Source organism: Bombus vancouverensis, chromosome 13, assembly GCF_051014615.1.
Source record: "Bombus vancouverensis nearcticus chromosome 13, iyBomVanc1_principal, whole genome shotgun sequence".
NCBI classification, from domain to species: Eukaryota; Metazoa; Arthropoda; class Insecta; order Hymenoptera; family Apidae; genus Bombus; species Bombus vancouverensis.
In genome coordinates this window covers 8,653,665-9,567,436 of record NC_134923.1, presented here as the reverse complement: position 1 = coordinate 9,567,436, position 913,772 = coordinate 8,653,665, and the positions used below count along the sequence as shown (strand labels likewise).

The 913,772-nt window shown below is 38.1% G+C and overlaps 25 protein-coding genes and 6 long non-coding RNA genes across 68 annotated transcripts; 14 read left to right on the top strand and 17 right to left on the bottom strand.

Annotated features, from left to right (window-relative positions):
- The first annotated feature begins 8,326 nt into the window (after positions 1-8,326).
- bi (T-box transcription factor bifid) lies at positions 8,327-175,062 on the top strand. Of its 2 annotated transcripts, none has more exons than XM_033341053.2 (7): positions 8,327-10,553; positions 30,153-30,477; positions 72,956-73,069; positions 76,699-76,852; positions 160,347-160,493; positions 163,510-163,586; positions 171,978-175,062. In XM_033341053.2, the coding sequence occupies exons 1-7, from the start codon at positions 9,836-9,838 to the stop codon at positions 172,786-172,788; spliced, it is 2,346 nt and encodes a 781-aa protein (XP_033196944.1). In that variant the 5' UTR covers positions 8,327-9,835; the 3' UTR covers positions 172,789-175,062. The 2 variants fall into 2 exon arrangements, with proteins under 2 accessions (XP_033196944.1, XP_033196940.1); XM_033341049.2 differs by having other exon boundaries at positions 8,329-10,553; positions 76,699-76,861; positions 171,981-175,062.
- A 1,956-nt stretch (positions 175,063-177,018) lies between these two features.
- Positions 177,019-341,774, top strand: LOC117161664 (Fanconi anemia group J protein homolog). 7 transcript variants are annotated; one of them, XM_076623651.1, is made up of 18 exons: positions 177,019-177,346; positions 180,174-180,288; positions 180,373-180,840; positions 254,892-254,960; positions 255,225-255,810; positions 255,903-256,014; positions 323,885-323,935; positions 337,829-337,958; positions 338,034-338,135; positions 338,216-338,309; positions 338,655-338,879; positions 338,955-339,188; positions 339,556-339,867; positions 340,232-340,540; positions 340,841-341,173; positions 341,242-341,438; positions 341,511-341,562; positions 341,635-341,774. In XM_076623651.1, the coding sequence occupies exons 5-18, from the start codon at positions 255,226-255,228 to the stop codon at positions 341,734-341,736; spliced, it is 2,838 nt and encodes a 945-aa protein (XP_076479766.1). In that variant the 5' UTR covers positions 177,019-177,346; positions 180,174-180,288; positions 180,373-180,840; positions 254,892-254,960; position 255,225; the 3' UTR covers positions 341,737-341,774. The 7 variants fall into 7 exon arrangements, with proteins under 7 accessions (XP_076479766.1, XP_076479763.1, XP_076479764.1 ...); XM_076623648.1 differs by having other exon boundaries at positions 180,151-180,288; XM_076623649.1 differs by having other exon boundaries at positions 180,151-180,288; positions 180,373-180,850.
- A 54-nt stretch (positions 341,775-341,828) lies between these two features.
- On the bottom strand, positions 341,829-342,731 carry LOC117161670 (coiled-coil domain-containing protein 86). The gene is made up of 3 exons (XM_033343378.2): positions 342,430-342,731; positions 342,148-342,352; positions 341,829-342,047 (listed from the first exon to the last, which is right to left on the bottom strand). Exons 1-3 carry the CDS (start codon positions 342,621-342,623, stop codon positions 341,967-341,969), a joined length of 480 nt encoding a protein of 159 aa, XP_033199269.1. The 5' UTR covers positions 342,624-342,731; the 3' UTR covers positions 341,829-341,966.
- A 156-nt stretch (positions 342,732-342,887) lies between these two features.
- LOC117161778 (protein HGH1 homolog) lies at positions 342,888-344,578 on the top strand. The gene is made up of 6 exons (XM_033343530.2): positions 342,888-343,054; positions 343,142-343,370; positions 343,441-343,674; positions 343,770-344,054; positions 344,125-344,286; positions 344,378-344,578. Exons 1-6 carry the CDS (start codon positions 342,970-342,972, stop codon positions 344,481-344,483), a joined length of 1,101 nt encoding a protein of 366 aa, XP_033199421.1. The 5' UTR covers positions 342,888-342,969; the 3' UTR covers positions 344,484-344,578.
- On the bottom strand, positions 344,445-368,795 carry LOC117162002 (uncharacterized). Of its 4 annotated transcripts, none has more exons than XM_076623622.1 (11): positions 368,703-368,795; positions 367,669-368,605; positions 365,920-366,110; positions 362,247-365,535; positions 357,255-357,472; positions 356,841-357,033; positions 351,390-351,706; positions 349,099-350,732; positions 348,215-348,613; positions 347,293-347,678; positions 344,445-346,145 (listed from the first exon to the last, which is right to left on the bottom strand). In XM_076623622.1, the coding sequence occupies exons 5-11, from the start codon at positions 357,365-357,367 to the stop codon at positions 345,792-345,794; spliced, it is 3,396 nt and encodes a 1,131-aa protein (XP_076479737.1). In that variant the 5' UTR covers positions 357,368-357,472; positions 362,247-365,535; positions 365,920-366,110; positions 367,669-368,605; positions 368,703-368,795; the 3' UTR covers positions 344,445-345,791. The 4 variants fall into 4 exon arrangements, with proteins under 4 accessions (XP_076479737.1, XP_076479739.1, XP_033199710.2 ...); XM_076623624.1 differs by lacking the exon at positions 365,920-366,110 and having other exon boundaries at positions 347,293-347,442; positions 347,503-347,678; XM_033343819.2 differs by lacking the exon at positions 365,920-366,110.
- A 10,774-nt stretch (positions 368,796-379,569) lies between these two features.
- LOC117160465 (uncharacterized) lies at positions 379,570-385,178 on the bottom strand. Its single transcript, XM_033341197.2, has one exon. It carries the CDS (start codon positions 383,962-383,964, stop codon positions 382,279-382,281), a length of 1,686 nt encoding a protein of 561 aa, XP_033197088.1. The 5' UTR covers positions 383,965-385,178; the 3' UTR covers positions 379,570-382,278.
- A 1,691-nt stretch (positions 385,179-386,869) lies between these two features.
- On the bottom strand, positions 386,870-387,156 carry LOC143303553 (uncharacterized). Its single transcript, XR_013059969.1, has 2 exons — positions 387,024-387,156; positions 386,870-386,937 (listed from the first exon to the last, which is right to left on the bottom strand). It is a non-coding gene; the product is annotated as an uncharacterized LOC143303553 (long non-coding RNA).
- Positions 387,157-399,928: 12,772 nt separating this feature from the next.
- LOC117161813 (uncharacterized) lies at positions 399,929-429,162 on the bottom strand. 2 transcript variants are annotated; one of them, XM_033343552.2, is made up of 8 exons: positions 428,155-429,162; positions 424,186-424,361; positions 417,673-417,857; positions 414,825-415,063; positions 414,102-414,380; positions 406,130-406,472; positions 403,028-403,316; positions 399,929-401,184 (listed from the first exon to the last, which is right to left on the bottom strand). In XM_033343552.2, exons 2-8 carry the CDS (start codon positions 424,345-424,347, stop codon positions 400,966-400,968), a joined length of 1,716 nt encoding a protein of 571 aa, XP_033199443.1. In that variant the 5' UTR covers positions 424,348-424,361; positions 428,155-429,162; the 3' UTR covers positions 399,929-400,965. The 2 variants fall into 2 exon arrangements, with proteins under 2 accessions (XP_033199443.1, XP_076479894.1); XM_076623779.1 differs by lacking the exon at positions 428,155-429,162 and adding an exon at positions 424,858-424,952.
- Positions 429,163-440,105: 10,943 nt separating this feature from the next.
- Positions 440,106-442,396, top strand: LOC117160170 (U3 small nucleolar ribonucleoprotein MPP10). The gene is made up of 4 exons (XM_033340711.2): positions 440,106-440,274; positions 440,344-441,700; positions 441,784-441,892; positions 441,981-442,396. The coding sequence occupies exons 1-4, from the start codon at positions 440,198-440,200 to the stop codon at positions 442,349-442,351; spliced, it is 1,914 nt and encodes a 637-aa protein (XP_033196602.2). The 5' UTR covers positions 440,106-440,197; the 3' UTR covers positions 442,352-442,396.
- A 195-nt stretch (positions 442,397-442,591) lies between these two features.
- On the bottom strand, positions 442,592-489,569 carry tgo (Aryl hydrocarbon receptor nuclear translocator homolog tgo). Of its 8 annotated transcripts, none has more exons than XM_033340679.2 (13): positions 489,292-489,569; positions 488,394-488,457; positions 464,431-464,511; positions 454,307-454,464; positions 448,334-448,651; positions 447,767-447,970; positions 446,224-446,409; positions 445,909-446,067; positions 445,684-445,834; positions 445,335-445,492; positions 444,995-445,179; positions 444,766-444,907; positions 442,592-444,484 (listed from the first exon to the last, which is right to left on the bottom strand). In XM_033340679.2, exons 1-13 carry the CDS (start codon positions 489,326-489,328, stop codon positions 444,267-444,269), a joined length of 2,061 nt encoding a protein of 686 aa, XP_033196570.1. In that variant the 5' UTR covers positions 489,329-489,569; the 3' UTR covers positions 442,592-444,266. The 8 variants fall into 8 exon arrangements, with proteins under 8 accessions (XP_033196570.1, XP_076479784.1, XP_076479785.1 ...); XM_076623669.1 differs by having other exon boundaries at positions 454,307-454,468; positions 464,432-464,511; XM_076623670.1 differs by having other exon boundaries at positions 454,307-454,468; positions 464,432-464,511; positions 488,394-488,448.
- Positions 489,570-490,761: 1,192 nt separating this feature from the next.
- Nipped-B (Nipped-B cohesin loading factor) lies at positions 490,762-504,149 on the top strand. The gene is given in 5 exon segments (XM_033338163.2): positions 490,762-491,187; positions 491,293-491,393; positions 492,315-498,792; positions 498,794-498,883; positions 498,885-504,149. Coding segments are annotated over 3 exon segments (6,420 nt in total). The 5' UTR covers positions 490,762-491,187; positions 491,293-491,393; positions 492,315-492,673; the 3' UTR covers positions 499,096-504,149.
- A 1,078-nt stretch (positions 504,150-505,227) lies between these two features.
- Positions 505,228-507,740, bottom strand: LOC117158837 (uncharacterized). Its single transcript, XM_033338175.2, has 6 exons — positions 507,520-507,740; positions 507,255-507,358; positions 506,866-507,132; positions 505,881-506,523; positions 505,527-505,748; positions 505,228-505,467 (listed from the first exon to the last, which is right to left on the bottom strand). The coding sequence occupies exons 1-6, from the start codon at positions 507,738-507,740 to the stop codon at positions 505,422-505,424; spliced, it is 1,503 nt and encodes a 500-aa protein (XP_033194066.2). The 3' UTR covers positions 505,228-505,421.
- Positions 507,741-508,719: 979 nt separating this feature from the next.
- Positions 508,720-597,016, top strand: LOC117158843 (uncharacterized). 2 transcript variants are annotated; one of them, XM_033338197.2, is made up of 8 exons: positions 508,720-509,158; positions 528,441-528,627; positions 550,699-551,223; positions 581,128-581,329; positions 582,748-582,832; positions 583,860-584,274; positions 584,861-585,269; positions 591,464-597,016. In XM_033338197.2, the coding sequence occupies exons 2-8, from the start codon at positions 528,457-528,459 to the stop codon at positions 592,348-592,350; spliced, it is 2,694 nt and encodes an 897-aa protein (XP_033194088.2). In that variant the 5' UTR covers positions 508,720-509,158; positions 528,441-528,456; the 3' UTR covers positions 592,351-597,016. The 2 variants fall into 2 exon arrangements, with proteins under 2 accessions (XP_033194088.2, XP_033194080.2); XM_033338189.2 differs by having other exon boundaries at positions 583,848-584,274.
- A 31,515-nt stretch (positions 597,017-628,531) lies between these two features.
- On the bottom strand, positions 628,532-633,594 carry LOC143303478 (uncharacterized). Of its 2 annotated transcripts, XR_013059841.1 has the most exons (4): positions 633,422-633,594; positions 629,854-630,027; positions 629,519-629,676; positions 628,532-629,349 (listed from the first exon to the last, which is right to left on the bottom strand). It is a non-coding gene; the product is annotated as an uncharacterized LOC143303478 (long non-coding RNA). The 2 variants fall into 2 exon arrangements; XR_013059840.1 differs by lacking the exon at positions 628,532-629,349 and having other exon boundaries at positions 629,459-629,676; positions 633,422-633,583.
- Positions 633,595-634,098: 504 nt separating this feature from the next.
- Positions 634,099-640,405, bottom strand: JHBP-1 (take-out-like carrier protein). The gene is made up of 6 exons (XM_033343738.2): positions 640,238-640,405; positions 639,434-639,532; positions 637,153-637,303; positions 636,232-636,368; positions 635,743-635,892; positions 634,099-634,453 (listed from the first exon to the last, which is right to left on the bottom strand). Exons 1-6 carry the CDS (start codon positions 640,299-640,301, stop codon positions 634,299-634,301), a joined length of 756 nt encoding a protein of 251 aa, XP_033199629.1. The 5' UTR covers positions 640,302-640,405; the 3' UTR covers positions 634,099-634,298.
- LOC143303486 (uncharacterized) lies at positions 640,347-646,205 on the top strand. Its single transcript, XR_013059864.1, has 3 exons — positions 640,347-640,464; positions 642,046-642,295; positions 645,265-646,205. It is a non-coding gene; the product is annotated as an uncharacterized LOC143303486 (long non-coding RNA).
- LOC117160989 (uncharacterized) lies at positions 646,186-649,631 on the bottom strand. The gene is made up of 2 exons (XM_033342152.2): positions 649,162-649,631; positions 646,186-649,075 (listed from the first exon to the last, which is right to left on the bottom strand). Exons 1-2 carry the CDS (start codon positions 649,284-649,286, stop codon positions 647,662-647,664), a joined length of 1,539 nt encoding a protein of 512 aa, XP_033198043.2. The 5' UTR covers positions 649,287-649,631; the 3' UTR covers positions 646,186-647,661.
- Positions 649,632-649,857: 226 nt separating this feature from the next.
- LOC117160995 (uncharacterized) lies at positions 649,858-654,494 on the top strand. 2 transcript variants are annotated; one of them, XM_076623662.1, is made up of 5 exons: positions 649,858-650,299; positions 650,365-650,625; positions 650,708-651,217; positions 651,292-651,821; positions 653,851-654,477. In XM_076623662.1, the coding sequence occupies exons 1-5, from the start codon at positions 650,123-650,125 to the stop codon at positions 653,858-653,860; spliced, it is 1,488 nt and encodes a 495-aa protein (XP_076479777.1). In that variant the 5' UTR covers positions 649,858-650,122; the 3' UTR covers positions 653,861-654,477. The 2 variants fall into 2 exon arrangements, with proteins under 2 accessions (XP_076479777.1, XP_076479775.1); XM_076623660.1 differs by having other exon boundaries at positions 649,859-650,299; positions 651,292-654,494.
- A 428-nt stretch (positions 654,495-654,922) lies between these two features.
- On the bottom strand, positions 654,923-660,000 carry LOC117161742 (uncharacterized). The gene is made up of 2 exons (XM_033343501.2): positions 659,909-660,000; positions 654,923-655,595 (listed from the first exon to the last, which is right to left on the bottom strand). Exons 1-2 carry the CDS (start codon positions 659,942-659,944, stop codon positions 655,017-655,019), a joined length of 615 nt encoding a protein of 204 aa, XP_033199392.2. The 5' UTR covers positions 659,945-660,000; the 3' UTR covers positions 654,923-655,016.
- Positions 656,481-669,623, top strand: LOC117161748 (uncharacterized). 5 transcript variants are annotated; one of them, XR_013059872.1, is made up of 6 exons: positions 656,481-656,846; positions 657,457-657,535; positions 657,656-657,741; positions 657,868-659,841; positions 659,911-668,322; positions 668,423-669,623. It is a non-coding gene; the product is annotated as an uncharacterized LOC117161748 (long non-coding RNA). The 5 variants fall into 5 exon arrangements; XR_013059873.1 differs by having other exon boundaries at positions 656,484-656,846; positions 659,911-667,768; positions 667,843-669,623; XR_013059874.1 differs by having other exon boundaries at positions 656,517-656,846; positions 659,911-660,723; positions 660,811-669,623.
- ImpE3 (Ecdysone-inducible gene E3) lies at positions 661,490-667,780 on the bottom strand. The gene is made up of 4 exons (XM_076623706.1): positions 667,641-667,780; positions 666,311-666,391; positions 664,872-665,944; positions 661,490-662,495 (listed from the first exon to the last, which is right to left on the bottom strand). Exons 1-4 carry the CDS (start codon positions 667,683-667,685, stop codon positions 662,114-662,116), a joined length of 1,581 nt encoding a protein of 526 aa, XP_076479821.1. The 5' UTR covers positions 667,686-667,780; the 3' UTR covers positions 661,490-662,113.
- A 1,388-nt stretch (positions 669,624-671,011) lies between the features above and the next one.
- LOC117162656 (uncharacterized) lies at positions 671,012-673,535 on the top strand. Its single transcript, XM_033344481.2, has 3 exons — positions 671,012-671,214; positions 671,724-671,861; positions 672,620-673,535. The coding sequence occupies exons 1-3, from the start codon at positions 671,185-671,187 to the stop codon at positions 672,974-672,976; spliced, it is 525 nt and encodes a 174-aa protein (XP_033200372.2). The 5' UTR covers positions 671,012-671,184; the 3' UTR covers positions 672,977-673,535.
- Positions 673,536-677,549: 4,014 nt separating this feature from the next.
- On the top strand, positions 677,550-778,672 carry LOC117161108 (uncharacterized). 6 transcript variants are annotated; one of them, XR_013059926.1, is made up of 12 exons: positions 677,550-677,980; positions 706,592-707,183; positions 719,949-720,015; positions 750,749-751,701; positions 751,854-752,752; positions 759,109-759,472; positions 760,966-761,162; positions 764,691-765,080; positions 768,168-768,367; positions 768,773-771,806; positions 778,014-778,170; positions 778,268-778,672. XR_013059926.1 is itself a non-coding variant. In XM_076623886.1 (11 exons), the coding sequence occupies exons 3-11, from the start codon at positions 707,153-707,155 to the stop codon at positions 768,852-768,854; spliced, it is 3,183 nt and encodes a 1,060-aa protein (XP_076480001.1). In that variant the 5' UTR covers positions 677,550-677,980; positions 695,339-695,453; positions 706,592-707,152; the 3' UTR covers positions 768,855-773,156. The 6 variants fall into 6 exon arrangements, 5 of the variants coding, with proteins under 5 accessions (XP_076480001.1, XP_076480002.1, XP_033198264.2 ...); XM_076623886.1 differs by lacking the exons at positions 778,014-778,170; positions 778,268-778,672 and adding an exon at positions 695,339-695,453 and having other exon boundaries at positions 768,773-773,156; XM_076623887.1 differs by lacking the exons at positions 778,014-778,170; positions 778,268-778,672 and having other exon boundaries at positions 751,857-752,752; positions 768,773-773,156.
- Positions 773,247-781,547, bottom strand: Naglu (N-acetyl-alpha-glucosaminidase). Its single transcript, XM_033342386.2, has 14 exons — positions 781,434-781,547; positions 781,169-781,332; positions 779,457-779,635; positions 778,668-778,886; positions 777,392-777,619; positions 776,835-776,898; positions 776,629-776,774; positions 776,107-776,191; positions 775,868-776,017; positions 775,380-775,522; positions 775,133-775,292; positions 774,654-774,844; positions 773,843-774,228; positions 773,247-773,560 (listed from the first exon to the last, which is right to left on the bottom strand). Exons 1-14 carry the CDS (start codon positions 781,513-781,515, stop codon positions 773,445-773,447), a joined length of 2,313 nt encoding a protein of 770 aa, XP_033198277.2. The 5' UTR covers positions 781,516-781,547; the 3' UTR covers positions 773,247-773,444.
- A 510-nt stretch (positions 781,548-782,057) lies between these two features.
- On the bottom strand, positions 782,058-787,946 carry LOC117161121 (mitochondrial amidoxime-reducing component 1). Of its 3 annotated transcripts, none has more exons than XM_033342399.2 (7): positions 787,622-787,946; positions 785,268-785,791; positions 784,223-784,474; positions 783,666-783,789; positions 783,386-783,591; positions 782,885-782,956; positions 782,058-782,621 (listed from the first exon to the last, which is right to left on the bottom strand). In XM_033342399.2, the coding sequence occupies exons 1-7, from the start codon at positions 787,634-787,636 to the stop codon at positions 782,444-782,446; spliced, it is 1,371 nt and encodes a 456-aa protein (XP_033198290.2). In that variant the 5' UTR covers positions 787,637-787,946; the 3' UTR covers positions 782,058-782,443. The 3 variants fall into 3 exon arrangements, with proteins under 3 accessions (XP_033198290.2, XP_033198298.2, XP_033198309.2); XM_033342407.2 differs by having other exon boundaries at positions 782,058-782,615; positions 787,622-787,889; XM_033342418.2 differs by having other exon boundaries at positions 782,481-782,621; positions 782,806-782,956; positions 787,622-787,917.
- A 2,387-nt stretch (positions 787,947-790,333) lies between these two features.
- On the bottom strand, positions 790,334-793,465 carry LOC117161155 (uncharacterized). Its single transcript, XM_033342470.2, has 6 exons — positions 793,261-793,465; positions 792,716-792,876; positions 792,224-792,361; positions 791,853-792,063; positions 791,426-791,570; positions 790,334-791,133 (listed from the first exon to the last, which is right to left on the bottom strand). The coding sequence occupies exons 1-6, from the start codon at positions 793,352-793,354 to the stop codon at positions 790,953-790,955; spliced, it is 930 nt and encodes a 309-aa protein (XP_033198361.2). The 5' UTR covers positions 793,355-793,465; the 3' UTR covers positions 790,334-790,952.
- Positions 793,466-796,869: 3,404 nt separating this feature from the next.
- On the bottom strand, positions 796,870-885,588 carry LOC117161098 (protein kinase C-binding protein NELL1). 4 transcript variants are annotated; one of them, XM_033342329.2, is made up of 14 exons: positions 882,888-885,588; positions 824,559-824,777; positions 818,329-818,479; positions 816,323-816,605; positions 815,884-816,039; positions 815,351-815,573; positions 814,925-815,116; positions 814,095-814,214; positions 813,006-813,266; positions 812,393-812,770; positions 811,956-812,215; positions 811,485-811,727; positions 808,586-808,635; positions 796,870-805,906 (listed from the first exon to the last, which is right to left on the bottom strand). In XM_033342329.2, the coding sequence occupies exons 1-14, from the start codon at positions 883,210-883,212 to the stop codon at positions 805,045-805,047; spliced, it is 3,723 nt and encodes a 1,240-aa protein (XP_033198220.1). In that variant the 5' UTR covers positions 883,213-885,588; the 3' UTR covers positions 796,870-805,044. The 4 variants fall into 4 exon arrangements, with proteins under 4 accessions (XP_033198220.1, XP_033198231.1, XP_033198242.1 ...); XM_033342340.2 differs by having other exon boundaries at positions 808,615-808,635; XM_033342351.2 differs by lacking the exon at positions 808,586-808,635.
- LOC117161163 (uncharacterized) lies at positions 805,776-807,578 on the top strand. Of its 2 annotated transcripts, none has more exons than XR_013059927.1 (3): positions 805,776-805,916; positions 806,588-806,727; positions 807,014-807,578. It is a non-coding gene; the product is annotated as an uncharacterized LOC117161163 (long non-coding RNA). The 2 variants fall into 2 exon arrangements; XR_013059928.1 differs by having other exon boundaries at positions 805,898-806,497.
- LOC143303533 (uncharacterized) lies at positions 850,353-851,590 on the top strand. The gene is made up of 3 exons (XR_013059931.1): positions 850,353-850,616; positions 850,693-851,035; positions 851,104-851,590. It is a non-coding gene; the product is annotated as an uncharacterized LOC143303533 (long non-coding RNA).
- Positions 885,589-889,181: 3,593 nt separating the features above from the next.
- Positions 889,182-897,195, bottom strand: LOC117161149 (uncharacterized). 2 transcript variants are annotated; one of them, XM_076623890.1, is made up of 7 exons: positions 896,864-897,195; positions 896,612-896,777; positions 896,316-896,533; positions 896,079-896,243; positions 895,814-895,992; positions 893,808-895,513; positions 889,182-890,270 (listed from the first exon to the last, which is right to left on the bottom strand). In XM_076623890.1, exons 1-6 carry the CDS (start codon positions 896,971-896,973, stop codon positions 895,374-895,376), a joined length of 978 nt encoding a protein of 325 aa, XP_076480005.1. In that variant the 5' UTR covers positions 896,974-897,195; the 3' UTR covers positions 889,182-890,270; positions 893,808-895,373. The 2 variants fall into 2 exon arrangements, with proteins under 2 accessions (XP_076480005.1, XP_033198349.1); XM_033342458.2 differs by having other exon boundaries at positions 894,085-895,513.
- A 362-nt stretch (positions 897,196-897,557) lies between these two features.
- Positions 897,558-899,120, top strand: LOC117161144 (WD repeat-containing protein 18). The gene has a single exon (XM_033342446.2). It carries the CDS (start codon positions 897,732-897,734, stop codon positions 899,016-899,018), a length of 1,287 nt encoding a protein of 428 aa, XP_033198337.1. The 5' UTR covers positions 897,558-897,731; the 3' UTR covers positions 899,019-899,120.
- The last annotated feature ends 14,652 nt before the right edge of the window (positions 899,121-913,772 follow it).

Here is a 913,772-nt window from a genome sequence, read left to right as displayed (position 1 = left end):
CCGTATTATACAAGAAAATACGGAATATCTGGCGCGGACTATCTCCTGGCCGAGCTCACAGCGAGGCTAAGCGTCCTAATAAAAGCAGAACAGGCCGTGGCTGCCGATCTCTTATCCGCTTCGCCGCCTCTCAAAGGCGTCTGCTATAATCTTCTATCACCGACGGTTTTGCATCCGCGAGTCAATTTTCTTGCGTGCAACAGTCAGACGAGAGATCGGTTATCGGTTTCGATGTTGCACAGTGAGTACGTGGAATTTCAGCGTTAGGATGATCGATGCACAGGAAATATGATGGAGAAAATTGATAACAACAGTTGGTGGACCGGTCGGAGGACCGAGATCCTGGAATTGTGGTTTTGGTCAGTCGATACGTCTTTTGATGGCGATTGGTCGAGGCAGGTTGACGATTATGCAAAGGAGAAATTAGTCCGTTAGATGATATTTGATAAGCTTCGTCAACCAAGATGGAAATCACTCGTCGATAAGAGAAGACTATGTTTCTATTTGATTTTCTAATTTTGCAAAATTTTCTTATTGTAAAAGAACCTTAGGCAGGATAACTGTATTAAATTACTTCTTATAACTAGATTACGGAAATTTGTGTGGGAAATTTTTAAATGCTGTGACTGGTGTTCCATTTTGAATATTTTCTATATTTTTGAAGGTGTATTCTGTGCATTTGTACGTATAGAGGAATATAATCTGAGACACTGTGTGAAACAAAATTATGTCTAACTGACTCGACAAGTAAATGGAAAATGACTTCATTGCATATTCCATTAAAACGTTCCTTCCTACTTATAAGGAATCAGAGAATCGACAAAAAACATCCTCGATATAATTACCAAATGATCTGAGACATTAGAAGAAACATATGTCCAATCTACTTGGAAAGTAAACGAAAACAACTTCTTTCCATGTTGCATCGAAACATTCCTTCTTACTCGTAAAGTGACATCAAGATCAAAACGAACATCCCTGTCGTATTCTTCTCTTATGATCGTTATATCTATACCTGCAAGAACTGAAGTCGACCTAACTGGAACTAATAATACCTTCGCTAGCTCTAATTCTATAATTATAGAAATCTCTGATTAAGAAACACATTGCTTAATTCGAAATAATGACAAATAAAAATCCGGGGAAGAAGCGGACAGAATCTGGAACGCGGCAAGAGCGTGGCGAGTGTCGATCGTAAAGACGGCGTTCGAACATCGATACACTTGGCCGCCGTAGGTGTCCATTCCCGGTGGCGCGGTCGCGGACGCGTTTCGCTACGTATATACGCGAGTACGTGCTCGGAGGCACAGTGTAAAAAAAAAGAAGCGCGTGAAAGAAAAGGCAGGAAGCGGCGCGGCCGAGTTTCTCCGTCCTGCTCGGGTCGTGGTCACGGGACGAATGCCGTGCCAGTCTCCGTCCTCGTCTCGCGGACCCCCCACCCCTCGGTTCCGGCGATTCCGCGCGTTCCGCGACACCGGGGAACCCCCCACTTGGCGGCCCGCTACAACGCGATAGTGGGGATTGTTGTTCGCGGCGGGCGGAGCCAGTTCAGACCACGCCCCGTCCCGCTGCCCGTTTACCAGCCAGGCGCGCTCGTCAAATGTTTTTCGTCGCGGATTATGACGCGGTCTGCGCGATTATGACCACCTCTCCTCTCCCTTCCTCTCCTCTCTCTCTTTCGTCTGGTTAGCTTCTCTTCATCCCCGTCACATGCACGCTCTTTGTCCTCTTATCCCTGTTCCTTCCCTTTTTTTTCTCTTCCCCCCTATCTTTAAGCGCTTTCCTCCTCGAAGCTGGATCCATCTCCCTCTCGCCCCGACTGGACTCTCCGGCTCCTTCCAGGACGCGAAGTTTGCTCTTGCTTCAGCCCGTCGGACGCGTTCCCTGGCCTGGCCGAGCTTTTGTCTCGTCCAACGCTTACCAGCGTCGAATTCTAGATACTTATCAGGCGATGGGTGACTGTTTTAGAGAGATAGGAATAAATTGGTGTAGTTTCTTGGATCCTTTGGTGAATAAGGGGCTCTTGGGGGTTTTGAGAATCTGGACATTTTGGTGCAACGAGAGGGGTGGAAGTTGAGCAGCTGACGAGTAGATTGGCAATGTTCATCGACTTATGGGAAATTTTAAATGCCGATATTTAACAAACGTGGCTGATACGGGACTTGAAGAATTTAATTTGCATATAATGCTTAATTTAGTTATGAAGATACACAGAATGTTATGACGTGTGAAATATCAAAGTAATATCACTCTCTATAGTATGCATTGCGTGTTCGTAAGTAATTTCCAGATTTTTACAATATCGTGTGTGCATCTATAATGAATATATAACGAATATAATGTCAATGAGAATATATGTTTGAGATCTTCTATGTAGTCACATTGTAAGAGTATGGATTTCACGAAGGTCCTAGGGGATTCGGTGGTAAGAAAATCAGTCCGTAGTTATCGATTGATGAGTCATTAATACTGGTCGGAACTACTTAAGTATTGGCCTCGGGGCTTCGAATTATAGTCGACGTATACGAGTTAGATAGAGGACAAAGAGGCAAAGTAGAAAATAATAGGAGCATGAAAATGAAAGTGTTTCTGTATTGATATATCCGCGTCGTGACAGCGCTAGGATTATAGAGTCATGTGTGAATGGAGCTATTAACCAGCCTCGAGTAGTAAACTGCGAGTCTGGTAATGAGTAAAGCCTTGAACACGCTACAAAATACGTGTAATTACCATGTAATTACCATTTCGGAATATCTTTGTAAAACATGTAGATATTTGTTCGTACGAAGTTATAGAACAAGTTACAGTACATACGACCTTACAAGATAAGTTATTTCGGAGAAATAAGTATTGTAAAACCACGCGCACGCTTGTAATACGAATCAATTAAAGTTATAGTCACGTTTATGGTAACAGTTCATATTACTTACTTGTAAACTAAGTTCGTTTTACTATGTTCTAGAAATCAATGAACGTTAATATATTGTTCTCTATATCGGATGTTAAATATTTAATGCAATCTTATATATAGTAGACTTCTTTTTTAAATGCTCATATTTTCATTCAGAAAAAAACAGCATTGATCATGAGAAAAGCTTCAATATATGACCACAGTACATATCAACAATTTCACTTTCCACAAATTTGTCGATTCTGTTATTCAAGTGGCGAGGTGATTGATATTAAATTTTCAAGAAACAAATGTCTTACTGCTATGGATAGAAAGCAAACGTGAATTTTTGAACGTAAATTTAAAGAGATATTTTCGTACGTCACTTTTCATCATTACTTTTAATGAAACAAGTTGATATACGTAAATAGAATTAAGATAGTAATAGTATTTATTGATTTTCTTCGCTAGCTATGAATTTTCATTCATGCGGTAGAAGTTGATGATCGAACAAGTGGATTCAATCGACGAGAATTCATTGCGCCACATACTAACTAAAATTTCATTCCAATAGCCATGTAAATGGAGTTCATTCAGATGAAATTCTACTGTAACGTTCATTATTTTGCACACTGACTAAAATTTCATCCGATGGATATCTAAATGCAGTTCAAATACATGGAATTCTACTGCGATGTTCATTATTTTACATACAGATTACAACGTACAAATAATATTGGTCGTATATTTTCAAAAGAAACGGTGCTTAAAATGAGGAACCAACTCATCTGTCACGCTTAAAACCAACGTGTAGTATAATAAAATAATTTTGTAAGTGTGTACAAGGCTTAATGCAACAGCTAAACAAGAATGTAAGCAGATAGAGGATCTCTAAATGGAGAGATTATTATCCGCGTGACGAGTTAACTGATTTTCTCTACTTAAAACGAATGTCTAGTATAATAAAATAATTTCGTAAGCGTGTACAGGGCTTAATGCAGCAGCTAAACAAGGATGTAAGCAGATAGAGGATCTCTAAATGAAGAGGTTATTATCCAAGTGACGAGTTAACTGGTTTTCTCGGCTTAAAACGAATGCCTAGTATAATAAAATAATTTCGTAAGCGTGTACAGGGCTTAACGCAGCAGCATACGGTTCCGTGCAGCTTGTTGCTGCTCCCGCGGCGAACTTTGCAACTGTTCGAACGGCTGTGCTCGGGTGGCCGCGCGTCTTAAAACCATCGAAACCGATGTTAAGCAGTATCGATCGAGACGGAAGAGCCTTTGTATCGCGCGTAACTTGCCGCTTCTTTGCCTCCCCCGGAAAACGAGGTAACTTCTTTCGCGTTACTTTTCCTTTCGGAATCACTTTTCCTGCAGCGGCCGTAACCCTCGCAAGATCTTCGCAAGAAACCAATTATCCAGAGTGAAACCTTCCCCGTGGCCATTTCACCGGTCTCTCTCTCTCTCTCTCTCTCTCTCTCTCTCTCTCTTGCGTGGAATGGCATATATTAAAATCGGAAGCGGTCCGGGTGAAAGCATCTTAAACTTTTTTCAAGACAAAATGATAGCAAAAAGTCGTTCCATTAGAATGTTTAAGAGTCAGATTGCTTTATGCAATGGGATTAAACGAGATTTTTATTAAGGATTGTTCCGTGCAGTGTGTTCTTTGCTACTTCAGAGGTGGCTCTTGGTTGTTTGCTTGACAGATACTCGACAGCTAACAGTGTATATTAAGCATTTGGCAGTACAGTACGAGAAACCTGGACAAGCTATATAACAGCGCGGTATTTCACATTTTATGTATTGAAATTGAACATCGAACGGAATACAATTTCGAGTTGGGTCCGACATAGGACCGCAAAGAGTTAACGTGAACGACTGTCTGCTAAATCGGAAGAACGATTCACGACAATTGTAAATTTATTACATCAAAATTCGCTACTTAGGTATATGCATACGGTCATATTTTATTAGATTAACTCGTATACAAATAGAAAATAAAAAGATATTTATGGTTTTCTAGTAACTCGAGCATGCATTAATTAAACTTTAGAGGATCGAATTTTTTTAAGGAAAAGTTACGTTCTATCGATTATTAATATCCGCAATTTTTTTTTATAAAGAAGATACAACAAATACATTGACCATTTTATTAGCTAAAAGCTCGTTAAAGTACGGTGTTGTGTAGCGTGAAAGGGTTGAATAAAAATTTGTGAATAAAATCTCCAGCGAATTTTTCGACACGGAATAAAAACCGCGATAGAATCTCCAGTGATATCGAAATAATTTTGGTCGTCTTCGAACAAACTCTATGCCCGTTTTGGCTTCAAAATTTTCAAGATTCGAGGGAGGAAAGAATCGTGGCGTAAACAATAATGCTCGCGCTACGATAAACGCTGTCGAGGCTCGAAACACGATAGCCAGCCGAATCGATCGCGGTCCGTGGACTCTATTTACACTGGCCATGCGATTCACAATGCGCGTGAACGGGTTTCAATGTGGTCGCGGCTAGATTTGGATATCAAAGCTGAATCACTTCGGGACAATACGGTTACCATTCATCGCTATATTATTTTATTTAACTTTGATTTGTACATTTAGACGCGAAACTAATAGTTATGGTTACACACGAATTATTATTGGATGTTAAAGGATTCGAGGAATATTCTTACTGATTCATCGATTCGAACGCTACTCAACCATTCGTGTCATTCGTTAATTGATTGGCTCGCGCTGAGTGGAACTTGTTGAACGTTACGTTTTTTGGAGGCGAGAGGATCGATGAAAGTAATTTGTTGCGTAAAAAGCTCTACAGTGAGTTTATTTAACGATACAGATTAGATAAGAGCCTTGACACTGTTATAAATCGAATCTTCTTTGTAATTTGAGAGAATTTGACGAAAGGGAAGATTTACAGGAGAAAAGAAATGGAATTTTTATTCGAATATTAATCGATTGTACGATTGATACTTGTAGAGAAGAGTGCAGAAATTGGATCGTCACAGGCTTCCTTCAACGTCGTCACGAAAAATGCTCCTTGATTCATTCATTTGCTATTGATGCACACGTTGCGTCCACAAAATACATCTGTCACAACTTTTGCATTTTTATCCTTACGCATTTCGAGCTAACGAATCGCAAGATTAAAAAGAACAATGGTGTGCTGGAATAGTCGTTATTAGATGTTTGAGACAAAGATACTTTTAATAGACGATATTTGAAGACCAACGAATGTGTTAACCTTACTAGAATCCTCCAAGTATTGTGACAGAATGTTGACAAACGAAAAAAGTTTTAATTCCTTAACAAAATTTCTGAAATGTCTAAGACACGTTGGGATGAAACAGCACGAATATCAATAACTTCGGAGAAAAGTAAGCTTTCGAAAAATAATTTTAACGTTTTACGTGTTCCTTTATGAAATTTATGAAATTCGTTAACGATAGAAAAATACTATTAAAATCATTGAAAGAACCGAGCTATCTTTTTTAAAGGAACAGAAGTAGCAAGTAACCTACAGCCCTTCGAAATAATCGTAAATTCCTCTGGAAATCCAATTTCGAATTTCCAAATTTCCTTTCCCTAACTTCAACAGAAGCACAACTGTTACGGATTCCCAAAATCCCAAAACCACCTTCGCCGCCTTTGTACGATTCCAATTTCGATCTCCAAAGTTTAATCAAATTTTATCTTCACTCAATTAACAGAAAAATGAAAAAGATTCTAAGATCCATAAAAAATGTCGAAAACCTCCAAAATAATCTTCAAATCTCCTTTACGATCCCGATATCAACCGAAATGTTTTCGAAATATTTCCTAATAAAATTTCCTATTCGAAAAACCACCACAGAAACATGCTCGATTATCCGACTCCTTTATAGAATAACGCAGCGGGTCGCCTCGTCCAGCGCAGCAACGTAATCTTGTGGGCCGATTTCGTAGCGTGGCTATCGCGCAGAGTGTTTCTGAAAATCACGGTGGAAAAGCTCTCGCGGATTTGGCAACACTGTGACGCGCTGGGCGTCTCGCTAACACTCGACGGCGCGAAGGACGAGGGGGCCACACGACGACCGGGGCGAAAAACCGAGAGTGGCTTCGCGGTGGAGGTGGGGGGCGGAACCGGGATGGGGGTAGGGGAAGGTGCTGAAGGAACCCACGATACTGACGTAGAACCGGGTTGTTGGGAGGCGTCACGTGACGCGCGATGGAGGGGATAGGGGTAGCGAGTGGGGGCGGAATGGGCGGGATCAATGGTTTCTCCTCCGTTGACGGTTCTCGCGGTGCAGAGCGCAGGTCGCTTCGAACGATCCGTACGAGAAAGGAAGGGGAGGGGAAGAGACGCGGGGTGATGCTCGTGACGCTGACTAGCGCGAACTTTGGCACAGCTCGCGAAAATTTCTCACTCGGCTTTTCGCGGAAAACTCGGACGGCTCTTGACACGGCCAATCGGCTTGAATTATGACTGATGAAGTGCCGTTCCGGATTAATGGTGAAAACCGGCTGTCGAGGCTCGGTGCGCACCCGGCGCGCCGCGGGGACGCGAATTCCTGTTGGCTCTATGCAGGAGGCTGAAATTGGAGGCGCATGAAATTGTTGGAATATGAGTAACTTTGGTTGCATATTTGTGTCGTGCGATTATTTATCTATCAGTTCGAAGAAATATCAGCCGAGATTTGCAATCTTGCGAGTTTAAATAACATTCGATTCGAAGCATCGAGAACGCTACTTTCGGCAAATATCTTTGATTTCAAGAATACTCTGAGAATATCCGAAAGAGTAACATATAATTAACTTCCAAGATTCCAGAGATTAAGAATATTCTCAAAAGACTGTGTCATACAGAATCTAACACCCTGCAGAAGCTCTTAAACTAAACGTACCGCGAGCGTGACGCTCTTATCGCGAAAAGCAGCTTGGTTTTATCGGTGGGTGTGCGGCGAGGCCGGTGAAAATCCAGCAACGTGTCAATCAGCATCGTTCTCGACAGCGAAGCTTCGAGCAACGTCGATCGTCCCCACCCCCCTGAAACCCCCGCTCGACAACCCGGTGCCGCGGGGAGGGTGGTGTTAATGGGCGTACTCGCGGTTAACACCCTTAAACGCGCGGTGGTGGGGGCCGTGCGCGCGCGCGAGAAAGAGAGAGAGAGAGTCGAGGGAAGAACGTCCGGAGCGTTGTGTGTAGAATCCGTGCATGGTGGGGATAACGAAACAGAGAGAGAGAGAAGCATCGTTCGCTGAAGGGAAACAGGGAACGTCGGAAAAGGCGTCGAGAGCAACGCCGCTCGGATTGGCGCCGGAACGCCAATCCGAACTACGAGCGCTCATTATCGCCCGTTCGAAGAAGTGGTGGGGTTTTGGTAGACAGCTCTCTCTCCTCGTTGTTCACGCGACCCGGTTAGTAGTCCCGTTCTCGTTCCACGCGGTAGTGCATCGTGCTTCGGCTAGGTTGTCGTGGCAGGTTCCCCCACTAGGCGGCTGCACGAACGGTCTAAGGGGAAGGGAGGAGGAGCCCCTGCACCGTCTCAGTCTTCGCGTCGCTGCCCTCCAGCATTCACGCCTCCCGCGTCCGTTCGGCGGCGCAGGCACACTCCGTTCCGTCTGTACACACGCACACGCGGCCGCCCCCCGTCTTCACGTAGACGCGCGCGTACACACGCCCTGAATCCGGACGAGGACTTTAGCACACCAACACCTCCGCGGGAGGTGTGGGGGTGAGCCCCCAGAGGAGGTGTCAATCCTAGCGCTGCTCAGTGACCATCGCGGCGCCACCCAAGTAACACCTTTCGTCCGCTCTCCAGCCCCGACCGAGGCGACCAGCGCGCACAGCACCCGATCACCGTGTCTCGTTTAGAGAGCCCTCTCTCTTCTCTCTTCGCCTTTTTGTCTCTCTTGCCTTACGTTTTCGCGTAAGGATATCGGAAGCTAGTCCGAACTGTCCTCGTCCCCGGCCTGTGTCGTCCGGCCGTCGGACGCTGCTCCGACCCGACTCGTTCGTGTCGTTCCGCTCTTCCCGGCACTGTTCGCGAAGACAACGACGAGAAGCAGGTTTCCACCCTATTGGTCGCGTGCTCGCGTCGCGTCTCGCCGTGTCTGTCTCGCCTCGTTCGAACGCGGTTGATATTCGTGTCGAGGAAGTGAGTGCTCTGCGGAACTGGCCTCGAGTGGACATCGGTGGACGACACAGTGAGTCAGTGAACAGTGAACGACACAAGGATTTAACACGTCCTCGACGTGCACGTATAGTGGTACTTGTCCGAGCAATCGGTGTTCTGGCTTACGGTGTGACTCTGTCTAAGCGCCACCGCCGATTCTACAGGAAGATCTTTCCTCGGGTGAATCGAGAAAGTGTGCTTCGTCGTGTTTCTTTGAGATCCCCGGATACAAAGTTCCACAGACAGCACGGGACTTGATACGTCTTGGAGAAATTTTTTGGTGGTGGATCGAAGCCTTGGCGGCGCTTCGAAGATAACGAGGAATCGCGAGAACGCGCAAGGTCCACGAGACGTACGATGTCGAGAGGACGACTCGCGACGGACTTCGTGGGGAGCTCGCAGCGGGCGCGACGACAACGCAGCGAGGACCTCGGCCTACGCTCCTGAACACCTCGAACACGTTGCTCCTAAACCCTCGACAAACTCGAGCATGCCGAAGAATCGACCACCAGAGACATACACGACGGTCGACAACGTGGCATCGCGAGGTTCAGTGAAATCCACCCGCAACCAAGTGTAAAACCAATCGCCAAGATTTTCCACCAACATTGCCAAGTGTATCTGTGTTATTGTGCGTGTTTGAAATCCGATTGTTTAAGTGTAAAATCCGAGATCGATACAAACGTCAGAAATAAGAAAAAGAAAGGAAGGAAGAGTATAAAAAGACGCCGTTCTCCGGTTTGAGTCACTCGAAGAGGAATCTCGCGCGACTCGGCAGACCCGCCCGTCTCGATGAGATTCGAACAAGACACAGCGTGCAGGGGTACCCACTGCGCCAGCACTCCGCAACCCTCCGCGCTACAGCAGCGATCACGGCTCGAGGAGGTGGTGGAGGAGGAGGTGGACTCCTCCGCGAAGGACATCGAGGGTCAACGACGTAGACGCAGAGAATTGGAGGCTAACGTGGTCGAGGGTGCAAACACGGGGCCGAGGGCCGAGGCGGGGGGGCCTGGGATGGCGTACCCCGCGTCAGCGACGGCTCTGAATCAGCACTCGGCCTTCGCGACCTCGATCGCTGGCACGCCGTCCAGCAACCCGAACGGACACATATCCGGCGGCCACCTGCCGGCGCCGGCCGCCCCGCGACCGACGGACTTCAGCGTCTCGTCGTTGTTGACCGCTGCGACGACACATCCGCCGATTTTGGGTGGCTCGTCGTCCCAGGGAAGCGCGTCACCGCCACCCGGAGGACCGGGAAGCCCGGCCGCCGCGCCGGAAACGCCGCCCCCGTTGCCAAGCCAGAGGGAATTGTCGCATCCGTCCTCGGCGGTGGCAGCGGCCAGCTACTTCAGCGCTGCCGCCCTGGCCGCCGCTGGATTCTACAATCCGGCGGCGCATCTGCCAGCCACGAGTTCGCCTGGACCGACGGCGCATCATCTACAGGGAAAAGGGATCCTCAGCAGCCCGCATCATCATCCGCATCTCAATCCTCACGGCATCACGCCGCCAGGTGAGACATATGACAGATTACACTCGGTTTCCCGGTTTCCAAAGCTACAGTGTCTCGTGATTCGGCCAGGATCAAGCTTTGTGATTACACGTAGCCGAGCTTTCGGTGTAATACGAGCGATAAGAAGTGATCCGAGGCTCGGAAGGAAGTAGCGACGACGTGGAAGATGTAAATCACGTGGAATGTGTAAATCTTGCAGGTTTAGGTGCACGGTTTTAGGATTCGTAGGTTGCAGTGCAATTGATACAGCTTTAGGTGTAACGCAGTGTAACAAATAGATGTTTCGGTTGTTAGAGAAAAGGAGGAAAATTTGCTTTGGTGATGTTGTACTTCGATGGAGTAGGTGAGGGTTCGAAGTTGATGAAGAAGGTTGGAATATTTTCTGGAGAACAGTAGGTGGGAGGAGTTTGTTAAAGTTGCAGGAATTAATTTTGTTTGTTGGCGTTGAACTTCAGTTCGATGACTAAAGGTTTTCAGTTAATAAAGAAGGTTAGATTATTTTCTAGAAGACAGTAGGTGGCAAGAGTTTGTTAATATCGTAGGAATTATGCTTCAAGTTGTCAGTACAACAATATGTTTTATGTTGACAGAGGAAGGTTGAAGTCTCTTCTGCAAGAAGAGAGAAATGTCTGATTTGTCAACGTTGTAGGAAATGTGCTTGATTTTAAGATCGGAGTATCTTTTAGAAGACAGTAGATTCGACAAAAATTCATTCTTTGAAACTTCTTGGAATTTTTCCAGAAATAATTAAACCTTCTAAGTCGATAGAGAAGGTTAGGATATTTTCTGAAACACAACGGATGTAAAGAGTTTGTTAATGTTTCAAGTTCTGAGTGTAACACGTAGATATTTTAAATCAATAGTCTTGTTCGGAAGAAAATAATAGACAGCAGGTGACAATAGCTTGTTAATGTCGTACAAGTCGCGCTTAGAGTTTTGAATATGATAAGTGAAAAGGTTAGTTGAAACAGGAAGGTCGGTGTCTTTTTTGAAATGACAATAGGTGTTACATGAAAAATGTGTTATATACAATCGTTAGATTATTAATATTACACAAAACTTGGTCCAAATAAGAATTTTGAGTCGATACAAAAGGATGAAGTCTTCTCTGCAAGAAACTACAGAACAGAATCGTTAGTTTATTTAAACCGTACAACTTGTGTTCCAAGTTCTCTGTGTTTTAGGTTTGATAGAGTACGATAAGTCTTTCCTGGAAGTCCAAATACGTGGAAAAGAGAACGAATGATAGATGGAACTGTTAATTTGCGAACATCTTGCGAATCATACGTACAGTTGCTACTATATAATAAACAAGTTTTTGAAAGAAAATTTAATTTTCTAAAGTACAGTACTAAATTAGTATACTGTACAACCTTTAGATTTATTTTACAATATTCCCGATATAATACAGGCTACAGATAGATAAGGAGGAACCTACTTTTATGAAACAATACTAAATAAAATCGTAATTTCGTTAACAACGCACGAATCATTGCCAAGCCATCTACATAAGTACGTTTATCTTCGACAAAATCGAAGAGTAAACGTTTCATTCTTCGCGGCAGATCGCCATTTAACGCAACATCGTGTTCATCCGCTGCTGGTTAATCGTTTTGCGAAACAAGCAACATCTTATACAAACACAGCTTACACAAAGTGCCTGGATCTGATCAGATCCTCGGTAACCATTCACACAAGTAATTATACAACAAAAAACTATTAAAACAAACGGACGAAAAACATGGATCACGCGTCAATCTCTCGGCTAAACGTATTTTAGCTTCCAATTGAGAATCTTTCGACATGTCCAACGCGAGAACAGGTTGTTTCGTTGATAAGCGAATCGTAGAATCTGATAAACATCGTGTTCGAGCGCAAAAAGACACGTTGATCGGATGAATCAGATGTTGCGACAAATACACCTCGTAGATCTTGCTTCTGGCTACCGGTAGAATCTAAATTGAGACGTTAAAACACAGTGGCAGCGAGTGTTTAATTCGGGGTTCAAGTAGCGACGAGTACGAGATTTTCGTTTCACTGGACGACAACACGCGAATGCTAGAATCTCCTTAAGAATAGTTTCGAATACTAGTCTCGCGGCTAGAATTCAGCGAGCAAGTTGCTCAAACTTGAAATTCGATCTAACTATGCGGTGGAATTTCTTGAATCGGTCGCGAACATGCCACGCGAGTTGCAAAATGAGACGTGGATGAGTTTCTGTTTGATTCTGTCGGTGAAGTTTCAGTCGACAAGAGCAGTTAGTTTTTTGGTAAGTTGGGAAGAAAATTGGATTTTTGGCGGATGTAGAATTCGCTGTACAGGCGGCTTGCTTTCGTTTTCGTAGGTTTCTGAGAAATATTCGAAGTTTAGTATCAGTGTGTGAAGAGATCTGACAGAAAGCATTGTTCGAGCGCCAAAGTTGGCAATTTTGAGATTCATACGGCAGGAAACTCCACAAGTTCCGAGAAACTTTCCATAAAACTTTCATACGAGCCTGCAGTTCATAATAATCGTAGTTTAAAATTCGAAATTCGCAAAGAAATCAAATTGCGATTCACCGAAGTGAATCTTCTCTCCTTAAAAAAGCTTGCAACGCGTTTCACAGAATCTTCTATTCTCGAATTTAAACACAATCGTTTTCTCGGTTCCAAAATTGCGTCGGACAAATTAATTCCTCCGTGTGAAGCTTCTATTCTCGCATTTAGGTGAATCATCTGTCAGACTGGAAAATAATATTGTTCGGGATAAGCTTTCAATGCGGTTTGCAAACGCTGAAATTTAAACACAGGTCCTTTTCAAATTGAAAATTCCGACACAAAATTCTATTCTCGAGTTCACTGCCCGAATGTTCAGATTATTTTAGCCAAACTAAACTCTCAGTGCGTTCGTCTAAAGATTCTACTTCAAACTGATACACCGTCGCTTCTTAAATTTCGAAATTGTTTTCAACCAAACAAGCCTTCGATATATTCGATCAAAATATACCTCCTTCTCAAATTCTAAAATCCTTTCTCGGCCATACAAATTTCCTACGTTCATCCATAAATCATCTTCCGTTTCTCGAACCGACTGAGACTGCACGAAATTCATCGTTACGCGCGGAACATCGAAGGACTCCGGCAAGAAATCGAAAAAGCTTTATCGAAAAACCGAGGAAATTCGTGTGGAAAAAATACACGACTGGATTGCGGATTTTCGCGCATTTATAGGAAATTTAATGGTGGAAAAGGCAGAAAGAATACAGTCGAATAGAATACGCTAGAAAGTATAATACTCGTTGCGATTTTTATTTGTTAAAACGAATCTCCATTTAGATTTCATGCTTTAAATTATGTCCATAAAAATCCGCCAATCTATACATGTCGCACGATTCCCTTATGCTCGCCGAAATACCAGCAACAACCGCGGAAAAATCGACAGGCATTTAATTACCGTGGCTCTGGTTTGTTTTACGAGCGACAGCGTCGAACTTGTTGCGCGCGGTTTGCGCAAACCGCCGCGATTTCGGCGCGGAATTCACCCGAGCCGCTCACTTTCTCCGCTTTTCGCGTATCACTGATCGCAGAAATCGGAATATTTCTCGGTTCTGATCGTTTGGACGTTGCTGGTTCTCCAACGATTGATCGAAGATCGAGAGAGACGGACGTCTGCCACGCGATGCAACCGTTTCATCGCTTATTCATCCACGCCGCGGATACATTTGTTGGCTGCAGCGACGTTTCACGTTCGTTCGCTTTGTTAACCGTATTCTTGCCTCGCCGCCTGTCACTTTAATCAGACGACGTTGTTACCGAGTTTCGTTCAGAGATTACGTGCTTTTACATGGTTTGCCGTTTCGATGTTTTCCTCTTACGTTATATCGTTTGTTATTACACAGTGAAACTGGTCTGTTTGGCAAACGCAAAATGATTGCTGTGAGGAGAATTTCGTGCAGGTTTATCAAAGACGAGCGAGAATAATTCGTTTGGAAGACGAAGAAAAATTGATGCGCAGAGAATTTTGCAGAGATTTGTTATAGATCAGTGACAGATACGGGGGAAAAATTTGGTTAAATGGAAATTGCATCGTTTTACGTGTCTGTTTTCACGAAACAATGTGAGAATGATTTTTCTCGCGAATAAATAAGAACAACTTTTAAGGAAAAGTGAATTGTTTGGTGTATTGTTACGCTAATAGAGAAAGAATTTTAATAACTCGTTTTGGAATATGATCAATGTACATGTTTTAATTTGATGACGTAGAATTTGCTAGGTATTTTTCAAGTAAACAATTCTTGATTTTACGTGAAAAAATAACACAACAATTTTTTGGCAAAGTGTTTGCTTGCTTCTTAGCAAGATGCTTTTACGCAGATTCACTTTGAAAGTGTCATTTTTTCCATCATCGACTGGCGTTCAAAAATAAAAGACAAATGTATTAACCAAACGAAGGAGAAGCAAAGGAAATGAAAATTCGTTACGCCTCGATTACTAGTTCGAGCGTCTTCGTACCAGCTGGTAATTAAAATAAAATTAAAGCGGAAACTCGACGCAGCAGCGAGTTAAAGTTGCGGAAAAATTCGCCGATCCCCCAAATTGCAGAAATAAACCAAAGTCGAAGTTCTTCCTCGGTCGATTCAAAGTCGATCAACGATAGTCTTAATCTTTTGATTACGGTCTCCTGTTCTTGCTTATTCCAATTTAAAACAGAACGTACATTGAATCCGTCGTTCGTAAGAAACTTATTTGACAGTTAAGGAACAATGATCGTTTGAAGGAATTCTGCCGAGGAAGATGAGAATTAATCAACTTGTCGTAAATATAATAATTTAGTGGAATTAAAACAAACGTGTATTGTGAGCGTCAGGTGTCAGCTGAATACAAAATGGAAGCTCAAGCTGCCCTCTGTCATACTTCAAATTCACCATCATCAATTGTCTTCCATAAATCACTTGTTTCCAACGACCTTTTATCACACGAAATTAACAAAAATATCCGTGTGTCCTAAAGCTATTTAAAAATATCTTCCACTTTCTGCTCGTACGAAACGGAAACTCACATTTTTCCACTTCTATTTTACTCGTTTACAGATTATTTAACAAATTCGAAATAGTTCGAAGGCTCCTCAAAATTTACTAGCAACGTTACGATGTCCGATAACTCAACTAATATTAGTGCACACTATGATTTAGAATATCGTACGACAATGAGAAAATCAAAGTTCGTATTTTTCAGGTTAATCAGAAATCTCTGGGTGATGAGAAAAAAAAGAGGGTGGGGGAGGAGGAATTCTGAAGTTCCGCAAGCTCCGAGACAAAGTTCTCGCGTCTCGCCGGTTGTATCCTGGCGCTGTGCCATCCTGAACCGGAAGTGCGCACGGTTTCCACATGTCGCGCGTCTTACGCAACGCGTCCGACGGGAAAAGTCTGGAAAAGTGGTGCTTTTGTTCGCGAACACCCGTCTGGTCGCCGTCCGACGCGGCAAAACCCGGCTAATTAACGCCCCGTAATTATTCTTCGCCTTTAAATCCTCTGGCTTATCGCGGACGACCATCCGAATTACAAAGTGATCCTTTTCACTAATATTTTATTAAATTCCCTGATAATTCGATCCGGATTCTCATTGTAAATGTCGACTTTTGTAAAGACACTGTTTTCCGCGCGAATTAATTCTGCGAATGATGTTTCATAGGAATTTTACGAGGATACAATTATTTTCGAGGTCTGACGATCGTATCGAGCCAATGTTTGAAATTGCTACTTTACGAAACCTAAGAATTGAGTAGAATTTACGAATTCAAACAAATTTTAAATAGAAATTAGTGGAGAAAATCGATCGACTTGGAATTTCGCTGTTTGGTAATACGATGTCGTCGAATTCAGGATACAATTGGCAAAAGATGTCAGTGTAGCTTAAACGTAAGATATTGTATCAATATAGATTTTATTTTTGAAAACGATTTCGAATCTTTGATCGGTAATTTCGACCTTGGACTATGCGAGAATGCAATGGTGGTTTGGCGATTCTAATCAACGTGGTGTCCTGTTCGTAGTATGCAGAACACTTTGGAAAGCTACTCCGTGTAGTTTCAGGATTTCTTCTGTTTTCCCGGCGTCGAACGTAGCAGACGGAGCTGAGGAGCGCAAAGAATTCTTGGCGCGTTTCTTTGGCGCAATGTCGGCCATGTTGTTAAGCGGCTGGCGCATTGTAGTCGTCGCCATCAGAGAAATTTTATTCGTTTTATTCGTCAGAAAGATCTAATTCCCCCTTTACGTTAGCAGATCTTCCCAGTTGAAAGAAACAAATTCAGTTTGTTTCGAAAAAGGACCCGAAACACAACCTAAAGTTCACTCGATAAAATACGCTTTAAAAGGTGAAAGCTGTTCGCGAGTAATCAAGTGTCCTTTAAAGTTTCTTCGAATGGAAAAGAAAGCCATAGTCAGGTCATTTAAAAAGGAAATTTTTCACAGGAAATAAAAAAGAGAGTAAGAAATTGAGGCTAAAAGTATGAAAATTCTTCGTCGATTATTATCAGGTGTTTCTCGGAGCTGTTAAGACGGAGCAACTCGGATGAACAATCCACGAGTGATCGAAGGAACGACGGATAAGAAAAGGAAACGACACTCGTTAACACGAACAAGTCGAAAACTTCAGCAGCTACAAGCTGCTCGTCAGCTATCAGTTGTCTCTTAAAGCTTTCGATCTTCTTCAAATATGAAAGAAACGCTCGTTCAAAGACTCGAAGGTTTGCTACGTGTTGGCATTTCGAAAGAACTAAATAATCACTTCATCGAGTAAATAACAATTTTATTCGTAATATCACTCTCATATCAAACTATATTATTAACTACGTCTAAAGATAAAAGCTAGAATTACGATATTCTTGGTTCTATCGTAGAAGAAGTATACGAGAAAGTTGGTGCTCGTGCAAAATTCAAATAGCGCTGGAAATTTTCGAGCGTCGGTGTTACGTTGTTTGGAAAGAGAAGTTAGCAAAAATATTTTCTGACGCGATTTCAACTGCGTGATTACGGAAGCATTCTATCAGTTATCTTCAAGTTTTCGACATGCAAGAAATACAATAGATGGAAGCAAACGACACGAATGATCGAAGAGAGGGCAGAAAAGAGCGATCGCGGTGTTCAAGATCCATTAGCAGGAACAGAGCATAGATAAAAAAGCTGTCAACAGAGCCGCACCGCAAGGAATTAAGCATCGTTATCTCCATAAATCTCGGCCGGAGAAACTGTGAATTAATCCGGCGTTGATAGCCATCGCGGGTCACAGTGTTGTGCCCGTGGTTCTGCTTCAACAGGATGATTAACAGCTGCTCCTGCTCGTTCCAGAACTTGGAAATCGTCCGAGCAATGATACCATAAAGGCAGCAACCGCTACCGGTTTAATCGGACGCTGGAAATTGCTCCAAAAATCCTTGCGCAGGCAATATCGTTGGAAAAATGGATTTTGCTGTATCTTTCCCGGATATCGAGAAGCCGATAACGAACCAGCCAAAAACAGCGATCCGGATTCCATTGGAAAATCAATGAAATAACGAAGGCAAGGTGGCCAAATTGAGATCGCGAACTGACGACGAACAACTATGATTTCCGGGCAGTTCATCCGCTCGATTTTCTGCGCCAATCTTCCACAGCAATTAGTGATTTTCGTTCTGAGCTATGCGTTCGCCTGTTCCTGTGAAACTTCTCGAGGAAGATGAACACGTTTGACAGATTTTTTTCGGCGACGAAATGAGCACTCGTGGTGTGATATTATCAATTGCGATTGTGACAGTGTGATTCGTGAGAATAGTGAAACTTTGTAGTTTTGTGAGCGTTGGAAACGGTTTAGGGGACAGTAGTGATCGTTAGTTTTGAAAAACGAGGGCCGCCGAATCAACTTCGTTGATTTAGACGTCGCGAGGGAGTTCGTCGTTTGATATACAAATTTCTAATTTTTTTCGAACGTTCGCGTTTGAAAATCGTTAATTCGTAAGGACAGTGGTGTGTTGAATGCAACGTACGTAAGCAAAATTCTGTGATTCTTCGTGGAAAATACTGAACCATTTTTTTTCTTTTTTTTTCGACGAAGGAAAGTGGAAGATTTGACGCAGTTTGTTTAGGAAGAAACATTCCTTTTATATCAATTCGTAAGTGTCCGTGGAAGGTATATAGTGTGAAAACGCGAATCAATGGTACAAAAGAAACGAACAATTTTCGAAGAAATTGAGTTCTTGGAAAACGTGAAGCTAGAAATATTTGGAAGTTTCTATCGACAATGCAAAACTGCGAGCGCCTTGAAGTGTCACGCGTGTCCTCTGACTTTGAATAACGTCGAGAATTATAATAATTTTACTTTTGAACGAATAAATTATTCATAAACGATGGCGACTAAGATATTTCAAATGTACTATAATTGTTCTAATCGTCATAAATATTTGATCACGAAATCGCCTCGACTTTTCGTTGGACTGCTTCAAAGCAATTTCAAAACTCCAACGAAGAATAGCCACGATCCTTTTCCCTTAGAAATAAGAAAAATTCTAGTTAAAAAAGAATACGAACAGTGTATGAATTGCTTTCTTTCACTTTCGATCATTTTCTGTATCGAAATACTCTTCGCTTCTAAACAAATAAACCACGATCAACCTAATAATCAAACTGCAAAATTACAATTACTGCGTCGATGTCAATTATGCAAACTAAAGAGATAGAACAGACAATTCCATTTTTCATTTCAACTAAACGAAACCTGGAAATGAAAATATTCGCTGTAAGGGAAATTAAAACGGAAAGGGTAGCGGGAAGGAAAATTCACGAAAGAAGAAACAATTCGATCTTTTATTTTTCATTGGACGAAACTCTGGAAAAACGTTTGGTGCCAAACCAAGGAAACGTGATCTTTATTCTGACGTAATTCGGCCAAACGTTCGAGTGCCAAAAAGGAGCGCAAGAAGCTTTATTCAATAGTCAGGGTAAACCACAAAAAAGGAACGATTCAATCATCCGCGATCGTTGAACAAAAGTCTGTGCAAAAAGAAGTTGCAAACGTTTGACGTGACGAGCGCACAAAGAGGCTGTCTTCGAGCTGCGCAACGTGACGTGCGCCGATTTCCGGCGATCTGGATCTCGTGCAGAGCGCGATCGGCGTCGAGTATCGGTCGCACGCGGCTGCGTGTCACGCTAGCAGCGCGAACAAGCGAATCGGAGCGCGGAGAGAAGCGATTTTCAGCCGACTCGCCTCGCTCGATGTCTTATCTGACATCTCGTTATTACACGCGTCCACCTCATCCGCTTCAGCTAGTTATTCCCTTCGTTTACCTCAACGATGAATTAATTCGCCAAGCCCGTCGACACGTGTTGTCTTCGTTGCGTACTCGTCGCACCAGGTCCAATCGAGCAACCGCACTCTTTCAAGAAATTAACACGCTGGCCTGAGAATTCCGCGATTCTAAACGGTTTCGAAAACTCGAAACCGTAAAGCATGTAGCATCAACACGCTTTTTCATAATTAAATTAGTGCCGCTATTGTACACGAATCTTGTACACCTCAACGAATATCTCGAATTTTAATCTTCGCTTTAATTTTAATCTCGGTGTCTTTGGAACAGATTCAAATGGTTTGCGAGAGCTTGCGAATATTTCGAGACGCATTCGTTGATTTGCCGAAATTGTCAAGGATGTGAGATCAGATTCTGCACAATTGAAATCTCTGGTAATTGGTGCAAATGCGGTCATGGAATTTAATCGAAACTCACGCTAACGATACTCTCAATTGTGAAGCCATGTTGGTTAAAAGCTATAATTAATAGCAATTCTTCTTCCCCATAAATATACGAAATTTCATTTACAAACATTTAAATGGAAAACCAATATATCGATTGATTTCTTTCAACTCTGACTATTCTATACAAGTGGTCCTCGTTTAATAAAGCTTGCAAGCTTCTTAGTGGAAAAAGCCTGAACGATTCTTAATAGAAGAGAATGTGACAATGGTGGTTGAAAGAAGCGGAGACGGATCGATTTTGGCAGGTATGGACGGCGGAAATTTTCGCGCTCTCGTCTCGCAGTTTCCCTCGGCTCTTAAATTGCAGTCAGTTTGCATTCCCCGGCGCGGCCCTCGGCCCGAGTATCTCGAGACGTGCGAAGAATATCCGTCGACGAAGAGCCGCCCGATGCTCGTTTCGAAGGCGATAGGCGCGAAGCGTGCTCCTAAACCGCGGAGTCTTTATTGATCGTTTGTCGCTAAACTTAAGCTACTGCGCTAGAAAATGCAAAGCACTCGCTCGTTCGCTGCAAACACCATCGAACGTCGTTCTAAGTCGATCATACGTCCATGCAACTACTATACAATGACTACTGTACATACAATAAAAAAAATGTTCTTTCGATTATCGCTCTTGTATCTTCGATACAGTGGAACTCAATCCTCAGCTGATTTTACAACTTCTATTTGTAACGAAAAAGATTTTTGTACGTAATTCGTTTACCTTGGAAGAATTTTCTAACATTGACATCTTGAGAAGGACCGGTAAATCGACGTAGGAAGCTACTTGTATACCGTACATTCGTCAAACTTCTAAAACTTGTTCCTTTAATACAAAACCATTCGGAGAATCTCGTTGAAACATCGCTGTTCCATCTTCGGTTTATTTGACCGCAACTCGAGAATCGATTTAATCTTCGTACAACTTGTAAAACTTTTCTTTCTAATGAAAGGTCCCAATGAAAATTAGAATTTTGTTAACCTGCTTGAGAAAGGAGCAGTAGAGTTAGAAAGTGATCCATAAATCGTACATCCGCTGATCTTTTGAAACTTCTTCTTTTAATAAAACGGAATCTACCCTCGATAAAACATAAATAGAATTTCTACAACTTTTCTTTTTAATGGATAAATCTTGACACGTAACGTCATCTATCTTTGAAGAATTTTCTAACGTTAATCTTGTTGCGAAAGGATCAGTTTAGTGATTTAGAAAGCGATTTATAGACATTAGAATTAGAAAAGTTGCACGGTAGCGCTTTTCCCCGATACGTCATTGGGAACAAGCGATCCGTCATTCTTATTGGCCGTCTGTCCCGTCATTTCTCGGCCTCTTCCTCTTTTCTACCCGGGCTGCTAGCCAACTGACCGCAGCCGGTCAGCGATTAATCTCGCCAAGGGCATGACCGACGTTCGCCGCATTCGAAATTCGCGCCACGTACTTCACCGCGTAACCCGTGGTCCCGGAGAAAACGGCCGGAATGAGGAAAACGCCCAAAGAAAACGGGAAAAGCAGACCGGGTGTCGCGAAATCGTCGATTATTCCAGGAAAACACGTTCGATCGGTTCGATCCTTTACATTACCAAAATTTCTCAAATTTTGTTCAAATTTTTACTCAAAGTTTACTCGAAATTTGCTCAAGAACTATTCAAGTTATAATATAGCTTCTGCCCGAACTCTAAACTCTTGTGCTCACAAATCTTCTATGCTCCTTTACCAACCATTTTTTAGTTCTCAAATTTCTCTCATATCAGCTCAAGCGTCTTAAAATCCATTGTTACGTATTGGGAATTTAGAGTTATACACGAAAAGTCCATCGACTTTTAAGGAAACAATATCAGTGTTTGAAACAGTGCAAGTATTTACGATAATAAGAAATAATGGATATAACAAGTACACTAATAAACAAGGAAATTTCTAGAAACGAATTTTGAAATCATTCTATTGCTCGTAAAATTCTGAAATTATTTGTGCTATGTACATAGCACATGTTAGCAGGCAAAAGAAAGTTTATAAAATAAGAAATGTAAAAAGGCATTATAATTTTACAAAATGGATTTATATATAAAGGTAATGAATAAATATAATATATATTATAGATGATTGTTACCAATATGATGAACAATTTTTAGTATAACAGTTACTAAAACTCATAGTGTATCAATTTTTAATTTATAATTTATAATCTGTAAATTATCTCATATCGTTAGTTGGTAAATTATTGCGCAAAAATATTCAGAGTTGATCGTTATTTCAGCTTAATGGAATATTTATTTAATTAGATTTCAATTTGAATATAGGCGCCATGGTGGATATACACGTCCGACCGCAGAGACATCTACGCAGATTTCGTAATTACTGATGTTTAGTTTAGACGCGACGTATACGAAGCAGGTATAAGATAGGTTAGCGTTGTGTTCGCGGAACTTTGATAAATTGTTGGTCGTTTGTTTTCGTTTGGTTAACTGGTGAATTAGTGAATGTACTGCGTACTTATCTGTGTAATGTGCGAGCTGTTGTGCAGAAAGCTTAGGTAATGTAACTCTTCGTAAATACAGTATTTTCTTCTTTCTTTAATAATTAAGACTTTCGTTCAGTTGTATCTTGTTCACGATTCCTTCATATCGATTAAATTCTCATTCCACGAATCATTTAAGCATCACTATTAAAAACTAGGTACTATTTCTTTAGAATTAGTTTGATTAAGCGTCGAATTATTGTTTGTCGTGCTATAATACTTTCGAGTTATAACGCTTCTTATAATCGATTGCGATTGTCAATAATGTAAAGAGAAGAATCGATATAGCAAAGAATTAATCGATCAAATATTTCGTGTCATAATAAGCGTTGGTTTATCGTAACATTTTTTTCTGGGAATTAATTCTTCTGAATATTTTCAAATGATCAACTACAAATAATAAATTAATACATATTTTCGAATTATAACATTTTCTATAATCGATAACGAATGCTAGTAGCGCACGTAAGAGAATCGATATATTAAAGAATCTATAGTATCGTTTACGTTATAACAACCATCGATAGAATTAAATTTTGTTTCCATGTATCACAATTAATATCTCATTAGAATAAGCTCGATTAATAGTTGAATTATTATTTATCGTGTCATAATACTTTCAAATTATAACATGTTTTGTATAATCGATATGTAAAAAGTTGGTAGTATAATACGCATAGAAAAAATCGATATATACGTACGAAAGAATCGATCACATTTTTGTATCGTGACAAGCATCGAGGAATGTGTCCTGTTGTTAATCTAATTTTATTTGTTTGTAACATTGTTACGTGCTATCATATTTTCGAATTACAATATTTTCTGTAAGTGGTAACGAACGTCACTAGTTTCAGTTGATTAATAGTACAGAGAACTTTTTATATCATGATGAGTGTCGATAAATGCATTCTATTTTCGAAGCTGATTTTTAAACAAAATGGAAGTGTCAGATACAAATCGATTTTTTAACAAAACGGGTGTGCGTGTGTAAATATTTTGTGCAATATTTCTGGTGGAAGAAATCGAGTTGAATCGAGCCATGCACGTTTCAAGACACCCTGTATTCCGCTCTTGGGGGGAGGGGGGAGGATAAAAACGGACGACCGATAGAAAGCGGCGCAATTAATGGCGGCTGGCATTGTAGTCCACGTTTCCAGGTGAAATTCACCCGGATAAAAAATGGAGCGATCGTTTATCGAGACTGACCGCTCGATTTTTCCTGTTGTACGCGATTCACCCGGAAAATCGTTTCTGCCTTCCTTCTGATCCATGTTCAATCGACGTTCTACCTCGATAATTGCTCCCTTGGAAATTCAATCGCTGGAATTCTACTTGAAGCGATTCAAAAGAAGAACGAAGCTTTGTACGGTAATCACATACTTAATATATATAATAATACTGTATATGTATTGGTATTTATACTCTGATTTAACCTCTTTATGAAGCGATTTTCTGAAGTGAGAGAAGTTAGGTTAGAAAAAAGTAAGTATTTTTAACTTTGTGGTAATATTACTTTTTATCACGTATTTTAAAAGGTATTGAATTTCTTAATATGAATCTAAATCGAGAAAAATATATGAAATATTTATGGTAATCCTAAATTCGTACGTGTCTTTTCAGATGGTGAAATTTGAAATTTATTTCAGAGTAATAATACAAGTCAAGGAAAATATTGCTTTATTATCGCATGTCTTAAGGTATTGAATTTTTTATTATAAATCTAAGTAGAGAAAGATATATACTTTGTTATTATCACGTTATTATCAGTGTCTTAAGACACTGAATCTTTTAATATAAATTTCAGTTGAGAAAAATATTCAGTTCTTATCGCGTACTCTAAAATATTAAATATTTTAATGTAAACGTAAATCAAGAAGATATGGATTCTTTTTGTCTATCTATGATTGGAGCCAACAAGTGGTTTGGAAATCGAAACATGCAACGACCTCGATGAATCATCGTCATTAACATGTAAAATATAAAACACACGAGCAGCAGTAATTATCTCGGCGAGTGGTAACGCACGAATAATTGCGTCGAACGCGAAACGTTGAAGGTACTGGTTTTCCAAAGTTGTCGCGCTCTTTGCCGAAAATTCGTCGAAATATCCACGGGGCCGGCGAGTTTCAACGACGACGCAACAACAATGCAATTTAATTGCACCGCGTGGATCGTTCGTTTATGCTGAAATAATATTATCAAATTATTAATAACCAGGTTTCCGCTGCGCGCCGAGAGGAATATCAACATCGTGATGCAATTGCTCCGTTACAAAGCTTGTGGAAGAAAATCAACAAGCAAATTGTACAAGCTTTCTGCGTGTAATATGCGGCCACTGCGAATTTTAACAATTTTAACCACGCGAGAAATATCACGAAATTTCCTATACTTTGAAACTTCAAATTTTATGCTTTTACTTTCAACCAGATTACCTGCCCAGTTTTTCAGTGATGATGCTGGGATTGAAATCACGATTTTAGATTTTACTTTTCCTTTTTTATCGAATATGTAAGAATCAAAGGCGTCGCTTAAATCTTGTAATTGTCATTTTTTCTTAAAAGCAGAAAAGTCTTTGGCATGGTAAGTGACAGGTAAAGATCAAAGGTTATTAAAAAGAGTCGATCGATTTTAAGGTTGTTAACATTTTGCACGTCTATTGAACAATGTATTAATTTCGATTGTGTAAAATTCTAGAATGCAAATAGCGACTTTAATTTTTATTCCTTCGACTATAACAAAATCGAAGCTCATTGTACGTAAAAAGTATGAAGGAGAACGGCGGTGAACATTAAGAACACGAGATGCACGAAGGAACGGTATACGAGACAGATAAACAGTATGGAGTTAATGATCGGCTCGTGCAGACTTTGTATGATAACAATCATGAAGTCATTAACGGTGGCAACAGGTTTGCATTTTTCCCCGTCGCGCTCGGTAATTGATTGAAACGGAAAGAAAATACCGGGAGCCGTGTCCGTGTTGTTAACTATTAACCGCGTCATTAGTCATAAATAATATAATCGTGATTTGCATCGTTATGAATGATAATTCGCAGCCGGCTCGGTCAAGTACCTACATTCATTTAAAATCGTGGATAAAAAGTCACCGCAAAGGAAAACTCCGTAAACGCGAATCGTTAAGCTGATTTGGTGGAGATGGTAATTTGTTGATAATTGGTTTGATATGTAAAAATTTAGAAGAACAGAGACGTTGAAAAAGTTGAGAAACGGGACTAATGAAAGAATCATTTTCTTTGCTCTAAGGAAGTAGAAGCAATTTGCAATGTCGATGTGCCAAAATTGCATCGGTGAATAAAGATTAAAAAAAAAGAACGGTGAAAAAGTTCAGAATATTCTTTCTTTTAAAGTCTGTAATTTGCAATTTTTATGAATAATTTCGGGATTTTATTGGCGAATAAAAATAAAGAAGAATAGAAACGTCAGAAAGTTTGGAAATGAAATATCATTTTCGTTTAGGTAGACATGTAATTAGCAATTTATCTCTCTCTTTGTTTTTATTTATTTATTTATTTATTTATTTATAGGATATATCAGAGGTTGGATGAATGCGATGAAAACAAAATTTGCAAATTACAGTACTTAAAGAGGATAAAATGTCGATTATTCGAACTAATAAAGTGACGAGTCCATTTGAATAAGCCATTCTCGCGCAATTGATCTGGAAAATTCTAGTTAACAAGTTATGGTACGATTTTCAAATACGGATGTTCGTATTACCTGAATTTATTGCGTTTTATTATTCCCTATATTATACAGACTATATCATATTATATTTGTATATATACGATATATTATATAACAAATTCTATAGTAATTTCTTAATTGAAATCGAACATTTAAATCGGGAAATATACATATATAATTTTTAATAAATACGTTACTAATTGCCTATATTTTTGTGATTAACATTCTAACGATAATCGACGATCTACTCTTTCAAAAAGTAGAATTGTTGGAACAAAGAAGATGACGGTGTATCGTTTCATAGAATGGAATAGAATAAAACAAAAGTGTAGGTTGTATGGTAGTTAACATCCTTCTTTTTTTTTTTTAGACCAAAGTGTAGTTTTGTAACCGGTCGGAGGTCGAACGAAATTTTTGCGAACGAAAGTGCTGGTTATTTTCTTTTTTTCTTTTTTTGCCCCTGGTGCAACAGGTAGTTCGTGATTGGTTGGAAGTAGAGAAAACATGTTGGGAATCGAAGGATAGGCTGCTGTAAATAATGAAATTGTTCGCATGAAAAAGCGGTCGATGGTCGGATAGAAGGTTCTCTTTCCCATGCAGATTGTTTGTTGGTAAAAATTGCCAACGATTTTTTTCTTTTCCTCTCTTTTGTGTGTGTGTGTGTGTGTGTGTTAGCGTAGCGATTATTAATTCTAAAATAAACGGCAATCTGTTTAATTGGGACTGGTAATCTCATTTGGGAAGAAGATATCGATAAACTAAGCGAATGGATGATACCGCTAATAGGAATTTCAAAGTCGATCGCATCTTCTTTGCTTATCTTAAGTGTCGCATGTAATTGATTCTTAATTTACTTGAAAGGAAACCGACGAATTTATGAAGATCTCGCGTCCACTTCCATGCTACTTTTATCATAGAACGATAAATTAGACGATATAATAATATAACTTCGATTTGTGCAAACATTGCTATAATAGGATATAACGCGATGAGTAACTGAAAACATTTAGCTAATTGCGTGATTAAATAGTGGGTTCTATTAAAAAAAGATTAAAATTAATTCCTTCGGAGGTGTGCGCTATTTACTCAAACGTTATTTTTTCTAGTTTACACGATACTTGTCCAGTGTTTTTTTAGTACACGTTCAAATCGTAAGATCTATGTACAATATATTGGAGGATTCTATATTATATATCCACCATATTCATATATACAATACATATATGTAATATACACAATGTGTAATATATATATATATATTGTTCACCATATTTGTTCAAGGTTGAACCTCGATCTCGAAGATCACGGTAGAATCTTAGCAAAATTAATATTACTCATGATCAACTAAAAAATCTATCAACTCGAATATTTCACCGTACTCTGTTCAACAATGGCAAAAGAACCTGAAGAAAGTCAAAGTTACTAGACAACGTTCCGCTTTGTTAAAGAATCCACAGTTTAGAAAAGAGGATTTTGCAATAATCGTGGCAATTGAGACACGATCGGCGACACGGGACGACTCAGAGATTCAAGAATCAACGAGATCAAGGGATAAAGAATGAAAGACAGCCGCTTAAAGTTGGCGAGGGTGGATCGGCTGACAGTTTCCAACCCCCGTTCAAACTACTGGTTACTTTTTCCAGCCCCTGTTCTCGTGCCCTCTGGCTGCTCTGTTGCAAGAAGTTTGAAAGTTGCCGGAAGGTACATTCGTTTCTCTCTTCTCTTTTCCTTCCTTCCTTTGGAGGGAAATCGCGAGCGGCTCGCGAACGCTTCTTCGCAATTCTTTCAACATATACGCAGCACCTTAAAAATAGAGCTGACGCGTTCGAGGGTCAATAGAGCAATCTCTGTTCCAGCCAATTGCCCTTCTCTCGTATCGATCGCATCGATCGCGATGGAAACCACGTCTTCGATTCTCCCCTTCGATTCTTTGAGAAAGCAACCTCGGAACGCGAACATCGTTCGATATTTATCCGACACAAACTTCTGATATTTGTAACATTGACGATTCTTCTCAGATTTGTATTTTTGCCACACGATGTCGCGCATTATACAATTATTAGTTCAGTGTGTTACTTAAGTTAATTACACGATTAGCGATGAAACGAGGTTGCAAAAATTATTCCGATTCGTTAGAGAAACAGTTTGAACATAACCGAGATTATATTCTTTCATATCTAATAGTAGATATTATCATCGAATTATTAAATTCATTGATATTATGAAATTCAATTTTCCTTAATAAATGTTACAGTACATTTTAATCAGCTCTGATTAATTTTCAGGTCTCGCTGATTGCATTTTCAAACCTAGATGTATATTATTATCTAGTACTTTAAACCTGAAGTTCAGTTTCATTTGAATACCGAGATAGATTCAGTGATTGTTAAAATTAGGTCATAATAAAAAGTTAATTTTACGTTCTTCGATGATGAAACGGAGGTCACCAGCGAACAAACGTTCCGCGCAGGATATTTTTCCATGGAGGGTTTACGCTCGTCGAACGAGAGCGAAAAGTGATACGTTATTGTTATTTTTGCGATGGTATTAATTCGGTCGTAATTAAACGCTAATAATATTTTAATTAAACAACCGAGGGAATTGCAAATGTGCATTATCAAACCGGCACTCGCGGTCGCATATTGTTGTCGATTCACGGCGGCCAGAGCGGAAGATAAAGTTTATCGTCCCGTGCATTACAGTTATTTAACAGTTGCCGCGATAAAATAAATCATTTTCGGGGTTCTCTCGGTATTTTAATCTCATGCAGTTCCACTTTCACCATCGGATCTGTACCAGGCAATTATCGAAACGACCAGAATTAATTCTCGGAATTTTCTACATACGAATCTACAAAAACAGCTGATGGGAGAAAAGAGCATGGTATTTCTTTGACGTTAAGACGATTATCGAATAATTAAGAGTATCGAAACGAAGAATAAAGTAGTACGTGTATTTGAACCAAATTTAAGCCTGACGATGAAAGAAACTGGAGGGAAATTGGAACACTGAGAACAGAAATATATATGTTACCATGATATTAGTTGAATAGAAATAAATCAAGAAAGAAGTTGGAATTATAGTTGGAATTTAGTTGAAAGAACCTTTAAAAAAGTAGTATATTCTGCTACATGCGGTATCTGTATCTAGTAATGAAATTCACCTAATTCTTCAGAGCTTATACCAAGAATAGTAACATTTTTTCCAATACATCGTTCTAGTCCAATTCGTTCAATGAAACCAAAAGAGATTGTAAGAGAATCATCGCATTTCTAACTACGTATCCATTGATTTAATCAATTAATCCCATTAAAGGTCAACAAATACAGAATAGATGCAGAACACGCTTCTATTCTAAAATTTAATACATACAATTTTTTGTAATGTCTCCTTTAATTCAATCACATTCGATCCGTCCTAGTTTCAAAAATTTATTATGGCATACGAAGTAGACTATGTGGATCTAAAGGCTGTTTCTCCAAGAAGAAATGCTATATATAAATAAAAAATTTAAACTAACAATATAATATAATCCCCGATGAATTTACCTAAAAATTTCTGATACGAAGTTAATTGAACTGCATTAAAAATATGTACGCACCTCGATATTCAAAACTAACAAGAAAAATCTTGTTTCAGGTTTAGGCTTAGGCCCACATACGCCCGAAGAAGCAGCTGTCCTGGCGGCCGCGGCGGCAGCGTTGCACCACCATCATCAGGGTGGTCCTGGTGGGCCTGCGATGAGGCCACTCAGGCCTCCCTTACCCCCGGGGATGTTGCACACCTCGCCACACCCTCTGGCACCGCATCACCCCCTCGCAGGGCCTCACCATCCCCTCGTACCTCCTCATCATCCTGAGGAAGACGGTGTCGTGGATGATCCTAAGGTAACCCTCGAGGGCAAGGAACTCTGGGAAAAATTCCATAAACTCGGCACGGAAATGGTCATCACCAAAAGCGGCCGGTAAGTGTTCATTTTGTTGGATTAAATGGAAACCTCGAGTGAGCGTCTAAAGAACATTTAATTCGTTTTTAGAAGAAGCGGTGGTTCGTATGTTACGCTGTTGCATAAATTTCATACCTAACGCGCTCCGCGTGTTCAACATTATATCACTTTGCAACAAAATATCTGCGACCGTGTATATCTGAAACGATCGACTGAAGGACCATGTTTTATCGTTAAATCAACTTTGATGAAAATGTGCTCTATATTCTTATTTGAGGTTTCTATCCAATTATAGTATGTATTTCTTTGATTCACTTGATTACTTGTTGTTCCGAATGACAATAGGCGGTAGTTATCCATTAATGATTGAACTCTTGGAATCGATTTGGTTGTTGTAATCACCGAATAGAGGGAGCGTGTTCCTGCGTTTGTTAGCTGTGAACATGTGAGCCAGTGTGTATTTCTAGAAATTCTAATACTTTAAATTGGCCAAGCAAAATTCAATCTCGATATACCTGGTAGAAAGATAGAAGACATTACAAATTTTACGACATTATATTTAAAGGGTACATATAAGAAACGTGATAAGCGAGATTTTCCATTTTTCATAAAATAGCAGTTTTAAAATACAGTTCTCTGTCGATCGTTCTTGAAATTATTAAAATCGTTCTTTTAATTGATTTTAAAACTAAACACGTACTTTTCCACTTTCTTCGTAATTTATAAAATATCAAGTTTCTTTGGCAAGTCGAGTGGACAAAAATGTACTCGTCGCGCTTTTTCCGCGATTTGACTTAATTTGGACGATGTGTCGCGATTTTGTTGAGCCAGACTTACCGATCGCTGTCCCTCGTGACGGAAGGTAGCTGCGTAAGGCAAGAGTCGTGAGAAAAATGACGGATTGCCAGGCGAAACACGAGAAGTCGCCACGAGAAACCGCAGAAAATCGCGTTGATCGGCTCTTGGCCTGTTTCGTTCGCAAATTCGCAAACAGAGCAGCTATTTTTCTTTGCCTGCCAAAGATGCGCATTTTCGAAGAAGGTTCAATCCCAATTTCAAAGATTAATTCATAAACTATTGGATCGTGATAAGCAAAATTTTCATTAATTGCGTATATTTTGTAAAATTAATCGATTTACATCAGTGGAGCGAGGGCGAGATTTTTCCACTATCTTCGAAGTTTTTCCAAGCAAGAAATTTCTATCTAAATCAAACCGTTAATTCGTAGAACATCGAAGAGTTCAACTTCTACTCCTGAGTTCAACTCCTGAAGAGAGATTTCTTTCGTCTACTTTAAATTTTGTGCTTTTTCCCTCGCATCACGTGCATCCTGCGCGTTCTTGCCTCGTTAAGTGTCGCATAAATGTATCGAAATCCTACTAATAATTAATTTACTATTGAAATCTTCATCTAGGCTAGAGTAGAGCGTAAAATCTAGCTTGTCTCGATCTACCAATCACACGATTTGCTCGGACTATACCCCGTCCTGAACCGCGTTTCATCGCGTTTTAAAGATTCAAAGCCTCTATGGTCGGCGCACACTTTCCCCAGTCCTTCGACGATCGGAAATCCTTTCAAGCGCAAACTTTTACGAAGGGGAGAAATACGTAAAAGGGGTAGTTTCGAGAGCGATGGAAAACACGGGGACAGATATCTAGGCGAACTATAATAGTTCGGGAAAGAACCATACGCCGTACAATACGCGCGTGTGTATCTGGATCGTGATTCCAACTCACGACTATATACCACGGTCGCATTTGTTAGTTCTGTTATCGTTTCTTCTACCTTTAACCTCTCCTCTCCTACGTCTGTAGTTTTCTTCTTTTTCCCTGCGATTTCAATAATTACCGCACCTTTGAATTTCAAATTACCCGTTTCAAATATTGCGCGGGAGTTAAAAACAAAAGCTAAGTTAAAGGAATATTTAGGCTCGTGAATTTTTAGGTGCATTGGTTTCGGGCAAGTTAACGCTTTAGAAAATTGTAGTTCCGCCAACTGGTTCTACGATACATTGCGTATATTCATAACTGTGCAGTTATGTAACTAATAAACGTGTACTAATATATAGAATATGTATATATAATTATATATAGAATTATATATATACAGAATTTCAATTTCACGTATTTTTTGAGTAATCTCTTTCTTTTTAATCTCTAATTTCTTGAGTAATACTATATAATGTATAATACATTAATTGTATATGTAAATATCATTAATATATTCGCTATATAGTATAGCTCATATTATTCGTATGATAATTCATTCATCGTGACATGAATTTTATATTTCGTCGAGGTTCTTTACGCAAGATTTTCAAACATTTGAATATTCCAACTCTGACGAAGCTCCAAAAACTTCGACGAATGTATTCTCCAATCTTCGAAGTCGTTCATCGAGCTTGCTTTGCATTTTTGAAGATTTCTTCCAATCGACGTTCCTAAAATGTCAAGTACTCGTATTACAGAAATTTCGCAGAATTTCGCAAACGCTTGGACGCTCCGGGTCTGCAAGATTTAAAAAGAAACCTTGTCAATTTTAGTCTCCAATTTTCCAACCTCCGAACTAATTTACCAAACTGTACAGTTTCTTCTTCCAACGTAGAGTTTGTAAAAAACCTGCTGCATGAAACTTCACACCAAAAACACTAAGATCCTCCTATCTCCTGAACATCAAGCCCATTCTTCTAACCACTATTTCTCGATAAATTTTCAAAGATTTCTGCTATAGGAACTTTATAAGATTTCCAAACACTCGGTCCCTCAATTTTAATTTTCCCAATGTTTCAACCACTGAACTAATTTACCAATTCGAACTTATCCTACAACTTTCCGCTGCGACATAAATTTCGCATTCTGTAGAATGTCTTGCACGAAACTCTACACCGAGGCCACGAGGATGTCACGATCCCCTAAACTTCCAATCCATTCACCGACCTCATGTCCCCGGAACGACCATGTCCGCTGATCGCTCGCTCCAGAAATTTCCAAGGACTCTCACAACCGAACTAAGTTCACCTCCCGTGTCCGGATGCCGAACACGAGTCTCTCTCTTTTTCTTTCTGTCTATGCAGAGCGTAGTCTTGAATGGCGAACAATTTGTGGCTTTGGTGGGCCAATTTCGCCAGTTCGATACCCGGAGGAGAGAACGCCAAGTTCTATAGCTGTAGCGAGCGGGCAGCTTCGTTTTTCGCGGACAGGCCCGGGTAATATCTCGTTTAGAAAGATTACAGGTTCGGTGAACAGGCTGCCAATGTATAAAACAAACATCGTTAAGCGAGCCCTATACTTATGGAGGGGGAGAGAGGCCCGGAGTTCTCTGGGCCCTGCAGCACCCTGGGCATTATGCCGCTTCACTGTGTTTCTTTTCCTCTCTCTCTCTCTCTCTCTTTTTCTTTTTCGTCGTCCTTCTCGCGCCTATTTCCTCGTCAAGTTGTACGGTGCGTGTGGTTGGCCACTGGTACAGGTCAGGAACGAACGTGGTGGAAAGAGGAGGGGCGAAGAGGGACCAAGGGGGGAAAGAAGCGCGCGTGTATTGAGACGTAGACCACCGGACGCAGATTGGGCCAGCCGCAATTTCCGCGCGTGTAATTATCCATGATCGTCGTGCAGCGTCGTCCACCTCGTCTTCAGCCTCTTTCTGCCCTTAACTCGATGCTTATTATTTAGCAAAAGAGATTGATTTAGAGCGCAGACCGCCTGTCCGATTATCCTAGACAACAACTGGGGGATGTTGCCAGGATTCGTCTAGGATTCTTGGAACGTAGAGCGGCGGACGTCAGGTGGCGAGGATGTTGATGGATTTCTCGGATGGTTCGTTGGAAATCAGGCGAGAGGGTAATTCGGAGGACGATTATTTTTGCCCGTCTTTTTGGGATCCTTTTAGCAGGTAATTTTGGAAATGTCGCGTGAACTGTGTTTCTATGAACTTTATTATCCGCTTGAAAGCGATCTGGGAAATAGTTCGTCGTAAAATTGAACTACAACGAGGTGTTAGTTTGCACTCTCTTGCGGATGGTTTCGCGAGATAATTTTCGAGATTTATACGCGACACTGTTTTAAGAGATGGCTTGAAACATTCTTAACGCGTCGTAGGAATGTTTGCTACATCGTCGATGACGGTAAAGTGACATTTATCCCGTTTTACGGTTCGAAGTTGATTCGAATGATTCGTTGCGAAAGTAACTTCAAGCAAAGCCATATCGTGGATCAAAAAGTCTCCATGCAAAGTGTCTATAGCAAACTTCTGTATGTTCTCCTCAGATTCGATTGTCAGTACAAAATCGAAAAAGTTTCTTAAATGATAATTTCCATCGAACGATAAACCGATACCTACGATTATAGATATTTTAAGACCTTAAGACTCGAAGAAATGAAAACTAATTTCAAATAGAAAATTCTGTATATACTGTCGGCTTTGTACTTGGAATTTTTCACATATAAATTACACATATATATATAATAATAATTTCCTTGTCGATTTGCACCTTGGTTCTGACACCGAGGACCTATGTTTCCGTGCACGCTGGCGAACCGTACAGCGATCGTATCTTTCTCGGTTATTTCTTGGAAAGCTCGCAACGTTCTCGCGTCTTGCATTAAACATCGCGATAATAAAGTTATGTCCTGGAAGACGGTGCCCGATTCCAAAGTTGTGCAGCGTTCACGCGATCGGTAGCTCGTCGGTGTCTTGCAACGTTAATGAAATTCAGCGTAATTAAGCGGCCGTACAGACGTTCGACGTTTCAGTGCAGCTATCGTTCCGAGAAAATCAACTGGTTAATGGTACCTACTCGCGTTAAATTTCTGAAGAAACGCCTAATTACAGCTTTGGTCGCGTGTAACAAGCGGAAGTACAACGTGGAAATTGGAGGCAGCGTATTGGACGGAGGAAAGTGGAGAAGTGGCCGGTTAAACGAGTCAATTAGACAGTGTCTAAGCATACGTTGAAGAGAACGGGGGCCTCTGGCCGTGACTAAAGAGAACTTTCTGACGATTTGATGCGGTTAGCAGCGGGCTCGCCTGTTCGCAGTCCGTTGAGATCGTTTAGCGGCTGCTTTATGGAACTTAATTTCACTGATTTTTAAATCAAATAAAGCACCGGCGGCAAGCACGCGAGCCAACAAACCATAAAGCTGTCCACGGGTTCGCTCAGTGTCTTACGTAATAGAATGGCGAGCCGAAACTTTGCTGACATTTCTCCCGTCTCGCGTTTAAATTCTTCCTTTCTCATTCATCGCTGAGATTTCGCTACTTTCTTTCTTCCTTTTCGTTCGAAAATTGTCTTCAATTTTATCTTCGCACACACGTGTCTACCTTCGAATTAATCTATTTTCGACAATAATAATTAATTTTTACACATTTTGGAAACTCGAGACAGTAGGAACGTTAAGTTCGAGCATAAATCAAGATGCTATCACTGAATATCTTAATAATTGCGTCAAGAGTCGAAATTTTCGTAACCTTTTTACCGTCTCTCCTATGAATTCTCTCATATCTTAGTTCTTTGCAAACGTGTTGCGACTTTTTCTTCGCTTCGGCCGAAAATAATCTTCCTCCTTGTTCATTCTTCGCGAACGAGAAACTGAAATTTCACTTTTGAACTGTTTTCCCTTGCACACCCTACACATACGACATAATTACGCAACATTTACATAAGTATAGGTCGATTTTACTATAATGCTACTACTCGTAGTAAAATGTAATTTCATAGTCGTTATTGAGCATGATTATAGTTATAAAATACGCTATCGTTCAAAAGTAGCAGAGAACCTGCTCAATTTTCACCACGTTTAAGAGCCAACGTTATTGTAACAATCTACTCACGACAATTGCATAATACGATGAATATCTCGTTTAAAAAGTTGAAGTATACTCATGGAAAGAAATTAAAGACATCGGGATATTCGTCCAATTTTCTACAAGAATTTTCTACGGATAACGATCATCTTTCTTTATTCGAGCTCATAAATTGTTTGCAATTAATTTATCGTGCATGTCATTTAATCAAAGATTGCGCGTTTCGCTGGTCGTATTGATTCGACGCGTACAGAACGACACGAAAGTAACAAATGGAACGAAGAGACGGAAAAAAAGATATCGCAGTGGAACGAACAGGAACGCCGGTATCTTCACACGATCGTTTTCCCCTTCCCTCGATAACTGTCCACTTTCTGTCGCTGCAAAGAAGCCGCGTTCGTCAGAGATAACGGTGACGAGCGACATTAACGATAAGTACAAGTTCAAACGTCAAAATGGACATGTATATTTCATCATGCGATAGCCGGTGTTCGATCGCGACAGGGGACGCGATGTCGCATTTCGTTGCGTAACCGTGAAATTACTGTACCCTGTCCAGCAGATAATGCACGATAATTTCGTGCCTTAACGCGACACCTGTCTGCACGTCCTCGGTGAGAGACACGTTATGTCTGATCGCTTGAAAAAATCTACTCGAACCTCGAGACGAATTTGCAGAGAGGAAGAAATGGTCGAGGAAAATTACGAAACGTCGATCGAAGAAGGAAAATTGCACGGGATTCTGATTGAACTTCTGTATAAATATAAAAATATACGATGCTATATTTCGGAAGAATATAAAACACTGGGTGATTTTTAGTCGAAAAATAAATACAAAGGGAAATTATAAAATTCTAGTCAAACTTTACCAGACATAGATATCCTCTTATATCTTGTACATATATTAGATCGTCCGTGTGTAAAACAAATTTGTACTGTATTCATATTGATAAAACATAGTAACACATGTTGACCGAAAAAAGGTTTGGAACTTGTGGTATGATGTTATTAGTGTCAATGTGAATTAAGAGGTCGTATAGAGAAAAATACAGGCGACTTAATCACGGTACTTACGAACCACCACTATAATCAGTCTCGTTACTATTAGACCACGTTGAACGTAGTATTCACCTTCCGTTTAAACTATCAGTAACTTCGTGTGCCGTATTTTTTTACACAACACGTTCTCGTTGACGCCCAATCAACGGCAAATCTTTAAAAATTCCACTTCTTCGGACACGAAGGTTCGCGAACGATTCTTATCTGATGGAAAATTTCTTCATTTCTTTTCGTTAGGAACTAAAAATTTCCGCCTTCGCTAGCAAATACTCGGCTCTGGACAAAGTAATCGAGCGGCAATAACAAGCACAGAAATTCGTGAACGATATTTCGCGTCTTATCGCGACTTTCTCGCGAGGAACGGCCGAAACAAAAGCGATTTCCGTCACGCGTTCGCGTGTGTATCGGTGAAACGATCGGCGGCGATTTATTCTTTGGCGATTTATTCGAGGTAGGAAAAAAGGTCAGTGTCGAAGAGGAACGTTGAAATAATCTAATCGCCGGTTCCTGGCTCGCGTAACAATCCTATCTGTAGCAGGATCGCGAGGAATCGCGTGTCACACTTTCGATTTTGTCCCCTGTATCCGTTATCGCGATCATCGATTATCATTTTTCGTTTTTGTTCCAAATTCTAGCGGTTCTTAGTTGCCTTGGCTGCCATCTCAACCATTTGCGAGTTTCCTTCTTCCCTCAGAAAGTTTCAAAAACTGTACGAACCTCCGAACAACTGGAATCTTTTGTCATTCTTTTATTTCATCTTCTTTAAAAATCATCTTTTCTTTTATTCCTCTTCGGCGCTCGTCTCGCGGACCGCCTCTATGAAATACAGTAGCGCGCAAAAGAAAGTTTAAATGTAAACACGTTATAAAATCGAATTATGTTTGACAAGAGCGGTGAATAAATGTAACGTATAGACCACGGATTTTTATGTAAATTCAAAGTCTTTATGAATATAATGAAGAGAACGGAAGCTAAGTGGGAAATTGTTTTATTGTACACCGAATATTATACGTAGAGACTACTACCGTATTCTGCATATTTTATACAATACGTTATTTCACGTACAGAGTGCGATCGAGTGATTTCGTATATTTCGAAAAAAATGGGAAGGAAACGTAGAATAACATTTTTTCGTCCGAGACCGAGTTTTCGAGTTTGGAAATTTGTTAAGTATATTTGAACACGGTCAATTCCAGGTCAAATAGGAGAAAATAATCGATAGGATATTATCCCAAATATAAAAGTAGGTAAAAAATGTGGAATAAATTTCTTTCGTGAAACTTTCGTGAAATTTGCAAATTTATCATACGTGTGTACTGGACCGATTATTAACTGTTCAAGTAATTACTTGAAGGAAAACTTTACATCGTCATTTATGTATATCCGCAACCCGGAGACCGCTATTACGCAGAAAATAGAATTTAATGAAACAAAAATATTCTAAATAAGGAGAGATCCATATTTTGGTAGAACAAAATGGATCATACGTAATTCGATAAAATAATATAAAACGGAAAATGTGCATCAATTATTTCCTTACAAAACGGAAGAAACTTTTCCGACGACCTATATATAATACTTGGAAATACGAAACCGTTGGAATGTTTTGTTATCGAGTGCCGCTACATTATCATAAAAATATTATCTTATTATTATTATTATGTGAATTACTCGAATTCCACGTATTCTTCCACTTTGCGTAAAAGTCGATAGTTTAACGACACATACTCGTTGAATACGCAATGTAAAAGTTACTAATACGTATACATACACAAATAAATTAGCAATTTTAAAAACTTACATTTGTCCATGTTCCCTCGTGTCTTCTTACTCTGCTTCGCCCTTTACCTGTGGCATCAATCCGCGATCGCTGTCTCTCTTGCTCCCTCCATATTTCAAACATCGCACCGTCTCCTCCTCTCTCTCTCTCCTCTCTCTCTCTCTCTCTCTCTCGTGCCCCACCATGCCGTCTTGTATACAACACACACATACACGCGTACACGCACACACGCAGCGTGTATTCGCCTTTGCCGCTGGTGGCGCATGTGCGCGAGCTCTCAGTTTCTCTTTTGGCCGCGAAGGGGATGCTTTCTCCTTCGTGGTCGTGCTCGTGCCGCGTTCAACCCTGGCGTTCGGGGGTTGGTAATTAGCCGTAGTGGCCTGAGCGCGCCTGAAAATGCGCTCTGCGATTGTGGTGGAAGTGTCAGAGAGTGGTATCGCAGGCGGCCGTGTATCGACGTTTCCGCGGCGAGAAGGAAACGAAAGCAGCCGGGAAAGGCGCGGGGGCGCCCTTTCAGCGCCACCCCTCCAGCACCCCATCCTTTCGTCTTTTTCACCGGGTTTCCGTGCTCCCGCTACACCCTCCCGCGCTTGGACGATTCCCACGTGGCGTCGACCTCGGGACAGCGAGCTGTTCTTCGAATTCGCGCGGACCAGGTGGAACCGTTGCGGTGAGCTTTGTTTCTGTTTTTTTCGTTCGAAGATTTATTTGAGGGTTGGCAACTAAGTGATTGCGGATTTTGTCAATACCACCTAATGCAAAAATCCGCGATCACTTGGTTGCCAACGTACAGCGGCTACGAGAGAAATATTTACACACGCTGCGATCGAACTCGGTTTATTTGAGCTCGTCGCAGGGCAAATAGTTTATACAGTTGCATTCATAGTTTAATATCAATCGATATCGATACAGTTTTATACGATAGGAGCTCGTCGATTTCAGATAAGCGAATTCGAATAGCGAAAGTTTGGTTAATCGAACGTTAACTAAAATTTCGTTCCAATAAATGGAGTTCCGCGGTATGTTTATTGTAGCGTTTGTATAGTAGTTTTGTTAGGTACAACTGTAGTAAATGTCGTACTATTCAGTGGTATTTTCGTACGATTAGAAAATTTGGCACAATGGAAAGAAAATATACAAGCTGCTCAAGAAACGCTTCATTGAAAAATAGTGATGTGTACAAATACTTTTTGTAGCCGTCGTATATTGTTGACATTGACGCATATGGTGCGTCCATTCGAGTATTCAAACACAAACGTATCTGTGTATTTATCGAGGGAATTTAAACATCGCGTTGCTTATTCATAGTTTTTGTATCAAACAGAGAAAGTTTATTAGAAACGAAGGACGCGGTAAGACTTTTGCGCGAAGAGATACGCGCAATGTGCAAATGAAAAATCCTACTGTTATTTATAGAACTAAATGACATTAATAGTTTGTGGCAGATATAATGGAAATAAATCGGTGGTTATTGAAAGATCGTGAGATATTAATGACGTTTATTGTAAGATATTAATGACAGTAATTGTGAGATACGTAGGATAATTTATGCAATTTTAAGTTAATTAAACCTCGGAACGGTAATAACGTCGACAGGCGTGTAAGGAAAGTCGACACTGTTTACGAATGACGTCTCGATAGCTCGCACTTTGTTGACATTGCTTGTAAACTTACAAGCGTTCTAAACGCCTGCCTATTTTAATAACACGTCGTTCGTTGTTACTTCTAATACATCGTGTTCGTATTAACATTTGTGATAACTAGACGCGACACACGTTTAAATAACCACCTCGTACAACGGAAGGGTTAACATCTACTAAATCGGAAATTAGGTGAAGTTAAGCTTCAATCTTGAACTTTGCTCAAAATTATTGAACACATGGTATTGTACGAGTAGATATACCGATTCCTATGGAACATAAATAAAAAGAACGTCTCGTATGTAGGCTATTTCATACACTCGCTGAATATATTACAACGAATAGTAACTTTGAATATTGTATATTACATCTTTGTAGATGTACGTTTCATACATTTTTGTACTTTTAACTTTTGGTAGATGCAAACACCCATAGTTTGGTAACAAAAGAACGAAGGAATCGTTGTGTACTTTAGGTTCACCAAGGAAAGATACGAAACACGAGAAAGTGACATAAATAATACTGTGGTAATTATTTAAGCCAACGATTAGGTTATTCCAATTTTTCTCCTTTATCGGTCCATTTTCTTCGTCGTATTTTTCAACATTTCATATCCGTTCTGCATTTTTTTATTATTATTTGTTCTATATGATCCTCTTCCTTTTTCTACGAAATCGTTACAATTTGATAGCAATCAAACGTTTTCTAACATATGAAATATTACAACGCTTGCGCGATTTCATCCCCTTACAGGGGGGTGCTCAGTTGCGCGGCATTGTCCGCGCGGCTCCGCCCAATTTTCCTCCCTTCTCTGCCAAATATTCGCGTTTTATCGGCGCGAAACCGTTCGTCGCTTCCGAGCTTATCTCGATCGCAACGCTCGCGTGACACTTTTCCCATTACGACTACAACACACCACGGAATATCACATTGGCGGCATAGTTTTCTTCAGAAAACACGACGTCTCCGTTTTTGTTGATTTTCTGTGTTGTTATATTACTCGCTGGCTAAAGGAAAAAGAAAATACTTTGATACGATACGATACGAATTTGTTAAGATATTAAATAGTAAATGTTAGAAATTAGATCAAGGTATTTAGTAAAAATAAGTATTTTCGAAATGTTTAAGAGAGTCATAAAAATACACATGAAATTCGGTAGCTAAATAAATAAAAATTGCCCATTTAAGATTAATTAATTATCATGGATGACCGTAATAATTTATCTTAAATTTTTCAAATTTATGGTATAAACATCGAAATTCAGTAAACGATCCCTCGAGTACACGTACCACGCCCTGGCAAACGCACAATAAAAAGATGCAAGAAAATGTTCGAAGAATCATCGTACGATTCAAAGGAAGTGGATTTTCCAACCTGAAATTTTCTACTGGTTTCTCCAAAGTACTACCATATAAACGCTTAATATTACGTTCTCTGTGATAGATGTTATCAGCGATAAAATGAAATTGGATTAAAAATCGCAAAATTAAATAATCTAACTGTAACTCGTTACAGTCTACGATGCCTCGGTAATCCCAGAATAAAACAATATCAATGAGATGACGAAGTTACGCGAAGATATTAACAATGAAAGTGTACATTGCTTAAAGAAATCAAAACGCACGTCCAACTATACAAATGGAGATACTAAACGCGTATATGCATATAAATTCACCATGATTTTAACATATGTAATATCGTGTAGAACCATGTACGTAGATAAATATCCCAACCTTTATTTCCACTATCATATAAATAAATGTAATTGCAATTGTACCAAGTCGTTCGCGATTTTCTATAATCGTTCACTATAAACCTTAAATGAAAAAAAGAGAAAAGAAAAAGTAACAGTTAAAAATTAAGATGCCGAATCTCGACTGATTCTCGATAATCCTGTCTTACTATTATATATATCGTGTTCTTCTCGACGTGACGCGGTCTACAAGTGCGAACTAACACGGGAAATGAGATGCGTTCGAGTTGCTTGGAAAAACACACGTCGGACAGAGCGTGGAGGGTGTAAGCGCGCGGCGTGTAGATCGCTGGATAAACAAAAGAAACGCGCGTCAGTGTCGTAGATGCGAAGCGAGAAGGGGCGCTTTCGACGCGCGCGAGATTGATTGCTCGAGCTTTCGGTTTAGTGGTTCGTAATTAGGTCTGTCGAGTCGCTGAGTATTTCTTTATTCGCGCGCTCTACGCCTCTCTGCCTCCTCCGCGCGGAGAATAGAGCTACAGTGAAGTAAGCGACGGGGGGTGATGGTATGCGTTCCATGTGTAACTCGATGCAACCCTGTTATTAAGAACTTTTTTTTGTTATTTCGATTTTCCTCGCGCAGCGCAAGTTTCATTCTATTTTTCTACGCGTGTCTGATTTCTGGATGAGTTGCTTGTTAATTCTTATTAATCGTTGAAATAGCATCAGAGCATGACGATGCTTGTTAGAGTTGATTTTCAACGACGTGCTGAAGGGAAGGCGTCGTAGCTGGATTTTCGTAACATAGTTGGTCGATCAGCATGTTTGCGAATTAATTTATTATAAACAAACATTCTTTTACTTTTATCTTTCTCGTATCCCACGTCTGACTTTTCCACGAATTTCTTACTAATGAGGTGGATAGGTCGTGATAGGTGCTGAAGAAAAACTGCAATATAGTTAACAATATATTCATTAACAAATACTCTCGATGTACACTTTCGCAATTAGCGCTTCTTATCAGTCGGTCGAATAATATAAAAGTATGCCGTTATGTTGAAAAACACGTAGGATTTTTGTCGTATAGTTGTTTATTGTTTATTCAACATCGTATCGACTGTCATTTTATAAAACTGTCGTAGAATTTGTGCGAGACGTACCATAGTTCAGAGATCTTAGAATCTTAGTTGTTGCTTGGAAGATGAGGACAAAAATTATAGACTTTACGATTCCGAAATAAATTGAGAATAAAAGGATAAGGACTGTATAAGAAATTTCAACTTAAACACCAACGGTTTGTTAGGATCATTCACGAGAATCGCTACTGTCATTGTAAAATTCTGCCTATGTTTTTGAACAAATTTCTTTATTACCTTTTATACTTGCAATTATATCGTTTTTATGCTAGTCTATATTTACGACGTGGTTGGAGAACGATTTACGACAAGAGAGAAATGTAGTGTCAGGGTAATTAAGCTGATCATTAATTAATTGACATCTATCGCACGCGTATCTCGACATAAAACAGAGTTACGATGTTATTACAATTTTCTCTTCATCTAAGTGGGACGATTGGCCGACGTTGACGAGCCCGCTTTATTCCAACTAAAGAATTCTCGCTATGCCAGGCGAGAACTTTCGACTTTTTCAAAATAACTTTATCCGATATCTAAACGAAATTCTTTATTCTCGAACACTCGGAAGAATTCCTTGCAACGATTTTAGAATTTTCCAACTGGAACGTTCGAACGAAGGCTTGGAAAAATTTGCACAAGAACCAGTATGGAATTGCGTCGGGATCATTGCGTTGCAGCGAGAAATTAGTCGGCTACCGCACGCCAAAGATATAACGTTTCAATAAACAGTAAATAATTTAATACGCGTATCCAGTAGCTGCTAATGTTGCAATCGAGTTTCCCAGGAAAAACTATACAGGCTAGCCGGCTATCGTAACGTGTGCAAATCATAACCGATTGCCGAGGAAAAAGAAACTGCCGCGTCATGGAATTAATGTCGATCGAGGGTATCGAATGATATTTTAGTTAAAGCGCGTGCATTCGATGCCAATTAACCGCTCGAGGCTCGCTTATTCCGCGGAGATCCGTGTTCGATTTTAATTCGATTTGCGTTTCGATTATTTCTACGATACGTAAGAGGATTATCATAAATACACGCGCGAAGAGTATAGATAATTGGTTGGGATTGCGTCACTTTTTCGAAAGTTGAGTCACCGTGAATAAATATGTGAAAAATACTAGCAGGCATTACGATCGATTAGAAACTTCAACAGATATACTTTTAATAATATTACTTGAAAATTATGATTTTATCGTTAATTAAAATATTGCTTGAAAAAGTGAAATGTTCGTAAATTTATTTACATAATAGTTTTCTTCCCTTTTAGATAATTTTCACGTTATCAGTGTGCTCGTAGTTTCATTATATTGTGCCATCGAATAATTTTATTTCTCTCGTGTTCTCTTTACATATCAATGGATTCTCTTTAAATATCATTAAAAAGTATCCTAAATCGACGAATGTTTCTGTTTTATCCGACAAATCACAAATTTTTTTTTATGCGGATTTGTGATGGAAACGTGGCTGATTCTTCGACATCTCAAAATTTCTTTCGAGTATCGTTTCAGACAACTGTAGTTGGATTTCCCTTACGAAGCGCAGAACGGAGAAAAAACCTTGCGCGAATATCAAAATTTGATCGATTAATCATCAACTGGAATGACCAACTTAATAACAGCAAGGTGTTTTAATATTTATGACCGAGTGTACATGTTCGATATTAATTTACATGCTCTAAAAGGATCAAATAAACCAGTAAATTTATATGAATTATATTTCTACTTAAAAATTTACGTCACTGAGCTTTGCACCGAAACAAAAATTTTGTTTAATCACGGAGAAAAAACGGGTCTAAAGTAACTGCCAAGTAATTAAATTAATTAAGCAAACTTGCCTAACAGCGCGAGTAAGTTCAGCAGAAAAATCAGCCAAAAAGTCTCTCCTTCTCTATTGTCCTAAGCACTGGCCTGAGATTATTGCGAAATCACGTTGCACTCTTAACGAGGATCTGACAATCGGCGCCGCCCACTCGCGTCAACCTGGTTCTCAGATCGGTTGGCAGATCGCGAGCGGACAGACGGCTCATCCTTCAACGCCTCGCGTCCACGCGAAACCCGCTCGGCTTCGAGGAAGGCCGAAGCTGTTGAGCTCGCGTGCGCGCGATCCCCTATCTCGTAATCGCGTGTACAGGCTTTTGTAGCCTTGAAACACGCTGCAAAGTGCCATCCCAGATAAGGACATTCGTGTTTGAATAAAACGAGGAGCCGGAGGATGAGTAGGATCGAGAGTGGGGAGGAAAAGCCAACTCTGCAGAAAGTGGAGGAATCTAAAGGCAAGTTGTCCATGGGACCGTCCTTTCTTTTCCGCTTCTTTCAATTCCCAGACGAAATTACATCGTAGGTTCTTGAAAAAATTCGTATTAAACTATAAAAAAAGAAAGAATTCTGTTATATTTGGATGGAGCAGAAAATTACTTATTAAAAATATGGGATAAATAGATTTTGACGAATAGATTAAAAATGGTAATCGAGAAAAATGGTAATCAGTTTTGAAAGAGATAGTATTACACCGGTAGAGTGTGGAATTTTAGTTGGAATGTTGTAATTATTTAAAAAATGCAAAATTATTTACACGCGTCTTTTCAACCTATAATTGTGTATCAGGATTATTTTTAATTATTTTAGAATTGGGAAACGTAGCGACGATTTTCATAATTGCAATTTTAAAATATAAATAAACGACAAATATATATAGCAGAAACGAACAAATCGCCAACGTTTTAACAAAAAAGGGAATAAAAGAAGTGGCTGCAGTAAAAATACGAAATCCAGAGTAATTAAAACCTGGTGAATGATAATGATGAAAACGATTACGAAAAATTTGCCAGGATTTCCGCCCATCGATCATCGATCGTTGCCGGGATCTTTTTAGCGCGGTTACGAGCCTGATGCGGTACTCAGCAACGTGCATATACCGATGATCCATGGTGCCAGCTGAAAGAAGCGCTCTGACCGGGTATAATAAATTAGCGAGCGGCCGCGGCTAGAAATAATTAGCGTCCTATTATCTAGCATGCGTAATGCGGGCTTACGAGCGTGTAACTTACACGTTATGCGCCGACGCAGCGATAACACCGCGAGGGAAGTGCACCTTTTATCTCGCAATTAGACTCGAGGTTGTTCCACGAAATTCTCACGGCTCTCAACTAAGGCTTCGAAATTACGGACACATGCGCACATGTTTAACACGTTACGCATTTCGTTTAAAGTTTCTCCAATTTTAAAAAATACTTATTATGATTTTTACCTTATTTCGTATGTAACGCTGCAGGAAGAAATATCACGTTCGATCTGTTGCTATAATTAATATTAACTATTTATGAAATTTTCCATCTAAAGTGAGATTATTCTCGATAATTCTAATTATCTCGCGACTGGAATTAACTATCTCGGTATGGAATTTTGTCGTTCTTTTAATCGGAGAAAAATTGTGTTTTTATTAGTTTTATACTCGTTCTTGTAAAAGCGTAGGGTCTGTTTCTATTTCTCTTATTTGCTTCCTTCTTTATCATTGATTTTCGTGCGTAAAAACGATGTTTTTAGAATTGAAATTTTCATACGGATTCTATTATTTTATTTTATTTTCTTTTTTTCACGGGGAGGGTAGTTTAGGATTTCTCATTTTTAAGAATTTTGTTCTTTTCGCAGAATTTTTCGGATTATTTCGTCGAGTTCAGTGTACCATCCTTTATTCGTGGTAGAACCTCACCTGGCTGAACTTCGTTCACGGAAAAAGCGTGTTTCGTGTCACTACGTTGGTTTTGCAAATGAGCTTAAATCGCAACGAAATCATTGAATCACATACTCAAAATCACTCGACGTTGAAATGCGCGTCGATGTAGATGCCAATCTTGCATATTTTGTAAAATAAATAACCTATAGAATCGAAAATGGCTTTACCATTGAAATTACCGTGAAAATAAACCGAATGTGTAAACATGTTATCCTGCTGGTACGAAACGTCGAGAACCGCATAAATCGATACGGAAGTTGATCGCGAGGATGTACCACAGTTGGCTGCATGCACGTGCGCGTATAATAATCCATACGAGCACATGTCGAATTCGAGCGGATGCATCGCGATCGATGACTACCATCGATCGATCGATCCATCCGTCGATCGTGAAAACACGAACATGTGTTCTAGCCGTGATGGAGATCGAAAATCGATCGATATCACGGTGAATGCCTCTCGAATCCACTCATTCGAAATTACCCTTCGTGTGTTTTGTATGCACTCGAGTTCGTTGTGATTTTTTTATTTGGAGTTTTATTTGGTAGACTTAATGATATTAGGGTTATAATTAAATGTATAATTAAATAAATAATATATAGTAAGGTTGGAAGTTTTCTTTCGATTTTTTCTATTTAAGAAGCCTACTTTGAGTCAAATCGATCTGTCGAAATTCTGGTTGCATCAAATTCTATACGTTGAAAGTTGTCGGTCGAAAGTTTCGTACTTAAAATTTTCCTTAGATCGAGTTCTCTGGTTAGAAAAATCACTTTGTATTCTTTGTTCAAAATTTTCTTTGAATCGCATGTGCTTTGTTCTCTTTACATTGAATTTTCTGCAGCGAAAGTTTGCTTGGAAGTTAACATTGACCGTGAAATATTGAGAATTTCTTTTAGACGAAATTTTGCACGTTCTATGTCTGCTTGCAGCCTAATTCTTTGACTAAAATTCTCTGCGCGTTGAATTCTTCGTATTTAAAACTCTTTCGCTGAAATATTCCACGTTCAGGATCAAATTTCTTTTAATCAGAGAAAAGTCGCGCTTTCACTAACTTTGTTCTCTTCTTTCGCGAACATGTCGCAACTATTTTTATCTCTTCTACCGTTTTCTCGCAGTTCCTCTTTGGTTTCTTCGATAGAAACTTTAAATAGAAAAAATATTTAATATTCAGATCGAGTGCTCTGCTCGAACCTTTCTTTGGATCAAATTCTGCATAAATAAAAATCTGGGAGAGTGAATAGCTTCGCGTTAAAACGTTTTCTCCAAGCTTATTCAACGATAGAGAGAAAAAGAGAAGTAAAGTGAGAGAGAAGATAAAGAAAAGAAGAATCCAGCAGAATCGGCGAACGAAGGCAGCACCGAACGAAAAAGGAATTACGAGGGTTGAATCGCGGCGCGTAAGGGCGCTCGCGCCCGTCCAGAAACACATGTACATTCTTGTTGGTGTGTACTGCGTGTATCCCACTTACCATTTATATTGGTGTCCGAGCGGTGTGAATAGATAACGACCGTTTACCAGGACGTGACCGTCTCTCTGCCGCTTTTTTCCTCGCTTTGTACCGTGCTGGTTACGCCTATCGGCGTATCTGCGAATATGTAACGCGCCGCGGTTACCAGCAACGCTGACAGATTGTCCTGTGGACTGGATTGCTTCTCCAGAATCTCGACCGCGCCCATTGTCCATGCAAGATGCCAAGATGTCCTTCACGATCCGCTAATGGTAGCCGGAGGGTTGACTTATGAAAGTGATTTAATTTTCTTTCCTCCTCTTTCTTTTTTCCTTTGGAATTTTATCGTTCTTGGAATTTGGCGAATGGCGCGACTAAGAGGCTCGAGATTTTGCAATCGGTTCGCAGGGAATTTGGCAATTGTATAATTCAGGGGATTTTTAGGAAACTGAAGAAATATGTACGAATATGTGTGTGTCTGTGTGTGTGTTTTGAGGCGATTTAGTTTTGCGTTCGCTTTCGAGTTTTATCGTTCGTGGAATTTGGTGAATGGCGAGTAGCAGATTTGAGACTTGCTGGTTGGTTTCTAGGGAATTTGGAAATAGTGTAATTCAGGGGATTTCTAGGAAACTGAAGAAATATGTACGAATATGTGTGTCTGTGTGTGTGTTTTGAGGCGATTTAGTTTTGCGTTCGCTTTCGAGTTTTATCGTTCGTGGAATTTGGTGAATGGCGAGTAGCAGATTTGAGACTTGCTGGTTGGTTTCTAGGGAATTTGGAAATAGTGTAATTCAGGGGATTTCTAGGAAACTGAAGAAATATGTACGAATATGTGTGTCTGTGTGTGTGTTTTGAGGCGATTTAGTTTTGCGTTCGCTTTCGAGTTTTATCGTTCGTGGAATTTGGTGAATGGCGAGTAGCAGATTTGAGACTTGCTGGTTGGTTTCTAGGGAATTTGGAAATAGTGTAATTCAGGGGATTTCTAGGAAACTGAAGAAATATGTACGAATATGTGTGTGTCTGTGTGTCTGTTTTGAGGCGATTTAGTTTTGCGTTCGCTTTCGAGCTTTATCGTTCGTGGAATTTGGTGAATGGCGAGTGGCAGATTTGAGACTTGCTGGTTGGTTTCTAGGGAATTTGGCAATTGTATAATTCAGGGAATTTTTAGGAAACTGAAGAAATATGTACGAATATGTGTGTGTCTGTGTGTGTGTTTTGACGCGATTTAGTTTTGCGTTCGCTTTCGAGTTTTATCGTTCGTGGAATTTGGTGAATGGCGAGTACAATTTTGAGATTTGCTGGCTGGTTTCTAGAGAATTTAGAAATAGTATAATTCAGGGGATTTTTAGGAAATTGAAGCAATATACGTACGTGGTATCGTCCTTCGGTGTGGCTTGACTCGTTTTCTTTTGGATTTTATCGATGGGGAGTAAAAGGTTTGAGATTTCGTGGTAGATTTCCGGGGGAGTTTGGAAATATCGTAACTTAAGGCAAAGCTTTTAGGAGATTGAAGAAGATTGTATATATATATATATTTCGATGTGGCTCGATCCTTTTTCTTCAAGATTCATCGTTTTTGGAACTTGTGAATGGCGAGTAGCAAGTGGCAGATTTTATGATTGATTCGAAAGAAATTTGAAAGTATAATTGAATTACATATATTTGGAAATATAATTACGATTTAGAGGAAGACGTTTAGAACATTGAAAATAGTAATTTGATCGTTTGCATCTATGGTTTTATCGTTTCTCGAAGGTGGCTAGCAGTCAGAGATTTATGGTCTCGTGGTTGATGTCGAAAAGAGATTTGAAAGTAACTGAAAGGAAGGTTCTTAAGAAATTGCGAGTGTTTCGACACGACTCCATTTTTTCTTCCTATCAAATCTCACTTCTCCTAAACAGAGAGAGAAGATTCGAAAGTTTGTAGTTGGTTTGAGAAGAAATTTCCCAAGAACTCAGGGGTAAATTGTCAGAAAATTGAGAATAAGTATTCAAATATCTAGTCTCTTTACGAATTCGGGAGAAATTTCGAAGCAGGTTCTTAAAACACTTCGAACAAATACTTAAAGATTTAGTTTCTTTTCGAAATTTCGAAGAAAAATTCTTCGTGGGATTAAAAAATACAAATACCCGTTTTCATTACGAATAATCGTTCTACTCTTTCAATTATGTCTGTATGTGCGTGAAGAATCGCACACAGATCTCTGGGAAAAATCTTGCAAAAATCATCGATTCAAGATAGTCGACGAAAATCTTGATCTTGGTTGGATGGTTAGAGGGTAGTTTCGATTGCTCGTGGCAGTGAGTGAGGCAGGAAGGAAGGAAGGAAGGAGGTCGCGGCGGTGGTTGCCGGCCAATTTCTGAATGCAAATAACGCCGGTGTCGAAAGGGAGCTCGCGGATGAAAAGGGAGAGGCAGTATGCAAATAGAAAGCTGTTACGGCCGCCTTCTTCGCCCTCTTTCGACCTACACCCCTCGGATACACTCGCCTACACCCCTTTCTTTTTTTCACCGAGTGTACACGCGAGACGTGTGAATTCCATGTGAAATGCAACCAGATAGATGGAAAGCCTGGAGGAAGGGGGTGGAGGGGATGAAATAGAAAAGAAGAGCGCGGCAGTGACGCGAGGAAGGGTTGAAATTCGTGGCAAACGAGAGAGAGATGGGAACAGCGGCTGCAGACGCGCGCGAATTCATTTCACCTCGTCCCGCGACGTTCTTCGCTCTTGTGGCGGCTATTCTTCGAGACGAGCCCCGTCTTCGCGACACCCTTTTCCCTTTCACCCTGGCAAACGTCGTCTTTTCGCCCTCTCTCGCGAATTAATTGATATCGTCGACCTTCTGGCCCGCCGCCACTCTCCTCCTTCCTTTTCTCTCGCTCGCGTGTTTCACGGTTTCTTTGGAATTGCCGGGCTCTTTCGCGGGAATTTGGATACGTTTCTTCGGTTTAGAGGAGAGAGGAAGCTTGTGAAAGACGGCGAGAATTCTTTAACCGTAATTTCGTTCCTTTTTTCTTCTTTTATCGATTACGTTAAAGCTCAAGCAGCGAAATGGGCGAAGAATAAAATAGGCGGATGGATAAAATGTTATCGAAGGATGGAAATAGATTGACATAGAGCGTCGACTGAGGGATAAGTGTTTGCGCATCGTTGTATTTATCATAGCATTTACACGTTAATCTGTTCGATGGAAAATTTAGCGATCGAGGAAAATTTCTTGATATCGTCTGACAAGAAAATAGTTTCGTTAGAAAATTAGGTTATATGGAAATGTCTTTCGTAGTCATTGTACGTGTTGCTTCGTTAAGCTGTAACGATTTTATCGAACCTCGCTACACGAAGTACAAGGGAACGTTGAAATTTTCGTAATTTATAAAGAAAAAGCTTGAATCTTGTCGATGAATTTGAAATATTGAGCGAAATTTGTTAATTGCGTTTTACAGTCGCGAAAGAAAACGAAATTATCCTAAACTACTTATTAAAATCATTTAGTAGAATTATTTAAATTGACTGAGAAACATGTGAACCGTTTGAAACAGTTTATCTTGGGGCTTTGTACTTTGTACTTTTATTCTGTAAGAATCAGATGCATGTTTTTTAAATGGAATTATAATAGGTGTAATACGAGCGTCTAACTAGGTGTAATTATATTATAATTTATATCATCATGGGAAATAACTAGCGAACAATACGAGTTATAATGAATGTTAAACTTTTGTTTCCCGGATCGTTCTAAGAGGCCAATTAATTGTATTAGTCACAGCCACCGATTATGCTTATTAACCGCAGAATTTTTCTTTGGCTCAGTAATCACGGAAGCACTAAAATTTCCCACGTCTTTTTTTTACCAAAACTCACCACGCTCTTTGTATTTTGCGCCAAATTAAATAACATCGACTGTCCCCCAACTGAAATGACTAATCTACGCTCAATAATAAAGAACTAAAGTGCACGAGATCGAGGAAGAATTCAAATTTCCAAGAAATAAAAATACATAACACGTACATATCTTTCTCCCTGAATGAAACAAGAATTCCATCTTCAAGAAGTACAAATACAATTAGCGAAGCGATACGGAACGATTTAATCGAGAGGAGTCTACATTTTCTTCTTCTTCTTTTTTTTTTCTTTTTTTTACGCAATTAATTCCAGATTAAAAAAAATAGAGAGGAAGGAGTAAAAATGATATCGGCAGGTAAATAAATAACGAACAAAATATTTCTCTGTGGAAGGATCGCGTTACCTCGATCCACGTGCATCGCAGAGGCGAGTAGTGAGCTGGATCTGATCAATTACCCATTGCATGCGGGCAATTAATCTCGCGCTTTATCCAGAGGACTTTAATAGGTACCCCGCTATTCGCCAGCTGCCACTGCAGCCTGCACGGGATGTGGCCAGCATACTTTTAGCCGGTCGTATTAATTCGAAGGGTACAGGATCACTCATTCGCGCCACCGCAAGTTTCTGTTAATTTACGTCCGCTCGTTAATTCGCCAGCAATCAAAACAGGCATCGCATATTCCTTCGTTCGATCGTAATCAACGTGGTTGAAGATAAGGAAGTTGTAGGGAAAAATTTACAATCGGAGAATATTTTTTATTTTGAGGAATTAGAATAAATTGTAAATAGCTATCCGTGGAAAATGTATGTTAAAATATTGGCAAGTTTGGTATAATAAAGCGTAGGTAGCCAGACAGAAAGCACTCAACCTGTTCGATTATTCGTTCACATAATCGAAGAATGGAAATTGTACTTGAAGAAACGAACGTACGCCATCGTCTACCTATCCGAGCGATACTTTGACCTTTATTTAAACGACTTGTTCCCTCTAACCAGAACGTCGATAACAATCTACTTATATCGCAAGTTGTGCATTCAAATGAAGCATCGCGAGACTAACGATCCTTCATCTCCATTTCAGCGGTTTGAATGATAAATGACGTCGCAGAGGTGAAAATTTTTAGTATAGACGGGCGTGTTTCGATGTTTGATACTTTTCTAAATTTCTGGAAAATGAAAAAAAAAAGTCAAATCGGTGCTGATGATTTAAGCTTGTTCGATCGCGGTAAAATTAGGATGTAAAACTTCTTGAGATAATCGTAGAAGCTGGTATAGATTATTTTAGAATTTGTATTGTTAGCTACCGTGTCCAGAGTCTCTTCAGCCTTTCTCATTCAGAAAGTCATTTTTCGTATTTACGATATATCTATATTTTTCCGATACAGACAAAGTAGTGAAAATTTTCAATGGAAGAAGCACATATTTCTCGATTATAACACTCGTCTGATTTATCGCTCGAGTACTGTAAACTTTCAGCATATCGTCCGTCTTACGAACTGAACCGAATAATAAATAACAAAAGGCGTATCAATTAAATTCTTATTTATTCCTAAATTGTACTCTCGTCTCCTCGATCGCTCGAAATATCTCTTACAATTATATCTCCATTTACAATCGCTGTATTATCATAATTCACTATGCTTCGCTATAGTCCAATTACCGCAATCGTAAATGCTGAAATAAATTATTCCAGCACTCATATATTTCTTTCCACTAAGACGGAATCGTGCCCCTTTCTTTTTTGTCACACCTCCGCCGTTTATAATACACACTTCAATTGCCTATTTATCGCCGATCAGTGTTTAGAATAGAAGCTGAAAGGCGGTAGATAATTCGATTAAAAAAATGAAAAGAGCGCCGATGTTAATCGCAGTATTTGCGCATTTCATCGGCCGTGACGCGTGGAAATTCTCGGCAAAGACATAATTGCACGGTAGCCACGGGTTACACGATCGCCGGAGGAACGTGCTCGAGCTCGTCTTCCGGTTGTGTCGGTGCGCGCGCGCGCGCCAACCAACCAACGACCAACGAACGAACGAACGTGCGAGTCTACGTTACAATGATCGTTGGCGCTTTCGTGTCTGCACCGGTTTTATCGTCGATCTTAATAACACACGGAGCGTTGAAAATAATGCCGGGTTGGGCAAACGACGATTCAACGGGCCACGTATTACGATACTAATCGCGAGAATACGCTACTCCGCGGAGCGAATGGATTTTAAATCGATAAGAGCCGCGTCCAGCCGCCAATTAATTGACTCGTCTTCCTCTCGGGATCATTCAACGCGACAGCCTCTGCTCCATCGTTTTAACGTCGGTTTCAGATACGTCCCGGTGCTGTCTGTGAAGCTTTTGAAATTTTCTCGAACTTTTGCTTAGGATAGTTTGAGTTGTTCGCTTGGTTAAATCCCGTTGGGCTATTTTAAAACAGTAAATTGTAAGTTTATCTACCAGGCGGAGGTAAAAATTATTACGAGTGGACTTTGCAATCTTCCGTATGGTTATATCGGATTGGCAACTAAGTGATTTTGTCATTGGTGGTATTGACAAAATTCACAATCATTTAGTTGCCAACCTAATACATTGAATTTGTAACTGAACATTCGAGCCACGTAGAAACTCAACTGGCTAGTTTTATTTTTTCTAAAATTTCTCGGTTATAGCGTCAGGACGCAAGGTTAGCGTGTAATTTTCAAAGAATCAAAAAAACTTCATTAATGGAATTGATCGATTTATTTGTGTGTTTTGTTACACGCTATAAAAATAATCGGCTTTGAAAATTGCAGAGGAGTGTCGATAATCTGAAAATCTACAGAAGATTAATCTACAGTCGTTTCATTTATTGTTTCATCTTTATGTACCTGTAGAGGAAGTCTGATGAAGACTCGGTAATTTAATCCCTTGCGTTTCGATCGAATTTATGGCTACACGTGTTTTAATAAGCAACGCAATCATTCACTCGTAGATTTATTGCATCTAAAATTGAACTACATAGTCCGATTCTTTTAATTTCTTTCCGTTGTACAACATCAAGTTCGCAATGTTGGAAATTAGCGAAATTAATTTTGGCACACCCGGTACATATCGATCGCGTCATTATAATTCAAGAGAGGCCTTCACATTTTTCGCACCTTCGATGAACAACCGTCGGCTAGAAGCGAGGATCGATAAACCCTCCGGTTTGTTTCTCCAGCTAATTCGCTCGAATCTCGAGCTCGTTTGAAATTAGAGGTTAAACGACCGATCAGCGTTTCTCCTACTGTATTCTATCTATTTCACTAGCCTTCTTCGAGAGCCCTCTGGCACTAGTCTTCCTCTCCAATCTTCCCAATAAGCTCCTTCAAATTATCGCGTAACATTCGCAACCCTACTACTCTCTCTCTCTCTCTCTCTCTCTCTCTCTCTCTCTCTCTCTCTCTCTCTCTCTCTCTCTCTGCTTCTCGATCTACCTACTACGAATAAGAAAACAATAGAAAGGAACGAGAAAAGAAATCGTTGGTATAAGAATCGCGAAAGACAGCGGTAAGAGTCACTGGAAGAAGAATTTTTCAGAAGGTGTTTTACAGACACGAAAAGCTTTGGAATCAAATTCTCCCAATATTACATTCCAAATTTGCAACCAATCGAATAAATTAACGTATAACCTGTCCCTATGCTTATTTACGCCATCGATCGGTACCATATTTCTCAGTTTCGTTATTCAGGTACAAAATTAATGTCGAGTGCTTGCCCGATCCGACGATCTATCGGCGAACTGCTAACGCACCTACACCTATGAACGATCCTGTTAACCGAAAGTCCCATTGACGAAGTAAAAGCTGCCATAGTAGAGCCATTCTTTAAAAGCAACTTCCAGAGACGAGAAGAGTCACCCGGTATACTGATGAGCGATCTCCAAGTTTCTCACACCTTGAGTTAGCTCGAGGACTAATAAGAAATCGTATAAGGTCTAAAGGGGAAGAGCAGAAGAAACCTTTCTCTCTTCCTCTGCGAACGTGAAAGAGGGTGAAAGATGGCAGACGTTAGAGAGACGAGGCTCGGCTGTTTGACGCGTGTGTGAGAGTGAACCGTGTGGATAGGGACGGGGTATAATGGGGGCCGTGGCGTGTGTAAACCATAAGAGATAATGTAACAGTGGAAGTTCGGCTGGCGCCACTCGTTATTTATACAGTGTGTCGGCCTGGCTAGGCGGCCAGGGAGCCGAGGCCTACGTATCTCGGGGGGTTGAAGCCGGTAGACGCCTACTAAATTATTATTTGTTCTTGGCGAGTCATAAACGGCCGAAATTATGCCGGGTCGACCGGCCGCGGGAATTTCGACCGCTGACCTTGGCCGAGCGCACAGGAAACCACGGCGTCCAGTCAGTGCAGCACGGGACCTTCTTACCCTCCTTTTCTGACTTTCGTCGGCCACTTGCTGGAGAAACCCGCGAAAATTCAGCCGGAGACTGCGCTACGACGTTTCGTGCGGCGCCCGTCTACCGTGTGCGGCTGGTTTCCGCGAATTTTGTAAAAGAGCGAGAGGAGGGAGGGGATGATTGCGAGGTGCCGGAGGTTGCAGCGTGATTTACGAGCTTTTGGGGAGGTTGAGTGGCTGGTGAATGGAGTTGGGAATAAACGTATATGTTTCCTTCTTTTTTCTTCTCTCTTTCTTTTTTTTTTTGTTTTTTTTTTGAGTTTTTAGGTGTAGCAGTTAATTGAATTCTCTTTACATTGAATTATTTTCTTATCGTTTTAAAGCTTCAACGTGCGTACGATGAAACGTGAATTTTTGAAACAGGCGACTGATCGATCGATAAAAGACGTTGATACACCCCGTGACACGAAGGGTAATTATATCAGATTAGTCATAAGAGTACGGACTTGTACTGATTTATGGGAAATTAAAAAAGTACAGCAACGAATAGAACGAACGTAACGTTCAGGGACGTGTGAAATATCTAAAGTACGACGCTTCTTGCGATACTTGATAGTCGAAAGAAACCTCTGCCCAAGACTTGTACTTTTTATTGCTCATTTAATTACAACACGACGATTTGCTACAGATAATCTCTAAAGGTAATCGGAGACGTTACATACTTACGTTAGCGATCGGAGATACATCGATGTGTGTAATTAAGGATAGATACAGTGTCTATTGTAATCTTCGAATCCTTACGATGCACGTTATACTTTATTGGCTGTTAAATCTTCGCTATCGACTCGTTAAAACGTTCCTAATTCAACTTGCCAGAAGTTTCTCACGATGCAATCAGATCGCTCCGAAAACCCAATTTCCAAAACATCCTCCCTGCCAAGAAATATTTCCTAAAAGGCCCAAAAGAAGATTCACGCCCCATGGATTCAAACACCATTGCTCCCTGTTCCCGAATTTTGTGGCGTTGTTCGAGGCTCTGTTTACGAGCTGTCTGGCCCAATGAATATGCAATTAGCCGCGTTCCGTCGATCATTGTTAGGGGGCCGATCATTCCGGGGCTTTTGGACAGCGCTGCCCGTTCGAGTGTTATTTTGTAAAAGGAGCACGGTATTTTTTTCGAGCCGCTCCCCGGCCAGCCTGGTATAAATGAGACGCGGGTAATTATTGTCCTCGGGCGTGAAAGGTGGACCTCGGATCCCCTTTCAACCGCTCAAGTGGATACGGTGCACGGCTCATTGTGGTGGAGGTGACGCGTACACGCGAAGACAGGAACGTGAATCATTTTTCAGCGAGCTACACTGTCGCCCATAAGTACACACATGCGTTGACATTTTCCTCGATTTGTACTAAAAACGCTTGATTAAGGGAGGTAGTGAAATTAAAATTAATATTCCGTTAAATGAGGTGTCTAACGTACTTGAAATTAAATGGAATTGAAAGCTTCTAATATACATGGTGTATTAATAATATACTTGAATCTAGAAGATTTTAATGTTGCTCTATGTATATGTAGTAAATATAGCAAACAATACATAGTAGATATATATCTATAATACTGAAAAGATTCCAACAGAGTGTGCTCTAGCAACACTTGAAATCGAAAGATTCTGATAACACGTATGAACGACACGTTGCGATTAAAAGGTTCTGATGCAACGCATCGATAACACGCTGCCAACGAACGAAAGAAATTGCAAGAACAGCTGTCCGGATTTCATCAAATCACAGTTAACATCGAGAACAGCGACAAGGAGGTTACGAATGAACAGTGTAGCACGGTATCGCCTTTGAAATTCCTTAAACACGAATTTCGTCCACCCTTCGGTTTCACCGAAACACAGAGTCGTACAAAGCGACTAACGAAGAAACAAAGGCGATTCGTTCCAGACCCGAGCGAGGAAAACGGAATTAAATCGTCCGGGCAACGCGATCCGTCTCCGCCCTGGTCGTCGTACCTGTGTTCGCGTTTAGAGAACTTAAATTTTCAAACACACAAAAAGGAAGAGAGAGCAGAGGAGGAGGATGCAACTTTGAGGTACAGTCCGCTGCGGACCCACTCCGTGGATCCAGTTAAAAAAGTTCCACGCCGCGGGGGTTCTGGACCGCGGCCCCAGGATAAAGGAAGCCTTCGAAAGTCTCGGCCAGCGACTATCGGTTTCCCTATCGGGGCTGGTCATCTCGGTTCGACCGCCTCCACGGGGCCCTGCGAGAGAAACGCGTATATAAACTCGCCTTAACTGCTTTACGACGATCGTTTGTACCGATTTGTTCGACAAGACTCTCTCTTTCTCTTTCCTTCGGCCGCTCACGCTTGCTCGGAAGGCGAGATCCTTCTAACCCCCTCGATTTCGTCGCGTCCATCCCTTTTTCCGCGACGATGATCCTTCTTTCGCGCGGTCACTCGTCGGGTTAACCTGTCTACGGGCATTTTGTAGCTTTTGTTCGATCAACGCTGTGTAACTAACTGACGAAGCCACTGTGGCGTCATGCGATCTTGGGCGGTTAGTCACGTTTTGCGAATTCTTAGCGGAGCTTGCCGGCTCCTGGTAAATGTTACCAGCCGGTCGTTGTCGTGTTGACGCTTCGCAATGATTTACCGACAACCTTAGCCGATAGCCAGTTTTTGTGGTAATTTTCAAGTTGGGAAACTTTACGCAAAGCATGGACTTGCGCGTGACGATGTCACATCAACGTGCTGTAACATTTTGCATGCACTCGGCGACTACTTGACAACAGTCGGACGTGAAAGCGTTAATGGAGTTTTGTTCGTGGACGAATGATATAATTTTTGGCGGAACAGTCGATGGAAAGGGTATTCTCGATTTTCAGACGGGGTTTCTGAAATTTTCTAGACTTTCGTGGATGATTGGCTATAAATACACACTGTCTATGTAGCGTATATCTAATCTTTCTAGCATTTACGATACTTTATATTATCAACGAAATACTTCCATAAAGTCTATTAAGATTGCGACGTATTAAACGTCCAATTTTATTACACCAATTTTCTAGATCGATTCAGTTCTAGTATATCGTTCGTCATTTCCTTCAATGAATAACTTTCTCCATTTTCCTACGTCATTTTAAAATTTCCTCTTTCATAGATGGTTTTAATTTTCAACGTCGTGTTTAGGGTGTATTATATATCGATATTACGGAAGCAGTATAAAATATTAAAGGAAAATTCCGTATGCTATTATCTGATATATACTTGCACGCGATATTCGTAATACCTACGTGCTGATGATACTTGTATCAATCCACGTAGAAACTCGAAACGTGCAAATGGCCAAGAGTTAGACATTCATACGTTAGGATCTAATCTACGAGTACTTACACACGATACTTGCATCGATCTATTAAGTTGTGCGAAAAGTGTCCTTCTTTCGCAAACGTGTTTTTTACAACAGCGCAGCTTCGTACAAACGTGAAACCAAGTCTGTGAAATGTCGCGGTGTTCAGCTCAACAGAACAAAATCCATCGTGCGTAATTCGACAAAATAATATAAAACAAAAAACGTTGTGCCTCGTAAAACGAGAGAAGCTTTTCGGACAACCTAATATATACAACATACACAAAAGTGCATCGACCGATACTTGAGACTCTTCGTTACTTCAGAGTGCCCATTGTCAAACCATTTCGCCAGAGATCGACAACAGGAAAAACTTCGTCTTCGCACACGCACCTCGTCATTGGAAGTGGAGCAAAGCGTGGATCGTTCGAATGGCGCTGCAAGCTCCGAACACGAAGCATCAGGCTTAATTATCTCGCGGTTCGTCCGCTCTCGTAAGACGAAAACCTGTCCCCCGACGCGTGAAAGAGTCCCTTCCGGATCGCACCCTGTCACCGTCGCCGGCTTTAACGCGATAGAAACATCGCGCCGCGGAGGGCAAATAATGGGACGAGCCGCGCACGCCGCTCGTTTCCACGCCGAGCGAGCCCGTTGTGTACGCGACTCGAGGAAAAAGCGCATTGTCGCCGGCGGATGGAAGTCGCACGCGACGCACGCGAGCATCCCCCCGCAAGCCGAACTGAAGTGCGAACGCGCGCGCGATATCCACGCTCCGGCGCGATGGAATCGCCGGAAACAAAGCCTTGGCGTGGCGAAAATCCACGCCACTGGCAATAATTCTATCCACCGGTCGACGACAGCTTCATCTTCAAACGCTTGCTTCGGCGAAGCGTTTCTTCTCCTTGGCCATTGTCTAAATGTTTTATCGTGACGAGGGATGGAAAGTCGGGTGGCAAAATTCACGCTGCTAGGGATTAGAGGGACGACTTTCATTTTTTACAACGGAGACTCCTATGTGGTCGTTGAAACGATGAAAAGCGAGGAATTCTTCGTGTCGTGAAATTCACGTCATTGCCGATTCTATCTACGAAGTTTCATTTTCAAACGCTCGTTTCGGGGAACCAGTTCTCCTTAGGCATCGCGTCGTTTCAAATGTTTCATCCGGATGGGGGAAGCTAAGCTTCGTGGTGAGATTCGGACACAGTCTTCGAACGCTGCTTTGTTGCTTGGTTCGCAACTTTGCAAGAAAGTCATACTACGTCGTTGATCTACTATTTCGTCGTTTAAGCATTATACCGAGATAGGGTAATTAAAAGGTACAATTTCATTCATTTATTTCAAAGATACAATTTCATTCGTTCGTTTCAAAGGTACAAATTTCCTATGACGAAATTTACCTCGGTTTTTTAACACTTTCGTTATCCAACAGGGAACGCTGTTACGTATCGAAGATTTACCGTTTGATTGTCTAAACGTTTCTCGGAGATAGAAAGTGAAGGATGTGATCTGATCGGCGTAATGGTAGTACGTTTGCAGATAGCGTTGCAAGCGTAAAGTAGAATAGACGAGGTGTAGGCAAATAATGCGGCGAAGGGAAATTCTGTCTTACTGTTTCGATATACGGCATGAGAAGAAATTAATTTTTAAGTGGCATACATATTTCGATACATTCTTACACGAACGATTTGTGGCGGCACTAGATCACGGAACTTTCCAACGGCTTCGCGACACAAAGCGCTATACCTCGAAAGCGTAAGGTCGACGTACCTAATGTACCATCGATATCCCTACGGTTCTTTCGCCGAATATTCGCAAGAATGCATACGCGGCAACCGTCGCGGGCATCTAATAAACGCGTGAGGATATCGAGGGGCAACAAAGACAAGAATCCGTTTGCTTTCGAACCAAAGATTCATTCTGCCACGAGCTGCGAAGTACGAAGGGCTAGCGTCATAGCGAAGCAAACACTATTACAGATACGTGACTATTAAATCTCGATAGTTAATCGTTAATCATTGTTGATAGTTAATCGTTAATTGTTGACCGTAAATTGCTGAATGTTGATTGTGTTAATAGTTTAATAAACTTTGTTGAACATGAGGAGTATTTCTCGTGGGCACCTTCGCCAACAACCACCTCAAATTTTTTAAATTGTTCGACTGTAACGCGTAAAATATGATGGAATTCTTAAAACTGCCCTTGCATTCGTCTTAGGCAGTTCAATTAACGCAAACATCCTCATTCCACGCTCAAAGATGAACCAGGTTTACCCACAGCGGCGAATGCCGATCGTCTCTTGCATTACGCGGCCAACGTAATATATCGAGTGTAGCGTATGCTACTAGTGGCTGGTATCACGCGATCCTCTTAAACAAAGAGAGCGATCCATGATTTAGCCGGGTGCTTTTCGCGAGGCAATCTGCGCCGGTGTTACGGCGTTATCTCACGGAATCCTGGTTTCCATTCGATGGCTCACCGTTGGAGCTTCGGCTCGCGGCTGCCCGCAATTTACAGTAAGCCTTGGCCGCCGCGCGTTTTTTAATCTCGCCATAAAACGCAGCGGGGCTTTCAATTTTATTGTCACGGTGGGGGCATCGTCGGCGGTGGAGAAGCGAAAGGCGGCCAACGCAACGGCCGGCAAATCATCGGTAGGCGAAGCTTAGCGATAAAATAAATTAACCGGAAAGCTACCGGGTTGCGGGCGCGCTTTCGGCGCGAACGTCGCGCTGGTAATCACGCCCCGTAAATAACGATTCAACGTTCGATTTATCGGCCGAGGCGAACGCGCGGCAACGCGCGTATATAAAAACCGGCCCGCTATGGAACACAGCGAGCATAAAACGCGAGACGAATCGTAGTCGCTGCTCGATGCCTCGGATTTAATTATTCCACGCCTTTCGCCAAGGATTTCGCTACCAACGAATATTCCCTCTTCCATGTTTTTTTCGGTCGTTTATTTTTTTCCTCTGGATTGCGCGTGGTTCGCGGCCAACGAGATTATTTTCTTGGTTCTTAAGGAATTAAGGAATTTAAAGTGATAGAGAGCATCTCGGTTTAATTCTGCTTCGTTTTTCCAGTGAATTTAATGGATTAGCGGCGAGAGTCGGTGGAAGGAGAGAAGGGATATTTATTTCGTGTGATTTCCAGAGCGAGATTCTTCGCGATAATTTAACGCGTTCGTGAGGGATTTAAGAACGACGAGGCATTTCATTTTTGTCGATTTTTTCCATTGAATTTAATGGGTCAACGGTGCTGTATGTATTATCTGTGGGAACAGTAAGAGGAATATTTATTTTGTAGGCGTACGGTTTTCATAAACGGGTTGTTAATATATTTCTAGATAAGAGCGTTAATTAACATCTACCGACGACGTTACGTTTATTCTGTTATCGTTCTCATTATTAGATCCTAATCGTAAGCATCGTATCTGTAAGTTAGAAACGTTTAATAATAGATCTAAATATCACTGCCGAACAAAGATCTTAATTTTCTTCATTATTTTAAGATCTTGTCAGTGCTGACGAATAAATCGAATTCTTTTTTTTATACAAATCTTGTGATAGTAATTAAATTACATGATATTTTCTACGAATAGAGGGGTCAATGTGAAATAAATGAAACAAGCCTTGATGATTTTTAATATGACATAGTCCACGATGTTTGGAGAAGGAAAAACGGAAACGTTATGTTATATTCGCCATTTCGAGGCAGAACAAGGCAATAACTCAGAGAACACAGGCTGGAACGTGGCAAATTTCGCGAGGATCGCGCCGGATGATCTAACGATCCTGGGATCGTCGTAAATCCGTGGTGGATTTTATCGAATGGCGATCGTATGTTGGCGCGATGACGCACTTATGCGCACACGTGCGGCCTTTTCTCTTCTTCCCCATTTGCCGTTATTATTCATCCAACGGCTGCTGAAAAGGATAATCCCTTGTCGCTGTTTGTACAAGTATGATTCTACTGATTTAAATGCTTCGATCGATCGTTTCTTACAACGTTTCTCGATCGTTCCACCATCTTCTATTACTAGGAACCCTTTCGATGTAGCAGATTCAGAAAGATTATAATTTCTAATAGAAGAGTAAAAAAAAGAACAACGATGAAAAATGACGAGACATTAATTTTATGTTGGTAATTATTCGTTAAATTTATCTTCTCCTGTTACCGAGACATCTTATCTTCCTCACTTTTCATCGTACGTCAAAACCAATCTATACACTTTCACTTTTTTCCTTTCGGTGTGCTGCAACCACCTTACACTAAATCAAACTAAACGAATAAAAAATCGTCGAGTCTCTCAGACAGTAAACATCGTAATTCTATAATTCCACCTTCAACTACAAATTACTCTCCGACAACCATCCGCTCCATTGCGATCAAATTTACTGAAAACAAGCTCAAACGTCGTCCAACGTCTCGTTCCACTTATACCATAAACGATATGCATATCGCTAAATAATTATTACTCTCGTATCATCATCATCGTCGTCGTCATCATCGAACCTCTACTGCAATCTTCTTGTGCAATGAACCTACAGGAAAAGTCTAAAAAGGCCAAAGCTAAATAAGAAGAAAAACCAAAAGCATTATCGCAATCAAATCGATCAAAACAAACACAAACTTCGTCAAACCTCTCGTCCCATTCCTGTCGTAAATACGTAGATATGCATATCACTATGCAATTGGCAACTTTTTCTCATCGTAATCGTTGAACCTCTTCAACAATCTGTTCTCGCAATCATTCAGAAGCTGATACACGCGCCAGACGTCGAGGTGCGTAAACCAAGTGACAGAGCCAATCTACAGGTGTCCTGGTGAATCGTCTAGTTTCTTCGATTCGGCGGGTTAACGAGGCGGGAGGCCGCGGTCGAAGGCAGCCAAAGTTTGCCCGAGGCGATCTGGAGATCGGCCTCGGCCGATAGAGCCGTAACGCCGAAAATTAGCGCCGTCTGAGAAACAAATACTGCGAAGGGGGATCCGGCGAGCCGGCTATCGAATAAAAGGAAGAAGAGGAGCGACGGTGGCGAGAAAGAGGACAGAGGAATCGTACGAAAAGCGAGTGGGACGAGGATGCGACCGGAGACAAAGGGAAAGGGAGAAGAATTTAGGGACGTGGCTGCTCACCGCGCTTATATCGTCCTCGTCGTCGTAGTCCTCCTCGTTCTCGCACATCACCGCGGGCTCCTGAGGTTTCCTGGAAGCGAGAGCTCGCTTCCACCTGCCACACACTGCGGGAACACCGAGAACATTGCCTGTACTGGGTGTTCCCGAAGTTTGGCGCGATTTCGCGCGATGTTCGCGCCGATCATACGTTTCATATCGGAGAATTAGATTTGGAAGAGAAAAAGGACGAGTAGTTTTCGTTTGGCGACTATATTTCGTGCTTTGAGAGTTTGGCCGAGGAGTTTAGCTTTGACAACAACGGAAAATTGGAATTTTTGGAAGAGACACGGGGAATATTATGGATTTTGTAGGTGTCCTCGAAGTTTGACACTGTTGAACGTGGTTTGATGTGAAATTCGCGCTATGGCGCGTTTGATATCGAGGAATCGAGGTTTTTGAAAGGGAAATAAGGAAGATCACGGGTTTTGCATCGGTAGTTTTATTGGATATTTTAATCGTTCGACTGAGTTGCTCGAGATTTGACGATAAGTCTAATAACAGAGAAATAGTCGTTTGGAATTTTTAAAAGAGACATAAGAAGTATCATGGGTGTTTCTAAAGTTTGCTTGCGTTGTATGACGTTTGTCGATGCATCCGATATTGAAGGAGTATAAGTTCCGGAAGAAAAATTGGGAACAATACGCCGGTTTAGTTATTCATGACGATCGAAGCGTTTGTTACGTAAGAATAAGCAAAGGCGGTAGATTTTTCCACCATAGAAGACGTTGCAGCAAGTAATCTGTTTGATAGTACGCAGAGTCGTATGAAATTGCGTAGGCAAAATGATACACTTCGTTTCGACAATCCGATGAATGCCACAAGGTGTTTAAGTATAAGACATCGATACGTATGGCATTACGGAACAGATCGTCGATATATGACACGGAAGAAGGTTCCGCGAAGGATTGATATTCTTCCGTGGAGCCTGTCATTCATAATCCAAGAAACTTCGCAGAACTTCTAATTAATTAAATTACAAAAAAAAAAAAAAGAAAAGTTTATTCTCAGAACGAAATTAATAATTCCAACATTTACCCTGAAGGAAAATGACAGTAATTTTTCTGCCAATCAACATCAAACCTACCCACGGTATTATGACTTTATCGAACCAACAAAAACTCTTGCAAACCAGTCTGCTTCTCTCCAAACCCTTCAAATTCTGTTCGAAACCTACCATTCGGCCAAAAAACGTGGCAAAAGGAAGGTTGCCGGATCCGAACGTTCCAGGAACCTAACCCATCCTCCTGAAGAGTGTGCTCCCAACCGAGCGTAAGGGTACTCGTCTCTTATAAAATCATAAGGCCGAACACGTGTCCGTGTTCCACGGAGAAGCAGAGCCGAATTTCTTTTTCCGTAATCTGTACGAGGGGCCATTAAACCGGAGGATGCCTCGTCGTCGAAAGGAATGTCACGGGGTTACGCCCTTTCTCATCGACCAAAACGGCCCCCGATTCCTCGATGCTCGTTAACGGTCCGTGCCACGTCGTTCGTCGTCTCTTCTACAAACCGACACAGTCGTTCTACCGTTCCTCCTTCGCCTCTCTCTCTCTCTCTCTTTCTCTCTCTTGTTCGTGTCTTATCGAATGCCTTAAAAGTTACAGTTTTTTAAAAGTTACAGATGGGCCAGTGAAAAGAGCAGTTTTATCAGACGATTTACAGCTTTCAGCGGTCTCGTGAGATGTTCGAACAGATAATTTGCTCATTCGACAAGTATACCGGTGATTTTGTATTGCAGGACGACGCAACTGCTGCGTCAAGCTACCGAAACGAGCGTTTTTAATGGTTTATCGATTAGTAGGATTTTAAGAGTGTAGACCTGTGCATATTACGAATCGTGTTAATTTTTCCACGTTTTTTAGAGCGACGATCGGGTTTGATCGATTTTTACTACGTTTAGAATTATTCGATAGAAGGCAACGAACAGGAATTGTATTAAACGTAAAGATATTTTCGAAGAAGAAGTTCATTCTCGATTTATAGAAGCTTGAATTTTCAAAATTTGAGGCAAATTTTTTAGTTTCTTGATTGACTGTGAAATTTACGATGGAATTTATCTAAGTCTCCGCTTAACTATCTTTCGGATAAATTTCCCTCTCCCGAGAAAAGCTCGCTTAAACATATTTCTACTTAAACCAGGAAACGTACGTACGTCTTTTTCCCTAAATAAAAGTTGCATAAGAGTCAATGTAATTAGTCTATAACGTAAGCACAAAGTTTCTCGTGTCTCTTCTCTACCAAAGAACCAGCGCTGTTCAACACAGCACACACGTTATGTGCAATAAATCTAGATACGATGTTTATGTTCGTTTGAATATTTAATCGATTCTACGTTTCCAACGGAGTACTTCCTACAGTCTCAACGAAGTTCACCGCACGTAGGCTTGCACGTTGATTTATTCATGGCTACCGTTGCTCGAAAAACAAAGAAAGCGCGGCGGAACAAACGATAAAAAGAAGCCTGGAAGTTTTTCAGGAAGGTTAGTCCAGCGATTCGAGTCGGTCGTCAGCATCCTCCCGCGGGATATTTTGCCGAAGCATCGCAAGGATAATCCGGCTTACCGTCCTTCTGTGTGCTCCACGTGAATGAGAATCGATCCCACCCTTCGTCACGATATTCAGCACAGTAGGCAGATGCTACCAAAAATCCCTGAACGGCCTTTAAAGTCGTCCGATCGACCGATTTTTCATCCCCCTTCTTCCCCGTTCAGTTTAAGTTCTCTGCAACTTCGCTTTATGATACTCGATGGTCTGCTAATCTTTCGTGATTTTTACATTTATTTTTTCCTGGCTTTCGCTCTTCGTCAATTTTCTTCTAGATCTGTCAGTTTTTTTCCTTTTTTTTTTTGAACCAATCTTTTCTCGGTCTTGAGCTCACGAACTGGCTGCTAGAGACGAAGATGAGAGTTGGCATCTTGATCTCGTTGTATTTTAAAACTTCGGTTTCCGTTCTCGAGCATGCGAGGTTCACGCGAGTCAGTCAGAGCGCAGAGATAACTCGGATCGACTCTCGATCTTCCCTCGAGTCGTAGCTCAACTCGCGGTACCTCACAATTCGTAAGTACTAACAATCTATTAAAAGGAAGCTGCGCTCGCACACTCGGTACATCCACATTTAGGCTCTCTAATTGATTATCAGAGTCTTAAGACCTGAAACAATGGATCGGCGCAACGGATGTCCACGCGGCGACAACCTGACTTGTATTTATCGGTAGAAGTAGAAGCGGCCGTATTGTTCCGTGGTACGTTCAAAGGGGTTCAACCGGTGCACGAAGGTGCTTTCTCAGACGCTACTCGTTTATGGCGGCTAATTACCGTAATTGGCCCGGCCGTTATAACGACGACGTTTAAGGATACTCGCGCCGTTAGCATACAAAAGTACAATAATTCGAAGGAGGCGCACCGAGCGATTTCTCTTAAGGCAGTCGCAGCTTCCATAATGGTGTACGCGAAACGTTTCTCGAACGTGCGCTCTACTCTTTTTGCGATGTTCGAGAGAGAAACCGCTCGCCCCGGCGAGGAAGTCCGAGCCACGCCGTTCCAACGTACGGCAACCAGCCGTGGGCTCGGTGTAAATTGGAACGTTCGGATTATAGCTCCCGATCTTGAGGAATTTTAATTTCCTGACCCCCTAGAACAGTATACTTATCCATCCGTTATTTCTCTTTTCCACCTCTTCTGCTTCTGTTTTCTTCCTTTTTTTTTTCACCTTTTTTTCTTCTCGTCGAACGTCGGCGTTGATGATTGAATTTTACGGAATTTGGTGTGCGTTGGAAGGAGGAACGAGGTTTCTTAAATTTCCTCTTCGTTTCTTTTCGGAAGCAGATACAGTGGCTACAAAAAGTATTCGCGTACACTTGCTTTTGTTTGTATAGCGTGTATTTCATTAACTAGGTTCAGATCAGGTTTCATCGAATTTCGTATTATTTGGTAAAACTGTTCGTTGGAAAATAGACAGATAGGCAATTATTTCTTATAGCCGTGTCCGTGTTCTTTTTTTCGTGTCAGGTGTCAGGGTTGATGAATGAATTTTAAAGGAGGCTACTTAGGAAACAGAAAGGCGTTGTAACGAGCGAAATAGGATTCTTTAGTTCTTCGTTTCTCGGAGGAAGCTACTAGCAGACAATTTTTCTACAATTTTTCTTTAACAAAAAATAGAAAGAAGAATGATACGGAAAGATTTTCATTCACCTACTCGTTTGAAAACTTCTCGTTTCTTCAATGAAATTTATCCAAGTTCAAAACAGAATAAAGTTTAAATAAAGCAAGATAAAGGCAGAGATATCTGACAAACGAAGAAAGACCTGTCACTCTCTAATTTCTCTTTCGTCTTTCTAATCTCCCTAACATCTCGTAATCGTCGATTCATTAGTTCCGCCATAATTTCCCAGTTTGTATACGATAAGCTGTTTAAATGGTGGATTATTTGTTACAAGCAACCTTCATCGTTGTCTAAAACGACTTGCTCGGATGGAAGTAAGCGGCCGTAGAACAAGGTGGTGCAGAATGTTGCAGCGAAATCAATGTCAAAGCAATTGAACCCGTGCGGCTGAGGGCGTTCTTCGGATTTTATTAATCGTGTTATGTCTGCCGCGCGAATCACCAGCTCCGACCAACGCTATGGAGTCAACAAAGCTTATCGTAGCCAGTTTTTTCCATGCTTGACACGATAGCGCATAGGTTTTGCGACACTCGTTGCGACACTCATGCTCTTTTATCGAGCATCTTCTTCTCTAAGTACGATATTGGCAAGAATAATCCCTTTCTCGGTATACCAAGCGTCCTTGACTTCGATCCGATGGTTCGATCATCATCGGTTTGTTCGTCGCTCTTGTGGCAATTTAGACGCGTCTTTGTTGCAGTATCGAAATTTCCTTCTTTGTATTTTCGTTATCGTTTTCGCTAAGAATATTCTCCCTTTGGTTCTGTGAAATAAAATGTTGATTTCGTTCGAAGATTTTCAGTATGTTCACACGTATGCTACAAATGTTAATCACGAGCCACCATGTTGCTTATTTTTATGTACGCTCAGATCAAGAAAAACGTTGCACTCTTCATTAGACGATCTTCGTTTTAGTATTTTTATATTCTATTTACATTTCCATATACCACGTTGCGTTTTGTTGTAAAATAAGGAATTTTTAACGTCGTTCCAGAGATCATTCTCGGTATCTTCGTGTCCCATAAGCTTCGGTCATGGTGTACGAAAATTGGTCGCGTAGCGTCTATCATTTTTATTCTACGTTTTTGTGTGGTTTTTTCTTTACAAAGTTTGTCTACGTCAGAGCACAATAGAGACTCTAGTATTAAATCGTTATCGTAGAAGCGTTTCGCAAGCTCGGCTCTACGTTGCTCAAGCTGTAACCATCGGTTATTGTCAGTCGCATTAGGTGCGATAATCAGTTGAGAAACAAGTGTCCGGGCTCGACGTCTCAAAAATCAGCCTATTCATCGCGAAGAAACATGTTCGCGTGCAAAAGTAAGAGGAAAAATTCCACGGAACGTATATACTTAAGAGAGGTTCGACCTACCAACAGGTCCAGTTTACCAAGAAGCATCCATCTCGTCCGAAATCGAACCATCATCTTAGCTGGCGAGCCACTCCCACAGTTTACGCTACCCAGCACGCTCAGCTCGCCGACGTTTCAATAAAATTCTCACCTGTGCTTCGTAGCCTGTTGGAAACTTCAATTGGGCCCCTGGAGCGGCTCTCGGCGCGCAGTTGGGGCACATGTTACGTTCCGCGAGCCCTCAGCCTCGCGGAGAACGTCGCAAGAACGTCGAAAGTCGGAGGAGAACGATTTCAATTCCGCGTGACCACGGCCGGTATTTTCACGAAGCCACGACATTCCAACGGTTGGCAGCGGTGTCCGAAGAGATGCTAGAAAAAGTGAAAACACGCCGAAATGCCTGGCCAGGCGTTCCGTGACGCGCGCTTCAGCGACAGAAGGCGCCCTTTCTTCCCGCGGGATGATAATTCCACGGCGTGCACCGAGTTCCTCCCTAACTGCTCTTCGCCGCGTGCTGATGCCCTCTCTCGCGACAGCATCCGCTTTTTATTCAGCGGGAACGCGCCTCAGTCCGCTGTCACAGCGGCCACGATTGACTCGTGCACGTTTCTATTCCGGACTTTCGGCATTCCAATGAAAATCCCGTGGATAAGACGAGGGGGGCGGGAGAGCGCGGTACGCGAGCATCGTAGATTTTTCATTCCAGTGATACGTCTTCATAGAACTGTCGCTTGAACGATGAAATAGGATCTGACGAGTAAGCTCGTCTAGGACCTGTAAAATTTGACCAATAGACTTGGGGTTAATTCTCTTTCCCTCGAAATTGTTAATATTCGGGTAAGCGAAGAAGAAAGAGCGCAACACAACAGAATGGCAATCGCAGTGATATGATCTCATCGTGGTTGAAAGAGTAAACGATCGTCGTCGAATGATGCAATAAGCGTCGAAATGCAAAGTTGGATTTCAAGGCTGATGCCTTTTGTATAGGTTTGGTTAATGCTTGTTGGAGTGCGAGTTAGAATATTGGGTTGGCAACTAAGTGACTGCGGATTTGTCAATACTACCTAATGACAAAATCCGCAGTCACTTAGTTGCCAACCCAATAGATGGAAAATTGTGGAACAGAAATAAATAGACAGGTGACAGAGTTTTGAGAACAAACTTAGACTGTCTGGGGAGAAGAAAGAGCGCAGCACAACAGAATGGGAATCGCACTGATATGATCTCATCGTGGTTGAAAGAGTAAACGATCGTCGGCGAATGATGCAATAAGCGTCGAAATGCAAAGTCCAAACGAATGCTTGGCATACGTTGGATTTCAGGGCTGATGCCTTTTGCGTAGCTTTGGTTAATGTTTGTTGGAGTGCGAGTTAGAATATTGGGTTGGCAACTAAGTGACTGCGGATTTGTCAATACTACCTAATGACAAAATCCGCAGTCACTTAGTTGCCAATCCAATAGATGGAAAATTGTGGAACAGAAATGAATAGACAGGTGACAGAGTTTTGGAAACAAACTGAGGCTGTCCTTTGTAGGTTGAATTATTGCTGGCTGAAAATTGTACCGATAAGACGAGGGAGAAGAGCGCAATGTGTGTTTGCAAATTCTTAATGGACATTACAGTGATATATTTATTGGACGTGGAAAGTTGACGTAAGCGAACGATGCAATAAGATTTGATAAATAAGCGACAGAGTTTGGGATATTTGGGGTTCGAATAGAATCAAAATACGTCATTTTCTTTACGTTCTTCTTTCGTATTGGCTGAAGGCTGGTTCAAAATACAAATTAATCAATAGATGACAAAATTTTGAGAACATTTGCAAGATGATTAAACTCGATGTTAATTATTTGTGTGCAATATATAGTCGCAGATTTAATCAAAATTTTGTCAACCATATACTTTATTCGATAATTATATTTTATTCCAATGAATGTTACTGCAATTATCTGATCGAACTGTGTCTGTTGATCGGGGGTTCCAGGCAGATGTTCCCTCAGATGAAGTTCCGAGTTTCCGGATTGGACGCGAAGGCCAAATACATCCTCCTGCTGGACATCGTCGCAGCGGACGACTACAGATACAAGTTCCACAACAGGTAAGGGTCTAGGTGAAACTTGTAACAGTATAATTGTCATGAGTAGAACGCTCTAACGATTCGAATAGTTCCACGAATCGCGATCACGAACCGCCAAGCTGTTGCGTCCAAGCTTTCGTGACGACCGCGAACACGGAAATTAATGCAATTATCCGATTACTCGTACGTTACCACTTCCTCATCGACATCTTTCACCGGAACATATTTTTCTCTTTCCTTTTTCTTCGACTTGTAATTTTTAACGAAAAAAAAAACTTGAAAGCAACTTTTCCTCTCATTAGCTGTTTTTACCTTAATTTAATTGTTTGCCTCATGTCGGATAAGAAAGTTCACCCATCTTCTTTCTTTTTTCTCTTTTAGAAAAGGAACGAAGGATGTGAAAAATGTAGAAAGTGGTTCATTAAAATAATAATAACATTACTTTGTTAAATAAAATTATGGTCTTCTTTTTATTTCCATCACGAACGAAACGATAGAACTTTTTCTTGGTTAATAACTGTCGAACTGCGTTTCATACCGTCCAATTTTCTCGGCGAGAAGTTTATGTCTCGAAATGAGGAGTTACCAAAAGCACCGTTTATCCGCCGATAGCGTTCAGCCGGCAATTTTAACCGACATTTTTCTCAGGAAAAAGATTTATACTTCGAAATTATCACCTACCAAACTTGGATTACACAGGCGACACTTTCGCTTCGATTTTAGCGCCTCATGCTTATCAGGGCTCGAAGATTACGCGCCATTTGAAATAACGAGCCTGAAATCGAAGCCAGCCGTTAACCACGTGTATCGATTTATAACTTAACTCGTCGTTTTCTTTCCTGATCCACGTGTCCATGAAAATTATAGTTTCCACGAAGTCTGATTAAAATGATAAATGTAAACAAGAGAGTTTTAACGAGGAAGGAAATCGAACTTCTTTTTCTATCGTAACTTCCGCTCTTTTAATCGACCAACGTGTTTTCCTTGTAGCCTAAATTTCTCTCTTGGTGTCATATGTTGTCACCATATATTTTCCATGGTGTAGAATTCCAAATTTCTAAATGAAATTCTACTTAACTCGACCAGAGTTCCGAATACCAAAATAATATTCTACTTACTTCAATTGCAATTCTAAATTGCCAAATAAAATTCTACTTTCTTCGATCGACATCCCACGTTGTTAAATAAAATTCTACTTTCTTTAATCCTCAAAATTTCTACATTTACGTAAATACCCACGATTGCACGGTAATATGCAAACGAGTAGGAGAAGAAGAAACCTCGCCGCTGTTCCAGTTTTTCCAAACAAACTGCTTTGTAAAGTAACTTGCAATGATTCCAACCGAGCGATTCAACCTTCTGCCAGTCATTAGCTCGCCATTAACTTTTTCCTGGATGGCCGAAACGTGCAGACACGCGTTCTCACGAGCGTTGCCACAATCGTCTAGCTCCGTTTAACGTTTTTCCGCGTCGCGAGGGTGCTAAACGGAACATAATCGGCCTGCCGGGAAAGCAGCCGGGAAATTCGTCGACCGACTTCGCGAAAATCACGTTGGGCTTCGAGATTCCTTGTCACGTAAATGGCGATCCGCTATGGTCGTGCTCGTTCTCACGAACGTACGAAACGGTATTCTTTTTCTATTCGCTTTTTTGCGTCGGCCAAATCGTTTATGCACTCTCATTTCCCGCTTTTAGAGCCACGGTGTTTGTCTTAAACAGTCCATATCTCCTTATTTAGAGGTTCTTTAGCGCGGAGATGGTGGCGCGAGATTTGAAACTCGTGATATCCTTTGGAGAAATCTTGATTTCTTTGGTGAAACGTAGAATGGTGCAATAATGGTGGAAAATTTAAACGATAATTGAGTTACACAGAAAAAGTGACCAACTTTGTCGAGATTAATCGTTTAGTTTCTCGAAGATTACTTTAAATAATTCTCCCTGTAATACGATTCGTTTTCATATATAATTAAAATAATGCTTCAACTTAATCGAATAAGCGTATATTACGAACTGTCCTAATTTTTCTACTTTCTCTTGGCGACAAATTTTTCAATAAAATGTACGCAACACCTTACACGAACGCGGTATATCGTTGTAAATAATTCTCTTCTCGATTGATGTTTTTCAATGCGAAAAGTTATTCGTTGGACGAAAAGAAAGAGGATTTGTCGCAGATAAATGTCTATAAGTTTTGCCATATTTATTGGCGAAAATAACCCGAATAACAATTTTCTAAGATTCCACGGCCGTTATATTAGGTTGGCAACTAAGTGACTGCGGATTTGTCAATACCACCTAATGACAAAACCCGCAATCGCTTAGTTGCCAACCCAATATTTCCACCCCAAACGTAAACGTCAACTTTTCTCGATATTACGATACTACGATTACGATATTACGCGCTTTTCGACTCTCGAATCCTAAGGAAACAATTTAATATCGAACTTTGGTAAATCTGAAAGTGAAAGAAAAATCGCCAAGTCCAGTAGACTGGAGATACCAGGTAGCGAATAGGAAGCGGATGAAAAGGTGTCGATCGAGCGAGTTTCTCGGCTGATTCCTCTAAGCACCGGCTATCACGATTGTTGTCTTTGAAGGGAGGCGTGTCTGGTCGTTCGAATCCATCGCAGGTGGGTCAAAACGAGCGGACGAAGAAGAACTCGTCGAACGAGTTCCAAAGTGGCTGCGGTCGTCCGAGTGATGTAATCGTTCGTTGTGGTCTGCCTTTCGATTGGCCGTGCGTCGACTTCTCTGTTCGTGGATCTCGCCGTTTGCTTCTCGTTGCATTCGCCAATTGTTTCTGTATCGAGTGTCTGGTCCCGTAGAACGGGACAGAAGTAGCTGGAAATTTCGACTTAACGTGAAAACTATACCGAAGATGGTCAATTCGTAACTCTTCGTAGAAAATTTAAGTACACGTAGTTTACAACGATTTTTATGGGGAAACCTAGCCGTGTACGTTTGTGGCGATTTCCTTTAATCTTTTTCTGTAGAGAATAGAAATTAAGGATTGTCATTCTGATTTCCTGGTAGAAACTTCATCGTTTCATCGTTGCCAGTGTCAACACTTTGCATCTTATCGACACTGTCTTGGAAGAATAGTTGTTTCGATTTTATACTGAAATTTTTCTGAAAATATTCAGCAGTGAAATTGCAGTGAAATTTGTCACTATGAACATCTAAGAGTCGTAGCAAGATTAGGCAAATATCATTGTTCGATTAACGCGAGCTTCTGATATCATTAACCATCAGCAATCTCTGATCGACATGCGCGATAGATGAAAAAATCGACGTGTCCTTTCGTTCATTTTTAGCCAATTGTAAGCAATTTTCCAATAATTTCAAAATCTTTCGATACGACTGTTCTTACGTGTATAAAAATCTTCGAACCTCTTGAAAATACTCAGAAGGGTGTACAGTTTCAGGTTCCTAAATTTCCTTTCTCTAAAAGCAAATTGTATAGAAATTGAAGAGATCTGTTTACCGATTTTCAATATGTTTGCAATTTGAATATGTAGCGAGCGGACGAGCACGTGAAATACGTTCGAATCTGTCGAATCGTTGGAAAAGATGTAAATTTTCCTGCTTTATAAAGAAATGTTAAGATTGAAAAGATTTTTAATGATTTTTTGAACGTGTTTGTCGAGTAGCAGGTGGATGGTAGCGGGGAAGGCAGACCCGGAAATGCCGAAGAGGATGTACATCCATCCTGATTCGCCGAGTAGCGGTGAGCAGTGGATGCAGAAGGTGGTGAGCTTCCACAAGCTCAAACTCACTAACAACATCAGCGACAAGCACGGCTTTGTAAGTACTGTACGTAACGCCAACCAAACAATTACTTACTTACTAGCCTAAGTTGGAGCTCCGAGTCTCGCAATTAATCGCTAACGTTTGCCCGGCTAACGACCTAACGATCGACCGATTAAAAGCTCGTTAGGCCGCGTGCACGCGGCAGTCTCCGTCCTCGACGATGACCATTTTACTACTTCGCCTTTTCGTTTCGCCAATTTTCTATCTGTTACATTAACATATAAATTTATTAACGCAAAAAATTAATCTATTTGGTCGATCGCTTACAACTTCGCGTATCCACACGAGCCTACAAATTAATTGATGGAAAAAGTTATCACTTAAAACTTGCCGCATGTTTTCTCAATGTTCTGCCTTCTATACCACAGTGTACGTTTATTAAAGCGAAAGATTAATTCGTGGCAACCGAGTGGTCGATCTCTCACAACTTCCTGTCTACGTCGTGAATTTTCTATCTTCCATATCGCTCTGCAAATTCATTAGCATAAAAGGTTACCACTTAAAACACAAGCCATTCCTAAGATCAAGAATACGCTCGTAAGATCTAATAACTTGAGCAAACTCGCTCGCTCTACTCTCCACCTCCACCTTAACAAACAGCGAGCTCCCAATACACTGCCACGTTTCCCTATATCAAAATCTAAAAACCAGGTGGTATCATCCTGTTCCTGTTAATTATTATAGATAGCATAAAATCTACCAGACACCTAAATTGGCATTAATCTATGGCCTGATGGCTGTTATAAATACTATAAAAATCTAACAATCTGAGCGATCACCTCGTACACGTCACTACCATGTTTTCTACCTTTCAGCCCTAGAAAACGACAAGCCGATGATATACTGTCACGTTGGCCTGTACGAAGCGCAGAGTGCAGAAAGCACTCGAATTAACCTATCTGCGAGAATTCGTGTGCCCATAATCCCAGCGGATTAAGTTATCGCGATGGATTTCGGCGTCAAGTAGTTGCAGCAGCCGGTGTCCCGATGGTGGCCTGGTCCGCTCCTCTCTATTAGCCTCGCCCCTGCCTCTTCCTGCCTCCTTGCCGGGTTGCATATAGTGGTCTCTCGATCGTTTTCTGTGAGAAGAAGACGAAGACGAAAAGAGAAAAGGGAGAGAGGGGAGGCCGTGGGTCTGCGGAAGCCAACGTCGGGCCAAAGAAACCTGGTTCTTTCAGCGGCCACCACTTCCCCTGGCCCCCTTTTGCCCGGTGGACGCTGCACCGTTCTCCTTTTTTGCGAATCCTTTTTGCGGCAGTCCCATGTCGGCGTCCTTTGAAGGATCCTGCATCGCTGGCTCGTGAAATCTAGTCCTCCAGGCCGGGGCCCAGAGCGATGTCAATGGTTGGCACAGCCCGACCTTTGTTACGACCAGCAGCCTTTCTCTTCCTCCTCGTCTTCCACCTCCTCATCCCTTCAGCCTACTCTCGTCTCTCTCTTCTCTTCTCTGCTCCTCTCTTCTGGTCCGATCGTTCCAATTTCTTCGTACTGCCGCACGGATTTCCTATTTTCTCAGCCTCTGTTTCGACTTTCCCGGTTCATCGCGAATTCGATCTGCACGCAGCCGGGGACAAACGCGATACGTCCTCTCGACGTGTACTCGCAGATTTTTTAATGCCAGACAGTAGGTGCGATACGATAACCGATAATAGGTTAATACGATCGTGTGAAATGGTGTCTGGCTCAAGTTTAATTCGGAAGAGATGTTTTTGGCACTTCCTTATACGCAGAATTCTAAGATAGAGACGAATAAACGAATAACTTTGGATTTGGTAAGGCGAATGGAATTAGGATCGATATATCTGTCAACTTCTCGCTCGTTTCCATCTCTTCCTACCGCTGTATGGTGAAACACCGTGTGTCATATGCGCCAACAGGTTTCCCATTTTCTCAGTCTTCCCTTGGATTTCTTCAGTTCGTTGCACATAGATCCTGGATAGAGTTAGACACCTAAAATACGCATTTGCAGATTTTGTGATGAGAATTATGGAAATACATTTACCACGTAAAATGGTGGTGACAGTTGTCAAATAATGACAAAGTTTGACAATGTTTGGAAATTAATAAAATTAGATGGAATATGTGTTTTCCGTATTTCTTTACACGAGCAACTCCAAGATAAAGAATGATAAATGAACAACGATATTTGGAAGACGAATGGAATTAGGGTCGGTCTCGTCGTTAACTTCTTGGATGTTTTGATTTCTTCTTATCGTTATATGGTGGAGCACTGGCTGCCGATATGCCACACCAGGCTTCTCAGTTTTTTTTTTTTTTTTCGTCTTTCCATTTTATTCTGAATGGGTCCTCGATGAGGTTGAAGGTAACCACCGTGTTAAACACGGTTCACTTGTGTCTTCCAGACTCTATGAGCCTGTGCACGAGCCCAGAAAATGTACAAGAGGCAGTTCTAAGAGGGTTGTCGGAGTCGGTCAACCCTTTCCGAATTCGGGGAAGATTCGAGGAGCACGGTTTTCAAGTATTGCTTTGGTTCGCGATATGTGGGGCGGAACGAGGCTTTCAGAGGTGATCGTCAGCTGCTGGACCTTTATCTTGAGTAATTCGGAGATGTGTTGTTAGCTAGAAGGCTTTTTATTCGGTTTTCAACCCCTTTGTCACATGGATCGAGTCGTTCTTTCTAAATAAAACTCTAATCGTACGCGGTCTCCGATGGATTTTGATATTTATGTAGAAATGTATCTCGTTAAAACGATGCAAACTTTTCCACGCGGACTATGTTTCAATCTTAAATGCAGTCCGTTTTCGTAAAAATAGGCGAAGGTTGTGAAATTCGCAGAATTTTTTAAACAGATTCGAAAGCAACGAAACGATGACCTAAACCTTCTCCAATTTCACGCGAATATATTATATGTCACTTTGATAAGAGCAGCCTCTAACTCTTTCAAATTTCCAGTTTCTTTCGAAAATTAATTAAAAGTACTTTGCAGGAGAACTCGGCTAAAAGGCAGACAAAGTGGCAACCACGAGTCCCTTGTTCCAGTGTACAGAAAACTAAGACATTCGAGTACATTTGCATTGAAGTATCCCAAACAACGTATACTAACATGGGTGACCAATTAAAGCTGTTAAAAAGGATTGCTCGAGTACTTTTCAAAAACCTGAAAACATCCTTCAAGCTGCGTAAGACCCTCTCGAAAAACACACCTCTGCTCACAAACCCTCTTCCACCCTAAAAAGACAGTCCCGAAGTGTCCATCAAGTAAACACGAGAACCTTCATCTCAGGTAACAAAGAAAATCTCCAAGAACGACGACAAACTTCATCGAGTTTTCCACGAGGAATTGACCAAAGTCCGAATCCATTAACCCCGAAGACACGGTCCGATGAACAGGGCGATCCTAAAAATTCCCGCGCTCCTGGGAAACCAAATTCACAAAGATTTGAAGTCTCCTTTAAACAGAAAAGGAAAGAAAAAAAAAAGGAAAACGGGAGCAACAGGAGCTGACCGTTTTCCCCGGTGTTTGTTGACCTCGTGGTCCTTTAGCCGGAGCTGTGTTTGCTCGTGTGCCAGGGGTCTGAAGACGAGCACTCGAGGAAGCCATCTCGAAGGACTCGAGTCGAGTCGAGTGTCTCATTTTCGTTTGCCGCCATGGGATTTTCCCGACAAAAGGCAGCCGAGGATTACTGATCCGTCCGCTCCCTCTCAGTCCGAGTGCTGTTGGCGCTAATTTTCCTGATTTTCGCTCGACTTGTCCTCCGATTGCGCTGTGGTTCGAGAAAAATTAGGGAAACACCGAGATTCAAGTCGAGGTCCGTATTCCAGGGATATCTGAAACTGTTTTCTTGGGACTGTCGAAGCTCTTCTAACGATCCGCCTTTTGTTTAAACGGTCCTTAAAGTGATTGACTTAAAGCGAAGCTATTAAATGAGGAGATTTTGGTTCGATAAGCGCGCCGAGGATGGAGCTTTTAATGGCGGGATTTTCGACATTCTTTAAGCGCTACTCACGGTTTTACCTAAAAGTTTTCAAGATTCAAACGCAGTAGTTTAGTGCTGCTGAAGGCTCATTTGTACATATGGAAGGTCGTTTGTCTACTGATGGATCTTCGTTTGGTTAGTTCTGGAGGAAGCCTTGGTTTAATAGTCGCGCAAGGTGAAAAGTGTTCGAATGGTAATAGGGTTCAGGCAATCCTTTAATTGCAACTGATGGTTTGAAGTAAATTTTCGAGATTCAAAGACGGAAGAAAACGTATCTATACATACACAGAAGCTCGTCAGTCTGCGACTGGCTTCTCGTTCCAACCCTAAGTGCTTGGAAAAGTTACAAAACAATTTCGTCGCGGAATTCTTGTAAGTCCCATGTACGCTGTTCAGCATTCGTTTAATAACGAAAAATAAAATTTCAGAGTCTTTTATCATAACGCGTCACAACGTAAACGTACGTAAATGTTTTCTACGATAAACGGTCCAGTACTTTTGCGAACCAGTTGTATGTCAGTTGCAGGACAGAGAAACGACGTAGGAGCGACAGAGGCTCGGAGTCGCTGGTTTTCCCTCGATTTAGTCGTTCTCCGCGCCACTTGATCCGCTACCTTTATCAAGAATACTTGATCTCGGCGTTTAATCCGCGCCGCGAGCAGGCATCCGTCGTCCTTTCAGCCGGGATCGGCCAACTGCTGGCATAAAGAAGATCCGGCGACTCCTCGTTTTCGAGTGCTTCGACAAAAGCGCAACCTCTCCACGTCTGGCGTCGGTACCACCGCTTTTCTCGCGAGTATCTATCTCCTTATCTGTCGTTCTTAGATTTTTCAACCTGAATTTCCTTCCTCGAATCTGTCATATGCAAATCTGACCGATATTCTCCTAATAGGAAGATGGGTGGAATCCTAGAATTACGGAATTGCGATCTGTTAACTCTTGGAGCATTTGGAAATTCTTAATATTTGTTAGCGATTCGTCGATCGATCGCAAGACTATGCTGAAATCTTCTAAGCTTTCGTCGTGTCAAATGGAGTTTAGCGATACGCCAAAGTCGACAAAGTAAAGCGTGTAACAGGGTGTATTATTGGATGGAAAGGTAACTTAGAACTCGTTTGGCAAACTGTTTTAGAATACGCGAAGTTTCTTGCGAAGTGCGTTTGTAGATGTTCGTCAAGCGAATAACACTTTTGACAGCAGACGATGACAAATATTAGAAATTGAAGATCAGTAGGTGGTTAGAGATAGATAGAAAGATATTAAAATAAGCAAGAAACTCTGTGTAGAGCAGCCGCTCCAATTAACTTGATAACCCTGCAACTGCTGCACAGCTTTAAACCTCTCGTATTTCCTCAAATTTTCCTCCACCACCGCAACATCTCTTGTTAAACCTGCACCCAAGATTATTTAAAAATCCAGCCAACCTGCCAAACCTTCGTACAAAATGTAAAATCCTACTCGGCCACGTTGGACGTCGAACATCAGCGAGAAACTTCGAGAAGCGAACAACCTTAAAAAAGAGAAAAAAATATAATAAAAGTAGCAAAAAAAAAAAAAAAATGGAATCAGCCAGAGACAGGTCCAATCGGAGGTTGGTCGGAAAATCAGTTTTAATGTCCATTTCCCGCGGTGCACCGTTCGAGCCGGTATCCTTTTTCCAATATTCCGAAAATTAAAACGGGAAACAATCAGCGCGGACGAACGAATCGAGCGAAACTGGATCAAACGTGCCTCGCAGCTTTAATTATCCAGTGTGTCCAGGCTTCGATCGCGAGTGGAAAAGCTTCGTACTGGCGAGAGGAACCGAGCGATACGCGGGAAATTGCACGCTCCCGTTTTTTTTCCTCGTCCCGTGATTTGCTTAGCGTGTACCTGCACACCTGTAGTTCTGCCTCTCTGCCCTGTCGACATGTCGCTTAGCGTTCCATTACCATTCCTCCACCCCGTACCACCCCACCCCATCCCATCGTTGATTTTTCCCATTTTACCCGCGGTGACTCGCGATCGAAATTGTTCCGAGCGCGGAACAGTCATCACGAGTGGAAAAAATTGAAGTGTATCGGGTGATGAGGCTGATGGGTGCGCTTGGTGGGCTTTGGGGTGGTTGAAGAGAGAGAGAGAGAAAGGGGGGGAGAGACAATGTTATTTCTAAAGTCGTTTAATGGTTTAGGAGGTTTCTTTTGATTAGAATGCTAAGATGATGCTAGAATTAAAGCTTTGAAAAGTCTGTCTTTAGGAAAATCTTGGTAGTTTGGTAAAATGGTGCGTTTTCTTTACCGCGTAGATATCATTTCTTGGTGTTTTTACTGTGTACGTAATCTCATTCGAATTTTAAGCTAATGTATGCGCCATGTGTGTATTCTATTGATCTCTGCCTATCGACTATAGAGTAAAATTGATTTACATAGATCTGTCATTCACATTCTCATTCAACCTCGGTTTACGTTAGTTTTGATATAACAAGTTTGATACAACGATCGTGATATCTATAATATAATAATTACATTCTACCACGTTAGAATAATTATGTCCCAAGACCTTTGTGTGGGTGCGTAATCGTTTCTAGAATTTTATTCGTCGTAGCATCAGTTTGCCCCAGTACACGTGGAATATCAGAAAGAAGAACAGTGTGGAAACGAGATATGAAAATGAGATGTGGATGCGAAATATCGAACGATATTAAAGTTGGCAACTCGTAAAACCCATTCATACTTCACGGTGATTAATGGGCACAGAAACACCATTGTTAATTGAACAAATAAACCTCATCAACCTCCCTATTCTTCCCCCGAAAACCCTAAAAAAACACGTTTCTCAACGCCGATTGCCGGTAACAACATCCTAATACACAGAAACTAAAAGAGGGACAAAAGGGCAAACAAACAGGGACAGACAAACAACGAATTACTTTTCGTTGAACAAGAGCTCGACGTGGTTACCTTTTTTCTTTCTTTTTTCTTTTTTTGTTTGTTTCTGTACGCTAGTCCCACGCGTTTTCGTTGCGTGCACGCACCCACGCGGCTTAGCACACGCGCGCGCTCGCTCGTTTACACGCACACGTTGTCTCATTACGGAATCGCGTGCGCGTCGAGGCGTCGTTCGTGTGAGCTTCGACCGTGGTCGGGGGCCATTTTGCTGTTCGCCGTGCGACCAACACCGACCCGATTCGTGTTCCGTGCACTCGCGTGTCCTGCACTCGCGAGCGTGTTGCACGCGCCATTGCGCTGCACCACTGCCGCCTACACCCTCTTTGATTTCGAGCTAGGACCATGTGGACACGTACTTGCAGTATGTTGACACTCTGGTCGATTTGTATTAACAATACGCGAATGTTACTTAAAATATATAAATTTATAGGAAGGTAACGATGAAAATTACTGTTTACTATTTTCTCGCGAAATCAACACTTTCATAGTCATATCTGTGAGGCAGAGTTTTACACGCAGCTACGTACTCGTATTAGGTTGTTCGAAAAGTTTCTTTCGTTTTATGAGGAAGTAATACACGCACAACGTTTTTTGTTCTATATATTGTTGTTTTGTTCTGTTGAGTTAAACACCGCGACACTTCACACACTTGGTTTCGCGTTCGTACGAAGCTGCACTGTTGTAAAAAAACACGTTTGCGAAGGAAAGATACTTTTCGGACAACCTAATACAATAGTATTTAAAGCGCAGCGTGAAATCAGGTGTTAGATTTCGGAAATTTGACGACTAGACTGCTGTGAATGCTCGTGCAAATTCATTTTTTCCCCGAACATAATCGATAAACTGGGCTTTGAATAAAAAGTTGCTTCTATACTGTTAAATGCTGTAAATTGGCTATATGTATAATTATATATACAGGGTGGTTAGTAAGTGGTGGTACAAGCGGAAAGGGGGTGATTCTACGCGAAAAAGAAGTCGAAAATATAGAATAAAAATTTAAAAATTTAAAAATTTAAAAATTTAAAAATTTAAAAATTTGAAAATTTAAAAATTTGAAAATTTAAAAATTTAAAAATTTGAAAATTTAAAAATTTGAAAATTTGAAAATTTGAAAATTTGAAAATTTAAAAATTTAAAAATTTAAAAATTTAAAAATTTAAAAATTTGAAAATTTGAAAATTTTTAAAATTAAGAAAGTAACGTCAATCGAGACAACGATCTACAGTGAGATCCGTTATAACGAGACGCGATAAAGTGCACGCGTACCGAGCGAAAATTCAAAGTCGATTTTCTCGAAAACAAAGCCTCGAACGTAAAATTTTTATTCTATATTTCCGACTTCTTTTTTCGCGTAGAATCACCCCCTTTCCGCTTGTACCACTAGTTACCAACCACCCTGTATATATGATAGTATATAAAAACCCGATTAAATTAATTTTCAGAATATTCAGAAGTCAGTATATAAATATAGAACTGGCGTTTGTGATCGTCATATCTTATACAACAATTTTGTTACTTTACAGGATCTATATGTGCAAATTCTTTAAGTCTTTGATTATAAGACCGATTAAGAAGTGTATTCTAAATGGACAGAACGATCCCCAATATTGATAGAATTACTGCCACTTAAACAGCTGATGAGATCGAATAAGAATGATCAGGTTGAAATTTTCCGAAATGTCATCAATCGTGTTTGAAGAGTATAAGGATAGGGAAGGGCTTAGACCCTCTCTCGCAGACGTCGCTGTGAATCGTTTGGCATGACCACATTCGGCACGCACTCCTGCAGATTTCCCTCGGGGACGCCTCTCTACGGTAACGATCGCGCGCGCGAATTCTGCGGCAGATTCTAACCGGAACGATGGGGGTGGCGAAGAGGTGGATTTCACGAGGGCTCGTTCACACGTTCCTTTCTGGCTCCGGTGAATTTGCACGTCCCTCGGCTCTGATTATACCCGAATAAAAGCCTTTTTTAAAATCTCTTTTTCGTTTGCTTTTACCTCCCTTTTCTTTTTCCTCTGAAAACCCGTGTTTTGGCTGCGTCGATGATTTTTCGATGAGAAACGCGCAAAATCTCGTGTAGTCGTTATCGTCCGCCAACGAACTCGTTAATATCGATGAGTTACAAAATTTCGCTAATGATATTAGTTCGATCGTACGACAGTCCTGACTTCGTAAAAGGAGCAAACAAAAGACAGAAAACAGATACGTGGAACGCGTCAGATCTGACGACCACTTTCACGAGAATGTTAGTGCGCACGAGGAAAAACGCGATGAGTACTTTGAACTTCACCAATATCGCCAAATACCATAAACGTCCCACTTTGTTCGCGATCATCAGTTTTCTCCACACAGCCGTACAAATGGCTCGCGTGGTTAGCAAAAAGCGCCGTCAATGCGGTCGACAAACCTTTCCCGTGAACATGGAGAACCACCCAGTCGACGATCTTCGTCATTCTTGATCCTTGAACATGCACATTTACTATGGCGGCGAAGAGAAAGTTGAAATAAAGTAACAAGTATAAAGAGACAGAGTATAATGAATTTACATTTAATAAGGGCAACGAATAAATATAATATATAGCATAAAAGAGATATAATTGTTATCGATAAATTACCAGTTTTTACGCATTTGGGAAATTCCAAGTCGCGAAATATAATATACAAAAATATGTAAAATATTCAAAGTGTGATACTTGGTACCATATTTAATAGGTGAAACGATCTTCTATGTAAATTCAATTCTTTTTAATTACATCGATAAAATTTGGAATTTGCATTGATATCAGCAACCCAGTTATCAATATGACGAAGAGTTGATAATACAAAAATTGTTAATATTCGCAGCGTAGCAGCGTTAAACTTTCAAGCAGAGATTTCACGTACACCAAAGGTGAACTCAAAGTAGTCACTTGGTTAGTATTGCTCATTTTAGTACTTTCTGTTTAGATACTAATTTTCATAGTGTACGAACTTGAAATTTTCCTTTACCCACCACTGTGTATTACCACGTCAACGTGGAAAATCCAAGTGCTAGAGACTATAGACGAGCCAAGGACGAACCCAAAGTTCTCGCTTTCTTCGTACTGTTCAGTTTAGTGCTTGCTACTCCGATACTAATATTAGTATGTCGGAGTCAGGTTGGAATTTTGGGGCGTTCGATGAACCTTTACTTACTTTACCATCGCGGATGTAGCTAATGCTTATCGGTACAAATGTGGACACTACAAGAGGCCATGAGCCATAGCGGCGATAGGATGGTCGAGATGATGGTGACAACGAATTCAGGTTCGATAACGAATCCACGGTCCACGGGATGACGAGTACAAACGTAATACACGATTCGGCTAACTTTCTCGATAACTCAATCAGCAATTCGTCCAACGACTAATTAACTAACCCGTAATCCAAATGAAACTGCCCTTATATATTCCTGACCCCACTTCTCGGGTCAATCTTTGTTTTTTAAGGAGAGCCATATCATCATTCCATACCTCTGTCAGTTACACGTCCCTCCCGTGACCGTGGCTACGTTCAGTGACCCGCTATGTCACTTCGAGCCCGAACCCATCGTCATAAAGCCAGATTGGAACATTAGAACTACTTCTTATTTTCATTACTTAAGCGTAGCTATAGTAAAAGTCTGGACTAGGGTATTGGGGGTTTTCCCAACCTTCCGGACGGGAAATCCCGATGTTCTTTCATCGCCGACAATTATTTATCATTGTACGGTATCGTAGCCGACGCCGACGTAGCTTCGTGTTCCATAGTCGATTAACGATCGCGCATTCCATATCAAGACATCATCGCGTCGAGTCGATTCAGTGCCGGGCAATTTGCGTTCGTCGAGCGAGAAACGGGCGTGGAATCCGGTCCATAGTGGCTGCTGATCGTTATAATAAATGGGATAATGACATAACGGGTACGTCACGAACGTCGAGGGGGCCAGATACGCGTAATTATTGCGTTTGCATCAGCGTATCGCTGTTCCCTTCGTTTCCTATCTATGGCAAGGGTGAGACCTAAACGAGACGATTTTCTTTACGGGTGAGATCCTTCGTTCGTTCTTCTTGTCGTTAGCTACCACTGTTCGTTCCTTTAGATATCCATGTTGCATTGTGCAATTATGTATTTTCTGTTGTATAAATTAATAAGTTGCGCGCGTGTATAGACGTTCTTATTGAGTAGATTGAATATGCAATTTTTCCTATTTGATTCTTCATGTATTAGGTTGTCCGAAAAGTGTCTTTCTTTTACAGACCTAATCTGTCGAACGTTGTGATCTTTACTTTAATATAACATAATGGATCGTACGTAATTCGATAAAATAATATGAAACGAAAGAAACTTTTCGGACGACCTGATAAATGTACACTGGTCCCTCATTTTATTCGCGCGAGACGAGCCCACGGATACTCCGTGTAAATCGAGCGACCAGTGTATTCGCATTTAACGGGAACAGTAGAATCTCGAATTGTTTTAGAAAATTAGGAAATCTAACTTCTCTTTTTCGTTCCTATCGAAATGATTCATCAACTTTCGCCTCTTTGGATCTTCGCTTTACGTAAATTCGTTGGATTGTTATATGGTCGACTATTATCTGCTAGGATCACTGACGCGCGAGCTCACGGGAGCGCTGTTCCACGGAAGGGATACAGTTTCCGGATTTCGTGGAATCGAATATTCGTCGGAGAAAATTAAGATTAATCTACATACGTCTAATCGAGCATTTATCCAACTCTGTTAAGAAACTCTGGGTGCAACTGACTACAACCTTCTAATCAGACGCTACAACGCTAAATTAAAACTACGTACAGTTAGAAGTTTCCACTTTTCTACTTATAATTGCTTCAGTTCCTATAATCACGTCTGATAAAAAAACTTCCTCGCGAGCTCTGTCTATAACCGGCATCCTATGGAAACACGGTGAAAGACAGCGCTTGGTTTCATTAAACCGGCAATTTAGCTCGACCAAATACAACACCATAAGATTCGTTCTACGGAATCTCCACCTTCTGCGATCGACCGCAAGGCGATTAAATTTTCCCATGCAAATCTCTCACGCCCATCTGTATAATAACTGGACTTATAGTCTGGCAGAAAGATTGTCCTTAAAAGATACTTAAATTGCCGTCTCTTCGTACCTTTATCGTACAACACACTCACCAGGTGGGCGTACGAAAGTCAACGTGTTGGCGAGGAACGATCGGTTTTCCAGGCGGCAAGAGGCGTGTGTGGGTTGATCGAACCGCGTTAATTCCACGATAAAATTACTTGGCCGACTCGTTTCATTATCTGCTGTTTAGCGCCTACTCCTCCGGCCCTAACAACCCTTGCCGTCCATCGCGGTGACTGATTACAATCTTTATAGCACGCGGCTCGTTGGACTTCGTTAGCCGGTGTCTCCGACACCGATGTCGTGCAATTATCCTCGCCGATAGCAGCTCCACTCCGATCGTAATCGCCAGTTTCGACGCTACGTGCTTTTATCGGAGTTACCTGACCGTCTTTTGTCCGCCGTCGAATGAAATTGTTTCGAGCATACGGTGTAAAGTCTACGACGAGAATTAGGTTGTCCGAAAAGTTTCTTCCGTTTTATAAGGAGACGCGTCGAGGATTTTGCATCTTAATAGCCGAAATAATGGTATGGGAATACTAAATTTACACCTGGAATTATATATTTATTTGATGAACGATTTCAAAGATATTCATCGATACACACTTGCACGCGTCTCAGCACTTTCTTCCATACTCGACTGTTAATTGACTGAACGGTTTACATTCATTTGTTTTCGAGACGCAGCGCACACACATACTTGCACACACTGATATTCACATACAAGTATCACGCAACTAACCTAGTCTAGCACATAAAATTATACATATCTCAATGAGGCGCACGATGTCTTTTGTTTTATATCAGTCTAGAACATAGTAATAGAAACGGAACGAAATGGATCGTACCTAATTCAATAAAATAATATAAAACAGAAATTGTTGCTCATCACCTTATGAAACGAAAGAAACTTTTCGGACAACCCAACACTAGCGCGCAATACAATCTATTTCCCAGCGAAGCGTTCCGTGTTTGTCAGGCTCTATCGAGTCGAGTAACGAGTTTCTTATCGTTTGATTGCTCGAACAATAGACACTGAATTTTTTACGAAACATGAAAATATATTTCGACTCGTTTTAAGCGAAATTCGTAACGCTTTTTAACCTTTAAACTCGATTGGACGAGGAAGAGTGTTAGAAGAACCGTTGAAACAGCTTAGCAAAGATACTGAACTTTTTCATACGTGCGTATCTCTAGATACGTAAACTGTTTGATTACGTAAACGTTGTGCGCGATTGGTGCGGAAACTACTCAGTTCTATTTGCCAAGCTGAATTTCCTCAGACACCGTTGCACGTTCCGGTGGTTAAGAAGCTACTCAATTAGAGAACCGCGTAAACCGGAACCAAGAATATTCCAAACGCCATTTTCTCAGTTTATCTTGGAATTTTGTCCTACCAGGTTACTCACATATGTGATTTTGTAATAAACGAGCAAGTGGATAATTCTCTTTCGAAAATCGGCCATTAATCGGATACTCGCGTAACGAGAAATCGATAGAAAATGAACTAGTCTGGCTTTTGAGAAGCTGGTTTTTTAGCATCGCGTATGTCTCGTACTTTCGACGCGGCCAGAAACTTCGTGACAATATAATAAGAAGCCCGAAGCTATGCAGAAAATAAAACGAGAAAGCGGACCATAACGTATATTCGTACAAGATGCGGTGGCTACCTCCAGCCAATTTCTGGAAAACGATACCGGCTCACGTCGAATTGCACGTGTCGAATGCTAATGCGCGGCTGGCACCTGCGCGGCTGCCAATAAGAACCGAACAAGGCGAAAGGCGGTTATTCATGAACTGCAGTCTCGCGCGCGATCGACGGGGGACAAAAAGGGTGGCAGAGAGAGAGAGAGAGAGAGAGAGAGAGAGAGAGAGAGAAAGGGAAAAGAGGTAGGACGATGTATGCGGGTGCTGATTAACGACCAAGGGCTAGTGGCAGTCCGGCGACGCGGGCCTCGTTCTGTTAATCATCAAATTATTGCATTAGAAATAAAAATGCGAAATAAAATGAAACGCACGAACTTTTGCTAATATAACGGAAATCGTTACTAGTCATTTTATTTCGTATTTGTTGAAGTGGTTACCACTTCTAAGAAAACTCTACATCTGGTCTTTTTAGTTTTCTCAAGCACTGTAGCCATCGACAGCGCGTAGACAAAAGACTGCGACGAAGTCAGGCCATAAACAGTAGACAGGCGACGTTGGCTTCGGGGTTTTTTCAGTTATTAGGTAACACAGCTAGCGTGCGGATCTGGACCAGCTCAAATTGTATTTTTTACTTATTACACTTCTATTTAAATATATTTTCTACCTTACAATTTATCCACGTGTTTTCTCTGTTTACACACCGAATAACCTCAACAGTATTTTATTTCTTTTCGTATTATGCGCGCCTTTCGTATTTCACTTTTCTCGAGATCGCTGGCAGTACAGTTGAATTGAACGAAGAATTTCGAAATTAAACGATCTAGTCGTAAATTGTTACGGCGTCCAGTGGCTCGATGATGACAGTTTGAGAGTCGAAAGAACCAGCCTGCTTGTCGTTTGTTATTAGGGACAGATCAAGAGTCGGTCAGGTTCAAGGCCAGTGTCGGAACAGATCTTCCTTCGTTTGCTAATTTTTTCGTCTCGCGACGTAGTTAAAGAGCTTCCGAGAGTTTTGAAAGATCGATCGCCGTTAAGGAGCACGTACATGCGACGTGCTCTCGTAAAAAGAAGTTAAGAAGGTGACTTTGCGAGATAAACGCGTTCAAAGTTACGCACTCGTTGAAAATTATGCACTCGAAGTTATGCAGTTGGGGTTGCCCGTTTCGTTACCAGCTGCGTTACGTGTTTCGTTTAAGCTTGACCAGGCTTACATACTATACATAGGAACTCTACGTTATCTTCGAGCAATGAAGCTCGCACGATCAATTAAAGACGTTTTGTAATTTTAATTAACGCGATAAACAGGCGCCTGCTTTCCTTATTGATACGTTACTTTAATTGCGAGTTCCGAAGTCGATAATCATTTGGCAAATTCAGTTTGATCTCGTTGGAATAATTAATAATTTCGTCTACCAAAACGTACAAAAAAAGAAAAAAGAAATGACTTTTGCTCATCTGAATCGTTTCTTGCCAAAGCGCGTCACATTTAACGTCAAACGTATATTTGTACAATTTACAGAAGATTTAAAGACGCGAAGCGGGGATACTCGATTCCTTAAATCGAGGGTCTCTGGAAACGGATTAATCGTTTCGTTCCAATGGAAAGTCGATGGACCGATTATTCAAATGTTAAGAAAAACGAAAGAAAGGACGAAACCGACCCAAATTCGGCGTTTCGGGCGAAATTACAGGCGAATGCCAGTTGCCCGGGCAGAAGTCAGGCAAAGCGTGGTTCTCTCTTTATCTGGTCGAGTTGACCGCGGCACGGAAGTCCAGCAGACCACCGCGCACGCCACGAAATTACAGTGGGAACACGGAACCGTCAGGTTGACCTCGCGGCGAGCTTAAGCCTCGTGCACAACGATCCTCTCTCTCTCCTCTCTCTTTTCTCTTTCTCGCCACTCTGTTCTCTTCGTGGTTCATCAAAAGCGACGGCTGACTGACAGCTGTCACACGCCGACGCTCCTTTTGTCTGGGTGAATTCGTAAGTGAACCAGTTGGAAAGATCGATAGTCGATTGTAGAGATCGAGAACACGGCGCAAAACCGCGACAGCTGTTGCCTCCGGTCGATCATCGTCTCTCTTTGAAGAAGTTGGACGCGACAGGTGACACGCGCCGCCATAAATCGTGAATTAGAATGTCAGCTGGCGTTATCAGGCCGCGAGTCGACTGTCGTGCGACTACTACTTGCGCCCTCGATGGATAGGGAGGCGCTGGGACAGCTTGCTTTCTTTCCTGCAACTCGGTCGAATATTTGGATCTGTTGACTGGAGGTCTTGTTCCGCCGATAGTTGAACAAATTCAGTGTAATCCCACTTTGCTCGGTAATTTCCAAACCACTGTCTCGATTTCCTGCTGCGATTATATTTCCCTAGCGTTAAGAATGTCTGAAATTTGAAGGGAATGGAGAAAACTGTGGTTGTGTTTTAAGGTTCAACGTATGAGAAAATTCTCTTGGCCAGTCCCTGCGCGCAATTTCACGTTCTAATTGAGTCAGCGTAAAACGTTCAATGTATTTTTACCAATAACAAAATCGTAATACTCCTCTAACTGCTCCTATGCAAAATTTCTGCTTCCTATAGCAAAAATTCCAGTTTCCAGAATGTTTATCAAACGTCTTTTCACCACCTCGTGAACGTTCGTTCGTTAAAACGTCAACGAGATGAAACTATAAAAATTACAGGATCGCTGCGAGAGGCAGACTTCCGAAGCGATCTAAAACCAGAAAATCGAAGAAATCCTTCAACCTCGCGATCTCCAGTAGATAGCAAAAATTTCTACCGCTCCAAAAAATACACGAGACCGTCCTTTGTCTACGATTCCAACTACTCCTCCAACTCTCCTCTCTCCCCCCCCCCCCCCCAAAAGAAAAATAATCCACATTGTCCTGACTTCTCCGAGGCACTGTGGATCCATTAATAACGGACGATAGCCACCCCCGCGACACAGCGTCGGACGACCAGACTCCTAGAAACCTACGGCTGTCTCCTACAGCTGCAAAGAACCGTCGTTTATGTTCGGTAGTGGGGCGGTGGAAGTTTCGGGGCGGTCGCAACCCCCGGCGGCTCGTTTTAATAGAATCGAACAGGCTTGTAAGGCGATCCCGAACGATCTGTCTTGCCAATCCAGTCTTATCCAATCGAGAGTCGCCGCGTTTCTCACCCTCTTGCCGGCGGACGAAAACACGCACAGCAACCCCTGGCGTTAACGGAAGGCGAAGTTGCACGCGAAGGGCGATGCTGATGGATTCCCGCGGATCTTCTTGTGATCTGTAATGGCGATCCACAGAGACGGATGCTTTTCTTCTGAATGGTTTTACGTGTGTCAGGGGTGGGACACAAGGGGGATGAGAGTCGCCGGACGAATTGTAAGAGGGTTTCCACTAGCTTCTTTTTTGGGGTGAACGTACATATGTCGGTATATATGGAGGGACGGAGCAACTGGAGTTTCGCGGCTCCGGAAGATGGCTGATGGAAGTAGGTTTTTAGGGTGAGTTTTTCACGGGCCAGGCAAATGATAATTGGATAGGAAGGTTTAGGTGATACGCGAAGGTTTCTCCATACGGAAACTTGAAAGTGTCGAGGGGTTGAATGACGATCTGTTTGCGCAATGCTTTGGAAATGTTTTTCAAAAGAGTTGCGTAACTCGTGGCAACCTCGCGAGAGTATTTTCCTAGGCAGACTGCGAACTTTTATGCAAATTTGTGTTTCTGGCAATAAATACAAATAAAGAAACGAGACTGGTATTGAAATACCGTCGATGGAATTTTAGTATCACCAGATAGTATTGATATGTTGCCGGATAATATTGATGGTTTCTTTCGTTTTATGAGGAGATAATAGACGCACGATATTGTTTGTTTTATATTATTTTATTGAATTATGTATGGTCCACTGTTCCCATAGAAATTCAAAATAACATATAGAATTGTATTTGATGATTGGAAAATATCAAGCAGCGATACTTCCGTGATTCTACTGTACAGTTTTGCGTAGATTTCCTCTGTACGATTTTTACAGCTGATTATTGCTTTGTGTTCATTGAACGCGTAAAGAACAAAATATGAATATGCGGTAAACGATCTACCGATCTACCACACTGTACTGTAACTTTTTCAAAAACCAAGCCTGTAACAAATATAACGAAAACGACTACTTTGTAATTTTATATAAACAAATTTGTATGTCTTTGTCAAATATACCGCATTACGTATCTTTCCATACACCTTGCACTTAAATTTCTCTAGTACAAGTTTTGTACCTTAATCGTCGGCCATTCTGTTGTTGAAACGTCGCGTTTCTTTATACACACACCTAACTACTCAACTATACCTTTCGTACCTATCGCAATGTAGCTCGTATTTCCGCAAATCAAAAGACTTTAAACGTCGCAATGAAATATTCAACGTAAAAATGAAAGAAGAAGTCACACGTATCAGCAACGATTCTCCTATATTTTGCTCAAACTCGAGATACTCTTCGATGCTGAAAACCAGAAAAAAAGAAAAGAAAAAAAGGAAAAAAGCGCGTCGGAATTAGCCGGAAGAACACGACAGGGTTAAATCCAACCAACGTTCCTTAACTCGCTCGCTTCTTGTAACCCAGAAACGGAGAGTTTGAAAGCGACTTTCTCGGGGCCACGTCGACGAAAGACGTATCAAAATAATCGAACGTTGACAAAGGCCAGACGAAAAAGAACAAAAGACACGGAGGCTCTAATTAGGGAAAGAAACGCGTGCTCCTTGACGAGACTGGCCGAAGAAAAGAGCTGGAGTTCGGTGGTGGCTGTGTTCTGCTGCCTGTATTTCGCATCGCCTTTGCGTTTGAAGATCGTCGAACGCGCGGCGAAAAACTGTGGAAAAACAGGGATTTAAAAAACGGACGGCTCAAAGGCGGAACGCGGAAATTGCCCCCGACGCTTTTACTTCCGTCAAACCCACTCCCGACGGAGAGGAAAATTGAACCGACGATTTTTCTCTTGCGCCGATTTTCACCCGAGAATATTTGTTTTTGAATTATCAATAACCAACATTTCACACAGGAAATTCCTAGGAAAAAGCTTCTTAAACGTTCTTCTCTTGCTTTGTACATTTTCCAATTTTCGGCTTGAAAATGATTTCCTCGATTTTTCTATCTTTGTATGACGCTTGGTTTTGAATTAATCAGCAACGAATCATACAGGAAATTTCTTGGAAAAATTTGTCCAACCTTCTTCCCTTTCTTCGCGCGTTTTCCACTTCTCGAACTGAAAATGATCTTCCCAATTTTTCTATCTCTATATGATACAGAATATCTACTTGGTTTTCAATCATCAACAACGAATTCTACAGAGAATTTCATGAAAAAATTTCTGAAACTTTTTTCTCTTCCATACATTCTGCGATTCTCGGATTGGAGATAATTTGCTCAATTTTTCTATCTTTACCCGTTTCAACGAGTAATTGTTAGTGATTGATGACGCGTGATTTAATCGATACTGTGTAGTAGATACGCTGGTTCGTGAAAGTATTTTGACGCTTGATTAATGATTCCTCTATTAGTTTGTTGCATTCATCGACTGACTTTTCTATCGGTTCGTTCTCTTCCTCAACGACGAGAGCGAAATAAGTTCGCTCCATCGGCCAACTTTCTCATTGCAATGTACGATCGAACTATACGTTTACACTTATTCAGCTGTAATCGAGTATCGTTAATATCGAAACTTCTAAATTACCTCGCTCCATTCTGAGATGATAGTCAATTCGAAGATACTGCTAGCGAATATGGAAAATTGAAAGACGAAGGTAGTAAGAAATTGAGAATTTTTCTGAAAGGAGGCTGATTGCTGTTTCAGCGGCGGCATAAAATTTCGTACGTCGACTATCTGAAACCTTCGTTCCCAAGGCAGTCGACAAAGTGTAACCTCGAAGCAGCTAAATAGTTTTTGTAGAATCCTGGCGGCTCTTGGATGGTCGGTAAGAAGATGTTTCTGAAAGAGTTCTTTCTCGGAGAAGGGATCCTAGGCTCTCTCGTTGAAGGTAATTTACCACCCTTGACGATGTTTTCGCAAACAACTGACGCTAAAGTCCCGGCCGCTTCGCCTGGAATAATTCTAAACGCCGCGAGAGCGTGGAAGAAAGAATTCTGAAGGAAGCCGCGGGCTTTTATCCCGGTGAAACACGGTGGAAAAGTTTCTTGTAATTCGAGACGAGAATTCTTTAACGCGCTATATCATCCACGCTTGTTAATTCTTCTTGTAAAATTAATCGTGACCCGCTCAAAGAAACGCCGTTTTTTACACCACGGATTTTGAAAAACTTGCCGCAGAATATTCTTCGCTTTGAATCATTAGCGACGAATCGCGTAACATATTCCATCGAAACGTTCTTCCCTTATTTCGCACTTTTTCTAATTTTCTCCAGTTCAGAGTGGTTTTATATTTGGAAGATTTTTTTCAAGCGTCAGTAGAAAATATCTTCATCCTGAGAATGGTAGGCGAGATACGTTTAGAAGTCGTTAGATATATTTTCAAACGCCTGTTTCTTTGTTGTCTCGCATTATTTTCTACTTCTCGAATGTGAAAGTCATTAATTGGATATCACGCAAGATGTAGTGTAAAATTGTAAAAAAAAAATGTCAAATGTTCCACCGCTATTCTACATCCTCTTACGGTACTGTACTATTAGAATTTCCCATATCTTGCTCTTAAATGTCCAGAAAGTTCAAATTGTCCAAAATTCGTAGTAATTCTTTCGATTTAATCCCTCGAATTCTTCTGTTTTATTTCGCCTTTTATTTTGCAGGCTCGGATACAAAAATAATTTAAAGTGAAAACCCTGAGAAACACATTTTTCTATCAGAGCCTGTAAAAATTCAAATTACTCAAAAACAACGCTGAATCTGCAAAAAGTTCCCAACTATTCCATATCATTCCCGCTCCTATGCTAAACGAACTTAACTGAAACTTTCAAAGCAAAGGCCAAGACTAACGATAATGATAATAATAAGAAGAAAAAATCTCAGAAACACATTTTTTTATCAGAGCCTCTAAAAATTCAAATTACTCAAAAACAACGTTGAATCTGCAAAAGGTTCCCAACTATTCCGTATCATTCCCACTCCCATGCTAAACGAACTTAACTGAAATTTTCAAAGCAAAGGCCAAGACTAACGATATTAATGATAATAATAATAATAAGAAGTCTCAGAAACATACCCTCCGAAATTCCCACCCCTTGCACGAAAACAATCCTAATGGAAACTTCAAAACCTAAGACCAATAATAATAATAATAACAATAGTATGAAGAATAACAATAATAAAAAGAAGCCTGAGAAATATATTTCTTAAATTCTATCAAAATCGAAACTATCCCCAAACATCTCGTATCATAGCCACCCTCGCGCTGAAAAACGAACATAACCCAGAAGTTTGAGAAACGCATTTTCCTCGCAGATCCTGTCAGAATGCAAACTACCCGAAACCAAGGCAAAGCTTGGAAAAAATTCCCAACTATCCCGTCGTATCGTTTCCACCTCTGTTTGATGCAACAAACCTAACCGAAACTCGCAAACCTAAGACCAAGACTAATAACAAGAAGAAGAAAAAGTAGAAGAAGAAGAAGAAGAAGAAGAAGAAGAAGAAGAAGAAGAAGAAGAAGTTCATCCAAGGCAGAGGCCGATTTGCAAAGCTTGTTAACAAAGAGCAGAGAAGACGACAAAGACCGTAACCACTCCGCTCCTCGCCATCCCTCTCCCTCGTTGCGCGCTCGCGCTTCGTGTGAACGCTCCAACACGCACACTCGCACGCATCTACACGTACACACTATCAGGCATTCTCAGTCTCACGGGCCAAACGTGCATGCGCGTGTACATATTGCACATACGACGCAGCATATGCGTCGGGGAAGCAAGAAGGGCGTTTCTGGAGGCGGTCGGCCGCCCCCACCACGTGTCTGCCAAAGGGCCAGGGGTGGGGAGAGGGTGAGCGAGACAGGGAATGTGCAGTGTATCCTGTGGAAGGGCAGACACAGTCCCTTCCACCGATCCAACTGTCCCTCGTGTTCCTTTTTTGCACGCGCCTTCGAAAAGGATCGCTGTAAGAGACGCGTGGAGGGGGTGGAAGAGCCTCGGGCAAAGGGTTGGTTTAATCCCACACGCTGCTGGACCCTGTCGAAACTACTGTTTTCGTCGGGCAATTTTCGCCGACGCGCTCGAGGTGTCGTAATTTGTGCGACGTTAAGGGATGATCGAGGGTGGTTTTTTCGTGAAGGACGGAGGATTCGGAGGAAACGAGGGACGTTCACGGGGTTGGTGGTAGGAAGTTGGTTAGGTTCGCAGAATTTGGTTAACTGATCGCGTTTGTTCAATTAGGCGGTGTCAGGGGTGGTTTCTTGGAGGGCGATGGAAAATTAAATGACAGTTCTATTTTATTTGTTTCCGAGTATTACATTTTTCTCGGCTCTCGTGCGGTAAATTTAATTTACCGGTCTTCCTACTGTTGGATAAAATCGATCGTAGGGGATGGTTTCTTAGAGGGTGAAAGGGAAAATTGGAAGTCGCGTTCTCTTCGTCTCTTTTGCATTTAGGCTTGAGCGATCGGAGTGGAATAACTTTCAAGTATTTCGAGCCAACGATTTCATTTATCCTCCTTCTACAATTCGTTTTTCGGCTGTTCAATTTAAAATCAAGTTATCGTAGCATCTGAAACGTCGTTCGTAAATCGTTGTTTCGTTAATCGGGAAATTTGACTTGCAGTTTGATCGTCTACGTAGAAATGTCTTTCTTGGAACGAAAAGTGCAAGAAAGAAGTGTAAAGAAGGAAGAAGAAGAGGAAAGTATAATTCTCAAAATAACGCGTTTTTACCGTACCTCGTATAGAAACTCGTGAAAGCAAGAGGCTGAAGAAAGAATTGCAAGGGAGAAAAGAGAAACAAAAGGGAACCTTGACGTGAAAAAAAAAAATCCATAAACGCTCGGAACGTCATAGAGCTGACTTTCGAGACACGGGGAAGCATCCTCTCATAACGCGAAACGAAGAATTCGAGTCTCGTAGCTCACCCTTCGCGACCATTTCCTCCAGCGAAATTTTCCTAGAGGCGACCGAATTTCCGCGACGATTTCGCGCGTGTCGGGCGCGCGAGTCCGCAGAAAAAGCGGCACGAAAGGAAAATAAAGGGTCGCCGGGACAAAGTGGTCCAGGCAGTGCGAAGAATTCCCCCGTGTTCGGGGAGACGGGAATTCCTGGAATTCTTTCGGCGGGCGCGCCCCTCCGCCGGCTCACGCATGGCGCCACCAAAGCGAAATAGACCAGGGACACCGAACCTTTCGAATATTCCGACCGAAATTTATCGTTCTTCGTTGCACCCGCCATCGACTCCTTTCACTTTTTCTTCCACCAGCGAAAGTGTTCGTGAACAGAAATCGCGTAGGTACACGTGCGAGTACTCGTCGCGTTAAGTTAATCGCCGCTGTACGAATTCTTATCACCACGAATTTACATGTCCACTGCTTTCAATATTCAATTTAAATTCCCGTCCTTGCGAATTTCGATTTTTGCCAATTTCTGTCTTCGCAAATTATTGCCTCGGCGAACTATTGCGTTGGCAACTAAGTGACTGCGGGTTTTGCCATTAGGTGGTATTGACAAAATCCGCAATCACTTAGTTGCCGATATTATCTTTGCGAATTTTAATTTTCGCTTGCGAATTTTTACTTTCGCGGATTCTTATCCGCACGAATTTTTATCTTTACAAATATCGATACTCATCAATTGCTGTCTTTGCGAATTTTAATATCTGAGAATTTCTATTTTCCGAACGCTTTTCGCATCGGAATTTCTGTTTTAAATCTCGCGCCGCCAAGACACCTCGTTTACAGTACTTCGTTTGCAATTTAGTAGGTTTTGCTTCGGTAGGTTTCTAGGTTTGTAGCTGAGACTGATTCCCGTTGTGAATAAATTTCTGGAAATTTAATAGAACTTAAGGAAGTTTCAAATACGAAAATAATTGGAATGATATTTGATAAATTCTCAGCTACTGTACGATATTTAAAACTCATCCATCGAATCTATCTCGATATTTCTTTATTCAAACATATACAAGATACACGATAAGACAAAACACAGTAAAGCGTTACGATATTAGACGTACAAAATATATATCGATATCGTAACTCTAAAGTTAAAGATGCAACCAAAACCGTGTACCATGCTCGACGCTATTCTTAATTTCAGTAGCAACCAAATCGGTCTCGACGATGCGCGTATTCGAGTCTCTCGAGTCTCGCGGCTTCGTACGAACAAATTTCACTCTATACGCGTTTTCGACACGAACTTCATCGAATTTCAATTATATTTCATTTTAATGTTAACATTTATTTTCAATTTCCACTACTTTCAGTCTTTCACGAGAGAGCGCCTCCTTTTGCGATCGCAGCACAATTTCAAAAACACTTTGCATCTTATCTTTGCGCTTACACCATGCGTTTTCGTATGTTGAAATTTCCCACAAACGTTTAAAAATTTGCGGTAGCTGTAGTAAAGAAACCGAGAGAGAGAGAGAGAGAGAGAGAGAGAGGGAGAGAGAAAGGAATCCGAGCGTCGTGAAATTCCCTGGTCGACGGATTGCGTAACGCGACACGTCGAAGGATACGCAGCGTGGCAAAAGACGAGGAAAGGCCCAAAGGACGTGTCGTGGTTTTCGAGATGTCGCGCCGGCTTAGCTTGGACAAACCGGGACGAAGAGCCGCGGACTTGTCCGCCTCACGCTTCGATGGTGAGCGACAGAAAACTGCTGCTCCTCCTACTCGTCAACCCCCTTTGCTTTTCACCGCTCTGTTCGCCTCTGATTTTTTCATGCAGCCTCGTTTTTACTTCTGCCGCCCGATTGTTCGTTTCGCCGAGCCGGCCGATATCAGCCGCTTCTTTGCCAAATCGATTAACTCCACGGAACAAACGGTAGAAAAAATCGACGAATATAAGGTCTGTTGGAATAACATGTACAAACGCAAAAGTCATTCTTCGCCTCGATTTTTTATGCAATTACTTTTTTTGCATAAGGTTCGAGGGTTCAAAGACGCGTCTACTGGCTTAGTTAGATGTGAAAATGTAGGAAAACGCGCGGTCTGTTTGTAAAAGGATGAGAGAACGCAGGGTAAAATTGTTTTCGTCCGGGATATTCGCTTTGTGGTCAAATCGAGTTTGAGAAATCGCGCGAGTACGCTCGAACCTGTTCGATTACCGATCGAGTACGAGTAAACCATCATCAGCGCGAGGTTATTCCACGCGCGAGAATAAGCGAGAAAGATCACTGTACCGCTGACTGTATACTGGTACTAAAATCACCACCTGAACGCCTGCATCGTTGCAATCTGACGCTGTTGACACGCAGCCAAAGATATGCAAATACCAGGCAATAGCAGAAATAAACATGTTAAATGAATTGCACCGTGAGAAAAGAACAAACGGCAGACCAAACCGTTGGAAAGTTGACATACTCGTACCACTGCTACATGCACGTTTTCTTACCTGTCTTTATAATAACTTGATCGATATTACTTGTTAATAAACATCGCTTGTATCGTCCAAAGGTGACATCAAGATCGCAGGACAACCTAATAAATCCGTAAAAGAAATCAAATTCGCTTAAGATACTTATACTAACAAATATTAAGATATTTATACTGACAAATTCGTTCATTATCATTTGAATATTTCATATGTTTCTTCTGTCGATTTCTGTCTATTTTTTTGCTATTTTTTTATGATTTTTTACTTGCAAGAATTTGCAATTCGTAAATACGTGAGCGTGCGCGTACTTGTAAAACGCGAGCGTGTGTAGCGACACTTACGCAATACGTGAATTCCAATTGACCAATAGCGAAGGATCGATACGAAGCGTAAAATTCGGCCGGTGAAGCGCGGAAATTCGTCGGCCGGAAGCGGCATGGAGTTCAGGGCCTCGTTTAATTATTCGGGAAAGCCAAAATCCCGGAAGGTGTGACTGGCGCCGGCCGAAAATGTGTTTATTCGGGTTAACGCCGCTGCGAGGAACGCCGGCGTGTAAACGGGGCCGAAAGCGGCGCACAACGAAATGAACACAGAGCCCGCGCTAATTAATATTTACCCTCCAACAACATCACGCCACGCCGCCATCGCGTTGCTTCGCCTTATCCACCAGTAGTATCCACGAAAAATAACTCTCTCTACCTCGTACGGACGAACAAAAGGAAAATTTTCCTTGTAATTTGCTACCCTCTTGTACGTCGTTGTTGCTTCCTTCTCTCTCAGTTTCCGTTTTTTCTCCTTTTTTTCTTTTTTTCTTTTGACAAGGTTAGTTTACAGCCGGAGGCGACGAGACGAAGAGGAACGTGTTTCTAGTTTCGGTAGAGCGTAGAAGTTTTACTCGGAGTCGTAGATTCGTAAAATAACCGTAAATGTAGAAATTTGATCGTCGTTGATACGATGGGGAATAGTAGAATTTTTATTGACAAATCGAGGTACATTTTCAAGGAAGAAATCGGCTCGTGTTTCCTCCTTTTCTATTATTTTTCTTATCTTCCTCGTTCTTATTATTTCACGCTGTATTTTATAAATACGCGTGTCTTATGTTTCGTAAATCCAAGCTTTACTTGAGCTTGCAAATTCGTTGAAAATGTAGGATTCGTTGGAAAGTCGGGGAACATTTTCAGACAAGAAGCTGACTCGTGTTTATCCGTTTTCCGCTATTCTCATTTCGTTATTCTTATTGTTTCATGTTCTATCGTATAAATGTAGGTTCGTCTCTCATGAATCCAAGATTCGTTAGAAGTCGTAGATTCGTTGGAAGATCGAGAAACACTTTGGAACAAGAAGCTGACTCGTGTCGATTCATCTTTCGCAATTCTTCTTATTTCACGCTGTATTTTAGAAACGTCAGCATCGGTTGTTGAAAATCCCAAAATGACGAAAGAAAACAAGCAGTATCCTGAATAATAAAAATGTACGAAAAATTCACGTTATATTCGAAACACCTGACACTGGTTAATTCATTTCCAAAAGTACGAGACCACGCGATGAAACGAAGTTTCCAGCTTTAGGATCGTCATCTCGTCGAAATGGGCCGATAACGTATTCGAAAAACGGTGGTTGGTTAGGGAGAACCACTTGGCAAGCGAGCCAAGCAATGGGAAGCAGTCTACCGATCGAAAACCGAGTCATCTGGCCTGAAAGTCGTTTTAGTCTTTTACGGCTTCGTGTTGTTTCCCTGTGACCGATGGCTACCACCGCGGAGAGAGTGGCCCTTCCTTCATTTATCTCCGACAATTATCATCGGCTACCGTCGGGAAACACCGCTTGTAGTTCGATACTAATCGTTTCGACCCTATCGTTGGCCGGTTGCTCGAGAATTATACCACGAAGACGCTTTATCGTTCTTTTTCTTAAATTCGTTACTTCGTTTTTTCGTCGTATAAATTGTTACAAGGCTTATTTCTACGCGATACTTTTCGCCTTCGAATCTGTCGTTATCATATTTATCGTTTCAATTCTGTCGTATTTATTGGGCTGGCAACTAAGTGATCGCGGATTTTGTCATTAGTTGGTAATGTCATTACCTTTAAATGTCTTTAAATGGCGCAGTTTTTAATAGTTTCGGATTACAATGCGATTACAACGAACACGTGTTCACGTTGTCAACCAAAGGAAGTAAAATACGCACGTGGAACGAAAATGAAATAAATCGCAGAGACTGTGTTTCGTAACTTTAATCCTGACTTTCGTGCACCCTGTGTAGGGTAAGATTTGTGGAGTCGAATTGCTCACGAACTATATCATTTGGAATATATCAGGTTTAAAACATTTGTTGGATAAAACGATAAACGTTTGATAACGTTGAAACGTTGGATAAACGTTTGTTTGAGGATGAGTTTCCTTTTCCTCGTGGCACTCTCATTGGGTGCATAAGTGGAAAAAGTAACTTTCGATTTCAATCTTTAATTGCTATATTTAGTCGCCAACCCTATAGTTTGCGAATTTTTCGCCGAGGCATCTCTTTGCATTGCGAATTTTGTCATTAGGTGACCAACCCAATAAATACGACAGAATTGAAACGAATCCAGCCTATAAATATGACAATGATAGTTTCGAATGCGAAAATACCTCGAATTGCAAAGAGTTGCCTCGGCTAAAAATTCGCAAGCTATTGGATTGGCAACTAAATGTAGCAATTAAAAATTGAAATCCTTGTTATTCATCGCACATCGTGCAAGTTACGGTGAAAGTTAAGCGATTGCGAATTTTGTCATTAGGTGGCAATCACTTAGTTGCCAAGCCAATAGCTTCCGAATTTTTAGCCGAGGTAACTCTTTGCATTTCGAGGTATTTTTGATACAAGTATAGGTCGCACAGTAATTTCTGCGTCATCCCGCGATCCCACGAAAGTTTCACGCGTTGAAATTGAAAATTTCGTTTCTACTCGAACAGGGACTCGAAGGTATAAGCCACGATAACAACATTTTCGGCTTTGCAATGATTTTTCAATTGAGTGAGAAATGATGGAAAGAACGTTTTTTTTTATTTATTTACATTTTACAATTTGTCCAGTAGGACATTTGGTAAAATATTATAGCTTAGTGGTATAATAATATAACATGTGGATGGCTACCCCCAGTGGGATACCATCTTCGAATATACCATCTTCGAATGGAAAGAACGTGGCGTGGTTCGAACGTGGTTCGAATGGTGTACGTCTCGGTGAAAGAAAAATACACCGTAGAGTAATCGGACGGAGAGATACGGTACGGTAGATTGTTCACAGCTTGTAAATGATTTTTATTGGGTGGGAAATAATGGAAAGAACCGAGCAAGGTTAAGATAGAGTATATCTCGGTGAAAGTAAAATAATACATTTCGAAGTGAAGTTCAAGAGTAATCACACCGAGAAATATATGAAAATGGATCGTTTACAGCTTAGAAATGATTTTTATTGCACTGGAACTAATCGATAGAAACGAGGAAGGTTAAGACGCGGTATAACTCGTAGAAAGAAACGTCATATATTTCGATGTGAAGTTTAAGACTAATCATACGGAAATGCAGTAAAGTTAGATTGTTTACTGCTTAGAAATAATGTTTATTGGTTGGAAAATAATGGAAAGAACGGAGGAAGGTTAAGATGGAGTACAACTTGAAGAAAGAAAGATAATATATTTCGATGTGAAATGTGTTAGAGACACTAATTACCCAGAAATATAGTAAAGTAGATTGTTTATAGCTTGTAAATGACTTTTATTGGGTCGAAAATAATGGAAAGAACGGAGCAAGATGAAGACCGAGTATAAATGAAAAACGAAGGAAAATATACTTTAAAACGGAGTTGAAGAGCAATCATAAGTATGTTTCACAGTTCCTAAACGTTTTTGCGGATGCGCCACGGTTCCGTGTACACCTTTCACGAACGAACTAACGAGCAGGATCATTGAAGAAGCATCGCGTGATTCCGTCCGAGAAAAAGGCGCAGTTGCGCTATCCAGGTGCAGCTCCGATGCAGCCAAGGAAAAAGCGAGCCTCTTATTAAAACGTTGCATTCCACTCGTCGTAATTGTTATTCCCCCATAATTATTACCGTCGTTCTACTTCTTTTTTCTCCCTTTCGTCTCGGATCGGAGGAACCCGCGGTTCGTTTAGGTTAACACTCGGAACACTGTCGATGTTGCAACCGGTAACAATCGACCGGAAGTGTTTCAGAAACCACGAGATTATGCAGAAGTAGTCATGTGAAACGTTGCGAACACTTTAGTAGAAATTGTCCCCGTTTCCTCGAATCTTCGTTTTATATCGCGTTCAAATTCCCTGACAATCGTGATTTCGTAGTTTTTCTAGCCTTTAAATGGCGCAGCTTTTAATAGCTTGGGATTACAATGCGATTACAACGAACACGTGTTCACGTTGTCAACCGAAGCAAGTAAAATGTGCACGTGGAACGAAAATGAAACAAATCGCAGACACTTTGTTTCGCAACTTTGATCCTCGCTTTGGTGCACCCTGTGTAGGGTAAGGTTAGTGCATTCGAATTGCCTACGAACTATACCATTTGGAATATGTTAGGTTTAAAACATTTGTTGGATAAAACGATACGTTTTTTGAGAATGTGTTCGCAATGATTGATTTTCCTCTTTCTCGTGGCACTCTCATCGGGTGCACAAGTGGAAAAAATAACTTTCACGACGTGCGATGGATAACAGGGATTTCAATTTTTAATTGCTATATTTAATCGCTTTTTAATTGCCTGGTGTATCGCAGATATCATAAACATTTTACAAAGTTTTACTAATCTTCGATCATCTTGAAAATCTTACAAACCACAAATCGAATGTCAAATTCTCGTTCAAACGAAGATCAATGCACAGGCTATTGCACGTCTCGATTGGTAAACTTTGCCAACGTGTTTGGTTGACAAAGACTATCGATACCTTTATCTGTACGGTGCATATAATATTTTTCGCTCGAAGTAACCTTCCAAATATGTTGACAGAGTTTGTCGATGTCATATTTGGAACACCCTCTATCTATTTCTGCTTCATTATAACAGTTAGAAGTTAAAGTTATAATTTTCTGTGTACAGCGAAACTGAAAAGATCGCTGAAATAGTACGAGAAAAATTCGTGACTATTCGTGTTTAGTCACAATTACATCGAGCCTTATAATTACAAACTGCGAGTCAGAGTTGAAAATTCCATTGAGACACCCGTGAATCCCATGGGAAAATTAATATAATTTCTATTTCAACGTGGCAGTTAGAAGCTAAAATCGTAATTTTCTCCGTCTAATGAAACTGAGAAAATCACTAAAATAGTGCCAGGAGAAGTCGTAACTATTCGCATGCAGCGCCAATTATTTTGAGCCTTGTAATTACAAACTATAACTAGAAATTCGAATTTTCATTCAGATATTCCAGAATCCCATGGGAAAATGGGAAAATAATGCAACTTCTATTTCATCGCGGCAGTTAGACGTTAAAATCATTTATATTTTTTTGCGTACAGTAAAACCGAGAAAATCACTAAAATTGTCCCGGGAAAAGTCGTAACTATTCGCCGTAACTATTCGCGTGTAGCCCGAACGATTCGTTGATTACGGGGCGAGGTGGATTCCGATCAGCGCCGTGGGCGACGCGTTCTCGCGTTTTCACCCATTAATATCGCGTACCTGGCTATTTTACGAGGCCCTTGAACAAAGTTTTACCGGTTTTTGCTACGACCACGCAACGAGCCGGCGGTCAGGAAGTCGCGATTACCCGTGGTTATCCTTTAATGCCACGCTTCGTGCTGATCCTGGACCACCCCGAACGAGCTTAGCGCGAGAAGTCGCGTTTTTTCGCATCATGACGCGGCAGAAATCCACCACGATGATGATACTGCGATCCTTCTACAGTGTATCGCGTGTTTCGCTTGATCGTTGATGGTGGACAAGTGTGAAGATAGCTTTGCTTTGCTTTCGCAGAGGAAAAAGAGAATAACGCAAGGATGAACAGTGTTCGAGCATGATTACTCTTATTAGTGGGAATGTAAAAGGATCGAATGAGTTGTTGGAGGGAATGATACGCGTTTTTTCTGAATTTTTTTACACGCAATTCATCTGTCGTTATATTACAGTGAAACGGTGCGTGATACATGTTTCTTGCCATTCTTTTTATAAGTCGTATTTTAAGCGTTTAAACTGTTATTCGTAGTACGTACGTGTAGTAATTTGTTGACCGAATATTTATTTGTCGGCAGTAAACGACTTACAATTTCAACGAGACAATCGAATTCCTGTCCTCTCGCAATTTTAGTAAAATTCCAAAATGTTCCTTGCAATTCGTAATATTAAATTGTAACCTGCAAAAATTTGTCCTGTCTTCGCCATTTTTATAATACATATAAAAACAGGACTTTGTGTTACAATCCGATATATCCACAAAAATTTCCACAAATGTTCAAACACATTTCTGTGTGCTTGTATCGAATCCTTTTCTGGACTTAAATGCTTGTATTATGCCTTGAATACTTTCTTCAATACCGTACTGTCTGAAAGCACTTTCTTGAATACCGTGCTGTCTGAAAGCACTTTCTTCGATACCCTATTGCCCGAAAGTATTTTCTTGAACACCGTACTGTCTGAAAGTACTTCCTCGGATACCGTGCTGTCTGAAAGCACCTTCTTCGATACCGTATTTTCCGAAAGTATTTTCTTGAACACCGTATTTTCTGAAAGTACTTTCTCAAGCCGGCATAATTCTAATCATTGCATCAAAAATTCTCAAAGTTACTCGAATTCTCATTCCGACTAATACACAGAGACTTGTATTTGTTTCATATGTTAAACGAAACTTGAACAAGAACTTGATTGAAGCCGAATATAAAACAAATTATTTCAAGAATTACCAAACAGAGAGAAGCTCCTAAGGGTTATTTATTTAAACGAATTCTGAATGGAAACTTGGATAAACGACGGGATGTATCCAATTGCGAGCGAATAGAAAGAAAAAGGAACGCGGGGCGAATTACACGTGAGGCGACCCCTCGAACACAAAGTACGAAGGAAAGACATCGTTCCATTGCGCAAATGGAAAGAAAACCGCGGCGGGGGTGAGTCACGCAACGCGGAACGTTTTGTATCTCTTGTTCGAGTGCGAGGCCACGCGGGAAGAAATGACAAAGGAGAAAGTCCAATGGCTTAATAAGGTCCGACTCCTAAGGTCTTCGCCTTGCTTTTCCTTCTTTTTCCTTTTTTTCTCTCCCTTTTATATATCTGCTCGCTTGAAATCCACGATCGCGCATGCCCCCTTTAAACGAATTGTTTCCACTCGATGAAAGAGCAAGAGATTCAAATGTTATGTTAGGTTCGATGAAATTACAGACTTCTTTGAACGAGACGCATGCGGTCTACGACGATGCAATTTGAAAATTATCAATCTTTTAATTGGCAATTCTTTCAAGTGTAACATTAAAGGGTTTTATCGGAGATATGGAATTTTCTAATATCCTCGAAGCGAAGGATTGTTCCTCTTTTATTTAAAAAGCGATCTATTTAATTCTGCTTTAAAAAATAAAGCTTTGGTCGATCTTACAGAGTTTATTAATGTCTCGAATTTTGTTCTCGTCGCCAGATTTCCTCGCCACTGTGGTGACGTTTCACTTCTATTAAAACTTTTATTTTAAAACAAGCTACAGATATTTATTAACACGTTCTAGCCAAAGCAAACGATATTTGTTATTCAATTGATATAATGTTCGAATTCTTCTATAAAAAGAAACGTCGATGTTCCATCGATCATCCTGAAACTTCTCGTATTTCTAATTCTCCTTCCAATTTTCCTGCCATCATCAGACTTGCTCGTTATCATGATACTTGACGAATCTCTAATCAATCAAATCGTAAGAGGCTCGCTTCCACTTGGATTCCGATTCTCCGCGTCACATGTTTCCAACTCGATGAAGATAAAAGCACCCTTGTGCTATATATTCACGCGAAATGGCCACGGAACAAGCATCGAACACGTCGAATCGACAGTCAGTTTCTCGATAAGGACGTCGAAACGTTTCGATAAATATTAATAGCACAAGCTTTTTGGCGGTGGAGCGAGAACGTTGAGCAACGACCAGGCTTAGAGAGGCAAGTGGCAGCTTCGTCGAATTTAAAATTCACGCAAACAGCTGAATTATGAGGCCTCTTCGGGCTCTCGAGCCGCTGTCTTGCCGCAGCGGGGACGAAGAAGAGGCACAAAAAGCCTCCGAAGATTCCTCCCCATTTGTGTTTAACTTTGAAGCTCTCGTCGAAAGCGTTCCTTTTTCCACGGTTTTTCGCTTCTCCCTGCTGCCCCTAAATTCTTCGCCATTTCACTTATTATGTTGATCGAACATATGTATGCGTGTGTGTATCTTTTCCTTTTATCTTATTTCTCAGATATCTTATGTCGTGTTAGACATTTTACTATCAAGAAGGATTCAAATCTTTTAAAGTGTTCGATTTACAGCAGCTACGAAAACAATGGTCATTTATAGTATTAGATCAGTATTAGTATTAGTATATTAGGCTGTTACATTTACGATGGTATTTACGTAGGTTAATCGGGTTAAAATACGTTAAATTTCTTAGATTTAGACAAGATTTAGACAATTTGATAAAAGAATGTTTCGTTGGAAAACAAGAGCCTTTGCCAGTACCTTTTGCAATGCTGTACGTAATTATATCGAATAATCGAAGATTACGATATTCTTGGCAGAGGGAATACCTCGTTCTCGTATTTAAAAAATATTAAAAAACATCCCAAATTTTGCACTTTTTAAACATTCGCTTGTACCCTTCTATAGCAAAGCAACGATATGTCCAGGTACACAAAGATGCTACTTCTTGGATATTACGAAAATTCATAGATTACTTAGACAAACAGAATTCGAAAAAGATGCAAACAACCAGGACGATCTTAAAATCGACAATTTTTAAACGACACTCTTTTCAGCAAACCAACGATACGTTCGGATAAAAAGATCGCTCGAACGATACGAAAATTCGTAACGAAAATTCTGAAAAATCTTTTGACCCGCCCTGTACGATACAAAAATCACTCCACCCTGTATAATGTACGAAACGTTTAACAAATTCGAAATCTTTTCGTTTCGAAGCGCAAATTCGACTCGATCGTTGGAGAAATTTTTCAAGTATCGCCCAAGTGTTCTCCATTATGAGAAGCAAAGTGGAATCGGCGAGGACCAATCAGGCTCGTTTCTCCGTGATTACTTAGCCGGCGATGGTTTGAACGACTAGACAGTAGGGAAAAAAAGAGGGGGGGGGAAGCTCGGAGGAAATTCAAAAACGCGTACTCCGCGGGGACACGAGGTTCGGGTACTTTTAATCTTCGATTATCGTTACCCCTACTCGGGAAAAAAGCTGCGTCTGCGAGGCAACAAAGCCACCGCGGATCCCTTTGAAACTTCAATCGAAAATCGCGCCGCTTTATCTCGTCGATTCGCGCGCGCGAGGGACGCGCTTGCACCTTGGCGAGCGCGCGACATCCACGGGGGTTGGTTCGTTGCTGGGGAAAATAGGGGTGGTTCTGTCGGTTCTCGAAAAAATCTGACGCATGGGGAGCAAACGTTACCTGTCCTTCGCATTTTGCTACTTTGATTTCCAAGTTTATTTCCTTCTCTTTTGTCGTCGCTGAAATCGGAGCGTTTCAATAGGAAGATCGGAAACGAACAATAGAATAAACCGTATCTTCCAACGTTTATGGAACAGCAATTCTAGCAATTAGTTAGTAGCGTCTACTGCATTTGATTTTGGGATTAAACACGTGTTTTGATCACTTTCTGGAAAACTCGAAAGAGATTAATAATATTAATTGTGGGGGCCAGTATTAAGTAAATTGATGCTATTATTATTATCAACTAATATTATTCATTCGTTGCTATTTACCTTCGAAAAGATATAATACGTTTAGGTTTAAAACACGCTTGTATATTTGAAACATAATTGCAAACGGCTATTCATTATGTTGGAAATAATTATAATCGACAATGTGAAGACGAATTTTAATGTTAGCATCCATTTCGAACAAATATTTGTTAAACCATAGTCGTTCGATGGAAGTGACGATTCGTACGTTGTTTGCATTTCGATGGTTCGATTTTTCTTTCGCGGAAATACAGGAGGACGAGATGGATAGGACTGTCGAGTGCCGCTACAAGGATAAAGGAAGAGGATGTTGCGGTAGTTTCATTTTTGGAATACGAGCAGTTAGTAAATAAAAAGCAAATTATCAGATGGATAGCGACGAGAATTGAATTTCGTCGATGCAGGCCAACCAGTTGGTGGAATCGATCTAAATGAAAACCATCGACGCGATTTTCGCGCTCCAGATATGCATAAAGCTTCCGAGTTTTTCCACGTTGTATCGAAATCATCGTGAAACTGGCTAAATTTGGGAACGTTTAACACGTCAGCGATAAAATTCTTTTCCGCCGCCCTTTTCTCTCTTTTCCTGCGATTCGCGCATTCAGTAAATGAAATTGATATAAATGAACACGTTTCGTTCCAAGGACCGTTCCACGTTACCCTCTCAACAGAAATTCAGTTATTTGAACGTTAATCGCGATACAAAAGCTTTTTCATCTTCCCTATTTCCTATGAAAATTAATGTATTGGGTTGGCAACTAAGTGATTGCGGATTTTGTGATTCGGTGGTACTGACATAATCCGCAACCACTTAGTTGCCAACCCAATAGTAAGTTTCGTCTGGATTATTTGAACTTTTCGCACATTGATATTTTTTCCACCTTTGATAAATAAATGTCGCTCGCTGTCACGCATTTTTTGACATTTCTTTGCTTCGAATTAGTTGGGACTAGTCCAGATTGGTTTAATAATCGGGAAATTCTCAGCTACTGAGCACTCGGCGGAGCTTTGCTTCGAAAGCATCTTCAAGTCGCGCGCTGCGCTTCGGGTACGATAGCAACGTTACCCCGAAGTATCAGTTTTTTCGAGAACCCATAGAACACCCCATATTTTCCCCAGTAACGAACCAACCCCCGTTGGATGGCTTAGATACGAAAGTGAGGGTTTGCGAGTTGCGTGGTTAAAAAGATTAATAGAAACTTTTATTGTGACAGAAACATGACTGTATGTACCGATTGATACTTTAAAAATATCCTTTGTCGTTGACAGGATGTGCAATAATTACGTTCTTTATGAAGGAACCCTAGTTACAAATCTTAGCAAGTACCAATGATGAATTGAGAGATTTTTTTTCGTAAATTTATTCTATTTCTAAATCTTTACAAATTGCAACATTGTCTGGCAATCTTGTAAACTAGAAAACTTGCGTTCTTATTTTTTTTTATTCTTATTTTAAAACTTGCGTATTTAATTCTATAATTTTCAATCAAGTAGAACGATCACGTGCCTGACGATTTCTAAAATTTCCTTTATATATACTTTATTATCAAATTGATTACTATTACACAAAAGAACATACTAATATCTATTCAGAACTCATATCTAGGCCGCGAATTTTCGTGCAAATTCATAGTTTCGAAAATACGATAAGCAAAATAGAACCTAAGTAGAAGATCGTTTCATTTACCAATTATTAGAAAATTTTACACATTTTATACGATTTTTCATATTACGCGTATTCTGTGCAATTTTGTACTGAATAAAAATCCACAATTTACTGGCAAGATACGTCTCGCGAAATTTCGCCAATAATATCGATGCAGTTACAGCCGAGTGTTCGTTCAGTCACCTGTGTTTCTCTCGTCGAAAGAAACAGGTCGTGGAAAGCTCGAAATGCACGAAAAAGCCCGTAGCCTTTCCATTCGTATTTATCATCGAGAGACGCTGAGTGGCACTGTTTCGGCTTGGTCCGGGTAATTTGCCGGTCGAATCGATGGTTTGGAGAAGGAGGGCATCCGCCAGGGCCTCGAGCCACTAATTTTTCTTAACGAATCCTATGGCATCGTATAATTTCCTCGGTGGGACGAACTCTGAAGGTTGTGTCGTTGCTGTGTACGTCTGTTCTACCTGCGCGCGAAACAATCGAGAAAACCTGCGGTCCATTCATAATCCAGGGTTGCCTCGGGCCGATCGTGTGGCTTCGTGGCGCCTCCAACGAGAGATCATCAATTTCACGGGAAACCGGCCGTCAACTTTCTGATTCTAACTTGCATTCATCGTGTCTCTCGCTTTTTGAAACCTCGCCGACGTTTCGACTTCTGTTCTCCTCTGAGCGGTTTGTCTTCCACGAGGCGTACATAATTTGCAAAAATATAGCACGAAGATATTCAGAGCGAGGTAACACTGGTCGTATCGTTTTGAAGGATGAAACGATCTCGCACCGTATTTGATGTCTTCATGATGCCTCCGACGAAACCGGCCGCCATGCGAATAATATACGCGTTTTTGAATCGCCTGGAAAATCATAGTTACACCGTTAGTTTTGTAAACGGAAACGTGCATATTCCGTGACGGTTATTTTTCCAAAGAATTAGTTGCGTCGCTTAGGAAAACCATTTATTTTAGTTCTCTGGCTGTGGGTCCCGTATTGGTGCAACCTACAGCGTACTTTATCTTTCGCGCTATAGGGGATCCTACTGTATTTCGTTGTTTAGCAGTGGTTGGCGATCAACTGTCTTTCAGCTTCGTCACGCGTGTACGTTTACTTTAAAAAATTCACACGTCGTCTGCCAAAGACGTAACGAGTTTTGCCAATGCTAATTGCTGCTTCGTTACATCGACAATGGAATTGCAAAATGGTCCGCGTAGAACATGTTCGCAGGACGTTTCCTCGAATATTCTCGCGAGCAACTGTACGCAGCCCTCCGTCATGCAAATTGTCACCCCTCCGCCCATCGATTGTCCAATTTGCAATTACGCGTACGTACAACAAGAGACACCACGTGTGCAACGGCGTTAACCTGTCCTCCTGGGCAGCATGTTGCTGACGCGACAGCTCCCTTCAAGGACCAAAGTAAACTGGAATTGGAGTTCTCGGACGTTCGGTCAGTGGGCTGACGAAAATTGCCTGCAATTTTCGCCAATTCTGGATAATTCATGGGGCGTAACGGGATTTCTCCCCGTGAACCAACGAAGGAGGGTGGGGGTTGGAGGATAAATAATACGAAAGGGCAACATAAACGAAGAGCAGAAGAGGAACGAACGACATATGGCTCGTGTATGCCGATCGTCGAACGCGATAAAGGGCCCACAATCTTTCTCTTTCTCCTTCTATCTCTTCTTTCTCGGTCTCTCGTGATTCTCTATCGTATTACGGCCAACTATCTCTTACGGTGGCTTTATATGGGGTTCCGGGATTACGGTCCACCGCAAGGGACCTCGAGGGATCATAGATCCTCGATACGATACATCAAGAGGGTATAACCGTCCTGTTTCTTACCCCCTCTTCCATTTCCAACGTTTTATCCGGAAAAGAATCGACGTTCTTTTCGGGCTAACCGCCCCTCTCGCTTCGCTGCTGTCCAATCAAAATTTACTTCTCCGCGTTTTACGGTGCACAGACGCGATCCCAGGCTAGGAAGGGCACCCTACCTAGTTCAGCATGGAGAAGTGGTAGTCGTTTGCAGCTAACAGATGAAGTTGGCCACAGATTTATATTTGCGAACGATGATTTTGTGGCGGCACTCGACGACAAATACCGCCACTCGACACTAACTTCTACCGGACGACGGTAGCGCAGTGGTTAGCGCCTTAGGTTACGAACGTTCGGGACCCGATTTTTCTTCCACGCGTCTAAATTGGAAGAAAAATAGCAGTACCCCAGCAGCGACTTTTACAGCCAGCATCTACAATCATCACGGACAACACATTTACCTCAATTTTTACAAGAACGACGAGTACATTCGATCGAGTTGATCTCATGTACATTCGATCGAGTTGATCTCATGACGCGTGAAACAATCCTGCAATCGAGATTCTCTGCTTCTTCAATTGTATCCTTGGAAGTACGAACTCGCGCAAACATCCGCCGTCTAATTACCGAGAAACGTAGAGTTTCTTACGCCGCTTCGTCCGTAAATCGGAACCGGCCGATGGGCGCAAAAAGAAGCTGCCGGTAACGTTACATTAACATCATATTCGTAAGGCGAAGCGGCGAACGCGCAAAATAGCCAGGAGAATCGTCGGTGAATTAACAAGTCCGCAGCTGCGTGTCGCATCTGCATACAGCTGAGTTACGCGTACAAGTCCGCGGCGTGTCGACGCGGCGCGACTTACCAGAATGCAGATTGCGCCAAGATTAAGAGGCCCCCGGTTGGCGAGAGAAACTTCGTTCCGCTTGATATTTTAATCAACCGGACTCTGTTGCTATTAATCGAGGCTTGTTATAAATCAACGCTCCCCATGCCCCGAGTATCTAACCAGTTGGACTGAAACCAGTCGACGAACGGAGAGAGAATGCTCTTCTAAATATCGAGAAGAGCTGGAACATCGCTACTCGATATTGAGAAACAGAAAGTGGTAGCTTACAAGTTGTCGATAAAGAGAAGCTGACAAGCGATTAGTATGGCGATTTTCAAGCAAGAGCAAGAAGCGAGAATTTTATGGCTATAGCTGAGTATTTAGACGAGTGTCGTAGAAAGCGCTGTACTTTCGATATTTTACAACGTTTTTGTCATATTACGCGTAAATTTATGCGTTTCTCATTTACGAATTTCCTGCAAGCGCATAGAAATCCACGGTCTATCGGTAAAGTAATATTATGATTCGTTCGATTTGTAATATTTATCGATATCGATATTGCAATTCAAGTTGCAGAAGAGTTGCACGGGTCTGTCGGAATGTGGTTGATAAAAGTAATTGGACTTTTACAAATCGAACGACTCGCGTGTCGCCACTTGTACGAAGAAAACGTTGATCGTGAAATGCGATAGATGCGAATGAGAAAAATATTTGATATCGGCTGTCGTATGACTTTGAAGAAATACGAGTTCTTCGCGATCTGATATTCCGAGCGAAATAATCAATTTTAAAGATCTCCGTGCTTCCAGAACGATTTCTCGCCTTTCCGCTATTCTCAAGGGCTAAAATTATAAAACTCGAAGAACAAAATAGTATTTCGCTGAGAGCATCCCTTGATCGAACAACAGCTTGCGTCCAACTTACCGAAACAAGAAGAAGAAGCGCAGAGGAAAAAGAAGAATCAGCGAATAATTCAAGCAAACCTGTGAACGACAATTTTCCCATATTCTAAATAAAACCAGACCCGATATTTATGCAAAAGAAAGAACAAGTAAATTCCCAATTACCTGTCAGGATAATACACGAAAAAATGTCAGCCTGAAAGACACTAAATCACAAAGATCGTCGAAAAGCGCGCTCGCAAGTTTACCAAAAAGGAATCGTTCCCCATAGAATGTTTTCCTACCCATCTCAGAACGCATTCCATTGGTAGCTCTGGCCTGATATAGGTAGCACGATATCGGCGACTCGCCAATACATTCGCGCGAGTCAGCCATATGCAGATCGATCCGCAGCTGTTTCCCCGCTAGGGAAACTCGCTTGCGAAGATTGTTCGATGCCTTCGTCCTACCCGATCTAATTGTTTAGCCGCGAAACACCATGCGATGCCTCTTGCAGCGGAGCACATCGAGCGTAAACGCTTAAAAGAGAAAAGAGGAAACGTGCGTGTTGCATGCCTCCACGCGATCCAGCAGACGTCTCAATCGACGACGAAGGTCCCTGTAAATTACCTGTCCAGAGTTAGAGGCCTTGGATCGGTGGCTGGATCGCGTCCACACCACCATAAAAGTGTCCATACCACATATTATTGCCATGTTGGGAACACTGCCACGCCGGGAAACTCGCGGTTACCTTCGTCGCGTCGCATCGCGTCGCGTCGCTGCGTTCGTTCCCTTTGCTCTTCCTTCGTTAGTCGCAGCTCTTGGATGGATCTCTTCGCGGCTCTTTTCTTACCTACGACTACTGTCCTTCGCCTTATCCGCCACGTTTCTTACGCTTCAACTTCTTCCTTTCTTTCGTCATTGTATGCTCGGCCTGAACGATTTACCACCTGGGCTGTTTGGTACACTTTTTCGTCTTGGTGAACGTAATAGTTTTCGCGTAAAATTTTTAATTGGTTTTATGTGATATATCGTATGATTATTATATATTTATTACATAATTAAGAGTATACCAATGGTTCTCCAGCGAGTGCTACCGCGTTTCTCTAATCTGATTCCCTTTTTTCTTTCTTAATTTTAGAATAACGCGCGTGTGTGCGTGTGAAGTAGATCGGGTATTCTCTGTGTTTGATTCTTCTTGGCGTTTCTGTAACACATACTGTATAGTATACTCGTTTTACACGTTTTAGGTACACGCTTTCCAAAAAGGTCGCAATTAGAAAATTTGTCGTCCTTTATATCGTTTAGGGACACTTTGTTATACTTGTCGTTAGATTTATCGTTTTACTGGTTCATGCAAGACCAGTGTATACGTTTGACGAGTTCTTTTCTCCCAATGATCGATTAGTGTACTATACACGGTTGCTCGATATTTCTATACAAAGTTTCATATACAAGAAAAAAAATATTTCTCCCAAAATAATCCCAAAAATCAGTGTATCCAATTCTGTCCGCAAATTCTACCAAATCTGGTCTTCTTTCACGAAGAGAAGCTAAAAGATCGCAGCAAACTCAAATCCCCTGACCGAGCAGAACTCGTTCCAGTGCAGATCCCTGAGGGTTCGACGTCTTCATTAACAAAATCCGTAACGAGGCGGTCGAGTGGCGATCGAGGCTTGACCGCGCGTTCCCAATTAAACCACCGTCCTCCCTCTCCTCTCTCCCCTCTGAAAACCGCGTAATCGTGAACTGAGTAAATCTTATGGGGTCTGGTGGCGGGAAACGAGGGAAACGTTGCTCCATGGCAACCAAACCGTCGTAAAATAAAAAGGAAAACAAGCCAGGGGAAATAAAGGAATGATAGAAACGCGGTGGGTTCGGTATCCGATACAAGCACCGCCCACAACGCAGTAAAATACGATTTATATCGCGGTAAATCTAGTTTATCAGAAGTTAGAGCGATAATAGTAACTGAAGTTAGAAGTGAAATAATAATTAGTCGATCGATCAAATCGAGAGGATTATGGGCACGTCGAGGTGCTCGCCACTCTTCTAAATAATTTTCACCATCTTTCGCATGGTCACCTTTCGGACAGGCAGAGCTGCACAAAACTTCCAAGGTGTAGAGTATTTGTCGTAACTTCTCCATCTGCGAAATGATACGAACAAATATCCATTTACGTTCCATCTTTTCTCCTCGTTCGCATAAAAATGTAAATCCTCGTAGAAAGACTGATGACGATCAATTAAAACCTCGACGATTTAACATATCCTTTATAAAATACGCTTTAACCAGCTGACTGTTGCGATCTGTGTGAAAACTTTGAAAAGTGTCTACCTAAAACGTGTCCGAAAAAGATAAACGATGACGAGTATACTCGTCGAACGTAAGGTACGCGTGGCTGTTGTAACATAGAATTAAGCTTAATTAACGAGATCACTGTTTTATTTTGTAATTTTATTACCGACAACACTCGTCGGTAATATTGTCATTTCTTCACGACGAGTATACTCGTCAAGAACACCTAATCCTTTAAGATACCCTAATATTGACTAGTTTGGAGCTTACGAACCTCTATATAATACATGATACGATTCGTTTAGAAACGGAGATCGATCGACTGATATTTCTTCGATATTTCTCAATTTCATTTTACGGATACGAGATCGAAAATGAAATAAAAGAAAAAGAGGCGTATGGCTCGGTTTCCCACGGGGGCGCCACCCACGGCGGGGTGCACGTCCAGGTAGGTACATGGTTGGAAAGCACGCTCGCGCCCGGTTCGTCGTGGCTAACAAGTCGTTATGGAAATACGTCGGAGCATAATGAGCCGGTGTAATGGGGATGATGGCCACCTACCGACCAGAAAATTCCGGACGCAAAGGAGAACGAGCTCCGATCTTGGCCAGCTCGCAGGAACGCCGACGACGAGTCGATGGCAGCCTTCTCTCTAACGTGTATCGGTATTTAGCCGGTCGACACGCTAAATGCCACGCTGTTAACCGGGAACAAGTAGTCGGCTTTAGCGCTGACTGAAGCTGGACGCGATACCACAGTCGGCGGAATGGCCAAGCCGAGTAACCTGCGACGATGAGTCACCGTGCTTTCTATCGTGGGATATCTTTCTAACTGTTCCAACTCTGCTTCGTTCTTTCGGTCGATTCTCACTTGTATCGTAGTTTTGGGAATGGAATATGGAAAATTATCAAAGGAAATCTATTGAGTTTGAAAGGGACCTCGAGCTGAGCGAAATATCGGCAGAGCAAAGAAAATTAGCTTCGAAGAATTTTATTTCGCATGAAACTTTAACAAGATACGTATCGATCTTGTAATTTACAAGTCTGCGCATCTTGGCGGTTACTCAAAAATTCCTGTAATCTTACGATTGCCGATGTCCGTACAACTTTATATTTGTCTGAACATGACCGAATAAATAGAAATTTCTTTCATCCATTCGTATACTTCGTACACTTCGTATAGTTCTATACGTCGTTATGTACGTCGTAGAAATCTTAAGTTTCTCAAAAATGCGTAAATATCCAATTAATACTGTTCCATTCTTGTAGAAATAGCGCAGAAGGACGAGAGTTTCGATCTAGAAAAGTTGAACTAAAAATACAGTGAAACTTCGTTTATACAAATTGTGAATTAAACAATTTATACAATAGGAGTTTTCTCCATCGGCTACGATTCTCCCCATTATCTATGGTTTTTCGTCTATGCAATGGCATTTCGGAATATAATTCGAATAAGCGGATGCAACGAGCAAGAGTCTGCGAACCAAGTTCTACCTTAGAGTTGAAAAAATCCACTGTGCAAAGTTGAAGATTTTGCGAGATTTGCAAAAAAAGAACACACCTATATCTTTCGATAGGCTTGTTTCCACGATAGCGCTACCACGATACGACGATGACAGGAGAAGTATGGTCGATCGGTGGTCGATTCTATCCAATGTATATCGAATTCGATGATTCCAATAGAACGTACCTAGATGCAACTTCGAAGGCCACGTATCGTGAGTTCCATTTCTGCCTGGAACCTGCGATTTCACCTTCGCTTTGAGGACACTAGCACAATGGGGACTGGCATTAATGTTAATGCCCGGTGCCTCAATTGGCAGCTCTGTCGCCAATAAAGGCGGTCTACCGCGTTAGACGACGCAGCCGACGAGCATATTGATAACGAACCATCGTTCAACCTCACCGTTTAACATCCAGCAATAAATCTCTGTTTAAAAGGAAAAATTTCACGCCACTCATACACCGTGGGAAACATCCTGTTCCGCGAGCGCGTGAATCGTTGCGTGCATCGTTTAGATGATGCATCGAACGCAAGAAGTGTTACCAACGTTGTAGCGATAGCGATGATTTTCTATTTTCCTAAACTTCGTTCAATTCCTGTTTCTTGCTTCTTTCTATCGGCGTCTTCCGTGGCTCACCCGATCGGTCACCCATGTTTCGTTGAATTTCTTCCAACGATCGAAGTAAGACAAGTCTCATCGATTAAACGGTCTTCTGAACCATCGTTAAAAATCACATTCGTAAATGAGATATTTGCCTAGCATTTCCTGTATTCTTCTTGTTAAGGTATAATAAATTAATAACTTTGTTAGCACACAACATCGATACATATATATTACACTCTGAAGACCTTCTTACACGCACGCTTGTTGTCAGACAGACTATTCTAGAAGCTTCGAACACCCACTAACAGTCTTTTGTCTCAACTAAGACCTGGACGTCCTCTGACGCTTACACACACACTCCCATGTACAGTGTAAATGTATCATCTACCTAACGCTTCTCGTTCAAAGATAAATCCACTTGTACTGCGTTGTCAACCCTCTGAATTAACTTTTATTGCACAATCGTACTTTTCTAGCGTATTAAGAGACGTCTCAAGTTCGACCAAAGTGGTCTCTTGGAATATTACAAGCCCGTTCTCTTCAAAGGAAATACAAAAATTCGAAGATCGCAGTAGGATTAACACCTTTTCATTGTCATCCGAATTTCTTCTTGAATCACGAAACATAGTCAGACGCGAGTTAAGTGGAAGCTAGAGGAGCTACAGTCGCAAGAAGACACATTTTGCTTTACGATCGTAACGAATGAATTATCCCCACAAATATAAAAAAGGAACAATCGTATTTTTCAAAAAATTCTAAATCCAATTTATTTCGCTCCAACGTCCTTCCTCGTTTCTCTATCAGCGTCCGGATCCTCGGAACTTCCACGTACCCTGTACATAAGCCACGAATGGTTTTGCCTATTTGCCTCGACTCGATCGCACAGATGAAGGTCGTAGACGAGATCGCGAGCCACCCCTGCGGAGGCCGCGGGTTCAAAGAGTTAATCGAAGCCGGCCAGCACAAAGTAGCCTGCATTAAAATTCAATATCACGCTTGGCACTCGGCGAGCAAAGTATCGAGATTAGATCTGCGGGTAACAGTCGAGGCGAGAAACGCTCGCAGTGAGAAAGACTGTAAAGGGTTGAAAAGGGAAGGGAGGAGGAGAGAGAAAGAGAGAGAGAGAGGGGAGCGGTAGCCGGTGTGTACCCGGTGGGATTTAAGGAACGTCAAGAAACACGAAGACGACAGTTTATCGGGTCGGCGCGATGAAAGGCGGCGCCTTATCTACGGGGTGTCCCGGGCTTTTATCTACGCGGTAAAGGATTCCCGTGTTCCACGCGAGATAGATCTTATTTATGCGACCCCTTTCCCGGCTACCGATTAAATCGACGCGCTCGCCCGGATCCCGTTTCCATCTTCCTGGAAGGACGACCCAGAACCCGCCCCGCAATCCTGAAATAGATAGCGAAACCGAGCGAACAGGAATTTTTTTACCGAATCTGCGAGGTTTGATTCTCCCGCCTACTGATTCTGGGGAATTTTTCTCGCGGCTGTAGGGATCATTTCGGTTACCGAAAGTGTATAGATAGCTGTTTTTTTCTCCGATCTAATTTCTAAATTAGATTAAAAAATGCAAATTAAATTTTGAAAAATTAGTTTAATTGATAATTAATTAATATGAAAGAAAAACACGTGCAGAGAGACTCGGGATTATTTCGTGCTTCGTTAGAGCCGAGGTACAGAGATATTGTGACACGACAAAATTTACTTTTGAACGTATAAGCTACGCGATAGAAGAATTGGTATCTGTTATTTTAGCGTGAAACATGGTGGTGCAGTACGGTGTTATACGGAAAGTTCATTATCTTCAGCCTGTTTGCCAGTTGTCAACGTACAGGTAAAACAGAGAAGGTTGTCTTAGGTTGATGAAGATATTATATAGCGAATAATTCGAGCTACGACACATAGAATATAGACACTTTTCATCATTAGTTTGCCACTGATTTATATATTTTACTAGTATTCGTGTATCGTTAATGTAAATCGAGCAAAGCGTTCGCTTACGAGCGACAGTACACTAATTGCAAGTATTAGAACGTCTATTTGTGTTCACTTGGAAACTCTATCAAATTTTACTATGTTTGGTATTTCAACATAAAATAAAGAATTCGGAAAGCTGTGCTGAATTTCCAAGGAATTCAAAGTCCAAGTTTTTCAAGGCGAAAATTGTTGAACAAATTTCTACGTTCTACGAAACAACTTGGAATCGATGACTCGATTAAAAAGAAATTCCCTGTCTCACCTGTATCCACGAGAAGCGGGTACAACGATAACGTCAAAATGAATCACTGTAGCGTCAAGAAAATCGTGCGGCTTGAAACACCTGTTCGAGCGAATAAGCTATTCCACACTATGAGCCCGGAAAACCACTTTTTCTCGCTTTTACACGTGACGGGGGTGAAAAAGAGGGTGGTGGGGGGCGCGAAGAAGCGTCTATACTCGTGAATAAATTCTTTCGCTGCCGACTGACCGGTAGTTGCCGCGAATTATTATTTCATCGTCCTTAGCACCCGTTCTTGACAGCTGGCGTATTATCGCGTCGCCTTGGCGCTATAGTCAGCCGCATTAAAAATGGAGGCAAAGCGGGAAAACTGCTGGACGTGTCAGCACCTGAACGCGATATCAATCTCGTAAACGGGATGACACGGCTTTCCTATGAATTTTTAAAACGATGGCGCTGACGGTGTTAAGCTCTGTGAAATTCAAGAACGCCGTGTATCTTCGATCGAGATCGAAACGATCTTTATCGGGACAGAAATGGTTACTCTGTTCGTAGTATTTTCAAATCCGTCGATCGTCATCGTTTAATCGTTCTTTCGATCATATTCTACTCAGTTGTGTTTCTCCAATGTTAACAAACGCGTGAAAAGCTCGAAGAAAACCATTTGAACGCTTTGACTGTCACGTTGATCATTGGTGACCGGAGCGCTTGAACTTCTTACGATTGTAAAAATTGAATGAAAATTGACAATTAGGGCATTTTGAATGTGACCGATAAATAGAAGATACTTTGAAGAACAATGAAACAGTTTTATTAGAGCATCAATAAAAAAGAAAGAAAAATGAGAAGAAATCTTGCATCTAACGGTGCACTGTGTTTACATCCATATCTTTCAGGAGTAATCTACGAATATTATTATAAACACAGCTTAGAAAATAATCGTAAATACTGCTTTATAATTATACGATTGAAGTTAGAAGTGTGAACATACCTTGCTATTATTATATACAATGAGCAAATACCGTTTACTAATATCTTCTACACGTTTCAACAATATATTCTGCACGTTTTGCTTACGACAAAATAACGAGTGCGAATGGTTTGTCGAAATAAACGAAGCCTTGTTATATTATGTCGTTATCAACTGTTATCAAGGCGCCACGGTGGTCACCCGTGACCACCAATAAGATAAAAATTGCATTAGGGGAAGAATATTGTCTTAGACCACCAATTTATTATTATTTTGCCATGTTTCGAATAATAAAAATACTCCCGTGGCGTCCTGAATGAGACATTTGATTTCAGCGTGGCAGTCAAAGTGTTTTAACATGCTTCCGTATTACGTTGAAACCGTATTATTAGTCCTATGATAAGTGTAAATGTAAACGATGAAAAGTGCACATAGAAAATGTAGAAAATATCGAAGATACACGGTACTCTCCATAACGTTTGCTAGATAAAACAATTTTCCACTTTTTAATTGCACCGATTAAAATACGAATTTATGTAAATACCAGGGTCTAGCTATTCAGGATGTTCATAATTCGATTTCGTATTAAAACAAACTTCAAACTGACTAACTTCCAGGGAACAAAGTTCCCTGTTCCAAAGTCCTTCTATCGCTACCTTATTCCATGACTCAAAGTTACAAGGTTAGAGCGTAGTACTACGTCTTCCAAGAACCACTTTCCCACCTGTACACAGGTTGCTGTTTTTCTCTTTTTTTTTTTTTTTTCTTTTCGCGTTGGTTTCGCAACGCCAGGCCGTCGAAGGAGCTCGGCGAAATGCAGTATTCATCGTTCGTCATTCGAACGGTTGACGTCAACCGATCATGAAAATTTATAATTGATCGCCGGAGCGCGGCGAGTGAATTATAGCGCGAAACGCACGGTGGTCGCGTGTCGTATTCACGACGACACGCACCGGGGGCGGAGCGTTTTTTTCTTCGATAAAAAAGGAAAAAAAAAGAAATAAAAACGAAGAAAAATACACGCGTTCCACGTCGCGGGTAAATAAAAGCGCGCACCGCCGGTCATGTAAATCGCGCAGGGAATAAATTGTTCATGTGGACGTCCGCATTGAACCGAGCGTCGAAATACGCTTTCCCTCGTCCGTTCGCCATTAAACGCTGTTATTTCGATTCGTCGCGTTTCCAAGCCCATTTCGTTCCGTTCCATGCAAGAATGAAAGATTCATCCACCATATTTTATATTTTACATTACGGTTATTAACTGGCGGCCTTTCTGGCTTTGTGGCGTTTTTAAAACGCCGCAGTGATTTCTACGAGCTACGTGTTCGTTTCCAGTATGGAATTGTTACGCTGGTTTGTACAGCAGATTAGAGTCTTTGCGTGCCTCCTGATGGATGAGAAACGTTTCTGAAAAAAGAATCGGGAAGATTAAGCCGGGCAGACAGTTTTGAATTGTTAATTGCAAGTCGATGAAGAAATACGAGGAGGGATAAACGTGGACGTTGTTTGATGTATGACTTGGAGTATATCTGATGTTGGACGTATGAGGAACATCGCGTATTTCTTGCCCATAAAGAACTACGCTTTCTAAAAAACAACCGTACGTCACAACGAACGTTAAAGATCCCAAGGAAGAAATATCTCGTTGTACGAGAAACTTCCAACAGTTCCTAGTTTCCAACTGGAACCCAAAATTTAAAAAGCGCACAGACAGAGCCAAAAACGAGTCTGCCGAATGGGAAAAGACTCTTACACCACCTGTCACACACCACAATTACTTCCATCTCGCTTGGTATTTCAAAAGTACACCATCCACAAAGAAGTACACTGTCGCTTGCACCATGACCAACATTGCAAACTCCGCTACTTGCACTCGTATGTCCAAGCTAAACATAGTGTGCTACATATTTCCAAAGCGAGTTCACGTCGCAGCCCGCGTCACAAAACGGCAAGAAAGATTTCGCGTGCATGAGAAAGTTGCAGCTCGCCAACGAGAGCCTAGAACAGTCGAAAAGCGAAAAAACGAACGAACGACCGAACGGAAAGAAGCAAAAGCAAGAAGAAAGACAGACCCCGGCCCATATTCAAATCCCCGCGGCGTTCCAGTCCCTTGGAGGACGTTCCTCCAAGATCCTGGAACCCCCAACGCGAGCCTCTATCAACCTCCCCTATCCTCCTTTTTCACGGAGGGGGTCCCTGGTTTGTATACCTGGCCGCGACTAGTTAAGGGCCTGCCGCAGCTGAAACTTTGAACAGTTAAAACAAAGCCCTCGAGGCTGCGGCGGCGGCGGCGGTTCTCGAGTTTGTGAGAGGGGCAGAGGTAGAAGGGGGCGAGCCACGTTGTCCGGAGGTGAGCTCATCTAAATCACAAATCTCAGCCTCCATCAGCACACCTCCAGCGATAGAGTCCACGGTTAATAACCGTGCCTGGCGTCGGTGTGCCTCCACCCTTCGACTGTAGAGTTTCGTGGTGTTGGTTTGCTGAGAGAGTCAGAGTATGAGAGAAAGGAAGAGAGAGAGAGAGAGAGAGAGAGATATTGGTGAAACACAGAGGAAGGTTCAGTGAAGAGGAACATGGATGTGAAGGTGAGGGTGTGTGGGTGCCGTTGGACCCCCCGCGACATGGCGCCACGGTGCTCCGCCTTCCTTCTGCCCCCTTCTGCCAGCCGTGGAACGACGTCGTGCGACCACCAAAGGATACACCTCGGCCGCCGTTGCACCGACCGCGTCGATAGGAATTTGATGGAGCACCCATGCCTCTTTGGTGAAAGCGTGTGGATGTACACTTATACAGGTATAGCTTATGTGTAGGTGTATGTATAGAGGTGATGTTTGGAGAGAGATTTTCTTTGCGAGAGGAAATGGTGGCTCTTAGGCGGTGATTTTTGGGTCGTTGAATACACAAAGTTTTTAGTTATAGGTATTACCGCCTTTTAGTTATAGTGCAGGTATGGGTTATATAGGTAGATACGTGTTTGGAGAAAGAGATTTTCTTTGGGGGAGGAAATGCTGGCTCTCGGGCGCTGATTTTTTCGGTCGTCGAATACACACAGGGTTTTTAGTTATATTATAGTTTGTGGCGTTTCGTGTCTTTTAGATTTTTGGGAGACAGATGAGATAGTGGTTTCCGAAGCGATGATTTTTAGGTCGTTGAACACACTGCGACTTTACGTTTACTTTACGTTGGGTTGGGAGATGATAGATTTTAGGTGCTGATTTTTTGAGTCGTTGAACAACGTAGCGTTTTTATTTATTCTATGAGAATTTACGGAGAATTTTTTGAGAAGAGAGGATGGTGAATCTGGCGCCTTTTTTATTTTTCTGCCATTTAACGCGCAGAATTTTCGCTTATGTAATAGCGTACTGCTCTCTTTTGCTTTGATTAGGTTAGATATATGGCGGTTCGTACGTGGTTGTTATACTATATTTATATTCTTGAAAAATTCGTAATTTTAGTAGCAGAGTACGTGATGGGTATTTAACCAGTTAGCTGTTGCGATTTCTTTGAAAATCGTGTACCTAAAATGCGTCGCAAAAAGTAAGCGACGACGAGTATACTCGTCAAACACAGCGTATGTGTGGCTGTTATAACATAGAATTAAGTTGTAATGAAATTACCGTTTTATTTCTTAATTTCGTTGGTTACAGGGCTGGTCATAACGCAAAATATCGCTATTTCTTCATGACGAGTATACTCGTCGAAATCAGCTAACTGGTTAATTCCGCAGAAATCGAACGATTAACCTTGATGAAGTTCATTAGTCTGGCTTTTAATGTAACTGCTTCATCTACTCTGCATAATGTTATAGTGACGTATAGTAAAATGGTACGACGCTTCTGTAATGACGATAACTATACTGCGCATATTTATGCAAATTTCCATTTTTACAGAAACTGATAAAAAAAAAAATGAAACTTGAGTAATAGGTAGTACGTCTTATATCTTAAATATTTTATGCCATCTGTATATTTTATATTTGACATTTTATATGCCTTTGTAGTCACGCCCGACCTTGTACTATTTTCCTCGTACAATTTTTCCTCGTCTATAGAAAATATTCATGTCCAAAGTGCATATTTAGTTCGCCTAACCGAGCAACATCAATTTTTCGTCGTAATAATTTCTCCGTTTCACGTATATCTCCGCATCATCGTCCGCTTGAAGACAATTCAACCAACACGTTTCGCAAATTACTCGAGTCTCCTCGCCCCTAAAAATTCCCAACTATTCTTCAAACTATTCTTCGCGTATCTCCACCATTCGTTCAAACTGCAATCAATATTCTCCGCGTTTCAACTTCCAACGATCGATCTCTAGCAAAGATTCCGCCGTACTTTGAAACACCACGTTCTCAGATTCATCCTTATTTTTCTCCTTTAACCTATTTGACGTCCTTAGGGATATATGGCATTCACAATGCCTAACTATGTAACATCTACAACTATATCTCGAACTAAATGCGAGATCTGGAAACCGATTGCACAATTTCACCCATTTGGACGCAACGAAAGCCGCGAATCCCACCGATAGTCAGCCTAAATTTCCAAGAATTTCTCAAACCGTTTCACAAAATTCCAACCGCCATTCGTTAAAACGACACGCCTCTGGTTCTCCACGTTGTTCGACCGCCAATAATCAGCCTGTAACAGAAGCTGCTCCGTACACGGCGAAGCTATATCCTCGGAGGAATCCACATTACGCACCAAGATGGTCCATGGCGAACTGTAACGAAGAGACCGAGCTGCTCGTGTCTGCGCGACCAATAACCTCGGCTCTCTTTCTTATCCGTTTGGTTCCGCCTAGGAATACCTCGGCAAGAAAACCGAAAGCTCGCCTATTTGCGCGGCCTCTCCTCTCGCAATTATGCAGGATGATAAGGCAACTTCCGTCGGGAACTCGGCGGATCAGCGCTTTGCTCGATAACGGCCGCGGTAATTCCTGTTGCACGGCCGATCCACAGCCATAATGTAGTCATAAGTATCCGCAACGAATTTGCGAGCGCATGTGCAACGAGCGGAGGGAGAGTCGTAGCTGGATCAGGTTGGATCGGACTGTTGCCAACGATGGCGTATCGTCGCCGTATAAAACCTAGCAGCGCCCAAGCGTTCGGTTAATGTTCGCGAAGGGATTAATCGGACGAACGTTCGATTCGTTGGCTCGGAGAACAGCGTAATGGGTAATCGTTAGGAATTTTGCAGATTCGACGTCGAATATTCCACGGCATTCGCAAATACGTCTAATTATCGGATCGCTGGGAAGGAAACGGAGATTGCTACCTTCGGCATCGTCCGCTGGGAATTTTCGTTGAAGATGTTAGGCTGCTTTCGATCAACTTTTCAACCAGCTATCGTCTTCTCGGAGAGTTTTTAAAAATGCTCTTTAGCTAGGAATTTTGACGACGTTTTGCGAGGTTTTGGGAAATTGAATTCGGGTCTCAGAATAAATGATATCTGCTATTCCTTGATTTCGTTAGATCGACCATTCCAAGTTCGATAACAAGAGAGTTGCATTCCTGCAAAAAAGTTATTAATATTTTAATGAAGTGTATGGTCGTTAAGAAGCGATCGTTAAAGGAGCGCAGGATGAGTGGACAAAATGGTTGAGGTTTTATTTTGTGATTTTGAAAGGTGTGTTAATCGTGTTAATCGTGAAGATGAAATCATGGAACTGGCTTAAACGATACGAGGTTAATTCGCCTAATACACGCGCTGATGTTGAACGAGCTAAAGATAGAACAGATATCGGAGCGTAAAGGAAAGAAGTAATTTGAGCGAGCTCGAGCTTCACATTCTAAATTCAAGAGATACAGTTTCTGTGCTGCAGACAGAACTTAGTAAATTACTCTCATTCATCAATATTTCCAAACACAAGGCTAGACATCTTCAAACCACCTCGGCTAGACAGATTCTTCACTTCCACAAAAGCAGCGAACCCTTTCGAGTAAACAAAGAAGCTAATAATCCTGTCAGCCTAACCTCCACCCACCTCGGCCTGATCTTCTCAAAAAATACAATTATCCCTGGGTTATCTGAACGAGAGGACGATAAATCATGGCAAAGAGCAGCTCGGCCAAAAGCGAGAAGGTAGCCGCGTGTGTCCCTGAAGCCGTCTGGTGCGTGAAAAACGCGGCTAATCCGTGCTTTACGAGGCTCTGAGACGCGTGAAATCTCTGCTCCATTAATACGCGCCGTGGACCGAGGTCATCCATCACTTTGTGAGGCTGGCGCCCATCGGATGCGTCCAGCAGCCTCTAGACGAAGACCGGAGGAGTCACGAGAGCGTAAATGAGAGAGGAACGAACAGAGGCAAGGGAAAGGGAGAGGATGGACGAAAAAGGAGAAAGAAGAAACGACATCTTTGTTTGGCGAAGCTCGGGGTGGCCCGGGGTGCTCGAGGGGCCGACCCCGTAGATGAGGGGTTTTGGAGGTTAAACAAACATGTGATTACCGACTGCCTACAGCTGGCTACATTATATCTGCCTACCAAGGTAACCATCCATCCCCTCCCGCTCTGCTGGATCCATCATCTTCTCCCAGGCTGGTTCAGCAGACAGCAACGCGCTAGAAAGAGAAAGACAGACGGGGAAGGAGCCGAGGCAGCGAACCGTGGCCTGCAGGCTGAGCTACGTGGCACGCCATCATCACGAGATGCGGATGAGACAGGGTTTCTGGGCTTGAGAGCGATTCTTGGGACACCTTCGACCTGCAGATCACAAGTTCGCTGGAAATGGGCGAACGGAATCTTTCGACGGCTCACAGAGAAACTAGCCAATGCAGAGTAAAATTAAAGTAAGAATTGCTTAATTAGTCCCCAGGGGAGTTAATCGAGCAGGGAGAGCAAGCTTGTCCAGTGCTTGACCAGTGCTAGGTCATCTTCGACTCGAAGATGAAAAGTTTGCTGAAAACGGGTGAGCCATTTTGGTTTTGACGATTGGAAGGCAAGTTGCCCGATACACAGGGAAATTGAAATGAAAATTATTCGATCGGTTGGCTGGTTTATTTGCTCCCGGTTTAAGAAGCTGCTTGCTTTTGCGCAAGTGAATTTTCTAGTTTGAAAAATGTTTGGCTGATGCAGGTTCGCGTTTCGATACACTGACGTGTAAGATTAATTTAATTTAACCAAGTTTAGAGCAGAGCAATTGTATTCTTTGAATCTAGAACGAAGTTTCGGTCGACTCAAATTCCTGGAGAGTCCATTCGACGAGCTTTTACCTGATAAAACATCGACGAACTCGCTTCAACCTGAAGAAAGATGAAATGAAAATTCTAGAAACCGTACACCTCCAATCACGAGCTGAGAAACGATGCAGAGCCCAAACTTAAAGTCCAGAGGCACAGAAACGCGAGACGCGACAACCTCCCGTTGCCTCTTTCTGTCGGTAAAACTTGCAGTGAATTCTCGAGCGTGTCTAACCCAGCCAGGGCCACTTCTTCTTCGCGTTTCTTACGCTAGTCTCTGGGAGTGGCTGCGGGTCGAGCAACAGCCGCTTAATTACGCGGATTCCTCGCACAATCGCGGCTGGGGAAAGGTGCGCGACGAGGCCGCCGCTTCTTTGACGCGCTCCTTCCGGAAACCACCCTCTAAGCTTTTTCCAACCCCCTCTTCTTCTCTCTGTCTACGTATACACGCGTACACGCGAAGGAACAGCGCGTGGATTTCCGTGACGCGTCTGAAATACGATGAATGGCGAGTTGGCCGCGATTCCGCGCTGAAAGCTCGCGGAAACTGACGTCACCGGGTCGCGACGCTTTCACGGTCCACGGGGTAAATCGGCTAAAGGGTTGGATACACGTCGTTCACTCGCTTCACGCGATTCCTTCCTTTTCTTCTCTTCTCTCTTTTTTTTTTTTTTTATTAATCTATTAACAAATTGACTGGCGCGACGGTCATCGATGGGCTACGTTACTAAATTTTTTAAACCGATTAAATGTTTGTATTTTCTCGCGAAGTGGGCAGCAGTTTGAGGAAGTTTGAAACAGCTAGTTTGAAATCAGTGAATATTAACAGATGAAATACAGCCTCTTCTAAGACGTTAATTCGATTGTCTTCCCATGGGAAGAAAGATCAGACGTGGCGGAAAACAGCGGAAAAATTCAATAAGAAACTTTTCCAACCACCTGAGACAGTACCAAACTCGGTTGAATCCTAAAAGGAAGAAGAACCAGACTCGTCTAACTCCTGTAACCCTTGAAGGATCCCAAACGTTAACCGATTAAACCAAAAGGATTAGGTAGAAAAATCTTGCAACCAGGTGAAACGGTATCAAACTCGATCGAATCGCACCTAACTCGTAAAAGAAAGAAGAATCGGACACGTTCAACCCCCGCAACCCTCTAAGGAGCTCAAACGCTAGAAAACATGGATCTTAGCCCGAATTCTCTGACGAAGTGGAAAAAGTTGAGCGAAAAAAAGCTCTACAACCAACTGAAACGGTATGAAGCTCGATTGAAGATCGCGTCTGGCGAACAGGGAGGAAGGAGAGTCGGACGCAATGACGCGAGTGGAAGAGCGTGTGGTCGTCGGAACGCGTGGCAAGATTGGTTGAAGCGACGGGGGCAGCGGAGACAAAAGGCGTCCGGGCAATCTCGTGAATTGTCGGCTATCGTCACCCGGAGGTGGCTCTGATAGAAATTATGATTGGCGGGCCGATCGTCGGGCAGCGAGACAGAGAGGGAGAAAGGGAAAGAGCGAATTGGGGAACGAGCGGACGTGGCCGAGTGGCTCGGCGTTAAGCAGGAAGCCGTCCCGACGAAGCGGACCCATTAAACGCCCTCCCCCTTTCCTCCAGCTCGGGAGATTGTATTTTATCATTTCAAACTCATTTTTCAATATGGCCGTCCAGCTCTGGCCGCTTCGCAGCGCATTCTTTTCGAGTCGTCGGTCGTTTTCTCGCCGACTTTAACGACGCGTTCCTGCTTTTCGTTGAAAATAGGACGAAAACTGTGGGGAAAAATGGTATCTTCTTTTTTTTTTTTTTTTTTTTTTTGGAGGGAGGAGGAATTTAGTAGATACGTTGGAGATGAATTTTATATCGATGAAGTTGCTTTTTTTTGTGAACGTTTGTTACCCTCTCGAATAGACGTTTAAAAAATATTGCTGGTTACGTTGTTGGTTGTATTTCTGCTGTTTTGTTCTCGTTTATTAGTATCCACAAACTAATTCCACAGATTTCCCGGCATTTTTGTAGAATTTAAAGGCGTAAAGAGATAGAACATAGTAGAATTTTTATAATTCTCCTATCGTCTTTTAATATTCGCTGGATGAGACAAGTTAAAAAAATAATGTTTTATAATAATGTTAATATTAAATATACAAATTCTACGGTGTACTGGCCAGGTACACATAGAATTCCCACGTAATATCAGTACACGTAAGATACGGAAAACAAGCTGTGTTCTTTACAATTCCTCGATAATTTATCAATCTTTATTAGACGAAACAAACTATTCTCCAACTCAGAGTCTACTAGTCGACCACACAGTAGATTCTTACGTAACGTTAACAGTAATTTCTCGAATTTTTATTTTAAAACAAACTCGTGTACAAATTTGCACGAGGCTCCCTGATCCGATTATTAATCGCTGGATTATCGTGCGAGAGAGTGCGAACAAAGTCTGGCAATTCGCGATACGAAAGAGAAATCGCGTGGAAACGTGAAAAAGTGACGACAAAACCACTTCGAAATGCAAATGTTCGTAGCCATGCGTGAAGCAGCAGCCCAACGAGGGTCGCATTAGAAGAAAGGGTAAATATTACTCGAGCTTGGAAACAAGTCGAATAAAGAGCATCGGCTCTCTCTCGAGCTTTATACGAACTTTTCGACACGCGACGCGCCAAACACGCCACCGACGTACGGTAAAAATAAGTCTTTAAGTTCCACTATGTTTATACGCTGTTGATCCATTGTCGCGAACAGATCTATAGTACGTCGTTATTTATAGAAATTGGTGTCGTTTGTCCTACTGTAAAGATATATAGAATGGCTAGCCATTTTCCTTATAGAGAGCGTCTGCCCGTGTGAAGTGGATCGCGCGATAGGTTATTTCCAGAGGGACATGTGACCCGGAAATCCAACTTTCGATCATCGTTTCCTATGGCTTACAGGCAGCAACTCTTTTCTTTGAATAAGTGAAACATTTCTCTGTTCCTTAGTTTAAAAGTGGACTGTACGTATATTGGCTAGGCATTTCGTTTTAGCTCGAATGTATCTTTAAGTTGATCCGGACGTGGTCATCCATAAGTCAGGCAGCACGTTTGTACGTGATGAAAGTTCGTCTATGTAAACTGTGAAGTTTCAAACTCTGCGATATTATTCTATTTTAGAACGCGTAATAGAGTTAGGAAATTTTCCTTTGTCGTTGGATTTTTTCGAAGTTTCGAAGCTCGGCCAAGTGTGGGTCTTTCGTCGCAAATAATCAGCCGGTAACACACTGTCAATGCATAATAACGAGCAGATAATTCAACCACGAAATGTGGTTAAAACGATGATCAGAGCGCGAGTTCTTCTACAAGTTTGTATTTTTTCGAATATAATCGAGAGATCAGAATCTACGTGGAAAAATCGTTTTACCTGGCGGGTATCGCAGGAAGCACTATGCTTTCGATGTTTTATACGTTTTCTCGTATTACGTGAATTCTGCGCAATAATTACGCTCTCAAATTTCCTGTAACTGCGTAAAGATCAACGAGATACGATAAACGAGATTACTTTGACCGGTAACGAAATAGATTCTGCGGCAGAAATGAACGAAAGTTTCGAAATAAAGTTCTCTGCAATGGACGAAGGCTTAAAAGACCGTAGGTTTAGAAGACTCAAACCGAACGTGACGAAAGGTGCATGACGAACACGATCACAAATTACATAATGAACACTGTCAATTTTAAGAAGGGATTCCCGCGTAACGACGACAAAAGCGAGTGATTTGTACATTGTACAACGTCCTGCGATCGTCTTCGACAATGTAATCATTGTTGGCGTGCAGTGCAGCGTTTGTCGCAGTCATCGGAACGCAGAGGTTACGAAATTTCCTTAATGTTAGATATTTTACACCAGGATCGAACCTGTCTTCGAGAAAAAAGCACGAATGATTGGAAAGTTGTAGCGTTTAGAGGAGAAATTTATCTTCCCTGGTAGAAAAATCGAGTTTACATTGTTTGAATGAAAAATCTTACGAATAAATAATCGAGTAGAAATTTGAAATTCAATCCTCGGGGAAATGCGTAACGAAACGAATGAGCGTTGCCCGAACCTGATTGATCGATTAATCTTTCACTTATCGGGCGAGCCAGTTTAAAAAGTTGTCGAGGTTGTGGCAGTTAAAAATGTTAACAGACGATAAGAAGAATTAAAATTGAAAAGATCACATTTGTACTTCCATGTTTACATCCCAAAAAATGTCTAGTCCCATGTGACTATTGACCTAAAAAAGGAAGAAAAAATTCATAAAAATCGCTTGCTCTTGCTGTTGTTACGCGACAACCATCCGTCCCCCTTGGGCTAACCAAGCAATTACGCTTTAACAACGTTGCATATACCGTGATTCTGTACGACGATCGAACACGTCTCAGGTCAACAATGTGTTAAAAATAAGAAGCTCGATCGGGAATTCAGCGAACGTTTGGTCGGCCTATGGAGGAAGCGGCAGATGCGTGGAATCGGCAGAAGCCGGAAATCCACGAACCGGCGAGTTCCTCGTAGCCGAGTGGCGCCACACCCGTGGCCCGTAGAATTTCGCCGAGGCCAGACGTCTATATCGCGCGGGAAAAGAGCGGGTCGTAGAACGGGGCTCATTATGTTTCGGTAATTGGCCGAATCCAGCGATGTTTTCAATTTGCTCAAAGGCGCCGCTTGTACGGCCGCCACCGACCAGCCAAAAACAGACCGGCGACGTCCCTCAGGATCGTGGGCCAGCTTCCTCAGATTGGCTGAGATCACAGTTTTTGCGAAAAGTCGGGAACTGCAGCGAGAGATGCAACGGTGAAAAAAATTGGGCAAATTACTTAATCGTGATTTGGCAGAGTTTGAAAGAAGCTGCAGAGTGTAATAATTCTTTTTCTTTCTTTTTTCTTTTTCGCTATCTTTTTTCCTTCGACCGTTTAATTCCATCAACGATCGAACAACGAGTCGTGTTTCTGGGTCGGAAATCGCTGTAACTAGAGAATTGAAAGTTAATAACGACGAGATAGTTGGAATTTGGCTGATCGTAATCCTTGCAGATATAAACGCGATGGAATTTAGTTTTCACGAAAGTAGCGTGACAACATTGACACGTTTAGATTAAAAAATCGTTATCTCCGAGCGACCGAGGGGCAGATCGATATTTTCATAGACGGTAAGAATTATTATTCCGAATCTTTTGGAAACGCTATTTGCCGAGCATTTTATGCATCGTGAAATCTATATAATTCGTTTTGAATCTACGTATTTGCTTACTTCTCGCGCATTTAATTCTTCCTCGATATTTGGATGTACTTTTTCAGAGATTCGTTTTTCACGCGCAGATATTTGGTTAAGAATCTTACGTATTGAACGATCTATACTTTGTTTCTGATCCCAGTACACTTTTCCTACATTTAATTCTTCCCTTCGGAATATCTTGCGCATGTACTCCTTTAGAAATGCGGATATTTGTTAAAGAATTTCATCTGCTCTAAAGTCTACGTCTTATCTCGAGACTATAGCTCGATATTTAATTTATTAGGCGTTTGTTTTTAGAATTTCCTGGGTTTGTTGCGTGCAAGATTTGTAAGGATTTATCTGAAAGAATCGAAACGGCTGTTACGTGCACCGGCCTTGCTGCGTTTCGGAGAAATCGAGGCGCCGATCGCTCGGAAACGGATTTTCTTCGGGATCCTTCGAATTCCACGCGTGGCCATCATTCCGTGCTCGCGGCTACCGTCGTCGGCCATTAGTCGACGCAATAATGGAACAACCGTTTTCTTCCACTATCATCGACTATCATTGCCACTTCCATCGCTTACCGATCAAATCGAATTCCGAGTAATAACAATTATACCTGAAACGTTTGGCTGCAGGTCGATGCAGCGTACTTAAAAAAATCACTTGCGTTCATGGAATCGTAACAGCGAATCGAGAAAACGTTAGAGAAGTCAACGTATGGTAGAAAAATTGGGCAGCTCGTTGGTTCTTTTGATTTTTAACGATTGCATCAATTCGTTGATTTTACAGTTGTTATCCGTTTGGTTGGCAATTAAGTGATTGCGGATTTTGTCATTAGATCGTATTGACAAAATCCGCAACCACTTAGTTGCCAACCCAATTCATATCGGGAATTAATTTTATGCAAGTTTTCTCTATTGTTATTGAAAATAGTCGTTTTAGGTATAAAAAAAATCAAGTTACAAGCGAGTAGCTGTATTAACAGCTGTAATTTATGCTGTAGCGAAATATTAAGGAACAGAGGTATGAGTGTTGCCAGAACAAAATCTTCTTCTCGAATCCGACGATAAATCACTCACACGAAAGTCTTACATCAGCAAGATAATCTTAGTCGCCATAAATAAACTATCGACTCGCGTATTATACGTCTGACGCTTGCTGTTCTCATATAAAATTTAGAAATCAAGATAAGAAGCACTTGCGAGTGCGCCAAAAATACGACGCGCTTCTACAAACATTTAAACCCAGGATCGCTTTAACTTGAAAAATATTTGCAAAACGCTTGGAAACAAAATGTTCTCTAATATTTCGAATAATTTGACGTGTTTGTGCTTCTTCGTTGGGTTGCTATCGTGCCTTTTATAATATCTACGGTAGCTGATAAAAGAACGTACAACATTTAGAATGAAAATTTTGTAGCAATTTTTCTATTAAAATTTATTTACCATGATCTACGAATAACGATGATTTTCATCGTCGTCTATGTCGAAAATCAAACGATCACGTATTCCCAAAATACCACGTGGATCGAGCTTCGAGGAGCGTTAATTGAAAAGTCGCGCGGCTTTAACGAAGGCCAGGACGGTCTTGCGGTGGCGTTGAACTTCAAACGGCAGTTCGACGAATCGCCTGGCAGTTCGCGAAATCTAATTATCACCCTCGGCCCGAGGTGATAAGATTCCAGAAGCGGCTCGCTGCGGGAACCGAGCCTTTTTATAGGCGCCTCTAATTCGGAACAGCTGCGCCGCCAACGACGTCGTCACGATTTTACAATCCACCCTGATTTTCGTTCTTCCTCGTCCTTCGATTCTCTCTTTCGATCGTCTGCTGCTTCGACGTGGTCTTAATCGCCGCTTTTTATCGTAGAATCGGACAGCTCGGAGGAAAAACGTTGTAAACGGCGGAAAATCTTGGCTCGAAGAAAGTTGCGAATGATGATCGTACACGATAAAGACTTTAACAGAAGATCGTTGAAAATTCCAAGAAATCTAAGATGAAATTAATTTGCGGTTTCTCTTGAATTAATTAAATTGCTGTAAAAATGCGTAAAATTTCATTTGAGAAGCTCCTTCCACAGCTTCGAAACCATCCAAAAACCTTTTCACCGTAGAAATTACCGGAGACCTTTACTGGAAGATCGTTGAAAATTCCAAGAAATGTAACTTGAAATTAATTTACATTTCCCCTTGAAAAATACTAAATTGCCGTAAAAATACGAGAAATTTAGTTTGAAAAACACCTTGCACAGCTGCGAAACCATTTAAAATCTTGTCACCGCAGGAATTGCCTAAGACTCTTAACAGAAGATCGTTCGCGACTCGAAAAAGATTGTAATCGCGGCGCAAACTGAGTCACTAAATTGAAATTAATCCATATTTTTCTAATCTTAAAAACGAACAAATTGGCCTAAAAACACGAGACTTCTTCGTCGGTTTGGAAACCGTCTAAAAGCCTCTTTGCTACGAGAGTCGCCTAAAAACCTTCAACGGAAGCCGAAGATTTGGAAAGGCGAGTCGGATGGCGCTGTTTGCGCGGGTCGGTCGCGGCGCCCGTTTCTCGAACGAGGGTCCAGGGGACACGGATGTTCGTCGATCGGACATCAGAGGTGCCGCCGCGCAAACTCCATTAGCGGACGCTCGAACGACAGTCGCTGGAAAGGCGACTCCTTGTTGTTTGTCGTTTGAATGTTTTAGGACCTCGACCTCTCGCTTACTTGCCTCCGTGGGAGACAACCGTGTGTTTGCATGGTTTTCCTCTCTCTTTTTCTCTCTTTCTCTCTGTGCTCTGCTCTCCTACCGATTTCTCTGGCGCTTCCTAGGGCCCGTGGACACCTTTTGTGCCACTCCGTGGATGCCTCTGCAAACATGTCTAATTACACACCGGGGTTTCCTGATTGTCCACCGAACTCGGCCACTCAACTACCGAAGTCATCATTTTGTGAATATTTCTCTGGAAACGACAGATTTTTCGATGGAGTACTTTAGGTTGTCCGAAAAGTTTCTTTCGTTTTATGAGGAAATAATAGACGCACGATGCTTTTTTTTTGTTTTATATTATTTTGTCGAATTACGTACGATCGATTTTGTTCTGTTGAGATAAACACCGCGACATTTCATAGACTTGATTTCACGTTTCTATGAAGATGTATTGTTGTGAAAAACATGTTTGCGAAAGAAAGACACTTTTCGGACAACCTAATACTTGCTACGTCGGTCCAGTGAGATATCTTTATAGTGGTCTGCGTTTCGATTAAATACATCTAGTCGTGAAACGTTATTACTCGTATTAGATGGTTAACTATCCTACTGTTAATCTTGCGCTTGTGTTTGCAATTTTTTGGAAGCTTTTTGACAGTAAAACGTATCGAAAAGATATGAAATATTATTATGTCAGTTACTCTGGATTATTACTATTGCATTTATATTTGGAACTTTTCCGAATTTCAATAGTTTTAGATATTAACATTACTGTATCGATTACTGTGGACTATTATTACTCACAGATTTGTGTTTAGAATTCTTTTAGCAGCTTTAGAGGTTTTAGTTGCTGTGGACAATTGTTCTTGGATTTGTGTTTAGGATTTCTTTGGGCTCCAAAGTTTCATATATGAAATATTACTATGTCAGCTACTCTGGACTAATTCTTGCATTTGTGTTTGGAACTTTTCTGAATTTGGATAGTTTTAGATACAAATGTTACTGTATCGATTACTGTGGACTATTATTATTCACAGATTTCTGTTTAGAATTCTTTTAGCTGCTTTAGAGGTTTTAGTTGCTGTGGACAATTGTTCTTGGATTTGTGCTTAGGATTTCTTTGGGCTCCAAAGTTTCATATATGAAATATTACTATGTCAGCTACTCTGGACTAATTCTTGCATTTGTGTTTGGAACTTTTCTGAATTTCAATAGTTTTAGATATTAACATTACTGTATCGATTACTGTGGACTATTATTACTCACAGATTTGTGTTTAGAATTCTTTTAGCAGCTTTAGAGGTTTTAGTTGCTGTGGAAAATTGTTCTTGGATTTGTGTTTAGGGTTTCTTTGGGCTCCAAAGTTTCATATATGAAATATTACTATGTCAGCTACTCTGGACTAACTCTTGCATTTGTGTTTGGAACTTTTCTGAATTTCAATAGTTTTAGATATTAACATTACTGTATCGATTACTGTGGACTATTGTTCTTCACAGATTTCTGTTTAGAATTCTTTTAGCTGCTTTAGAGGTTTTAGTTGCTGTGGAAAATTGTTCTTGGATTTGTGCTTAGGATTTCTTTGGGCTCCAAAGTTTCATATATGAAATATTATTGTCAGTTAATGTTTACTATTATTTGCGAATTTTTCTTCAGAATCGTTTTAACTTAGATTTACTCGTGAAATAGTATTATTGTACATTGTATTAGATAGCATTAGATAGATTTCATTCATTAATCGATTTGATTGATTATGGTGTTGGGAATATTTTGGGGGTTTGTTTTAGACGTGAAATGTTATAATAATCGATTGCTCTTGACTATCATTCCTGTATTTGTATTTCAGATAACTTTATAAAATTGTTGAGAAACTTTAGTAAATGATATTTCCACGATGAATAGATAATTTATCGAGGATTATAGGCTTTTTATATTCGAATGGCGATCATTTGATCGAAAATGTGTTTCATTCTGCATTTGCTGAAAATTTCCAATCGAAATGTTCGTCGAAATCTACGATTCTCAGACGAGATCTGTCTCTTTCTTCTGGTTCTTTGGCGACAAGTTGCACGAATAAAACTAGATCGCCTAGCTTCCCACGGAAAAAACGGGTCGACACGTCAATTACCAGCATCGACGGCCACGCATCGTTGCGTCGAGTTATTGAGACAGATTGCGATAGAGAGGCCCAGTCCCGAGGTTATCCGTGCGTCTCCCGGGGTCACGGATATTCTCGTGATAAATTCTGATCCACGAAATCCGACGGTTCCAAGTCGTAAAATGAAACGAGAAACGGAAAACCTACACACGTACCAACAAATAAATATACACACAGTATAATTCTCAAGCGATCACGACGTTTAACGCACACGTCGATTCTCTGTATACATTCCTGTTCAAAAGTTTCCCACATATTAGAATTTTATTGCAATAAATCGCAATAAATTGTACTCCAATTGCCGCGCATTTTTGGAAAATACGTGAAATGTAAATGGTTTCTTGCTTCGACGTTTGATAAAACGAAAAATGTCGATTCTCCCTGCGTTCTTCGTTCGCAACGTTTAAAAAATGACAAATTTCTCCGCGTCTTTCTCTCTTTTTATTTTCCTCGTTTGCTGTCGACAATGCGTTAAAAAAAGCAATTTTTAATTGCAAATATCTGCAGCTACAAAATTAACAATTAACAGGAACAGACGAGTCTCGGTTAGATGGATTTTGCCGCTTGCAAGTGTAAATACAACGTAATCAACTGGTGACCAGGATAAAATGACTCGTAAAAAGAGACGAGAGATTTTTGGATGGATTTAAAAATTTGTTAATCGTAGAATTTATAAATATTTTATTACGCCCAGGAGATTCTTTCGTAGTGTCATGTTGCAAGAAATATTGAAAGCCTCGAGACTATAATTGGCAGAAGAATGTCCTTTCCTTGTAATTAATTGTATCTCATTTAAAGACAAAACGTACGAACGTAATATTCTCAAACGTTGGAAAAGGGTAAGAAAAAGCTTGTGTTTGTTGGAAAAAGGAAATCTCCAAACTTTTAAACGAAAGTGTATGTATTAGCTCCTCCTATCTTCTTTACGAGCCCATATTTACGACATATTTTCACAGGGTCCTTCTGAAAAGGCATCGTCTTTCAAACGAAACGCCTTGTATCCTTCCTTTCATCATCTGCTGTCAACGCTTTAATTGTTAACGAGCCTCTGTGTTTCTTTTTTCTGATTTTTTCTTTATTAGAGGTTAGCTCTTTCCTTTCTTTTTTTCTTCTTTTTTTTTTTTTTTTGATCTTGTCAATGTGTAACATGTCGCGCGGTGTCGCCTTTGATTTCCATCGCAGTTAAATCGTTGAGAAAGTGAGGACAGTTTCTACGGTTAAACGACCATTTTTTCCTTCTTTCAGCTGTGACTTGTTCGAATGGAAATTTGTAGCTTAGATCTAGGGACGGTTAATCGTTAGTTTTATCGTGTCTCGTTAATTGTCGCTTCTTTAACGTCGCCGCTATTTTAGTTTTATTACTTAACTTTATTGCCATAGGGAAGGATAAACTGCTTTTTGCTTGATGGATGTTAAGTAAAATATGGCGGAAGGATCGGGATGTTTTTAGATCGGCGCTGATCGACGCGCTCGCCACTTCTTAATGAATTTATTATACGTCGTCTGGATCGACTTTAATTTCTCGATTATTCGAAGGGAAAGTAAAAGAGCGGTCCTCTCGTAGTTCTCGGACAGATTTCGTTCCTTTAATATCAGCGTGGCTGGCTGACATTTTCGATCTGTATTTTTAGCATTTCGTTTAATCGACCACATTAAGAAACACGTATTTCGCGATTAGCGGCGTTTCTTATCTGTACAACCAAAGTGGAATCCATTCTCAAATTTTATGATACTCAAAAGCGATATCCTATTATTCAACTAAATCGATTCTACCAAATTAATCAGGAAACTTCATCCTTTCTCGTTTCTTTTACAATGGAAAAGATCAATTTGAAACATTTACGATTGCTTTTTGTCCACCTGGTAAATCGTTTGTTCGCGGTAATTGTATTTTTTTGATTTTTATTTATTAAAATATTCTGTCCTTCCAACCTTCGTAGTCTACACGCTTCGCAGTGAAATTTTGTAGCATCCTTTTTTTTAACGAGAATGGCCTTAGAACGTACGAAAAGTTTTTTTATGGATGGCTATACGCTTTAACTACCTACAATTAGTAGATAAGTATACTAATTCGTAAGTGGAGATATAAAATACAGTTAAAAGGTGGCGATAGAACCGAATTCGCCTAATAACTCGAATAATCGGAATAAAGATCGGCCAACATTCTAAACATATATTGGAATAATTCTAATAAATACGGTCTAGAAAATGATAAACATTTAAAGCTGTTAGACACTGAAGACGACGATAAATATCACCTCAATTTGCCATTATTTCTTGAAACGCTGATTAAGTAGCCACCGTTGACCTCGATAACTCAGTTTTTTTAGAACGTTTAAAATAAGATAATATTCAGCAGCGTGGCTGATTTAGATAATATCGGCAGAAAAGGAGTGCGCAAATACAACGTGATAGATACCTTGCAAAGATTAAATATTATGGCGTAGTATATTTCAAATTATCACGGCCTGCCAGTGTGCCAAATACATCAAGTTGGCGTGCAAGTCAACGCGTTAAAGAACCGCCCCGATCGATTCAATGTTATTCAAACAAATTCCACGCACCGAACTCGCCCTATCCGGTCTTCCGCCACGAATTACACCCCCGACAACCCCCTCAAAATTCATTCTGCGCCAAGAATCCACGCTGGTCACCTTGGTTTCCGCCTAGAGCAAGAAAAATATCACCCAGAGGGGTTCGTTTGTATTGGAAAAAAAGCGGCGCTCGATTAGCAGCCTCCTGGGGGTGGTCAAAGACGCGAGCCGAAAACGTAGGGGGTGGCGATGTATTCAGTTTTTTCTCCCTTGTTTGCTACCTCTTCTCTCCTTCCTTCCTGCTGCTTTCCTTTTCCTTCTCCTTCTCTTTTTTTCTTTTTTTTTTTTCTCTTCGTGGGTCACGATTGACCTCGTCACCCCACGTGAAAATCACAGGGCTGACGGTATCTCGAGCGGAAGCCAACAGGGGTGTGACCGCGGCGGTAAGTTAAAAAGTACAAGGAAGAAAGGTCCGATAATTGCTTTCAATCAGCACCATTGTTGGTCATCGTGATCTTCGATTCAGAAGGGGGTGGAAGGGGGTTGCTCGATGTTTCGATGGGAAACTGTCCGGGAAATTGTTACGGGGATCGAGTACGACCGTGCAACGTCCGGATATCGTCCGTAAAATATCTTCTTTTCTCTGTTTCCTGGGACAATTGGTACTGGAGATTGATTTTGAGGGGCGGAGGGGAGTGTTTAAAAGATAATCTTCTTTCTATTCATTTACTCCGCCGTTTTTCCATCACTCGAGGAATATTTGACGAGGTGATTTCTTAATTTCGAAGTTACGAGGTTCGTGGAATATTCTTTATTGGTTATAATAATCTTTATTATGTTTATCGAGATGTCTCTTCGACAAGCCCGATGTCTTGTAGAATATTTTCGATGATACGCGTAATTTCTCGTGGTTACTTAAGACTGTCGATGTTGGAGTCTATTTTTTCTTTTTTTTTTTAATATGTGGAAACGTTTCTAATCTTTCTACCATTCTTCTTTCGATGCTTCGAGGAATATTCGATGACGTAATTTCTCCTTGAAACTGTCTACGCGATATTTCTATTCTTCTCGATTTTTATCTTCGAGTACCTCGAATAATATTCAATACAATAGAATTTTTTGTTCCGAAATTTGTCCACAGATGGAATATTTTTCTTAAACGTATCGAACTAGCTACTTTTATTCCCTGTAATTTCCATCTTCCAAGGTTTCAATAAATTTGTTCGACGACGTTAATCTTTTACATTTGAATCTTCCAGTTAGTGGAATATTTTTGCTAGACGTATTACGCTAAGATTCCGCTATGCGTAATTAAACAGAGAGATATAAAAGAGAACATTATAGACGGACATTAATATTGCATAAAAAGTAACAAAGTCGTATCTCACCCTTTCAGCCTGCCAGGCTTCAGAACGATCATTTTTATACATATTTCATTATCGACGCATTTATCGTTTATTTTTCTTCCGTGGAGATTCATCGAATCTACGTCTCGAAAATTCATTTAAACGGCGTTGCAAAAAGGCGGCTGGTCATTCTCCCGCCCCCTCCCCCTTGTAACGTTCACGATTTTACAATTTAAACGCAGAAAAACGAATGTCCCTCTGCCTCTCTCTTTCTGTTTTATTATTTTAACGAGAATAAAATTGTAAAAAAGTAAACGACAGTTGCGTAACAAGCGGGTTCGCGACTGTTTTATCTTGTTTGTCACCAGTTACGATAAAGAAGCGACTTCTTTTTGCGCGACATTCGCAGTTTTATAGCGTTATTTGCTTTGGTATCGGGCAAATTTGTAATTGATTAGCTAATGAGCAACAGCTTAAGCATTTGTCGGGTACACAATACGAAGTGCACGGCGATAACACGATAACCAAGCCACTTTTTCTACCAAGTCTATCCGCTACTAATCGTTCGAAGAAAGACGATTGCGCTGTTCTGCAACGCATTTCGTTCATACGCAACTCAATTTTCCAATTAGGGCAACGTACTGGCCGTCGCAAACAGGATTTTAATCACCGGAATTCGTATTTCCTGCGCCGCACACGTGCACGTGCTCGAATTCAGCGAATTTTTTTATTCTCCGAGGTTGATTTCGTCGAACCACGCGGCGCCTCATTTATATTTCCCGCGTTGCAATTGCACGAATGTTTTTTTCTTTTTTTTTTTTTTGAAATATCCATTTTTTTTCAGGGAGTTCGTTATTTCAGAAATGTTAAATTCGTGGAGTTTCGCATTGGCAACTTTGATTTCCGCGGATTGGAATTACGCGAGTTGCGCCACGGTTAATACAAATTTGCTGCGTAGCGGTTGTGTGCAAGTTATTTTTCAGAATCACATATTTATCTTTTAGAGAATTCGTTATTTTAGGAGGCATAAAATTTCTCGAGTTTCACGTTGCAAACAATTTGTAGGTATTCAACTTCGATACTCGCAATGGAGAATTTGAAATCTCGAGAATCGAAATCGCGCCAGTTCTGTTATTTTCAGTTCTCGATCTCGCGAGCTGAAACGCGACGAATTCGAAATTTCGGAAACCAAGTAATCGCGACAGCTGTTTTATCTTTGCGAGTGTCCGAATTCCGAATGTTCGATCGCAGGACGTCAATTCGAAAAATCGAAATCGCGTGGGCTCCTCGTCTTTCGAATTCTCCAGCTTGCACCGTTAAATATTTATCGAGTTACTTAGCGAGCAATTTAAAATACGCGCACACAGTTCAATTTGGAAGTTTCGGGCGCTCGAACATTCACCAATTCGCGCACAAAGTTCGATTTGAAAGTTTCGGGCGCTCGAACATCCACCAATTCGTACACAAAGTTCGATTTGAAAGTTTCGAATGCTTGAACATCCACCAATTCGCGCACAAAGTTCGATTTGAAAGTTTCGAATGCTCGAACATCCACCAATTCGTACACAAAGTTCGATTTGAAAGTTTCGAATGCTCGAACATCCAGCAATTCGCGTACAAGGTTCGATTTGAAAGTTTCGGACGCTCCAACATCCAGCAATTCGCGTACAAAGTTCGATTTGAAAGTTTCGAACGCTCGAACATCCAGCAATTCACGCACAAAGTTCAATTTGAAAGTTTCGGGCGCTCGAACATCCACCAATTCGCACACAAAGTTCGATTTGAATGTTTCGAATGCTTAAACATCCACCAATTCGCGCACAAAGTTCGATTTGAAAGTTTCAAATGCTCGAACATCCAGCAATTCGCGCACAAGGTTCGATTTGAAAGTTTCGGACGCCCAACATCCAGCAATTCGCGTACAAAGTTCGATTTGAAAGTTTCGAATGTTCGAACATCCAGCAATTAGCGCACAAAGTTCGATTTGAAAATTTCGAATGCTCGAACATCCAGCAATTTGCGCACAAGGTTCGATTTGAAAGTTTCGAATGTTCGGACATCCAGCAATTAGCGCACAAAGTTCGATTTGAAAATTTCGAATGCTCGAACATCCAGCAATTCGAACGCTGACAAAAATTCGAAGCTTTGAACGTTCTAACATTCGCAAGCTCAAACATCTTCGATCTAAGCGATGATAAACGTTCTCCGATAGCGGGAACCGCGGCAAGAATAAATCCATATCGTTCCGCGCGTCCATCGGCGCGTTGAAAGGCAGGAACATTCCGCGCTGAAGCATTCCGGCCGCGGAAAATATTCAGCGACAGAGAGAAGGAAAATTCCTGTATTCCTGTCGGAACATCGGCGGCAGTTTCACACTTACCCCCGCCACCTCCGTGTCCCCGCGGCGTTTCCCATCTTTCATCGCGCGGTTCTACGCCCGCCGCCACCGTTCCAACCATCAAAGAATTTTTCTTCCCGTCTACCACCCCCGCCAGAAGCGTCGGCTCTTTGTAAGCGGCCGGCTGATTTCCGTTTAACGTTCTCCACAGCCTGATTTTTTTTCCTCCTCCGCGCTGCATGGAAATCGTGCAAAGATCCAGAGGGGGTGGTTTTTCAAAAGACGCCGCGTCACACGTTCCTCGATCGCTGTTTCTACCTTTTCCTTCGTCCGCTGGGTATTTAAACACTGGATTTCTCGAACATCGCGTTTTCTTTTCCATTTTTCCCCCGTTCCCTTACTTTCTCGATCGTCGTTTTCATCGGGCCGATCGATACAGACGATCGGCGAGGGAAAAGGCTGAATTTTATTCAGCGTCAAACGGTGATTACGTTTCAGAAACGCTGTCTATCTCTGTGCTAATTTTTCCAGCTTCGTGTCTTTTCCATTTCCTTTGACAGGACGATCGGTAGAAATGATTATCAGCGGAAAACGAAGAAACATGAGGCGTTAAAGGGCGATTACTTTTTACGGACACTTTTTGGTCGTTCTTTGATATTTCTATCTTTTTAGTCTTTCGCTTTTCTTCTTAACGAAACGATCGATAGAAACGATCGTTAAGCGAAGAAACTATAGTGTTAAGCGTTAAGGGACGAATATCTTTTAGGTACCTTTTATCTCTCTGTTTTTTCATGATGGTACGATTAATTAATGAGAAGGTGAATCGTCAAATATTGGAAGGCGAATAGTTTCCAAAGGCACTTGTTAGTTTTTGTTTTTTAGTTTGCACCTATGTAATGTTGTATTCGTGAATGAAAGAGATTGAAGATGATATTAACAAGTTTGTTTCTCCCAAGTTCTTTTAAATCGGTTCTAACTTGTTGAAAAGAGACAAGAATCACCACCATCCTCATTATTATTAATTTCCTCAATCGATTCGCTAATCGACTTATTCAGCCATCTTGGCCCCTGTTGACCGGGTGCTGATCGAGCCGAGTAAACAACATTCGAAATCACTTCATCGTACAATCTAAACGAGGAGAACTTACTTATCCCGTAGCAATATTTCCATTCATTATAATTCGTAATTTATTAAAAATACTCTAATTTAATTTCCATTACTTCGATAATAAAATTGCTACATTAATCGCTACGTTAATACTTGACTATTCCATTAATATTTAATTATGAATCGCACCTTTCGTTTTCTTCTCACCCAATTGCACGATTAAAGTTGAATTGCATTAAAATTACATTAAAATTAGATTAAAGTTGGATTATGGTTCATTTATTGCAAGGAGACGATACAAAGAATCGTAGATTCCAAGTTTAAAGCATCAAAAATAACTGTATCTCTTAATTTTTCAATTTTTGAATCAAATCAGTGTAACTTCTCTACTGACTGGCTCCATTATGACGCTCTACGGTTCTAGTTTCGACACCGGAATTGCACACAAATTCACGCGCACTTCAAAGACTAAATGGGACCACTGTCCACGCTCAGATAAGAATTATCGGCCCAACGCGGTTCTTTGATCATCGAATGAAAGTAAATAGGTACTATCGTGGCCAGTTCACTCGACACTGGCTTTGATAATTTACGATTAACCGGGGCAACGATAGATTCCTCCTGAATAAGGAGCAAGGTCTCGAACATATTCCATCGTCTTATCCAAAGATCGGACGAAACTATTCAAATCTCCAATTAGTTACATAACAGTAATTTCTTCACTGCTATCTTTTCTATTCCAGAAGAAAAAAAATATAGTTACAAAACGAAGTGTATCCTCTGAAACTTTTGCTTCACTTTTGTATGAATAGGAAACTTTTATTCTCTTGGAAACAGAAAAGAGTGTCAGTGAAACAACAACGTTTATTCTCCTTCGGCAGAAGACTTTCGACCACGACAGAATCTTTTTTACAAAACGTAGGAAAAAGTTCTCTCTTCTCAATTATCATCGAAAGAAACACGTTTTTGCTTCAGCTTTGACAAAATATGATGCACAAGATCTTAGGCCAATTTCGCCAAAACCAAACATGCACGTACACTTATAGCGTAGCAATATGTAAAGTGGTTGATTAATAACTTCTTAAGGTACAATTCTGAAATGCTCAAAGATTCTGCAGAAGACTTTCGACCAAGACAGAATCTGTTTGACAAACGTAGGAAAAAGTTCTCTCTTCTCAACTATCAACGAAAGAAACACGTTTTTGCTTCAGCTTTGACAAAGTATGATGCACAAGATCTTAGGCCAATTTCGCCAAAACCAAACATGCACGTACACTTATAGCGTAGCAATATGTAAAGTGGTTGATTAATAACTTCTTAAGGTACAATTCTAAAATGCTCAAAGATTCTGCAGAAGACTTTCGACCAAGACAGAATCTGTTTGACAAACGTAGGAAAAAGTTCTCTCTTCTCAACTATCAACGAAAAAAACACGTTTTTGCTTCAGCTTTGACAAAGTATGATGCACAAGATCTTAGGCCAATTTCGCCAAAACCAAACATGCACGTACACTTATAGCGTAGCAATATGTAAAGTGGTTGATTAATAACTTCTTAAGGTAGAATTCTAAAATGCTCAAAGATTCGTCAGATCGCCAACGATCACCAGAAACGAACGGACTTATTATTTCGGTCGAGCAGCAACTTATCAAAGCGAGTACTCTCTCCGAGTAAAATTGTCTCTCTGTAACCAAAACCGGCACCTCTGACCCTCCTGCTGCGCCGCCCTCTCGTGCATCATCCCTTAATTCCTCAATTCGTGGATCGTCCGATTTTCAAACCGCTTATTACCGAGCAGCGGACTGACCTGCCTAAGAAGATTAGAAAATCTCGAAAGCACCCTCTCTCACGATAAATCAGACGCGTTTATCGAGTTCAGCGTGGGGTTTTATCGCGTCGGATCGGGCAGAATCAGGCCGAAGGAAGGAAGCGAGGAAGGAAGAAAGGCGAGGAACATCGTTGGGAAGCGGTCGAGTCCCGTTCTTCGAGTGCATCGACTCGCGTTCCCATTGGTCGATGGCGAGGCTCACGTGCGAGTCGGCCATAATGCCGTGAACCGGATGATGGAAAAGCCACCCTCGATTCGGGCCAATTAGCTTCCGGCCGAGCAAAGTGCCGGAGAAAGCCCCCGAGGATCCATTTTTCTTTTCCCTCTTCGGATTCTTTGCAGCGCACGATCGTCAAGAGAGCAACCACGACGACGACGATATCGCGGATGACGCGTAATTCGTTCGAGGAAGAGGTACGCGAACAGTCCCACGCGTCACTTCCCCGAACTTAGATCCGATCCGGGGATTAATTGGATTCCGGGGAAGCGAGTCGGTGTCGAAGTTCAGCCAGGCCGATTAACTCGCACAGTTTCTATTCAGATGGCCGCGTGGGACAGAATGGGCCAGTGATTTTCGCTTCACAGACACTTTAGACTATAGATCGGTCCTCTGAACTCCAGTTATTCTTCTTCTTCCTCTGTTAAGGAGAAGGTTGGCTTGTTTAGAGCGTTACTTTGGGTTATTTAGTTTATTCAGCGACGACAGTGCGATTTTGAAAGGTTTGTTTAGGTGTATTGTCGAGGTGTTCGCCTGCTAGGAGTTGTGTATTTTTAATTGGCAGAATAGTTAGCGTTTTAATTTGGGAGAATTTGGTCGATTTATTGTTGAGAGGGATTTTATCGTTCTAAACGGAAGAGATAGTTTTGTAATTCAACAAATGGTTGAATGGTTCTTTTTTTACATGCGATTAAAATAATTTGAATGTGTTTCGTTGTAAAACACGACAGTGGACTTTGTTAAATATTTGCATAAATTGGTTGGTTTTAATCGTTGTATAAATTACATTTTGCCAGTTTTTTGGTATAGAATGATTGAGATTGTTCGATACCTGAACTTCTTTAAACTCAACGTTCTATTAATGAAATCAATCTCAATTACGTAGAAAGATGAAACAAAGTAAAAAAAACCCTATCATCGATGTTAAACGAAAATCCTACCAGTATTCAACCCTTCGAACATCCACAACGATCATCCCAAAGCCAGTTCTGAAAACTCAGAAACCAAAGGAAAAGAAAAGGATATTACGTGGTCAAGACGCAACCCCTAACAACGACCATAAAAAACTTTCACCTTCAGACCCGCCGACACTTCCAACAAGCGCAGACAACGTTCCAAAAACACAGTGCACAAACGAGAAAGAGGAAAAGTAAAAATAAAAAGATGAAAGAAAGTGGAGAAGCAACCCCTAACAGGAATCTTGGAAAGAAGTTGAGACAGGGTGAAAGTGTATGGTAGAGGGGTTTCCTGGTGGCTTGCGGAGATCAGAGGTGGGCTAGTTGTAATCGAGTCCAGAACACGTCCCCCTAATGCTGGTCCTCCGCCCAGGGGTAGAAAAATCCACCCCTTTTTCAGCCGGTCGATACTAGGACGACCACCTCCTTCCTTCTCCTCTTCCGCGTTCCATCCCCCTTGGCCGCACCGCCTCGCCTTTTCTTTCTCGCACCCCCGACACACGGAGGACCCTCTGCGCGCCTTGCCTTCGCTCCTCTGCCGTTTCCTGCCGAGGTGGCGCCACAGTTCTCGCCACCCTTTCGTCCACCACCCCTTCTTCTTTCTCTTCCATCCCTTCGCCACGACGCGTGCGGCTTAACGTCTTTTCTACCCCCTTAGGTTCTTCCCATGGACTTATTTTTTCTTTCTTTCGACTTCTTCCTCTTTCCTTTTCCTTTCTCCTCTTTCTGTGCTCTCTCTCGCGCGCGCCAAGGACGCGATCTTCTTCTTCGACCTACGTTTTTTAGTTATAGCGATTAGCCAGAAGTAGACAGAAAAGGAGAGGAACGAGTTAATTGCAGATGTTTCGGACATGTTGGTTGCTTGAGACAGGTTGCACGACAGGTTCGGAGTGAGATGGGCTCTCAAGGCTTTGCGAGAGTCGCCAGTGCCTGGATTTGACGATTAGGCGCTGTTTAAGGACATTGGGTAATACGAGTTGCAACGAGTAGATGCTGAGAATTTCTGTGAAACAATCTGTGAAACGATGTTACGAATTTCTTATAAAGTAACCTTCTGCTTTTACGTAATAGCGTAATAATGATAGTTCTAAAATGAGTGATAACAGATAAATAATGGTTTCAGGTAATGTTGATATTTCTGCTCATTCTTGCGAAACAGTCTTCCAGCTTCCCATAAAGTAATCTTCTATTTTCACTGAACCACGCTATAGTAAACACTAAAATTATCTTACTTTTCGTATGGTAAGACTGAAAGCTTGTCATGTGGAATCATTCAAAGCTTAGAATAGCATAGAAGAGTAGTATTAGATTGTCCCAAAAGTGTCTTTCGTCTTATAAGGAAATAACAGATGCGCAGCATTTTTTGTTTTATATTATTTTATCGCATTACGTCTGACCCATCTTGCGGCAATCGAACAAATTATATTATTTTATGGAATTATGCATGATTCATTTTATTAGGTAGAACAATACATTATTATATCATCCCTAACTCTATTATACAAAACTATTTGACGACGTACAACAAAAAGAAATTATCACTGACGTATCAGTATTGGTAAGTTTGTACCAGTTACTTTTCACCGTGTTAACCCTAACTATGTATTTCGGGATATCGTATCGCGTCTATTCGCAGTCCATTTTCTGAAATTACCATAAAATTGAAACGATATTTAAACTTTCCTTCGCCCGACACTTCGCAGAACTGGCACCTGAACCTAAAAAATTCCTCGGAACGCGATAACACGCTTCTAAAACCGTAAATACCAGAAATCCGGGGAAACAACGAAATCCTGAAGCCGAGAGCGGGGCAAGTCGTCAGAAGCGTCGCCGAGTCCGAGTTCAGTGGGAGAAAGGCGGTCGTTGGGAAAACCGAGAGAGGAAAAAAGGCGAAGGAAGCTCTCTCCGGTCGTTTCAGAGGCTGTGTGCACCGCAAACTAACTGCGCACAGTTGCCTTATGTACGGAGTCTAAGTAATCCTCGAACCATCAGCTAACTTCTTAACCCTCAAAGTGAAAAGGGCCGCCTCGAGCCGCGGCGAGAAAGAAACAGAAAGGAAGAGAGTGGGAGAAAGAGGGTTGGAGGGCACCTCTTTGTCTCCACGTTTGTTCGCTTCTCTCGCCGCGCGACTTTCCGCGCGGAAAGAAGCCGTCGATGACGTGCAGCCTTCGCCGGCAAACCCTTTCGGCGTTCAGAGAGACTTGTTTGCCCTTCTGTAAGATCGGTTGACCAAACAACGCGGCCAGGACCTCGCTGACTACGCGTGTCCGCCGTGGAATTCCTCTTATAGAATCTGTACTCTCTCTTTGTTGGCTTAGGAAGTTGAGTAGGAAGCTGGAACGTCTTACTCCATTTGGAATATAGGGGATTAGCGGGGATCGAGTGTTTGATATTGGTGGATGTTGCTTGGCTTCGAGTGGAGATCATCGTGTACCTACGGAAGACGAGTATAGTGTTTTTGATTTACTGTTTCGGCGAAGAACCATCTCGCCTGAATTATTTTGGCTTTCGCCGACGTTCGAACAAACATTAACATTTCCTTTCAAGAGAGCGATCGAGTTCTATGGTTTCTTCGAAACTTCTGATTCTCGAAATGATCAGAATACCACGCAATAAATAAGAATTTGACGTTGAATTCGAGAGACAAGATCAATTTCCCGGCTGATTTTCTTCACGGACCTCCATCGATCCAAAGGTGTTGCGGTATACGCCTACGGCTATCGTAGTATACAACGACGAAAGATTTCTTTGCGTTACCTTGTGCCTTACGAGAATTCCGTACACTCGTGCATCTTTACATTTTCCTTGAAATTTGAAGTACGTAAAAATCCGCGCTCTGATAATATCGAAGGAGCTGGTCTATAAATTCACGGCGGCTCGCCATCTCAGATTGCGTCTCCGAAATCCGCCACCCATAATCCTCCATCCTTTAACTTTACAACATGGAGCTGAGAGAAAAAGAGGCAAGCGATCAACCAGGGAAATAATCAGCAGCGAGCTTAAAGTGCTACCAGTGGTCGTGTTGTCGGGGCGAAGTCGTTGGAAGCGGAGAACGACGCGCGTTCGAGCGGCGGCTGATCGGCAGGAAACGAGGTGGAAGCGTGTGCAGGTTCGTGATTCGAAGTAGGTGGGCCCCAGGTAGCCAGGACAGATAACACCCGGAGATTACCGCGGACAGAGTCATTAGCAGCGTCGGCTTCTGTGTCGGCCAGGATATTCTCTCACTTTCCTCGGCCTCCCCTTTCCTGCCTCCGGTGTCCGCCTCTCCCACCCCTTTTATCTGGCCGGTCAATTCACGCGGCACGATACGTATGTAAGTCGCCGGAGTCGTCTCCATGACCAGCCTGCTCTCCTCGTACCTTGGCTTCGCTGCTTTCCAGTTCCTTTACGCTCACGCTACTACCTTCTATCATACATACGTCTTGGTATATTTGTACGATGAAATTATCGTTCACGGGAAATTCGAAATCGCAGAAATACGCGCAGTGCGTATAAAAAGAACGTATAAGATATCCAAAGTATGATAATACTCGCTGTAATAGTTAGAGAGTGGAACAAATATTCGCTTAGTTTCCATCTCTTTACTCGTATTCCTAAAGACTCGAATTTCCGTTTACATCCGCAGTCTCTGTGTAAGCACTCCGTCTTGGATTTCTATGTATTTATGGGAAATGTAAAATCGCGGGAGTGCAGCGGAGTGCGTATCTAAAACGTTCTAAGCGTGGCACTCGTTGTGGCTGGCTGTTCGAGAGCTGGTCGTTTTTTCATACTTCCTGGCACCTATATACGACAGTTTTGTTTCTCGTGTTCTGAGAGATCGATGATGTCTAGTACGCGTGGATCGTAGTTGATTATTCGAGGGCTGGAAATGTAGGTGGACGATTGTTTCGTAGGTTTGGAACGGATGATGACGCTGTAAGGTTGCTTTCGAGCTGACTTTACGACGTTTCAGGTGTTAACGTGGCTGAATAATTTCATTCAAAGATAATATCGTCCTGCTACGATGTAACAAACGAAGCTCTCGTACTCGACATAGAATTATAACAAAATACAACGAATATTTACTATCAAAATCGACTTCAACAATTTCCTGACTTCCATTTCGTCGTCCGTTCGAAATCGCCGCAATTAAACCTCTCTCAAAGAATCTTCTGCCGAATTCTTCGGAAAAGGAAAGCGGAAAGCTCAGGTACACGATTAGACCGAGGAGAAGTACTAATTGCAGCGATCTACGTTCGCACGTATTTTGCACGGCGCCGGAGGCGTGTCGAGGCCGAAGGTCCAGCAGAGGGAACGAAGATAGCAGAAACGCCAACTTCTGCCAACTCGCAGCTTCGAACGAAACCGAGTCGAGGCGGATCGTAAATAAAAGAGCAAGAAGACTCGCTGGTATTCGGCTTTGATAGGCTAATGACAAACGCCTAGATTGGCCGGCTTATCAGTCGAGCAGCGCTAATTATTTCCCCTTTGTGCGGAGCCGCGCGTAATGGCGGCCGTCGCGGTCCAGCCAGCTTCTCTCTTTCGCGTGATCGCGATTTCCACGTTGGACGCGCGCCGTTTTATTTATTGCCGGATCCGTCGCAGCTATTCCCCTTCTCTTCTTCATCGTTCGCTATCCACAGTTCCATTGGACACCGTTTCTCTCTTTGCCGGGCCGTTATCGCGCGGACCTTTGCCCTTCATCCTCCCCTTTCGTTTCTAACCAACGTTCGTTTTCGAGGACTTTGGTTTCTCAGAGCGGACGACGTGGGCGCGGACAAGAAACGTCGCGCGATGTCCTTTGCCTGACAAGATGGATGAGTTTTTGTTGGTTCGTTTTATCGTTCGTTGTCGGCTAGGCAAGCTTTCTGGGCTGAAGGTGGAGGCGGTTGGAGGTGGTCGGATGCTGGTTACGATTGGGATTTCTATGCGTTTATGGGAAATACGATGGTACGGAATATGCAGAATACACGCGATGAGGAAGCACGTGTAAAGAAAGTATAACATTCGCTGTAATTAGACTGCCGCTCTTTATGTAAATTCAGAATTTTTAGATAATTTCATCTGTATATGGTAAATCTGCTGTATGCGTGAATTACTATATTCGCGTATGATTTCGAATGATTAGAGAAGTTTCTTTTGCTCGATTTTCCTGATTTTTAATCGCAGCCTGAATATTATAAAAATATCGTGAAACCATGTTTAGATAGAAAAAATACGTATGGTGCGTTAACGCCATTGAATTATAATAGCTCGATGAGAAATGTTCTTATCTTCTAACTTCAAGCTTCGAATCCAATCGATGACGTCGATTAGCCAGTATTTCGTGAGACTTGTATAATTGGATTTATGTAATTCTTACGTCCACACGATCAGATATAACGATGGAATAATAAGAGTGTGTCTAATAGCGAATTTGATTCAAAGGGACGATAAAAGAGACCGATGCTTAAGTTTCCTCTTAGGATTACCATAATTTCTCCCGATCTTACATTTTGTCACAGACACGCCTTCGTCGTTCGATCCTTTTTAAAGATCTAATAAATCTGAATATTTACTTCATGAATAAAAAAAAAAAAAAAAGAAAAGAAAAAGAGACAAGAATTTAAAGAACACAAAAGTCCAATATACATAACATAACAAAAATGGTTTTCCATTAAATGGTATAATTTCTTCCACTGCTGCATTTTGTAATAGACAGAGTATATCCTCGTTCTTTGTATAAATATTTGTCCATAGACAGTGCTGAATATTTATCGGTAAAGAGCGATGGGATTGAAAAACGCAAAAGTTTAATACAAATAACGAAAAATGGCGTTCCATTGAAAGTTCATTCGTCAGAAGCGGAGGATCGTTCGCCACGGCCGTCTTCTTATAAAATAGTAACCGGCCTGCTGTTCTCCATTACGAAAATTCCGCGGCGTAATTACCGCGACTCCAGGATGGAACGTAGATTTATCGAGACGCCAACGAAGCTGCGTCCATTCCACGATGGAATGTCCTGTGCAATCTTGTTAGCTGCTACCGCGCCATTTGCATCGTCGGCGCGCGTGCAACCAGACGCGACTAAAAGCGAACCGATCGTTTTATTTTGCCACGAATCGCTCTTAAAGCGTTCGCCATTAAAAACTGAGATTGCGCCGGCGTTTCTTTCAAAAAGCAGCCTCGCGAAGCTTCTTATTCTCACGTGTCCTCTGGATCCTACAGTTCTCCGTGATCCTTCGGATTTCTCCGCTGCCTCCAATTAGACTGCCGATTTTTTGCAACTTCCTGATTTTTGAGAATATAATTGGACAAATAAAAAAGCGAAAAGAACACTTTTTCACTTATCGAATATTATTATAGAAATCCTTGTGCTTTGCATACCTTGTGTATCTTTTTGTGTTATGTGTATCCTGTGCAATTTTGCATTTTCAGATTTCGCCGTCTATTTACGAAATTTAGGGAAACTTGGAAAATAACTGAGGTGTTCCAAAAGGAAAGGACGCAGACGCCAATTTTTGTTCTTTTTTTAGAAACGCAGCAGAGGTACTTTAGCGTTCTTGGTTCTTGTCCAACGGATTTTAATTGGTTCGAAAATATTCATTATATTACATGTATGTTGTATATATGTACTACGAGTGTTATATTGCTGAAGAATTGTATTCAATTAAATCACGGAGTTGTGTACTTCATAAATAAATACAGCGAAGAATATTGACAAAAATCATTATCGCTTTTATACGAACTTTTACGTTTCTTATATGCTCTTTCTTTTCCTTTTTTTTTTTTTTTTTTCTTGGTTTCAAGTCAGTTGATAAAGGAATAAACGATTGTTGCGTAACGTGATTTTGAAAGTAGCGAGGAAATTGGAGGCTAACAACGGTAAGATTGAGGGTAAAATTGAGAAATCGAGATGATACGATTGGCATAAGGTATAAAAACGATAGTCGTCATCGTCGTGGCGGAGACATTGGTTCTACAAATGAAAGAAAGACGAGCTTTAGAACGAGTTTATACGAGTCGATCAGCGGTGCATGATGCAACTTGAGCAACGATTATGCCGCTTTGCGAAATAATCTTCTCAATCTGTAAACCGCGCTTTCGGAATGCCACGAGCATGATAAACTCCGACTAGAATTCGTGTCTCTTCTGTCCTGCTTTTCCTCTTTCTCGTGGTTTCTCCCTTCTGCTGGGATATCTGGCTTGTTTGTAGCAGCCCATCGCGTATAATATATTAGCGAACAAAACGTCGTTTCACGTAACTGGAAAGTTTGATTCGTAGAGAAATCGACGATACTTCGATGCAAGTAAATTTCCGAATCGTGTTCGACTAGTATATTCGTGATGGGCTGATGTTAGAGCAAGTTGAAAGCGAAATCGACCGACACTGGCTGTAAATTTCCGAAGAAGGTAAAGACAAAGATGGGAAAAAATTGAATTTTATTTCATTCGAAAATTCCTCTACTAATATTGAGAATATGTCTATGAAATAACATTTAGATCGCGTCCAAGTTTATTAGTAAAATCCAGTAAATCAATCATTTATAATCATCTTACAAAATAAAATTCATCTACTGTAAGATTCAATCAACGAGACATTATTTTGTCTAAAAGAAATCGTCCAGTCATTCTCAATTAGTATCGAAAGCGCGTAAGCTTCCAAGGTAAATTTCGAAAAATTAAATCTTCACGTTTCACCTTTTGCTAAATGACATTCGCTGTATTCCACGTCTAATGAGAATTTCCACTGCCAAAAGTCGCATATCTAGAAATCATTAAATTCCCTAGTTAGACTTCTAGGTATTCTGTATCTAGTAAAAAATTCCATCGCCACTAAATTACCATCTCGAAAAAAAACTGTCCAGTAATCTCGATAAATTATCAGACCCTGGTATCATAAATTCTCAAATAAAAATATTTTCTAATTCAAATTTCTAATCGACGATCCAGATCCGCCATTAAGGTATTCCCAGCAGTGTTGCCAACCTACACAGATAACCTGTACGCGGAGGCGGTTTTGCTCGTGGCGGCCAGTCGATTTCCTAAAAAGCACGCTCGAGAGAGGAAGAGAGAATGAGAAACGATTGCGAGCACGAGCTCAGAGCTGAAACAGTCTGTCCCAATGTACGGTCCATTGGTTGTTTCAGACGATATTGAACTCGATGCACAAGTACCAGCCGAGGTTTCACCTGGTGCGGGCCAACGACATCCTGAAGCTTCCCTACTCGACGTTCAGGAGTTACGTTTTCAAGGAGACGGAGTTTATCGCGGTGACCGCCTATCAGAACGAGAAGGTGAGTGAACGTCTGCTTCCTACTTCCGTTAACGGCTAGCGGCAGACTCGATCGAGTCTGCGAAAACGCTAGGGGAAAACTCGTTAGTCTAGCTGGTCTCGACGAACTCTCTGATCGACTCTGGCCTTTTGTCGAGACGACGGTTTTGTTCGATTTCAGTCTCTTTTGCTCGTCTCTACCACGCAGAAAAGTTTCCAGGTGGAAATTGTCGTCTGGAGACTTTTTCAGGTTTATAGGGATTTTTCTTTTTCTCTTTTTTAGTTTCGCTTCTATAGACAGGAGTTTCGGGGATCGATCGCGGCTTTTATTGAGGAGCTTGCGGGGTAGAGGAGCTTATACGTAGAGTTTCTGTGCATTTGTAGAGAGTTTGAAGGTGCGAAGATACGCGAGACTTGGGTAAAATAAAAAGATATAGAAAACACGCAAGTTAACGTTGGAATATTTAGCGAAACTGCTATTATTTATTATAGAAATATGAATATGATATGAAAAATTATGAATTTGCATAACTATCCTCTGTTTTTAAAACGAAATGGTGAATAAGGTAAATTATGTAGGAAATTTTAGTACTAGTTTTTTTTTTTTTAATGTTACTGTTCGATTCATAATTGAAGGTTATAGGGGAACATGATGATGATAAGAAACGCGGGAAACTTTAAATAGTTGAGGCATCTTGAGAGATGAAGAGGAAATCGTAATAGACATTGGAGAGATGTTTTTCGTAGAATAGTTGATTAACATGTCAATTAATATTTAGTCTCATTATTCGTGTGTGCAAAGGTGATTGAGTGTAACAGCGTTATCCGTTTCTTTATTGGAAATTTATTATCGAGCCATTACCTTTGCATATTAATTATCGAAGTTTAGGACCGAGCCGGTAGGGCCGGGTATCGAATTAATTAAATTAATTAAAGAAAATGTTGTAATTAACGGTCGGGTTGCAGCCCAACCTCGACAATTTAATTAACAAGCTTCCAATCGTTTGTTCGCGAAATTACGGCGAAAAACAAAGCAAAGAATTAATCGGCGAATTCGGGGTTGCGTCAATTAGAGTAAAGAATATTCCAGTTACAAATTACATTGCTTTTTAATCTTTATCAACCCTTTGGCAATTCAGTGTACGATCACGGTGTCACCTAAAAATCAAACAAACCTTGACATCGCCTTTAACCCTATCCGAGTAATTCCAGAATTTAAGATAAAGGTTTTTGTAAGAAAAGATATTATTCAAACGTTTTGATTTCTATAATAATTAGGTACATTTTAAGAAGTAAGAAGATGTTCTCGTGCAATCTAATTTATTAATTTAAAAAAAAATCCAAATCCGTAGAAATAAGCATAGAAAGCACAGTATGTAAAGAGGCATAAAATGTTCAAAGCATAATACTCGTCGCAATATCTAGTAGATAAAACAAATCTCTGTATACATGTTCATTTTGATTATACTCGTAAAAAGATAAATCTAGCATAAGCGTCGTTCCATCCAGTCTCCAGCCTCCAATTTTGACAAATATATTTTTACAAATAAATTCTATAACCTAAGAAAATATTGTTGCTCTGTCGAAACTGAATATTATTCATTCTTCTTTAATTTCTATAAGAAATTCGTTCGCAAGCCAAAGGAGAAAGATACGTTATCACACCCTTATCTCCAGGTTATTCACATAGCCCCGTTATTTCCAATAACTTCTACCATCAGTCCACCGTAATCGTTTCGACATCCATTGTCCCACCCTCTGTACGCGATCGTTCTTTCCCAGAACTCTTTTTCAATAATCAAATACCGCAACGATCGGTCCAAGTTACGAGGAATCGACGATCCCACGAAACAACCGGCGAGATCAGCCGGGTTTCGAGAAACTCAGAAGGGCCAGGCCACTCGAAAAGATCCACATAGGCGATATCTTTCTTCTGGCAAGCAGGAGATACCGGGAAACAGAGGCGATAACGGCAGAGGGAAGAATCGCGCGACGAAAAATACGGACAAGGGGCCCCTTTTGCGCCCGCGCGCAAGAATCAAGAATAACGCGTACCGGGAAGCAAGCAGCTTCCGGGAACCATCTGGCCATTCTACGCGCCAAAGGCGATTTTAATTAACCGAATCTGAACCAACGAAAAAATTGTCCATCCATCCCGCTGATCTCCAGCGGAATTTTCTTTTCTCAGTGTGATTTTATTCTTTGGAAACTTTCGGCTAAGTTTTCAACGTCGATCGAAGAGATTTGTGTTTTTCTAATAAGAATGCATAAGTGGCAACTACTATGCTCTTTTATTTTTTAAACGTTTACTGAATTTTTTAGTATTCCTTAAGATTCGTTTTCAACTCTTTGCAAAAGGTGGTATAATGTATGTGTGAAGGCAACCGGAGCGTAAAATCTCATTATATAAATTCATATTTTATTTAAAAAATTGCGTTTAATTCATATCTGGCTGCAAATTTTACGTATTTCGTTGTTGAAGTTTCGTTATTATATTCGTTATCGAAGGAAAAGCTGTACTATTTACATAAATTAAAGGGACGTCGAACAATATTGGGCTAATAGGTTGAAGATATTTTGTTGAAATTTTGCAATGTATCTGTTACGGAAATCGGACGTGATTATGAACAATAGGTTTGTTTCATAGGGTCAGGATTTTTATTTTACATTTTGGTGTTTATTATTTAGAAGAATTGTAAGATATTGTACGATATTATTTGTAGGAATGATAGAAATTAAGATAATAGAATGAAGATATTTGCTTAAAATTTTTAAATCTGCTTTATCATAATTTGACGTAATATGTGAAATGAATTGTTGAAGACATTGTGGAAACAGAGTTTCCATTTATTTAAGCAAAATGTATAGAGATGTGTAACAGTGTTGTCGAAATGATCTCTTGCAGGGATGTTTGTTAATGAGGCCTTTGTCCAACACTGACAGCGTATTCGATTAATTATTCTCGGTTTTGTGTTACTCGCAAATGTCGATATCTCATTAACGAAATGCCGTAGCATTGTAATTCCCTTTTGTTGCAGATCACCCAGCTGAAGATCGACAATAACCCGTTCGCGAAGGGATTTCGGGACACGGGGGCGGGGAAGCGCGAGAAAAAGTGAGTATCGCTTTCAAAATTTCATTAAAGTAGAAAAAATAAAACTTGTTGCTTAAAGTTGTCAAATATTTTGGTTCAGTTTACTATTTTAATGATGTCATTGTCAGAAGATGAAATCCTTGGTAAAAATCCAATTCCAATTAACCAACCACAAATTATTATATTTTAATAATAGAATCATAAAGAAAATAATATAAAATATAGATATTTTACCAAAGCCATTAACCTGCAGAAACAGCTCTGATTTTAATTCCCTGTATCGAAATTATCATCGATAAATATTTTCAAGGCCTCTGTAGAAAGGAACAAACGAATTTATAGTGGATAAAAATTCACAAAAATTAGAAAACTCTAATTTTCTCGCACTAAAGAACAGAAACTAAAAAATCGTCCTTTAGAAACCAGCTGAAAGGGGCAACCGCGTAATGGTCCACCCTCTCTCCGGATCGTAACCCCATCGAACAAAAAGCAATTCCAGATCCTGTCTTCTAGATGGACCTAATTGATCGTCGAGCTTACCATGCTCTCCCCTCGGTTCTCGCTATTAAGCTGAACGGATCAGGGCTCGGGGTCAGCCCCCAGGGCCGGGGGTTGCTTCCACCGGGGCTCATTTGCACCCTGGTATCGTCCATTTGTATTCAATATCGCGGCTTTACGAGCTTATATAAGCGAGGGTCGCGTATACTCGGACCCGTTTCAATTTCATCCGGGGGGTTTCTGTTGGCCCTCGAGTGGATCTTGACGAGGTTAAGTCGCTCTATGCATATAAACCTCGTGCCAGCTTCGTTAACCTCGCTAATCCTTGCTACACGCGAGTCAAAGCTTCGCCAATTTGTCGTCTACGGGACGTTCAGGTATCGTCACTGAGGACCTTGAGAAACGGACCAACTAGACGGACTTTGGGGTGGTTTATGGGAATTTAATTGAGTCCACAGCTTGGCTTTAGGGTTGCGGCGAATTTCAGTGACACGTGGTTTTTTGGTGTGTTCGATTAGTTTAGAATTCGGCTAAGGTACACTGTATATTAATATGAGAGCTTGGTTTTTTGAGTGCTGGATGAGTCTTTGTTACCTTTCTTCATTATTATTTTAGAATCGAATCAAGAGAATAATTAATAATTAATATAGTTGGATTTTTGGGTGCTGGGTGATTTTTTGATGAAGGATGTCGTACGTCGTTGTCTTTCTTTCTAATTATTATAGGATCGAATTAGAAGAATAAAGCGTAAGGTATATGACATTTTTATTACCATAGAGATAATAGGTCTATGATTTTCACATTTTTCTATTTAATTCTGTTGCAGTCGAATTAAGGAAATTTCGAGATACAAAATAGAATAGAAATACAGTGAGATAAGGTAGATTATACGTTGTAAAAATATTATAGAATAATAAATATAAAAGAAGACAGAGCGAACAGAACGTGGAATACGAAATACGAATGAAGGAAAAGAAATTCTTCCTTCAAACTTAATAAACGTTCTTTTACAGAAATAATCTAACGTCGTTAAAAAAAAACACCCCCGCAAGAAAAAAGACAATTAGCCTGAAGCCATCGAATTTCGGTTTATTTCCCAAACGTAGAACGTAAAATATACTCGGAAGCGGCCGCTGGTTTCAACGGTTCCTTAGATAAGTGCCCTGCAGGGTGGAGGTGGAATTGGCGATGGGAAAAACCACGGGAGGAGGGCAGAGTACGGAGGAAATTCCGCGGAAATTGAAGCGACGCCCGACGCACCGGCCGGATAAAGAAAGGGCGAGGTTAATCGAGAAAATATGCAAAGCAGGGGGGCGCGTCGTGGCGCCGCCTAATTAGAATAAGGGTTAGTTTTGGCTTATGGTTTCGGTTAAGGGTGGTCGGATCCCATCAGGAAGCCGCAGAGAACCAGGAGATGGAGCCACGCTGGTTAGAAAGGGAAAGAGAGAGGGAGAGAAGGAGAAGCGAACGGGGTTGGAACATAGCCAATCATCGGATTAGCATACTGATGCTCAGGGGCGGCGCTGTCGTTAGCGTGGAGGGTGCTACTTGGTGGCTTTGAATTTTATATCGCCGCTACAGCCAGTAACTGGCGCATAAAGGCCGGTTTCGTGGTGGGGCGGACTACTTCCGGCGTACAAGGCCTCCTGCTTTATTTTCCTTCCTCTTTCTTTTCGCTATTCCCTTTCTCGATCCTTTTTCCCTGCTTATGGTTTAAACATCCTCCGTATCGATACGTCGCTGCCACTTTTCTCGTCGCGATAAAGGAACGTAGAAATCGTTGTTGGAGTTTTCATGCGGAATTTTTCGCGTTCGTAGAAACTTCGCAAGTACAAAATTTGCGCAGAATGCACATGACATGTAGGCGAGGTATCCAAAGTATAATATTTGGCAAGTGAAATAATTGTCTATCGGCGTTCTACGTTTTTAATTTTACTCTCAAAGATATGAACCTGCATAAATGTCCCCAGGCTAATCGTTACACATATTAGACGGAGCAGGAACACCTGGTTTCAGACACGAGATTCTTAAAACACACGACGTAGTTTGTATTAATCGACTGCTTTCTTTCTCGAAAATTACAAAACTTTCGGATTATACAGTGATACATGCAAAGTGACATGATTAAAAAATTGTTAATTTAAAATGGTCAGACGAGTCAATGGTTGTGTTGAACGTTCGTTCTTTTCAAAACTAAGTGATTCAAATTAAAGATCACGGGCAATTTGAGCAAATCAGGGAATTTAAGTAGTTTCAAAGACAAAATGATCATATCGTCGAACCTCGTTTACGTATCTACGAACGTAATTAGATTATAACAAATGAAATAGTTCGAATCATTTCTTTCAACGAATACTCTCGTCTCTCTAGACATATCGTCATCTGTATATCACTTTGATTTTCGCGTGTATGAACGCCATCCTGCGCCATAATGCCCATACAGTGAAGGGCGAATCCTTAAAAATGAGGCCCTAATATTAACCTCGATAATCTTCTTTGTTGGATCTCGATTAAGTCGATCGTCAAATTTTCCCTCAACTAAAAAAGAAGCCACGATGACTGGACAGATTTGGTATAATCGCGTGCCTAGTGTCGGCGAGTTCGGCCACGTTATTTCATTAAGTTTTTAAGTTGCGAGTAGTCGTGAGGCGCGGAACGCTGCTCGAGCGTGGCCAGTCGATTCGTCATGCCGGTTAAAAAGAAATATTTTCCTCGTGTAAAAAAGGAGGGGAAAAGAACGAAGCGAAGGAGGAGATAAAAAAAAAAAGGGCAGCACTGGCCCCGGCGTGGCTCGTTGTCACGTCATTTATCAAGGCGCGCGCCGGAACGATCGTATCGTGCCTCACGAAGAATCAATCTGTCCGCGGCCACGTTTCCACGTTGGCTTCGCGTTATTAATCGCCACGCCTCGCCATTTGTTGCGTTTACGCGACACTATCGACGTAATCCTCGAATCTTAGAGACCGTCATGCCCAGGTATAGTTGTAGCACGAATTACGAATCGTTTGTAACGATTGTGAATCACATTGGGATGAGATTGTAAATTTATGAGGCTTCGTTCGAACCTAAGTCGCCAGATGCAGTGTATTGTTCAGTCGCTTCTGTCAGTAAATTATTTACTATTGTATTTTTAAACTGAACTTGGTTTGACACTTCGATAATGATATTGAAGATGAATCTTACAAACTGGCTGCTAATTTTTGAAATGTAAAGAACTATCGTATAAACGTCGTATCTTCTACTTTTCTGTAAATACAAGGCGAAGTGGTCTAAGAGTATCCAAAAGACTTTAGATTTTGAATCTTCTGTTTCTGAGACTGAGATGATTAGAATTTGTATTAATATCGAAGAAGCTTTGTATCTACGAACGGATTCTTCTTCTAATTACCCATTGTCATGATATTTCTTCGATGTACAAACCAGTTCTCCAACTGACTATAATTTCTCCGATCGCGAAACCAATAAGATAATCCCTCCAGCATAGAGCTTCATTTGCAAAGAAACGTCGAAAAACCAGATAAAATATTACATAATAAATAACCATGGCAACACACAATGAACGAAGCAATATGAAAAAATATGGTGAAGGATCATCAAAGTACATAATCGATAAACCAATGAAAAGTGCCATCAGCATGAAACTCCACTTGCCAGCAAACACTTAAAACAATCAACATAGTGAAAACCTAAAACCCCCGTGCTCCTTCTTCTATCACACCCCAAACAGCTCCAAACTGAAATTCCGCGATACGTCAGCTAGCATTCAGAACCATCGTGGCTGAAACGGCCACTCGAATCCCGCGCCCTCGTGTGTTTTCGAGTGATAGGAAATAATAATGATTCCCCTGATATCCAACCGTCATCGTATCGTCGTCATCCCCTTACCCCCTTCCGCGATCCTGACAATATCTCAGGAAAAAAGAAGAGCGCATCTATATATATATACGTGTAGCGTGAGAAAGACGTTTTCACCGTCAACGATCCATTAAGAAGACGGGAATCATCGAGCCTTGACAGAATTTCATAGGGTATCAGCGGGGGTGTGCGCAACGAGAGAACCGAAGCTGTTCCACGGGGGTGGCTACGTGGTGGTGGAAACACAAAAACGAGGGCCCAGCAAGCTTCGAGGGGTTGATTATAAATCCTCGACGATGACACGATCTTTGGGGTGGGATGACACCGATACACCAAAGGCCGAACGTCAAAGGCAAAACCCCGGGGCTGCTGGATTTTTTCATTATTCCGTCTGAACGTTCGATCAGGCGATCACAGACACTCGATCGGCGACCTGGGTAATTATGGTGAAATTATGCGCCACCTTTGACTCGTTCTTTCCCTCTAACGAAGTCAACCTCACCCTTCGTCTCGTAATCGCGGTTTAAGAAAAAGGGCTGCTGGGGGTGCTAGCAGTTTGGTGGTTAGGTTAGGAGGATTAGTGGGATTCTTTGTAGGCGTTGCGTTTTCATTAAGGGATTATCGAGAGGCTGCAAGTGATAAAAGTTGCTTTGGGTTTTTGGCAAAGGGTTAAAGAAGTATTATAATGATCATACGCAAAGAAATATAAAGAAGTATAGTGTATTGTAATATTTAGAGGGGTGCGAGTGATAGGAGTTGCTTTAGGTTTATGTTGAAGGGATCAAGAAGTCTGTGTTAAACGTAGAATGGATAATGTGAGAAGATGTAGAAAATATCGTAGATTTAATATTTAGAGAAAGAAATCTGTACGTTTCTTCGCGAGTTTCTTTTTGCTCGTCAAAACACGAATTTGCAGATATCGCAGGGTGAAATTGTTGTTTGTTTCATGGTTTACCGTGAGATTATGATGAGACAGATGTAAGAAGGTATTTGGAATGATAAGAACATTGAAATCACGAGTACAAGGCGTGAACTAGTTGGAAATTGGAACGACCGCGTGCACAACAGAAGCACACATAGTGAATCCAATTACCTGCTTCATCCTACTTGCGTGTGCAAGTAACAGCAAGATCGGTCGAGACGCGCGTATTCCGCGGATAATCTTGCGATTTGTCAGCCGTTGAATCGCAATGCTGATGCACAGATGCTTAAGCGAAGATTAGAATAGGAAACGAGAAACTACTAAGTAACTACTCCATAAGTATACTCGATCTTCGAATTGCTATGACGTGAGAAATTGTAGAAATTTCGGAGAAAGAGGAAGAAATAAGGAAGAAGAAAAAGAGAAAGGAGAATTGTCAAAAATGGAAATTACTATTTATTAAATTATTATTTTCTCGTTTGCAAGTTCAACGTTGCAATCGTCAGCTAATGCTTCTAAACGGGGATGTAAATCAAACATTCCTCTGTTTTTTAGTCTCAAGAAAGCCATCTGAAACGATATAAATCGTTCGTTAAATCACCAAAATCTCGATCATCACAAATTCGAGAAATTATATATCAAGCCACCACATCTTCCGATACTTACGAAATAGGACGGAGGTTAATCATTTCTCAATCGTTTAATCAATAATTTCTCACACGCGTCTGAAAATTTCTTCGCAAACTATCCCAAACCATCGTCAAAGGATACAAATCACTCTCCTAATCTCACCCTAAAATGTCGCCCTCGACTCCGGGTAAAAGTAAATATCGTGGATCTGTTGCAAGTCTGTGGAAAGCTCCCCTTCTCGATCTTTCAGATCGTTCCACCATCGAAGACCATAGGGATGAGGGAAAGAAAAGAGAGTACAGCTCGCTTACTAAATCCCGTGTCGTCCACGCAAACTATTGATTTTAACGTGTTTTTGCACTTAAGCGCGTCGGAAACCGGAGAACCGTAGTAGCGTAACACCCTTTCCACGCTCACGGATTCATCCAGTACACCGACAATGTACTCGCTAATGTTTCTCCTTCTTTCTCTCGATCGTGTTCACGTTGTCCATCGACTCGGTTGCTCTCTGTTTCAAGCCTTGTCGACGTTTTGCCACGGCTGTGTCGGTGCATTGATCGCATTACGCGGCATTAAGGCATCGGTGAGCCTCTCGTTACGTCCGGCTCTCGAGCGGCTCAAGCCGAGTCTTACACGATACTTACGTTCCCGAAACGTGTTCGTTAAAAAACGCTGATTTGCATGATGATCGCTTAAAAAAAGCTTTATCGTACCTGTTGGCATTTGGTGGAAAGACGCGATACAATGTGAAATTTCAAATTATCTAGTGTGCTTGGAACTAATATTAGGAGAGTGTGGTTTAGAGTATCTGGCTCTGTCAATTTGTTGGTTACGTGTGTGTAGGGTAAGTAAGTGGGTAGTGTGATTCGAAATTTGTGAGAATTGTTAAGAGTGTTTTTATAGAGTAATATTAGTGTTAATGAGATAAATAGGAAATTCTGTCTGAGAGACATCAAGCTCATAGATATTTCAAGTTTGTATGCTTTTTATTTTTGTTTAGAATACTTTACGCTTATTGTTTTATTATTGTTGGAAATAATAATTGGCGCGAGCTGTCCTAAATTTTCCAGACGACTCGTTTCGCATCAGTCGGCTGATAAAATTTTCCAGTTACGTCGTTCGAGTAATTGAGATTTGGAATAGGCGCGCAGATAGGTCGATTTGAGTGTCGAGCAACGGCGGTTTTTGGGGTAAATTGGTTTTCAACCCGAAATCGTCAAGTTTCTTAGGATAAATTGGTTTGAAAATTGGATTCGCCAGGGTTTTCGAGGGGAATTGCTTCGAAAATTGAAGCGTGTCATTGTTTAAAAATAAATTGCTTCGTATATCACGATATGTCGAAACTATCAAAGAATTTGAAATGAAAATAATAAGATACAATTAAACGTACCTATTATTTCGAAAGTATAAACACAAAGTTATAATTAAAAATTAGAAAGAAAAATTATAAATAAAATTCTTTTTCGAGCAACCGATTTGAAAAAATTGAAAAAATTTAAGTTTCACTACAATTAAGATGAATTTACATGTCTGATTATAATTTTACTGAAACTGTACTTTCGAAGCATCGAACATTTTGCGTTGCATTAAAATTAAAACATAGTCTTTTATTGCACAAACTTGGTCCAATATAATCGATCTACTGACACGTCATACATACAACACACGATCAATACACATTTTAGACGCACGCTTGCCAGCAACAGCCGTATGAGTGTCGCTACAACGATCACACGCGACGGCTAAAACGCCTGTAATTTGCCACAGGTGCGAAACACCTCGATTAAAGGGTGAATTTCAAATGATTGCATCTACTAAACCGATAATTGTTACATTTTTGACATACAACGAATTTACCTTAAATATCGCTGGAATAATATTTATAATACTCTTTGGACTCTAAAAAAAAAAATATGTAACACTTTAAAATATATAGAATTTTTAATTGAATAGAAATAGTTGTAAAATATTTCATAAAATCGATCCTTCTATTTTCACAGTCTAATCTGTAAAAATTTATTGTTACAACCCTTCTTTTTATAACATATAACATGACTTTCAACGTTAATAAAAGACCTCGGATCAATATTCTCTACACTTCATGCAATAATGCTTCTGACAATGAATTACTAAAGTAGTATTCAACTAATGTGATGCAAATTGCTGATAAATACGCGCTGCTAAGTAACTAAAGAATAAATTAATAAGAAACTTGGCCAACTGTCCCTGTATGGTAATGATATTAAAGTAATACACTAGCCAGAAAAATAGGAAAAAACGTGGAGGAAAATTTATTTCGTCTGTCAAATATTTGGCCTGCAGCAAACTAATTGAAGGCTAACTATGATAACCGTCTGATTTCCAAAAATTCTATGACTCTAACCTCCTGTAACTAAAAAAATCCAAAAAGCTTTCCATGAAGCTAAACCTTCCTAAAAAAATAATCCATTAAAAGAAAACATCCCAACGAGCCCTAAAAGATTGCTAACTCCGCGTCGTTGTTGCAGAAGGCAGGCGCTGTTGACAGTGTCAGGAGGCGGTTCCCGTCTAACAGCAGGTGGGCCAGCATCCCCCGAGAAGCGTCGTTCTTCCAATTCGGTTAACGACCTCTTAGATGACGAGGACAAACTTCTAGACGTCGTGGGACCCGATACACCCCATCCAGCGCATCATCAACGCGAGCGCGAACACTCTCGCGAGAGGGACGATCGAACAAGCGAAAGAGGGGAGGGTAGCGAGTCATCGGGTTCCGAGAGCGGCGGTGGACCAGGCCCAACGGGTTCAGAAGGGCCTCGACCGGACGTATCGGTTGGTCCACCGCTTCATCCGCCCCTGTTACCGTACCTCTATCCACCGGTACCTGGGTTATACCCAGGTCCAGGACCTCTAATACCACCCAGTCCCCTGGGAATCCATGGTGGAGTCACCCCAGGCATGTTGTTCAACGCGCAACTGGCTTTAGCTGCGTCCCAGCACCCAGCCTTGTTCGCTCACTATCCTCACCCCCTGGCCAGTCCTCTACATCAACTAAAAGGACATCGATTCGCGCCGTATACCTTACCAGCACCGTCACACGGATCCGCGTTCGAAACTGTCACCCCTGGTAGTAGGACACTCAGCCCAAGGTCTCCACCTCCAAGGCCTCCAACTAGCTCTCCCACACCAACGGCTGGCCTAACGTCGGGCGGCAGTTCAGCGGGTGAACTAAAATCCATAGAGAACATGGTGAACGGCTTACAAGAGAAAAGGAGGCGTAGCCCTAGTCTAACACCCGGTGGACACAGGGGGGACGCGGACGCTGGCGGAGGGAGTCCGTGACAGGAGAACGAGCCCGTGACCAGCACGAACGACGACCCCGATGACGAGCAGTTGGCCGAACCTTGCGAGCCTGAAGAGCTATCCGGCGACGAGAGGGAGCCGGACTCAACCTCCGAGCCGTCGTAGCAGGGGAGAAGGTCGTCGGTCTCTGACATCCTCCGTGCCCCGATCCGGGTCGGTCCATGGCGAGCCGGGCCCCGGGCACCTGGACGAGGGACGCTCGACATAACGAAGTGCAATTTTAGCCTGAGGACTGGCCGTGTGTTCGCCGGGCTCGATCTTCCGGGACACCACGCCGTTTTCCTGCGAGTGTGTACATAAAATGGCCGGGATGAATCGCGCGGGGCCCGGCTTCTCCGCGCGTTGGACACTGCTTCAAGACTCTACGACCGTTGCTGGTGTACATTTCTGTTTACGGGGCACGAAAGGGTGGGACGAGCGTGGTTCAATGGGGCTGAGACCTTGCTACATGGACGTGAGAGTTGTTTCGGGGCACAATTTCAAGAGGAACTCTTCGAATCACTTAGAGTGTGAGAAAACACTTTCGGGATATCCAATTATCTTGAACGATTAGCTTCTTGACAAAGCCATGAAATGGCTTTCTCTGGTTGATGGTCCTGGAACGCTTGGAAACGAGTTCGTGCAGTATAGATACATTTGGCTATTGCTCGGATCGATTGTTTAGACACTGAGTTCGTGTGAAAGATTCGAAGTACAAAATTCTGAAATTCCAAGCTTTCAATGATCGTCAATTTTATAGTGGTTGATCTTCTGGGGGTTTCAAGAGATGTCACGCTCGAAGTGTTTCGGAAAGTAACTAGAAAGCCATGAATGTGTTTCACGAGGATGGAAAGATTAACGAATAGCGTGGCTAGCGACAGTGGTTGCGTTCTACCCGCGTGCGTTTTAGGTGTAAGCGAGAGGGAGACATTGCAATACGAGAGCACCTCCTACTATTTGCAGCCCCTGTACATATGTACCCTAGTGATATTATATTATACTATATATATATATATATTATATATATATAAATAACTACTCTCTCTCTGTATTAATTATTGAATATAATATTATATTAATTATTAGAGAGACGTGAACGAAGCATAAACGCACGCTACCCGATCACGCCTCGACGCCCTCGGAAGTAGCGAAGAAAACGAAACAAACAAACAAACCATACAGAAAGTGGTGAAGATGTGCAACAAACGAACGATATAATTCGAGAATAGAAAAAGATTCGACTCGCTATTCGGCCGCGAAAATCGCGTCGACGCGTGTTTTAGATGATCAAAAGTAAAAAACCGAATGATCGATCGTCGTTCTTCGATTCGGTGCCTGCATAGAGGGCACAACCGTCACCAACCTCGTTTCATGAACGTTTCCAAGCCGAATCGAAACGACACTGAAAGATTTCTCTCGAGGCGTTCATCCACCCCATCTCGACGTCGTTGCTTCGAAAATGGAACACCACTCGCCCTTCCCAACCCTTGCGTCCCTCCTGTTTGTATAAACGTTAGCGATCGATGTAGATTAATCGCGGGAATTGTCGTAGAACATCGAGCAATCAGTTTCTCGAAAATAAAAATACCCAAGAACGATATAAAAAAAAAAAAAAAGAGAAGAAGAAATTCAGGACCTGTGTTGTTTCTGGAAGATAAAAATGCTCGCAACAACATCAATTTCGTGCGTCTTCGTAAGTAACCCTTTGGTCGGTAACATTTTTGAATTCTGGTGATTATTTCGACCAGATTAATATCGTACTGGATGAAAATTGATAGAACTGCTTGGTTGTAGGAAGGGTGATAGTACTGGTGGATGTCTTATCGGGGGTTGGAGTGCAATTTGCGTTCTCGGAGCTCGTTTTCGTCAATCGATGTATGTGTAAATGTAAAATTACTTTCTTCCATGCCGATAAAGAGCTCCTCTCCTTATTCCTTCGTTCTTTTCCTCACTTTTTCTTTTTTAATGAGAATGTAGCAACGGGACGGATTGTAGTATACGATATAAAATTTTGTTGCTGTTACCGTGTAAAAATGTGAAGTTTTGTAATTAGTTCCGTTTAATCCGCCTCTAGTGATTAACGTTATAGTTTGTTCGAGTTTTGCGAACTGTGGTTAACGGTAGTCGAAATATTATTCCTATGTAAATGTCGTGTTCTGTAACACCACGCAATGTTGCGATTGTATAAAATAGTGAACTACAGCTGTGGTGAATCTGATGCGTCGCTAGAATTATTTTTCGAAGGGTCCTTCTCATTTTTTTTTTTTTTTTTTTTTTAATTCTATGATAGAACAACTCGTGATACCTCCGACGTGTTTTATTGTATAAAAATGTGAATACCTATTATATCTCTGTTCCTACGTCTTTTTTTAATTAATTAATGCTACTTTGTCAGTTACAAACTGTCATTATAATGATTTTTAAAATATTTTTTTCCTATTTAAAATTTTAAATAAATGCGTTAAATGTTTCTCCCGCTCTCTTTTTCTTTTCTCGCTTTCCTTCATTTACTCTACTTTTTAGGGTATAAATTGCATCCCGACGATTTAAACAAATTAATCCAACACCATCCTTCCTTTGACACTTAAACAGTTGACACAGTGGCAAATCAAAAAATCTTGTTAAAAATATCAATATCGTTGGATAAAAAATGTTCATTTGATGAAGTCGAGATCAAAGGGTTAACAGCGTTAAGTTTACTAGACTTGACCGATCGAGTTCTATTTCCGCGACTGAAGCTCGTTTTCCTCGACACTTCCGCTGCTTAAAATCTATAATCTATAATCGTACTACTATTGAACCGAGAGAGAAAAATTCAAAATTATACAAAAGTAGGGCTGTTTTAGGGAAAACGAGTGAAACGTGGCCACATCTGTCGATTGGAACGAAAATGTAACTGCACAGGAAATTTTGTAAGAGCAAAATGTCGCTTCTTCGGCTCCAAAAAACCGAAAAAGAACCATTGAATGACAGTATGAGAAAACTCGAAGCGAAAATATAAGATTCGAGCGCAAACGAGGCTCGAAAGCGACGCGAATGCAACGCGCAGTATTGGTGCGCAAATCAGGGCCGTATCGTCGAGTAACGGGGCCCTACGTCAAGCTGCGATCTTTCCACAATCGAAGTTCCGTGAGAATCTTGCTCAACCATCATCGGTCCCGTTTTGTTTATCTTCGTTTCACTCCTGTATTTTCATTGCGGTTACTTCTCGAAGCGCGTTGCGTGCGGTCCTATGTGCTTAGAAAGTATGCGAGAGAGAGAAAGCGAGAAAGAAAGCGCGAGAGAGAAAGAAAAGAGAACACGTTGTCGAGAGAAAAGCAATAAAATAAATGAACAAAAGGAAACAAAGAAACAAGTGTAACTCGAGGAGAATCGAAACGTTCTAAAGTAACACGAGAATCCGTGATATTCCGTGGTTTGCATTGTATATTGTACACCCATCCAGCCCGATCCTGCTACGCCCTTACCTCCCAGAAACGCCCTCCGAGATCCACGTGACTAAGAATTATATATATATATTATATAATATATATATATATACATACATATATTAATTTAAAAATACGACATTGACTTTCTTCTCTGTATCTTTTCACCCTATATCGTGATTAAATATCTTTTCTTTGCACGGTGTACGAACAACGTTCATACACTTTAAGATACGACTAAAAGGAAATACTTCGTAACTAAAAAGTATAACAGATCGATTAACGTCATCATGACGCTCCGTTACGTCATTATCTCCGCAAACATTCAATTTGAATCAGCTCAAAGAGTTTCATTATTTCGATAATTAGACCTCGCCTGGACCAACCACTTTACTTCCGTGTAAATTCGATCCGGTGGTTTTTATTAATTTTCGATCGAGCTCGTACGCCAGGTGCACGATTGGATTCGTGTTAGGGTGAGGTTAAACGAGATCGAGAACAGAAATTTACCGAAGAAGCTGCTCCGGGGCTGCGTTCCGTAACGAGAGATCACCTGATACAGCGGCTCCGGTGAACCGGTTACTTTCAACGGATTGCGTTCTAGGCGGCCAATCCATGTTTTCTTCCCGCAAAAAGAATGAGACGATAATCCACGATATCGGAAATCTATCAGGTAAGCTGACCTATATAGGAATCACGGACGAAGGAGAAGTTTCAAAGTTGGTTATGCGCGCGAACGAGTCAGGCGAATGTGTACCACCTGGCGTCGGATCTAGTAATCACTGTTAATCACGTGATCGATCTTTAGCGTAAGTAGCGTAATAATCGTTGTAGCACCGCGGACACGGTCATTCTCCGCATACGATAAAATACAGTGGTGAAATAAATAAAATCGGGACCATTAAAAATCGGTCCCCCAGGGGGGGCGAGTCTCTTAATTTTTCCGCCTCGTCCGCCATAAAAGCTAACGACTTAATCGCACGTGAACGTACAAATTGCGTGATTGTATAATTAGAACCGGCCGGGATCGTGTAAGCGGGCATTTTTGTCGTCGGAAACGTGCGGCTCCACGGCTACCTTTTTCTTCCTACCACGAAATATCGCGGCCACGTTGTAAACAAGCTGCCTACGTGAGTATAAATAATTCATGCACGCGCGCCAATTCGCCGGAGAGAGAAAGAGAGAGAGAGAGAGAGAGAGAGAGAGAGAGGGAGTGTGAGTGAGTGAATGAGAGAGAGAGGGGAGGGGAGAGAGCAGAGTCTGTTCTTGTATACATATAGGTTTACGAACAAAAACAAAAAAAGAAGTAAAGTGGTCGCGATGAATTCTCGTATACGATTTGAGTGTGCGAGTGTGTACGATGTAACGACGAGGAAATTGTTATTGGGGTCACTTCCGCGGAAATTTCGGGTTGCTTGTTAATTTTGTGCAAATTCGATGGGGAGCCGAGGACATTTACATATTAAATCGTCGCGAGTATTTGCATGTGCAGATTTGATTAACTACAGCGAACCATATCGTTATTATTCAAACAATGGCATTAATACCCGTGCTCAGTGGTTTTAAGCTAGGTTAACCCGGCTATAACCTATATTCGACCCAATCGAACTCCAACGTGCAACAATGGTATCATGGTAGGTTTAACCTATACTATCTCGTGAAAATATCCGAACATTTGTCATAGAAAGCTTTTATGTGTATAGTGCGTATGTTGCGTAAAGCATTTTGAAATTTCATTGGTACTTTCATGAGGAACGACATACATTTATCAAATTACTACGGATATCTGCGCGTTTTTGGGACACTTAAGGTTTCCAAGATCTACGAAATGCATATAACACAAAAAAATGTATAAAATATTCAAAGTAAGACACTTGTTAGAATATTTAATGAATATTCAGTAAATAAAACGAATTTTTATTTTAAATCTATTTCTTTAATCACATTAACAAAAATATAAAATAATCACAGTCTATATATAATTAGTGCTAAAGATGGTCGCATTAAGTATTATGGTTTATTAATATTAATTTAATATCAATCACTAAATGATTGCGTAAGTAATGTCTTATTTTTCAAAACTATGTCCCACATTCTTAGTCATTCTAGAACGTTATTTAAGAAAAATTCAACTTTCATTCTTATCCATTTTGACAAGCAAAATTAAATAGATAAATACGGCAACAGATAGTAACAAATTATTACTGATAGCCAGGTCTCATTATAATGTTAATGAAATTTTAAAGTGTCCCGACTAATACATATAATGAATTCGAATACTTTCGTAAGCTACTGTACGTGAATACGTCAAACCTCGTAACCTCGATGACTAATCAGGCTACAGACCTAAGATGATAGTGGTGTATTTGAAATTTCTTGGTACTCGATTAAAAAGTAAAGTTCGATTATCGATGGCTATGGAACGATTGATGAATTATCTCTCATCTTTCACGAGGCGCATCGTCTCGAGCCGGACCTCCGTTCGCGAAAAAGGTGAAAAAAGACGGTTTACCGCCGCGAGTTGTAATTATGAGCTTTTTTCTCAATGGCAACACGTTGTAACTGTTAAGGCGTAATCGCGAAATCTCCGGAACGTCGACTGGTTCGCCTGGGTGTTCCCCATTAATTTTGCAATTTTTAAGAAACGAACGATCACCGTAATCGATGTTGAAATTTTTTAATGGCTTCCTCGTTTTTTCTCCGGGGCCATGAACGATGATGATTCAAGGTGTATCGAAAAACGCGCAGACGGTCTCTCTGTATGAATATTTATTCCCTCCATTATTTTTCGAGAATACAGTAGCTCGCGAAGATATTCCAACACTTGTAGATAACTTTTTTTAATATCTTGATATTTCATTAGCGCCGTTATGAGACTCGACTATTCTAATTGTATCGATAAAATTTCCAACTAATCTGAAAATGTACATGCATAGAAGTTGCAAGATATTTAGTGCAAATATGTATTTCTTACCACAAATGGTTTAAACAATTGTCCATTATGTTAGTAAGCCTCGATATTCAATGGAACCACCTGTAACACATAGAATGTTCAAGATGGCTATTCATACTCTATAATAATTTCTTATAAATTAATTTGTATACTACTTTTACTACTTTTATTAGATATATTTGCGCAGTAAATGTCTTGTAATTTTTACGTTACATTTTCAGATTGGTTTCAAACTTTCTCAACATAATCATGACACTCGTGTCTCGTTACAGCTAATGAAATTTTAAAATGTTTTACATAACAAATAGAATATGTACATGAAAATTTTCTATGGTAAGCGTTCGAATGATTCCACGAGGCACTATATTCATTCTGTCGAATGGAAGAAAGCGAGCAAAACGAGAGGACTATTTTACCGGCGTCGGAGACTTTTACGATTAACCTGTAAAAAATTTACAGGATTCTCGTCTTGGCCCTTGGTGGAAATAAATTTTTCCGCTCGGCGTGCACGAACCGCGAGCGTCGCGTGATGAAAATGTTAATCCATAAATGTTTGAAACGCTCGCCAGGGCGAATTCGTCGCATGCTTAACCTCCTTCGATTATCCTCGAGCGCGATGAATGTTTCATGTGCGCGATTTTACGCCGTGTCCGCGAAATTCCATTGCCATTATAAAATTGAAAAGTATTTGTAATTAACGATGTCCATCTCCACTATTATTCTTCTTCCTTTGTTCCTTTTTTATATTCTTCAGATGTTTAGACGAGGTAATTCAGAAAAGGCATAAATCTTTAAATCAAATACAATAGAACTTTAAAATAGCATTTCATCAATTCTATCCATTACCTATTACTTAACTAACAGCATACATTGGTAATACAACGTATATTCCCAATATTATTTTATCCGTTTCTCATTATTCTTGTCAACGTTGCTACTTTTAACACAAATACAAATTTTCTTTCGATTAATACAATTCAGGTAAATGGAGTTTTACTGTAAAGGATCAAATAACGATGGTGACGGTCCAAACCGGAAGTAACTAACAGAAGGAGATGCAAAGAATGAATAGAAGTGGAACGAAGTAGAAAAACGTTATAAAACTGGAGGGACGAAAAGGTAAAATGAAAGTCTAATGAAACGCTTTTATATTTGTGAGAAATTCAGATAGATATACGATAAAAATGGCGGACGATCGTGCAGATTTTCCACGTTGGTGTTGCAACGGTTGGTACGGTTGAAAAAAACGCATGGACTGTTGGACACGTCGGTGAGAATATGGCGATAATCTCTCGGGCAGAAACGAGTGGCAGTCACGGCAATGCCTAATCTGGAAAATCTACGAGCCGTGACATTCCATTTTCATGGTCAATTAATGCAACGCAATCGATTCACCGCCGCCGCTGACACCGTTCCAATCCTTTCACTCTTGTCTCCCGCCGATTTTTTACCACGGCCAGAGGCGATAATTGCTCGTCCAAGTTGTTGCCTAGTTCCAGCTAAACGGAATCAATTAACGAACGGTGAACGCGAACACGGGATTACTTCAGCGTTCTTTCATTACCGATCCCTGTGATTTAGACGTCGGTTAAGTCCTGGTTAAATAGAACTTGATTATAGATTAACTTGCATTAAGTGCAAATTAATCTCTGCGGGAACGAGCTTATTAAGGTGAGAAAATGTAATTATTTTTTATCTTTTAATTGTATTTGGTTAGTAGATATTTCGACATTTTATATCTGGTGGATAAGACTGGAATGATATCTTCAGATGGCTGAACAAAATTTCATTATATATCATTAGTACGTCTTCTGGGTTTTGTATTTGGAGTTTAGAGTGACGAACCAAAGGAACTTTAAAAGTTAAAATGTAATGAATAAGTGCAATATATATTATAGAATTGACAATTGTTACTAACATAGTAAGGTGTTTAATGTAAAAATTGCTCGAATACATCCATTCCAATCTTACTTTCTTTCGACCGCCACTATGTATTTCGTATTTTTATATTATCCTTTGGAATAATGTAGATATCACGTATATAGTTATCGTAGTGTATTTTGGACTTTATATCTTTGGATACTGTGTTTTGTATCTTTTGGTTCATCTCTTGCAATAATACTCGAACTAAACAGGAACTGAACGTGCTCCGTATAAGATTAAATAAATTTGATTTAACGTGGATTTAAATTGCTTTTGGATATATATTTAACTTCGATCAGGTCTCGAGGTGAATTTAAGATATCATGCGACAAATATGCATGACGTATATTGTCTCCATAGCAACTGTACAGTAGATAATAAAAGAAGAGAATCAGGAAGCTATCATTTAGAGATGATTTGCTTTATGTGGCAATAACTTCTCGCGTTGAACAGCTCAGATTCTGCTGACATACAAGGTGTTAAATTAAAATTCCATTAGGTTTATGCAAATTTAAATTTCGGTTATACCTAGGTCAGTCCAACTTCCCACGACGGAAACTTATTTTAAGCCTGGGTTAATTAAACCTCGTTAACAAGTAGCATCGTAAATAATAAAATATTCTCAAATATTCATTTTCCAGCCTGAACTCATCGCCATTGTGATAATCATCCTGTCAATATCTTCTCAAATAATTCATGAAATTTTACAACATGTCATAGACGACTGTCTTATATAAAATCACCTGTCAACATGTATCATTATAAATAACAGAAATCTGACCAACAAGTAAACGTGTAAAACACGAATTAGTTGAAAGTGGAGGCAAACAAAGGTTCGTGTCGGATTAAGCAAAATCCACAGGACCGTCTATATTAAAATCGAAGGGTAAACAACCACTTCGTGCCAATAAATGTTCTATCGTGGTCGCTTCGACCGCGAGACACAATTACATCTGCAAACACCGCGCGGGCAATTACGAGTGGCGTGCGTGCACGTCGAATCCGCGAACGCTATTAAGTCGAGGATAGTCTTGCAGGAAGCAAGATGAAATTGAAGGGAAGGAAGAACCTTCGGGTCGGGAGAAAATACCAACTGCCAGGAAATGTGGCTGGTCTCGAGCGTTTTGCGGTGGAGTAGGTCATGGCCTGCCCGCTTATTTACCAATGGAACGTTCCACCCGAATTTTTTCTTTCTCTCACGTTTTATTTCTCTTCTCTTTTGCGACGAATAATACTGTCTATAAGCTCAAGAGATCATTTAATTCCTTGTAATGAAATGACAAAAAATTGAGTGCGATTAATTTAGGAAACAATGATCTTTATCTGACACTTTATCTTCAAAATGTCTTGCGTTTATTCATCTCTGTATCAGATACAGAAAATGTATACCTTGAGGTTTCAGTAGGAAATAAATAATTAGTAACTGCATTATGTGTGATGCCACTAATGAAATTTATGTTGGTAATTTCGATGCCTCAGAGTATTAATCTTCCATAATCGTAATTACATCACGGATGTTTATGCATTTATTGGAAATTTAAAAGTGCAGAAATATACCTACATGACGTGTAAGAATTTCTGAAAACGTCTAAAGCGAAACGCTCGCTATAATATATAGTACGTGAAATAAATCTTTATCGAGTTATAATTGGCAGTAATAATGAAGTAATAATAAAGAATAAATTTTAGATACTACAATTTAATAATATTCGAAGAACTTGAACCGTTTATAGCACTGTCTTTAAACTACAGAAATCTCTATAATGTCTTTGATTTATACAATGCAGATATCTAACATTTTCATCTACTTTATTTATTTATATACGTCTATCGATAATTTGGTCTTTAATATGTTAAAGTTAGCTAGATCAATGACTATGCTTCAAAGCTTATTTCGTAAATTACCAATGTTATGATAGAAACTTGAGGATATTAGGAATTTAGAAAGATGTTCATTAAACGTTAATAGTGTGAACGACGAAACTATTTGATAGATAGATATAACAGTTTACTCGGGAGACTCGCGATTTTATGGAATTCCTTCTGGATAATTGGTGGTTGGGACGCGTTTGAATTACAAAGTATCTCCCTGTATCGAAGTTAATAAGACAAGGAGCGGCTGTTGCAGGTGTGAATTATTGCGGGCACCAAAGAGATTGAAGTTCGACTTGGCGCTAATTATAGGAAACTCTTGTAGCAAGGCTGTCATTAGTGTTCAGCATGAAACTATTAGCAGAATTATTTCCATCGATGTTCAGACTTTCCTCTTTGAAACACTTCATGAACCTTGCCAGTTGCGTAGAATTTAATCGTACTAATTCATTCGGCACAGAATAATTTTCATTCTGAGACCGCGTATCAGATAGCAGAAATTTCAATTACATTAAAATGTAAATTGCTTCAGAAAGTAATTTAGTAGGTTTATCTCTCTTCTGTCATTTATTTATTCTTTTAAGGGAACTCTTTAACATGTATAATTTGTGACATAAGAAAAGAAAGGAAAACATTAAACTACTGTAAATAAGTTGTTACTGAAGTTAATTAGTTTCTTTTCATTAGTTTATTTATCAACTTGTTTAAGTTTAATATCTAACATGTAAGTTAGAAAGAGAGGAAAAGGATTGGATTACTATCAATTTTCAGCAAAAACAGACGATTATTCCTCCTACTTCCATCATCTTATTTATTTATTTCTTATAACTAAATATTCTTTAATATTCAACATCTGACATATTCTTTAATACATGTCACAAACAAGCAAGGTAATTATTCAGTTACGATAGGTGTCACAGTTATCAGATATTTCTCTCATCTTCAATTTCATCTATTTATTGATTTAAACTGAAGATTGTCTAATATCTAAATTACAGAAATACATTTGAATGAAGAAAAAGATCACAAGCAACGAATTACAAGCATCGAATTAAAGTTGGCTTGTAGTTTCAATAGAAATTCTGTTGAAAGCCAAGTATATCCATAAAAGAAATCGATATTCCTACTTAATACTCTGCATCGTGTTCTGTTTAATCTCTTTATTTAGAGTAATAGAAACTTATCAGCAGAAAAATCTGCAAAAGAAACCAATATTCCTAATATAATTACGTTCTCTTAACCCTCTTATTTCAATGTCCTCCTTGCTTTCAAACGCCGAAAGACAAGCAGAAGTAATTTGCCGGGTTCGATAACGAATCAATGTCCTGCCCTTTAAACTCGACGAAAGCAATAATCGACGATCCGAGTTGAGGCACGTAAAACGCGATCACTTAACCATCACGAAACACGGGAACAGTTGGAAGGGGCTCAGGGATTCCAGCGGAGGCAAGAGATACGTATCGGTTGACTTTTATGCGGCTCGTTTTTCGATTTTATTCCGCGCGTTCGCCGAGCAGCCAGCCAGTTTCGCGGTAATCGATTCGATCACGAAAGCTGCTCGTCTTTTCGTTGTCTCTGAATACGGCCAACCCCCTTGTATCCCCTTCCGCTTCGATATTAGCATAGCCGCCACCCCCTCGAGGTTGGATTAGCGGTTTCTTAAAAAGTCGTTCGCGAAACGAAACTCCTTCCCTTAACGTGTTTTTCCCTGTTAGCAACATTTATGCGCAAATTGCGCCCTTGTGAAATCCAAGCAGATGCCATGTTTAGGATTAGGGTTAGGCTATCGTCATTCTTAATAGCTTTCGTATGACCATGATAAGTTTCCATAAATCTTTTTGGAACGTTTAAGATGGAAGCTCGCATGGTTGGAGTTTCTCAGCTTGAATTTTCTATTGTATTCGGTGCTTTGCTTACATACAAGAAAATACAACTCTTGGTAATTATCGAAATTAAATGATAATTAATTATTTTGTTGAGTTTCGAAGATAGCAGTATAGTGCTCTTTTTTATGAATTGAAAGTGGACGTTTCGGTGGAATTTTCCGGGTTAAATATTCTCTTGCATTTGGAATCGTGTTCAGTTTTTTATTTGTCCAATATGAAACTTAAGATCTCCATATTTTATCTCATAAAACTCCTCGAAAAGTTCGAAAACTCCACTTTCCAATACTATATTTGGAAACTCTATTTCCCTCCTCGATAGATCAAAACGCTTCTCCAAACAGAAAAGGATAAATAAAAAATAAATTCGAAAAATATCCCCGCTTCCTAATTATGATATAAGCTTAAGAAAGTAATAAATAAATTTCGAATAAATTAAAGGGAATTGGCCATTGAGAAAACATTTAAAAATCGCCCCTTTTAACCCACTTACACCTTGCGAGTCGTTTGTTAGTGGTAGAATCGATTGACTCGTTCCCGGTGGATCGAAACGGATTTACATTTAATAGTCGCAGAAGTCGCGGCCAATACGCGATGACAGATTGCATTCCCGACGATAAATTCGAGACCACCCCCTTTGGCAAAGGGGTGGGCCCGAGGGCTGGCCGGTACCAAGCGTGTAGCGTGCTCCGGCCAAAGAGCACGGTTTAATATCGTTTATAAATTATTCCACGGAGATAGCCATCAGCATACAAATTGGTTCGGCGAGGACCTCCGGCTGGGCCGCGTGTTTCCTTCGATTCCCATTAGGCACGGATCCTTTTTCCGCGTCTGTCTGCCACGTAGAATGCTTCTCCACCCGAGAAACCATTTCGAAATAGAAAGTGAGGGAAAATTAATAGCCATTGTTATTTTCTTGCTGCAAGATATTTCGAAGCGTCGAAGAAGTTCTTAGGGGTAGTCTTAGGGTTAGCGATCGGTAAGCCGTGAATTTTTATGCAAACTCGTATTCTTATAAATCCAATTAAACAAATGGAACCTAAGTAAAAAATTAATTTCATCCACTGAATATCACGATTAACGTTATGCTTTGGATATCTTCCGTACTTTTGCATATTATGTGGATTCTAACGATGTTTAGTAATCGACTTTTAATTTCCTACGAGCGCATGGAAATTCGCAGTTTAATAATTAAGTGTGCTTATAATTAGAATTTTGTTTCCTCGCGATAGAAAACCATAGCCACGAATACATAATCGATCACCACTTTTCGATACTTCCTTTCAAGCTGTGTAAATATTTTTTGAAATTCATTAATCTGAAGCTGAAGTGCATAAATAAATCAATAACGATATACAAATGAAACAGTAGATTTAATATACAATAACACGGAATTACCTTCATCAAGTAATTAATCATAGCATCGTTCTATACCGGAATGATTTTCCACGAAGAACTTCATCTCGAATATCGAAGCTCGATAAAATCACTTCGAGACAACTGGTCCCTGCTCGCTATCCTATCAAGAAAAAAATACCACCCCAGGGAACCATATAGATCAATCAAAAACTCGTAACCGATAAAGGCTAAAAGGTAAGAAAAAAGCCTGGCTCCGACGATACGAAGATTAGGAAGCAATTGGAATGCCCGGTGGTCTTTGATCGGCGTCGAAACTCGTCCACGACAGAGGCAAGGGGGCTAGTTTCGGAGTTGAAGGGGACCCATGGACCACTCGACACAGTCCGATAGCCGACGAGGATTTAATTGACACCGGGAGGTGTCGCAGCGCTAAACTATGCAAAGTGGCCGACTCGGCGGTCGGCTTTCGCTTTCTTGGCCGACCCTCTGGAACGCGAAGGGACGTCTTACGTGACGATCCATGCGGAGAAATTAAGGTTGCACGCGTTTTTAGCCTGATCGATCGATCTGTCTCCGACGTCTGACCCAACTGTCTATCTGGGCTGGATGGTTTTGGGGGAAACGGACTTTTGTGGCTGTGTTTTCGGGCTGGAAGAGATGGAAGAAATGATGGAGGACGCCGTTAGTGTGCTTCTGAACGATTGGAATGGTTTCGTGAGCAATGATCGCGAGATCGAGAGGAATTGATTGTAATTATGGCTTTGTCTGGAGAGAATGGAAGTGGATCGAGTAGAGGAAAGGTTGAAGACGAAAAATGTGAATTTTGTAGCTTGCCTGGTATATTTCGTGTCGTTTCACAAACTTTATATCGGAGTAAGAAATGTAACTATTTACATTTCTGTTGCTTTTTCATGGTGACTATGATCCCTGACTCGACCTAAATTAAATTCATGTAGCTGTTTGTTTAACGAAACCGACAGCTTATTTGGTAGCCTAAGATCTCGCGTATTATCATAGGTTCAACCAAAATATAGGGATTAATCTTTGTATAAGATATAATCGTCGATTATTTTGTCTCTAGTAGAAAGAAATAAAGAACAGTGATAGGAAATAAAAGCAACCACGCCTAGTCACGCCTAGTCAACAACGTGTCAGCTGGATTAATTACAAATTCCCTGCGAAGCACACACGACACTAACTCGTATCTGGTTCGTGTCACCTATTGCCAACCCACCCTCCAGTATCCATTACCGAAACCAAACATAAAATCGATCTTCCCCTAAGACATAATCATGCAACCTCCAACTTCTTTTCTAATTCATACTCCATCTGGCAATTCTCCTCTAAATGCAAAGTATCTCTAACAATCGTGGACAATCAAGCACGTTGAGCCCCGTCAGATTCCCTCGATTCCTCCGTCTTTCCTTGCGTCCACCAAACGAAGAACTCCGCAGGAGAAGAAGAAGAAGAAGAAGAAGAAACTATGAAAAAAATCCGACGAAAGGATCGGAAGGAGACGGAAACGGACGCGGAACGGTAGGAAAAAAATGGCGAAAAATGCGAACTTCTCACCGCGGCCAGCGACAAAGGGTTGCCGTGGCGTGCTCGCGGCTCGCAGATAAATCTTTCCGTCTCTGTTTCGCCATCGTCGGCGCGTTAGTTGGAAGCGGAGAGGAGCCTTGGCCCTTTCTGGTCCAAGCCTAGCCGGGTACCACCGTTCCCCGCCCCGGCTGGCTCTCATTTACACTACGAGCACCAGGATTTACTGGCCGCAGAATACAATGCGGACCTGTCCGTGTCCATCCAGCGCGACCGGGAGCCATCCTCTCTAGTCGTGTACACCTCTTCGTCGTGGGCTATAGATATCCGTGGCTTTGGTCGCTTTGGCTCGAGCCTTCTACCTCTACTCTCTCTCTCTCTCTTCCTCTCTCTCGGGACTCGGCTTGTTTCGGTCCTGGCTTGGTGTCTTCGATGGGAAGAGGAATAATGGAAACGGAGAGTGTCGGACGGAGCGGATTTACGCTGGCAACCGACGCGAGATTGATGCTTGTCCACGGTTCTTGCTTCTCGTTTTTCGGTTATGCCCTGGCTGATTAATTGGGCCGCGGCTGGGATTGTTAATTGACATCGTCAACTTTAAGTTCTCAGAGATTCGGCATTGGGATTCCTGTTTGGGTTCTTGCTTTGGGATAAAGGAAGACTGGAGGCATTCTGATGCAGCTTTTTGATCGTTCCTGTTTGTGATGAAAGTTGCTATCGCGAGTACGATGCGAGTGGAATCTTGAGAACTGGACTATGAAGTACTACACGCATGCACACCGTAGCCCAAAACTGCTACGACAGTTACCATATCTTCTTGAAAGTTGAAAAGAGTTGCATAGCTGAATTGTGTTCCAATATTTTGCATAACTTGACAGTTTGGACGACGAAGAAAGTATATTACTTAAAAGCCATAGCCCACACCAAGTATGGAAGTTTTATTGAAGATGGCTAGTGTCCTAGAAGTTTTGTGCAAAGGTTGAACACGGAACACGAGCGATTGGAGCTATGACAAGAACCTTAGAAGCTTGACTGTCCAATTAACCTTTTACTTGTAATTAGATTTTGTCCAATCTTATGTTTAAAGTTTCATAAACGTACAGATATAAAGTATCCAAAGAATACTACTTTGTACAATATTCGATAGGTCAAACAAGTTCTCTACCTAAATTCCGTGTTTTCAATTGTATTGCTAAAAATGAAGCCGAAATATTTGCAGTCCTCTGATGATGTAATTGCGTTTTACAGTATAGCATAAGGATTGAAAATTTTAGGGTAGGTTCATGGTATTGCGAGCGATTGATCGAATGGAATCCTTGGTTTGCGAATGCCTAACGAGACCACATCGATGTGAAACTTCCCGCCTGTTCTCCATTCGCACCTGGTCCCCGAAAACGGTCCTTCGATCGCCGTTTCACGATGAGAGAACGAGACGCGGCGTGGCTTTGGGAAAGGGTTAGCGGAACGAGGGCTTTCTAGCGGGACAACGTTTGTCGGCGCGTTTGAGGGCGCCGATGCCGCCGTCTCGAAGCCGCTTAAAGGCACCGAACTGTTACATTGGTACAGTTCTCTCACCCTCGAAAGGTGCCTGCCTCTCTGGTGTCCAGGTGAGAACGGGTGGTTGAATTCTGGAGATGCTTCGGGACAGAGCTCGACGACACGATGCTCTTCCGATGGTCAGGGATTCCAAGGATCCTTTTAAAATCGTTATCAAGAAGATTCTTAGGTACTGGTGGGCTACACTCCTTTAAACCCGCCATCTCTTGCACAATAATTTTCCAACTAATATTATCCTTGTGTATTAACAAGTGGGTTAGAAATATTTCTACTACAATTTTATAATTTTCGGTAGAACGTGAGTGCCGAGGTTCATCTATCTGGAACAAGATTGGAGACCTTAGATCAAGACAGATAAAGATTATAGAACGTGGGATAAATAAAATTCATGCATTCAGTGTCATAATGTAAACCAGTTTACGAGATTATGTCTTTCCTCGACTATTTTAATCATTTTCAACGTTCGGATTATTTCTTGTTATTCGATTCCAGATTTTTCCTCTTAGCATTTGTAATGTTCATAATTATTAATGTTCATAATTGCTCCTCTCATTTTTGAATCGTTATCTGGCATGAATGCAAAATTCTGTCCGATCGATTGATTCTTGACAATTTATTCCAATCATCACATCTTATGGTATAAAGTTACGCTGTGCTAATAATTATGAACAGGGTGTATATATATGTAGAACCGCAAAAGGCCGGGTATAAAAATCAAAATGACGCGAAGAACGATCGCCTAATTGTTTAAAGGAGCGCATAAACGAGCACCAATCCTAGGAACGTTCCCTGAAGCTAAGACACCAAAGCTAAACGCGTTAGTCGTTTAGAGGATTTACATTCGCGGCGATCGTTGGAAACTAAGATGGCCAATAAACCCGCGACCGTTCGGGCATTACTTTTCTCTCTCATCGTCGTTCAAGGCCTGGTCTCGCGTACAAAGTCCTGGGCTGGGCATGTTTGCGTCTCTTCCCCTTTCCCGGACGGATCGTGTGGGAGTGACTCTCGTCCGGCGCGGCTGATTTGCGATCAATTTGCCCTAATTTACAATCGGTGCCGTGGGTGCCGCGGAGCCTTCAGCGTCTCCTGGCCATGAAAGGCCAGAAGATCGGCCCTTACGTTCCTCCTGCGGACCGAAAGATTCATCCCGACCGACGAGAAATTAATCGGACGCCTTGTAAACGTCGCACGGCCTTCGTCCACTCCGCTCGAACGCTTTTGTGGCGCTTCGAATGCTCTTAGAAGGAGATCTGGCCTGATGGCGCTAGTTGTCTAGCTACGCCGCGTGAATAGGAAAGGGAACCAGCTGGAAGCATCTAATTAACATTCTACGCTACTTTCTTGCACTCTTAAACGAAGCTTTAAAAGTCAAATCGATCAACATCGTGTTTTGTAACTTTCTCAATTTCATTAGGATACATACAATTAGTAGGACACTTTTTATCCTTTATTCTACAATTAGACTTTTTTTTAAACGAATTATTTACTTCTATAAGATTACTTATTGTAAGAAGATGATGTGATAATTGTTGATTTGTGAAGTTTATTAATATGCCATCCGAGTAGTCCGAATGACGTACATGGCTTAACGCGAGTGTCATATATTTGACTACGTAAATTATTCTGAAGAAATTCAATGAAATACTGTGTTAGCGGAGATTATAGGAAATGATTCTTTCAGGTGATATATTAATCCGAGTACGTCCAAATTTATTTGAAAAAATCTGTCCAAATTACCTTTCTTTATTTGAGTTTTCGATTCGATGTATTAATTCAGTTGTAGTATTTCCCTGTTAATTAGTTCCGGAAAAGGATATTGCATAGTGCGAACGTATTGTAAAAATCATAAAACATTGGATGGAATTATCGTTCTGGAAGGATGAAAGGGTTAAATTCGAGGTTACTACAAAAGGGAACGGATAAAAATTTAGTCAAGGGAGAATGAAAAAAAAAATGGAAGAACAACGGAAAGATTTTTTGAATGATTGAGCTATTAGTCTGTCAGATTTATAAATAATTGCTCGGCATTTTAATAGTGTCATAACAAATTCATTGACATTCTGCGCGGAATCTATGGCTAATTAATTAAAAACTTTCTCGCGGCGTCGATGATAGAACATTTCGAAAATTCTGTCCAGTCGGCCTCGTTAAAATTTTAACGACGTTATAATTTTTTAACGAGCGTCCTCGACTCGGCACCGAGTAATTAAATAAAACTCCGACAATTCTACACTTCATTAACCACCGCCCCGTCAAATCCGCGCTTGACTAATTAATTTCCCGCCTTCGTTAATCGCGCTGATGCCACGTTAATTAATACCTCGATACACCTATGCTTGCTTATTAAATGCCATTCACGTCGTTCTACAAATTTTCATGTCAAAATATATCAATTCAATTTCTTTTTTTTTTTTCTTTTTTTTTAACATTTAACATTTCCTTTTCATTTATCACTTGCTGGTTTAATCGAATCGATACGTTTTAAAAAGCAACGAAGATACAAAAGCAATGAAAAATTCTATATACAGTGGCTCCTTCTTCTTATGCATATATTATACGAAGCATTTCGAAATCACATCAGCATTGTAACGAGATCACGACTATCATGATTATATTGGCAAAATTTGAAACGGATGCAAAAATATACGTGCAAGTTACATTTACAGATATTCATTCGTATCTGCAAACTATTTAAACAATCAAATTATTCACTATATTAACAAGCCACGATATACAGTGTGACGATCTTTAGCATTAATTGTATGTTTAAGACTACTACGTACTATACAAGCCATATACTAATTTTTCGCTCAGTGTATATTTGCAATAAATATCTTGTAACTTCTACACGCGTGTCCCGTTTGATTTCAAATTTTCCTATTGTAATCGCGATAGTCGTGTCTCGTTACGGTGCTAACGGAACTTTAGAAAGTTTCGTACAACGTGCGTGATATGTCCGCAGAAACATTGTGCGATAAATGTTCGAATGGTTTGGTGGGTCACCGTATACATTTCGAGAAATATTGAGTAAACGACTTGAAGAGATTCAATGGCGCGAGATTCAATTAACCGTAAGATCTCGTTTCTCGATCCAATCTGAAAGTCTTCAGAAAGGAGCTCTACTACTTGAGCGGTTCTCGAGTCGCTAAAACGTTTCTATCGCTTTGATTAATCCCCGTTTTATCGCTGAATGGACGTTTCCGTTGGAGCTCGAGACGTTTTTCGCACCTACGAGCAGACAGGTCAGTCTTTATTAGTATCAGGCGAGAACGGCGGATTTACGCGTAACGGTATCGTCTCCTGGTACTGCGGGCGAGTTTTATTCGTTTCCAGACTCCTGCGGAATACGCGGCAAAAATAATGGCAGGAAATATAAATTTCGCTTCGCTGTGACGGCGAGATAAGCGACCGGTAGACTGGTTCCTCAGCAACGACACACTCTTTTAATTACTTTATTATTTGTTCGGTGAACCACTTCGATGGTCACGAAAGACAAGCAGAACGTTGTCTGTTATCAGTTGTAAAAGGTGGAATTAAATTGAGTTAATGAGTCGAAGTAAATATAAGAAATGGTACGAGATAGATTTATTGAGGAAATCAATTTTTAATGGTGAGAAAGGAAGGAGATTCGATAAATTTAACGTTAGGACTGGCAAGTCTGTTAAACCTCTGTCTTTTTTCTTTTCTCGTCTCTGGCTGTATAATTTGCATAAAGACATCAGCCATCTAATTCCAGAAATAAACGTTACAACAAAAATCACGGAACAAACTCCATAAAGAGACGTACGCCAAAATCTCATTTTGAATAAACGAGAAACGCGAAGGTGTGTACCAAGAAGGAAACCAGTAGAGGAGGCGGCTATATATTATAATAGACATATCGTATACGTAAAGACGTCAACCAATACGTTAACCACGTGATCCTGAACCACCTGAAAATTAAACATCCTGAAAATTTCATTGAAAATGAACAGGAAATACAAAGGTATCCCACGAAGGAAATCAAGTGGCACTGTAGCATTAAAGTTACAACGACGCCAGCTAATGCTAGATATTTAATCAACAAACTTCACGAAAGCGCATACTATGGCAAAATTTCACGTAGAACAGACAAGAAACGCGAAAGAAGGGAAGCAATGGACAGAACGGCTGTATTTAATTATCTAAAGACACCAAGCAATACATTAACCGTCTAATCCCAGAATAAAACATCGCAACAAGACAAACTTGATAAAAATACGCGCGCCAAAATTTCGTTTAAAATAAACGAGAAACGCAAAGGTATACCAAGAAGAAGACCGGTGGTGGGGACGGCTGTATTTTACCGTCTCGGTTCCATGGGGCCCGCTATACATAACGCTGGCCCCCTCACAAAGGGCTCGTGGTGAGATGGTAGCCTACAAGATCGGATAATATGGGTAGTTATTTGTCGGCACCGATGTTGGTTTTTCAAGGCGATGTGTTGGCTCGTGCGTGTGAGGCCCCCCGCAGCGTCGGACCCGCTTGCTCCAGGGCCCGATATCCCCACCGCTATTAGTATTTCCATCGTCCTTGTCGCTCTTCCCGCCTCGTGGCCGTCATCCTAACCACCCGTTCCACCACGTTCCCTTATCTCCGCGCTTCTCATCACTTTTCGCGCTCTATCTGCCGGTCAGTCGCGACCGTTCGCGTTCTGAGAGATCAGCGATCAGATTAAACGCGAAATGGGCATTAATAGGGACCCCCGGCTGGTGAGCAGCTCTGTCCAGTCCTGCAGTGGGGTTTCACTCGCTCCGATCCAGCCTGATCACTTTCGACGATCGAGGATTTCGATTCGTGGGACTGAGGTTCTATTGGGTTGGCAACCAAGTTCTTGCGGATTTTGTTATTACCACCTAATGACAAAATCTGCAATCACTTAGTTGCCAACCCAATATTCAAAGTCGAATTTCGCGGATGTTAGGCCTGTTCGGACGAGTTGACGTTCTGGATAAATCGATATATTTATCAATGTAATCGAATATTTATATACAGTGGCTACAAGAGGTATTAGCACATAGTCTCGTTTTTTAATGAAGCGGTCCTTTACCAGGTCCTACGTTTCTCTTTCATGGTACCAAACTTTTGTAGACATACGGAAGTACTGTTGGAAGATATGAAATTTAATAGACTCGAGCCTTTTTTATTTAGTATATTATGGACCTTGACTAATTAGTATACAAATGTTAGGATAAACAGAATGCCGATACTTTTTGTAGCCACTGTAGATCGCTATGAGTGTACGAGTGTAGCCTTTGCATGGTTGGAAACGTCAGACGGCGTGGCATTTGAACGCGGATTCCGCACAGAAATCAGAATTCGCTAGCCACGTTCGCAGGTCACGTTGGCACGTTTGCAGGCCACGTCCTCGCGTTGCGCCAGTTCGAATATGCATCAATCGTAACTGTGGCTTTCTGTTCTTGGAAGAAGTTTGGTATAATGTTCGTAGACCGGCCAAATGAAATTCTGCCTGTCTCGTCACAAGAAGATTACGAATTTTCATGCAAATTTCTATTTTTACGAATACAAATAACGAAACAGAGTCTAAACAGAGATTTGTTTCCTTCGCTAAACTTCTTTCGATATTTCACCTACCTTGTTGTATTATATTCACTTTTATTTGTTTATAACTGCTTATGCAACATAATATATTTAATTGTAACTTAGGTTTTCTAAGACGTCTCCAGAAATCCTTAGAACAAAGTCCCTAAACGTTGTGGCGGCCATAAAGCGACCTTCGGCCGCGCTTATCCGACTCTCGGCTTGTCTAATCGCAATAAACCGAGAAAGGCGAGAGCCGTTAACCGGAAAAATATGGACACCGGCTCGGAGGGGTGCAAACGACGTGCAGAACGGTGTGCAGGGCGGTGTGTGGGTTGGGAAGGAGCCGACTGCCGCCACACACATGCTGCGTCGAGGCGTCCGTAACGTCTTTTAATCACGAAATGAGCCGGCTCTCTTCAAACGGGCAGGGGCCCGCGGTCCTCTGTTGGCCGAATTAAGTAAATCAATAAATAACGAGGATACCTCGGCAACACCTGCGCGCACCTCTCCTCGCCGGCACCGAGTAACAGGATTTACGGCGCAGGGCGCCGCGTCGCGCCGATTCTTCTCTTTCTTCTCTCTCTTTTCCCACTCTGTTCTCTTCTCTGCCATTTTCATCCTACGATTTTTGCCTGCCTCGCAATCTTACAGATACTACGACTTTTATTATAATTGGATATAGTTGTTGCATACAAAACATCAATTGGCGTTGTCGAGTCGTAGGCGATCTGTACAGCGTTTCGAACGAAGATATTTCGTTTCAGAGTATTTCGTTTCCGTTTACGTTTTAGAAATATTTCTCGCGATTAGAAAATTATTATCTTCTGTGTAGAACGTAGAATACACTTTCGAATGAAATACTGGAATTAGGTAATCTACTTGAGACTATGGTGGAAGACGAAAGAAGGTTTAAAGGATTATAGCACTTTACTATAGTCTGGATCATAGGAGTCACTATGGTTATGTCTGACCTTACAATACCTAAGATACTAAAAGATTAAGATCATTTCTGACGATCTCAACACGACTTTCTATCTAATCTCGAAAAAAACCTACTGCCTACGACAAGTCGGACGACTTACCAAGCACTTGGGTTTAATTAATTTTACAGTAAGCTGGTGAATCAATTGCCTCGTAGTATGAAGTTCACTGTGAAACCGCTATCGAATTTTATTGACAATCTTAATACAATCTTGTACAACTGCTGGAACTTTAATCTGCGGAATAAATCGAAAAACTCGAAGCACATTTATACCGTGCAGCTCCTTCCTTCTCATTAATTTTACATGAAGCTGGTGAACTAATTCCACCGTAGAACGAAGATCACTGTAAAACCGCTATCGTGGTTTCACGCCGAGTATAAAGACTATAATTTATACGGGATCAGACGTCGTTCGAGAGGCTGAAACTGTGATCCGCGCGGGTCAACGCAGCTGCACGCCTCTCGCGATCTCTCTTTATTAATTTTAATACAGATAAGAGGCGGTAATGAGGACACGCTGGATCACACAGATAACGAACGAATGGAACGAAACGATCGTATCGTGGCCGCAATTAATCGGCCATGCGTTTAATTCCCGCGAAGCCCAGCTGCTTTTCGGTCTTCTGATTTTCGCTCGCGATTTACAGCATCCAATTTGTTGACAGGCAGGAGCACTTGAAACGGTCCACTGTACCGACTATCGAGTACTGTTTTCGATAAAACGGACCTTATTTAAATAAATGACACGAATTATAAAATAGAAATGTCGATGTCAATGCTGGTTTAAACGAGACTTATTTTGAAACGTCGATGCTAATGTTCGCTTAAATGAATTTTATATCGTAAGAATGAGCGGAATGAGACTGCACGCTACAGACGGTCAAGGTATATTTGCTACTGATTCAGAATTGTAAATTATTTTCATATCGGAGTATCAACTTTTTCATTCGTTTTATAAAGTTTAATATAATCAACGAAGCTCACGAATAATTATACTTTAATAAGAATCTAGACGTATAATCTATAATTAACGGCATATAATTAACGACATGACAATAATTAGCAACGCAGACTGTACGCGAGAACGCAACCAATCAAAATTAAGCACGATAATTTCCTTCTTGCTAAACGAAATTTTATCATTCACGTTTATAAACCAATTTTACGTTTCACCCTTCGTTCATACGTTTCTAAATTCGTGACGTGTTCGAAACAAATGAAACGATAAGTAGCGACGGAACGGCCGAAAAGGGGGAAAATGAAACGGGGACAAAATAGAAACAGAAATGGCACGGACGATCGTCAAAAGCGATAAAAAGGTAGGATCGTTATTGGAAGATCGTGTTGGGCAGCAACAATTATGGGAAAGGTAACAACAAAGGGCGCATTAGCGAAAATGGGAACGACTTGGCTGCGAAGCAGGAAGCGACGATGAGAAGGAGGCGCCAGTAAAGAGGACACATAAAGAAACGAATGAAAAAATGATCGTAGAGTAACGTAACGCAACCGACGATACTATGGGACCTCGTAAATAATAATTATCATGAGAATCATCGGGGGAAAAACGTGGATAGCCGCGGAAAAAGCTTTCGATCGCGTTGATTTATGGCTCCGCGTTCACAATGGACCTTGGATTAGCCTGCCACACTGGGAAATCAGGTTTCCTGATTCTCGATTTCAATAGAAAATCTTATTGCAATGTTAAACGATAGAACAGGACATAAGCTCGTTATGCCAATCGCAATAATAACCCTGTGTAACAGAGTGGAATTTATAAGACGAAGATTGTTGGTGGTTACGATTTTTCATTTTGATTTGGAACGTACAATACGCGTATAGGAAGCAATAATTGTCTCGCTTTTACTTGAAAGCAGGAAGCGACAAATTATGTGCTGTCGGCGCAACGATGATGATCGCGATGATTTCTTTTCGATCAATTTACATTATCGAATTCTGTTTTTTTTTAATATCGTGGCTCTGAAAGAGAATTCCAACATTCGACTAATATTTTTCACGTCGCTACGATCTTATGGAATTGAACGAAGTTGAAGTATTTATGAAATTACGACGAACCAATGCTTGGTTTTTAATTAATGGGTTAATAAATATATAGCGATGGAATATTTCACACACATGGATCACTTGTAGAGGATCGATCGTGAATCAATAAGTATAGAAAATTAAAATTACTAAAAGATTACATGCTTTGGAAGGTTAGCAACGATTGCAAGAATACAGAGTATACGAAGATGCTGAAAATAGCTTGTCGCTAGTTCGTTGTAAAATTGTAGAAAGAATAATATTCGCATGGATGATTCGACAAAAGAAATTTCATAATTTAATCCAACTACGAGGAAGACCATAGATAACATCTATCGAAACGCGCATACATTTCTTACTTCCAAGTGAAATTTCTAAGTCAATTAATAATCGCGCGACGAAGATTAAGGCGAAAGATTACGTCGTCGAAAGACGATACCGGAAGATTACTGCGGAATAAATGAAAATAGCTAAAATACCTAAGTTGAAGAAAAACAGCAAGTGGAAAACACTAAACACCGTCATCGAGCTGCCACGAAACTCAGCCATATTAAAAATATTACAGGAATGAAGCAAACACGATGAAAAGTATTACACGCGAAAGTGTATACTACTTGCTCGATGATAAAACAGTTGGTAAATGGCATCAACGAGCCATTAAAATCCTAAGTTGGCAAAAAGATGTTGTACGTTAAGAGAAAGAACGAAAGAAGGAAATTCCTGATTGATGCAGACAGGAAACAGGTCCTCGATCCCTGGTGAATCCTCGTGACCGCGGGACAAAGCGCTGGTATGGCCAGAATGTTAAACGCGTCGGCTTCAACGCGAAACTTCCTAACGAGCATAATTTAATAAGCTGGCCGGTGCGTTGTGGCCCGATTTTATGTGGCATTGTAAGCAGAAGAGCGCGGGAACCAGCGGCGGAAACCACGCGAACAAGCCATGACTCTCGTGTCCTTCTTCTGGCTGGTCGTTGTCACGGACCGATTGCCACCCTGGCTCTCGATCTTTCCGATCGAGATAATCTCTGTCGAGAATTAACGTCGTCACGACGTTCGATGAGGAGGGTAGTTTTATCGTGACAATTTTTATTTGGTTAATTAGAAAGTATCGGAAGGAGTTTGCGTGGTATTCTGCTACAGAATACTCGACTGTCATAACCAATTTCTCAAAAGTTCTCATCGATTCCGCGATAAAATCCACCGTCTCTTCCTCATTCTGAAATCTCCCAAGAGAAAGCTAGCCGGCGGAACAGGGACAATCAGATTAATTATCATCATGATTGACGATTAAACTCCCAAAATGCTGAACTACCATATCTGATATCTCGAACGTTCGCAATAAAGACGTGATAAATTTGAGCGAAAGGTAGCCAGCGGAATAGCGATAATCAGGTAAACGTTACAATTACTGACACTTGAATCCTCGAAACTCTGAACTACCGTACCTAATATCTCAAGAATTCCCATCAATTCCACGATAAATCGAATCAGCTCGTCCCGATGCTGAATCTGCCAAGCGAATGGTAGCCGGTGAAACAGCGATATTACCATTACTCGAACCTCGAAAATACCGAGCCAGCGATTTATCAAAATTCGGTGGAATTTCTGAAAAATCCTTGAAAAGTGGCCATCAATTGCGTAATAAGCGACCTAATCCCGATCTCGGATTTCACGAAGCGAAAGGTAGCCGGCGACAGCAGCGACAAGCAACGGGCCACGGTAGCCGCAGAGCGCCATTTCGCAAATTGAAATGGAACGGGCTGGCGGGTTTTTTTCTCGCCGTTTAACCGTAATACGCAGCGCGTTTATCCGCGTGTACCGGGGGCCCCGGCAAAAAGAGGAGAACTGGCGCGTACAAACGGCAAGGAAATATTGCTCGGTGTCGGCGCGCGAAAATTTATTGCCGCGCCTGCTGTCGAGAGCCGGAGGCCGCGCGAACACAGCCGCCCGACTTCCAGAGGAAAGAGGGCTATTCGAGGCTGCGACGGCGTATACGTGTGTTTGCGTGCGTTTCAAGACGGAGAGAGGAAATTCGGAATGGGAGGAATTGGTGAAAGGAGTGGATGGAAGAGGAAAATGAGGAAAGTGGCTAGAGGATGTTGGCGAATGAGTGATTGAGGAAAGAGAACAATGGACGTGTCGAGGTAGGAACTGGTTAGTGGATGTTGAAGTATTGGAAAGGCGCGTATTGAGTAAGAGAGTGCGTGAGAGGAAGTAGGGGAGAAGAACAAACCGAGAGTAGGAGAAGAGAAGTGAAATTAGACGGATTTGCGCGAGTTAAGATGCGTAGGGAAGAACGAAAGATGAACCAAGATGAAATATAGAAAATATATAGGAAAATGTCAAGAAGGAAGAAGATCGTGTTAAGGGAAGGTAAGAGAAACGAAGTAAAATCGAGTGCTACGAGGTTGAGAGTAAAAGAGAAAAGAGGAAATTAGATGGATCTGTACGAGTTAGAATACGAACAATAAAATGAGAAACAGCTCATTTTTGACCTAACTATAATTTTAAAAACTGTCTCGTGTTTTAACAAAGTATCGATAAACTATGATTAAGTATTCGAATAGTACATAATAATTCATATAAATGTTTTGTCAAAGCGTTAGAAGTCTGGCCCCTTTGCTGAAACGCTGAAACATAAAAGATGGAAAACCGGGTTAAAAATACGGAGGCAAAGAGGGGCCAAAAAATACCCGAAAACAACGTCAAGAACATGAAAGACAGCCAGAGAGAAAAAGTAGAATAAGAAGTCGCAGGGAATAGAGAGGCTTTAATAAAAGGGAATGGACAAGGGGAAGGAACGTTGTGTTTCGGCTAATCGAAAATGTGAAATGAAACACGAACGATGCTTTCGTGTAGCCGTGTCTGACGGCCCGTTAAATTATCGTGCAAAACGATTACAATGTCCTCGTGCTTTCTTTTGACCCCGATGCTCTGACCATTTACTTTCCTTTCTTTTTCCTTTCTTTTTCTTTTTGTTTCTTTTTTTTTTTTTTTTGTTTTATTTCACAAGCAACGGCTCGTTAAACGAGCTTCGTCGTCCGTTGGGTATCCGTCAAGTCGGCTTTTTTCTTTACGAATCGCCGTGATTCGCCGCGACAAATAGTCCGAGTGAAACGAGTCGTGCTCGCTGTTAGAAGCGGGCTGCCTTGGATTCTGACGTATGAGCCCGCGCAAAGGGAAATCGTGGAGATCCTATGAGCGATGGTTCCTCGTGAAACGCGACTTGATATTTTATTTCTGGAGATCTATCCATTTTCTCCGCTTTTTAGACGAATTACTTCTTGGAAATATTCGAATATTCGTTTACATATTTTTGACAGAGTGTAAGTCCGTTGTAAAATTGTAAACGAACGTGGACCAATGATAACTTTGCTTCTTATTCTCGTTATCGATAGACTGTTTTACGGAAAAGATCTTCAGGATTCGCATAATGTGCAAAAATACGTTACATGTATCTTAATTATTTAACGTTTCTTTCCACGTACGTAAATCCAACTTTTTTTTTAGCTACGCCCGTAAAAGAGTGAAATGTCTAACGAACGTTCGTTTTCGGCAATTTTTGCGACAGAAATTTATCGACACTTGTATTGATCCAAATATTTGGATATTTTTCTATCGCCAAAATAAACGAGGGGTACAGGTCTTCTTGCCATAATTTTTCCACGATACGATAAAATAGATCGAGTGAAACGAAACACTGGCGGAACTTCTAAAATTAAAAGGGGGCGAGGTTAAAAAATAGAGCAACGTCGACGGTGTTTTTGCTAAAGCGATGATCTCGAAAAAAAAAAAATTGTTAACCCACGTTAAAGAGGATTTTTCTGGTATAATTTTCTGCTATAATAACGGTGAATGAGGAAAAAACGGCGGGTATCTCGTTACCCGGGGCGTACGCGCGTTAATAAACTCACGAGGGCGAGTTTCCTCGGTGCGGACCGGCGAGCTACATAAATTTCGCGGATAATTCCAATCTATCAGACTTACGTAAGCGCGGAGTACGAGAGCGGTGCAAAACACCCACGTGCGTTCCCTCGCCGTGCGAAAGATGCTATCGTTCGTTGACGGGATGCATTACAAAATTATGCAAAACGGCGACGCTCGCGATTAATATCTTCGGGAGGTCTGAGCTTGCCAGCGAGGCATACAGGGTGGCTCTTGCTCCAATGTCGATTCTTTAACGAGTAAATCCGCGGCCTGACTGTCCTATAATTTCCTCATGGTTCTAAGAATACCAATATTTGGACCTTTCTATAATCGATGAAATTCGAAGTGAACAAGTTTTCCAAAGAGAAACAGTTTTGTCAAGAAATTCCATTTCTGTGAATTCACGTATATGATAATTAAAGTAATCGACGAATTAATCGGTAGTTTCACCTTTTCCATAAAATCACGTATTCTTCAATAATTCTCACCTACAGATGTAATATAATTTCGTTTCCTCGACGTCTCAACTGCAGCAAAGTCAATTCGAAAGATCGTGCTGTAGTAAAAATACACATTGCAAAAATGCACACTGTTCATCTGCAATTCAGATGCAATTTATCTTTCAACTGCTCGCAAACTAATTGCAACATTGGAAATTTCCATTTCTCGGTTATCCCAGTTTACAGTGCAGCTTATCCAAAACTCCTATTCCTATTCCGTTCCATCCGTCTTAATTACCCCAGCGATCCGTAAGAACCACGTAGCTCGCAACGATTCCTTTTCTCCGAACGTCGTTCCAATTTTCCATTTCCCTGTCGTTGCACGTTGGCCAGCTCCAACGAAGCGTATCAGGAAGAAGCTCTCTGGTCGGATCGGTCGATCCAGGGAATAGATAAAAGCCCGGCCAAACGTCAGCGTTTCGAAGGAAACCGGCAGCTGTGTCACAAGCTGCTCACCTGTTGTCTCTGGGCCTAATTACGCCACTCGATATAAAGCGGACACGAGCACGCCGTTATGCGGCAGTGCATGCAGCGAACGCGGGCAAGATTTATCGACTCGTTTAGCCCTCTCGTTGCAGAAGAAGGGAGAGGAAGGAGAGGACCACACAAGAAATTAGCCAGGAGTAAGGAAACGCTGGCTTAATTCCGTTAGCACCTTCCGGCCAGCGACTGATTATCGCGTTCCTCGTACGCCTTTTTTTCTTTCTCCTTCGTTTCCTCCTGTTAATCGTGTTGAACGGCCCGCAGGCTCACCGGGCAGGTTCGTTTCGAACTGTTTTTCGCGCGGTTCTTCGGTATATTCCCTCGTTCCACGAGATTATCGACCTGGCGATGATCAATTAGAAGCTCGTCGATGTAGCAAAGATTGGTTCGGTGGAGAATTTGTTGCAGGAAATGCGCTGCCGTTTGGAAGTCGCACGTCATCATTTATTCTTTCTTCGTTTGCAATTTTTTTCAATTAATTTACATCGTATAATGGTATTTCTTTAAAATTGTGGCTGTGAAAGAAGATTCGTGTATTCGTTTGATACCATTTTCGTCAGAATTTTTCATACAGGTTTTACGGTTCGAAAAAGTATTTAAAGTATTTAAAAAGTACCTATAGAAATTAGTTTAATTTATTAATTAGAAACGAATTAGTTTAATCTTCGATGCAAAAGTTAGTGCACACCGTGTCCAGATTAGTTTATCCTCGTTTAAAAATAATTTCTCGTGGAACAAATTGAAAAATACAGAGACGCAATGAGACTTATGGAAATATATTTATCATCTTTATCATCTTCAGGGACAAGTAGATAACATAACCAAGAACCTTAAACAGTATGGGCATTCGAAAAGGCGATCATTGGCGAAGGCTAATTAATGCAGGCAATTACAAGCGGCGCTGGCTGAAAATATTCCATAAAAAGTTGTCACAGGTCATAAACTCGCTGGTCTGTTATTTTCAGCCGTCTGATAGCTCTCTAAGGCAGCAGATCTTATCAGGTGGCACTTGGTTCTGGACGAACATCAGCCATGAAGCTTCCACTATTGGGCTGGTGTCCAATTTTAGCTCGGTCTAATTAGCTCGAATATTTTCAAGCTGATCTATCTGCGACCAAACGAAAATCGCACTCTTCAGAATGAAAATTTCTTTGTGTCCGGCGAAACGATTATAAAGAAACTATATTCAAAACTATACTTATTCTTTATAATTAAACCTTATAGAAGAACTATATTTGTAGCTAAATGTATGTTTGTTCCTAATATTCCAATGCTCAATTCCAACCTAAAATTCCAAGGTCTAACGTTATTCCAATTCTTCGGATTTCTCGATCTTTTTTAAGTTTCTTCTCTAACTTCTCGTTCTTCTGAAACAAACTTCTTGCAGGCTCTTAGAAAGTCGAATCAAGTCAATGAATTCCTCACCCTGGTTGAATTTAATTTGGGATGTAATTCAGTAAAAACTCCTGTACTTAACTCTTCCAGGATCAAATTTCTGTTAGATTATAGACATTTTTTCGAATTAGTAATGATTACGTAGCTTTCAGGTAGTTTTATTCATCGATGCGATTATTCAGATTCTCTCAAAAATATATTTCATTCTTTTCAAGCTTTCTTTTTCTTCTCTTTATTCTTCCGAAACAAACTCGTCGTAGTCAATGGACCCTTAGAAAGTCCAATCAAGTCATTGGAATCCTCACACCAGTTGGATTTAATTTACGTTCCTCTCCTTGATACGAGTTTTTCCTACGATTATTTACTTTGAATCGGTGGCCTCTTATTTTTTCGTAACTACTTTTGCTCTCGTAATTTTCCTTTCTCCTTAATCGCTCCTTCCATTGCTCATTTGTTTCATCGCAATTCTTCCTATGAATTACTAACAATTTTTCTAAAGTACTCCTTCTATGAATTCTTGAATACTTTTCCCAATTTTGAAGATCCTTTCGAGGTCTTTCTCTTTAAGTCGTTCACGTTCAATAATACGAAAACCGACCTAAAAGCCAACGCCTTTTTCACTCAGATATATCGCATATTGTTTCTCTCATTCACTCAGTTCCACAGATTGCACTTCACAATTTTCCAGTCATCGGAGAAGCTCGTGAATGATACCGAGCCGATTTTATGCGTTTCTCGCTTTCGACGTCGGTCGTGCGACAATTTTTCGCGCACGTTTCTCGATTTAGCGCCGCATAAAATCGCATCGGCGCCGAAAGGCAAGGGCCCATTACGCGATTCGCCTCTTCAACGGCGCGCGATCAGTTAAAAATCGGCACGGCATAACATTGACAAATCGATTCGCTGATTTTGCGTTATTGAAACGCATCGGTTGCGCTGAAACGATAAAAATAAAAAAAAGAAGGAAAAAAAGCGACACGTCGATTATTTGGCGCGTCGCGCGATATCCTTCCAATATGAAATTAAATCGCGTAAATAATTTCGTGTAAATACACGCGCTGCTCGCAAAATTGCCAGTCGAAATACCAAATTTCCTTCGTTTTCAACTTTGCCGGTGCTTTTGCAATTTCACCATAGAATCTCGTTCATCCGAACAGCCCGAGTTTCGCGATAATAGACGACTCCCTAATTTTCTTATTACACCGAATAATAGATTTTAATTTTAGGATTTTTGTCTTTGCATCTCGTCCTCTGCGGAATTATCGTATCACGCGAAAATATTTGAATATTTATTAGAGAAAAATTTCATGAGTGGCATAAAATATCCAGAAACTTTATTAACATTGTAACGAGGCACGATTTTCACGATTATATTGGTGAAATTTGAAACTAGTTTGAGATTGTACATAGAAACTATGAAATATTTATTGAAAATATATAATAAACAATTAATGTAAGCACGGATTGCCACCTCAAATATACGACAAGTGTTAAAGAAGTTATATTTGTACAATTAGAATAGTTTATATGCCGAATTATTTGCCATACGATGATTCGTATATTGAATCATTTCTACATCCGAGGTTTTATGGTATTCGTATGTTTTCATTATGGATGAAAACTTGTTTAATTTCGACGAAGAAATAAAAGAAAAGGAAAGAGTGGATGATTCATTGGCGTGGAGGATGCAGCTAGCAGACTCTATCTTTCGAATTTCATCGCTGTGTAATCGGCTTTGCCCTAAGCTGACAGCGGAACACCGTCTTACAGTCTGCTCGTGGCAGCTTTGCACGAACCTGTCGACTTTGCAATCGATTCCACTAGTCCAGAAATCGATCGACGCGCAAGTGCTTTCAGCATGCCGCTTCAACTTCTTCGCCAGTTTACCGACTTCGATTGCCCCGTGATCCTTAACGATCTTTTAATAGAAACGCGCTTCTACCCGATGCGTTTGTAAAGATCAAGTATTGTACTAACATAAAAATGTCGAGATTTGGACTAGGAAAAGAATCCGACGAAAGAAACAGTCAGAAAAGAGCAGAACGTTCAACGATCTTCTAGAACATTAAAAAAGTATTCCCTAAAATGTAAAAAATAAAAAAATAGAAAAGCAGAAACGTGGGCTCAAGAAATCGGAGAGGAAATGAAGTAACAATAAGGAATAACCTCAAGATATTAGGAAACGAGAGAATTAAAGATATTGAATAGAAAATATTCTAGAAAATCGAAGAATCGATCCACGCAGGGAAAGAATAACGCTAAGGATTAAATAAAGCGAATGCAGGGAAAAGAAAGAAGCAAAGGAAAGAATAACGTCAGCAGGAAACGAGGGACACTTTGAAGAAGCTTGAAACATCGAGAAACCCCGGATCGACGTTCGAGCGAACGATATAGAGGAAAGCCACGAGAGAGAAAGAAGAAAACGAATCAGGAAACGAACGACACCGATCCTCAGGCGTATCCTCGTCCCAGGGCTTCGGGTAACGCGATCGATGCGCGATATCGATGACTGAAGCTGCAATGAACCGAAACGACCATCTTCGACGTGGCAGCGAACGGATGCAACAAATTCCCCATCCCTCGAACAGAAACGGAAGGCCAAACTCGAAGACCAAAGACGAAAACGAGAAGCAGAAAAAGAAAAGACGTGGAAGAACTCGTGAAAATAATAGGAAAAATATGACGAGTACGTTTTCATTGATCTTGTCACTTTAATAGTCGCTTTGCAACTAAAGAAAGGATACTTTAATGTGGTCATAAACGAACCAGGTGCGAACCTAATCGACGTACGTATATTTCCATCGTTTTAAACACTAGACTGTGAATTTATGCGATTTTATATTTCTAGCAACGAGACTGAAGAAATGGAAATTAGACGTACAAGTTTGTCTCGTTCGCTAAATGTTATAACAAATACTCTGCTTGGAATATTTTACATACGTGTATTTATGTATCATACATTCTGTATATATCTGTTTCCCATATATTTTGCAGTTTTAAATTTCCCCAAAATACAACAAATCAACATTTGCAGCCAAACATTTGCAGTCCACTGTATTTAGCAGGTGAGACGAATCTCTCGGCACAAGTTTCATTTGTTCTGTCGCGTCCAAAACGGTATAAACCTGCGTAAAAATCCTACTTGCACGTCGTATTCTTCCTGTACGATCTTTACATGGCAACATGAAGTTAAAGTTGAGAAAAAGATGTGAAGATGAAGAGAGTGGAAAGAGAAGCGAATCACGTGAAATTACCAGGATCCAGAGACGAGAGTTGGAGATCTTGGACACGCGAAGACGAAGGGATCGGCGATCGAGCGAATCGATAGGGACTGGTCGAAGACCTGGCTTGGTATAAAGTTGTCCGTTACGGCTTCTCTATATAATCCAGAAGCTGAAAAGCCCCTTATGGCGGGCAGACAGTTGGCCGTCGTTTGTTACGACGTCTGCCACCCCCGTAACCCTCCCACTTGCTATTCCTGGGTCGCATGGTTGCCCATGGTTCCACGGTTGGATTTTCAGCGAGCTTGAACTGCGGGAATCATCTGATTGCGTGCAGCCGGCCGGAAGATCCAATTCCTCCAATTAAGCTTTCGCACTTTTTGATGGCGAGGGAAACGCGTTGGCAGGGTTGTCGGAGGAATGACTGTGAAGAAGGAAGCAGGGATTTGGAAGAAACGGAAGAAAACGACGGAAGTGGAGGAAATAGAGAAGAAGTCGTAAATGTCGAGGATAAGAGGGAATTCACGAAGAAATGGAAGAAAATTATACGGTGGAAATGGAACGCGCGGAGAGGAGGTTGTAGATGCGCGAGTTACGAGGAAATTCGCGAAGAAAGAAGAGACAAGGGGAGGAATTTATAAGGAAAAATAGAAGAACGACAGTGAAACGAAAAGAAGCGAGCGATTTCGCACGAGGTCGAGGAAAATGACGAAAGATTTCAAAAAACATATCAAAATTCTTGAAAATCGAGATGATGAAGGAATACGGGGGAGGAAGAGGGGAGGGTTCGAGACAGAGCAAAGAGCAAAAGGAGGATGAGTAGGCGAGGGTAAAGAATCGCGGAGGGGAGCGAGAAAAAAAGGGAGAAAGGATTAAGCCGCTTGTTAAAATCCGACATTAAGGGCGTCGCCGGTCGATTGGATTCAGTCGGCTCGCGTGACAATTGACTCACGTCATCAGCGTGATCCGCAATCTCGTCGTCGGGAAGGAGATTGCTCTGCAAAATTCGCGGTCCCGACGTTATAAAGTTTGCGGCTTCAGCGGGGGCTCGCCGCATTGTTCTCCGAGCCTTTTTTCATTCACCGAGCCAACCCTGTAATTCTTTCCGATCTCCTCGTTCTTCCGTATATACGTTCGTTTTACGTTCGAAATATTCCGATTTCTCGTTCACGATCAATTTCGTTTTCAACGTTGCGTGGTGGAGATCGCGGTCTTAAAGATTACGAGTTCCAAGCGATGCTGTACTACACACAGATACAGATCGTTGCTCCGCTTCTCAACTGTTCTAACTGCATTTCTGAGAAAGAATATATTGCGTTGGCAACTAAATGATTGCAGATTTTGTCATTAGGTGATAATAACAAAATCCGCAATCACTTAGTTGCCAACTCAATAATTATCCAGTCCACGTGCATCTCATTCGTGTAAAGAGTACGAGTGTATCATCATACGATGAAAATTCTACTTGAAAACTAACAAATGCACGATTCTCCTAACTCCTAAATCCAGACAATCGTATTAAACTTCGTAAACTTTCAACTCGATCTTCTCAGTTCACGAATTAGTGCAGATAGAACAGTTTTAAGAAGCACAACCTCAAATATGTTTACTTAGAATCCGTAGCACGGTATCCACGGTCTAACGATCGCAAATTCGATCCAGCAATTTTAACCGATAGGGACTACCGTCCATTCCACCGATTCGAAATCCGGGGATTCAGAATGATCGATAGTGCACGAAGATCGCGGTCACCTAGCATCGAACGCATCCCATGGTTCGAATGGTGAGTCCTGTCGATGGGGTGAGTCGATTTCGTCGACGCAGCTGACTCATCTCCGTCGGACGAGCAGTGTATCGGTATCGCCCCACGCGTTATCACGTTCCATCTCGGCCGCCTCTCGCAGAACCTCCACCCCCGAAACTCGTTTTCCACGCTCGACTCGTTCACGATCAGTGGCCAGCCCGCGTTTATTCGTTTGTGAAATTAGTGCTGGTTTTGTCGTGTCTACGAGCGACCACCGAGGGCGATCCACGATAGCCGTCGATATTAGCGAAACCGAGGGTGTTCTAGTCGCGCTACCCTGTCCCTTGCAGAGCCACGGCCACGGTTTATAATAGTTATTAGGCGAACCGAATCATTTTCGGAGGATTTACGTCGTGCAGGACGACGTTACGCGCTTTTCGAGCATCGTTGAAGGATTTCATTGGACGAGGAGGAGTTGTTTTTGGAAATTTGGCAATTTTCCTATATTCGTCTATAAATTTCGTGTTTTTGCGGGGATTTTTGTTCTCCGGCAATCGCGAATAGGATGACGTTTCGTTCGATGGTTTGTAAAATGAAAATTCTCAGTTTAGGCAGGGACTATTTTTTTTTTTTTTTCTTTTTCTTTGAAGTTTTATATTTTAAGGAAATCTTTGCTCTCGGATAATGGCGAGTAGACGATGTCCCGTTCGATGGTTTGTAAAATGAAAATCCTCCGGTTGATGCGGAAGAGACTTTGGAAACTCCGATCTCGGGAAAAATTAAACGATTTAAAGCTTGATTAGCTTTTTTAAAGATCTATCGCGATATTTCTCGGTTTACCTTTAACGCGTTCGAATTCAGCGATACAAAGCTCTCGATTATTCGAACTACTCGTGAAAGACACGAACCTTTTTAAATGCTGGTCGTGCGCGATGCTTGGTTCGATGATCGATAGAAATTCTGTGTCTTGTGGTTGCAGTGGTTTGTCTTTTAGAACGGAAGAGTTGTCTTTAGAAATTCTATCTTTTGATGGAATTTCTTTCATACCCTTGGATAATGTCTTCTGGAATCTTCTTTAGGCATAGGACGAAAATGAAATTTTTCACATATTCGTGTGGTTTTTATACAAAAAATCGACAAAGCACAGGTTGGCAAAGCGAAAGAAATTATTCCTCGTCAACGGCGAGCAATTTCATCTTCGCAAACGCAAACTCTCCTCGACAAACTGTTAAACGTCCCAATATCGAAAAATAAAATCATCTACTGCAAGAATCCATTGAAAGTACCATTTGAAAAGACGTTGTAATAAAAATATCCGAAAACGACTCTGGGACTTGTACGATTCTCATCGTAATCTTCGAAAGCCAGAGGACGTTCGGACGGTTGGAACGGTCTAAAAATCGTTCGATTCCGTGGATGTCCACTGTTCGGATCTAATTGCATCGGTTCCGAAGGATCCCGCAGGGACACCGTAAAGCCGATCTCCGATCGGTCTCGGTAAACGATCTGTATTGGCGGGGCCGACGTGATCTTATCTCGAGCAGCGGCGGTGATCTCGCTTTGGTCGCCGTATTCCCCGGCGATGTCTATCTTTTCGACACCCTCACCGATAAAACCGGCGTTCGACCGCGTACCACGGTCTGGCCGATCTCTCTATTCGTGCCGTCGCGCCCCACGAACAACGATCCACGCTCGATCCTACGTCTTGCCAATCCTCCAGCATCTCTCGATCGTGTTCTTTTAATACACGCTACCGGCCATGAGTATATCAAGACAGCTCTTGATATTTAATACATACGATGCCTTCTGGAGTCTACCTCAGCCATAGGACTAAAATGAAATTTTTCACAAATTCGTGTGGTTTTTATACAAAAGTCGACAAAGCACAGATCGACAAAGCGAAAGAAATTATTCTTCGTCAACGGCGAGCAATTTCATCTTCGCAAACGCAAACTCTTCTCGACGAACCGTCGAACGTCCCAATATCGCTCTTCGTTGCATGTACATCAGTGTAGCTTTTATAAATCTGTTACTTCGTTTGTCCAGTATGTGTCTTATAATGTTGTAAAATTTCTGTTCCAGTTTTTTTAGTAAGTGTTTTAGTCTGTTAAGTACAAATATGCCTAATACGCGTAATATTTTGAAAAATAGCGTTGGTAGAAATCGGCAACGAACTGAAACTGTAGTCTACATCGCGTACAGATGTGTTTTACGTGCATGAAACTAACGTCTTTTTCGTTTCATGGTTTCGTATACAAGTTTCCCTTATCTTTTACACGAGGACGATTTGGAATTCGATGAGCGATATTAGATGCACTTAGCCTACGTACCCTGTGAGAAACCGGGTGGTCCAGGAGAAGTATGTACGCGTTGATTAACGTTTTTAAAATTTATAGCAAAGTGGCTGTTGTGATACTAAATTGTCGAAAAAGTCGAATGTCGTACCTCTGATTCGAGATAAGTTTTGGTTTCCTAAAACATGGACAGCTGCTCTTAAATCGCTTCTACCTTCGGATTCCTCCGATTTTCAGCTACGTCGTACTAAAATACTATTCTTCCGTATAAAGTGTCGTTAAAATGAAAAACTCATCGAAAATGCAATTACCATATATTACGATACATACAATGGCCAAAAATGTCTTGTCCGAAATTGTACCAGTACAATGACGACAGTCGAGTCTCGCTACGCGATAGCTAATGAAGTTCAGCAAGCAATACATTGGCAAAAATATTCTATGCCGAGTGTCGGAATACTTTCGCCTGTATTACTTTCAAATGTATGCGTATCTTTCGCCTCGATATCTGCATCCTTCGTTCGGAGCAGTCATAGTATTAAACGACACCGAACTTCACGTTTCTCGAGCTATCGCCGCGCAGCCGCGGCCGCGGCGCATAAAGTCCACGGCCAGCGCAGAGATCGGGCTTAATTAACTCCGAGAGCGGACGATGGGGCGAGCTCGTTTGGCGGGGCCCCGAGGACGCCCGGGCCCTCTGGGTGGCCGCTGCCTCGGCCACGGATTCCAGTTTCTCGATAATTGGTCGAGGTGTTTCGACACCCGACCACACCGGCCTCCGAGTATGAGGAATAAATCGAAAAAGGCTTCCGTCTCTCTCTGCCTCGCTCTCTTTCCCCTTCTGTTCGATTATGTTCCCTATAGTCGGGCCAGACTGATTTAAGGGGCGATCGCCGGGGAAGGGGTTGAGAGATGGCACGATAGCCAGAACCGATGACACCACCAGAGGCGCCTACTTACGATCGTTATGACGCCGAGACCGGACGATTAATTTGCTTCTGGTGGTGGTCCCTTCGTAAGGGTGTGCATTTGGAAACGATTTGGCCCAGGATTGAGACATTATGGCGGAATAAAGATCGCGTAAGGTTGCAGATTTTAATAATTTTGAGGGGAGTTTTGTAGCCTGGGGCTACAAGAGTTCAGCTGTATTCGATCGTCGTCGATCTTCGTCGTTTTTAGCGTTTTTTATAGAGTCGAGGTATCGAAGAGGAGTAACATAGATCGTGGAATTTGAAAATATTTATAAAATTTATTAATTATCGTATATATGTATCGTTTTTTTATCGTACGTAGACTCGATGAGTATCGTAATAATAGAAAAGTTACGTTAATCCCGTGGTATTTAATGTTTTATAAAATTACACTTGTTCTTCCGTCGTATAGACCACGTATTAATTTTTAGTCGCGTCATAGTGCTCTATGATAGTTCTCATGAGAGATCGAATCGTTCTGAATCTTCCTAATTATAATTTTGTAATTACGTAACGCGTAAGACTCACTTCAAGAGCGGCACAGATACAATCAAAATAATTCATATGCACGTACGTGCTATCTGACGTTGCCTCAGAACTGTAATCATTTTTAAGTTTCAATAATCAGCAACTGTTCACCTACATAAAAGCTGCTCAAAGTGGCTACCTTCGGTCTATGTGCGAGCTTGCGGTCGTCGCGCAAAGAAATCTCGCGATTTTTCAAAAATGTCAGATATACGTCGAATAATATAGATCTAGGATAGCCATTTCCATCGTCTTTTATGAACACAATCGATTTCGGATTATTGTAACACAGAAACGTATATATCCACCCATAAATGCGGAGTAAAATAGGACGCATGTTCGTGTGAACTCTTCTCCTTGCTTTTGCGTCTCTTGTCCACTCCCCAAGCGAGTTCCACGTGTCATGACACACCCTGTATTACGTTCTACCAGAAATAAATAAGCGTCCACGTAGTAGGGCAAATACGAGGATCACACTGAAGGAGAAACAGGTGTGTTAAAATTCCTGGTTTTAGTGTATCGAATCGATCGGATGCGCCCTAGTTTCGCGTGAATCGTTCGACGAAATATCGCGTTGGTAAATCTTGAACAATCGGGGTGCATAACTACGGCTCGAAGTAAATACTCAGGGCCCCGGAGAGAAATTGCATGATATGTGTAATTGACCGTAAAGAAACTGTAGCGCTCCGCCTCGGCGAAATATCTTGATTACGCCTCGGCCAAAGCTGATCAGAATGAGTGGACACGCGCATTAATCTTAACAGCGTCGGTCTGTGCAATTATAGAAACGCCAACGGTTGCCTCGTTCTCATGCAAAAAGGAGAAACTGGCTGTGTTGGTGCGTACAGTAAGTCACAGAAGTATCCGCACTGTCGCAATTATCGAATTCGACGATTCCTTTAAATTTCCATATATATCGTCGCCAATTGCTATCTTCTAGAAAACGATATATTTCAATCAGAAGCTTAATTGCCACACTCTAATATACAGGGTGGTTGGTAACTGGTGGTACAAGCGGAAAGGGGGTGAAAAGAAGTCGAAAATATAGAATAAAAATTAAAAAATTTGAAAATTTAAAAATTTAAAAATTTAAAAATTTGAAAATTTAAAAATTTAAAAATTTGAAAATTTAAAAATTTGAAAATTTGAAAATTTGAAAATTTAAAAATTTAAAAATTTTTTAAATTAAAAAGTAACGTCAATCGAGACAACGATCTACAGTGAGATCCGTTATCACGAGACGTGATAAAGTGCACGCGTACCGAGCGAAAATTCAAAGTCGATTTTCTCGAAAACAAAGCCTCGAACGAAAAATTTTTATTCTATATTTTCGACTTATTTTTCCTTTCCGCTTGTACCACCAGTTACCAACCACTCTGTATATCTACACTGATAGATATTTGCCAATTGTATATTGTCGGAGAATATCAGAGAGAAGACCAAAACCAGTCAAAATGGTAAAAAATACATAATAATAGGACATTTTTATATTCCATGTTATGTGATACATTTTTGGTATTATTAATTCGTCTGGAACTACGATCCCTGAACGAAGGTTGGCACATTCGTGAAATTGTAAAACCGATCATTTGCACTGGTGTGATAGTTCTCGTGTTAAAAAGAAGAACATAACAAGTCACATTTATCGTTTATTGGAGGAGGACAGTGTTACCAAATTCGTCTTCCTATTTGGTTTTTACATTCTGCCCGTAATTTGAAAAGTATCGTCATAATATTGCAATATCGAAGATATTAAAATATTGCTTCGTAATAGCTTCGTACAAACCTTCGTCGACCAACGATATTTAAAAAAAGAAAAAAGGACATCATCTTTGGTCATAGCACGTACTTTTCATTCTCATTCATGTTACATTAAATAAAGTGCTACTCGTTAGTAATAAAATAACAGGGAAGTAAAGAGATGGATAAAAATATACAATTTATCAGATATCCCTGCTGCGATCTTCATTCGAATTGAATAGCTGCGACGGTACGAGTATTTCTGCGACATACTGTATATCGTTTATAAGCAGGCCAGCACACGGCCGTTGAAATAATTAATCAGCGATTAATGCCTGGTTCGCAATCAGGCCCTAAAGAGAACTGTTTAATATGCATGAATCGGTGACTTCACAGGCCGATATCGTCAATTTGTTTGCCGGCGAAATCCTTCTGAATTCTTCGACGATCGCCAGGTAAATCTTGCGTTCGCTTCTTTTCTTCTTGTTCCACTTGTATATCTGCCTTTGGATATATGAGCTTGTAAGTCGTTGCAGATACTCGAGATTAAGTTTTCGATCAGCATTTTATAAATCATATTGGATATTATCGAGTTAAGAGCAACCTATATACAGGCTTTGTGCTTCCAATTAATCAACATATTATCCTTCGTCTAAATTCTACGATTATATCAAATTTCAAGTATATTTCACAGCATCCTCGTAATCTATCATTCTTCGAAATTACAAAACTCATTCTCACCCAATACTAACCTTCCTCGTGGTTTCGTTAAATTTGTCAGATATCCTTTTCACTCCTCGAGTTTCTCATACATTCGTTCTCCATACGTTTCAATCCTCGTTCCGTTTACCAAATTTCCCTGCACAATTTCACCAACGGCCGCAAATGTGGACCAGAGAATCGCGTCATTCTCGTACAGCACGTTTTCCCAGGGCTTTTTGTCCGAGCGTTTCGCCTGGAAACGAGCGCCATGTCGCTTGCAGCGTAATCCTGATCTCGAGGATGCAGGACAGGGTCCGAGGCTCGGTCGTCGATCCTTATCTTCGCTCGTGAAAAGAGTTGAGAGGATATTTCGTAGTTTCACCACGTTTTCGGTTTTCGTTGCGGTCGTAGCCAAAGGCAACGGGAAGAATCCTTCGTCCCCCTTCCTCCCCCTCGATGGAGGGAGTACGTGCACCGGAAACCGTGCACGGACCACGTTTTTTATCTCGAATGCATCTGACACCCGCGCCTCGTCCACCCAGAAACCAACGTCCAACCTGATATAAACATCTCTTCGTCCACCCACCCCTCCCCTCCCACCCCACCGCGCTCCACGTTCTATGCAAGTCTCAGATCCAGACACCGGGTCCTGGGACACACAAAGAGGCGCTCCTCCACCGGAAGCCAAGGTTACAGTCTCGAGATCAAAGAAAGGGGGAAGGCGGAGTGACGTTGCTTTGCAACTTGACAGCTCGCGTCGACTTTTTGCAAACTGCGAGATCGTCGTGCTGCAAATTCTTGTCGCGTTTTCGTCGGTTAATAGACCCGATAAGTTCGAACCACGGAGGAGGGTTAGAATCGAAGCACAGGGAATCTTTTCGCAGTTTCGTTGGTTCTCGTGTGTTTTTGTTAAAGCTTCTGGCGAAGAAGGCGAAAGTATCGCGGTAACAAGCGATGAAAATTGGAAAAATTGGGAAGAATAAACGAAACAGGGTAAAGAGAATGTCTCAATAGGTTCGAAAGGAAAAAGTATTGGAAGTTGGACGAAGAACGTGGAATATGGAAGATAAAAATTCAGAATAAAAAGAGAATCCAAGATATGCGGAAGAGGTAGAGACATTTCGAAAAGATGAATCAAGAAACACGATATTTCGAGTAAAATTACATAAAATTCTCAAAGACCACGTGCGATCAATCTCTTGCCGTATTTGATACAGAGGAAAATAATTGGAACAGTTGGGGAAGAGAAGAGGAAGAAGCGTCTGATAACGTACTCGGCGGACGAACAGATAAAATTTGTGGCACGGCGGGATCGAGCAGGAAGTTAATAGCTGTGAAAGAGCGAGAGGGTGGGGAGGGTCACGAAATTTGTGAGGGTTTTTTTGGTAGATTCATTAGAAACGTACGATTAGCCCATGGAGAAGCGGCCGGGGCTAGCCTCGTAAAAGTAATCTATAATTGGCTCGTAAAACAATAAAGTCTATTAAACTTGGACGAGCGTGAGGTACTACAGGAAAGTTCCTCGAAAAGGCGGCCAGTGTAATGGCCGGCCAGTACTTTAATAACTAATAACCAACGATCGTGGCGCAATCAGAGTTCCAACCGGCCCTACAACTCCTTGGCGTCTTAATACGACGACGTATTCATGAGATCTTATGAAAAATAGTGGAACTAAAATATCTATTTAGAAATAATGAGCGTGAAATTTCTGAAATTTTGTTCCGATTGCTAGATGTTCAATTATGTAACCTCCTTCGTGTGCTTTTTACTGACTTTCATGGAACAATAATCTGATATGGTTAATTTGTTAAATCGTTAACCGAGTTGTCGTTTAACGGGAAATTTCTGGCGAACACGAAATCGAAAGTGGACTAAGACATACGAATTTCAAATATTTTTGGAATTAAGTCGAAGTTTCAAACGATTAGTAAAATAATTGAACGCGGAAGATGAGAGACCCGAGTAACGAGATATATTTGTGATAGTTGTAAAAATTAACAATCTTACGTAATATTCGGCAAACCTGAAGACCGATCAAAGCAGCTGATCCGAAGAGATTAACTTTCGTTTACGTCCAAAACGAGTACGAATTGTTGATAAAACGAACACCTAGTCGTTTGATCGATAATGACAGAGTTCTATGCAAAAGATTCTTGACATATATGTATATTTGCATTAATTATAAAAATCTTGGTATGTTCCATATAAATAATCAACGACCTAAAAAATTAACTAAACTCGGTTAATCCGGAGAAGTCAATTAACCATCGCCTATTCAGAAGGAATAAAAATTTTCAAAAAAATGTGTATCTACTCCTTTTACCAATAATGGCAAAAAAAAGAGAAGAAGAAGAAAAAATAATGGCAGACAACTATTATTCGTCGAACGCAGGATGAACAAGGGAAACTTCAGAAGCAGAATAAGGTTTAAAGTCAGCGGATTGCTCCATGGAAGTCCATGGAGTGAATTTAAAAGCACTCGCAGTTCCTCCTTTCCTTGTGGAGATAACCGTTGGCCCCTGGTCGCTTTCCTTCGCTTTGTTGCATGCCTGCCGATACGATCCGGTGATTTGGTCGAGCAGCGAGACCTTAAGTGGCCGTTTATGCGAACCAGAGGAAGCTGAAGAGGGAACCGGAATTTCAGCGAAGCCCGCGCGCCGTGACCTTATACGAAGCTGACTCGATCTCTCGCAATCAATTAGATCGCCGATAAAGACGACACTGTTCCGGAAGCAACTTGTCAGCTTTTTGTTTATTCGAACACTCGTTCGATACGTCGACGACTCGCCTAACCCTCTCCTTTCTTTACAAATCTTGGAAATCGTCTCTGGATACTTTCAAGCAAATTCGATCGAAGCTGCACATATTTGATATTAGATATTTTACTTCAAGGTCAGTTGTCCGATGTCTTCTAACGTTTATTGGCGATTAATCAATATTTTGTACTTCGCTTAATTTTTTAAAACTTATCGCTACGAATATTAACGAGTCTCTTGGAAACTGAATCGACCAACTTATGAATTTCAATAAATTTTCGTTACTTAAACGTACAATCAGTAAGTTAGTTCATTCTTCCTTGAAAAGAACAGTGTACGAACATAATGTTAGTGTAACTAATTTAATTAACAACAAGTTTCTTTATCTACGATCAAGGTTCTATTTTATCACCATACAAGAATGAATTTGATTAAAAACAGATGTTTTTTTTTTACATCCACGCTTATTATATGTCCAGCCATATGTTAATCCATCGCAGTAGGCAAATCTTTCAATTAATTAATCAGTACAGCGACGATCATATACATTGTATCGGTTCATATCTTCGTTTCTTAATGTCATAGCTGATGGAGTTACAATCTATTATTATCGTCCAAGGGTTTAAAACGTTTGAGCATACAGACGTATGCTCAGACGACCATGGTTTCTTCGAGCAGAAATTCCTTTTGCCAGATTATTTGAATGGTGTCTACGTCTAGCGTATGGTCCTTGTTCTAGCGTCAGCCATGTAAAGAGGTCGATACTGATCTCGAAAATTGGATATCGTCTGACCGCATCGCAAATAAGAGATAATTCGAACAACGTCTCTTTCTGTCCTTCATAAAATCACTCCTAAAGTGATCAAATAGCGAATAACATAAAAAATAATCCGAACCCAAGTGGCCTAATTAACGACAAATCTCTTTATCTAAAATCAACGCTGCGTGCTACCACCATACGCAAAAATGCTCAGTGTCAGAGAGTCCGTGACAGAGAGCGAAGCGATAATGAATGGCGTTCTCGAAGGAACAGAGATCTCTAGAATCATCGGTAGACACCTTCGAACCGATCGGTACAGGATCTAAGATACAGCTACCTGAGTTCAACCCCCTGGTCGAAAGAGCAAACTCGCAGCAGCAACCGCCACCAGTCGAACCTTACCCGGCAACAATTTAATTAATTCCTCGTTCTCCGGCGACATGCCGGCAGCCCGGGATCAAACGGATGAAGCGGATGTCAGGCGAGGCAAAGCCGAGAAAACGACCTCCGAGTCGTTATTACCTGTCCGACCGGCCGTTGGAAGAGCGTCACCAGTCAGAGGATCCCTCTGCAGCAGGTAGCACACGTGAACGTGGTTTTCGCGAGGGGGCAATGGTGTCGAGCGACACTTGTCTCTTCGTGAAAAACTGGACGTTCCTGGTCGTCGACCAATGGCGTGGAAATTGCTCGGTTTCATCCCGTGAACGCAGCAGCTTTCGCGGAGTTTCGATGATACTGGAAGTCCGCGATGGCAATTTTCGCCCTAACTGACACTTTCATCTCTTAAGCAAACCTACAATTTGTATAGAATCGATAGAAGATGTTACACGTGTCGATAACGATTCTTTAGATTGTTCTATATTTCTCAATTCTATCTTATTCCATACTTTGTGCCTCGACTTGACGTATTTCTCAAACTTGACATATTTTTCGCTACTTGAAAATATGATACGGCTAAAAAGAGACCAACAAGGTTGAAGGTCAGAGGATGATACATGGTATTACACGTGGTTGATGCTACACTCGACTTGACGAATTTGATTCTGGGCGAATCTTCGTCAAGATCGAAGAATGTTACGAAGAACGTTAGAATCGAGTCTCGATGTCGAGGGTAAACGTACGCTCGATTTCACGATTCTTTCTTCCATCGCATAATTTTTTATCCGCAAGCAAATTCTCGAAACGTAGCATAATTTACCCTCGCGCGTGATTAACAAGCGTCGATCTCAATTTCTCGTTGCAACATACGTTTCTGTCACTCGTGGCTATCTATAATCATCGTGATAGCGCAGATATGGTAACAAATCTTTCGTCAGATGACAACCTCGATGCACTTGCGATGTATCTGATATTATGGTTCTTCTAAAATTTATTAGGAATGTACCAAATTATTAAAAAAGGCGACGATGAGTTCGGCGCCAATGGAGACACCGAGCTCCATCCATCAGCGGTGAACGGTCGTCTTCTGGTATTCTCTACCGGTACCCCCTTTACCCCTTGGCGTCGTTGGACCATTCCTGTCCTCATTCCACCTCCGTCCGCCATCCTTCATTCCTGTTGAACCTTAATTCCAACAGTGCATTCTCCGTTACGTCCTGGCCCTCGTTTTTACCACGCAGCTGGATTTTCTTCTCGATTTTTTCCTCCAGGCTCGATGATCAGGGGCGCTGGCTGCTTTAGGCACAGCACTGTCCTCTCTACAGTCAGATTAGGTTACCGTTATTTTCGTACATTGATTATGGAAGCCCAATAAAAATTTGTCTATCACCGATTGCTACGATATTTAAATCAGGACGTGTATTTTAAATTATTCTATATAATTGCGGGAATTGTTCATTATCAGGGTAAAGTTTCTTTCACACTGTAGCTACAGTATTTTTAGTTAGGTCGCAGGTGTATTTCGAATCACTCTACGTGCTTACAAAAATTGTTTATGCCCAGGTAAGATTTTTTCTTCTTTACAAAGTATTATTATATAATAAATATTAAATAGTATACAAAAATTGTTTGCGTTATGGTTAGAAACTTGTCGCATTGTGATTCGGATAGGTCCACGTACTTCTCTGTACATTTGTACTGAAATCGACAAGTTAAGAACATGTCACGTGCTGGTTGCAATATTTCTTCGCCACCGTATACATTTAGAAAATTTTTCCTACTAAAGAAGCTGAAAACTTGTTTCTTTACTGTCCAGATATTTTCTCTATATTCACGGAAATGAATTATCGAAAACTTAAACGACATGCTACAGAGTTAGAACAATATTTTTCGCTAAAGTATCGCATACTTTGATTCGATCCATAGCGAAATCAATTTGACCAATATTTGTCGTAAACAAGATTATTCATTTCTCTCACTGTCTCACTGTTTGTTTTTTTAATAATTAAATAATTTTCTCTCTGAATTTATCATCGAATAATTCAATTTACATGATTCACGGTCCACTACGAACCGTTAAAAATAATCTCTTAGAGCAGAAGGTAAACTATAGCAAGACATGAAGATTATGACCGCGAGAATCGTTTTAAATCAATTACGTTGCTTCATCAATGCGAGAAAACGATAAAAATGGCAGCTGTTAGGTCGCGATAAATATAATAAATCCCCTGTAACAGCGTGAAATTACCGAGACGTGTATTATTCAATTTCCGCCGACCTACCTAATAAATCCTGTTAATCGTTTTATTAATAGGTCGTTTTATTAATTAATAAATATACTGCTATCGAACGTGGCGTCGATTGCTCTTTGTGCGCCGATGTTTTATCTTTTTAATTAAAAGCCCACAGCGTGTGCACGTCGCAAGTCGTAATACGCGGCGTAATTGCGCGATCCGACGCTTCGATTTTAATTTTCGATACGCAGCGCCCGATCCGTTGTTCAAACTTATCTCTACCCCCATGAAATCGATTATTTATGAGCTTCTTATGGCAGCATCGGTGAAACTATTCATTACATCGTTATGTTAGGTTATGCTAGGTTTCCACGTTTCTTTATTAACCACTTTCGATCAATTATCACGGCCATATTGCTCTCTTTGTAGCTATATGCGTAGCTTGCTAATTAACACGTAATGAAAAATACACCAACTCCAGCAAGTTGTTTAATACGAATATATTCTGTCATCGTTTCGTACATTGGAAAAGGTAGCCATTAACCTGTTAACTGCGGAATTTAGTTTCAGAAATCCCTTACGGGGTGCGCGGGTAAAATCCGCTACCTCGATTAAGATAAAAAGTCCATCAAGTTCCAACTTTGGCGCTGGTAGATATCAACAAAGCATAAAGAAACGCGAAAATTGTTCGCGATGTCAGAGATCGTCAAAAGTAAAACTGAGAATTTACCAACAGAGCGATTTAATTACAAAGTACAAATCCGAGTACGGACGTTAAAGGAACGACGTTGATAGCACGAAACCAATTAACACGGCTGCGATGTTGCGACTATAAACATAGCGTTGTATCGACTATTACAATGTGGTGGCGCGGCGTCGGAAAATTAAAGAGAAAAACGAAGGAGTAACGAAGTAGCTAATGTATTCCGATTATATGTATGTCTTTTGCGCCACGTTGTATATCCGTCGCGGAAAAAGTGATTTACAGCGGCAAGGTATCGGTAGTAAATTAGTGAGGTCAGTGAGTTATGCGCGCTGTTAATTGCAGAATTCATTTAGCCAGAGGAAAAGTGGTGGTGGACAGTGTAGATGTAGAATGCGGAAAAATAGCGAAACGTGTCGCGCGTTCCACGTGCTCGATAATTTTCCGTGGAAAAATTCTGACTCGCAGTAGCTCGATCAATCGCAACACGTCGCTTCTACGATTCGTTAACGAGTATGCGCGAGTTTCGACGCCTGGGATCAGCAAATATCAAAGAAAATATTTCATTTGATGGAATAAATAACACGCATTATTCTATATAGAGTCATGCTTAGAGTAACTTGGCTAATGTCAGACGATTATGTATGTAATTCATTAAATAAAACATTCACAGCGAATAATTAAGTAGGACTGCACACTTAACTAATATGAAACAATTATGTACGTAATTTATTGAATAAAACACACACAGCGAATAATTAAGTAGGACTGAGTTAATTAAGTGAAACAGGATTTTGCCACCCAGAAATGTGATAGTTACGATAAATTCTGCAGCTGTGTTATTAAGATAAGTCTTAGAAATAGAAATCCACTGAGCAAATATAATGCGTAAAGTGGCATGTATTTGGAATATAATATTCATGAATTTTTTGCAAAAACAATCCAACTGATAGCTGTATAATTTAAAATGAAACAAAACTATACCTTGGTTTCCCTGGTAGTAATTGTGTGAATATTAAATTGCGGGTTTGAGTAGAGAAATGGTGAAACACGTGTATTTTTTCACGAACAAAATAAGTGCAGCAAATGATGTATAAAATTCGTACTTAATTTAAGAGTTTTGTTATCTGCACTGTTTGCTATGCAGTTAATCTGCAGCGATATAACAAGTATAATATTTAGAAACATACAGATGTTAAAATTCTAACATGCAAATTTCTCTATTAAAATGCTAGTTTATCCTCAGGTTTGCCAAATTAAATATACTTTTACTCTTTTCCTCCCTTCAATTATACAAATACATAGTAATCGAATAATTTGTGTAATTTCTCACAACCGTAAATATGTAAAAGACGATGCAAAGTAACCCTAACTACTTTGAACTCGTCGATAAAAGAAGGACAAATCAATAACCTACATGCAATAGAAATAAATCAAATTTCTATATTCGATGAAAAATTGGCTATTTCGGAAATTCTATCGCGTTATTCCAACGCTGAAATAATTCTGTCGATTTTGTAAATCGTCCCACGATTATCATTAATTGTCCTTCAGAGGATAACGCAAGAAGAAATTGCTGTAACAAGAAAAAGCACCTAATTTCTGTATTCGATTAAAAAATTATCCAGTAAATTATAACAGTACTGCGATCATTTTTCGCCCCACCAAGAAACACTAGAAACCGTCATTAATCGTCCTTGGAAGAAAAAGAAATCCTTCCAGTTCTCCATTGGGCTTCCGGAAAAATTCCTCGAGAAAAGCCGGTGGCGCAGGTAACGCGTCACAGAATCCATTCACGGCCACCCTTAAATAACAGCGACACCTCAGCCTCCCGTTAACGGGCGGACCTGGTCCCCAGAAACACGCGTGCACGTTTTTCAACGCACGCTGCGTTCCACTATAAAGGCAAAGGGTGGCTCGCCTCGATACGACCAGATAAGCCAGACTCGTTATTTAGAGACTTTCTAAGGGACGATCGCTCGCCAGACACGGCCAGGAATTACAATGACGACGCGTGACACGCTGCGCGCGTGGAAATTTTCAATCGCGCAGGAAATAACGAGGAAAGGTCGATAGAATCTGGCTTCTGAACCTCACGGACGGCTTTCGGTGATTTTTACAGAGATAGGGTGAAGTATTCTTATGTGTTATACGTTGCATATTCGTATCTTTGAGGTTAGGAATATTTGGGATTTTTTGTAATTCCCTACGAAAGGGTCACGTTCGTGAACGACGATATACGAAGAACACACGAGAAGAACGCGAGAAGTTCGTGTTTTGTTAACTTCGTAATTTCGAACAATTCGTTAAGTTCTCAAATATACTCTTCTTGAGAGTAAAACTTTGTCAAATTTTGCAGACGATCGAGCAAGGAATGATTTTTCGAAATGTTCGGTAGGATGGAAAACTACCTGGTTTGTATCTCAAACAAGTCAAAATTTTGGTAACGCGTGAACCTGATTATTGTTTTTCGTCTGTTGCATGGTAATTAGTGCAACTTGAAATGCAACGAATCGATCAATTTCAAACTAAAACAGTTGCTCCAAAATTTTACAAATAAATTCATCCTCCAACTTACGAATGAATTAAAAAGGATAATCTCGGGGCAAGGAACCAATCAACGTCAAACAACAATGTCTTCTCCAAATTTTATAAAGAACTTCATCTTCAAATGTTAAAAAATTCTGTGCAAACCACGAGTGAATCAACATGCAACAAAAATAGCTCCTCTGAATTGTACAAATTAATCCGTCTTCGAATACCGGTACGAAAAAGTATCTAATCTGGAAGCGGAATCTGAAATTAATCACGAGAAATAATCTTAAGGCAGAAACTCGGATCTCCTTCGCGGTTTATCTTATCCGTGACCGATTCGCAACACTAATTGCAGTCACTAACATAATCTTTCAACTCAAGTCTACCGAACGATTCCAGCTGTCCGAAGCTTGTCGCCCGTGTAACAGTAAAAGCAAAAGACGCGAAGGCGGACTTTAATGAATCCAGGGGCTCGAAACGAGCTCTCTACTATGACACCTACGCGTCCAGCCTCGTGGGTGCGATCGTAAACGAATTAAGGGTTTCCAAGCGGGTTGTAAAGCGACACGATTAAACCGCCGCGCGGCTGTAAAGGGCTGTAAAGACCAATTAACACGATCCGTGACAACGGGATTGTAAGTCACACGACCTGTTACAGTTGTCGCTGCGAGAAACAGCGTCGGATGTCTGCTTCTCGAAAACCTAAGATTTTTACTTTTCTTTACGTATACCGAGTTTCGATGCGACCAATCTGCTAATTACGAGAGATCGAAAACAAATGTAACGTTGGTACAGGGTTTCTTCCCTCTGTATTCTCTAACTTCAAATATACTATACCCAAATATAATATACCCTTGTGTGCTTCCGAATGACGCTTCTTTGAACATTATAAGTGTCAATGCAAACGTAATAACTAGATTGTGGATTTTTATGCATCTTTGAATCTTTATGGACGTAGCTAAAGGAAGAAGAAATATGATTTAAATAGGAATTTGTTTCATCTAGCAAATATCGTAACAAAGGCTATATTATTTATATGTATTGCCTATGTGTATTGCGAGCACTGTTGCAACTTTAGATTTCCCATAAATGCGTACAAATTTGGCTAACAAATATTAAAAGGCAATGAGTATGTTCGAAAACCAGAAGGCGTGACATCCGCCAATCATCGTGAAAGTTCGACATCCAAGAATTAACAATGCACTCGTCAATTATAAGTCCTTACGAGACTTGTTTCGAGGAAGTTTCTCAATTGCGGAACAGAAATGGTACGAAAATGAAACCGTCATACGCGGAAGCGTCAGGTCCTAAAAAAAGGAAGCGATAATAGTGGTACTGAAGTTTGCTCAGATAAAAGCAAAGATACATATCAATTTCTTATTTCCTGGACTAGTTGAGTAGCCAAGAAATACAGGACACACCAGTCGATAAAGGAAATCTCGAGGAAAAAGAACAAAACGGTTCGTTCCTATCTTCCTTTCCTGTTTTCCGTTTCCCAACGCGGACACGCAAAGAGTTTTAAGGGGCTTCCCGTTCGACCGGCCGACGGCAGGCTGGCCAAACTAGCGGCACGAAACTTACTCGCGAGGGGAGCCACTCGTCCGGTTCTTTTCTAACGAGCAACACATTTCTGCAACGCGTTCTCCTTTGCATTGCAAATAGGTGTCTAACGAGAACTCTATGTTCGACCTGGCCACTCCTGGAAAAAGTTTCTGGGATCTAGATCTGACGCGTTTCCCCAGAAAGTTCCTAGATCTATGCCAATCACGATGAAAAATGAGAATTAATAACGAAGATTTGTACTTTTATCGTAATCGAGAGTAAAGGATCGATGTTTCTCAAGAATTCGTGATAAATTTAACGAATATTATTCCTGAGGAAAGTTACTGCGAATTTCCTGAAAGTTTCTGGATCCTCAAAAAAAGATCGCTAAAGCAATTCCTGTTGCAACTATCGTTTCTGGTCTGTCGAAATTAACTTTGAACCAGTTCCAAGAAAGAAGAAGAATGACAGAGATTTCCGTAAAAATTCCCTTTTCTATATTGATCTAAGATATCATAGTATTCAATAAAGATCGTTTCTTAAAGAGAAAAGTTATTATATAAAGAGAATTTTGTAAGAATTGCTAATCGATCGCTTGAAAAATCATTGTTACACTGTTTCTCTTGAGGCCAATTTTGAATCAAAGAAAAATAGGAGAATCGCAGTGAATTCCCTAAATTGTAATAAAAATTCCCTATGTCCGTACATCAATCCTTATATAAGATATGATCAAATGAAGAAACATGGTAAATAAATTTTAATGTAAATTAATTAATTTAGAAGATTAAGTGAATTTTCATTCTTTTAAGTTGTGATTATGACATTTAATACTCGTAGAGGAAAAATTTAGTCTGAAAATCGATCGAGATCTGGATATGCTTCTATAATCTGAAAATATCGAGAATAATCGCGACTGAGATCTCAATTAAAGATAATTCGTCTCTTCCTGAAATCTCGATCGGTATAGAAAATAAGGGGTTTCTTCAACCGGAAACGCCAACCCTCTAAAACTGGCATAACGTGTCATTCCTGAGGAAACTGTTGCCACGTTCTAGGGTCTAATTGGCCCGTCAACGTCTCGTTATCCTGATTCTTTCGCCGTAGTCCAAGCTCCTTCCTTCTTTTTCTCTCTGTCCTTTTTCTTTCTTTTTTTTTTTTTTGTTAAAAGAAGACGTCGTGACAGCTGGTACCGAGATCCCTGGTAATGGATCGTGATTGACGGTCGCATGAAAACTCGTCCCTTCTTTGTTTAGAGGTATCTCCATTGAAGTTAAGCTTAGTAACAGGGTAGCTTAAAATTCAGCCTGTCAAACCTGTCAACGATAACTTGAAAATTTCTTAGTTTTATTTATAAGGTTCCCCTGATACAGCAGCGTAATAGAGTAGTTTAAAGTTTCGACTACGAAACCAAACATAGCTATGAAAATTCTTGCTTCTACTTGGAGAATCTTGCTTGAGAAATTATTAAATCTTCTTTTAACTGAGATGCAACGTTCCTTTAACCGTTGCTTGACCGTTACTAATAAAAAAACACGTATTTTCCTATGTTTCGCCAAACATGTTTGTGTATTTGCACTCTTCTCAAACGGTATGTTGATCTGGATTTTCCGTATCCAGATTTGTTTTTCCCTCGACGATGTCAAGCCCATCTTTCGAACACTAAGATATACTTACTTATATAAGTGCAAATAAACGTACTATGCTTTCGATTTACTATGTTTTAATTAAAACCGATTCACACTCGGGCCATAAATTCTTTCCATTAACATTTCGAACTAATTTTACCGAAAACAAACACGTTCGTCTTAATAATTTGCACGTAGATAAAAATTGTTAAAAAGTGCAAGTAAAGGTAACGTCGTGTTAACTGCTCCTCAAAGTGAACCGTAAATAATTGCACGATCTAGTACGTGTTCAGCTAAAATGTTGAAGCCGCGGCATCTTCCTGCCACACGAGAATATCCTCCGCGGCGACCTCTGTTAATTACCATCGTTAATTGGCCGACCTATCATCCGAGAGACAATTATGGAAGCAATTTACGAGCAGGCGGACAACGCTCGATATCCCGGTGGCGGAATCGTCGTAGGTAAGTCGCGAGAGGTTCCGAGGGATAATCGGTTCTTCGACAGCTTGTCCCGGTTCCTCGGAGACAGTGCGGGCCGCACGCACTCGGTTCTTCTGACGATTGCGTGCATTCCCTGCGACGAAGAGTGAAACGCGGCACGCCAGGCCGCGTATAGCTGTGAAACGCACAGCTGTTAAACCCGCAGCTAAAAAGCATACTAAATGACCGGCCATAAAGGCCGCGTAATGACTGCCACGGGACACGCAGGGCACCCGTTTGCTCGAACTTTGTCCTTCGGTAATTGACCCTCGCTATGGCAAAAATTCACTACGGTGACTCCGCTTTTCCCGTAACTTTGACATTCTCCTCGAACGAATGCCGTGGAATTCTCAAATTACCTCAATTTGGAGAAAGTATCGGAGCTTGTTCGAAGAGTTGGTTGCGTTTTTATGATGAATTTTTATCAGGTAATGAAACAAATATTGCCCTTAGCCGGCTACCGGAGAGAATTAAAGAGGGACGCAAGAAATTCACCAAGGAAATAAGTTCTTTTCCAAGGAGATAACGTCGAAGCTGGTATATTCTGGAAACAATATTTCTTCGTCTTCTTTAACATTCCAAAAGTATCGCTCGTTGTAGCGTTAACATATTCTTCGTCTTAATATGGTAGTTTTGGTTTCTATAAAGCAGCATCGATTTTTGAGAAGCACATTTATGACGATTTTCTAATTTGCGTGTCGTTTTATGATTAAGCAGTAGAATGTTGGCATCAAGTTGTTACATACGAAATTCCCTTCCAACGCTTCCTAATGAGAATTTATTCATTGAAGAAAGATTATAAATAATGTACAACGATAACAAATTTGATTTATCAATTTAGCAAAATTATATAATACAATTGGACGTCTGATACGCTAAATTTTAATCTACGGTCGTTGTATAATATTTTTCTCTTGTTCTAAAGTAGCGGTCTTAACCTTTCGTTCATCGTGCAACCGCGTATTCCTTTCAATTAATTCCTCAAGACTTAACTCCAAATTCAAATGCATAACGCGGCAAATACGTAACGTGTCTATTTAAAATGCTCATCAGCTGATTCGAATTTGGGAAGAAGCGCTATTGCAACCAAATAAATATACGTGCTAAATATGTTTTATCGGAAAAATACGATAATGACTCGCGCGTGCAAGGACTTGGCGGCTGCAAGAGATTCGCGAGCCGCAGGTTAAGAAGCGCGCATCTAAAGAACCACCTTGTTCCACCTTTCCAACCGCACCATTCTCACCCCACAAAAGCCAACGATCCAAAACCTTCCACTCATCCATACCTCCCTGCAGAAGGAGCGTTCTACCATCTGGAAATACCTGTACTCGAAACGAGCGAACGTAGCCCGTGTCAAGTGCCGCACGATTTGACGCGGACCGCTCCGCTCCGCATACCAGGACCACGACGACTTTATGGGCGGCGTTCGTCGCTTGGATTCTCGTTGAATTCTTTCGATCGGGGTTCCTGGCGACTCTCGATTCGCCAGGGGGACAGCGGGGTGCTCCAGTCGGATTTCTCGATGGCACGTCGCCGATTTCACACCCTAAGTGGCGCGGTGCCTCTGTTCCGGCCACCAACACCGCCTCGCCCTTCTTATCGCCACAGAGCGCATACAAGTAGCTGCTGGCTGAATAAAAGATGAGATTCACACCGAGTCTTGTTCGCGGCTCTCTCTTCTCGCTTTTTCTGTCGTATCTCGCGGCGGCGGAGGCTGCGGCTGGCTGGCTGGTTGGCTGGCTATGCTTAATAAAGTGACTTCGGAAGCGGCGGGCAAAAGCTTCGAACGAGAACGCGCGGGACCGGTCTACGGACGCGGCGAACACGGCGGAATGGAAGTTGGTGGCTGGACACAGGAGACCGGTTCCGATCTTCATCGGACGCTCGATAAATCGGACGATAGCGTTAAACGCGAGTCCATCGTGTGAGTTTCTCAGGAGACGCGGAGGAGTAGGTGGATGATGGTGCAGGACGCGCCTCGGATGTTGGCTTGGGGCTTTCCAGAGCTTCGCTTTGCATTATTTAGATCTTTGTTCAAGTGTAATAACCAGTTAGTTGTTTTTGACGAATATACTCGTCATAGCTTATCTTTCACGACACGTTTTTCAAAGAGGTTTGCAACAGCTAACTGGTTAAGCTGTGCAAATTAACGATAAGTCTGTAATCGGAAGACAGTAGGTGCTCGTGCAATCGGCAGACTATCAATTAATTTGCTATGTATGCTCTAACACATATATGATACTTACCATTAACATCTACAGGTATTATCTAGTAATTGCTCTTTAAACACAAATCAAAATTCAAGTTTTGGATTATGACATCGAGAAGCGTTTTCGAGAGTCTTCAGAGACGAAGCGGCAATAGTATTAAGTAACAACTATTAAATAACAACTAGAATATTATATAGCAAATTAGTTCATTGCCTGCTGATTCCACAAAAGTATAGCGAGTACTGTCTTCCGATCATATATAATAATTTCATCGTTAACCTGTACATTTCAATCAAACTCGACATCGCTGTCTAATGTATAATGATCTCGTGTAATTACATTAATTTATTACGATCCAACCCATATGTTCAAATTCTCACCAACGATAATTTATATGCCTCACTACGAACGAAGACATTTTAAGGAATATAAAATTCTGTAAGCTTGAAATAATAGCGGCAAGAGTAAGAGGAAACGAAAGACTCAATCACGAATGGGTTAAACATCGAACAAATTCGGATCAATAACCGTACAAAGACAGCCATCATCGCATGGAATAATCCTAACCTATCGAGGAAGCCTGGACGATCCATTGGAACGGCGGGAAGGTTCATATCCGTGAATCGTTTCGCAATGCAATTTAGAGGCGCGTCTAGGACCTAATTGGACCGTCAACGTCTCGTTATCCTGTCTCCCTGTCCCGTGACAGCCGGTACCGGCGTCCTCGGTTCGCAGTTTTCAGTCGTTAAAAGCCAGGCCCGCGATCCATCGGGCAAATTAAACGTCCCACGGAAAGTCTCTTCTCGTCCTCGTTCCCTTATTGATTCGTAATGGTCGGACGCTCGCTGGCGTGTCTCATGCAATCTCCCGATATTGCGAAAAGACGATGGAACGCGGTCCTCTGCGACGAAAACCGGTTCCCAACCGCACAGAACCGAACGTTCGAACCCCCAAATATAGGGGTAAGCTAGGGGTTATTTGAGACCAGAAGTATATTAAAGTCGAGTTAAGTGATTCACGTGGTAATTAGGCAAATTTGATGACGAAAAGACTACGGTTATTCGTGGAAATTTTAATTCTTCTGGTGGCAATTGGAGAAATGAAATTTGGGGAGAAACTTGCTTCGTCTATCGATTATTACAAACGAGTGGCGTACTTTAGATATTTTATACGTGTTTGCGTATTATGCGTATGTTTGCACTTTCGAATATCCCATTATTGCATAAACATCCGCGCTCTAATTAGCATATTACCGACTAATGGTCTGTCTTGATTAGACTAGCAGATACTTATGCAAATTCATATTTCTGCGAATATAATTAACGAAATGGTACATAAAGGTATAGAATTATTTCACCTGCTGTAAATATTACAACGAGTATTATACTTACGGTATTTTCTATATTTGTGTTTTCGTAGTACGCGCACATTCGGTCTATTTCTTCGTCATCGAATTTCTCATAAATTCAGAAGAATCGGTAGTCTACCCACGATATGAGAAATTTCGATTGTTCCGTGCAAAGTTGAAGATTGAATTTCACAATGCTGAATTTCAGGTAACTCGAGTAACCATTCGTTACCAAATATCGTTTAGGGTATCTTTTGATAACTGTAGTATCGGTGAAATTCCAACGGGAAACGTTGACAGTCATGGACTCGAATTATCGATGACGCCGAGCGTATTTGCATAATGACCAGCGTTGTATAATTAAATGGAACACGTACCAATAGATCGTTCGTCCGCCTCTGGTATGTATGCACAGTTTATGTTTGATAATATATATCGGGTGAAAATTTCAGAAGAATTTCCTCAGTTGATGGAAATTCGTGAGTTCGACAGATATAATGAAAGTTTGAGAAGAAAACGATAGATTAGAGTCAGTATGTTATGATCTTTGAAAATGAATACTGTTTCTTGGTTAGTATCAGGTTTTTCCAAAAGTTCCTTTCGTTTTATAAGGAAGTAGTAGATGCACGACATTTTTTATTTTATATTATTTTATTGAATTACGTTTGACCCATTTTATTCTATTACTACAAAAATACAAACAAAAAATGTTGTGCATCTATTATTTCACTTATGAAACGAAAGAAACTTCTGGGACAACCTAATAGTATCATAGAAGAATACGAATTATGCAGTAGGAAACCAATGATAGTTTCAGTTCATATATTGTTTCCGTTCAGAATTATTTATATTTTAAATTAATTTATGCTAAATATTAATAAATCCTCCTTTATAAATTTAAAAAGACATCGACAATTTTGAACCAAGAAAACTATTCGCTAAGTTACGTTTCACGAAAAATGTCCTACTTGATTAATTTCACAATCCCTGTATCTCGGCCATTTCAAAGCTGCATTCTCGCACCTCAACAAAACCACGTTAAAAACCAACCGCTCGTTTCTACCGCAAACTACGTATCTGTGTTCTCGATCACGGTACAAACATCCATCAAGCCACCACTGCAACCCATACGCTCGAAAGCAAACGAAATGTCTGTGCTAAGACAATCTTTTAGCAGAGAAAAAAACCTCTTCGAACGCCGACTAAAAGCGGTGTTCTCACCCCGGGGACGCAACGGCTCGCAGACAATCTTGGAATCCCGATAAGACAGGGGCGTGCCAGGTGAAAATCGGCTGGCGGACAGAGGTTTCCGTAAAGCCGGAGCGTAATCGCGGTCGTCTGAATTACCGTGGTCGCACTAATGGCCAAATTAAGCGGCGTTTCTATACGGAATTACGGAAGCCGCCGCGCCGATATTTCAAGCATTCGCCGCCGTTAAGGCGAAGTAACGAGGCGAGATAAGGCGCCCCACCGTACTTAAGGCCCTTAGGGCCCTGCTTAGGGGCCCACACAGAAGCCACCGCCAGCTGACTCACCCCACCACCGTCGTTCAGGGCCCAGAAGCCTATCTTCGTCGAACGCGCAGCGCGAGACCATCGTACTGTCCTCCTCCACGCGTCTCAGTCGGAACAGAGTGTGTGGGGCCACGCATTTATTTGATGGTGTTTCACGTTCTCCGCGGAGAAATTATCGCTACGAGGTATGCTCACTTACTGTGACCAACCGCGCGAGTAGCAGTGGCTTTGAGTCGCTTTCGAGATCGTTGTTTCACGCGTCAACGTTATGGACGATCCTCCAGGTCCAGGTCATCCTACACGTGCTCCCTCCGAGCAAAATTGAATTGTACGACATAGATTCGAGTTTCTTAATTCGTCTCATTCTTTGGTCGTGAGTTATTCAGTCAAGAATTGTACGATTTTGTATTACGAAATAAGATTAGCTTCCGCGTGGAACGTTTTGGCGTCGGGTAATGCCGAGCATATGTCCATTTTTTAATTTTAACGATCATTTTATTGAAAGTAGACAAGTGTCTGAATGTGACTTATGGACAGAAGCGCACATATAACTTTGACTGCCAGCGTTTTCATAGTATTGCAAAATGAGACACTTGTTCGTGGAACATTCATGAAAGATCAAACTGTGGCAGAATGTTTAAAAAATATAAATCGAAGGGGAAACTGTACGAAGGTTCATCGCGTAAGTCACAGATTGAGTTGGCAAGGGAACTTTAAAAAATCATAGTTTGTTACACTTGGATTTCTTCAAATTTCATTATATCGTAGAATGTGTATAATTGGAAGAAGGAAGAAGTAGATGTAGAAGTAGTAGGGAGGATATAAAATAAACCCTTGAAACACTCTCTCGTAATTAAAATGTTGAAATTGAAGATTCAATTAATTTAGATTGACTGGACAAAGATTACAAGTTAAATGTCGCGTTGATGCAACGTCGCTCCTTGATGGTATAATATTATCTAGAATTTTCAAGTCTTAAAATCTTCGATCCCAAGTCAGCTGTGTGGAGTGTTCGCGTCACGAGGATCTGCATTCACATAGCGTTTGAAAGATCGTTTCCTCGTTTCAGGCAAATTGTGACAGCAGTCTGGCGTAGAAGTTAGCGATTGTTATAGCGGTTGAGTAATTGAAGACAGCTGTGGGTAGCGGAATTTAGAGAAACTCGGCTTCCCTTTAATTCGTGAGCATAAATTACGTTTCCTGCTGATACTAATCGGCCTCGTTGACGTTTACACGGGGAATTACAGGGTGGCTAGACAAATTTCACAGATGCTCATGGAAATAGAAATTATTCCGCGACACCGCAGGTGTGGTGTAACAAAGACAAGATTCTACGGTATAATTCACACGTGCTGTGGGAACACATTAAACAGCGGATTCTTTTTATTTCGGTGTCACTTCATCGTCGTTTAAATTCCCTGTAATCAGGTCGCTGAACGCTGGTCACCATCCAACGTTATTCGTTCACCAGGAAGTTTCCAATTCTTCTTTGACTGATTCATCGTTTGCAGTCAACAACAGATCGTTAAGATTATTGGCAACTCGTTGTCAGCTGAGATCAGACGCTGCAACCGATCTTTCTGCCACTAGATCGTACTTTAAAGTGAATTCTTTGTCTACAAAGAATAGCTTGAAGTGATTTAACCTAACGTTAAAATTGCGAGATTTTTTAAACACGCGAGAATCATTCTTTCATTTATAAAAATTATTACGTCGAAACGTTACTGTTACGCTATGACAAGAAGTTTTTGAAACAAGACCGGTATAAATGACAAAATTTTCAGAATGCAAAACGAAAATAGATATCCTACAAGTATCTCATTTTTGGAAGAAGGTCACTCGTGTTGTACCAGTTTCCATGTGTCTTCCAGGAATTGCGTATCAACGAAAACGATTATCTCGATTCATTCGAAATACGTGTACAACACACGCTTTACAAATTCGGCAGATCAGCGGCATTAAACTCGTGCAAAAGCTTAGTGGTGAGCGATGAATGGCATTAAAATCGTTCAAGGATGGCCGAGGATTAAGATCGCGTTTCGGTGTGCCGAACACAGAGGGACCTTTCGCCTGTTTTCCGGCCAATTTAGAGCGATTACGCGTCCACGCCAGATCCGCCCGGTCCTCCCTCTCCTTTTTCGAGCATCAGGATAATTGCACACGCCAAAAGATATATTACATATACCAACCTGTCGCGAAGCTCGCTCGTACGCCATTAGCACCGGCAACGTGATTGTTTCCGGGCTGGCAATTTAATGCACCGGGTTTCCTTATCTCGCACGACCGTGATTTTTCTTACTCCAACTTTGATACTAACGACGTATCCACTACATATACATATTCATTTACAGTTCATACAAGTTCAGATTTACATCATTCAGTTACATACACATTTATTACACTACCTAACGTGTGTATTTTTTTTTTTTTATACGAGGATAATCCAGACCTTATAGCTTTAAGAAATTAATTCCCATATAATCACTTCTGCCGTTTAAGCATTCGCGATTCGATATCCTTGGATATCGGAGATATCGGAGACTCCACCGTACTACGTTTTAAACAAACATTTAGAACAGCGATTTTCAATCTTCTTCCTCTCGTGACACACATAAAGTGATCATTTTTATATATATGTTACACATATTATACTTAGTTCAGGACATTACTGTAGCTGTACCTTTTCGTCTAACGATCTAACGAGAAATTGAAAAATTCTGTTCGGAAATAAATTTACAGTATGTGATATAAATGACGAATCGAACTTTGACGGGAGACAGAGGATCGGAGAGAAGCATCGCTTCTTCCACATACAAGATCAAAGCTTACTATACCGAAACATCGTTACCCGCGTGTCCTCGGTTTCCCTATCAGTAGATTCGTCCGCGGAGCGGGCGTATTAAAATGACAGAAATTGGCCGCGCCCGAGGTGCGTTGTCCAATGGACGGGCCGGTGGGTCTCCGTCATTTCCATATTGTAATGTCCCGTATCCTGTCGAGGCCGGCCGATATTATGCGCTAACAAACCATTTAGGCCAGGTGTTAAATTGTCTGTGACGGGTTGGAACGGTCGATACCCGGTTGTCGTCTCCTTCTTCGGCCCCGCGTAGCGTAATTCTTGCGCGTGTAACCGAAAGATCGAGTCCCGTGGACGAGCGTTAATGGCTGCAAATTGGTCAGAAAAACGGACCCTGGGTGCCGACTGAAAAAAGGTCCGCCCGTTTCCTGTTTACGATCCATCGAGACGACGAACGAGGACTCTCTGCCTCTCTCTCTCTCTCTCTCTCTCTCTCACTCTTTCGACATCCTTCTCATCGTTTTTCTTCTTCCTTTTTTATCATCTTTCTCTCTCTCTTCTTTAGAGGGCCCACGGTGACTGGTTATAATCGATTCGATCGGCCAATTCTTCGGACGGAGTCATTAGTAGACGGTCGTCATGAAATTTAATCCTTCGCTGCATCGCGCGCTGCTCTCTTCTTTTCAACCCGGGACCCTAAAGAGTTGTTTATTATGTTCCTTTTTCCTCCGCTTCGTCAGGGCGATCGTAGTGTCCGATAGCAGGTAGACCGGCGATCAAACTGTCCACCTAATGCTGGCTAATAAGCCATGGGAGGAATAAAAGTTCAGGTTTTATTGATATCAACACTTCCTGCGTCTTTCGAAGAGATCGGTGGTCGGTCAAGAACGTTGCTCATTGGTAGCCAGATCTTTTGATACGCGTGTTTAACGGTTACTGAGTTTTTGGAAGGTTAAGAGCGTGATTTTATCGTCTGATTCGGTTGCAGTCGAAATGCTCAGATTATCGAGTACAGGAAATCCTAACCGATATATTTTAATCCTTTCTTTCGCGAACGAGCAAATGTTAAATCCAAAGAACCGAACGAAGCTGGCGAAAATAGTTACTTTCCGAATCTAATTACGTAAGAGAAGCTGAAAGTTTCACAGATGAATGAATATTCTACAATGTTTAAATAACGATAACGAGTCTATCTTAAATATCGGTACACAGTTGTATCTATTATGCTATTTAAACATAGGCAAACATACTAAATTTCGTATGATTTCGTAGTACGCTATAAAAATGAAATGCACATACGAATTTGTAGAAACTGAGAAAAAGCGCTTTAAAAGTAACCCAGCCATTGATGATTTCCGGTAATCGAAATGAATTTTGATCATTTATAATTATTATTCCGAAACAAAATTGCTTTAACCAAAGTACCGATCCTTATATCGTAACTCTTGCAATTTGCTAATAGTCCAATTGAAATTGTTACGATCGCAGTGTGTGACGATACTTTCTGTAGCCAATGTAGACTCTTCTTTATTATCCTGATTTAAGGAAAGCAAATGGATAGTTGGGTTAGCGACACGCGTAAGAATTGACTTGGTTACGTTTTACCGAGAAAAGACAGGCAAAATCGAGGGATAATAATAGGCGAAATTTCTGCTGGTGGCGATTCGCAGGAAGTGACTTCCGGCGCGGCGTCGAAGCGGCAACTTCACGGATTCACCTGTGTTCCACGCGAATCCTCCAGGTGTCCCTTCCTGTCTCGCTGTGAGAAATTCCTAGACCGCTTGGGGAGCGTCTTTTATTAGCGGAACACGTCAATCATTATCATCGTGGATTTTTTCTACGGACATATGGTTCCGGAGAACGCACTGTTGCAACCGTTAGAAGGTTAATTAATCTCTCGGAAGTATCGCGATACTTCAAAGAAAGTATCGTTGCTTCCTCGAAGCAAGACAGTTTCGAAATATTTCTGTCTTTAGAATGCTAGGCATTGGGTGGATCTAAACGTAGAGAAAGTTGCGTGGAATTATAAGAAGATTAAATTTGTACAATGTAGTCGGAATATTATGTTACGTACGGTATAATGACATAATATTATCGCAAAATATTATATTCGTGCGATATAATTATATGATATTATGACATGAGATTCATGACGTTCATGCGATATGACGTAATATTACAAAATTCGATTTCATACGATGCAGTGATACGGTATTACCATACAATGTTGTGTTTTACCATGTATCTACCATTTAAGACCTATATTTATCAAAGCTGCACTACCAAAATTGAAGTTCGGAGCATGTCGACGTCCACCTATTTTCGAGACACGTAATCCAATTGAAATATTGCAAATAGAAGATCGCAGGATGATTTTGCGTCGCATTGAAACTATCTTAGAAGGTTACAGCATCGTAAAATTTAAGAAGATTCACTTAACCAAAGAAGAATCAAAGTGCATGCAGAACCAAACTCCCTGAAAGACCAAAGCTCAAGCTTGATCCAAAAAATTAGTGCGGAAGCAAATTGAAGTAAACACGAGTTCACAAAATTCCGAAGCTTCGATCGACGTGAAACGAATCGACGTAGAACTAATTATAAAACGAATGAAATGATATTAACGAAGAAATAGAGCGAATTAAAAAAATTGGAAACTTTGTTCGAAATCGGCATAAAATTCCAAACCGACGCAACGTTAACTTTCTTGATAAGATCGCATCTGACGGGTCCTGTTACTCTACTTATTCTCCCTTAACCGAATATGATTTCACGTTTGAAAGGATGTAACAATAGCGCGATGTAACGGCAGACCATCGTTGTCGTCTTCCCCTAAGCGTCGGCTCCGTTCGTTTCGCAACACCAGAAACCACTGGCGTGTCGCGGTCGTCCAGCAACGATTTGACATATGGGACACTTCCTACCGGCGTCGATTCACCGTCATTATTCCGCGTCCCGCGGTGCACGCGTGTGCTGCACGCCAATAAGCGTCACGCTCGCCCGCCGGACGAGGATTCGATTATCGTTCCGAGGGAAATTAAACGGCCGCCGAATATGTGGGATACGCGCGTTACGGACAGGTGCATCTTTCCTATAACTATCATTTCCGATGGAAAATTCTGCTCCAAAATTTCTACGCTGTCAAAGACTCGATGCATAAACGTTGAAACATGTGAAAGGAAGGAAAAGAAAGGGAAATTAGAGCGGGAGACGCTGGTTTCTGGGTATACAGTGTGCGAGACATTATCGAAGTATACATTTGTTCGTAACAGTCAACCAGCTGAAGGTTTTTTAATGTGTTAAACTAGCGTAGTTGGTAGAGGAACGTATTATTTCACATGTTTCACCCTGATGTATTCCACGAATTTTTATATTTCAATCTCGCTATTGTTTCGACGAACAGAAAGACGTAGTATTGATAAAAAGAATCTTTAAGATTTAGGACAAAAATTTGGAATAAAAGTTCACGCGCGATGATAACAGTTCTTTTGCGTTTTCTTGGCGCTTAAGGAACTTTTAGCGATAGAACTGAGAAAATGCGGTTTGTAAAAAACCCGGCCATTGACGATTGCCGGAAATCGAAAAGAATTTTGGTCATTTATAATTATTATTCCTAAACAAAATTAATTCAACCAAGATATTGTTCCTTAACCAAGACTTTAGTGATAAAAACACACGACTAATAAAGAAGATCGTGCAAAGAAGACAGCAGGCTTAATGCGTACGCTCCTTTTAACTAAAATTCTTGAAATATATATCCTCGTGTTAACGCTACTCGCTGTAGGCTAAACCATTATGTCCAATTACGTACAAAGTGATCGTCTCAACGTTCGTCTCGAAGAAGCTTGCCACGAGCCACCCTGCACACCATCACAGCACACTTTGCATAGAAACCAGGAATCGTGCTGAACACCTTGAAACTCGCTCTCGTCTCTTCTTTCCTCCCAGTCGGAAAATAGCATCGCGACGAACGACACGAGGTAACGCGGCAGGGCGAGAGGGGTGGTTTACGATAAATCACCGAAAAACGGCAATTTCCGCGAAAGGGGAAAACGGCGGTTGGCTGTGACGAGAACATATTACGGACGACAGAGAGGTGTGCAGTGTGTTTGACCAGCGGTCCCACAGGCTCGTTTGTTCCTGCGCCGTGCAAAGACACGCGCATCGGAGCGTGCACGCGTGCAACGCTCGCGGACGAGCGGGGGCGGCGGCCACCACCGTCCCTTTATAGATTTGTAGACGAGACCACGGTCATTCGACACTGCGTTTGACCACACCCTCGGTTGTACCAAGATTTATGGCGCTTCTCCGCTACCCCCGCTCGCGGCTCCATCGTTTCCGCTTGATCCCTCCACTCCCCACCGTCAGAGGAAACCTTGTTACCAATTCCGATCGGCAGTTTGGATTGTAACTACCGTATCGGTCCGCGTGCCACTAGTTTCCAGTTTCCGTGGTTGCGGCAAGATTTCGGTGAAACGACCTCTTAATTATACGCTTGTCAAAGATAGATGATTGTTTACTGTAAATTTATGTGAAACGATAAGGCAACGAATTGTTAAACGTAGAGGGTAACGAGACGAATGAATGGGAAAAATTCGGTCGAAATGAACAATGGTGTTTTTTAAGAGAACAATGCCTAGGTTCAGTGTATCGTTTATTATCGATATATCGTTTATTACACGTATACACACGTCTCACGTAGAATACAAAAGTTTTATGGCTGACAAGAATTCTATTGGTTCTAAAATTTCTTCTTATTTTCAAAATATCTTCCTCCAATTTTTTAAACGTTTATGGCCCCTCTTCCGATTTTTGGGATATTTTTCCAGGCTTGAAAAGTTCCTTCGATCGTTCGCTAGTTGCTGTTGCGTTTTTCGGCCAAAGTTTTTCTCCTCGTCCGAAAATTCCGTCATCGTCTCGGGAATGGTTGGTTCCTCGTCTTCTTTCTTCGACGGCGATGACGACGACATAAAAGTTTTTACAGCTTTTCCTGGCTGACCGGCAGATAATAAAGTTTTTGCGTTAAGTGAGGTTTCTAGTAGCCGAATCGATTACACGGGTAGTAAACTAGATAAGCGTAATTACCGTAATCGATATTCCTTGGAGCGGCATTCCGTGAAGCAGCCGGCCCCAAATGACGGCTACATATGGTGATCATAACGAGCGTGTCCTTAGGGGAGTGAAAATGTCGTGTTGCCCTTAAACGACCCAATGGAGTCAAGTTAAAGGTCGACGAGTAGGAGAAAAAAAGAGAATATAACGGACGAGGTACACCTGTTCACCCGTGATAAACCGTTTTAACGACGTGTCTCTTTTAATGGCTCCAACATGCTTACGCAAGAGATCATGTCTTTGGTCATCACTAAGTACCAATAGTTTAAGTATTTTGTGCATTATCTTCAAATTAACTCTCAAATTTCTATAGATATATTTACAGACGACTACCTATAGTACAATATTTACTTTATAAGTACTTTATAAACAAAAATTGCTGCTTTGCAGATTAAAAATTAATTCAGATACTGATAAAAATCTTCTTTTACTTATTACTTACGTATAAGCAGCTATTGACGGTTTATAGATCCTAATGCGATCTGTAGAAATATTTTAATTCGTAAGACTATCTAATTATATAGTACAATTACAATTACAGCGTTTGAGCATTTATGAGAAATTGAAAAGTGCAAGAATGGATGCAACGGAGTACACAAAGCTGTACAAAATATCCAAAATGTAGTACTCGTTGCAACGTTAGCCTCTGCTAATGACATTGGAAAATTAAAAATCTGCATGAACCCTACAGTCTGTGTTTCACGAATTGGTTCGTTATTGAAATTACTATTTTGCAGAATAGCGTTCGAAATCAACTCTAATCTCTCCAAACTCTAAATAAAATCTAATCTGAGTGATACACTTTCGCAAAATAATCTAAAGCGTATTCGTTCCGAGACAAGAAGCGAGAACGATCAATCACGAGGGTAACAGAAATTAACATTCCTTCCGGGAACATCTTCAACGAGCCTCCTTTCGAAAGAATTTTCCTCTTGATCGAATAACTGAACGAGGCCGGCTCGATTTCGTCTTTTGAAGGTATCCGAAAGTCAGTGGGCCCCTTTCTTTCTTCTGTCTTAGGGACGATTATTCGTGCGGACACACAGATTAGCCTGTTGGTTTGTGGATCGTCGCTCTAAGGGGATCAACCCCAAGGATTAGCCCTCGGTGTGGATGAAGAGATTATTTTGCGGAGATAAGCCAGGATCGCTTGTCGGATGACCAGGATCGGTGAAACCGAGTATCACTGGATCGTCTGAATGGGATATTGGAACTTAAAGCTAATCGTATCGCGTGACAGGGAAAAGTCGAATTGTTTGGAAATAGACCAGGCGATCTTCTTAAATAATTGACAGGCTCGTAACGAAAAGGATCCACGTTCCTGTCCAATATGTTTCGCTTTTAATAAACTAAACATTCATTATGTCGCATAATTCCTATAAGTACGTATATTTGTCGTTATATCGCGGACGAAGATTGTCTCATTAAATTATAATAAACTAATAAATTATAATAGAATACAAGGATTAAATTATGACAAGAAGAGTTTTTCTAGAACCGATAGTAATTTTCATATTACAGCAAGTGGAAAAATATATATAGAAAAATATGCGACAGAAATCCACTACTCTTCAACACTTGTTTTCTTCGTACACTTGCTTTCGTTATAAGCCCTTCAACTTTCTTATTCTCTTCTCTTGCTATTCCTAAAGCAGCAGGAAATCCCTTCTTCAAAAATCTTACGTCTAATTCTAAGAATCGAAAAATTCTATCGTGTCTTAAATATCACTTAAATCTGTTCCAAATACTTTGTGCTAACGGTCACCTATTTTTGTTATTTACCGAACCTGCTATTTTTCAAGCACGGAAACCAAGCTACGAATTAAAACCGTTTCTACGATTTTTAATATCTGGCGAATTAATGTTTTCAATATCTCGACTCGTGAGAATGCAGGTCGAAAACACGAATAAGGGTGCAGCCAGTAAATATCGGACGAGATCACACGATCTTGCCCAAGAGACGTGGCATTTTCCCAATTTTACGACTAATAACCGGATGAACGAGAGAAGCGAAATGCTGGTAAACGCATGGAACACCGGCAGCATCGTGCTTATTCCCTCTGGAATAAATAATCCTCGTGAAATAAATAGGAATATGCTCGATATGCAGGAAGTCCTTTGCGCGTCCGTCCATCGGACGAATCTTTCGTCGCTTCCGGCGCGCCGCTGACAAATGGATCGACCATTTCCTCGGGTACAGAACCTGAGGGGGGTGGGGCCGCGATTAACGAACGTCGACAGAAAATTAAATGACGCTAATAACCATTACAATACACGGCCACGTCGCCCCGTATCAACGCTACCGACGTTCCCACGTAGCCCTCCGCCATGATAATTGCTGAAGTCGCACAAAGAGGAGCGGATCGATGAATCGCTGCGACGATAATAATCAGGCCGTTCCGATTCGTAGAGACGTTCTGGCAAGTCGAAGCTTCTGTAAAAAATCGCCGGGAAGTATTCTACGATCAGATTGTGCATTTTTATGTCAATTTATATTTTTATGCATATTCATTTATACTTTGCGTATAGTATCGATTTGAAAGTAGTTCCATCTGTTGTTGAAGAGTTTTCCAATGTATGGTAAGTTGTTTGAAAAGAAACTGCCGTGGAACACGAAAGAGACTGTAACAGCTGTATTTCTAGAACGTTAGAACTACGTGATTCCTAATTATTATAAATTTACAATAGCGAAACGTGAATTGTATCAACATCAACTTAATAATGGCAAAGGTTGCCCGAAAAGTTTCTTTCGTTTTATAAGCACGTTTTTTGTTTCATATTATTTTGTTGAATTACGTACGATCGATTTTGTTCTGTTGAGATAAACACCGTGACATTTCACAGACTTGGTTTCACGTCTGTACGAAGGTGCATTGTTGTAAAAAACAGGTTTGCAAAAGGAAGACACTTTTCGGACAACCTAAGTTTCGCGGAGATAAGCAAAATAAAATTGAGTATCCTCGATATAAAATAACGCCTTGCCATGATGTTCCACGATCTAAGAAGTTTTCTGAACCATTAATTTGCAGTTAAATTATTTAGGATGACGATGGTTTTGCAACGGAGGAAGGTCGCTTATCATTTCTTGCGGAAGATTCTGGAAAACGCCGATCCAACCCCATCTTCGGAAAAACCTGAAAGTGATTAGGGTGTGACTTCGTTTCCGAATTTCTCGCCAGGACACTGTAGCTCCCCATAGCAACCCCCTGTAACGCGGCAGGTTAAATGGCCGGTGCAAAAAAGTCATAAAATAAGTTATAATTTGGCGCAGTCGGCGTCGCGATGCTCAATGTCCTGTATGATCACCGCCCTCTCACTCGACTGAACTTTACCCCCTCGCTTTCTGCGACAGAATTGAGATGACTACACCACCTCTACACGATCGTCCCTGTTTCTCGAACGCGGCTGGTCGTTCCGAGTCTTCCCTCGCGATTCGTTTTATCTTTTCTTTCCTTTTCCTTCTTTTGCTTAGCCCCACCCCCTCTTTTCTCGCAATTCCTCGATATTTTCGCGTGGCGCGTTTCTGCGCCACGGAAGACGCCCTATCCAATTCCAGATTAATTGCAGGATCCAACGGGGAGGTCAAGGATCAACGAAGAGCGAAAGAGGGATGGAAAACATGGGGTTGTTCGTGTTATCGCGGGGAGAACGCGTGGCGAGTCGATGACGACACCACTCGTTCGGGCTGACAATAATTTGGTCACGCTGGTTTGTCGTTATTTTATTGCTGCTGCAAGAAGGTGGTTTCGGATTCGACGATATGTTTATCGATGCCGGCAGCGATGGTTAAATTAATTTCGTTCGCTGTAGCGTTGTGGATTTATTGCGCGAGCGAGTCACAAATAGATATCGGACAAAGGAAATATTTATTTCGAAGCGCAGTTTCTCAGAAATTTCACGTCCCATTAATAACTTCAATTCCTCCAAAATTTGTAATATTTAATCGACCAGTCGTGTTTTTCAGCAATTAATTTCCAATTGATAGTTTTATTAGTACGGCCAGTAGATACGATGCTTAAGCGAATCGTACAATATTCGCGAATGCAGAATACAAATTACAAATAAACGTACAGATTACAATGAAATATATCAACTGTCAAAAACTCTACGAATTTCCCGTGCCACTCGATACTCGACACTCAAAATGTGTAATAAGGCAGAATTAATGACAGTTTAACGGATCATTTCGTATGGAAAAATTATTATTACGAAGGAAAGGTTCAGGAATAGTGAGTGCGCCGTTTTATAAATCGACGATACGAGAAAGATCCTTGAGAAAATATTGCTAACAACGTTTTAATGGAAGCTTAAAGGGGTCTAGGCTCGCGAGATGCCCATAAACGACTAAACGACCAGCTGGTTGCCGCGATAATGAATTAATAATAGGCCCGGGCTGATTGTAAAGAGGGAAGTGATAAAACATAAAAAATTAACATTGTCCAGCGCGTGACGAACGACGATCGCGTGTTGATAAGAATCGTACGCGAAACTCCAATTGTTTCTTCGCTCTTTTACGCGGTGCCCGTAGCTCGTACTCGTGACAGCTTATGTCACAAACGCGGACACCATGACGGGGCGACGTTGAATACCACGTACACACACGATTAAAGGAGGAAATTGCAACGACACGGTGGCTTGGTAAAAGAAAAAAAGAAAAGAGAATATAATTCGATCCTTTCCTCGCGTTTTTTATTCGACGACGCTTATCTCAGTTTAATTGAACCTTTTAATATTCAGCAGGCTTGAAAACACGACTCCTCCAATTGTGTAATATAACAGGTTAAACGCGGGCGTCGAATAAAATGCGAGCAACATGGAACCATGATTTCTCGAATAAGCCACCTGGCGCGATTACCTGCTATGCAATTATCAAAGCGGCGGCTTAAAGATTGCATGAGTAATAAGATAAGCGGTGTGACCGAATTAAATGCCTTTATAAGGAAATATGCGAGGTACGGCTGTTACTAAATCAAACTAGCGCCTTACGTCCAAGTGAAATTAATTAGCCATTCCGCTGTAAAGTAGAATTAACCACGCCCAATCTACATCAGACGCTCTACATCCTGAGAAAGGGAAAAAGGAACAAAGAGGAAAAGAAAAGGAAAGAAAAACGAACCACACAAAAATACTCAATTGACTTAATTCGCTGTATAAATTCAGCCTGTGGGCCATTGGAAAAATATCCATATTAGCACACCTTCCGTCTACGTGAAATTAATTAGCCGCTTGCCGCAAAGTAGATTCAGCCACGCCCAGTCTAAATCAGACGTTCTACATCGTTAGGAAAGAAAAAAAGGAAGAGAAAGAGAAGGTGGGCAGTGAAAGAAAAGTAAACGACGTAAACACGTTGTGTTATATCGATAAAGCAAAACACGAATTACATCAGAGATGAATATACGGGAAGGGAAATATCGATTCTGAAGTACGATTTTTCACAAATACCACATTCGGCGATATTATGTGCAGAAAAAGAGAATCCTACCAAAAAATACTATAACTAAATCGTGGATTTTTATGCATTTATGAGAAATATAGGGACGCCAAAATACACAGAATAACACGCAAAAATATGTGAAATATCCAAAGTATAACACCTATTACAATATCTAATAGGTCAAATAAATTTCTTTTCAGGTACCATTTCTTTAATTGTCTGAATTTGCATAAATATCCGTAATCTAGTAACGACGTTGCAACCTTATTTCAAGCGAAACAATGTCTCGGCATTGACCATGGTGGTAAAAGGGAGAAAAACGCTTGTCCCCTAAACGTCTTCGCGAAATCTGCGGAACAAGGCACCACGCTGCGAACGCACGTCCTGTTTTATGACTATCTCCTCGTGGAAACTAAACTTATTACACGACGGGGGGTGGCGACTTGGTTTCCACCCCTTCCATCCTAAAAGGGAGGCTTTTTATTAAATCACACGTCTCGCGTGTTCCTCGCCGACCGATTAATTTACCATGACGCTTCCTTTTGTGGCGTCAGACCGAACTTATCCATATTTCATACCGACCCACCCCTCTCCTTGTATTTTCACTTTCCTCGGCGCGTCTTTCGTTGGAACACGCGCAATATTTGATAGGTCCTCGACTATAGCGCTATTTTATGGCATTCTTGATCGCTCACCCTCGTAACACGTGTTTCAAGCATTCCGTAACTCTACAAATTGTGGCTTGCGAGCTGCTTACGAATTTCCGAAATTGTTCCTGCAATCCTCAAACGCGTATATGTTACCTTATTCAATTTAACGATACTTTGTATTATAAAATGTATAATATATAGTATATAATATAGTGTATATATACTGTATACATATACAGAGGGTTCTACGAATCGATCTAAGTGTAACAACGGTTTGGCATCAAATTCAAAAACATAAAGAATTTATCGACGTATCAAAAGCGTCATCTTCTTATAATGAAAATATATGGAGCCATTTAAGGAATGCTAACACTTCCGAAATTCTCTTTTACATCAGCGAATGGATTCTTGTTAAACTACTAAATATTGTGGCTACTCATTCACAAGCCAACACACACACACACACATAAACGTTAAAAACACATACATACGGATCTTCAGAATCTCTGATATATTATTTCTATTACGACAAGCTGTAGCCGCTAATTGTTCCACAGAGTGTAATGGATTTTTATATAAATTCGTATTTTCGTGAGAATAATTAAGAAAATGGAATGTAAATCGAGAAGCTGCCTCGCCTGCCAGATATTCCAACGAATACTTCCACTTGAGATATTTTATATATTTCTGCATATTACGCGTATTTCGTAAACTTTGCATAAATGTGTACGAATATCTGGAAATGAATTTTCAGAAGTAAAGCGAAAAGGGTAACGCGAATTTGATGGTTACATGAATATATTGTGACAAAGGGAATTAAATGTTTATCCTTACGTCAGTTCTAGACGCATTTCTGTCGGCGTACACTAATAGAATCATTTATCGTCGACGAACCTTTTGTCGAGGTCGAAGAAACACAGACAAGGGTGGTTCCGAGCAAAAGGGGGTGGCGAAAGGAGTTCTAGAGTCCTGCAAGGGACGGCTAATTCCACCGTGATCGCATCTGATCGATGTCCCTCGACTGCCCTCGTCGAGAAGTTATTGTCCTTCGTGCTCCTTCCAGTCCTGCCCTCGCCTTCCACTCTTTTACCTTCTGTACCTATGCTTCGACGGAATTTTTCAAGCTGCTACGATATCGCCGAGCACGAACAAATCGAAAATTTCCACGAAATCAAATTTTATACTTCGTGATTCCCCTGTTCGAAACTCAGATTCTTTCGTTACAGATTCGTCGTGTAACGTCTTTGACGTTTACGATATGGGCGTTCTAAAATCTTGGAGCAATGTTTCATAACTTTACAACTTTGTGCCTTTCCAGCAATCTACTTTTCCAAAATCCCAGCGATTCTAACTGAAATATAGAACACAATTCCAATTCTTGAAATTTCTAACAGGTTCTGACATTTTATATTTTAAAGTACCACGTCCTGATCTTGGAATCGTACGTTTCAAATTAGGAATCATTGCCGGATATTGAACTTTTCCGAAATCCACAGCGAAGAAATCGCACACGTTTCTATAGGGATTCCAACATTTCGTATTTTCGGGTACTATGTCTTGAAATCTTAGAACGATATTTTACAACTTGTCAATTTTGTATTTGAGAATTTTACGATTATACTTCGAACTGGAAACCACCTCGGGAAATTTCATTTTTCCAAGATCCGGTCAGATCAAACTACAGACACTTTTATAGCCAGTTCGTTCGATCTCCAAGATATGGATTAAGGAAACGTATTTGATATTTTAGAGTTTAGGGTATTGCGTCTCCAAATGTCAGAATGTTACGTATATTTCAAGCGAAAATTCTACTGTTCCAAAATCCAAACAAGTCGCGTTTTACGCTCCGTGTAAATCACTTTTCTTCGATCTTGCAGACACGAGGGATGAAATTCGAGGTCTTCGACTTTAACAAGTCCCGGAAAAGTATGCAATCGAGGACAAAACATATGCATCTCGTAGGAGCTGGCACATGGACAGTTTCCCCGGTCCCCAGCCAGCATGATTCTTTTATTTTACTTTCTGCCGTGCTCCTGGACGCGACGTGCTCGATTTTCGACCCTCCAGCTCCCGAGGAAACAAAGAGGAAAAGTCTCTGTCCCCGGGTAAAAAGGGAGGAACAGAGAGTGCGAGAAGGAAGATAGAAGAGAACATAGGACCGTTCTAGCGGACGAAGAAGGTCGCATATGGTATCCTCCACCCCCGAAAGTTTCGTACTTGGGGCAAAGAGGAGAGGGTGGTGGCTATCTACGCCTGTTCCCCTCGACTCTGACCCTTTTATCTTATCTCATGGCCGATAGATAAGCACCGGCGATAAAGCTGCCGGACGAAATGAAGGCACCGTTGGCGTGGATGCAGTCGCCATTCCTTAATTAAGTCCCGACGACCGTTTATTCGGTTTATTGGCTTGTTTGCCGCGTGCCTTTCCCTCAGTGACGAAGATGCTGCCGGGAATACAGCGACGTTACGTTCGTTTATGGAATTGTTTCTTTCTCTCGTGTCTCTTCCTCGCGTTATTCTTCTTCGTGTTCGTTTTCTGGGGGAAAAAATTGGTGTAAAGGGAGATAGATACAGCAACTGATGAAAGAACGTTTAATGTTGATAACTTGCGAAGTAAAACTTTTTTGTCATATTCGTAACAGTCGCCTATCCTGTCACGTATATTATATTTATTCGTCGCTCTTATTACATGTAAACCCATTTTGTTTTTCTATGCTTTTTATTTTATACACTTTCTTTTGTTCGCTACTGTATACTTTAGCCTTCCAGAAAGCAGATTGCTCTGCTCTATCGTTTAAAAACTTCTCAGTATCTAATCTAATTAATAGATTGCGGCTATGAAAAATAGAATCTAGTTAGGGAATAGCTTTAATTATTAGATATTACGAGTACTTTATTTTGAAGAGTTTATGTATCCTTGCGTATTATATGTATCGTGAATAGGAAATTATTTACTTCCACAAGATCATTCGTTGCAAGAAAGTGGCATAAATGAATTCCAAGAGAATTGTAAAGAAATTGTAACATTCCACATACTTTTCTTTACTCTTCGGTTTATAGAGACAGGTTTATTTTACAGAAGACAGAATGAAAGAGAAGTCGTTGCTAATCGAATCTCATTGTCGATGTCCAAAAATATCTACACATTTCAATGATCTATGCAGCACGATAAAAATGAAAATTGCGAAAACAGCGAGGAACTGTATATAGATAAAAATTGAAGGAAAGAAACGTATATTAAAATCGAATCTCACTGTCAATGTTCAGAAATTCTTACGTATTTCGATCATCGACCAGCAGGAAAATAAAAATTAGAAACGCAGCGACGGGGACTATATAGGCGAACGTTGAAAGAGATACGAGATAGAGAGCAGGATAGGCGGAGAGCAGAGAAGAGAGCACATTACGTATTCCTCCGGCATCCCTCTTGATCTCCCCGCATTTTTATTGCACTTGCTGTTGGTAAGAATATGTTTTATTTATATTTCATATTTCTTTCTCTGTCTTCCACTGGCCGGTTTCGTGACCACCACGAGAAAGACCGATTCCCGGGATTCGCACAGGGTGACCACGGGATACCAGCGAGATCGACAGGGGGATCTTTCCCGCTCTTTCATATTTCTGTTCCCTCTTTTCTTTTCCTTTTTTTTTCTTTTTCCTTCCCACCGTACCCCGTAATTTCGCCTCAGCTTTCGATTCACGTCCCCATTCCACCAACCCAAACCCTGAAATCAGGCATATCTTCGTGGAAAGCTTTTGTCCAAAAGGTATCTCGCCGTTTCGAACTAGTCGCACGCATTGATAGGAATTGGAGAGAGGGCGCTGGTTTGACCCAGATCATTCGATGGGATCACGCGACAACCCTCACCCCCGTGTTTCGCTTGATTAATTGAACACCGTGAACGGTACTCGTGTTAATTCGTCGAAGTACTCCCCGCTTGTTATTACAACGCGGACATTATTTACCAGCCTGTGTTTGTTCGGCCACGGATTGTTGAAAAACAGGCCTGCAAATTGGAAAATTTGTGTAAAATTTGTGCCAGCCGCTCGCCACTCGTCACATAGTATCGCAGCTACGTGCGTTTTTCATGCTTGTATTGGGTAATTGTTTTATGGAGATCGCAATTGTAGGCTCGATACTTAGGCAGTTTCGCGAGAAGCGGGAAGGGAGTGGAGCTTCGTTGACGCGTTGCGCGATTGGCGGCGGATTGTTGAAAAAACAGATGAAAAAATTGGAAGATTCGATCATTCGTTCGTTACATTAGAGTTGTATTGTGTGCATTTTTTGGTATTTATATCGGTGAATTGTTTGACGCAGATTTACAATCTGGCCAGATACTTTGGCAATCGGGAAAAGAGTTGAGTTTCGTCGATGGGTTGCGCAATTAGCGAATTGTTGAAAAACAAGTCGACAGATTGGAAGATTTGTATAAAATTTGCGGCCGATACTCGTGATTCATCGTGCTGCGCGTATTACAGCTATATGTGTTTTTTGCTTTATGTTTATATTGTTTGATCGTTTTATGGATATTTAGGCAGTTTCATGGGAAACGGGAAAAGAGTTGAGTTTCATCGACGTGTCACACAGTCGGCGGCGCGTAAACCCGGCCGAGGACTCTTTGTAACTTTTCGGGAGGGGTGTTACACGCAATTTGCCACACTTTCCTATAGTAATGACTTCCTCGGCCCCTTCGGCGTATTTTATGGATATCACACTGGCTGTGCATAACTTACAGCCCAGTGGACGGACACGATGCTCACCCTCGTTGAGCGTGAAGCGACCAGACGCCGGCAACCAAGAAGTAAATCACGTCTGTTGATCGTAAAACCGAAATGTTGAAGACTCGGCACGCGTTTATGGCTCGTATATTGCGTATTCGATATAGTCGCGTACTATTAATCCGCACATCTTTGATTCTGCTTCCTATCGATAAAATAAGAAATTTTAAACTTCACGTTTGTTCAGTCGCGTCGATATCCAAGTTAACGATTATATTTATATTTTTAATAAACTGATGAAAAGAAACTAGAATGATACTAAATGCTACGTGAATCAGTAATCACATATATTTGTTAAGCAAAGGAATAAATTATTATTCCATTTTATGTATGAATAATAATAAAATCAACTAATTTGCTCTAATTCGTTGGTTTCAAAAATTAAATTGTCATTGGTGTACAAAATAAGTAATGAAATAACAAATGTGGACATACATTGTTTATTATTCAACTTTTTTAATTTTATTGGCAATTTATTAACTTTTTGTAAAGTATCTTTGGAGAAGCTACTTCATTCGATCTATTCTTCGAAGCTATTGTAACTGAGATCTCGTGTACCACTGATTCTGTTACATTCGCTCACCTAATTCGTTCCACGGATGCTGTAAGCGATTGGAAAGTTGGATTTGAAATGATCAAGGAACCAGCGATATATGCTTTTCATCTACACATTTTTCGACTACCTACCAGAGACAGCGAAGTAAATCGAGAGTTACGAGAGAAACGTATTCCGCCCATGCTGCGTGTCATCATTAAGATATACATCATAACCGTGTGAAAACGCAAGGATTCCTCGGCGAGGATCATTCGAGTAAAAGTACGTGAGCTGAAAATGCTCTCTACAGTCTGAGTAATTTCATTGCATATACGTGACATGGTCTCTCTCAGACGTTCTACGTTTGTGATATGGAAACATGAACGCGTACACGTTCAATTCATGTCCGTACGGACGTACGTACACTGGTTCGTAAAAGTATTCGAGACAATTTAGCATAAAAAATTTTACAGATATACTATGTGTGTTGTACGAAACTTTCTGAAATTTCATTACGTTTATTGCAAATTTATATTCAGTAAAAAGTTACTATACATCATGAACATCCGTCTTAAGCATATAATAAATGTTAAATACGGCCCCGCTAAACCTAAGATTTATTAATATAATGGATAATTGACTGCTTAAATGTTTGTATAATCTCTAAGACACATATACGAGTACCTGTACTAAATATTTTGTAACTTCTTAAATTAATTTTGTGATTTCGAAATGCGGAAACTCGACACACGATAATATTCACGAAAGGTTTACCCGTAATATTTAGTCCTAATGTTCGAATACTTTCACGAATCTGTGTACAACGAGTTTGATTATTCTATGCAACGTTCACGATTCAATTTTATAGCGTTGAAGCATAGGTAACGAAAATAATCCCATGTTGCTATAAATGTTCAAATATTTCCGTGTGCCACTGTACATAAGTACACGTGAAAGTCGTGTATCCAGTCGCGCGTGGGAATTTCGGATAATTTGATAAGGATTCATGTCAGCTTGAGATGCTTCTCTTCTCATGGACAGAGTAAGATTCCTTATTCAAGTCGCACACGCGCCGGATGGCTTTTAAATTCCGTGGCCCCCTTTGATGGGGACCGCTTTCGAAACTGCGGGACACAACAGCCACGTAAATCAGAAGTTTGATCCGTTGGACCAGCCAGGAGGCATAAATCACACGTGGAAATTATATTCCTTTTACCTTTCTCTCCTTTTTGCCCGCGTCTTTCTGTCAGGAAGAGACGTATCTTGTTTATGAAGGTCACCGAACAACATCGGAATTAAGACTCCGAGGGGCTACGCGTTTCACTTGTCTAATCCTGTTCGCTTCAGAAATTATGTTTCCGCGGTGAGATTCGTGTGGAATAATGTCCCGTATATTTAGTCGACGCTGATGGCAGGATTCCTTTATATGTTATGAAAGCGAATTATCGCAAGACACATAACGTCTTCCTAGGTTAAATTTGGCTTTTTTGAAAAAATACTGCGCATAATGTCTAAATGAGTCATACATTGGTCAAAGTAGTAGAAATTATAAAATTAATCAGATAATATGAATTTCAAAAATGAAAATGAAAGATTGAATGAGTGAAAATATAATATGAAATGAAAGAAAATATAATAATGAATATTTCTTCTATCGTATCGCATATCTATGAAATGATACGTAGCATAATATAATTATTTTCCGGTAATTTTTTCTGTAAAGTATGTTTGTAACGATGTATAATTGTATTTTAGAAAATAAATCGTAAGACTACCTTTTTCCACGAAAGACATTCAAAATTCAAATATCGTGCACGTGATACTTCAGTCACGTGACTGTTCAAAAACTTGACATCTATCAGTCTTACAGAGTTACATTTTTCACGTTTAATTTATACTTTCATAGTTCCATTCGTTGTAACACGCAACCGTATTTATGAATTTCTTTGAAAATGTAATTTAAATATCGCGCGCAATGTGAATATAAACTGTCGCGTTTCGAAGGATAAATAAAGACGCGGGAAACACGTGTGGCGTGTGGTCATAATCACCAGATGTTTCTTTTCGCTTTAATTAGTCTTAATCGATGCTTGTGATTTATGTGATTAGTGCAGTGATCGTATTCATCATCTACACGGGAGCCAAATTAAAACTAGAAGAGTGGTTTGAAGAAACAAAGTATGTAACTGCACACGTGATAATATATGATTTTTTAGGTTATATTAGCTTATTGTTCTGTTTCCTCAGATTTTTGCATTCATTTTGTATGACATTTTATGAATATCATTAAAAAGACTTCACAGTGATGCAGTAATTGTTAAAACAATTCTTAAGTTGCAAGACATTTCTAAAATATCATACATTTTTTTATTTCAAGATATTTGTTTAAGTATCATTCGTTGTTTGTTGATTCTAGCTTATTGTGCATATTTTTGTTCATAGAATGAGTAGATTACGTCTGAAAAGAAATGATTCGACGTACGAAAGATCCCAGGTGAAAAGTTTATGTCCAGAAAGCCCAGATAATATCGAGATATCTTCTGATGAAAGTGATATTGTGCCAACTAATGAGATAATAGAAAGTGAAAAGGATTCTTCAAACCCATCGATAACAGATACAAGTTATGACGAAGAGACACTATCTAAATTTCAAAAATCTACAGACAGTATAAAATCAGATGAAGATATTAAAGAAGTTACGTACAACACAAGTTTGAAATCCAAGACTTCCATGTTTAACTGGAACCAACAAGGCCCAAGTCCAAAAAAAAGAAACATGCACGATCACAGTGATTCCAATTCTTCTGATGATTTCAACTCAAAACCAACATGGTTTAAAAAGAAGCAGGAAAAAAAGAAACACAAAGGTAATCACATTAAACAAACCAAAATTAAAGATGAACCAAACAATAAACAAAAAGAAGAAACTGTGGCTCAAGTGAGTATACAACACGAGCAAATGATATCTGGAATTAAAGTAAAGCTTCCTGTGAAGCCTTACTCGTGTCAGGTGGCTGTAATGAATCAGGTAAGAATTTTTATAATTTAAGTATCTAATTGAAGAGATGGAATATTGATAAAATGATTTATTAATGGTAAATAATAATTGTATTTTTACAGCTCATACAAGGTTGTATAAAACAGGAAAATTGCCTTCTAGAGAGTCCAACAGGAAGTGGGAAAACTTTGGCTCTTCTTTGCGGTGTCCTGGCGTGGCATGATCATCATGTTGGTGAGTTTAATTAATTTTTTAATTAATTATAAATTATATACACAATAGTTTTATATTATTACATAATTATATATATTAAATAATATAATATATATTGCATTATTACATTATTATATATAAATTATATACATCAACATATTACAAATTTTCAATGTCTTAATGGCAATAGAAAAAATGAACTTACATGTATCGAGTACGGAACCTCTCTATTTACGGTCACGGTGTTGATATTGTTTGCAAACTCTGACGTTATCTAATTCAGTCCGCATGTCAAAGTCATTGAAACAGTTTTGTAAATTAAACCTGTCTTCTCGCGTCATGTCTTTGTTCTATTTTACCGATAACTCGTATTTCGTATTTACTTTTCGCAATAACTTCCTGATAATCGGTTATTAGATCGAAATCGCGTTCGATCGAAAACGTTTCACCTCATTGCGACAGATTTTCGAGTGTTGTACAAATTCCAAACTTGAACACAGCTGTCTGCTTTACTTTATTAAAGTTTCCTCGAGTTTCGCTCGAAAGTTCAGGAAGTCTCGCAGACAATTTCTTAACGCGTCAGTACAACAAACGACGTGCTCTGTCTCGCGGGAGATGCAAAATGTTCCACGTCGCGCCACGTCTTCGTCGTTTAAATTGGCCGGCTCGTCGCTGCTCGAGTTCGCAAACTTTTCGGGAACTTGTTACTGTCGTGAACGGTCTCGAGAAATGATTGGAAAATTAACCATCTATTTAGAATAAACATGTAGTAGCTTTTACATGTCTGATGCAAGGACGGCTTCCATGGAAAAACGTGGTGAGTAAATACTTGCATTCCAAAATTCATTTACATATATTTATTTAATATTAAGATTTTATTTATGAATTAGAATGTAGAAAGTTAGAAATCTAGAGTTCAAGCTTTCTGATTATTGTACATACTTTCTTCCATACGAAATATGGTGATTCTAGACCATAATTTAAGTTTCTATCCTAGTAAACCATATTTTGTTTAGAATTGAAAGTCAATGCAGTGAAATAATAGGAATCCAGATATTTTCTCATTCTAATACATACTAAATACTCGTAAGTGGAAAAAAGAAAAATTCGAATTTTAGCAACCAAATGGACAATAGATACAATCGGTGTACCTTTGTTTGAAAATTTACTTATTTTAGTCGTTAATCTTTATAAATCTATATAATGTTCATTTATATTATTATCTTTTTATTATCATTTTTCGTATCTCTCGTCGTTGTCTTTTACCCTAAACAAATTTGATGCATCGAACAGACGAAAGAAAAATTTGTGCGTTGTCAGTTTCAATTTTCCTCTCCAATTTTCAATTCCCAATACGAGAAACAACAGAATCAATTTTCTCGCCGAATAAAACAAAGAATCGCCAGCGTAGACTTAAAAATCAAACAAGACTTTTTGTATTAAGAGGTTGAATTTCCAATACAGGAAATAAAAAAAGAAAGTATCAATTTTCTACAGCAGTCGTTATCTCCGATAAAATAAAGAGTCGCCAAGATATAATTAAAACCTCACTCGAAATCGCTCGAAGCAGGAATTTATGTGGCGTGCGGAAAGTACGAAGCGTGTAATCAAGGACTTTAGCAGCACGAGAAGGAGAACGTTTAAGAAGTTCCGTGGTGGAAGTCGGGGTGAACCGGCTGTCAGCTTGTCCTCCGGCTGTCCTATTAATTTAAATTATTCGACCATTTCGGTTAGCCCTTACGTTAGCCGGATTCCGTGCTTGTTTTCACGGTGCATGCCGCTAATTGGTCGCGATTCGCGCAATTCCTAAACAATTAGAATCGAGATTGGATGTCGCAATCGCCTCGTCCTTACCGGTACCAGCTCGCGAAAGGACGACGACGCGTCCTTTCCGGGTGGTTTCGCGTCTGCGTTTTACCATTCGGTTATTATTTCGCATTTGCATAATTGCTCGGCTACTTTACTTTGTCGCGGTAGTTTTCTCCACTGTGGAAACTATCGTTGGCGGTTGATTTAGGGGCATGAAATGGCAGCGTTGCTAAAATTAGAGGTATACCGAAGAACGAAAAATTACGAGCATTTGGAATTTCCAATGTTTCGTGTCATGTTACTTCGTGAAGCTAATTTTGGCTGTTCGATGTAATAAACGTAAAATTTGGCAATAGAAGAAAGTAATGATCCAAGTTTCTTCTGTAATTCGTGGACTGAGGATGTTCTTGCGTGTGTAGGAAGTTTAAGTGTGCGAAAGTGTACAGGACAGATATACATTCTGTGTAAATTTAATTATTCGACTTTGCGTACTTCAAATTTATTGTGTATCTTATACATTATACTTTATAAGTATATCATCAGTTTGTATCACAATAATAGTATAATTATATTGTATAAGAATTATTATTAATGTATCTATTCCATTTTCTTATTTGCATTTATAGAAATGTGAATTCGCATAAATATTCACAGTCTATTAAATCGTGACACGATGACTCTGAAACGTTTCTTTACATTGAGATTCTTCAATGGTTGTGTAATATTTCGCAACAATGTGAATCATAGAATTAATAGTGCATAATATGAAAATTATCTTTCATGTGTTTTTCCAAGGAATAAATATGACGCGAGAATTGTATCTAAAATTGATCGTCGAAGAGAACAATCTGAGATTCGTAAACGTTTTATCTGATGCTTCTTACAGTTCGAGGAGAGGAAAAATGAGCGTTCTCTATCGACAATCGCGTCATTTCTTATCTGGCAGGAGAGTCGCGACGCAGACGGGCCATTGTCTCTCTGAAAATTCTTTGGGGGTGGGGTTAGGTTCGAGAGTCGGGCCCGATGATTCACAAACTCTTCAGGGGGTTACGTATCATAGCTCGTGATCTTAATATTCGACTGGATACCGAATGGAGACTATAACGTCGCTTCTTCTTCCTTCTATTCGTGATATCTATCGCCGAATTGTGTAGCAGCTTCTGATAAGCTCTGAACGATTTATTAGATATTCATTAGTAAAATATTAATCGTGTAATTGAGAATCTTAATACTGAAATACTAATGCGATTAAAGCAACAAGTCTTTAATACTAGCGTCGTCAGAGTGATCAAAGTGATGGATTTGTAATTTTATAGATTCCTACCATTCTGTATTTTTGGAGACTTAAACGATTTTTTATAAAATATATAAATAATGTCTTAATGTAGTTTCAGTATTAAAAAAAATGTGTTATTCAGGATTTGGCTGATTTTTTGGACGAAATTTTGTCCCGCTTCTTGCGTTATATATTTTGTTACATATTTTTCACGTTTCTTTGGTACAAATTCCGTATTTTAGTCGTCTGTAATACGTAAGATTAGAGTACGTAATAATACGTAATAATACGTAAGAAAGAATACGTAATTTGTATAAATTTCATATAATTTATATAACAAAAAGATTGTCTTTCTCTGCCACATTAATCGTCGATGACAAATTTCTGCATTTTCACGAGTGCTTAAATTTTGTTCATCCACGATGAGAAACACAGTGCATTGTGTATTTTCCCATTGAAAACGTCGAAGGAGCAATTGGAACAAGTCAGGAAGCGCATCGTTCCGCTTCCGAAATCACGGATGGAACCTCCCCGGGTTTCCTCCTCCGCCTTCTCTTCCTTCTCTCGTGACAACGTCCTCGTGAATCTGGAATTATCGAGCACGTGAAACCCCTTTCCGCTTGGCGGATCGAATGTGTCCTAGCGTGGAGGAAGGAAATCCTGGGATTAATTGGTACCTTTCTGATGCTAGCGTATCATCGTTGCCAGCAGTTTCCCTCGCGTTTCCACGCTATGTCGCGTTGCTAGGGGAAAATCGTGCAAGGTGTTACGTACTCGTTTCAATCAGAAAATGACTGAATCTTTGATCTGTGGATTGAAAAATAATAATAGTAACATAGGAAGATAATACAGATCAGATATATTACATAATAGCAGGATTTTATTCTTCAGTAATTTTTAAATTAAATAATTTTTATTAATTTCTCTATTATGGATCGTTTTTCCGATATTTAACATTAATTGTGAGAAATCTTCGAGAAAATACGTTATACAGAGCGTTACGAAATATGTGGTAGATATTTATAGATTATATCGTAGGTATTAAAACGACGAACAAAATTTGTATATAAAAACGTGCGACGATTCGATAGGAATAAGAATGATCAAAGTTATCATTGTTTAATATTAATCAGTGTAAAATCTCGCAGAATTTCTTCTCTTTTCCTACTATATTAATATAACAGATAACAGATTGTTTAATTACTTTTGTCATCTCCGTGAAATATATAATTGATATTAAATACACCTTGTGTTTCTAATTCCTGTGTATGTATACTGCCACGTGTGTTTCACATTTTACCAATATAATCACGATAGTCGGGTCTCGTAACAGTGCCAGCGAAATTTCAAAATTGTGCAACCATAACACACTTAACGTACTCGTAAAAAAGATGTGGAACGAGCGTTAGAATATTTTCCTACTTCATATTGAGCAAAAATTGGCTGTTTGGTGCCCTCGAACGTGATCGAAAGAGGCGCGTGCGGATCCCCAGCGGCCTACTTTGATTTCAACACTCGTGTCGCGCGACACTCGATACGCTTTGTAGTACGCATTCGTAATTAGGCGAACGAAAGAGTGTACTGCGGTGCCTCGATTAGCGTTAGTCATGACAGCCTGTCCCTGCGACTCGGCCCGGGCACGACATGCTCCTTTTTCCAGTTATAATTCCCTTGCTCCTTTAAATCTGCCACTGTCACGCTCCAGCACGGAGGTCGAGTGGTACTGCTAGCCGCCGAAACGCCGTAGACTCGTGTGCCCTCAGAGAGCGGAAATAAATCATTAGCTCCTCCAACCACTGCTAGAAAATTCTCCCTATGACGTTGGTTTAATCGATACACACGATCCACGATGACCATCGAGGTTGCGCACAGTGCGACATTTGAATGAGGATTCGGGACAAGGGTGAAGAAATGCATATAATGTGCAGTTTTCCCGAAACTTGGATGAAGTTTTTTAGTACATTCCTACTTTCTGGCTCAGTTGAAATATTTTGAATATTTTTCTCTGTGTCTAATCACGCACGCTGATGTTTAAGTATAAATAACGTCGATGCTGGGAACTATCTCTCCATTTTTTCGTTAGCGTCAAACAGGAATCATTCATTCTCTCTTTCGTTTCTTCGGTTATCGTGCTGACATTTAGTAAAGGACAGAGATTGCGTAACATTGAAAATTTTCTTGGGACAAGTATTGCTAGAAATATAGTCTTGAAGCAAGTCGCGATTACGAATGGATTTCATTAAAAAAATAATGAATATACAGAAGCTTATAGAAGCACGATATTCTGTAAGAATGTAATACAATACCTTGTTGATATAGAATAATGAAAATTACAGGATGGAACCGTCCTTTTTTTTAAATTGCTCCTTAAAACAAGAAGGAAATTTTTTAATTGGAAATTGAAGTTATACATATGTTTGCTCAAGTTTTGTATGTTTAAGGTGTAACAGAGATTAACTTGACTGTTTCTCAATACAATTTCGGACTAAATTAATCCTGCTATGTTCTTTTGATCATTATTTAAGCAAACGTAACGGAAACATGGTTTGTCTGGTTGTCCGGTGAGATGTGGTTCCATAAATTAGAAATTTCCGATAGTTACACATTCGTATAGTCTTCTTAATAATTGCTCCAGAATTTATGAAAGAAGAATTGGCTTTAAGACCACTTGCGGATTTAAATATTATTCAACGATGGCAAGCAACAAAACAGTTATCAAAATGGAGCACGTAGACGAATTCCAAAAATCTAAATTCCGCATATGACAGTTGCTATGCCTCTCGATCTGAATATCAATCAGTGACGTCTAGAAGCTACCGAAAAATTTCGATGTCGACCACGTAGCATCGTCGTTCTTCTCCAACAAAAAAGAAAGAAAAAAAACAGTAATTCCACAAATGAGTCCATCTTCTCAAATTGTCAGAATCCCGTATTACGATATAAAATAACGGACACGAGAAAAATCGTTGATCTCAAATACGTGAACGTAACACGCAACAACTGGCTCTCCCAGTCCCTTGGCAACAAAATGACAGAAAGTTTAGAACGAACAATTACGCGATAAATCGCTGTGTAAGGTGCGTCCTTTGGCTACGTTACAGGAAATACAAAATTGCATAAAAATCCTAGTCTAATAATGACTACTTTCTCGATTAAATGGCAAAGTTAATAAAGAATTAACAACGAGTCTCTCTCGACCCAATCTATTGATGGGTTAAAAACCTTACGTCCACCAAACTGCAAAAGCACTCGACCAAACAACAAGCTCGCACAAGCGCATACAACAAGCGTACTCCAGTCAAACCAAAGATTTATTATCTCGTGAATTTAGCTGGTATTAGTCAGCCATCGCTAAAACCCGGCGTTCCTCGCCATTATCGAAGAATCTGCAAAGTCGAAATTGTCTCTTACCGTATAAACAGCAAATAAACGATGTTTCTGCCTTCGAGGGGATAAAGGGGTGTATCGTGAGAAGTCGTGGGGGGTATAAATTTCGAAAGTTTATCGCGGAATCGCATGCCGGCTAATGTCACTTTATTACGAGGCGCAGGTTCGTCTCGACTCTCCGTGTACGAGCTAGAGTTTCGGAATAGGCTGGCCCACGGAGAAGGGGCCATTGTATGAAAGTTGCCGAGTCGCAATAATTATCGGCGAACGGGGAATTATATATTGTGTCCCGGGCAATGTCGGCCCCGACGTCGTCGTGAATCGTCTTTGCGCCTCAGCATGCAACTCCACCGCGCGGAGTACGCTCTTCTGTGACGTTCTGACATTAATAACCCGCGGCCCGGGTCCTCCCGGGGCTTTTGTTGCGACGAAAGGTACCAACCGTGGTACCATCGTCGAGCATCGTTCCCAGAAACGAACATAATCGCTTCACCGCACTCAATCCGGCTCCTGCTGCACGAATCGTCTGTTTATACCGCTGTCTGAATTGATTTCCAAGCTTATTTGCATCTTTTGGCATGGGTTGCCAGTGGCTTCTTAAGGAATCTTAGAGATTTTGTTGAATTTTCGAAAGTTCTCTGACGTTTTACAGCATTTTGTGAAAGTTTCACAAGTTTTAGGAAATTTTGTGAAAGACGAAGCTCAGCAGGTATTCGACAAACTTGAGGAAATTTTGTGGAATTTTGCCTAACTTTGTACAATTTGTTGAAATTTTGCGAAATTTTATAGAATTGCTGACAATGTTTCTAGAATCTCACGTAAATTCTATTGAATTCCGTAGAATTTCGCGAATCCTTGGGAAATGTCACGAAACTTCGTAGTACTTTATGACAGTTTGTAGAATTTTCATGCAAGTTTACAAATTCCTGTAGAATTTTGTGAACCCTCGAGAAATTTTGTAGAATTTCACTTGCACATTGTAAAATCGTAATCTTCTATCTTGCTCGATTACTACGTTACACATAGGCAATTTCAAGAATTGAATGGAACTGAGAGGATTCTATCGCGAGCTACGAAGAACCAGCAATCTGTTCGATCATATGTTAACATCTCCTTATCTTAAATTCTAAATTATCTTTTTAAACGATTTAGTAGAAGTTGGCAATTTTCCAACGTCCAACGAAACTTTGTGCGATTTCATAATTTTACATGTTGGTTAATTATTATATTTAATTTGGAGGATCGTGGCAGAACATTTGAAGTTGACCAAAAAAAGGGAGAACAAGTGCCGGCGGTCTGTTCTTGGCAAAGGAAAAGGGATTTGTTCCCTTGAGGTTTTGTCTATTAAAATTTAGACATCTTGAACAAGAGTTGGTAATGGAAGCGGGGCTAACAGAAACGTTGACGTTGAAACGTAGCTAAAACTAAAATCTGTTACCTTTGAAATGGAATATTTTACTGGCAGCGAAAATGTTTTTCTCCGGTTGGTTTTCAAGTTACATAACATTTTTCACGGGATCGCGTTTCTTGATGGAGTCGCGTTTCTGAGAGAATTTTTCTCAAAAAAAGTGGAGGGAGAAAATGGTTTAAAGGGCTGCGCGGAGGTAGAATTTTTGCAGGTTTCAACTGGTGGCTCGTGAAATTTTAATGGCTCACCGGTAGATGATACCCAATCTTAAAACGAATCCCACTTTATTCCTCCTTCAAAGCCAAATCGTCTCTAATTCGTATCGATTTTTTCCCTATTTGCGTATTTTCTCTTTTTCAGTATTCTGTACGATCATTCTTTACAATACACCATACGAGGATATTTATTTTTTGAATACGTCTGGATGATGCATTGTCCTTTCTGTTAAATGCGGATTATCGATAAAAACCTTAATCTGAATTCTTCTAGTCTTCTCCGATCTTCTCAAAACTCTGTCGCGGTACACATTGACGTTGACACTCGTGTTGCTGTCGAACACTCGTAACACTATCGCCAATTTTATTCATGATTTTACTCGCCACTCGCGATTATTCTAAAACAGCATGTAAAGACCGAATACCTCTCAAGTGCAAGATAACAAATGGTTACATGTACATTACGATTAATGTTCAAGCCCTGTGAAGAGAAACTATGAGACAAAACCCAGATTTATAAATACGTATCGACTCGAACCTCTACATCCTGACATCCAATTTTCCTAACGAGAAAAAGGAACAAAATAAAACGTCTCGCAAGTTTCTCTTAATTGTATCAATAACCAAGAACCGTACCATCGCGCGAATGCACTAAAACGAAGCACGCGGAGGATGGTTTTCGGAAGGCGCTGCGAAACAGCGAGAAGAAGAGACAGAATCGCGGAGGGAGGCGAAAGAGGGAGAGAATGTCGGCGAAAGCGAGCAAAGGAAGACACAAAAGCGTAGAGAAAATCGAAAGGGAGCGAAAGGAGGGCAACAAACGGAACAGAGATCGAGAGATAGAGTGACAAGAACAGTGGAGAACCCTGGAGGAGAGGAGGGAAGGGAAGGGAGATTCAGAAGGGGAGTAAGAGAGACAGATTCTCATTGTGAAGAAAGCTGTATGCGTACGTAGAAGACGTGAGATCCGTTGGACCCGCATGCGGACCTTATTGTGTCCCAAAAGAGCGTATACGGTAGGTACCTTAATGTCGGCATGGATGAAAGCGTGGGCCCTCCTTTGTCTTTCGTTCGTGAAGCTGCCACAGCAAGTAGCGTGCTCTGCGGGTAGCCCTGCACCATTCCTCAACTACCGTTCTTCCCTTTATTTCCCTCTCTTTTCAGCTTTCAGCCGGCGTACCGCTCTTTGTCCTGCTTTGGCATACGCGCAAGGTAGAGCTTGTTCCTCCTTTTTCGCGAATCGCCGAAACGTTAGAGCCGATTTTTCTCGTTGGGGGCTCGTGCGATCGCTACGCGATTATTCCTCATAGGGGGAAGCTAAATGTCTGTGAAGTTCGACAGAAAGAATCGAGAAGCACGACCATATGTGTACTGCATGAGCTGTTCGCAAGTCAAAGTGGTTAACTCCAGTTTTTTGAGAGGTTTGATATTTTAGTAGCAACACGCTTGCTTCGTATTCCATGATTCTTTCAGTTTTTTCTATTTTGGTTTCGATGAGATTTGGCAGATGAGCCGGTCCTAGGTAGCGAGGTAATCGTTCTGAAACTTGGTACAGGATAATAAAAATCATTGCAAATAACGAGATATGATCGGTGAAGATGGAATAATAACGAAAGAAAGAGAAGACGTTGCAAATACATGTTAAGTTCAGCTAGAAGAAACATCAGAAATGAGAGAACGAACGAGCGAAAATGTGGGTGACGAAAACAGTGATTTTAAACATATAATTAGCGGCAAAGATTGCCTCGCTCAAATACTTGCATGATCTATATATCTGCGATAGATGCCTTGCAGATTTCATATACATTTTTATTTCGCTTCAAATTCGACCAATGTCAAATGGTAATTTCAAAACGTTTCGTATAACACACGTAATTATATTCCTAAAAAATTTCTACGAGTGTTGAAGCACTTTCGCGAGCTACTGTAATTTAGAATAATATGCTGCATCGTGTTATATCACATCATTATGCCATTAACCAATCTGATTTGCAGCCGAGCAATTTGGATGTGATCTTATTATGATTCAATGACCACGACAGCTTACGTCGTAGTTCTCTCTTTTTTTTCCTTCCCTTTTTTAATCTCGTTGACGTTATTTTGACGATCGATTTTTCGATTCGACGAGGATGATTGGTTCCTCGGGGGTAAGCAGGTACGTTCGAAATTATCAAGTTTGCAATAATAAACCGCGGCGTTCAGGGATTACGGGGCCGGGGAACGTAATTGATTGCGTGGCGGCGGTTAACGAGGCCAATTATTCACAGCCAGTCGATACGAAGCCCCGACTACGCTGAAAAAATAATACATCGGCTAATCGTTATTCTGTTTACCGATATCCACCGATACCCAGCCTCGTGGACGTGTCCCAAGGGAAGATTCGTGTCGCTCCCGGCTACCTCTTATTCCTCTTTATTATTTCTATCCTCGGCTATGCTGTGTTTATGCAAAGTAGTGTTGTTTCAGTACGTATCCCCATTAATTTTCAAACATCACGTGCCATGTGATGTTTGAGGTTCGTACGTAACTTTGCTTCTTGTTTCTTCAGTTTTCTATAAGCTTTAACAGCCAACAATCATTACGGCGTTGAGATTGAATTCTCATATGATTCTCGAAAACCATGATCTATAATTAATTGTTAGTGCGAGATCTTGAAATATCTCGGATATTAAAAATATCATATTAATTTAATGAACCATTAATTGGCTCGAGTCTTGTAAATACAAACTACAGCTTGAAAATACGATATAATTTCACAAATACGAGTCACGAAAGTATTCGTACAGCTCTCTCCCAATTGCCAGCTTCGAATGATTCGTATCTCCTATCGATACAGGTTTCAAAATTTTCAATAATCAGAATGCTGATTAATTAAGCTTAATTATCCCGAACATACATGGTCATTAGGCTGCCACTTTTTATGCGTTCATGGGAAACTTACAATTGCAAGAATGTACAGAATGCACGTAGCATGCAAAAATATTAAAAATATTCAATTTGAAGTAATTGTTATGACCTTGAATAGGCAAATAGATCTCCATAGTAGGATCCATTTCCTTAATTATGTTAATAAAAATACAAACTCGTATTAGAATCCGCAGTCTTCTTCGTCGCCTACAATTCAACAGAAAAACCGCCAAGCCCGTCAAAACGACGGATTTTAGGTTTTTTTTTTTCTTCAAAATTGCTAATAGCATACAGCTCTATTTTTCCCAAAATCAATATCGATTTTTATCTAGATTGAAGCATAATTATATAAATCTATTTACTTGAATTAATACCATCCAAATTATACTGATTTATATATATATACATATATATATACATATTTAGTATTAAAGTAAAAATTCTGACCCAAAAGATTCGTAAAGATAAAAATCCATCAAAATAAAAATACGGAAAAACTCGTAAAGCAAGAATTACCTGTATCTGCGTAAAATACGATGTACTGGAATTTTCCCAAAAAGGTAGGTACGTTCGTACGGTAACAGCGTGACGTTATGCAAGACCATACGCTGCTATTGATCGATAATAGGATGCAGAATGCTCGCGGGAGCAAAAGGTTCGCGGACAGGTCTTGCCTGTCCCGGATGGTCCTGGTCAGACGCGGAAGATAAGGGACCCCCCAAAGGTATGGCGTGCGCCGCCGGTTCCCAACCAGTCCTGAACTCCTCTCTCGGGTGGTCCCCGACGTTCTCCGGACCCTTTCCCTTTATACGTTCCTCGTTCTTCACCCCTCTGTGCCTTTTCCGCGCTCTGTTCTTCGTCTTTGCTCCTCTTCGTCCTTGCACGATGATGATTCGTCCATTTTCATCGACCGTTTTCTAACTCTTTCCGGTTCGTGCCTGACTCCAGCAAGAGGTGGAGTCTCAGATTTTTTTCCTTGCGAGGATGATGATTATTAGCGCGATTATATGTAAGTAGATATTCTGTAGGTGTCGATTACGGGTCATAGTTAACACTTTATTATGGACGACGCGACTTCTTCGGGGATTGTATTTGTTGAATTAGTCGAGATATCGGTTTGAGAATTCATCACAGTAATTTGGGATATTTCCTAGCTTGTGCAAAGTAGAGTATCTTCATAAACTTGTTCTAATTATCAATCTAATATCGCTATGTTGCGCCGGTGAAACAAAGAATCTCATAATGGCAAAACTCTGCTTGAAATTCTGATCTCTGTCACTAATGTGGAGGATTGAGTCGTTGTTAGGTTGAGCGAAATATTGCTGTCGCAGTCCGTCAAATATATTTTGAACAAATAAATAAATAAATTATTTACAGACGAATTTGCGAGTCGTTGGTACAAATACAAGTTGCGGAATAAATACTCGATAAATACTCGGAGATTTCTATCGATATCTCTGTAGCATTAGTTTCGAATTGATAGCAAAGTTAACTAATGTGATTCCGTACATATAGGTACATATAGGTATAGGAAAAATTCTGAATGCTTTCGAGAAAAAATGATCCTAAGCCAGGAAATTCCCACTTCGTTTCGAACAAACGATCTTTTTTCATGATATTTTTTCATGAACAAGAAAGGAATCATTAATCCGTTTCTTACCAAAGAAATAACAATCGATAGATCGCAACTTTGCTTCGGACATGAATATACACAGAAATAGGAAGATGAGACCTGAAATTTTGCCAGAAAGGAAGAAGATCACAAGGGAAAGCGAATTAATCCCTAAAATTTCAACTTTGTTTGAACGTTTGTTGATTCCTTGGAAACGCGTGCTGGCTGAAACAAAGGGTGCACGGTGTTGGAGGAAGAAACGAATTTCTGGAACGGCGGATTAAAAGAATCGGAGGTCTGCGGGAGAGATGCTAGTCAGAAGCAGGGGCCGGCTATCTGGAATCGTTAGCCCAGCCCTAGAACTCCTGGAACGGGCGATTCCAGGACGGCGGCCGATCTTCTCTCGCTGGGCGCGCGGAATTATGTAAGATCGCGGGTCGTCTGGAATCTGCAGGGGCGGCGCTTTTTGAATCGCGAATCCTTTCTCGGAAGTAGAGGGAGATCCTGGAGCCGTGGAGCCGCCAGCTTGGTCAAACCGGGCGTGCAATCGCTGCTGCTCGATCGAGTTCCTTACGCGACTCCACCTATGATACATCAAATACACTGTCGAAACCATGAAAACGAACAACTTTCGGACTGTCTATATTATTTTCTGATGGTTTATGTTTATACATATTTCACTATCTTTTCCTTTTTTACATTGGATTCTTATGAAAATTCATATTTTTGAGAATATAATTAAAGATGTAGAAGACAGTTTTAGATTTTCTATACTATTTTCAGATCGTTTATGTTTATACATAATTAGTTTATATTATCGTGACGAACAAAATAGCTGATATATAAAATGGTAATATATTCACACATTTTTCTCAAAAAACACGCGTAATTTAAAGTTTGCGATCCACGTCAGATATCAAAGTTTCATTGAATGAAATAGAAGGTGCGCTAAGATGTTTAAGCTTTTATCGCTTTAACTTTTCAAGAAGAAAGAAAAAACATCTGTGGACCAATCAGTCTGCTACCTTTTACCATAGATTTCCACTTACGCCTCGACACTCGGAGGGCCATTATGAGCCTATCTCTCTCTTTCTGTCGGCCATGCTTCTCCTTAGCTCTGCTTAATTTCCATAAAACCAGCATCCATTGCCCTCGGGAACGCGATCGTGTTCCCGTTCGTAGTCCTTCCGGCTGGCGCTGCTCGAAGTTAATGAAAAATGACGCGTATAAACCGTCTGGAGATAAATTGACTGTTGGCCTTGAATGATCCGCGGCCCGGTGAATTGGCTCGTCCGACGAATTCGACCGCGCATTCCCTGATGTAATTCACGTGGAATCGATCCTCTCTGTATTCGTGTGTATCACACAGCCTGTGTGCGTTCGTGTATATTTGTGTGGAACGGGCCGACGTGCTGTGGCCATTTTTCGTTCGGCCGGAAATGTTTTGCAGGTAAATTGCGGGCGCCAGGCGCCCCAGCTCGGCCAATTCACGCCGATCCTCCGCGAGCAATTTTTCTCCCCCTCCTGAATCGCGTCGATTTCGCCTTCTCGCGTTCGTTCGTTCGTTCGTTTCGTTTCGTTTCGAATACCCGGCTCTTCCGTCACGATTAACGTCCTGGTGACGTGCCACCGTGCTATACGCATTGTACAAAAATAAAATAAAAAAAAAAAAAAAATAGGAAGACTAAAACAGGACTCGATGGTAGATACTTTTTTGGAGAACGAAGGGGAGTGGACACTTTGAGTTGCTCGAAATTGTCCACATGGTGTTGGCTTTCCTGGATCAATGTAGGATTTGTCTGTTTGTCTGTGTAAGTTAGAATGAGTGATTCGAACAATGGAGTTGAGAATGTTAGTGATGATTTAGATAGTGGAGAATTATTACTTGGACATGTTAGGTAGAAATTTGGCGTGACAGGAATACGTACCCGTTTGCGCGCATTTGTGTGTGTGTTGAGTCTTTTATTTAATTTATCGGTGATTTTCATAAATGACGTACCTCGAGATTGATTGACAATCTTCGAATACGGTTCTGTGATTCCCTTAGTAACAAATTGATAATTAAAAAGAACGTTTACTATTTTCTTATGGTCTGAATAGATACGCAGTGGCAGATAAAAGAAAGTATAAAGTATATTTAGTAAAAGCAATGAATAAATGTAACAATGTACGATACAGTACAATATTTGCACAGTACAATGTTGCTAAAATTCACACACTGTATCAATTTTAAGCTTTCTCCTATCCGTCACTTTATATCATATGAAATCAAAATTGTATATTTAGAATCTTATCGATAGTATCATACATTAAAATTACGATTCGTTCAGGTGGTTAACCGGCTCTCCTTGTCCAATTTTGTGATTCGATAAACTCAGTGTCCGGTGTCTACATTCGACGATCTCCTTCGATGAATTCATAACAATATATATTTACATAAATATCCACAGTCTACTTATAAATCTGTTAGACTTGCAAACGATAGGATTCACATAATATATATCAATTTGTAAAAGCTAATTGCCGAACCGTGTTAATAAATTCCAACCGATTAGCTCGAGGTCGGCGCCGCCTTGAAGATTACAGGGACCAATACCGGTAGCCAGTGGAATATCAGCATTTTCACGTGGCGAAAGTGCAAACATCGTTAAGATACTTTTTTCGAGCGCGGCGAAATTTACATATTCCTCGAGGGATCTCGAAAACTTGAGATGTCACGCGACGATTCGACGATGCGACTAAATATGAAAAATAAAAGAAAGGCAAAGGCCGTAAACGATGGTGAGGAGCGAGGTTGACGTTCCTTTATTTCTACTAAAGTATCCAGTCATATCGGCTAATTAGATTTAATTGGTGTGCGCCAAAGATCGCAGTAATTCGGACTTTTTAATTCGGCATAATCCAGCAGTAAAACACATATATTCCCGAACGAATTGCGCGCCGTCTGAATTTCTAATGAGTCGTGCGCGAACGGAATTATTTTGCACGGCAACATTCAGCTACCAAAACGTCCAGCCTTCCCACGCTGGAACTTCGAGTTCCTTTTCAGCCTTCCAAGCTTAAAGAAGAAGAGGGAAAGAGAGAGAAAAAAGGAAAAGAAAGAACAGGGGAAAAGATGGATCCGAAAGAGGAGCAAACGAAGGTAGATGAATGGTTATCACGGAAGGATGATTGTTTATCTGTTTGCCTTTATTATCAAGTTGTAGCATCTTCATGGGAGACTCAGTTGGTCGAATAATTGTTGCGTTTTTATAGGTATATTCCAGCTCGTTCCGATGCTTTGAGAATATCCATGTTCAACTCTTCAGAGCAGATTTCGAAGTAATTTTCACGTTCAATGTGTCATCTAACCATCGTTGAAGTTCGATATCGAACGTTTGATTTCACGTTTTAGTATTTTATATAAATTAATTACGGATCTTTGCGAATTTGCGAGGAATTTCATAAAAATACACAAAATACATAAAATGCACGGAATATGCAAAAATATCCAAACACCGGGCTATAAAAACTATTTTATATTTAAATTACGTTCAGGCAATGTCCAGGAACTATCGAAGTAATTCGAATAATTTCGAGTAGTGACGTATAGGTATTTTAAATCTAATCAAAGGCTATTTCAAACATGTATTAAATCTTAGAAATACGACATGTAGCATCGAAAATTCTGTCCTTTACACGTATCTTAGAAATCCAGGTCAAGCGACTGTTACGTGTATCGATGAAACTACTCAGCACGTTGGCCTTGACAACGCATTTCAAAATCACTACAATTCATAAGATATGCGATATTCTACGTAATCGTGCATCGATGTTCCTTGGAAAAAACGAAACAAAAGTAGATGTAAAAATGGAACGAACGAAGGCACAAAAGTGGTTATCGAGATTGTTTATCTCGTTCGTTTTTATTTCGTAGCTTCAGAATCCTCGTCGAACGGAAGCTCGGAACGTGGAAACTCAGTTTGTCGAATTACAGGATCGTACAGGGAACCGTCTAAATAAATAAATTTTTGATAGGCGGCGCGACGCGTCCGATCGAGCAGCGTCGATCAATCGGCTTTTTAATCGTCACTGTAACGCTCCAATTTCGCGGGAATTTCGCGTGTTCCAGGAACCGAAGGGTTTTCCGACCGCAGACAGTGGAATCTCTCGGAATTAACGGCATCGAAATTTCGATTGTTTTCCCCACCGTTGTTCGAAGGCTGGACCTTCGACCTCTTGATCCTCGCGATCGGCGAGTCCCATCTCGCTCTTTTTCCACCTCTGTTTCCACAGTTTGCTGTGTTCAACGATATAAAAATAGCTTGTTTTCCCCGCAACCCCGTGCGCATCTAAACAGAACACGCGGATAGAAGAGAGAAATTCAGCCCCCTGGATCGCGTGAAACGCTTCGTTTTTTTTCAGCGACTTTTCCGTTTTTTTTCCCCTCCGCTTTTTGTTTGGGAGAGAAGCTTGTACTGGGTTTTAAGCTTTTCGGGCGAATGCGTTTGGATAACGACGCGAAAAGTTGCGATAACACGAGACCGCGTGCTCTTTTGCTACATGAACTGTTTTTAGCGTGCGTGTTTTTTTAGCGTTTCGAGTGAGTGTAGTGATTTTTTGACGATTTTTGTGATAATAAAGTAGGTTAGTGTTCTAGATGTCGCTGCGATGATTGACATTTTTGTTGCGGCTATCGCTGCCACACAGAATCTTTCATACTATGGTGTACCCTATTTTTCGTTTATATAATATCTATAACATCGAATTATTTAATTCAGTGTATAAACTGTTTTCGTTATGAAGCATTTTGAATAGTACGCTTTAAAGAATCTTTCAATTCAACATGAAAATCCGTATCGAAAATGTACAATATAATTCTTTCCATTTAAGACGGTTTCGAGAAAATGGAATTAGAAAGTTTGCTGTTTGGCACTCGCTTGCCATAAAATGCTACAAAAATGCTCGTTCGATTCTTGCTCGGTCTAAGTTTTACGGTCTTTACTTGGTCGCGTTCGTGCAAGACATAAAGCATTCTTAAATCACATGGATGTTCGATGTCCGATTCAGCAAGCAATCGTCCAACGACGAAAGAAATCAGAATCATACCTCTTGGCTCGAACAGTTCAGCTGTATATTTAATCATCGTGAATTACGAAGCTTCCGTATTTTACTTAATCGTCAAAATGTGTCGTGTCTTGATCATTGTTCGCTCTCCATATAAAAGATCATCGTTCCTCAGTGCAGTAAACGTGCTGTTCGAGAAAGATCAAGGTCGCGTCGATCGTTCCACCAGTACAGCCAGAACAACTGTCCTCTTCACGACGACGATTAACCTACAGTCGTCTCTCGACTAAACATTTGCCTCGTTTGCACCGTAATTTCTAAATTTTACCAAAGACAAAATTTCGCCGTGTTGATCTGTTCATTTTCCAATTTTAAGCTAAAGCGGACGAAGAGCGAGCGTCCGCTCCCTCGCTCTAAACGCACTATACCATAAGCAACCCTCTTTTCCCACGAACCCAGCGAACTGCGCGCGTATCCTCGCGCGCCATTCCGTAGGATCGGATCGCGTGTCCAGGTCCAGCGTTTCATTATCGCAAGCTTCACCGAACGACTCTGGGACCTTACCTTGCAGAAAAGCGAGGAATGGTGGCGGCCGTGGAAGGTGGGCGACACCCTCCTCGCTTAGTTAAGTGCAGAAACTTCTCCCGCGCATTCTGCGCGCTCCTCCCTCCCTCCCTCTTTCTCTCTCTCTCTCTCTCTCTCTCTCTCTCTCTCTCTCTCTCGGTACGAATTTATGGCGTGCATACGCACAATATGCGTGCACACGACGTTGAACAAAAGCGATAGCGCGCGTCGCCGGCGAATGCTAGTGGCGTTGTGTGCGAGCCGTGTTCGCGCGGCTTTTTGCGCGTGCGTGCACACCGGCATCATGAATATGTATGGGTCTTTGCGGAAGATATGCGCGTGTCCTTTTTCCAGCAGCGTGTGTGCGTAAGATCAAAGGATGCCGTCCACCTTCTTTCTACCACCCCTCCCCCCTCCTTTCTCTGCTAATCCTTCCTCTTCGTTTCTCCGCCGGTTAATCGACCACTTCTCTCTTCTCCTCGTTCTCCTACCTTCTCTCCTATCTTTTCTCTCGCTTCTGCTCCCGGCGTATTTTTTTCTTCTCCTGCGTCTCTGCGGTTCCTCTTACCCCCACTCCGCGGCCCCTGTCAACCCCCCACCACGTCAACCAGCTTTATTCGCGCGAGTGTACATTACGCGAACCGTAGATTCTCCGTATATAACGTTCTCTATCTCGCTCGTTCGCTCGTTGCTGGATTTTTGTTCTTCGTGTTCTTTTTCCCTCTTTTTTTTTTCTTTTTCTTTGTACTTTCGTTCTACTCTTTCTCGTTTTACGAGAACCACGGTCGCGCCTGATTTTCTGCCGCAGAAATTTATCAGCGGCCATAAGCGCGCAACCTGCGAGCCAAATAAACGATATCGGGTATTTAAACGGGTGTCCGAAGTTTCGGGTCGAGCATCGAGGAATAGGTTGGCGTTGTGTTTGCGATGTTCTTGTTGAGTTTGATTTTCTAGTGTTCGATGGAAGCGAGACGATTTATTCTTTTTAGTTTTGAATATGTAATTATACGAGTAAGTGTGAAGTTTTGATGCTTCGAAATTTGGTATAGAAGAGTGAGAATTCACAATGGTTTTGATATTTTGTTATTAAAAAAATGAGAATATTCTTAGAACATGTAAATATATAAGTAGATACCTGATTACCCACAATAGGGTTAAATAACGAACGATTCGAATAAATTGGCAAATGGAGCGCGTATTTTTCTATTTTTATGAAGAATTCGAGGATGCAAAAATGCGCAAAATGTAGGACGTTCTATTTTACACGATTCTATGAAAATCGTGATTCGAAGTTCGAAGAAGGATTCAAATAAAACTTCATTTACCCCGAATATTTATCTCGACAGAATGTTTTAATGCGCAACGCGAATGAATCGATAGTTTGGACAACACATGTACAAAATTTGTCTATTGTTTCGATGAACTTTTCGTTCTACAATTGCGAAAATATGAGTTTCAGAAAAAAATGTCTTCATTTAGGCTGCGGTAGGTCTTCGTAAGTCCATCGACGTTATCGACTGAACGCGCATTCAACAATCTTCGTCAAAATATACCTCGAGAAAACTTTCAAGTATAGCGAATTAAGTACAGAACTTTTCAAACGCGTGTGCTTTCAGAAAACTTTCTAGTCAGTATGTTGGTCTTCTTTCATCTTCATGGAACTTTAAAGTATCGTGAACGATGTTTCTGCCCTTATTTTGCTTCTGCTCGATTTCGATTTCTCACATGCCGAAGACAGCCTCTCGAACTGTATCCGCATTCCTCTCGGAACAATCCAGTTTCGTCTCCTTTTCATACTATTATACAAGTAATTAAATAAATGTATAAATAATTATATATATAACCTTTATATACCATTTATACTAATATACTATTTATATAAATATTTATCGAATATTTTTTATCAAATATTATCGGTAATTAATCGATAACCGAGCAAGATGAAAATCGGTAATTGTCGTGAATGATGCCTATTCTATTCGTGCGTTAAAAAAACACTTTTTAGATTCTTAATAAGTTATTCCTAAAAATGATTCCTTAAACTTCTTGATGATGTAAATTACTAATTATTGCAATAATCGGACACGCGCCTCATGACATAATCGATTCATTTTCATATAAAACGACATACAGTGGGTGTAACAGGTATTCGCACAACAGTTGATTTTACAAAAACTATGTGGAACGTTGTTAATTACAATATTTCAATTTCTTCGTCTGATAAGTCACGATCCTTTCATATAGTTCTAATTACGAACACATAGTAAGATGAACCTTTTATTTATCTTTTTTATTTTATTCAGTATAATAAACGAGCGAAGTCCTTCCGGGACTTATACGACGAAAACCTCACAATTAGAATACATTTACGATATAGAAGGCACAAAACGAAACAAAATGCTCCGCTCGATGAAAAGCACAAAGTAGAGATAGTGCGCGAGGGCCATGCACTATTCATAGGTTACGCAAGTTAATGTTAGTGTATCTGTGGTGTGGGTCCGTAAAGAAGGCGAATTAATACATCGGTTAACATGGATCGAGGCGGCTGAGATTAGTCCGGCACAGAAACAGTATGGCGAAGAAAGCAATATATAGAATGTTCAACTTTATCGACGGTATCGGAGAAAAGATGGAGATTATTGTGAAATCTGTTGGCGGTGTTGCAAACTCTACCAATGGTATCCGCATGACCGTATTTAGAGGTGTAAGAAGCCTGATAAAATAGGTTCGGTTGTCTAACAGTCTACACATAATTTCACTAGATTAAGATTAATGCGAGCTGTTCAATTAACCTACCGTCGATAATTTTGTAAAGGAACACGATCTTCACAGCGATACATTATTTGAAGGGTGTAGCATTGAATCTACACATTATATCGTTATAGTCGTGGTTAGTCCATTCTACGGACCCCCGTATTTGTCCCGAACGATAGGAAACGTACGAACAACGTGTTTCGATGCTTTGCTAAGTGCTCGGGTGACAGAGGTATATTGCAGACGAGGAAGAATCAGGGACAAATATCCGGAAGCTCTCGTTCGAGAAAAAGATTGGAATTACATATTGATGAGACACGAAAGATTCTAAAATATTTTTTTACTGTCCTGGGAAATTCTAAACGCGAACAAGGGGTCGTTCCTCGTGTGCTCATTAACTGCTCGTGATCTTTCGAGCTTTCGATCGAAACACCAGATTCTCACGACCGGAGTTCGCAAGTTCCTCGAGGTGCTGTCATTCCACGAAGCGATTCCTCGTTATTATGTTTTCCCTTGGCGCATTGGTATTTCTCCTCGTCGCTCTTCGGCGAACCGCCATTGCGATCGAAGCGCAAAACGACGTGAATTAAACTAGGTGAGAAAATTCTTGGCAGCCGGCGATGAGAGACTACTCAGCCGGATTGCGAAACGGAAGAGAGAAGCGGGCACATCGTTTCGTCGAATAATGTGCCCACAGCCGCGAAGAATCGTCGAGCGAGTCGCGGAAGCGGATGCTAATTAATGACCCTTAATTCTCTTAATTGGTCACTGGCGATCGCGGCGATCCGCGGGCACTCACGCCGCCCCGTGACTTTCCAGAGAGCTACGCTTAGCCCCTTTATGCTTTCCCACAGTCGACTGGCCATGCTACCATGGATCGATCCTTCCGCGCGATCCTTTGATTAATTTTTCAAGGTCACGAATTTTCTGATCGCGCCCCCATGCAGAATTCCAGGTCTGGTGTACGTGTCTCCATCTGGTGGAGGCGGTGCGAAGCTACTGGCGCGGTTAGAATGGAACAGAACCCTATATACACGGTGACTCGTAAGTAGACCGCGGATTTTTGGAAGGTTCACGAGAGATTTGAAGAAGCAAAAATGTACAAAACGTGTACGACGTGAAGAAATATGCGAAATGTCTAGATTTTTTAAAGCGTTCGTTACAAACGCTTAGTGGGTAAAGCAAGTTTCCTCGTAGATAATTGTGTTCGTAAAAATGTAAATTTGCATAGAGATCCCGTGGTCTACTCATAAGTAAATCTTGAGAATAATCTGCAGAGAAATTCATTTATGGATAGAAAGTTGAGTTTGTTTCTTTTTTCAGGAACGAAGATCCATTATTTGATTAAAGAATATCGTTTTTGACTGCATTAAAGTATGGAGTGATAAATACACTGCTAGCGATATGTATTAGGATACATGCTGATATTTAGTATAAATTGTTAGTACATTAGTTAGTGCATTAGTGTAATATTTGTGTCCCACGCAGTATGGAGAAGGTTAAAGAACGGTAAAAATCTGGATCTTCTAATTTGTGGTATCTTGGTTGAAAAAATTTTGTACGCAAGATCTTCGAGTATTCTCCACGTAAACTAGTCGTCGATTTATCTATTCATCCATCATATATTCACGCGTTAGTTCGTATTTTAGCAAGTATAATACCTCAAAACGTACAACTGTAAAAGTCGAAAACGAATCGGAACAGAATCCCGGGAAACTCGATGAACTGGCTGCAGAGGGACAACTATTTCATTACAATAAGTGGGATTTATGTCATGCGTATGTAAAAATTTAAATGAGCCGCATAGAGAGGAAACGAGCATTAAATTCGTGCAGCAATTCGTTTGGAAAGCTTATGCGCTCCTCTTGGTCGGATCGTAGCCGTATAAAAGCGTCTGTCCGCGGTATTTGCCTCCTATTCTGTCCTCTTCATCTTCATTCTCGTTTCGAACGTTGTTGTTAACCTATTCAGTTTCAAAAATTTCAACCGTTATGATTCGATTTTTATTTTAAAACCTCTTTCTCCAGTCAGTTGGAACAACGAGTCATTTATGACTCGTCAAATTGAATTGGCTTATCGAATTTGATAGAATTTTTCACCTGTTTAAAAGTAATTGCCCCTACTTGAAATTAGAAATTGAATTAGCAAATCCAAGTTGAGCAAATTGTACAAATTGCTATTTCATAGTTTATTTTGCATATTCTGCATAACATGTATTCTGTATAAACACATTCTTTGTAATTAATATTCGATGTTTGTCAATGGATAAATTAAGTCATGATTGCAAAGATCATCCACGTTGATACGATATTCGTGATCGGTAATTAAATTGAAACTTTCTGTTGCGATTAATATTTGATCGTGTTTATTTATCATAATAATAATCATTTTTCTTTATAAATAAATTAAGTCTGATCGGAAAGAATTGTCCGAGTTAAGACCAGATCTCTGAGGAATAATAAATTTGAATATTCTGTTGTAATTAATGTGCAACATTCGTCAATCATTTCGGTCAATGGACAAAGTAATAAATATAGGTTATAGACATATTAATTCAGATATGCAAATATTATTCAAGTTGATATTACATCTGTGATCAATAATGATAAATTCAACTATTGTATTGTAAGCGAATAAATTAATTCGAATTGAAAGAAACCACCCTAAATTGCTACTAGACTTGATCAATTGAAACCATAAATAGATTTATAAAGACAAGAGGAATATTCTGTACTACCAAATATTCATCGTCGCTGAACCATTTCTACGTGTGAATAAATTAATTCGAATTGAAAGAAACCACCCTAAATTGTTATTAGGTCTGCAATGAATGATGATCTGTAGTAACGAACATTCAACATTTGCCAAACATTTCTCTCTCTAACTAGCAACCTCCACCTTCAAAAAAACAAAGCTTCTATACAGCTTCGATGACGGTGAACAATTTGGTCTGTATCTTCGACTGTTTCAGCTCTAACGCGTTAAAAAGGGCCATTTAAATGAGCAAAATATCGCAAGAAAGTAAGCACTTTTAATTGTACTATTGGGCAACTAAGTGATTGCGGGTTTTGTCATTAGGTGGTATTGACAAAATCCGCAATCACTTAGTTGCCAACCTAACATAAAGCTACCTAAACCTCGGTGTAGCATATACCGCGTTAACTTTTATTTCGTCATTTTTTTTCGCTAAATCTAACCCTAACTCGAGCCACGTGTTGAATTTGTTTTCGTGTTAATTGACTACTCTACTAATATACATTAAACTAAACTTCTTCTGAACCTGTCTACCTTTCACAATCAAAAGTACGTAGAATTGTTTGCGATACTTTCTTTTTCGCGATACCCTGTTTATTCGAACACCCACGCGTTTCAACGCATTGAAATTGGAAAAAAATCGGAGATACCGACCAAATTGCTCGTTATTTCCGCAGCTTCTTTCGAAAAGAAGCATACAGGGACACTCGAAGTGAAGTCGGGCGAAGATTACTCTCGGCAGGAGAACGCGGCAGGATCGCGCGGGCCAGAAGGCTTATCGCGACGTCTCCGTTTTGCGCATGCAGAACCGAAGGGGTTGAAATGGGGTGGCTAGAGAGAGGGGTAAGAGAGAAGTGGCTGGTCGTGGGCGTTCGCGATGCATCCGGTAGGAGGTACGGTCGACGACAATGGAAATTAAAAATGCGGCTGGAAAGGAGTCGCAGGCAAGAGAGTTGGGACGAGAGCTTCCTCCAGGATTCCAGGATATTCCCGAGCATGGGAAACAAAGCCGCCTTCGCGTCACTGCGCCCTCCACGCGTCGCGTCGATGAACTTCCATGAAAACCACGTTCGAATATTTATCCCTTTCCTTCTGCAACATCCAACCCTCTTCTTCCATCGCGCGCTTTTGTCTGGCTTCGGTTTATCCCACCGATATCTACGGGCATCGAAGAACTTCGCGGCCGTTTCCTGCGCTCGTTTCGAATCTGTTCAGTATTTTAGTATCTTTATATTAGATTGTAACATATGGCCCATCTTCAGCGATCGATACTCGATGAATTTAACTGTATCGTTTATAGAATGAAGCTTCTACCTTGATTAGGCACCACAGGAAAGTTTTTTACTTGGCTTCTGTTTCCTTAATTATATTTTTAAAAATATCAATTTCCGTAAGAATCCTCATTCGAGTAATGATTTTAGAGTAATTACAATTCTCGTCGAATTTCGTGTTTCATTTCAGTACAAAGTGAACATCCCTTGTTTTTCATTACTAGTTCAATTTCCGCGCTATTTTATGGACACATTTTGATAGTTCTATAATCCTAGCTGCCACGATCAAAACGTGCTACAAAAAGGAAATACTTTTCATCTTTTCCTTTGTCCTTCATTTTCGGTTGGAAACACTCGAGGAACTTTCGTCTATTTTTACGGAGACTGTGGAGTTTAAGTATCGATAGATTCCGAATTGGTGGATATTCTGATAGTGAAAGAATTAAAATGACTAATTTATAATTTTCCGTAAAGGTTAAAACAAGACGTAGCGTTAATTTGTGATCTTCGAATCTAACACATGAGAACTTCATATTGGAGAAGTTTCTTGAATCCTCAACCCCATGTTGCTTTGATAAAACTTCCCAAGTTTTGTATCGAAATAAAGGTATAAATCGCGAGTCTGCAGAGATCTCGCGTCTTTTATCGAAAACTTTTCTCCATTCCCGTCAATAGATCCTGTATTTCGAAATATAATACGTCGAAAATAGTCTGCGAGTTCTCTTTGAATCGGTTCAAAGAACACATTTATGCTATGTGAACTGCAATCTGACGAATAGAGAATTATAATCGGCAATATTAGCACGAAAGATGGGCATGGAAGCGAAATATAGAAAAGACCATGTTTGTATTTCTATCTTTCGATCTATTGTTAACATATCTGTAGTCAGGCAATGGAGGTTTTACAGTTACGTGACTGTCGACCACGTGATACGTAAAACAGAGGGTAAGAACGTAGCCGTTTCGACTCGTCCTCGAGGGTGAAGTATCGTCAAAAAAGATGCGCCGATTCAAGATGCTGCGTCAATTGCGGCGAGAAAAACAAAATTCTGGACACGAGAAAAATTGCAGTGTTACCTGTGTTCTGTTTCGCAATAAATGCGATATACATAATATTCGATTACATTATATTAATCGTAAAGCTTGCGATTAATAAAAATGCAGAGAAATTCCAATAGACAAAAAATTGCAATTAGTCAAGGAACGAAGAAGCTTCAAATTTCCTGTATCGATCGATTCTCCTCGGTACAACTGGACGATTTATTCCCGAAGTAGCCATCGCAAATCTGAGAAGATCGCAAGTAAAAGTCGATTCTTACGAGAAACTTCAAAAAGTAAAAATTATAGTCAAAAGTAGAGGAACGTCAAGTTTTGTATGTCAAAGTAATCTCATCCTCGCAGAAATTCGTCGTATTCGAAGTGACCGTTCAAATAACTCAACAGCTCCATAAAGAAAACGTCAGAAAGAAAATTCCACAGTACATGAAATAGTCTTTAATCAAGGACAAGAGAACTTGTGTAGCTTCGTCGCAATTCGACAACCGATTCCCAAAATGGCCATCACAGCAGTTCAACCACCTCGTCTACTCAAACAAGAAGACCTAACTCTAACTCAAGAGAAAGTCTGTCCTATGACCAAGAGTAGCAAGTAGAGTAGCAGTGATCACTTCAGAAGGAGAAGATACTTCCACGTTAAAGTAAATATAGAATTCGCAAACTGACTAGATATATACATCTGTCGTGATACTCACTGCATGAAAAATCAGTTTTTACTTAGGTTCCATTTGTTTAATTAGATTTCCAAAGGTACTAATTTGCATAGAAATACGCAGTCCATCTATGATCAAGAGTAGTAGCAGTGATCTCTTGTGGGAGAGAGAGAGAGGGGGAGAGAGAGAGAGAGAGAGAAGGTACTTCCATGTTGCAGTAAATTTCACGACCACTCACTGCTCCCTATCCCTCGTCTCTCTTCTTCCAATTTCCCTCTTCGTCTACACTTCTCTGTATACGTGTGGTACTATATGAACGTGTAGTACGTTAGTATACGTCAGGTACGTCTGTACCGTAAGTTCTTCATCGGTCTCTCGGTACCTACGCTAGCGATATCCGTTTCCTCCCTTCCACACGCGTGTAAGGCGAGCATGCACGTGATGCACTTGGTATACACGAAGCGAAACCGCCCCGTGCTACGGCACTAATTAACTGATTCTCATTACGTGGCCGCGCGCGCTATACGAGGCTGCGTTTAATGAGACCACCGGTACGGAGCTTCATCGGGCATTCGACCACTCGATGGGAATTTGTTATGATAATATCGATCGGCCAGGAGACACGACCAGTCCCGTTCGCCTCTTAACGAGAGGGCTTCCATTTTGTTTTACGCCGACGGCAAACACGGATACACGCGCTTCTATTTTACGCGCCTTTCGCCGTTCTGGCTCAGACAATAATCTTATTTTAGGGAGAATAAGAATTAGGAAGCGATAGATGCGTTTTATTTTTCTATTGATTTGATATTTGGCATTTCTTTCTTCGTTTTTTATTGGAGATTTCTCTTTTGATTTTGCAGCAGGTTTATCTTACATTTGTTTGATCTTGACTTTTTCCTTGTTTCCTGATTTCCTTATAATGGTTTGGATTGGATTCAATTGGATTGATCTTGGAATTATAACTGAGAAAATGATCAATAGGGATACTTTGACGTTTATGTGATATTTGTCGTCTTTCTTAATTGAAAAATTCCTTTCTGGTTTGTGGAGTAGATTTATTTTACATTTGTTTGGCTCTCGTTTAGTTTCTTTTCAATTATGATGCTTTGGGTTGGGTTAGGTATCTTTGTGTTATGCACGTGGAAATGATCAATAGGTTTACTTTGATGTTCATGCGATATTCTTGTTTTTATTAGAGAATATAACGATAGATTAAATTTATTTTAGGTTCCTCTGGTTTGGCATAGTTTTCTTTGGATTATCATAGTTTGCATTGGATTAGTTTTCTTTGATTTATATACGGGAAAATGATCAGTAAAGATATTTTTATTTTTATTGAATAATTCTTGATTGGTTTTGCAGTAGATTTATTCTAGATTTGTTTGAGTTTTGACTTTGTTTTCCCAATATAGTAGTTTGATTTGCAATAGTTTGGTTTTTGGATCAGCTTCCTTTAAAATTCCTATAGTTTAGGATTATCCTTTTTCTAGACTCCTTTCGATTTCGTAATTATTTCTGTTAATTTTAGATAATTTCATCTTTTATTCAGGCATTAACGCGGTTATATTTATCTATAAATTTATTGTCCTTATATCAATTTCATTACGGCTATTCATACGTAATGAACATATTCAGCCGAAGAATTATACATAGAAACAGAACCTGCGATATTTATTCGTTATATTATTCATATAAAACCACAATTTTTTACATCGTAATGTATATCGTTCCTAGAATTTTACATTCGACTAAACCGGCGCTTATATTCTTTCCATCTCTAATTTCGCCATTGTTTTTATTACACTTGCAATTTTCTATCAAATTGCATCAAATTAGTATGCTTATATAATATCTCTACCTATCATTGGTAAACATTTTACACGGTTTCTTTCAAAGGGGGATAAACCGCGAGTGAAAGCGGACGATATATTTGCCCGCGAAAGTGGTGAAAGCTGTCGAGTTAATATTTGCAAAATTCGATATTCGACAAGGTATCCCGCGATTTGTTTGCCACCGCCCGTCGACGAGAGTAATTTGCATCGACGCCTGAATCGGACCTGGCGGACGATTAATCGAGAATTAAATATTACATTTAATAAATCCGGAAGAGGATTAACGCCGATCCGCAACCTTCATCGCTGGAAACTGACTACGCGTTCCGTGCCTGATGCGTTATTAAACATCGCCACTCTCGAAATTACCTTCTGCCATTATCGTGTTTCGATATATATCACATTTTCGAGCACTTGTGCATTACAGTCATTAAATTTATTTAACTTACAATTATCGTGATGGCGTATCGTTCTATTTTCCCGGAAAATACATCTTTCACCGAGCAATCGTATATTATTAATTATTTAGAGAGAGCTTCAAAGAAATCCAGGTACCCGGAATTTCCTATTATTTCGATTGAATTTATTTATGCTATTTTTTAGTTAAAAATAAATTACAAACACAATTTATTTTCTCTGAAGAACAACCGTTTCGTTCATTTATCTTGATCAAAATGATCTATTTCTCTGTTGAGAGGATAAATTACAGCCTTACGAATTCCTCTATACACAACAGAAACGTTTTCCTTCGGCTTCATACGCGGATCAAAATTATCCGTCTGTTCGCGTGGAAATAAATTACAATCTCGAAGATGCTTGCAAGAACAGGAATCTTGCTCTTCAATTTCCCACGAACATCAACGACAGCCATTAATATTACACTCTTTCCCATTATTTCTGTAATTTGGAAATTACAATCTGCGAAATTCCGGTGAAAACAGGAATATCTGTTTCTTCGTTTTCCCGATTACGAACGCCGATAATAAAAATAAGTTAAGAATCTTCTCGCTTAAGACTAAACGACAATCCGAGCCGTCTCTGATAGACAATAGAGAATTTCCCTTTTCCAATTGACCGCGTAGACCAACAGCACGATAGTTGAAACAGAAAGGACTTGAAGAAGAGAAGATGAGTCTAAAAAGCAGCTCAGTCCATATCCTGCAGTCGCAATTTCTTCGTTGCCTGAAAATCCCCAGGAGGAACACCATGGTCGTTTTCCATCACCGAGAAGGAATCGTGGAATCGTGTCGGAAGACCTACGTCTCCGCCGCGTATTATACGAGTACACTTCGGATCGATCAGTGGCATCGATCCACGGGATCTCCCTCCGCGACGGTCCTCCGCGTCCGACTAAACCGGATGCTGCTCGTAGGAAGAGGCCTCTCTGAGGGATCTCGCCGAGGCGGATGGCATTCGTCGTTCGACTTGGTGCTCTTTGTCGAGGATCCGTCCTCGTGGATGGTCTCCATCACACGCAAAATGCCCATGTACATTGTCCTTCTAGCCAGGAGGATCCTCAATTCCCATTGGACGAAAACCGTCACAGCCACCACGCCCATCTGGCCTTCTATAGAGGCTCACCTATAGCTTCCGAAGCGAGAGAGACTCTTTCTCTCTCCTCTGGTTCTCTCCGACCCGGACAAGGTTTCTTCTCTCCTCCTCTGTTCCACATACTTATACGTGTGCGATCGTACATTCTTTCTTATTTGCGTTTATACGTGTAAGTACATGTATACGTGTGTATATTTAGAAACGTGTGCACAATACACGTATGAACAGGTATGAAGAATATATATGGTATAAAGAATACATAGCAACGCATGTGTATGTATTATATGTACAGTGTATAGATACACACACATCTATATATACATATGCATACATATGTATATCTAGTACGTAAAAGTATATGAATAATGGACAACACATACGTATGAAGAATTTATACAGTATATATGTATATACAGTGTATAACAGTATGTACGTAGTTGCTAATATATATATTTGTTCCTATATTCTTCCTTATTTGCGTTTATACGTGTGCGTCTATACGTACAAACACGTATATACGCAGATAAGAAAAAATATACGGAAACATATGTGTATGAGGAATTTACAGTACATATGTACTGTATAAATTCTTCATATGTGCATGCAACATTCTTCGTACATACGTCTGTATGTATATTCTTCCTTATTCGTGTTTATACGTATATTCTCCCCATACATATTTAATATATGTTTTCCATATACGTGTGTACATATGTATATCCACTAAGTTCCAGATACGTGTTCTTCGTATGTACCTACGTTCCTTACTTGCGTTTATATGTGTTTATACATACCTAGGTGTACACGTACACGTTTAATTAAACGCATGCACACGCGTGCGTGTATGTATGAAGAATCATGCGAGCGTGTATGTGCACAGGCGTGTTCCTCCTTGCACATGCACCGGTCGTCTCTTTGCCCTCTGTGCACACCCTACGTAGAGTCCTACCCTTCTTTTCTGTGGCTCTCTTGCCACGCCGCCTCTCCCGCTTCTCTTATTCGGTTCCGTTTCCAGCCGGAGGGACCGGGAGAGCCTCCGTGGAGAGCGACGGATGAAGAGTGTAACCGGGATTCAGGCTACCCTCGTGCAAACAGAGGAACACAGAGGAAAAGAGAGAGGCAGAGTTATTAGCGAGAGCTCCGAGCCGCGGCCGCGATTTATTTCTGTACTTCCTTTGTCGCGATCGGCTCGTGCCAATCATCTCCTGTCAGACTACTCGAGATAACGAGGCAGGAAATATTCCTGGAATCGAGTGGACGATTATGCGATTACATTTGAATAATTTAAGCACCCTGGACTTTGGCTCCACCTGCTCTCACGTTCACTCTCGGTACTGTAGGTTTAGGTTGGGTTTGCGGTTTTCTGGCTTGTGATTAGAGCCAGAGTCATAGTGTGGCTGATAGGATAGCGGAAGTGGAAAACTTCCTGGCAGTAGCGTCTCCTTGCATGAGAATATTTTCAAGCGTTTAGTAGGTACTAGCGTAGGTTAATTCCTTTTATCGGTTGTTGGGGCTTCTAGCGGAAATGTTACAAAATTATTCTGAATCGACAGGTGGAGATTTGTGAAAGAATTTTAAGTATCGAAGATTTAAACTTGCAATTAGTTATACGCTTGTTGAATAGTCGCGATACTTTAGGCAACAAAAACAACTTTCTGTCTTTGGATCTGTCGCGGTGAGAATTAAAATGGGGCAAGCTTTCTTGAATTCTCTTTGCATTGATTTTGTATTGCTCTGATGAAATCGATCCGAGAATGGTTTAGATTCTATCAAATTTGCTCGTGTTTTTCTATCTGTATAAATTTAAAAAGTTACTTTTGCACATGGAGATGCACATGGAATACTTTGTTTTAACTCGGCATATAATTCGTACAAAATTGAGATGTCAAACTCGTTAACGTTTTGTCTAGACTTTTTACTAACCGTGATGCAGCCTCGGAATTTTTACGATCTCGTTAGCGAGCACAAGAATTTTTAGTGCCCCAGGAAATAATATAGCATACACTTAAGAAATTATACGTATTAACAGCGAGCCTTTCTTCGATATTGCGAAATTTGTTACGAATAAAAAGCGCTCAAATTGAGTTTAAAATTATCCAAAGAAAATTATCTCGTAACTGGAGACTTTGGAATTACCCGTAGAGCTTCCAAAATCATATCCAAGTAGAATTGAAAAAATTACCAATTTAATTGTCTCTGAAATTAATTTAGATAGTTTACACCCTCTTCTAATTACGCTTCTTCTTTCTCATTTATTCTTATGAACAAACTCTATCCTTGTAACTCTTATGTGATTCTTAAAATCCCTAGAATTTTCATCGCTCTTACAAAAGAACGTAAAACGAACGAAGAATATATTTTTTTATATTTTATACATACACGAAGAGAACATTTGCTTGGAACCAGAGATCGGATCGAGTCTATCGCTGAGCTGGTCCTAGGAGGGACAAGGCGCATCTAGGAGCACTGATGAGTTTTTCGAGTGGCAGCCAAGCCGTTTGTTGTTGAACACATGTGAAGGAGGACGAAGCTACTTCGCTTTTTAGACTTTCGTCTAGCTGACCGTACTCATTACTCCATCTTCCGGAGAAAAGCGTGCCTCTTCTTCCTCCTCCACTATAACTCGTCCCCTCTTCTCTCTGTTCTTCGCCTCTCTCCTCTCGTTCTCTGCCTGTATTTCACTCTTTTTCCCCTTTTTGTTTTTTCGTTTCTCCCCCTGTTTCTCCAGATCGACCGGAGAAGGCTGGCGAAGTTAGATGAGAACGCAGACATTAGACGCCACTCTTGACGCACGGTATAACGGGTGCTGTGAAATTTTCTGGTTATCAGTTTTCATAGATCATAGATGGTATAGATCGTCTTGAAAGTTTTTCAAGTTTTCATTTGGGCACAGCCATTTGCTGATATTTCTGAAGAATATAATTTCTATTTATTTTAATTTATGTTTCATACTTTGTGTAATTTGTGTTTCATACACTTTTTTATAGTGGCAAAAACATAAATAGGTAAATTCGATCTTTTTTTATTTCACGTTTTTATTCAAGGCACTTTCGTATTTTTTGATACATTCAGTGGTTTTGAAAATATAAATAGGGAGCTTTAATTTAGTTTGTTTGTATTAGGTACTCGAGATGAATATTTTTATTCGAAAATAATTTACAAAAACAAAAAACTGGCAGTTTATAACAACGAGAGCATAAATAGAAAATTTCATACATTTGCGAAAACTTATTTACTTTCTCTGCATCGCTTTGTTACGCTTTCAAAGGTCTAAAATTTCGAATCATTTACAGAAAAAGCCACGGTTTTTCGAGACACTTAATATTTTACCAAAAAAATCCACAATTTTGTTTGTTATCTTTATTAAATATTGGATAATTTATCGTATGAAAGTCACGGTGTTTCACCAATATCACCAACAACATCATACAAGTTCAACGTTATTTTGCTGCGATTTTGGTGATCCAATTTGACGTTTCTCCTTTCGAGAAACATCAAACATACTCGTCTTATTTATTTACTCTTGAGCATCGATCGATTTGCTTGAAAATCTTATTACCGGTGCAAGGTTCAACCTCCGAAGGGGCAAGTTGTTTCTTATGCTCCGTAGACCTTCGTGAAAGTATTCGAGGGCGAAAAAGAAGGATCCAAGGATCTATCGCTATGGAACGTGGAGAAGAGGGATGGCCTGTAAGCTTTTGAACGAACGAGAACGGAGAGAAAAGAAAAAGAAAAAAAAGAACGAAACGTGAACTTGCACGGAGGGAACGGTTGATGAGAAGTTGTAGAGAAATGGTCAGTAAACGAACTATTATGTAGAGAGGAAAAGTTAGAAGTGGTGGATCGGTTGGGAAAACTAAAGGGGGAAAGGAGTGCGGAAACGGAGCGCGAAGAGCCTGTGCTCTTCAAATAAGAATGAAATCGAGAATTGGGGCTAGTATGTACTCGATAAAAAAAAAAAAAACACTGTTTTCTTTCTCAGTAGAAGCGTAATTACTTTCTACTATCAATATCATATAGATTTATTGCGAAATCTTCGTGAAATAATAATTTGCAGTTTAACATTTTGTTCTGTGTAACTTGGAGATTATAGGTAATATTAATCACCGTTCGATTGAAGTAATTAAAGTTAGAGAAGAAACGAGATGTATTTTTGTCATTTTATTTTGGAAATCCTAGTCAATCATGGTGTTCGTTGCACTAGAGATTTAATTTTGTTACGATGCACGAATTTTTGCATTTCAATCTCGTTCTCATCCTGGCAAACAAACAACTTGCGATGTTTTTAAGTGTTTAAGTGTTTTAAGGTGTTCCCCCGTATTTCGTTCGAACCGAAGGTATCTTTTAGCGTTAAAGAAATATAAAAAGGTCGAGAATGATCGGAAAAATGTAACAGGGTTAACACGTAAACAATTCGAGAATTGTAGCATAGTTGGAACGCTAGATGTATCGTATTCTATCTTATGTATCTATAAAAAATGAAGAACAAATTCATTTCATTTTCTCAATTTTGCGAAACACGAAATATATTATATCCCATCTGCGTATATCTGCGAAAGAAAGGATCTATCATAGGAAATATAAATAAATGTAATTTTTGAAACTTCTCATCGAGACTTTGCGAAACACGAAAATTCTAAGATTGTCGGTCTATGGATCTCTAGAAGCGCATTCTAAATGATTAAAACAGTCTAGTAGAGGGCAAACTAGATTCGGGCGCGTTGCAGCTTTTAATTTAGTCCCGCGGGAGGGCCGCAAAATTCGTTTCATCGACTCGCGTTCCCCGGAGAGAGAAAGGGAGAGGAAACGATAAGCAACCGTTGCTGGGAAATCTAGACGAGCAAAGTGTCCCGCGGGATATTTCGTATCCCTCTTCTCCGTAGCGCGTACACTGGTAATCCCGGCCGTCGGTCTATCGCATAGCTTCTAATTCCTTTAATTAAATACTCCGGGATCTGGCCCCTTTGATCCTCCTTAATTCCTTTCCTCGTACGCGTTTTGCTTAGCTACACGCGAAGCGAGAATATGTTCGTATTTTGAAACTGGAATCATTTACAACGGTATATTAGTAATATTTGGATGTTTTAGCACTTGCAATGATAAATGACGTTTATAAGTAGACTGCGAATATTTTATGCCTTTATTCGAAATGTGAAAATGCAAAAATATACAGACTGCGTGTGGAGGGTACGTGATATACGTGCAGTAGAATACTCGTTGTAAGGTGTAATAGGTAAAACGAATCTCTTTTTAACTTCTGTTTCTTTAATCGTGACCATAAACGTATTAACTTGGATAAAAATCCGCAGTTTATTTACGAGTGACAGAGATAGACATTTTTAATATAGATAAAAAAGTAGGTGTATATATATGTTGGTTTAAGGTATAAGTAAAAGTATACTTCGAGATATCTGTTATATTTCAATATTTGAATACCAGCAATGGTAAATTCTGTATCTAAATCGAAAAAAGATATTACAATGTACAGATACAATGAGTATATCGCGCGTTACGTAGTTTCATTAAAGAGAAGACTATCGAAACCATCTTCCAATTTTCCCGAATTTAATCCTGCCAATTCGAGCAAGAAAATTAATCGTAGATTTAGAACAGTGAAGACACGCCTGCTCGTTTCTAAGGCTTCTTAAAGTTAATCGAAATGAAATTTCACGGAGCTTCCAGGAAACCTTACGCTCCCCGATATCTCTGTTTCTTTCACGAGCAGGCTTCCTCGCTTGTAATCGCGTTGCTATCGCCAATCGAAACTTTCTTCCCAAGGAATTCCATCGAACGAAACCATTCGCAAAGAATCCTCGTCCCACTGTACAAAACAATCCCAAGAAGACGAGAGAACTCTTGAAACCTGTACCAAAAAATCGTCTCGATGTCCCCATTCTGCAACAGTTAACAATCGTAACCTCTCCGGTTCGACCGCAGATCAGATCGTTTACTCTATTCAATAATAGAAACACATTCGGTGATAGAAACGGAAACCTCGATGGTAATCGGACCCTGCGCGAAAAACGATCCTTAATCTCCGCGTCCTCCGTGAACCTCCGTTGAATTTCGCTGAATCCTATCAAACGGTAAAATCGATCGAAACACACGACGGTAGAGAAACAGGGAAACGGTTTGATGGAAAAAGGGGCAGGAGGAGAGAACGAAGAGGTTCCTGTTGATCCCGCTAATCTACGGTGAAAAGTAGCTGTTGCACGACGACCTGTTTCTCGTCTGGCTGGAGCATTGTGTTGCACGGGCTGGTCCGGGTCAGCTCCTCCTCGAGTGTTTACGCAATAGACGCTTTTGTCCATCGAACGATGAGCATCATTGTCCGTCCATCTGTCTGTCCGTCTGTTTACCGAATAGATATCCCATTCTTTCTTATTATTTCTCCCTTTCTCTCTCCTTCTTACTGTCTCTTTTTCTGCTTCTGGTTGCTGGCTTCGAGGCTTCCTCGAGGAAGATGGTACTTTTGTGCCTTTATGAAGGAAGCTGCTGCCTCGTCCCTCTTTTGTTCTTTGTTCGTTGCCGAGGTTTTCGTTTCCCGCCAAGAGGGAGGATCCCCGCAGGACCTCGACATTCGTTTTCTTCTCTTTCCTTTCCTCCTTACGAATGCTGAGTTCTTGTCTCTCCTCTCGATATCCTGCACCCTTCTCTCCGAGCTGGTTAGCCAGACGTTTGTCTCTCCTTCTCTCCCTCTCTCTCTTTCTTCTTTATCTCTTTCGTCGCGTGTATCCTATAAGAGAGGAAGAGAGAAAAAGAGAGAAAGAGTAAGGATCGATGCCGGAAGAAAAAGGGAGGATTCGTTCTTTTTCTAATTGGATAGAACGCGATCTTCAGACCAGGAGGACGGATTCTCCTCGTTTATCGGCTAATAAAGGGATCGAAGTGGTGTGTTTTTTAAACGAGAATAAAGGTTTTTCTACTTCCTCGTTTTAGCTCCCTTCCCGCTCTCGAGTGAGCGTTCTTCGGTGCGACGCGACCTTCGAAAACGATTCGTCCGACGAGAATCGTTTGAAATGGTAAAATGATATGATCATCAGAGTGATGTCGAACATCGAGTGGAAGTTGCGAGGTGGTGCTCCTGTCGAATACTCTTGACGAAACGAATTAACGAAGCTGTGTGTATCATGTTCTGTTTTCTTTCTTTTTATAAGAAATACATTATTGGCTAGGAATTTGGAATTGGAATTTTCGCGATTGAATCGCGCAGAATCGAAGACCACGAACATGGATATATATTGTTGTTAATTCTGAATTAATTCTTCAAGTATCATTTCCTCTAGTTCGATAGATTTTTGACAAAAATGTTTCTTAAGGACAGACAATTTTATAGTTCTGAGCTTTAAGGAACGCCTAATAATTTCAAACTTTCCGCCAATAATATAAATCTTGATTAATGTGGATGTTTGTGTGTAATTTTTAAGTCGATTTTGTGTAAAGTTTAATTTTTACGCCGAAATTGAAAGAGAACCTTCTTAAAGTACAACGTACAACGTGCAAAAAGAAAAAGGAGATAAAGTTGTCGTGGTGATACGAAAAGCCGGTGAAAAATTAACGGACTTAATTAACCTGAAAAACCGCCGATGGTATTTTCCGCGTACGTGGAGGAAAAAAAGCTCGGGGAGAACACTTGGGGTGCGTTGAAGCAGATCGTCGGTAAAAATGAAATCATGTGGTCGATGAAAGTAAACAAAGTCCGTTCGTGTACACGAGAGCTGTGAACGTTCCAGTTTTCAACGTGGTCAAACTTTGTTCAAACTAAAAAAACGTGTGGGCTTTAAAAAAAAAGAAGTGATAGAGAAGGAAGAAAAAAGTAGAGAAGAGAGAGAGAGAGAAAAAAAAGACTAAAACGGCCGATATATCGCACGAAACGTCAGCACGCGAATTATCCATTTTAATGCATTTATAACACTAACACGAACTCTTTTTTTTTCTGCCTCTCGAATTCGTTCTTTTTTCTCTATTTTTTATACGCGTGCTTCGTCGAATGTTTTTAACTATGGACCACGATCTTTTATTTCAACTTGGCTGTGGAATCGTGAAATTCTTTGTTTGTTTGTCCGAAATTTTTTATTTGAAAAAGAAAAAAAAAGGAAAATATAATTGAGCTTGGTTGAACAATTCGTAAAAGAAATCTCCTAAAATAGTAACACTCGATGGCTTTCGTGTATTCTACAGAAAATAAATTTCTTTTTGATCTTTCGAAACATGTCGAAAGGAAAATAAACGAGTCTGATCGAAATGTCATTTTTTCCTCTATCGTTGATTAGCTGAAATTGATTGAAAGTGAAATATCGAATTTGTCCGGTTAGTTTTGTAAAATAGAGAGGGTATCCCTTTGGTAAAGGCGTTCGGCACGTCAAAGAGTAAAATGTCGCATGGACGCCATTACAGTGGCCATATTTACCCTGATCGTCAACCCTGTAGGGAGTTCTGCCCTCACGGTGCCCATATTCGCCACGTAAGTGGTGTACAGTGTCAGCCAAAAGTACGCGGCCTGTTCCAATCGAACAACCCCTTTTCGTGTCATAGAAACATCTCTTGCGCATATTAATCACTTAATCGCATAAATATTCTTATAACCTGACAAAATTCGGTTATAAACAAATTTATTATTTGCACATTATATCTCGTACATATTTGGATCATTCACATTGCGTTATATCACAATTCATACGTATTTGTGCACTTCAGAAGACAAAAACTGATCTATTATTTCATCTTTTACAAATTTTTAAATTTCACTAGTTCACTACTAAAGTACGTTATTGATACTCAATTTCTCAGAAACAAATAATTTACTCGCATAAAATTACTTGACGTAAAAGAATTTCATTGCCTAGTACGTTATTTGATTGACTTACTTCTATAAAATTATTTATTGTAAGAGAATGATATAAATAATACTAAAAAACTTTAACCTCGCTATATCTCTCGGCTCGTTACATCTTGTTACTAAAATATCGATAGTTTTTAATTATTTGGTTGTAGTATTCAATGTTAATTTCCCTTTTGTTTACTCCAAATTTCTTAGAAACAAATTATTCAACCAAAACGAGATACACGAAGAGATACAAACATGAAGAAACGAAGAGAACAATAGGCTTACAAAATATCGATCAACATGCCAATATATATTTTATATATCTTTCTTTGAAAGATTCTTCAAGAAAGATCACAAAAATCCCATAATCTGCCAAACGCTTCATCATCTACCTATAAATCACAAGTACACAAACTTCGTACCGATTTCCTAATAAATCTTTTATCACGTCGCTCGCGAGAAAGCTTAAGAAAGCTCTTGGAAGACTCTATCGAAGAGCAACAATGGTTCTCGAAGAAAGTAGCAGAGGTCATTCGAACAAAGGCGAACCTCGCTTAAGGGCGTATCGAGCTGGTAGAACGATCGAGATTCGATCGGTTTCCGGTGGCTTTTCCGGAGGAAGGATGCTGCGAAAGAAACCTAGGGATTTCCTTGTTCTTGGGGCGAGTTTCGCGTCAGAAACGTCTCTCTGGAACGAATCCGAGGAGAAGAGTCCTTCTCCTCTAGTTTCTACTGGAGTGGCTCGACTAACAAGTTACCGCTGCTAACAAGCATCCAGCTTCCTCGCTTCTTTTCTTCTCTGTCTCTCCCTCTCTCTCTCTCTCTCTCTCGCTCTCTGTGTTTTCTCCCCTTCGTATAGTCTTCGTACATTCTTCCCCTCGTCACGGCGAAGGAAACAAGCGGCCATCGCGATAATAGGGCTCCGGTATCTACGCGAGAACAGCGAGCGCAAACAAACCCCCTGGCAAATGACGAACAAGCGGCTCCACTTCCGTCACTGTCTTTCTACGATGAAGCTTCTCGCGTTTTCGGGCTGAACGTCAGGTTGTCGAGTACCGGAGTCAGCCCGGTTCTACTCTTGGTGACCTGGAAGAAAGATTCAAGTGTTGGAGATTTGAAGCTTAACTTAGGTCGTTGGAGAAGATACTGTCACTCCAGAAATAGTTTTTTTTTTTTCATAAAGGCAATTTTACTTTTAATTTTAATTTTCTTTCTGACAATCCGTAAAAAACAATCTTACGGCACATGTTTAGCTCGGTCTATACTTTCTCACCTACGATAATCCTTCTTATTAACCGATGCACCAAGAAGCTCTTTAAATATTCAACTCTCTCGCGTAAAAAAACCCTTCGTCCTAAAATTCCATAGAAACTTGCAGCGTATATTTAATTTAGACCATGCTTCTGCCATCTAAAATAATCCTACGAATTTCCCTGCACACCTAGAACATCCAATCCAACCGTTTAAAAATCCATCTTGTCGTTTACCGATCATCGTCAAAAATCTTCCCACAGCTTGTGCCAAACTGCCATCGACAGCAACAGGAACGAACAAAAGACGAGCCAGGATCCTCTCTAGAGTCCTGATGACTCGACGAAGAAAAACACCGGGGTCGACGGTCTCTCGCGAGAGCAAACGATGTTACGCATCGCGCGTGCGGCTATTCGGCGCATCCATCCTGTAAGCTTTAAACCGTTGCGCGGCGTGCAATTAATTCCACACATGGAAATTCAATCGAGGGTGGGAAGGGACCGGCCAGTTAATAGGGTGCCCTGGCTACGCGTCCACGTTCCCGGTGCACGTGTGCCCGTATGCATACACGGGGGTGAAACGTAAGGGATCCGATAGGCCTCATAGAGAGAGCCGCGAGGCCTTTGATTGGTCAGCCGGCGCGTGCACGAGCGCGCTTTCCACTTGCATTGCTAATTCCCAGCTTCGGAGCTTACCTATTCCATGGATCTCTCTTTCTATCAATCAGCTTGCCGCTTGTGCGTCCATCTGACCACCTCGTACCAGACTCTGTCTCTCTATCGCATTAAGTCCATTACACGCGGCATAAACATCGCGTAACGAATTCCTCGTTCGTACGAATCGGAATGGATAATTGGTATTTGTAAGGTTTGATTCTTCGAGCCGTGGATTTGCTGTGAAATTGTCTGTTTCTCGAGTTGGATAGACGAGGCGAACGATGAACTGCGGATGTTGATGATACGACTCTATGCTTTTACGAACTTGATCGAGGAAATGAAGTTTAAATAGAAACCTATTTCGTCTACTAAATATCGTAGTAAGTGCTCTATATTAAATGTTGCATTTATTGTTGGATATTACATGCGCTCTCTATATTTCTGGAACCTTAAACCTCCCAAAAATGCAATAACGCGCGCAGTTTAGCGAACAGTTCTAACAGGTTTAAGATTTTGCAAGTTGCGAGAATAAAGTTGACGATTTTTAGGACATTTCGGTACCGTTTTAGGATAGAAAGAGTAGGATAATTGGATAGTTTTAGGTCTTTTGTAGATTTGGAGAGTGCAGTCTTGCAGCTGGTTAGGATTGGGGAATCGAATAATTTTTAGTTTGTACTGGTTTGGAGATTATACGAATACAGTGTGCGGATAAGCAAGCAGAGTTTTTTTAGTAGATTTCGAGCGATTCAGAGATTTGTGAATTATGAATTGAAACGAACAAATCAATTCTTCCATTTTTCAAAAATTAGCAGCATGCGGTAACACAAGCTAAACCGCTCGATGCAATACTCTATTCACTTTTTGGTTTCCCTTGAAAATGTATCGAGTTTTACGTGCAATCACTGGTGAAATTTTATTTCCCAATTGAAATTCGTTACATCGCCGTTGTTCCACAACACCGAAAGAAGAATGGTCCGATTGAAAACGATATTTTACGAAGTCCCCAATGGTTATATTCCGATGCTGCTCTTGTTTCAATAACCAAAGGGTCTTTTAATTTATTAAGAAGAATTGTTATATAAAATTGGAAGTTGAAACGGCTACTCGAAAAATTGCTAACTACCACTCTATTCTTGCAGTCTGCAAACAATTCAAACAGATAATGAACACGTACCATCTCAAACACTTTTGCAATTAATATTCAGATATTCCAGAAAAACGTGTAAACCCATTTCTATTCTCGCAGCCTATAAAAAAATCAAATCAGAATTTTTCAATGTTCCTGTTCTGATCAGCTGGGAAAGATAGATACCTTGAAAACGTGCAAAATTCAACTCTCTCTTTAGAATCTATTCAGCTGTATCTCGAGAAATTTTCACGAGTATCGTGAGCAGTATAATCGTAGGATTAAAAGAGCGTGCGCCGGATGATGCCGTGTTAGCAAATAAGCCGCGGTTCCGTCCGTGGCCCTGGCGGCCACGTCCCCGAAAAGGAAGCGGTCCACGATTTATTTTACATTTTTTCATGTGTTTTATTGTCGCACGGTGTCCAGGCCGAAGTGTGCTGAAAGCGGTTAGACGGTTGAAACCGGAGAAGCCGACGAAACGCTTGCTCACTCGCCGCTGACGAACAATTCGAATTTCAAAGGGCCAACTGTCGCTCCCTTACCTGACTTTGCCTGCAAAGGAAATCCGCCTGGGAGCAGCCATTCCGCCTCTTGCCATTTCTTGATTTTTGCCCTCCACAATTTTCCCTCGCCAATCGATATTTCCAGAAATCGGTATTTAATTTACGTATAAAGAACGTGTATTAAAGCGAAATAAGAAATCACCATAGATAGACGTCGTTCTTTGTCATTTGAATTTATTCCGCGGTTTTATTCTATTGAAGATTTAAAGAAAATTGATACAGCTTCCTTCTTATTTGCTTTTTTTTTTCTCTTTTCGTGAATTCTATTTTTTCTTCTATTTACTTCAGTTTGAAATTAGATTTGGGGTATATTTAGTAGGGGTTAGCTGCATCGCCGATGGCGACAAGGTGTGCGCTCGGAAAGCAAAGGCAATCGGCCGTAGGCGAGAGATTAAATCCCGGTGCAGCCGAGAGTTTTCGGTAATTTCAGCCGCGGGCTTGTTTGCACACCTGAGCCCTACTTTCCGTAGCCGATATAATTCCGTGGGAGCGTTATTAATTGCTCTTCCATGCGCGACACCAGTGTTTCCTCGTCGTCACGTATTTTTGATAGGGAAGACCGATCCCTTGAGAATCTCTGTCTGAGAAATTTTCTATTCGTGCGTTCTTCTTCCCTTCTCTCATTATCAGTTTAATATCTTTAGAAATGATTACTCTTTTTCTATTTTTTATCTCTGTTACATCCTTTCCAACACGTCTGTTCCTTACTTTGTATCGGATCGAATACCTACGTTACTTTATTTGGTTTTCTGCATCAAATTTTCAATAATGACAACAATGTTCATTCGTATTTCACTTAATTTACAATGAATCAGCACAATTTCTCTAAAATATACTTTGCACTGAATTTTACGGCATTTTTTCATATTATGTGCTTTTAGTACATTTATCGTATATTACACGTTTCCGTGTGTACTAGAAATTTTACAAATACGAAACAGAATAAAGTGCAACCCTAAGAATATTAAAGTGGAATAAAAATAGGACCTTTCGATAGTTAGAATAGAACGAAACAGAACCACGAAAATGGAAACGAAATAAAAGCAGAGCTTTTTAGAAATTACAATAGAATTAGACAGAATTCTGGAACTTCTTAACTAAGCGACATGTTCTCAATTTCAGAAAATTTTTCAAAGTGAAATATCCTTTAGAATTACATTTTCATAAAACCTGCACCAATCCGGTTGATGCCAATTAACTTGGATATAAAGAAAATAGATTCACGAAACTCTCAGTTAATACCCTATACGTAAAACACGTGAATAATAGATTCTTTGAAGAATTACGGGAAGGCAGAAGCTAAAGCGTGTTAACGCGTTAAACCGGCTTTATCGCAAAAGTTGTAATTAATTGGACGTTCAGGAGCGCGACCATTAATTTAATACGATTATTCTGGCCGGTCGTTACGAGGCAGTTTATCATAAGTTACGTGTGCGCGATGTGAAATTTATTTGGAAAAAGCCGGGGTCCCGAAAACTCCTCGCCCGTCGCAGATTATTGGCGTAATTAAGAGTCGTGGCGGCACGCAACAGTAAAATCAGGAAGACTTAGATGTAATTTTTGTCATGAGAGAGCCAAACGTGAATAATCACGTCGATCTTTTATATTCTTCCATAATTTATTTATTATCCTTTTCTATTCTATTTCAGAATTTCAGTTTATTAAGATCGATATAATACGTGGAAGCTAAGTATTCGTACTAGAAACAACATTTTTTAGAATAATAGGTATTTTACAAAAATCCATTGCACAAATTAACAACGTAAAAGAACAAAAATTTCCATGATTTACCACGATGTTTGAAATATCTCCGTTTCTTCGAATTTCATAAAATTGTAGAACTCGGATGGAATTATAAACAACGACAAAATCCTTGAAATAACAAATTCTTTTTCATAATTTCGATGTTAAAAAACAGAGTTCTAGAATGTATCTAAATCGATCAAGAAATGATTATTGGATGATCTAGTGGTTTAAGAAAAGTATTAATGAAATATCGCAACGATACAACGTTTGCCATTAACGATATAATTCTGTGCAACATTATGTGACTTGAAATTTACATCAATCTATATATAATTCGTAATTCACATTTTTATTCATTCATCACTGTACGCATTCTACATCCTTTGTATATCCTTTGCAAATATAACCAATTTCTAATTTTTAGATCTCGATGAGAGACTACAATCAGTGAGTATTTTTTCTCATACGAGGAAGCGAAATTCTAGCTATACGGGTTTAAAATAAAATGAAACCGTGATTATACATTATATTCGCGTTTGTCAAATCCACCCGAAGCTCGTAACGTTTTTTCCATTTTATTAAAATTCGAGACTGTAGCCGACGTGTTCGATCGTAAAGAAATGCGTCGATAAATATTTTAATAATCCTCAATTTTTTTACCCCTTACTCTTCCTTCCTACGTATCTTTTTTATTTCTCCGGGTAAAAAATTTAAAACCTATATCAACCAGTTTCAGATCGCTTTTGTCAGTCTCGCGTTATAAATCGACTCGTAATTTCAACTCTCGACGATGGCCCTTGAATCGTTGCAATTCGTGTATTTTTCCTCCCCACTCTCCTCTGCTCGTTCTTTCTCTCTTCTTTCTTCTTCTTGTTTCTTTGATCGCACACGAACAACGCGCGGGCTTTAATTTCATTCGCGCGCGCGTACTCGCTTCCGGCGAGCCGACCTGTTTGCACGCGAAGATTTGTTTAACAAATTCGAGGGAAGATCGAGCGTCGCCGACGTTTCGCGATATAAATTCATAAATCCGACCGGAGCTTTTGCTTGCTTTTCTCGCCGTACTCGTTCGATCGACTTTCAACGCGGTTTCTTCTTTTTTCCTTTCCAGTTCCAGTGAATTGAATTTCTCCGGTTGGCGATATCGTTGCCGCTATGCTGCGTGCTATAATTTTTTGTAAGTCCGCATGGCTCGATCTGTGGCTTTCGAATTGGTAAAATTACTTGTTATTGGCAAAGCAAAGTTTGCAAAATTATTTTGGATGACGTAACAGGAAAATTACGTGCAGATATATTAAATTTCGTAGAATTTTTTCATACGTATATGGAAATTTCGGAATGAAACGTGAAAGCGTGTAAAAGAAACGCCTTATTGAAAAATAGCTGTATATTTCAATTTGTAGCCACTGTGTATATGCAAGAAGAAAATGGTCGAAGTTAAACCTAAGTATAACTTCTCACCTTCAAATTACCAAATAAAGCAAATAGAACTGCTGATAACAATTGTCAAACCGGAGAAAAATTTGCAAATTAAAAGAAATTATAAAAATTCGAATTAAATGAACTAAGAAAATTCTTAAATCACATTATAATCTCATCGTCAGGCTAACAAATAAAGATGTTGCTACTACAATAATAATTACAATAATAAAAGGAAAATTCTCAAATCGACGAGAAATCTTTCCGTAAAAAAAAATTAATAGAACCTTTCGTTCACTGCAATGAGAAGAAAGGAAAATTCTTGAAATATCGCGAGAAAAATTCATAATTTGGTTCGCGTGATGGTGGCGAATCGCGACTACCCATAACCATCGCGGCTTGTGCAATTTTGTCGAGTAGTTATCGCGAGACGCGTACACGTAAAAGGGGAAACCCATGGTCCAGAAACAGGGAGCGAAAACAAATGTAACTAAACGATTCGCGGAAAGTACCTCGAGGCGGTCAGTTTGTTTCTACAGTCTCGATCCAATACGTCGGTACTGCGTCTAATTTTTTACCAACCGTGTATCTTCCTCGACGAAAGCTATCCATGTTCGTTGAAAAACAGAAAACAGAGACTACATTTCCGAAACAAACAGTACAAGCAGCTTGTTACGTTATAATTCTAATGAAAATTTCCATTTTCACAAATCACAAAATATCGAAAGATTCTTGACGAAAGTTAAGAAAAGTTTAACTGGGATTAGAATTACCGCTATTCGTCGCCTGTCTTTCGAATAAGATTTGCAAAGACTGATAAATAATAATTAGACTATAGCGTATGTGGCGAATGAGACAGAGATAAAAGTTCTAGCCATGATGCAAAATTTCTTGTATATGTGAGGTTCGACATAGTCTTACTGAGAAAAGAGAACCTACTTTATTAACGAATTTTGCATGATTCTGCCTCTAACTCGCTTTAGCGTCTAACAAAAAGCAGTGCTTGTTTAAACATTTCGTTATCTAACAAAAACGCTACGATCTCTTCGAGCGACGATACAATGATACACATTCCACTAAACGTCATTGAATTCACCTTCCTCTACAATGTAAATAAATAGAATAAAAACTATGACGCTTCTTGTAAAGTACGAAACAACTTCTGTTCTTTATGGTGTTTTTCAATATCTTTATACATCGGTAAATTTTTCGCACCATATCAACGAGCTTTTATTTGCAATATTTTTTCGATTAATCGAATAGATATATTTCCAAAGATGAAACTCGCGAAAGATCGGAAAATCGAGCTTCTGATAGAACCACACTCGGTGTAGCACATCGATGTAACGACGGGGTGTCGCGGAAGTTAAACAGCAGCAAGCAACTGCACGTAGTTTTATTTACGACCTACAAAGATGGAAAGTTTTCGAGCGAGAGTGTACTAAGCAGAAGCTGATGCTGGAATACTCCATCCGCGAGTGTTCTTCAGGCTTCCAAGAGTTTTAGACGAGAACGTAGGAGTTCTACCTCCCCGCGTCTCATTCTCCAGGAAAAAAAGAAAGATCTCTGCCCACACTTCTACTCCTACGAACAAAATCTCCGGTAGATTTCCGGTTATTTAGTTTCGCTTCAACTGATCACATGTTTGTTCGGATGAAAACAGTTTCGACCAGCAGAAACATCATCAACATTCTACGTAATCATTCTTGTTCGTCCGACTATTTATATCTTTTATCACAAATGTGACAATATCGTACATATAATGACATACATTGTTTATATACACATATACATTGTTTGTATAAATAATAAAATTGTTCACCAAAGTATTACAACACTTGCTTTTTTCGAACACATTTTTATGGATATATTATCTGTCTTATGTAAAACATATTGAAATTTCATTAGTACTGTGGTGAGACTTGATTATCACGATTATATCGGCGAAGTTTGAAACAAATCAGAAAATGTACATAGTAACTAGAAGATATTTTATACAAGTATGTTTAAATAGCAATTTATCTACTATACTAATAAGCAACAATATTTAGTGGGATCATCTTTAACATGCTGTATATTAATTATTTACTAAATGTATGTCTGCAGCAACTATCTTGTGGCTTCTATATGCGTTTCCAAATTAGTTTTAAATTTGTCCAACATAATTATGACCCTCTTGTCTCATTATAATGCCAATGAAACTTCAAAATGTTTAGTATGACACATGCAATATATACATAAAAGCTTCGTATAACAAGTATCGAAATACTTTCATATATACAGTGTTTCCGGAAAATGGTAATTGGTATATATCTTCAAACTAACGATTCATTCGTTCAAAAATGCCAGCTGCCAATTGTCACTCGCAAATCCTAAGACGCAGATAAAGAAGCTCTCCTATCTCCACATACTCCGTAAAGAATCATGAACACCATGTAGTCGACTGCAAAATCATGAACAGGGAAAGGGGTCGAAACTACACACAGTCATCATTACAGAATAGACTCTCGATGGCTTCCATTGGCCCATTATTTCTCTTCGCCAAACTCCTCGTGACCAAAGGCATCGAGCAATAGGGAAGAAACGGGATGATCGTGCGGTGCGTGTCGCTACGCAGCTGTGCGCCTGCATATCGCGCGGCCCCTCAGATTGGATCACTCGGTAGATTATTTGGCTTTATGGTGCGGGGAATATACTATGCCAATATGACGTGGAGGGCTTGTTCACAGCGAGGGTGGTGGTAGCCATGGAAACGCCGGCACCCGTGAGTGTCGGCTCCAACGCCAGCCGAGTCCCTCATCTCCCTCCCTTCCTGGCCACCCCCGCGAGCTGGAGCCACCCCTCGCCCACGCCTGCAGCAGCCGCCAACCCTCTTGCTCTCACCCTCCTTCCGGCGCCAGCCGACAGCCCCCTCTGGACCGTAGGGTGAAAGCCACCCCTAAACCCTGGTCCTGTAACGGATCTCTATGTACTTCTCTCCTATGTTATTCTCCCTCTCTCTCTCTCTCTCTCTCTTTCTCTCTCTCTATTTCCACCCTCTTGTCCTCTCGTACATACACGTATACATGTACATATTATACGTTATGTGCGCCAACCGTCTAGCGTGGACGTGTATCTTTCGCTGTAGACGTGAACGTCTGTGTGTGCGCCTGTGGCTGCCACATTGATTCACTGTGTGTGCAGAGAGAAGTGAGAGGGTGTACGAGTGGGTACGAGAGTGTAGGTGGCTGTATAGGCAACCGGGGGTGCCTTCGCGATCAATATGGTGGACAGACGCACCGACACCCTCCACGGGAAGGCCAACTCGATTTACGAAATTCCCTCTTCCTCGCCGGCCTCTTCTTCCTCCTACGCGCGAGCTCCACTCTTCGACCTAACCTCTTTTCCAAGTTTCTTCCTCCTCTTCTTTCTTATTTTTCTTTTTTTTTTTTTGTTTCTGGTTTTAGTTTGAAGATTTTTTTGCAGACGATGGAGTTTAGTCTTCGTTTTGATTAGAATTGATTTTAGCTTCTCTCGGGGGTTGGAACAGTTGCTTTGTTTCTAGTTTTGGCAGAGATTCTGCACAGGGTAATTGTAATTTATTAACTTCGGGGGATGAAAATAAAGTGTACTTTTGATTTTGTTTAGAACGGATTTGGTTGTTCTTTTGGAGGTTGAAGTAGATCGCTTCTTTTTTTTATTTTTCAATTCTAATTTTGGCAGAGATTCTGCACAGGGTTTCAATTTGGATAGGGTTTGTATGTCCTTTTGAGGATTGCGATAGTTTCGTTCTTCCATTTTGCATTTCTAATTATGGCAAAGAGATTCTACAGGTCGTTGTAATTTGTGCGAAAATCTTTTTCAGGAAAATGAAGTCTACTTTTAATTTTGTGTAGCGTGGATTTAGTTGTTTTGTTGAAGGTCGAAATAGCTTTCTTCTATTATTTTTTATTCCTAGTTTCTGCAGAGATTCTTTACGAGGTTGCGATTGGAAGATTCTTTTGAGGAAGATGATTTTATTCGGAACGGATTTGTGTGTCTCTTTAAAATTGAAATAGTTTCTTCCTTTTATTTTTTATTTCTCGCTTTGATGAAGCCTTTACATGGAATTTGACAAGTTTTTGGACAAGACCGACCTTCGATTTTAGTTAAAATGAATTTAACTGTTTCTTGAACAGCTGAATTATTTCCTTCTGCTTTTTTATTTCCGGTTCTGATAGACGTTCTGCGCTCTACAGAAATTATATTCAACGATATATTAAATAAAACGAAGGATCTCGATTTATTTCTCGAATGTAATTTATTTCTACCTGTTTTACCCAAAAAACAAGCAACGAAAGTTTCTCCAACATTTTTATACAAAATATAAAAGACAAATAACATTCAAATAATAAAGGACAAACGATGAAGGAATACTTCGAAATTTCTTTGTCAATTCTAATCAACAAAATTCAGTCCTATTCGCGAGATAAAAATTCTCCGTCGACCATTTTTCTCTGTCAAATTATTAACAGGGAGAAAAAAGGGATATTGATAAAAGAGTGAGGTAAAAAAGGGAAATTTTTCGCGACAATTGCGAAGAGTGTACGGAACACGAACGAGAAACAATCTGGCCGGCGGACGAGAATACAGAGCTCGGCGAACCGCGAACAAAGTTACTTTGATCGCTATCAGCGAAATCGAAGCGCTTTGTCCGGCATTGCACGTGTCTACTCCAGGATATTGCTACTTGATGGCGGTGCGCGATCGGCGAGATTATATTTCGCGGGGTGAGAACGAACGATGTAGAAGTCAAAATACAGTCACTAACCACCCACCCCTTCTCTCTGTGTATGTTCACAAAGGGGGTGGTGAAGGCCGTTCGCGCGCATTCTAGCCTCGGGTCATATTTATTTTCGGGCGTTTTCGAGCGCGCTCTTTTTCCGTGTAATTGAGAACGCTCGTTTCGATAATGTAACTGTTTCCACTGGTTATTTTCCCTCTCTTGTTTCTTTTCTTTTTTCGAACGGACGTGACTTTTCGAAAATGAAAATGTTACAGTTCGCAGCATTTGAAAGATAAAAATGTATTCATATCGTGCGACAAGTTCGTTCGTGTTTATTTCAAAGGATAAAGATCCTTGTGTAATCTTTATTTAAATAACGATTTAGGTGTCATTTTATTTCACTATCTTTTGTAAATGGATCAAGTGATGTACGTGTTCTAAGTCTGCAGATTTTGTTCTATCATCGAAGCGATCGTTAGAAGGTAATTTTATTACGTTTTGCGATTTTTCTAACATTAGTAGTACAATAAATATTTCAATAATTTCTTGAACCATTCTAGACCCGATCGTGGCGTTTTATGGTTCATCAACTTAAGTTTGAAGAATGTGCGAAAAAATCGTTTCTGATATACTACTGTAATTTTCTGTCTTAGATGTATATCAAAATTTGTCTTAGTAAATTAAAAATCTTATTGCTCGTTGATACACCGTAATAAATACGTCACGAAAAGACGAACTAACTAATTACGCAATTTAATAATACAAATATAAAATATGAACTATAAAAACAATTGATAAATTAAAATTTCGTTTTGTAAAGTCTTTTTTTTTCTTCTAGTAAAATATAGGTACTGGAAATAAACATACATACTTTTTTAAGAAATTCTCATAATACAAAATATACACACATACATACGTGCATTCCTTTACTTCCTCTTCTATTTTTTTTTTCGTTTGTTGCTTCATTAATTCGTAACAAAAATAACTCGAGCGGATTAGGTTGACTGGAAAGAGGGAACGCGAACCGCGCCGGATTAAATTACGAAAAAAGGAATCACGAAGGCGTTCTTTCAATGATAATTACGATCTAAGCGACCTACGCTCACCTGAATTAGTACTCGTTCTACGTTTCGACTTTTATCTCGCACAAACGTCGTTAGCTAGTCGATTTTCCATTCATCTTGCAATAATAACGTAATAGATATGTTGTTGTGGACGATATATTTCATGAAAAGTCTGAAAGGTAGAATAAGACAAGAAAAAAGAGCGATTCTGTGAAAAATTTTCTCAGATGAATCTTTGAATCTTCTTATTCGGAAATATAACGTAGGGAGATTGAATGACATGCGTAGGAGGCGAGGGAAAAAATAATAAACGATCCCTGAATGAACGAAATTTCATGAATGAAATTATATTATAACGATAGAAATTTATTTTCTGCTATTATCGAATGAAAAACAGTAATCGAAGAAGCGTAAAATGATATAAATTAATTTAAGACAGGAAGGACGGAACGAATTAATCGAAATAAAACGAAAGAAAAGTTTCGCTGTGGAATTATATCGATTTTCGGCATAATTAATTTTATTCATTATTTTTTAGCGTTAACAGCATGGTAGAAAATTACAATTTTTCGCGGATCTTGGTATAATTGATTTTTGCCGTGCAGTGCATGGTAATGAGCATAAAATAATAAACTTCTTTCGTGCGGTGGATTTTTAAGGGCGTGTTTATTCGGGCCGGCGAAGGGAAAGCGAGAATAATTAAAACGTAAATAAACGAACTCTGCGCTGCGTTCATTAAACCGTTGGTTACTTATGTTTCAATTCATTTAACGAAGTGTAAAACGCAAATAATTTGATCCTACGAGAAACTCGAATTACACCGCGCAATGTGTGCAACTTGGAGAGAATTAATAACGCGCAGATCATCAGTTTTCTCGGACGCTGCTGCCTGCAAAATTTCTCTTGTCATTTTTGTACTTCAAATTTGGAAACTTTACAGCTCATTTGGGTAGCTTGAAATTTTGCGTTTTCTTCTTTGTAGAAATTCGTATTCTTTGACACTCTTGATTTTCAATTGTAGTCATTTCGAGATCACGAATTTTTTAACTTCGATTCGAGAGCATGGAAATTTCTGCTTTTTGATTCTCCTAAACTTCCAAGTCGCGTATGTCGACGTTTCTGAATTTTGATATCGTTAAATTTCCAATCGCAGAAACCCCCACGCTTCGATTCAGAAATATAGAAATTCCTACGTTTCCACTTTCCCGAACATTCGATTTGTCGTACAAATTTCGAAACTCCGATTTCCACAAATGTAGAAATTTTGATTTCCCTGCAAATTTGTAATCTTCGTCGGTCACAAATTTCCAATAATCAAACGTAAAAATCTGCAATTTCTAAATTTCCCAATTTTTCAATTGCCAATCGTATAAATTTCTCAACTTTCGAAATATATAAACTAAAAAATGTTCGAGCGACAACTGAACAATTCTGCGGACAAATTACGGAACGAGGTTACTTTATTTAGTTTCCAGTTAATTATTGCTGGTTGTCGCGGATGTACCATCCGCTTCCACCGTTTCACGCATCCGCGTGCGCACACGAGCTTGACAAGCGGGGGTGGTTATACGGAGGCATGCACCACACCTATCTGCGCAACGTGTCACTGGCAGTATAAGGGCAAAACAAATCGTCGCGATAGGGGAGTAAGTTCTCCCGGTTCCTGTCAATATCAGGAAGCCGGCTTTACGTATATTGCGAGACTCGATTTACGCGGTATCGCTTTCCTTTCCCTATTAAAGTATTAAACATTTACTGGCTCTTTTAATCCATCTACAAGCGATCGTAACAACCCGAGCGATGCAGAGCGATGTAATAACAAAAGTTAGATTTTATTCCATTTACGATTGGTTTTTATGGAATAATATGGAAAGCAATTTATGAAAATTCCAGCACCTTTTCTAGAAACCATTTTAGACGAAAGATTAGGATAAAAGTAATCCTAAACTTAACATTTTGTAGCGTTTGAAAAATATTTTGGCGCTATCGTCGTCCGAATTTTTAATAACTCGAAATCTCGAACGTGACACGGATGGTATACTACATTTTGTAGTCTTTTATATCTGTTCGTATATTTTAACGAATTATATATTCGCGTTACAATTCCTAATAATCCAAACCTAAAACAGTTTGCAGTCTGAAAAACATGTCTACAGATTGGCACACGGCGCGTCAAAAAGCGGCGCGTCGCGACTCGGTCAAACGTTGCGATAGAATCAACCCGGTGCGCTAAAGAAACGGACCCACCGCGAGACCAAAACGGAAAACCAAAAAACCCTGCAAAATTTCCACTAGCTGGCATGATACCCGTGCAGCCGCCTGCGAGAAACGCGGACGAATCCGCGAGAACAAAGACGAGGAACTCGCGAGGTATTGCAGACAGGGAGGCGGATACGATGGACGAGAGGAAAAGGGACGAAACAATCGCGGGACAAGTTGCAGAAGCCCGTTGGAAAACTCTTCCTCTCCATTTCGAAAGACAGAGAAATAGAGGAAGAGAAACAAAGAGAAAAATATGGAGAGGGAGAGAAAGAGAAACGAAGATAGGAAAGCACAGCCGATGGCGCGAATCGTTTTCTCGCTGCTTTTCCCGCGGCTGCATCGGTTGCGGGGGGTTGCAGCCTGCGTTAGAAGGGCTGTGCACGGTTGGCAGAGGGGATGGGAAAGAGGACGGTGGCTGGCGAGGCTCATTTTGTCGGCGGCAGAGATGGTGCGGCCTCTCTCTGCTCCCTCTATCCTATTCGTCTCTTCCTGTCTCACTTCTCCCTTCTCTCACCCCCCCCCGTATTTTCCCTCTGTTCACATTTTCACCTGAACCCACCGCGCCCCGTCACCGTCTACTCGCGCCCTCGCCTCGTTTTTCACTCCGTCCGTCTTCCCCGCTTTATCTCGCCACCCGTCACACCCCCTCCTTCCACCGCCGTCAACCCCCACGAGTGAGGATAGGGAAGGAGGAGAAGGATGAGGAGGAGGTGGAGGAGGGTGGCCGAAGCCGAAAGGGGGGTGTGGTACGCGGAACGCCTGGCTGGCGACATTATTAGACGCCCCCGATGAGTCAGTGAGGCCAGGGGTGGATGACGACGCTGCACGGGCGACGCTCATCCCCCTCTTCCCCCGTCGACGACCAGAAAAGAGGGATGAGAGACGCCAGGAATGGGGCAGCCGGGTAATGAGAAGAAAAGACGGCGCGCACAGCGAGATATCGCGCGCCAGATACGCCCGGGAAAAAGGCATCGTCGCGAAAAAAGGCGCAATTTTCGCGTGCGTCGCGCCCACACCCCCCCCGTGATATCACCCGACCGCCAACGGGGGATTAACCCCTCGTCTAGCCTCGCGGCGAAGAAAGGCCACGTCGTTCGAGCAGCTCCAGCCGCCAGTTTTTCCTTTTGTTGCCCTTCTCTTCGTCTTTTTTAATACTACCTTCTTTTTCTCTTTTTAGGGGTTGTTTAGCTTTGTTGTGTAATTTTTTTGCGAGCGTGTAGTTTCGCGGGTTACGTTGTGCGCGGATTAGGCAAGGTTTAATTTTTAACATTCTTTCTCGTTTTCTTATTCGGGTTCAGGCTGGTTTCGGGTCGTTTTTTAATTGAAAGGTATGCTGGGTTAAGTCACGTTTGTACCAGGCAAGTTTTAGTCGACAGGTTATTACACAAGAATCCATTACTAACGTTTGGAGGTTCAACCAATATACATATATGAATTCAACTTCTAGTTGCACGATTATAATGAAATAGGACTCAATGTGTATTAAAAATAGCATTTTTTTGTACAGTACTATGTAGAATTCTTGGCATCTCGCAGACCTGAGCGTCTAAAATGACGTACGAAAGAAATTACATGTGCCAGACATCTCTGTATGTTACGGAGTTAACGTGGGTAGTTTTGATCGACTTTAAGGTCGACTCGATCCTCCAACGAAAAATCATCCGATATTTGCAAACGTATCTATGAAGCACGTGGTGGGTTTCCACGTTATTTTATAATTGTACAGTAACTGCGAACAGTATTTGCGCATATCTTGTTTTCCTATAGAGCATCTATTTATCAGGTTCCATATACGTTTCATTTCCACAATCATGTAAAGTGCTGCTAAATGATACAAAATTTAATGCACCAGCAATTAATTAGTATGTAAATATTATAATAAATATAATGGTGTATAAATATTTTTTTACTTGATCTAGTTAATTATTTATTAACTTATGAGGTTTCGGAGACGAATAGGAGGTCGTTATTGGAGAAAAATCGAGCTTTCACTGTATATTCCGCGATTATCGCGGCTCAAAGTGGCTCAGCAAGCATCCTGCTAGATGGTTTTCCCTTTGATACTATTTTAAACAGGGCAAACGCGATCACAGTTGACTTCCAATTAACTGTAACGCAACTCTATCCTGCCTGGATTTCATGAAACACTGCGTGAGTTATAGGCTATCTCGATTTTGCAACTTTTGTTTAAAAGCCAGCGTTTCAAGCGACATGGTTTTCATTCGGTTCGCGATCCAACGATCGATGCATGCCTCTTGAAGCCTCAGAAAAATTTATGTTTATAGAGTCCTTGCTTAATTCATCAATAATTTACTCAATTTCTCTTTCTTTTTCTTTTTTTGTATGTGTGTGTGTTTTAGTTCGATAAATATTGATGTAGAAGAAGATCTTTCGTGTCAGTAATGTTGAATAAATAGAAACGTTTATAGCTCATTACCGGTCGGAATACCGTTTCTTCGTGTATTTCGTCGAGTACTTTAATGCATCACGTTTGATTGAACGTAGTCGCTGAAACGTTCGCTTAAACGACGAGTCACGCTCCATTAACCTAGCGATTTCAAATTACCCCAGTTTTTTCCACTTAGACATAATTGTAGATACGAACAGTTAGATCGCTTTTACCATTCGACTTTCTGCTGAACATTCAATGTTATTTATTATTTTTCATTGAAATGTATCATACTAAAATCTGTAAACACTGTACCAACAGGCTTATGAATAGGTAAATAGACAAATTCGATTAATTTTGCTACGAAATGCTTTTTCTCTGCAATGTAGAATGAAGAAGTACATTTCCTCTACCTTGAAAACTGTGCTTCCATATTTTTTTGATTAAAATTTTCTCCATTAAATGTCGATAAATATCTTTACAATAAAAACATATCTATGTATTAAATTCCCTTATTTTCAAGACAATTGAATCATTAAATTTCCTCAGTTCCGACCTTTTAATTTCTACACGTCTGTAATCTACCTTCTTTAAGAGACACATCTTTTAAGCGTGTTACATATGTTACAACCTACTCAAATCAATCGCGTGTCTACACACCGTACTTCGAATCACGTTGTCCATAAAACAACCCTTCGCCATCCGTAAACTTTTCCTAACTTTAGGTTACAATAATCGACGTCTAGACCTCATTTGCAACACCGAAATAAAACGACAGCTACTACGCGCGTTTCCATCCCCTGCGGATATTTCCACCCCCTCGAAGGAAACAACAAACAAAAAAAGCAACAAAAATGAGAAGGGCGATGGGAAAAGCGTAGCGCAGAAAACAAAAAAGAAAGTATAGAAAGAGAAAAAGAGAGAGATAAGGTAATGAGGGAAAAAATGTTGCAGAAGTAGGAAAGAGGATAGGATCGGAGGGAAGGAAGGGGTTCTTTTCATGCCGCCTCCTCTCGGTGAGGTTTTCCGCAGGAAGAGCACAACCCCCGGTTGCGTGTGACAGCCATTTTAATTCCGAGCCCCCAGGGGGTCCCTGATTTTCATTCCCCATGATGGAACATCAGCCATCCTCCTTCATTCAACCCCCTCTCTGCTTCATTTTTCTCTCTTTTCCACTCCCTTCTCTATATCGCTTCTTTTAGCTAAGTCTCTGTCTCTTTCTTATACCTAACATCTCGCCTTTTCTATCTCGAATCTCTGTCGTCGTTGGCCGTTCCCTCTTCTATTCTCCTCTCCTACGGTTCGTGTCTTTCCCCGTCTCCTATCTACTCCCTCTGACTGGTGGAAAAGCTTTCAGAGGCGTCTAAGGGGGGATGAGGGAACGAGGATAAGCCGCACGGTGTGTGTCGGCTATCTCGGCTGTCGCATCGCGAATCGAATAAAAGCTGCCGGATGGCTGAGGTATGAACCGCGCTCGTTTAATTTCGGCGAAAGAACAACCACCGCTGGCTGCCACGGCTTTTTTCTCGCCCGTGGAACACCCCCGGAAATACTAGTTCCACCGACGACACTTCCGCTCATGAACTCTGTACCTCGCAGAGAGTCACGGGAAAGCGAGAAACTCTTGCCTCTTGATTTTTCTTGCCATTGGTCTTGCAGCTTTTCCGTATGTACGCGTGGGAATCTGGATGCTCCCGCTTTTGAAAGATTCTCGTTTGAAACTGGATATTCTCAGAGCTTGAATTTTTTAAGCTAGAATTAATTCGTAAATATGCAAATTTCCATGCTTTGAGGTTTTTTGACGCTGACCTCACTGTTTTTGGCGCGTACCCCTTGACGATTTGTACGCTTTGAGCTTTGGACCCTTTTCATTTGAAATTTGAGATTTTTTAAAGTTGAACCTTTTTAATTTTTTAATTGACGAATATGACGTTTTTAAAAGGCGAAACTTTTTATCACAGAAAGTTTAAAGGCCATCAGCGATATTAATCGATATTGTTTATAACTATTACGATAATCTCGGCACTTTTCGTCTAATGTTAAAAAATAGTAAAATATATAATTCCATTTGTTTGACTTTATTGATCTTTAAAATGAGAAAATATCTGCCGCGGTGGAATCTTACCCTCAATAAATTTAACGTGATTTCCTTTGATGGTAGCTTTTAAAGGTTAATGAAGTATCTGCAGAAGGATAGTGGCGTATAAAATACGCGAACGACAATAAAATTCGGAAAAAAGCTGGAAATCAATAATTAACGATTCTACCCTGAAGTACGTATTTTTCTTGTTCTTTAATAAACCTCTATTTGCATTTAAGAAATCCTATTATATAGAGAAACGTAAAAATGTGTCGTCATAATTTTACAAAATGAATGTATATCTTAAGAAAAAAGAAACGAATAAATACAATAATAAAATTTCCATTTTAAATATCATAGAACGAATGACTATTGCCGATATGGTAAAAATTGTCGATAGGTATAAAAGCCGCTCTCAAAAACCACTACCAAACCCCAGAACCGCGCTTCTCAATACCAAATCAACATTCAAGCGTCTAAACCGTAGCTTTTAGCGGTGCAATAAAACGAGTCGTCTACCCATAAAATTCATCCCGGGTAATCCATGTGGTATCCGAAATTTCTCGGGGGACACCCGTTAGAGGGTCCCCTTGGTTATACCGAAGTCGTCGTGGTAATCTTGCGAAGGGTGCCGTGCGTGCACCGCTCTCGCCCCTGATTCGCTCCACCTTTGGTCGGCCCCGAGGGGATTGAAATTAAAATGACAATGAGGGCAGATCCGAAGGGAGGCTAAAAACGCGTACCCTTGCCATCGTCCAATCAGCTACAGATCCGTGGACGCCATGGCGACCCTTCTCCCCTTTGCTTTCCTTCCTTCTTCCCCCTTCTGTCGCTTTTTTATTTCCTTTTCCTCTCTTTCTTCTCGCTATCTCTCTCTTTCTCATGCTCTGATGCCTGTTCACGTGGAGAAAAAAAGGGCGCGAGAAAGATGGAGGAGAGGACAGTGGCACGAAATGAAAACGTTTAAAGCGTCGGTGATCTTCACAGAAGTTTTCAACCCCTTTCGCGACATCATTCGAGGGAGAAACAAAATAGATGGGACTCGCGTACCGGCTGAATGGCGAGGGGATGGAAAACGGAATGCATAATCGGGGAGAGGGCAGGCTCCGGGTTCGAACAGCCCCGCGATTAATATTCTAATTACAGGAATCGGGATGAAAGTGTCGTCCGGGGTTGCGCTCCCTCAGGGCGCTCCCTCAGGGCACTCTCTGAATTTACGTTTCAGGACAGGTTTCCCTTCCTCGGGAGTGCTACGTTTGTTTTTTTCAAATTCGATAAAATATTTACACGTTCAATCAGTGAACATTTAATCGACATCCTCTGATTCTTGTGTTTTTTTACTCTTTTTACTTGTTTTTTACTTGTAAAGACAACTGTCTCGTTTCGTTTTCATTTATTATAATTTGGATATCGCGTATTGTGTGCTTTTTGTCGTATATTTTATATTGAACTTTTAATAGCCTTACTGACTTAGTGCGGTGATGTCTCATTTTCCTTTCTACCCACTTTTCAGTGATAATTTTAATATTACTCGCTATAAAGTTAAACGATCGTTTAATAACGTAAGACAGAGTTTCCTTCAACCCCAATCTACCTACCTACCCACAACACAAAGAAGTGACTGGAATTCGGAAAAAAGAGACTGTCAATGATCGTTAATCCTACGGTAACGTCTGTAATTATTAAATATTAGGAACAATGATTCCCCTTTAGAAATTTATTTCTACCTGTAAATGTATTTCTATTTACAAACCTCCGTTTATTGTATCAAATTCTCTCGAAATATACCTCAAATATAAAGGAACTCCTTCGAAAAAAGGAATAAAGAAAGAGAACTGGCTCGTGGGAAAATCGAAGAAATCCGCGGCGAACGTTTTAATTTCCGCCCCATTTTCCATCTTTCGTCTATCTCCAATCCCCGGGTCTCGCCTGTTCTCCGCGATCTCTCCACCCCCTGTCTCTCAACCGGTCCACCCTCCTCCTTCTTTCTTCCATTTTCTCCTGGCTGGAGGATGCGCGCCATGCAAAGCCGTAATTAGTGGCTTCGCGTGTAATTATCGTGGAAAAAAGGGCTCTGAATGCCCATAGTATTCAGGCTGCCGAGGATGAGTCCTTCGCGATGGAATCGCACCAAGCACCCTTGAGACATGCGGTTCTTCCTTCCTTTCTTTCCTCTTTTTTCTCTCTTCTCTTTCTTTCTCTCTCTCTCTCTCTCTCTTCTCTCTCACTCTTTGCTTTCTTTTTTATCATCCATGGTTGTGGCGAGGATTGGTTGGTTGGTTGGTTCGGTTGTACCAGCCACCCCATTTCGTTTCGCAAAGCGATCGCGTTTTCGACTGTCATTAGTTTTCGAGGATGGGAGCGACTCCATTTAGTCGGCCGCTCGTTCGCCATTCGGCATGTTCGACGTTCTGTCGTTTCCTTCCTGCCTAATACTGGCTTCCAGTTTCCAAAGGATCTCTGTCTGTCTCTTTGTGAAATTATCTTTGTTTCTCCTCATCTTTTTTTTTTAATTAATCTTGTATCGGGTCGTCAGGAAGGAAAATAATCTATAAACTAATAGATTTTTCATTCGTTGTTGTATATTTATCAACTTGTAAAATTATAAATCACGGAGATATTTGTGTCTTCTTGTATCTCATTGTAATCTCCATACTATGATTTTTCATAAACAGATTGTAAATTAATAGATTTTTAATTCTACGATGCAATTAATAGCTATAATAGAAATAATTGCCAATATGAAGACCACACGTGGAAAGCATGACAAGCCTTAAATTTCATAGTATGGCCAATTTTTTAATTATTTTTTAATCATCTACTTTTTTTTAATTTTAATACCTGCCCTAGCTAAAGTCATCTTAATTAACAATCTCTTTGAGGTTTTCACCATAAATAAGTAGAACGAACGAAGTCGCGGATATCGCGAGACAAGCTTTTTTTTTGTCACTTGCGTAAGACATGTGATGTCATCAATTTCGATTCTTTCTCGACGAAAGAAACGACAAATGTTATTAAAATATGTACAAATATAGCCTGAAAGCTCGACTGCAAAGAGTATTATAGTTTCTTTGTAAAAAAGATCACCAAAACTATCCCGAAAATGGGTCTTTCACTGGAATAACCGTTCAGTGTACGTTTTTGTTACCCTCTATAAAAATATTCGAATGAAATTTAAATGAAAGAGTGCCACGTACAATTAACACAAACGTCCCAATCGACGACGAAGGCATCGATGGCGACGAGAGACGCGGGCATTACGTTCCAAATCTTCTATGAAACCCGATGTGCAACCCCCAAGTAACGACGACGATGACGACTATGGTGTATGGTGGATGGAGGGACGGGCGGCATGGAGGGGGTTTGTCAAGGGGGGTAGAACTTGGCCGCGGGGGTTTCGAGGGCTCTACCGTCCGCTTTCGATTCATTGTACAATAATATGACGGAAATGTCAGTCAATTAATAAGCATACCGAAGCTGACTAATTTCCGCCTTTGTTCGTTCCACGGCCCGGCATGGATGAATAAGTGGCCATTATGCGGCTTTTATGATTGGTCAGATCCGTATCACGACAGCCGGTTCCGCTTTTATAAACCAGCGCGCGGCACGTCGAAACTTCTCTCTTGCGGCGAACCTTTTTAACCGCGTGCACGTGCCGAGAGCGGAATATATCGTTCTCTCTGCCCTCTCTCGTTTCTTCTCTTCTTTCTCTTGGTTTTTCTTCTCCTCCTCCTCCTCCTCCTCCTCTTCCTCCTTCTTCTTGCTTCCTTTCTTTCTCTTGCTTTCGTTACCACCACACTCTCTGGCAATCTTAAACTTTACTCTTTGCTTTGAATTTTCTTACGACACTTGGTAATCGATATCTTCGTGATCGGTTTTAAAAGACGTCGATTCATTCGTCGAAGAAAGTTGTACAAGGGGAGCAAAGTTTTTCATAGATTTTTGTTTAAGAAGATGGTTTTTCGTGGGATTTCCACTTGGAGTACATCGTACAGACTTTTTTTAGAGAAGATGGTTTATGGTAGATCGTGATTAGACTGCGGATTTTTATACAATTCCATATTTTTATCAACATAACTGACGGAATGTGACCTACATGAAGACTTGTTCGCCCATTAAATTATTGTAGCGGGTATTTCGCTTTGAATATTTTTTATCACGTGCATTTTGTACATTTCTGCAATTTTAAATTTCTCGTTAATGCATAAAACTCTGCAGTCTAGCTAACGTTTACAGGATGAAATAAATTTCTGTTCACGTTCCATTTCTTTCCATTGCGTTCGTTAGACGTCATAATTAGATTAGTTACACTGCACGGTTATAATAGCGTGAAAATGTCTTTTGAGATTCCGAAAACAATGTTAGATACGCGTTCTTTTACTACGGCAGAGACAGTAAGGGGATGATTCGACGTTTTCGCTGGTTCTTTAATTCGACTCATCGCGCCACGACACGGTTCCGTTTCGTTTCGACGAAATGCTTGGTCCGGAAGCGAACATTTAATTACCGTAAACAGAATAAACACGGGGACGCCGAGGTAAAAATCGACCTGGCGGAAATGTTTACTCACCGGCGAATTATTTTTTGCCGCAGCGGCTTAATTTCCGCGAAGGTCAAGGGAGACAAAAAATGGTGTAATTGCTAGCCTGCGCCCTTATTCCGCTCGTTCGTCGACGAAATAAACGAGGGTGGAAAAGCGGAAAAACGAGAGATAATCCCCTACCACGCGGTCAATCTTGTTATCGTTTGCGTTTCGGATGCAACGCCCCGATGTAATTTACGTGTTTCATGAAATATATAAAAGAATTTAATCAGAAATGAACATATCAATCTTGCTTTTTCTCCTAACATTAGGTTGCATTTTTCACTAAATTTACCGATACTTCTCGATGATGGTTAGTTAAGTTTGTTCTGTATTTCTGTATTTTGCGCGACAAATTTGATGCCAAGTTATGAATTTCTAGATTATATTTAATTTTGTTGCGTTAATTTCTATATTTTACACGTCGGAGATCATTAACTATGTATCCTAACGTAAATCTAAATCGTCACTTGCGAAACACTATCCCTTGAGTTGGACGAGACGACTTTTACGAATCCGTCCATTATAATATTTAATTATTTTCGTACAATAATTATCGAGCCAGCTTCGTTTCCTACTAAAAAATCTACTAAATCGACTTTCCTCTCAAACCCTGAAAGAAGAAAAGACCAACAGAGTCCAGCGCCTAAGAGAAGAACCGATAAAAATCTCCAAAGAATTTCTCGTCTGCTCCTGTCGTAGTACCACTATCCTCTTCCTCCGTTGAGGTGTTTTGCCTCGTCGTTGCCACCCTTGGCGAAAGGGTTGCGCGAGATGGCGGCTGCTGCTGCTCGGTTCTTGGAACGGTCAGGCAATTACGCGAACCCTCGAATGACGATGACGTCGCGTTATTCCGCTGACGCGGCATGCCTATCTTGCGCCTCCGCTTATCTGCGAAAGGCGAGCTGGGTGGTGTATTGGTGAGGGCTGCGGCTGGCGAAGATATAAAAGGGGGAAAGGCGTGGCGGGGTGCAGCTGATGCGCCACGTATCAGCCACCTATATCCTTGTCCGGCTTATATTGCCAGGGGGGATAATAGCACGGGGGCGCCGGAACGGTTTCATTACACGGCTTCCCGAGGGATAATATCCTCGGATATCTCGCTGGCCGTCCCCGCAGGCTTCAAATTCCGTACCAGCGACCCTCCGCCGTCAGCGCGTCACCACCGCTAACCCCCCTTCTTCCAGGAGACCCGCAACCCCTTCACGAAACGATGGAGGAAATTGTCGGCACGCCGAGGGGCCGGTTCGATCACGGAAAATGGCCGATCTCGATGATCCAGTTTTCATTTTCTGCGTTTTCGTTAATATTTCATTTCAGTGAGATTCAGATGAACGTGAACATTTAGTAAGGTAACAGGTCGACTAGAGGGGTAGTTGTAGTTGTAGATGGTATAGGTATATAGTTCTAGCGTGATTTAGGCGAAGACAGGCGAACAGAAAGAATGATTTGGGTAGCTTTGGGGGTTAGTTTGGGGGTTAGCATTTTAATTGTAGCGGTGATTTAGGGATTTAGGTAATGATAGGTGACTGCGGGAAATTTGTTGAATCGTTTATCGTGGCTGGAGTTGTGATTCCAATAGGATGTGCGGAATTTCAGGACATCTTTTAATAGGATAGTTTAGAGGAGTAACCACATTTAGTATTTAGCTCTAGTGGGATTTAGGCGAAGATAAGTGACAAAGGGAATTTTTAGAATTGCTTATAGGGCTAGTTATAGCGATTTATTTGTAATGGGAATGGTGAGTGACGGAGAAAACTTTTTGGAGTTGATTGGAGGATTAGTTGGAACTAATATTTCTTTGTAGGGAAATTTAGATGAATGTTAGATGAAAGGAGAATTCTTTAGGGTTCGTTAGAGAGTTAATTATTAATATATACAAAAATATACGAAATATATATTACGCTCTTCGTAGGGCGAAACAAATTTCTTACATAATTATATAAAGAAGCAGCACAATGCATGAGAAACGAGAAAGTAAAGTGAAATGTGAGAAAAGTTTCCCTCGTGGAAAATTTTGGTAATGAAATTATGAATATTCCCGCGCGAAATCGATGTTGATAAATCTCGTTAAGGTGTTTGTTTTTTGCATTAAATCGGCGTTTATCGGGATCACGTATTCCAGTGCGAGCTGAATATCGGATGCAGTTTTGAAATCGCGTGCACGTAATTAATTCCAACGAAATTGTCAAAACTGATTAACACTCGACTCCGATTACAAATTCACCAGAAATTACCGCGGCGCGCCAGCTCGTTGGTTAATAAAACATTACCAATAATTAAGCAGTTCAGAATTCACATTGATCTCACATTGAACTCCATAAATTGAAAAGAAGAAAAAAGAGGATGATGTTGCAAACATTATCTTTTTAAATTTGCTTTGGAATTTCCTATTATTTATGTCTTCTTCTGGTAGTAAAGCAAATAATTTGCTTCTTTCTAAGAATTGAACGTTAATCGTGTACTTACGTAATGAAATTGAGAAATTAAGAGAAAGCTAAGTTGATCGGATTGACCGAGAGCCTCGATTCAGATTAACTAATTAAAATCATTTTACAATTTACGTTTCGTCACTTTCAAATCTATTTTATTACAACATTACAGTGAAAAAATCCTGGTTATCCTTTTTTATTTCAAATTTTGAACTACCCTCTGTAAAGTGCTTCATCCCTGCTTAATTCTCATATTCACCGTTCGAAATCAGCGAAACGGTTCATCGATAATCTCCCACAGTCATTCCACCCTGTCAATCCCCGAAACAACCCTTTCACTCAATCCTGCCTCTACGATCAACAAAAAAACCTACATCTATATCCCCTTCACCAGAAAACAACAAAACAAAGATCAATCTATAGTACTCGAAACACGAGTCTAGCACAAAAGGAAGCACGTAAAAGCAAGGTATGTCAACCACTCGATCTAGCACCCTTCCTAATCGTGCCCATCGTTTCTAAGTCAGTTTACATTCGCTCAATAACTCGTCTTTTTTCTTTTTCTTTTTCTTTTTTTCTTTTTCTTTTTTTCTTTTTTTATGGAACTTATGTTCCCAATGGTATATTGAGCCGCAAAGTGTTTTCTATTCGAGGGTCGTCGTGATCTTTCTAGTGGTGAAGGTTTTTAGCACTAATTAAAAACCAACTTGGAATTATATTCTGAGACACCTCTCTTATGTATTTTCTTTATCGTATTAAGAGAATTTTCATTCACAAAGGAGTTAAAGTTATTCGGTTATTATAGAGAAAAAATCGTGACTCAGAAGACATTATATTGAAAAGAAATGAAAATGAAAAACTCTGTTCTGCAATTTCTATTTTGTAACGTGTCTCTTTACCTTATCAAGAATATTTTTTATAGAACAAATGATATACCTTCTTGCAAAATTTTTCTTTTACGAAGAGATTAAAGGTTAGCTATTTCCCTATTATAGAAGAAGGTCGTGACTCAGGAAAAGATCATAGGACGCTCCATATTCAAATTACATAGAGCTAAGGAATTCTCTTCCGAGACATCTATTCCGAATGTGTTCTGTTCTCTTCGTTAAAAAAATTTATTTTTACGAAGAGCCGCGAGTTATTTCTCTATTATGGAAAAGGATCATGGCGCGAAAGTCGTATTAGAAATACGAAAACGAAGAAAAAATGTATCGTACCACGGTTTCTGTCGAAGTTACCGAGTTCTCGCGGAACAAGAAATTAAATCAATCCCGCGAGGCAAACGGGGGGTCACAAAAGGCGAAAGAGTGGGCGGCGATAGAAACGAAACTCTTCGCTGGGCCTGGAAGAAGTCTCACGAGGTCGGCCGGTAAAAAGAGGAGCGAGAGAGAAAGAGAGGTGAAGAGAGGCCACTGTGCAAAAGCTTTTCCCCCGGCCTTTGGTCGGCGGCCTTTGATGATCCCATGCGCTAGTACAATACGCGATCGTGCTCGTGCGCATTGCGATTAGTGTTTTTAATGCGCACATTGTATAAAGAGAAGGGCCCCGTTTCCCGTATCAGATGCGAGGTGGCCCACCGAGGGACCAGTTATTAGGCCTCTGACAGGCCCATAATCCCGTCGGCTCTCCTAACGAAAAATATAATGCCCATTAGCGGAGATCTTTTGAGAGGGTTGCCGTGTGTGTGCCTGCCCTGGGATATTTTCTTTTGCCTCCTACTACTCAGTTCAATTCCCTTCTCCTTTGATCTCTGTCTTCTTCTTCTTCTTCGTCTCTCTTTTTCTTTTTTTCTTATGCTCTACGGTAAACTAGTATTCGTCGTCTCGTTCCATTTTGCTACCCTTTGCCAGCTCTCGCTCCCTAGATCGAGTCTAGCTTTATATAGCCGATGCGTGCCACTGGGTGCTACCGGAAAACGCGTGCTAAGCGTTTCGAATGGGATCACCTCCGAAACGACGCTAATCTGCGGCTGCGATCTCTTTCGGGCATGTTGGCACTCTTTGACTCGTGATACAGCTACGTACGAGCACTTGGCGACGTGGGTTCTTGAAGTAACTGAAACGTTAACGTTAACGTTTAAGGACTTCCCTTTTAGGTACAGCGAAATAGTGGTTATTGCACTGTGGTATTCTAACTTTCTTATATTTAAGCTTGTATAAGGCTGGAACATTGTTGCACGTCGGTGAAACAACTTCAAACAAATTTTGCGGATCTCGATGTGCCACAGAAAAATATGTAATTTTTATAATCTTTACATATATGTCTTTATATTTGTAATTTTACGTCAATTTACGCGTTAATCAGTCGAAATAAATTTTTATGATTTTTTTCTGATTGCCAAATTAAAAGATATCTTTACGCATTTATTATGAGAATATTATTAGATTATGTCCGGTTATTGTTAACCGCTTAGTTGTTGCGATCTCTTTGAAAAACGTGTGCCTAAATTAAATTAAGTTACTTTTTATAAGCGACAGTATAATCCCAAAGCCATTCTGAGCCAAAGGGGTGACAATGGACAATTCAACACTCCCTTCCTATGAAATTACGATTAGTTTTGTCTAGCTAATTGCATAACTGATTTCAAACAGTATGTCACGATACGTGTAAATATAGCTCAAATTTCTAATATGCTCGATACTTTCTCTGTTCCAGCCGAAGTGCAGAACCAGAAACTGGAAAAGCAAATCCAGGAGGATATTTCACGTAAGTTAATCATGGTTAACCTAGTCGAAAATATGGTAACAGTTCGCGATGGAAAAAGGTTCTTTCGAAGCGGATGCAAGGCATCGTCCATAGCTTCCAGCCTCTTGCTTCCATTGTGCAGGGCCGACAGCAAAAGAACGAAGAATATTACGTAACATATTCCAGCTCGTTCAACCATGAAAACCCCTGTCGGTTATTATATTTAATAGACCTAACCGATTTTGCAACATCTGCTTTTCCCGCGTCGGTACAACGCGTGGCCGGTTTTTGAAAAGCGAAAGCTCGACCCGCATTGATTATCTCGAAAGGAAACAGGAACTTGTTTCGTTCAATTCTTGAAGCTGAATTGGACGACACGCCGTGAAAATAGTTTCCACACCCTCGAATAATTCTCAAATGAAGTTTCGTTCCTGCCGTTTTGTTGTTCTTTTTCGACTAAAGTGGAGGAATTAAAGAAAAATACGGAAAACGTTAGATTAAAGAAGTTCAGGAATTTTTCAACGATTCTAAATGTTTCTGGCATGTGGGAGGAAGAATTACTTTTTTTTCAATTACGTATTAATAACGCGAACCAATATTAATCGGTTAATCCTGGAGCATTTGATTATCGAAGTGTGTCCTTGATTTTCTGATAGAAGTAAGTTTGCAGTCCAAACCATATGATTCGTGGAATATTTATGATTAATTATATTTAACTATTTAATGTATACAGCAATTTTAATGGATAAAGTAACGCGTGCTCGTAATCAAAATTGTTTAGATACGGTAGATTCACATCGAACGGTAACAAATGCAAGTACGATCGTCATTGAAAATTGTACGGAAACGTGGGACACGAGGTCGAATGATTTTATTGTTAAATTAGAATGTTAAGTGATGTTGATGCACGGCCCGGCAGAGATGTAATGAATACCATACGCGGTTATTAATTCCGTCGATAATATGTAAAGCATATTAATGTTGCGAATCCGATTGTAGTTTCATTTCAATGACTACGAATGATAATGATGATCGTTAATTATGACACGAATTGCAAATCGAATGTCCTAAGGGGGCTTAGCAAGCACAAACAGATTGTCAATGCGTTCGTTTGATACCGTTTAATGCCTGCTAGCGCCGAAGTTGTCAAGAACAATCGCGCATTAACTACACGATCCGAATATTAGTAATTGATTTCTCCAATAAAGATAAATCCCCTCTTGCGACTATTTCATAAAATATCTCCAAATATTTCTTCCATCTCGTCATCGTTCGCTATTAAATTAAAATACAGGCTTCTCAAAAGCCAAACTGACCGACTCCGCTTTCTATAAAGTCCCCTATTTACGAGCCACGTACCTACGCGTGTGGTTACTGTTCAAAAAACAGAGGATATTCCTCTACGAATTTATTTATCACAAAGACGTGACACAAATAATCGCAAATTCCAAGTTAAATTTTAGAAAACGCTTGCATTTTAATCTCTGTAGCTGATCAGCATGGTCTCCGAGAAGCTCGTACGTTTCATCAGAAAAGTTTTCGACATTACGTTCGTCTCTACTAAATTCTCTAAATTCTCAGAGTAGGAACACTCGGTAGAAACAGGAAAAAAAGGAAGAAAAAAAGAAAAACTATTCGCACTTTCACTGGTCGTACTCGTAGCCCGAGATACATCGAACATGCTCGGTACACGTATCAGGGGCGAGCTAGCGAGCGCGCAGGGTGCGTAGAAACGCGCGCTGGGGTGAGTAATGTCGGGAAATGCAGCTAACGAAGTTTACGAAGACACTTAACGGAATTACGCCCTCGCTAGCAATGGCCTCTGCGAGTGCTGCTTTCCCTCCGTGTGTCGGTGAATTCCCTTCTCTCATAGTCTCTCTCTCTCTCTCTCTCTCTCTCTCTCTCTCCCTCTTCTTCCCTTTCTCTTTCTCTCCCTCTTGCCACCCTTCGTAGTCGTTTCCCTTTCTGGTGGCAGGGGATCCGTCGCGTTAATTACCGCGAGCGGAGGCAAGAAGCCGGGGAAAATCGCGGCGAGAGAGCGCATCATCGTCGTCCTCGGTGAATATAGTCCAGGAACAGGCGAGGCCTGGCTGGCTGGCTGGCTGGCTGACGAAAGGTCGTGGAAGGAAAAGCAGCTGCTAGAAAGCAGGGATGGGTGAGAGAGTGGCGTGGGTGGGCGACGTTGGGTGGGCTGAGGGTGACTCTCGGGGCGAAACGAGGGAGGTTGGCTCGGTTTTGCGTCGAAGAAGGGTGTTATTGACATGGTGGGTGTCGCGTCGTCGGCCATCTTGGCCTGCCTGCACCCTCTCCTCCGTTCAGAGTCTCTCTCTGTACCGAGCTCGATCCCCCCATTTCCCGTCTACCTTTCGCACCCTAACCTCTTGCTCGCTCACACAGCCCACGAACGAACGTTCCGTCTCGCTCGCGTCCAGGACATCCTTGTGTCCCCCTTGTGTCGAGTGACATTCGGGCTATACGCCCGGCCTAACCTGCCCGACAGACGCCCTGGGCCACCCTTTTCGACCAACCCCGGCGACGAGCTCCGTGGGTCCCGGGGGTTGCTTGTCGCCATGGCGACCGAACCCTCCTCGCCCAACCCCCGTCGACCAAACACCGGTTCCTGTCCCTCGGTACACACTTCCCTCTTCGTTTCTCGCTGTCTCTTTGCTTCCTCCTCGAACCATTTCCTCCACTACGATTTTTCGTTTTCTCCAAGGGGTAGTATTAGTGCTACAAGTTTGCTGTAGTATAGTGGTAGATCATCCGCGATTCTTCGAATTCTTGCGCCGTACACTGTTCCACGTTGAAACTCTCTTCGATCTCGTCTATTTTATGAGCTTTCATTTTGTTCTGCTTTCTAATGAGTTTTATAGTATCGCAAAGCTCTTTATAGTTTTCAAAGTTTTTCTTTCTTCGAGTAGGGACAGCATTAGCGTTAGTGGTATTAGTTGACGTAGAATTCCTGCGTCATACACCTCATCGCTGATTACTCGTTTTTTCTATCTTCATCTATTTCCTGAGTTTTAATTTTCTTCTTCTTTCTAGTGATTTTCTTACTACTTGGCCGCTTTTCGGTCATTCGAATTCTTGCACCATTTCCAACTTTCCATTTTGTTCTTTCTAATGGTTTTCTTAGAATTGGATGGTTTTCCGTCATTTCCCGATTATTCCCTTCCTCCAAGCAGAGCTAACGACAGTAATCGACATATGTACCGATAGATCATTCACGATTCTTCCAATTCTCCTCCCGTCCATCTTATTCCTTCAAACTTGTCCATTTTCTGAGTTTTAGTTTTCTGTTCTTCCATCTGATGGTTTTTCTGCGTTTTTCTTTCCGACCGGTTTTTCATCCCTTTTTCTTTCCGTTCAACGTAATATCGACGTGGTTGCCAGGTTCTCTGTGTCTCATTTTCACTCGGAGCTAATGTTTTCTTGGTTCGAGAAAAAGTAATATAGCTGGGAGAAAAGTATTTCCAACGCTGAAAGTATTTCTTTGCCTCCCCGATCCCATCCCACTTTAATCCCAACGCTCCTCTCGCTACTTTTCCTTTTATTTATGTATTTGCTCGACCTATTTCTTCACTTTCCGCCAGTAACCGTATCTCGATCCGACTAAGGCAGGCATTTTTCTCCCCTGCGTATTTGCTTTGCCCTTAAGCATTCTCGATTAGAAACTTCGGCTCTTTTCTCATCTTTTCTTCGTTTCTTATTTTCTCGTTATTTTATCAAAATAGTTTTGATATTCTTCTTAAATCTTATTAGATCGCAACATACAAAGATTTTTACTTTTTTACTATTCATTTTCATTGATTACTACGATTTAATGAAGTATCGTTAATTTTTTTAAGGCCGTTAATTTTCGAAAGATACTTTTGTTCTAAACTTTATCGAATCTGCATAGATACACAGTTCCTTTCGTAAATACTAGATGTTATTAAAAAATCGTTAGCAACTTAGCTAACAAGCAAAAATCGTATTACAACTTTTGAAATTACAATTTCCTTTAGAATCTCAAAGTATATAAAGGAAACCTCCTAATATAGCTACGATTTTGTCTCATCCGTATCATTTTCATCTCATCGATCGTCTTGTGGTATTTGCATTGTTGAATTTTCCGTTGTATTTGTCCCACGTGTTTCGTAAATAATTCTACAAACTGGATTCGGATTCTTGGCATACTCCTTTGAATTTCTCATAACCGATTCGTCCACTTCTCATCGCAGCTTCTCACATCGAATGGTTTTTCAGTGAGAAGTTTTGGCTGAACGATTTTTTATTTAAATTTCTCATAAACTCTTATCGATAACCGTACGCTTACGAACGTACGCTTTTCTCGACGCAATGCAGATTAAGAATCTGGAACGTTCAAACGTGCATCTCATACGTTACAACGTAATGCACTCTCTTTTTCTCAATTTTTCCTCTTCCGCGTTCTCTTCATCCTTGCAAAGGCAACGCACACAGGGATGAGGTCACTGGGTGGTTGTAGAAGCAGAGGCTCGTGCTAATAACGTTTCTGTACGACACGGGGGATGCTATCCCGGATGCCGCATTCTCGTCGACTCTTTGCCTGTTTTCTTCACGGAACGAGGAGGCCTCGATCGCCAGCAACCCCCTTTGTTTGGCCGCCTCCACTCGCTCGGTCTTTTCTACGCCGTGAACTATTGCCGAGGATTGCGATCACGTCGCCCCTATTTGCCCAGGAATGTAATGATTCCACGTTGCTTTTATTCCGCCAAAGAAATGGCGTATATTCAACCACCATTCGCGTAGCTTCCATTGCTGCAATTTTAATTCTTTCTGGCTTTACGTGGAAAGACAGACAATTGATGTTCCATTTCATTCATTTCCTTACAATTTAGTCTTCTGTACCATGAATTAATTTTAGTACGTCAACAGGTGAAAATTTAATAAAATTGGCTCTTTTGACATCTTTTTATTTAGACATAATATGATCGAGATTCTCAAATAGAGGAATTGAAAATAATACTTTTCATTGTGAAATATTAATTGAAACGTAGGATATCCTTTTTGCGTTATAACTTAGAGTAGCTATTTTTTTAGTATCGTTGCTATTGTTAATTTTTTGCCGTTAATTTTTTGACGTGGCAAAATTTTCAAGGATTGTCATGACTAATTATCTCATAATTTTTCAAACTACAATTTTTCAATTTTAAATAGCAAATATTAAGAAGTCCTTTCCGTTGTTTTATTGTTTCATAAATTTCTGTTTCATTCTCGACTGTGCGAATAATTCTACGGCACACTGTAGATAGATTATTCATTACTGAATTATGAACAGCTTTTGAAATGGCCACACAGAATCAATAGATAAACTGAAAAAGGCTATTGTTTCATTCGCTATTGATAATTCAGGGGTTGTTTTAAGGTTCTCCATCTATCTATATCGTACTATAATTGTTTCCAAGAAACAAAGGGAAAATTTGCGAAAGAAAAAATAAAAGATAGAGTAGTTTAGTAAAATTCTATATGAACAGAAGAGAACGAGGGATAATAAGAGGATCTGAAAGAAAACGTTCTTTTATTCCGTATTGATAATCTAGGAATAGTTTCGAAATTATTTTCCATTTAGATACGTATTGTTGAAGGAAAAGGAGAATAACAGGAAATGTCACAAAATGGTTTTATTTGGAAAATTAATTTTGAATATTGTAGTCCATCAGAAGAGGAATAAGATTCAGTGAATTCGACTGCACTGTTCATAAAATGAAATTTACATACTTACAATTAGTCGTCATAAGAAAGGAATGATTGATAAAACGAACTCTAATATGATTTATAAAATATTTTTATCCGTGTTTTGTTCGAGTACAGAGTGAACATTTCATGTTTTTAACCAGTACCTACACCAAATCTTTAATGCTGTCTTATGCAGAAATTTCGAAGCATCATAATCGTTATAATTTGATAGTTTTGCAATTCTCATAAACGAAATGTGTCACAGTTATAAAACTGTGAAAATGACGAAAATGACGACATTCGTCGTTTTTCCCTTGCTCTTCATATATAGTTAGGTAGAAAAATAAATGGACAGGCAGTAAGAATAGATATCAGTGAAAATATCAATCTCTATTAATTATTATAATATTTAGTAGTATATAACAAATAAAAACTTAAATAAAATTACGTATGTAAAATACATACAATAAATTCAAAGCGTCGCACAACGTTGAATATTGATTCTATATACTTGCATTCATTCGGAATTCTAATTTGTTCTAACTGCATTCGAATCACAGGCGAATAATTAAGCGAAAGAAGAAAGAAAAAAAGAGAAAAATCTCGCGAATTAATCAACGAGCTGGCGTCGACCCCATTCGGGCGCAGCATCGCAGAAACGTTCGCATTGAAATTGCCGCGTTTTCGCGATGCACCCGCTGCGCGAGCGAATTGCAAAACGATCCGGCGACACAATGCCGGCGCCGATGTGCGCGACATATGGACACGATGCACCCGTAAACTACGGCGAATCGTTTAAATTCCCGTAATTCCTTTGTCAACGGCCACGGCATCGCAGAATTTCTAATCCATCCCTAGCGGTACAATGGCCACGATCGATTCCTCTTTCTTTCTTTTTTTTTTTTTTTCTCTTTTTCGTTTATCGCCTGCCGACAAGAACAAAGAAAGGAGAAGGAAAGAATCGTTTCCAGGTATTGCGTTTCGAAAAATCGAAGATAAGAAACAATTCGTTATCCTAGTTCGTGACTGTGTTAACTTCGTTTCTAAAAAAGAATCCAATTCACTGATCCACATACGTCTCATATTATAAAGAATACATGTAGGGAAGAGTCGTACAATACTTAATTAACTGCACTATAGATAGAGAATAAATGAATGCTATAATTCTGAGCAACAATCTATTTCGGTCAAATAGTAAGTCAGACGTCATCTACCAAGTATCTCGATCTCAAAATATCTATTTTTGAGTGTTCTTTTTTTTTTGTCGTTCTATCCTACTCTAAAATATCGATGAAACACTGTCTCCCCTATTCGGTCCCGAAGGAAAGAATAAAAAGGATTCTTGCTTAAAAAAGAAGAGATCGCCTCGACAGAACCGATAATTGGGATCCCGGATCGCGGCTTCTTCCGGTGTTCTTAACGCGATATTCCAGCCAGGCGGGGAAAAACGAGCAAGAAAAATACGAGGTGAACCTTGGAGAGGAGCGGTGGTTTCTCTCATCGAAGAGGACTTAGAGTATTTGTTGTCGACGACAGACGAGGAAGAAAACGAGAAAGGGCGGAATGGCTGGGGGTTGGGGTAGTGGAAGAAAGTCGAGGACCAATTAATTCGTGGCTGCGGCTTGATTTAGCAAATCGTTGCTAATTGGTTGGATTGCGGTGCCTCGCGAAACTTTATGGCGAGCCGAGACAAAAGCCATATCGATAGAGACCGAAATCCCCCTGCTAATAATCTCTAATTCTCTGGACAACTTCGGACAAAAGGAAGGCCAGGGTGAGGCTGCTCCAACTTTCGATAAATTCGTTTACGATATTACGATGCCAATCATATTTTAATTTATCCCCTCGTATTCCTCGTTTTTCTTTCGTTTTGCACAAAAATATGTTGATATTTATCCCTTTCTGTGTCGATTAATCGACGACGTGCTGCGATAATTGAGACAAAAATAGGAAAAAATACGGATATTTTGATGGATAACGATTAAGAAAACGTTTCGTTTCTAAGAAGTAAAAATTCAGATCTTTTTCAAGAGAGATAGTTTCGAAGGGAGTTTGCTAGTAACTCAGGAGCAAACTAGTTTCGCACGAATTTTGAAAAATGGTTATTTACCCATTGTTGCTTAATCCCGCTACGTTCCTTGACCTATGATATTTTAAAAATTATCTCTTGTTCGAACAAACTGGAAGAACATGTCATTGGCATGCGTGTTCTCGTTTCAATTTTACGTTCGACATCTTTTCAAAATGTTACGAAATTAGAACATATTTTTCGTTTCTTTAAATGAGAGAAAAATTGACGTAGAAGTATTCGCGTATATTCCTCGCGTATCATTCTTTTCATCACTCTACACACACGTTCATGTTCAAGTATACTTGATAAATTTTCAAGCTCGACTTTGTCGAAAACTAAACTTTAAATGAACAAATTTTATTCCATATTTCGTTCTTATTTTTCCATGGAAGAATCATCTCGTACCCATTTGTGCATGTTATTCGACCACACCCTGTATATTCCAATATTCTCTCCAAGTAGCGATTATGCTTACGATAACAGATATTAATTATCCTCCGCAGCAAATCGTACGAACGATCCACAGGCTAGAATCGAAGAATCGACCGCTTTATGCTCGCGGAATCAACTGTTTATTTATTCGCGATATACGTGAACGAGTATGCGCGAGATACGGAGCGAGTGATCGACGTGAAACGAGTTCATTCATACTGGCCACGATGAATGGGAATGAAATACGCAACGGGACACGACACCGTATTGTTCCTCTTGGATTTTCTTCTTTTCCATTTTTTCTGCTTCTTCCTTCTCGGCCAGAATTATTCGCAAAGATAAGAAGCGGCACAGTGGACGATTCATTTGGGGGTCTCTCAATAACGCGCGATATCATCGAACGCATCTTGACCTCGATTTCGTTCCAAACAAAGGTCGTTCTCCGCGATTAAATATCAATTAAATCCTCCTCGATCAATGGAAAATACGAGCGCATATTTCTGCGTTCGATTTTCATTTTTAACACAATCATACCGTTTTTATGGTCAATGTTTTGTTTGATAATTTTAATTCAGGGAAGAAGAGGGGATGGATCGAATGAAAGAGTAGCGCGATACTTTAACGAATCGACGAATGGAAATGAGAGCCGATGGTTAATTGGTATAATTGCTTGCCGGAGGAAGCTCGGTTTACGCGCCGTATAATAAATTTCAAAATATCGCCACGGTGATACGAATTAACTCGTGTGGACCGAGAATCAAATTAATTGCCGGATTCGAGCGGTCTCGTTGACATTTTCGCGCGCCAAACTGATGATCTTCGAATGCAACACTTTTCTCGCGTATCGCTTTTCGACGAGGTTAATTCCAATTTGAATTTGTACATCGTATAATTAAGTACAGCGAGTAACTTTGATATTCGAATACCGCACAGTTTTTATTATCTCATATTGTAATTTCGTTCACCATCAGCAAAATTGTTTCAATTCATTTACGCAATGAGTTGCATCAACTGTAGTTCAATCTATCTCGTTAGAATAATTTATTGGAGCTTTTAGCGATCAGTATTTTTTATTTATACCGAAAATGTAAACTTTTAGCGGTTACACTGGCTACACGTAAGCAGCTAAATTTATTTAGTTAAAATAATTTAATAGTACAAGGTAGTAAAGTGTAATTGTTAAATTTATTTATTTCACTTAGAAATTTACGATTCTAGCAATCATACTGCCACCCATAAGTATTAATACTTGTGCTGTGCCTAATCAGAAGTCGAATGCTTTCTGTTACTTTTGTGATCTACTTTTATTTTATTTTATAAACTTGTTTTATAACTGCAAATGTTTGAGAAAAATTCATATTTTTATAGATACAATTCTGACGTTTTTTGTAAACTAATTTGCATGCATTTTGCATACATCGTTTGATAAGATAGTGTCGTGAAACTATTGCTATTTGTGGATCTATGGATCGTTTGTTGGAGTAGGTTAACGTTCGCGTTCTACTTTACAGAGAATGTAACAGAAACTTTGTGATGATACTTTAAAACAAACGAAAAATGGAACATCTCGACGAGAAGGTTCTTAAAGTAGGTCCTTGGGGCAAGTTGAGATTATTCTCCCTCAACACGGAATCCTGCACGAAATCGATGCTTCAAACATGACTGATAATTTATATCGAAACTGTACATTTGTATCAAACCAAAAGGAAAAGAGATACAAAATCTTAATGAAAAATTTTATAAAATCCAACCGCGTTATAGTTTACTCGTCGAAAGCGATGATCAAAGAAATCACAAGTGAAGAAAATTAATCAAATATCCATATCATATTCGAAACTCGTACAAGTAGATACATCGAATAAATTGAATTCGATCCACTGCATCCGAAACGATCGAAGAAATCACAGAAGTCGAGAGATTCGAAATCGCGTTCTATTCTATTAATTCTAGCAGATCACACTGTTTGTAAGTCGTAAGTTAACGAACAAAGATATTTCCTTTGTTGCTTTTTTCTATTCACTTTAATTTTTCTATTCCATTAAAGTTCTCTCGATAATAAATCTATACGAGATGTAAATCGCTTCGACGATTTTGTACAGAAAAATAAAGAGGTGACTCATGAATGGAGGGTTAATCGCGTATTAGCAAAATCGTGGAGGTTGATATCAAATAAATCGAATTCGGTTCAATCGAGCGCAGAAAAGGTGTTCGACTTTTCATTTTCGTCGCTGAGGAACAGCTCGATGGGCGAAACGAGGGACGAAGAGGGGAAGGGTGGTTTTGATCGTCGATAGGAGGCACGGTCGCGGCTGGCTGATTGTCGAAGGGGGTGAGAAGAGAGAGGCTAAGACAGGAAGAAGCGGGACGGGGCCAATCAGAGCGGGGACTTTGAGGGTGTCGTTGCCTGGCAACGAAACACACCCCAACACCCGAGGGGAGAAAACCCCGAGGGGTATCATCCAGCGATACAGTCGACGCCGAAAGTTATCGCACCCCTGAGAGACGCCCCCTTTAACGTCGCCATCGAATTACGCCCTCGACGTCCGGACACTTGCGGGTTGTTGCGTTCGTGCCAGCCAAAAGGGATCGATGGAGACGTCGAGGACACGCTTCCACCTCGAATTCGTTCGAAAATGGTTGTTCGTTAAGCCGGAATTTTCGATAGGATAGTCGATATCGGCTGGAATTGCTTACGGAGGCATAAACTGAGAAATTATTAATTATTTACACTGTACATGGTATCGTCCCGTTTATGCCAAAACCATGAACGTGTAAATTTCCGCTTAAAAAAATAGATTTTGAATATCCTTTTCTTGTTCTTATTGTTAGCTATTTGTTCATAGCTATAGGATGTTAGTTATAAATGTACTAACGTTTGAATAAAGTTCGAGGAAATTATTGACAAATTTGTTTTATAGATTACTTTACTATGGGAATAATTGGAATTTTGTGTTTGTCCTGTAGATTTTTTTCTATGAAATAAATATTTGTATTTGTATGTAAGTGGTTCTCTAAAGTAGGATTATTTATTCATATTGGTATTTAACTTTTCATTTCTTTGCGTTTGGAGTGAATCATTTATGAAAATGGAATTGTATTTTAAAGGATTGTAAAAGTAGGTGTTATAACATACGTATATGAGTTATTAATTATTTACACTACGGTGTACGTATTATAATTTGATTTCATTGTATTAATTTTTTAAATCTCCTTTTTGTTCAACAAATATTTTCGTCTTCATAGGTCGTTTTGTATATCACGTTGAAACTTAAGATTTTCTCCTTCATATACGGATATTGAATATCGAATATTGATGGAGACATCGCTTCGAGGAAATGGCTCGACGTGGAATTCGTTAGAAGATGATAGTTTCGTAATTAAAATGTGTATTTTTTAACTTTTATGTATTTAATGTGGAAACGACACACTTTTTACATTTCATTCTAAATATTTGTCATTTTAAATTTCCAAGAAAAATTTTCGTGAGAAGCGATAAAATAAAATCAGATACTTTATGATCGTCCTAAATTAATAAATAATCTTATCACACAATGTTACAATACGTCTATGTAGAAACTCACGAAGAATCATTAAAATAATGTCGATTAATATTCATAATAATACCACCTCCAAAACGGGATCTTCGTATCCTATCGACATTGGTTCAACCACCCACAAATACAATCTTAAAATACAGTCTAAAGACAATCTAAAATATATTATGCACACAAAATATCGATATAAAAATAAAATCTCATCGATGTTACAAAACGTGCCTGTATAAAGACGATGTAAACGAACACAAAAATAACATCTACATCGGTAGAAGTTCATCCACCTGCTGCTCGAATCTTATCAACGTCAAATATCATCCATCACAGTACCGCGTCCTCAATCACGAAGTGGCTTCACCTCGCATTCCTGCTCGTCAAACATCATGTCAAATATCATTCATCAAACTACCCCATCTGCATCGAGAAATGGATTTACCTCTCGAAAATCTTCGAATACCCCGTGAAGGACCTCTGCCAGTGATCTTCGTACGCGTTCGTCGAAATCCGCTTACGAATAAACATCTATTTCATTGGCTTTTCACTGTCATTTCACCATCATTTCTATTTTTCTGACTCGAAGCAAACCGAGGCACGCGAAAGGATTAAAACCGCCCCTTCTCCATCTTCTTCGGCCCCATCTGTGCGTTTCCTTCGAGTAGCTTGGTCCCTTTTGTCGACATCCAGCGAGAGGGTGGATTAAACCACCCCTATTGATCCCGCTCAATGGATTCCCTGCCCTTTCACCTGCCACCGATCCCGCTGTTTTGACATTCCTCTCGCTCGTCTCCTCGTCTCGTTTTCACAGGCATTAATAGAACAGAACGAGCGAAAACGAGAGGAGAGATGATCTCTCTCTTTCTCTCTCTCTCTCTCTCTCTTTCTCTCTCCCTGTCTGTATTGCGGAGAAGAGATCCTTTTCAACGGCGAGGAACTTCCTAAATAAGCGTAATCCTTTTCAGTTAGTCGAGCGCGCCCCTTAGAAATCGCTCGCATCGAGGATGCGCCCGGGGATCATGCGAATTCGATGAAAGATTCCTGTCCCTTTTCCGACGTTTCGCCCCTTGGCCTCGTTTTTATTTTCTTTTTTTCTTCTTCTTCTTCTTCTTTCTACTCTCCGTTTCTTTTTTTTTTTTTTTTGTTCTTTGTGATCTGAAAATGAATCGGCGGATTTTTGCTTATTTCTTATTCGGCTTCCTCATTGTGTATAAATGGCGCGGGACTTGGAATGTATAAGGGAAGGGGTTGAAAAGGGCTGAGATATAGCGGATATAGATTTGAGAGCTACTTTTTATTGTACGAGATTAGGAAATTTCTTGAGAATGTGATATTTTTTATTGCAGTTGCTTTTTCTACTTTTTACGATGCACGAACGAATCGGCGGATTTTTGCTTATTTCGCATTCGGCTTTTTTTATTGTGCACAGGATCTTGGAATATATTACTATGAACGATCGGGAAGAAATATTCCAAGTTTTCGAGAAATCTTCAGGGAAAAATTCGTAATTTCTTTAATAATCTTTGCGTAGAATTTCTTTCCACAAAAATGTTAACATATAAGGAAAGATATGAGAGAAAGGGTTGAAGAAGATTGAGATGTAGCGCATATAAATTTCAAATTCACAAGCTTTTCCAATGGAATGATATTTGTTGTTATATAGTGTTTTATTGTATTTTATTATACTTCGCACCTTTGCTTATCTTTGTATTTTTATCGTATATAAATAAACAAATTCAAAGTGTATAAGAAGACGCAGGGATTGGAAGAACATTAGATTAAGGAGGATATAGATCTGACAGATTCTTTTTAAATTTTTTATAGTAGTTTTAATAAGGAATCAATTCTTTAATAAACGAAATGAAACAAAGCTTCTAGAAATAGAAAGAAAATTTATATATAATTTGTATTTTTTTGTATTATCGTATTTTTGGGCGCAAGAGGTGGAAGAAAGAGCTGGAAGGTTTTGAGTTAATAACACGAGTTCTTCGGTTGATAGCGGATAAATTGTAAAAAGGGTGGTTGCAGAAGGAAGATACTTACCGAAGAAAAGAATTATTGACATACCTTTTCTCTCGTAAAAGAATCTCAAGTATAATTTCTTGAACTCAACGACGGTAAAGGACAGATTTAAATATTTTTATCAAGCGGAATTTGTTTCAGGGGACTGCAAATCAACGACGTCGCACGAAAACAATGGAGAAGATCTTCCTGAAAGCTCGAGTACGAAATGTACGGACTATTGCGAAGACTATGACGAGGAGGAAGATTTCGAGGACTCGTATGAAAAATCGTGAGAATTACTCCAACTTCGTAACCAAATTGTTCAGTTCGTTTTTGTTAGTATAAATGTATATTATCGTTTTAGAAAGAAGATAAAGATATCAAAAATATTCTACGGTACGCGAACGCACAAGCAAATCGAACAGGTTGTAAGGGAATTAAGGAAAACTTCGTACAAGCACAAAAAGTAAGAAGAAGTTTTTCAGTAGCTTACATTGGAAGGAAATTTCTAATTTAATTGCTCTTTCTTTTTCTTCTTTTTCTTAGAATGACTATTTTGAGCAGTAGAGAGCACACTTGCATCCAAGAGACTACGAAAAATAAAACTGAGCTCTGCAACGACCTGTTGGACACTCAAAATGTTTGTTTTCACTCAGATCCCGAGAACTAATCGACTTTCTGATTGTCCGTGGAATTTTTCGAAACTGCCTCCAACGCTTTGACTCTATTCTAATTTTGTAAAAAGAATCTTCGTGAACAAATCTCAAGTTCTAATTTTCGAAGAACTGTTCCAATGTTTCAAGACAAGGAAATCTTCGTGGAAAAATTTCAACTTCCTAAATTCCAAAGTTTCCAAAATTTCTTCGATAATCTTTCCAAACAATTGCTTTGCGTAAAAATGTCCTCCAGACGAACTTCTACATTTTGTCCCCTACTTCGAAGGCGAATTTTCCAATGTAATTAAAAATGCAAAAAATTCTTGTAGCACAAAGGCTGTCCGTTTTACAACGAATCCAACAAAAAGACCATTGCAACGTTTCGCGGGGTGAAAAGTCGAGGTTTGGACGATATATGGGACATCGAAGACTTGGTAGCCATCGGGAAAAACGAAGGACTGTGTCCATATTTTGCCGCCAGAAGTTTAGCGGAACACGCGGACATTATTTTCTGCCCTTATAACTACATCGTCGATCCCGATATTCGTGAAAGTGTGAGTCTATTTATTAAAATAATACGTAGAAAATATTCTACTGAAGTTTCATAGAATATCTTATAATTGATTCAGATGCAACTCGATGTGACCGGCCATGTGATTATCCTGGACGAAGCTCATAATATAGAAGACATCTGCAGAGAAGTTGCAAGCGTTAGTTTTCGCGAGGATCATCTTACAGCCGTTGCGACTGAATGTGAATCTCTTATGAAACAAAGAGCTGCAGATTCCGAGATTTATGAAACTCTTCAAACGTATTCCCTCAAGCTGGTGCATTTTCTGAAAATCACGGTCGTCGATAAAGTCGTAAGCCTTTTGTTAATTACTCAAGAAATTATTTATACAATAAAATTACACGACCGCTTGATTATAATATCAAAATACGTATGGTATATCTATAGCACTTCAATCCAGTTTTTAATTGAAGATATTATACCTTGTTATGTATTTTATTATGGTATCTAATTAATCTAATTGAAATTCCACAATTATTTAGTATTTAGTTCATTTTTAGTTAATCTAATTTCAAACTATTTAATACTAGAGAAATCTAATCTATTAATTCTTTTACCACATTCATTTTAACTCAATTTGTAAAACTATTGTTTCGAACAGTTAAATATTTTCTAAAGATCTTCCTATAAAATTGCGATATAGTAAATTCTGTTAACAGGGCTATAACAGCGACAATCTTTCAAGTCCGTACTGGACCGGTGCAGAGCTGTTGGAATTATTTAACATGAACGGTTTAAACGAAGCCATGTATACCATGTTCCTGGGTGCGTGCAACGCAGCAATTGCAGATTCGAATAGAGCGAAAGAGGAGAGGAGAACATTGCAGAGAGTGTTACAGCCGGTCATTTCACCCACTACTAAGAAATTAATTGAACAACTAATGTTCACTATACGGATGATCACTTCTAGCGAATACATGAACGACTTTAGGGCCTGTGTAACAGAAACCACAGTAAAGGATTTCAAATACGTAAGTGTAAAATTGAAAATCCGTTTTTTACAATTGCGTCTAATTGAAGAAAATGAAATAAAGTTACAAGGCACATATAAATTATTTTTCCAAGTTATGGGTGAAAAAAATAATTTGAAACAGAAGAATTCTCTAAGACGATTATTTTAAGAAATTGTGCAACCGCCAATGATATTATATTTAGGATTTAGGAATCAAAAGATGATAAATTTACTTTTTTAAAATCTACAAATTCTTTATATTCTCTTATTTTAAAATATTTCAGATCCAATTGATTTAATAGAATTTAAAATCTCTGTTCCCCTAAAAAAGATTGTATTTAAAAGGAAATCACAGAATTTCTGATTTCTTCCCAAAATCGCAGGCTATGGAGAATACATGGTTGTCATCGAAAGTGTGTACACAGCGTGCACGAACCTTGAAACTACTGTGCATGAATCCGGGTGTGACATTTGCACCGCTTGCTCGACAAGCGCGCTCTATAATCCTCGCGTCCGGTACCCTGAGTCCGACTACGTCGTTCCAAAGCGAATTGGGAACGTCATTTGCACACGTGCTCAACACCGGCCACGTGATACCCAAGGAACAAGTTTACGCAATCTGCGTACCTCAAGGACCGAATGAAGTTAAACTAAGGGCGAATTATCAATCTGTGAACAGCTGGGCTTTTCAAGTATGTTATGCATATATACTTCCTTCTTTATAATTGTAATAACAAAATTACACATTTTCTCTTGAGAATAGTTTAACGTATTCACTATTGCATACTAAAATTCGACCTTTCAAGTATTATGTCGCTTTCTTTACAATTTTATTTAACTTTTGATAAAATTTCTAATTTCCCTTTATATAATAATTTAGCACTTATAATAAAATCACTTTTTTAGTCGTTGCGTTACTAAATTGGAGATTTTTATTATTTCAAAGTATTGTCCTGTTCTGTTTGAGATAGCTGATATATGATTTTTTCCAGGATGAACTAGGTGCAGTATTGTTAGATGTTTGTGAGTCAGTGCCACATGGAATCCTTTGCTTCTTCTCATCTTATAACGTGATGCACACACAAATGAAGAGGTGGATAAGTAATTCCATTTGGACGAAAATCACCAGTGTGAAGCAAATCTTCATAGAACCACGCTATGGTGGTGATCTTAAAGATATCATGTATGAATATCGCCAAGTGATAGAACAGACATCTGGTAAACGAAGAGGAAAAATCACTGGAGCTTTATTTCTGGCTGTCTTCAGAGGAAAAGTAGCAGAAGGAATTGATTTCAAGGATAATGAAGCACGTTGTGTCATTACTGTAAGTTTCTACTACTTAGACCGTTTTAATAGAATTGAAAAGAACAAATTTACAATATTGTTGTTTAGGTTGGAATACCATATGCAGTAAGGAAAGATCCTGTGATTGATATGAAACTGAGTTATAATGATACGAACGTTAAGAAAGGATTGTTGAAGGGTTCAGAGTGGTACAGTATACAAGCTTTTAGGGCATTGAATCAAGCTTTAGGTCGTTGCTTGAGACATATTAACGATTGGGGAGCTGTATTGCTAGTCGATGAAAGGTTGTTGATAATTTAGCAGAATATAAATGAAAAGTTTTTGTTAGAAGTATGATTAATTCGTTTATTCTTTAGGTTTCTGATGCATGAAAATAAGGAAAATCTCCCAAAATGGGTCAAAACAATGGTAAATTTTTTAGCATTTTAACTTAGCATTGCTTTAATTGCTTTAATAGTTTCATTAATGATTTATTTTCAGTGGGTCAACCAAAATGGATACAACTTGAGAGAGAATCTTAAAGACTTTGTATCAAAACAAAAGGCAAGAGAAGAAAAACAATTAGGAATTACAAACAGTTAACGAAACTGGATAAATTAAGAAATATGATGATATTTAATAAGATTACGTACGTGTTACAAATTGTGATAACATTTAAAAAGTATATACATATATTCAATTTAAAAACTGTATTTGTAAACGAAATGCATATTTTGTTGATATATCACATGATATTCTAACTTTTACCATTAATGACATAGTCTTAGATTTTATATACATCACAAACATTAGTTTCAACAAATCCTTTTTTTCTACAGATTGAGCGTATCTCTTTTTTGTATCATTCTTAGATGTTTTTTCTTAATCTTCTTTAATTTTGCAGTATTTGTAATCTATAAATAAACGTTATATTTAATCGTAATTTTACATTTTTTTAAATTACTAATTTAATTTTATACTGGAACAATTGTAATTATTAACAATGACACTTACAACTTGTACAACTTCACCCTTCTTCTCATTTTCCTTTGTGCGTTTTAGATTAGCCCTCCTTCTTTCTTTCTTTGCCTCCTTTTCTGCTTGTTTTTCTGCCTTTATCGCTCTTGACATTTCTTTAACGTGTTTTAAATCATCCCTCAATTTTTGTTTCTTGTCAAAGGACAATCGTATGCCTCGTGTTTTCACGATAGATGAAAACCTGTTTATAAAACAAACATAGCCTTTAAGGTTAACCTCAACAAAATCAGATATATTTTTCTTCTTTATTCTACGAACCTCTTCTTTTGTTCCTTCCATATCCTACCAGACTTTGGTTTACCTTTTGGAATTTGTTGCTCGAATGATTTTTCTTTCTTAGCTTTTACTTTTTTCGTATTATTGGTAATAATTATATTATTTGTGTCTGCAATATCAGACAATTTGTCACTCAATATTTCTTCTGCTGTGGTTACTTTTTCGTCAGTCGTCATTTTTCATTAATAATTTTATTTCAATAACAGTATTATGAACAAATATTGCTTTTCTACCAGTAAACAATTAGAATAGGTTATGTATCCACGTGGTTACGAGCACCATATTGGAAATGGTCCTAATAAATTAGAGACATCTGTCAACATATGCTGGAAACTTCTACCCAAAATAAATTCGTGACTTATTTTGACTTCAACAAGTACTGCCAATGGTTACCCTAGTAACTTTAGTAGTAATTTTATTCAGTTTAGCGCGTTGACTGTTAGATACCACTATAATCGTTTTCTCACGCGTGTACGATCAATATACGATACATATGTTATTTTAAGAAGTTGCTGAATTACAATGGAGTCCCTTCAAGAAATTTGTCAATACTTAAATCCGAATACGCGACTAGACTTAAAAGCTGTTGCATTAGAACATATCCTCAGTGAGTAGTTGTGATCAAAAAGTGTTCAATCTTTGTGATCCTAACCTCTTATTTTTATTAATTTTCATAATAATCTTTGAATATCAGGCGTAACTGGAACCACAGAAGGACGAGAGCTGCTATTAAAACTTCCAGATTTATTGACGCAATTAATTGCGTTGACACAAGATTCTTCTGCAGCAATCTCCAAAGATGCAGCTCTGGCTTTAATAAACATAACTGCGGATGAAGCGGGAACCAGTGCATTTTTGTTGATATCAGAAACTCACCCAAAGGATGGAAAATATAATTACAATTTAATACATGTTTGTATTAGGTAAGCACATTATTAACAAGACCAAATAACACTCTTCTTTCTTTTTTTCATCATTTGCTTTTCTTGATAGCTGTATAATGGACGAAGAAAGCATCTTGGCAGATCCATGCTGCATGATCCTTTCCAATATGACCAGACCACAGCACTTGGTTGATAGAGTTATAGCACTTATTGAAACAAGCGGTTATACATGGGACTCTATTGTGACAGCATTCACTGCAATTCATTACAACAATTCTGGAGCCAACCTTCATTATTTAGGCCCAGTTTTCAGTAATCTCAGTCAGTCTCCACATGTGAGAAGGTGATCATTAATTAATCCTTTATAATTTATATCTAATCGCTAATTAATATGTTTATAAATTATAATTCATCAAATTGCGAATTTAATGTCCATAGGTATTTAATGGACAAAGACCGCAGTGTCATCCAGAGACTGCTTCCTTTTACAGAATATGCAAGCAGCTTAGTGAGACGCGGTGGAATTATTGGCACTTTAAAAAACTGTTGCTTTGATGTGCAAAATCATGAATGGTTATTAAGTCCTGAAGTGGATATTTTGTCATACCTTTTGTTGCCATTGGCTGGACCAGAAGAGTTTGATGACGAGGACAATGATAAATTACCAACTACTCTGCAATATTTGTCAGAGACGAAAACGAGAGAGCCAGACTTGGATATCAGGTGCAGAAACGTGTCTATGAAATCGATAATATTTCTAAATGGAAATTGTTATTTTTTTGTTGTGTTTTAGGATCATATTACTAGAAGCCTTAGCTCAACTTTGTGCAACAAGGAAAGGCAGGGAAATATTGAGAAAACAAAATACATATATAATACTCAGAGAGTATCATAAATGGGAACAGAATAAGAATGCGTTGTTAATCTGTGAGAATGTTGTAGATATTTTGATCAGGTACGAAATTTTGCTCCTATTTTACAATCTTATATCTTTTCCAATATTCTTTTTAAATTGTGATTCTTAGCGAATATTTCTTAAATTTTAGGACAGAAGAGGAAATAGGCTTGGATAATCTGAAAGACGTAGAAGTCCCCTCTGAGTACACAGAAAAATTCCATAAAATGGATCAAGATTTTATTAATAGTACATGAAGAAGTATCGGTGCAACAATAGGAATTGCCTCATATTTCATACATATTACACGAGAAATGTACATATTATAATAAAACGATAATTTACCTCAGGAGAGACGAGGCTGCGCGTGGTATTGCACTGTTCCCTTGCTTCGTTTGTTAAACTATCTTTAGTCAAGTTATCAGGTCCTGTGTAGCAACAGAGGATTGACAAAAATACAAACTAATAATTGATCATATTCAACCAAAAATCTTACAAACAGATCTATGCTAAATTGGATCAGCTATCATTGCGAATTATTTTCACGCATACATTAAACAGCAGTCAAAAAGACGAATAAAAAAATTGTTTACATCTCAATAGATACTTTGATCTATAAATAATTGCCAAGAATGAAAAAATAAAGGAAAGAAAATTTTACAAGTGATAATGCAGGTACTTGCAAGATATTCGTACACGTTATCAGAATGACGATATTGAATATTTTCCTTTTTTGTAATGTCTGTAGTGCGAACAGTAAATCGCTAATTTTAGCGTGCTCGACTCAGAGCCACTTTTGCTGAGATCAAGTCTCGCAGAAACGAGAATATGGTACCGTTATGGAAAGAACTGGTACATTTCTGCGAACCATGTAAATGACAGTACCGTTATTAATTAATATACACGCGCTATAATATCAATATATACGTAGACATTACATTCCCGTGATTTTTCATGCCAATTAGCTTGAATCAACTAAATAGTAATTGAATATCGAAAACGCGAGCTCAAGGTATTTCTTTAGTAAAAGACAAATAATATTCTAAAAGTAAAAATAGAAACTATTATCGCTGGAGCGTTTATGCGCTCGTAAAAAATAATTCGATATCTTTTACGTATTTCTTCCTGGACGTTCTCTTTGAAGTATTTATTTCAGTATTTACACCTCTTTGCTGAATGGTGTCTTTTTTTAATAAAAAATAAAAAAATAACTTTATATATATATGTATATTTATGTATAATATCTACTAAATCTGATCGAAAATTCTTTTTCAAGAATAGACTTTTCTATATTTTTTGATGTCAAGTTATAACATGACGATTGATCAATGATTTATACTTTATTTAATTTTAATTGCTAGGACAAATTGCTAGGATAAATTTAAATCTTTTAAACTTCTCGGTATCTTATTTTTTACTTAAGGTCGTGTAAATGTCATTACTGTATAATTTGACGCATTAATTTAATTTACAATCATCCTGTGATATAACTATATTTTCTAATCCTTATAATTTGCCGACCAGATCAAGTAGAGGGTGTAATTTTATCAAGGAAAAAAGGATCTTCATGGTAAGTAGCCTAAACCAGCCTCCAGACTAATGGAACTCTTGACGCTGGAAGCGTTACTGGTTCGCCTGCTGATTCTACTCGATTCAGCGCCGAAGATGGCCGCGATTTCCGCGCTTTTCTTGATCGAAAGGGCTTCGTGATGCGCTCCAGATCGACTGGAACAATGGGAAAGACATTTCTTGTCTCTGTCAGCGCCACCGACGTACACTAAACGGCCCTGCGTGTCTCTAGCACTAACGACTAGCACCTTCTCGCTGTCCGAAGACTGTTGAGACTTTCGTCCTGGATTGAACAGGTCGTAATCTAGGGCGAAGTTGTTCGAACTACCGTAGCTTGACGATGACTGCTTCTGGAAACGAATAAAAACAATAAGAAGCCTCGTTCATCGTACTATAATCAACTAAAATTTCTTCATTTATAATCAAACAAACATTTTTTCTAATAGTTGGAATAGATTGATGAACCGTTCATTCCTCTCATCTTAACAATCCTCTATAAAAGATGAAGAAATACAAGAGATTAGAAAATGAGTTGATAAAACAATCAGCAATCAACAATTTAGGAAACGATTATTTTACTACCTACGTTAATTTACCAACCAATGCTAATACACACGTTGTCACAAACTTACAACTATAGGCAGAATTCACTGCAGCGCTACCGACAGGGTTTTGCGAATATCTCGGAAACTAAGCGAAACCAGCGTATGAAAAGGTTGTTCAAAATATCGATTTCTACAACATATCCAAAAATCATTGGAATCGAAGATGAGGTAACTTTCCTACAGTTCGATGTAATTTAACTTGATTAATCTTACTCTGTGTCGTTAATGTTATTGAGACTGTTTAAGCGTTCCAGAGAACGAGAAAAACGCATATTTGATCAAACAATCGAACGAAAAGATAGCTTCGATATAGAATTACTGGACAATATATCGAATTTTATATACAGGGTGGTTGGTAACTGGTGGTCCAAGCGGAAAAGGGGTGATTCTACGCGAAAAAAGAAGTCGAAAATATAGAATACAAATTTAAAAATTTAAAAATTTAAAAATTTAAAAATTTAAAAATTTAAAAATTTAAATATTTAAATATTTAAAAATTTGAAAATTTTAAAATTTTAAAATTTTAAAATTTTAAAAATTAAAAAAATAACGTCAATCGAGACAACGATCTACAGTGAGATCCGTTATAACGAGACGTGATAAAGTGCACGCGTACCGAGCGAAAATTCAAAGTCGATTTTCTCAAAAACAAAGCCTCGAACAAAAAATTTTTATTCTATATTTTCCACTTCTTTTTTCGCGTAGAATCACCCCCTTTCCGCTTGTACCACCAGTTACCAACCACCCTGTATAACTGAAAAACTAAAGTACATGGTACGTGTTTTCATCAGATGTTTTTTACTTATCGCAATGTCTATAGATTCATCTCCTGAAATACGAACATTTACAACTCACCCTGTATAGGAATTAGAATATTTACGTTTCGAATTACCTTGAGTACATCCAAACCTTGGGAAGGCGTTCGACATCTGCCGGTCTTGACCGCTCGAGCTTTGTCCGGGCTTCCGGCTCGGCTGAGGGTGCCTTCAGAGGGCACGATGCCTCTCTGCCTTAACTGCTCCAGTATCGTCGGCCGGATCGGCTGCCGAGCACAGTAACACTTATTGCTTTCAGAGCAGCTGTCAGTGTCACAAGCACATACCACCGTGTTTGGAGGAACGTGAGGCTGCGTCGGGATCCTCCTCGACAACGAGCAGTAGCATTTGTCCGCTGACACGCAGGTGCACGACTCCGAATCGTAGCTACACTCGCTGCAACTCACGTAACCGCTGCTGCTCCTGTTCGCTGCCGCTCCTGCGCTTCTGTTTAGTCTTCTGCCTGAACAGAAATATCATCGGGTTTTAGTAAAACTTATTTTACAGTGGCTACAAAGAAAAAAAAAGAGAAACATATTTGAACATATTGCATTATTTTACATACTAATTAATTAGGTTTAAGTACATTAAGTTTCGTATCATTTTTTAGTATTTTCATACGACTACAAAAATTTTCTGCTCTATAAACGAAATATATGTACATTTCCGATCATCTGCCAAAGAAACGTTTGGAACGAAAGTTAGTCAACTTGCAGTGCGCTATACATTTTGGATATTAAAAGTTTTCAATAAATTTTGAATCCCATAAAAAGTTAAGGTCGTCTTGAAACTTTTAATATTTTTGTTCAAAGCATTTCTTTGACGGATTGTCGGAATTGTCTGAAAAATGCTTGTACGAATTGTTCTACGGTATATAAACATATACGTTGTTTCAGAAAGTTTTACACCTACGGATACATCGGTTTTGTATCATCTTAATGTCAGATATGAAGAAATTAGAAATATCGAGACGATGCTGAAATATATTACAATACTTACAAGTGTCGCTATCTTCAGAAGTAGTATGGCAGGCGCCATTTTTACTCGTCCTCCACGAAGATCTTCTCTTGCCCAATTTATTAGCCAATACACGATTCCTATGATTGTTCCTGGCGTCGCAAGAAGAGCTACTACCGAAACTATCGTTCAGTCTTCTCGCAGGGAAGATCACGGAAGTGAATTCCGTCGGTCCACCCTTCAACCTCGACACAGACCTTTTGATGGCCCTGCCAAGTAAGCAGGTTCGACGACTGGATCGTCTTCGTTGCGGCCTTCGACGCCTCCTCATTATGCTCGCTGATCTCTGATATAGCTCATCCTGTGTCAATGTGGCGGCTAATTTTAACAAGAACTCTTTGTACAAGGGTTTCAAGTCGTTGAATGACATGCCTTCAGGATCTAGAGGAATCAAATAAAATAGTAATAGAATGTGATAATAGAAGAAGCATTTAATATGAAATAGAAAAGCATTTCATATTAACCCATTAAGGACTAGGCACAGTGAAATAGTACACAACGTGTAAAAGTTAATTAAAAAACGAAACTTATATGTATAAAAGAAAAAGAATTTCACAATATAAGTTGACAGAAAAAAAATAACAAATGAAAGGTTGGCTTTCAATTAATCTGATAATAAAAGGAAAGAATACATATAATATTATTAACATAAAAGTAAGAGGAAGTGTTATAATAATATTGGTATAATAATATACGTTTCTTCCTCGTCATCGTTTCTATATTATTCCCATACAATTTATAAAAGAGAAAGTTGTAATTCATAAAAAACCAATATGGCCAACTACAAATTTGCATCTTCAAGTCCCTTAAAATTATTCAAACAATAGTAAATCTTCAATCTTGAAGCTTTCTCGATTAATACTTACCGATAATAGCAGCCAAGATGTCGTCGACACTAGTCAGACCCTCCTGATTCCTAAACTCATCAAAAAGTTCGGTAAATCCCAAAGGAGTGCCACCTTTGATACTATTAGGTCTCCTAGCGCTTCCAGGATTCAAAAAGCTTCCTCTCCTGGGCAACTCGACTCTGGTCATCAAATCTCCTCTATCCACGTCTATATCACTCTGAGATCTCTTCAATCTAGTCTCCTCGAGAGCCTTCGTAGCATCCTCAGACCTGCTAACAGGTGGTTCACTTCCAGCTCTGCTTCTCTTCCTGACTCTTGGCTGATTATGCTCCATCAAATTCAAATTCGACGTGGAATCGCTGAGTTGCTTCTTCAAAGGTTTATCCATGGTAACCACTCTGCTCACTCGTCTTCCAGGTGTGATCTTCTCTTGGTCCCTGGATCTTCTTCGTTCCACTGACACAGAATCCCCACGACTCTCCTGGCTCAACTGATAAATCTCGTTATTACAGGATCTACCAAAGAATATATCTTCTTGCGAACTCTTTATCTTCCCTGGTCCCAGTTTGCTACCTCTGCCACTGTAAATTTCTTCCTGGGCAAGACTGTATATTTTATCAACATCTTTAAAGTGTTCCTCATAGAGCCTCTCTTTGCTGTTTCTCTTCAAAGCTCGTTCGTACAATGCGTTTTCTTCGCTCTTGCAGCCTGATCTGTCGATCCTGTCGTAGATTATAACGTCTGACCTCGCAGAGTGTGTTTCTTGATCCTTAGACGCATCTCTCGAGGACACAGGATTATTCAGGTCATAGGAACCGTGAGATTTTTCGTACATTCTTTCCTCCACGTCATCTGCTTCTTTAATCGGAGGTTCTTGCGCCGGGCTCTCGATTTTCCCCGCTTTTCCAATTATTGGAAGCTTCTCGTATCTGTTAGAGACTGTCTCATAGAATCCATTGGCCCCTATGTCGTAAATCTTGTTCGCAGAATTATTCGAGTTTTCTACTTCGATTTTTTCAGGAGCGTTTATTTCTTTTTTAATTCCGAACGTTTTATTCTTCGAATTTTCGCGTTCCTCTTTCTTGGAAACTTTCGAGTCGAAGTTCGTCTGAATAGGACTGAAGCTCTGGACCACTGGAGTAATTTTTTCTTTCGGACTAGCCTCTTTTCTTCTTCCTCGAGCCTCCAAAACGTCTTCTGCTTTGATATCAGAATTTTTCTTCTTTCTTCTGGGAGCTTTTTGTAAACCAGATGATTTTTCAGTTTCCTCTTCCGTTACCGAACTGGACACGGAGATTTTCTTCGTTCTTGGAGGTCTCACGGGATGTTGAGGAGTCGATCTGATAGCTTCCGATTGTAATATGTTCATTCTGGTGCTGAGCCTGCTGCTTGGACTCGGTTCTCTGACGCTGGAGGCTACCGAGGCTATGCTCATGCAACCGACTCCGTTCGTGTGCCTTGGCCGACGTCGATTCGCGTCCAAATCAGCGAGTAGAGATCTGTAGAGGGTCGCTGCAGCAGCCACTGCATCCTCTTCCGTCTCACACGCGAACGCGTGGCATTCTAGTAACCTGGTCGCCCCTGGTCGTCGCATTACTACTGCAAATATCGGTGAATAGTGGTCTGATGTCGTTTTCAGGCCACGCATTGTTCTGAAACACGTGTGTTTTAAATTTAGTTGTAATTTCCTAAATCGTTGTAAACCTACTTTTGTAGTTCTACTTGGGCTTTTGTTTGAATGAAGTATAACGCTAATTAAAAAATATCAACTATTCCAACGATTGAAAAATACGCCTCAAAAACGGAGAATAATGTAGAGTAATTAAAAAGCAATCGTTTCTTATATTTATATCTATCATCGTAATAAATCTGAGAACCTAAATTCATTACCTGAAATACTTAAAAGCTTAAAATAATTACCTAAGACATCTAGAAAGCCAGATTAATTATCTAAAATATATAAAAATTTTAGACGATTATCCGAAATACCACAAGATATAAATTTGGCTATCTAAAACACCTAAAACCTCAAAAAGGTTATCTAAAAATTCCTGAAATACCTAAAAATTCAAGATGCTCGTCTAAAATATCTAAAACCATGATAATACTGAGATACATAAAACTCTAAAATGATTAATCTGAAATATCCACATCCTGAACAAAGTTTCTCAAACCGAAGTTTCCCTGAAATCAACCGAATAAACCTTTTCAAAGTAATTTTTGCAATCCAAGCGTGAACTGAAAATTAATTACAGGTAGCCACAACGCTATTAATTTCACCTGATGGCGCTTTCCATCGCCATGCTCACCTGTACAAGTCTGCGTGCTTCTCCTCGCTTGTCTGGCTCTGTTCGTGATCACCGACCAACGGCAAGAAAGCGTGATGCAGCTCTCCCGATGGCATGCGTTTATTGCGAAGCCTCAGTGCACTCCACACGGCGATCCTGCGAAAGGGGTTGTTCTTCTCGCAGGTGTCAGACGTGCGGAAAGTCAACCCCCGTCTGGAGACTTCGAGTTCCGCTCGCACAGAACATTGGATTCTTTCCAGAAGCTGACGTAGGGGTTCTTGGAGGCCTCGAACGCTTGCCACGCGACCTCCCACAGGTGCTGCGCCCATATATTTCACCTGGAAGGATAATTTGATGGTCATTTAATGGCCATTTAATGGACACTTAAGCCCCTTTTTCATAGTGCACCAAATTACAAGAAATACAATAGAATGTGATTCTTCGATACATCGTTATAGTACTCTAAATTAGAAAATATCGAAGAGCATCATGTTCGTGGCAGGCACCACGCTTTTTATCGACATCACCAGGATGAGAAAGAGGTAATAGCTCTACTAGAAGCACAAGGACGCGCCACGAACGACAGGATAATGAAAGTTCACCAAGATGCAAAAGATGCAAGTACGGTGTAAATTACGTAGATTAATCGATGGTGCGCCGTTATCGGGAGTTTTCATCGGCCATTAGCCCCAACTACGACCAGTGTAAAACGTTTCACGATGCGCGCGAAACACGTTTCCATTAAAAGCGAAACGTAAAGTATCGGTTATCTTCACGCTTAGAATACTTACTAAACCTTATCTCCTTATCTTCCATGAACGAAACGAAAAGTATATTGCCTGTCATAAGCGCGAAACCATTTTCTCCATTTTTATACAGGTACTTGGTATGAGATATAACAGATAGGATAAGTCCGGTTAGAAATATTTAGAAGTGAGCAGCCAAACTGAAAGTTCCTATTGCAATTTCTTTTTGTCGTGAGTTCGATTGTTGAGTCAACTTGTCCAATTCCACTTTTTTGTACAATTTGGATGTCATGCTGGTTTTGCAATTATGAAACGAAGATAAACGGTTCTCTGCTTTTTTCTTACGTTCTAACGAGTTTCTTTTTTCCATTGAACGTAATTTAGCCTTTTTTTTTTAGGAAAGGAAAGGCTAACTTGTTTCTTAATATAATTTCAAACTTCGTTTGGACATGTAAAATATTTTTGATACAATATATAAACATTGAAAGTTTCTCTGAGGTTTTGTAGTTACGGGACGCAGCGTGTTTTCATTGGAAGAACATCAAAACACGCGATAAAGTGCCATTTTTATTCCGGTCTCTCGTGTCTTCTAAGGAATGGATATTTATTTCATGAAGATATAGACTGTAATGGCTCTTAATGAAGAAGTTATTTCTAAACGCAATTATGCGGTTATAATCAAGGCAGTAAAATGACGAATTCTTATCCTGTTCTGGAAGAGACAACAACGTGACATATTCTTTTATCATTCTACGAGTCTTTGTTTGCCATCCTCTGATGTAATGACGAGGCTGATTTGCATATTGGGACACACATTTGCACATGATGGACAAATAGTCGATATGGTAATGGATTATATTTGAAAAGAATTGTAATTGGGATACCTTGACATTTTTACGGTTTATAAAATACGTAAAAGAATATATTGGATGTACCAAGCTCGAGTATGTACATAATTTCCAGTGAATATGCATATAAATTCTACGAATTATTTGCAGTAAATTAATAGCATTTAAAAATTTTTAACGAGACGCGATTTTCATGATCGTATTGGTTAAGTTTGAAGATATTCTGAAAATGTATGTAATTTAATAGAAATATATATTTATCCAAAAAACACTAATAACTATCTTGAATGTATAATCTTTGTGAAATTAATATTACTATCATTATCATATATTGTTTGTACTAGATATTTTGTCACCCCTATATGCATATATATTTCAAAATTTTAGAATTCAATAATTGAAAAATTAAATAATCAATTTAATGTTAACAATGCGGTCCTACAATTACTTGTAGAATTAATTATGTATCTCTTTTGCACCCCATTGTACATTTAGAAAATGATTCTCTGCTCGATTATGTATAAAATTTCATAGATCTGTGTTAATGAAATTTCAGAATGTTTCACGTAACGCGTTATATACGTGCATTGATGAAAGTTTCTACAAGTGTTCGAATACGTTTTTCATGAGACGCTGTATGAGTTCTTCTTGCGTCCCTTTTTCAAATTTCTCAGGAACCTACTTACCCATTTTCTTTATCGTCCCATCGCAGCCTCAGAGCCGCTATCTTTCATAAAACGTGCTCTTTATCCTTACATATTGGATGGTTAAGAGCTGATAAGTGTAAAAGCTCGTCAATTCGAAGCGTGGATGAAATTCTACAGGTCTTAAGATTGTATCTCTATGGGCATCGAGGCAATGATCTGAAGTTGTTGCTGACCTCGACGAAGGCATCATCGAGGATGGCGCAACGAAACGATGCGGAAGAGGGAGGCCATAAAAGCGGGGCAATAAGAAAAATCCGCATACCGATCCGCGGCAACGAAGGGGAATTTTTCAATGCTCCAAATAGTCAGGAGCAAGCCCCGTCACGCTTCGCGAATCGTGAACGGAATGAAAGTGATGATTAAAAATCGCTGGGACCACGGCCGCTCGAGGAAAGTCATGCAATTTGTCTTTAAGAATGACTTAGGGTACTTATCGAGAGACTGCGGACTTTTTAGTATTTATGAAAAATTTGAAGATGCGTAAATGCACAGGATGTATATAACGCGCGAAAATATATGAAATATCCAAAGTATGGTACCTTTTACAATATTTAACAGATAAACCAATTTTTTATCTAAATTCTAATTATGTAATTACGTTCGGGAGAATATGATTTTACATTTTCAGCACCGGACTGACATGACTGGAAAAAACAAATTTTATTTTGTGTACTTTATATTATATTTTTGCATCTTTATATTTTATATTGTTATGTTATATGTAAAAGTATACAGAATAAGGATACAAGAGGTAGAGTAGAATCTCGATTATTCGAGGTGATGTGGACCCGGCCGATCTCGGATAGTTGAAAACAGAGATAATACGGAATAATCTATTAACTTTTCTAAATTATAAAGTTCATAAATTATAAAATCGTAAAATCGTAGAAAACTTTTGATAGTACGATGTTGAACACGTATTTAGGTTTAATTAATTATTTAAACGGTTGAAAGTTTTGTTAACTACTTTCACAATACTTGACTATTTATACTTTCGTACTCTTCGCGTTAAAGTTTCGAAAAAAAATGAAGTTACCGTAAAGTTCAGAGCACCTCTGATAGTACAACACTTCGGTTGAACGGGGCTCGAACAACCGAGATTCCGCTGTACATTCTAAGGTCAAGTTTAAATTGTAGATTTGAAGTCCAAATGTTAAGTACGAGAAATGTTAAGCTTGCTGATTAAAAAGTGGACCATAAGTGTAAATCAAACGTAATCAATATGTAATAAATGTAACTTGGAGAGGAAGAACTATGAAAAATAAAAAAAGAAAGTCCTGTATCATTCTGTTGAATTGAAGAAAATGTAATATATCGTTCGATTTCTACACCAATTATGTTTCATACTTCAGCTATGTACTTCAACTAGGCTTTTCCCCGGAGAAATCAAATTTTGAAAAAGATTATGGCACGATATCGTGCGATGGAACTTGAAATCGAACGGAAATAATGTTTCCATAGTACGAACAATCCTCATTGGCATATTTTCCACCGTTCCCTAGACATCAAGAACGATATTCGCCTCCTACTCGATGAAAACTGCGCTCGACCGTGTCGCATAATTAGTAGTACGCAATATTAAGTGTTACGACGTTCTTAATCTCTGCCAGCACGTTTCGTTCTACTCTCATTCAACTAAATATTATTTAATACACGCCTGTATGGAAGCATCAGATAGCAAAGATATTTAATTCGACATTAAACAAAAATATTCGAAAAATATTCTTCATAATCATCCACCTAAATTCATACTTAACTAGAAGTAACACCAGACCATATTCCAGTTGAGCACAAAACTGCAAAAATTCTATTTTTATTACCCTTTTTCTATCTTTTTATTTTTTCGCTTCTCTTCGTCTTCGAACGAGCAAGCAGTTCACCAGACCAATTATACGTCGATCTCAATTTTATTTCCATTCGTAAATGTATCCGATATATTCGTTGATTTTTGTACACGAACGAATTGTCGAGTAAGTGAGGATTATATAAAATGATTAGAACATTTTATATTTTAGCAAACTCGTTTGACGTTCGAATATTTCATTCTTTCTTATATTCTCATATTTCCCATATTTGGACTACGAGTATTTATGCAGATTCATATTTTTGCAGATATAATTAAAAAAATGAAACTCAGGCAAAATATTGCTTTATGATTTTAAATATTTTTCCATATTACGTACAATTTTGGATTTTCAAATTCCTCGTGAATGCATAAAAATCCCCAGTCTATTCGTATGCTCTGCTAATATTTCTTTTAAAAAATGCAATGAAATTAAACGAGAAAAGCAATAAGGAAAGACAGCGAGGCGTTTTCGTGTAACGTCCGTAAAAGTCCGAGGTTTTCGTAGCGAAATATGAAATACGCGGTCGGTGCGTGTTTCGAGGCGATTTTCAGGCCGCGAAGTAGGTGAATCCTTGGCCAAGGCGCGAACAGCTGCGAACTCGTCTCGAGAGTGGAACGAATGGCCATTCCCCGAGATTTTTCTGTGCACGGGGGCAGGGACGCGGCGACGCGGCCGTACGATCGAATTAACATAAGTGAAAATCCTCTTTTTCTTCGTGATCCCGTCTAATTGCAGTGAAATCTTTGTTGCGCGGATCCGCGCTGCATTCGACTCTACGACAACTGATTTCGATCGAATCGACTTCGTTCTCGTATCTCGACGAATGAATATACAAACGATAGAAGAAATTCGAACGTAGAATTTTCTGGCCAACTCTAGTTCAACAATGAAAGGAAAGCAATGTCTTCTAACGACATTTGAAACGACAAGTGCATTAACATTTATACTGTGATATTTTCTATATTTAATAAAAGAAAAATTCCCTCGTAAGAAACTTTGACAGTAAAAGCAAAAAGAAACATCTTTTAATAATATTTGAATGTAAGTCGAGTATTTAATAATATCAAGTTAAGTGCATTGAAACTTACGCTGTAATATTTAAGTACAAAGGCAACAAAGGCTAGAACATTTTAACATAAACGCCACTGTATGCATACTTTGGGGATCAATACACTACTAACAGTGATACTAACGATGAGTTTGATTAATGAGTGTACCAACAATGAGCGATAATATCGTTCTACAGGTTCCCAAGACTAGAGAAAAGTGTTTGGTGGCACGAAAATGACGAAGAACCACGGAGGAAAGTAATCGATATATTTACCGGTAAAATCGCGGCGGCGCATTCTCCAGGTGTTTCGCTTTCGGCTTCCACGGAAGCGAACATCGCCTCGATCCTCGCCTGCACGGCGCTGTTCACCCTTCTCTGCTCGTCCACCCCCATGTCCTCCAGATGATTCGAGTTCATGGTTGATACCGCGCCATACCAACCGCCAATGTTCGATCCGTAGATCGACCTGAATCAATAAGTTTCACTGTAGCCTTTTGGGAATCTTTTTATAAAAATTGTACTGTCTTGCGAAATTAATGAAGAAGTGTATCGTTTGTTATTTGAGTTTGGTACAGTACTTTTTTACTGGATCGTATTAAAAATTGTAAGGCGAGTTAACACAATCTATCAAGTTGTATTAAAAATTCTAAAACGAGTCTGAATTGAATTACTAACTGAAAATCATACCTCGAATCTTCGAACAGGGCATCGATGCGAGCCTTGCTTCTGAGGGAGCATTCCGATGCGGGACCAGCCAACCGGAAGCCATCCTCGTAACAGGACATTCCCACGCAAGACATATTCGGCTCTAGATCTAAACTAGAGCACGATCCACGTCTGTATCTCTTTTAAGCTCCCTGGAGCTTTTCTCTTCGTCGTGTTTTCATCGAGCGACGTCATTCGTTCTGGAACAATTCAACCATCCTTATGAAGGATATCTAGTCTCAATCGTTTTCTAAATATGTATGTGCGATCTCCTTTCATAATTTTATCGATTAATTATACCAATGAAATAGTAATTACTTTATATCAAACAGCAATTCTTATAACTAGACTGCAGATATTTATGCCAACTTAAATTTTTATAAATGCAAGTAAAGAGATAGAATCTGAAAATAAGTAGAGAGATTTGTTTCACTCGCTAAATATTGTAACGACGAATGGCATACTTTCGATATTTTATATATTTTTTATATTATATACACTCTGTGTATTTATACAGTGTTAATAAATAATACAGTGTTATGAAGCAGAAACTGATCTACTTATTTCAGAAATCTGTTCTTTAGAAGTCTAATTAATATTAAGTATTATATAAATGTTAGGTATTATGTAAATGTTGAAAGGTTAAATACAAACTCAATGTAAAAAATCGTGTTTTATTTCACGGAAACACCATCTGTCCTATCGATCAATACATCTTCGCTTAATTGTGTTAATTCATGGAAGTACAACACAAAGATATCCACGTAAATTATTATATATTTAACAATATGTGTCTTAATGCGTTCAAAACATGTACATAGAGATTTTACTGTATTTTATATTTAAGGGATTTATGTAGGCTTATAGACCTGTTTAATTACACAGTGTCGCTATTGAAAAATCAACCACGTAGCATCTGTATCGAACCTAAGAATAAACAATGAACGCCTCAATGCTCGATAGAAATTTGTTCAAAAACACTGGCAGTTAACAAAGTTCGAAAGATTCGAAAGAGGTGAGATCTGGACAGGATCTCACCTCGTTTCCACGGACCCTTGCTGCTGGTCCGCAGTATGCGTTAAATTTATTCGAGAATACGTATCACGTCGGATAATGGCAATTAAAACTGTAATTGCAAGACGAGACTGGATGAAGAACGATCGACAGACACCGTTTCGAATCTGGGCTCGAGTAAAAGTGGCGGGCAGCTCGTAATTTCACCCTTTGAGGCGGTACTTTTAATCAAGGCCATCGACTGTATCCTTTTCAAACATGTAGCGTGAAACGTGCTTGTTGGAACAGAGATCGTGAGACATTTATGATCGGTTATCCATCTTAACAAGTATCTCTGGATCGTAAATAGCTAGGACAAGTTTTTATCAGGTTACTTGTTTTCGAGCTACTTAATCACCTAACATTTTACATTCTAAATGATAAACATCATCAATGAAGAATGTTCATTATAATTTATATAGAATTCTACGGGTGTTGATTTAAGTTTTGGGGACATTAACAAAGAGCAGAAATTTATGAAATATTCAAAGCTCTAATTAAAGTTTCATATCGTAAGTTGCATTCATAGAACATGAAATTGCATAAACATCATCAGTCTAATTAACCTAATAATATCGTTCCTACGAACATTTCTCAGCCTATAATTCCCGACAAACATTTCGTGTATATCATCGAAAAGATTTACTGTCCCATAACTATGTCAGATGAATCGCTGTTTGCCTATAGTTCGTGTCTGCTCGCAAAACATAATAACTGGAACGTTTTTGCTATTGTTGCATCAGCGAATTCCAGCGAAATTTTCACACTCGTGGCGCCGCGCCGTCACTCATTTACAAGCTCGCCAATCACACGAAGAATATGGTTCTCCAAGTGGGAAGAAGGGATTGCATTTCGCGAAAGATAGCATTGTTCACCGCGGTAGAAATCGCGGGCACGCGGTACTCGATATCCACTCGTGTAGAATTATCGCGTGCATGCCATCAGCTTACCGCCGCTCGATTTTCAGCGCGAGGCTCGTCGCGTTTCTTTTAATACGTTGACTGTTGCACAGTTCCAAAATTTCAATTCTATTTTTTTCTATTCTTAACTATCAAATTTCCAATCCATCGTCCGCAGATATCATCCTCTTTTTATAGAGCCAAACATCTATCGCAATCCCTCCTTATTCGATATTCAATTCTTCCTTCTTAAATTTCACGCTTTTCGAAACAAAAAGCGTATTCCAATTTCTATTTCTATTTGCCTCCAAATTTCATTCTTTTCTTGTAGAATTAAAATGGTTTACAAAATTTCAATTCTTTTTTTCGTAGAAATAGCCAATTTATTGCCAAATTTCATCGTTCTCCATACAACGAAAGAATTCGTTTAATCCGCCACTCAATTCTCACTTACGTAAAACCCAATATGTCATTGCGAAACTTTGTCCCCGATTGTATATAAAAATTGATCCACTCGACATTTAGATATTGATATCCTCAAAAACGTTAGCGATGTCGTCATTATTAGTGATTAACGCTACTCTTTATCATTCCACTTCAAACCTGTATAAGTGGCCTAATGGAAGAAAAAGGAATAACGAATAACCGATAAAAGAATTTCTAACGCGAACCGTATGAAATTCTGTCGAAAATAAGTCGAAGGTACAGCGTATCCGTTGGTAATTAGAATTTCTAATTTTACGTCGTATTCTGCTGGGAAACGAAGCAGCGTGAAATCTTTTACAGTTAGCCGGATCGAGGGACTTTTCAGAAAGGCGTCTGTCGGCTCGCGTATTATGGGGAATAACTGTCGCTGACACGTACACGTAAACGGAGCCCATCTGTTCACGTGTTCACCGTTGCACGCCGAGGTCGTGACGAAACTGATTATCGAAAATTGGACGATTACCGATCCAACCAGCTAATTACGGCAACGGGAACGAATCGATTTCGAGATGATCATGGTTGGAATCCTGGTCATAGATTTCCAATTGAACTTTCAATTCGAATACTTGTTCGTTCGAATTATGGATTAATATTAAATCTAATGATTTTGATTTAGTAACACAATAATATCGATTGCAGATTTCTTTCAAGATTTGTTTTAATGATTTAGTTTCTATCCTACGTATGTGCCAATAAATAATTTTTGTATAAATATATGTGTTTCGTTTATAAATATCATGAAAATTTCGTTTAAATCCTAGTGACTTTTAATTTATGTTCTTCGTTTGAATATTTGGTATCACGTACATACTATGAAACGACGAAAGTCGACTGATAAAATTCTAATCTAATTCCTCGGCAATTTATTTTAAAACGTATTGTTTTTTTGATTTAAAAATAAAATGAATCTAATTGACAAGATGTAGTCGTAAAGTTAACGCATCGTGAACACGAGAAACAGATCTTGTTCAACTTTATGGACCACTATTTTGTTTCAGGTGCGTTTACAAAATGGAATCTTGTTGAATGCTTCATTAAGTTAAGGCACGGTCAATTAAGGACAATTAAGGCATGCGTTTAATTTTTACTCAAGATGAATAACGAGGGTAAATTTTACAACTGGATTCGATTCACAGTTATACGTCTCTTTGATCTTTAGCCACATCAATTAAATATTCCTATTTTCGTCTCGACTAAACCTCGTTGGACAAGATTCGTGTTTATTTAATTTTTCTACTTTAATTTCAAATCTTTGGAAGGAAAGAGACCGAATTATATCCACTGCAATCCTGTAGGATTTGAAAGTTACTGAATACAAATGTAAGTTTGCCGAAATTTAAAAAGCTTGAAGTTTCGAATATTAAAAGATTCAAACATTTGAAACATAATAACGATATCAACTTTAATTTAAAATATCTGATATTTGAAGTATTCAAAAATTAAGATATTCAAAATTTAGAGAAGGTTTATATTATTTTAAAAGTTCTTATTCAGGATCTCTATCGAAATATTAAAACATTTGTTCTTCTACTCTGCTATTAATCTTTCTAAGCCACTGGTTTTCTTGGTTTGCCAGTTTCCATTAATTTACAGCCAATTACAAGGTAAACCAATTGTTGGACGTTTAGGCGACTGTCAGCGCTACGGATGACGAAGGATCCTCGTTCACCGCGTTGAAGGCAACGGTATTAAGGTCGACAAACAGATTACAGCATCACGTGTCGACGAATCGCGTGGAGAAGCTAACATGCGCGGCCGGATTTAAAGCGTGTGTGGATCGTTCAACTTGCAATTACCAAGTTCACGGTTCGTTTACTAGCCGAGTTCGGTCTAATGGGAATCGAATAAACGAACGGAAGTAACCGGACGCACGAAACTGTTCGCGTGCCAGGGAAAATCGTATCGGAGTCGTCTCTTTGCGGTAGAAATGCCAATTTCGGATAAATAAATAAAATCTAGGTAGAAGAAAGTACAATTTAAGCAACCGTTCGAATTTCAGATGATGGAAGAAGATATCTGCTTAAAATCGAGGAGATAGATGATATTTGTATTTCTAATTCTAATTCCTCATTTGTATTTCTAATTCTATGATATATGAGGGAGAATATAGAACGATAGTTTTAAATGGTTGAAAAATATTCATAATCTGACATACTACTCGCTTTAAACAAGTTCAAATCTGTTATTAAATAACCTTAGTTTCTCCATGTCAGAAGATTATCAGCAAATGTGAACTCTAAACAGCCTAACACATAATGAGAGTGAGTAAAAGTAGGGTACTAAGATGATTGAAAAGTACAATTTTAATATCATAATATCTACTTCAAACAAGTTCAAACCAATGATTAAACAGTCTCGTGTCGGATACAAGAAAGCGTAAATAACAGAGAACTAGGATATCTAAAAAATAACTAAATCAAAAATAAATGGAGAAACACAGTACCCCACCATAGTATTCCAGAGTCAGAGGTCCATCGACGCTTCTGTAGAACGTGATCTCGAATATGCAACAAGATATCAAAATTCATCCACTTACTTTCCAATGCTCCACGATCTCAATTTCGCCCAAAAATCCTCAAACAGAGTCTCCTAAACAAAAGTTTTCTAAAGTTTCTCGAAAAACACCAGCGCACCACCGCCACGAATCCCATATTATCGTATAGATCACTTAGATCGTATAGATCCACGGTTCTCCGGACTCCTCCATCTTCTTTGTATCGATACCACAATATGAAATGAAATGTAAGAAACACTTGTTCGATTTCAAATTTCACAAATTTTCAGCAGATAATCGATCGTTGTAACGGAGGACAATCGATTCTTGTAATTTCACAAATATTCAAATAAATAATCCAATTGGCGTAATTCCACAAATTGTCGATAGATTATCAACTGTCGCAATGAACAATCAATTTTTGTAATTTCACAAATTTTCAATGGATAATCAGCTGTTATAATTTCACAGATCTTCAATAGACAATCGACTGTTCAGCAAGAAATATGAAAAAACCGACGTTTTTCACGCGAAAAGAACGTTGCCGTTGACGATCGACCTTGGCCACGAGTCGATCCGGATGACCGTCGACGTGAAACTGCCGGGGATGTTCCGCAGGAGAGACTCGAGTTCTCTAGCCAGTGAGTCGGCTCCTCCACGCTGGAGCGAGGAGAAGGAGGAAGAACAGGAGGAGCAGGAGGATGAAGATCGACGGAGAGAGCCTTTCTGCTGTTCCACGGGAAGGGTGAATGTCTGGTCGCGGCTTTTTACCGGAAATCTTGTGCGTCGTGCCTCGCCTGACACGTACGCATCATTGCGATTAATTGGTCCAATATCGATATCTATTTCTCATGAGTTTGACGTTCGTGGCGTGGGTAAGAAATGAGAAGTGTTGCTGTGACCGATTTTCGACGAAAATCTAACGGTTTTGAGCTTTTCACAAAAATTTGGAATATTTGAAGAAATGTTAACTTTTGAATTTTTAATGGAGATTTGGTATTTTATCATTTTTTTCGGAGCATAGACGATCTTAGAAAATTAGTTTTTGAAGAAATGTTAGTTTTCGTTCGATTCTTAAGGAAAATTTGTCACTATCGGCCTTTTTGAGAAAATAAACACAGTTTGGAATATATTAGAGAATTATTTTTTGGAGAAATATTGCACTTTTGAGGGAAGTGGATAGTTTGGAAGATGCGAAGAAATAATTTTTCTTCTTGTTTATTTTGCTTGTTGAGGAGAATTGTACACTTCAATATTTTGAGACAGAATTCGATGATTTGAAGTATTGATTTTCCTTTTGAAAGATAAAGAGGAAAGTATTAATTTTGAATAGTAGGAAATATTAATAAGAAAAATGCCAATCTTTTCTCGATCGTGAGAATATAACAATTAATTAAAGACATTTTATGTTTCTTTAAGCAATCGCTACAAATTTAGGTATTAATTTTTCCAAAAACATCTTTTACAAAATTTGTTTCATTCCTGTTTCTTTTCGTTCCTTTTCCACTGTATCTATCATACGGAATATTCTTCAAAAAGAGACAGAAAAAGTAGGACACACGGGAATACCAATTTCGAAATTTCAAAGATCACGATTAAACGTTTCCACGTACTCGATGAGTGCTTTTGTGGAACAAAAGGTACTGGAAAACTACAATATACTACTGGTAATGATAGTTTATTAAAACTCCTGCGCTTTAGCAAGCCGAAGAAATTCAACAGTAGGAAAGTAGGTCGAAAACTAGTTACGTATATTATGCTAATTACTGTGCATTTAATGTGGTAACCATCATTCAGGGAAGACCGAAAGTATCGAGGAACTGAAAAACGTTCCTGTCTCTTATTACCATTATAATACTAAATTGAAACACTTACATCGAAGTAGAATTACAGAAGAAAACCAAACCCCATTGTCTCTCACAGCAGGAACACGTGTGATTACTATCGAAGAAATTTCGAGACGTTTTCTAACGAACAATTTCCCTCGAGAAAATAACAGACACTCTTAACTCTTTCGACTTTTGCGGCCCAAAAACAATTACTCCAAAGAATACAGCGAATACTTTCTAAAAAGAATATTTTCTATTCAGATAATGATCTGTTAATGAAAATGTCTATCAATTAAACTGTTTAATAATTAAAATTTTTAAAATTTAGTTTCAATAAATTTCAATTAGTACCTAATTACAATTTTCAGAAAATCCAAAAATCCCAGCCCTAAAATCCTCCACTCAACTAAACGACAATCATCAGAAACCATGCCATTTTATCCGGTCCAAACAAAGTCCAAAGAGTCGACCTGAGATTAGCATATAGAAAGCAAACCAAAATTGTTAATCCATTAACATCGTCCCGAATTCATCTCTATAAATTCAAAAAGACAGCTCATAAACCAAAATGTTCAACCGAGATCAGACTATCAAACAACTATAACGAGATTTACTCTGAATATATACGGTAGTGGACGGAAGAAAGTTTAATAAAAGCTGGCACAATTTTACAAAATATGTTTAAATCTTCAATACAAGTCACCATTTATTAATATGTGCATGTATAAAACTAAATTCCAGAATATGCGACTATCGGTAACACAGTAAAAAATATCTAATATAAAGATTACTATACGAGCATATACGCGAATAAATTCCAGAATAAGTGACTGTCAACAACATCGTGAAAAATATCTAATACAAAAGTTATTAACACATTTTTATACACTTGTAGAAAATTTGAAATTGCAAAGTTGCATAAAATTCCTATAAAGACAGGCATGACGCAAAAGAAATAACAGGTTTGTAATAAAGCAACTAAAAACTAGAAACAGTGAGAAGCGTTCGATCCATACTAAATATCAGTATACTTGTGATACCATTATAGTATCATTATACTTATAATAATACTTTTAATAGTACTTTTGATAATAATACTTTTCACTGGCATCGTATATCTAGTGACCAACATCTTTATTCTGTCCGGGAAAGGACGCGTGGGGTCAAGGAAACACATGGAGCAACGAGAACACGAAGAAAGAAAGGAGGAGGTGGAGGAGGAGCCTTACGGGAGAAGCTGAGGAGCAGTCTGGATTCTCTGGTTTCCGTCGCTGGTCCTCGTCGGCGTGGTAACGCGGTAACCGATAACGGTACCGTGCTTCGACGGCGTTCACCAATGTGAGAGTACTGTTATTCCAACGATGCAGTTGCCCTCTCTGTTCCACCATAGACTAGTTGGTCTTATTTGTCCTGCTCCTTCGCCGACCGGCGAGCGCGAAGCAACACGGATGATTGTTAGTCGTTCTTTAGCCTTCGACAGGAACGTTGTTGACGGAGGAATGCTAGAAAATTAAGTATGGAGTAGATTAAATTGATAAGAAGAATATCTTGGGAATACGTAACAGTAAATGGTAATTTTTTCGAATACCGAATAGGCGAGATTTTAGTAGTGGCAATGAAAGAGGTTTTGAGAAAAATGGAGAGCAGGAGATTGGGTTCTACGTAAGTGACGATTAAATGAAATTTCTAATTAGATGTGGGGTTGAATAGATTATATTGATAAGGAGAATATTTTGGAAACATGTAATGGTAAATGGTAATTTTGTGGATATCAAGTAGACGAGGTTTAATAGTGATAATGAGAAAGCAGTAAGAAAAGGATTTACATATGCGGCTATTAAATGAAATTTTTAATTTTAAGGGAAAGGATGAAATTTGTTTCTTACAATTAGTCGCTCTTGGACTTCAACAGGATCGTTGCCGTTAAAGTAAAGGATATTTACAGAACAATTATATTAACTTTTATTTCGTTAATAATAGATGCAGCACATGGACGAGACATGACCATTTTTGTTCATCTTTTTTATTTCAAACAACTTCGATAGTCATACAACTTGAAAAATACAAGTTTAGTTTCCTGAAAATGGGTAATATATCTATGAAATTTTAATAAAAAGTTAATTTTTTGAACGGTGAAGAGGGCATAAAAATACACGTGTAAGTTCATAACCAATTAAAAGAACAGTTTTGGTAATATGGAATTTGATTATTCGATTTTAAAATTGCTTACGCACATTTTGAAATAACGTTTATAAAAACATCTGCAAGTTGCAAGATCGACATATTCTATAATACATTCGCACTTTCTAAAGATCTAATTTATATTTCGAACGATGAAAAAGATCTATGAGAAAAATCCACGACAAAAATCTAGGAGAAAAATGCATCCAGTGATATTTCCATAAAAAAATATTTTCCCACACGAATGTTTCGTTTCTTTTCATCCTGAACTTGATATTCAAGCTGTGTGTGCCTAGATGGATCGCATTAGACACGCTTATACTTATGTAATAATCACTAATGTGATCGCTCATACACGACGAGATCAAAGTTCATCTTGAAATAAGGTGGACTTGGAAATAGTAATTTTAACGGTACAAGAACGTTGTAAAGTACCCTCGTTTATAGGTATATTCCCTGTCCAACCATTTGCATATTTTAATTTCTTGTTTACGATCCTTGTTTATCTGATCGCCTTTTTCTCCATTATGGCGACATTATCGCGGCGAAAGTAATCGTCTGAACGATAAACGCGCTCTCAGCAAATTCTTCTGCTTTCTACCGACAATTATTCCACGAATTTAGCTTAAGCCCTCCCTTTTTTCAATTCCAATGTTTGAGACATAATCCCTTGACACAGGCAATAATTGATATATCAATGATTTATTTATTCTAGATATTAAGGTAAACAATTATTCACTAGCCCTTGAATTAGTAAATTTATATTTCAGATCCTTCCTATGCTTCCAATTATATATATTCATAAACAATCATAATTTGGAAATTATGTCAACATTACTGTCAACATTAGTAGGTTTATTAAAAATGAAACACGATATTGTAATTAAAACTATTTTCATAGTAATTGAGAATTATTTCTTTCTTATTCGTAAAAAAAAAGATTCGTTTCGTTTTCATTCTAAACATAATTAGCGAAAAGAGAGCATTGTTAATAATTAAATAATAATTAAATAATATGCATTTATAGGAAAAGTAAAATTCCAAACAAGAGTAAAATACACGTAATATACAAAAATATACAAAAACATACAAAAATATGAAAAAATATGCAAAATTATGCAAAATTATGTAAAATTATTCCACAACATACAAAAGTATACCGGAATATATAGAAATACAAGAAAGTATGCAAAACATTCAAAATACAGTACTTGCTATAATATTTAATTGATGAAATAAATCTCTACTTATAATCGATTACATTTGCTTAATTAGGTTTATAAAAATACGGACTTGCATAAACATCTGTGACGCAGTTTCGGTGAAAAAGAAAAAGCTGGCCACTTTTTTACGATTTATTCGAAAGGAACGTAAAACTTGGGGGGAGGGGGGGGGACAAAGGCTGTTAAAAGCTGCAAGAATCGATATTGACAGTAAAAAGTGATTGCACGTACTCTTCAGGTTCTCGGAAGACAGGCGAAGTTCCTCCTTTCCCATGTTTGCGGTTACTTTGATTAATACATGCCGGCAATTTTACAATAATGTCCAGTTATTTTATGCATTGTACCATTATACGGCTACGTAGGTATCGTTTCATTAACGACAGCTGGTGGATACCGCTTCGAAGCGGAAGTTATCGTGGCCGCTGATTTTTCATCGACTCGCTTTCGCAGCTGTCGCTGCCTCCTATTTCTTTTTTCAATCGCTGGTTATGCAACGTTTTTGTACAAATATCCAAGTTCATAAATATATCCTGTGGTATTTGCTAATTATCTCTAGCATCGTTATTTCTTCTATAATCATATCGTTTAACCATATTTTCACATTGATTCTTCAATTACTTACATTGCTTTCTTCCGAAGGTTCGATATTTTTGCATTTCTGGTTATTGCAGATTTTTGCACAATTATCAAAGTTTATAAGTGTCCTTTGATCTTCGAAAATTATCTCTAGCACTGCTATTTGTTCGGCAATTATACCATTCAATCATATTTTCACATTGGTTTCATAATTGGTTCTATTATCTCCTTCTGAAGGCGACAAATGGACGCTGAAACTATGTTTCAGTGATAATCGCTCTTCAATTATATCCTTCTGCAAAAGTGGAGCGAAATACAATTGGAATTCCTGGAAGAAAATGGCTGACCGTTAGTCCTTAATGCCATTTGATGTCGGACATATATTTCCTAATATAGCGAACACGACAATATTTATTGCATTCATTGGTGTTGTCGATTGTATTTATTGTACTAATATTGCAATCAATGCTTTGAACAAAAATATTGAGGACAATAGTTACGCCGATATGTAAATCCTAGCACGAAATTTACATTTTTTAGCGTTTCTCATTTCTTGCGTCTAGGATTCGCGGCAAAAGGATCTACAAATATTCTGTAACATATTCCAGAATTTTGTTAAGACATTTACATATCATTAAATAAGAAAAATAGTATAAATATGAACAATCTGAATTTTTTTTTTGACATACCAGGTTGAAATTTGATGTTTCCTTATGATAAGCTATCAAGCGATTCATCATACTTTTTGATCATTCGATTATTATATTTGACATAAAGCTATAAAATTAGAAAAGATAAGTTTACAATCTGCAATTGACAATTTATCAATTGACTGACATTATTACTTAGTAAATTGTTCTTACTTAGTAAATAAGCCCTTTCTTTCTTAAAACAAAACTAAAATCCCCATTATCAACTTTAATCTAATTAATTTAATTCGCGTCATGCATCGGTCGTTTCTTTCTCATTCCTATTCAAAACCGGATACATTATCCACTTACAAGTTCCCCGTTTATAATGCAGACCTCTTTTAAAAGTTTCCTTTGTGCTGTTCTCCGCTTGTTTCCTCTTGATCCAGTCGCGAGCATGCGTGATGCAATTACACAGTCTGCTTCGTACGAAAAGGAACGCGCGATTGTCAACGACTGAGAAACGCGTGGACAATTGGAGGTAATACTGGAATTTATCGTACCTCGTCTTTTAACCTTCGTGTTTCTTTCGGATTCGGTGACCTAGACGATTGAAAGTGTAATTTGCTTTGGAGGCCTCTTTTAATCTTTCATCTGCCACATTTGTAGAGGAAAATCTCTCGTGCGAGCTGAAGTACCCGAATATAGTTTGGTCTTGCCTTTCTTTAGAAATTAAAAATCCTTCACTTGCCGAAATTCTTGCGTTCTTAGAAATAATTAGCATAACTGAGATTTTTAAAAGAATCGAATGGTCATTTGAATTTGTAAAAATAATTCGATCATAATCTAGATTCCAGAAAAGAAATAATTAAAATAGTAATTATTACACTTTCCATTTCGTAATAATTTGCATTTTCAATCTTAATCGTGATAATGTAGGGTTTTCGAGGTAATCATCACCATATCCTTATTAAATGGATATTATTATATTATTATAAACCTTTTGAAGTATCTCTTTTTTATTTTCTATTTCAATACAATAATTTTCCTGAATTTTTTTACCACTTTTGGAATTTCTCAGAAAATATTTACATTAGCATCGTTTCTTGCAAATATCCCTGTATCTCTAAAGTACCAATACGTTTGCTCGTCAAAAGATCGAAGATGCAGATAACAAAGTCGTTATACTACGAAAAAATTTTCACTGAAATATGGTAACGGTGCAGCGTTCGATTCGCAAATCGCCTCAATTACATAGTCCCGTTAGAAAAATAAATTTTATGAATAATTAGATATCGATCGATAACTGATGCACGGAATTTCACGAATGACCGTGTCGTTTCGTTGCTGACCTTGTTTCTACCTAAAAGTGTATACGCTTGTGCGTGCACGTATATGTAACTGTAAAATTGTCGCGTTACCTTCTAACTGTATTGCAGGCTATTGATGTTCTCACGGCGAAATTACATGGAAACTTAACAAAGATCATTTTTCTCTCTACGCATTGCGTACATTGTCGAACGTAACTATTTCAAACACTTTCTGATGTCTCGTACAAATCGAATGTTTATCTCTTTTGCTTTTATCTTCTAGATATTTTGCTACAGATCTGTTATTTCAGTTGCTTCGTAACTGTCTTATAATTTAAAGTAGTGAATAAAAAATAATTTATGAGAGCTTTTCAATAAATACAGCAGTATACATGCACTTGTTCTATCATTGAATTGTTGTTGAATTTTCTTGACACTAAGATTTCTCTTTGATGATTCTTGCTAATCTTGCTCACTCTCTAATTGTGAAAGATTAAAAATTCTAGGAACAAAATATCGTAAAAAGAGAAAAATAATATTTTTTTAATTTTTCTTCAATTAAAATTAATTTTCTCCAATTATCGTAAAATTTATGAAAACTGCTCGATCAAACTTTTTTGGTAAAAACTAAAATCACGTATTTCGAATGGAACGAGTAATTTTCTCGATGGCACATTCCAATCGATGATTACCTTCAATGTGAAAATCACAGTTACGCATGTGAGATCTTTCGATTCTACATTTTCACCCCTTCTCTCGTGTTTTTTAAACGAGGACGCGTTTCTTATCTGGTAATCATGTCTTAGAAAATTATGCGTATTCGTCCTTCGATTGTAATTACGATTGTAGTTGAATACTTTCATTGCGGAAAATCCTTGGAAAAATAGTTTTGAAAAGAATCTGAAAGTTTTTCGAGAGAAGATATGCTAAGAATTCTCTGAAGTTGTAGATAGTACTTTATCGAAAATTGTATTTAAAAAATCTAAATCCTGAAAATAATTATTTCATAATCAGTGTGGAAGTTTTCTAGAGGAAAATCCACGAAAAAGTCTCTGAACGTTCGTGAAATTCTTTAAAAGAATCTTCGATTACTTAGATAATGGTATGCCGAAAATTTAGTTATTTAGAAAATGTAATTATTATGAATAACATGTATGCACAAATTTTGGAGAAGTTTCTATTGGCGGTGGGGGTGGATCTTTATTCTTCCGAATCTTTCCCACGATTTGGTTGCCGACAGTTTGCGTAAATCGCCATCATATTATAATTTATGAATTATTCGCAGTGCTCGGTAACTCTTGTTTGTAAATTTCAATCTGTAACGGGACTGCTTGTGTTACCATTGTTTTAGTAAGTACTGTTATACCGTTCACTCCCACGTTGATACGGTATAGTTGTTGGGAAAAATCAATTTATTTAAAATTGAAAAATCCTTTGAACAAGAAGGATTTTATAAAAAAAACAAAGCAAAATTTATCCTCCTTGAGAATAATTTTCTTTTATAATTTTTCTTCGAACAAAATTAATTATCTTCAACTATCGTACAATCTATGTCTTAAATTTAAGAAAATAACTAATACATATAAAGTAATCTTTGTACCTTCAAATATCTCATAATTGCATGAAAATCCGTAATCTATTAGTTACTAGATGATAAATCATGCAAGAGGGTCCAAGTTTTAAAGATAAAACTAAAAATAGCGATATCAATGATTTCAAAAGAAGGAAAACGGATTAAAAGATGGGACACGGATTTTCTGAGTTACGTCAGGTGCAGATGCACAACGAAGGTCGATTCTCGCGCGTTCATAATCCAAGGTTGTCTTTTTATATTCTTTATATCTTGTCATCGTTCAAAGTAATCGTCTATCATCATCGAGGACTATTCTAGAAGCTCGTCCAAGTATCAGTGTAATTTCAATCGTAATTTAGATGGATGTTCCGAGACTTTCATAGCGCTGAGGAAAAAAAGTGGCATACGAACACGTAATATACGATAATTAGCTGTGGAAACGCGAATCGGTTGGATGCACTCGACCTGTCGTAAGGTTGGCACGTCTAAACAGCTGGTGTCATCGCCTCGATCCCCGTAATCTACGTATCACGAGAATTTTAAGACTGATCAACCGTGATGCTGTTTTTGCAGATTAAACGTGACGATTGGCAGTGATCATGTGCAACGAGACACGTTTCTTCGTGATTAGAAGACTTGTTAGTTCCGTTTATTGGAGACGAGTTAATGGCAATCCTGTTTATTATGATCTTAAAAGTGGCGCAAATAAAAAATAAGAAATATCGGGAAAATCATTGTTACGCTTCGAGATTAATCTTCTGTAATTAATTATTAATCGAGAACTTTCAGACCTCCAAAACTTTCGTTTTGAAGCCAAACGTTTCGCAACTAATCTCTAATGATTAATTTCTAATTTACTACGACGAAGTATTAATCGCGAATATCTGAATCTTCGAATGGACGATTTAGAGGCTAACATTCTTGAAATCAATTTTCAATTATTAAAAAACTTAATCTACAGTCAGTCATGATGGAGATTTCCAAAGAAATCCCAGCGAAGCGAACAAGTCGATGAAAACAAGGAAACGAGCCAATAAAGGAGATCCAAGGAAATTTCATTAAAATTCTCGACACGTTGGATTGGAAATACAACACGTCTAACGTAGGTCTACCAATGAAGGATTCGCGATAGAAGAGTTCAACGAGACTCGTTTTCAAAACCGTCGAGGAGAAATAAAGAAGGAAAGAAGCGTTCCACTTAGGCTGCCAATCAAGGCGATTTGCATTCCAGGGACGTTTACCGCGATCGCGAAACTGGCGTATCGTCGGCTGTGGTTAACCCTGAAAATTGCACGCGAGAATGGAATGTGGTCGACGAATGTGTGAGTGTGAAGAGACCAGCGTATAGTCAATTACGAAAGTCTACACATGTGACTAATTATCGCTATCGACTGAAAATAGCACATAGCACATAGCACCACTCAAGTATTACGTTATTTATTGCTTATTTTATTAAGGCTGCTTTCTATGTTGACATCTATCGAATTCTGTGTATCTCACCAGGAAAACTAAAGCTGTACTATTTGTCATAAAGTTATTTATACTTACATAACGATACAATTGTTGTTAATAGACTTGCGGATGTTTATGCAATTTTATATTCTTATGAATATAGATAAAAAATGAAGATTAGATAGAAATTTGTTTTATCTACTCAAATGATAATAAGTACTTTACTTTGTATACTTCGTGTATTTTTTCATAGTATGTGCAAAGTTCAAATTTCCTCTAAATACACAAAAATCCGCAGTCTAGCGTTGTAAAGTATTAAATATCAATGAACCTCTTAGAAGTGACTTCAAACTGATCGTAATTCCATTTTTTATTAATTTTTTTAATTTCATCATATCGGCATACGATTCTAGTATCTAATCTTTAATTCTCAAGGAACAAATCACTTAAGTTTGCCTATTGTAAAAAGATGTCATATAAATAATAGTAAATTGTAAGGTGAATGGAAAAAAGCGATGTTTTGCAATATCATCGCTTTTCTGCACTCTTCGATTTATGGAATTGATCAATGTGGCTTCTGAATGGTTCGTAAGATGATCCACATCTAGAGTTGCATTTCTCTTCTTTTTCCATTAGCAATATTTCTGTTTTAGGTAATAGAAGCTTTCTTTTTTATAATATACTTCTTTTATACTATTTTTTATAATATATTCAGTGTTTCATTTGTTTTAAGAACAATTTTCCCAAATCGGAAATTAAAATTCTGCTGCCCGATGTTTAGTTGCATTGTTAGTTTATTATTAATTAATCTTGCATGGCAATCGACACGTAACAATATACATAATATGTTCACAAGTAATTCAAGAGGATAGGACGGATCTCCGCTTCTGGTACTTCATGTGCGCCATTTTTAGAAGAAACGTCTTCGCTCTTTTCTTCTTCTTCTTGAATCATACTCGTCCCATGCAGAATGCTTACTATCCGATTTACAAAATTTATCACGACACTTTTGCGCACCCTATAGAAACCAAATATGGAACAAAAAATAAAAAATCCGGAACACAAGAAAATTGAATCGAATTAAATCAGATATGCCGGTCGATCTTCCAAAATGACGAAGATAAAATTATTTCATGTTATGATTTCCAACGACATTCTTTCGGAGCGATAGTTATTTTCTTAAAAAAAGTGGCTAACACCGATAAACTTTAATTAATAACAGCGAAACTTTAATTTTTATACCTCATATCAATTTAGATCTCAATAGAAACAAAAATTACATTATCTTAACAATAAAGGAATACCTGAGTTAATGTTCTTTTTAATTTTAAACTACACAAATATTCCAAAAAAAATACAAGATAAATAGTTGAAAGGGAAACTCGTCGACTTTTATTGAATATTTCGTGCACAAGAAAATAGCACTCTGCATGTTCGAATCGGTGATCTTTAAAAGGCTTACGTAAGAGGATGGATGTAGACATAAGCGTGTCACGAGAGAAGTTTGCATTATGCAGGGCAACACGAAGCTACCAGAAAACAGATGCGAGAAGACTCCATCGCGTTCGCCGTGTGATAAATACATTTTCATTACGGTACACGTCCGCGAAACAAGCACAGACCACGATAAATAAATAATCGTTTGCGCTTCGTCATGATCTCGCGCAACTGAGTCACACAGAAACCAAACTTATCAACTCCATCCACATCTATTTTGTATTTTTTCAAAAATTAAACGACGTAAAATCATAATATTCTAGTAAACAACGATTAACAATAATTTGCTTACTATTATTATTATTATTATTATTATTATTGAAGTAAAATAAAAAGATTCTAAAAAATGAGACTTCGATAAATTTGACTTCTGAATGGCCCAATCTCCGCTTTTCGTTTAACTCTTCGTTTGAGCAGCCCATTTCTCCCTTGATCTGTTAATTTCTTTTCACCTCTTTCTCTTTTGCTTTACTCTTTAATGGTTAGTGTTGATTTTATTCGTCAAACGAAGAGTTAATAACAATAATTCCGGCGAGAAAATCCTAAGAAACTGTAACTACCATCGACCGTGAACGATTCGTTTCACCCTTCAACAGAAATGTACAATTATTCGCAGAGTAAAACACGATATCTTTTTGTTATCTGCAATGCAATTATTATCGAAGGTTGAATTTCATCGAGGAAGGAATATAAGAAAACTTTGCTCTGCAAATATTTGCCACGATTTATACGATTCTGTTCGATCGAAGGGTTTGTTTCGAGTACAATAATTATCGTCGAGTTGAAAACACTCCACTGGTTGAAACTTCCTATACAATCATCTGGCACATACGATTAAATAAATAAGTTCCAGTTGCACACCTCCTGCTCGACTTGCAACTCTCGAAGATCGATTCTTTCTTCTTCTTTTATGACACCGGGCTGATCTCTGTTACGGAACTGTTAACCTTGTCCTCGATCGCGATTAAGAACGTCGAAGGCAGCCGTGTATCGCCCTTTCGAGATTTCGTTCGATCCTTTCGCTGTGAAGCTAAATTTACGAATAACAAATTCGATAATCTCGACGAAAAGCGGACAAAGTATTTTTAGTATCCCTTTCAATACTTTCATTTTATTTTCGAGTAGATTTTACTTTAGAATAAAATAAATGTATTAAAGTTAACAGGAATGAAAAATATAACTTTCATTTTATGTGATATTGGTTTTTACTATATCGTAAAGTATTTTCAATGGTTGCGCGTTGTATTAGCATCGATATAAATCTTCATACTACTTATTATTAGTCGGCGGATATTTATGCAAATCTAAAATTTTTCTGATCGCAACTGGGAGAATGGAACCTAAGCGGAAATTTTCTTTTCCTGTTAAAATATCATAATGAGTGCTATACTTCGGATATTCTCTGTATTACTGCACATATTGTGTGTATTCCGTGTAATTTTGCATTTTCAAATATACCACAATCGCGTAAAAATCCGCAGTCTACGTATTATTTCATTTTATCTTTCGCATCAAGGCGCAAAATAAAAAGTAAGATTACTAGATCGCGGATTTTTATGCAAATTCATATTTTCGAGAATATAAATATGTTATGAATATATATGTGAATATATATTTAAAAAAGTAGAACTTTGGTAGAAAATTGTCTTACCTACCAAGTATCGTAGAAAGCGCTATCTACTTCGGATATTTTATATTATGTGTATTCTCTACCATTTTGCATTTTCAAATTTCCTACAAATGCATAAAAATCCGCTGTCCAGAGATTACTTATGGTACCACCTGGTAATTAACACGTTGACTGCCACGCGAATTTTACATACACTTTTATTTACTATTTTGCACTGGGATTCGCAATACATTGAAATATACTGCATCGTGTAGTATTCGATTTTTACAAAATATTATATCACATTTGCGCACCTTTTTCTAACAATGTTACCTAAGTCATTCATATTGTTAATAATTTTTTTAGTACATGAAATTTATATTCTTTTAAACATACTAAAAAGATATAGTAACGTAGGTGTTCATCGTGGTAGACAACGTGTTAAAAAGGCTACTAAAACTAATTTTTGTCAACCTCGAGGAACAAACGAGCGAAACTTCCGTTCCAGCCTGATAACCTTAATGACTAGGCGAATTCACGAAAACTCGCGTGTCATCCCCATTAAGTTTGAAGGAACAGGACACTTCTTTCTGTTAAATTCAGCACAGCGAAGGAATTAAACGTGACATTCTGAAAGGAGCAAAAACAGTCGCGATACAATTTTGCAAAGTCGGACAATTTATGGCGTTTGGCACTGATTCCCATGCTGGCTAACGCTTCGCTAACGCTTCGCTAACGCTTTGCTAAAGCTGTCGTTGTTTATCGAATTTTTACAGAATAAAAGCTTGCGTGCACAGTTAACAATTCGCTGTCGAAGGGAAGAATTTGTGATTTTAGCGTGGAAAATTGGATAACCAATTTGACAAATCTTCTTTTTATTACTATAACGAATGGAACAATTGGAAGATCCTTGACATAAAATGCAACTGAAATTGAAATTTCTTCTGTGTATTTTTCCAGTTGTTTCTAACTTTTAGTGGCCAATTTAGCAAATCATTTTTAGTACTATAACGAACAGAACAGTTGGAAGATCGTTTGCATAAAATCGAATTAACGTTGAAATTTCTTCAACAGAAATTTTCGAAACACTTTGATTGCTATGACGAGACTGTATTTAGATTCGTTTGAGATAGTGACGCCATCAGAATTGAAGAACGGTCCACTCGAGAACAATCAATTTGCGAACAGTGAAAGGAATTTTCGTCATGTCGCAAGATAGAGACTTCAGTTTGTTGCCTGATAAGTGTCAGTGGGTCGTCAGTGTTTCATAAACTCCTTCGACCACCGAATGTGGTTACGAAAAGCGATTACGTGGTCTGTCCACGTACTCGTTTCCGTTTGTTAAACCCATAACTACATCGTGGAGGCAAGAATAGACGAAATAGTTGATCGTGAATATATCTTTTGGAAAAATCAACTCTGAACGTGGTTCTTATGAAAAACTTGTGAATTTTTCTGATTTTTAGCGATTTCTTCGTTTGTATGGACAATTCTTGTGAATTTTATATTTTATTATGAAAAAGATTCTTTACTCAGTCTCATATATTTATTAACATCATTTTAATCGCGCCTTCGCCGAAAATTTGCAAACTCCAGCAATTTTTGCAAATTACTTCGTTTCGATGCACAATTTCTCTAATTCTTGAAAATTTTGCTATATTTTATGTATCTTACTCCACGAAGGATTGTTTTGAATTCTCCTTTCAATTCTTCCATCGAAAATGTATCTACGACCTTGCTAAACGAAATCATGCAACGCACGTGGGATTTTCCTATCTATGAATAATATATTCAGCGGCATAATTCGGTCCATTGCACTCGCGATACCTTGAAATTACCACGCAATTCATTCTTTTTTTCTCCAGTCTTTTTCTTTTTTTCTCTCCCTCTTATTGCAATCGTCGCGAGTTACGTGTCGCGAGAACGGAGAAACTCGTTGCGAAACCGAAGCGACACTTTTCACCGAGTCGATCAATGCGATCGATGAAGCGCGAGCAGTAAAAAGCAACGCTTCCAGGCAATGCTGCGCGATACCCATTCATTTGCATACGTTCGTCTGCCGATCATTAACCACGTTTATGCCTTTAATCTTTTTAGATCCTTTTTCACGTCCTGTCAGAAGATCACTGCGCAATCTCGACTAGCAAGAAAGGAACGTCGAGAATCGTAGACGTTGTAATCTTTCCGATTTTGTTTTCCTTCCAGCCACAGACAGGCGATTGACGTCTTTTAATAATAAAACAAGGAGTTAAAAGAAGATTTGCTCCTCCCGAGAGATTATGAAACGTTTATAAACTGAAGAAATTACAATAGTGCTCGATTCTTGATTTAATAAGATCGATGGAAGTAAGTTTTTCAAGAAAATGCACATTTACTGATGAAATTATTCATGTTATTTGCTGATATAATTAAATATAACTCACTGACATTATTTTACTTAACGAAAAGTCCCTCTCAGTCTCATGATCATGGATTATTCTTAAGCTAAAGCTTCAAATGGATTGGTTTTTTAAATATTTAAATAATGTTCATAAGTACATATTCGATGGCTTAATAAATCTATAAAAATAACTTTAAAATATTCTCAAAGTCAAACAAGACAGATGACTCGATGAGTAAAGGTATTTTTCATTTTCATCGAGGTAAAGTACATATTTCTTCAAAGTGCACAGACGAGAAAGCCAGAGAGGAAAACCACGTTGAATAACGAAATATGTCGCGGCAAGCGTAGCAGACTCGCGTCGGCCACGAATCGATAATAATTGAGCCTAATTGTATATGCATACGCGACGATAGGAATGTGTATTCATCCGAGCATACGAGGTATCTGTAACCAGTTTCGAAACAGGCATGCTCGATGCTTGAGCAAACACGCGTCTCTGAATTGAATAGTAAAATTTCAGGTAATTAATTCAGACCCTTTTTCCCTTTCATCGATGCTGTTAATTAAGTTTCTAATCCCTCCACGTAATTTTTTCGACGGACGAAGAATTTATCTTAATTAAAAAATAATCTTTCAATATTTTCCACTTATTAATCCAAGTATGTTCATCATTTTGTTAAAACAACCATTACTAAACATTTTTATTTCATTATTTATGGATGTATTGTTCGCTGCATTCATTTATTTCCGAAAATATTGTACTTCTATCATCCTTCTAAAACAATACCTATCTTCCTTTTAAATTAACAATAATATAGCCTCCAAATAAAGTAGGAAATGATGATATTTCTCAAATAATTTGATATTTATTATCGCCAAATTGTTGATAATTATTATATTGAAAAATGAGAATCCAATCTATTCGGCTCGCTCTTCTAATTTTTAATATTTCTCTCAAAGTACGAAAATTTCATCGATTTAATCTCGAAATAGAAGGAGGAAATGATATCATTTTTCAAATTATCGCCAAGGACAAAAATCGGATCAATCTGTGTAAATTTTCTAATGTCAAATATTTTCAACAAAAAGGCGCAGAGATCAAAATGATCTCTCAATTTTTTATTAGAACGTGGAGAATCAGAGGTCTCGCGAAATTTTCCTCGCCATTAAACCGCGTTCTAATTACGATCGTTAGGTTAATTGTCTGGAACGTGTTTGCCAGCTTCGTAAGCTGGTGATACTGTTGCACAGTGTTCGAGATTGCATCTGGGATTTCCCAGATTTCGTTCTCATAAGCGCGAAATCGCGTCGAACTATTAGACTTAAGCAATCTCGATGTCTCCGTGGTTATTAAACAGTCGTTCATTATCGTTGTGTTTTCTCATGGAAAAACGAGGCCGTACGCCAAAGGAATGCGATGCAAATCCCCCTCATGTTAATGTTGGCGCCCCTACAATCTCCTCTCATTTTTCTCATCGTGTTGCAGGTCAAATAAAAAGATAAAGAAGCGAACACCATGCAAACGATCGTAATTATCATGTGTTGCGTGGGATATTTCATAGATCTGAGTAATTAGCGGTCGTAACAGGATTTGAGGCTAATACTGCAAGGCCGGTTCGCAATTAATCGCGTTTACGAAACCTGATTTGTCGTGAAAGCGATAACGTTGATCGTTCATTCTTCGTGTTTGCGTTAACTTTCTGATAGATTCGTGTAAATTATTGATGAAGGATTTTGGCGTAGAAAATGTTGAATGAGAATCTTTCGGAAGTCAAAATCTGCTTCTATCCTGTCTTTTGTAAATTAGTTAATTCTATTATATTTGAGTATTCTTGCACAGCAATTTAATAACTAATAATATTATAATCAATATTATAACGAATACTACACTTTGAATATTTCTTTATCTTATACGCATTTTATATGCATTCTACGCTTTAGAAAGTCTCCCTAAAAAATCCAATCACAATTTTTAAAATTTCATTTCTCGTCAAACTTGACGATTGACGTTGATTATTATATAGAAAAGTTAATACCGATAACTTATAACTTGTAAAATTTTACTAATGATATTAGTTTACAACATGGTTTCTAAGCGTCTTAATTATTTCGCTCTTTTCCCGAAGCATTATACGAAAGAAAGGCGGTGAAATGCAAAGTTCTCTGTTTCTTAAGGCTCTCGAAACCCTCGCCGTATAACTTTTTCTCATGCAATTAAGATTAACGTTCACGTTCTCACGAGCAAGTCGGCTGTAACTCGTGCGTCGGAGATTCGAACCGTCGCGTAATCTTTTCTAGGGGAAACCACTGATACGATTCCTCGATTATAACAAAATATAGCGAGGTAATCATCATTAATACAACAAAGAAATTTCAATCGAATACATAGAGAAATTATAAAAAGAAAAATGACCATTTCATTAAACAAAAACGATCTTCCAATTGTTTCATACAAAATTTCATATTGTAACCGAGTATAAGAAATTCTAAGGTTTAAAAGATAAAGAGAGAGAAAATTCTTATAAAGGTTCTTCATAAACCCTCTAATTACTTTAAACAAAATTTTATATTATGATTAATTTGTAGAAATTTCAAAAATTCGTGCTCAATAAATTCATTAACGAATTGTCAAATAAAGAACGATTGCAATATTGGGAAAAGACAACTTTTTGACTGTTGAAAAATTTTAACGATTCCTGAGTAATTTTCTGTTAGTGAAGGAGGATCCTAAACAGAGTTGTAATTCTGCCAACTGGAAGGAAACATTGCAAAGTTGCGTGTCTGTGTCTAACGAGTTCCAGCCATTAGAACGATCTTCGTTGGACGACAATAATTCGAGCTCGTCCAATTAGCCTGTTCATTTCGCGACAGGAAGGTCGCGCAAAAATATTACGTCGTCGTCAATCTTTTCCGCCAACCGCGATAAAAATTCTCGGACCTTTTGTCAAACGAAAAACGACAACAGAAATAATCAGTGTTAAAGAACGAAAAATTTCAAATTATATAGAGAATCGAGACATACATAAAAATTATAAAATTTCAAATTAAAAAGTAGAAATAGCAAAAGTTGACAACTTACGAAGAAAACAAGTAAGATATAAATAAAACCGAAGAAATTCTAAATAAAAGAATAAAAATGTTAAAACCCCATCTGAAAATTCACAAAAATACTTTAAAACTCAATTTATTCGAATTGAATTTCTGCTCGAGTTTTTTCAATGCATCCCACGATCAAAGTCCTGAATTCGACAAAGGTGATCGACTCTCGAGATAAGACGATCGAGGTCACAGGTAGAAATCAGCGAGACGAAGATGAGGCCGGGTGTTCTTCAGCTTTTTGCCTATCCGTAATTTTCCTACTCGGGCAAGGTTCTTCTAAGAAACGAAAGCCAACTGAACCAGTCGGCCACTCGACCACCCATCGCGATTTTCCACGCTAACACCACGAACCAATCTTTTCCCCCATAAACTAGTGCCTCGATTAACAGTCCATAGACTCCAGAAAACGAGTCCAAATTTCCTATGAAAATCACTTTCCATCCAAAACAATGGACAACACCATACGTTCTTATTCAACAAACAGAAAGATAATCGGTCCAAGTGGTCTGTTCACACTGTTATCTGGTCTCTGACTAAACGGTCCAGTCTCAAACAAGCTTTTTCACATTATCATGAAGCAACAAAGCGTCTTCAACAACCAAAATCCAAATAGAACAACATCTGCCTTCATATTGGACCGACTGTATAACTTCCAGACTTGACTCATCGATTATTTCTCATGATTACAATAAGAATCGACATCCGGAAAATTCCTAACGAGGTCGTGGCCTAGGTAGAGGCTGAAGTTGTTGTTGATGGTGCGAGTAACCGCTCCTCGAGTTAGCTGGCATCGGCTGTACCCTCTCAGGACTGTCATCCAGGTTCAAACCAGCCACCAACTGAGCAATCTCCCTGTCCTTCTTCTCTTCTTTGGGCAGCGCGTTTCCATTTTGCCCGCTGAAGCCCAGAGAGGCCAAACTTCCGTGACTTCTGCTACGATGCTCCGCGCGAATGCTGTATGAGAACGCTCTTTCGTTCAAGTGGCCCTTTCTTCTATAGATTCCAGTTCCAAAACGCGACTCGTTCTCTGGGCTATCAGCTGCTCTGCTCATCTCTGCGGTGGTAAGATCCGCGTGAGAGGCAGCCAGTCTTCTGGAAGCTCCTAGGGTCGAAGAATCCGCCTCAAGATGCTGTCTTCTGCCCCTATTTCCAGCTGTCCCGTAAGTTCCAGCTGGATAAATAGCTGCAGCGGGTGGAGGAGGCACCACAGGTAATGGAGCGTACACCGGAACGATTGGAGCGGCTGCTGGAATCGGTCTGAGCCCTTTAGGATGATGGTGAGCCTTCCTAGGTAAAGTTGCGGCTGGTACCAATAAAACTGGCGCTGGTCTGGCCAAAGTTCCTGCGACTGATCGACTGCTAGGTGGCAGAGGATGAGGATGATAGTGCTGTTGCCTCACTGGATGACCCAGAGTATGGTGTCCATGGCCGTTAGTGTATATTCCTTGATGCAACTGAGGATGAAGGTGAGCTTGTTGCAAGGGATCTTCGTGAGAGGATCGGTTTTTGAGCTTCTTGAGCTTCTTGTTCGCTTTTCTGCGGACTGAGGACGATGAAGATTCTTCGAGGAGCAAAGGTTGAGAAGGTGGAGGGGGCGGAGGCGGTGGAGGAGGTGGAGCGACCAGCTGACGAGGTCTAGATCCCTTGGTGCTTCTCAGAGTCCCCTGTTCCTGATATAAACCGTCCACCTCTTCTCGACCTCTGGCCCAGACCTTATGATTCTCATCTCCATTGTACAAGCTAAGGTCGTCTGTTGAGGTAGCGTCTAAACGAGTCGCTTGTGGACTATCTAGGGTAGTACTGGATCCTCCTAGAGTGTGGTAGAGACTGTTATTCGAAGGATGTCCACTGGTGACTCCGTTGGTCGTCGTGGCAGAGGGATCAAGGCCCTTGGCGTAGCTACTGTCCGCGTACGCGTGAAAGCAACACCTGACCAGGGCGTTGGCCGCCATGTCGCGCTTGCATATAAATGCGTGACATTCGAGAACCTTGATACCCGTGGTTCGTCGCAGAACCGCGGCGAAAAGCGGCGGATGGTTGGCACTGGGCGTTCTAGCGAAGGGAGAGTCCAAGGGAAGGAACCTCGTGTTCGAGGCGTCGCCGCTTCCGCCTTTGACATGCCTCACAGCAGCGCAGTAGTGCAGCGCCTCGATGGGAAAGAACCTGGTGACCTTCTTGCGGTGCTCGTCCACATTCTCCAGCAGCAGGCCGTTGCTCCAGACGCTCAGCCAGGAGTCCAGTCCACGTGCTCCCAAGGCACCCTGTTCAGGGTATAGTTCTCTCAAAGGTTCTTGCACCCCTAGCAAACCTTCCTTACTCGCATGGGGCACCGAGCTGCCTAAGTAAAGGACTCTGCAGCGACAGTACGGCGTCGCCGTATCCTGATTGGCACCCCTCATTTTTGTATTCGTTAGGTCAGACCGTCGGATCCAATACTAGTGATCACTGATCAGTAGGCCGAAGATTCTTGCGATGTTTCTTCTACGTCGTTTTGACTTATTATCCTCTTCTATCAAGATGAATACTCTCGGAAGAGGAGCAGAAACATACTACGCGTAAAGAAGCCAGCAACCATTCAGAACCATCGAATCATCGGACACCGTGTAACCATCGATTCGACTGAATAAAATTCAAGGAACACACGCGACCGTAAGGTACACACGGAACAACGTTACAGAGGACTCCACCCGGTAACACACTCCACTCGCGATTACGCAGTCACTTTCCAAAGACGTAGCCCGGTTGCAAAATACGCGTGCGTGGACGAGAGAGCCGCTCTCGGCTATTTCGCAGCAGCTGTAGCCGCCGCTCGCGAGAGATCGCGTCAGGCCATTATGGCCGCCTTCTGACGACTTCCCCACCAACTAACTACCTGGCCGTGTCTCCTCTTCTACCTGGCCTTCTCCTCCTCTGTGTCAGTCCGTTTTTCTTTCTACCAACGCGTCCCGGCCCGACTCTTACCAACCTTTTTCAACCCCCCACCAATTCTTTTTCTCCCACCTTTCTCTACCAGCCGCTCAAGCCAGGTCCTCCTGTGGTATGCGGTGTACACCAGTGGCGTCTACGTCCTCCTGGTTGCCCCTTACCTCCACGTGTACCGATCCACCGACAAGTACACACTCTTTTTACCAAGGGAACGCTCACCGACGATCGAACGGGCACGCTGAGTGTGTCGCCGCCGTTGGAATCCAGAGGCGCGGTCGACAGGCCTCGTCAGCCACGCAGGCCGTCGTCTCTGACGTTCCTCTATGTCTCATCGGCACTCACAACTTGGATAAATATCCAGATATACGTCTACCTATGCCCTGATTTCGTTTATCCGATATTATTAGTCGAACTTTCAATGATTACTTCCGATGTTCTACACTATTACTGTACTGTGTTTCGTATAGATGGCGCTGAGGTCGCATTCACTTGACGACTGGTCCCACTTTGACGAATTTATTTCTTGTTTATGGCCCCTGGAGGATCGTGTTGGGTACGCAGAAGTGGAATACGAGATTGGTGTTCCACAGCGAGGTTTCTGATGGTAGAACGCGCACGGAGAGAAGGTAGGAATTGAACAGCGAGGCTGTTGACGCTTGTACGCTCCCCGTCAGACTGAGGACTGACGGAAGGCGTGAGACTTCGACCGACTGGGCCCCACTATTCCACCAGGCCCCTTCTCTCTTTCTTTCTTCTTCTCCCTCTTTCTTCCTTCTTCTTCTGATTCTCTTTCTGCCGCTTTTCTGCTTCGGGAAAGGCACTCCCTGACAAAGGCCGTATCTGCCTCGGGAACCCTTCGTCCGATGGGGTGTCTGGAACTGTGCCGAGGAAAATGGACATTCTTCCGAGCCGATTTTGCCGAGGAACGCCGATAGCCTTCTCTTTCTATCATCGTACTTCTTTTTCACGGAATTGAGTGATGCAACCAACAGTGTTTTGTTCCGAGCTGTTCTCGGTTGAATGGATTCCTGATGACGATGGAGGAAGCTGGAGAAATTTGTAATGGGAATGGAGAAGTGATTAGGATTAGGATTAGGATTAGGATTAGCGAGGAACGAAGCATGAAAATTACGTTTAAGTACTTTTGGAATATTCGGCTAAAATAGAGAACTTGATAGGAACCATTTATTTTGGCCACTTTGGTGATTCTAAGATTCAAAATTATTCCAGTTAGTTTCAAGAAAATGAAAACAAGAGGAAGAAGAGACGGTTCGATGGAATCTGATATATCACTTTCGATACTCACAGCATTTCTGAGAATTAATTATGAGTTTTGAATTGCGAAGTCGTAAATTTTATAGTCAGAAGAGTTTATGGCTACGGAAGAGAAGAAACGAATGGGTACCACCTTTTTCTTTTTTCGATGCCATTCAAGTAATTTGCTGGAAATAACACCAAAGAAACTAAAATGAATGGTATAAGAAAAGTTACATAATGCAGGAGAAGATAAAACCATGTACAATGTGCATTACTAAATGCAGGTATTAAGACACCAATCTTCTGCAGAATCTAACAAGTTTTAATTTATTTAATTTTTGTATTCTATATATATGCTATACTAATGAAACAACGAGTTTTTTTTTAAGACACAAGCACACAACTAAATTAATGAAAAGCATTCAACGTGCATCAAATATCACATTTTGTGATACAACAGGTGCGTTCATATTTATACATTTTTCCGACAAATCAGACAAAATTCGGTAAAAGGCATTTTTATAAATCTGACATATATCTGAGAACTTAAGAATTAGAATTTTCTTCACATTGATAGTTCTATTAATATTAATAAGGAATGATTAAATCTTGCAGTTTAGAACGTGGAAGAAAGTACGCGTTTTGTGCTGCAAAGGCAGCTTTCATGAAAATTAACAGAGTCTGTGTGTCGACACAGAATTTTCGACACCCTGATTTACGGACGAAATCGCAGGGAAAGGGTTAACACGGATTACTCGTGAAAACGATACACGTTACGATCGAATTCATGAATACCCCGTTCATAAATATTTAGCGAAGCAGTTTCGCGTCGCAGCGATATATCTCGTGGCAAGATTTAAGCATCGACGTCTGAACTTTGAAATTCAGCTCTCCTTTAAACTACGGTACAATATATTTCTAGTGACAAACGTCCTTTTCATGATTAAATCACAGATACGTTTTTCAACGAAAAATTTTTCCAAATTTTCTCAAAATACTATGTCAATTTTTCCAGAAGAGAAACAAAAGAGAAGAGAAACAAAGAGAACAAAGGAGCAAAATTACAATTATCCATCGAATGTCTCTTCAAATTCCCAAACACAGATGTTCTTTCTTTGTTAAAAAAAAAAAATCGAGTGTTCGATGAAAGTGCGCTGTGAATTTTGTTAGGCCAACCACAAATTCAAGTGCTAAAGAAAAGTAAACGTAGTAAATCAGAAATTCCTCGGAATAAAGAGTGGATTAGATAACGAAAGGAATTGCAACGCCAGTTTACCATTAAATGGCAATGATTCGATTTTCACAGACGCGTTCCCTTTTCAAAGCATTAACGGCGAATGCTTCGATTCGTGCAGTTGCGCAATAAATATTCGCGATTTCGCCTTCGTGGCCACGCGACGAGCCGCGAAGCGAAGCGGACATCCAGACGACTCGACCTGGAGACCTGGAATCGGCCTCTGTCAAAAGAGAATTGTAAGCGTTCACCTCGTTCACTGTGATCGTGCAGTCTCTGACCTATAAAGGACAGGTCGGCATATGTGATCTTACATACAGGTGTCAAAATGTTCGATACTTGCCACTTAATTAGTTTTCTCTCATCTGTCATTTTATCTGCAACGTATTTGTATTTCATTCGAGAGGAAGACCATTAGCCATCGTAGATAGTGCGACCATTGATTCATACAAATATTCAAACACTTCTAGAAACCTTTTATGTACATATTATAGGAAACATTTTGAAATCTTATTAGCACTGTAATAAGACTATCATGATCATATGGATAAAACTTGAAAAGGATTAGAAAATTTATATTAGAAGCTGGAAGCAGAAAAAATCAAAGTATTCGAACAATCAATTATTCTCTATATTAATAACCCACGATACTTACCTATTTACTATTATATATAATGCATTAATTACACGTTTAATACTACTATTCCTAGTGTATATTAATTTCTTACTCGGTGTATGTTTGCAATAAATCTCTTGTAACTTCCTCAAACCCGTAGTAGAAATTGCAACGATTCTGTCATTCCGTGATATACAAATTTTTTATGCTCTTTATGAGATCTAGTGATTCTTACCTCTTGGAGATAACATTTTTAATTACGTAAAACGGACGGCTGTCAGATATCAAACAACATATGTTTCAAACTATCCCCTATTAGTTCCAAAGAAGAAACAGCATGTAAATGTTGGTGAGTGATTATACATATACTAGGAATTAATTATCATTTTGCATACATGTATATAATCTTCAGATATTCTCCGCTTATCACAGTCGAATAACTTCTATCTCGCACGAATTCTTTAATTAATTTAATCGCCATAAATCGCATTAGGTACACGTTGCATTATCAACTTTTTCCCTCCATCTAGAATTAACATCTACACTTCGTAATCTGAAAATTTCACACTCCAATAACCCACGATAAGAAACATTAATTACACGCGCTAATGAGAAAGATTTATAGACGTTGCTTTTATTTCTAATAAATTCTAAATCGAATCAAAGTTTAACAATTTCTTAGTTACCTTCTCTTTCTATCTATCTGTTCATTTTACAGGATGCCCCGTGATTGAAAACCACAGGTGGGAAACATGTTAAGTCACATTTCCTGTATTTTATATGATTATTCATTTTCAAGTGGTTTCACAAGACAAAATCTCGCGAGTTGGCCACTGTCAGGGTCTTCGGTCACGCGACCCTGATTCCACGTTTTCTGGCTTCACGTGACACGCTCGCGTTCTACGATTCCTCGCCGCTTCCTGTACTCGCGACTAATTACATGGAAAACGTCGTCCGCTCTTAATCCAAAGGGAAGACGTAGAAATTGTGGGGGAACGGCTCTTCCACGCCGGAAATTCCAACCGGAATTACTCATAGTCTGCGTATGACGCTGCAAACAGGATTCTTAATAGCTTCGTATTTTTTTTTCACTCGATCGTTTAATTCCACGGTAGTAAAAGAAATATTTTTCACTTTTATTAGTGGAAATTATGATGGAATAAAATGACTGAAGAGTTCTTTCACAAGCATATTTCAACCTTTGGAAAATAAATCGTAAATGTTAATTAAAATTAAAATTAAGGATAGATTATAAAAAGACGGTGTAATGTTACTGAATAAACTGTTCTGTAAAGAAGCGCGTGTTGGACGTTAGTTATTTGTACACCTGGTCAGTAGCAAAGGAAATATTTTTCATTATTATTTGAAATTATAATAGACGAAAAGTCACCAGATTTTGCTCTTGTCGAAATATAAATGATAAAAAAGGCAATGCAAAATTTATCATTGGAAATATCTTTTTTGTAGTAATCATTCAGGTATACATATACTTATTACCGAATAAATTGTTGTATAAAACAGCGCTTTAATTATATTTTGCACAATTGTCAGGTAGACGAATTTGCAAAAGAGACGACTTTCGCGTCTATTTCCAAATAAATCTAGTAGTTTGTTTAAACCATTGTAACAAAATTTTCTGACAGGAAGAACGTTCAAAAATATATTAGAATAATAACTAGAATACAAAATTTAACATTTTGAGCGAATTGTCGAATCGATCAAAGACGATCAGAAATGATAATGAACATTATACGCTGTATTAGTAGATTTAGACAACTTGGAATCAAGCATCGAAGCATTGAAGAAACTTCAAAATAGTTTCGACAGAATCCACTAACTTCTATAATTAGAAAATAAAATTCCGCGGAGATATCACGAATACCAGGCGTATCTTCCGATCTTTACAGTCTCGTTCGAAGTGGATAAAAAAGGCAGAATGCCGAAAACACGCGAGCACACTGGACCAGTCGAGAATGGAACATTAGTATGCAAATGGGTCCAGGGCCAACTCGTTCGCGTATTTATTTCAGAAGATGGAACCACGCGAGATCCTTCGAAGGACGATCGTTGGAATCGACGTAAATCGTTCGACTCGCTGTATCCTCGTTTTATGATTTTCCTTGCGATCTTATCTAAACTCGAACCGTGTCTTTTTCTGTGCCGTGTTTGCTTTTTATCGACGCCGAGAGAACTGTTCAATGGTGCTAGTAATTTTATTTTCTTCGCAGAAAATGAGAAGAACGTTAAGAAAGACGAGCTTTCTAATCGTTGTCGGAAACTTTGCTAAATAATAACTTTAATATCTATATAAATCGATTACGTTATTACTTGGTAAAGAGATTAGACTTTCTTAGAAATTTTACGACGATTCTATATTTATAGGAGAGATAGCTTAGTTCAGTTCATGGGTGAGAATATCGTTGGTATGTGAAAAATATTCCTGTTGAGCGATTTTATTTCAGAACAGAGTGGGTTGCACCCTGACGTTTCGAAGGTTCCTGAAATCGTCGATCGAGTGGGTCAGTGGGTCGTTGTCACGTTAATTACGAGGAATCCAGAGGCTGCGTACACCTCGAGCAATCACCTCCTTGTACAGGAATTCTCTTCGCTTCTCCTCCTTTACTTTTCGTTCTCGCCATTTCCGACAATGGCAACATGGAAATGAAACGTTTCGTTGTACATTCCTTTCATATAAATCATATTTTGTTCAAGTCACTCATATTCTCGATGAAAAATATCTTTTATACCGAAATTTACACAATGGGTTACGTTAGCCTAATTTTTCCTAGCGAGATTTGGTATTTTGACGAGTTTCAATTTGAAACTTTTCCAATTATTGAAAATATGTAAATGGTTTCAGCAATTATTATTTTACGACTATTATTCAGACCTATGCCTTTTCCGTACATTATTTTAATTGAAACCGTTTACGTACAGTATAGTTAATTATACACTAGAGTCGACAGCTTAATTAAAATATTAAAATTTTCTATTTAGGGAAATTCCAAGCCATCGTCGAATAAAAATAACATAATAATAATAATGATCTATTTAAATTTCATATACCGTTATTTGTTAAATCGTGAATAAACTTTCCCTAAAAGGAAGAATAAATAATCTAACACTCGTATGAAGAGGATAAATTGCGATCGTTATAGCGTAACTGCTTTCGTTATAACGTTATAACATCCTGAATTCATTGATAAAAATTGCCCATTCTAGGATACTCCATTGTATATGCGATATTTATTAGCAAATTGCTTTAACGTCTTTGGGTTTGCGTCTGAATAATTACGAATAATGATAGTCGAGTAACGAGTAATACCAGAACCGTGACAAACTTTTACCAGAGAGTTCGAAGCTACAAAGAAATCCCACTTATATTTCCGGTAAAAGAGCAATACCGGTCTCGAGGTAGCCGGGGAAAGCTTTTAAGATACTTGGCAATCTTCTTTCTCTTTTTCCGGGTTAACGATGTTGGGACACTTGCTCGTTTCCTTTTTCCTCCATACTTCGCCTCACAACATTGTAGTTTTCATTGTACACTTGCAAACAGCTCGTCAATCCAATTGTAATAGAAATACCAACATTTTCATCGAATTGCATTGCGTGTCCAAATAATTATATTATTATAAATTATTATAATTAAATTACTATTTTAGTAATTGAACAATTTTTGAATAATACAATTTTTGTGAAAGTTTAGTGAAACCTACACAAATTTGTTTCAGCCAGTAAATTCTACATTATATGCATTCTATATATTTTTTTATACCGATTTCGTCGAAGAATCTCAATTCGGCGACTGTATCTTTTTTGTATACTTAAACGTAGCACATTTTACTACAAAAATCATTAATTATCCTCTAATGATCCTGAAATGTTACGATGTCGTTTCCTTTTTGCTCCATGCTTTGCAACATTATGTTTTTCATTGTACGTTTGCAAACAGTTCATCAATCCATTAGTAACGAAAATACCAGCCATTTGATAGAACTGCATTATATTGCCAAATACTAATGGCCGGCGTAACTGTAATACGAATAAAAAGAAAAATTACGATGCACAAATGATATTGCAATCTTTCGAAGGAACGCTGACATCTTTTTCGAATCACCGTTCTGATCGGCTTGAGCCTGCGACAAAAAGCCTTCCCATGACTAAGAGTAATATCGGTCAACATATTCTAAGCGTCGATGCATGACACAGCCTCAAGTTTCCGGTATAAAACGGTATACCGTTTCGAATTTCCTAAAAACATCCTCAAAAAGACCGGCGACTTTTTTCTTAATTTAATTGCTCTCTGTGTGAACGATCGCAGCTGATGATTCTCTTTTTACACGATTTATCAACGTCTTTGACAGCTAAGGAATTAATGTTTTTCAAGAGAGCAACGTGAAAAAGTGGTACAGTTAATATTAATCATTAAAAGAGGTATAATTTCGAGCGAGAAATTAGAAGAGCGAGCTAATGACATGGGATGATCCAGTGTGTTTCAATTGCGGTATGAAGAAAAGCCAAGAGATATGCAGAGAATCCTGTCCGGTGGAAATGCAATAACCTCACCGTTAGCGACTCGAGTCACGGTACCCCGATAAAAAGGAAAGAAAGTATCCTTTCTCGTCTGCGACCCGAGCGCTTCGCGTGTATTTTTAAATTCTTTGCGAAAAAGAAATATTTATATTCGTCTGTGGAATCGTTATTTGAATGTTTCGTTTCCCTTGGACATGGACGAAAAGATGCTTTCATCTCAGAGAGTAACTTGTTTTAAAACGAAATTATTTTTAAACAACTTAAATTCTTCTTCGATTAATTTTATAATCTTCCAATATTTTATATACGAGAATATTATATTCAAATTTATAATACTATATCATAGACATATACCTAAAGCAGATTTAATTAAATCCTAATGTAATTTATACCTGATAAAAGTCAAATTAAATTCATGTCGATTAATTTGAATATTTTATTCAGCGAGCACATGGAAACCAAGTTACTCTTAAATAATTGAAATTTATATTCATCTAACCCTGGAATGTCTTATTTACCAGGAACATTTAAGTCACATTATTCTTAAAAAATTAAAATACTTCAATACTTTCACTTACTCAAATAACCTTTCAACATTTCATTTATATCATCAATTATTCATATTAATATTTATTATATTATATATCTCGAATATTTTATTTATAGGACATTTATTTCAATATAAAAATATCAACTATTTTTGCCCAAAATACACAGTTCTTTTAAATTTTCTACCGTTCTGTTTCGTAATCAAACTATCTAATCGGTTAAATAGTTCCTTCTTACGTTTCTATCCGAGCGCTCTGTACACGATTTCCGCGAAGTTCAACCTTGCCGCGTACCATGTAGATCCTTGAGTCGTAGATCAATCGTCTGCAAGGCACGTCGACGATCTTGACTGCTTTCTACTACCTCGTGCCGAGGAAGCTTCGAAAGTTCTACGCAAATAAGCCGTAGGCTATGAGACGCACGTAAGAATCTCTCCTTAACACTTCAAACACCTCATACTTTCCATCTCGTGTCATCATTTTCCAACACTAAGAAAGCTGTTTTTCAGTCTAACGATCGTTTGAGAGCCGCAGGAACGCGAGAAAGTCCATCGAACGTAAAAATAGGGGTTGCATTGACGTAATGATCGCTCTTCCGGTTACGTGGCGACTCGGCCACTGGCCAAGCGAGTAGAGTGTTAATTAAGACGATTTGGTTAACGTTCGATCCGTCGAAAGCGCGACTAAGAAACGCGAAATCGGTTCTGCTAATAGGCGCGATTACTTCGGAATGTTTTTGCGTCTTGAGAAAATATCTGTAGTTCGATTATTACGAAACTTTCTCCTTTATCATGAAACAAGTATCGAAGCTAGACGAATACAAAATTGTAAAAGTCGAGGAGTTCAGCTTGAACGTTTTTCTATAATTAAATTACTGGTCCGGTGGTTGGAAAATTAGACAATTGTTTGATGATTATTCCTGTGATTCGTTTTACGACTTCGCTCATTAAACTGAGTCGTTTACTTTCGAAATATGTACAAATAGATGGTGAGCGTTTATATTTTCTATGAACGTAACTATAGAAAATTAAATGGAACCTATCCAAATTTCTTTCATTCGGTGAACATCATACGAGTACTATACTTATACGATCGTATTTTTAAATGTCTCATAAATACATAAATATTCATAGAGTAATATGAAAATGATCAATTTTTGCTTCTGATGAATTTCGATGTCATGAACTAAAATTTGAAATTAAAATAAGAATACAATTTGAATAGAGGTAATATCACAAAGAAACGGTTTAACGAACTATAAAAATGAATTTTTACATTTTTATATTAAAAGTATCCTTTTTAGTACGACCGTTGTGGTAATCTCATTCAACCATAAGGCTCGACCGTCTATTGACTGCACCGTGTCGATATAGTTCGCGCTGTGTATATGCGCGCATTGAAATCTCCAGTCAGTTAGAATAACGGAAGGAGAGATGAGGTGTGTTGCTCCATAGCGGTTCACTTTTACTAATGCGGCCGACTTAAGACGTCGTTGCCCTGCCAATCTAACGGGTGTCGTTCCACTGAACATTCCTTCTATTAATTAACACTTCATTTAATATGCACCAAGATACATTGCTCCAAACATTCTTGATAGTCTTTCAAGAATGCTCTCACGAATGCTCCGAGAAATGCATTCGAAATGTTTGATAAAGTAAAATTTCTAATATTTGAGAAACACATTTTGTAAACATCATTTCGCTGCACGCAATCTAGAAATTATTCTTCGTTTTCACGATATCTAGCTTTCTGAATCGATTTGAATAATATTACATGTTCTTATAGAGTCCATTCGTACATACGAAAATGATCTTTGCTTCTGTAGTTTTGACTTTGTTTTAATTGCCTTTAATTGCCTCTTAGTGGTCTAACAAATAAGTACAAACCCTTGTCCATATATTTTACATAAAAGGTTATTAAAATCTTCCAGACTATACTATAGCAAACTTGTAAAATTTCAATGAAAAAAGAAAATGATAAATAAGTCATATCGATTAGGATTGAAAGAAAATCCATGAGAAGTAATAAATTTCCCTTCGACTTTCTTCCTTAATTAGTAACCACGTTTTAATTGCCTCTCGGTTGTCTGACAAACACCAAGAAAGAAGGATTATATTCATAATCAGCGCGAATACCGCAGGAGAAACTAGAAAAATTCTTTCAGGTACGCGCATCGGGAGCAACGGGAACTTCCGGCACGGAATATCCGCTTTTCCGTCACGTAGCCGTGTGCCTTTAGATAGTCATCGGGTCATAGCTTGCAATACATCGACATGACTATTGATGGCAGGAGCTACGAACATGAAACTCATGCGAAAACAGCGTCGAGTGACGTGCACCCATGGGCGCTTCGCGGAATACCACTCGAATTCTTTCTACGACCTCATCGATGCTTGTGCACTGAACCGTGCTCGTTTCACGATTTTGCTCCGAATCCCAGGATGGTCGACCTTTCTCTATCCGTTCCTAATTTCGTTACGTTGCAGAAATTTTAGGAAAGTGAGGTTTCAAGGTGAGTTCGCAGGAACACATTCTGAAGGGTTGATCTCGTGATCTTAATGGGAAACGGTCCGGCAAAATGGCCCAAAAGAAAGAAGGCGAGACAGGTATCCTTTAGTCTGGAAGACTGTTCTGCATACCGAGAATTCGTAGCTTCTCAGAAACGAATTGTCGATTTCATAGGAGATTGACGAAAACCGGGGAAATAAACTTTCTGAGAAATTGGTGTGAAATGGAAAATTATTAAGTAGTTACTGTGAATTTTTATGCAAATATTTTCATGGATACAATTAAAAGAATAGAATCTGGACAGAGATTTGCTTTGCCTATTAAATGTTATAAAGAGTACTACATTTCCGATATTTTATATATTCTTGCATACTGTGTGCATTATATGTGTCTTTGCACTTTCAAATATCCTATAGTTGCATAAAAATCTACCATCTAAATATTACAAATTTGAACTTTCCTAATTGTAAAAGTATCTGAATCAAGCTGCTCAAACGACAAAGCAAACGTTTATCCATTATCGATCAACCCACGATGAAAATGTTTTAAAAGCGTAAGTTAAAAATGCGAGTAATTCGACCGAGTGGAATCCACTGGAGTCGCCCGGTTACCGTACGAATTTTCTCGTGGTTTAGGTTTGCGTAATGGCGAACAATAACATCGACGGACGAATTTCCTAGCCGCACAAAAGGCCTGGCATTTAACCGAGGGATCGCACGTGAGCATAAAGCATGAGGCCCCGTGAGAGAGACCTATAACAGGTCACTGCCATCGAGAGAAGCGAGCAGGTTCGTAGTTCCAGGTCTCTTTATGGGAGAAGGGGATCCACTTTATTCCATGTACGTGTCCATGGAACACACACACAATCATCGTCGGGTTACTTCTTTTAATCCGTAAATCTGTTTCTCTCACGGCCTGCGACGAACCGTACGTGTTGCAACTTTAAACGTCAAAGTATCCAACTGTGAGAAACGATATTTAATCAAGATTTCTTCAGAAGTCTATCTTCGAGGAATTCGACATTTGTTCTACTTGTAACTTTTGTTAAGAATTTGTCCAAGTAAGTGTAATTGGAGCCTCTTTAACATTAGAAAGATAAGTACAGATATAACAAAGTATAATATAATAAAAATATATGTTAGTATCGTTTAACATTTTCCTCGACAAGAAGCTTTATAGAATTCACGATGTTCTCCAGATTTTTATTTCTTCGATACAATATTGTGTTCTTTGGTTATACATGCTGTTAAAGCTTTGTCAATTTAGAATTGTTAGTTTAGAATTATTCTTACCACGTGACGTTGCATATTTCATCTTCAGCTAGTTTCGTACATGGTTTAACAAATGACCAAAAAATTTCGTAGGTCGTAAAAAATTGCAAATATTCGTGTTTTAAAATTCAAGTTTTTTTTTCTTCAAGTCTCTGCGAGGATACTGTCCTATTTACATCTCAAGACAGAACAAATATCATCTTCCAAAAAACAAAGAACTTTCTCTTTGCGATTTCAAGTAAAATCAACCAAGACGCGGTTTCCTTTTGCCAGCATTCCTGTGCAGTTGACTCGTCACTTTTCCCTCAAGCTCCCTTGAAATCAAGGTTTCGTTTCTTTCTTCGCATTCCATCCAAACCGCGGTTGTCCTCGCTCGTTTCTCAAGGCCAAGGTGTCAACTCCGTTCAGAATGCGTCAGCGTGGTCGCTGGCAACGGTAATCAAATTTCTGAATTCCACTAGACGCGCGAATTTCATTACCCAATCACGGCAACCGGACCTACTCCACGATACCGTTCCCCACGTCTCCGCTATAACGGTTTGGCCTGCGAATCCGACGACGTTCTGCGCGATTTCTGGCCTCCATCATCTAACAAGGAAAGTTCGTGAACGGCTACGACTCTTTTTATCTTATCCCTCTTTCTCTCTTTAAATCGACATCGATCTTAGGAAATGGAGGATAAAAACAGGTAGATGGTATTAATCAATGCTTCGACTCTAAGAGACATGAATATTTTACTTCTATGACAAGGAATCCTTTTTCGATTCTAGAATGAACAGGACGCAAGCTTTCAGTTCTACGATGTTCTTTAGCGTATTTTCTTCCTTCATTTTTCGGTTAGTTTATGAGTTTAAAGTATTTATGAAGGATGAGAGATACCAAAATGGTACGTGGACGAAAATTGGACAGTTTTGTTTAAGTCTAAAACAAGAAGAGCGTCTTTTAGTTCCGTGATGAAGAATCTAAAGTATTTTTCGCCACGGAATGTTTAATTTCTTCAATTTTCGTCTTTCTGTTCGTATAAAGGACCTGTGACAGATGGAAAACACAAAAACGATGCTTCGAGAGTGACTGGAATTTTCTTTGGTTCTGGACTAGACAAAAATGAAGAGAACATCGATGTATGTTTGTGGTAATACAGATTCCATTCAGTCCAATATTTTTCCACTTTGTTTCACGAGGCAGAGCTGAGTTTTCGCTCATACTTTGATACTTTAGTTCAGCGGTATATCTTACGTAACAAGCCGGTCGAAGCTTGCGAAATTCCACCGAGAAACGAGGAAAACCGCGGGCTAACCGAGACGCATTAGAAATCGGGGGTAAGTGGATCTGGCTTGTGCGGTGAACGCGACTCTGTCGCTGTGGTGGTTTCTTAGAACTTGGCGATTTCTTAGAATCGCGATGATTACGATTACTACGGTCTAATACGATTCTCTGCAATCTGTTTGATTAATTCAAGAAATCACGAAGCAATACCATCCACGATGATACAAAGAATTCTCTCGATCGTGAAAAGGATTAAAAAAGCTAGTTAAACTCTAATTCTTCCAATGAGAAAAGAAAAGTAATAAGAATGATTCGGGTAAATGAATTTTTTCGAAACAAAGAGGAAATTCAATTATCCAATTGGGAGAAAAAACGGAACGGACGAGCCTGAGATTTATTCGTCGCTCTGGCACGAAAGACTTTCTATTCATTTGTTATTCGTGCAACAACTATAGACATCGAAACAATGCAAACCGGCCACTTCCTGCTCCGTTAACCATGAAAGCAATTTAACGAGCCACCGTACGTGATCCAACCAATGGACGTGTGCCGGTGGCTTATCAGAGAAATTTTCGTGCCGTCTCGAAACGGTGCTAATGAATTGACGCACGATCTGCAGAGAGAAAATGTATACGCGAGTAAGTTAATGACCGCGTATCATTACACGCGAATCTCGGCGCACCTTGCAGCGGATACTTTATTTTATCACGATTATTCCTAGAATAATAATTCCTAAATAATTGGAGAGAAGAAAAGTGACGATGATTTTTGGTATACAGTATCTAATATCGAAAATTGAACGAGACGAGGACTCATCATGGTTATTTTTGGAATTTAGTTAGAATTTGCGAAGAAGGGAAATTATGATTATTTTTGACATTTTATAATGCATATCTCAGAGGAAGAGGAATTTGTGAAATTTCTAAATTTAGAAGATTACGTGCGTTTACGTAAAATTTGCGCTCTCGAGGAATTTCGGGGAACGCGTGGTATGTTGGTTGTTTTGGAGTAGATATTAACACGAAAAGGGTATAAATTGCGATGAAAGAATGTGCAATAACAGAGGCGTCAAAGGAGATAATTGTGCGCACATTTTCTCAAGCCAATCTGCTTTCCATAATTCAATTAATTAATTATTAATTATTATAAATTAATTATTACAAAATTGAAATAGGTACCGGGAAATACTTTCTAATTAATTATCATCCAAGCTATGAATAAAAAGTTGTAAATGGAAAGATAGTAGAAGGAGATTTCAATAGTGTATCGTGTCTAAAAATATTACATTAAGATAATCGTTGTAATTACGCATTTATTCAGAGATAATACTAAAAAGAATGTAATAAAGGCAATGGAAAGATAAACGGAAACAAAAATCCAACTGCAGTTCGCATTATGCTGCTCAGAGACGAATCTATCTCCATGAAACATTTATTTCACGGTCTTCTGAGATTTACTTGCCATATATATTTGGAAACTTTTCTCTTGAGTGCGTCGACTCATGAATTATTAAACAAACCGCCCCTCTACCATTCTTATAAATTATAAATAAATACTCACTTTTACTATTAAACCAAAGGAATACCACGAAAACTCCTATTAAACTATCTTCAAAACATCGCTAATTTAATAAATATTTACTTGCGATCATCATATCAGCTACTTTCCAAGTGGAAGGCATAAATCGGTTTACAGGCTGCACATGCGAAAAAATTACATTCAAATACGCCTTTCTATTTTCAAAGCAAAGCACTTTTTCTAATTCTGAAACTACCATTAAATTATTCTCAGAATTGCTTTTTCCATTTCTGAAACTAGCATTAAACTACTCTCAAAACGACGTTAACATAATACATATATTTTCCAAGATGTAAACTATGTCTAGGCGATGCACGTTCTTATAAATTATAATACATTCGAATACCTATTTTTATCTTTAAACTAAAAGAGCCAAAAAGGTCAAAGAAGAAAGTAGTGTTTCTTAATTTAAAAATCTAATTAAAAATTTAATCTTAAGCGAAATTATTTTTAATAAAATTATCATAGAAGGAAATGACATAGAAGAGATCACCACTAAACTACCTTTGAAACACTGCTATCGTAACAAATAAAATAAATATCTTTTGTAATAAATTTTTCCAAAATAGAAGCCACGATCTGATCTGAAGGATGCACGAAGGAGATGAAGGAAAAGAACGACAATCCTTATTTGTTATTAACCGTTATTATTGTTACTGTTATTGTCAATATTACTGCTTGTTACTTGTTCCTATCATTATCGTTAGTCTGGCATCCGGCGCGAATAACAATATAGTGCACGGAAGTCAAAGGTCAACAAACGACCCACGACTTCGAGGATCATGTCGCGACGAACGGCACGAGCTCAAGAGAGAATAATAAATGCTCGATCGCCGTTCGTCCCGATCGCTCAGGGCCATCGACGTTTTTCCATAGAAAAATCCACGACCTCCTTGAATCTATCGTATAAAAGTGAGGCAAACGAAACCATCGAAATGAAAAGCACACAAGACGTGTAGCTTCGCCATTATAATATAATTTCAGAAGAACAAATTTTATTCCTTTTCCTCTTTCGATTCTGATGTCAATTGAGAGAGATACAATATGGCAGTGAACATTCTAACAGCAATAATTGTAAATTTAGGAAGGTTTATAAGATTTATGAGAAGATTTATCAAATTTCGTACTTTAATAACTTACTAATTAATACACACGTTAAACGTGCTTGTTTGTAAAATTAATCTGAAATTTTGGTGCGATCTACTTTCTTTAAGAAATCATTCCAAAAGATGTGTTTCTATTGGAGTAAAATTATTATTACTACTCATCAATACAATTTAGTGAAATGAAATTTCCAAAGATAAATATTTATCTAAATTACTATCTATAATTATTTTTAACAAGTTTCTATACTATAGGGTCGACAAAATTGTTCCTGAAAGGATTAATTAAACAGAAGAATCTAAAGAATGTTGCTATTTAAGAACAGAAGCTTCGGAGATACATCTAGATCTTTCTATAATGAATCACGTTTTCTAAAAGAAATTCTCAACAAAATATCCTAATATGAAATCATCGTCATGAGGTTTACATTTGCTTCCCGTAATTACTACACTTAACGTCTTCACGAAGAATCGTCGAGGACGCTGGACAGCCGCGAATGGTACGATAACGATACGGTCGATTAATTAAATAATTTATTAGTTAACAACGAGCAAATCGACTCAGTACGGATGAAGGGCTGCTAGACCGAGTCTAGGCGGCTCTGCGTAGCTGTGTCGATATCGACCCGGTGTGGGCACAATTTCCAAGGGTGGCCTGGCGCTGTCGCGATCCAGACCTGGGTATCTCTCGTGTTCGGAGAGTTCCTGGTACGTGGTTGCCCTGGCACGCACTTTCTCGCGTATCTCTCGCACGTGTGCACGGTCACGGAAATCTCGAGCCTGTCGACAAAATTTTACGAAATAGAAATAATTGGCGAAAATTAAACAAGACGAGATGATTTAATGAACATACCTATTCTAGAAGTGATAATAAAGGTATAAACATTGACGACGTACTGCTAAATTATATAGAAATGTATAAAGTAATAATAGGCATATAAATGTAACAGGAACAATTGGTAAAAGTTAAACAAGTTGATGATTTAATGAACATGTCTATTGTAGAAGTGATAATAAAGGTTTAAGCATTGACGACGACGTAAGGGTAAATTATGTAAAACTGTATAATAGCAGACATGCATAAATGTAAAAGATGTAATTGGTAGAAGGTGCACGAGTACATCTACAATTTAATGAAGATATTGTAGAAGTAGTAGTGAAGTTCAGTTACGTAGAAATGTATAATATAATCGTAGACGTGCATAACATACATAAATATAACAGACGTAATTCATAGAAGAGACACATACGACTATAGTCTAGTGAAAATGTAGAAGTGGTAGTGAAACTCAGTGGTATGAAAATGTGCAACGTAATAAGGCATGCACAGAATACATAAATGTAACAGGTGTAATTGGTAGATGATGCGTTTATCGATAATAAAATATTGTTCAAATGGTAACAGGTTGACGACATAATGTCGCATTGTGTAGGAATGCAAAACATAATTCAATCTTCTTCAATAACAAAAATAATTGGTAAATAGAAGAAGTTAATGGTTTAATTCAATGCAAAATGAGGACCTTTACAGCTCAGATTGTGAAGAATTGGATGTTGATAATGTAACGATTACTACAATATATAATATAAGATGTTGAAATTTAATAAAACAAAGCAATGAATACTTCAATGTCGGTATAAAGTAGAAACTTGTAGCTGTAGTAATACATATAGAATCGAAAGTGATTAACGGAGTATAATACTACACGTTTCTTAAAAAAGACAACTTGTCAATGAGTGACTGGCAATGACATTCTTCGCTATGGAAGTTCACAGTAATACGTTTTTCTTTTCACCCTACAAGCACAAACAGTACTACGAGATAGGCTTGTACTAGAGAGCAGCATTATTTGCAGTAAAATTCACAAGCAAACAACATAGTAGAAGAAGCAAGAAATCACGCCACTCCTTATCCACAGAACAAGCAATTAGCATTTCCATGCAAGATCGCCACTAGTGGTCGTAGAAAGTGCAAATCCAAATAAGAAAGTTTCAGACGACACTTGGAATCATGCAGTCGCAAAATCGAGAATCTTGAAATACAATTGTAAATCGAATCTAGAAAATATGAATATGAGGATTGCAGGAGAAAAATATGGCAAACATATTGTTGATTTTCTAATTTTAACGTCATTTCGTAATCGAAGAATAGTATGACAGTTGAAAATGAATACCACCCCTTAGATCCAATACAAGCCTCTTAAAAATAGCTTAATAGTTTACGACGTTTTGTAAAAATGACTAAAATGCTAATACTAAGATTAAGCAGTATTTTTGTAATTTCGAAGGGGATATATGTACCTAATCAAACAAAAAGATAATTTTGCTAATATACACGATAACATATTGAATTAAAAAATCTTCTTTTATCTTAGAAAGAAAAATGTAACTTATCGTGTTCTTCTCCTGTAATCTTCGTATGTGAAACGAAGAATGTTGCATATTATGTCAATCCCCTATGATCTTCATATATTATATATACAAAACATATACAAAACATATTATGGAAATAATTCCAGAGAATTTCTGACGATGAGATGACAATAACGAGTTTCAGGATTTTTTCGTGGCAGGAAACTCGAGGAACGGTCGAAGAGGAGGGCGTGGAATCAATGACCCTTACTTCTCTCGGATCAGCGACGTTCCTTTGATCTCGGAAGTCTCTTCCAACGGTTGGGTTTTCGTAGAAGCTTCTCGGCCGAGGCCTCGAGACCTCTTGCTCCGGTGGGCGTTCCATCGCGTAATGATGGGTTCGCGGCCGTGGTCGGGCCCTGTAAGAAATATCGTTCTCTCGTTCCGATACCTCCGAATGATTCCGTCTGATCAGGTGTTCGTGGCCAGTCGTTGAACTGTTGCTCGCCGAATGCTGACGAGTAGATTGGTCCTCGTGGCTCTGCCTCGCTGACTCGACCCTATTACACATAAAAATTCGTCACATATCAGAAAACATTAAATGATGATTAACAATAAGTAGATCTTACCAAGTTTACCTTTATCTTCTTCGATAACAGATTTTCTTAAACTCTTTGTTTTTTTAATTGGTTGAAAGAAACCGATATATGTTTATATGTACGTAAACATGATAATTTAATTTAAACATGATAAAATGATGTAAATAATTTTTCCCAGGAAAATGTAATTATTCTTATTTTCAAGGTAATAGATGTTGGAATTCAACATTCTTAATAATAGTGCACTTTTAACCTGTTAGTATTTTTCTAACAACATGACTTAACAACTTGTTGACTACTTGCTTTCCGTATGAACAATAAGAAATATACAAGAGTTCCGACTTCAAAGCAAATTTTATTGCAATCAGAACCTGTCTTCATTGAATCGGAAGTGGAATTCGTGCAACAGGTTGCACTCGGTATTCTAAGGAGATGCAGCTCGCATAGTCAGACACGCAACACACTCATAGTGCCATAAACACGCAGCAAACGTGCAGGGAAATTTTCACGTGACACTACGGATCTGTTGATCCGTAATCACAGTCATGATACTGATAATCTCCATAAATTGAAAAGTACAAAGAAGTGAGGACGTTACAAATTCTATTTTCTAAATTTATTTTAGAATTTTTCGCTATACTTGTTGCGATTAATGATCTTACGGGGATAAAACATTTGTTTCTTGAATATTAATTGTACATTTACGTAATGAAAAATTTTAAAAATTAATAGAAAGTGGAGTTTATCAAGATCATTCGCAAGTTTTAATAGTTCCACATTGATAGAAATATTTAGCCTATTCCATTAAATTCAGAGGCTAAGTCATCGAGTCTATTTAAATCAAATGGACAAGGTATCTGGAATTTTCTAGACACGTTTAGAAGAGCTCACAGAGTTATATCACTATGTGCCACTTCCGAATTCGTTCCACTTGCCATGTGCTACTTCTGGCAGTCGCTTGTCGCGAAATAAATCGATAGGGACGTTCATCAATTTCCCTGAACAACCTACAACGAACTTAAACCACAAACTAATAAATAGAATCCTAGACCAGTCGCTTAGAAACCAAATTAACATACTATCCAATACATCCAATTTTCAACAATTTCTTAATACAGAATATGTATGTATGTATGTATGTATGTATGTATGTATGTATGTATGTGTATGTGCGTGCGTGCGTGCGTGCGTGCGTGCGTGCGTGCGCGCGTGTGTGTGTGTGTGCGTTTGTATGATTAATAGACTGCAGATATTTATTGAAATTCGTATTTTTATGAAATATAAACAGCGATTTGTTTCATCCTGTAAATAGTGTAATATGTACTTATAGAAAATATCATATTCTTTCAAGCTACCTGTACATTGCAAATGTTTGCACCTTAGAGTATTTATCTAAATTTTATAGCTTCAATGAAAGAAATAAAACCTAAGCAGAAATTTCTTTCGCCTATAAAGTATTACGATAAATACTCCACATTAAACATTTCATATGTTATTTGCATTCTGTTCGTTTTTCACACTTACAAACCTCTCATAAATTTACAAAAAGAGTCCGCAGTCTAGTGATTAATGTCAAACCTTTCGAAAGCTAATGCTTTAACCTCGATAGAATTGAATCATTTTATTTCTATTTAACTCGAATAGCCGTCGAGTGAAACGATAATTTTCATAGAAATAAAGTTAGTAGGAAGTCAAGCAAACACCATTGAAATATATTCTTCGTGCTCTGAATGAGAAGTTCGCTGGCTGGCATCAATGGACCGAGCTCGCATATAGGTATATGTTATCTATGAGACAATCGTCGACTTTTCAGCTGCTATTTGCTCTGGAAACGCTCTCCAGCTGGTCGGGCAGCTTTTACTTGAGATTGACACCGGTGATTGCTGGCCCAAAACGAATGCCACCAGGGGAAAAAGCAAAGACAACCGCGTGGCCTTTTAAAACTAGTCTTTCTAGTCTGGGCACGGGAGAAAATGAGAAGAGGCTGGTCGAATCGGTCCCTCACAATGGAATCGGTGCAGATTCTTTGGATTAGAAAACGAATACGTCGAACTCGTTAAGATCCACGTTTGCCATAATGGCATTTGTGGTACTGAAAGCTGTTTCCAATTGATTCTGATCGCTATATATATATGTACCTTGACTTTTAACTTTTTATTAGTGGTATATCGTGTCTTTCTCAATTTCTAAGCTCTCTGTCAATAGTGTCTTTAAGAGAAAAAAGTATTTATGATTTTAAAATGTTTTAGACATAAAGATATTACAGGTATTTCAGGTATGATGGTATCTGAGTTATGTCATCTGTATTTCATAACGAGGAATAGAACTGTCTTTTCACTATCTTTTTCTTCATCTTCTTTTTAGTTATGGATAGCTTTAGCGCTTGTCAAACCAATGTAAATCTTCCTGATTTGCACGTCAACCACGCAGTAACTAATTTTACTAACTTTATCGAGAAAATGTATTAATCTCATTTTTCAAAGGTGAAGCACCAATAATACATGTACTGTGTACACAAACGAAGAAATGTGTAAAAGACAGAATTGATTCAGTTGACTTCTAAGCGACTCATACGTAAAACGAAATGATTCTGACTGATAATATTAATTAAGAAGAATATCTGTACTTATTAGTGCTTCATTACATATTTCCTTTATTTAACCAAGGAAATTTACTTGAAGGTAAAGGTCAAAGGTTTAACTGCAGATAAAAAGATGAAGATAAAGAGCAAGAAAGTGACGAAAAGAAGAAAGATCAGGAAAATAGAGCCATACCTATGAGCAGGATGACTGTCAACATCTCTCTGTCTTGAAAGGACAGGTCTAGAGATAGCCTCTCTCTCCATAGCTCGAAACATCTCCTTAGCATCCTGGAATCTTTCTCTAGGGCTAGTCACTTCACCAGGATTCATCCTCGGTTGATACTGAGGGCTAGGCGATCGTTGCCTAAACTCTGGTGCTCTACGACTTCTATTACAACTTGGTGAAACACCTCTGTTCACTTGACTGGGCAATCTTTCAGGACTTCTTGGTAATCTTGGCAGCGTTAGACTCGTGCCAGTCGTTTCCGTCTCTGGCAAATAATCATTCTCTTCTGCTGGCACTCCCCAGTCGTCGTCTGAAATAAATCACAAATGATTAACATTCCCTTTTTCTTATATAGCAAGCTTATTTACAATCAATCTTCTATGCGCAGAACATAATAACTTTGTAAATAAATTAAAGAGACTATATTCTTGTACAGTTTTTATGCAGATCACATTTTTATGAATGAATTATACGTTATACCAAACATTTTGAAATTTCACCAACACTATACAGTACACGCTACTGGATTATGATGATTACAACTGAGGGTAATAGTAGTGATTGAACAAGCTTTTCTCCTTTTGATATATCCTATACGCGCATATCCCTTATATCGTACAGGTGCGTTTCAAATGAGTCTATCGGTATAGAAAATGATTGACATCATTTCGAGGATTAATCACTCCGCCATGAATCCTTTGTTCTACAAAGTAGAAAGCTACGATTGAACAATGGATCAGCTAAAAACACGAGGGTAGAAGAAGAAGAATCGAGAGAGTCCTCGGTAAGAGTCTCAATTTCTCTTTTATCAAGCAACCTGTCGCTTGGCCAAGAAAAGGGAGAAGAAACGGAAGAAAAAGATCAACGTGTGTCTCTTTCTCAAATCTGTTCGAAGAGGTCAGCAAGGTTTGAAAAGAAGCTGGAAAAGACACGAAGGCAACGTGTGACGTCGAGACGAGGCCGAAAGAGGAGGCAGGCTAACAGCTGCCTCAGGCTGTGGGCCGAGAATGCGGAACTTTATTCCGCTGTTGTGTGTGACCTCCCACGAGGTCGATTTGCACGCGAATTCATCAACAGTCGGTGGATTGGTACACGTTCGTATCGATCCTCGTCATTATCTTTCGATACACGACGACGTTTACTAACCTTTTTTTTTATATCTTTGTCACGCTTTACTTTCACAAAAAAAAAGAGAGAATTTAAGAAACTGTCCAACAATACAGAAGTACGATTCGGTCGAAATTGATCAAAGGGCATAACAGAACACAGGTTAAATGAGAAAGGACGCGAGAAGGCGAACGTTCATGGAAATCAGCCTTTCGAGAGCTAACACTTTGCGCAATACACCGTGCAAACGCGAATGCCGCACCAGGTAAAAGTTAAAAGGCAAAGAGCCTGAGATTCTTCTGAATATCATCGACGATCCTTGGGATCCTGAGAAGAGGTTGCAACTATAGTTCTACCCGTTCTATAGGCCCGATTGCTTTTTCTCGGTCGTGCTGGTGTTCGTGAGTAATTGAATGAGAAAGTGGATTGTCTCTGGAGAAAAAAGGGATTAGATTTTATATTGAAATTGAGTGGATAGGAAATGTTGTCGATTTGTAAAACATACTAAGCACTAATGGTAAGATTGATTAAAAAGAAAGATTAAAATGATTGATTCATAAAATGAATTAAACGCTGAAAGCAAGGCAGTCGATTTATAAAATGAAACAAAAGTTAATTACTTATTCTTTGTGCAGTTGCACACATACACGAATTACGAATCACGTTGCGAATGCTTGAAATTTCTACGGCAATCAAATTTATAACCCCAACATATAATTAACTGTATAATTAGAAGTTTCTTTAGAAAAAATGTCCTATATAAAGGACGATTATCCAACTACAAACCCCTTTGAAAAAATGTTCTACTTAACTTCCTGCACAAAAAAATACAATTAATCAATCAAAAACCCCAAACGATGATTACTTAAACGAAAATTCTATTTTTCATTAGACCAATCGCTAGACCGTGTATTTTTATGTCTACTACTTTACAGGCAGTCTTAAATTAAGAATTTAAGTGGATATTTTATATTTTCTGCAATGTTGCACCTTTCAGTCTGCCATAAATGCATAAAAATCTGCAATCTACCAATCATCCATTAAGGTCTATATCAAAAGTACACGCGACGAAGTAACACTTCGAGGATAAAGTAGCTACCGAACGTGGCGATAAATTAATCGTCTTAATCGACGGTCGGAATCTGGCAAGCACAGGATAGTTTCGCGCGATGCATCAGCGCGCGAGAAACAGCGATACAGGGATCGCGGATCGTGAGCAAAGTGTGCCAGATCGCGAACAAGCGAGAAGCGCCGCTTATATGGAGATACGAACGTGGAAATCGTGATCGAGCCGTGTCCCCGAGACACCTGTTGCGAAACGGGTTCCTTCGTGCCGCGTAAAACACCAATGATATAACGAGCCGAACTATTTTCCTAGACAGGCTTCAACGTTTCCTTCTTTGTCGTCTTTTGATTTTAACACGTTCGCGACATACGTTTGGGATCACCGTGTGCTCCGTACAAGTGAAAGATTTAAAGAAGGAAGTGAATTGAGAATTCTGTTGTCTTAAGAAATTATTTCATCAAGCATCTACCGTGACGGATAAAGAAAAGTTTAGAAAATGGATTTACATTTAATAGGAGCAGTGAACGATTATAATACGTAGATGACCGTTATCAATATGGTAATCAATTTTTAATACAGAAGTTACTGGAGCTCATAGTGTGGCAATTTTAAATATCTTTTTACTCGCCACTGTATATAATAACGAGGGAAATTATAAACATTATTTTAAATTGACAGAAGACTCAGTATATGTATGGAAATTAATTTCTTGATCGACAACGTAAATAATGATGTGTAGATAATGACACAGTTCTTAATAAAGTTATCTTAATTTCTACTACTGGCGCAAATCTATTTTGTTTTACAGTAAACTTCCGCGTTTAACAATCTAACGACGCTTTAGGGAAAATTCCTTAGAGTACGAAGCGTACTTTTCGAGTACGATTTGTAAAGATTTCGAGCTCATAGAGAAAGTATTAAAAGGCTGTGTGTATTAAGGTCGTCGTAAAAAGATTAAATGGAGCCGAAAATCCAGGAAAGATTAATAGCGAGTGTCCATAAAAACTGACGTTGGTGAAAAGCGGCTTTAGTCGGTCAGTGGCACGTTCGGCTAGAAAACATCGGTGCTCAATGAAAAATCGCATAATTATCTAAGTCTCTGATGTATGCTCGCTTTAAGGTCGTAAATCTGCCAAATGACTTCCGATCCATTCACGATTTAATTGCATGGGACCAAAAAACAACTGCACGACACCTGGACAGATTTCAACCCATAACATTTGAAATTTATTTCTTTCTAGTCATTCGAGCTCCGCAAAATGCAAATTGCACAGGAATAACGAACGACTGTGTCGTATCTCGGAATTAAAATTTCTAACTGGGATTTATGGATATTCGCTGATTTAATTCCACGCTCGTTAATACAAATTGGCTGAATTAATTCGAATTAAAAATCGCATTTCGATAGGATTTAGTTTCGTAGACTCGCAGAAGTACCAATTAAAGAACCTTTCGAATTAATTTAATTCAGAGAGACCATTCTGCATATTCTAATTTCTAATCGAAGCAATTCAATTCGACGAACTATAAATTTATTTAAAATACTTCGTTTAATGAATTCATTTAATTCGAATTAGAAAACACGCTTCGTTAACATATTATAGATAGGACTGAAAAACGGCATTGATCGAAGAAACGCTATTTAGAAATCTACTGAATATTGAAACAGCAGTCAGAAACCTCCTAAAATACTTAATTCAAAATCCAATTTAGAAACCTCCTAATATAACATAATCGAAAATCCACTTACAAACCGCCTAAACTAATTTCGTAACATTTTTCGTAAGTCTCAAATATCAATCTTCTCAACCTCGACACTCTCCATTTCCAAATCCCCATCGAAGCAATCTAACGCAACAAACTAAAAAAAAAAAACCATCTGCCAGTTAACACTCATGATTCCAATCCTATCTGTCATCGATCGAACATTCTTCTAACTCCTCTCTGACTCAAACATAATTTACAACACATCGACTGTCTCAACCGTGCAGGTGCTCATGAGATAACCCTAGTCGGACGACAGACGTCGAATTAGCGGAACAGATACTCTCCGGCTGGAACGCGTGTAGCGATTCCGGTAGCGGCGTCTGGACATCAGGGCCTGGTGTCGAAGCAGCTCGATTTTTGCCCGGTTGCGGCTGCCTGCGGAGCTCGAGGAAGATGTATGCGTGTACCCGTAGGCTGGTACCTGCCGCTGACACGACGTCCTAACGGTATTCCTTCGACTGTAACAGGTGCCCAATACCAACGTCCTCTTCGTGCACGTAGTTAAAACACGGAGCTCGGTCAGCACCGATACACGACCACAAAAACAACCTGGTTCCTCTGTCTTCTTCTTCTTCTTCTTCTCCTTTTCTTTTTTTTTTTCTCTCGTGCTTTTTTTCTTCTCTCTTTCATTGGCTTCCTTCGTTCGCGAAATTTATTCGTTTATTCGCTATATAGGTCAGTCGTCCGTTAAAAACGTGTTTCACGGTGAGATGGGGAACGCGGCACGCCTTAACAACGACCGCCGACTGACTTTGAAGTTTCAATCCCTGAGCGAGTGGAGAGGCCCTCTTTAATCCTGTTTTATCGCCGATTAAAGGCAACCTGCGGGAGCTTGCCACGTTTCGACCAACGCGACGTTGTTTTTTCTTAGGAATCACGCTTTTGAATATAGGTAGTGTTCTGTCAGGTAATAGCAGGTTTAAGCAGCTTGCGCCGCTATGTGGTCAGGCAAGTTTCAACCATTCCTCTTTATTACCTTTCATTTGTTTTTGATTATCCCAATCTTTTTACCTCGTTTTCGTTTTATGTAAGATGTCCAAGAATCGGATGGGTTAATTTGGTTTTTGTCAATTTTCAGTTATTCTTTGTCCGACCATTCCTGCGTAAGTAGGTGTACAAATGTGCTATTAAATAGTCCCTTTCCTTTATTATCAAAAGATCGCCAAATGACATAAATAGCAAACAATTATCTCTTAAAGAACTACAACAAAAATGAATGAGAAATGTACTATCTCGCTACTGCATACCAAACTTAACCCTGCTACGTTTCTTCGGTCATCTTCGAATCAATTATACTTTTCTAACAAATAAAAATGTTAATAAAAAGTATTATCGGTTTGGACGAAAAATAAATCTCATTGGTATTACATAATTTACTGCGATTTACTACGATTCCTCGTTTCAATCCTACGTTAAGCGTCTTGAAATATTACAAATTCCTTTTATTCGCCAAAGTGAGTGCAATATTGAAATAGAAAAATTCGAGGAGTGTAGGGAGCGTTAATAAATCGAGAAGGACGGGACGATGAAAAATTCCGAGAAACGTTTCGAAAAACGAAACTTTCTTCGACGAAGGCGTATCCGTTTAGCGATTCGTCGGGATAAAATTCCAAAGGAGAATCGTCGTCGAGCGATCGAAGTGAAAGCAGACGAGAGGATTGGCGATATTAGAGGCGCGTTTGCATTCAGCTCGAGGAGCAATGACGCGAAGAGAGAAAAATCGAGGAGGGATGACGACGACGACGACGACGACGACGAGGAACGTACGAAGAAACGATTTTTCGTAGCTCGACGAGAAACTGGGTTACCGGGTCGCCTTCCGCCCGGTTTTCTACGAGCGCCGATAAGATTCGAGGCGGAACATACACGGCCACCTGTTCAACCCGGTAGAAAGCGTCCAAATTTTTGTCATCGTCACGAATCTTCAACGCAACGCTGCTTCTCCTTTTTTTTTTCGTATTTCAAGTTCGAACACGTTTCCTTCATTGCGCTCGAAATTTCGGAGAAAGTTCACTTTTTACGTGTATCGTCCACGTTTTACGAAAGTTTTTTTTTAGAATTTTATAGCTTCGGCTTTTAGCTTTGAAGTTTACCGACGTCTTTTTTCTTCGGGAAGTAACCAAAAAGGCTGGAATAAACTTCTAACACGATGAATATGAAATAAATGATGATTATATTTACTCTGAATCATCCGATTATATCACATTTGTCTGTGATTTTCCATAGTCCGGACATTCATGATATTGTTATAAGAAAGAGGACAGTAAATAGCCAAAATTTTGTATTGAAAATACAAATATTTTTCTTCTGAATTGTTTACCCTTCTAGTATCATTTCTATACATAAATATAATTTCCGTCATTTTATTTGATAAATTATTTGGTCTTCGGGCTAAAACGTATTTCTTTCATCTGAATCTTAACTTAAAAGATATTATATAATATTATTTATTTCAACGGTTACAATCTTTGCTTCTACATAAACCATATTTTCGTATAACAGGTTTGTTTCATTTTTATCTATCGTGTGTAAAAATGTTCCTTTCTAATAATAATGTGATACTAAGAGGAAAAACGATAACAGAAATACATTTATCATGCCTTTTCCTGTAATCTTTATATGTAATTAAAGTTAGCAAAAAGCATGAAGAACTTCTTCCAGGATTTAATATCGCGGAAGAGCAACTGCGTCGCGGTTCATCAGTTTTCGCGAAGGAGAAGGATCACGGGATCGTTTCCCGAGCGGGACCGGGAAAACAAGAAGCGGAGACTTTCACTTTCGTGCAGCATCAACCAACAGTACGCGCGATCGTTTAGCGGGCGTAATGGCGCGTTCAGCCAGATCGCCTAATTTCCCAGGAAAACACTTCAACCGCTTTCCACTTGGCAGTTAGACGACAATCGTGTGTAATTACTCTTGTATTCTTGTTTCTTTACGATGCTATTGAATCTTTTTATTCAAGGGAACGAACGATGGTATTGTGTATGGCTGTGAAAGCTTCTTCTCGTCGAATATCATAAAAAAATATTGGAATTTCAGGATTCTCGGATTAAAAAATTGGCCAAAATTCGAGGAGAACAATTCTCACGGTGTGGGTTGATCTTTTTATTAAAACGATACAAATATTTACAAAAAAAGAAAATTGAAATCGCTTTAATAGGTTCTGCCAAAGTAAACTAGACTCGTTTGAATGGCTACGTGTCTCTGGCACCGTGAAGTCACGGTAAACAACGAGTTTACTCGCGCTTTTCATTCACAATAAATTTCACACTTGCTCAGCATGACTATCGAATCGCCGCGAGAACGTAACGCCTCCGTGCTGTCGTAATTTCCCCTCTTTCGCGCTATTTAGCTTGGCGTTTCGTTACGGAATCCGTTTCGACGTTTCGCGTGACATCATTCTCGTGAGTCCCGCGATAAATCCACGACGATAAACACGAATGAGTTTCGTGGAATGAAATTCGAATGAGTTCCGTGGAATGAAATTCGGAAAGGATGTCAAAATATGAAAGTAAAAATTCAGAGCACACAAATGGGATGGAAGCTTCTATTGAGAGACGAATTAAAAAAGATAGAAATCCGAGAAGGAGAAAACGAGGAAAATCTCGGAGGAAAATTTACAACGATAAATCCACTGCAAGTCCGAGTGCATTTCGCGGGATGAAATCCGGAAAGGAGAGGACGATACGAATGAAAGTTCGTATTCTCACGTCGAAGAATAAAAATAAAAGTTCGACAGGAACGAAAAGAATGAGAGCCTCTATTAGCAGTCGAAATATAAAAATAGAAATTTCCGTTAGAGAAAACCAGAAGAATGGTATAATCTTCTTACGTAAATCCGAATACTTTTCGTGGGACGAAATTCGATAAGAATGAAAGCTCGTATTAGGATGTCAAAGGATAAGAATAGAAAATTTGTATTGACGGCAGTCGACATATAAGAGTAGGAATTTCAGAAGAAAAAAAAGAAAAACATGAAAGCTGGTATGATTGACTTACCGGAGGAAGAATCTCTAGAAGGTCTGGAGGGTCTGGGGCCCAAAGGATGATGACTCTGATAAGGTGGAGGTGTAGCAGCGCTGTCCGAGCCTATTCCACTGCTCGCCGCGCTCCTCGTGCCGCCTCTGTCAACCGTAGTACTACCGCCTACGATCGTTTGATTCAGGCAGCGTCTGAATTCTATTCCAGCCAGATTGCCCCGGTGTCGGTGCACTGTATCGTAATCCCGCGGAGGCAGCAGAATCGGACCCACGTCATTGTCCCCTGAGTTGCCTCTGCCTGAAAAGGAATAAGCCGTGTCTCGCGCTCATCTCCCTCTCACACCAAGCAGTCATCGATATTCCTACTTGTACCCATGTTTGTATCTTTTCTTCTATCTGTAGTGCCTCAAGGTATTTCAACACTCAGCACAGAAAATTTATATTTGTAGGTATATTATATGCATTATACAATATAATGTGTTATTCATATATTTTATAAAATACCATACAAATCTTTAGAAATGTAGTGTAGATTAACAAAATTTCTATGAAAAATAACGAATTGGTCGTTCTGACCACTCTGCTGGTTCTAGCGTTAAATTTCATGACACAGGTATAATTGTATTTTTGTCAAATAAAATAAAGTTGTAATTTAGAAATGTATTCACTGTCGTCGTTCGAATAGAGATTTTTCTAATTTAAATAATTTAATGGTGGAAATTAATTTTAAAGAAATATTTACCCAGCTTGGCACGCAATTCTGCAGCCAAAGACTCGTATATTGTGGTAGTCTGCACGGTATCGTGTCTAAGTTCGCCACTACCCTCCGATGACTCTGATTCTCTGGTGCTCCTACCGTCGCTACCTAAATTGCTACGAGCTCTGCCTTCCAGCGAGTTCACCCTTGCCAAATTGTCGGTGTGTGATGCCAATGCTTTCAACTGGCCACCCAATAGTTCGGCTGTCTCAACCGAGTCGCATCTAAAGTTACAAGAATCAAATCCACGCGTAAGAACAACGTATGTTAGGAAAGTTCTTTTATTAATTTAAAACTTATTAATTTAACTAGGATTAGAATCAAATTTTTAATTAAATTCAGTATCTCGAATTTTTCAACACTTATGTCAGTGTCTAAAAGCTTTCAATGCCATTCAATAACCAGTAATTTATGAATTAACATACTTTTCTGTCTGTTTATACTTAACGACTAGTTCTGACCTAATAGGTAGACAGATTGATGTTTTGCAGGGAATCTGGTTATTGTCGTAAATATTCGTTTTTATGTATTTGCCACGCTGAGATGTTATTTTCATTGATTGCGTGTTTTATGTAAATTGAATGTTTTATGTAATCATTATATCAAATTGTTGTGTAAATTCTATTCACCTCCTCGTTCATATGAGTAAGCTATATAAGCTTGTGATAAATATATAAATATAATATAAATCTTAATACATGTATTAAATAATTTTAAACAAAAATGTAAAGTCACTTTTTAACGATAAATTTACAGGTTTTTACAGAAGCCTAATGCAATATCTAGATAGATGAATGTTGTAAATAGAATTTGTAAATACACTCTGGCAGCAATCTAATATTCACATCCTATGTGGGTACTCGGATAACCTGATTATTATTGAACATACATGCGTAGAGCTAATTATTTTAACTTGCGATTTCATCAATTTTCTAGTAATAGAATTTTTCATTTATTTCAAGTAGACATCAATAAACAGGATAATAAGAATTCATGACCTTTTTTCAAACTTTACAAGTTCAAAGATCAAAGTACCAGAGAAAGTTATTTGGTAAGTTTGTTAGAATTCGAAAAAAGATTTTGTAAATTGCACAATTTTGTTGCAATTCTACAAGTTCAAGAACCAAAGTACTAGAAAGCTCAACCTCATGATCAAGATAAATATCGACTTATTTTCCTATTTCTTACACAAGAGCAGAGGTCGCCTTTTAATTTCTAAGCAACCGCCATTGAAACCATAGTCTCCGCGATCGATGACCTTTTATTATTTTCCATGAACTCGGCAAGAAATCGCGGCCAACGAACGATCGCATGCCTCGAAACGAGCCGCGTTCCCGAATGAACCATTTACCTGGTTTCGATCGAAACAGTCGATTCATGAATTCAATGGCGATGTTGTATAATCCGCGGTTCCATTACGTATCAGGAAATCATTGTACCATATGGAAGAGAAGAAAAGAAAAAAGAAACGCGCTCTTCTCACGGGATAAAAATACGGTAATCTTGTTTTCAATGGCAAGGCTGTTCTTCTATAGCGCCAATGGGATTAGCATGTGCGAACATTGGCTTCTGAGCGTTATTAGTGACCCGTTACAATCGCGCAGATCGTTAATTAGCGAACGCCTTGAACTAACAAAATGGTCACAGTGGCTGCCAGAAATTTTTTTTTTAAAGAGTGTAGTTGCTAAGACTCTCGCGAGCCAAATCGATTTAATTCCACCTTTTATAAATTCCTCGATTTAATTTGCGAGTACGCGATCAGTATCTATTTCATTTTCCAAAAAGTTGGCATTTTACGTTCACCGAACTTACTGGCGCTAGGTTAGCCGAGTTAACGAGGTTGTGGCCGGAAATTAACGCATTTCGAACGATCTCACGGAATCGGTAACGCGGTCGTTTGCCGGATAATTATCTGTTAATTGGTACTAATGCGATCAAATTGTGCGAACTGGTCGTTTCTCGTGGTTCTATTTAATTAGAGATTCGTGGTAAGTTATGATAATAAATATCAAAGATCTCTACGAGAGAAAAAGAGAGCGTCGTAAAATACTGTTTTACTGCCTCAGGGCCGCCCTGGTTCATCGTTTCATTCCGTTACTAACTGTACGTTAGGACGAAAATTCAAACTTGATTCAGACTGGTGGTCACGGCACGGTCAGATTTTCGCTTGACTTGACCAAACTGCCTATTACGTGTAAACGATTTCAAACGGTGCCTGATTTAATCCCTTAGTTAATGTCCAATTTAAACTTCTGGTAGTTGAATCTACGATAATTATCTGAACTTCTATTGTACGAGTTACTGATTCTCCAGTGAACTGGGACTGTTTCAGACAGAAAATTGTATACTAAAATTATTTCAATCATTGAACTCCTAATGAACAGACTACTTATCCCTCAATAAGTTCAAATAAACGAAGTTCCATTGCAGTATTACTTTAACCCTGCTGCGTCCTTCCGGTCATCCTCAACCCAATTACATTTTGTTGATACTAAAAAGTAAGTCGGCATTGAGCAAAAATTTTAGTGTATGATTTCTCGTTTCAATTTTGTACTAAACGTTCTTCTAAAATATTAACTAAACCAGGGCGAATGCAATTGTACTCTGAATATTTCGCGAGTTGCACAATTTTTCTGTATTTCCCCTACTTCATCTTTACTTCTGTTTCATGGGTCGTTTTGGTTCTTCGTTGCATAAAGAATACTTGACGAATAGAGCAACACCTGAATTGCTAAAACGAGCAACAGTGAAATATAAAAATGTGAGGATCGCAGTAGGGTTAATTATGCAAGTTGGTTGAAAATATGATTCTTAAAAGCGTGTATATAGTAACCTGTAGGCGTGCACGTGGACAGGATTATTGGTGGCCGGATTTGGAAGCAGAAGAGTGGCGGCGACGACGTCCTCTCGTTGCACCGCAGCGAGTACAGCGTGTCCTGGCACTAAATGCTTCACGGCCGACCTCGTCGAACCGCCCGGATGGACCGTCTGTATAATCTTCAGGCCTTTGTTGCTCACCTGACAATCGTAAAACGTGGACGATCAGCTGGTCGCCGCTTTAATAGCAGGTACACGTTTAACGGTGGTTTAACGCGCACTCGACGTAGCCTCGACGATGAGTTACGCGGCCACGGAAACGCGTCATTGTTGCGTACTAAAATGCAAATCGACCGATGGATACATTATACTAGCGAGGATCGTGCTACTTTGATGGCTGTAACGCATCGGCGGACCGAGCTTTAATGAACGTTAACGTCGCCTCGATTTTCTGCCTTAAAAGGAAACGGAATGCCGAGGGAACGTTGCAACCATTTTTGCATTTTTTCGTCTTAGAGTTATGATCTTGGAGATTTTTTATTTATTTTTTATTTTAATTTTTATTTGACTCGATAAACTCGCGTTCTTTCAATTCTTCGTCTTTCAACGAAGCTTTAAAGACACTTTTATACTTACAGTTTCAATTAATTCCTGAATTCCTGTTGACAAATGCAATTGTACTTCAAATCTTGTGCGAGCTGCAAGATTTTTCTCTACCTCTTGCGATTCTTATCTTATTTTTAAGTCTTTAAATTGTTTTCGTCTACGAGCTGTTTTAATCTCACAAAGAATATTTTCACACATGTTTGTACTTTATATCTATACGTTGTTCGTTTACATCTGGATCGTTACCACTAAAATTTGGTAAATTACGTAGAATAATTCACTTTCTTTTTTTTTATTATCGCAATGTAATTATAACAGTCTGTCTGTGGAATCTACCGGCAGTTCGGATGTGTACGGTATCGACATGTGCAAGGAAGAACCTCACTGAGGTGAGTGTCTCCTTTTCCTATTGCTGTAGTCTAATATAGTTATTTATAGACGTTTGATAATTGACATTTGCATCTGCGCTGTCAAGGTCCAATTCGATTCAGAATTTACATCTACAGATACAGTTAGCTCTGCGCTCATAAAAATACAAATGCACTTGAATCCTGCAGTTACAGTTATAACTTGTACTCGAGCATATAATTATCTCCTAATGTGTATTTCTGATGTATCATTACCGATATACTGCTGAATTATTTTTTAATTGGTATACTATTACTAATGTACTACTAAATTTTGACGATAGTTACAAGCACACTCTGATTATTGCTCAATAATATCGAAGAAGAAATGCTTTCCCCATAACAATACCATGTTCTGCATGTTATTTGCTGCTGCGTAAAAATGCAATTTCCTTTTGGAAAGCATATAATAACAGCGTAACGATGAAAGCGAACACGATAGTTCAAGAAAAAAAATGGACTTTCTCTACTTTACGATCACGCTCTTAGGAATGTGCGTACGAGCATATCGATGATTATTGCTCGCCCCAAGGTGCTGAAATTACCAGCAACGCTGTTTTATTAGCGACCATGAAGATCCATTAAAAAGTCGATGAGTAACCTGATGAGTAACTGATTTTCGACATGGGTCGGTCGTAAACACGATATGGCATTGGTCAAAAACATAAGTTGTTTCTACCGACGCAAATTCTCTCTGAGAAGTTGAAATCTCTGATCTTACAATTAAGAGTAAATTAAAGTCTCCTTCTCGGAAGATGTCTAGAAGTATAGAAATTCGTGAAGATCTTCTAAAAATCCATCGATTGCAACAAATTGTTCCATCGATAAATTATTATTATCATTTCCTATATTTAGAAAAGTCCATCAAAGGGAGAGAGTTCACGAACTACAAGAAAATTTCTCGAGTGTCAATTCCTTACTCTTGTCGATTCTTACAATGAACTTTTCATTTCAGAAGATGTCTAAAAAGATATAGAGTATAAGTACGTCAAAAAAGATTATTCGAGATGAGAAACATTGCTATGTTAAAAATATACCAACTTTAGGAAATTGTTATATTCATTAGCTCGCAATTTTCAAGAATTTTCCTGGAATTTATTTCTCTACTGCGATTGATTCCCAGAATTAAATCTTCCTTTTAGAAACTACCTGAAAAAGTTGTAAATTGTTAAAAAAATATTCAGGTTGAAAACTTTGCGATATTCACATTGAGGCATTAAAATATCCGATGTATTTTGAAAGAATCCATTACCACGCGCGATTACTTAGAAATTTTCTCAAGCATTTTTGCCCATACGCCGAACAACTCTGCTTGCAGTTGGAGTGGCAAGAAAATTACAAAATCCAATTCCGAAACGAACATCGTAACAGATGCACGAACAATAATCAGCGCTGTCCTCGCGTCTGCGGTTTCGGCGAGATCGGGCAAGGAGAAAATGACGCGAGCAATTTTCGTCGGCCGCGAAGACTGTTCATTACAGCTGACGCGAGTCTCCATCGCGAAAATTCGGCGCGTTAAAATATTCTCAAGGCGAGCGATCTCTCGCAACGACCTGGCAATTACACTTGCACAACAATTAGGGGGGCCTCGCATAATTTCGCAACAATCTTTTTCTTTCTTCTCGCGCCCATTCCCTCTCTCTGTTCCTTGTAAAACGTGCCCGCGGCGAATTAACACGCCGCCTAAATCTACGCAGAACGACGCCCATTAAGATTGAACGCGTCGATAAGAAGAACACCTTTGTTTTCCAGACGATAAAGCTTCGAGAAGCTTGCCAGTACCTAAACGCGCAATAAATCACCCAACGATAAGCTTCTCGGACGCGAGATACACTTTTTTATGACGACACCTGTTAAATTCTATGATTCAGATCTTTATAAAGACTTTTTGTCGGTTTATGAGGCCCACTACGATTATAGAATTTTTTTTTTGTTGTTAAGCAGAGGACGATGATAATAATCTGTTTTTATATTTCTCCGAGTTCCTAGAAGGAATTACTAATATCCTTTGTGAATAAGAAATATGAATCATAAAGGTTTCTTTCAGATTCTCGAATCGCAGTTAATTGGATGTTTTAGTAAATAAAAAAATAACTTCGTCGATTTTGGGAAGTCTACCATGATTATATTTTATACTGTTCAAAGGGAAGTAATAACAATGACTTTTCCCTGAATCCCTCTTTTATGCAAAAAATTGTTAATGCTCTTTGCGAACAAGAAATACGGATCATAAGGGTTTTTCAGACTCTTATATTTTAGTAGATGAAAAAACAACTTCTTCGGTTTTGAGAAGTCTACTATGATAATTATATATTTTTTGTTTTGTCCAAGGAAGAAGGAAATAATGATAATTTCTTCCACGGGTTCCCTAAATTTTTGCAAAAAAATTCTTAATACTCTTTGTGAACAAGAAATACGAATCATGAAGGTTTTTTAAATTCTTCAACTGTAGCTAACTGAATCTTCCGATAAATGAAGAAATAAAAGACGACTCAAAGGCGATCATTCATCGTGGACTTTGTACGGACGAGGAAGACAAGACCAATTTGGTAAGGAACGAAGAATAACGAGGTGATTTTAAAATCGACATGCAACCCCTTTCAGTAAATTTCGATTGACATGCAACGGGAATGTCGAGCAACATGCCAGCTTAACGGTCACGGGACAATTTCGGTGTCATCCATTTATTTTCTCTTTCCCATATTGAACGCGCCGGATGTATTAGCGGCGTGCTCGTTTTTGCTAACATTCGGGTCAACGAATCATTTATTGCGCTTATCTAATTAATCTGGCTCAATGAAACCACTTATTAATGTCTTTACATATAACTGGATCTTTCAGCCTGAGAAATGTTTTGAGAAGTCTAACTTCTAATGTATTTATTTACATCCGTGTATAGATGCTACTAATACACTCACAGCACTAAACGTAGAAATTTTTTATGAATATATTGTGTGTATTATGCAAAACTTTCTGAAATTCTATTAGCACTGTAATTACATCTGACTATTACGATTAGAGCAGGAAGCTTGAAACTAATCTGAAAATGAATATAGCAGTTACAAAATTTTTAATACAAATGTGAACATTATATATGTAGTAAAAAATTAGTATACAATATCCCATTATTATTGCCAATTTAAATGTTTTCGGAATCCTTGTAAAATTGACACTTGCGCCAAATATCTTGTAGCCTCTACGTAAATTTTCAGATTTGTTTCAAACTTTATTAGTATAATTGTCATAATCGGGTCCCATAAGAGCATTAATGAAATCGTAGTATATTCAAAAAACGAATCTGTAAGTGTTCAAATAATTTCATAAGCCAGTCAGTGTATTTAATTCTGGCTAAACGAAATAAGAAGAAACACCTGAAGAAACTATCGATTCTATTGAAAGTTCAACGAAAGTTCACACGAATGATTTATAGCGGGGGCGAAGAAGAATCGCTTGACATCGTTCCAGGAACTTTTCTAACTTTCTGATGCAACAATTGCTCGTGGCACGTTTTCGTAACAACAAAATCTAGGTTTCGAGGGGAATCAAGGAACGAAACTTTCCTAGAAACAACACGAAACGAATTTTAAGAGACCACATTAAATTCTATATATACTATCTCTCATAAATATCCCGATGCTTTCATCAATTTCTAGTAACAGTATGTGAATTTCATCAAAGTATACGAATTAATGATGAATCATTAATTAGAGGCAACATATACTCTGATTCAATTTCTAGTGATAGTATGTGAATTTCACCAAAGTATGCAAATCAGTGATGAATTACTAATTACGGGCAACGCTTACTACCTTTTTATGCAATCACTAGGATATAAATCTAAATTATCTATTGAGAGATATAACGATAGTATATTTTAATATAGCAGTACTGTGTTTTCTTACTACATTTGTTATTTAACATAACAAATTTTCTATTAGTTTAGAAGTTTAATCTGTCTCATAATTCAAAAATGAAAAAATCAGAAGATAAATGGTTTGTCTAGAAGAATTTCTAAGAGAATAGTTCCACAAGATTTGACAACCTACAAACACCAGTTTTATTTTTGCATATTGACTTCCAAAATCCAATTTAATCAGGTTACCATCCATCAGATTTTGCCTAATCGTTAATTACCAACCACAGTAAAGAAGAAGAAATTTGTTATAAGTGACAATATGCTTAATAATATTGAGAAGGTCTATAATGAAAATACAAAAAGTTTATTACTGATTATCATGAATAATACAAAATATTTAATTCATCGTATTGTACTCAGTTTCGTTTGTTTGTAATTAAAATACATTTTATCGAAAACAAGCAAACGTCCGGATATTTTTGAGACTGTAAACCAAACAATGTAACAAAAATCCGAAGAAATCTAAAAATAATCCTGCTCTAACAGACTTTTTTTACCTTCTCGTTCCAACATCATCCAAGTTGTTTTCCAAACAAAGAACCGCTCCCAAAATGGGATTTCTACGACGAAAGAATTTAAAAAAGCTGGCTTACGACAGCTATTAAACCACGAATCCAACTCCACCCCCGAAAACTCGTGGCTATCAATTTCCAAAACAAGATTCTTCGTAAAATTTAGCCGTCACCTTGACCATTTTATACTACTCATTTGCATATCTCGATTTCACAACTGTTGCTTTTATCTGTGTAACCTCGAAAAGATCAAAACAGAGTCATTAATTCGAGGTGCAACCCCCTTCCTAAGTTTTTTATTTATTTCGAGGTGAATTTGGCGGAAAAATGTGAACGTTCTCGGGGAAATTGATAACCGCCTCGAATAGGTCGAGGACTGGCGATCTCAGGTATGTAGGCTGAGGTCATAAATTGGTGATTTTTATTCGACCTGCAGACTGCTTTCACTGGCAACCGATCGACGCGTACAAGTAATAACCCTTTGCAGTCGGATATCGTTACGGTGGAGACATTTAAAATTTGTCTTCATAGTCGGATGGCATCGCTATGACAGCGGTATACGCGTATCTAGTATTATATTGATTGACACAAAACTTGAAGCATATCAAACGCAAACTTGCAAAGTTTTAACGTTTTTGTTTCTCTCGACTTTCCAAACTTGTCGAAATTTTTAATTCTTGCCTTTCCAAGTATCTTAGAATTTTAATTCTCCGCTCTTCAAATTTCCAAGATTTCAAACTTCTATACCACCAAAGCTCTTGTATCTCAGATTTTCCAACTTTCGTTTCAGTCAAATCAAATCAGTCTCGTGTTTTGTGATTTTCAATACCTGTATTTCGATACCTTTAACACGAAAAGAATACAATAATCTTCCTATATACTACGTATTGTATTATATTGTGCGCATTGTATGTTATTATAATACGAAACGTGGTGTTGAGTTACATCCGCTATAGGACCGCTACAGGACCGCAAAGGGTTAAACTTAATGAAGAAACGTGGTATCCCTTTTCTGATCCTGACAATTAATACTCTTTCACGCGATATTTTCGGCCACGAAACCGGATCTCCGAAATGGTACCGCTCACCTGCAGCGTGACCTTGAAAGGCTCCTGAAGCCGTTCTCGCTCGAGCAGGTAAGCTATGGCACCAGGCATCGCATCCACCCCCTTGGCCTCTCGAGCGCCCAGGTACCAAACATAGTACGAGCTCTTCTTGACATCCTTGCTGCTCCTCAGACGCAGGGCCATCACTCACTGTTCGACTAAAGAAAAGATGCATCGCTCGTTAGCTTGGAAGCTTTTAGTTTATTCAGAGGTGGGATGATTATGGACTCTTTGAGAAATGAACGCTTGGAAGTTGGGGGAGGAAACGGTGATAGGTTGAGAATTTGGTTGAAAATTTGATTAAAAGTCTGGTTGAAAATGTGAGGATTCTTGAGAGTTAAAAGACTGTGAATTTAGAAATTGGGAAATCTACGATTTAATTATTTGAGACACCATAGCACGATAAATATTGAAATTCTTATCAAAGTTTCAAAGATGCGCATTTTCCAGAGTGTTAAAACATGCAAATTTATTAGTTGAAAATTTATAATTTGAAAAATATATTTCTCGAAGAGAAGAGCTTATTAAGTTTATTATGAAGACTCTTGATGAAGAATTTTCGATAGTTAATCGAACACATTGCTCAAACCAACAGTGAGAATCGGGACACCAGATGATACTTCAGCATAGCACGATAATTATTGAAATTCTTACTATAAAAGATTCTTTTTATCGGACATGGCGTGTTCATAACGTTTCCCTGGCGCAAAAACGGCGATTTTCCACGAGGCAAGCTTACACAGCCGTAGCTGACTGGCGAAGAACACGAACGGCTTGTCTGTTCATCCGCTTCCTCAATTACTTTCACGCTTAAACCCGTTTTCTACGTTAACCGTCTCGCGAAGAATCGGTTCCCACCGATCTACATCGCGTCCATGCCGATCTAAAGCGAAAATATCCCAGGAACCGGAACAAAAACACGTTCAGGATCAATGTCGACCTCGGACGATCGATTATCCACCGATTTTTCATGCATAACCTGTTCGTTTCGATAGCTTCCATACAATTATCTTGGACTGTCCAAGATCCTGAGATACGAGATTGAAATTTTCAAGTACTTTTTTCAAGAAATTAATATTCAACAGGTTTTAGTATGTATTTAACGCCAGTTTTTGTCTAACTTTCATAAATTTTGCTTAATTACAGTCAATTAACTGATTAAGCCCGAATTAAATATGTGAATAAAGTACCTACCTATTAAACTTAAACGAAGTAAATGAAACGAAATGTACACTTAAATGAACGAAGTACTTATAAATGAGCATTGTAAAATACAGAGAATAATATAATATCCAATATATTCGAAATAGGATATAAAAGAACATTTAAGATAAACAGAATTGTATTCCAGGACAAATTACGATCATTTTTCGTTGCAAATTTTCTAACCCTGTTAAATCTTTTGGATTATTTTCCAATCATATTTTTATATCGTCAGAAAGTTTTTCAAATCTAAGAAAAATACGAGAGAACCCTTATTACAACATGATACAACTTCTCAGTTTCAATTACGTGCTAATGATTTTCTTGAAGCATTAAAAACCCGTTTCTCGGTTGAAACTCAAACAAGATTGAGATTTAAATAATTCCAGGATTACATCCGACTTAAAAACGTAAGGAAAACTTAAACGGGTCGTTATTAATACATATAATTCGATGGCGTGCTAATCTCTTTAGAAGATCGAGTCTTTTTCTAGACAGAAAACAAAACACGATTAAAGCAAATTCAAAGAATCGTAACACAATGAAGAAGATAGCTCGAATAGCAATAAAATGTATTTGTTAGGAAGAAAAACGACGTGTACATTTTTATAACTGTAAAAACAAGCTAACTTTCAAAGAAACGAAAGAAACGTTGAAAAAGTGTGAACTCTCGCTTTTGGAAATGCTCGAACTTGATCCGCTCGATATACATGCGACTAAAGCACGCGAAACTGTACACGATACTGTCCGCTCTTACGGTTGTTCTCTTTATTTATGCATTACACGCATTTCGAAATCTTATACGCTCGCGTGTAGCCGTAAATATGTAATAGGCTCGCTTTACCTACGGACACAGAACCGTTTACAAGAAGAGTTATGTTTCTTTTAACGATAAATCGCATTCGTTTATCCGGCTACATATACACCATCCAACGTACAAACCCTGATTAACAGTCTTTCAACATCTATATTAACCCTGCTACGTTCTTTCGCCCATTTTCGATCCAATTATAATCTTCTAACGCGAAGAAATATCTCAAGTTTCAACGAAATATAAATCAACTCAATTTTACGTTAACACGTTGACCAGCTATGGTGTTCATCGATAGTTCAGCTTGTCAAATTTCTTAGAATGATGAAAATAAAATGAAATTTATGGACTAGAAAATGTTCGACGACGTGAATAATTTATTATTATTATTTGTAATATTTTGCAAACATTAAGTATTATCGAGCAATAGTATATTTTCCTGGACAAAACATGAAATTCACGTGGCACGTTCAACCTGTTGAACATATTTTTATATCGTACGAATCTTTTTCGTTGTTAAAATGAGAACAAGATTGAAATGTAAGAAAAATTGAGGATTACAAGTTTAAACTACATTATGATTACTGTTTTCTAGTAGTTATTGTAATTAAACAATCAATGTTATCGTATCAAAATTCCTCTTTTTACGGGTCACGTGTGGATCGATATCTAAATACCATCGACTTTCAATCTGCGTTCTACATACAACAAGGAAGTATTTTTTATTAAAAGAAACTTCGTTGAAAGAAACGTGGAGATCGTAAGCGTGGAAGAAGGAAAAAGAAATGATCTATGAACTTTCAAGTCATTTATTACTTGTTATCAGATGCTGGGAACATTCCGATGAATGGAAATTACGATCGTTTAAACGTTACAAAACCACGGTTACTCGAACAGCTAAAATTAATGCGAGAATCGCGATGTAAGAATTGCAACTTTCGAATCTGTAGCTTTCATCACCACGCCGGAAATGATTAGATTCGAATTTCTTCGACTTGATGTTGTAAACGATTATTCCATGTTCGGCGGCGAGTATTCAAATTCAAATCGTATTTATAGCGTTTAGCTTGATCGTTTCATCCTTAGCGCCGTGTATTCAAATTTAAATCGTATTTACTACGAGCATGAATAGCTATAAACAGCCTTGACTTGACGATTTTAAACAGTTCTGTCAATTAACATCTCCTTGAGTAATGTGTCAAATCAACAGAAAATTAAAATAGAGTTGCTGCAATTGCATTGGGACTATTTGTAAGATTTTGCTAATCAGAAATATTTGATATTAATAAATTCAAATATGTCTCATAAAATACGGATCCTTTGATTTTAACTTGTATTTTTAACTTGTATTTTTAACTTGTATTTTTTTTATACTTACAATTTGTAATACTATGTATGATATATACTATATATGCCTTTTATTAATTTCTTAATTTCATTATTCTATAATTATACATGTACACGATTCATATTTAATCTTCAAGAAACAAATGACTTATTCATAAATTCACCGATTGCAAGAAGATATCCTAAATAATGGTAAATTTGAAAAACAGTGTTTGCAACACATCATCGCCTTTTTATTTCTTCGAGTTTATGAAATTTCAATTCTGTTTAATTTCGAAACAAACGAAAAAAGAAAAACCACGTTAATTTTCTATGAAGTACAAATATAATAGGAAACAAAATCAGAAAAAAATGGTAAAACTATAAAATTACAAATAAGAAGTTTGTAACTCGTTAAAATTACTAATATCAATAATTAACAAATTATTGTGCGATAGTTCCCAGTCAAAATCACGCAAAAGTAACAAAAATTAATTTCCATTACGTTACTAGCTCCTCGAAAAAAAAGAAAAAGGATAAAGATCATGTTAATATTGTACAAGGTAAGAATGCCAGGAGAGAAGAGAAAAGAAATGGTAAAACAAACTGACCGGCAGCGGAACGGGTCCGGGATGCTGAGAGCTTGCGGCGATTTTCGCAGAAATTAAGCAACGCAGCCGCGGCCAAGAATCAACGGGTCTTCGGTAAGCAGACAGCAGCGGCGGCGGTGGCGGCGGCTGGTTTCGGTGAGCAGAGGAACAAGTTGTACGGTACGTACGGCCCACGTAGTGCATACAGCATGCACAACCGTATCTCTGTAGCGCTTCTATAGGTGTACACAAATCCTGTGGCAGACACACACCAGCTCGTCGAAGCGAAGGAAGCAGAAGAAGAAGACTAAGAAGAACAAGAAGAGTAGAAGCTCGCCTCGGTCGATCTGACAGCTGCGCGACTCCAGTCCAAAGCACTTTTCCACGCTCGCCAGGCGTTTCTTTATATGCACACGGTTGCGTTTCTCTGTTTACTGTTGTGTACGTTCCTCGTTGGCCAAAGAAACTCGGTTGGAACGGAAGGCAGAAGCAAACGAAACGGAACGGAAACGTAATCCGAAGCACGAAGTTTAGAAAATGAAAACACAGATTTGTAATGCTACAAAAATATATAGAAAAATTCCAATGATTCTGTATATCGTATATGTAGGAAGGCGTCGCTTGTTGTTCGCAGAGTTCACTTGTCAACGACGCGGCGCGAGTGGATTCGCGCGTACCTAACCATCACGGGATACTGACTCCACGGCGGAGATCCTCCGCGAAGAGCTCGAGTGAAACGCGGACGAAGGGAGAGTGAGCGAGCGAGAAAGGCCGAGCTACGTTTCGAAGTTAGTTAAAAAGAGGCAAACTAACCGACTCGAGTCGAGGTTATGTCTGTCCTTTAGCGGGGAGGGGAGGAATCTCTCGCTCGTTTCGAATGCCCGTTTCGACGGGTCTTGATCTTCTCTGCGCTCTCCTCTCCTGTCTTTCTCCTCTCTCTTTCGGACGAACCGCCACACCTTGCCGAGATCGACTCGCGATCGCCGGTAACGCGTTCTCTGCCAGCAGCCTCGAACTAACCGGACGGTTTTCTGTCCTGAATTTTAGTCCCGGGGCCCGTCGAGGAACGAGGAGAGAGACTGGAAAGGGAAAGAGATGGCATTAACCGTGGTGGAAGTGGTGGAAGAACCGGGCCCCTTCCCCTTTCTCTCTCGCTCCTTCCTTCTTACTCTTTCTTCGTCTTTCCTCGTCTGTCTTCGTCCACGACTCCCTACCTGACCGTTTCAGCCTCCTCGGTAAGCGTTGCCCCTGCACCGAGGATGGCAGGTTAAGAGGCAGGCAGGTAGAGAGAGACCCCCATTGATTAGCGATGGAAACAACATGCGACTGGTGTCGATTGCTTGTCAACTTTTTCAACTGCCCTCTCTCTTCAAATGTTAGCGTGTCAGGTTCAAGCGTTGCTCGTTGGGCAGTCTGGTTATATACCCGTGAAATCGAGCTACACTCGTTTCATGGACGTGATCGTGTTCGCACATGTTGCGAAATTGATGGCAGATATTAGTCATTGAACTTAAAACCCGAGATTTTCTTGCAGGATAACATCAGAGATGCAGCTTGTGCAGATGAAAACTATTATTACGTAGAGTATAAGACTATGTTTCTGGCATGGTGAGCGCTCCTTTTTCCCTTCCATCTTGCTTTGCCACGTGCACGTGGAGAATCGGAATATTCAAATTAACGTGTAGGGTTTCGAAACCAGGTAGATAAGTATCAAGTCGGTCCCATCACTACCGCTAATGCAAGCAACAGATCCATGGCGGGCGATTCCTCTTCTGGCCACAACTAGCGCCATCTCCGTCCCATTACTATCTCTCTTCTCCTTTCTATTCGGTCTGCGTATCGGTTTTTCCTTCTTCAGCTCGATACGGTCCCCCAATACGATTTTCTGCCGTCGAGGCCTCCAACGGGGACCGTGCCCCCTCCACCTACGCGTTTATATAGATACTCTTCGACTCGCTTAACCCGATGCCAGGTGCCTCTATAGGGTGTACCGATTAACGAGCGACCGATGAGATCGGAAGGTGCAACCGATCGTGCTCCCAGGGTTATCTTATCTCTCTGTCGATGCTAAAGAATTCTTCCAATAAACTTCCTGCGTAAGGTTCACAGATTGACGTTTACAGATGTAGATTCCATTATTGCACATTAACCACTAAGAATAAATGTTAACGTACCACGTAATATTTTACGAAACACGATTGGAATAAATTATTACTGACAATAATAAAAGATAAAATCCTCCTTGCATGTAACAAGAAAGAACATTAAATTGACAGTGAAATTATTCAATTGCGAAATTATTTGAACATTTGTCACGGAAATTCTTTATGGCTGTGTTATATCCAAGCTTTTGAAACTTCATTAATACTATATTCAGACAGGTCATTGCGAGATTATGTTGTCAGAATTTGAGACAAATCCGAAAATTTGTATAGAAATGTGTGATTCTTGCAGAAACAAATTCTATCTTTTCTCGACTTTGAGATAATCGCGATTTTGAAGAATTCCGTATCTGACGAGGTTTCGTGCCTGTCGAGGGCAAATAAGAATGCGTGAACGAAGGCGATACGTTCGTGCATGTTCGATGCAATTAACCATCGCAGACAGACGCCGACCTGTGTGGTCTTATTAACCGTGACTCGAAGAAGATTTTGCAAAGGTGGGTGCGTGAGCGTACGGAATCGCGAGTGCGCAATTCTTCGAATAATAATGTTATCCAACTCTCGTAATCCGATTATCCGCTCAAATCCGCTTATTCATCTACGATAATTATACTACCAGTTATATATATGCGTACACTTTCGTCGATTTGTGGTAGTATTACGTACAAACCAATAATAAGGTAATAGTAAAAAATAATCAAATTCAAAATTTTAATTAATTCCTAATTTATCAGTGGTATATTAAAATTGAATATAGTCATTAATTAAATGCATAATGCGAGATAAATCTCCATTTAAAATCCATTCTTATATTTACGTTCACAAAAGTATGAATTTACATAAAACTCCAGTAATCCTTTTAATTTAAATAAATTAATTAAATAAATAAATTAATTTAATAAACTAATAATAATCCTTTTTCTTTCCCCAAAAATGTTTTCATGGTGCAAAAGAAAAAAGTTCGAATGTTAAAAGATTAAAAATAAGCAAGTGTTCGGATATGATACTTATAAGCATCGATGTAAGTATGCAATATTTAACAACAAATATTTACAGTAACCCTGATCGACGCAAAGCAATCTATACGTTTCTATTTTCCGTCCCATTTATCGAACACGAGCGTAAATTAAAGGAAAATATTTAATAAAAGGTAGCGATTTAATGGCTGTCCGTGGGGTTTGTCTAGCGCAAAGCAATTTCACTGTGCTGTCATACGGCATAACGTCATTCATAATTCACGGATGCCATAAACATTACGCGAGCATCGTAAAAATATGCATTTATAGAAAGCTCCCTCGGAGGCTTTTACAATTTCTTGCTTGGCGAAGGACGAATTCATATTCATCCGCGTCACACGATCGTTTCGTTCGGGGCCGTTCGAATTTCATCGGTACAAATGACTTCATTTCATCGTCGACGTATGTATCTGTTTAATGACTCTTCACCTGTTTTATACACGTGCCACGTCGATAGGTGCTTTTCCGCTTTTCCTATCTTAACGGTCTAAACAACGACCATAAAGTCGTGTTACATGAGAAATCATTGAATGAAAATTTCTTTCCACTACTCCTACTCGTTAAAATAGCCAATAATGGCCCAAAAGACGTTTACCTTCTTTTTACAACCTGGTTTCATTTATGAAACAGAAGGGACGAATATTTATAGAGTATTAGGTTGTCCGAAAAGTTTCTTTCGTTTCATAAGGTGATAATAGATGAACAACAATTGTTGTTTTATATTATTTTATTGAATTACGTATGATCCATTTCGTTCTATTTCTATTATTATATTCGCGCACAATTCGATAAACTAATATAAAACAAAAAACATTGTGCGTCTATTATTTCCTTATAAAACGAAAGAAACTTTTCGGACGACCTAATAGTATGAAAACGTATATGAAGAAAGGCAAACGTTACAGTACTTGGAATTAAAATACAACATTAACAAGCAAAAGAAAATCGATTCATTAGCATACCATACGTGTAGTATCTTATACGTAATAGTTTATCGTTTCTCGGAAAATTTCAGAATCGACCGAAGCGTAGTAACGACAGATCGTACGAGTCGATCATCGAAATACTCAACTTTACTGTTTCAAATTATAGACCGTCAGTTCTCTGATAGCAAACCGCAGTATAGTTTCGTATGCGCACCGTACAAAACGAAATGTATCACATATCAGCAATGATACAGTCCGTAACGTGCACGAGTGAAAATAAAATAATATATTTACTTCAAGCCCTGATCTATACGTAAATGTTCCAGTGTAAATTCCAATCGTAACCATATATCGCACCGAAATGCCAAATTTTACCAATCTAGCCATTCAGAAGCTAAAATGAGTAATTCCGCTCTTTGTAAAATTTCCACTTTCATGATCCAGGTATACGATTAATTTTCATTTCGTTAAAAGCAAATCATTTACTTGCATCAGTTCGTTCGTCTATCATTCAATTCTGCAAAATCGTAATAAATACACTGCAGACGATTATGCAAATACAATAGATATTCTTATGAACGATCCGAAAACTGAAATCTAAACACAGATTTCTCTCGCTTATTGATACATATTTCTGTGGCGGCACTCGACGACGGAACTTTACGATAACTTCGCGACACAAAGCGCTATACCATCAAAACGTAAGGCCTACATGCCCAATGTACCATCGATATCCCTACGGTCCTTTCGCCGAATATTCGGAAGAAAGCGTACGCGGCAACGGTCGCGGACGTCTAACGAACGCGAGAGTAGTGAGGATATCGAGGGACAACAAAGAAAAGAATCCGTTTGGTTTCGAACAAAAGATTCATTCCGTTTCGAACAGCGAAGTGCGAAGGGTCTAGCGCAACAGCGAAGCAAACACATTCGAGAAGCGTGATCGCCGATCGCTGATCGCTGATCGCTGATTGTTGATTGTTGATTGTTGATTGTTGATTGTTGATTGTTGATTGTTGATTGTTGATTGTTGATTGTTGATTGTTGATTGTTGATTGTTGATTGTTGATTGTTGATTGTTGATTGTTGATTGTTGATTGTTGATTGTTGATTGTTGATTGTTGATTGTTGATTGTTGATTGTTGATTGTTGATTGTTGATTGTTGATTGTTGATTGTTGATTGTTGATTGTTGATTGTTGATTGTTGATTGTTGATTGTTGATTGTTGATTGTTGATTGTTGATTGTTGATTGTTGATTGTTGATTGTTGATTGTTGATTGTTGATTGTTGATTGTTGATTGTTGATTGTTGATTGTTGATTGTTGATTGTTGATTGTTGATTGTTGATTGTTGATTGTTGATTGTTGATTGTTGATTGTTGATTGTTGATTGTTGATTGTTGATTGTTGATTGTTGATTGTTGATTGTTGATTGTTGATTGTTGATTGTTGATTGTTGATTGTTGATTGTTGATTGTTGATTGTTGATTGTTGATTGTTGATTGTTGATTGTTGATTGTTGATTGTTGATTGTTGATTGTTGATTGTTGATTGTTGATTGTTGATTGTTGATTGTTGATTGTTGATTGTTGATTGTTGATTGTTGATTGTTGATTGTTGATTGTTGATTGTTGATTGTTGATTGTTGATTGTTGATTGTTGATTGTTGATTGTTGATTGTTGATTGTTGATTGTTGATTGTTGATTGTTGATTGCTAAATAAACTTTATTGTTGAACATCAAGAGTATTACTCGGGCACTTACATCTAACGCCACCTCATTTCTTTATAATATTGCTTTGTAATTGTTTCTTCGGAGTTTATTAATCGATGTATATATTTATTCAGTTCATGAAGTGGACGAGGATAGGATTAGCAATGGCGGTTTACATTAACCCGGCACGCGCGGATTAGAACCAATCGGCGAATATAAATGAAAGGCGAGGCTAAAACTAAACCTGGCTATTTATCTTTATTATTTATTCAGGTCAGTTAATATGTGAGACGATTCGCAAGGACGGACTACATGTAGAGCATCGGTCAGTCGACTAATACGAAAAGGACCATCCTCAAACTGTAACGTCGATTCGTAATTCTTCGATGATTAAACAAAGATCTATATTCGAATATATTATATAACATAATAATAATAATATACTGAACAAGTTTTGAAGGAAACTTTAGCTTAATCAGGATACTTTTTACAAATTAGCCCTCCATATGTATCTAACTAGATCACTGACTCGTTCGTTGACCAAAAAAGAATAAAATATCTTGCTTCTACTATACTTTCTTGCGTGTATGAATCAGTGCAAAGTTCCTCCGTCCATTTTCTATAATTTTGAAAAAGTCATACGAAAAAGAAATGTTCGTTGCAATTAATAACACGCGTCGTCACGCCTCCTCTTCAACCATCTAACCACGCGACAGAGATACAAGTTAATTAAAATGAAAATCTATCGTGTTTATTGATCGTGTTTGGTTGCTCAATCCACGAGTATCGATTTGCACAGGTGATCGAGCGTATCCGACCGCGCGATGACGAAAACGTTGGAGCAAAGAAATTAGAGCTAGATCATCATCCAGTCGTGATATTTATTCGGGTCACCCGATATAGGAGACCATCGACAAAAGCGAGTCGCGGCGAACGTGTACACCTCCGCTGCCACGAATGTTAACCAGATGCGCTAAGTATCGTTGGCGAACTCGCGGACGACTCGAGCACTCAACCATTCGCAAGTAAGGTCGCTTCAAGGTGCGTCTAGACTATGGAAAAATGCGTATTCTCTTTGTTCGTGCAGGTTGAAAGTAATTAGTCGCGTTGTTCGTGCAAATTTATATTTTACCGTGTTTTATTATTTATTTGCGGCTGGTCAATTTTCGTCTCGTTCAATCTGTATCTATTTATTTAAATTTCTATTTCGTTCAATTTATATTTATTTAAATTCATATTTCGTTCGACTCGTATTTATCTATATTTATACTTCAGTCGGTTTACATTTATTCAAATTTATATTTTGTTCAATTTATATTCTATACGTTCGTTTATTTATCACCCGCAGTTGACAAATTTGTATCTACATATCGAAAATTAGAATTTGTGTGAGATTAAGAATTAACCGGAGATAGCATTTTAATCCGAACGCTCTGTAGCGCAATTGTCGAATAACAATTCGCCTATAACGAACCGTAAACAAACGTAACATGTAATATGTAAATTACAATCTGTACTATGGATTGACTAAAGGTAGTACATATGTAACAAGAAATGCTTAATCGTTGGTAAGAATCAATGTAATTGAAGCTTTGTAATCTAAACGCTGTGCATGTGAACGACAATTCGCACCTTTGTGAACGATTAGGTGAAACAAGATCCTAACGAATGGTATGCGCGTTCTCTCCGGCTCGATGGAATGCGAAACACGTTTTCCAAGCCAAATCCAACGGGACTGACATCTATAACAGAGCAAAGAAACGGAAAACGAAAAGGAGGAAGGTTCACTGAAAAACTGATTTCAAGTTTTGCTCGCTGACGCGCAAACTACCAGACAATTCACTTAAACCGTATAAAAATGAGGCCTCTACCTTCTACGGTTATCTGTTTCAACAGTAACCAGAGGAATTTTTCTTCGTCATTTCCTATCTTGTTCCTCTTTATTTCGTCAATTTCAGTACTTCAATGGCTAAGTTTGTTTTTCCCCTTACATCTCAATTATTTAAATATTTTGAAATTTGTAATATTTCAGTACGATCTTCGCTTTGGTATTGCAGTACTTGTAAACTCGTCCACAAGATCTTATGTAAATAACTCGACTATCGGAATACCTGTGCGTTCAAATGATATTGATATATCAAATGTTTTTATACATTACTGTGCTATCAGTAACATCTAACGCATATGATAGTTTCAGATTAATACGGCAATTTCTGATCATCGCCATTATTTTCGTACCGTTATATTATGCGGCCTATTTGCTGTGCTAATAAAACCATAAGAAAATCGTGACTTTGATATGAACGTTTCCTTCGACCAGGCACAGGTGAATCGACTATAGTATAATATAGTTATTTCTCTATAAGCTATACTTTGTTAACCAGCAATTCGACTATACCAATAAGCAATATGTTTTTAAATAAAATACACGGCTTGCTTAGTATTACGTTTAATCGTCGGAGGAAGTTCAATCTCATCAAAATAACGGCTTACGTCGATTACGCCGATAATACGGTCTGAAACTCGTGGAAACAAGTTTACGTAATTTCACGTAACGAGCCCTGTCGCCTAATCGCGGGATAACGTTCAGGAAAAAAGATAGGGAAAACAGGAAAAGGACTCGTGTGCCCAACGAGTCACGGTAGAACGCCGCTGAGAAAGTAAACGGTTCCGGTACAACGTAAAATCAACCGTGAAAACATGAAACACGCATCCTTTCGCCGAAGATCCGCCATCGATCGATATATTATCCCTATAATCGATATTCTACAAAAATAGATTTATAAAAGATATTTCAAGCTCGCAAAAATGAAAAGTCTCAAGAATCTTTATCGGAAGTTTACGAATAATTAGTGAGGATAATTGATAATGTAAAAGTCGGAAGATCCAAGCAATTAGTTTGTAAGTTAAGAGTTTTAATATTTGGAGACCGTGAAAATACGAAGAGCGGTGGTAAGGAGGGTAAAAACTGGAAATTCAAGCAACTAATCTTTTCATTTCAATATTTAGAAACCAGTTAATTTGCAAGTTTCAAGTTTTAATATTTGAAGGATAATATTTGCGGATGCATAAAGAAGTAGAAATTCTAAGGAATTTCTGGCTTTCCAGTTCTAATATTTAAATATATGGTATCACAAATAAACGACTAAACTCCGGATTCAAGTGAAAGTTGAAGGTCGAACATGGAAAGGTTGATAGTTTAAATAATTAATCCCCAAATATCTGAATTCCAATATATGTGAATCGTAAATATACAAAAATGTTGATAACGACGGTGGAAAGTGAAAATTAAAGGTATCAATTTACAAGTTTCAAGTTCTAATATCTCGAAACCAACATCATTTACCAGGAAAATAAATTTGTCTCTTAAGGGCATTATACTAAACATCTATGGACCACCGAGACGTGGTAATATTTTATGGCGACTAATACGAGAATTAGAATCCTACCTTTACCTTTTCTTTCCTCTTTCTTCTGTATCGGCTCTGAAAGAGCGTAATCTATGTCGATACAAGCATTAACTCGGGGTCCGAGAGTTGTAGGATTCCTTTCACGTGATTAAATGTCGAGGGAATTTTTATAACAGTATCGCGAAGAGGATGTAGAAAGTCGCGATGTGATGTAACGTTAAAACGTACACCATTAACGCCTCACGAGACTCCTATTGGTTTGAGGAAGCAAGTAAAAAAGATGAGGATATTGTGTATATCAATATTCTGGTACTTACAGTACTTTCTATATAATATAAAATGTCCGGTAGTTATTTAAAACTTCTTCTTACGTATGGTTATAAAATCAAACAAGATTAAAATAACTCGTTACTTTATTTATAATTAATTTAACTGAAATATGCAACTAATTCCATTTCGACATCATACAGAGTTCTTGAAAGATTTGAACTTTCTTACCATGAACGCTATAACTAGTGACTAATGGTGGCGATGGATCATCAATCGGTAACTATATTGATGAAAAAAATATCTATATATGTGCATTGACGATGTACGTATGTATGTACATAATTCCGAATTTAAATTTGAAGATTTGGATTAAAATTTTACAAAGTTTCGTGGAAGATTATACGAAATAATTGCAGATGTGAAAAAAGTTACCAAATGTTTATTTTTGAGCGAGTTTAAAGCAATTATTTCCAAACAATTTTTTACTTATCTTATCTCCATTTGTAGTTACAATTTGTCTCTTTGACATCAGAGACAATTTGTATTCAGTTCTAATAAATCATTGGTAAAATCACAGATCAAATTCTATAGCACCGATGGTCAATGCTTGTGTCTCACTGTCTCACGTTCTGAAATACCGACTTTGAAAAAGTCAGAGTATTTCTTACGCCCTCTGTGATTTACTACGGCAAATATTAACAAACAAATATACTTTAACAATGCATATTTTAAATAATAATACTCCTTATAATTTACCGGCTGCTGAAAAAAAGAACAAATCTCTAGCCAGAAGGGCCAACAAAATATCATAACAAAAAATAACCTACAAAGGAAAAATATAAATTGCGGAAGCTGATCTAGATCCAAATGTCATTCGTAAAAACTATTAATAATTAGCAATTTGGATTAGTGTTTGTGAATTAATAGAGAAACTATCATAACAGAAGAAATTTTTTTAATTGAAAATAACTTATTATCATTATTTACTTTGCTTATTAATTAATTAATTAATTAAGTTGCTATAACAAACTTGTATGTGTAAAAACATATTAAGTTTATATATTTAATAATTAATTGTTCAATAATGGTATATTTTAGTTTTAAAAATTGATAAATTGTCGTGTAATAAATCTTCCAATACATATATTATAAAAGGAATGAAATTAAAGATTATTTATTATAAATATACTGGTTGTCGGATATCCTTCGACAAAATGTTCAATTAAAATTATTTCAATATTTATTACTGCAATATTTGTATGGACTCTGGGCCCATATTAAATATACATATTCCGATTTCAAAGATAAGTGTGGTGAACATATTATTAACCATAGGTACTCAAATGATTGTTAGTAGTATATATTTTATCCCAATAATCAACATTATATTAATAATAAATGTCCGTGGTTAATATGCTCATCAAAAGTTCTACGTAATACGAGTCATTTGTCTCGGTTCGGACCTTTTATGCTATGACATGATTGGATAGCCAGAGAAACATAAAGACATGCCACTCACCATTAGATGCGAAAACATTGTTATCGATGCTGCAGTAGCTTAAAGGAAGTCATCACTAAAGCAATCATCAAAAAGAAACCACACAACTCTATAGAGGAATTGGAAGCTGTGAGAAATCTGTAACAAAACATGGGATATTATAATTTACTTTTGAAGACGTCAATTTTTTCATCTTTCTTAAAATAAATTAAACGTTATCAGTAATCTACGCAAAACATAACTAAAGATTTAGAATTAATGTAAAAAATTCAAGTAGTTGTGTTAAAATAAAGAAATAATCCAACTCAAATCCTATCCCAAAAAAAGTTTATACTATGAGCTATTGGTAACACTAACGCTTAAATAAGCGGTCGATGATAAACGAACAGAAAAAGTTCGGAAAACTATAGAATTTCGTCATAACAACACATAATAAACTAAATAAGATATGTATTAGTTAAACGTGCCTGATAATAATCGGTAGAAAACAATAGAATAGTAACAAAAATACTACCTAGTTGAAATCACGCGTTTCAAACGGCAATACCTCTTGATACGATGCCTTTCAACAGTACAATGACGAACCGCGCCAAAACTTCGTCTAGCTGACTCCTGATTGGCTGATGTGGAACGGCTTCTTATTCGTGTAAAGTCGCGCGCAAAATTGAAATGTTGTATGATTGGTGATCCAGTCAATGAAATACGACAGTTTTAGAGCAGATAATTAAAAAGAGTTTTTAATGTTTGCTATTTCCATCATTCTTATGCCGAAAATATTAATCTAAGAATTAATTATATTAATCCAAAATTTAATTTTAATTTAAACCACTGCTATACTTAATCGATAATGTCGCATGAGAAATATAACTATCGATAACACATCGAGTGATGCAAACAAATACCGATCAATGGTATTGCATGTATTAATAATTATCGATATATGTCATAACCTATTTCTAGTACCTAACCGCTAGTACATAACTTCTACTAATGGTGGCTACTTGTAACAAGAGTATAACCTATCAATTAAATATTTTTTTGTTGACAGTAAGTTAAACATAAATTTATATAATGGCCGATATAGAAATACTTAATAGTATTTTAAACACGATCAATAATAATACTAAAAAGCCGGAGCAATTTTTAAGGTAAATATACTTTCGATATTCTCTTTTCCTAACCTACATCATTGTATAATAACAATCATTTGTTTATAGTGTACAACACGACATTGCTATAGATTTTAAAAATTCCATAAAGCGTTTATATGATTTTACAAAACAGCAGTCACAAACAAATACGAATGCCTTGCCAGAGCTTGTTACAGAAGGCTTTGATGAAGAACAGATCTGGCAGCAGCTTGAATTGCAAAATGAGAGTGAACTTGATCACCTGATTGGTGATGTTTCTAAACTTTTAACCAAAACTAAAGTATTCAAAATACCAATCAGTACAACTAAACCTATATCGGAACCTGAACAAAGTAATGAAGAAGATTTATCAGATAATGAAGAAAAGATGATAGAGGATGAAACCTCAGAGGATGAGGAGAAGCTACAAAGTATTTTAAAACAGCAAACGAATGTAAAGAAAAGAAAGAAGAAATCATCAATAGTAGATGACAAATTTTTTAAATTAGAAGAGCTGGATGAGTACTTAACGAAAGAAGAAAAAAAAGAGAAAGAGGATGAAAAGAGCGAAGAAGAATCTAATGATGAATCTTTAGATTTATTCAATTATCTTTCTGATGATGACAACCAAACTGGAAAAGCAGAACTATTAAAGTATGCAGACTTTTTTGATAGTCCAGAAAGTGAAGATGAAAATCTTCATTCTTCCAAACGATACAAAAGTATGAATGACAAAGAGTCTGATGATAATGAATCACTAAATGATGGTAGTGATTCAGATAATGAAATGGGTATAAATAGTGAAATGGATATAGATAGTGAAATGGAAGATCCAAAGTCTTCCAAGAAGAAGGTCACATTTAATCTCACAAATGATTCTGATGAAACAGATAGCATAGAAAATAAAAATATCGATCTGAAAGAAGATGTAGAAATTAAGTCTTCTCTGGAAACGCGACAAGAGAGATTAAAAAATAGGATTGAAAAGCTAGAAGAGGAAGCTATAGGAGACAAACCTTGGCAATTAAAGGGTGAAGTCAGTGCATCAAATAGGCCACAGAATTCATTGTTAGAAGAATTTGTTGAATTTGACATTACAACTCGACCCGCACCTGTAATTACTGAGCAAACAACATTAAAACTAGAAGATATAATTAAGCAAAGGATAAAAGACAAAGCTTGGGATGATGTTGAGAAGAAATTTAAACCAGTTGAGACACCATTAGAGTACAAAAAGAAGTTGATCTTAAATCAAGAAAAAAGTAAAGAAAGTTTATCTCAAATTTACGAAAATGAGTACATTAGACAGAGGGAAGCATTAAATCCAGATAACAATGAGAAAGAAGAAGAGGAACCAAAATTGCATACGGAAATTCGTGAAATGATGGATTCTGTCTTCTACAAGTTAAATGCTTTGTCTAACTTCCATTACACTCCAGCAAAGGTAAGAAGATTATTAGAAAAAAAATTTGTTTCTTTGTGTTGTAATTCTCTACAGCTTATCAATAATTGCACATTTTTTTTTAGGTTAAACCCGAAATAAGGATCATTAATAACATGCCTGCAATCACTATGGAGGAAGTGGCACCAGTTGGAATAAGTGATGCCGCTTTATTAGCTCCAGAGGAAATTAAAGGTATATCGAGTAGAAGAAATTTTATACACTGTTTAAATTTTTCATATTTATTATATTCAATTATGCTTTTCATTTCCTTTTCTTTAAGCCAAACCACGAGGTGATGTGATTGGTAAATCGGAAAGAACCAAAACGGATATGAAACGAGACCGAAGACACAAGAAAATGAGACAACGTGCACGACAACAGGCCATGGAGCAAAAAGAGAAATTAAATGCACTCAAACCAAGCGTTGCTAACAAATACAAGAAAGAAAAGGCAACAGAGTTGGTAAAGAAATTGAGCAAGGATCGGAATATTATAAAAATGGACGAGTCCAGTTTCAAAGCTCCTAAGTCTTCTACAGCTTTCTTTAATCAGCTGCAAGACGAAGTAAAGAGCCATATTAAAGCGAAGACTGACACAAATAATAGGAAGAAACAAAAACATGTTCTATCTGCGATGAAGTTAAAGTTATAATTTTTGTACCAAATTATGTAAATATAAATTGAAAATATTATATAATTAGCATTTGATTTCTAATCTGTCCCTAAGTCAATCCTAAGTTAACAAATTAAATTAATTTTTGTATGCAATATCGGTTTCTCTACCTCTTATGTTGTCGGTAAGTTAAATTTTATTATCTCTTTTAATAATATAAAAAGAAGGAAAGATAATTTGAAATAATAGAGGAGAAAGGATCATAGAATGCTTCAAAAATATGTTTCGGACTTTAATCAATTATTTGCGTTATACATATTGATGCCTTCGTCGACTTCAATATGTTAATTATTGTCAGTAATCGTAGCTACTTTCGACAAAGGATGATTAAAAAGAATTATACGTGTAATGTAAATTTTTATATATATTAGTGACAAATGTTCCCAATTCATCATGATATGCTGCAACTGTTCCTTCGATCTACTTAAGAATTTGCTAGACATGTACACCTACAATGCACTAAATCACACATGGTTACTTATAAATGCAATTATGTTTTCGTATGCGTAACATTATCTATATTTTTCTTTAGAAATATCTAAAAATGGTGTTTTTGCTTTTTTCTTGTTTTGCACAGAGAAGCAAAGTGGATTACATATAATTTTTTTTTGTACATCATTGTTGTTGTCCAGTTCAAACGATGCTTTTCTTTCCATTCCACGTCGATTTTGACGATTGCACTATTTATAATTACAAAGGTCTAAATTAAAATAATTAAGCTAATCTTAGAAATCTAACGATAAGCTGGTATTAAAATTACCGTGATTTGTGTAAGTTTGATTGAGAAGTTTTTTAAAAATACTTTGTCTTATTTTTTGTTTTTTCTCTTATCGTTTAGAATGCACCCCTCTGAACGTTTATTGAAGTGCGCCAGCTTCTTATTCGAAATAAAATCACTACCACGTAAAAAAGGAGAGAAATTACTTTCTACTACTTATTAATAAGCACAGATGAGGCGTTAAAATCCTATAAAAATGTAAAGTGATAATAATCGTACAAAACACACGCAGTCCGATACACAACCAATCTTAATGAAACATTACTTTTTCTCGAACAATTACAAATCTTGCACGCATTTTTGTTTTCTTCTAATCCAAAACTTTATACAGATACATCCATCTAATAATAGCTCGATGAAACTCTAGGCCACCCTATTACTTTATCGTTTTTGAAACTTCATGTACAATTTAAATATAGTTTACTTACTATAATTGTGTTTTTTTTTAACAAGGAGAGTCAGTAATTCTGTCTTAAATTTACGCTGCTTTCGTTAAACTTACTTCCTCTAGTATCGCAAAATCAGATTTATAGAAAGAAATAGCAAGAAAATTATCTCACGATAATTCATTAAATACAACCTAACTTACATTTCAGTTGTAACAAGCAAACGAAAAAAGAAGACTTAAAAATATAAATTATAATTTCCTTTCAGAAAATCCCTCTGTGTTATTTGTCATATCAAACGCTAAAACCTGTATCTCATCAACTGATCCATCTGTGCATATTATAAGTCCCCACTTTCCATATTATATTTTCCCAATATGACATTTCATGGCACTTTTGCAAAACGATATTCACGAATTTCGAATAATTTATTGCGCTGTCGTACGATCGTTAAAATTGTACTGTTAATCAATAAAATAAAAACTTCTCGTAAAACAGATGCGTTAACAAATCAGTTTATAAAATTCAGATAAACTTATTGTGAAGTTAGTTAATTCGTTTAAAGTCTTGCGCGTGAGGTGCTGACTGGCGAATTCTCATATCGTAATTAATTGCTCGAGTAAAAGTGTGATTTACGATACTTCGAGCGATCCCGGGACTCTACCAATGAAATTCGAACCTTAAAGCTTCCTTAAGGTAGATGTTTATCGGCTATATTGTTTTCTTGTCGCTACTCGAAATTAGTATTGAACATATTTAATTCCTCGAAACCGGACGCCCCACCCTGGTCTTGGAGCATTTGTAACATGTCTGACAGTTCCTGAGGTTGTGTGCCAGGTCCACCTTGGGAAGGATGAGGCTGTTGTGCTTGTCCGGCCACTTGAGGATTTGATTGTCCGCCATCTTGTTGAGGTGCTTGATGTTGCTGACTCTGCCATCCCCACATACCTACAAAAATTAAATTATTTATCCTTTTAATCCATTTTAGCGTTGTTTCATCTACGATTAAATAAAATTAATAATTAATTAATAACATTCAACATATATTTTTATGAATAGAATCTAATAGGGAATTGTTCCATTTATTTAATGTTATGTGAAAGCTTTATGTAGGATATTTTGTATATTTTTGCATATTATATTTATTCTGTGTATTTCTACTTTTTAAAATTTCCATAAATGCATGAACATCTGCAGACTACTTATATTAAATTAAAGGTTAGGCTTACCGGGGTTGTTAGGTACAGTTGTGACTGCATGATATTGTGTAGCTGGTGTCCTAGCACCGCTACTTAACTGAGTATATGTTGGTCCATTTGGTGACCTCGAAGGGCTTAACTGATTGTATTGGTATCCTTCTGTTACAGGTTGCTAAAATAATGAGTAGTATTATAACCTAACTTTTGTAAAATATTCTTTAAATTAAGGTTGAGTACAAATTCATTGTTATATATTTACCTGTCTTCCAATAGCCCAAGCTTGTTGCACAGGGGTTGGTGATGTGTTAGCTGGTTTCTGAATTCTACTTAAAACAGAAGAAGATGCGCTTTGTTGACCAGGTGAACCATAAGCTATGGGCGACTGTGTCGTTTCATATCCCTGATAAACATTTTGTGTACTGGACGGCCTAGGTTGTTGAGGACCTGATGAATTTATGATCATATTGATACAATGTACTTTTCAACTTTAAATATAAAGAATCTAGTAAAAAATGTAATTCAAACTAGAATTTAGTATACTGAATATATTAATATCATGATCTTTTTTATCACGATTTAAGAGAGCTAAAATAGTTTACCAGCTGTAGCAACAGCTGCTGGATGCTGCATCATATGATGCCCAGAATAGAGGGGATCCCTTGTAGGGTGTCTCTGCAGGGAATAATCTAGGCCAGGTTGTCCATAAGCAGGTACAGCTTCATTTTCTGTCTGACCATCACTACCAGGATGGAACGACCTTGAACATTAGAACACAGATGTTTTAATTGACTATGTTTGCTCTTGTATCAACACATTCACAATTTTTTATGTCATATGTATAAAAAAAATTGGGATGTTGTGAACGTGTTGTTTAAAGAAGAAAAAAACAATTGCACAATACGAAATAAGTGAAATAAACAGTTCAGTGTCTAGCATGACGTCTCGTACTTGGCATGTGTATTCGTGCAGACAATGTATTCAACGTCGTCATTGTACGGGTTTAAAAATGCAAATGCAGACGTCCTTAACCACACCCAGTCACGATTTTTGGCTCGAAATCTGTACATTACAGACACCACTTGTCCTTTCAGCTTCAATACTGCAACAACAGATGCTCATTAACAATAAGGAACACGAGTACAATCGATATTTCTCAGTCTTAAGAAGTCATACCTTGCTCAAAACTTTCTCGCATATGCGTCAAATCTTCTGGATGAAAGAATTCGTAGCACGGATGACCTAAGAGCTCGGACGGCGTATACCCTAGAATTCCACCGACTCTTTGGTCCACGAAGGTAAATTTACCTTCTGCTGAATGGCGTGAAATAAATTCTGAAATAAAAGAGAAAAAGGAAAAATTAATTGTCTAATTCATATTTTACAAAGTGGATATTGTGAAATACAAAGTGAAAAATTTAGACTGCAAAACGAGTCCAAGTCAGTCACTCCTCAACCAAAATTACTTGAATGGAGATGCTTGATGCTTACCGTTATTGCTGTTCGAACCCGCTAAATCGCTACTATTCGGTGTGCTGGTGACCTGTAATCGCCCAATGGCAACCAGGCAGCAGTGAGTGCTAACGTTCTCATCTGCAACCACCCCATCATGTCCGACTTGAACAGCCTCTCTGTCAGCTAGTCCCATACCTGGTACACATGGGGGAACAAAATCACCTACAGCGTAAAACGTTGAGTCAGTCCATGGTTCCTCATAACCGACAACTGATTATGATTTACATGCTGCTAGATACAACAATGCTAAGTACTTTTAAGATGGATAGAATTTAGAATATTATTTAATTATACTTCAATATAAACATGCATGTTTAGAATTTTTTTCAACTTCTATCCAACTTGTGTTACTTTCATTCTTTTCTTCATTGGAATTATTTCTTTGTTTTTTATCAGCTCATTTAAAATAAGTAACAGTAGATTCTATGAATCACACATGCATGACGCGGTTCTAGAAAAGATCATATGTATATGTACGTATGTATATCACAAGATAACATCATAACTCACATATGAGTAATGCGGTAAAGAACGTGTTAATTACAGAGTTCCAAAAATATTCCCTCGCGAGCACCCAATGATAACAAGTAAATTCCCAACGAATCTCTATGTAAGAAATCTAAATGAAAAGACACTTTGAACTCTACATATTAGATCACTCCATGGGTAATGTCGTTTTTATGTATATAATTTTAAAATAAAAATTTGACTAAATGATAATACTTTTCCTAATTTTTCTAATTGCTGACTGAATTACATTTCTGGAGAACAATTTCATAATATAAAATAACTGGAATAAATTAATTCCTGAAAACCAACTCTCAAAAAGACTTTGTCCTTTTCACATCTACACAATAAATCAAAGTTTCATAGAAATCCATCCAACTAGAAAATACAGCCCATACCTACGTACATATTCACTTAAAACTTTTTCTTCAGAAATTTCTTCAATCGTAAGTTTTACCAGTTGCTATTTGAATTCACTTTGGAAGCTTAAAACACAAAATAAGAGATGATATTACTCATGGAACGACCTAATAGAATGATTGAAAATGGAGCGATATAGAAGGCGGAAACGCGTGAAAAATGGCTCGCAGAGGAGTCCGTTATTATGCATTGAGGTTCTTGATAAAGCATACGAATTCCGTATCGGACCCCGTCTCGACATAGTTTATCGGTATTCCAGCCGTTCTGTCGGCTGTTAGGTCAAGACGATTCCATTCATTCTTTATAAACCGATCATACTATCCGTGACCGCCACCGAGTGCCGGCCCCCTTAATTTATAGTACAAACGTCGCTATCCTCGTGTATTCTACGAAGCCGTCGGGTTCGTTCATATTCTTGCTGCACGCCGACGTCTCCCTCGCTTTAAAATAGAAAGTTGGCGCTACGTCTCGCGCGCGGCCATCAACAGAGCGGCCCCGTTATACGTCGACAACGATGTACATCATCACCATCATCATGACAATCAATTGGCGAAACAACATCGACAAGTTGGAACCTATGTTGAACACTCACCGTTTGGGGGCCAGCTTTTGATGTACCCTGTACAATGAACTACGGCGTAATTTTGACCATCGCGAGCTGGAGGACCGAGAGAGTTCCTCTGCTTCACGTGGTGGAGACCATGGGCGGCAGCCATGTCGCCAGTCGTCTGCATGTTCCCAACTTTCATGCGACAGATAAACCCTCTCCTCGAGCCCATGCACAGTCTCATCGATGCTACGGATATTAATTAAGAGTTTATTATTATAATATTGATATTATATTTCATTGTATTTTATTATTAATTAATATATTGTTTGTACCGATTATGGGATCTGGAGGATTTTAGTGTATTTATGGATGGTTTTGTTTTAGAACATACAATAGAACTCCGTTTGTTTCAATGAGATTTTACCTATTGTTTGATTAAATGAATTATCATCGATTAATTGAATTCACTTGTCTGAACTGTAATTATATGAATTGTTTTTCAGGTTCGTATAAATGGAATTTTAATGTAGCAATTTAAATGAGGTTGTAGATATAAACTATGGTTTTTTTGAGAAATTTGTTGTAGTTAGCAAGAGAAGATATACTTACATTGTCCCTCTTTTTTCACTGTTCCTGTTTTCAAGTCAAGTACCCTGCCTCCGTTTTCCGGTTCGGCACCGCTCAGTTGTTCCTTCACTTTTTCTGTATCGTCCGGATGGACCTGTGAATAGAGGCTGGTGCCGTACCAATCGTTTTGAGTGTAATTCAAAACAGGCGCCACGGAATCGGATACGTAGATGATCATGCCGCTGGTGCAGTTCACGACGAAGAGGAAGCCATCCGCCGCCTCCAGAATCAGGTGCTTCAGCTCTTGATCGGTTAAAAACGAAGGCTTGTACGCACCATCTGAGCTGGTGTTTCCTGTTCCTGCCAAAGAATTTGTATCCTTCTTTTCTATGGCTTTTAATTAATCGTATTAGGTTGTCCCAAAAGTTGCTTTCGTTCTATAAGGAAATAATGGGTGGGCAACATTTTTTGTTCTATTCGAACAAAATGGATCATACATAATTCAATGAAATAATATAAAACAAAAAATATTCTGCATCTATTATTTCCTTATAAAACGAAAGAAACTTTTGGAACAACCTAATAATTAATCAAAGAAAGTATTCAAGTGACTTATATTTTTGATTTGTATAAATTTACTTTATTTGTATTTTTATTTATAAATTTGCAGCACATTTGTGACTGTAGATTGTAGTGTATTTATTGTAAAATTACTTAATTTTATTTCCAATTTTATTCGTGAAATTAATTTATTATTATAACTAAGATTTTCTTAATAGAAGTGTTTTCTTCAAAGGAACAAAGCATATTGGATTTGGTAATGAAGATATTGATTTTCGGTATTGAAGGATTGGTGTAACTTTAACCTTAGAATTAGCCTTTCGAAAGAGAAAATTAGTTGTTCCTTTAAGGCACGTGTTTTTTCTTTGACGAAGATTGAACTTTTATATCGCGCTTGATGTAAATGGTCCGTATCGATCGAGGGATCTACCTGGTCGTTCGACATCGAATGCACGTGTAACGAGCAACATTTTTCAAGCGAAACGAATGCTTGTCCATGGATACGTGCCACTACTTCTCCATGTGTAGATCGGGCGTTCTTTTTCAAAGTGTGTCCACTCGAATGAAATGTCCTTTTCTTATTAAAAATTGCAATAGTTGAATCCTACGATATTCGACGTAACTGGTACAAAAGGAATCAAATGTAGTTCCAAATTCAGACGATTACACGCGAGCTATTAATACTTCATTATTAATACGAGCAATTAAAAACAGATCAGAATATGTTCAGGAACAGTTAAATCATTTTATTTTACAGCATATACTAATCACATAATATTCACCTCATCTATCACATGCCGCTTATAATTCTACAGAGGGTCATTGGCCCACATAAGACTACTATAAGACCCACTTAAGAACTTCTTCAAGCTGCCTCAAATCTCGTCGCGTTATTTCCCTCGATATATTTTTCATCAAAACCATGAGACTAAGAAATCATGTGAAAGACAGGTTCAATTAGACCTTAAAGAATTTAATCAGAAAACTGAAAACTAATGTTTATGCTAGAATACTTATAACAAACAAACTGAGACACCATTTGGAAATTGCAAGAACTAATATCACACATGTGAAATCTTTAACTCGTTGCTAAATCTCTGATTCGAATCATTGAAGAATGGAGAGAGAATTATAATAAGAATCAGAGTTCAGAGAGAAAAAACATGAGACGATTGTGTCGTCCCGAGTGACAATCTTTCCAGAGCTAAATTACGTATTACTGTTCACAGCTCAAAGCGATAAACTCCGCTTTTTGCTATCTTTGAAATTCTAAGCACTCTTATCTTACATCAATTTCACCAATTTTCTCTACCTTCTATTTTGTTGAGTTCGTCGATTTGGCAAATAAGCGGCTCGTTTCTATGCTTTATTTCTTGCTTCGGCGAATAATAATTTACCCGCGACCCAACATTTATACGAGACGAACTACAAAAAGCGTCTTCCTTCGCAGACCTTCGAGGACAACATTAAACGACAAAATCTTTTAAATTCAACAAGAAGCGCCAACTTAAAGCAAGAGACGGAGGGGAACAAGCAAAAGAGGAAGGGAGAAGGAAGAAGCGTGGTACCAAAAATGAGGACGGGGCAACTCGGCAGCGTAGGTAACTATCGAGGTGCAAGATCGGAATTGCAAAGCGGACAGGATCCCGCGAGCATGAAGCGGTAGAAGGAGAAAGAAAGAAACAACAAGAGAGAGAGGGTCGCGATGCGATCTTTACCCCGATATACGGAGAAATTCCGGGAAGAGGTACTTTAACGACTTCCAAACAAGATCTATGGAAGACCCCGGCTGACCTTCGTTACCATTACCTTCCACGTAGAGGAACGGTCTTTCGATGGACATTAATGCCGCCGTGATTCTACTCGGTTTCCTTCCATCGAAAGAAGACGCGGATGCTCCCCTTGACCTATCTAGCGAAACATGCTCCTAGAGGTGGTTTTAGTACGCCTTTCATCTTCATTTTATGTGTACGGGCTAGCGTTTTTATTTATACGGGCTTGTTGAAGAGGAAAGCACGTTGCAAGGTGTTGGAAAAATTGAATACTAGAATCGAGCATCTGTGGTTCTGTTCTTATGATTCAAAGTTCAGAAGGGAATAATGTTGATTATGCTGAAATATGTTTAAGCGAATAGATGGATGGACTGTGGAATGTTTCGATTGAATTGTTGAAGAGGAAAATACGCGATGAAGTTTTGAGAGAGTTCGATACTAAAATTGAGGACTTATGGTTGGATTGATAAAGGAAAAGATATTGATTGTGTTTGACACATCTTTTGATAGGTCGAATGATGGAGTAATTGATGATGGAGTGTAAAGTGAAAGAAACGATGATGACGTTTAGTAGAAGGATACCGAAGAGTAAATTTATGATTGATAATGTAACCCATTCACCGATGAAGCCATTCAGTAACTTAAGTACGTGTTTCTCTGTGGTAGTTATTAGAAACGGAATGGAAGGAATTTAGATTCTATTTGTTAGAATTGTTGTTCTGATCATTGTTAAGTTTCATTGGAATTTAATTCCTATACAGTATGGGACACAGACACCGGAAGCTGATACGATCTATCGATTCACAGAAATAATTCTTATTAGTAAATCGCCAATCACCCAGTAAAAATAAAACTTCAAGAGAAATCAATCATTAACACCTATTTGTGTTTAAATTTCTTTCGCTACAAACTACTAACTGGACACACTTTTGTTACTAGTATTACATACTTTGAATCTTTTCATTCTTCGTACCTCATAGTGCAATGTAATTTTATATCGGTGTTAATTAACTATATTTTGCGAAAGGATGTAATTCTACGTTAACGTGTATCAGTTATAACTTTCGAAGAAACGTAATATTACGTCAATGATAACCCGCTACGTTTTACGAAGCGGCGTAATGTTACGCCAGGTGTAACCTACAACAAATTACGCCAATCTTAATTCTACGTTAGCTACAATAAGTAATACCATACAAAAAGAAGTAATGTTACGTCAATTGTAGTCTGTTACGAGAACACGTACTTTTACGTCAACTGCGGCCTGTTATTAGAAGACGTAATTTGACGTCATCAGGTTCGAACGTATCAAACCATCAATCAAAATTGAATAAAACCTTCGGTAAAGTGTATTGGTTTAGTAAAACCAGTAAAACATATACTGGTACATAAAATAGCAAGAGAAGGAAAGAGAAAGAGCAAGGAAACTCTACACGCCAATTGGAATCGAACAAGGTTTTCTGTAAATGTGTATTGGTTTATCAAAACTATCGAAAAATATATTGGTTCAATAAACCAACAAACAAACAAAAAAAAAAAAAAAAAAAAAAATAAGAAGAGCAGGAAAACTCCGTAGAAAAGCGTCTCTTGGACGTCCCACCGTAGATGCACCGCGTCCTGGCCGAAGGGTGGGTGCGTGTACGCGCGCGAACGAGCTACGTATCCCGGAGGCGATCGCCTCTCTCCTCCCAGTAGGTAAAGATTGTATAGAGAGACAGGCAACGAGGCAAGAACAGGAGAGAAGCTCTCCGGTTCGAGCAATTTGTATTCAGCGGCCGCGTTGTCGGGAAAGAGGAGAAGTGGCTATAAACAATGCGACGCACCACCAATACTTAGCTGGAATCACGGCACGCACACCGATCCACCAACAAAACGAGGAGAAAGAGAGACAGAGTAAGAGGTAAAGAGAGGTCGTATGAACGAACGCGTGTGTGCACGCATCATAGAAGGGAGCCGGGGCTAAAGGGATAGCCGACGGGGCAACTCCACCCATTCTTGCACCGGAAGCATATATCGCGCTTTCTGCATTCGATATGACCCAGCACACGACGAAACCGTCGGTGAATTACGACCGTTCCGGTGCGACTCGGCCGGATGAATTTTCTCCGCGGAGAAAGAGACGCGAGTAAAGAAAGAACCCAGTGTGTCCGTGCCGCAAGCGACATCCCCTTGCTTACTCTGACTTCTTGTATTATGAAGACGTTGTGGTTCTTTCAGAATGATTGTGTTCCGAATGGGAGGTTCAGTTTCAAACTGGAATGTAAAAGTTACTGTAGAGTAATCTGAAAGTATATTTTTAAGGTTGATTGTTCTTAGTGTTTCTTTTGGCGATGAAGATTGATGGGTTGGATGGTCTTCTTGGTTAACAAGAGTAGAGTAGGTTTTGATCGCGTTGTTTGGTGAATTAGAATCATTTTTAATACCTTTGGTGTGTTATTGGAAATAGCATATACAGGCATTGTTCTTTTAGGATAATTGTTTCAGCTGGAGTTTCGGAGTGATAGCTTCAAAATTGGACTTCTCGAGTATCTGCAAGTGTAGTTACGATGGGATGGATGGTTCTCTTGGTTGGTAGGAGTAGAGTAGATTTTAGTTGGATTATTCAGTGAATCAGAATTATTTTTAATGTTTTTAGTGTATTAGGTAGCAACCTAATATCAAGAACCTGAAGAAACTTTTGCAATATTGATGTTGACTTTCATTCGGATAAAGATGTAATTGTATCTATCTACTAATTTTTGTTATATTATTTCAATTACAATAATATCATATAGAATAATAATTCATTGTCAAAAGTGGTTTTAGTAGTCAATTATTTTTTTGATGACACTATTTTTCAAATAAACACAAGTTACAGAATTGTTACACAGGAAAATAAAAATTTTCAACGAGTAACTGGCTGTCCGATAAGAAACAAAGTAGTTCAATGCGGGACGTGACGATTAAGCATCGTCGATGTTTGAGTTATCCGTCACGAGCAGTAAAATAACTTTGGCAACGCGATCTTTAAGCTTTGACTCGGACCGATTGAATTACGCTCCGTACAGCTTATTCGATTCTTTCGCAGCTATCGATATGAAAGGTTGGAAATATCGAGCGAGTCAGGGACCATTAATATCCTGCAGAAGATGTTGTAAACTAACCTTTATCTTCCATGATTCATAAGTTGAACAAGAAATTACAAAATACGATAAGAATCATTATAAACAGTCGCAACAAATATCGCCCGGATTTTTTTAACGTTTTTATATAAAAATATCTATAGTATGATATTGAGTAAGAGAAACGTGACGAAATTTATAATTACAATTAATATTATTTACGCTTTGAGCGAAATTTTGCTAATGACTGTTTACGAAACAAATTTTTATTTTTCCTGAAAAGCCTTTACAACGTCTGACTTAATGATCGTGTAATGTAGACGAGAATTCAACAAGTGTTTCGACATTTTTGTGAATTTTTTAAAAACTTGGAACAGTAATAAAACATTGGATTTGATCATAAACCAGGCTATTTGGTTGGATTGAAATTTTCAATAAATGTTTATCAGCGTAAGAAAATGCTAGAAAATTATCAAAAGAATTTAAGAAATTTTCCAATTGTTTCGTATTATCATCGTCCTTAGCGTCCCCTTTATTTTCTTCAAATACGAAAAACAATAGGAGATAAGAAAGGGACTTACCTCTGAGATTTCTCATGTGGGCGACCGCCATCCTGAGTATGGTCAATTTGTCCGGTTTCCTGGCGAGGGCTGAACAAGTCGGCACCATGTCGGACAATTCGGTAATATAGGCGGTCATCTTGTTCCGCCGCCGCCGTTCAATTTCGCAATGATTCTCCCTACAGTAAGACGCAAGACAAAACCAAGGTAATTGCATAGTTCGCTGAACGATAGATAGATACATCAAATGTATCGATTTTTTTCTTTTTTCGTGACGAAAATGTACTCCAGATGCTTATGAAATTTTAATAAACAAAAATCTAGATCTTTCTTTAATATAGAAATAAAATGACAAGCTAATTTCTATTAATATCTTAATTAAGTAAAACTAACGTTACTATTTCAAAACTCAATTATTAATAAATATGAGCCAACAAAAAATTTCTCCACCTATATACAAGCACGAAATTAATCCCAGTATCCTTAGCACACGCCCCTTCCAGCGTTCTGTTATGAGATTGCAAAAGAAACTTGACCGTGAATACGATTCCGTCGATTATGGAAACGCATGACGCCAATCGTATGCGTGTGGTTCGTTTCCATGATTTAGAGGTGCAAGATACGAATACCACGCCGCTCTGTATTGTGCGATTTTCAGGCGGTGAAACGTGCGGATAATGGATAGACAGAGGAGACTTTAACGCACGAGTCGTCGTGGTTGGATGATTGAAAAGCGTAACGCAACATGTCAGCGCTTATTAGTTCATTTAATCAGGAGTACAAAGAGACGTTAAAAAGTTCGGACTTAAGAAGATTAATCATCCTTAAGACTTTCGTTCATAAAATCTGCAAACTATTCCGAATTAAAAAATCCAAAAGAAAGGTATTAAAAGTCTTAATGTCTCAAGAGAACTATTCCATCCCCAAATCCTTTAAATGATTGAAAATTTAAAAAAAACTGAAAAATGTTTAAGCTAAAAAAAGCTGTTTACCCTTAAACTTCTATTCAGCAAATCTTTCAAAACGCGTCCATCAATATAAAGAAAAGAAGAGAGATCTAGAGAGAGATTTTTACAATTCAAAAATACGATATGCATATGCATACATCTGCTTCCATAATGGAAGCACGAGTGTGCGTGGAACATTAAGAAAACTATTCACGGATGGGACGTGCGTTTCCATTGATTGGCGACGTCATTGATAAGGGTACTAGTGATCAATGCAGCCAATAAATTCTGAAACGATGCTCCCATCGAGAAAAGGGGTATCGGGTGAAACCACAATTTCAGGCCTCCCCTGTTATTACCGCTACCAGAGGGTAACCGGCGCGAATAACGGCGCGCGTCTTTTCTCCGCTTTCTATAGACCGGTAATTGTCGGCGAGCAATCGTAAATTTAATGGCATTTAATTCCTGATAATTTCAGTCGAACGTACCACACAACAAGGACGAGCAACAAACGACTTTCAACGTCGCGAGAATGAAACGTATGAAATTTATTGGAAACATCCCCTGTTTTATCCATTTCTTGAGATTCTATGTTCATACTAAGCTCATTGCAAAATATAGATAGATACGTGTTTATAACATTGTAAGTAATCATTATCAGTAAGAAAAATATGTAACACAGAAATTAGGGGACATGTTTTATTATGAATTTTGGAGGACTAGGTTAACGTGGTATTTACGATTGGAAATCGAGAAAGAAGAAACGAGAGTACGTCTGAGAACTTTTCAGGGTGACTTTTCAATTAAAATAAAAAAGCAAGATAGTAAAAATTCAATAAAATTGATTTATGAGAATTTCAAAGCGAAGATTACGATTATACAACGAAAGAATCTTTAAGATAATTTCTTTCTTCAAGCACGATTCTTCTCATTTTCTACTACTAATATAAAAGAAATAATAAGAATGAAATAGGAAAAATTCTATGAAATTGATTTATCAAAATTCCGCAATATGAATTTTCCCTTAGAATAAAATTTTTCTCATTCCTCGCTGCTAATATGAAGCAAAATAATAATAATAAAAATTCCATAATGTACGTAGACTTATAAAAATTGCAAAGCTTCATATCAAATGTGAGAATTTCCGAGCACGACTTCCCTCTTATTAAGTAACCAAGGTCGTTTCTCGGTGGATGGAAGAGGCACACTGCGGAAGATTAAAGGCAATTTGAAATACATGAATGAACTCGTTTATTTTCTAGACCCGGGTGTATCCGGGATGTTTCTCTCCTTGGCTCAACTATCGCGACTCTCTCTCAGCTATGGGGTAGAGAACTTCCTTTTGTGTCTACTCGCGAGATAAGACCCTCCATCTCGTTCCAGGTCCATCAGGAACTATTACCCCGTGCTTATTCCACTTTCAGATTCCCAGCTTTCGTTCTCCCTCGTGCAAACCGACTCTAGATTCGATCAACTCTTACTCTTTTTTCATCGTATCCAACGTGATTGGGGATGATATTTACCTGACTATTATAATTTAACTCTAGTTATATTTTTTCATTTAATTGTTGTAATCTTTATGTCTGACTTATAACCCATTATATCTGTAAAAAGTATTGTTATAATTAATTTTTCGTTTCATATCTGAAATTTCGTCGAAACTAATTTCATTTAGTTCACCATGCTTTTTCTTAAACTTTTTTGCTACAGTTTATTGAATTTTTTAAACTCTATGTATCTTTATTTAATTCTTTGAACGTCTTTGGATGAAAACTTTAGCTGTAATTGATTTTTTATTTTATATGTAAAGACTCTTCTCGATTTCAAGGAAAGTAGTTTTAATTTACGATGCTTCTTTTCTTTGTTGCAGTTTATTTAATATTTCTAGTTACATAATTCTTTTAACCTCTTTATATTTATAGATCTTTTACAAATCTTTTTATTAAAACCTCTATGCGAATGATATATATCTATGAAGAGTTTAGCTAGATTTAATTTCTCGTTTCATACGTAAAGTTCTAATGTTGTCTTGTTCTAATTTCAACGAAAATAGTTTGAAGAACTTGTGTTCTGTTCAACGTTTTACTACGGTTTACTAAATTTTTTAAGGAGGAGCAGTTTGCATTTTTTGTCGATCGGACAAAGAGACTCTCGAGTGAAATATTGCTGAAGTTGACGTGAGGCTGATGTCTTCGTGTCGTGAACATTGACCTCTCGTTAAGTTCCGCGTCCAGGACGTCCACCCCGTCTGAAACACCGCGACCTCGCACCAGAAAAATTGTTCTCCAGTTTGTTCCATGTACAAAAGCTTGCTCTGACCAAGCCGGCGATAGCACTTCTATTGTAACGTAATTAGTTTCACATACTCTGTGGTTTTGAAGACACCAAATCCTCGATTTTGAGGTAGTTTAGTGTGAAATATAACTGGGAAGCTATAATTATTGGGTCTCTTCCTCGATAGCACCACAAATGTTTCAATTTCTTTTTCTTCAATTTTTAGAGAGGCTAAAAATACCGGAAATTTGGCAATGCTTCTATAAAATTAAGAGACAACAAATTTATTTTATGAATATTCATACAGCGAACGCTAATAATGTATCTAAATCACAAGAGATTAAAAGAATCTTTCGCCTGCTCTCATTTTCAGAAAGTTCAACAACTTTTCCAGAAAATTCTATTAAAACATATTCTATAGTATGCTCTGTGAATTTCCCTAACGCAACATTTCCTCAAGAAAGAAGAAAGCATTTCAGAAGATTCCTACAATTTGCATAACTTTGCTTAATTCTACGATTTTCCATGCCACGAACAGTAATAAAACATATCAATTGCAATACTATAGAAACCCAAAGCAATCTTCCTCTTCTGCCAATTTTCAAAAAAACCGACGATTTCTCCAAATCCTCCATTTTCGTCGGCTTACTCGCAATCTCCATAAAGAACGAAATCCCTTCCTCGTATCCCACCAATTTCAAATCATTTAACTTTTGACTTCCTCACGCCTGAATTCTCAAGAAAAAAAAAGAGGCTTTCTTTCGTCATACGCCAAAATCAGTCAAATCTCGGTAGCTTCTATATTCTACATATATCCCAACTTTTCAGCGCTTTCTCCCATCCATTTCGTAGAAAGAGTTGTCGGCTGGAATCGGTAACGCTGCCCTCGACGACGTGGGGCCTCGAAGTCGAAGCAGCGCAAGGGCCGCTATTTAAAAGAGGCCAGGACGCTTAAAGCGCAAGTATAAAGCAGAGTCTGTACCGTGCAGGACGGTAGAAGAACACAAGAGGAGGAAGGGGCAGAAGAGGAACGCGATCCAACGAGAGCAGGACGGAGGGAACCTCCTGGGTCAAGGGTCAGACGTTCCGAAGTTGCCCGCTCGCTCCGTGGGTCCAGCGAACGCTATACAGGGTGGGTAGATCAAATGTTGCTTACGTTTTACGGTGGGTCCCTTTGCGATTCCATTTTTCCTATGTTTCGAGTATTTTTCAATTTTCATGTGTCTTCTGCTTTTAGGATTTGAAAAGTAAATTCCTAGTCATGAAAAAGTTAAGAGTAAAAAAGAAAATTTTGAATGTATTATTTTAACGTTTCAACGTGATGTTAATTTCGTCATCAACTTTCCAGTGAATAAAAAAAAATGTATTCAATTTCAATATCGTTAGTATGTACGCGTTAACACGACTTTATATTTTACATTCTTATAAGTTAGAGAAATTTTCAAGTTCTCTCAAATGTTGAAAGATCGGTCATTTTTGTCATAGCTTTGCATCGATCGCGTTAATTTGACGTACTTCGATCACGATTTATTCGTGTCCTTCAAAAATGAAAGACGGAAGAAATACTAAGACTACCAAGAACTAAAGTCGAGCTGCCTACTTTTCAACTCACTCGAATAATAATTATGTTCGGTGGTACAGGTGTGGTGTTAAAGAATCTAGGATTTCGTGATTTGTACCATTTTTCCTCTAAACTCGTCACACACACAGTGTTATGAAGAGTGTACGGTTTCAAAACCTACATTATTCATTTCTACAGGTGTAGAAGCAGGTGTAGATTACAGGATCAACGATTTTGTCGTTTGTAACGCTTTTCCTCTAAACTTGTCATACGGTAATCATTAGCTGTACTACTTCAAAGCCTGCAAAATATTCATTTGAAGCATCAGAGCAGCCAAAGAGGTATAGCAAAAAAGCTACCACCCAGTATATCGATCTGTGCATTACGATGATACAAAGTCGGCACTGAAATGCACGTACCGCACACATAAAATCGTTCTAAGGGGGAAAAAACGAGTTCCTCGACACACGCGAACATACACCTGCAAACATATACATAGAGAAATTCACGTATAGATACGGTAGGAAAGGAGATCGCGTAGGAGATCGTTTCGAGTCATCATCGATACGCTCGGTATTACGAGGCAATCCTATAAATGACAATGTCCGTATGTGAATTATGGATTCGTCTAACGATCGAGTCCGCCGGCGTGTCGATAGAACTTACGTACACCCTCCTGTTCGAACAATGAAATGAATTATGAATCGATCGAAGAACGTTTAATGCGATCCTATTCGTTATGGAATATATTCCGGCCGTGGACGTATGCTAACGAGCTGTAGACACCGATTGATTTATGCCAAATCTTAATATTCCGAATGCTTAATGGCTCTGAATATTCGTTTCGCGGAAGTTCCATTTTTTTTCTTCCTTCTCTTTCTCTTATTCGTTGGAGATTTGACGACGATGTTCGAGTGAGAATGATAATTTCGCGCCCTTTTTTCCCTTGGCGTTAATTCTTTTATGGTTAAGAATTTTCGATCAACTGTCCTTTTCTACTATTGGAAACTGGATAATTCGACTGGTAACAAAATGAAGACGGTACTTAACAATTTTTCATCGTTGAGGATTAATTCTCTCAGGATTAGGATTTCGATGATAAAGACGACATTAGAGTGAAAATGGTACTTCTACTAATTTAAAATTCGTCCTGTTATGTACATTTTACATGTTTACTATCTCATGATAAATATAAAAATAAATTTATTGCTGAAACGTAGGTTTCATGTAACTTTAAGAACATCTGTATGATAAAATAATTAAGTAGATAAAGATATTTAATTCTGACGTATTTTCCTAAGAACAGCGAATGATATGATATAGTGTTTAGTAAACAAAATGGATTAATTGGGGAATATCTGTAATAACGTTTTCTTGGAATTCTATATTTAAAAAAAAATCAGTATCATGTTTGGTCCTGCTGATAAAATGGTTACGGTTCAACGTTATCTGGCAAAATAGGGCACCATGATTGAACGGAAAACGCAAATGTCAGTGTCTAATTAGTTCGTGTAATTATACCAATTCTTCTTTGCCATTTGAATAATTTTGAATTCTCTTTCAAGCACCGATAACACAACCAATTTTAAATAGTTTTAGAAAAGAAAAGATTGCGATTAAGAAGAAAAGGGTCGCCAGCAGTCGTGTCTGAAGTTCGTGCAAACATAAACCGGCTCATAAAATAATAGAACATCGGAATAGGCAATTTCACGTCGAATATGCGACCCGTTGAGTGCCCTTTAAATCATTTACGAACGAAGATGTTATAATCTCGGCCAGTGTCGAACGATAAATTTTCTCCTGTCTTGGGTTTACTGCTGTGCAACCGTAAGTCAACCAATGATCTTTCCAATAGTCCTTTTTTAACCTTGCACATGCATATATAATAATCTTTTCAAGTAATAATACTCTTTAAACATGATAGAATAATTTTTTTAATGAGATAATATTGTAGTAATTATTGGGTATAAAACGTCAATTGTTATTAATTCAATCCTGTACGAGACTCTATAAATGTACACAGAAGTTGATTCCACTATGCTAAGTGGTCATTCGTAATTTTATATTTGTTCATTTTTTCATTAATTTCATATTTTTATCTTGATGGACATAACTAAAGAAGCACAACCTAAATGGTTATTTATTTTGATTATTAAAAATCATAACGAGAGATGATTTATTCTTCTTTTTATAAGCAAAGGAAAATCTGGTTACAGGAGGTTAACGACATTTTAAAACTCTTGTTCTTCATTTTTAGGTTCCCTCGACTCTTTATTCGTTTTGTCATTGACCGCCATTAACTGTACGAGCAGATCGTCTTATAATTCCATTATGCTTGGCAGGAACAGGCCTGACATTACGGGTAATGGAAGACCGTCAGGATCTAATGACTATAACCAGCTCGCAAAATCATTTCCATCGGCGAATCTTCATTTATATTTTCATAGTTCAAATATTTCTGCACTATCTCCGTGCGGTCGGAAAGATCGTATCGTGTCGATGACTTCCATCGAAAGTGCATCTCAAAACGTTGTCTGCTTTCTATAAATGCCGTCATGATTCTTTCGAATTTCTGTCTTTTTAAATGGAAATGTTGTAAAGAAACTGTTCATAAACAAGTATCGATAGTTCATAATACGAACATACCTATTTATATTATATTCATATTATCAATATATGCTTTTCTTTTTATCCTTTTCTTTTTATTTCTTCTTTTCCTCCTTCTCTAACCATATCTTCTCCCTTCATCTCTTTCATCGCTCCTCACTCGATTCCCTCCATTTCTTCCGTTTCACGCGCTTTTAATTACCATTCAGTTATCGCTAGACAATGACAACAGTTTCTATAAATTCGCATTTTTGTAAATGTAACCAAAGAAATGAAACTTCAACGGAAATTTATTTCATCCACTAGATATCACAGCAAGTACATTTCTATTTTTGCGTATCGTATACACTCTGCGCATTTTCAGCATTTTGAGATTCCTGTAAATGCACAAACATCCGCATTCCCACTAATTCCAGTATTAAAAATTCTCATCCGACAAACAAACGAAGAGAAAAAAGAAAGAAAGAAGGAACGATTATATGTAAAAATCCTTTAATTCTCTTTAATTATACGGTCTTAAAAAATTCTCTTAAAAAATTCCCGACGGAGAAACCAACTAGAAACTAACCTCATCGCGGATTTCGCGGTTTATCGCGGTGACCTTGCCGCCGAAAACCGAGGAGAAACTCAACGAAAGGAAGAAAATGGCGGTGGAGGCGGGTGGACGGGCCTGTTTCACCGGGTGAAGGAGGATAAGAGGGTTGTACGCCTTGCGGCGGGAGGCGGTAATTGCGTTATTACGTTAAAAGTGAGGTATCCGAGCGGCCGCGACATCGCCGCCGCCGCAACTTTTCCATGAAACGCGTACGTACAGTGGCCCATGCCTACAATCACTACACCCCCCTAGTTTGCCCCGGTGCCGGGGCGAATGTAAAATACAGCGGTTCCGACGCAAATTCGCGGTTACAGACGAAGGTCTGTCCACCGCGAGTATACCCTTGCATCGAGAATTTGCGATGGTGATGCTGCATCCAGTTCTTTCGAACGGAAGTTATGTCTTCTTTAGAACTTCAGTCAGTTGTAGGTGGTAGTTTTGATTTTTCTTTCTTTTTTTTTTCTGAAAGTAAACTTTCGTTTTGTTCTCTGAGCGAAGAGTAGTTTCTCCTTTGGAAAAATTGCTGCTGAAGAACAAGTTTGTAGTTGGCGTGGGAGATTTGAATTGAAGAACGAGAGTATAGAGTTGAAGGATTTGAGATCTAAAGAGTTGCTGTGTCGAGAGATTTGATATATCCATCTCAACCTTCATTTTCAACCTTCGTCCCGCATGCAAACATGCTCGAACCTAATTCAAACAACCCCATATATCAACCAATTTATTATATATTATGTGAAACGTATGTTACTTTTTAAAACCAACGACACTTCTATTGTCTATGTGGCTGAACCTACCACCTTTTCCCCCAATACAATTTATACTCAACCTTGCATCTACAAACATGTTCAGACCTTAACCAACCTATATCGATCTCTCTCTTCCAAAATCCCATCAATACCCATTCTTGAAAATTTACAACGCTTCTCTAGACGAGAAGTCTGACGTAATATCTATCATCCTCTTTTCTAACACAATTCATTTTTCACCTTTCTACGTGTATGTATGTATACGCAAACAGAGCCAAACTCATCAGAACCCATCTGTTATTCCTGAAACGCAACAGCACTCCTGTAGTCAAACAGTTCGGCATAATATCGATCGCTCGTCGTATATCATTTCGATGGATCCTGGCGTGTCAACGGTGGTATCGCGTCGCAAGATCGAGATCCTCGGTGTCTTCGCCGCGGACGGGACTTATGCGAACGCTGCGCGCGTATAAGTGGCCCGTGTTCCCACGCTGGAGCAGCCTGGAGGGCTTCCCATTCCGCTATCGACTCACATTGGCGGGTATCATGTAGGTATGTATGTATCTTCGTACTTGGCTGGCCATGTACAGGGTGTACCGGTGGAACATATTGGCCCAGGATTTCGTGAGACGAATTAACAATGCCCTCCTCCATCAGTATCAGGAAGGAGACTTGTCCTCCCTTTGTCTCTGCTTCTCTCTTTCTTAATACTTTCGTCAAGCCGAAATAAAGATATTACGAAACCAAGGAGACGAACTGCTTCGATAATCTCAAGTTTTTTTACATTATATATACACTGGTTATATTGTGCTTCTCTCTTACTTAATACTTTTATCAAACGCAAATATAGATTGTTATAAAACAGAGGGAACTAGTTGCTCTTGGATAGTTTCAGCTTTTTTGGCGTTTCTGAGTCTTAGAACTAAGTGTACGAAGCTTCGCACAGCAGAAGAAAGTACCAAATAAGTACTTTTTTTTAAATAAATCGATGTCAGAATTCCATCAGAATGCATTGATAGAATTTTAATTAAGAGGCTTATTAAACGTTCTTTTATAAAAGACATTTTTTGCTGATAGAATCACATAGAAAATTCTAATAAGTTAACAGGAATTTTACTAAATACCAATCCTTGTTTTTAAATTAAAAATTTGTTAATTTCTAAAGCTTGCCTAACATTATTTAAATCCCACTAATATAATACTTCTGTTCATCAGCAGATTTCCAGTTGAAAATTTCCAGAGAACAAGTGCTCTATGTTCGGTATGCAAATGGTCTACTCGCAAAAATCCCTTGGCTCAGGAAAGGACGCATTTTTCCAACGAAAAAAAAAGGGGAGACGTTTAACCCGTTCACCGACCCCTCTCATTTATCGTAAGGCGAACAGCATGCAAGTTACGTCGAGCCTGACACTCACCTCGCAAATCTTTCTTTGTCCTGTACATTCTCGTTCTCCAGCCTTCTATATTTACATCCGCTAGGATCATCCTCGTCGGATCTGCAAAGATACAGGCGTTTATGATCATTTAAAACGACGTTCTAGGTCCAATTATCATTGTTATTCCTGTATCTCATTACGATAGGAATTAATTAGTTAAAAAGACATGTATTTTTTAATATTTCAAATGAATTATGTCGAACATGAAGGTAGAGATTCTACTGATAGAAAATAAGTATAGGAAAGATGATCATTGTATATTCTACATGTTGCAGTTCAATCTATGTAGATATATTGATTTGTCGTCGCATAGTGTGTCAATTATATTTCATATTCAATAAAAATATAATTTTGTAATGTATAATCTTTGCTTTTCCAGCCAATTAGACCATCGTTATATAGTAAAATAACAGGCAATTATCAAAGATGGATTTTGATTTTCTTATTTCTTATTGATACGTGAGCATCTTAGAAGCGGAATTGATCGAGTCCATTTTTTATAAATTTGTCAATTACGTTATCTACGTAATGCGATTACTGTTCAATTTTCAAAAAACAGATGGTGTATTCCAACAAGGTTATTCTAACTAAGCTATAAGTTTATCAATATGCGATTAATTTATAATTCACTGTATATGTCAATATCCCTGAAGATATTAGAAAGTACACGTATGCATAAAAATACCCGATATCTAATACTTCAAACTACGAGACATGAAAAAATAAACGAGCGAAATAAAATAAAACAAGGTGAGGAAGAGGCACGTGGCAAAAGCCACGGTCGTCAACGTCGATCGGCATAAATAGAGGATTCCGTTGCGCAAAAAAGCCACGCGAAAACTCTTTCTCGACCTTCTCGTTCTCGTGGAACGTCGCTACTCGAGGTCCATCTGCCGTTTTAACCGATCGGATATTCTATGTACGTCGTGAATAAATGTCGCGTCGCCGATACGTCGTAGTGTAATCACTTCCGGATTACCAAACGCGACACGAGGCCTTACAAAATTGGCCGTCGCCTATCCAACTTCCCCAAATCTGGATCGTTCGTGTAACAGTAAGCGCGAATAGAGAAGACCCTCTCATGCAATATTCACGCGAGCATTCTGCTCTCTATATCACTATGGTGACGAAGTCGCGTTCACGTGGCCGAGTTTGAAGGATAAATATGGATTTCGATATGAATTTCATTGTAATTTTCTGACAGGTCTAAATATATTGCCTGGTCAAGGCCGTTTATTCTACGACATTTGGTTCTACTATACTATTCGGCTTTAGTTTTCTATATGCTCGCAGTTATGCGGGGTGGAATTGCAGATTAAGCGAGGGTTCGAAGTTAAAATTATAAGATATATTTCTATTCACAAGTCACGAGACATTTGTTAGTTTTAAATGCAGTAATACAATTTTTAAACATTGGACAGACTTGAATTCTTGGACACGCGTGATGTTATATTCGTTTAATTAGGTTCTAAAGGATTTCAGAAGTTTTAGGTAAGAAAAAGCGTGTATTAATTAAATATAATAAAATAAGATTTTTTCTGAAAAGAAAAAAAGAAAAATATGGTCAAAGAATATTCTATGTAAATTATTGAAATCTTTCCGAGTATTCTTTTAATTAATTTTAAATCGTAAAAGTCACACTTTATAATTGATTAATCGATGCAGTCGAGAATACCTTACAATTTCCTCTATATCTCAATAAAAACTTCATTTTTTCTTACTAGAGGTATAATCCCTTCTTTGATATATGCATCTGTTCTCGGCAATACGTTCTCTTTCTTGCCTAATCAACAATTTGTCTTCGTCTTCGTTCTTCGGAGAAGAATATATGCTACTAATGTTAATTTGTCAAATTACTACATGCTCGGTGTGAATGTACTGATTTGACCAAGGTACGAAAGATATAGGTACACTTGATTTATACTTTAGCGTTTCTAAGCCTGATATCTTCCCCATTTTAACTTATTCTTGATTAAGGTTCTCTTAGTGTAACCGATCAAGATTGAATATTAAGACGCAAATGTTTCAAGATGGAATATTAAAATAAAAATATTTCTCAACCACCCTGTCCAAGGAAAAAATCGAACGACGATACAAAAGAATAAGAGACAATAACAAAAATGATCTAATTAAAGTAGACTTGGAAGAAGAAGAAGAAAAGAGGAAATGTGAAAGGGCAGGAAGAGTGAAGGATGCATCGTAAATCCGTCATTGACATCTCGTTACCCCGGTGTCAGCCGCGTACCCTCGATCAAGCGGTTGTATTAAGCACAGGATAGAAAATTGTGCTGTCGTTGGCCACACTACTACATATACAAATGCAGTCGATCGTCAAGCTACTATATCAAGCTAATGTACGCTAGGATGGGATCAATTTCAATATGTATTCAGTACATATTCATAACTATATCGTATAACCTATTTGAAACTTTTCAAACATATTCGAGCTCATTTGCAATATATCCGATCTCGCCCCTAGTTCTTAATTCGTATTAGCTATCTTTTAATTATATCGAGTCGCGTATATGCCCATAAATACGCTTTATTACCTATTCGAAACTTTCCAGTCATATTTGAGCCCATTTACCTAATTTACATCATAACTACATTGCCTAATTTACTCTCAACCCTAACTCTCAATTTATAGCAGCGATCCTTTAACTATTTCGGGCAGTATACACTTTCATAACTATACCACGATATCTATTCGAAACTTTCTAGTCATATTCGAGCCTATTTGCGATATACTTGATCCCATCTCTAATGTACGCCTCTGACCCTGAGCGAAAAACCGAGATCCCCTTCCTCCATCCCCTTCCCTTGCCCATACATACATTTTTCTCTTCCTCTGCTCTGGCAAACGCTACACTGTGCTACAGCATCAGCATCTGCCCCCTACCACTCTACCCATAGGTAACAGAGGTGGTGGCGGTGGGGGTTGTAGGGCCCGTACTGTATCCGGGTACAACGAGAAGGCCCCATATTCCTTCACCGTCCCTCTTCCCCTCCCTTTCCTTATACTCGCTCTGTATGTCTGCCAGCTTTGAACCTCTTTTTCTGGTCTCCTTTTTCTTTTTTTTTTGCAACGGAGGAGTCGGATACACAACGAGACGAGGAGAGACGATAGGACCCAGAGACTTATGGAGTACATAATGATGCGGCTCGCGGTATTACGTCGACTTAACAGATACGTATGCATGCTTGGTAGCCAGGGAACACGCGGTGTCCCCGGACGTGGGCCCGAATCTTCTCGACCACCGTAAGAGGCCGCCGCTTTTGGGGACCCAGAGGGAGGGGATTTTGGGATTCATTGAGACGTTGATGCCCGATGCGTGGCGGAGATCGGTTAGGAGATTTGCCGCGTTTGGGTGGTAGGAGTGAGGATAGTGGAGAGCTCTTGGGATTATTTAAGCTGCTTGTTTGACAAATCGGTTGACTCCACGAAACAGGGAAAATCGATGAAATTACATAAATAGATTGTGGACTTTAATGCACTTATGGGAAATCTAAAAGTGTAAAATTGCGCAAAATTCACGTGATACGAAGAAATATATAAAATCAACCGAGATTTAAAAAATTGTGTTAAATTTTAAAGTATAGTCAACCACTTCGATCTGTGAGTACGGCTTATGTGTTAGATTTTAATAATTGGTCGTCTTTTTAGTCATAGGTTGTAGATAATTTCTGTAGAATTTGAGTAGAATTTCAGTACTGTAATTCAAACGTAAAATTATTAGATATCGCCTATGATGCAATAATATAAGTCAGGAATTAATAATTCATATTAATTATTTTTTTTCGTGTTCTTTAAATAAAATTTTCAATGACCGTTTTCGTTCATATTTATCGTATTTATCTTAATTATTTGAAGCGATTTGAAGAACGTGTTAGAAATCGTAGGTAACGACATTTTGGATATCGATGGTAGAACACGGTGAAAGTGTCTAGTATAGTGATTCAGAGGGGGACCGCGCACGTGTAGATTTTGCAGTCAGATCACAAATCTCTGTATTTCTCGGATCTTGGAGCATTCGATAATTTGTAGCCACGAACGCCGTGGGAATGGAGTCTCGATTCTGATTTTTATCTCTCTTATCTGGTTAGTAAATCATCGGAAGCAAGCAACGCTAGATCTTTGTGTTACGAATCAGAAATTATTGCGTTCTCCAACCCTTGCACTGCTCCAACTTATTAAATATGTTGTATTCGTTCATTTCTATTTATTTTTCAGCCGCTTCTTGTTGACTTTTATTTTATTCTTTTCTATTCATTCTTCTCGTCCACTTTTATAAACATTTAAACTATCTGTTACATTTCATCAATCAATCGTTAAAAACTATTATATATCTTTTATATTTTCCTTTGTTCTCGTGAAAATTGGTTAACATTTGATTAAGTTAAATTTAGTTACCATATTGAATTCACAAAAATCTTACAAATTACGTAAAACGAATCTAACCGAACTTTCCGGCTATAAATTGAACATTTTTATTTTCTATTCGTTCCAATAAAATCCAAGTAAAATTTATTCAAAGAAAATTTAATCGAACCATTTATCAAATTTCTAAATTATATTCGTATAAAAATTATACAAGAATTTAAAATATTAAAAATATCCTACAAGAATTTCAAGGTCCCAGTGATATAAAACAATCCCAACTAGATCTCACCCGTCACAAATTGAATTGTGTAAAAATTCTACAAAAGATCCAAGACTACAATTGCTATTATATAAAACAACCTGATCAACTATCTCTCGATAAAAATAAAATACATCTTCCCAATCACCATATACGATTACCCAACCGTGCAAAAACGTTCGAACATAAAACGAAGAGCTCCTTAACGGTCTTGCAAACGCGCGAATCTCATCCCAGGAACGTGCGACAAAAACAACAAATAATAGCTTCGTTAATCCGGGAACAGCACGTTCCCTGATCGGCCATTATCCTGCGTATAAGGATCGTAATAATGTCTTGATAACCTTTCCTCGACCGGTTCCTCTTCCTCTTCTCCTTCGTATCGGCTTGCGTTAATGAGATGCGTCGTTACACGCGTTGCGATCGATCTTAACACGCGGCGAATAGCAACGATCGTCGCCTTGTACGTTCAGGGATTTCTTTCTCATTCGTTTGTTTTTGATAGAGACGAGATCGATTTGTTAACTCGATGATTGGAGAAGATATTAACACGTTAATGTTTAGGTAGTCGATCGAGATCAATTACGATAAAGATAATGGAGGAGAAGAATGAAGAATGGTGGGGATACCGTTGATGAATTGGTGAGGATACGATCGAGATGATGGAATTGATAGAATAGAGGAGAACATTTTACAAATATTCAAATCTGTAGACTGTATCGTACCAAAAATCTGACGTTTCTAGAAACGAAGCGTAACGATCTTCATTATTCAAGTTTTACTTCGTTAACTCCTACGGTATATTATCTAGGTAACTCTATTAAACTAACACGGTTATTAGTCTCGTTCTTATAGGAATTTTTTCGACGACTTTATAGGACAAGTACCGGGATAATTAAGAAGATTCGTGATTCAATGAACTTTTACATTTTTAATTTTTTTAATCAATCTCGATACTTCTGTACAGCTCCGAAAAATAACTACTTGAAGTTTCTCAAAATAAGCACTACTGTAGTTATTGATTTGTCATTCGATGATCACGATATTTCTCAATTCTGAGAATGGATGGAAGCTTGAGAAATTTTTGGATCTTTTCAATCTGAAAAATATGTGCGACGCAGAGACAAACTATACTTCAACTCAGAGATATTTTCCATAGACGCGATACTTGTTTTTAAATTAACTTTCAGAACGAAACACTCATCACACTTTAATGAAGTACTCAACTTCAAGTTTTAAACTAGTTTATCAACAGAAATATTTAAAATTCATAATACATGAAAAGTTGCCACTGTTTATGGCTTAGACAATGAACTTTCAAAAATTCTACTATAAAATACACGAAATTAAACAAAGAGGGTAAGACCTAGGAGCCATACGAAATGAAAGCAGAGGACCGAAATAATTCGAGGAAAAAACAAAAGAAGAAGGGGAGTCACGTGATACGGTGGTCTCTGTTCAGGTTACGGTGGCGCCTTTTTGCATTTTTCCAGCTCGACACCGTGGTCACGACTTTGACCCCCTTGTCCCCCTGTTCCTCCCCCTTTTTCTGCTCGTTGTCTGCGATCGTCCTCGTACATTTACGTTCGCCATTCCTCTACGTCCACGTGTGCTACATCCACCTAGGCTCCTTCCTGTAGTACGTCCGACACTCGGCCCGTATCTGCAGCCCAAGCCGTGTACTTTGGATGCAACTGATCTGCCTCGTATACAGGATCATGCAAACATTACGGTCCTATAGGGTCAATTCCTCACAGAGTTCGATGAAATAGCGCAGACGGAAAGCCGAGAAAAATGAAACAATAGCAATTATACTTAAAACAAAATGACTAATCAACAAACTCTACCAAATCAGTTGCTATCTTCCCAAAATCTCGTCAACCTCAAAGAAGCTAGTACTCCACTACAAAAACCCTCAAATATTACTCATCCTGTCATCAACTACGAAACAATTCCACAAGACGCAAATTCCAACTAATCTCAACCACGACACTCCATAAACAACGTTTCAAGATCCAGGACTTAGTCATAACTTAAATTGAAATTACGTGACGAGAACATTACCAAATTTACGATTATCTTCGCGAAGCTTCTCCAACATCCAACAAACTAATGCACCCCGATTCCCGGAATATCATATACTCATACTCTCATCGGTTTCTAGACAATTCTATAAAACACTAATTCCAATTAACCTCCGCCACGATATCCCATAAACGATGCCCCGAGAAACGCAAGGTTAGCCATAACCTAAAAAGAGGATCGAAAGGAGGAAACCAAAGTAGAATCGACGTGAGCCGAGGGTAAGAAAGGCGTAGCGCAAGCGAGCAGAAATGTCCAGCGACGGTGACCAGAAATCTAACACCTAGGCGGTAGGTAGCGTGAGTTTTTTTCATTAGGAGAACGGCGATCGAACGGCGGCGAGTGTTCGCATATTAAAAGGAAAGAGCGAAGCTATTGGCGGGCCCGGGGAACGGGCCCAGGAGGCGGTCCATCGTTCTCCGACTCCGGGACTCTTATCCGTTCTCCGCCGACCTTATTGGTCACCGCCTCCCCGATCGTTCCTGCCGACCCTCTTCTTGTACATACGCCGACTTCTTGCACCGAGTTTTCCGCGAGCCACGATCGCTATACAAGATTCTGTAGAGTAGAGTGAGGTTGGCTGGAGACTCGGGTTACTTGGATTAGCTAAGTGCTGATTCAACCCTTTGAATGTTTAATACTTGTAGGTGATGAGTAACTCGTTTCAGGATTATTTAATTTATTCGAGTATCAATTGTGATTTGTATCGGATTTATAGTAGAGCTCTATTTGTCGGAATAGAATTTTAGTTAATAGCCAATTAAAGTTATATTTCTGTTGAAGCTTGTCTGGGCTAGCGCTTATCTGAATGTGAGCCGTTTTTGTACAAACGAACAGTCATCGATAATGGAAACAATCAGTGACTTTTCATTGTTTGTCTCCAAAGTTCACATAGATAGAATTCCACTGATTTCATAGAGCTTCGCCGAAGAGTTTGGATTATTTGCATCAGATAACTGGACGTTAAATCTTTGAGTGACAAATATTTATATAGGACGAGTGATTTGTTTCAAAATAATTTAATGTAATGTTCTTTGTTTTTAGTATTAAACATGATCTGCTTCGGATTTATAGTAGAACTGCATTTATTGAAACGAAATTTTTGGGTAGTACTCGATTAAATGCACATCTGGCAACACGTGACTGAATCTGCTTATCGTGAAATCCTACGATATGAACGACAAATCACAATTACAATCGATACAGTTACATTATACCAAGCTTTCAATTGCGAAATTTTACTCGTGAAGTAGAAAAATAAGCAAATAGCATCAAATATTGGTAACTTGTGGTGTACTACTTACGTAAGAGCTAATTAATATTTCACCGCCTAGACTGATTAATTAGTACGTAAATACTATAATAAATACAATGGTATATCAATACTATCTATAGCCACTGTACATTAAAAAACTTGTCAGAGAGTATTCGTCAGACTCAATGTCATCAACATCGCTCCAATACCTGTTGCACCCTCACAGGAACTCTCACCCTCGAATTCAATGAACCGATCACTCACGCCTCTTTCCACCTCTTACCAAAATCTCCTCACACTCTCCTCTCTTCCTTTTTGCTCGATAAAAGCGTAGCAAAAATAGAGCAATTTATCTGGATCGTTTCAGTTCGTTAGTCATAGCGGAACGGTTCGACGAATGGAATTACTTCCAGGCAACAATAGAATCACAGGAAACAAAAAGGGAGAAACAAGCGTCGGAACGCACGTTCGTGCGAAGGGTGGATTTTCATCGGTTGCCAGAAAATTTCTGGGTCGTTTTAGGTCGTCCGGACCGCGACGAAAGATACAATGAGTGGACGAGAATCGGGGTTTGAGCTTCACGGTAGAATGGAACGAAAACGACGATGAAGGGGAACATTCTCACGGCTGAGGAAACTCTTATTGTTGTTTCCGATACAAGTATAGGGGGCTCGCCTCGAGCGGAAAGTCACGCGACCAAAACGCAAAAAGGAAGAGGAAATTAGAGGGAGATCCGCTTAATTGCCGGCGAAACGTTTGCTACCACCCTGTTCATGCACCGTGTAACTGCTCTATCGACTCTGACTCCCACTTTCTACCTATAATCTCATTCTTTTCTCTCATTTTTGTTACTACACGCTCGTTTAAAAACGATTACGCCACTTTCGAGGCTGTTTAGGCTAAATTTTGGTTGCCGGGTGAAAAGTTTTTTAATTAGTGGGTGGTCGGTTGTTTTTAAGAGGGGATGTAATTAATGAAGTTTCACTCTGTTCTGAACATCGTTTGGAGAAAGAAGAGTTGCTATCTATGTAACTAGCTTTCTTAACTACGTTATGGTCTTTGAATTTTTATATTCCAGACTCGTTCTCCTTTTAACGTATAAAAAGATTCGTATTGCTTGGAGGAAGAGTTTGATACAAGAATGAAACTCTTAATCGTATTTAGACTTCCGTATTTCTCTCTTCATAAGAAACTTTTCAACAAAATGATCCTTAAAGATAAATTCAAACGATAAATAATCGCTACTATTCAAATAATGTAAACAAATTTACTAAAGGGTAAAATGGAATATATTTACGCGAAGCCTTGAAGGAGGATTATCAGAGAACGATAAAAATTCAACGAGAAGAATCTGTGCTGGATAGTGTTATCGGTGGATTCCTCTTAAATACGATGCAGGAAACACAAGCTGTTCCGATGGTAGCCACGAGCTGTCCGCCTAATGCCAACCAGCTTAACGTGGTACGCGTCGACCAAACAAAACCCGGTGCTCGCGGAATTCGTCACGTAGTAGAGATTTGTGGCCGTTCGCGAATTCACGCGGCCGATTACCAGATCATTACATTACGTAACATCCTAACCACGGAGAATTCTTCGCCTCGGCCCTGTTGTTTTTAGGACGGTATACTATAATGCCGGATAACAGAAAATTTCATATTGATACATTATGAACTTTAGTAAATTTTATATCTTACATATCTCTTAATCTATTTTCAATTTCTATATTTTATATATACATTTTATACATATACTTTCATTCTACATTTAGACATTTTCACCATCGACGGCAGACATCTAATCTGTGATGTACTTAATACTATATTAAATATACAAATGAATAATTTAATGTTTTTAATGAAATTCAAAGTCTGTTTAAAAGAAAAATACCGCAAGCTGCTCGATCAAAGTATCGCTGCTTTTTATGACTTCTATTGGGCCATCTATTCGGTTGGCAACTAAGTGATTGCGGATTTTGTCAATACCACGTAATGACAAATTAGCACGAAAAAAGGAGGACGTTCTGTGAAATTGCCGCGTGACGACGGTGGACCACACATTGCTTCTACTATGAAAGACGTCATAATGAGTCTTGCTCCGCACGTCTTGCAGCAGCCAGCTTATTCGCTAGACATTACTCCTTCGGATTACTAATTGTCGGATGCAACGCGCCTCGTCCGATACCCACTTTCAATTAGAAGATCAGACGCGAAAATCACCTGACGATCGGATCTTGTCTAAAGACGCAGCATTTTTCCACCATGGAATTCATCATTTACCTGATAGATGGCTCAAAGTTATAGAAAGCAACGGCGCAATACATTTTGATTGGACAACTTGCTGCAACTTTTTTAAAATAAATTTTGAATTTCATTGAAAAATTTGGTTTATTTATATATACATTATTTATTTATACGCGTAATATTTATTCATTGCTCTTATTGATGGACTATGTCTGTATATTCATATTTTTATGAACGCAATCAAAGAAATTGAATCTAAATACAAATTTGTTATATACTTTGAACGTCATAATGAATATTTTTTATATTTTTCTGTGTTATAACATTAGGTAGATGTTTTACGTTTAAATTTCCTACGAATGTTGAAATTAAAAAAATGTTTAATTTAAAGAAATCTATCTTTATTTTTCATAATTGTATACGAAATCCTAAATAAAAACTTTATCTAATTAATATGACAGTAACAGATCGTTCGATATATCATCTAATTTACAATAGACGCTTTCCTCTCGAGGAGTCGTTGAACCGGATGAACAGACGACGAGAAAAGTGTGTTTCAAGATTGAGGCGGCCGTGCTTATTATTTTCGTTCATAATTAACTGCTTATTAGTAACGCTCGCTAAACGCACCGCGTAATGCATATTTATGTCATACAACGTGTATCGACACGCATCTTCATACGAGCCATGATTGTTCAGCAAAATTAACGTATTACAGACGAATAATTCCTGCGTCTAACATACGCGAATTAAAACCTCAACAAAGAATCATTGTTACAAATATCGTACCAACCGAAGAAAATTTATTTTAATGTTTCAATCTAACTATTAGATTCTTGCATAAGATCCAATTTATTTTAGATTTAATTCTTCAATCGAAAGCGAAGCTCCATTCATTGAGAAGTGCAGGTTTATTTATTAGAATGATGATTAATGTATTTATTGATGCATTAGGTAATAAGCTTAGGTAATAAACGGCATACAAACATATTATAAGTAGAAAAGTAATATCTTTTACTATAAAAGTATACCAGTACGTATTATAAGTAACTATTTTTCTTCTTTTGGTATAGTGTTGATTTACACTATCCCTTTGAATATTATCTCTATCCTTGGTAGTTATTGGTAATTAATATCGCATCGTCCTAAAATGTCATAAATGAAGGTATACTCTCTCAGTATTCGATGCAAATTATAAATATATGAAATGCTGGAGTTTACTAAACGACTAGTATTTCACATATCAACATATGGTAATCTAATATATCAACATATTGCTATTCTCTTTTTCTTATATCAATAGCTCACATCAAATTTACCTTAAATTTGTTTCGATTAGGTTTAGAAGATAGTTAAAAATTATTTTTATACCTACGCAACATCCTAGTTTCTATCTTGTTGTTTATTTCTATTTTAATATATCAAATAAGTCTCAGCCTGGCACAGTATGGTTTGGCTTAGCTTTCCACCAGATTTCCGCTTTAAATTCCTTTTCCGAAAGAGCATTAGACTAAGAAACGACCCAGTTAACAGATTAGAACGCTCGTTAAAGAATTATAAAGGAACAGTACACAGAAAAGAAGAAAGAAGAAGAACGAAACGGAGAAAGAGAAACGAATTGCAATCCATGGAAAATCAAATCACTTCTCGTGCCATCTCTTTGAGATGGTCGAGAGACAACGATGATCTCGTAAAAACTAGCCAGATCCCCGACTGATACATCATCAAGGCTACGAGAAGATTCGTTCGTGACGCGGCTAACCGTAAGAATGTCCGGGAACAGTAGTTGACGAAGAAGACGAGGAACAGGAAGAAGAAGAAGAAGAGGAGGAGGAGGAAGAAGTCGATGGAGCGTGACTCGGTCGGATTCGACGAAAGTGAGAATAAACCGGCGAGGATAATGGCCAGACGATGGAAAAACCGCGTGGAGGATCGCGGAGGTGGCAGCGATGGTGGCAGGGAAAAAAAAGCCCCTTTCACGGCTCTACCACCGGCAACGACTGCCCTTTCGATAGATCGAGTTTTTACGCGATCGTAGAAATGCCAATGCTCGGCTACCGCTGTTCAGGGTCTCTTTTCGTTTCCAACAAAGGGATCTTTATACCCCTGTTGTCGACGTGTGAATATAGAAAATAGCAATAGCTGGAAAGCGAAACGGGTTATCCGATGTTCCTCTTTTCTTTTTTGTTCAGTTTCCTCTTTCTAAGATGGGTTTGAATAAATGAAATTAATTTAGGAAGAGGAACGAGATTAAGGATAAATTTCTAATTTTGTCAAATTTCTTGCAACTTAGGAAGAGGAACGAGATTAGGGGTAAATTTGTAATTTTGTCAAATTTCTTGCAATTTTTTTAAATTAACACATCAGTATTCTTGCGAGATATTTTGAGACTAAAATATTTCTTATTCGTCATCTTCGTTTCTTTTGTCTGTTCCTTTTTCTATTTCGATACTCTTTTTAGTCTTCTGTATTGAATGAAATTAATTGCATTTAATCAATTACATGTTACAATCAATTTCACAAATTAATTCCATTCATTAAGTTACATAATTTCATAAATTAATTTCATTTACTCAATTACATACTTTCATTCGTTCAATTAATTAATTTCGATAATTAATTTGATAAATCAATTTTATGTACTATTTATACCGTCTAAAATTCTGTGCTTTCGTTTTGATCAAACGGAAATTAAACGGGGAAAAGATTTCGTAGAAACGATATCGCGTTGATTGAAAAACAGTCACGCAATAAACATTATAACTCCGGAGGTATCGGGGGGCCGAAGTATGAGGAAGTCGTACGCGTACGCACATTCGTTTTTTAGTCCTTTTGTATATATAATGAACTCTGCCGATGGTTACACAAGACATTGTACAATAATGAAGCAATTTACTTCCGCCAAAACGTGACATTATTTATAATCCGTCCAACCGACGTGTTTTGGATATCATTGTAAAAATTTGCCGATCTTGTAATAAACAGTTTACATACCATCTACAAGTATTATGTTCGACATGTTGTAGGTTGAAAATCACATTGAAAAAAATTTAATTTTGTTCATTTAAGCAATGTTACCTTTTATGATTTTTTATAACGGTATAGAAATCAAAGAAGATATGGAAAATATTAAGAAAGCTGTAAAGAGTGGATTAATCAAAAAAATAGTAAACAGTAAGCAAGCAAGTAGTAAATACGAGGAGAAATATGAAACGATACGAATTACAAAAATTGCGATAATGTAAAGAAAACTTTCTATATAGAGGAAAAAACTTTATCATTTGTTTAGAGAATTTGAATAGCTAAATTTAAGTGTCGCAAGCGTTAAAGATAGGAAAAAGGTATCAAAGCGATTAAAACCGCTTTAAAAGTTATCAGTTCATATTCTTAGTCGTTGAAATTTCCTTTCTCGGAAATTTATTCGAATAACACATTTGACAAATAGTACAGTACTTGCTAATCTTTTAATGTTGATTAGTTTCTGCAAAATATTACATTCTATCTGCACATATTTTCTCACAATAGTATATAAGTCAGTCACATCGCTGAAAATTTGTTAGTCCATGAAATTTATTTCGTTTTAATCGTTCTAAAAAAATTTAGTAACCGACGTAATCATAACCGATGACCACAGTCACGGTAAACATGTTAAATAAGAAATCCTTGTTAAAAACAAGACGAGAAAAGAAATGAAATAAAAGAAGAGAAGAATAAAAATACCAGAGTAACATGGTATTAGTGCACTGTAAATACGTTTTCAAATTCGCTATCTATTCTATGATATTCGTGTTTCCGCTCACGTGATGACGGTAAAGCGATTTTACGACGGTCCACGCTGTTTTTACGCGGATTTCGCCGATAATCCAACTATCTCGATTCAAAAACAACAGTAGTAGCTACCGTTTCTGGCCAATCGTCAAACCACGCGGAATTATTACCAATACGACGGGACTGTTTTGTCACTGATAACACGGTACGTGATAATTCTCATGTAGAAACTCAGCATTCGACGATGCTATTTCGACGATCGTCGTCCGTATCAAAGTTCACTTGGCCAATTAAGGCACTCCTTTCAATCGTCTCTTATGATTCTGTCCTCTTATCTTACATTGTTCTTTCCACGATTTCGAGTTTCCTGTTACATCATCAAAATAGATCGATTTGTAGATTGAATACTTTCTCAAAACATTAATCGAGTTTTGATTAATTTCAGAGATAACAGGGGGATTTTAATTTTACTCGAGTGTTTGATTGTTCAAAGTTTGAGGGAACGATTGCAACCAAGTACAAGGCATTGATCATATTTAACTCTTTTTAATAGGTTCGCGAACCTATCAACGATCAATGTGGATTAGGGGGGTCAAATTGAGGAATTTCGGAAGTTTTAGATAGCAAAGTCGCATAGTTTCGATAGCACATAGATGTTTCAGAGATGGTTAATGATTTTTATCGATTTAAATAATTCGACAAAAATGAAATATAGAAACCAACGAAATTCTGCAAATGGACTAACATAGAACAGAGAAGAAAATTAATATTTCCTTTACCAAAATTCCACCTCCTGTTTCCTTTTTTTTTTATATAATACTTACTTACAATACTCTTCTAATCTTTTCTCCAAATTTCCACCAAATTTTTTATAAAAATATAATAAAAGGAAGAAAAATGACAAAACTTGAAACTATTGTAGAAACGATACTAATTCTCTAAAAGAATTCATAGAACAGAAAAAGAGAAAACTAAACTTTCCTTCGCTAACAATAAGACTTGTCTCATTTTTCCAATATCTCTTTAACTTTTATTCGGATTTCCATCATAATGTAAATATAAAAATTCTCCCTCTCCCACCAAAAAAAGAAACGAAAGAAAACTGATAATAGTTCGAACTAGAAACGATAAAAATTCGCTGAAAGGACACACGTAGAGTAATCCCCGAAGTGGTTCAGTTAGAAATCCGGATTACTTTCGCGATAATCCTCATTGTCCGATCTATCTGGCATAAATCGACACGGTAATGGTCTGATAGAAGAAATTCCCGAACGGTAACCGCAGAAGTATCCCCCGTGGGCTATTGATTTAAGGGAATAGCGAATCCATGACCGCTAACACACGCTTGCCTCTCTCAATTTCAATAAGCAATTGCGAGAACAACGGTCACGATTTCAACGTGAAACTAGATCGAACACGACGCAGCATAGCTTGGAATTCTTTTGCCAGTTTCTCTTGTCCTTTCGGATCTCATTTTTTTTCCCTCCTTCTTTACTTTATTTCCTTCGTTAAACATGCAGAATAGTCATTTACAATTTAGAATTCATGTCCTGGTACTGACTTGACCACGTGTTTTCTATCGAGAACGATTTGAGGAGAGATAAACTAAACAGATAGAAAAAGGAATGAGTTGTTAATAGATCTGAGAATGTAGTCGTTTCTTGTTGGAATTTCCGATAGAATTGGTGGAATGGAAGTTTCCTATGGAGTTGAGATTTAATGTGTCGTAATATTATTTGTAATTATTTGAATTTTGTAATTTCTTTTCCCTAATATTAGAAATACAAGAAATCTTGAGGATAAAGAAATATATAATTATTTTCAAAATTGTTCGTTCTAAATTCTTCATTTTATTATACTGCCGAATGGTCAATAGCTACATAAATATCTTTAGGTATTATTTTAATTTATTCTAATAACACTGCATTGCTGTAAAACAACTCGTTAATAACAATTGTGAATTCCTATTCTTCTTGTTAAAAAGATATAATTAATCGTCATTTTTTTCGTCATAAGAAAAGAAAAATTCAATCGTAAAAAGTTAAGGGGATTTAGCGATTATGTAAATCTTTCTACAGACGGCATATTAAAGTGTTGGAAATTAGAGCGTTAGTAAGCAAATCATGAGTTGAAGTATATAGTGGAAGTGATTCACATAATGATATTGTAACACAATGCAAGTTCTTTGTTTAAAGGAAAGATGCAGCGTTCCTTTTTGTAAGGCCGCATCTTTTTAATCAAAGAGACCAGACCAGGGCAGCTTCATAAGCATATGGGTCAAGAATTCACTTGGCCATCTTCTCGTGCTAATTATAACTATTCTATATCGATTACGCCGAACTGCGCGGTTTCTTTTTTTAAGAAAATAGCCTATTTCTTCAACGGAAATTCTAACAATAAACATACTAAATACCTAAAGAACTAACCTACGTAACTGAAAATATTAGCTTCATTTCGTCCAAAAAATCAAGCCACCCATCCATCAAGATTATCTCCGATCTCTTTTAATTACAAACGAATTAGAAGCCAAACAGCAACACATTAAATAGATTAAAATTTGTTTTCCACTCGATAGCTAATCTTCAACATTCTCAAGCCCTTCTCATACTCGCCTTAACTCAACTACGTTCTTTCTATCATTTCCTATCCGATGTTGTTTCTTAATATTAAAAAATATTTCCAATTCGATTAAAATCCGAAAAAAATCGTCACTGGTACGTTCCATCGTCTCAATTTTACGTCGAACATTTTCTTAAAACACTACAAATCCTTTTCGTCGCTAACATGATAGAGACTCGAGTATTAAAATTCGAGGATCGTAGCAGAATTAAAATCCGGAGTCCCAAAGGAATGTAAGAAAAAAATCGAAATACACAAGTTACCTCCTTCTTTTCGACTGTTGCGCGTCCCCATGGGTCTGTTGCATATGATGGGGCGACAGGTTAGGCCCGTAAGAGAGCAGCTGACCTCCGGCGCTGGGACACGCCGGCGGAGGCGGCGGGGGCGGCAATTGGTAGCCGACGGACGTGGCGGAGGGTATGTAATGCGATGGACCCGCTCCTGGGCCCAAACCTACCCCATACCCGCCACCACCCGTCCCGCCCCCATACATACCGCTACCACCAGGGTACTCTATTTTGTCGGCCTTTTTGCCACTGTAATCAACACTGAAAACTCGTACCGAACACCTCCCAGAAAATGTTACTTCATTTAGTTCATATAAAGAGTATTAAATATTCATCCTCCGTATTAGATATCCACATAAAACGATGATAAAAATTGGTTTAACTTGCCACTATTTTAAGTTTTCAGAGTTGTATTATTATTATATTAAAGTATCAGAATTATTTAGTTCGTTTAATTCGTATAATGAATATTAAGTATTCATCTTGAGCACCGAGTTACTGAACGACGATAAAAATGTTTTTTAAATTTACCACTATTTTATGCTTTTAGAGTTTAGTTAGTGTATTGGGTAGCAGAATATCAGTTCATTTAATTGGTGTGATAAATATTAAATATTCATTTTGAACGGTATAATTATTGAACGAAGATATTTCATTCGTCAGTGTTTCATGGCTTTAGAGTTTATTGCGTTGGGTAACGTAATTCTATTTCGTTTAGTTCATGTAGAAGTTGTTAAATATTCATTTCGAGCACTAAGTCTTTGAATAATAATAAAGATTTCTTCACAGTCTTAACAGTAATAAAACTTTCTCGCTATTTTAAATTCCTCCGGCGTACTACGTGGTTTTGGTGACAAATTTTCGTTAATTATTGAAGACCTTTCTGTGGCTGTTTTGGCTAAACATCGAATGTTTATTACTTGCTGGAAATCTTCCTGTGGAAAATTTTTGTTGATCGAAGGTCTTTAAGTTGAATTAGATGTAAGCTGATTGGTAATTATTATTCTGAGTCTTGCTGACCCTTGCTGATCCAGAGATTTAGCGTTACCGTGTTAATTCTAAAATATTTCTTTCGACTTCTACAAAGATTACAGACACCAGACTCATTTCTGGATTATTCATAGTGTTCATTAATCATGGATTCATGCTGAGCTTTTACTGAAAGTTTCTATCTGACATCAGCGATAATCTTGCTTATAAAGTTCTAGAACCTACATATATTTCTCAATCATCTGTTGCGTTGGGATCCTCAAGACAATATCCCTGAATCCTCGATCAAATTATGAAAAGTCAGTTGTCACAGTTGAATCTCACAATCACGTACAGTAGACCGTAGAAATTGTTCATAAAGGTTCTTAAATCAGTTCATCATCTTGCTACCTCTAATCTCAGTACGAGATTCTACGTGGTCAGTTTAAAAGAAATTTTACTCCATGTATTCCTCCGGTTATCGCGAAATCTCAAGATGGCCCACAGATTGCACAGGAAGTGTCCACAGGGATTACCTGGATCTTCCACTGTTCTCTTACAGTCCAAAGCTAGTCTACTCTCAGCTTCAACTCGAAACGCATGCCCTTCTCATCGACGATCTTCTTACAAACTTCTTTCATTATAATTCTTTCCAACTTCTTGCAATCAAATCATCACACGTTATTTTGTATAGTTTTTCAAAAATATCCTTCTTACTATGTGAAGTTTCACTTAATTTTACTTTTATAGTTACGCGACTTATTGGAGAAGTTTCATCGACGAGTTTTCCAAGGAAACATTTCTTTTTCTTATATCTATTTCGTATAGTTTTGTTTATGGTTCTCACAGGAGCTTCTCAAAAAGAAAATATCTTTATCGCTATGTCGAGTTATTGCAATTTTATTTTACCACTTTTACGACTTTCATCTCTGAATCTTCCAATGCTTCTTGCTGTATCAAATTTTCGTAACTTTATTTTAGGATTTTTGCAACAAGTGATTTTTCCAAGAACAGAATTCTTTTGTGACTTTATTCGACGATCTTCAAAGGAATTTCGTTGGTGGCTTCAATTTTCAAAGTAGAAAATCCTTTCTACTGTGTCAAGCTTTTGATAAAATAATTTTATTTTATGATTTTTGTAACAGTTTCATTGGTGAGAATTCAATGATCATCTTTATGACAATTCCATTCATGTGTAATTCGTATTGGATTGGAAGATTCGAATGGGAAAAGCGGAGACCGTTCGTTCACCTTGGCCAGGGTTATCTTCTCGTCATCTGGTTCTAGCAGAGATCTATGCTCGACGAATCTTTGATACTTTACACCCGGTTCACAGCGACGCGGCGGGCCTGTCTCTGCCAGATATTCCAGGCCTGTTGCTCGTAGATATCCCCAGTGACTTTTTTCCAGAGATCCAACAGGTATTTATGGGTGACGCGCGCAGGAATTATCCGTGCCTCCTCCAACCTTTATTCCAGCTTTTCCAGCAATACTATCGTGGATATTTCAAACTTATTATTTGTTCTGTTTTTCGAGATACTCTGATCCTTTGACTTCTCTGTAATTTTAAGCAACTTTGAAAAATTGAATTTCCAGTCATAAATATGTCTTAGATAATGCAATAGCTGTTTTGCTCAATGTTGTTGCGAAAGGTCTCATTCTTCGAGATAGTTAAAATCTTCAGATTTTGCTGTAACTAAATGTAATTAGACATTGACTTGTTCAAAGGTGCATTCTTAATAAGAAATATTCTAACAAGAGATAGTTACTTCTGTGAAAAGTTGAGTGCATGGCTCTATAACAGTATCTGGAATATTTGATGGATTTTATTCAATCCTCGAGCTGGAAATCCTCTGCTATTTTTCAAAATATTCAGAATCTTTTGCAATAATAATTATATTATTATTAATTATACTTGGGTATTAATTCGGTGTTGCACTTCCACAATGGATATTTCAGTGATAAACAGTCATTTCCATAAAATGTTGAATCGATGATTTTTTAACTATTTCCAGTGTTTGAACAACGCTATTGTGGCGGATCTCCTCTGTTCTTCAAGATACACGAAATCTTCAGCTTTTCTAGTAACTTGATATCTATTTGAAATCCAAAGTTGCTATTTCAACAACGAATATTTTGACAATAGACAGATTTCTGTAAAAATTTGCATGAAAACTGCAAAGTTTGGATTTTTAACTGGAATATTCAGAATATCGATCCAATTTTCAGTTAAAGTTCAGTAAAGATCCAATTTCTGGCACGATTACAGGAAGCTTCAATGAGAATAAGAGACAACTCGATGGAACGAACATTGTTCGATATTGACAACTTTGGTGTCATTTTGTAAACAAAATATTTTCACTCGAACGTCGTGAGAACCAAGTAATCTACACCATTGACCCTTGAATGACATCCATTATTACAAACAAAGTTTCACCTTAGATTCTCGTTCCTGGCACTATTAGAACCGATGTGCAGACCTGGCTCGACTTCTTCTCGATAAATTGTGGTTCGATTTTTGAAACGGAAATTCAACTCCAGCTTTGTCATATGACAATCGACTAAATGCCTTGCGAGATTAGTTTCAGTAATCAGGGTAATATTACTTCTTCCAGCAAGTGCAAATAATAAAGCCTTCTTCACCAAAGGAAATATTTTTCCATTTTACTCGAAGAATCAAAGTAAATAACAGAGTTTTATTTTTGCACCTTACTTTTAGATAATGTTCATCAAAGAGAGTACGTTTCCCTGTTCGAAGAATCTTCTCGATCAACAGCACTAACTCGCGAATATTTCACACAAAATACAAATCTCAATCCCATCAGAATCCTCGGCTCCACCAAAGCCAAACAAGGCACAAGTCTGCCACGAAAGAATCTTCACATATTCAAATGCACCTCCGACAACCCCACGACTCACGAAATCTCCAAACCTCCATCAAACTGCAGAAGTTCAAATCCACGCCGTCCAAACCTTTCTCATAATTAATCCCGCCACGATTACAACTTCACCGTCGCACTTTCACCATCCATGAACAATCTTCCATAATTGAAAAGAAATGTTTAGTTTATATATTTGCGTATATTATATTTCGTCCGCACGTCCAAAACCATGAAACGATTCGAGCTAACGGTGAAAGAAGATACTCTGGTGAAAGAAGCGAGGCAACGCGACGGCACGTGCTCAAGAGTAACTTGAGACGATCGATCGACGGATCGATGTTTTTGATCGCGATTTTCGGTCCGGTTCAGACGAAACGAAACGAAAGGAACGAAAACGCGGAAGCACGTTCCTACTCGGACGGATGGGTCGCCGACTAGTCACCACCCACAACTCGCCAGTGACTGATTCCACCATAGCCGCATAATGTGCCGCTGTGCTATACCCCGGTAAGGACTATCACTTCTCCCACCAGAGAGCCGCGGAACACAGCCACTGTGTAAAGCATGACTTTTAACCGGGATGCATCGTCCTCGTTCCGCACGCTACATGCTCACGAGGAGGACGACCAGGATCAGGATCGCTCCTGCCGGTGTGAAGTCGCAATGGAGAACAGTTTGAACGATGCTGTTTGCGGAGAAGGTGGAACTTTGGAGATTTCTTTGGTGTTGTCTTTCTTTCTCTCTCTCTCTTTTTTTTTAGAAGATTTTGAAGATTATTCTGGAGGAAATAAAATTTTTGGTATCTTCTTTGATTTTAGCTTCTCCTAGGAGATTCGGAGCTTTTGTAGGATTTTTTCGTGAATTTTTCTCATTATTTTTTAATTCTCTTGGAAAGATTCATTAAGTAATTCAGTGCTTTTGTAGTGCATTTTGATTTGTAAAGGATTTGAAATTTTGTGTAATGTTGCAGACTTGGAACTCCTACGATTGTCTCATGAAGTACTATAGAAGATTCAGAGGTTCTGCGCGTATCTCTCCTCTGTGAAAGATTTGCAGTGCTCGTGATTTTCTTTCGAAAGAATTTCCTTGATCTTTTCACTCAATCGACCTGTCCACCAAGTGAAACTTGGATAACCAAATGAAAAGAAATGAAAATTTGTAGTTTCCAATTCCATCAAGACGACAGATAGCAACATTCTAATAGGAAACTTTGTTTGCCTATTGTGTTACTTAATAGACAGATGAAACGAATTATTAGAATAAAAGGAGACAGGCTAATGAGAGCTACCGAAGGAAGTATGTTATTACATCGAATCATTGCTGTAGTTATCGTTTCAGATAATGTATATTTTATGTAATAGACATTTATATAATATCGGTATGATTTTCTTTATAAGTAATTTGTGATTTAAGCGGTATTACATTTTTATTTTTTTTTGCATAACTTCCTTCTCCCAAGAAAGATAACTGTAACGGCACATGAGCTAGAGGACAATATGAATCAAGTTGTTGTTGTTTTGCCTCGGATTATCAACATCATTAGGACATACATAATACAATAATAAATAAACTCCGGGCGAAACAATATCGACGCTACGTACAACCGTAAAAAAAAGTCGAACATTCTCTGTATTTATTAATTATTTTAAAATATGTTTGACGGTTTCAATATCGAGTAATCTCGTTATTTAAACCACACGACCAACCATCCTCTACATAACAAACTTTATATAAACATAAACAATTACAGCTTGCACTCTTTTTGTGTTAAAACGATTATACGGCTGAAACGGCTATAACGCCTTCCTAATTAATTTTTATTTTTTTTTTAATTTCTAGGATATAAAATTAATCACGGAATACTAATTTGCTATGTCATTTCAACAAATCGGGAAATCTTACTTTCATATCGCAGAAACCTAAGAAGATACAGGTATTTTAAAATTCTAGAATTTTTTAAATTCAAATAATATTATATTAAATTAGGATAAATCAAAATTTTGGAATTTCAGGAAAAGTCTTAAAGTTTTAGGAAAGAAATCTAGGAAAGGGAAATTTTTTTTTAATTTTACAGACTTAAATTAGAATAAATTACAATAAATAAAATTTAAGAATTTTGAAGAACTTATCTAAAATTGTATATAATTTTAATAAAACAAAATAAATTATTAACAATTAATATTTATATTAAAAAATCAATATTGAATTTCATTAGTATTAATAAAATTCTCAGTTTCTAATGATCACTCACAGTATCTTTTTCATCTTTGAAGAAATTTACCGCTTCAATGAACAAGAAGCTTATCTGCTGATCGTTTATAGACGATTAACGTGCAAATGCCCAGTTCAAACAGCCATTTCAAGGCGTTGTAACGTTCGAGAACCGTTTACAACGGAGGTAAAGGTATGCAACACTTACGATAACGAAATGTTTCTAGCGCGATGTCGCAACCGCTTGTACGAACGAATATTAGCGGGTATCGACAACCCAGAAAATCGCCTACCATTGTGCCAGACATCGTAGCCGGGCTCATTGTCGCCACTGTAATACTTCTTGGAATCGTGTTAATCGAGAACGACTCAAAATTTCCTCAACTCACGATGTGTGTCGACAAAAATATTATACTATTTGTTAAAAATAAAACATTACTAACAAAACCTTGCTACAAAATATTTTCTAAGAAATTCTGTAAGAAAAAATTCTAGAATATTTTTAATACAAATAAAATTAGATTAAATTAGAATAAATCAATATTTAAGAATCCCAGAATTTTATTTACCATTCTTTAATTTTTTTTACAATTGAAGTTTGATAAAAAACGAAGACTTGATTAATTAAAAATGTAGAAGATAATTTAAAACACAGTAATGATATAGTAATGACAATAAAAGTAATAAGAATAATTAGTGACATTTGATTACTAGAAGCTTGATAAGTAAGCAAGATTGGAAATGAAAATTAGGCAAGAGCTTTGTGCTTGATTAATTGAAAAATGTAGAATTAATTTGGATAATAATAATCAGTAATATTATGTATTTAAGTTGTAATAAATTGAAAAAATAATTTTGAATAAAAAATTACACGACAACATAAAACTTAACTAATTAAACAATGTGAAAGATAATTTGAATAGTATCTAATAGTATTTGATGAGTGCAATTCTGATAAATAAAAAAATAATAATTTCGTTAGGACTTACCCAACATGTGACATGCCAGCACAACGCTTCTGCGTCATCTTGTTCGGGTCACTTCCTAAAACAACTACAAATAGTAAAGATCTTGTCATGATATTGGTATTCTATAAATATTTTTTATATTCATTTTACATGAAATAATATATAAATTGCTTCGATAAAGTACTACGAATGTAATATCATTCAAATAAATATATATATTACTACATGTGTATACTGTTTTCTTTGGCATTTTATCGCTCAAATTTTAACAACGCTTATTAAACTGTGAATGTATATGCATTTATGAAAAATTTATATATGTAAGAATCTACAGACTGCACATTATATACAAAAATATATAAACTGTAATAAAGAATGAGATAGATCTCCAATGTTGCATTTATCCGCAGTTGCAAATATATGAATGTATATAAACATTCGCTGTCTACAAATTATAATACTTACATAAATGTACCTATGAGTGCTACTATCAAGACAGATTAAAAGAATTACAGAAACTTTCATCCATTTCTAACCAAGCTTCATTTTTGTGCATCAAAACTATACATATAGCTCCATACGTGCTCTGCCACCAAAATCATTACTTAAAGATAGACTAAAGAAAATAGACGTTCGCACTATACTAGAGCAACAGATTTGCATGTTAAGCATGGTAAATCACACAGAAAATAATTTGCATTTTATGATAGAAAAACGTCCCACTTAGGGAAAGATGTTCTAAAATTCGTTTGGGCATCATCACTTTACAATTCTTCGGAATTTGCCAAAATTTCAATATAAACACTGTTCACAAGAGAAAATAAGTTTTCTAAAAAACTTTTTAATAAGATATTCGCGAGTAGGTTAAATTGGATGAAATGAGAAAATACTTTCAATGTCAAACAATTTCGATACTTACCTGGTATGGAATGGGCGATCGTGGATACAGTGAACATTCAGGTAAAATTTGATCGTTACACCGTGAAACACAAAAAGGATGTAACAGTCGATCGAACTTTCACGCGAACACTTCGCGATTAATTCACTTTACTTAACATCAAAACTGGGTGTTTACACTCAGCAGTCGCGCCATTTTGAAGTTTTACTCGGAATTTTATTTTTCCTCAAGTCTTCAACCACGAGAAGTGAAATTACATCGACCATAGCACGATCTGTCGACCAATTCGTGAAAACGTTCTGCGTCGAAATATGTATATACATATGTATATGTAAATAATTAATAAATATTAGCCTTTTTGTTTTATATCCAAGCTTTTAGATTAAAAAGCGCGTCAATATCCCAAAATTTTCCATTACTTTTTATATACTTTTGTTCGTTATAGTATTAAAAGAATAACTAATCGTTTATACAATCGATTCTTAGATATTATTTAAGAGCATTCAGATATGTTGTTCGAGAAGAACGATTGAATCTGCTAATATATGTCAATGTTAAATCAGCTAATTAAAGCGATATTTAATTGAAAGATATCTTTTTAGATGTTAATTATCAAAAAGTTGTATAATTAAAAGGCCTAGTGGCGGCACCTACGAACACTTTTATTGCTAGGTCATTGAATACAGTATTGAATGTGCTTCAAAATGTGTGACAGATTCTGCCAACTGTATTTTGGACAACTATTTGATAAAACGAAACAAATTTTAACTGGTAATATATAATGGAATATAATTATATGTATATATTTTATGCATAAAATATATTTGATAGAATTTACAAAATTTGGATAAACTGTACCTCTTTTATGTGAACAGTGCAGTATTGTTACGCAGATTTTCAAATAAATGATAAACTTTATAAATAATTTTCTTACATTTTGTATAGAACTTTTATATGAATAGAACGAAACTGTGAAACAATTTTTAAATTTCGAATTACATGCTATTACTTATTACTTCAAACGCTTGATAATATTTAAAATTCGCGCCGGGAATATTAGAAGAGATTCACAACCATTATCTGTATCATATGAAGGCGGACACGTAACATTCACATACGCTTAATATATAAAAAAAATTCCAAACTTACTTTTTTGAACGTTTTATTACTAATAACTAAATTTTTTAAAAACAATAAAAGTAAATGAATAATTGTTCTCATATGAATTATATATCATCTCATAGTAACATTTATAAGATAAATAGCTGTCCTTGCGTAAAAATTATTACTAACTAACAGGAGCTACCAAAAAAACTTATATTATAACATAAGTGAATATTTAATGATGTTGCAAGATACATATATATGTAATAAAAGTTCGAAAATTCGGATTAACAGCATCGCTTTCATGCGAACGGTGCATCGTAATTCGAAATAAGACGCCGTAGCGCCGGTATACCTGTATCTAGCCTGTATCTACTACGCAACTTCCGCTAACTCGCTGCTGAGCAAAATGGACGCCTTTGTGTCTGTTTTCCTCGTATTCACACTATAAATAGTGTTTTCACTGCGATGGATCCTCTTTGACATGGCGATGTTTGCGCGGTACCGCGAGAAACATAAGTGAAAATCGTGACACGCCACGAATCGAAGTGCATTCCTTGGTGATCGACGAGAAAACCCGTCCAACCAAATAGGCCAGAACCACGGATGACAATTGAGTGAATATCGTTTCACGACGAAAACTTTTTCGAATAGACTCGCACAAACTGAGTCGTTGTTTTTGGCAAACGTGTAAATACCGACGATTTCCACGCGTCAAACAACACTGGGATCTTGGATATCGATACGCCTCCCGCCAAAATTCCATTCACTACTCGCATTCTGCAGTATAAATAATCGTTGTTGGATAGCCAGGTAAGGCAATTGACACAAAACTTCCACCGATGTTTGTTTTTATCCGTCAAATGACATACGATCGTCGCAGTTACCATCACTGACCATGGCAATTCTATTATTTAGTGGAATTGAGCACCCTTGGGGGATTTCCAGCCTGTAGCAACCTGGTTAAGGCCATGTTATCATATGTATGATGTTGGATGGTAGATACTCGACAATTGGAGGTAATAATAACAACTTGATGTGGTGATAGTGAATCAATCATTTTATGTTAGATGAATACTTTCTGTAAAATTGTTCCAACGAGACAAATGATCAGGATCATTGAAGGAAAGATGGTTTGTATTGAGAAACTATGACACTTCCGTTTGACATTGTTCGTGTGAAGCGATTTCTTCGTTTGATCGTTGATCTTAATTGGGAGTTAACGTAGACTTGTTTCAATGTGTTATATTTAATCCATTAGTGATGCTGATATTTGTGAAAAATATTGCACTGATTTTGGAAATGATTTAATTAATTTGATTACGTTTTTGTTATGACATTATAGCATGCATATATATGTATATATGTATGTACAAATATATAGAGCTATAATATAGTATTATTTTTGTAATTAATATGAATGAAATATTGTTGTAAGTTACGCAGAATAGGAATATAATATGATTTTTTAAATTTAAACCAGAACTTTTCTAAATTCTATTTTATTTAGCTTTCAGAAAATCATTTGTAATTAGTCTAACCTTTATAGAGAGATTTTTATTTTTTGTTAATATTTAATGTTTTTAAGTGTATAATAAAGTATTAATATCCTATTTTCCACTTAAATTGATTTTTTATTAATTTTATATAATATAGATCTGAAAAATAAATTTATCTGAAATTAATATTTTTTCATAAAAGTATGTCATTAATTTAACGTTACATAAGTGTAGATTAATTTTACCTTATTGTTTATCAAAATAATATACCTATTTGTACATTTCATACTGTATATTTAAAAAATTGAAATAATAATAAAAGTATTTATATTTATTCATTGCTTTGAAATATTATTCTTTTATATAGATTTAATTTATATACATAAAATATGTCAAATTAATAATTTAAATGCCATTATATTTATTACATGTCTGTTTCAGGACAAAAAATTATTGCTAACAATGGACCGTTTGTTGGAGGATCCACGTGCTTCATCAAAATTTGGTTGATAATTGCTACTGCATCATGGGAACTTAAAAGAGACTTTGTTAAGTTCCCAATATATACCTTAGTGCTAGTGTTCTTTAATAAGCGTTAGATATAATTCTTCTTAACAGTGAAAGATCTCTTATGTCGGAATGCCTTGAAAATGCGAGTGTAAAGATTTTAACAATGATTTCTTTAAGCATCCGTGGAAACAGTGCATTTAGATATGTTCTGTTGATTTATATTTACCATATACTGTGAATAAGACATTTTCTAATATGTCAGTGCTGTGTTTGTTACGTTGGATAATTCTATGAACCTCAAGGTACATATAAGGACACTGGACCTAATTTCAATAATATTTTTTGTCCAGGCTGTAATGCCAGAACAAGTCAAATTCAAGATGAACGGGGTTATACCGAGTGTGCCAATCACAACTCTCGCTGGTATTGCGAGTCTTACTGACTTGTTACCTGAAATGCCCCTTCCAACACCGCTGCCTCAGACTTTAACTAACAAGTCCCTTTTATTTCATCCAAGAGTGGCAGAGGAAGCACAAATATTACTAAGTGTTCGTAATGAAAACTTAGTGCCGCAATTAATATTATCTTTATCTCAAACCTCATCTGATCATATTGAGCTGAAAGATAATTATGCAAATGCAGAACAGCCTTTGGAAAACGAACAAAATACGCCGGAGTTACTTAAGGCAATTTTACAAATAAATCCGCATGTGTTTAAGGGGCCTCAATACAATTCACCACGAAACTGGGCCCAAGGCACACCTATGATGCATACCAATCAAACATCTGCTAATTACGAACGATTCTCACCATCCTACTCGAGTTCTTCAGGGTCGAGACAAACGCCTCAAGGTAGTCCAGCTCATCCTGCTGCTGCTAGAACAGTGCTACCCCCGCCTACCGGCATAAACCCTCTACCCAACATGACTCCGCAACCAAATATGTATTCTCCAGCACATATGAGTTCTCCTGGGACGCCATTAACAACTCTTGGTAATGTAACACCTCAACACCACAATATGGCTGGTATGACACCTCAACATAATGTGCATATGGCATCTCCTATGCGTGCTAATATACCTTTGCAACAACATCAACCTATTAATATCCAGCAAAATATGTATGATCCTATGATGAATCAACAAGTACATCATCCATTAGAAAATCATCAACCAATGGACATTGATAGTACAGTGCAAGAAAATCAGCAGTTTTTACTCGATCCAGTCACAGGTCTTCCTGACATTGATATACCAATAGAAAATATCGAAGCGAAACAGCAGAGCATGGATAATGTGACGCAACATCTGTTATCTACAACGGAAACCACATCTTATCCAACCATGGATACCACCGACATGGTAAATACATTAAACACTACGACGCCAGTAGTAATACAACACCAACAGAACAACAATTCAGAAAAGGGGATGAAAATACCCGTTTCTTTGCCGGAGAAATTAAAAGAGCCGATTGTCATGCTGGACAGACTATCCTTAGCAGATCAAGCTTTGATGCAGAAGAGTCTAACCGCGTTTGCCGAGAAGTCGCCAAGTCGGGCCGCGAAGATGGGCATTTCTAATCGTGAAGATGTAAAGTCTGAGTCCGATAGCGAGGAAGAAATCGGTAAAAATAATAAATATTTTAAAGCACGCGCGAAAGAGCGTCAGGTTCAAAGGGAAAAGGAGAAAGCCGAGAGGAAGAAGAGCGAAGATAAAACGCGCAGACGAAAAAGGATAATAGATGACGATGACGAAGACGAGAAGAAAGAAGCTTTTACACCCACGAAACCAAAAATCCGCAAAGTAGAAAAGAAACTCGTTCCTGTATTGGCTAAACTTAGTGTGGAGGAGCTGATGGAAACTAATACGTATCAGCGTTTCAACACAACCATAGAAACGATATTTGAAAACACAGAAGACGTAGCGACTAATGCCGAATTGGATGATGATGGTGATGTGCCTCCAGAATTATTAATTCCTAAATACCAATTACACGATTTATGCACAGAAGCAGCTAAATTGAAAGCATTAGGAGCAATGGAGTCGATTCCAGCAGACAGATTGGTTAGACTGTTAAACATTTTAGAGAAAAACATTCGGGATGGAGCCAAGGTGTCTCCGTTGGCAGATCCGGACGACGATGTTGATGAAAGTCGATTATGGACACAGCTGGCCATGGAGAGAGTACAACGTGCCGTGGATGCGTCTTTAATTGCATTACACATCATGACGTCTAGCAACATGCCAAAAATGGTCTACCTGGAAGACGTGATTGACAGAATAGTCCTTTTCATGAAGTTTCAATTGCAGAATACTATTTATCCTTCATTCGATCCGGTTTACAAAATAGACACAAAAAACAAGACTGACAATTATAATTCTAGTGGTCGTAAGAAAAGAGGTCATATGAAAGAAGTCCGTGAGAAGAGTATCCTTCAAGTATACAACAAAATGCACGAATTAGTTGGTCTTCTTGCTGAACTATTAAACATCCAGGTTCTAACAGACACTAGTGTCCTTCATGCCTCTACATTAGGTGTCGCGCCATTTTTTGTTGAATCGGTTAGTGATCTTCAATTGAGCGCTTTAAAATTGGTCACAATAATATTTACTAAGTACGAGAAGCATAGGAGATTGTTGTTAGATGATATTTTGGCGTCTATAGCTCGACTTCCTAGCAGCAAAAGGAGTCTAAGAACTTACAGGTTAAATTCTGAAGATCATATACAGATGTTGACAGCGTTGGTCTTACAGCTGATTCAATGCGTTGTTGTATTACCCGAAAATGTACTCCCACAACATAAGAAGTCACAAGATGATGAAGAGAAGAAAGAAGAGAAAAAAGCAAATTATGTAGATGCAGATGTCCTGATCATAAACAAGTACGAAACCGCTACCAGAATAGCGGGGAATTTTTTAACGGTGTTCCTGAACAAATGCGGCAGCAAAGGTGAGGAAATTGATTACAGGCCACTGTTCGAGAATTTTGTGCAAGATCTGTTAGCCACAGTCAACAAACCGGAATGGCCAGCGGCTGAGTTGCTTCTGAGTTTACTTGGAAACTTGTTGGTGGGTCATTTCTCTAATAAAAGTTCAGATATGGCGCTCAGGGTGGCCTCCATCGATTACCTCGGCGTTGTCGCAGCCAGATTAAGGAAGGATGCGGTAAGTTCTCAATGCAAGCTATCTACTATTGACCAGATCATAAAGGACATCAAGATTGAACAGCAAAAGGATTCCGAATATGACCAGGTGAAAGATAAAGAGATTGTAGGTTTGAGTGAAGACGAAGAGCGGACGGGTTTTTTACAGAAAGTGCTGCTAGACTACTTGGCTGTAAACGGAACCAAGGACTCCGCCTTAGGTTACGCCCGCCATTTCTATCTAGCACAATGGTATAGAGATTGTGCGTTAGAAAAATCCAGGGTTGGTCAGGTAAAGAACAGTCCCAGTAAGAAAATGCATAAGAAGAGAGTGAAAAAGAAACACAAGCACCACACGAGTGATCAGGAATCAAAATCAGAATTAGATGAACCTGATGCCGACGAAAACGACAATAACGAACAAAAGTACTCAGAAACATACCGAATCATAGAAGAGAAAAAGAAGTACATTATAAGTAGAATAAGGCCATATAGCACTGGCACAAAACCAGATATTCTTCAGACCTATATCGATTATAATTCAGCAGAACTGATATCACAGTATCTCGCTTCGAAAAGGCCGTTTTCGCAGAGTTTCGATCGATACCTGAAGCAGATCCTACACGTGCTCACAGAGTCATCTATAGCGATCAGGACAAAGGCGATGAAGTGCCTGACGATGATCGTTGAAGCGGATCCAAGCGTTTTGGCGCGAGTGGACATGCAGCTGGGCGTAAAGCATTCGTTTCTAGACCATGCGACGTCAGTGCGCGAGGCAGCCGTCGATCTGGTAGGAAAATTTGTACTAAGTAGGCCCGAATTAATAGATAAATACTACGACATGCTATCAGCTAGAATTCTTGATACTGGCGTTAGTGTTCGTAAGCGCGTAATCAAGATTCTCAAGGATATCTGCATGGAGTGTCCTGACTTCCCAAAGATCCCGGAGATCTGCGTGAAGATGATCAGACGAGTGAACGACGAGGAAGGTATTAGAAAATTGGTAATGGAGGTGTTTCAAAATATGTGGTTCACACCGGTCAGAGAACGTCCCACATTAGATTCCGAGTCATTGCTAAGGAAGGTTATGAATATCACGGATGTTGTGGCAGCTAGTAAAGATATGGGTTTGGAGTGGTTCGAACAGCTGCTGGTTAGCTTGTTCAAGCCCAAGGAAGATAAAGACGATAGTACAAAGATGAAAACCGAGCCCACAAAGGCATTATTGACGGCGTGCAAACAAATTGTTGATTGCTTGATTGAAAACGTTCTTCGACTAGAAGAGACGAACCTGGAAGAGTCTGAGAAGTCTGAGAAAAAAGGATCCTCTCAAAGATTGGTCGCTTGTTTGACAACCTTGTATCTATTTGCTAAGATACGGCCGCAATTGCTAGTCAATCACGCGATCACGTTACAGCCTTATTTGAGCTTGAAGTGTCAAACGCAGGGCGATTATCAGATCATCAGTAGCGTAGCTCACACATTGGAGTTAGTCGTGCCACTCATGGAACATCCTAGCGAGACTTTTTTAGCACAGTTGGAAGAGGATTCGGTGAAGCTGATTTTGCAACACGATAGATCTGTCGTGGCTAGCTGTCTTTCTTGTTTAGGTTCAATAGTGAACAATGTAACCAGAAATTTTAAATTAATACGAGACTGTTTTAAAAAATATTACGGACATCTGACTGAGTACAAATCCTTTTACGAGAAAGACCCTACAAATCCTATGCTTTTAAAGTATCGGCCTTTTGTCAGGAGAGCATTATTCACCGTTGGCTTGTTGCTCAGACATTTCAATTTTACCGACCCTGAAGTGATCGAGGGATTAGCGGAAAATATAAAGGATCAGGTATTCGAAACATTAAATTACTTCGTGCATCTGGACAATGACGATATTCGACATTTTACTCTGTCCGCTATTGGTTCTTTATGTATCCGTCATTACGAATTTATGTTGCTTCCTGAGTTAAAGGAACTGTACCATCATCTGCTCACATCAGAAAACGCGTTGGTTCATATGAGGATTCAGGTGCTGAATAATGTTGAGGTTTATCTACAGGAGGAAGACAAAAGGATGATTAAACAGGACATGGAATGGGCGAAGATGTCCAAACAGGAGAACCTAAAAGAAATGGGAGATGTATCATCAGGGATGGCTAGCACAGTAATCCAGTTATACGTGAAAGAGATCCTAGAATCGTTTTTGCACGTGAACATCAGTGTTAGGCATGCAGCACTTAAAGTAATTCAGTTGATTCTGGCTCAAGGTCTAGTTCATCCAGTCCAAATAGTTCCCTACCTGATCTGCATGAGCACAGACTGCGAAAAGGCAGTGAGTCACAGCGCAGACAAGCAACTTCAGGACATCGAGAAGAAATATCCGGGTTTCATTCATATGAAATCGCAATTAGGCATCAAGCTGAGCTACCGACTACAGAAGATTCTGCAGAATGATATCACAGTAAGAGGAATGCGAGTAAAAGATGGCGAGTTTCCTGGTGCACTAAACGGTTTTCTGTACACCATCCTGAGGAACACGAAGCAACAGAGGAGAGCTATCGTCTTGTCCTTCCTGAAGCAGTTCGATGAATCTGCAAAGACAAGCTTATCGCAGATGCTCTACTTGGCTGACAATCTCGCTTATTTTACATATCAAGTACAAGACGAGCCTCTGTTCATCATCCATCACATTGATATCATCATCTCAATGTCTGGTACAAATCTGGTGCAATCATTTAAAGAGGCGCTGTTACCAAAAGAAGGCAGCAGTCAATCTCAATTACAACACCATCATCAACACCAGCAACATCAGGCCCATGCATCTATTGGACCGGATGGACAACCGCGACCAGACCAACTGTTATCAGCGTTAGAAGACGAAGAGGATGACGAAGAGGACGAAGAGACCCTGCTGGCAAGGTTACCAGAAGACACGACGCTGCTGAGGGATTATATTACCGCCAGCCAAGGCTTCTTGTTGCTGCTCACTCTAAGGCAGCACTTGAAAGACTTGTACGGCTTCTCTGACCAAAAAATCGGCCAATACTCGCCGACAGAGGCAGCGAAGGTGTACGAGAAGGCGGTGAGCCGTAAGAGCAATTTGCTGTTCAAACCAAAGGCCACTCTGCAGAGACTGAAGGAGGGAGTGAGTAGCGCTGAGCTCGACTCCGATGGCAGGAGGAAGCTAGTGAAAGAGTACTTGGACTTCAAACAGTTAATGCTGAAGTTCGACTTGGAAGAACCGGAAGAAGATACAAACGAGGTAATCTAATTCGTCCATCGAGCATCCGATCAATTCGGTGAACTTGATGACCGTCAGTGGACTCATTCCGGTCTCCACGCCGGTCCACGCGTCGCATAAACATCGTATCAGTGTCACATATAATGGCGTTGTATGTGTCCAAGTTAACGATGTATGAAAACCACCAGGAGGGCACGATGGAACACCGCAGACATCGGACGCACAAATCCGAGAAGGTGAAGAAACACAAAAAGAAGAAAAGGAGAAAAGTCTCCGATAGCAGCGAGAGTGACGAAGACTACAGTGATCCTGACTTTTTAGTGTGAGTGCGGTGGTGTGTTCCCGCGTCCAACGTGTACATATTACATACTGCGTACGAGAACCTCTAAAATAAGTGGCTGATGTGCGTACTGGTGTGTGTGCGGCGTTTTTTCTTGGTGCGTTTTCCTGTCGGCCGTGAGTGTAGGCGTTCTGTTTTTTCTTGTATTTGCGTTTTTCTTTTGTATGGATTCGAATACAGGAAGAGAAAGAAAGAGAGAGAGAGAGAGAGAGAGAGAGAGGGAGAGAAAAAAATATAAGATATATATATATAAATATATATGACACTGATGTTATAGGAAATACCAGTGCCGGACGCTCTGAAATCGCGACGTAGCCCCATCGATCACGGAAATGGACTAAAACATTTAGCAAGACTAAACAATAAGTATACAAAATGTGGATTAGAAACGATGCTGATGTGTACAGAGGACGGTGGTGCTCTGCGGGAATGCGTGCGATCTTTCTCTGCGACATAGTTTGATTGGACGAGATTGAGAGAGTTCAAACGAAAGAGAGGTTTTAAGGATCGATCATCTCGAGACGATCTATTAAAATTATCTGTTGGCTAGGGCATGCAGTGGATATTAAGATTTTCTCGGTCCGTGTTAAACCGTTCGAAATATTTCGATCACGTGGCTGCAGGGAGGAACTTGGTTCAGCCATGAGTCGATTTCGTCAATTCTCATATTTCAAATGGAAAAATTCCTCGTAAAACTTTCTTTCGTTTTCCTTTCTTTTTTGTCGTCCTTTCCTTTCCACTGTCATCAAAACCTAAAATGCAACCACAAAAGAAGAATTTTTATTTATAATTCTCGAAACTTAATTTAAAATTAAGAAAAAGGAATTTTGTTTACAGTTAACACCACAAATTAAGAAATTTCTCTATGAATATTAACATAAGAAAATTGTAAAATTTGTTTATGTGCGTAATCGTAATTTAAAAAATAGATTTTGATAGAATCAACTAAAACGATGGTGAAACAACACGAACCAAGTATCTAATTTAATAAAGAGACGGAGCCCGAGTTGTGACGTTTTCTTGGAATACATCACGCATTATTCGACTAAAAATTGTTATTGTAAATAATATTGAATAATAACACCAAGATTGATACGAGATTTTAGTTTTCTTTTCGCGGAGATAGAAAAACAGAGTGGCCAGTACTCGGGATGATTTGAATTTTTTTTTTAAGGAAGGAACTTGTCAAGAAGACGTTGAAAGAATTGGTGTTGTAAATTTTTGTTTCAAAATCTCGAAAAAGAAGGAAGAGATAACAGAGAGAAAAAGATACGAATCAAAAGAAAACTCGGGAAAACAGCGAGGGAGAGAAAAAGCCAACAACAAAGGGAAACAAAAAAATCATAAGAGAAAGAAAGAATCGCATAGAAAAATGGATTTATTTAGGCTTACTCCACAGCAATGTATTATAGAGAAGCGTTTAGTTAAAAAAGATTAAAAGAGGAAAAAAGAAAGAAAATTAAAGAAAACAGAAACACATTGCCTATGCATTATGAGAGAGAGGGAGAGCGAAGCGAGCGAGAGTGTGTTGTTTGTAATATCTGTACATACAAATTTCAAGTAAAGTATCTTATTTTCTTACAAACTATATAGTGATGACATTACGAAAGAATACTTAAAATTTTGTTGTAATATTAAGTATTTATTCAGAATTCATGTTGTCCCAATATAGTTTGCTTTATGCACACAACTCGTCTTTTGGTGTAATTGAATAAACAAAAAAAAAAAACTATCGTTTTTATACAAGCTTAGAAGTAAGCAAAATAAAAGCAGAAGACAAAAAATGTGCAGAATGAAAAGTAAAAGGAAAGAGGACACAAGGATGATGAAGAATTAAAAGGAAAAGGACGGATTTAGTAACTTTCGACGGGGAAATGAACGAAATTATTCATAGGGATGGGGGTGGAATGAGATGAAAGAACAAAGAGAGATAAGAAGCCGGGAAGAATGAACATTGGAGACCTGTAAAAACGCGCGATCGAGGGAGGAACTTAAGATCCTCGACGAGTCACGCAGCTCTTCGACGATTCGTTTTCTTCGTGGATCGCAGCAGCACATGCGATTTTGACTGTCCAGGAACGAGAGTAACGGCGTTAGTCTAAGGCGTGTAAGCGTAGGGCGATTCTCATCGATTGCCCCTAATTCTAGAAAATCGACCGCGCAACTGTGATCTTTAGCGATATTGAAGCGCGGACAGGTGCGTCGCGGTATAATTCGTCTTTTTTATACATTTATAGTAATTCCATCAGCCATCATCGACATAAAAACATTATCGAAACAGAACAGTTCAAGGTATCTCGTTGTCCTGGATGGTCGAATATTATATTCGATACATTCACATACATATATGCATATTCCAGGTCTATGACCTGGTTAGCGAGCCGTTTAGAAGTTATTAATCACACGACACCCGACCGAATCTTCATCGAAAGCGAACCAACATGCGATATCATTGTCCATATCCTTTAGATCGCTAGCTTGAAACGTTTGTGTCCCTACGAAGCAAGTACACGAAGGAAACGAGTCGATTGATCGATGAGTAGCTGCATGAGCCGCGAGTCTTGGTTAACGATCGAAAGATTGCGACAGACATGGATGGAAAGAGAGAAAGATTAGAGATTTTTACTTTCTACTGCGAGAACGTTACCATTTTACGATCATTGTCAATCATTGTTGCATTTACAAGTTGGTCGTTCATTTATACAGGGAGAAAAAGAAATATAAGAAAACGGAAAATTGCTAGCTGTTCAACGGATAAACGTTAGTCCGCGGAACGTTGGCGAACGATCGCGAGCAGAATGATCTATTAGGTGACATACGCTTCTTTCGTTTTAATCTCGATTTAAAGTAGCACTTTATTGGGGCCCAGATGTACCTTCATCTATATCTCATCAATAAATCTGGCAGTAAAAGGAGTATGGAATTCATTCGATTAGTTATTAAGAGTCTCAACTATGCTCACAAGGAATGTACGCGAATCCTGTTTGTCAAAAATTCATTTCTTTTCTTCGTTTAATGTTTAACAAAATTTCGTTCGTTTTATGAAACCTTACATTTACGTACTAAATTAATTTTCTTAATCATAGAAATGAGGGACGTTAAAAATTCGCGTGCATTTCTTGCTCTTAGATTAGTCGAACGTTCTCGAAAACCGTCGCGAATCCTTAGAAACCCAAAATTCAAAGGTTTGTTCAAAAGAGGAATCTATACACTTGCACGAATCGCTCCCATCGATCGCGTTCCCTTTCATCTTCGCCCGTGCCTTTCAACGGCGCGATTCCTCGCCGAAAGACGATCGATTCCGTGTCCGATTCTTTGCCGTCCCGGAACCGTGTGCAATGTTAGAAATTAGAAAAAAAGAAACTCGGAAATAAGCTAACCGAGCGTCGAAGTCTTGACAAGATAATAGCTCGTGGACGTCGTGATTCGACGCTGTTCTTGGTATCCCTGAACGAAGAAAGTGATACGCAGAGTTTTCGATCGTCTGGACGAGAGTCGTGCGTTCGTTGAAATTAGCGTCGCGGACTTTTCGATCGATCATGGTTGTTCGATCGATCGAACGACACGAAAGGAAAGGAGGAAGAGAGGAAAAAGCGATATGGAAGGAGAGAAGAGGAAAAAAAAGCAATTGAACACACACACCTGTTGCATCTATGGTTTGCACAAGAGAAAAAGGATATATAGAGTTGGAACAGAGAGAGAATGAGTGAGGCGTTGCGTGTGAGGATATCGATGACAAATATTGTTAGATGGAAGGTTCAAGACGACTAAACTAATCGTAGGGACGAAGATCTTTGACCTGTACAAATGTTCAAGTGTGTACATATTTATTATAAAAAAGAAAAAAGAAAGACGATGATGGGTTACGAGGAAGAAAATGGCGAACAATGGGAAAGAAAAACGTCAATCGTACTACAATGCTTGTTGCTATGAAGGATAATAAGGGAACGTGAGGATGAATACAGTGTGCGTGTGTGTGTTTGTGTAGGCGAATACAACGGAGAAATATGATCGTATGAATGAGCAAGGTGGAAAGTTGAAGGCGTTCAATTAAACGTTCTATTGTTCGTTGTAACAAACTTCTAGAGAAACGGTATACAATTATTGAAGAGAGACGAATTGTAAACAGTTATATTTCTTTGTGCATATATACACATATATATATGCTGACATATATGTGTATATATACGCGGCTCGAGGAGAAAGAAAATCGGAGGAATTCTCGATATCGCTATAGCGTGTCGTCTAATTAGTAACAGAGCGAAGATGTGAATGGTAGGTGGCGTGATTGTGAATCATAATGATCATAATGAGCATATCTCATAATGATCTGTGAGAAAGGGATAGCCGAGGATGTGAACAAAGGAAAGAAGACAAAATACGTGAACAAACAGAAGGATAAAATATGAATTATGAACAGTCGTCGAATTTGATTGATATATCGTACTCAGCACAGTGCGAGGCACATTTGTATTATAACATTATACATATATATATAGTATATATATTGTATCACCTATGTTTTTGTATTTGGTCATCTCATGAAAGACGAAGAGAAAAGAAGAAAAAAAAATCTACAAAAAAGAATATCGAATTAACGAACAGAAGGTTAATAGAAAGTATATTATATATTTGAGTAAAATCGTCGAGAATTGGTATTATCCACGACTGACCGGAAGAGGGAAGCGGGATATCATTTTTTTTTTGTCCTCACTTATATATTTGTTTAAGTTTGTCTCTCTTCGTTCGTTCTTTCCGATCTTTCTACGTATGTTTGTTTCTACGTTCAATACTTTCATACAGATACACACACACGCGCGCGCGCGATCGCTCAGGTAACGTGAGGTTTGGGTGAGGGGAGAGGGTTAATCAATTAATTAGTTAATTGATTAATTAATTATTAACAGTTCGTTCTGAGCAGTCGAATAAATTGACGGTCCTGGATAAAGCCAACACTCTTTTACTCATAACTTATTATGTACATCGTCTGACAAAAACCGGTACGTTCGTAAAAGAAAAATAAACTTAAATATATATCAATCGTTCATTTCGTTCATTTCCTCTTGCCCTCCATTATTTCAATTCTCGCGCTCGTCCGATATGGCGTTTTTATTTTTCGTAGTTCGAAAAATATTCAAAATCAAAAAGAGAATTTCTAAAAAAAGACGTATACTCGTCGACTCGTAACGTTGCGTCGTGTTGTGCTGAGGTCGCGTTTTCAGAATGTGTCCAACACTTTAAAATAATTTTTCAGAGCGGATCCATTTGTATAGTCGACACTTACGGCGTCGCTTTTGATCGCGCGAATTTCCGCGAGGCCGATTGCCGACAAGTAACACACAGGCTATTTGTAATTCGAAGATTTTAGCGATTGTAAATAAAACAAGAGAAATGACAATTTTTTGACTAGTGATTCGTCGATGACGGATCGATCACGAGGGATTGTCCTCGTTACTGCTTATGTTCATGGAGTCGCCGTGTTCGTGGATCATTTCCTATGAAAGACTGTTACTATAGGAGAATATACTTTTAGTATACCGATTCGGAAACGAAGTACAAAACAGATACCGAGATTTCGTTCGGCTCTAATGAAGTGATTCCGGAGTTTGGGAGAAGTTCGAACAGGAAGTAAGTACAATTATTGTAAATACCTTGAAGTATGATTATTATGCAGATTATTATACAGAAATTGCGCTGAAGATTCGCCGGTCTAGAAGTGTGCTCGGTTGATTAATTTATTAAAAATTATAATATTAAATTAGCGGAGGAGTAATGGGAAACATATCGTATATTCTTTAGCCATAAACATTTGTTTTCTTCCTAAATATGTGTACATATAAGAATTGATCAATTAACCCTTTCAGGATCGAATATTTCCTTAGGGGCGCACATTGTTTTCCAATACTTTTGTAAAGAAGGCTTAACGCATTGAAATTGAAATTTGATTTGTAAAGAAAAAATTAGAATTCAATGGAAGAAATTTAAACTTCGTGGGAACGCAACATCGATCATGAAAGGGTTAATGAAAATAATTGTATTTTCCTTAAGTAAAAGATAGACACCTTTTAAGTTGTATTCGGGTTATCATAAATTGCATGATTTATTGCTGGACGTTGTTTTAAAAGTTATAAAAAGATGATGTAAAGTTTACCAATGACAAAATTGTATATTTATACGTATTTTGAGTCGCGTTAGTTACCAAATTACACGTAAACGATAAAACTTGTACGAGTATATACAATAAATTAGGCATACGATAACACGATCGTTTATACTAACGTCTTTTACATTTTTTAATCGATATATTTCTTGTTAGATTTTTAGATCCTCCGATTCTTCGTTCCTCCATCGGATACACCTGTAATACCATCCATATGTAAATAAATAAACAGTTTAATAATTTATCCGATTACTCACATTTTTGGGACGTCCTTGATATATTGCAATTCGTTAAAACGCATTGTCGAATCTTCCACTCTGCATTTTTCTCTCCAAACTTTTGTAGTATCAAACAATGTCGAATAGCTCCTTGCTTCTACGAGCTCTATCCTTCTTATATTCACTGATTCGCATTTGTTTGGCTTCTTAGAACGTAGAATTAAATTTTTTCTTTTTTTAGTAAACTCTTTGTCTTGCTCTCTGCAAACATAATTTCTGGCTCTTATTCGTTTAACTTAATTTTATTTATACAGATTTATATACTAAATTTCTATTAACTTTTTGTTCTGTTTCTAATGTTCGAATTTGTTATAAATTCTGCATAAACTTTACCTAAATGCTTTGATCAAAGTTACATCGTATGTACATTTTTCTTTAAATTGTTCATCCTTTTCTCTTAAAATATTTTCCAAAGATTTCTTCTTTTTATATTGTTCCAGAGCTTCCTGGATCTTTTCTTTACGCTTCTTCCTCCTATTTTGCTCTATTTTCCTCTTCAATATCATTTGCATTTTTACCTGTTCTTCGTCCATCAAACGCTTATTTTCTTTTTCCATTTTCCACTTTTTAATCAATTCCTTTTTCTTGCTTTCGGTCGAACTGGCACTGCTGTTGGTACTTCTGGTTTCCGTTGTAGACGATTTTGTTTTTCTTAAAATACATGTTGCTTTCTCTCTGGGGATTTCATTTAGAAAATCTTCGTCCTCGTAACGATTCCCGATTTCTTTCTCTATTTCGTCGGTATTTTTCTTTTTTTCTGATTCCCTCTTTTGACGCCATTCTTTCACAGCTGCCTTCTGTTTTTCTCGTAAATCTGTGTATTGTTTGTACCACGCCTCGTGGTTTACTATAATTTCAGTAGATAGATCTGGACATTTTTTTTGGATCGCTGCAACCAGAGCTGGTATATTTTCACACCTTTTTCGCGTTTTCAAGAAAAACAGATGATCCTCCATGGTCCAATTTTCTGTGTGTCCTGTTACATATTTATAGAAATTTAGAAAATTTTGTAGTGATCTTTCCAGTGTTTAAATGGCTTTCTGAGTGTCTTAAGTGACTCCTGCGATATTCAAATCCTTTTACGTTCCAGTCCCATTTTCGTTTTAACCAAGAAAAGGACATTTAATATCTGAAGAAAATCTTTAGCATAATATTGAAACAAGATGTCAAGCGTGTCAATAATAATTTTTTCATGTTCCCTTGAATTCAAGGAATTTTTAAATAATGATTATAGAAAACTATGATTTGGCCAAAAATGATTTAAAGGGTGTAAAAAGTTTAATTAATTTTATAATTGTTCAACAAATAATTCCGTTACCTGTTACTGCAACCAGAGCATGAAAATCGTCTATATCTTTGCATCCTGTATTGTGTTGTTTATTTTCAATTTTACTTTTACATAATAACGATAAACGTGCTCTATTTTTCTGTGCTTTTTCATATTTATCTAAATTAAATTCGAATTCATGTACTTCAGTATTTAATGCAGTTCCTTCCTCCATTAATGTTTCAATAGGACAAGATTTCTCGAAATCCTGCATTTTTTGCGAAAGTTTGATCAATTTTGATTTGTACGTGTTCACATCTAAATGAAAATATGTATAAAGGTCTTATAGCTATAAAATTATTACAAAAGATACTAATCTTCTAACTAGATTGTTTATTATAAACATAATAGTAGGAAGGTTGCGAAATATTTATATTTACCTAGTGTTTGTAAATCTTCTGGATTTTTCGTCACATGTTTCGCAGAATCCAATTCAGAAGTAATATCTTTTATATTTTTGTACATCGTGCTCAGAAAGTTTCGTCTGCCAAATAGTAAATTAATATTAATGCACAAAATATTAAGAGTCATTAAATTTCTATTACTTTTCCTTTGCTCTTATACTATGAAAAGTTATCTTTTATTTAAGAATGGGAATATTCGAATCTTAATTAAAATTTGCTAAAGTAAAATATGACCAAATACCTTTTCAATGACAATTCCTTGTGTTCATTTATAATATCCTGTAACAAATTCGAGTCTATTTTCATGTTTTCAATCGCACCAACAAGTCCTTTATCAAGAATATCTTCTTGTTGTTTCAACCTTAATAGTGGTCTGATATATAAATCTCTTTGAGCGGAAGTCACTTTCTTCTTCGATGTATCGTACATCATTTTAACGCTATTTCCGCTATTGGCGCTCATTGACGTAATTAATTATCCGTAAATGGACGTTAATTGAACTGAGAACTTGGTTTTAGCAACCCTTTGAGCTTGACATTTAACGTCAAAGTACACGAAGCAAGGTTCGTTCAACTTCCATTGGTCGACTGTAGCATTTTATGGGTTTCCATAGCGATTCCCCATAACGTAACTTCGTATATACTCGATGCACCTGTCGTTCGCACGAAAAAGTAGTCATCAAAGCTACGGTAGCCTTGATAATTACGTTTTCACATGGACTTTGTCTCTTAATTAGTGATTGAGATGTTAGGTACATGAATTTTCCCCATAGAGTAGTAAATATCTTTTAACGTAACTTACTAATAATTACTGGTAACAAATTTCTTACTAAAATCAATTAATTAGAGTTACACAATATTATTAAAAAAATTTTGCAAAAATGCATATTAAATCATAATTAATACCTATAAGATTGTTAAAATATCTACATATCGAGGAATCAATCAAAAAAGGTAGTGAACAAATTTTTTAAATACCTTTTCATGGTTGCAATATGAATTCAATAATGTGAATTTAAACTGGAATGAACTTTTTAATGGGTTAAAATTATCTCTCATAAGCTATAAAGAAATCTGACATATCTACTTAACCACTGTGGATAAACAATATCTTTACAAATACCTCGTCCGAGTAAGCACTTACCGAAACCAACCTTCTTAATTTTTATTTTATCTCCATTTCTAGTTATATTTTGCCTATTTGACATTATAAGCTACCAAAATCAGTACCAACTAAAATCTACAGTTTTTCACGGTCGATAACATTACTCTATAATTCTTAGATCTTCTTTACCTACGTCTCCCACTCTTCCATCGTTTCTCTCCCAGAGTCATAAGCAACACCATGGCGCCCCGTAACGGAAGAAAGCGACAATATTCCCTTCCAAGCTCCCGAACCTACGACTACATTCACGCTGCAGCGAGGCATTTATACGGGTGGAGAGTAACTAGGCGCTTTAGTCTCTAGTTGGGACGCGACGCGTGAGTGTGGGGTTTGAGTGCACCCCCTGAAGGTGTGAACGGTATCGTGCATTGAAAACAAATCGTCGTGACGCGACAGGAAAAAAAATTGTATGATACAGAAACGCGCAAAAACGGACGTATCCTTTGGTCTGGTAATTATCGAGCTTTTGTCTCGGTGGCATCGTACCGTATCGAAGTGAGAACTGTCACTCCGCTGATGTCCGGTGAATCGATCGTATAACACAGGACTAGTTCGAGACGATACGTCGCGATCGCCTTGATGATAATTGGCGGTTTCGCGCGCGACTGATCGAGACGATTTCGGGATTAAATCGTTCGTCGATGCGACACTCGCTGTCGCGTGTGCCTGTCAGGGATACGTGAAGAAGGTTTCCTCTTTGTGGACACGACTGATAGGTGAGTGAGAAAATATCAAGTGTTTATTGATTTATTTGGTCAGTATTGCGCTGTAGCTTTTTGTCCCGCGTTTTTTTATGTATCTTGCGATCGTTCCATAGCGCAACGGTCAGCTGCGTCGTTTGATTTAACGATCACAGTCGATCGTCAAATTAACAACGGCTTTTTTAGACGTGTCATCTTGTAGGTCTAAAAAGATAGATTAAATTGAGATTCTTGGATCTCAAATACATACTTAGCTATTCGACGAAATATTGAGATTGTCGTTAGAAAACATTTCAGTTTGATTTCTATTCGTCAAAATTACAAAATGGCGGAGTTATTAAACGTTGTCTACGAGACCATGTCTGGCAAAATCTTGTCAATTGGTAGAAGTGTTAACAGAGAAAAAATGAAAAACTTTTATGTTACATTGTAATATATTCTCAAGAACGTGTGTGGTGTATGATTCTTGAATCATTTCAAAGGACAAGTGAAAATGTTGACTTTCTATTGAAAAATATATTCTAGAAGGAATAATCTTTGAAAGTATCTAAAAATTTCACTAATAGAAGCATTGAAGAAAACACGAAGTGTGATATATCAAAGTTTGTTATTAATTAAATAAATCGTTCCGAATATCTGTTGCGTGTTAGGATAGAAAGCATGATTTCAAAAAGATTGCATTTAAAACTAGTTTAATGTAACAATTTACCTAACCTAACACGTAGCTCTTGTAAGCACTGTAACTTTGCCACTTATATGAATCTCAAAATATTCTCATTCGAACAATATTCTACGCATATGAAGTATAAAAAAACATGCAACAAAATTCCTTTTGTATCTTTGAAGCTAACTAAGCGGTGTTCCTTAATCCATTAATACTTAACCTTGCTACGTGTTTCATTTTGTTACGACCATTCTCAACCTAATTAAATTTTCTGTTATTATTTGTTTTGATTTTCTTTTAGCTATTTCTTTAAATCATCAGAAACCTCGACTGATTACTAAGATTACAGTACAAAATATACTACTTACTTACTAAGATTACATATACAAAATATAATAATTCCTACAGTATACACTGTGTATACATACATAGTTCAATGTGATGATATTATGACGAATAATGCGATCATAGCTTATTATACAATGTGAATGCATATAATATAGTTGCGTATATTGGCGTTTGAATAAAGAAGTGTAGAATAGTATTCGTGTACGTTGAACGTATATGTGTATGGATTATCAAAATTTTGATGGATCGAACAGTGTGTGGCAGGGACAGGTCAGCGATTTTTTGTATTATCTTGGAAGCCGCGAAAAGAGATAGGCGATAGGCTTCTCGATGATTGTACTTTAAATACACGCAACGTTGTAGCTCTTAACGTCTGAACTGGTATTATCAGGCCATTGGAGATTATAATAATTCGGGGCTGGATTACTTAATTTTGGAATTCTTAATAATTTAATTTCTTTCTATCAGAAATCCCTATCGCGTAGAATACAAAATAAAATTATTTTCTGTTAATACTAATATTAAGAAGCACAATGATTTATATTAATATAAAATACTCTACATTTGACTAAACTAACATAAATTATTATATCGATCTATAATCTAAGGATACTATTTCAGAGTTGATCTAATGGAAAAAGACACGCTACCGCGAAGGTGTCTCAGTCGAACAACGTTTTTATTGATTTAGCGCGGCAAATGTTTGCCTTCGCGGTTACGCGTGATTGATCGTCAAACAACCAATTAGGTGTTGCTTGTTCTAACATCCAGATAATTTTTTCTTAATAACAAACGCAAACTCTGATTTTAAGTAGCCTCGAATTACATAATTGTCGTAATCCGAATTTTTCGTTCCATATTAATAATCCTTTTCTTCGTAAATTATCGTCATTTATTTTTAAATATAAATCGTAAAAATATGTGTCAACAACGATTTCATCAAGAACGTGAAATATCAGCGTACATCGTTATTAAAACGAATATCAATCGTGTTTGCTGTCTTTCTTCTATATCATTTTCTTATTAGCTATCGAATTTTTTATTCTGAAATATTTTCCACGAAATGTGTGTCTAGTTGCAAGAGAAATATTCAGCGATAAAATGGAAATTCGATAAAATATCCTCGAGTAATCGATGATCTATATTTGAAGATTGTAATACCTGTTACACAATTAATACAATTATCTCAGATAACAAACGAGAGTACGAAAAAGCAATATTGAGACAAATAATACGACGATAAATAACAACGACATATTTCAAGAAGATATCGAACATACATAACGCCGAATTTAATAGCAATTTATGCTGCAAACATTCTGTATCCTTAGCAAGATCGTTATTGACGTCTATTTTTAAGTCGCTTTACCTTAAAAGTCTTAATAAATTTTCCGAGAGCGCGACGCTGACTCACCTGTCCTTAGCGCGTTTAAAAAAACACGCTTAAAAGGCAAATGAGGCGATTAACGTATCAACGTGCAGCTAGGCGAACAAATAAATCCCGTACGCAATGACACTTCTTTCCAACGAATGTAGCGCTGATCTCTACAGTTTGGATCAGATTTAATCACGAATTCTCGTCCTATGGAATCGTCAGGCTTTGTCTCTAGCAGCGATACATTATATCGGTAATACGATCTAGACTTTGTTCCATTGTAAAGTAAACGCAGATCGTGGAAGATGGATCTCGTAGATATTGTAGGTTTTATATAAATGTTGTAGAATATTGCGGATATCGTAGGTGAAAAATTAGCTGGTTAAGCTCTTATTCTTTCGAGATTTTTTTTTAGGATTTATAGAAAGTTCTCTTTCTTTTAGATTTTTATATGTTTTCGAAATTTTCTTCGATTTCTTTGAACAAATTTTAACGGTTAGATACTTACAGGGTGATGTAGAATTTTCGAACGTTCTTCAAACTTTTTCTGTGATTTTTGCTTCTTTAAGGTCTGTTGTATTTCACGTTTCTTCTTTTCGATTTATTTCGCGTTCTAAGTATTCCTTATGAAGTCTCCTATACTTTCGTATAATTATTTTAGGATCTGTTACAATCTGTTTTATATTAGGTTGTCGGAAAAGTTTTTTTCGTTTTATAAGGAAATAATAGACGCACAATGTGTTTTGTTTTATATTAGTTTATCGAATTATGCACGAATATAATAATAGTAGTAGAACGAAATGGATCATACCTAATTCAATAATATAAAACAGAAATTGTTCTCCATCTATTATCACCTTATGAAACTTCTCGGACAACCTAATATATTTCCTCGTGATTTTCCCCAGCCGCTTACGTACTCTCCGAAGCTGCTCTACGTTTAAAACTACCTTAACGAAATTTAAATTCAGATTCAAAATTTCTTCTCAAAAGAAACGAAAGATCGCCTATGTACATATAATATGTTTATATAAATATCAATCAAGATAAATATCAATAAATAACAGGTTGGCTCTTCACCCGTAGATTAAATATCGAAAAAGAATCACCCGAATGAAACAAAGCGTGAACTTGAAAAATCTATATCGAGATACACCTATCGTAGATCTTAAACCAGAAGGGGTTGATTCTTCCATGTCTCTTTCATCCCCATCTCTCTCCAACGCGTCCACCCTCGTCACCGTTTAAACCGATTATCCGACAATCGATGCGACGACTAGTTTTATTGAATTCTCAACTCGAGGTTAAGTTCTCGATGCTGTTCGATGTCGTGGAAATCGAGATGAAGAAGGGAGGACAAAGAGGGAGGAGGACATTCTAAGTGAGATCTCGCGCTGCAGCTCGATGGAAACGCGAAACAAACAGCCGAGATAGTCGGATGATAGTCCGAGGCGCTCGGATACGCTCGCCAGATGCACTTTTGCGATAATCGAGGACCGGCCGCATCTTTCGAAAGCTGCTTGCTTACCCTCCGTGAAATTCGCCTCTAAACGGTGGATGATGAATCACTGATGCGCTATAGCGTGCGGTAATTTGCTCAGTGTTTGATGATGGGGGAACCCGATGTATGGTATTCTTGGATGATTATGGACAGGGAATAGGGAGAATCAAAGGTTTTCTTTTCAGCATGGAAAATCTAAAGGGTTGGCTTTTTAAAATTATGTTTTGAAGAACGTTTAATATTTCTTTATTTTCTAGGAAATTTATTTTGTTCTTTCCTTCTTTAGCAATTTAGTAAGTTGGTAAATTTTTGTTCTTCTTGCGTTTTGATTTTAATTTATTTTTAGATTAAAGTGTAAGATATCATAGGCTTTATTTTTGCATTTTTTTTTTACAATCTTTAGCGTAATTTGGAGATTTAAGAACGTTCTTTTTGAATATTTCGCATTGTTTAAATGTATTCTGTTACCTCGCAATATTCACATTTCATTTCTTTTTATTATTAAACTAAATGGTTTTAGCGCTACTCCGGCGTCTAAAAATTCTTCTGCAGTTTCTGAATAGCGTCTGGGTTGAATCAAAAACTTCTTTTCCAATCATTCTCGTATTTCTTCTAAGATCCTTACATTTGTTTCGTTCTCATTTATCCTGTCCCTACGTTGTTAATATATTCTACGAAAGATAATCTACATTGATTTGATCTTCTATTAACTTTCACGATACTTGAGCGTATCACGAAAGTCTGCGTCTCGAAATTTGCTTGGTTCGCAAATAGAAAAAATTTCACGGATCATTATCCTCCGTTGATTCGACGACAATGAAAATTAACGTTCACTCTGAATCACGTATACTTAGGCCGAACAATAACGTAATCTCGTAGGATTCACGTCGGATTACTCGGCACAATAGAGAAAGCGGAAGAGATTAATGGAAACGGAGAGTGAAAATTATAATAAATAGCGATAATAAGAAGAAAGGAGGCGCCGGATGGGCCACCAGGCTCGGTTCTACGAAGATGGATTCTCTGTTCGAGACTTAAGCGATAGAGAGAGACACAGGGACGGGCTATTTGCATATTATGTCTTGATACACAGGTTCCGGGAATGCAAATAAGGCGGTTAAGAAAACTAGTAGGCAACCGTGCGCGCGTAAACAATGGCGATGAAAATATTTGCGCGGCCACAGGGGAAAGTTGCACGAACCGGTAAACGCACGATGACGAGAAATTAAATGTACAAATCCCAATGTAATAAAAAGTTGAATACGATTGCATAATGTAGCGTAACGCGAAAGGAAAATATGCCGGTAATTGAAGTTCCCTTTGTTTGAATCTTATGTCAGTGTTACGTGGTAGGAAATAAGCTTTGGACTTACTAATTCATTGCGAATAGTTAGATATCTTTAAGCATCGAATCTCATTTTATAAATTCTTTTTTATTGCTGATTTTTTCTTGGTAATTAATATAGTTTATGTAGTTTATATAAAAATTACTTCGAGTATACGTTATGGATATATTGGGTTGGCAACATAGTGATTGCGGATATTGTCAATGCCACTTAATGACAAAATCCGCAATCACTTAGTCGCCAACCCAATATTTACAGTTCAGTGATCGAATTATTAAGACAGCAAAAGAAAAGTCTTCATTGGAGAATTTACGAGAAACATATTGGGAGATTTGTTTATATGTTAACTTATATTTATTTATTGACTGATCGCGTTTAAAGTATTATTAATCGTATATTGATTCAATTAGAGAATTTAATCGTATAATAGAAGATGTATGATATAATGTAATAATACATGTACTATATAATTGCAATGTATATACATCAGATTAAATTAGAGAACTTAATACAACATCTTTGTGAAAATGCATCTATTTTGTACAATAATACATCGTTTATCATCAGGCGCAATTTTTCCTATAACAAACAGATTACAAATAATTTGAAAGCTTTTATCGAGCCAGGCCACCGGTAAATTTGCGATTAATCTAAAAATATGCTCAGCTATCCGCAGCAAAGCGTGACTATGGTGCCGTGCGCGTGTTCCGGCGAGTCCGGTTTAAAAGTGAATGGAGAAGCGGCTCATTCACAAGATTTTCTGTCGGGCGGTCGGTCAATTTCGCGGCGCGCGCGTATAGGCACGGCGCATGCGCAGTTAAAGGCTGCTGCGCACGCACGCACGCGCAACCGCGGGACTATGCGCGCTCTTCGAATAAATTCCGCGCGTGTCTCTTCGGGTTCGTCGCGAGACGATTATTTTCGACACAGTACGCGTGTTTCTCCTTTTTTTTCATGGCATTTGTCAACGAAGAACGTTGCTGTCTCTTCGTTCTTTTGTTTTCAGGTTAGAGACGCGATTAGAGGGGCGAAGGTTGCTCGAAGGGTTCTCGATTTGTAGCTTTGGGTTCTTAATTCTTAGTTTTCGATTTTTCATCGTATTTTAAGTTATTTGGAGGTTCTGTCATCGGAGATTATGAAGATCAGGAAGTTGTGAACATTTATGCAATACATATATAACTTTTATATTAAGAATACCATATTTTTATAAATATGATTAAAGACTATTGCTAAACAAAATTAGCTAAAACTAATCAGTTAAATTGTTTAACTTCCTCACGAAATCTTCCTCGATACCGGTAGATAAAATACTTTCCAATCATCAAATATTCCATTTCCAAGCAATTTCTGTCTTTTTTACCACACGGAATTGCTTAAATGAGCGGAAAAATGGAAAGAATTAAAAAGCAAAAAGATTATGATGGATTACATAAGTAGTGTTGACGTTATCAAATCGGAGCCGTTGTAAATGGTCTGTCCTCCGTCGACGAGTTTCTGAGTACTTTATCACGTTGCATAATTTATAGTCGAAATCAGCGGGGTATTATCAGTAAAAAAAAAATGGGGTGGATATCGATAAGATCGGTGCATTCCATATTCGCACAGCGGCTAAATTTGTATTTGTTTACCAGTGTCATACGATCGATCATTTAAAAACGTGCATAGTTCTAACAGGCTTATCGTGTCGCTGTATATTTTAACATTTTGCCAGGCGATTTTTCTCGTCTTATTCGAGCTGTCGAACACCTTTCTATTTTACAGTGTGTATCTTATTCCGTCTGCATTTATAATGTGTCCAATTCGGCTACGGTCGATGGATTAGCTACTAAAGACATTTCTGTGGAACCAACGACAGACAGTAATAAATTTCTAGAAATAAATTGTGCTTCCGTGACGATGTTGATTGATGTAGTTCTCTGTAGGAGTGGGAGAATGTAAAATCAAAATTTCATAACACCTAACATTGGTGTAATAAAATACTAGACATGTAAAATCTAAATGCAAAATATTTATTTAAGAAATAGGACAAAATGATATCTGGATATGTAAAGTGGAAAAAGTAGACTTTTTAGAGAACAGGAATTAGGCGAAAGCTTTATAAAAGCGAATACTAAAGTATTTAATAAAAATCGAAAAATTTAATCCCTGTAGGAATTGAAATGGAAGAAAATAATATTCCAAAAGGATAGGAATATAGAAAAGGTGAAATATCCTTAGACCCGCGAATAGAACACGAAATACAAGCAGGCGAAATTCGGGTAATTTCGAGAGACACGACGAAAATAATATCCTTAGAAAATAATAGAGAGGGAAAGGATTTCCATAAAGATAGAAAAAATAGAAAAAAAATCCGAATTTTTCTACAAATAAAAATATCTACCTATAATGAAATAAAATACAATGTTTAAGGGTAAATAAAGAAAAATTTGAAATCTCGGAAAACGATAAAGCATAACCCAGCCTTCGTTATAAAGCATAGGTCCAGCTACGAAACGAGATATTTAATCGAATTACGTCCCATTCGGCGAGAAGTTGCTTGATTTACGCCACTGACAGAGTCGTTAAGATCGAAATTACGATTCCGTGGCTTTTATCCTCTGCTCTCGCGTTCAATTCTCCCGGCTACGATGGTTTCGTTTCAATGAAAACGGAGTCATACCAGCAATACAGACAGATAACGATCTCTAAGCTGTGCGCTGGTCGTTAAGAATAAGGACAGCTTTTGCATAATCCGATTCACGAGCGTAGAACGCTATTCTAGACGCGATACCTCGCTCTAGGAATTCGCGTTTCCCTCCCCGCTGTGCAACTGTTGCAAATTGCACTTGCCACCGCATTAGAATTTATAAGATGGCTGTATGTAATTGTCGGGAACCGAGGTAGGTTTCTAACGAGAGCAATTGAATCTTGGTAGGCTGGTTTCTTGATCTCGAGGACGACAAGCAGAGAGAGACGTAATAATTTATACCTGGATGGTGGATTTTTCTCCGTTTATAGGAAATTTAAGGTTTCTTTAAAATATCTCAGGTGCAGTACCTGTTTTAATATTTGGTAAAGCAAATCTCTGCCTAAGTCCAGTTCACTATGTTAGTTGCGCTCATAGAAATATGAATTTCGTGCTTGTAGATATATCCACAGTCTAGTAATTTGTATGGTAGACGTAGATGTTAGGTCGACAAGATTGCAAACAGTATTATTGGAAATACAGAAAGAGAAGGAAACGAGAAAAATAGAATTAACGAAGAATAAGTTAGGATTTTCTGTGGATTGGAGCTATTCTGGATACTTAGGAATTTTCGAACGATGTTAGAAATTCATTGGAGGGAATATTATTGAAAATCAATAAACTGAATTAAATTGAATCGGGTTAAGTTAATATTTTGTATTGATTAGAGTTGTTCTAGGATTCTCAGTTGTTCTATTTATTAATTTTCGACTAATGATAGGAAACAATTGGAAGACGTATCATTGGAAGTAAATGGATAGGAAAAAATACGTAGAAAGAATAAAATTGACAAGATATAATAAGTTGAAGTATAGAATCGTAGAAAAATTATTTTCATTCCATGTACAATATCTTAATGGAACAAATAGTTAAATTAATTAAAGACTAGTTGATTAGATAAAAATACTATAAACATTATAAATACAAAAAGTCATTTTCGTTTCGTGTAGGATATTTTAAAGAAATTACTGGCGATTAGAGTCTCATTTGTAAGAAGGAGATTAATATGCAGCAAGCGAATAGTCATCGGTGCGTGTACGATGACAAACGAGTACAGAAATGTTTCGGACGTTATCACCATTCGGTTGATACCGGTTCCAGATATCCCGTAGCCAACAACGAGTTACCGCGTTCTACGGCATTATGATGCAGGCATTTCGAGAGCTCGGCTCGACCCTCTAGGCGATTTGCATTCGACGCGCATGCCACCGACGACGTACGACGAAGCAGGTTCATTTTCTGGTCGCGAAATGAATGAAATCGTTGCCTGTTACGACACACACGAAACCTCCAGACACGAGTTTCAATCGAGCTCGTTTTTACATGTACCGGAATATAATTATGGAATACGTTTCCGGTTCAATTCTAATATCATCGTTGTATCTTTTTAAACTATCTGCCTCGTTAGATTTCTATCTATTTGAAATATGTATATTGGAATGGATAATATATCTAGGCAATGAAGGTTATTCTATGTGAAATAAAATAAAAATAAGTGGAATAGAAGGGATAAAATTTGTTTCGAGGACTATTTTTTTTTTTTTTTTTTTTTTTTTTAGGAAATCGAACTATCACTCTGTATTTTTTACGGTTCAAGTGTAAAGTAAAATTAAATGGCTTAATTTTAAAATACATAGTTGTCGCTCATGACAAGATGGAATTTAAAAGCCTGTAGAGTTCAAATCTATGAAGCTACATAAAAATTTCGAAAGGAAGACGAAACATAGCAGTTAATAGACTTATACGTCACAGAGCTGATTGGATGTCACGCGCATTTAGCGCCATTAATTATCGGGATGCCTCTAATCAATAAGTCTACACTGTAGAAACGCGTCACTAAGGATGAATTTGTTTAATTTTCAGATTTTCTATCCTTATATAATTATAACCGGAATTTTCTAGACATTTCGATTCTCCTTCCGCCTTCATTTTCTTTCTTTTTTTTTTGGAAAAATTTTGTTTTATATATCGCTATATAATCATCCAGATTTCAGAATGTTACTGCTGCTGTTTCTTCTTTTTTTTACATTCTCCTATTTTCTCGTCTGCCTTTTACAGATTATTCTTTGTTTTCTTCTATATTTAGTATTCTGTGTTACTTATCTTTATTATTCTTGTGCTGGTTTATTTCTTCACTTTCATTTCTTCTTTACGATACTTCCAATATAATCGTTTAGATTTATGCAGTATAATCGTCTAGGTTTTAGCATTCCAATTCCAGAATTTCTTTCCCATTTTTATATTTTTCTTCCTTTTTCTTGTTTCTTTTTTTTATTTTTTCACTTGTATTTTTTCTTTCACAATATACGCATTCTTGTACTATGATCACTTAAATTTGGTATTATATGACGTCCTTGCTTCTGCTTTCAATTTCTTCTTCTTCGCTCTTTTATTTTATACACGCGTTATCTTACACAATTGTTTTAAATGTCCGCAGTACTCTCGTTCCAACGTCCATATACATAAAATTTCTTCGAAAGAAAAAGGTGAACCACTATAGAATCACGTTGGTAATTTACTTAACAGCCGAGTCACGTACTCAATAACAACTTCTCATTTATGACACGATCTCGACGATCGTGGGGCTGGCATTATACCATAAAGATAATTATTACAACGTGTCGAACGAAGGATTACGTGAACCCACAGTCAAAACCAATTATGCAGAATTCCGATAATTTACTCAATTGGGTAGGATCCATAACGAAAAAGAGAACGACAGGTGATAAGGGAAAAGAAATCTAGTTGACATTTAACGGCCAGTAAAAGAGCAAATGACCGTTAATTACGCGGCCGTTCAATTCGATCGCGTTTATACTTTCGTGAAATTATCGATTTAACCGGCGCATATCACGATTTTACGTTGTTATTGGCTACGGTAAACCGATTAGGAAAATCGATATGATTAATCGAGTTACCATGTTTCAACGTACGCGTACTCAGTTTATCAAACTATGTATTACTAATTGACTGTATAAATTAGAAAATTTCAAGTTTCACGGTAGAAAGTTGTATTTTTACAATTTTCATTTCTACGATTCGAGATCTTTTTTTAGAAACGTAGAAAGTTGTACTTTTACAATTGTTGGCTTCTTCGATCCGTACTTTTCTTTTTAAAAGGATAGAAAGTTACGTCTTTACGATTATCGATTCCTTCGATTGTAGAATTTTCCTTTAATTTCTTCTTCTTTTTCTTTCTTCAATTTCAAATTTTTCTTAACGCGGGAAATTGCATCTTTCGAATTTCTACGATCGTCGATTCCTCCCAATTTCAGTTCTTCTTTCTGCAAAATGGAATATAGCATTGCTAGAGTTACCCATCTCTTTCGTTCGCGATTTTTTTAATATCCCAAAGTTACATCGTAAAGTTACATTGTTACAATCTAAAGGTACATTGTAAATTGTAATTTTTTAACTCCAAGTTCTTACGTAATATTCGACTGGCCATCGTAACAGCTCGTCGACAAGATTCCAATGGATGAAGAAGCAAGTATAGTCGCGCCCGTAGGGTTTTTATTATTCCATTGAACCGCGCGAAAGGGACGGAATATCAAAAGGTGCGTGGCCCTCGGTATGAAAGAGCCAGTTCCTAAGTTTACCTACGTGAGCGTACTTTAAAGGTATACTTAGCTCGCTGTAACGGTATATCGCGCGATGTACACTGCGAGCAGAAAGAAAGAGAGAAGAGTTGTCAAGTGTATGCACGCCACTCGGTGAACAAGTGGAAGAGTAGATAAGAATAGAAACAGAAAAATGAGAGAGAACATTGAGCAACGATAGGTCTCTTCTTCTTCTGCGTCTTGTTAGTTGGCGAATTTCTTTTTCCTCTTTTCGTTTCGTTTCTTACAATTAATAGTAGTAAATAATTATAAAAAGTATCTCGATGTTTTTATTCATCTATTATTATTCACATGTTCTTTTGGTTAACAGTAACAAGAGATGATATATATAGTAACAAACATTTGTTTTTAAATAGGAATAAAAATAGGAAAGTGAGTGATGAGGACGTTGAAGAATGTCTCTCTTCTTCATTCACATGTTCTTTTGGTTAACAATAACAAGAGATGATATAGATAGTAACAAACATTTGTCTTTATATAGGAATAAAAATAGGAAAGTGAGTGATGAGGACGTTGAAGAATGTCTTTCTTCTTCATTCACATGTTCTTTTGGTTAACAATAACAAGAGAAGATATAGATAGTAACAAACATTTGTTTTTAAATAGGAATAAAAATAGGAAAGTGAGTGATGAGGACGTTGAAGAATGTCTCTCTTCTTCATTCACATGTTCTTTTGGTTAACAATAACAAGAGATGATATAGATAGTAACAAACATTTGTTTTTAAATAGGAATAAAAATAGGAAAGTGGGTGATGAGGACGTTGAAGAATGTCTCTCTTCTTCTTCTGCGTTTTGTTAGTTGATGAACAGCTTTTCCATTTCTATAGTGTACAAGTTTCTATAGTAAATAAGTGACTTCTCAAATTATTGTTCTATGAGTCCCAGCATTTTGGCGCTGCACTTCTTTATGCAGAAATTTGTTTGTGAAAATTGTACCTTTTAAGTCGTATGTTATTTATTTGGATACTCTTGGAACCGTAAGTTATATTTTTGCGGAACAAACAGAAAGAGCAAATGAGACAGGACCTATCATTCAAGTGTAGAATATTTGTTTTCAACTACCGATTGACACAAGAGTTGGAAAATTAGAAAATTGTCAATTTGATTACTTTTAAAGGAATACTAATTATAAAATAACGGTATATACAACAATAGCATAAACAAAAATTATATCGGTTTAATAATATATATAAAAATTATATGAAAATTGCAGCCAAAGGAGAAAAAGTAAAAAGTGAAAATAAAATGACGAAACTTGTAATAGATAGGAAAAAGTGGCCGAATGCTAATTAGCGTAAGAGAATTGCCTGGAACCCTCTTTTTCATTCATAACAGCTGATTCATTCATCCGTTCATTCATCCGTTCGTTTGTACGTTTCCAATTAACCTCATTACGCGTTCCAGGAGGCTCGAATCTCGAGGGAGAGACAATGACGAGAAACCAGCCGATCTACTTACGCAGAAAACGAACACGATCACGATTTCTTACGCGTTCGCGATTTTTAGTATACATACCGATGTCTTTATTACGCGATAGAAAATGCCGAAGTAAAAGGAAAAAGGTTGATACGACGAAGTCGAACGAAGTTATGAGTGTATAAATCACGACTGGGAAACGCGAAGGTTATCTTGACGTTTCATAGCACGTTAACGTAAATGGAATAATTGAATTTCTTGCGAGTTACTCACGAGTTTAATCGCACGATGATTGTTTAGTCCTTTAAGAGTTATTTCCAAAGCAATTTCATTGTCATTTCTTCCTTTTCTTATTTAAGGCGTATTTTATTGCAAGAAAATTGAACGTTTCAAGTCATTCTTTTTATGGAGTCTAAGTTATTATCGATAATTCTATTTAACTATACTAAATTTGATATTTAATAAATAAATGCTTTTCTAGAAATGGGAGAGAATGATAATAAAATTGCTTTAAAAATGAAATTCATCGTTAATTAAATTAGACATAAATCGCGAAATAGTATTTACTGACATTACACACTGAGAAAAGAGAGGAAACGAAAAAGCAATTTTGCCAATTTCCAACGAGTGTACGTAACAATTAGCAATTTTCGTTTATTTTATAACGATAGTAAATAATTCTCCTTCCTCTTATTTGTGGAGTATCTTTTTCTCAGACGGTTGTTTTTAAGGGATTTTAATTACTGAGACAGCGTAATGAATTTCGCAGTGTGTACATATACATGTGCGTAATGACAAAAACACAGAGTAATTTATTTCGAGGATTTTTATTGCATCCAGAGGAAGGGGGAGGGGAGGGGTGAAAGTTTTTAACATATTGAATAAACAAGCTGTATTTACGCAATATTTGTCTATGATGTAATTTTATTGTTAGCATCGTGCTACTGAATGCAAGTTACTTTCACTTTATGAAATTGAAACAAACATCGATGTATTTCATCATTGTAAGAAACATCGTTCTTTAGCAATTTCTTTTACGAACACATGCGCGATATCTTATTACAATTAAATATTGTAGTATCGTGGACGAAAGATCTAAGAAATATCGGGCGAACTATACACAATGTCGCGAGTAAGCCTAAGTGCCGACAGGCCCATCAATGTATCGTCGGTCGTGTTCAATCGAATAATAACGCGGAAAAGTCCTGCCTGACCCTGACCACGAGCGGTTGTGGAACATGTGCGTAGTGGAGCTAAGAGAAAAGACAAAGGGATGCTAAGGGTGAAAGACGAATTACTAGTCAGTGTTAGTTAATAAGTCAGAGAGTGCGAATTGCGTTGTCAAGACAGTGTTGCTAGCGTTGTCGAGACAGTGTGGTCCGCGTGAGAGAGAGCGTTGGAACCGTGGTGACGAGAGTTGCTGTTTTATTTATTTCTGTATATAGAGGTAGGATCACAATAGCTATTAGTTTATTCTTCGGATAAATCTAACACACCGTTCTGAGCTAAATAACCTTTATTGCATTATCTTACGTGAACTAGAGATAAAAACAAAAGAATATCTTAAACCTATCGATTATATGTAGAACTATCTTCTAGTTACTGTTTATTGTAACTAGCGCATCTGCATATGGATGGCGAGAGCGAACTTACGTTGTTATTTTTAACAGTTGCAAATTAACTATGTAGTTGCCTAAATTATAGTACATTATTGTATTTAGTTCACGTTAAACAACCATCGTTTCCTGTTTAACCAACACCTGTTTAATCCATTTTAAATAAACTAATTGTAGTAAGATGCTACAATATTCTTAACAAATGCAACAATTTTCTCATCTTTTCCTAATAATATACGTATAAAAAATATTAAATTCCCATGAATCGTTTGATCAGGTTTGTTAATAAATTATCTAATTTGGAATTTTAATTTAAAATTTGTATCTCAAAGATAGTTTGAATTATCATATCGAATGCTGTATAGATTTGGAAGCAGTTTATTCCCATTGCTAGTCCTCTGCAACCCGCGTGGTCGAAGCCACTGATTTAGCAACTCCCTCGTTTGGTTTCGCGATAACACGCGCCTCTATTGACTACGAGCTAACCGTAAATTAGAGGCTAAACTTTCCGAGAGCTGAAGCTCGTCCGCCTTGTCTTTCGTTTTCTTTCCCCGCTTCCTTGCCAAGGAAAACTCGTCTCGACTTGCAACCTTTTCATACTGTACCTGTTCTACGAACCATAAACATAAACATCTACGGTGATGTCTCGCGGAGAAATAATCGACTTGACGGGCTGTTGGACAGATTTTCATTCTTGTAAACACGCGAAATATACTTTAAAAGAACTCGTCTTCTGAATTAGAAAAAGTACTTCATTATCGATTATAACGTAACGCGCGTTCTTCAACATTTTTTTTTTTTTTTTTTTTTGAACGAAACCTTAAAAAAGTTTGCAACTTTTAGCGAGATAAATGATAATTTCTTCATTACTTATAGGATGATCTGATACACGATGTAACAGTTTGAACATTTTCACTGAAAATTTATTTTATTTTTCATTTATTCTTCACTTACATCTTACGCATCAGCGTTACTATCTTGTGTAAAATTGTTGGAAATGCATAGTTTATAAGGCTGTTAATCGCAGCGTTATACCACCTCAACCACTCTATGATCTCAACGGAAATCAGGGGATCGATCTGTTCGCGGCGTCGATTATTACAATCGTAACGGGAATTTACGACTCGCGTTGACGCATTTCATCGCGAAAGCGTCTCCCTGCGACTGGTCGAAAATACACATGGTATCGGATTTAAAACTCAATAATTCAATAACATAAAGCCCGAACAGAAACTCCAACCGCTACCATACGCGATAAACCATAAGATGGAAAATAAATCTGCAAAGGACGGAAGACCGAGTGAATTCGCGACGATCCATAGATCATCGGGAAGCATGGAAACCGTGCGAGAACGCGAAGGGGCATAAATCGATCCGCTTACTGCGCGCGCAGCTGTCCGACTTGAAAAATCGCGCGGGACGATGCGCGCGCACACGCCGCTCGCACTCTCGGGGAATTACCGCGAGATAGCGATCGCGTTTTGCCACAACTTTGTGAAAGCGTTGCTCGCTCGCGCCACGCTGGTAGGTGTATGGAAACGAGCGTGCCTCGTTTAACATCGTGACACACCACTTCCTGCATCCTCGCCTCCTCGCCGTGTCCAATTGAAATTTTCCAGCTCCACGTATAGTTTTCATTGAAAGTAGCTCGTTTTACGAGCCATAAAGTCTTCGTATCTTTTCACCTGCAGTCTTTGTCACTTCGATGTGAGAAAGTTTTGCGTAGGGTTGATTACTTTGCGAATTATATCGATGGTATAGATATATATATTTTTTTTTTTAGAATGTTTAGGCGACTGAAGTTAAGACTTTGTGGTAGACGTTTTAAAATTGTTGAATATTAGATGATCGTTCTTAGTTTGGATATTATCTTGTTTAAAGGGCATCAGTGTGCGCTGTATTCTTCACTGGTTTGATGATGAAATGTTGTATATAATGAATGGAGTAACAAGTTCGTTCGGATTTTCTTTAAAGAGCACGTCTATCTGACCAAAGAGTCATTTATTTATCCCATTCATTGGTAAATGCAGATATATCTTCACATCATATAAATGATTGTTGCAACGTTCCTCGAAATGCATACATCAATGAAAAGCTGGTTAATCTTAACATTTCTTAACGTGATCTGCACTTCTCAAAGAAATGCATGTCAAACAGAACTTTAGAACATTCTACAACCAGTGAAATGAACAATAATTCGAAATTAACCATGAATTCACAATATCACAACCCATGGAATTTCGCTTATATCTGTAGCAACATTTTCATAGAAAGAAAACTCCTAGAGAGATGTAAGTTTCGCACTTTGCCATTTAAGAAGAAAACACCTGTTAGCACGTGAACCACGGGGTCCCCTGAAGAGCTTACGGGATAGATACGCTGTGTAAACGACGAGTAAATCACGCTTGTTGCAGCCGAGGGAAACACGAGACGGGTGACATTTTAAAGCCACCTTTTGCCAGCCTGTAATCCACAATCGCCGATGTTGGCTCACGAACCATCGACCTCGCCTTTATGATTTCTTCCCTCTCGAGCCGCGTCTCCATTCTGCTACGTTTCTTCCCTTGCTTCCTTTCCTTCCTTCTCCTTATTCGTTTTCTCTGTTCGTATTTTCCGCCTCTATTGTACTCTTCGTTAGCTTTTTATTGGGATTGATGGTCGGTGAAGCGTTTGTACTGCGATTCTATGACAGTGATTCTCATTGTTCAAGAACTTTTTAGATTCCTGGTCGAGACGATAGGAGTCTGAGGTTAGGGTTGAATGCCGATATAATGGAACGATTTGTTGCCCTTTTTTCGTTGACTGATTAGGTATCTTTTTATTAACTTGGCCAGGAATCGTTTCTATGACGTTTTGAAATTATTAACAGTCGTTTTCGTTGACTTGGAATTATTGGAAATTTGTTCTGTAGTTGGTGGAATGATTTATTACAACGGTAACGAAAAATAATTTTTCTTACTTCCGAAATCATCGGCAATAGTTTCCGTTGACTCGAAAATGTTCGACAATTGCTTTCATAGATTGGTCTTACCTTAGAAACGATTGATAATCATTTCCATTGTTTGTGCATTAACATCGACCTTACCAGGCCCAGTAAAACGACCGGTTTCAAAATTTAACTTAAAATTGTACTCTGTGAATAAAGAACAAACAAGAGAGAAGAGATCGTATTTCGTTAACGTAAAAGCACATAGAAAGGCCTGATGGTCCCGTAGCTCGCCATAATCGGCCCTTCAAAGCTGAACGTTCGTTTGGAAAGGGGCAATCGCACCGGTGGGTTCATCGTTTTATGAGACCAATGGAAATTTATAGGGGTAGCCAGGGGAGTTTCGTATGGGATATGGCACGAGTTTAGCCACATTGTTCGATAGCGTTTTCTGGGGTGGTTTAACCGGTAGTAGCCACCAGAGGGGAGAATTTTCTCTAGGACGATACAAGCAAACGACCAGGCCAGGCCATTGTCTTGCAAATCCCTCGAAATTTTATTGTTCATCGACAATGTGTTTCACTCTGTTTCACTCTGACACGTCGTTCAATCGGTTACTGGTGGATCGTCCGACTTGGAAAAACGGTCTGTCGTATTATAATTGCAAATTGTGTTCGCTGATAAATGATCCTATTGGGATACTTTGTTCCAGCCGGACCTGTAATTATGGGTTTAGCTTTATTTGAGTATTTCTGTGTACCTTTATGAAAGCGAAGGTTTGATGAATTAATTGTTCCCTTTTTAGTTCTTTTTAAATACTTTTTTTAAAATTAATATTTCCATTCATTGGTGTTTTATTGGAGTTTTTCAACATCATTGGTGTTTAATATTTTTAATACGATTTAGTCTGTATTATTAAGTATAGTTTTAAAATATCCTACAGTTAATTGAAATAGTTGCTGTATAATTTTATGCGCTCCTTTAACCATTAACTAAGGTCTGTTGTTATTTAACGAAGTATCGACGAGAGAGTTAACAAATTTGCTAAGATCGTAGAAACACCTAAATTCGCGTATATGTAATCACGAATCTCACAGCCGATAAAAAGTCATTTAAACACCTACCACACAGTATGCACATGCTAACCGCAAAGCCCATAACCGTTCATATTCAATCAGCCGCGACCCACTCGTATCCATAAACCAATCTATAAATAAAATCGGACTGAATTAAACGTTCGTGCTCGATCGACTTCCACTTCTAATAAAGTAAAAAGGGCGGACAATTACAAAGAAATAAAAACAAAATCATAAACAATATACCTATAATATGAGTATAGTGTATTTGGAAGTGTAGCATTTCTGCATCATAGTTGAAACGATTAGACAGTAATGATATTTTTCTAACTTTTTTTAATGATATACTTCTATTAATTATACACTGCAAAGATATTATTATTTTCTTTAATACTAAAAAATTATATATGCAATTTCATTTATTTTAGCTGTGGAATTTAGTTTCAAAAATACACGTCGAACTGCTGAATAGACTACTTATTCCGTTAGTCTAAATTAAATATCCAAAATGAATTCCACGCATATATAGCATAATATTAAAAATGAAAATAATAATAATAATAATAATAATAATAATAAATAATTATTCAAAATTAAATGTTTGGAAATTTCATGCGTAATATAACGATAAAGACAAAAATTTGACAAGCACGTGATGAAGCAGGATCAATCGGTGTTTCAGGTATCGATCAAGCAATATGTCGGTGCTTCTGGAGGCGAGGTCTTACAGGCCCTTCAAATCCTCGGAGGAGTATTTGGTCGCGATGAAAGAGGATCTGGCCGAGTGGTTGAACGCGCTGTATCCGGAGCTGAGAATCAACGTTGACAATTTTATGGACAGGTTGGACACCGGCGTCGCTCTTTGCAAAGTAAGTGGCCGTAGAACGATTTATACGTTCCCAGAAGTACATATAAACTAGCTCCAACTGTCTATCTTCGCGCGTATGTATGAAACTATATACAGGGTAGACCTAAATAGAACCATGAAACGGATAAACTACCCTGTATGTACGACGATATATCAAAATTATGATTTATGAAAGGAAAAGTAAAAGCTAGACGCATACACATAGTTGACTATCTTCTATTTCCAATGTATTTATCAACATTCGTAAGATACGACTATTTTTTCTAGATTGCGTCAGTTGCACAGCGTAAAGTTTAATACAATTTTATAATGAAACTTAATATCATAGATAAGATTCGATAAATATAATATATAGACGTGTGTGTAGGAACATTTCGTGTAAAATGAAAAATTCGGAAGAAAAAAAAAATGGAAAGTAGGTACACGTGCGTGGAAATTGAAGAAATTCTATGCAAATTACTACGGAGGAACGTCAATGTAAGTTTGGCGAGTAAAAATTAAGAGTTTGCCCCCATTTCGGTCAATGATCAATCTTATCTCTTATGTTTGCCAACGGTAGTACCCTATTTATTTATTTCTTCTCTTTTTCTTTTCGTTTCTTATCGCAGAAAACAAGGTGTGTTCAATTCCTCCACGATTACGAATCGCGAAATAAAGAAAAGATATCTGCATGCACGATGGATTGAAAATGAAATAGGACGAAGGTTCGATCGTAGGATTTTGTTTCTCAGAAGCGTAACTTTTCACTCACCATGTATATGTGCGTAATTTACAATTATTTGCTTTAGAGACGTATCGTAAAGCGGGTTTATGATATTGTGAGGACTTTTAGTATTTGTAGGGTGAAGGAAGTCTTGTTAAAAGGAAATTCAATTCCGTTTGGTCGTGTCGTAATTCAGTTTTATTATCGTGGCATTTCCGCTTATTAAGTGATTGGTAGATTGTAATATACTTAGGATCGTGTGTTAAAGAGTACAATAGGGAAATTGTTCGTAGACAGGTCCTGTATTATTGTAGTAACAGTTTGTAGTTATAGTATTTCAGGTACATAAAAAATTGACTTATGGTTGAATAACGAAAGAATAAAGGTTTTCGTTTTATCGCCCTAACGGTTTAAATTTAAAAGGAAAGAAAAGAGGAAAATAGGGGCACCGAGTAGCTCGCCTCAGCCGCTCCTCATCGTGTCACAGAGTTTCTTGCACGCGCCGACTTGATTCATAATTCAAGTGGCGTTGAAGCAACAGCTTCCGGTGGACGTCACACGCATCCTTCTTCCTCTGTTTCACGATCCGCGACCAAACTACGTGCTCCATGCGGCTTCTATGCATTTCCATTTAACACTTCACTGTATTAGTAGCCGTATTAGTATATGTAGCTGTATCAGTAAAGTGTGTGTATTTGTTGCACGCGTCCTTTTCACGTTACTCACGCGCAGAATTTTCAAGAAGCTACTGGGAATCACGGGTTGCGAACGATCACTTTTCTCGGTCTTCTTTTTTCAATTAATAAGTTGTTTCTTATTTTAGAACGTAGCTTGAGATCTTTGAACTTTCTTAGATTCTCTTCCAATTTCGCGAGTAATTTAGCTTCCATTGAAATTGTGCGAACAACGACACTTTTATTCTCATTACAAGAACAACATAAGAGTAACGGTAAAGAGTAAAAGTAAGATAACAGCGTTAGTTTCCAAACTGTTAGTTCATTATCGTGTTAAATATCAAAATTTAGTAAACGTGAAATAATACGAAATACAAGATATAGCATGATATTTAACAATCTGAATCGTTACGTGTAATATTCTAGAATTTTAAATTTTAAAAGTAACAACCCTGGCCCTATCTCTCTAACAACATACAAAAATGGAAAGTGGAATTTTAATCAAACGGAGAAGAATTCCTCGAACGCAAATTTTATTCTTCCTGATGCATTTTCGTTTGTTCCTGAAAACACTCGACCGTAAAAAGTATCCTGGAAAATATCGAAACGTGAAAATTTTCGAGCGATAGATCGCTAACAGGCAAAACGGTAGCCTCATAATTGGAATTCTTGCACGAGCCAGCGCGTGGTAAAACCGTTGAACGAATTCCCCAGTAAAATAATCAAAGGTCCACATCGAGCTCTCGAAACGAGTTCTCGGCGTGCTTTTGCGCGCGATAAAGCATTTGGAGAGCAAAGGGAGAAGTGGAGACTGTCGTGGCGAGTACTGGAACCGGAGGCGATCATTAGGCCGGATCCGAATGGTCGCGAAAACCGTGAAAAATCACCGTCTGCAACTGGAATGCCGATTATTATTAACCACGCCACCATCGATATTCGTTTCTATTCTATCGCCTTTTAGTTTAGGGTTACGGGCGAATAGGCGTGCAAAACAGAAACGTTATCCGCGTTGCAAAGGGAGGGCGCTGGCTGGAAGGATCTGCGATAAATTTCACGGAATTTACAATCGAGATAAAAGGCGAATTTGCATCGGGTGGAAATAACTGGTCGTCGCGTGGTTGCGATCATAGCGGCGTAACTTAGCTCGGTTTATGGTCAACTGGCACTAGTTTAACGATACACTCGGCTACAGAAGTACGTATCATGAAGACCTAAGAATTTATCACGAGACCATCTTTTAATCGTTGCTATTGAAGTAATTAACAAAACGTCCAGGAATTATTATCTCGTTCGAAGAACTATATTCGATATCATAAACAGATTGTTGGGTTACATGACTGTAATCTTATCGATTGAGGCACTCGTGAACATTGGACAGTTTATTACCAAAATATCCTTCAATCGTTATTAACAAACTAATTATCGTCTTATAAGGTCTCGAACGATTATCTTGTTTGAATATTCAATGTTTTATAAGAAGAATCTCACGATGAGTGCAGTAATACTCTCGTCAGTTTGATACGCGAGTAATATAATAATAAAATCAACTACTTTTTCTTTGTCTTGTAGCTGTCGCGTTTGTTCATTACAATTTCCATCAATTCTGACTCTCACACGAACCGTTCAGAAAATCCATCGATACCTTCGAAACGTCTCAATTGTCGAATTTCATACGAAGATCATAAGTGTCTTAATACTAAGTGTCAGTACATAAGTGTCATAAGATCATAATACTTACGAATGGGACTGTATCTTGATCTTAATATAAAGTATAGTGGTCGAAATGTTTCCAACGATCGATACACCTATAATTGTATCATTTAGTAAGATCGTGTTCCGCGTGTTGGTTTTTCGATGTTTCCCGCTCCGGCAGCTGCTACTACAGGGTGTGTTTAAGATGAACAGATTCGATAGGTCTGAATTACTGATCGAATGGTCTCGATAAAGGTATCTAAATACACATGCATAATGTAACGAGTATGAAGTATCTGCTTTTTATCCGTCGGATATATGTACCTAAATGGGTTAAAAATTTGGATATTGAGAGATAAATAAGTTGTCCAGTTATGCAGCTTGAGTTTCTAATGATAATCATGATATTTGCATATCTTGAACCTCCTACGATGTTCATACGATTTTAACGTCGTTATTTCTTCGAAGCAACTTTTATCGAGCTTTCAGAACTTCGTTTATGTAACAGATACGCAATTACATCAATATCGAGGATCATTAATCAATTAATTACAGAATATAATAAGAGCATTCTTTCAATTTCCAAGAAAAGGAAAACAAACAGAAGAGACAAACATGTGGAGTTAATGATCGTTTTTGTTACGAACCCTTCAATAATAAATATTCGATCAACGTCGTCACGGCGGGAGGGTTGAAATCCAGCCACCCCTTGATTCTATAAAATTCACGAAAATCCAGCACGATTAATTACCTCGGAGCAACGCTGTATGTAAGCTAATCGAAGCGTTCGAGCGATATGCCCAACATGATCTCGCCCGATCCTTTGCCAAACTGTCAAACTAAATGCCGAAATTGGAGCCCCGTGGCGTTGCAGCTGTTGGAAGGCTGCGTGTCGAAAGAAACACGGGCCTCGTACCTGCCGTGCACGATCGCGTGTGCCATTGAACAGCGCTGATAGAGCAGTCTTTCGTGTGTCGGATTGGCTGTCGGCAGAGCGAGCAGCGAGTAGCTGCTTCGACTTTCACTGATCTACGAGGAGTCGATCGCTGGAACTCGACTCCTCGCGAACTGTCGCGGTTACGCCGCGTAAAATCGCCGAATCAGATTCGCAATTAGGCTCTTTTTATTGGCATAGATAGACTGCGGATTTTCGTACTTTTCTGGAAGATTTGCGGATGCAAAAGTGCACAGAATGCACATAATATACAAAAGTGTATTAGAAAGAAAAGTATGTCATTTGTTGAAAGATTGTTCCATGCAGATCTCAATCGACGAATTTTGCCAAGTTGTGTGGGAGGCTATTTTGGGCAAAGAATGTTGTATACTCGATGAGTCGGTTCGTTTTCGAGATGGTGAAGTAGAATAGAACAAGTTTGTAATCAGATGCATTCCAGCTATCTAACTTTTAATGCAATTAATTAACATCGCTGTCCGGTGTAAATATTATCGACGAGGTCAATGTTTCCCTCTTATCAATAAAAAACATAATCATTATAAAAACGTGCAGCTCATATCAGTGAGTACGAGAATAATGCCCTAACTCGACGACTATCAGTATTTCTGTTTATATCTCGAAAACGGAGACGAATCGTACGTAACATGGTGCATACAGGATGTCTCAAAAATCGTTTCACGAGATTTTCTGAAATTCTTGCATTTGAAAAATACCGGTTCTCATATGCAAAACGCATATTCTCAGAAATAATATAGGTAATTGAGGTGGATGAGGAGATTGGATGACGAGATTGGACGACGATGGGCGAGGAATTGAATTAGGTTTCGATTTATTTCAATTTGTCAGATAGTTTAATAACGCCGAGAATTCTAAAATATCGAAGAGATAGAACAAGTCCTTTTAAAGCTAGGTATTAATACCATACAGAAAAATCGTCGTTAAGTGGTAGAGAATTTATTATAGAACCAACTATGTACATTAGAAGGTTTCATTAATGTTAGTCCTTCCAAGTGTCCGAGGCTAATTCTGGCAATAAACGTTTCGTATATTGAAACCAGTTATTGAGAAATTTAATGGCACTTCTACTCACATAGTCACTGCCAAAGTATTTTTAGCAGTTTACAACTTCTGTTTAGTAATATCGACTGGTATCGGATCGTATTAATCGCGAGATAAGCCAAAAGTAAAATGTAGTGCAAATAGATTCAATCTTAGTGAGTTAATCTTTTAACGATCTACTGCCATTACATTCTACTTTTCTGAATAAATTTCACGAATCTTTCAGGTTTGCCATCATCTAACGGACTGTATATTAATTTCCAATCGAATACACCAGTACTTTTCTCTTCTCAATCTTCATCAAGCTAACTTCGCAAATTTATATTTTTCTCAAAATCGTTAAGTCGAATCTATAAAAATGGCTCTGGCATCAGCTTCTCAGTTTTAATTCTACGGATCCTGTCTCTTTAGCCATTGCGATTTCTGTGACATTTTCATATATCGTTGCTCCACGCGAACAATCTACTTTTGTCAAATAAAATCAATTCTTTAAATCTTCCATTGCTGTTGAACCACGCTCGTCTCTTCTTTTTATCTTCTGTTACCATCGAATCGAACTCGCTCCTTCCTACCTAGCTCTCATGTCGAATTACATTTAATTCTTTGAATATTCCATTGTTATCAAACCAAACTGACAATCTTCTTCACTTTTCGACCACCGATTCTAACCATCGAATATCAACATTATTTAGTATCAGTTCTCTGCACTTCCTCTACGAATGCATCAAAAATCCCCAGTCTACCATTTACGTAGCTCGCCCTTCTCTTCTACCTTGGCTGTCGTTACGGCTCGTAAAGTCTACGTAGTCGCAGAAGGTGATTCGCGAACAGGCCGCGAGGATTGGAAATTCTATGCGACTTCGGTCGTATCGAAGAGAAAGAGGGAGAAAGAAAGAAAGAAAGAAGGAGACAAAGATGTCTGTAATCCTTTGCTGGCGCAACGGGGGCGAGTAGCCGATGTACCGACTCGGTTGCCCCTTTGTCTGCTCCTTTATCGCGGCTGCCTACTCTAAATATTTCTCTGGCATGAATTTATAACGACGACAATCGCTAATAACGAGTCACGATAACCGTTGTGGCTGCTCCACAAGTCCACAAGCCGCAACCTATGGCGATCTGCGGTGGACGATCGTGGGCCAAGCTTTAGGTGAACTGCGCTTGGTTGCGTGAAAAGTGCAGGTGTTCGTGGGTGTTGCGTGTCTGCGCGCAGCTTTCGCGAAGGGTTGTTGAAAAAAATCTGAGATATTGGCCGGCAAGAGTACCAGATCGTAAAAGATTTTTAATTCTCGTAATCTACATTTACTTATTTATTTATTTAATACCAGCCTCGCCAGCTTATACAGAAATGGATTTAGCTTACAATTGCTTTCATACCGCCGTTCTTGTACTATATCTGCCGTGTTTATATACCAGCTGTCTCACTATCGTTGCTGAATCAACCGATTGCTTATTTACTCAACTTATTCTACTCTATCATTACCTCTTCTAATCAGTATAAGATTCCTTGGAATTTTCAATAGCTCTTGACGTACCTACTAAGACTTCAATTTTCATTCTTTACGATTTGTAATCTTCATTAATTCCAATTTTCTCGATGAAAAATCTTAATACTTTAGACGTCAAAAGATTTGTTATCCTCGTTCCATGAACGAGGTTTATAATTAATTGGATTGAACTTTTAATTATATTTAATTTATTTTTAGTTATCTTTCTTTTCACGAATCCCGCTAATCTCTGTCAGTTCCGAAAGGAGGCAATCGCCAACTATTCAAGCTCACTTAACTCGAAACTTTATTATCGAGTCAATTTCAATTTAATCATTTCTATCGCAATAAACAGTACGTACACGAGACATACCTCGAAGGAAAGTTGGTAAATCGGTAATAAGGACGTCTGTTGGTAAAATAGGAAGCCGTTTCATTAAGACTCTTCCAAGAGAGAATGGCCAGGCATTGGATTAATCAAGCGCAATTGTCGACATCTGCTTTCCTTGTCTTCCTTCTTTCACAGTGAATTAGAATTTACGGCAGCTCCATCGAGGTCTCGACTCGCGTAACGCGGCATGTCCCCCTTTTTCAATTTCCAAGAATCGCTTTCCTGGACGAAGATGATTTTTTACCAATTAGCAGTTGGCAGAAACTCGAACCGACGCCGTAATTGGGATTAAACGACGCTTGTCCTTACCCGATCGACGCGCGAATCATGCAAATTAATTGTGTCACGCTTAGAGGCAACAGGCTAATCACCGAGGATATATGTTGCTTCGTTTTGGACGAAGTTGTCCGATAAATCACTGTCGTCTTAAATCGTGTCGTTTATTTGCTGGAAGCTATTTCGGGATTATTGTTCGACCAAGAATTATTTTTAGGTCGAGCGTCATTTTTTAATATCGAGTAATTGTGTATGTAGCTTCTTGATGACATCTCTTTCCTCTTTCCTTGAGATTATTTTTATTGGAATTCATATTAGGTCAAGTATCTTCTTTTAAAGTTTATTATATACAGAGTGTCTCGCAGCAACGATGATTCACTTGGTCGACTGGATTCTACGTATGAAAACAATTTAAGAAACTTTATGTTCTTAATAATAGAACTTATATAACAAAAAGTTCATACAATCATTCAGACATGTCCTATGAACACAAACCCAGACGTTTTATCATCGACTACAAGTGTTTGCAGGGGCAGGATACAAGATTCAACTTCAAACATCCAAATATTGGATTATGTTTGTAAATAAGTATGTGAGATTAGTTCAACTATCCATCCTTCGATAGAATTATTTATTGTAACTCGAAAACATGGTCGAACATACAAAATCTTTTCATTGTTTGCAAAAACAGAATTCGGGATGCCTTGTATATATTTTTAGGGCGAATGTCTTTATTTTGTTTAGTTTGAACTTATTTTTGTTACGACTAACTTTATGTCAAGTGTCTTCTTTTTTTTAAATTACATGTTTTTCTTTAATGAAACTTTTCACCTTCTTGGATTTGGGATTATTCTTAGCCCAATTACCTAATACCTAAAAAAATACCGAAAAGCATCAGAAATTGATTTAGACCAGTGATCGATTAATGCAACTAAGGATCGCGAGCTACAATCTCATAGGAATTATTGAGTTGGCAACTAAGTGATTGCGGATTTTGTCAATATCACCTAATGCCAAAATCCGCAATCACTTAGTTGCCACCGCAATATCATAAATTCCTCTACGATTTTATCTCTAGCGATTTAAAATGATTAAGATTTAAAAAACCATTGGCCTGAAATAATCTAAAATCTAAAACAGCGGATAAAAATTCACTCGTTCAACCCCGTAATCTACAAACCCACATTTCGAGACCGCTTGATACGCGAAATATCCTCTGACCGGTTTTATCAAAATTTGATCCAGTTCGTTCGTGTGGGAAAGAACGGCGAATAAGAAATTCCACGACGTGAAACTGCCACAGGAATCGCGTAATAAGGACACGTGATCGTTCGCGACCCGCATTCTGACACGCGTGTTTCCCTATCTGCCCCAGGATCTCTTGTTTTCCACGTACACCGCTGTATCTACGACTCTAGGCCATTTTACATGCATTTGCATACAAAAAGATATTCAGCCAGTCGTCCTTGCCAACTGATTATCCTTTTCGGAAGGCCAATCTATTTTTGCAGCCAGCAAGAACGAATCTAATCGAAAGACTATCTTTTCTGCTAACTTTTATCAACCCTTCATTCTAGTTTATCAATAGCGTTCATTAACAGACACATTTACATACTTATGCAACTCTGTAGTTGTGGTATACTGAGCTTGATATCTTGTGCATAGCGCGTGCACAATGAAATATATGATACGATGTTATATCTGCATCATTTGCATAACGTATGCGTGCATTCGTAATTTTACTTCTGATCTTTTTATTTTTTCACGCCTTTTTTGAAATTACAGCTTCGTTTATAAAATTTCTTATAAAATTCGTGCGATATATACGATTATAATTTTATTATTATGATGATTTATTCAAATTCTTACTTTTCTTCTCTTTTTTTGGAATAAAGTATCTTTTTACGTATATTTATTAGTATGCATTATTATTTTAGTTTGATGATAATTTATTAAAATTGGTATTTGTTCACGGTGAAATTTTTGGAAGCGGCTTCTTGAGATTATGGCTTTGTGGTTTATAAGATTTATGCGATATGGATGACTTTATTACGTAATTTTATTATTGTGGTAATTTATTTAAATCTTTTACTTCTCATCTATATTTTTTTGTCGCGATGTAAAGTATTTTATAGAAATATTCAAGCGATACTTTTTCACAACGTTGTCTTTTTAATGTTATTCGAATGGTTTTGTCGGCCTATAGAATTTCACAATATACGCCAGCTTTTATGATTTTAATTTCGTGATAATTTATTTAAGTATTCACGTCTCGGAATTGAACCGTTTCTTGAAATTGAAAATTATCCAAATGATATTATATACTTTATATATTTTCGTTTCCTTACACCGAGTATTTCTTCTCCTGTCTTTGCAATTATTCTAAGAATCTGATCTTAAGATTCTCAAAAATCTCCAAATAAATAATTTAAAGCTACCGGTACTTTTCGAACTCTCCACAATTGCCTTAAAAAAAATGAGAAAAATAAAGAAACACCAAAATGAAGTAAAACACTCGAGGAAAAGATCTAAGAGATGATAATTCTCTACTCCGGATATGACATCTTGCTTTTCCAGTCCTAAAAAATTTTACACGACGTTCTAAAAGACTTATGACCCTTGCGAAAGACCCTGAAACGTCGTTACCAGTTCAAAATCAACTAAGAAGACCTTGTACCTATTATCCAGTGGATTAGTCAGAGGAATTCGACTTGGAACTGGATTAAAAGGCAACTAAAGATATGTAAATCCCAAAAGGTCCTAGACAGTCGTGCTCCAGCATCACCATGGTCGCTCGACATTCTATTTTGGTCGATTGTTTTTCCAGCGCAGCCCTATGCGCCGTGTTGCATCTCGGTGGAGGAATCGTTATATTTAGACGTGAAAAAGGCCGGATGAAAGGACGACTGACTGTTTATTTCTGGTATTCCCCGAAAAAAAGGAGAAAAATTCGGCTAGACCAGCCGACAACAAATCGTTTCGCCTCTATTTCCCACCCTCGCGAAGGGTAACTGAAGTAGAAACACGATTCCAGGAAACGTAGACAGCCTAACGAAAGGTCCTGCTACTTTACAATTCTTCCTATTAAATCTTTTGTGTCTTATTTTTTTTTATTATCTTCTTTCCTGTCTTTGGAAATTGAAATAAAGGGAATTGAAATAAAGGTTTGCTATATTTTCTTACGTTAGATGTATTCTCTGGAGGATCATATTTTTGATAAGTTTGATAATCTTCTTTACGTTGAATAATGGTTACTATTTGAAGGTTTACGTTAGCTTCTACGCGTTTTTAGAAATAAATTTGTTGAAAAGTAGAAAGTGATAAAAACATTGATAAAAATACAGATTTTGTACTTTATTTATACAGGGTTTAGGTTGTCCTATTGTAAATCGTTTCGTATATTTTTACTAATTTTACGAGTAGTAGTATGAAAAGCTTATCGTTATCGGTTATTATTTTTAGTGGATGGGTTTATGGAATAATGAGATAGATATGCCGTGATATAGGAAGAGGAATGTTAATTAATACAAGAAGCAATTGGCCGGCAGACATATTGCCGCGTTTGATCTTTCACCGGTTGTTTGTTATCAATCTCCGTTATGCTTCGGTAATTAAGATTAATCACCGTGATCTATGGCAAGTATATTGGCGTGCAACTTTTTGCGATTGATCGAGACCCAGTTGGATATAATAATACGATAGTGAAATCGAAACTGAATCTATCATCTGTAAAAATAATATTTTTTTGAATTCCGTTCTATATCTGGTGTAAAAATAAATGTACACTTGTGATACAGAAATAGAAATTAATTTTCTCTCGAATGCTACGGAATTCAATTTCTCAGTTCGTAATCCGTACAATTTCTAGTTTTGTCAACATTCAATTTCCTCAATTGGCAATTCCATCTCGTTTCTCGTTACCTTAATTGATAATTTACCTCATTCCTAATTCCCTTAATTGGTAGTGTTCCCAGGTCCGGATTTTTCTAGTTGACAAATGCTCGAATTGCCAATATTATCAATTTCTGAAAGCTGACACCTACATCAGTTGATTGTTGTTTTTTCACCTCTTCAATTGATAACATTCCTAAATTTTCCAATTTGCAATGATTTTTTTCAATTTTCGAATTATCAAATAAAAAATTGTCTGCTTATCAATTTTTTCAGCGCGACATTTCGAAGAAACGTTGCAATTACCAAATTTTTCGCAATTCTGATTTTTCAACTTCACGATTTCCAATTGTTTCAGTTCAAAATTGTCGAATAGTCAAGTTTCTCAACTATCTCCGTTACCTGCACTACGCATCTTTCTAACTTTGATTTCGATATAAAATCCTCCGCTACAAATTTAGCTATTGAAATCGGATTTCCAGCGGTCACAGAGTCCTTTGGACGCCAATTTGTACAACGCGATATCTAACGCAAAGCCCTGTTATCTCGAGATTAAACCAAATAGCGAGTGTCACCGAAACGTCGCGTCGGTGTCGTGTCACACAATTCACAATGCTCTTGTGACGGGACATTTGAATCGTTGAAACGCTTCGCTTCAAACGCCCGTCGAGACGGATTAGCCGATGGAAAGTGTGCTTTATTCGGTGCAAAGTGCTGGTGGCATTTGCACGAAAGCGAAACGAGACACTTGCATACGCGAAATTTGCTCGAATAGAAACCGTTTCTCCTATTCTTAAGCAGTTCCACTTTATCTAGTTAGTGGATCATCAACCGTTTCTACCATCCTAATCTCATCTAGGAAACTTAGACAACAACTAGAAAACCATCAATTTATTTCATTCTTACCAGATTATATCACATTTGTACGAATCAAAATACAGATATGTTAAATTCTCATTATTAATCAAACCACCGTACGATATCTGCATAGTTAAATTCAATCATATAGAAAACCTGTTTGTCCCATTTATCTCACCATCCACTGGTACAGTCATTTGCCGATCTTTTTATCTGTAATTTTTATAGAAGACACCTGCAAACCTAATCTCAATCATACAACGAACTTGAAAGTCATTCCTTTTTCACCAGACTATCCCATAATCGTATGAATTCAAATTCGAATACAATATCAAGATCTTCTGACTATCAATCAAACCATCAATGATACGTGCAAACCTAACCTCGACCATACAGAACACTCTAAATGTATTTCTTTTCTACAAAGCAATTTTCCCTTCTTGTAACGTGGAATTCACATTTCAAACTCTTCTGTATCATCGATCAAACCACCAACGATATCTACAAACCTAACCTAACCTAAGCTAACCTAACCTAACCTCGCCTAATCTCACCTATCACGACTGGACGCTAACTCAATTAACTCTCGAACGCGGCGGTTCTTGGAACGCGTTCGGCTCGTCGAGATGAATCAAACTTGTTGGCAGTCGGTCGGTATCGCGTCATAAATATCTATTTACCAATGGGTATTGGTTTCTCCGTAATGTATTGCGGTGTTCGACTGGTTGAAGGCAGTTTTCCCACAGTGTACCGGCCGTCGCGGAATAATCCACATCAGCTGGCTATTAAGTAATTGAGCGTACAATTGGCTGCGCAAAATAATCCGTAACGTAATTAATGGCTACATATTTATTGGAGATAGTGTATCGTGACCTCTTGTTGGATAAGCGTGACGAGATAATTATGTTTAAAAAATTAAGTCCACACGTGTACCAGCTGCGTATGCATAGGTGCGCGCGACGATATACCAGTCATAGAAAATTGCGCAGCAATTGCACATGTTCTAGCTGTCTGTCTACAGTTTCGATTACGTTTGTCTCGTTCATTAAATTCTGTTATTATCGTGGAAAATTGCACGCAAGCTAGAATTATCTAGGTTAGATGGCTCTTCATAGAAATTATTTTTAAAAGTTTTACGATAGATCGATGATGAGTGTTAAGATTAAGCTTGATTGCTTTCGATATAAAGTACTTTTAACAATACTATAATAGATGAATCATTGGAAGATACGCGTTTTTAGATATGGGAGAAACTACGGGTGTTAAGCGATTATGTATCGTAACCTATTGTTGTTAGCGATTAGATCGATCGAGTTCCTGTTATTCAATAAAATTGATTAGTAATTGCTATATTCCATATTTTTTCAATGGAGAAAGATAAACAGAGAAATGTGCGTGGAGATTCATTTTGAAGAATCTTTTCTTTGATTTTTTAATATATAATATACGATATATATTTATTTATCTTATCAAGATAGGAGTCTGCACATAAGGCTGGTTTCAAAGTGTGCCACGAACAACACTGATAATGTATCTATTAAAAACTTCTGTAAGTGTTTGGATACTTTCGCAGACTACTGTATAATTTCACAGTAGCGATTAACCACTTGTGCATCCAATTCCTAATCCCGTTGCGATACTCGAATCTTTATGTTTCAATTCTGCTCTTACCTCGGCAAACATAGACATTTTTCAACGCGTCAAGAAAATATTTAACGTAAAATTGAACGAAAAAATGACGTACATCGATAACAATCTTTTCATATTTTATCGAAGATCGAGATATTGCCTGACGTTAGAGAGACGCAACCGGGCCGGAAACGATCAAAACGTAATTAATCTCGAGTCGAAGAATTTTGCATCGAAATTCCTAATTCCGGGTCGAAGTGAAAGGAAAATGGAAGTTGGCGGAGAGGATTCGCTCCAAAACGCAAATAACGAGCCTGCCATATAATAAGCACGGCTTTCGACCGTGAAAGAATAGCTTGTAGTTTCTACAACGGGCCAGGGAAAATCTTGTAACGGTAGAACGAGTTAAAAAGCGGATGTTTTCTATTCTTAAGGGGCACGGTGTTTCCTATTTTCACCCATAGACTCGTCTACTTTACAGGAATGCTTGCTTTTCCGACTCTCCTTTTCCCATGCATAAAAACTACCAATTAAAGTTGGCCATTGTGCGACCAGTTATTTCTCGTGCGCGCTAACAACGACAAAAACGGAAGAGGTTCTTCTCGTCGACTTCCGTGACACGCGAAAAAACCATGCAGATGATTCACGACACGAGTGTCAGCCACAAATTACAGTATGCAACGTGAAAGTTCCAATATTTATCGTCTTTGAGTAGGAGGGATACGTGAATCGAGACTTTTTTGAAGTATAGTTGCCTCGAAGTCGATTAGTGTTTTCCTCATCTTTAGGCTATGTTCCTTTTTTCTTAAGATTCTTCGTCATTAGAATTTTTGACATTATTTATTACCAAGTTTATTATTAATTGGTTAGAAAGCTTGTTTTTCCTTACTCGTCTCTTTTTTTTTTTTTTTTTTTTTAGATATAAATCTGATATTGATTCACTGTTCGATTTATCCTATAACAAACTAAATTTCCTTTTGATTTTGTATCATTTCTTCGTATGAGCTATTGATCTGCGTGAGTAATACAAACGAGCAAAATCGATGGAAAAACGGGAGAGGAAAATCCGTATCAACGTGGAGGTCGAAGAAAGAAGCGAATATAATCGAGAGACTTTTCCGGGATTGAAAATTATTCAACAACTTTGCAATTAGGAATTACCGATTGTTTTACAATTTTTCGACCAGGACTCAAAAATCATCCAACTAATTTCGTAATTAGATTATGAGCCTATACTTGGTAACTTGATTAACGAAGGTTACCTTGAAATATCCACGCGAAAAATATTTTACAGTTTCCTAGAAATCGATCATTATTTACAAACGAGGATTACCGTAAAACCTGTCAACTATAGAACGAAGGAGAAAAGACAGAAAGAAGAAAGACGATTAATGAACACAAAAGAAGACAAGAGACCATAAATAACCCAATAGAAGGAAAACGAGAACAAAATTGAAAGATGAACGAAAAGAGGAAGATCGGACGATCGGTACGGGGTCGAGAGAGGTCGCTTCCTCTTCGCAGCGACAGCGTTCGTGTTTGCGACGAGCAAATAAACGAAACCGCGGCGCGTTACGCTTTTCTCCGTGGCATTACGGTTAACGATGCCGCGCGCGCTTCTCTCCCCTGCGATCGTACGTTGCGCGTCTCTCGCGAGGCTCCGCTCTAATTTACGATGTTGAATGTGTACCAGCCATTTTCATTAAGCGCGTTTGCCCACACCGTCGGCGCGGCCCAGACGATACCATGTCAGAACATGAGTAGAAGAAGGGGGGAGGGGAGGGGGTCAAAGGCCACATAATGTGACATCCTGCCGTCAAACTCTCATCTGCTCGGTTATATTACCATATGTGGCGTTTCTCTCCTTTTCTACTCTCTTGCACGCTACTCTTCCTCTCCTACGAACCAGTGACTCTCATTTTCACAACCCCTTGTCACGTTTTCAGATACAACGATAGTGGAAAGCGAGTACAGATATCGAAGGCAAGACATTTATTCGAAAATTGTTGCATATAGTGTCACGAAAAATTCGCGATAAAAAAAGGAAGAGCTGAGCAATAGCTTAACTCGACTGTTCTTTTGTATTTCATATTAAAAATTGATATTCAAGTATTGAAATAATTGTTCAAGTCGCGGCCAAGACTGTATCGAAGACTAATCTCGTGGTCGAATGCTCGCAGTTTTTATATGTTGAGTTTGTGGGAGTTGAGGGGCAAGGAGAGGATCCTAAGTGTCCTATGTAATGGGGGAAATTTGGTGTTGGGCCATGTGCGAAGGTAAGGTCAAAGCCTGAAGGTTCATTGTCAGGTAGTGTGAAATGACGTGGATTTAGGTATGGTTGTTGTCACAATAGTGTGGTCGTAGAAAAAGGTCCATAACTTAAAGGTATCATATTGGGTTGGCAATTAAGTGATTATCACCTAATGACAAAATCCGCAATCGCTTAGTTGCCAACCCAATAGTACTTGCCCAGGGTAGCAGAGAATGGTCTGATCAACGTGGAATCTGGAAGCAATTCTTTCGATGTAAAATCGACTGTTATTTTTCAGTTATCGCGAATTCGAGCGAACATGGTAAATGGTACCTTTTATTTGTATTAGTTCGAGGTTGTAAACTCGACGTTCAACGTGATGCGAAGAGAACCACGCTAATAAAGACGCTAATAAAGAATAAAAGTCGATTTCACATGGAAAGGATTCACTTTCGTACGTACGTTGTTTGAACATTTCTTGCTCCTCTTAGCGAGTATTATAACCCTTTATTTTATGGGCCCTTTTTTACGACCACTGTGTAGACAGTCGGGTAGGAATGAAATTTTGTTAAATATATGGCTTGTTTACGCAAGAATGTAAATATTAATTTCAATCATTTTCTAAATAATCTATATATTACGAGGGTGAATACGTAATAAATAAAGCTTAAGTATATAACGCTACAGATGAGATGTGGGACGATGTGGGTACAGTGTGGAGGGACGAGTGTCTATAAAGAACATTGTAAACCAAGTCTATTCTATGACCCCATGGGGAAATGGGATTACAAATACCCATCTATCTATACGGCACTGTTACTAAATTAAATACAAAATTTATTCATTATTCAAAAATAAAATTAATTCATAAAATTGTTCCATTACTCATTTCATATTAAATTCACTTAAATCTAAAAGATATTCATATGGTAAATTGAAAAAATTTGAGAAAGTTGCCATGTAGGAATGCAAATTAAATGGTAAAAAGACGTAAATAAGAATCTGTAGATAGGTCAATGTTCCACGAATTTTATTTTTGAAAGGTATATACTCGCTTTTGAATCTCACTGTATTCCAATGACATTCCACATATTTTACGTACAGTCTTATATAATTGATACTTCGAACACTCTGCTAGTATGACGTTTGTGTCTATACCTGAGTCCTTTTAAGTCTCTTGGAGACTTACGGTTATACGGTTATGTTGATAGATTTAATTGAAGACCTTTGTAGTTAGATTGGTTGATCAAGATAATAAAGTTCATTCTTCGACATCTTGAAAAATTCGAATCTTTCGATTTACTCTTTTTTAGTTTTCTAAAACTGAAGAATTTGGTCATCCACATTTTATAATATAATTATGACGATTGAGAAAATTAATCGATGCATATTGAAGAATTTAGGGCAACTGGATCGTTGTAGACGTTGGAAGGGTTCGTATCTAGTAGTGGCGCGCACGTGGAGCCCATAAGGCGATGGTATGCGAGCGGTTCCACGGCTGGAGCCGTTCAACACTCGTAAAAATTCTATGTAACAGCATCCGGTCGGCCGTCCCGGCTCGATACCTCCCCGGGGATAATATAGAGATTAGGCGAACGTGTCAACGGCCTAACCAGCCGTTGTTTCGTTCGCCTTCGCGTCTGGAAATCCTGCGAATGCGACAAGAGTGGGCACAATCGTTTTTGTCACGCTCCATACTAGTCGAAATTGATTGGTTTTATCGTTCGGTCGAGAATTTTTTAATTGACGATTGTGGTTACAGTTAAATAGCATGAAAAATGTTGTCTTCGTTTAAATTGAATTGTAACTCTTCACGAACCGAAACGTTTGCACCGAATAAGTTGCGCATTTAAAAAAAATATATTTTTTAGAAATATTTTAAAGAATAAAATTTGAGCAAATTTTAAGTAGGTTGCGCGATACTTGAAATTGCTATATTTTGTAATTTCTCGACTACGACGAAATGTTTGGAAATTGTTTGTGCAAGTTTCTACAGTGAAATTGGGTTGCTTTCGACACGAAGAACGGAGCGACTGGGTCACAGATCGATTCTACGTCGCCGATTTCGGAAATTTGCCGTTCAGGTGAACATTCGGAAATTAATTCGAGAAACAGTTATGTCCTATTCCGATTTCCAGTTAGCCGTCGCTTCTATCGCCCCGTCTCTAGCATTTCGCGGATGTTTGACTTTGGTTTTGGTAATGCGACGCGCTCCGAACCTCGTCTGACGTCAATACAATTTATTTAGGAATACCATTAACGATGAAGACTAGAAATCCTATGTACATTAATCGAATTTACGTATTAAAATCGTCATAATCCATTTGGTAATAACGATAATTATGTTTCAATACGATTAATTATAAGATACGTTTCAATCTTTGAAATTCCTGAGAATTTCGTAACACTGAATTCATCTCTGAACTATGACAAAAATTCGAAGCTTTGAATTCATATATCCATTAAAAAAATTTCTCTTTTTAAATTTAGTTTTTGGCATTTTGACGAACTTAGTACTCGGAATTTAGTCTTCGAAGCTTCTACAAATTTTTCAAGCTTCAATTTCACTCTCTAAAATTGTACGAAATTCGGTACATTGAATTAATCCCTCGAATTTCCAAAATATGTTTCATCTTCGAAAACTGTATCTAAAGTACAGCAAAATTTGTCAACTTTCTCAAGTTCCGATGATTTGAACAGAAATCTTTTAACAAAAGGAATGCTAGCAATTATCTTAGGAAAAGAAGAAATATTTGTTCTTTGAGCGAACTGAACAAGACTGGAATATCTACGTAAGACTAGAAAACAAAGAGGATTCTTAAATTGGTTCGAAGAAAGGCTGTTAGACTTGGGTTCTATGCTACCGTCGGGAATTATTGAAATTCATGGTAGCGTATCGTGGCAGGAAATGAAGAATTACGGAACAATCGATCAGCGTCTGCCAGTTGACCTCTTTAACTGCTTTATCAAGTCGCCTGTAGTCGGATTAACAACGACGGTGCCGGCAGATACGCGGTATGAATGGTACGAGAAGTTTGCTCAATAGAAAACGATCGCTTCTGTGTAATTGAGTTTTGAAATGCTCTAATTGCATAACTACCAACTTGATAGGTCGCTTCTGTTCTCAGAAATTCGATCTTATTTTATTTTATTCCTCGAAACATTAGACAACATTTAGGAAATCAATCTCATTTTCAGAATTTCTTAACGTAGGTGAAATCGTCTCTTGTCGTTAAATAAAACAGCGAAGTGTATGAATATTATTATATTTGTAATATCTTTTCTCGAAGAAACTTCTTGATAAATATTATAAAAGGAGTATTTTTAAAAGGAAACCTTTTAACAAAATGAAACCTAAAATTGTTTTTTATTGTCGTTAAAACATAGAAAGTGTACACGTGAATATCATTATATTTCTAATATTTTTCTTGAAAAAACTTCTTCACAAATCGTTCCCTTCTTTCCTTAAACAAGACGCGAAAGAAATATTTAAAGAAGAAAGATTATGCTTAAGATAATCAATCTTTCGTAAGGAAATTGAAATTCTCATTGACGAGTTAAGCGAAATTTTATTTCACAGTTTCGTCTCTCCGAATTTTAATGTTCTATTCAAAATCGAACTTGACCTCTGAAAAATCGATTTAACTCTGGTTAGAGAAATTTTCTCGTATAAATGAAATTTAGTTTACTAAATTACATGCCAGAATTGGTAGCTTTAAAATCGCGAACAGCGAGCATGTGGTACGGTGAAAGTGAGATGAGAAGGCATTAATCCGCGTAACATTGACCTCGTGAGCCCTCGGAATTAGGCAAACAGACAACGCTCGAGAATAAAAAGCAAAAAGAATCGACGCGTCCAAAAATATCGCAAGATATTTCGCAAAAATTTCGCAAGCTACGATTAATTAACTCACTGTCGTACCGCGATCTATTCCTTTCTTTCTTTTGCCTCTCGATAGAAATAAGACGAATAATACCGAGTGTACCTTCTGTTGCGGTGGAAACCGCATCTGTCGATAGAAGTTTCGTTTCATTGTAGACCGAGTATAAAGTTACTTGTAGTCGATACGTTAATGGAAATCTCTAGCGATACTGGATATTTTCTGGCCACTGTTGACCTTTCTAGCGAATATTTCTTTTTTTTTTTTTTATTTGTTTTATTAAGCCAACTCGAAGTTGATAGAGATTGAAGATAGAACAGGCGACGCTCGTGCACTGAAATGGACTATGATCACAAGAGGGGAGGATGATATTTGAGTTGATAACGCAAATCTTTCGTTTGACTCATATTTCAAATATTTCACGCACTTGACTTGGTTTCACTGCTATGAATTTGATTTACATCGAACGTTAATGTAATTTCGTTCGATAGTTTTATTTTATTTCAAGTATTATTTCAAGTATTTATTTTATTTCAAGTATTTCTTGCGTGTATTCTCTGACGAATTTCGAATTTAATCGAGAATATTCGAGTATCGAAATTTCGTTTCTATTTCCATTGAAATTTAATTCTACTTTAGATCTTTTGTCAGCGCGATCCTTTGTGCATCGGCAATTCAATCATAAAGAATTCAGTGCTCGCTGTGGCTGGCGAGTTCTTCGTATCGATAGTTATAGCACTGAGAATAAGGGCGATCATTGTTTCCCGCTGAACGGGAGACTTTGAAACGCGATTTCTTTCTTTAGACATGCGACTGACGCGCCAGGCTGATAAGAAAGGATCGGGAAATGGTTGGATCGATGATTGATTAACAGGAAATTAACAAAGTATACTGGAAGCCTTGCTACAGGCAGGGTTTGAGAATTATGAGCAATTCCGTTGTTACAACGAGAATTGACTCTAAATTTAAATGGAAGTTGAGATTCAGATTAAAATTCGAATGGAAGTTGGTGTTGTATCGAGCGGTCTAATGATTCGCGATTTTACGTCTTGATAAGTCGTTTCATTTTTAATTAACATAGAGAAATGAAAAATAGAGAAAAGGGCGTATATAACAGGTCGTCTGATTGTAACAGGCGCACTACTCGATATTAAACGATAGACCACGCAGCAAAACCTGTTATTAGACGTAAGCTCATTTACATCATCTCGATATCCAATTATCAGCCGGTTACTTAAGCAGCTCATAGTCGATGATAAAATCGTATACGTCTTATGAATACATGGACGCTACATCGTGCAGAAGTTGAAGATTCCACGGTGCCTTGTACAATATTTATCGCTCGCGTGAATGTTAATCGCGGCAGAGAAGAAAGGTGCGCGCTGTTATTAATGGAACAATTAGTTTCACGGGTGTTAAGATGTTATCGCCGGTGTCTGTTTGACTGTTTAAATGAGCGGCAGCGAACGGGCCGCGTTCCTACCGGTGAATGCCAGTCGTGTGGCTCTAGAAGTCAGTAGGAAGGAGAATGAGATAGATGCGAGCCAACTCTATCATTGTTTGTTCAACCGAGACAGATAATTTGAGTTTAATTTGGATTTGATATAGTGGAATGAATTTTAAATAACTGTTACGAATCGTAGAATTATGTTTGCAGATTATTTTCCTCGTGAAATCGAGCATCGAGTCTGTACAATTAATTGAATTAGTTTCAATGCTTTCAGTGATCGATGGTCAAGTATCTTCTTATAAATGAGATCAACGAACCAAAGAAAACAATTCGTCTAGATTTACTGACGCGTGATAACCACTATTTTGGCGGTTGTCAAACAAAATCAAATCAAGTTAAACACAGACAAACGTACGAAGATTTGACTTAACATTCATTGACTCATCGAAGCGACAAATTCGTCATTCTCACTGTACCAAACGACATCAAACCAAACTACATTCATTAGAGTATCACATTTGCTGATCCATTAAATCAAAGCAATCCAAACTAAACCAAATCAAACACAAAAATTCAACTCGAACCATCACGACTAATCAAGTCGGTATGTTCGCTTCTTTCTTAAATACAATACACTCAAATATACAAATATCCAATCTCTTCCGGCTCGTTGGAGTATCACATTTGCCAATTCCATTGAATCAAACCAAACCAAATCAAACCAAACCAAACCAAACCAAGGCAAACCAAGCCAAATTATGTGAAACACAGGAAAATTCAAGTCAAAACCATCGCGATTCTTCGAACCAGTATTATCCAGTACGTTTGTTGCTTCCTCACGCGCCTCTAACCAGTACCGTTTTATCTTCTGTTTGCAGCACGCGAACAACGTACGCAAGTCGGCGGCCGAGTACGTGGCGCGGCGTCAAGCGCGCAAAATCTCGATGACACGATCGATGACCTCGTCGTTGGCGTTACCGATGAGCCAGCTGAGCGACGTGGCCTTCCTGCCGAACGCGAAGGCCGGCACCTTCTTCGCCCGTGACAACGTGTCCAACTTTATCGGCTGGTGCCGCAACAGCCTCGGTATCATCGAGTGTCTGTTATTCGAGACCGATGACCTGATTATGCGCAAGAACGAACGACATGTGATTCTCTGTCTATTGGAGGTCGCCAGGCGGGGCGCGAAATTTGGTATGCTGGCGCCAATGTTGGTACAAATGGAGAGACAAATCGATCGAGAGATCGCAGCGGAGAATAAAGCGGCGAACGGAGCTCATGGAAATAATGGAAACGAGGAGAGCGACGACGACTACGCTGATATGCAACAGGAGGAACCGTGTCTCATTTATGGACCCCAGCCGCAGATCGTCACCAATGATCTGAAGAGCCTGGACGAAATGGTGAGTGGTCTTTTGTATCTCGTTATTTGGTATAGAATGCTGTGATTTAGCTTTCTGATGATAATTCGTCTTTCGAAACGTCCCGCGATATAATTTCCAACTCTGCGGACTTTTGTTCGAAGCTGTACCAAGAGATTGCAAAATATGTATATAGATATCATAAAAATGATTTTAAAAGCAGTTTTTGCCTTCAGGCAATTAATCAAAATTAATCAAAAGGAATTAATCAAAATTTATCATATATAGTATAGTTATTTCGAAAGGAACTTTCGAAGAATTGCTTTTATTAGTAAAAGAAATTGCTTACTTTTTTCTATAATAATAAAAGATTCCTTTCATTTCGATATAATTTTCGATGTAGAATATTAACCACAATATTTTATATTGTTTTTAAGTAACTATAAAAGTAGTCCAATATATGGTCAATTGCTAGCGGACTATGTCTTTATCGATGATTTTATAGACAAAGCGCTGTCTGTTTCAACCCGTGGGATTCCAGAGTCGCAAGTCAGCTTAGGAAACGAACTCGTATTTTTAAAAAGGTGACGCGACTGTAATATTCCCAGACTATGAAAATAACTCGCGCCCTTAGGTCTATCGGAGTGTATTTATGGCGTTGCTCCCCGCTGACCGTGAATATCACGAGATCAGGAATAAGAGAGTGGTTTATTCGTATTCCGGCGTTGAAAGGCGAAAGAAACGCGTGTAATTCACGTTCCATAATTCATCGTTTATCGGTGGCTCTCACAAAATCACATTCCTTTCCCACAAACCCCGCAACAAGTCATCTCTTCCCACAAAGGGAATTCTCTATTCCACGAAAGAGATTTTCTATACGGCAAAATGAAATTCGCCGTCGCGTACAAAATCGAAAATCTCGTCTACGGTCGTTTCACATGGAGTCCCGTTTCCATAATTTTCTCACTCTGTAACCTTGCCAAATCCACGCTAAAACGCATACACGTTCGACAATGGGAAAACAAAAATTCCCAACCTTCGTCAAAGTGTTCTCTAACCAACGCACGTTACGTGCGTTTCAAAGCGCACCGATGTATCGTCGTCGCATGTGGCCCCAATAATTTTACAAAAAAAAAAAAAAAAAGAAAAAGATAGAAAACAAGAAATCCCTCGCATGAAGCCTTAACCAGTGTACATGCGCGAGGAAACGACGGTTTGAACGTCGCCTTGATAACTCTCTTCCGCTGGCGACTCGCCACTCGTAAATCGTATTAGCATGACACCGGAGCAAAAACCGTCTCGCTTCCAGTTCCACTTGCGTTTTCCATCTCTAAATGGATTAAACGGCCACTAAATCAACCGGCTAAACGCAACGCGTTCGCGTCACGTGGGCAGAACAAGCGTAATTGCCCGCCATGCACGTATCGCGAGACCGATTTCGTTTTCGTTGCAATTCGATCGTAAACGGTTGGCGTGTGCTACGTGGGAATCGATCGTTTGGCCCCGACTTGTCCACTTTTCACGCACTCTACCGTCGGTCACGCGTGTTAGAGGTTACCGTACGGCTAGAAGTTCCTCTGAATGGTCGCTAACGGAATTTATAGTCGTATTGTCCGATTCTTGTAACGTTAGAGGCTACTTCCAGACTTTTAGTTAGGCTACATTAATTGAATCCTACGGCTGTGGCCGTTGTTGACTCGAGCTTGTGATTGGCATTATTTTCAGTTGTGCTTTGGCCGCTGGATAACTCGAGGGATTAATTTATGTGAGCTATAAAGTGTACCTCTATAGTTGTATAATGGTACTTGAGACAATAGTTAGAAAAGGGTGTGGTACGTGCCGATGACGGACAAAAGCGATGAAAATGTAATAGTCCAAAAGAATTCAGATTAATGTGTTCGTTTATATCCACTTGGACGATGTCAATCGAAAGCCACGGCAGATTTATATCTTCGCTTTTAGTTCTCCGCTTATCGCTCGCTGTTAGACTCGATGGAAATTGAATTGCAAATTCCATTCATTCTACAAATACCACGTTATATGAGATGCGTAGAGGGAAGAAAGTATCAAGTACAACATGTTTCTCACGATCGCAAGAGTTTCAGAATTTTCTCAAGAGTCGGCCGCGTTCTTCTCTCGAAAAATTAAAATAACAAAGCTGTTCCATTTTCCAGCGTTCTTTGTGTAGTTATCCGCGGTATGCGCGTCAAAACACGCTTAGGCATCCGAGGGATTTACCCGGTTGTTGTTTGAACATAGTCGACCCCGGACTTAATGCTTGCGCGTCGACTGAATGGGAAAAGAGCGATCTGCTGATACATGTTCGCAAGAATTCATACACTGGCGCGGCGCCAACAAATCTGACGTTATGCCTAACGGCTTCCAGGCTCGCAAATAAAGTTTGCGCGCAAGAAAAACTAATCAAAGATCATACGATAAAGTATAAAATTGAATACACGATGCACAGACCTGTAATATCGATCCATTAAGAAGCAAAGTTGCGTTAGCGTAATGTTTCATTTGAAGATGACAGGAAAACGTGTAACGAGGCTATTCTCGTTGTTTTTTTTAATATAAAATGGATTATATAGGAATATTTAGGTTTAGATTCGCGAACTTTTGCGAGAAGCCAGTAGTAAAAATACCTGACGGAAATTCTTATACCGTGGTTACAAAAAGCATTGGCACGCTATTTATTATAACATCTATATGCCAATTAATTGAGTCATTTATGATCGGTAGTTTCATATGATTATAAAAATTTGATACTCTAAAAGCGTAGAGGCTGACGTTTCAAGCTTTATTAGAGGATAAGGATATGTGCCAATATTTTTTTAATCCACTGTATATGTAACAATTTCGATTAGGGGCCAAGATAACGATAACCACGGTAACAAAGAATCATTGAACTCAACGTTACGACAAAGATAAGGTACGTGAAACGCGACAGCACTAAATACCAAAAGTAGCAATTTTTTAAAGAACAAAGGATACATTAAATCAAACTGGGTATTATTATGTGACAAAGTGTGCGTATAGGTGTGTCGATAAAAGTTCACTGTACATGAGCGACGTTCACCGTGGAGTTCAAAGACTAACCAAGGGAAAATGTGCGGGAATTCTCGGAGAACCGCGCGGCGATAACGTGTCGCGCTAGTTGGAAATTTCTGCGTCGTGAAATGCCGTGTGCTCGCGCGCGCGCGCGCGCGCGCACATCGCTGTTGTTTGAGAGTCGGCGCGCGAAAAAAATCGACTAGAAGGTGTTTTCCAACGTGTTTCAGCCGGAACTAACGGCGTCTGGCGGGCTTAATGCGACTGAAAGGCCGCGTGTGCTTTCGAAAGCGACAAGAAACGCTCGTTAATTTGTTCCATCGGAACGAATGCAGCCTAGCGTTTGCTATTTTACCGCGCGAAACTTTTCTTTTCCGTCTGATCTCATCGTTATTCCCAGCCAGACTCGATACATCGTTTAGATTCTTAAAGTCTGGAAAGTCGTAGGGTGTGTACAGGAAGTCTCATAAATTTAGTTGCTAACATTCTGTTGAATTTTTCTTGCCAAATTAAGCAATCGAGCGAAATTGACGAATTTCATCGGATTTTATACAGTAAGGTCCATCATTTCTTAATCAACCATCGCTGGTTAAACGCGTGACTTTTGAACGAACCGATTCGAACCCTTTCCAAAATCGTGCTGAAATCATCACGATATTTAGCCATACAAAGTGGAAAACTTGTTCGATATTTATCATTGAAAAATCCTTAAATGCAGTCTCTCACAGTGTTGCAACGTTTTCGTTGCAGTCCTGTTGACGTATTGTATAATTTCGAGAATAGAAGAACTCTCCTCCATTCTCCTCCATTAAGTACCTACAATTTATTAAGCGTTCGGCTTATGAACGAACCTATTCACCCTTCTCAAAGCTGTATCGAAGCTACATTTAAAACTACAATCAAAATCATCGCAATATCCATAGAAAGTAGGAAAAACGTTTCTCCTATTTACCATTGGAATATCATTCTTAGCATTCTTTCACAATGTTGCACAGTTTCGCATCTCCACAGCCTACACTATGTGTAAGGCATATTGACATATCGCTAGACACTTGATTTTTTGACGAACCTATCCACACTTTCCAAAACTGTTCCGAAACTACACGCAAAATTATATCGAAAATCTGTTTCCATAGAAATTTCCAACTTCCATACAAACTAGGAAACGTTTCCCTCATTTACCATTGGAAATCTCTTTACAGTAGTCTTTCACAATGTTGCAACGTTTCCCTGGAACCAGCTTACCGTATAAAAAGAATAAAATATAGTCGAAGATTAAAAAACCTTCAAAACTCGTTGTTCTCTTCACACCTCCAACTTCTACCCCCTCCACTACGTATAACTGGTTAGACGCGCGATTTTCAAACGAACCTAAGTCTCTTCTCATCTCATCTCACATCTTCAACTTCTATCTCCTTTGGTAACTACGTGTAACCATAAAGTACGAGACTATAAGTGCGCGAATTTTGAACAAACCTATACACGCTTTCCAAAACAATGTTGAAACTATCACGGTATCTGTACCGAGTAGAAAGACTTTTTCGACATTTATCGTTGGAAAACCCTTGAGAGCGTTGTTTCGTAACGTGTTGAAACGTTCCCGTTGGAGTGAGGTCGTCGCGATACCCCGCGAATTTGCATTCGAGAGAATGGCACGCGTGGCGGGAAACGGTTTCTTATGGAAGGATCGTATACGGAATCGCAGCTGCGTGGCTGCTCGTCCAGCTCGCGATTTATCCACGGGCACGTCCGCATGAATACAAACGGGCATTTCTGCGCGGCGCGATGTCAATTCGCGTGCGCGTTCCATAAAGGGCAATTACGAAAGGGAAATCTGTACAGGTCGATCGGTTTCAGCGTCTCGTTCACGTGTTCCTGTTCGCCTGTGCAAGTCGCCTATGGCTAATTAAATTGAAAAAGCCGCGGTGAATAGACGCGATACAGCGGAGGCTTCCCTTTTTCGATGGCGCGGGTGTGTCGCTGGATGGAAATGGATTTTAACGTTCATACTCCGTGTTCCAAGCTATGTAGCTGTACTATGTATGTACAGTGTGTTGGCGCTATTAGTTCCCAGCGTTTCTCAAGTACGTGGAAAGAATGAAAGAGAAAAAGGAGATAGCTACGTATTTACGATAATATTATTTTCGCAAGTGCAAAAGTCCATGTGCATCTTACTTTTCTTCGGTAGAAAACCTTCCCTTTCTTTTTGCATATATCGTTCATGCAAATATATTTTTGCACTTGTGAAAAAAAATTATTCCGAATGTGTAGTTCATCTTGAACTATTCATCTTTTTCGCCTTTGGTTTTTTTCTTGTGCTTATCGTTCGTTTACGAGAAAAACGCTGTGAAATAGTAGTGTGGCTACCCTATACATATGAACTTATGTGTTTATTTAATCTCGACCTCGCGGTCAAAATATCGGGCTTGGTTTCCAATTTCTTTTTAATTACCATACACACGTATCTCTGTAACACGTTCTAATCTTTCTACGTTTACCCCTATCCATCCTTTTTAATCCATAATAATCATACAATTAACGCTATACATTTCTTACCCTCTATTAACCCTTCTATTGCACATATCTATTCTTTGACATCCATTTCTCGTCTCTTTTTATTTATTTCTTTCTTTATTCTGTTTATGTCCCTAAGCCATTCTAATACTTCTCCCACCCTTCTATTCTGCAACATTTTTTCAATACTTATATTTTAATTCTTTCCACGTCTTTGCTCCCATTCTTCCATCTGGTGTTTAACATTCTCCATATTCCTTTGACATATCTCGCGCATTCTCTCTTCTTCTTTCTTTCAATATTTATTCCGTCCGTATTATGAAATTTTGCTCTAACCATAAGACTTTGACCTGTCTCATATACCTCCTTTTGTCAAGTACTGTGGCATATCCGTCTTGCAAATATGCTTGCACGTTTCATCATATTTTGACCCAAGTATCTTATTGTATTGTAATAAACTTTGTTACAAGTACTTTGGTATTTTGAATCGAAGATACGTAATAATTAAATGGAATTTTCGAAAGTTTAAATTTTCGATAGAAATGTGTCATAACTATACGAGGTTGCAGATGTATCGTGAGCGAAAATGAGATGTAAGACATCATCGATAGCTTGTTATTGCCGGATGAAACAAGAGCAAGAACTTTTAATAGTATTAACGGTCGCGTAAACAAGAGTGCTTACGTAACCCCATAATCACTCAGAATGCTGTATGTGTATCGTTTCTACGATGGAATTTTATTCCTCTGTAGACTCGATAATTGGCTATAATTTAAAGCTAACGACTTTATTGATTCGTTAAAGAGTTAAGTGGAAGTGGGAGCGATCGCAAAAAAATTAGCTGCCCCATTGGATAAATCGTTTAAGTATAAATGATTCACGATCTCGTTTCGAAATGTTATATTCAAACACTCAGACTTGATCTTTGTCGCTTCTCTTTTGTTTTAAGATTTAAATATAATTAAACATTAGATAGATTATTTCTTAGAGCTAAGATAACAAATTCATGTTTTCGAGAATATAATTAAGAAAATAGAACCTCGGTAGAAAATTATTTTACTTAGTAAGTATTATAAAAAACACTATACTTTGGATATTTCAATATATATATATATATATTTTTATACAATTCTGCACTTTCAAATTTCCTATGGATGATTAAAAATCCAGTTCAATTATAATATCATTTTTACAATTAATATTATTTTAACGACGCTATTCCCTTAAGATAGAAAATTAATTTATACGACATTTAGAAATTCTAGAAATTCGATCTCATACAATTTATACGAACGATCGCGTCTGGATTTTGCATTTGCACTTGGCATTTGCATTTTGGGTCGACGTTTCGTATACACTGCCTACTTCGAGGGAAACCTGAAACCGTGTTACATTGCCCAAATTGTAAATGCCAAGTGTAAATGTAAAATAGGAGCGCGATGGGTTATCCCAAAAAGCTGATATCAAAGTATCTCATCGTCGTAAAAGTTCGGGATACAAAATTTATATGAAATTGTGTTAAAAAAGCAGCACGTTATCTTTCATAATTATATATTATATACCGATATATTAAAAATATTATAAACAATTTGAATACCATGTTAATGATTCTTAGAGAATATAAAAGACGCGTGTATCATCCGTTCACAAAATTTAGTTCGATCTTATCGAACTGTGTTACGCGAACGTATTCTTAAGTCGCGAATTACGTTGAAGTCAGAATTAAATGCGAAAAACGCCGAGTACTCTAGTGGAGTATCGATTAGGGAAAGGCTGACAAGCGTGCTTGTCTAATCTGAACACGGTAAAACACGCTGCGTTGGTCCTGTTTATGGTGAATCATTGGGACAGCCCAAGCTGGAGTTCTGTGATCACGGAACAACACGTTGGGCTCTTACACTTAGCTTAAAAATTGTGTAATTGTCAAATAGATAGTCATAAATCAAATAAAGTTTAGCGTAGAGAGTGTTTCAATTTGTTCGTCGTAACATTGCTTTAAACATTTTACCGATTTTCTCGTAAAAGTCTTCTTTGTTGATATTTTATCATAATTATTGGGTTAGCAACCAAGTAATTGCGGATTTTGTCAATACCATCTAATGAATAAAATAGTTCCTTATAAATATCTTATTTATTGTTGATTTTAGGCCTCGATGGATATTTTCTTAACAAACATCAATATTTCCTCCATTCATTTGCCTTTGTAATTGAAATGGTAGTTTCTTACGAATATCGTAGTCATATGTGGTACTTGATCAATAATTCTGTATAGTTCGATACACATAGTGTTTTAGTATTATTTCAAAGAATTGAAAGAACGAAATTATAGAAATCTTCATTCATCTATTGTTACAATTGCAATAGTTCCTCGAATATGACGAATATCTTATTTATGCTTCATCCTTGATCATTATCTTGTCTAAGTCTGGAAACTCTTATCTTTTCAAGTGCCTTATCTAAGGAAAGAACCTGCACTTATCTGACAAGCTAAATTACTATTCTTAGTTTATTGCTATTAGTAAGCTAGAATTATCAACCTATTTGCACTGTGAATTTCGAACAAGTAACCACTTAATTTCTCATATTTCACGTTTAAACACTTAACTGTAGTTTCTGCCATATTCTTTTCGTTTCCTACACAAAAATTCCTCTTTCTTTAAAAAAGTAGATTCTTCTTTAAAAAAAGTTCAAGTTTCAAATACCATCGTACGTATATCTTTAAACACATCTTCAAACAAAAATTACAGCTATTTCTTTGAACAAACTTACTAAACTCACTGTCACATTTCAATACTTTTATTCCTTATTCACGAATTCTCCTTCGTTTAAAAGGTAAAAGTTTTGTCAGAAAATCTCCCATCTCAAAATTTAGATGTCGAATACCATTGTAGTAAATTGAAGTTTTGCTCACTTCCGGTCTAGACGTAGTTTCTTGGTATTCGTGGCTGCCTATGGCGATTCCCATGCTGATAACAAGCATGGTGGCTCGTAGCGAGCTTGCAGGGTGGTTTCTGCTGGCCATGCCAGCCGGAGCTTTGCCTCGCAAGCGCCGAAAGCTCGTATTGATCGCTTTTAGCCCATTTCGTATCAAGTTCAAGCGCAAAGTCCTTAAGTTTCCTACGAAGGACGAAGCTCTCCTTTCTCCTCGAGGATATCGACTGCACAAAGTGGCCCGAGGGTTGCTCGATAGAACGAAGGAAAAGAGAAAGCGTTTTCTCCCTTTCCTCTTCTTAGCTGTTCCTTCGCAAAGGAATAACGATCCTCGTTATTTAATCGCCATTTCCTTATCAAGTTTTAGGTTAAGTGGAAGTTATTGGAAATTTTAGATCGGTCGATTGGCAAAAAGGTTGGCTCCATAGTGCCGTTGAAATTACAATTGTTACTTTTTTATTATTGTAACTAATTGTTATTTATGTGAAGTTTAAAGATGCGAAGATGGATAGAATGTATGAAATATCCAAAGTAGAATAGTCAGTGTAATTTTTAGGAAAGTCTGAGTTTATAGTGGTATTATCCTTCATGAGAATATGTTTTATGAAAGATGCTATTTCTCGCAAAATGACGTTTTCCATCTATTCTCATGCAAAATAAGTGCAGAGTGATGTTACAATTTAAGCGGCCATGGAATTAAAGTGACGTTATCTTTATTCTCAGTGATTAGGGTACATGATTTAACTCGAATTCTTGGTCTGGAAAATTTTGGTTTGTTCCACTAGATGGATACTGATCCTTAGAGCAGCCGCGTCATATTATATACAATTATATATAGTTTTCTTTCTTGAAAGAATTCTCTTTTCGCCTCTATTTATTATATTCTTTAGAGAACCGTATTTTAACAGCACATAATACCTACAACCTTATTATTCCAAAAATAGACAGTTTGCCCTGGTTTCTGGCAACTAATGATCCTTCGCTATCATTATAGATGTGTCGAGACTCCGGCTGGTCATTATCTATTCATATATTCGTTAACGATAAAAGCTTGACCGATTTTGAAATCCGCCTCTTATAAAAAAAACGTTTCATTATCGGAGAGAAAATATTTCCTCGACATTCCTATATTTTTCTGCGGATATTTGGCTTACGCTTCATTTCTGACGATAAGTGAGAACGTGTGCAAGCACACGTGTTGTCGGATACCTGTAGCCTCTCGTTTCCATGTTTTTTAATACGTTTCCGTGAATATTTGCTCTCGTCGATGTTCAACACATTTTTTCCTTCACTAACAAATTCGGATGTGCACTAAAATGCGTGAATGGAAGGCAATGAAATATAGTAGCGTGGTACTTTAATAAAACGAACGTTATTCTGTTAGAGTGTTAAAATCATCGAGCTTTAATGTGTACCTAAATATAATTACGTACATAGTGGCAGGTGAAAAAGAGTTCAGAAGATAAACGGTAGGAAAATTTTCACTTTCATTTTCATTTTACGTAACCGAATTATATTTGACGAGAGCGATGGATATTATTGATTTTATAAAAAAATGTCAATATAACGTCGATCGATAATTTTACAAAAATTACTGATTTTCTTGTAACATCGTTCAATTTTTTCATTTCCTTCCGCTAAATAATTATAATCGAAGCGACATGATGAAAATAGATAATATAATAATAGATATACGTATTATAATAATATATTCTTGCTTCAATAAAATTTAGTATTATTTTTGTCGAAAGCATATGTTTAGTAGTTGTAAAAGTAGAAACTAATCGTACACTACTTATGAAACTTTCTATAGGTACATGTATGTCGAACGTTTACAAATATGACTGGCGAAAATTATATAAACATACATTGCACGCTACAAGACGACAGTTTGAAAACGTTATCGTACAGGAAACGACGGATCGTGTTCACATAATTGATTGATTCATAACATAATCTCTCAATGTGTACAACTACTTCATTTGCTCGTCAAACATACAAAGATTTCCCGTCTACAATTTTCTAAATATAATGAAATAGCAAGAATGCCGTTCCGAGTAGCCGTTGTTAACAATGACGAATCCGACTTTTCCGAAAATTCGTATGATTCATTTGGAGCATATCTTCCATGGCGTCTAAAGTTAGCGGCCATGCTCTATGTTAGTATATCTTTGCACGTTTTATCGTAAATACGAATCGTATTTGCTGTGCTTAGTCATCGAAAAAAAGAGCTAATGTTTTCACCGAAATCCTTGCGTATTATTACGCGTCGCACTCGTTCCGAGTACTTGAAATTGCCATTTATCGTTCCCATCTAATTAAGAGTTTAATTATATCGATTTAACGCGAGTAACGAGTCCTGCAATAATCTGCAAGTCCAGAAATTCTTGGCTAACTTTGACGCGATGAAATGTAGCTACATTGAAGTTTACTTGTAAGTACTTAGAGTTGAGAAACTGGTCTAGTAACTTTCAATTCTCACCCATAATTCGGAAGACTGTAATTATTATTCGTTCGACGTATATTTCTATATTAAATGTATTCTATACATTCGTGCTATTTTTGTATCTTCCACATGTGCATAAAAAACCGCGATCTACTGATTTACTAAACCAGCATAATATGCAAATTTCAACAGAGAACATTTTCTGAACGCCGAGGTAACGTAACCTCAAAATTCCCTAGATTAGTTCAATAATCACCAAGCAACCACAAATCACAGCTCCCCATCAATCGAACAACAGTCGTGAAAAGCAATTCTCACGCAATCTGAAAAAGCCCCGTGGATGGTCGAGTGGTCGGCGTATTCGCAATATGGAGGCGAATCTAGGTCGTTCGCGCTAACCCATGCCCAAGGCGGCGAGCGCTCTCGTCATTGCTGGCCGTTAATTACTCCGGCGAAGCAAGGGGACGGTTCGTGACACGATCGAGAGAAGAAATTGAAGAATTCTTTCCCTCCTCTATTCTCTCTACTCCATTTTCCTTCTTCTTCTTCGACATTTACTTGTTCTTTCTCCCGTTCGTTTAACATAACCTATCACGATGAGGCGAAAAGAGGAAGAAATAAGTACGAGAGGAGCTTCGTAATGTCGAAGCTACGTTCTTTCGATTATTTTTCACTCAAACGTATTTTTCCGATATTACGTACCATCTCGAATGAAACAATTGTTTTTGGTATGCATTATGATTTCTCGTTTCGATCGTGTGTTAAACATCTTATTAAAATACTAGGAACTTGTTTTGTTGGCCAAACTGTAAAAATTCAGAAGAAATTTTAATGTACAGGGTATTTCATAAAATGAGCCAGTTTAGAAGTCGCTATGGAACACAAAATCAATGAAAAAAGTTCATACAAGCATATGTCGTACCCTATTTCAAAGTTATAGCCACTTTTGTGTTACGATAATCCACGAGGGCTTATCTTCATAGAAGGTGCTCGAAATAACCATCCTCGATTTCTATGCAAACCTGTAGTCGTCGTGTCAAACAATCTTTCGCCATCTTTCAAAAATTGTGTACAAACGAACGATAGCCATTTCGAGCATCTGTGAAGATAAGCAGTTGCTTACAGAGATTATCGAGACACATAAGTGGCTATAACTTTGAAAAAAGGTCAGGTAGAAGACACGTTTACATGAACTTTTTTCACTGCAATTCTGTGTTCCCTGTCCATTCCTGAAGCATGTCCCACGTGTTAGGGAACAGATAGTATAACAGAGAAATCATCTTGATTTGTTCAATTGTTTATTAAAATAATGTGACCAACAAGTGCGCTAAGGGACACGAAAGCCATCCCGAGCTATCAGAGATGATAGAGAGTTTCGTAAAGGACGATATAAAAGTGGTACGAAACGGAGGAAACAATAAGCTCGTATTTCGTTAAAAAGAAGGTAAAAGAAGAAAATGAAGAAACATGTACGCGTCCCCTTTGATCCCGCTAGCCTGTCCACGAGAAACTACCATAAATAGCATTGAAGTCTCGAGTCCAGGCGTGTTAGTTATTACGTGCAATTAGCCCGAGATAGCGCGGAGAGAAAAGGCTACCGAGCCGTGCAAGGTCTGGCTGCGGTCTGAGTCTTAGCTAATCCAGTGTTTATCGGCGACTTTCAACCAGCCAGAGACACACACGTTCGCCGTGCCAGCGTTCGGTTCCCTGGCCTCTGTGCGGCTTGAGTCACGCGGCTGCTTTTCGTTGCACTTTAATGGTGTGTTGTTGGATTTGTTTGTACGTAGATTGTTCAAAGAGGAAGGTATTAGCTTTAGATTGGAAAAGTATCGGATTTCGCTTACGGAACTTTGAAAGTTTAGCTTGAGAAGAATAACACAAGTCGTTTTCAGCAGAGAGGATTGCAAATCTTGGTAGTAGATGTTCGTAGATTTTGTCAGATAATACAGCTATAAATCTATTGCCAGATTAGCGCAAGAGTATCCATAGTGAAAGATAATGGATTTTGTCGAGAAGAATAGATGGGCTTATTTTAGCAATAGGGTGTCATATCTTAGCCTCGGATGTTCATAGATTAAAGCTGTAGACAACTGCTAAGAAGAGAAACGGAGGAAGAAATACCGAGATATTTTACGCTATTTGTATTTAATATTCGTAAACAAAAACTGAAATTCTGAATAGAAAGTTACAGTTCGAATTAAATGTTTGTGAAGCGAAAGAACCATTGTTTATAACACTTTGAATAAAACGGCCTCGATTGAACCATGTTCTCATTACTGAGAAAAAAATACTTAGAAAATACAAGAGATTCATTCATTCAACAAATTTCAACCCCACAAGAATTTTTTGCCACGTTTCGCCCCAGAACCCCGATTCTCGACTTTCCCTCAACGAACACTCGAGTTAAAAGAAAAATCGTGACAGACAAACCGGGTAACCCCCTGTGTCCCGTGTCCCCTCGAGGCTTCACGAGGGTCCTGAAGCGGAATCGACGTGGTTGCCACCTTTCGCGCACCGTTCCATCGACAACATCTAGGTTATTCCAATAAAGTGCACTCGAAGAGCTTCTAAACAGCTTTGATTGCCGACCTGAACCGTGGCATCGAGGGTGCGCTGACCAGAAATCAGATTTCACAGCGTAAGTCGCGATCGTCCACTGGAAAACTGCACCCAGTTCAAAATTTATCGAAATTCGTCTGTGAAACGAATGATTCGCTTTGCTCTAGCCGAGTGTGAAACGATGTTACGTTGATTGGAATGGTATTTTTGACGATGGTAGTCACTGGCGTTGCTTTCGTGTGCTTCGTTTATTTTTTCCTCTTTTTGTGTATTTTTAGAAAAATTTTCTCCAAAATTTGCATAAAACTAATTTTATCAGCTGGTCATCAGTCATCGTACCACTATACGCTTGTATTTTATTTTCTGTCTCACTTTACCTCCATTCATATGCTGTGCTACTTCTCTCGTTTTAATTCATAAAGAAATTTATGAATATTTATGAATATTCCGTGGGTTATGAACGAGAAAAATTTAATGGAAATAGAATTTAAATTTCGTTTTGTGATATCACGTTTTATTTCTCGCCCTACTTTGTATTCATTTCCCACTTTTATTCCACAATGTTTCATCATACTCTTTTAACCATATATTCTTCTTCTATCTTATTCGTTACATCAACCAATTTCTCCATTCTTTATTTCACTTTTCGTTTCAAACATTTCGACAAATTAAATATGTAAAATTGAGTTTCATTGACATTAATCTACGAATAATTTTAATCAAAATTCCATTAAATCTAACGTAAATGGAATTTGAAAGAATAAATAAATAAATTCGAAAGATACGATTAAAACAACGCGGATCTTGTCAAATCTCTGCGAAAGGGAATCGAATCGACTAAATTGAGAATGTACAGCGTGCAACCTGTGTTCGCGGGGTTCGTCTTCAACCGAACAAGGTTTATCATCATTCGAGGCGACGTCTCAAGAAATGTTTATTCGATTGTTCCGACAGATATTTTTAAGGCTCGGGAGCTTACACGCGCGATTCAATTCGAATCACGATTCGGCCACGATAAAAAGGTGATGTGAAATATCTTCTTTATCAAGCGAATGACAGTTCTCAATAAAGGGCGTGACAAATGGCACTTTAGGTTCGCATCATTGAAATTCACCTTTCTCATTGGCTTTCCAATCTCATACGCGATTTAACATACAATGTTTCGATTTCTAAAAAGCGTGCTGATGAGATGGTAATTTATTTTTAGTCAAATTTTTTAAGAATTGTCATTGCTAGCTACTGCTGAATGTTAAACAGAATATGCGAGTACATTGGATGTTATACAGTAGCGTTGAAAAGTAATGGTCCCCTTTTTCTGCCTGGCATTTGCGCTAAAAATATCAAGTAACATGATAAATATGTGATTTTAAATAGCAACTGAATATGTATTGAGTTGGCAACTAAGTGATTGCGGATTTTGTTATTACCGCCTAATGACAAAATCCGCAATCACTTAGTTGCCAACCCAATAGGTGGTTGAGCAAAATTAAATTTTCTCCTCAGTAGGTTACTATATTGTTGCTATTACGGTATTTAAACACTGTAGTTCTTTAAATTATTTATTTCTTTATCTTCCTCTCTCTGCACTGTTCTCATATACAAAATTATTTGTTGTTTTATACACTAAATTATTTAATCGTTCGTTTATACTTAGCCTTATATTTATAACGATATAATGGAAAGATGTTAGATAAGAGGAAAAATATGAACACAAACTCTGTCCAGTTACATTAAAGAAAGTTGTATAAAAAATTTTTTTAACAAACGCGTTAGCAAATTTCACTGTACCTTGTTTACGATCAAATTTCAACGTTGCTACTGTCTGGACGCATATTGAGCGTCTGGATGTCTCGATAAATTCGAGAATCGGGCAAATTGGACATCTCAGAGTGGAGGAAACGGAAATAAGACGATCTAGGAGTTAGGGCGTACGCGAAGAGAGCGAACAGCTGAGGTTGGAGCACGCGGAACGTTGCGCCGCGACGTATTGATTGCAGAGACGCCGGCGCCGCGACGCTGCCCTCCGCCATAAAACCTGCGCCGCGGGGCGTCGTGTTTGCGGGAATTCACCTGTCCTCCACGCCATCCGATACCAGCTACAAATCGGAAACCACGAAAGTAAGAATATTCCATCGACCGACTTGCTTCCACCTTATTTTCTTACTTTTTACACCAAAATTTCTTCCGTATTTCTTCCTATTGTCATCTTTTCTGTTCTTCTGGAACTCGAGCGAGGAGATACGCTTGGCAAGGAAGAAGGAGGAATAATAAAAGCACGTTGGAAACGTGCTTTTTATTTAACAATTGCAGGTGACTTCTGTGATGTTTTTTGAGATTCGTACAATTGCAAAGGGTGGGTCTTTCTTCTTCTTCTTTTTTTTTATATTAGATTGTTCTAATATAAAACTAATTAAAAATAAGAATATTCCAGCGACCGATTTCTTTTCACAGCTTTTCCTTATCTTTGTTAGACTGAAATTTCTTTCATATTTTTCCTTATCATCGTCTTTTGTGGCCTGTTGGAATCCAAGCGAAGAAATACTTGGAATGGGTGAATGTTTCTTAGAACGTGCTCTTGTATGGACTTCGGTTATCAACGTTTCGTAATTTTTTATTTACTATTTATGAGTGACATTTGCTGACACTGTGGTAGATTTTTCTAATACTAAATTAATTAAAAAGAAAAATATTTGGTCGATCAATTTTTCCTGTTGCTGCCTCTTCTGTCTGCCTGTGACTGGGATTTTTTCACGTTTCTCATCTGCGGTATTTCTTTGGAATTAAAGCAAGAATAAGTTTGGAAAACTGTTATTAATTATAACACTAAAAATCTGTCAACCGTCACCGTAACTTTTGGGACGTTAAACAGTTGTACAGATTATTTCACCTATGCATAAAAATGGTGATCATTAAAAATAAATTTCTAGAGAGTCTCAGACTTCTAGAGAGGAACACGTTTAATATATTGGAGGACTCGGGTACTGAAAATTACAAGAAGGTTGCGTACTTTCGAGCTAAGAGATTTCCACTTTAGGTTTACATTCTTAAAGAAGTCTGAGCCCGGAATTTTGTAGAAGAAATTTACCGTCGAAACTTTGTTTATGATTCCTCAATGTACGCGTGGGTGCAGAATTCGAGGAATCTTGTAGAAAGAAACTTGCTTGAAACACGCACATCTCACAGTTTGTGTCTTACAGTTTTCTAGAAACCTTCGAGAACATGTGAGCCAGAGTGGTCGTAAAATTACAGTAACTCCAACAATAAATAAAGAATTCAAAGGTGAAAAGAAGAACGAAAGATCTTCGCGAGTTTACCAGACAAATTTCCAAATTTTCCTTCTTATAGGATATTCGATCGCCGAAAAATCTTCACAAATTTCACGTCTACTTCGCATCTACTTCGAACAAAATCTCATCGTCTCATTTGAATTAAAAGAACGTAAGAATTGATAAGTAAAATAAAAATACGTAATTTACGTGAGAAGCCAATCACCGAGTCACTGATTCGTGATTGATAACTAAAAATGTATCAAAGTATCTTATCGACTAAGAAAATATTTTTAGTATACTTTTATGGACATTATACTAATGGAACCGATAAAGTTTTTATGTTACCATCGTCTACAATTCCACCTAGTGGTCATTTGTTAACTACGCGTGTTTTTTGCCTGTCCAGCGTTTACAATTATCGACTAATTAGTAATTATACAGATATACATGGCTCGCCTTTAAAATCAATCGATTATAAAACCGGTATGTGTACTGGATATTTTCCTGTGATTTGCATCGGCTATCGTGGCTGTAATTATTATCCATTGACCATGCCTGTCGAGGAAAACCCTGAAAAGATTACATAGTGCAATTTCTTTTTAATGTGATTTTTTTGTAGTTCTACTGTTGTGTTTTTTTATTATTAAAAAAGGATAGAAAAATAAATATTGTTCGTGAAATTATAAAACCAGTTGTATAGTTATATGTGCATCTATTATGTAGTCGAGAAAGAATTAAGAAAAAAATAAAAAAGTACGTTTGCGTGAATTTATGACTCTTATTTCATCAGATCTAAGCACGAAAGCGTAGACTTATGTTAACTTATCAGAGATCAAAATATGTATCACTGATTACGATTGTTTATTTTTAAACATCGAATATTTGCGAAACAAGCAAATACTTCGATGGAAAGCGCAGAGATTTCGTTGCACAGAACATTCCCGATGGTTTTTCTGAGGAAACAAGTAGAAGAAATAATTTTAAATGGAAGATGCGCAAAGACCGTACTCTTTGGAAAATAAAATATACACGAATTGCTCCTTTCTGAGAACACCAATTTCGAAACTATAATACTCGGAGTTATATCTACTTTGTTATTCCGTGAACTTTCTTTCCACGATATCACATAAATCACTGTGTTCTTTTTTCGACAGAAAGACTTTTAAAATCAATATTAAGTTTCTTAGAAATTTATTAAACAAATGCTATTGCAAGTTTCTTAGAGAAATATTGTTACAAGGACAGATTCATTGAAAACAAGATACGTTAATTTTATAAAGCATTATGATAATCTAATTAATTTTGTTATCATTATTACTAAATACTAATATCGCTGAACATTTAAATTAAACAAAAATTACCAAGCTATACCTTAGTACGTACAGACTAGTATTTTAAAATATTTTATCACGGATTAATTTGTTTCGTTGTTTTAACGCGTGTTCGTTGTTAAAAAAACCATACTATAAATATACTATAAATATTGTTTCAATTAAAAAAACTATTAAACACCTAAAATGAAGGAAAATTACCAAGCCATGTCAAACGAACAGATTAATTCATTACGATAATATCTTTTCATAAAGTTGCGATAGAGTTGGATGTTTCGTGAACGGTTGCTTTGGTAGAAATGTCGTCTAGAAACCGTATTAATTAACTCTTGCTACTCTCCATCGTAACACATAGCGTGGTAGGCGAGGTTGCACGAACCAGCCCCATTGTACGGAATCGATCGATCGGCAATCATCGAGAGGAATGCACGGACAAGTACTTGGCGATGTTTTTCACGCAATTCCACTGCGTTGACATGGTGTTTCACGGAAAAAGAAGTCGAGATTCTGTTGAAGAGCTCGGACGTGCACGTGACACAACAGACGTTTCATTATATTTCTTCTCTTCGATTAATGAAATCGTTGTCCGCCCTAGCAAATTTTATTCCATGTCTGGTCTAGTCAATGTTAATCATTATTCGCTTTTCATTCCAACAACATCATAAACAATCGTTTAATAAAATCGTCGTCTGCTCCAGCAAATTCTATTCGATGTCTGGTGTAGTCAATCTCATTCGTTGTTCTTGTTTTCATTTCGAATAAACAAGATCGTAGATGGTAAAATATCAAACTTCTATGTTTTTCAATATTTTATGATTTATAATACGTTTTTGTTTTTAAACAATATCAAACCTTTTGCTGATTTAGAATTTGATTTAGAATGTCGGGATAATCGCAGGAAATTTCCTTCGTCATGGAAACTTTTTCCCAACCATTCTGAAAATTGGAATATCATTAAATTTTTGAAAGCTTCTAAATTATAGCAATATATACATAATAATAAATATTATTAGAGGTTGGTTGGAGCATTGTCGGAAAAGGGCGTAAAAGTTGATGAGATTACAGTTATAATATTGTAATATATATTGTAATTTATTATTGTTTAATATTATATATTATAAGTCATAATATTTTGTGATAATATTTAAGCCGCAATGATATACAGAATGCAATGTTATATTAGAATACTAAATGTATTAGGTTGTCCGAAAAGTGTCTTTCTTTTCCAGACACGTGTTTTACAACGATTCATCTCTATACAAACATGACACCTAATCTGTCGAACGTTGTGATTTTTATCTTGATAAAACAAAATGGATCATACGTAATTCGATAAAATAATATAAAACGAAAAATATTGTGCGTCCATTACTTCCTTATAAAACGAAAGAAACATTTTGGATGACCTAATAATTAAAATAGAAGAGAGTAGAATTAGAATTAGAATATGATATAGCAAAAAGTACAGACATGATTATGACCCGTATATTTTTACGTTTAATAAATAAAGTTCAAATTGAGTTGCCTATGGTCTGTGTGAAGTTTCACTTTTCATTCTAATTCTAACTTAGCAAGATTATAAGCGTAGAAAAACAGGTTTTGTGGTGAGAATAGCACATAAGATGAGACAAGCCAAGATATCGTAAATGGACACGTATCGAACGGCGGAAGATGTGGATCACAAAGAAACGATAAAAAAGAAATGTAGCGAAATTGAAAATACAATGGAAAAAAACGAAACAGGTGTAGGAAAAGGTTAGAAACGCTGAAATAAATAGATATTGCTAAATCCTCCAAGCTTCGAGAGATATTGCATTTTATATATCCTCCTGAAGAATCGAACGAACCACCCCAATTCGAAATCCTCGTCGTACAGTCGCAACATATCGCCTGGAGATATCGACAAAGCAGCCATCTCCGCGTGTATACTTTCAATTTCTACCGCCTCACAGAGAAAGCAAGCATACAAAGAAGAAGAAGAATCGAATAGGATCGTCGGTTCGTTCCGCTCGCGCGATTTTTACCAGCCGCAAAAACCGCAACCCGGCCATGGATAACAAAAAGAAGGAGGCGAGAAAGAAAAGGGTCGTGTGGGCGGGCCACGCCTTCGCGTTCGTACGACTTTTAATAATCGGGCCGATTTATCAATGCGCCGCGGCCCTAATTAGTAAGCAGTGCCGTTCTTTTTTCAACATGCTCGCGTTCCACCTTCCCTTCGGGGCCTTTCTTCGCCCGAATCAACGGAAGGAAGGGGTTGAACGAGCCAGCAGACGAGCAACGAACCGCCATTTTTTACTCTTCCAGTTATCCTCGCTTCTTAATTAAAGGATATCTTCCTGGGATGGGTAGAGACAAGTAATTGATTTTTATTTAATAGCGAGGTTCGTGGTTGGTGGTTGTTGACGAGAGACGGCTGGGGGATGTTAAACGGTTCGATGATTTTTGACGAGTTCTTCTGAGGAGTTTAGGGTGCTTTTTTATTTAGGGGTATTGTGTCTTCTGTACTTGATCGGGAATCTGAATGTTGGGTGTTTTAGAAAGAAACGTGTTGCTCGTTACGCGTTATGATAATCTGCTTTCGTTGTCTTTCTAATTTATTTGTCAGCTCTATCTTTAGAGAAAACAAGTAGGAAGTCTAGTTTTTTTTAAAATGATAAATGGGAAAGTAGAAGTTCTATGCTTTTGACGTTGTAAAGGCTACTTTTTATTTTTTTCCCCCTGGTAGAAGTTCTTTTCGTTCTCTCAACGATACATAGAACGAAGATTTACAAATTTTCCTTACGCATTGAAATTGAAAAAGATTCTTGAAACGATACACACGAAACACACTGTACTAAAATCCAAACTGTACACTAAATAAAGATATTAAAATTCATGTAAATTTCTAAAAAAATTCAAATTTGATATGTATACAGATGAATTAAATTTTAGCTAAATTTCATGTCGATACTCAGTTTAACGAAATACAAATTTCTAAATATATATGTAATTCAGCACTTCGTTAATGTCAAAGATAATTCTAGAGGTCCAGTCACTTGTTCAGAGACATATGAAACACGTAAACAGCTGATGGAACAAATGGTCGCACGTCGAGAATATTTATCAGAAGCAGAAGATAAGGCGAGAATGATCTAAACGGCCAGCTGAAAAAGCCAGATATCCGTGCAGTGTACTTTTCTCGGTGCAGCTGCGGCCAGATTGTACTTTTCTTATCTAAAAGTTTATTCCAACGGTGTATGTAGGAGGACAAAAGTTCCTTTGTGCACGTCGTTCAACTGGAACAAAGATTTTTTACCGGCCTCTGGTCTCGTCTTTTAATGCGCCATCCCTGAAAAATAGGTCGGTGTTTTAGCGAAGTAGGACGTTAAGTAACTTTTAGAGAAAACGTCGAACAAAGATGTCTGCAATGCTGGGATTATTTTCAATTGGACGTATAACGCTTAATATCTGGGACAAGATTTTCTACAATGGTGGGCAAAATTTTATAGAATCTAACGCAAATCTTCGAATTTCTAAATTTCTAGATTCTTGAATAGTTAAATTTCTATGTTTCTAAATCCTAAAATCTCTGCATTTCCAAACCCCTAAATTTCTAGACTTCCGAATCCTTAAAAATATCTAAATCTCTAAATGCACAGAAATTCCAAATTTCTGAATTTATAAACTTTCTATATTGCCAAATATAGAGTTCCCAAGCTTCCTAAATTCTTCAATTTCTACACTTCAAAACTGTCAGGCTTCTAAATTTCTAAGGTCCTAAATACACAGAACTTCTTCCCAAATCCCCAACTTTCCAAGCTTACAAATTTCAAGATTAATAAATCACTAGTAAAACATCCACATTATCGATAATACACATATACTTCTTTATCCTTCGTCTGAACCCAAGCCCAAAGCCATTAGTGAAACCGCGCTATGTAGTGGGGGAACCGTGCTCGCTATCGACCTTGAACGCCGCTCGATCTCACGCGAGCTATAACGAAACGTAAGTACAAACTCGCAACGACATGATCGATGTCGTTCGGACTATTCCTTCGGGACTTTCATTCTCTCCCCGGAAAAGAAGCGGCCGCTCATTTTCATGATCAAGAATCGCAATCACGGAACTAAGCATCGCTCGCGGTTCCTTCTCTTTCTCTCTCTCTTTCTCTCTTCCCACGAGAGCCTCCCCCGATCATCATGGGAAGATCGGCTGCCGGCGATAGCGGCGAGATAGCGATCGAGATGTCGACCGTGGAGGTTCCGTCACTTTCTCCGCCGTGTATACACCGTGTTAATAAATGTTGGGGACAGTTTCTTTTTTTTCTGGCGCGCGTCGATGTGACGTAACGATAGAGATTCATTTGTCCGTCTGCCAAGTACGCACTCTTTGTCAGAATTGACGTTGAATATCGTCCTTTCTTTTCATTACGCTCTCCTTTTGGTTGTGCGTTTCGTGTATGTTTGGACACGCGTCTGACAGACTGAAAGTCGAGAATCTTTCATCATGACGATGTTTATTTTGTACGAGTTTAAAGTAGGCATTTTTTGGGTGGGAGATCTTCGTTCGAGAGAAATATGGACAACTTTAGGAGAAACATAGGAAATTTGGGGAGGTTCGATTTGAATTAATATATCCTTTATACGCTATGTGAGGTTGGTTATTTATATTTATATTTTATATACTTTATTTATATTTTACGCGAGTTGAGGATTAGCGTGTTCGTAAGATGAAATAAATTTAAAGCAGGAGGCGTTTGATTGCTGTACCCGGTTGGTACGGCAGTGATCTACAGAATTGCACGAAGTATCTTCGATTTCGTAAGTATCGTCGAAAGAATTTTAATGAAAATTATCGTCTGTCGCGTCCCACGAGAAAGCGAATAGTTCAAAATCATAAAATAATGAAACAGGAATGATCAATTCTAGATGGCCTTGAGCGATCGATTCATCATGGTATATTTGCAAAGGTAACGAAACCGCGACGAATCTTTAATGGATTAGAATTGAAGTCTTTCTTGTTTAACGATCTCTAGATTTTCCACGATTTTACACGTGTAAACGTGTTACGATGATTATCGATGAATAGAGACCAATATGGCAGGCTCGTTTGTTCGACAACCTTTCGTATCCTTGTCGCGATGGTACTTCCGCGTGTCGACGTGTCCATTAACATAACAACGGCCGTGGAAAACTAATCCCACCGGAATTTAAAAGGAACTTTCCTTCCTTTGAAGTCTGCAGGCTGGTCACATGACCTCGCGTTCTTTCCTACGTGAAATGTCTTTTTCGTGCACCTACCATATTTATGATGGTCGCCGTACGAAGCCTCCTTGTGACTTACAGCCTTCTTAATTAGAGAAAAATTTATTTTATGATGCTCGGAGGTAACAGTCGAATGAACGAAAAGGTTAAAGTTGAGTTTGGTGAGAAACAGGAAGACTTGGATTCATCCAAATCGTTACGACCTTACGAAAAAATAATATAATATAATGGTAATAATTAATAATCGATTTTGTGACGAAGATATTAGTATAATAGAAAGGGAAAGGACGAAGGAAGGAGAGTTTGTTAACTCGTTCAACACCTACGCACACACTAGTAGCGAATTAGTTCCCCGATTTTTCTGCCAGCCGTTTCACCTTACTCGCGGAATTATTCCACTTCCGGTATAAAGCGCGCGATTTGTTTCGCCCCGTTTCATTTCCTGTTACGACACAATGCACGTACATTATATTTCGTATTAGCGATAAGAAACGCTAATGATGTTTGTAAAGTTAAAATTGTTAGGAACCTAAACTACATTACAGAGTATTAGAAATTTATTTGAAATTTCATTAATTTTACCTCTTAACTGCTAGTACTTCAAACGTTAAAAAATATTGTCCCAATTATGATCGTTTCATATATTTCAAAAACACGTATTTTCTCTTTTTTCTCTGTAGTCTTCATATGTAGAAATTTTAGTGAAAATAGTATAATATTTATTAAGAAGAATTGTATTTGTAAAGAATTATATATTCATAATGTTTAATAACAGAAATGATCAAAAATATTTATATTTTTAATGTGTTGGATCCATGTAAACGCAGTTGGAGAGGTTAAAACAAAGAGTTAAAACAAAGGACGAGACAGAGTCACCAGAAATTATTTTCAGATTCGATAAATTTTCCATTTGCGTCACGATTCGAGGGAAAGCCGATCCAACGAGTGGACAAAAAAGAAAAAATGATTTCACAAGAAAACGGAAGGCTGAAATCGACGGTAATGGCACCGGGTAATTCCTCGTATAGCCAATAATTACAATTTACGTGATCTCGTGGTGTATAGTTGTTGCGATAACAACTCGGGATTCGTGCATTTTTTCCATTAGCTATCGATCGTTGCTGATGGAAGCTGTCAATGTCAATGATCTTAACTAGAGCTTTGTGAAAATTGAGAAACTAATGCGCCTTTGAAGGAAGACCGACTAGAGCAAAGAACAAAACTCGCAAGAGAGTTAATGTGCAGGCTTGTCAGGTTTTCCCCCTCGTGGCCAGAGAAGGAACTAAAAAAAAATTCACGCGTAGTCTTTAATTTCTGAAGCATTTCGAACGTAGGTTATGTTTCTTCAGGTTGCCTGACAGGTGGATTTTTTTCTGATAAAATTGACGAGTGGCTGCTTATGATTAGAGCTCTCTCTCTCTCTCTCTCTCTCTCTCTCTCTCTCTCTCTCTCTTTGATAAGTCTCTTTTGATCCCAGTACAAGATACAGATAGAGAAATAGGATTTAGAAATTCTTGGAAAGGTTAGGTTTTTGATGATTTTTCGTATTTCATTATATCTACTGCTGTATTTCCATGTTTTATCCCGTCCATTATATTCGTGAATAATTATTATTAAATTATTTAATACTTATGCTTCGTGCATTACATTTTTTTTATACATGCAAAAATATTTCATATATCTAGAAATCTCTGATATTCAATTCTATCTTACTATGATTAACAAAAAATCAGATTAATCTTACTGAGTAAAAAAAGGTAAGAAATTAAAGTAGATCATTGATTAAATTTAAAGATTACAATAACTTGGTAATTTTATCGATTCCATAATTGAAGGTTACCACCACAGAAATAAATTTACCATCTATTCCTCAATTTTTATCTACCTTATCTATGAATGGAAACCTAAATTAATCAGCGAAAGTAGAATTTAAGAATGCTCCACAGAATTCTTAAATGCCTTGCAATTCGGCGTGTTCGTATGACAAATTCGGGGATGATTAAGCTTGCCAAGCACGAGGCTCGTCTTTCTAGACTTACGTATTTCCAAACGATTGCACCGATAACGAACCGTGTTCCGTATCGTTGGGTTAGGTTCTATTACGTAACCCGTGACGGCCTTGCATTATAGCATCATAACCATTCATCCTGTCCGCTCACCTGCAATGCGCCACGCTGTGTGTTCCAAGCGATACACGAAACACAATGTAGGTACCGACTAAATTGTGGAAACTATCACCGCAGTCTTAATGTCAATGACACTTGAACATAGCCAAAATCTTCGTACAATTTCTTTTTAAACTTAATTAATGAATTTCATTACTTCTTTTTACGAGTATGTTACTAGACATCTAGGAATAAGGATATTTTTCAAATATCAGACTCATAGATGTACCAAAGTTTGGAAGATTTTATAGAATGCTTTTAATTATCTTACATATTCTGTTTTTCAATTGTTGAAGCAAGTGGGCGTATTTGTCATGTTAGTATAATTTTTATGTGACTGGTGATTTAAGAACGTGCAGTAATATACTTAATAAATGAATGAATTAAAATTAATTAACAAACATTGAGAAATTAATTTCTTCTTTTACATACGACGGATTGAAACGAATGTTGCCAAGCAGAAAACGTACAGCCTAGAAAGTTACCGAGTCGTAGACAATTGGTGTGTCGCAAAAGCAGAGTAGGAAACGTCCACGCCACGATCGACGCTATTAAAAATTAAAACCACTGTCGCCATACGTATCCAAATAAAATTCGCTTAATCAAAAATTTCATTCAATTTTAAACACAATTAACAACAATTAACTCCAATATCGATTATTATCGATTTTGCAATTTGTAATACACTATTAGCTCGATCAAAACGTTGTTTGTTAACGTTAGAAGCATATATGATGTCCTTTCGTGGATTAGCATAATCCGGTAATTACTATGGAGTGGACACATCCTGTATGGTCCGCGTGAAATGAAATATTTGGAACGAGAAACGACGTGACGCAAAGTGACCACGTCAACAGGAACAACGTGTACGCTTCAGGAATTCCAATCGACTGTTTGCGCCGATGATTTATCGTCCATCGTTTCCTTTTCCTCGATTATCGTACTTCACTTTTCTGATATCTATGCTTGAACAATGATCCCTTCAGATATATCTGTAATTTTAATTAATACTATAAATTCTTAAGTTATCTCTTTTAAACATTCTGTATAAGACAGTTCAATAGCGTCGTTAAAACTTAGTGCAAGCGATTTGCACGAAATATTTGCTGCTCGTATCCTTCTTACTTTATACTGCGTGTTTCAAAATGGTTAACCATTCCAGACCACGCCCCCTACAAAATGATAGTTTAGAATTGATACATTACGGATATATACGAGTATATATATGTGATGATATATACATATGATGATATGTACATGTATACTTATGCATACATATACATATATGTATATGTAAAAGATCTTGGCTTACATATAGTATCTAATTGTCATTCATTCCCATATCCAGATCTTAGAGTATTAACATATCCGAAGACTCTAAGCTATCTATGCTTCTAATCCAAACACACTTGTCCTTTTTGATATCTAACATTACAATTAAACATATATATCTTTATTTCGCTTAATCTATATACATTATCTTATACTTAACCTATATATCGTCACATATCTACCATTGGCTTACAATTAGTTCCGTATTTATATTCTTTATATTTTTTTCCCCAAACCTCTCAAGCAGCTTATCATTAACATATCTTTTTTTTTAAACCGCTTCACTTATCCTACTTTCTACTTATCATCTTCCTCTCTTAATACGCTAGAATCTAACCTGTAGCAATCTCAATAAATGCTATAAATTGGTTAGGTTAGGGTTATGTTATTGTATATAGATTATGCTATACTACAAATATTTCATCATATCTGTAACAGGGACATCTGTTCTGTGGTATGTATCTATTCATAGCTCTTATTATATTTAAATGGATCCTGTAAAATTATCATATCTCTTTATATTTCCTGTTTTGGAAACTTCTTTTCGTCTGCCACCGTAAAATAATTTTTTCCGAGACTCTACTTTTCTAATAATATCCCCCAAAACATGAGTTTGCATAGAAATCCGCAGTCTAACCATAATCGATTATCCCGGCAGAAATTTGCACGAGGGGTTGCTCACCGTGAATATCAGAAAATCGTCGCGACAAGCATTTACACAACGCGGCGTAAATCATTCGCGGGGAAAAATGTCATTGGCAGACAGAACAGCAGGGGGAAGGTTGAATTGGCGGCGCGAGCGCCACCACGCTCAAGAATCCTGAACCATGTGGATACGGCCGATCCGGCGATAAATAATTTTCACCGTTCCGCTGTCAAAAGCTCGCCCGTGGGTGTTCGCACGTAAATGATATATATTTATCCCGGCCGATTCGCCGCCGCGATAACACAGCGTAATCAATAACGCAGGCGACTTAATGCGCCGGGAGAAGAAAGTCGTGGACTGGGATAACGGAGCTGCGCTTGTCTCCCCAAGTGATTCCAGATAATTGGTTCGAGTCTTTTCTCCCAATTTTTTCGCGGTCTCGTTGTAATTCACTTTGTCTATATTTTTAAACTCGAGTGTACGAAGTTTGAAACATGGGAAACGAGCTTGGTAGATGAACTTTTACCAGTTTTCTTAACTCTACGTGTCTTAGTTTAAATTTAGTAACATTTTTTGTTGATTGTAAGAAATCGGAAGAGACACAGCTCATCTGTATTATACGTTAGCAGTAGTACGAGAATTTACCGCATACAGCCTTCTTTGCATTTGAGACTTTGAGTCTTAAGTACATGCTCAACCCCTAAATAGCGGTGGTCAATTTTGACTGAAATAGAAATGCCTTTGAATGAAATGGAGTATTAAAAGATAGGAGATTCGTAAATGAAGAAATTACATCTAAAAGTTTGGGAAATTACATGATGAGTTAATTCGTCTTACAAGTTAAATATCCCAGACAAGTATCAAAACCAAATCAAATTTTCGATTCGATAGAAATCGTTTGCTTGTAATTTTCGTTTGTAGCTGAGAAGCAATTGCAAAGACATTCTTATGGAATGTAAGTTACTATATGACAATCGACAATGTTTAGTGTCCCCTAAACTGGTCTAGGGAATTTTTCATAGGTTAAGTGATTGAACCCATACAACGCACTAGCATTAATAGCGTTAAATGCGTGAAACACGTTCACCATACCTAAGCACAGAAATAATACGTTCTCATGATTTTCTCTCGAGCATGATTTCCTCGAATAGTGGTTCGTTTCTCTTCTGTAAAGAAAAAAAGATTCTAGAGAGATTAAAGAAGGAAGTGTGTGCGTGTTGCTCGTGTCATGGCGGGCGAGAACGAAATTAACAAGCGGTTAAGAGCCGATAGAACTCGAATCCTTCGGAGGGATCGTACGGAGCCGCGAGCGTTTGACGGACGGACAGATAGGGCGCAGTCCTGCTTTCACTTCACTGCTTTGAATACTAGCAAAAACGTAGATATACCCAAAGGCAAATAGTGGCGGCGCTGAAACTCGACGTTGCCCGGCGGAAACTGGCGTCCATGTCACTTTTGTTTCTGTTATTGAATCGTTTCGTCTAAACATGTTATTCGGATAATTTTTATGGGTATCGTGCACGAACATAAGTCGGGAAGGAAAGTGCGCTGATTCGTATTTTTTCTCTTATTCTGATCCTTTTTTTTTTTTATTTTTTTTTAGCTGTCGCTTAGTACATAGCGCGTTTTTGAAATATATTACAACGAAACAGGCACTTAAGGTCTGCATTGTACAGCGTGTTTAGGGTGTGATTTGGCTGATAAAGTTTTTGGTGTTGGAGATTGAGAGCAATTGTCAAATTAGAGTTTTGATCTGATTTGCAATATTTAGTCGTAAGACAGCAGTATGTAGTCTATTGAATATATAGAGATCAAGAGTGTCTAGTGTTTCTTAGACTGACAGGAGCTTATGGGATTGAGGACAAATGTCAAAATTAAATTAGATTCTTTTATTCGATACGAACATTCTACACGTGGCATCTAGTTGTAGGGGAATAGAGGACAGATATTTATGTGTTTAATCTAGTTAAGTTTTCCAGGCTTTTGTATCTCTAAACATCGCAGTTTAGATTAGAATCTAAATCTGTCGCACGTCGAAGTAGGTGTTGTAAGAAAACGTGAAATATCAGCCGGTCTGATTACGTCCGCAATCTAATTAGCCGAGTATTTCGAGGTCTTTCAGAACGATCGTTCGAGATTCCATAAGAATGTCTTGACGTCAACTCAGGTTTTCCCATAAAACCATACTCGTGCGTAATTGAATAATTATGGGAAATGCGAATCCATTTCATCCAAAGAATCTATAATTTTTTAACAAAAATAAAAGACGCTTAAAGAAATATCCTTTATCGCAATTTAAATAATAAACATTACGTATGAAACACGTATCAAAAGAGGTATAGATTTTTATATTTCAACGAATTCTCTCAACTTTAGCGAACTTCCAAGAGATTCTTCGCCTGAAAATATTTTTCTTCGACATCCTTTTGACCAAGATTTTCCTATTTTCATGCTTCAGGTTCGAGACTTGGTGGAAAGGTGCACGTGTCCAACGCAGTTCCCCATGATCCGCGTTTCCGAAGGAAAATACCGTATCGGAGACACGAAGGTGTTGATCTTCGTGCGAATTCTTCGAAGCCACGTTATGGTGCGAGTGGGTGGCGGCTGGGACACCCTCAGCCATTATCTGGACAAGCACGACCCGTGCCGATGCAAGACCTGTAAGTGAACTTTCAATACGTCTCACGAATTTTTTTCTCTCCTTTTTCCTTTCTTTTTTCTTTCTGCATTTTTTCCGTAAATCCTGTAGGTACTAGTCGTTGAGACAGATAAAAAATATGGGACGTCGGTGACAGTTTAAACGAGGATGAGCTCATTGTCGTTGAAAATAAAGATGATGATCGGAGACTTTCGATTTTGTTACGTGTTACGAGTATGCGAAAGATGAACCATCCTTCTTTTCCTTTTTTCCTTCTCTCTTTCTCTTGGTTACAAATTTACGAAGTGTCAGATGATTTGTGTTTGTCAAAGAAGCACGATGATTTAACGCGTTTCTTTTTTTTGCAAATAGAGAAAAAATAATAAGATTGATGGTTTAACGGGATTTTAATTCGATTTAACAAATTATGCTTCTTTGAACGATACGCTACTCTTCTTAAATCGTAGTTTTATCAAAAAAAAAAAAAAAAAAAAGAAAAAGGAAAAAAAGTTTAATATTCCTGTCGTTACAAGATGCAGATTATGGTCCTTTTAACCTCTCTTCAATTATGATATATGTCACTTTATATTTGGATGTTCCATTACGTCATACGTAAATTACACGTTGCTGAGTAATAAAATTGATGATTTAGTAGAATTTAACTTCGCTTTGATAGGAAATTATGTTTCGTTCCATTATGATACGCCTCCTTTAGTAAATTTAAATTTTGACAAAAAAGCTTGCATCATTCGATGCACAGTTTATGGATCTTGTAATCCTTCAATTATAATATTTTTATCGTATTATAAAACCCACTCATAGCTTAATGCAGCTTTAACGTCGATGATTAATGATATTTCATCGAATGATATGTTCATTTCATTAAATCACGGTTTTACTAAAAATTCCAATTCGATTCAATTCCCAATTATTATACTTCTATTATGCAATTATGCTGCGTCACACACGTAAATTACACACCTATCTCTTCTATTTTCATTATTTCATTCAAATTATCCTTCTTTTATCTACTTCCAATCACTGTATCTTCGTCAAAAACCACGCTACTCAAATATTCTCCTCTCAGTTTTTGATCCAAACTTAAAAAGGAAAAGAACAAAAATCTGAGAAAAAACAAGAATACTATTTCTATTCGTTTTCCAACGTATTCTATCTCGTAACACGCTTAACTCTCATCCACGCGCGCCCCATCCTCAACTTTTCGTCTAGAGGCATTGAAATCTCCATGCTTACAGGTGCCTATTAACGCTAAACGATGCGACGTTTCAATTATCCTTTAACGAGTATGCAGCGAAAACTGGACGAAAAACCGTGTATCGTGACCGATTGTGCAATGACAATCACGATGCACGACACTATACACAGTCGTGCACATAGGCTACGTGTTTTCACGATTTTGTTATTTATCTTTTATTGCAGCGCATCGCTCGATGATCTCAGCGAAGTTGATTCAAAAGGCTGGAGGGTCGTTCGACCTTGGCAGCGCGCAGGTGCATTACGAAAGGTGAGTAATTTTCTGCCTCTAACGTGTCATTTGTCTGTCTGCAGTCATTCATTCTAGAGCCGAGATTTTCTGCCGCTTCCTCGATAAAAGGATGCTGCTCGAGAAAATTATGTTGTGCGTCTCTTAGAAACCCAACGATCTTGGATTTAAACGAGCACGGACTGGTGTGCTTATTTTGTTGACGATGAACCGAGCTTTTATCGTAGTTGAAAACATTTATTTCCATTTGCATTTTATCTGAATATGTTTGATAAGAGATCTTTAATCGTTGGAATTTTAAAGAACTCGAGCAGCAATTTTTAATGGACTTGCTTCAGCTTTATATCTTCGTTAATGGCTCTTCTTCTTTTTGAATATCATTTCCTTTTAGTATTCGAAACATTTCATTTTTTATACAAGTCCCTCGCAAGTCAAACTGATTCCGCTCTTTGTACATATGAATGTAGGTAGATTTGAAATTTCAAAATAATAAATGTCCTATTTTTATAAATTTATCGCAAATGATAGCATAAATAATTGTATTATCTCCATTTTGTATTTTTCAATTTATTAAACTGATCAGTATATCTGAGTGACTCGTATAATCACCGTATCTTCTCGCAGTGGACTTTATTCCTTTCATTTACACTCTAACCTATTATATTTTACACTTATTATATTAATCTTCTTAATCTCTAACAACTAACCTCTAAAGATTCTTGAAATATTAAATTAGAGGTTATGTGAACCGAAAACGCGGGATCCATTTTGTAATGGAGGGGTAGGCAAAGTGTGTGTTGGCCTTGAAAACTTGCGAAAATGCAAAAATACCAAAATTCGTTACAAAAAGCATAAACCCGAGAAAACTGTTAAACGCAAAAGCGCCAAAATTTCTGTACGTAGAGCAGAAACTTGAAAGATATAAAAAAATTGTAAAGTTTATTGAAAAGATGACAAAGTGCGTATAGAAACGGCCAGCTAGCATAGTCGCCTGCCCCTAACGCATCCGAAAAAAAATTCGGCTACTGATCCGCAGATCACCTCCTAGAACACGACGGAGTTCGGCGTCGAGCGTCGGTTCGTGCGCAGGCACGATGCAGAATCAGCAACAATCGACGCAGCTGCACGCGGCCAAGAGCGTTTCCAGCAATCGGTCACGATCGCCCACGCCTCACCAGCCTGCCGGCAAGCAACAGCAACAGTCAAACAGCGAGGAGCAACGAAAGATCAACCGATCGAGAAGTCCAACGCCACAGAGGAAGTTCTTGGGTAGCCCTAGTCATCAGCCAGACTTTGGCAAGCAACGATCGAGATCGCCAACACCGAAGGCTCAGCTAAGGTCTAGCAGCCCCACGACGAAGCTGGAACATGGAAAAGGTGGATCTTACGTGGATTCGCCTGGCAGGAGTTCGAACGAAGATTCACGTTCGCCGACTCATCATGGAAGGCATCAGGAAGCTAAGGTGGGTGACGAATAAACTGCGGATTTTTATGCATTCATGGGCAATTTGAAAATATAAAAATGCATAGAATCCACATAATAGGCAAAAATATATGAAACGTGTCTCAAGAATAGCACTTGTTTCACATATTTAGTAATACAGCTCTAAAATTCCATTTGGATCCACTGCAGATAGAAATGGAGAGAGTTATTTAGGATTGGGTTAGGTTATCTTGGGAATCTGAGAGAGGGAAGGTCTGAGTTAGGTTTGGGGTGGAATTATTTATGGGTATAGTATGGGGAGGGGTAGAGATTTAGGGGATGTTGATGGATATTTGCAGATATTGATAACTGATGGGGCACGTTTTAGGGGGTTTAGAATCGTTAAACAGGATATAGTTGGTTGATTATATATTCGTTGATACTAGTGCATGTATTTTGGAGAAAGTTATAAAAATTGAGACATATGTATTTGAATTTTTTGATATATAAAAATTCTATATGGCAGTAGTAACCCTTGACATGCTCTTTTAAGAAAACGTGAATGAAGTTATCGTTGGACTTGATTGGTAGATCTGTGGTAAAAAAATCCCTAAATTTGTCTCTAGGATGCAAAGAAGGACTCCCAAGAGATCCGTACGAAAGTTCCCCTAACAGAGGAATTCACGAAACGATACGTCGTCGACGGTGGCGTAGCGCGTAGAACAATAGAAAAAGACGACACACCGAAATACGAGCCGACAATTTACAACTACAAGTGCCGCGAGGACTCCAGTAGTCGCAGTCCAACGCCGAGTCCTCCAGCAATTAAAGAAGAGCCGGTCTTGGAAAGTTTCAGCAAAGATGTGACCGGCAATGCACATTACACAAAGTCACCACACGATGGAGAACATTCAGACAATTGCAGCGAAGTATCTGACGAGGGTTATCGAAGCTTGGGAGCAGTTCAGCCAACCAGTGGAAACGGAAATCCCGGAACGTGCACGCAAGGATCGCCCACGGTTGCCGATTGTCAAAGTGAGTATAATTTTTTTTCTCTTATAAGGGCTATCAAACTATTAAGGACCAAGCGATTGTTTCTCGTGACGTTTTTAAGTTTAATATTCTCCAAAATTCACAAAATTGTAAAATACAGATGGAATTTGTTCGTGGTCTCAGTGTTAAAGAACAGAAATCGATAGCGTCAATTGATTGGGAAAAAAAGGCCGAATGAAATGCGTAGAATTTTGTGACTAACGCAATGTTGGCCCTTAATGAGTTAAAAAAAACCCTAACAAAATATCTAAACTCAGCAAGGTTTAATTCTATTTTGGGTTTCAAAACTGTTATGACAACCTGAGTACATTTTTTATATTACATATGGCTTTTACGCAATAACGAAATTATAAATATTTTTAGATCGATAATTATTGTGAATGGCAGAATTAGTGAAAAATATGAATAAGGCAAAGTTTGACTATTTTTTTTTTTTTTCGACCGCAACTTTGAAAATATAACACAAATATCGATGTTTTGCTAGAATTGTATGAAATGTTACAATGTAACTAGACATTTTGCGCGAGAGTAAGTCCTGCGCATAACAATGCGCATTAATGTAAAGTGCGCCAGTGTCGCACATTGCTGGCGATTCTTGATGTTGCGATCGGTACATTTTACTCTTCGGATCTGGTTATTTTCGACGTGGCGAGTGTTTTTTTCGACGTTCGGGCGCGCGATCCCGTTTATTCACGCGCTGGGATTTATGGGCTGCCCCAACTGCGTGGGTTGGCACGCCTGTTACGCGAGTAGCATGTTGTAATGCGCCGGCCAGATCGAGGCTGCCGCAGGAATTCGTGAATGGCGAAAGTTTTTGGGGGAGTGTGTTGGTGTCTCGATTGTTAGATACTTTTAGATTAGACTTTCGAACGTTAGGAAATTTCTTTATGATTGGATTCTGTTTGGTCTTCTCTAATTAACTTTTAATGGGGAGATTAGAGTTTAGGCAAATTAAGTCTTTTAGAACGCACTTGAAAGTTGAGAATTCTTTTTACTGATCTTTTCTTTGCTTTCTAATATGAAAATTTTTGAAGCGATCTTTATACCTAAGAATTTTATAATGATCTGTTCCCTATTTGGAACATCAACAAGATTTTTTGATGTGTTAACGAAAATTAGGAATTTTTTTTATGAATCTGTTTGAGGAATGAGTAATCATTGCTGAAACCCTATCCTCTTTTTATCTCCAATATATCGAAGAAAATAGAGTACAAGAAACGAAAGAAATGGAAAAATAAAATAGGTACATACAGGTTGATACAGTTACATACATAATAGGTTGATACAGTTCAAACCATAAATTTCGAAGCTTTACTGCTTTCCAAGGAATATGCAAAGATGTAGGGATAAAATCTGAGAAGTCAGTGACACGTTTCTGTAGAGAACTATTATTTAATAGAATATACTCTATGGCGTAATAAGTTTACTTTAAAGACCACTTCTGCCACGACTAAAATCTCTAGTATGAACACATACTTAAAATGTATCTGGTAACAGTTGAAGAACTTGGCGAGATTATGATAATGGTGGAAGGAAGTAAACTTAGCAAAGTTGCTGATGGTGGGGAGAGTGGCCTTGAGGAGCAAGTTACTTCAGACGAACTATATCCCACTAGAAATTGTAGATTCACGCAGAAATCTCAATTATATCATCAATCATCATTGACGATTGACATTAATTTATAGCGATATCCAATAATAAATTCTATTAATATTTTTCCAATGTGATTAAATTTTCTTTATAATAAACAGCAATTGCTGTGGGTATCGGTACTTGTAAAAGCTGTCCTCGAATATTAAATGACAACGCCAAGTAATAAAACGGGAGAGAAAAGAAAGAAAGCGTGTTGGCTAAATACACTCGTTTAGCGTATAGGTCGTTTCATAACAGGGCGCCGAGTGAAATCGCCTCGGCGATCGCGATAATCGCGTCCCGCTGCGAAGAAAACGCACATAGCTCGCATGGCTTTTCGATCAAAGCCAGTCATTCAGTTTAATACGAGAGTATCAGGGATGGATGAACAAAACGAGCTATTGTGTGTTTACTTATTTTTCTGTGTTTCAACTTTCTCGACGTCTCATATTTTTTTCATTTCTTTTTTTCTTTTTTTGTTTCTTTCTTCAATAGCCCATCTAACAGGTTCCTTTATTTTTATTTACACATTTTTTAAATAATCTATATAAATTTGCAATATAGAATTTGTAAATTTGATCGATCGATCATTGAATTATAAAGTATCTTAAAAAGTGTGGAAAAGTGTAATTACATTTGACTGCGAAACATAGAAAAGGAATTTCACAAATGTTTTTGTCTAATATTTAATTCTATATATTTTTGCCAGATTATTTTATAGAAATTCTCTTTTAATATTTATTTTTATATATTCGTAATTCATCACTTAGTGGCACGTATAGATAGGATCAATTATTTTCTTACATTTTTATGAAGATCTGAAGACTTCGGAAGTTGAGACAGTAAAACGAGTGTTTATCTGGTAACTTCTATCTAAGATTGTCAAACCTGACAGCGAAGAATTTAATTCGCGTCTGAGCTCGATGAATCTTCGCGATACTGCCCCATCCTTTCAACTCTTTTGTACATAACAGCGCATAGAATTGCCTCGTGTGCTTGTTTTTATCGCGTTTTGTCCCATCTAGCCACTCCTCACCGTCAAACCTCTACATCTTCATCTAGAGAAGAGAAGTCTATAATCTGTTCTACTTTCTTCAATCAGAATCCTGAATCTAGGGGAAAAACCTTCTAGGGTAGTTACAGGAAACTACAAATTACACATTACACAAATAGTAATTTAACGCAGCATCAAGTATGATCAAATTCCAAAAATAAACATTTATAAAAACTAAAATACATATATCTATATTTAATATTTAATATGGTGACAATACTTCAGGATTTTACACATTTTTAATAAAATTGTCAGATGTTAAAAATATTATCAAAGTCAAATACTCCCTACAATTTTAATTACAATCTTGATTTCCGTGAGTAATTTAAAAAAGAAAAGATTCCCTAGAAAATTCCCATCTCCATTTTAACAAAACTAACCTACATACTGATAATTCTTACCTAACCCCAATCTAACCTAACCTAACTTCCTTTTTAACAATATTTCCATCAGAAAGACGAAAGAAATTAAATTTTCAATGGTAGCCACAGAAGCTATGAACATAGTAGCACAGTAAACCGTAATATATTCAAACCTAACCTAACCTCCTTTCCAAACAAGTCTTTGTTATGAAAAAGAAAAGATAAATTGAAAGTTTCAAAAAGCAAATACAGAAGCTGCGGAAATGCTAGTGTACGAAACCGTAATTTATTCAAATATAACCTAACCTCCTTTTCAAACAATTTTTCCTGATGAAGGAAGAAAGAGTATGAATTTTCAAAGGCAAATAAGGAAGCTACGTAAGCAGTGGTACACGAAACCGTAATTTATTCAAATCTAACCTAACCTCTTTTTCAAACAATTCCTCGTTACCGAAAAAGAAAAGAAAGAAATTGAATTTTCAAAGGCAAATAAAGTAGATACGAGAGTAGTAGTACGCGGAAACCGTTGCTCCGAGTGGAAAGATCAGAGTATGTGTCAAGTGCGTGAATCACGGTATTCGAGGCAAAGCGTTATCGAGGATCGACCGCTGGTGATTGTTCCGTGGACAGGTTGTTGTTGAAGATCGCCCACGCTTCGCGATATGCGCACACAGATATCTCATTCTTCGTGTAATCCTTCACAGCCAGTTAAATGTCACGTTAGGTGTATGTATTTGTATACTTTGAATATTAATGAGCTACAGGGTGGTCCAAAATGGGTTGCTCGATTACTATGGACGATGAAAAGAGACGTTGTCGATTACGTATGGTATTATGCGCGTTTTGTTTACGTTAGAAGAGTGATGGGCGTGGAGCTACCGTGGTTGGCTTCTGTAAATGAATCGATTTCCTTTTCGGTTGAGACTGTGGGTGGAGAAGGTTAGGGAGAAGTGATTTTGAAGGAGAAAGTAGATATGTGTTGAAGCGAGCGTATCGAAGGCATAAACATGGAAATGTTAAAATGTTGATGATTCAAAAATCTAGAATTTGTCAGTCTTGAGACGGTAGAAGAGGTTTTACTATTTATAGAGACTAAAATTTTGGAATTTTGGTAATTTGTATAGTTCGAAGATTAGGAATTTGGAATTTTGTAAAATCTTAATAAATATTTGAGACTTGGCAGTGTAAAAGTTTGCGAATCTGGTAATTTAACAATTTCAGTCCTTTGGAAACTTAATATCTTGGAAATTTGAAAATACAAGATTACAAATTCTAAAATACTCAGCTATTTTAAATACAATTTCTGTAAAGAAAATTGTATATAAAATTCGTTTATATGTCTACTTTGAAGACATAGTTGCTTACTTGAACTACTTCACTCAATTATTCCTGGATTAGACTATAAACAAGCTTACGTTCTTATAGATTCTTTTATTCAACCGATAAGTTGCTTATTATGGATTATAATAAGTTACTTATCATATCTCGTTCGTAAAAATTCAGTAGTCCAAGTTACTTTTAACTTCAATATTTTCTCAATCTCTTACTTTTCTATCAAAGTCGACAATTCTTTCGTCCGAACTTTCATTTAATTCTCAATTTACGTCTCCAGAGAACTAAAAATTCCCGAAAAATGTGTCAATTATCTTGGAACGCGTCCAGAACATACTAAATGCTTCTTCCGAAATAGCATTTGTAAAAATTGTTTTTGGCAACACACCGAAGATCCCGCGAGCCATTAAGCTGCGTTTTACGATTCCTTCGAACTGGTTCTCGCGACGTAAAACGCATTTATACGTCTGTAATTGGCAAACCTTCGCTAATAGCTTCTTTTACGCCCAATAAGACCGTCTCGGTGTATTCCTTTCTTTTAATGAGGAGCGTACACGTGAACGATTCCATCTGCTATTACAGAAATTACGCAATCCTAATTCCTACGATTAAAATTGCACAGTTACACCGAACAAGGAAATCGTAAAGATAAGAAAGTGGCGAGTTAAATTTTCCTCTTCGAGAAAATCGTAATTAGATCGGGATATTGCGCGTATTACAGGTAACAATCAGTTGCTAACATTTTTCTTATAATTGCGGATTGCATTTGTAAGATTCTTTTAATCAAATGCGATGGTATAATTCGATGCTTTCTAAATTAAATCTTATTTCCTTTAAGAAATCCAACATTTAGGAAATTCCGAGCAAATTAAAGATAGATTATTATAAGTTTTCTATACAATAATGTAATTCATTTATAAAGTATTTCAAATTCGTCAGAATTCAACCAAGAAGATCGAACAGTTATAGTGTGCTTGGAAGATAAATATCATCTCGAATAAAATTATTTTTACATTTTTTACCGATTAAGAAATCCAAAGAAAAATCAGCGGATAATGTTAATTTAATAGAGAGTTGGCGAGAAATATTATTGGCTATGTCATGGGGGGGGGGGGAGTCGAAATTGCGATATAAAAGAGTCAGGCAGGTTGCCCACGCAGTGCTATGCGATGATCGTCGAATCCTAAATCCCGTCGAAATCCACTCGAGTACGCTTTTGAATAAACAGCGAGGAGGGAGCTGGTGACGCTCTCTGGTTGACATTTGCATGCGATTGCACGCGGAAACAACGCGATTCGTCGTTACGCAATCGCGATTGCGTATACCGAACGCATTCGTAGAACTAATTTTGCTCTTTCAAACCAGAATGTATATTTAATGATTTTAGGAGATTTATAAGTAGAGATTACAATAAGACTGTGAATTGTAATGTGAATTTTGAGGCGTTGAATTTTTGGAAACGTGCTGTCAATAATTTAAAAAATATCATAAAATGGAATTTATATTTTATTGAAATTAGAATCTCAGGACGTAAGCCCAATCTATTCTCCTAAAGACTTTTATAGAACTATGAACATATCAATTTAGCAACGCGATATTAAAATCATTTTACCTATGGTAAATCCCACACATTATACTCAAATGATACACAAGCAAAATATCTCTCTCGTTTCCCAAATCCATCTTCAGAAATTCTGCAACAGCTAAGTCGAGCCCTATGGACAGTAACATCCTAACCGAAAATATATTCGATAATAAGAGAAAAAAAGAAACACCCCTTTGTTTCCTTGTTTCAGAGCAACCCGTGAAATCTGAACCTGAGGAGAGGTCCTGCGTGGAGACAGAGAGCATCGAGACAGGCCTTCGAAAGACTCGCATAGGCCCAGCCAGTCCTCTCCGCGCTTCGCCTTCGAGAAGCGTGGCCTCTTCCTCCGGGGACCGAACTCCTCGAGCAAATTCCATCGTACGTGAAAACAGCAACGTCTCAAGAGCTTCCTCAGGCAGTAAAACACCCAGAGACAGCAATTCCAGTCCAGAAGGAAGTCCTCTCAAACGAGGAACCATCAGAAACAGCCTTCGAAAACCTCCAACAGGCAGTCTAAGCAAAGCATCTCCAGTACCAAAAACCTGTCAGAGTCCAGTGAGTGGTAGTAACACGTGGAACGGTAGACAGACTCGACAGAGACCCAGTATCCAATCAGACACCTTCCTGAACCCTCAAGTACCAGCCACCTGTGCCACCACCCCTAATTTCACCAGGAAAAGTCCAGCCAGGCAAAGTCTGCCTAGGCAAAGCTCCAACGGTGGTATCCAATATGACAGAAATGGAAGAAGAATCAAAGTTACCACTGGATCTCTTCAATCTTCGCCGACCAAGGTGAATCCTCTCTTGGAGCAGATTCTACAAAAGGTTGGCCACTTGCAAGACGAACGTGAAGTGGTTCAGAAGCTTCAGGATCTTTTGAGGGATTATCAGTCGCATAGCTCTGGCGACGGCGTGGCGAATATGGAGTTCACCAGGGCGTGGATCGATGGTAACGGGACCGTGGCGTTGCCTCAGGACAATCAGATGACGGCCAGTCCTAGAAAGGATCCCAAGCCTGTCTCGGAGAGGGGAGGTTTCTCCAGGATACCGGCGCCAGTTTACAAGAGGCCGATGTCTGTCGCGTCTGACAGCATGTAGAGCTTCTCTCTATGAGCTTCGAGTAACGTTTAGAGGGCGACGATGATGCTGGTTCAGAGCGTGTCCTCGAGGTCATCGGGCTCCTCGATCGCCCGTAGGCTGGACTGTGTGTACGCGGAGCCTCGCCAGTGCTCTCGCTGCTTCCTTGCTCGTGACGCCCTCGATTTAGCAGATTCTCTGTTGATTGTACGTGGACACGTGACGAGACGTGGGTGTGAAAGGTGTTGCAAGGTGAGAAATGGTGATTCCGAAGGTGTTTAAGCAAGGGAAAGAGTGAGGTTAGGATGATCCTAATTTAAAATGCAGTGTTTCCCGAATTAGCGTAACATTGGTGTCTCTGTTGCATCGTTCAATGATCAACATTGGTCGAAACAGTTCTACATGCAGATTTCCTGAATTAGTATAGACTACTCATCCCAATTGCATCGATAAATGATCGCTGGTAGAAATGGGCCTAACTGATGCTCTGGGATTAGAAAGGAGTTTTGAGATAGTTCCCTTTGGTCTAATTCTGGGAACCCTGTAATTTCATGAAACGTGTCTCTATGGTGCTTGGGAGATTTCTTTTCTCTTGGAACATTTTGTAAATAGCGACGCTTTTACTGAAAGAGTTTTAGAAAAAATTGTTCCCTTTTCTATTGTGAATTATCTTAGAGGAATAGAAATCACGTCCTTTTCCCCCTTGAAGAAGAGAAAATTCCTTTATACCTAAATACCGCGAAACGATGCTTAAAGGGTAAATCAGCCTCTTCTCACCTGTGCACGATTCACAAAAATCCCAAATATCCACTTTTTGAAATGTAAAAAAATCCGCGTTTCCACGTGTTGTGCGATAGCAGATCGAAGGTGTTCGATTAGAGTGGAAGTTTAACGGGCCTTAACGGTACGGGGTCGATCAGTTAGCTCGTAGGAGTCACGTGTATATCGAGGTGGTGCTTGGATGGTGCTGAACGAGATGACGTTCGTGATGCAAGTAAGATTATAAGGTGATCAAAAATAAAAATGAAAAAAATTGAAAAAAACAGATCAAAAAAGAAAAAAGAAGAAAAAAACGATAGGAGGGGAAGAACGACAGAGAAGCTGAAATGATGACGTGGAAGGGAACGAAAAAAAAAAAAGAAAGGTAGGTTAGGTAGGTATGGGCGAGGGAGACTCGTCTCGTCGATGAACAACAACGATTTCGATTGACGAACAACAGACAGAATTCAAGCAGGCAATTAGCTGGTGTACGGCTCTTGCGTTAATGGCTTCCCGATCGATTTGCTTCCAGTCAGTTAATTGCACTCCGGCTGACAGCTCGTCGATTCATCCGAGACGAGAGATTGCACCTTTGCACCGTGGACACACGCGACGCGATCTCTCTTTTTTGTCGTGATATGTTCTTTTTTCCGAGTGTCTTGTGATCGATACTTTGCAGCCTTCCCTTTTGCTTTATTGAATTCCTTTACCAGGAATTCCTTTTCTTTTTTTTTATTGCGGAGCTAATGGACATTCTTCGACCGAGGAATTATAGGGGGCTGAATATTTATGTATTGGAAAAAGATTTGGGGCATATAATATGGTAATAAAAGAAAATTACAGAAAGTTTCGTGAAAGATTAAATATAGAATGATGAAAGTCGTACATGAACATAAAAATTGCATGAAACTTTGCAGAAAAACGAATACAGAATCTTCTTCGATATCGACTTCAAAGCTTTTTCTTTAAACCTAACCTAACAGAATCTCACAGATCGATCACAAGTTACATCGAGCTATATCACAACAAGGAAAGAAAAGGAAAAAAGAGAATCACGCCGTTTCGTGATCATTTTCATTAGCTTAGTACGTATAAGAGGTCGACGAGCGTAAATCGCGATTTCTCGACGATCGCGATCGCTGAAGAAGAAACGATCGTCGGGGGATCGACGAGAAGATCTCGGGTTTCGCAGTCAGAATTTCTACGTTCGATCGTTCACCACGGCCGCCGGGCCGGCGAGAAATTATTTATTTATATAGTCTATCGGTTATATTTATTAAAGACGATTTATTTGCGCGTTGCGAGTTCTCTTGAGGATGGGAGGATAATAAACGACGAGAACAATGCAGAGTCGAGGAGGAATAGGTTAGAAACGGAGTAGAGGAGAGAGAAACGAAGGTTTCTTAGCAAGAAAAAAAAAAAAAGAAATCAAATTCACCCCAGAAAACAGACTGCATTATTGTAGATAGCGACGTGTCGTCGAACAAAACGCCATTCCAATGTTTCAATGTTTTTTATACCAAAACGCGAGCGTAGCGGCATTTTGTATCAAGTGTCTTGAGGGGAAAATGGCGTCCGGGCGGGACGTGTTTCAGTTTTCGCGTGTCAGCTTCATGGAAACTAGAAAAATGGAAGTTTACAGGGAAATTTTTGCATAAGAATTGTACGTAGTGTCCTTGCTGCAGAATTGAACGTCTGTAAATTAATTATATATTGCTCAACAGAATGTAACTCGAGTGAGTGAGTATTTGGTACCTCGTGTGGAAGAATCAATGTCAATTAGGTTATGTTCTATTTTTAAAGACACATATTTCTGATTGTGGAACAAGGTGAAGAAATTTGATGAATTTCCTTTTTAATTCTACAATTTTGAATTCTGTAGTTGCAAAACAAAAATTGAAAATATTTTCGTAAAAGACATTGTACGTAGTTCTAACTCTAACCTTTAAATCTTCGATCCTAACTTCTCGATTTCGTAGTTACGTAGAAAAGATCGAAAAATTCCAAAATGAATACGAAAATGATTATCAGATACTTTAAGCTTTTTATGCTACGTATATTTCTAATTCTAACCTCTAAATTTGTAATTCCAAATTTTCAGTTCTATAGTTGCAAACGAGATTTGGAAAATTTCTAAATATATACAATAAAGAGAAAAGAATATCACAAAATCTCTGTGTCCACCATCGATTCAAAATACTTCGAGATATCATAATGGCGTCTAATCAAAAATTGTTTCGAAGCGAGACGCGCGAGTGAAACGCAGCGAACTTAAGATGAAAGAGGCTGAAAGTGTGGAGCTAATATTTTTTATAATAGCCTAGTAGAGAAATCGTGTCCTTACGGCCTAAGGTCGGCCTCTCCAAGTTTTTCGATGTTTCGTTTCCTCTCGAAGTTTCTTCGACAAGGACTACGTCCCGCCACGGAAACTCTGGTCCCCGCCGATTACGAATTAAGAGGTACACTTCCGGCAGGAAGACAGAGAAGTTTATTTTGTTGACCAGATGTTCGAGTAGAGATTGTAACGCGAAACGTACGTATGCCCGATATAAGGAAAAAGAAAGAAAGGGAATTATTTTTTAGTAAGACACGTTAGGTGCACTTCCGGAAGTTACTGTGTGTCGCCTCTGTGACGTTCGAACGATGCGTGGATTATTTTCATTTGACTTTTCTTTAATTTTACTGCGTTTTTATTTTTAGTTCGCGGGCTGTTTGCTTTTCAAGAGAACGAGGTTTGAGGTTTAGCTCGTACAGGGAGTTTCACAAATGTCGAGACAAATTTTGTGAATGTAATATTTAAAACAGGAATTTCTTTTAGTTTTTGCTTTTTTTTGTATTTTTTCTTGGTACATTATGAAACACCGTATGATCTAAAAATTATGTTTCCAATCGGGTAGAAAATATTGTTTCGTTTAAAAGATTTCTTCGATACTTGAAAAGCAAGAGGTTCCAATTATTTTCTTCCTTTTTTCTTTTTTGATCTTCGGGTAATTAAGATCGGCGACCTATTTGGAATTGAGATCGCTGTTGAAGACGTTTTTTAAACCACGTGGTACCTTCTTATGAAAATTGTCTTTCTTCTTTTATCTCTTTGTTCTATATAATGCATGCCAAAGATACATACTTCGTTTTAAAGTAAGCGTTCTCTATATCGTGGTTAACGAAAAACGTCTTCAAAAATGAATCGGTATCAATCGGTTTCAAGAAAAATATTTTAACTCCCTCTTAGTTATAATTTTACTTTATAGAAGCGCGATTTTTTTACAAAAAAATGACAGAAAAGCTTGCAAAAAAATTAGCGAATAAATAAAAATACGTAAAAAATTGCACGTCCAAGCAAATATTGTCAAATATTTCCCGTCCAAAAGCGGTTCTTCGGCAAAGATTTCCAATTCGACAAAGCGCTATTTCCTCGAGGAAATTCCATCGAGGAAACGTCCGAACTGTTCTTCTTATAAAAGAAACGTAAAAAAAAAAAAGGAATAAAGAATATTAGAGACCACAGTTCGTTCCGGAAGGCATGCTACAAAATTGCTCGTAGATATTCAAAGTCTCGAACGCGGGGGTGAACATCCCCATTCGTATTTTTAAGCCTAAGCTTCATAACCCCATGCAGCTGCGGTGTTTATCCGCAAAATGACAAGAAATAAATAATATCGATGATTACCAATATTAATATTATTATTGCAAGAATTGCGGAACTATCGCTATTATTCTTATTAAGAATGATCATTATTATTATTGCGATTATTATTATTATTACGATATTATTATCATCATTGTCAGAGATAATGACGATGCTGATTGATTATTATGATTATTATACGCAACGTTGAGTATGTTACGTTATATCATTTTATCTACGAGAAGTTGTAAATTGAGAGAAAACTTGCATAAAAAAAAACAATAAAAAGCTTTGACAAAATCATTGTACCGCTTTTTCTTTAAGTAATTGTTCTATTACTATATGTACATATATAGTTTATTCTTATGCTTATTTCTATATAAGTTCCAATGTTCATAGCCACTGTCATTTATGGCATTATTTTACTTTATATGCTATCTCTATATATAATATTTTTTCAAAATAAAAGTACCAAATATTTTAGTTCATATATTATTCACATATACTATGAATGCTATGGAAGATGATACGATTCCACACCTATCATATTTATCTAACTGTTAACTAAATACTTTACTTCAAGTTTTCGTCATCATTACGCGATATTACTTCTCCAAGATACTAAACATAATAATAGAATTCTAATAATCCATACACTGTCACGTATAGAACCGACTATGTTCGCATCGATATCCAAAGTATTGGATGCTGTACGAAGACCATGAAACATCGGTTGCATCCAATACCAATACCGAATTCTTAATTCCCAAAATATCATCAAACACGACACCCAGTAAACGAATTATTACGTCCAATACACCAGCTACATCCAATGCCAACACCTGATATCTAAATCTCTCAAAATATCAAATATCCAGTATACGAATAATTAAGTTCAATACACTAGTTACACCCAATGCCAATATCTAATTTTTAAATCTCCAAAATACGAAACACGACACCCAGTAAACAAATTATTACGTCTAATACACCAGCTACATCCAATACCAACACCTGATATCTAAATCTCTCAAAATATCAAATATCCAGTATACGAATAATTACGTTCAATACACTAGTTACACTCAATACCAATATCTAATTTTTAAATCTCTCAAAATACGAAACACGACACCCAGTAAACAAATTATTACGTCCAATACACCAGCTACATCCAATGCCAACACCTGATCTCTAAATCTCTCAAAATATCAAATATCCAGTATACGAATAATTACGTTCAATACACTAGTTACACTCAATACCAATATCTAATTTTTAAATCTCTCAAAATACGAAACACGACACCCAGTAAACAAATTATTACGTCCAATACACCAGCTACATCCAATGCCAACACTTGATATGTAAATTTCTCAAAATATCAAATATCCAGTATACGAATAATTACGTTCAATACACTAGTTACACCCAATGCCAATATCTAATTTTTAAATCTCTCAAAATACGAAACACGACACCCAGTAAACAAATTATTACGTCCAATACACCAGCTACATCCAATGCCAACACCTGATATCTAAATTTCTCAAAATATCAAATATCCAGTATACGAATACTTACATCCAATACACCAGCTACGTCCAATGCCAATATCTAATTCTTAGTTTCCAAAATATCGAACACGATAGCCGAAAAATGAATCGTCGTACACAATACTTAATCCAGAAGACATTTCGTCATTTCAATTACATCGGATAAGGTGTAGAAGAAATTGCAGGTACGCTAACGTGTCAATAGCGAACTTTGTTGCGATAACGCAGGCTCTAAGCGGAGGTAAACAGGAGCGTGAGGCCCGTTACGAGACCCAATAGACAGGAGTCATCGGCGTCCTTGCCGCATATGGCGAGACGACTCTTGTTCTCGGACAGCCAGCAGCCGCCAACAATGGGCCCAACATTGGCGGCGTGAGTCCGCACGCGTGTATACGTGAGTCAGCACGCGGTTTCCTCTGTGTGTCTGGGGCCTGCCGGCTCCATCCACTATAATACACGAGGATCTCGGAAGGGAGCCATTTTTAAAACGTCCGGCCGCAAGCCGGGAGATTTATGACAGGCCCCGGTAGCCTCGATAATAACAACGACGATTCCATCCGAGGAATCGTGTACACTGCAAATAATGGAGACGATTAGCGAACGTTTTGTGAGACATCGCTGGTAGGTACACACTTTTTTTGGATTGCTGTTGATGCTCCATTGGTTGAGCAATTTCAAGTATTGGGAAATTGGGTGTTTTAAATCGTTGAGGCGTTCAGATATCGTCGAAGCGTACAGAAACTCAGAGTTTCGAGTATCGAAAGTACATACATACGGGGAAGTTGAAGGTTTGAGGTATTGGGGCGTTGGGAAATAGGATCTCTGAAGTACTGGAATTCTGAAAAATTCGGGCTCGTGGTAATTGCAAAATTTAAGCACTTGAAGAGGCGACAATTGGAACTTTAGAATACGAGGAAATTAATTAATTAATAGGAAATTAAAAGTGTTTGAGAAGCGTGGAGAAATTTAGACGTTCGAAGTGTCGATACATAAAATACTCGAAGCTATGAAATATTAGACCACAACGAGAGTAAAAGTTCCAAGTCAACAACCTCAAATTGTACGTCTACTACTTGGTCATGGAATGTTAGAAAACTATCAACTACATTAAAGTAGCAAAAAAAAAAAAGAAAATTAAAAAATTCTCGTATTGTAATTTTGAAATATTGCGTAACCAAAGCGTTTAAACGCGGATTGGACGTATACGTACACATATTGGATATACATATTGGAAAGTAGAAACGTTAACCACAGAGACACTGAAATATCGATTTCTAGAAACCACTGTAACTGTTTTCCACTAATAAATCGCCATAGGTCCCGATGGTCATTTACTAGCGGAAAAAGTCGCCATAAAAACATGTTACACTTCATTCATCTCGTCGTTCGCGTTTATCACGGCAGCGTTGCGACAACGATATAATTCAGTTCGCGGCAAGTTGGTTCACAGTTGCCAGAGCAAATTGTTTACCGGAGCTGACTCGTAATTGTCGATGCAAAGTAACCGCAGGAAAGTAATGGCGGCAATTAGAAAATCCACTTATGCCGTCCTAATGATTCTCATTTAACACGCTGAACGATACGTATGAACGAACGTGGCTGTTCATTTCGCATTCCGTTGGCTACTCCGCGGGATCTCATGGAAATTGCAGCATACGTTCTCTGCGTACGCAAATCCAAACCTGCATACGTATATATTTTCGAGATTCCATGGAACGATTGCATGTTTAATTTGTCGTCGCGCAACCATTGCGATTTTGTACTAATTTGGGCCCTGAAGGCCGCAACTGTTACACAAACGGGCCATTCTTCGTACACTCGAAGGCGATTGTTTATGTAAAAGTAGAGTTCTTTCCATACGAAGCTTAGTTTTTGAGAAAACCGATTTTGAAAAATCGTTGGACACGCGTCTATGAAGATACGTTGTCTTTTAAGCGATTCAACGACGCTCCTAAAGGGGAGCAAGCTTGTCTTAAAGTAACAAAAAGTCTCTGGAATATTTTGATGCGACCGATGTTAGGACAAAGGCGGACGATAAGTTGCGACTGGTGCTTGCGTCGATTTGTCAACGTTCGGAATTTTAACGACGGCCGGCATTATGTTTCGCGTTTTTACTCGGTTCTTAATGAACGTTTGAGTGGCGAGGTGAAAGTCCTCCCACGCTGTCGGGCCTCGGCGACCTCACCTCTGGCCAAATTCGACCATTTTCATGTATGAAAATTCGCCAGAAAAAAGACGACCCTCCCCAGGACGTCGGGTTTCACTTACGCAGAATAAATATACTTTATTGCGCAATCTCTGCCGTGCATTTATCAACACGGCCATCTTGCAGACGTGTCTGCTTCAACGTTCAATTGGGAAAACACTCGAGATAGCTTTTTAATTAAAGTTCCACCACGTTTTGTTTTATTATCTGCGACACGAGTAAAAACCGACGATACAGTACAGTATGTGTAGGTTCGATGTTGATAGTAAGGTCGCGGACAGAATTATAGGCTCAATTTGTCACGCCCACGAAGTGGACCAACACACTGTCCAATATTATGGTATGCAAATTTCTTAATAACTTCTTCCACTGTCGTGTCTTCGTTTTCTTCGCTCTTAACGCGCCGCGTATCTCGGTCGAGGTGCTCTGCCTAATTGGTCAAATTCCTGACAAATGTTGGTCGATCAAGTTTTAGTAAAACGACGCCAGTCCAACGTACGCTATCGCTCAAAAATGTCCTCGCGCTGGTCTGTTTGATTCTCTCGAGAGACGAATCAATTAACTCCACTTTTTCTGACTGTAGCAATCTCATTATCCTGGTGCACGATTAGTATTCAATTTTTGAGAAACAGGCGGCTGATTTCCATAAATCGAATATGCGATGAACAAGGATGTAGCCTGTGATAAATAGGAAACGAATATATATACAAATTGCATGGAGTGTGCAAATACTTATGGATGATAGTGTCTACATTATAAGTGTTCATTATGATAATACGTATACATTAGCAGAATTGCGTAAACCTTTCATAAACGCAGGAAGAAACGTTAACGTGCCTAGAAACCGGCTACCGTTGTAGCCATAAAAGTTTAAAACCCCGATACATCGGATAAATTAAGTCGTCAATGGCACTTTTTCTAGTCGATTCCTGGGAATTTGGGACAGACCACTACTTTCCTGTCACATATTTCAATTCAGGATGTATGCTTGAAACCACTAATTCGAGCTATAAAGTGTACGTGATCTTAGGCAATCTCCGTGATAATTACTCGATGTTTATGATTTCCAAATAGCCTAAAAGACATTAAGACTCTCCCCTTGAAACTCCGTTAAAATCTACTCGTAAGAACGTCACAGAACTCGTCGATTAACTGGACCGCGAATATTCGTACAATTTAACGTTTCTCCGAACGAAACAAGAAAAAAAGAATGAAACTTAAATGTGAAATATTAGTAGTGCCAAGTATTATCAAGTACCCTTTGGATATTTTATAATATTATATGCAATAGAAAGGAAACTAAAAAGAAAACACGCCACTGACCTCACTGAAGAAATAAAATAGTCAAACTGGAAGATGGTATCCTGCTGGAGGTAGTCATCCACATGTTATTTAGCAAATAGGTTAGAAAAATTCATCAAATGTTCAGCTGGACAAATTGTAAAGTACAAATTAAATAATAATAAAAAAAAAATATTATATGCATTCCGTGGATCCTTGCACCCATAGATTCGTAGTGGCCCATCACCATAGAGAATGTTCCAGGGTTGAAGCATATGTGTTGGCCACATGGCTCGCGAAACGACGTCCGAGGACAGCACGTCGTAAAAGAGTAAATCCTGGAACTTACTAAAAAACCCACGGGCCTTCGAAGGGAAAATTTATTATTTTATCGCCTATGGATTTTTCCCTCCCCACCTCGGGAAAAAACAAGGAAAAGCTCAGGATAGTCGTTCAGGGTCGTTCAGGGTCGTTCAGGGTCGTTCAGAGTCGTTCAAAGTCGTTCAGGGTCGTTCAGGGTCGTTCAGGGTCGTTCAGGGTCGTTCAGAGTCGTTCAAAGTCGTTCAGGGTCGTTCAGGGTCGTTCAGAGTCGTTTAGGGTCGTTCAGAGTCGCTCAGGGTCGTTCAGAGTCGCTCAGGGTCGTTTAGAGTCGTTCAGGGTCGTTCAGAGTCTTTCAGGGTCGTTCAGGGTCGTTCAGGGTCGTTCAGAGTCGTTCACGGTAGTCGCTGGTAGTTGCATGGTTAGTCAGACAGACGGATAGTCACGGTTAGTTGGTGTCAAGTCTGTATCAATTCTACATCGTTATCGCTCGAGTTCGACGTCCGTCACGTTACGATCTAAAACGACGCACACTCGACATGGAAATAAACATTGTTCAAATTAAACACGGAAGTACTTTAATAACACCCGATACGTCCTCACCACCTCAGATTGCCCGCCGAAAGTGCACGAACGCCAGTCTACCGATAACCCTACCGACATCCGTGCAGTACGCTATAATCATCCTCGAATCAACGGAATCAAGGTTTGTATCGAAGCAATTTGTTTCAGGGAGGATGAAAGTTGGATGTTTGTCGAAAATACGATTGCTAATTTCACGTAGTCGCGAAGGAAACGCGTTATTTATGGCCACCCTTAATAACATCGTTTCGGTACCGCCCCCCTATTGGCCATCGCGACCAGCGAGGGAAAAGGCCAGGCAAAGTGGCGCAACGGATGTGATATATTAGCCAGTTAAGGGTTAAGATGTTCACCGTTTCTCGAGTAATATCGAACACGACCTCCAGCGTCTGGGATAACCGGCCCTTGGCGTTTCTCTCCTCGTGGGCGGTGTGCAGGTGCCTCTGATTCCTTTTACAAGTGGTGCCAGACCGCGTAACAACAGCCTACGCCCTTCTTCATCCTCCAACCTCCATTGCACCTTCGGGAACAGGCCGACTAACAGCCGCGGCTTTACGATCGAACATCGTTTTCTTGCCTCGCGTCGCGTTTTATGTTCCTTTGTTTCGTCCACTTCTTGCTCTCTCAGCTTTCGTTCTGTCTCGAACGAAGGCCTCCCGGAGGAATGCGGTTTTCATTCATAGAAACATTGCTATATAGCGCGATATTAATAGGACTGCCGAGACAAAAACGGGTTCCTCGAGCATGAAATAATAGCCACGTCGAGGTGTCTGAATGGATCGGTATGCGGTGTTAGGACGATCGGTATGTGATGTTGCATAGATGAATCTTTGGGGTATTTGGCAAGGTGAGATAACCGCGTGATGTGGACGAGCGAAACAGTATGAATGAAATTTTGATCTACAGGATAGATACGCTAATATTTTCTACGTTGCTGTCTTTTTTTTTTTTTAGGACAGTGACGGGTGAAATTTTATTTGTCTATTGTATAATAAATAACAAATTAAAGTGGTATTTTCTTAAGTGGAAATTTCTTATTTAAATAAAAACGATGCCAGAAGCAGTTTATTTATTATTTCCTATTTGCAGATGAAATTTTATTATTTATTTGGACTTCATTGGGAAACAAACGATAACACACGAATAAATAATCTTTAGAATTTAGAGTTTAGGATGTTGAAATATCGAAAAGATTGGTAAATTAAAAGCTTTGGGTATTGAAAATTAAACTATCGCAGTTTTAAATACAAAATTCTCGAATATCGAAATATTCGAAATTTTTCAGTATCGAAGAATGATATAATCAGAGTGATGACATTTTTTAATATCCTGGAACTTACTGTAGAAAATCTTCAAATGCAACCAAAAGAAGTTAAAATCTTGTCCAATGCAATAATAACGAAGAAAACTGAGTACAGCACAAAATTGATGAAAACACTGATAAACGTCTTCGATAAATTCCTTTCAAGGAGATTTTATTGTATCACCGTATACATATACAGACATAATTTAATTTCGAAGCATAGGTATAACGATGGATACACTGTTCCCTGTCCCGACCTACGACAAATCGACGTCAACGACCCGCTGTTAATCGACTTAATATGATAATAGGCTGAAGAATCGTGGCACGCTTGCCTCCTCGAGAAAGTTCGATTTACGTGTGCAAGGAAGTCGATTACACGAAGAAGCAAGACTCCGACTTGAAGACCTACGACAGAGGATAGTCCGTCTGTAATCCGAACTAACACGCCATCGCTCTTTCACGACCGCGAACATCTTTCTATTGCGTGGTCGGTTCCCTCCCTTTCGTACACCCTAGCCATTAGTAGACTGCGGATATTTATGCAAATTCATATTTTAAAGATCATCTGATACTATCTTTAAATAATATTTCTTATTCTAAGATAATAATTAAAAAAAAAAAAACAAAAGAAAATACGACCCAGACGATTGAAACGTGAAAATTGTCTAATGTTGAGGAAACTACTTCAAGAAAAACTCTACATCTTTATTTACGTATATCCGTGACCTATGACCTGGGGACTGCTATTATGCAGAAATATTCTAAATAAGAAGAGGTGCATATTATTGTACCCTTGAATACACTATGTTTTGGGTTGCAAGGTCTAGGAACAAAGGAACTAATTAAACAGATTTTTATTTGTGTTTGCTGTAGCCTGTAGCCAAAGCTATAAGCTTAACTTTTTTTGGTAATGTCCTTTTGCTGTAAATATATGAACGTGCTCCCTATCTTTCCATTGTCTAGTAAACGCTAAGAGTGTAAGGATCTGAATCAGCATAAACTTATACTTTTAATTATTTCAATATACTTTTCTATTGCAAATTCATCCACTCGTTCTTCAATTAGTCAACTTCAACCTCAACATTTAATATATTGAATATAACGAGGAATACTCTAGGTATTTCAGGTATTTTATATGTTTTCGCATAACATTACGTTGTCCAATAATTTGGTAGTGGAATTAAACAGTGGATAGGATACTTTGTTGTTGGAGACAGATAAGAATTTTGATAAACGTGGGATTATGAAACTGTGCGAAATATGAGAAAAGATTATAAATCAGAATGGACAATACATTATTGAACGGAGATATTTCCTATAATAAAAAGAGTTACATTTTATTTACACTGAGAAGCTACACGAACTTTTCAGTCTATATATATATTAGGTCGACCGAAAAGTTTCTTTCGCTTTATAAGGAAACAATGGATGCACAACATTTTTCGTTTTACATTATTTTACCGAATTACGTATGATCCATTTTGTCGTATCAAGACGGATTAGGTTTCACGTTTGTATAAAGATGCGTCCTTGTAAAAGACGCGTCTGTAAAAGGAAGACACTTTTCGGACAACCTAATATATATTCTCTGTACTTTTGCATTTTCAGATCGGTCTACCAATTAAATCTCTTGAACATTGCCTTCCTACGTCCGTGATTTACATCTCTGTAATTTTCCCCGATTTATAACATTTTTGAAAAATGTATGACAAAACAAACGGACGGTCACAATCTCGAAACTATAAAGTGAAATCTTTAAACGCTGCATTCTAAACTCCGATATAACGCGATTCTTCGATTATGTGCACACCAAATTGCCAACGGCAGTAGACCAATACGATCGAACGTGACCCGGAAGTGGCGCTATCGAAGCGTAGGAAAAAGAAAAGGCGAAGAAATATCGTAGAAAACGAAAGAGACGACGCGCTGAAAGAGGGAAAAATCGGTGTCCCGCAATCGGCGAACTTTACTGTCTGTCGGTTGCACTCAAGTGGCAGTAAACACCGATAACATATTATGATATAAAACAGCAGCTAGCCACGACTCGTATTTTCCAACGGACTCGTGGGAGAAATGTTTTTCGCGTGTACCGTTCCGCCAGTGATCTCTGGCAACGATCTCTGCCTATCCACAAGTGACCAGTGTCTATCCGCGATTATTTGCATATCCCATGCATTTCAATATCTGTCCGATGTGTGTAGCACATCTGGCGTTTCGAGGTAAGTATCACAATCTCCTTTGACGCGACACGCGTGCATACACTTACACACGGCCAGGTGTCGTTTCCAGCGCGAAATCGCTCCCGTTGCGGACGATTGTTTAAGAATCGCGGAGGAAACACAGCTTCGATAAACATTGTTTATCGGTCGTTAATCCGTAGACTTATGCAAGCGGTTGGATGATGGATAAACTGCGGATGTTTGTGCATTTATGGAAGATTCGAACGTAGAAGAATTTATAGGACGTGTACGATAATACACAGGAGTGTAGAAAATATACAAAGTATGGATTTACGCGTATACATAGTTTTATGAATATAATCGGGAGAATGGAACTTGGATGGAAAGTTGGTTTATCTATTAAGTAGCGTGAAAAGTAGGATACTTTGGATATTTTACGTATTGTACTTTCGCATACTCTGCGTATTCTGCGTATCTTCGCGTCTTCAAATCTTCTACAAGCTTAGCAACATCCGCAGTCTGGTTACGATATTCGCAGGATGAAAGAAATCTTTGTTTAGATCCTTGTTTTTAAGTGGATATGAAAATTTGAATTTGCGTAAACACGGTGTAACTATGGACGATGTTGAACATTTTTGATTGCAAAATGACGTGGAAATTTATCTTGCTTTAATCATTCTAATACCATTAACTCGTAAATTAATCGCAGAATGGACTCGATTTTCTATTGTGTTTATGATTTCTTCCTCGCGTCAGTTGGAAATTGTAGGAAAATCTGAAAGAAAACAAAAAGAAAAGAGAAAAGAAATGAGAGGATTTGGAAAATGGGAGGTTTCTCCTCGAGATTGAAAGTTGCAGAATATTAAGCTGTTTACGTGAAATTATGCTGATTTAGTTGGCTGATAACTTGGAGATTTTTTGTCGAAACGAGGCTAGGAAAAATAGGTAGTTTTTTTATTGAATATTAATGATAACGTTTCCACGATGAAATATGATTTGAAGGAATGTTTTGTAGCCTAAGAAGCAGCAATACGTTTCATATACAAAGTAATAATACATTCGTATAATTTTGCATAAGAGGATCAGCAAACGACGAATAACAGTTATTACTGTACGAACCTGGCATTAATCGCGGCTAATAAGTCGTTTTAGAGTCGATGCTCGTGTTAATCTTTCATCAGCCACGGCTGAACGACACACGTTTCCACATACTTTTTACAGTTCGGTGAGTTTCTAGTTGTTTTGTATTGCGATACACACGTTGCACCGTTTAAACGATTTTCCACTGATTGAAAAGTAGCCTTTGATATTAATGGAGATTAACAGCATGCAAGTTTCAACCTTCTTTTAATATGTTTCATTCTTTCCAATTTTTTAGACGATACAAAGTCACAATTTTCTGTTTCTGACGTGGGAAAAACGATTAACAGCGAGTGATTTTCAATCTTCTTTTGCCACGTCGACTCGTTACAACTCTTAGGTGTAAGAAAATGTTAGGATCTCGTTTTTCTTTTGATATTTCAAATCTTCATAGTTTTTAAAACGCTGCGAAGATATTGCTTTCTGTCTAATTTTTAGAAAAATGCGGCTACATGAATACACAAAGCGTTAACTTGGCAATTTTTCAATCTAAACCTCTTCTCATTTCTAGTGTATTAGGTTGTCCGAAAAGTGTCTTTCTTTTACAGACACGTCTTTTACAACGACGCATGAAACCTAATCTGTCGAACGTTGTAATCTTTATTCTGATAAAACGAAAGAAACTTTTTGGACGACCTAATACCATGCATCTTACGAACAATCAAAATTTAATAAAAACATCCCACAACTTCTAACTCTAAATTCTGTCCTTTCCCTCCTTAGATTTATATTCAACGCTCTCCTTCTAATTTCTTTCTAATTTAAATCCAAATTAATTCCACATAAAGCCAAGTAAACTTCATCAAATAAATATTCCGCGTTATATCGAATACCAGAAAGTATAAATATTATACAAAATTCTCTTTACCCCCAAAAATTTCTTCCCATATCCAACATGGATCAGTTCCCTTCGTCAAAAAAGTCAGTTCAATGCCTTGTTGTCTCAAGATAATTGAATAAAGCAACGAAAAAAGAAATAAGCAAGAGAAGCAATTAAAAAATATCATGCAACTGTAAGGTGTACAAAATTCCACAGATTTTCTGTTCGAATGCTGTCTCCGGCGGAGTTGTTGTTTCAGACAGAGGTCGTAGTTCCCCGGAGAACAGAGAGAGACTGTCAGGGTCGCCGATGACAGGCGGTAAAGGATGAGGCTCGTAGTAGGTTACGTGCTTGCCATATCGGTCGAAAGAACAGGCAACCTTGGGGGTCCTTGCTCGACCGAAGGCCTACGAAATCGCAAACAACCGGGCGATCGCGTTGCTCGGCAAGTCATTTTTTTTTTCCACACTCATGAATTTACAATCGTCGAGAGGGCGCCCGTATAATTCATGAATGAAAGAGCCAGGTTGCGCCAACAGAGACTCTTTTTTCATTCCTGTTAGAAGTATACTAATCGCGACTAATCGTCCCTTTGTCGGTTGGAATTTCAATGGCAAAAAAGGAATTAACCTTCTTCTCCCTCTTTGTCCCCTTATTGATTCTTTCAGGATAGTTTAAGACCTTTTTTCTATGATCTTAACGCGAATAATAGGACTATTATTCCGTGGTTCCTTTGTGAAGAAGATTTAGAGATTGGATCATTTCGTTGTCACGTATAATTAGTAGAATATCGTTGTAGCACGACTGACTACGAGATTGAGCAACTTTTTCTTTTTTATTCAAAGACAAATTCGTCAAGAATATTCTTCGTATTTCTTATTAAGCTGTTAAGGGTTATACGCGTTCATGGAACACTTTATTCACGTGTTATTTCCATTATTTCGCTTTCACTGGACGTGCGTTATTGAATTCTGATTTTTATTATTGAATTCCAAAGTTTATTTTGCCTTCATTTCGTCCTTCGTCTAGATCCTACGACTTTTTTCAATTTCCTCTCTTCCTTAGATCGAGGAAAGCATTTTAACAATATACAGTATAATAATATTTATCGTACCCTAAACTTATGGTTATTCACCCAAAACTTAATACTTTTTCCTGGGTTCTACTTATATTCCAATATCTTAAACCTAAATTATATCAACAAATTTCCCTGCACTTACACCAACCTGACGAAAGACTTGAATGTTTTGAGAAAATTCGTCGTAGAAAAGATTTAAATGTTCTGATAATAAAATTGAATAAACGAGACAACAATCTGTCGATATTTTCCTCTAACGTAGGAAACTTTCTAATAGCCGAGGATACGATTTGGTCAGAAATGAGTCGAAGAAAGCGATAGAGTCGAGCAATTTTACAGTCGTGTTGAACGAGAGCGCGGTAGCAATTTTTTGACCACTTTACAGCGGAACTGCGCTATATGGGAGCCCATATGTTGCAATGAAATATGCGCGAAATATGAAGAGGAGAGACGATGTAACGCGTTAATAAGAAAGACTTCCGCGAGTTCACGACCTTCCAATTAAAACGTTGACCCGAGCTATCTGTTGGTGAAAATACAGTCGACGAGGGAAGCTGAATGGTCGTAGCATGGTTTCGTGGAAAGCGGTCGCGACGCTAATGAGAAGTTAATGGCGCGACTCTGTCTGAACGGTACAAGTGGCGTTGGTTCTTCAGACTCGGACAACAAGCTGCTAAAGAGGCCTTCGAGGACGGTGTACATCGAGAAAGTCATCAGGGCTCGTGTCAGACGAGCGCTGGATACCGGAAACCATCAGTTCGATAATTAAAACTCACGCTATTTATAACTCAATCTTCTAATTAGTCGTTATTATCGAAAATAATCGAGAAACTTGGCGAAGAAAGGATTCATACGGAAAGATAAGGGTCCATAAATTGGGTAAATTGCTTTGGAAACGTTGGCCCTAATCTCGTGAAACTAGCTTCGTTCAAACGTGGTAACTGTAATGGCTCTCGAAGAATTTCGTTCTCTTACTATTTACAAAGTACACGAACAACAATTTTGCGATAATTTGACTATTTCATTAGAAAATAGCGTATTATACATTACGGCATAAGCGTATCCTAGTGTAATATTTAGAAACATTTATATGATTTACAAGCTCTCGTTGAGAGAGTCCTTCAGCTACAAGTGAGATACTTAATTAAAAAATTGTTGCATCCTGTTTGTATGCTGACAGTGGTGGATTCTTCGAGTTGGTTGAAATTATTACGCAGCTTAAGGGTTGCATTGAACTCAATTTAGAACTGTATCTTAAGCTGATTATTGCGATATCGTGTAATTCGTTCGAATAGGTAGAATATAAGGAAGAAGAGTATGTGCTTCGAGAGAAAAGGCGTGGAAATAAAAAGTAAATGGAAATGAAGTTTAACGTAATTTAAAGTCAATTTATTCACGTTGATTTTAAAAGCAACGTTATACGGCAACATGTACTTAGCGATTCAATACACGTGCATATATTCATCATAGATTTATAGGTCCTTTTTTCATTGAGAAAAACCTTCTCAATTAGGTGTAATTGGAGTACGACGATGATATTTTATTAATAATAAAGTTCGATATGTGTAATCGTGGCCGTAATTTTGGCAAACAAAGTATGACGATAAAGAATGGCTGGCTGCGAGTGTATCTCAAATATTTTCTCTTTTCCTTTCGCACGATGAAGATTAATAACGTAAGTACGAGTACGTTCAAGGGAAAGGATGATTTTAATTGTAAATGAACGTATAGGTTATAATTAAAAGGGCACGGATCGATGGACGATGGATGATTAATAATAATCGCCATTGCACGTCGACACATACTCGTAATGAACCTTTATGTGGCTTATTGATGACGCGGTAAATTGCAGTGTCTCGAAGGAAGCTTTACGCGTCACGCAACAAGGTTACAGAGTGAATGAAAAATGGAATGAAAAAGAGAAAAAAAATGGGTGGCGAGGTTCGTTGTTCTCTTTTCGTTCGAGAATGTATACCTGATTTACACGTTCGCCTTCCAGCTCGTAATTCACTTAGGCTCGCTTCAATTTATTTTCAATTTGCACACTCGAGTTTTGATGTTCGTCTATTAGCATAGATACAGCTAAACCTCGTTTGAGAAATATCAAACAGATCTAATTTAAATTCAATCGTGATTTAATCTGATCTTTCGTACAACGAACCGATATCTAAGCTGCCATTAAGTAGCAAACTGTGAAATAATGCGCGTAGAAGTAACGTAAGCGCAGACGTTATGAGAAAAAAATACATAAATCAAACGAGATATTATTTTGTCAAGATACAGAAATATATTCGAAACGTAGATTCACTATAGAAGCCCACTATATATACAGCGCTGTGAATAATTATATAAACTCGATCGCGTTTCCTGCGTTATTTTTTCGAGATTTTCCAAGAAAGTGTAAAACCGAAATTGTCTCCTCAAAGAGAAAATTGAACGCTATAGAATATCAGATGTCACGCGGTGAATTATTGTCTTTCACAATCGAAATAGAAGACGAGAAGAGAATTTTTCGACGAGAAGACGTTCCTATTCGCGGAGTCCTGATCCGAAGGGAACCTGTGAGGAATTGTAGGAAGGGAAGTTTACGATCAGGAGAATCCATTTTTTCCCAGACTTCAAAGGATTCTTCTTCTATTCGCCAGTATCCACATCTGTTCTCTTCTATATTACAATACAAAATCACACAAACGATTCGGTTCACTTTTGTTTTAACGTTGCAAAAAGTGTAAAAATAGTTTTCGCGTTTTCTATAATACTTCACGCCTCTGTACGCGAACCAGAAACGCGAAAACGAAGCCTTCTATAGCTTACAGCGTTGGAAACACTCTAATTTTTTCGTAAGATTCACATAGAAACGTTTCGAGCAATTTCTCCGCAGCCAGATGCTTTGCAGAATGATTAATACCATACGCGGTGTGTACCACGCGTTTCAACGACGTAGCGGAGGTAGCGAGCGAGATTTCAATGAATATCGTTGGCGTCGTTCGTGCAATTAGAATTGACAGACGGAACAATGGCGTTGGAATCGCGATGGAGCGCGTACTTACGTACTTTGATTACGTCGAAGGAGCCGCTAACAAACATGCCGTGTACCGGCCCACGCGGCGATCGGAATTTTTAGGCAACTGTTCCTAAGCGCGTATCGTAATCTGGTCAGCGGGGCCGGATGTCGACATCCAAGACCCAGTTTTCTACGGACTTCGGTGTGCTAATAACAGGTTCCCCGAGAGATCGTAGGAAGCTGATTCGTGCAATTTTTCTCCCCAAAGAAAGAGAGAGAGAGAGAGAGAGGAGCGAGACCCGGAACATACTTGGCGAATGAGTATTGGTAGAGGATTAGGAGTATCATAAATGGTATCGAAAGTTTGCTGGAATACGCTGGAATATTGCTTGGAGAGATCAGTTATGTAGAACGTGTGTGACTGAGGGTTTGATTCGAGTGCACGACTTGGACCTATCATTAGTCTATAGGCCAGTTGGGCTGCTGCAAGTTATTCGATCTGACGCTAGGCTGATTTAAAGTAACTTATATTCAAGCTGGTTCAGGTGTAATTTAATCTGACTTTACTTGTCGTATAGCTCGATCTATTTAAGTTAGATTTAACTCATTGTATATCAAGATAGAGACATTCGTACGATGCAATTATACCTTATGTGATAGGCATGTGACGGTTGTAGCAAATAAAACTCACGGTTCTCAATGGTATCGGGTTCGATCAGGATACTGTCGTATCAAAAATTCAATTCTCTAAATTAATACAACGATAAACAGAATCCTGGATCAGACCAAAATTAGATCAGGCCGTAAGACTAAATTGTTTAATTGCACGCGAGGATTGTTTCTGCATCCAAGATTACGCTGCATCTAATTTAATCGCTGCTTCTCACGTTCAAACCCGTATGAGAAAGAAAGAAGGAAGATTGACCTGGACGAAACCCATGAAATATTGTACTACCTATAGGTGCAAGTTACTCAACTGTAAGGCTAGAATCTTGAAAAAGTACCACGCAAGACTGTCTTCCGTATGCCAGATCGTACCAGATCCGATCTAATTGGTACAACTTCTGATGTACTTACGAGCAGCGCAAGGAGAGGGAAGAAAGAAAAGAAAAATTGATTTGCGCGACACGTACGTTCCGTATCGTGTTTGTTAATTAACCAGTCGGTGATATCGTTCATTATTTGCATGCACCGGATCGGACTGTCGCGTCGTGTTGCGTCGTGATTGACGTCGATGATGCATGCTGACGCGCCATATAGACACGCCTCGATTTTGTCGCGCGATATAACCCATATATATATATACGCTGCAACCGTAATAAATACAAACGAGCACCAGTGGCGAGACGACGTTTCCGTTTTCATTCGACGCAGACCACTTTTCTCGCACGCAAATCCATCGCGTGCAACAGCCAGTCCAGCGTCTCGCTTCGACAAATCACTCGGTCATGCCTGCCAAGCCGCGAAAAGTCTACCCTGATCGAGTAATTGCTTTGAACTCCGTTTCTCCGATTCGTCGTGCCGATTTGTATCTCGAAAGTAACTTCCACCGGTAACGAAATTCTTTTCGTTATAGGACAGCGGTTCTTCTCATAGACAGCTGTCGTCGATCATTCGCGCCTGTCCAAGTCGAGACTAGCCAAATTTAAACTGGATTTTCTCGAAAGTAAACCTTTACACTAAAATCTCTTATTCTGCGTTTTCGACCTGCTTTATACACCATCGATGCTAGTGCACATCGTGTAAGATTCTAAGGAGCATTCCCATCGTCGTTGTCATCGTCAATCTGAAACGCGGCGAAAGAAGCTGAAATTCCTGTGGAGGCGCGCGTGGCACACGTGGAACAGGCCGATTAAAGTTCGCCGTTCTATTTCTGCGTCGCCTCGAACGAGCGCGCCTCGCCGCGGCTCGATTAAATCGAGCTTGATCGTCATCGCGACACGATGCGCGCGCGCGCGAACATGTTGGCGCCTGTAGAACGCGTATATGGCAATCGAAGGTCCTGCAGCGTGAAACGATTCGCGCGCGATGACGGGAGCGCGAAACTCCGCGGACCAGGAGGATCAAGAATCAAGAGACACGGGAGGGGAAACAAGAGGAAGGGACACGCGGAAGTAAGGAACCTTGAAACCGCCATTTCGGGACGTAGTCCTCGTGCCGAGCCGTATAAAGTCTCCTCCGAGTGGCTCACCTGCTGCCATAATCCTGCCTAGAATTAGTTCTCGCGAGGGTCACGCCGATGATTTTAAAAAAGGAAGCAATCCGGAACGATTGAACTTCTCGCCTCTTACGGGTCTCGCGAGGATAATGTGCGCGTTATGGCGCTGATCGAGCAGTATGCAATAGCGTGCATGTTTGCAGGCTGAATATTTGGCCTGTTTCAGAGAAAGATCGTGGGAGTCAGATTTGGCAGCAGACATCGTCATACGTATGAGACGTAAACACTTTTGCCACACGTTGTTCTAAGTCTTTTTTTGGTAGCAGAAACATGTGGATGGTGGCGCTAGTTTGTTCGATGCCAAGGATTAAGTTTGGGCAACGACTTGGACAATCGACTGTATATTCAGATAAATCCTTACACGAATAGTTTCTTATTCGAATGAATCTTTATTCTTCGGATAAATACTTGTTCGACTGGATATTTATTCATTAGTAACGAATGAAATTTCATTTTTTATTTCTATTCGTTATTTGCTATTCGAGGAAAATTTTTCTCGACATTGGTGCAGAATAGTTAAAAACTGAAACTATAGAACAAGCTAAATAATGGAACGTAGTTTAATTTTATGTAGTAATCATATATTCAATTAATTAACGATGTAGTATCGTTAATCATACATTCAGAAGTGGACGTTTCCTCGCTGTTTTGATAAATGGGCATATTTATCGATTAAATATTAAATCCAATTAAGAAGAAGATTCTTGGAATTTTACAAAATATATGACAGTTTCGTAGATGACGACTCGGTAGGAAGAGAACGAGATAGATTGTGGTTATCCTTGAATGGTGGCGCTAGTTTGTTCGACCTAGAAACTTAAGTTTGGATCGACGAAATGTTTTATAAACTCAATATATCAAATTTTCGGATATTAAAATTGCCATTTCCAAGAATAAAACCGCCTATATACAACTTGTCAAACTCAAAGCGACGATATTTTACGATTATCGTAGCGTTTCATTCGCAATCTTGTCCGTAATAGCCAAAAGGCTGAACTATTGAACGAAGTAATGGGTCCATTTACTCGCTTTACATGGTAATTTTTCAATCGTAAACTGAAAACTATACGTTTCATCGCGGCAGAGGCGATTTATAAAGCGCGGCGTTACAAAATTCGCCTACCCTTCGCGTGAGAGCATAAATCTGCGGAACGATCGCTTGCCGAGACGTCCCGTTCCTTCTTCGATGCAGAAGGATCGCGCCTCTCGTTCCCTCTCGTACGGCGTAATAAAAATTTTACGATAACTCGCTCGTTAGCGCGATTTTACGGTTCGTGAAATCGGCCCGCGCCATGTTGAAAGGGACGCTTTCGTGATCCTCGAATCCGTCGCGCAGCCAATTTGTCCAGCCAGTTTCACGTCGTTTACAACGTGAAATTGGGAATTGTTTACTGCCTAACCTCTTTCATAAATTAATAAAACTAAATTGAGGTACTTAGAGTAATCGATGGTTCAACGTTTGTAACGTTAAGACGTTAACTTTGTTGAAAACGTATAATTCCGAGATTTTATTCTCAGTTAAATACTGTGCTTGCGGAAGATATTGACACGTGTTTTCTTTCTTCGACGAAGCGGACTTCGTATCGGCATTCATGCGTTTCGTTTTCACAGTATCAAATTCTCGTGATCGCGTGGCCGTACTATGACGTGGTGGATGAAACTTTGTAGGCTTGAAAAATGACCAAAAATTATAGAAACAGTAGTCTAGATAGAGATCTGTTACAAGGTCTTTCGCCAAATTTGTTTAAGCCCGCGAAACCAGAAAACAAGGCAATTTACCATATTTCCTACTAACATTGAAACACGTCGAACATCCAAATGTCCCTCTAAACGTCCAACGAGATCCGCGAAACACGAACTCGAATAATACGAACAATAATTGGGGATACATGGAAAAACTCGTTCGTAAACAAGCTTCTACCACAAAAGCATCCGACTCAGCTTCTTCGAATCCTCTAAGCCAAAGAACAGCGTAATTTACCATACTTCTCGGAACAGTGAAATGACAAAATTTTCAAAGAGCGATGCTACGAAAGTTGCAGAACGTCGACTGCGATGATTACGAATAATGATCAGGTATACGTGGAAAAACACGTTGGTAATCAGGCCCAGTAAGAATGTTAGACCGTGTAACCCGGTCTGTATCGCGACAGACGTTCATTGACGTTTTTACTTTGCTGCTTGATTTGTTATTCGCCGCTGTATGGCGTTGCGACAAGTGGAAAGGACTACGGACCGGTCTTCGTTCTGTACAGCATCGTGTCACCTTCGTGGCCACGGCTAAAAGAAGATATTAAATCGGTCTCTTCGGTTCGTACGGAGATATGTTAATTAGGCGGATCGTGCGGCGGTATAGCAACGCGCGCGCGTCACCGACTTCTTTTTGATCTGCTTTCAGTAACTTATTGCTTCACGGTTAAGGGGGATACGCGTGGAATGATGAATGCGACGCGGACACAGCTGTGGAACACACGCCGTGGGAAACGCCGTGCCGGTCACGTTGTTTCAGCAAAGATCAGACCGAACGATCGATGAGGATTAACCTCTTAATTGGTGTGGACGAGTTAACTCGTCGTTCGAATGTCGGCGATTCGGGATAAAGCAATCTTTTTATCGAACCTTTGGTAACTTGTTGTCGTTTAACTTTTATCGTTGTGTTATGTTGTTGTTGTTGTTGTATCGAGGTTTATTTTACGAGTAAAGTTAGGCAATAAAGAAGACTGGAACGTTTCATTACTAGGTTTTTTCCTCTCGAATGTCACTTGGGTCTTATCGGTGAGTTTATGATTTGATCATTGATTTAATTTCACATTGGTTTTAAAGGTGATGACACGAGTCACTGATAAAATTATGTAACTAACAATGAGTTACGCTTTCCCCTTTTTTTTTTTTTTTTGACGACGTATAACTAACTTTAACAATTTATTTTAGAACCTATACTGACATTATCGCGGTTACTCCGCTACAGGTGCGGTTAAGAAGCACGTTTTAAATTTTGATACTCAGACGGTTAGCATTTATTGTATTAGACTATTAGATTAGAAATTTATTTTTCAATGGTAGCAGTCGGATATTCTGCACCATATGAATATCATATCAATCCCTTGCACAATATTCATTAGGTATGAGTATTATACAGTAGCTGGATACGTGTTTGCGATGACACAAGAGGCACGTGAAGAACGAGGAAGACTTATGCCGTGCGAAGGATGCATATGGAATGTGAGAGGAAACTAGATCGACTTCAATTTGCAGTTTCTCAAATTACCACCGCAATTGTGCAATCTTTGACTATTGCACGGTGTTCCTTCGTGACTTTAATGAAGCTGCCAACACGAATCAGCCATTCCAAAATGTTCATCTTTTCGCTGAATAGCCCTCAAAATAGATGTTATTTGGAACAAAGGTTCCTCGGTTGCCTCAAATTCCTAGAGATTACCACTTTTACTGCTATCTTATTAAAAATGTCTATTGTAATAATGAAAAAAACTAGAAGCTCGGCAAGCTGTAGCCTCGGTCGAGCCATGTTTTTTCGAAGAAAGTGAAATGCTACACAGGGAATGTCACCGTATCAGACAGTGTCTGTACTCGAGGCTTTAATTTAGACCGACGGTGCATCATACAGACTACTATCCGAAACGTAGCGTCGAGTCTCTTCCGGCACGGTCCATGGCGTGCAGCTGGTATGCCGAGTCGCGATTCGCACTCCTTTTTGTCGTTCCCCTTTTGGCGGACGTGCATACGCCGCAGGTCGAAAGTTCGTGCGACCGTGCTCGATTATTTTCAACCCGGAACGAGCTGGCCTTTAGAATTCCTTGACGTGTCTCGTCAGATACGACCCTATCTTTCGCATCTGCTTCGTAGAGGGCGCAGGATCGAGCTTATCGATTCGATCGAAATCGCTGTGGCACTCGGTATGGAACGTCATTCGATTATATGAAGAATGAGAGATATTTTTTTCAAATATATCTTTCAACATTTGTATCGATTGTACGGCGTTATTGGCGTCGACGAGGTAGCATTTATTGCGACAAACACACATTAAAAAGGAACGGGTGCGCCAGAAACGCACAAATGGAAATTAATTCGATCGCGCGAACAATGAGAATGTTTGAAAAAATTCTTATGGGGAATTGTTGCATCATTCGAGACGAGGAAATATTATGCAGAATAAATCGACGATTGAATTTGGTAGAGTAAAAATTTGAACAAACCATGATATAAAATTAAATTTTGATTATATTCGTGTGATATTGTAAATTTAATTCCTGCGTCAGTTGCAGAGAACGCGTATAAATATGATTTGGGTTAAATTCTAAGCAGAACAATTTAAATTAAGACCGAACGCACAAAAAGAGAAACGACCTGTCTTCGTGTTTCTCTGGTCTACGAATTATATCGATCGTATTCAACGATCCTGGCCTGCAAATATGGATCACCGAATGATTTGATAAATCTTCCTGTCGTTTTGCATGTCAGCCGAAGATGGCGATTTGGAATTAGTCTGAGGTACTGTACGCTGTTCGTCATTCCTAATATAGCACAGGAGGGAAAAACAGTCAGTTAGAAGATCTGTGGGTGCAAACGTCCGACAAAGTGAGACAGCAATACGACTGGACAGTTGTAGGGGCACCTATGTAAGGATAACCGTATGCTATTTAACGATTCTAGCTCGAGTTTCCATTACCGATATGCTTGCTCGAGCAAGATTAAAGAAACCTCATAAAAATTTCATGAGGCTCACGCTAAAAAACAGAGATCTTTTTCGAGCGTTGATTGTCAAGCGATAACGAGACATTTGTTTTTATCTGTTCACTCAAAACTGTTATTAGTCGCCCTGTTGATTATTCAAAAATTTCACTTCGAAAGTAACCGTACGGTATACTTTCCACGAACACTTTCATATTTTAAATACGCTGCCTTTCAAGATGTCTTTTTTCTAAAAACATATCTATAAATGAAACTATTCCATACTAATCAAAAATTCATCCACCATTGCCATCTTCCAAATAAACTTTCACATCCTAACATTTTCTTTTTCGTGGAGGAAACCTTCGTAGGCTAGGTTGGGGTTAGGTTGAGGTTAGGTTCGAAGCTTTCCAATATGTCCTCTCCACAATTATAATCCAAATTCTAACCTAACCTCCATATCCTAACCAAACTCTAAAAAGGTATCCAAATTAGTGTATCCTAAACTAACTGAAGATTCGCTCACCGTGGACATTTTCCAAGTATATCTTCGTATCCTAACGAAGTTTGCCTAATATATTCTTTCCAAAATTATTCTAAATCCCATTCATCATTGTCATGTTTCAAACGAACCTTCGTATCCCAAGGAAATTCTGAAAACGTATTATACTCGAATCAGAGTATTTCGTATTAACAAAAAATCCAGCCAACATTGCCATCTTCCAGGTACGTCCCGCAACTTTCATACTCTATCTAAGCTTCTCGACATGATCTTCTCAGAAATAACCTAAGATCTAGAAACCATCGTCATCTTGCGGACAAACCTCGATATCCTAACGAAACTTTCCAAGACGTCCTTGTCGAAAATTCTCTAGGGACAAACGTGAAAAGGAGAGGATTGCATGGAGTCCAGTAAGTTGCATTTCGCAAGCGTTTGGTGTTCCTCGTGGCGGGATATTTCGGAAGTGACCTTCGGCCAGAAACGACTGGTCGTGTCGCGAGATACGCCTTAAGCCATATACGGACCTGCCACGGTGGCGCTAATAGGAAGTGTATCCTTGCCAGGTGATCTGTTCGCGGCCACCATGGGCAATTCCTCTAAAAAAATGCTGCCATCTAGGGGAGTCCTAAGGACCGCGTTCGCTGGCACCGCGGCGTGTCCTCCAGCGCGGCCATAGGAATCGCGGGCAATTCTTAAAAATTAGTCACGCGGTCAGCGCCGTGTGAAGGACGATTTCGATGACTCGCACACCAGCTCTTTAAGACCATTTTTCTACCATTTTTGGTACTATTTCACACTATGCTTCGTTCATTTTTTTTTTTTTTTTTTACGGCAAGGCGTTATTGGAAGTAGATCTCGTGAAAATTTAAGGAGATCGTGGTGTTTAACCCTCGGACGGTGACACTGGGATCTGACAGAATTCTGACTCACGCAGATGTCTCGCGTTTATTGCGTTCTACGTTACGCACTTACGTGTCACACATTTTTTATTCGAAGATATAGAATTGTTTTATTTTTAGCCTTCCTCGTTTATTTTTATCGTTTCTTTTATCTTCATTTTATTCTCTTCTTATTCTACGAACGAACGATTTGACTTCTTATGGAAATTGGGTCGTCGGAAATTATAACGTCACTGTGGTCACGAGTGACGACTCGCGGTTTTGCTAAATTTTTTAAAATGATCAAAACTATTTAGATAAGTTTCGTGGACCAAAATGTGCATTCCAACCTTCCAACAATGTGAACGTAGCCTTTGCTACGAAGAATATTGGAAATAAATCTTATGAAATTGTAAAAGCTTTTACATCCAACCTGGTATTATTTGCTATGGACCAATCGTAGAAAAGAAGGGCATGAAGCGTAGCTCCGCTGCGTTATTTCGGTCACTTTCGACCCAGTATTTCGTATTTTTCTAATGTGAAAACATATCTCGCACAAGTTTGACTGAAATATAAAAAAACTGTTATCTACTAAAATCATAACGTATGACTTCTCGTTTCGGTTTTATGTGAAGCATTCTTTTAAAAATTAGAAACCTGTGTTGTTTACCAAAATGAGAACACGATTGAAGTATAAAAATGTGGGCGATTGCAATAGGGTTAAGAGAATAATGTCGTTTAAGATATGTTTGCTTGTCGTGTTACGCGAGCAGAATCGTGGCCGCGACGCTGGAAAGGCGGCGCGACGAAGCGCTCTTTAATGAGCGCAGAAATTACTGGCACATAAATTCATACTGCGGTTTACATACCTGGTAGCTAAAAGTCACACCGAGCAGCATTAAGTCTGTCGTACGCACGACTTAGACATCGCGTTATTAATATTAAAACGCGTTCGTCGTGTTTGTCTCTTTACGTGTAAAATATTTCCATAAATTTCCTATTACAAATTGAATAAACAACATTGAGTCAATCTTATCCTGACAAATGTGCAAAAAACAGCACGCTCTGTACATCGTTTTGTGGTTTGTAAATGACACAAGCAATCTTGAACCTGAATATTCAAAAGTTTCGCTCCCTCTATCTCAAATTGAGGTTTTTTGTAAATTTAGTTATTTATCTACTTTATTTTCGTGCATTCACGTTTTACGCTAATTGCAGCGGCCGATTGAATTAGAAAAATGAGGAGCGGCTAATAATCTGAAGTATCAATAAATTTCAAACAGATATTTGTCAAAAGGTCTATATGTAATCTTCTCAGAAGCTAAATTAATTCTACTTTCTACTAAATATTTTTCCATCTCACCACGTGATTAGTGTCCTCGAAGAAGCTGAAAAACCGACTAGTTCGTTTGTTATACGAGACTGTAGAAGAAACTACGAATTTCAAAGTAAATTTCGAAGAACAACATCCATAGCACCGTCGTTCCTCTAGTTTGCCATTTATGTAGTTAATCAACCCCTAATAGACTTTGAGATAAGCTACTACTCAAAAGAAGATCTACATACAACAAGATTTCGCTATACCTTTCAAGTAAAATAATAGTTTTTTATTTCCGCCATTAACAGATCCTCGTTTAGTAGAACCAAACAGGAACACGTATAATCTAAGGGAAGAAAAGTCCTTGTAGCCTCCGCCCTATGCTTAGAGACGCTTCATACCGGAACATGCTCTATCTTCGAGGCTCTTTAGGGGGAAGAAACGCGTTTGTTACATTAATGCTCGCGTCAGTGGCAAAAACGAGGTTCGAGCTCATTACGCTGTGCCAAGTTACACGTTTGCCAGCTATTAAGTATCCCTTACAGTGTGGCAAGAAACGTTCTCCCCGCGGTGGACACCGTGAAACAGAAGACAGAAGAAAGGATGCGGCGGCGTGTTCGAATCAAGAGATCATTTGGAGCCACGTGCGGGTCCGTCGCAAGAAAGTTTCGCGTCGTTTCGTTGGAAATCGTCGTGTCACGGCGCCGTCGTAGCTATCGTACTGACGCTACATAAGGACTTTTTCTTTTTTTAAAGTTCGTTTATTGGTAGGATGCTAGATTGGTAGGATTAGTCATCATCGGTAGACCGTGTGTTTTCATGTATTTATGGGAAATTTGAAAGTGAAAAGTTGCATGTAAAATAGAGTACTCGTTATAGTAGAACTTGTTAGGTTTGGGTTCTTTAGCAAAGAACCTGGCTTTTAATAAAGAAATTACGTATGAAGATATCAATTTGTGTAAATGTCCACAGTCTTGGTCATCGAAGACAGAACATGAAATCGACTCGTGGATGATCCATGAGATTTCTCCAATTTTTATTTTCTGTTTCAAGGAAGATTATTAGCGCGTATTTAGTGGTATTTTAATTTTAATAATTGAGTATCTCAATGTTAATAGGTATAATACAGGTTAGTAGAGAGAGAGGAAGAAAAGCGAAGAAAAGCCAAAGGGAAATAGGGAATAGTTTCACAACTTATAGCTCTATATTTTGTATTTCTATATTTTACATTATTACAGTTACGTTATTAGATGTTAGTTATGTTACACTAGAGTTATTACACAATTATGGAAATTCTGGGAATATGAGCAGTAAAAACATGGAGAATGAGGAATATAAGAGGTACATTTCCAAGTTAAGCGTAAGTTGTAATTGTTTAAGTCTAAATATGAAGTACGAGGAACATTAAGCTCAGTGATTGGAGAAGTACACCAAACGATACGTAAACCAAAGAGAATTGTAACTGGAAATCCAACCTGTTCCCAAGAGAAAGCTTCATGAAAATAAATCAAACGAAAGCTATAACATACGATATTTCATTTACTAGTTAAGACATGTTCAAACAATCGATTTGCTTCCTAGAAATCGCTCGTTAGGGTGTTCCGCGTCTCTTTCACAAATCCTGTACAACGTGGAATTCCCTTTAGAAAATCTCACGGTCGACTTAGTATCAGAAAGTCTCCGATGGCTTTTCCTGCGGCTAACGATCGCGATAGCATAAAGAGAGCCAGAAGAAGAAGGAAGAGCAAGAGAGAGAGAGAGAGAGAGAGGAAAAAACGATGGAAAGAAGGCGGCTCTGGTTTCTTGCGATATCGGTGCCCTTCAATTACCCGAGTGTATTTTAAGAAACCGCCGCCTCCCTTTTCCCGAAGCATGACTTTTCGCATTCCGCTCGATTAATGGATACACGGAGACCGCGGCGAGTTACCTTCGCGGCCACGTATACCGTTAAAATCGAAATAAAAGAAACGAGTCAAAGGGGCGAGGTGGAGGGGATGAACGTTCGTCAAAACGGAGCAGCGATAATTGGCACTCGCTTTAAGGCTCTTGGTGGCTGAGTCGAGTGCCATTATAATCCGTGAACCCTCGCGCATCGCGACAAATGAGGCGAAACGCCGGCAAATAGTCTTCGTACCAGCAAATAGTAGACACCGGTATGTCCCACTATCTGACTCCTTTGGTGAGCTACGATTTCAGAATACGTCAGTTCATAGGGTACTATGGTTTCTAGATGTTTGTTCTATAAAGTGTTCCGAAGCGTTATCCGATATGACGATGACTTAGGTTTGGACACATACGTATTGTAGTTTATGGATATTCGTTACACAGGTTGTTTCGAAGCGTTATCTGGTAAGACGATAGTTTGGGATACGTTTGGCTACGTATTATGGTTTCTAGTAGATGTTTGCTCTATAGAGTGTTTTGAAGCGTTATTTGATATTACGCTAGTTTGGCTTAGGTTTGGACACATACGTATCATAATTTATAGATATTCCTTGCACTGTTTGTTGCCAAGCGTTATTTTGTAAGACGATAGTTTGGGATAGGTTTTGTTACGTATTATGGTTTCTAGCAGACGTCTGTCCTATGGGGTGTTTTGAAGCGTTATTTGATATTACGATGACTTCAACTTGGACACATATGTATTATAGTTTACAGATTCGTTTTATAAGTTGTTTTCCTTTATTTCCTAAGACCTATGGCTTGGCATAGGTTTGCCTATGTATCATGGTATTTGGCAAATGTTTGCTCTACAGGTTGTTTCAAAACCTGTTTGGATTCGGCTTGGGTCTAGATTTGGATACGTATCATGATACAGCAGTTTCAGAAAATTCCAATATCCACTTGGTTTCTTTGGTGTACTACGATTGCACAATGTGTTTGTGTTAATTCGTTACCTATTATGTACGTATTCATTAGCAATTTCGATTAGCTTCGAGTACCTATTATGGTTCATAGCAGATATCTGTTCTATAGATTGTTTCGAAGTATCCTTTCATAGGATAACGATGATTTGTATTAGATTTGGCTAGATCGTTTGTAACTCGACGTGTTTTCAAAATTACCTCCCATGTCTCTGATATGCCTCTAATTTACGTCGGGCAAGCGATTCTCTACACTCTTGCAACGATTATAAACGATATCCCTATTGAGGCTTATTGAAGATTGTGTGAAGAGGTTTTCTAGACGAGGTGTCCGGGGCGGCATGGATTAACAGAGCAGCGATATTGCCACGGCATGACGACGATCGAAGCCAGCGATCCATGGACCCGTATCGATATTACGAACAGTTTTGCGGCATCAAGGCCGCCTCCTTACTCGAGATCTTGTCTCTCACGATGACTCACGCCTAGGCTGGCTGCTGCCTCGCCGTGGCACTCTCTTTTGCCTTCCTTCTTCTTTCTCTCTCTTTCTCTCTTTTTCTCTCGTTTTAAATCGCCAGAGTACGGAAAGAAGCGAACAACAACAACGACGACGACGACGACGACGACGACGACGACGACGACGACGACGACGACGGGTAAATAGAGGCCGAGAGATCCGGTGAGAGAGACCAAGATCGTGAGAGAGAAAGAGAAAAAAGTGAGAGCGGTTCTCCAAGCGAGCTTACACGTTTAACATAGTTTATAGACACATCGTGCACCACCGTGCATCCTCTAACGTAGTTAGATCGATTATGAAACGAACCGACCCGGTAGAACCAAGCTTCGTTCTGCTCTGGGCGGAATTGAATCGAGGAAAATCATCTTTCGACTCGAAGCGTTTATAATATTAATAGAATAAAAAATTATCTATTGATAATCGATCGGTGATGAATTTTGTCGTACTGTTTGCAATTCGTTTCCCATCTTTCTTATTAAGCTTTCCATTCCAATTTTTGATAACTCCGATAACAGCTTCCATTGTTTTGAATAGAATCCTTAAAGAAAGTTGTATTACTTATGGAATGGCTCTGTATTTTCGCTGCTAATACGTGTGCTATTTGCACGATTTTATTAACATTAATTACCAAATACTAAAGAATTATGTAATTATCGCAATCGTAAAAAATATAATTTCCATTATTCATGATGATCGATGAAATATGAGTTTGATTATTCTGCGCGAAGCTCAACATTGAATTTTAAGATGTTGAGAAGCTTACACGACTACTCGAATCGTCTCCAGATAGTCCTATTTTCCTATAATTTGCTTATAATTTTGCTAAAAAGAATTAAGCCTTCAGCAACACGTTAACGCCAGTTTTACACACTTTGTCTCACACTCTGACTACACCACAACGTTTGATGCGCGCACTGCTCCTCCGACAATCTGCAAATTAAACCTAAACCATCCGCATCATGGAAAAGTTACTAGTCGACGAAATTTATCTTATTTTCATCATTGTGAATGTAAGGTGGGTCACCTATGACCATCGTGGCAGTGGACGTGGTAAAAAATCGTGCTCGCGTATTACAGGTTGTATTTCTCTCGTTTGGTGATTTAGAGAGAAACTTTCGCGATTGCAAATCCCTGCGATGATAATCAGTGGATGCAGATTGCTTCCTGATGGGAAATCGGAGCGGGATTTATTTGGCACCGCGTTCATTCCCAACGGTTGTAAACAAGGCAGCCGTTGATTCGCGATTACGCGGAAAGGTGAAAGTCGCGATTAGCGTCGCCGGTCGGTCGAGTTCGGACTGTAGATTAATCGAAATGCAGATCGAAAAGCCAGGGGAATGTGGGCGGAGATATTATCCTTCGAACCTTCGACTTCTTCGTTCGATACGCGATTTTTGCGAAACACTCGCGCCGATTTGCCAATTTTTCTTATTATGTCGAATATGAAGTGGCAGATTTCACAAATAAAAAGTGAAATCTTTCATATAAATATAAAGTATAGCGTGTTGCGTCCTCGAGCAACAATGTTACAAGGATCGCAGGAAGTGAAATTTGCAGTCGCTCGAGGAACTGAAGTTCACCAGGTTTCGAGCAATTTTTTAGGCAGGTCAATTTTTAGATCGACAAATAAATAGTTTTAAAAGGAGAACGACGTACGGTTATGTTTGCTCATCGTTGTTTGTTTTCAGCAAAAGTTTCCTTTTTATGAATTTCTTTTGTCATCGATGCTTCGTGGTTCAGATTACGAAGGGAATTAGAAACTTCGCGAATTTTGAGAGAAAAGGGGCGGTTTCATTTCCTGAACTTTATTCCTATATCGTGCAACTATATCGTCTAAATAATTGCCACAATACCACAACTGACTATTCACCAGAATGAGATTACAGAGCAACGTCTCGTTAATTGAATTCTCTTGTATTACAGTACTTTTCTGTTAATGTATGTTAATTTTCTGTGTATGTAGGACATATTAAGGGGCTGTTTAAGCAAATAAATTAATACTACTTTCTAGACTCAATAATTGTATCCACTTCAAACTTGTTTCTCGTAGGAACTCGCAGAAGATCGACTTGGCTGCTTGACTGCATCAACATTGTTGGCTGACCAGGACCGCTCTTATTCTACTTCTTTTTCAGCTACGTCGAGTACTATTTTAAATGAAATTCTAAATAACAATTTTCACAGTGCAAAGAGTTAATTGCATAGAACTTCTGCACAGAATAGAACTGTGCTATTATAATTCTGTATCTAAATGAAAATCTGAACTAGTATATAAACTAATTTTTATCAATAGCTGAGATGTTTCACTATATTATGTAATATTTTATTATTATATATTATTATATATTATAATTTTGAATTCATCAGCGTAGAAATAGATTTGGCTTACGATTCCTTTCATACCTGTCTTACTATCGCTATTTAACTTGTTTAACTAATTGCTTATTTACTTAATCTATTCTATTTCTACTTTATTACTATCTAACCCAGTCTTCACTCTTGTTTCTCTTTCTTTTTCTCTTCTAAATCACTCAGACGATCTACCGTTTCTTCCTCCGCTGTTCCCAGGCTGCCTCTTGGTCCACCTACTACCCTAAATTATTTATGGTAATGTACCACGGTTCTCTGCTATAATATCTAATTATGTTTTATTATTTGCTCACTCATTATCATATATTATTATTCAGGAAACTCAACGGATAAGAATTGGAAATTTTAGGATCGTTTTATAGCCGTGAGACCCAGTCTGCGTCTCTTAACGTTCAATATTCCAAAGTTTATCCGCGACTATTGGCGAATCAGAATTTTATGCGTATATACTGGCTGCGTAACAAAACTGGTGACTGATCGAGAAAAAAGGACACAGTTTCGATCTTCTCGCTTGTCAGAGCGAGAGACGAAGGCGCGCAGATTGCGACAAAAAGGCGGGAAAGTACGCGGCTACGAAGGTTGCCCGCGAAATTTCGTCAAGTGACAGTGACACAGGCATACCGAATTCGTGAAACGAAACGCGGTGATTTCTATGTTACGGTGAACGAGACGTCTCGCGGACGTGATCTCGCATACGAATGCTTATTTGTCGAAAACCGACGGAGTGCACTTTAAAGTGGCGTCTAAGAGAAATGTATCGTTGAAACTAGTTTCAAATTTCCGTTTCGTTTTTACTTCTCCTTCTTCTCTTCTGTTTAACTTGCCACGTTCTTTCACGCAGTTTCCATCCAATTACATTCTTCTATCGTTGACAAATATCTTCGTTGTTCGAACAAAATATCGAGAAATATTCGTCTTATTGGTATGCAGGATTTTATATCGAAGAACATCTTAAAACGCTATTTTCTGATGATTTCATGTAGAAAACACTCGTTCACGAAGACGTTCGTTGACATTGCGATTGCACGAAAGAAAAATTAAGCTTACACGTATGTGCTATTATCTGTCGAGAGATTAATTCGATTGGATCTACGCTGTGGATTGAATTAAACGATTACTTTGCTCAATGATTGCAAACATAAATCTACCATTAAGGAAAGAATAGAAAATCGTACGCTTTAAGAAAGATAATAAAAAATTACGTGTTACTAATGAATCATTTCGTTCTGTTGAAACTTTACGTAAGCACCTTCTTTCGACCAGAAGAAACAGGATTGTACGTAATGCAGCAACAAAGTAGAAGATGTACACTCATTGTCAGACATACTTAGTGACTATACTTCGTACGATTACTATGAATCTACGACACTTCTATTACTACAAACTATATCAGCTGTTTGATTCACTTTTTCCATTTTCTTTTTCTTTCCTTGTTACAATCAAAGCTTGTATCATTCTCTTTTATGAAGATATATCTAGCGGTTCAAGACAATCAAGGACCTTCCTTATCACAGTGTGTATCAAAGAAGATAATGACAAGCTACACGTTTCCGTCATATTCAGTGAATCATCTTGTTTAACGATGCCACTGTGTATATAAACTGAACGACTGCTTAGAAGGTTAATTAATCAACTTTGAAAGCAAACAACTCTACGAACACTGAATCACACACAAAAAAAAAAAAAAAGAAAATGATGTTTCGTGTGACGCAACGTGTGCGTCTCCGTTAATCCAATCTGCTCCCGCGACTTTCTCGCTTCATTAGTAGATATTTATGTAATTGTTGGAAAATTAGAAATACAACAAATCTAAAGAAACATATAAAGTAGAATTATTTATATTTATTTATATTTTTTGAACGATTAGAAAATACTAATACGACGTATGAGAATAAGAATAAGTAAAGTATTAAGGGTATTCGTTAAAACGTATCTTGTACTATTTATACAAAATTATTTGCTACAATGTTACACTCACCCAATTTCCACACATCGTTTCGCAACTTGATCTTTGATAGTTTACCGTCTTAATATTCTACGACATAATTATACGACGAATGGTCATTTCCTTTCATTTCGCAATTTCATTCTTAATTAAACGTTTCTATTGCATCGACCCATTCGTACCATTGGCAACTACATTAATTTACATAAGAACAAAGGTACAATATTATATTTCCATAATTTTTATTCATTATTGCATTATTTAGTCATTGGTGAAATAATCACTACATATATAGGGTGGCAGATAAAAGAAAGTTTCAAATTGATACAATACAAATTTCAGTAACTTCTGTAGAAAAAATGTCTTACCATATTGGTAACAGTGACTCACTGCATGAGGTAAATTGTATTTATTCGTTGATCCGTTAAATATAACTCCATTTTGTAGGATTATGTCTCTTCGCGCTTCTCGTTCTATAAACATCCTTCTATCCTCCATTGTACATCCGATCAACCGTACGAATCGTCACTTTCGTAGTAGACCTGCTAATACAATAAATATAATAATATCGCATCCGTACAATTTTTCCGCCTTATTATTTGATTCTTAATAAATTAACACCTTAACTAATTCTAATAACATTGCATTCTTCGTCCTTCATAAATTAACGTTTTAATTCACGATCACGGTATATCTCATCGAACGACCATACCGATCGTCAGTTTCTGCAGCACTGCTGCTGATACTAATAATATTGCGTTTGCACAATTGTTACGTCTTATCGCGTTATTTGTCTCGCAATAAGTCAACGTTTTAACACTTTACCGACCGATAGCTTATTAATCGGTGTTTTACCGCCGACAATCTTTCTCATTATTTGAGCAGTAATTTGTTATTTAGTACTAAGGTACCTTCCTCAGTTGCGTCAGTTGCGTTGTTCTGTAAGCTCCCACAGTTTTATACCAATTTAAAAAACTTACCTTTCGCGATGAACGAAAAGAATGGTATTGGAGAGTCTAAACCGAAACAGAGCCAGCGCCAGGGAAAATCTGCGCCTGAGATACCGATCGGACGTGCTAGCGGTCGGTAAAGTGTAAAAACTCACCATCTGGTTACATCTTTTCGAGAAACCATAGGAATCGTCACTTTCTATAGCGGAGCTGCTAGCGCTAGGCTGGAGAAACGGCCTTGCGAAAGGCAAATCGCAGCAGCACGCGGTACAACCGGATATACGTTCGTAGGCATCGTGGGCAGCCTTGTCGCGACGTTCATGTCGGAAAACACCTGCGTTTCAACGGCCTAGAGCAGCAGACAATCCTTTACGTCGGCGACCTTCCGCGAACCATTGCGAAACCATAGTCCACGGTAACTGCAACCGGCATCCAGATGCATAGGATGCCCGTTCGATTCTCTTTCTAACCAGCCGAATGTCACCGCTGCTATTGTCACCACATGACAACCGACCATTTGTTACGAGACTAGTGCGACGTTTGTTCGACAACGTTAACCGCTAAGAATGTCCTCTTGCAAGCGGAATCTTTAGCTTTAATGATGTTGCACGATGGTATTGCAGGAACGTTGTGAGATTGCAGCGGGGTGATACGTTGGATTTCGAAAAATTCCAAGTTACCTAAGAGTCTATTTATTTACGGTTGCTAACATGATTAACGAGTATAGGGAAGTCGTTTAAGCAGGACACACTGTGCATGATATCGTTATTGTCGGTCGTTAAATAGGGAAAATTAGATTTGCGTATAAGGTGAGAACAGCTGTGTATTTGTGACTATATAGAAATTCTTTTAATGTTTGTTGCACTTTCAAATCGCGCAAAAAGCAGAAACCAAAAATTACGATAGAAACTTGTACTAGAAAAATTCTCTTATTACGCTGCTATTCTTCTCTAATAAATAAAAAGTTTAATACGGATACGTATTTTAATTTCGATTCTTTGGACTTGGAATTACTAAATACCATTTCGATTTATCAAAGACAACGTTGGACTTGATAAACTTGAAAATATCAATAAGATAAAACTGTAGTACTTTTAATAAAGTTTCAGAAATTTGTATTTTTAATAAAGCAATAGCGGCAATACCGAGAGAAAATATTTCTATCTTGACCTCTTTACATCAAGACGTCCAGCAGTGTTCATTTTCTTTAATCGAGAATTTACGAGCGATACGCATTAGGGTGCATTTTATCAAAAGCGTTGCTTGTGTTAGTCTCCGGCACCACCCGTGGTGAGAGGTGATTCTAAAAAACTCCAGACAACCAGGATTAAAAGAAGTAAAGAAAAAGCGGTCGTTGCCAAAAAAAGACGCGCTTTATCGGATATAAACGATGCTACGGAAAAATAAGATACATCAATGGGTTCATTATCGATTCGGCATCGGAATTGCTCAATTTGCCCGTTCTGGGACCTACATATGCTTTTGCTCGGTCGAAGTATCTCGGAATAATATCATGTAAAGATGTTGTCTTATTTGTAATTTGTGTCTTGATATATAAAATTCAGTCTTCCTTTTTTCCATGAAAAATGTTCAAATATACAGTGCCGTTCAAAACTTTGCAATCGCTCTAATGTATGAAATTGAAAATAAGATTGAAAACTATGTAATTGAATATGTACATAGCTTTAAACGATGGTCTATTAGAATGATTTTCTGATTTTTCCAAGTAGTAGTTTTTTTGTCCCTTTTCAATACCATAAGAGATTTTCCAATTCGAAATTATTTGGATACACAGTAAGGAGATATAATATTCCATTAGATAATAAACTGTCCATTTCGTTTACTGTTAAGTATAGAAGATGTAATATTATAATTTTATTGTAAAATAACATATTATAAGATGTTGCTATATAATGTTATATTATTAAGTACTATGTAATGTTACTTGTTGATTTATATGTATGCTGACTATTAAATGCTAGTTGAAAGTATTAAAGTTGGTAAAACGAATCCCTGAATTTTGTATTGAAATGTTTCGAACATTATCGATCGGTAAGAAATCTGATAGAACTTGGTATTGCGCGAATGGTAACGAAACAGAACTGAGAAGAACCGATTGATCGGTATTACCTCGATCGATAATATAGAAATTTAAAGACTCCCTTGCCTTTGCGATAACTAGACGACAGTTCGTAAAGATTTATGTAATCGTTCTGTGAGAGATAGATGGTGCGTGGAGTACGCTTATTTTTAAGTTTTTTTTAAAATCTTAGTTTTAACTCTCAGTTTAGACAAGCAACGTGGAATGCGTGCTTCTTAATTTTAATTAATCTCAAAATAAACGTTTATATTGTCAGCACTTGTCATGGGATACATTGTGCGCACTTTTTGTACAAAGATACGTTATTTCACTTAGAGTGAAAAGTTAGAAGTTCCTTTATGTAATTCGTTTAAATATTAAATTACTAAATGGAAAAATTGATTTAACGAATGTCTATAGTTCCATTTTTTAAATTTCACTTCAAGTAGATTAGTATCTATTTACTTCTAAGTAGATTTTAGTTCTAAGATTTACTTTCTTATTTGTTAATTTTAATCTACCTCTTGATTTTAAGTCTCATTGTTGAATGATGGCGGGATAACGAGGGATTTATTTTTTGTTTTAAGTTATAGCTTTAAACCTTACTCATAAGTCTTATTAAGATTGATTCCAAATTTGATTACCATAACCACAATAATCACGTCTCATATGGAAACACACGCTAATGCAAAACATAATATGTATAAAATTTTGCTATAGTAAATATTGAAATACTTTTGTGAGCCACTGTATACAGAAGTATCTATATACACTTTTAACCAATTTCAGTGATCGAATTCGATATATGTTTGTAACAACTTTTTTGAATAATGCTCATTATTCTAAATCGTAGACGAATTAGATAATGTAAAAACAAATTTAAAAACTATTGATTGTATTCTTTACCTGACATTTAGATAAACCGTTCACGCTTCTTCTTGTTGTACCTTCTACGATTCCTGTCTAACCATTCCAACTAACCACTCTAAAACTGACGCTTCTACATTATATCTCAATACGATAGATCGATCGCGAAAAATTATATCGATTATTGATTAGACATCGCGATATATAATTGCGTATTTCGTCGTATCACCGGCGCTGTAATCTTTAGTTTAAAGATGTGCGCGCATTTCGTACATTGTCTAATTTAAAGCAAAAAATTTAAAAAATAAGTAATATATATCTAGAGAAGATATTTATATCAAGTTAAAACAGTCTTTATATCAATAAGGTCTTTGTATGAAGACATTTGAAGTATAAACGTGTTTAGACCTTGAAAAGACAAGTTTTGACTCACTCTACCTGTTACTCATTCCATAAACTATAAACCATGTTACCACTTAAATCAGTCTAATCATCTTTTGCTTTTAAACGCGACCTTCTCTTGTTAGCTGGAAAAAGATCTTGATATTACGAGCTATTAATAATGGCACCATATTTCTAATCATCAACGAAAATAAAATTGTTCATACAAGAACAGACAGTTTTTAAATTACGACTTTAGATTACGACTTTCAAATAATTACACCTAGAAAATAGGATCATTAGAATGTTAGTTCAAATAATTTACAACAGTAAAGTATGAAAATTAGTAAAAATTGTCTTTTATTAAGAAAAAGGAAATATACAAACACATTATTACGTGTCCTAAACATTTTTTACACGTACAATATGTACAAATTTTTGGCATAGTCGCATAATTTTTTTTTTGCGCTTTTTTACACGAAAGGGGGCTTAATTATTCCCGCGTGCAAATAGAATGATGGAAACTCTTAGTAATTTACTCCGGCGGGAAGATTTTGTTCAGTGGCACGCGACTGAACACCTCGTTGCTGAGTTGGGTGAAAACTTGACTGAAAGTTTCCTCGTAGGGGGCCTGGAGTTCCTTGAAAAGCAACTCGGAATTTTCATTGATGAAGTTGTTCAATTGTGGTCCTACAAAAGAAGAAGAAGGCAGGTGAAATATTAAATTATTAGATATGTAATTCGAGGTCACAATATTCAAGTCTTCGAAACTCGTGTAAGATTACAGAAATTTTCAATGACAACAGAATCACATCAGTCTAGGTTATATTTTTGTTAGTTTATTAGGTTAATTATTCCATTTCTTTAATCATCTTAAATGTATTCTTTTCCATAAAATGTAATCCAGACCTAACCTCATTTAACCATAATGTTATCATAGATAAAATGTCATCTGATACAAATTTTATTTTAATATTACCATCCTATAATAAAACTATCACACTGTTACGTTTAATCGCTGCAAACGATAATTTTTCTTACTTTTTGTATAAAATATTGAATTTCATTCGTGATAGCATTAACCTAATTTTGTTTTATGACAGTCATAGAGGTAATAACTGTCATTAATTAACAATTCTGTATGGTCTGCTATACTTTGTATAATCTAACTTAGAACTGAATAAATCTAATAAATAATGCATCATAGCATCGATAAGATAGAAGAAGATATTTATGTTAGAATTTCCATGTAATCATGACTGACTTAGAAAAAGATCAACTGTAAAGGTGAACGTCGTACATAATCATAAATTTATAAGTCTATGCACACGACGCATTATTCTTCTTTCATTCGAAACGGTGACCTCGTAAGATAAATAAGATCATATTTCTATTTTTGTGAGTAGCATAACAAGTATCATTATTGTAATCTGGTCATAAACAATGATTCTAATGAATGGTTTTCCTATAATTTTATACAAAATTGTGAGTCACGATGCATTGGAAATGTAAATACTACATTAGAAGTTTTCTATAGTATTATTAGTAGATTATCAAATTGAATGTATTTATGAAAAATGTATTATTCGAATTATGAATGATTCAAGTAGAAAACTTATACCAAAGAAATCCAAACGGAAATTATTTGGAAAATTATGTAGCTTTTATCTCACTAAAAGTCCCTAGAAACTCATCGTTGTAAGTTATAAAATTGCTCTGACAAATTCACAAATTAGTCAAATTGATCGTTCTGGTAGCTGTAATATTATTACGCAAAAATGTATAAAAAATTCGGCTTTTAGTTAATATTTGATGAATGAAACAAATTTCTGCTTGGATTGTGATAAATATTCCTGCTTAAAAATTGAAATTTGTATAGACATGCACAGTAATTAGTACGTTTCTTGTTCGTAAAGGTTGATTAATATGCGCTAATAAATAAGGATTGCTGCTATTGTATGGTGATTTTTGATAAATACCTAGTATCTTGTCACCATTGAAGAGGTTGTCGAACTGCAAGTTGATTCGAGCAGGACTGAATTTCACTCCGTATTTCTTGATTTTCAAGTAAGTCTCTCCGTTCTTTTCATATTTCTCGCAGGATATTTCGTTATGCGATTTCAAGTCATCTAAATATTTGCATAAAAATAATGATTGAAAAAACATTATTCATTATTTATATTTATCATTTAAACGCAATAGATATAGATTTCTATAGATACAGGAAGAAATACAAATCCTAAAAAACGGAGAAAAGAGAAGAAAATATGAATAAAAGGAATTACAAAGATGGGAATAGACGAAAATTCAATTTTTATATTTTTGAAATGAATTGATGTCGAAGAGATAGATTTCTAAAGAAGCGAAGAGGTCGTGAGGAATTTGAAAACGTTGTTTATCATCTACAATGTTAAGTTTTTTAAATTATAAGATGTAAGTAGATAATATATCAGCAAAAATATATTTACACATGGTGATGTTTGATCTTCCAGATCCTTTCACAGGCAAGAGTAACACTTTTCCTTCGATCTTGTAATCGGCGACGAAGTCTACTTGCGGATTGATCGAATCAGACGTCAATAAACATCCATTATCCACATCTAAGCTAAAAAACGAGCGTTATCGTTAACCATCGCCTTGTATCGAATTGTAAGTTTCATGTCAACATTGTATTTTTCCTCAATGCGTATAACGTTTTTTTTTTCTTTATTTACTGATTATTTTACAATTTATGGAAAAATATTTCATCTCGTTTAAAAGATTATGCGTTTATTATCATTTACGATGTAAAGTAACTTCGATACACGTTTCGTGCAATATCTGATAGAACAATCTACCGAATTATATTTTGACGCGTTCTTGAATTTTTCTAGTTTTTCTACTTTCAATATCATTAAGTCTGTATATACTCTCATCAATTTAGAATAAATCCTTTTATTGGTTCGGTTTTTTCGAGTTCAAGTTTGATTTTAACGAACAGGACACAACTTTCAATTTCTACCAGGCGTTTCTTTCTCTTTTTCCTTGTTACTTTATTGTGCATCGTACCGGTTCTGCCCATATTTGGCCGATACTTATAATCCTAGCACATGATACATTTCTTTCCTTAAATTATTATGCAACCGTTCTACTGTGCTTACTTATTTTTATTCGATTAAACTTGTTTACCAAACAGTCAATGCAATTCTCCATAATATTATATATAGTACAATTTTTTAATTATGAATCGACTAACGTAATTTCTAATAAGCAATCCCATTAAACGTACTTATTCTGCTAAACGTCACGAAGAAGAAGTTCGTTCGCCGTAAAATATTTTCTAATTCTCGGAAAGCAATTAATTGTCTAATTATTGAATATCAAATAAAGCAAGCCTTTTTTCAACTTACTGATGATTGTAGAGTTTAATACCCTTCGTAAGGCCATATAACTTAATATTCTTATATTCCTGCTTCAAAGTAACCGATCCTTGTGTTCCACCGATACTCACGCTGTCCACGGCCAATGGTTCAATCGGCAAAATCCTTAAACTCTTCAAGCCTGCAGAAGAAATTCATCTTTAACTTCGGTTCAATCTGCGATCTTTAACTTTCTTTTTTATTTTTATTGAAAAATGTTTCAAACACTTGACCTAATGAACGATTATACGATCGTATAATATGACAAAGAACCAGATATATAGTACAGCATTCTTTTAACCGTTTTAAAAACCTAACGTAATAAATAAAATTAGGTTTAGACATAAGTAACATAATTTGCCCACAAAGGATAGAAACGAAGTTCGTCCAGGCAGAATTAATAAATTCTTTTAATCGCATGATCTCTCTAGATAGTCAATCGACCGGTCACTAGAAACGATTATATAAAAGTTCTTCCTGTTGCAATTGCAGCCAATGAAAAGCACAGTTGCCGCATTTTCCACTTTATGTAAAAAGAAATAAAACTCGAATAGATGTATATTTTAGTTGGCAAGAGTAATAACGTGTACTTCGCTCTGAATATTTTCCGCGTGTAATCATTTTTATTCTTCTTTTACATATTTGCATAAATACATAAGGTTTGTAGTTTAATTGTCAAACGTCAAAGTCTAAGCAAATCGTCACAACTGCTCCGCAGAAAATTAAATTATTCTTCACTGAAATTATTAAACCCTGTGTCTTTGTTCAACTGAAACGAACGATACCGAAGTTGGAGAACTTTCAGAAAATTGTTAGCGAAAACAGTCAAAATGAAAATATCAAAATTATTCATTTATATGGATAAGATCTTTGTATAATAATTGTTCCAATACTAACCGTATGTATGAGAATGAAAAAGGGTGCGTTAAAATTATTTTATATTTCGAGAATTATGTTTAAAATTATGTTAAGCACTCAATGTTTTGGATCTTATGAACGAGAGTATGTATACAGGTGAACACGTGTGTGAATTTTGATTGGGGATCCAGAAAGCGAAGGGAGTCAACTTGAGTCAAGGAGAACCTCTGTAAATTGCCACACGTGATTATATCGGAGAAACTAATGCCAGTTTCAAAGAAACGCAACGTGCATTGCTCTTGTGAAATCAACAAGAAATTGTGCACAACGTTTACCGATGCATCGAAAATTGTGACAAAAATGAAAAGTAGCAAAGGGATCAAAGTCTGTTTCAATCGATTCTCTGTCTAATTTGAATCCGTGGAAGATATTTTTCTTCAGGTTTCTTTGGACAAACTTGCAAATGTGAGAAATGGTTGTTGAATGATACAGGTTTCTCTCCTGCGTTCCTATGAAAAGTTTTAACCTCTAGTGAAACCTGTAGAAAACTGAATATCAAATACTAATTGTACTATTTATAAACAAAGACATGTTTATTATTAATACTTTCAAAGGTAAGAACAAAAATTTAATAATCAATTCTAATGTTGCCATCTTAATTGTGAAACTAGCAGAGGAAATTAACTATTTGATGCTGATATTTGTAATTAAATAACATTTATAATTAATAATTTCCTCCAAAAGGAATGAAAACTTAGCCTATGATGTTGCACTTTCGAAAATTTAAGATTGAAGATATCGTGCGTGGAGGGAGATAGTAAAAATATCAATGAAAAATGATTGTCTGCTAATAACATTCATAATATATAATTTCTTTAAAGAAGGGGATGAAAATTTAATAATTCATTTATGATATTACTAGTTCGACTTAGAGAAGAAAATAGAAAAAGAAATGGAAGAACAGATACTATCCTTTCAATGAAAATTGCGTTGGATTAGGAGACCACGATCGGTCAGGTGAAATGGTTGCATAATTGTACAAATAATAAATATACTTATGCTCTCGGTAATGACGATAATTATTTGAGTGGTTGATTCGTCTTTCAGAGGATTCAGTAATACAGTAGACGATATCTCTATTCTATATATATATTTCTATTAATCAAATTGGTTTTTGCGGCAGAAATTGAAATTAATTCGATGCATAATGTTTGACGCAAATATACCACGTTCCTTGCTAATGATCAGATAGCATATACGTAAGAATATTTTACAAATACTCCTAATGAGGAATAAAAGATTCTTACACTGTCGTAAGAGTTTCTATACAGAAAAAAGCAATACAGGATGGATACAGATCAAAATAGAGATCAATTTTCCAATTTTTTGATAAAGAAAAAAGGGTAATCCTTACCTCCAGCCAATGAAGTCACAACATCTGTAACAGCCGTGTCCAGGCATTTGGTAAGCTGTTCTGCTGGCAATGATCTGCTACATACCTTCCAATTGCTTGCTACAAGAATTAACGAAAAACAAACAAATAAATGAATGATACATACTGAGACTGATAATGAGGGAAAAAATGTCGCATGCAACAGTTACGTAAACAGTTACTGCATTGCAGTGGATCCAATAAAGTGCAACACCAGTTACGAAGCCGATCTGAAGCTCGGAATTGACTTTCTCTTTCAGACCGTGATCATGTCTCCATGATCTGTAATGATTTTTCGATTGGAAATCTGAAATGTTTCGTCCAGATTCAATAATTTCATTGTTTGCTCGCGGCACAAATTTCTTTTTCATCGACACTGAGTTCAATACTGACGTCTCTTTGGATCCACTCGATGATTCATACGTTTCTACATACATGATATTTGATTTTTCTTTAGTTAAAGTATTAATAAGTGTTAGAAAATTAGTCTTTTTACTTTAAAGTGTTTCATTGTATCTTATATTAATTTTTTTATGGTTATAGTAAATTTCATTGTTATTAGATGATCGTTGAGGACAGATCACACGGAGTTTGTTCGAATACAGAAAAATAGCTAAAATGTTTGAATTATTTTACAGCGATTTTCTTTCTTTGCACTTTGGAAATCGTTCTAAGCCAAGGACGTGTAGCGGAGTGTGTAGCAAAGTGTCGTAAGTTAAGAGTTGTCAGCCAAACGTTGTAACAACAAACAAAGAGTCGTGAGTGAAAAATACTGAAGCTACTTACGCAGATCGGTGGCGATGGCCATGGTCAATGACATGACCACGATGAGCAACTTGATTATCGCCATATTTCCCGTGAAAATTTCTATTAGATTGCTTAAAGAAGTGGTTCACGATGGTCTTCTCCGGATTGAAAATTACTTCGGACAGTTGAGTGTGAACTGAAGGAAACAGTCATTGATGCAGTCTATTTAAGCAGCAGGATCGCCCCACTACCACTTGGCTGATCAAGTACGCGTGCCTCTTCTCTCGAAATTATGCAAAAACGAAAAAACCCATTAAAACAATACCTAAGGATATACAAAGTAGTTGCGACACATAAGCTCTAAATGTTCAATATGATTCGTTGTTGTTGTTATCGGAAATTCCATTCCAATCTTTGATCTAAATCACTACAGTACCTAAAACTCTATCCGATGCAGTCGATGGACAAGATGTGGACAATTGTATTTACAATTGTAATTAATTTTCACGTAATTGAAGAAAACAGAAAAATTAATTGAAATGTATAAACAACTGAGGCAAACACTTATTCATACAAGCAGTATATCGCGTGTCCTGACATTGGATAGTAGAGGTCCAGGAACACATTCGATAAATCGGGCTTTGTGATGACAGTTCGGATAAATGGAGTTCTGCCATATTTACCTACGTGCCTTCATTCAGTAACTGGAACTGTTGTCAGTGGTCTATGTAGACTGGAACTTTTTCCTTTTTTCTTTTTCTTTGTCGTTTAGATTTATTGTACAGAATCTTAATCTTAGATTCCATTATTAAATCTTCTCACTTTCCTTTTTGTTCTTGCTTCTTTCTTTGCTTTCCTATCTTTCTATTAACAATCTGTAAACAGGTGTTTTAATAATTTAGCTTTAGAGATTCTTTTTTGTTTATACGTGACAATACACGTTTTTCGTTTTCCAAAAACAACTCTAATTTTACTAACTTTCTTGTCTTGTTTCTTCTGAGCTTCCCTTCTTTCTTTGTCCCCTCTTGTTTTTTCAGATCTATAATGTAAATCGTGATTCTTTGTTTTCTTCTACGTTTTCTCTCTATTATATTTCTTTTTAATTTTGTCTTTCTTCTTTCAATTGTTTCTGTGTTCACATAGAGATGTCGGTGTAGATGATTGTAGAGATGGAATGTCGGTTGTGAGTGCAGTTGCTGTTTTATCCGCTCGTTGAAAGCGTTCACTTTAAAAGTAAAAGTATTTTGCATATGCAGGTTTGTCCCTTATCGATATTCCTCGTTCCTTCTTTGCGACGAGGGGAACAACCTACTCCTCTAGATATTCTCTTGACAGTTTCATGGTTCAATTATTCTACGATGCTCTCTTGAATTTATTGATTATAGGTAATTGAATAGGTATCATGTTTAAGTACATATTTGCAACTACTGATATATTCAGTTCGAATTACTCAGAATGGAACTTACTAGAATTTCGCAGAAATCTTTGGTAGGATACAGATATTTGATAGGAAGCTGACAATTCTGTGTTAATTATCTGCATGATATATTGATAACATTATAAACTCATTTATTTAAGTGCCGTAATTTTCATATTTATTTGCAATTTCAATAAACCACATCACTTAGTATCGATTTTACATGCAGAATATATTACATCTATTTAGAAACAAGTTTATCTTTATTTGAGTTTAAGCGATCATAAAAAGTTGTTTATTTGCTAGAATGCTATCTTACCACTAATCGATAACCACTTTTATCATTATCATCAGCAAATCTTTTTAAGGTAATAAAATATCAGAAAGTCGCAGACAATCATGGTCTACAAAAACTTTTGCAATATTTCAGATCTCAGTTCTCCAGCGCGATAAAAGTCTTATATGGAGCGTCGACGCACTCGGTGGACGTTAAAATTTTCCTTTCATCTGCATCTCGAATAGAAAACTCGAGGAAAAAGTCTCGCGGATGGCTGAGACGGAATTGCTGGAAGTGAACAGCGGCCATTTAGAGGCAACAAAGGGAACAACAAAGGGATTCTGAAGAGCTCGCTATTAACAGCCATCCTGTACGCCTGCCATCGAATCAGAAGAAAACAACCGTATGCAACTATGTTGATCTGAAAAAGAGCAATATTTGGCGATAAATATAGTCAGAAATGTATTTGTTAAATATTGTAAATCTTTTAACATTTTGAAAGATTCAAATTATCGTTACAAATTACTCTGAATTAGCTATAGGTTTGGTAATTCAGTTAGATAAAAAGTATTTTCAATAGCGAGACACATTAAGGAGTATATGTGAAAATCAATAATGAGCTACCTAAGTATCTTCTAAAACTTCTAAAAATAGTAAAGAGAATCTCTGTTCGAAGTTCAAGAGATGGGTAGATATTAATTGAATTTTAATATCTTTTTTTTTCTTAGGCAATCCCAATTTCTCGTTCGAAAGTTCATATAAACCAAAATTAAATCATAGATTATTTCTTCACTACTTAACTCTACTTTATTCTTTTCCTAAGAAGATAATTCTTTGATCCAATGATAAAATCATTCCCCTGCTACTTATTTTTTACGCTTTTACATTATTAATCTCCTCTTTTTGCGATGAAATTGTCGACTTTGTTAATATTCACGTGACATTGGCTGGATATTGTCAACCAAGACCTAAATCGATAACATTCGTTCGATCGTTCGATCTTTCAACGAAGTAAACGCGTTCATAAAATACGTCCTTGATAAGATGTGGATGATAGATTAAAAATGCACATGATTTCCTCAAAAACAACTAAGGTTACGTGTTCACGGTCGTCGAGGTTCACTGCTTCGAGGTTTACTGCTTCGGGGTTCACTGATCTCGAAACCGGCACAATTTTCGCTCGAGAGCAAGTTTTTACTTTCGTTGAATACGAAATGTATGAAACATTTAATACATTTAATCAGTAATCATTAAACTATTTTAACTGCTTGTTACTATTGACTGATATCACTGACTTATCCGACTATAAGACTATGATCTATTTAATGGGAAGATATCTAGAATTTCATCCAGTGACTTTCTAATTCGACAGAAATATCTAAAAATATTGAAACTAGAAGGACTTGCTTCGCCTGTTAGATATTGTCATGGCCAATTTAATGTTTGCTTATGTCGACGAATAAGTAATTTCCGTGTAGCGATAACATCTAATAATATTTTGAAGGTTTTGACGTTCATCCGTAAAAAAAGAAAAAAAAAACGAGTAAAAAGAACAAAGATTATAATAGCAGCAAATAAAGTACGTTACTGACATCAGCAATTAGTAACGCTATAAATTGTAAATTTTGAGCGATGCTTAGCATGTTCGATTGCTTGTTCAAATAACGACAGAGCCGACAAAGAACTGAACGACTGCTAATTTAGCTAACGCAGATATTTATGGAATTCATAATTCGTCAAGACAGACGAATGCATTCATAAGTTTTTACGATTGTTTTCTTCTCTTTCTTTTTTGCGAATCTTGATTAGATTCGACTATTTCATGACGTTTAAAAAGAAACGTTAAATTGCCATTTTGGTTTCGTAATTTCCAATGCAATTTTATCTCAAGATCTCTGCGAGTCAAAAATGTCGAAGATCTAAAACTATAGTTCTATCTAAAATTTTAATTGTTTTCATCTGTTCCAGAAACACATTAATAATGATTGTATTGTAACGAAAGTGTAAATAATTTTCCGAGAAAGCGCATTTTTAGTTTCTTTGTTAAGTCAGGTATAGAAAATTCGACGGATGTGTCTTGCGTAATGACACAAGGGAACAATAATATAATAATAATAATGCAAGGGAATAGTAGAATATATTTTATGAATAAATTATATGATATAAACGTGAATGACGTGATTCGGCGCATTAATGTAGTTCTGTATGTTAAATGAACTACGTCGTAATCTCTTCTACCTTTATTCTACCGATTAACATTTTGTTTCGTGTCGTCGATTGTCAGCATATAGTATCATAATAATCAATGTTTATAATGAATTTACATTCGTCTCGAACCATTAGATTAGATCATGAAACTTGTAGCCATTTACATGAATATGAAAAATCAACTACATTAGAATGAAGCGGTTAAAGCAAGAAAAGATCGATGAAAAACGAGAAAGACAATAGATAATTGGTATGCGTAATCGTAACCAATTTGCTGAAAAGAAATCTGCAATTTAGAAACACAATTGTGATTTACTCGAGTACAGTTGTTATGCAATAATAATGTCTTCGTTACTTTTATAACGCACACTCTTTGTGCATTCAAAAGAAAAAAAGGAAACGAGCAAAGAACAAACATGTTCTGAGAAAAAGACGAATATTTGATTTTTCACTATATATATTCGCTATTTCTTTAATGATTGCTTTTTTAGATATTCACGAGACAAAAAGGAGACGCAGTAGAGATAAAAACATTCCGCGAGAAATACGATATCTGGTTTAATATTATGTGTATTCATTATTTCTCTGATGTATACCGTTTCTATGTTAAAGAGAGAGGAAGAACTAGGAAACTTCCGAAAGAAGAATATCTTTAATTTAGTATTTCCAATTGATAAAATCTTTATCACCATCAACGATCAATTTATTTTACTTCGCTCATAGCCTTCTCTCTTCATCATTAAGTCAATGTTTATGGCTCTGTGACCCTGAATCTTCATTTCAAAATGTCTACTTATGAATAAAATCCAAAGTTTCCTGATCCCATCTCCTAATTAGCTTGTATGTTTTCATTAATGAAAACAACCACGAGAACTATAATTATTTGCATATAAGTAATCGCGAAAAGATTAATTTGTTATGAATGGGAGGGTAGTATTAAACGATTAAAAAATTATTCATAATGTTAAGAAGAATAGAAGGACGACTTTAGATGGTGTAGAAGTAATTTCTGATTTTAAAAAATTAGAAACATTCACGTGATATCATTTGAATGATATGCAAATGATGATATTGAAATGATATTGATAGCAAATGATGACTGAAATGGGTAGGAGACAGATAAAATTAAACATTTTTTTACAATTTTTTTTTACGTTTTTTCAGACACAAAATATCTGCAATAATGAATACCCACAAGGGCAATGAATCTCAAGTGCACTTCTCGTTTCGTGTTTTGCTGCCGTTTAACGAGACGAAATGATCGTTAAAATCATGATGTCGTCAATCATGAGAAACTACTGTTGGTGTAAAATGACGAACTTTTTTCATCCACGCTCTTGCTGCATTAAATTAATTAATTATTGGCTACGTCTTCTCCTTCTTTCGCCTGTGATTTCTGTCCAATTGTGTGTAATTATTATATGCATCAATTTGTATTTAGAAACCCGTGGCACCAAAAATTCGTATTTCTAAGGTTTTAAAGTTGAAAATTTGCTATGTAATTGCAAATTAGATAATTTTCGATATAAACTTAAAATGGATTGTAAAATTCAAGATTTTAAATTTCCAACTTTCCAATATCATCGATTTCAATTTTTAAATATCGTTAAAGCTCGAAACTTTTAATAGTAGATAATGAACTGTAAAATTAACCGTCCGATACACGATAAAACGCATTCCATCTTCGTTCGCCAGTTCCTAAACTTGGAACCTTCATTTAGAAATGATAAAAATAGACTGATTGTGTACTACGCACAGATGCACGAAATTACTAATTATTGAACTTCGCTTCGTAAACACAGCCCGAAGAATAGTCTCTTTTCTTCTATCGGCTCTTGGGATAAGCACGCGATTATTTCTCAACTTCTTTGTCCGTTGAGAAATCGAGAAACCAGTTTCATGTGTAAGAGATATTTTTCCTCGATGGCGTTAATCTTTCGGTGAAATCGATATTTAATGAGTCTAGCAATGCTCGTCAGGTTCAATGTTCTTTGAACGAATATTTAATTACTTCCGTCGTCATTCAGATTTTCTGTCATTATTACTCACTGTATCATTGTGTTTTATTATACATAAATTCCGAGAAAATATTTTATTTCATTCAATTTTTACATAGTCTCAAATTAGAATATCTAAACAATTAAAAAATGAATTGTTTACAAGACTTTCTTGGTTTTATGGGTTGCGCGTATACTGTGACAAAAATATATTGAAGCTTCTAGAATCTAAGTGTCTCCACTTCTGAGTAATTAAAATGCCACATAGATTTTGTAATCGCTTGCAGTTGCATGTTACTTAATTATGCAGCAATCAAGGAAGAAAATTGTTCGCCGGGTTAAAAAATCTTCGATTTTTTGTTTGATCGAGTAACCTTGTAAACAGCTATAATTCTCATAAATTGAAATATTCTTTGCAATTTTACAATCCATAAATATCGAAGCTGTTCACCTTTCAAATCGGACCTTGTAACTTCCAATTCGTTAAATATCCCTTATTTATTTTCTTTTTCCATATTTTAATTTCCACGAGAATTTGTGAATAGTAAGGAACTATATCTTTTAAGTTTCAATGACTAATTCAACAAATTAAAAGCTTGTAAAACTTTCGTCAATTTGTACGGAAATATATGCTTATCACGGAGACAGCATCTTGGAAACAGAATGAAGGACGCGAAAGGTGTATCCATCAGCTAATCGTTTGTTCATAATTTACAGAATGATTCTGCCTAATCTTCTTCCTTTAAATTCCTGAGGTTTTATTTTTATTTATAAAAATATGTATTTACATAAAAATTCTCAATCCAATAATAAATAATACGTATCTTATGTAGATTATTAAATAAATAAAATTTTATTGGTCTGTTTTAAAGCATGTGGACAACAGTAAAATAATATTACAAATAAATATTATTAGAATTGTATATGTGCTGTAGAGTTGTAGAATAAAAATCTGACGATAAATGTTCTATAATTCCATCGTTTCTTCATTGAAAAATTTGTCAAGTGATCTTAGTTAATCGCATTAATAAATGCTTCATGGTCACGCATCTTTTATTCAGTAGAAATTTGCATCTGGTAAACTTGAATTTGTCAAAGATTGCCGACTCATCATGGTCGCAAAAGAGATTTGATTTATGAGATTTTATGTTCTTGTGCGAGATCACGTAGTCCATCATGCATGTACTATATTCTATATTGTACTTCTCTTGTCGAGGCTAATGTTTCATTCAGCTACGATCGCATTACTAAACACTGAATCATACTGAAAGCCATGGATTCTGAAAATACTCTTTTCCGAGGACATTAACGTGATCATACCGTTGTACTAGTTTCCGATGAAAGTATGTGACAGAATTTTATTGTTTTACATTCGAAAATTTATAGTAGCTGAAAAAATAGAGCAAAGTAAATGAAACTAATTCTTTAGAAATCCCTAGTAATGATAAAAAATGCAAATGACTAAACCGGAGTTAATTATCAAAACTTTCATTTACTTTGTCTCCTCTTAGAGATATAGAGCTTTATTTAATTAAAATATTAATAAAAATAAAATTAGTTTTAGTTAAGGCAATCGTTTTTGGTACTTAAGGGCTAAACTGTTCAAGGGAGGTCTTATTTTCGTGATGCCAAGATCTATGGCATGGCCGGTTAGAGGACAGGTCTGACATCGCTTCTTCTTGTTATTTGCGTTACAATTACCCTTTTCTTGACGAACAATGTATCTAGGGAAATAGTGGATTCGTTTTCGTTGTATCGTGGCACAAGCTGGCATTGTTACGACTAAGTCCTTCTTGTGTATCCTTCTTGCTGGTTCAGGAAACAGTCTGTCATTTAGTAGACACTGCTCTAAAGAACCAGAAGATTTAGACGACGCTAAAGTATGGCTGGATCCATGGGTGTCAAAATAGTTTTGTTCACGAAATATCTCCAATTCTCTCATTTCTCTATCAGAGAGGTATTTCCTACTAGTTTCATCTGGTAGTTTGTTTGTACAGACTGTGTCTTGATACTTTTCTGTATCAATATAAGTATCTCTTTCTAGTATAGATTTGGAATGTTCTAACTTATCCTTCTGACAACACTGGCATGCTGTGCCAGGTATTATCTTTTTACCCTTAGTTGCTACTTTTGAACTAGATTTAGACTTTTTTATATCAGGTACAGATGTTTTAGAGGTAAGAGTTCTTTTTACTACTACTTTTGGCTTCAAGTGTTTCTTCAAAGATACTTGAACTCCTGTGCTACATTTCTCTATATCTTCATCTTCAGAACCTGAATATTCTTCACTGGTTTCTGATTTTGTAGGGACAGATTTTGCTAAGTGATAGCTAGTTTCTGATTTCTTATCATGAGCTTTCAACTGATGTATGGAATCAGCTTTATATATATCCTTCTTGGCCATGAGATCGTGATAATGTGGTGATCTGTAACATGTCTCTGGACAGTCTCCTCCTCCTGTTTGCAAGAGAGAAATTCTGCTTCTGACATTGCGTAAGAATTGAGATCTAGGTGCATAATCTATTTTCTGGACTCTCCTCAATGTTTCACAACTAATAGGTGACGATAATGCTGACTTCTCACAAGTATCTTCTATCGTTATAGCAGGAGAAAAGGTATGACTCTTGCATCTTTTATTGGGAGAACGTGGTTTATACTGTGTCCTTGTGGGTCTTAGCTGTGCTTTTTTAATTTCAGGGTTACAGTAACACTCTTTGACAGGTTTTCTGTGAATGTTTCCCAAGCAATGCTGATTTTCAGAGTGTTTTTTTGAAGATATTAATATCCTCTTTGCTGTTGATGTATTAGGCATTGATGCAGGTGTCTGTTTAGGGCTATTACAGAAATAATCTGGTCGCAAGACTTCACTAACTCCACTAGAATCATTTCTCAATTTCCATGATCTGCTGTCTTTCTTATAAGACACACTTGATGCATTTGCCTTGCCAACATGATTTTTAAAATTATCTCTGAATGTCCTACATTGAAAAATCAGATTATGAAAATCAAATTATATAAGTTAAAACCGGATTATCATATAAAATATAATATGCAAAATACTTACAAATTTTCAGAATGTAATTTCTTAATTGCGTCTTTAACTTTTTTAGAACTCTTATCTACTTGAGTTAATAAATGCCTGCTTTGTTTACGTAAATTTTCTATACGCTCATTTAAGCTTTCACCCATATGATTACATGTTTATTTATTAATTAAGTGGAGATCTTTTAATCGATATATTCAAGGATTTCCTATGAAGGATTTATGATTCATTTTATATTTGGTAAAGTATTTTTTTATAACATTCTCGGAGATGAATTAATAAACAATAGCAAATTAAGAAGAATCGAGTATTATGATTAGAATTTCGTGGTCACGTTCAAGTCCTTCTCCAGACCATTAATTATCTATATTTACATTTTTAACTTCTCAAAATTATGAACAGTACGCTCTCGTTTTGACTTCAAGATATCACAAACAAATTGTTTATTTTTATTTTATCAATTGAAGTTTACCGAGCGTCCACTGTAAACAGAGTGACGCAACCACGCTTGCCATGATAATAAATACCATTTTTTCTTTCCACATTTCTTTCAAATTAAGTAGAAACTATTTAATATTTCACACATATCGCACATATTGAAGGATGAAAATCTTCTTACATTATATAATAAAGAACATGTCCCAAATATATTTTTTGGAGTTAATTTTAGCTGTTCGAGAGATGTGATTGAATTTTGGAGATAGTGCTTTAATGCAGCCATGTTGGAGCGAAGCATAGGACGCGGCGTACGTTACAATGTGTCGTCGTTCGACAAGTATTATCTAATTTAATTAGCCGTCTCGTGTTTTCTGTCGATGTCTCGTCCGAATATTAGTTTATGTTTCCACATGTACGAAATGTGAAACTAAAAACGTAATAATTGAATTGTTGGTTCGTCGCTCACGACGAGATACTATAGGTTATAAACGTTCGCGTGTTTTAATTGGAAACGCGCGTACCTTTCAAGTCTATTCGCGGTAAAATGGATTTCTCCGGAAACAACACGATCCACGGTGCGCTCCCACAATTTTCGGAATTAACGTCTCGATCGAGCACGGTTTCCACATCGAAATTCACCAGCAGTGATAATACTCAAGCAGAGCAAACCACTGTTTATACAACCGCTGCTGGCCTGAATCAAACAAAACAAAGTTTATTGGTAAGATTTATCATTGTTTCATCTTCGTTTATAGCTTTCTTACTTAATTATGTATTTCTCTAAAGGTGAATTCAACGAACAAGTATGCAGCACCGATATTAGCATGGCCGGATCCAAATACTTTGATGCAGCTTTGCGAGAAGCAAGGCATTCAAACAATTAACATTCCTAATTACAATCAAAATAACACAATACTCAGTGTCCAATCGAATAGCTTACCAGTAAGGATTATACCTAACGTGTACTTGCCATCAACCTCACAATCGGACGTTATAAAACAGGAATTGGATACAAGGACTGAAAATGAAAAACAAACATCTACAATGGTACAGAGTTTTTCTTTTAGCCAATTAAAATGTCTGTTGAGAGATTTATATAATTCTATGTAATGAAATATTAATGTTGCAGCAAGATTCACAAGTCCAACTTCAGCAACAAAGTGCCATGGCAGAGTATTTTCAAAAGTTGCAAGCTACTACTCTTCCATTAACACTGCAACAATTGATTAAACTCCAAACAGAGCAGGTGAAAAAAGAAAAGACTGAAGAGGAGAAAGTGGAACACACACAGAATAATATTCTCAACATTCCTAGTGTTCCAGTATTTAGAAATACACAAAATGGAAATAACACCTTCATAAATTCAGATCAATTGATAGTGTCCATAAATCCTAATGATCTAAATATTCAAGTAGAAAATCAGCAGGAAACTGAGAATGCAGTACAGACTGTTAAGGTTGAACAGCAAATACAAACTGACTCGCCAAAAACCGAGAAAAAGATGAAATTCCGGGCGAAAACAGGAGAAATAAAAATCAGTGTTGCTTTGGATGGCTCGACACTTTACTGTTGCCCAGAATGTAATTTAGCATTTCCAGATAAAACAGAAATTGACCAACATATACAAGCTCATATACAAGTATGTGTTAAAGTATTCTAGTATTTCTGATCAGAAAATAAATGTAGTATACCAGTGTCAACTTCTTTTTATAGGAACGCAAGTATCAATGCAAAGAATGTGGCGCCATGTTGAAACGGAAGGAGCATCTCGATCAACACATGCGTGGCCATTCAGACGAGAGGCCATTTAAGTGTCCAGTGTGCCACAAAGCGTTTAAAAGAAACGAACATCTAACGAGGCATTACGTTATTCATTCTGGTGATAAGAATTTCTCGTGTTCAGTATGTCAAAAAGCCTTCTCTAGGAAGGATCATCTGAACAAACACACTCAAACGCACCTAGGAATTAGGAGGAACCGAACGAAGAAGGATTCGTTCTTCGTGGAGCAAAAGGAGTCTTTTGAAAAAGCTACTGAGGTTTCCACGACGCCTAAACAAGAAGTGAGCTTTGTTTTAAAAGATGGGAACTTTATGAAGCAAGAGCCTAATTTTCTGCAATATATACAGAATCTTCAGAAGGATCAAAATCTGATCCACACATTTTCCTCCTTTAAGGAGCAAGCAACGACCGTACTACAGCAACAGGCAGTAAACATGAACGAGATTCTGCCTCAGAATACAAGGTACTTAATGCCGTCTTAGTCGTAAATGAGCTCGTCTAAATCCAAAGCAATAAAGGCTGTTCACGTGGGAGCGTCGGAGTTAGCACAAAATAGAAAATTGGTTAGGCATATGTTAGGAATTGAAAACGTATTCTAGAATTTGAATTGTAAAATTTTTTGAGAAGGTAGCACTACGAAACAGAGGTGCAATTACTAAATGAATATTCATCAATGGTAGATTGTAAATTTTCATAAAAATCGGCGGTGATCGGGTCATTGAACTGTAACTAGATTAGATAACTGGATGAACTTGAGACGTTCATTCATTTTTTTTACTCTTATGAACAGTACCTTATGTTTCCACTTTTAGTGGACACATTATGAACCATAAATAAGTTCCGCTATTTGCATGAAATAGTAACACTTAACAATAGTCTACCATAAAGCCTGAATGAGTCTAATGATAAGTTTAAACAAATTAGATAAAAAAAAATACGACGTTAATTTAAAAAGAAATGAGCAACCTATGTAAGAGCAACCTGTAACAGTCTTATTTAAATTAGTTTTAAAGCAAATAGTTTGTTTACTGATTCTAGTCTACGATCACACATGAAAGCCGAACGTAGGTCACTGAACTTCAATTTTTTATTGTGACTTGCAATAGAAAATCTCTTTTTAGTTTTTTCTTTTAATGAAGTCGAGTTTCGTGTATATGTTTATGACCTAGAATGGAGTACGTTTAAACGATAATTATCAATCAGTAGCATCGAAATTGCCAATCTGTCGTTAGGTTAATTTCGAAGCGAGTATCAATAGCAGGAAATAACATACTGCCAATAAATATGGTTATAAAAGTTTGTAGAATAATTGTGTATATAAGTGCTATACAAATTTTACCTGAAGAAGACTCAGTAGGTACATATGTTGTTTGATCTCTGATTCGTCCGTGTTCATCTTTAACAAGTATATATATATATATATATACATATGCATATATATTTTACATAAACATTCATCATCACTATAATTCACCTTTTATTTTTCTCTCTACTTTCTCATACACGAATTGGACAAACAGATATTTTTTATACATATAAATATTTACCTACCTTTCAGTAAAAAATATCTTCACCATATGATTATTTTTTATTCTTTCCTTTTACAGATGGATTTTTTTAAGGCAAAAGCAATAGGAATTTTTAATTGAAAGTATTTTTGCTTTTAATTTAAAGAATATAACTTTATCTTCTAGGAATTTTTTTAGTAACATAGCTTATATGTTGCAATTATGTATCACTTTTTACAAAAGTTTAAGAAGTGATTTAGAGGAAAGGAAGATTACTTTGCTCAATGTTTCAAGATTTTTTGTTTTCTTGTACCAAAGAATATATATCCCTTGATTAGTGCTCTCGAATGAAAGCAATATATTATTGTTTAAGTAACAATGTTTGATAGACTTTTTCTTATGTTTTTATTTTAGATTCGGAGAAGTTCCCATTAATTTTGACTCACTCGCGACTCATTTTTACTGAAACTCACACCATTATCCATGAAAGAGTTTAACCACATTCATTTCATGCAGAACAAATTTCCAAAAAAAAAAAAAAAACGTGTTTGTTGCACGCTAGATCTTTTATATTTATTCGATTATCTTTTAACTATGTAATAAAAAGGATATGATAAAAAATTGCTCAAGAATAATTTTTGAATGGAAGCGGTAAATTGTCGAAAAATTAAAGCGAATGAAGTTTTACGAAACCAATTTTAATTCGTCTTTCAACTTTGACAAAAAGAAAACTTTTATAATGGGACAGTCTTTTAATAATATAATAAAATAGTTTAACTATAAATGCTATATCTTTTTCATTATTTGTTAGATAAATTTCAAATACATTTTGATCTAGTTTTTTTTTGTGACATTTACTAGTTTTTTGACAATTTACTAAACTATCTATGGTGGAACATGCTTTCAAATATTTCCACATGCTGTAGGTTTTGGAATATGTGATTACAATTTAATTATGACTAACACCTTTGAAATGTCTGCTAGGTACACGTGAGATTAGAGTGAGTAACTGCGGATGGCGCTAAATATAAGACTAATACTCCGTTGTAATAGAACCAAAGAGAGAATAGCAGAGTTCGTGAGAATAGCAGTATTTTGTATCTTCCTCCTGAACTTCTTTCAACTTCCTGTTTTACTTAGCCCTGGATAGTAAATAGTCAAATATTCTCCTAAATTCTGATGCATTTTTACTTACGATACAGTGATAAATAATATAATTCGTTAAAAAAGAGGAATAATGCGCTGTCCAAAATCTATCAATACAACTCACTGTCCTGGGTTACGAAAACAGCGCTAATTTTTCCATTAAAGTTAATGAAATAGTACGTAAGTTTTCGATGTCCACGTTTGTGGCCATTTTTCGTGGACATCGCACGTAAGATGATACAATAACGAAGTATTTTAAAATAGATACGCGTTTGCGGCAAGGTGTTACTCTTCGATCTATTGTTATGTATAGTAATACGATGATTGCTAAAAAAAAAAAAAAAAAAAGAAAGAAATGAAAAAAGAAAGAAGATGAATGAAGAAAAAGTAACACATGTATTTTTCAGACCAAGATATTTTTGAATAAAATAAGTGTAAAGAAAATGTTTACTTGTATTATCTGCGATAGAATTTCATTTATCTGAACTTTCCATTTATTGGAATGATATTTTTATATCAAATAATTCTATTCCTATTCGGCAGGGATTGAAGTTTAGTTTAATCTAATTTCAATTCTTTAAGTTAAAGATTAATGTAAGAATAAATTATATATGTGTAATAATTTTATATTATATATAATAAATTGTATACTATATACAATGTACTTTAACATGTTTTACATTATATACAATAAATTGACAATATTTTAAATTATATATAATAGTCCAATAGTCAATTCTTACTTGAATAGCTACTAAATAACAATCACAAGACAGAAGGTTTAGAATTGAATCTATTTACTCTGAAAAGTGACAATGAACCAAATTTCTTTTCTCAATAGATTCAGATAAATGAAATTCTACTGTGTCTGCATATTATTTCAGCTCCTGGGATAATCATCTACATCTCCTTTTACTTCTCAATAATCTTTTAATACAAATGAAAGTCCATCCAAGCGGTATAATACATGTTCCTTATAATTAATAAGCCATCGTTAATTATAATTAATTAACACGTATCGTATTATTGGTATAAATAGCTCTAGCCAATTTAGAATAGACACCGTAGGTGATTCCTAAAAGTGATCCAAGCCAATCAACAAGATGACGACTGAGCGTTACCGGGAACTGGAAAGCAGTTCTCGGTGTGACGATCTCCACTTCTCGGTCTCTGTCATTTTCCACTTCATCCTGCAGTTCCAATGGTTCCAATGGTTCTAAGTCTTCCAAAGGTCGAATATCGTTTACCCAATCATCGTTTGATGATCCTAAATACGTGACTTTTAATTCAGACTTCTTTCCTGGATCTTCTTTGTCCTTCGAGTTCTCTTGCATTCGATTGGACCAGATTAATTTAAGCGCTTCGACGTCTGGATTCGGTGTATCCTTGGCCAAAATTTTCTCCACGTTACTCGTGTTCTCTGGCTTTCGAAACACGAAGTTGTACGTGGCTCGCAATTTCCCGAGCAACTTATCCAGTGGTTTTGCCTCGGTGTTAGTTTCTTGCCTCGGAGTGCTCGTTTCTTCTGGGATCGGGAACAGTCTCGTGATTTGTGGCTTCGATTGCACTCTCAACGTGGAGAGCTGAAATACAGATTTTTACTTTTATTCTTACAGAAACCTTGATAAATTAATATTGGCGAAGAGATTAATGTTTTTCTTTTAAATTCTCTTCCTTTCTTCTGTAGAAGATTAAAGTATTTTTCTAGCTCGACTAATTTATTTTTGGAGTACTGATACATTAATTTTGCTACAAAGAGTTAACGTTTCTGAAGTATTAGCTTGTCCCAGAAGTTTCTTTCGTTTTATAAGGAAATAATAGATGCGCAACATTTTTCGTTTTATATTACTTCATTGAATTATGCATGATACATTTCGTTCCATTATTGTTCTATTACTACAAAATGGATCATTCATAATTAAATTTAACGTTTCTTCGCCGCGACAATCTAATACTTATCGAGCCTTCATACAGAGCGGATGATGGAAAATTATAAAGCAATTTTTTTGACCAGATTTACGTGTCTTATCATCCTCAACTGCAATCGCAAACTTTGTATCATAACTCAGAAATTTCGCCACTGAGTTTCTAATTTTAAAACATACGAGACATAAATGTATCCCTTATCTGGAAAGATGAAACCTAAGCAGATATTTATTCTACGTACTAAATGTCACGATGGATAATATACTATAACCTTGGATATTTTACATATTTTTGCATCTCGCACACATTTTCTATTTGTATATGGTAAGTGTGCGTATTTTCAATGCAATTTCGTGAGCCAATGTACGAATAAATAAACTGATACGTGAGAAAAAGCAGCAGACGAAAAGGAAATAGAATTCGTGATCGATAAGCGTTGTACGATTGAGAAACAAGGACAGAAACGTATCTAACAAAATGATTTATTGCGATACAAGTTTACATTTGCAGATAACGCAGTGCACTCTTGACCCAATCAGAATCGTCTCGACGAACTGGGAGACTGGTTACCATCTTTTAATCATCGTTCTCGAATCGTAATCTCTCAGAGTGACCGTAGCTTTTACACGGTTTACACAGCTCGTGAACGCTGTATTATGTGTTGTTAAGCTTTGTTTTATTTCAGTTCACACGCTGAAGAGTTAGGAGGTGTGAATCCTATAGTCTCGCGGGTGTCGTAGCGGACAGTTGTTGTGTTTATCGTCGACGTGTTAGGCAGATAAACGCTTTCTGCCAATAAATCGTCGAATAATTGTCCAGCAACGCAGTTTTTTTTATACCATCTGGAATTCACCAATAGTGTTGATCGAGTCGTGGATCTGATTTGACGCGATAGACCATTTCATAAGGTGCGGACCTTGAATCTTAAATTTTTTATTTAAATAGTGTGATTCTTATTGAGTTGATTGGAAAATTCGTTGCATTTATTCGGCATAAATTGCTGCTGATACACGTTCCAAAGATATAATTTCAAAGCAAGAGAAAATTAAGTTTTTTGAAGAAAAAGATTCTACGGAAATAGACTATTTTTCGTTTCTTTTTAAATTTCGCTTTTTCGAATTTTCTGGACGATGTAATATCAGTCGGTTGGTTTTCTAAAAAATGGGGAGACATTGGGATTTTATATATTTTATGTATATATGTATAATTTGTAGATTTTTATGCTCTCATGAAAAATTTAAAGACACATACAGTGCATACAATAAATAGAAATAGATATAATTCCCGAAGTGTAATTGTATCGGATCGAATAATAAATTCGTTTGTCTTTCACTAACATGCATTTCGGAGAACGTAAAAATGCACGTATCGCGTTAATCTACCGGAAATAATCTATGATTGTAGACTGTTAGGTAACTAGTAATGGTTAAATAACGATAATTATGGATTGTTATGATCACTGATGTTTCTCACTGATATGATGTTTCCATTCTATGCAACGTTGCATTAATGTTGCAGTAGAGGCTGTTTCAGAGGAGGTGAACATAAAATTTGAAACTGAGTTCAGTATACAGAAATTGAACAGACACATTTCAAGGTAAGTTATATTTTTAAAAATTAAGTCAGGTCTAAATTAACGAGCTTTTTAATATAGAAGAAGATTTTTTATTCTTTTCTAAAAAAGACGACTTATCAATTGCAAAAATCTTGTGTACAGGTTATTTCACTAAAAGCGGTCGGCAATTTGTACATTAAAGACAGTCAATTACGCTCCATACTAAAGGAAGATTCCTAATTGAGAAGGTAAAGCTTTAAGATCCCCCTTACTATACAGGTTGTTACATAAATAAAAACACCGTGAAAATAATACCGTAGTGTTTTCATCTTACTTTTCTTCTTTTTTTCATGTTAATTTACTTCCACTTCAAGGTCTAAGAAGATACCACAAGAAAGATGTTGCGATTTTCTCGCTTTTTCCTTGCTGTCTTCATGCTCGTTGCACTGATGCATCTCTCTCAGGGAGAGACGACAACAGAGTTACCCTTCCTCTTGGAGAGAATAAAGCAAAGCGTTAAAGTAGGACAGGCCAAAATATACAACACTGTGTTCGATTTAATGACACACACGACTACAGAGATGAGTACTACGACGATGGAAGAAGATGATTTTGAATTGACTAACAGGCAATTAATTGTAGTACCCAACAGATGCCCGTCCGGCTCTGATCTCATACGGGGAAGCTGTCGTACAAGAGTTTACTGAGGTGAAAAATGTAAAATCGAGATTTGGAAACGTCCTATATATCATACCATATACTTTTAGAAAATTCTAATAATTTACTTTCTTTATGACTTTTATCAGGAGTAGAATAAAATATAGTAGAGTCGGGATTTTGAAACGCCCTATACATCGTGGTAATATATTTGTACGAATATTCTGTTTTTTTTATCCCAATTAAAATAAAATATATCAGATAGATAAAAGTCGATGTACAATTATATATATACTTTCATCTCCATTTTGAAACATCTTGTACGTACCAAAGATCGAGCAGCATCACGTTCGATTATCTCAAAGGAGATTGAAGAGAAAGCCGGATACTAAATGCGACGTAATTATCAAACACTAGTTTCACGCGAGTTTCATGAAATTTGACAAGAATGTGCGATGACTTTACTTTTTTACTTTATGGTTACTTCAAGGTTATGTATCCATTTCTGTCGGCCATATTGTATACAGGGTGTCTAATTGAAACGCCGATGATCTCTCGTGTAAAAAAAAGAGGGAGAGATGCACGTAAAATGCGTTTGATTTTTGGGAAACGACGGCTGAGTGTTTCTTGTTGATTTTTTTGTTCTATCACTACAAAATGGATCATGCATAATTCAATGAAATAATATAAAGCAAAAAACGTGCATCTATCATTTCCGTATAAAACGAAGGAAACTTTTGGCACAACCTAATACTTATTTGAGATGTAATTAAATCATTGGAATTTCTCACCTGGAAGAACTTTTTTGAAAAATTTTGTTGAAAAATTAGATAACTCTCGAAAATTATCGGGTGGAGACATTTTTTGAAAGGATTATTCGAAGAACCTAACAATTTTTTAAAATCTTTGCTCAATAAAATTTTCCACGATTACTCAGACTTTTAAAATAAGAACGCAGATGTTCGTTGTGACGGAAGCAGGGAAGTTTCGCGATTAAACGACAGGAAGATTGCGAATGTTGCAAACAGTTTGCCTCTCAGATTCCTTTTCTTCTTCTCTTTGAACTTCTTCCGCTACTTTTATTACTTTAATCGAACGTTCGGAAATTAATCCCTTGTCGAAATCAAAGCTACAACTATCATTCTGTTCAATGAATCAAAACTTGCACAAATTCCTCCAAAAAAATCCAAAGAAAATCGAACTTCTCGCTTTATAATATTCCACCCTTTGAATGTCACATTTAATTAAATCCAATAACTATAATGAAAGAGTAGCGTTCTTTCACGCAAGTTTCATTTTCTAACTGTACTTTGCATTTCGTATTTGTATGCATCTTTGCACACTTACACCTGTCATAAATGCATAAATACTAGTAATCTACTAATTATTAATACTCGAATGATCTAAGAATCTAACAATGAGAGAAGGTATGGAATCCCAGGAAAATATCTACATGTTACTAATGCAATTAAGCTGTATAAAATTGTCGAATGTTTTCAAGACAGACTACGATTTCCAAAGGAAATATTTAAAAAAAAAAGAAAGAAAAGGGAAGAGAAAAGCTAATTACTAGACTGTGCATTTTGATGCATTTGTGGAAAGTTTGAAAATGCAGAAACACGCAGGGTGCGAATAATTAAGAAAAATGTAGAAAATATCCAGGGTATAGTAATCTCTATAATATTCAATGGGTAAATTAATTTTCTATCTAGGTTCCATTGTTTTAATTATATTCATAAAAATGTGAATTTTACTTACAGAAAGAAGGAAAAATCCAAGAAGTAGAGTCTTCATATCGTCTTAAGCCGGGTCAAGTGTTCCCTTTCGATGATTCCTTTGGTCGAAAGTAAGGCAACAACTGAAGGACTCATTGATTTCAAAATCCATTTATACTGGCGTGCAATGCAGCGGCGTAGCATCTCGTCGCGTCTAATTCGATCACAGCAGCGAGGCTATTGTTTTCTGTCCGCGCCTCTGCCTGCTGGACAAACCATTGACACGGTGTTGCCTAATGGAAATCGCTATTCGACACACGTAATGCTGCTCCGTGGACTCTGCCAACTCATATTGTTCAACCAATAAACAATATCGTGCCGCGGGTCAAGGTGGATCAAAAAAATTCATGGGATCTGTGGTATGGGTTCGATGGTGTCGATAGATGGATCGTAGAATACGACGCTATATTGGTTAGGTAAAAGTACATATAGATACTAGGTCAGGTATATATACAGTGGCTATAAAAGGTACTGGCACGAACCCTTATTTTCCAACGAAGCGTTTTCTTTCTTTTTTTTTTTTATCGGATTTGCATTCTATTTTCATACATAGTAATGTAATGTATATACATTATAGTAAATTATAGTATATACTCGTATAATTATAGTATATACTCGTATGTAGTAAATGTATATACATGAACCTAATTAATCAGAATAAATACTGCCGCTTAAAATTTTGCAGCAACCTTTGCTCTTTAGACGAAACGAACTTCTACATATATTTTTCCGAGAAATAAGAATATTATAATTTTCAGAGGAGCTTCTGAAAATAATCCACGTTCATCGCATACGTATGTAGGTGTGAATTTGAATTTAATATTGATCAGTATGATTTGGTAGTACTGAAAGATCGATAACGAAACACGATTCCATGATGTTTAGGTGGATATAATAGGTGGTTGGTAGAAATTGCACATGGATGTTATTGGCATTAATTAGTCCTCTGGCGTTCAGGCGAAGATCTCAGTTTAGTATTGATCGGTTTGATTTGGTAGTATTTGAAAGCGGATAGTAAAACATGATTCTATGGTTGTTCAGGTAGGTACACATGTAGATGAGTACTAGGTAACATGTAGATGTAGATAAGTACTAGGTAATAATAGATCTTTGGTAGAAGTACATGCTATATATATATATATAATATGTATACTGTTTAGAAATAATTTGTTCCATGACGTATAGATGTGGATTTGATCTTCGTTTGATGGATTGTATCGAGCTTTGATTTGGGTACTTAATATGTATATATTATGTAGATTATAGGTACGTATGTGTTACGTTAGTTGATACGTATGAGTCAACGTCTTAACAACGCTTTACCAAAAAATCGGACGTGAATCAACTTCATTGTATTCGGAATTATTGAGTCATCCTACGGATTCTTGCGGTTTTGCATCCTTTTTAGCTTGCAAACGTACACTGCCCTCTTGAAAATTTGATACTTTGATGTACTTACGTTAGTTGCACTCGAAAATAGTATCTTCATAAATATTATCAAGAAAATGGGATCTAAAAGGGAGATTTGTTTTAATACTTGCATCAAATATATTATAACGAGTACTTTATTTTGTATATGTTGTATATTTTTGTATATTATGTACATTCTGTGCGTTTTCGGATCCTTGAAATTCCCATAAATCGTATTTGATATTTTTCATTCTACGTTTAATCTCACGCAGTTTGTGTGTTTCCACCGGTTTGAATTTCCTTTTTAATTTCCATTTTAGTTCACAAATGCACGAAAATCCGCGATCTAATTAAAACTAGACTACAACTACGGAAATTCATATTTTTGAAAGCGTAATTAAAAACGTAGAACCTCGGTAGAAAATCGCTTTTTCCCCCGTTAAGTAATTATGGAAAGCGCTATTGTGTACCTTGGACATTTTATATGTTTCCTCATAACGGATGCATTCTGTGCAATTTTTTGCATTTCAAATATCCCACAAACGCATAAAAACCCGCAGTCTAATTATAACCACTAACATCTATTCTATTTTCGATATTTCATATTAAACTCACCATTTCATATAAATCTTACGCGAGTTTCGTGCATTTTTACGTATTATGCATGCATTTTGTATATCTTTACACCTTTAAGTTTCCCGTAATTGCGTAAAAATTCGCCGTCGATTAATCATTTATCGACACATGTCATAATGTCATGTAACGTTAATGTCGAGCATTATGGGGAATAACGCAAGGGTAACAAGGGTCTTAGGTCTTTGTTCAGCATGCTGGAAGGGTTGTCGAGATCTCGAACAGCCAACGATGTCCTCATTCTTGCGTCTTCTCTCGTCAACTCGTTTCGTTCCAGCAGCTTCGACAGAATCTTCTTCAGTTGTGGTCCGATACCACCCTCCGCGGAACTTTGTAGAGTATTGAGAACGTCGTCAGAGAAACCTGTGTATTTCCCGAATCCCTGCTTCCTGGCATCCTTGCTCAACGAGTCGTACAGGTTGGCGAGTTGCTGAAGAGTCGCGCTCGGTGGCACCTTCGAACGTCTTAGGTAACTGCTTAGGCTTGGCCTTGGCACTTGCGTCACCTTCTCGCCTAAACGTGTGAATCTGTCGAGGAATTGGTTGAATTGGAAAGATTAGAAAGTTAACATATTCGGTAAATATAATTCAATATTGACTTGGATTTTTTAACGCGTTCAGTCCAGCTTATTTTGTAATGTTGCGCTGGGAGTTATTAATATTGAATTCTTGATAGTTTATTTTATAATATATTCTTTATCAAGAGATTGAAATTTTCCTTAGTCTTGAGTCACCTTTGAATTGTTGTTAATTAATTTTCTTACACAGTCTTCTACTTTGATTAACTAAGTTTCTCTCGTATACTTTATTTCTTTTTTCTCGCGAATGTTTTTAAATTACTATAGGATTTTTGACGATCTATTAAAAAATCGGATGTCTTGATTATTTTTAAACAATACTTCCATTGTTACAAATTTGTTTCATTAAATTTCATTTTCCTTTAATTTTCTATCAGAGGGGCAAGATGCTATTGATATCGTTTCTTCTCAATTATTTTGTCAGTTTTTAAATTCTCATAGTATTTGGAATGTCGAATATGGACACGAAGTGGTAAATTATTTGATTGAATTATCGTCGAAATGTCAGACGTAACGTAATAAAATTTTTCGAGGATAGACCTTTCAGTTTCGTAACGAGTATTTGTACTCGAAGCATGCTTGTATCTACATTTAGTTAAGCAGACTTTTCAATGAAATTTGAATTGATCCCAGCAACCGAACGTCGAGCAGTGACAGCCTTGTTACGGCTGCTGCATTAGACTATGTTTATTCTGCATTAAGTTTGCCAAAGTAAATTTCAAACTCGAATGGGCACCCGTTAATCTATAAACGTAGCACATTTGCTAGACGTTTCTGAGATATCAATGCTGTTCCGATATCGAAGTATTCAAATTTTTCTCGGAACTTATGACTGTTAATAATACGAAACGAAGTATAATAAAAAAAAAATACACAGGCTGCAATTACATCTCGATTTTTAAAAACCAATTACGAATTTCATTTATTTCATTGTAGTTTCATCCTAGCACTTTCTTGCATTGTTCTATTTTATTAGTAAATCTTTGCACCGTCATCGTTTATTATTATTGTTTACCATAATTATAATTATTATTATTTTATAAACTGTATATACCTGCTGCATACCAAATTGTAAATTTTTAAAATACCAAGCTGCTTCATCTCTGTATCAAATCTGTCCTCCCTTTCCAAGAATCTCTTCCATTTCTTATTATTTATTATCATTTCTAAATAAACCAAACTGAATATTTCTTCAAAATAAGATGAGATTGTAAACGAAGATGCTGAAAGATAGCAATTTTTGGACCTGCTTGCGAACGAAAAATTCTCTCAGGGACGAAAAATGTTATTTTAGCCGAAATGTGATGAGAAAGTTGAAAAAAAAAATGAGTGCGAAAGATGAAAGAGTGGCAACGCTGAAGCTTATCCGTGTATTACGTTTGATCTTAATTTTCTTCGAATTCTGATCCACTTACAGAATAATTATTCATCTGTATCGACATAACGATTCCTCGGCGATTCTGCTAATAAATCAATTGCAGTTTGAAATCGAGTAATTCCGAAGTAGCACCAGATCGTTGCTACGTGAGAACAATGGGCAGCAATAATCTTGTGGTACTTTGGATTTGCTCGATTCCAAGTTTCAATTGATTAATCGACAGAATTTTCAAGGAAATATTTCATAAATAGTTCAGCATCTTGAGAAGATGAAGTTTAAGCGTAGGGTAAGTTTGATCGCTGCCACTTTTTCATCTTTGCACTCATTTTTTTCAGCTTTCACGTTCCGCATAAATGCTAATAACGTATCTTCTCCTTGACAGATGCTTTCAAATATCCTGCGAGAACTTTTCGCCCTGAGGAAGGCCAAAAAATGACCATTTTTAACATCCAACCTTCTAAAATGCGGTAAATTGTCTCGTAATCAAACCGCAAATTTGTATACATTTATGAAAAATTAAAAAATTCAAAAATGCATAGGGTACACGCGATAAAAGATATCGTTGCCCTAGTTCTTAACTTTTCTAACTGCATTTCTCAACGATGAAAATTCTGCTTGGGCAACAACGAATATTCAGTTCTTTTAGCTCCCAACTCCGCGTAATAATATTAAACTTCATAAACTTTAAACTTAGTTTTCTCGTATTAAAAGCTCGCGGGGATAGAACAATGAAGAACCTAAACGAGGATATAGAAAATAGCTAAAGTACATTGTTCGGTATAATATTCTGTAGATGAAGATCTTCCCTGCATGAAAATGTGAATTTCTAGAAATATCCGCAGTCCGCTAATGTCTGTACCTAACAAACGCTCAGCAAATCCCTTTCTTAAACCCTGTCATCTATTCCTCCGCCAAAAAGCAAATAAACTTTCTAACGAAAGGCTTCACCTTGTCTCGTCGTCCTCCTCTTCCACGTTCTCCATTTTCTCCACGGGAATCCCATCCACGCTTTTCGATTCCTCGAAATGATCCGCGTCTGCGAACTTGGACGGTTTAGGTTTCAAGATCTGATAGACGTCCTGCACCACGCTATCGATAGTCGGTTCTTTCTTCTTGTCGACGTTCGCAACGATCGATTCGGGTCTCGTGGAATCATCAGGATCGCTCGACGCAGTCGTCGTTTCCAGCTTCGTTTCCGTGCTCGTAGGAGACCAGGAGATCCATTCGTGATTCTCCTCGGGGACTTCTTGATTCGTTTCTTGCACGGCGTGCACACGTTCCGGTTCCTCGTAATTCGTCTCCGGCGTCGCGTAGTTGGTTTCTGGCGTTTCCTCGTTCACCTCTGGCGACTCTGGCTGCGTCGAGGGATCCTCCATCGATTGCTGGTCAATTTCACCTGGCTTCGACGTCTCCAGCGCTACCAAAGTCTCCGCGCTGTCTTTCGACGATTCGTCCACCTTGGAGTCACCTGTCCTGTCCTTTGACGCCTCTTGCGTCTTCGATTCTTCCTCTTTGTCTGTCACGATTTCTTGCGTCTTCGATTCGTCCATTTCGTCGGTCGACGTTTCTTGGGTTTTGGATTCTTCCGTCTTATCGTCGAACACTTCTTCGACCTTCGACCCCTCCACTTTGTCTTTTTCCGTTTCTTGCGCGTTTGATTCGTCCGTTTCGCCTTCCTGTGCCTTTTCTGCACTTGGTTCTTTCATCTTGTCGTTTGTTGTTTGTTCTACCTCGACTGCCGAATCTTCGGTTTTATTCTTCGAAGTTTCCTTGATCACCGATACTCCTGTTTTGTCGTTCGACGAGTTTTCCGACTTGGATTCGTCCCCCTCGTCCTTCGACTCGTCCAAGGATTGGGATACTGCGATACTGCATATGGTCGAAGGATCTTGAGAAGCAGTCTGTTGATCTTCAGCTATGAAGCTAATGGGTGAAGTGGAGGGGCTTTCTGTGGAGGTGGAACTCTGCATAGCCTCTTCTGATTGAAGAAGTTTCAGTTGTTCGACGGCGTAAAATATCACCTGCGTTAGAGAAGCGGATCGTTTTAACGAGAATTCGATCGATTTGATAGTCGTGGAAATGTTGGATCTACACACGTGTTTTAATATATTCTTCTGATATTAATATCGAATTGACAATTGGCACGTATTATTATACGTATATTTTATATATATCTTTATAAATATTAATAGTAAATTAATAATTAGCCTGCGAGATGACTACAAATATAATATAATAAATTATTAACTAACATTTAATTCTATAACAACGTAGTTTTGTATTAATGTATAAACTAATAACAATATATCTGTTTAGTGGAGATGTTTCGTATGAAAATATTTCTTCATTAAGCAGCGCTACTTGATATAATTAACGATGATTCTCACTTGCATGGCTGCCGGAAGATAGGAATCCGAGTAATCCGGCTTCGAGAAGGCTGGTGGATTCTTAAGGACTCCGCAAATAGCCTAAAAGGAGCAGTTATAATTATCATAAATGTGTCGTCAAAAAATATAAGCAGAAGTCTTGACGCAAAGGTCGAATGAGATTCGCGCGCAGGTTTATCATATCGTAACGAGTGTTCTACTTCGGACATATCTCATTGAACATATTTTATCACGTTTTTTCTCAATTTTTTCACCTCTAAATTTTCCGTAAGTCTAGAAATATTCGCGGTATGATTATAAAGTACAATAGTACGGCGATAGAAGCAATTAAATGTATCTGACACTGTGAAGATCTGGCTATCAATGAACGCAGAAATTCGTGAAAATATATCGGGAACTATGTCTGGAATGGAATGAACGACTTCACGGTTACTTTGAGGGATAATTAAGAGGGAGGAGCGAGGGAAAAGTTCCGGCTTCAGAAAATCGTCAGCGACGATTCCTGGAGAAACGACGAAACGACACGAGAAACGGCTTAAACTCCGCTGAAACTTGTTCGTGAGTTGGTTAATTAAAAGCCGACCTTTTATCTGCCTCCGAGCAAGTAACTTTCGGTTTACCCTTCTTATCGTAGCGCTAGATTTTTGGGAAATGGCGGAATCGGTCGATTAGCGCGTCACGGACTGGCCAATGAAAATTTAACGAGAATATCGTGTTTGACGTTAATTTTGCCAATTTGCAAGCTTCAGTCGATTGAAACGAACTTGCCTTTGAGAATCTAATTAAAATTTAATAAGGACCTGTTATAAAATCTGTTTCACAATTTCCTCTGATTGTCTTCGTAATGGGAAATATCGACGTTCTTTTTCATATTAGAATTTCTTTTCAATAGATTGTTTGCAGTCGCATTAATCGTTGGAATAGATCGTCAGCGATACGTAAGTGAGACGATTGCGATGAAATTACGTAGGCGCGAAAAACAGACAAAAATAGTAGAAAAGTTTTAGTTGCGGTAACGCAAGATTTAGAGGGTGAAAACGCGCCTTAAGAGATAACTCGAAAACAGTTACAGATGGAAGAAGGCTTTGTCAACAAAGACCGAATGGCTTCTAACACGTTGAAAGAAAATACTGTGACTAACGAACGATCTTGAAAAATGTATAAAAAATTCCTTATCAAAAGGTTCCTTACATTTATCAGTAAACTCGAACAGATGTTATTTCGCTGAATATTCTACCTTACAAAATACAAATTGATACGATCAAGCTGGTAAAGTGGATCAAACAATTACGAATGAAACAATAGATTTATGACAAAATATCTGAATCACCTGTCGAGCCAGTAGAACCACCAAAAAGCAGCCAATAGTCTTCATATTGCCTCCTTAAATTTTCAAACTGGCAAGAGATCTCCACTCTCAAATCTCTGTCAAATCCGCCAAACTCCAAAAGTACTTCGGTAATACTCGAAAAATACTCGAAAAATACTGCAAATGTGCTTCGTGAACGTCTGAGATGTTTCACTGATTTCAGGTTATCGTGTTTTATTCGTTGAAAAAGTTAGTGAATCCGCGTCAGAGCGTCGTCGAAGAGCAACTGGAGGATCGAACCGGTCCAGACGAGAGCTCGTTTCGTCCGATTCTTCGATTTTCCACACTTTGGATCAAGGTTCGCGGCCGAGCGTCACCGCCGGACTGGTCTCGAAAAAGGCTTGTAACGGTTCCAACGTCGCACTTGTACATTCTAAGTCGCGAGTAAAGCAAGCAGAAGTGTTAATCGGAGGAGGAAGAGAACGAGAGTCGTCGGTTCGTTCGCGAACGTGAACGCGTGACACTTGAATTAAGTTGCACTCGGTATGCGTCGCGTGTCCGTGAACTGAACCTCGGTTTCCCGCTATGCAGCCGCCTTCGAGGATCGTTCTCCTCCGGTTTCCGGTTCGGATAGTGCGCGAACGATGACTCGTTTCGACCGTTCGATGGGCGGCTCTTGTGAACTTTGGGTGTGTTCCACTTGGTGAGTTGAAAGGAAAGGAACGATACAAATATTTTGTTTTTACACTTTGAATGCACATTATATTTTTGCATATTTTAAATTGCATCTGTACGTTTTGTAGGTTTCTACAATTCATCGTGAGGAAATTTCGTTTGAATAATTATCCCAATAATTGTGTTACGCGACGAATATTTCGTTAAAATATATTAACATTTGCTGGATAAAAAGGTTAAAGATTTTCGATATTTTATTTCTTCGTTCTCCTCGAAAAGGATAGAAATCGAAACGGGTCATTTTCCATTAGGAATTCTTTCATTTTTCTGTACGTTATCTATTACGATAATAAGTAATATAATTTATAAATAAATAATTCCAACCTACGGTTATATATCTGAGGACGGAAATGCTCGTTAGAATTACAATTGTATGAAAAAGATACTTCAATCTGGTTAGTAGAAGCACCATCGTGATTAAGCGAACATCATTTATCTTTATTCAAATTATAGTATCAAACTGGAACATCAATTTATGAAAAATTATACCTATGAAAACGTGAATCTTTAACGCACAATATCAAATCCCAAACATTTATCTTCAATGATTTATCTTACCTCGACGTCCTTCATATCTGGAACCTCTCCGCTTCTTTCTTTTTTTCCCACTTCCTTTAACAGCCAACGCTGTATTTCGAGATCGCGCTGCCACACGTAGAATGTGTCTGGGCGAAAGTAAATCACAGAAGAACGATCCCAATGATCGTGACTTTCGTTCTCGGAAGGCTACGACCTTGGACAAGGCCGTTGCGACGATTTCACGGAGGAGCAGAGAAAAAGGACAGGAACAAAAGCGAACACTGTTCGATGACTGCACCTTCAAGGCGATTGGGTTATGGATCCCGGTTGAACGCGATCATGAAAAGGACAACTGGTTCTCGATATGTGACTGGATCTCTATTTGTGGATCCATTATTCGTTTCTCTTTTACGAGATTCCTCTTGGAATTTAGGAATTTATTTCATTCCATCTATTATATTTATTACATTCGAATTTATTATACCTATCAACTTAAAATTTACAGATATATAAAATTTTATTTTATTTTTTTATTATTTTTTTGTTCCTTTTGTCAAATATATTTAGATTGTTGGAACAAACGCGATGCCTGTAACGCTATCTGAGAATTTGATTAATAAAATCTATCAAGGGACGATAAGAGAAGAAAAGATCGCGAATGATATGTGAAATATGATGTTTCTTATCGATTGTTAATTGTGATATGTATTGTGATTTTTATATGATTATATTTTATATTGTATTTCGTGATATGTATTTGTGATTATTAATTGTGTACGTGTTTTGGCTAAAAATCTGGAATTTAGAAAGTCACTTTTTCATACGTTTTATCCTTTTTGAGAATTTCTTTCAATATTACTTCCGAGAATTACTATGTTCCTTTCGTTTTCCTTCGTAGGAATACGAGATATTCTTCTCTAGAAAGCTTCTTAAGAAACGTAGTGTTCTGATATTTAGCTTTCGAAATCACGTTAATTAATACATAGCTTTTACATCTCGAAAGTACGAGCAGTTTGCTTACGAATTTGCGAGGACAGTAATTAGGAGATAAACAAAGACGTAAAGCTGGTTGTAAAATCATACCACCCACATTTAACAGTCCATGCAAGTTCGTAGAATCCATCTTAATGAACTTTTAGCTTTAACCTGGCTTTCCGCTTCACTAAAGATTCCTTCGATTCCGAGAAGTTTGTTGCAGTGAACGAAACCCATTTGGCAAACGCGGCGAAGGTAAGAGATCGAATTGAATATTACGACAGAAAGAAGGAAGTGGAGTTTTCACTTTTTAGTTGGATAGTGACTGGTAACAAACGACGAGTTGGCACGTCTTTTCGATAACGCTTGTGAATATTAAAATTGTTTCTCATACAAATAGGACGCAAATAGAAGAACGAAACTCGCCAGTAGATAAATGTACTTAAATCGCAGAGTGAATTTCAGTAAATAAAAATTGTATTATTAGATTTCAATGTCAATGGATTATTTTAATATTATACTATTAACTATACTTTATACAGATTATAATTATAGTGTTAATAGATTTCAGGTAAACTACAAAAAGTTTAAAATAATAATTTTACATAAAAACCAATCTACTGAAAATATATTATTATTGAGAATTTGAATTTTCATTTCAATTTACCAGTTACATGTGCAAAACAACTATAAAACAATAGACACCTTTTACAATATTCATCTTTTCGAATAAATAGATTAGAGAATTTCAATAAAATTTTTAACAGATTACATGCACAAAAACAAATTTAGTCTTCGTGCATTTTCTATGTATCTGCCCTCAAGAAATTAATCACATCGACTTACGCCCATACTCAGATTATATATTCGATATTTATTTTTCATACGCATCAACAATTTTAAGAAAATTCGTAATGTTCGATTTAAATGAAAAAAAAAAATTTTGTAAATATATATACAGATATTTGATATGATTTGTTGAATATTATCAGACGAGTTAAGTCGTCTTCACCAAACAAGATAGTTCGTATGTATCGTAGTAATTTAAAAGAGTTAACAGATTTGAACAGGATAGAAAATACGGCTAGAAGTTTCGAACACGCGAAGCATATATAATTTAGTAATAGTAGTGTTATCCAGAAGGTATGAGGGTACCTCCATTCGATAAGAGGAATCCTATGTACGGGAAGCGTTATATATTCAGACTGCCAGTTGCGGCATCGCTTCACGCAGTTGCATTTCGATTATTGCGCATCGTGGAAACTCCTGTGAACCGTTGGAACGTGTTTTCCCTCGACGGAAGTTGGGATTATCGTGGAAATCGATTTTCGAAACGATGTCGCCTGTTTTGCTCTTGATCGTAGTGGTAAGATACACGTTGATCAGTTTCTTTTTCTTATAACCAAAATTACTTACGCATATCGTTATCGTGGAAATTTTCTAACATTTAGTTAATAATATTTACACGAACAACGTTGTCTTTGCGCCATCCTTATTTAATACATAACAAATTTTGTCGAAACTTTTTCTTCAATTTTAATCTAACCATCGAAATGCCAGATTTCGGATATTTTATTTTCCTAATTATTGAAAATATGGAATTCTTAGCAAAATTAATATTGAGTTCCTGACTAATTAACGTTCACTCTCACTCTTGAATTATTCAATTGTTGGTGTTCACGTATTATATTTTTTTATGTACTTTTTATGCACATAATACATTCAATATATTTCAAATATTAGTTTTAAACATCTAATGTACATAAAATGTCAGTTAAACAATAAAGTGTTATAGGTAATTGTCTATACACCTCTATTTTGGTAATAAAATGTTGTCATATTTATTTTTCTATTCCCTTTGTCAAATATATTTAGATTGTTGGAACACACGCGATGCCTGTAACGCTATCTGAGGATTCGATTAATAAAATCGACCAAGTGACGATAAGAGAAGAAAAGATCGCGAATGAAGACTCAGGTGACCCGCCAGTTTTCGAACACATCGTTGAAAATGTAAGTTAATACCGAAGATGGTAGTCGATGACTAGAATAGTATAGATTTAAGAATAACACAGCACGTACTGCAGGATAATTCCGGATAGGATCTGCACGATAAAGCGCACCCGACTTTATAGCTGCTTGTTCGTAACAATAAAGTAAAACACTTCCGGCAGAACTATAAATCGTGTTTTATGCTCTACATAACGTAGACTATGAAACGAGAGCAACAGAAGTTCTTTATACGCTTAAAAAGATCTACGGTTGTTACCTTGAGTTTTTCTACTTCTGGCGTACATCCTTAAAACGGAACCCAAAAACTAAGAGGAATATAAAAAGTTTCTTCAGCAACGATCGTAAATTTCACGTTTCACGTTAAGATGTGATCTAAATCTAATTGGAAATCGTAAAGTAAAAGTAGTTTCTCTTGCGAAGTAAGGAATCAAATCTAATCTTAGCTGGTGCTGCAATCGATTAGTATAACTCTTCATTATATATGAATTTTTATTTTTAACTTGTTACTAGGAACTTATCTTTCGACTTTATTCTGTGTATAGTATTTAGTTTCAATCAAAATTGCTATTGATAATCGATAAGCAAATTGCTATTAGCAACCTAAAAGGTGTTCAGCCTTGAAAGCTAAATTCCAGTATTCCAAAAAACAACTCATTATCATATCTCAAGCAAATACATTCCATTCCAAATTCTTCGTTGCGATCATCGAGTCAAGTTTCGCTATTCCAATGAACAGTCTACCTGATATTAATTTTCAGTCTGACACCAACAGCACGTCAAAACCAAGCCTACTCGCCTGGTTCCTCACGCCATTGGCTCAGATCAACCCCCAAACTCTGCAGAACCGTGTCAGCCAGCTCAAGGAAGCGCTGAAGAATCTTGGACTTGGAAATCGTAACGACTCGAAAGGAAAGCAATTGAATAACGCAAACAATTTGCTACATGTCGCGAGTGTAAGCGATTCTGGCTTTTACACGGATAGATTGCAACCAGCTGGATTCTTCGGTGGAAATGGCTGGCTAGCGAATAAAGGTGGAATCTTAGGTCGTCCTGGAGCGATTCTCTCTACTGGTAGCATTCTCACAGACTATCCATCCGCCTATAGAAGAAAATAGGCGAATTTTCAGAAAGATATTCCTTCGAGTTTGATGAGGGATTAGTGGACCGTAGCGTAGAGGGATCGTAGCATGTCAGAGAGAGAGAGAGAGAGAAGATCGCAACGTATTTTATTTTATATTTGATCGAAGGAAATTAACACAGATGAGTTATGTGCAATGTCTTTAGTTTAACGTTATTTCTCATTTATTTGGAAATTAAAGATAAGATTTATGTTGCCGTGTTAATTGAAATAGGCGTATCTGTTCAGAAAGTGGTTTGGGGAAAAATGACTTTTAAGTGTTTGACAATCAGCCATCGATTTTACATACGTCCGAAATATGAACCGTTATATCTTCAATACAGATACCGCTTTCTTATTGAATATACACATAGATAAATGATTTTTGCGCTACCCGACAGCAATGATTCGATTTAAGCGAAAATTGCAGATAAGCCCTTTCGACTTAACACGGCGGGATGATTAACCCAATTTTTACATTTTATATACTGTAAATGTAATATTCTAATTTTTAAAGTAATAATCACTCTACTACAAGATTGTTGTAGTCTGAACAATAGGTACTTTCATCAATTTTTAGATAAAATTATCTTCTATATAATCGTATAATTCTAGTGCGAATTGATAGTAATTTTATGTTGTTTTTTATACTAGAGGAAGATCTTAGATCTGTGAGATAGTATGAACATATACATAGTATGAACATAATATATCAGCAACCATTGTTAAATAAAAATTGTATAATTTTTTGATTATTTCTGAAATTTAGCTCACTTCTAACAGCCCTAATTCCTAAAACATATAAATGGCGGTATTCATCGCACGATACATCACTCGAAACCATTCAATTCCATCTGATAAAACTTTCACCAATTTTCTATCTGGTTGTAAGGCTGTGCTTTGGCCCACTTTCCACGAACATCCAATATACAGCGTGTAACAGAACGTGTGCAATCCGCTTGAGGAGATAATTGTAATGAAAAAGGACCATAAATCATATGCTCGCGATAAACACAACATTTAAGCAATACTAAGATTCAGAATAGAACAAGCTTTTCAACGAATTCGGGATACACCAGGAATCATTCGCAGTATAATTGGATCCATGATAAGGCGTCCACAAATTTGCCTTGAAACACCAGATGGTCTTCTGAGCATCTTCTTTCTTCTTGTTTTTAAATGTACACTCAGTTGCCGAAGTGGGCCTCACGTGTATTGTTACACCCTGTACAATATTTTTACTCTTTGCAACATACTCAGTTAAGCAAATACTGGGCGTCGAATGAAAAAGAAAAATTGTCCGATTTGAAGTAAGAACGAGGAAGGTAAATGTTCGATATTAAACGAAGTTAAGTGACGTTTCTCTATGATCGAAATACGAAGGAAACGAAACGAGGAGGACTAAAAGGTATTGAGAGCAAATAAATTAAAGTACTTAGATAATTCTGGTGGAACGTGCGCGAGAAATTCTTCTGATAACTGGTGGTTCTTAGATCGAGGATGAGGACCGTGGAGAAAGCTTCCGATAAATAAGCAGCTTTCGCGAGACGAAGAAATTCCTTTGGTAGCATTCCCCTTCGATGACATCCAACTCTTTTTGTACAGAAGCTTTACAGTTTCTGCGCGATACTTCAACGAATCAATAACCTTCCGGCTTTTTTCGCTCTCCAAGTTACTAAATGAGGAATTTTGATTTCCCAAATTTGCGGAATTCCTCGTTATATCTACGATATTACGAACCTTCAGTTCGCAGAATTTGCCGAGGGCATCGATTTATTTGAAGTCCATGTAAACCGAGCAGGCATTTTAAATGGGGATTCTAGGTAAACTGTTTTCGTACGTTTTAAACACAAATTTAAGGTAGATCATATAATAAATGAACTTGAGTTGGAAATTCCAGAGAGACGGAGGATTCTACAGGGATAGGGTATTATGAAAATTAGTGTGGAATTTTGATACTTCGATCTTTCTCTTATTCTAGTAACAAAAAGGATTTGTAACGTTTTAAGAAAATGTTTGACGTAAAATTGAGACGAAGAGTCACGCATACCGATAACGATCTTCTCATCTCTTGCTCGTATTTGAAATGTTTTTCAATATTGAAAGATACTATTGGGCTGAACATGTCTGAAAGAACAGGGTTAATCAATGAATTCTTCTCGTATACTTGGAATTTGGTCGATTTACAGTAACAGCATGAAAAGTTTTACGATTTACAGTTTTAAGTTTCTTCTACGATTTACAAAATATCGACAGTTGATCTTTTCTCGTACGCTGTTAAAGCTGACTTCAACTAGGCATTCTGACTATAGAAGACGATGTCATTCCAGGCTCTCGTTTTTATCTTTGTAATTTTCGTAATTGAAGATTTGACACGCCGTCAAGAACGAGTATCTATCCTGCTACAGTTTAAAAGCAGCGTGTGTTTCATTTAACATTTTATTTCGCAGATTCAACAACAAACGTATCAAACGCGTTAAAATAATTTTACAGAGGTGAAACGGTTCCACATGAAAGTTTTAACAAGCTATCTGCGGTTTGAAAGTGCCACATCCGGAAATGCATTGCAAAATGCACACGCGTCACTGAATTTCTCTAGAATAGTTATCGTTGATGTTGCATCGTCGAAAACGCGAATCGGGACAGAGGAGGCCTTTGATCATCGGAAAATCATCAGATGTGTGCTCGTTTTGGCTAATAGTCGTCAATTTACTGAATTGTTTCCGGGTATCGCAACATTCAAAAGGAATATCTTCTCCCTTCAATTGGAATTCAATTCGATTAATGGTACGGCAGAACGTTTCGTACGATGCCAATAATGATTGATTATCGATTTCTTTGTAATTAAATGAAAGCTAGCGATCACTGTCTTTTTATGATTTTTATTTTGCTTGTTAATTACTTATTATTATACAATACAGACACAATAATTATTATAAGAGATTATCAGAAAGCCAAAGTTATTAGTGATATAATTATTACATTTCTTAAAGTTAATATCGATTTCATTAAAATCAGTTTATTCCTGTAAAGTATTAATTCTGTGTACGATGGAAATTCTAACATGACCCGGTTAACTGATTGGCATTGTAATTATTCCGTTGTTTTCCCTACCGTGAAATTTTATACTTAATTTTTTACCATGATGTATTTTGTATATTGTTCGTGGATGATGTAGAAAAATGAATAATTTCAATCTCTTGGCATTGGATTTATTTCGCGCAGAAAATTTGAACAGGACAGGCCTCTTCAATTTTAACAGTTGGATCGCTTTTGAATGGAAATATGTAGTATCATAGTAAATCATTATTAAAATGTTGGGACTATAGTTTCAGTTCGGCAAAGGAAAATTATTTTCGTAATGAAGTTTAATTTGAATTTCAATTTCAGTTTTAATTCTAAGCCCAATTTTTTTAATCTTCAGGGCTTTCAACAGACAGAAAACTTGTAGAATATTTATAAATGTCACTATTATATGATATCACTTGTTGCTTAAACCGAAGATTAGAAATTATGCAATTTGCCTTTGATTATAATACTACCATAATATTGCCATCTCACATATTATTACAGCAAAGTGTTATTAACGTTCACCAAGGTTAATTGAATTATAGAACTAATTTAATTATATACGATATCCGCATACTGTGTAATTACTAAAGAAACCACAAATTACCAGGTTTTTGATATCTTTTTCTGACATGACCATCCATCTCTAATGCTACAAGCATTCTATAATAGTCATATAATAACAGTCTGTAATAGTTCTTGATAGTATCATCTATCTCAGAGTCGTCCGTAATTTAAACTACAGAAGCTACTAACCACAAGCTTCTCACCTAACAGAGAAAAAAAGAAAATTGGCAAAGAAATCATACACCAAGACATCTATACGTACAATAAGATAGTATAAGGCTGTACATTGAATAGTATCTATCTAATACCGTGACAAAACAGTAGAAGGGTTGTATTTGTGCATTGAATAAAAAAGAACAAAACAGTGATCTAGAGATAGTTGATAAGCTATGGAGTGGAAAAATCTAATTTTTGGAATTTTTGTCTGTTTTGAACTGTGTCTGAAGGACACAGCGTGTGTTTCATCTCGATCTATTTTACAAAAGCTGAAAAATAGCCTGGCATCTGAGTTGTACGCGCTTTTATGTTTGACAGAGGTCATGCAATGGTAATTCGCGTCGTATCTGTTCTGAAATCGAACCATTTTACAATTTAATATTTTTACTACAGAGTATAAAACATGCACAGGTACCTTGCTTGTAAAAATTCACGTGCTTGAAAATTATTTTCTATATTTTAATAGTCCACGAGATCGAAGTCGCTGGAAAAAGCTAGATAGTCAAACACAGAAAAACGATTTCACGTTTACGAGTTATGTTTCGATAGTCAAACTTTATTCCACCCTGAAGGTTCAAAGGGCAGCCAAACTCAAGGAAGCTTACTGCCTTACATATGCAAATGTTTGAAGTCATGGGCCCTTGGCGTGGGGGAAGCGCGCATTGGTGGGGATAGCACGAAGCGATCCTGGCTTTGGGGCGGCAGTCGAGGTTTGTCAGTCGACCAAGTAACACGTGTTACGGTGATCGTCGTCGGTACAAACGCGCGACGAACAACGTGTACGGTCCAATAACCGCGAATCAAAACATAAAACAATGAACATAACCGTGTAACGCTCCGTGAAAATCAATACTTTAATAGTTGGAAATTTTTAACATTAATTTTAGTTCGAAGTTCCTCCGTGATTTCGTACTCGTGTGTTTTTTCGTATCGTTTGTATCGTTTATATACATACATATTTCGTGTGATATCTCGTTCGAACGAAGACTTTACTTGACTAATGGCCGTGCTTTTTGAACATAATTCGCTTCCTTTTTGATCGAAGAAGGAGGCTTTTCGATCGGAGAAGAAAAGAGACTCGCTTCTTTGGTCTAGTGGGAAGAAGGATGGAAGGAAAACAGCGCGTGTGACGCCGAACGTATCGTATGTGGTAAGTGATAACGTTTCACTTTGTAGTTTGATACTCAAAACTAGTCGAAACCGTGTTTGTTATTGTTTCCCCCGGAACACGTGCGCCTACCACGCATACCGTGTTTATATTAGCGAAAACGCACAATGCTGTTAAATCAACGAAGGGCGAAACAATAATATGTATTTCGCAGATATTTTCTAGATTTAAGATCCTCATCGACAAACCAATATAACTTGTATTTTAACAAATTAGCGACGTAATTGTTAATAACAGCATATATTTGATTGACAATGGGCGAAACAATTATACGGATTTTAGCAATAAATCAATAATTTATATTAATAACGTACGGCTATATTTGTCTATGTTAGAGTCTATAACGGTTTAACGATTCCATAATGCACGTTCGCTTGTTTTTGTCGTGCGATCCTGTCCCGTCTGTTTGTTGACAAGTTTTTTTCCAACGCTTGTATCCTTGGTCCCAATTGACTTCAATTTGATTATTGACTGTGATTTAGGAAGTAAATATGGCGGATGACAAAAAGCGCGCGTTTTTGTATCTGCTTGTGTTTTGTAGTTAAGTGCATACCCGCTAGGGGGACGTGTTTTTTATGCAGAGAAATAATAAAAATTGATAATATGGAATAATAAGTCTTTTTTAGGAGATTCTTCGAAAAGCAGTGAATTGATTAAGATTGATGGTGTTTTAATATAATTACCATTGAGATTATGATTGTATATAGGGAAGTTTCAATTGGAAAATTTTATCTTTATTTCGAAAAGGGAAGTTTTCCGCTTACAAGTCTTAATACGTTAAAGGTCTCGAGTAAGAATTCCATTAAATGGAGATATTAACTATTATTTTTAGTAAATTCAGTGTTATATAAATGTACATATTATATCACATATTATTAATAGATTAGATTAGTAATTAGTAGACTAGCAATTTGCAAAATTTATTCTATTTACGAAATTTCCATTATTTCGAAATTTTATTTATTTGACTGATTCTATTTCGTGAGAGAATTTTCGCAAAATTTCGGTAATAATATCATGCAAGAGACACTCAGCCGTGTTCTATTCTGGAAAAAAGTATAATATTGCGTCAGCAGGGCAACCATACATGTCGTAATAATATTATGACGTGTAAGGTATTTTATTTTGAACAATAAAGATAAATATGTAGGCGTAGGATAAGAATTCATTTTTCGAAATGAAATTACGAATAAAACAAAAGGGGGAGGATCGTAAATGAGATTTTGATATTCGATCCAAAAACGCATATGTAGGTATCAAGAGGAATTATGAGATTGAATTATGCGTATGAAATTCCACACAATGAGATCTTTTTCATTGGTCGACGTATTTAACATTACGGTTTATTTAATATTAATAAACGTTCAGGTATGCATAATAAATAACAGCTAGAGAAGGAATTATTTTACGTATAATTTTCTCCCAATGATCGAAAATTCGTTATAAAAATTGAATAACTCGCAGCCTCCGAGAATATACAACGAATGTTATAACTTTACGTTCGCTAGAAATTTGGCCGTTTTCTCAATTTTCATTCCATTTTATCACAATTGAAAAACCATCTGTCTTCCCATGACAAATTTATATCTCTCTGTTCCAATAAAAATCCTTTTAATTCCGATCACTGTCGTAATCGAATTCTTTTTACTCGTTTCTTTCACAAAAAAAAGCAAAGGAAAGGAAAACCGCATGATAAAATTTTGAGTACCAAAAGGACCGTTTTGCAAGCGTAACATAAAAGTATTATAAAAAAGCAAAAATTCATCAAAGCTATTCGCTGGAATTTTGTGACTCGGTTTTCCCCCCCCCTTTTTACCGCAATATGCATTGGGAATTTTTCTCCGAGGAAATCGAGGAACCAGCAAGTTTCGTGTACAAATCGAACGTACGATATTTCGTGGATTTATCTCAAGCAACGGGGAGCTATGATTTACGAAAAGGCTTCCGAGAATTATACTTGTTGACATTTGTGCATTTATGGCAAGTATAAATGTACAAAAATATAGAACGACATGCTAAAATGCACAAATGTACAGATATCGAAAATAAAATTTCTTTGAAATTATTCCATAATCGGTAATACTTTACAATTTAGTCGGAATTTGCGATTATTTTCAAACTTTGATACATCGAAAAGGGCTATCTAAAAAGATGAAATGTCACAAAAATACACGTGTCGCAAACAATTTCCAATCGCGTTAAAGAATATTTTTTATTTTCTAAATGAATCTTCACTTCAGTACGTCGAAACATACGAAAACTCTTATTGGATGATAATTATTGATATTAGAAAGTAACTAAATATTACCCAATAAATATTACCCAATGACTAAACCAGTAACTAAATATTACCCAATATTAGAAAGCAACTAAAATAAAATAAAATAACATTGATTACTCGATAGTAAATAAATACCATCGAGGTAAAATTATTTATTCATTCGATCGTTCGTTTGTAAGCGTTTTGAAAATAAACCTTTTACTTTGGATACAACTGTCATTGGCTAAACGAATATACCAACATATAACAAAAATATAACACTAGTCATACACGCCATGGAAATGAAGACGAATATAAAGTGTCTTTCGTATGTTTTTTAAACGTAGGCAACGATTCACAAAAAGTTCAACTGATGTACGAGTGAGTTGGCGTGTTTACATATACGTATTCGATTAATACAACTATTGGAACATAGTTGGTCCTGTGGGTGGATGTACAGAACGAAGGAAATCGTCCGAGAATCCTCGAACGAGCTAACACTAGAACTACCACACCAGTCAAATTGACTGGTTTTACAATTTTATTTTAAAATTCCTACTGCATGTTTCATTTTTTTCCACGACGATGTAATGATTTTCGCAACGACAACTAAAAGAATAATATAATGAATTTTATTTTCTTCTTTATGTATTCAAACTGAAAATAATTTTGTATCTAGGCTATTTATACTAATACCAGTCACTTTGACTGGTACTGGTTAAAATGTAAAAGGGTCCTGCAATCTGTTTATCGAGCCCCAATTAACCAGTTTCCTCGTTTTGTACAACTTCGCACACATTTTTCAAATTTTTACTGCGTATCGTTCGATATGATGATATCAGTTAGCAGGAAAATTCCGGATCGATCGCTAGATGCTAAGACTAGAAATACCACAGCAGTCAAAATGACTGGTTCGACAATTTTATTAATGTGCCAACCATCGTTTAGGAATCATAGTCGCAGATGGATTAATACCAAAAATGTACTACATAACATGGAATTCCTTTTGTAGGAAAGTAATGAATCAATAAATATAAAAATATTCTATTATTACGTACTTTTTTAAGACCAGTCATTTTGACTGGTTTTGGGTAGAAATAGGTTCGTGTTAACTATCGATAGTTTTAGTGTTAATAGCTGGAAGATTTCCCACCAATATGATATATAACAGTTTACAAAGTTGAAGGCGAATGGGCAACATCGGCAACGAGCTTACGCTCTTCTAATCTAAACATTCCGAGAATCGTTAAAAGTGGATCGTAGTTGTGGCAGGTTGTTGGTACGTGTTCAATCAATTTTATAGAAAACAGAAAGCAGAGATCGAAATAAATTATGAAAATAGATACTTGACACTCGTGTCACAGATTACAACACTAATGGACGATTAGCTGAAAATCTAATTACTTAAATATACGTACAAGCGAATTATCGAGGAATCACGTGGAAGATCGTGTTACTCGCGGAAAGATCGATTCGTCGAGTACACGATTTCGTCGCGTTTTACGATTTAATTGGCTGTTTGATGACACGATGTCTCGCGTGACCGGCTAAATACCTTTACCTCGGATGACGCCTTCGATGTACTCTTGTACAGATTCTATTTGCCAACAGGAAACCTTGGAACATAGACAGAGCATGAAGATCTTTTGCGATGAGTGTTCGCGGGTGTTACCTTTTTGAACACACAAGGGAACTCGTTAACACCGACGTTATAAGTCTTTGGCAATAGGTTCTGTGTAAGGATCGTTGAAAAACTGGAAATTAACGACGATGTCGAAGAAATATAATCGATGAATTGAATGTAGGTAATTTTTGGTTTATTTTTTAAACTATAAGCAGGGAGATTATACAGGGTGGTTGGTAACTGGTGGTACAAGCGGAAAGGGGGTGATTCTACGCGAAAAAAGAAGTCGAAAATATAGAATACAAATTTTTCGTTTGAGGCTTGGTTTTCGAGAAAATCGACTTTGAATTTTCGCTCGGTACGCGTGCACTTTATCACGTCTCGTTATAACGGATCTCACTGTAGATCTTTGTCTCGATTGACGTTATTTTTTTAATTTTTAAAATTTTTAAATTTTTAAATTTGTATTCTATATTTTCGACTTCTTTTTTCGCGTAGAATCACCCCCTTTCCGCTTGTACCACCAGTTACCAACCACCCTGTATATACAGTTGGTGTAAGAAGTATGTCTACACCACTGCGTTTATTATTGTATTTATATATCGTACTAACTAGTTAAAGGATAGCTAAGTAAAGAAATACAAGAGAATCTTTTTCGATTTTCCTCTTTGTGTCTTCTTGTTTCATCTTTCTCCTTTATATCTGTTTGTTTCAGTCGTATTGAATATTTAACGTATGTTTAAAACTCTTGGCTTGTACAAACAAGACCAAGACGTTGATATAAAAATTCAAAATTAAACTACAGAAAATTTAAATTTGCAACACGTACTTTCAATGAAATTATATTGTTTATAATGAAAACGCTGCTTACGAATAGCTTGTAATGGCAATGTGATAACTTGTTGAAATACAGTGCCGTATATACGCAGTGTCAAATGTGAAAGGATTAAAAGCTATTACGATGCCAGATTCTGTTCGTCTCTCGTTTCTCTCGAAAGTTTTCAAACTCGTCATTTTTTACCCTCTCGTTTCACTAGAAGTCGCGAAAAGCATCATCATGACAAGCATCGTAATATACTGTTTGTTTATAAAAATCATTAGGAAATATACGTATTTTAAAAATATTTCAGTTATATTTGTTATTCTACTCTGTAATTGCAGAAATTTTATTCCGGTGAAAGAGACGCTGTGTGAATTTTTAAATAAATATCGATCCGACCGTATATTTAAGTGCTTTTCCCGAGCTTCTGCTGCGAAAAGTTTCCATTCATCGGTTATCGGTGCGAATATTTTCACGTTCCGTGACACACGTTACGATACGCCAACAGAGAAATAGTACAAATTGCGATCGTATATCCGACGCGCTAGTTCCGCCGCGACGATCTATCAATTATTTCGTTTATTTCGATGTCCGACGAGTTTCGCATTCCCGGCAAGAGAAAAACAATTTTTCGATCGATCTGTTTTCGATTCGTTTCTCGTCGACAGCCGAAGGAACGGCACGGTTCTCTCTGATGCGTATGAATTTGATTAAAATGGATGTGCAATAGAAACTCGGTAAACAATCTGACGCAAATGTGATGAATTTTTGTCAGGTGCCTGTATTTTCCAGATTGGTGAAGAGCATAATTGCATTCTATTTTATTTCCCTAGCTTTTTTTACTTTATAGCATTTCTCTTATGTCATATTTTTTTTCTATTCATGCACTTGTATTTATTGAAATAAATAAATAAATAAATCAATTTTTATGTCAGGCAGTTTCATACGGAAAACTAATATACGTATTTCTAATTGCCTTCTTTCCACTGTCTTTTCCCATTTTTAATAGAGAGATGCAACTTCTAATAATTAATATTATACAGAATTATAAAATTCCTAACGAAATAATGAAGTCTCTGTATCATAATATCGTCCAAATAAAATCAGTTTCATTTAATTCTCCACATAACTGATGCAATGTAATCCGTTCAGTTCATCCGTTGAAGACTATACAACAATCGTTTCATTTCTCCTATTTTTGCATATTACGTGCATTCTGTACATTCTTGCACTTTAATGTAAATGTATGAAAAATGCGCAGTTTGATACTAACATCCAATAAATAGCAATATATCGTCGAAAGAAAAAGGAAACGTAATACATTTAACGAAGACTTTAGTTGATCCAAACCGTACTTTCACCCCAATAAACTGACCCAATAAAACACGAAGAGAAACCTATAATCGAGTAACCCGATCAACGTCCAACTGTGCTAAAAAAATTAAACACTTATCGACGGTTTGTCTTCGATTTTCCATCTCCATCGATTCTCTTCCTTCAATCCCATAAACTTAGAGCTACTATCGAATCTTGGAAGTATCGACACGAGCTTCCAAGAGAAACGAAGTTTTCTTTGGAAGCAAACTTTCTTCTTCGAGTCACGTTATCCGGGCACACGGTATCGCATTATTTGGTTGTTTAATTAAAAATGCATGGAACACGGATTGGTTTCTCGCGTGAAGAACTTTTCCAAAGTAGAACGTGGGTAGGTGTGTAACTTCCTGTAATCGTTCAGCGATGCGTTCGATGCGCCGTTCTGCATATATTTTAGCAACGTGTCGAATCTTTTCGAGTTTGGAGCCCCGGGCAATTCCTTTGGAATCGACAAGCTGAAATATTAAAGGATTTGAATGACCGGGACGAAGATTGTCAATGGAAATATATAGAAAACCTGTAATCTCGTAAGATATGTATTTGCGATTTTAGATTCAACGAAATTATTTTTGCTTTGGCCTAGTGGCGTTGTAGAATAAATAAGAGGTACAGTGTTTTACATTAAGTTGATATTTATATATAGAAATGGTAAGGTTTTCGAAGAAGATTTTCTAAAGAAATAAAATGTCAGAAAGTTTCCAAAATGGTAGAAATATATTACATATTTTTGAAAATGATACGTAAAATTTCTCGAGTTTTCGAAAACTGATTAATTATCTCGCGATTCATTACGAGTCTATCCACTACTTACCTAACCTTCGTTAAATAATCAGCAACCCAGCAAACTAATATATCCATCTATTCATTAAAGTGTCAAGGACTATAAAAAAATGTTAAATTAATTATCCCATAATTCTAAAAAGAATTATATCTCAGCCCTGCTTATCTAGCCTTCGTCAAATTAATTCTCAGCTAAACGATACTTGAAATTCCTCCATCGCTTCGTACCTTGAAGATTAACAGACAAGATTACCCAAAAATAAACAACGATCTCGTAACTCCGACTAGCTACTCCATATGAAATTTCCTGACCAACTAAAAAAGAACAGGGTAAAAATAGAAGAATTTCGTTTCATGCTGGTACGATAAAAATCTGCGAATTTGGCGAAGGTTATCGTGTTGGAGAACCAAAAGTGGTGCGTGAGCCACAGGTATCCACGGCCGATGGACTAACGTTTGACTATCGCTAATAACGCATAGCGTAAAAGCGGATAAGTCGGTTAACGTGGAACCTTTTTTTTTTTTATCAATTTACAGTGAATTAATCCTGAACCTCGAATTATTTTTATCTACGTATAGCGTGACCGAGGGAAATAAGTCGCGGTCGAAAGGAGCGGCATTTTGTGATCCCCAACCGCGAATTATCGTTCCTTGAAAGACTTTTTTCAGACACGCTATATCCAGACCTCGAGATAACAAGTTCGTGTTACAGCAGAACCTTAAGCAGCGATACATAGTTACACGTGTGAATATCTTCTCAGAATTGAAATTCGAAGAAACGTTTTGCAATGAAATGGATCTTCTTACCTTTTTATTCGCGTAAATACCTTTGGAATTTAAAAAATTTTTTTAGGATCGTTGGTATGGTTTAGAGGTATATCCAGAGAAGATGGTAAATAGTTCGTAAGATATTCTTGAAATATCATACGTATACGATGTATAAATTGATATAAAGTGAGATAGAAACAGACAGAAATTATAAAATTCTATGTAAATAAAGAATCTATATATACATGTATATAATTGTATAATTCCTAATTTATATATTGGAATAGAATTTTATAATTTAAGTATATAGAATTTTGTAAACTATATAGTATATTATACAGATTTAATATTGTAACAAAATTAAATTTTTACAGTGCTTTAAGCAATTCTTAATATTTCTCGATACATATAGAAGAAGGTACGTTTCATTTTTATTTCTTTGACACAAAGAATCTTATTTCTTCTTTGAAGCTATAGCCATCAGACGACAAATCTATAAATTAAAAGGCAGGATTTCTAATTTATATGTTTACAATATACAATTACAAGTAATCGATAAGAAATTGATCTTTTATAGAAGGCAATAATGCTATAAAATTACAAAGAGTGATAGGAAATTAATTCTTGCAAAAAACTAGAAGATATTTTCTAATTGTCAAAATATTCCTAATTTTTCAACAATTTTTATTTCACGAAAGTCGTTCGAACCTCGTATCGCGTAATCCGATGAAAGTAGACAAGAATCTTAGGGAAGAGCTTCTCTCAGTCTTTTTTCGATTTTCCGTGACGTGAAGAATAAGTCGAGAACTATTTTTCAATTATTAAAATATTCCTAATTTTCTATAAATTTTCATTTTACGAAAGTCGTTCGAACCTCGTATCTCGTAGGACAAGAATCATAGGGAAGAATTTCTCTTACATTTTCTGTGATCTTCTCGATCATGTCGAGCAACGTCGCTTACATTTTACATAATATTTTACTGACTGTGCTGAATCGGCCGGAATATTACGTCGTCGTGATTTATCTCGCCATCCTTTCGGCTTTCGTTTGCGTAACCAAAGGATTGTTTGTAGTGGCGACGATCTTACGGAGATATGTTGGAGCCCTCGAAAGGAAGCAGCTCATCCATCTCGAAGGTCTTTCGCGTTTCTTCTTCATCGTCGTCTTTCGTGTCCTTTGTATGACATATCGATTTATAATAAAAGTGGCTATAGCCGAGAACGGGGGCTGATCGATGACACGACATTTTTATCTATTCTCATTTCTGTTGGTTTCGAGGAAATGGAATGACTATCTTTGAGAGTGGAAGAGGAATGATATTGTTTCCTCGGTCTTCTTTGAAATTTATTGGTTGAAACGTCGGTGTCAGTTTTTCGCCGAGATGAAGCAGAATTGGGGTTGGTTTTTTTAGAACTGGAAGCTTCTTTTTTTTTCTAGAGATTGCTTTTTTCTATGCGGAAATGTGTGGTTTGATAACACAGGGCACTGATTAGTGTCTTGCATACTTTGTACTGAAAATACAGTAATTTTCTTCTTGACATTTAATGGACGTTGATTTTTTTTTTTAATTAAACGCGCGTATTTTAAGAGAAGATTGTATTCTACTTTTGACAAATTTATGTCTTGGTGGAAGATTCTAATGAAATTTTACGTTGATATTTGTTGCGGCTTTTTCTTAGGAATCTTTTTCTAAAGAAGACAGGAAGATCATTTTTAGATAGAAAAGGATAGAAATCGTCTGTTTGATTTCGTTCGAAACATAGTCAATAGAAAGTTAATGTGGATTTTTCTCTGCAGTGAAAAGGAATAAAGGATGATTGTTCAAAATTAGAAATGAAGTCTTCACAGCGAAGACCGTATTTTTCTTTTGATAAATTTTTAGATTGATAACATTACTGCTATTTTTTATATTAATTATCGCTTTAATTAACTTGGAAGTCTTGCATTACGATCGAATAGAGTTTCCTTGCGATATGATATGGTAGCGATCATTTTCATTAATTCTTCGTTTAATATTTTTCACTGTACTTTCTTTTTCTTTATCTTTTCCGTTTAATCCAATTTTATCTGCAAGCAATTCGGATTAAAACGGAGCTCTCAAACTTCTAATTGAATAATCACGCAGATACCATTTTTGCCTGTTAGATTTATGAATATTAAAGTCATCCTTTAATCAGACCGTATCCTTTGTTTATACGTAATTACTGTTTCCCTGGATAATGAACGCATTTTAGGAAGCTACGAGAGAAATTCCACTGTCAGCGAAAATATCGCAAAGCCTGGACGAGTAAGAACGAATTTATAAGTTAACGTAGAATAAAAATTATTTTAAAACTGCCTGGAATTATAATGAACAGAAGGGAATTATCATAAAGCATTCAGAAAAAATAATTCATCCAGTATCTTCTTAATTCGACAAATCAAGAATTCTTCCTTTTTCTCCAGCTATTTCCAGATTAAAAATACTAATCTAAAGTTTATCCACACAGCCGTCCAATTAGCAATATTTTTCCAGCAAGATTTAGCAATTTTTCTCTTGCCATTTAAGGTCACAAATTTGCGAAAATATTCTACTGAGCTTTTCGATTCACAACCATTCGAGCAGACTATTTAATCTCCGATCTTTACGCAATTTTTATGAACAGACGGGCTTCTGAAGAGAAATTCCCGAAGAAATAAAATCGCGGAAAATTGCTAAAGAAACGTTTCTAAAGGGGTGAAATCTAAGAATATCGTATATTTTTTGTACAATTTATGCATTTTGAAATTCCGCATAGACGCATAGATACAAACTCTCGTTCGAAAATAGAACAGTCCGCGATTGACTTTCATCAACCTACGTTTCTTTCAATTCCAGAGACAATCTCTGTTGGATCGGATGAAAAATAAAACGACGAATGCGAGAATGTAATCCACTGTTAGTATGACGCTCTACAGGGGGCAGCCGATCGAATTCCGTTCAATTATCAATGAATTACGTCAGTCGGCCGCCTATTTGTCGGTGGCAAATGTCAAAACAAAGAAAAAAACTATTCGTTCTTTGACGCAAGCATCGTGTACACGCGTGTCTACTCTACGATGTAATTTTGTTTCGCGACAGGGTGACTGTACTTTCTTTTAAAACTGGTTCACACACGGCCAATATCATCGATATTGCTTAGCGACAACCAACCAAATTTTTCCTTATCGATAATGATTATCGGTAACCAAAATAAAATTCGGATCATCGATAATAGTTACTAGATAACAAAAAAAAAAAAAAAAATTCCAGACATTTATATTGGTTACTGATAACCAAACTAACCGATAACTACCGATAATGAAAGAAATTTTTATCTTTTATAACTGTTATTCCCAATGAAAATTTTTTACCCAAAGATATGATCCATTGTACCAGGACTTGTAAAATTTGTCACAGAATAGTTGTGATGTTTAGATTAATATAAATTAAATGCCATGTTAATATAAGTTAATATTTGACAGAAACGGAGAATTTAACGATTTTATTTATGTTCCTTAATCCTTGCGAAAATTTTCCTCTTTGTTGTTTTTAAAAAATATTTAAAGTTACCTGAAAAGTAATTTGTATACTATTCCATACGATCATCGAGCATCCTGGTTTAAAATAATGTATATTTCAATCAGTGACCAGCTGTTGGTCTATTTGATCAAGAAATCTAAAAATTTGGAACGACGTTTCTTTAAACTGTCCGACTAAATTTTAGTGTTCACACGCGACATTTCACTAACGTTAATTGCTTCTTGCCTCAGCTACTGTAATGTCTTACTCGACTATCGCATTAAAATCTTGGTGTTCAGTCACGGCAAGTTACTAAATTCCTTGCTACTCGTCTGCTGTACTAGTCGTGTCTGAACCAGCCTTTAGAGATTAACAATAAGACGCGAAAGATGAAAAGCTCGACGTGACGGTGAAGGATCCTCGAGGCTAGTAGTTTGATCCGTGCGAGGTCAGACGTGGCTCGATAAGCCTCCGACGGATATGCGCTCGGCTCAAGGTCGAGTGTTTGGAACCTCTTTCTGTAATTGGATTAACTAAACTTTCCTCGTTGAAGGAGTGGAAATTTTCTTTTTTAATAAATCATTAGTGGACTGCGGACTTTTATGTAAATGCATATTTTCGAGAATATAATTAAAAAAGGTAGAACGTCCGCCAATATACATAGGATGACGTCGATACGCTTGATGCATCATTGATATAGTGCTAGAAAAATTCTTTTAAATTGTTGAATAATTTATAAATTAACCCGTAATCGCGCGTGAAAGATTTTTCTAACCTTCGTAAATTAATCTTCACCTTATTTTAATTGAGTTAGAAAAATTGATTTCCAATCAATTACTAATCAATATAGAATTTTCTTTAGTTTGAACTTTTCAGCAATATCTTTTCCAGGAATATTATTTTAATATACCATCTGCTTATCTCTCTATCTCCTTGAAAATATCTCGCACGTCCGTTTTTCAATATTCTTTTAGCGTTGTTCATAACATGTGCTATATTCTAGATATCGTACATACTTTTTCATATCATTCTATGCATTTCTGCATCTTCAATCGTTCCATAAATGCATCAAAGTCTACGGTCTAATTATCAATGTTATCGTAAATTTAATCATCCGATAATATTCATGGAAAGCCAATATTCTTAAAATAATAGAAAACGTGCAGTGTCTTTTTTTTTATTTCGTTTTAAAGAAGAAGAGGAAAAAAGGACAAAGATAAGGAAGAAACAGAAGAAAACTCATCGAACTGATAAAATGTTTGGATAGTTGTTAATGGTGCCTCGAATGACGGAATTCTAGCGTATCGAATTCCCATTTCAGAAACTCTACTAGTCTATCGTTTCACCTGGACGATGGATCCCAAAGATAACGTTAACCGGAGAAAAGTTGGATCGAGCGGATGTTTTTCTCTCGAGTTACAGCAGTAGCTGTATTATCACAGTATCATGCCCAGCATCGAGCAGGAAAAACAAATAGAACGAGATAGAGATAGAGATAGACAGATAGATAAATAGAGAGAGAGAGGAGAGAGAGAGAGAGAGAGAGAGAGAGAGAGTAGGGTTGGTCGAGAATTTCGCTTAGAAATTCCATCCACGGTATTCTTCCGCGTTTCGTGACAGCGTTACGATCCATACCTTTGCTAGATGCAAATGACGAAGTAATATACGTGCTCTGAGATGCATGAGAACGTGCAACACCGATGACGAGATCAAGCAACTCTATATAACTCGACAACTTTTCTTAATTTGCTATTCGTTACACTCTGTTCTTGTCTGCGAATTTAAGCGTAGTTTTCTCAAGTCTGCAAAGAGAAAGAGTTTCTTCTGTTCATTGTCTTTCTTCTTCTTTTTCTTTCGTTGCACATGGTTGCACACAAGCAGAACAGTTCCTTCTGAACAATTTTTTATTTTTGGCTTTGAACGATGGAATAGAAACAGTTTTATATATAGATATACATATAGTTTGAAGAGGATTTCCCTAGGAAAAAGTTGCTCCTGTTTCTCATTTCTTCGAGCGAACAGCGATACGCAATGATATTCGTGCACTATTTCTTCGATAATTTCTTATTCTTCAATTTGAAAGATGGAATTGCAATGAACGAGATAGCGTTCAGTATAATTTTACATAGTTCGTTAACTTCCTCAACTAGTATTTCATCAATAAAAAATGTTATGCTTTAAAGGTGTGCGATACGAAACTTGCAATTATCGTCCATTGGATGTATCAAAAATTCCCTTGCAAAACTGGTTGGCAACTAAGCGATTGCGGGTTTTGTCGTTACCACCTAATGACAAAATCAGCAATCACTTAGTTGCCAACCCAATATATGTACATAGAATATGTATAGGGTTGTCCGAAAAGTGTCTTTCTTTTACAGACACGCCTTTTACAACGACGTATCTTTATACAAACATGAAACCTAATCTGTCGAACGTTGTGATGTTTATTTTGATAGAACAAAATGGATCATACGTAATTCGATAAAATAATGTAAAACGGAAAATGTTATGCATCCATTGTTTCCTTATAAAACGAAAGAAACTTTTCGGACAACCTAATACTACGAAAGGAAGTTTCCTAAGACTGCAACATTATCTCTTGCGAATGAATGCTATAGAAAGGAAACTGAAAGATTTCTTAGAAGCAGTTGGCAATATGTGAAGCATTATTGCTTTTATTGCAGGAATGTGCACCTGTGCTTCGAACTTGAAAGAAGACAAATGCGTACGTATATTTAGAGGAAAAGAAATTCATATAGTTGAACCAGAGAAAATGATACACGAAAGAAGGTGAAGATAACTTTCTAACTAGATCACCAACAAAGGGATAGATACGAGCCTTTGCTACTTACGTTTCACTCCACACACTTGAGGCAGCCACTCGAGGCGCCTTCTGGTTTCTTTGTCGAACATCTTTTTACGTTTGAAAATTAGGTTTCTAGGAAATTACGATTTCTCAGAATTTTCTCCTTGCTCTTAGCTTTTCCTGCTACACCAGCAATGTTTCTTATTTTGCACATACTATTAAATATTAATATTACATTTTTATATACACACCTCTGTTCATAATCGTCGATGCACTTACGAAGGATTAAATAAATCTGCAAGATCTCATGCGATATCTTATACCATAAAGATTTCATATATTCAACATATATACATCCATAATTATCGCGTATCACAAAATTTATTCTAAAAATACTTACAAAAATTATTGCATATTTGTAAGTTACTATAAAATGCTATAAAAAATATTATAAAATACTATGTAGCGGCACATGAATCAACGGAAGATTCGGATATTATTGTCCCTTGGAATACCAACGTTGTTTTCGTTTGCTAGGTTCAAAGGTAAACGAACTCCGGGCAAAATATTATCGCCGTTATTCGTGATCGTCAACCGGAGTTACTTTTTATAATAACAACTGTAGGTATAAATAGACGAACGTGCTCTCTAGGACAGTTCAATGGTAGAGTAATTAGCGAGTATTACGACAAACGTGAAACCAAGTCTGTGAAATGTCGCGGTGTTTGTCTCAACAGAATAAAATGGTTCGTACATAATTCGACAAAATAATACAAAACAAAAAACATAGTGCGTCTATTATTTCCTCATGAAACGAAAGAAAGTTTCCGGACAACCTGATAGTTACAGTGATTTTGATATAACTGACTATTACAATTTTATCACTCGTCTCTTTATTAAACGAATCGACGCGTTTAATATAAGTCTCAACTATATCCAAGAATATATCCTGTTTTTCCAAAGGATGCATCACAGACATCATCTTCACTTATCAGGGCGAAGTTGACTTGCATTTTAGGGATAACGGAATTATGGAGATGAGGTAATTAGAAATTAATCCAAAGTTATGAGAGCCGAGAATAACCGAGAAATGCAAATTTTGGTTTCGTGTAGCTCTTGGTATTATCGGGTGTGTTTCAACTTGCAACGGGATATCTTTGGCAGCTTCAGACTTCCGTAACTCTAGTTCGAAATTCAACGTCTCGGGCTATCACGTATTTCTGATAAATCGCGTCGTTTCAAATTTAAGAGAGTCGTGTTTTATTACGACATTATTGAAATTTCAAGATGTTTCGTGTAACATAAGTACTCTATGCAAATAAAGTAATTTCGTCAGCTCTAGATACACATAGTTAAGATTATTATTATACCTGGTATTTTTATGCATTCATATGAATATAAAAGTAATACAAAATAAATATTATAGTATATATATATATATTTATTATGTGTTACTATACTTCACTATATATACGATAATACAAAAAATACAGAATGCACGCAATATGAAAAAATATCTAACGTATTCAAAGTAAACCACAGTTCATAACATTTAATAAGTGAAACGAAGCTGAATTTCGATAAATATCTTCGCTGTAATTATTATGTACATATGTATATTTCCTATGAACCTTTATGAATACGCGACGCTATGAAATGTTTGAGAATATCGCAAATTTGCATGGAAATTGACGTTAATTGTTGGTATGTTTGCTTCTATTTAATTGTCTGAACTGGCCGCGGTCAATTTTGTTCGCAATTTGTTTGATATGTGTTTGCGATACGTAGCACCAACTCGCGATTCTAATAACGTTTCATTGGCGTTTATCAACCTTGTTCAGCAAATATTAGGCGATCGCGCGTATCTCAACCGCGTTGCCAATGTTATTATATAAGTTGTCGCTTTCATCGTTTCACGAAGCCGTAAAATGTCCGTTTTAAGACCAGAGGAAAATTAAGGAAGCAAAAATGATGGAAAAATAGGAATTACGTAGAAGAGATTTTTAGGATAAATGTAAAAAATGTAAAAACAAAGATAGCGTGTATTTTGGTAGATTAAAAAGCAAACAATAAAATTCACAAAATAACGAGGCGAGAATTAATTAGAAAGTATAATAAAGTTATATAATAGCTTTAATAAATAAATTTGTTTCTACAATTCTCTACAACACTAACTACCATTCTCGACATAGATTCGTAAACCTGTTCGATAAATAAAACACTCGCTTAATTTCTCCTCTTTACGTAATATTTGACATTTTCTTCCTCGAAATAAAACACGAGCGATTTTCCAAAGGAAAAATTACTCCACAAAACCTTCGAATACCACCGACAGAACACATCGTTCAGAAAGGAACGTATGCTTAAACGTAACGTTTGGTTTTCTGTGGAGACAGAAATTGCAAGGGGGGAAAAAAAAGGTAGGAAATAGTGCTGCTTGTCAGGCAATCCGGTTTTCGTTGGTAGCACGATTTCCACTGGTATAACTGGTCCGATTTGCAGTGCTAAACAGCATTAAAATTCATGAAAACCCCTGGAGTGGCCACGCTCGGCTGCTCGTCTTTGCGCGTATGCCCGTCAAAAGAAATTCAAACAAACGAGTGCCTGTGGCGAAGTGGCTTACACTCGGCTTCTGCCTATAAATTACCACGCGCAGTGATTTTCACGCGCCACGTACAATCTCACGCGAAAACGACCGTCCTTTCCTCGTGTTTTTCACCCACTCACGCGTACGCAACGTTATCTACGACTGAAACGTATAACACGTCTTTGTAATCAAAGTCAGCCTGGAAAGCGTCCGATTCTACTTAAAACAACAAGCCGAGAATGTAGAAGAAAATATTTTTACGCGATTTTTCGTTCTCGTGGCAACTGAGTTTGAATATTGTTCGGATGTACGTTTGTCTCACTCATATAAGGACCAACCAAGGATTTATCGTAATATCGCAAATTTTATAAAATTGTAAAATGTAGGTAGAAGAAATAGCTGCGAGGAAAATATTAAGCGAATCCTTGAAATTCTCTTTCATAGCCACGATATTAATTAACGATCGATATGTACATAATAACGATAGTGTAAATCGATTGAAAAAGATTGGAAATGAAACGTGGATTCATAATGGGTTAAGGAAAAACGAAGTATAGTAGTCGTTTGGAAAGTTGCATCAGTGCCTCACAAGAACAATCTGTGTATCCAATTCTCAGAACTTCATTTTATGTTATAAAAGGTAGAACAGAGAGGAAGAAATTTTAAAGGCAAACAATCATTCCATTCTCACTCAAAAGATTCATCTTCGAACTTTTTACAACTTCCATTCTTTTTCCCTCCCTCTCTCTTGAGTCATTTTTAATTTAATATTTCTCACACCTGGCGTCTTTAAACCGTAGAAAAAGATCAATTTCGAGGCCGCTAGGATGGATTCCATGGTATCGTCTGGAAGGAAATTTCGAATCGGGAAAACAAAGGCTGCCTGCAGATGTAGCACCTACTCTTCTGTTCGCAGTAAAGTATAGTCGATTCCTTATATAACACTGAAAATATTCTTCGTATTATACGAGTGACACACATATGTTATACAAATACGAACATTATGTATGCGATTGAAACGAACTATTTATGAAAGATGCAATTTTTTGTTCACCTTTTTTTTTTATTGCAAATAATTTAATAATCTGTTATAATCGTATCCTGTGTCGTTAGTGAACGTTGCCGATCTGTTGCTTTATAGAAACTGCCTGAACATTTCGATCGAAATAACGTATTCAAATTATTTCGTATTTTAACGTATATAAGAAGTAAGATGCGTTTGTGTTTAAATTGCCCGCGTATTAAAAAGTATTGGGGAAGTTTATGAAATTGTAGTTAAGAATACCGAGACCTCTACGAATCATCGTTCATGTAAAGTGGATATATATCGTTGAATTTTATATACGAGTTAAGAAAGGATCTGCATTTGCATTTTCATTTGCATTTTCATTTGCATTCATAATATATTTCAACCGTAATTTTTCAAGCTTCATTAAAAGATTTGTACTGGAAAGAGCCTTGCCTCTTGCGTATTTCATCTGAAAAATTTAAGTCAGTCAGTTACGTATTTTCCATCTCGTACAATTCGTGAACATTTTTACCATAACATTACATATATGATACATACTTTTCATACATGGTCGACAAATCCAAGTGAGATATAGCGGGATTCGCGTGTTAGAACAAAATTGTACTTAATGCTTCGTTAAACAACCCTCGATAGATGGAATCTTCACATCCAAACTCGTATTATTTAACTTGCAATTACTATAGCGGTCGTTATATCACGTACTTCTAACTGATTCTAATTTGCAAATATCATTAGTAGACTGCGTTTGTAGAAAATCGAAAACAGTAGAAACATACAGAGTGTCAAAAAAATACCTGTAATAAAAAGTAATAATAAAAAGCGATAATAAAAAGTGTAATAAAAAAAAAAGAGCAGCTGTTATAATCTTTGATGGGCGACATAAATTTTAAAGTAACGTCCCATTGCCATAGCTGCGTTAATGAAAATATGAAATTACACGAAATGCAGTCTGATCTTACTTACTTACAATAAATAAATTATTGCTCCGGTGTAACCAGAGTTCCCTATGTTTTCCGTAAGAATTCCTGAATAAAGTTGTACCTTCGTTGATATATACCAGCCGCCTTTATCTCTTTCGTATGTCACAATTTTTCTCGTTTAGTTTCCTTTCCATCTACCTTTGTTTCCGAATATCTCACTTTGATCCTCCAACCCTTACTTTTTCTACGGTTGCTTCATTCCCTTCTGTCTTGCCTGGCTCATCCCTTTCTTCTTCTTTCGTTCTCACTCAGACCAACTGGTTTCTTATGCCAGCAGGTCCCTCCTTATCTACTCTGACCCGTGGTATCCTTTTTACCGTGTACAATATCGTGAAACGCAAGGAATAGCAACGAGGTCGTGGTTCAAGGCCACGCCTTTTCAACCACACGTGTCTCGCAATTTTTTCTTTCCTTCTCTCTTTTTTTTCCCCTCTTTTCTCCTCTCTGATACTTGGCGACTTTTATCGAGGTCCTTTCTTCCCTTTCACGTCGACCATTCGTACTCTTTGTTCGGCCGTGAGGTTATTACCACGCGAGCGAGAAAGGAACTTCTGGTTTCTCAGGGTTTCGCCAGCCAAGAAATGGGTTAAACGAAATTTTTCGGGGCCAACGAAGGGTTTCCTAAGGCTGGCGGATTCTTAAAACAGAAGAAATTTATATACCGCGATGGATTTTCCTCAGTTAAGAGTATCTTTTTTCATTTTTATCCCGTGTTTAAGGTCACGTGCAGCTTTCATGGTTATTGATGTCCACGGTGAGAATGATCGGTGGAACAGAACGTATCGAACTATTAGGTTGTCCGAAAAGTGTCTTTCTTTCGCAAACGTGTTTTTTACGACAGTGCACCTTCCTACAAACGTGAAACCAAGTGTGTGAAATGTCGCGATGTTCATCTCAAAAGAACAAAATCGATCGTACGTAATTCGACAAAATAATATAAAACAAAAAACGTAGTGCGTCTATTATTTCCTCATAAAACGAAAGAAATTTTTTGGACAACCTAGTAGAATAGATCGTACGAACGAATATCTTGCAGAGCTTAGAAAATCTGCAGCTTCATTGCCGGAGTCCTCTTTTTTGTAGCACGTTGAGCGAATTAATTAGGTCATGCTGTACTGTTGTACCCTTTTAGTATTGTATTTAGGCGATTAGGATATGTCTAGTAGAATCTAATAAATGTCGCATTTATATTAACAAAAAGATACATTAATAATAAAATTAAATGTCGTTTATATTTGGTTTACTTTTAGCGATAGGGTGTGTACAGTTCGTATGGTCTGTAGTTAAGAATTTTGTTCCAGAGAAATACAGAAACGAATATTCGTATAAACAAAGATGCAATATCAACGGACTGAATTTTTGATAGAAATTTCACGGGAATTCCTGGAAATTAGTAGCGGAGATTTTAATTCGAGAGATTTTCAAAGGGAGAAGGAATTTGCATATTGCGAAGAATTCTTTTGTCCTGAGAATGTTGCTTTTAGGAAAAACGTAGGATGTAAGTAGTCGACATTTTTAATCAACACTTTATAAAGGAATTTTCTGTTGAAATTTTTTGGATATCAGCGATGGGCATATTAACTCGAGAGATTTTTAAAGCAGAAGGAATTTTCATATCGAAAAGAATTCTCTTAGCCTGAGAATCGTTGTTTCTAGAAAAAAGTAATAAGAAACAAGTATTCAATCCTCAATAGAAATTTTGCAGAGAAAGTTTAATTTTTTAGAATTTTTAACTCGATTCTTTGTACGCAACGTAATATTTGAATAAATTCTTAAATTGGCTAAACAATAAATATATTTTTAGTAAAAATAGTTCACAATTTTATGTTTGTGTTTTCTTTACAGAACCACTCGAAAAAACATATTTCTATTAATAATCACTTAAAAAAAAAAACTTTTCTTTACAAAGCAAAATATATTTAATTCTAAAAAGTAGAAATTGTAAAGATATCAACGTATGGTGAAGATTTCATCGTTGTTTCCTTCTTCTCTTTCGACAAATAACAGATCATGCGGCTTTTTATTATTAGGTTGCCCGAAAAGTTTCTTTCGTTTTATAAGGAAATAACGGGCACAATGCTTTTTGTTTTATATCAGTTTATTGAATTATTCACGAACATAATAATAGAAATATAACAAAATAAAACAGAAATTGTCGTTCATCTATTATCACCTTATGAAACGAATGAAACTTTTCGGACAACCTAATATTTATTTTATCCTTCTATGATATCTCGATAGAAACAAAGCGTTCAATTCCGTGAGTTTCACAGTTCCGTGAAACAGTAAGCACGTGAATTTCAAGTTTCGTTGTATTAATGTCACGAGTCAGGCATTTCGAGATTGAAACAGCGTATTGTTACGGATCATTGAAATCCTTTCCTGTAGGGTTTTATTTACGTCGAAAGTAATAACAAAATCTAGTTAAAAGAATCTCGCTCGTAGGTGTCGTGGATACAGCTAAAAGCAGAGAGATTTGATTAAAAACATCAGTTTGCGTGAAGATGAAAGGTTTGATTTTATACTTACTTGTTGACATTCTTCTTTTACATTCGTTTTAATAAATACAAATTATCATTGAGATTTATTTTTCAAGCTGGTTTCAGGTCATTAAAGGTTCGTGGAATTCTATGATAATGAGAGGATATTTAATTTTCACATTGAGTGTGTAATGAATAATCATTTCACGTTGCTAGAATATTAAAATGCAACATATTAATTAATTAGCATATTGGAGTTATTTTATGCGTTATACTTCTGAATACCGAGCATTAATTACCCGATATTTGCCATGTTGCACTGAAATCGAACGAAACTCAATTCCATGTTTTATTGTCTCTCGTTCATCAAAATGTAAATTTCTACGAAGAATTTACGGTCTAATTATTACTTGTTATCGCTTTATTCTCATCTTTGATTCTGCTGCAGCATGATTAATTTCTACGTTGCAGATGTTTGTATAAATTCATATCTTTATGGATACAACTAAAAAGATGAAATCTACCCGGAGATTTGTTTCATCCAATAAAAATTATAACGAGTACTGCACTTTTGATATTTTCTATACCTCTGTTCATTAAAAAATTCACAATCCACTGATTATTATTTCCAAACACCTGAACTTCCCCAATCTCAAAATAATTCTCTAAAATTCCCCCAATTTAAAATTCAAATTCTGCCCGCAACCTCACACTGCCATTTACAATGCTGATTTATTTCGAGTTCAAAGATCTTAGCACGGTTATAACAAATTAGCTTCAGAGCTGGAAAACGTTAAGTATTCCGCCCATTTCAAATTCAAATTCTCCCCGCAACATCACGCTGCTATTGGGTTGGCAACTAAGTGATTGCGGACTTTGTCATTACCACCTAATGACAAAATCCGCAACCACTTAGTTACCAACCCAATATTTACAATGCTCGTTTATTTCAACTTCAAAGACTTTAGCACGGCTATAACAAATCAGATTCAGACTTGCGAAATATCAAGTACGTAATAGAAACACCAAGGTATTTCCACGATGGAAGAAAACAACGTACCTACCAGGTACGAACGATTTTTTAAAAACACTCGTGCAACTTAAAATTCACCATCTTCGTACTACTTAGGACTATCTGACAAAAGCGTGTACAAAATTGTATCCGTACTAATAGACGCCGGATAAAACCTAATACACGATGTGCATATCTCACGTGAAAATCTTGCAAAAGTCGCGTACGTGCACCCATCAAGAATAACCCTGGTCGATAACTATCCCTCAGGATTATGTTTCGAGGTAAAATCACTACGTAAGTTCCAACACAGTGTATCAGCAGCGTCTTCCATTCAGCTACCGGCATCTTCTATTATGTATGTAGCTCCTAATATCGCGGAACGCTTTTCGTATTCCGCAAACGTTCCAAGTTCGCCGTAAATTTCGACGAGCTTCGGTTAAGTAGCCAGGGGAAGCTTCCCTAAAGTACACGAAATGCCTAGGTCCGCTCTGTGCGTGAACATACACGCGTCTCAAACGCTTGCTGATGGCTCGAGGATCGCTGATAATACGAGGGATGCCTGTAGACTCGACGCTGGTGATTTAGAGATTTATTTAACGACTTATGCCACGAACGAGTATCGCGAATAGCTGGCTGATACTGATCGTGGAAAAAATTTCAAATGGAAACACATTTGTGAAATTTTGTTTCCTTTTCCAACCTTCCGTACGACCATTCCCACTCGTCCTCCTGGTCCTGTTCCATAGAATACGGCAGCCAGAGTGCTCGTAGCTCTGATCCCCGAGCAATGGACGCGGAGTACGTCTATTGAGAAGCTGAGAATTTCGATACACCGACCAGTGGTAGAAAATGAAACTGTCGAGGGTGGATCGAGCGATATGATTGCGATGTTTAAATGGAGTGAAAAACGAGCGTTACATTTGTTTTAATGGTTTTACGTCGATCGGTATAATAAGAGTAGGAGGATTCTGTGACTTGGTGTAAGAGGTACCAATGTCGTAGCTTTGCAAAAGCGAGTTAAACCTGATATAGAGTTAGCGACAATTTCAAATTCTATGTAGAAACGACGATAAGCCAAATGTCAATGTTTTTCGTACAATAAACTTTGCCTGCAAAATACCAAAGTCAACATGGAATACGTAAAATAGCGTAAGCTTTGATTCTCCAGTTTTGTGTTAGAAAAGAGATTTGAAATATAATATTTGTAAATATATTGGTATTGGTATTAAGCAGTTGTTAAAATTTATGCAACAGAATTTTCTCCTAGAAAAAATAGAAGCAAGCCACGGTAGCTGATATTAATACAGATATGTATAATATATTATACTCTTCAATATGGAACAACCTTTTCGAGGTTGGACCAAACTTCCTTTGAGGATTTAAAAGGATTAGTTTACCATATGTTGTGTAAAAACTCGCCCAGGAAATTGCAATTGGTCGGTACAAGCATAGTTCATTCTTTACAGCTTTTTTTATCTCAGCCTGTAATGAAAATTTAAACAACATATTTCGAAGATTTATAATAGTTATACACATGTTGAAAATTTCATCGACTAACCGTCGTAACCTCGACAGCAAAACCCCTGGAAACAGACGTTTGTGAAACCTATAACTCGTTTTCTTCCTATCTCTTTAAACGTTTCCGTAGAATAATCAGCCGATGGTCTGATCGAAAATCTTGCTACACGCATCTAAAAATTGCATTATTCCTTCAACTTCAACGTAGGATTGTGTATGGATAAAATAAAAGTTATTGTCGAAGTTCTATATTTTATGCGGGATTGACATTTTTTAAAGTTGGTGTTGCGGAAATCGAGGTTTGGTTAGTTTCACTAAAGGGATTTGCAGGGTAGGACGATTCGTATTATCGGGGACGATTAAAAATAAATATTGGCTCAATTAACGCGACCCAATCCGGGTTAGTTTGAGCCTGCTTCGATAGCGCCAGCTTCGATGAATTTTTCTGTTAATTGGCGATTTTTTAATGAGATCTTGAATATTATATTCCATCGCTATTTTCTTTTCTTTTCTTTAACTCGTGCTACTTATATTTTTATTACACTATTTTATTATGTTACCATGCTTTTATTGTATTGAGCAGGAATTGGGTCAATGTATAAAGGCTGAAAAAATTGGAGATATCGAGCGAAGATAGCCACGAATTTTATGCGATACGGAGATGTATGCCGGTTTGCGGCAGCATTTTTTACAGTCGGATATAAAATCACATAATTTTCCAGCGCTTTTACCGTCTGCTGAAAATTCAACATATTTATCATTCTGCAAAGGACGTTCCAAAACAAGGGAGAAAAAAGGATGAAATGCTCGTCGTTTGCCAAACCTTCCAAATCTTTATTCTGATTTTTTTTAATAAAAAGAAATACCCAAATTCTGGGGACATTAAATAAATACGAAGAGTAGAATGTAAGGAATTTCATTGAAATACTACCCCGTATATTTTATGTCTGAATTATTGTTGAATTTAAAGAAAAGTCCCTGGAATTTTCTTTCCATCAGGAAGAATGGAATAAAATGTTAGAAATGTTGTTAGAATATTAGTTTACAAATCTTTCGTTCCAATAATTCCAACACATAAACAAATTTATTGTCAAATTTTTCGCTCTTCTGTGTTTCTCGAATCATTTTTTTTTTTTTATCACTATCGAATATCTCATATTTAAGGAAACATAAAATAATTATTACGTTAATATAAAGTTAATAATATAAAGTAATTTTTCGTTTTGTTTCGAAATATCAAAAATCTTTTTGTTTTTTAAAACGAGATACAGATTCGGATATAAAAATTCAAAGAAAGTAACGGGATTCATTTTGGAAACTTGTAAGTTCGTTTAACGACACAAATTTCTCTCAATAATAATAATATTCCTCTTACAAAAATTACGAATTATCGAGACATAAAAATTCGAAGAACGTAGCAGTATCGATCGCCGAAAGTAACAAATTTATTTAATATTTTATTTTCTTCAACGACTTACGGCAAAACGTGTATCATCGTTAAGCGATAGCGGTTCAAAATGTATATTTCTAACCGCTTTCATTGAGAACCGATAGCGGAAGCGAAGTCACGTCCGGAAATAATAAACGATGAGCATCGTTCGAACACCAGCGGAACACTTTTAACGAGCCACGTTAGATGTTCCGCTTATCAGGATTTACTTAACGACTCGAAAAAGCCTTTCCAATTTTACGCGACACGCGCTTCGGATCCTCGTTCGTTCAAATGTACACAGAATACTGAAAATATCACCGTAAACGTTGCTCTTCCCTTCTCCCTTATTTCCTAAAGGGAAATATAGTCTGTAAATGTTACTTTGTGCCTCTGGTTTTTCTGCTTTTGCGGCTTTCAAACAATCAATGAAAATGAAAAATGGGCTTGTTTTATAGGAAAGCCTCGTTTCGTGTATCGAAGAAAATAAATAGAAAATTTACGATAGAAGCGTTTGATCACAGTTGCTTCCTTTTGACGAAACTAAAATTACAGCGATCTTACAGTCGAGTGATGATTTCATGGTTGTTGTAGTCGTGCATATGCTTAGCGCGATATTATGACTAATGTGCAAGGATAAGTAAAATTATAGGAAATGTGCCTGGGGTTTGAGAATTTTTCGCATAATTTTTCTATCGCGTCTAATTTCTATTTGAACGCTTATCACAGAAAAGTGTTATGTCCATGTCGTATATGTTGCCCAGAAGATTTGGAAATTTCATTTTCGCTGTAAAAACACACTGTCGTGATTATATCGATCGAGTTTGAAATCAATCTGAACACGTGTACGGGAATTACAAGATATTTAGTATAAAATTAGTATACAACATGAGTAGCCAGCCCTAATCCTGTATACTATTAGCCTCGACGAATATTGAGGTTTGTTGATGTAATTTATAATTGACCGTTTAATTATTTTTCTAATTTCTATCAAATATATACAACAAATATATATCCTGTAGTTTGTCATAAAGATTTTCATATTTCTTTCAAGCTTTACGAATAAAATCACGATAGTTGAGTCTCGTTACATCGCCAATGGAATTTTTAGGCTTCTGGCATAAAACGCAGAATATTCATAAGAGTTTCTTACAAGTTTCGTAGGTAAACGAAAATTACTAGAATTTGACGCAGTATCACGAAGTCCCTTTCGATGATGAAGCGTCTACAAGTCCCTTTTATTAATAGCAGCATCGATCCTCGTCAATCAACATTATGCACATCGCGGTGCGCACAATCTAACGCATCAGAAATTGTGTGTGCATGATGCGTGACGTAAACCTGGACAGATTCACCTTATCCCGTCGATATACACGACGAACGAACTAAATTCCCGGAATTCCTTTGGAACAAAGCGCCTGGATTATGGTTCCGTGCCTTTTGGTCGAACCGAGAGTCCATTGGATTCCTGTGGCCCAGTTGCCTGGATACTCATCGATGAGAAATGAATAAAAGGCCGGTGTAACGTAATACCTACGACCTCCATCGAATTTAGATGAATTTTCATCTAAAATTCTTCAAGCTTTTCCGGACACGGTGCTTTCAATTTTCTATGCTTTTTAAATAAAATACGGCAGAGCCGTGTGTATTGGGGCAAAGTTTTAACGAACGCTCGACGTGTGGTCTTTGAGTTAGTTCTGTTTCGTTTGCCAGATAAATTGTACTCGGATCAAACGATAAATCAGGCAAATTATATTCAAACGCGATTCAGATAAATGAAATTTTACTGTGGCGGATTTTTGAAAGTCTTGTTTCATTTATTTACGCATATATATAACATCGTTTGTTTCTTTCACAGGCCTATTTTTATCGATACTTTTAGTAGCGTTTCATCGTAGTAGCTCAATCATTGCACTGGTAGCAGTTTGAAAACATGTTTTGTATATAAAAAAATAAAAAAGGAACTGAGATCAATTTCTTCCTTTCTTCCTTCATAAATGAGGTTATAGAAGCTTCTGGTTATAGAAGCTTAATTGACTAAGAACCTCGGGATTCTAGGGATTTCATTGATAGAATGTCTATCGGGTTTTTTTTTATAAATTTAAACTATTTACGAACTTGTATACGTTCACGTAATATCGTCATCCTAACTTTTCCTGCAAATATTGTCAAAAGTTCCTCTGGGAATATTACCACATTTAGGAATTTTCAGTTAAGAAGCCATGCAACCATATCTGCTTCAAGAAATCTAAATCCTTTTTATATCTTTTTAAAGCTGTATACACCTAGAATACCGTGGTAAAAGGGTACTTTGAAATTTTGAAAAATGGCGAGGTTCCAACGCTGAATACGAACGTATTCTTTTACTTTAGAGGAAGGTTAACTTAAAACTTCAAACACGTTTTTCCCGAAACTATGTTTTTCGACCTTGCACCCGGTAGATCTTCGAAACTCTCCATTGGATTAACTTGAAATTTTTAAACGTTATTCTCTGAATTTTTTCAAACGTTTAAAGTTGCTTTTCGTCAGCGTGAAATCAAATGCTTTCCTTGACAAGCCGCCATTTCTTTACTTTTCCAAGCTATGAAAATGTTTTATGCCACATCGAGGATAATCTGTTTTCACCACCGTCATTTTCTAATTTTATGTGATACAGAGTTCAAATGTTGTTGGAAATTTGCTATAAAAATGTTGATCCTTTAGCAAATATTTGTAGGCGAGAAGAAATGTTAGATTTACCCTACTTTTTTAAGCCTTTGCACCCTTAAATGGGTAGATTCGCGATTGCACGCAAGAAAGTTTGCAAGATGATCTTTTAAGCACTGCTTTAACGTTATTGTCGCTACACAAAGTCTAGGCGAAGTATTAAAATTCTATGGAACTCGTGTGTTCTTCGGGAACGCGTTTCTCGCGAAACATGCAAAGTTTTGACGCTCCTGTGAATATCAATTTGGACTAGGCGTTTTAGTGGCTTGCTGCTGTCTTAATGTTTAAATAAAACTAATATTCTTCCTTTGAGGAAGTTTTCTGAAGTGTGTCGAGGACATGGTTTATTCGTGTACTTTAACTGTAGCTGATGGGAAACTTGTTTTCATCGAAACCATCTAACTCATCTATTTTATATACGTAACACGAATAAAAAGTAAATTGCATTTTCAAATTTGAAATTTTACTTTCTAATTTCATTTCTTAACTTTTACGAACGCAAACGTGTCCTTCTTAAGGCTCGGACATTCTATAAATGTATTTCAAAATTTGCTATCTTCTTGCAAAGAGAAACTAAAGTTGATCTTCCGGATAGACTCGTGTACGTATTTATTTACTAAATATTAAGATACTTGCTGATAAAATACTAAACGCGATGATGAAAAGCAAATTGTAAAAAAAACCGATTCAAACGCAGAAGCCTGAAATAGGTGACCTCGACATTGAACGATCATGCTTACGGTCTCCATTCTACGTCAGAATACTTTTTCCACTTGCTATACGTATTTCTTCTTTCCAATGAAGAACAACCACTAATTTTAATATAAGATAATAATATATATATATATCATTCTATGTAATAAATATAATATAACATCGTTTCTTTCTTTCACAGGTCCACAATGAACAGTTCCACCAAGTGTCCGTAAACTCTGCTCTGGTTCTTGCACGACAACCGAATCAAAGATCCATCGTGGCTCTATCGACAGAATCAAAGCGAAGATTTTGCATTTCGAAGGAGGTACGATGACCTTGCAAGAAGCGGAAGGCTCGCGATCGATGGTGACCGAGGGAACTCGCGACTCATCGACTGGTCCGTGTGTCAGCAGCTTGTCGAAATCTTTGATAATTCGATTGTCTAATCTCGCAACGACACGTTGACCATGACGTGGGAAAGGCGTGCGATCGTCGGCACGTTGGTTGGTCGCTTAACGAGGACGAAGAAAGCTCGTGGAGGGAAAAAAGGGATTGTCTAGAGGTCCCTGGTAATTGGATACCTGCGATTTACAGGCAACAGAAATAGAAAGAAAAAGGGAGAGAGAGAGGGAGATAAAGTGACATTTCCAGAGAATAATCGCTCGTGTCTCCATCGAGCGATTTGGGAAGGTTCGATTGACGGCTAGTCGGCTGGAACAACGTGGGACCATCCGGAACAGTGAGCACACTGAGCACCGAAATGAAGCTCGGGGATAATATAACGATGGAAGGTGAGTTGGATCGTGTTCTTTTGACCAGGTGATGGTCGCGTGGCAACGGTCGCAAAAAGCAGAGAATGGTTTGACAGAACGTGGAAATGATATTTTGAATATCAAACGGAAATAATATGAAGGAGAATGTAATGTAAAAATTCTACTTTCTTCTTTGTTTTGTCATAAATTAGTCGAGTAGTTGGTTTTTGGGATAAAGTAAGCAATGATAAAAATAGAATGATAATTATTTGTTGGAAAATGTCATTAGAATATGTATAATTGTTTTTTTGGAAAGATTTATTGTCAAAACTAATTTGTTTGAATTTACAATGTAAATTCGTAGTCAGGTTGCCTTCTGATGGCGAGTGGAAACACAAGCGTAGAGAATAACTAACACGTAGTCGTGGAATGCAAAGACATTAATTAATAGAATGTTAAAAAAAAAAAGAATATATAGGTGTAGAGATATACGTGAAACTACCAGCGTAATGTAATTTTCCATTTTGGAATTTCGCGTTTCTGAAGAGTTTCAAAAAACTCATAGAACTTCTGCTTTTTTTTTAATTCTACGGTATTTTGGCAACAGTTTGTATCTTCCTTGAATTGCATATTTTTGCACATATTTCTTATTTGGAAAAATGTTTTTCTCTAACGTATTATACTTCAAATTATTCTACTTTATTTGTAATAATTTTTGTCTTTAATTAAAAAAAAAAACCTTGGATGTCGAGTGCAAGAATTGCAACGATAGAATACACGAAGATAAAAGGGGCAATCGTTGCTCTTATTATTTATTTTATTTAAAGTGGCATCAGATTGTTAGCGACAAGCGCAATTATATTACATCTTTTTCTTTTTTAATCAATTTTAAATTGAGAAAAGGACGCGCAGTTGCTTGCTATTCAACTCGTTCTTAATTGTTTCGCTGTTATTGATTTCCGGAATATGGCCACGTTTCCTCGTCGACCGGCTACGATCGTCGCAGTTTGCCTCATCAGACTTCGTTGACATACTCTCGCTCGTTAGCCAAATATTCAGGCAAACTCCGATGAAGCAAACTCCTCTGTTTACGAAACGCTGGCAGAAACATACGAGACGTGACTACTGTTTCGAGATCAGATGATACGATTCCAACTTCAACGTTCCCTTGTTTTCTACCGTTTGTCTTGATTTCCTTCGCTCGAGAATTCTACACAATTTTTCCTGCAAACGGAATTATCCAACTACAGCTATTTCTGATTCTCTGTCTGCCTTCGTTTTTTGACGTTGAAGAAACGTCCAATTTTATTATTTTTCCATTCTTACTATAAAGAAAAACTAGAATGAAAGTATTCGAGAATATTCCAGAGAAGTGGCCTAATTCCGTCTTCTAATTCTTTTTTTACGTTTCCTATCTTCTCATTTATTTATCTTGGAGCAAGTTTTGCGATTTTAGTTGGCATAATCAAACAAGTTGTTTTGATATTTTTCTATTTACTCAAAAATTTATCGTGCAGATATTTTAGAAGAGAGCAAGAGATTTCGAAACCGGAGAACCGGGTTCGTTAAGATCATCTCGGTTTCTCTTTCTATCTTTGGATTAATTAATACCATTTAATCGACATGCCGAGGAGTAATACATGCCGCTGATTGGATTATCAGTAATCAATAACGACGTTTCATTACGTACGAGTTCATGCACATTCATGAACCAACGCAATGCGGATCCAACCGGTCGCAGTTGATTATTTTCTGATAATTTCGCGAAATGGAAACGGAAGTACGTGATTCCCTCTAACCAATTCCTAGAAATACACAATTTCCTACTAACATTTGAATAACCTAATGTCCATTATCCTATATCCTTTCAAATCGAGTTCGATTCGAAACAGAAACGATATTCGCATGCTTTTGCCTACTTATTATGTATCTGTTCTATCATTCCTCTGGTAAAATAATAACGACGTTCGCTATCGCATATCAGCGATTCTCATTTCGAATAAAAATTGTGATGAGGATTTAAAATGCAAATAAAATGGAAAGAAATTTACTTTCTTTCTTTGTTCGTTATTCGTCCGTCTTCCAATAATATCGATATTAATCATCGATCATTTACACTTCAAATTGAATTCGATTGAAAATATGAAACAAAAATTCTACATTTTTTATCATTTCCCTCAAACTTCCTTACTAAAATGAAAATAACTTTCTGATTGACTTTAACCAATAGGATCTAAACCTCTGTAAGACTAGTATTCTAATCATCAAAGGATTTCTCCAAAAATCAGTAAAGAAAGATTTTCTACAATTTCGTCTAATTTTTGGACATCCCGATGTATTTTCCGAATAAAATTCTCGTTAGACGAAAAATAGTCCCTTAATTAGTTTACGATCAATAATTTCTACATTTATGCAAAAACGAATTTCCGGACTATCGGAGAACTCGAGTAAAAAGAAAAATAAAGGGATGGACAATTTTAGTGAATTTTAGGTATCCTGATGAACTGAAAATTGCTGTGCCAAGAGTAATCTCTCGATCAATTTCACCCGATATATTCTAAACCTTCCTATATACAACTTAAACCTCAGCAAATTCGTAGATTTCAATTATAGCAGCTGTGGCCGTTGGTTTCAACCCCTAAACGCAGCGTGCCCTCGGGGTTCGACCAGCAGGAGGGTCGCAGAGGGTCGAAAGAGGGTTGCTTCGTGACTCTTAATCGAGTTTACGTTGATTAATGGAGCTGACTGTCGATCACAGCCAGGCCTTGATATAAGCGCCACGATAAACTCGCCCTAAGCACGTAAACACCGATATCGATGACGATTCGATGCTCGTGTTTCCATGGAATTATCCCACTATCGCGTCGATGCATTTTTCGAACGTAGAAACTTGAAATGTAGAAGAATTTAGGAATATAAGAATTTCAAAATGTACGAGTTTAGGGATTTAGAGAGATCTAGGCATATAGAAATATGGGAATAGAAGAATAGAGGAATGTAGAAACTCGGGGATATAGGAATTTGGTTATGCAAGAACGCAGAAATGTAGAAACGTGGAAATGTAGAAATTTGGGGATTTCAGGATACAGGGACAGAGAAACATAGAGATGTGTATAGAAATGTAGGGATGTAGGAATTTAGGAATCTAGGGATTTAGAGATGCACGCGTTTAGGAATCCATGGACTTAGAAGTGCAGGGTTTTGGGGATCTAGGGACTTGGAAATGCAGGAATTTAGGAATCTAGGGACATAGAAGTTTAGAAATTTAGACACTTAGAAATATAGGAATTTGGAAATGTACGAATTTCAAGAGAGGGACATGGCAAGTATAAAAATATTGGAATTTAGAAATTTGACGATTTAGGAATTTAAAAATATAGAAACTTACTAGTGTAGAAATTTAGGAATCTAGGGATTTAGAGATGCACGCGTTTAGGAATCCATGGACTTAGAAGTGCAGGGTTTTGGGGATCTAGGGACTTGGAAATGCAGGAATTTAGAAATCTAGGTACATAGAAGTTTAGAAATTTAGACACTTAGAAATATAGGAATTTGGAAATGTACGAATTTCAAGAGAGGGACATGGCAAATATAAAAATATTGGAATTTAGAAATTTGACGATTTAGGAATATAGGGATTCAAGAATAATATTAGGTTGTCTGGAAAGTTTCTTTCGTGTTAGAAGGAAACAATAGATGCAAAACATTTTTATATTATATTTTATTACACGTATTAATATACTGCACGTAACGCAAAATGGATCATACGATGTAAATTGTAGGATAAAAAAACTAATGGTCAAAATAATGTAAAACGAAAAATGTTGTGCATCTATTGTTTCTTTTCAGACACTCTAATAGAAACATAGTAATGTAGATATTTAAGAATATAGGAATGCAGTAAAATAGGGATTTAATACAATAGTAGTATAAACAAAATTAATTTAAGAATACAGCAATGTCTTATATTCCGATTGTTCACAACAGCTAATAGCGAATTTTTAATATCGCCATTTACATTACTGAAACTACATAAATTAATTATTTCGTTTATTTTTTTAAATTAATTCATTCATTGAATCAAAATTAACGTTTAATCTTATCAATATTTAATATACGTAAATTGTAATAAATTTCTCCTTCTCAATATAGTTGACGAAAGTTTTGGTAGTAAGGCGAAATTTGATGAACGATATCAGTTCACAGAAACGACGTTTCATATCGTGGGTATATCAATCGGATAATTTGAAGCAACGAAATCTCGGATGAGATGCAGTTATGCCTCTGTATAATTGCGAAAATATTTCATCCGGTAGGATGGATGATAAACGAGCTCGCGTATTCGTTGCCGTACACGCATCCCTTTAATTCCGCAAGTGTGTCAAGGTGATGTGTGTGCTGTGCACACGTACTCGCGCAAATGCTGGCGTTCGATTTGGAAAAGTCCACGTGCCGAGTCGACGATAAACTTAATGGCGAGCAGATGATTTACGAACGTTTCAAACTGTCCATTTCTTGACACGAATATCTATATCGATATTATTTAAATTTCTTATTTGCTCATTTCGTTCGATATACCATGATCGAGCCAAATTCTCTGTCAAATAAAAATACAATTCTCACTTATCTTATTTACTTAAATATTTGTACAGATACCAAATACATAAAAAAAGAAACATATCAACATTATTTAGGTTATTTCTCTCGTTGTTCGTCATTTATTTTCGCAACAGTATTTAAATTTATTATTTACTCGCTTGGTTCATATATCATAACTGAAACAATTCTTGTTATCTAATCTACTGTTTCCCCAATAGTAAGATAAATGCATAAAACAGATATATCAAGAGGGAGATTTTCTCATTTTGTACATTTCGTTAATACACCGTACGTAACCAGAGTGCGTATATTTATGCAAATTAATATTCATATAACGTAAATTACATTATCACCAAAAAAAAAAAGAAAAAAATACAGAAAAAAGGGAATCTAGGTAAGAAATCTGTTTTGTCCATTAAATACCATAACGAGTATATTCTATTTCGGCTATTTCATATATTTTTGCGTCTTAGGCGGATTTCCGCACCTTTAAGTTTCCCTTAAGTGCGCAAAAATCCACAGATTAATCGTAATCGATTTAAATCCATTCGCTATCTTTCTATTCCCCGCAACAGGCAAGATAAATAAGTGACATAAGTATATCAAGAGAAAACTGATGAGATTTGTTGTTTGCCCATTTCAGTGAACGAACGAAACGAACAAACGTCTCGAGCAGAAGCCGTGCACGTGAAGTAGAGCGATCGCAATCTTGACAATTATTTTTCCATCGTCATCGCGATCGATATCTCTGCACGTGTGTAGTATATAGATGTGTGTGACTGGAACGATTCCAGCTAAGAGCAGCCAGAGAGTTAGCCGGCACTAGTTATGGACGGAAAAGAGGATATGACCGAGATAATACGAACACAGATCCGGCTCCAAGCGATTCGTGGACCCTTGGCGATTTAACAATTGACTTGTGCCTACGAGTCGTCTAGCGGAGTAATTGGAAATGACCCGCGACTCGTTCTCTGCTCTTCATACCGCTTTCCCCCATTCAATTCTTCCTTCGACGGACGATCGCCGATCGTATTGCTCGCTTGCTCGATCGAGAGAAGACCAGCAATTTCCACCTTTCAAATTCCTTGCGGCGTTTAACGTTAAATTCCTTCCTCTCAAATTTTCGCCAACGATTAACGTTCTAAGGTTTATTGGGAATCCTTTACTCGTCGATAAACAGCCAGTGCTGTGGTTAGGTCTTTGAGAAGTCGAATGAAACGTTCTGATCTGAATTTTGCAATTTTCTATTTAATTGTTTATACCTTCTATTTCAATAGTCGTCGATCGAAAAACGTGGAGGAAGATTGAACGTTGGCATTAATTTAAGAAATCGTTTGCCAATCGTGGCTAAAATCGATATTAGCAACTTCCTAGGATTTCATTGGAAAATGTAGGAATGTTTCTGATCTGAATTTTGCAATTTTCTATTTAATTGTTTATACCTTCAATTTCAATAGTCGTCGATCAAAAAACGCGGAGGAAGATTGAACGTTGGCATTAATTTAAGAAATCGTTTGCCAATCGTGGCTAAAATCGACATTAGCAACTTCCTAGGATTTCATTGGAAAATATAAGAAAATGCGTTAACACAACGTTAATATTCTCGTTATTATCTCGCGGGTCTATCAAGAAACAAGCACAGCAGCTTTATAGAAACGATAATTATAGACAAATATAAGATTCAGAATCGATCTTGAAATAAACCACTGAAATCAACGTTAGAAACATTTGAATTATTGTTTGATCGCAATAAGAAGATATAAAAAGAAAGATTGCAATTTCTGTGACGAAATTGCGCAATATTATACCTGGAAAACGAGTATGTCCTTCTAGCTTCTAGATATCCCTCTTGTCGACGAGAAAATCCAACAGAATTCTTGATAACGGAAAATACGATGACTCCATGCTCGGTCGAATCTTCCAGCGGAGGGATTAATTATCGTTTAATTATCGTCTAGCGGGTGCATCAGCGCGGTAACGAAATTTCTCACGGGAAACGGGGGCAACAGGTTAGCCTTAGGGGCACGAAGGACGCCGACCAGAGACGATGGCAATTTTTTTAATACGGTTAGTTAATGAATCTTACCGGAAGGTAAATTTGCTTGAGTCGGATGGCGTCGTCTGAGAAGTCGATGGCTATCAATCGAGTTAGCAGCCAATCGAGTCATATTAACGAGCAAAGTGTGAATTCAAATTTACACCTGTCTTGCCCCTTCATTTTGTTGTCGTACAAACTTGCTAGAAAAATTGACTTTTGAATTAAAGTATTAATGTTTAAACGATTAATAGGATGTGGCTTCTCCTTGCATCCAATTTTTCCTTTAATTATCTCGTTTATTCTAATTTCTTGCTATAATTGTATTAACTTTTTAATTTCGTTTAATCCGTGTCACTTCAGATATTTGTAATTAGAGCTTGAAGAGATATAACCTTTCTGCCTCTCGTCTTTTAAATTTTAATTGCCTGTGCAGCGAGTAGCGTTAGAAGTTTTAATGACTTTATAAAATCAAGTTGTAGAACGGAAGCTGTACGTATAGAAAAGCGTAGAAAACAGTATTATGATGGCATAAATTGATATTGTCAAAATATTCCGAAGCTGTCCTGGGAGAAAGTAATTAAGTTCGAAGTCGATTCTTATCTATCATCGTGTGCTTCATCTAATTTCCTTCGCTTCCTTTAGATCCATCGCCTCGTTCCAATCGGACGAAAAGTTGTCCGGCTTTGATCACCGACCTTTCAATTAATTATCGTTCGCCGAGTGCAATAACGGGGTAACGAAGTTTATCGGTGCACAGAGGGCGACGAAACCGCGGATAAAAGGAGGAAATGAGCGATTCTTAGGTGCCGAATCTCCATGTCTATGCGACTAGGGAAATTGAGAAATCGAAACTACGTTAGTATGAAAATTGAAGACTTTCAATAGAACTAAAACACAAATATTAGATTGGCAACTAAGTGACCGCGGATTTTGTCAATACCAGCTATTGACAAAAGCCGCAATCAGTTAGTTGCCAACCCAATAATTGTTTGTTCGATTTGTAATGCACTTTAATGATGTATCACCTTGGAACAACTGTAATCTTAAAATACTCTTGTTTTCTATCTTGTAAATTAATCCAGGACTACTAGTTCTCAAATTAATCACGTAATCTGTTATTTACTTAACTCGAAGCGTTTATTTTCGTTCATTTATATCATTTTCTTGCATTAAATAAATTCGTGGAAGTAAATAATCACCGTTGAAAGGCTCGATATTAATAGGAAAAAGTTGGAGTCTATCGAGTTTTCTCATTAGCTAAGTCACCTGACATCGTGTTCCTTCCATTCGAATAATTCACCACCTTTTTCTTCATTTGGTAAAAAAGATGTTCGATATTTCGCGTAAAACGTAAAGACGCAAAAGGAAGAAATAAGGAAAACAGAGAGGAAATAGGAACGATAGATGGTAAAGTTGGCGTAAAAACAACCACGGTTCCAAATCCCCTGCTCATTAAAAATCGACAACGGATCAGTAATCGAAGCGTGGCAAGATGCTTTGTCACGTTATTAAGCCAATTTATCGGAAGTAATCAAATCACGGATGAAATCAAGCCGATGATTGAAAACAGATACTAATCGTGGCCAACGAACCCCAATCTCATCGGCATTCATTTTCCACTCGGAGCTTTCAAACTTATTGATCAATAACCATCCGCACTTACAAGATGTTCGTATTGTGTGTTATACGAGGAAAATATTCTTTCAGATTTTATTACAAGATGAATTATTTTAAATAAAACATTATTGGATTTGTAGCGGCACATGAGTTAGAGGACAATTCGAATCATGTTGTTGTTTTGCCTCGGAGTATCAAGATTTCCGACTTCCCCCCGACCAGTATAAATAAACGGACGCGATCGCGAGCAATAGAGTACACACTGAGTATCTGACAGTATCATCGAGTATCTTCGAGTATCACGAGCGATCTACCGAGTTACGTGACGAACATTTATCGAGTTTCCATCCGCGATTTTATTCTGCGATTTGTACTTTGTATTAACGACTCAGCGATTAATGGCTGTACATTAATTTATTATTTTAAATATATTCGACGATTTCGACAACGAGCAATCTCGTCCTTTAAACCTCACGTACCAGCCATCCTCTACACACGAACCTCCACAGATTATTATCATAAATAAAATAATTTTTTTTACAAAGCCTGAAGAAATACGACTCTGTTTTGTCAATGTGCGACTATTCGGAGAAGCTGTTCAGTTGAAGGTTTTTCTGAAATTGTGCGTAAGGTTATGGTGTGTTGGTTGAGCGTAATGTTGAAAGCTGGTGATGAGGTATGTGGCCGATGTTGTGTGGCTAATGTTGACGCGATTTCACGCTCAATTTGTCAAGAGAATAGAATTTTTTCGATTAATTCCCGAGGCATCCTCGGGATATATATATAAAAAAGCAGCCTCTTAGCTACCTGAATTGCGATGCAGCGGTCAATTAGGGAAAAGGTCTTAAGGGCACGAAACTTAGCGATAGCGGAGAAGTGTGACGGTGGCCAGTTCATAAGGAGGCCAGGATCTCAATTGCGAGACGTAATACAAGTCTCAATGTTCTCTTTCTTTCTTTCTTTTTTTTTTTTTTTTTGCTCTTCCTAAAAGTAAAAAGTAAAATTCACAGGCAAGAAATATGAATTCTGTTGAAATGGAATGTAATGAAATTGGTAGATTGGAAAGAGTGACGAGAAAGGGAATCATCAAAATCGTGTCACTATATTTCGTATTTTTGGAAATCTGGTCAAAACTATCCAAGTACTCGCGTTCCTAAAGTTTATCCCCAACCTTTCTCTACACTCTGCATATGTACACTGTTATTTTTCCAACGAAGAACGCAACGCTATTGTTTTTATTAATATACACGGTCGTTGTGTACACGTGTACACGTTATATACAGGTATTTATTTTTTCGAGTGAACATTCGGTCAACGAAATTTTTTAACACGTTTCTAAAACGTGTCTATTGACATTTCCTTGGTACATATTAAAAAATCACTCAATTGTTATCGATAACATTTTTCCCTTACGTAACCCTCGTTAAACTCGAGTATTTACCATTTTTTGGCTGTTTTTCAAGCCTACAGAATTCCATGGAAATGGAAGCCGGCTCGTTCACGATTCTTCTTTACCAGTTCGATCTTACGTACGATAACGAGCAGATTCGCGACGATTGGATTCGTTCCAAGATCGGTTTCCAAGAATCGCCATAACCTGATTCGCCTTCTATGCCCTGTAAGAAACTTTTGAGTTTACGATACCTCTGCTTTCCATCGACGGAGCGGAAAGCCAAACTTTTCAACTTCTAGCAATAAATCGTGTTTTACCTCGACGACATTCGAAATAACTGGAAATGCTCTACGAATCGAAAAGATGATACGCAGGCGAGAATTAGATTAAATCTCACGATTTCTGCTTAAAACAAGCAACGATTAAGCTTAAACAAAAATGTGATTTGCATCGGCTAATTTTCTTCAATTGTTCAATTTTTATCTTCTTCTTTTTTGTAGGCAATATTTAATATTCTAGATTAAATGCAAGAGTTTATTTTGAATTTAGGTTAATCTTATAATCACTGTAAATTTTATTTCGTGTTATCTTCTCTTTGAATTACGCGCAACTTTTTCCCTTTTCATTGAATATTTCCACGGCGAAGAACATTTTGTGCGTGACATAGTTTACGCTTGCACAGCATAATTAAAGGGATATGAGACTTTTTCAACTGACAAAAGAAGAAGTTTTGTCGCAGTGACGAGTACATTTTGCGTTAATTCTCTCATCCCTGACAGGACGTATGTGTCGCGTACAGTTTCCAGGAAATGTTTTTACTTATACTTTTTCTTAGTTTCACCGTAATTAACTTTAGTCTCATTTTTTCTTTAATTTTAATAACCACCCATTCTGTTTAATGAACTTTGCGCTGTTTACATTTTTATCTTTTAAATTTTACATCATTTTATATCAATTCCATATTTAAAATGAAGAAACATAATATAGTCGCAAGAAGACTATTTTTTAATTAATAGAAACATTTAAAAAATTCTAATTTACATACGTTTCGTATATTTGTCCATATTATATGCGCTTTGCTTTAAGTTTTATATACTTTCCTATTTGTAACATTTCCACAAAAATGCATGCAAATTAATTCGTTAATACCTTGCTAAAGAAAAATATTGCACCGTGTAGCATCGCCAAGTTGATTTGCAGTGGAAATAAATTGGCCGGATGTGATGTTTAACTCTTCGTGGAAGGGTTAAAGCATGAAGGGTTGCAGTTTAATCAGAGTTCAGAGTTTGGAGCGCGGACAGTGGACATCGTGCATCGCAAATGTGTTCAAAGTGAACAGCCAACTTTATAATTAGTAAATGTCTTTCGAGATGAGCGATCGATGAAAGGAATAAAAGTTGAATAAGCGAGCATGGGGATGAGGGAATGAGAGGGCTGATGTGTAACAACGAAGCACAATTAACACGGATATTTCAGTTTTTCGAATCGAACGCTTTCAACGTCGATGTCCGCCTCGATTTTCATCCTATTTTCGATAGCACCGATAACAAACAAGCAATTATCCTACGTTGAAAGAGCCGATCAGGAAATAGCTGAACCGTAGCGTTATTTTAAAAAATTCATCACCGCAAACAAGTAGCTTTCTTTTATCTTTCAATTCCCATAGGAAGGTTTATTGAATGCTAACTTTTATTTATTTATTATATAAAGTAAGGATTAACACCGGTGCTAATTTTATATAGCTATATACCAGAGTACATTTAATTCGATCTCATAGCAACAAATTCATCTTTTTTAACACTAGAACTACCAAACCAGTCAAATTGACTGGTTTTACAATTTTATTTTAAAATTCCTACTTCATGTTATATTTTTTTTTTCCACAAGGGTGTAATGACTTTCGCAACGATAACTAAAACAACAATATAATGAATTTTATTTTGCTTTTTATGTATTCAAACTGAAAATAATTTTGTATCAAGGCTACTTATACCAATACCAATCAAAATGACTGGTACTTGACCAAATATAAAAGGGTCCTGCAATCTGTTTATCGAACCCCAATTAACCAGTTTCCTCGTTTTGTACAACTTCGCACACGTTTTTCAAATTTTTACTGCGTATCATTCGATATGACGATATCAGTTATCAGGAAAATTCCACTAGAAATACCACAGCAGTCAAAATGACTGGTTCTACAATTTTACATAACATGGAATTTCTTCTGTGAGAAAGTAATAAATCAATAAATACAAGAATATTCTATTATTACGTATTTTTTAAAGACCAGTCATTTTGACTGGCTTTGGTAGAAATAGCTTCGTGTTAACGATCGGTAGTTTTAGTGTTAAACAAATAGGTACCTCGTACAGGTATATACAGTGTGTACGAAATTTTAACGACCAAACTTCTCTCGTTTAGAATTCATTCATCGGAGAATAATTTTTAGTGGGATATTTATCACAGGTAATGACGGTGCGATGTTAATTTCGTGGCAATTTCTGGGTCAGTAGAATGTTGAAACTTGGAGCTACTGAATTTTGGAAATTCGCTGAATTTGGATATCTTCGAAATTTCGTTCGGCTGTGTCTCGAAATCCCTTCAAGCCGCTGACACGTCTGCACGTCTAACTTTCGCATACCTTGGAGACTTTGACAGGAACTTTGAAGTTTTGCAAAGTTGAAAAGTCCGCGTGTTAATTCAGAAGCTGAGAACTCGTTAAGGCTGAGCCGCTCGATTATCGAAACTTCACTCCATAACGAAAGCTAATTCGAACCCATTTTAGAATTTTAGCTTCTTTTCTAAATTGTTTCGGACAACTTGTTTGTTCCAATTTATGCTTGAAATTCTTGTAGAAAATTGGATGAAAAGCAAAGAGGTAAAATATTGTAGTCGTACAGTTCCAATCGACTTTTCTCATTAGGATGTCACAAATTAAAAATAGATATCTTTTTATAATTTCAATTGCCTCATTTTCATTCGAGTATCGTAGTTAAAAATACAAATAGCAAAATGAAAATAGATAAATAAGTAAGGACAAAAACAAAGTATTACAAATACTATAATTTATTTCAGTCCCAATTAATTTTCCTTTGATAGAATATTATGAATAGAAATGCGGATATAGTGTTAAAAAATATTGTATTTTTTTTTGCAGCGTACAACATATGGGGCGACGTTCCTGCGCGAAAATGTCGACCACCGAAGATCGGCGACATCCCAAAGTGAGTACTCTGGTCTTTTCCAAAAAAAAAATCCTAAAAAACTCCATCTCTCGTTTTTTAAACTAAGCATAAGAAGGAAAACGCAGATTTTCAATTATAAAAATGAATTCTCAGTGTAACTAGCATTTACAAATTCTCATTCCAACTAATATTTCGAATAAAAATTCGCGATACAAATAGCAATACGGTAATCGCTATTTTAAGCAAATATTCTCTTTCAACGAGAAAACACAGAACTGAAATTGAAATTGCGCGTCGATTTCCGAATCCTTTGGGCGTACAAACTGTCGATTCGTCTACAAATCGTTTAAAGATCGGATCGAAGTCCGATAAATTCGGAAAACCAGTTCTACGTTACCTGGATATCTGATTTCTCTCCTACACCTACACCGACGATTTATTTTTCGCTCAACGAGAATTATCGACGTTGATCCCAGAAAAAGCATGCAGTCTTCGCGTATCACGATATGTCACTGGAAATCAAGATCGCAACTCGGCTTTTAGCTTTTGAAAAGCGTTGAGCGTATTACTTGAATGATTATTAAAACGTACATCTTTTACTACAATTATTATCACGATATAGGTAGCTCTTTTTCTGTAATACACGCGTTTAGAGATTTCATTTTCTCTATTAACTTTTATTTAAATTTAAAATCATAAGAAGCTTAAAATTTCTATTGGGTTGGCAACTAAGCGATTGCGGATTTCGTCAATACCATCTAATGACAAAATCCGCAATCGCCTAGTTGCCAACCCAATAGTTCGTTTAGATTTTGAACGTTATTAACACTTTGACTGCCACGCCGAAGTCACATGTTTCGCTCAGGACGCCACGGGAGTATTTTTATTATTCAAAGCATACAATGGAAAAATAATAATAAATTGATGATCTAAGACAACATTCTTCCCCAATGGACCGTTTATCTTATTGATGGTCACGGGTGACCACCGTGGCGTCTTGCTAACAGTTGATAGCGACGTATTATAACAAGGTTTCGTTTATTTCAACAAACCATTCGCATTCGCTATTTCGTCGTAAGCAAAACGTGCAGAATATATCGTTGAAACGTGTAGAAGATGTTAGTAAACAGTATCTGCTCATTGTATATGAATAGTAAGGTATGTGCACGCTTCTAACTTCAATTGTATGATTATAAAACAGCATTTACGATTATTTTCTGAGGTGTGTTTATAATAATTTTCGTAGATTACCCCTCAAAGATGTGGATGCAAACACAGTTAGATGCAAGATTTGTTCTCATTTTTTTTATTGATAAAATAAAATAATAAATGTTTAATTGTTCAATGGGGCACTTTTTATTTCAAAGTATCATCTATTTATCGATTATATTCAAAATGCCCTAACTGTCAATTTTCATACAATTTTTACAATCGTAAGAACGTGGTAGACAAAATGTTAATAGGATAAACGAGCTCAACTTTTTATTAGCTCATAATTGCTTCTTTTTCATCAACATGTTTCAACAACATGTTTCTAAACATGTACAACATGTTTCTAAAGATCGCTCAATCAAGTTTCACATCAAGTATTAAACAGTTTGTTCTACATCAGATTTATTTATTACGCGGATAAAATATTCCAGCGAAATGAATTTAGTCGGTTTATTCGGTTAATTCGGTTCTATAATATCACGCGTGATATTATCATGCGAATAAGATATTCCACCACGATAAATTTATTCGTGTAATTATCTTAGACAAACGTTTACTGAAAACAATTCGAATAATGTTGAACTCTGGTTCAGGTAAATGCAGTTCTACCGTGTAATCGAATCACAGTCAGCAATCTGCCTTCCATTCACAAATTTCGCTTCCATTAACATTGACCTTCGTGCGGTTGTGGAACGACGACACGAAAAAAGGCGACACTGAGAGTCAAGGAGCCACATAGCTTAATCTACCATAATGCATCTCGACATGCAAATAGATATTTTTAACCTTGTCTCGAAAGCGATCGATAGCCACGAAGGCGGCACGAAACTCGTCTAAATAATTGCTCCACCCCGATGCCACGTCAGCCGCAGAAACGCTTCTGTTCTTTCACGATTGCATCGAAGATTCCGATATTCTTCTCTTCTTATACCGATGGAACGACTTTCTTTTCCCCTTCGTTCGTCGACGACAGGAAGCTCCGTAGGTGACTGCTTTCTTCTACGACTTTCCCTCAACCGAACCTGTCGTACTTTTTTGCCACCCCCGTTGCACGATCAGCGGCGTTTAAACTGGTCGTTTTCGATCCACTACGATTCGTTGTTCGATGGAAAATTCTGAATTATTGCTTGGACGAGTGTAGAAAAATTATTTCAAGTGGATAAAGAGTCTAAATCTGGGATTTTCGATAATTTATTTTGTTATGTTTTCGTTCTTCGTCGAAAATGATTGTTATTAATATATTAGTTTGTCCTTACAACGATGCATCTTTATACAAACACGAAACCTAAGCTGTCGAACGTTGTGATCTTTATTTTGATAAAACAAAATGAGTCATACGTAATTCGATAAAATAATATAAAACGAAAAATGTGCATCCATTATTTCCTTATGAAACGAAAGAAACTTTTTGGAGGACCTGATACTCGTGGAAATAAAGTCTGGGACAAACGTGTTTATACGCAGACTACAAACGTCTGTGGCAATTTACATTTTGATGGATATCAATCTATCACTGGTTTCCTAGAAGAATCACACAAATTGGTAAAGTCAATTTTTAAGCAAATTTCTGAGAAATGGGGAATAATTCCACCATTTAGCATAAAGTTTTCTTTCTTCCATAATTTAAGCGATAGTCTGTAGGTTTCGAGGGTCTTCGATAAAACTCTAGAATTAATTTCCTCGTATAATTATTTCACCCAATTAATTCGTATAATTTTCTCATACAACAGGCAGAATTTTCTTCGAGTTTTTCATGAAATCAAAGGTAACAGTTGTCCGTGATAAATGTTCAAATACTTTCGCTAGCCAGTGCATTTACCGACTATACATAGCGGAAGCGCAATTTGTAAGAAAACCTGGAAATCGTTATTCAACGACCGTTTCCGGCAGCGACGAGGCATGAAACACGCGGTGAAAGCTGAAGGATCGATAATTCGGCGTCTCGCGATGCATCGCGTAGCTACGGCGAAATCATTTATAAGCATTGCTGCTTCTTGCGAGCGCGCGCCTCCGAACGCTGAATTATGAAACGTTCGACGATACGCGACGCTCTGAATTATCGTTTCGTAAATGCGATGCATCACAGTCGCAATTCCACGTTCGAACGTTCACGCGGTGAATCGATCGAGAGAAGAAGGGAGTTTTTATTGGAAAATTGTCGGAAGAAGTAAGCCAATTATCACCTCGCAACGATTAAATGTTATCTCGCGTCTCACGCAATTAGAACGTGGGCAAATTTGTCAAAATTCTACCATCGAGCGACTGCTCGCGATACGAACCGGGTTGCCGTGCGTGGGGCGTGTTTATGGGGTTTGTTTCGTGTATCGATTTCAGGGTGTTGCGGAGAAATCGAAGCTTTAGGCGAAGCTTGGTTGCCTTTAGTATACTACCCATGCTCTTTCGCTTCAGGAATTTTTCTTTCATGTCTCTTGTATTTCTAGTACAATAGTATTACCTGTGGTTTCTTTGGCTTAAGGAATTTTCTTTAGAGCTTCTCGTATTTATAGCGTACGCGTGGCCTTATCGTGGTAGAAATTTCTCTTTCAGTTTTCCTGTATTTTCTTTAATAGGTTAATTCCAGGAATTTATATGCCGTAATCGGAACCTTGGAATAATTTTAATCGAATTAGCGAATACTGTTTCTGATAAGCGTATCGAGCAAGTCTTAAATTGAAAAATTAGTCGAGATCTGACGTTTGAAGGATAAAAATCAAATAGATAAATAAAAATTCAATATTTATATGTTAGATACTAAATAGACAGTGTAAGATACTAAAGACACCAAATAATGGTAACACAGTAGTAACGAGAACAGTTCAACGACAGAGATACTAAAGATAATAAGGATAATACGGAGTGGCAATAAAGCAACGAAATGACGCCAGTAAAGATAACAAAAGCTACGAAAGATAATTCAGCTAATAAAAATGCGTACTATGGGCGATAAAATTGTCTTAAAAATCTTTCGAAATTTTTCATCCGTAAATGAGCCAATTTCTCTAGAATAGAACTCGCCATACCTAGTTGCGAATCAGTAAACTGCTCAAGGTCACTTCTCACCGTCAAATCCAATACGACAAAAGTACAAAGAATCGGGAGTAATTAATTTTGTTCAGTATTATTTTTACCAGAGGAAACGAATAAAAATATTAATGGCGAACGCACAAAGATATTTCTTCGTTTAACCTGCTTTTTATCGCTGTTTTCGCTGCTAGCTAAGCGATTGTATATTCCATTTCTGTCTCAAGGATTTCCTTCTTCCTCGTACGTCCATATAATGTAACCTCGACAGAGATAATAACACGTTGTTACGCGATTGTGCACGGTTATCGAAGTTAGTCTGGTTGCGATGGTTTTAATCAGGAAACGAACAGCAACCGGAAGGGACAAATGAAAGGGAGAAGGAGATACGCGCAGCTTAACCCCGTATACGTTTCGTGTGTCTTTTTCCTTTTTTCCAATTTCCCTTTTTTCCTCTTTTCTCGTGTGGTTTTCCATTACTCCTGACCTTTTTATTTTTGCAGCCATTTACTTCTTTCTATGTGTTTCATTTGTCCCTTGATTGCACCGTTGTAATAGGTTGCAGGAACTTTTTAAGGTTCTCAGTTTATCGTGAATTGTCAAGCTCGCGCGTATTTCTTAAATTTTCTAGAACTTCCGTTCTGTCGATTCGCAAACTTTCATTTGTGTCGATGAATTTCGAAACTCCTCTACTTTTATCTCTGCGACTTCTACGTTTGCCATTTCTTCAATTATAAACTATCTGTACTTGACAGTTTCATGGATTTTCCTGGAATCTCCAGCTTCCTTCTGACCCTTTAAATCTCGACAGAATTATTAGGTTGACCGAAAAGTTTCTTTTTTTTTTTTGATACGGTGATAATAGATGAACAATGATCTCTGTTTTATATTATTTTATTGAATTAAGTATGATCTATTTCCTCCTATTTCTATTATTACGTTCTTGCATAGTTCAATAAACTAATATAAAAGAAAAAACATCGTGCGTCTGTTATTTCCTTATAAAATGAACGACAACCTAATACAAACGTACCGTTCCACACGATAACGATAGAAACACAACGTACAGCTTCTATCCGATAAAAGGGAAATTTGAAATTCTTCAAGCTGTGCCACTATCGATGCGAAGCAGCGATATATGTCCTAATATATCTATTGTAGACGATTAGTTTATGACTTCCCCAATTAGCCTCTCTGGGAATATAGAGACGACAGTCGAGACCGTCACGAGGCCTGCACTGCGTAAAGCCGAATTTACACTGTTTCAGTTTGCAGGAACACGCTGGATAAACGCTGCTTCCGTTCTCGTTTCATACTCGGACGAAAGCAGTGTTTATCCGCCCTGTTCCTGCAAACTGAAACAGTGTAAATTCGGCTTAACGTGAAACGTGTCCATTTCGTCTATCCCGAGGCAAATATACACCCTTAAGTGGATCCTGACTGATTCAGTTGGAATCCACACGTCTCGGCGAATCTTCTGACCTTTCTCTTTATACTTTATATTCATCCTGATAATAAAAGTTATTTGCCCGCGTTATATTGGGTTGTCCGAACAGTTCCTTTCGTCTCATAAGGAAGTAGTAGATGCACGACATTTGTTGCTTTATGTTATTTTATTGAATTACGTTTGATCCTTTTTATTCTATTACTACAAAATCGATCATACATAAATCTATAAAATAATATAAAATAAAAAACGTTGTGCATCTATTATCACGTTCGTCGTCCAGCGTAATTCGGCTAAGTTTCCTGCGGGGCCCAAATCATTGTAATTCATTGTAAAGAAAAGATCATTTAGTTCTGAAATGGAGAAAGCGATAAGCTTTCCAGCTAGAATATTCCGAGATATCTCATGGCAGATATCTCAGAGATCTTTCATTTAGTCGAGAAGCATACTCGTGAGACGTACATCCGTGATTTTTTCATCCTCAAAATGTTCAGTAAACAGCGTGAAGATATATTTGAAATTGAGGAGAGTAGTGACGACGAAGTCTACAACTATCGTTCGAAGTGCTCAAAATCACCTGAAATGTGTTTGGAATGTTTTAACAAATACCATGCGATTTAGCATAATGTAATATTTTACGCAGAATATAAATTAATAAAAAGTATGGTATAATGTGTTTTTAATATTTTTATGTTGTATATCCTATATATAATATCCCATATTTAATTAACTCGAACAAGAAGAGTGTCGTCCATACTTTGGTGACGGGGCCCTCACGGAAGTATACCCGTCACATAGATAAGGGTGACGTGGCGACGAACGTGTTATTTCATTTATGAAACGAAAGAAACTTTCAGGGCAACCTAATATATCGTAGTCGTTTCTTCCATGCAAGCTCTCATCGTCCTGCTATGTCTCTATTATTTCTATCTTCTTATTTCTAACATCGCCATCCGATACTTTCGCCGGTATATCTATTTAATCATCGTACCATTCCACTGTAAGTATTCTTCTCTCTTTCTGTCAGCTAAAAGGTGCGCTTGGTCGACCCTGCATTGGCTCTCGTGATGCTTCCAGCTCGCTGGACCGCGTTAAAGGGAGCTTTTCACCGACCTGTTCATTCATACGCGAGGTAAATCCTTTTCCAGCCACATTGGATGCATCGTTTCTATCTATCACCATCCCTTTTCCTTGTGTTCACGAGTTGTCACATGCAGCTTGTCGTTCCGTTTGATCGAGACCAATCGATAGGTTAGACTCGTGCGATCAAATTCCCTGTTATCGTATCATGAATTTCTGTAATAGCGACCAAGGGTTTGAAGTTTGAAGCGTAACGTTGCAGGACAGAGGAGAAGTTAATTGGATAATGCATTTTCTGTCAGTCATTTTTGTTACGTACGTAACAATATTTTTCTCCTGGTTAATATCAGGTTACTGTTTGCTATGCAACACCGTCCATAGTTCCATATATTGCGGCAGACTTTTTTAAACGCGATTTCAAATTATGTCAGAAGAATTTTGCATGACAAAGCAGTATTTGTACGTGGCTTCTTCGCGTGTTGATGTAATGTTTCGATATCGTAGCAACCTTCTAAAATGTGATTTCGAATGAAATCTTGAGAATTTTATATGCAAGAACGCTGTTTATATTACGATTGCTGGTTAACGCGACGAGTAACGCGGAAAAGACGTATCTTTGCGTGGCTTTAGTTACTACTGCATTATTACTCTTTATTATTACTCTAATTATATTAATTACATTTACTAGAATATTGTGTTACTGTTTAATTATAATGAATACATTAACTCATTTTTGATTTTCTTTATACAATACGAAGTTCCTCGATATACTCTTTATTATTACCCTAATTATATTAATTACATTTGCTAGAATATTGTGTTACTGTTTAATTATAATGAATACATTAACTCATTTTTCATAAATTTTTGATTTTCTTTATACAATACGAAGTCCCCCGATATACTCTTTATTATTGCCCTAATTATATTAATTTCATTTACTAGAATATTGTGTCACTATTTAATTATGATGAATACATTAACTCATTTTTCATAAATTTCTGATTTTCTTTATTCAATACGAAGTTCCCCGATATACTCTTTATTATTATCCTAATTATATTAATTTCATTTACTAGAAATTTTAATGTTTAATGTTAATTTAATGTGTTACTTTAATGTTTAATGTGTTACTGTTTATGATGAATACATTAACTCATTTTTCATAAATTTTTGATTTTCTTTATACAATACGAAGTTCCTCGATATACTCTTTATTATTACCCTAATTATATTAATTACATTTGCTAGAATATTGTGTTGCTGTTTAATTATAATGAATACATTAACTCATTTTTCATAAATTTTTGATTTTCTTTATACAATACGAAGTTCCCCGATATACTCTTTATTATTATCCTAATTATATTAATTTCATTTACTAGAAATTTTAATGTTTAATGTTAATTTAATGTGTTACTTTAATGTTTAATGTGTTACTGTTTATGATGAATACATTAACTCATTTTTCATAAATTTTTTATTTTCTTTATACAATACGAAGTTCCTCGATATACTCTTTATTATTATCCTAATTATATTAATTTCATTTACTAGAAATTATGTTACTATTTAATTATGATGAATACATTAACTCATTTTTCATAAATTTCTGATTTTCTTTATTCAATACGAAGTTCCTCGATATATGACTAAAACTTGTTATTATATTTCAAAGATCAGGTATTTAAGAGAAATAAAGTGACACAAATACGCGCTACTTGCCACAATATCTGCCAACTAATATGCTCGCGCAAATAAGAAGAAACCAACCACTAGATGCCGATACGCGATATTAAAAGCAATAAAAATTACGAGGGATTTATTAAAACGTTGCCGTGTATATGAAGCCATAAAACGCATAAAAGCGTCGATAAATCGGCTGGTTGGCTCGTTGGCCGCGATAAAATGGCCTAAAAGAAATTTAAACACCCTTCACGGCTAGCCACACGTTCGTCTAAGTGAATAATACGACGCTGCCGGATAATTCAGTAAAATTTACGAGCCACCGTAAACTCGAACTCGTGGCCGATCAAGATACGCTGCGAGATCGAGCGGAATACGTGAAATTTCGCGAATTTGCATCTTGCGTGACACTCGTGCGAATTCCACCGCAATTTCCTTCCTTCCTTATGCAAATGAACTCTCATTCAAACCGTGCACCGTGTATCGCGCTCTGAAATCACACCAAACATTAATTTTATAATTCAGCCTTTCATAAATTATCTTTTTCATTTTAATTAAAAACGATCCGATTGCGTAAATTGTTAAGAGAACACGCGTTCCAGACGAAGATCTTATTACGTGTCGTGTTTCTCCTGTTTGCTCTGTCGATTAATGTTCAGTAAAGTGTGAAGTAAAAAATTACTAACGACAGATTAGAAAAAGTATCGTAATGTACGCAAGTAATAATTATATTTGGTTACTTAGTTATACAATAGTTATATATGCAAGTATATACAGGTAATTTTATAATAAAAAAAAAACACGTGAATTCCATCAATTTATATCTTTTTTCCAAGAGTTAATTTTTCTATGCTTCCACTGATTGCCCGACCAATTTAGCAAACAATAGCTATTAATGGCCAACGAACAATGCAAACGAACAAGAGTAACTGAGTGAAATACATAAAATAAATTGCAAAGGTTGCGCGGATGTTGATACAAACTAAAACAATTCCTATTGTTTTTCGAGAATAACCCACAAGCTGCAGGAATAACAATGGCCGATAAAGTTGCATAGACCGTTGGAATAAACGCGTCATGGTCCAGTAAGTTGGTAGATGGACGTTGCTTTGGTGCAATGGCACGTGGCCAGCAGGGTCGAAGTTGTAAATTCTTCTCCTTTCTTTTTTTTTTTCACCGACGACGAACCTTTTCCACGATTTACGATCGCGCCACGCGATTCGTTTCTTGGACGTGGCTTTAATTTCCTACGGATCTTCAACGAAGACAACGTCTGACAGTGTAGTGATACGACTACTTCAAAGTACTGGCGGTAAATCGTGAAGCAGATTTACGGTTCCTTTGTAGCTAAAAGCTTTCGAGCAACGTTTCACGAAAAGTTCTCGTTATTCACTTCGTGGGAATCGTAGTTAGCACCGTTTGGATAATTAGAACGTAACCATCGATGTGGATATTTAAGAAAATAAGGCAAATAAGCTGATGTGCTGGTCGCCATTGTGTGTTAAAATTTCCTTTTGTCTCTTCCGGTTAATATAACGCATATTTTTATTTAGAAATATTGCAAAAGCTATAGTCGTAAATGAAATAGTATAAGACATAACCCGATTTAATTAAGCTTAAAATATAATTATAAACGATATCATATATCAATAGTTACGAATGTAAATATAATTTAATCCGATTAAATATAACTATAAGATACATACCAGACGAGTTAGAAGGAGCCATAAGAATATGCGATATACTGAAGATTGCAGTGGTTTGTATTTTGTAATTAGCTCGTTTCCCATGTTTGTATAACGTAAATAAGAACCTAAATTCATTGAATAGATATGCCACACCTACACATGCTTCCTACACGCACTGTATTTTCAGAAAATATAATTAGTCGCCTTTATGGAATCATTAACATTTTTGCCCAGTACATTACGTTTGTTAAAAACATTAATAATTATTCTATACTATCCTTGTACTTATACGAAATACTTGGAGCATCTGAAAGCTCTAAAAGGAAGCAAAATATCCCTAGACCAGTAAAAGCTTCCGTTCCCTAATCTTCTTAATGTATAACACTTTTTTACCCGTAGAAGAAATATAGCGCGTGTTCCATAGCTTCAAGACTCTATATTTCCCTTGAATCCTCGGTGGACATTTTCCGTAGAAACAAACATTGTTAGCAAATTTTAAATTATCTTCGTTTTCCATCCAAGTTCTATATATTTATATACATATAACAAGAAAAGTCACTTTTCTGGCTAGAGTAAGTAGGTGTTTTTCCAGAGTTTTCCAAAGATGTTGCGTGTTCGAAGGGAATCAGCTTTTGCAAATCCTATATTTTGAATCTGACGTCGGTGGAGCTTATGGCGCGGCTCGTGAATAGCGAGAATGGCAGCTGGATACGGTCGACTTGGCACAAAACCCTGTTTCCTATCGAAGTTCCTACATTTTCACAAAAATCACCGCTAAAGTCACATTTTAAGGAGCATCGGCAATAAAAATACATGTTCCTTTTCACGCGAAAATTTCAAAGAATAGAAGCTAGAAATTCAAAGAGAAAATTCTTCTTCGTTCTTTACACACGATTCTAACTGTCACGTCAATAATAAATTATTCCATGAAATTGGCTTTAGTTTCATTTCAAACGGCATACCTTTGCCCATGTAACAGAACAGCCAAAGTGTGAAATCGATTTTTCTGCGTTTTAACCCGTCAAATAGCAAATCATTTTCGAGTGGCTTTCTTTCATTCTGGCTGCGTAAGCCATGGTTAAATACAGGAAGATTATACGTCGACCTATGATATTCCGAAACATTTCACGATCGAGTCTCGTCCTACAACGGTTCTGGATGGAAAGCCCACGCGACGTTCTATGTGTTAGCCCCTTTTTACCACAGCACGTCACACACGACTCGTCCAGCTGCAAAAACTATTAACCCCACGCAACAAGAAGCAGAGACGATTGATGAAATCGCATAAAACAAGTTTCAGCATTAAAATGTCAAACAGCCAAGCTAATCGCTCTAGCTAATCCCGCAAGGAAGGGAAATGGTCCGTTCGACCCTGTGCCACCTATTGTCTTCTCATAGACACATTCTACTTACCAAATCTTGGAAAGAAAACGTCACGTTTTAACCATTCATCAGTATCTCCAGGAGAATCTCTAAATCTCCGTGATCCAGCTCTTCTAACGTCGAGACCCTGATCAAAGTCTGTCCCCGACCGGTAGATGGTTCACGGTGGGTTCCACGGCCGTTCTATCTTTGTGAGAAAAAAAAAAAAAGAAAAGAAAGAGGGAGCACAGGTCGATAGGATGACCTTACTTAAGCGCAGAGAAAGATCGTCGAGGCTGTATCATCCGCTCTTTCCTTTCCGTTGTTACGTAATCGGCCTCTAGGAGGCTCGGTTGAGACGCGACGATAGCTTCGACGGACGGCAATGATCGAGAAACGAGGTGGTGGGACGAGGCACGCGGCTGCTACGCGAACAGCGTGGTGGCACGTAGTCCACGGAGAAGAACACCACGAGTCTGCCTCCGATGCGACTGCTGGCCGGAAGTGGCCACTGTGGATCCGGTCACTCGACGTCGACGAATATGTGTATCGTGTTTTCACCGGTATCAACCAGACAATCGACGATTTTCTTCAGACGTTGAGCGGTTAGTGGATCGTTTTCTTTGCGAGGAGGACGTTCGGAATTGTTTGAAGTGAATATTGGAGTTTGACAGACGACGAAAAATTTCAGACAGCTGGAGGATTTTATTTCTCTTAAGATCTCTTAAGATCTCTTTTCCCTTTGTGAAGAGAACGTTTGAAATTGTTTGAGGTGGACGCTGGAATTTGATTATCGACGAGGAATTTCCGGCAGTTCGAGCATTTCCTTGCGTGAGAATCGTTTTCCGAAGGATATTGAACAGTTAGTGGACTCTTGGAAACAGTGTTTGAGTTTGTTCGAAGTGGGTTTTTCAACCAAGTCAAACTTTGGATAATTTGAGAATCTTTCGTCTTAAAATACTGGGAAGTAAGTGGATTCTTTTCGTTGCTAAGAGAGTGTTTGAGTTTGTTTGTACAGTCTGGCATCTGATACAGGATTTTGAATGGTACAAGGATTCTCTTGGATCGGAATCGCATCTTTTAATATATTAACAGTTACTGGATTCTTTCCTTAGAATTAATAAGAAGAATGTTTCACTTTGTTCGATGTGAAGACTAGAATTTAGCGAAAGAGGAGTTTAAACAATTCGCTGATTCTCTTGAATAAGTATCTGTTTGTTTAAGACATGGAATAGTGATTCCCTAGGAAGAATGTAAACAATTAGAAGATTCCGCAGGAAGAATATAAACAATTAGAGGATTCTCTAGAAGTCTGAGAATGTTTGACTTAGTTTAAGGTGATCACTCGTGGATGTTCAATTTGGAGGTACACGCTTTTACCTTGGAAGAAAGAGGATGGAAATCTTCGAATACTGAAACGTTGCATGGAAAAGTTGTAAAATAGATCTTGAACAATTAGAAGATCGTTTATGTTAATTTGAGGCAGATGCCGGCAGACCTTGAATCTCGAAGAACAAACGAGTAGCGTGATTTAGGCAGAAGAATGAAAAATACACTGTGAAAATTGCAGAAGAACCTGACGAATTTGAAAAACAGAGAAGAACACAGTCGTGGTTATTTTAAGGTATAAATAATCGAAAATTCTTTATAATCTTTTAATTATATAGTTTTTGGAGATAGTTGGATAGAGGATCAGAAATTCAGAAAACCAAATTAATTTCAATTTCAGTGAAATACAATATAACGCATAATCAAGACATTCGCAATCTAAACGACGAGTTAGCACGTCTTTTCCAGTCAACAAGAAAGAAACTGTCGAGAGAAAGCGAGTCTTCCTTCGAAAAGAATTGAGATAAAAATACATAAATATGCAAAGGAAAAAAAAATAGTTGATCTGAATGGAATGTCGAAATAAAATGCGACTAATCTGATAAACCTTGAACTTTGTCCAGTAACGCTGGTCAGTTTTCTGTGATCGATGTCTACTCTCGTTTATCACGAAGTCACGGTGTCACAGCGTTTGATTTAAACAAACAAACATCGTGAACTTTGATGTCCGATCTGGATTTGTCTCTCTCTCTCTCTGTTTTTTTTTTTTTTTTTTTTTTTGCCTGATTATAAAGTATGATTTAGAAATAACGAAAGACGAATATTGACGCGCGATCTTTGGCATTTCCTTCTTCTTCTCCGAACTTCTTTGGCCAGGTAAACATCATAATTCCTAGAACACGGAAGAGCTGATATTTGATTTGAATATTATCGAGTAGGCGTCGATCAGAATTCCATAATTACGATAAATTTCGCAGTCCATTGAACCTGAGCGACCAAGAAAGGTCCGATTAGGAATTCCGTATCTAGAAAATTTACATTTCCATCGGGTATATCTTTCCTTCGATTTGAAATTTCAATTCACTCGTCGAGATTTCTTAAGGCCCGAAGCCACAAGCGCGTATATTATTCTTTTCGTATTTATTGTTCCTTTTGAAATTCTTGACGAGTCGAATGCACGATCGATGTTGGCAATAGAAACGTCAGCTTATTTCATAAGCATGACGAATAATATTTACGGTAATCCGAAACGTTGAACGTCAGTTTGAGACGTCAAACGTCATAACAATTTTATCTCGTCGAGTTATCGCGAATTCTGAAAAAAAAAGAGAAAAAGGAAAGAAACTGTGAGAAGAGACGAAAGATAGAATCGCTTAAAATATTCGACTGGGTCGGACTGGACGTTAATTTTCGATGATTAAATAAACTCCGCATACGTCACTAAATTGATATCGAAATGTTGTCGGTTTGTTTAGTTTCCCCAGCTGTGTTTAACATATAACGCGAACGTTTACACACGTGTTGCGGATATTCGCAACGAACCGATGCAAATTTCACGTGTAATCGATGGCCGGTACGAATGCGAGAGAAAAACGAACATTGCCGCCTAATGGAACGAAAACGAGATAATGTGGAGGGCAATCGGCACGATACTAACTCACGTGTTCCTATGTGCGAGTAAATCGAAAAATGGGTATTTCCGCGGTATGAAAATTTCGTCGCTGCCAGAGATGTTTTTTTTTTTTTAATCGTTGTTTCTGAAACTGTTAATTAAGATCGTTATTCGAAGCTTCGAAGCTGTGGCCAACAATTTCTGCGACTCGTCGCCACAAATTTGTACCTTTGGATTATTATCCTTGCACATTGACGTGCAAAATTAAAGGATCGCTAAATTTCCCATGAAAAATTGTCGGTTTCTAAACCGTTACAATTTCGTGAAAAAAAGATAACGGCGTATCTTGGATTATTATAGTCTGTCGGTGGCAAACTTTTCATTTAAATTCCAATAAAACGACGACAGAAAATCGTACATCAAGTTGGACGAAGTCGTTCTAAGGGGGTGGCTTCGATTTTCGAACTCACGTTGATGAAGAATATTCTTCAATGTCCGCGGAGACGTTTGGATTTGTACAACTTTCGACAAGTATTTTCACTTTCCGATCGGCTACACGATGTAGAAAAGCGTCTTTGTGAAAAATGTACCCGAGGATCGTTGTATGATTTTCTTTATCACGAAATTGTGACGGTTTAAATAGTGGATAATATTTCCTTGGACATTTAGTGATTTTTTAACTTTGCCACCGTGGATTTACTTATACAGTTTATTTCTTGTTCAATTTTCGCGTTTTTGTTTATTCACTGAAAAATGGTTTGTAATTGATGTAATAATTCAAGGTTTTACGGAGTCAGAACGATTTTACATTTTCGTAATTTTAGAATTCTTTCTCCACCCAGTACCGATTTACATCTGAATGTTTTGCAATCTCGGTGTCTCGTGATTTTAAAATATGAAATTTCATACTAGGAAGATTCATAGCTTGCATATTACCTTAAAGAGTATTCAACGTTGTAGGAAGATGGTGACGCGAAATTTCCATTGCCGGAAGGTTGAACGGCCTGAAAGGACGGAAAACATCTTTGCATATAAATCGATGGTATACATACAAATAAGACGAGATAAATTAGCGTCACCAGCCGTGGATCCTTCAGACGCGCTCTCCGACTTTAATTAATGCAGAAAACGAAAACGTGATCGCGAGATAATACGATATCTTCTCGAGGAATTCCTCTCGCGAGCCCGCCGCGTTGACCTAACCTTTTGATTAGACTGTGAAACAGAGTCGTCTGTTGCGACGAATAAACCGTGTTTTTATACGAAAAGTCGACCGATTACAAAGCAAAACGATATTTTAATTCGACGAGATTTAGATGCAACTCGAACGGACGAACAATATTTTCTGCCGACGATGCAACATTCGACTTTTTACGGGTCTTTGAACAATTTGCAGTCGCAATGAATTTCCTTTTCTTCGAACTTTATCGAAACTTTGCAACAATTTATTTGGATTTTAGAAATATTTTGAAATGCAAGCATATCCTCCGTTTCAATCGTATCATCCGTTTTACATGTTTCTGAAGTATTTACGACAGACGTAAAAATAAATGAAACGAATCTGTTCTACATTTCAGCATTCGAGTGTTATTCTAGGAAACGTTGGTTTAAGTATGGCGTTTTGTATGAAAGAAGACGTTCTTGCGAGGTGAAATTTCATGCATAATACATGGAAATGGTAAGTAGCGTGTGCATCGATATCAATCTAATCGGTTCACTGACTGAACGTTATTCGATGCGTTGCATACCGGGCACGATGCCGCTAGGGAAGACAAATGGTGTCACACGTACATACTTAATTGATACGCGTCGGTCTGCCTATGCTAGTTATCGCCATTCCGTGATTTATTACGGCACCAATAAATCCGAGCATAATGCATGTGACAGTCGGCGGGTTAGTGACCAATTAATCTGGAGTTCCAGAATCATCGTATTCGAAAGTTCAAATGGTTTACTCTAGAATTCTGGAGTTCTGCAGTTTCGTAGCTTTATAATTGTCGAGTTTAATATTTTTCTAGTCTCGGGATTTTTCAATCGCAGAAAATTCTCGGACTTTAGAATGTTCAATTATAAAGCTGTAGAACGCTCGAATTTTAGAGTTTAGACGTTTTAGGGTTCCTAGAGTTCCCGACTTCTGAGATATCGGGACTTGGTTGCTAGAGTTCTCAAAGTCTAGAGCTCTAATATTCCCAAACAACAATGTTTAGAGTTCTGATGTTGCAACATTGAAGAGTTGCAGATTTTTAAACTCTTCGCATTCCAAATTTAGAAGATTTCAATGTTCCAAAGTTCCGGCTCTTTACAGTACAGAACGTTGTTATTCGAGTTCTAAAGTGCTGGATTCTAGAATTCGAGAATGTAGGGCTCGAGAATTTTGAAGCTCGAGTTCTAAAGTTCTGAATTTCTTGATTTGATAGAACTTTCGAGTTCGGGAGATCAGAGCACTCTAGAGTGCCAAAGTGCGAGTTCCCGAGTTCCAAAGTAACTTGTCGAGTTTGACCGTTCAGAGCATTCTATGGTTCTAAAATTCGAGTTCTCGAGTTCCGAATATCATACGTACGTCCGTAAACTTCGAAAATTTTAGAATTCTGTATGAATATCATACAGATAATAATCTACCTCCAGAATTCAAGATTTATGATTCTAAAGTTCCAAAGTCTACCAACACTCGTGTTTTCCAACTTGTCGTACTCTCGATCAATAGAATTTCGAGCACACGATTGTCGAAGAAACCAACGAACGACAAATTGACCGCGACGCGATTAATCACCAAAACTAATTAACATCGGCGCCTCTTCGGTAACAATCAGATCGATAATTCATTAGTGCAAGGTAGAGGAGAAATGGCGAGTGCGTCGCGGTTCTATTATGCTTTTTTCACTTCGTGATATTAATCGTTAGAAACTGGATCAATTAACGGTGCTAATTAACGTTCGCATCTATGCACCTCGCTTTCAAATTCAGATAGAAAACGATATAATACTTGGTTCTTTGTCAGACGAAGAAAATCGCCGAGGACAAAAATATCTCTTGCACAGAGAGAACGATATTTTGATGGAATTGTTCAACGATGAGTGCGAAGAGAATTGATATGATCATACTGGTGGAAAATTTCACTGGAATATTATACCGAATTTGATGATCCTTGCCGGAACGCTTCTCGTGAAATTGCGGCATAAGTTCATCTTATTTCTCTGTAGGTATACAGAAACTTTCACAATGCGAAGTATTTACATAAACGAAAGTGGAATTTAATAATTCTAGAACTCAGAAATTACGTCAGATATCGTACGTACGTCGTACACGTCTCTAAAGGCGTTTCTCAAATCTGTTTCTATTTTCCTTTTTGCCATTATCAGCGATGAAATTGGTTGAATATTCTTCTATATTTCAGCAGAATTGAATTTTCCAATAGAGCTTATCGTCTTTTGGATAATTCTGACGCATATTTTAATGTTAAACGCAATAACAGTAAATCAATTGTATTGTAATATATACACAAAGAAAATGTCTTGTGCGTGTGAAACGAAGATTATTCTAATAACTAATCCGAATAGGTGAATATCAAAAAATAATGCAAGATTATTTTCACGAAACTCAAACGATAAACAGTGTAATACAGAAATAGAAGCTACTTATAGCGCTGAAATAGAACTCAGAAATTGTACGTCTTCGAGTGCGCACGGAATTTCATCCTTGTAGACAGTGGATATACTCTCGAGTGCGTTTGTATGTTGGCTCTAAATCTGGATCTCAAGTTGAGCGGTCGATAAGTGCGCGATGATTCGTCTTAATGCGTTTGATCGCTTGTATCGTAACACGGATAAGTGTTCGCTGAGATACAGGCCTGAAACAGATGCACAGAGTTTAATTTTGGAAACAGGAATAAGAACTGTTAAAACCGCGGGAGAAAGTACATTCGTCCATACTCTTTCTACCGATATCGATCATCTCCTTACTTTTCTTCATGCTGTCGTGTTCTCTCGTTTATTTTCTAACATTAAAAGATATCTTCGACCGGGACAAAATATAAGAAAGATGTTATTGGTGTACACGATCTCTCCCTTCGATCTTAAACATCTTCGAAACGTTACGAATTCTTTTCATAAAATGAGAGCGAGGTCGGAATATTAAAATTGCAGGATCGCAGCAACATCAACGCAAGAATCGCCAAATCTTTATCGAAATTCTGTATCATTCCATAGATTCCAGTTGAATTTCACATACATAAATTAGATTTCACAGACCGAGTTTCAGAAATATTCAGGAAGGACGCGTTTGAATAGATCTCCTTCTTTACATTTGCTCGTCTGTCTTAGTACCAAGTACTTTTCGTCTGCTAAAATAAGATCGAAGCACAAAGCTTGAAGAATCGTGGCGAGGCTTAAATTTCAGCATAATTCACAGCTGCAAATCTTGGCTTAACCGAATCGCATACAGCATCCCGTATAATCCAATAGAACAACGACAGAAACACTCCATAAACCGTGAAGACAACAAGTCCCAGTGGCCGTCATCCGAGATCTGGCTTCAGCAATCGCAAGTGAAACTCGGCGAAGCTCGCTCGGATAAGAAACTGTTAAGGATAAGAAATTCGTTTATTTAGAGAATAGTAGCGCTGCCACTACACAGACCATAGTAAAGAGTAATGTTTATTGCCAAACAGAGAGAGTTACGGAAGTTGGTTGCAACTGAACGCTCGGAGGGATCCTGCCGTTTAGACGGTCTAAATAGCTGGAACAGCTGCACCACTTCCACCGAGTGGCCGTATATCAAGTTCTTAACAATAGGAGGACAGGAATTCTCCCGGTGCCAGGGATGTCGGATAATGGGTTGGCTGGCCGCGAACTTCCACGTGCGCGCTTTTCCAAGGCTGCCATTGGTAACACTGACTGATGGCAATTAGCTCTTTTACTATCGGAATGGGTCTTAATGCTTAGAGGGGCCGTGTGTTAAGTTTGATCAACTTGCTCTTTCTTCTCGTCTTCCTGTCCTTCATCTTGCTATAGGTTCACGTACTGTTTCACAGTGGATCGTGAGGATATATCATATGAAATCTCTGACGAATGTATCACGATGTGTCGTTGCTCCGCGTTCTGAGATTTTGTTAGCACTCTCATGTTCATCGTAGCGGTAAAGTTTGGAAAAAGTTCAAGGATGGACGTCCTGCAAGATTGTAAGTGTGTCTGAATTGTCGATTATCCGTTATACTGATAAGTCTCGATATCCAACGAGATCACCTTTAACAATGTATAGTATAGTAGTTAAGAAAAATATTAGCACAACGTTGTACCTATTAGAACATTTGTATAGTAATTGATCAGGCCCAGTGTTAAGTTTCGTATTTTCTGGTAGTACTTTTATGCGACTATGAAGGTTTGATATCATGAAAATGAAATGTATAGAACCCGATGGAAAAACGCTGTAAGTGGAAAATAAGGGTAACACAAGGCGTCGTGTACGTTTGCGGAGTAAATATCTCGTAGCTTCTATGTAGATTTTCAGATTTGTTTGAAATTCGAACAATATAACCGTGACAGTCGTATCTCATTACAAATCCAATGAAATTTCAAGATGTTTTCTATAACACGTGCAATCTATACGCGAAAATTTTCTATGGTAACTGTTCAAATACATTGCTGAGTCATTGTATATCGACTTAACTGCAGCCTAAGATTTTCACATGGTCAAAGGAATATTATTAAATGAAAAACTTCTCGTCCAATTGCCCGTCCCTTTACGGCGATAGACTTCGCCTGGTAAATGTTTAAACGCGCTTAAGTACACCAAGGCTAACGCCTTTAAGGCTTGACGGTATTATTATTCCCACGGGTATAAGTCAGAACTTTAAACGGTGCTGTATCTATCTGGTTGTCTGTTTAGCAAACCGTTTGGCAAGTGTAAACCCGGCTATCCACGGTTTCCTCTGGAATCAATTTTCCCGTCAGCGTTTTCAGACGTTACAAGCGACCGTTGGAATTTATGCGACGCCATAAAACGCGTGTCCCATAGGGGCCGCTCTTGCGTCAGTATCTGTCGCAATATTCTAGTAACACGACGTTGATGGCGCGGCGTCTCACAGCGCGGTATTCGAACGAGGCTTCGCGACAAAAGTCAAAATTCGCGGGCTACGTTGGCAGACCATGTTCGCAGAACAGATTGGCACGTTCACGGGCCATATTCGCACATTTTCACGTTCCACTGTACGGCATTTGAATGAAGATTCGGGACAAAAGGGCACGTTTGCAAGTTTCCAGGCCACGTTCGCAGTTATACGAGACACATATCGGGACATGCTTCTCATATATGCGGAAGTAGCGTGTGTTCCGCTGCCTCGATATCGAAAAGGATTCTTAAGATATTCCTATATCTATATATGCGGTATATAGAATTATTCATATGTACATTTGTTTATTTATTTATTTATTATTACTTAATATATCGTCGAATTATACATGTATAATTCGTTACGTTGTTTGCACACTTTTGCCTCGTATTAAGTCTATATATTTAAGTCAAGTTAAATCACATGTTTCGCTGAGAATGACACGGGAGTATTTTTATTATTCAAAGTATATAATGGCACAATCTTTTACTACAATTATTATCACGATATTGTTATAGTTATTTTTCTATAATACACGCGTTTAGAGATTTTATTTCCTTTATTAACTTTTATTTAAGTTTAAAATCATAAGAAGCTTAAAATTTCTATTGGGTTGGCAACTAAGCGATTGCGGATTTCGTCAATACCATCTAATGACAAAATCCGCGATCGCCTAGTTGCCAACCCAATAGTTCGTTTAGATTTTGAACGTTATTAACACTTTGACTGCCACGCCGAAGTCACATGTTTCGCTCAGGACGCCACGGGAGTATTTTTATTATTCAAAGCATACAATGGAAAAATAATAATAAATTGATGATCTAAGACGACATTCTTCCCCAATGGACCGTTTATCTTATTGATGGTCACGGGTGACCACCGTGGCGTCTTGCTAACAGTTGATAGCGACGTATTATAACAAGGTTTCGTTTATTTCAACAAACCATTCGCATTCGCTATTTCGTCGTAAGCAGAACGTGCAAAATATATTGTTGAAACGTGTAGAAGATGTTAGTAAACGGTATCTGCTCATTGTATATGAATAGTAAGGTATGTGCACACTTCTAACTTCAATTATATGATTATAAAACAGCATTTACGATTATTTTCTGAGGTGTGTTTATAATAATTTTCGTAGATTACCCCTCAAAGATGTGGATGCAAACACAGTGCACTGTTAGATGCAAGATTTGTTCTCATTTTTTTTTTTATTGATGTTCTAATAAAAATGTTTAATTGTTCAATGGTGCACTTTTTATTTCAAAGTATCTTCTATTTATCGGTTATATTCAAAATGCCCTAACTGTCAATTTTCATACAATTTTTACAATCGTAAGAAGTTCAAGCTCTCGGGTCACTAATGACCACAGTGGCGTCACAGGAAAAACCGTAACTGGTCATATATGACCAACGTGGCAGTCAAAGTGTTAACTACGGTTATCATTGTTATAATTCTCATTATTATTATTATTGTGATTATTATCGTTATCAGTTTAGTATAACCAAAACTGGCTTCAAAATATCGAAATCTCAATTTGAAAATATTGCAGAGGACGTTTAGTGGATCTGATAGAGAAATCTTTTGCCGGGACAGAAGCACCAGGAGTTCTCCCTGTACGCGACAGCCATCCGGAGGGAAACGAAAGAGTTGGATGGAGGGTTTAAAGAAAAACGGCCACGTTTGCAGGTTTTCACGTTCGTGTCGCGTTCACAAGAACGATACGCGACGAGACGGCTTCGTCTTTTTCTTCGAATTCTTTTTTGACAGATTGTTCTGAACCAATAGCGTTCCTCGAAATTGGTTTTCTCAGAGCATAAGTGCAGACCGAAGTACTCGAATCAATAGCATTATTCGTCGCTAAATTGGCAAACTATGTATGTGCTCAGAGCAATGGCTTTTTTATTTTAATTTCGACAATTGATAAAAATATACAAGCGATTTTGACGCTGAAAATTGATATCGATTTATCTTCAAATGGAAACACGATTGTGCGAATAATCATTATATATATGTGGCATAAGTGTTATCAAGATTTCGAGAATTTCAATCTTATCTCTATTTGATGCTGTATCATTTTGTTAACATTTAACCTTCACTTTGGTAGTTACTTATTAATTCATTTAATTTAGTATAATTGCGATAATATGCGTAATTTATCGTATTGTGTTTAAACACGTTACAACACGTCAACTTTACCAACGTTTAAATCTTAACTGTTGTAGTTATTTATCATTCTCGTTGAATTTTAACGTTTTACTAATTACTTTAATTTTTCCAGTATCTTTAATATTTATTTAACCTTAATAATACTGGAATATTTAACGCTTATTTTAATAATAATTCTCAAGAATATTACATGCCGAAGACCATTAACGTTATCATTTTTGCTGGATCACCGGCCGCCTTCCATTATTTGGAGCGACGCGACATTAATCAATCTACCAAGCATCAAGGTCACTAATGACGTAATATCGCCAAAATGTGCCCGATCGAGGATGAACGTTATTTGACATTCGCTGATGTCAACGTCGTCGAAAGACACGCTTTCCTTTGCCAATATTTCGTAAGCACTATCGATGTCCCGTATAATAAAGTTACAGCTTCGAGGTTATCGTTTGTCGTTTGTTATTCGTATCGTTTCTATTAGTTATAATATTTAACGACGCTCTAGCTAATTAATATTTAGTTAGAAAATACAATGTTTTAAATCGCAATGTTCCGCATTACGAATAATCTAATTTCTAATTTTTATTCGAATCTTCGATCGCAGTTGTACCTAGAAAATTCTGTTTTCTTTTCTTCGCAAAAGGATTATTGAAATCCTAGTCGTTATCGTAGCAGGTCGCCTTTTTCAAAGGAAAAGGATTAAAATCGATCGTCGCTTGGAAGAATTACTCAAGTGTCAGCCATAATCACGCAAAACGACTCACTTCTTTTTCGCAAGAAGATTACATTTAAATGCAATTTTTAATCACACAGAATAATTGTTTCTCTGATTTTTTCAAATCCACTTTTCTTCATCTTCCAAAGGAATCGTAGCTCGTATTCACGTAGAATTAGTTCCCTTCTACTCCGACGGAGAAAGAAATAATCACGTAAACTGCATAATTGTTCTTCTCCTCGCTAGAACAAGATTATTCGAATACACTTGTAATAACGCGATAACGAAAACCACCGACCAGACGTTTTATCGTAAGAAGAACTCTATTTCTATGGACATAATGGATCACGTGCAGCCTTATATTGCATGATTCCTCGCATAGTTGGCGCACCAGGTCGTGCAGTTTCCGGCGGAAACACGCGCAATTAGCGCGACCCTCGGCTTTCTCCTCAAATTCGATATTTCATGTCACGATAGTACTTAGACTTGAGTCAGTGCGGGAAAAGAAACATCGGAGAAATGAATCGAGTAAATGCCTCATGGACGTTACACGTGTTCGTTGGAGAAAAGATCGATCGTGACCGTGCTTATGAATACTGAAATTTCCATACGTTCGTGGGCGTTCTCGAGCCGAAGTGCGAATAAGAAAAGAAAATATCGTCTGAATTCTTGGAACGTTTTAGGAAAATTGTCCCTTAGGCTCGAACAATTTGTATAAATAAAGCGATCCACTTGGACTTGGTAAACATGACTGGTCGATGAGAATCAAGCGGTATTTTCTATTCCCCATTATCTTTATGCAACAACTCGTAAAAGTGTTCGCGTATTCGCCATAGATACGTCACGATAGTATTTGAGCAGTGAGAAGTTATTGGGTTGGCAACTAAGCGATTGCGGATTTTGTCGATACCACCTAATGACAAAATCCGCAATCACTTAGTTGCCAACGCGATAGAATCTTTATGTACGATGTGTCGTAGGAAACGTTCGAAATTTCATTAGCACCATAATCGATAGACTGCGAATTTTTATGCAAATTCGTATCTTGGAGGATACAAAAAAGTGGTGTCTCGGTAGAAAATTATTTTACCTAGCTATAGCTAGTTTCACGTGGTAAGTATTATAGGAAACACTGTACTTTGCGTATTTTCGTGCAAAGTTTCTATACACATTTCCTTTATAATATAAATCGTTTACCTAAGTTGCATTTTTATTAATTGCATTTATGAAAATAAATTTATGAATTTGCCTAACTATCCACAGTCTATTTTGCTATTTATATTTTATTACCACATTTTACTATCTGTAGACGTAAAACGAAACGTAGGTGTTGAAGGATTAAATAATAAATTAAACAGCAAACGAAATAGATGTTCTTCTACGCTAAGATCATCGAAGTGTCTAGTTTAGAACGACTCGAACATCTTGCAATTGGTATTCCTTGCGAGTGATCCAGCTTTCTGATCACGGCGTCACCACCCACGAGCACGTCGATTAATTAAACGGTGATATTTCCAGACGGCTGACAAGGCCTTGACGAACATTCTTTTTAATCGAAATTGCGACATGTTTACGCGTAATCCCACGCATGCAACGATACCGCCTTGTTTGTCTCGTTTGTCTGTACGCGTCCACATGAGGCAGGAGGTCAAATTCAAACGTCAAACGTTAAGGTTCGTTTAATCGCGTACAACCGTTTAGTCGAGTGACGAGTAATTTGCTAACTTGTTGCGTGTGGGCGCTGAAATTTAGTCGAGTAGATCGATAAAACGATTTAATCGAGTAGATCCATTTGATTAGGTTTGCCTGGTTGTATAGGGTGCTTCCACCATACTCGCTACTAACCGACTAAACTTGTTACTAAACTCTACTAATTCCGGTTACTTTCTACGTACTAAACTCCAATACCTAACTAAACTTCAATAGTAGTTGCCTTATAATTGTAATTGGCTCGTCACTCGATCGAATCATTGGATGGTGGTTGCGCGTCTGAACAAGATCGCTTAAAGACGATCGATTTAGAAATTTGAAAATTGAATCGAGTTGTTTGTAGCGAAACAGTTTAATCGGATAGTTGCATTTCATGAAACTTTTCTACCTCACCAGGCTTCTTCTTTTACCTTATTATTAATCAAATAAACTCGTAACTAAACTGCGTACTAATTCACTTTCTATGTACTTGAACTGTTTAGTTAGCAACAGCAATTGGCTAGTCGTCGCCCGACTAAATTATTCGACACGTCTGAACGGATCTGCACTGTTGACGTCGATGTTAATTATTATTCCATCGTTAGAAATTATCTCGGTGACGCGGCAGAAGCTTCTGGCAGGCGTGAACGAGGTCAGAAAAGCGACGTCACTTTACGACGTGCTTCGCCTCGCCATAGTGGAAACTTTTTGAATTATGTGTTGCGTGAAATAAACGCTGACAACTCGCAATTAGAATTTTATTTATAGCCGTACGTACGAAGTTGTATGCTGATACGCGGTAATAGAAATTTATTGCTATGGAAAATGTCATGAAGCCCGACGTTTACAAAGGTTAGCGGAGTGAAAATGATAAGATACGCAAGCTGTAGTCATCGCGTTCTTCCCTTACAGCCTTCACCTTCCATATTTCCTATGTAATTTCAATCTCTACGCCATTTATTTTTAACGATCCTCTTTAACGATTTTCTATCTTATCCGCCACACTACTCGATACTTATGTCACCTTCGTTTCGAATACTACGAGCTTGTTAAGATCATGTTGGCCAGATACTCGGAGCCGATCGGATCGTATTTCGCGGTGGATATCGTAAGCACAGGCATCGAAATCACCGTCCAGTTTCCTAAGGGGCTTCGTAAATTATCGTTATATATACAGTACTTACACGGAACCAATTCCCCAAAGGGAATTGCCCTCCACAAGACGTTTGCGTCCTTCGCTTGCAGCATGTTTCACTCGCCTCCTTGACAAACGCTGCAAATGGAAGATGATTTACAGCAGAAACGTTAATCGATTGGATCAATCCATGAACGATGTACAAAGAAACTTGTTAACGCTAATTAGTCGAACTAATGAGTTACTTATCCGAACACGTCCAGTTTATTCGTTGCTTTTTGTGTAAACGGTTTCGTTGCTTTTGTAAAAAACTATGTATCTTCTCGTGAATTTTACATGGACGTGTTTTAGATGTGGCTGTTTTTAAATTGATCTTAAGTAGATGTAGTCGTGGTTACAAATGAAATAAAATGGCTGTATAGTTCTTCCATATCTACGTACGATAAAAATTACAATAAAAGATACGAGCTGAAGGAAGAAACCAACAATTATTAGGTTGGCCGAAAAGTGTCTTTCTTTTACAGACGCGTCTTTTACAACGACGTATTTTTATACAAAACGTGAAACCTAATCTATCGAACGTTGTAATCTTTATCCTGATAGAACGAAATGGATCATACGTAATTCGATAAAACAATATAAAATGGAAAATGTTGTGCGTCCATTATTTCTATAATGAAAATACATTGAAAAATAGCAGAGATCTAATACAATGGAAATACATTGAAAAATTACATGGAGATCTAATACGATGAAAAATTACATGGAGATCTAATACGATGAAAAATTACAAGAAAAATCCGGCAGCGTCACGAAACTTTTCATCGGTACTATACGTCATTGCGAAAAATTTGCCAAGAGAAAGACACGTCGGTTGCAAGAACAAAGGAGCGTAAACGTCTGATCGAGCTTGTACTTACGTACGACGAGCACGTAACGGACACGGAATGTGCATCACGACTTCTTTGCACCTGTCTGATTTATGAATACCATTCGCGTATACGCGGATCTAACGTTTGTCCAACGAAGAAAAAGACTCGTTACAGCAATTAAAAGCGAATGAAAAAAGAAATGTGAAACAGTAAGAAGGAAGATCGTCGTATATTCTCGTGTCGACCGTCGATAATTTGTCGGCAAATTAACGTATCGATTTCTCCCTCGTATTAACCGCGTTTCCTACTTAGGCAACGCGATGATTTTTTGATCGCGACAGTGTATTATTCACCGTAGCAAGCTGTATGTCGCAACTGTGCAAAAACCGTGAAACGACTGGCGCATTCCACGTTACAGCGGAATGCAGTTACGCGAGACATACGTGCGTCGCGTAACCGATCGAATCTTTTTCGTTTCTGATCTCGTTCGCTGTGTTTCAGTTTGGCCGAATAAATCTTTGTAAAAGTAAAGAACGAAATTTTAGTTGTTGATTCAATCTTTCGTTATCGAATTTCAATTTCTCATTCGTTTATTCGTTATCCGATTTCAATTGTTTCGTCGGTTATTCCATTTCAATTTTCAAGTTTGTTCTTGAATCTTCGTAAAAATCATCGCAGGATTTCTTGAGCTTCTCGTGAAATACATATTTCTACCGTATTAAACGTTATTATTATACAGAACAGTGTATTATTTGTATTGTAACATTCAGTATTACATTACAGTGCTATACATTTTACAATGTAGTTCTGTATTGACATGGTCAAATGAGAAGAAAAAGCGCTTTACGTAAGCCGATAACAATGTGTTAACATTATACCGTAATATTATACAGAAGAAAATCAATGTAATATAATAAGCGTCTTTCAAAATCTATTCAACATACAATGCATAAAATTCTACTAAATATTAATCTTCCTAACATCTTCCTTCCGTTCACTTCGTGCATCCATCATCCACGTTTGCACATCAGCAAAATGAATCCGATTTCATGGTATCTACCACGCTACAGAAGCCAAGCTACAGGTCCAAGACCTACAAAACCAAGTCCTGCATTCGAGATTACGTACATTTGGCGAAATCCTGAAATTTGAATTATCCAAATCGTGGAAATACCGATTCTCAAAGTATAGGACGCGTTAGTGGCGATTGAGATGTCAATTGGCTATGGAGAAGTGGCCGTAACTAATTGTCAGCGAGTTCAAAGCTGTTCTAATTCAACTAGATACGCGGCGTGATGAACGAGCAAGCTGATATATAACTGTGCGATCCTCCGCGAATGCAGATCTCGTTGTCAGTCGTATTCATTGGCCTAGTTCGAACCGAACAATTGATTCGCCTTGCGGACGTTATTTCCAAGTCAGATCGAGCTTTTGTACGTGTAGGATGGAAAAAACGGGATTTTTCTGGTTCAACGTCTCTTAAAGCAATCGCTCAACACTTTGCTGTTGAAAATTGAAAGGAAAGCGGTCCGCTCTTTAGTTTCTTAGTGGGAGATAGCTTGATAGGTTGATGTATTCAAAAATGTGCGAAATACTCGTTCGAGCAAGCAATTGTGAAGGAAAAACTATTGTAACGCGAATATCCGAAAATTTCCTGGATGCTGGTAGAATTAAAATGTAAACTTCGGGATGTCAAAAAATTCAAAGTAAATTGAGAAACAGGTGACACAGCTACTGGAGCGTAGCGAGTCTTTGAAGAACTACGTTAATTTGCGTCAGACAAAGGGAATGTCTTTTGCTCTCGAAGCTCGTCGTACGTCGAGCTTCAAACAATTCCGTCGCAAATAGTATAGAGCGTCATTTAAATTTCATATTTTCGTCATTTTAACCGGCACGATCTCAATTGCAAATCGCCGACCCTCTAAGGAACATACGCCGGGGCGACACAAATCTCCTCGTTGCGGATTTAATGAGCTTCACACTCCCCGGAGACTGAAACTTCTTTGGATTGTTAGAGAAACCATACGGTCGTTGGTTTTCGGACATACGGTGCAATTCTATCAGAAACTCGATATTGTGTTGTATTTTCACGGATTTGATAGAAGAGCGTTGCTTTTTTTAGAATTTTGTTTTCTTTCTATGTTCGGTCGCTTGGAAACGCTATGTTGTGAAATGGTTTTCAGAGAAACGCTGTACAGAGAACTTGCGGAACTTTTGCTTCCATATATTCTCTATATACTGGGTGGTTGATAACTGGCGATACAAGCGGAAAGGGGGTGATTCTACGCGAAAAAAGAAGCGGAAAATATAGAATAAAGATTTTGTTTCTTTTTTCTAAATTTTTCCATCGAGACAACGATCTACAGTGAGATCCGTTATAACGTACCGCACGCGTACCGAGCGAAATTTCAAAGTCGATTTTCTCGAAAACAAAGCCTCGAACGAAAAATGTTTATTCTATATTTTCGACTTCTTTTTTCGCGTAGAATCACCCCCTTTCCGCGTGTGCCACCAGTTACCAACCACCCTGTATATCTTTCTATTTGATACAAAGTAATCAAATTTGAAGGTTTTCATCGAGTGATCATTCTTTCACTCGCCTCTTTGTGATTCCTTATAAAATAACTAACTCATTACAAGAAAAGAGAATAGAAAAACTAGAAGAGAAAAAAAATAAGAATGCTACTTATTTGAGTTAGGAAAGCGATTCAGTGATTTTCTAACAGATTAGATAATATAATATATAACACAAATAATATAATGTAGACGATGAACAAAAATCACTGCTATAGTTTCTCGCATCTAAAAATAGTAAAAGAGAAAGGAAAAAGAAAGTGGTCGGTAAAAATTTGCTGCGAGAGCATTTCCATCAGTTCGTCAGTAGGGTGGCGTTGAGAAACGAGGCGAGGCCGGGTTCGAAGCGGCGATTAAATGTCAAACGCAGATCGGATTGTTGTTTCGGTGGACTTTGGAGCGAATGCTCGAAAAAGTTGGCCAGGCTGGTTTTCGAGGAAAATTCAATTCAACCTAGTACCTATCGTTGACAGTCTCGTCACCGGTTCAAAACGCGATCTGCTTCTCTCGATCGTGTAAAACGAGAGATCTCGAACCGATTGAAATCGTCGAACCCACGCCTGTCGTTTATACGTATTTGCCACTGATCGTTCAACGTTATTTGCTCGAATATATACACCTCGATTCATAAGTATTAGAAATATGCACAGGCTCGCGAAAATATTGAAAGAATAGTCGTACACAGTTTTTACGAATATATCATATTGCGTTAGACGAAATATTTTGCAATTTCATTAATACTCCAATGACAGTCATAATCATATTCGTAAGATTTGACACAAATTCGAGTACATAGAAGAAATTGCAAGATATTTGACGGAAGTGTATACGTATTTCGTGTTGTAAGATTATTTAAACGATCAGTTATTCATTATATTAATGAGACTTAGTATTCAATGGGGCCATCTTTAACCGAAAGGTACAAAAGATGTAATTAATTATTTCAACGAATAGAAGGAAACTACCAAAAGAATGGAAAAATGGAACATAATTCGATCCATTGAAATTCATCTCATTCTTCAAAACAATATGTAGTCGCCGACAAAAACGTGCTTCAAAGATGTTTTCGTTTTTCAGGCACAGCGCGATCGACGAAGAATCGCCAAGTTCGATCACCAAGTCGTTGACAGTGGCCACACCGTCTCCAAGGGACGCCTCACTTGACGATCCTCTGGGTACTTCCACAAACATCAAACAAATTTTCCCATTACACTCCAGCGCTTCGACCGACCAATATTCTTCGATTCGAAGATTCGAAACAAAAGCCAATGACCCCATTAGGCTCCAATACCCACAGATAAAACGAGACTCTCAATCTCCAAACATTGTCAAGAAATCCTCTTGTTCCCCAAAACAGACCACTCTACCAACCGATAACTTAGGTCTACAAAAAAAATCGCCACATTTAGACAAATTAAATGACCTGGACAGACAACTATCAGAAGGATTCGCAGATTTGGAAAGCAAAGTGACCATCAAGTTACCTTCGGAAGAAGCCACATTGAGGTCTATAGATCGCGAAGATTCCTTCAAAGTTCCATCAAGCCCCGAAGATATTTCTGATCAAGAAATCGTTGAGGTTAGAAAGGACAGTGCTCTGTTCCTGGAGGAACCTGAAGGTCTGCCCACTCTTCGAGAGATCCTTAGGTCTAGGAGTCCAAAGATCGTCAGACCTAGAAGGGAGAGTAGCGGATACGGAAGTAATTTGGGAACTTTTGACGAGGATAGAAGAAACTCGTCGTCCGCGGATGTTTTGCAAGATTTGTCGTCGTTTTTAAAAGAGAGACGAAGATCTTCTACCGGTCCTAAACGGTTGAACTCGAGGGTGATTTTGGGCAGAGCCGAGGAGAGTTTGGCTAAAGACGGTGAAGTTGGAAGGATGCCTACGACCGAAGTTCACAGGAAGCTATCTGGGGCTGGACTCGAGATGCCAAATATTGAGGAGGTTAGGGAAGTTCTTAGGGATGAGGTCCCTTCCAGACAGGAGAGCTTGGATAATCTTTGTAGTCTTGTGAAGAGGGTTAGCTCGGGTAAGTTGCGGTGCATAACGATTGGTTGGCTTATAGAATTTTCCTACCTTTATATTTTTATAGTTTTTCGCGATAACTTACTAAGTTGTGATATTTTACGTGTTTATCGTAAAAAAATAAGTTATATCTGAAGCTTCTTTTCTGTTCATCAGAAGACTTCTCCATGCGCTGTGGCCTTCTCGGAGATCCTGCGGATCAACGTATCTGCCTAAAAGACACGTCAGGCATATCAACCATCAAACACCAAGACTCGTCAGCCCTCTTCGATTCTTCTCTCAGCGATTCGGCCAATCGTCTCTCGATATCTCCAACCTCGAAGAGTCCGACTCAACCAGTCGCACGTTCCACAACGCCAACGTTTCTCAGTTCCAATATACGAGACATCAACAGGCTCGTCAATAAATCTGACGAGTCTTTTGATCGATCAAAAGACACGAACGCTGAAAGACACAAAACTGTCGTGTCTAGAGTCAACGAAGCATCTCAAAATAAGCTGGCCGCTCTGCAAACCAGAGAGGAAACGGTACAACAATCCGTGAAAAACGATATCCAATTCGATGTTCTTCCACGATCGATTAAGATGTATCAGTTGTTATCCACCCAATCTGAAGATAGATCCGATGGCGAGTTGCATTTGGACAGAAGGATATCGTTTCAAATTTCAAAGCAGGAAGACGTGGCTGCAACAATGATGTCATCGGCGGTATCAATGAACGCGTCTCTGAACAAGTCTTCGAGCGTCTTCACGTTGAAAAGCAGCGTTTCTGGAGATAATCAGACATTGACGTCCGGCGAAGCTGTTGACAGCTGCAACGCGAGGAAGACAGTTTCACCTGGAGAAATTGGGACGAGTCAAAGGTTCCTTGGGGATAGTGGAAACGTATCTGCGAGACCTATTTATCCGTACTGTCCTTACTCGCCCTATGGGAGTCCTCAGGGAAGTCCCAGGAATAGGAGGAGACCTTTGAGAGAGAGTAGGAGAGTTTCTATCGATAACAGGCAGGGAGCTCTTCAGCTGAATCAGTATAAATTATTGGATAATATTGGCCAGGTAAGTTTCTATCCGTTCTGTGACTGTTTCCATGATTTGAACGATTTTCAAAGTCCACTGTACCTCAAAGCTTTATGATATAGTTTATTTTTATTAATCTCAAAGTCAACTCTAAATTAATTCATGTAACCAATTCACAAACACAGGTTTAGGTTTGTCTTCACGTCACCGAATAAATTACAAACATAACATAGAAGTATCCACGATATTCGTAATTAATTAAAATATTTTCCAAAAGTCCAGCAATTTAATTCTTTAATTTTTCAAGTTCACCGGTTTAAAAAACACCAATGTGTTTCGCTTTTATTAACTTTGAGGCTAAATGGGAACTCATGTATGTAATACCAATTCATATTTGTGAGAATATAATTAAGCAAGTAGAACGTCATGGAAAATATGGTTTTACCTATAGAAACACTACTCTTTGGCTACCTTTTTATACATTTTTTTTTATATAATGCGCATTTTGGGCATCTTGCATTTTGAAATTTTTAATTTAACCTCCCCTATACATATCTCGTTAGTGGAACAACCAGACGAATATTCCTTCCTTAATATTCACTAAAGGAAATTCTACTTTTTGCCCTTATCGCGAGCTACCCACGTAAAGTAGCTGTAATAGAACGAAACTGAATATGTAAATGAGAGGCAACCATAAATGAAATATTCTCCAACGGGATCGGTCGTAATTTTTGTTCTTCCCCGGCAAACCGTGTTCCGTTTCCCACGGGAGTTTAGTCCGGTGAAACTCATTAATCGCGAGAAATTTTGAGGCCAGTTTCGATGCACGGCGATTCGCTTTAATCGCGTTTAATTGAACAGTATCGGGAACTGTGCCGCGAGCGCGTGGAAAATCACGCGTTAGCGTATTATTTGCCATCGAAACCGATTAAATATTCTGATCGATCACACGAGATTACTTTGCAGCGTGATTTATTATTTTCAATAACGTCGCGCTGTGTCGTTACGATTATTATTCGATATTATTGTACATTAATCAAAAATGAATTGTGACATTTGTTACATTTATTTCACGCGAAATCATTGAAAAGATGATTTCCGAACGTGAAAAATGTAATTATCAAATGATTTTTAGTCGACGGTAGACGTAGAAAAAACATGGTAAAGGCAGAGAGGATTGTGGTTTGGTCTGTTTTCTTCTTCCTTTACTTTCTTTTTCTTTTTCCTTTTCTTCACTTCGAGATGGTGTCGCGACATAGCATAAATTGCTCCAATTTTCTAAATTACCATTCATTCTCCTTTCCATTACACTTGCTTCGGGATAAAATTCTTTCTCTGCATAAGAAACAGCCGATGAATATATTGCTACAGAACTTAGATTTTCTTGGTTGAACTTGCCATTACTTCGATAGAAATTGCTTCAGTTATTTGATTATCTTAATTCTAGTAAGAATGTTGCGTTAGCATGATACACGCTGATTTTTCCGTCATTTCCTATCTAGTTATATCTTTCTAGCGTTAAAAAGTATCTTCAGTTCGAAGATAACAAAACGACAAGAACTGTTTACTAGTATGCGTATTCTCGTTTCAATGTTATCTCGTTATGATTCGAGGGTCGTAGCAGAATCGTATAAATGGAGAAATATAAAATCATCCCATATTACACCTACATCTAAAAAGATTCTTGGCATCCAGTTTGAATTTTCATTTTTGCCAAATTGCTCGTTTTGCTCCTTCTATCGCTTGCCAGGCAAAATAAAAATATCTCACTTTCCAACTAAAATAAAAATAACACAATTCAGCACGAAAGAAGGGTTGAGCAAGTGGAAGAATAAAAAATCTGCGACATATCATCTCCGTAGATTCTACACTTTTATTGCTAACAGTTTCCTGGCGACCAGTTTGTATGCGAATTTTCACCATTTCCAAAGTGCACGTATTGTGCGTTCTTTCGTTTTCCAAATGAATTAAAAATAACACTATTTTATGCTGAATTGTGTTATTTTTATTTTTATGCTGAATTGAGTTGAGCAGGTGGAAGAATAAAAAATCTGCGACATATCATCTCCGTAGATTCTACACTTTTATTGCTAACAGTTTCTTGGTGTCCAGTTTCGCTGAGAATTTTCACCATTTTCAAATTGCACGTTTCGTTCCTCCTGCCCAATTTTCTGCCCCTCCAAATCATGCTCCCTCCATATGCATAGTTATGCTGGATCCTAAGTAGTCAGTGCCGATCGACAAGTAGCCATCGTTTGCCTCACAACGAAAAACTGATTTTCATAGATCGAACGTGGAAGTCCATTCGTGCGTGATCCTCCGTACGACACGAACGTCGCGAAAATTAGACGGAAGTCGACAGAACGGGGCGTGGTTTGGTTAGAAGTTGGAAAATTTCGTTCGTCGGTGTAGCGAGGTGAATCCCAGGTATCTCTAGGATCGAGCTAAGAAAGTATAAAGCAGGAGGCAAGGAGAGTTTACTCTGTGGGGAGAGTCGTCGTTTCACGCTCTTAAGCTGAACGTCGGTTTCGATTCGATCTCCGCCTCGGTCACTTTACTGCTCTTTCTCAGCTACAAAGTGCAGATCGAGATCAAATTTCTGCCAGATACTCGGCCAACTGCAACCTGGCAAATTGGAAATTTTATATTTCAAGTGTACATTGTACGATGGAGCTTGTCGAGTTTGATGGAGCGATATTTATGCCACGTTGGTCTATTTTGTAACGATATTGGGAATGTTGATACGAACAATGGTAAAAATTAGTTCAGAGGAATTTCTAATGACAACGAGAAATAACAACGCTGTTAATGACGAACGAAATGTCAATTATATCAATAACAAGAGCGACGAGAATGATAAAAGTACAATGACGACAAAAAATTGCAACTTTAAGTTAGACATTGTTCGAAAAGATCGATTGATCGTCTTGTTTATTAAGAGAATAATAATAATTTCAGCTTCTCGAATAAAGAAGCATAAAAAATAATTAGTTAAAGCAATGAAAAATAAATTTATGAAACATATATGACATTTCTGTTGCTTTTACAGACTTTCACGAATTATTATATTGTTTGAAATATTCATAGCATGTCCGACAATTAATATAAAGTACTGCTGCGTATTTAGCGAGACCAAACAGAAGTGAAATTTTTTTATTCCACAACCAGTAAAGCATCGCCGTGAGGAATAAAATACGTAAAACTTTTTAATTCGTTTATCTGAATATTTTCATGAAATTCTTTTCGTTCCTACGAACGTTTCGTGGAACACGATATACAATTTACGAGTTCTCGGAAACCAGTAGTATATATCAATGATATATATCACTTTGAAGAGATGCGGATAAACAACTGAGTTCACAGAAAATCTGCACAGAGAACGCTTTCAAAGATTATTCCTCGTATTATTTGTACCGTTTTGTTTCTATTTATTTATATCTATTAAATTTGCCAACATGTATATTTTATTCGACAATAAATTGTTTAGATCAGCGAAAAAGGTTTTTTATGCGAAAATCACTCATGAAATTTAGTAGTTTGTGATCGATCATTTATTTCGTATATGTCACGAAATATCCGAAAATCGATAATCACGGATGCGATTGATATGGGAAATTGAAACCTTCGAGCATCAACTGCTGTCCAGCGGACGCGAAATTTTCCGAAGTAATGGAAAGGATTCTCCATTAGGATCGAAGATTGCTAATAAAATCTAATTTTTGTTAATCTATGGCTTTACGAGGAGTTATACAGGGTGGTTGGTAACTGGTGGTATAAGCTGAAAGGGGGTGATTCTACGCGAAAAAACAAGACGAAAATATAGAATACAAATTTAAAAATTTAAAAATTTAAAAATTTAAATATTTAAAAATTTAAATATTTAAAAATTTGAAAATTTAAAAATTTAAAAATTTAAATATTTAAAAATTTGAAAATTTAAAAATTTAAAAATTTAAATATTTAAAAATTTGAAAATTTAAAAATTTAAAAATTTAAAAATTTAAAAATTTAAAAATTTTAAAAATTAAAAAAATAACGTCAATCGAGACAAAGATCTACAGTGAGATCCGTTATAACGAGACGTGATAAAGTGCACGCGTACCGAGCGAAAATTCAAAGTCGATTTTCTCGAAAACAAAGCCTCGAACGAAAAATTTTTATTCTATATTTTCGACTCCTTTTTTCGCGTAGAATCACCTCCTTTCCGCTTACACCACCAGTTACCAACCACGCTGTAGAATTTCCAAGAACCGATAATCACCCGTTCAATTAATCAACGTTGAAAATTGAAACTCTGTGTTCAAGACCGCCAATTCGTCTTTATCCGACAAAGAAATTTTCGAGACGATGAGAAGAATTGTCAAAGGAAGATCATCAGTTAAATCTAATTTTTATTTAACGGTGGCTCCAGGACTTCCAAGAACTGGTCGCTCTGAACGTAATTAGAATTTAAAACTGGGTGCTCCGTGTAAATTTAAATTTATTATCGAAAATTTCCAAAAGGAGTAAAAAGGATTCTGAAGGGAAGAAATTGCAATATCAATTTTAGTTAACAATGGCTTTAAAATTTCCAAGAACTGGTCGTTCTAAGTGTTGGAAATTGGAAACTGTAAATTTAAAAACCTTCAATTTCTTATCATCCCCCCCAAAAAAAAAAAAATTTCCAGAGCAATCAAAAGCACTTGAGCTTCTCCGATGAATTTAGGATGTCTTGCTACGGTTATCACTAAAATCCAATTTTTGGTTACCCTGTGGCTTTACGAAGGACCGCACGTACGGCAGAATTTCCAGAAATCGTTAATTGCGAGTGTAATTAATATCGAAAATTGAAAGCCACTGTTTCGAACATACCATGGTTTTCTGCGCCATAAAAGTCAAACCAAAGAGGCAACAGCCAACTAGAAAAGGTAGCGGCGAATAAAAATCTTGCGAGACAACAGCTACGATATCATGAAAGTTAAACAACAACGTTACTGGTAATTTGATGAAGGTTCGTGCAAAACAATTGTGTTTTGTCGTTTTTTTTTTTCTGTCCAATGTTCGTTTTTCGTCGACATCTACTTTTGAGGCTGCAACCGCTATCTTTCTAATCCCGAGGAAACATCATGCGCGACAACCGTGAAATAAAGGAAATGAAAAAATATTGTACAAAGTTTACGGAACGTGTAGGTACATCGTGTGCTTTCCATTAGAAGCAGCACTTCTACCGGAAGATGTATCTTGTTTTTCTTTTTTTTTCTTTTTTAGTTTCTTTCTTTTGATTTTCCCATGGGAGAAGAAATAACGAAGGGTAAAAGAAAGATGGTGTGAAAAGAAAGTTTCTGTGGACGTCGACAAGACGGGAATTTAACTTTAATGAACTCGTATTGTCTTACAAACTACGTTTTCTTTTTTTTTTTTATTTCGTGAATGCGATATTCAAATAGAGGAGATTGTTTTTTCTAATTAGGAATTTTTTATAATTAACTGTCAACCTGTTAAAGAAATGTAATTTCTTTAGATTTCTCGCGAAAATGTATGAACTGCTGTGTGAAGCGAAAGCGAAATGACATTCGTTTAAACTTAAGTTCCTCCTTCTCCAGGAATTTTGAAAGAGTAAATTACGAAATTTTCAGGAACTATCTTGTAATTCAGTAATTTTTATACTTTCTTTGGGTTTCGTTTAAAAACAAAACGAATCTACGAAGTACACAACTAAAATGAAAATTCTGCAGTAATAGAATAGAATTGTTAAATTAAAGAAAATTTGTTTAAATTCTAGTCCTTTCGTTCCAAGAAATTAAAAAATAATTGGTTAAAGCACTCGCAATAATTGTCTTTCAATTTACCGACTGTAAATATTTTCTTTAACCTCCCCCTTGGAGACGCGAAAATATTCAAATTCCTTTAAATTCGAATCCTGTCATTTCCAGAAGTTTTTAATAATTTCCTATCAGTCTACCAAAAAAAAAAAAAAAAAGAAACAAGTTTTTCCGAAGCACAGAGTTGTATAATTCTTCGCAACAATAAAACTGTGTCAAACCAGGAGAAATTTGTTCCAAGAATTTGTAATATTTACATGTCAATTTACTAAGAAGACAAACGATTATCGAGACACAGAACCATAATTATACCTGCAACAATAAAAAAAAACTGTGTCAGTTCTTTAAGATTCTTTTAAAATTTTAATCCTTCTATTTCCAGAATCTTTGAATAATCTCCATCGATTGGCTAAAATAAAAAGAACGTGTCTTTTCGTAGCATAGAACTGCGTACGATCCTCTGCAACAGTAAAACCGTGTCAAATAAAAAGAAATTCGGCTAAATTTAAATTCTTCCATTTCCAGGTATTTTATAGTGTCGACGATCTCATATCCTTTCTTTCTTTTTTTTTTTTTTTATTTCTCATGTTATAGGGTTCCTACGGGATCGTAAAGCTAGTTTACAACGAGGAGGACGAGACTCACTACGCGATGAAGATTCTCAGCAAGAAGAAACTGATGAAGAAGGCGGGAATCTTCGGTAGAATGGCTCCGGGAAAGAAGGGTGCGGCTAACCCTTTGGCGAAGGTCTACAGGGAGATCGCGTTGTTGAAGAAATTGGATCACCTAAATGTCGTGAAACTGGTGGAGGTTCTCGACGATCCGGACGAGGACAACCTTTACCTTGTTTTCGAATTGGTCCAGAGGGGCGAGGTACTTCAGGTGCCTACCGATAAACCACTCGACGAGGAGACTGCCAGGAAGAATTTTCGTGACGTTGTAATGGGCGTCGAGTATCGTAAGTCATTTACGAAGACTTAATTAAATACGTTGGCTAACCACAGAGAATCTAAGAAACAATTTAAATTTAAGTAAATTTGGTAAAAATGCTTCATGTGTTTTATTTTGTTATTTATTCAAATATGTCACATTGTTACTTTATCAAATACTTTAACCTTAGCGCGTAACACAATTATTTGTAACTTGAAAAATAAGCCTCGAAAGATTCGTACAAGAACTATTTTCATTGTTTCAATGTTTCAAATCGACCACCTAATATCTTGTGACACCCGGTATAATTACTAGATCACGAATTCTTATGCAAATTTATATTGTTGTGAATACTAAAGAAGCGAAACCAGATTTCTTTCACGTGTACATAATATAGTCAGAAGTTTACGTTGCATGTTTTGTCTGCTCTTTTACAGAATACATTCTCTGAATATTTTTACACATTCAAATTATTCATGGATGCATAAAAATCTGCAATCTAAAGCCTCGTCTCTACCGAAGCAACATCGAGCAACCTTTTGTCGCCTCTTGTTGCTGCCCGTGCCAAGTTGCAAGAAATTTCCGACGAACAGCCACAACCTATAGAGACATTTTTGTCCACGCTGAAGCAACGATCGAGCGGCTGTCTTTTCGAGTAATAGGAGCAACAACAGAAAGTTGCTCGACGTCGGTTCAATAGAAACGAGGCTCAGGCCCACAGTCCACGAGGTCAAGCTTCGTACACTCGTATTAGATGCAACGATGCTGAGAGTAGCTTGAAGCTTCCATTCGGCGGTCATTGTAACGCACACCTGTCCACGAAACCGCAGCGAAACCGTCTTCGTCGTGACGATTGGCGTTAACATTACGTCAGTACGTTGTAACCTCGCGTCATAACACGACATCAGTGGCGAGACGCAGACTACAGCGATACAATGAAACGTGGTGATGAGTCAATGCCTCCTCGTCATCGTTTGATATTTTCATAGCGATACAAAATGTATTTTACTTCGCGCTTCGTACATCGACAATTGGAATACGATTGTGGCGTAAACGTATCGCCGTGTCTAACTCATTTGCTTCATGGCTCTACTTAACACGACTGATGCCTGTCACCGCGCGCGGTCGCTCGTAGGTGCAGTAAACGACATCCGAATTCTTCATGGAGTTTATCGAAAATTATTTACTGTTCAATGTTACTTCGCGAACATCGCATCTTACATTCTTTATAACAGAGGAAAAAGGTAAAAATTATTTGGATTAAAATGGAAATAAAAAAAGCAGTCGCAGCGCGCGTAATAATCCGCGCTTGGTGATAGAAGACAGTCGCAGTGCGCGGATTAATCCGCGCTTGGATGCAACTGGACTGATAAACTTCAAATAGGCTTCTGTGAGGTGACGCTTCGCCGACTGTGGGTTAATAATTATATTTAATAATTATAATAATTATATTTAATATATCGCGTGGGTGTTCTTAAAGTTCATTGACCTTGCATTGTCGCTGTTGTTGTTGCTGTTTAGTGCACTACCAGAGGATAGTCCATCGTGACATAAAGCCGAGCAACCTGTTGGTAGATAGCGACGGTCGCATCAAGATCGCGGATTTAGGTGTCAGCGCGGAACTGAGAGCATCCGGAGAATTATTGTCCGGACCAGCCGGGACTCCAGCGTTCGCGGCACCCGAAACAACCACGCCTGGCGCCCATTATTCTGGAACGGTAAGTACCATCGGCGTACGAGGCTATCGTCTGATCGATTTTCAATTTCGCCCCGTATTTATAGGCGGCGGAGAATTATGACGCCTGCTCTGTCTCTCTCTCTCTTTCTTTCTCTCTGTTCAGTCGTGTCGGTATCCTTGGGTGCCACCGTTCCGCTTGAATTTCGCGATGCCACAATTGTGATCGTAAATGGAGGACATCCATGACTGATCTTCTTTAGCAAGTGAACATAGGAAAAAGGATATGATAAGTCACATTTTCGGTTGTTCGTAGTAGGATTTGGTGTAATTTTATTGGGTCATTCCCTAGAAGCCTTCTAGGACGATTTTTATTAAATAGCTGTTAAAATTGGTTTTTTAGTAAATTTTAAGAATTAAGTGCGAAGTATGTGATACTCTATTTGAAACGAGATAAATGAGATTCGAAATGAATTTTCCGTGCAAATCTTATTTGAAATAGAGGCTATTGTTACGTAGAGAATTGGCTACTTTAAATAAAATAACAAATAATTTGCATTTTAAATGTCGTATTTCGCACGCATTTGAATAACAAACATTATTTCGCAATACGACAACGCTTGCTCTCAAAATTGTTTTCTTTCCATTTGCTCATAGTTGATAGGATTTTTTAAGATAAACATACAACAAATTGTGCAGTTAAAATGATTCGTTGTTTCAAATGGTTACTCTCTTTATCTCATTCTAAAATGAAACTTAACGATCCTTGTCGCTGAGCATCAAATTAATTGAACATTTACTTTTGGAGTTAAGCATTTTTATCGTCCTGTTGATTACATCTCAAAAATATGTTTATAATGTTTGTGTCTTTTTGTAAAATTCCATTTTAAAAGAAACTTGTAACTGATCTAAAATTATTCCTTTTCTTAATTACGTTGCATTGACATAATTAGATTATGACGCTAACAGCGATATCGTTTATGCCAAGCAAAAAACCTGTATGATCGCGGAATTAACGGTTAATCAACTTTAATTAAGAACGTTTGGCATAAATGCAAATGAGTGTACGTAAACTAACTTTGAAAAGAACAGACGAAATTTGTTTTACGGTGCACGTGCTTATGCAAATGTGTAATTTATAAAAAAAAAACTAGAAATACTCTTTCCCCACATACGAGGAAAGTGACTCTCGGAATCTGATTATGTAACGTAATTTACATAATACAACTGCAACAGCGAACACGCGAATCTCAAGTGAATTCGCTTAACTGCTTAAATAAGAAAGAATAGAATGTTCCATAAACGTGTCATAAGTCTTTTGCTGGGTCATCATCATCTGGAACTCGTCAACAAGATCTCTCGATCGTACAAAGAACAAGTAAATCTTAAGATATTGCAAAAAACCAATTTGTAAAATGCGGTTTAAAGGAAGCAGGATCTTAAATTTTTAATTCATACAGATATCATTTCTTTAATTTAACGTGTTAAAACATAGGCTTCTGTGTATGTGTATATTTCTAAAATTATGATATACACTGTCAGAAAATGTGAAAAAAGAAATGTTAAATTATTCATAGGTTTATAGCTCAATACCACGTTAAATGCATAGGCTGAAAAGCATGATCAAGCTTTGGCCTAATTGTCCAATCGGAAACGTTTCTTTGTACTTCAAGGTCACTTGCATATTTCACGAACAGTACAAAAGATCGATGTCACTCATGCCACGTACTGGCTCCGATTTGGATGAAACTATGTGAGCCTGACTAAACAACCATAAATAGTAGATTCGTATTTTTTCTTCTTTTTTTTTTTAGCTGTGGTAACTCAAGTTTAAGGGGTGAAACTACCCTCCAAAGTACGGTCCTTTAAACGTGAACTCGGGAAGGTTTACGTAAGTGGGACAAATTTTTTTGAATGAAAATGAAATGATTTCTGACATGTTAAAAGAAAACGCTGTGATCAGTAAAGGTTTTTGAAAAATGTATAAAAAATATTGGTCCTTTAAAAAAAGAGAAAAGAAAAAAAGAAATAGTAACTGTGCAACTAAACAACTAACTATAATAATATAATAATAAGTAACTAAAAAAAAAATGATGGCATTCTGTATTGCACAAGCAACGATGTACACACACGTAGTAAACATATAGTTGACTCGCTGTTTGTATATGTGTGGCCACGTTACACGTACCCTGAAACTTTTTGATAAGAAAGTTGGGTCACATAGGGCCACGCCATTTTACTTAGATTGACCGTGACACGTTCGACGTAACAACTGTGACATCGAGTTTAATTTAACTTTCTTTTATGCTGAATCGTGCCTGAATTAACTTTGAGTCTAGTTGATAAGTCGAGTCCAGTTCGGTTGATATAGTATTTTTAACTCGATTAATTTTTCATTCCACCTACATTTGACGATCAAACTTCCAGTTACTATAAATTGAAACATTGATGAGTTTTTCTAACATTCTCCCGTGTAACATAAAAATTATAATATGATAAATTGTTGTATTAAAATCGTATTAAATATAACGAAACGTAATAAAAGATTATTAATATTATTATTAAATATAACATAATATTTCTCTTGAAAACGTATTTAGTTTTCAAGAAACAGATAAACCACCGCCTACAAAAGTATTAACTTCAATTCTAACGTCTTTAATACCATTGACTCGTCCAGATCAGGTCCACGAACTTAAATGGAATTAAGATCTTCGGGTCTCTTTAATAACCAATAATTAACCTAATTTAGAACAATGTGGGCGTACTTAAACTAGCTACGGGTTGTTAATCTTTGGCTAAAATCAGAACGGTGGTGATACAAGAGAACGATATATATGTGATTCAACTTAAACAGTAAGATAGGATTAACGATCACAACACATTATTACGCTCTCTGTCATACAGACGACCGAACGTGTAATTTGACGTAGACTAGAGTAATTTTATCCCTTTCATGTGTATTTCCATGATTACAACGGGGACGTATCGCGTGACCTTATCGACAAGTCGATCGATTTAGCCAGTGGAGTTGTGGAAAATTCAATGTCCACGAGAGTGACACGTTACCCAATTCATTAGCTGTTCAAGAGCTGTAATTACTAATCAGTTTCTTAACTGACGATCTTCGAATTTTTGTTTCGTTCTAAAGATAAAAGAGAATTTCAATGGTTTGATAAAAATTCAATTCACATTTTATATTTTCTTCGAGCAATCAGGAAGAATTGTAATATTTGAAGAAAAATCTTAATCAACCATATGATCGGCAATTCTTCCGAAAGTCACGAATATTTAAGCATGAAATATACATTTTATGACACGCTGTCCCGGAACAATTTATAATCCACATTTTGTTGAAACTTTACCAACTCTGTCGTAAAAAGAGCCAGTGAAAATATTTTATGAGTCTCTAACATGGAAAGCTTCCAGATAATAAATTAGTGGGGATACCAACATTAATCTTCCACTCTAAAAGCTAAGAAATAAATGGAAAGTAAAATAAAAGTGGAATTAAAAATTGGGAGCATTTAAGATAATTTTGCATCAAAAACGAATATTTCGTGTGTTTCAGTTATGTGACGTATGGTCAATGGGCGTGACACTCTACTGTTTAGTGACCGGAAAAATCCCTTGGGATGGTGCTGGGAGTATAATTGGTGTCCAAGCGGCGGTACGCAGCGAGCCGTTAAAATTTCCGGAAAAACCCGTCGTTTCGGAAAATCTTCGTGAATTGATCGCGAAAATGCTGGCGAAAAACCCAGCTGAGAGAATCAAGTTATCAGATATCAAGGAACATGCCTGGCTGACCAATTGTGGCGCTGAACCACTGCCAAGCGAGGCTGACAACTGTCGACTTCCGGTTACTGTTACAGACGAAGAAGTAGAACGAGTGGTCACAAGGATACCCAAACTCGACACGTTGATTCTTATCAAAACTATGTTGAAACAGCACAGTTTCCAGGTAAGTGGAATTCTATCGTTTAAATTTGCCGCTATTTGTAACTTGTTAACGTAATTTATTATATATAAATAAAAATAAATTTTACAATTATGTATGAATGATTCGTGGCGTCGCTGACTTTGCTTAGTATGGTTGAGAAAAAGAAAATAATTTAATTCGATAATTAATGTTTACAAAAATAGTAAGAGGAGGTTAATATTTTATATTTGGCGCTATTAATACACTATTCAAATAATTTGGCTCGCAATTTGTGAATAGCAATTATCGATATTCGATAAATTGTAGATTAGTTCTAGCTCGTAAAGTGAAAACTGCTGTGGCGCAGATCTGCCAACCAGTATCAGGCTTTAATTAATAAATCCCACAACTAGTTTGAAGTATTATGCTACTGATTTAGCCTTTGACAATCCAATTATAGTTTATGGGTTCCGCTTTACTCGAACATAAAATCATGCAACAAATTGCATTTAGTTGACGCACTATAATACCCTTTGTTTCCACGAGTGTTCTATCTAAATATCTTCTATCTCGTGCCTATCGGTAAAGTAGAGATCATCCGTAAGTCACATATACTTTTTCATGTAAGGTTAACAACTTTTTATGCATTTGTTCATTTATTTAAACTTCGTATTAAATGATCTATAAACATTTCTCTCTTTTAAAAGTACAAAGAATTGATATTCAATAATATTCACTATTATAAGGCATTTATATGTTAAACTATAGCATTCTAACATAGACATCGTCTGTATAATATCATAGAATTCATTAATATAACATACTTTATGATGTTATTGAAACTATTTTTCTTTCTTTCTTTTCAATAAAAGAGTTACGACGAATCTTTTAGCTGTTTCTTACTTTGATAGTTTTAGACCCTCATATCAGTAGAGAGACGCGCGCATAAATTGGTTCTGACAAATGCACGACTGTCAGCTAATTTCTCTAAGAGGAGAAGGTTAGAAGATGAATTATTATTGATGATCCCAATTGACGAACTTTTCTATTCAACTTGTAAAACTTTTTTTGCCATTCTTTCCTTTTACTTTAATGCTCGAGGTCGTTAAGGCGCCGTTCTATATACCGTGGCAGTTTTCTTACCCCACCCTGGTTATCTCTTCACCGTAGTTTGGGTGATATTAGGACGAAGCGCTAGTTATTGCCAGCTTGTCCCTTATAATTGCATTAAAGGGAAATGGATCCTTTACGTTCGCGTGAGATTGTTCGCCCTTCACCATGGCCAACTGTACGTCGATGCGATAAAAGTCGGAATAACGTAGACCTCGCCGTTAAAGTGCAGCCAACCGTAAAAATTCACTTGACTCTTCGTGATTCTTCGAATATCCCGCGTCGACTAAATACATAGATCCTTCGTGGCTGCAAATGAAGCGATAAAAAGAAAATACGAAAAAAAGTGGTAGATATCGTTCGGATACTGTCGGAGACCTTATTTTCCCATTTGCGATTAACTTTAACGAATGAAGGATTTCGAAGATATGTACTACTACTCGCTAGAAAATAATAAAAATCGATTTTTAATGTTTTTATTAAATGATTATGAAAACTCGAATCTCAACTTACAGGAACTTCCGAATTCTGCAATAGTCAGGTTATTGTAAGTACCAAATCTTTTTATTGCCTCCGAACTCCCTATTTTATGGTCGTCAGTAAAAAGTTATAAAAGGGTATATAGAATTCTGTGTGGTGGGGATAGCAAATGCTCGACGACCTTAAACGATTGAAACTTTGTCGCGAGCTATAGACAGACTGGAAATCGTCGTCGATTAGGCAACTCCCAGATTCGGATGGGCATGAAAATGAATTTTTTCTCTCATAGAGGCTTTTCATCGAGCACATTAAGCCATTTGGAACAGTGAATCGCGATCACGATAGAAGGCTGTTAGTAGAAATCTATGAAGTATGATAGGAAGTGTGGTGAAGACAACAGTAGTTCAGTGACCTCAATCTGTTAAATCTAGAAACTAGTTTCTTTTTCTATAGGGACCTCAGTTGTGAGTACTATGAAGCCATTTGGATCAATTCAGTCCTAATCATCACAAAAGCTCAGCAATAAACAGTTACACAAGAGACATGGGAATCTGATCTCTAGTGATGGCTTGGCGACTTTGAGTGCCTTAAACTTCGTTACCAGCTGTAGAATCAGTGCAAATTGGGATTAGACAATTGAATCAAGCCTTGTTGGACCAGAATATGAGTTCCTTCTCACAAATAGACTGTGCATCGAGTATCATAAAATCGTTCAGAGCAGTTCGGTCTCCGTTACGATAAAGGAATCGGCCATTGAATTTCAATTGCGATCGACATTTGATCTCGCGCTTGGGGTGGCGAGCAATGGGAGGTCAAGCCTCTCTGTTTCTCTGTTTATGATGCGATACTGGCCGCTCCCGTAGCGTAGAAAAGCTACCTCCTGCTCTCGCCACGGCGCCACGTCTCTGGCCTTATTATTTGACGAGCACAGTCAGTCGATATCAGCCGAGTTCAAGGAAGGTTGACGGCTCCGTAAACACGGCAATAACGTCGGTGGAGTGTCGATGTCATAAAAGCGTAAAGCGTTTTTCTCGCTTTATTTTTCTCCCTCTTCTTATCTTTCTTTTTTGTTTTTTCTCCTCTTCTCTTATCAGCTTTCACCAAAGGTTCAAACGATCTCGCGAAAATAGGTCGGAAATTCGCGAAAATTTCGCAAGAGGTCCTTTGAAATCCTACCCTTAGAATCGAGAACAATGTTCGAGCAATGGTATTCAGAATTAAACGTTCGAAGGATTATCTGCTCCTCGAGAGGCCCTTTTTATTTCTGCTCACGTTTTGTAAACGTTATTGTTCAGTGGAGGAATCGAAGCATGAAAAGATTATCTATTCGCGTGTGACGTTTTTCTCTGATTTTCTCACTGTTTCTACAAATCGTCACGACTCTATTTCTGGTGCACTAGCGCTCAGAAGTATCCGGACGCTTTGGCCAATTTGTAGCAACACTTTAACCGATTTGTGACACGGAATTGATCGTTCTGAAGAATATATTTTTGAATAATGTTATTTTCTAATTGTCAGGGATTATTTTCTGATGTTTAGAATCCCTTCCTGCCGAAGAAAAGTGGGAAAACAGCGGGTACCGATGCAACGGTGGATAGCATAGAACTATCCTCATCAGGAAGAGCCGAGGAGACCTCACCAGGGAGGAAAGCCATAAGAAATGCAAAGTCGGAACGATTTCAGAGAACGGGCAGAAGCAATTCCGCGCCAGATTCTTACGATTGGCAAACAAACGGCAGGTAAATTATTCACGATTTAATCTTTTCGATATCTTAGCTCCAAGTTCTCCAAACCTGATTGATTGTGATCCAAAATTAATTGATTGTTCTTGAATGATGGTATTTTATATCAATGTTTCCTATCTATATATCTCTTATTTAATGACTGTTCTGTTTTATCGATCTAAACTGGATACATTTCACAATTTTCGGGGAAAATTTCGTGGTTGTACTAATTTACGCCCTTAATGTATCTCATAATTGGAAAGGTTATAGTTGAAACAGTGGTTCTCTATCTCTCAAGTTATCATTTCTTCGTTTAGCTTAAAATACAACTGCATTTATTTATAAAATCATTGTCCCAATTTTATTGAAATGTATGATAATTTATTATTTTTATTTTCTCGCCTGTGTTTTTGAAAAAAGTTTCAGACAAATATCCATAGACAGTCCTCTGCCTCCGGTGACGGAAGCATCCAGCCAAGAAACGGAGGTCGAAAAACGGTGATATCTTTAAACAAATCGGATCAACACGTCGAAGGAAACCACGATCAACCAATCGATTGATGAACACGGTATGAGCCGACTTAACATTCGATGATGTAGTAATATTAACTAGTGCAAGATTCATATTATATTTTCGACTTGGAACGTTTCTTTAGGATTTTGAACAGCTAGAAATTATTTAAAAAAATTTCTTTCGATAGTCGTTGTTCCAAAATACTTTAATGGCACAATTTTACATAAATTTAAAAAAACAGCGAAAGTCTTGAAATAGCTTGGAAACGGCTACTTTTCGCGACGACAGTTCGTTTCAAAAACAACGTGTCGCGAATATTAAAAATTATAAAATAATTTATCGATCATGTACCAAACCGATTACTCGGCTGTACGATTTAGAGTCGACAGACGGCCTGTTTAGAGGCGGCGTGCATTTGTGAATTCGCCTTAAACTCGTCAGACGGTACTTCCTCGATTTGTGAAACCTGAAAGTAACGAATTTAGAAATAACTCGTTGCTACAGTTCGAAAACAGCTGGAGAAAAGACAAGCTGAAATTAATTTAAGGAAACGCTATGAAACTGTCAGCGTAGACGGTCAAATTAACGAAAATAAAAACCAGGTTGGACTATTCTCGGCTGAACCAAATTTTCGAACGTAGATGTAAGAAGGAACTTAAATATATGATAGATATATTTTCAATTGTCTGTTAACCTCTTTGGATGATGTTCATTTCTAGTCTTTAAATAGGTATGGTATTGTAAAACATTTTTAAAATACTAATTATCTTCTGTGTGCTCTTGAAATGTTATAAAATATTTACAAAATTACTTCTGTTTGGTTTAATAAATAGCAAATAACTAGGATACTACAATATATTCTTATATGAATATTTATGTATTTGAAATATTATTGGAAATATTTGCGAAGTTACATTTTTCAAAAATCTGAATCACCACGATCAGTGATGATACTTCATTGCGATTTAAATTAAAATTCTCTAAATTTTGTTTTGCATTTTTCTGTGATTTTAATCGACTAAGTTTGAGGACTACAATTGGATTTAACAATTAGTTTATTTTAACAAATTAATTCACACACTATACTTCAGTAAACTAATTTTTAAAATAAGAAAATTAGCCCAATGATACAAGAGATTTCTAAAATAGAAAAAGTTTTTCTCATTTGTACCTCCAATTAAAAAATAGGAAGTTCGTTTAAGTTGTAAAGGATTTGGTCTGAAGAGGTTAATGAGACACTTGGAAGCCAGATGGCGTTTTACTTACGAACTTTAACTAATTGTAAGTAGCGTTAGGTAGAGGGCGAACTTTGCCAGCTGAATGCTGATAGAATTAACCGTATTTTCTATCCACGTTAGAACGTAAGGGGCTCGAAAGAATAGCCTGTTGAGACAACGACATCGTTTTAGACTCACGTTATCACGAGAATGGAACATTGATTCTCGGCCAGCTTTTTTATTTCTGTTCTTCTGTGATGTAATCGTGCACATTTTCGTACTTCTACGTGATTTAAGCGATTCGATAAAAGTCTTTTTCGTAATACACGGTTTAGGTATCGACGTTCCCAAAAAAAATTGTAATTCTATGTTCGTTTTAACCTCTATTCGTTATGAGGATGACAGTTCCTTTACGTATTCTTATTTAAGTTCTGTAATATGTAGTTTGCTTTTGTGTATATATTTATCCTCGAAAAATTCAACGCGGAATCGGGAAGAACGATCGTGCGATCTTTTAACGAAAATCACAGCACGTTAACCCTCCTGTGTTCTTTGGGCCATTTTCGACCGAACATTGTGTTCTTCTATCGTTAAGAAATGTTTGATTTTGAGAAAATTGAGATGGAATCATTATTAATACGTGGAAGAATTCGACGATTGCGGTAGGATTAATACGCAGAATGTCTCAGAAGCATGATCATATAGCATAATAATATTAAATATAATGAAATTGAAAGTACCTCTTAAAATTATACCATTTTACCTAATGTAATCAGCTGATCGTAAGATCTAACCTCGAATCGCAAGATCGTCTTTCCTAGTACCAAGTAAAACGAAGCCACGAACAAATTGATGTGACCTGTATATAAAAAGAAACTTAAGTCTCGCGGATAGTGCGAAGCACGCGACCAAGCGAACATAACCAAAGTCAGATTCGTGATTTCGTTGGACCTTACTGATATCCGGGGGACCACAAATGTGTATTTGAATTTAATCGATAACCGTCGAACCTCACGACCGGATACATTCGATGATCATATCATGTCCTGATCTCACGAATTCTCCTGAAACGACAGGACTCACAAACATGCCCATGTTGGCGACTAGACATCCGTTTCCTGGTGTTATCAACGTTTATCAGTAGGCTGCGGATTTTTATGCATTTGTGGACAATGTGAACATACAAAAATACGCAGAATGCACGTAATATATACAAAAATACATATAATATATAAAATATCTAAATAACCGTTAATAATAATACCCGTTGTTTAATAAAAGAAAAAAAAAACAATTCTGCTGGAATCCTTAGCTCCCATTTTTTCAATGATATTCATAAAAATATGAATTTGTATAAATATTCGCAGTCTATTTATTAGCAAGTAACAGTAGCTGTAAGAGCAAAACGACGTCAATAGATCGTCTACCGATGGCTAATATTTCATTTATTCGTAAAATTTTGAAATAATCTGTAGTGCAGTATATATTTTTATAAATAGATAGAAGAATGTGACGAAGAAAGTAAAACTACTTAAAATTGTAAAATATCTGTTTCGATGATATTGGTTGATATAGAGGATGTTTCATAACTGTGAGGCAAAATGGATGACGAATTGTTTGTATTTAAAGAGTTAAACTTCAGATCGCGCTGCATTCGCACTAGGAAGATCTCAAAGGAAGACATGTGGTGCATCGGTAGGCCTTCTGCGTCTAATTGTTACGGGTATGTGTATAATAAAAAGACAAGAATCTTATATTTACGATATTTCTGATGGTATGTAATATTTTGAGCTGAAGAATTTCATCTAATCTTACTCTAAACACAATTTGCTTTCTATGTATCAAAGCTTACACTTTCTTCCATCTTGATTCTACCCTAAAAAATTTTTGAAATTTTACCTCGAAGCATGATGTAATAATCTAAAAGCGAAACAAAAAAAGAAAAAAACACACAAAAAAAAGATAAGAATTTTCATCATTATCTCCTCGTGCTTAGAGAATTTCGATTTAGATTACGATTGAGAATATTTACAAATTTTCCACTGATCTCGAATAAAAATATTACGTATCCCCAGAAATATTTCTCGGACCGTCCCGTCGTCGATAAAAATCTCCTAAACGTTATTCAATGTCTCAGGTTTCGATGACATTTTTACCCACGGCGGTACATTTTCGTGTATGATAATGGATGTATCTCACACGTTACGAATATTCTTACGAAATGCACAAGATATTTTGTACTTCGTATTAGATGCGCACTATGTTTCTTAATCTACTTGTAATAAAATAAACCAAATCACGTGTAAAGTAGGATTGGCCCTCAATTGACAGTCAATTTCACTCGACGAGTTAGATTCCCAAACAAAAGCAATGAAAATATCCAGTAATTCATTTAGAGACAGCTAAATAGCTTATAATCTAAAACAGATAAATCTCGAAATCTTTGAAAGTCTATTCTAAATAGAGTAAATCGTAAATTTTCCATTTGAGGACGAGAATATTTCAAACGATCGTCATAAATTGGCCAATTGAGGGATCGATTATCGACGATCGTGTTCGTGATCAATGTCTAACGCGAAACAGAAAGATCGGTCGTTGAAGCCGCGAGAGGTCGTTAACTGACGCTGTGACCAAATCCAACATGGCGATTCAAGTGAAGCGAGAATTGGCTGACGTTTTCGACTAGTGTATTGATTTTCTCGACAATCAATCTCATAGACGATTTTGGTTCGTTATTTTTAATAGACGAAAGAAAAAACAGTCGGTCGGTCGGAAGTGATTACGTTCAGTCGTCTACTGCCATAATATTGACCAGTGAAGACGAGCAAGGAGCGAAGTATATATCTATGTAGTACTTTTATCGATAATTCACGGGTCTAGCCGATGTACTTGGTAAAGTGGACAGGTATTTGTGAATCGAGTGTAACTCCTTTTTATATAATTCGTAGGCAAATTTACGATTCTCCCCCTTTTTGCTCTCGGCTCGAATCTGTCGTTGTTGTTTCCAATTCTGTAATTTTATTCGACTGTTGTAGAGTGTCCTTTTGTCAATAATAACGATCTTTATAAAGTTCACGCTCCGATATTTTAACCATTGTTCTAATGAATATGAAATGAAAGATTCATTGGCATTCATAATGAATATTTTATGTACAATTTTTTAAACATCCTGCATACATATATACATACATTTCTTTTAACTATTACTGGCATATGGTATTAAGTTTGTATGTTTTCTTTATGAATATTTGCATTTTATCATTTACAACAATATTATTTTTTACTAACAACTTTTAACAATTTTTACGATGAATGTGACCAGTAACAAGCTTAATCACTTCGAACGATAATAATTGAAATATTACATTCTTCCTTTGTCTTTCATAATATTTAAATATTTCATGGATCTGAATACATCGAAAATGGACGGTTGATACCATTTAGATAAAATTCGCATTGCTATGTCGATGCAATCCCCTGTGAACAAAACGTTTCCAGGTTCAAAATTAAAGTACTGTAAATTTGAGATGGCCAAAAAGTCTGATTCCAAACTTCCAGTATAAAAATTAGCGATTTCAATATTTCAGAGCTAACAATTTCTACATTCAAAAGCACGGTAAAAGGAAAGCTTGACCCTTAAATTTCTATGTTAAGAAATTCAGATTTTAAGATTTAATATTATAAAGCTCTGGTTGAAAAATTTCAGTAAGAAGAAAAAATTCAACTATAAAAATTTCAGGATTACAAATTATCTTATACCTGTCGCATTTGTTGGATAAATTTTTCTGGAGAGCGTAAACGGTTTTTCAACTTCTTTGAAAATCCGTTCGTTGATCCTCGTGATATTCAAGCTCGTTCCCTTTGTTAGACTAGTAGTAAGCCCATCCAGGAAAATAGCCCAGCGAGGTTTAAAATAATCCGAGACAATTCCTGACCACTGTTTGTTCGCGTAATCTCTAATCTCTCCTCGTGGCCCCCACAGAGTAATCTGATTCCTTGCGTTGTACTCGTACAATTTCGACTCTGCATCATCAGTAGCCAGATTTTTCGCCATTTCTAGCCATGTTCCCAATAAAAAGTCTTCACTGGATGCTAAGATGGCTTCGAGGTCATCGAACAGTTCCAATAGACGACCAGCTTGCAATCTACATGTATGATCAATCATAATTTTAGAATGAATCAAAAACATTTTCAGCTTAGGGATCTTTATGCAAATTTATACCTTTTTAAGTAAATTAATTCTTTAACATCTTTTATGAATATTTTACAGATCCCCAAAGCTGTTTTACGTTAGATAGTTTACATGTGTATTTCTGCATATTATACAAATTCTATTTTTACACTTTTAAATAACGCATAAACGCATAAAAATCCTTAATCTAATAATTAATAATATTGAAATGATACTCTTTGAAATTTGATGAATTATGAAATTGCTAGAATTTATCTAATATCTATTGTAGGTAGGTGTCATGTACTATCTGTTGTAGGTAATAGAGCTTTCAATCTATGATCTACCGAAGATAATAGAACGTTTAATCTACTCAGTAATCTCAAATCCAGAACTTACTTGAATGTTGTCACATCCTTTTGATTAAACGATTCGACTAAAACAGAGTAAATTTTATCCGCTTTTAGTTGAAGAGCTTGTCTAGTTATATCAACCACATCATGTCGGTAGAGGGTGCTGTTTTGTCTTCCATGCCTCGCTTGCAGGAATATGTACCAAGTAGAATAGAACTTCTCCGGATCATACCAAGTCTGTGCAATGTCCCATATTATACATATTTAATAAATAATTGAAAAGACTAGATCATTTTTATAAGAGTTAACACAACGTTGGCTCTTAATGGGTTGATTGAACATTATATTAATTTTCTAACCGGTTCTGGTTATTAAATAAACTTTTATCGAAATTGTATACATGAAATAATGATTTCCTCTATGTTAGCAGAACTTTGTTCTCTTTTAAATTACGATAGCTGCAGCTTTGGAACAGTATAGGGAAAAATCTGGTAGAACTTCAAAGAGAATAGTAATTAAGCTCACCAGTCGAGCGAGATTCAAACTCGGTCGCCTGGTAATCACGTATTTCCCTCTAATTTTCGAAATGCCTCGGAAATTGTATACGGTACTACCCAAATTCTTCCATGCTGCAACCGCGTACTCATTCCATGCTCCATATCTTCGACTAGCATAATCTTCGAACCTGAAACAGTGAATATTACAATTTATGAATATGTAATTTTGTACGCGATTATTTTTCTAATGAAAAAATTAATAGATATTTGTCCACCAATTATCCAAATTGACAGGTTCTTGACGATAAGCCATCTCGTTCATCAACTCGTAAATAACATAATTTTGATTTATGCCTTCTGGTGTCAGACCTGTCCCGATCATTGTACTTCCTTCCATGTTTCTTCCTTCGAAAACTCGCTAAAAAACAATCGGTAATCACGCAACAAAATTATCTCATTGTTAGTTAATCGCGATTGAATTTTTTTAATGAAAAATTCAATTTTAGGTAATTAGAAAACTATCACAAATTAATTTTGGACAGTTAAGACTGAAGAAATCTTCCACTCTTTTCAAATGTTAAATATCTTTTAGTGTTGTTTTGCTATATAATTCGAATCTTCTTTTTACACGTGTTGAGGTTATGTAAGGTGGTAAAAGAGAGCGCCATTTTGTGAACGAACGTTCAGAACATGGCGTACGTGCACCAGTGATGAAATTTGAGAGTAAAAGATTGTAGAGAGTACATTTTTGTAGAAAACTTACCCGATTAATAATTTGAGCAGAACCAAACATTCCAAGAGTCCCGCCAAAATTGTGCAACATGCACCAAATAAATGGCTGGCCATAATAGGACTTTAGTTTACTGTATAGCGGGAATTGTTCTGATTGAAGGTCCAATACTATCAGTCTTCCCTAAATTAAAAGCCGAGGATCACAAAGAAGATAAGTATTGTATGAGCTTTTAAAACGTTCATTCAAATGTCTGTTTTAAGCATATTCACCAATGGGACTGAGGTTAAGAAAGCCTTTATTCTCGGCTCTGTCCAGAAGACAGCATCATGAACAAAGAGCCATCCTTGCATTAACCTTGAAAAATAATTTCACTTTTATGTATCGGAAAATAGTTTCAAATTTCGTTATAATGCTACTTTGTATTTGCTGCAAATTATCCCATAAAAAATATTATTAATGTAATATATATCTACACATGCTACCGACTAAAAGTTTGGAATTATTATGTCTTCCAAAGATTTCAAACATTTTACAAGATTTCAACTCTGACTCTTGGCAGCTTAACATCTGCAGAATTAATTTCCAACTAATAACTAGGAGAAGTAAGATATCAGTGAAATGGAGAAACCTATTTTAAATTTTAAAAACCTATTTCGATTTTCCATCGAAGCTGTAAATTACCAATTATTATTATTAGATTAATAAACGATTACACTAGTAAACTGTTAACAGATTATTAATATATGTTGATATACGTTAGTATATAATATTAGTATAATATATCGTGATACCATATCGCTTGTGGATCGACACTCAGCATAGTTTGAAAAATCGAATGTCCTACGTTCCTCAAAAATTTCAGTTCGCTGGTGGGGGGTTCGTTTTCATTGAAAGTATCGCAATTATATATGTGATCGGTTCCAAATTCCTTGATATACTGGAAACCACGAACACAGAGATGGAAATATCCTTTGGGAGAATTTTAGATTTCACCTACCGTTCTCAAAAATTGATCTCCAATTTTATGAAACAGGGGATCTGTAGGTTCCAAAAGATAAGGGCTGAAAATAGATTTATATCTTCATTCAGAAATAGTGAGGTATAGCATAAAAGTAAGAAATGATAATCTTGACTATGTTTATAGTGCAACAAGAGTGGAGGCTTAGCTTATCATTTTCTCTAAATAACAACAATCCGTTATCTCTGAACGATAAGGCTGCAAGTAAGCAAGATTTAATCGGTGATACAAATTGAGTAATATATCAATACATCTTATCATTGATTAATTAATATTATGTATATCTAGATCCAAAATATCACAAAGCAAATATTTATTGTTTCTTAACTATTTTATTATCAAAATTTCGTTTGCTTAGACGAAAGAAAAGATGACAGTTTATCGCAATTTTTTATTACGATCTGAAATATTAAAGATCAAGTAAATGCTACCAATAATTGTAAAATTCAATAATACGACGATAGATATGTAACATAAGATTCAATAAACGTAGAGTTGAAGTGATGTCAGAGGGATGAGAAATTTTTTTTTCTTACCAACAATATTTGTCCGAAAACGAATTCCATGTCGCACTTTTTGTCACGTTGGCTTCTGGAAATAGTCTGGGAAAAGCTCTAGGTACGTGCCCAGTGAAAGCAGGAAGAACAGGGATTATTCCTAATTCCCTCATCCTTTGAAGGATTCTATGCTGCAGTTGAAGCGATCTTTCGTGCCAGCTTGAGGTTAAAGGACCACCAAAACCTCGAATGTTGCCCATTCTAGACCTAATTAAAGGATTAGAATGAAAATTGCATGGAAGAACAACTAACCAGTCGTTTAAAAAATTGCGGTAGATCAGTTTCTCACATTTATTAATTCTCCTTTGGCATTAGTAATTAGGAGGCAATTTGAAACTAATTTCGAAGATTGGAGACTTTGAAATTTTTTTTACTACAATTTTTAAATCAATTTTTTAATACAAAAATTAAGTTTCAATAAAAAGAATTAGGAGGTAATTCTAAAACATTAAGATGTTAAGTCTTCCCCATTTTTCTGCTGATTTTAAATTTTAATAGATTTAGCACAGTTGATCTGGACCCATTTTTTTTTTTTTTTTTACAAAATCAAGTTTCTGGCAAAAATAACGAACTAATTTCCTATTCTTCCATCTTTTTTAAGTTTCAGACTTGATGGTTGAGTGGAGAACCAAGTTTCAGATAGCCAACAAATGATTGAAAACTTAATAATTTTCATGATTGAAGAAATTGTATAAGTAACCATGACATATAGAAAATTACAAATGAAACTTTGGACCTATTGATTACAATAAGTCAAGGTAAACGGAGAAAGTGTCTCTTCAATGATTCGTCAAATAGATAATCCTTCCAAAATACCAGAAAGTTATCGATAATTCTACAATGTTTTTTGTTCAGAGGAAATCAACAGTTAAATACAAGCAGATTTTCTAAGAGAGATAAAGAAACAGATAAAGAAATGTTTCATCAATATACTGCAGACGTTGATGGATTTATAGAAGATCTCAAAATTCAGAAACTATAAAAATATAAAATATGTAAAATTATTCATTATAATAATAGCTACAGCTCCCATTAAAGCTGAAATAATAAACTTTATGACTGAAATAAGCTGCTACTCAATTTTCATATTTTTGTGTATGTTCACAAAGATATAAATTTGCATAAATACCCGCTGTCTACCTATAAATGAGCACCTGCAGAATTCATTATATACTTCAGAAGTATACTTGGAATTATGTTACGAATGTCAGGATTCGACCGCGATTATTGTAACGGAAATCATTGTAAGGGTTACCAAGGCAAAAATGCTGGCCCGGCAAAGTGCTCATTAATCTCGTCTGAAGTGAAATTCAATTGGAGGTATACTCTCTGCCAGATTGCCTCTTGCCCGTTAAAAGCAAGAGCCAAATTGATTCCATTAAGGGCCATCCAGTCGATGTTTCTTTCCCAGTGATCCCATTGCCACCATGCGAAAGTGTAACCCAGAGTGCATACGTTCTGATAGTACCTAAACCTGTGCAATTCATGGATTAAGTAGCATAGGAAAGAAGCAAATGTTGATTACACGAGAAGGACTAGATAAATCAATTTTTGTCAATTTTCGAATTTTCATATTACATTTAGCGTGACATGGTTGAAACAACAGCAATCTGTTAGGATCCAAATTGAATATAATTTAATGAGTAATTTTAATTTTAATAATCTAACGACTAGCTTTGTGACATTCAGATGTTCTTAAAATATACAATACGTATAATACTAGATCTAATCTAAATAATTCTAAATCTAATAATATATAAATAATTCTACCAAGCCTAATTCAAGAATTAAATAATGTCGAAGAGAAATACAGACGAAGATTACACAGAAGCAAATGGATTTGACAAATGCATTTTTGTCGATATTCTCAAGATGTTCGTTATATATTTTGTCTGGAAACCAAATTGCAACATAGTTTGGTAATATAGGTTTCATTGACGTTGCAGCGAATTCAGCAATTGCTGCTTTATACAAAATATGACTTATCATATTCTTCCCTTGCGGTTTACGAGTGGTTTCATCTTCTTTGCTTGAAACTTCGTACCTATCATTGGACGTGACTTTTACTCGAACATCTGGTAAAGTCTGAGGAAGTTCGATTTGATTCCCCTCCCATGAAATGTGAACGTTGCAATAAGTTTTCAGGTAGTAATGCAAGCCCCAAGCTACAGCCACGCCGGAACTGCCAAAGATCTCCACTTGATCCAAGGAGTTTTTCTTGATCTGGCAATTAAGTTGAATTTGCGGTTGCGCAATAAGTAGATTACTGATTTTTATGCATTTATGGGAATTTTGAAGGCACGAAGATACGAAAGAATTGCAATTCTTTGCTTTTTCGAATACTTATAGTAGAGCAAACTATTGATAACTCTGGAATTACCATTATTATATTAATTCCATATTATATAGTCTGTATATCTGGATAATAGATATACAGGGTGGTTGGTAACTGGTGGTACAAACGGAAAGGGGGTGATTCTATGCGAAAAAAGAAGTCGAAAATATAGAATAAAAATTTAAAAATTTAAAAATTTAAAAATTTGAAAATTTAAAAATTTTAAAAATTAAAAAAATAACGTCAATCAAGACAAAGATCTACAGTGAGATCCGTTATAACGAGACGTGATGAAGTGAAAAATTTCGAGAAAATTCAAAGTCGATTTTCTCGAAAACGAAGCCTCAAACGAAAAATTTGTATTCTATATTTTCGACTTATTTTTTCGCGTAGAATCACCCCCTTTTCCCTTGTACTACCAGTTACCAACCACCCTGTATATCTATATATTTATACTAATAAGGCCATACAGTGTCAAGTGCAAGGTCGAGGTCTTTATCAAACTTGAGAGCTTACGGACACAAATATCTATTCATATTTAGTGCTGTGAATAATTATAAATCAAAACGAGTGTTTTGCATTATTTCTTCGATATTTCCAGGAAAACATTGCTCGTGCCTGGATACGTTACGTGAACTCGTTTTTCTAAAGGTAAATTGAACGCTATAGGGTATCACGAGATCTTACATGGCGAATTATTGCCCTTCTGTAACTGAAATAGACGACAAAAAGGTAATTTTTCAACAAGACCATGCCCCTATTCAAGAAGGCAGCTACTACAAAAACGTGGATCAAGATTTTGAAATAGGATTATTATCATGATCGTCGCTCAATCCTGATCTAAATCCGATTGAGTAGCTGCGGAGAATTCTAGCAAAAACAGTTTACGATCAGAAGAAGCTACCTATGGAAAATATTGTTGAACGTAAAGAAAAGCATAAAACCCGGGTAGATGGATATTCAAAACGAAACTTTAACCGATTAACCGCATTTGACGAATGTACTCGTCACCGCTTGTATTTATCTACGCACTCCACGACCTAATACCACGAGAGATTCCCAAAACTAAATTCCGCAGTTAACTGGTTAAAAAAATTATTGGATAGTGTACCTAACACTATGATTAACGAAAGCAATCAGAAGTAAAGAAAAATGCGCTAAATATTGAACGAGAATTATGTTCTTTTCACAGCCGAGAACACAAGTTTACAGGAAAACGTAATTTCTTCCAGAGTTCAAAAGAAGAAAATTTTCGTTTGTTGTATCTTCAGTTTCGGTTTGTATCATAACATGAAATTATATGAGCGATCCTGTCAACTATTGTTTCGATATTGTGAAAAATCTAGAAACAGAATTGAATTTACAATTATTCACGGCACTGTGCTTATCTGTACACAATTATAACGTGATATACGATTTACCAAGAAGGTATCTAGTCCAGTAGGACCAAGATCAGGATTCACGACCATTAGGAATTTTGCAGCTCGTTCGTGTCCCAATAATCTTTCAGCAACACCTCTGGCAGCCTCAGCCTGCACTTCCGGTGAAGTCTGAGGCTTAATGTGACCCAAAGTGTTCTGAAACGCTGTTCAAATTTCCATTTTTTAATCTTTTCCTATTGCAATTATATTTAACATATTATATGACGATTATAGGAATAGGAGAATGAAGAAAAATTCTGCTTACCGTCTGGCTTTGGATCGCGACAGAAAACTGTCAAAGATCCGGAAAGAAAAACGATGGACGCGAGTAACGAATGGATCAACATGATGCATGAACGTGTCGTGTCTGGAAGACTGAAACTATTGAAAGAGATGGTACTTGTGAACGTATTACTATTTATAGTCTCCCTACTCTTCTACCATTTCTCTTTATCTAACATGGCCTCTGATTACCATTTATCTCCTATGCAATTACTCTCGCGATCATACACCATTCGTCTCAGAGTCTTCGTTCGTATCACTCGCGAAATAAGATTTCAGCTGATCTACAAACTGTTACAACATCCTTCTACTTGGAAGATATAAACATGAAAAAATGTTCATCTAGTTGTTTCAACGGTGATGGTGTCTTGTGAAATTTGTGAACGTTAACTGCTGTTTCTCTAAATCTTCAGCTTTTTAGTGTGTATTGTATTGTCTTTAATAGGAAATTAATTTATATCTCTGTATTAATTTCATATAATATTATATATCATTTCTTCCTAAAATAGTTAATTCTTCTTTAAGGTAAAATCACAAGTAAAATCATTTTCAAACTTAGCTTGGGTTTCATGGAAAAGGAAGAAAAAAGGAAATAATAGACATGGACTTTGTATAACAATCAAAACTTTATTTAGCATAACGATTTTTAAACATTATCTCTGAAGTGCCCTAAAATACATGAATTGGGAAACACCGATGCAAACCAGTGCCAATTATTTTAGGACACCTAACATACATATACAATGTATAACAATTACATAGCTTTGAATTGACAAGAATCGATCGTACAAATGGCGCATTTATATTGTCTTGAAGTCTTTCGAATCTTCTAGAAATTACTCGATTGAGTCGTTCGCCTGAAAATACTATAATCCATAATTGTTCATCAAACATGAACGTACATATATCGGTATCTTTTTTAACGCACGAACTTTATCTATCTTGAAATAGAAAGGCCATCGAAAGCGAGTTAGTTTTCAATATATTTCTTATCTATCTAGGATTTTCTGCCTCCCGATGATTCAATTCTACCGACGAATCATTAGACCGATGAATGAACACCTCGTCGCCGATCTTCACTCTTCCAGTAACGTACAGTCCACAATATATCCCCATAACTGGCGCCTTGCCCTCCAGCGAGATTCGTTCTGGGTCAGTTGGCTCCCTGAAACTGGAGAAGATTAGAAATTGATTCAATAAAGGCGAATCTCTGACGTACAGTGGCTCACGAAAGTTATTTGTACACTTATGGACACTTTCAATCAACGTATAAGGCACGTTACGTGAAACATTTTACAATTTTAAAATGTTTTATATGACACACACGATATACAGAAAAAATCAATTATATGTACAAAGACTTTTGTCAACCAGTGTAGTTGTGAGTTCTTGGTTTATCCATGTGCTCGATGAAGATAGTGTATCTCGTCGTACGATTTTAAAGTCTTCAACGGCTCCTCCTTGTCCATCACGCCGTTTTCTGGATTCACGCCCACTAGTTTGCATCTGAAATATGAATTGCATTGTTCAAGTAATCCGTAACTTGAATTCTACATTTCGAGAAACGGTGGATAAATGTTACACTTAAAATTTTTAAGGTGTTAAGGATCTTATGGATCGTACATCATAAGCAGAGTATATTAGCGGTATATGCGTTAACTACTAAAGCAAAGTATACATATTTCTTCGCGTAAGAACCTTTGAAGAATCTTCGCCTAGAAACATAGTAGAATCTCACTGTTATAGCGTTCTAAATGAATCATTCACGGAATATGTAATTTTGAAACGTCCTGTATATATCTATTTCGTTTATTTTATAAATTTACTCGTCGTCGTTGTAAATATTTGTTTTAAATTGCAATATTTTGATGATATCAGGGACACATAAAATTAATCACTTAAGAGTGCATGATAATTAAAATATGTTTACTATACCGTGAGCACGGTTTGACGTTCCTAATCACGACACGTTCACCAATTTTAATCCATTCCCATTCATCTTCCGCGAATGGTTGTTGCGTAGAGACCAAAATATTTGGACGGAATTGTAGAGTAGACACTGGTGTCTCCAATTTTTCGTTCAGTTGTTCAACGGAGCTTGTGGTCATTAACATATAACTGGCCAGGTCACTGAACAGCCCCTAGAAAACATCCCTTCGATCGGCAAAGTATATGAATTTCCCGCTTAAAGGAAGACAAAAATTGAGATAATTACGGTATCTTCGCTTCTAAGTGTTCGGTATACTTGAGTGAATTTTTTCCACGGATCGACGAAAACGTCTCTTCTATCCATCATCGTGTACCCCAGTCGAAGACCAGAAGTCGTTCCAGTCAGAAATCTACAAAGAAACGTGAGTCTTATCAATGAAAATTAATATGAATTAATTACAAATCAATAGCAATAATGAAAATTAATAAAAATTTAGAAATCCACCAATTTGATTTTTTAATTTTCCAAGTGCATCAATGTCGAAGCAAGTCAGAATTAATTTATCCGACTAAAAATCAATAGGACACATTTATCATCGAAAAATAGGGGAAAATAAAATTTATCGAGAAATTTCTGTGCGAATTCGTATTTTTGAAGATATTGTTTCATCTTTCAAATATCGCAGAAAGCAGCCTGTTTTGGTAATATTTTATGTTATATTTAGTAATATTTATATCTTTTCGTATTAAGCGCAACAGTTTCACATTTTCAAATTTCCTACAAGTGCGTAAAAATTCATAACTTATTTACGAGGTAGAAAGGGAAGAGATGCAAATACGAACCTCGATAGCCATTCGGCGGGTTCCGTGCCACAATCGATACACTTCACTGGCTCTCCCCACCACATTTTGCACTGCACGGCTTCAGACGCGTCCTTCAAGTTCTTTGGAACCTCGAAGATCACGCTGGGCATCCCTACAGCCTCCAACTTCACCTTGTTCTCATCCACCGCCGATAAACTCACTAAGATCAAGGTTGGGTATTGTCTTCCGGTTTGAAAGCGTCCAGTTTCCTCGTTGTACACTAGAAACATTCTGATGAACAGCAGGGGATTCATCTTTGGTTCCTTTGGGAAGGGGTCTGTAGGATTTAGTTATATGTCGTTGTTGTTAGTTATATGTATTGTAATACAATGTTCTCGTATAGTGAAGCTAATTTATTGTAGTGCAGTGAAATTTCTGTATAGTGAATATAAATGATGTTTCAGTGGAAGTACATGATCGAATTTTATAATTTTATTAGAACGGAGCTGAAAGAGTTGGAAATGTTAATAGAATATTGTGAAGGGAGTTTGAAGATGTTTGATGACGTTTCATTGAAGAAACAAGTATAAATGTTAATGATATAATGAAAATAATGCATGTTTCCTTGTTTTTTAATATTTTCATAGTATACGTGTTAAAGGTTCTGTAGGATAATCACTGGAGAACGTGAGCTAGGATGAGTATTAGGGCTGAAGAATGATCCTAACAATGGACATTACCTTTTTACAAAAGCTTTGACATATTTATGCGACAGTGCAATTGCTATAATAGAATTAATTCTCAATAAATGAGAAACAAATTTTCTACACAAAAAATTCAACGTTTATCAAAAGCAAAATGCACTTAAGCAAATATAAGAACTAAAAAAACTAAAAAAACCTGATATAATACAGCGTAACTAATCTGAAACATGATAAATAACATTTTTACTGTATTCGTGGATATATCATGTTTAATATTAAGGCCAAAACCAAGGTACATGACAAAAAAATTACTGACAAATAAAATTTTCCCTACAATTGAAGATCATATCTAGGTGAACTATCATAAAAAGTTTGCTTACCTGTCTCTGAGGGTGAACTTTCCTGCATCGTCCAATTTCATTCCATATTCGGTAAAGTCACATTCCCTTACATTCTTTCCACGTCCAGACTTCAATGGATACATATATAGTTCTTGAATCTGGCCAACCTTCTCCCATTTTGGATCTGGTAATTCGGCAATCGTATCGTCCTTTGGACATTCCTCATCCTTTGGACGTTCCTCATCCTTTGGACGTTCCTCATCCTTTGGACGTTCCTCATCCTTTGGACGTTCCTCATCGTTCAGATATTCCTTATCGTTCGGAGATTGCTTGTCGTATGTTTCCTCATTTTCCTCCACATTTACATCTTCTTCGCGAGTTACTTCGTTCTTGTTATTTATGTTGCTCTCGCTATTAACATTCGCGTTCACTTTGTCTGGCTCTTTTGAATCATTTGTTCGAGACCGCTTCCGTTTTTCATGGGAAGTTTTCCTTATAGTCCAAACAGCAGCCGCGAGGATGACCACGAAACCGCACGTTATCGCGATGGTTGAGCGCCAGTACTAGAAAAAGATACGACCTTGAGTTAAAATGGAACAGGGCCTAATGGAATGGCTGCTAAAAAAGTGCTCGTGGAAACGTTAAAAACGTTTCTAACGAAGCTCCGCATTTTGATAAGAAAAAAATTTTTTTAAGAATGTTTTTAGTAGAGAAAAAATAACAGCTTAAATTTAGTTGTAATACTTTTGGATAAAATATTCTAAAATTTGGAATAGACACTTTTTGTAGCCTTGGAATTTTGAATTTTGATTGGAGTTGTTTTGTATAATTTTCTATAATGTTGACTTAAATTTCGGTCAAAATCCATTCTTGCATAATTTATCATAGAAATAATAATTGAAATATAATTAGAGTGATAAAAATTTGTCGAAGGTTTGGATGTTTGAATTTTGATTGAAATCTTTTTGTCAACGATTTTTAGTAGAGCGCAAACGATTATTCAAGTTCGACTGAAACTATGCTAAAGAAATTCCAGAATTCTTAATCCATTTCATTATTTATTAAGTTTATGAAATTGCATTATTATATCTTAGCTCGTCATAATAATTAAAATTTAATCACGTCATATGAAACATATAAATTTCTAGATTTTTAACTCGCTGCCATATTCCTAAAGTCTATTAATTTGTTTAAGTAAAAAATCCATTTTCTTGTTATCTGTTGTCTACGAACATAACATTTTTTTTACGATTCTGCCATCGCGCCTTAGTCACCGTTTTATGTTATGTTTATCTAAAGACTTATTGTGACAAGAAGAGCATCAGTAATTTTCCTCAACGAGATTAGATAAGCATCGACTAATCGTCAATCTCTCTCGAATCACTTTATAATCGACCTATGTAGCAAGTTATATCCAAAATTCACGTAGCTGTTAGAGTCACGCGGCCGTCTAAGAACAATGCTCGTCATCCGAAAAGTCGAAGCTGCGTCGAACACGTACAGTAACAATCGAGCATAATGCCATTGTTTCCTAATCGAATTCCTGCTACAAAGAGGCTTAGCGCGGTGTGTTTGCCCGTAGTTTTTGATCGTTCCAGACAATTCTCATCTACTAACATTCTCAAAGATATCGCTCAAAATTCATCTATGTTACTCACTTTCAAACACAATTACACTTAACATTTACAGAGCACAATTATCAGTTCAAACAACGTCATACTCGCAAGCAATCGGAAAGATCAATTCTTCTAATTCAGCTCGACCCGTGGCCTTGATATCGCATCCAAATTCTCTAACTTGGTCTGCATCACAGGTACCACTCACTCGCGATATTCTCTTCAATGTGAGAACAAATTCAATCTTAATCAGCGAAAATCTTTATCAGAGTTGCTACGTTGACACGGTGTTAGTAGTAAGTGTCTGCGGAATTGATTTTAGAATTTTCCGATACTTTTTGGAAAACATCGGCTCGCGTCTCTCGTCGTCAAATGAAAAACATCTGCATCGCATAATCCACGCGCAGTGCATAATCTCATTCGAATGCAAATTTCATTTCAATCGATGGAAATTTATTAGCTTTTATATTTATGTCAACTTTTATGAAAAGTGTTGGTTCGCGTCTTCTCTTATCGTTGAATGAAAAACTGAAATATGCATCGCGTAAGCAACTCGCTGCTGCATTCATGTTTATTTGAGAATAAATTCCACTTTAATTAACGAGAACCTTATTACAGTTTCTGCATTAACACGTTGCATGGTGCGAAAGAAACTTATACGATTCTCAAACACTTTTGGAGAATGTGCCGATGCTTACGAAGCGAAAAACCTCGATTCTCGTGAACAATGTGTTCATATGGAATAAAGAAAGGTGTTTTATCGTGATAAGTACATACCGGGTGTTCTTGCATGATCCTCGCGGTTCTGGCACTCGTGCAAACCGTCGTTTCGGGCTCACAGGCGTATTTTCTTCATTCCGGAGTATACGTGCTGTGTCGCTGCCGATTGTATTATGCAATGGCCCGACTGCGTGTGCCCCTTCTCCACTTCTTATCGGCGCAGGTCTATGGTGTCGCCGATTGTGCGCTGTGAACGCGTCAGTCGTTGACCAGAAAGCGTCAAAGGCGATTTACTCGCGACGAACGTCCTTTATTCTCCTTTCTTTCTTTTTTTTTTTTTTTTTTTTACCGCAGTTCATGAGTCGACCGATAACTTCCATGGGATGGAACAATCGCGTTGAAATCACGAGGAATCAAGAGACAAAAAATTTTTAGCTGTGCTTATTCCACCATGTTAAGTCGAAAGGGTGTATCTGCAACTTTCGCTTAAATTCAGTCATTGCTACCAAATAATAGGAAAATAGTTTATTTTTATATATATATTGTTATAATTATTATTATATTAGTAAGAAATTATTATATAATAAAATTTATTATATGTATATCATTATTATTTATTACATTTTTTTATTATTTCATTTATATTAATAATTATTATTTGTCATATATTTTTATAAAATCTAAATATATATATATATATATATATATATATATATATATATATATATATATGTGGGATTAAGATTGGGATTCTGGGCGCGTAACAACTCTTCGCGTGGATTAGTCATCGTTTCACAAGGCCGAGATTATATTTACACGTATATACAAGACTATCACAAAGCTTAACAAATAATAAGTCTAATGAATAATAAGTTTGATGAACAATGAAGTTAGTGAATAATAAATTGTACGAATAATTAAGTTTAACAGATAATAAGTCTAATGAATAATAAGTTTAACGAATAATGAGTTTAATGAATAATATGATTTACGACTAATAAATTTAATAAACACTATTAACAATGTTTTCTGGATTCAAACGAATCCACGGTCAACGGGATAACTCTTTACTAAACGTAAACTAATCTTAGGCGCAAAATACGATTGTTGAAAATGCTCGATGTGTCACTCTCCAAGGCAATCGCACGAATGCCAGCCTCGTGCAGATTTTCCTCGCTGTACGATTGCATTTTGTTTTCTATACTCGTTTTGAAGCATCGAGAAGGTTCCAAACGCCCGTTGCTAGGCAGTCTCTGCCTGGAGTTTGATACGCACTCGTTGGAAGCATCGAGGAAGTTCCAAATGTCGTTGCTAGGCAGTTTCTGACTGGAGTTTGATTATTAATACAATGTATGTCCCATTGTATCGGCACCTCCGAGGCAACCTCACACGTGGCGAGGCCGCATGCCTCGGAAAACCCATACGACCACTCCAGACCTCCGTTCGGCGACCAATTGTCACCTCGAACCCAATCTCGCTATCACAAATCTCGAACAATTACAGCTATGATAAAATCTAGGCTAGAGTGCTAGAGGATGTTGCCAAAATTTGCAAGGAAAGGCTTCGGCTTTCCTCTCATCTACGACATATATTAAAGAAGAAATTTTTCCTATCGAAACGGAAGGTATCACAGTTTATATTTCGAATATAAGTGCGATGTATGTGAAATCGTTGACTTGTTATTAAAAGTCATTTTTCTCGAAACCACCTCTTGACCCTGCACTTCTCTTTGAATCACCATAACAGTAATATATTATTTATGCAACTTTACATATTCATGAACGAGACTGAAGAAACAAATTCTAAATAGGAATTTGTTTCATCCTTTAAATATCGTAATAGGTACTCCATTTTGGATATTTTATATATTTGTATATGTTATGTGACTTTTCTAGATATTTGAAACCTTACATTTCCCAAAAGCGTCCTGACGACGACTAGCGTTAGGTTATATTTAGGTTAGGATTAGCATGTCGTTAGAGTTACAAATGTCCATTCGAATTTAGATTTTTATGAATAGGAGAAATAGAATTTCAATGGAGATTTATTTTGCTCGTTGAATATCCTAACGAGTTGTCATACTTTGGATAGTTTATATACTGTATTTTTGCATTTGCTAATTAACTAGAAATATATAAAAATCCATAGTCCAATGATGATATAACATCGAGAGTAATACATCGAATGGTAATGACGCAACGTTGGTATCTATTTGTACGATGACTCGATGCATTTCAATCATTCTACTATGAATTACAATAACGCTAAACCATCCCGATAATTATATCGCGAAATTTAAAAAGGTTTGTCCTAGATATCTATGTGATATATTATGTATTCTCATTTGTCTGTTTCTAATATATATGCAGATTTTATGCTAAATTTTGAAACAGAAATTACATAACAAAATGGAAAAAGGAATCTCGATTGTCCGAAATCCGTTTAACCGAAGTTCCGTATTATCCGAGCTACTTTAATTTTTACCATAACTTCCTTTTTCTTTTTTTCTTCTTCCGAAATATTAATACAAAGAGTACGAAAGTACAAACATAGTCTGGTAACGTGAAAGCAGTCGATCAAACTTTCAATCGATTAAACAACGAATTAAACAATATGAAATGTTATCAAAATGTTTTCTATTATCTTATTATGCGATTTACGAATACTGATAAACCTTATCGTATTATTCGAGATAGGCGCATCATTTCGGATAATCGAGGTTCTACTGTAGTTTTTCTGGGAAAGATTTATAGGAAATTCACAATATAATTAACAATAAGAAAATAATTGCTACTTGTATTTGGTAACATGCTAATTTTCTAATTTCAATTCATTTTAATTGGTCTTATACATGATATAATTTCACGTCAAGTGTTTCACGTCTGGAACTGTTAATATAGAAATTCCGCGGAGCTTCAGTTTCTAAATATGTGACCTAATACAGCAATTACGATAATGATACTAATTTGAAGATAGAGATACACGAACGTGCCATCAATTTTCGCTGAATAATATACACATCGGAAATGTTCTTTCTATCTCGGTTACGAACAAGCGCGATATGAGTGAGGTTTTGATAAGAGTTAGCATATTTCATTTAACCTTCGCCTTGTCAGTAGTTCTCGGCAGAAATGCAAATTGAACTGATTAAATAAAATCTCGTTTCATTGGTTATTAGTATCGTATTTACAGTTATTCCTTATACATTCGCAGATATTAATATTATCGTCTAAAGCGACTAAAAATCGATGACAAATGAGAAGTTGTAAAGTTGAGCAAAAAATCTTGAACAATTCTGTCATTAATAACGAAAATAAATTTGGCGTGTTACATATCAGTTTGTAAAGCCTACCACTGGGCAGGTGGAAACAGGAGAAACACGACTTTTCTAGTTTGTCGATTCGTTTTGCAGCGAATCGATAAGGGGTTTTAACAACGCTAGACTCGGAATATAGAAATCTGGACAGCACTCGTCGTCCATCGCCGCTTCGTTTATTTTGTCCGTGCCCGTGTTGACGAACAATTTTTTAAATCCACACATAGCACCGAATTTCATGTCTGTGTTTATCCTGAAACAAGAAAGAGAATGATTCGTACTAGGCGATTAAAGATCGAGTAATGATTCATCGTAACGTTAAAAGCAACATAAATTTCCTTTGAAAAATTGTGAACATTAGGATATAATCCATAAAGGATATAATCTAACAAACACGAAGATGGTACCCCGCTGGGGGTAGCTACCCACGTGATAATCAAACAGCTAAAAAATTCTACCAAATGTCCAAATTGGAATGTGAAATATTAAATATAAAAGAAAAAAACTAGGATTAAGAAACATGGATTATACGAAGGTATATTTACGAGTCGCCGATGATTAAACATCTGCTTGGATCTTTCACGTTGCACGTATCAAAAACATAATCTTTTAGATTTTCACTAGGCTTGGCAAATTCTAATGGTGTTCTTCCGCTCTGTTTGCTAATTAGATCGATCAAGGGACCAGAACCTGCAAATAAAGTAATTGTTGTAAATCCTTTATGTTTGTTAATTAATTTGTTACTTATGTTTATACCTAATAGATTCCACTTTATTTAGTATTTTATTAAAAGGTGCGCGTGATGCAAATGGAATAACAAAATTACGACAAGATAATTACAAATTAAAAACAGTTAGAAACGTTCGACTCTAGATATTTATCTTAATATTTACAGTCGAAAAAAGGAAAAGATAAATATGCAAATAATAGGAGAGGTGTCAATGAAGTTTGGTCAAACATGTATGCAAGTACCTAAAATTCTCTTATCGCCATGATAAACGAGCCACTCCTCTCTACAACCGCATATGTAAAGAACATCTTTTCTACTCAAGCAAGAAATGGCTAATGCTAATTTTGTCCAATCACAGGAAGAACAGAAATCGACGATCACTGCTTTAATAGCCGGATCATCCTCGATACCCTTTAGTCCGTCGTATCGTTTATGCTCTACGATCTGAGTTTTCTGCAAATGAATTTTAAAGATTAGCTTCGTGACTGCGTTGTACAAAACATGTTCGTATATCCTATAAATAGGTAAAAATCCGCAATCCGATAGGCATTATTTTTCTAAATAATTCGAAGCAATGTATATCTCGATCGTAAGCTTTGCTAATGTTACTCACTTCCTGTGGTACGAGTTTAAATCCATCGTCGATTAAAATTTGTCGGAATTGTGTCGTTGCAATCACGAAAGCTTCGCCCGTGAACTGAACCTTCTTCAGATACCAGCTAATGGTTTTCGCGGTGTTTATTACTTCTTTCTGTAAAACATTCGCTATGAAACGGAATACGAGATGCAATAGAACAGAAAATTCTAAAGGGGAAATAATTTATTCGAGAGTAGGAGTTTCGTTACGTTTCTATTGTACAATTGTTTCGTATAACATGCGTAACATATCCAGAAAAAATTTCTATAGGTATTCAAATATGTGCATACATACATAAATTGGTGTTATCTACAATACCCGCTCCCGATACTGAATGCACCTACTATATTCCCGTATATCTATTTTACCTACAAATCCGCATACTCCGTGTATGTATCTTCGATAAACGATTTCTCCACGCACTGGCAAACAGAAATCGCCGTCGATAGCATCGAAAACAACACTCACCGCTTTGATATCTAGTCCGTGTAAATCGAGACGCTTGCAGAATTCGTCTATGGTTATGGTACTGTTGTTACTTAATAGATACAGCTGCTTGCCTAGGTCCCGTAGTTTATGAAGCGTATGCGCTGAGCCAGGGATCGGTTTGTCAAGATACCAAAGGACACCTAGTAATAGACGTCAAGTTAGTATAATCGTCTATGATTCACCATATTGGTAAACAGGTGGTTGCCAAATTCTCCATCTCGAAATACTCGAATATTTTCATGGAAATGATGCTTAGCACCTTGTGTATGTGTGTGTATATGGAAATATTTCTCGTGACAAGAATATACGTAAATACGTAATTTCCGATGATCGCGACAATTAATACGAGACGTATTAATTTCAGTGCGTAAGGACGCACAGTCTCTTTCGCGAAGCAACAAAGCCAACAGAATTTAGGAATCGTTGCATTGTAACGAACCTTGTAAACGACAAGTATCGGAAGAATTTTAAAAGCAAATGTCGATGTAAAATACTTATGAGACGGGTAGACAGTGGAAACTCGCCATCGCAATCCGATAAAACGATGTCGAATGAATCTAAAAACTCCCGCGTTTCCTCTACACTCGCGTTTTCCAAGTTTATTGTGCTGGTTGCCATGACAATCTCTTGGGTACTGGTAAGTAGTTGTGACTGTGTATCACGCTAAGCTTAGGACTTCGCCGTAGACTGTGTCGAATGCTTGCTGGAACTCGACTGAGAAAACAATCTACTACCAGCAAGCCACCACCAAAACCTAAATATGTAAAATAAATTTTCGTGCCGCACGTGGCACCAGTACATAATACTCATAACATACATAGCTTTTTACATGTATTCTCAACGTTATTGTACACGTAGAAAATTTCTGAATAAAGCAAAAAAAAAGATATGTATGAATAATGACAAATTATGACTTCATGTTGGTTTCCCAGGCTTGGTAAGTATAATCGACTGACTAACGTATATAGTTCAAAATATCGCGGCACGTATTTAACGTAATAAGAGTATAGGAAGGTCGGAGTCGAGAAAATACTACTAACACGCTTTTTCCCTTCGCATCATTCGAAAATTGATAATTGAATATCATATATGAAACAAGCTACGTCTTCATCTTCTTCGCTTGCATTTGACGATTCTATTTCGAATTTCTTTCTGATAGGCACGTTCCTAATTTCATCCCCAGGTATCTATGTGGAAGGACGAAATTATGTATCGAATAGACGAACAAAATTACACGCGATAGTTAATGTTTCGATAATCGTTGCTTCGAATGATTAGTGCGTTTAAATTATTCGAAGATGACAGTAAATTAATGAAAGAAACTGATACTATTTACATTAAACCTTTGCGATAATTGAATAATTTTTTAAATATAATTACAAGTTCTAGTCGATAAATTACAGAACGAGATTACCATTAAACCTACGAGATTTACATTAAACCTTTGCGATAATTGGATAATTTTTTAAATATAATTACAAGTTCTAGTCGATAAATTACAGAACGAGATTACCACATCGGAATATGAAAATCAAAGCAATATATTACGCTTCACCAAAACTAAATGGCGGAATTACACAAACGTTAGATGTTGAAATACGATTTGAGATATTAAGAAATAGTGCAGTACTGGAAACAACGAATTTCTTCCACTTTGCTACCATTTAACTAGCTGCATGTCTATTTCAAATCTCAATCGCAACTTACGGGCTACAGTGCTTAACAACAAAGAATGATCGAGAAACGAAATTTGGACCTGTTAGCCTAAATAAAAGTACTAAGAATAAAATATTATTAAATTATCGCAAAATGTAAATAAAAGGTCTTCTGTTGCTAATTTACTGTCATTTTACAGTATTTTAAATGCATTTATTATTTATAGTAATGATTATTAAAATATTAACTATCAATTTAACTTTTATAACTTTATCTAAATACTATGACCTCTAAATACAAATTTATCTTGTTTTTCTACTGTTATTGGTTCGAGTTATCGTCTAGTTTACGTTCTTGTCCGTTGCTCGACAGTCAGAAGACGCGAATTCGCAAATTCAATACGGCCCTGACACATGTTACCTAGTCATAGTCACAGAAATACTAAAATTTATTAATATATTTCAGTTAAAGATAACGCGAAGCTCGATATTTATTTTAAAGCAATGAATTATTTCGTGTTAGATTATTCATGCACTGGCATGTAAACAAATTGCAGTGTTGTTCGTTGTAGAGGAGAAGATTCTTGCATCTTTAAACCTACGGTGATTTGAGTCCTGAAAAATATTCGTCAATACCTGTACAGACGTTCGAACTCGACAAACCTTCATTGATTCGATAATAATTGATGTATGACCTTTTGTCACGAATTTATAACAGCTTGGATATCAGAAATTATGGGGCAAAAGTTAACATTCCAATCGATGAAACGTACCTCGAAAATCTCCCACTTACAAGGTCCACTTTACAAAGTCTAAACCTATGAAATCTGAGAGAAATATAAGGAGAACATGAAACGTGATATTTATTTTAATGCGTTTTAAAATGATTTCTTAATTTGTAGCTTGTAATGTGTGCATGTACTAATATATGTAGAATTTTTTCAACGTCTGGAAAGCGTAAAAGCGTTATCGGCGAGATTTTCAATTGGCATTGTCAGTTTATACGTGTGATAGAACGACGATATTAAATATTTGAACACAAAATTATGTATGACTTATGACAATACATGAATGTAACTAGGTGAACTTCTAAGAGTACGTTCCGTAGTTTCATATGGCTTCTATGTGTACACATACTTTCCGGTCGTCCATCGTATATATATTTTTTGCTTTGTTCGTATGAACTTTTATAAAACATTGATTATATGTCCTTGTTACTAAACTTTCAAGGTAATTATACAAATGTTTCTAAATTAAACAATTCATTTAGTCTTGGACAAATACTAGAAAAGCTTTCGAGGGACAAAATTTAAACGCCTCGTTTTACTATCGCTGACTGTAGAGAAAACGAACGAAATTGAGACGCACGTAAATTTATGTACTTGCATGAAAGGGGAAACACCCACAAGAGGAGAATTGGAATAACAATGGAACACGTTTGGGTTAATAGAATTTCAATTTATTAAGTTTTTTTCCCTAGCCGTCGGTGTCTTGATTCTCATTTACAAAGGTATTATATGACTGTAGTGGTAGTTTTACTAATAAATCGACGATGGTAGCAATCAATTCAATAACCGTAATCATAATAATAAGAAGAATAACCATAAGAATTACAATAATAATAATTAATATATTAATTCGAAATCGTATCTTATAATCGTCGTCTTTGTCATTGCTTGACATGTTGTTAATGATTAGATGTTTATCGCTCGATGACGAGCCGCGCTCGACTCGAAAAGCCAAAACTAAAGACAGGAAGAATGGATGGAAACAAAAATAGAGATAGATACGAAGTAGAGAAGAGGAAAAACATCTTACATATTCACAACGATGAAATATGATATCTGTCAACGTAAAATTGCGTATAATCATAACCTGACTAGAAAATCAACTTCCTTGCGCTCTTAACACGGCGTTACCGTACAATAATTCGTAGGCGAGGGCGGATCCATTCGGTGGTGGGGAGAAATGGCGGGAAACGCTGGCGTATTCAAAATGATAATAAGATTTATTGGCTACAACTAATTAAAATTAATTACTCTGTATAATCGGGACTGTATTGCGTCATTAGCGACTCAGCGATGATATAACGGTAGAAATTGAAAAATCAAGTTACCATTCCCTCCAGCCTTTGTCATCACGAAACTGGATCCGTCCCTATGTCGTAGGCTATCAAGTTAAAGTTGTACACGTACATAGAAACATTCGTCGCACAACAAGCATGGGAACACGTGATGGACGTCGCCATGGAATATTTCCAACGATTTTGATAAGCTAATACAGGTCGTTTCGTATTTCTTCGCCCTCATTTTTCTTCTTTTGATTAAACGTGGCTTGGATGACCCACTAATCAAATTTTTATTAAACGATCTTTTAGAAATGAAAATGTTCAACGTTTAGACTGATACATAGTGATTTTCGAGAGGATAAATGAATTTGGTGAGCCATCGATAAGATGAAAAGAAAACAAAGCTGTGGTTATAGTAACTGCTTTTTATTTGTCCGGGCGACGCTCGAAACACGTTTTTTCTTTTTTTTTTTTTCTTTTTCTTTTTACCATATAGCTTTCTAGATTCCAAGAATCCGAGATTTACACATAATGTTCGTTTACACTTCCTTTCTGCACCAAGCCTCAATCCACGACCGACGTAAAACGTTCGAGATAATCGTTACACGCTGTTACAAGCGATTTCACGACCAACAGGAAACGAATCGGGCCCAAGAATCGTTGTTCCGTTAACCCTTGATCGTATTTTCTTTAACCCTTTATAGGTTTAATTTACAGCCGTTAAATGTTAGATTAACGCTATAATAATCGGGACTAAAGCTAGGCCCTGTACTAGCACAGAACCGTTTAATAAGTCACCGAGGTTAACACTTTCGTTTAATATTAAGGTTATGTTATATACCGAACTATAAGTGAAATTTCATCTGAACTCTAGGGTGAATTAAGTTTCATTTCTCTCTTTTAGGCTATGTATATATCGCGATAGGATTAAATTTAGGCCTGAGTTAAGTCTTCGTTTACCTTTTTCGTTTCGAGTCTGAATGAGAAACTTAGACTAAGTGTGGTGTCTTTAAGTTTGGGGTTAAGTTGAGCTAGGAACTATGGTCTATAGAGGGCCAACAAGAATTTTCAGTCAGTCGATCACCTTGGACGACACGATCGGTTTCGCATTGGTCAGAGCAGTCTCATGATTATACGTGGGTTAATCGTGAGCAATGGGTAGAAACGAATGTTCTTCAGTTCGGCCAGAGAACGTTTCGTCGAGGAGACTCGATACTGGCGACTGAAGGAAGAATAGGGGGAAGGGGGAGGAAGGACAAGATAGGTAGAGATGATGAGCCTAATGTTAGTGACATGACTTCGTGAAGTCGGTAGAATGTCAGACATCTTTGAGACTATCGTCTTAAGATAAACCTCTCTGATCCTTTATACTCGTCTATAAACTTACATCGATCTAATCTATATTTCACACAAATTTCGTCCACAACGATTCCTATAATTATTCCACCAAATGAAATATACATATGTAGATCAATCAATGGAGTATAAAGGATCGTACCATTGTGACGTACACATTCACAATTCCATATAGCCAAGTAAAGCCAAAGTAACGCCAAAGTAACGTTCAGAAAGTAACAGAGATTATGTCCACCCCTAACACGTTTGTCTAACTCGACTCGATGAAAACAGCGGGCTCGAATGTACGGCAGTCGAAGGGTGATCGGTACACACTGGAAGAACGAGGTTCTACGTTTCCCATTCGTATAGTTCGACTTCGTTTACCGACGTCACATCACCAGGTAGCGTACACCTATATGCAAAGGGCGGCGCAGGCGCAAGCTCTCGATTTCATTCCCTTTCGATGCCTTATCGGTTCGATGCCTGTCTCTCGATTCGCGATCCACGATCTCGATCGATGTGTACGATGAAAAGAAACGTCAACTAAAATAACCAGACCCCATTCGATATCGCATTGTGCCCGTCTAAACGACAGCAACAAGATTTTTTTTAGATTGTAGTAAATAGACGAGTTACAATGTTAGTTAGTAGAGAGCTTGTAGTTAATAATTAGAAACTTGACGTCCACTCGACGCGTCGGTCGCCTGTTTCCTGATCGGATGATCGAATGAACGAAGATGACGATGATAGTCCCGGCAGTGACGATTGCGCCAGCCACTAGTACGTGTATCGAGAAAGGTAACACTAGCAGCCGTTCGCTTGGCTCATCTGATTCGGTGTCGCGTGTGGTTGCACTCGACTGGCGCTCGGCGGCGCTGCGATCGCTCCAATGGCCGCGAAACGCCGCAATTATAAATCTGTGCGATTGTACGAAAGGCAAAAGTTATAAAAAAAAAGATGTTTCTTTCTATAGAGAGAATACTTTGAAAGATGTGAAGTTTAAAAAAATGCTGCCTCGATGTAATCAGCTTCTTGTTTGAAACTTTCTTTGGGAAGTATCCAGGTGGACACTTCTAGTAAGTCACGTTTGACTTACTTTTACGTAGGTTTTGTACAGGCCACGGGAGGCGATGCAGATGCTACCGATCGCATACGACGAAATCGAACGAAATAGTGACGATGACGGTAACAATTAGTGCCAGTAGGTAGTAACGGTAGAGTAACATTCTACGTGTTAGCACAGATTAAAACTGGGACTAGGCTGGCTGTAGTTTAGATCCTCGTTAATTCTCCTTTAATTTAAAAGCGCTTACTAGTTAGTCGTTGTGTAGTTAGTTACTTCGGTAATAAGTAATTAGGCGTTAACTAACGATAGTCAGGAGTAACATGGTAAACTGTTATTAATAATTAGGTAACACTATAAAAGAAGTCCACTGGCTGATTTCTCTCGCTGTTTTTTTTTCTTTTTTTTTTTAACTACTTTTTCCTCTTCTTCTTTCCATGAGGATATCCGTAGTTCATTTTAGAGCTTCTTTTTTCTTCTTTATTTCCCTTTATATCTTGTCCACTGAAGATAGGTCTAACTACATACCATCGTTACCACTTGCCGATCTTTTGCTTCAATTCTTTTTTTGTGTTTTTCTTTTTTTTTGTGTGTGTGGGGCGGGGGGTCGAGTTCATCCAAAGTACGAAGAGCAACGAGTGAACACTATACAATTAGATTCATTATGGCACGCGATATTAACGCTGCTTATCGCCGCCCTGCTTTCGGATATCTACCTACCTACCGACTTATATCTTCTACTTATCCTATCTACCTCATTACGAGACCTGGCCTGTCTTTCTTGACTATCTTGCCTAATCGAATGAAGGACAACGCGCGGATAATGGTGTACGAATACCACGTTGCCAGATTTAATGTCAATTCCTCAGGAGATACTTATGATTACGTTATGGCGTTCAGTGATTTTAAAAATACTCTTTCTTAGAACTTGGATACCTCAGAACACTTTTGTAAAATAGATATTATTTCGTGAATTAGGCCAAACTGAGTGCTTTTTGTTCTCCTCCATCGTATGAAGGTGAGATATAAAAGACGAAGTGAGCTAACCTGTCACTTAACCCTGAAATACTATAGTGAAATACTGCATTCCCACTCGTTTATATTTCAGCTATTCCTAAAAAGATTCTAACCGCTTTGTTACTTATGTCATGCGTATAATTTTCTAAAATAGGAGGACTAAAACTATTTTGTAATAGACTTGTTTGAAATGATTGCTGTGATCTCGTAAACCTAATCTCTATTCTTATTGAGTTCCATAATCTGAACTTAGTTTGAAACGTTGCCCGTAATATTTTAAGTCTAACCTCTATTTTTATTGATTCTCAAGATCGAAATATTGGTTTCTAGTCATGCCATATTTAACGTTAGAGCGGTTATGTAGCATTGCAGGGTCGACGAAGAAATTTTCAAGGCTCTGAAACTTAGAATTTCCGATCTGTCGGGCCAAGCAGACTTTCTCGAACGATCTTAGACTACGATACATCAGGATACGAAAATATCATTGGAACAAATACTGGCAACGAGGCATCCTACTCGTCTTCTCTTCTCCTCTTCTCCTCTTCTGGCCACGCGGGATTACATCTAACGAAGTTACACCTTTAATAACTAGTATCGTCTGTAATAATCGACGATCCCCTTCAGATATTTTTCATCATCTTTTGTGCCAAACGCATTTCCATCTTATATATAATATTTAGGCTCGTCCTTCCCCGTGTTCTCCCCGCTCCTCGATATTAATTCGTCGTTAAATGCTTAACACAATTATTTATCGATAGTACAATAGGTAATACGATTCTATTTATTTATCAATTAATTGTATGCTAGTTTACGATACGACGCGCCGATCTCTTCGTCCCGTTCTCGCCTCGAAACTCTGAGGAACGTTGCAAAGCAAGCGGGAGAGAGAGAGAGAGAGAGAGAGAAAGAGAGAGAGAGAGTTGTGTGTGTGTGTATGTTTGTATGTATATAATAATTTCTAGATCGATTCAGAGAGAGAGAGAGAAAGAAAGAGAGAGACGGAGGGACAGAAAATACAATTTTGGTCTAGATTTTGGAAAAGTGATAATAGTTATTAATTTCGACTGAAATAATTGGAGACCAATGCCTCGAATTTCTCTCTCGTCGTCGTTCATCATCCTTCGTCATCCTTTCGTCGTTCATTAATAGATTCATGTCAAAAACGTTAGTACTGGTGTCATTAAGATGTTAATTCATAGTAATTGAAATCGCACGGCGAATAACCTCGGTTGTATAATACTTGTTTGTGTATATTGTGTATGCATGTATGTATGTATAATATGTCTCACTAATAGGTTTGTCACTCTAACAATACACATCCTATATACAATGAGAGCAACGCAGTATGTTCATCGATCAGTTGCTCGACAATGACGATTAATTTACGATTTGCTCGACCCAATGCACGCTTCTCCGTTCATTTATCGTTTATGCAAGTGTATAGTATTATGTACCCCTCTATGTAACACGCGACGAAGCGCACGAAGCTCGTTGCCCAGTTCTTTTTATCTCGAGGAACTAATAGCGATTTTCTCATTTTCATTTCGGCACCACGATGGAAAAACTATACATTCTTGTGTACAAAAAGTTGGAACGAATCGTCGCCACTTCGTACACGTGCTCGGAGCTTTGACGTCGCGTGGCTGGCCACCATCTTGTGTCGACGAATTCGTTGTGTCACGTGATCAATGAGATACAAAATAGCCACCTTATCCAATTAAATTTCACTGTTATGATTGAAAATATTCTTTCAAATTTTCGTTGAAGGTATCTACTCTAAAAGGAAAATCAGAGGAAGTCTGTATTAATGAATGACGGATAAATAGAATGACAGAGGGCAGCGGCCACGCGACTCGTGTAAGTTTTACGTTAATGAAAATCCTCTTTCAAACGTGGAGCAGCACTGATACCGCGCGACTAATAGGAGCCTTCTTCACAAATTAAGCCATATGTTATTGCACATTGAACAAACGATTACGAATGCACGTTATATGAGTCCCTCTCAGCACGCTTTATACTTCGCCAGGAGTTTATTTATTAATTGATTAATTTACCCGAGTGCTTCACTTCTTTTCTCTCATTTCCATATGTATACGTACATGTGTATATATGTATATTCCTGCCTCCTCTTCATACTGTACCATACAGCAGTTTTAGACCATCTATGTTATTGACCTCGAAGTAATTCCTATATATGGTGTTACATAAAAATGGATTTTTAGATATTTATTTTACGACATTGCTAGTTAATGATTTTGTCTTGAATTTAGAACATTACAGAAACACCAAAAATGACATTATGTATATAATAAAAGTGAGAATTAATTTTTTAAAAATAACTATTATTGTTATGGAAATAATCTGAAACTTAATTACCAATAATTACTATTACTAATTCTTAATTTAAAAGATTTAAAAAAGAATTAAAATAATAGCAAATATTCTTATATTCATTCACAGAAACAAAACACTTCTAATTGATAGATGATCTAAGACTTTTGCACAATACTGTATATATATTTGTATGTATATATATATATATATATTCATTCATTTATTTTAATTATTTATTTTTTCATCCGTCTCTTGCTTCTTTAATTAATTATTTATCCACATCTTTCTTTGTTCGTTTATTTATATATATTTATATATTTATATATATATTTGTGTTTCTCTCATTTTAGTGCCTACTTATTGTTAATCAAGGAGGAATGTAGTCGTAGTGGTCGCGTTGGATTGAGCGAGCTAAAGAATCGTTCGAGGGAGCCGGCACGTTCATCGTCCGGTGTAAAACTAATAATTGAACAAGAAACCCAATTGCATCAATGAAAAATTAGACATGTATTCTCCATTTTAATTCCAAAATATGTGCGAAAATGCCTACGTATATTGGACTATTTGAAACAGATTTAAATCGACCTGACTTTGATTTGTCACTAGTAACTTAACCTCGAACATTTCTAACCTGTTAACCGGATCATGCCTCAATCAGAGAGTCCTGTAGTCATGAAATTAGTAGTTGATATAGAAAGTATTCAATTTCTAATTTTAATTCTTCGAAACAGAAATGTGCTGTAATTTATTTTCAGTGGAAATGAAACGACATATTAAAATAATGAATCCGTAAGTAAAAAATTTAATAATGAAAGATTGGAGCTTAAGATAATTTAATCCGCCTTTCGTCTCATTTAAGAAGTCTATGAACTTATTTAATTTGACTCGAAATTATTAAAAATTATTGAATAACACAAATGTGGCATGAAAAATGTTTCATGCGAAATTTCATCATCGAGTATTAAGTGAAAGAATTTAAAACTGGAAGAAGTAGATAAACACGTCTAACCTTTCATCGCGTAAATAGAGCCAAAATTGAATGGCTAGTGAATTCGCGGAGGCACAGGTTGCGCTTTGTATGACTCGACGATTGTGGATCAGGCATAAACCAATCAGCGTTTTAGAACCAGAGAAACTGAACCGGCCTGTAATGGTTGTCTAGAAAAAAATGACATCGCTATCTCTCTCTCTCGAAGTCTCCGCGAGAATCGGAATCTCAGAATTACCCTAATACATAACGATGACTCTTAAATGATAACGTTTCAAGCGTAAAGACTATACGACGTTTCTTATGTCCATTTCTTTTACCTTTGATTAATCGTCTTCATCCCCGCGAAGAAAACAGGAGCTCTATAATATCCATGCGATAGCTTTACAACAACCCACGGTTGTACATCGCGTCACGAGATATGATCCATAGAATATTCTTTTTTTCTTTATTACGTGTATACGTACGTGCATTTTTATAATCGACAAGATCGATCTCGATTCACATAACTCTATAAATAGAATCGTCAATATTTCACGCGTGATTCCGTATATCGAATATACATCACGTATATATATATATATTTATATATTTGTATATATTAATAGTAATATATAGTATATATACATACATATACATATATATTCGTATATCTTAATAAGTATATTACGGAGCTCTTCTATATTTAGTTTAATTATTATTTCCTTGCTCTTCTCATTGGGATAATTCAATTCCTTACGATAAAGTACTAATTTCTATCATTTTACATTTTCCTTGTCTTTCGCTTCGCCGTGGAAGCAGAAACACGATATTTAAATTACATTAATTACGTAATTACAGATTAGATCTCCCGCTGGCGAAACGACGACAAGATCTCTCCGTTTTTCTCTTTTTTTTTCCTTTTTCCTGTTTATAACTTTTATAAGGCCCAAATATTGTGCGCTACCTGTTCAACATGGAAATTACGCCAAAAAAAGAAAAAGGAGAAAAGGAAAGGAATCGCGAAAGCGTGTGATTCGGTGCTGCTTTGTGTTGAGAGAACGCCCCGGAGGACACCGCGCGTCATGGGTTCAGTTTCTCGATTCTCTCTCACTTATGTGTTATGCTTGACCCATTTAGTCAAATGCGAGGAAAGACGCTTCGTCCGATCTACGACCAACGACAACGATGGACTCACCCTATGTTGTCGTTCGATCTCTTTCGAGGACAAACAAAAAGAAACCAAGCAGAGGGAGCGCGAGTCGGGTCCGCGTATGTCATTACTAACAGAAGATCCGACAAGTTTTCTGGTGTTGGCAAGCTCATGATTTTGGCACACCTAACATTCCCCAAAAATGCAATCGGTCGATCGTTTTCCTCGCTGAACACCGTGTCCTCGAAGCGTCGAGCTTGGCAGACCTAACCTAGACCTATCGAAGCTCGAGTATAGCCTCTTTCTGTCGTGACTCAAGTCAGCCAACCACAGAGCACGGATGATGGGAAATGTCCATTAATAGACGATCCAATGATACGCGGCGATCCCTGGAAGCTGGGCGAGGATCGATCTCGTCGAGGAAACTGGACGTTCTTCCCTAATATCGTCATCTTCGTTGTCTACGATCGTCGACAAATCAAACGGATTTAGAACTAGAATCCGTTTGTTATGCTCCTCTGTGTTGCTTCGTCTCGTAGTCGGTTTTCTCTTGTCCCGTTTAGTGCGCTCGTTTCCCTCGACGACACCCTCAATCAGGCGATCAGGTGACCATAGAGAACGCTTCTCCGAACTCGCTCCTACGTCGGGCCACAGCCCACAGTTGCCGTGCTACACCCCCTGGAATGCGTTGCCAGTGTTCATTTCTTTCTCTTCTAGCTGTCCACAGAAGCGTCAGCCTCAGGTGGCGTCACTGTCGCGCGCCACAGACTCCCTGGCCTCGCTGCGCCGGTGGCGTCCTCCCGTCGACGGCGGTTGACGGTAACCGCTATTCGCGACCACGCTCTCGCTGGTGGAACTGCTGCTAGTCGAGACGCTGTCCGCTTGTGGGTCGAGGCTGGCGCTAGGAGGCGCCAGCATCGCGAGAGATGGCGAGGACGAAGAAGGCGACGACAGCGAGGGTGAGGAGGAGGAGGAGGAGGTGGAAGTGGAGGACGCATTGGTACGTTGACGCAAACTCCCGAGACCTTTGGACGACTTGGTACGTTGACGTCGCGACGTAGACGCCTGTGGCTTGGACTCGTGCTTGACCGAAGCCTTAATCGTCGTCGTCGACGACGTCGACGTGGGTGTAACGCGTTCAGGTGTCGACGACGTCGTCGCTGCTCCAGAGGCCATCTGGTACCTGGCTGTCGGTAGAACTTGTTGTTGCTGTACTTGCGCTCTAGCGCGATGGTCGTCCCTGTGTTGTTGGGATAGACTTGGCAGGCTGTTCTGCAAAGCCCAGTGATCTTTTCTGACGGTAGAGCCACCAGTGGCGACGTTGTTGACGGACGAGGAAGAAGACGAGGCCGACAGAAGGTAGGTGCTGGTGACTGATGTTGCACCAGCGGAGGTGGAAGTGGTAACCGCTGATAGAGCTGCTTCCGGTGTACCGTCAGCCATCGGTGACCCCGCAGGGCTCGGTAGACCGCGTATGACAGGCTCAGGAACAACGACTGGAGGACGTTGCTGCTGCCCGTTGCTGCCCAGATCGCCAGCGCAGCCGTAATCGTAGCTGCAGCATAGCTGCCCGTCCTACGGAGAGGTTCGTTGGATACTGGGTTAGCCAACGGCGGAACGAACCAAGCGACTGTATCGTGTTCGCCTGACTTTCGCCCTCTTCCGTTTCTTTTTCATTTTTTTTTTTTTTTTTATTTATTTTCCTTTTTTTCTCATTTTTATGCAGTATCCGTACGCGGGTATTCCCCCGTCCGCGTGAAAAGTCTTGGGACGCGCGTGCGTGCTGCCATCTGTCAGGTGCGCGGTGCGATATAAAGGATGAACAGAAGCGGGAAATTCGAATTGGGCAAGGGGATTCTGCTATCTGTGTTGTGGTTGCGTTTTCGTCTGATTAGCAAGTGTCTTTTGCAGATTTTGAAAGACGGTGCACTATTTTCGGCGTGAATCTGAGTTTGTGAACGTGTGCACAACTACGTCATGATGTTAAAATGTTACACAACTAGAAGTAACTTTATAGATCGATAAGAAAATATTCGTTATCAATTTCTCACGAAAGAAGCGTGTAACGAATGAATCCGCGAGTTGAGAGGAGCCGTTACAGATGTCACCCTGGTCGACTTACGACGTTGATCCAAGACTTTTCGCGTCGCTTGGGGGGATACTCAGGTAATCCTCCACATAATATGTAATTCATTGTTTAATTGAAACCGCATACGTCGTTCTGTTGTGGTGATAATCCACGTCCTCCATTCGCAGATGACCCAGGTTCGACGGCCCTTTCCTCTCGACCGTGCACGATCGGTAAAAATGTTGGATTTTACGAGCACAAATTACAAGGACTCGACTCATGACAATCATGCTCTGACATTCGGGGGTCAAAACAATGAATTTCCATAGTATGTATCTGACACCTTGACGACATCGTGTCTAGGTTACCACTACTTCCAGCTACGATTCTGACAGAAATCAATCTTATCGTCAAATCTTACGTTTTATCATTTTCCGTACACTGTAAAAAGTTTCAAAGAAAAATAATTTTGAAGATGTCATTTGAAAATTATAGATTCGGTCATATGAGACTTATAAATTTGGTTCGTCCTAAACCATCTTGTATGACCTTCTTTATTCTTATATCTTTTTTTTTAATTTCATAATCCTTAATTTCTTTTTCTTTTTTGTCAGAATCGTTACAGGACAACACTCGATAGACAGAGAGAAAGAGACTCTTGGTGCTTCTATCGAATTTCGAATGCAGATCAGAGAAGGGTGCAAAAGAGGCTCAAGTGTAACGAAACCATAATAATAATAAATAATAGTAATAATAATAATAATAATAATAATACAATAATAATAATAATAACAACAGAAAGACAAAAACGAATCAAAATGCAATCTGTGTGTGTGTGTGTGTGTCTGCATGTGTATGTGCGTGTGTGCGCGTGTGTCTGTATGTGTGTGCGTGCGTGTCTGTCACCACGTGCGTCGTGCGCCCGACCGATACCAAATATGTAGGAAATTTCGATTTCTTTCTCTTCAATTTGACGACAATGCATCTTCAAATATGCGCTCTTTGAATCGAGTAATTTTGACGTTAATTGAATTATAATTAGTTAGAAAATAACATGGGGTGAGTCGGTGCATGCGTATCCATTGTAAACGTGCATTTGACTACCTTAATTGACCTCAAGGATCGAACATTTCTTGATCGACTGATCGACGCAACAATAAATTTTTTATCTACGACAATTATGACATAATAGCTTGAATATTCTTCTTTCCTCGTAAAATACGTAGTTGAATAATACTAAAGTTAACTCAAAAGTAGCTAAAACTCTGTATATTTATTCTTATATATTTTTATCATTCAGAGTAACTAATTTTCACTTTTTCTATAATGAATAAATTTAACTTTGGTTGAGTTCGTAATTTTACAATATTATCATTGATGTTTAAAAACATTACTAGATAATAATATAGTATTTTTATTCATGTCAAAGGCAATTTCATATTTATAAAAAATTGTCCTCAGATCGATCAAGAGTAATTCTGATTACAATTTTTAATACAAAACATGCGTACGTGCTCGCGATTCACCCTGAGAATTAGACCTTCTTGCCACACGTCTATGCCACACGCTGTCATATAGATCATCCACATATACTCACGAATGCGTCATCTGCAAGTGCTTTATCAGTTGTACCAACTTTGCCCAGAAAAGTACTAATGCAAAGTTATCGAATAACCAATGGAAACATCGTCACACAATTATTCCGATTTCAACTTGATTCACATCTAAGGACTTGCAAGTCTACACGTGGCATAGACGACCAGAGTGGGTGTAACCCAACACAAGAAAAAGTTGAGAAATTGGAAGCCTGGTGACCAGCGTGCGGCGATCAACGAACGCAAGAGACCTCTATGAACGAATGAACCAGATTACTCTCTCTAGTGGATTCTAAACGAACGTTACAACACAGAGAAATGTGAAGTTTCAAACGAAGATACAAATAAGAAGCGAGTGGGGTTGGGACAGCGATAGCTAGAGTGGAAGAGAAATAAAGTTACCAATGTGCTATTCGATGAAGCAGGCAGAAGGAAAACGAAAGCATTTGAGAGCTCGTGGGCGCTTAAATAAGTGACAAGTAAGAAATAGAAAAAAGAAGATAGAGAGAAAAAGACATTAATAATAAATAAAAAAGAAGAAGAAGAGGCGGGTAGAGAAGATTATAGGTGAGGTAGAAGTGACGTGATTACCGATGCACACAACACGCGCTATTGCTCACCAATTGGGCGCAGTACGGCACCTGCAAGGATACCCATCGTTAGGCTAGTCAGGTTAGTCATTCACGGCTGATGTGTGTATTTACGTATGTTATGAAATGGCATGGGTTATTAAGAATTTTCACAGCATGATTACACAGCATACGTTTTCGTTGTTAATTAACAGATATCCGCTCAACACATCAGCTCATCTCTCCTCGCCGATTCATTTTAAATATATAATCAACTTAACCACATTTTCTCTGTGAAAAGCTCCACATATCACTCTAGTTACTTTTACTGATTCTTCTCTTTTTTTTTGCTTTTTTTTTGTAGTTATAGGTTATCAAGCTGTATTAAATATTACGGTGAATATATTTTATATTAAGGACTGTGGTATTATAATGTTGTTAGTTTTGTTTTTTTAATAAGATAGATTCTAATGAATCGACGAGGTCGAGGTCATGCTACACTCGGTCGCAGTGAGATATAAGATCCACTCTCGATTAGTCGTTGTCAGGCGAATATGTATTGAATACGATCCATGCAGGGCCGACCCGAAGCAGTGAAAGTTTTCAGTTCGAATCTCACGAGAATCGGACGAAAGTTGGATCAGAGCTTAACATCTTGCGCGCGCGATTTGAATTATTTCTCGCGGCAGTGTTCAATTTGTGTGAGACCTAAAACATCATCGCTAAAGTTCAACGCAAGCTAACTGTTTATCTAACCGAAAATTATTCCATAGATTTCTTAAACAATTTTTAAGCTATACACATTTGTATATATTTATAATAATTCAAGCTATTTAGTATCTGGTTTATACAGTGAGCGAGGGTTAAACAAAAAAAAAAAAAGAATAATTATACAATTGATCAAATCAACTGTTACTACAAAAATAAATATATAGATATATATATATATCAGTATATAACAACGATAACATTAACATTAATAATGATCCTCGTTTCTACGTTACGTACAGCACGTGATTACTCTGATCATTAAATAAACATGCATAGTAAATACATATATGTATATACGGTGCCGAATTAGGAATCTCGTCTTTCTTATTTAAAGTGAAGGACTAGTAATAATAATAATAATGAACACTGCCGCGTGCAAGGCAGCCAACGAAAAAACATTACACATAAGAATAGTCTAGGCTAACTTAGGGACGCCCCTGAACGTGTCTCGTACGCTGGTACTGCCAGAACAGACAGATCTAATTGAAGTAATTTACATATGGTGAACACAGCTTTAGACAATTAACATAATGGCAAGAACTATAGCACGACGCAATAGTTAGCTCACGCCGAGAGAACTTATACTTAAAGAATTAAAATTTTGTTCAAGAGAGACTTCGTTCAGCCTTTGAAGTCAGGGTGTCGATAATCTATACTTTTATCTATTCTAGATTAGGTTAGCCTTAGACCTAAGTTACGTTACATCAAGGTCGAATCTTTCTCCTTTTAGATTCTAGATTAGACTAATTGCTAGCTTCAAACAAATGTTAAATTCAGTTAAGTACTCTAAATCCAGCTTACATCTAGACTAATTCCAAATTAGATCTAAATATAACAGTTAATTTACGTTTTAACTAAGCTGTAACTGAATATCAGTTGGATTTAGTCTAAGTGTGTGGCTAAGCTGGATTAATCTAAGTTTTGTGTAAGCTAGGACTGTACTATATCTATGACAAAGTGAGGTTATGGGACTCATGAACTCGTAGATTATACTTATACTTCAAAGACTTTAACGAAAATGAGTGGAATATTTTGATGAAATTTTTTTCTCTCAGCGTACGAAAGAACAAGATTTTATTAGCGCAGATAGCCTTGCAAGAAGTTGATTCGCGTTATACACACCGCAAAAATAAATGGCATACTGGAAATAAATGACAGTCAGTATATAGGTACCTTGTATTATAGGGTTACCTACTGACACTGTAAATAAATGACAGCGAGACGAAAACAGAGAAACAAAAGAGTGAGAGAAAAATAAATATATTTATATGCTGACACGTGTGACTCTAATTAAACACGTGGCGGATGTTATATTGCGAAGCACGAATTTCTGAATCAATTAAAATTATCAGCTACGATTATTCTTTTATATACTTTGCACACAAAGTTAATAAAATGATACTTTATAGTCAATTAAAAAATATTAGTAAATATATTTACAATTATATCATGGTTTACATGTATCTTAAATTAATCACATCAATACTGATGACCGTTCATGCAAAATGCAAGCGATGTTAGTTCAGCGTTTGAGTTTACTGCAACTGAAGCAGAAATAGAGATAAGAAAAACAGAAGAATATTATATTAAAGAAAATGTTAATCCGCCACGTGTGTTATGTACATCAATGTTTTTGGAATGATCGCCTGCCGCACAGCAACTGGTCGCGCCTCGTTGGAACATAGTGAACGTAATTGATTAGACGCATGACAGAACCACGGCTAAATGAAGGCGACATTTAGTTTTTTGGTTATTTACTGACCTTGAGCTCTTGATTTCGCGGGAAAAGAGAGTGCGGTAAATAGAAACTTCTGGCCACGATGCTTATCTACGTTATCAAAGCGCCATATTTGAAACGTCCTCTATACATTACCAGAAGAGAATTTACTGAACAGTATCTTATTATATGCTACCAATTTTTGTTGAATATAGGAGACATTAGTGTATAAAAAAAAGTAAAAGCAGAAATAATACTCCTACGAAAATTTAATATAAATTAACAATTTCATTGCTATATCATCTAGGCCATAGTTCCTCCACTTATAATTCGCGAATCTCTTTCCTCACGGACCCCCCTATTCTATCCGTATCCTGCGATACTGATGATTCTTCGTTCCCCCGATGTGACCGAGGCCAAACGTCCTCCTTACCTTGCACTCGCACGTGGTGCACTTGTCATTGGGATCCTGCCAGGAGCTGCCACTGTCGTGGATAATCCCGGAGTAACTACAGGGTCGTGGTCTGGTCAGTACTGAGAGGGAAGTGCCATTTCCAGGCAATTCTCTCGCGCAGGGATCGTCTTCGCAACGAGGACAACAATCTCCATCCTCTGTCACAGGGTTCGAGCAGGTCACTGGTGGACACTCCATCTGCCAGCAGTCTATTTCGCCATACTGTAACATATCAGATAGTGATTTTGTCAAAATCTATGCTCATTTGAGATGATCGTCAGCGAAAACAAATGACACTGAATTTAATTACACTACGAAAGATGGAATTTCGTGATCATTTGGGATCCGCTGTTTGTCTATTATTTGAGCAATATGTATTGTATTTGATAATAATTGTTCTATAAAGAAATAGGGGGTTAGGTTAGCAATTTTTGAGGTTAACGCTGTTACCAGGCATTCGCAAGTCTGACACTGGTATATCCATCGTTCGCCACTTCTGAAGACCAGGTGATGGAGCTCTTGATGTCTGCAAGAGGCTGCAGGATCACATTGCGGACAACATTTGTCCCTATGACTTCCAGGGGCGCTGCAGTCGCATATAGGGTCTTTGCATGTGATAACGCCATCTTTACAAGTGCATCTTCTACAGGGATTCCCAGCTGGCGCTAGAGTCTCTCCGTTTCTCACCTCTCGATTCTCGAACCAGCAACCTGTTAAAGATACAAGCATTTTTATTCTATTTTAAATATTCCTCGAACTCTTCTCATTGAAGTTCAATGAACAACGAGTATTTTGTATACTTGACAAAAAGTAAACTATTCTTGAAAGAAGACGATAAAATAAATTAAGATGTAATATTACATTTCTACACGAAAATATACACTTACTCAGCCTACATTCCTCCATAGTGCGATTGTCCTCCTGAAGTGGACAAACACATTCATAACCTCCTTCGGTATTGACACATTTAGCACTAGGATGACAGGTGTGCCTCCTTTCGATCGTTTGATCGTTGCACTCGTCGATGTCGACACACTGCGTACCCTGAGTACTATCGTGGAGGGCGCTTCTGTAACCTGGCTTGCAACGACAGTAGTACCAACCGGGCATATTGAAACAAGTCGACGATTGATGGCATCGATGCAAATCACTCGCACACTCGTCAAGATCTAGTTCACAACTGTTGCCGATATAACCACGTCGACAGGAACACCTTCCTGGCGCCACGCACTCGCCACCATTTTGACAGGTCTGATTGCAGACAGCTGAAAAGAACAAAGAAGGTATTCTTATAATGGCGTATAGGAATTATTTCGCCTTTCTGATTCTCTAGGTTTGAGCCATTCTAAAAGAATATAATTCTTTTTTTAAACTGAATATTTTATCTCCTTTTCTTTACTTAATCATATTTGACCAAAATCAGATGCAGTAAAAACAGGGAAAATCTTTAGGATAAGTTAACATAGGAAAATGAAAAGAAGATTAAAGAAACAAACATACGTTTGCACGTGTAACCATCGCCAGTGTAGCCATCCTTGCAGATGCAATAGTAACTTCCCGCAGTGTTGACGCAGGTGGCGTGTTCGTCGCACGCATGATGACCAGTCGCACATTCATCTAGCTCGGCACAATTGAACTTGTCTACTCTGTGATAACCCGGAAGACACTCGCACGTATAAGAACCGATCACGTTCACACATTTTGTGTTCGCGTTACAGTGATGCCCCTCAGAACCACCTTGCTGCTTGCATTCATCTATATCTGTGGTGCCAAAGCATTTATTTAATTATTCCAAATTAATTTCCTCTGTTGGGTGGACTTTCAGATGACCTTGAGCAAATATAGCTTACAAACAAATTTAGTGGTAACTTTGTAACTTAATAAACCATCTGAGTGATGAACTCTTATAAACAACTTTAATTTGGTAATTTTGTGAACATTTTCTTCAAGATCACTTAAAGTTCAAAGCGATGGTGATAACCTTCCAAGGACCAAAAAATAGCTTTGAGAGATGAATATATTTAGTTTCATTATAGAATTGCGAAGACGTTTGCGTGTACCTTATTTCAATGCGTACGTAAACTATGAATACACGTTACCGCACGATGCTCTTTTGAAACTCATTAAACCGCCTATCAACACGAATTTCGAATAGTTATCTACAGACAATAAGGCGAAAGCCGATTCTAATCTGACTGTAACAGAGATATGAACGCAACCATGTTACCGCAATTCTGTAACCACAATCGTCGACGACCTGGCTGTTCGACGTGACCATCGACAAAGCCACGAGTAAGCAAACATGTTGGGATTGGCCACGTGTGCACCAACATCGATCCTCTACATATTTTACGGCAGAGGATCGATCGACGCGAAGCATCGCGATCAACCTGCCATCTCGGTAAGTTCGATCGAACTGAAGGTTGTTAAGCGCCGTTCAGATTAATCAAGTTACTCGAATCAAGTAGCTTGAATTCGAGCAATTTAACTAATTCGAACAAAGCTCCAAACGTCGACATAAAGAAAAGGAGCATGAGAAATAGAAACATGAAGAGAGAGAGAGAGAGAAGTTAGAGAAGCATTAGGTACCGTGACAGTTATGACCATCCCCCTGGAAACCGATATCGCAGTGGCAGGCGTACGTTGTCTGCAGGTTCAGGCAGGACGCGTTAGCGTGACACTTGTGGCCCTTCGCGCAGTAGTCCACCCCTGGTTAAATTGGGTTAGCCAGGCGGATGCAAAGACAGTTAGAACATTCGATTATTGGCATTGGATCAGGTTCTTTTCGACGTCAGGCTCAGTTTAGTTTGCTCGTCTTACATGCCATTCGACATGCTTTTATATGATAGCAGAATATAGCGGAATTTTCTTCCAGGGATATTTTCGTATATAATGTGAGTACCATGGAATGACATGCAGCGTTTTGTTTACTAGTAGTTATGGGGTTTTAATGCTAAATTATGGCTGAATTATAGCATTGAGTACAATCCTTGGCAAAATCTTAATTGATTTATGACTACGTAAAGAGCATTTAAATCAAGGAAGCGTGAAAAGTAAGAAATTGGGAATTTCTGGCATTAATTAATTTATTATCTTTTTTAATTCCATTATGTTACTAGAACTAGTACCTTTGGATATTTTTAATATTATCAATGTTTTCTCCACGGATTGTACAATTAATAGGTTAATCGAATACTGTATGGTACAAGCGAAATTTTATAAATGATTTTTTATTAGAATGTTAAAATAAACGTCACTGAGTAATTAAATATTATCATCGTCCGCTAAACATGTACGATCGTGATTTACTGTCAACTGGACGTTCATGAATTGTCATAAACACCGAAGAATATTGATCAATATAATAAGTATCATAAAATATTTAGTTATTCGAAATATGCTTGTGTGGATAACTGTACCTGGACAGAACTTGCAGCATTCTTCTGCCACACTAATCTGCTCACTCGGTGGACAGGGCAGTGGCGGACATCTTGTTTCCGTATCGAACCTCTGACAGGTGAAGCTGCCATCGAAACAGTCACATTCTACGCACTGTTTCGGCGAAACTTTCTCACCGTGATCGTAAATAACTCCGTGCAAATAACATTGTTCTAAGGATAATAATTAATCAGAGACCATTAGTAAATAATAGGTGAAAAATGGATTTGTAAACTGGTCTGAAGCTATTTCCACAATTTAGATAATACGAAAATTAAGATTTGACAATTACACGGAATTGAACTTTCGTAATTATGCAATTAAATTAATCTTTAGAAATCTGCAAATTAAGACTTAAGCATTATACAGAGATTAGAATTACAATTTGAGTGAAATAGAATACATACTTAAGCAGGTGGGACAGCACTGTCCCTGAGAAATGACAGGATTCTTGCAGGTGACAGGTGCACAGGGTGTCGGTCTGCACTCGATCTCCCCATGAACGCAGGAACATTGTTGGCAGCCCTTCTCCCAGGTCGCACCATCCTCGTGGACGGTGCCGTTTGCCCTGCATGATTTTTGGCACTCGCACTCCTCCACTCTGCTTATCCTGCCCTCTGCAGCGGCTAGCTAAAAGGAAGGACGTGAATAAGCGAATACAACGATTGTCTAGGGACTTTTCAAGTGAACCCCTAAATTAGGCAGATATTTAGATATCTATAGAACAGTTTTAAAAGCCAACCTACAAATTAACTGATACAGCTTTCCCTACTGTAACTGACTCAACTTTCCCTACTTTCTCTGATGGAGATCCTTTGGATAGGAGGATTTCTTTGACCAGAAATATTCTCAATTATATTCAGAAATATTAATGCGTATAAAGATCCACAGTCCAGTCATAATTCTAACAAATTTAACCAGACCACTGCTGACTACTCACCCTATGCGTCAGCTCGTTAAGGTTATGCATCAGCTGTTCCACCGTGTTTTGTAATATAGAAAATTGACCGCAAGTGGGACATGATGAATCGAGCTGAGGACACTGTGACAGGTAGCCATGGGGGCCTGGTATCAACTGCACATCCTGCAAAGCACCCTGTGGCGCGACAATCGTACGAACTTATCTCAGTTGATTGAAATTTCAAATTCTTAAAGGATTATAATTACATTCCGTTTTTTATTTTTCGTCTCTGATCAATTAGAATAGTAATTAGAATTGTATCGAAGGAAAGTATAACCTTGCTGAAGGACCTTAGGAAAGTTATATTTGTATTTTATCAAGTCTTGCTAAAAATAAAAGATAAGACTTCTAAGTGTTGAGATTTTAGGACGGAAATGTGGGTAAGAGAAACAGAATTAAGAAGAAGAGGAGGTCGTACCTTAAAGAGAAAGTGCCTGGCGTTTCTCTGTCCAACCCAAAGTTGAAGCTGTGGCAGAGTGAAATTGGTGTCAGGTGGTCCAGGCCTAAGCAGCCGCCTGTACAAGGGATGACAGTCGACGAGCAGCTCGACCTGCGAGCCGCTTACACTGAGGGCGACCTTGTGCCAGGCGGCGTCGGCCAGACGGAAAGGAAACGCCTCCACGTGAACGCTACCGTCCCGGCGCGATACGTAGTGAAGTCGAAGCTCGTCCTTACGGCCGCTGCTCTGCAGCTCCAAATATCTGCGGATTCATAAAAAACAGTCTGATCGAATCCCAAGTCATTGAAGTTACTGGTCATTCTATTTTATTCTAATAACTAGTAAATATTTAAGTAGTTGGTCATATATATTATCGAGCGATTATGAGAATAATTTCAAATGAACTTTCACTACGGATATTTTATTATTTTAACATTCATTAAAGTGATACTTCGTGTTTTACTATCTCTTCTGATTTAGGTTAGGATTTGGTATAAATTGTGTGTGGCTATAGTATAATTGGATTTGACTCGGGTTATAAGATTAAATCTCTGTTACTAGAAATTTACTAGATACTGGTTACTTAATCGCATGAAATTATTTAATAGCAACCTAGCAGACCAAGCGGTTCAATAATGCAATTACAGAATGTGGTACACGAGCCGCGTCTGTAGGTCGATTAAAATCAGATACGGCCTCTTAATTGATACGTGTACACGGAATTAAATAGATTACGTGATTGAATCAGAATAGAGTTGATGGCGTGTGTGTACCGCAATTTCCGTTTCACGCTTATCGTCTATAACGGGCTCTAATGTGGAACACATCGACATTAGCACACTGTCCTTGATAATAAATGTAATCGACATTCCAGTTCCAGGAAATATTTAATATCGTATAAGATATGTAAAAGATTACAGATTTAGGTTAAACTCCGATTCATGAAAATCTCTAGATCAGATTTACGAGTCGTAGGGACATCAAATCAACAATTAATTCCGCTTAAACTCTGACAGTGGTTTCTGCTTGACGAAGCGTGTTAATTACTGTCTAAATACGCAGACACGTAGGTGCATACATCCAATTTGTGTCAGCCAGGTCAAAACGACTAGACTGCGCTACTCGCGTTCCAACAGAGGGTGCAACTACTTTGAGGTTAAGTGCTCTCCTTCGTTCCCGACTCAACAATTGACACAGTAATTTCCTTAAGAATGTGTCTTTCTACCTTTTTCAGTTGGTCGATTCTATTACACCCCGCTAACTCGTTTTCCGATCGTAACTACGTCTTCAATCGACTGGGACAAAATGGAAGGTTTAGCCACTTCTGACTAATATCCTTCGCTCATTTTATTTCGTTATTTTAAGAAAGTAAAAATATAGTAGGCAGGATGAAATGGTATTCAGAAGACTCACTTCCAGTTTATTAAAAGATTCTATTAAAAGTCAGGCAAGTTATGTTATTAAAAATGAAGTTAGTTTTTTAATAAACTAAGATATTTTTAATCCTGATGAAGAGTAACTGACTTTATTTCAAATTAGAGCTGTTCATTCCAAAAATAAACGAAAGAGAAGATTAGAAGAAATGTAAAATAATAAAAAAAGATAGAAGGAATACGTATAGAATGCCCCAAAATATATAGGGGTTATTTATAAGGTCGATTCTATACATCGAAGCAACGAAAACTGAAAAATATGAAAATAAATAAATTTCTTCTAAATGATTTATCTGTATCTAACCTGATTCGCAAAAAGCAAAAAATATTGATCGTCGATGTAAATTCGGACCATCATTTGAATTCATAACATTTAATTTTTCCATAAAGAGAAAACAGAAAAAGTGAAAAGAAGCGAAATAAAAGCGTCAATAAGCGAAATAAAGGGATTTTACGCCATACTCTGTTTGTGCATCGCATGAACGCCACCACGACGGGGTCGCTTTGAATCGCGAATGAAATGAGAGGAACGAAATTACGCGTGATCCCTACCTATTGTTCCCATGTGAAAAGGCGACGATCGTCCCGGAATTGGCCTCCTCTTGTCGCAGAGCGGCGGCTATAGTGAATTCCGGAACCTGCCGGAGTAGCGTGGCCGCTTGTTTGAAACTCGCCTCGTTCAGTCGGAGCTCCCTCTCCTCGCCTGAAGTAGTAAAACTCAATCATTCCTGCGACCCACTCTGCCATTCTGTGATATCGCTACTAATAACTCCGACGATGTAATTTCATTTCAAGAAAACGATTATGCACGAATATAGGCTTGTAAGAAAATTTGTAATTCAAATAGAATTAAATTCTAGAAGTAAATATGGTAGATAAAGAAAAGCTTAAAGCAAGTGCTAGTAACTTTTGTAGTAGACATTTTCATAATTATAATTTCTGTATTTTGCTACAGGAAATAAAATACAACTTCTGATTCATTAAGTAATGTTGTCTCTTCGTATCATTTAAGTGTCAATTTTTCTTTTGTCTCTAGTAGTGGGTTATCAGCATACAATATAATATATTGCAGCGCGAGTGATGTGCACACTCAAAGACAAAAAGCTTGTAATTTAATAAATATATAGTGGTAAATATAGTGGTAAAATAAAGGAATAAGAAACAAAGGAAACCGGAATGATTGATGTTGATCATAGTAAGGATTTGGCCAAGTTTGCCAGTGCTACCACCTAAGTAGAGTTTCGCAAGTTGGCCACAATAGATAAAACTACTTGTAAAGTCTGCTAGATGCGATCCATCATAGAATAGGACTGGTAGAAGTTCGGGAACATTGTTCGGCTCGACAAGGGAAGGATTCACAGACCTCGTATGTAGGTCAACCGAAATTTTTGGTGGGTCGCATCGATTAGTCTCATTCACGGTTCCTGCTCGCATAGTTACGTAATCTCGTGGACATGAGAATTCGATTGTTGGGGATCACAATTGCTTCATCCGTTACGTCCAGGAAAATTCCAACAAACTTTAATATCTCTATCTCAAAGATCTCTGTACGATCCCTCCCATAGAAATTAGATAATATACGCGATAATATATCAATTATCTTATTTAATCCTATATAATCCGAGATTTATCAAAATGTATAAAAAATTGTAACGATCGAAAACCAATAGAAAGTCGGTTTTTTACTTGCAAATTTAATTTTACTATTCTACATATTTAAAACATTTAAGAAGCTTTGATTAAATTCTAACCTTACATTAAACTTCAAATTCTATAATACTTCTCATAAGTTTCTAATCATGATATAAATAGAAGAGAAAAAGGTCATATTGCGTGTACATATTCGCCCATTAATTCCACTAGAGTTATACCCTAGTCACGCCATCTACACCGGCTGTAAGACGACACCTTTTGCACGGTACGATGGCTCATTAGCTGGAACAAGGCACGAGCGATAAAGTTTCGCTGGAAGCGGGATAAAGCGTGGTTCCTGTGCAAAGCTGATCCTTCGTTGTTCGATTAAGCTCACTGGCAGAATTAATTGTTCGCGTGGGCCTCGCCAGCGAACTGTGTAATCGGACGGGGCCCGCGGCGATTGCGCGTCTGCCCTAAGGATCGGTGTGTCGCCACGCATGAATGCAGCGCGCATGCGCCAGGCTTCTCGCATGGGCCTCGAGTTTCAGACGCGGCGCGCGAGCCTTAATAAAAAGTAACCAGACACCAAGGGCCTATAATGTACACCCGAGGGCCATCGAACGCTATACCACGTTCAATTATCCAAGTCCATGGTTTGTTAACGGGTAAGTGCACGTAACAGACCCTTTTAAGCCGTACGTAATCGTTTTGCACCAACTGGCACACGTATCGATGACTTCTGGTCGGTGACACTGAACGGACGATGTAGAAGATGAAGGTAGATTAAGGCGAATTTACACTATTGTACTCTGGATGTGCATGGCAGGTGATTCATCTATGTTGAACGTGAAAAATGAAAGCTGCAATGTTTATACGAGTGTTTATGCAATGTTTCACCTCACTGGTTTTCAAAATGTTTGTGATTGGAACAGCGTGGTTGTTTCAATTAGACAACCCAAACCTATAGAAATTCTAACCTCTAGTTAAATGCTACTTCGCTTAAATTTGCTCAAGACCAAACATCGTCTATAAATACAAAATTCGTGAAGAATTTGCGAGATGTTTCACATTAAGATGCAAATACAATTCACCGATACAAATCTAATTCGGCCAGATTCCCATATTCGAAATCGATAACACGGAAGAGTGATCAAAGGGGGATCCTAAACCAGTAGCCAGCAATAATTTAGCATCTGCGAGGATAGTCGGCGAGAAAGTTATTCGTTTCGCAAATAAACAGCGTATAGATTAGATCGGGTATTCCCCTCAGATGGGATAGACATGGGGTCAAGCAATTTTAGGACCAGAGTGGTTCTGGTTCCCCATCGAACTACAAAAGGGGGATCATGAAATCTTGTTTTCCGTGTTCAGAGAAAACTCTGACACGTGTCAGTGTATATCGTTCGAATCCTTTGTTCAGTGATTACAATGGTCTCCCAATACGAACTGAATGAACTGAATTTTGGGGATGCTTCCTCTTCCTCAATCCACTGTCCAAAAGGATATTTATCGAGGGTTAACATGTGACAAGAAAAATAAGAACTAAGTGAACAAACACGTGTGTAATGGAAAAATAATAAAACGTCGATGAAGTATCGATTTTACCATATGATGTTATTTAAAATCTTCACAAAGAACCTAACCTTAACTGTACAGGAGAATTAATTATTACGAACAAATACTTATGACCTAAAGTAAATAGTAAAATGACTAATTCACCTTGTATTTGAAACAGAAATGTATAACTGAAGTCAATAGTCAATAGCAAAGCAATGGGACATATAGTACCTAACCTTAACTATACCATAAAATTGATTACTAACAGAAAGGTCATTTATCCTGTATGTCAATCATAACTGTATTGCTAAATTGAGTATCATAGCCTCATTTTTCTAAATCAAGCCAAACGAAATAGTTGCTTCATACCTCATTCATAATTGCGTTATTCAATCCTAATTTCTCTGACTCAAACTAAATAACTATAAAATCTCTTCATGTCGTACCTCAACATCAGAAATATGTACTACAAATTATCTATTCCGATTCAAATTAGATAATAAAGTAGTTCATTGATTGCATATTGGTTTAACCAAAACACTAAAATGATTCATTCGTCCCATATATCAACTGTGATAACTGTACCTCAGATTCAGCTGTGCCAAGAACAACCACTATAACCAAACACTCCTGACTCAAGCAGAATAATCAAATGATTCGTCATTCTTTAAGATTCTCCGTTACAACCACTCGCAATTCTATAAACCATTTTCTGGATCCCAATGCAAGCAAACTTTAAAAACAATCATGATCGTCTGCCAAGAACTCATATTAAGGCAAGGAACGTCTCAGTCGAATAACATCGACGATTTCGACTCGTAAAAACGCTCGCACGCGAAGACAGAGAAACGAGCGAAAATAGGGTTGTGCAAGGGGTTGCAGTGACGAAAGGAAAGCAAGAGAAAAAGAGGGTTCCCTTTGGTTCGACGTTGCAAACCGCAAAGAACGTTCAGTTACTTCCGCGAAACCATCGACTGAGGGTGCAGACCGGGCCGGTAATTGAAATTTCTTTCGGGGAAACCCCTGCTGTCGCCCTTGGGCCAACCACCCCCCATTCTATGCTCGCTTTTCGCGGACGTTGCACCGTCGCCCACGCTTTTAGCCACGGCTGTGTGCACGTTTCTCTGATGTCGGATGTTCGGGGCAAGGGGAGGTCGGGTATTTATTCGCTATACAGGGTGTCAGCATATTCTCGATTTCATGTGGAACGTAGAACTAAACTTCGTTTTAGGGGACTTTAAATTGACTCATTTTCTTTCCTCTTTCCTTTTGGCTCATAGAATTCAAATATGTTAGTTTTAAATGAGGGGAATCATGGGATCAAATGTCGTATCGATATGTAAAATATTAGAATATCGATAGCGTAAGATATGTTATATTAAAAATACGATAGATAGATTATATTATCTAATATCGTGAGCCTGCGGACCAAACATATACATTAACTGATTAAAAACTGTTACATAACCTTAAAAAGGATTATCGCATGATGGAAAGAAGAGAATTGCCGTTGCACGTTCATAGAGTTAAAAGCCGGAAATGCCGCGAAAATGCCGGGTCAATTCGCTCGAAACTTGAAAGGACAATCGATACTCGCAGACCACGAGGGAATTCCCTCTGGAGGTCTGCCAATGGAGACGACGCGGCTATGAAACTGACCTTTCACAATATCGATTAATCAGTCGTTATGTAACCATCACGGTTCAACTGATCAGGGCCAATTGTTTTTCCAGTTGATCACTGTATCGCACGAATTCGTTCCGTTCCGAGAAATTAAAACGCTTTTTCGAGAATAATTGGAAAAATTTCATACATGAAAGAATTTCATTGACGAGATAAAACTTGAATAGAATAGAAAATTCATGGGCTTTCCTTAACTAAATTTGATTCGATTAAATACCGTGTTATTTCGAATGTAGCATTTTTATCTTCGATATTAACTCATTACATAACCTCAAAGATCATACGGCTACACCCTTTACTCTGTTCTGACTTGTTTGCAAATCGTTTTAATTCTAGATTCTGACATTCTTTCTTTTTTTACACACTTTTACTGAAAATAGCCCCTTCATGAACACACGATTAAATTTAACGAAATTTCCTGTATAATCGCTGTTTCATTCCATTCAAGTCTCCATGTACACAGTGATCCAAAAAAAAACGTAATTTATATTATCTAGGCGCTAAAATTAATTTCTGTTATTAACGAAACATATTTTAATTTTGATCAAAGTTTAGTCAAAAATGTAGCTTATGTGCTTGAACCTCGATAACTTCTTGACATTAAAAGAATACGATCTTACATTTTTGTGACCTCTAATCGTCGATCGTTCATCTTCGATCACAAAATAACAATAAGAGAACTGTAACTTTATTATACCTCACAGTAACATATTGGTAACTCTGACCCTCCACAAATATAGTTCTAACCTTCAATGATATATACATAAAATCGCAAAGCGCCTACATATGTTTCCACTGGCGAATACAAAAAAGGAGGGCGAGGTAACACGCGATACGCAAGAAGTAATAATCAACTTTATGACTGACGATGATTACCGGTCGCAAAATTCTATAGGAAGATAGCACGCGGACAAAACGACTCTCCGATATGCAAACAGGGCTATATTCGGGTTAAGAGAACCTTCTACAGATACCCGTTTCGGTCCCTGCACCACTCGCGAAATTTACTGCGTCCCGTACAATCTGCACGCAATACCGTGCGCCAGTGTAAATTGCGCGATATGATTTATGCTCGTTTCATCCATATTTCGAGCTGCCACGTTCCAAATATTGACACAAGTCGTCAAATTCTCCGCTTAAGTTTAAGTCTTCGGAGGAAATAAAAATAGTTTTTAAAAAATGGACAAGCGTTTTTTCTTCGTCTAATGAATGCACGCATGTTGTTTATATATGAGAAACGTTGAGACAAGTGGAATATTTTGCACGAAATTAGATTATTGAAGGTTCGAAGTAAAATTAAGTTAAAAATAGTCGATGGTCTTTTTTATTTCTCTAATGGAGTAATGTATGTTGTTTGTATAGTATAGTATATTGGAGAAAATTAAGATAAATATGAAAATGATACTTGAGGTTCGAACATATTTAACCTTTGGACAATAAAAGATTTATCTGATACGTCATGCGATTCTCAGTACAACGACGTGTTAAAAGTGTCATTTAACCTTAAAAATCATCTTTCTCCTAGAGATTTTCCGCTAGACCTTTAAACTGTGATTCTCAAATTGATCTCTTGACGTAAACGGAATAGACTGTTAACCCGATGGCATTAAATAACGTCTCTGGCTCGTCATATGTCTCTTATACTAAAGTATACAATGTTGCACGACATCAAGACGTCGACTATACACATTCGCATTGCAATTTACGTAAAAGAATATTTTAATTTCAAATAATTAATAAATTGTTTTCTTCAAACAATTTCGTTCAAAGATTACAGTTTACAGTGAATGATATATAAAGATCATAGTCAATACAAAACATGTTGACGAACAATCTTTGAAACCATAGAAACGATTCTATCCAAGAAACTGTCAGGAATGACAAAACAATTTGTAAACGACACTCACCCTGAAGATAATAGGCTGGCTTTAACCTAACCAGTCCTGGCACCTGTGTAACACCCTGCCGCGTTGTATTGTGCAGCTGTAACGCTTCCAAGAGGTCTATGCCACCGCCAGATTCGCTTCGTGTCCTGGATCTCGTACCCAGGACATCGGTGGCCTCCTCTGTGACACCAACAGTGGCCACCGCCGTCTCTTCCTCTTTCTTGTTTGTCGTGCCAGACACTGTAAAACAAACCGATCGTTAAACGTTTTCCAACACTCCACAAAGGCCAGTCATAACATGGAATTGATTTATGAAGGAATTCATCGCTGTTCGCTGTACATACAGAACGAATTGATCGTTTGTATATAATCGTTTATAAAGCCACTGATGAATAGGCCTTTGGAAGTTAGGGGTGGGGGATTTTTGATAGGCATCGTATGTTCAGGATTGTTTGCAAAAGGGGTTTATAAAGCGAGCGGTGATTGTGAGAAAGGAAGATAATTGTGGAATGTTTAAGATATCAATCCCTAAAGGGAATCATTAACAAGTAATCGCGAAAAGAAATATTAGATATAACATCAGAAATTTTGAATAATCTGTCATAAAATATAATAGCGATTAATTTTGAAAATCTATAAAACGGAATATTGATAATTTCGAGAATACTAGGAAAGTGTTTCTGCAGAGGAATCCTCTACAAAGGAAAGATATCCTTTCAAAAGTTGTTCTTAGAGAGAACCAATTCCAAGAAGAAGAGTGTTCGATATCTTCTAAAAGAAATACCGATAACTTCAAGAACCCTCAAAACCGTTTGCAAAGAAAGCAACGTTCATCGTTTGTAGAGCCCCCAAAAAATCCTATCCCAGCAACACGAAGCTTTAAAATCCTCTTATAAAGCTTCAAAAAAAAAAAAAAAAAGCAATCCCCCAAACGAAACCGATGCTCCATTCACATCGAAAACCGCAGGTCTAAACGACGCGATTGAAACACCCAGTACAGTACCACCACACGCGCCGTGCAACAACCTTTCATGTGGCTCGTCAAACGAGGAAACCATCAGGGAGAAAAAGAAAATAACCACCCGTCAGCCACCTGCCAGAACTTTCAATTCCCCAAACGAGCCGCTCCTCCTGCCCTCTGGCGGTCAGTCATGGAAAAAGGACACTTTTATTAGCCATTCCCCATGATCGAGGGAAAAAGATATTGACAGGTCTACCAAAAACGTCAACCAAAAGAGAAAGAGAGAGAGAGAGAGAGAGAGAGAGGAAAAGAATCAACTTGTGAAAGCCTTTTCCACAGAGGATTCTGTCATAGTTCAGCGAAATGGATTTTTCATATAAAGTTCGAGCGAAACGATCCGCTGTTTACGAGTGGTAGAACGAGAACGAGGAGGAGATGAGTTTGGCGAGAGGAGATCGAGGATGGGGAGACGAAGGGAACGAGAAAAAGCGTAGAAACACCGATAACGAGCGTCGACCGTGAAGAGTCGATCGATACCAGCACGCTACTTCGAGAGGTTACCTCGCCGCCTCTTTTCCCTATCCTTTCCTTATCTTTCAGCTTCTTCCGTTCGATCGGTTCTCGTCTGTCTCCTTTTCTCTTTCCACGTCTCTTTAGTATTCTCTCGCCTCGAGAATGGATGCTCGACGAACGGCTCTCAACATTATTCAGAGGACAGTGAGTGGAAATACACCATTGAACTTTATTGCTGTTCGAGTGGAGAAGTCCGCGGAAACGTGGCTCGTTTCTCCAGACGAAATGGCGAGGGAATATCGAACTGTTCTCTGTAGTTTTACAAAGCAACCGGGAAATGGAGCATTTAAGAGGCGGAGTTATTGAAATCTTGCATTCGGCTGTCGATTCGTCGTGTTCTGACTTTGATGGGATGTTGCTCGAGAGAAATCGGAAAAGTCTTTCCGGCTGCTTTGTGTTTCACATGCAGGAAATACAGGGTAACGTAGGTTTGATTTAAGGCTAGGTAAATTGTACGTTGAAAGAAGATAGGGTAGAGGTAAAGTAGAGTTGGGAGAATGGTAGTTCGGTAAAGATGGTCATAGAATGTTGCGAAAAATAGTAATTTAGAGTTGAAGAGTGGTATAACAAGTATAAGTAGAATGGAAGGTTAGGAGAATAGTAATTTAGTAGAGACAGTATAGAAAGTTGAGGAAAATAGTGATTTGCGACTGAGAGATTAAATAATTTAATAGACATGCCACGTCAAATTCAAAGAGATAATTTAGGAGTAAGAAGTATTAGGATACAAGTAAGTAGGACAGAAATAAAATAAAAGTAGAAAAATAATTTGAAGAAAGTATAGATAGGAGAGTGGCGAATAAATATAATAAGGGGACTATTTCGCATAAAAGAATATTTCAGACAGGGTACGGCAATTTTGATAAAAGAAAGTTCTTACTCGAAGTCGAGCAACACAGCGACTATTTTATAGATGCTCAATGTACGACCGGAAAGTTGGCGCCACATGGGTTATAGCACAGGCGGTTGCGATGCTAACCTATCAACGACGACAATCTATCCAACTAACTTGATGAAACTAAGAATATAATCGTTTAGAGTGCCGTGCTATGATTGCCACTTTTTTGTTGCTTACAATCTTTTGTTCTCACATTATACTTCCTCGGAAGTTCTATGGAGTTTCACAAGTTCTCCAGTTTCAGATTTGTATCGTTCGATCGTAAACAAATCTGGGAAGTTCGCATTAAATTACCTTTCATCTTAGAGTCCAATTCGATTCCTGTATGTTAACATCTATATTTACGAAATAGAGGCTACGACTACAATTACATAACTTCTAAGTCAACTGTAATTGAAACAAAATTACGTGTGGCCCAACATAAAGACTAATTTTTCTGTTATTTTCTCCCTTTCTTGCTTTTTCTATTTATTTATTTATCTGCTGTAATAACAGACTTAGGTTTAGAGAGGAACTTGATATAAAAAACAATTATTAACATTTACAATATACGAAGATCTGTCTTTCGTTTTCCGATAATTCCACCGTGAAACAGAAGGATGAACTCTCCTTTGAATTGCAACCTCAAAAAGCGTCAAATACTTTCAATCAATCTCTTCGATAACGAAAATCCGATAAAAAGTAAAAGAGCACGAAAGAGGAAGGGAAAAAGCATACAAAGAGACGAAGAAAACGAGCTACTTAAAAATTCCAACTCGAATTCTAAAGGCTCGTTCGCTAATTGACTGGGAAGGCTCAGTGACGAATCAACGGGACCATTGAAGAGTTGCGAGGAACGGGACCAACAAAACGTAAACAACACCCGACGAATGCTTCTAAAACGGTCCGTGAATCGGTTTGCTCAGTGGAGGAACACTTTTTTAATTGCGTAACGAGAGGGACGGTGAAAAGAGACACCGTGGAAAATCAGCATTTCCCTTTCATCCGCGTAGGAAACACAATCGGAGGATTTTGCGCGCGAGACACACTGCCGCAGACATTAATCGGGGCAAATCGTCTGCTAAATTAATGGCGCTGCTGGTACGGCAGCATTCGTGTCTAAAAGCGGCCCGATTCGCCAAACGCATGCCTCCTGCGTCTTTGATCCATTGGCGTATCTCTCTTTGTCACGCTTTACTTTGCGTTTCCAGACTAAAAGTCCCTTTGACTTGCGTGAATCCGTCATTAATCCTACAGAAATCCTTAACTTCAAAACTGAAAGTCTTTCCACTGTTGCTTTTTTCATTTTGGGTTAGAGATTTGGAAGCGTGCTGACTGAAGATCGTAGCAGTCAATCATTTTCTATTTTAGGGTTAGAATGTTTCGTATTCCTTCTCTAATGATTTTGCTTAGTAATTTCGTTTCTAAACATCAAAATTCATGCGCATTTTTACTGTCAATAATTAAAACAAATTACTTTCTCGAAATCGGCAACAAAAAGCTAATTTTCTACAAGTCCTTAAACTACGAACGACCTAGAAGGTAATCTACACATTAGTTTTCAAAATTCGTCACCAGAGGGATACCACCTTTCCAAGATTCTTCGACCCAACTTAATCATTCGAAAACCGACTTAATCACCAAAAAAAAAACCTAAATATATCCTACGAATGCAATTAATTTTCATAACCTGTCTCCCACTGCATTTCTCAAATACCACGGCGAGAAATAAATGAGGAGAACGTTCTTGCCAACTATCGCTCGTAACAATCCCGACGCGAAAACTTCCAAAGCTCGCGAATTCCCCTACAACCTACTGGCAGGGCGCATAAAGTCGTGGCAAACAGAAAAGTGGTGCAAGCCCCATCGATTCGTCGCAAAGGGTTAACGAACCGAGCGAATTTCTGTGGGGTGACGCCAATGCTCATCTAAGAGCGACGAAGCTTTCTTGCGTCCGAAAACACGCGCTATCGTGCGCCTGTGTACGTGTCTGTACGCCCTTATACGCCTATATACATATACGTGTGTATGTGTGTGTGTGTGTGCGCGCGCGCGCGCGCGATAGCCCGACGCCGAACGAAACTGGATGGAATGGAACGACGGTGGCAGACTGCCGGGCGTCGCGACGCCCGCTATCGAACCGTACGCGGCATTATCGTTCTCTTCGAGCAACAGAGACGGGACGAAAGAGCAGGGTGGAGCACGAGGATGTGCACAGCTCGTAAACCGACTCCCACACGGTCAAATACACAGGCCAGATGCAAGTATGAATGTCTCGATGCCGGTGATGATGATTAACGAGCCTGGCCACACGGATTCCTTCGATATTTACGACTGTGCACCTTACACGAGACTTCCGTGTGAAGATCGACTCGGAGCCTAGGGAATGATTGGTGGTGCTGGTGTCAAGTTCAGTGTGCACTGATGAGTCTGAATGGGCATCCGTGGATCGTGTGTCGTTCCGTTCGGCCGCTACTCTCTCGGTACTATAGGTATCTGTCTTTTTACTAAAGGTTTTTTTTTGGACATTGGAAGAAAGATCGTTTAACGGTCCGCGTCACCGATGTCGTCTGTCTAAGTAGATGTCGCTGCGGATGTTAACGGCCGTGTCAAAATCACGCGACTTTTTGTAGGCGTCAGTTAAGAGAGTTGGAGGATCCTCTCGCGGTTACAGATTGCTTGGTTAAGGATTGCTTGGTTAAGGACGTTCTTTCTTTTTTCTTTATTTTGTTAAGGAGTGTTGCTAGAACGAGTAACGGTAGTAGTTCAGATTGAATAGGTGCTGATGAAGTGGTACGAGGGTCGTATATTATTTTGGCCAAGTGATACTTCTGTTTTGTAGGACTTTGGCGCGCGTCAAGTAGTTAGATGGAATTTTATCTTTGTCTTTGATGAATATTGTTGTGAATTCTTTTATTCAGGTCGCTTGGACGTCGAGAAGTGAATGTAAAATGTCCCCGGTCAAATTAACGATGCATCCAATTGTGAGCTTCAATTTAGATACAATAGGTTTCTTCCTTTTTTTAAAATCATCTTAAAATCATCTTTCGTCAAATCTAAGGTTAAGGTAGCTTCTGATAAAGTTTAGTTAGAATTATGTAAAATAAATTTTGACATAAAGGTCCGTAATGTAATCTTTAAATTATTTAGTGCGAAATGCCCCTAGATTAATTAACGATATATCGAAACTGAAGTGTCTCGCTTAATGTTACAGTCGTGTGTTAGCTTATCAAATTACTTCATCATCATCTTCGTTATTAATGTTATTATTCGAGAATATATATTATTAGGACTTGTAACAATACTGCAACACGTGAGCCGAATGAACCGCGCGAATGCCTTTTAATGAACATGTTCCACACGCGAGGATAATGACCTTACCACGTTCTCGCGCGCGTAACGCCCACATTTATCATTCATAACGTTCCCTTTACGATACAATCCGTACGCTTGATCGTTAATAACGTTACCGAATTTTCCAACTGGTACACGCCGCGAATTAATCCGTTTCGTTTTAATCGCGATTGCAGTGTCCAATACCGCAGCCATCGTGTAAACGAGATTTTAGTATCCAAATTAAAGCTTCGTTTCCAATCACGAGATTACCGTATAAATTTGGATATTGATTATTCGCTGTTGACAAATATACAACTAGAAATAATTAACACCGAATTCAATATTGAATTACCTGTAGAAGTACCATTCGCGATCAACGAAACACAATTAAGAAAAGACATCGAAACTGTCCGATTTTCATTATTGCTCGTTTTAATTACATTGGTACTGTGTCCAAGAAGATAGAATTCCATTTATTTGAATCTGTCGAAAGGCAAACAGTAATTCTCTGCTGTCTAATACATCGTTACTACCTACTGATTCTCAGCGCTAGTATGTACTTATAATTAATTCCACAGCCTGTTAGTTCACATTCAGGTAAGTAGATTGGAACAGAGGTTCGTTAATTAAAATTCCATAGTTTAGATAAATGAAGTGGTAGCGCAACGATGATAGCTGGTATACGGGTTACGATATAGCAAGGTCGTAAATAAAATTATCGAATAGCGGCACTAACTGGTTACATGGGACTGAAGGCCCACTTATACAGGTATATATATATATGTATATACGCTGCGTTCTATTTTATATTTTCTTGCAATAGAATAGAAAATGGTGAGTATAATATAGCTTATAAACAAGGATATCTCATTTATAAGTAAAACGTTAAGTGAGCAGTTAAGTATATTTCTTGAGATTTGTAGAAATTTTTAAGTGATTTTTAAACTATTTTCAATATCATATTAATTAATATAGAGAGTGTATCTTTATCGAATTTAAAGTATAACTTAGACGACTCTTTGGAAACGAATAAGAGTCCTTTGGCAGGATTTGCAACATTTTAAAGACACACTAAAGGACAATAAAAAAATTCTCCAAACTCCCAGCCAACATCACCTTCATATCAAACGCAATACACGCGATTCCCATATTATCGATACCATGTATGAAAAGTCTAATCCCCATAGAGGCTAATGGCAGGCTCGAATCATCAATCTCACGGGGTGGTATTCTATTTTAAGCTGGCTGCGTGCAACGCGCGCCGCATTTTTCATTCACAGTAGACCGGTCATAAGGAAACGAAACGCGTCGACGAATGCCAGGGACTGGCGTCGTCGAATCGATATCGCACGGCGGTCAAGCATCGTGTCCGGCGACGATACTGTTTCACGACCTGTTTCATCGATCCATCAGCCACGGGTCGAAAGCGGTTCCCGACTCTATGGGGGTCGCAGCCCCCGGAAACGTCGATGAATTTTGCTAGATACGAGCGTCACGCGGCTTGGACGCTCCTGAAACTCGTCGTTGGCAAGCTCACGGTTTCCTAGAACCTACGGCTCATACCCTCGATCACGCGATTGCCAGACGTCGGTGATTATCGTCATTAGCGCCAGTGTATCGACGGAGAATCGGGGAACTATGGATTTTTGGTGAAATAAGAAAATTAGAAGACCGAACAGGGGAAAAGTGAACGGGCGTTTTTAGGGATTTTGATGTCCTTCGGTGTCTTTGGGTGTTGAAAAAGGAGTATAGTTTGAAGAAGAGGAGGATCAGATTTTTTTTCAACGAGAAGTGTGTATAAGACGATTATTGCAACGATTACGATGATTCTTCGGTACAAAGTGCTGGTACTTTCCATATGAAATTCGGTAAAATTTAAAATTCTGTAAATGTTAATAAAATCGATAAGAAAATGCTGTATTGGATACGTCTTCAATTTTTAAGTCTGAAATACACTTTTAACTGACATGAAATTTTCCGAAGGTTTAATCGAGCTCTTGAATGTTTGACCGTGTCTTTGATAGTTTATTACACTACTACTACTAGATGCGCAATATACATATTATGCGATTTTCTATTATCGTTTCATGCAGTCGATAGGAATAACAATTGAAAGCACAATTTGTTCGAACACGAAATTTCTTGGAAGAACCGATGAAACGTAACTCGTTCAATTGTACAGGTGCATCGATCCGTATATTCGACACGCAAATTTGAAGAAGTCAATTATCGTTCTCAGACGTGATAATTGCATGAAAATTGTACGAGACCTAACGTACGAGTAAAACTTACTTAGCAACTAGAAGCAACAACGATTTGTTAAAAGTTTGCACGATTATTTGAGGCGATAAATTGTTAAATGGCTCGTGTTACGAGGAAATTCGTTCGATTCGAGTTTACTCCTATTCACGATGGCAATTCATTCAATAGTTTTCAATTATTCACAACTATGGCGTGTACAGTAGTACTCAGTTACAATGACGAGCCATTCAATGCATCGAGCAAACGCATAGGCGTTCGTTGTTTGATTATTTCGATCATTTAGTCGTGTTTTAAACAGAATAATTTTTTATTATATCAATTATTTTATTAATATTATATATTCGTCCATTCCAAGCTCCTAACTATTTTCTATTATTTCCAGCATATTAGTTATCTAATTAATTAGTTCCAGTAGTAGTTCCACAGTTTTCAATTCTATACAACAAACATTCCCTCTGCCAATTCGATAAATTCATTTTTATAAATTTCCTATAAATGCGTCAAAATTCGCGATATATCCATTTTAAATCACACGAAACCAGCGATAATAATTCTTCAAGTACTCACCTTTAACCGTCCAAAGAATGCCCTGCGCGCCCCCAAGCGTTAAACCGATTGATAATAAGAATAACCAGCACGAGGAAGCACAAATTATCAAAGCAAACGAGATCGACATAACCAAAGCGCGATCGTTCTCGTGGCAAACGCGACACTGATCAAGCATCGAAATATGGGGAGTCCCCGGTTGCTAGCAGCACGCGCCACATTTTCATTTCGCGCGGCGGCCAGGATCGGATTTCGAGACCACGCGTTGTTTTTCTTTTTTAACGTGGCGTGATTTTACGCGTAGGATTACGCGAGATCATTGAAATTTCTCGTAACAGAGCGCAACGTGAGGAGGGTGGATATAAGATATTCTTGAACGTCGATGGAATTTAACCATAGAATACCATAATGCTGACAAAAATCGGCCTCCTCGTGAGAACTGGCGAAGTTCGATCATTGGTGACCAGGGTCAAGGTCGTTGTGGTTAACTTGTCGTGGTCGATAGTCTTGGAATATTACTGGCGTCGCGGCGCCACACGACTTTCGTGCCCACATTATGGTTTTCCCCATGAATGGTTTTCCCTTCATAATGGAAGAAAAGTAACAGAAAAATAAAGAAAATTTGCTCGGCAGGGTATTTTGATGTTGATATATTTTTATAAAATTTGAATCTTATTCAACTTACTTGATGTATGTAAGTACATTTTGTCAATGGATATTTTACCATGTTAAGCGAGTTAGAACTGGAATACTCTCAGCTAAAGACTATTACCGGCGTTAATTTCGGAAGTTTTGGCAAGCTCGCGTGAAATTAACACAAAGGAAATCATGTTTCCGCGATGGCGGCGATCGATCGCGCCGCGCCGCACAAAAGCGCCGTGATTGAGGAAAGTATTAACGTTAAGGCGGCCTTTTTCAGGCTGCAAAGGCGATTAAACAGGGTTGTGCCAGTTGGTAGTGGCCTTGTCGACGCCGTTTCACCAATTGTCGAACGGAAAGACGCTTAAACAAAAGACGTCGTTGCATAATCGAAGACCGAACATTAAACTTTTCAGTACAACCCTCTCTCTTTATTCCATCTTCCTTCCCAAACCAAATTAATTACTCAATAATTTCAATTACATTTTGAAAATTAAAAGATATAATATTCTCCGCTCTCTACTTTTCGATAATATTCAACGGAATCTCTAAAATAAATCCTAGAAAGAATTCCCACGCCTACACCTAATTCCAGTTTCCTCAAACAAGGTGGTAGCCCGGTGGTCAATAGCCTGAAAGACGAAGAGTCAAACAGTCAAATAATAAAGAAAAGGACCTTCTTGCTTTTACCTAGAAGACGTTATCAACCTTCGAGGCTCGTTATCTAAGGAAAGCCACACCAGACTACGATAAGGATCTCGATGCCAGATTTTTAAGACAGAGGTTAGAGATTAGAACGAAAGATAAGAGAGGTATGGGAACAGGTACATGTTATACAGGTCTGTTGCAGCCTTCGGACGAGCGGTATTTAACTTGACGTGTCAATATTTGACGATAATCGCCACCTGTGTACACGTTTGCCTAAAGAGATTAGGCTATTTTACCCCGTGGTCGAACGTGTGTTCGCGAGTTTCAGTCAGGTGCTGCGCCACGACGAAGGCCCCACGTATATTTAAATCCACCATGTGCTATTCTTAATGGAGGTGTTGCTCGATCGGCCAGTCGCGCGGGAATTCAGCCTTTGTCGTTCCTTTGGTGTTGGGCTTCATGGCATTTCGAGCCATTGCACGACCTAACCTCAACATTTTCTATGGTTACTTCCAACCGAACTATTTTGCTTGAATAAACGATACAAATTGTTACATACAAATGGCGTGTTAGTAAATATGTTTGACTGAACTGTTGACTAAGGTAATGAAAAACTAGATTTCCCGAAGTATTCGTGGATTTCTCGCGTGCTTCAGTTCGCTTGTTTAACTTTAACTCTCAACTGATATCGTTGGTTCGTGGATAATTGCGAAAGTTTAAACAAGGTTTAGTAATAGACTGTCGATCTTTACGCGATTATGGAATATTTGAAAACAAAAACATGTAGAGATGCAAATAAACGAGACATAACAATGATATACATAGCATAATACTTGGTAGAATATATAGTAAGTGAAATAATTATTATCCGATTAAGTTCTATTCAAACGAGATTAATGACTTGTAATTTAGAAAATTTCGTTACGAAAGAGTTAAAAATGGTACGTTTCTTCTTTCACATTAGTATAATTTTACTTTACCTACTATGATGATATTAATTGGAGCCTTAATTAAATTTGTTCAAATATCGTTACTACCACGAATCATAGCTATCGCGTAGAACAGAATAAAAAGTTAAACTACGTGTTTTAAAATTCGGCAAATTCATGCCAAAATTATTGCAGCGGCCTGTAACCCAACGGTGGCAATTTGTGGTTAATAATACGGCAGAATACATAAACATTGTTGGAAAAATGTTCAAACTGGTCTTGAATTCATGGCAAGGCTGCTCGAGAAACATCGTGTGTCAGAGTCGAATTTTTATCGTGCAATCCACTCTGCGGTCGCGTGCCACGTTTACGTTAAAGAGTAACACGAAAACTTTGTGTGTGAAAAATTTATGACACGTCGTTACGTAAATCAGCGGTGTATTTTTGTCTGTACGATCGATGGAATACCCATACAGGAAAGAACTTGCCTCGAAACCCCCATTAAGATCGCATAGTAACAGTTTACATTCTTATCTCCTACAAGAATCAAATCTACATTTATTTCCCACTATTCCACTATTTATAGATTAACAAAATAAAACTACAATTTGTTTGTTTTCATGATCTTTTACTATCTAGAATAAAAAATGATCTTTATTTAACACCTATTTCTACATTATTAAATTTCACGCGAGCCATAAATTTTGATATTCCGTTCGGAAGCCATATTGATCAACTATATAACCTCAAAAGTGGAAACAAGAAACGATATTATAAATATTATTTTGCGATCGACTATTGTCCGTGAGACTTTCTTACGATAGATAATTTTATGCGAGCGACTTTTTTATTTTGTCAATGTTAAACATTAATCGTGCATTCAGTTGATAAAACTGAGAAATTTAGGAAAGTTAATAAGTTTGGCTATTCTAAGAGATTCATCGTCATCACGTGAATTCCTTACAATACTTCTTTTTCTATTTTCTTATTTTTATTACGTAAGCTGATATGTATATCGTACAAATATGTGTCAACTGGAATTAGGAGCACCCTAACCTATAAACTGCTACCATCGTATCGTACTGACTCTACGAATCTAATCGATATTCCCCTGACATGGCATAATTTTGAAAATCACTGTGCTACGAATAAAATGGCCAAAATCAAAACGACGAATAAAATTCTCTCGATAAAGGGGTTAGAGTCGCGAGTTCCTCGAAGGGGTTGAAAGGTCAAAGTCACCGTGGCGCCAATGGCAGAGACGCTGGCCGTCAGACAGAAAAGAAAGGCGACGAGACGCGACAGAGACGACGATGAGAATGCGTGTTTCACAGGCGCAACAAAAGACTTTACGAGCCGACTACTATTTTCGAGGAGCGTGCGCGACCGCGCCAGCGTCGAACAGCGTCGTTTGACGAGAGGACACAGAACACCGGCCGTGTCGCGATTCTTTCCTCCCTATTTCCCAAAATGAAACCATTCCGACACGAGAGAACGCACGCCCCTTTCCCATTCTGCTACTATTCGTGGTACAATCTGTCAGTTTGTGAATCCCTGCAACCTTTGATCTACATATTTCTAGAATGGATTCACATCTGGAGCAAATGCATTATCTTTTGGCATTTAGTAGCACCGATATAAACACGTAGATGATTTATCGTACAGAAAGAACATTTCTAACCTTCTATAAATGAAACTCCTTCTCCTGATAAATGTTTTCAACCGTCTGAATTGAAGGATTAGAGCAATTTGCACTTCCAATGAATATTGATGGAGTTTGTATTGGAATTAATACGATATCGAGAGATGCGCAATTCGATCATTGGATGTCGGATTTTTTCAAAAGAAAACCGAGTAAATAAGACCGTGATCTTGATAACTGAATTGCGATTGAGTTAATACCGTGCATCTTAACATATTCGATCAATTAACGCTGAAGTTTTTCGTTCAGTTGGTCAAATCTTCTAACATCGCATACGTTGATATACAGGATGTATCATAATCGCTTCAGCAGTAGACAGGAGGTACAGAAACAATGAAAGAGATTCATAGCAACCTGTGTCCTTGTTTCAAAGTTATAGCCATTTTTATGTTTCAATAATCCGGAACTGGTTACCTTCGTAAAAGGTGGTCGGAATGGCCACCCACGGTCTGTGTTATTCGACATACACTTGAAATTTTTGAAAAATTGCGAGATTCTTTGACACGACGACTACTGGATTGCACACACGGACCAATAACATTTCGCGCACCTTCTATGAAGAGTAAGCAGTTGCAGATTATTGAAACGCAAAAGTGGCTATAACTTTGAAACAAGGATACATGTTCTTATGAACTTTTTCATTACTTCTATGCCTCCTGTCCGCTTCTGACGTGGGTCCCCCATGTTATGATACACCCTGTATAGTGTTATTAGATGTATTTAGTTTTGCTGTCAGTGTGCATAACATTGAAAGATCGTCTTGTAATTGATGAAGATAGATTGGCATATCATAAGGCAACATGTGTTTCAAGTTTACAAAAATAGAAGTTACTTTATCATCAGTTAACTTTGAGGTTAGGTTCATTAGGTAGCTCTCCATGCTGGCGTCTCAATTGGTCCTGATTATCCAGAAACCACAATTTCTTCGATGAATTTTGCACGCTGAAGGGATTTAACTGTCGTTCGAATGTCTACACAATGTCAAAGCCACCGTATCGCGTCGATTCTATCGGTACTCTTGTTCCGTCAAGATCAGAGGCGAGTCCTAACGATCCATACACACCAGCGATCCATAATTCGCGTCAGGCGCACGTGCCGTTGCAATTGGCTGGCCTGCGTTACCCTCAGGATCTCAACTCTGTCACGAGCACAGCAACGAGATATCGTAAATTCCAGCTTGTCACCGACAACGAATAAACCACCTCTGTATCCGTAATCCCTTCCTTATTCCCTCGTTTCTCATTTCCGTCAGTGTACGCGATTTTTCCAGTCGTTTTTTCCTGCCCTATATCAGCGTTGACGTTTCGTTCAATTGGACAATGTAGAATGCATGTTATTGGTACATGACGATGGAGCGTAGAACTAGTCTTATTGAAAATCTTCCAGAGAATTTGTTGGATTTGCAAATTTAGAAGCGAACGAATTTTAACGAGATAACTTCTTTCTGTTAACACGCGGAATATGAGATTCTAGTTGTTAAGAATAATTTATAGCCCGTCGTGACTCGAGTTAGGTTTAGATCAGATTTAAGTGAAACTTTTCTTACTGGGGATACGTAACAGAATTTGTTGAATTTATCGATTCAAAAATGAATAAAGTTTTATTAAATTTCTCAGATCATAACGCGAGGAATGCGTGTTTACGATTATTAACGGTAAAGTAGTGATTTATGGTTCTATGATTTCCTTGATAGAGGTGTTCGGTAACTGCGTGCGTAGGATAAAATTGGGAGGAAAAATATGAGGCGATAGACATCGAGACGTGTGGTTTTATTAGGCGTTCGAAATAGGTCGTTCACTTCCAAACGATCGACATCGCGGGAATATTTTATAGGGATTTGTGACGAGGAACCATAACAAGACATTGACTTCCAATCGTACTGTCAATCAATAAAATCTTGTACGACAGGGAATGATTTTAAGTTGTCATAAAATCTATTAATAATAATCGAATTTTAGCAGGTAAAAATTGATCATAGCTTTTGTAGCTATACAATGATTTTCAGATGTTCGTATATTTTATATCAGGTTAATCACTACAATTTCATCAAGTTTATCTCGTGTTAGACTTTCTATGAGATCGATGAATTACACAAACGACAAGTGGAATTTAATATTAGCGTCGATCTTAAAGAGGGATGGCTATTGACCAAAAATCGTTTCTTAGGCGAGACCAATGAGAAGAAAAAAGATATAAAAAGAGGTTAGGAAGACCTTTTAATGGGGTCATAACGGGTTCATTGTATTTAAAGTGGCGAAGGTTATCGCATCTTATTAATAGCAACCCATAAGAGATTAAGCGAAACTCATTGCCGGAACGTGAAAATAGCGACTTCTTTTCGTAAACGTTAGAATGGATCAATCGATAACGAATAAATTATTCTCGTTATCTTTCAATAAATTACATGTAACTTGCTATTTCTCAACTTATTACTATTTTGCAAATACTAGAAGATAAAATGTTCGATGGAAACAAAGATAAAGTACTTTTCGAAATGTCAAAGTTAAAAAAGGATTTCTCTGACTTCATTCGTGAAAGATAAAAGATCAATCTAAATATCTCGTATATTTCGAAAGACGTTTTGGAATTCTGTATAGATGATGGAGTTTCAAAATCGCGGTTTCAGCCATTTAAATAGTCCTCTAGCCACGGAATCGAAGCGTTCGTCACAGTGATCGATCTCTATCGGTCAATTTTTAAACGTCTCTCAAATATTTAATCGTGCAGCATACGTAACGCGTATTGACGACCACGATGGAAGTCCGACAGTTGCGCCGATTTTATCCACGGCCTTGCACGAAATACGAGAGCCATTCTCGCGTTGAAACACTAGCTCGTGACTAGATTTCTAGTGACAGAACGGTCTCATTAATTGTGAAACGTGAAAACATTCAGAATGGACGAAAATATTCATATGAAGATGACAAATCAAATCTTCTCTGTTCTCTTTAATAATTTGTATCAGAGTTATTCGATTTAATTACGAATCAGATTAATCAATTTCACTTTCCAAATATTTTTTATTTGCTGGTTGATTTCCAGTAAGATTATGTAACTTGAGAGTCATACGAGTGTATGTATGAATTTTTTCAAATTTTATTTCATGACTGTACTATCGTTGGTGTCAAATGATTTTTTCTTTTAAATTTCCAATTCCTATATTTCAGATTACATAAAAAAATTGCAACAAATTGTAACATTTGTTTTAAATAAGAATCAGACTCTATAAAGTTTACATTTGTTTCTATCAATGTATACTGATATATACTAATAATATATTATTTTATGTCATCCGCCTAATAAGATTATCTTTTATATTTCGCATTATTTTATTTCCAGGAAACAAAATGGCTAACTTCAAAGAAAACGATCAGTTTAGCTTCTACATAGCTCATCGTTATCCTCCGCAAACGCAATAGACACTGTGTTTGACATTACCAGAATGATAATCACAATCAAACGCAGCTTTGATGTAGATAGGATGACAAATAGCGTAACCTAAATTCACGTACATATATTTCAAAGCGTGAAACACAACCTAAATTCGTTCGTAGGTAAATTCGTTTCGTTTTCGAGCATCAAGTTCGTTATTAAGTATACAAAGTTGATAAATGCGTTTTTCCCACTGGCAAAATTAGCTAGACGATGACAAATTACTTTCTTCCTCAGTGAGGGTACACTGAACGGGATATACTATCGCGATAGCAACACTCTCTGGGTAGAAGTATACTCGATACTCGTACGTGAAAAGATACGTGTGTTCGAAAGCAGTTCACTTGAAGCACGGCCATTTGGAACTTGTTCGTGGCGTAAAAGGAAAGCACTTCCGGGGAAGGAGTCAATCCGGAAGCGCGCTAAAAGCCTGCTTGGAAATTGAAGTACGGCATTCCTTTAAAATCTTCTCTATGATTACGCTATTCCCGCGCGTTCAATGGCGACGCTACTCGTCGAATAAATTTGAGGAACTCCAAATTATTATTCCCTCGTATCCCCTCTCCCTGTTTTCGATAAACAGCTGCGTTAAAATTAAATCAAAGAAATTCGAATGAATTTTTAATTACGTGTAAAGTGATACTTCTGTGACTAGATAGACATTCGTTCCATCTATTACGCGCAAAACAATGTATGTTAAATAAATAAAATTTGTGATTCTACCAGATAGAATAAATGTCGTGGTATATTAAAAAATGTTGAACTATTTCAAGAAAAACTCTACATCTTTATTTATGTATATCCGTGACCTGGAGACTGCTATTACGCAGAAATATTCTAAATAAGGAAAGGTGCATATACCCTTGAGTATACATTATGTTTTGGGTTGCAAGACCTAGGAACAAAGGAACTAATAAAGAGATTTCTATTTATGTTCTCTGTAGCCTGTAGCCAAAGCTATAAGCCTAACTCTTTTGGCAATGTCCTTTTGCTATAAATATATGAACCTGCTCCCTATCTTTCCATTGTCCAGTAACACTAAGAGAGTAAGCATCTGAATCAGCATAAACTTATAACTATACTTTTAATTATTTCAATATACTTTTCTATTACAAATTCATCCACTTCTTCTTCAATCAATCAATTTCAACCTCAACAAAAAAATGATAGAGCAATAATAATAATAATCTATCCAACACCGTGGTTTCCAAATATAACAATGATTATACTATGTACTGCAGGACGCATCATTCGTGCGGCTTCTTTCCTAAATTCGTACGAATCACTTCCGTAGCCTTGCCACCCTCGTATTTACGGTATCGAAACGACATAGGGGAGTGAGACTTGCTCGAGGGGGTGGCTCGATTGATCCCGTAGGATGAACAAAGTGGAAGTCGTCGCTTAAAGGTACCCTTCAAGAAAATCCCCATGGAGGAAGCGACCATACGCGAGAAAGGGAGCGATGGAGACAATTTTCGCGCGATTCATTCCTTCCCTTGACGAATCCACGGCTTCTCCAGCCCCTCTTGCCGCTTGTAAGAGGAAGAACGCCAGCGGAGGCTCTCTTTATTCCTCCAGCAGCAACGGTAAAATCTCGAGCGCCCCCTCGACGCGCCCTGACCACTCGATAATGAGCAATTCGCTCTCCATTTCCCAGCCTTTTGTGCCGCCCTTGGTTGACGCGTGCCGCGTGTCCACACCCCTCCTGTGACGCTCTGACGCTCCTCCTGGAACCGCCGTATGTTCGTTAGCCCGCTTCGTTTCGTTTCATTTGGGGCGGCGCTGCCTGAATTTCGGCGGATCAGCGGGAATCCCCGGTGGATGCATACTGGCAGAGGTTATATTCTGGCAGATTTTTGGTAGAAACGAGACTTCCTCAGGCTTAAAGAGAATTGGGTTTCTTTGTCTGTCTTCCGCTTTATTCAAATGGTAGGAAGGAAGCGAAGGATTTGTAGTATTTTCTCTGAAACGAGGCTTTCTCAATTTTGGCAAATTGTTGGGAATCCCCGGTGTCCTACGAGATTTTTGGTAGGAGCAAGAGTTTCTGGGAGTTAGGGTGACTTACATCCTTCTTCTCCTTTACATCTGTTTACGGCTGAAGCGACGAATTTTTTTAAGTGTAAAATTTTGTTTAATCTGAATTTTGGTAGATTGACGGGAATCGCCTTGTAAGATTGGAAACCGTTTCTACGAAGCTTTTAGTAGAGCTGGATATTACGCGTGTTCTGGTTTTGGAGATTACACAGAGTTAGGCATTTTTTGTATTTCAAGATCAAATTGGGAAAGGTGTAGAGTTTCGTTACAGATGATACTATCTAAACCTCGGTAAATCAACGAGAATCCCATTAGATGGATAGCGTTAAAGTTTTATCCTGGTAAGATAAAAGCTTCTAGGGATTAATGATACTTTTTCTTAGTGACGGCAGCCACGTAAATATTTTCTTCCCCTCTGGAGTATAACGAAGGAAGTTTATAAAATGAAGGTAAACATCCAAGCCTTAAAACGTAAAGCAAAATAAACTGTATGATTGAGTGACATATAGGCATCCAAGAAACTTATTTGAATATTCTGTTTCTTGTGACACATTCTACTTTCCCTTGATACACATTTCATAAATCTACTAAACAATTCAAGAGAAAACAGCGTGTTCAAGTATTTAGGCCCGTTTCCAAGTAAATTGCCCCGATAAAAATCAATGAAAGACTCATCACTGACAGACATAAAATAAAGCAAGTTCTGAAAAGAACGTCATTTCTCTACCTTCTGTTTAATCTACGTACATCAATCTAACTTTTAAAGATCACAAATCTTCTTTCAACATTCGTCATACGAATTTTACATTCGAGCAACGACAATTAAATAGTCTTTATTTTATTTGATCCTCCCGTTTCTATTAGCTGTCAATCATAATCGATGTTACACACTTCAGAGTTGATCGAGGACAGTCGACGAGACACTCGAGGACGAAGCCACTGCGACTCGCCCTTTAAATAATCGACAAACCTGTCCCTTCAATAATCAATGCCGCCCTCACGGTGGTTACGTTCACAGAAAATGTTCAACGAGACCGAATTAACTCCGATGTGCTAAAAGTGTCAGCGTGAAATCGTAATGGCTTGTTTTCAATTGGCGAACTTGAACTAAGGATACTCGACGAGTTGCATCGTGAATTACTAAAATATCATAAATATTTCACGATTACTTACACATAATAAAGTAACGTTAATCGATCGACGTTTATTAGTTGAACTGACTGTAATAAAATTGTTGTACATGTTGTACAGTGATGATCGCAATTTCTAATATTTATTTTGATTCGAACTTAAATTCTAATATAATCATAGTCGAAGAGTTGAAGTGATGAATTACGTAACTGTCAGAAGTAGAAATTTTCCACACGAACGAAAGACATATACAATTAATTGTGGCGCGTGTTCAACGTGTCAATAGATTGGAATTGATAATGACTAAAAATATTGAAAATAAGGTGTTTATTATAACGTTTAGACGATCAGAATTTCGATTCCATTTTTTCATTTGTATTCATAAAAATTTGAACTTACATAAATATCTGTCCAAGTGTAATTAGAAATGACAGAAAAGTTGAAAATTATGCAGCGAACGATTGAACTGGTTTCACGATAATTCGCTTCTGGTAAAAATCGAGTTTCTTGTTCGTTTCTTTTGCACGCGCGCATACATCCATACCGACGAGACTTTTTAACGAGAAAATTCGTTTGCTGCGAGGCTGAAAAGGCCTGTGCGCGCAATTATCGAGAGCAGTTCGAATCCTTTTCATCACGAACACCCGTGTTAACCAATTACCTCGACCTTGACCCAGGCTTAGGGTAGTGGCACTCGAATTGGACGCGGAGTGGCGTTCTTCAATTTTTCACGCTACTCCTCGCGAATTTTGTTCGCCATCTAACCTGAAATCCGCTTCGCGCTTAAACCTCGGAATGTAAGTCGCTGATTTTTTTCATAAGACTTCTCATCCTCGTGGTTTTCAGATTTATTTCAGGTACTTGTACATATTTCCAGCCGAGGAACGATAATTATGTAGAAGTTAAATGGCAAAAGAGTTTTAAACAGATATCATTTCTTTAATACAAAAAGATTATAAATTTCATCAAGAAGATTTTCTGCGCCTATCTATGTGAATAATCGTTATGTGTCTGCACCTTGTGCATTCTTTTCGCATTTAAATTGCCGATAAAATTCCCCAGCCTAATTGCAACATAGATTTAAAATGAGAACTGCGGGGAAACGAATAGTTTCCATCTTACTGCATGAAAACAGTTTTAACATTCTCGTGTTATCAGAACCGTCCTTTTATTTCATTTTAGGGCCAAACGTGTATTTTTCCATCCTTCTTGTGGCTTAACAAATATTACATACCGCGATATCGAAATATCCTTCGTCTTAATAATCTATCTGTCATCTAATAATATCTGTTCCTATAAAATGACAACTACACTTTTAGACTTCAGCGTGTGGAGACAGGTTTTCTCTCTTCTTTAGCAATTTTATAATTCGAGTAAACAAAACCTGTTCTTTTCCTGTCATAGTTTGACAAAAATCTCTGTAACGCTAATGGAAATAATGATACACCAGGCTACATAATACGAAATTGAAGTTTCGTATCACGTAGCAATGTTGACTCGCCGTGAGCGGAGGAGAGGCCAATTAATACGCGTGAGTAGCCCGTTTTACAGGGACTTAACACCTGTTCCGAATTACAGTGGCGCGTAAGGAAGAGGATTCGTGACAGGAAGGGAATGAAGGGTCCCATCAGGCACGTGCCAAGGAGAAAAAAGTACTCGAGAGGTAACGGTGCGTAAAGCTGGATCCCCTGGCACTCGTGATCACGGATTACATTAGATCGTCGATCAAAATAATGATAGCTCCCGAGACTCTCGAGAAACCCTCGAAAAAAAAAACTTTATTCTGCGTAATTTCTCCTCAGACATTTTATAAGCACCTATTATATCTATTGTTTGCAAGACGCTGTAAAAGTGTAATAAAATAATTTCCTTAGCAGTATAACTCGTAAAAGTATGATAATAGAACTTTCTTTTAATGTCTTTTTCTTCTCGTTTTTTTCAAATAATTTAAACGATAGTCAGCTGTAATTAATTTGTCTGTATTAACATTTTTTTTAAGAGGCAAAATCGTGACATAAAAATATGTTATACATAAAAGATTATACTTATAGTTACTACTACTTCTACTTATAGTTATAAATAAAAAGATATGATAAAAATGAATATACATGGTGGTTGGTAACTGGTGGTACAAGCGGAAAGGGGGTGATTCTACGCGAAAAAAGAAGTCGAAAATATAGAATACAATTTTTTTTTTTAATTCTTTCTTTTTCTTTAAAAAATGTTTCCATCGAGGCAACGATCTACGGTGAGATCCGTTATAACGTACCGCACGCGTACCGAACGAAAATGCAAAGTCGATTTTCTCGAAAACAAAGCCTCGAACGAAAAATTTTTATTCTATATTTTCGACTTCTTTTTTCGCGTAGAATCACCCCCTTTCCGCTTGTACCACCAGTTACCAACCACCCTGTATATATATATATATATATATCTGTATCGATAAAATTCAACGTTAATTTGGTAAAAATCCCTTCATATTTTTAACAATTACAAGGATTGATTCTGACTGAATCATTCTGACTGGTTTGGTCGTTCCAAGTGCAGTATTTAGAGACGAAACGAAGGGGTAACGAAAGAATCGATATAGTTGATGTGAACGTAGTTATCCGTAAGTTTAGCTTTAGTTTCGTTTATGTTCATAGATATGTAAAACCAAGTCCAATTCCTGGACCATTTGGCTGAAATAAATAAATACATATACATCGTCATATCATGTATTATACAAAGACTAAAGTCGGCTTAACTACAATTGATTAGTACACGAACTATTAATTCTATAATTATGGAAATTTTTAGTTAATAAATGGCCCGTTAAGCGTATTCGAGAGTCTTACAACCGAAACTTCGCACACTGAACGACGCAAGGCGTCAACGCGTTTGACAATCGGTCGTCGCTCGAACAATCCAAAAACCAATCGACAGTGTACAGTGACTGAAAACCAACTGGACGCTTATGTACATGTTTGTATGCGGCTGCGTACGTGTGATTCAACGCGCCGAGGAAGGGTGCGCCATGTTGTCTGGCCGCCCCGCATTGCGCCAGTGAACTCGGCAAAATCCGGACACAACCCGGCCGCCCGTATCTTTCACTCGCTGAAATACCCTTTCACAGATCTATTATCTCTTCTATACTTCATGCAAGAAATATAGCAAGTTGTTCTAGGTGCGTTCGAATGGCATAGAAAACGATACCGTGTGAGCCATACGATAAATGCATAGCCATTCTTCATGGGATGAATCTACACACTGAAAATAAGCAGAAAACGTCCAACGAATATACGTCCTGCGTACCTTAATTTTCCTGTAAAGGATGCGTAAAGAAAAAGCGTTTCAAGTTTCCGCCTCGTTTCCTTTTTGCAGTAAGAACATCCCTTAACAGGAAGAGATGGGACCATTGCATTGGCTATCATGATTCAAATCTATTAGGTCTTTGTTTTTGGGTCATTTAACACCCACAGTATGTTTAACGTAAGTGAACAGTGTACACGATCTATGAGAAGGGATACAAAATTGACATTGGGCTACTCGAAGAATACCTGGTACTTTCGAACGAGTACGAAACTCAATGTTCAGACACGAGGCGGTCACTTGGGACATTTTCTTTAATCATTCGTAATTCGAAAACTAATTTATGTAGGACATATATCTGTCAGGTATATTTTACTTATTCAGATATCATGAAAAACTAAAATTCCCTTTACATTATATATTTTAACCTCTGCATCGTGAATATTGTTATTTTATCGAATATATGTGGTTCTATCCTACTGACTATTTTGCTGGCCATTGTAGAAAGATGAATGCAACAAAAATTTATCATATCCTCGGGGTAACAGGGAAAAACGAAAAATTCCCTATTACGGGCGATTTTACGTTACATCATCCATCAATGTCGCAATGTACCTCGTTCCTTTGCCGCAATTACGATTCTTCCGTTGCGGATGCAGCCTCCTCCAGGACTCGTCCTCGTTTCCGCACTATCAACCTACTTCCTCGAGCGATGCAGGTTGAATGCGACCGATCGTTGTCGGATTTTAGGGCATCTTCTCTTGAAAAACGGCGTCGAAAACAATTTTGCCGGATTAGTCGTGCGATTGTTGCGGCTGCAACGGTTCCAGCCAGACTGAAACTGTTTCCATGGCACTGGTCACGGTTACGCCAATGGAATTCTCTTTTTGTCCTCGTTGTAACAGTCGATAGCGAGGATAATTGATCGAGGACACATTTACATCCTTATACGTGTGTTTATTTCTCTTTCATCTTGGCTTCTTACTCTTCTTCTCTTCGAAACATTAAATCAACGACATTCGCAGTTTTATCGGTTTACTATCATCGTCAAGTTAACTTATCACCTTCTTATTTAATTTGCGATCGCGTGTAACACAATGGATTAGAGAATCTATAAACGAACGACGAGTGGCTACTTGTGAATAAATATTTGCGAACAAAATTAGCAACTTGTGACGAAGAAGCCTGCAAAATATATAAAAAGCCTGGCCGTCGGAGAATACTTTCAGAGAATTGTAGAAGTAATATAATAAAGAGAAAATAATAAATCTTATGTAAGCACGATGAATCTTGGCTCTAAAAAGGACCCAGACAAAATATATACATAGGATACAAGTTACACACGTGGTATGTATTGTTGATGCTCTGCTGATTTAAATAGAAATGATTATTCTACCGACCTTGCAAAATAATATTTCACCTCTAGCACCCGCTTTAAAAGCTTTTATTTATAGAAGTACTCGTGCACCCTGATTTAAGGACTAACATGGTCAAATTATGGTAGCCGAAAATTTTATTTACCATAGCTTCCAGCAAGACATAAGACTGTTGCTCGTAATTAGAGTTCTAACGAGGCAGAAATGTTAGTTCCTGTTATATTTAGCGGTAAACGGATGGGGAGAAGTTGTCATATGGAGAATGTATGGGGCGCCAGGTGTTGCTACGCGATCTCCTTTTGCAACACCTGCCTCGCGGGAGGTATTACCTACGGAATTCACATAAATTAGACGTTTCCGCTAACCAACAAACAAACAAACCTAACCCTGTCGCAAATATTTTGTGTCTCAATGATAATTTCCTAATTATTCCACAATCTTTTCGTATTTCTCTCGCACCGAAGGAATAATTTTCTAAAGAAGAAAATAAAACTCGAAATTGGCCGAAGCAGCGCAGTAGATTGGCATATTTTCCAAAGCCAACCTGGAACTTCCCTTTTCACCTAAAGAAAAACACGAAAACAAATTAGATTCGGATATTCGAACGAATGTCCCCGGCATCTGTCAACAATTTACTCGAAACAAGATAAATTCGGCTATTTTAAGGAACCCCGCGGTACAACTTCCAGACACCCCATAAGAATCCCGAGAAAAACAGTTTAAAGTATGTAGACCGAAAACTCCGACAAGGACGAGGATTGAGTTCAATTTATCAAACGCATATATAGCAAGCCCTCAAGCCTAAAAGCAACAATCGGCGAAAAGAGAGTTTCGACTAAGCGAAGAGAAACTGGGAGCCAAAAATAATGTTCCCTCGAATTTATTCGATGCCATCGTCTCTTTTTTCTTCTTCTATCTCTTTCTGTTGAAAGTTTTCTCTTCTTTCGTGATGGCAAATGGCCGCGAGTGCCGCGGGGAAAAGAAGAAGGAAAGAACAGAGGAACAAGGCGAACGACAACCAACGACTACGACGAAAGTCAAGAACGTGAAGTGCCTACGAATGTGGAGAAGGCAAATTGAAGTAGGTCATAGCTTCTAGATTCTCTTTGCAGGCCGGAATAATCCTTACCTTCCCTCTTTCCTCGAATCGTACGGCCAACACGGTAATCCCCCGGGAGCACACGGTAGAAACGGGGCTTGAATTCATTATTTCCCGTTTCCACGGCCCCCGTAATTGCATTCGCTTTCGTTCGACCGTAATTTGCCTAGCGGCCATCTTCCTTCGTACCGACCTCTCCTCCCTTTCACCACGCATCACCTGAGAGTCTGTGTGCTTTCGTTTCTTTTAGATTTGTGAATGATTCCAGCAAATGTTAGATGCAAATTGTTATGTTAAAGAAACGACGAAATTGGCAGTATTCTTTAAATCTTCTTCTTCGAATCTATACCGCCAGTGAGTTCTTGAAATATTAGAAGAGGATAACGTTTTCTATTTATATAGAATTTAAGGAAATAATAAAACGGTAAATTAAAGCGTAAGGAAGAAGCCAAAGTAACAAAGTAACGAGAGTGGAGTAATTATAACTGCTCACTAAGGACACTTCAAAATTCCTAGCAAAATTCTTCAAAGTAGTGTTTAATAATGAAAGGAAAACTTAGATAATTCTAAAACATCCAATCGTCTACACTGCATGCGAACCTAACCTACAATCTTTGTAAATGAGAACAGAGTGACTATAACTCATCATCGAATACACTTCGAAATACTAGTCAAATATTTTCAAACGAAATCATTCTTAATAATTAAAAACAAACTGGAATAATACTGTGACATCTATTCACCTGTTACATGCAAACCTAACCTTCAAACGTTATAATTCCATGAGAGAAACCTCATCTAATAAATGTATGATAATTCGAATAACAACCGCGACAATCTGGCGTCCCTTCGCGAAGATTTTCCCAGTAGTCGTCAGATCTCATCCACAATACCCGACAATCATCTGTCCTCGTTGAAACAAGCTACCTCGACCTTGACAGTAAGAAGAAGAACTCGATGGAAAATTGTGGTTGACGAGGATGCTCCCATTTTCTCGGTGGATCCTGTCGATTCATCTTGTATTTTGTTTTCTTCCAGGATGCGAAGATCTCGAAAAACCTTCGTGTCTATTACCACGATATGGATCGTCCTTGATGAGTCGAGGTCGCTGGTGAAACGAGATCGTCGATCCCCTAGGGTGATTGTTGTGTGTTTGGCATCAATCATAGCCATTTCTCCGAAGGGTTCCGCGTTAAAAAACTTCCAACGAGTTCCAACGATTCCTTTAGTCGGCCATAATAAGGTAAAACGAAACGAATGTCAAGGCTACCGATATTATCGCGGCTTTGTCGACTTTGATTAAGGTTCTTGTATTACAGATACTTGACGAGGCAAGGTAAATACTCGTAAACTGAACGTTTGCCATTTGAAGGTATTATCTTTTGAATGTCGCATCTAGTAATTTCTGTCGTTTGCAAGTACATGTCCAATTCTTCGAGATAGCTACAGGTATGAATATTCAAACTGTTTGTATATTATTGTTTAAAATCGGTATGTTTAATTTTTGCACGTCTTGGAGAAATAACATAGTAAAAGCAGCGGACAGTGCCGAAGCAAAGATGGTTACTTAAAATGAAGACATTTCTGGTGCAAAAAAGAATACAATTCCAAGAATAGGTATTTTAGTAGCAGTGAATGTGTTAAGACGAACATGTCGCGTTGGTAAGTATCGATCGTTGAGAGTAGAAAAATTCTTGTTTTCGCGCGATTGTACCGAGACAACGTTCCAGAAATTCGTCTCACGAAGATACTTCGAACGAGACGAACCGTCCTTGATGCGACGCCACGAAGACATTCGCACGTTCGAAGGCAGCGGTCGTCGTGTTTCACCTCCGCGGACGTTGTTGGATAAAAATCGGTGGAAATATATATACATCGAAATAGCGTTCGACGAGACTATTTTAAGCTGCACCCCGTCACCAATTGAAATAATGATTTTGCGAAAATTTATAGAAATTGGTTTCGGCGTGGGCAATTTCTTTCGAAAATTTTGTTGTGCCTTCTAATGCTTTCATCGTCGATCTAGGTCGTACAACTTTTCGTTTATTTCCTTATACCATATGTGTTTGTGTATATCGAGTGTTTGTTACATATTAAATTTGTGAAATGCATTACTATATCGAATACAATGTGACCAATAAGAATAAGGAAATTAATACGAAGAATAGCAGACATTGGTGTCGGTTTAGAAGCAAAGTGTATACAATTTAAAACGGATAAAACACTATATATAAAATAATCAAATAAGCAGAGATACTCTAATTATTTCAAATAAAGCATTTTTCACCACACTTTTCATCGATAAAATCCTCCAGTCGTCGAGGAACAATCCTTCTAGAAGAGTAAAACGAAAAAGAAGAAGAGGAGAAGACCATAAAACAGTGAAACAAAAAGAAAAAAGAAAGAGTCACGATGGATCTGTTTATTGCCAGCCGGAATAAAAATCACGGTGCTGGGTGGGTGGCGCGTGGTTTCGCGACGAGGAGCAACGTGGTAATGTCAACGGCTCTTGTATCAGCTAGAGAGCCACTCGCCCTCTTCCACTGTCTTCTTCCTTTCAGCCTCCTCTTCGGGCCTCACCTCTCTACTCGCGAAAGATGCAATCAATTATGACGACTTTACAATTCCCTTCTTGTCGTCCGCGTCGTCTGCCACTTCATTCGCTTCCCCGTCATCTCTTCAACCTTTTTTTATTTGTCTTCTTACCACGGAACGTCTGGCGGATTTAAATTTCGCGCGCGTGCGACCGCTATGGGCCACTCGATAATTATTATTGAACGATTAGGATATCGATGATTTTTTATAATTTCTGGCATTATACCGATTAATACTGGCAATACTAATTAATTGTCGGATCAATGTCGATGAATTATTTATAACGAATTTTAATAATTCAATTACACATATTCTTCGTAATACGCAACGTAAGTAAAGTTTAAAATTAAAATTTGCAACTTCGTGTTCTTTCGTGCGATTGGCGAATGGTTAAAATGCTTTCTTGAACTGTTATTAATAGATAACGAAATAAAAATATTTGAATAGATTTGAATATTTATTGATAAGAATAGGAATATCAAAATTATTTTGATTAATTAAGGATATTACTTATAGCAATCCCATCTACATATATCTTATATATTCTATGACTGATGATAAGCTCATTAAATTTCTAAAATTTGACTAATTAAAAATATTGTTTGTAGCGATCCTATCTATACTTTATAAATTTTATTATTAATAATGAACTTGATGTATATTATAAACAATTAAAGTAACCACGAAGCAATTTCAAAGTTCCAAATATTCGGTTAAAGAATAGAGAGAAAGGCACGAAGAATAATCATAATGATCATAATGGGAAATTTTATATCGTAAAACTGTTACATATATATTCCCATGAAAAATACTGGGTGGTCCATGTCACGAAATCGGTCAGTTGGTACGTCGTATTTTTAAATCAGGCAACGGTAGTCGACTACTAGTAGCAAATAATTTTTACTCGGTGCGACACCGGCGCCGTTTCAGCTCGCGTAGGCGAGGTTAGATTTACTCGCGTTGAACCATTCGCGTCTGGCCGGCGTCTGGAGTCGCGTCTCGCTCGTAAAATCATCAGTCGCTCACAGAATTGGCCGGTTGAAATGATTACGCGCTTTTTACGATACTCGACTTTCATGTTGTCTCATTTTCGTGAGTTTCATTGTAACGTTGTCGGATGTATGACGCTGTCATCGATGACACAGTTCTTCCCCCTTGGCAAATGAAATTTTCGTTAGCGTGATAAAGCTAACAGATTAACGAGGCTCTGACGGAATATTTTGCATAAACTGTTACAATATTTCTCAACGAAATTTTTGTTTTTAGTTTCTACTTAAACGTTTTTTTCAATAGTATATCTGTAGTATATATGATTAACATGAAATGAGCAGAATATTTTACACGAAGTATTAGAATTTTTTCTCACTGTTTTGTCGCAAATTTGTTTTCGATATAATTGATCTAGAGATCACGTCATATCGTCTATTATAACATTAAAAGCAAATTACCTTAAACCAGATGACAGCTACCACCATAATTCTTCTTACATAATTCACTTCTTTCTTGTTTGCACGATAAAATTGACGGATTAACAAGAAATCTTAATCTCTTTTTAAGTATCGTTCGAAATAACAACACAAACAACAACACTTCCACAAGAACTTTTATTGCAACACCAAACGCTATTTCAGTCGCCATGTTTGTCACGAATCGAATTCGACCTATTCAAAAAATCGATTGTTCTATTGGTTATCGACCGTGTACTCGAGATACACTTCTTTTTCGCTTGTATAATAAAACCGGCAAGTTAAGGAGAAACTGTTAAAAATTTGTATATGAAGCATCAGAATTGTAACTTAAACTCTCTTTGGAAATAACTTAAAATTAGAAACAACAAATAGCATGAACTATGCAACACAGTCCGCAAAAACTTTTGCAATACGGAACGACATTTCGCTAACGATAAAATGACAGATTAAGAGACCGATAGAAATGACACATTAAGAAATCGATAGAAATGACAGATTAAGAAACTGATAAAACACATATCTCTTCAAATATCATGCGACGAATACATAAAATGAATATCTATTCATTTAACATCTCCACAGGAACTTTGCAACACGAAACGCTATCTCAGTCGCCATGTTTGTCGGGAGTTGGATTCGACTCATTAAAAAAGTCGACTGTTCTATTGATTATCGGTTCTCCAATCGAGATATACTTCTTTTTCGCTTGTATAGTAGAAATGACAAGTTAAGAAGAATCTGCTAAAATATTTTACATAAGTCACCAGATTTTGTAACTTAAACTCTCTTTCGAGATTATTTGAAATAGGAAAATAAATAACTACTAATATTGAGCTATGTAACACCCCCGCGAGAACTTTTGCAACACGAAAGGCCATTTCAGTAATAATAAAATGATAGGTTAAGAAACTGATATAATACATATTTCTTTAAATATCATTCGAAGAATGCATAAAATAAACATATAACATTTCCACAAGAACTTTTGTTGCAACGCGAAATGTCAGTTCAGTCGCCATGTTTGTCACGAGTCGGATTCGATTCATTAAAAAAAATCGATTGTCCGATTGGTTATCGATCTTGTACTAAAGAAATCGAAAATTGCGGCGTGGCCAGTAGGAAGAAGACATCGAGCGTGCTGCCACGATGTGGCTATCGCGTGTACACGTGTGTACGTGCGTGTAACGTAGTGGTCTATCAATTTCGCGGGCCCGGACGTTTACGAGTAGATCGTAAAAGCGGCGTAATAGGCGCACACGGTCGTATATGCCGTCGCCGGGTGGCCAGGAAATTCGATCGAGCGCGAAGGGTTTTACGTAAGTCACGAGGTCCTTCAATCGTCCTCTGTGTGTCGCAGCGTTCTTTACAGAACGTTACAGTACGGTAGACATAACCTCGAAACACATCCTTCGAAACTGACATTCGCTCTAATAGCGAGATGTCGCGAATGTACGAAACATCGAGAAGTAAGTTGTTCGTCTTACTTTACGTTCTCGTCTACCAGTTATTGCACGCTGGATACGGCCGGATTCGCAGCAGGGAGGTTAGAAATGATGGTCATTCAATTTCTACGAATCAAGATCTCAGTTTTACTGTTGCACAATGTTCATTGGAATTATTGCTACGTGATTTGACTCGTGATTATGTTTAATAGGTTATGAGGGATTTGAGTACAAGAATTTTGAAAAAAGAATTTGATCTGGCATAATTGAAACAAACAATATCCGGAAATTAATAGTAATCAATCTAGCAATTAATTGCAAGGACAATGTAACGATCAAAATTTTGTCTCATAATTGGGACAAAACCAAAGTAATCCTACTAATTAATTTAGAAACAACTAGGCAAGGTAAAAAAGATTAGTAATAATTATTCATAGTTTGACAACATTCAAAGAAGTCAATGAAGTCTATTTAATAATTGAAATTTGCTTACCGTTATGCTAATCATTTCTTCTTGAAACGAAAGTTATTTTACACCTATTCACTTCATGTTAGCTCCCCTCTGTCCTATAGATAATATTTTAAACGTACCAGCCCGACTTCGTTTCCACGCGTAGCTTTAATCTGCATTTATTCTTTCCCTCAAGTACAGCCGCTTAGACAAACAAAGAAAAGAACAGAGGCATAATTTCCCCACATTTCCTCAGCTCTGCTGCTTTATATTCATTATCCGTGCTCTCCGCCAACGCAACGATATCGAAATCCTCGTTACAGCCTCTCCAGCGTCAAATTGAAACGCTGGACGAAAGTAAAAGTGGAATAAGAGCAAAAGTAAATTGAAAAAGCTCCCTCCACTTTCCATGGGGTGTAAATTCAATACGCGGGCATATTTATGAGCGAAACTCGACGATCTTGAAGTAAAACATAAAAATAGTATTTTGGTCATATTGATACGACAAATTGAGACACAAACATAACCTAATCTAAATACATATTTCCTTTTCCTATTTATCTTCGCAATTATGTAATCGAATACATTATTTGTGACTTATTATCGTGTAATTATATATTCCTTCGACTATCTCTTAATTTTTAACTTTGTAAGATAAACTTTTCACTCGTATAACAAACTAAATTATTTGTATATCGTTACTGATCTTTCCTTCTGTATATCGTAACTGATTGTTTCGTGTATATCATCATTTTTCCTTTTTTATCGTGTCATCGCGTTCGTGTACACGATGATTACCTTGACACGATAACAGCAAGCCAGAAAACAATGAGTTCTCAGAAATAGTATTTGAAAGAACGTAGCGGGGTGGCCAGCTCTATTACCGGTACTTTATTAGCCTAGCTGGAAACCACGTGGGTTGAAACAGCGCTAGGCGGGATTTTTCTAATGTTCGATGCTAAACGACCGTGCCAGAAGTCGAATGTTATGGTGAAATGACATTTTCGCGCAAAACTTTACGTATTGTTGGTTACAACCGAGACTTCCGGTATGACAATGTTATTGTAATTCATACTTCAATCAATATGAAAAAAACTTCCTATAAAATCGTATACATATGATACTGCATACGATACTGTGACACTATCGTAAAATGATAATACGTATCATAAAGACTTCCATTCTTCATACTTTGCTATAATAAATATTACACTAACCTAGAAACGCAGATCGAAACCTCGCACTCGATAATTCCTTAAGTTCTGTTACTCCATATTTATTTTAAGAAGGAGGAAAGATAAGAAGCGCAAAAAGAGAAATTCGACGCGTCTCTCAGATTGTCCTGCGGTTTTCAGGCTATTTTTAACGCGACTGCCGCTTAAAATAACTCCTCTCCCTTTACAAATATTTCCACCTTTTTCCTTCCGAGATTAGAGGCACTATGAGATATTTGTAAACTCGAGTATTACGAATAAGCTTCTTGGATGAACTTTAAACAAACAAAGAATGATATAGTTTAATTTCTACAATTTTATTTATTATATACATCCTGCTGATAAGTCAAATTTATTTACCTCGTGCATTGTTTTATTATTAAGTTGCAAAAATATTACTCGTTATCTGTATAATTCAAGAAGAAGACATTAAGTTATCGTTTATTACAAGATTCTAGAATACCAAATCATTTCGAGAAGCAGTTCGTTGTCTTAATAAATTAATGTAATTATGAAAAATAAAACGCACTATATTTCTACATCAAAAATGTTCGAAGAAAGCACTTTATTTCAAGCAATCGGCCTCGACAGATCTTCGGCAACGATCTCCAAAACGATTCAGGAAATGTCAGTTGAAAGCAACAAGATTAAAGCGCGATTTCACGAAGACTCGAGTTTATCGGAGGGTGAAGCGTCAGAATCGCGCCGTTTTCGAGGCATCCGGCCACCTGCGGAGCCTCATCGCGAGCGTGGGCTGCCTAGGGCAAGAGGAAGGGGCGTTGAGAGCGAAACTCTCGAGAACGAGCACACATCGACGCATATGGTGCCACAGTAACGGCGATGAGTACTACATATGTACACAGGATTTTTCTCGAGGAAACTAGTACAACAAAAAACTGTAAAGATGATTAAACAAAAGAAATGTTGGTCTGATTTGGTTATTTCTGACAGACCCAAAAGAATCAGGCAGACAAGCACGCACACTGACAGGAAGTGTCATATGTGCAAACAAGACCATATAGCAGCGATCCTCAACTTTTTCCATTTCGTGACACACATAAACCAATCACGGTAGAGAAACAAAGATTTCTTGGATCGGTGACTGAAATTTAGAGATTTCTCGGACCATTGAATCAGGAATTTCTGTTATTACAAATTTCTCCAATCTTCGATTCTGAGAGACAAGGATTCCCTTAATTTACGATACGAAGTTCAAGGTTTCCCAACATTCTAACCGAGAGAGTTAGAGATTTTTTGAAGATCCGTCAAACTTCTTCCAACTTCTCAAATGTGGAATTAGAAATTTCTTGAATGGACGATCGAAAATTACAGATCTCTTAAACTTGGAAACGAGGATTACAGGTTTCTTGTATCCTGAATGGAAAATACAATTCTTTCGAATTTCTAATCGAGTAATTAGATATCTTGGAAGTTTGTAATCAGGATTTGGCGTATGGTGCAGCGCGGCATGCCGTTTAGCACTTCCGGTCGCGGTATTTGGCGGGACGCGGCCCTATATATGGCTCGCGTCCGTCACGCTGAGACGGATACGACGCACGCAATTTTCTAGGTCGACACGACGCAGCAGGGAAGGTCAGGATTGGTTCAAGTCCAAGCGAGTGGTCGTCGCGCGGCCGTCGACGGCTACGCGTTTGCCTCGTCGCTAGTCGATCTATAATTAGCGAATTTCCGCGGACCGTTCACTGGAAAGAGATCGAACAACGCTTCTCTTCTTCGTTCATCGTCTCTTCCGATCGACATATCGCTTCGAGTACCCTAATAACACGAGGAGAAGATGAATCTTTAACACTCTGCTTTTTAACGCAGGCTTCAATCGTCATTCATAAACGATCTGTAACTATTAGCGTGCATCGTGGATAGTGCAGCGCCGATCATTTGCCAGTCCATTTTGTCTGTAAAAATTGTACGCAACTCCAGTTGTATATATAAAAAGCTACGTACAATAAACGAAACAGTAATCGATGATAAATGGAAGAAGTTTCATTTTAAACAATTCTTAGTGACGTTTATAATTCTTATCGCTTGTTACCGCTTATTACGACAAAATTAAATTTGCATATTGATGAAATGAGTGTGCCGATGACGAAACTAAATTTCCATATCGATGAGATAACAACGTGCTTGTTTAGTTTTGTGTAAAGAAAATCTCGACTGAATATTCGATGTGATATTTAACGGAGTACCTTCAACGTTAATTGGTGTTAATCGATATTTACAATCGTCAGTAACAAGGACGTGGTTTTGCAATGGATGGGATGGACGATATTATAAATGTGCTTAAGACTATTATGCAAACTGTTGGAAGTTCTAAGCTCTGATTTCATCCCATTTAAACAATTTTTTAGGAAATTGGTGTTTTCTATTTATGTCGATCCACAGCTCGGTGAATTTTTCCTGATCCTTGAAAAAATTCACACTTTTCATCTCACTGGTCCGTGGTAATCTGGTCGTTCCAGAATTTTTCCAGCCATCATCGTGTACAGCTATATAAAGGAAGAACAGAAATGAAATCACTTGCATAGAAAATCCCCGTCCACATAATTCCGTTACGCGACCAATGGTTTAAGAAGAAGTCTCGGTCTAATGCAACGACTTGGATGTTTTTCGGCATACAGCTAACACGCGAACTAATCACTAAAATTCTGCAATTGGCTAAAAAATATATTATGTTTAGCTCGAAATAGAAAATTCATATCGGACGATTGTTGCTGTCTTGGCTGTCGTCATTTCCTTGTTTGACGATCTAACGGAAATGAGATCAGTGACCCTGATGAAGTATTATAGTCAAGTTTGCATATTTTCAAAATTCCAGTCTGATAATTAATTGATAACTACGATACCGTTAACACGAGATACGATATCGTGAAAATTATTACACAAACAATTCTATCGATACATAATTCGATCTGAATGAAAACTGTATCCCAATCGAAGAATTTTTCCAGCCATCATTGTGTACAGCTATATAAAGGAAGAACAAAAATCAAATCACTTGTATAGAAAAACAATGAAACTTCGGTCAGTGAAAATCGATAAAAGCTTCGACGAATTTTACGAAATAGCGTGGATGAATTTGAAGGTGAAAGAAATTCCAGAACGATAGAACCATGATCGTCGAAAGACCAGAACCAGCAACAACGGAAGGGACGTCGATAATGAAGTTCTGCAACTTGATAAGCGACAATAAAAACGTGTAATATATGTTGGAAAATCGTTTGCATATTGCATATCTAACTATACAGGGAGGGGGGAAAAATGTAGTACAGATACAGGATATTTACCGGTATGTAAATGTAGATTCACCACCCTCATCCGTGATATGACGGTACTCTGACAGCCCGTGCAAACGTTCTACGTGTATTACGTACGTGTATACGCGAAGAGTTATCACGGTACCGTGGCGTTTCCGCTTCTCATCTTTCTCACGTTCGATTTTATGCGATCATGTTCCAGTTTCGATAGCCTTTTCGAATCGATCGTCTTATACGTCACGCTTGCATAATGTATAGCAAACGTGAATACGATGGAAATTCATCGTGACATACGCCGAATTGATATAAATTCACATACGCGTTTCCAGGAAGGAATCGCAAAAAAAATTTCGCCGGAGGAAACTTGGAAAATCTAACTGTCGCGTAGCAGTGGCATCGTTGATGGAAAACTTTGACGAAACTTTCTAATAAATTGCGGAATAATTGAGAAAGAAGAAAGAAATAAAATTAGTTTGAGAAAGGCAAAACTAATGGGAAATATATTAGGTTGTCCGAAAAGTGTCTTTCTTTCGCAACCGTGTTTTTCACAACAGTGCAGCTTAATACAAACGTGAAACCAAGTGTGTGAAATGCCGCGGTGTTTATCTCAACAGAACAAAATGGATCGATCGTAAAATCGAGAAAATAATATAAAACAAAGAAACATCGTGCGTTTATTATTTCCTCATAAAACGAAAGAAACTTTTCCGACAAACTATTATATACGACTGTGAAATAAATGAGCGAGAATCGCAGGAAATCTATAAAATTAAGGGAATAAGAAATTTCTAAAATTGATTTTCAATTTTTCCATTCTGTTCTCCGTCGAAGGGAAACGATTTAATAGAAAATCCTCGGAAGCAATTATTTCTTCTATCGAATAGACGAACATTGAAAATGTATAAAATCGATCGTTATATATCTTTGTAGGGAAAAGTAAAAGAAAATGTAAACCTATGAGATTAATATTTCTTCCCATCTATCGGATAAAAACAGCACCGATAACGTTTCCATTTCCTTGTGCAGTCAGCGTTTCCGAATCCCCCATGAAAATTAATTTCCGGCTGGCCTGTTGGAAATCGTCCAGGCCGGTCGCGAGCAGCTTATGAAAGAAAAGGAATTGGGTTGGAATGGAGCGGCAGCAGTTGCACAAGAGTGGTTGTAGATACTTTGCCGCTGAAATTTCTAAGGCTCTTGTCGCGACGACCGTGACCTTACCGAATGCGTGTGTGGGCCGAAGAACAGCGTGTTGAAATGGTGGCAGCCGAAACGAGCCTCAATTGAGGAAGATGCGTGCCGCTAATTAGCAGCAATTGCCATCACCGACCAGCCGACGTTAATATTCGGCTCATCGATATCAGACCCGGTGACCCTTCGGGATCGCTCGTTCTCTCTGCAAGCCCCATCGATCGTAATTTTGACGGCGCCCGCGAAACTAATGGCGGCCTGGTATTGCTAAATAGATGGATCTTCGTTTTGGGATGCTGAGAATGTCTCCTCGGGGAGGAATTTTGTTGAATATTTTATCAAAGCGTGTGCGAGGGTTTTGGAGGGCAAGTGGTGTTAGCGATGGAAATTTTAATCTGGAAATACGGTATCACTGGTATAACGCAAAATTGTTTAAGAAGATTGTGTGTACAGTAAACGTGGACAGTAAATGTTAGACGCGCAACAGCATACTTGTGTATAAGTTGGAATTAATTATTGTTTACTAGTTAATTTTAAAAAGTCGATGAACAACAGAGTAGTGAGATTTAAGAATCGCGAGTAAGATGAAAATTCCATATAGAGGTTGGTCGGCTGCTAAATCTTGATAGAAATTTGGAAATTCGTGGAAATGTTCTTTAGAGAAGATACAGTGTGTGAAGAACACGTATGGAGACCAAATGTACAAATTCGATTGTCTATATAATTTTTGAATATAATTCTTCTATGTAGAATATCGGTATAAAATTCTTTAAGAAAAGAAAAGGATACAGAATTATTTTTTAGCAAAGAAGAAAAAATTATAGAATTGTTAGAAGGAATTATATCTGAGAATTGGAACTGCAAGGATCTCGAGAAAAACTTTGTGAAATTGTAAGAGTAAATTAGGATAGAATATTAGACGCGTGAATAAGGACTCGTTAGAATTTTCGTAATTGCAACGAGTTTCACGGGTTTAAAGCGAAGAAGAGCGAAAGAAGGCAAACAAACATTTGTTTTTCTCACCCCAAGAGAGAATGAGCGTGAACGATCTGGAAGAAAAACTAATTTCGATGGAAAGTAAGGTAGACTCACGCTCGGTCAGATACCGGAAATGGAATAAGGGATGAGGGGAGAACAAAGCTGTGAAATGAAACCTCGCTGTTTGCACGAGATAAAGGGCAAACCGAGGTTTTGGCTGTTCAAAGGACTGAAAGAATGCTGAGAATGAAGGCGTTTCGACAAAAGTCTGCACCGAATGTGAATTCAAGCATTTCAGTAATAATTCCTGCAACATTAAAAATAACGTAATATTAGCTATTAAATTACAGTGATAAATGAGATCCTTCTAATTTATTTTTACTCTAAAATTTCAGTTTCAAGCTTCCAATAAAAATATTTTTATGTATTAATAAATACTTCATTTAAATATTAATAAATATAATTCATTTAACACGATCGATATAACACAAATTATGAAAAGAGGATGTTCCTATTGATATACTCATCAACGTGTATCTATTCATTCTTGTAAAGTAGAAATCCATTTGTTAATATTCTTCGATCCGTATATTAATTTCTCGCAGCTTAGAATAATATTTTCCGACGTTATAGCGATACTCGAGTAAATGAACAATTGGAATTTTCTCCTATCGACGTTATTACTTTCTTTCTTAAAAGCAAATCTAAATCAACCTTAACGCGTCGCTCGCTCTAATTACGAACATATTAAAGAAGAATTCAAATTACCACCATCGACAGTCACCATTTTATCCTATTCCTGCTTTGCTTCGACTTTGCTCTCGATATATCCATTTCCAGTAATTAGAGAACTTATCTGTGAAGAAAAATCACGGTAACGAGATACAGGAAAGAAGAAAAAATGAGAAAGAAAGCTTCCGCGACGTGGTAAGAGTCCGATAAAGAAGAAAAACTTCGTTGGATCGTAGCAAAGGAGGAAAAGCAAACGAAAAAGAGAAAGGAGGAAAAGTTATAAGAAGAAGATAGAATAGCTAGTGTCGAGGTAAGAAAGCATTCGGGGTTTTAAGGGATGGAAAGAGGCAAGATGGTGTACGTATATGTGTGTGTGTATGTGTGTATGGCAGGTGTGGGTGATTGGGGGCGATCGATGAACCCCCGAGAAAAAGCTGGGCTTGCGGCGGGGGCATCGGGATGGAGGGGGCGTTGCCGCGGGGGGTGGAGAGGGGCGTGTGCCACGAGGGTGCCACGAGGAGAACGGTGGATGTAAGGGGTGATAGGCCGGGGGCAGCAGGTCACTCGACTCTAGCTACACCTCGCCTATGCGATTCCTTTCTACACGAATATTATTAACCTTCCTTTAGGAAGTGAGATTCTTATCCGAATTAATTTTCTGATTTGGCAACAATATCTTTTCTCGAGTTTTGTTAACTCGTTTTTCGAGGATCAGATTTCTATTGCAATTAATATTTCCATTTAGGAGCTGGAATTTATTTTGTACTTCCTTAAAGGTTGAGATTCTTATACGAATTAATTTTTAACTTGAAAATCAGAATTTCTTTCTACTCGACTATTGTTAACTCTTCTTTAAAGGATGAGATTCCTATTCCAATTAATATTTCCATTTGGGAACTGGAATTTATTTCGTACTCAAATATCGTTAACTGTTCGTTACAGGATGAGATTCTTATACGAATTAATCTTTAACTTGAAAACCAGCATTTCTTTCTACTCGACTATTGTTAATTCTTCTTTAGAGGATTGGATTGCTTCTCGAATTAATTTTGATTCGGGAACCAGAAGTTCTTTCTGCTGGAATACTATTAATCCTTTAAGGAGTGAGATCTTTCTTCGAATTAATCTCTGATTTGGGAACCACAACATCTTTCTGCTCGAGTATCGTTAACCTATCTTCAAGGGCTGGAATTCTTCTTCGAATTAATCTTTGCATTTGAGAACGAGACGTTTCTGCTCGAATATTATTAACCCTTGTTTAGGAGGTGAAATTCTCATTCGAATTAATCTTTGATTTAGAAACAAGAACCTTCTTTTCATTGTTAGTACATTGCTTTTCAGAGCTGTCAGATCGCCAGTTGTCAGTGATCATTGGCCTACGAACATTTGCAAATTCATATTTTTATTACACGTCTCATTTATAAGTTCTTTATCAATCACCTGTTTGTAATAAATATCTCGTAACTTCTACATTCATTTTCAAATTGCTTTCAAATATTATCAGTACGATAGTCCTCACTCTAACCTCATCATCGTTTCATTATGGTGCCAATACGTAAAGCACAATATGGTGCTACGTAAAAGATTTCTGACGACAAGCGTTCAAATACTTCGGTGAACGGCTCTGTATGAAAAACGACGAAACAAAAGAAGAAGGCGAGATCTACGTGTGTGGCCAAGAGACGATAATTGCACCGCTTAACAGGAGGACCAAACTTCGGTGATCATCGAAAAATCGCCGGCAGACGCGCACAATCGACCTTTGTGTCGGACCTGTGACCCATGGCGTATATATACGTCCTCGCCTGGATGTCATATTACTTATTGATATCGAAGAAATCCGATGAACGTGGAACGGCCATGACGGTGCCCGCTTAAATGGAAGTAATATTGGCCGGTTGATTTGGCAGCAGATCAAACGCGGCCTGGCGGTGAATCAAGCCCCCCTTCTGTGCGTGTGTCGCCGGCCGATTCGAATTCGAATTCCCCGCTGATGATGTCACATCGTCATCTCGCGTTTCTATATTGGCAATTTCGCCAGCCCGTGAGAACAACCGACAACATCACGTTCCGTGCCCCCTCAAAAGGTTCGCGGACCTGGCCCCGGTATATTGGATTGATCATCGACTCGATTTCGGACGCTTTCGAACCACTGCACTGTCTCGATCATATCGTCAGTTACGAGTTGCTTGTGATTAGACTACGATTCCTATGCATTTATAGGATATTTTGAAATACCAGATTGGACACGATGTATATAACATGGAAAAATATACGCGTTCGATAGTTGGACATTTTAATGTGATATAGAACAGTTGATATTGGAATGGAACATAGAGGGAAAGAATTTTATTCCTCGACTAAACGATCAGAAGATACTTTCTTTTCTCGTCATTTTCTGTTTCTCTATGCTACGATCGAAGCTAACAATTGTAAGAAATTAGGCATAATTTAAACGAAACTAGAAAAGTAATTTAGGTCGGAATAGAATTATCCGAAGGCAGAGTTGTACTTTTCCGCAAATTTCGATGATGAAAATACTTTTTCTTTTGAGAAGATGAGTCACCACGGGGGAAGATCATACTTTCTTATCGTAGAGGGGAAGGATCGTTCGACCAATAAATTTCTTCTCCCTAGTTTTGCTACCATCGATGACTTTCGTCTTTTACCGTCCGTATCGTTTCTCGCTATGGTCAAACAACCGTCCGCTCTATCTTGACTTTTCCAGCTCGTTGAATCAAATTTGCTGCATGACATATAGTTAAGATGTAGATTCTTGGATAAGTGTTGGGTAATTAAACCTCCTTTCGATAATTTATATTCAATATGCTTTCGAGCACACCCTCTAGTCACGGGGTGTGGTCGAAAGTTATAGAACCTGGGAGAACCTACAAGAATTCTTCCTTGAAAGGCCAAAAGGTACAATTGCAATGCATTTTTTAAATTCAATTCAAGTGAAAAATAAAGCTGTTCGTCCAAATATTCTATTTACCAAATTGTTAAATTCTTCTTTGTTGAAGTAACTACTTCAAGAAAAACTCTATATGTTTATTTGCGTATATCCGTGACCTGGGGGCTGCTATTACGTAGAAATATTCTAAATAAGGAAAGGTGCATATACCCTTGAGTATACATTATGTTTTGGGTTGCAAGGTCTAGGAACCTAAAACTAATCAACAGATTTCTATTTATGCTCCCTGTAGCCTCTGGCCAAAGCTATAAGCTTAACTTTTTTGGTAATGGAAACTGAAATACGGCATTCCTTTAAAATCTTCTCTGTGATTACGCTATTCCCGCGCGTTCAATAGCGACGCTACTCGTCGAATAAATTTGAGAAACTCCAAATTATTATTCCCTCGCATCCGCTCTCTCTCTCTCTGTTTCCGATAAATAGCTGCGTTAAAATTAAATCAAAGAAATTCGAATGAATTTTTAATTACGTGTAAAGTGATACTTCTGTGACTAGATAGACATTCGTTCCATCTATTACGCGCAAAAAAATGTATGTTAAATAAATAAAATTTGTGATTCTACCAGCTAGAATAAATGTCGTGGTATATTAAAAAATGTTGAATTACTTCAAGAAAATCTCTACATCTTTATTTATGTATATCCGTGACCTGAAGACTGCTATTACGCAGAAATATTCTAAATAAGGAAAGGTGCATATACCCTTGAGTATACATTATGTTTTGGGTTTCAAGATCTAGGAATAAAGGAACTAATAAACAAATTTCTATTTATGTTCCCTGTAGCCTCTAGCCAAAGCTATAAGCTTAACTCTTTTGGTAATGTCCTTTTGCTATAAATATATGAACGTGCTTCCTATCATTCCATTGTCCAGTAACACTAAGAGAGTAAGGATCTGAATCAGCATAAACTTATACCTTTAATTATTTCAATATACTTTTCTATCACAAATTCATCCAGTCGTTCTTCAATCAATCAATTTCAACCTCGACATTCTTAACCCCTGAAATTGTTAGCACAGTACAAAAAATAATAGATTGAAAAATACAAAGGACAAAGAAGATGTTTCTCGACAGTTCGTAGAGGTTAAGAAAACAGAGGATAGTGCCCGTAAGGATTAAGGATCGTCTGCTATATAGATGACGCCCTAGTTACGTAACTTCCTTTCCAAGGAACGCGATTGTATAACGTAATCGGAAGGGCATTGACTTCGTCGAGCTTGCAAATCGCCTCTGAGCCTGTAAATCGACCGTGTGATATCACGTTTCGCAACCCGTGACTCGGCTACGCAAACCAGCTTGCCCTCAAAGGGATGAAACGAACGTATTCAATCGATTAGTTCCTGTTAACTCGCGATGCAGCTTCGATTGCATCGGTTCAACCCATTACCTACGGAATTATACTATTCTTACTTTTATTCCAGACATCTTTGCTCTAAATATTTAAATAACACATTTTGTATACTCTGTAGTATGTACAAATTTGTTTCTTAAAGATTGCTATATTCTGCACGATATTCACGTACAGTCAGTATTTTATTTTTTTTTTTTATTACAGTCAGTATATTACTGTAGTAGTAGTAGTAGTAGTAGTAGTAGTAGTACAATATGACTGTATAATAATAATCTCATCTCCCTTTCATTGTTTGATTTACTATTATACTCTACTTTCACCCAATTGCAATTGGAAAGGGATGAAATAAGCGTTTTCGGTTCCATCGATACGGTGTTCAGGTCGAGGAAAAGAGACAGGTCACGCGAACTCAATGGACATACCGATTTCCTGGCCCAGGGAAATTTAGTTCTATCGTGCTATAAAAGCAACTACAGCGTCATCGTCGATCGATACGCCTGGGCTCAGGATTCCACGACTCTTGCCCATGGCAGATCGAAGTATTCGAAGTTTCTTAGCGACAATGTAAATTACCGATATCGATTATTACCTACAGTAAACTCGAAACGAATAAAGTTGAAACTGTTTAAAGAAGGAGGCGGCTGTAATCGTAAATGAAGGGTGAATTTCCTTTCTTTACCTTCGTGGCTATTCAAATGGCACTGCATAAAAAAAAAATTGTAAACAATAAATCTACTTTATATCTAAGAATTTTCTCATAAATTTAGTCTAATTGCAATATCATACTCTTTTACTATTTTACGATACTCTTTAGGCTAAAAAATTGTTTAGTCCAGCTAGTGTTCCCTGTCGGGAAAAATCGTTTGAAGGTGAAACAGGTGAAAGAAGCAGACGATCCTAATGGTAAATGCCCAATGAATTTCGTTCCTTTCTTCCTGACCATTCAAATGGTTCCGTGTAGAAGAGTTATAAATGTACGTGTCTTGGCGTTCGCTAAGTGCATTAAGGGTGTGCAAACAGAAGAAACGACGACGGGGAGAATAGAGGAAACAAACGGATAGCTGAAAGCTCATTGCTCGTTATACAACCCTTATTCGACAAACAGCCACGTTATCGCCACCCTCTGCTGATGTAACTTCGTTGCAATTCAAATACGCTCGGTTATTGTCTGCGTATTTTATTCTTTGCGACGAATAAAAATGGCATCGGACTCATTAAGAGTAAAAGACCGGAACAGCGAAACTGTTTACCTACGTTTGATATGAAATTAAGTATCTGTGATCAGTAGACTGCAACGTTTATGCATTTATGCGAAATTGCTAAAGCGTACAGATACACGGAACACACGTAACAGGTAAAAACGTTTAAGGTATCTGAAGCGTACAAAATATCTCGTTATAACGTTCAGAGAATGTAACCAATTTCTATTTAAGATCTGTGTCTCCTAAAAAATTCCTAAAAATATGAGATCACATTGACATTTACTAATCTAGGGATTAGATCGAGATTTTCATTAGGAATAAATGTGATTGATGACAGGATTGATGTCTACTGTTCGTTTACGACTAAGTTAATAGACGAGTTGAAATCGAAGAGTCTTTACTTAGACTTGATCCGAAGCTAAAAAGTATGATAATAGATTGGCGTTATCATTAGGAATAATGCCAAAAGTCGTTAGAGTAATACTAACAAGCAACTGACCTCGATTCAGTGAACAGAAATTTTTCTACAGATAAAAATGTGCGATTGGATTAAGATTGTTCATGATTAAAATTATACAAACCCATTTTTTGCAGTATAAATATATTAATATCGCAATATAGTATCCAATAGTCGAAAAAGATGCGCGAATAATTTATCGAAATTAGAACAATAACTCTAAAATATCTACGCACGTTTTATTAAAATTATCCAACAATTCCTCGTATAGAAAATACTATCAAAAAAAAAAAAAAGAAGGAAATAAACAGAAAGCAACGTCCACTTTTACCGTGAAAGGATCAAACGCACGAGAAACAGACCTAAAGAAACCACGTTTCCAGTCTCACGACTCCCTGAACACCCTCAAGTCACGAAAAGCTTCAATTTACCAAAAGCAGACAATATTGCTTCCATTAATTTCTCCAGCATCCCTCGATAAATAACAATAACCCAAGAGGCCGCAAATTCAGGCGCACGAACTACCCCCGACCATCTCACGTTCCTCGCAATTTCCCTTGAATTTCTACGTTTTCTCTGTGAGCAATTTTCCATTCTAGCGCGTACACTGCCGCTCAAAAGTATTCGGAACACTTCCTCATCTTTGACAAGATGGATTTTAATTAGAAAACTCCGGATATACGAATCGAACTACAACAACGTTATTCTTTATGATCGACCTCGATGACTGCGGATCATTATGCAAATTTATATCTTCACGGACGCGACTAAAGAAATTCGTTATGGTTATATTTTCAATAGATACCTTCGATTCATGGACTGGCGGTTTTAATTACTGGTTCTAATTACTATTTTGCCATTAATTTGTACATTTTCCTAAAATTAACGTTATTTCTGCAGATCAACTAAAGCGTACAGATACCTGTGAATAGACTACGAATATTATTTTCCCCGACAAAGTCATATCGTCGAGAATAAAATTAAAAAAGCAGAATCTCGGTGGAAAATTATTTTACGTAGCAAGTATTATAGAAACCATCGTACTTTGGATATTTTATATGTTTTTCACGTTGCAATGAAAATATATTAGATTATGATGCAGCAGAAAGAATAGACTTCAGATGTGTACACGTTCGCATTCGATACATCCGAGTTAAATTGAATTCAAGTTACAGTTTATGTCAAATTTACTTTTGGTTTGAATCCTAATCTGACGAGACCATAAGGGTAGTAAGGTAGGTTTTACGACAAGAATGGTACGTAAGATAAGAGAAGATATCGCAAATGAAGATCTAATCAGAAGCTATCGAAAAGCAGAAGGCATGGAGCACAGAAAAATAATATTACCTGCGTTTTGTGCAATTCTACATTTGCAAATTTTCCGCCAATGCATAAAAGTCGGTAATCTACTTATGAACGATAGTGTACGAGCACGAGAAAGGAGTGGTACTTCAATCATACCACGCGATAATCGGGCAAGAGGAACGAGATGCACGGTCGGACGAGTTCCTTGAGTAATCCCGAGGGTTTAAGCGAAGAGACGAGCAACGGGCGCGATATTAGCAATGGGGGAGGAAGCATAGCGTAAGAAACGTAATGCCTCGCAAAGTCAACGCCCTGGTAGCTCGATGCTCGCTGTGTATTATGCAACCCTCCCGGAACGGCCACCGAGAACCGCCCTTCACCGCCACCACCGCCTCCTCCGGAAACATCACCACCATCAGCCGCAACTTTAGCTACGACGCGATCGCGTGGCTAACCTAGTAATCCTCGAAATTCATGGAAATACGTTCATCTCGAACTGCTGATCCATTTACGAAGGGTTGCTTGTAGCTTCTCTTCTTTTTGCTTTGAATATCGGGTCGTTTGTGATTGTGATATTTGTGGAAATTGACGCTAAGGAGTTGTTTCAGTGGAGAGGTAGATTTCGAAGAGTACAAGGGTTGTGGAAGGAGCACTTGGTTTGCTTCTTCTTGGTTGCAACGTTGGAATCTGTGACATTTGTGAGAATTCGTTCTGAAGGATCGTTTCGCTTCGACTGATCGTGAGAGATGGATTTTTAAGCGTTGCTTTGGAAAAATTGCTGTGATTTAGTTTAGAGTTGAGAGTTCGGAAAGTTATTGCAGCTCCGTGTTTGGGAATTTGGAAAACCTTGTGCAGGGGAGATTGTGCTATTTACAATAAAAGTAGCACGAGACCTAGGAATTGGAAAAGACTTGCGAATTCTTTGCCCAGATCCGATTTGAACTTGCGTATATGTAGTTAGACCGAGGTTATTGTTAAAAATAAGAAAGAAAAAGGCAACTTTCTATGGTGACTTCAGCAAGATCACTGTACATGTATCAAAGAATCCAGAATTTCTTAGATTCGAATTGAAAAGCCTGCAGGATGAGCGAACTTACTTACACAATTCCACTTTTTCCATATAAACGACCCACACAGAACATTACTGTAAGAAACTAAGCCGAAAATCCTCGTAGGTTGCCAAAAAAATTTTCATAAATTTCCAACGTCCCTTTGGATTTTTTCCACCCAAAACTCTATCTCCGGAGATAAACAGTAATTTATAACCTGGCAATATTTACCCGCCCCCATGAATACTTCCAAAATCCACTAACCCTCTGTCCAAACAACAAATCTTTCCATCTCTAATCCAACTCAAACACGCAGTCTGTGCGCAAACATCCACCTTCATTGCAGCGTCACCTTTATCCCCCTTTCATACCCTTCCAAAGCAACCAGCGCACGCTATTCGAAAAAAAACCCTCCCCTAACTTTTCACCGGTGGCACCATAAATCTCCGGGATCATGTACGCGCTTCCATTTAATTACCCGCGGTGTTGCCCCCAAAGAATAATCTTCCACCCCAATTGTCGCAGCGCGTTTATCGACCCAGGGGCCATCGTATCTCTCGCTCCCAATTAGCCAGTGATTCACGCGCGACGGCCTTGAACCTACGCGTACACTACCATACGTAAATACGTATGTGATCACTCATTCGTTACATTTTGTTTGTAAACTATAACAAACACAGTTGGTTTATTTAAGAGGGAAAAGGGTGATAATATGGGACACCAAGGTTTCGATATGTGCAACATCTTTTCGTCTATGCAAATGAAATCACGTGGATTACGTGACGTCCTCCTACAGCGGTTCTTCGTTCTTGTTCTTTTGTTTGATCAATACTTGTTGAATTTCATAAAAAACCAAAGGATGTATATACTTGGTAACTTGAAATTTTCTCAAGACTCTAACAAAGTCATACGAATTATAATATTCGATTCAGGATGATGGTGCAGGTGCGGAAAGTGGAATTGTAAAATTAAACTGATCTTGACAACGCTGTTATATTTAACACTTGTACGTGGTCAGAACTTTTGCATTGTCTATACTTTTCAATCTTACAGCATATTTTTCTCAAAAGTAACATTCTTTCACATCGCTACTAGAATCTGTCCCATGTTCCAATAGCAAAAGATTCAGAAGTTCCACCAGTGTCAGGATATTTATGTTTATTCGTTTGCTTTTGTTTGTTAATACAAAAATAAAAGAAGTACCTGCAGCACATACGACGCGAATGAAGTAATAAATTTATGATAAAATGACTAAAAAACAAAATTGCTGAAAAGTGAATGAACTTGTAATCAGTACCAGCAAGCGTCGTTGGACGTATGAACTATTGGATTGGCAACTAAGTGATTGCGGATTTTATCAGTACCACCTAATGACAAAATCCGCAATCACTTAGTTGCCAACCCAATATTAAGGTGTATCCACATTGTCGTTAATTAATAACCTTTAATTAAAGAACAGCACAGGCGATATAGGTGGAGAGAAAGGCAGCGCATATGAAAGGGGGCGGATATGCAAGGGGGCCAACACCTGCGAACAACGAGAAGCGTTTTGCGAGAGAGGAAAAGGCGATCGTGGGTTTCGTATGGTGTGTGAGAGCGTTTATGGCGGTGGCACGACCGGTATATGACAGCTGCTGTCACGGCTGGTGCTTCGACCATGTGCTGGCCGCTCTACGCACCCCCGTTTATTCTGATGATACAGCGAACCGCATCTATGCTGAAATTCTCGACGATTCGAGAGTGTAATGGTCATCGATTTTTCAAGTGGATTGTTTTTATGGGGAGTGACCCGTTTATGGAGAGATGGTGAATTTTCATGGGGGTGAATCGTTGCTTCGAATTATTTAGTGTCATCATTGTACGGTGTGGATGGAAAGTTTTGCAACAAGATGATTTGGAAGATTTTGTGCACTGATAGAAAATGTCAATGTGCATAGACAGAACATCCAATGTGAAATATTGGTTATGATTTTTAGAGCAATCTGGTGATGAGCAGAGCAGGATATCTATGCACCAATGGGAAATTTATTTTAGATTTATTTTAAATTAATTTTGCAACGAGGAAATTGTATGTTCGAAATATCAAGTCGTAATTTGCAAACTTACGAGAGATTAAAAAATCTACTTTTAGATACTGTCGATTATTTCTTTAAGAAGTTAGTAAATTTAGAAAAAATTCCAGAGTCGATGAAGAATTCTTAGAATATGAGCTGAACTCGAGGTTCCGCCAACGATGCACGCAGCGTTTCCATTTCGAGGCCACGTAAAACCTACGATTCGGCTGGTGAATTTGGGTCACTGTCTTTTGTATAGGCGAAAAGGGTTGCCCCTTATTATTTTGAAACCAGTTCAGAGGAGACCTGAGCGGCGCGACAATGGAAGAAGAATCGTATCCCTTTCGAATAGAGTGAAAACCGCGATGACAGGTACGATAATGCCTCTTTTAGAGAAAGTGGTAGCCCTTTCTTGTACAGCAAAAGTTATATGCTTTTACTCCACCCACAAAGATCCCAAGGCACAGATATTTTCATTTTTAAGATAGTTTCAAAGGAAAACTTTCATTCGTTACGTTCATTTAATTTTTGTGCTCAATATATTCGAAGTTACTAGAAAATTATTTTTTTAAAAAGCATGCTAATGCTAATAAAATGAAATTATACTTTCGACCAGTCGTTCATTATTTTTCTCGTACTATAGTCACGTAATATGTTAATAGATCTCTGATTATGTTTCAAGATTATTTCTTCTAGCAAAATACAAATATACTCTCAATTATTTTCAACAAAAATTATGTTTCCACGTTATACTGACGTTAATAAAATAAAATCGATAAAGTGGACAATTAATTGAAATTATCTTCAACGAAGGCAGAATCGCGACATTTCGAATATTTTTCTTCGAAAGACGTTACACTGATATTTCAATCATCAATGGAAAAGCTATTTTAATCGTGTCGAACATTTCTGGCAGTGCTGACAAATCGCTGAAAGTTAAGCTCCAGCCGACCTGACGTAATTTGAAGTGACGCCTGCTGACACAGTAACTGAACGAGAAACGCGTGCCGTCCAGATCAGCTTGATTATACAACAAAAATTCGCTCATCCGCAGTAACTGAAACACGTGAAACCCTCACGTTCGCTGATATTAATTCACCTTCGTATCAAACGTAACGAATGAAAAAATTTTATTAGCGAATCCACATTTACGATTCCTTTTATCCTCTCTTAATTCTCTTTCAATTTTCACGAGTTTTCCACTTTTTAAAGAAACAAATTCCTATAGATTCATAGCGTATTTTCGTATTACGAAATTTTCATTAGTTCTGTGAACATAGAAAAGCGAGGTTTGCTTTTAATTTAAACGTAGCCAATATTAAAAATCTAAAATTAAAGCCTTTAAAACGATCTACTCATTTGGCCATTTTTGCCAGGAAATTCCTTACTCCTGATCTTCGATTTTTCATATAATATTCGCTACATAAATTGATTATATCTATTTAACAAATCAAACTGATTTTATAAATAGAGAAGTCTATATTTACAAACATTGATGTATTATTATATTTCTATTAACGTATAAATAAAACACATAGGAAAGTTAAGTTAAACGCAAAAAGAAATGAGAAAATACCATTATGAAGAGCTGAAAGGAACACCGCGATTATGAAATCCTGGCGTGGGAAGCAAGCGTGCTTCGTTGCTTCTGATACGAGATTGTGTGAGTACGATGGGGTCGAAAGAGGATGAGGAAGCACAGCAACCCCGGAAACGTTCAAAGCGAAACAGTATTTCACCACCATCTTGATATCCAATACCACTATCACGCTGTTCCATTTTACAAGCAAAAATTCGCGATACCTAGCCAAGATTTTTATCATCAAACGAAACAATTCTCAACTCGACGATCTAGCAAACGTTCTACTCTCTAAGTTTATATGCACACATGTTTCTTTATTACCATTCTTTGGCATTCATTTACCTAGAACTATACGCCAGATTTTCCGAGACAGTGGAAACAATCGTAGCGAAGAATATTTTGAACAGCGCCTTTGTCTTTGAAACTTCGACAGAGAGCGAGCGCATTGGCACGTTTGATGCGCCGTCAAGCAATTAGCGATGGAATCTGAAAGACTTGGAATCGTTTCGAATTTGTATATATGGCAGAAAATTCGAAACATTTGCAACACGATTCGAAGTATTAAAACTCTTGAAAGTCTCGATAAGCCTTGATTCTTTGTCTTATCTTAATCTTTAAAAGTCCTGAAAAGTCTTCTCTCGATCGAGATGTCTTCACGGATACTCGGTCGTTCCAAACTTTCTTTGACATTTTGCGTCGATGATACCTTTTGAACGAGATCGATCAAGAAGTTTGTAAGATACGTAAATACTCAGCAAACATTCAAAAGCTATCGAAACTGATTTTCAAGACTCGGGACCTACCAACACTCGTCAAGAGTTTCAAGAATTTTAAGCCTCGAATCACGTTCCAAGTGATTCCGAATTTCTCGCCATCTATACAATTGAGATTCAAAGCGATTCCAAGTATTTCAGATCCCATCACTAGAAACAATATTACGATAAAGCGTCTCTCTATATTGCATTGTACCAACCTAACATTTCGTCTCTGTGTAAAAGTTGCCTCTATGCGAAATTAAGGTGTATTCACACTTGGAGCTCGTATCTAATCGCGCCTATTATTGCCGACTGAATTATGCTCGTTCGCCGATTTTACTGTTCTCGCGAGACGGAATAGTACAATGATCATACTGTGAATGTACGAAACCATTACAATAAACCGGTCCCATTGGCTGGTGTCTGGCGCCTGGCCTCACAAAGCCCGCCCTTAAGCTTGTCGGGAAAAGTTCAAGAACAAGGAACATTTGTCCACTGTCGCAGATACTTAACGACTGCTAGTAATCGTGATCCAATTACTTGTACGATATATACCCTAATAATTTACGAAAAACATGGATTTGTTTACTCGTTTTATGGTTATGTTTACGACATTAATGGCATGTATTTCGTTATGAAGACGTGTCATAATTGTTCCAAGTTCGTTTCACAGTTTTATGACGGTGATAAATCGAGGACGTATTTTTCAATATTTTTTGCTCCTCTTATTCGCATTGAATAATAAGTTTTTCTTCTTTTCTTTCTTCTATTGGATAGTAGATTTTTATCTGCTTCGTTATTATTAAATAGCCAATTTTTAATTAACCCAGAACCTTTCATGACTCTAGCGGAATACTAATTTTGGTTACAGCATCGCAAAATAATTGCAAATAGAAATATCCCATAGCTGTTCTTAAATTGCTCGAAGGTATTTTAGTGAATTTATTCAATGTTCTTCGGGTATTCAAAATTACGCCAAACCTGAATATGAATTTGCGTGGTAGCCCGAAAAGCAATTCCAGGATTAATTCACATCGGACAGCAATTTTCTGATAAAATTTCGTAATATACTAAATCAGCATGTGAACAATTTGTAAAAATACTGTGTGCACCTTTTACGTACATTTTTGAAATGATATCGAGCCAGTCGGTGGAAAAACAGAATTTCCGTGAACACGTCGAATTTTGGCCGAGAACGAGGCCATGCTGAACTTTTCGGGATGATGGATGCAAAACAACTGTGGTAAAGCACGTCGAAAGAGAGAGAGAGAGAGAGAAAATTGAGAACGTCGAAGCGTTGAAACTTTATATGCAATTTTATTCGAGTATCCTGCAGAAATATACGAAATGTATATTATTATACCTTAATTAAAAACGATTAAAAACAAGTGATGAATAATCTATTCCGTCCAAGTTTATTCATGCAGTTAGTCGACCTTGACAATCGAGAACTTTGCCGACTCCGTTCCTCCGATCTAGAAATTAAGTCATCGTCAACTGTTCGTTGCATCGTTTTATCTCGATTTCCTAATTTCGTGTTAATAATTCGTAACGTCGTATTCCTCGAAAATCATTACATAAAATACATAGGAATTCATAGTGAAATATAGTGAAGTGTAAGTGTGTAAATCTGTGCAGTTGGCAACATATTCATCCTCCAAGTAATGTATCTTTTTCTTTATCATACGAAGACTATGTATTTATTTATGTGCTCATAAGTTGACACAGTACGAAATTAAGAATTACGTGTTGATTAGAGGGACACGTATAGGGACAAAGACGTAATTGGCATAGTTGTAAACTTCGAATTAGAAATTCTTCTCTGCAAGTTCATAATATCTTTGTTTTTATTTCACCTAAACTACAAAATTAATATTTATGCGTTTACAGGTTGACATAGTAAGAAATTCAGAATTACGTGTTGATTAGAGGGACACGTATAGGGACAAAGATGTAATTGGCATAGTTGTAAGCTGCAAATTAGAAATTCTCCTCTGCAAGTTCATAATATCTTTGTTTTTATTTAATTTAAACTACAAAATTAATATTTATGCGTTTACAGGTTGACATGGTAAAAAATTAAGAATTACGTGTTGATTAGAGGGACACGTATAGGGACAAAGATATAATTGACATAGTTGTAAGCTGCGAATTAGAAACTCTTCTCTGCAAATTCATAATATCTTTGTTTTTATTTCACCTAAACTACAAAATTAATATTTATGCGCTTACAGGTTGACATAGTACGAAATTAAGAATTACGTGTTGATTAGAGGGACACGTATAGGGACAAAGACGTAATTGGCGTAGTTGTAAGCCGCAAGTTAGAAACTCTTCTCTACAAATATAGTAAGTATCTTTGTTTTCGTTATACCTAAAGTACGAAATTAATACGTATGTTGTTATAAGTTGGCACAGTACGAAATTAAGTATTATGCGTTAATTATAGTGATAGATATAGGGACATAGAATGGAAAGGTATCGATCTGAAAAGGGACCGGATCTAATTTACGATAAAGTAAAATCGGGAAACCGGCTCGTGTCTCGTAAGATAGGGGAGCGGTGATAGTCTCTGACTCACCCTCGGTGAGAAAGAATTACGAGCATCGAATGTTCTTCTCATAGAAGTTCTGGGTTTTTCTTAGAAGTCTACATTTACCCATCTCGCGTTTGTCTCATGGGAGCTCATGAGACGGAAGGAACTCTGCTTGCACTCTCTCCGATTGCGCAATGCTAATAGGAATTATGACAGATTTGAAGGAACAATCACCTATTTATACTTTGGGCTGCATCTAATAAATTCGCAAGATTCTTTAAACTTTTTCTGTTTATTCCATATTGATAAACATTAGATACCGAAGATCTCTTTCGTTAATTTTTCTTAGAGTATTCGATGAAGATACTGTACCGAATTAAATGAAAGCAAGAATATTGGGAAGAATCACAATTGTCGATATATCTTCCTTGATAGTATAATAATTTTCTCAAACGCTTCTACACATTTTTAATACATTGTAAACAAATGAAAAGTTAGCAACTTCTAACTCTGTTCTATTATTAAAAACGAACATTTAATCGATACTCATAGACAAATAGAAAAAAGCCTGTAAATAACTCATCTCGTTAATTCCACTTTACAAGAAGCTCAGACAATAGAAACGTCTTAAAAACGAATATTTAACTGATCTTTAATCTCCACCTTAATATTCAGTATAAGCAAACACAACGAATTAAAAACTCGTTTCATTAATTCCGCCCTGAGGCCAAGCTCGCCCAATAGAAATAAAGAAAAGAGAACACGGTCAAGAAACATTAGTTTCTCCTCCATATAGACGTATCCCCTCTCCACAGCAGAGCTTTGCAAACTTTGCACGCCACAGTGTGGCTATCGATCAGACGCCGTCCAGAAAATGATGCATTACGTAAAACTTCTCTCAACCTCTCCGCCTTGTATCCCGCAATAAGGCTTTTAATTTGCAGCCCACAACCGTGTCAGTGATCCAACGTCTCCCTCGACTATTCCCAACAACGAGCAGACCCGGCTCGGTTCGCCTTAAGGCGGTAATCATCAAGAAACGAGCAAAAATTTATCGCAGCCAGGTGTCGGCGGGGGACGACGCGAGAAACGACGCAGAATATCTATTATATCCGTCTTCACGAGGATCGTGCGGAAGAGAGAGACAGCGATAGATCGTTCCTCTCTACGATATCTAAATTTAAGAAGTGGCACCACCACCGTTTCCTTCGATACGATTCGTGCACCACGACCGTTTGCTTCCTTCTAGATCGTGGAAAACACGACGACAGCTCGAAAGAAGAAGGCGACGAAGAGGAGGAGGAAAGGTGGGCGGTGGCGATTAACGCCGAAGGCAGCAACAATGACCAGAATGCGATCATTCGTGATTTTTCGCAATAATTTGGGTACGCTTTGGAAATTTCGAACGATTCTTTACAAAATATATGGAACTAAAGTTTGCCTTTTACCTTCAACTATGTATCTCCTTGCTATTTCTTTCTTCTTTCTTTTTCTTGGATATCGTCCGTTTTGATTTCTTCGATACGAGTCTCGCATTTTAATCGTCGGTAGTTGTAGCGTTAAGATAGAAATAGACGGATAGACGAACAGAAGGAAGATGGATGGCGGGGCAACGAGATGAAGAGGAGGGCAAAGAGATGCGACGAAGAGGTAACGGTATGCGAAAAAATATACTCTTGGCACTTGGCTTCGGCAGACGACGAGATAAATAGCGCGCGTGGGTGCGGCTCGCCGATGTCTACGGGCCACACGCCACGTTTCCACCGGAACGCGTCAGCCACGAAGACCGAGAGAATGAGAGGGAGCCGAGGAAAACACAGCCGGAGGTGGCCGTCGAACGGCCTGCACGTTTTCCGCGGAAAATATCGCTTTTTCACCGTCTTTTGTCGCATTCACCAGTCTCGCACAATGCATCCAAACGTGTGTATCTAAACGGTTCCGTTGCTTGTGCAGTGCTTTAGAACGTGGTTTTTGTGAACACGGTTTGCAGTTACTTACGTGGATCATATGTTAAAACGACTAATACACGTTAGTGCGGATTTTGATCACGTTTGTGAGAAATTTCAAGATGTAAAAATCGACGGAATATGCAGGAATATATAATATATACAAAATAGATCACACCGCTTATAATATTTAACAATTTAAAAGAAATCTCTATGGAAATGTTATCTCTTCAGTTGCATTCATAGAAATATTAACAGTCGATGAAAAGAAATTTCTTCCGATCGAAAAAGAATTCGTCGTTGAAAAGATTAATGTTAAAGTTCGCTTAGACCGGACTAAAATCAACGACCGGGCTTCCTGCACATTTAAATTCCACCCTGTGTTAAGACGAACGCTGAATAAGCAGATAGTCGAGTGATTCGATTGACGAAAATCGCGAAAACTAAGGTGCAGAGGGCGAGTCTCGTGCAACAGTTTCCTCGATACTGGATTTTGACGCAATGCGTCACATGCTTACTGTCACCACTTGCCACTTGACTATTCGTCGAAGAAAAAGTCGACCTAAAAAGCGCTGAATGCACACCTAGCTTTCTGGCCCATCCGCGCCTCTTTTCCCACTTCCCTTCGCTCTTTCAATTAATCTTCCTTAATTTCCACCGATTTTTTTCACCGATTTTTTCCACGACGAATGAATGAAACGAGAGACGAAAAAATAAAAGGGAAGAGGAGAAACCGGATAAAAAAAGAACGAAAAAACGAGAAGAGAGGGAGGCGCGTAACGAATCACGAAACGGAGCAGCAGCATTTTAATAATACACGTATCTGCATGCTCGAGTGGAGACGTTGCAGGCGCCAACATGCCTGTGAATATTTCTCTTATTTTCCCGGCGGACAGGCCGTGCTGTTTACTTTTCGTATTTCGACCAGCCGGTCAGCGTGTTTCGAGCTTTTTGACAATAACTACGAAGGTATGTAGGAGTTCGTTGATTTAATAGGTTACCCTTAGATAATCCGCAATAATGCGCCAAGACTCGCGACACTTTCAAAACTTTGTCACGTAGATTATATACAGTGAACAGCAGAAATATTTTCACACCATTGCATTTATTACAGCATTTATATAATATTAATATTAAATCAAGTCCAAGTATAAGTTCTTCGTATTACCTGACAGTTCTTTCGTATGACTATGAGAATTTAATGCTATGAAAATTAGATGCGCATGATAAGAGCCCGATGGGAAAATAAAGCTGTATACAAATGTGTATTTGGTATTTGTATAGCCATTGTAGTCGGAACAAATACGAATGTAATTTTCGAATTGAAACAATCGGTATGTTCCCATGTCAACGTTCATTCGAAATGAGAGATATAGATTAGGCGACAGATGATTAGAAGATGGTTAATAAGAGAGAAAGAAGGAAAATGAAACGGTCTTATAGGTCTCATCGTGATAAATAGACTGAGGATTTTGGTGCATTTAGAGGAAATTTGAAGGTGCGAAAAATATTTGTTGCGATAAATATTTAGTGGTAATATCGAATTAAGTTGCACTTTTTTTAATTACATTCATAAAGCGATGGATCTGCATAAATATCCGCATTCAAATGATAAAGATTAACTGAACGATAATTGATAATACCTTCGGTACTTTACGTCGTTTAGAAATAGAAATAAATTATTCGCGAGGATTAAAGTAATTGATTTTGACGAGACAAACTCAAGCGTCTCGGAGTAATTGATATTTAAGATGATAAACAGTCAAACGTGGTAAAGTAATAATGAATGATACCTTTCATCGGTCTTTGAAAAAGTCTTATTTCAAAGACAGAAACTTCTGTTATCTTAATATGCTTATTGCTGATTGAATTTTCGTTAGCCACAATGTTATATTCTAACAAGTAATTTTCTCAAATGAACTCCATAAACACGATGATTAATTATATAAAATAGCATATTTGAAGTTTCTTTACTTTCGTGTCGAGGAGCAAATACGATGACAGGATGAATAAAGTTATACGATTATAAAATCGTTTAATCTTGCGAAACGTTATCAAATATAATTCGTAAGATCTTACAATCTAGATATTACCATTTATTGTATGTGCATGGTAAAATAAATTATTAGATTTACAAAATTTATTCATCTGTAAATTATCCTGCAAGTCTCATTCTTATGGATTATGGTATTATCAGAATTGTCAAGAAGAAGAAAGCGTCTTTCTTGAAATTTCACGACCTCTTATCCACCTTCCTAGTCTAAGTTACATCCAAATCGATGTCAAATATACTTCGTAAAAAGTAAGTGCCAACTCCGGTGCAAGACTTTCGCAGAAAACATTCGCGACCCCCTAGAGGGAGAAACGGCCTTGAGCACCGATTGATTCCGCAGAGACTATAGTCTCACCGATTCTCCAAGCGTTCTACTCTACTCCACACCCTTTAACCCATTCGCGTAGCATTCGGCGTTTCATCCTAATTAATTTACAATAATCTACTTCTAAGAATTGTTCATAATTTGGTTATATTGTCATGTTACAGATACTCCGTGTTTCGTATCTAGCAAGCTACTTCGTCTGCTCTATTTAACGCTACATATTCGTCCGTTGCAATACTCGAATACTAGAATTTTTCAAATTCTCCATTAAATTCTAGCAACGAGATAAAAATTCCTCTGTATCAAAATTAATCCAATACGACTATTCCTTTTAAGATACACAAGTAACTAAAATTTCAAAAATTCTTCACCCAATTACGAATACTAAATTATACAACATAAACGTCTAATCACTAACTATACAAAATACAAATCCGGTCTCTTCTCTGTTCCATGTTTCGGAAGCAAATTATCACGTAACAAGGAACCACAAATTTTCCCAGGACTTACTAAGAATCAATCTGAACAAACAATCGAATCTCCACGGAATCAGAGAGACAGTGATTGAAATAGTCTTAAAACTTACCAGGAGAGACGGCGAGTGCGAGGAAGGCAGCGGCAGTGGCGAGTAGCAGTATCCTAATCGCGTTTCCGCCGGTTCGTCTTCTGCCAGGCCTCGGAGCGGCGTGACAACCAATCCGATGACCATTTTTCTCGTTCGATTGCACATCGAGGACAACGTACGCCGGCTCGTGATACTGAAGTTCGTCCTCGTTGTCGGCGTCGTCCGCGACGCCGGGCGCCGCGGCAACGCGTCTACGTCGTCGTGGCCGTGGTGATCGCGGCTGCTGAAGGTCGCTGGCACTGCAGCTGCTGCCGATTGTACGGTCGATTACCGAACCGTAATACATGGCCTGCAGGAGCGACCACTGCCGTGCCACCGGGGGCTGCACTCGTCAGCGTGTCCTCGTCGCAACGACGCCGTACGAAACCGGGACTGCGGCTCCACCAGCGGTGTCCTTACCTACGACACCCAGCGATCTCAAGGATCCGCGGCCGCGAGGCATCACCACGACCTGGCGCAAGCCGAATCACCACCAGCACACCCGGCACCAACCACCAACTCGTGATCCTTTTCTCTTCTTCTTCCTCTTCTTTCCCTTCAGAATCTTTGCAAAAAGCTTGTCCTTTCCTCCTTCGTTGTGTGTTTCGTTCTTACAGTTTAGGATCTAATCGATGAACTTGTGTTTCAATCGTTTTTTCAAGTTATTCGATGCTTCTTTGATGTAGGCTATTTATATACGTTTTTTAATCAGAATACATACATATACATATATATAATTATAGGTTGAGTTTTAGTATTCTTATGGGTGTTCGAGATGGATCACTGGTGCTTTCATTTTTGTAATTGTTTCGCGTATATGTGTACGTATACGTTGGTTTCACTTGGAGAATCGGTGGAAACACGAATGGAGAAGGAAGTTAGGTGTAGACACCCCGACGGGACTCGACGTCGATGAAGAGGAGGCACCGCGTGCGACCCGGCACTCCTACGCGCGTCGACGTCGGAGGGAAGAAACCCTCTAAACGAAAGCGTACACGCTATATTACCGGCGACACGTCGCGGCTCTCGCGGTATACGTGCACGAGTGTGCGGCCCCGTGCGTGTAAGGGAGTAGCGAAAGGGTTCGTCGCACTCGCTAGTCAAACCCTTTTTCCTCTTTTTTTCCTTCCTCTCCTTTTTTCTTTTCTTTTCGTTGCCCACGCGAATTCTTTTTCTCTCCCTCTCTCTTCCTCTGTTACACTAACAAAAAAAAAAAACGTTCTTCTCGTACAGTTGAGAGCCGTAGTTCACAGAGCACCGTGTGTGTCACGCATCACCTTCTGTCACACACTTCTACCTTCTTCCCTTATCAATTCCCTCCTTTCTTTCTCTCTTTCTTCCTTCGTCTCCTGTTCCACGGCCGGCTCTTCCACGTCTTAATCCTCACAACGTTCGAACAACGGCAGCAGCGACCGGCTGCGGCTCGTCGTGTGTCCAGCGCGCCTGGACACTACCACCGTCCGGCAGGAAGTGTCGACTGCCACGAGGTGGACACCTCTGCGAGCCTCTGCCAGCGGCAGCAGCACCAGCGAGACAGCGGCGACGACGGCGGCGGCAGCGCTAGGCAGCACCGCCGGTGCTGGTAGCAGTGGCGGTAGTAGCGGCACTGGCAGCTGCAGCTGGTGGTGCACCGGCGCATCCGGATACACCACGCATTCGTATACGAAACTCAAGCCACGTCTACCCGTGTCTATCTCGTGTCTAACGTCTTCACTTTGTTAATTGATCGAAACCGCTTCACTTTGCCATTTCATTCCCTATTATCGTTCGATTATTCTAAATATCTCTATATATAGTATCTTCCTTTTTAGCTCGTGTGCCTCCGAAATACCAATTGTTTCATACGTTTATAGCTATATTTATGTATACACGTGTATATTTTTATTGAAAGAAATTCGACGAACTTCAAAATCGTGACTCGAAAGAGAAACACGAATGCCTGATCCGTTCTGGCGGAGTCTTCCAAGTGTACTGAGCCGGTGTGGACACACTGGCCGCGTGTCGTGTCGTGTGCGGCAACGTCAGTACCAGCCAGTAGTAGAGGCCAAGTCTGTCGCTGTCTAAGCCAGGCAAGGCACTCGAGGCTGGCAGCACCACGACGCGGTGGTCTCTGGTCGCGCGACTGCTAAGCGGTTCGGCTACGTCCGTAGCGAGCTCGTGCGAGGCCCGCAACGCTCTCTTCGGCCACACGTTCGACTCGCGCGCAGGCGGCAAACACGAGCGCGCGCGCGCGCCTCAGCTTTCGTTCTTTCTTCCTCCAACTTGGTAAGATGAAACAGGATAGGCAGTTTCGAGGTTTGAGTGTGTATGTATCGTTGATGGTAGTTGGAGATGGCTCGAGAACGGAGAGAAGCGCGGCTCTGTCGGTCGACTCGTACTTTCGGGTATACAGCAGCGCCGCGACGCGCTCCAACAGCACGTCGGGACGCCCCTCGATACCCCGCCGATGCCATCGGCCTGGCCCGAAATCGATGCCCCGCAACGCGACGTCTCGAAACCACCCCCTCGTTGCCGACCTGTGTGCCATCAAGCGCTGCTATACTCGCACTCTCTTTCTTTCTCTCGTGTTATCTCTTTACGTTTCTTCTTTACATTATACGTATCTTTACGAGCCGCTTGCTTTTGTTCTTTCCTTTGTTCTTTTGCTTTTCTTGTACGTAGTGTTGTATTTTTTTTTCTTTTTATTATTATTTTCTTTTTATTTTTTTTCTAAGATATTCTTCTTTACAGTGGTACGTAGCCTTATCTTTCAGTGCAACATTTTTCCAGCATACCTCTATACGTTTCATTCTGTAGTATTAAATTTTTTGAAGTCAGGATACTGACGAATAATAGGAAATTTAATATACTTGGATCTAATTAATTAGTAACGCTATAATAAATACAATGGTTCAACAGTACTTTCTGTAGCCATGGTATTCGGACTGAGATAGTTTCTTAGATATATTCTATCATGTTTCGCTCATTTCTTACATTCAGCTCCTCCTCTTTCTCTCTCTTTTACACTGTAACTTCTATCTTTGCCCTTCTAGATCTTATTACATGTTAATATTGTTTTACACGTTTCTTACCATTAATTCGTCGACTAGTACTGTCTTGTTCATCTCTCTTTTTCTCCTTAGAATTTAGACCATTTTCATTCTCTTACCTGCTCCTTAATATCCTCTCTGCAATTTCTTAGTCCTCTTGATTGATTAGACTCTTTCCCTTTATCGCACTATAATTACTACCTTTCTTCCCTTAAATCCTTCCGTGGTACTGACATACATCTTGATGTAGCCTTTCTTATGTTTCTTTCGTTTTCTTTCTTCCAATTTTCTTTTCTGCGACTATTGTCTAACTTCCTTCCTTGGATAATACTGTCTTTGTCTTAGTCGAGGTTCAGAGGGTGTGTAGGTGTGGTGGTTCTAACCGTTTCATCGTACCTAGACAGGGTCGTGCCTTTTCTTCGTGGACGAACGGATACGTATTCTCTTTTTACAGCGGGATACATGAATGGTGTACCATGAACGGCGGTATCGTGTGACACGGATCGATCGCGGAAACTAATAGCCTGCATCGATGAGAGAATTGCGTTGCAATTGGCGTTTTGTAAAATTCGCTCGTTCCGGGGGATGATGTTGAATAATCATCCATTATTATGTCACAGTATCCACATACAATTTTATGTAATCCCTTGCTTTATAATCTTTTTTGATAGCTATTTAAAGCAACGTCAATTGTTAATTCAGATGAAAAATTATACATAATTTATAGTTAGAAATTCTTGGCTTGAAAAATTGCAATTGAAGTTCACATTCTAATCAAACACTGTTTGATCTAATCAAAGCCTTTGTTTCTCAGGTTCCTCAAAATAATAACATAATCCCTTTGTTCGAGTATACATTAAATCGATGAATTACATTTTTTGCATCAATTAATAAATAGCCAAACGAGATTATTTTTCCTGTGAAAAATCTAATCGAAATTCGTAGCGTGCGATAAGGTTTTTTCAACTTATGGAACAGTACATCTCAAGGTAACTTTTAAAAAGAGTATAGTATCCTAGAGATTATTGTAAGATTCCACTGTAAACGACTGCATATCTCATTGCAAAATGTTTTATTCAATTTATTTCGTTATTAAAAGGAAGATCTATCACATAATCGTATATATTGCAACGTTTTAATTAATTGGTATAACGAACTTATTACTACGTGCACTGTTAAACTTGGTACTTTAGATACGATAAAGTTATCACTGCGGTAAATAACATAATTTGTACTTAGGTCAAAGTTGACCGCGACCCATAAAAATCTGTCGCAACTTTTTGCCCATTTTTCCCGGAGTTGGCACACGGTAACCGGCACAAGTGAAACGCCCTTTTGTCGGATTGCCTATTACGAGCGATGTATCCAAGTCTCCAGAAAATGGCTCACCGGCGAAATAAAATGATGCAATCAGTCGAACTCAAACTCCAGAAGCGACCAATTATAAAACTCTCGTAACTCGTTATCAAGCATCTCCATAACAAGCCATACCATAAATCACGGTATTCACAAAAATGAGCAGTTCCATTCGTCATAAACCGCGTTTTGTACCTGCAAGACGTGCAATCAATCACAAAAGTCTACACGCTATACAGTCCGTTTTCGAAATATTATAACTGGTCTGTGGATCTTTGTATCATGTTGCAAATTTATGTTTTTACAATCACACCCCTTTAAATATTACAACGACCATTTTATCTTTCCATAAATGCATCAACATCCGCATAAAATTTTCTCAACGAAGTTTGGATCTCCTAAATCTTGTAGATGACTTTGTAAAACTATGTATTCTGGGTTTCTTTCACTTGCATAAAAAATAATTCTAGTCGAGTAATCAGTCCCTTGATAACCCCTAATAGTTATGAACGGGATGCGTGTAAAATTTTGTAATCTGACGTAATCGTGACGAATGCTTTCTGCAATCTGACGTAATCCAAGAAAGAACGTACCGTTCCAATCTGAAGCTAGGGCAGTCCAAATATTTTCCGCTCACACCCTCCATCCTCGTTCCAGAAACCACCTCCGTCTTCTATAAAAAAAAATTTATTAAATCATACTATGTACCTTTTCTCTAAAAAAAGAAAATATATTGCAGAAACGTTCTCAGACTCTGCGAAACGTGGCAATTAAATAGGAACTGTACGTATAGAGCATCTAAAACGTAAGTAATACGCAAAACTAAGCAAAGTACTTTTTTCCTTAGAATCAAATTGACACGAAGCTGAAAAGGCTTCGAGGTGTTCTCCAAGAAATTCTCCACCTACTGAGCTGCGAATATGTATGCAGATTTATATTTTTATGAATATAATTATACGGAACCTGGGTAAAAAATTATTTTGCCTGTCAAGCATCATAGAGAATGCTATATTTTGGATAATTTACACAGTTTCCTATATTCTCTGCATTTGTACACATTTAAAATTCTTATAAATGTATAGAGATCTGCAGTAATTAGTAATGTAGCAATTACACGTTCCAGCGCTGGAACGTTTAGACCTTAACTGCCCGTCTAAATTCATTTTATAGCCACGCTATGTCGTTTCCTGCTACAATGCCAATAAACCAAAGAGTCGCCAGCGTCAGGAGAACCGTCTGTTCTCCCGCGAGATTTCCGTGGAAAGCGGGACACGCCGCGCGTTCCATCCTGAGTCGCCTTGGAGATGCTCCGAGCAGCCAGAGGAGTCAATAGACTCTACGTTGCGGCAGATGTACGTATCGATTTTGGAACGTTGATTCGCGCGTGTTCCAGAACGATACCGTTGCCCCCCAGTGCCATAGACAGGGACGTACAAGAGAGATACACGGTGTCTCGTGATCATTTTTCGAACGACGATCCTTTTTTCCCAATGAACGACAAAGTTCGCAGTTTGGCAGCAGGCATGCGGGACGAGACAGGGGGTTTCGAGAGCACCTGGAGGCCACTGGGTGGCCGGCATCGCCCTCGCCAGGTGGTTGCAACTTGTTGTTGCGGCTGCCCGAGTCTATTGTCACGAGGACTCTATGGTGTCGCAATATTCGCGTGCTTGACTCATTGACTGGCGATTCTGGTAGTTTGCTCGTTGGTGAATTGATAACTGTGATTTGTCGATTTTCAGGCAAACAGGGAAATTTGAAATTGCTAAAATATATATAAATATAAAATATCGAAATATCCGAATATATGTATGCGTATATTGAAAATATGTGAATATTTTGGTATTTATGAGGCGTTTAAAGGTACAGAAATACATAGAACACATGCAATGGCTAAAGATAAGGAATATCAAAATTATTCAAATATATTCAAATAATAAAGAAACAACAAACATAATAGATAATACATAGAAGCAGAGAAAGTACAGTATCTATTCTAATTATAATACTTCATTGGCGGGACAAATTCCTACTTAGATCCCGTTTCTTTAGTCGTGTTCATAAAAATATGAATTTGCATAAACATTCACAGTCTAGTGATCAGAGTTTAGATTTGGTTTGGTGATATTTGGGTTAGCGACGGGGTTAGTGTCCTTAGCAATTGAAGTATGGATTTTCTTGATGCGTGCTGACGACTGGAAAGCCGTTTCGACGATAGATGGTCCTGATTAAGAACGAGAGACTTGTTTATGGCGTTCCGTTCCTTCGCCTTGCTTCACTTGCAGATCGGAATTTCTGTACGTGATTTCTCTCTTGGAATTAGTTTGCTGGCTACTTTAGTTGCATACAGCAGTCTCTTAATTCTCTCTCTATCCTCATCTTTCTTGCTCAATTTTTAAATCTCTTCCATCCAATCGTATTACGAACAAATGCAAGATGGTCAGCGACGTATGTTGAAAATCACGCATTTAAGGAAGAAATTTCGTGGAAATGGAAAGACACGCGCAGCTGTGTTCTATGGATCATTTACGATGCTCGTTGCCTTCGGCTGTGAGTTGATACGTCCTACGGGCACGATCCCATTGTCCATGGTGAAAGGAATACGTGGACTCGATCTTCCGCAAAATAAAAAGCAGCCACGGTGTGGTCACCCTTCGTGTGGCACGCGCCACGATCCACCTTTCTTCTTTTCTTTCCGTCGTGCGGCCAGCCGTTGCCTTTCAGATCCCCAGGATAAGGAATCCTCCCTACTGCGACCGGGGGAACTCTTTAGAATGTACGGTTAGTTGGTCTGTGTAAGAACGAGAGATAGACAGAGAGGTCGTACGGCGTCTTTGATGTTTTCGTCACTGCCAATGGCTACTGAACGTTGCAGAACTCATTCAACTTCCTGGTTTCTTCACTGGTATTGCCAGAATATCGTCACGGAGGCGTCGATTTATGTAGAAAATTGGCCCTGGCATTTGGCGTTCATACACTGTGACTGACAAAAGTATTCGAATGCTCTTAGAAACTTTGTATGTGCATATATATATGTATATATTATATGAAACATATTATTGCTAGAAAATGATATCACCGCTTAGAATATAATTTGGTGTATAATGTAGAAAATTGTTCTTGGCATTCGGCGTTTATGTAGATTGGAATTTAGCTCGAGTAAAGTAAGTGTAGTTCTACTGGGATATTTTTCAAATCGACGATTATATTAGTGGATTCACTCACATATTTCAACATTTGATATTTAAAAGTATCAGCAATCTGGAATATGCAATCTCTTTAAAAAACATAATCAATTTTTTTACAATAATAGAACATGCCATTTTATGAAAATTAGAAGCGATATAGAGTACTATGATCTTAGCGCTCATATATAATGTGTGTTATACAGAAATTTGGTTTAATCTTAATTGCTATTGTTCAGATGTTATTATTTTATAATTAAATTGCAACATTTTGTCTGTACTTAAAAACAAGAATACAGGTATTTACTTTGTTTGAAAAAGAAACAAGATCTTCTTGTAATTAAATAGATAAAGGGAACAAACGAGCCGGAAGGAAGAAAAAACAATGTATGTATTATTCCGTAGTGCACCCTATTGGTTAAACATTGCGTCATATTTCGATATCGCTATTTCACCAGGGGGTGTTTTCCTCGCTGCTGCCCTTGAGGATTTAAAGAAACTGGGATAAGCGGCATCCCGCGTTGCGCCTATTCCACAGACCGGGTCGCGACTCGCCCAAACGTCTATGATTGAACACACAAAGAAAGACAAACAACGAGACTCTCGAGGGAGCAGGTGAAAAAACCGCTGTTGCTTTTAAACCCGCGTTCGAATGTCATAATTGGTAGCAGGCTTCCTGTGTGCCCATTAAATTCACCGAAAGAACAGTAGAAAAACAGAAGATACATAACAGCCCTATCATATTGCTAATATTTGTTACAATGTATTTCAAAAAATATTCTGAGATTGGATTTTAATCTTTTCCAATATATCTAACGCTATAAGCATCTTAAATTGTCAATCACTGAAAATTCAGAAACATACAAATTTTAATCTACAACCATCTAAACTTGGAGACATTTCATCCTGGAGAAATTCTAGAAATGGACAAGTTCCGATCTTCGGCAATTTAAAATTTTATAAATTCCAAACTCTGACAAGCATAAAAATTGAAAGATTGCAGCTATCAAGAATGAAAAATTCTACAAACTCCAGCCTATAAAAATACCAAATTCCAATGTTCTAAACATTTACTAACGTTAACATTTAACGATTACTAATTTCCCAGGAACTCGTACATTCTGCTAACATCTCGTTTATTATTAAAACAAACCGAACAAGGTGTTCACATAACTTATGGCCAATCTCCATGCATCTCGAAGGAAAGAAAGTTGTTTCGCTTTGAGAAGAAAGAAGAAGGGTGTAAGAAGGGGCTCTGCGTTGGGGGGTGGCCGATACAAGTGGGACATTGAAGAAAGGGGTTAGGTCCCATACAGTGACAACGGCAAAACTCGAAACGACGTCGTCGGACTTGGCTTCCGGCCATTTCCCAGCTATCGATCCACGAAGCGTTACGACGAAGCTGCCCTACGCGCAATTATAGGTGTATCGTGTGTATAATACGACCCTGGTACATGCATAGCCGGGGGATAGATCGCCGTCGGCGTACAAGGACGATCCCCGAAATTCGGCCGCGACATCGGAATCGCGAATTCTTCGATGGCCGTGCGAGGAACGCTCTATCGAGGACAGTTATACTGTTGCTTAAAACTGTTCCACCCAAGAGAGTTCCATAAACGGGTCCAATACCATCCATCTAATCATATTACTAAAGATATAACACTTATTTAAAGAAATATAAATTACTATTAATTATGCGAATTTTTATGCAAATACCTATTTCTTTGTACCCAATTAAGCAAATGGAATCTATAAAATTTATTTCTCCCACTAAATATTACAATGAGTACTACACTTTTGATATTTTATACGTTTCTGCATGTCACGTGCATTTTATGGATTTTTACAATTTTAAATTTTATCAACTTTGTGAACTTATAGCCCTTCCCACCCAAATATTCAAGAGGACAAAATTATACAATTTATTCTGTAGGTAAAAGATGATTAGTTAAGTGTAATGAAAGGTCGCCGTCTTGCACAGTGAAACTAATATTATTAGTGAAATTTTGTAAATTGTAAGTTACAAATTATCTATGTTGATAAATTTTTCTATACAACATTAAGAAGTTTAGTCATAGAACAAATTAAATGTTAGAAGTAAAATTTATGAATGAAGAAAACTTGTAGCTTCTGATTGTATGCGTAGTATCATGAAATTACCTTTATCATTGTATCATGAAGTTATTAAGCATCATTATAACTCTAAACCTGATTGTCAGGAAACAATATTCATTTCGCAAATTTGAAATTTAATTTGTTAGTTAATATAGATAAGAAGATTAAAAGTTTTAGGAGACCTTTATAATAATTTTCTTATTAAATTTTGTTAATTTTCCAACTTTCAAAATAATTTATCTTACTGAATATAAAAATATAAAGATTGGAACGAAAGAGAAATTTATAACGTACCTTGTTAATTTACTAATATTATTAAATGAAATTATATCATTAAATTATTATGCAAGAGGACCTGGGAGCCATATTATAACCGTGTTAAAATATTATAATTTAAGACTGCTTATTCAGTTATTTGTATGAATAAAACGGAATAATCAACAATGTTTAGACTGAGAAATTTTTATAATAAAAGTTGGTAGAATGCAGAATTCTGACTGTAATAATTATTTCTCGTAACATATTTTGGGTGACGCGGCGTGTAAGAAAGACACAGTTCACCCACCCTACGAATGCAACACAACGGTGCGTTTCCACGTATGCGTGGAATCGATAACTGGGAATTAGTCTGACAGGCTGTCTGCCAGAACCAAGTACGTGCATCTACGTGAAAAACCTTGCCAATCATGTTAAAGTAATTACATCGTATAGGTAACCAAGTTAAATATAACTGGCAAGTACACTTGCTGAATGGAAAATTATTAGATTAATATTGTTTTCTGATTTATTTCACTGCCTGAAATGATCTTCAATAAGAGAATGTTCTTAGGTGAAGAAATATTTTTATTCAAAACAGTCGATAATGTCGTTACTTTAGTTATCGAATCGAGATTAAAATCTAGTTCATTGAATATATACCACGTTTATAAATTCTGATGTATAGGCCATTTAAAATTAAGTACTGTACATTAAAATTAATTTATCATTTCATTATCAAATAAGATATTGAAACGATAAATACATTAAATAACTCAGATAAAAATGAATGTTTTTCATTGTATGTACTTAAAATTACATAAGAAAAACGGAGTTCCAACTGAAATTCGACGAACTTCGATCAATAATTCCACAATGGAAAATGAAGATATAAGGCTCCACTCAGAACAAATAAACGATTTTGAAATTAGGTTATCATAACCAGTTCACTCGTAAAAGTTTACCTTTCTATATTTTCGTGGCTCCACCTAAACACACTATCATCCGTGTCGTACCGGACTAAAATGTACATGAAAATAATGCCAGTCCACAGAAAGACAAACTACGGAACAAATAAAAATATGTCCGCACAAACTACGCCGTGAAAGTCAGTACGAGAACGAGATAAATAGAGGATCATCGTAGTCGGTACCGAGGATCAATATAATATGTCACAACCACGGTCACAAGTACACAAAGGCATAAGAGTATATATAGCTACTCGATACATACGATAAATACCTTGTATGTTTCGTTCCGCCATGGTTCCGCTATAAACCGTATCGACCATTTTTCGATTATCGATTATGAGAAAAATTTACATTTAGAACTCCATTAAAGTCATGAACATTATTAGTTATTAATACACGTGAGTTTCTCATGTCTTTTAAGTTAAATATTTTTCGTTTGGAATAAAATTGACGTAGTAAAATACATTCTTCCACAAGTATTTATTATTACAATCAAAAATAAAAATGTATAAGTCATTCCACGTAAAAAACAATTTTGTTAAGAAAGAATATACTTTGTTTTTGTTTCATACATTAATTATTAGTTACTAGTAAAAATTGATTGTTTTGTTTGTTTTGTTATACAGTAGGTGTCCAACCTTAAGAGTTTTTGAAAAATTGCAATTAGACGTTTCGATAACATCGATTAATTCTGCACTCCGCGAGTGGCGCTGAAATCAGTACATTAAATATCGCGCCCTTTTTCGCACGAGGAATATTCGATCCGCGATATTGAAAGTTTTTAACGGTTGAATATTGTTGTCAGTTATTAACAAATTATATTATATCTTTCTGTGATAGTTAATTAATAATACGACTCAATTAAATTCAATTCAACATCAAGATATTAAAAACTATATGAGGACGCACTTCACAACACGCACAAGTAACATTCAGTACTATCCCCGTCATAATAGTGAAACATGGAAAGGCACTTCGTAACCGAACTGGTGAGTACTTTAACGCACGATAAGTAGTATATCAACAGCATTTTCCAATTGATTTTTCTTCTTTCAAATATTTTAATTAAAACGTCTTTTCAATATCAGTGTAATATAAAATAAGTTCTTTAGTTATTTCAAAGTACAAATTCAAATATTCAATATAAAAATGACTGAAGATCTAAATTTATACAAAATCATTGAATAATTCTTTCTTCAATGTTACAAATATTTTACAATGTTAGTTTAGTAAAAAAAAATTGAATAATGCGAAATATTAGCACCGTATCAAGCAAATTGTTATTATAAAGCATATATATAAACCGTTTAGTGTATATCATAATAAACTTCACGGTATTAAAAATACCTTCTTTTAACACTGACCTATATACATTTGTACGCGAACATAGATACGCGTAGAATTATAAATAATGTTATTTTGAAAATTTTCCTACACTTGTTATCCCATCCTCACCACTCATTTCTCCCTAATTGTCCATAGCAATATTTTGTTCGTGATATTGCACTCTTTCATGGAAATATCATCACTTAGAGATATGATTTAAATGAAATGTAGATTTCAGTTGAAAAAATCTTCTACCTCTGCTAGTTCCCTAGCTCGGGCTTGTTGATGAGCCCAACGTTCTTCTGCAAGCTTATCGCTTACACCCCATTTTTCATGATAGATACGTTGTTCACATGTTGGGCATTTTTTACCCCCTATAATAGAATAAACAATATTATTTGAAACTAAAATGCTGATGTGTGCCTTCTTTTGGAAATATAAGTGTATAAAAATCTACAAAATACATATAATACATAAATATATGTAAAATATCGGGAACAAAGTACTTATTACAATATTTAGTAGATGAAACTAAGTGCTGTTTAAGTTACTTAATTATATTCATAAAAATATAAAATTGCATAAATATTCGCGTCAAACATTATTACCATTACCCATTAATATTACATTACATTAATGTGACAATTGATATTCGATGCAATAATAGAAATTACCATGGAATGGAGGAGTCTTCATGTATGTCACAAGACAGCGTAGGTGAAACAAATGTCCACAGTAAAGTCTCTCTACATGCATATCTGCAGTTTCGTTGGTTTCTGCATTTTCTGGATTCTCTGGCAGACATGTTTGTTTGCATGACTGACAATGCTCCTGTGGCAAACTCTTTACACATCTAGGTGATATAATTCACAAAAAGAAAATATTAAATAAGAGTAAAAATGATATTGATATAACATGAACATTGATAAATAGACATACTGTATGAGAAAAGATGTAACAACTTCCAAGGATGGTGAGGGAATAAAAGGAGTGTGTGATTTCTTCCTAAGCGGTGGTTCTACACACTGTCTGGCTAATTCCCTTCCTTGACCTGTGAAATGGCGTGTAAATAGTGGAGGAAAATTTGTATCTACATTTTCCAATCTACAAACAAAACAATTATTAAAAAGAAATATAAATTTCTTGTTTATGTCTTTAGTCGTCATTGGTACATACTTTACACAGGCAACTGGATAATTATCTGGTACATCGATTTTAGCTTTGAAATAATATAACTCTTTCTTAATCTTCAAACCAATACAAGAATATTTTTGTTTCAATTTTATTTCATCGTTGTCCCCCAAGAGTTTTTTTATGGTTGAGATTTCATCATAGCAACAAATCAAAGGATTTTCGTCAATGAAATTACGGATAAATTTCAATATTGGTAACACCTACAGCATTAATTGAAATTCATGTAGTAAATTCATATAAATAAGAAATTGTTCGATTTGGTAGATTCAAATATTTACCTGTGCCTTTCCCAACAATTTCTTGCATTCCTGTTCACAGACTTCTGTTAGACCGTTAAGTAACTTCACAGATAAAGTTTTGCTCTTCAATTCAAGTAACAATGGAGCATTAGGATAGCTCTTCGCGAACTGTATGCACACGACGATGCTCTTGAACTCGGTCTTCCTATGACGTTTGTAAATAATGGAATTAATTAGGAAGTTATTTGGTAATAGTTAGTCAGTTATCATAATCGCTAGAAGTAAACTTACGTTATTTCCACTCGCACCATAGTACAAACACAAGAAACAAGACGGCTACCATCAACGACATTTTGACAAAGTTTTGATACCTCTTGTAATTCATCATCGAGAAAGCCCATGAGAAAATTGAAACAAATATTACTTCACGATCTAGTAACCCCTTATCGGTTTTGTTATCAGGTGGAACCGATCATCTAAATCTAAAATAGACTGATATAGCAAAACCAAATTTTTAAAAAGGCTTTACTGACGATTCTCGAAGATTAGGATTATGTCATATAAATACTATTATTCTCAAGGTCAGTCAAGGAAGCTCTGCTTGATATACTCATCTGTTTTGAAACATGAATCATCAACATTGATACTTCCTACTATGATGTAACATATCTTAAGTAAGTGAATGGAAAATAAGTATCAAGAAATAAGATTTTGGTAAAGGAAAATTTCGTCGTTAGTTTATTATTTATAATAAAATATATCAAATATATACAATTATAAAATTATTATGATATTATTGTATATATAAGTTATTCCTTTCACAAAAAATACGCTAAACGAAAAAAATTTGTTAAGAAAGTTAATTTATTCAGTCATTATAATTATTTAAGCAAAAGATTTTATGGGAATGAATGATACTTGAGAGGTTATACTGTCCAATAGAATCGTTTCTGTACTACCTAAAATAAGTCTCGACTAGTGGCTCTAAAAGCGCTATGGTTTATGGTGGAAATCTAACCTAGTGCAACGCACGTGTTTACAGAAAAGTTAGAACTCGACTCGAGAGAATACTAAATCGAACGAAAAGATTTATACCAAAATATGTTAAGACTTAAAGTAACCATAATCAGTTTTTAAGTTTAATAAAACTATAATAAAAATGTCGCGAATTGCCGACACGAGAGAAGTGATTTTAACTAGTGACAGTAGCGGTGAACATTGGAGTGCAGCTGTGTGGGATCACCGAACTGGTTCAATTTTATCGACTTATAAAAATGCTGGTGCTCTCAGTCATAGAACTCTTCAACTTTTAAGCGACAGTTATATAGTGGGTGCGGATTTAACGAAACCGCGTATACATGTTTGGCCATTGAACAGTCATTCTCCCGTATCTAACCTGAGACTGACAACACCGGGAAAGGTTACTGCTCTGAATTGCACGCCCAATGGCGCCTACATGGTCGCGGCCATTTCCGAAAAACTATTCCTCTGGCAATTGTGCAACGGGCGTTTGTTAAAGAATTTATCGCAACATTATCAGACAGTGACCTGTTTGACGTTCAGCAAAGACGGTTCCATTTTCGCCAGTGGCGCCGAGGACGGATTAATTTTCGTGTGGTCGTTGTATCGTGTATTGAACGAGGAACATCCTACGCCATTGCACGCATTCTCTCATCACTCTTTGCCAGTGAAGGACCTACAATTTGGACATGCTGGCGCGCGAGGAAGACTGTGCTCCGTATCTCTCGATCGAACATGCAACATTTACGACCCAGGCTCCGGATTGCTATTGCTCACCCTTGTGTTCGACGTGCCACTCACTTCCGTTTCCATGAACGCACGCGAAAGTGATTTATTCGTGGGCTGCACAAACGGTGACATATATGGATTCAATTTGCACGAGCCGCCACGTGGAATAGAGCATCATGTGCAGGTACGGAATGACGGAAATTCGGATGGAGTGATAGTTTTCCAGGGGCACAAATCGAGCGTAGTATCATTATCGATATCGATCGATTGTCGATACCTGGTGTCGGGCTCGACCAGCGGCGAAGTTCACGTCTGGGACATAGCGAGTCGTCAAATTCTTCGTACGATCGATCACAAGGGACCAATCACCGCTGCATTCTTCGCGAAAAACTACGACAATTTCCGGGTCACCAACCTTAAGCCGCGTTTACAACTATGTAATTTACATAGGATATCGGACGATAGCGGAAAGGAAAGCTTCATCGAAGTGATTTCAAGGGATCGAAATACAACAGACATTTTAGATTTTGATTTGTACACAGAAAAAAATATCGATATGGCCGGATCAGAGGACGTAACCTCGAAAAAGTTTTCCGAGATGAAGGACGAGATCGATAAACTGAAGAAAATCAATGCTGCTATGTATCAGTACAGTGTAAAACATATTTTGAATAAGTCGAATATAGATTTAACTTAGACTTAAAGTTTTGTATATATATATAATTTTTAAGTTATTTAGTAAAAGTTTTCTCATGAAAACTGATCATAATAAAGAGTACTTGTTGCACGCTGTAAATAATGTAACTTATCTTACCTATCTTTCACAATCCTTCTTATTCTGTTTGAAAATGGGTTATGTGGTAAAAAATGAAATTGCAGTAATATCCAATTAGCTGTAACAAGATAAGTAAAATGCATTGGTTACAGAGGGTGTTAAATATTTTTATTTCGTATTTCTAATTCGTTTGCTTTTTGATTGCATTAGAAACGAGAACGAGAAACATTTAGCACGAATAGAATAAAATGAAAAATAAAATTTATTATAAATTTTGAAATTCACACAAGGCATATATAGAGGAATTTTTCACTAATTGCCGAGAATAATTTCGTGACAGTTAAATGAATACTAGAGCATATCCCTCTTATGCCAATATCATGAACTCGTGGTTCGATAAATTCACAATTAATTCGGTACTTCACGATTGAAGGTAAAATGAAACGAGATAATTCTACAGATCATAAATGAAGCTCAGACCATAATATACTCGTAACATTAGTAACAGTTTTGGCATAAAGTAAGCAGACAAAGAAAGGCAATTCGTTTAACTTTTTAAAAAAGTGAAAAACAGGATAAATTTGCACATTCATGGGTTTGACATAAGGAGGACGATATTATCCGTGAAATTTATATTCTCATAATATTAGAGAGATAAATCATTGTACTATACAGAAGAGAAAATTTAAAAATTGCTCATGAAAAAAACATGGAAATAATAATGAAAAACTGTTTCGCTGTTTCACTCTCTGTCACCGTGGAAAAACATTCTATAAAGGGTATAACTTGTTCACGTCGCACGACGATAAAATGATTAACTCGCTGTGATACAAACACGTTAAATGAAACAAAACGTGGCTGTTTCTCGGTTTAATGGCAAGCAATATTTCAGCTATGATCGTCCCCGAAGAGCTAATATTCCGATCGAAAATTCGGCTTCGAAAAACGATTCATGCTCTTTATTCTAGTTTTTGAACTTGCTGCATGGTAATTTATTTCCAAGACCCTAGAAAAAATATTTAATTTCACGATGAACAAAATTTAAAAACTAATATACTGATGAAAATAATGGATGTAGTCATTATTCAATCCGCATACTACATAATTTTATTTTTGCGAATAAATACCAATTTTTTTCGGTTATATACTTCTTTTTCCACAGATTCTCGAAATCGGTGTGCAAATAGGTCATGTTACACGTGGGATTCGCGTTACATGGAATAAAAAAGGAAGTAAATCGAAGCATTTTTTAATACGGAGATCTCCTTTCTTGCGTCTCTTTATTTCAAATTATTTTCGTTTCGATAAAAAGTTCGTTTTAATAAAATATTGGTCGGTACTCCTATATTAATTATTCTCGCGTCGATGAAAGAATTTGAATTTATATGAAAAATTCGACGCGCGTCCGATTAAATCAGACCTTCATTTTCATACGTTTAAAATTGTTCTGTTCCTGCAATTTTTTTTTTTTTTTTTTTTTTAGGTAGGATGGATATGTCGGTTTATTACGAAATAATTATTCGAATCCGAAATTACCTTTTACTTCTTGACTTCTACATGATATTTTCGTTCCGTTACATGTTCCTACAAATCTCTGATAATATTTTGCTTTCTGTTCTTCAAAAAAAAAAAAACTTTAAAACCTTTCGCTATGGCAAATGAGAAAATTTTTTGGTATATAAATTGAAACTGTTCTTTTTAATAAGAGAATTATACGTCGGTAGATATTTGAACACTTTATACAATTAAATATAAATTTAGTTGACACGTCAACACTCCTGTAATCTCTAAAATACATTTTTGATTTAATAAAACGTTAGTATACGTGTATCGAGCAGATTTTTAGAATCGTTTTCTTCGAAATCGATGTCTCGTATGTAAAAATATTATCCTACATTTTTAACTTATTTTTTCACGAGGAATTACCTTTGGCACGGTTGCTTGTACCACCAGTTATCATACATCTTGCCCACATTGTATACTGGAGGGAGAAGGATTATTTGCAATGACTACAAAAGATATTGGCACATTATTGTATTTATTACAACATATACGTACTAATTAATTAGTATGTCCAAGTATATCACATTTCGGAATTATCTAGTAACACTTTTATGTGTATGGCTACAAAAATTTGGTACTCTAGAAATGAAATTTATAGAACTTGATAAAAGGATGCTTTATTAGAAAATAAAGGTACGTGATTACTTCTTTTGTTTTTTCCTACTATACATATGTTCCCCCTACAAGCTTTTTTATCTCAAATTAAAACCGGAGGACCTTTCTATGGTGAACTTTTCAGTTTAATCGCCAAGGAAGCTACCCTCTTATCCTCCTCGTCCAAGCTGTAGTATCATAAAACGTATCGTGATATCGCTCAACGTCGTTGAAGAATGGGATTAATTATTCGCCCAGCATTAGTCACGATCATAATATCCACGATGCGTAATTTTCCATCGGCGGATCATGGGATTCCCCTGCATTTTTCACCCCATACTGACTACTAGCGCTGTTGCAAGCCGCTCATCTCCTTTCAAAAGCATCGGTTGATTTTTACCACCATTGTAAATTCCACTTATAATCTCGCATTGCTAATTACTCATCCTTCACGACGTAATCTCGTGTTTTAAAAGAGAATCCTCGGTATAATTATCCCAACTTTGGGCGATTTTAAGATGGAACATCGCTTCTGATTTTCGCACTTGCTTCAATCAATTTCTTTATCATTTCTTACAGTGATATTCAACTTCTCTGACGTTGTACGAGATGATTATTTGAGAAAGTTATACAGAATATCTTCAAATGAGAGGAAAGTGATATCTTTTACTCAGCAGTTGGTTTTCATCAATGTAGAACTTACTTTCTGTTAAAATGTGTAATATAATATACATAATTTTTAGATTAAAGTTTAATGCCGTATCAAAAGCGTGGTTTTACATTAAATGCTATTCTATTGACTAACCAGATTTTCTTGATGAATTTTACCAATTCGTGGATTTCTTCATCCGCTAGATCTTCCTTGAAGGAAGGCTTCACTGAATGTTTTTCACGGAATGTGTTTTACTTCCGACAATTCGGAAGATTGAGTGATCTATCGTGCTTCGAGTGTTGCACTCTTCGCATTGTGGAGTTGATTCTTTTTGTAGAACGTACGAGTGCGTGATTATAATAAACATATCATTTGGTCATACGAAAATACAGAATATTTCGAAAATAATATTATGTTAATTATATGATGACATACTTAGCGATAAAGTCGTGGTAAGAAAATCTGCTGAATTTAGTTTGTAATTTTCACTTGAAAAAACAATCTTGGAAGTTCATATGTACAGTACTTGAAATTTTGTCATTTAATTTTTCGGAAACAACTCTAACACGTTGACTGCCACGAGAATTTTACGTATTTTACTCTGGGACCCGCAATAAATTAAAATATACTACACCGTAACATTTAATTTTGACAAAATATCATATTCTGTATTCGCGCTCTTTTTCTCTGACAATGTTATCTAGAACACTCATATTGTTCAACATTTCTCAGTCTACGAAATTTATCTTACTCTAATCATTTCAAAAAAATCTAGTAATCGTGAACAGTCATCAGAAGACCAGATTTAATGACCAATGTCTTCAAAAATTGTTCAAAACTTTTCAAAAATTCCTTATCTATACACTCGCATAAGTATGTTAAGTATTGTACACGTTGCTTTATCTGTATATTGATTTCAGAATATCGCATTTAGATAACTTTTGTCCGTCTATTTCATCGTTTGATGCTTAATAAGTTAAGAAAGAATCCATCAGTGCCAAGCTGTTTGATCACTAGTATCGCGAATCCGGCAGAGATATTGGTTATTTAAAATCTTTTACATATTTACCAAAGTGTGATGATATTCTCCATCTTCTTGAAAAATGAAATTCCTTTCAGTTCAGAGGCGACACATTTTCTAATAATTCCAGCAATTTATTCTCAAGTATACGCGTGCTCGATGAGCGTTCGATATCGATTTACTCGAGATACAAAGTTTCTCATGAGAGAATGTTAGCTTACATTTTCCAAATATTTGTGCATTTAGCGCGCGTCATTAGATTAAATGCATATTCGAATTCTTTACGCAAATGGAATAAATAAAATTGAATCCGTCAACACGTATTTCCAGTTAGCAAACAACGCGAATAATAATAAATTTACGCGGTCCATGTCCGCGCACAGTTTCGTGGAATAAATCAATTGAAACGTACATCAGCGAAACGAACCCATAATTATACATTAGACTTACTCAGCACCAGGATTAAAGCCCCGTTCACACCCGATAAATCGTTTTCTTCGCGCCAATGATTTAGAATTTCATTTTATACCAAACTTTCGAATTTGGTATTGTGACATGGAAAAGCACAAGAAATTTTAACGATACGGAAATTATTATCTTTCAAGTTATTCGTCTTGGATTCTAAATGCTGAAGGTTTACATACTCTGTATGTAATACGAGAAATTCAGAACGAAATCTTGACGATATTTGTAGGAATAATTATTTTATTCCATTCATTCAGAATTCTACACCTCTTTCTGCCCTTTATATTTCTCCTTTAAGCCAGATTAACATTAATCCAAACACAAAGAGAGAAATTCTCATAACAAGGAGCTGAATTCTGAAAGCTGAAATTATTTTTCTACTTCATTGTAGTTTGCGTATTTTTCGTACTTAACATTAAAAATGAAATAGCAATTGAAATTAATAATAATAAAATGAAAATATTTTGATGATAGAGAAATTTTCCATATCATAGAATTACACGGTAAAAGGGTTAATATACTTTGTATTTCTCCACATTCTATAACATTCGTTTCAAACATTTTTCGACATCTCCCACGCTCTTTCCATTCAACCAAATTAATGTTTTAGAATGTTGAATGTTCACGTTCGTTTCACTTCGGTTTTCCATCGTGTTTTTCATAAGTACATCGCGCTACCGCAAATACGCTAAATTAGTATTGTTCCTTAATGTAAAAAGAAGCTAGTAATAGAGTCTTGCAGCGTGCTGTAAAAAATCATGCACGATACCATGCAAGAAATAATTCAGAATATTCAGTAAAATTGACGATGCACGCGAATGAGCGGAATTTCCTTACGGTGTTGCTCGAGGGTAAAGGAGGAAAAGAGAACAGAGAATTTACTATTCGCCGTAAATTTGTTTCGTTGCACGCTTATAAGCCCCGGTTACGGGATCCTTTGCTAACAATAATGGAACTTTTCATTGTGCCTAACACAATGACCGGCTTGTTTCTCGTCGAAGAGAAAGGGGAGGGAAGTTTAAGCGGCACACGGGAACCGTGCCTGGAAAAATAGACGAGACAGCTCACGGAACGACCAGCCGAGAGAAACGTTTCAATTTTCAATCGTTTCTCATGAACGCGCTATATTTACCGATCTTCATTGAATCGAAGGAAATTTTCTCTAGTGAGACCGATATGATCGTGTACAGGCTATTACTACAACGTTGATTGCTCGATAAATCCTGCGTAGGTGATTTTAATATTTGGACGCTATACATAATACAGAAAGTAGATGGGAAAGATAAATAGGAAAGAATAGATGTATTCTTTATGGAGCTATTTTTATCATATTTTTTCCTGATCCATAAATTCTCTAGAAATTTAGATTAAATTAAATAATACAAGACATATTCTAATTTAACTTGAACGATACAAACATCATACGTTGTATTGTAGTTTCCCCTGATCCATAAATTCTTCAGAAATATAGACGAAATTAAATATTTTTTTTTTTTATTTATTAAAATTTATCTCGCGTTGAGAATTTTCAGTAATTTTTCTGGCGTGGCGCAGTGACATGGCTAATTATTTATAATAAGTTAATACTTATTATAGATAAGTATAACTTGTAAGTAAGTGTTATAAATAAGTAAATATTACTTAATGAAATTAAATATGACAAGATATATTCTAATTTAATTTAAACCATATAAATATCGTACATCATATCATGGTTTAGCCTAATCCGCAAAATTCTTCAGAAATACAGATCAAATTAAATATTAGAAGATGTATTCTAATTGAAATTAAACGATACAAACATAAACCAATCTCAATATTACAAACATAAATTACTCTAAGGTAAATTATATTTTCTAATTAATCTAACAAGTCAATCTTAGTCGAGGTTTCCATTCGATTCGTGAATTAAACGTTTCTCAAGGAATGAGAACAAATTTAGAACATCAAGCATCTTCATATTCATTCGTAAAAATGGGAAATTTCCATTTAGTGGATAGCTTATGACTTTTTCAGACAATATATAGCAACCGATGATATTTGCATGAGAAGTAGCAAAAAACAATGGAACGAAAGAAAGAGAAAAGAAGAAGAATTCGGTAGAATTCGCCGAGATCATCCACTGGCATCGATTCTCTTTCTACCCATTCCCATGCAAATTCTCTTTCTAAGACGAAAGAAACCCCCTACTTCTTAATGTCCTGGTCGGCCATCTTAGTTCTAATTTAATCTCGCACGCATCGGATACGCGTTTCGTAAAACGTACCTCGTTTGCATTCATTCGCGACTCATTTGAATATAAACTGCTGGCTGATACCAGAAACGTGTTCAAGATCGAACACGAGTATGTTTTTACGTTTTAATTAAACGAACTGTACCACCGGTAGAAGATGGTTGAGGATTTAAAGCTTCGTATATCATACACATCTCACGAATTTGTTGCTGAGAAAAAAGAATTATTCCTGAAGTATGTCCTGTTTAACTGGAAACGCTGAAATATTTGGGAAAGTAAGAACGATACGAAGAAATGTTTCAGAGAAAAGTTGTACGGTATCGAAGCAGACATGCTGTGCTTTTATCTGTTTTATCTTACGACGACCATGAAACGTTCTGTAAAGATGACATACAAATTCTTCAATGGATATCTTTATTTTTGTTAGCACACGCTCCAATAACTGATATTCGGACGTTCTCAGAACACTGCGAACTCGTGTTTTCCGCATCATTCGCCAACTTTCAAATTCGACGAAGCAGATACAGGCAACTACCTAAAGCGACTGATTGCTTTGAAAACATTAGGAAATTGCGATTCTGTGTTCAGGTAGTATCATACCAGTGGTAGGATTATGAGAAATATCTTTATGTATCCCCGCGGTCTTACATTTGTGTATGTACAGTAACGCTAATGTCGGTAGCATGGCACGTCGGATTTGAATTTCATATCCCGATAGTGGATGAAAGGCACGAGTTGGCGATGTTACGGAAATGTCTCAATTTCAGCGACGAAAATATGTAATAAAAGATGTAGATTTAGAAATTTTGATCTGGCTTTCACAGGACCTTTTAAGGTCATCGGAAGGTCAAATAGATGAGAATATGGGATGTCCTTCGTCGATATCATACAACTTTTGCCTGAAACGTTTTTTCATGTTATTTTTCCATATATATCAGCGTTTTCCAATTGAACAGGACATGTATATATATACTAATTTACAGGCTGTAACGGAGAACACGTGGGACCCATTTCAGGGGTTGATTGTACACCTAAAAAAAATATGGAGAGTTCGTATAAATATATATTCTACCCATCTTCGTTTCGGAGATATAGCGAATTTTCTGTTGAATTTTCTTTCCATTTTATATTGTATAATTACTCTTACAGAGAATGTTCAAACTGACCAACTCGCATCTCAAAGCAAGCCTGTAGACGTCTTGTCACGGATCCATTTATATCTGAATGTTTCCTGGTATTTCCCGAATTTGTTGCGAAGCTTGTTCTATTCTGAACCTTAGTGTTTCAACATTTTCAATAGATATTGCGTACACAATAGATTCATTGTGTTTCATAAACGAAGACCAATAGACAGTGTGCATTCAGTTTCTGAAGCGGGTCTCACGTGTCCTATTGCAAACTGTATATTATCTCTACTAAATATTGATATACGATAATTGTTGATATTATGCTGCTGTCTGTATATATTACGTATATTCAAAATATACAGGGTGGTTGGTAATTGGTCGTACAAGCGGAAAGAGAGCGATTCTACGCGAAAAAAGAAGTCGAAAATAGAATAAAAATTTTTCGTTTGAGGCTTTGTTTTCGAGAAAATCGACTTTGAACTTTCGCTCGGTACGCGTGCACTTTATCACGTTGCCTCGATGGAAAAAATAAAAAAAAAAAATAAAAAAAAATTTGTATTCTATATTTTCGACTTCTTTTTTCGCGTGGAATCACCCCCTTTCCGCTTGTACCAACCACCCTGTATATCATATAATGTAAAATTTGGTACACTATGGATGCATATATTTGTTGTTGAGAGAAATATATGTATACCTATAGTGTATAATGCATGTAAAAATATTTCGTAAAAATATAATTAGTTGCTCTTACGAGAATGCTTGTACACATGGTTTAACACTAGAACCACCGATAGTTAAGCTATTTCTACTAAAACCAGTCAAAATAACTGGTCTTTAAAAAATACGTAATACTAGAATATTTTCATATTTATTGATTTATTACTTTTTTACAGAAGGAATTCCATGTTATGTGGTACATTTTTGGTATTATTAAGCCATCTGGGGCCATTATCCGTAAACGAGGTTTGCCACATTTATAAAATTGTAGCACCAGTCATTTTGACTGGTATTGGTATAAATAGTCCTGATACAAAATTATTATCAGTTTGAATACATAAAAAACAAAATAAAATTCGTTATATTACTCTTTTAGTTATCGTTGCGAAAGTAATTACATCATTGCGGAAAAAATATAACACAAAGCAGAAATTTTAAAATAAAATTGTAAAACCAGTCAATTTGACTGGTGTGGTAGTTCTAGTGTTAAGACTTTTGCAGAGTACTGTATTGATCGTACGGTTTTGACGTTTTTATTATGCGCCTCTCTCTTGAGAAAGCCACGGATATCGGCCGAGGGGGTGATGGCGAATCAGTGAAGTATTATTTTGTATGGAATAAGTTGAAACGCGACGTTATTCGAGCTGAATCGATGCCACTCTACGGCAGAGAGTATCGACGTGTATCTGTTGCATGCGAAATGAGTATTCTATACTCGCCGTCGAGTAGATATTGTTCGCGTGTAATGTTTCGAGTAATGTCGAGGGTCGTTTATTGAGGGGCGATGAATTTGTTGGCGCATAAGGTCTTTTTGATTGCGCTGACGACGGAAAATATCGAGGGAATCCAGAGTTGCAGATCCTACCAATTAATCGAACCAGTTTCACTTACAAAGAATGTGTTTCAACAAGACAACTATTTTTCATTTACTCTATATTTTATTCTATATGAAGTACATACAAATAAATACAAATTTAGATATCATATTTTTAATTAAAATAAGTTTCGCGTGATTTTATGATTTTTTTATTCTTCTCTATGATTACATAATTGTGTTATCCTTTCTATTATGAAAAAAGTTACAAGATTCCAAATATGTTATTTCGTATTGCGTTGCAGATTGAAAAGAGAAACGTTGATGCCAAAGGCATACAATGAAATTGTTCTCGAATTTCAGCCATTCGAATTAATGTAAATCGATTGGTTTTAATGAAATTTTAGCCGAATCGTTTGAATTTCATCGGACAAGGTAAAACACTTTTTAATCGCGATACGTTTTGCCGATATAAAACGCAGAAGTTTCTACCTATCATTCACAAGAAATATTCAATCTGTCTCTCTTCCACTTTAATAGGAAACACGCATAAATCTTTTGAATCATACATTATCAAATATATCTCTTCCCGTATCTGGTAATGGGACATGAATTTACAATATGTAGTTGTAGGTCACAGTTACAACTGGATCGAATGATAATGGAATTATGGAACATGTTATCGACGTGAAATAAAAAATTGACATTAATTATCGGTATTATTCGCGTAGTCTATTTAAAGGCGAACGATTGTAACGATTATTCAGGATAATCCAAATACACAATGGCGCGTGTTACCCGATCATAGGATCGCGCGAAGATTTATAAACACGTGAGATGTTCATGATGAGGCAGATTAGACTGAATCAATATCATCCTACGAGTTCCTACGATGTACAATACAGGATGCTTTGGCTCCTTTGATTTTTCATCCACGAGATTTATCACGTTCGTTTGGTACCCCTTTCTCGAATCCGAGTTAATTCCTCTTCGATATTCGATCAAACTTTCTCCGGTTCTATCAAGTTGGCGCACGTGAAATGTCCTTTAGACGAAGTTCTAAATCAGCATACGGACACTTTTGGATATTTATGGAAATTCATATTTCTACGATGATGAATGCAGCAACAGAATCTAAGCAGAAATTTATTTCATCTGAATATGAAATTTTAAAATATAAAATGCACTATAAAGAACATAAAATGTAATTAAATATTATAATGGACGTTGAACTTTGCATATTTCATATGCACAGGTATCGTTGTACATTATTTGCATTCTGTGCATTCTTCTACATTTAAATTAACCGTAAATGCGATCTATTCGTAATTTATTTAAAATAATGAATTACAAGAGGCGAAAGCCGTGGCACACAAGTGTTGATTATTAAGAGGGTCCATAATAAAGCTGTTGGAGCTTTGAACTCGATTCTTTCACGTCGTGTATCATCGCGAGATTTCTGTAACTTTTTCACGAATTCCAGTTTGGAAAATGCAATGTGAAAACTGTTGAAAGTATGAATCTTCCATTCGAGGAAGTTTCTGTAGATGTAAGGGTAGTTCTACGTTGATTTGTAGAATTCGAGATCGAGATGCTCTTTCGTTGCTGGATGAGTCAAGGAAAAGGATGGGGAATGATTATGGACTACAATATTTTTGTAGAAATTAGTAAAAATAATTCACGATAAACGTAATAAAAGAGATAGTATTCTAAACGAAACAAAGTCAGTGCAATTAGAAAAAATGCAATAATAAATAATAGTCATTTCGTTATTTGAATGGAATAATTAGGATGGATCAGAGTATGAATTTTTGTTATAGCCTGTCCTATTCCTCTGATCTCGCGGATTATTGTCGTTTGAAACGTTCAACGAGAGCAATTTGTCAATTTATATCCTGTTTTAATCCAAGAATCTGTTTTAATCCTCTATTAATAGGAACTAAGAGCATCGAACAATATAGCTCTATATAAATTATTTTAAATAAATATGTTTGAAGTGCCAGATAAAAAATGACATTTTATATGCAATAATTTAAAAGCAATGAAGATGAAATTTCACTATATTAGAATAGTTTCTCTATGTAACGAGACAAAAATATACTTTTGCATTTTAAATTATCGAGTAAAATATTGAGTATTACTGGAATTATTATAGTTGGAAGATTTCGAACATAATGGAAGTAATAGCAAGGTATGGAATACGCTTCATTCGTTCCTCTTATATTCCTCAATATTTTTATATTTTCCCTCAATTATTTCTATTTGCAGTTTGTAGAAAACGATCCCGATCAAGTGGTACTAAAAAGTAAACGTTCTTCCTTCTATCAGAAAACGAACATTCATCTCGAGTTTCCTGGTATTGTTTCGAAAACGCAGTTCGATTTACTTTTTCATCATTAAAATATCTGTAGCGGCACTCGACAGCAAACTTTCCAACGGTTTCTACCCCGCACGACGGCAGCGCTGTGGTTAGCGTAATTGGTTACGAACGCTCTTAGACCCAGGTTCGAATCCCGGCACTCATACTCCTATTTTTCACGATTCCTAAATGAGAAGAAGGGAGCGGTCCGGATGATTGGAAGAAAATCCTCCCCCAACGTGGATGAAGACAAAAATCTTACACACCAGCAGTACCTACCACGACTATTACACCTGTCTACCACAAACTCCTTACTTACGCGTTCAACCAAATATCGAAACAGTACTCCCACACGAAACATCAAACTAAAATACAATACTTCTACATAGGAACAAGATATACACAGTGGCTCATAAAAGTATACGAACACTTACCACTGAATTCCTTTTATGAATATATTCTGTATATCAGATAAAAGTTTGGAAATTTCCTTAGCATCGTAATGACTGCTGTGATTATAATAGTGAAATTTGACAGCAATCCAAAAATATAAATGGAAGTTACATTTCTTGCAAACATACGCTTTTTTTTCATTCTTTTTTATATGTGCGGAAATCCTCATGGGCACCCCTCCGCTCTTCTGGGAAGCGGCGGGTAGTGTTGGGCTTTACCAACTAAAACCCCACGGTGGACCGCCTGACGCTCAGCTTGGATGCTCCGGGACCTCTTTCGAATTACTGCCGAAGGCAGGCAATCCCTGTCTGAGAGAGTCATTCCTTAGTTCGGGACATGGGAGGGACCACCCCTCTCAACGCTATCCCCTGGGCCGTCGTGCAAGTCTGAGGAGATTCAGATCCTCCTCGACGTGTCGGCCCCTATGACCACCTAGGACGGCGCAGGGCCGTCCTTCGGCGCGAAACCCTGCAAGGGTGGGATGTTCTCATCCTCTCCCGCTCTGTTCGTTTCTTTACGAGCATTACGCCTTCGCAATGTGAACGAATTGCGAGTAACTCTTGTTGCCCCCTCAGCATCGCTTTCACAACTGACGAGGGGTCTAATCTCTCGCCACGTGGGGCCTCCCACGCCGGACAAAGTTCCAACGTGTGCTGGGCCGTGTCCTCGCCCTTACCGCAGTGGTGACAGGTGTTCGTCGCCTCTCTTCCGATTCTCTGCAGGTATTCCCCGAATGCTCCATGTTCTGCGAGCACCTGCGTCATCCGGAAGGACAGCGGAAGTCTTCCGCGGTCCCTCCAAGCCTCCCAATTTGGCAGGACCGATCCAACGGCCCGGTGGCCACGGACCTGGTCTTCGGCGAGTAGGAGTGAGTCCTCGTCTGAGTTGAGGCCTCTCTGGTTTTCGTACACTCGTCGGAGCGCCAAGGCCTGGTGCTCGAACGGAGGAGACACCGCCAGGACAGTCGCCAACGCATATGATATCGTCCGGTATCCCCTTACGATCCTGATGGCGGTCGTCCTATGAAGCCTCCTCAGCAAGAGTAGGCTGCGATGACTTGTCATCAGATCCCCTGCCTACATGCAAACATACGCCTAGTCAGAAATTATTATGCAGCAGAAATAGTAATCCTAAACGTACAATTAGTGTCAAAGATGGCCTCATTACATATTGTAACTTATTAATATCGCGAATAATTGACTGTTCAAGTATTCTGCTTATCCAATAAATATCTTGCGACTTCTGCATACATTTTCAAACCTATTTCAAATTTTATCAATATAATCACGAGATAATCGTATCACGTTTTGTACATTTTTTTGTACAAAAGAAATAAAAGATGGGAAGATAATTAATGCAAGAAATAAATCCAGTCTTTCTACGATCAAATATACCAAGTATGCTTTTTACGATGTTATATCTCCATCTTTGTAATAAAACATCAAACGTGAATCTGATCTTTACGCGATCGTCTTTCCAACATTCGTCGTTACGTTTCGACGAACATGTTCGCCTTACGTCGATCTAACTTATTTCTCACAATTAGCAGATCTCCGACTAAATAAATTCGCATGAAGGATCAGAGCCAAGTTAAGGAAAGAAACGCAAAGCATTTCGAAATGAAACGATTCGGACGGAACGACCGTTAGTTCCTACGGAGAATTTTCCATCGTCGTGGCGAGTGAAGATTTTTCCACGAGTAATTAACCGACGCAATTCGCCGCCGACTCGTAAACGCCTAACCCTTTGCTACGTGAAGAATAAACTTTTTGTTTACGGCCGTGAAATAATTGCATCGTGGGAACTTTGAACATTTTGGCGACTGCCGACGAAACAGCTAACAATAAAGTATCGTTCCGACGATTTTTACGGCCACTGGCCTCGAGTTGCTGGAAATTAAGAATCGCGTTTCATTCGAAACAACGAGGATTCCGTTCTTTTTTTTTTTACGCTCTCGAAAGTAACTCGATTAATCACAGCACAAGTCAACGATCTCTGGTTAGTTACAGTAGAGCTTCCCGCATCTGAACTAAGCGATACGAAAGTGTCGAGATAATGGAACTTTCGGATAAGAAAACAATCGTTTCTCTGATATTAAATTCCATTCGTTCAAACAGAGATCAAGAAAATTGTCAGTTTGTTTTAGCATATAAAGATCCATATTCTTCTTACCATTACTTTAAACTACGTAAAGATATATTATTACATCGTTCTTCTTATAGTTAGCTTACATATCTTGCCTGTAATTTCGAAACTGAGGAAAAATGAAGCTTTTCCATCCCTCTTGTATCTTTATTCGATTTAAAACGTGTAATCGTTATTTCGCCACAGTCTGCATAATAGGTATAACTTTGCACAAAAGACAAAGAACACGGCGAACTTCAAATATTTGAGCACATTTTGGAAAAGAAGAAATTTCTAGATATTTTAACTATGGAGACTGCTATGTATGTATACATATGTGTAATGAAACAAAAAGTAACGTTTTGCCTATAAAGTGATTTTAAGCCAAATTACAATAGTAACGTAACGAGAAAAATAGAAGTGGCCAGAGATTTTATAATCTCTAGTTTATAGTTTGGGATGAGCAAAGTTGCGGAGTTGAGTTTAAGATATCATAGTCTAATTATAATTAATCCTAATAAATCATACTTCGCTGTCCATGCATTTACAATAAT

Excerpts from the sequence above, each read along its gene's own strand:
- bi (XM_033341049.2), top strand. The coding sequence starts at position 9,836 with ATGAGATTCGAACAAGACACAGCGTGCAGGGGTACCCACTGCGCCAGC. Across the intron at positions 73,070-76,698 it reads AGATACAAGTTCCACAACAG|CAGGTGGATGGTAGCGGGGA; the intron begins GTAAGGGTCTAG and ends TTTGTCGAGTAG. Across the intron at positions 76,862-160,346 it reads AGCACGGCTTTGTAAGTACT|ACGATATTGAACTCGATGCA; the intron begins GTACGTAACGCC and ends TGGTTGTTTCAG.
- LOC117161664 (XM_033343367.2), top strand. The coding sequence starts at position 254,869 with ATGCTTGTGATTTATGTGATTAGTGCAGTGATCGTATTCATCATCTAC. Across the intron at positions 338,880-338,954 it reads ATCCCGATATTCGTGAAAGT|ATGCAACTCGATGTGACCGG; the intron begins GTGAGTCTATTT and ends TAATTGATTCAG. Across the intron at positions 341,563-341,634 it reads CAAAATGGGTCAAAACAATG|TGGGTCAACCAAAATGGATA; the intron begins GTAAATTTTTTA and ends ATTTATTTTCAG.
- LOC117161670 (XM_033343378.2), bottom strand. The coding sequence starts at position 342,623 with ATGACGACTGACGAAAAAGTAACCACAGCAGAAGAAATATTGAGTGAC. Across the intron at positions 342,353-342,429 it reads TGGAAGGAACAAAAGAAGAG|GTTTTCATCTATCGTGAAAA; the intron begins GTTCGTAGAATA and ends TTTTATAAACAG. Across the intron at positions 342,048-342,147 it reads AGGGTGAAGTTGTACAAGTT|ATTACAAATACTGCAAAATT; the intron begins GTAAGTGTCATT and ends GTTTATTTATAG.
- LOC117161778 (XM_033343530.2), top strand. The coding sequence starts at position 342,970 with ATGGAGTCCCTTCAAGAAATTTGTCAATACTTAAATCCGAATACGCGA. Across the intron at positions 343,371-343,440 it reads TTAATACATGTTTGTATTAG|CTGTATAATGGACGAAGAAA; the intron begins GTAAGCACATTA and ends TTTTCTTGATAG. Across the intron at positions 344,287-344,377 it reads GTTGTAGATATTTTGATCAG|GACAGAAGAGGAAATAGGCT; the intron begins GTACGAAATTTT and ends CTTAAATTTTAG.
- LOC117162002 (XM_076623622.1), bottom strand. The coding sequence starts at position 357,367 with ATGTCTTGCGTGGGAATGTCCTGTTACGAGGATGGCTTCCGGTTGGCT. Across the intron at positions 351,707-356,840 it reads GCGCCGCCGCGATTTTACCG|GTGAAATATATGGGCGCAGC; the intron begins GTAAATATATCG and ends TTATCCTTCCAG. Across the intron at positions 346,146-347,292 it reads AAGGTTTGGATGTACTCAAG|AAGCAGTCATCGTCAAGCTA; the intron begins GTAATTCGAAAC and ends ATTCGTTTCCAG.
- LOC117160465 (XM_033341197.2), bottom strand. The coding sequence starts at position 383,964 with ATGAGGGGTGCCAATCAGGATACGGCGACGCCGTACTGTCGCTGCAGA.
- LOC117161813 (XM_033343552.2), bottom strand. The coding sequence starts at position 424,347 with ATGGCCCTGCGTCTGAGGAGCAGCAAGGATGTCAAGAAGAGCTCGTAC. Across the intron at positions 406,473-414,101 it reads TTCTAGAGATTCTTCCTCCG|ACGACGACTGGGGAGTGCCA; the intron begins GTAAGTCAATCA and ends GATTTATTTCAG. Across the intron at positions 401,185-403,027 it reads ACGTCGCTGATCCGAGAGAA|GCTCGAGATTTCCGTGACCG; the intron begins GTAAGGGTCATT and ends TTTTGTCGACAG.
- LOC117160170 (XM_033340711.2), top strand. The coding sequence starts at position 440,198 with ATGGCCGATATAGAAATACTTAATAGTATTTTAAACACGATCAATAAT. Across the intron at positions 440,275-440,343 it reads AAGCCGGAGCAATTTTTAAG|TGTACAACACGACATTGCTA; the intron begins GTAAATATACTT and ends ATTTGTTTATAG. Across the intron at positions 441,701-441,783 it reads TCCATTACACTCCAGCAAAG|GTTAAACCCGAAATAAGGAT; the intron begins GTAAGAAGATTA and ends ATTTTTTTTTAG.
- tgo (XM_076623666.1), bottom strand. The coding sequence starts at position 481,548 with ATGTATGGGGGCGGGACGGGTGGTGGCGGGTATGGGGTAGGTTTGGGC. Across the intron at positions 445,835-445,908 it reads GCGAGAAAGTTTTGAGCAAG|TATTGAAGCTGAAAGGACAA; the intron begins GTATGACTTCTT and ends CTGTTGTTGCAG. Across the intron at positions 445,493-445,683 it reads TGCACGAATACACATGCCAA|GTCGTTCCATCCTGGTAGTG; the intron begins GTACGAGACGTC and ends CTAATGTTCAAG.
- LOC117158837 (XM_033338175.2), bottom strand. The coding sequence starts at position 507,740 with ATGAGCGCCAATAGCGGAAATAGCGTTAAAATGATGTACGATACATCG. Across the intron at positions 507,359-507,519 it reads AAGGAATTGTCATTGAAAAG|ACGAAACTTTCTGAGCACGA; the intron begins GTATTTGGTCAT and ends ACTATTTGGCAG. Across the intron at positions 506,524-506,865 it reads TGCTCTGGTTGCAGTAACAG|GACACACAGAAAATTGGACC; the intron begins GTAACGGAATTA and ends AATATGTAACAG.
- LOC117158843 (XM_033338189.2), top strand. The coding sequence starts at position 528,457 with ATGTCGGTGCTTCTGGAGGCGAGGTCTTACAGGCCCTTCAAATCCTCG. Across the intron at positions 581,330-582,747 it reads CCCGTGCCGATGCAAGACCT|CGCATCGCTCGATGATCTCA; the intron begins GTAAGTGAACTT and ends CTTTTATTGCAG. Across the intron at positions 584,275-584,860 it reads GAAGGCATCAGGAAGCTAAG|GATGCAAAGAAGGACTCCCA; the intron begins GTGGGTGACGAA and ends ATTTGTCTCTAG.
- JHBP-1 (XM_033343738.2), bottom strand. The coding sequence starts at position 640,301 with ATGGCGATAATCAAGTTGCTCATCGTGGTCATGTCATTGACCATGGCC. Across the intron at positions 636,369-637,152 it reads ATTAAACTCTACAATCATCA|CTTAGATGTGGATAATGGAT; the intron begins GTAAGTTGAAAA and ends CTCGTTTTTTAG. Across the intron at positions 635,893-636,231 it reads AAGATCAAACATCACCATGT|ATGACTTGAAATCGCATAAC; the intron begins GTAAATATATTT and ends GCAAATATTTAG.
- LOC117160989 (XM_033342152.2), bottom strand. The coding sequence starts at position 649,286 with ATGGGTGAAAGCTTAAATGAGCGTATAGAAAATTTACGTAAACAAAGC. Across the intron at positions 649,076-649,161 it reads AAATTACATTCTGAAAATTT|GACATTCAGAGATAATTTTA; the intron begins GTAAGTATTTTG and ends TTTTCAATGTAG.
- LOC117160995 (XM_076623660.1), top strand. The coding sequence starts at position 650,123 with ATGGATTTCTCCGGAAACAACACGATCCACGGTGCGCTCCCACAATTT. Across the intron at positions 650,626-650,707 it reads AAAAACAAACATCTACAATG|CAAGATTCACAAGTCCAACT; the intron begins GTACAGAGTTTT and ends TTAATGTTGCAG. Across the intron at positions 651,218-651,291 it reads ATATACAAGCTCATATACAA|GAACGCAAGTATCAATGCAA; the intron begins GTATGTGTTAAA and ends TTCTTTTTATAG.
- LOC117161742 (XM_033343501.2), bottom strand. The coding sequence starts at position 659,944 with ATGAAGACTCTACTTCTTGGATTTTTCCTTCTTTCT. Across the intron at positions 655,596-659,908 it reads TTGGATTTTTCCTTCTTTCT|CTCTCCACGTTGAGAGTGCA; the intron begins GTAAGTAAAATT and ends TCTGTATTTCAG.
- ImpE3 (XM_076623706.1), bottom strand. The coding sequence starts at position 667,685 with ATGAAGACTATTGGCTGCTTTTTGGTGGTTCTACTGGCTCGACAG. Across the intron at positions 666,392-667,640 it reads TGGTTCTACTGGCTCGACAG|GCTATTTGCGGAGTCCTTAA; the intron begins GTGATTCAGATA and ends TGCTCCTTTTAG. Across the intron at positions 662,496-664,871 it reads GAGGAGGACGACGAGACAAG|ATTCACACGTTTAGGCGAGA; the intron begins GTGAAGCCTTTC and ends ATTCCTCGACAG.
- LOC117162656 (XM_033344481.2), top strand. The coding sequence starts at position 671,185 with ATGTCGCCTGTTTTGCTCTTGATCGTAGTG. Across the intron at positions 671,215-671,723 it reads TTTTGCTCTTGATCGTAGTG|ATTGTTGGAACACACGCGAT; the intron begins GTAAGATACACG and ends AAATATATTTAG. Across the intron at positions 671,862-672,619 it reads TCGAACACATCGTTGAAAAT|TCTGACACCAACAGCACGTC; the intron begins GTAAGTTAATAC and ends ATTAATTTTCAG.
- LOC117161108 (XM_033342373.2), top strand. The coding sequence starts at position 707,153 with ATGAAGCTCGGGGATAATATAACGATGGAAG. Across the intron at positions 720,016-750,748 it reads AAGATCGGCGACATCCCAAA|GCACAGCGCGATCGACGAAG; the intron begins GTGAGTACTCTG and ends TTCGTTTTTCAG. Across the intron at positions 768,368-768,772 it reads GATTGGCAAACAAACGGCAG|TTTCAGACAAATATCCATAG; the intron begins GTAAATTATTCA and ends TTTTGAAAAAAG.
- Naglu (XM_033342386.2), bottom strand. The coding sequence starts at position 781,515 with ATGTTGATCCATTCGTTACTCGCGTCCATCGTTTTTCTTTCCGGATCT. Across the intron at positions 775,523-775,867 it reads CTGCTCAAATTATTAATCGG|CGAGTTTTCGAAGGAAGAAA; the intron begins GTAAGTTTTCTA and ends ATTGTTTTTTAG. Across the intron at positions 773,561-773,842 it reads TTATCCAACAAATGCGACAG|GGGATTGCATCGACATAGCA; the intron begins GTATAAGATAAT and ends TTTTGTTCACAG.
- LOC117161121 (XM_033342399.2), bottom strand. Across the intron at positions 784,475-785,267 it reads AAGTTCACCCTCAGAGACAG|AATGTTTCTAGTGTACAACG; the intron begins GTAAGCAAACTT and ends GCTGTTCATCAG. Across the intron at positions 783,790-784,222 it reads CCCGCCGAATGGCTATCGAG|ATTTCTGACTGGAACGACTT; the intron begins GTTCGTATTTGC and ends GTTTCTTTGTAG.
- LOC117161155 (XM_033342470.2), bottom strand. The coding sequence starts at position 793,354 with ATGGCAACCAGCACAATAAACTTGGAAAACGCGAGTGTAGAGGAAACG. Across the intron at positions 792,362-792,715 it reads ACGGACTAGATATCAAAGCG|AAAGAAGTAATAAACACCGC; the intron begins GTGAGTGTTGTT and ends AATGTTTTACAG. Across the intron at positions 792,064-792,223 it reads TTAAACTCGTACCACAGGAA|AAAACTCAGATCGTAGAGCA; the intron begins GTGAGTAACATT and ends ATTCATTTGCAG.
- LOC117161098 (XM_033342329.2), bottom strand. The coding sequence starts at position 883,212 with ATGTATTACGGTTCGGTAATCGACCGTACAATCGGCAGCAGCTGCAGT. Across the intron at positions 824,778-882,887 it reads CGCACTCGCCGTCTCTCCTG|TGTCTGGCACGACAAACAAG; the intron begins GTAAGTTTTAAG and ends TTTGTTTTACAG. Across the intron at positions 808,636-811,484 it reads GCACCACGTGCGAGTGCAAG|GTGCCGTACTGCGCCCAATT; the intron begins GTAAGGAGGACG and ends GTATCCTTGCAG.
- LOC117161149 (XM_076623890.1), bottom strand. The coding sequence starts at position 896,973 with ATGGGCTTTCTCGATGATGAATTACAAGAGGTATCAAAACTTTGTCAA. Across the intron at positions 896,778-896,863 it reads ATGGTGCGAGTGGAAATAAC|GAAGACCGAGTTCAAGAGCA; the intron begins GTAAGTTTACTT and ends CAAACGTCATAG. Across the intron at positions 895,514-895,813 it reads GAAGACTCCTCCATTCCATG|GGGGTAAAAAATGCCCAACA; the intron begins GTAATTTCTATT and ends ATTCTATTATAG.
- LOC117161144 (XM_033342446.2), top strand. The coding sequence starts at position 897,732 with ATGTCGCGAATTGCCGACACGAGAGAAGTGATTTTAACTAGTGACAGT.